Source organism: Periplaneta americana, chromosome 8 (genome assembly GCF_040183065.1).
Source record: "Periplaneta americana isolate PAMFEO1 chromosome 8, P.americana_PAMFEO1_priV1, whole genome shotgun sequence".
Lineage (NCBI taxonomy): Eukaryota > Metazoa > Arthropoda > Insecta > Blattodea > Blattidae > Periplaneta > Periplaneta americana.
Genome location: NC_091124.1, coordinates 89,120,001 through 90,235,000, shown reverse-complemented (window position 1 = coordinate 90,235,000; position 1,115,000 = coordinate 89,120,001). Strand labels below are relative to the sequence as shown.

The 1,115,000-nt window shown below is 36.0% G+C and overlaps 1 protein-coding gene and 2 non-coding genes across 4 annotated transcripts; all 3 read left to right on the top strand.

Annotated features, from left to right (window-relative positions):
- The first annotated feature begins 15,432 nt into the window (after nucleotides 1-15,432).
- TRNAS-GCU (transfer RNA serine (anticodon GCU)) lies at nucleotides 15,433-15,505 on the top strand. The gene has a single exon. It is a non-coding gene; the product is annotated as a tRNA-Ser (tRNA).
- A 130,563-nt stretch (nucleotides 15,506-146,068) lies between these two features.
- TRNAC-GCA (transfer RNA cysteine (anticodon GCA)) lies at nucleotides 146,069-146,144 on the top strand. Its single transcript has one exon. It is a non-coding gene; the product is annotated as a tRNA-Cys (tRNA).
- Nucleotides 146,145-280,815: 134,671 nt separating this feature from the next.
- On the top strand, nucleotides 280,816-1,111,829 carry dally (division abnormally delayed protein). Of its 2 annotated transcripts, XR_011333460.1 has the most exons (7): nucleotides 280,816-281,659; nucleotides 840,494-840,641; nucleotides 875,042-875,249; nucleotides 1,092,850-1,092,976; nucleotides 1,098,464-1,098,632; nucleotides 1,101,023-1,106,366; nucleotides 1,106,483-1,111,829. XR_011333460.1 is itself a non-coding variant. In XM_069833253.1 (6 exons), exons 1-6 carry the CDS (start codon nucleotides 280,883-280,885, stop codon nucleotides 1,101,193-1,101,195), a joined length of 1,602 nt encoding a protein of 533 aa, XP_069689354.1. In that variant the 5' UTR covers nucleotides 280,816-280,882; the 3' UTR covers nucleotides 1,101,196-1,111,829. The 2 variants fall into 2 exon arrangements, 1 of the variants encoding a protein (XP_069689354.1); XM_069833253.1 differs by having other exon boundaries at nucleotides 1,101,023-1,111,829.
- Nucleotides 1,111,830-1,115,000: the final 3,171 nt, after the last annotated feature.

The following is a 1,115,000-nucleotide window of genomic DNA, read 5'->3' as shown; positions in this document are numbered from 1 at the left end:
ATGATAGGTAGGTAATTGTGATGGGTTCAGCCCCTCCGGCATTCCGAATACAGGGCAGAAGGTTAGATTTCTTGTATTAATTAGAGCCATTGTTTTTATTTAAATACCCTGCAACGTAAGAATGAATTTTTATTAATTATATTAATTATATCTAAGAGTTTTGTGATTATTCCCAATTTTCTTATAAATTGAGGCTTCTGTGACACTTCAAGATGAAACAACATGGGACCAAAAATATGCAGAGTCTTTTAACATGTATTTTTAAGTATTTTCTTGGTATTCTGTTCAGATTAAACCACTGGAGAATATTCTCTTACTAAAAAATCTGAACCTCCAAATTTTGTAAAAATTTCAAAATATGGTGCTCTTGGGGCACCTCTAAATATTAAGCTAGAGAAAAAAAATTGCACTGTTCTTTATGATATCAAACAACAACTTTTCACTGGTATTACATTTTGATTCCATAAACTTCATATTTTCACTGCACCCTACTATACCGTATATCTCGATTATGACACTCGTCTATAACAACACAATTTTTCAAGTCCTTTGGATGACGTAATAGTGGAGTTCTACTCTACATCTAATTGGTTTCAATATTGTTACACTGATACTTATAAATAAATAAATAAATAAATAAATAAATAAATAAATAAATAAATAAATAAATAATAAAAATGTTATGTTTTCCCTTCATCTTTGTTATAGGCTTATGATCAATTTTATTAAACTAATTTAGTATGTGGAGGACTTAGAGGAGGTGAGTCTCAGATTTCGGTCTATCTTTCTGGGGGTCTTCAGAACATTTTAAAATATGTAGGGCTACTATCAGTATCTCTTTTGTCTTTTTACTTTCGCTCATTTGGCAGTATCTTGCATGTGACAAATTATATTGCTTTCTTCACTTAGATCTTCGTTGTGCACTCTGTAACAAAGAATTTTGCAGTGTTTCTTTTTTTTATCTCATGTGCTGGGACAAATTATTCCGTTTTTGTTGCCTGCCTTACATTTCACAGAGTAAAACACAACGAGCTGGTAAAACATTACATAAATTAAAATTCAATTCTTGCTGGCATTCATTGCCCGGATGTTTAGGCATTTATAACAGTTAAAATAGGCAGGCAAAAAAAGGGAATAAAACGTAAAAAAAGGCACATTAATCTTTGAAAAAGGCATTATACATTTTAAAAAGGCGTAATATATTTTAGCAATAAATTTAAACTATATCACCATAACTCATATATTTACTTCGTAGGTGACACATGTTGACTTATAAAATATTTTTTTTCGTGATTGTATTTTCACAAACCTTACATAACAAAAATGTTCCATCGGTTGAAGACACATGGGCACCAAATTCACTAACGTAAGCATGAAGTTTACTTTTCAGTGGTTTACTGAATTTAGGCATTCTAGCTAACCGATCTTATACCTTCTTCACCCGACTATAACTGACTGTTCCTCACTCAAATTTCTTTCTCCTACAATAATAAACACGTGTAGCACAAAATTGTAACAGTAAAATTTGAAAATATGAAAGCAACAATTGGAAATGCTACGTGACAACTTCTATTAGAACGAGCTTAATATTTAAAATTATAAAGCTGATGTTGTTATCGTGATGACATGACAATATTATGTTTGTAACTGTGGATTGTCGATCATTATTCATATTAAACCAATAGTATTAAAGCACGATTATTAGCAGATTAAGCACCGAAATAAATTACTTTTATTTACTATTCTTAGTAAAGTTAGTCATTGTTTCAAATAGTTAAATTTCATACACATTACATTACAGTTAATTATGAAATTGCGAATAAACAAGAAATATTGCTTTAAAATAACAAAAAAAGGCGTTTATTAGTAAGACACACCTTAAAAAAGGCAAAATAGACAAAATAAAAATTGGCCCTATCACTTTGATTTACTGCAAATCACATTTATATATATGGAAATAATGATTTACTTCCACCCAGAAAAAAGGCATTTTGCCAAACATCCGGGCTCTACTCATCACAAATAATTAAAATGGTTAATATTTTATACTTATTGTTTCTACAATTCACGGCCAATACCAATGGAATTCTGTTACTCTGGATAACACATCGAGTTTTCAAGGTTTAATTTTGTTTGTGGTCAGCTGTGGATTTCATTGTAACTGTGCATTTGACATCAAATTATAAAGCACATGAAAAGTAATTATAATATAGAAAAAAACGCTCGCATGTCAGTGATTAAAGCGGCTCTCTGCAAAGTTGCAGTAAACGTGCTCGATGTGACTAGTGTAAAAATGAGAACAGTCACTGCAACGAAAGGATAATGCAATTTCTTGTCCTGTATAATTTGTATAATTCCTTATGGCGCTGTGCAGCAGACAACTTCGGCAACGAAAAATGAAACTGCGAATTAATAATAGATTGAAAATTTACACTCCTAGATAATAGGCTCAAAGAAAGGCTTCAGTTACATATACGTATACGGTGCAGAATAAGTTCAACACATTATAAAAGGGCCTATTTACAAAACCAATCGTCCTTTGACTCATATTATAGTGTTTTGGGCTACAAATTCAGCAGGACTATTGTTTTCCGTCATAGCATTTACTCATTCACTGATAACCATAGGTAGAAAGTTCGTATGAAAGCAGTAGATTTCAGTTGAGTACAGCAAGGAATATAGATGCACCCGCTCCTCGCCCTGCTCACGCTCGCTATACACGATACGCAATTCACATAAAAAAAACCCATAGTGGTTTCATTCTGTGGAGCTGTATACAGTCGTGAAATAAAAAATGGTTTATTTAACGACGCTCGCAACTGCCGAGGTTATATCAGCATCGTCTTTGTGCCGGAATTTTGTTCCGCAGGAGTTCTTTTACATGCCATTAAATCTAGTGACATGAGCCTGTCGCATTTAAGCACACTTAAATATCGACCTGGGTCGGGATCGAACTATTGTATTCGTATTAATTACGCAATGTTAATATTATGCATGATTCCAAAAAAGTAAACTCATGTGTTATTAAATAATTATGCAAACAGGAGTGTGTAACACGTTTATTTCTCATGTTGACGTCTCTTGCTGCTATGCATTCGGTTGCGTTACAGTCCAAGTTCAACATCGGAATTACGATACAAACTTCCGGGCTGCCATTACAATAGAAATGAAAAACTTTCTCGAAAACAATTATGGTTTAATATTAGGTCCCACATACGAGATACACTATTAGATTCACAAAGCATTTGTTCACCTGATGATAGTATGCTTCAGTGACGTTTCGTGTCGTAGAACGATTATTTTTCAGACTACAAATATTGTTTTTTTTTTCTGAACATAGAAGGAGTTTTCTTTTTATAAAATGAAAATTTTCAACTGTTATTTGTTATAATGAGGCTAGAATCATAGTTTGTTGTATACGTACTGTGTACGTTATTTTTATATGTATCGGTAAATTATTTTAGATTGGGTTTACGAAGTTTATAATTATAAATTATTGTTTTTTTTTTTAATTCGTTCATTATTTTCCTGTTACAAGTCCGTGGAGGATTGGAACACATGTTCGGTTACCACTCGACTATACATTTTGCTGACATTTCACTGACATTGAGAGTTGCGCTATTACTTTTTATTTCTGAGATATAGTTCAAACTGACACAACTTAACAGTTTTGGTACCAACTTCCTAGCTCTACTGATAACATATAAAGAGTAAAGGGGAACATCTTGATAAGTCACGTTTTACTGTATTTACAGGACAGCAAGTTAAAAGTTTCAAGACCCGTTATATTCTGTTGTCCTTGGGTTATTCTTGAAATATCTTAGGGCTAATGAGGTTGTTATTCTCTACAGTGAAACTACACAAATCTACACTACTTGAGCGATTACATGACGTCAAAAAAATAAAATCAATCATTTTGGACTTATCATGTTCTTCTCTTGTGTTGTACATATTATGTTGTGTTTGTTATTTCTTAAGATAATTTATTAGATCAATTATTCTTCTGTTAAAGTTTCTCTAGTAATTAATAAAAACATTATTTCTGGCACTGAAAATTTGCGTTGCTTCCCAGACGTATATATCAATATATATATATATATATATATATATATATATATATATATATTTAGATTTATATCTTGCTCCCTATAACATAGTTCTAGTAAACTTATATTAAATTAATTCTCATCATTTTAACCAAGTAGCTATCTCAACTTAATTATAATTATTTACATATTGCATATAGACTGAATTGAATTAAATTAGCTCGTAAATTAAGTTATTACTTTTTCATATAGGTTTTATCTCAATTAAAATAAACATGTACTAGTCGTTAAAACTTAACTGAAGAATATTGCTGGAGAATTTTTAAGTGTATTGTAAATATTCATAATTTAAATATGTATGTAACTATTATATTAAGGCTGGTTGAGTGGAAGAGAAGGCCTTATGGCCTTAACTCTGACAGCGAAAATAAAACATTCTATATACAGGGTTGAAGGTAAGGTAGTACATTAATTGTAGGATGTGATTCCTTGAAATATAACGAACAAATAGTATAATACCATTTTGCTCGTTTTTGCGAGGTTTTTGAAGAAATACTTATATGTCGACATTTCGATCGCGAATTTTACGAATACTGTTTAAAATATGATTTAATTTCTTGTATAACATCGAAGAGAACGTTTATTATGTTCACGTTGCAGCAGTATTTTAATTAGAAAATTCACAGATTTCGAATTAATCGATTGAAGAAACATTGGAAACATTGATTGTCGGGTCACGTACACAATCTGGCATCGCTGTCCGGACGGCAGACAGTTCGCCTAGTACTTGCAACTGATCAGCTGTTGTGATGTTTACATTGCATTAGTGTGCAGTTGGACGTACAGCGATATAATTTAGTTTATTTCAAAACTGCGAGATGCCAGAGTTCACAAATCATGAGTACTTAGACATGATCCAGGCCGCGGAAGAAATTCGGAACAGTGAAGGCTACTGGCCAGAGTTCGTCATAATTGGACTAGAAGATGTGAAACCTGCACGCACCCTGATGGTGGACATTTTGAACAGTACCTGTAAGATGTGAGTGGAATGTGGTTTACAGAGTTTATTATTATTTATTTCATTATTAACGCCTAGAATTAGTGATTCGTAAAACAACAAACTATAATGTTAATTACTTCTTGTTCACAATGTTACATCAGTTTTATTTTTCCATTAATTGTAACTGAAACTTCAATCCTAAGTGTTTTCACTAATTTGGACATAATTTCCTGATTTTCACGTTATTTCTTGTTACTGCTGTACGTATTTCTTGCTTACATTAAAATTATTACGTCATACTTAGTATTTAATTGTTAGTTTATTGCATTGTAAGTTGATAATTCTGCATTTATTGTTGTACTGCGTCCGGACACGAGCTACAGTATTTTGTTCATTCGGGTTATTAATTTACATTTTTTGACAATAAATTACACAAACTAAACAATTAACAGTTACGTCTCTATCCGGAGTTTACGTAGGTCATTTTGTGCAAAGATTTATCCCCAGATTAGCTCTCGAAGTATTGCACCGAAGCTCAGTACATGGGCCGTTCAGAGCGGGTGGTGTAAGTCAAAAATGGGTAATGAGGGTTGAAATAAAAATTCTGTAAAATACAGCGCAAAGTAGCAATTAATATTCACTTTATTTAAATTATTAATAGTCGGTGGGTAGCACGAAGGACATATTAATTGCTAGTTTGCGCTGTATTTTACAGAATTTTTACTTTAAACCTCACTACCCAATTTTGACTTACACCACTTCTGCTCTGAACGGATCATTTGTTTGCTGCCGTCCTCTCCTCACCTGCTGCAAGATACACGGTGAAAGGTAGTTGAACTTAACCCACCCCCTTCAAGTCGCTGACCGCTTGGGTGTGGGGTGCTACTTATGCGGCGTTGAGACATCTTGCAATTGCCGTCAGCGCTTTCGAAACACTTGTAATTATCTCACTATCCGTAAGTTCTATAATTTTTTTATTTGACAAAACTTAATCTAAATATTGAGTTCTATGGCTTCTGTCAATTAATGTACTACCTTACCTTCCACCCTGCATATCTAGTGGGATGCTTAAAAATTGTACAGGTTTCCTTAATGTCAGCAAAAATTTTTGGCACTAAGTTTATATAACTCTATTTTATCTCATAAATATGCACATAAATTACGAAATGAATTTTAAATCTGTTAAAATGTTCACTGTATTTTTCCAAAGGCCAGTTGTGTAATGTGTTAAAATACAAACTGATCAACGTATATAATAAAAAATACTTGGAATTCACAATGCACCATTATTTAACTTATTATAAATAATTGTGGTAATTATGTTGAGTTTTTTTACGAGGTCTTCTCACTATAATACAGTATGTTCACTACATTACACTTGCCTGTTTAATGCTGTAACGTGGGCGTTTTGATTTAAAACAAGTGAATGTATGTGAACACGACTCGAGGGTACGCTGACGGCACTAGTTAGCAAGTTTGTGGGTTCGAAATCCACCTGAGGTTGGATGTTTGTATGCGGTGTTTGTCAGGCGTATTCCATCACTGTAACATCTCTGAGGACCCCAGGCTAGCCACAAGCGTAGCTGTCGTGTTCGCTGATCTGGTAATTAGAGAAAAGAGCCATCCCGTGGCTTCATGGGAACAAACGGTGCATATCCTCACTTTCCCGGAGTCCCATATCGGCCGGTGATCTCTTCGTAAGACATATCAGCTCAGTGTAATTAATTGCTAGAGTTAATTACATTAATGAAACATCTCAAATTTTCAGATTAAACTTACAGCTTCGTGTAAAATTAACTTTTTCAGTATCATCACTACCATTACCACGACTATCATCATCATCATCATCATCATCATCATCATCATCATCATCATCATCATCAGCAGCAGCAGCAGCAGCAGCAGCAGTAGCAACAGCTGGAGTAATGGCAGCAACATACGTTTGTCCTTTGCATTCACATTGGAATTATAATTAATCATTTATTTAATTAATTAGTTTATTTATTTATTTATTTATTTACCGCCACTTACGGAGCTTATTTTCGAAGATATTCTAAGCAAAAAATGTCATATAGGAGTGTGTCCCAATCTCAATATTTTCAGAGTTACATCAATTTGAAATTGTTTGTAAAATACCTTTATTCTTGACTTTTAAGGGTAAAAGAATATTACAGATAAAGAAGGAACTATTCAGGAGTATGATTTCCCTAATTAGTTAGTATTCTGAAGCAAAAAATGTGTTGTGAATTCCATAGTTGCTCCGTACAGAATTTTTTTTTTTTTCGATTTTTAACTACAAAATTACATTTTCCTTACGCATTTATCACAACAATTGTTACAAATCATACCACTCTTGTAAATTCTTCAAGACTGTACAATAGGATGTATAGTAAAGAATCAAGTTTCTAAAGACGTATGATTTGTAACAATTTTTTTAAAAGTGCGTAACAATAATGTAATTAGTAAAAAAATTGAAAAACAAAATCTGTAAAAAGCAATTAACAACATTCATTTTTAGCTTCAGAACACTAGCCAATTAAAGAAATGATACTTCTGAATAGTTCATTCTCTATTTGTAATATTCTTCTACCCTTAGAACTAGAGAAAAAGGGTATTTTATTTAAAACTTCAAATTAGTGTAACACCAGTAGCATATTTGAAAGAATTCTTATCGCTAGAAACAGAGACAACAGGCACAAATTTTCCTTGGAGAACATCCGACACATGTATTGCAGTTCACTCCTTTTTCTAAATGTAGAAACGAACACACAAACTTCTAAAAATATTGTAATTATACTTAGATCCAATGCTACATTTTACGAGGCGCATCCAGAAAGTAAGTTTCCCGATTTTTTCCCTTGAAAATAAACGTAATTAGCCGTGTCAATTGCGCATGCGTAACAGATATATGACGTATCAATCATATGCCAGCCGAACAGGTCCCGCCTGGTGCCAGTAGCGTGGCAGCAGTGGTCCGAAGTGGAAGCTCTTATTCCTTCTCCCGCCGCCTGCGAGGTTCGGTCGGTGATAAAGTTCTTTAATGCACAAAGCATTGCGCCAATTGAAATTCATCGGCAGCTCTGTCACGTCTATGGGCCGAACATCATGAGTAATAGATGGTGCGTCGCTGGTATAGGCATTTTTCCGAAGGTCGTCAAAGTGTCCATGATGAAGAGCGCAGTGGGCGACCGTCCCTCATCAATGATGATCATGTTGAGCTGATGCGGCAGTGCATCTTGGAGAACCGTCGCTTCACGATTACGGAGCTGAGCAGCTATTTTCCGCAGATATCGCGATCCTTGTTGCATGAGATTGTCACTAAGCACCTGCTGTTCAAAAACGTGTGTGCCAGGTGGGTGCCAAAAAACCTGACAGACGAACACAAAATGCAACGTTTAGGAGCAGCGCTGACATTTCTGCAACGGTATCACGATGACGGCGACGAGTTCCTCGACAGGATCGTCACGGGCGATGAGACTTGGATTTCGCACTTCACCCCGCATACCAAGCAGCAGTCAATGCATTGGCGGCATAGTGGATCTCCGGTCAGGACGAAATTCAAACAGACGCTGTCGGTACGGAAAGTGATGTGCACGGTGTTCTGGGACAGGAAGGGCATTCTGCTCATTGACTTCCTTCCAAGAGGTGAAACAGTGAACGCTGACAGTTACTGTGAAACACTGCGAAAACTGCGACGTGTCATTCAAAACAAGAGGCGTGGAATGCTTACTGCAAGTGTTGTGCTCCTCCATGACAATGCTCGTCCACATACGGCTCGGCGCACAGCAGCTGTTTTGACGGAATTTGGCTGGGAGTTGTTTGATCACCCACCCTACAGTCCTGATCTTGCTCCCAGCGATTTTCACGTTTTCTTGCACCTCAAGAAATTCCTGTCCTCCGGTGAGCGTTTTGGCAACGACGAAGAGCTGAAGACGTCTGTCACACGCTGGTTCCATTCACAGGCGGCAGAATCCTACGACAGAGGGATACAAAAGTTGATCCCACGATACGACAAGTGTCTCAATTCTGATGGTGGCTATGTTAAAAAATAGCTGAAACATTGCTGTACCTGTTGCCAATAAATGTTTTTCTGAAAGTGTGTACTTAAAAAAAAATAGGGAAACTTACTTTCTGGATGCGCTTGGTACAATTTAAGTAGGTACATGTTTTTGAGCATAATTTATGTGTTTAAGGGTATAGTTGCATGCATATTACAACAGTTTTTAAAGCATAAAGTTCCTAACACTGTGCCATAATGTACAATCACGAGCTTGGAATTGTGAACTATTCGCTTATAATTTTGAATTATTTGAGCATGGCTTGATAACCTTCTTAATTGAGACCGCGGTGATTATTGTGTGTTGAGAGCAGCGTGTGATAACTAAATTTTCGGTTGCAGACGTACTGGGAAAAGGATTGAAGGCCTGGCATTAATGTTGTACGTCTGTGTTTGAAGTAATTTCCGGCATGTGCACGTCGGAGCTCCTAGTAACGCACCCTTTTCTACCACCGGATCCCTGAAACTGCCGCAGTTCTACAAATAAAAGAACTGTGGTTTCCAGACTCGTCATAAGTTTTTTGTTCCATGTTTTGTAACTCAATTAACTTAAAGTTTAGATTTAATCAAAATGCATAATTTAATTTCTACAATCACATGTCTGCACATGCGTTTCTTAAGCAAGCGTAAAGACATTTAGAGGTGTATTGAAAATGTCGTAGGGCTGTTCCAGACATTCCAAGTTATAGTCCCGTGGCTCTAATTTCCAGCAGCCAATCACGTTGCAGGTCGGCTACATTTAAACGTGTGCGTCTTGCGATTCGCTGATGAAGACGTTATGCATTTCCTAAGGCTGGATAAATACTTAATATAATCGTCCGCCATTTTGGCTCTTTCGTTGATGTTCGCAGATAGTACACGAGGACATTATTTGCCGCTCAATTATTTGCTGAATTACAGTGCGTTTGATTTATTATCATAGGAGCTACGACATGATAATGTTTAACGGTGTAGCAAATAGATTCCTCGTCTGGTAGCTCGGCAACGAAAGAACAAAAATGGCGAACGATACTACCTACCTAACTTTATAGAGCCTTGACTTCCTAAGACGTAAGCAAAGAGGAGGAGTCACGCCGGGAATAACAGCGTCGCGACTATTTAATAATTATAATGAACTTCACAATAAAATTCATATATTTAAGCTACAGTATTAGGCACAAGTCATGTTACATAAAAAAAAACTATCCATTTTTTTCTTTCTTTCTTTTTTGCAGTGATGAAGTCAATTTTTACATTAATGGCAAAGTCAGTAAATGAAACTGGCAGTGTCTACACGTGTGGAGTAACGGCTAGCGCGTCTAGCCGCGAACCAGGTGGCCCGTGTTCGAATCCCGGTCGGAGCAAGTTATCTGTTTGAGATTTTTTCCGGGGTTTTCCCTCAATCCAATATGAGCAAATGCTGTGTAACCCCGGACTCATATCACCATCATTATCACCTTCATTTCATTCAGACGCTAAATAACCTAAGATATTGATACAGAGTCATAAAATAACGTACTAAAAATTGGCAGTATTGGAGTGATATCAATTTCAGATTGATGGCCATGGAACAGGGAAGTTAGCCACCGGTGTAGCTCAGTCGGCTAATGCGCTTGCCTGCCGATCCGGAGTTGCATTCGGGCGCGGGTTCAATTCCCGTTTCAACTTATTAATTGGTAGGGTTTTTTTCGAGTTTTTCCCCAACTATAGGGCAAATATCAGATAATGTATGGCGAATCCTTGGCCTCATCTCGCCAAATATCTCGCTATCACAAATCCCATCCACGACGCTAAATAACCTTATAGTTGATACAGCGTCGTTAAATAACCAGGTAGAAAAATGACAGGGAAGTTGATGGTTTGGTGTGGCATATGGAGAACAACTGTTACTTGGCCTTTTTTCGTAGAAGGTAATTTCACAGCTCAAAGGTACAAGGAAGTGCTTGAAGAGAGAGTTTTTCTGAACATCCTGACTTAACAAGGGAATTTTCCGGACATGTTTCAACAAGACGGTGCCCTACTTCATTAGGGTCACCAAATTCGTTCGTGGTTGTAGGAAGAGTTTCCAGGAGGGTGGATAGGTCGTCGAGGTCACGTTGAATTTCCACCACGATCGCCAGACCTAACAGTCCTGGATTTTTTTTTACACTTATGGGGACACTTAAGGCCATCGTGTACGCTGAGAAAATTCACAGCATGGATCACTTCAAAGAAACTATCACATAAGACATGTCACAAAAAAGAACTACACTAACGCAAGATTTGTGCAACTGGGAGCATCGAATTGAGGCATGCTCTCAAGCAAGTGGTTCTCATTTTGAATATACTGCAACTGTCCCTATGTAACCGACTTCTGGCTCACTCTATGGGCCGTATTCATAGACATTTTTAGCGCGGGCTTTCGGTGGATGATCAGCGTTTTTCGTATTCATAAACCAGTGTTAGCGATAGGATATGATTTGAATTCTGTACTAGTAACCAGTGGATAGCCGGGGCTAGCTTAGTATGCTCGTAGCGCGTGCTGCGAAATGTCTATGAATAGCACCCTATGAGTTTATATGAAATCAGATAGAACTTGTACAATTGAACTGTAATAGGTAATTCGTTATGTGGACTGCTTCATTGATTTATTTTATTTTATTGGGTTATTTTACGACGCTGTATCAACATCTAGGTTATTTAGCGTCTGAATGAAATGAAGGTGGTAATGCCGGTGAAATGAGTCCGGGGTCCAGCACCGAAAGTTACCCAGCATTTGCTCGTATTGGGTTGAGGGAAAACCTCGGAAAAAACCTCAACCAGGTAACTTGCCCCGACCGGGATTCGAACCTGGGCCACCTGGTTTCGCAGCCAGACGCGCTGACCGTTACTCCACAGGTGTGGACTACTTCATTGATATAACTCCTTTTCTTATATAAAAAAGAGGAAATATTTATAACCGATTCCGAAAAGAATATACTTTGTATATCTTAATCCCAAAACTTCAATTAATCATAAGTCAATTTGGCGTTGCAGAAAAGTTAATAAATTTCACAAAATTATGCGTAATGAATGAAATTCACAAAGTTAAAATTGAGAAGTTTACTTCAAACTATGGAGTCGATGGAGGAAACTCGCTCTCACTAGCTGTATTCAGTCAAACAGATAGCAGTACAAATTACGGACTACAGCCACAAAACAAAACCAACATATTAACATATGCAGATGATGCAATCTTACTTCGAGAAACAATGGAATAAATCAGAGCTTTAACGAAAGAGTTATACAAGTACATGAAAGACATTGGTCTGCAAATAGAGAATGAAGACACTAAATATTTAAAAATATCGCACCCGAACATCCCACTTAATCGTCTACAATTTGATTCATATAGGCTATGTTTGAGGAAATAAACAATAATTTCAAATATCTGGGTTTATTGTTTACTACAAATAACAAGGTTAAGGAGGAGAACAATGCAAGAATCTAAAATACCAATAGATGTTTTTATGCTCTAATGAATCTTCTAAAAAGTAAACTATTGACTAGAAAACGCAATTTGCACATTATGTATAATGATTCCAACCAACCATAACTAAGACTAGTGAGACATGAACCCTAGGCATAAACGAAGAACAGAAGGTTAGAAGGATTCAAGGAAAATATTAAGGAAGATTTTTGGAGTAATAATTGATCCTCTAACACAGTCATGTCAATTGATGTACAGAGGCGCAAGCGCGCGCTTTAGAGTTCAGGAGAGCCTGAGCGCTTTACAACGGAAATGAAAGAGACAGACGAAAGAGGTAGTATATGCCGCTTGGTCGAGCTATATACAGAGATGTCCAGCACTGATTCAATGAATAAAGGGAAGAGAATTTATTAAAACTGTATCCATGTTAATTTTAGATGTCTGAGAAGTATAATTGCATTATAAGATTATAAGTTCTAATTTTAATGCTCATTTTTACAAGTTTGCTTTTTATATTCGAAAGGAATATTTTCTCTACTTTTTTTTTACAGGAAAGTGAAATTATTAGATATGTTTGTTTAGTAGCCATACAGCTACCGAAACAATGTATAAATAGTAAATATGTAATATTGAAGATAGTGTCTTGGAAAGTTTGAAAATATTCGTAAATGTTTGTAAGGAAATTAATTAAGAAAGCAACTACTGTTACATCATAAACAAAAGATATGTGCCCATGTGTTGTAAAAAGTCAGCTCTATAGCTTCAGCAGATTTCGAGAAAATAATTTAATATTCTGATGATAGGAAGTTGTGCACCAATATCACCTTAAAAGCATTATGCGTTAAGAGTTTTGTTATGTAATATTAGTTACAGTTAAAACATATACTTAAGTAACTTTGCTTTGTACTATAATATTGTTTTGATTAGTTTATTGATTACTTTTATAAGGCTTAAGATATCATCAATATAGGTTAAATTCCAGCTTACCATGCCATACTCAATCTCTCTTTTTTTTTTTTTTTTTTTTTTTTTTGGGATATAACTTTCTTCATGAATGATGTATTTCATTCACTTTATGGAATTTATGTGAATATTCCTCCTTAAATCTTTATTATGTCATTAACGTTTAACACACAACTGCAATATTAAGAAATTGGTGTAAATACTTTTGTTTTAGAAACAATATAGATAATATCAAACAGAAAGAAGCTATATAAAAATAACGATATAAATTTCACGTTCCGTTTGAAGTTTGTACACCACTGTCTTCTTAATCCAACAGGCTGCTTATTCATATACATAATTCTTCCACCTTCCATACCTAGCGCTTGTTGCCCGCGCACGACATCAAGGCCAGAAAAATGCGCTTGCTTTGACATCACTGCTCTAACACAAGATTAGAGAATAGTGAGAAATTATGAACTTTTCCAGCTGTATGGAATAAAATATTTAATTACATAAAAATGCGGACTGCAGTAATTATCTACTATACTCAGATTCCATCAGATGAAATTTTTGGCGTCTAAATGTGGTATTTTATGACTCCTAAATATGATATTGGGATAGATGTTTTTCGAACACTCCCTTTCCTCCTTCTTTTGTTCTAGCAGTTCTCTATCACCGCCGCATTTCTACCGCTCCATCATAAACACCTGGCCATGCCAACCGTCATAAATGCATAGAACTTCCTTTTCTAACACGCACTTGACCTGAAAAACAGATTATAAAACTCGAAAAGAAATTAAAGGAAGTGAGTAATTTCCAATATTCTGCGTGTCTTCTCTTACCTAATAAACAGAGCTACTTCAGATTCAGTTGTTTACTCATCGTTCAAACACACGACGCTGTCAGATAAATTAAAAGAAAATAAAGGGGCGATCTTTGAGTTGATCTTGTGGCTGGACTAATTTTGCTGTAATCTAGTCCCTTAGTGATATAACATAATAAAGACAAAGGGTTAGTTGGAATACAACTCGGGCGGATTTATCAGAGAACTAATCTTACGTAACGAAGTTGCGCACAGCAAGCGGAGAATGGGAATCCGATTTGCCGGGCGATCGATGCTAGACTCTCCGCATGTAGACGCGCCTTTTAAGCGCGCCGTATACTCATTTGAAATTCTATTGCTGATAAATGGAACACTTGAGTCACTAATAAAGGTGATCAGAGAGATTTTAAAATTCACTTCGTTTCACCAAAGAGAAATGACTTTCTTATTCTTTCTTAGCTCTAGTGCCCTTGGGCTGCCTGCGCCGAAGTGCATAACCGGTACACAAAATCTTCTCGACTGCAGTTTCCACGAAGTGTTCAGTTTCACCCTGCAGCCAGGGTTGCCAGATTGGGCGAAAAGTCGCGGATTGGGCTACTCCAAAGCCCTGCTTGCGATTAATTTTTACTTCAGGCGATTTGCGAATTTATGGGCTACTAGAAATTTTGGAGAGCGAAATTTGGGCGGATGAAAACTCCTTGTCATTTAAAAAAAATCTAATCTTATTCTTTCGTTTTTCTTTGAGTTTATATTTGGCATGACATGGGTTTTCGACTTCTAAATAAATTATTTATTCTAATAACTAGATGCAATGAAAGTTGCAATTTACGTTTAATTGATAAATAATTACTTCGTGGGTTTAGGAAATATAAATTTGATAGTTTATCAGCTATTTTACTATGTTATTCGCTGTCGATAAGTTATTTGCAGCAATAATAATACCTGCTTTACAGGAAGCTACTACCTGAAAGCCAGATATGCATAATACATTCGTTACTGGAGGTACGTTAACAGAAAGCCACAATTTAAGTCACACAGCATTTGTGCGCACTCATAGTTGAGTTCTGGCGTCTTGTCAGCTCATTTGAGTTGAGTGGATACAAAGGAAGAATTGTGACGGTGTATTGTATAGTTTCTGGGGTAGCTCAGTCGGTAGAGCGTTCGCGCGCTAAGCGAAGCATCCCGGGATCGATTCCCGGCCCCGGAACAATTTTTCCTTGAAATTATTCAATAATAATAAATTACAAGTTACTTATTGTCCACTGCTGTGTTAGTATGTCTGACCTTGAAACGAGAGTGCCCCGGTTCAAATCCTGGTTGAGATTTTTTTACGCAGTTTTCTCTCAATCCAATAAGAGCAAAAGCTGGGTATCTTTCAGCCCTGGACCTGCATTCATTTCGCTGGCATTATCACCATTTCATCAGGTGCTAGATAACGCTCGCAGTCTTAAAATAAACCAATTGAAAGCTATTTATTATTTTATTGTTTGTGTAATTATTTGCAAGACTATAAACAGTGAGTTCGTTATTATTGCATATTGTAATATTTCTATCTGCGATATTATTATTATTTTGTATAATTGCAATGGGAAAGTGGGAAAAATATACAGTAAGAACTGTCGAATGGAACTAGGGGCACAAAAAGTGGACTTGAAAACAACATGTAGATTCATCAAAATACAAACAAAATTCAGCATCTATATTCTTAAAGATGTAGGCCTATTGCCAGTTGCTAAATCGTTAACAAAATATGAAACTCGGTTGGTATTTTTTGTGGTCAGTCATACCGCGATAAAAAACTTTTTTGATCATTTAAGGTAATTTATTGATTTCAATTGTCCAAGTGTAGGAATGTACATCTCCAACTTCATAGAACAAAGTGCACTGCAATAATTAAGATGGTCATCGCTCTATTTAGCTTTTGTCTATGGTCATAGCAGTCTTAGCCACTAATATCCTAAAGGAGCAAGTATTAGATATGAAAGAATTACCAATTTCCTGAATTGTTATTAACGAATCGACTGATGTATTATATATCTTCGCAATGTAAGCCTATCTGTTGTAGGTATTATAAGAGGATTTTTGTCTCTCACTAAGATAAGAGATAGTGTGAAATTAAAATATTGGGGCAACTTTTTCCCTAAAAGGCTATTTTTAAAGGAATAATTGCGAATTTCCGTGAAAATAATCTGGCAACACTGACTGCTGCATTGGCAATTCAGTTGATACAGCGCTGGCTTGTGACAACCTCGGACCTGATTTCAAATCTTGACGATGGCGGAGCTGTATTTGTGGTGGACAAATAAAGGTTGGGAAGGTTTTTCTCGGGGTTCTCCCATTTTTTATCACTTTACCAACACATTCCACAATTTTCCTTTCATTATCATCTCCATCTGGAAAAATAGGATACCACTTGTGTTTGCGTTGTACCGAATCGCTCTTATGTTTCTCGCTGTTTGTTTGAAGAATAGTAGCCTATATGGCGGTTGTGTTGGATTCTAGACGACTAAGATCTGCATAAGGGCACCGGTTCTTGTTTGCCTAAACAATAGCTTCCCTTAAGGGTGTATGTACGTGAACGACCACAAATATTATCAGAAAATGCACTCTAAATTTCTAAAATTTTATAAGAAAATGAATTCACAATTGGATAAAAGTTACAAGGTACCACAACAAGACTTATTAGAACTTAAATATCTGATAAAAGTATAAAAAGTTACTAATAATATTTTTCAAACCAGTTTCATCAAAGTATGCAAAAAATCTGCAGTTACATCATTTGGTAACCATATTATCATGATCTGTCTGAGATCTTTAATATTTTTCCTGCATGTAATAAACACTTATGTCCACACCTGTGGAGTAACGGTCAGGGCGTCTGGCCGCGAAACCAGGTGGCCCGGATTCGTATCCCGGTCGGGACAAGTTACCTGGTTGAGGTTTTTCCGAGGTTTTCCCTCAACCCAAAAAGAGCAAATGCTGGGTAACTTTCGGTGCTGGACTCCGGACTCATTTCACCGCCATTATCACCTTCATATCATTCAGACGCTAAATAACCTAGATGTTGATACAGCGTCGTAAAGTACCCCATTAAAAAAAACACTTATTTCTGAAAAGTAGACTACTCTGAGACGTATAGAGTTGTTTATTTTAATAAAATTAATTTTTTATTTGTACTATATAACATATATTAAATTTATATAATGTTTTGTGATCTAATTTTTTCTGTTTTCAAAGAAATGAGCATTATTGTAATCTACCTTTTGCATAAATGCATGTTAAATCAATGTACAAAATTTCAGAATTCTATCTCTACTGGTTGTGGACTTTTGAAATAATATGTGTGAAAATGTTCAAATTTTGAAAAATTTAATTTAAAGTAAAAAGTGAATTCTAAAAAAAATTATTAGTAACCTTTTTTATGCTTTTATCAGATATTTAAGTTCTAATAAGTCTTGTTGTGGTACCTTTTAATTTTTGTCCATTGTGAGTTCATTTCCTTATAAAATTTTAGACATTTAGAGCCTGCATTATCTGACAATATTTGTGGTCGTTCACGTACATATTATAGTCTTAACGTAAATACTTCTTATGTAAGATTTATATACGGTATAAAGATTCTAAATTACCGTGTTCGGTTGGATCATTAGAATAATAGCTACTAAGCAACGGAAGCAAGGTTTATTAATGGTCAGTTGTAAACGTGGACGGTTTGTCCGGTTATTGGGTGGGCGTGTGAGAAATGATTGTAAATCATTGTGCTAGAAGGAAACATTACTTGACTCCCACGATATGTGGTCAGCATGACGTTGCACTTATACTCAGGTAGATTCATAATGACAATGAATAAACATTCATGCATAATCTGGATTCGAACCCATGTCCGTTGATTCTATGCAACATTTAAGCTGCGCGCCTTGGCTGTTGCGTGTACAGTGGCCGAGATGTAAAATTATTTCCTGTAATACGCATATTAGATATTCTAGCTGTAAATCTTTCTTCTTGGCATCCCTTCGTATAGGCCTACACTCTGTAAATAAGATATTACTCGGAGGAAACGATTAGGTAAAATATCCGATATAGAGAATAAAGAGGTGAACATCCCGAAAATTAATTAAAGGCGGTTCCTGGTCTGCTACTTTATGCCGGGACGCCTCACCGCCGCGTCTCATTATTCTTCTTACGGCAACAAAATTTTAATTTCTGTCTCGGCCCCGTCCTAACTTCGTGGAAATAATTACAGAGTGGAGCAATTCTGCTGCGGTTACCGTGCAGGGAAGCCATTTTACTGCAAGCGCGCTGGTGACAAAGGATAGCGACTGCGGTTGCTATAGAGACCTGTGTTCCACTGAACAATGCCGCTATCAGGGAAACAACGGACGTAACTGCTGTCGAGTTGTCTTCTTGTTGCAAACAGAAATAAACACAACGACCACCTTGGGGGGAATTCCATAATTTGTATTAATAAACAGGCATTGTTCAACTTGGTATCAGAGAGTTCCGAGGCATGTCACAACAGGAATTAACACTATTTAATTAACAGATAGCACTTCTATTTCGACGCCATTGTTTAAAGTTGCACGATTTTGTCAATAGCCTTGTATGTTATCTCTGCTACTGCGTGTCCGCATCGCATGCAAACGATCTGCGAGCGGATTCTCTTGGTCAGGTGCCTGCTACTTAAACTCCTTCGATGGGATGATAATATACAGTTTCAAATTGTTAAAACGGGGTTATACAAATGTGACTTCTCAGAAATAGCTCCCTGTAAAGCTGACTTGAATGATTTCAAGGAAAAATTGTTCCGGGCCGGGTATCGAACCCGTGACTTTGGGCTGAGCGTACGAACGCTGTACCGACTGAGCTACACAGAAACTCTTCCAGACCCTGCTCAATTATTTCCTTTTATATCCACATACCTCAAGTGGGTTGACAAGACGTCAAAGACCCAGCAGAAATCCTGGGTAGCTCATTCGGTAGAGCGTTGGCGCGCTCAGTCAAAGGTCCCGGGTTCGATACCTGGCCCCAGAACAATTTTTTTCCGTGAAATTATTCAAGTCAGCTTTACAGGGAGCTATTTCTAAAAAGTCACATTTGTATAACACACGTCACTGTTAGTTAACAGAAAACAACCATTTTAAGTCACACAGAAAAGTGTGCACTCAATGCTTGGTCTTTGACGTCTTGTCAACCCACTTGAGGTCTGTGGATATAAAAGGGAATAATTGAGCCTTGGTCTGGTAGAGTTCCTGGGTAGCTCAGTTGGTAGAGCGTTGGCGCTCTCAGCCAAAGATCCCGGGTTCCATACCCGACCCTGCTACAATTTTTCCCTTGAAATTATTCTAAACTGGGTTACTTCAAATTATTTTATCCAAATTTAATTATGCGTGAAAAAGTGACGTAAATTCATATAAAACGGAGGTTTGACTCTTATGATGGAAATTGTATCCTTACAGAAGTTCCTTAATTTGCCGCATCGGGTCGGAATGTGGTAGCTGTGTTCCGATGGGAATGGTAGGAAGAAATTGGTTACAAGTGTTTGCCAATTTGGCAATTGTAAACATATATTATTAATACCTATCATTTACAGAATTTGTCAGTTTTATAACATTGATAATTTGATTGAACTATAAAATCGTATTTTTGTATAGCCGATTTACAATTTCAGTCGAAAATAGCTGTAATAGCCACATTTGTGCAGGTGGTCAGTGATGGCATACCTGCTACGTTTGAATACTAAACAGACAGTCCGTTGATGTGAACAGATCGGGTAAGAGGGAGAAGGTGTTTTTGTCAATGATTTTCAATTCAGTGTTCAACCATTATATTCATATCCATATGTCGAACCAAAATACAAATATGCATATTGTGGTTAAATATTTCATTTAAACTGATAACCATTACGTTCCTTTGGGAAGTAATATGAGAAATACCAGTAAGAACATTGTTTGTATAATGGATATCTGTAATATGAGATGTAGTTCCGATTTTTGCCACTATTGGCTTGGGTTTAACATTGTTTCAATAGCTTCTCGAAAGTATACATTGAGTTGGAGATCTTTCTATGCTGTTTGTCTATGATATAAACAACCATGGATGTATGTGCATGGTGATTCAGGACATAATGCCTCACTTAAGGAAGTGATCATTCAGATAACTGTGATAAGATAGTTCCTTTTAACATAGATACGATTTTCAGCGGTTGCAAAATTAACGTTGTGTTGTAAAACGAAAGAAACGGGATTTGAATAATTTAAATTTACAAAATTAAAGTGCAGTACAAGTAGTAAGACTACGTAACGAACATCAGAGAATTGTTAACACTATGATATCAAAACATTAGTTATCAGATTAATATTGTTTTTGGGTAGTTTAGAAAGTTGCAAGCAACAGTTGACGTTGCATTGTTGCTCATACTCAACTTGATTTATTATGTTGTCCTTTAGCTCATAAGTCATAACTAGACTTCGTTGAATTGCCACACGCAGCGTGCAATCAGGTTGCCGATGTACGGTAGTATAGAAGAGGTGAGAGACATCCCGGTCTCGTAGTATAAGCAGTTCATGTTAAGAGTTGTGACCGGTCCAAATAGATAGAGCAGCTACAGCTAATGTATACCTATGTAGCACTTGTTTTTGCATTACTGTGGTTGGAATAGTCAAAGCTTAACATTTCAGTGCAGACTTGAATTCAATCAAACATAATACAATGAGAGTGTTACTGTTCCAAACAATTGCCCCTGGAATACCCTTACCCCCGCAGCCAGTCTTGACCCTTTGGAAAACGTGGTTGGATGCTGTTAATTATTATGCAGAATATTACGGCAAAATAATGGAGGTAATTGATGCATTGGATAGCACAGACAGTTCCGCTGTTGCAGCTGTAAAATCATTGCCTTCTGAACAGCTATTTGAAGATATTCTGTTCATTGATTCTAATTTTAAAATCGTGTCCAAAAGCATCACCCTGTTAGAATCGTCTAAACTACAACTCTCAGAAGCCCTTAATATAGTGTATAACGTATCACAAACCGTTATCCAAAATAACAATTCACTAATTTCAGAAAAAATGAAATGTAAGTTGGGAAACATTATTGCTAAAAATTCTCCTATTCACAACTTCATATTATAAATGATGTGCTATCAGGCCACGACAAGACGTCTGAAGTTGGTGTACTAAAAAATATGCACCTACTACATCGTACATTTTCCCAATATAAAAACTGTTTGAGTGACCATCGCAGTCGCTCAAAATGTACGTAACTGTTCACTGCAATGCACATATTCAAGAATGATGTATCTTACATTAAATTTTAAGAGTTAATATATCTCACTACAAAATAATTGTGTATTTACATGTTTAGACATTACCTACTTCAATGATCATTCATTATATTTCTTGAATGCAGGATACAGGTTTCATTGTAACCGCAGTATACTGCTCAGTGTTTACATCAGAGGCACACTCCATCTGTTGCACGTCCCCTTCTCATACAGTCTATACTGCGTGCATAGTAAACCTTACGATTCTCGTGGCAATTCAACGAATTCTAGTCATAACCCATAAAGCATGTTAATTAATATCATTGCAGTTAACCTGCCGGCCACGCGGTGGTTGAAGTCATCAGACCTTCAGCCTGTCATGCAGGCGGTCCGGATTTGAGTCCCGGTCAAACAATTCATACTGACACTTGTGGCGCACAAGGTCGCAGTCGGGGTTTTCTCATTTTCCCATCGTATTAGGCATCTACATCATTCCGTCAATATTTCTCCATTTCGTCATCATTTCATAGCATTTTCCGAACGCCGGCTGGCGACGCACGGAGGGGGCTGGCCTAGGGACGAGTGACGTTGCCTGCTTGAATCCTGAGTATGCAGCGAACTTCAGTGTAGTCAGGCAGTGTGAGTTTGGGAAGGCGCCTAGCTTGAGGGTTAGCGCAATATATCTTGATAGGTCGTAGTGTCACCCTTCCGACATTCCATTCCATAACAACCTAACGAATGTAGAGTATACGAAAACGAAAGATAACAGAAATGTATTGTACTCTATTCGTTGTGTGCAGTAAAAATATAAAATTTCATTTTACACTTAATTGCATACTGTATACATATAATTCCATTCCTAATTTTTTACAAAACACACACACAGATATAGGCCTATATGTGTGTGTGTGTGTGTGTGTGTGTGTGTGTGATGGATGACACTGGAAGATCTGTAAACACTGCTTACAGCACATTGTCGAAGTTCGTCGAGTACGTGCATTGCCATGAATGGAACGTGTACAGATACTTAACGGCTGTTGCTTGTTTACCGCTTGAATAGAAGCGCAGTTCACAGAAGTGGATTCTCAGAAATAACAAACGTCGATAATACTGCGAACGTTCACAAAGCGATCCATGTTTATAATGAAGTAATTCTTGTATTACTCGACCGAGGCGAGTGGAGCCGCGGGCGTAATATGAACTATCGCGATGCGATATTACGAACGCAGGAGCAGTAGCGCCACGATTCCGGGCTGCAGGACTCCACTCGTCTCGGTCGAGTAATAATAGTAATTTGAGAGTCCACCTCATGTTATGCTTTTCACTCATAAATTCCTGTATACGTACATAAGCCTATATATTCATACATTTTAGTCCTAGTAAAGGGCGTCGAAAATATATATTTCAGAACAAGATCCTACTTTCAGAAACATCTCGATTGCTAGTTTAACCCAAAATAGTTGTCACTAAAATGTTAGGGAATCTATCAACCCCTTCCGGATGTATGAAAATCGGATGTCTTTCGCACAGGAAAACTTTACGAGCAAATCGGTATAATTCATGCAAAGTTCTTAGGATAGCACTGGAGATAACAGCAACGTTTACCTCATGCATGTACAATTACACGAAGTTTCACATGTTTTATTTCTAAATTTGCGTGTTGAGTTTATGAAGTTCAGCATTGTTTTCACTGCTAACGCGTCCATGCACTCTAACAATGTTATTGGCCTATGGCAAGAACGGAGCGCAATCCAAATGCACCGGCATATCGTGTATTTTCTTCCTGCATCGCATTTCGTGACGTGTGACGCGCAGGCTGTCGATAGTTTGAGTCTTGTATTGCTTGTATAGGGACATCATTTTATTTTTACTTCAATTTTGATTGTACCTGAGTTTTTGAATGTACTTCACTCCCACCCCTTCTACTAATGAAGTTCACCCGTCCTCCACACAGATCCAAGACCGCACATACAGTCATAGTAGCCTTACGGTCATAGTAAACAGTACGTTCCAAAAATATGTTCGCGTTTTCCAGTGACGAAAGAGCTTTCAATATTGAATCATTTTTGCACAGGTACTGTCGTCCATCTGTCTACGTCGCATCCTGGTTTCCCCCCACCTGCTTCTATTCTCCTCTCTGTAAAGGCTAGTGTCTGGGCTGTTTTAACTCTTTTCTGAGAACATTAATTTCTGTTAGGAAATTGATGTCTACATAATAGTATACCCATACAATTGTTTAAAATAACTTAAATAAAAGGGTTTCGTTAAGTAATTAACTGTGACGTGATTTCCCCTCTTTCTACGACCCTGCGACAAAACCACTTGGACGGACAGTAGATAGCATGTCTGAGTAATTTTATCTTTTCGGATCGGGCAGAAGTGAAGATTGAATTTACAGTACGTAACGTACTCTTTTATAGAGTAGGTACAGAATTATTTCAACATGAGTTACTAGTACGAAGGACGAACCTGGTATTTGGAATTAGGTACAGTAGGCTATAGTGCGATAATATGCACATTAGAACTGAAGCCTGTATCAAAATTAACGGCCACCATTTTCAAAAATGTATTTAAATATCCATATTATGATTATTTTTTCAATTTAACTTCATTCTCTATAGTGTACGCTAATGTGCTGTGGACAGTATAATATACACTGCATAATGAATACGTCCGCATGGAAAGTTCAGTTCGTGAATAAAAACACTCATTGTTAATACTGTACTGTATTTTGATTAAACAAAAACCTAATGAAAATTGTCAAATTCAAAAGCGTGATATTTCCTAGGTTATGCAAATGGATGAACTACTTTTCTTTCCTCCTATACCTAGTAAAGTGATTTATTTGTATTTTACGCCAGCTATCATCGAACTCCATTCGTGGAAGGGGGTAGCAAACGGTGTTTCCGGTTCTCCAAAGGTATAGCCAGGTTAATATTAGAAATGTTAGTAAAAATAAAATGATGTTCCTGTATATCTCTAGAGGAGATGATGCCATAATGTCGTTCAGTCATTGTGGGTTCTCAGGTTACATTTCTTGTGCTAATATGTATTAAGTACAATAAAATCCAAATAGCATGATACTGCTCAAATTCATTGTGCAAAGATCTTGAAATATCGTAACTTGTTAAATGGATCTCAAATCATCGTCCATGTATTTACGGTAATCTATATTACAGTATAGTAAATTCCGGCCCTTTTCACGTCACGGCGTCACTAATAGACTTATGGTGGGTTGCAAGAACGCATTTATTCCTTCTATAGCTGCTAACGGACCAATAAGTTCGAAAGACGCGTTGCAAGAAACATATTTAGTGGTATTGGTCCATTAAAGGATTCCCTAACTTAGAAATCTGATTTTCCTCCTATAATAATATTTATTCCTCCGTTAGACAGCCATCTTACGTAGATTTTGTGTATTGACGAATAGTTTATATATTTTGATGCATCATAATGTTACCTATGTGAGATTCAGGCATGCGATATTTTGTATAATGGACCCTATATATACGATAATCTAATAATATTGCATATCCATGGCTAAAAAGTGATACGTCGTATCTGTACATTTGCAGGTAAATAAAAAAAAATACTTTTCGAAACTATTTTCTCAAAATAGACAAACTTCTTATATATGTTTCTGCTTTGCAAGATCTTCTATTCGAGAAAAAAATATTGGTACACTGTCCAATTTTGTGAACACAATAATAATGTTGTTAATATAAATAATAATAATAATAATAATAATAATAATAATAATAATAATAATAATAATAATAATAATAATGCAGTCAAACTAAATTATCATTTTTGTAGATAGAAGTATATGTTCTTAGCCATCGATATACGGTAATTTGATTTTTTATTTATTTATTTATTTATTATTTATTTATTTATTTATTTATTTATTTATTTATTATTTATTCATTCATTAATTCTCCGAATAGCGATTTATTCATTCATTAATTCTCCGAATAGCGAAGTTATTATTTATTTCATTGTTACAGACTGTAATTCATCGTCTGACGACGAGGTTATGTCCTGTGTAATCTGTTTTTTATTTTCTATAAAATTAATGTACTCGTGCGCTATTTATATTAACTAATAGGCATATTTATCTTTGTCACTGAAACTTCTGTTCTTAATTTCTTTCTGGTTCGTATTAGTCTATAATATATTTATTGCAAATTTTGACAACAATAAAAATAAAGCCTCACAGCAGTCTAGCAGCCGATGTTCACTTTTTATTCATTCATGTCCTATTACGTCACTTGTGAAATTCAAAGATGCTTGGTTAACGATCCAATAACTAGTGGCCCTTTAAATTCCTCTTCTGCAACCCTACAATCCACTAACTTTAAAGGTCCACTAACTAATGGAGGAATATATTACTTATAGGTCTGTTTTCTTACAACCCAGCATAAGTGAGCTGCTATTCCATACTGAGAGAGTCACTGCTTTTTCGTTGTAATCGCAAAATGTGGCTTGTTATGAATTTCCCGAGAAATAATTGCAGCTAGCTGCATTTCGCAGCACAACCACTAACAGGTTAAAAGCATTCCTTTGTTTCAGCAATAATGTTTTCCAGGATATAGTTCGACTGATGAACGTTAACTTATAGCGAAGCAGTCTTTGAAGTTATAAGAACTTATGACGTAGAAGTAACCTGTCTGGCGAAGACTAATTACGTCGGTATGTGCAATAATTTAGCTAACTTTGTAAATTTCCGTGAAATATTAACGATTCGTTAATAATTTCTATATTAACTGTAAATACTTATGTAAAACTTATATATTCGTATATACCGTACAGTGGATGACAGTAACACACATCCGTCTAATATGTTCACATTACACATTAGAAAACTGGGTAGCAGCAAGGACTGAAAGGATGGTATTGATTCCAAAAGTAGTTTTATCTCCTATTGTGAGCTCGCTTTTACTCGTGCAAAATGCAGGTGAATGTTTTTAGAACGACTTATAGTGCCGTCATCAATAAATTGGTATCACGTTGCAGTCAACTCATTTCACAGATTTTCATGAGTATTCATCCTGTGTGATGTACAAATATAAATATGTGTTTTTTTCTTCTTTTTACTAATGGCCGGCACTTGACTGTTCATAATTCACCCATATGAAGCCAGTTGTGTTGACCAGTTTACGGACATAGTGGTGGTGGTGGTAGTGGTAGTAGTATTTAGTAGTAGTTTTTAGTAGTGGTAGTAGTAGTTTTAGTAGTGGTAGTAGTAGTTTTAGTAATGGTAGTAGTAGTTTTTAGTAGTGGTAGTAGTAGTTTTTGGTAGTTTTTGGTAGTGGTAGTTTTTAGTAGTGGTAGTAGTATTTATTTATTTAACCTGGCAGAGATTGCAACTATAATATGAAGAATAAAATTACAATTAGTATTAAATTTACAATTACAAATACAATAAAAATCAAAGTACGAAAATATTACCTGACTAATGAAAGCTAGATAATTTATCATAGAAAAACAAAGAATATTTTATATTTACTGAATTACAAATTAAACCAAGAATAATAAAATTGTATAGTGATGAAGTTACTGGATATTGAAATATTTTGTGATAGATTATGGGAACTATTTACAAGAAATCAATTACTGACCAAGTGCGACTATATACATAGTCGTTGCCCAGAGTGCGCCATAGGAGGCTGGTCTTCGCTACACATGAGATGAGATGAGATGAGATGTGATGAGATAAGATGAGATGAGATGAGATGGAGGTTTGTTGGCATGCCACAGGGGAACTGGAGCTCCCGGAGAAAACCCCAGTGTTACCTGGACCACGGGCTTGCTCAACACAAGTTATAAATCGGGGGCACACCGAGGATCGAACCTGGGTCCACAGCAGTGGCGGTGCACTCGTAAGGGGTGCTGGGCTGCAGTCCTACCTAATAGTAAGCCATTCCTGAAAGATATGCCTGTGTATTGAATATATTATTTGTTTCTGTTGTCTTCGTGTTCAGCAAAACACCAGTAGATACTTCTGTCAAGCTATAAATAGCGCACTGTCGCTAGATATTTTGTCAAGCTATAGGCTACGTAGCGGCTCGGGCTGTGCCCACAAATGCGCGTGTAGTCTGACTGCTATTTGAGAGCGGTGGGGTTGGGAGGTACTGGTGGTGTGAATATTTTGCCAACAGCTTCGGGCTGCAGGCAACGCAGACCATATGGCGCGGGGCGGTGCTGATAGCGATTTCACATGTTTTGTTTTCGTGGTGTGCTGTGTTCTTTGTATTGTGCCAAAAACATTATCTTTCAGTGAATGTGCTGTCATATTATTAGGAACCTGATTTTAGATTTCAAAAAGACCAGTTTAGGTGTTTGGAATAAGTTAAATAGTTTTTTTTTATGTCCAACCTGTGAAAGGGGTTGCAAAAATTGCCCGATCGTTAAAAATGTATCCTTACAGTTATTATAAAAATATATATATATTTATTAAGGTAGCATGGCTTAGTGTATAGAGGGTCAGCACGTAGAACTGAAAACCTGGGTTCGAATCCCGGTGCCGGAGAGAAATTTTCTCCGCTCACCGATCCTTCATCTATTATAACGCAGAATTCCTGAATGGAAATATCGCTATAATCAAGAAGTTTAGTTGTGGCATAATAGCGCATATAAACAAATTTGTTTATTATTGAGGCGAAATGGCTGCTATAAAGGGCAGAAAGGTTATTAATGTGCAACGGCATTACCGAACAAAGAATGGTGCAGATCCACCTAGTTGGCCTACAATCCGTAAATGATAGGCTACACTGATTTTAAGGCAAGATTCTTTGCAAGCGGTTGCGATTTCATCCGTACCGACTGCAGTTGCTGCAAGCCCTAAAACCAGAGGACGAAGAAATTTCTGCATAAGTATGCAGACTTTAATTCAAAACGATGATGAATTTATTCGTTCCGTGGTGTTTTCTGACGAAGCCACTTTTCATCTTTATGGTAAGGTGAACAGACATAACCTCAGAATCTGGGGGTCGGAAAATCTGCGTACCTACGTGGAATTTGACTATAGGCTTGATGTGTGTCGTATTACCAAGGGGGGACATATTGAACATCTTCAAGGTAAGGAACCCAAATTTTTTTAGTTTCTCTTTCCATTGGTGCTATTTTCATGGACCTCAGATTCATAGAACGTAAATTACATGTGTTCGAAACCGAAAAAATCTTTTATAGGAGCCCTGTACGTCTCCAAAGTAGGGATAGGGAACATCATGTCTGTAATTTTGACTGGAAATCCTCAGTCAGGAGCTAAGTTCTTTATATGCCTTATGTACGGTTTCACTTCTGAAGAAATCTGTTTCTGACATAACCGTCACCCTTGAACTTCGAATCTAATGACAAGTATATTAATCACTAGGCACGAGTTGCTCGTCGCAAGTCTTATTTCCTGTCATCACTCCAAAGGAACACATTACAGCCTATGAAAAACGCAAAATAGTACAAAACAGAATGTAGGTCTCTGATCCTTTAATGTGACGGGATCGGGAGAGATAGAAAGTATTTAGAAATACGTGATGGACTACACACACTGTGCTAAAATCTCACGGTTAGATTACTGCCTATAAAAACGTAACTCCTTGCTCAAAGAGGATATTCATGGACATTAACTGTACCCTATACGTAATTATTTAATGACATTGCATGTTTGTTAAATATAAAGGCATGTTCCACCTTTATGTAAAACTGTATGGTGTCAAACAAAAAACCTCGTTTATTCCACACCACTCCCGTCTGAAAACAATAAAGTGATTATGAGAGGGTAATAAACCAAGGTTTTGGAGGTTTACGCGCAATATAACAATTAAACTATAAAGATAACATGAGACTCGCTGTTGTATTAGATGGTGGTTTGGTTACCTGGTACGAAAAAAAAATGTCACTTAGGCGCAAGTTGAACTAACCTCTAGTTTTACTTCAGTTCGAATTTCTCTTCACCCTAAACGTATCCAATTTCACTACGTCTCTTCTCTCACGCAACGTTTTCAAGTTCAGAACAATTCTGACTTTTAGTATTCTGTCTGGGTAGTAAATGAAAACAGTTTGGATACACTAATACATAATTTACTTATCAGTTCATACTGATACATAAACACACATAGGTACATGTACGCGCAAATAAATACATAATTAAGTCATGTATGCATGCATATGTGTGAATACAGTCTCACATACATTCAGTACATAGCTGTGTACATATATTGCACATAGGCCTACAAGTGTTTCTGAAATATCTTGCCAAAGTTTGGGAGCGTGTTTATTAACTCTGAGGATGAATTTTTTAGTCGGTTATTTAACAAACTTCTATCAACTAGTAATTATTTATAATTTGTGCATTTCGAACTGGCGCATCAAGGTCAGGTACAAACGTACAAAAGTACAAACCACGCATGAGTTTCTGAACTTAAAAGTGTGAACTGAAGCACTGGTAATTCCGGCTACCTCATCTGATTTTAGTTGAGAATGGTCCAGTTTGGTGTAAGCACACGTGATCCATTGCTTGACCTTGAGCCGCCAGTTCCAAATGCACAGACTATAGCATCTTGATTACACAACTTTTAACACTATATCGCTTAGGAATAAAAATGTGTATACTACTTTCAGGTGTTAATTTGAACTAGTTAACTAAGGTTAAACCTAGTTCAAATTAACACGTGAAAGTATTCCTAAATTATTTAGCGTCGATGGAATTGGTGATAGCGAGATGGTATTTGGCGAGATAAGGCCGAGAGTTCGCCTTGTTATTATCTGACATTCGCCTTAGATTTGGGGAAAGCCTCGGAGAAAATTAAGCCAGGTAATCAGCCCAACCGAGAATCGAGCATACTCCTGACTGCAGTTCCTTATCATTACCGAAACGCGCTACCGCCTGAGCTATGACGATGGCTTCCTGGATGAAATACGTTCATGTGAACGGAGGTCCAGAAACGGTTCTCGTTCAAGTTAAGTCTTTCAATCCTCAAACGAAATGCTTTTTGTTTGATTTTTGATAACTACGTTGACACAACCTTTATAACTTTCCATCAGATGATATGGAAGGACAAATCGGCCGGTAAGCACTGCGTGGTGAAGTGTATACAAATGGAGTTGCGACAAATACAATTCTACAAATACTAACTTAAAGTTTTAAAAGACAATTAAAACACTTTTAAAAGTGTAACTGAAAGTACAGCAACAAGATTAATCAATAAGTATATAAATATGCATATTTAATGTAATACTGTTATCGTCCATGACAGATAGAGATCACAACCGGGCTAATATGTGGGATCAATAAGCCGTTATTATTATTATTATTATTATTATTATTATTATTATTATTATTATTATTATATGTGTGAAGACTCGTAGGTGGACACTTAATTGACAATAGGACGCATAATTAAATGTGGATATTTTAACTAAGAATAGGGTACCATGAAAATATTTGAAAATCAATGAAGGTTTAAAACTTTAAGTTAGTATTTGTATAATTTGTCACATGTATTATGTAATTTTGATATACATTATGTACAGATATCTATATTGTCTGAAGGTGTCCACACAGAGCGAAAACGTTCACAAAATAATTAAAATGTGTTAACAAAAATATTTTTTGGGTTGACATTATACATAAGTCAAGACGGAAACATTGAAACCACATTACTCGTTCATCATTAGGATTCTCAAGTTTACCTTCTTCATTTTTCTTGCTATTACATGATCTTCGTGTTATTGTCTTATTTGCAATTAGCTTCATCTTATACTGCTCACAGATATCATTTAGCTCCAGTAGCATATCCCTTAGTATTAGCTAAAGTTTTTCTGCATATATTATATTTTATGTTACAATTATTAGCAAAATAATAAATAAATAAATAAATCATCGATGATTTACCGTCCCTTACGGAGCTTATTTCTGAAGACATTTTTACCAAAAAGTGTCGTATAAACATTTCTCCTAATCTCTATATTTTCTTGTTAAATACCATTATTCTTGAGTTTTAAGAGTAAAAGAATATTACAGATAAATAATGAACTATTCAGAAGTATTATTTCTTTAATTAGCTAATATTCTGAAGCTAGAAATGTGAATCACTCTGTATATATATATTTCCTGTTCCCTTCACCAGCACCCATTCAAGGTATAGAATAAGTAATGCGTTATTATTTCAGGAATTGAACCACATGAAAAAATTGAACATCGTTTCTTAGCATTATCTTGTCCAGTTCTCATGACGTTCAGTGTTCGGAACTCTCTGGATATCTTCAAATATACGCACAGTACGTCGTTATAATGAGGTATCAATGAAATTGAAAGTGATTGTACTAGGTTGATATGTAGCAATTAGATTAATTGTCGAAATGGGTCATACATCTGCAACCAGGCATTATATTGCGAACGCAACTCGTTTCACAACGTCTGTGTATAATACGTTTATATTAACGGCTCATTTCACAACATAAAATATTTAAACGAGTGCAACAACACAACATTTAAATCGTTTATTGGACTGTTCATCTGTAGTCTCTTCACTTCCTAGTTGAACAGTTTGCTTAAACTATGTCTATATACTAGTTCAGTGATTTTAAACGTTATTTTCCTTTCAAGGAAATCTTGAAATTTAAAGTAATGTTGAACATTAGGCAGATCAAATAGCCTAATTTATGTTGTGTAATATGTTATAACAGTATTTATTATCTAACAATACTATCCATAAAAATGACATTAATGTCCATTTTACATCTGCCCTGCTGTTACATTAACTATACTATTTGCCATGTTTTGTGTTAGTATAAATAATTCTCCTGGTGCATTAAGCTCCACAGAAACAAAATGTTTAGTACTGTCAATTAAAAAGTAAGCATTATTTTTCAAAAGCATAATTTGGTTGACAGCGCCAGTTCACTGTATCGTCTGTGCTTGTTTCTGGAACAATAATAATAGCAGTATCCTTGACCGCAACTAGGACAAGAAAACATGAATATCTTCGACTGATAAAGGCCTACTGATATATCATTGTTCTGTTTCAATTTATCAGACATGAAAATTCTTGGTCACATAAGATGTGGAGAATTGAAGAAATTGGTTCATGTTTGCAGTTCAGTGGCAGATTATAGCAAACTGTTTTCACTATCAACCAAACGACATCTGTCCGATCAATAATTACATTTTGAATTTGCGATCACATTGCAGTTCAGTCAGTTGCTCTTCTACTTGCAGGCTGAGTAAGTACTGTAGCCTGAACTACTTCAATAATATACGAAAGGGCTATCCCAGGAACCATTCACGACACCGTCACAATTCTTTCCTTTATATCCACACAACTCAAATGGGCTGACAAGACGCCAGAACCCAACTTTGAGTGCACGCAATTCTGTGTGACTTAAATTGTGGCTTTCTGTTAACGTACCTACAGTAACGACGGTGTCGTGTATGGTTCTTGGGGTAGCTCAGTTGGTAGAGCATTCGTGCGCTAAGCGAAGGGTCCCGGGATTGATACCCGGCCCCGGAACAATTTTTCCCTTGAAATGATTCAAGCCTGCTTCACAGGGAGCTTCTACCTGAAGGCCAGATTTGCATACTCTACTGATACAGTCGTTCATGTCTGATGACAAAGAGAAATATTTGTCATCTGACAGGGATTCCAAATAGTGGGAAATCAGTGGTATGATATCCTATCCGTTTTTTAATATCATATTGAAGTTTATGACATTCATTAAAAAATGTCGTAAAGTGAAGCACACGTTGAATTAGATTAAAAGTAATTGAATTATGTTAGACACTGACTACACTTTTTTTTTTCTTTTTACAAATTACTGCAATGTCGATATCAGAGTCAACACTTTCTTTATCTCTTTCACTCATTTGTAAAATGTGACACAAAAATTACGACAGAAAATTAAAAATATGTGTGCCCTACTAATTTCTTTATAGTCACTTTGTTACCATTACGATTTAAATTCACTTGTTTCAATAATCGCATTATAAACAAAATCCTGTCGCCTTTCTCCCCAGAAAGATTTTCAAATCTAATAAAATGTCAACATTTTATATTAAATAGTGTAAAGTGAAATAATAGTGAAATTTCGTTAATAGTGTAATTTGAAAGCGGATAAAATGTTTTACAATATGCGTATCATATCGCCATGTTACTATACTCCAGGGATACAGATCTGGCGAGAGAGGGGTGGAAAGCATGGGGAAAGCGTTGGTTCCCCGTCCACAGTCCACCGGCGTTGAATGACGTATCTGTGGCTCGTACGCAATCACATAAGACAGACACTGAATACAAATCCCCTCCCCTACCAGATCAATGGCACAGGGATGAAAGAAAGGGGTGAGTGACGTAACCGATGAGTGACGCAACGCCACAATTGTCGCCCAGTTCTGCAAGCCTGCTATCCTCGATGGGTTCGATAATTTACCCCATCTCATACTGTACTGTGATACGTTACGCTATTTATATCGTATTCATTTGTCCAAGAAAATCCTTCCTCGGCGTCAATTCTAGCCAGCATGTCGACAGCAAATGCTGTGCGGCGTGGATGATCATCTGCCTGAAGAGATTGCACCAGCTGAACTTTGTACTCAACATCAGATTCTTGTGAAGGGCTTTGTGGACAGTGGAATGTGGTAAGTTCAGTTCCCTGGCGGTACTGCGAATGTACTCACTAGGGCTTCGGACAAACGACTTTGCACACATCCAATGTCATCCACACTTGGGTTTCGCTGCCCACTGCCCTTTTGCCACAGCACACTTCCAGTCTCCATACATTTTCGGTGCAATTTCCGGATTGTTTTCCGTGATGACGTTTCTCTTTCATGGGTCCGGACGTGACGTTGCACCCGTGTATTTGATCATATCTGCAGGACCGGATTTAGGTATAGTGCAGCCCCTAGGCAGTGCTAAAATTTCCAACTCTTACAAACAGTTCATGAGCAGCTACTATACAGATCAGGTTTAGTTTAGATTAGTTTTAAATGAAATGTTACATTTCAGAAAACAGTAAATTACTGGAATCAAAATACATGCATCTTACTTGTGAATTATAAAGATTTCCTTGCACTTTCTTGATAGAGAAAGCATTGATGATGTCATCAAAGTCGATATGACGAAGCACATCAGATTCGATGCAAAACAATATATTCAAACTTATTCATTGTTGAAACAAGATTGATTTGTGAAAGGCAAGCTGTGGTTTATTTTTAAGCATTGGTTTTGTTGTGGTATAATTATTACGAGTATTTCTTACTTCGATAGGAAGTATAAAGTAAATTGAAAAAACTCCAACTCTTTGCGGAATAAACCTTTCATATCGAATTATATAGTGCCTATACTGGAAAGTGATTAGTGATTAAATAGTATTATTGACGATATATATTGGAAATGTAACTGAGAGTTCTGGTTACTATTCATAGCGAAAATAATTATCCACAGTTACCTGCATTTACATTATGTATTTCTGTGAAGAATTTAAGTTATAAAATGTACTTCAGTTTTCCCAAGTTTCTACATCATCTTAAGAAATGGCATAATGAATTTCATAATTGAAGTGTCAACAACAACCATGCCAGATAGTGTTTTGTTTTTCCTGAGACTTTATGTTTTTGGACTATAGTGTTAAAAAAAACTCCAATTAAAATATCTACTTTATCTTCTTTCTCAAACAATAATAAACACACATCCAATTTTATTTTTATGTTTATACAAGCAGTTAAATTTTTAGCAGTTAATTATATAATGTGATACCGGCATTACAATATAATTATGCAGCTGCACACTTTCCTTTTGCTCTCGCCACGACCACGACAGCGCGATAACAAAACAATATCTGACTTCCACAAGGTGTTCAAGAACAAACTTAAGAAAATATTTACAAACATGTGTTTTAAAAATAAATTTTACTGTAAAATGAAAATAAAAAGAGAAATAAAAAAAAGAGAGAGAGAAAATACCGCCTTCTGGAAATTGCCGCCCTAGACAACTGCCTAGGTTGCCTAAGCCTAAATCCGGCACTGCGTATCTCGATATACCAGTATGCACATTGTGCCATCTCCTAAGATGTCGACATCTCCTTCACTGTCAGATTTCAGATTTCACCAGAGTTCACACCTGCAACCAGAAAACGCACTACAAGAATCCAACAAAATTCCCATAAAAACTTTAATAGTTTCTTAATATGCTGAAAACCGCATCCTGATATTGTGTCTCAATAATTTATTTACATCTGAAGTTGTTAAGGTTTCATGTGGGCGTCCTGTATCATATTTGTCTTACTGTTAATCATATTCACAATTATTATTGTAAATAAGAACCAATTCCACCATTTGTTAGGCACGTTCTTTTTTGTGACATGGTCAGGCGCGTGGGGTACAGCTGTATTCCAGTGCTTAAATTCAAATTATTAAGCTCTCTTGAAACTCGACTCACAGCTAAACTTTAATTTTAGTTTATCTACGAGTTCTACACAGCAACTGATAAATAACATTAGTTTAACTGTTACGATATACATTATAATGTTCGATAATATATTTATGTTTAATCTTAGTACAGTATGTGAATAAACTCGGACTGAAATTAATACTGAAATGCAATTTTTCTCGTATTAAATAGTAATAATACATATTGGCTACTTCATAGTAGTCGTGTAATATTCAATGAGGTGGGCGAGACCTCATACAAAATGAATATGTGATGTATTAACTGTTAGCAGTTGTCACAAACTGATGTTGAATATGGCCATAAAGTCATTTAAATATGCGCTCCTGCATATATGACGTGTATCGTCTCAAATGCAGGTAGTAAGGCCGTAAAAGCATTACGAGAGGGGTTCGGCCGGCGCCGTGGATCGTGTCCCGGCATAGCTCAGTTGGAAAGAGCGCTCAGCGCGCAGAGCTGAGAGGTCCTGGGTTCGATTCCCGGTGCCGGTACGAATTTTTCTCGTATTAAATAGTAATAATACATATTGGCTACTTCATAGTAGTCTTGTAATATTCAATGAGGTGGGCGAGACCTCATACAAAATGAATATGTGATGTACTGAAATATTATTATTTTAAACTCTATAGATACCATCATCACTATCATTTTCTTCTTATTCATATTCTTCTTCTCCTTCTGTTGGTTGGATTTACAATTATTTTGGTGACATTGTTTTCCAAAATCAGATTTAACAATAGTACAATAGTATTGGTATTTCAGAATACATTTTATGATCTCTTCCCTTTGGGCCTGGCGAATGAGCAATAATTCTTGAACTATTTTTTTTTTAACTTATTCCCTTTCGGAATTGAGAAATTTGTCATACCGTGGGATCAACATAGAGGTGCAGACGGCTGTCAAACGCTGGTTCCGATCCTAGGCAGCAGATTTCTATGACATAGAAATACGAAAGTTGATGCCATGGTATGACAAATGTTTCATTTCCGGTGGAGAATATATTGAAAAATATTTAACAATATCTGTATCTATTGCAATAAATCTTTCCATGACATTTTTTCTTTCTGTAAACGGCCCTAGGGAAACTTTCTTTCTGGTGAGACCCCTCGTAATTGCGCCCGAGTGTTCAAAATTTGTATAAGCACATGGTGTGACAATATTAACATGGTGGAAGAAAAAATTAACTTTTTTATCTGCCCCCGTGAGAATCTTTGCTTGTTAATTATAAATCAAACTAGTGGCTTGTGCAGCAAATGCTGCAAACTAAGTTCATTAGACATTCAAATAAACATTTTTCAGATTTATTTTCAATGAAGAATACCAGACATTCTGAAAGTTATTTGCTTCCATAATAATGAAAGATACTCTCTCTCAAGCCAATACTGAAGAGAACCACGCATATAAATGTCTACACCACACCGCCATATGAAAAAGACCCAATCCCACTTGATTAATAACTATACAAATATTTGATTTTTAATAATATTATTATCTTACGTAAGTTTTATAGCTTTCGGTAACATATACTATATATACTATATAGCCGCCACTCCGTAAAATATAGAAATCAAAATCTAATTTAAGATATTCTCTACATCTACTTATATAACCCCAAAAGTTTCACTTTCATATCATCAATATAGCATTAGTATGTATAATTAATGAAAAATAGTCACATCATGGCATTAACTACAATAATATATCATTTCTAATGGTAATAATGCCATCAAACCACCTAAATTTTTGTAGTTTTTAATTCCAATACGCAGCAGTACCCAGAAAATTACACACCATATGTAGAATCGAATCTGTAAATTATTTTTAGTAAGTTGAGTTTTTAATAACCAATTTAATTTGAGCTCTAAATATGTCAGTATTCTTGCAGATCATGGCCTTCGTGTAATATTGTTTACTCCAGTATGTGTTTTGTTTTATTCTGAAATGCAATTAGCTAGTTCTCAAAACTGACGACAGATGGATGTTGGAAAATAGGAAAATTATGTTGAAAAATTGACATTTCACTGAAAACTACTATTTTTATGAAAAACTTTGAGATCCAAGCTTCAAACTGAAGGGTCATTTATTAAAATCCGTTCAGCCGTTTTCCCGTAATTTCCATTACTAGTTCAAATTATATATATAGAATTAAAATATCGCTTGGTAACATTTCACTTTTTAGAAAATATTTGCGCGAAATACTTCGAGAAATATTCCATAACACTTGCTATTTCGGAAATAGAGCAGAAGAGAAAAAAAATTAATAATCTGGAAAAAAAAAAAATAGTTCCTATGTACGAAAGGGAAATGTATTCTTGGAAATTCTTTCTCGTTAAAAATATTTTAAATCTAAAGAAGACCCCAAGACCACCACTGTTCACTCTTCGTAGATTGGCTTCTTTACTGATCCGAGTGAGCTCCTTTCTGCTAGCGAGTGTATTTCCTTTAGATATACAACGTTATAACGTGTCTTATTAGTCTACCTCCCCTTTAGCGACTTGCTTTGTGAATACTGTTTGTTGCTCGACAAGCAAATAATGTTCGTAGAATCTCATTGTGAACTGCTAATAGATTTTTACGTGTCTAGCAATAATTTTAAATGACGTTTTCATATTTATAAAACTATTACCAGAAGGATTACAATGTAAAAATATATTTTCTGTGTGGGAAATTAATTGTACTCGTATGCGTTTGCTGAAACCATATTAGTAATAAATGGTAAGATATTATACATTTTGCTATTGTGAAATATATGTTTTGAGAGCAATGAAAAACACGAGATTTTTTCTTGTTAGATTACTTGGGAGCACAGTAAAAATTAAGACATTACTACTAACTTATTACATGGTTATGAGGCTCAACGGATATTGGAAGTTTAGGGTTGCCATATTAGGACGAAATTAGAATTAAATAGGTTCGCAGTAGAAATATGTCAGTCCTACGTGCAGATGCTGAGTCGACAACAGATATCTATGCTACCTAGATCTGTAACTTCACATCGGGAAGTTACTTTTGCAACCGCCATCTTTAAAGCTCGTAAGAACCTGTGCTGACTCTGCAGAGTTCTGTTATTACGCTATACAGGTTGTTAAAAAAGTATCCAACATTTTATAAGATGCTAGTATGCATCAAAATAAGAAAATAATGTCGAATAAACATGGGTCCTACAACACATACTTTCTGAGATTTGTACGCTTGTTTATAGGAGGTACTCAATGTGACGTTCATTCATGGCAAAGCATTTCTCTGCCCTTCGGCGTAAGGAATCACGCACACTAACATTTATTGTAATACGTTAATAAGAAAGTCCTGATAACGATCCCCAGTTAATCTCTGTGTAGCACGTATGGCCCTATTAATCTATCACCAAGAACGCATGCCCATAAGTTGATTGGGAATCGGTGCTGATGCCTTGTTTCTTCAACTGCATGGGGATTTTCATCAGCCTACACATGCTGATTATGAAAATTCACAACACCATCTCTGCTGAACCCCGCTCATATCCGCAACCAGACTTTTGTCTTTAGTATTCCTTGCGATGTATAATTATTCCATGCCAGGGATGTCAACTACGGTATGATTATCTGGTAGTCTGCTGTATTGTAGGGCAGAGAAATGTGTTGCCATGAATGGACGTCACATTGAGCACTTCCTATGAACAAGTGTTCAGATCTCAGAAAGTACAGTATGTGTTGTAGGACCCATGTTTATTGGACATTATTTGCTTGTTTTTATGCATACTATCACCTCCTAAAATATTGGTTACTTTTTTTAACACTCTGTATAAAGATGTGTAGTGTAAATACTAAGTGCTACATTAGTACAAAATGCAGATGTCATGTACTGCTTTTGGGTGCACAAACCGCTATTATGTGAGAAATACATACTTTCTTACCTTCTCTGTAAATAGCGGAACAGTTTATTCACTGCCTCAGTCCTTAAAGCTTTCGAGATAGCCAATTAGCGATCTACGGAAGGTTTGAAATATAATGAATCGACTTTGAGGCCATAATGCAGCCGAAAGTATTAGGCCAATTGTGAAATCCATGACCCCGTCAGAAATCGAACCCACAATCTCAGTTTTGCAGCGTAACGCCCTATCCACTACCCTGCCGTGTACAGCTGGCGTCAGCGTTTTTGTCGTGTGTCCTAGATATATAGTGCCCAGTTTGTGAGCATGTTGTTAGTGCAGCTGAGAATGGTACCACTTCCTATACACGTCGCATCAGCCACTTGCCAAACACAGTTGTCAGACTGACTGCGGAAAATGTAAAACACTCTCACTTAACGTCCCCATTACTTATTTCACACGTCTAAAACGGTGACGCGGACTGTATCCCAGTGCATACTAAATGACTTCTCTATTAGATGTGTTGATAATTAAAAAGTAAACTAAAACAGCAATATGATAAGAGAACGTGAAAATCTTACAAATTATAATGAATCTTGTAGTATTGTGATTCATTCTGGCATGTGGATGGTTTTATTTTATGTACGGACTTACTGTATGTGATCGCGACATTCCCGGGAAAAAGGAAGACAAAACAAACTTCTGTCTGGGAGCTACGTCGAGTGTAATGCAGATAGTACTGCGAGTCTGTTAAAATTTAAAAGCGCCTCGTAGTCTTGCACGAACCAATGATCAATTTTTAACGCCACAGTTGATCGTGTTAGTGCTTGCCAGGTCATCTGCTTATGTTCACACATGCTCCTAATTGGTTTCTAGTGTGAATTAAGCGGATTTCTTCCTCTTAACAGCTCTACTTCGAAGCAGTTCGCACCTTCTTACGAATATCCTTAACCGAATGCGACATACAGAGGGGATAATAATGGGTTTTCTGAAAAATCCAGTGTTAAACGTCACCATGACTGTTATCATCTTTATTATAGTCATCATTAGAGACGAGAATTTCATGCACTATCAAACTATGAGACATGAACGATCAAGCGAAAAATACATTAAAACATGCACTTTCATTTTTGTTCCAAATTTCTTATTTCACTTCACCTTTTTTTTTTTTTTTTTTTTTTTTTTTTGCACAGTTAACTAACAGCATTTCTTAATTTGTTTCTGTGAGGTTCCTGTGCTTGTCAGTCAATATGATTTTATAGGCAGAGAATGATCTCTCTGCATCACAAGAAGTTAAGAGTAGAGATGGGTAAAACATAACACAACAGTTATTTTGGAACTGTTCCGGTCTCGGAACTGTTGCAAAAATGAACAGTAGGTCGGAACCTCCTGTTCCGAAATAACAGTGTTCCGACTCCGAGCTGCTCACTTGCCAACTGTTGCGGGCTCGCAGTACCGCGTGGCACAAGTTATGTTCCGACTCCCTCGGAACTGTTGCAAAAATGAACAGTAGGTCGGAACCTTCTGTTCCGAAATAACAGTGTTCCGACTCCGAGCTGCTCACTTGCCCAGCTGTTGCGGGCTCGCAGTACCGCGTTGCACAAGGTATGTTCCGACTCCGAGATAACAGTCGGAACGTCGGAGCTTGTTCCGCTGAACCAACGACAGCTGCAGTTACACTGTACTTGAAACTCTCACGTGGTTGGAGGGGGGCGCATGGACATTGAAATCCTTGCGGTGGCGCGAACTTTAATATCAACATTTGTAAGACTGGCCAATCATCTGTAATGTTATAGTAAGTATTCAATAATCTGTAATATTGATTCCCGCTTTATGGTTTATTTCACCATTAGTTGACTAACTGTTTTATAAACATTCTACAAAGTCATAAAGTACGCATACTATTATTAATTCATTGATCAGCTGATTCTATACAAAGGTTAAAGTCGTAAATGGTAATGAGTGGTTTAGTTACAATGTCTGTATGTCGTTTGTTGAGGTTAAGTCTGACAAGCACAAGTTTTTGTGCTATCTTCTCTGTTATCAAAGAACGACAAAAATGTTGTAGCATTATTTGTTGGAAACTACCCATATAAGTACTGATTTGGAGAGCGAGGTTTAATGCGAAGTTTAAATTACACTTTGGTAAAGATGCGATTCCAACATTTTACTAACCCACTGCGGGGTTTCCAGGTTTCAGTACTGCCAATATATATCTTTTTTTATTTATGAAATTATAACTGTGCATTAAGAAAAGTAAAAATAAAAATTAATGATTTGTTTTTTTTTTTATTATGTAATAGAGAGAACAGAAATTACATACCATATGTTTTAAATGTTATGTTATTTTTTTTAGTTGGCTACCATGTCTTTATAACTTTATGTACGAAAACAAAGTGTTGTATTCTGTCCTTGTAGTCAACAGCTGTGTAATTACTAACATTAAGCTTTTGAGTTCTGTCCGCATGCACAGCAATTTTCCAAAATCGATTCGAATGTGCATTGCAGTGCCATCTATAGATAAGAATGTGTACTATGTCATGCCTATGAGTGCTCCAGTGTGAGCTGCATGGTGTTATTTGTCTATGGTGAAGAGGGAGGGTACTGTACCGTTCGTTTGAACGACTCAACGACTCCGACTCATCACCACTGGTGACTGTTATTTCGGAACTGTTATTTGGAACATAGTATTTTTTCGGAACCGGAACCGTCGGAACTGTTCCGGGAAAAGAACAACTTCGCCCATCACTAGTTAAGAGTGCAAACGTGAATGAACCTTTTTCTGTTGCTTAGTTTTCCTTTTCTTTTTCAATCCTGATTCCTGAAGCTAAAATGAGGGTTATAAAAAATCGAAAATCTGAGATGTCCGCTCAAAACCATTAAAACAAGCATTTTTACTGAATATAATGTAGGGTATATTATATGCATGATTAAGCCAAAAATTGTTTAAATATACATTAGACCTATGCATGTTTTTATCCCCAAAAAGGCAAAACATGCACATATGCACGGAAAAAGTACTGGAAAGTAATGAAGTGGGTAAGTATTATCGCCACGGCCTCATGCTTAACATGTCGGCATCATACAATAACGTGCGGTGTGCTTTTAAAACATAATTTTGCCGACCGATTGTTGCTCTGTACGTTTCACTCTAAGCGTCACGTTGTCACGTCTACTTCCTCGATAAGAATAAGCACTAGTTTACGTTGACATTCTTAACTCTTAATAATAACTCTTTAATAATAATAATAATAATAATAATAATAATAATAATAATAATAATAATAATAATAATAATTTTTAATCGCATACTTTAATGTTCGTCCTCAGCACAAGACATTGCAACCTCGGTTTTAGTCCACGTGGATTAGACAAGTAAGTGTCATTTTATAATGGAAGCAGCTTATTGGTTGCAACATTGAAATTGAGGAGAGTGACTGGAGCGGCGACACAAGAAATTGAAAACCATAATACAATTAAATTTCAAATACCTGCCGAATGTTACTTACGAGGGCGCTCAAAGACCTGCCGAATGTTAAGCATGAGACCGCGGCGATAATAATAAGTTTGAGCTGTGTCCTATGTTCCTATAAAAACATGCATTTGCATGGAATTCTCGTCTCTTGTCATCATCCTCTTACTGCCACAAGCTTCTTCCTTTATTATTATTATTATTATTATTATTATTATTATTATTATTATTATTATTATATCATCATCATATACACATCCATTATGACCATCTTTTGCCATTATCATCATCTCGGCTACCACGGAAATGACAATCACTCGTCATTACTACCGGAATCACCATCGCCTTTGTCATTACTATACTTCGTTCCATAATGTCTGACAGGGGACGTAAATATTGCCGACAGAGAATGGGAGGAGGTAGAACACTTCAGATCACCCAATTTCAAGGTAAGTCTCGAATGTGACATCTGCCATTGGTTGAATAGCAACACTATCCCTCTCTCATCCTCTGCCGGCAATATTTACGTCCCCTGTCAGACATTATGGAACGAAGTATAGATCTATTGAAGTCACCATCGCCATTGTCGTTACTACCCACTCACAATCACTATTGTATCCATAATCACAATCACAACTGCCATTATTGCAAAATCACCATCGCTATTGCCATTATTACAGCAGTCACTACCAACACCACCATCTTCATCGCTGTAATCATTACCATATTTCCAATTATCATTCTTGTTATTAGTGAGGATTGTGACCTCACTACACTAATAAACGTGAGACGGCTTCTTGCTGAACTGGCCACAAACTCTTACGACATTATACTGTACAAATGAAAGGGCAGATCTGACATTCATGAAACCGGTATTATGCCGCGCATTTATTCTGTTGAAATTATAACGAACTGCACAGAGTAATCAGTATTTGAGTCGTGTGTAGCTTTAGAATTCATGTATTTAGTTAATATACCTACTGTTTGATCCACAGTTCGCTGGTTCACAGCCAGCGAAGGGCAATGAATGATAAAATCTATTAGTTTTATGTCAAAATTAATCTTTGTTTCTCGCCGCTAAAATTGAATTTCAGTCGCTTATCGCCTGGTCATTTCAGTGATGGATTCCGTTTTATAAAATTAGACTCATAAGCAATGGAGTTTATATCTCTAGATTTTCAGAGGCTGAGATAGTCTATGGTGTGTCCAAAACTACTTCCGACCTGACAAATGGCGCCTTTAGTATGTTACCATGGCAACCATTCAAATCAACCAATCACGAGAGACGCGTAACCATGTTAACGGGACGGTGTTGCCGTGTCTATGTTTACAAGTTGCCTGGGATGACTTTGAGTTGGCTGGTTAGTGCGTGCATTGTGAGAATTAAAAATATTGTTTGGTTTTATTATTGTTTTAATGTATTGATAATTATTGTATTTAAATTATATTTTACGTATTATCTTCGTTGTCATTGGTGGAGTGTGTGACTAGTGTGTGTTTTATAGTTTCTGCGAGAGTTTCTAAAAAGGTGACTTGTGGAATGTCGAAAGGAAGGAAAGGTAGGTGGAGAACAAAGAATATTGTACAAGGTGTCCCGTTAAAGAGTCAATCGCGAGAGATGGTGTGTAACGTAAGACAGTATTTTGAGAAGGAAAACTATAATGGCGGACCTCTTTTACCTTTGGCGCAAGTCGTAATGAGAACTGCTGCTTGTGTTAAAATTAATAAGAGCACTGTTATCGATATTGGAAAAGAAAAAGGCCGTATGGATGAACATGACGCAGGGTCCTCAAGATTCCGGGGAAAAAGGAAAAGTGTAACAAATATAAATGCTTTCCAGCAAGATGCTTTTCTAATTATATTACATGGACGAATACTGGCATTCATACGAGTAAAAGTAAAGTTATCGTATTAAATTTAAACTTGTTTTTACAGTTTACAGTTCTTTCAACGCTTTTCTAACTTACATCAAAGAATACTACCACTACGACGACTACTACTACTACTACTACTACTACTACTACTACTACTACTACTGCTATTGCTACTGCTCCTGCTACTGCTACTGCTACTGCTGCTGCTGCTAAAAATAATGTATACTAATTTTAATGCATAATATTCAACAAATTGGTTAGCAATGCAAACCTTCATGTTAGTTGTTCGTTACTGCACTCTATCGGCAGCGCGCTCGCTCACACGTAAGATAGACAACATGACAACATTGCTCTCCCTTCTCTGTAATCTGTCAAGTCGGAAGTAGTTTTGGTCATACCATACCTTAGTATTTCAGGAGGTGTTGAAATATCATTCTCAGAAACTATAAAAATTCTAGTCTGAACTGAATTATCTCCTCGCATGTTACTACTTCCTCATTATATTCAGTTCAGAGAAAGTGAAATTCAAAATCCATCTTTCCAAAGGGGCTAAGTGCCAACTTTTCAAATTTCATTTTATTCAATCTAAGAGAGGTACGTCCATATGAGCATATCACAGTAAATGGACTCTGTCGTAGTTCAGTTGTTAGTCATTCGTGCGCCGAAAGATGGTATTCGAGGTACCTCAATATGCATTTGGCAATGTGTTTTTCCATAAAATATCTCAGAAACTTGTTTTTGACGCTTAGCACTTTTGGAAAGATAAGTCTTCAAGTTGCCGCCACAAAAATATCCTTCGAAAATTTACCGAAATTAACTTTTGCTGTGACTTTATCATCCGTCTATTCATTCCTTCTTGTTTTGTGTGTAGTCTTTTCTCCTAAACTAATGGATGTTCATTATTCATACCCATGAATCGCATTGCAAGGGTACTCAGTCGCTGCATAAACAGTATTTGGAGCTTTTATTAAAAAAATTCCATCTAGTAATTCTTTTATGTACCGTATTACTTTATTTCTTTCTTTATTACATAATTATAAATGTAGTATACCGTAAGGACCAAACTGGGAAAATAATAGAATTCCTGAAATTGATCATTATTTGTCAGACACAGGAGTACGCATAAATACAGACTCGCAATAATAAATATGTTCCAGAGATATCGGACTCAGTATTTCCGCTGAAGCACGGAACTGAAATTTATCCCGATTGTGTTTCGCTCTCCATCGGTATGGAGGAAGCAAGAATAAGGATGAATTATACTTTATATATGGTCCTGCGGACCATAATTTGTATAACGGTCTGAAAGATGCACGGGGTTTGTTATCTTGAAAACAGCGCAGAACGCAGGAAGCATTACATTTATCAAGCAATAAAAATACCAGGCCTAGAGTGAGAATTATTTTTATTGGTCTACAGCTGGTCACATCGTCTCTTCTATGAAATATTACTGGGAGTAGGAGCTGTTTGTGAAGGGGAAGGAAAATAACGTTACGTCGTTTGCTAGAAACTCCACTCCAAAGAGCTTCAAAGTCTTTGAATTACGATCATGAGGCAGATATTCTGAATATGACATCAAGAGTTTTATTCTACAGGGAGTACCAAATAATAACTCATTGGGTAATGTCAGGGTTGGTTTATGTGTATCTGTCTTCAACGCTTCCGTAAAGACTTCTGGAATGATATGATTAAATTTTAATATTATGTACGTAAATTTCGAAGTGTCTGCGATTAGTAAGGACTAATTATTTCTGTTACCGTCTCCATAATTTTGAATATGAATAATGACTTTGCTTCTAACTACTAAATATAATTTATTAAACTGGAAAAAATGAATATCTTATGCGACGAAAGCTCAAAATATGATTTTACATTTCTGTAAATCGTGTTTATATTTCCAGATATCATTTTATTACATGTATAAAAAATATATCGAGTCTCATCAAATGCAGTTTGAAATTATGCAGAACTATTTCAGAAGCATTATTTATTGGGTCTCATAAATGAGTTATGCAAAAGAGAGACAATCAGAAATAATAGAAGGACAACACGTCATGAAATTGCTTGAATCGTTTACGGAGTACACATATATATTGTACATAATGTATGTATATAAACTTAGAATTGGAAAATGAAATACAATTAAAGTGAAACAGCTTACTAAAAATCATATTTTGAGGATTTTATTTTGTCAGGGAAGAAAAAAACGCCTTTGTCTCAGAAGTAATGACAATGTGTTTTGCTTGTAAATCGATTATATTAATGTTTTTCTTAGACAAAACAACTAATTATTTAAAAAAATATAGGCATTACTCAGCCCCTTGTGGAACAATAAAATCAGTATTGTGGCAGTTTAGATTATATCAGTGAAGTTCTGAGTAAATGATATTCGTCTGCGCTTGTTTCTTAAATCGGTATTAATGTTATGGCAAAAGAAACGTGACAGTGACGTTGTTCTGGAATGAGTATTAACATGACCATCAAATGTTAAACGATTTACGTCTTCCTTTTGATAAGCTGATGGCTAATAAGAATACTAAATTACCAATCTATTGTGCAGTTCTTGAGGTTGTAAGCAAAGGAACGAAGAAGGCAACAATTTCTTCAGGCGGAAAATTTTCCTTCTCCATCTCTGTAAAGAGATACTACATCAGAGTAATTCTCGGTGGTCTAACGGTTACCATACTGGCCGTTGGACTCGAGGTTTCCGGCTTCGATTCCTGCCCTGAGTGATGGAATTTAAAAAACGAGAAAATCCTCACATGACTCCCTCCAGGAGGAAAGTAATTCTGGAAGGACTGTATCGTATACTTACGGGACGTGAAAGAACCTCGTCCCTGATAGAGGGTTCCAGGCAAAATTCAACGGCCACTTCTCGCCCAATTTAAATTTTAAACACTGAATTACCTCTGAAATTGAAAAAGTTTTATAAACTACTACTACAACTACTACTACTACTACTACTACTACTACTACTACTACTACTACTACTACTACTACTACTACTACTACTACTACTGTTGCTGCTGCTGCCACCACGGCCGCCGCCGCCTACACCACCACCACCACCACCACCACCACTGGTCGTAAGACTACTGCGAGCTCTGAATGTAACATTTCCAGAATGTTGAATTGGACGAGATGGACCGATGGCCTCTAAATACTCCTGATAATACGAATTATTTTTTATGGGGCTAAGTCAAGGACCGGAGTTCACGCTGCCGATATGAAAAGTCATAACTACTGTCAAATATGTCGGTACGTTCATTCTGCAATTAGGTCTGGTCTAGAGATGAACAAAACTATCTGCCGCTTTCGCTCGCTGTGTTCGCTGTATTTGTCTTTCGAGTCTCGCTCGTCATTCTCGAAATGGCATTTGGTCGGCGTGGAAAGATTTCGTAACTTTGAATAACATACATCATTGAAATAAATAGCATAAATCTTTAAATAAGACAAAAAGACAAAACAGAACAGTATCTTAGATATCAAATGTTCTGGTTCCATTATATGATATTAGCTATGGTTATATAAATAAAAAACAATTCTCAAATAAATTTGCACTTCTAAGAAATATAAAACATGACAAGATCTTTTTACTTGAGATTGCACGCTTTATCTTAAACATATGAAAAGAAAATTCCTAGCCTTTTAATAAGGGCCTAGTAATTAAATAAAGACTAGGGAACGCATTATTATACACTGAAAGGTCCTAGATATGTTTCAAATAGGCTACTTGATTGTTTATACATATATAACAATTGTCAAAGTAGGTAAAAGTTCAGTCGGGTATAAACAACTGCTGACTTTGGGACTTCAGGAGATGATCAATATCGATTCTCGAAACACTCACAAGCAGTCTTTATGTGAAGGACGCGACGTAATACAACATTGTCGTGAGGGTTTTCGGCTTTGCGGGCGCTGTTAAGTCTCGTTTTCTCGATCGTTGTTCATCTCTAGTCTGGTTTGCCTGAGAGCCAAATAGAGGCTGAATATAATATCCTACGTCTCGCGAGAAGATAATATGGAAAAGTGTTCTTTCTTTAAGTAATAAGAGTTTATCCTTATTAAAAATCATTAAGGACCACAAATTAGCTTCTCCGCTGTGGAGTAACGGGTAGCATGTCTAGCAGTAAAACTAGCGAGCCCGGGTTCGAATCCTGCTTAGGATAAGTTGACTGGTTGAAGTTTTTCCGGGTTTTCCCTCAATCTATTAAGAGCAAATGCTGGATAACTTCCGGCGTCAGACCCTGGACTCATTTCGCTAGCATTATCACCATCTCACTTTGACACTAGATAACCATAGCAGTTGATGTAGATAACCATTGTAGTTAAGCGTTGTAAAATATCGATTCAAAACACAGATTAGCGAAGGTTAAGGCTGCCATCTTTACAGACAATGGGCATTAGTAGCAGCAGGGATAACTATTTCTAGATGCTTGGCGCCTTTACCCCCAAGTAATTGCTACTCATCCTCATTTTTATTAGAAGCTGAGTGTACTTCAGAGCCAGCATTCGATCGGAAGCTTTTATCACTGAAGAAAATGCATAGGGTCTAATATATTCTAGTCCACACCTGTGGAGTAACTGTTAACGCGTCTGGCCGCGAAACCTGGTGGCCCGGGTTCGATTCCCGGTCGGGGCAAGTTACCTGGTTGAGGTTTATTCCGGGGTTTTCCTCAACCCAATATGAGCAAATGCTGGGTAACTTTCGGTGCTGGACCCCGGACTCATTTCACCGACATTATCACCTTCATCTCATTCAGACGCTAAATAACCTGAGATGTTGATAAAGCGTCGTAAAATAACCTACTAAAATGAAAAAAAAAAATATATATATATGTATATATATATATATATATATATATATTGTAGAATCGAACCCGCTACCTTCTGGCTTGCAGCACAGCGCCTTAATCTCAACCCTACCGAGTGCTCCTTTTTTATAGGTAGACCATTTATTATAGTATGTTGTTTTGTAGTGTAGACATTTGCCAATATAATTTACAAGCCATTATTTCTTCGTCCTTGAGAACACTATAAATTTCAAGTATGTAAAGTAGATGTCCAGTATATTCGACGTGCGTTAATATTTGGAGGCTGCTTGAGTGCGACGTGCATGGCGGATATCCTATGTAATATCAGTGAAGCACTTTGTTCAACGCTCATTATCAAAGTCTGTCATTTGGCGATTAGCGGTTTAACCTGTCAATCCAGACGAGCGTAACGGCAATCACGACAAAAGATGCAGACAGAGCAGCCAATGCAGGAGTATATCCTTCAGCGCGTTGTCATCAGCTTAGAGTCGTGCAATCTTCGTCTTTTGGCTCGGTAAACTATTGTGCAATGTGCGTCATGCAGGAATTCAGTTTTCGTGTAGGATTTGATTACGTGGCCACACAGTCGTCCAGTGCTGGTTGGTTGAGCAATTTGTCTCATAATGAGTTTTTGTGCTCAGCGCTAAAATATAATTGGTAATACAAGTATTAGAGAACTAAATAGATTAGGAGTCAATATATGATTAGCATGTACGGAGAGTTACTGAACCGTGCGGTACAGATTCCATGTAAAATGATACTTTATATTGTCCATTATTGGACGAAATTTAATTTGCTGGTTACGTTTCAGCTGTGGCCTGCAATGTGTTTCATTTAGTCATAGTGGTGCATTTCGTGAATGTACTGCATATTATACCAGTAGGAGATTTAGATCGACCGTTGTATTTTCAAATTTCGAATTGAAAGTTCGCGGGCTGGTAGACGATTTCCGTTGTCGACAAGGATACACCGTCAACCAGAGCTTAAAATGTGTTGAAAGTTCTCATTGCAGTGTAAAAAATTAAAATAGAAGTGATTGTGGCTACGCCGTGCATACAGTCAAAATATAGGCTAATCGTTGGTTGAATATCGTCTTGGACCTTAATATTTGTCCATTATTTATTTGATGTTTTGTATTAGCCTACCTCAGGGAGAGGCCGGGGATATTTCGACCACAAGTTGCGGTAGTCTTACCGTGTGTTCGTATAGCACAGGCCTGCAGAACTGTAGCTCTTGAGAGCGACTGCTTTCCTCCCTTCTTTTACCCCACCCACCTTTTCTACCTGTGTGGTCACGGCGTTCTAGTTACGCTCGGCTGCATCAACATTCATTCTCGGGGCGGAAGTCGATCATCCCCAATAGAAGTGGAGTGAGGCTGACGTCATAGTTCCCCTACTTTGCGAGTTCTGCAGGCTTGGTATAACATGTCAGATATCCTTAAATACCACTTTATGGCACGGTTAAATAACCGTGGTTGAAATGTAATTTCCTGTGCACCCTCCCTAATCACCAATTAAGTACACATATGGTTAGTTGGCACCTCATTTTACCAGAGTAAAATCTGTAATGGTAGCCTACACTGTTTATTCAAATTGACAAAAGAAAAGCAATCATACCTCTGCGAAGATGATAGTCAGTGTTTAAACACGACTGAGCTTAGTCCACTCTACATCGAAACAAAAATATCCTGTATTTTCATGTTGCCTTTGTTTGCCTTTTTGCGCTGAATATTTCCGGCTTGTTTTACTTTCTTTTTTTGTGCTGTTTAGTTAAAATATTACAAAATGGAAAATAAAAAAACGAAAATGATTATAGTATTCCAACATGAGTGTGGAGTATTGATAGACTTAATATATATAAATATGTAGAGGAGAAGGTGGAAATATGGGTAACCATTTTGTTTTCCTCATAATAATGGAAAATGGTGTGGAATATTGCTTGGAAATCTTTATTGACATAAAAAGTAATTATTCAGATACAATTTTTCCAGGCTTAAAGATCAATAGTTGCTATAAATATTTGCATATAATTACTTTTTGAAAGAAATTCGAACTGGTCATCTATAGATAGTGGAGTCTAAATATAGGCTACCACAGAAATTTGAAAATAAAATTGGAAAATAACAGAGAAACATAAGCAGGAAAACCGTATCATATCAGTGGCAGTATTCTGTTGGTCTCTTAAACCAAATTATAGTAATTTAGAAATTACTTCTGATGAGAAAATTTAGTTAAATAATAACATTATCTTGTCAAGATAAAATTATTCAAATAACTCAAATCGCGATAGTGAAAATACACGACGTCTTAACGTGCTGGTAATATGGGCTACCTATCCCGTATTTGACACATAGCGATAGCCCATGTTAGCAGCATCGAGTCATGAAGGTTTCTAAGAGTATGTATGGCAATTGTTACTTACTTACTTACAAATGGCTTTTAAGGAACCCAGAGGTTCATTGCCGCCCTCACATAAGCCCGCCATCGGTCCCTATCCTGTGCAAGATTAATCCAGTCTCTATCATCACACCCCACCTCCCTCAAATCCATTTTAATATTATCCTCCCATCTACGTCTCGGCCTCCCTAAAGGTCTTTTTCCCTCCGGTCTCCCAACTAACACTCTATATGCACTTCTGGATTTGCCCATGCGTGCTACATGCCCTGCCCATCTCAAACGTCTGGATTTTAAGTTCCTAATTGAATCGGTCATTACAGAAAGGGGATAAGTCATGAAATCTTACTTTTGAGATAATCAATAAAAACTGTTTTCTTCTTCAAATACTGGAGCAATCATTATAAATATTTTTTCTTACTTTGTTTATGACTAGTGAAATATAATACATCATGTTAGACATTTGACATCTCAAACACTTTTGTTTAAAGTTGTTTATTCGAACCATGACTTATCCCCTTTCTGCAAGGAATTGTTAAATATGGAAGAAAAAATATATAATTTACAATTTTGGGCTAATGTAATATTTGAAAACAAACTAAATGTTAATAATTATAATGATTACGATGATTTTGTGTGCAATTACTACATTATTCTCACCATTTACATAATTATTTTTGCATTTTAATCATTGTTCCTACTATAGAAATGTACCAATATGTGATTTTATATCACAGTTTTAAATCAAAATTCTACATTTAAACTAACACTCAAAAACTGCATATAGGAGGGCACAATAAAAAATACAATAAAGTACTCCACAATCATTTGTTTCAATTGTTATAGAGTGTATTGTTAAATGTTGGAAGCCTTTGTAGATTCCTTGTCACAAGGTGGCCAGTTCAGGATCTCTTCGTAAAAGGAAGTGTGTTCCAATGGAATGTATTGCCTCACTTTCGATACATCTCCAAGTTTTATTCATATTAATGGAAATTTTCCCATTGTATACTTTTGTGTAGGCGTTACTATGCGTCCAGAACCTGGTTTTTTCATACAGAATCTGTGTTTCCTCATTTCACTACCAATGAACAAACTGGCAGTCACACATCCTGGATCATCTTTAGAGTAAACAAATTCACTGAATTGTGCTGAAGAAAACATATTCTTATCTTTCCCTTTCTTCCCCAGTGTGTCTAATCAGCAGGTGGTTTTCTTGTAATACTCTGGCCATCAGCATTTAAAAGTCAAAATATCATCAGTAGTAACTGATTCTACAGAAAATCTGTTGTTTATGTTTGCCTGGTGGATTAAGGTATTGTATTCGTCTGGCACATATACCCTGTCTGTCTTCCTTGGTTTGCGCTTCACTACACCAAAGTTGTGGTCACAGAGAAGAAATGGATGGCCTCGTTGTGGAAAATAATGAATGATTTTGTTAAATCTCCCCATTTGGATCAGTGCAAGCAACAATCGAATTACAGTATGATTTTTATTTTGCCCTCCCTCCACAGTTATCAGAGAAAAGATACAATTCCTTGACTGAAGAAGGGACATTATTTTCAATGTAGTTCAGAAGGAACTTGGAGATTTGTGGCCTATACCTTCATGATAGGAATACGATCTTTCAAATTGTGAATGTTGAAAATTGATGACCCAAAGTTGCGTCTAAACAAAGAATAGTTTTTTACCTACATTGTTCTCCTGTCGTACGGGCTGCTACAGACTTCCCAATGGAATTGACGTTCCAATCCCTTCAGTTTATTTCTCTTATTTATATTTCTGCGGTAGTTAATTTCATTGCGTTTACGTTTGTCACTTACTACTTCTAGCTTATCTGTTATTTTCCTTATCAGCTGATGGGCGCGTAACTTATAGATCCGCGGGACTTAGTTGCATCACGTCGTCAGTCAGTGCAGAAAGAAGGTAAGTCGCTGACTTGTCCCCTTTCTGCAATGACTGCGCTGCTTATGGTACTCTGCTTCGCGTTGAGAATGAGCAAATTTGTCCCATTTCTTTATGAAAATGTGTGTCTAGGTCTGAAGAAAGCAATGGCACTCTTAACTCATTTTCGCGTTTTTCATGACTTATCCCCTTTCTGCAATGACCGATTCAATTATATTAGGTGAAGAATACAATGCGTGCAGTTCTGTGTTGTGTAACTTTCTCCATTCTCCTGTAACTTCATCCCGCTTAGCCCCAAATATTTTCCTAAGCACCTTATTCTCAATCACCCTTAACATATGTTCCTCTCTCAGAGTGAGATTCCAAGTTTCACAACCATACAGAACAACCGGTAATATAACTGCTTTATAAATTCTAACTTTCAGATTTTTGGACAGCAGACTGGATGATAAGAGCTTCTCAACCGAATAATAACACGCATTTCCCATATTTATTCTGCGTTTAATTTCCTCCCGAGTGTCATTTATATTTCTTACTGTTGCTCCAAGATATTTGAATTTTTCCACCTCTTCGAAGGATAAATCTCCAATTTTTATATTTCCATTTCGTACAATATTCTGGTCACGAGACATAATCATATACTTTGTCTTTTCGGGATTTACTTCCAAACCTATCACTTTACTTGCTTCAAGTAAAATTTCCGTGTTTTCCGTAATCGTTTGTGTATTTTCTCCTAACATATTCACGTCATCTGCATAGACAAGAAGATGATGTAACCCGTTCAATTCCAAACCCTGCCTGTTATCCTGAACGTTCCTTATGGCATATTCTAGAGCGAAGTTAAAAAGTAAAGGTGATAGTGCATCTCCCTGCTTTAGCCCGCAGTGAATTGGAAAAGCATCAGATAGAAACTGACCTATACGGACTCTGCTGTATGTTTCACTGAGACACATTTTAATTAATCGAACTAGTTTCTTGGGAATACCAAATTCAATAAGAATATCATATAACACTTCCCTCTTAACCGAGTCATATGCCTTTTTGAAATCTATGGATAACTGATGTACTGTACTCTTATACTCCCATTTTTTCTCCATCATCTGTCGAATACAAAAAATCTGGTCAATAGTCGATCTATTACGCCTAAAACCGCACTGATGAACCCCAATAATTTCATCTACGTACGGAGTTAATCTTCTCAAAAGAATATTGGACAAAATTTTGTACGACGTCAACAAAAGTGATATTCCTCGAAAGTTACCACAGTTGGTTTTGTCCCCCTTTTTAAAAATAGGTACAATTATGGACTCCTTCCATTGTTCTGGTACAATTTCCTTTTCCCAAATAGCAAGTACAAGTTTATAAATTTCGCTATATAGTGCACTTCCACCCTCTTGTATTAATTCTGCTGGAATTTGATCGATACCTGGAGACTTGTACTTTTTGAGATTTTCTATCGCAATTTCGACTTCTGAGGGCGTGGGTTCGGGTATAAATGGCTCAGCAGTTTGTATTTCAATTTCGTCCCGATCATTTCTATTTGCCCTATGTGCATTTAGTAGTTGCGCAAAATATTTTTTCCATCTGTTCAGGATTGATGGAGAGTCTGCAAGCAAGTCACCATTCTCATCTTTGATCACGTTTACCCTTGGCTGATATCCGTTCTTAAATTCCTTTTTATACCCTTATATAAATCTCTAATGTTTTTATTTTTACTATTTGTTTCTACCTCATTCAATTTTTCCTTCAAGTATTCTCTCTTTTTATTCCTAAGCATACGACTTGCTTCCCGTCTTTCATTGAAATAATTATCTCTCTTCTCCTCAACTGGATCCTGTAAGAATTTCAATTTTGCCTGTTTCCTTCTTTCTACTACCATGCAACAATCTTCATCAAACCACGGTTTCTTTTCTTAGTTTCATAAAAACCTTTGCTCTGCTCGGCTGCAATTTTGATACTATCTCTGATGTTTTCCCACACGCTATTAACATCTAATTCTTTCTTAACTTCGTCGGAACTTTCTAAAGTGGCAAACCTATTCGAAATTTCGACCTGATAATTTTGCTTAGCTTCCTCGTCCTTTAATTTCAAAATATTGAATTTAGTAATATTAACTTGTTGCTCTACTCGCTTGGCTACTGATAATCTTTCTCTTAATTCTCCAATCACCAAATAATGGTCAGAATTACAGTCTGCACCCCTGAAAGTTCGAATATCTACTATACTAGTATGTCTCCGTTTATCTATCAAGACGTGATCTATTTGGTTGTGTGTCAATCCATTTGGAGAAGTCCAAGTATATTTATGTATATCCTTATGGAGGAATGTTGTACTTTTGACAATTAAATTTTTCGATGTGGCAAAGTTGACTAATCTAACTCCATTGTCACTACTAATTGTGTGTAGGCTCTCTTTTCCAATAGTTGGTCTAAAAATATCCTCCCGTCCTACTTTGGCGTTGAAATCCCCCAATAACATTATCTAGGAACTGATCAAAAGTATGTTCCAATTCCTCATAGAAGCTATCCTTTATATGGTCGTCTTTCTCTTCTGTAGGGGCGTGAGCATTTATAACTATGATGTCGCACCATCTACCCTTAAGTACTAAATATGATAACCTGTCACTGATAAATTCGACCTTTTTTACTGCTGATTTTATTATTTTATGAACAAAGAATCCTGTTCCTAATTGGTGATTATTGTTTCCTTCCCCATAATACAACAAGTAATCTCCTATTTGTGATATGCCATTCCCATCTAACCTAACCTCTTGTACTCCCACAAAGTCTATTCTATATCTAGCTAGTTCTTTTGCTACTAATGCTACCCCTCCTGTTCTATAAAGACTAGTTACGTTCCAAGTGCCAAATCTCAAAACCTTATTCCTTTGCTGTGGTCGTGCCAGAGAATCAGTCCTATTCCGAGGCTTATTGTAGGGATTCGTAACAAGCTTCTTTTTACGGTGATGGGTTGTTAGCCCTTCGTCCAACCCCCAAGCTGGAGGACCACCCCTTATCGGCTGTCCACGACTGCTTATTCAATATATTCGCAGCTACCCTCCATATCTGGAGGCCGTCTCCTCTATCCGCAACCTGAGGACGCGCCATGCCGTGGTGATAGGGACCCACCATACATGGTGTATGGCAATTGTTGTTCTGAATAAACATTATTCTCATGCCATGTGATAGAACTATTCTTAATCAGTGCAACACATCAAGCGTGATTTCTAAACACGAAATATATTTCTTTCAATAAAATTGAAACTACATACCTGTAAAAACTTTGAAATTGATTAAAAAAAAACCACAAAGGACACACCACATCCACACCACAAAGGCAACTGGTTTGTCTCTTTCTGGACGCAGACTGATGGACACGAGATGTACTTTTAGAGCTTTTCCGTTAGATAACAACACCATATATAGTAAAACACGAAGTAGCCCGTATTACCAATCCTAGCCCATATTTGCACTTTCTCCTGTATTGTAATAATAGAAAAAAACAGTATCCATAAAGGAAAGGGTTAAAATTGTAAATTATGTTCTATTTAACGACGCTCGCAACTGCCGAGGTTATATCCTCGTCGCCGGTGTGACAGGATTTTGTCCCGTATGAGTTCTTTTACATGCCACTAAATCTAGTGACATGAGCCTGTCGCATTTAAGCACACTTAAATGCCTTGACCTGGGCCGGGATCGAACCCGCAACCTCGGGCGCAAAAGGCCAGTGCTATACTTCCTTCGCCACCTAGGGCGACGAAAGGGATGAATCATAGGCTACCAGAAAATTAATACGGATGCGTCCCAGAGAACTGTGTAGTGTTTTAAAATCCATCCATAACGTCTCGTAGTTCAGCGTGCGACGTAGGAAAAGTGTGTTCCTTCTTAAAATACTGACAATCCGTTGCACTGAAACGTAATGTTGCAAGCAGCAGGTTAATAGGAGAAATAGGACCGTTTCTGTTTGATGGTTATTGCGAGTGACCCATCTGTTGCAGCAGAAATGACATGGTAGCTTTCGATAAACGAATTTCTCCTGCACCTTTTCGTAACACAGAATCTGACCGTAGCTGCCGTTCCCAGTTACTTGACTGGAGGAAGATTAACTTGTGGTTCTACCACTCACCGGACTCTCTATTTGTTGGGCGAACAGTGACCGTCGTCACAGTCGCAAGTGCCAAAGAATTTAAATAGTTACAAGGTATGCAAATCATATAGGCTACTGAATCTGACGTCAATCTTCTCACCAAGTCTTGCACAATAACTACCAAAACGACAGTCTTCACCGCAATAACCGCCGGGAACCAAAACCAGCGTCGTCGTTGTTGTGTTTATTAATAAAATAAAACTTCCAACTTAGTCATCTAGTTGAATGGCAATTGAATTGTCTACACATTTTGCTATTATTTCGTTTGTTCGAAATGTTTAAGTTGACGTAAACGTAAGTTTGACGATTCAACCAACTGGCCCGAGTTGATAGCGCTATTTATAAGACAATTTATTGTTCAATTTAGAGGTAGATTTGGTTTGTGGCACCAGTATAGCGGACTGTCGGCCCGTAAAACATAGCATTTATTGAACATTGAGTCTGTGACAGTCAGAGCGTCAAATTCCCGGCTCGTGGTCGTTATTAGGAATGTCGGTCGCCTGACCTCGCTGTCTTGTTTTATCAGTCTGTGATAACATGTCGGCGGCAAGGGTCGTCAAATTGCTTCAATATATTGACTAAACACCAGCATTCGAGGGAATTGCTGCAACACACTACACATGAACAAAGCATGCACAATAATGCTCATAGTCGTAGTTCCTCAACTGTCATGGTTAAGTAAGCGAATTCCACTGTTTTCTATTGTACATGCTAAAAAGTTCTTTTTTGTAATCAAAATTCTTTAGCATATTATGTAATTATTGCGTACATATATAAACATAAACTCGTAAAGTAATAAAATCCTTTAATAACTGTATGAACAGATTATGTTATTATTATTTCTCTCTATTGCGACTGGGCTTCTATACGTCTTTGTCTTGTAGTTTACCTTAGCAAGACGCATGATCACAACTTAAACCCATAAGCAGAGAAATATACTATTCTTCAATGTTTATATTAGGATTCATACTCCACATGATTGCCGTAGAAACGGATCAAAGAGTGGAACTTCTTAAAAAAAAAAAACAAACAAACAAAAAACATTATCTTAATGCTTTCGTAAAGACACAATCAATGAGTCCTGAAGTTTCGACTCTGGACATTGCCAAGGTTCCTGAGGGTTTTCATGGACGTTCTCCTTTATCCCTTCTTCATTCCCCGCCATTTCCAATTTCAATATTCATTACCATCATCTCAATAGTACTCTCCCAAAACCATGTTTCTATTTCCTCTCCTGTTCTTTTAAATTCTTCATAACTGTCACTTCATTCTGCTCAGCATATTTTGTGTGTTTTCTGCTCGGTCTGTGTTTTTTTCTTTCATACCAAGTATTTTCCCCTCCACTATAGCCTATTAAAGTTAAAGAGCGAGGTTAGGGTGCCAACATTTGCTCTGTCCATGTTGCCAGTGACCTAACCTCAGGGTCTGAATATTCACAACAGGTCTCTGAAAGTTTCTGCATCTCCTCCACCTGGTGATTATACTGTATTTTCACATGTGTACAGTCAATTGCACGTATACAGTTAGGAAAACGTGAAATCGTATAAAATCCCTGCTTAACCCTTGCAGTTTCCTAAGGTGTTGTTGGCATGTTTATATAACGCTGTGACAATGTCCTGTAGCTGTAACAACTTTTCTAACTGTTTTGTTTGTGGTGGACACAAAAATACCACTTTGATCACCAACATTAATGAGAGAACTGCCTGAAGCAAATCTTAAAGTGACAAGAAACATTGCTTCCGTTGAAATAGCGTTATTTTTCTATTTGCTGTTTTAATTACATGCTTTATCTGATGTAAAACAATGTTTGCTGTTTTTTTATACAAATTCGAAACGTATTAAATACTCTGTTTCATCACATTTTTCGAAATAATCAACTCTCGCACGAATAATTCTAGGCCTCCGTAACCTCACTTGTGGGGTAAAGTTGCCTATTTCCGTGATACCCCTAATTCCATGATACTTTTTTAAAATTTAATATCAGCTTTGTCGTTCGACCCTAGCGCCAGACATCTTTCTCCAAAAGAGTGCATCTTCCGCCTACATTTGAGACATCGACGAACTTTCTAGCAAGATAGCCAATCCTGTAACATTCAGTGAAAAAACATATCACGAAATTAGGTAACTTTGCCCTAGATAATATTTATTATCTTCTATTTCATAAAAAATTTCAATACGTTCATCCATTTTCTAATGGCATTACTATTTTCTAATTTTATTGTATATTGAAATGTACTATTGTCAGTCGAAACTAACCTTTCTATTAGAAAAATCGCAGATATATTAATATAATGTTAATTAAGTTTAACACGAATACCAGTTTAAACCTACACGACAGAAGTTTTGAGTTTGAACCACGTTTAAACTTGATACAAAGTTTAAACTAACATGGGGAAAATTATTTTTTGATTAAACTCAGGCTTAAACCAGCATAAGATAAACCCAAGTTTAAACTCATTTGGAGAAAACGTCCCTTAGTGAGAAGAAAATTAATTAGGTCCCAGTTATGTTGTCCTTCAAGTTAATCTTCTGATTTGCAGTTGTATGAACTTTTTTGTGTCACATATACATGCATCAGTCGCCATCGCTATGAGTCACATCTCGTTCGGAAATTTCGATTTCTCGGAGCTGTGATTTTGGAACTATAATCACAGTCGGAACTAGCGACAAACCTGTCACTGCGACAAAATAAAAGATCTTGAAATCACACCCCATCACTAAGTATTTCTTATGTCTAAAGTAATATTATTCTCTTTGTTCCAGGTAAGAACTGAACTCGGCTTCTTCGTTTAGCTTCCAAACATGCAGTGAAATGTTAAGGACAACAGCAAGGTAAGTATCACAATTTATGCTATTTGACCCCATCTGTCTTCACATAAAGAAAGTTGGCTAGTTCAACTGTGCCCAATACTTTTTTTTTCGGTTTGCCGTATATAAGAAATGACATAATTACAGTCTCTTATTGTTTGGTTTAGCCGTTAGTGGTGTACGCAGCGACTAAAACACGGAAATTAACATTGCATGAGCATACGATTAAACATCCGCGACGTGGAATCAGCACAGTCTCCACCTGAGATAACAAAGGACATCATATTGGAATGGACAAGCATTGTGCCCTGTGTAAGTAGATCTAGTGGCAGAAGTTCTACATGACGTTAAATCCTTGCGCCTTTCATCATTACGTTCCCATAAGACGGTCGACACTAATGCTATATATTGCATCCGGGAAATACAGAATGATTCTAAAGTCTTTATCTTGTTTCGTATGTGGATAGAACAATAACCATGACAGATATAGCAAAAACGATTATACAGGCTGTTTCCGAGGTGGTGTTACAAACTTTCAGGGATGATGGCGAAGGGCACATATATATCAATTTGAGATAAGGAACCCTGGTCCGGAAATGACCGAGTCGAAAGTTACAAGCAAAAATAGTTCTGTGGAAATGAAATAATTTTATTCCTCTGTACACCTTATTTATGTGTATTTATCTGTACATCTTACACATACTGTATTCATCTGACGTTGTTTACGTTGTCTACTTAAGTATTCCACTGAATGCGCTGTCTGAGGGATGGGGACAGGAAACTACACTAAAGCAATGTAGATAGCGTAATGTGTAACGGACATGGTCGGTTCTGATATGAACGTCTGTAGACAGCAGTGTATGTGTATAAGTTGCAGTATCCAGTCGATCAGTCCTAGTGAAATGGAGTAATACACGAGAGCGGAATAAGCAGATCTGATTTTCGAATACGGATGAGCCAATGGGAACAGTAGACAAGCTCACAGATTGTATCGCCGCAAGTACCCACGTAGGAGACATCCGGCCCATATCATTTTTCCACGACTGTTTCAAAAGTTAAGGGCAGAAGGGCACATGGTGCCAAATTACAATTCCATTTCTACACAACTATTTTTTCTTACAACTTTCGACGCAGTCATTTCCGGACCATGGTTCCTTATCTCAAATTGATAGATGTGCTCTTCGCCATCATCCCTGAAAGTTTGTAACACCACTTCGGAAACACCCTGTACAGTATAAGTGGATAGAGTAACTCTCCAATTTTCGTAGGCTCTATATATCTTACAGGTGTTCCATATATCCACCATTGGTGACGCGGCGGACAACAACACTCTAGTCAAGGTCCTGCCATACACTCCAACATCAGACGATCTATACTAACAATACTACATGCGTGATTCTCTCTCGCCGCTGTGCTAAGTCACGTGGCAAAGGAGGACGAATACATGACCTTTGACATAACCCCATAATAAAAAGTCACATGGGTTTAGGCCAGGTGACCGTAGGGGCCACTGAAGAGAAGAGTCATCTCGAGAAGCACGTCCAATCCAACTATCTGGATTTTCAGAATCGATGTAGTGACGGACGACATCATAAAAATGAGGTGAGCACCATCTTACTGGTAAATGAATTGTAACTGTGGCATTAACAACTGTTGAAGCATGCCAGGTACACTGGACCGTAACAGTTTGCTCCGGAAAGAAAAATGAAACATAGGCCTAAACATTTGAAGAAGAAATAGCACAAAACACTAATTTCAAGGGAATCACGGACATCTTCCACCACAACTCCAGAATTTTCCGTGCTCCAAATGCGTACATTGGAACGATTCATATAGACAGCCAGTCTCTTTAAACTTGTAACATGCACGAATTGTTCTGACTGTAGGCGGTTCATGGTTATATTTCGTACGAAATAGTCGTTGTACAGTCACAACCGAATCACATATAGCAAATTCTAACATGTAGAAAGCTTTGATTTCATCAGTGAACGTTATGTTTTCGTTATGGCTGCCCTCCAGCTGCTAAGTCTAAAAATACATCATAGCGCCTATTACGAATGTAAACTTGGGGAGATACTCTATCCACTGATATAAGCGTTTCCGCTATGTATGTCATGGTTACCGTTCTATCGACCTCCAAAACCAGGTAAAGATTTTAGAATCGCTCTGTAAATGCGTATGTACAACAAAAGAACGCTTTAGCTGAAACAGTATCGCAAATGTTAGGATAATCTTGAAAATAAACGGACTGATTGTGAGAATGATTGAATCACTGACGGCTTTCAAAAAGCAAAATTCCCTCTTCTACGACAGTATTACTTTGCAGGTATTTAAATATTATTTTCGTTCAGACAATATGCTAGTTCGATATAGCTATCTGGCTAATTAATGGGTAAACCGTTAGAATAAGGGAAACATTTCAAAGTCATTTTCAATTCGCAATGATTTTATGTGTCACCTGTAAATGCGTGCGCTGTTATTTCTCTAGTATTCTGAAATACTACAATTTATTTTGTCCCAAAATCCTTTAACATGTCTTATTCCTAAATATTAAGATAATGGTATTAAAATATGCCAGTGATCTCATATTTTAATACACATGCATTCAGAGTGAAAGGCGTTCAATGTCAATCAAAGGATAGATCCTAAAGATAAAAGGAATAAACATTTTCTTTGCCATTTCAGTTATTTCTTTTAATGTAGGGAAAAATGTAAACAAAATTGCAACGTTCAGTAGGACTGGCACCCATTCTTCACCATCAGAGCGTTTATTACTATTGAAGGGAACTGACTCAGGTTTGTGTCAACGCAAAGGAAGAAGTGGGAGGAGAAATGCAACTACAGACAATGCACATATTAAGGATGTGATGTTTAAAAGAAATTATTGTATTGTCCTAAAAAATACCAACGATGGATAGCCGAGGAATTAAATCCTTCAGAACGTAAGTTCAGCAAATTATTAATGAATTTGGTGCGTTTCCGTTTCCGTACCGTATATAAGTTAGTCATTATCTACAAGCATGTGATAATATAGTCGAAGATTTCTGTGCTGTGCTCTGAACTTATAATAATTTTGCAATGAATAAATATGAACTAATCAATTCTCTAGACTATCATTGTCATGGAACGTCATTCCAACATTTTTACCTTAAAGAAGAAATGCGGGTTAGATCACATTTCTTTGAGTGCATTGAATTGCACTTCATATCTCATTGAGACACTTGTGACACGTCACCGACAGAAGATTTATTGCCTTTGGTGAAAGTTCGACGTTGTGTCAACTCTACGTCACGAGTGCCGAAAAGAGTGTTCTTTTAGTGAATAGTTGAAAAAAATTCTTACATGGACTTCGTTCAAAGAAAGGTCAAGAAAATGGAGGATATACAAGCGAAAAGAAGGTATTCGAGAACAAGGAGAATGATATTCAAAGAAGAATTGTAGAATAATGAAGTATTTTGAAGGAACAAGAGGATACTCAAGAAGGATAATGATATTCAAATGGAAGAAGGGGAAGAAATGTATTTAAAGAGGAAGAGAAAGGTGATGAATAATGAAGAGAATGCTACATGAGAAGGAAGATATCAAAGGAGTGGACAGGATATTCAAATAGGGAAAGAATATTGATGATGGAAAAGAAGGATATTCACGGAAGAAGTGAGGCTATTAAAGAAAGAATATACTATAAGAGGAGAAAGATATCTAAGGAAAAATGTAAGGATATTGATGAAAAGAGAATATTCATGTACGAGGAGAAGGATGCTGAAGGACTAGGAGAATATTCAGGGAAGAATAGAAGGGTATTGAAATATAAGAATATTCAAGGAAGAATAGAAGGATATTGAAGGAAGAGGAAGTTACTTCGAGAGAAGGAATTTACTCAAGGAGGAGCAGAAGAGTATTCGAGATAGAGTAGAAAAACATCTAAGGAAGAAAAGGACACTAAGTATTAGATAATTAAGGAAAAAGGAGAAAAAAGAAATTGAAGAAAGAATAGAAGGATATTGAAGGAAGAGAAGGTTATTTCAAGAGGAGAAATTTACTCAAGGAGGAGCAGAAGAGTATTCGAGATAGAATAGAAAAACATCTAAGGAGGAAAAGGACACTAAATATTAGATAATTAGAGAAAAAAGGAGAAAAAAGAAATTGAAGAAAGAATAGAAGGATATTGAAGGAAGAGAAGGTTATTTCAAGAGGAGAAATTTACTCAAGGAGGAGCAGAAGAGTATTCGAGATAGAATAGAAAAAAACATCTAAGGAAGAGGAAAGACACTAAATATTAGATTATTAGGGAATAAAGGAAATTTCAGAAAGAATAGAAGGTTATTAAAGAAAGAGGAGGTTACTTCAAGAGGAGAAATTTACTCAAGGACGAGTAGAAGAGTATTCGAGAAAGAATAGAAAAATATCTAAGGAAGAAAAGGACACTAAACATTAGATAATTAGGGAAAAGAAGGAGAAAAAGGGAATTGAAGAAAGAATAGAAGGATATTGAAGCAAGAGGAGAATATTCAAGTAGGAGAAGTACATTGAAGAAGGAGAAGAAAGATATTCGAGGAAGATGAGGAAGATATTGAAGGAAAATACTACAAAAGGAGAAATATATCCATGGAAGGTAAAGAGAAGGGTCGTCAGGGAACATGAAAAGATATCAAAGGAAAAGGAAGTTATTATAAAAAGAGAAAGTTTGAAAAACGTGACAAATGGGAAAGAAAACAAAAGAAGATGAATATCCATGATAGAAAAAGAGAATATTGAAGTAAGATATTCCGGAAAGAGGATACTGACAGAAGAGGAGGACATTATGGTAAGAGTAGAGGGGTATTCAAACAAAATAACATTAAAAAGGAGATTGAGAACGATATGCAAGAAAGCGAAGAAGGATATTAAAGATGGAAAATATACAAGGAGTAGAAAGATATTAATGGGGCCTATTATACAGTAAGAATAGTGAAAAAAATTTGAAAATTTTTTTATTGTCTCAATCGATAAAGTAGCCTGTACCTTTCTATAACAGGACTTTCATTTCAAAACTTCCCAATCTAAATAACTAATTATTTAAATTGAATTAAATTAAACAAAAGACACGTCAATTTAGATATTGAGGGTAAAGTTTGAAAACAAGCTTAAGTGCATTTTAGATTTCACCCCCATCTCCGGCCACCCTCACTTTGAAATTTCAAGTGGCACCCCTATATTTTTATACTTAAATATGAAAGAGCATTCAATTGTTTATACACCTCATTCATTTCTTTTCGCATCTTTTGTTTTCAATCGTCGCCTGGCAACCTGTATTTTTTTTTTTGTTATCAGTTGATTGTAGGATGAAAACAGCTTATTTTGTGTAATTTCCTAAGTTTAATCAGTAAGGATGATTTATATTCTCTCTTGAAGGGTATACATCATTTTAAAATCATTTAATATACAAACACAACTATTACATGAAATGTAGCTTTATTCTCTTCAGCTCTAATCAACTGATAATAACAACAATCCAGATTGCCAGGCGACGATAGAAAACAAAAAATGCGAAAACAAATGAATGAGATGTATAAACAATTGAATGCCCTTTCATATTTAAGTATAAAAATATAGGGATGCCATTTGAAATTTCAAAGTGAGAGAGGCTGGAGGATGGGGGTGAAATGTAAAATTCAATTAAGCCTGTTTTCAGAATTCGCCCTCAATTTCTAAATTGACGTGTTTTTTTTTGTTTATATTGAATTCAATTTAAATAATTAATTATTTAGACTGGGAAATTTTGAAATGAAAGCCTGAATATTTCCAAGCACATTCAGCAAGTTGACATATGCGGCAGGTTCTTTTTAGTGTAGGATGTAAGTACAAGCATGTCCCAACTTCAGACTGATTTTCCCGACATAATTACATTTTTCGATACAAAAAAACCGATATCTCAAGAACCGTTTATCTGATTTCATTCACATTTTGTACACTTGTCCTTTGTAATAATCTCTAGAGGTTGGACTATACTTACTTACTGGCTTTTAAGGAACCCGGAGGTTCATTGCCGCCCTCATATAAGCCCGCCTTGGTCCCTATCCTGAGACAGAGAATCAGTCCCATTCCGAGGTTTATTTGAAGATTTCGTAACAAGCTGTTTGTTATGGTGATGGGTTGTTAGTCCTTCGCCCAACTCCCAAGCCGGAGGACCACCCCTCATCGGCTGTCCGCGACTGCCTAGAGGTTGGACTATAATGGTTAAATTTGAATGAAAAATGAGCAATTTTCTAGTAAAAATATATTGAAAAAGAAACAACATTCTGTTAATGCAATGTAAAAATTTATAAATTTGGTATGACGTCAGCTGTGATGCTCATTGATGATCTTTAGACTATGATCTCATATGTAAGGAAAAAAATAGTAAATGGCTATTATTTTCTCATTTTATGTTAAATGAAGTTTTTTGTAAGATTTTTTTTCCCTGAAAAATTCAAATTTTCAAACATATTCATTGTTACTAGATGTATTAAATATCAAATTGAAGCTAAAGTGTAAAATTTGAAGAAAATACACGAAGTGTAGTCAAGTTATTTAATATTTTATAAAAATTGCAACTGCTACTGTGAAACCCCTTAAAGAAGAGTAATTTTACGACAGTGTGATGGATATTGAATAAAGTGGAGGTTTGTATATTCAAGAAAGAAGAATTTATTCAAGAAAGGGAAGGAAGGTGCTAAAGAAGAGTAGAATATTTAAAGAGGTGGATATTCAATTAGAATAATAAGAATAAGCAGGTTACGATGGAGGAGGAGGGGAAGACAGGAAGGGAGCAGTAAGAGAATAAGGTAATAGAGGATGACGACTGCAAGAGAAGGAACAGAAGTAGAAAATAGTAGCATTAGGAAGATAAAAAATTAGAAGGAGAAGGAGGAAAAATTTAAGAAGTTTAATCAGGAAAAGGAGAAGATTAACAAAGAACAAGAGGGCGGCCATTAAGGGAGAGAACGACGAGAGGAAGAATGAAATAAAAAAGAACGTCAGAAGAACTGGCAGAAGAAGCAGTAAAATTTTATAAATGCATTCGTAAAAAAATTTAGAATAGAAGTCCAAGGGGAATTATTAAGTCATGAGCGGTGTCGGACACGTTGTACAAGCGTATAGATTCGCGAAAGTCTGTAGCAGAAATATGTGTAAAAACACAAAACACACAGTGAGCGAACGACCCATGGGACAATGTAAACAAGTGCAGTCATCCGAGAGATACCAGCCCGCAGAGCACGGCGCGGGGTACGTCGCAAGCATGACGATGAGAACGGCCAGGTGGGGGATGCGCAGATGCCTTCTTGTGTACAGTCTCTTCCCTGTTGTGTGGTCGCTCTGTAAACATTGGAAAAACTGGTAACGCATCCCTTCATCTGTGATGAAATGAACTCAAAATTCTAAATTGTTACTTTAGCAATATAAAATTTATGAAACCTACTAGGTTTTAATCATTGTATGACTGTCATCCTACCGGTATTTATTTATCTATTTATTTGTTTGTATTTTTCCTAGTAAGTGGTCTGATAAGTAGACATCGGATTTTTAGGCACTAAAAATTGCAGTTTTAGGCGCCTAAAATAAGCTCAGAATTTGTAAAATTAGGCTCTATTTTAATGAAAATAGGCATTTTAGGCACATCAAGGTATCATACTTATTTCTTTCACTGAAATTTTTAGTTATACACTAAAATACGCACAAAAAAGTATGTTTAAACAGTAAAAAAGAATATTATATTATATTTATAAACAGAGCTGCACAAATTTAATATATTGAAACTAATGAAATAATGATTATTGATATCAAGATTACTCATTTTAAGTTATTGAAATTCAGTTCCATGCTCAGACTTTATTATAATTATCTGCACAGTACACCACCAGAATTTTTTCTAAATTCTCCACAGTTAACCTTTGCCTTTTGTCACTGAGAATCATTTTGAAAGCAGAAAAACTTCTTTCAACCGAAACTGATGTGAGAGGCGCAAATTTTAAATTAGGTACAATAAAAACATCAATACTTACTGGAACATTTACACTTTCCCCCGATATCACTCTTGATACTTTTCCAACAATGAAAATCCTACATTCTTATTTAATACGTTGTCCCACTTATTTTTAACTTTTTTCCCAGTTTCGCCCAAAGCAGAATGTATGTTCACTTGAGCTTCCTTTACTATTGCTATTTGGCTACAAAGAGATTGTTTTTCACGTTCTAATTGTTCAATGCTTGCAGGTATGAAAGAAAAGTTTGATGTTATGTAGGCAATATCGTTTTTCACTCGTGAGTCATTCAGACAATCTTTCACTGCTTTCACACACGCTGCACTATCAGTTTCAGGTAATTTATCAATAACTGTGACCACTTCTTTAAAATACTTAGAATAATACACCACTGACTGAATCCAGGTTCCCCATCGTGTAACAACCGGCTGAGGTGGGAGTGGGATATCTGGAAAGTTCTCTCTGAATATTGAAATCCTGGATGGGGCTTTACAAAAACATTTTTTTGTGTTAGAAATAAACGAATTGACAAGAGGAGATTCATTCCGGATTGTTTCAGAAACCCTGTGAAGGCCATGTGCTAGACAGGTTACATGCGTGAGGTTAGGATAAAATGTTTTAAGAAGTGGAGCTGCAGCAACCATGTATGAGGCAGCATCAGTACAAAACAACAGACCTTTAGAATCGTCTATATTACCTGAGTATAAAGACTGTAGGCCTTTATTTACAAAACAAGCAATGGCTTGGCTATTCACTTTCGAAAGTTCCTTAACACATACGAGGTGTGGAATCGAAGGTCCATCAGGACAAAGTTTTCCTACTACCATATTTGCTATATACCTATTCATAGGATCTGAGGTTTCATCCACAGAGACCCATATGTAAGAATCACCTATATCCTCCCGAATGGAAGCTAAAGTTTCATTGTATATTCTGTCTAAGTAATTTTTCTTAGGGTCGACTCAGATGGGATATTTTGTTTGCAGTATTTTTGTAAAAACTGTCTTAAAACCGGATTTTCAATTGCATTCCAGGGAATGTTAGCAGCAACAAACGCTCTGGTTAAATCAGCATAGAAATTGCTGCTGAGATTGGATGAATTAGGCTGTGTTAGTAAAGTTTGTTGCAGTTGATTTTTCTGCTGAGCTTTAGCCTTATGAGCCGCTCCTTGCACATGCTGCTTTAGGTGGCACTTCTTTTCTTGCGAAATCTAAAAATATAAAGTAAACTGAATTATAATAAAATCCTAATTGTTGTATAGCCGTATTTCTATCACAAAGTTAGTGGGTTCGAACAATCAAAATTTTAATGACCTGCAAATACTTTAACTATCGGAATTTAAAAGGTTAAAGTGTAGTGGTCTTAAAAAGAATTATACCTCAGGATAGCTCAGTCATTGTATAAATATTATAGGCCTACTCATTAAAATTAATATAATTTATATATTTCAACTATTGTTACATACCTGTTTGCTACAAATCTTGCAGAATATTATTTTTCCATCATAAGTGAATTCTGAATATTCTGTTAGCCATTGCCGGATCAATGTAGATTTTGCACTTATATTTTTCGGCATTATCGCGTTAAACTTCACAGGAAAACGTCCTACCGCTCAAAACTTCTCAACACAAATAAGGTGAGGGAAAGAGCAACTGTTAACGAGCATTCAAATGAACCGTTGTTATTGAGATTCAATTGGACAAAAATACAAAGTTCCACTTATTGTTGCATTTCCTGGTAGTGTTAACACTAGGAGGGCCATTCTTTTAAATATTTTGTAACGGTTTACCCTACTAATTCGCAGTTTTACGACTTTTCATAAATATTTCAAAAACACTCTTTCTCCACAAATCGTGATTTTATGACACTCTGAAGGGCAGTACAGCTAATCGGTTTCAGACCGAAAACAGTCATTTTTATAGTATAGTATATCTGTGAATCGGTAGCAGCACATGTTGTGATTGTTGCCTGCTTCAAAACAAGGTTGGTTCTTTGTCGGCATTTATGCCTCCAAACATGTTAAATTCGGTGAAATCTATTGCGAGTGTCGTGAGATTCAAAACATTTTGTTTCCTTTATCAATGGTTTCATGGCCGGTGTGAAGCAAACTTTCCACTTTTTAAATGCCTTAAATTTCGCAGTGAATGCATGTATAAATTATAAAAAGTGAGAGTAAAATGCGAAACTTTACAGTGAGCTAGGCATTTTTAGGGGAATATTAACAAATTAGGCTCTCATAACCGTTTTAGGGCATTTTAGGGCACTATAAAACTCTTTGAATACCTTTCAATTTCCATGAAACACAAATATTAATAATTATTTTTACTTTTCTCCTAAAGAAACAAAATAGGCATTTGCCCTAGAATCCGATGTCTGCTGATAAGATATTCCCACTATCGATTTTTGCCACTGTTTCGTGTTGAGGAGTGAAACATTGGATTCAGTTGTAGGGATTTCATTGGTTACTTTCTATGTGTAATGCTCGCCGTAGCATTTCTATGGCTTTTTAAAACTGAGCTGTTTCTTATTCTACATCAATGATAAGAAGTTTGTGAATTTCCTACTGAGAAATAACGAAAACGAGTGCTGTAGAGCAGAGAAAAAGTACATCCTCAACATAGTTTTAATTTTTCATTAATTCCAATTGAATTGGGTAAAGCATAACGCCTATAGAATCAGGAGATACTGCACGTCAAGCATGCTCTGCTAAAGTCAATAACTTTCCATATAAAATAGGAAAAGCGACCTTACAAAATATGCGCTGCGGGTTGCTTACGCCATGGGTTACCTCGTACGAGTTACAATTGGACATCTATGGGGTAGAGTATGAATACGCCATGTTCTTACAAAGCATGGGCCACTTTTAACAACGGATTTTAAATGTTTTAATCCGCAAATGAGTACTTCTCCTGCAGCAATGATTGTAGGAATGGATATTATGGGAAATGTTACCAGCGCCGGTTCTTCTACTGTACGCAATTAAAATAATTTGAGACACAAATTCCATTTCATCGGGAATTTCAATTCAGATTTCGTACTTGTTCCTGTTATTTATAAAATTTTATAGGAATTATAATTGTAGGATTATTGTTATTTATTTTTTACCCCCAGTGTAAATTATTTTATATATCCTCCACGTTGTACTTATTCTTGTCCTAGACAGCAATAACTTCAGGTATGTCTTTCAATACCTCCAGATATCAACACATTTTTTTCAAGTCTTGATTCTATTTCAACGCTTTCAGATATCGTCAACAAAATTTTTCAAGACAGGTTTGTTTCCTACACCTCCAGATATTGTCAACGAAGTGTTTTTAAATCACGTATGGGCGAATCCAGAAATGCATATAGAGTGTTAGTTGGGAGGCCGAGGGAAAAAGACCTTGGGGAGGCCGAGACGTAGATGGGAGGATAATATTAAAATGGATTTGAGGGAGATCGGATATGATGATAGAGAGTGATTAATCTTGCACAGGATAGGGACCGATGGCGGGCTTATGTGAGGGCGGCAATGAACCTTCGGGTTCCTTAAAAGCCATTTGTAAGTAAGTAAGTGTTTTTAAATGGTAGTTTCCAACAACTCCAAATGTTGCGACAAAAATCTCCAGATATCGTCCTTTATAGGATTGATAATGTGACGAATTTCCTTTATAACATGGCAGAAATTAAAGTTCTTTATTCTGTACGATACACTTATAGCTTGGCTTGGCTTTTCAGCGGCCGAACTCTGGACGGCTCCTTGCACTTAAAGGTTGCTTGCTTTGGCTCATTATGCTCTCTACATGCAAGGGACAATCAGTAAGTTTCGTGACTGCCCTGAATGTAGGCAACACACAGAACATAGGAAATGAAGTTATCTAGAATCAGAGAAACGCCTGAAATCTATACTAAATGCATCACTTGAAAGTTAAAAGAAGACTGGCCTCAAGGCGTAGCCTATATGGAGAGAAAAAATCGCAATAGGTCCTTGAAATGTTTGCACAAAATCATGTGTAGAAGCTCAGTTCTGCAGTGCTCGGGAAAAGTGACATAAGTCAGTTTCCACAAACCTTTTTTGATAATTTATTGACAACTTACGGAACATCTGCTCGCTTGGAAAAAAGAATACGTAAGTATTTCTCCCATTACAATAATTCATACCGAAAAAACTCAAGTCGACATAAACCAGTGTAAGTTGTCAATAAATTATCAAAAAAGGTTTGTGGAAACTGACTTATGTCACTTTTCCCAAGCACTGCAGAGTTCTTAAAGACAATCTGATGCTGTTCGTTGGACTTACTCTACAAGAATGGAAGCACTGATCTTCTGTGACACGCGCCTGTATGTTTATCGGTACAACAAATACAAGTGGAGTTCGGAAATATATTGATTGTACCTTGTATGCAATCGTTCTCCAGGTCCGAGATGTGCCCCAGGTGGCTTACGTGAATCAGATGCTGCTTGTTGTGCCATCCTGCCTCCGTCATTGACAGTCAAGTTCCATCCTCATACCAGTACCTGATAAGCCCCAGGGGCAGGAGTTCCAAGTCCTACCTATACAGTACCGGACACCCTTACTATCCCGAAAACTTCACTCCAGCCTATTTTTAACTATTGCAGAAGATGTATGAAATGAGGCGAAGATTGAGAGTAATTGTGGAATGAGAGAGGAAAACTGGAGTAACCCCAGAAGACGTCTGCATTGTTCACAATAAATTTCACGATCTGATCAGGAATCGAACGCGGGCCGCTTGAATATAAGAGCAGTGCGCCAATGCTTGAGCCACCTATGATAGTTAAATTTTGACATGGACAGAGAGGGCCGACTTCTTTTGTGTGGAATCCTCTTGTTCGTGGATAGGGTTGTTTTCTTTTCCTTAAATCTACATCAGATGTAACTTTTCTTCGATAAAGCATCACTATCGATTCCTATTTCCTAATATGATCATTATCAGAGACCGAATTTTAAAGGGAAATTTTTTCATCAAAAAAGGACAAAAAGGGAAAGTTATAAACGAAAAAAGGACTTAAAAAAGACTATATTACTTCCCAAAACACACTTCAGCACATTCATCGATACACATGACATACATAATCTTACATTTATCTCTTCACAACATGAGGAAAGTGTTGCATTTGATATAGTAAAAAAAAAAGAACTATATTACTCTCTCAAAAGAGTGTTATTTTAATTGAAAACATACTTCAGAACATTCATGGATAAACATAGCACACACAAGCATTTATTGATCGCTTCACAACATAAGGAAAGTGTTGTATTTGATCACATTCAACATTTCAATATATTTCAATACAATTTTGCCTCTTTGAATGCAGAATGTCTTTATAAACAGAAAATGATCGCTCAACATCAACTAAACCAGAGGTGAAACTTTTCTTTTTATCCCGAACTCTAAATCAGCACACTTTATTAGTTTTTCAATGTCTGGTATCAGAAGAAGAATGATAATTATTTTCGCTTGCTCAGGAAGCTATAGGCCTATCGAAAAAAAATATATAGGAAAATTATCTAAATGTTTGCAATATTCTGTCTAAAAAGGACCAGAACAAGAGATATTAAGAAAAGGGGGAAAAACGGAATATGGACTAAAAAATGGAAGTCAAAACCACATAATTTGGTTGGTGGAAGATAGTTTTGAATATCATAATTAATTACTTTATTATTTTCATGTTTCCTGTTGAAATAAAAAAAGGGATTCCCTTTAAAATCCGGTCTCTAATAATTATATTTCGGTCGATTTTATGTCTAAGGGCGAAACTTTTTAGTGTTTTCGTTTGACGTTTGTATTTTAAAATTGTATCTTTAGTTCCATATGACTCTCTGTAGGTCAACTATTGTAAATAAGCTTTATTAATATACTCCCACAATTTAAAAAAGCACTTGTAATAAATTGTAAGTTCTAAACTCTCAAATACTGTTGAAATGATGGCCCTGCTGAAATAAAAACATAATCTCTCGGCAGAAAGTCCTTAGCCTACAAATATCTGAAATATAATATGAAATGGATTCGTTTTTGTTACACTGTCTTTGGTAGGCTAAATTGAAACAATTCACCATGGGCCCAACGGTGTATAATCTGCACAATGTAAGCAATAAAACTTGTAAAAATGCATGCTGTGAGCGAACTAAGTCGTATAATGGGAAAGTAAATGTCACTTTAATGACACCTTTTTTGAAAAAGATATTCACGAAAAACAAATGCGATTTTAGATATTATGTTTGTTGCTTTCATTTTTAATGACGCGCCACTTTTGTCCATGGAAATAAAATATTAATTCATTAACAATGCCATTATGAGTGCGTGTATGTACAGTGGACACACTACACAATTTCACGGTATAATTAACAACTGCAAAATGGATTTTCCGATTATTCTTGCATCAAATATACACATAAATATATACTCGTAAATTACTGTCTATTCGTGATAACACATTAATAAAATATGTGCTGGTCATTCGTGCTGGGAATTATGTACAGTACATGAAATAAGTGTAATAATTCCTACTAAAAATAATCGAGGTTTTACTTAAAATTCTTTTTCTTTTTGTTTGATTTCTTACACAACATAGCATGGGAAGTAAAATGGTGCAGGCTCTCCTATGTTTCTAAGACATGATTATAGTTCACATAATTTTTACACATTCGCAAAGTTCAAGAAAAATTTAAGGCTTTAAAAATGTGTAGGAATTTATTCTTAAAACTGTCGTGATAGCAGCCGTTGCGGAAGTAGAGCAAGGAAAAACGAAGACTCTTTCTCTGTAATAAGTTTAAGTTACTGTCCTGTTCAAGTCGCAAAATCTGAAGTGAGGATCCCTTCCTCGCTATAAATATTTTATAATCCAAAGAACTATCGACAAGAATGGGTCGCTCTTTATAATACACGATTATCTTATGTGTCTTTACTGTATATCTTGTAAATGTTTAGTCCAATAAATAAACTACAATCGGAGATATCTTTGGTTACATGATAAAGAAATGAATCGTTGCGAGACACACAAAACGTTTAATAAAAACGTTTGTGTCATTTTCATGACTTTTTTTTTATATTTATGAAAAGTAAATGTATAAGGTGTAATCAAATGAGTACCGTTCAGGCCACTTTATAAATCAGTTATTAAAATATTAAAAAAATATCGTATAGAAGATAAATGATTAAGGATATTTTATAGATACAGTAGGATTCCTTAGAAGAAGTCTCCATAGGCATTCAGCATTCACACAGTTATCCAGTTGTCTGGGAAGACGCCATATATTGCCAACGAAAAATCACCTTGGGTATGTCTTAAACCATATCAACATTGTGGCCTTTTCTTCATCATATGTGCGGAATATGTGCCCCTAAAGAGCTTTCACATGGTGACAAGTCGGGACTGTAAGTTGGTTGACCCAGAGCTTCCTACCTTTTCGTTGCAAACAAAAACTGAACGCTTCCCCTTTTAACGAATTTACAATAACACTAGCCATGATAACAGGCGCCTGACATCTTCACACTTCCTGTGTATAGTACTAAGCTGTTCTCGATTAGGCGACTATCACTCCACATATCACATGGTGGAACCTGAAGACACGAGACCACTTGAGGAGGAGGAAAAGGGTTTCATTTGATTATGCTTTATAATTTTTGTGGAAATATTAGTTGTGTTTATGTTTTAATCAAAATTTACTTTTGTGTCATTCAAAGAAAATTTCTTTAACCCTTAACTTGGCAAAGCTTCATCAAATACCTTACTATAATAATACCGGACAGTTAGCAGTTTTTCGCGCGAACGACGCTGGTGCTGCTACCTAGGCGGCCGGTGTGGAGATACTCGCGAAACAAGCTGTAATCAACTGCAATATATATTGTTGCTGAACTAGTTAATAGTTTATCAATTAGTGCTATGTTAAAATGTCAAGGTGTATATGTGCTGTTTATAATTGCTACAATTACAGCATTACAAATTGCTCGAAATCGTACTTTCTATTTCTGAGAGTTCATAAAACGTGAGTCAACAAAATTCTTTATTAGTCCAAATGCCTTTGTCTCTGTGTTGATAGAACAATAAAAAATAGTTTTTTTTATTTAGGCCTAATAAATGAATAGAAGTTAAAATATATTCGAAACTTTAAGGTTTAGCAAATTAAGTTTTATTGTTGTCCACATGCCTTTACTAATTATTACAAGCATCATATTACTACCATTTTCATCTTTGCAGGTGTCAGCAATGGGTACATAAAGCGTTATTGTAAATTCGTTCTTAATGTCAGAATTAATTTTGTCTAAAGCAAAGACAACATACGCAACAATTAATTACGGAAAATAATATGAAGCATGCAATATTTCTCATAATATGCAGCTCTGATATAAAATAATGTTACATTAAATACGGTACTATTAAACATTTCTTAAGTGTCTCGTATATTATTCCACATTAGTACCTCACGTTTTAAACAATAGTCCGACTTCCGCTATGTCAATATTTGTATTTATGGACGTAATTCCACGCCGTTTCGCTAGATGTCAAGTCCGCGATATTTCACACTCACGTCAATGCTGCTAGTATACAGCTGTCCGGTATTATAGTAAGGTGTTTGGCTTCATTTCTCACACTAGTTTATTAAACCTTGTCGGACCGTGAAGAAAACAACTGTCGCAATGTCCATATTTTTATATGTTGTACAATATTATAATATTGTGAAATTTTAATTTTCCTACCAATTTTTTTCCTATTGTTCTATTAAAAATTATAGCATATAGCCTGTTAACCTGTTATGTCCTATAGGATACATTGTCAATTTAAGGGTTAATAATGTGATACCACACAGGTGGTAACTAGATACTCCAAAGGATATCTTACCAATGACAGTTCCATTTGATGGTGTGCTGTATCTGAAACAATATTTTCTGCAGTCTTCCTTTTCTCTATTAGATACCATTTCATGTAGACTACCTCCTTCTGTTATTTCTAGTGTGGGCACGAATACTTTTATATGAAAATGAGACGTGTAATAAAAACATAACTTTATAGACGTTTCATATCAGTAAATGGCAGCCCTTTTGCATTGAGAATATCGGAGAAGTGTACTAGGTAAACTTTAGAACGGAAAGTTTTGTATTACCATACACGACGAAGTCCCATAGGAGCCTTCTCTCAGCTTTTCTAAGGTTATACATAAGGAATGGGAGTCTTCTTTTTACTGAAAATAGGGAAACTTTTAGCATACCTACACAACTGGCACTCTGTCGTGGCTTAGTTGACACGATTTCTGACTTCGGTACCTATAGTATTAGGTTCGATTATCGTAAGGGTTTAGAGTTTCACCTCCGTTTCTTAAGAGAGTGGTCTTAACGCCAGTACCGTTCTTTATTAATGCTTCATAAAAGAGATAGTCCAGAATAGAGCAAATGTCTTATTTCTTCAAGGAAAGAGGAAGCGATTCCCGCTTGGACTGATTACCTGGTTGAGTTTTTTCCGAGGTTTTTTCCAACCGTTAGGTGAATGCCAGGCAATCTATGGCGAATCCTCGGCCTCATCTCGCCAAATACCATTTCGCTATCATCAATCTCATCGACGCTAAATAACCTCGTAGTTGATACAGCGTCATTAAATAACCAAATAAAATTAAACATTAAATCCAGACGTTTGAGATGAGCATTGCATGTAGCACGTATGGTCGAATCCAGAAATGCATATAGAGTATTAGTTGGGGGGCCGGAGGGAAAAACACCTTTGGGGAGGCCGAGACATATATGGGAGGATAATATTAAAATGGATTCGTCGGAGGGTGGGATATGATGGTAGAGACTGGATTAATCTTGCTCAGGATAGGGACAGATTGCAGGCTTATGTGAGGGTGGCAATAAATCTCCGTATTACTTAAAAGGCATATGAATTATTATTATTATTATTATTATTATTATTATTATTATTATTACTGTTATTATTATTATTATTATTATTATTATTATTATTATTATTATTATCTCGCCGCAGCGTCGTGGTCTAAGGCGTCTTTCTTGGACGCCCGTTACGGAGAAACGGTTCATTGGGGGAAGGAATTTTCTCATGAAATTTTGGCCAGTGTATGGAACCGGTGCCCATCCAGCATCGTGAAGAAATTGGAAAGCTACGGAAGTTAGCGAAATCAGGTTATACGAACTAGCTGTAACGATATTCCCTGTACTTACTGGACGATCATTCACCTCTGCTAAGGCATGTGAACGTGAGTCTAGCATTCGGCTCGTCGGCCGTGGCCACCTATGGACTGTGGCGCCTAGGATTATTACGATTATTATTATTATTATTATTATTATTATTATTATTATTATTATTATTTTTGCTAGATTCTTAGGTATATACATATTTTATTTGCGTTGTAATAGACACTCGTAATTGTGTTTTAAGTTTCGGACAAGGTCAGCTGAGCATATATTTTAAATTTTATTTCACATATAAACACATATTTGGATTATTTAAATGTAAATACATATTTTGAAATATTCACATAAAGATTCATAAAAATAAAGTTTTCATCAAATAATTTTCGACAAAAGCCCAATTTGAGATTAATCATTATCCAAATGTTCAGTGCAGTCGCTTAGACGCGACAGTTGGTTACTGTTTCTCGGAATTTCATATGTGGACCTGTGGAACTGCAGTCTGCTCTCTCACCACAAGCGATGAGAACTGTCATCACTAAAAAATTGTACTGTAACACACACAAACATTGATGTGTCATTTAGGAGTGACTTGTTGGTTATCATAACGCTCATTCAGGGAGCAATTATAATTTTATAAACATCAGCTGCCTCTGTTTTCGTTTCCATTCATAAACATTCTCTAGGGAGTGAATGTTGTTTCTCAGCAGCTAGGATGCTTAAAACCGAAAGAAGTATAATACCGGGATGATCTAGTACGGTATGAATTTATAGGTTGAGGGTATGACAAACCCATATGTACTTAGTCACTCGTATGAGACCAATGAACTACTGATGTGGGTGTGAATGTGAAATGACCTCTCCGTCAGGAGCAGACTTTTTGTACTTACTCTAAATTTCCGACATGAGTTCTAATTCTCCGAAGGAAGTCATGCTAGAAAATGTTGTTGCCCTTAAAATCTTTCGCCCTCGAAAAGGTTTGAGTGCTTGATCCTCGGGTCTGATGACGAGTATGGTAACTCTTTAGTGCTGATGTACGACAATAACTATGGTATGCACACCTTTTAAGAACAAGATGACGGACTCTGCGGGAGAATGAGGTTATTTTTTAGTTGGAAACGCGCCAAAAGAACGTGCAATGAAATAAATTATTATATTATTGAAGATTCAAAATTCATGAGAAGAAATAAGCGCGCTGTCCCGTCGTGTAAGAGATTTTGGGAATAATAGGAATATCTACGAGTATGTAAACTCCAAGTATATTGATCATTTATATCACTCCAGATTTTGCCATTCCACTGAAGACACTTCAATAATTTTGAAGAGGAAGGAATATTAGTGAAGCAGGTTTCGCTTTTCGGTGTTCTTCACATGAGATACTCGATAAAGTTATTTTTATTTCACTTCAAATACATAGAATGCTGCTTCTTTATGGTCAATATTGGAGTGCTTGTTTTCGTGCTTTTGGTCATCCATTCTCCTGATCCTTGTTGATAAATGACTTCTGTTCATTCTTACTTTTCCTTCAATTGAATAGATATCTAGATGTATCTGTATTTCCTTACTTTATTTCTTGTTCGTTCTTGAGCCTCCCTTAATCGATCCGTCTATAATCCTCTTCCCGCTGACTGTGTCCTTGTTGCATTTTATTTTATTTGCCATGTCTATCCAGTAATAATGGGACTTCTGTTGTTTTGTAAACCTTCAGCTGTTCCTCTCTTGGTTTTAGTTTCGTGTTTCTTTTCACGATGTAACATATACTGCACAATTTATGCACTTCATTGTTCATATCTATAGGTTGATCATACGTTTTCCCAGAACAAAATAGCTGAAGCATTTTCCAAGAGAGAGAGTTAGACTTATTTATGTTATTGCTGAGGCTTTTCTTCTTTTTAGAGTCCGCCTTACAAATTTTCCTTTGTATTTTTATTGTGGACACATGTATAAAAATAATAAGAGTTAACGACATCTCAAGGATGGCATGAAGTGCATAAATTACGTGATAATGGTAGTAAATAATTCAATATTTGAAGCCGTTTTATAAATTACAGTTCTTGGCATATCAGAGTAACAAATGTTCGTATGCCAAAATTTATTGCTGCTTTTCCTTATGCCGCTGCTGCTTTTTAGTATTATTTACTAGTGCGACTACTGCAATTACTGTTAAATGTTTAGGGGAGAGTTGGGTAGTATCGGACATCGGGTAATATCGGACAGTGCGTTTCTTCCGTCTACCACCAGATGGTAGTACCTGAGTAATATGGTTACGTTTCTGTATGCGACAACAAAGAAACGTAACCATGTCATTCAGATACTATCATCTGGTGGTAGATGAGAGAAACTCACTGTCCGATATTACCCGATGTCCGATACTACCCAGCTCTCCCCTAACCAGTACAGTCGCATCTCGATACAACATTTTTCTGGGGTTAGGAAGTTGTATTGTTACATCAGGGTTATTGTTGTATTGAGGGGTTATGAAAAGTTGCTCAAATGTATGTTCTGCTAGAGAATAGAGTAGAAAAATATAAAATAATATTACGTGCTATGAAATAACATTTTCTCACCATTTTATTACCCTATCTTAAGTACAAATTCATCTAACATTCAGATATTTTTTTAATCCGGGAAAACACGGGAAAAAACCGAGCGGGCTAGCGGAGTGGTAGAGGGCTGGCCTTGCATTCAGGAGGTCTGGGGTTCGATCCCAGGGGCCGGCAATCGTAACTGAGGTTTTTCATGGTTTCCTCAGTTATTTCCAGGCAAATTCCGGGATTGCATCTCTTGAAAGTCCGGCATTGGGCGGCGATCCTTCCCTTAATCCTTTCATATGTGTGAGTGAATGCTGTGTAATGTCTTAAATGTTTCTGTTGTATCGGAGGTTGCCCTGACATTGAGCTGATCCCTCATCCGGGGAGGCCCTCCATATCCTTGTGTTGTCAAAAAAAGTATGTATGTGATCCAGTAGATTAATTCCTCTCCCGAGAGGCCCTGTAAGGCCCGTGTGGCGTGCGTCGCATAAATGTACCTAAAAGGGAGAGGTTAAACTAAGGTAAAGAAAGAAAACACGGGAATTTTACTTGAAGCAAGTAAAGAGATAGATTTGGAAGTAAATCCCGAAAAGACAAAATATATGATTATGTCTCGTGACCAGAATATTATACGAAATGAAAATATAAAAATTGGAAATTTATCCCTTAAAGAGGTGGACAAATTCAGATATCTTGGAGCACCAGTAACAGATATAAATGACACCCTGGAGGAAATTAAATGCAGAATGGATACGAGAAATGCGTGTTATTTTCAATTGAGTGTGCTCTCAAAAAGTTGTAAGTTAGAATTTATAAAACAGTTATATTGCCGGTTGTTCTTTATGGTTGTGAAACTTGGACTCTCACTTTGAGAGAGGAACAGAGGTTAAGGGTGTTTTAAAATAAGGTGCTTAGAAAAATATTTGGAGCTAAGAGGGCTGAAGTTACAGGAGAATGGAGAAAGTTACACAATGTAGAACTGTACGCATTGTATTCTTCACCTGATATAATTAGCAACATTAAATCCAGACGTTTGAGATGGGCAGGGCATGTAGCACGTAAGGGTGAATCCAGAAATGCATATAGAGTGTTAAGGAAAAAAACCTATGGGGAGACCGAGACGAAGATGGGAAGATAATATTAAAATAGATTTGAAGGATGTGGGCTATGATGATAGAGACTGGATTAATCTCGCACAGGATAGGGACCGATGGTGGGCTTATGTGAGGGCGGCAATGAATCTCCTGATTCCTTAAAAGCCATACGTAACTAATAAAATTGCACTATGTGTTTGGTTTTTTGGTTTTCAGCAACAAATGTGTTTCTTATTGCTTCAAGCACAATCAGATATTCTGTTGGTATATTAGAGACATTAAACCTTGAAGTGCAAGGTAATAATTTCAACGTGTTCTGCTGGCACAGTTTTTAAACGATTACGTTCAAGATTAATTTTACCACATTTTTTTTTTCATTTCCTTTTGTTTCTTTGTGAGTGTTGCGAGTTTTGCCTGAGGAAACCTATAGATTTTAGCCACTTCGGTCAGTTTCAGTCCTCTATCTAAATCACTAAATTTAACTAATTTCGTCTGCAAACTGATATGTTTTCGTGTTACTCCTGCTATCATTAACAACTAACACTCAGTGTGATAGGAGGCAGTGGCAGGAACCATAAAGGCAAATCCTGTGAAGGGTCTCGCGCCCTTGAAGCAGGTTCTGAAAAGGAATTTTAAAATGTTACATTTGTTTGGATCAAATTTTTGCATAATTTAAAAGACAAATCTAAAATTATTTCAATCATTTATTATCATAATAGACTATTCTCTTAAATTGACTGAACATATTGGGAATTAATGGCTTTCCCAAAACACACTTTGAGATATTTCATATAAAACTGTTTTTATCTGGAAAAGGAAGTGAAAACGAGCAAAATTGTATTAAACTTTATTGTGTGAAATATTTCGTAGAATAACCCCCTGAAATAGTAATTAAATTACTTACGGTTCATTCTATAGGGTAAAGGTTGGTAATATTCTGATATGAGTAGGCTAATATTGTGATAGTCCTTTTTGAGAATTTATTACAATTTTACTAAGCGAGAGGAAGATCGGTTTTTTGTTTCAACGTATTAAGGGAATGTTCGTGGACAAGTTTCTGCACAAAACCGGTCCTACTCTCGCTCAGTAAACGTTTCATATGAAAGTTGTTTGTTTTTTAAAATCTCTATCAAATGGTACCCTATTTGACCCGACTCTCATTTGAAATTTTAAAGCGATACGCCACTGAACCTACTTCCTGTTCGAGCTGATTGATGAAATCAAATTCTAGTGAAAGTTCACATGTGGTTTAGTTATAAATATTTTTGTCTCGAAAATTTTCATGCACTAGTTTCCGAAATAAATTACTTACGAATGGTCCGAATCACCCATTACCTTTTCGTACGTTTTCTCATTGAAAGAGTAGGAATTAATAATAACATTTCCTATGAAAGTTGAAATTTTAAAGTGATTCGCCACTCACCCTACTTCCTGTTAGATCTGATTGATGAAATCAAACTCAAGTGAAAGTTCACATGTGGTTTAGTTATAAATATTTTTGTCTCGAAAATTTTCATGCACTAGTTTCCGAAATAAATGAGTGTTACGGGTGGTCTGAATCACCCTGTGTACATACATATAAACTTCAAGTAAAGCTGTATTCAATTTATTCTCACGTATCGTATTTGAATTCGCGAATTTCGGATGTAACGTGGAGCATATTAGCTAACTGACCACCGAAAACGTCCCACGTATAAATTATTTTGAAAGAAAAGCAACAAATATGTAGCGCCTAATGGTGCGTGACTCTCATTCCGAAATAACATCTTTGACGTATCACGTTTCATTTTGATGTCTCGCACTAGCTCACAAGTAACCAGAAGATAATTGCAGTTTTTTCTTAAGATAACACGACGTTGAAGAAATAAGACTTATAAAAAGTAGGTGTAGTACTTTTTCGATTTAAACTTTCTGTACAAAAGCAATAGAAGTGTAGAGTTGTTCCGCCGCAAATAACCTACAGGTGTGTTTCTTGGTCGGTTCATTGCAAACATTGGATGAAAGCTAATCCCTAGAGCCATCAACTGTTGTGTAGTACAGACAGCTACAAAACACATTGCTAATAACAAGTATTTAACGTCTCTTTTAACTAAAGGGTTGGGTCTATATGGTGCTGACTGAGCTGTAGGGTTTGGGCAATAGATCGTCTAGTGCTGAATCATAGTGCCCTTCACCCGAAATTAAGGTCAATTCAAAACCTATTGAACTTAAATTGTTTGACATCTATTACTCACTTATTGACAAAATAATCATAGGATGGAGATCTTTTGGCCGATATGTACTCAGTCTATGTATGTATGTATGTATGTATGTATGTATGTATGTATGTATGTATGTATGTATGTATGTATTTTTAAGTTGGTTATTTAACGACACTATATCAACTACTAGATTATTTAGCGTCGATGAGGTTGATGCTAGCGAGATGGTATTTGGCGAGATGAGGCCGAGGATTCGCCATAGATTACCTGGAATTCACCTTACGGCTGGGAAAAACCTCGAAAAAACCCAACCAGGTAATCAACCCAAGTGGGAATCGGACCTGCGCCCGAGCGCAACTTCAGACCGGCAGGCAAGCGCCTTAAGAGGTTAGGTACAGCTTACAGCAGTACAATTTTTGGAAATATTCAACATTTTTTCTTTCATTACTGTATCTTGTACAATAATGAAAATTGGTATGTGTAAAACACTGTCCTTCTGCTATATGAAAAAAAAAAAAAAAAAAAAAAAAAATTTACGATTTAAAAAAATTATTTATATATGTTTTTTTCAAAATCCAAAATAGTGGCAGTTCACTATGCAATAATAAAGCGTTTCGCTCATAACTCATAAACTTGTTAACTTCTTCATGTTCTCTCTCTTTTATTTTATTCCTGAAACTCATGTTTACAATATCATGCTCTTTAAACTATATTCCTTAATAAATATATATTTTTTTCATTTTGTGTTAGAAGAAAATACTGATAAATGACCATTTTTAAAATGAATTTATTTTTTATCAGACAATCTATCATAGGTAGAGAAGTGATTTTGCATCATATTGTGACAGCTGCGTCGGAATTCGAACGCGTGTCCGACAAGGCGCGCGGCAGACGAAACGTTGGTCGCTTAGGTGTGGCGGACGTAAGGGGAGCGTCTGCATGCCGAGAGGGCAGAGGGGCGGTGTACTACGACGCGGCGAGGGGAGGTTGCGCGCGCATCTGGTGCTTGCCGAGAGGGGAAGGAAGCAAACTGCTGCGCGCGGTGAAGGAGGGGAGCAGCAGCGTGACAGATTATTCGAGAATGCTATCTCTGGACACCCGTGGAAATTTCTAGCATTGTAGTTAGGTTATAAATTACGACACGTAAGTGAACTGCAGTCAGTCAGTAAGTCAGTGTTGTTACAGTCAAGTGGACAGCAGGCCAGCCAGTCTTGTGTACCGGAGTTCGACTTGAGTGTGTGTCCGCAACTGTGAGAGCATCCGAAGACCTGAGTTCGAGTGCAGTGGACCGCAGTTGGAGGGACCTGAGTTCGAAGTTCAGTGGGGTCTGGGGTTCGAGATACTGTGAACTCGAGTGACTGAGCTAGAAGAACTGTGAAGGTCTGGGGTCTGGGGTTCGAGATACTGTGAACTCGAGTGACTGAGCTAGAAGAACTGTGAACTGAGAACTGACAGTTCTGATTTGTAAATAGTGCTTTGTGAACATAGCTAAAATTAACAGTTCATTGTTGTTCTCAATAATCCAAGTAAATTGTCATTGTCGTCTGTGGAGTGCAATAACGAATACTGTGTTGCTGTGTGGAGAGCAAATCCCATTGTTGACGGGAGTAGAATTAAATTGTAGAAAGTGATTATTATTGTTGCTTTAAATAAAAGTTACATTCTCGTTTTGTTTTAAAAAGTTACAATATGAACCGTTCAGAGCAGAAGTGGTGTAAGTCAAAATTGGGTAATGATGTTTAAAGTAAAAATTCTATAAAATATAGCGCAAAGTAGCAATTAATATGTCCTTCGTGCTATCCACTGACTACTAATAGTTTAAATAAATTGAATATCAATTGCTACTTTGCGCTGTATTTTACTTTAACCGTCATTTACCATTTTTGACTTACACCACTTCTGCTCTGAACGGCTCATATTATAGATATCAGTGGCGGTTCCTCGGGGAAGGGAAGGGAGGAACGTCCTCCTCACATTTTCCTTCTTTTGAAAGTAAATACCAAATGAAATATATGCTTTGAAATTCGAGGAAGATCCGATAATTTTTAAGTTTACAGGTATAAAAAAAAAACCTCGGTTGGTCGAGTTTTTAACGACGCGCACTCATGTGCTACTAGAAAACTGTGAGAAGGATGCGAGATTGTTAGTGTGGAGTAATGTCAATCCAGTCCTCCTTTACTGCAGTTAACATACATAGACAACAGCGCGCTAGCGGCCAAAGAAAGAAGCAGAGTTTTAAAGCAAATAAATGAACGGATAGGGAGGAGATCCTCCTCTGAATCAGCGCATGGGCGAGAAATAGAAACCGACTGGTTGTGCAGCAAGCTCGCTACCGCTGCCATCTAACGATGCTGCATTCAACCAGACTATAACCCATCTAGGAGGAGGCACAATGAAAACAGTTTTAACGCAAAGCTATGAAAGACACCATATATATATATATATTTTTTAATTATAGATCAAAATAATATATTATTCATTGCACTTTATAAAAGCTACTATTTATGGTTTGAAACTTTCGAGGATATCTGAAAGTTGAAGTTGGATTTATATAAAACAAAGAGGAAGTAGTTCTACGTTAGTATCGCAGATCTTTTTGGCCCCTGAAATTCACTTCCATTCATTGTCTACTAGACAGGACAACCGCCAAGTTGTCAGTTTTGCACAAATATCTTTGAAATTGAAAGTACTGCAAACTACATTATTTTTAACATAAAAAATTAATCAGCCACCGGCAGCTTTGAGCAATAATGGTAGTATGACTTTACAAGAACTGACATTCTTCAAAAAAGCATGTGATACTGAACTTGTAAAATGTACATGTGGCAACACAGACCACGTGGGTGGGTGCAGTTTTCTCGCTTTCCTAACAGATTATTTCTCATTCTCATTTCCGTAAAACGGTTCCGGTTACGAGTTAGTAGCTGGTCTCTTCCAACACGTGTGATGCTGTAGTGTGCGTGAAAAATGCTGCGAGGTTGTGAATTTCCTTGTAATTGTTAATTCGTGCAATTATTCAACAATGAATGGAAATGAAAACATATTATATTTTGGACAATTTAGGAGACTCAGTGTACAAAAACAGATTATTGGTATACAAAAGGGAGGAAGGCCAACCCCAACACTACCTGATCTTACATGTATGCATGTAGGCTAATTTGTAGTATGTTTCTCTCAAGAAGGTGTCATTTTGCGCTGTTAACTTCTTTCCTCCTCGTAAGAAATATGCAGGAGCCGCCACTGATAGATATGATATGCATAAATACACACAAAATTTCTTCACAGAATATTGGATAGTTTTTTAGTTATGTGGGATACGCTTCATTACTGCACAGTGAACTGAATTTTGAAAAGAAAAATGTAAATAAATTTTTTTAATTGAAAAAATTTTTTTTTTTCATATAGCAAAAGGACAGTGCTTTACACATACCAATTTTCATTATTGTACAAGATACAGTAATGGAAGAAAAAAATGTTGAATGTTTCCAAAATTTTACTGCTGTAAGCTGTACCTAACCCCTTAACCGACTGAGCCACGGCGGTGACTGTGTATATATGTATCTATGTAACTTACGTATGTATGTATGTATGTATGTATGTATGTATGTATGTATGTATGTATGTATGTATGTATGTATATATATGCTATACTGTACTGTACTTATACTGTAACAGACCACTAGGCCTAATACTTGCAAGGACGATGATGATGATGATGACTGATAAAGGTAAATTTCGTGCTTTAGCTATTTAGCATATGCACTAAACTTATTCCAGCATAATCTGATATTAGATGATAGTATCTTAATTTATAATGATTGTAGGTAGGCTATTGAGTTGTTCGTGTTGAATTTGCCCCACGCCGTGTCTGTATTTAATTCACAAAGAATTATGGAAGTTGTGGGTTCGATTTCCGCTTGGGTCGGTTACCTGGTTGGGTTGATTTTTCCGAACCAGAAGACGAATGCCAGGTAATGTACGACGAATCCTCAGCCTCATCTCGTCAAATACCATCTCGCTATCACTAATTCCATCGGCGCTAAATGACTTAGTAGTTCGATACAGTGTCGCAAATAAGCAAGTAAAAAAAATCATGGATAAAAGTATTCTTTGGATTCCAACAACTCTAATAATACAGTAAATAGCTATAGTATGAATCAACAAAATGGAATAATAGGGGATGTGAAGAAAAAGTCTACGGTCAAGATATTAGGCCTTATATGAAGGTGAAACAATTCAAATTGTTCCTTGCTTTCATGATGATGGTGATGATTATGATGGTTACATTGACTAATAGAAATAAAAATTAATAGATTATCCACCCCGATTAATCGGTTAAATTGACAGGCCTTGTCGCCGCTGAGGTGTATGGGGACGTGGAGCCGTGTTAGGCGGTGGAGCTGAGTGATTAGTTCGACGCTCTGGTAGTCCCGCGGGTGAGGCTGCTGCGGCTTCCAGACTGGAGGATCCCGGCGGTGATAAATCCCAAGGCCCCGCAGGGGATTCAAATTCCAACTACTCGGCCTGGAAGTACTTGACTTTCTAATGAAATTTCTTGGTTCACACCGCAAAAGAGAGGAACGTCGATGATACACGTTTGTTCATATAGCCATATCGCATAATTTCATTTAGATAGTTCCAACAGTCCTGAAAAGGACTTTGAGACTAATGTTCGAATTTTACGAAAAGAGACAATTCTAAACATATGTACGTTAGAAAGTAAGGTCTCAAAATTTAGCATAATAACCCAATAAAATAAAATAAATCCATATAAGTCTGATCAATGTAAGTCTTTTCAAGTGTAGCGGCAGTGGTGATGAACCCTTCAACAGATGTTTAACTTGATATTGTGACAGCGACGTGAGATTCGAACTCACGACCAGCGTCCCGCAAGAGAGAAGATCGCGCGGAGCACTTTGGGATGGCGCGCGGGCTTCACAGGGAAAGGGGAAAGGGGCCTATACGCGAGGGGAGGCTGCGCGCGCAGCTGCTACTTAACGCAGTGAATGTGAAACGACCTTCCCGACTATTCCAGAAATCCGTCGAAGTGGAAGACTCGCGAATTTTCGAGGCTTCGTCGCTGTGGTTATAAATTACGGTCGCGAAGGAACGACAGCAGAGTTTTCAGTTATTCAGTCAGTGAGTAAGCCAGAGCAAGCAAGCCAGACTTGTGTGCCGGAGTTCGACTCGAGTGTGCGTCCGCATCTGCGTCAGCATCCGAAGGCCTGAGTTCGAGTGCAGTGGACCGCAGTTGGAGGGACCTGAGTTCGAGTGCAGTGGACCGCAGTTGGAGGGACCCGAGTTCGAGTACAGTGAACTGTCTCTGAAGGTCTGTGGTTCGAGATACTGTGAACTCGAGTGACTGAGATAGAAGAACTGTGAACTGAGAACTGATAGTTCTGATTTGTAAATAGTGCTTTGTAAATATTAGTTAAGATTAACAGTTCATTGTTGTGCGTAATAGTCCAAGTAAATTGTCATTGTCGTCGGTGGAGTGCTATAACGAATACTGTGTTAAGTGAAAATCCAATTGTTGACGGGAGCGTTTAAGGCGAATTGTAGAAAGGAATTATTGTTGTGGCGAATAAATTACATTGTTGTTACTAATAAAATTCACAATATAATTTATGTCGGAGTCTTTTCACTAGGTTGCTTATATGTGTATTCCAAGTCAATTTTCTATCCAAGTACAGACCTAGGTACCGCACTGACTCAGCATGTGATACTTCTTCACCTTGTAGAGTGATGGATTGATTTTCAGTTTTTCTTTTATAGGTGAACTGAATAAAATTGGATTTTAACTTTCCATTTGTTACACCATACATCCACTAAATGTAAAAACTGTTGCAATTTATTAGCTGACATTTCACATGAATCTTTGCACAGAACAGCAACAACATCTGCAAACTGAGCTGTTGTTAAACTGGCGTCTCTTGGGAAATCAGATATATAAATCAGATAAAGGTAAGGTCCAAGTACATTACCCTGAGGTACACCTGCTTGAATACTTCTGACCTGGGATACTACATTTTCATACTTCACTGAAAATGTTCTGTTGCAGAGATAGGACTAGTATGCGTAGAATGTTAATTGATTTTTTTGCTTCTCTGCAGCCCCTGTGTCTCATTCTTCTCCCTCTCGCTATCATACACAAACTCGTTATTTTTATGCAAATCAAGCTTTCAGGTATAACTCCCTGTAAAGTTGATTTGAATAATTTCAAGGGAAAAATTGTTCCGGGCCGAGTATCGAACCCGGGATCTTTGGTTAAACGTACAATTCAAGTCACACAGAGTTAGTGTGCACTCAATGTTGGTTGCTTGACAGTTGTCAGCTCACTTTGAGGTCTGTGGATATAGAGGGAAAAATTAGATCGGTGTCTGGTAGAGTTCCCGGGTAGCTCGGTAGAGCGTTGGTATGTTTAACCAAAGGTCCCGAGTTCGATACCCGGCCCTGGAACAATTTTTCCCTTGAAATTATTCGTTATTTTTATTTCAGTGGTTCCAAGACAAACGGTGATAGGTCAATTTTGGGCGAAAATGAGATTTTGCGATATGTTGTGCATCCTAATGGTATCTTTAATGTTGCAAAATATGAATCTTGCAAACATTAAATGCTCGCCCCTGAAAAACGGCAAGAAATGGCATGTCACATTTTGTCTTGGAGCCGGAGAATCCCCTGCTATACTTTTTCAGCTTTTGACGTAGAATTAGGTCTCTCTCATCACTAAGTGTGTGTATATGTGTGTGTGCGTGCGTGCGCGCGCGCGGGTTAACTTTGGAATTAATGGTCACATAATAATGCGATCCACCTTGTTTTCCTTGTATTCCCCCTATTCTCATTGTATCCTCTTTGTTCTACTTGTCATTCCCTTGTTCTCCTTGTATTCCTCTTGTTCTCTTTGTATTCTTCTTCTCCTTGTATTCCAGTTAGTATATTACCATTTGCTCCCTCTAATCCTATTTTTTCTTGTATTTCACTTGTTCTCCTTCTGTTCCTCTTGTACTCCTTGTATTTCTCTCATTCTCCTCGAATTCTCCTAGTTTCTTCCTTAGTATGCCTACTTTTTACGAAGGTCCTCAGGAGAAACTCCTTTTCTATTAAAAGCTTCCTTTGCCGTTGCTATTCTCCTTTTCACTTCCTGACAGCAGCTCATGTTACTGCTTACAATACACCCCAAGTATTTGAAGCTGTCCACTTGTTCTGCCGGCTCATTTAGAATTCGCACATTTATCTTCTTTAGTTCTCTTCCATAACGGTAACCATGGTTTTCGTTTTGTTTGCATTTATCTTCATCCCATACTGCTCACAGCTATCATTTAGATCCAGTAGCATATCCCTTAGTACAATCTTCTCTTCTACTAACAATGCCATTATCATCAACTTGTGCATGTTTTGGAAACACAAGAAAGAAGTGTAAATCTTCTCTTAACTTTCTACTTAAATTATTACACTTTTACATTTAAAGTGATAATAAAAATAAATCAATCCTAATCCCTATTCTTCTTCCTACTATCACTCTCATGTTCTGAAAACAGTTTTTCACTGAATTCTCCAAGTAGATGTTGAACTAGATGTTGAACACGGTAGGTGAAAAAGGCCACCCTTGTCATATTCCTTTCCCAATTTCACTTCCCTCTCACATTTCTTCTCGTATTCTTACTTTGACTCGTTGTTTCATATAAAAATTACTGAACAGCCTCCTCTCTTTCCAATCCACGCCAATTTTCTTCAGGATCTCCACGAGTTTATTGCAATCCACTCTGTCAGAAATCTTTTTTAGGTCGACAAATACTACACACACATATCTTTATTTTTCTCTAGATATCTTTCGTCGATTGTTTCATCAGTTAAATTGCATCTCTCTTACCTTTTCGCTTCTTGAACCGAAGCTGCTTCTCTTCCAACGCTCCTGTATTCTTAGAATATAAACGTCGATTGAATATTCGCAAGAGAATCTTCGCTGAGTATGATATCAGGCTGATAGTCCTGAACTCATTACATTTTTTGACATTATTTTTCTTCGATATTGGCAGCAAAACTATCTCCGTGAAATCTTCAGGTCATTCGCCATTCTCATACAGACTCTGGAGAAAGATCTTGCAGCAATACTATTGCGAACAGTATATATTGTTCTAAATAGTATTGTTGCGAGATCTTAAGGAGCTGCATATAACTGATTATTTGAATGCTAATTGAAAGTAAAGTAAAAATGGTTTTTATGAACAGATGCTTTGGCAATAAAATTAATCCTATTTTAGATATTCTATTGTACAAGGTGCGGCAAAGGAATCGGACGGTTTTAGAAGCCCGTTTACTGATCAACATGAGGGGTTATGGATATCGATCGACCGTCGTTTGTTAGCATTTTTGATGCCATTTTGTGTAATCGTGGAAGTATGGAGCTCGGAGCATCGCGTTTCCTTATCGAGACGTTTTTCAAGAATGGTGATTCAGTTGTAAAAACCCAGCATGACTTTCGTGTCCAATGTAATGTTGGTCGCCACGGAGCCGTACCTGCACGCAATACCATATTGAGATGAGTACAAAACTTGAGATTATCAGCATCAGCTTGCAAGAAGAAACCACCAGGACACGTTCGAAATGTACGAACACCAGATAACATTGAGCTAGTAAGAGTGGCTGTTACGAGGAGTCCACATCGAACAGCTAGACGGCAGGCTGTGGCACCGCGACTTTCAGAACGTTCTGTGTGCCGAGCATTCAGACCTTAAGTTTCATCCATATAAACTTATGATTGTTCAGCAATTGGACGAGGGAGACTGTGTCCAACGCAAGACATTCGCCGAGAGAATGGTAGATTTTTTGGCTTGTGAAGTTATGTTCATGAGAGACTAGGCACATTTCCATTTAAATGGTTATGTTAATAAGCAGAACTTTAGATACTGGGCCCCCGAAAATCCTAACGAACTACACGAGCGTCCGCTTGAATGTGCAAAGGTTACAGTTTGGTATGCTGTGTCTAGATACTGCGTCATAGGCCTATATTTTTTTGAGGAAAACGGGAACACTGTGACAGTGAATAGTCAACGCTACGTCGAAATGCTGAGGACATTTCTTCAATCAGAACAGCGTAGGCGTCTACGTGGGATTGATAGACAAATTGTATGGTTTCAGCAAGATGGTGCCATGGCTCATACGGCAGAAAATTCAATGACAGTTCTGCGCCGCATGTTTCCAGGGCTCATCATTTATCGGCGTGGCGACATTTCCTGGCCTCCCCGCTCGCCTGACCTTACCATTTGCGACTACTTTCTGTGGGATTACCTGAAGTCCAAAGTGTACGTAAAGAGGCCCAAACAACTGATGATCTGAGATTGCCATTGTGCAGGAAATCGCCGACATTGATGGCGAAATGTTGGAAAGAGCGACACGCAACTTCAGGGAAAGACTTGAAGAGTGCATAGAGAGACGGACACCATTTGTAGGACATAATTTTCAAGACAATTTAAATGTATGTGAACAAAATGACATAAGTTACATAGCCAGGTTTTTTGGCAGTAATAGATTTGTTCTAATAGACATAACTACTGAGTTATTTCCATTTGAAAATCGTCCGATTCCTCTACCGCACCTTGTATATTATCACAAGGGTGCTACATACATACATACATACATACATACATACATACATACATACATACATACATACATACATACATACATACAGCATCAACTTTCAATCGTAGCCTACAATTAGCCATTTAGTTGAGAATTGTCACCAAAGGATCTGGTTCCGTTCCATAATTTTCGCACATGCTACATCAATCCTGAACATACTAGCGTGAGGGCTGTCAAGTACAGAACCACTTATAAAGCCATAGATAGTCCAAAGATGCATTTATAAATACGTGCTCCACGAAACACAATGTAAAATTACAATTTTTACTTAAAATGCAAGGAGTTCGCATTATCGTCTCAGCTGGAATGTATAGTAATTGAATCACGGTAGAGAGAAAAAAAAAGATTAAGGTAATGAGATGAGATGAGACTGATAAGTGGGCGGGTGGAGAGAGGAGAGAGGCGTGCAGCGAGAGTTTTGGCAGTCGTGAAGGGCTAGCTCTCCCCTCTCCCTCGCTCTCTGTCTCATTTCCGGCTGCTTCATTCATCCGACTCCACAGCCCCGGGCCAAGGAAGAGTTTGGTCTTCCACTGCAACACGGGGACAAGTCGCGGCGGCGAGGTGGAAATCGAGTTACACAGTTGTTGGTGCCGCGTTAACTTCTTCCCGAGACAAATCGCAATTGATTCAGCCGTTCAGCCGCTGTGGACCGAAGGGATGCGGCCAGATTGTGTTCTGTGCGCCACTTTTAAAATACGCGCTAGATTTCTCATCTTGGCCACATAAAAAATGCGTGTACACATGTCAGCACTCAATCGCCAAGGCGCACAGCTTACTAGAAGTTAGTAATGGGCTCGAATCCCGCCTGGGGTATGGATGTCTATCCTATTCGTTGTGGTGACTTGTGTTTTATTAAATGAAAGTTATGCTCACCCCCATGTTACAGCATTACCACCATGTATGGCTGAAAAAACTGATATTCACCTTTTTCAGCTTCTTTAATAAAGCGGTAGCCTATTATATTTTCAGTAACAAGGACTAGCCTTGTGCATTACGGGCGCTATGTTCGGTTCAAGTCTGTCGAGTTTTGCGGAGACCGAAGTTTGCTTCTGAGCAGCAGCTGTGTTATGTTCGTTCGGACTCTCTCCTTCAAGTTCGTTGACCTCCATTCCCTTCCCTCTCTTCAGGCTTTAGCTCCTAGAACAAAACTTGTGAATATTATATATATATATATATATATATATATATATATATATATATATATATATATATAATATGTTTCTCCCTAATCAGCTCTAGTTCTTGAGATACAGCATAAATGCCTATACATCTATTCACTCTGGTTGCAGTCAAAATTCAGTATAGTTTATGATACTGTTTTAATTGGTCTCTTTGTAGCATGAAAGAAAAAGATTAAAAATTACACTAAATTTACTTGTTTGAAACGAAAAGCACGAGTTTATAATACAAATATTCCAGTCAATCGACACAGAAGAGGTTCCTTTTGTAGTAAGACGTCTGAGTGCGGGATCTGCCAAGACAATCCCGCATAATGTTCTAACAGTAATGTGCCATCATGTGTGCATCCCATCTTCCTTGGTATATGCCTTCTATTGTTTTTATGTATTGGTGAAATCTTTCACCTTCTTCTTAGCTTAAGCCACCGAGGTTCACTGCAAACGATTTAAGTGAATGTGCATAAAATTGACTTTAATGCTCATTTTACATTCAAGCTTGTTGAAATGAAATTTAGTATAGTTGCCTGCTTTCTTGTTGCCAAGGAAGTTTCCACAAGAAGAACAAATGAAGATCTGGCACAAGATTAGATTTCATTAATTTGATTCTATGTAATGAGTCATTTATGAGCTGCCTGATCATGACCAGTTTTTCCGTGGTAAGTCCAGGCAATTTATGCGCTATGTATTCAAAACACTAATCATTTTTATTCACAGCCATTAATTTATATTTTATGTGTAATGGTGACAATGATTCTATCTCGCGCTATGAAATGTGTATTTATTACAATGTGTTCTCCAACCACAATAATCTTTCTTCCCTTGGAGGCCAATCCTTCCTTATTCAATGCACATGTTTGGCCATGTTATCCCTAAGGTAATTTAATCTTATAATCAACAAAATTGGATCAAGTATTCATAAATGTATATTAAACAAAAAGAGTTAATTAATTCTTCCAATCTATCCCAAAGGCATAGAAAGTAAGGATATTCCGTCTAGTTACTTTGTTGATTAAGGAGAAAATGAACGAACCATCTTCAAGTCTGCACAGATGCTCCTGGTATTTTATCTTTTCCAACACTAAAGAGAAGGCGTTTTACTCTTCTTTCATCGTAATGGAGTGACCGATTGGAATGGAGGCATATTTGTTGACATTGTTTAAAAGAACACATTTCAAACTATGTTTTGAACTGTCGATTAAAAGGAGCCATTCACTTCGGGTGTAGTCTGATACACCCATTTTCTTCAAAGGCCTCCGAAGCTGTAGAATACTATGTTTTTGTCTTTAGTAAAAAATAAATGGCAGCAAATCTCTTTCTCTCCTTCGATAAAATATAATTTTAATTCCAGGTTAAAGTGCATTCTTTTCCTTTAGTCTGTAGACGAGTAATTCAGAAGCCTCTTTAGAAAGATTTAGTCCCTAATCAGGTCACTCAACGTGTTCTGGTCAAAGCGTTCATATGTGACGCTGTTTGAAAATCACTATCGCTGTCGCCACTTTCTTTACCTTGTGCTATATCAGACATACGTATAAGATCCATCCTCTGAGAGCTATAGTAACTCATGGAAGGGTGGAATAGTAAAAGATGAGAGTACGGCACAGATCTCATAGCTAAAGGTAAATCAGTATATGATTATTTCAATTGATATCTGTGATATTAGTAATAAAAAAGTAAGCCATCAAAATTATTTTTTTGGTTCCACGAAAACCATCCAAACATTATTACAGATAATTTTGTAACGAAACAGAATTATAATATAAATTATATAATTATTATATAAATTCAACAATATCTAAGAAACTAGATCTGATACGGTCTAGCCAATGTAATTTTCAGAATTAGGGCATCAAATAACCCCAAAAACAGTTCTAAAACACAAGGCACCAAGAATTTTTTTTTTTTTTGGGCTTGTGTTATTCTTTATTACATTTCTTATCGAAATGGACAAAAATCAGATTCTACTCGCAATTGTTACCGAATAAGAGATTGTTAAAAATTGGGGGGGGGGGATTTATTTTTTTAATTTATGAACTTTCAACCAATATGATATTATAGTTTATTGATACATACAACATGAGCTATTCGCTCTGGAAATCTGCAAGGTTATTTCACTTCCACCATGCATTGTAAGAATCAACGGTTATCCACTTGCCTGAGATAAGGTGACTTCTTAATCTTTTATGGTGAACGGAAAGAAATTTCGAAAGACTTGCCCATAATGTGTTTTAAGTATAATATTACTTTGAGTGCCATGAAAGTCATGAACCTCAGCCAGATAACTAGTGACGGGTATCGAAACTGGATCATTGGAATATTAAACGGGCTCGCTGCGACGCGACTAGACCATCCGGTCTACATTTGAATGAATGAATATTTATTAACTACGAATGGATTTTCACCTGGTGACAGTTACAGCTAGCAAAAAAAAAAAAAAAAAAAAAAAAAAAAAAAAAAAAAAAACAACCAACAGTCTCGGGAGATCGAACCCCAGACTTTCAGATTTCAAGGTACTCTGTCACCGGGGCTATCACGCTCGGTAAATCTTTACATAAATAAATCAGGTTTACAACATTAGCCGTACGTACACATGTCTACTTTAAGTTATTTATATGAACATAGGCTTTAGGGTATTCCACCACAATTTCGTGGAACTAACATTTCCAACGTTAGTGAACTACAGTGAGTGTACAAAGTCTTCTTCATACACCAAAATAGTTTAACTAATTAGATTTATATGCTAGATTTGATTACATAGTAAAAAATAATAAATTTTTCCTATACACCTAACAAACACAATTAAGAGATTTATATGCACATGATTAATCAGGACCAATTCTGTTAATACAAAATAATTGTTTTCTCTAAAAAAAACTAAAAACAACAAACAAAAAGTTTTCATACAGTTACAAATTGGACGGAGTTACGCAATAATAGACCAACCGACAATGAAAAAAAAAAAAGAAGAGATTTTTGCACAAATTTGCAGGCTAATTTAACTCGAAAAAATCAAGAATGCGCTATCTGAATTTTGATGTTATTTATAAGCAAAAATTCGTTTATTGTATAAAATTCATTTATTTATTTTGCTTTGAAATATTAATTCAACTGCTGGTCTCTTGTTAAAAATCGGTTAGCCTTTTTTGATATTATTTGTCCTATTTTTCTTGTAATATTATGAATGTTATAATACCTATTGCATAAAATGTTTTATAAAAAACAGATTTATTTCAATGGTCAATATCTCGAAACAGGTTTTTGGCGCTTGGATCACTATTGCTAATCACCGTCCAATTAAGGTCACATTCTTCATCAGATTAACAGAAATTAATACTTGGTAGGATTTCCTTTTGCTTCTACAAATCTTGTGAGACGTCTTGACATTGACGCCACCAAATTTCTACTCTTGGAAGACGGGATTTTATTTCTTTCTTCTAAGAGGGCATCCTTCAAATCCCGTTTGTTCTTCAGTTGCCTTTCTCTGATTTTGGTGTCCAGATAGTTCCACAGACGCTGTATGGGATTTATATCTGTTTACCATCAATAATATGCAAGAATCCAACACCAGCAGCGCTCATACACCCCCAAACAAGAACAATGGGTTTCAGATTCTTTTTCTGTAGCTGTGTTTTTTCCCACCATACCAGTGTCCTCCCATCCTACGAAAATACATTAAACTTGATTTCGTCGGTAAATATGATTCTATACTTAAAATTTCTTTGTCATGTTTACATGCATTTAGCAAGCAATATTCTCTTTTTTATATTTCTTTCATTGACATTTTCTATGTGCTACTCTACTGTGAAAATTGTTATTTCTTAGGCAATTTCTTACTGTCGAAGGACTGATATTTGAGTGAATTTCATAATTTAACTCACTAGCCATTTTCGGGGCACTGATATGGGGATTTATTTTTACTTTTCTGAATATCAGTGATTCAGCTCCTTTACTCACTTTTGTTGGACGGCCTGTTCTCCTTCGAATTTTGAAAGATTTTGACTTAGGGCTACCAACTCTGTCAATGACAGTCTGAATGGTTGCTCTAGACCAGCGGTCGTCAGCACAAAGCACGCTCGGGCTAGCGTCTCTTACCCGCGGTTAAGAGACTGTACTATGGTGCACCGTAGCTGCTGGCGGATATGCTCTATCCATCTCTGCCTGCTGCACGACGGTGCATTTGATGTTGCTCCCAATACCCTTTACCCATTTCAGCGAGTGCTGATGACCACTGCTGTAGGCCTTCCTACAATTTTTTATATTTCGGAGAGAGACTGATAGGCTATAGATTATACAAATTCATTATAATTCTTCTCTTAAATCGTTTCACGTCGTTTACACTTCATATTGCTGTATTACTTCAAAACAGTACACAAATGCGGCCTGCACTGGTACACAGGTGTATCTGAGTGTTCCATGAACTGAACAGACACTACTCCTCTAGAGATGAACAACGATCGAGAAAGCAAGACTAACAGTATACGCAAAGCCGACGAAGTTCCGAACGTCAAGCAGCCTTGAATCATTACAGTTGTTTATACATGACTGAAATTTTATCTACTTTGGCAACTGTTATAATATGATAAACAGGCTTCGGTCCTGGACACAGAAACGCATGAAATTCAGAACGCATGGACATAGTGTTGTGTTGGACGAGTGGAGTGGCAGATGTAGCGCGCCGTTACTTCGTGTCTCAACATGTAAACAGTACGGCACAAAATATATTTCACTCTGTACAGATGCAGTATATACAGTACATTCCTAGTGTAGACAATAAATGTCTGCCATTAAAGTATTAACGTGAGTTGTAACCTTCAATCAGGTGTCCCTACGCCGAAGCCTGTTACACGTACCGCAGCCAAGCAGCAATAGGCCTACACACAACGGTAATGTACATTACGGACCCACCTGTGCTGTTGCAGTCGGTTGACTGCACACGGGTCATGACGTCATTTATACTCCGTGTACTCTAAACTTCGTACTGGTTACTCTGTGTCCCAAGGCCGAAGCCTGATGATAAACAATCATAGCCTATTTGAAACATTATCTCTATCTTTCAGTGTATAATAATCCGTTCTCCAATCTTTATTTAATTACTAGGCCCTTATTAAAAGGCTAGGAATTTTCTTTTCATATGCTTGAGATCAAGTGTGCAATCTCAAGTAAAAAGATATTAACGTTATGTTTTAGGTTTCTTAGAAATGCAAATTTATTTGAGAACTGTTTTTTTTTCTATTTATATAACCATAGGTAATACCATATAGCAGAACCAGAAAATTTGATAACTAAGATACTGTTCTGTTTTGTCTTTTTGTCTCATTTAAACATTTATAATGTTATTTCAATGATGTATGTTATTCAAAGTTATGAAATCTTTCCACGTCGACCAAATGCTATTTCGAGAATGATGAACGAGATTCGAACCGCACGAGAATGACGAGACGAGACTCGAAAGAGAAATGCAACGAACATAGCGAGGGAGAGCGGCAGTTAGTTTTGTTCATCTCTACTACCTTCACCCTCTGCCTGTAGCAGAGATTCAGCCGTTTCAAAGGAATACTTAGTTGTGTATGAAGATTTTTTGCGCATTGATTTGAAATGTTTCTTTACGTTTCTATTTTTTTTTAACGGAATTCGAACTAGAATTATTTTTCTTTTTTTATAGTTGTATTATATTTTATCTGTCCCTCAACATATTCTACTTATTATAAATTAGCATACTGAGTTTACAAAACGCATATTTATGTTATTTTAATAGGTATATGGTTACGTTTCACATTCACTGTACATACACTTAACGTTCCATCATCAGGGCCGATAGGTAAGAGGGGTTGCCTACTGTGTTGGGCTTGTTACGCGTGGCCAAGGTCAATCAGAACGACTGAACCTGATAGTGTTCTGAATTAGATTCAATATACAGTTAGCAAATACTTTCATTATATATGTATATATTCAAATGGGTATGCAATTAAAACATGAGACTTATTTGCATTGCTCCAACAGTTAAACAATGGATCTATGTGTTGAGTTTGTTAACGTGGCTATTTGAGCGGCATCAGTTCATCCGTCACATTAAAGTTGAATGAAATGTGTGCGCTAAGTGATTTTTGTTTTCAGGCATGAGAGTTATTGGTTATTATTATTCTTATTATTGATTTTTACAGATGACTGAGCAAGAAGTTAAGAGCATGTAATTTGTACCTCTATGTAAGAGATCTGCTTGACAATTTGTAACAATTTGTTCAAAGCCTTTGGTTGTCCATAACTCCTAAATTAATATCAACACTACTGACAGTCTGACAAGCTTTTCTTCTATAATGTACGAGTAGTATTATTCAAAAGTCACAAAAGATTTGAAAATTCCTTACTAAGTTTATAGAAAAAAAAACAATAACGCAGGTTTTTTCATAAATGAAATGGCAAAAGACATCAGTAAAAAAGGTATTCATGAATGAATTATTTTTATATTCATACCAGAAAATAATGGTTTTCTCTCTACAAATACGAATTGACCGTAATCAGTGGGGATTATTCCAGTGCACTGAAAAGATTCAGAACTCTAAAGGAATTGAGGTATGAACCCTAGTACAGGCATTCGCTATCTCGTGAAATCTACTTGCGCATAAGGGGCAGAAGAACGTAGCCTGAGAAGTTTCTCTCCCTCGCTAAGTTTCCACTTGCAGCTAGCTAGCTCACCCCCACCGTAAGCTTCTTACTATGAGCTACGGCGCACGCATATTTCGGTTTCACGAAATAATCAATGATCTGTTTTATCGTCATTGTGGAAGCTTGTAAAATAATTTGAAGAGACCGGTTCCGTAGCAGATAAAAGAAACGTTATGGCAGATCAAAGTCCGTAGAAAACAATGGTTTTACAAGAAGTCCTGAAAATGTGAAAAAATTCAGAATGTGGAACATGCAATGCAAAAGACTATATGTATTCTTTTGTACACAATACAGCCCTACTCTTGAAACTATTCTTTTATGTGTGTACTGTGGTTGTTGACCTTGATGCGGGAGTAGTCTCTTTTGAATCGTACAGCACCACGCGCCACTACTCGTCAAGTCAAGTCATTTCACTCATTGCACAAACTCCGTACTCACTTAACTACAAAGAGTAGTGGCTAAGATTCCGATCTCTAGTAATATGCAAAAGAACAAAGAGTACTGGCCGTAAGTTAGTTTGATTCAGAACGCGTCTATGCAAGCATAATTTTATTGCCGGCCAATTTGATTTAGTCAGATTCTGAACTCTGAAATAGACCGAATTACTGTACATCGATTGTAATCTACGTATAGAAAGTATAATACGCAATTTCTGTGTCCTGTCTGAGAAAAATTTCATGATTCCAAGCAGAATACAAATACTGCTGCTGCTTAAACATTAAGTAGCTGAATGAAACTAATTGGCTCACAAGGTCATATACAGGGTGTAAGGGGTACAAGTGCCATCCTTCTCACAGTCGTCGGGGACGGTCTACAGGATCAAAAAGTGGCCATACAACATAGGGTCAAAACTTGATAGTTTTCCCAGAAAAAAAATTTCTTCTGTTATTTTATTCGCGTTATACTGCTTATATCGTTAGTAAAATTACGAAAACAATTACATCAGTAGGTATATCTAGCAAAGAGTTAATATTAATTTAAATACATAGACTACTTGTGTGTTCTATTACGTTTTTGTGAAATTAAATAAAAATGCATGCTTAAATTTGTTAATATTCTGGCATGAGAGACGTGGCAACGTGTTCAGCAGGCAGCATTCTACACAGACGTACGTACATGTCAGCTGAGTTCAAGCTCCCTGTCCATAGGTCTACTGCCGAGCGGATGACGGTTCGATACCAGGTATGCGATAAACAACTTACAATGTCATTCACAGTTTAGAAATATCATATGTTATTAATTTATGGACAAAGTCGTCGTAATTCAAATGGGGCAAGAAGATTTACCGTCATTGTTTTCCGCAATGAAGGTTACTTAATCGGCGAACTTTTTTTAGTGGTTTCTCAACGATTATTAGAAACTAGGAGTCTCTTACCTCGTTTCGAAAATCACACAAACAGAAATTTCTTTAAAAATGGAAGCGGGAGAGATTGAAATATTGCATTTAAAAAAAAGTTCGTGTGATTTTGTGTAGTAAACCATTATTGTTTATTTTTTAGACGTATAATAAAAATTGGACCAATATTGCCAATATTGTTAAATAAAATGGAAATTTACCATAAAATTCTATTAATGAGATTGAAAGTTTGTGTTTGCTGTTCGTTTTATGTAAACAACGGTCCGATCCTGCATTAGAACAGAGCATCTGTTTTGTACCGGTATGTCTCTGTTGAGCTATACTCCCTTCTCCCCATCCAGCAACGTTGCCAAACGTTTAATAATTAGTTAAATATTGCAATTTGAAAAAAATTGTAATGACATGTATGTGCAAAAATGCTCTAGTCTAAACTAAGCCTTCATATTTGACGGCCACTATAATAGTGTTTATTCAAACTTTGTTTACGCGTAGGGTATACACGTCTGACTTACTTTTTTGCTATCTGATATTATGATCAATCTTTTCCTCCTCCTAACGCTTTTCACATAGCCACTGCTAGTATACTCAATACTCGCCTCATTTGTTGACATGGGTTTGTTTCTATAGTCACCTAAAATTTAAAATTGGACACGTAATATATTAGATTTTATTATAAAGTCTACCGTATAAATAAGGTCAAGTATGTATAAATGAAATTATTAAATAGTGGACATTTTTATCTCTCGCAATATCACGTAGATTTGTAGCACAAGTCTGCAGCGTGTATGACGAACACCACTTCGAACTTTGCTTACCCACGGCATGTTGCAACAGTGAAATAGTAAACAAACAATAGCAGCTGTGATTAAGCGAAACAGCAGCCTAAACAAAGAAGAAATGTTCATTGAAATCTCACCACAGTCTAAATAAAGCAAACGAGCACACAATGCAACGTGCTAGAGGCGCACAACTCTGTATTGAAATGTTGCGCGAGCAGCCCATACTGTACATGTACGCTATAGAAGTGGGTCAAACAATTCCGTATCCTATTCCAATGACAATTCGTAACAAGAGAGATTAGTAGTAATAATAATAATAATGATAATAATAATAATAGTAATAGTAATAATAATAGGGTCTAATAATAATAATAATAATAATAATAATAATAATAATAATAATAATAATAATAATAATAATATATTCTTATTGTTGTTTATATCAGAATGACTGTTACGTAAATTAAATTTGAAAGAAATTGTGCTACAAAGTACCTAAATCTGTTTAACTTACTAATTACTACAAACTGCCAGGCATGGGCAATGGTGGAATATGGAGAATAATTTTAATTGTACTAAAGGTGATCGTAATATCAATCTTGATCAGTAGTCTTCGAGATCTAGTTTTGAATCGTGAATAAAACGTCAACTGCATCACAAACAAGATACAAATGTTTCCTGACAGTACGATACCTGTGACACGCGCCAAATAATGACGTTACGCCAATGTAGTCTATGACTAACTAACCTCATCTCCGTACGCCCTGGGACAGAATACTATTCCTAGTCATAATATTTACAACCTTCTTTGCTCACATTGGGTGAGCTTCTGTAAAAACATTTCTTGCCTTCTTTATGATATTATGCTTGTAGTAGTAATGGAACCGATGTTGGTGGTGGTACTAGCAATGGTAGTTGTGGTTCATGTATGTTTTTATTCACACTGCAAATGGATAAATACCCGGAGGCAGTGGTAACTAATTACTCTCAATAATGACAATTAATAATAATAATAATAATAATAATAATAATAATATAATAATAATAAGATTAGTATAATAATATTAACAAGGAGCATCCTAAATTAAATGAAGCACGATTACTTAAAATACCATTTAAAGTAAATCACATTTGTATCTTAACCCTAAGTTCTAACTAAAACCAACGAGTATATGTCCATACATGCTGCACAAGTATAGCTCGCGCAAGAAACGATTACCGAAAAGCAATGATGGCGTTGCTGTCTGTTTTGACGTGTGTATGTAGGCACGCCGAGGGGGGGGGGGGAGAGATGCTAGCCGATGGAAGTACTGTCTCTTCCAAGAAGATGAACAAATGAGAACATCGTTGTGGAAATAAAGAACGTAGCAAGAGAAAAATTCGAAGCTAATTAAACGCGCAACATATGTTTACGAATGAAATAATAATACCGGGCGATACAAGCCACGTATTCACATGCAATGGAACAAACTAAAGTCGTAATATAACTATCACAACGCAAGACTAATTCTATCGATGTCATTTCTCCTCTGACTGTACTCTTAAATATCATTCAAGTTATCTCGTGACCTTTCCTGTCGCCCGCTCTTCCTTATCGCAGTATTTGATTCGCATTTCTTCCGTCGGTAATCCGTACTTGCGAGACCTACACCCGCTGTCAAGTCACTCATTGCACTGGAACTACGACACATTTCACTGCTCAAATACTTTGCACTACCACTATAAACTTAAAACTTCACTGACACAAACACACTTCACTGAAACAACACACTTCTTCACTAATACAGCGCTTAAAATATCAAAACATCAAGTCGACCTGGTTGGCAAGTTGGTATAGCGCTGGCCTTCTATGCGGGTTCGATCCCGGGCCAGGTCGACGGCATTTAAATGTGCTTAAATGCGACAGGCTCATGTCAGTAGATTTACTGGCGTGTAAAAGAACTCCTGCGGGACAAAATTCCGGCACATCCGGCAGACGCTGATATAACCTCTGCAGTTGCGAGCGTCGTTAAATAAAACAATATTATTCAAAACATCAATTGCACCCGTTAAATAGTGTGCATAATATACTACCGTCTATTAATAAAGTCCTTAAGCCTCTTTTTAAATACATTTTTGGTTATTGGTTCGTAGTAGGTAAATCTCGACAGTCAAGAAGCCTTATGTCAGATGTCATGTAATAAGAATCGTGCTTTCTCAGTCGTCCAAGTCCAACCTTAGCACCGTGAGCCACTGTTACTCTCAAGGAGAACGGTGAGTTGTTGTCGAACTGGGAAATGGACTGGAGATCGGTTCGTGACTGGGAGACTGACGGTCAGCGGCCTCGAGGGACGAAGCCCCGGTTAATATTTTCTGTGTTACGTTTCAAACAGAAGCAATTTCCCCGGTTTCCGAAAGTGGTAGGCCTGTCCAGCCCGACTTTAACCCGTGTATTACTGTCACATTCCACTCCTGCGTCTCCTCTCCTCATTTTTTAAGAATTGAAGAGGAAATGGAACATCACGTCGCCTGTTACTAGCAAACTTTATCAGGTTGTCAAAGCATACTGTCTGGCACTTTCTGTTATTGATTTATTGCTTCATTGTGTTTCAGCTTCTTTGTGTAGGCGTATAAGGATTATTATTATTATTATTATTATTATTATTATTATTATTATTATTATTATTATTATTATTATTATTATTATTATCTATATGCTAGACGCCATGAGCTAAATTATCTGTTATTTTGCAAAGTCCTCAAAGGTGATATATCCTGTGACTTTTTCTTAAACAATATTACCTTACATATTCCAACAAAAGATATGAGAGCCCACAAACTTTTCTATATTAGAAATTCGAAATTTCTTTCACCAGTCTCCAGATGCATTAAAAATGCCAACATGCATGGCTGCGAATTCGATCCCTTCAATGTATAGACTTAGTTTGCTCTTGGCAACGATTTATCATATATGCATTCTTTTAGGCATTATACTCAATTATCATTGTCTCATAGTATTCTTAGTTATGTATTTTAAAGTCATCCATTATTTATCCATTCATCGTCATTATTGTAATTAATTGCAATTGTATTTATGTGTAATAATTATTTTTGTATTATGTTTTTGTTATATTCTTTGTGCTGAACTGTAATTTGCCACTGGCCTATAAATAAATAAATAAATAAGTAAGAAAATAAATAAATATCATCGTTCTAGTCCTATGTAGGCCTATTTTCGCCCCACGATTCCAACATTAGTTAATATCAGAAAAATGTGATTATTTCAAGTGTCACAGTTTTATTCTAGGCGCCAAGATCTTCAGACCCTATTTTGATCAAAGTCGTTAAAGATAATAGTTCTATAACCAATGAATCTTCCGTGAATAATGTTAGCTTTCGTGTTCCTACGAAAAGCAAAAGAAATTGCATTTTTTTCCACAGGAGTAAATACTGTATCTTTTTTGCCTGTCACCAGATATATTAAAGTTGTGTACTAATAAATTTCATCCATTCACTTTACAAATTTAGAACTTACCTAATTGTTACATATTTACTGAAATACGTATCGTATTACTATAGTTATTATTGTCATTGCCACTAATAGTGTTGTATTATATTATAGTAACCGTTGTGCTATGCTGTTAGGTCTATTGGTTAATCGCTGTTGGCTAGTACATTAATATGACTAAATAAATGAATGAATTAATAAATAAATTTGTTAATGAATTAAGTAAATCAATATATACATATATACATACAAAGACGCTGGCCTTCTGTGCTCGAGGTTGCGAGTTCGAGCCCGGCACAGATAGATGGCATTTACAGTAAGTGTGCTTAAATGCGACAGGTAATGTCAGTAGATTTACTGGCATGTAAGAGAACTCCTGCGGGACAAAATTTCGGCACACCGGTGACGCTGATATAACCTCTACAGTTACGAGAATCGTTAAATAAACCATAACTTCTTTTAATTGGTTATTTAACGACGCTGCATCAACTACGAGGTTATTTAGCGTCGATGAGATTGGTGATAGCGAGATGGTATTTGGCGAAATGAGGCCAAGGATTCGTCATATATTGCCTGGCATTCACCTTACGGTTGGGGAAAATCTCGGAAAAAACCCAACCAGGTAATCAGCCCAAGCGGGGATCGAACCCGCGCCCGAGCGCAACTTCAGACCGGCAGGAAAGCGCCTTAACCGACTGAGCCACGCCGGTGGCTACCATAATTTAATTGTATCTACATAGAAATATATAATTATTATATTGTAACTTTTATTCAACAATAATGAGACTTTTATTTCTAACTTTAATCTCACACCCGTCAAGAATGGGTATTCCACTCAACACTGCAACACAGTAGTCGTTATTGAACTCCTCCTAATGACAATGACAACTCACGTGAATTCTTGAGAAGAACAACAATGTACTCCTTATTTCAACTAATGTTCACAAAGCACTATTTACAAAACAAAACTGTCAGTTCTCAGTTCATAGTTCGTTCGCTTTGGCAAGTTGTTCTAGCTCATTCAGTCAAGTTCACGGTACATCGAACCCCAGGCCTTCCAGTTATAGTTCACTGCACTTCGAAGCCAAGACTTCCAGATGCGGTTTCCTGTACGTCGAACCCAGGACTTCTGGATACGTTGCCTTCGCCTGGACGCTGTCAAAGTTACTTACTCAAGTTCACTGCACCTCGAACTCAGATCCACTGGATACGTCTCCCCTAACTAGCTCTCTCACAGCTGACAAACTAAACTAAAACTGACTCTGACTGAAGGCTGCTCGCGCTTTTATCCATTTAATTACACGTTCCCGAATGTACTATGTCGCGAAGCCTCTGGAACCCGCAACAATCGGTCTCCAGACGTTTCCTTACTTCGTCTCCTTCGCTCCGCGACGGGACCGCAGTCTTCTTTCCCCTCGCCGCGCCGCGCCCAGCGCCCGCCGAATCTCAAGCCTCGCTTCCAGCGCCTCCCTCTTTGCCGGACGCGCGCGTAGACTCCCGAGGCAACGAGAATCTTCCAGCACGGTTGCCACAGTATTATTATTATTATTATTATTATTATTATTATTATTATTATTAGTGGTCTGTGATCTTATATTCCACTAGTTCCAAGAGATTCAATAATGACCTGCATCGCAGTGTTTTTAATAACAATGTAGGATATATAGCCAATAAATATAAATTATATATACATATGATGTGTGTGTGTTCCGATACAACGCTGTAAGTGGAATGTTGCAGATTTAGAGGACGTACAGTGTATATCAGTGATGGGCATAACGGAGGTGAGGTAAATGTGTTCCAGTTCACCCCTTCCACAATATTTCGTACGTGTTTACAACACATAAACTTGGCTTCTACAAAATGGCTATTTCAACTTAATTTCTCAATTTTTGGAATGTTATCCTTTTTCAACTCACCCGTTCAACTTATTTTGCGTTTTATCGCTAATTAATTGTGAGATAATCGCAATAATTTCCTGTAAATTGGAAAATGTTTTTACTTGAAGAAATAACCCTACCCTACGTATTAGGCGTCAAAATAATGATAAAAGAGGTGTCATACAGTATTAGGCGTCAAAATAATGATAAAAAGGTGTCCTACATCAATTTATTTTACATATTAAAATTAAACACAACGATTAATACTTCGTCATATTCTCATATTTCTCACTGATGAAGTATAGGTAAGATATTATGATAATGCAAGAACTTAATTTCGGCATTGGCATAAATAGGCCTACTACGCCTTTACAGCAAATCTCATAGGGGAAATGTTGTTTATAAATACCTCAATAAATGCTAATGGGCGGCGTGTGCTTTCATCAAGGGCTTACCACAGTCTAGTATATACAGTCGCGAAGATCTATACGTAGTAAATATGCAAACATTAGATAGTTGCTCACCACTAGGATCGCTAATATCGCCTAATTACAGGCAATGCAAAATAGTACCGTCACAGTCTATTGTTTCTAGCACCCTCAAAACTCAGGCTTCGTGACTGTATATAGTAGACTGTGGGCTTACTATATAATGATTATGAGAATAGAGTATGGAGTTACTCTTCCAGAGCAGGAACATTCTTTAATATTTACTACCCATGAGCACATAGAAATACTCGTAAACGGAGATTTGGAACCCCTTGATACACAGCGCAAACAGAATCAAGAGTTTTCCGTCCATTTTGTTGGTTGTTAGTTCAATTTATTGAATGGTTGATTTGTTACTTTGTCGCAGAGAGGATAAAAAGAAAGGAGGGAGCACTCCAAACAAATGTGCAAATATATCGGTGCGACGGATATGACGTCAAACTACACCTATGTCCCATAATCCTCCGCGAAATACCGCCAATCGCCAAATATTCAATTGATACTATCGGTTTCGGTCATACATAAACGTATATTATTTCAATGTACCGAAGTACATATGATATTTCCATGCAGATATTCTGCGTCATCATACGATGAAAGAGTAAAGGAACGGAGAAAAATTCTCTCCGGCGCCGGGACTTGAACCCGGGTTTTCAGCTCTACGTGCTGATGCTTTATCCACTAAGCCACACCGGATACAACCCCGGCGTCGAACAGAATTGTCTCTGATTTAGTTCCAACTCTTGGGTTCCCTCTAGTGGCCGCCCTCTGCACTACGTCATAGATGTCTATGAACATAGGACCGAAGTCCACACATGTGCTGAGGTGCACTCGTTATGAGTGACTAGTTGGCCGGGATCTGACGGAATAAGCGCCGTCTTAAATCACTTCGTGATTTACGCATATCATATATTATTTCAATGTACCGAAGTACATATGATATTTCCATGCAGATAATCTGCGTCATCATACGATGAAAGAGTAATGGAACGGAGAAAAATTCTCTCCGGCGCCGGGACTTGAACCCGGGTTTTCAGCTCTACGTGCTGATGCTTTATCCACTAAGCCACACCGGATACAACCCCGGTGTCGAACAGAATTGTCTCTGATTGAGTTCCAACTCTTGGGTTCCCTCTAGTGGCCGCCCTCTGCACTACATCATAGATGTCTATGAACATAGGACCGAAGTCCACACATGTGCTGAGGTGCACTCGTTATGAGTGACTAGTTGGCCGGGATCTGACGGAATAAGCGCCGTCTTAAATCACTTCGTGATTTACGCATATCATATATTATTTCAATGTACCGAAGTACATATGATATTTCCATGCAGATATTCTGCGTCATCATACGATGAAAGAGTAATGGAACGGAGAAAAATTCTCTCCGGCGCCGGGACTTGAACCCGGGTTTTCAGCTCTACGTGCTGATGCTTTATCCACTAATCCACACCGGATACAACCCCGGCGTCGAACAGAATTGTCTCTGATTGAGTTCCAACGAGTGCACCTCAGCACATGTGTGGACTTCGGTCCTATGTTCATAGACATCTATGACGTAGTGCAGAGGGCGGCCACTAGAGGGAACCCAAGAGTTGGAACTCAATCAGAGACAATTCTGTTCGACGCCGGGGTTGTATCCGGTGTGGCTTAGTGGATAAAGCATCAGCACGTAGAGCTGAAAACCCGGGTTCAAGTCCCGGCGCCGGAGAGAATTTCTCTCCGTTTCTTTACTCTTTCATCGTATGATGACGCAGAATATCTGCATGGAAATATCATATGTACTTCGGTACATTGAAATAATATATGATATGCGTAAATCACGAAGTGATTTAAGACGGCGCTTATTCCGTCAGATCCCGGCCAACTAGTCACTCATAACGAGTGCACCTCAGCACATGTGTGGACTTCGGTCCTATGTTCATAGACATCTATGACGTAGTGCAGAGGGCGGCCACTAGAGGGAACCCAAGAGTTGGAACTCAATCAGAGACAATTCTGTTCGACGCCAGGGTTGTATCCGGTGTGGCTTAGTGGATAAAGCATCAGCACGTAGAGCTGAAAACCCGGGTTCAAGTCCCGGCGCCGGAGAGAATTTTTCTCCGTTCCATTACTCTTTCATCGTATGATGACGCAGAATATCTGCATGGAAATATCATATGTACTTCGGTACATTGAAATAATATATGATATGCGTAAATCACGAAGTGATTTAAGACGGCGCTTATTCCGTCAGATCCCGGCCAACTATTCACTCCTAACGAGTGCACCTCAGCACATGTGTGGACTTCGGTCCTATGTTCATAGACATCTATGACGTAGTGCAGAGGGCGGCCACTAGAGGGAACCCAAGAGTTGGAACTAAATCAGAGACAATTCTGTTCGACGCCGGGGTTGTATCCGGTGTGGCTTAGTGAATAAAGCATCAGCACGTAGAGCTGAAAACCCGGGTTCAAGTCCCGGCGCCGGAGAGAATTTTTCTCCGTTCCATTACTCTTTCATCGTATGATACATAAACGGTTTAGAATGGATGTGGAGATAACGGGAGTATTAGCAGATTATTATATAAATGTAAATTTCACTGTATATTTATTAAAAGTTTATGGTTGTGACATGGACTGAACATTATAAACAAAAGCAAAAAATATCTTTTGAATTCAATATTTTCTAACATTAATAAAAGAAACGGAGTTCAGATAAGTTTGGGGGGCAGTGCCCCCCATGCCCCTCCATAACTCCACCTATGTGATAGGTCTAGGTTAATTTCATTAATCGATTGATTAATTCGCTAAATGGTTTACTTGTTCGTTTGTAGATAACAAAGTAGTGAAGTTAGTAGGTATGTAAATAAGTTGAATGGTTAATTGGTTGCCTGATTGATTGACAAGTCAGTTGAGGATTAGTTCATTAGCTGGTTCGTCGATCTGTCGGTTGACTGGATGTTCGATCGGTTTCTAATGTCTTTTGTTAGTATAGCAGTACGGAGAATTCTATTTCTGATGCGCGGACACATGTAAGATATAATTCATTGCCCTCCCCTACGGCCATAGGCAGCGAACGTGAAAATATAATTACATTATCGTTAGTCGTGACGCGTTTTCCGTGCTAAGCATTTTATTGAATCTTAAAATTAGTCATAGATCGGGTTTGAACCGGCAGTACTCTGCCCTGAGTGTTGGGACTCGCTCCGGTTTGTATTGGACAGACTCCATCGCTGTTACTATATGTTTCGGGACTTGGATCAAGTCCCGCTGTCGAGGTTGTTCAACTGTGTCCTTGGCATTACGCAGTTTGCTTTCACTAATAACGCGTCGCCAAATCGCCATCATATGATGATATATACGTCTAATTAAAGTCCAAATTGTTTGGGACGTTACTTGATCCATAGCAGAGTTGACATTTAAGAAGAGAATATTTCTGTGTGATAACCTTACAAGTCTGTATTCTTTACGAATGTTACAACTAATAAATCAGTTTTATTGGAATAGATAGTCTAGCATAGTAGTCTATAGGGCAGTGTTTCTCAAACTGTGATCCGCGTAGCATTGGCACTTCTTCGCTCTTCTGTTTTTGAAGTCGGTTACTTAACAACTCTGTATCAACTATTAGGTTATTTAGCTTTGATGTGATTGGTGATAGCGAAATGATGCCGAATTTTTTTTTTAAATTATGGTTTATTTAACGACGCTCGCAACTGCCGAGGTTATATCGGTGTGCCGCAATTTTGTCCCGCAGGAGTTCTTTTACATACCATCCTACTTGAAACTTTCGTTTTTGCAGTTTTACATGGTTTCGAGAGAGACATTACGACGATACGCCACTCGCAGGTCAGAGATAAATATAAATGGAACGGAGTTTGACTCCAGTAAGTGAGAGGGTGGGGGTTGGGGGAGGTAGGAAGCAAGAGAAATGCATAGCTACCATTGCGAGCCACAATGTGCTCACGAGTCACATTTTCGCCACGGCTGGTATACACTGTAGTTGCTCAAAAGAAGCAGAAATATTTTTCATCCTTACAAATTATCGAGATATCTATCAAAATCATTCTATTAAAAAATTTTACTAGAAATTCTCATGTTCCCAACAACTTTTATATCGACAGTTTTTAAATGTTTCGTTACTAAACCTCACAATATGCATCTGGCATGACTGTCTGTATTTGTCCAAGAACGAAACGTAACATAGAGTTCTTATTACAGAAAAGTCCAGGTAGGAGCCTGTAGAGATCCTTGTGTCCTCGATGTAATGATACACAGCATGCGAAGGATTGCCCATTTTTACATCCACTTTGCTTTGCGATGTCATGCTTCCTTGGCCTTGCTCTCGAACAGCATGCAGATTGCGTGCGCACACCCTCCATATCACATCCACTTTCTCCTGACGATGACCTAGCAGTGCTGAAATATCGATCACAGATAGCACTTGAATCCACTTCTCTGCACACATTTCGGCAGCGAGTTAAGATCCCATGACAGTAGGTATGCACTCCATTGAGTTAAAAAATTTGCTGTGTTGTGTAGCCAGTATTATAGTTGAACGACCTTCCAAACTATCCTCCTCCTCCTCATCATCATCATTATTTTTATTATTATTATTATTATTATTATTATTATTATTATTATTATTATTATTATTCAAACTATTGTTATTAACGTCATAATAATCACCATCATGGCAACAACGATTTTACTTTCCTTATATTGTATCGTTTCTTTAATACTATTTGTGTAATTTCTCCCATCCACTCATAATTTATTTATATTCTCGAATAAATTATTTTTTCTTCATTTTTCCCATATATTCATTCTTCTCTTTAACGACTTTCTTCTGTTTATTCATTTTTTCTCTCTTTCAATCTCTTTTCTCTTCATACATAACTTCTTTCTCTTTCTCGAAGTCATTGTTTGTTTGGTTCTTTCGTTGTTTTCGTCTCTTTTTCGTTATTTATTTCTTTCTTCATTTGTTTCATTCTATATTTCGTTGTTTCATTCTTTGCTTGGTTGTTTCATTCTCTATTTCGATGTTTCATTTCTATTTCGATGTTACATTCTCTATTTCGATGTTTCATTCCTATTTCGATGTTTCGTCCTCAATTTTGATGTTTCAGTCTCTATTTCGATGTTTCATTCTCTCTTCGGTTGCTCCTCTTTTGATGTTTCATTCGCTCTTTTGCTGTTTCATTCTTTTTTCGTCGTTTCTTTCTTTTTTTTATGATTGGTTTTTTCTTTTTCGTCTTTTTTTTTCATAGTTGCTTACTCTTTTCCGCTGTTTCTTTGGTATTTTGTCGCTGTTTTGACGATTACTTATTTATTTTTCTTATTGCTGCTTCTTATTTTTATCGCTTCTTTCACTTCTTCATTATCTTTTTCTTTGCTTTCCTGTTTGTCTCTATAACCTCATATTTCTATTTAAGTTGTTTTGTCATTTTTGTTATGCGTATTAGTTACTTTTATCTTTGTTATTTCCACATTCTCTGCCACCTTTATTCCTTCTTTGCTTCATTATCGCTATATGATTACTAGAGAGCGGAATTTAGGCAAAAACTTATGTTTTCCTTCATACTTACATACTTGAGATTTAATATTTAAATTTTTGATGGAAAATATAGGTATAAATAAAGGGGTTTTATAGTGCCTAAAGATGTCTATTTTTAAGTTTTTGCATTTTTCGTAACTGTTTACTGTTTTTCTTAACATTCTGTGCCGTTTAAATTCCAAAACGGATAACAACGACTCCTTCCTAGCAGTGAACAACACAATTGAGAAGTACTTCCGGGCCACCTCTCCTCATTCTTACAATCTTTCAATCCTAAAATTCTAACTTTCAGTCGGTATAGCGGTGGCCTTCTGTGCTCGAGGTTGCGGGTTCGATCCCGGCCCAGATCATTGGCATTTAAGTGTGCTTAAATGCGACAGGCTCATGCCAATAGATTTATTGGCATGTAAAAGAACTCCTGCGGGACAAATTATTATTATTATTATTATTATTATTATTATTATTATTATTATTATTATTATTATTATTATTATTATTATTATTATTATTATATATTCTCTGTCTGTCAGCAATTTAACACAAACTCGCTGGGTTGTACCCGAATAAGCATTGTGTTACATTCCAAGACGGATAACAACCCTTTCATTTTTTCTCACCATTTGTAAGTACAGCAGTGAGCGACACAATAGCCACAATAGGTGCTGATCATCTACTGTGAAGCAAACTATAGAAATATGATTGGTGAATGAAAAACACTCTTAGTGAAATTCTTTAACAAAAAAAGCCTATTTTTTATTTTATAGAGCCTAAATAAAGGAGTTTAAGAGCCTATTTTAGGCGCCTAAAATGCCACTTTTAGGGCGTAAAATTCCGCTCTCTAATGATCACATCACCTGACGTGAAGAAATAAAGAATGTTTCGTTGACAGTTGCCTCACTACGCTTGTACATCCATCACTTTCCGGCAAGTGAACGGTCAGCTCGTAGTAATAAAATGAGACATTCGAGGCTGGAGCTAATTTTTTTGTTTGCTTAACAATCCTTCTTCTGCATCACTATCATTATTATTATTATTATTATTATTATTATTATTATTATTATTATTATTATTATTGTTGTTGTTTAATGTTTATCTACGATCCCGCGCTAGACACAAAATGTAAGTCACTCTGATGCGTAACATCGTTAAATGCCAATAACGCAGTAGGTCTACCTGTACAGACCCAGAAACAAAATTTTGGCCACCTGTTTTTTACAAGTTTCAATTATAACACACTGCGTATGCTCAGTGCTTATAACTGGAACTTGGAAAATTCAGGTGGCTCATATTTTATTTCTGGGTCTGTACAAGATAGACTACGTAAATTGCATGTAAGTTAAAGAGTAAAAAAAAAAGAGATCTTTCTGGTTATATAATTAATTTTATTACACAATTAATATTTTACACATGGTTACATATACCAGAAACCTGCAACAATTTTCGCTTTCTCCCCAAATTCAGTCGCTTGACACGCCCAAAATATGAGACGGATCTACATATTCGTAAGTAAAAACTAGCTTTTCAAATTAAGATTTTAGCTAGGTTTTATGTTTTAAAAGTTTTGGTACAATTTCTGCAGTGCTTGGGAAAAGTGACATAAGTAAGTTTCCACAAACCTTTTTTGATATTGGCAACTTACACTGGTTTATGTCGATTTGATTTTTTTCTGTATGAATTATTGTAATGGGAGAAATACTTATATATTTTTTTCCAAGCGAGCAGATGTTCGGTAAGTTGTCAATAAATTATCGAAAAAGGTTTGTGGAAACTGACTTATGTCCATTTTCCCGAGCACTGCAGATTTATTAATAAAGCTTTTTATATTGAAGAAAACTACTACGCAGTCCGCTGTGACGTTCATCTACAGATCTGTATGTTGTCGCGAAGCAGGCGTGACGGGTACATTCCCGAATATACTTCAATATATAATAGAATTGAAAACATGCATATACAAATACAGTACATAAGGTTGTTCAAGGGGAACCTGGAAACCGGTGTTTCACTGTGGATTTTTCTATCCTTTAGGCTTGTGATGAACAAAGCGACTGTGGGACATGATTTCCCTGGCAATGAGTATTCGTTTCTCACTGATTTTTTTATGTTCTTCTGTGTGAGGCAGTGTGCAGTATTGCTGCTATGAGTGTATCGATTTGTTAAGAGTAGGCTATCTCTTGACAGTCGTGCCGAAATGAATGAACGAAAAAATAGACGCTGTAATAATATTTTCCAGGTGTGCTCTTCGAACAGTTCAACTCCGGTTTATGCGTCGTCGCTTATGTTGTTTATTACAAAGATTTGCATTATGTATGCTTGCTGCAGAAATAAGTGTCCATATGAAGGGAAATGATTATCACGTTCTTGTTTTCCTTTTTCGTATTACGTCCTGTGCTTGGCCTCTCATTTTTTATAGCTCTTCTTTTATTTTTGTATTTTTCCTTATCGCTCCTTTCCCTTCTCTTTCCCTACAGTTTTTCTTTTATTCTCTTCATTCCTCTTCTTTTCATTCATTTTTTCTTGCCACTTTCTCTTTCTGATTCTCATCTGATCCATTTTTCTCATGTTTTCGTTTTATTTCTCCTTCTATGGCTTTTTCCCATTTTTTCATCTCATTTCCTTCCTCTTTTTCATTTTCATTCTCATCGTCCTTTTCTTTAAATTTCCACTTCTTTTCGCTTTTTTCTTTCTTGTATTTTTCGTCCCCATTCTTTATTTTTTTTCAATTTCTCTTTGACTTCTCATTCTTCTTTATCTTTACTTACCTCCACTATCATGTCCAGTTTCTTCCCTTTTCCATTTCATTTTTCCACGCCTCTTCTTTTATCTAACTTGACTTTTTCTTTCCTCGTCTCCTTTTCTTCTTTTTCTATCTTTTTTTCTCTTCCTGCTTCCTCTTCTACATATAGACCAATCACCATGCGTGATTTCATAGTTTATGCTAGTTACAGAGTTTCCCATGGGTTGTTTGATCCATAACATCCTCCCTGAATTGCTTGACTTTGGAATCGAAGCTGTGTTCTGCACCAGTGAAGTGAATGATATTCAGTTTACAATTATTTTGTCGAACGCAGATCCTAATCACTTACATTTAAACATATGGTTTAGTTTTGAATTCAACTTGTATGTCTTTTTTTTTTTTTTTTTAAAGAAAGTGATTGAATATTATGATAAATTATTTCTTATTATTGCCAGGATAGTGTACTTAACTGTATATTATACATCCGCACTTCCTGGACTTAATCAGCATGACTAACTTAGCGTGCAATTAGTAGAAAGATTAATTTAAATTATCTACGTGGATAGTTAAAATGTAGTAGTAGTAGTGGTGGTGGTGGTGGTGGTGGTGGTGGTGGTGGTGGTGGTGGTATGAAACACTGTGAAACAAAATAATCCAGTTTCTCTAAATGCAAATTGGTATAATTTCCTAATCTGTAATTTTGTTTATAGGATATATTGTATGCTAGTATTAGATAAAGTTTACGTGAAATTTGTGTAAAAGCTTTCGAGGCACACATATTTGAAAATTCTCTGGCTCCAAGGCAAAATGTGATGTCATTTTTGCAGTTTTTCAGGAGCGAGCATTTAAAGTTTAAACGAATATATGTTGTTTCGTAACAATGGGTTAGAGAGAAGAAAAGAGATACACATGTCATGTATTGTCACAATAACATACCGTCACGATACACTGTGTATCGCAAAAAATCATTTTCGACAAAAATTGACACATCACCTTTTTGCCTTGGAGCAATAGAATTATAGTAGTGGCCCCGCCCCTATCAGCTTGTCACATAGACACTCCGGGTTCTAGTCCCGTTGAAGCCTGCGATTTGTCATTGTAAATTTCGTAAATGATGCTTGTGGTGGATGAGATCCCAGTTGGGGTTTTCTCGGGGTTCTCCTTTTTTCCCACGTTCGGGATCAGCATTCCGTCGGAGCAAAATCTCATTCACATGGTGATATAAAAATATTAACCAGGAAGATTCAATAACACATTAAACGGAAGCATCCACACAAAAAGTATCTCAAACCTATGCTGGAACCGTAGTGTTTCACAGTAGTGAGTACGTATGTGATGCAGAAGGAGAATTATGAGTAAATCCATTAAAAAGTAACAAATGTTTATTTAAATTAATTTTATGGGGATAAAAAATAACATGACAGTATTCCCGTGACGTGGGATTGGTCTAGGTCTAAGATACTACTGAGCATTGTGACGCAAACGGTTAAACATCTAAGCTGTGAATGAAATTCGAACCTAAGACCCTAGCTTGTACATAGTTACATAGCCAATATTTTTCTTAATCATTACGTAAACGCTTGATTTCAAATATAACATTTCTCCATTAATAAACTGAAATAAGTTATCGTCTAATTGTAAGTAAGTAACTCACAGAATGACTGTTGACTTGTTACGAGTTCTGTTAAAATTAAACTGTGATTGGTGCTTGCTGTATAAGCGACTCAAACAAAAGACAGTCGTGAAATATTGATCACTATCGAAACTGAAGTACTCTTATAGCTGCTATATAAAGCGGAAAATGAGTCTGGTCTAGACACATTTCATCTCACTTTATTAGCCAGTGCAGCACTCTCAACTTCAGTTCATTTAGAAGCTATGTCAGTCTTCCGAAATCCGGTTTCTGTGGCGTTCCTTGAAATTATACGCTGTCGCATTAAAGTAACCGGCCCCATTACAAGAGCGGTTATGGACCGTTGCCAACGCTCTAGAACACACTGTACAATTGCTTGTGTTGTGTACGTTTCCACTATTCATACAATAGCAGAGAGAGGAAAAGTATAAATGTAGTTATTGCTGTGTTACGACCTTACGCAGAAAACAGTATTGCAGCATTGTACAACCAGTGCAAATGTGTTGGTCTGTTGTTTCAAATGTTCTCAGATATGGTCAACTAAAATCTTCCTCGTTTATGCTAGATTGGCAGTACTGATTCCTGTCTGAGATGTGTGCACCTGTGCGTTGTAATCCTTTCTCCCGATATTAGGATAATAGAAAAGATCTTCGTGAAAACGTTCGCGACTCGAGTTCCAACACATAGTACTCTAGAGCAGGGATGGACAAACTACGGCCTGTGGGCAGGGGCGCACCCAGGAATTTCTCTTGGGGGGGGGGTCCAATAAAAGAACGTCAAGTTACATGAATGCACGCATGCACACACATACACACAAACTTACCTCTTTCAATTTCTTTTTACAAAACAAAATCCAGTCTTCTTGGCTTTATCTTTAGTGCAGTAACAACATCTTGTGGAGAAACTGTGATATCACGATGGATGTTTAGCAAAGCAAGACCATTTAGACGATCATTTCCCATGGTGTTTCTCAGGTATGACTTTAATCTCTTAAGAGTCGAAAACGACCTTTCACTTGTACTTGTGGACACTGGCAATGTTAATAAAATCTTCAACAGCTCTTTCACATGAGGATAGAAATCATATTCACATGCAATATACATTTCCCACACTGACTTGTACTGTTTTCCTTTACAAAATGTGTTCCAGAGTTCAAATTCACATACCAATTCCTCATCTTGGACACAAAAATTAGTATCTACTTGAGAATAAAACTTGGCCAGAACTATAAAATCACTAGCAACCCCATCTTCCTTGATCAGACACAAAAAAAAAAAAACATCGGTATTACTGAATGTGGACTCTAGTGGTAAAGATGTAAGTTCTTTTGTTAACAGAGCACTTTCATCAAGGGAGAAATTTGAGACACTAAATTCCATTTGGGTGCCGAATGAGAATTTCAAGTTCCCAGTAAAACCAGTTGAAAGAAAGAAAAAAACCTCAGTTTCCAAAAGAGATGGCTCCAACGATGGAAGTGGGTAACTTATTCAGACAAACAAAACGGTGTATTTTGTAAATACTGTGTTTTGTTTGCACCTCAAGAGGTTGGAATACCGATGTTGGGGTTGATGATGACGATGCAGACGGTTCAAGAATACCTATATTGGCATCATGTTGTAGGTTAGGTACAGTCTCAATATTGCACTTAGCCACCTTTGATGGAACCGAGCTGAAAAAACTGGTAATTTTATGTTTTTGCATTGTGGGCACTTGTGCTAATACTATTAAGTTAATATATCACATAACAGTTTTCACAACTTCACATTAATAATTCTTCAAGACACAAATACTTGGAAAAACAAACACAGACCAGTCAAATACCGCCAATACTTATTATAATCAATGATAGATAATTTGGCAACACTGAACTCAATCTGCTAAGCAGTGATGACAACTTGATCGTTGAAACATAGCGAGTACAGAGTTGTGCATTCTTTGTTGGCTGATGGCATTCGGCTACGTTTTCAGCAGCAGAGCGCTCTAGCTACCAACGATTATAGTAGGATGCCATTAGATGGACTTGGCTAGCAGGAAAAATCAGAAGTGTAACGTACTGTACATGGACGTGAATCATTTAGGTGAAATTAGAGTAAACGGAATTATATGCTATCAACGCTTAAAAATTCAGTAAAAATGTTATAACTTTGGTGGGGGGGTCCGGACCCGATGGACCCCCCCCCCGTGGGTGCGCCCTTGCCTGTGGGCCACATACGGCTTCCCGATGTGTTCATTCCGATCCGCAAGCTGAATAACCTTTCAGTGTAATTTTTTGACGTGAATACATCTATAAGTTCGGTCCAGTACTAGGGTGCCATCCCAGAAAGTCGACCGACACATTTTCAGGCGAGTTTTGTCACGCCTACAATATTTTTAATTACACGAATATTCCAATGAAGTAAAGAGCGATCGACAGACGAAGGATCTATATATCCAACGTGACCTTGAGTTGGAGTTAATGACGTCATCTAGCAATATACGGAACGTGTACGGTTAGGCACGAATTGGAGGATCTCGCGGCAGTCGAAGCAGTGTAACTCGAGAATGCAAAGCGATAGAACGTTCGTAGTGGCGTCAAACACTCGTACTGAACCAAGCTACAAAATCAATTCAGCAATAATTTTATTAGCAGTCTACAAGTTAACTTCGATTGTATATTTGAGTGAAGAGATAAAATTCAAAATACCGAGGCATATGCGCAATGGGATTGGGCATATATGTAAAGGGCAGCAAACGATAGATCACGATAGTTGCTATAGCAACTGACATGTTTATTCTCAATGCATACAAGATGGCGACCTATCATAGACATAGTTATACTTAACCATTAAACGTGAGTGCATTTCTTTATTCTTATACCTTATAGCTGAATTTCAGAATGTGTCTACATATGTACAGTACATCCTTTTTAGGTCGCTAGTTTAACTATCAGGTTTTAAGTTTACTTGTATAACTGTGTCACAAGCCCAGGGTTAATGTCTGCTAGCATGATGTTCTTTGGATCGAAGATGGTGAAGTCCTCAAAAATCATTTTACTTGGGTCAGATGTCAATAAACAATGTTTTATTGATCCCTTTATCATCGTCTGTGGCTTCGAGAGCAGTAACACTTGTAACACCACAGCCATTCAGAAAATCAGTTTTATCATCCTTGAAAATTTCATCGTTTACATTCTCAAAACTTGTTTAAAGTTTCTTTAATTAACCATATAAAATGTCAAACAGACTTGGAAGGTTGAAGAATCTAAATGTATATAAAAGTCTCATCACTTTCTTAAAAATGGGAAAAAAGTATTATTTTTCGAAAAAGACAAAACTCGCGTTAGCCTTTTCGCGTATAAAGTAGACCTATTAAATTCGAGTAAAAATTCGTATTATGGCAAATGCGAAATTTGCATGTCTCTATCTATAAGTCGTCTTGAATCTACCACCACTGCCATCTACAAATCTTTGGACAATCCGCGAGGAACACACAACATGATGGACGTCGATTCGGCGTCGCGGAAGTACAAGTGATGTCTTATTTTTCTAGACGGAGATGGTAATGAAAGGAGAACTGTGGAGAGTCTTTATGAAATGATGGTAAAACGAGAAAACCATGGAAAAAGTATCACAATCTTGACTTTGTCAAATGATTCAATATTGGAATTAATATATTTGCGATGTACTCGTACTATATTAATATATCAATTTCTTGATCTCAGAGAATTGGACTGAGATCCTCGTTCGTAAGCCAGCACTCTACAACCGAGCTACAAAAGTAGCTTTGTACGAAATTAAAACGGGTTCGCTGGATTTATGGCTTATCTGCGAGAGAATAATACAAATCATCGTCACATCGACAACAATAGTATCTACCCTCAAGGATCCTTTTCTCCGTGCCATCCTCTGTGTTGTGAAGGTTATGAACCAGAAGACTGTGATAAGTAGCGGGAGTCGTTCATGGTGTCAGTATAACACCTGAGACAACATAGAACAAACATAAATAGAGACATACTGTGTTCCTATGGAGGAAATAAATCTTCAGTTTTGCGCGGAGAATGGAATATCGGTCAGGTGAATTTTTACCGCTAGAACTCCAGCGGAGGACCATAATTGCCAATGTAAGCGTATAATTTTTTTAAGTAGAGGTGTGCGGCAAACGTCGATCGATGGCGTAGTGCTGTGTGAACATGCAGGTTTCATCGCAAACCACCCTCACTAACAATTTAACAAAATTACCATGCAGCTGGGTATTAAAAGCATTGGTGAAATCGAGAATGATGGCCTGTGCAGAGAGCGGGGATTACAGTAAGGATGAAGGGAACAAACACATTAGAATTTCTGTAAAATGAGACCAGGATTACCGCGAACGGCATCAAATAAGGCCAGTTTCATGGATTCAGAAAGCAGCAATGAATGCGGTAGTGTAGAAGACAGGCTAATGGAATAGGCCTATTGTTCGAAACTACCGCTTACTAACGAGACCAAATACGTTACATGCGGTGCAGCAATTAAAACAAAATTATACCTGGGTGAGAGCAGGGCGATTTGAATTGCAACATTAATACAAATGCAGAATTAGAATATAGAGATGAAGAGAAATATTGGAACAAAATGTTGCTTAAAGGAGACACACAAACATACAAGAATCAGATTGAAACTTACACAAATAATATTAAATTGAAACGTTGCGAAAAGAACGTTCAAATATTTCACTAACAAGACTGGGAATTGTGCAGCCTGTAATTACTTAATAACTCAAATAAAATTAAATCAATTCCCCCAACAACGTCATATATCCATTTTTAATGGCGCGGTATCCACCTTTACTGCGAAGTGTAGTAAAGTTAAATATTGTATTCGCTAGAAATGCAGACCATTCATTATTTGTGTTCCGTCGCTCTTTTGGTGCAGCCAGTTCCCCCTTTTCCGACTATGACCGAATATAGACCGTAACTGTAGTGAAAGTCATGTCTAGGCCTACAACGAGCAGTTATGCCACATGAGCACCAATCACCGTAATCGCGTCATTATCTTTTTTTAATTTATTACTTTGTGACGCTTTATCAACCACTATGGTCATCTAGCGTCTGACTCAGATGAATATGATGATGCTAGCGAAATGAGTCCAAAGCTACCCAGAATTTTCTCTTAATGGGTTGAGGGAAAACTCCGGAAAAGACCTCAACCAGGTAACTTGTCCCAATGCATCTTCTTCTATTATTTCCACCGAACATTTATGACACATGAGCTTCATCATTATTATCATCTCATAGTTTTTTCTACCGTCCGCCGAGTTACCTCTGTGGTGGCGTGTCTGTCTCCAGACTAGCCGGCCCGGGTTCGATTCCCGATGGGGTCAGAAATTTTTCATGTAAAATTTCTACCTCGGGACTAGGAGAGATGGTGGTGCACAACTTCTAATCACTAGATTGTGCACCAATATCCCTGGGTTAAATCCCAAATCTCTCCGCAATGCATGTGAAGAGAAGGCATATGTCACTGTTGATAGTGATTAGGCCGTCGGATGGCGGCCCCCTTGGCGCTATTCGATAGGAGTAGGCTACGTGCTGGCACCGGGTTTCCCCTTCTCCCGTCCTCATCTTCATCATCACTCATTCCAGACACTACACTTACACGAACACTTACACATACACTTACCCTAGCACACGAAATAACTCTCCACAGATACACATCATGTACAGTGTGACCCGCTAAAGTGGTGTACAACTGTAAAATGGGTCACAGTTCTGACATCTTTCCGCAATATGCGGAACCCGAATCTCACACACACATAGTTTTTTTTACCGAACAGTATTGTCATAGGTTTATTGTTCCTAACTTAGTATTGTTTCCACCGAACACCTATTCCACATGTTCATCATCATCATCATCATCATCATCTTCATCATAAGTGACCGAAATGTCATAGATCTATTGCGGAAATTTGAAGAAACTGGTTCTGTGTACAATAAAGCAATGGCCAACCTAGAAAACGCGATGAAACTTCGCAGATTGAAATACTAGGTCATTTCATTAATGAACCCATCACCTCCATTCCAAAAGTAGCTGCTGTAACAAACATTTCGGCTGATTCCATACATAAAGTGCTGAAAATGAACAAATTTTTCCCCTACAAAATACAAAGTCACAACAGCTCAGCGAAGACGATTTTGATAGAAGAGCAGAATTTTGTGAACAGATGTCTCGGAGAATTGAAGGTGATCCAAATTTGACAGAAAATAATTGCTTTAATGTTGAAGCGACTTTTTCTTAAATGGATTTGTCAACAAACACAATTGTAGGTACTGGGACATTGAAAAACCTCATGTGTTTCGTGAAGGTAATAGTTGTTATACTCCCTCCGCCTGAGAATATTCAAGAACTCAAAAACAGAATAACCCAAGATTGTAATCGGATTATTAAGGAAGCAGACCAAAACGTTCGCAAGTAGTTCCAAAATAGTCTGTATTACTGTTAACCAAAAATGAAGCACATTTTGAACACTTGATTTAGTGCAAAATAAACTGTTTCTTGTCAGGTTGCCAGGCAAAAGACGTGAAATAAACGAATGAGGTGTATAAAGAATTGATGCTCTTTCATATTCAAGTATAAAAATATAGGGGTGCCATTTGAAATTTCAAAGTGGGGGTGGCTGGGTGTGGGGTGTGAAATCTAAAATGTTATTAATCCTGATTTCAGACTTCCCCCTCAAGATCTAAATTGACGTGTTTTTTGTTTAAATTGAATTCAATTTAAATAATCAGTTATTTAGACTGGGGAGTTTTGAAATTAAAGCCCTGTATATCGTAATACTTCAATACGTTAACGTTTTTCTAACATTTTCCTCGTCTTCAGAATGTTTACACTCATTCCTGTACAGTCGTTCTAAATTTGTGTTCCTAAGAAATTCTAGCATGTTAAAGAATAATGAATGTTTACATAGCTGACAGGTTGAAATAAACTTTGCAATACTCAACCTCATGAAATGCCCGCGCGCACATGTGTGTGTGTTTGTGAGGTTTATGTATATAGTATGTCAAAATATGAAATATATTGAATATATTGAGATATATTGCAATGCTGCAAGTGCACAATCCTGTGTTTCGAAACCGAAGTTCATTGATGTTATTGCGTTCTACTGTAGATAGTGTTCACATCAATGAAGGGAAATCGTAACTCATTTACTTTATTTTTTTTTTAAATTGAACCATTACTGCAAACATGCCAGTTATTATAGTGATAGTGGTAGTGACACAACTTGGTTTTGCAGACCGGTTGGCCTGTCGATCTGTTTGCTCCGAGTCTCCAGACGTGATGAGCTGAAATTTTAAGGGTTTCTGCTAGTTTGGCAGTTCATTTAATATGCAGACAGATCTGAATATCGAAATTAATTATCTCCGATTATGACATGATATACAGTTATTGTGGTTGGTGAGGTATTTCTTCCTTTTTGAGTTTTTCCCAATCTATTTTTATTTATTTATTTATTTATCTGGCTAGTAAGCAAAATGAGTAGAAATTTAAAAAAAGTGTCAACAAAAATGTTTCTAGCCACTACCGTAAGAGCCAGACTCGTGTACGGTGTGATTTCCGTCTTTATGTATTAGCTCTTACCATCATAATTAGCGGCAAAGCTATCTACATTTGAAAAGTGGAATTGTTTGTGGATAATTTTTCCTTTTCTTTGACAGTTTTTCTGAGAGCTTCGGTATAACGCCGTAAATGTGACATATCATCCCTATAATATTTCTTGTTTTCATTCGGGTACTTGACCAGAGTTGAATTTATACGCTAACAAACTTAAATATCCTTCAATACTAGAAATTATATTTTTCAGTTAATAATAATAATAATAATAATAATAATAATAATAATAATAATAATAATAATAATAATAATTTATCACGTCTCTGCATCTATTTATTTTTCTCTTTTTCTCTCATAACAACTGAAGAGAAAGTTACGCGGCAGGCTTGTCAAAAAAAAAAAAAAAAAAAAAGCAAAAAGTGAAGATTCGAGTATATTACAGTACAATGAAATCCCGCTAATTCGGACAACACTTTTTTTATTTATCTACTCAAGACACTTGGAAATTAAAATTCCACACATTGAAGGTAGAAGTGAATGCAAAGAGTGAAAAATGGCGTGGTAAATAAATTCATTTAGATAAATACAGAACTAAGGTAGTACTAGTGAAGTGCTTCGTATGGATTGTGACATTATATGGGGCAAAAAACATGGACATTACGATGAAGTGAAGAGAAGCGAATAGAAGTATTTGGAATATGGATTTAGAGAAGAATGGAGCGTGTGAAATGGACAGGCAGAATAAGAAATGAAGTTGGATGGAAAGGGTGAGTGAAGAAAGAATGATGCTGAAACTGACCAGGAAGAGAAACAAATTGGTTGGGTCATTGACTGAGAAGAAACTGTCTACTGAAGGATGCACTGGAAGAAATGGTGAACGGGAGAAGAATTCGGGGCAGAAGAAGATATCAGATATATATATATATATATATATATATATATATATATATATATATATATATATATATGGATCATATTTGGAGACTAAGAGGAAGGCAGAAAATAGAAGTGATTGGGGAATGCTGGGTTTGCAGTGAAAGACCTGTCCTTGGGCAGAAAACTATGAATTTAATTAATTAATTTGAATGTGTAAAATGTAATTCGAACTATCAGAAATTATATTTAGGCCTATCTTGCCATAACAGATATAAACAACACATATCTCTTTCTTTAAATCAGTTTCAAAATTCCAAAGCTAGCACTTCCTCTGCTGTAACTGAACCGGAATAAGGAACTTCAACGTGCAAGAAATTCATCATTTTTATTGAGAGCGATATTTCTGTTAATTAATTCATAATTTGCTACCCTAAGGCAAGTTTTTCACTCCAAACCCAGAATTCTCCAATCTTTCCTACTTTCCGCCTTCTTAGTCTCCGCATACGATCCATCCTATGTGATTGTTGTCTGTCATCTGATATCTTCTTCTCCCCGAATTTTTCTTCCGTTCACCATTCCTTCCATTATAGTACTATACTCTTCAATAGGCAATATCGTCTCGCCCAGTCACCCATTGAATGTTTGAATTATAGATATCAGATGAAGGACTTGTCAACAGTCAACACAAAACAACTGAGATCCAGAAATCAGAACCAATAGATCTATTAAAATCTATAGACCGGATTTTCTGTTTTACAATAAAAGGAAGAGGAAACATTTTATAATATTGAAATTGCTGTGCCTCTAATCCATGATATTCAGTAAACACTAGCTACAAAATTCAGCAGTGCATGGATCTCTGCGAAGAAATTGAACAAACATGCAAAGTCAACAGAGTACACATATGTTTCATAATTATTCATTTCATTCATATGAGTCACAATTTCGGCACTAAAATTACTGGATTTGGAACATATTATTTCAGTTCTTCAATCATCTATATGACTTGTTCATTTTCACGTTGTAAGAACATTTCTCCATAATGAGATCAATCACTTTTTCTCCAACCAGAACTGGGGAGAAAATAGCAGCCTCCTTTGTTTGTTACATCAGAAACGGTGGCATGAACCTTGGATATAGCATCCGCCAGGAATGGCCATCAGTTAGTAGCCAGGAATTTGAAACTACAGTACGTAATAAAATAAAACTCGCCATGGCGGGTAAGTGAAAGATGTAGGTTGCGGATATTTGAGGTTGGCCGGGAGAAGGCACATGCAGAAGGGCACGAGTGCGGTCTGTGTGCAGACTACAAAGACATCTCGCAATTACTCACTGACTCATTCATTTCATGTGAGGACGGAGGTGCCAGGTGCTCCACAAAGTGCACATCACTGGCCACGATCCAATCCTCATCTCGTGATGATGTGGAGATCTATTTCACCTCTTCTATGACGTCAAAAGGGAATGCATGCTTCTGACGTCGGAACCAGGGAGACACTGCGCAGTGGTGGATATTCAAAAGGCTCATCATTTCAGGTGCACACTTTTTATCAGTTTCAATTTTCCTCGCATTACAGAGAGTTAGACTTCTTGCCTCACAAATGCTGAGAGATTTGTGGTTGATAATGGATATTTAGCAGAATTTCTGCGGGTATGATACCCCTTTCATAACTCCCTCAACTGGTGTCTTATTCTCATCAACGTCACATCTTGCCGATGCTGAATAACCTTAGATATTAACAAATTACTGACTAATATATGGGCGGACGGATGAGAAAAATAGATAAATATATTGTGGGTGGATACAAGGACAAATTAATGTGTAAATAGATGGACAAATGCAATGGGTGGTGGATAGCAGGATGAAAAAAGAAATGACTGCATGAATTTATTTATTTATTTGTTTATGCACGAATGCATTATTATTGATGAATGAATAAATAGCTTAAAAATGTCTATCCAATTAGTGAATTCCAATTGTTTTACATAATAGATGTATTTCTTGTATGCTGAAATTGTACATTTTTAATCTTCAATTTTCTGTGTGAAGCTTATGACTAGAGCCCGAATGTTTAGGCATTTATAGCAGTTAAAATAGGAAGAGAAAAAAAGGCAATAAAAACGTAAAAAAGACACAATCTTTGAAAAAGGCATTATAAATTTTAAAAAGGCATAATACATTTTAGCAATAAATTTGGGAAAATCGCAATATAGCGAACGTAGAAGCTCCGCCTACGACCCCTTCCACTTTTTCCCTACTAGCTCATCAGACACTCTACGTGATAGGCGAGTGTTGAGTCGAATGCACATTTCATGTGGGTGGGGATAACTTCCCCTACTGGCGTTCGCTATATTGCGATTTATCCATAAATTTAAATTATAACAACATAACTCACACATATTTACTTCGTACGTGACACATGTTGACTTATAAAAGACTTTTTTTTTCGTGTTTAACGTCTTTTCACAAACCTCACGTAACAATACTGTTCCATCGGTTGAAAACACATGGGCACCAAATTCACTAACAACCATGAAGTTTACTTTTCAATGGTTTACTGAATTTAGGCATAGCTAACCGATCTTAGACCTTCTGTCACCCGACAATAACTGACTGTTCCTCACTCAATTTTCTTCCTCCTTCAATAATAAACACGTGTAGCACAAAATTGTAACAGTAAGATTTAAAAATATGAAAGCAAACAATTGGAAATGCTACGTAACAACTTCTATGAGAACGAGCTTAATATTTAAAATTGCAAAGCTGATTGTTGGTGTCGTGAAGACATGACAATATTATATTGGTAACTGTGGATTGTCGATCATTATTCATATTACACCAATAGTATTAAAGCACGATTATTAGCAGATTAAGCACTGAAATAAATAACTTTTATTTACTATTGTTAGCAAAGTTAGTCATTGTTTCAAATATTCAAATTTAATACACATTGCTTTACAGGTAATTAGAAAATTGCAAATAAACAGGAAATATTGCTTTAAAATTACTATTACACTTTTACTACGTCATACTACTTTTGACCAATAAAACGGTACGAAAGGACGTATTTCAACCAATCATGGCTGCTTGTCGCTCAATTTTGTCGCGTCCCTAGCATTTGTTTAATTTTATCGCGTCCCTAGCATTTGTTTCTTTGTTTGCCAACATTTTAAACTACGCTGGTCTGGACGTCAAAAAAAAAAAAAAAAAAATACAAACCACGCCAGTCGATGCACAGCAGTTTCAAATATGACTCACATTGGCATTCAAGAACAAGCATTAATAAAGATCACTGGTCATACCTATGCATCTTCCCTGAAATCCTATTTACAAATAAATGAAGAGCACCATTCGGAAATCCTGAATAAGTTGAGTAATAAACCATGTACATCAACGAGTTCCACTTCTTTTAAGCATACGTCTAATATAAAACACTAACACCACCACTAAAACATTCAAATTTGAAAATTGTACTTTCAATAATTGTTTCTTTTAAAATTATTCATGTTTATTTTTATGTCAACTCATCATCATTCATTAAAACTTTTCTTGTTTATTTCATCATCCCTAATTAAAACTTTTCTAACACTTTTTTATATTATTTAGGTTATGTTATAGCTTCTACTATATGATATTATGGATAGTCACGTATCAGAGATTGTTTAATACTAAGATTTATTGAAAATCATCTGTAAAGTGACGTTGATTACTGGGATCCGAATAATTGAAGTGGAATGCAAATGTTTTAATAAAAATGAAATTGAATCAACAAAGCCTTCTTGACTAGTAACCGTCTACAGAGTTCAATGAAGATCCCATAGTCGGCACACCTGATAACATCACATAACCATAACACACCACTGCCATCTAGTATGTATCTAGTGTAATATTTGTAATGTTGAGATGGTACAATGATACATTTGAAGAAGTTGTATTTTCGTAAGTCAATTAATATTTTATTGTATTGGAGTACTTCGTTACTTCTAATCTTTATATACTTCCTTCTAATCGTATAATAGTGAATTAAATCCCACTCGAGTTTTGAGTGGGACACGAGCAGATTTATCGATAAAATCAAAACCTCTAGTGAGATTACTGTTGACAAAAAAGGCATTTATTAGTAAGAAACACCTTAAAAAGGCAAAATAGGCAAAATAAAAATTGGCCCAATCAGTTTGATTTACTCCAAATCGCATTTATATCTATGCAAATGATGATTTACTTCCACCCAGTGAAAAAAGGCATTTTGTCAAACATCCGGGCTCTACTTCTAATATATTCTTCATATTTCCATACAGATACGTGGCGAGTCTCCCGTAACATAGGCTTAGCACGACCTAGTACTTTATCGAAAACAACGCAAGATGCCATACTAATATAGGGTCATTATATATTGACCATGCGGCTTGCGTTGCACGCATTGCGAAGCTGTACCTTAGTTGTCACACACAACATGGTCAGTGTAATTTCCAATAATTTAATGTAATCCACATCACCGACAGAGAGAGAACGGGTATTGAAAACTGATAATTATTCATTGCCGCTATTCAACTGCAGAATCTGTTAAGAGACAACGATGAGAACATAATATGGCAAGTTTGCAACTAAAAAGTGGCAGAGGAATCGAAGAAGCGCCTGTGATTGCGTGTAACGTCTATACAGGAATTAGGATGAATAAAAAAATACAAGTAATTGATTAACTAGCGGACTTACTCGTGTTAATTACGTAAGTTTGTGCGGCTTACAGCTGTTTCGGTGCTTCATCACACCATCCTCAGAGCCTACTAGATCTCGGCGTCATCTCGAACTTCTCTGCCTGTTATGTGGGTGCGTTTGATTGTTGAAAGGTGTTGAAATGTGGAGTCAAATAGTGTGTGTGTACTGAAATTGATCTGTTTGTTGAGAATTTGATCGGGGTGTGTTTTAGTGTGTTTGTATATTTCGTATTGTTCTAGTGTGTTGAGTTTTTGGTTCTTGGGTTGTATGTGTAGGATTTCCATGTCCGCATTTATGTTATTGTATGTATGGCTAGCATAGAGATGACGCCGAGATCTAGTAGGCTCTGAGGATGGTGTGATGAAGCACCGAAACAGCTGTAAACCGCACAAACTTACATAATTAACACGAGTAAGTCCGCTAGTTAATCAATTACTTATATTCAAGTGTTAAAAGTAGTGTACGCAAGATTCAGAATGGAAAAAAATACAGTTTGCTGTAATATTGTAGTGTGTATATAAATTGAAATTTCTCACAGCGGGTCTAACATGAATCTCTAAAGTTGACACCAAGACCTGGAATAGCATGAATCATTTCATTAATGTGTGCTAAGTATTTAAAAATTTGTAAGATAGGAATGCATTCCCCCCTTTGTTTCATGGATTAGATTTATGATGCTTTATGTGCCCTACATGTGAGCCCAAATATTATCAGTTCCACTGTAAGGCTTGAAAAGCAGTTAAAGAGCTCTAGTGAAAGTGTGGAAACTTAATCATATTTATTATTCCGTATATTATAAAATAAACGGTGCCATGTAAATAGCACATGCTTCTTCATTCATTTTACGCAGTAACAAATAAAACTGATGCTCTACGTACCTTCGTGTCAAATGAATTTTACGCAGTCACTGTCTAACATCCGGAAATTCACAAGAATTTCAGTAATCTATGTAGTTAAATCAAAATGACCATTCCAATTGAAATAATTAAATGACATAAGCTTAACTTATGATTTTCTGCTTTCTTTAGAATTTTCTGTTGGGTTGAAAAACTGTAGGTCTCCCTAATCCAAACCTGATGCACGTATTGAACTTTAACCCTTAAATTCGCAAAGTATCCTATAGGATACAACAGGTTAATAGGCTATAATATATGCTATAATTTTAATAGAACAATAGAAAAAAAGTTGGTAGGAAAAATAAAAGTTCACATGTTCGAGATGCATGAACAACAGCCACAAGAGGTGTGCCATGAAAAACAAGTCATATATGAGCCTTGTTGTCAGCATCTTGGAGCACAATACCATATCACACATTGGACAGTTTTTGGGCTCATGTTCGGTGCCCGTGGCGCGATCCCACGAGAAACTTTAAATCAACTTAAACAATTTAAAATTTCTGATGCAACGATTGATGCCATAGGATCCTTAGCTGTAATTAGTAATCATTTGTACCCAACGAACTTTTATTGTAAATGATTCCCTATGTTTTCGTATCATTTATCTTAATGTTTTCTTTTTCCTTTCAAATTGTCACACAATTGGTTTTAATGATTATTATTTATGAATTGATTAGTAGGCCGATCTATTCGAACCCTTATTTAGGATGGCTTTTTTATTATTACTAGTGACTTGTAGCAGCAGCTGCTGCTTGATAGAGATTTAAAGCCACAATAAAATGATCTACTTATGATGATGATGATGATGATGATGATGATGATGATGATGATAAATAAATAATACATGTACCTTGAATACGAACTTACAACTGTCTCTAGCTTCTCCATGTTATTCTTAGGATGCACATAGGATGGTGTAGAAAAACTGCTACTGATGCTAATGGTAGAGTCTTAATACTTCAGAATAAACCACATTTTTGGTATAATAGCCATCATGTTCGGCAAATTGTCCCTGTTGCGATCTTGTAACCATTTTTAATTTCACATCTTTTGCTTCTTTCACTCTGCTGAAGGCAACATATAACTGTCCATGACTGAAGACGCATCTAGATAAATAAATTCCTAATTTATCAAATGTTTGCCCTTGTGCTTTATTTATAGTCATTGCAAAGGCAAGACGTACAGGAAATTGTTTCCGTTTAAATGAGAAGGGAAGGTTAGTGTCAGTTGTTATTAAATCAATTCTGGGTAGAAAAATTATCTGACCTCTAGCTGCCCCTGTTAGTATTTCCAGTTTCAACAGATTGTCAAACATTCCTCTTACAACCATCCTGACACCATTAACCAGTCCAAAACCCATATTCATATTTCGGATAAACATGACAGTTGACCATTTTTAAGCGCAGTATATGAGGAGGCATGCCGGCAGGTGTAATAGAATTTAAATACTCTATTGGCATATCGTTTATTGAATTATTGTCGTTAATTTGTAAAGTATCAATACTATAGTATTCTTTGGAATCCGCATTTATCAGCTGCAGAACTTCTTCGTTAATTTTTATACAATCATCGTTCAAAGGGCATACAATTGCTTTGTTATAGTAAGAGGAATTGTTACATTCTGTGACAGTACCAAAAACATCTTCTATAAGAGAATCATTGCTTATGAAATTGTCAGGAATTCTTATCTAGTCATTTCCTAATTCGCTTGAAATTTCATTATTACCTAACTTCAGGAGCCATGATGCAAATTCATTCTCTGATGGTTCTGTTCGCATATTATTTGTTAAATGTATTATGTTTATTTTTGGCCAAATCTTAGATGATAGTATTGAAGACTCAATTATTCTGACTTTACCAGATCTTTGTACGACAGGTAAAACTTGTCTGAAGTCACCTCCAAATATGACTACTTTTCTTCCTAATTCCTTGTCGCACATCATGAGGTCTCTCAATAAGCGGTCTATGCAATCGACAGCAAGAGCAGGAATCATATATGCTTCATCTATAATAATAACTGTAGCTTTACGTAAAATATCAACCTCGGAACTGTTAGCTTTTATAGAGGACACTGATATTTCTGTTAAGGGAACAGGTAACCCAAACGTTTTGTGAACAGTTTTACCATCAGGTAATAACAATGCTGCGATGCCAGTCCATGCAGCAGCTAAAGCCACTTCTCCTCTACTTCGTATCAGACCCAGTATATACGAATATACAAAGGTTTTACCGCATCCTCCTGGGGATTCTAAGTAATAAATGTTATTGCTGTGCGACCCAGAAATTGCATTTAGTATTTCATTACCTACATTTTTTTGTTCGGAGTTTAACATTGTATACATCTGACTCGTCTGTTCTTGCAAGTCTTGAATAGAACTGATCATAGGATTAGTTGGTACAGGCAAATCATTATTGTTAGTTGGTAAACCTATCTTCAGGCATGACAAACCATTAGCTTTTAGAATAGTATCAATGTCATTGAGTGCTAATTGTTCAGCGCTCAAGTCATCGTGAAATTGTAGTAAGTCTTCACTGAAATATGGTTTAAAAGAATTCCATAATAATTCTAAAGGTGACGATGGCTGGCAAAATCAGCATATATATGCAAACAAATGGCGCTATTGTTTTGGCATTTGAAAGGAAACCATTTCTATTAGGCAGTTATGCCACTTTCTGACATCATTAACAAAACACAGTGCAACCGCTGCATCTCTAAAAGTGGTGTAATAGTACATTATGCAACAAGCCTGTAATGATAGTAATTAAAAAGCGAGTATGGATGTTTATGAAACGAGCGCAAGCGAGTTTCATAATTTTCATACGAGCTTCTTAATTACCATTATAGGCAAGTTTCATACGACTTTTATGCTCGACCATATTTCTAACTTGAAATTATTCAGATGTATACATTTTATTTGTATCTGACAAGATCGGAAGTGACCTTGTTCTAGGTCGTGAATTGTGAGATGTGCGCAGACGCGTAAGTATTGATTTTTTCCGAGGAACAATAATGTCATTGACCTTGATGTAATCCCGTTAAACTTGATTATTTGGTTCATGGACAGCAAGACGTATTACAGTATGGGGTTGCTCTTGCATTTCATTTTCAAACAACCTCCAGTAGCTTTCATGAGCACTTAGATATCTCATATTTACATAACTCAGTATTTCATAATAATTTCCAGTATCATCATTATTAAAAAATGCCATTGTAGCAGCATCAAAGCCCTTATATACGTATTTAAAAAGGTATTTAACACTATTAATGCTGCTGAAAATTTCTACATTGATATGTGCATTGTATTTAAGCATTAAAATCTATTGTAAGGGACAATATCTCTATTATCTATTTTGCTATTGTTTTTAAATAATACAACATTATTATCACGCCGTCTGTAAATAGGATAGCCATTTGTATTCTCTAAAGTATTGTTTTGAAATTTTTTTGGATAGGCTTTGCAGCAAGTTCCATGTTTCATGCAAGGTGAATTTGGATTTCTTTCTCCACATGGACCATGAACCATGCATGATATTACATTATTGTACAGTCTTGGATAAAGTTCTCTATTTGGTATCTCGGCACACACAAAATTATCTATATCTTCTGGCTCTCTAAACTTATCACTTTCTTCCAAAATTAAAAGCATATGACAATGAGGCAATCCTCTTTTTTGAAATTCAATCACATATATGTAAGCTACGACTTTGCCCATAACATTGTTTCTAAGTATATTATCTTTTATTTCTTTTAATTTCAAGGCAAAAACTCGTGAAACTATATCAGGTCTGTCACATGGCTCTTCGCCAGGTCTTAGGGAAGAACGTATGTCAGGCCATTGAGAGTTGCATGTAAAAGTAAGAAAAATATCTGGCTTGCCGTACTTTCTCACTATTGCCATAGCATCTTGATAACGCTGCTGCATATTTCTTGGACTCCCTTGAAATGTGGAGGGTAAGATAACTATCCTTCCCACCATTAGGTCATCATGATGAGCACGATTAACAACAAAATCATGTAGGCCTTGAAACTGTTCGACCCGCAAGTTTTTCTGGTTTTGTCGCAAATATAGCACTCTTTGTGCTTCAACTCTACTGATCTACTAAATATTGTTGGAAAAGTTTTTTTGATTGATATAAGTGTGAATAATCTCCCCTAACTGCAATTCTATAGCAAACGAACTGAAGTAGAGTTAAGTTAGTTCTAGTCCTTTGATGTCTAACACCGTTATGTTTGAGTTCTTTTTCCCAGCCAGGTTCACCAAATGAGAAAATTAATGGGTAAATCATTGAGTCACAATGTGGACTATAAGTAGACAACAGTGTAGGGCCTCCTTGTTTACCATGAGCAACAACATATCGATTAGAAGGTGGTTCACCATTCTCAGAAACAAAAACCCCAGCTATCTCATCAGCAGTTGATTTATTATACCGACGCTGCTCTTCAGTAATACTGTCAACAAAACGTAAGATAATTCTTGCTGTAATATATCTCCGGCTGTTTTATAAGATATTGCATATGGATTGGTATTTAAAATGTTAGAAAGTTGTTGTAATGTTTCCAATTTTAGAGAAGAATTTCTGGGATGTTCACCTCTAATGCGATTAGCTAGGGCTGAATCTATAACGTAAAGTTGACCATAAGATGGTAAGCAATTTTCATGTGGCAATAAATCGGATATGTATCTATGGATTTGCCCTTGGATTTTAAAACAGTAAGGTCCTAGTCCTGGAATTTGAATTTTATTTGCAGAAAATTATGCAAATGCCATAGCACTGTCGTATTCTCTAATGTTGTTAATGAAATTTTTATCATTTGACATGAGTTCTTTGAGTTCATTATTTGTACTTGGCTCAGGGAAGGAAATTAGACCATTATGGCAGCATGAATTATAATGCTCATTAACGAGCTCTCCCTTAAAATGAAAGGCTTGAAAAAAAACTACATTTTTCGTTCATTGGACCAACATCGTAATAAGTAATACTGTCTTCATGTATAATTTCATTTCTGGAAACGTTGTTACAAACAAAATTATTTCTACATAGTCGTTTATGAGTTCTTGATGCAGTTACACCACGTTTTCTTGGTCGACCAGCTACACTCATAGTAATGAACTAATAAAGAAGAACTAAATTCACAATGTAAGAACAGGATTACCTTTTAAGTAACACCAGATTAAAAAAACACGCATATTGAAACTTGAAAAAAATACGTGACAATTGAGAGATGAACAAACCATTATTATCGAGGTCTCGAAAATCATGATGATATAACGTCAACATCTCGCGTGTACAGAAGGCTTCGATCGTTTTAAGGAAACTCGATGTTTTGTTGTTTTAAATTTCATTATTTGAATCATAACCTTTAATATACACAAAATCCCACATTGCTGAGACCATTCATGACCTTCAAAAACCTAACACAGCTATAATAATAACTCAAATGAAGATAAGGTACATTTAAAGCCGGTACGTGAACCACGGTCTTCTGCACAACACTACAAAATGAACTGCAACATAATATGTCCTACATTCATAATAATTAACTAATAAAGAACTAAATTCACAATGTAACAACATTATTACTTTTTTAGTAACATCAGATAAAAAAGACACTTATATTGAAACACAAAAAAATACGTGACAGTTGAAAGACGAACAAACCATTATTATCGAAGTCTCGAAAAGCATGATAATGTGACGTCAACATCTCGCATGTACAGAACGCTACGGTATACGCTTTGCTGCGATAGACGCACATTTTTTTTTTTTTTTTTTTAATTTAAAGCTTTTTATGAACTTCGCCACAAACCATTTAGATTTTCCCTCAATATTAATATTATTAGCTTTCGATTGAGACATCACACAACCTCACAGGATGTATAGTTTTCATAAAATTATCTGCCACAGTTCAAATTAAATATATAGATTCTACGACATATAAAATATGGACATTGCAATAGTGTTTTCCTTACAGTCCGACACGGTTTAATAAACTAGTGTGAGAAATGAAGTTTTGCCAGTTTAAGGGTCCGTCATGTTTAGCAGTGGTTAGCACTACTGAAATGTGTAATTCATACGTCCTGGGTTCTTGTCCGTATGGGCGAGACTTTGCACAATACCAGACACCACAAAGTAAGAAGCGCTATTGCTCAAGCACTGCGTAATACTGGGTTTACTGGTTTCTAAGAGGTTCATGGTCTATCAACCACCGGCAGCACTCGTAGGTTAGATAATATGATCGCTTTCCAGGACCATCGGAGAGGTTTTATAATTGACCCTACAGTTCGTTTCGAGATTTACATGAGCCAACCGCAAGATGTCCATAAGGAGAAACTGTTCATCTATGAACCAACAATTCCGTATTATCAAGAGAAATATTCATTTCAACAGATAGAAGTAATAGGCTTGATGGTCGGAGCAAGAGGATCCATCCCGAAGCAGTTGTTGATTTTTTCAAGGCTTTTCACTTGCCATCATCTATAATTAGCAATGTTTGTTTACTTGCATTGAAAGGTTCGATTGCATTGTTAAGAAATCGCCTCAGATAAAACATTGCACTGTAATTTCTTTTTCTCTTTCTTTAATTGGTTTTATATTCATAACAAATTATCCATGTAATATGTAATTACATACTTATAAATGGCTTTTAAGTAACTCGGAGTTTCATTGCCGCCCTCACATATGCCCGCAATCGGTCCCTATCCTGAGCAAGGTCAGTCCAGTCCTTACCTCCCTGAAATCCATTTTTATATTATCTTCCCTTCTACGTCTCGGCCTTCCCAAAGGTCTTTTTCCCACCGACCTTCCAACTAACACTCTATGTGCATCCATGTAATATGTACTGTTCAAAATTTTGTTTTTGTAAATGGTATACTTTGTCTTCTAGATAGTCCCTGTTTAGGGAAAGTGTTTAATAATAATAAATATTAAATTATGTTGTAAATATAGACTATTATACGTCAGCAGGCTTTTAATAAGCATATAATCACAAAAGCCAACACTGTCCGTGATAACTTCATGTCGATCACTTCATCAAGCAAGAATTTGATACATTTTAATACAAAAGCCGCAAAATGATCTGTGGTGGCCACATTTAATAGTTTCAGTTAGAATTCGATAATCCCACGACAGAAACTGCTACTGCCTGTGTATGATCATCTCAGTACAGACTCGTTTGATACCAGCGTTGCCAACCATTTGTGAATTAGATTCCCATACTAAAAATTGAAATTTCTCACAGCTGGCCTAAAATTCTCACAGTGAAATATATTATTTTATAAGTAACCTAATTATGGTCAGCTAATTGAGCTTAAAATTGAAGGGTAAGCATGCATTACAATCGATGTGAAACTTTATCACATGAATGTGCTATACATATGGATAAAATAATATTCTTGTCAACAGTTCACCAAATTTGACGTCCCAATTCAATTTTCAATTCCAAATCCGTTCTTGATATTTGCTGTTCATTGATACAATGTTTTTTTTTTATCCAGGTGTAGCAGTATTACGCAAAATTTTGTACAGTCGATGTTTTTGCATCAATCGAAGGTCTAACCACCGACGCAACACCAAAAACATCGTCACCAGTTCTGCGTCTTTTTCTTGCCTTCATATAACTGCCAATCGAGGACATTCTTCGGATTTCGCATTAGAATAGAATAGGCATACTCTGTTTTAATTTCAGAAAAGATTTGCAACTGTTTTTCATTAAAACGAGTGTGTCAGTATTCTCCATTCCTCTGTTGACTGATTCGTATCAACTTAGTCATCGAGGTGTCCTCTTGAACTAGTCAGATTTTTTATGGTTTCTTAAGGCAATTAATTTAGGATTCAAAAATTTCATTTCTTTGAAGACAAAAGGTAAACAATGGTTCAACGTTATTGCAATAGCTATGTTTAATAGATTGCCGAGCGATGCCCAATCCATTCCTCTAGTTTAAAGAGATCGAAATCCGTTTTAAAAAATTGGCTTATTGCGAATCCATTTTGTGATATTAATGGGTTTTTTAATTCAATACCTAACATTCTATTTTAATGTGTTTGTCTATAGGGTGAAGGTTGGTATTACTGTAATACGAGTAATATTGTGTTAGCTCTTTTTGAGAATGTATTACAATTTTACTGAGCGAGAGGAAGATCGGTTTGTTGCGTCAACGTATTAAGGGAATGTTCATGGACCAGTTGCTGCACAAAACCGTTCCTTGTCCCGCTCAGTAAAATTGTAATAAATTCTCAAAAAGAGCTATTACAATATTACCAACCTTTACCCTGTATGTATTCTGACTTTAACTTTGTGTATAACTTTAGAAAACTGTAAATGTTTAACAATAAAATTGATTGATTGACTCATTGATTGAATATTGGGAGCGATAATTTTACTTTAGTGGTACATACGGATAACCCATATGAATTGAAGTGAACTTTAAGTAAAGTGTTCTTAAAAAGTAAATGTTATGTTTAAATGTTAGGCCTATGTTTTATTTAACGACGCTCGCAACTGCCGAGTTATATCAGCGTCGCCGGTGTGCTGGAATTTTGTCCCGCAGGAGTTCCTTTACACGCCAGTAAATCTACTGACATGAGCCTGTAGCATTTAAGCATACTTAAATGCCATCGACCTGGCCCGGGATCGAACCCGCAACCTTGAGCATAGAGGGCCAGGGCTATACCAACTGCGCCAACCAGACCGACCTTAAAAGTAGGCCTACAACTTTAAGAAGGAGCTAGCAATAAAATCTTTCTTACATGCCATATTTCATTAAATGAATTTCAGTGACATTCAAATTACATTAACTACATTCAACTGTTTATTTTCTGAATTTAGTGCGATGTATATTAATATTATCAAATAGAATTTAGTGAGAATTCCAATGACATTTCTCAAGATTTGTGAACTTCTAAAACGTTTTTATACTTTTTTCACAGCTTAAAACATTCGCCTGATGTATTCTTCGTTTTTTATTAGGTTATTTTACGACGTTTTATCAACATCTTAGGTTATTTAGCGTCTGAATGAGATGGTGATAATGCCGGTGAAATGAGTCCGGGGTCCAGCACCGAAAGTTACCCAGCATTTGCTCATATTGGGTTGAGGGAAACCCTCGGAAAAAACCTCAACCAGGTAACTTGCCCCAACCGGGAATCGAATCCGGGCCACCTGGTTTCGCGGCCAGACGCGCTAGCCGTTACTCCACAGGTGTGGACGTTTTCTTCGTTGTGGGAAATTTACCACGGGTTGGAAATTCTGCTTGATACATACGAGACCACGAGAAACCACTGCGCGTGTGTTGTCATTTCAGTAGAAATTAATTTGAAACATACTGAACGGGAACTGACACTGACCACTGTCCATATGTTACCTTTTGGGTAGACACTCACTCGATACTTATCAGTGCATGATCCGCCATAATCAATTCATCAAGAACTCTCTGCATGCTAAGGCAAGAATCGTCACTGTCCATGATATGTGTTATTTTAGAAATCATTAATTTTAACACATGGCAGGAGCCGCCACTGTTCGTGTTAATGTGGTCATTTCAATAGGCGGTCTGAGACTCCGTGTTGTAGCGTAGGTCGTATCCGTTTCTGTACATAACCTTCTGTGTGGTAAGCTTAGACAGGTTGGACGTTTGCTTTCTTTGCCGTGTAGTTGTTACGTTTCATCTATTTATACAATTTCTATTTTCTTCCACACCTGCTTTCGTCTTCTCCTCCCTCGCTTTCTTTGAAACGAACAGTCTTATTACGTCAGTACTTAGGAGTCTTTTTGTTATTTACAAATTTTGTGCTTTGTGTTATTCTTATTTTGAACGGTGATTTAAAGTGTTTGTGTTCTACATCGGTAATTATTCTTTCCGATGTAGCAAAACTCAATTGTTCCATCCTGATGAATCTCAGATATAATAAGAGATGCTTACTGGTCCCGAATGATTGTTGTTTGGTTACAAAAGTTTTCTCCATCTTATTCAAAGTCAATCACAATAGAGAGCAATTTCATTAAGTTGAATGTACCTTGTGCTCTTCTCAACGTCATCTTCTGCATTGGAGATGTTACAATACAGCAATTAAGTCAGACGATCGTGTATTTATATCCCGTCCAGGGTCATGGATTTTCAAGAACGAGTAAAGATCACTTTCTTGTAGGCTACATTTTACTGACAAAACGATCAGTCTCTGATTCCCCGAATAGTTTTTTGATGTCGAATGATTACCATGTTTGCCACTTGAGAGACAATTTGAGAATTGAAACTAGAGGCCAGTGAATTTTTTAGAACAATGAACATTCCTTATGAAGAATATGTTATGTCGTTTCGTAGATTTGAGGCCCGAAAAAGAATCTTGTCCGTGAGTGTTTAAGCTCCTGGTAAAATTTGGCTCCTCTCGTCCACATGAAATTGAATCTGATAGTCATAAATGTCCCCTATCATTTCAACGAGATTAGTAATTCCTTTTGTTGAAAATGACGCTAAATAGAATTATCAGTCAGCGAATTAAATTGCAGTTCATTGATTTTCAGTAAATTCGGTAACAGACGACGAAGACGATGGTGATAAATCGACGAAGACGATGGTGATAAATCGACGGAGACGATGGTGATAAAGACGGCGAAAAATGATAGCGATAAAAACGACGAAGACTATAGTGATAAATGCAATGAAGGTGATGATGATAAAGACGACTAAGGCGATAGTGATAGAGACGATGAAAACAATGGTAGTAAAGGCGACGAAGAGGATAGTAATAAAGATGAAGAGTTTGGTGATAAAGACAACGAAAACGATGGTTAATAAAGCGACGAAGAAGGTGGTGATAAAGACTACGAAGCTAATACAGTAATAATGAAGACGACGAAAGGTTTAGTTAATAAAGGCGACGAAGACGATGGTGACAAAGTCGACGAAGATGATACTAATAGAGACGAAGAAGACAATGGTGATAAAGATGACAAAGGCTAAGTTCACTTAAAGAGTTTAAAACATTTCTTGGAACAAAATTATTAATAAATGGTCGTCTTTTATTTTTATTTCACTATCCTCAGTAAGACAACGAAGGCGATAGTGATAAAGACGACGAAGACGATGGTAATAAAGACGGGAAAGACGACGAAGATGATAATTGTTTTAGATCTATTATTTAGTGACTCAAGTGTACATCACATATTCATATGTATGAGGTCTCGCCCACTTCATTGAATATTACACGACTAATATGAATTAGTCAATTTGTATTATTACTATTAAATACGAGAAAAATTCGTACCGGCACCGGGAATCGAACCCAGGACCTCTCAGCTCTGCGCCATAAAGTCATTTAAATATGCGCTCCTGCATATATGACGTGTATCGTCTCAAGTGCAGGTAGTAAGGCCGTAAAAAGCATTACGAGAGAGGTTCGGCCGGCGCCGTGGATCGTGTCCCGGCATGGCTCAGTTGGTAAGAGCGCTCAGCGCGCAGAGCTGAGAGGTCCTGGGTTCGATTCCCGGTGCCGGTACGAATTTTTCTCGTATTTACTAGTAATAATGACTCAAGTGTAGTTGCTTACTACTGAGATACAGGCTTATAAGTGAGCTTTTCTCTTTCTTAGAAAGTCCTGCCCTTTATGGGACACAGTGGGCTCATTCATTCATTCATTCATTCATTTAACGACGCTGTATCAACTACTACATATTTAGCGTTGATAGAATTGTAGCTAGCGAGATGGTATTTGGCGAGATGAGGCCCAGGATTCACTATGGATTACCTGACATTCGCCTTGCGTTTGTAAAAACCTCGGAAAAATACAATTAACCAAAGTGGGAATCTAACCCACGCTCGATCACAGGTCCCGATCGGCAGGCAAGCGCTCTGCTGTCTGAGCTATGCCGGTGGCTGAAACGACAGTGATGTAGATGACGAAAACGATAGAGGTGGCGATGATGAAAACGGCAACGAGTTGACGATGTTGATAACGATGATAATGACAGTGACGATGATGAGGTCGACGATGTTGGTGGTGGCGATGATGATGATGATGATGACGAAGACGATGACTGGCGAAGGTAGTTGTGATAACAATGGCAACAACGATGACGAGGATTAACTATGCTGTCACTAATAGCTACGCTTAGTGGTTTAAAGATTGTAGTGGTGACAACGATTGTCACTTGACGATTATGATTATGGTGATGACGATAACGTGACAATGCGCTTAATGTGATGCGTCTGGTTACGGTAGTGATGTTGATAATTTTCAGTGTGTAATATGGTCATAGTGATTATGATGATGTCGGTGATGGTGATAATGACCACGACTGCAATAGTGATGGTCATGATAGTGGTAGGAATGAAAACGTCAGATTTGGTGCATATCAAGTCTTCAGGTAGGAAATTAGGGTTGCGACTTAAAGAAAACCCCGAGAACAGTAACGACTAACAAACTGCACGTGTGTGCCTAGTGCTGGAATTTGGTTCGCTGAAGAAGTTCCCAGAGCTACTTTTATATACTCTTCACCGAAGCCCATCCTGAAGGAGGTTGATGCAGTTCAGTCTCACAGCCCACTTCCCTCCCAATGTTATCTTCTCATCTTCTTTTCCACTACTCCAGTAGCCTTTCCCCCCGGGTAATCCAATCAGCATTTTGTAAGAATTCAAAGATATTTTTCCATTCTGCCTAAGTCCCTTCCTATGGCATCTACCTTTAAGATATCCAATTGTGATTGGATTTTCCACTGTAACACAAGCTACAGAATTACTGGCCACGAGTTCAAAGAATCCAGGTTTAAGTCCCAGCAGAAAAGTAAAAATGTACACCAACATTAATAATGATAAATTGTGTACGGTAATGAGAATAACAATGGTGGTCCCGCGTCGTGCTGACCACACAGTCAGAGAATCTTGCTACAGACACATGTGTCGGTTTGAAATCCTCTCAGAGAGATTTGGTACCTCACTACATCTGTGTGTGGAAGTCTAGAAAAAATAGTAAAACTTTAGATAAAAATATTTCTAACAATAAACTTGTAAGGACAACTTACATTACACAGAGTAATTCACGTGTCCAATACTTTTCAGTTTGATGCAATCTGAATTTTATATTATGCCCTCGAAATCGTGGTACCTTTTCTACGGGATTTCAACTTTCAGTGAGGTATGAAATTTCTATATATGTAGAGTGAGTCCTCTATCCCTTCCTTAGAATAAATGGGCAAGTCTTAACACGTTAGCATTTTAGTTATTAAACATTTTCCCTTAGTTTTAAAATTACAGTAGAATCCCGATTATCCGTCACCCTATTAACCGATTGGCGAATTATTCGACTGTCTATTTCTTGCTTTTTTTTTTTCTTCAGATATAAATAACTTAATGAACTACTCTTTTGTACATCATACTAGTAGTTTCTACATATGTTTTTACTAGAGAGTGTTTATTACAAGCTTTTATCGTTACAGAGCATTGTCTACTGTTCGAATTGCCGTTCTATAATAGGCCTATAACTTGTTTAGTCTTCCACGGGTGTTAACAGAAAACGTGTTGTGCGAGTATCGAAAAAATTTAAATAATTGAATGGTTTGAGAAAGAGAAACTGTGGCTCATCTCGCATCAGAATATATGATTGGAGTTACAACTGCGCGATTTAAAGTGTAAAAAATATGTAAATCTACAACATGAGGCCTCCTTTATTCCTATCTTTCCTGAGACAGTCATTACAAAGGGCTTCCTTGCCCCTTAAAAACCCATTGTTGACAACCAGACTTAAATTAATGAACTTCTGATCCACTACTTACTGAGTTAAATACAAGACCATGGAGGAAATTACAAAATCTTTCATGGTATGGATTATCCGATTTTTTCGATTAACCGTTGAGTCCATCCCCTTCATTATAACGGATAATAGAGGTTCTACTGTACTGATGATAGAAACAACAATGGTAGGTTAAGTTATACTGATACACTTAAATAACGCAATACCTATATTTATTTGTAAATACCGACACCGGCATTTAAAGTGTTAATGTTGAAAATACAACTACTTCGCAAAACTATACTCAAGCTGGTATCGTTCTGCAGTCATTTGCCACACCTCTACTGCATATTGCACCTGGAAAGCCGCGATGGTAACAAGATTCGTGGTATGAGACTCAAATTCACACACATATAATACAGGTTGTTAAAAATTATCCAATATTTTAGGAGGTGATAGTATGCATCAAAACAAGAAAATAATATCTACTAAACATGGGTCCTACAACATATACTTTCTGAGATCTGAACACTTGTTTATAGGAGGTGCTCAATGTGACGTCCATTCATGACAATGCATTTTTCTGCCCTCCAATACAGCAGACTACCAGAAAATCATACCGTAGTTGACACCCCTGGCATGGAATAATGATACGTCGCAAGGAATACTGAAAACAAAAGTCTGGTTGCGGATATGAGCGGGGTTCAGCAGAGATGGTGTTGTGAATTTTCGAAATCAGCATGTGTGGGCTGATGAAAATTCCCATGCAGTTGAAGAAACAAGGCATCAGCACCAATTCTCAATCAACGTATGGGCAGGCGTTCTTGGTGATAGATTAATAGGGCCATACGTGCTACCACAGAGACTTTCATGCACAATGGCGCACCAGCACATTTTCTCAGCAATGTGCGTGAACACCTAACATTGACAATTCAGGACCACTGCTTAGTCGGGGAAGCCCCACACCTTGGCCTGCTCGTTCCCCAAACCTAAATTCTCTAGACTTTTGGTTATGGGGACACATGAAAGAATCAGGTCAATTTCAAAGAGTGCGTGATTCCTTACGCCAAAGGGCAGAGGAATGCATTGCCATGAATGGACGTCAGATTGAGCACCTCCTATGAAGAAGTGTTCAGATCTCAGAAAGTATGTGTTGTAGGACCCATGTTTAGTAGACGTTATTTTCTTGTTTTGATGCATACTAGTACCTCCTAAAATATAGGATACTTTTTTTATCACCCTGTATATAATAAATAAATGGTAGTCCTACACGATGATAAACGCGTCCTTGCAAGGGTTCTTTTAACTCCTGCATGTTAAGTGTGGTCTGTCTTTGCTGTCCACCCACAAAGAATGAGAAACAACTGGAATATTCGATAAACCGACTCTCAGACACTCCGCGAGATGGGAAAGCTTTGCATACTGACCAAAGCGCCAGGCGTTCAATAGCAATACTGTAGGCCTACATAATTTCTATTTTTCGTAACCGCTTGTGCACGACTCTATGTCTACACTTCCATCGTCTGATGTAATAGTGAGTACCATTTGATTATTCTGCTAAGTAATTAAAGCAAATGCGTCAGTAAATACATCAGTAAAATAGTGAACAACTTCCGAGCGGCGCAGTGCTTTGCTTATGGCAATACATTGACGGATCAATCTGACTGGTAGACGTCCGTTATTATTATTACTCGACCGAGGCCAGTGGAGTCCTGCAGCCCGGAGCCGTGGCGCTACTGCTCCTGCGTTCATAATATCGCATCGCGATAGTTCACATTACGTCCGCTACTCCACTCGCCTTGGTCGAGTAATACTTACTCGTATAATTATTGCTATTGAACTTAAGTATATTTACTTATTACCTTTTATTACTGCTGTTATTATTATTACTACTGCTGCTGCTCTTTTAATGCTATGCTATATATTAGTGAGATCGAAACTCGAATATGCACCTGTAGTTTGGAACTCTGTTACAACTACTGATTCGATAAAGCTGGAAAATATTCAAAGTAAATTTATATCATTATGTTAGTACAGATTTTCGCCTAATACCTCCGGGTATAACTATGGGCAAAAATGCGAGTACTTTAAATGTCGATGCTTGTATACTAGACGTCTTGAACTCGATTAGTTATTCTTATGTAAGGTCCTTAAAAGTGACATTAATTGAAGGGTTCAGAAACATAGTGGGCCAAGCGCCATTTACTAAAACCGTAGAAAACAAGGGTTAAAATGAAGTTATTACCATAATTCAATGGAAACATATAGCAAGTAGTCCACTCCTGCGGTGTAACGGTTAGCACGTCTAGCCGCGAAACCAGGTGGCCCGGGTTCGATTCCCGGTCGGGACAAGTTACCTGATTGAGGGTTTTTCCGGGGTTTTCCCTCAACCTAATATGAGCAAATGCTGGGTAACTTACGGTGTTGGACCCCGGACTCACTTCACCGGCATTATCACCTTCATCTCACTCATACGCTAAATAACGAAAGCTGTTGATAAAGCGTCGTTAAATAACCTACTAAAATAAAAAAAATAAATATAGCAAGTAATATAAAGTATACACATTAAAACTAAATGCTATGTAAATCTTCATTAAACTATAGTATTCACTCAACTTTAACGTTTGCTTTCTTCGTTTTTAATAAATGGCGCTTGGCCCACTATGGCTCTATTCAATTGTGAATCATTCTTAAACAGTGTCAGCTTTCGTATTCCGATGAAGGACATGAGACTTCACAAACTTTTCTATATTAAAAATTCTAAATCTTTCTCTCCGGTCTTCAGATGCATTAAGATTGCTAACTTTCATGTAGGTGAGTTCGATCATTTCAATGTTTAGAAGTATTAGAATATAACAGTGTCATTTGCTTTTATATTATTTGCAAAACTTTTCTACACGAACTGGTAATATTTTCTGTAATATTTAACTCCTTTCTATAAAATTTAATAGTATTGTTTGTTGTAAATTAACCATTGTAATCAATGTTTTCATTTTGTTGTTGTTACAGCTGTGTAGTTAATTTGTATCATTGTTCATTTTATGATCGACCATGCCGAAATGTAGTAATTATACACCTGGTAGCAGACCTTTAATGCATGTCATTAAAGTACACCTACTCATTATCCCGGTCGGGGCAAGATACCTGGTTGAGGTTTTTTCCGGGGTTTTTCCTCAACCCAATATGAGCAAATGCTGGGTAACTTTCGGTGTTGGACCCCGGAATCATTTCACCGGCATTGTCACCTTCATCTCATTCAGACGCTAAATAACCTAAGCTGTTGATAAAGCTTCGTAAAATAACCTACTAAAATAAAAAAATAAAACCTACTTATTAAAGTACAGATGTTCAGCCAATGACAACTCAGCTTACATGTGTTCAGCCAATGACAAGTCAGCTTTGTACCGTTATAAAACCGCAAGTATCGATTATTCTCGGATATGCAATCGAAAGAGAATTAGCGAAAAGTCACGGCGGCTGGAAATCCAATACTGTCGCAGAAGGTTATGTTCTGTTACTAAAATAATTAGCGTTAATTGTAAATAATATTCAAATAAATTCAATTTGTCATCTCGTTTTTCAATGTCGAATTCAATAATCAAGGTTATATAAAGTTTAACGGGATTACATCAAGGTCAATGACATTATTGTTCCTCGGAAAAAATCAATACTTTCGCGTCTGCGCACATCTCACAATTCACGACCTAGAACAAGGTCACTTCCGATCTTGTCAGATACAAATAAAATGTATACATCTGAATAATTTCAAGTTAGAAATATGGTCGAGCATAAAAAGTCGTATGAAACTCGCCTATAATGGTAATTAAGAAGCTCGTATGAAAATTATGAACCGAGCGCAAGCGAGTTTCATAAACATCCATACTCGCTTCTTAATTACTATCATTATAGGCTCGTTGGATAATGTACTATTATTATTGTACTCGCACTAATTATATCACTGTGCTGGACTTTTATTGGTTTAATGCTGTTGACCACCACATAAAAATTATTATTATTATTATTATTATTATTATTATTATTATTATTATTATTATTATTATTATTACTGGTACTGCAGGATGTTCTTGAGGATGAAATCCATTCGCTTTGATAATAATACGAGTTCTCTGAGGTAGGATAGATAAGAAATTCCCCCGCTGACAAGGAATGGGCACGGTACGAATGCTGCAGGTATGCTACAGACTTTAGAGGGCTTCGACTGCGCTGTGAAGTGGGTTGATTTTCTGCACCGCCCGCCCGCCGCATCGATTACGGCTCGTGGTAATGAGCACAGTTCGACGCAAATGACGGCTGAGTGAGGTTGCGGCGTTTAAAAAATTGAAAAACCCGCGCTAATTGACACGGGATCGTGCTGTGGCGTGGCGTCGAGGGACTGTGCAGACATGAGTTCATTTTCCAGTTTAAAGAAATTGGGTTGGTCACTCAATATTCTACGAGCTAATACTCATGCTGGCTTGCTATAGTGTGTCCCAAAAATCTTGTTTTCTGGCTAGAGATTCTTACTCTATATTTCAACTTTCTGAATTTGCTAAGAACGGAAAGGAAAAGTTTTGTAATACTGTAGAGAAATATACTGTAAAAACTTCCTTACGATAATAGGCTCTACTTATTTTTTTAATAATGATTATTATTATTTTTATTATTATTATTACGCCTAGTATTATTATTATTATTATTATTATTATTATTATTATTTATTGAATCTCCATATACATAGAAGCCTATTTCACTTTGAGGTATGTTAGGGTTATAGTTTGGTACACAGTCTAAAAGTACAATGCATATTCCTTGCATAAATACACTATGAGAATAATAAATTCATACAAAATTAATTAGTCTATAAATACTTGTTACCTTTATGCTTAGAACACATTTTATGACACATCGTTGCTCTGTTTACTCGATCTGCCTGTCTGTACCGCGATTTCTCCTAAACTCTTAGTTGGATATGTATTGTAAAATAATGCATGTACAGGGAAATCATTTTATTTTTACTAACTTTTCTAATATTTACCTGGCTGCATCTTTGGATTAACGGTTGAGAACCGGAAACACCATTTGCTACCCCCTTCCACGACTGGAGTTCGATGTTACTGGCGTAAAATACAAACAACTCACTTTATTAGGCATAGGACGGAAGAAAAGTAGTTCAGTCATTTACGTAAACTAGGAAACATCACGATTTTGACTTTGATAATTTTCGTTAGGTTTTTGTTTAATCAAAATATAGTACTGTATTAACAACAAGTGTTTTTACTCACGAACTGAACTATCCATTCGGACGTATTCATTATGCAGTGTATGTTATACTGCCTTCAGCACATTAGCATACAATTTTAGAGAATGAAGTTAAATTGAAAAGTAATCATAATATGGATATTTAAACACATTGTTGAAAATGGTGACCGTTCATTTCGATTCAGACTTCAGTTCTTTTGTGCACATTATCGCACTATAGACTATTGTACCTAATTCCAATTAGCAGTTTCGTCCTTCGTACTAGTAACTCATGTTGAAATAATTCTTACCTACTCTATGAAAGAGTAGGTACCTTACGTACTATAAATTCAATCTTCACTTCTGCCTGATCCCAAAAGATAAAATTACTCAGGCATGCTATCTACTGTCCGTCCAAATGGTTTTGTCGGAGGGTCGTAGAAAGGGAGGAAATCACGTGACAGTTAATTACTTAACGAGACCCGTTTATTAACGTTATTTTAAATAGTTGTATAATATTACGTATACGTCCAATTCCTGAGAGAAATTAATGTTTTCAGAAAAGAGCCAAGACAGTCCAGGCACTAGCCTTTACAGAGGGGTGAGCAGAAGCAGGTGGGGGAAACCGGAATGAGACGTAGGCAAACGGACGACAGTACCTGTGCGATAATATCGTTCAATATTGGAAGCTTTTCGTCACTGGAAAACGCGAACATATTTCTGGAACGTACTATACTCACTAACTCAGTACTGTTTACTGTGACCGTAAGGCGACTTTGACTTCATGCGCGGTCTTGGTTCTGTGTGGAGGACGATTGGAAGGTTACTAGTAAAGGGGGTGGGCTATGTATGTGTTGATTTTTACTTTCTCATTTCAAGTATAAAGACAAAATATTATGATGCTGAAAAAGTAGGCGTATGTATTCTGATATCTACACGGAAAGACAGGATTTCAGCATTCTTTACATAAAAATGTCTGCTTTTGCATGCCTTCTGTCTAGCTATTTCTCCTCAAGTCTTAGACGCATATTATTTATGTTCATTATCCATTTATCAATTTAAACCAGGACGATGCATGTGAAATGTAATTCTTTTTAAGAAAACATTATAGAGAAATTTTTATTAAGTTAATAAGCTCTACGATGTAACATATAGGTCATATTGCTTGTGTAGAAACTTAGGTATATCAGTAGGCCGTAGACTATTGTGATTCTGTTCCTATTGTCGTAATATATTACATGGTTTGTATCCATTTAACTGATTTCAATTTTTAGTGGTCACGATAATGGTAATAAGGGCGATGATGAATCATGGTATGAAAATTCCCAATCCGGCATTTACATTTGAGTACCTCAGTGGAATAACGGCAGATCCCAACCCGCCGTCAAAATGCATGTTTCACTAGAATTGTTTACTGCTACGATCTAGTAACATATTGAAAAACGAGTCGTTCTGTTTGTATATGTTGTTTGGCTGTAATCTGTATTCTTTGCTTCTGCAAAACTGCTTGCTGCGCTCTAGCCTAGTGAAAGATCGGCATATCCCAACCAGTCTCAGAATGGCGTCCGTAACGAGTGGAATGGCTAAGTTGCTGCTGTGAAAGCTAGAAAACGATCACGAACTTCCCAGGATTGGGTGAAGAATAAACGAAAAATATGTAGAAATAGAGGGGAGGAATATGTAAATGCATCGCACAAGCATGTGTTAAAAAAGTGTAGGGTGAATTTGGTCTCGTGTTTTCGAATGTCCGAGTCGGTATGCCAATACAGTAGCCTTACCACCGAACAAAAAGACACGCTCTTTATGGAGTTCTGTGATATGGGGAACTACAACAGACAGAACACCTACCTTTTGCCCTTATTGAACAATGTGTGAAGAGGAAGGCTTATAAAAAATACAGAGTGAATCCAGACTATTCGCAAAGAAACTGGACTTACAAGTACTGTGTCCCTATTAACAATCGGCGAGTCCCTGTGTGCCAGAAGCCCTGTTGTCAGTATTTTGTGTGACAGTACGGAGACTGCGAACAGTACGAGGTACGCCTATTATTATTATTATTATTATTATTATTATTATTATTATTATTATTATTATTATTTTACAATTGGCCTATCTCTATTCATTTGGGAAATGTAGCAATATGTATGCTTAAATTTCGTCTCGAGACTATTTATTCTAATATATATCCTCCTGAGTCCTGAGACATTTGTTGTTTTATTTGTAAAGTTAAATATAATTCTACACTTAAAAAACAAAAGTTACTGACATGAGGAAAAATGCAAAATGCTAAAAAAATTCAAGTTACAGTTAGGGCACAAATGCAGGTATATTATACTATACTTCGGGTCTCTGCAGATACATCTTATATCATAATCATGTTTGAAGTATAGTATACCCTCAGGACTCAAGAAGTTACAGAATTTTATTTTTAATTTAAATCTTATGAAGATAAAACGTTTAGGAAATGAACATGATTCATATCAATTAAATTTCAATACTACTATAACCATGTCCGTTACGGAAATAGCCCGAAGAAAATGGGAATTACTGTAAATGAAAAGGAAATAGCTAGCTAGAGAACAGGCTTGCTATGTCATTTTTCGCAAAGTGAAAAGTGTAATAATATTGCTATGTATGTATGTATGTATGTATGTATGTATGTATGTATGTATGTATGTATGTATGTATGTATGTATGTATGTATGTATGTATGTATGTATGTATGCATGTATGTATGCATGTATGTATGCATGCATGCATGTGTACTCTTACATGTAGCTTTTTCACGCCTTCACGTAACGGAGTGTTCCACCTTCGTAATTAAATGCGGTCAGGTAGCGCGCAGCGTTCCATTGTGAGCAGATAAGACTGCACCTCGTCTGTATCGGATCGAGATTCACTTTCGTTTCTTCCCACGTCCGCGTCGACAAATAAGAGGCCCCAATATCTCCGGCACTGATTCAAAGAAACCGATCTGCAACCACAAGACAATGACTCCATGTGGGTCGCCTAAACAAAGGCCCGCAGGCATATACAGCTCGCGTTAACTCCGGAGACCAGCGTGAATTTAATTTAACGAGGTGGAGCATTGTTTGTTTTTGAAGCACTCTCCTCCGAGAGGCAGTGGGGCAGTACACACTTCGCTAGCTCTCCCACCTGATGAATCGCTTCAATGAACGCACTGACCCGAGGGAATATCTGCTCTGTTCTCAGATTGCAGTGGTTCCCCGAGCTTTAATCTGCAGTGCGATTTTCAAAAAGCTTAGAGATCGTCTGAATTTATCTTGTCTAATTTTATTTTCTTTTTATTAATTCGTTGTTCTTTCCCTCATTCGTTTATTATGTTTTATTAGCAATGTATTTCTCTTTCCTTGCAGATAAAGTCTTCTTTATGTTTTACTTAAGGCTAAAATCTTGTTATCATTATCTTGTTATGCATTTCATAGTAGCCTTTGGTGTTTCTCAGATGTATCTCTTACTTGCTACCTTTACGAGATTTTAAATTTGTATTCTTACAAAACGAGCAGTTTTATTAAAATACTGGAACTTATTTTTTGCGCAATCATGCTCTTTTTGCCTACTTACTATCATTGTAGCATGCCATGTAACTTAAAGATACAACACGTTCAATGGTTCCGGAAACACTGGAAATAACAGTGCTGTAAGTAAATTGCTTACAACACAGGTGTTATAAGTTAATTCTCTACAAACTTGACATAGTCACTTCTAAATAAAAAAAGAACAAGATCTCTGACAGAAAAAGCTGTAACTTCATTTATTAACATTGAAATGGAACGTGAAGTTTAAACAATTATTAAATGTTATGGGATGAAGACCGTCATTCTCTTTATTTTTCAGTGTTAAAGAGCTCCAATTAAAACAACACAACAAAAGAAGACAAGGGACACATACTAATTAGAACAGCGGTGACCAAAACTCGAACGACAGTGATTACACGCGAGAGACAGTCTAAGAAGTAAGGAGACAGGGGAGAAGTATACGGCATGAAAACTACAACCAGTGGTTGTTCTTGCACTAACATTAAGTTCTTCATCAACCCCGCGAATAAAAATCGTAAGCTTTGCTGTATCAGTAATGGCATTACTGTCATCAAGAACCAATTAAAAATATACAAATTTTCCTGTTTTTTTTTAATATTCCTCATGAACACAATCAGAAATTTCCTGAATTCTCCTCTGGATATTTAGTCATTTCACAGACAGTTATTCAAAATTAATTAACAACTGTCATTGGACAAATTATTTGAGCCACCTTGACATTACGCTTTTATAAAACTCTCCTTCGTTGGAAGGCTTAAGAGAACGAGCTATTTCGTTCGCCACTAGATAGCTGGCTTCCTTACATTTATTTATGTCATATTTCTCTTCATAATGATGATTTAAGGCTGATTTCGGTTCTTGGAGTTTAATAGCTCATTTCATTGCTATACTAGCACGTAATATTCAATCAGTTTCTCTATATTATTATTATTATTATTATTATTATTATTATTATTATTATTATTATTATTACTATTACTACTACTACTACTACTACTACTACTACTACTACTACTACTACTGCTGCTGCTGCTGCTGCTACTGATAAAGCTATTATTATTATTATTATTATTATTATTATTATTATTATTATTATTATTATTGCATCAATAACTACTAAATAAGTGATAATAGTCATCAAAAAATTAAAAAAGCAATTGAAATGGAGATATGGCGTAATAATTACTTTATCATTCAAGGGAAGATGTAAGCTTATATATTGAGGCGCGTATATAAGAATTATAGTAACACTTGCTGGTAAATAATAATAATAATAATAATAATAATAATAATAATAATAATGATAATAATAATACCTGTTATATGCCTGTATATTCAGTGTAATGTCCCGTAATGTAGCTTCTATATACTGCTATTAATTGAACCGTTGAGCAAAGCAACATAGTACATTTTCTCCTAGCGAATGAATTCCTCTTCCTATTCTGTACGAAACCTTCTGTTCCTGCTCATAAAGACAGAGGGTTTCTAAAGCGACATGGTACCGACACTACTTACCTTCAGTGCGTGAGCGAGACAGAGAACAATATACAGGAAACTCCTCTTACCAGTATGAATGTCTTTGATTACGCGATGTAATCACGATATCCAGTTTGGTCACCGTTGAAATAGACCGTGGATGCCAAACATGCGCTCCCTAGAACGCAAACATTACCACAGTCTACTATATACAGTCGCGAAGCTCAATATGTAGTAAAAATGCAAACATGGGTAGTTGCCCACCACTAGGATCGCTACTATCGCCTCATCATCGCAGATCTCTCGCCTAGCAGATGACAAACACTTTCGTTGTGTTCTTTTGGAAAAATTAACACCTTCCTTCCATTATTGAAATATTAAATGCATAAAGTTAATTTATTATTTTAATGAAGTATATTAAATTCCACCATAAACTCGAAGATACCTGCAAGAAATAAGTTAATATAATTTTTGTTTGTGCAAAACGAACTGAAATTTACTATAATAGCTTCACTCATTCAGATTATAGCGATAATTAATTATGAAACCAATAAATATTAATTTGCATTTCCCTTTACAACCATAATAATGGAAATATGAATTAATGGAGTAACTTACGTGTACCGGTACTTGTAGTGTAAGCTTACGTAGTTAACAAAGTGGGATGAGGTTAAGCAATAATAATCACACCAGAGTTGGAAATAAAATGTGATCAATGAATTTTATTGTAACGGACTTTTTCTACGTCTGTAGTAAAGCAACAAATAAAAATAACAACAAAATTAACAGCTATAATTAAAAACATGTCCTTTGAAAAAAAAAAGTAGGCCTAAGCAATAATAATCCCACCAGAATTGAAAATAAAACGTGATCAATAAATTTCATTAAAACAAACTTAATTTTTCTACGTCTTTAGTAAAATAACACATAAAAATAATAACAAAATTAATAGCTACAATTAAAAATATATCCTCTGAAAAAAAGTAGACCTAACCTTTATTTCTCTGGAAATTTAGCAGCCTAAGTGACAGAACTTTAACCGGTATGTAATGTCCTTTCGGTTAGACTGAAACATTTCATTGTGAAATTTAAGGATATAATGTATTCTAACAGTCACAAAGAACTTCAAAATTAAGAGTTTTGTTTCTGCACAGCATTCTTGTGGAAACCTAGGAGCCTTTCTGAATCTTTCGGAAATCGGAAAAAGGATAACTCTGGCCTCTTTCTCTTACTGTTGCTACAATTTATAGCACTACAAACGACTCCTCCTTGTCCCATATTATTATTCAAATTATTATATTTTAGCCATTAACATTTTCATTACAAGCAATAACGAACATTTCACAAGCATCAATGTGACATACGCAACGAGCTAGCACTCGATAGAAATACGACACAGTCCAAAGTCGACCATGGACAGTCTATTGTTTCTAGTTGCTAACCACTTGGAGCGCTTTATCACGAGATTTGCAAAAAAACGCCCCAAGCTTCGCGACTGTATATAGTAGACTGTGAATTACCATCTCCACTTCCTCCACCTCCTGTCCTCGACTCTGTTTTCATTCAGTTTAGTCGGTCGTTACCTGCAGAACGTAAACAAGCAGTGGCGAGCAGTTTACAGAATATTTGAAATTGACGCTGTCTAATGTACCAGGATACTGCTTCAATGAGAAATTGGAATAGGAATATGATAATAAGGCTAATTATCTATATGTTCCATTCAATATATAATATAGGCGTAAGACGTTATTGAACAAAGCTACCCATGGTAAAGATTGGGTAGAAAACAAACTTACAGGTACGTATTTATGTGAAATTGTTGTTGTGTTGCTTATTTTATAGAATTTTGTTTTTATGTGGGATGTTTCTTATTCCATAAACGATAAAATTGTTAAACGATTATTTCCACCAGTTTCATAAAAATATTCGGGAAAAGTGATCGAGATTTATATACTAGTTGTTGACAATAGAAATGTATTTTAACATGAAAAATGTTCCAGGTCGTATAATTGCAATGTTTGGATCCATATATATTTAAATTTTATCACTTACCTCTTATTCTGATGATCTGGTGAGTAATGGCTCATCATATAGCCGTCATTTATACAATACATTTTTGTATTACAGAATCGCACCAAAACTATACACTCGCAATTCAAAACAGATCGGAATTAAAAATAAATTTTATCTGGAAATTAATTAGTTTTATCTGTTTTTTATTTTAATTTTAATTTTCATTATTGTACAACATTATCTACTGTAAATTTTAGTTTATTGTGAACAAACTTCTTGTAATGACATTTTTAATGTCACACCTTAAATGTTACTGTTTAACATTCTTTGTCATTGGCAGCCTCACCAAATTGAGGAAGATATTTTAGTTTAAATTTTTAATTTTATCGTATCCTAATTTGTGTTTAGAGTGGTGATTGTTTTTACAACACGAGTTTATGTACTACCCGCCACTGAAGTAAGTTTGAGATGGAGAGTGATGCATGGATGCCAGTCGTGTCATATTTTCCCCTTCAACTGAGTTTGGCATGCCTGCAATAGCCCCTATGCTACATACAGAATAGAAGAGTGCTTTCCATTTCTCTGCTGCAAGCAAACCTTGAACCTATTTAATCTGTGACCAGACAGGCCAGCGCTTTAGCCACAGTGAAGAACATGCAGTATGGATTGTATTGTATTTATTAGAACTGCATACTTTTCTCGCATGTGGGCTTGAGGCTAATGACCTTCTCTTGAGAAATACTCCGTTACAGTACATTCAGTCGCGCCTAAGTTAAATGTACACATAAACACTTTTCAGACACGTGTGTATGCTTGTGGCTGTGATTATTCGTGACAAAAATGCCAACAGATATTACAGCTTGTCCATCTTAATATCCTTTTCTTGTCTTCACATTGAAGACTGATTTCTATGTTCAGCAGATTTAAAAATGTTATGTAAATTTAAAATAAAAGGACTGCACGTTTTCTTCAATTTATTTTTTCTTTAATTAACGATGTTGTTAAATTATTTACAAGCTAACTAGAATATAACATGTGCTCATAACCACCAGCGTAGCCAAAGGCGCTTGCCTGTCGAGCCGCAGTTACGCTCGGGTGCGGGTTCGATTCCCGCTTGGACTGATTACCTGGTTGAGTTTTTTCCGAGGTTTTCCCCAACCGTAAGGCAAATAACAGGTAATCTATGGCGAATCCTGGCATTATCTCGCCAAATACCATATCGCTATCACCAATCTCATCAACGCTGAATAACCTCGCAGTTGATACAGCGTTGTTAAATAACCAAATAAATCATATGTGCTCGTATATGAAAAAAGTAGCCGAAAATCTTTCAGTAAGCTTTCCAAAAATTATACGTGCCACAAGTGTGGTTCATGCTCTACACAGGATATGGGAAAATATCCGAATCCTGTTTCCCAATGTAGGTAGGTTAGTATCAAAGGAGAAAAATGTGTTCGTTAAAGGTCTTCAAGAAGAATAATTGATCTCCTTAAACAGGGAAATCCCGAAGTTGATCTTTTTCCTGTTACTCATAGTAATACACTGGGGTACATGGCTAATTGCCCTAACATACAGCTCATGCATTTTGTCAAGCACTCGCCCACTCTTCCTACAGAGCTGCACACGATTTCGGATGAGTCTACTTACAAATTATAGGGGAATGGTTAGTCTTTGCTTTAACTCTGTAGACACACGCCCGACCTTCTCATCTACTCCTACCTCCTCCACAGAAACGTTGTTCCCGTACTACACATCGCGAGTGTCTTGATAAAATGCATGAGCTGTACTGTGCCAAGCACTTTTGAAGTTTTGCATCTGTTGTAAATAAATTGGATAGAAGCAATGCATCGTCGATAGAGATGCTTCAAGAGAATATTGCTTAGAAAATGATTTTTTGGCGTTCTTACTCTGAAATCTAGACTTTCTTTGTGACAATAAAAGAACTAGGAACATCCGCTTTGGGAAATTATCAGAGAGGTGCAGTCCGTCTAAAAATATTGAACTCTGCGGTGGCTGAGTGGTCAGACCTTCAGCCTGTCACGCAGGCGGCCCGGGTTCGAGTCCCGGTTAAGTCTGAAATTTTTCATTGAAAAATCTATAGTGACACTTGTGGCGGACAAGGTCGCAGTTGGGGTTTTTCTTGAGATTCTCTCGTTTTTCCCCATATTAGGCATTTACATCATTCCGTCCCCATTCCTTCATTTCGTTATCATTCCATAGCATCCCCGATCGCCGGCTGGCGACGCACGAAAGGTGCTGGCCTAGGAACGAGGGGTTGCCTGCTCCAAACCTGAGTACACAGAGAACCTTAATGTGGTCAGCTGGTGTGGGTTTGGGAATACGCCACTAGAGGGTTAGCGCAATAGACTGTTAAGAAGTCGCAGTGCTGGGCCATAGTGTCCACCTCCGTAAATTCCATTCCAGTACCGGGTTCAAAAGTATACACGTTCACAAACAAATTTTAAATAATAAAAAACAGTGAGTATAAAAAACATGTGTAAAATTACTCAAGTTTTGAGGATGCAACTGTAAGTGAAATTAACGATGTTGATGTTTGTGATCTCCCACTCTTTAAATACTTCAAATCTAGCGTCCTGTGACGTGGAACGAATATTTTTTAAGTATAAGATATTGTTAAGAGCAAATCGGCATGCATTTAATTCGAGAATTTGTAGATGGCGTATTTTGTTATATAGGCGTACTAAAATTATAATTAAACTGGCAGAAACTAATATTTTACTATTATTGGTGAGTACTACAAAATACCTTTATGTAATAGAGGAGGCACCTGAGTTTAATTTTGGCTAAATATTTTTAATGTTTTATTAGATATTTTTCTGTTTTATAACATAAAAATAAATGAAATAATTTTGCACATAAAAATCCTCTTCCTAATAGCCTAATAGCTGGGCATCGGAATCCGCTTTCCTTGCCTTTCTGACGGAGCCGATACGCACTGCAAGCACAAGATTGCATCTCATCATCGTTGGCCATTTTGAAGTTCCTACACTCACACATTCTCTCTCTTTGAGTTACTTTTAAATAATTTATTTTCTGTATAGATAGTTTTTTGGTACATGCAGTTAGTTATTGTTATGGATATTTTTACTCTCGACTTCATGTAACGAAAAAAAAAAAAAAGATTGTGTAATCTAAATTTTTCAATAAAACAAATTATATAAATTATGCACTGCTCGTATTCTGTAGTTATCGCAATTTAATCAAATTCTGTTATTTACTTTTACTATCTTTTCTATTGTTTCATGCTATAATGTTTGCATTCGGAAGACAAAATACTCTCATTCGTCAATGCAGTTAGTTACGCAGTATACATCCGGCAGTGTAAATGAATTATTATTTCATACAATATGGTTTCTCTACGTTTTATCAACTTGAAGGATATCGAATTTCTCGTATGAGCAGCGCTATTTCCGTCCACTGATTGTAATGGAAATTGAGTTGTACGTTTTTACCAATATTAGCAAAGTTTCCAATTAAATTAAGGTAATCTGTAACAGCACTCGAACTGAACCCCACTCGATTTGTCGCTCGTTATATGAGATATATTTTCTTTGATTATGCGAATGCTAATTTATAAAGATAGGCTTATATGTAAATAATTAATCCCTAAAGTAAATACAGGTGTTCAGGAAACAAGTGCAAATATTTTGATGGATAAAAGCAATACGAATTGAACATTTTCTCCAGGTTTTCTCTTACTCTGTTCTTTTGTCTGAACCATGAACCGTAAGTAATGTCATTCATTTCAAGGGGGTTATTCTCATAGAACTAGCCTGTTTTACAAACGAATACAACGTTTTAGTGCCTACTGAAATGATTACATTTTTTTTAAATACTCTCAATGAATAAATCATTCTCATTTCGATAACCTGGAAGTCCCTCTTGAACTGTATCACAATGATATTTCCTTATATTTTTTTACATCTGTTAATTTTAAATTGAGACGTTTGGTAAATAGTAAATATTAAGAATCATTAACTATTTTAAAATTATTGGTTTGAAGTTTGTGCCTGTTGGCTGATCACGTCATTTTTTATTGTTACTTTTTAAATGCTATCTATTGAGTCTAGAAAAATGTTAACACAAATATTGGTTTATCAAGAAATACCTAATATCTACACAAATTCTTAACTGAGAGCATGAGGAGACATGTTAATTCTTACAGTCATACACTTGATTTTTATTTATGTTTTTCTGTGTCGTAAGAAAATACGTATCGTCACGATGAAAAATAATAATAATCTTCTAACCAATCCTTCATTACCACCTTCTAAAAGATTAGATATTCGCTAATTTAATTAATTAATGCATTTATTTACATATTTATATATTGACGTATTTATTTGTTCATTTGTTTAATTTAATGATTTATTTACTTATTTACTTATGTAATACACATTTATTTGTTTTATTTATTTATTAACTTCAAATTCCTTCAATCTTTTAATGTTGGCTATGCAGTTACAGAAAACATTTCTCTGTATTTTATATGAGAAATCAAAAGTTACTTTTTATAGAATGTTGCTTGTTAGTCATTATCAAAGACTTCTTTTTCTCGTTCAAGTACATACTGGAAAGCCAGACGAAGAATAGTGTATTTTAATGGTTTATTTACTTTCAATTATGATAACACAGTGGAAAAAAAAAAAAAACATTTCACTTACAGTAAACGGATATTGTTAGACTATATCAAACACTTTTTTTTTTACTGTTTCCTTTCTTCATATAAGTACATACTGGAAAGCCGGACGCAGTGCAGTGTACTTTAATGGTTTAGCTACTTTTTAGAATGAAAAACATCTGAGAAAAATATTTTGCTTGATAATGGAGATTCGTTCTGTGCCTCATTTTAGCGATACATAGAAGGCAATGCAATCATGTTAAAAGCTTTTAACCATGACAATTTCTAGCCCATCACTCAAATCTTAATTTCCCACTTTGTGGTAGTAACCAGTGAGCGAAGGAATAAATCAATTCAAGTAAAACCAATTCAGGCGTTCCATTACAATTCGTGCTCTGCGCACATCAGTGATGCATGTGGTTTCGAATTAAGTTAAATGGACACCACTTCTTCCTATTAAATTACTGTTTCAATCCTCATCACGTAAACATTATAGTTTTATGTAGAAATATTTCAACTAGTGTTTTGAGAAAGGGAATGTCATATTCTTTCCATGTTTAAAGCCTAAAACTAAGAAATTATCGCTCACTGCTTCGATTTCAGTAGTATCTTGGTTTTCAGGCTCCCTCGTGAATTTTTGTCAGTGACTTATGGGCTTTCTTTTAGAAACCTGATGTTTCACTGCTTATTTCAGAGTGAGGTAACGCTTACGATCTGTTTCTTCAAAAAGGCAAATCTGTCTCTACAGAACAGGAATTAGCAATAAAATAAATGTTTATAAAATTCGACTTAGGCTTATGGGGTTTAAAAAATAGATTTATATGGGGAAGAAATGGTAGAACGGAGAGAAATCCTCTCCAGCAACGGGACTCGAACCCGGGTTTCCAGCTTAAATCCTGACGCTTTATCCACTAAGCCACACTGGATTCAAGCTCCGATACCGGATTGAATTCCTATCATTTTAAGTTCTACCTACTGTGTTCCCTGTGTTGGCCAACCCTCGTGTGCCGTGTCACAGTATGCGTGACAGTAGACACAATGTCCAACCACAAGTACAGAGGTGCACTCATTACGAGTGACTAAGTGGCCGGGGTCCGACGCAACATGGCGCCGTCTTGAATCACAAAATGATTACTTACGCTTTATCATATTAATATGATGTACCGAAATACATGTAGAGTTTCAGTGCAGTAATACTGCATTTCCATATGTGGCTTAGTGGATAAAACGCCAGCACTTAAAGCTGGAAACCCGTTTTCGAGTCCCGGTGCCGGAGATAATTTTTCTCCGTTCTAGCTTTTCTTCACCGTATGGAAACGCAGAATTACTGCACTGAAGCTCCGTATGTACTTCGGCACATCATAGTAATAATTTAATGTGATAGATTTATAGTTGAAAACATCAGTGCGCGCTACACATTGTAATTTTTATTAATTGTTCATAGATTATCTTTTCTCAGAAAAGAGTATATATGCAAACTCCCAGAAAGTCTGTGTCTTTAATATTCAGAACACATTGCAAACCGCTCTTATCTTCTCCTTTCGTAGGTATTTTGTTCCTGTCTTGCATTTTCCAACTTAGACACCAAACATATTCTTGGCGTGAGTCTTATCTGAAACAACACAGGATATCACGTCAACAACGGGCAAACATTCATCTTCTACGCGGAATTAGAACCCACTGTCATTACTTTCACACAGTGTTAAATTTTCACACTTCAAAGCAAATTGTTTAACAAGCATCTCACTTTAAGTTCCATAACTGCAAAATATAATTAACGTTTCAAGAAATCCATCTCTAGAATAAAATTCAATACTACATATTTTCGTACTTATTTGGGTTAGGCAAACGTAGTGGAGTCAAAGGTACAGACTATCTAGAGTGTTATTGCTTTGAACCGAAATTAAGAATTAATTGCCAGGGAAACATTAAAACGCTTTCTTAAAATTAATTTTATCACTTAATAATTTAGTTATAATAATAACTTTCAGATATTAGAATGAAAACCAAATTAGTTACAAAGTGTTAAAAGTATGTAATAAAGGTGTATAATAATTTTATTATCTACTCGTATTTTAATGTTTGGGTTAGACAAGCATAAGGAATAAACGGAGCAAACTCTTCATTTCATTCATTCATGCATACATTCATAGTGTTCTGCCAGCTTTCTCCAGTCTTTCCTATTTTCTGCCTTCCTATTAGTCTCCGTATATAATCCATATATCTTCTCGTCTATTACTCGTATTTGATAGCTTCTTCTGCCCCGAACTCTCCTTCCGTTTACCATTCCTTCCACTGCATCCTTCAGTAGGCAGTTTCTTCTCAGCCAGTGACCCAGCTAATTTCTTTTTCTGTTCCTGATCACTTTCAGCATTATTTTTTCTTCATCCACTCTTTTCAACACGACTTCATTTCTTATTCTGTCTGACCACTTCACACTCTCCATTCTTCTCCATATTATCCACATTTCAAGCGTCTCTAGTCACTTCTCCTCACTTCGTCGTAATGTCTATGTTTCTGCCCCATACAATACTATACTCCACACAAAGCACTTTACTAGTCTCTTCCTTAGTTCTTTTTCCAGAGGTCAGCAGAAGATGCTCCTTTTTCTATTACAAGTTTTTTTTGCCATTGTTATCCTCCTTTTGATTTCCTGGCAGCAGTTCATGTTATTGTTTACAGTACATTCCAAGTATTTGAAGCTGTCCACTTGTTCATTTAGTATTCGCAAGTTTACCTTCTTTATTTTTCTTCCTACGACCATGGTCTTTGTATTGTTGCATTTATCTTCATTCTATACTGCTCACAGATGTCATTTAGCTCCAGTAGCATGTCCCTTGGTATTGTCTCCTCTTCTGCTAACAACGCCATATGATCAGCAAATCTTATGCACTTTATTCTTCATTCTTCTACTATCACTTCTCAATATTCTTAAAACAGACTTTCACTAAATCCTCCAAGTAGATGTTGAACAAGATATGTGATGTACTCCTCTATTTTAATGTAGCGGGTAATTTTACGTGATTCAGTTGTTAACATTTAACTGACTTAATTTAAAAAAAACAGTTAAAATATCCTTGAAAGTATGTAAAAATATTGAATTTACTTATACAGTATCATAGTCTTAGTGTATCTAGCAGCAAGAAATGCGTTGGTGGACGAGAAAAGAGTGAAATGGCAGTTTTATGGAACTTAAACAGAAATGATAGCCGAAATCATACAGAAGAAGAATGTGTAAGCGACTTAATCTACATTTGATGTATTAAAATGTAATATTATGTCTTCATTGATTTTTACATTATATTACGAATTCATAAGCTCTAGCTCTTGCCGCCGATATTGAGAAACTTTTTGCGATATAAATTTGGGCGGCACTCATCTGTGTAGGTGGAAATTGCTGCTAATCTACCGAACTGAGCAGCTCAACTTCGTCGGGTTTTCCGAAACACAAGTTCATTTGCTTGAAGATGTGTATGAGCACCGTATACAATGGAGAGGGTTATTGTGAATGTTGGTGGGTGGTTGCGGCTGGGGGTTGCAAGTTTTCGGGGGCGGGGGTGAGTTGTTGGAGAGGTTTTTCAAGTGAGTACAAGATTAGAGCATACTCTGCTCAAGTGGTGTGTGGGTTGAGGGGAGGTTTTCGCGGGAAAGAGAGGGAACGATATGATGGGTTGAGGGGTGGATCAAGGAGGTTTTATTAGAACGCTATATAAGGGAAATCGGTGAAGTCAACAAGGATTAAGAGAGCAAATCTTGATATAGGAGCAAGCCTTAAAAATTAGAACCATGTATTTAATTATGGAAACAATATTCTGTCGGAAATTCATATTTGCATGTGAGAAATAAGCGGTTTTGATCCATTGCTGTCGATGCTTTTCAATATAATATACAGGGTGTTAAAAATGTATCCAATATTTTAGGGGGTGCTAGTAGGTATGCATCAAAACAAGAAAATAATGTCTAATAAACATGGGTCCTACAACACATACTTTCTGAGAGCTGAACACTTCTTCATAGGAGGTGCTCAATCTGACGTCCATTCATGGCAATATATTCCTCTGCCCGTTGGCGTAAGGAACCACATAGTCTTTAAAATTGACCTGATTCCTTCATGTATCCCCATAACTAAAAGTCTAGGGGATTTAGATTTGGGAGAACGAGCAGGCCAAGTGTGGGGCTTCCCCGACCAATGCAGTGGTCCTGAAATGTCAACATCAGGTGTTCACGCTGAGAAAATGTGCTGGTGCGCCATCGTGCATGAACAACATCTGCAGTCCTGCTGACATGGTACATTCTCCAGCAAGGCAGGTAATACGTTAATAAGAAAGTCCTGAAAGTCTCTCTGGTAGCACGTATTACCCTGTTAATCTATCACCAAGAACGCCTGCTCATACGTTGATTGAGAATTGGTGCTGATGCCTTTTTTCTTCAACTGCATGGGAATTTTCATCAGACCACACATGCTGATTACGAAAATTCACAACGCCATCTCTGCTGAAACCCGCTCATATCCGCAACCTGACCTTTGTTTTCAGTATTCCTTGCGACGTATCATTATTCCATGCCAAGGGTGTCAACTACGGTATGATTTTCTGGTAGTCTGCTGTATTGTAGGGCAGAGAAATGCATTGCCATGAATGCACGTCACATTGAGCACCTCCAATGAACAAGTATTCAGATCTCAGATAGTTTGTGTTGTAGAACCCATGCTTATTAGACATTATTTTCTTATTTTAATGCATACTATCACCTCCTAAAATATTGGATACTTTTTAACATCCGTATAACAGGTCCCAAAATGATTTCTCCGAACTTAATATGGTTTATTTCGGAAACTATGTAAATTGTAAGTTATAGAACTGCAGTAACTCAATCTCAACAGACGTCTGATATATCCTAGTTATTAAGCGTATGGCTATCATATGCGCAAGCACCATCTGTTACTGGAATATGCTTTTTTATAAAATGGCGCTATCGAGCTTGTTGTGTCCTGACTTTCGCTGCTCATGATTTTGTTGTGACTGCAGGAAGAGGAAAACGAGTTCATTTTCCAGCAAAAAGATGCACCACTTCACTTTCGTTATTATTTGCTTGAGTACCTCAACGAGCATCTCCCTCAACGTTGGTTTGATCGTTGCACCACAGTCTAGTATATACTGTCACGAAGCTCAATACGTAGTAAATATGCATCCATAGATAGTTCCTAACCACTAGGATCGCTACTATCGCCTCAATACAGACAATGCGAAATAGTACCTGCACAGTCTATTGTTCCTAGTACCCTCATAAACTCAAGCTTTGTGACTGCTCATACGTTGATTGAGAATTGGTGCTGGTTGCACTGTCCAAGATCAAAACTTGATGAGGTGGCCTCCGTACTCACCTTACCTAACCTCCTGTGATTTTTTCCTATGGTGATAGGTAAAGGACAATGGTTACGTTTCTCCTTTGGCCAATAACCTACACACATCGTAGCTGTGGTGGGCGAGTGTGGGAGGAATTGGAATATCATGTGCGTTGTGTGACCAGCCGTTCACATATCGAGAACTTTTAAGATATCAAACAACACTTGGACATATTACCTGTCTGCTGGTAATCGTTGCGTTATTGCAGTGTTCACATTTACAGAGATAAAGTATTGTGAAATTTGAGCAATAATTTTGGTGCATGGTGTAATTATTTTTACGACGAAGTTCGTGTACCCGTTATATGACTAGTTATATATTTTATTGGAGTTTGAGATTAAGGCTCTGGATCTGCTATAATAGACCACGTACCAAAGAGCAGACTATATTATGATGGTGACATTACCTATAATAATTAAAAAAAATCCGTGACGCTACAGCCCGTGAAGGGCCTAGACCGACCAGCCGGCTGCTGGCCTCACGCCCACATGCCGAAGCAGAGGTGGACGATCATCCAACCAGAATGGAGGTATCGTTTGGTTAGCACGATGATCCCCCCAGCCGTTATAGCTGGTATTTGCAACCGAATTTCGCTATCTATCGTAGCTCCCCAAGTGCATCACGATGCTGGGTGAGCACCGGTCTCATTCACTCGCCGAAATTTCATGAGAAAATGTATTCCCCCATGAGGACTCGAACCAGCGCGCATTCCGTAACGCGAGTTCTAGGCGAGATGCCTTAGACCGCGACGCCACGGCGCGGGACACTTATAATTATTCGTATATTTTCTTCGTTTATTTTACTTCCTCTTTGTATTACCGACTTGGAATCCAATGCGATGAAGGGAGAGGGTATTATACTTTGACCAATACTAGACAGGAACACATTGCGGGCCTACCTCTTCATATGATTAGCACGGTACAGAGTCATCGCTGAGATAGTCTACACAGAACAGCACATGTTAAGGGCCTAACACCCAGTTCCTTGAATGGAAGATAAATCTCTTCCATGGCCCTCGCTGGGAATCCAACTAAAGCCTGCTTGGTTGCGAAACGCATACTTTATCAGTATAGGTAAGAGACGGACTACGAATAATAATAATAATAATAATAATAATAATAATAACAATAATAATACCGGTATTGTTATATTGTTATTATTATTATTATTATTATTATTATTATTATTATTATTATTATTATTATTATTATTCTTGTCGGATAGAAGAACTAAATATCGCAGCAATTACAAAGACAATCCACAAGTATTGGAGCAACTGGCATGAGCATGTTCTACGGATGCCAAATGATAGACTACCCAGGAGATTATTAAATTACAGACCCCTTGGATACCGAGATCGTGGACGCCCGAAGAAGCGATGGAGAGACCAGCTTTTCACCTGAGACGGAACAGGCCAAATGGCCTAAACCCTGATAGCTATTGATGATGATGATTGATGATGATGATGATGATGATTATTATTATTATTATTATTATTATTATTATTATTATTATTATTATTATTATTATTATTAGTATTATTCCTGGATTGAACCTCATAGCCTGTTCCTCTGTCACTTCTGTGAAGGATTATTAACACTAGATATAATCTCCAATAGTAAAATTGGGCCTCGGTGAAGTCTTGTATGTAGTGCGGGATTCCAATGCTGATATAGGAAGTGCTTGATGTCTGGGCCCTGAGGCAAGATGGCCTACCTGTCATCATCTGATTCACGAATGCAACCCAGGCCACCTATTGGACTTGGACAATCATCACAGATATAGAGCATATAATGGGCCAACATAAGCCTAAGTACAAGGATCCGTCTCGAGTCCAGCTCTCGAAAAACCAAACCAAGCCGAGAGAAAAAACTAAGGAGATATTGAGACTGTCAAATGGGGAATAAAAGAAAGGTTATTAACCTGTAGGAAATATTTGTAAGAATGTAGAATCAAGTTGGTAGATGTTCGAATCACCATCTTACATCTCGAAATTCTCGAGTGTATGCAAATTCCGGAAAAAAAACCCGTTTCTTATCTTTGGTCTCATCACTGGTTAGCGAAAGGTGCACGTAAATTCCGGAATGAATATACCCAGTGGAGTTACGAGGGGAAAGGAGTGAGGGTAAATAAAGTAAGAGGATAGAGACGTTCATTCATCAGCTATTTACATATATATATAAGAATCGAGCAGTTCATTCCTAGTTGGAGCTATAGCTTCATTCCGTATACATCGGTGTAGTATAAAAGCACGAGGAGTACTACTGTCGTAACTGAAGTGACAGATATCAAGCCATGAAATTAACGTAACGTAACCTAACCTAACCTAGTCTAGCATAACATAATCTTAACCTAAGTCAGTAACATAGCTAAATAATAGGAAAGCAAGTTTAACCACATCAGGTTTCCTATGATATCTGCCAATCCTAAATCAGTGAAAGTGGGAAGGAACTTGTTGAACTATGTAGCTTCAGTGGTCCCTCACCAATAGGCTATGACAGCTTCTCCCCCTCTACAATTTACGTACACCGCTTCTCTCTCCTACTCCGCAATTTACGTGCACCCATCATCAGTTTTCTCCGAATTTACATAGGAAATTAAAGACCGATCTATTCTTATTTCGGAATCTACAAACTCCGATATTCTCGATGCGTACGCTTGCCCCTCAACAGATGTCTTCTGTACACGGCACAGATGCTAGTCATTCGTTTATTCTGGCTATAAATTGCTTGAAATTGTCAAGGGCCTCTCGGTATTCGAATTACTTCAGGTATCCCCATACGTAAGGTTTAACCTAATTCTTGTACGAAGAAAGTACTGAAATAAATGTTGAACTATTTGTATTGGGCAAGGTCGAGTGACGGGCAGCTCTTACTGCATGGCGATCCACAGTTCCACTTCAATTGAGGAAACAAAACGTGAAGTCAGCTGAAACTTGGGGAATGCAATATCCGATGCCGCCTTCATGGAAATTCTCGCAGATGTGGAACTTGTGAATCGTGTGTTAGTATTGCCACCTGTGGCCGACTTAACACTTGGAAACTTTATAAAAAACGAGCACGAATTTTCTTTCATCCTATTGTATCTATAACACAAGGTATATAAAATACTGTGTTTATTTGGAGTGAATATCGTTGGTTTACAAGCAAAACACATTAAGTAAAAAATATTACTTCTGAGAAAAAGGCGCATGTAATGTACGTAATGTATGTAATATAAAGTTAGAATTGGAAAATGAAATAGATACAAAGAGAAACAACTTATTAAATATAAAATTTTGAGAATTCAGTTTTGTCAAGAACGTTCAAACGCATTTTTTTCAGAAGTAATATTTTTAACTTATGTTAGTGTCGACGCACCAGATCGAAAGGGAAACTATTCAAAATTTAAACTTTCGAGAAAACTACAATTTAAAGCTCCATGTTACTGTGAAACATCCAATTAATATACTAATTTAAAGCTTGTATATATTAAACATTAACAGAATATGGAGTAATTCCAGTGATCCTTGGATTTTTCACAGCAACATGAAGCTTGAAAATGCAGGTTTATAAAAACTTTAAATTTTGTGTTGTTTCCCTTTCGATGTGTTTTTCTTGTAAACCGACGATATGTAACCTCTTATAAAATTAATTTTATGCAAAATTGTCATCTTCTGTGGGAAAATAGTTACCGTAATAACTGTTGGATCCAGGCTAAACCCGGCCGACGATAATTAATGTTTAACGACGATAAAATCTTTAGCAGGGCTTCCTCCGAGGGAAGAGTGACGTCATGGGTTCCATATCGCAGATGTATGGTAGTAAAAGGAACTCTGCCCCTGATAGAGTGCTTGCGGTAAAATTTCTTTTTCCGTTTCTTGTCCTTGTTGAATTTCGATCATAAAATAAATAAAGAAAGAAGAATGTCCATGACTAAAAAGTGATACCTCGTATCTACGAAAGTGGTAATTTAGTATTTGATTAATTTATTATTGAGATTAACTACATTAATATTATGTTCACAAAATTATAAGTAGCCCTATAGTTAACAAATATTTTGTCCTCGCCTAGATGTTTTAAAGCAAACACATGTAAAAGAAGTTTGTGTAGTTTGAGGAAAAATAATTTTTGAAACTGTACAAGAATGTTTATTGAAAAGTTCTGTCTTTGATTATCTTACTGTTTTGAGTTTATCAAGAATACATATGTAAATCATTATGCATTACAATTGTGTAAACATTATGAGACTAATACTTTCGCATGTTCAGGCATCTTTAAGAAATAACTTATATTGAACACATCAATTACATAATATAACATAGTGTAAGCTATTTTTATTCCGAATATATTTTTTTTATTCAGCTTCCTCCAAGTTAAGGCTGCCTAGAAGACAAAGCTTACTATAAAATTGTTGTTATAATGGGGGAAAAAACAATGGGGAAGAAAAAGAATAAGAAATAGCACAATTAGAAATCTTGAAACTTGAAAATTTTGAAGCTCTGTTTTCATTCACCTGCAAATTTACACATACAAGGTATCAGTTCTTAGTCATCGATATGATTATCTAAATAGGTAGCATTATTAAAATATGTAAAAAAAAGAAACTATTTGGTCAACATAATAAGAATGCGAAATAACGGAATTCCTTATCGACTAAACAAATGTAGACAAACTCAAAGGCTTGCACTGCACTGCTATTCATTATGATTCCTGTCAACCGTATAAGCTTATATGCTACAGTTCTCTTTTGTGAAATAACTTGAGTCTAAAGGAATTCTTTTCTTTGTTTCAGGTAATCATTGAAATCTTCTTTCTGTTGTTGGACAGCTTAGCATACATCAAAAGGTAAGATATGTATGCCATTCCATCGTGGTTCAGGCAAGACATTTTCAGATTCTAAGGGAAACATCGGTCTTTCATTCATTCATAGTGTTCTGCCCAAGGACAGGTCTTTCACTGCAAACCCAGCATTCTCCAATTTTTCCTATTTTCTGCCTTCCTCACCAGATCACATATATAACAGATTGATCATCCCTATGTTAAAATCGGTAGCACTTTGAAGAGAATAACCGCCAGGATCGCCACACGTCCGCCGTAAACGAACACGAGATGGAGTATAATGATTTTACCTAAAATGTTACCATGAATTTGCATCATAACTGTCGTAGTCTGTATTATGTAGGGGTGTATGTATTTAAGTCATAAAAATTTTCTGCGGATTATTGATATTAGCTGCGAGATTAACAGTGGTAAAATTTAATACACATATTTGATGCCATTTTAAATGTTTTACAAAGAGATAAAGTTGAACCCGATTTTTCTACCCTAGTAGATATCAGGAAACTCGAAGGCATCTGGAAGTTTTTATTTGTTTAGTTGGTTACTTAACAACGTTGTATCAGCCATTACACACCTTTTAATGCAATTAGTTCATGGAAGTTGCGGCTTTTCAGCCACCCAGAAAAACACGAACCATTCGCGCTTCAGCAACGTTGCCTAATTGTAATGTTAATACTCAGTCGCTATTAGTTATAGTAAGTTAAATCTTACCATGCGCTCACGGAAAGTACTGTAGCCATGAAGAAGAGACATGTGAACTAAGTCGTCTGAAAAGCATTATAAATTATTTAGCGTCTGTGAAATTAATGACAGCGAGATTCTATTTGGCGACATGAGGCAGAGAATTCGCTATAATCCAGGGAGTGATTGTCGTCCATTCTTTTAATATGTTGTACCCACCTGGTTTTGCGCGCTTCTATTTTTTATGTTAGACTAAAATATATTTAATTCTTAGCGGATGATCGTGCGTTTGTTACTTGAGCTTTAAGTTTCAATTACGTAACCTCTTAAAATTGAATTATTGTTTTTATTTTATTAATTTTATTTGATTAATTATTTTATATTCTCGGAATTATCGTATTAAATGTCATGCAATATTTTAATTTCTTTGGATAAATTCACTCCCGCTTCGGACTTATGAATGCATCGACAAAATAAAACCTCTTGTGATATTACCTGGAATAGTGGTAATAAAAGATGAAGGTATCCTCCATACGTGCTACGAGGGCACTTGAGGAACATGAAGGTAGAAATGCGTGCTTTGTTGACCTCGGTCTTTTACCCACAGGAAAGACCCGGTACTCAATTTGATAGCCTGAATAAACGTCGGGGCCATTTTGGTAGTTCGGCAGCCCGTCACCACCCGGAATCGAACCTCGTAGCCAGGTGCTGAGATACCCGGCCACCTGACAGAAATAATAATAATAATAATAATAATAATAATAATAATAATAATAATAATAATAGGCCTAATCATCTACCACTAAATTAAGACACTAAATATAGACTTCGCCTACGGGATTGGGTCCATTCCCGATTAGGCTGATTGCCTGGTTGGGTTTTTTCAGAGGCGAATGTCGGGTAATCTATGACGAATCTCGGTCTCATCTTGCCAAATACCACTTCGCTATCACCAATTTCATCGACTTTAAATAAACTAGTAGTTGATATAGCGTTATTAATAGGGACCGGATTTTTAGATTTTTAAAAAGACTATTTTAGGTTTTTTGAATGGGCGAAATAGGTTTTTTTTAGATTTTGTGTTCAACCTGTTAAAGGGATCGTTAAAAATGTATCCTTACCGTTATTCTTAAAAAAAGTAAACATATATATTTATTAAGGCAACATGAACCACGAAACTGACCTTTTCAAAAACCAAACTATTTATCAAAATTTATAAGATTCGAAATTTTTGTTCCTTCCTCTTTAACATTATTTTTAGTTTGAATAAATTATTGTAACAACATTTTATCTAATATAATTTGCCTTCATATGACTACATAAATGTCCGTTTTCAATAGATAAAAGGTACAGTACACACAAAACTTTTGAATTGAATTTGTTCAACCTTGATCAAGAAATATTTTAAAAAGTAACAAACAAACAAAACAACATTATTTACAGTACTGTTCCTGGTTGCAATATATGACAAAATACTTCCCAAGATTCTTGACTAAGAAGTTTTTTCTATTGTCTCTGAAAATACATTTGAACGACGGAATGGTTCTTTTGATAGCACATGACGTCATAGGTGCAAATTTCATCACTGCCACTGCAGCAGATACCCACGGTAACTGACAATTGAAGCTTTACCCCTGGAGAATTGAGCACACATTTTTTATTTTTTCAAACCCTGGACTCCTCTGCAATACTTTCTTCAGTTTCAATGTGATGGCTCCACTCTGGCACTTGTTCCTGTAGAAGCGAGTCAATGACACCAATAATTGCATCTTTCAGTTGTAGCTACGAAGATTCCAAGTACTACTCAATATATTTTGGAAGATCACTGACATGTACCTTGAGGAAAGCAAGGGAGCCATAGATGTTGTCATTGCTAAGTAAAGATTTTGCCTTAGGGATTGAGGCAGCCTCCTCTACGTCGAGAGTGATTTTTCCTCTCTCCCTCTCGAAATGTATTGATATTTCTCCCAAAATAAAAGAAAATCAATATATATTGCAGTAAATACAGGATAACACTTGTGAACAATGATTTAGGTTTTTTTAGGTACTAAGGTTAAATTAAGGGTTTTTTTAGGTTCAACAGACTACGACTCCTACGATCATGATTCGGAAAAGTATTGAAGAAATTAGGAGTTCAGAAGCAAGCAAAAAATAATTAAAAATCTACAAATCCGGTCGGTCTCTAGTTATTAAGTAAGGAACCAAAAATAAACATAGGCTAAGAGTAAGTTCGGTAAGGATTTGAAACGTTAGGAAATAGAAGATTGTAAGACACCCTCTATAATTGTAGGGTTCACAGCCATAGTGGGCCAAGCGCAATTTATTAAAAACTGAGAAAGCAAGGGTTAAAGTTAAGTGAATATCATAGTTTAATGAAGATTGACATATCATTAAGTTTGAATGTGTATACTTATATTACTTGCTATATGTTTCCATTTAATTATGGTGATAACTTCATTTTAACCCTTGTTTTCTACGGTTTTAGTAAATGGCGCTTGGCCCACTATGGTTCTCAACCCTTCAATTTTGTTAACTGTTCACTTAGTGGAACTGTAGCCTACCTACTCCGCGGTAACCTAGTGTCTGTGAAACTGGCGATTAGTAAGATGGTATTTCCGCCATAGAATTACCTGATATTCGCCTTGTATTTGATTAAACCCTCAGAAAAATAAAACTAAATATATATTTTAATGACTCAAATGAAATTGTAATTCACGTCCATGAAATTCAACCCCAGTCTCAATGCATCAGTCCTGCTTGCTAATGCCTAGAGCACACCACTATGGTGAGGTAAGTTACCTCCGCGATAGAATGACTGTGACTTAGGTAAAAGTGAGATTTTACGTCTCACATTCACCTATAATCTTTTCGCTGTAAGAAAAATCCTAATGTAAACAATAGCACGTGACTGAAGTGAGGCTTCATTGGCCGCTGTTTGGCGCCATAGATTCTGAGTACATGTTCCCACCTACTGTTGTACATTCTGTTCCATGTTAAACATTTCCCGTTCCTCGTCAAGTAGGCCTAACCTCACTACTATGCATTCGTTTGCTTAGGAAACATTTACTTTATAATTACTGTACCGTAATTAAAACTCACTTAACTTATTATATACAGTTAAGACTATTTTGTTTTTGTCCGCTTTTGAGAGGGTTTCCACTCATGATTAATAACCATACACACCGGGGATGCAGAAGTCATACTTCAGTACCACGTGCTTACGTGAAGAACTATGAGCTCAAGTGACGCTAGCTTGTTTCAGGAACAGACTACCTCGGTATTACTGTTGGTATTCATCCGCGTTCATAGTACATAACAAAATATAAAAGTAGCTTTTCTTTTACATATCGTTTTACATATGAGTGAAGTTATATGTTTCATTGTATTTAACAACTAGAATTCAATATTTTTTTTATTTTCAAATAATACAAAATTATGGTTTCCAAATACGAACTATATTTTACTGCGTGATGTGAGTGTTTCGACTGGGAGCCAATGACGGGTATGACAGCAACGTGCTTATGTTTACATTAGGATTTTTCTTACAGCGAAAACAGTATACATAAGGGCTCCGAAGTCGAAACCACCTCTTATAAACTGAATTACCTCTTTGTAGTTGGAGAGTAAAGAAAGCATACAGTAGCTCTCTACCTCTTTGTTTCAACGAAGTGGGCCCGTACAACTTTACCTGCTGTGGTTGAATCTGTCACCTAAGAAAAAGTTGATCACGTGAGAGAAATAATCTGAAATAACAGTTTAATTAGCTTGCAGTATTGTAAAGTTACACTACACCCGGTGCGAATTAGCTTCATAAAACCCGGTCACGAAGGAACGAAGACTCCCTGTAAGGAGGATTTTATGGAAGCAGAAAACGTCTGGAATTCAGAAGTTCACCTGAATCTGGATATCTCGTTTCCTTGTGGGCGTTTCGAAAGTCATGAATATGCATTTCAGAATTAAATCACACGATGAAGTCGGGTGTTTATTCTATACGAATAAGTTAATTCTTTACCGTCTGTGTACTTATTAAATTTGGCTTCATGATGAGCGATATTAAGCATGCTGAATAAATACCTTTCATCTAGTTAAGGCCCAATGTTATTTCATGTAATTATAACAGTCTCTAAGTCGGAGAAAATTCGCAGCAAGTTTTAAGTTTTCCTTCAATTCCCATAGTCTTTCTTTCAACATTCTGTATAAATCTGCCTGTCTCTCGTTTGCTTGTCTGTCTATCGAATCTAATCTATCCTAATCTAATTTAGTCTGTCCGCTTGTATCTGTATGTCTCTCAGTTCATCGAGATTTATAACACTCATAATGATCTTTAACCGAAGTTCATATTTTAAGCTTTCCTTATAAGATATATCTGACGAGGAATGTCACAGGGTTAGAACAACGCCTAAGTTAGATGTGTGTCAACCTGGGACATTATATTGGAAAGAAGGAATCACCCATGCCTTCCTTACTTACTTACTCACAAATGGCTTTTAAGGAACCCAGAGGTTCGTTGCCGCTCTCACATAAGCCCACCATCGGTCCCTATCCTGAGCAAGATTAATCCAGTCCCTACCATCATATCCCACCTCTCTCAAATCCATTTGAATATCTGTAGTGCTCGGAAAAAGTGGTACAAGTCAAAAATGTTAATTTTTACAAGAGAAGGAAAACGCTGTCTTCACACTGGTTTATGTCATTTGATTTTCTTCTGTATGAATTATTGTAATGGGAGAAATACTTATGTCTCTTTTCCCAAGCGAGCAGATGTTCCGTAAGTTGTCAATAAATTAATAAAAAATGGTTGTGGAAACTGATTTATGCCACTTTTCCCAAGCATTGCAGATATTTTTCTCCTATCTACGTCTCGACCTTCTTAAAGATCTTTTTCCCTCAGGTCTTCCAACTAACAAACTATACACATTTCTGGATTCACCCATACGTGCTAAATGCTCTGCCTGTCTCAAACGTCTGGATTTAATGTTTCTAATTATGTTAGGTGAATAATATAATGCGTGCAGTTTTGCATTGTGTAATTTTCTCCATTCTCCTATAACTTCATCCCTCTTAGCCCCAAATATTTTAATCACCCATGCCTAAGGTCGAGTAATTGGAACCCATGTTCTGTTTTCGAAATTACACACATTAGTCTCCGGATACTCCATGACAGATCCAGCAAAAACTAACATTATTGTAGAGATTATTCTGCAGATGGCATTATGCTCGCAATCTTCATTCCTCTGCACTCAAATTCTCTTAATTTTATTGTACCCACTTGCCACTGACAGGAACTGAATTTCGATACAAGCACGCAATTTGAGTTTTATATTTGATGGTGTAAATTTAGAAGATATCGAATTGCACTGTTTCACTTGCCATTGTCATTCAACTGTTATGTATTTCTCCATTAATACCCAAGTTGAAAAGAGTCTTTAAATAAATACCACCAACATTCTCATTGTCTGACTCTTCTTGTGAAGAGACACATTGTGGAATTCTCATGAAAAAGTTTTTACACGATAAGAGAACCGTGAAAACACTTCGATAACAAATGTTGATTTCTTCGACAGGTTTCGAGCAAATGAATGTAGTGTCTAACCAGCGCGCAGCGGTAGTTCTGCTCCTTAATCCGTCCATTTGCAATAAACACCATCATTATCATAATCGATAAAATTACGGTTTAGACCATTCCATCTTCTGTTTGGAATTCTGTTGGGGTTCATTCTTTCTTTGTGATTTAGTCAGTCTTCTTGTTATGAATTTATTTTTGTTACAATATTTTTCATATTTAATTCTTCTCTTATTTCCTTTATGGTCTTCCTGTCATAAAGGATATATTCCGCTAGAGAACTCATTAATAACATTTCTGCAACCTCGATTCGTTGCTTTTGTTGGGTTGTCAAGATCTATATTTCGAAACCGTATTATAATAATATGGAGCGTTTCATGCTTTGCTTTGCTTAATTATCTAGTTGTTGATATCGCTACAGTTAACTCGTATTGTCTACGTCTACATCATTAGAACTTTCATAAGCAACATCACATCCTAAATAATTAACACGTTTTAGGCCTAAGCTACTTTTTCTAAAATAGTGTCATTGTAATATTTGTCCTTGCAAGTTCTTTTTCTATAAGTCCTAGGCTGGGACCCGTTTCCATGTGATGAGCACGATTCTAACCCAGAATACAAACATTGTGTAACACGCAAACATTCTGATGGGGACAGATAAAAAAGTTAAATTTTTTATTTCACCATGTTAATAATGTCAAAAGAAGTGTTCATACAAATTTTAGCCACTCGACCGCATTTACGAGGGCCGTAAAAAATAAGTTATCCAAGGGCCGTTTAAAAAAAAGAAAACACAATTTCATTGGAAAAATTTATTGGAACAGACACAGAAATTGTTAAGCTAATTTTCAACATATTCCCCACCGGAAATGAGACATTTGTCATATTGTGGGATCTACAGAAAGGTGCAGACGTCTGTCAAACGCTGGTTCCGATCCCAGGCGGCTGACTTCTACGATACAAGGATACAAATATTGATGCTATGGTATGACAAATGTCTCAATTCCAGTGGGATATGTTGACAAATAGCGCAACAATTGCTGTATCTGTTTCAGTAAATCTTTCCATGCAATTGTACTTTTTTCTGTAAAGGGTCCCAGGGAAAATCACTTTCGAGTGGCAAAAATTTGTATTGCGATATTATCAACATTGTGAAAGGAAAAAAATTAACGTTTATATCTGTCCCCATCAGAATGTTTGCTTGTAAGTCAATAGAGACATACAAGACATTGTGGAAGAGAGTTAAATCTCCACCTCTACCTCCCTCGGTCATCAAATGCTGCTCCACTGCACTTGAGTCACAGCTGAAGATTTATTAGATACTAGTTAATTCGACATTGGATAATTGCAATTGTTCGATGAATGAAATTAATATTTATTCCCCCTCGAAATTTCTGTTTAGACCAGTGTTAAAAATGTACATTTAATTGGAATGCTCGACCCTTATATTTTGCATAATTCAAAGCCACTATTTGATTTCAATAAAAATAGCTTCCAATCTGGAATCCTAGAGAAAGTCCGAAAGTTTTTCGTTGGAACCTCGGTTATGAATTATTCCAAGAATTCAAATTATATTCTTAAACTTCATATTGATTGACAAATAGTGGTACAGATATAAGTCGTTGCTACTGTTAACAGATTTCGTATCGTTTTCCAGTGGCTGACCGCTGGTAAAAGCAGTGGCCGGGATGTCAAACACTATTGGTAGTCTATTTTTTGTGAATATGAATAAAACATGGCAGCAGTTAAGATAAAGTGCACTGCACATTCATTGCTGTACTCATTATCTTTGCTATATATTTTATTGATACACATTTTGCAAAAAAAAAAAAAAAAAAAAAAAAAAAAAAAAAAAAAAAAAAAAACATACTTTACTGGTTAATTACAATTTTGGATATTTAGATTCTCTCAAATTTCCCTCAGTGTTCGAATTAAAAAAAATCACTGTAATTAAATAAATTGTACTGTAAATTACATTCTATATACAATAAAATATATTCATTGTTTCAACTTCATTAGGCTACCTATCGACAATTCGGAATTGTGTAAATATCCTGGAATTTTCCTCTGCCTGTGATTCACACATTGTCATCTTTGCTATATATTTTATTGATACACATTTTGCAAAAAAGAAAAAAAACATACTGTACTGGTTAATTCGAATTTTGGATATTTAGATTTTCTCGAATTTCCCTCAGTGTTCGAATTAAAAAAATCACTGTAATTAAATAAATTGTACTGTAAATTACATTCTATATACAGTAAAATATATTCATTGTTTAAACTTCAGTACCTATCGACAATTCGGAATTATGTAAATATCCTGGAATTTTCCTCTGCCTGTGATTCACACATTGTCATCTTCGCTATATATTTTATTGGTACACATACTTTACTGGTTAATTCGAATTTTGGATATATAGATTATCTCAAATTTCCCTCAGTGTTCGAGTTAAAAAAATTCACTGTAATTAAATATATTGTACTGTAAATTACATTCTATATACAATAAATTATGTTCATTGTTTAAACTTCAGTACCTATCGACAATTCGGAATTATATACATATCCTGAAATTTTCCTCTGCCTGTGATTCACATATTGTCTGTTGTTACATATGTGAGGTTGTTTGGTGTGTTCGGCCGTCAGTTGCTACTATTTTAATTTCATCAATCTCTATTTGAATATAATTAATGACATCAGCCATTAGCAACCGGATTGCTTCCAGCATTGGTGCTATGTTTCTGTCAAACTCTTCTATAATAATTATATAATTGGGATCTGTTGCGTACGGTCAAGTCCAAACAAAGAGTGGAAGAATATTCACAATAACCTCCATTAAAATTGTTATCACTTCGAAATGATGGAATCGTAATAAATTTCCAAAGGTCATCCGCTGTAGTCTTGTGGGTAAGAGCTTGATATCTGATCAGAGGTTTACGAATTAAGGCGGAGAGCGTTGAATTTAGAGCAGGGATGGGGAACTCGTATTGTAAACAGAGCAGATAACATGAGTACGGACATACTACAGTCATAGCAGGACACTTGGCCTACCGCATTTGTCCTACTGCATTTGGGCTACTGGAAATTGCCCTACTACGACATTTGGTGTACTGTTGATTGCCTCCTCTTGATGTTGGAATGAACTCAGCTGCTATATTATGCAAATTTTGATTTCAAAACTTCAATTCCATAAACCTGTTACCAGGGTTTCGAAGACAGTGATCATACACAACAATGTAATGAGTGTCAAATCCAGTAAGTACAAACAGTGGTAATAGTTGGAGTTGAAAGTAGTACTGCAGTAGGTAAAATACCATTAGGCTAAATTATAGTAGGCGAAATGCAATAGGTTAAATACCAGTAGGCTAAAATACAGTAGGCGAAATGCGGTAAGAAAAATTCCAGTAGGCCAAATGGTCAGTAGAGCACATGCAGTAGGTAAAGCGCCTAGTAAACACTACAGCAAATAAGACAGCGGGAGAAGCTAAACTCCTGAGAGAAGCTGTTCCCCGTCCCTGATTTAAAGGTACAGCAGTGACCCATATCAGAGAAGTAAGTGCGACTGATTTTGGATGCAGTCTGTTTTCTTCCGTACGTCTAAATAAGCTGCAAGGCTGCAGCATACTGCATCGGACATTGTATCTCAGACAGAGCTGTCCGAGACAGAATGCCTGCAGTACCGGTAGTGTATGCTGCCGACTTTCTGTGCCGAGTATCAAAGTTCAAATTCCTGCGAATCAAAATTGCATATGTGGAGGGCAAAGGGTAAAGACAGTGTTGAAACAGGGTTTGTGTGGAAAATTCTTTTTCGTGTGCCATATTTTCTCAGTACGCTACCGGTATCTATCATTCACAAAATTAATTGATCCTACTGCCACCGTTATGTGCATACAAATATGAATATCAACAACAAATGCAACAAATTAGGCATTTGTAAGAGATGACTCACTGATTTTGTGCAATGGACCGAAAGATAATTTCTGCACGCACGTGCGCGCGCGCACACACACTCACACACACACTCACACACACACACACACAAGTACGTACGTCTCAATAGTGAAACGCATCCTTTCAAAAATCTAACAATCGACGATGGACACAACACTTTGCCCATCCTTGAGAGTACTTACAGGCTAGATGTTTCCCAATGGACCAAATTATAATTCTCTCATATACATACACATGAATAAAGGAACTCACCTTTCCGCGAATCTAAGAAGGACCTTTCTCGTATACTCCTGTTTCCTTCACCATAATATCTTCCAAATATTCGTATCACTGTTTTAACGAAAAGGAAAAGAGAAAATTACTGCACCAAGACCACTTTGATGAGACTGTGAATATTTCGGAAAGCACTTAACCTTAGGAATGTCTAGAATTCTCTCTCATACCTGCATTATCAGATGTGGCACACTCATCGTAGTGATGGCAATACCTGTGTAGGATCAGTTTTGTTGATTTAATTTTGGAATTTTGTAATTTAATTTTGAAAATTGCATTACTGTTAACCCTTAAATTCACAAAGTATCCTATAGGACACAGCAGGTTAATATCTATACTATATATAATTTGAACTGGTAATGGAAATTACGGGAAAACGGCTGAACGGATTTTAATAAATGACCCCTCATTTTGAAGCTTAGAAGCCAAAGTTTTTCAGAAAAATAGTAATTTTTTAGTGAAATGTCAATTTTCCTATATCATTTTCCTATTTTCCAAAATCCATCTGCCGTCAGCTTTGAGAAATAGGTAATGGCCCTTTCAGAATAAAAGAAAACAAAACACACACACTCTACAATAAACAATATCACACGAAGGCTATGACCTGCAGGATTGCTGACATATTTAGAGTTCAGATGGGTGTCATAATGCCAATATGTAGACTTACTAAAAAGAAGATTCTCTGGTGTGTAATTTTCTGAGTACAGCTGTCTTTGTATTGGATATTAAAAACTACAAAACTTAAGAATGTTTGATGACATTATTACCATTAAAAATGAAATATTATTATAGTGAATGCTATGATGTAGGCTATTTGTCACCAGTTATACAGATTAATGCTTTATTGATGATATGAAAGTGAAACCTATTGGGGTTATATAAGTAGGCGTAGAGAATATCTGAAGTTTGATCTTCATTTCTATAACGTTTACTGACTGACGACTATATAGTAGTCTATACAAAACTTAACGTAAGATAACAATATTGTTATTAAAGTGAAATATTTTTATAGTTATTAATCAAATGGTATGGGTCTTTTCCATATATTTAATGGCGGTGTGGTATAGATATTTAAAGCTGAAAGTTAGAGTTTATAAAACAGTTATGCTACCGGTTCTTTATGGTTGTGAAATTTGGATTTTCACTTTGAGAGAGGAATAGAAATTAAGGGTGTTCGAAAATAAGATGCTTAGGAAAATATTTTGGGCCAAGAGAGATGAAGTCATAGGTGAATGGAGAAAGTTACACAACGCAGAACTACACGCATTGTATTCTTCACCTAACATAATTAGCAACATTAAATCCAGACATTTGAGATGACAGCGCATGTAGCACGTATGGGTTAATCTAGAAATGGTGTAGAGTGTTAGCTGGAAGACGTGAAAGGAAAAGACCTTAAAGAAGGCAGACGTAAGTGGGAGGATAATATTAAAATCGATTTGTGAGAGGTAGGATATGATGGTAGAGACTGGATTAATCTTGCTTAGGATAGGGACCGATAGTGGGCTTATGTGAAGGCGGCAATGAACCTCCGGGTTCCTTAAAAGCCATTTGTAAGTAAATGATATGGATATTTATACGAGTGTGTGTGATTCTCTTTAGTATTGTCTAGAGGAAGCGCAAAAATTATAATGCGTAAGGAAATACCAAAAGGTATTACTTTCTGATAAAATAAGAGACCTACAAAATGTTGTAGTGTCCCGATCACTTTAGAGCAATTCCACGTGTAACTGACTGACATTTACAGTACACTTTGACAGCAAAAGTCTGCCTAAATTGTATAATGGGTTGAAATTAGACTGTGTCACCGCAGGATTTTATAGAGGGAAGTGTACACTTAAGATACATATAAAAATAAACGTCTTTAATAGGAAAAGTATACTATTTATTTACGTCCAAAGTGTGTGTAACAGACTGACATAAATGTCAACTCTCTCTTCGGGTGAACATGGTTCTCCACAGATTTCTCTGAATTGTCACTGCTGATACAATTTTGCAAAATATAATTCGGAAAGGAAATTTTAATCTTCAGTTTAAGTTGAAAACGACCTCCAAACCACGATTATTAATGGAGTTATGGCCGAAAATGTGATATGTAACAGACTGACCTCATTCTGTAACTGACTGACATCTCTGAATTATGAAATGAAGTTGCACTTACAGAACCGTAAATAGTACAAAATAATATGAAACTTGATAAGTAGTAAATTAACATAACGATTAATTTAAATGAATAATATGTTTTCCAGAATACAAAAATTAGTTTGCTTAGCGATGCATCTTAAATGACACAAATTAATGCACATACAAGTATTACATAGGCCTACTTAATAACATATATAGTTATTTCTCTGTGATTAAATACTGTATATACAAGCCATATGCATTGGTGTTTAATTTTAGGACTATAAGAGTGTCACAGCATCCTAGACAGCGCTTATCACTCTATATGGCATCAACTCCCCAGCGTATGTTACGTTATTCAAGCGCGTTCCTAATCATCTGGCACTGACCTCCTTATCGATTACGATAAGGTGACGCAGATCACAGTTTATATTTCCCATGCCTATGGCCACTGCCATCGTGATCTAATACAGGCCGTAAGGCAGACCACGTGACTCGCTTAACAGCTGATCGCGAAAGGCGGTCTTTCAACCATATGAATTAGTTGCAGTGCATGAAGAATAACATATATTTCTCTGAAATGCAGTGTAATTGCGTTAGTAAAATTTTAAACAGTGATTGTGAGACACTTGAGACACAATTTACTTGCAATTTAAGGTATAATATTATTTTTGGTGTGAAAATTACGTTGTTGCAGGCAAAGTTCGTATGTGTAATACCTGCCTTTATTTCGATTAAATATTGCGCCCTTATGTGGTTAAGTGAAATTTTGGTCTTATAAACAGTAGGCTAAATATGTGTAATAATATATACGTGAAAGTGAAACAGTGACTGGCATGTAAAGTAAGTTGTGATTAGGCCTAAGTGCAGCGTTACCGATGTTACTCTTGTCTAATCCATTATTGTTAGTTTACCGTAGGCCTATTTGTCTTATTAAATTTAAATTATTGCGCCCTTTTTATTTGTGAATAACCTACATTATACGAGTAAATAATACGACGTTTCATAATATACACAATTTGAACTAAAAACGAGATACATATAGTATATTACGAAAAATTATACCCTATAGTTTTTATTACTGTTACAGTATCTAGAATTGTAATTAGTTGAAATAAAGCACTCGTGCTTCATTACGAAATTCTTGCACATTCATTTATGCACGTTTCAACAATTTTCAGTTGCATCGCACGCATATTTCAATGTGTTGAAGTTATAGGTTATGTTTATTCTATCAGTACTTGCCTTATTTCCATATTCGCAATTATGCATTATAATTAAGCATAACGCTACGTATAACTTATAAATGCAATTTGTCTACCCTTCAATTGTATTTATTCGTTTCAGACGGTACTCCAGTCTGAAGTCTGATTAGTTTAATATGTTACTAGGGTTAAACTAGCTCTGAGGTAGTTCCCTTCGTATTCATACATCTTGCATATACAAATTAGTTCGGTTCGTTCAGGATTTTAATATGCCTTGTTTATAGGATCAAATGCACCTCCACAAAAAATAAATTCAACTGTTTTCAGTTCAGAAATTACCGGAAATATACCTCAGCGATACTAAGTAATATAACGTATGTACATTTCATATGAGGGACTGTGGTGAATTTTCTACCTATAAGTAAGGACGGTAACCGTGTTCTGAAGTTTATCCTAAAAATATATTCTTCTTTATTAAATCTCAAAACCGTTTTCGTTCTCAACTTAAGCCTAAAATGTAGACGCAGATAGCTTATGTTAACATGGTAAATTCTCTTCACATAAAAATAACACAGTTTTATTTATTATTCCTGCCACATTATGCAACACATAAATGGAACTTATGCGCATATTACATTGAATAAAAATTTAATTGTATTATTTATTTGTTCCCTACTATACTGGGTTGTAATGAATTGTATTTATCTAACCTACCAGATTAACACACAACTGTACATACACTAATTTCATAGGAGAGACTGTGGTAAATTTTGTACCTACAGGTAAGGAAGATAGATGTGCTAAATTAAAATCACAATATAAATAATTCTTCTTTATTAAATCTCAAAATAGCTTCCATTCCAAACTTAAAATGTTGATGCAACCAGGTTATGTTACCATGTAAAACTCCGTTCACATTAAAATAACACAGTTTTGTAATTATTTCTGCAACATATTATGCAATAAGAAGTGTGAAGGGGTCTTATACACACATTACACTAAATAAAATTGAGCGCCGACACGCTATAAAGTAATATATTTCACTCAGCTCCGTATACTCAAATAGAAAAGCCCGACTCATCGAGTGACGTCACACAACCTGCATTACGGCCTGGTCTAGATCACGATGGCAGTGCTATGGCTGTTATATATTATGTTCATAATAATAGATTAGAATGTTGAGTTCGACTTTTAGATTGAATTTGAACCATTGGAATTAAACACGTAGAAGCACTCCACGGCACTCGTTGACTCATTTAGTCTAACAAGTATGTACTGCAGGAACACTGTCAATATGTCACTTGTTATCTGAACAAACTTTAGTCTCTTTTCACACACGGAACCTGTGGACCTTTCGCACTGATTGTTCACAAGACTGTTGTACATATTCTATGACATAGGGATCTAACACTTTCACGTAATGAACTCCATGAGATGCCAGAATAGGTGCAAGATGTTCAAATCGTTTTTCGAGATACTTTTTTCCTTCGTCTATCTCAATCTGTGCTACCTCCTTAACAATAATTTGGATGTTTTTTTGCTCACAATGTTACAAAATTCTGTAGCGCTTTGTATCTTCTTCCCCGATTTCGCAGGCATCCATGCCATCCTTTTTACTTGGCCTCCAATCACATCCACGGCCCCTTTGCCATGATGTGACTGAAAGAAGTTCCATTCTATGTTAAATCCAAATATGCGAGCAAGCAATGTCACATTGCTCAATGTTTACTTCTGTTTAAAATGACTCGCTGCTTTATATGAAAATATTTTTACCACTTCAATGTTCGGAAGAATCGCCAAAATTTCCGAAAACACTTTTCGTAGACAAACATTCACTGCATAGCCTATTTGTCATGTGCTACATAATCTGACACTAATGCAGAGGATTTCTTCTGAACTTCCCTGTCATCTTCCTGTTTAAACCAGGCAACGGCAGTAAATATTGAGACCTGCTTATTGCTCCAATGAGCTGCCTGAATCTCATTTTGCTTTTTTCAGGTAGCCTATAATTACTGCACACTTATCACTAGTTCACGTATAACTTCACCAAGGCCTTCCAAGTAACTAAGCACACTGTGAGAATGAACAACGTAACAGCTGAGAGCGCGACATGTCAGTCACTCACAATGCCGCTGCGGAAAACGAAATCACTTTAGAAGAAAATGTTCTAATACTTTTTTATTGGTCATGTAGTAATAATGCAGAATACCAAAGGAAATTTTAATCTGTCAATTATTGTGCTGTGTGGAACAGTTTTTGTATGTTTCTTGTGACGGACTGACCGTAACTTACAGTACAAATAATTATAATGATTTTAAGTTATTTAGGATCTTAGGGTACTTCAACTAATTACATATTTACTTCAAGGAAAGACCAAAATATAGTATACAAAAAAGACGGCTCGAAATAAAACAAATTTACGTGTCCAAATTGTGACACGAAACATAAGTATCTATACGCGTTTTTTTAAGCGTTTGGAATATGACAAGATCTGCAGCAAGTTATAGACTAAAAGAAAGAGTGTTTTAAACATTATCTTACGAAATAAGGCGGTTTAAAGTATAAAGGAACACATTTCTTCAACAAAAATACTCATACATCAATTTCAAGAAATTCACCTCAGTATGACATTTTCGTGGAATTGCTCTTTAGCAAGATCTCTTAGCAGGATAAAATGATTCTACCCTCTACATTTCAAGGTAGTTCACGAAACATGCAGCATCTATACCAAGATGCTAGGCCTATGTCTATTGTTGGAAAGCATGGCAAACCTGATATTTTCTTAACTCTCACAATCCGCAATGACCTGAAATAGATACTGCTTCACTCCCACATGAAAAACCGACTGATCGTCCTGACATTGTTACTTGCGTTTTCGCATTGAAACTCAAGATCTGAAGATGTAATAGTAATAGTATAGGTTCAATAAAAAGTATTTAGCATAAAGAAAACCATTCAGAGGGATATGTTTCTTTATTATGGAAGCAAAGAACTTGTAAAATGTCTGGTATTCTTCATTGGAAATAAATTTGAAAATTTTTAATTTCAATTGTAATGAACTTAGTTTGCAGCATTTGCTGCACAAGCCACTAGTCTATATATATATAATTTGAACTGGTAATGGAAATTACGGGAAAACTGCTGAACGGATTTTAATGAGTGGCCCATCATTTTCATGCCTGGCATCCAAATTTTTTCGGAAAAGTAGTAGTTTTCAGTGAAATGTCAATTTTCCTACATAATTTTCCTATTTTCTAAAATCCATCTGTGGTCAGTTTTGAGAACTAATTTTACTGAATCACGGCCGACTTGATTGAATTTCAGAACAAAACACACACTACAATAAACAATAGGCTATTACACGAAGGGCATGACCTGCAAGATTGCCGACATATTTAGAGCTCAATTCAATTTGTTATTAAAAACTGATTCTGCAGCGTATAATTTTCTGAGTACAGCTGTGTATTGGATATTCAAATCTACGAAACTTGAGGTTGTTTGATGACATTATTAGAAATTAAATATTATTATAGTTAATATGATGCGTCTATTCTTCATTAATTGTACATAATATTGATGCTATATTGATGACATGAAAGTGAAACGTTTTGAGGTTATGTAAGTAAATGTAGAGAATATCTTGATTTAGATCTTCATTTCTATAATTTACTGAGTGACTGCTATATATAACTACAAAACTTAAGTAAGATAATAATATTGTTATTAAAAATCAAATATTTTTATACTTATTAACCCAGTGGGGTTGGGTCTTATTCATATACTTAATGGCGGTGTAGTGTAGATATTGATATGTGTCATTGTCTTCAGTATTGGCTCGAGATAGCGCAAAAATTACAGTTCCTAAGGAAAGATAAAAAGGTTATTACTTACAGATAAAATAAGAGGCCTAGAAAATGTTGTAGTCTCTAAATCATTTCAGCAAGATCTCTTAGTAGGATAAAATGATTTTACGCTCTACATTTCAAGTTCTACATGCAGCAGCTATACGAAAATGCTATTGTTCGAAAGCTTAGCAAACCTGACATTTTTTTAACTTTTGCCTACAATCCACAATGACATTAAATTGCTACTGCTATCGTCCTGACATTGATACTTGCATTTTCGTGTTGAAACTCAAAAACTGAAGTTGGAGAGGTTCAAGAAAAAGTATTTGGTCTAAAAAAATCCATTCAGAGGGAGTATGTTTCATTATTATGGAAGCAAATAATTATCAAAAAGACAAGTATTCTTCATTGAAAATAAATCTGAAAAATTTTTATTTGAACGTCTAACGAACTTAGTTTGCAGCAGCATTTGCTGCACAAGCCACTAGTATGCTATAATTTTAATAGAACAATAAAAAAATGGTAGGAAAATTAAATAACCAAAATTACACAATGCTATAGCCTAATATTGTTCAACATACAAAATATGAACATTGCGATAATTGTTTTCTTTACAGTCCGACACGGTTTAATAAACTAGCGTGAGAAATGAAGTTTTGCCAATTTACACTATCACATCACACATAAGATTTTGTTTTAATGTACAAATCTAATAATTATTTTAATCGTTTCATTTCCCTTTATTCTTTTAATTCCGGATCCCAGTGGTCAACCTCACTTGAGGACGGATGATTTTAAATAAATCTTAGTAGTTGATTGTGATATAAAAATTAAAGTAGCCTATTTAAGTTAAAATCTCAATACAAATATGTTACTAATGCTCTTCTTTGTTATCTGATCCCTTCTATCTTACATTTTTGGAGATTCCTACTTTTCACTTGACTTACACACTGGACGACTACATATGAATGGACTTCTGTGTCGCAGGATCAGCTGGGTCTCCACCTATTATCCTCGGTAACTCAGATGATTTCCTTTTCATTCTACTCTTCCGTCCATTTTATAATGGGTGAACAATATAGAGCAGAACAATTTTCACGGCTTTTAGCCGGCCGGCCGGCTTGCTATGCGCGCGGAGACGGGTGACAGGAAGTCCGCAGTAAATATATGTTACCATTAAAACCCGAAATCCGTCAAAACCAGTTTCAACTAGTAAAAACTAGTTTTAAACAATATAGATAGAAAGCGAGTTTTCGTGAGGTTTAGAATCAGTGATAAGTTAGGTTTGGTTTGTTTAGGTTTTTGTTTGGTAAAAGCCTAAACAAACCAAACCTAACCTTTCACTGGTTCTAGACCTTACGAAAACTCGTTCTACATATAGGTACAGTTTTTGTTCATGCTTTTGTTTGCGTGAACTAGTCTTTATAGGGCTTTAACTTCAGTAACTTTGTAGCCGTTCGAACAGAGCCATAGGAAATTTCCATTTGCTGAGAAGACGTCGAAGTGATTTTCTAGGAGACCTTTCCATAGCGTGTCCAATGTTGTCTAGAGTTTCTTTTGTGAGTACTGTATGTGATTTATTATGTTTCTTATCAAGAAGACTTCCCATTTGACGTAATTTATTTACTAATCTATGAATCGTAGTTTGACCTGAAACTTGAACATCAGGAAATCTCTCTTGCAATAATCTACTTATGGCATTTGCAGATTCTGTACGGACGTATGAATCATAATACTTTTTGGGGAACAGAATACCGGTACCCGAATTGAGCCATTTCACTTAATACGCACTGTATTGCGCCACCTAACAAACACGTGCCACGTTTGCAAGAGTTCAACTCCCCTCCTCCGCGCGCATAGCAGGCCTGCCGGCTAAGAGCCGTGAAACCTGTTCTGCTCTATACTGTTCACTCAGTATTATATCTACACATGCTACTCCAAGGTAAAGTGTACGAACTACGGTGATGCTAAGCGGAATGACCAGCCATTTTGCTGTTTCTCTGTGATCTGTTCACGACTGTACTTTGGTGTCAAATGGGAATGCTCAGTGAGTGACTGCCGCAGGCATATGAAAATACGATGCTGGACGAAGGACACTTAGCGGCAACAATCGCTATCATGCGAGCGTTTATCATGCTCGGAAGCACCAAAGTAGCTTTCCGCCTGTGTTCTGGGATGGTTTGTATTATCTAGTGACCAATAGGAGGAAATTTCCTGAGGATCTCCGGGCCTTAAAAGCTACCCGTAGGTTTCTTGTTTATTTCCTTCCTACCCTCAGGAGACTGCATCCGTAATGAACCTGACTGATCGACTATTTACAGAAGGGCTTACATTATTGTCTTTGAGGACCGTGAACTCTGTCTACATCTGTACGCTTCTTTAACATAACGGCTAGAATGTATACTTTCTGTAGACTACCACAGACTCGGGTTTGTAGGAGTGAAAGAAGCTGACCGAATATACCAATGAGTGGATGAAATATAAAAAGTAGGAAGGAAACTTGTATTTCTACTCCTAACTGTGTTTCTTTATTTGTTGGGTAAACTTCATCTCCTGGTGCTACAGGTGACCTGGGCGTATACTGGTTAAAGGGTTTGGGCTACCGCTGACCCTATTATTACACAAAATATATCTATCAATTACTTTAATTTTAATTACTATGGTAAAACTAATAATACAAAATTATTACATTATGTTATATTATAAACTTTTTCTTTTGTAATTTCCATGGGCTACCGCCGGTAGCCCCGGTAGCCCGCAAAATACGCCCCTACAGGTCAGCACGACGTCGGACTCTCATATAGACAACATGCATCTTCGCTATTTTATTCCACTCACTGTGATCCCACGCAGTATTTACATTAGACAGGTAAAGTGATTTTATTTTAATATGAACCAAAGAGGTTGCCTGTGCAGTAACTAATATAGTAGACGACTCGAACAATCTCTGAAAAAAAAAAAAAAAGACAAAATATTCTTTCATTTAATCTCTCGTAGTCATTTCGTCCACTTCGAAACTCTTGGGACTCACTCTCATGAATGTCATTTTGTACTTAAAAAATGGCTGACGTTAGATGCACCAATTCGAAGTTGCCTATGCTTGAAATTTATATCTCTTTTAATAGGAGATATTGTTCGGTGACTTACATATTTTCTAAAATTCTTGTTCATTTTGTGTTCTTGTAAATATGGAATGTTGTCGGCTAATAAACTAAGTTACAATTTGATTTATTTAACAATTGCGTCTTCTGGATGTTCACATTGTTAGTCATGTTCTTTCCATTTGTTATTATCTGTTCGGTCGTTTGTAGAAGTCTATCACCAGAGACTTATAGCATTGTCTCAGATAGAAACGTGCAACAGACATTTTATCGACAAGAAAGAAAGACAATAAATGTATAAGTCACTATACCGTCGCATCTTGCAAACGGTCTCATCGCTAGTAGAATATCTATATTAATTCCAAGACTGTTGTGTTGAGCACTTTCTTTACTAAAGAGTAAGCAGTCACGCCGAAGAAATTCTGGCCAGGCCTCCAGAACAAATAAAAAAAAAAAAATAATGCAAATCTGACTTTCAGGTAGAAGCTCCCGGTAAAGCAGACTTGAATAATCTCAAGGGAAAAATTGTTCTGGGGCCGGTATCGATCCCAGGACCCTTCGCTTAGCGCACGTTACTGGAGATACGTTAACACAAAGCCACAATTCAAGTCACACAGAATTGTGTGCATTCAAAGTTAGGTTTCTGGCGTCTTGCCAGCCCAGTTAAGTTGTGTGGATATAAAAGGAAGAATTGTGACGGTGTCGTGTATAATTCCTGGGTTAGCTCAGTCTGTAGAGCATTCGTGCGCTAAGCGAAGGATCCCGGGATCGATACCCGACCCCAGAACAATTTTTTTCTTGAAATTATTTAAAAAATGATTGAAAGTTCTGAACATTGTGTTTAATAAAATGTTATTGTAATTTTCACGGTAAAAAAAAAACAACTTAACCTGTTAGCACAAGCCATGACGAGTGAGAAAGCAGGAAGTCGTTCTATGCGCATGGCCATGAAGATTAGTAGACTTTTAAGTAAATTATTATCGCAAACATTCAAAACTCGAAAGCGGAAATAAAATAATTCAGTCCATTACAAGTCTGGATTCAAACACGCTGATAAAAAAATACAGGAGTTTTAAAATATTTGAGTTTGTCTCCAGTTCTTGACACAGTGGTGAAAAATGATGATATCCATTACTCCTGGCCCTCTGTTCTCAACGGCACGTGTAGAGGATTTGAGTTACATGTTTCTTTGACACTGTTTTCCTAAATACCTTTGACGTGACCTGGATGATCTTTACTGTGGAGTTTCCCTATCCATGCCGGTTTGTCTCCGAGTAGCAGACAAAGAGCTGAGCCGTGCGTGCGTGAAACTTTCTGGTAGTGAGACACCGACAGAAGGACATCTCTGTCTTAGTGTCGACATTTTGTACCCGTAAAATGTACGACGAATATAAGCCTCCACTTGAATCCCCCAAGAAACAGGATCAAACACGTGATACTACCCACACAACAAACATCTCATCCATCTAGCAAACTCATCTGCATATTATTCTATCTATGTATGTATGTATGTATGTATGTATGTATGTATGTATGTATGTATGTATGTATGTATGTATGTATGTATTTATTCACACTGCAAATGGGTATATACCCGGTGGCAGTGGTAACTAATTATACTCAATAATAACAATTAATAATAATAATAATAATAATAATAATAATAATAATAATAATAATTTATAAGGGTACAGTACATCAGTTATTCATAGATTTCAAAAAGGCGTATGACTCGGTTAAGAGGGAAGTTTTATATAATATTCTTATTGAATTTGGTATTCCCAAGAAACTAGTTCGAATAATTAAAATGTGTCTTAGTGAAACTTACAGCAGAGTCCGTATAGGCCAGTTTCTATCTGATGCTTTTCCAATTCACTGCGGGCAAAAGCAGGGAGATGCACTATCACCTTTACTTTTTAACTTCGCTCTACAATATGCCATTAGGAAAGTTCAGGATAATAGACAGGGTTTGGAGGTGATGGGTTACATCAGCTTCTTGTCTATGCGGACGACGTGAATATGCTAGGAGAAAATCCACAAACTATTAGGGAAAACGCGGAAATTCTAGTTGAAGCAAGTAAAGCGATACGGTTGGAAGTAAATCCCGAAAAGACAAAGTATAATGATTATGTCTCGTGACCAGAATATTGTACGAAATGGAACTATAAAAATTGGAGATTTATCTTTCGAAGAGGTGGAAAAATTCAAATATCTTGGAGCAACAGTAAGAAATATAAATGACACTCGGGAGGAAATTAAACGCAGAATAAATATGGGAAATGCGTGTTATTATTCGGTTGAGAAGCTTTTGTCATCTAGTCTTCTGTCAAAAAATCTGAAAGTTAGAATTTATAAAACAGTTATATTACCGGTTGTTCTGTATGGTTGTGAAACTTGGACTCTCACTTTAGAGAGGAACAGAGATTAAGGGTGTTTGAGAATAAGGTTCTTAGGAAAATATTTGGGGCTAAGAGGGATGAAGTTACAGGAGAATGGAGAAAGTTACACAACGCAGAGCTGCACGCATTGTATTCTTCACCTGACATAATTAGGATCATAAAATCCAGACGTTTGAGATGGGCAGGACATGTAGCACGTATGGGCGAATCCAGAAATGCATATAGAGTGTTAGTTGGGAGGCCGGAGGGAAAAAGACCTTTGGGGAGGCCGAGACGTAGGTGGGAAGATAATATTAAAATGGATTTGAGGGAGGTGGGATATGATGGTAGAGACTGGATTAATCTTGCTCAGGATAGGGACCAATGGCGGGGTTATGTGAGGGCGGCAATGAACCTCCGGGTTCTTTAAAAGCTAGTAAGTTTTTTTTTTAAATAATAATAATAATAATAATAATAATAATAATAATAATAATAATAAATGGAAGCATCGTAAATTAAATGAAGCATGATCGCTTAAAATAACATTTAAAGTAAATCTAATTTGTATCTTAACCCTAAGTTCGAACTAAAACCCACGAGTATGATATGTTCATACCTGCACAAGTACCTTTCAGCAGTACACTTATTTCCCTGACAAGTTACTCACTGCACTGGAACTCGCTAACACTTCAAAAACATTTCACTGTTCAAAGACTTTGCACTGCCACTATAAACTATAAAACTTCACTGACAGAAAAACACTTCACTTACACAACACACTTCACCGACACAACAACTTCTTCACTGATACAACACTTCAATAACAAAATATCAATTACATCCTTTAACTAGTGTGTATAATATACTACCGTCTATTAGTATAGTCCTTAAACCTATTTATAAATACATTTTAGGTTGTTGGTAAAGCCTTTAGTAAGTCTGCGGATAAAGCATTCCAGTCCTGTCCGTCCTCTGTCTTCTTTCCCTCAATTTATATGAGTGGTCGTTTCTTGAAGAGTAATTTGGCGGCTGCAACCTATTTTTTATTTTTCTTCGGACCTCAACTTAAGTATGCCAGACATCAGTGTCATTCCTTTGTTTTTAACTTCTCCAATATCTTCTCTTAAAATTATATATGCCTGCCTGCCTGCCTGTCTACCTGCTTAACAGTTGGTCTACTAGAGATGAGCAAAACTAACTGCCGCTCTCGCTCGCTGTGTTCGTTGCACTTGTCTTTCTAGTCTCGACTCGTCATTCTCGTGCGCTTCGAGTCTTGCTCGTCGTTCTCAAAATAGTATTTGGTTGGCGTGGAAAGATTTCGTAACTTTGAATAACATACATCATTGAAATAAATAACATTATAATTGAGACAAAAAGACAAAACAGAACAGTATCTTAGTTATCAAAATGTTCTGGTTCTATTATAGTATATTTCCTACGGTTATATAGATAAAAGGAAACAATTCTCAAATAAATTTGCATTTCTAAGAAACATAAAACATAACATTAATATCTTTTTACTTGAGATTGCACACTTGATCTTAAACATATGAAAAGAAAACTCCTAGCCTAGTAATTAAATAAAGACTGGGGAATGTATTATTATACACTGAAAGGTAGAGATGATGTTTCAATTAGGCTACTTGATTGTTTATACATATATACAGTTGCCAAAGTAGATAAAGGTTCAGCCAGGTATAAACAATTATGACAATTCAAGACTGCTTGACTTCGGAACATCGGGAGTGATCAATCTTGAGTCTCTGAACACTCACAACCAGTTTTTACGTCAAGGACGCGACGTAATAAAACATTGTCGTGCGGGTTTTCGGTTTTGGGGGCGCTGTTAGTCTCACTTTCTCGATCGTTGTTCATCTCTACTGTCTACCTATCTGCCTGCGTGTCTGTCTTTCTATACGTGCACATAATCTAATCTGATCTATCGATTTGTATTTTTATTATTTTTCCTTCCGTTTTGCTTTCTTTCTTTTCTTTTTCCTTTTCTCCTTTTCCATTTGTACAGTCTTTCATCATTTATTATATTTGTTTTTCTATACTAAATGCTATTGTATCTTTGGCATTGTAACAATTAATTTCGTCTTCACTAATTCATTTTCGTTCTCAAGTTTATGATTACCTTTATCTCCATTCCAAAATTTTTGTAGTGATTGTTTTCATAACATTTTTATAACTATTGTTATGTATGCTTCATATTTTCTGTGTATTTTTGTTTTCCTCCGTCTCTTTTTGTCATTCATGTGATAATATTTGAACTCTGCCCTAATTTCTTCATTCGAATATATTGTAGGCTATACCTGTTTCGCAACATTTCTTACTTGTGTTCTTCCTTTTCGTGATTTCATTTTGTGGTAACTGTATTCAAGGTAATTTTATACTTCCGTTACGCAGCCGTGCCCTATTGAGGTAGTACAGTATTCACATTTTAACGATTTGGAATAGCCTATATTTATATTTCCATACACTTTCATTCCTTTCCTTTTTCTCGAATCTTTTACGCTTTCTTTGCGTATCATTATACGCTACATACTTTAATATGTACATGTTTTCCTACTACCTGCAACCATTTTCCATACCGACTGTGTTAATGGGGGGATATATTGTGACTGTGTATTCTCTTGTTGGCAACAGGTAAACCACATCTACATGCTTGCATCCCTCAAGACCCATTTTTCCTCATCTCAGTTCCTGTACCATAATGGACACGCACATTCTCTGTTTGTGCCACGTGGCTATTATTCTCATCCCACATTATTTCGTGTGGCGACGCCGTCTGTTTTATTCTTGTTCGCTATGTTATGATGATTATTATTATCCTTCGTGGGAATGGCGAACCCCAAGCTCTACGTCCTTCATAGTGAACTACAGTACCGTATTACTGTAGCCTTCGCTCAGGCACATTCTCAACCACGCGAATTGATTCTGCTAAGGTTCGATTTACTCACTTTCATCGCCTTCTTCGTTGAGTGCTCAGGTTTCAGTTGGACATCCCCCTGTTCGCTGTGTTTCTAGGTTTCAGTTAGGCATCCCCTTTTAAGTATATTGAGGTTTCAATTGGACATTCACGTGTTCCATGTGTATCCAGGCTTCAGTTGAGCACCCCCTTCTTCGATATGTACCCAAGTTTGAATTGAGCATCTCCTTGTTCGATGTGTATTCAGGTTTCAAATGAGCATTCCCTTGCTCGACGTGTATCCATGTTTCAGTTTGATTGGGCATCTCCTTGCTCGATGTGTATCCATGTTTCAATTTGATTGGGCATCCCTTGTTTTCGATGTGTATTCAGGTTTCAATTGGACATTTCTTTGTTCGATGTGTATCCAAGTTTCAATTGGGCATCCCTTTGTTCGGTGTGTATCCAGATTTCAACTGGGCATTCCTTTGTTCGGTGTGTTCAGGTTTCATTTGAGCATCCTCTATTCGATGTGTATCCATGTTTCATTTGGATATCCCTTTGTTCGATGTGTATGCATGTTTCAGTTGGATTGGGCATCCCCTTGTTCGGTGTGTTTGTAGGTTTCATTTGATCTTCCTGTTGGATATGTATACAGGTTTCAATTAGGCATCCCCTTGTTCGATATGTATGCAGGTTTCAATTGGACATGCCCATAGATCGTCCCCCTCCGCACGTCACCAACCAGTGATCGGAGAAATGTTATGAATATATATGAATGAAATGAAAATTCGTCCTAAAAATTGTGATTCTTATATTGTGTAGTGTGTGTAACAGCCACATTTATACCCGGCCAGAGAAATAGCTAATTTTTTGCCGTCATGTTTTTCATATGTGTCTGTGATACAGATTCAGATTGCAGTATATAAATATATATTGAAAATCGAGTCTTATGAACTTCTATTTCAAATAACTGTAAACCCGTGCAAGTAATTTGCTGGTGAACAGATATACGTATAAGTAATTAAGTATGAACGACGAATGATCTCAACATTCAGTATCCTAAGGTTATACTTGAGGTATATTGGTGAAGAAGTTGTTCGCAAATCATCCATGTGTTTGGTTGATAAAAACATGTGTAACGAAAATAATGTGGAATATGTATTATGTGTCTTTCTCGTGTTAAATTTTACCTTACCTGGTTAACATGTTTCAGCCTGTTATCAGTTTCGGTGTTAGTTGTTGGTTTAGGCATTCATGGTTAAATGTATGCGGTGTGATGTTTTTATGGCCTTTATCCGCTCTGACCTGTATTTGTATATTATATGATTCGTCTTATCTTCATTATACATCTTGATTACACAACTTTTAACGCTATGACACACGTAATATGTATTATATCTTTAACATGTTAACCAGGTACAGTAAAATTTAACACGAGAAAGACATAAAATATATATTCCGTGTGATATAGCGTTAAAAGTTGTGTAATCAAGATGTATAATGAAAATAATGTGTTCATAAGTTGGCGCAATGATTGTTAATAATTATGACAGTAATGCTTCTGATAGTGAAAGAAGCAAATTTATAACGCAGTTAAATGTAATTTTGTCAATTACATCGTGGGCTTCTTTAACGTAAACACTAAGGGCCCTATTGATAGACATTCTTAGCGCGGGCTTCCGATGGATTATCAGCGAACTAACGTTTTTCGTATTCATAAACCAGTGTTAGCGATATGATATGATATGAATCCTGTACAAGTAATCAGCCGATAGCCGGGGCTAGTAGCGCGGGCTAGCGAAATGTCTATGCATAGCACCCTAGCGGTTTAGTTCAGAAATGGATGGTTTTGAGTTATGACTTCCTTGTGAATATAAAACATGTATTTCTTCAGATGATATACAGGCCATATGTCTAACCTCTTTCATTATGATGTACAGCAGTGATCAGCAACCCGTGCTCTTTGTGCAAGAGCGCTCTCTGCTGCACCCGAGCAGTTTGCGAGAGCGGATCCAAAAACATTCGAGGGATAGATAGACTACTATGGCTAAACATTGAAGTATCTCTATCACCTGTGCTTTTTCTATTAAAGATCTACAGGGCTGTTTGCGATCTCTGATAACGAATTTGAAATTACATCATGTGCCTCAGGAATCACACCAACAGCTCATTTGCGGCGAGAGGTGACAGACCAGTTGTGAGAGTGCACGGTGTATCACAGTAGCAATGTCCAAGAAAATCGAGCCTTTTTGGGAAAGGTACATAACAACTCTTTCCGATGTCAAGTACAGTTACGTGAAAATCATAGGAGTCTGCAAAAAAGATGGTTTCGTTATTTCCAAGAAAGGCATCTTGTGTGTACCTAATAAGACTGGCAAAACTCGGATGGGTTTAATTCCAGAGTGGAAAAAGCAAGCAAATCCACCCCCTATCACAAGTTGCCGCACCCCACGATAAGATACAAAGATTTCATTCGAGCTTTACCAATCTTATTAAGTACACAGAAGATGCCTGTTTTGGAAATAACGAAACCTCGTTTATTGCAGGCTTCTTTTATTTTCACTTAATTATACTTGGTAGTGGAAAGGGTCGTAATGTACCCCTCCCAAAAAAGGCTCGATTTTCTTGGGAATTTCTGCTGTGAGTCGTCGTGGACTCTGACTATGAGATCACTCACTACTCGTCTGTCACCTCGCGCCACAGTTCAGCTGTCGTGTGACTCCTGACGCACATGATGTCATTCAAATTCGTTATCAGAGATCGGAAGCAACTTTGTAGGTTTAATTCTGAAAACCAAATTATGAGATGATAGATGAAATATATGGGCAATCAGCTTTTAGTTTTCGTAATTCAAGAAATATTTGAAAGACGAACATATTTTAAAATTGCTTTATAACAGTTTAATATATGCAAAATTTGAATTTGCTTCAATTATGTTGTCACCTTTATATAAAAATAATTATAAGGCCTAATTACCAAATGTAGAAAGAAATTCAGAACCGTTTTCTTAGATATTTGTATTTAAAAAAATAAATATGATAGTAATTAATAACAAATTCTTACTCGCATAATGCAATATTGAAGGAATTTAATTACGTAGGCCTCACTTCAATAACCTATAGGTAGAAGATTTGGCGCAGCAGTTATTCTTATATAAAATTGTTAATAGTGTAATTATTATGAATGAGGAACTATTACATCTTATTAATTTCAATGCAGTGAAAGGAAATTTAAGTGATATACGAAACTGCATATTTCCATTTTAATCAACAATATTGCTATTAAAATGCTCACCTTTAATTCAAATGTATAACTTATTTTTAATTCCCTATCTCTTAAAAATAACCTTCCGTTTTTTGGCTTATCATTACAACATAATCTATACAAAATTGCTTTGTGAACTTTTGTGCACGCCATTTGATTGAAACTTGTATTAAAATGTGTGATTTTACGTAGATATAATATTTTTCTTTGTTCTCAGACTTAATGGATTTATGTATTTTGTTTTGCATTATACAGCACAATTAGGCATAATTGGATTTATTTTTGTTGTTTGGCAAAATAAATAAGTTTTTATCTTACAGTGCTCAATCTGTTACAGTAATCTTCATAGAGCTTACATTCATTCACTTTGTGATTACTCTGATTGTATGGTACACGAAAGTTACTGCAAATACAAGGCTTTTAAAGTCAATTGTAAAAGAGTTAAAATCAAGCGAATGATTATTCAGATTCTCAATAAGCCAATTTCTGCAGCCTGTTTGGTAATATGTGCACTATAAATCTATAATATTGCTACGTCCCACCTTCAGACCGGCTTCAAGTTATTGCAAGTGTCTCCTTCCATCCTTCCAATATCTTTGAAATCTTGCTGGCTTGCTTGCTTGCTCGCTCGCGGGCTCACTGCCTGGAAAGAGCACCTGAGCTGATGACCATTGATATAGGACTTTAGAACTCCGGCTCATCATAATGATTTTTGACCTCATTTAAAAATTTGCTTTTGCTGTAATAATAATTAGAACTTGCAATTTGTGACTTATGGCCTTTTTATCTCGCAACGTATAATTGTGGCAAGTGATACAAATTTATTTCCAGAAAATTCTGACCAAATGTATGGTGAAGAAGAAATAGGCATTGATGTAACGTTGATATAACATAGACTTTTCGCGGAATTAAGGACAATTTATATAAAATCGCACTAGAAATCTTCACAGCTGTATTGAAAACCTCCTGGTTAATTCCAAGAAACGCTTTTTCAGAGTAATTTCTAGCAACCGTATCGACGCCACGCGACGCTTGCCGCAGTGCCACATAGCTGGAGAAGGCCACTTTGGAGGATCTCCATACCGCGCCCACAACACTGTCCTCGAAGTAACCCACCACATAATTGGCTGTTGTACACATGATTACGTTATTGCATCCCTGTATTTTTTCCACTGTTATAAACATTCCAGGAAGAGAAAGTATGTTGATGCTGCACAAACATGGAGTGCTATGACGAGGCAACACTGCTTGTTCTACAGCCTCTTAATCCTCCACAGAGTTCTTTAGCCGATCCTCTTCCAAGAGGTGGATAAACAAACATTAATACACAGGGATCCATATAAGGGAAGGGCAGGTTTCCTATAGGATACCCTCTGCTGAGCGAGATGCAGGGTCCATGAATGGCGGTGTGACGTCACGAGGAGACATTCTTGTGCTCGTGTTGCTAAGAAATTTCACTTCACTACGTCTGCAGACAGGTGATTGTGTACTCAAGCAGTTTGTGAAGACATATATTGCATCGATGCACCGTGTTTGTAGCTCTAGGTTTCATTATTTTGCTTACGGTCATGTGCATCAACGTCGCTTAGTATAACCACCGGTTAATATTGCACATAGCAAAATGTGACGTCACGAGGAGACATTCTTGTACTCGTATTGCTAAGAAATTTCACTTCACTACGTCTGCAGACAGGTGATTGTGTACTCAAGCAGTTTGTCAAGACATATATTCCATCGAATCACTGTGTTTGTAGCTCTAGGTTTCATTATTCTGCTTACGGCCATGTGCATCAACGTCGCTTAATATAACCACCGGTTAAAATTGCCTCCTAACCCCTGGTTAAGCATTTTTTACAGTTATCGACCTCTGTTATGATTTAAACAGGAAATTAACCTCGGTAATCCATATTCTAACGGTTGAAAGAGATAACCAGTGATCAGTGGGCCTAGTAGAACAAAATGGCAGCCAGGTCCATAGCTGATTATTTCGAAAACGATTATTATTATACTTCGATTGGGATAATGGTGAGCGTGAACTTTCATTGGTGGAAAGAGAATTCTTATGAGGAATTGGAAGAGAGAGAATTGATCAAAACGTACCATTATTTCTGCTGCAACGAATGGATCACTTGGATTTACCCACAAACAGTCCTATATTTTTCTCCAATGAATCGACTGCTTACATTACGATTATTTGCAGTTGATATTTTCAGTATTTTAAGAGGAAACATTCGAGTATCTCTTTTCTTACGTCGCAGGTTGAACGAAGAGAGATTATGTATACATCTTAGGATATTTTAGAGTTCCCTAGTAAAATTGGCGCTCTGGAGTGTACACACATTCCAACTAATCTCCTTCACCGTTTTCCTTCATAAATATTTGTCATTTTTAATATAACAATTTTAGATTCCCCATATTTAGATTTAGTAATGAAGTCTATCAATAGGCCTAATTCAGACATTAGAATATAACCATTATCACTTTCATCTTTTCATTTTGTATCATTTTAAACTAACAGCACTGAAAAACAAAGAAATTCAACATGAAAATGTAAGATACGTTTGTTTCGATGTAGAACGTAGTAATCACAGTCGTTTTTAGACGTTGACTATTATCTTCGCAGAGGTATGGATGCTTTCCTTTCGTCATTTTGTAGAAAGAGTGTACCATCGCATACTTTACCCTGGTTAAATGAGGTGTCAGTTAACCATGTGTAAGTAGACGATGATTATGAATTGTGCACAGAAATTAGGCCTATATTTTAACCATGGGTACTTTTTAACATGGTTTCGTAACCCATGGTTTTACTACATTTGTAGTTCACACTTGTGGAGTAACGGTTAGAACGTCTAGCCGCGAAACCAGGTGGCCCGGGTTCGATTCCCGGTCGGGGCAAGTTACCTGGTTGAGGTTTTTTCCGGGGTTTTCCCTCAACCCAATATGAGCAAATGCTGGGTAACTTTCGGTGTTGGACCCCGGACTCATTTCACCGGCATTATCACCTTCATCTCATTCAGACGCTAAATAACCTAAGCTGTTGATAAAGCGTCGTAAAATAACCTACTTAAAAAAAACTACATTTGTAACCGAAATTGATACACTTCGCCATTAGCCTTGAATTTTATATTTGGTCATGAAATATCTGATAAATTTTGATGGAGCCCAATCATTCAGAGAAGGGGATTTGTTTATTTTTGTAATAAGATTAAGTGAATTTATCATTATTATTATTATTATTATTATTACCTCTTCATCATCATCATCATCGTCGTCGTCATCTTTCTTCCATGTATTAGGCCTAGTTTTTTGCCCAAAGACAGGTCTTTCACTGCAAACCAAATATTGTCCACTCTTCCTTCTTTTACGCCATTATTATTATTATTATTATTATTATTATTATTATTATTATTACTATTATTACTATTACTATGTATTTTAATATTCACCGTACAAGTTCATTATTTTGACAAAGTTGTTTCAAGTTTTAAACATGTATTTGAATTGTTGAAGACAGTATCAACTTGAATGATTATAAACGATGCTCCATCCGTCACCTTGGCACTGAGGATAATGTATGCGCTTCCCATCCATCCAAGTGGTCCGTGTTTCGAATCCCGGAGTGGATAGTGGAAGATTTTTACCTTCTTTCCAGGGAACTGGGTGTTTGTCCCTTATCATGTGATGTCTCAGCGGTGGCCCTATGTCTGACTACACAGCCTGGGAGACCCGCATTGTGTGCGTGTCTAGTGTTGGTCAAATGACGATGATGATAATAATAATAATATTAATTAATAACAATATTAAACATCTATTATCACACAGTACATCTCACTTGACGATATGTGTCAGAGGAAGAACAATTATTGCTTCTATACACCTGCTTTCTGATTAGTGAAATATGTTACCAGTCAGCGATATAGGTATGTAATGGAGGGCAAAAGGAACTGGCCAATCTCCCTATTATCTCCTGACTGAGTTGCCTCATGAGTAATGCCTTATTGGTGTCACGAGGTTCCAACCTGTCTACGAATAGTTTACTAAACAATAATAATAATAATAGTAATAATCATAATAATAACAAAAATAAATTAATCACGTATTGTCACCAAATAAAGAAAAATGGGTAAGGAAGACTGGATTCCAGTCTCAGACCGTGTGAAAATATTAGCGACTGTATCAGGCAGGGGCGTCTTTACGATGATGGTGTGTACAATATTATTATTATTATTAATCTTAGTGGAGTTGAGAGTATTTCTGATACAAATTATGAAACTGATGACGTTGCAGTACTAACAGATAGCGAATAGGAGGCTGAGTGAAGGGTTAGTGTTTTTCATTTAGCACGTAAGTATGCGACTTGTTCTTAACATTCAAACCGACAGTGACGTTAGCCATGGCTAGAAATATATTGTCCAAATTTCACGAGAGGATCCCTGCGAGGGGAGTGTGGTCCTTGGGGGATAAGAGGAGAGTCAGCCAGTAACTCAGCGTTCTTGAAGGAGCAGGTGGATGGGGTGATGTCATTGGCCGGCTGGTACAAGCAAGGTTCAGACAATGGCCGGCCGGTTCCATGTCGGGGATAAGTTATAAGAGTGGGGGAAAAACTCGCATTCCTTGCTCGGGTCTTCTCGTGAAATACGGACTGTATAGCCGCCATTTCTTTAACGTGCCCTCTTTTCTAGCTCATAAAACTATTTCCTGTTTCACTGTTTCAAAATGTGGAAACGGTATATAGCCTACCTTTCTTTATGCTGTCTTGGGCAGGCGACTGGCATCGTGCTGAATCTACGACAGCGAGTCCCACTGTTTGTTCCTCGAATTTTGAATTTTTTAAAGAATATTCTATATTTGTCAAGGACCTTCAGGGTTATAACGTGGTAATAGAGTTCTAACATTTTAGTAAAGTTCTGCCTTATTGGAGACCTTCTTGTAGGTCTATATTCAAAGTGCAGGTGACACATTTTAAAATTTGTGTCTAAAGTTGTTGGTTGTCGGAGAGAATTATCGCATGAAAGATGAGTGTGTAATGGAATGCGTAAAATCAATATGAAGATGGAAGTTGCAGATGGCTCAGAAGAAGGCTATTTCGCTTTTAGGACCAATTTTAAAGGATTAATTAATTTCCTGCATTCGCAAATTCTCAGGCAGAGAAGAAGCTCAAGCATAAGTTATTGATGAAGTTATAATCAGTTCAGCGATCGTAAAAAAAAATCTCCGTGGTATCCAAGCAGCAGGCTTTCTTTCTCCAGTTCACGAACTTACGCCAAGTCCTATTTCCTTCGTGCTTGCTTCAGTACTTTTATTCAGAGATAGAATTACTAGCCTCTGACAGGCGTTTAATGTATGTCAAACAGAATGGCTAGTAAGCTAGTTTGTCCCCTTTCACTTTGATATCTTGGGTTGAAAACATTGGCATGTAGAAGAAAGAATTTGTATCGCACGAGGACTGCATTTTGACAGATTTTCAATGATAGTTCTGCTATATTTATTATTACTTTATTCTTATCCATAATTTATTTTCATCCATGCCATCAGTACAAAATATAGGGGAGAGTCGGGTAGTATCGGACATCGGGTAATATCGGACAGTGAGTTTCTTTCATCTACCACACGGTGATAGTACCTGATTGACATGGTTACGTTTCTGTGATGTCGCATAGAGAAACGTAACCATGTCATTCAGGTACTACCATATGGTGGTAGATGAAAGAAACGCACTGTCCGATATTACCCGATGTCCGATACTACCCGACTCTCCCTAACGTGGAACCGCTAACTTTTGCCGTATCTTGGACAAGATATCAGTAACAGCTAATCAAAACGTAAATTGTCACATAAGACGAATTTTTCAGGAGAGACAAAAAATACGTATTTTCCAAACTATTTGTAGTAGAAATATGAATAAAATTGTATTTAAAACTATGATGAATCAACCACATATCTCAATTTAAAAAAAATATAGAATTTATAACACTATTTAACATTGACCCATGTATTGTGGGGTCCCTATCACCACGGCATGGCACGTCCTCAGGTTGCGGATAGAGGACACGGCCTTCAGATATGGAGGGTAGCTGCGAATATATTGAATAAGCACTCGTGGACAGCCGATAAGGGTTGGTTCTCCATCTTGGGGGTTGGGCGAAGGGCTAATAACCCATCACTGTAAAAATCAACTTGTTATGAAACCATACATTAAGCGCAGAACTGCACGCATTATATTCTTCACCTGACATAATTAGGAACATTAAATCCAGACGTTTGAGATGGGCAGGGCATGTAGCACGTATGGGCGAATCTAGAAATGCATATAGAGTGTTAGTTGAGAAGCCGGAGGGAAAAAGACCTTTGGGAAGGTCGAGTCGTAGATGGGAGGATAATATTAAAATGGATTTGAGGGAGGTGGGATATGGTGATTGAGACTGGATTAATCTTGCACAGGATAGGGATCGATGGCGGGCTTATGTGAGGGCGGCAATGAACCTCCGGATTCCTTAAAAGCCATTTGTAAGTGAGTAAGTATTTAACTTTGACAATTTATTTATGTTTTGATACGGTTTGGTGGACATTTAACGAATTCATGCAATTGTTGCAATCTTATTTTAGCAAGGAAACGCGAATTTCTGCTCATTTTATGTTATGTTGGCGATTAATTTTTGTTGTATTGTCTGGATACTGTATAAACAAGGCCTGCACACGGTTTGCGCTCTCCGAGCCGGCTCACAGCTCATGAGCGGAATGCAGGTATTAGCTGCGCTCTGTATAAGGGTGGACTGGAAGAAGGGGTGATCTCGTACAAAATATACACAAAAGCAAGTACTATTACGAGGTTCATGAAATGAATTCCCGTTCATTGTTTGCAAAACTGTCTTGGACTTATTAATTAATACAGAAATACTTATTTTATAGAAATAATAGAAATTTTATACCTACTTAAATGTACAATATCATTTTCTTATATTTTTATTTATCAGTACATGAAAACGAGGTTTTATGCTGTTGGCAGTTGAAAGGAACAGTAGCCTACTGTTCGTAATGAAACATCAGTTACAGATGTTCGATGCCTGCCTTTATTAATGTTGATTATAGAAAACAGTTGCTCACAAATATAAATGTTGAGCCAAACATAGCAGTCATTTTCACAGCCAGCCTGTGTAGTCGTGGATGTTATTGCTAATGTTTAGTCTTGTAAAACTCAACCAGGCTAGTAGTATTATTCAAACGATCTTTAGCCCTTAGGCAACATTGAAGATCAATAGGTCCGAGCTGTAAATCGTTAAATGTTATGTTTTATTTAACGACGCTCGCAACTGCCGAGGTTATACTTAAATGCAATCGACCTGGCCCGGAATCGAACCCACAACCTCGGGCATAGAAGGCCAGCGCTATACCAACTGCGCCAACCAGGCTCACCTGTAACTTATATGACATTGTTTCAACCGGTGTTGAAGGAATTTATTATGATAACTTTAAACTTCTTTCCAATTAAGACAAGACTTTTAGTAGGTTATTTTAAGACACTTTATCAACAGCTTATGTTATTTAGCGTCTGAATGAGAAGAAGGTGATAATTCCGGTGAAATGAGTCCGGGGTCCAACACCGAAAGTTGCTCAGCGTTTGCTCATACTGGGTTGAGGGAAAACCCCGGAAAACTTCAACCAGGTAACTTGCCCCGACCGGGAATCGAACCCTGGCCACCTAGTTTCGCGGCTAGACGGGCTAACCGTTACTCCAGAGGTGTGGACCTTAAGACAAGATCTTGGAACCTAGAATTAAATTCATTTTGAATTTAAATTAATATTTGCACATAATCGTTTAACATGGCTTCATCACAAGCAGTTTCTATCGTTCGAAAGTAAGCCATATTACCTTCCCGAAACTGACTTACGAAAAGTGTAATTTTACGACTGAAATCCCGTAATGTATCCAACATATCAACACTGAGCTGGCCTTTTCCCTGAAGAGAGATATTTAAATTGTTGAAGATTAATATCTTTAGTATCTTTATGCCTGGACTCGTAATGACGCATTATGTTACGTTTCTTTCTACCTTTCAAAATGTTGTGGCAGATAAAGCACTGAGTATTTACTCCACCGGCTATGAAAAAATAAGCATTTTCCCATGTAACATTGAAAGAATTTGCCGGATCACCATTTTTCCGTCTTTTAGATTTCTTCATACTGTACTGTAGCAGTAGGTAAGCAACGTGAAACAGTTACTGAGAATACACACTGCACTCCACTAGATAGCTGAATGGTCATTTCGCTCTCCTCTACCTATAGCAAGTCTATGGCATTCTGACGTATCTTCCTCTCCATTTCGGCGAGCGGTAAACACCGCTCTCCCGCTCCGAAGGAGCGCGCGCGCTCGTTGAGCGCTGTTTGTGCAGGTATGGTATAAACTGTGCTGAAAGTGTCTTTTTTTAACTTCTGATGCCGGAATTTAAATAATTCTGTGACTAGGATTTAAATCCCAGAGTCCTCATTTTCGGACATTTTTACCGTGATAAAAACATACACTTTTATTACCCAATTTACCTTTTGATTAGTTGCTACTCACATAAGTGTGTAAAAATGGATGGAGCAGGTTGCGATTTGTTGAATTCTGATTGCACAGATGTGTAAAGAACACTGCCGTCTACCGGAAACCACTCCAAACTCAATTTTGACTGCAGGTGGACAATTTACGTTTTGATTGGTTGCTCCTCATATGTTCTAACGAACTACAAACCGAAAGGAATGGAAGAAGTATGTAGGCCTATAATGTCTGGAAACACACATGACTACTTTGGAAGAGTACAGTAGTACAACAAGATCGAGAAAAATGAGGCGAAGAGTAGGAAAAGAAGTAAACAAAAAAAAAAATAAAAGAGAAAAGATAGTCCTGGTAGAAAATTTAGACCAAAAGAAGAAAAAGAGATGATGATGAGATCGTACAATGATGAATAAGTTACTAGTTCGCCGCCTTGGATCTTTTGATAACGTATGCTCTTGTCATCCACGCGATTCGTGGTTTGATTCTCAGTGTAGCCAATGGAAGAGATTTATTTTCCTTCCACGGGACTGAATGTTCGTCCCTTGTCATGTTCTGCCCTGTGTTGTCCCAGCGGTGGTTCTATGCCGTACTGAACGCAAGGCCAGAGAGAACCGCATTAGGTACCTGTTTGGAGTTAGTCAAATGATTATACAGTATTCTCCCCTACACCGACTGTATTGGAAGTCGATACGAGAGATGAAAGCAAAACATGTTGAAGAATAAAAAATATGATATGCCTACTATTTTCCTAAGACTGCATTTACGAGGAGCATTTATTTCCAAAAATAAAAACTATTAAAGCTAATTGAAGCACATAATGCAGGATGATCTCTTTGGGTTGGATAAAATAGAAACACCGTAAAACATTTACTACTGAACTTTATTTGTTGAAACTTTGTGCATACAGCACTGAAAGATGGGAGATTCTTCAGAGCTCAACATGACCCCCATTGCGCACACTGCACAACTCATAACGGTGATTTAATTCAGCCCAGGGGTGATTTGTTGAAAAGCTTGAGTAATTTTTACTCTCAGATCATCAGTGTTCCTGGGTTTCTGTGAATAGAGAATGTCTTTAACAAAACCCAATACGAAGAAGTCAGGAGTGATTAGATCCGGGGAGTTTGGGTACCAAGTCAAGAGATAGCTGCTTCTCATACTGGGTTTCGTCTGCGACCTCCTGCGTGTTTTTTTAAACACAGAACCTGTTTCTACAAATGTTCGATACCACAACATTATGGATTCGTATTTAGATACATTACGCACACTATATTCACATCGAAATTCCCTTTGAACTCTTTTAACACTCTCAAATTTAGCTTTCCAAAGAATACATTGTGCCCTCTGTTGATTTGTATTAGCCATTTTAATCATCTACGATTTTCATTTGTCCTTTCAGATTATGCATTGTTGACTGTCATATATGGAAACACCCACCTTTCAATCATAATATAACCAGACTGTGTAATTGTAGGGCTGTTATTAATGTTATGTGACATCTCAGAAAACGTAACAGTAAATTATTTAAAAAGATTATATATCTACAAAAGTACTTATATTGGACGATTTTAAATTCACAAACAAACACAGTTTGTAATTTCATTGAGTACAATTAGACTACAGGATGTCCGACAAGTCCCACATTATAGATTATCGTAAAATATGTTCAATATGACCCCCTCCGATTTCCAAACATGTCTGAAGGCGGAACTTCATGTTATTTACAAGGCGACCTTTATTTTGATCCGTGTTCGTAGATATTGCACGTCACAAATCTTCACTTCGTATAGCTACCTTTTCCTTCAGATAACCCCAGGAAGCAAAGTCAATTCGATTGAAGTCAGGCGATCTGGGAGCCCACTCACTGGATCCTCTGCGATCTATTCACCAATAGGGGAAATTGTCTCGAGCCAGTTCCACTCAGGTGTACATAATGAGGTAGAGCGCAATCCTACATGAACCATTCTGATCTTTCGCCTAGCAGATCTAATTCCGGTATAAGCTGATCTCCCAACATCGTGAGATACATTTCTCCAATCTTTTCCGTGAAAGGTAATCATCGACCGATCTTGTTGTCTTGAACTTCTCTAGCAGTCGAGAGAGAATGCTTTGCCTCACATTTCTGTCCAGATGACGTCTGTTAAATTCGTCTGCCACCGCTCTCGGTGTTCAACCGTCACGTCCGCACAGTAAAATGATCTCAGTGCGTTGATCCTGTATCTGTATGATTCGTCAGAAATTAAATAGATACCCTAAGTAATAAGCAGGGCAGGCGGTTTCGGAACCCTAACAAAAAACAAGTTATGTGCGCATAGGGTTGTGACTACTGATCTATATCACGTAGTCCCTGTTTACACTCAGCATAAGAGAGCCACAAATTGCAGTGATCTACAATAATAATAATAATAATAATAATAATAATAATAATAATAATAATAATAATAATAATAATAATAATAATAATTTTATTTAACCTAGCCGAGTTAAAGTGATAGAGGGTCTTCTCTAGCACTCAACAAGGACAAACACTCAACAAAGGTGATAGAGAATATGGGTAAAACATGAATTAGTTTTAAATTCCAGTGTTTTAAGAGTGATTGCATGTTTCGATAATTATGACAGTAGTAACTAGACATCTAAAGTTAAAGCACTAAAAATGGTATTTTAGGTGCCTAAAAGGCTCTAAAAACAACGAAATTAGAGCAATAAAAGGTATTGAAATTATATTGAATCACTCATAAATAATAAAATTAACATCCATAAGATCATAAGTAACTCAACAAAGTGCACTGGAAAAGTAGTTTCTCTGTTCTATGGACTTGTTTCACTTGTAGGGTAAAGTTGCCAAATTCCGTGATACGTTTCTTTTCACTGAATGTCACGGGATTTGGTATCTTGCTAGAAAGTTTCACCGATGTCTCAAAACTAGACGAAAGATTTACTCTTTCGAGAAAGATGTCTAGCGTTATGGTCAAACAACAAAGTTTTGACTGACATTCAATTTTTAAAAAGTATCACGGGATTAGGGATATCACGGAATTAGGCAACTTTATCCTACTTATGAATCCACAATTTCACGTCCCTTAATTTTAGTTACAATAGGCAAAAAGCAACTTTTCAAGATTAACACACAAACTTCTTTCATGTTTACTGGACAAAATCAGTGTAAACTTATATACTGAGAAAGAGATCTCTCAACGTATACTGATGTGACTGGAGCACACTTAAACAGTGCCATCCTGGCTACATAATAATCGTTCCATTAGTAGTGAAAGCGGGAAATTCTGCTACCCACTGACGATATATAGAAGTTTTCGATGTTTTCAATTTTGATATTTTTCACCATACATTATACAACAGTACCGTCACAAAGACAATCCTAGACTGACTACATACTTCGTGTTCTCAGCACAGTGCTGAAGTCAGAAGGACAAGGTCGGTTGCGGAGTAAGCAAAACAGCTGCACTGCATTGCAACAGGGTTTCCCGTATCCATGACTAATAAAAGAACTGCAATTTCCTTAGTTTCCAACGCAGACATAAATGCAGTATTGTTGACTTGAGTAGTCATAAAAAGAAAAAGGCAAAAAAGTACATATTAAAGCAAAAAAAAAAAAAAAAAAAAGGCAAGATCAAACTTCATCAGAATACTTCATTTTTCATGATTCGTGCACATTTACTAAAAGCCTTTAAGTATTAACATTCACATAAAATAGGCATTTTCCTAAACATCCGATGTCTAGTAATAACACTACTTATAGGTCTGTAACTATCAGATTATCAATACAGTTCTTTCTTTGAAAGTGAAATGGAATTGAGATAGAATATAGCGAATATTTCTGTTTAACGCATGAGAATTGTTTTATGTTGGGTGTAAAAGTAACATATGAGGTGTTATTCCCTCCGCTGTAATAAATGGTGATAGGAAATGGAATGTCAGGATTTGATTTAATGTTGCATAATCAAACTCCCAACTCTCTCATTTTACTGGTTCAGTTGTTGGCTGTGGTTTTGCGGAACAGTATTTGTCCCCTGCCCAATGCGTTGTATGTGCCTCATACATAGGATACTATGGCTTTTCAGAATGAAAATCTGTTTAGCCCGATCTTGAAAATTACACATACGAGTATAAGTACAAGCTCTTTTTTTAAGGAAGTAATTAATTACTTCCTAAAAAAATGAGCTTGTGCTTATATGTGTAATTTTCAAGAACGGGCTAAATTCAGCAAGTAGCTGCAATAAGGGCCCATATGCCTACTCCAAAATGATGTTCTGATATATATATATATATATATATATATATATATATATATATAGTTGAAATTTTTAAAGCAGTGCACTAAATGTACTAACCAATGAGTATGAAACTGCTGGATAAGTAGTATTGTGTTCTTACATAATATAACAGAAATGCTAAAAGCATTTTAATCCAGTGTTACACACTTGAAGAATAATGTATAAAAGTAATGCATGTTATGGGCCCCTTTTCTGGAGAACGTACTTTCAATTCAAAAGTAAATATAAGCTATGTGTAATCTTTATAAAATATATTATTATTTATATTTTTATTTAAAATACAGCAATATTATTAATAATATTCATTAAAATTTTTATAACTTGAGATATTTTCCACATAACATAGCAAATAACGAACATTTAGAAAAGTTTTCAAAACAAAATAACGAATCATGAATATTTAGACTTTGACATTTTTTCCCACACAAAATAACAAGTCACGAACATTTTGAAAAGTTAAAAATGTTTTCAAAACAAAATAAGGAATAGAAGTTTATCAAACAAGGTAACCATCATGAAATTGTTGGATAGTAAAAATGTTTTTTTCAAACAAGGTAGGACATTATTTTTTTCATTCCACATCCATATTTTCTACACGATTTCCCTCCTTATCTCTGTCATCTCTTTCACTCTCCTCTTCATCTTCCATAGTCTCAGAAGATTGGAAAAGAGACTCATAAAATGAGTGGCTTTCCTCTTTTACATATGGAAATAAGTCTATGACATCCTTAACTTTGTACTTTTCTTCATTGCTGACTGAAGATTCAGTCTTGGAGGGCAGTTTTTCATGTATGAACATGTTCTATAGATAAAGGGCCTATAACATATGTTAAAATAAACAGGTTTACTAGCGTTGTTGTTCAGAATTTCTCAACGAAACTTCGTGGGTATTACAAAGAAATTATGGAGAATCTATTTATACATTCTCCGGAAAAAGAGGCTATGGGCCCTTATTGCAGCTACGTCCTCAATTGATAATGTGCGGCTTCTTGGCTTGCTTCGGAAGACATGTAAAGTTGGATATTCCGTGTAGTAGATTTATGGCACATAAAAGAATCCTGCCTTTGATAGAGTACTCCAGCCAAATCTTCTGTAATTTCTCGCTCACTACAAAACTTGGAAGTTGCACGATGATCCCATAACAGTGGCCAAAATACTCGTGGACTTGTCTGCACTCTGTAGCATACCAATTTTTCACTTGACAACCGTGCATTCTTCTTGGTTTTGCTGTAGAACTACGTCTTACTTCTCACTAGGAACAGACTGTGGCTCAAGCACGACCAGAGTTTCATTAGAGATGCGCGATACGTTTGGTTTGAGGCTCGCCTCGACAACGGTGTCTACAACACTCGACGGTCTTCGTAAGAAATTTGGACGGCTTGCGATGCAGTAACCACGTAGCTATCTTACTCGCCCTATTCTTGCTGTGTATGATTCCATTGAATCTGTGAAATGCCGCGATTTGTCACCCAATGTATGATAATTGATATACAACCTTTTCTCATTTCTCACACCACGCATGCGTAGTTCGACGTAAATATATAGCCATGCTATGCTGTACATAGTAAAGCTGTGCACCTGTCGACAGAGATCACAGCCACACGTATAGTACGATTATTTAGTCCTGACAGTCGCCAGCCATGTGCGCCTGGGTCAGGCGAGTCCATTAAGTTACTCCAAGGGATGTTCAGGTTAGTCTGTTGCCTGCAGTCAAAGCGATAGGATGTCACGCATGGGGTATAGCGTTGTATTTCCAATACAGTTAAGCTGTACTGCATTCCTTTACCGACCGCTCCCCCTTATCTCTACTCCAGAACTCTCCCACTATTCCTATTACTTCCCTTCTTTCGCGTTATGGATCTGTCAGGACTAAATAATCGGTCTATAGTTCTAAGTACAGATATGCAGTGTAGTAAAGTTATGCATTTATCGATTTTTTAGCTGTAATCTTATATATCTTTAATCTTTCAACTCTTCTTTTTCGTTATAATTTAACGCCTGTAATGACTTTTTTCTGCTATTATTCATTCTAAGAGTGAAGACCACTTTCTACAGTCCTCCAGATTGTGTCTGTAACAATAACACAATAGTTCTACATATTTTGAAATTGAAGATTAGTACTATCAGTCTGTGTTACATTATCTGATATTAGATGAAAAAAAAATTGTGAAGATTTGTCCCCACAATGAGGGTTGGAACTCGTTATGATAGTATGCAGAATTTACTATTGTAAAATATAATTTTAAAAGTTCAATAGTTCGGATGTTATATTTCTTGTTTTGTAACATGGTTTACAAAATTATCAGATGCTTTTATTTCTGCACTGATGGTCTGCTTTATAACGAATTCGGAATGTCAATTTAATGTGTAACATTTTCCGATAGCCCTTTTTCATTCTTTTCCATTCTTCTCTATTGTAGTCCGCCTCGCTATAGTTGGTATAGCGCTGTCCTTCTATGTTCGAGGTTGCGGATTCGACCCCGGCCCAGGTCGATGGCATTTAAGTGTGTTTAAATTCGACAGGCTCTTGTCAGTAGATTTACAGGCATGTAAAAGAACTCCTGTGGGACAAAATTCCGGCAAGCCAACGACGCCGATATAACCTCTGCAGTTGCGAGCGTCGTTAGATAAACCATAATTTATATATTCCTCTATTGTAACAAAGGTCCTCTTATAGATTTACTATCTTCATTACTATTTGTACATTATCTATCCAAGTTGTAGACTTTTTCGTAGCTTTCTTTGATGTATTCATTTTAAAACCTTTTTGGTATACTGTCTTCCTGCGTTCTTCTTCTGGCCTTATCATCTTAACTATTTCAATTTTATACATTTATAGCGACGTGATGGTCTGAAACGAAAATTTATCCACAAAAATTGCTGCAATACTCTTTTCAGTAAATGGTTCAACTGAAAACTAACATTTATTTTGTTGTGAGTTGGTGAATTGGGACATGGTTTATTGTTGTTGTTATTATTATTATTATTATTATTATTATTATTATTATTATTATTATTATTATTATTATTATTATTATTATTATTAAGTTGCTTACTAATGGGGTTTAAGGAACCCGCAGGTTCATTGCCGCCCTCACATAAGCCCGCCATTGGTCCCTATCCTGTGCAAGATTAATCCACTCTCTATCATCGTATCCAACCTCCCTCAAATCCAATTTAATATTATCCTCCCATCTACGTCTCAGTCTCCCCAAAGCTCTCTTTCTCTCTGGTCTCCCAACTCACACTAAATGCATTTCTGGAGTCGCCCATACGTGCTACATGCCCTGCCCATCTCAAACGTCTGGATTTTATGTTCCTAATTATGCCAGGTGAAGAATACAATGCGTGCAGTTCTGCTTTGTGTAACTTTCTCCATTCTCCTGTAACTTCATCCCTCTTAGCCTCAAATATTTTCCTAAGAACCTTATTCTCAAACAGCCTTAGTCTCTGCTCCTCTCTCTATTATTATTATTATTATTATTATTATTATTATTATTATTATTATTATTATTATTATTACTGCTACTACTTCTGTTATTGCTGCTGCTGTTTGTCCCATTCTTTCATTGCTCCGTTTTCTCTATCATCTTCATTAAACAGGCCTCCGTAGTTGATGAAATCATTATCAAATCTTGCACGTAGAGAAAGGATAATCTACTAGTATTTGTGATGCAAATTGAATCTTCAGCAGTTTGAAAGTATACTTTCAAGTTTAAGCAGTCTTCTGTAAATATTCAAATTTTACTGTATATCTGTGCAGACAGACATACAGGTACATTCTATAATAATAATAATAATAATAATAATAATAATAATAATAATAATAATAATAATAATAATGCTTACAATAGCTAAGAAGCAAATATTCTAATGAGGACAGATAAAGAAGTTAAGTGTTTTTCCTTCCACCATGTTAATAATGTCAAAAGAAGTGTTTATACAAATTTTGGTCACTCGAGCGCAATTACGAGAGCCGTAAAAATAAGTTTCCCTGGGACTGTTTATAGAAAGAAAGCGCAATTTCATGGAAAGATTTATTGAAACAGATACAGCAATTGTTCAGTTATTTTTCAACATGTTCCTCACCGGAATTCAGACATTTGTCATACCATGGAATCAACTTTTGTATCTCTGTGACGTAAAGGTCTGCCGCCTGGAATCGGAACCAGTGTGTGACAGCCCTCTGCACTTCTTTGTCGATCCCATGGTATGACAAATATCGGAGTTCCGATGGGGGATATGTTGAAAAATAGCTCAACAATTGCTGTATCTGTTCCAATAAATTTTTCCAATGAAATTATGGTTTCTTTCTGTAAATGGCACCAGAGAAACTTACTTTTTACGGCCCTGGTAATTGCTCTCGAGTGCCCAAAATTTATATAAGCACTTGTTTTGACATTAACATGGTGGAAGAAAAAAATTAACTTTTTTATCTGTCTCCATGAGAATGTTTGCTTGTAAGTTTTAAAAAATAGCATACAGTCGGGCCATTCGCGGATTAAACCAACTGCGGATATAAAATATTGTGACAAATTTTCGGGAAAGTTCCAGAAAGCAAAGCTTGAATTTTTCGCTCCCGAGTATTATAACTGAAACCACTCGAATGAGATGTGTAAACCTCCTCCAAGGTTCAACGTCTGCAGTCGGAATCTGGTTCTTCCGTCATAGGTGATCCTTCTGACGTCTGTCAGGATGTTCAAACTAGCCCGATGTCTCATCGCTTATCTACAATGCCACATAGGCACTGTAAGCACCATACAACTAACAGACAGCTCAGGTGATCTTCGTGATATGCAACTACTACGGCATTTTATACAAGAGAGAGAGAGAGAGAGTTACTGTAGAAGATCGTATAACTAGGAGTGAATTTTGATCTGCACATTTTTTCTAATCGCCGGCTAAGCAAAGATAAGACCTCATATTTGACGACGCCATCTTAGAAGGACCTATGAAGCGTTTTATAGACGACATTAAGTTGTTTGTTGAAATGGATCACGTGGTTTTATAAGTCGTGGTGGATCATCATCATCATCATCATCATCATCATCATCACCATCACCATCACCACCACCACCACCACCACCACCACCACCACCACCACCACCACCACCACCAAGGAATGAACCCTTATGTCTGTTCCGTTCACATAGGAAACTGTTTTCCTATCTCCTTCAGGATCCTCTGATTGAGGTTCTGGCTGATACGTATATAATATCTATTATAAGGTAGTACATCTCACTTGACGATATGAGTCAGAGGAAGAATAATTGCTTGTATGCATCTGAAGATGACTAGTGTAATATGTAGCTAGTCAGCGATGTATGCAATGGAGGAGGAAAGGAACTGGCCACCATATCCCATTATCTCCTGGCCTAGTTGCCTCATAAGTGGTGCCTTCTTGGTATCACTTGTGAGGTTCAGATCTGTCTTCGGGCAGTTGACTAAACAACAACTCCTTCTTGGGCGCCCGACGCGATACTCGTCTTTCCGATGGTCTATATGTCATACTAACTGAGTTGATCTCCAATTTTATTGTTCATTCGTGAAACGTGTTCTTTCTATTAACCATAATTCTCTTTTCTTCTATTTTGTTGGTTGTGCCGTATTTAAAAAAGTAACTGTAGAGAAATATTTCAAGGAATAATTTTGTATAAATATATATTATTTATGTAAATTGGAGATTTATCCTTCGAAGAGGTGGAAAAATGTAAATATCTTGGAGCAACAGTAACAAATATAAATGACATTCGGGAGGAAATTAAACTCAATAAATATGGGAAATGCCTTTTATTATTCGATTGAGAAGCTTTTGTCATCTAGTCTGCTCTCAAAAAATCGGAAAGTTAGAATTTATAAAACAGTTATATTACCGGTTGTTCTGTATGGTTGTGAAAGTTGGACTCTCACTTTGAGAAACAGAGATTAAAGGTGTTTGAGAATAAGGTTCTTAGGAAAATATTTGGGGCTAAGAGAGATGAAGTTACAGGAGAATGGAGAAAGTTACACAACGCAGAACTCACCTGACATAATTAGGAACATTAAATCTAGACGTTTGAGATAGGCAGGGCATGTTGCAGATAGGCAACCTGTGGGTTCCTTAAAAGCCATTTGTTTCTATATTATTTATGTTGATGATACGATAAATAAATAGCCATTGGTAACAGCTAAATGACGTAATTCACTACTGCCACACTTTGTGATTTGTATCAGCTATCTCTCCATCCCCACTCCTCAAACGTAGACTTAAGTGTTGCGGGCTGCATTCAGCAGTGGTTCGGCGCTACCTATTGCTTTGGATACGCCTGCTGTAATGGAATAAAGCAGTACAGACAGTGCCGTCAATAGTTTCAACAATTTAATTGACACAACTGAAAAATATATTGAAATATCATATTGGCCTATAATTAATACAAAATTAGAAGTGTCCGGGACGAACAATACACATTTGTTACGAAATTTGACGGAAAGATTCCTGAAATTCACGAACCGGAACGCCGTTCCAGTCCATTTCGAGCCCTGCCCATAAGAAGATGATTGATTGCTGGTACGAAACGTCGGCAGCATTATGTGATTGTATTACTATCATGTCATCTGATGTGAGAAGAGCGGACTGCAGCGAGGCTGTCTCGTCGCTGCACCTGCATGGCAGCAGCCGTTACTCCAGCGACCTGCCCGCCGATCGGACAGACTCGGACGACCTTGGCGGTCATGCGCCGCATTGCATTCCCATCTACCCCTCCTCCTGCCGATCCAGCCTAAACGAAAAGCCTCTTATGACAAAAGAGGAAAAGGGAGGAAAAAATCAGTGAAAGAAGAGAGAGATAGAGAGAGATGGCATTCATACTGCTGCCGGTTTGCGTCTCATTCCAGCATCCAGGGCTCCAGCCAAGTACAGTCACATGCAATCACTGCGGACCTCGTAGATATCTCGTACTTAGAGGACTCTAGTTCTTTCTCATTATTCGAAATTCAAATAAGTTTCGTAGTTCTGTAGCATAATATGTTGTATTACTGGCGCTCTGGAATTTCTACATATTCCATTTTATACATTATTTTACTAATCTTCCTCTGTTGTCGCATATTTACCAGTGCAATATTTGTTAGAATTTTAGCGTAACGACTGCTTTTTTAATGTTATTTAACAACGGTGTATAAACTACTAGGTTATTTAGGTGTTTTTATTGACATCAGAAAAGCCTTTGATACTGTGAATCACCTTTTATTATTAGAAAAATGAAATAAGATAGGAATTAATGGAATTGTTTTGAAATCGTTTGCTTCTTACTTTAGTAACAGAACACATGTAGGCTAACCAAAATTGATAATAAATTTAGTAGCATTCGAAATATTAATAACGGTGTCCCATAAGGGACTGTCCTCGGTCCAGTTTTGTTTTTAATATATATTAATCATTTATTGGCAATTAATTTAAACAAATTCAATGCTGAGATATTTTCGTATGCGTATGACACGGTTGTTATTTTTGCAGGTAAAACTTGTGATGATAGGCCTATCTATTTTAATGCAAACAATTGTATCACATTGATTGAAAATTGGTTTGATTTCAACATTCTTGTCTTAAATCATTTTAAAACTACGGTTGTACCATTTTCGTTAACATCTGTTGGTATGAAATCTCCTGATTCGCTCTTGTTTAAAAATTCATACATCCAATTGTTCTTCTAATAGTTGTAATTGTCCTGTTCTAAATTAATCTGCTCACGTTAAATATCTCGGAATAATAATCGACCAACATTTACGTTGGGATAAACATGTTCTTTTTCTGTGCAATGGATTAAGAAAAATTATTCACTATTTTGTTATCCTACGAAATTACTTGACTGTTCATACTTTACGCCTGATTTACTTCACATTAGTACAAGCCATATTACAATACGGCATTATAGGATGGGGTAGTGCTTATAGTACCTCCCTCATGCCAATAACTTTGCTACAGAAAAGAGTAACAAAAATATGCCTTAATAAACCTCTTGATTATGCTTCAGAGCTGCTGTATTCAGAATTTAAAGTATTGACTTCCATCAAATTTATAACAATGTATTACTGAATTTCGTACATAAAACCGAAACATATTCAATTTATATTCACATAAATATAAAACCAAAACATCAGACAACATATGCTTGACAGTTCCTAAATGTACTACAACTGTACCATATAATCACAGTAGCTACTTCGGTCCAAGGCTTTATAACATGATAATAGATAAATTTCCAAACATACAATTTGCTAATGCTTCTTATTTAAAAAAAATGATTAGAAATTGCTGTTAACAGAGAAAATTTAAAGTTCCATTATTGTGATATGTGTTTTTTCTTCTTTTTTTCTTTAATTACTTTTTACTCTGTTATTCAATAAAATGACTTAACATTAACCTATGTGGAATGCCCCCTGAGCACGAATACAGTACGTAACTTACTCTTTCTGGGGGTGCTAGAGAGTTCTTATATAAAAAAAATCAGTATGTAGGCCTATCTTTGTTCTAGCAATAAAGTATTATTATTATTATTATTATTATTATTATTATTATTATTATTATTATTATTATTATTATTATTATTATTATTATTATTTAGCGTCGATGTAATTGGTGATGGCGAGATGAGACTGAGAATTCGCCGTAGACTTGTTCACATTTCAGGAGAAGATACGAGCAAGGAATGCGAATTTTTTCCCCACTTTTACAACCAAACCCGACACGGAATCAGCCGGCTAATGACCGAGCCCTGTTTGTCTCAGCCGGCCGAAGACACATCCCCATCCACCTGCTCCTTTAGAGGCGCTGAGTTAGTAGCTTACCCTCTCCTCTTACACCGCAAGGATGATAACCCCTCGCAGGGATTCTCTCGTGAAATTTGTACAGTATCTGAAATTCGCCTTACGGTTGGGGAAATCGCGAAGTGTAGAACTAATATTTTTCTTTCTCTTCATCGAACCCTGGAACTTTTGATAGACAACTGTGTAGAGACACGAATTTAACACTTTCTGAAAGAAAACCTCGGAAACCCCAACCAGGTAATGAGCCCAAGCGGGAATCGAACCCACGCCGGGTATAATTTTAAATATTCATTAGTAGAGTTTGTAGATTTTCGCAATTACGATGAATGCGAAATGAGTCCAAATGCTGTCCAAATATGCAATTTTATGTTCAGAAGCACGATAAATAATATTACCTTAGTGTAATTTTTTAATCCGCAATAAAATGCGACATGAGCACAAAATGGGAAATGTATGTTTTTCTAAGAAATAGGAGCCAAATTAAATTTTATGAGCCATTTTTGTATTTTTGTAAAAACAATCTTCGATTAAGAGAAAGCCCATGTTCCATTAAGCATTTTGAGAATTTAATCAAATGATTTGAGGAAACGGTTCTGTTGCTGAACACACTTTAATGTACTCAAAATCCCAGAATTTGCCATTCTTTACTACGAATTTAGTAATTCCAACTTCCAGGCATTTATAGTAAACATTTACCACACTTTTTATAGTAAATTACGTATGTTTATAATTTCGCTGCTATTTGCCTTGCAGACCTGGTCTTGGGAAGATATAATCAGCAACAGTTTTTTAAATTATTAAAACTTTTTCTGTTTTTAATCTTCCTTCTACTATTCTGGTAAGGGTCAAATTTTGAATACATCACGTTACAAACTGCCATGACCTTATGATACTTGTCTGGGTGTCGTTTCTGGTCTTACTTTTGTGTCCACACAATTGTCACACAATATGTTTTGTAATTTAACTTAAGTGTTAAGTACTTGTCGTAACTGTGTAGCGTATTTATCGACGGTAATTAGTTTAGTCACTTTTATATTTTTAATTTCATATTGTTTTCGATTTTGTAGTCCTTTTTAAATGAAGGTCAGCGATTTCTTTTTGGTCTATGTAATGTTAAAGTGTTGTATGTAGCTGGTGTTTGTGCAGATTACTTAACTTTGTCTGGATTTTTCACTTTTCCCCACAATATAACATAATAATACAATGTATTAAAACTGTTTTCCAGTTAAAAGTATTCTTCAGTTTATTCCTTTATTCGTTAATAATAATAATAATAATAATAATAATAATAATAATAATAATAATAATAATAATAATATAGACCTATACATGCAATATGCAGGATATGTTAGGGTCATACGGTAATACGGTGTATATATTTTGGCAGATGTTAGATAAATTCAATATGAATTGAACATTCCTTTGCAGCTCTTCTTTATTCTAGCAGTTTGTTCAGTATTTAGCAATGTAACGAGCTGGCATGTTCCTTGAACGAATACAAACAGCATTTAAGCGCTTACGTGATTAGGCTGCTGGCCTTTACTTTCAGACGACCTTCGATTACTTGATGTTTCTTTTCACCTGTATTGCAGAAGATTGCCTATGTTTATATGTATTACTTTAATTTACACTTTTTGTTAAATGTAAAGTAAATGTTATTTATTTTGAATTATTGTTTTCAGTTCCAAATATTGTTCCTATGGATTGATTTATGTTATTCTTATTATTTTTGAATGGTATTTGTTCAAAGAAATTAACTTAAACTAAATTTCGGTTTAAATGAAATATTAAATGACTATGAATATGAACTATGAAAAGCCTAAAATCCCATAAGGGTAACGGCCTCCTAGAGTCGGGTAGGGTGAGCTGAAAGTCTACTACACTTGGGGAGCCGGCCCAAGAGAGCTTACACTATACTTACGAACAAACACATAAACAACTATACACGAAAAACTATACAAACTTAACATACAAATTATTATACACACAAAAAACTATACAAATTGAACACACAAATTATACAGTCTAAACATACACACAAGATATCCAAACTAAACACACAAAAAATTATGCAGATTGAACACACAAATTATACAGTCTTAACATACTCACAAACTATCCAAATTAAATACACAAAAAAACTATACAAATTGAACACTTCGGTTTAATAAGAAATACATAATTCTTTACATAAATAATCAATCCTAAACATATCTATATATATAATTTGAACTGGTACTGGAAATTACTGGAAAACGGCTGAACGAATTTTAATAAATGACCCCTCATTTTGAAGCTTGGAACCCAAAGTTTTTCAGAAAAATAGTAGTTTTCAGTGAAATGTCAATTTTCCTACATCATTTTCCTATTTTCCAAAATCTATCTGTCGTCAGTTTTGAGAAATAATGGCTTTTCAGAATAAAGCAAAACACAACCACACTACAATAAACAGTATCACACGACGTGTAGGATTGCTGACATATTTAGAGTTCAGATGGCTCAGATTCTCTAACATCCTAATGCTAATATGTCGGTCAGAACGTTTCTGTAATATTGGTTATTAAAAACTTGAAGACTTACTAAAATAATTTACAGGTCAGTTTCTCTGGTGTGTAATTTTCTGAGTACAACTGTCTCTGTATTGGATATTAAAAACTACAAAACTTAAGAATGTTTGATGACATTATTACCATTAAAAATGAAATATTATTATACTGAATGCCATGATGTGAGTATTGTCACTAATTATACAGATTAATGCTTTATTGATGATATGAAAGTGAAAACTTTTGGGGTTATATAAGTAGCCGTAGAGAATATCTGAAGTTAGATCTTCATTTTTATAATATTTACTAAGTGACGGCTATATAGTAGTCTATACAAACTTACGTAAGATAACAATATTATTATTAAAAATGAAATATTTTTATACTTAGTAATCAAGTGCTATGGGTCTTTTCCATATATTTAATTGCAGTGTGGTGTAGATATTTAAAGCTGAAAGTAAGAATTTATAAAACAGTTATACTACTGGTTATTCTTTGTGGTTGTGAAACTTGGACTCTCACTTTGAGAGAGGAAGAGAGATTAAGGGTGTTCGAAAATAAGATGCTTAGGAAAATATTTGGGTCTAAGATGGATGAAGTTATAGGAAAATGGAGAAAGTTACACAACGCAGAACTATACGCATTGCATTCTTCATCTAACATAATTAGGAACGTTAAATCCAGACGTTTGAGATGGCTGCGCATGTAGCACGTATGGGTTAATCTAGAAATGGATGTAGAGTGTTAGTTGGAAGACCTGAAGGGAAAAGGCCTTGAGGTAGGCAGACGTAGATGTGAGGATAATATTAAAATGGATTTGAGAGAGGTGGGATATGATGGTAGAGACTGGATTATCTTGCTTAGGATAGGGACCGATAGTGGTCTTATGTGAGGACAGCAATGAACCTCCGGATTCCTTAAAAGCCATTTGCAAGTAAGTGATATAGATATTTATATGTGTGATTCTCTTCAGTATTGTCTGGAGGAAGCGCAAGCATTATAATGCCTAAGGAAAGACCAAAAGGTATTACTTACTAATAAAATAAGAGCCCTACAAAATGTTATAGTGTCCCGATCACTTTAGCAAGATCTCTTAGCAGGATAAAATGATTCTACTCTCTACATTTCAATGTAGTTCACGAAACATGCAGCAGCTGTACCAAGACGCTATGTATATTGTTGGGAAGCATGGAAAACCTGATATTTTCTTAACTCACAATCCGCAATGACCTGAAATAGCTACTGCTTCACGCCTACATGAAAAACCTACTGATCGTCCTGACATTGTTACTTGCGTTTTCGCATTGAAACTCAAGAACTGAAGATATATAGGTTCAATAAAATGTATTTAGCATAAAGAAAACCATTCAGAGGGGTGTGTTTCATTATTATGGAAGCAAATAACTTCCAAAATGTCTGGTATTCTTCATCTATACTAATAATAAATCTGTAGCCGAAATTTTTCTGGTAATTTTCGATTTTCCAAAAATAATTGGTCCTAACATATATATTTAACCACTCTGAAACCGAAAATCGCTTTTTTGAAAATTTTGTTTGTATGTCTGTCTGTCTGTATGTTTGTTACCTTTTCACGCGATAATGGCTGAACCGATTTATGTGAAAATTGGAATATAAATTAAGTTCGTTGTAACTTAGATTTTAGGCTATATGACATTCAAAATACGTTATTTAAAAGGGGGGTTATAAGGGGGCCTGAATTAAATAAATCGAAATATCTCGCTTATTATTGATTTTTGTGAAATATATAACAAATGTTTTGATTAAAAATGATTTCCGATAAGTTTTATTCTTTGCAAAATTTTGATAGGACTGATATTTAATGAGATAAATGAGTTTTAAAATTAAAATGCAATGCCATCTAAGGCGGTGTAATGAAATGAAAACAAATGACTACGTCTATAAGGGGCCTTCGACAACAAAAATCGAAAGCTATGAAACATAGGCTACAGAGAATGTTTCTGTGTTTGTATGAAGTAATATCGGAAGCTAAATTAACAGATTTGTATAATTAATTATTATTTCACCATTGGAAAATGTAGTTTTTCTAGATGGACATAATGCTATAATGTTATTACAGGAACTTCTGAGTGCTCTCTGGACCAAAATGATCGCATTTTAATTATTTAAATACAATTTAAATTAAACGATTTATCCTTCTATCAAGCACGAATGTTCCCTGGATCAAATGTCCTATTTTAATTATGTAATTACTTTATATTTATTTCTAACAGGTGCAGCGGAGCGCACGGGCACGGCTAGTTGGAAATAAATTTGAAACATTTAAATTTGAACTTTTAATGAACTTAGTTTGCAGCATTTGCTGCACAAGCCATTAGTAATTCTTTATATATCCATTGATTGAGGAGTGTACACTGTTCAAGACTGTTTAAAATCATTGTATGTAGTGTTTCCTTGACAGTCCGGGACAAGTACTTAAATACCTGATAGTGATAATGAACGGTCGGTACCAACTCCTCGAGGATCTATCATAGGATAGATACTCGAGGAGCTGGTACCGGCGGCCGTTCATTATCCTCAGTATACCGTACATGATGCGTGTTTCAGTGTTGTCACTAACTGCCGCATCAGCGTGCTCCCAACTGTAAGGAAGCATGCCGAGATGTAGGGCCTACTCTGCTATTTTGCGAAGAGTAAAACCGCCGGGCTGCTGTAGGTTCTTTATTGCAGCTATCACGATTTGGACCAACTTTCTTGCCCTCATCTCCGTTGATTGTTGAGTTTTCTTTTTTTTTTTTTTTTCTTCTTTTTTTTTTTTTAGCAAAGATTTGTTCTGGACCGAAGCTAGATAGGACCTTAAATATGCATATTTAACTGGCGAACAAAGAATTCATCTAATAGGGTTCAAAAGTATGAAGAAAATTTATCAGATATTTAAGTACTTGTCCCGGGCTGTCAAGGAAACACTACATACAATGATTTACATACGTATTTCGTACCGAGGACGATGGAGGGATGAGTGTGCTGAGCAAGGATTGAACAATTTGTGGCGGTGGGTCATACGTGACAGGGCTCAGGAATAACTTCATTATTTAAAGAATCTCAAAAAAAATAAACAAATTATGTCCCATCTGATTTACTTACAGCATCGTAGTAGTAGAAATAAACCTGTCTGTACGTGTGCAAGGCATTTATTCGTAAGAATTTATATTTTATTTCGAAAAATATAGAGTACCTATTACTTAAGGAAAATTGATTGAATCTTTCTGGCAAACTAAATTAAGAAAGTACAAGAGCGTACAGTTTTTTATCAATAGAATATAACAAGACCAATAATTCTTATGCGATCACAGTAAATAGATATTTAATATGGTTTGCACACTGCTTAAGTGGAAATGTACTAAAACAATAGGATTAAAAATAACACATTTGTTTAATTAAAACAATTCGTGAAAATTTTTTCTATTCGTTTTGATTTTGGCGAGTGTCATACTGACTTCTAATTTCGTGAAGCTTAAGTACTCTATTACAAAACTTTTTTTGTCTCTTCGAACATTATAACAAAAAAACAATATATATATATATATATATATATATATATATATATATATATAATTTGAACTGGTACTGGAAATTACGGGAAAACGGCTAAACAGATTTTAATGAATGACCCGTCATTTTGAAGCTTGGCGTCCAAGAATTTTCAGAAAAATAGCAACTTTCAGTGAAGCGTTAGTTTTCCTATATAATTTGCCTATTTTCCAAAATCCATTTTTCGTCAGTTTCGAGAACTAATTGCATTTCAGAATAAAACAAAACACATACTACAATAACAATAGGCTATTACACGAAGGCCATGACCTGCAGAATTGCTGATATATTTAGAGCACAAATTCAATTGGTTATTAAAAACTTCAAGGCTTACTAACAATAATAAAATTTACAGGTCTGATTCTGCGGTGTGTAATTTTCTGAGTAGAGCTGTGTATTGAATATTAAAATCTACAAAACTTGAGGTGGTTTGATGACATTATTACTATTAGAAATTAAAATATATTATTATATTTAATGCCATGATATGACTATTTTTCATTAATTATACATATTAATGCTATATTGATGATATGAAAGTGAAACATTTTGAGGTTATTTAGGTAGATGTAGAGAATATCTGAAATTCGATCTTCATTTCTATAATTTACTGAGTGGCGTATATATATATATATATATATATATATATATATATATATATATATATATATATATATATATATATACAGGGTGTTTCAAAAATACGGGGCATAATTTCAGGTATGTATTTCCCACATGTAGACAATCAAAATAGTTCATTACAACATGTATCCGGAAATGCTTTATTTCCGAGTTATGGCCTTCACAACATTGAAATTCACCGGAACGTTTTTCTTTCCGCAGGTCGTTGCCGTCAAAGGAGACATTAAGAGGGCACTCTGACAGTTCATCCGAGGCGAAGGTTACATTCAGTGTTGTGTAGGCGTTAGACTGTGCGACATGTATTCAAATCAAGAGCTGGCAGAGATACACTTCATGTACGGTAAGGCGGACGGCAATGCTGCGCTGGCTCGTCGTTTGTACCAGGAGAGGTACCCACAGCGACAATGTCCAGATTACTTGTGGGGCCATTTAAAATCACTGGTTTATTCGTCTCCGGTGCCTGATTTGGAATCCCTTCGGAATGAAATTGTGGCATGTTCTGAGGACATACGCAATACTCCTGGAGTTTGGGATCGTGTTCGCAGGTCAATGAGACATCGATGTGAGGTCTGTATTCAAGTAGGAGGTGGACATTTTGAACATCTTCTGTAATGACAACGACCTGCGGAAAGAAAAACGTTCCGGTGAATTTCAATGTTGTGAAGGCCATAACTCGGAAATGAAGCATTTCCGGACACATGTTGTAATGAACTATTTTGATTGTCTACATGTGGGAAATACATACCTGAAATTATGCCCCGTATTTTTGAAATATATATATATATATATATATATATATATATATATATATAACTAAAAACTTACGTAAGATAATATTGTTATTAAAAATGAAATATTTAATAGTTATTAATCAAGTGGAGTTGGGTCTTTTTCATATATTTAATGGCGATGTGGTGTAGATATTTATATGCGTCATTCTCTTCAGTAATGGCTCATGAGAGCGCAAAAATTACAGTTCGTGAGGAAAGACCAAAAGGTATTACTTACTGATACAATAAAAGGCCTAGAAAATCTGTAGGCTCCCGATCATTTCAGCAAGATCTCTTAGCAGGATAAAATGATTTCACCCTCTACATTTCAAGCTCGCCATGCAGGAGCTATACTAAGATGCTATGTCTATTGTTCGAAAGCATAGCAAACCTGACATTTTTTTAACTTTCCCCTACAATCCACAATGACCTAAAATAGCTATTGCTTTACTCCCACATGAAAAACCCACTGATCGTCCTGACATTGTTACTTTCGTTTTCGCGATGAAACTCAAAACTTGAAGGTGGATAGATTCAAGAAAAATTATTTGGCATAAAAAACCATTCAGAGAGACTATGTTCCATTATTATGGAAGGAAATAACTTTCAACATATCTGGTATTCTTCATTGAAAATAAATCTGAAAAATTTTTATTTGAACATCTAATGGACTTAGTTTGGAGCATTTGCTGCACAAGGCACTAGTTATTTTCTAAATACAAGAACATAATGTGGAAAACTGGGTTATTTTCTAAACACTAAGATAACTCTAACAATTGGGTTATTTTCTAAATACATAATCATTAATGTAATGCCAACAGCTAGGTTATTTTCCAAATGTTGCGAGAAAATACTATGGCTGGAGTAAAAATACAAGGGAGGACTATAACAGAGCTGCGCCTCACAGCTCTACTCTGCGAAAATGCAATAGGGACAAAACCGGCTATTCCATTAGTTATCGTCCAGCTATCAAATCAAATGTTGCTTAGAAATGTTTAGAGCTTTCCAAGTAGGAACATATCCATTCATTGTTGTTAATTTTTTCCTTACTTGTTGAGTCGTTTGTAGATATATATTTAAATACAATTCTTGCGTTGCTTCAGTTGATTACAAGACAAACATGTGCATACATAATTATCAAACCAAGTAATATTTAAGTATGTTTGATTAATTTTAGTGTGTGTGCTTCTAATCTTGCTTTATAATTGAAATAATTCGATTAACAAACCCCTCAAGGCAGTAATAACCTTCTTGCAGTGTTATCAAGTCTTCAGAAAATCGTTCTAGTGAATTTTCACTATAGAGCTATTACCATCATTGCTATTAATATTTTAATTATTATTTGTCTCTTCCTTTTCTAAATCCTAATTATTCTCTTCGTAACAGTGTTTTTGATATTTGCTCAAAATATTGTCTACAGTTTTAAGTAATGTCAAAATGTCTTCAGGGCGTACTGAAGACATTGTTACATTCCCGCCTGTTCTTTTCTTTGAGGTGCCGCAAATACAGGACCGAAGCATTGAATACGATCTAAGCAAGAGTCTGAATCTTCCACAGAATCCTTCATTTTCTCTCCCGCCATGTTCGCTTTCTTTCCTTCCATGTTAATCCTCCATCACTCTTCTTGTCGCCACTCTGTTAACGCTTTATATTCCTCCCCTTTATACATTGCATGTTCTTATTGTGATGCTAATAGCCATTATGACGTCACAGGGATCGTTTCATACAGTGTTTTGTGGGCCTAAGTAGACTGTCTTTTATAGTTCAATTATGCCACAATACATTTTCCTCGATTAAATCTCGCAAAGGGGGTTGTGAAAGAATGTAATGAGTGAGAAACTAAAAAACAACACAAGAAAAACCAAGTGGTGGCGAGGCATTGTTCATTGTTTCTTGTACGATACTGTAAGCTGTGGATGTATGCGTCTGCAGTTCATAATTCTTTACATTTTCTTCGTCAGTGTGCAGCAGATCCAGTCTGAGTCACTCTCTTTTTACAAAACCTTCACTATTCAAATATTACTCCCACTATTACTACTATGCTTACCATCAACTCTACTACGATTCTTTTAGTTTGTTATTTAAGATGCTGTATCAATCACAAGGTTACTTAGCGTCGATGAATTTGATGATAGCCAAACAGTATGCTGAGAATTCGCCGTAGATTACCTGATATTCGCCTTACGGTTGGAGGAAACCTTGGAAAAACCAACCAGATAATCAGCCCAAGCGGGAATAGAAGTCATATCCGAACGCAGCTTCGGACTTGTAGGAAACTGTGCCTACCAACTGAGCTATGCCGGTTACTAGCTCTGCTCTTACCTCCAGTGATGGTAATACTACTTTTTATTATTGATATTACTGTTACTTATTATTATAAATTAGTATCTTGGCTTGATTATTAGAGGCCCGGGCTCGAGACATCCTAGCACAGTGATGTCAAAGCAAGCGCATTCTTCTGACCTTGATGTCGTGCGCGGACATCAAGCACTAAATAATATGGAAGGAGGAAGGATTATGTATATGAAAAAGCAGCCTATTGAATTAAGAAAACAGTGGTGTACGAACTTCAAACGGAACGTGAAATTTTATGTCGTTATTTTTATATGGTTTCTTTCAGTTCGATATTATAGATATTGTCTGTAAAACAAAAATACTAACACCAATTTCTTAATATTGCACTTGTGTTTTAAACGTTAATAAGTAATAAAGAGTTAAGAAGGAATATTCACATAAATTCCATAATAGTACAACTATACTGTACTAAGTGAATGAAACACACCTTTTATGAAGAAGGTCATATCCCAAAGAAAGAGATTGAGTATGACATAATAAGTTGGAATTGATATTGGTGGTATCTTCAGCTTTATTAATGTAATCAATATACTAATCAAAACAATATTGTAGTACAAAGCAAAGTTACCTAGGTATATGTTTTAACTGTAACAATATTACATAACAAAACTCTTATCGCATTATGGTTTTTAAGTGATAATGGTGCGAAACTTTCTATCTTCAGAATATTAAATTATTTCTCGAATTCTGCTGAAGCTATAGACCTGACGTTTTACCAACACATGGGCACATATCTTTTGTTTATGATATAACAGTAGTTGCTTTGTTAATTTATTTCGTTACGAACATTTCCATGCGAATATTTTCAAAATGTTCAATACGTGAGTCTCGAAAACCACATCTTGACCCAACTTCTACGAAAAAAATCGCAAGGTGTATGATCGTGGTTTCTAGTATACCACTCTCTAGGTCCACGACGACCTGAAAAGTAGATGTCAAATCAATTGCGAACCGTTCTATATAAATGTGGGCACTGCAGTGTTATTCCATTGAGTAATGGGCACATTAAATTAATTCTCAAGTAAATTAATTTCATGGAGGCCGCCCAAAGAAGATATGGAGCTACCAAATTTGTGAGCATAATACCACACCTACTGTTAACTTGGATGTGTCTGAATTTGTCAACAGTCGCACCTGTTGCCTTTGGACGTGTCTGCAATTTTTCAACGCTAGCAACTAGATGAGAATCTCCCCAGTTGTCTGTTTTAAAATCGCTCACATGAAAAACTGCCTCATCAGACTATCCCAGTAGACCAGATATTATCAAACAGGTTATCATTATTTTCTTTCCTTTCTAACACAATTTTTGAAAATTTTCATAAGGTTGTTACAATCTTCTGAAAATGTTTCCGTGGACGGTAATATAAAACTTAAAGCTTTCTTAGTTTAAACGTTAAAAGTGTTATTATACATAATATATAAACTTTTTTTGTCAAAACTCTCTGTGCTAAAAATTATAGTGTTAGATCATTGTCTTAGGATGCCGGACATTGATTTTCAGACTGTTTTGAATCATATCCCAGTCCTTTGTTCATTGTAATTACAAAACAGAGCCAATGTACCATGTGGTTTTGGGCTCGAATGCTGCGTTCCTTCCATTTTCAGTTCTCCACCAACGCTGAACTTGCACTCCCGATTGCCTTTATCCGTACTTTGCAGCATTTCCTTCTCCCTCTTGTACGTTAAGCGCACTGGAGGCATTTTGTGTTCCGTGCAACGTAAATGGAAGAAATAGCTTTCATTCTTTGTGGTAGTTACCCTTCTAATATGGTTCCTTTGTTGTGTATTAAAGACTTAAATATAGGTATAGGAATTCCAGACATTCTATATACATGTACACATATTGTAAGTAAAGAACTGTTCACTAAAATGCACTTATTCACAGTGTAAGTAATGCATATCCCCGACTTGCAGTATTGTCGTCCCTGGGAATCGGTCGACATTTGCAAGTTTACCACGAGGTGAAAAGGAACTTTAATACGGTTGTGGTAGTAATAGTGCTGGTATTAGTCGTACTAACATTGGTGACGGTTGTGGTGGTAGCAGCAGCACCAATGCATTTTGAATGATTGCATTCGAAATATTTTACCTAAAAATACGTTTCGAATATATAATTCACACTGAAAATGAGCAGAAAGAGGACTGTAACTGAAGGCAATGTCTATAAATAATAGATTTTATGGTAAAGAGAGAGCTATCTCGTCACTTATGGTCCTTCATGACCAGATCCATAAAACTTTGAGGGTTACACGAACGAAAGTGTACTATGCATGCTCCGACTCTATATCTATTTCTTCTCTGGACTGCACTCTATCTTTAGAGAAATAACGGGTTATGACAACTGTACTTTCTGTTCCGTACTTACAGATAATTTATTGTAAAATATGAGATAGGCTAATTACGTTATTTATCTTGTTGAGTCTCATATAGCCAGGTACTTTGAAATTCGGTTTGACTCAGTAACTTGAACCGGGAAACATAGAATATTTCATTGGCAACGAACAAACTTCTGTTCTTTTTCGAGTTTCGAACTTATGACCGGAGTTTGCGATCAGCGTCAAAGCTTGGCCTGAAAGGTTATGTGGTCTATGCAAACTGTTTGCTAATTTCCAAATAGTTACTGAAATTTATAGTTTTCAATGACCCTGATGTAGAAGAAGAGACATGTAACTTTTATGCAGGTGGTATCGGTGTGTTATGGATCATCTCCAACACCACATTCATCTATCGCCACCAAAGTCAGGATAACATTTTTCAACATCACACGTCCGTTTTTTCTTAATTAGGTACCGGTAATTGTTGTGCTTCAACTTCAAGGATTCGGTCATATCAATAAAAACAATAATAAATAATAATAATAATAATAATAATAATAATAATAATAATAATATATTGTTATTACTATTTATACATATTATACAGGGTGTTTCCTGGCTAGTGTTACAAACTTTCAGGGATGATGGGGAAGGGCACATGTATCAATTCGAGATAAGGAACCCTGGTCCGGAAATGACTAAGTCGAAAGTTACAAGCAAAAATAGGCCTAGTTGTGTAGAAATGAAATAATTTTATTCCTCTGTACACCTTATTTATGTGTATTTATCTGTACATCTTACACATACTGTATTCATCTGACGTTGTTTACGTTGCCTACTTACAGTAGTCCATTCAGTGCGCTCTCTGAGGGGTGGGGACAGGAAACTACACTATAGCAGTGCAGATAGTGTAATGTGTAACGGACATGGTCGGTCCTGATATGCACGTCTGTAGACAGCAACGTATGTGTACAAGTTGCAGTGTCCAGTCGATCAGTCCTAATGAAATGGTGGAGTACACGAGAGCGGAATAGGCAGACCTGATTACAATTCCATTTCCACACAACTATTTTTGCTTATAACTTTCGACTCGGTCATTTCCGGACCAAGGTTCCTTATCTCAAATTGATACATGCGTCCTTTCCCATCATCCCTGGAAGTTTGTAACACCAGCTCGGAAACACCCTGTATATACAGGATGAACCGTAAGTAATGTCATTTATTTCATGGGGTTATTCTTTTGAAATACGGTATTTCAAAAAAAAGTTCAATGCAATTTTGCTCGTTTTTGCTTCCTTTTCGAGATAAATATTGTTTTATATTAAATATTTCATAGCCTGTTTCGTGAAAGCCATTAATTTAATTTCCAATGTGCTCAGTGAGTTTAAGAGAGCAGAGTACTAAATGACTGTTAACAAATGATTGAAAGAATTTTAGTTTTGTCCTTTAAATATGCAAAAAATTTGATCCGAACAAATGCAAAATATTTTAAAATTGCTTTTCAGAACGAAAAGATACATTTGTTCGAATGAAATTTCTGCACATTTAAAGGACGAAACTAAAATTCTTCCAATAATGTATTAACATAATACACTGCTCTCTTAAATTGACTGAGCATATTGAGAATTAAATCAATGGTTTTCCCAAAACACTCTATGAAATGTTTGATGTACAACAATTTCTGTCTCCAAAAGGAAGAAAAAACGAGCAAAATTGTATTAAACTCTTTTGTTTGAAATCATGTGAAAGAATAAACCTCTGATATTAATGACATTGCTTACGGTTTATCCTGTATTTTGGTGGTCCCCCCCTCCTTCCTTTTTTTTCCTGTTATTTATTTCATTCTGTGTTTCGAGTTTTTATTTAGTTTCTTCCTTCACATTTTATTTTGGTTTTTCATTCTCCTTCCCTTCCTTCCTTCGATTTATTTATTTCACGCTGTATTCAGTTCTTTGTGTAGGAGTTTCTTTCACTTTATAATCAATTTACACCTCATGTTCTGTTGTTCTTTTATCCATTCACTCTTTCTTTTGTTTCGTTATTTATTTCTGTCGTTATCTTAAGCCCTTTTTCTTTGTTGTTCAATCTCTTTGTAAAATCTTACATTTAACTAATATTATTTTAATGAAATAAAATAAATCAAATAAGTATTCAGTAAAATAAAAGACTATACGAGCAATTAATTTTAACAGAACAACAATAAATATAATAAAAAGAAAACACAATACTGATTAACATACATAATTGTATCACTACTAAAGTAGTTCAACATGAATTGAAATAATTTTGAGCATTATTAAAAAATTAAAAATGCAATTTTACTTCAATGTTTCCACTTTCTGCCCTCCTCGTTCTTGTTTATTTTCTTTAGTATATTTTTTATTTGGTTCTTTCTTTATGTCCCATTTGCTGTAGGCATCTGCTGTATTTGTGTGTTGTAACGTCCGAAAACTTGTATGACTTTGGGGGCATGGGATCATGCTCGTACGAATTAGATTGATTTACGAGGGACAGGACAATGGAGAAATTCTTCTTAATGTGGAGTTCACTTGTTTGGGCAGGTAGATGCTCTCTGGACCTGAATGCGTATTGCAGTCTTCCGATTCACGCGACTCTGTTCATTTTTAACTTTTCTCCATAGCTTTTACAAATTCTTGATAAAAGTCATACATTACTTTTGTTTAGAAACCTATAGTGTGTAATTATTTAGTAAGTAGTGTACATACAGATTAAATATTTTATCTTATGTAGCTCTGTCATATCCTGTACTTATTTTTTGTAAGGAATAAATCATCTCTTCATTATCTTATTGCCTAATTCCGTAGCTAAAATGATACCGTAGCGGTATTTGTCATATAAAATGTTTATTAATTGGTTAGTGTGACGGAAGACAAATACAACCAAATAAAGAACAACTTGTTACTAGATAATGTTTCTTTTAATCTCCTTCTCTTTAATCTTTCACCTTCGCGTTCTATTGCCTTTTTCTACCACTCTACACATAGGTATATTTGCTTTGTCCTGTAAAAGTGATCACTGATATAGATAGAATAATTCACTTAGAAACAGCACAGTCTAGTATATAAAGTCACGAAGGTCAATACGTAGGGAATATGCATCCATAGATAGTTGCTAACCACTAGGATCGCTGCTATCGCCTCATTAGTAGACAATGCGAAATAGTACCGGCACAGTCTATTGTTCCTATTACCCTCACAACTCAAGCTTCGTGACTGTATCTACTAGACTGTGGAAACAGTTTTCATTTCAGCGCTGTCCTCCGAAAACCATTCCTCATTGGACGAAACAGATTAAAGTCATTTGAAGCAAAATCACAATTCTACGACAGATGTGGCAAGACAGTTCAACTTAATTTTTCATGCAATTTTCTTCTTAATTGCAGTAGAGGATTTTGAGCGTTATCATACTGAAGAAGAACAGTAGTTCTGGTTTCTCATTATACGAAAGATGACGATAAATCTGTTTTGAGATTTTCACGGGAATATCCAAGAAGTGGTTTTGGTCAAGCCATCTGTTTCTGTTTATAGTTTTTTTTTTTAATATTGATGACGTTCATATTAAGTATCTACGAGTCAGTTCACCCCGGAATGATACATATGGAATAGAATGTTTCAGTAAAAAGTTACTTTATTTCCCTTTGAAGACAAAAACAGCGACAAACATCAAACGATTTTTTCCTTGATGTCTTGATGCATGTTACACAGGAAAAGTTTACAAATGACAAGATCTTTGATCAAGTTCATATTAATCAAATAACGTGTAATTGAAATATTAAATATGTAAGGCGTTACTTTCCAAGTGACTGTAATACTAATTTATTAATACAGAAGTTACAAGTTATTGACACGGGCAGGCATTTACTATGCTGCATATATTTACGTACAACTACATGTGAATGCAACCACCTGTTCACAAGTGTATGGCTTAATTATGCTGAATACCTTTACGTAAAAGAAAGTATGGATGCAATCACCTTTCGACAGGTGTATAGTTTTCTATGCTGAATATCTTTACGTAGAACTACGTGTGGTTGCGATCACCTGTCCACGGATGCATAGTTTTACTATGCTGAATATCTTTACGTAAAATTACGTGTGGGTGTGATCACCTGTCCATAGGCGTATAGCTTTATTATGCATGAATACCTTTACGTAGAATTACGTGTGGGTGTGATAACCTGTCCAAATGCGTATAGCTTTATTATACTTGAATACCTTTACGCAGAATTACGTATGGGTGTGATCACCTGTCCAAAGGCGTAAAGCTTTATTATGCTGAATACCTTTACGTAGAATTACGTGTGGGTGTGATCACCTGTTCATAGGCGTATAGCTTTATTGAATACTTTTACGTAGACTTACGTGTGGGTGTGATCACCTGTCCATAGGCGTATAGCTTTAATATGCTGAATACCTGTACGTAGAATTACGTGTGGGTGTGATAACCTGTCCAAAGGCGTATAGCTTTATTATACTGAATACCTTTACGTAGAATTAAGTGTGGGTGTGATCACCTGTCCAAAGGCGTATAGCTTTATTATGCTGAATACCTTTACGTAGAATTATGTGTGGGTATGATAACCTGTTCAAAGGCGTATAGCTTTATTACACTGAATACCTTTACGTAGAATTAAGTGTGGGTGTGATCACCTGTCCAAAGGCGTATAGCTTTATTATACTGAATACCTTTACGTAGAATTAAGTGTGGGTGTGATCACCTGTCCAAAGGCGTATAGCTTTATTATACTGAATACCTTTACGTAGAATTAAGTGTGGGTGTGATCACCTGTCCAAAGGCGTATAGCTTTATTATGCTGAATACCTTTACGTAGAATTAAGTGTGGGTGTGATCACCTGTCCAAAGGCGTATAGCTTTATTATACTGAATACCTTTACGTAGAATTAAGTGTGGGTGTGATCACCTGTCCAAAGGCGTTATTATGCTGAATACCTTTACGTAGAATGATGTGTGGGTATGATAACCTGTCCAAAGGCATATAGTTTTATTATACTGGATATCTTTACGTAGAATTACGTGTGGGTGTGATCACCTGTCCAAAGGCGTATTAGCTTTATTATGCTGAATACCTTTACGTAGAATTATGTGTGGGTATGATAACCTGTCCAAAGGCGTATAGTTTTATTATACTGAATATCTTTACGTAGAATTACGTGTGGGTGTGATCACCTGTCCAAAGGCGTATTAGCTTTATTATGCTGAATACCTTTACGTAGAATTACGTGTGGGTGTGATCACCTGTCCAAAGGCGTATTAGCTTTATTATGCTGAATACCTTTACGTAGAATTATGTGTGGGTATGATAACCTTTCCAAAGGCGTATAGTTTTATTATACTGAATACCTTTACGTAGAATTACGTGTGGGTGTGATCACCTGTCCAAAGGCGTATAGCTTTATTATGATGTGTGGGTCGACAGGTGCATATCTTATCTTATTATCATAATACAATGCTAAATGAGCTAAATTAGCTGAGCATACTGGAAATTAAATTAATGGCGTTCCCAAAACACCCTGAGAAAAGTTTCATATAAAAGAATATTTTTCTCGAAAAGGAAGCAAAAACAAGCAACATATTGTACTTTTTTGTTTGAAACAGCGCAAAGAATAACTCCCCGAAATTAATGGCATTACTTACGGTTCATTCTGTATGATTGAACTAATTGTGTTAGACTGAAATTATGAACAGTCAGAAATTATTGCCAAACTTATTGTTGTGGAGTTTGAACTGTGAGATATTCTGGCATTCACTTCTTGAAGGATTATATCCTTCGGAAGAAACTTTCCTGTATTTGTAGGAAAAAGTTCTGGAGCTTAGAAAAAACAAAAAAGAAACTAGAGCTGGAACTACATACAAAGTTAGGAGGAAAGTGCTATCGCTTTGCTTGCGCCAAGGCGCTTGAAACTCCCTTTTGTACTTTTTTGTTTATGTTTATTTTTGCTTCTATATCTCAGTTTATTTTCTTACCTTTATTTTGTATTTTACGTAATTAGTTTTATTATTTGTTTTATTTCAGCTTGTTTTAAAAATAGAATTTCGACATAAACATTAAAAAGAATTTTCTGAAAATGACATCATGTAGGAAAGAGGACAGTATATTCTGTCATACTAGAACTCGAGAGACCCAAACTTTTACTAGCCGCGCTTGTTAATGAAGAATATTACGCTTTTTGTGTAGCAGCATTTGGACCAGACTGTACGACATACACATGCGCGAGTTGAAGGAGTTAAGAAGTCAATAGTCGAGGAAAGCTGTCTTATCTTGTTTCGGGAACTCGTTGCTAAGGTATTTGCAAGCAGTACCGTGATCCTGTTCGGCAGAAGTCAATTGTCAATTGTTGTCATGGCAATGGCGTAAGGAGAGCACGATAGAAATAAAAAAAGGTAGAAGGAAACCTGAGTGAATTTCTGCGCTCCGCATTTGCACATGTATTCCTCTCATGCCGGTGTACATGCAATCTTTTTAAAAGTATAAAAAACATTCTTTTACAAAATCAATATTCTCTTCATGGAGAAGCGAATGGAGAAAAGAAATAAAAGAAAACGACTGCATAGTGCATCAAATAATGGAATTCATTTAGCTGTAAGAAAAGTGAAGGTTGGTTTCCGTGATGAAAAGACAAGACTCAAAATTCTGATTGAAAGAAAATTCTGGGAAAGAACCCAAATTTATTTACTTTAGAAAAAGCTTTTGTGATTCACGAACAATATGAAGAGAAAAAGAACAACTATGATGTAATAAAAAATAACAAAAATGAAATTTTTTAAAACAGACAGAGATGTCAACAATAATAAATCAGTCACTCGCCAGGAATTCTTTGGTAACATTTTATTTGAATGTATTTATTCTTTATGAATTTGTTTTTGTTGCATTTTTTCTTTTTTGTAATAGTGTACAATTTATTATGCTTTATTGTTGTTATGGCACAAGCGTTTGCTCAATTTGTTCATGATGTCGGACTAGTTATATCTGTATATAATTATTTTATATTTTATTTCAGTATTCGTTTACATCGAAGTTATTATTACGAAACTATGCAATTTTTATGTCATTAAAATAATATATTTACTGTATATAATATGCCTACATATGTATTTGTCCTGCGCCATGGCGTCGTGGTCTAAGGCATCTTGCCTAGGACTCGCGTTACGGAATGCTTGCTGGTTCGAGTCCTCATGGGGGAAGAAATTTTCTCATGAAATTTCGGCCACTGTATGGGACCGGTGCCCACCCAGCGTCGCGATGCACTTGGGGAGCTACGATACGTAGCGAAATCCGGTTGCGAATGCCAGCTACGTATAACGACTGGGAGGATCATCCTGCTAACCACACGATACCTATATTCTGGTTGGATGATCGTCCACCTCTGCTTCGACATGTGGGCGTGAGGCCAGCACCCGTCTGGTCGGTCTAGGCCCTTCACGGGCTGTAGCGCCACGGATTATTATTATTATTATTATTATTATTATTATTATTATTATTATTATTATTATTATTATTATTATTATTATTATTATTATTATTGTTTTGTTTCCCATGTGAAATACTTGTAGAATTTCTTAACACTTTTCTTTTCTGTGCAGCAAAAGTTTGATTATCCATCACCCACAAAAGGTGGAATAGAAACCACTTATTTTGTTATGATTCCTCAAATTCATTGACTCTAAAGGGGAGTTTGATAATTTCACTTGCCCTCGGGAATCCAGGAATGTTGATGAAATGAGTGACTTAAGATTTTACGTGTTTCCTGGAAAATATCTCTACTCTCTCCTTGTAATATTTAGAAAGCCCCGTTCAGTAGTAGTTATAGAAATATTAATGAAGGGGTAAAATTGTTCAAAATGTGGGGGGAGGGGAAGAAAAAAAAATTTAAGAAATATAAAAAAGTTGTCGAAACGTTACGAAGTATGAATATTTGTTTGTTGTTAATTGCATTCTATATATCGTGAATCGTGAATATCCTTGTTCCCATACAGCTAGCAGGAATGGTTAGAATGTTAAATTTCATATTTTACCTATGTAATTGTGAGATAAGAGGAAGGTGGAAAAGACGGAAGACTGGAGAATGCCGGATTTACAGTGAATGACGTACCGTTGAGCAAAAAACTATTAATTATTTAATGACTATAGCTTTTACTAGTCTCTAAATTAGGCCTGCTTTAATATAAGTACTGAATTTTATGAAATTGTAAAAGCTCTCAATATTGTACATTAGATAATAGATATCTGGTTCAGATAGATTGGAAGGTATATTATAAACTGAGGTGGACAGTGTTATTATTGGTTGGTTATTTGAGGAAAGATTTTGGTAAATCAACAGCATCTGCAAATACCTACAAATGTTTGTAATTATAAAGACGAGATGATGATTGTTTTCTGAGGCTCTACGCTACCACGCTACGTTGAAGATTGGCCATGCTCTGATTTTCAAATTTTTATTTTGGTGTCTTTAGACTTTTGAAGAGCTGTAAACGTCATTGATTTTTAGTACCGCTCTATTATAATTTTTGATTTCGTACTGGATAGAATAGCTTTCTTCAAAATAAGTCAGGCTATAACATAAATATTTTAATAGGCCGTAATAAGTTTCCAGTAAACAGGTCTTTACACAGAAATACTTGGTTTTTGTTTCAACATTTGTCATTTTGTCGTTAAAAACGTTGCATAGGATGAAGATGGTGTATGTAGGACCCATTGGATGTTGTACATCTTCGTTATTAACCAGGAATAACTGTTCATCAGCGTACACAAATTCAAGAGGGATGTTGAATGAAACTTGATACGTCCACCATAATATGTTTTTATAATGGGTTCACTAGAAGTGCGGCTCTTGGCATTTCTGTGCACAGTTATCAATAAACACCAGGCAGTACGAACTGCCATTGTCGAACATTGGTTATATTATTATTAGGGCTCGGAAGTTGATGACCTAAAAATCATAGAAAAATTACTATAAAATGACAGTAAATTTCTGTAAATATGATATTAAAATTTAAAAAGACCAAGATTTCAATAATAATAATAATAATAATAATAATAATAATAATTATAATAATAATAATGTCTCCAAAATCACACCAATGCACATTTAAATATTAGGAGAAACTGAAATTCCCAGACATACCCCTCATGCAGCATTGCAATAATGAGACATGGACATTCGTAGGTTCTCGAGTTTGAACGATCGCCGGTTGCTTTACTTTAGGCATTTTTTACGTCTTCACTTGTGAGATAGAATATGTTGACTGCGAGCACTGCGGCTGCAGTAAACCTATTTGTTCTGTTGCGTTGAATTGGGTGAAGCACGTAACGCATGTGATCATAAGTCAAGGCTGATGCAATCATAAGAAAAATTCCTGCGTGACGCAATCGAATTGCGCTAGCAATTTGCGGTAGGTTCTCCAATATCAATTACAACTACACCGTGAAGAAAACCAGAAAAGGACAAAAATGCAACAAAAAATATAACATTTCCTAAAAACTGATCAAGAGATAGGCCTAATAAGAGACCGAAAATGCAAAAAGATGCAAACTTAAAGTAGGCTATATTGATTCGTGTTGAAATGAAACAGGTTTATATTGATCCTGCATTGTCTGTGTTGTCTCAGAAAAAAGATATTTCAACTTCCTAGTCCTGTTAGTATCCTAGTTACATACTTACGACGCACTTGCGCGAACTGAACTTTATGCGTATTATGATTCAAACTATTAATCATAAGGAAGAATCGATATCACCAAGGTACAAAGACAACAACTCGCTATAGTTTAGCTATATAGCTATGTATATTCGTGTATTCTCAGCGAGGTATCTGAAGCAGTGCATCTGCAATGCATTCAGAAGTAAATGCGACAACGTTCGAGGTGAGAAGGAAGAGGATTACCACTGTTATCTAACAAAACACTGTAATGGGTTAAGCAAATCAAGTTCTAGAACACTGTCTTCTCCACCTTCACGGAAGAAGGCCGCTTACCCACTGATCGAAACAAAACCAACACCAAACAAAACATTTTTTTACGAACAAGAAAAAGCTGTTCGACGAAGAAGTTTGTATTATTTTAAATTGGAGCTTATCCACAGACCAAACCATTGTTTTGAACAGGAATTTGTTTCTCAAACGTCTAACAACTGACATACGAAACGCGGAGTCCTGTGAAATATAAGATGGAAATGCTTGGAGAACAAACCAAAAATTTCAGAATTTGCTCTTAAATCCAGTGCATGGGTCTTTTGACCGCAAGTGCTTTGCAAAACAGGTTCTGCTTTATAGGTTTCGCCTCCTACGCTTATGATTAAAATCCAAGCACTCTCCATAAAACACTCCGATTAATATGCAGAATTAATTTAATAATAATCACTACGCTTAACGTGAAGTTCTGCAGTCCGTCACAGCTCACAATGGTTAATCCTTCAGTGTATTGTAATAAAGAGAAATTTGTCGTTTATTTTAATTATAGAACTATGGTCAAGGGGACTGATGTATTAATTTATTATGTACAGCAGCATCCTATTATCTACGATCTATTTAAAACGGATTACCACAATTAAGACATTTGTACCAATACTTGGGATAAAATTGGAGAGCAAATCAATGTACATGGTAAAATGGTTTTATTTATAAGGAAGAATAAATTAAAATAAGACAGAGAGTTGAAGATCCATGTCTTTCTCTCCCATCGTCTCGTTGACTAAAGAATGACTACTTTTTCTGATCGATATATCCTGACCTATACACTTGTTCGAAGCAGTAGTCGTAAACAATTTGTTCCGAAGTAATTGTTTCGACCAGTGAGTTAGTAGCTTCCTGCATTAAAGAGTAATTCTATAGTGATCTAAAACAATCTATGGCCAGGAATACGCGGAGTTGTCTCAAGGGATACGCTTCCCACTGACTGGATAGTAAAAATGCTGACATTTTTATTTTCTTATGCTTATTTCATCTTACAGTATCGACGCCTGTTTTTCCTTGCTTCAATAATATTTTACATAAATCATTACTATTAATATTATTGTATTATTGCATCTATAACTACTGCATATCGATATGGAAAACTCTGTTGTGGTTTTTCGTACCTTGAATATTGCAGTTGTCTTCGATTTTTACCACACTTGCGAAAAATAATACGTCAGAAGTGAATTTTCTCTTTATTGATGTTGCTCTATGGTTTCTTTATCTACATCGGCTTCGACAGTGTTGTATCTATACCAAGGTATTTTGAGAAGATAAAGGTTCACTCTCTTGCCGTCAGAGAACAGTGAAACAATCAAATCTCATACCAGAAATAACGAGTTACCTGTCCCCGTAAATTACAGTCACAAGTTGCACCGGACTTCTTTGTAACTTACTCAATAAATTACCTCATGTCCTTGTTAATGCAGCGTATTGGAACAAGCAGCAGCGACACTCAGACGCATGTTGGAATATTTCCAAAGCTAAAATAAAATTGAGCACCCAGAACTCTAAACAAATTGATTTTAATCGAATCTGCTGCAACATTTCTGTATAATACAAAGCATAGAGATACCACAGAATAAAAACTTCACGGTTTTCTGTCCACCGTTCCTTACTGAAAACGTGGTTTTTGAACATACTGATTGCCTTATCTGCTATGTGTAGGTACTTCTAACTATATGACTCTTTGATGAACTGTTATCGTTGTCATCATCATCATCATCATAATTATTAGCTTCAACAATTGGATCTTTCGTTCCGTCCTATGTAAAGATTATGGAATTCGCAAGTGGTGGGACTCCCTGGTTATGTAAATATCAACAGGGACACAAAAAGCCAAATGCACACATATGTATAGTACAGGCTTGGAAAACTGGGCGACAATTGTGGCGTTGCGTCACTCATCGGATACATCACTCACCCCTTCCTTTCATACCCGCGTCATTGACTTGGTAGGGGAGGGGATTTGTATTCAGTGTCTGTCTTATGTGATCGCGTACTGGCCACAGATACGTCATTCAACGCCGGTGGACTGTGGACGGGGAACCAACGCTTTTCCCAAGCTTTCCACCCCTCTCTCGTCAGTTCTGCATCCTTGGTATAGTACCTAAGAAAATGAGATACCTTCTCCTTGTTGAGAATCGCAGGCGGGCAAAATTTGCAGCTCGGAACGCTACTGTTGGAACCACAGGATATGTACAGAAATGCTGCAAAGAACTTCGAGGATTTTATGTAAAGGCTTATTATCATTTCTGACTTTGAAAAGAGGTTTCCAACTTACCTAATAGGCTAGGCTGTCTGTCTATCCGCGTAGTTTTCACATATGCGAAATATAAAAGAATTCAAGGAATCGATTTCGTGATTTTCTCAGGATTTCTCAGCATCCCTCATAACGAAAAGTGGTTCCTGACATATACCGTTTTTCTGTCGCTTTGTGTGTGTGTGTGTGTGTGTGTGTGTGTGTGTATAGAGGAAACTCGGCTAATTCCTCAATATTAAGAAGTATATCTATCATATTTTTATCACAATGTTTATTGAAAAATATTATGAAGGTATGTAGACATGGACGAAACCTTTCATTATCAAATTAGATAAAGAGACCTATTAAAATGCAAATATATTTAGTTGTACATACATTACAGTTGAAAAAGAACAACTCGGGTAATTCCGCAACAGTGCGGATAAATCCACAATAAATTTGGCTAATTCCGCAGTAGTAAATAATTATGAAATACATTATGAAAGTAACATGAAAGAAAATTTATATGTAACAATGCTCACTTTCTTTATAGCTGTGCTGTGTAGCAAAACACGAAAAACTGCCAACTTCCGATGTTTCACTGCATTGCCAACAGAGGTGTCAACCAATATCCTTGATTTTTTTTCTATAGCACTGCAGAGGACATGGCTCCTGTTGACAGCCTCTCAAAGCTTACGTTCACGCTATTATAAAGCCGGAGTAAAATCATATATGCACTACTGCGGAATTAGCCTAGTTTCCCCTATGTGTTCCATTTGAGCCCTTCTTTTGTAGAAAATCCCAGAATCTGACATTACGAGTATCCGAGGATGATTCTTCACTTCAGAAACTATAGAATTGACTTACTGCATTCGCTTCTGTAATGTGCTTTTAACATTTGATTAGATTAATATATGAGAAATGTGTAACAGGGCATCTCTTCCTATTCTTCTGTTCAGAATAAATGTAATTTCAATAGTTTCCCTTGGTAGTGTGGTCTGTATGCTTGAACTTGTAAAAATGAATGACATACAGTATCTTTGATAGTCTTTATTTACGTACCTGCATACAGGGCGATTCAAAATCTCTGCGACAAACTGTGAAGGGTGATAGATCTAACAATAAGGAACCCTTTTTGTTAAAAAAACCTATATCTTTTCACGCGTCGTTTCGAAGTTACCGTTGAAAATGTTTTTGCGCGGACGTACGTCAATGTATGCGAATGTGTGCACCACTGTTTGTTTATAGAGACGTTTGTAAGAGACGAGAAGGGTTGTTGTTGTTTGTTTACGTTTAATGTTCAATATCTTTTCCTTTCAGTTCAGTCTAATCATCAATTGAGAATGGATGTGTACACTTTTCCGGAGTTAGCCGACATGGTAATGTGTTATGGGGAGGCTCGCGGAAACGGAAGAAGAGCTCTCCACATGTACCAACAACAGTTTCAAAACAGAAATCACCCTCACCACAAAATTTTTGCTCGATTTTGAAAGTGATAATGTCGGTGAAATGAGTCCGGGGTCCAGCACCGATAGTTACCTAGCACTTGCTCATATTGGGTTGAGGGAAAACCCCGGAAAAAACCTCAACCAGGTAACTTGCCCCGACCAGGAATTGAGCCCGGGCCACCTGGTTTCATAGCCAGACGCGCTAGCCGTTACTCCACAGGTGTGGACTGGATCTCTTCGTCCCCGGCGCATTGGTGGAAGACCGCGTACTGTTCTCCAACCAGGAGATCAACCGTGAATGGAATGTGCTTACTATTGCGTCATCTATTGGAGCGAAGTAGATATATAATATTATCGTTATAACGTCAGTTTAAAAACCATTCGCTCTCCTGCATTTATTTCCTGTATGGAGAGATTAAAAGACCAGGAGATTAACAGTGATCTAATTTTGTAACTAGGGTAGTATAAACATGTGTGTATCAATGTTATTGTTTGTGCTGTGACAGCGAGCCAATAGAGATACGAGTAGGTACCCACGTGTGTGACCTTATGACATCTTATGACGTCAACATTCATTCAAAGCATTACTCCCCTTCGTCTCATCCGGCAGAGACTTTCTCGTGGTTGGAGCACAGTAGACATCCATTCTCAGTTTATGATTACACTGAACTGAAAGGGAAAATGTATTTAACATTAAACGTAAACAAACAATAACAACCCTTCTCGTCTCTTACAAACATCTCTACAAACAAACAGTGGTCCACACATTCGCACACATTGACGTACGTCCGCGCAAAAACATTTTCAACGGTAACTTCGAAACGACGCGTGAAAAGACATAGGTTGTTTAACAAAAAGGGTTCCTTATTGTTAGATCTGCATAGGAGTAATATTTCTGGACTAATGTTGTTAGAATCAAAAAGAGTTCTTGCGTCTATTTAATATTAAATTTCTTCTATTTGAATTTTCTTGAAAGAGACTGTAATGAGCAATTTTGAGAAATGTTGGGAGAAACCATTGCTTACAAAGAACCTCATTGTGTTTTATAGCCTTATCTAGAAACGAGGCGTTGCCCGACTGTAGGAACAAGAAAGTTAACAATGTTGACACGCTCCCCTAATTTAATAATAAGGATTTAAAGAAGATCGATCGATGAACGTAACGTAGGCCTACATAGCAAAGGAATTAGTTTCCAAAATATGACACTGAAAGTTCGATCCAGGAATACAATATTACAGGCTACGTTCGCTCTTAAGAATGGAATTCCGAGTACTGATTTGGTATCAATTTAACGACGGCGTCATTTTATATGGACGTCAAGTATTTACGTCGCAGTATATATTCATGAGAGTGTTATGCCTAACGATCGACCAGATTCCCACGACGAGAGAGTGGTCCGTGTCTGTCTGTAAAGTTGTTTAACTCGTATTACTACAGTAGGCGCTGCTACCTACTCGTATATAGGCTACTTTTCTTGCTTTTCTCTCTTTCGTTCTTTCTTGGTTTTTGACTTTCTTCCTGTGCTCTTTCTTGGCATAGTTCCTTCATTCTTCATTACCTCCTTTTCTTTCTCTCTGTTTAGTCCTTATTTCCTTTCTTATCTCTATATTTCTCTCCCTTCCTTTTCCTTTGTTTCACCACAGTCTAGTATATATAGTCACGAAGCTTGAGTTTATGAGGGTACTAAAAACAATAGGCTGTGCAGGTACTATTTCGCATTGTTTGTAATGACGCGATAGTAGCGATTCTAGTGGTTAGCAACTATCTATGGATGCATATTTACTACGTATTGAGCTTCGTGACTGTATGTACTAGACTGTGATTTCACTCTCTTTTCATCTTTCTTTTCTATTTTTCCTCTTCCCTTCATTTTTTCCTTTTTTAACTCATTTTCCTATTTCTTTCCATTTTTCCTTGTGCATTTCTCTGGTTTTTTTGACGTGTGACGACTAATTCTATCTACACTTTTATAAAAAAAAAATGAAACGACCGAGTCAGCTTAGACGGTAGCGTTTGAGACTCGCATTCGGGAAGTCCCGGGTTCAAACCCCATTGCCGACCAATTTGACTAGGGGTTTTCGTGGTTTCCCTCACTCACAAAAGTAAATGCCGGATTGTAAATTTGCATGCCATGACTTATCACCGCCTCATTCACCAATATCATAAACATTAATCGAATCTATACTCATTTACGTAAACACAAAACATCTACAGCAAACAAAAGAAACAGGAACTCAACAACAGTAAAAATGGCCTGCTGGTATATCCACAGGTCCTAAAAACACGTGATATGGCCACATATGCTAAAGCAGAAATTTTCGACCCAGAATATATAATGCATTAATTAGAGCTTACCCTGAACTAAGTACACTTAACACATATAGATTTAAGAGACAAATTAGATTAATTATTATTTAATTGTTTTGTCTTTCCTTAAGCTATATGAGGTTAAATTATTGTAATCTAATACTCGTGTACTTTGTATTATCTATATTTATATATGTCATTACATGGTCTGTATTTTACTATATATTAACATTATTGTGCTGAGTGAACACTCTTCAATTATGTATAAGTAAGCTGAACTGCGCCCGAGCACGAGCTTCTGCTCTTTCGGGCTGCAATGCCTAATGTAATGTAAACCTTGTGTATTAAATAAATACATTTGAAAAATTTGAAATTTGTGTAGGGTTTGATAAATGAATTGTTTGTATATGCTGTGTAAAATATAAATATTGTTAATTTGTAAAAAAAAAAAAATAAATAAACTTGACAAAAAATACGATAATGTGAAATGTAAATTCGACTTAACTTGCCTTAGAAATGTTTATGTCATATCCGATAAAATAAACAATGTGGACAATTTATTTCTACACACAAGGGGAATCCGCATATATGGGTATATTACCTATGTATTTGGAAAAGTTTATTATATTCCATGAGAAGCTTTTGTGTGTGTGTGTGTGTGTGTGTGTGTGTGTGCGCGCGCGCGCGCGTGTGCGTGTGTGTGTGTGCGCGTGCGTGCGTGCGTGCGTGCGTGTGTGCGTGTGTGTGTGTGGAAAAGGTCTTAAGTTAATTTTCTGTGAAAATGAGATTTTTATTTATTCTGAAAGCGGAAACAATTCTCTACGATATGGTAAAACGGTTGAAGTCAAATAAGACTCCTGACTGGATTTATAGAGCTTTACCAAATGTCCTAAGTACTTTTTGAATCGGACTTAAGAATATTTAATACTTTATTCCTCACAAACCATCACATGTTTACTTTCCATGCTTCCCTATTAAAAAGATCTAACTTGTATTTTAGCCATTTTATCACATATTGATGCCCTTTCCTTTTAAAACTTTAAGCACCAGGCTAAACAGTCCTATAATTGTTTAAAACCCATTTACATTTAATTTACATTTCTCATTTATTTTGACATGAAAAAAGGTCTTATGTTTACATAGTCCCTTCTACTCAGTTTGGGTTCTAGTCATGAAAGGGCTTAATTGCGGCTGTTTTTGGAAATAATTAACAAAATTGTAAAATGAGCAACATTACCTATTTTAGAAGAAATATAAACAAATTATATCCAGGAAAAACCTCTTCATTAAAAAAAACTCTATAATTGACAGCAATTTCAATCTTTCTACTGCTCTCCTGAAAAGTATAGAATCTTTACTCAAGACCTTTTTCCTCCCGGTCACATAGCCTATATATAATATTCAGTTGTGCTTTGCCACGGACACGAAACATACGAGTGCGCAATACATGCATAATTAATTATACAAAGTTAATACATCTGACATTACTCCCATACAGATGTAAAATAACAATAATATTTACTTGATATTCCCATGTGCTTATTTATATACAGTGTAGGCCTACCAGTTGTGTTAATTATAATATGGCTCAAATACAGTTCTTTACTACATATTATCCTCTAAATAATACATTTTGTTTTAGTGCCTATTATTAGTATTATTATTGTTGTTATTAGTATTATTGTTATTATTATTATTATTATTATTATTATTATTATTATTATTATTATTGGGTGATTAACTGTTACACATAGCTTATTTATTTTCTTTCATTAGACACACTTAAATCTTATAGCAAATTGTATTTATTTTTCCAAATTGAAGAGGTGGATTCCAAACTGGTCTAAGTCCAAATGACAAGTTATGAAAAAAAAAGATAAAAACTGATAAAATAAATTTGACGCCCTTAGTTTCTGCTTATGTTTTTTCAAACGGATCTAATTCTAAGACAAGACTTAGGCCCAATTGTATAAAACTCCCTGACTAAAGATCAACTTTGATCGAAGATCGAAAAGTGAACCGAGTTCAGATACTTCTTCTATTGTATAAAACTTTTCTGCGATCAAATTACCTTGGTTCAAATGCAGTCTAAGTTCACGTGAAAAGGATTTGGCAACATCGCATAAACAGGTGAAATACGTAATGCGCGGACCATGTTATACAGGTTTGTTCAGTGTTGCCAATCTAGCGACTTTAACTCTTTTTCAACAACAATTTCTTTTAACTTTTATATTGCTTAAATAGGGATTTAGTGACCTTTTTAGCACCCCATAGTGACAAAATTTAATCTTTCATTGTTGATAATGAGAAATATAGCGACTTTTACAACTACTTTTTGGCGACTTTCCGTACACTCTGTTGGAGACACTGGTTTTTTTTGCAATGTAAATAATGGCGGACAATAAGAAGGAGGTTGACTGTTCTCCAAGTTGTTATCATGTTATGGTGTTTGATACTGCTAAACATTATAAAGCTTTATAAAACGACAATTTTCGTTTGGTAATACAGTTAATTGAAAATTTATGAATGTACCTATCATATCCATTAATAATTAATGGTTGTTATAAACATAATATAATTATAGGTTATGTTATTTGATACTGCTGAACACGATAGAGCCTTATAAAATATAAGATTGTTTGTGTATTAAGGCAAGAAATTGAAAGAAGTATATATAAATGTACCTATCATATCTATTAATACTAATAATAATGGATATTTTATTTGCACAATCTGTCACTCGTATAATTCAAACAGAAAAGAAATAACTGAACTTAGATCATCTAACTTAATCGGAGAAATTTCTTCAATCAAAGTTGACTTTAGTTTGAGACAAATTAATCTCAGATTAGACTTTATGCAACACAAAATTCCAAGTTCAGCTGAAACAAGGATCAATTTAACCTCTGATCTAAGATTAAATGGTTTATGCAATCGGGCCTTAGGAGAGTTTGTTAAATGAACTTACAGAGTTCTTGCTCCTTTTTCGTTTATTAATGTTTCCTTTTTCCTTTCTTTTGCTCCTTCCTCAATTTTTATTTTTATTTTCAATTTTCTTTCTGTGTACTTTTTCCTTTCCTCTTTCTCACATTTTCTTTACTTCCCATTCTCTTTCTTTCTTCTAATTGTTTTTTTCTTTATTCGCTTTTTTTTTTCCTTTACGAGAGGAAACACCAGACATTTATTTAGGCGTTAGATGATTATATTTAAAGGAATAGAATATTAAACGCCCTCAAAATTCCGCTCAGTGAGAACCGAGAACAGACAGAAGCAGCCATGTAAACAGAAAATGGTGCTTTTCGCACACTTGAAAACACATTCACAAACAAACAGAAAGGCGAGTGTGGGAGGCGCATCAAAGACCTGTCTGTAACGCAGGAAACATAACCCACAGCCGTCTTGAGTATCGGCCCTCCTTCAGGCCAAATGAAATTGCGCCTCACCACAATCATTTGGGTTACCGTCCGCGGGACCCATTACACCGGAAAGGATTTCCCTGGGTTATCTAACCCGCAGCGCGCAAATTCCAGAATACCACGGCCACTTCCAAAGACCTTCCTTCTCAGAAGTCATTATCACCATACCTTGCAATCAATGGTGAACAGTCGGATCTTGTCACTGGTCGGCTGTATTCACACTAGCGCTCCAGTTCATGTTACAGTATTTACTTATCTGTATCATTATAGGAATCCGAAAGTCAGTTCAAACTGCAAATGATTATAAATATTTTAGTATTGTATGTATGTATGTATGTATTTATTAACACTACAATTGGGTATACACCCGGTGGCAGTGATATATAATATACAATAATAATCATTACAATAATACAATAAGTACAGCAATAATAAAAAAATGAAATAAAATAGAATAAAATAAAATAAAATAAACGTAAATTTATTTCTAACTATAAATAAGTAGATGCAATAAACCTAGGACTATAAATAAAAAAAAGTCTATAATAACGCCTACTATAAGCAAAAGTAAATCTAACTTATAAGTACTTCTATTTCACCCAACTATTAGGAATTTAAGTAATTACATATCACCTTAATTAATTACATACCAACTTAATTACATTTCATCTTAATTAATTACATATCACCTTAATTTATTTACATATTAACTAAATTACAGATCATTTTAATTAATTACATATCAACTTAATTATATATCAACTTAATTAATTACATGACACAACTTAAATAATTACTCTGCACCTCCAATTACATTTTCAGTCTAATCTTCTCAACCATTTCTTTTTTATTTTTTTAGTTGGTTATTTAACGACGCTGTATCAACTACGAGGTTATTTAGCGTCGATGAGATTGGTGATAGCGAGATGGTATTTGGCGAAATGGGGCCGAGGATTCGCCATAGATTACCTGGCATTCACCTTACGGTTGGGGAAAACCTCGGAAAAACCCAACAAGGTAATCAGCCCAAGCGGGGATCGAACCCGCGCCAGAGCGCAACTTCAGACCGGCAGGCAAGCGCCTTAACCGACTGAGCCACGCCGGTGGCAACCTTTTCTTAAATGTATTGATTTTAAGAGGACCACCCTGAAAGATTGCCGCAGGTAAGCTGTTCCAGTCTACTATTGTGCGGTTAACAAAGGAAAATTATACCACGTCCGTTCTTTGCGGTACAAAAAAAAATCATTATTGTGTTGGGCAAAAAGTAGAGTTTTTCATTTGTTACTTTTTGAATTTACAAGTTGCCATTTTGTTGATTAAATAATATTTATGAGTTAATTAGTGCTGCTACAAGAATGTTGAAATTTAAAGCCATGGTTCTATCATTAAATATTGAGATACAGCTGGTCTAAGAACATTATGAAAGCAATAGGAGTATTTTTCAAGGTCTGAGAAAATTTAATAGAAAGCCCTTGTTCCATTTGTAATTACGGGGATTTTAGCCTATCGGGAGTTTTGAGATGATTAATCTTTTGCTGATAAGAACTCGGGAAGACCAAACGTAATCAGTGATGTTACTGCTGAGACCAGTGTTCGCACCCAAAATTAGTGACAGGCGTTGCATAATTGGAGAATTTCGTCTAACATACCCCCCTCCCCCAAGTTTTAATTGAAAATATTTTCATGCGTCACATCGCAATTCATTATTAATTATTTCTCGAAAAAAGACAATAATGGAATAATAGAGACTGTCACTGTAAACGGGGAGCTCTACTACAATGTGCTACAGAACTTAGTCATCCCTACATTGAGGAATCACGACCTGGAAAGTGTAATCTTCATAAAAAATGGTGCATCGCCCCACATCTACACTCCTGCAAAACAGTTACACGGAACTTTGGCGATCATGTCATCAGCAGGTACTTTCCAACAATATGGTCCCCACGATCTCCAGATCTCGATCCGACTTTTGGTTGTGGCAAAGTTAACAACCCTACATACATTCATTCATTCATAGTTCTGTTCAAGGACAGGTTCTTTCACTGCAAAACCAGCATTCTCCAGTCTTTCCTATTTTCTGCCTTCCTCTTTTTTTTTTTTTCCTCTTTGTCTCGGCATATCTTAATGTCGTCTATCATCTGATTTCTTCTGCACCGAACTCTTTTTCCGTTCACCATTCCTTCCAGTGCACCTTCAAAAGGGCAGATTCTTCTCAACCATTGACGCAGCCAATTCCTTTTCCTCTTTCTGATCAGTTTCAGCATCGTTTTTTCTTCAGCCACTCTATCTAACACGGCTTCGTTTCTTATTCTGTCTGTCCATTTCACATGCTCCATCCTTCTCCATATCCACATTTCAAATGCTTCTAATCTCTTCTCTTCACTTTGTCGTAATGTCCATGTTTCTGCCCCATACATTGCTACACTCCACACAAAGCACTTTACTGGTCTTTCTTCAGAGATCCGCAGAAGATACTCCTTTTTCTATTAAAAGTTTCCTTTGCCATTGCTATCCTGTCACCCTGGGTGGTGCAGACGGTATAGATCTGGCCTTCTGTGCTCGAGGTTGCGGGCTCGATCTCGGCCCACGTCGATGGCAATTAAGTGTGCTTAAATGCGACAGGCTCATGTCACTAGATTTAGTGGCATGTAAAAGAACTCCTGCGGGACAAAATTCCGGCACATCTACGACGCTGATATAACCACGGCAGTTGCGAGCGTCGTTAAATAAAATGTAATTTGAAATTTTGCTGTTCTCCTTTTGACTTGTTGGCAGCAGCTCATATTACTGCTTGTAATACAGCCAAAGTATTTAAAGCTGTCCACTTGCTCTACTGCCTCATTTAGAATTCGAAAGTTTACCTTCTTCACTTTTCTTCCTGTGACCATGATCTACATCTCCCTTAGTATCATGTCCTCTTCTGCCAACAACGCCATATCATCGACAAATCTGATACACTTTAGTCTTCTTCCTTCTACTATCACTCCTCCAATGTTGTGAAAACAGTTCTTCACTAAATCCTCCAAGTAGATGTTGAATAGGGTAAGTGGGTGATAAAGAGCTTCCTCGTCGTACTCCTCTCCCTATTTCACTTCCTTCTGACATTTCTTCTCCTATCCTGTCTTTGACTCGTTTCATATAAAGGTTAGTAAACAATCTCCTCTCTTTTCAATCCACACCAATTTTCTTACAACAACTAAAAATGCTATCTCGCAAGAAATTAAGAATGCTGTGTCCGCAAAATGCTGTGCATAGTGTCACATAAACAATGATGTTTGTTGAACAAGAGAAAGACAGACTTAAGCCTGTTTCCAATGTTTTGTAATAAACAGAGATGGAACATTTATTTTGCTGCCATGATTTGCGGAGTTGTTTGTGCATTAACTGTACGGTGTAACTGAGAGTGAGCTGTGCTTACCATTAAGATGGAAACAAACGCAAGTTTCAGGTATGAAGACAAAGTGTAGTTGGAAATTAACATAAATTTGCACACTGTGCGGAACATGTAAACTGAAATATATCTAATACCAGTATTTTACATATGATTGATTGAAATTGTGACTTCTGACATTTCTATTACCACAAATTACAGTATAGCAAGGATTTTTCTCCAGAGCGGTTGTTAATAATATGTTGAACTTCTTATAAAATTGGTTCTGAAGATGTTCTGCTAATATTATCGCTTACCACCATTACAGTTTCAGGGCTTCGGCATTGAAGTATTTGTTGATTCCATAACATTTAGGAAAAAATTGTGAAGAACCGTTCAACTTTGGTGATCTCGATTTGTGCATTTTTAATAAAGTCTTTGAAATAAGGATTTTGAGCTGTAGGAACAGAATATTAACAAATATCAACATTTCACATAATCCTTTAAAAATCAGATTGTGTAGCAGAAAATGCTTCTTTACTCATCTACTTACTGACAAATTAACATTTTAAATTTGTTTTATATAATTACAATAATGTTTTAGTTCTTCACGTTTTAATCCCTTAAATATTATCTTATACAACTTGTTGCTTGTTCCATCTTTAGAAAACTGCACTGTAAATAAGGTACATAACTTCATTAAATTCCACGCTGTTCAGTTACGAAGACACATCAGCACTGTTATTGAAACGAAACTCTATATTCATTGACTCTACCCTTCTCCCCCGAAGCCATGTACCCTAACTCGCGTCATGGTTATGCTGATGTCTTGTTTACGAAGGAATTGTTCCATCTCTCGTAATAACCAAATCGCACAGTTTGTCCAACACAGTGAGCGATGTTTTTATTCCTTCTTTACCTCAGATGTTATAATATTTACAACACTTTTGAGTTGAAGTAACGTTTGAATGACTCTATATTACGATGAAAGCTATAGTGATGCTAGCCTACCTAAAGTAATTTCGTAATGGTTGTTTCATTCTAAGACCTCCATTATGCTCGATTAAGATATTACTTATTTACAAATGGCTTTTAAGGAACCCGGAGGTTCATTGTCACCCTCACATAAGCCCACCATTGGTCCCTATCCTGTGCAAGATTAATCCAGTCTCTATCATCATATCCCACCTCCCTCAAATCCATTTTAATATTATCCTCCCATCTACGTCTCGGCCTACCCAAAGGTCTTTTTCCCCTCCGGCCTCCCATCTAACACTCTATATGCATTTCTGGGTTCGCCTGTACGTGCTACATGCCCTGCCCATCTCAAACGTCTGGATTTAATGTACCTAATTATGTCAGGTGAAGAATACATTGCGTGCAATTCTACGTTGTGTAACTTTCTCCATTCTCCTGTAACTTCATCCCTTTTAGCCCCAAATATTTTCCTGAGAACCTTATTCTCAAACACCCTTAATCTCTGTTCCTCTATCAAAGTGAGAGTCCAAATTTCACAAACATACAGAACAACCGGTAATATAACTGTTTTATAAATTCTTTCAGATTTCTTGACAGCAGACTAGATGACAAAGGCTTCTTAACCGAATAATAACGCGCATTTCCCATATTTACTCTGCGTTTAATTTCCTCCCGAGTGCCATTTATATTTGTTACTGTAGCTCGAAGATATTTGAATTTTTCCATCTATTCGAAGGGTAAATCTGCAAGGATTAAGATCTAATCTGGCGATGGGATCTGCAAAAATAGTTCTTTGTAAGCTTATATGCGCGAATAATTGCCAACTGAATTGAATTCTGACATAGGCGCTAAATGTCCGAAACATTTTGTCTGTAGCCATCATTTTCAGAACAAGGCTTCCTTAAATAGTTTATCGAAAACAAGCTTTAATCTCCCTCCATCAAGTATGAACTCACGAACCTCGAATCTAATGTAAGCATAGTAGTCACGTGACCGATTTAGTGATGTTAACAGAAAAAGAATTATCAATTATAGACCTATCGAACTTTTTTCATTGTGTTTGACTTTATATCTGTCTTTCTGTCCGTTTTTCTGCTAAACTCTTCACTCTTTGTACAGGCTTGCATCTCAAACTAAGAACTGTTTTCTGGTTTCTTCTCCGATACTTTTATTGTTCTTTCTGCTTTTTTCGAATATTTTCGTCTCCTGAGAGGACACACGTAAATCATGCTTTGAACGTATTTTGACCTATACATAGGGGCTAACGCACGGTAGGACTTATTGAATGTTGGAGCGCCACCGAAACCATGCAGAAAATCCAACATTATCATCATCATCATCATCATCATCATCATCATCATCATCTTTCCTCTGTTTATTAGGCTTGGTGACCCGTTATGGTCTCGTGTCATCTTTTTAATGGTTTTCCTAAAGATCTCTTCCCTTTAGGAGAGTAGACCTAATAAATATCTGACGATGGATATTTGTTCCAGCCTTGCATTGAAGGTATTTCTGCCAAGTCCTGTATGTATACAGGGTGTTAAAAAGTATCCAATATTTTAGAAGGTGATAGTATGCATCAAAACAAGAAAATAATGTCTATTAAATAATGGGCCCTACGACACATACTTTCTGAGATCTGAACACTTGTTCATAGGAGGTGCTCCATGTGACGTCCATTCATGGCAATGTATTTTTCTGCCCTCCAATACAGCAGACTACCAGATAATCATACCGTAGTTGACACCCCTGGCATGGAATACTGATACGTCGCAAGGAATACTGAAAACAAAAGTCTGGTTGCAGATATGAACGGGGTTCAGCAGAGATGGTGTTGTGAATTTTGGTAATCAGCATGTGTGGGCTGATGAAAATCCCCATGCAGTTGAAGAAACAAGGCATCAGCACCGATTCTCAATCAACTTATGGACAACTTGGTGACAGATTAATAGGGTCATACGTGTAACCACAGAGATTAACTGGGGATCCTTATCAGGACTTTCTTATTAACGTATTAAAACAAATTTCAAAGAGTGCGTGATTCCTTACGCCGAAGGGCAGAGGAATGCATTGCCATGAATGGACGTCACATTGAGCACCTCCTATGAACAAGTGTACAGATCTCGGAAAATATGTGTTTATTAGACATTATTTTCTTGTATTGATGCATACTAGCACCTCCTAAAATATTGGATACTTTCTTTTAACATCCTGTATATGTGGTCCATAACAGAAGAAATTTTGAGTCCTTGAAGAATGTCTACATTTTTCATTTTATCCAGCTTTGTAAAACCGTACACGACATCACATTTGTAATAAATAACTATCTGCTTCTTAGAATATTATTGAATGTTAGAATTCAATGTAAGGTTGTAGTTCTTAATTTCTCTGTGGATGTACGTGCGTGCGTGCGCGTGTGGTTATTTTGTATATGTGAAGTAGGCCCTACGTGTCTACTTCGATGACAGTTTATTTCGGAATCTGCAAAATGTAATATATACATTCATATAGTTGGAAATTTCACACAATTTTATTGGATGGAATATCTAAAGGTGTCCACATATTATATGAGGACTCAAAGAGAGGAGGGAAGTAAAAGGCTTGTTATCCGTACAGAGGAAGGTATCTAGTAAGTATATGGTTTATCTGTTGAGATTGAAAGGCTTCTGATTGTCGAAGTACGAACCATAAATGGGCTGTAAAATATGACAGCTGAACACAGGAAATCAATACACCGGATTGAATTCCGGTTTGGACGGTCGACAAATACTCAAAACAATCGCTGTTTTTAAATTATAATTTCTCAGTACAATATTATACAGGGTGATTCAGAGGATTTACCGTCACTTACGGAGCTTATTTCCGAAGACATTCTGAGCAAAAAAGTCATATAAACATTTGTCCTAATCTCAATATTTCCAGAGCTATACTAATTTGAAGTTGTTTGTAAAATACCATTATTCTAGAGTTTTAAGGATAAAAAAATATTACAGATAAAGAATGAACTATTCAGGAGTATCATTTCTTTAATTAGCTAGTATTCTGAAGCTAAAAATGTGTTGTGAATTCCATAGCTGCTTCGTACAGATTTTATTTTCCGATTTTTAATTACAAAATTACATTTTCTTATGCATTTATCACAATTGTTACAAATCACGCCACTCTTGTAAATTCTCCAAGACCGGACATTAGGATACATAATTAATCTGTAAAGAATCAAATTCCTAAATTCGTATGATTTGTAACAATTTTTGTGATAAGTGCGAAAGAATGATGTAATTTTTAGTTAAAAATTGAAAAACAAAATCTGTATAAAGCAATTAACAACACATTTTTTAGCTTCAGAACACTAGCGAATTAAAGAAATTATACTTGTGAATAGTTCATTCTCTACTTGTAATATTTTTTTACCCTTAAAACTAAAGGAAAAAAGGTATTTTACTAACAACTTCAAATTAGTGTAACTCTGAAAATACTGACATTAGGACACATGTTTATATGACTTTTTTGCTCAGAATGTCTTCGGAAATTAGCTCCGTAAGTGACGGTAAATCCTCGTGAATCACTCTGTGTGTGTGTGTGTGTGTGTGTGTGTGTGTGTGTTTGTGCGCGCGCGTGTATGTATGTATGTATGTATGCATGTATGTATGTATGTATAAAATGTTAAATGTTATGTTTTATTTAACAACGCTCGCAGCTGCAGAGGTTATATCAGCGTCGCCGGATGTGCCGGAATTTTGTCCCGCAGGAGCTCTTTAAATGCCAGTAAATCTACTTACATGTGCCTGTCGCATTTAAACACACTTAAATGCCGTCGACCTGCCCCGGGATCGAACCCGCAACCTTGGGCTTGGAAGTCCAGCGCTTTGTATGTGTATGTATATGTATATATATATATATATATATATATATATACATATTACACAATAGTTAAAATAATCTCTTTTTAAGTAATGCTTTGTATAAGTAATTAGTCACAATAGCATCCTTATATGTGCATTTATTTTGCAAGTTACAGCATTCCTTAGAAGCTGCAATCCTTTCAGGTTATCTGCATTTACAACATATTCACGACGAGTGGCAACTTCAAAGAGCTGACAAGCTTCCATCTTTCGCCTCAACCCTCATTCATTTACTGGACAATTCTCGGCCATGTCGAAGTTCAACATTGGTAGTTATCAATCTCGTCTTCCATATGCCCTCAACTCAGAAATGGAATTCTCCACAATGTCCTTCTAGCAGAGTGCAGGGAGGTGTTATTCAAACATATCTGATATCATTTGCCAGCCGACAGTGACATCGACATTATCTAGAGTAGTGATCAGCATTTAATACCTTCAGCCGTTCTTCAGTGATCCCAGCAAATCTATCCAGCTCATTCTTCTCGTATGCTGTAATGGGTGAAAATGTTTAAGTTGCATTTTAGTACCTCACGATATATTGCGTTCACTATAGACTTCAACCAACCCTGCCGGTGCAGGTGAACTAGAGGGTGGGGGTTAAGAAGTCACATTCTACAAATATATGAAATGTAGTACATTTGCCGACATAGAGCCACCGGCGCACAGTGGCCCGGTCGCTAAAAACGTGGACAAAAATAATTTTTCGAACTTGATATTAGAAACACAATTACCATAATAATAATCCTCAGTAGTCATGCTGATATGACTAAGTATTTTTCGAAGAATCTTTCAATGCTTACTTGAGTTATTTTACATTTTTGTAAGTGATTTCTGAACATTGTGTCTGACTTAACAATGCAAAATAAAATGATAAGCATATTTTTTAATATACAGGGCTATTAATAAGTTCGTGAAACATTAAAAAAATTCATAACTACTAAACTACGCAACGGTTAACGAAAATGTTTACATTAGAATAAAGAGTAACTCTCCAAGTTTTGTTACATACCTCACAGATGCTCAGTGTGTCCACCTTTGTTAATACGGCATACACCCATGCTCTAATCCACCTCGCCCCATACACGCTCCAGCATGTCACGGTTGACAATAGCCACGACAGCTGTAATCCGGTGGCTAAGTTCCTGAAGATTAGCGGGGAGCGGAGTCATATAGACAATATTCTTCAGAAACCCCCCACAAGAAAAAGTCACACGGAGTTAAATCCGGTGATTGTGATGGCCACTTTATTAACGCGTCATCTTCTCGTCCTGTGCGTTCGAGCCATCTCTGTGGCAAATTTTGATTGATATACTCTCGCACGTTGTTGTGATAGTGACAGGGAGATCCATCTTCCTGGGACATGTAATCATTGCTGTCTTCATTCAGCTGAGGCATCAGTCAGTTTTGTAACATGTCCAAGTAAATCATCCCAGTGACGGTGGGCTCTACAATGAAAAATGGCTCATACACCTTCTCTTTCGAAATCACACAGAAGACATTCACCTTAGGTGAGTCTCGCACATGCTCTATGACTGCGCGGGAAATTTCAGTTCCCCATATGCGCACACTGTGCCGATTCACTTTTCCGGAGAGATGAAAAGTTGCTTCGTCGCGATGAGCAAGTCAGCGAAACCGTCTGCTTCAAATCTTTGACCAGGTCCTTGCATATTTCAACACACAAAACGATTCCTCCCGTTTTGCAAACGTCATTTTGCCATAATTGATAACTATTGCCACCTAGCGATAAATAATGGCAACTAAGAGCGGGCTATTCTTATTGAAGAAAACTTGGAGAGTTTCTCTCTCTATCGGCATGTCAATTACCATGATATGTTGCGTACTTTATTCGTTATTAAACTTCATAATGTCTCACGGACTTATGAATAACCCCGTATTACGGACTTAAGTATAGGGAATAATTAGAATTATCAGTATTTTTTGTCTCTATATACTAATAATTAATGGTAGTAATTTATACCACAACATGAGGATATTAGGTTAAGTATGCTTAGACTATCGTTACATCATGAATGACGTGAAACCTGAGGTATGGCCAGGTTATAACTGAAATGTATTTTGTATTGCAACAATTGAATGGGGATATGTTTCTCGTGCGTACAACAACCTTGTAGTCTCTGTGAGTAAATTCCTATATTTACTGATAATAAATACTACTTTTAGTCGGCCTCGGTAGCGTAGTTGGTATAGCGCTGGCCTTCTATGCTCGATGTTGCGGGTTCGGTCCCGACCCAGGTCAATAGCATATGAGTACAGTATGTTTAAATGCGACAGGCTCATGTAGATTTACTGGCAAGTAAAATATCTCCTGCGGGACAAAATTCCGGCACACCGGCGACGTTGATATAACCTCTACAGTTGCGAGCATCGTTAAATAAACCATAATTTTTAAATACTACTTTTAATCTCTTTTACTGAATCCTTTCGGATGCCTACTGAGCATGATTGTTCGGATGTCTACTTTCACCCAATCTCTATCCTCCCATTTTCAGAGTGTCCTCTGTGTCATGATGAACAAAGAACATTTAACCAAATATGCAAAATTAAGTGATTGTAGTCAAAATTAACGACATTGTATTCTGAAGCAAGACGGCGAATGACAATATGTCAAGTGCCTGCACATTCAAATAATAATAATAATAATAATAATAATAATAATAATAATAATAATAATAATAATAATAATAATAACAGTAATAATAATAATAATAATAATAATAATAATAATAATAATGTCCTTGTTTTGTGAAAAAATAGTTTAAAAAAAGGTGTACACCATGAAGCTTATACACACATCATATATTTATGTTAAAGGATTGCTAATTAAATGTTATACATAAAATTACTGTAATTTTTTATTTCTTTCGAGTTATGCAGTAACATAATAGGAGTGTGATGAAATCTATAATTTGGCCTTTATTATTCAACTTATACAGGTAATTTTCTCACCCCTCAGTAGAAAGCGTTATTATTTTCTTAATGTCATTAAAATCGCACACTTTAAATACTTATTATTAGGAAGCAGTGTACTAAATCTCAAGTAAATATTGCCACTAGAAGTTGAGTCATTATTTTGTTCCAGATTTCAAGCGATTAGGACCACTGTGCGGCGTGGTGTAGGTGTGAATGGGACTCTTGCGCCAGTGCCGCACTCGGGTGTGGCTTCCAAACTCTGATAATTGGTTGGGATTTTCAGAAGTTTCCCAGCCAAAATGGAGCGTAAATACCATGGCGAATCTTCGGTCTTATCTATCACCAATTGCATCAGCACTAGACAACCGTGCAGTTAATACGTCTTTACATAACCGACTAAGGAATCAGCCCCCAATTGTCTGAAAATCCAGGATCATAGCCTGAACGGTCAGCTTCTATCCTATAGAAATTTTATATGCAAGAGTTTTGTTAATAAATTCCCGTACTTAGAATTTCTGTATCATTTATTGGTATTATCTATGCGTGAAAGCGTCTAGAACATCTTATATATGTATGGCATCGAAGGACTTACAAATCCCTTTGGTTCTGCATTCTCCAAGGAAATCAGAGAAAATGATGTACAGTATATATGACCCTAAACTCAGCCCATTGAGAGTCCGTGGGATGAGTGAATGCTGAAAATATGACTTTTAAAATATTCAGAACCCTAATATGCGTTGTATCTAATGCCTAATTGGACAAGTTTACAACAGCATAGCTGTCAGTCGCAATGGATCTGGTATGAAAGCAGGTCGGATAGATGATTCTGACTTTAGGATTACATATCATACGAGTGTTCTGCATTAATTCGTAAACTTGGCTTTTTTCAAATAATGTTCAAGCATAACATCTGTGAGAACATTACTTTTTTATTTCTTTGCAAAATATACTGTTTTTCCGACCGTTTAAGCATTTCTCATCATAAAAAATATAGGCCTATGAGTGTTCTGCCAAAATCTCAACTGAATCGCAATTCCGATCGATGCATTTTTACTTTCTTTTTCCATAAATTAAAAATGTACCCTTCCACTAGATGTGGGATATATTTCGCAGGCAACGCTGCACAGCACGGACGTTTTCGCTGGTCACGAAATGTCAGTTTTGCATTCGATGTTTCATGAGACCAAATAGGTCATAGTTCGAAAGTGCTAGATCCGGACTGTACGTTCTTTAACTTCTACATCAGATCTGTAGAGCTGTAGCTCCTCAGGGCGACTGCCTTCGTACCCCTTCTACCCTACCCACTTTTCTGCAAGTGTGGTCATAGCGTTCTAGTTGCGGTCGGCTGTACCAACATTCATTCTCGCGGCGGCAGGTACACAATACGCTATCAAGAATTACAAATGAATAGATAATAAAATCCTTACGAACATACATTCATTCTCGCGGCGGCAGGTACACAATACGCTATCAAGAATTACAAATGAATAGATAATAAAATCCTTACGAACATACTTTTGGAATGTGAGAGAAAAACGAATGAGGGAAATAAATAAGTTCAAAGACATATAAAATAAATTTTAAAATGTATGTGTGCATATAATGTAAGAAGGTCTACCTATGTATATGTATATGTATGTGTGTATGTATATATATAAATTATATATTGATAAATGAGTGATAGCTATATGACCGGAGGTCAATGCTGTCATTCAACATTGTAACGCACTGCAGCCAAATAAATAAATAAATAAATAAATAAATAAGTAAATAAGCAAATAAATAAATAAGTAAATAAATGAATGAATGAGTGAATAAATAAATAAATAAATAAATACTCGTACCGCAGTTTGAAGAGAACTTAAACATGGCAAAATCTAAACCCGTGAAGAAATACTACTTCCAAAGGAAATGGGAATATGATTATGTTGTTGTTGAAGAAGATGAAAGAATTTCTTATTTACTGTGTCCCATCCAATTTGTTTCCACACGTCATTTCAATATTAAACGACATTTCAACAAAGCCTGTATTAAGAATTAAGGAGTAGACAATCTTTCGTGTAAGTTTATCATTACGAACTATATATGGAATATTTATTTATATATTATTAAATTAAGGACATCACTCATTGTGTTCATTTTGTATTGAAATGAATAGTGACAGTTATATTAACTTTCAAGGTTCATTACTTAAATGCTGCAAATTTATGTTTCCATAGGTCATGATAGGACGAACGTTTTGGAAAATCTAAAGCAGGCTAGGTGCAAAGAAATCTCAAAGAAAGTACCGACAGAAAATCTAGCATAATCGTAAACCTTGAAACGACATAACGCATTATAAATACAATTACTTTATTACAATCCGTTTTGAAAATTACAGTGCCGCCACTGATGGACCTTCCACACGCAAAGAATGTAAAAAACTCTACGCAAGTCGATCATCCCCAATAGAAGTGAAGTGAGGCTGACGTCATATTTCCCCTACTTACGGGTTTTGCAGACCTGTTCTAGATAAACGATACCTCAATATCATGCAGTTGACATTTCGTATGTAAATTACGGGTGAAATATCTGGCTTGTCCGCTAGCTCACTGGGCTTGTAAGTGGTACAAATTCCGGTTGATCCACCTTGAATTTATAAGTTGTATTGAGCAACCGCATGGCCAAAAGCAACACGGATTTTCTCCGAGTACTCAGGCTTCTTTGTGACATTCCAACAGTTATCCATCATCGTCACCTTCATTATCATGCTTCGTTATTTGTGTAATGTGGATCCACCTCCTGTGGTGCACTCTTGATAGTGCCTGATGAACTAAGTAATCAAAGCTCTGCACATCTATGAGCCGCTCGTAGAGTCGGGACGAATAATGGCAGTTAAGGTCCCTGCTATTGGACAAAAGATATCTGCCTTCTTAACTCTTATTTTGTGCATCTAAAATAGCTGACTTTCGTACATGATCATATACCGTTTATACATAAGTCAAAAGACGTTAAAAACTGACATATTAATTTACAATCTTCATTATGTTATCCTATGATTTTAATCGTCTTCTTATTAGGGCACAATATCACGCTATAAATTGTTTGTATTCTTGACACAGGACATATCTATTATCTGGAATAATCTAAACCTAAATTTTTCATAATATACCGGTATCCATAGACTTTTAACTACAATAATGTCAGTTTATGTTTCTGGCTTAATTTCTTCATTTTCGATTTATTACTATGTGTTATTAACTTTAGGCTTTGGATTTGTTCACAATTAAATTAAATTTTAAAGATATTGTAAAATTTTACAGTGCGCACTTCAGTATGTGTGGAGTTTTTTAAAGAAATGTTTGAAATCAGCTATTTGTCAAAGTTCTGGTAGTTGGATTTCTTTTTATTTCATTATTATTATTATTATTATTATTGTTATTATTATTATTATTATTATTATTATTATTATTATTATTATTATTATTATTATTATTATTGGGAAGCTAATTGAATACAAAATTTGAGGGGCTGAATGTTGTGCTTAATAGCTATGACTAAATATCAATGTTGATGAAAAACTGGCGATTGAAAACGAGAAAATTAAGGCAATGATTTCAAGTATTTGAGAGAAAAATCCTACAGACTGCTGCAACATGTATACTGTACAAGTGTACATTTGAAATATATGTAAATAGTTTCTAGGAGAAGGAAGAAAAATAATTTGATTGCTAAATTCAATTATGTAGAGTAGAAACAGTTTGAACAAAACAAAAAAAGTTATTTATAGCTCATTACTACAAGGAATAGTATTGCACTTTATACAGAACAAAAACGTGAATATTAGGCGGACAGAAACTGAGATTGATTTATGAAGGAAAGATAAATTTGGAATACAAAAATTTCCGGAATTATGGATGTTAAACAAATGCCTTACAAGTGATAGAAGAGAGAACATTAAAATGCTTTCCACATGTGAAGATGATGATAAATGGTAGAATGATGCCAAAAATTATTCTGGAGTGGGAAGCAGAGGGCAACAGAAGACGGTGAAGACGGTGAAGACGGTGAAGACCTAAGGAACAATGGATTGATTTAGTCCAAAGAAGTAGGGATTATTTATAGAGGATTGACAAAGAAGACACAGAGGATAGGAAGTTATGGAGAAACATCATTGTACTTCGATTAAAAATACTCTGTGATCGCCAGCTAATGAATCCTGAGAACAATGTTGCCGTACATTTTACTCTTTCGGAACTTGATGCGCGCGCGATCTGCCAGTGTGTTTCGAAAGTAAACAAACTTCATGCCGCGAGAACAAAATTACAAAATAAATATAGGTAATTAGATAATAAAACAATTACAACAACGAAACTAATTGATTTAACAGTGAATTGAATACAACAGCATCAATACTAACTAAAAAGAACGAACTCGTTTATGTTAGCTGGAAACTGGTACGCATAAACAGCACAGCAGACGAATTACAAATGCGAACAAGCGTGTATTTGTTTATAAGGTGAACCGGTAACAACGCAACTACGTCAAGGCAAAGGCTAATCCATTCCTCTATAATTCGTAAGTAGACTCATCCGATCTCGGGCGCAGCTCTGTAGGAAAAGTGGGAGACAAAATGCATGAGCTGTAAGTTCCTATGAACAATAATTTTATCCAAATACTTCTTAATGGGGTATAGGAAAACTATTGTACGGTGGAAAACTCCTAAATAGTAAGTTGATATTACTACTACTACTACTACTACTACTACTACTACTACTACTACTACTACTACTACTACTACTACTACTACTGCTGCTGCTGCTGCTGCTGCTGCTGCTACTAATACTACTGCTACTACTCTACTACTACTGCTACTACTACTGCTATATTTTACGTTTTGAAGGAACGTTCTATGAAATCTCTATAAAGCCAAATCTTTTTACAGGAGTTGGTCACTTGGTAGGTTCGAATTACTGCTGATAATATTTTTATTGGGGTGTGGATACATAGTCTTATTTTGTGTTTCTTTTTCCTCGCGATATGACATACGAGTACGTCGTGAAAGCAGCTGACATTTCTCAAGAGTTGGAGATGTACCAAAACTTACTGAAGTCCTCTGCTTCCCAGTTTATAATCTCTGACAGCTTCCGGTCACATTTTCTGAATATTGGCAACATTACAGTAATAATTACTTCCGCTTGCGTATGCCAGTAGTGCCAACCTGGTATTTCTTAAATTAATGCCATTATTATTATTATTATTATTATTATTATTATTATTATTATTATTATTATTATTATTATTACTTTCATCTTCGATCATCATGATTTAACACACTTTTCTTTTGTCTGTTTCGAACGCAATATACCCCGAAAATGTGTTGTGCTTATCGATTCAGTTGGCGATAAGAGATTGAAATTGTTGATCCAAGATGGTATCTGTCGAGATATGTCGTAGCATTCGCCGTGTGATTACCTGGCATTCGCCTTACAGTTGGGGAACCCTCTGAAAGGACACATCCAGGTCTGTGATACACCGGTGGCTTGTTTTCGACTTAAAGCAGTTGTTAAGATCCCGAACTTGAATGAAATTTTCATAGACCACTTTGCAGTATAGAAGGGAAAAAGACTAACTTCATTTAAAACATATCATTAGTAGATTTGCCTCCTGTAAATTGTATAAAATAGTCTGTTAAATACGCAAGAAATTATTTTGATATCGTAACTACCTGCTTATTATTCTCCGAATCTCTCAGAACCCATTTTAAGACCTACTTTGCTATGTCAGAACGTATCCAAATGTTCATATTATGTGCCATGTTGTGCAGCTTGATTTTATTAAAAAACGAACCTTCAGTCGCTTGGAAAGAATGCGTGTGTGTTAAGAGATGTTACACTATATCCGTGCAGACTATACGCGGTGATGTATAAAACAGACCTGCTCTTGTGCCCGCATCTGTTTTTTTTTTACTCTGATGTAATGAAATATCGTTCAATACGGATTGCTCATTACGAGGTAATGGTTCATATACAACGCAATAGGTGTATACGTTGCATTTTAAACGCTAGCTTTATTGTCAACCTTGAGAATGTTGGATTACCTTGTACCTCGCGTGATCTGTACAAGTGCGGTCACCAACCTTCTCCGTATAATTAATTGATTGGTTCCAGCAACTCTGCTGTAGTTGCTTTCCAGCAGTCATAATACCACAGTGTCTAGTATATACAGTCACGAAGCTCAATACTTAGTAAATATGCATCCGTAGATAGTTGCTAACCACTAGGATCGCTACTATCGCCTCATTACAGACAATGCGAAATAGTACCTGCACAGCCTATTGTTTCTAGTACCCTCATAAACTCAAGCTTCGTGACTGTATATACTAGACTATGATAATACCTTGATCAATGCACTGGTCATTATGTTACAAGTACTGCTTGTGGATCATCAAAGTAAAGATATTCCCTTTACACTCCATAAAGTCGCAATGGGGCACAGAGGAAGAGTTCCATGCTTTCATGACGTCGTCACTGGCTTAGTCTCTGGCTTGACGCTAGTACCCTAGTCTGGTCTTCCATCCACATAGTCCAGGTGCGATACCCGGCCAGGTCGTAATGGAATTTATAGTGAACAAAGCAGTTGCAGAAAGTTTTCCTCAGGGTACTCCAGTGTTCCTCTTTCATTCCACCAGCACTCCTCACCTTTTCATTATTCCATTTATCATATGCAATACAATGGGAAGCGGTGAAGTCTTGGAGTTGAAGGTGTTACCCGACCTACTAACTTTAAGTACGGAGAGGGGAAGCAGAGCGCTGTTAGTCGATTCTCTTCCACTAGTTTCAGAAGTGATAAGAAAAGAGGGAAAGTGACCGTACAGTTCTTCAAGAAATGAGGCAATATGCTAGCAACAACAGCTCAATCGGCTCCAAAACTTGGAATTTTTAAAATTACATGTTATATTTCCATAGGAAGTCGATGTATTCTTTAGTCTCAAAATATAATTTCCTCATGCCATATTTCTATCGTACTTTTGTAATTCAGCGTTCATATCTCCGGTACAAAAATCAATGAAAAACTTTTGTACCTAGTGGAGCGCTTATCTCGGCACAAATAGTCTGTGAGCTGCTGGCTTCGGAGCTAATGAGTGGTGAGGCAGACCATTTGACAGGTCATTCATTATTCTATCAGTGTTTCAGCTCCACAGTTGAAAGTGCTGCATTCAGTATTAAATCCCAGGGCAACGAAGTTTGCTACCTTACACTCATACGTATTCAGCGTCAAGTAAATTCTAATTTAGTGAACTGAGAAAATATTTCTGATATTGTTAAGAAATCAGGACTTGTTCTTTTATCATTCTTATAAGTAAACTCGTATATCCTGAAATTGGTAATACAGGTTATCTGTGTTATCCTGTAAATTGAAAAGGGTTGTTTTGTCTGGCATATTAAGTGTTAAATATTGACGTTATTCTGAATAAGGAAGTCCATATAGACATTGTCCGATTCCAAATATTTCTGAAACTTTTTTCCCTTTTTGAACAGGACATCATTTAAAACTAGTCTCAAGCTGGCCTACACAAATAGACCTTTCCAACTTTATTAAATGTAGCATGGTATGTATTATAATTATACATGTTATGTTTTATTATGTGTATGTATAAATTTTAAATTGAACTGCCGAGGTTTTATCAGTGTCGCCAGTGTGCCGGAATTTTGTTCCCGCAGGAGTTATTTTACCTTCCAGTAAATCTATTGACTTGAGCCTGTCGCATTTAAGCACACTACGCTACCCAGGGCTACATGTATGTAATGTATATATGTATTGTATGTATGTATGTATGTACAGGATCCTCCATTTAACCTATCACTCTCCCTCAGATCACAAACTCAGCGGCATTTTCTGTTTACTCCTGGCACAGTTACCGCGAAATCGTCCGCCGTTTCTACGATACCTAATAGCTTTAGTTTCTAAAATCTGTTAACCTGTTTAGCGGAAAAATGTTCGTAAACAAGTGCATCTTCCCTGTCTCACAAGAGATCTTCAAAAGTCTGCTGCAATACATTTGTGACAACGACGACTAATTTCTTTTTGCGAAATGTTCCCAATGACCACTTTTTGAATAAATTAAAATTGCGAAAATTCGCTGCAGTATGCTATGCACTATTTGCAATTAGAAAATTGACGCAGTAATTAACACTGCACTACGTACGAATGGTATTTCCTTATTGTTCTCAAACAGTTAGAAAAAATACAATAGCTTGTACTACACTATTCACGAATAATAATTACTTCAGTGTTGTCATAGTTTTTAGAAGAAAAAAAACATAATAGCTTCCACTACATTCCACACGAATGCGTAGTCCCTTTAGTAGCTCACAATAGACTGAATTGAACTGCACGCATGCAACGCCCGAGAAAAACCCTTGAACTTCGGAGTGTACGACAGGCACACTTTCGGAGCAACGTTTCTGTGCGTCCTGTGACGTGATATACGGAGAAGTTTTATGTCTGTGTGTGCATATATTTGCATATGAATTTTGTTGTTTACTAATGCCAGGCGTTTGACAATAAAGTCATTTGATCTCTTGCACTCCAATATTTTTCAAAGATATCATGGTCAGCCACTGAAGCACAGATTTTAAGGTGTTCCGACTCCATTTCTTGGTTTGAGTTGCACAATGGGCAGTCAGGGGACTGATAAGTTATATTCCAATACTATGCAGGTGTTTAGTCAAACAATCATGCCCTGTTACCAATCTAAATGCAGCTACAGACGATTTTCGTGGTAAATCGGGAATTAACTGTGGATTATGATGCAGGGAATTCCATTTTTTTCCCTTGAAATTGTGTTATCAAAGTTTGTTTGTTGAAGTCTAAGTATGTAGATTTAATAAATCTTTTCACAGAGTAATACCGTATGTAGATTTAGTAACAGGTCTGTAAGTAGCAGTGCTGCCCTTCTTTGCTAATGCATCCGCATTCTCGTTTCCCAGGATTCCACAATGGGATGATATCCATTGGGATATGAATATGAATGTATATATATATATATATATATATATATATATATATATATATATATATATATATATATGCGTATTTGTGTCATAAAAGATTTTACCTGTTGTGACCTAGTGACTGAGGTGTTATTTTGACACATTTGAATTTCAACGAGTCATCTCCGACCTAGTTCTTAATGTTCGCTGAAAATCAGACTAATTTTATTTAATGAAAGAGTGATGGAACGGAGAAAAATTCTCTCCGGCGCCGGGATTTGAACCCGGGTTTTCAGCTCTACGTGCTGATGCTTTATCCACTAAGCCACGCCGGATACGAATTTTTCTCCGTTCCATCACTCTTTCATCATATGATGACGCAGAATATCTGCATGGAAATATCATATGTACTTCGGTACATCAAAATATATATAATTTTATTTAGATCTGTTTTGAATTATGTTCATTATGCTGCATTTACGTCGTACGTTTTCAGCATATAACATTTCTGTGTAGAAGCCCAATCATTTTATTCTTTAAATTTTGAATTAAATAGGTAAGTGGAAGTTCGGTTTCTTATCCTTTCATTGTAAGAGAAACGGCGGTTGGTTAGCTCAGTTATAAAGCAACTAACTACGAACTAGAAAGTACTGGGTTTAATTCCGGATTGTAGCGAGATATTTTGTTGCCTAAACCCCCAGAAGGGATTCGAATTTCACTCGGTCTCCTGTCATAGGAGGAAATTGCGTGAAACGTTTGCCAAATTACTGTATTCGACTTTCGAACATGTGCAGGACAGACAAAAGGCATTTATGACGACTTATTTTTATTATGTAAGTAGCCATTTACCGTGTTTAAAAGTTTACTCAATTAAAATTTTCTTACTCAGCCATCACTCACATCCAGTACCATTCAAACAAGAACTGTTTCCCGCTGAACATTAAAAATTCGAAATTATTTTCGTTTTAGGTGCTTATTGCAATAAATTATGTAATATTGTTTCTTAGTTTATTTTTCAGCAGATATCTTTATGAGAAAATATTTTCCAAATATTTTGAACTTCTTGTTAGTAATCTTTTTCTGCTTTGTGACTCGACTCTGCGGTTGAAAACAAAACACTTGCTATTACATGTTGGCTCTGGATTAAAATTTTACACACGCTTGAGGGCATGAAATACCATCGATATTTTCTACGAAATGTTTACAGACACTTTGATACATTTATTTTATGATTATTTTTTATTTGTTCCACAGCAATTCAATGAACACTCGCTCACAAACTCAGATCATTGAAAAAAGATTCGGTAGTATTTTCACAAACACTGTTTCCAAAGGTTTAATTTGATTTGATGCAATCTCACCTTACACAGAAATATGTTCTGCGTAGGTAATTATTTTCGTATCTGCATAAGTTTCCTTATTTATTTTTTCAGGAGATGGCTGTCGCTTTAAAGGTTATTTATATGTTAAGTATAATAGTCATTGTAACATTCGTATCCAGGCGGGTAGCACTGATAACTGAAGTTTTAGTCTTGAAGTCTAACGTTTGGAGGTAAGAATTTAGGGCCTATTGAGATTTTTTAATTTTCTGGGGAGAAATCACAAATATAGCTTAATTTGGGTTCCCCGTTTGTAACAGCCAAAATCCGTTATTGCGTCAAATAGGGTCTTTCTTGACAGAAACATGTCCGAATACCACAGTGATAAAGAAACAATATTACATACGCCTATAATACAACATAAAAAATATGGTAAAGGAAATAACGTCTGAACAACCAGGGTGTGAATTAACGGGGGATGGGGGAATTTTCCCCCTCCGATGGAAAGTTATCCCCTCTCATAAATTCATATTAATATCCCTGCCAGAGATAACTTTTATCCCCCCCCCCTTACAAATTGTAATTGTTTTAATACGAATGTACTTTATAAAGTATAAAGTAAGCAAAGAAAATAATATTGATGTATTATCATCACCGGCAAGCTGACAACAATCAATAACTTAGGAATTACACAGCTTATTTTAAGCCTATTCACGGATTATGATAAGGATGCAAGACAAGCAACTCAGTGCGACCAAGCATTGAGTCGTATCGAATGAGGATAATATTAATTATATGTATTGTATTCTCTATCTAGGATGCTATTTCCCTCTTATAAGAAATCTTAATTCGCGACCTGTAAACAATTATATACTGACGGAATAATATGGAATAAATCAAGGAGGCACAGATACGCATATATATTACAGGCAAATAAATAAATATTGTAAAAGTAAGCAAACTACAGAACCAGATATTACATTAACTTAAAATCAGAGTTCGCTGCGCATTTGTAAGAAACCGGCATTTTAGAAATCAAAGACTTACCATTAGAAGTACAGACTACTCAACTCTACTGAAGATTGGGAAATCCTTGCATTCTTTTTTACCAGTACTTTATCGAGTTTCTGCCATCCTTCGTTATACTCGCCTCCGCTGAGCATCGGTTATTTAAGCAAGAAATCGTCTGAGCTGCAGCTATTCTCTTCCTATTTCTAGTCCTAATAATCCTGCTCTATCATGAAATCTAATGGATGTTATTTATGTCTGTTTCAGATCACGTGACGGAGCTAGCAAGACAATCAGAAAACAAAACACTGGCCTTATTCAGCCAGGTATACCAACGTATGGCCATTCTCGCAAGAGAACCAATCGCATCACTATACTCAGATCTCCTAGGTTACTTAAACGCAGATAAAGAAAACCACGAGAAAGATTACAGCAAAGACTCGATGTCGTCCACGGCCACCATGATGCCATCTGTGACGCTCGTCACGGCAGATTTGAACCTTGAAGAATCAGTGACGACATTTTTCGCCAGCCTGTTTCCATTGGTGTATCACCATGCAGTTAATCCTCATTTCCGCGACTTCTCTACGGATTACAAGTCCTGTCTACGAGCCACTATATCAGAGATTCAGCCATTCGGCGACGTTCCCCGACAACTAGCCCATGGAGTGGCCAAGACGATGGAGGCCACGAGGGTGTTACTGCAAGCCCTTAACCTGGGGGCTGAAGTTCTCAACAGCACAGACACACTTTTGATGACAGATTCTATCGACGGAGTCGGGGGCGTCGGTGGCTCACAGTGGAGTCAGTGCCACACGGCGCTGCTCAGGATGTCGTATTGCCCCACGTGTCAGGGTTTAACACGGCACGTGAAGCCGTGCTCCGGGTACTGTCTCAACGTGCTCAGAGGCTGTCTTACTCAACACGCTTCCGAGCTGGATTTACCCTGGAACGGATTTGTCGAAGCCACAGAGAGATTGGTGGTTGCAGTCAAGGGGCACGACACCACTCCTGGAATTGTGTTGAACGTCGAAGAGGTGATACGCTCCCTGGACACCAGGATCTCTGAAGCGATCATGTACGCCATGGAGAACGGCCCCAACTTGGAGAAAAAGGTAAGATGTACTGATTTATATTTCATATCCCACAGTGCGATTGTTAATTAATATTACAGTACGACTCCAATTCTGTGAATGGTTGTAAGGGTACCTTGGTTTAGTAAACAATGATGATGCCAGTTCAGTTCAGGCACTGGCACCGACCACATCACAAACGGTAAGAGATGTCTATCAAGCGGACGTCTTTAAACAAGCAACAAAAAGTGCAAAGTATTCGTTGAATTGAAAAGGCGAAAACTTTAAACGTATCACAAGTAATTATTACAAAATTAGTGCTCCCACGCGATTTATAATGTCGCTGCCTACTGAGACAAAATTTCGACTGAAACTCTAAAGACAAGTCGAAAAGCCGACTTCTGAATGAAGACATATTATGTAAAATTCAGCAGTCATGCTGCACTCACGACTCTTATCAGAGCCGTTTGTAAATACTATTAACTTGCCTTTATTTTAGTAGGTTATTTTACGACGCTTAGGTTATTTAGCGTCTGAATGAGATGAAGGTGATAATTCCAGTGAAATGAGACCGGGGTCCAGCACCCAGCATTTACTCTTATTGGGTTGAGGGAAAACCCAATTTGTCTTTAAAAACAGTGTAAAACTATAAGTACGGAGTAAGTTTGTTAGGAACGCTTTCAGTTATAGAAATATTACAGCTCATAAAGAGAAAGAAAAGCTTTATAGGCTATTTGATATATATGAAGATGTAATTTGAGTTCAGTATTAAAGCAAATCGATGGTGTTGAACAGCAACCTCGCATATATAAAAATAATCAGGTTTACAGGAGAGCGAAGAAACATTTTAATATCTTGATAACGAACAAATGTCTGACATAAGAATGTATTTAAATCTCTTCTTGTGAAGTTTGTATCCATCCCTTGACTTACGATATGTTTGCAGAAGTTTCGAGAAAATTTCTTTATTGGGAATCAAGTGAAATCTTATTGTGTTCATTTTTTTTTTTTTTACATACGAGCTTGCTGTTCAACACCATCGAAATGTTACATTATATAACATTGCGTACTTATTTGTGGTACTATTTTGATGCATCGCTGCAGCTTTACTGAACCAAAAGAGGTGGGCTCTTTCTGTGAAGGATTTTATACAGAATTGGAGTTGCACTGTATTTGGAAATCATTATTATAAACTTTGGGTATAGCAGTCTCCAAGTTACACACAATGGTGACATGTTTATCAGGTCCGAAAAACGTACCGGAAATCCTGCAAAAAAAAAAAAAAAAAAAAAAAACTTTAAGGTGGCCATATTACATTTCAAAAGTCGCTGAAAAGTTATTCTTTTTAGATCAATTTCACCTCAGAAAAGGGAGATGTCTGTCGGAGCTAAATCCAGGGAGTAGGAACTTTGATTAATTGATTGGTTAATTGAACGATTGATTGATTGACTGATTGATTGTGAAACAAGGAACTTATTTCTTTTTAACGGAAGTTGAATTTGGAAACCCATAAGCTGCATTTTGTGCCGTATTTGAATAGTCTACTTCATGTGAAGCGAAAATGATAGGAATTGCCCTATTTTCTTTCAGGCATTGCCCTATTTTCTTTCACTGGCATTCCCACACTCATTCATGTTGAAGTCGATTATTTAAAATCATTCTTTATACAGTGCAAGTTAATTAAAACTGTTAAATATTGATACTTCAGTAAATATTTTACAATCTACTTATCTAAACTTATGATGTAGACCTACTTTCAACTTAAGGCCAGCAGTAAATTTAAGAAGTAAGCATTTTATGTAATAGTAAAATTGATGAATTCCTAGTCATTAGAGGACAGAAGATTTCCTCTATAAATGAGGCATGAAACCTGTTTAACTTCACATACCTACCCACTTGCTACCTACTTCGCTACTTTACAACCTAACTACCTTTTTACATCATTGTCTATGTTTCTGTCTTTCTTCCTAAGTACCTACAGTCATATTACTTCCCTTTCGCCTTTCCTATTTGTTTCCCGTCCTTCTCCACTTATCTACTTTCCTATTTTCTATAAGTCTTATATGTACCTACTTAACTACTTATCTATCTACTTACCTACTTTGCTTCTTACCTTTCTATAATTTTTACCTGCATTCCTCGCGCCTTGTTTATCTTTTTGACTGCTTACGTAACTACAAAGTTGTCTACTTTACTTTCTTCTGACCATAAGTTGTTTGCGTACTATGCCACTGGCGTAGCTCAGGCGTCAAGCATATTTGCCTGCTTATCCGAAGCTGCACTTGGGCGTGGGTTTGATTTTTACTTGGGCTGATTACTTGGTTGAGTTTTTTCCAACTTTTCCCTGACCTTAAGACGAATGTCAGGTAATCTACGGCGAATCCCCGGCCTCCTCTCGTCAAATATGATCTCGCTATCACCAATTATATCTATGCTAATTAACTTAGGTCGACCTGGGTGGCGCAGTTGTTAGTTTGCTGGTCTTCTGTGCCCGAGGTTGAGGGTTCGATCCCGGTCTAGGTCGATGGCATTTAAGGCTCATGTCAGTAGATTTACTGGCATGTAAAGGAACTCTTGCAGGACAAAATTCCGGCACACAGACGACCCTGATAACCTCGACAGTTGCGAGCATCGTTGAATAAAACATAATTGAAAAAAAATAATTACCTTAGTAGTTAATAAAGTGTCTTCAAATAACTAACTGTAAAACTATTTCTTCGTACTTTTCTACCTATATACTGTGTCTACCTGTCTACCAACTATTTTCCCAGCTGCATAACAATTATACCTAACTACTTTCCTCTCTCGTATATTTATTACCTTCCTACCTAACCACTGCCGACTTACCTATCTCTCTTTCTTTCTTTCTTTCTTTCTTTCTTTCATTCTTTCTTTCTTATATTCTTTCTTTCTTTCATTCCTTATTTCTTTCTTTCCTTATTCCTTTCTTTCCTTCTTTCTTTCTTTCCTTCTTTATTTCCTTCTTTCTTTCTTTCGTTCCTTATTTTTCTTTCTTTCTTTCTTTCTTTCTTTCTTTCTTTCAGTCTTTCTTTCATCCATTCTTTCTTATTCTTTCTTTCATCCATTCTTTCTTTTTCTTTCTTTCTTTCATTCTTCCTTTCATTCTTTCTTTCATTCATTCTTTCTTTCAATCTTTCCTTCTTTCTTTCTTTCCTTCCTTATTTCTTTCTTTCCTTCTTTCTTTCTTTCCTTCTTTCCTTCTTTCTTTCTTTCTTTCTACTTACAACATGAGCTCAAGAATCCAAAATGCTGACCAGTAAAGCAGTTCCTTTGCCCTGTAACACGTACAGTTTCTATGAATAGATCGATGAATAGAAGTCGTAAACCCTTCTCCTTTCTAATCCCCTTGTCCACATAGGAATCGCAGCTTCCGGCTGGATGTCGCCCCAACCGCAATAAAATGAAATTGTTGGAAGTTGAGCCTGTAATCTCTGGTTTACGTGCGTGCGAACAGCAATTTGCAAGTACAACAGTAACAATAGATTACGATGACTGAACCAGCAATAAACTTCGCGTTACAATGCCTGTATCGATCCGGAAGGAATTTAGTATGAGTTTTATTGTTTCTTGAATCGAGGTGAGACTAGTAAAGATTGAAAACTATTAAAAATCACAACCGTTAGCGTAAAGGTAGCCGTATCTGTAAGACCTATACGCCATTACATGCAAGAGTAGCTATATCAACTCTTTGAAACACTTCTCAGTGAAAATCTTTCTGCGGATGGTTATCCTTTGCTGATGCCACTGCTTTGCGTTTATTACGTACTTCCCACAGTCAGATTCAAATTATGAATCTTCTACAAGCGTTAAAATCGTGTTAATTCAAGCGAAAGACATACTGACTACGGGCTATGGGATCGCGAATTTGATCTCATAGAAACCTGGAATTAGTCACTATGTTGTCTGTAGATTCGCTGAAATCGTCGCCCACGTAATACAACTCTCATTTTAAAGCGTTTGCTTTGTACTCAAATAACACGGCGCAAAATTAAAACTAGGTACTGTTAACATTCCATGTTTGAAACCTTAGAATCATGTATCGGCCCCTCACTTAAGCTCATGAGAATTCGTATCTTGCGGACTGTAACATGTGTGGCGTCAGAAGAATGTGAATCACAGTGGCCCCGTGTTGACCTATGGAACATTAGAATACATAAATGAAACTGTGAAATATATTTCATAATTTAACATGCATTTAATATTTTGTTACCGTTACAATGAGCGAATATTGCCTATACTGTTCTCTAACCAGGAGATTAACCTTGAAAGGAATGTGCTTACTATTGCGTCATCGATTGGAACGTAGTAGATAGATAATATTACCGTTATAACCTCAGTTCAAAAAAATGCGCTCTCCTGCATATGTTATTACCTGTATGGAGGGATTAAAAGACCAGGGGATTAACCGTGATCTGATTTTGTAACTAGGGTAGTATAAATATGTGTGTATCAGTGTTATCGTTTGTGTTTTGAGAGTTAACCAATGGAGATGCGTGTACCCATGTGTGTGACATTAAGACGTCTTATGACATCAACATTTATTCACGGCATTACCTCGCTGCGTTTCATTCCCCTGAGACTTTCTCCTGGTTGGAGTACAGTACTCATATCTTTCTGTCCTTTCCGAAAATACCGAAGCCTGAAGGCCTAATTGTATTTCTCGGTGAAATTAGTGAGATCAAGATGATGTTTGACGTACATTGTAGAGTTGGTAATTTTGTGTGCAACTGTGAGGCTATGTGCGATTTATGTATCTCGAAGCACATTGTACGTGTAAGTTTCATACGGATATTGTTCATTTATAACTAGAGACCGGATTTTAAAGGGAATCCCTTTTTTTTTCTATTTCAACACGAAACCTGAAATAATTAATTACGATGTTCAAAACTATCTTCCACCGACCAAATTATGTGATTATGACTTCCTTTCCCCCCCCTTTTTAGTCCATGTTCCCTTTTCCCCCCTTTTTTAAAACATCTCTTACTTTAGTCCTTTTTTTTGACAATATCTCAAACATTTAGATAATATTCCTATATTTTTTCCGATAGGCCTATAACTTCCTGAGCAAGCAAAAATAAATATCGTTCTTCTTCTGAGTCAAAAAATTGAAAAACTAATAAAGTGTGCTGATTTAGAGTTCAGGATAAAAAGAAAATTTTGACCTCTGGTTACAGTTGATGTTGAGCGGTCATTTTCTGTTTATAAAGACATTCTGAATTCAAAGAGGCAGAATCATATTGAAACATATTGAAATGTTGAATGTGATCAAATACAGCACTTTCCTTATGTTCTGAAGCGATAAATATAAGCTTGTGTGTGCTATGTGTATCCATGAATGTGCTGAAGTGTGTTTTCAATTAAAATAGCACCCTTTTGAAGGAATAATATAATCCTTTCTGAAGTCCTTTTTTGACTATATCAAATACAACACTTTCCTTATGTTGTGAAGAGAGAAACGAATGTGCTTAGTGTGTTTTGGGGAGTAATATAGTCCCTTTTCAAGGCCTTTTTTGGCTATAACTTTTCATTTTTTTTTGTCCTTTTTTGATGAAAAAATGTCCCTTTAAAATCTGGTTTCTATTTATAACAATCGATTACTACATTACGTGCGTGATTGTGAAGTTTGTCGTAGTGATAACGACGAAGTGTATCATGTCAGCATCGAACAATGTGAATATATCAATTTTCCATAAGTTGGGCGAAATAGTGAAAGAAAATCTGAGAACTGTCCAACAAGTGCTTGGTCAAGATACCAGTGACTATTGGCACCAACATTTCGCGAAAGGTAGAAGTTTTGTGAATGATGATGGGAATAGGCATTGTAGTACCGTCGCGCGGGGTGACTTTGTGCCAGGAGGATGCCTTTGTGCCATTCGCGCATTTCATAAAAAACGTAAGGAAGTAGACTTTAAAACCTTGTCACGGTCTTAAAGAATACTTCCATACGTTTTTTGCGAATGGCATAAAGTTACCCTCATGGCACAAAGTCACCCCTCGGGACGGTATGAAGATTTACTCTTATGTTTCTGAATGAAATATTAATGGTAAAACTTGAGAAAATAATTTAGCTTAACTCTTATTAGAAATGTTTTGTAAAATTAACGTAAGCAGACGTTAATGAAATAAGGCAGAGATGCCAAACATGCGCTCCATAGTACGCAAACATTACCGTCCCTCCTTCCTCCATCTCTTGTCCTCGACTCTGTTTTCATTCTGTTTAGTCAGTCGTTACCTGCAGAACGTAAACAAGCAGTGGCGAGCAGTTTACAGAATATTTGAAAATGGCACTGTCTACAGTACGAAGTTATAGCTTCAATAAGGAATAGGAATATGGTTATTTTGTTGTTGAAGGAGATGAAAAAGCTAATTACCTATTATGTTCCATTCAATTTCGTTACATACGGCATTATAATATGACTTCATTTTAATGCTGCCATGTTAAAGATTATGGAAAGAACAAACTTACAGGTACCTAATTGTGTAAAATAATAGTTGTGTTGTTTGTTTATGGTATTTCTGTTTTTATTTGGGAATTTTTAATTTCATAAATAACAAAATGGTTAAACGATTTGCTGCCAACAGATTCATAAAAACATTAGGGAAAAGTGGTCGATATTCATATACTAGTTATTGGTAATAAAAATGTATTTTAATATGAAAAATGTTGCAGATCGTATAATTGCAATGTTTGGATCGACATATTGTTGTAGAGACTTTTTTTTTTATGAATCAGTGTAACTCAACTGCACGCTCGAGGTTAAATGATTGTCATCTCTGCTCTTGGTCTATGTACTAACACAATTCAGCCGAATATTGATACATTAGTGCGAAACAAGAGGTGTCTGCGATAAATTCATCACCAAATAGATTAATGTTCAACAGTTTGTGTGTGGATTTATCAGTCTTATCCTAATTTACAGTGTGTTTAGAGTGATAATTGTTTTCACAACATGTACTACCCGCCAATGAAAAAAAATTTGAGATTGGGAGCGATGCATGAACGTCAATCGCGTCTAAAAGATTTGGATTGAGGTTGACGTCATACTTTGCCCTTCAGCTGAGTCTGGAATCCCTAAAATAGGGAACAATTAAGAGATTGAAACGTAATAAGTTAATTAACTTGAAATCTAAGGGATCGAGAAGACAGAATAAAGTTCGGAGAAATACAATCTGAATTATTTGTTTCTTGGCCACAAATTCCAGGCAAACAGACCATAGCTTTACTTGATTTGTATGTTGGGGATTGTCCATACATTATTTTCTCTAGGGTAGTTTCTTCACGTGTAACATTGCCAGAATTCTATTGAAAAGAAGTAATATCTTTCATATATTTGTATCAAATTTTAAAATTTATTTTCGCTAAAAGTAATGTACCATTACAATTTACTAAGTAGTGTATCATGGAAATTCGTGCCTAATTAATTGCATACTGTACTTACATCGTGAAATGTATACTGAATTAAGTGGGATATCTTACTTTTTAACGATATAAAGAATGTCCTATGTGCAATACAGAAAATGTTTCCTCATTAATTATAAAGTTAATGAATTAATTTATATTATATATTTTAATTGATTGAAAAATAAATTATAAATAGTAATAGCGTTCACTTTATGGTAAAGAAACTGTATTGGTGTGAAACGAGTAAAACGTATGAGAAAGTATGTATGCTATTACCTTCGTGATACTCAGATTTTTAATGTTCGTGACTGTACTAACAACTGTGTAACTGTCATTCAGCGGTGTTCTCTGATCATTTTATCTCGTAACACAAATGGCTACTAAGCTTGCACATCTTGTGATTTCAATGAATAGTGTACACACTACCGCTGTTTAAAACAAATCCATAAGAAGTAAGGCGACCTTTCCTGCAGAGAGAATTGCATACTGCAGCTACACTTCTTTAGCTCTTGGAAGCGTAATATACAGGCTTACATGTACAGTTAAACACATTAGTGGTACATAGTGGTAGATTGTTGCGAATCTTGGAAGTTCTTTCACGTATTCGAAGTGTATGACTGGATATGTTTTAAGCTTTAATAAGCCTCTAGAAGCCACATTTGTATGGAAGACAAATACATGAACGAACTCGCAAGACAGCAAGCAGAGTCAGTTGTACAACGTGGGGAAAATAACGGGTACAATTAACATGTGACATGGGAAGCGAAGTGCAACCTTCACAGAATTGTTTTCCTCAGTATATTAAACCGCTGTATAAAATCGGAGAGCAGCTGAGAAGCTTGAAATGTGCCATGTAGCGAATGAGTCGTTTAAATTTTACATTTAAGGAAACTCAGGAGTTTCCTGCTACAATACCAAACGTAGCAGATTCCTTGTATGAAAAGCGGCTTAAAAAGTTGTACGATGAGTAATTGAAAGTCAAAACTTGTGAATTCCAAACGTTCTGTCACGTAACTACATTCCCCTTCGTTTTATCGCCGTGAATTTTAAATTGCACTCAGAAACTTACAATTAATTTATTTTTGTTCTCTTTTCTTCCTCGTATCCATGTTTAATGTAGTTTTTCATTTCTATTCCTCAGTAATGATAGGTACTAGTGTATTGTACTCTCTCACTTTCTCGACCACACAACACGTCGTGGGTATTGACCGAAGTCCTTCTCTGAACTTTTCTCGGCTTATAGTCCGAATCAGCTTATTTAATACCGTAAGGGTAAATGTAACCATTTTTTATCTGTTACTACATATCCTAGTAGATTATAGAGATTTGCTAGTCGTCAGGTTGAATTTTCTATACCAACTTTGTTTGGAATTTCGGATACTGGCAAATACAACAGAGACATCATTTTATTTTTACTTCAATTTTTATTGTATCTGAGTTTTGTAATGCACTTCACTCCCACCCCTCGACTAGTAAACTTCCAATCGTCCTCCACACAGAACCAAGGCCGCATATGCAAAGTCACAGTAAACAGTACTGAATTAATGAGTACAGTACGTTCGAGAAATATGTTCGCGTTTTCAGTGACGAAAAGCTTTCAATATTGAATCATATTTTCGCACAGGTGGGCTACTGTCGTCCGTTTGTCTACGTCGCATCCCGTTTTCCCTCACCCGCTTCTTCTTGCCCCTCTGTAAAGGCTAGTGGCTGGACTGTCTTAGCTCTTTTCTGAAAACATTAATTTCTGTTAGGAATTGGAGGTCTACATAATATTGCACAGCTGTTTAAAATAACGTAAATAAAAGGTCCTCGTTAAGTAATTAACTGCCACGTGATTTCCCCCCGTTCTACGACCCTACGACAAAACCACTTGGACGATAGTAGATAGCATGTCAGAGTAATTTTATCTTTTCGGATCGAGCAGAAGTGAAGAATGAATTTACAGTACGTAAATTATAGAGTAGGAACAGAATTATTTCAACATGAGTTACTGGAACGAAGGACGAAAATGCTAATTGAAATTAGGTACGATAGTCTATAGTGCACAAAAGAACTGAAGCCTGTATCGAAATGAACGGCCACCATTTTAAAAAATGTATATAAATATCCATATTATGATTATTTTTCAGTTTAACTTCATTCTCTATATTGTACGCCATGTACGCTAATGTGCTGTAGACAGTATAATATAGCCAACATTGCATAATGAATACGTCCAAATGGATAGCTCAGTTCGTGAGTAAAAACATTTACTGTTAATACAATACTGTATTTTGATTAAACAAAATCCTAATGAAAATTATCAAACTCAAAATCGCGATATTTCCTAGTTTACGTAAATGGATGAACTACGTTTCTTCCCTCCTGTACCTAGTAAAGTGATTTGTTTGTGTTTCACGCCAGTATCGTCGAACTCCAGACGTGGAAGGGGGTGGCAAAGGTGTTTCCGGTTCTCAACCGTTAATCCAAAGGTATAGCCAGGTTAATATTATAAATGTTAGTACAAATAAAATAATGTCCCTGTACAACTGGCACTTATTTTCTAACTATTATGTTGGCAGCAATAATTTGGTTTGCAGTAGTAGGAACTGATGAAATGAAAGTATATATGCTTGTGAATTAATAATTAATTAGTAATACCGGTATTAATATTAATATCAATAGGCCTACATAATTTCTGTTATGTTACGATGTGATTTCAATCAATACTATACTGAAGTAGGCCTAAATGTAGTAAATAAGATATACCGTATAGACCTAGTTGATATGAAACATGCACGTTGCTAATGGATAGAAGTGTATTTCACATTTTAATGAATTTCTTGTTTACATTTTTACTGAAATATTCAAAACAGGAAATAACAAGGTAGCGGCTTCTCCAACAAAGAAAGTGCTTGCCGTCTCACGAGATTATATTTAATATGTAGGCCTATAATGTAGTGAATAAAGAAGGCGTTAAAAAAGAGATCATGCGCACAAAGACGGCAATTCTAAAGAGAATAGTAACATTACTAGGAAAGCATTTTAAGTAGGTTATACATTTCAAAGTATTCTGTTTTCGGAATTCGTGCTAATCATTTCAAGTGATCAAACAAAATGTTTTTTTTTTTTTTTTTTTTTTTTTATACGTAAGATCTCATGAATCGTAAACTGCTTAGTCAAAGCAGCGATTTTCATCTTGTCAAACGAAATACATTTTAATATTAGATCACACTAATCTACTAATTACCAACATAATATGCGAGAGGTCTAGGAGGAAAATATACTATTTCACAAATTATTGAACCATTTACAAAACATCTCCCAACAAAGGTGATATGTGACAAATAAGTAAATAAGCAAGACATTGTTCTTGTCAACACTAACTTATATTATTATTATTATTATTATTATTATTATTATTATTATTATTATTATTATTATTATTATTATTATTATTATTATTATTATTATTATAGTAAGGTAGGTGTCCCTGATATGGCCATGCTAAGATTTGAGAATTTTTCTAGCCGCCATTTTGAAAAAAAATGTAAACCACTTTTTTCTTACTCGTTCTTAGTCTAATGAACTTCCTTAGAACAATTTCCTTTCCCCATAAAAATAGCTTAAATTGTCCAAAAAGTCCCAAATACCAAAAGTCTACCTAGTGGCCATATCAGGAACATGTGCACATGATATGGCCACCCTTGTTCCATGGTCTACAAATCGTGATTGTTTTCAGTTTGATAGCGCAGTTGTGCTAAAATTAAACAATTTTGGTGTAAAATGAATAAAATTGACACTTAATCTTTTTTATAATCCAAAAGTGTAGTCAAAACAGGTTTTTCCATAAAAAATTAAGTTGTTTTTCTTAAAATACAAAATTTTTGCGCAATCCCAGCTATAAGGCATGTAAATTTGTCAGGTGAAAAAATAAAAGTGAAATGAACTTGATATGACCATTGTGCATTTGATATGGCCATGGTGCATTTGATATGGTAATATCAGGAGCAGGTAAGCTTTCACGAAAATCGTTTGATTATGAACAACTCGTAAAAGATACGCTATCAACTACAACACCAATCAACAGAACATGAAAACCGAATGGAGTACGATGGTTTTCATGAAACAAGTCTTTGAAAAATATGCATAAAACAAAGGAGACTTACCAGAGAAAAATAAGAAGAGGTCACATGAAAACCGCAAAACAGGTAACTGACGCCATATTGCTCAACATGACTGGATGGAAAACGATCAAGTGACATACTTGGATACCCTTTCACTGGATGCTGCTGCAATTTAGCGGATTTTTTTGTTAACTAACTCACAATAGGGGGGGGGTGGCCATAACAAGAGCACCCACCTTATATAGCATTGTGATTTTACCCTCTTTGGTGATATTTGGTTTTAGTTGACAACACTGAAGAGACGACCAAATTAGCCTTTTAGGAGCTGCACTTACGTGATCCTCACTGTAACACTAGACGAGCACACATTGGCATTCATGTGCCGGGCCGTTACCTAAGACAACACATAGCATTTTGTGAAAAAGAATGTGTTTTTTTTTTCAAACGCGTATTGAGATTTGATATTTGTAATGTTCTATAACGACTTAAAGATTCCATTTTTCAGAGACTTGAAAGAGCAATCTATTTCAAATGTCTGTTATGCTTACCTAGCTCAAAGAATTGAACCAAACACAACTGATCTAACAGCGTAGACAACCACTCCAGGTCCTGCATGAATCGATCCTCACTGTGGAACCCGTGAACAGTACCAAAAAGTCGGAATCTGAAATGCTAACACACAGCTGAATAAAACAAAATCTTTGCACTTCTCTTCTCTTTGTACAACTTCAAAATAACTGATACCTGTCTGAGTTTAGCATGTCGGCGACCTGTCTGTTTGTCTGCGGGGCAGTATGTAAGTCCGTCTCCCCTATTATTCTAATGGCCGATCGTCCAATTAAGCTTCCTGTAGGCCTATCTGTTGAACGTCTGTCTGTCTTTGACAGTATTAGCTCCTAATGTAATAGACAAACGTTGTCCCGAAAGTAAGCGTGCAGGTGTGTATCAAATGTAAACAATTTTGTTGATAAGTGAATGACCGGAAGTCAGTGCTGCCATTAAACATTTTAACACACTTCAACCAAATAAATAAATAAATAAATAAATAAATAAATAAATAAATAAAACTGTGTCATTATTATATACAAGGCAACTAATGAAAATAATAATTAAATATAAATAAACTACCCTTTTTGTTATCTACGAGCGAATTATTGCATGAAATGCAATAACTTTACAAGACAAATAACAATGTATTTAAATTCCATACAGGAATTGTTGTAATTCACATTGAATTAATGACATGCTTGGTGAAGACAAGAATGAAATTCTATCTTTATGCAACGAAATATGTGAGAGAGACAAATGGCCTGAAGATTTTACGGAGACACTGTTGCTGCCAATACCGAAGAAAAATAATGCCAAGAAATGTAACGAGTTCAGGACTATCAGTCTCATACCGCACTCGGCGAAGATTCTCCTGGGAATACTGTATCGACGGTTATATTCTACGATGGAAGAACAGTTGGAAGAAGAGCAGTTTGCCTTCTGGAAAGGAAAAAGTATGAGGGATGTAATTAGACTACTGCGAACAATCGGCGAAAGATACCTCGAGAAGAATACACAAGTGTATATAATACTGTGTCCGGGACAAAATTTACCAATAAGAAAGTTTAATAACTCGCGTAATAATGTAGATAGGAAAATGAAATTTGCGGCAAATGAAAGAGGGACATTTTAAGTTTTATGTGTGCTGTTGGCAACATTTGGTCATTGTTGTTGACATAGCTGTAATTAAAATGGCATTCACAGTGCAACAAACAGTTCAAGCTGCTATTGGCTTGCCGAATTCAAGTATCCGAAGATAGTGGAGAGAAGATTTAGACAACAGTTGCCTGAGAAGCAACCATCAGATAGGCACACAATAACAACTTGGCATAGAAAGCTTCTTGAGACCGGTTCTCTTGTAGAGAAAACACCATGCGGGAAGAAAGTGACAGAAGCGCAAGTCGACAGAATTCAACAAGCTTTCCAACACGCCCGTGTAAGTCTGTTCGCCGTGCCAGCAGGGAACTTGCAATTCCAAAGTCAACTATCCACGATGTTCTGCACAAGAGGTTACGTCTGCATGCATACAAGATTCAGTTGATTCAAAAGTTGAAACCAAACGACTTGCCTGCACGATATGATTTCGCTAGTGACATGCTGTTGAAAATTTATATTGAAAATGGATATCTGCAGAAGGTCGTGTTTAGTGATGAGTCTACCTTCCACGTCTGTGGGATCGTCAAAAGGCATAATTGTCGCATCTGGGGATCAGAAAATCCGCATGTAGTGAGGGAATTGGAAAGAGACAGCCCTAAGATTAATGTTTGGTGCGAACTTACACATGAAACTGTGATTGGACCGTTCTTTTTTGTGGAAAACACTATCAATGGAAATGTGTATATTGATATGCTGCAAAATTACGCCACTCCACAAATTCCACAGGGATATATTTTCCAACAAGACGGAGCTCCGCCTCATTATGCATTACGTGTTACAGATCACTTGAATGAATGCTTTCCTCAGCGATGGATTGGTCGAGGTGGACCTACAGCATGGCCTCCCAGATCCCCAGACCTAATCCCACTGGACTTCTTTTTTTGGGGATACATAAAAGACATTGTGTACAAGACTGTAGTGGCAGATTTGGAGGATTTGCGTCAGAGAATTGTCGCTGCTTGTGCAACTGTCACTCCAGAGGTGTTACGAAACACATGGCAAGAACTTAAATATCGCCTGGACATCTGTCGTGCTACAAGAGGTGCACACATAGAAGTTTATTAGTGGTCATTCGAAACTTTGGAAATCTCTTTGTTAATTCCCGCAAACAGCATTTTCGTCCATCAATTATTTTGTGAGTTATTAAACTTTCTTATTGGTAAATTTTGTCCCGGACACTCTGTATTTGTGGACCTAGAAAATACGTTTTACAGAATAGATTGGAATAAACTGGTGGGAATCTGGAAGAAAATAGGTGTGGATTGCAAAGAAAAGAGGATGTTTAGTAGACTAATATTTATATGAAACAATGAGTCAAAGTCAGGATAGAAGAAGAAATGTCAGAAGGAAGTGAAATAGGGAGAGGAGTAGGCCTATGTTAAGAATGCCCTTTATCACCTACCCTGTTCAACATATATAATTAGATGATTTAATGAAGAACTCTTTTCAGAACATGGGAGGGGTGGCAGTAGGAAGAAGAAGATAAAATGCATAAGATTTACTGATATGGCGTTGTTAGCAGAAGAAGAGACGATACTAAGGGATATGCTACTGGAGCTAAATAATATCTGTGAGCAGCATGGGATGAAGATAAATGCAAACAAGACGAAGATTGTGGTTGTCGAAAGAAAAATAAAGAAGGTAAATGTGCGAATACTAAAAGAGGCAATAGAGCAAGTGGACAGCTTCAAATACTTAGGGTGTACTATAACCAGGAACTTGAGCTGCTACCATGTAGTCAAAAGGAGGTTAGCAATGGCAAAGGAAGCTTTTAATAGGAAAAGGAGTATCTTCTGCGGACTTCTGCAAAAAAGAACTAAGGAAGATACTAGTGAAGTGCTTTGTGTGGAGTGTGAAATTGTTTGGGGCAGAAACATGAACATTGCGACGAAGTGAATAGAAGCAACTAGAAGCATTTCAAATGTGGATATGAAGAAGAATGAAGCGTGTGAAATTGACTGCCAGAATAAGAAATCAAGCTGTGTTAGAAAGAGCGGGTGAAGAAAGAATGATGCTGAAACTGATGAGGGAGAAAAAAAGGAACTCACTGGGTTACTGGCTGAGAAGAAACTGCCTATTGAAGGATGGACTGGAAGGAATTGTGAACGGGAGAAGAGTTCGGGGTAGAAGAAGATAACAGAAGATAGACGACATTTAATTAAGATATATGGATCATATGAGGAGAGTAAGAGGAAGGCAGAAAATATTAGAGATTGGAGAATGCTTGGTTTGCAATGAAAGACCTGCCATTTGGCAGGACAGTATTTATGTAATGAATGAATGAATGAATGAATGTATGTATGTATGTATGTATGTATGTATGTATGTATGTATGTATGTATGTATGTATGTATGTATTCTGAATTACACAGAATGACTATTTGCATAAAATCCATAACACATTTTTTCTCTGAACAATATGACAGAGAAATGTGTATCGATTTATAAATGTTTACAAAGTGATATACACAGTATGTTGCGCATGTAATTAGACCCGGCCTTTAATAACTTTTTTTTTATGGGGAATTGACTTCTCCCTTGCCAACAAATAATATCCGGTGTCATATGTATTGTAGATGTCAGTTGTGAGCAGAACACACATTTTGCAAATCAATTTTGTTGTAGATGAATTTAATACTACTTCATTCCTTCTTTTCGTGTATTGTTTCTTCTTATCTCCCACTTCTTTTCCCCCACTAACCCAAGTCTTTCTTGCCGCCCTTTTTTCTTTTCATCTTTCTGATTTTTTTCGTCCAAATAGATTCCTTCAGCTTCTTCATGTTTAAATCCTCATTTCTGATTGTTATAAAAGAAACAAATAGAAAATCTTAGATTGTGTTACTTTTCACGGTCTTTTATTTTGTTGTCTCCCTAATTTATTGCTTCCATTGATTAATTGCTTACAGTGATACCACAATATATCCTCTTGACATAGTTACAGCAATTTTTTAATACAATAACTTTTCAGTTTCTATTTCTAGCTGATAATGTCTTTCCCGCGGGTTCAGTAGGTCAGATCTTGGCGGAAGTGGTTTTTATATCTCTGGGAGGATGAAGCCGGGTCGCGCGTATATAGTAGTAGTAGGAGGGGTCGACGAGGGCTATTTTCTGCACATATAACCCCCACACCCGCCCCCACGCACCATGTATCTCACACGCGAGGATTGGCAGCACTCCCGCACTGCTGCCAACACCAAGAATTCAGCTAGGTAAAAGAAAAAATAAAAGAGAAAAATAAGAAGAAAGTGGCGGTTGTGTTCTAACTCACACACACCCGCGCATTAGTGCTAGTGCTGCCCGTAGCGGATTATTCGCGCCTTCTACCCGTTTGTCCTTTTTTAGTCACAAATAACGTCATCTCCTGCTGGCGGCCGAGCCTCGTCCTGACCACACTGAACTTCCATTAGTTTCGCAGCTTCTTTTCTTTCTCCTCGTTTGAGTGGAGTTTAGTTTGTTGACAACTTATTCATCGTTATAGAACATTTTCACATCATATCAGAGACTTTACAATAATTTAATAAATAAATATATAAATATAAATGTGATATTTTGTAATAATAATAATTATTAATAATTATTATTATTATTATTCATATTTTCCAGGTGCGTTGACTCGTATATCTACTGTATTTAACATAAATAAGAGGAAAAATCTTATTGTAATGCTACGGATAATCGTTTTCAAGATTCTAAGAGTCTTAGAAAAGGGCTTATTTTGGATCCCACTATAACGGGTGGAAATAAACGGTAATCAGTCTAAGTGCGTGAAAGAAGGAAGGAAATTTATGAACCCTGCATTCCTCCCGTAAGTGAGAGCTACAACTACTGCGTGCGAAGTAAAGGGTATTCTTTTCGGAACTACAAAGCACATTCTTTCGCTTTACTAAATCTACACTTCAAGCATTAAAAATACAAAGTACGGACTTTCATGATATATGTCTGGGTGTTCTTAGCAGCGGCGGCTCGTGGCTGAAAATAAGAGTGTGCTAAAATATGGGAAATTCACTTTAAAAAAGTCGTTACAATTTGGTTGATCTACTCACTAGTGGAGCAGTGTGAAGTTCATGCTGCAGAAGCTGTCAATCAATTTTGTCAACACATAAGTTGAATTCCTGTCAGTCTAAGACCTGGAAATCGCTCAGAACCCGTCAAAATTTAGAAATTAAGACCCACTCGATATATCTGTATACAAATGAAAGCAAATATTAACGCAACTTCCTTACCAATCTTGATTAAAAGAATAATAATAATTCAGCCATATCATCTGCCTCTAGTTCTGCAGTTGATGTGCTGGGTTGGTCTGCGCTCCCCCAAAAATGAAACAATTAAAAATGACAGTAGCTAAAAAAAGTCAAAAGTCTATGGAAATCGTAATTTCCGCCAGAAAATCCGTCACCCGTCAAAGCCAATCTTTTCACGTCCATTACATTGAAATTTCGTCAGTTTTGACGGAACTGACGGAATTTAGGCACAGTTGGAAACACTGCTGCCAGTTACTTTGGAGTTGAACCCCTCCATATCGGCAACCAGCAATCACAATTTTAAATTTTATAGCATTCCGGTGCATTCAGGCCATCTGTCGGAAGATTGGAGTAGAATAGGAGTACAGCATGTTTTATTTAAATTGAATTAAATATAGTACATATAAATAAGCTAATAATGAATGTTATAAACAATACGTTTCAGTTTTACAGGAAAGTTTAATAATTAGCATAAGAATAAAATAGACGTCTTTACATTCTGTGATCAGGACTTGTAAAATAGATACAAACCCCCACATAGTACACTACTGCTCCTCAGAGATGTCGTGACGTCCGCGAAATTGTTTGTAGATTGTACAACCCATCTATACAAATAGTCGCTCACTCCTGATTGGTTGTAGATTTTATAAAACGCCAATGCGAACGCGTCATTTCAACTCGCTGCTTTTCCTTGCAGTTCACACTGTTTATAATGGGAAACCATAGATTACGTCATACATAAAGAGAATGTAAGTTCTCTGCGCATGTGCAAGGTTCGTGCAATTCACTGCAGTTCTTTGCGATAAGAAAGTCGGCACACATTACCGACTGGGACTTGCAGACGATGCACAAGCTATAAGCAATAGTAGTTTCTGATTCTTCGTGCATTGGAACGCGTAACACGAATGAAAGACAACATAAATAAGATTATTGCTAGGGACAGAAAATTAACTGTGTGCAGCAGTACTGCAGCACATAAAGAGCGGCCACCACTGGTTCTAAAGAATTCGATTATATGTATATCATTAATTATCACTCTTATTATAAATCGCCAGGGTACTTAAAATTATTAATTTAAATTTAAGAAAAATTATTGTGCTACTTCTTCATGGTTACCCCTGTATCGACGGGGAGATGTTCCCACATACATACATACATACATACATACATACATACATACATACATACATACATACATACATACATACATACATACATACACACACATACACACACATACAGGATTTTTCCGGGCTAATGTTACAAACTTTCAGGGATGATGGGGAAGGGCACATGTATCAATTTGAGATAAGGAACCCTGGTCCGGAAATGACCGAGTCTGAAGTTACAAGCAAAAATAGTTGTGTGGAAATGGAATAATTATATTCCTCTGTACACCTTATTTATGTGTATTTATCTATACATCTTACACATACTGTATTCATCTGACGTTGTTTACGTTGTCTACTTACAGTATTCCATTCAGTGCGCTGTCTGAGGGGTGGGGACAGGAAACTACACTAAAGCAATGCAGATAGCGTAATCTGTAACGGACATGGTCGGTCCTAATATGCAAGTGTTTAGACAGCAGTGTATGTGTACAAGTTGCAGTGTCCAGTCGATCAGCTCTAGTGAAATGGAGGAGTACACGAGAGCGGAGTATGCAGACCTGATTTTCGAATAAGGATGAGCGAATGGGAACAGCAGACAAGCTCACAGATTGTATCGTACAAGTACCCACGTAGGAGACTTTCATCTTTCCACGACTGTTTCAAAGGTTAAGGGAAGGAGGGAACGTGGTGCCAAATTACAATTCCATTTCCACACAACTATTTTTGCTTATAACTTTCGACTCTGTCATTTCCGGACCAGGGTTTCTTATCTCAAATTAATACATGTGCCCTTCCCCATCATCCCTGAAAGTTTGTAACACCAGCCCGGAAACATTCTGTATATATATACACACACACACATCCATACATACATATATACAAAGAATATCATTGTGTGAACATAACAGACGAGTTCACTCTAAATATTATCCATTTCGTCTTAAATGCAAATGTGAACATATATTCCATTTTTATATTTCTAACAGGGATGGAAGAAAGTAGTTTTCTCGCCTCTAGTGCTTTCTGCAAGTAGGTTATGAGGAAACTGCGCGCAAGAATGACATCCAGATTTTTAAAATTGCTATATTTTCACAAATATGCAATTCCAAAACGAGAGACTTTCACCATCGTTTTCAGGAACCTTAAATCAATTAAACATTTCAGCCAAATACATCGTGTCCTACCGAAAACCCTCCCTTGTAAGACGCAAAAGCTTCTGGCAGTAGCATATGCGCCCATTCACTCTATATTTGATTATTTCGATGTTACGTGTCGACAACTTGAGGACACTTCGTCATAATTTTACTGTACAAAATCTGAATACAGCATACCGAACACTTTCACAGATTGAAATATCCTATCTTGCAGTACATTTCTGCTCATCGCTTAATTTGTATATTATTTTTAGTACAATTCGGGAAGTCTCGCGACTTGGCGTCGTGGTCTAGGCGTCCTGCCTAGGACTCGCGTTATGGAATGCGCGCTGATTCGAGTCCCCTTGGGGGAAGAAATGTTCTCATGAAATTTTGGCCAGTGTATGAGACCGGTGCTCACCCAGCATCGTGATGCACTTGGGGAGTTACGATAGGTAGGGAAATCCGGTTACGAAAGGCTGACCACAAGATTCCTCCATTCTGGTTGGATGATCGTCCACCTCTGCATCGGCATGTGGACGTGAAGCCAGCAGCCGGCTAGTCGGTCATGGTTCGTCATGGGCTGTCGTGCCTCGGATTATTATTATTATTATTATTATTATTATTATTATTATTATTATTATTATTATTATTATTATTATTATTATTATTATTATTATTATTATTATTATTATTATTTGTGAAATCGCCCATAAGGAAAATATAAATAAAAGATATCGTGAAAATGTCAGGTGGGAGTCCGGATTTAGGAAATCTGATTTCTTGAAAACGACTTTTCGGGAAACTGAATATTCGGGAATGCGCATTCGGGGAACATGTACGGGAACCGTTTACATTGCATACATATTTAATATTCTTTAATATATGGTATTTCCGTAAACGTATCTTTATCTTCGAATAGTTTTCTCATTGCATGTGCGGACTAAATGTAATGACTCCTGAAAATAAAGGGATTGGCACCTGAAATTTGTTTAGTTTTGTCTATCCCTAGCATCTTTTATTACATATAAGCCCAGATCACATACCCTATACAGCAGATCGCTCATCCCTATGTTAAAATCGGTAGCACTTTGAAGAGAACAACCGCCAACTCGTTACTCCTTAAGAGGAACGCTTGATGTCAAGTTAAAAGAAATAAATGAGATGCTGCACAATATAATATAATATTATATATGTTAATCTAAGTTCTGAATGTGTATTATCTGGCTATCAGGATTAACAAAATCTCTAATAACGATTTTCTGTAACACTTTAATAATACTTTCTCAAACTTCATAGGACAAATTAAATAATTGACATGTAAAAAGCTATTTGTATTGGCAGGTAGATACACAATGTACGTATTCTGAATTGTATAGACAAATTTGTTCAATTTTCTCAGTTGTTATTAAACAATGATATTGTCATCACTCAACATGTGAGATCTGAGCTGATTTCCTTGACGGCTGTCTTATTAATGTCCTCATTATTATGCGCATAAATTGGATTTACTAAAATGATGGATTGATGTATTGATTGGTTCAGAACACCTCTGCAGATAATGCAGTCACACCAGCAATTACTGAAGATAATCTCCAACGACTTGTGTAAAAGTCTGCAACGGTAAAAGACGAACTTCTCAAAAGTGGAGCCTAATGGCAATACCTAAAAATCAGTAAAATTCACATTTGAGGTAAATGGCAGAACAACAAAACTAATTAGTTTCCGAGATCTTAAGCAATAAATCAAAGATCAAGATACGGTAGAAACGTGAGTAGTTGAATATTTTCGCAATGTAATATGGGCAATAAGTATTAATAGACTATCGTATAGCGAAGTTTCATTCATTCATAGTGTTCTGCCAAGGGCAGGTCTTTCACTGCAAACCCAGCATTCTCCAGTATTTCCTATTTTCTGCCTTCCTCTTGCCTTCATATGTGATCCACATATCTTAATGTAGTCTATCATCTGATATCTTCTTCTGCCCCGAACTCTTCTCCCGTTCACCATTCCTTCCAGTGGTATCAAGATACATGAAAGGTTAGTAAAGTAAATATTGACATATTATAAAATTGAAACGAAAATAACATAACAGAAACTACGGATGTTAAGAAGAAGCACATTACGAACAATCGTAGACAAAACCAGATTAGAGAGAATTATGATTGATTCACATAATACGTTACACCTTCTTTCCGTTTCCCTTCCATTCCATATCTGTAAGTTTATAGTTTCTAGAGTTTTGGTTGTGTTTCGTAACTGACGTGTGCGGAACGAAGAGAGTGTAGACCTACTGTACACATTTAAAACTCTAGAAACCAGTCTAACTTACGGACATGGAAGGGAATTGAAACGGAAAGGAAGTTTTATGTATAATTTGAATCAACTCTTAGGATAGAGTAAGTTGTAATTAAAAGAATGTAATAACTAGGGCTAGGATTCATAGATAAAAAATTATTTTATTTGCACTGTTATATAAACTCGTAATTGTGTTTTAAGTTTCGGACAAGGTCATCTGAGCATATTTTTTTTAATTTTATTTCACATAAAAAACATATTTTGAATTTTTATATGTAAACATATATTTTCAAATATTCACATAAACACATAGGCCCTATACAAATTAATTTTCATCAAATATTTTCGTCAAAAGCTTCATTTCAGATTAATCATCAATCGAATGCTCAGTGCAGTTGCTTAGATGTGACAGCTGGCAACTGTTTCTCGGAATTGCCTATCTGTGGACCTGTGTAACTGCAGTCTGCTCTCTCAACACAAGCGATAAGAGCTGTCACCACTAAAAAATTGTACTGTAACCAGCACACAGAAACAGTGATGTGTCATTTAGGAGTGACTTATCATAACATTGATTCAGGAAGCAATTATAATTTCATAAACATCAGCTGTCTCTGTTTTCGTCTCTAGAGAGTGCATGTAGTTTCTCAATGGCCAGGGCGCCCTTTTTTCCCAGTACAAGGCAGTGTTCTGCGATAATCGTCAGTCAGTTGTAGTGAACTTGAGGATGAATATCATTGTGTAGGCCTACTGTAATTTTTCAGCAGTTGGCGAGACAGCATAATTTATACTGATGAGTACTCTATATTGTTTATATTAACATAAACTAATTGAAACATAATTAAATATTTTTCATTTCTTTGTCACATATTTTCCCTATTTTTAACACATAAAAAAATAAATATTTTTTTCCGATTTTTAGCACCTTCGTTATTACTAGGTGCCCTAGTAATAACGAAGATACAGGCAGTTAAATTTGTAAATTGGAGACGTGACTGGAATAATCGTGTTAGTACACCTATACCGCTAGAATAATTAAGATTTCTAAGACATAATGTATAACAAATAGGAAAAGAATACAACAAAGACCGTTAAGAAGAAGGAAGCTAAAAATCGTCAACAAAAACACAAAAGTCGGAATCATGAAGAAAAGTAGGCTACGCATGTGTCCAAAAGCAACATCGATCATACTGATTATGAGCTATATGTATGGATGTCAGATTGTACTAGGAATGGTATACATTGTACTGTTTACTTATCATTATTTTGTACCTTTGATTGTTTTACAGCACATACCGGCGTTGCTCAGCTAAACCGCATTACGCAATTTAACCAAGCAATAGTCAAACTGAAATGAATAATGGCTGAGTTGCGACCTTTAAACTCTGGCGCAAACCTTCATTCAAGTTATCATTAAACTGAGGTCATCTGGAGCGAAATCGGGTCAGCGATTTCTAAATTAATATTGTTGATGTTTTAAATTAATAAAGCTTATTATCTGTAATCATGTAATAATGGGCACATTGGTGGAGAACGAAACCAAGAAATAACTTACTAGAGTCTTCTTTGGCGTCTTGATTACGTTTGGGAAAGTTAATTTTAAAACTTGTGCAAAGAAAACGAACGTCATAAAGAGATTGTCAGTATCACCGAAGTGTGAAGCTACACGGTTTAGGACTTAAATTGACTCTGTAAGATGCCTGGTTCGAGAAAGTAACTTCAAACAAAGGACTTAATTTCTTCCTTTGTTCTCGTCAATCCTCCATTAATATCTTCACGTGTACGAAATTGAAGCATCATTTTGTTTGCTACGCCTGAGAATTCCCAACCACTGCAGAAACCTTCTCTTAGTTGAATTTACAAAGGAGATAGAACATATCTTTGTTGGACAGCTCAATTAGATGTATAATTGGTTTTCTGTAGATACTATTTCTGCTTCTTACTTTGCACTAATAAACTCATGATGATGATGATGAATGTGCGATCACGAACACCATGACGATGATAGTGATAATTCTGACTATCATCATGACGATGTTATGTTATTAACGACAGTGATATTTCGATGATCATGTTAATCAAGGTGATACAAATTCTAGATTTTAGAAGCTTGAAATTACAAATTTCGCATTTCGAAAATCAAATTTAGCATTTCATAACACTTTTAATGTTACAATTTAGCATCTTGTAGCTTTTGGGATGGAATATTTTTATGGTGAAAAGTTTGATGGGAGAAATTCAACGTCATCAATGTGCTAACACGTGCGTTTTCTAGATTTTCCAGTTAAATTCTTAAAAATAATAAATAAGAAAAGGAACATTTGAAATTACAGTAAAATTGTGAACATTGAGAAAGAAGATGTGATTTTATCCCAATCAATCTTGTTACTGAATTACAATCACCCGCTACCACTACAACTTGTTTGAGTGAACACTGGGTCCTAAACAGATCCCACATACAGTATATAACCAACACCAGACTGGTTAATTGAAAACTCGATATAACGTTCCAGATAACAACATTAAAGATATGTCACATTCCTCTGCTACTCAACTGTAGAAGCTAACATGGAGGCGTCCACACCTGTGGAGTAACAATTAGCTCGTCTAGCCGCGAAACTAGGTGGCCCGGGTTCGATTCCAGGTTGGGGCAAGTTACCTGGTTGAGGTTTTTTCCGAGGTTTTCCATCTACCCATTATGATACTGGGTAACTTTCGGTGTTGGACCCCGGACTCATTTCAGCGGCATTATCACCTTCATCTCATTCAGATGCTAAATAACATGGATGTTGATAAAGCGTCGTAAAATAACCCACTAAAAACATGGAGGTGTTACCAGACTATTTGAAAAAGCGTAAGAGCCTGTAATTAATTTTTTTAAATTATGGTTTACTTAACGACGCTCGCAACTGCCGAGGTTATATCAGCGCCGCCGGTGTAACGGAATTCTGTCTCGCGAGTTCTTTTACATGCCAGTAAATCTACTGACATGAGCTTGTCGTCTTTAAGCGCACTTAAATGTCATCGACCTGGGCTGGGATCGAACCCGCAACCTCGAGCACAGAAGGCCAGAGCTATACCTTCTATACTACCCAGGCTGACAAGAATCTGTATATTGGGAGGGACCTTAAGATACTTTCTGATATTTTTACAGAAAAACAAATTTATCTCATAAAAGTTCTTATTCCGCATAAACACACACATTTCGCATTTTGTACACAATTTCGCATTTTATCGCAGATTAAAACACTACAGTAATAAAACTTAACATAACATTACTTATTTTGGCAGCATTTGGGCACATTTCGCATTTAGCGTGATTGCGAAAATCTACCATCTCTAGCGATAGTCATTCTAACCGTTAAAGAGGTATAGAAGTGCTTATCGAATGAGAGAACCACTTTACCCCAAGTAGGCTTTTTGTACACCCGTGACTTTCGTGTGGATTGTGCTGCCCGAGTAAGTCGATTTGACTCTCTGCCACACTATGCATTCCTCTGAAGCCAGAAAATTCTTTTACCATACCTCTGGTGGTGGTCTATCGTACCTCAGATGTCCTCTGAAGTTAAGTATTTAGGCATAACTTTCGACAGTCATTTAAAATGGAACCAACACATTAATTACCTTTGTAATAAATTACGTAAAATAATATATTATTTTGTTTTATTGAGGAATTACTTGTCAATAAGTTTATTACGCACAATATACTTAACTTTATTTCAATTGGTAATTATTTAGGGAATTATAGGATGGGGTAGCTCATTTAAATCCAATTTTAATCCACTTTATTACAGAAGAAAATAATTAAAATATGTCTTCATAAACCTATTTATTTTCCATCTCAAAAATTGTTTTTAGACTTTAGTGTTCGTAACATAAGACATTTATTATACAGGGTGTTTAAAAATACGGGGCATAATTTGAGGTATGTATTTCCCACATGTAGACAATCAAAATAGTTCATTACAACATGTGTCCGGAAATGCTTTATTTCCGAGTTATGGCCTTCACAGCATTGAAATTCACCGGAACGTTTTTCTTTCCGCAGGTCGTTGCCGTCAAAGGAGACATTAAGAGGGCACTCTGACAGTTCATTCCGAGGCGAAGGTTACATTCAGTGTTGTGTAGCCGTTAGACTGTGCGACATGTATTCAAATCAAGAGCTGGCAGAGATACATTTCATGTACGGTAAGGCGGACGGCAATGCTGCGCTGGCTCGTCGTTTGTACCAGGAGAGGTACCCATAGCGACAATGTCCAGATCGGAAGACGTTTGTATGTCTCCATTACCGTCTGTGCGAGTATGGAAAATTTAACTCTCCTGGTTTGGGAAGAGGACGACCAAGATCTACAACTCCAGAAGTACAGGAGGAGATTCTAAAGGCTGTGAACATGACTCTTCTATCAGCACACGAAGGGTAGCGTTGCAAGTCAATGTTCCTCATACGACTGTCTGGAGACTGTTGAAAGAGTATCAATTGTATCCTTATCATTTGCAACGTGTACAGGCCCTGTCACCAGCAGATTACCCTGCACGAGTTAGGTTCTGTCAGTGGTTCTTGCAGCAGTGTGGTGTAAATCCGAACTTTCCTGCCTTAGTATTATTTACAGATGAAGCACAGTTCACACGAGATGGCATAACAAATTTCCAACAATCAGCATGTATGGGCGTATGAAAACCCACGTGCAACTGTTCCATCTCATCACCAGGTGCGGTTCTCCCTCAACATGTGGGCCGGTATCATTGGTGATCGATTAGTTGGACCCCATGTACTTGTAAACAGACTTACGGGGCAGGAGTACACAAACTTCCTGGAAAACACCATACCTCATGTTTTAGAAGACACTCCACTGATCAATCGTCAACACATTCACTTCTTGCATGATGGCGCTCCTGTACACTTCAGTCGTACGGCTCGCCGGTACTTGGATCGAAGGTTTCCTGATCGATGGATAGGTAGAGGTGGCCCAATTGCTTGGCCTCCACGCTCACCTGATCTGAACCCTCTCGATTTCTACTTGTGGGGCCATTTAAAATCATTGGTTTATTCGTCTCCGGTGCCTGATTTGGAATCCCTTCGGAATCGAATTGTGGCATGTTCTGAGGACATACGCAATACTCCTGGAGTTTGGGATCGTGTTCGCAGGTCAAAGACACATCGATGTGAGGTCTGTATTCAAACAGGAGGTGGACATTTTGAACATCTTCTGTAATGACAACGACCTGCGGAAAGAAAAACCGTTCCGGTGAATTTCAATGTTGTGAAGGCCATAACTCGGAAATGAAGCATTTCCGGACACATGTTGTAATGAACTATTTTGATTGTCTGCAAGTGGGAAATACATACCTGAAATTATGCCCCGTATTTTTTAAACATCCTGTATTGTATTAATAACATTCATACATAAAAATCGAAATAATTTTGAATTCTATTCTCATAGTTATGAAACAAAAGATATGAATTCTTTAAGATTGTTTGAACCAAAATACAACACTGTTACAGTATTTAATCATAGTAGTAAGTTAGGCCCAAGAATATATAACAAATTTATATTTAAATATCCTATTCTTGTCAGTTCTAATAGTTCTAGAATTAAATTTTAAAAGTTATGTATGGATTTTATAAAAATTGAAAAATTGTAAATTTAAATTTATATATTCTAATTGCACAGTAGACATAAGACAAATTGTATTATATACTTCTTAATTTAAATTCAGGAATCCGCCCCTGAGCACGAGTTCTACTCTTTCAGGGGCGAGCTAAAGTTTTTCTGTATATATTATATTTTATGTTACAATTATTTATTAGCAAAATAAATAAATAACTCTCAATCTGTGTTCCCGTGAGGAGAGATATTTATTATTATTATTATTATTATTATTATTATTATTATTATTATTATTATTATTATTATTATTATTATATCGACACAATAACAGAACTTAGCAAAATGAGGAAGCCAGAACAAATCGTTTAAGATAAATTTTCATTGTTAACCATAAGTAGGCATAACGGCCTTCATATTTATCGGTATGTGGTCAGCCTCATGGCAAGTTGATCGCTTGAAACAACGCAGTACAAACACAAAACAAGAGAGCACATTCAGTCATTTTGGAAAGGGAACCAAATAGAAATCTTTTTGCTTGGTGGATGTATTGCCGGAAACGCTGTTTTAGTATCAGTAACGTACGAAACTTGTACGTTATAAAATCGAAATAACATAATGCTCGTATCAGCACTTTATTCTTGAGATTGAAAAATAGGATAGTTGGTGTTAGGGTCATCTGTTGAGGGCGTGCAAGGAATTGGTGACCCTGCTCATCAGAGTTGCACAATAAACATGGATAAGTGTGAGGAGCCAGACTGTTGCATTCTGATACGGGATGGCGTCAACGGAATGTCTGACCTGGATCGAACTCAGCGATTCTGAGAACACGGGCCTGATGCAGTATCGGAAATTCCAGCAAACAGTGAGAAAGCCGACGGGGATTATGAGTTGTCCAAGAAGTGCATAGTTGAGTGCAGCGAGGTTCCTCGAATGTAGCAGTCGGCGGATGTGTGAGACGTGCACAGTAGGTATTACTCGACATAGGCGGCGAGTGAACCGCGGACGTAAAGTGAACTATCGCGATGCAGTATTACGAACGCAGGAGCAGTAGTACCACGGCTCCAGACTCCAGGACTTCACTGGCTTTGGTCGAGTAATACATCACAGCGCTGAGCAAACACTGCCAAGTATGCGTCACATCATAAGCGGATCTAGCAGAATTTAATTTGAAACAAATTATTCTTCCCATTCTGGTAATTTTATTTCTGGAATTCTTTCTAAATGGTCTTGTCATTTCCCTCTGTTCTCTCTGTAAATTCCTTTTAATATAGCAAAGGTTTATTCTTTGTCATGCATTACTCTCGTTGTTTGAAATAAATGAAAAAATAATGTATTATATCATATTAACGTACACAAATTAATACGCTACACTCGAAACTGTGATAAACCAAAATGAACCTTAATTATCTTGTAGGGTTACCATCCGTCCGGCAAAAGGAGGACATGTCCTCTTTTTTAATCCTTTTATCCTGTCCGGCAGGCATTTAAAAAGGATTGAAATGTCGGCATTTCGCATTCATATAGAATTAATATGAATATTGAATAATGTGCGATATTATGCATAGAATATCTAAATAAATGGTGAAAACCTATGAAAGAATTTAACTGCTTTCAATGGTTGAAGCTGGAGCACATAAAAAACAAAATATGATGACCTATTGAAATGCATTGAATTCTTACACTCTAAAAATGTCACTATTCATGATCCTATTATATCAATTTTATTCTGCAATGCATGAAGATATGCCTATCAAGTTAATTTTGAAAAAGATTTAAGTTTAGATAAACAATGGTGAAAATTCTTCAACTTCAATAGTTCTGCGAGCACTGAAACTTTCTTAGAACTCTTAAAAAATGTCAATTCTATTTATTTATCCGAAGTCACAATGGAAGTGCTGAGAGAGTATTTTCCCTAATATCTGCTCAATGGACAAAAGAACGAAATCGCATACTAACGGAAACAGTCATAGGTATCATCATGGTGAAATGTAATTTCAAGGTCATGTCCTGTGAACAGTTCCAAAGTTATTTGTTACAAGATATAAGTTGGTCTCTTTAGGCTCCTGTGCATAACGTGTGCTCCACCGATAAGTAGGGTACAGATTAATACTGATCCAGCAACTAGTGAGAAAACTGACTAAGGTGAGCCATTATTTTTATCTGTAATTTTGTTCATACCGATTTTAAAAAAAAACTCTCCTTATTTCAGCAATGTCCTCTTATTTTAGATTCAATGTCCTCCTATAGAATTTTTTCTCATGGTAACCCTAAGGAGAATTCAACATTTCACTAATAATTTGAAAGTATTAATTTGAGGGCTGCAAGTTTTTTTTTTTTTTAATGAATGTGTGTTAAATACAGTCTCAATCCAACAAATATTGTCTATTGGCCATACCGCATCTTTACCGGAATCCAATGAACCTTTAATGTTAATTATTTGGAAAGCAATATTTATACTCAGTTAATACTCCAATTTTAAAATAATTGTGTTCTTGTGTTTTCCAAAATTTCCATTAATATTCAACAAGAGTACAAATCAATCTCCAACAATCTCCGCCGACACCAATATTAAAAAAACACAAATGATAAAATTAATCTCCATAAATACCTGCCCCTGGAAATAAGCTTCAATAATATAGGCTCTTCCTTCTCTGGAAAACGCAACCATATTTCTGAAACACACTGTACTCTGTACTGTTTACTTCACTGCTAGCAGACTTCGAATGCAACAGCGGCCGTAAGTTTGTGTGGCTGACGGGAGCAAGAACATTAATGAAAGGGGTGGGGTTCAAGTACATTCAAAAACGCAGGTACAATAAAAATGCAAGTAAAAATAAAGTGATGTCCTGATATTATTGGCTAAGACCACACTGTACACGAGCCTGGCTCTTACGGTAGTGGCTAGAAACATTTTTTGTTTATTTTTGAATTTGTGCTTTGCTTACTAGCTAAAAAAATAAAAATAAAATATAGTCAGGCGACTATCTTATTAAAAGAAAACTATGCACTTAAAAGTTATGTTTGACACCTTAAAATGTTCATAAATAATCCGTTATAACTGTGTAAGACTGCAACTTTTTTTAAACGTGTAGTTTAAATATTAGCAAATTTATAATGATTTTTATCCGTTCACGTGCACGCCCCCCTTGAGGGAGTTCCAAGTCAGGGTTACTGGCATGTTCAGTATAGTATGGATTAGAAATATGTATTTCATTCAATATGTAGAAATATATTCGTAGTTCCTTAACATTACGATACCCAAGCAACTTACGAAATGAGAATATCATAAGAGTGGAGGCGTAAGGAGTTCAAAGAGACTGCTGAAGGTCGTTGTTAACGATCTCTAGACTCTTAGAGGACAGAATCGCCAGTTACAACTGGCTCACGGAGAATCATTCGGGGTGCGACCGACTCGATAAAATATGTAGCACATTCTTGGCATCGCAACGTAGAATGGATGTTTGGTTGTCTAATAGTATTTTTCCTACACCATGTATTATGTCATTTTTCTTTAATCTTGTTTTCGTAAAATATATGGCATATTTTAATTCGCGGATAATTTTTCATTTAATGTGAATGCCCTTAGTTCTTGCCTATGCGTATGCCAAAAATAACATAACCAATTAGCGCGACTTTTCACCTCCCCACACTGTACTATCGTCTTCGGGCGGCCTGTACAAACAACCAAACTAGTATTTACAAAGAAGAGACGTCGCCGCTCACGACTGTACGCGTCTTCGTTTTCTCATTTTCAGAAGCAAGTCCTTTTCAGTGTTTAGTTACGAAAATTACAAGATTGTTTGTAGGCATTTCTTTGACAGCTTTTACAAAAAGGACAGTGATTCACAATTCGTGAGGCCCGGATAATGATGATGATGATGATGATGATGATGTTTACTATTATTATTATTCGTGAAAAGTCAAGTAAACATCCATACATTGAAACAATTCCTTGACTCCATTCTCAGTGAATTTATACTAAAAGAGAACACTTTGAGCTATTTCATACAGGGAATGCATCTGAATAAACTTCAGATTTCCTAATGAAAGATATATATGTGGACGACATTCGATGGATGATTAGGCAGTGTCTGTAGCCACCTCAATCCCCAGAATTAAACCCAGCTGTTTCTGGTGAAATTCTTAACAACTGCAAGGCAAATAATCAAGAAAGCGGTGTCACTTCGAAATTATGCTGTTGAGTTCACTTAGGTTTATACTGTATGACTTCTCTGTCAGTATAAAAATGTAGGGAGTTTCTCAACAGCGATAGTCTAACAATCATTATAGGCTGACGTAGGGGAAATTGCTTTAAGTACGAAGCCTAATAGGACATTTCACTATAAGGACAAAGTTTTCTTGTATTTCTATAGCGGAAAATGATTTTGATAGCATTCGTCGCGAGCCTAACGGGATATTTGACCGCGAGAATAAGATAATGAAGCAAGAATATACTGTAATGAAGTATTCTGGGTAGTACGAATGTTTGTTGCTCATATAGAATTTAAGGACTTGGGGCTTCGGGCCCTGCTATTTATCAGGTACTCGATTGGGGAAGGGATCTGGCTCTATCAGGGCTGAGGCAGGATGACCCTCCTTTTAGCATCGGATTCACAAATACCACTAAGGCCACCTGTGATACTGGTATAATCGTACATTGAGCTGATGTAAGATTACGTGCATTGGTCCATCCCGACTTCGGTTTTTAAAAAGTCAGCCAGGTACTCGATTTTCACGGTAGAATAATTTCCTTCAGTTCATAATAGAGACGGGAAAAATCTTGGACATAAATGAGACAAAATTTATAGTATTTATATTCCCATTATTGTCTCCTGAATCGTTCTTAGAACAAAATAAATGTTACTTCAAACGAATCGTTTACAATAATCCATATACAACGCAGTTTTATTACATTGCTGTAGAGTTTGTTGGAATTAGACATGAACACAATAATAACATGAAGGTCTTCCATCCATAAAATGCATGTGAATATACCGTAAATATTCTATAATACAGGTTTCAATCCATGTGTAATTTGACGAAGTTGCCAACGGCACATGATTCCTGTAGGGGAAAATTAACATCGATTTATGCTTTTCGATTCCAAACATATTCCTCAGTAACTCATGAACAGCATGAATAGAAGTTCGTCATTCATAAAGACATGCGTGTTTATTGAGTTCCATGCGAACCCTTCCAGTCGGTGAAAGGATATAAATGAGAGAACACAGTATATGTGAATTTTCAACAGTTCTGTGATAAAAACGAAACTGACGGTTGCTCATGCTGATACGGTCTTCTGAAAATAGCGTTGATTACGAAAAATTGTAAGCTCTTTTGTTTCGGAAGCTGTGAAATGCACAGTCACAGCTGACAACGAATTTTATTCTCGGTTCGAAACGTAGTAAGTCTTACAATGCACCACTAGTTGAAGCTCTCAAGAGTTGGCTTTACACCCTGCAGGTCCGAGGTCTGCATGGGATTTGTGGGGGACAAAGATGATGTTGGGACAGATTTTCATTGTCTTCGTTTGCTAACACTCCACTCCGTCTTTTATTATACAATTGGAATAACTGATCAAATTGGCTGCCACTTACTTGACTACAAATAATATTGCAATGTCGGAAAAGTTTTGTTTAGCTTCAAAAATATATCCGGACTATTATGATTCCAAATGAAGTCTGTTGAAATTTGACACCCATGTCTTCTGTTTTTACTGGAGAATTTGGAGACGCTCTCCATAAAAAGAAAACTTCAAATGTGTTCAGGTCCGGATACCGCTGCCGATCCCGCGATGTGAAAATCTTTCGGTGAAAAAGTCCACTCTGTTAAAAACAAAATAAGTAACAAACAGATAAGCAAAATAAAATAAACAAACGACCTCCCTCCAGGTAAGGGCAATGTTGCGTCTCCTACCGTAAATTTCCTGTATGCCTACCAATAAGATTACGCACAATATACTTAACTTTATTTCAATCGGTAATTATATATGGAATTATAGGGTGGGGTAGCTTATTTAAATCCAATTTTAATCCACTTTATTTATTACAAAGAAAATAATTAAAATATGTCTTCATAAACCTATTGATTTTCCATCTCAAAAATTGTTTTTAGACTTTAATGTTCTTAAAATAAGACAAATTTATTATATTGTATTAATAAAATTCATACATAAAAATCGAAATAATTTTGAATTGTATTCTCATAGTTATGAAACAAAAGGTATGAATTATTCTTTAAGGTTGTTTGAACCAAAATGCAACACTGCTACAGTATTTAATCATAGTAGTAATTTAGGCCCAAGAATATAATTATAACAAATTTATATTTAAATACCCTAATCTTATCAATTCTAATATTTCTAGTATTAAATTAAAAAAGTTATGCATGGATTTTATAAATAATGAAAAATTGTAAATTTAAATTTATATGTAGGCTATACTTATTGCGTAGTAGACATAAGACAAATTGTATTATATACTTCTTAATTTCAATTCAGGAATCCGCCCCTGAGCACGAGTTCTATTCTTTCAGGGGTGTGCTAAATTTTTTTCTGTTTTTATTGTATTTTATTTTACAATTATTAGTAAAATAAATAAATAAAGAAATACGTTTTGACGTTCGGTACAGCCCATAGACTTTGTACAGATCTTTTACTTATATCATTTATGTGAATTGAATATCAGGATTTAATAAACAAGAACGGGATAAACTATATAATGCTATCACAGAGGAATTATTCTTTAATTAAATTATTGTTGTACAATCCAGAAAGAATGAAGGGCCAGCGATACACTGAGTTAATAGAATGGATCTGCCACAGAATTTGGAGGCGGAATAGGTTTGGACTATCTAAACCGTGATGATGATGATGATGATTATTATTATTATTATTATTATTTTATTAATAATTTTGTCATAATTAAATAAAATTACGGTCTCTCTATAATTTAAGTAAGATACCTGTTAACTACAATTTGGAAATTTCAACAAAAAAAAAAAAGAAGAAAAAACAAAAATAATGACATTTTACGGAAAAGATCCTATTGGGACTAAAATTGTGGTTGATAATGCCTCTATTGAACAAGTTATGGATTTTAATTGTTTAGGAGTCTCCTTTGGTAAGAATGGAATAAAAGATGTAACTAGAAAACTTAATTTATTTCAACATACATGCGGAACAATCAGAAGAACATTATCAAGGAAAGTTTGAAAATAAACATTGTTGAAATTCTATAAAGTTTTGGAAATGCCTGTAATATTATATGGATCCGAATGGTGGACCCTACATAAATATTCCTTGAGACGTCTGGAAGTTGCTGAGATGAGATTTCTGAGATTCGTAGCAGGTTATACTCTTATGGACAGACAGAAGAATCAGAATATAAGGAAAGAATTAGGAATATTTAAACTAACAGACAGAATTACAGACTATAGGAAAAACTGGTACAACCATGTTCGCAGAATGGAATATGATAGAATTCCTCAAGGAGCTTGAATGATATACCTATAGGTCGAACAAGTGGAGGACACCTGTTCGAAGAAAGATCGAGCAACTTTAGTTTGGAGTGAGAACAGATCATTAATGGTCTAAACCCTGTTGTATGATGATGAAATAAAATTCTATACAAATCATACATTACGGGTAGATGAATCTATAGAATTCCACATCAAATTCAAGTTTCCAAACCTAATGAAAAATGGTAATAGCCTTTCTTGAATTTCGTTGACTACACAAAACATCTATGTCCTCAAAATGAGAAACTTCTCATGTGGCCGGATGTTGTAAAATCTAGAAATGTTTACAGGAAACTAATTGGAGAGTGTGATTCCAAAATTTGCTAGGTCCATTTGGCCATTTTTATGATTTATTTATTTATTTACTTATTTATTTACTTATTTATTTAATCTGACAGGATTAAGGCCATAAGGCCTTCTCTTCCATCCTACATGATAGCACATATAAATTTAAAACAAAAAAGAAATACAAGCACTGACGAAAATAATACAAATTAAATTAAAGCCGTATAGAGGGTCAACAGGGTCAAAAGAACACTATAGAGCTCTCATCGAGCTAATACGAGAAAAAGAGAAGAAAGAAAAACAGAGATAACAATGATGATAGTTATAACTGATAATAATAATAATAATAATAATATTTATAATAATATTTATAATAATAATAATAATAGTCTAATAATAATAATAACAATATACATAGGCTGTATATGATTTTTTAGACCTCTATTATTATATTTTAAGCTTATTTTCTTCTAAAATAACACCAGTCTTTGTCTAAATGTTTGTGTTATTATGCATGTCAATTTTAAAACTCGCTCAGTCCTTAAATCTGTGAATAAAAAAACTAGTCCAGTCCTTTCATGAAAATGGAGTGAACGCGTTTTGGGATCACACTCTTCAATTTATGCCGCTTAAAGTTTTTGAGAATTCTTGTTTAAAATCCAAATTGCATTCGCATACCGCAGTATTGTTTTTACCATATATTTTTAACGTGGTAGCTGAATAATTTCCTTAATCTGTAAACGTGGAGTTGCTTAGTTATTTCTCCATCTGTTACGGCTATTGTTTTTGTCTTGTTTGGCTGTTGGAGATAAATCTGTGATTCTCTGCAGGTAATCGAACCCGGATCTACGGAACAATTATTTGAGCAACGGCGGAAAGCTAAATAGCGATACGCCTAGTAATAAATTCATTGTATCCAGCAACCCTAAGCACGCAACTTAACACAGAGGAATGCGAGCCCTTCTCCGTTCTACCGGTCTAGACTATTTTCCAGCTAGGCGCGCAATTAATCTCTGATGAAAAGTCGAGAGGCACTTGTAACAGAGTAGGGAAGCGATTGGATAATGCTTTGGAGGAATATCCGGAAAGACTTTGTAGGAATTTCTGAGGAACAAGTACCTGAATGAGCGACAATTTTATTCGAGTGGGAACTCTTCCAGCATTCTTTGCAACATATGAAATTTTTAAACCGATTTTCTCCTTTTGTGAGAATCGTCTTTATGAGACGAACGCAGAAACTTATATTATCATCCTTTCTGTGTCGCAGGTTATTTCTGTCTGTTTTCCTTTCTTTCTTTGTTTCACTCACTCACTCACTCACTCACTCACTCACTCACTCACTCACTCACTCACTCACTCACTCACTCACTCACTCACTCACTCACTCACTCCCGTAGTACTATAGTTCTTGTAGAATCTTAGCTGCCTTATAGATATCTTACTATTCATTTTATTGTTTTTCCGATAAGCTATGACATACAATTTTATGGTACCGGCCTAGATCATATATATATATATATATATATATATATATATATATATATATATATATATATATATAAGAGGCAACTAGACTATGAGATAATGAAGTAGGGTGGCCAGTGCCTTCCCTCCTCCATTGAATACATCGCCGATTAGCTACATATATGTATTTAAATATTATACAACGTGTAAAGCATGACAGTAGTCTGACTTGTAAGCAACAGTAAAACGTGATATTATTTACAAAATTTCATATTTCTTTGTCTGCTATTAAGAGCATGAAGGTGAAAACTAATCGTTTCGAGCCTGAATTGTCCCGGAACTACTGTAGGCCTATATAGCAAAGTTCCGTAAAAGTAAAGTTTATTTTCTGTACGAGTATATATTAAAAGACATTAATAGGCTATGTTTCCTGATCTGAAGGTTAAGTTTTTCGATGGCACTGTAGAGAAAATCGGAATATGATTTTTCATAACCCGAATTTTATTTTTTTTAATCTACTGTGCATTACAAAGAAAAATGAACAACCATGCATTATTTTGACATTAAAGGTAGTTACTCAATTAACTTCACTTAATTATACAATCGGTAAAAATTATTAAGCGCTTTCTTAAGACATGTTGTCTATATCATTCGGTCGAGAACTGGTTAACAAGATAACGGTTTTAAAGTTATTCTATTATTTTAAAATACAATTTTCCAGAAGGAACACATTGCTGTAGAATTATTACCAATGAGACAATTTGTACCGTACTTAAAACTTTCTGTCTAGTACGCTGGAGATCCGTGTTCGAGTCTCGACACCGACGCTACGTCCGTATGAATGTCGAGCTTAGGAGATTTTGTACAAATGCTGCTTACAAACGTTTATAGCTCTCAACTATTTCTTGACTAACCTAGTTTACATAAATGCTCTTTACAGCCTCCTTTGTATTGTTGAAGCATATAATTGAAGACCTATATTTCTAAAGGCGCTAAGTACCAATTTTTCTAATTTAATTTTATTCAATTTAATGGAGATACATCTATATAAGCACATCGTGCTAAATGGGCTCTGTCGTAGTTCAGCTGTGTCTATAAGTGACTCATTCGTACTCCGAAAGGTGGTGTTGGAGGTATCCCATCATACATTTGTCGGTGTGATTTTTATCAATATCTCACAAGACTAGTTTTTGTCGCTTAACCCATTTGGAAAGATAGATCTTCAATTATTTTACTAAGAACAAACTGGCCTCTGTTGTCCGATAATGTTGATACAGTAGCCTATCTACTCTTTGTAACTGTTCACAGTCATCTTCTAGATTTGTCCAAATCCAGGACTTCCATAGTGGCTTAATATTGTTAATAATACCCTAGATCGTATATGTAACAGATAACTCATCGCTGTGTTAAAATCGGCAGCACTTTGAAAAGAACAACCGCCAGGATCGCCACCCGTCCGCCGTAAACGAACACGAGATGGCAGTACAGTTGCTAATGCAATTCAAATGGAAATTATGACCTGACTCCTTATGTTACAACTAGATGGCAGCGTAGTAAACCTGACATATATTGTTAACGTCAAAGCCTATAAGGCCGACCTATCTGTTACATATATGATCTAGGATAATACTCGATCGTTTCGGCTCTCCGTTAGTCAGATAGCTAAGGCATCGGTCTTCCACGAGTTCGAATCCCAGTAGGTTCAACTGTCAATTGTGATGGACAAAGGCGGTGCTTGTGATTTTTCGCAGAGTACTTCCATTTTCCTTATCGACATTTCACCATTGCTTCATTAACCATCATAATCATCATACTGGTGCACTGTAGACCAGTCCCCATGGTAGACTACACCAAGGGCAATGCTTTGCTGCAACGAGTCTACAAGTAAAGCGTGTTTTTTATTTAACCAATATTAACTGATGCTACAAATTCAAACTTACTCAGGCACGAGTATTTATGAAGAGACTAAATACTTTATTGTGTTATTTGAACATTTGGAGTGGTGCTCCGAGACGTCTTGCATTGGAGTTTTCTTTAAATGGCCAATGTAACAGCAGGGTTGCGTGGGTCATGGTTTGGTTCACACGCGGCTGAGTGATTGATGGCCTCTCCGACAGCTGACCACATCCTTAGTAGTGGCGAGATAATGGATGCAACGGCTGTTAATGCTCGTCGCTACTTCATTTTACATGGGATTTTAAATTTCAGTCACCCCTCGGGGATCTGTACTAATTCTATACCAGTTGTTATACACTGCTGTTACCGTTTGGCAACATACTCTGTGTGACAGAAAGACCTTTGCACGCTTTCTCGGACTGTTACAACAGTGGTTCCCAAACTGTGCTTCGCGGATCCTGAGGTATCCATGGATATGTACAGGGACATCATTTTATTTTTACTTCAATTTTTATTGTACCTGAGTTTCTTAATGTACTTCACTCCCATCCCTTCTACTAATGAACTTCCACCCATCTTCCGCACAGAACCAAGCCGCATATATTACGTAAAGTCGTCTTACAGTCATAGTAAACAGTACTGAGTGAGTGAGTATAGTACGTGCCAGAAATATGGTCGCGTTTCCCAGTGAAAAAAGAACATTCATTATTTAATCATATTTTCGTACAGGTACTGTGTGTCCTTTTGATTACATCGTATCCCGATTTTCCTCACCCGCTTCTGCTGGGCTGTTCTAGTCCTTTTGTAAATATTTTCTGTTATGAATTGGACGTCTACGTAATATTATACAACTGTTTAAAATAACTTAAATAAAAGGGCCTCGTTAAGTAATTAACTGTCACGTCTTTTTCCTCTTTCTACGACCATGCTACATAACAACTAGGGTCCACACCTGTGGAGTAATGATTAGCGCGTCTGGCCGCGAGACCAGGTGGCCCGGGTTCGATTCCCGGTCGGGGTAAGTTACCTGGTTGAGGTTTTTAACGGGTTTTTCCTTCAACCCAATATGAGCAAATTCTGGGTAACTTTCGGTGCTGGACCCCGGACTCATTTCACCAGCATTATCACCTTCATTTCATTCAGACGCTAAATAACGTAAGATATTGATAAACCGTCGTAAAGTAACCTACTAAAAAAAATCACTTGAACATACATAGATAGCATGTCTGAGTAAATTAATTTGTGTGGATCGAGCAGAAGTGAAGACTGAATTTACAGCACGTAAGGTGCTCTGTTATAGAGTACATACAGAAATATTACAGCATGAGTTACTGGTATGAAGGACGAAACCGGAAATTGGAATTGGGTACAATAGGCTATAGTGCGATAATATTCACAAAAGAACTGAAGCCTCTATCGAAATGAACAGCCACTATTTTTGACAATTTGTTTAAATATCCAGATTTTGATTATTTTTAAATTTTAATGCACACTCTATAATGTATGCAAATGTGCTACAAGACAGTATAATATGCTCTGCATAATGAATACGTCCGCATGGATAGCTCAGTTCGTGAGTAAAAACACGCATCGTTAATACTGTATTGTATTTTTATTAAATAAAAACCTAATAAAAATTCTTCATTTTGTTGAAGTTTTGACCGATAAGCAGAGTACAATAGGTATGGAGTGAGTGGGGCCGTCTAATGCTATCTACATTAGTAGATAAGCATTAGACGGCCCCACTCACTCCATACCTAATGAAAATTATCAAACTCAAAAACGTAATATTTCCAAGTTTAGGTACGTAAATGGGTGCACTAATTTTCTTCCCTCCTATACCTAGTAAATTGATTTGTTTGTGTTTTACACCAGCGTCATCAAACTTCGATCGTGGAAGGGGGTAATAAACAGTGTTTCAGGTTCTCAGCCGTTAATCCAAATGTATAGTCAGATTAATATTAGAAATGCTAGTAAAAACAAAATGATGTCCCTGTATAATACTCGCATTGAATTTTATGTCGGCCTTAATAGTTGCGTGGTTACAGATTTTGAGCCTGTCGTAGGACAGTGGATTTTTATTGGTGATAAAAATCGTCTGCATACTTCTTTTAGAAAGTGAAATAAGACCGGATATCCCTTGTCGTAGATTTTCGACTTGTAAAACAACCACATTTCATCCTTTCTTATTTTTCATGAATTAAATTAAACATTCTACCTATTCAATCTTCCTCTAGCTTTTTATCTTTCTTCCGAAACTTCTTCTGCCTCTTGGCGTGTACAGTAGTACCACATCATCTTTCATGTCAGTCTGTAAGCTTAGTTGTCAATCTTATTGTTTGTGGAATACAATCTATTCCATTAATGCTGTCGCTTTTTGATATTTGTTTACAGTCAGTACTTCATCCCTCTCCAGCCGCTAGTAAGTTCTATACAACAGATAAACAGAAAGTAATTTCTTTGAGCAGTGGCGTGCCGTTGCACCTTAGAAATGTTGCCTTATATAACAAACCAGTTCTAATTGTGTAACTACTACTGTATTTTGAACACCACTGAAAACAGGAACACAAAATACAGGTGAGTCAACCCCTCGTGTACAGTAGGGATGGAAGTAAACGACACAAAATACAGGTGAGTAACCCCTCGTGTACAGTAGGGATGGAAGTAAACGACACTTCATACAAATTGAGAGGATGTGAAAGCATTTCTTTCCCCTTCTGCTTGCCCTGAGTTCGTTAGTAACAGGGCGGTAACTGTTACCTATTATACTTGCACCCCCCCCCCCAAGCTGTGCATAGAAGAAAATAAAATATTAAATAAAGTACATAAGTGAATATAAAATACAATGAGACAGATGTTTGACAGTTACATGTTTGAGTATATTTTAGTGTCGTTCTTACAATATTTTCACCTAATAATTATAGTAAGGAATGTTAGTTTGTATTATAAAGTCAGGGAGGAGTGACACAGTGCAGATTGTCCCATTGTGTGTGTTGTAGAGTAGCAACTAGCGGTGGAGAAAACATTTATCTTCTGCTGTCGGTAGCTTTTTAATGTGCCAGTTGATATAAACACTACAAAAATGAAATATAGATTATCAGTAAACATTTTCAATAATATAATTTTTCACTATGTTGAACTGTAAATAATGTCATTAATTTCAAGGGGTTATTCTTTGAGATATTTGTAACAAAAAAGTTTAACACAATTTTCTTTTTTTTTTATTTATTCCTTTTCGAGGGAAAAAAAATGTTTAATATGAAATATTTCATTGCGTGTTTTGTAAAGTCGTTGATTTAATTCCCAATATGCTCAAGGAAAGTAAGAGAGCCGTGTACTACGATAATAAATGACCGAAAGAATTTCAGTTTTTCTTTCAAATGTGCAGAAATTTGATTCGAACGAATGTGACCTTTTACATTGCTCTCCAGAACGAAAAGTTACATCAAATTTCTGCATATTTTTTTAAGAACAAAACTAAAATTCTTTCTATCATTTATTATCATAATACACTGCTCACTTGAATTGTCTAAGCATATTAGGAATTAAATCAATGGCTCTCCCAAAACACGCAATGAAATATTTTATATAAAACAATTTTTATCTCGAAAAGAAAGAAAAAACGAGCAAAATTATATTAAACCTTTTTGTTTGAAATATCTCTAAGACTAACCCTCTCAAATTAATGATATTATTTTAGTTTGTCCTGTATACTCAGTCCTTGTCATATGTATTTGTTTATAATTATATCTTTTCAATTACAAACAACCAAAGACATACCCCAGAAATAGTGTCTTCGCAGTCTAAACATTCTTCATCTTGTTTGCAGTTACCTAAGTTTCGTTTCTATATAATATTTTAAGAACTTCGTAAATGATATTCACGTCTCCCTTCCAGCATGTTCTAATGCTCTTTATAAGTTTGCATATATTAGCTGACACTTGCTAATTATGTTTCAGTTGCGTTGTTATTCCAAAATCGAAGTGTGGCAGATAAAATTTCCTGGCTGTTTCTTAGCCACGTTGGAATTCAGTTATGGTAAACGACGCGCTTTTCATTAGCCAATAAAATAAATATTCCTATATCTGTAAAATGATAAATCTGTCTCTCGAATATAATAACTTACATATAGTATGTACCATGTTTAAAAATCCTCGCTTGCAAGAAATAACTCCTGTATAACATCTTCAATGTTTGCTTGACACAGGAATAGAACACACATTTGCAGTGATCTTGCTCTCATGGAGTTTCCACTTCTTTCTTTCTTTCTTTCTTTCTTTCTTTCTTTCTTTCTTTCTTTCTTTCTTTCTTTCTTTCTTTCTTACCTGAAATAACGTGGTGATCTGTTCCGAATTCTGTAGGTTGCAGGATACTTTACAAATTTATTTACATTCTTATTCAGTCGTCCGTGTCTGGTGGTAAAACCTCTAAATCTAAACAATTTATAGAACAAATATCCTTTGAAGTCTTCTAAGTTCTGCGGCTATTGAAGGCCTGTTACGTACCATTTCCTTTGTTCGTCGAGAAGCGTCTGAGACCACGGCATGTTTTTCAGTAGTGTAGTAGCCTATGTCAATCGAGATGTTTACTCTTAGATAGTTCTGCTGCAAAGTAAGGAAACTTAGTAATTCGAAAACTAGTTGTCATTACAATTTTTAATGAAAAAGAGAGAGAGAGAGAGAGAGAGAGAGAGTGTGTGTGTGTGTGTGTGTGCGTGCGTGCGTGCGTGTGTGTGTGTGGGGGTGTGGGGGTGTGTGGGTGTGTGGGTGTGTGTGTTTTTTTCGAATCCAACTTTGTGAAAAGATAAGCTTGCTCTGTAGGACTAAGCTACCGTTTGTGAAAAGATAGGCTTCCTCTTTATGACTAAGCTACCGAATCGGCATTGCTTAGGTTACCAAATTTCTTTTACATACCGTAAATCTATGAAACCTTAGATTTTAATTCTCTTCCTAAGAAAGCCATGTTGGCTACATTTTTCTTTCGTTAAGACGTTAAATCCGCATTGCTTGGGTTAAGAAGTGAGCCGGTAACTACGAGTAATAAGACACAAACCATGGTTTATGAAGTTATGATCAAATTTATAAATGTATTTGTGTTAGTTCAGCTTTATAATAAAATTATATACAGCAATACCATAGATCTACTTCATTCTTTTTCCACAATATACAGTAGTCGATACTTACGTTTATGCAGTTGAACAAACTAATATGAATCTCAGAATTGCAATTAAAACAAAGCGAAACTAAATTTGTAGGTACAGGTTTCCAAGTACAAAACACTATTTATCTGGCTGTAAGTTACATCACGTTTCTCTGGCGTCTTTCTGAACGACTTGTGACAATAATATGCCCATTTTATACCAAATTATTAACTTAATGACTTAATAGTAATTGTGTCTCATAGATTTCATCAGTTATTTATTATTAATTGTTGTTTAGTCAACTGTCTGTAGACAGGTCTGAACCTCACAAGTGATACCAACAAGGCACCACTTACGAGGCAACTGGTCTAGGAGATAAGGGGTTAGGGTGGCCAGTTCCTTTCCTCCTCCATTGCATACATCGCCGATTAGCCACATGTTACATGTAAAGCACAAATTGCAAAAGATGGCATCACATGTGACAAAATTTAAATTTCAGTGTTTATAAATTAAGACATAAAATTTGTTGAGAGGCCTACCTAATTTCATATTTATTTTGTGAATTAGCATATTGCTGCTCCAAACCTATCATTTAATATATAGTGTAAATTTTCAGAGTTCATATACATATTATCACTGAACTTCAACATTTTCAACAAGCTGTTTTCCATCGTGCAATGCATTTCTGATGTTTAAATGTTTAGTAATATATTCACACTGAATTCGCGATCACAAACCTTACACTTGCCAGATTATTCGTTTTTTCCCATTGTACTCGTACAAACCTACACTGTTAACAAACTTACTTTAAATTCAATGTAATTATTTAGACCCAGAAAAAAATAGTTGCTAGATAACGATAAAATTATATAAGTGATGTCATTTTTCTAAAGGAGGGACTTTTTGCTTCCCGCCTCGAATCGAAACGGGATTCGGGATTTTTAAATGAAACTAGGGACATGTCCCGCCAAATCGGGACATCTGGCAACCCTGCATAGATCTACTTAAGTAATTATGTACTATAAGCGTATGTATAAGCATTATAAATTCTAGTGCATTAAAGAACTAATGTGACTGAACTAGAGACCGCTTTATGTCTTTGTAGAAAATAGCTTTTAAGGTACAGGTGCATTACGGGACACATAAAAAAGGTCACATCCCCCATTCTGAACCATACATGCGTGTAAATGCAGCTGTTAGGAAAACAAACGGACTACGCCTTTGACATTGTTGCTGCTTTGTTCCTTTCAGTAATTGGTGAAACAAACATTTTCGTAGGCTTGGGAACAGATCCTAGTGTAAATGGCGGGAAAAATATGGAACACCTCAGTAAGAGACGCGACCCCCCCAGGCGTTCTCGGCGCCACACCTCTGGTGTTACCCACTCCTCGACCAGGTACTCTGAAAGGGATGCCGCCACACCATGTTCCAGAACGTGCATCAGACAGCTGACGGCAATAAAACAGACGTCCGTTAGCACATACAGTAGGGTAAATGCAGCGACATTTTTTATTGCATGTAAGGAGGGTATTAGGCAGAAATGCTCTAATTCGGCTTCTTGTGCCTATGTAGGCTATTGTATCATTCTGAAGCTGTGTCGAAGTGTTTACCACGCTTTTTCATGTGAAGAGAGTTGTACACTCCTTGAGCTTTATCTAAAATAATTTAAGCCCATAAACATAATTGAATCGATGAGATGAATTTTTAAGTATTTTATTGGGTTATTTTACGACGCTGTATCAACATCTCAGGTTATTTAGCGTCTGAATGAAATGAAGGTGACAATGTCGGTGAAATGAGTCCGGGGTCCAGCACCGAAAGTTACCCAGCATTTGCTCATATTGGGTTGAGGGAAAACCCCGGAAAAAACCTCAACCAGGTAACTTGTCCCGACCGGGACTCGAACCAGGTCCACCTGGTTTCGCGGCCAGACGCGCTGACCGTTACTCCACAGGTGTGGACGATGAGATGAAAAGGGATAACATTCCATTAGACTAGGTTTTCAAGGAAACACAACAAACATTCTACTTTGTTTCTGAAAATTTTTAGAAAAAATATAGTAATTTGTGGTAGTATTATTAGAAGCAAATAATGTGCATTTTAAATTAAATTGCTTACTTTTAACAATTAACGACAGGATTCTACTTTAAATATTGTGGAATATGTTTCTTTTTAACCTCATTGAAATGAACAAAACTTTTCTCTTAAAAAATTGAGACAAATGTATTGCCTCTTACAATAGCCTAAGCACTTTGGAAACAACATTTAATAATATTCCAATGCTAACAATAAGAAAAATATATTATGTTTTAAAGGCATGTTATATGGACTCTAAGCTTATCTAAGATATAGGAATTAAATTAATATTATGTATTTGCCGTCTTAGATAGCTTATCAAATGCTAAGTGAAAATTTATTCACTAAGTTAGCATAACTTGTAGGACGATGTTAAATCGATGAACTTTTTAACTTTTAACATTTCTCTTGTCTTTGGAGTGAAGTTATAGGCAACTGAAATTCCTGGCAAGAGTTCTTCTAGAGTGTGTCCACATTTGTCTTACAATACTTTTCATGCATGCATGATAAGTTGTCCAACTACTGGGCATTCTAATGACGTGTCTACACCTCATAATGTGATTTGTAATGCCATATTACTCCTTTGGAACCTCCCTACCAATCGCAAACTTTGTAACATCATTTTAATGCCCGTTTATACACTTAAAACAAAATTGAACGTTTAAGCTTACTTAATCATTATCCTTCTAGTTTTCTTGTTAATTTGTTTTCCGTTGAACTTACAATAATAGATTTACCTTGATGCTACTTTCATTCTCTTCCGCATAATTTTCTAATATACAATAAAAGACTTCGTGTCTTATTAACAGTAACACTCAGTATATGCAGTAATTCGACAATGCTACATTTTCATAACCTACGGTTGGCAATGCTGCTGTCTATTCCCGCACTCTCATCCCTTTTGCTGTGACACGTTCTGGAAATAACGTCGTGCAAATGACAGGACCAGTGTCCACTGGCCCCCTCCACTCCCTGTGTCATCTAGGCACAGGTAAATGGCGTGGAAACACCCTCACATTCCAACCCCGCCAAACACAAAAAGATAAAGAGGGTGAGTTGATTCCTACCTATAGGATAAATCATAAAAGAGGGTCACTGGCTTTAGATTTAATGCTTTTGACGCCGGCCGAGGTACTTGGCAGGGAGAAGATCGAGTTGTGTTGGAAGCTCTCGTCGAACCAACCCACAACGGTTTATATCGCCCGTCATATATTTGCATATGAAATTTATATCTTCAGCACGTTGAAGCTACAGCATGCTAGGCAGGAGCACGAAGCGAGATGCCAGACGAAACAACTCAACATTAAAAATAGAAAATACACTGAATTGTGCAGTAAATGAATGGCAGTATCATTCTTCTAAACTATTGCCATGTTTGTAATTGTAATTAACTTCATCATCAGCAGTGTCAACATACCACCACCACCACCACCACCACCAAAATATTTAGTCTCATCTTCATTGTTATTTTCACCTCTCCCCTTTTCTTCACCTTCATTTTACATTTTAAGATCCATCTTCATCTTGTTCATTTTCATTAATGTTCTCATCCCCAATATTACTAGGGTGACCAGACGTCCGGATTTCACTGGACATGTCCTGCTTTTTTTTTTAGTGTTTTTTGAGCGCCGGCTGGCCTTTTACAACAAAGCCAAAATGTTCGGCTTTCCGTCTTTCAACAAAATAATGTATCAAATATTGAAATACAGTATATAAGATAAAATCTGAAGTCAGAACTATGTGTTTCTGTTACACGAAAAATATCCATTCTGTGCTCTAAAAGAATTTGTTTTGAAATAAGATGAACCATTTTCCTTGGAAACAATAGATTTTTCAGTACAGTACATTTTTTGAACAGGTTGTGAATGTTAAGTACCGTCGCGCGGGGTGACTTTGTGCCATGAGGGTGACTTTGTGCCATTCGCGCATTTCATAAAAAAAACGTAAGGAAGTAGTCTTTGAAACCGTCACAAGGTTTTAAAGACTACTAAACGTAAGGAAGTAGGCTTTAAAACCTTGTCACGGTCTTAAAGAATACTTCCATACGTTTTTCGCGAATGGCACAAAGTCACCCTCATGGCACAAAGTCACCCCGCGCGACGGTATTTCTAAACATTGCTGTATATATGTCAGTTCTCTTTTTTCAATAATTGCACATAATGCCAATGTTTCTTGTTAATGCCAATGTTGAAAGGGTATTTTTACTAATTAATACTCAATGATCAGATGAAAGGAACAGGCTGTCAGTAGAAGCAGTAAAGGGTATTGTAACAGTACAATATAATTTGAAGCATTTTACATGTAAAGAATTTCACACCTATTTATTGAAATCCTTAAAGCTACTGAAGGACATTTTCTATTTATAGAAATATGAACAATGAAATTGTAAGATTAATAACAATGAATAGCTTTGGTACTGTGTTTGCCTATTTTTATTGTCCTCAAGGAATGAAAAGGAATTTAATGTGTTGTCAGGCCTTTTTTTCAAAATGTCCTGCTTTTTTCCTTTAATTGTCCTGCATTTGAACATTTTGATCTGGTCACCCTAAATATTACTGTATCTTCTTTTTAATTTACATTGTAATTTCCATCTTAACCTTCATCTTTATGTTAATTTTCATTTTCATATCAACGTGTATCTTCATCAATCTTTATCTTCATTGTCTTTTACATTTCCATCTTCATCTTCATCTTCATTTTCAGATACATTTTAATTTCCATCTCTTAATTTTAATCTTTATTTACATTTATATCTCCATCTTAATCTTCATCTTAATTTTCATTTACATTTTAATTTCCATCTCCATTTTAAACTTTTTCATATAGAATTTAATTGTAATCTCCGTATCTGAATCTCTAAATTCACTTTCATTATCACTACTTTCATTTTCATTTATATTTTCATCTGAATCTTTATATTTACTTTCATTATCACTACCTTCATTTTAATTTATATTTCCATCTGAATCTTTATATTTACTTTCATTATCACTACCTTCATTTTCATTTATATTTCCATCTGAATCTTTATATTTACTTTCATTATCACTACCTTCATTTTCATTTATATTTCCATCTGAATCTTTATATTTATTTTTATATCAATCTCCATTTTAATTTTAAACTTTTTTTTCATTTACATTTTCATCCTGTCCTCATCTTTATTTTCATCTTAATCTTTATATTAATTTTCATTGCCACTTCATTTTTTCTTTTATTTTAATTTTCATCACCATCTTTAACTCCATTTCAATTTTAATTTCTACTTCCACTTTTATTTTAATGTTCTTGTTCATTTCCATTTTCATCTCCAAATTCGTCTTCAATTTTATCTCAATCTGCATTTTTATTTTCACATTAATTTCTATCTCCAAATTAATCCTTATCTTTATTTTCATGTGTATCTTCTCTCTCATTTTCTTTTTCACGTTTATTTCTTTGTCCAGTTTCACTATCATTACATATTCATTTGCAGCCTCATCTTCATTTATATTTTCATTTTCATCTTCATTTTGATTTCCATCTCCTATTTTGTTTCCATTTATTTTCTTCATTTTTTAGGCCTCCATATTTATATTTCATAGTCATTTTAATTTCCATCGTCGTTTTTATTTTCATCATTTTAATTTCCGTCTCCATCTTTGTTTTCGTTTTCATGCTCATTTTCATCTCCTTTATTCTCATCTTCATTTTCATTCTCGCAAACTTCATTTCCAATTCAGTCTTTTTTTTTTCTTCTTCATCACTAAAGCCGAGGTTTGTATGCAACATGAACGTTATACGCACACACATTCTGAAAGATTCGCAGCAGTGATATTCTCTGAGAATTATGTCTTGAATCACAAATTTACATAAAAACAATACGAGTACATCTATCTTTCGAAACACGATGCATGTATATTTTCGTGAAAATACGAAAAATGCGTACTTTGAAGTTAACCCTTTTCTTTTCGCGTAGGAGCACCACAGAACATAAATACGAAGGTTAGGTTAGGTTAGGTTAAGTTAGGTCAGATCACAGTGGCTACGGGCGGGTTAGGACGACCCTTTGCACGTCGACCATATTGAGGCCTATTGTGCATCCCGAATGTTATGGGATGAATGAGGATGAGTGTGTACCACATAAATACGAAGGTAGCCATGGAAGAAAAGTTTAATTCTATTAGATTTCGATTGAGATAAAATGATAACGTAGAAGATCTCAACCTATTAAGCATGGATGGTTAGCGAGTATTATGTAACAACATTTATTCTCTCACTGATAAAATTAGTAGAAATTCACTGTGAATGTAAGGTACCAAGCAACGATTGAGGAAGCTGAACCCAAACTCAAATAATCCTTCGGTACATAATAAATGAAAGTTTTTGAGAATAATATGAGTTAATAATAAAATAATAAATAACAACAAAAGCAATCAGTAGATGATTAATTTAACAGAAAGAAGTGCAGTATTAGGCGTAATGAAACCCATACTGCATTTAAACAGAACATAGCCTAATTCTGAAATAAATCAATCCCAGAATTCGTATTTATTATAAATACATACATTTTTACAGTCGCTTTAGAAAAGAGCAAATATAAATTATATTGAAGCATAAACGTTATAACAAATACTACAATATATACAGTGGAACGATATAGAGAACAACTTTTCCTAATTGGTGCTTTAGTATATTCGCAGACAACTTTCAGAAAGATTGCAGAAAGATACAGGCCTTTGACAGATCTCTGGAATCAATAGCATGTGTGCGTTATTTACATCATTATTTCAGCAGAAGGCACCATTTCCAGCATCCACACAGAAGGAAGCAATTGGACCTGTTTTGAGGAATCAACAATGCAAGTCGAAAGATCTATCTTGTATATACGACGAGAAAAATTCGAGAATTTCTTCTACAACAACTCAAATCTCAATCACTGAATTACAATAAATACTTTCCATAATATACAGATTATGATTAAGCTTGAATTTAGGAAGTCATATTGTAGGCCTAACAACGCCCTGACGGAGGCACGTGTGGGAGATGAGTATTGTTATGATTATGACCATTGACAGTAACACCCAGACTTGTCAGATTATAATTACAACTGTTACAAGTAAAGTGAAGAAGGGAACTGAAAAATTACAAAACTAAATGCATCCAATGTAGAAAATTATGCATTTGGAACGTAGAGACAGACTATAGCCACATTCATTACCATTGAAATTTTATTTAATATCACAAAACGTCTCATTGAATTTCTTACTGTTAGAAACAGTAAATTTAGGTACAATGCAGTGAACGTAATTTAGACACTGCTTAATTTGTATGTAAGCCACTTAGCCAGTACTATGTGTAGTCTTTGTAGGCCTAGAGTCTGTGTGATGTATCTTGTCTCACTGTGAAAAGAGAGAGAAAGGAGATACAGTAGCGTGCAAATTAATCCGAATACGACATATTTTTACATTTTCTGTCATTGTTGGCCTCACAGCTGCTCATACCGCTTTAATTGACATCTCTAGTACGTGTAATTCCATTGTTGAAGGTCTGTCGTTATTGGTTTTTTTTTTTTATAATATGTGACATTTTGCCTGTCGTTTTGTACTAATAAGCATTTCAGTTGTGCTGAAGACTTAATACTGCAATCTTGTGTACATTCTGTCGTCTTCACAAATGGATACAACTCCACGAAAACGGTCTAAAATTATAACATTAGCAGAGCATTCTTCTATGACACAGAGGCAAATTGCTGCAGAATGTCACATCGGTTTGGCTACTGTTAATTCGATCATAAAACGATACAGGGAGACTGGATCCATCACACGCCAGAAAAAAGGAAACTGTGGCCGGAAAAGGAAGACTTCACCTGCAGATGATCGTTTAATTGTCAGGAAAAGTAAATTAAACCCTAGACTAACTGCTGTCGACTTAACCCGCGAGTTAATTGCTACCACTGGGGCGAATATTCACGTCACAACAGTGCGGCGTAGGCTTTTGGAAGCTAGACGAAGGGCTCGTAAACCTATTAAGAAGCAACTGCTAACCCCTGTTATGTGCAAAAAACGCTTAATGTGGGCAAAATTACATCAACACTGGACAGTGAATGACTGGAAGAATGTACTTTTTTCCGATGAGTCTCATTTCGAGGTCCACGGCCACCGTGTTTCTTACGTACGGAAAGGATCCGAAAAAGTAACAGCAGCTCATCTCCAACAAGCACCCAAATACCCCCCTAAAGTAATGTTTTGGGGTTGTTTTACACATGAAGGGCCTGGTGCATTAATACCTATCAAGGGAATGATGAATTCTGACAAACATATTCACTTATTGGAAACCAGAATCGTACCCCAGCTGCAAAAATCATTTCCGGATGGCAGAGGTGTGTTCCAACAAGACCTGGCACCATGCCATACGTCTCGAAAAACTACAGAATTCTTCAACAAGAAGAATATTCAGGTACTCCCCTGGCCAGGCAATCACCCGACGTCAACCCCATTGAGAACCTGTGGTCAATTTGCAAAAGAAGAATGCAAAAGATGGATTGTTCTACAAAGGAGAAGATGATTTCTGCCCTCATTGGTGTATGGTTTCGCGATGAAGAAATGAAGAATATTTGTGGGAAATTAGTGGAATCCATGCCAAATCGTCTCAGAGCTGTTATTAGGAACAAGGGAGGCCACATAGATTACTTAGATCCTTTTTTTTTATCCCATTTGACTGTTTTTGCGTAAGTAATTACGTTGTTCGGATTAATTTGCACGCTACTCTATATCTTGCTTCGTCTGTATTGTTATGGCGATGGGGGAATGGAGCGATGCCGTCCTTCCATCCAGTGGCGGAAGGGACCAGTTGATACATTCTGTAGCGCAAAATAAAATTACAAAAATCTCTCTTTGTACTGTGTAGTTCCGTCACTGAGCTTGTCTTTCAAGAAATTGAGTTCCGGTAGCCTATACAATAACAAGGTTTTGAAAGGAATACTGAAAATTTACAACCCTCCTATAATCTCCACCCTCATTTGAAGGGACTTGGTTTTATTGCTACTGAGACAAGATAAACCTTACCAGGTATAATTGTAGCCCTAAGAATATAGTTCCATTTCGATTATTGGTTATTGTTATCTTCAAACTTAGAAATTGTGATTTACTAGTAACAGTATTATTATTATTATTATTATTATTATTATTATTATTATTATTATTATTATTGTATTATTTTTTTAATTTTTATTATTGTTCACAGTACGGTTTAAGATTTAACGTCTAATTCAACAAATAATGCTGTAATTATATGATATATGTAAATAAATAACATAGAAAAAAGTTGCGATTGTAATATAATGAAAAGGCCATTGCCACTAAAATTAGGAATAAAGTATACTCACTTCAAGATAATGTCAAATATTTCGTCAGGAGTTATTATTTTTATTATTTTCGATATGACTGTCACTATTGCACTATAATACCAGCACATTGCAGGTTACATGACGTAACAGAAGACTGTCAGTGACAGGTACAGTTACCTCGCGAACGACCGGAGAGGCAACATACAAGTGAAAAAGAGAAGGAGAGCGAGAGAGAGAGAGAGACGGCTGACCCAGGCCTGAAATGAAGCATGGGCTCTCATAGATTTATGAGCTATTCCGAAACCTCCCACGAGGTATATCTCCACCCACCCCACCAACAAAACTAACGACTCCGTGTCGGCGCGAGAGAAGGAGCGAGGCCAGGTTATTGGTCGATGTTTCAGACCCCGGGAAGGAGCAAGAATGGAACGTTTGAGTAAGTGTAAAGATAAGAGAGGAAATCACCCCTTCCACCGCCATAGATTACACATATTCTTGGCGTCGTGCGACGGTGTAGTAAGGACATCTAATAACCGTCTTAAATTTAAAACTCGTGTTTAATAACAGCGGTAAGGGAGAAAATATTCTCACACAATCTCTCTAGCCTATATACTTTTCGTAGTCATTCCTATGCTCTGTATTGTCGTGTTCATCATAGTTTTATCACCGTGAACCTGCACCATCAGTATCATTAGCATCACCATCATTATTGTCACCATTACCACAATCATGAATAGCATAGCCATCACGAACACGATAATAACCATAACCATAACCATAACCATTACCACGACAATTACTACCACTGCCAACAAAACTATCACCTCCAATATCACCATCTCATCCATCATTATCATCACAATCATCATTGTCACCATGAATAGCATAGCCATCACGAACATCATAATAACCATAACCATTACCATGACAACCATTAGCACTGCCAACAGCACTATTACCTCCATTATCACCATCTCATCCATCATTATCATCACCATCACCATTGTCACCATTATCACAATCATGAATAGCATAGCCATCACGAACACCATAATAACCATAACCATAACCACGACAACCACCACCACCACTGCCAACAACACTATTACCTCCATTATGACCATCTCATCCATCATTATCATCACCGTCATCACTACCATCACCATAACCGTCACTACTACATCACTATCGTTACAAAGTATACTATCTCCCATCATCAACATCATCACCATCACCATCCTTATCACCGTCAGTCACTTCTCTTATTTGATTTACAGTATTTTTACTGGCAGATTTAACTTCTTAGGCCTTCACTTCTATCAGTCAGTATAAAAATAAATAACAAATACTCGTATTATAAATAACAGCAATACAGAAAACAATGGAATAATAATAATAATAATAATAATAATAATAATAATAATAATAATAATAATAATAATAATCGTAATAATAGTAAGAACAAAATGTAGATGTTAGATACGTGTAATTCTAAGAGTTAAATAATTATAATTTAATGTCAAATAAGATAAGTTGAACCAAAGGAATGATTAGCATAATGAAGGCAAATTTTGATATAGGCCTATTAAAAATAAAAATCATATTGTACAAAAGTAATATTTGAACAAAGATCATATTCTAGAGACGAAAAGAGGTTTTTTGACAATAGGCTTTTGGAAGTAGTTAATACACAGTCCCTTTACATTATGTACGGTACACTGGAATATGCTATTTTTATTATTTACACTGTCATAAAGAATGTAGGCTTACACTGATCAAACATATACACTATTATAACTATTTACAAAATAAGTAGGTTATAGTATTATTAAATAAATACCTCGCATTACAATACACAACACTGTACATAAAAGTGTAAATAATGTGATCAATATTGGCCTACATTCTTTATGATAGTGTAAATAGTAAAAAAAAAGCGTATTCTAGTGTACATTGTGTAAATAATTTAAATTGTAAATATTAATGTCATTGTTAAAGCAGTCAATGTTTTGTTCTGCCCAACTTGACCAAGTAGAAGTCTCTTAAGCAGCCAAACAAGTACTTCGCTTGCATATGCACGCGCGTAGTCCACTTGAAAACTCCAGCGATACTTAACCTTGCAACTTCGTGGGACAAAATACGATCTCTACTTATCACCACCGCCTTACTACTGACCCTATGACCATTATTACTATTATCATTGTTATCACCAGTTCCCTTACTATCTGTATCACCATTATCGCAATAATTTATCATAGTCACTATAGTATCACCATCACTATTATCTCCACCGTCTTTATTACTATCATCTCTATCACCATTAGCATCAGTCATTGTCATTTTTCATCACAGTCACTACCACAATCACTGTTATTATCTTTGTGTTCACTACTGTCATCTTTTTCACCATTATACCGACATCACGTACCATTACATAATAGTAATGATTAAACACCTCCATTGTTACCGATAAAATTATTTGGTTATCGGTATTTTTACCCGAATTTATGAGTTACCGGTGAGACTGAGTGCCTAAATAAGACTTACAGATTTTATTAACTAATTTGAGATTGTACTTAAAAGAGCTTTATAAAGTCATATGAAGGAAACATTAACAATATCACTTATAATATCACTGCACATCTTGCAACGATAGTCAGAAAGTGTGCATCGTTTATTATGCACATGAATGTATTGGATGTTGTTTGGTAATCAAAATATCGATGAAGGGCTTTGTATTATTTCTTTGTATTTTAACCAGACTTAAAAGAATGCAACCTGACAGTAGATTGATGTATGCACGCACTACATAACAAGACAACTTAATGCCAGTAAGATGTAGGCTTACATCACCGTTGTTTATCCCACTAACGAACAGTCGGTCAGAAGCATCACCTTTGCCATGGAAAAGTAATGACTAAAGGACCTGTTGAAAACACTTCTTAAGTTAATTAAAAGCATTCCTGCTTGTTTCACTTCAGAATGTTTTACATGTGTTACAACTTACCGGTATTTCATTTGTGTACATCTACTGTATACCAGTACTAACGGCCTCCTCGTATAGTGATGTCATACCGACATAAAGATACGCACATTTTTTTTTTTTTTTTGCTATATTTGAAAATGCCAGACTTTATCGGTATTTTCAGTAGCGATACGGTCTCCGGTTGAAAGTGAAGAATTTGTAAGTTTTTAAACAGGCTTAATAAAATTTTATTATTATTATTATTATTATTATTATTATTATTATTATTATTATTATTATTATTATTATTAGTATTATTATTATTATTTCTTACGCCGAATGGACCAATCAGATCTGTTGCGGCTTCGTGTTTTAAATTCCATTTATTTAATGTTTCCTTGGCCTTCCGACATAGCCTACTGTATCTTTGTTCATCAGGGGACCTTTTGACAATGTGTCGATTCCATTTCTCGAACACGTTCAATTGTTTTGTATTGTAGCTTCGCATTTCGTCTTGAATGTTAACCGATTAATTGTGTTCAGAAATTTCATCTCATCTGTCATTTTTGTCGTAGAACAAAGTCTTTCTCCTCAGTAAGGCTAAGTATGGAAGGATAATTTATGAAATGATCTTCACGTAAAAATGCAACCCTTCCTTGCTACTACTGCTCGCAAATAAAAAAAAACATCTGAATACTGCATCAAACGAAATATGAACGACCGCTGACAGTTAAGACTGAACGAGCTGCAACGTCGTGTAAATGTCCCAAATTTGACTCGTTATCGAGTTGCAGCGCGTTGCGTTAGATGTCACCACGTTTGAACCACATGCAATAGCGTTGACGTTCATACAGCTTGCCCAAGTCAAGTCTGCGAGTGGGGATATCGGGATGGAATGTAGAGGCAAAACACAGTTGCCACGTAGGTCACTTGACACTCAGATTTCAACGTGTGCACATCGTTTAAAATACACTACGGAGCGCACGCATTTTTTGTCCTTGTCTTCAGATAAAGGCAACAATTACGCTGTCTCCCAGCCTCCCCCCTCATGCAACTTTCTCCACGCTTGCCAATCAGAACGCCAAACCTCACTGTCAAGCAGAAGTAGAAGTACAGTCTATTTCAAAGCGTCTTAAATTGTTACCGCTCTATGAACTGAAGCGCAGTAGGAAAACTTTGCTGTCATATGAGACTGTACTGGTCTCCTCTCGTTACCGCCTACTTTCACTACAGAACTGCCTCCAACTTCCCCTCTCGGCTCGCAGACTTAACTTGGTCGAGCTGTAGCTGCAGAGCCGCGATATCGGACGCGTATCGTGCCGGCAGGAAAACTAAATAGGAATCTGAGGTAGAGGGCCTGAAGGCGGATCATCAACTCAAACATTTCAAAGATTCCCAAGAAACACGACGCAAAGTACAGGGACATCATTTTATTTTTACTAACTTTTTAAAATTAACCTGGCTATACCTTTCTATTAACGATTGAAACAGGAAACACCGTTTGCTACCCCTTCCACGACTGGAGTTCGATGATACCGGCGTAAAATACAAATCACTTTACTAGGTATAAGAGGGAAGAAAAGTAGTTCATTTATGTAAACAAGGAAATACCGCAATTTTGAGTTTGATAATTTTCATTAGGTTTTTGTTTAATCAAAATACACACGTTTCATTTGCCGTCTACTGCCCATGTCTGTATATATAACTAGGAATTGTTGTCTTGCAAATCAGTATCTGGATCTTGAACAGTAGAATAGACGGTCGGAGCAAGAGGATCCATCCCGAATCAGTTTGTTGATTTTTGCAAGCCTTTTCATTTGCCATCATCTGTAATTACCAATGTTTGTTTACTTGCGTTGAAAGGTTCGATTGCATTGCTAAGAAATCACCTCAGATAAGACATTGCATTGTAATTTATTTTTTTCTCTTTCTTGCATTGGTTTCTATATTCATAAAAAAATTATCCATGTAATATGTACTATTCAAAATTTTGTTTTGTCTTCTAGGCAATCCCTATTTAGGGAAAATTTTTGATAAATAATAATAATAATAATAATAATAATAATAATAATAATAATAATAATAATAATAATAATAATAATAATAATAATAAATGGGAATCATTCCGTCATTTGCCTTTGAACTAGCTAGATTACTAGTTATATAGATTTCTAGCTATTCATGATCAAAAACCTAAAAAAAAAAGCACAGTCTGATTGACTTACCCCAGGATTTGAGTATGTGGTCTTTTGAATGCAAGTCTAGTTTATACCTACGTGAAAATTAATTTTTTGGTCCTACAGAATTATCTGTTATGGTCACCATTGGTTATTAATGGAAAGAGGCCACAGAGGTAAAATAGCAAAGAAGGATTCGATCCGGTGCTGTGGATTGAACCTCTGCGTAGCTCAGTGGTTAGAGCGCTCAGTGTGTAGAACCGAAGACCCGGCGCCGGAGCGATTTTTTCTCCACTAGTTTGTACCGCTGAACCACCTCATTTGGTTAAAAGATTCCCTAATAAAAGTAATTAATCAATAAATCGATCATAATTTTTAAGAGATATTGTTCGTTAGGTAGAAGTTCTCAGTTTCTTCGCCATCATCTGTTTATGATTAAGTTTACATTTCATCAGTAGTGTAATTATATTTATTCTTTATCCATAGAGAAATCTGATAGCTATGCTCTTTGGCAGGGAAAGAAGAGTGAGAGAGAAATGTTCAAATTACTTTGAAATTGCTTTTGAACCTGTTGTCGTGTGTGATAACTGAATTTAATGATCTTCAAGTAATATCACCGGATTTAATCAGGAGAGGGCGTTCCCGAGAATTACCGCTGGAGGCTTTCTATCGACAGAGGAAGTGCAAGCAACAAACATTATTAATGACGTACGTGACATTATCAGGACGGCTCAGATTTCTTTGTGAAGAAATTGTTCCCATTTACTTGGGTTAGTCGTCTAGAGGTTTCCCTGTTTTCCCTTTGTATTGTGTTTATTTTTCTGCCTTTGTAGATTATATTTTTCTTTTCTATACTCTGGGAGTCTACAATCTGAAGTCCATATTTAATGGACGCATGGTGGAAATTTCTGTGTAATGTATTATTACGACACCGGTCTGCTGTAAGGCTGTATCCTTTATACAGGGTGCATCAAAAACACCTGACGGTTTTCTCAATGCAATACAAATCATACCCGCTGAATGTCGCTGCTGTAGTGGGTGTCCTTGTGTTGCGTACGTTTTGGAGTTCAGTTGAGATGGAACGTTGGTCTACTGAAGACCGCATTGCTACGGTAGAGTTGTTTATCAAAACAGAGTCCGTTACTGCTACGCATCGTGGGTTTCGACTGCAATTTGATGCACGCTTAGAGTCGGACAACTTTAACTCCAAAAACGCAACTTTGCAGGAGGAAGGAAAAAAAAAGGTGAATACCGTTGTTTATTTAATGATTGCTTATTTTTTTTATGAAGATAAATTTTTTATATTTTTACAATATGTAGAACATTTATTTTTACAGACATTACAGTGTGATTCAGATCAATAGCACTGATTTTCTTAACGAAAATTTGTACTTTTCGGAGATAACGTTCTCGGACTCTAACTGAAGGAGAAGGTAATAGGAATTAACGTTGTATCAGAAACTATTGTACTGTTAGTAATAACAAAATTATCAAGTATTGAAACTTCCTTGAAAAAATTAAACTTTGAACAATCTACTCTAGCTATATTGCACAAAAGTTAACAACAATGTTGGCCATCGGCGTGGCTCAGCCTGCTGAGGCGCTTGCCTGCCGATCCGGAGTTGCGCTCGAGCTGATACTGTTTAGTTTTTTTTCCGAGATTTTCCCCAACCGTAAGACAAATGTCAGGTAATCTTCCTGTTCCTATAACATCTTCGTCAATTTCTTGCATCAAGGCTAACTCTAAAAGAGCTAAGGTTTTACGTGAAGCTTCTATTATTCTCATTGATGAAGCGTCAATGATCCCCGCTGTAGCAATTGACTGTGTGGACCGTTTGCTAAGAGACATTATGAAATGTAACGATCAATCATTAGATAATATTCCAATGGGTGGGAAATTTATTGTTTTCTGTGGTGATTTCAGGCAAGTATTGCCAGTGGTGCCAATGTCAAATCGAGTTCAAATCCTGGAATCCTGCATCAGAGGAGTAAAATTTGGAATTCCTTTATTATTCTTCACTTGACTCAAAAATATGCGAGACAATGTCAATAAACGAGCATTTTCTGAGTGATTACTTCTGTTAGGAAATGGAATACATCAATCTAATAATCACGGTGAAAATATTATTAACATTCCAAATAACTTCATATGCAAGGAAAACTGGTTGTCAGCCACGTTTTTGGTATTACATTAACTACTGGTGTCGTTGAATATTCGACCCGAGTTATTGTATGTCCTCTCAATGACAATTATTATGAAAACAACAAGAAAGTGATCCATTTAATTGTAGGGGATTCCAAGGAGTACTGCAGAGTCGACTCAATCATCACAGATGACCCGGTAGAAAAGTTAGGCATACCTACCATTAGAATATCTGAATTATCCAATGTACAAGCAGTTATTGTTGCTTCAGGCCACTAGTTAGGATATAACATTGCAAAGAGGAAAACAAAACCCTTGTAGGGTCTACTAATTGACATGCGTGAAAATCGATCGGTAGTTTTGTTTGGTATCATCCTATTAAGCGACAGATTTTATTTAGGTGCCCGTAATCTATAATGTGGAATCTTTGTTCAGAACAAAGTCATGCTAAGAATGTGTATCGCTAACGGGAATGCAAGGAGAATAAGGGGAATGCGAGGAGAACACGGGAAATGCAAGGAGAACACGGGAAATGCAAGGAGAACAAGGGAAATTCAAGGAGAACAAGGGTAATGCAAGGAGTACAAGGTGAAGGCAAGGAGAACAAGAGGAAAGGAGGGGAAAAAGAAAAGCAAAGGGAACAAAACAAAAATAAGAACAAGGGGAAGACAAGGGGAATAAGTGAAATGCAAGAAGAACAAAGGGAAGAGCAGGAGCACAAGTGAAAGGTAAGGAGGACAAGGGGAAGGTAAGGAGAACAAGGAGAAGGCAAGAACAAGGTGAATGTAAAGAGAACAAGGGGAAGACAAGGAGAACAAGGAGAAGGTAAGAAAAACAAGGGAAAAGTGAGGAGAACAAGGGTAAGGCAAGTACAACAAGGGGAAGTTAAAGAGAACAAGGAGACGGTAAGGAGAACAAGGGGAAAACAATGAGGACAAGGAGAAGGTAAGGACAACAAGGAGACGGTAAGGAGAGTGAGGGAAAGTTAAGGATAACAAGGGGAAAACAAAAAGGACAAGGAAAAGGTAAGGAGAACAAGGAGACGGTAAGGAGAGCAGAGGGAAGTTAAGGAGAACAAGGGGAAAACAATGAGGACGTGGAGAAGGCAAGGGAACGAGGGAAAGTTAAGGAGAACGAGGAGAAGACAATGAGAATAACTGAATGACAAGAAGAACGAGAAGAGGACAAGGAGGGCAAGAGGAAGACTAGAAGAAGAAGAAGAAGAAGAAGAAGAAGAAGAAGAAGGAAAGGTGTTGTATTTTTATGTAGTGGTAGTTTCAAAGCTGACCACCCTGCCTATGTATTGAGGAGAAGGGCGTAGTTCTATGTCAGAAAGAAATTAAAGAGCCGAAGAAAAACTGAAACGGGCGGAGGAAGCTACAGAACAGTAAGGAATAGAAGAAAAAGATGAATAAGGATTGAAGGAAAGTAACAGAAGTAGGAAAGAAGATATTTAAAGAAAAGGAAAATGTAAATAACTTCAGTAATATTTTGGACTACAGGAAAAGACAGAAGTGCTGGACTACAGGAAAAGACAGAAGTGCGCCGACAAAGCTATGTTATCAATAGGCTTCGAGACTTTGGACCCGATACAATAAGTTTACTGTGCTTGTACTATAGGTTGTTGACTCGCTGCAGGTAGTGAAAGGTAGAGATGTGTTGAAATAACAACGTTGCTATTTAGAGTAGAGTACGATAGTATGGGGAAACACACACATATACAGTCTGAAAGTAAATATACATTACAAAATGACAATATCAAGAGAATATGGAAACCATTTATTCTCCTGTCTTTTATAAGCATTTCTGTTTAATTATACACAGTGTTAATGGTGAAAATAAACATGTATCAATTTTAATTTCTTCATCTATCCTGTTGGTCGTATTTAGAAAGTGCAGTTACAGTACCGAATTGCAATGTATTACAAGATACATTTTCAGTGTCTCAAACGTAACTTTTTTTCGGTTATCTGCCAAAGTTTGTACTGTACAAAGCTGCGCTCTACGTCGCATGACTTGATAGGAGAAAAACGAAAAACCTAACATCATTGCAGTCTCTAAGAGACAGTCCTTTATTCTCGGGTGACTCTATGTCTACTAATTTGAAATTTATATTACACAGTGTTCCATGTCCGTTATTTTTACATAAAATTGATTTCCACTTCTGTTTCACACGTTCAGTAACCGGTGTACTCGGTGTCTCATTAAATCTCTGTCTCATTTCCTCAATCAATTTGAGGGTTTCCGGCATCTCTTGCTCTGACTTTTATAACCGTGTAATAGGTTCAGACATAGTTTGAAAATAGGTTTGTATGAAAACCAAATTATTCATCAGAACCTTCAAATCTAGAACATTTTCCTTTGCTTATTTGTTGACATTCATTCTACAGTAACCCCACCCACTGTACGCTTTACCACTATACTCAGTACGCCGTTATGCGGATTTCCCACTAAACTGCTCTATTGGGTCCAAAGTCTCGAAGCCTGGTTATCAACAACGTATATAGTTGCGTTCAACTACTGTACCCCAACCAGGAAAAAGTCTCAGGGAAATGAGACGCAGCGGGGTGATGCTATGAATGAACGTTGCTGTCATAAGATGTCATAAGGTCACACACGTGGGTACACGCATCTCTATTGGCTAACTCTCAAAGCACAAACGATAACACTGATACACACATATTTATACTATCCTAGTTACAAAATTAGATGGCGGTTAATTTCGTGGTCTTTTAATCCTTCCTTACTGGAAATAACATATGCAGGAGAGCACATGTTTTTTAAACTGACGTTATAACGGTAATATTATCTATCTACTTCGCTCCAATAGATGACGCAATAGTAAGCACATTCCTTTCACGGTTAATCTCCTGATTGGAGAACAGTATATTAACTGGGAGAAAGAAGATGGAGTCTAGCTGTTGTTGAATATTATGAAGAAGAATGCAAGATGTATTCTTTAGTCAACTGTCCGAAGACAGGTCTGAACCTCACAAGTAATACCAATAAGGCACCACTTATAAGGCAACTAGGCCAGGAGATAGTGGGGTAAGGTGGCTAGTACCTTTCCCCCTCCATTGCATACAACGCCGATTAGCTACATACTACACTAGTCAGACTTCAGATGCATACAAACAATTTATTATTCTTCGTCTGACATATCGACAAGTGGGATGTACTGCATGATAATGCAAGATGTGGAAGGGGAAAAATAATGAATGGAGAAAATAGAAAGAGGCGTAGGGTTTGAGAAGGAAGGAAGAAGAAAGAGAGGGAAAATTAATTATAAAACAAGGAACAAGAGAAAGAAGGAGGAGAAGAAAGATAAAAAGAAAAAACTTGGATGAGAATGAGGGAGAGAAATACAATAATTAAAAAAACTAGACGATGAAAGGGAAGAGTGAAAGAGGAGCTAGAAAAGGAATAATTAGATGTAACTGTAACTGAGAAATAGATTTCACTATTAGAAAAGCTAAGAGTCTGCTTTAGAGAAGTAATTAACGTATTCTACATTGATTTTTGAGGTTAGTGTCAATTTCAGTCGTTCAAAAGCTTTCAAAGTCTTAACCACGTCATGCGAGTTTTACGTAGTAGAAAAAAGTTGTAACGGGTAGCGATTAAGCCTTCGCTCGTCAAAATGTGTCGAAGGAAAAGTTTGGAGAAAACGGTTTTGCACCTCGATGTACGTAAATTTTAATACGTTTCCTTACATTAACCTATATTTCAGAATATCGAAGAACTTGTTGACTGTGTATTACTGCCATCTGTGGTCAGAAATAACCTGTCAGTTATTACCGGCTTCGGTAGCTTAATCAATGTACATCAATACATAGGTGATACGCTAATTCCGAATGTTGGGCATAGTATCACATGGAGTAATAAGTAGATATTATCATCATCATCATCATCATCATCATCATCATCATCATCTCATAACCATGTTCGCCATCATCTTTATTGGCACAATATCCATTTAGGGCCCTGGTCTTCCAAAGACGCTTGGTTCAACCATCTCTTCTACGAGGCACAGTAATCCATTTTCGAGTTCTAACGCCTTGGCAACATCCATCATCTTTCCTAACTTCTCAGCTGGTCCTATGTTTGCCTTATAATAATAACTCCAGCGCTTTATATGCTAACTTCTGGTCTTTCATTCTTATAAGGAGGGGGTGGATGTTAATGAAAAGTCATCTTCTTATTTTTCACATTAGGACGATGCCTATTAATATAGAAATCTTTTCTATATTAATATCAACGTAAAAAAGTAATTTCTTATATTGCATTTTTGTCGTTTTTCAACTAATAGGTCATTTTTATATTTTTTAAGCATTTTTGGTCATTTTCAATATTTTGAAGAATTTTCAGATCATTTGGAATGTATTTTACTTTCTTCTTTACCGGTAGGTCTGATAAATCATTTTCTAACCAAATATGTCAGTAGTAATTACCTCCTGAATAAGTGAATGACAGTGAAGTTTGAGTTTTATAGTTGGAACAGGCTCTAAAGTCCATCCCTCATTCCACTGAAGGCTTCACTTCACACAACGGAGGTAACATAAAATGTTTGACAGCAGGTTAGTTTAAGTGAGGACTTTGATTGCTACTGTTCTTTTTTCGGTACGAGGGTGTCTTTAGAATTTATGTTTGCAAATGTTGTCTATGCGGATGACGTGAATATGTTAGGAGAAAATCCACAAACGATTAGGGAAAACACGGGAATTTTACTGGAAGCAAGTAAAGCGATCGGTTTGGAAGTAAATCCCGAAAAGACAAAGTATATGATTATGTCTCGTGACCAGAATATTGTACGAAATGGAAATATAAAAATTGGAGGATTTGAGGGAGGTGGGATATGATGATAGAGACTGGATTAATCTTGCACAGGATAGGGACCGATGGCGGGCTTATGTGAGGGCGGCAATGAACCTTCGGGTTCCTTAAAAGCCATTTGTAAGTAAGTAAGTAAGTGGGGGAACTTTCACCGTTTCCCAGACAATTGGACGTTGTGTCCCCAATATGGTTCGGAAGAGATGTCTACTGTAGTAGACAGTATTTTTAACACAAAGATTGCAAGAATGCACGCTGTGCCCACAATTTGTTTTATCGTTCACACTCCCTCATCTGGAAGATCTGGTAACAAAAGTGAAGCGTGGAAGGAGGAGGAGACGGAGAACGAAGGCACTAACATGGACCACCCTTCATTGAAACACAATGTAAACCCTCATTAAAATCTATAATTTTCCCTTAAAACCTTCCTTTATCTTAGCTAAATTGCAGGACGTTGCCTCCTCTCTCCGAGTTTTGCAGGACAATCATTGAAACAAGGTGACTAATTTTTTAAAAGTTGTGGTGCGAGTGCGGTGAACAATATTTAAATGTCGTTTTCTGTTAATTGTAGGTCATTTTTCTATTAGTTTAAGGGAATTTTAATGATCATTTTAAGTACATTTTTAGGTCAACATCCGCCCCCTACTTATAAGATATGCAACTCATTGGAGTCTTCTGATATTTTATAGTGTTTTAAAAATGTCTGGCTATTCACACGAAGATGTAAGTTGTTGTTTTGTCTCAATTGCCATTCATTAACCATCTTAAGTGTTCCATAATCATTCTCAAGATGTTCCTCGAAAAAATAGTAATTTTTCTTTCAACTAGGTTATTCTGAGCAAGACGAAAAATAGAAATTTCTTTATTTAATTATATTTTAAGAACTTCAGAGGCTCTTCGAAGACAAATGACAATTTTAATATACAGCATTGGTGGATTGAGAACGAAAGGGATTGCTATTCCACAGTGTCATTTGTCAGTTACTTATTTACAAACTTTCGAATCTGAATGTTTCCATGGATTATTTCGACAGGGGAAACATCAAAACCGAATGTTGTTTCAGTTGTCTCAACTGAAAATAACTGCGCATTAAAATACATATAGACGGATATCGAAATATAATGGAATTCTAACTCTGAGAGGAATTTGAAAACAATTCAAAATATACTGGTGCATAATTCGAATTAAACATCAAATTATTTATTATAAAATTGATTTCAATGAAAGGATTGTACACTCATATGCGGTACTGTAATAAGAAATGTATTTACAGAGTACTTTATTTTAACTGCTGGCTTGTTTTATCTACATCCACACAAAGATTAGGTTAACGAAAGATGAAAACAAACTTGCTTTGCTAAACAACTTGTGTATGCTTCAGGCTTCGACATCGTGCATGCAGAATAGGTAGTAACACACGAACTTCTGCATATACAATAATGAAGAGTTTCACAAAATGGTTCGCTTTCCAAGTTATTGACTAGCGGGTAATGGAACAAAGAGGGATACATACACATCATGTTGGACATCCCGCCTGTTGCTTTCTTTTTCTTTCCCACTATCTGTCAATAACTATGAAGTTTAAGAGCAGAATATGAATCAGTAATGAGCGAGGTTACTAGGAAGCGCTTTCGGACTTTCTCTAGAATTCCAAATTGGATATTATTTTTGTTGAAGTAAATAAAATCCTAGCTTCAAATTATCCAGATGTAAGCTCTGAAAATTTGAATTAAATGCGAATTTTTAACATTAATTTAAATACGAATTTCTAGGGAAATAAACATTTACTTATATAAATTATCCAATAATTATTCGAATTATCCGATCTTTTCTGTGTAATGAAGACTGCATAGTATGTTCCTTGCACTAAATTTTGTACCATTGCCTTCACTTTCTGTTTCATAATCTTTCTTAGCATTGTTATCGACATCATCTTTATCCCAATCTCTATTGCTATCAACGATCACTTTTCCATTTATCATCTTCATAATCATCATCTTTTTCTACTCCATTATCGTTCGTATCCTGTGGCGAGTTGACTCCTAGGATGTCCCTTCTCAAGACTTTACAGTCTAGATCTTTCTTTGTTTAAACTTCTACTCATTTTTATTTTATTTTAGTCGGTTATTTAGCGATGCTGTATCAACTACTAGGGTATTTAGCGTCGATGGAATAGGTAATAGCGAGGTGGTATTTGGCGAGGTCAAGGATTCGCCAGAGATTATCCGTCATTTGCATTACAGTTGGAAAAAACTCGTAAAAACTCAACGCAGGGCAACAGGCCAAGTGGGAATCGAATCACACATCTGAGTGCTGCTCCGGATCAACAGCCAGACGCACTACTGCCTGAGCTACGGCTGTGGCCTTTAAAAATTCCAATAGAGCATTCGTCCCACTGATTCTTCAGGCTCGTCATTAACATTAATGCCCATTCGCCCAAGACTAGCACGGGAGTGGGACTGCTACCTCATTGCCTCCAGCATGCAGGGTAATGTATAGGTTATCGACGAGAGCACCAGCTATTTGGTGATCACCACGCTTGCAATTCAATTCGAGATTTAGAGGCTCCAATTCAGCCAAGAGCAGTGGACATTTAAGTGAGAAAAATTCTTAACGTGACTTCTTTCTGAAGGGAAGTAAAGATTTGAATTTAGAACGGGTTAAATTATACGAGTATTATAAATGATATACAGGCAAGACAAAACTATAAATGTTTTGGAATGACAACATGACAAAGAATGTAGAGGGAGATATTAAACAAGGAATACGAAATTCAGTTAGTGAGAACTATAGGAAACGTACTGGCGGCCAGGTAGCCCAGTTGGTAGAGCAGCTGACTAAGGACTCGGAGATGTCGGGTTTATACTGTGCAGTGAGCTGTATACTAAACTGGAGGCAGCACCGCAATGCTCTTTCCTGTCTAAAAGCGTGACCGTAGACGCCATGTTGAAGAGGATATTGCTCTCTCTTTCTAACTAAGGTGTTTCAATGGCTGCGTTCAGCCGGGACAGCGCTGAGGTAGCGCTGAAATAGCGACAGCACTGAACGCCTTGCTGCGCTGAAATAGCGGCCGCCATTTTTCGTAGCAAATTTTTTTTCGCTGCAAGCCTGCTGCTAGCCAGCGAAAGTGGAGGGGGTAGACATGAACCAATGGTGCCGGAGTAGACAATGGCGTGTTTCTTTGTAAACACAGCGGACATTTTTGCAGTCTGGTTCAGCCACTAACAGCTGCTGTAACTCAGCAAAAATGAATCGCTACCCCAGCGCTGTCCCGGCTGAACGCAGCCATTGAGTCTTTCGTGAGGTTGATGTTGCACATGCGAAGTAAGCAATAAAAATACCGTTAGTGTAGCATTCACTGCAAGAGAGACAAGGACAACATTATGTTAGAAAGAGATAGCAATACGCCCGGCGCTCAGCACTCACGTCACGCTTTTAAAGCATCGAGTTGTGTCTCCAGTTTAGTATAGAGCTCACTGATACTGTGGTAGTGGCCAGTTATTTTCGTTGCCAAAACTTGCAGAACAACCCTGGGGCCCACTCAGTCTCTTGTCATATTTAGTACCTAGTCTTCCGCGAAGGTAAAAGAGGGTCGGAGCGTGATGCTGACCACACATTTCATTCTGTTACCGAGGTAATGAAAATGGCGCTCTACCTCGATGTCTGCCATGCTCCTTTGTGGCGTCTGAAAGGGATATCTTTATCTTATGAGAGGACAGTAAATTATTAGAGGGGAAAGTAGATAAATACTCCCTAGCAAAGTGGTTTAGTGGAAAAAATATTGGGCATCAGAAGATAAAAGTATATTGTAAAACTGGAAAGAAATGTGTGTCTGTAGTATATACTAGTATAAAAACCTGCATCCTTGAATAAAGTAGTCTCCACGAAAAACTGCCTGTGATAATTTCTCACTCCTTGCTTCTGCTCTATAGATAAGTCTGCAAAACTGCGAGACTATAGCGGTCCCTGACGCTCGAATCAGGAAAATTGAAAATGGATGCCAGTTTTGTTGCCAAGTTTCTGAAGGAAAGTTTATTAAAATTTAAGGAAGGCGTGGGAGGAGGATGATGGTGATTACGGTTTCGAAATTGAAGATATTAACACGTTTTAAATCATTTTATATCATTTTAGTGAGTTACATTTTAAAAGTTCTGAGTGCAATTTAGCTACAGAATAAAATCATACAACCCAGGGCCAAAATTAATGCTATGCTTTAGACCAGCAGATGTGAAACATTTAGGTTCTACTAATGTTGAATTATAATTTCGTCTTATGTCATGATTATGTGTCTGTAACATAAACTTATCACGACTTTTACGATAACATTTTAACAGAGTATATTTATAAATTTGTTCAATTTTAAATAGTCTCAGCTAATTCATGCTCTTATTTTGTTTATAATAAAATTATTCATTTTAATTTGTTACTCTTGGTGTTTTTCTTGTTTCTTACTGTAACCGCGTGTTTTAAAACGTCATGCTTTAGACTAGCAATGCAAAATGATCACTGGTTCGAATCCTCTTGGGAAAAGACATTTTATCATTAAATTTCGGGCAGTGTTTAGGACTGATACCACCCAGCATCATGATAAATTTGGTGCGTTACATTGAATAGCGAAATCCAGTATCGAAAGTAGCTGTAAAGTCTGGGGCGAATCATGGTGCTAAACCACACGTTGTTCCCGTAAATTACTGGTTGGATAATTTGTTCACCTCTACAGAAGCATATGAACGTGAGACCAGCAGTAGACTTGTAGGCCTTAGCCCTCCTTGGATTGTCGCGCAATGGATTTGTTTTGGCGTGTGTTTTTTATTCGTCTTTCGTACTGACATGACAGTATTGGTGTGTTCTACGAAATGATAGTCAAAATTTTACATAAACTGTACTGGGAACTTACTCAGAGCGAAGTGCACTGTGTTCGTGTTGTTTCTTTTGCCATTACTGAGCAACTACGCGTGTTAAAGTTATCTAAGTCACTTAGGAGCGCTGCGAGCCTCCGACATTTGGAAACGTGAAAGCCCTCCTGGGTCGCATCTGCGCTCCCAGCGACTGGGGGTGGTTTTCCCGTCACGAACCGAGTTTAAACGACGGTTGACCTAGGGTTGGTGTTGTAGAATGTTCCAACGAAGTCACAGAATTTGCATAAAAATAAATGTTAACAAAATTCAAGATTCAACTAAGTTGACCTTTCAGCTGTAATAAGTTCTAAATGTTTAAAATAACCATTCTCTATATAAATTACCGTCTGTCAATTGCAGGATTACTTTCTACAGTCAGGTACGATATATCCTATTATTTGTATTATAATCTTTTCTTTCTTCGTTACATTTTATTCCCTTCTTTAATATCGATTTGCAATCGAATCCGGTGTGAGAAAGGGTATATTTATATCTTTTGATCGACACTTGATAGTCACACATTGTGGGTCTCCCTGATCGTGTGGTGAGTACGGTATAGGATCACCGCTGAGACAAACACCTAGTCCCGTGAACGGAAGATATTTCTCTTCCATTACCCACGCCAAACCTCCCAAGTGAAAGGTGAGAATGATGACGATTTCAAACAGTGTTTTCATGCTCGATATTATTATTATTATTATTATTATTATTATTATTATTATTATTATTATTATTATTATTATTATTATTATTATTATTATTATTATTATTATACCTACCTATCATTATTTCTACATGAGACAGTAGAAAAGTGAACAGCTTCAAATACTTGGGATGTAATATAAGCAGTAACATAAGCTTCAGCCAGGAAGTCAAAAAGAGGATAGCAATGGCGAAGGAAGCTTTTAATAGAAGAAGCATCTTCTGCGAACCTCTGGAAAAAAACTAATGAGATTAGTGAAGTGCTTTGTGTGGAGTGTGGCATTGTATGGAGCAGAAACATGGACATTACGACGAAGTGAAGAGAAGCGAACAGAAGCATTTGAAATGTGGATATTGAGAAGAATGGAGCGTGTGAAGTGGACAGACAGAATAAGAAATTAAGTTGTGTTGGAAAGAGTGGGTGAAGAAAGAATGATACTGAAATTGATCAGAAAGAGGAAAAAGGAATTGGTTGGGTCACTAGTTGAGAAGAAACTGCCTACTGAAGGATGTAAGTTACTGGAAGGAATGGTGAAAGTGAGAAGAGTTCAGGACAGAAGAAGATATCAGATGATTCATGACATTAAGATATATGGATCATATGCGGAAACTAAGAGGAAGGCAGAAAATGGGAAAGATTGGAGAATGCTGGGTTTGCAGTGAAAGATCTGTCCATGGGCAAAACACATATGTATGTATTATTTTGTTAATTCTCGTGACTTCTCAGGGTTCAGACTTCACGAGTTTCAATAAAACAGTGAAGCAGTAAACTGTATTACGTCTGCTTGCTGAATATGACTCACAATTTTATCTTAATACTCTTTAGACGTTGTTGCGTGTACTCAACAGCACAGTCGTCTGTACACTGCTGCGTCGATATAGGAGAAAGCCAATGTTTGCCTACTTAGATATAACACGTGGAGTAAGTCCCTGCAATCGGCGAGCATCATGTTTAAGTAGAGCATGAAAGTCGAGAAATATTATGAGCAGTAAAAAATCGATCATACGGGAATGGGTATTTAAGAGTTGTTAATTCATTTTAAAAAGATCAATCTTATATAACGTTAATACAAATTAATTTTATTTCCTAGAATATATCTATCAATGGAATACAATAATAAATAAATAAATAAATTAATTAATTAAGAAATAAATGGGGAAATAAATCAAATTACCTTAAACTCTCCACCCATATCCTTAATATTTTCGTCGTTTTCAAGGCGTTGAATAATATTTACTTTGTCAGAATTACTCAGACGCGAAAAAGTTTGTAACATGATGCCTTACCGGTGTGCGGGGTCTTGGGTTCTCGTCACAACAACAGACCACGTACTATTTTGCTGCTTCCTTTACATTCAAACGCATTCTAGTTGCTATTAATACCGAAACACTTAAGCGCAGCTTGAAGAGTGTGTGAAATGTTATTCATCCCCAGTAATGGAAAGAGTACAAACTGCACCTCTTCTGAAATCTTTCCTTGAACTTCCTTGAGGATTACATTTCTCACAGTGTCGTGAGGAAATATTCGATATCTTGACAGCATGGTGACCAAGTAATAGGACCTCGTTTTCAGATAAACCTTTCAGGATAAGGTTGATCTGATCTGATCCAGGTACAACTCTTTTAAGAGCACATAGCTACGTGCTGTAGCGACGTCAGATAATATTTCAAAATCTTTTTCCTTGACATCAGCTGTCACTTCCCACACAAACTCACGCGAATATTCTGTATGTGGTGTTCGATGCTATGATAAAACTATATTATTGATTAATACAACGATCGAAAAATATGATTGTGTTGTTTCCAGTGTGGATTAAATATGTGTGTATATATTAATACAGGGACATCATTTTATTTTTACTTCAATTTTTATTGTACCTGAGGTTTTCAATGTACTTCACTCCCACCCCTTCTACTAGTAAACTTCCACCGTCTTTCACACAGAACCAAGACCGTATATGCAGTCAGTCGCACGGTCACAGTAAACAGTAGGCTTACTGAGTGAGTACAGTGCGTTCCAGAAATATGTTCGCGTTTTCTAGTGACGACAGAGCTTTCAATATTTTCGCACAGATGTCGTCCGTTTGCCTACGTAGCATCCCGGTTTCCCCCACCCGCTTCTGTTCGCCCTTCTGTAAAGGTTAGTGGCTGGACTGTCTTAGTTCTTTTCTGAAAACATTAATTTCTGTTAAGAATTGGACGTCTACATAATATTATACAACTGGTTAAAATAACTTAAATAAAAGGGCCTCGTGAAGTAATTAACTGTCACGTGATTTCCCCCTTTCTACGACTCTGTGACATAACCACTTGGACGGATAGTAGATGGCATGTCTAGTAATTGTATCTTTTTGGATCGAGCAGAGGTGGAGATTGAATTTACAGGACGTAAGGTACTCTTTTATAGAGTAGGTACAGAATTATTCCAATATGAGTTGCTAGTACGAAGGACGAAACTGGTAATTGAAATTAGGTACAATAGTCTATAGTGCGATAATATGCACAAAAGAGCTGAAGCCTGTTTCGAAATGAACGATCACCATTTTCAAAAATGTGTTTAAATATCCATATTAGGCTATGATTAGTTTTCAATTTAACTTCATTCTCTATACTTATTATATGCTAATGTGCTGTAGACAGTATACTATACACTCTGTAATGAATACGTCAGCATGGATAGCTAAGTTCGTGAGTAAAAATACTTATTGTTAATACTATACTGTATTTTGAATAAACAAAAACCTAATGAAAATTATCAAACTCAAAATCGCGATATTTCCTAGTTTACGTAAATGGATGAGCTACTTTTCTTCCCTCCTCTATCTAGTAAAGTGGTTTGTTTGTATTTTACGCCAGTATTATCGAACTCCAGTCTTGGAAGGGGGTAGAAAACGGTGAATTATATTTTAACAATTATCAATACAAAAGTTTATTTAAATGTGTCGCTAAAATTTGTTAAAAGTTGTTAGATGTAGCCATTCATTCATTCATTCATTCATTCATTCATTCATTCATTCATTCATTCATTCATTCATTCATTCATTCATTCACAGTGTTCTGCCCAAGGGCAAGTCGTTCACTGCAAATCCAGCACTCTCCAGTCCTTTCTATTTTCCGCCCTCCTTCCTTTAAATCGTCTTTAAATAAATACTGTTACGTAGGGCTACCGATTAGGTAGTGTTAATTTTGAAAAGCAACATTTTTTATGAAGTTGGTGACCCATTGTTTTCGTAATGTATTAGTTTTTCCTAACGGACTGATTAGTATTTGTGAAAATTGTAATTTTTTTAAAGATACGTAAAAGATACTTTCAAAGCATTTCCTTACGCAAGCGTGCTTCTAAAGTCAACCTTTAAAATATAAATTAGGCCTAAGCACAATGTATAAATAAATCGATTTGAATAAATATATAATGTTACTGCGTAAGAGTTCAAAGAGTTCTTTTTACCATATTAACGTCCACATTCTCCCAAGTTTCTGTCTATAAACACACTAAAGTAAAACACGGGAATTTGCTTGAATCGGAAGGCATGAAACCAAGTTATATTGCCGTTCGGATAATGGCTATCATGTGTTAGGAATTACAAGCGCCAGTCATTTGTCTCTGGTCTTGTAAATGGTGTAATTTTGCTTCTTGTTTTGTTGTAACACGAGTTGGCATTTATCTTCGTAATCGATGGGCAGTACGAACCATCAGCATCAATTCTCATGTTAAAATTTTACGATCTTGGAAATAATTGTCGTGGTGAGAACATGGTTCACTACTACGTAAATCGAAAGAAAATATTAAAGGCTTTCATACATATATTGCCAAGCAGAAAAAGTAAGAAAGGAAAGAACTCGATGCCATGATGATGTCACACATACAACGCCTTGCTGAACTTTTCTTGGGAAGTTAATTGAAGTTGATAGTTGCTAGTTGACGGTGACTTCAATAAGAAACCAACACGACAGTCAATTGTTAAGACAAATTAGTTTTTTACTTGTGAAAACTTGAACATAACTTAATCCAGATTTATGGACGGATAGATGGTTGGATTTATAGATGAATCATCGGGGCAGTGAGACGCCACGAAAGAATTTATGTTAGTAAATATTGAAAAATCTAAAATTTCAAGTCATTTTCTCTCACATTGTCTAGTATAGAAAACTTTAATATTTCTCAGTAGTTAACCACCTACGATTAACATTGTTGCTAAATTTTACGACCTTAAATATCGTCCGTTAATATTTATAAGGGGAGTTTAACTCTTATGATCCAAGTAGACAATAATCATGGAAGTTCGTCATTTTGTCTCATTAGGGCCGGGATACTGTGTTTCGATGGGAATGATGGGGAAAAAAGTGGTTGTTAGTGTTGCCAGTGTGACAATTTTAAACAGATATTATGAACACCCATTATTTACAGAATTCTCCAATTTTATAACTATTATTATTATTATTATTATTATTATTATTATTATTATTATTATTATTATTGTTATTTATTTTTTTATTTATTTAATCTGACAGGATTGAGGCCATAAGACTTTCTCTTCCATTCTACCAGATAGCACATATAAATACAAAAAATAAATACAAACACTGATAAAATAATACAAATTAAATTAAAGCCTTATAGAGGGTCGACAGGGTCAAAAGAACACTATAGAGCTTTCTTCGAGCTAATACAAGAAAAAAAGAAAGAAAAACAGAGATAGCAATGATGATAGTGATAACTAATAATAGTAATAGTAATAATAATAATAATAATAATAATAATAATAATAATAATAATAATAATAATAATAAATGCATTACATATTAATTGTTAATTTTTCAACAGCGTAGTTACAATATTTACTGTATGTCATGGGTTAAGTCGTAGTTGCTCAACCTGACTGGTGTTCAAAAAGCAATTCCATGAACTAGAATGTGATTTTTTTTATTTAAATTTGAATTTTGATATTGTCCTACAGTCTCTGACTTGGTCAGGGAGAGAATTCCAGAGGCGTGGAATCGATATGCTGAAAGATTCCAGAGACGTGGAATCCATATGCTGAAAGATGATGAGTAAAAGGATGTTCTGTGCAGAGGAATAGAGAGAAGGTACATGTTCCGGGTTCGAGGTTGTTATTATTATTATTATTATTATTATTATTATTATTATTATTATTATTATTATTATTATTATTATTAAATTATAAAGTCGTCTTTTTGTATAATTAATTTAGAATTTTGATCGAAGACAAGGTAGCCATAGGACTATTATCCAAGTTTTATTCAGCTGCTCAGTGATTAGATGTTGGCGATCCTGTTAGATATGTGTGAATATTAAAGACGCAGACCGTTGATGTGAACAGATCGGGTAGAAATTTAAAATTTTACTAAAGATTTCATCATTTTTGTATAGTAAATTTTGCAGTCAAGATATATAGAACAGTTTACGTGCTAATTTACCTTTCCTTATATTATAATTGGCTCTTAAGGTATCTAAAATTGTTTTCTTGATTTTGAAATATGAGTCTAAATCTCTCTGGCGAATTAGGATAGGTTATGAGTGAAATTTATATTTTCTGTAATTTTTAAATTAGATAATTCATATTTTGTACACTTCATCCTCTTATTATAAGCATTCTTGCGCGTATGTTTCAGGTGAATAGTTCCGAATTATTCAAATAAAAGATATATATATTTACAAAATCTTTCTCCTCTTACAAAATTCAAGTTTCATGTATGACTCTTTTTTTTACAACATCTCTGATATCGTTATAAAATAATTGAGAATAAAAAAAATGTACGCGACTTTAAAATTTAAATTTTTAGTGTCCACTAATATTCTATTTTTTAATTTCGAAAGTATTTAGTTCATAAAAACTGATATTCTGTTTTGTTAACCATAGTATATAGAATATGCAGTAAAAATGTTGTTCCTAGCATCAAAATTGTAAGAGTCTTGACACTCTGAAAATGACGAAATGTACTGAAATAAGTGTGAGGAAAAAGCTTGTAAAATTTGCATGAAATTAAAATTCAAGGATGCAGGTATTTAAATATTGTGTAACTGTTATGCTTCCAAGCGCTGCAGAGAACTGAAACTTTCTCAACATATAAATAAGAGATTGCTGATTCATTGAAAAGAAAAAAAAACGCGATTTTGATCGTACATTGCCAAAATGTCACTGTCTCCCACGTAATGATACATCCTTTATGGTAGACTTTATGTTAAGAAGTGCAGATGAAAGTGTACAACCCGTTTCTTAATCCTTTGTTAATAGCTGTTGCTATGCTGTTATTATTTTTCAATCTAGTTTGTACTAAAACTTTGTTTTATGTATACAGACTTTGAATTTATTAGTCATTTCATTAAAGATGTCTTTTTTAATATAGGAAATATTGTAACCAAGAGAATGAAAACAGTTGCTAATTGAATTAATAATAATATTTTCACATATGCCATTATGGCAGTGGCATCTCTCCCACATCCTGTAACATCAAGAGTTGTCGAGATCAGAAAATCCCTTGCCTCACTCAAAGCATCAGAAGTCAGAAGCAAAAAAGGGCACAAATATTGTTACGGACGACCTCCCAACTTTCGTATCACAACTTGAAACGATTAGTTAACCGCTCATGTAAGAATAAGTTTCTCTCAGAGCTTCAAATAAAGAGTGATGGCAAGAAATGGGCTGGTCTTGTTGACAAGTCAGAGATACTTCCTGATTACTCCCGTAAAGAGTCTGTAGCTGCCATAAGGATTGCCACAGGACACGACTGGCTGGCGGAATATTTATATAAACTGGATATTTTACCATCACCTCAGTGCGTCGTTTGTAATGAGGAAAATTCTATTATGAATTGGTAACATTTATATGTTTGTAAAAAAAACTTTGTAAATTTTAAATCTTCCATGGAGACTTTGTACTGGTTTGCCAGAAACTAAATGATGTTGAATCAATCTAGTTGAGCATTACATACATACATACATACATACATACATACATACATACATACATACATACATACATACATACATACTCGTACATGCATACATACATACATACATACATACATACATACATACATACATACATACATACATACATACATGTCCACACGTGTGGAGTAACGGCTAGCGCGTCTGGCCACGAAACCAGGTGGCCCGGGTTCGATTCCCGGTCGGGACAAGTTACCTGGTTGAGGTTTTTTCCGGGGTTTTCCCTCAACCCAAGATGAGCAAATGCTGGGTAACTTTCGATGCTGGGCCCCGGATTCATTTCACCGGCATTATCACCTTCATCTCATTCAGACGCTAAATAACCGAAGATGTTGATAAAGCGTCGTAAAATAACCTACTTAAAAATGTACATTCATCCATTCATTTATTTTTATTATATCATATGTTCTGTAGTAGATAGTTTGGGATTTGTTTTTCTGAAAGTATGTTAAAACAGTAAGTGCTTTTTATAACTTTGACGTGAATGTTGCATAAATTGTTTAGCTTGCAGAAATATAGGGCAGACTCAAAGCAGCGTGCATCACAGTTTGAGAATCACTGGTTTAAATCTTCAGAGTACTTAACGCGTTCATTGGTGGCGTGCTGGAGGGTTGCATGTCTGAGTGCATATCGAAGCGATATCTCAGGAGTGCTGGATGCGCGAAGCCACACATCCTCTTGCCTGCTGCACATGCATCACTTTGAGGGAAAATGGAACAGAGCAGTTCGACCTCAAAGTAGAGTGCACTAACGTGTATTTATTGTGCAACAAAACACACTGCTTTGATGCTGAAACGAAATTCGGACATAAAATAAAAAAACCCACGACAGAATGCACAGTCTGGTTTCTGAATAGTTCCCTGATTTCTTCTTCTATGCTTTTTTGTTCTTTCGGTTCAGTTTTGACTCTTTCTTTTTTTCACAGCAGTTAAGCAGTTACTAAGGCTTTGACTTTTAACCTCCATCTCTTTCTTTTAATTTTATGCTATATATTAAAGATAAAGCGTACAGAATAAATACCATATACTATACCAGCTATAGAGAAACATACTGTATGTATGCCGACAAATTCATTTCACAGTGAAAGAAGATTACAGGGGATAATAAGGAATTACCTTCGCAGGTGTAAAAAAAATGTGTGAATGTCGAGGTCAACAATTTCAACAGAGACTGATGAGTGCTTTTAAAATCTATGTATTATATTTCTAATTTTAATGTAGTAACAATTTGCGGTATTCAATCATTCGTGCCTCATGACGGAAGCTCCTGCAGACAGAAATGCCGCTTGACGATAAGAAAATAAAACGGACGTAGACGTACTGTACGTAATGTATGAGTCTTTGGAATTAGTCACTAGGCTATAGTTTATACGACAATAGTACTTACAAAAGAGTACAGCATACAGGATGATTCAGAAAAACATGCTAAAATTAAACAGGGAATAGGAGATGCTCCACAGAACATTTTGAGATAGGAAACTTGGTGCCTGCAAAGTCAGACTAATGCCCGGTTTCTGGTACACCTCAGTTAACTCTCAGTTACTTAACTGCTCTTATAAATTTAACTGCACTGATAACTTTCATGAGTTTCCGGAAAGTTAAATGTAGATTTATCAGTGCTTGTAACTAACAGTTGAGGTAAATTCAAGTTCAGTATCTATTGTCGTCAATAGATATCTCCACTAGTATTTTGTTAGTGACTTTTTAGTTATAGTTACTTTTGTTTGCAGAAATTTTCAGCAGTAATGTGGTTAACAGGTACACAGTGAGCTCTGTCCAAGTAGGTTCAAGGCTTTTTAATTAAAGAATCGTGTAATAAACGATAGTGTACTGCAAATCAGCGTTGGTACGTTAAACCAAAGGTCCCGGGTTCGATGCCCGGCCCCGGAACAATTTTTCCCTCGAAATTATTCAAATAAACTTTACAGGGAGTTATACCTGAAATCTTGATTTGCATAATACACGTCACTGTTCGTTAACAGAGAACCACAATTTAAGTCACACGGAGTTAGTGTGTACTCGAAGTTGGTTGCTTGACGGTTGTCAGCCCACTTTGAGGTCTGTGGATATAGAGGGAAAAATTGGATCGGTGTTGGGTAGAGTTCCCGGGTAGCTCAGTTGGTAGAGCATTGGTACGTTAAACCAAAGGTCCCGGGTTCGATGCCCGAACCCGGAACAATTTTTCCCTCGAAATTATTCGATAGTGTATTTGTACACTTCCATCTCAAACATAATATGATTAAAAAAGCAATAATTGTTGGTATCGGCGTGATCATCGAGGTAAATAATACTAGTCAAGAGGACTAGATGTAAGTTCTGTTCAAAACTGCAACCATATTCAGCTGTGGTGGCTACGGCAGCCATACTGATAAACATGTCAAAATATTTTACATTCGTCCATATGAATGTTTTCATGTATTCAAATCGACTTTTCAGAGTCCGAAATACCATTGGCATTGGTAGAAAACCCAAGAATAAAATATTCCTCGACTGACGACATAGAATCTTTAGTTGATGACGAAAATTAAACTTGAGATGATAAAAATTGTGTTTACAAACACACATTATTATCCTAATACTGTATGTCATAGAAAGTAACTTACGTAAATAAAACGTCATATTTTTAAAACTGTACAGATAATATAGTAAATCAATTTATTGTGATCTAATCGGTTATTATAGTTTACAAAACAGTAATGCAGTAGCGTCGCAGGTCGGTATTTGTTCGAATCAGTACTAACAGCCAGGTAACTACAGGCTGAAGCATAGTTACCAGTTGAAGCACAGATAAGTGTAAAGATGACGATAACTGCTGTTTCGGAAACTCATTTTAAACATATAAGCATGTTAAATCATAGATAACTCTGTATGTACAGGTAACTGTCTTTTCAGAACCTGGGCATAAGGAGATTATGAGCTTCAACATGTCTATCGCTATCGCTTATTCTTTTCCATATTATCTATAATTTATAATTGACATTTACAATATTTACAGTTTTTTATGTTTATTTACTGTTATTATTTACATTTATTTACACGTACTATTTACATTAAAGATTTATTGTCATATAAAAGCCTGAGTTAACGTACTGTACGTACTGTGATTAACTCTTCGAATGGTGGGAAAAGGTTTATCCCTGACTCGTATCATGTTTCGTAATGTGACAATAGACAGATCCAACTTTTGGACAACAGGTCAACAAACAGAGCATGAGGGATTGACTATATGTAAATAATAAATGTAAATATTAAATGTAAGTAGTAAATGTAAATAATAAATGCAAATGCTGAGTGCTGGTGACAGTCATTTCGAGCACCTGTTGCGAGGTACGAGATAACATGTTACCAACTCAGATTTTTAAGTGATACGGAAATAATTTTAAAATGTAATTAAATGTAATAATAAGTGTAAGTAATACATGTAAATACTTAATGTTATTGACTGCCATTTTGAGCACCTGTTTTGAGGTACGATGTATTATGTTGTCAACTCAGATTTTCAAGTGATACGAAAATAATTTTAAAATGTAAGTAAATATAATAATAAGTGTAAATAATAAATGTAAATGATAAAATGTAAATATTAAATGAAGGGTACAGGGAAAAACAATGAATGTCACGTTTCTATTAAGGGTGAGGTAGTAATCAAATTTAGTAGTCTATATTACTGCAAAATATATTGCTGTTTTATTCGACAGATATTGAAGAAAAAATGGGAGTATAAGGGTACAGTACATCAGTTATTCATAGATTTCAAAAAGGCATATGACTCGGTTAAGAGAGAAGTTTTATATAATATTCTTATTGAATTTGGTATTCCCAAGAAACTAGTTCGATTAATTAAAATGTGTCTCAGTGAAACTTACAGCAGAGTCCGTATAGGCCAGTTTCTATCTAATGATTTTCCAATCCACTGCGGGCTAAAGCAAGGAGATGCACTATCACCTTTACTTCTTAACTTTGCTCTAGAATATGCCATTAGGAAAGTTCAGAATAACAGAGAGGATTTGGAATTGAACGGTTAGGCCTACATCAGCTTCTTGTCTATGCGCATGACGTGAATATTTTAGGAGAAAATACACAAACGATTAGGGAAAACACGGAAATTTTACTTGAAGCAAGTAAAGCGATAGGTTTGGAAGTAAATCCAGAAAAGACAAAGTATATAATTATGTCTCGTGACCAGAATATTGTACGAAATGGAAACATAAAAACTGGAGATTTATCCTTCGAAGAGGTGAAAAAATTCAAATATCTTGGAGCAACAGTAAGAAATATAAACGATACTCGGGAGGAAATTAAAAGCAGAATGAATATGGGAAATACGTGTTATTATTCGGTTGAGAAGCTTTTGTCATCTAGTCTTCTGTCAAAAAATCTGAAAGTTAGACTTTATAAAACAGTTATATTACCGGTTGTTCTGTATAATTGTGAAACTTGGACTCTCACTTTGAGAGAGGAACAGAGATTAAGGGTGTTTGAGAATAAGGTCTTTAGGAAAATATTTGAGGCTAAGAGGGATAAAGTTACAGGAGAATGGAGAAAGTTACACAACGCAGAACTGCACGCTTTGTATTCTTCACCTGACATAATATTGGGAACATTAAATCCAGACGTTTGAGATGGGCAGGACATGTAGCACGTATGGGCGAATCCAGAAATGCATATAGAGTGTTAGTTGGGAGACCGGAAGGAAAAAGACCTTTGGGGAGGTCGAGACGTATATGGGAGGATAATATTAAAATGGATTTGAGAGAGGTGGGATATGGTGATAGAGAGTGGATTAATCTTGCACAGGATAGGGACCGATGGCGGGCTTATGTGAGAGTGGCAATGAACCTGCAGGTTCCTTAAAAACCATTTGTAAGTTATTATTATTATTATTATTATTATTATTATTATTATTATTATTATTATTACTATTATTATTATTATTATTGTTATTAAAGAAAAAGAATTATTACTCCTGGAATTTACTTACGTATATGGGCAATGCACTCTTAAACGCAATGCTATTTGAAGGTCATGTTAAGATTCAGATAAGTTGGAATGTAATACTATTTGCTGACGACCAGATTATCATGGCAGGATCTGATGATTAATTCTAGCTCGCAGCTTCAAATAGTAATGAAATAACATAACTTTGTGTAAAAATATAGAGTAATGCTAAAACTAAAATTGCGACTTTCTTGGGATCAGACCACATCAGATACAAAACAGTTATTAACGACAAAAGTTTAGAAGAAATAAGTTTATTTAACTGCTTGTTCTGAAATGTCTCTTATTTAAAATAACAAGAAATAGATATTAAAATAAGTAGGCTCTACGGTAGATTCTAATAAATATGTGGAACAGTTTGATTAAAGTTTTACAAAACACTAGTGGTTGCTTTATGAACATATGGCTGTCGAAATTGGTATTTGAGTTTAACAACTAGAAGAAACATTGAAACAAACGAAATGAAGTTCCTCCTTAGTTTTGCTCGTTACATTCTCGTAGACCAAACAAGAAAAGAACCACGGCGTTCTCTAGAGAACGCCGTGAACGAACATATTCGTTAGCAATTAGATATTTTCAACCTGACAGACAAAATCCAAACCAAAACCAAAAACAGGATTGGTACTCTCATATACAGAAGGATGGAAGATAATATATCGATGGTGTTTAGGTAAAACAGCTTATGACATAAAAGAAAAATTTGTCAGGAACAACTAAAATTAAATTTTAACACATTGTTATTAGTTACCTTATATGAAGGAATTTAAACATTTTTGCCAAGAAACATATTTTCATGTTTTAAAATAAATTTTAACTAATTATACTAATCACAGCAAAAAGCTGCATTTAAAAATATGAGAGCTAAGTCTTTTTACCTAAATACCATCGATATTACCCAAGAAACTTTACAATTATACACCGGTTGGGTTGAGAAATGTTGGTAGACTAAAAACCCGCTGGTTAGATGATAATATCTTTGCAAACTAAACAGGCCACCATGCCTAATCCTTGTAGATGAAGACGAAATAGATTAAAGGCAACGAAACAGTTCACTTGGAGAATTATTTCACGTATAGGCATCCAATAAGGAAAACTCAGTGCACAGAAACCAGCGGGCGTAACTCTCTCGCGCAGATGACGTATGCTCCCGTTCCCAGCATGCTCTCACGCTTACTGAAGGGGGGAGTGTAAGAGGGATATAGCATGCGCGCCGCGAGGAATTCGAGCTGAGTTTTACTTGTAGGATGCCTATAACAAATCCGACCTAATATTGACAGATGAAAGCTACGTTTTTGATTATCGCTGTGCTACTGGCGATCAATCTTCAGAAAAAGTATTCGTAAAACTTAGAATTATACAATATGCAATTAGAAATTGGAATTTGCCGCCGAACGCTGGACTTGTAATCCTATGAACTCAGGTTCTATCCCGGATATACCCCGATGTTGAGCAAGCCCATGGTCCAGGTCACGCAGGGGTTTTCTCCGGGAGCTCCGATTCCCCTGTGGCGTCCTAACAAATCTCCATCATAATCTCATTCGGTTGTAGCGTACATAGCCCAGCCTCTTATGGCACACTGGGCAACTAATTTGTCAGTAAATTGGTCTATATAATTGGGTTCATATAGGCGAATGAACAAACAAATAGCTACCCACCATTAGTAAAAAAAATAATTAAAATTATTTGAGCTGGATTAAATACGCGTTAATTAGAATTTATACGGACATTAATATAAAAGAGTTGTTTTAAAGGGAACATGTGGTAAAAGGAAGCTCTGCACTACGAATATTATCAAAACTATTTTTGTTCTTATTTTTCTTGTTCGGTTCCATTTAAAAGTGATTCATATCTAGGGTAGCCAACTCTGGTAAATAAAATTACCAGTCATTTTACACGCAAATTTGGATGAATATGATAGTCTGTAATATACTAAATACAGAATCTGCTATAATTATGATATGAGCAAAGTTATAATAATAATAATATAATAATAATAATAATAATAATAATAATAATAATAATAATAATAATAATAATAATAATGATAATAAATTGAGGGAAAAATTTTGCTTCAGTGTTCAAAATGGCACTTTTTAATTTTGTATTTGGAGCTTGATACCACAGCCTTAATAACTTATTTTTCTTCTGCAATAAAATGATAAAATTATACACAACTAAATTTAAGATTTTTCCCGATAAAAGTTCAGCTTTGACTATTTCCACACTTGATTCCTCACATTATTTCAAAAGATATTCATGATTAGAGCTAAGAATTGTATGCTGTTACATTGCGCTTCATGCGTCTGTGATTTTAGGTAGCGGTACGTAATCGCGTTGGTGTGGGCGATTTCAGTGTGTTTCATTCAGCAGTGAACTTTAGTTGATCGGTTACATTACGACCGAATACTGCTATTCGTAACAGGCAACATTCAACGTCTTGTAAAGAAGAATAATAGCAAGATGCCAAAGACGAAATTTGTGACTTCATTTCAAATAAGAAAATCTGTAATAATGATACAGATTTTGAGATAGATAATGCTTGTGTAAAATATTTCAAATATGTACTCGTTGTTTCTGCGGAAATGGAACGAAGTTTTTCTAGATGTAAGGCTGTGTTTTCTAGCAATAGGCAATCATTCTCCTTTGAAAATTTGAAAATGTGGTTTGTTATTCACTGGCAACGATATATGAAATAAAAAATTATATAAAACAAAAACGTAATACACCATCATATCAACATAGTGAAATAATAAGGCTGATACTTGTCAGTGTTATATTAGGCGTATTTTCTACGGACAGAAAATGTCTTTAAAATAGTACAATTTTTCTTTAACAAAGAAAATGATGTCTTCAGATTTTTCTTTAGCAGATAGTTGTGTTTCGAAGTCAAAGGAGTGGCTTTCAACCACTCAAATGCTGAGGAATAACTTACCGTGATGATAAGCATGAGTTCAAACGAACGAAAGACACTGCGTTAACTCACCCCAACTCTGAGACGTACTCAAAGTTACTCACGAAGCGCACTGGTAGTATAACGGCATATATTTCTCAGACCTATTCATGATACTGAATGCACGCTTCACAAAGGAATTGTTTGCAGGAGTAGCAAACACGTATTGAACTACCATTTTTATTTGTGGAGATTTCTCTGAGGCATCCTTATTCCAAAAATAATTACACTATTTTATAAAACTCGTCAAATGTTCATCTTTAACAAAGAAAAAAGCCACGTCACTTTACAAGCACAGTTCTTCATAGAGTAGCCTATAGGTATCTTCATCTAGTTGAAGCCTTAGATTTTTAGTCCAATACCTAAAATTTCTTCTACTTTTGGTGTACAAACATAAAGTGTTTAGACTGAAGAATACTTGAAAATTTCCATATTATCTTTAGCTACTCTGAATTAGAGGTTAAAATGTCCCACGAAATAGAGAAAAATCTCTTTTAGCATATATGATAAAAGCTGTTATTATAAGTTCTCAAACTCACTTAATAAAATTACCGGGCACAATTAGGCCCGGTAAGGGGTTGATACCGGCCATCGATCTTACGTTGAGATACGCCAAAATTTCCGGCCGAGCCGGTGAAATACCGACTAGTTAGCAGCCCTATTCATATCATGTGCATTTACGTGCGTTATCAAAAATCGTGTACTGAAAAGGGAAACGACAGTGATTCAAGAAAGTCTCCCTCTAGAATCTGAATTGGATTTTTCATATTGAAAAGTGAAGCTATATTGGTATTTAAGCTAACGCGCACCTGTCTCTACTTATGCGGATTGTCTATATGGGAATAAGAAGCTCCAGACAGTTGTGATACACGTTTAAAATTCTGAACGTAGGCGTTATGATACTTTGAGAGGAATGGTAGAGCCATCTGTTGGTTGAAATAATAATAATAATAACGCCATTGATATTTAATAATAGAACCGGTCATATCTTGTCCGACAAACCACGTGGTACTAATTAACCATTCCCTTAAATGGCAACGAGAGACGAGTTTCGTGTACAGTCTGTCCGCCAAACCCCGTCCCTCCCACACAGGAATATGGAAATATGGGTAATAACAAAGAAATATTAATCAGACAAGATGGATATGCAATTCTCATAAAAGTGTACTGCAGACGTAGGCAGGATTTCAAGCTGATGTGTCTGCGGAATAAAAGATTGTGGAAACTTAGCCGCAGTTGGGATAGTCAACTGAAGACTTGTAGTCAGAGGGATCGGAGTTCATTCTGGGCAGATCCTGTAAGTTTTCTGGTACACTTCGAGAATTTCGATTTTTGTCTCTATAATTTTTTCTGAATAGCCTTTATAGCAACAAGTATTTTAAGGAATTAAATATATAATAGCCTTATCGAAAATGGGTCGCAATAAATAAAATTTTCTTATTTGGTTTCATTCAGAGAAATAGCAAAAGATTTCCAAAAGTTGGTGTGTGTATTTTATGCCACTAAAAGTTTAATGAAAGATGACGGTAACTGCTTTTGCAGGAGATTTTATAGCTAAGCCATATAAAATATTGTAGAAATTAAAATAATAATAGAGGTGACAAATATACCATTAAAGTTAACATATCACACATATGGTAAATAGACATATACAAAATAAAATTTGCAACGAAAGTATAGCCTACATCTGGCTTGCAGAAGTGGGTGCCAATTGTGACGTTACGTCACTCATCTCTTCTTTCCACCCCCGCGTCATTGACTTGGTAGGAGAGGGGATTTGTATTCAGTGCCTGTGTAATGTGATTGCGTACGGGCCACGGATACGTCATTCAACGCCGGTGGACTGTGGACGGGGAACCAATACTTTCCTCATGCTTTCCACCCCTTTCTCGCCAGTTCTGTATCCCTGGCCTACATGGTAGGAAACGAGAAGAGAAGCAAAATATATTGTGTATCTTCACTCTTATGCAAGTGTGAAACGCGGATTCTTAAACCAAGTGATAACGGTAAAATATATGCGAGAGGAATGCTTTTCTACGCATAATTAAGGAACATACAATATATTTTTTATATTCTAGTTGGTAATTTAACGACGCTGTATCTACTACTAGGTTATTTAGCGTCGATGAGATTGGTGATAGCGAGATGATATTTGGCGAGATGAGGTCGAGGACTCGCCATAGATTACCTTGCATTCACATTACGGTTGAGGGAAACCTCGGAAAAAATCCAAACAGGTAATCAGCCCAAGCGGGGATCGAACCCGCGCCCGAACGCATCTTCAGACCGGCAGGCAAGCGCCTTAACCGACTAAGTCACGCCGGTGGCGGTATACAATAAGTAATAATACGATAATTATATAATATTTATTTATACTGGTGGAGTTAAGGCCGTCAGGCTTTCCCTTCCACAACATGAGAGATACAAATACAAATAAAATATAAAGACAAGGCTAAAGCAATGAAATATCTACAACGAATCAAAATAAATTCAATATAAAATGATAATACAAATACAAAGACTGTTTTTTAAGTACAAATACAAAACTACTGAATATTTACAATAAATTCAAAGAAATCAGTACGATTTAATAATAATAATAATAATAATAATAATAATAATAATAATAATAATAATAATAATAATAATATATTACATTTATTATTATTATTAGCCTATTATTATTATTATTATTATTATTATTATTATTATTATTATTATTATTATTATTATTATTATTATTATTATTATAACGGCATGAAGACTTAAGAAAATAACCGAAATTACGTTATTTTTAGAATAAAATAAAACAATACGGGAGAAGTTGCATAGAAAGTGTGCTACAAAAAGATGAAGGGAAAATTTCAAAGCGAGCATTTCAATATAACAAAAGAGGGAAACAACTAACAGGGCGATCTTGTCTAAGATGAATTAGCACACTGAATTCTCTGGGATAAACGACTTGAAGTAAGTAAGGATTTAAGTACCAATTTGTGAAAATTTTATTTTTACTGGAATAAAAATTTGTGTAACATAAATGAATATCAAACTCCAGACTCGATGTTTAATCGTTTTTATTAGGTGTTCATAGATCGCAGGACGTGTATGTATGTGCCAATTCTTCAATCTATATTTTAACCCATTTTTCTACAAAGTTTGAAAATTACACTTAGACCTAAATCCTTATTTACTTCGAGTCTTCAAAATTATTTGCTAATCTCTTAATTTTTTAAATAGTCATGTTAATCTGTTTCATCCCCTCCGACAGTCAACAGTTTGCATCGAACGAAAAGTTGTTTCCAGTATGAAATGAGCTATTTTATAGGCTACAGCATTATTTCTACTTTAGTTGCTACCTTAGTATAAGTTTTACTCCATCCGGTAAGATGAGTACACATGTAAGGGAGAGTCCCTCTTTCTTAAAGAATTAACGGTCACTAGTTTTAAATTCCCTTTTATACGTTATGAATTTACACAAGAGAAATTAAGTATATCACAAAGTTCTGTTTGCTTACATAACCGTATAATTTATAAACGAATCCAAATATACTGTATTTTGGAATTAAAAATAATTCCTTTTGTATGCAAACGAGAAAAAATGGTGTATTCTTGTTTTGCTATTTGGTAAATAATTTCATTTACTTATGTCTTTTATTTATTAACTTGCTTTCTTATTTTCTTTATTCATTTGAGTGCAAAAGTGAAGCAGTTCATGTTGAGTCTTTTGGTAAACCGCATCACTTGACGTTTGTTGGTATCCGGGTCGATTTGTGGCCGTTGCATCGTCTGAAATTAAATAGCTGCTCTCAGCAGCACTTCACGAATGCTGAGGCAGTACTTCAAAATAGAGCAAGATCGCTTTCAAAGCTGCCCACACTTCAAATCAATTTACTATAAGCAAGTGTAGAATCTCGCTTTAAATGGAACTCGCTGTTTGCACAACGCTCTCCATGCCAAGTAATTAAAAGGAGATAAATCGGAGACTTAAAATTAATGTAGCTGGTAGCTGTAGATGAGGTGACAACCATGCAGAGGACTTGACTTCGATATTAGTTAGAGGAAATTCATGTCCATTTATCTTTTATAGGAAGTTTGTGTGTGTCTGTTGACTTGTTTGTTCTGTGTTGTCTTGGGCTCTGAACTTGTTCACGTTAAATATAAAGTGATCAAGGAGAAAAAAATCGCCCGAGATCTTATATTGCAATAAGAGGTGAAATGATTACATACTACTGTGCTTATTAGTACTACTACTGCTACTAATACCTATTACTACCACTAATACAACTATTACTGTTATTACTAGCACAACAATTAATGCTATAACACAACTATCACCATTACCACTACATTTAACATTAACACTACTAAGAAAGTAATGGGGATTCCACAGAAATTAGTGAGACTGATAAGGATAACTGTGACAAACACCAAAGCTAAAATAAAGATTGATAATAAAATGATAGTTTTCAGTTCAATAGAGGTGTGAAACAGGGAGATGGATTGTCTACCACATTATTCATACTGGCCCTCCACCATGTTATAAAGGATATAGATCAAAGAGGTACTGTTTTCAATAAGATGAGTCAGATTTGTGCATATGCTGACGATATAGCCATTATAGCAGGACTAAGTATAAAACAATAGAAGTAGGATAAAGAATTAGAGAAGAAAGGAGAAAAAATGGGACTGAGAGTTAATATAGAAAATACAAAATATGTGATAGTATCAGCCTCGGAGGAAAAAAAAAAACACCCTGTGATCTGCAGATTGAACAGAAATTATTTAAGGGAGTAGCAAAATTCCGCTATCTGAGGAATGTAATGGATAATGAAATCAAAATGAGTGCTACAATAAAAGACTGGATTCAAGCAGGGAATAAAGCATATTTTGCATATCTGAAATTGCTAAAAAGTAAAATATTAAGTAGGACAGATAAAATACAGATATATAAAACATTAATAAGGCCAATTGTTACACATGGCGCAGAAACTTGGACACTGATAAAATCAGACCGAGATTCTTTAAGGAAATTTGAACGTAAAATAATGAGAAGAATTTTTGGACCTGTTTTGGATAAAGGCATGTGGAGAATTCGATATACCGAGGAAATCAACCAATTTATTGAAGGAGAAGATATAGTAAGATTTATAAAATCACTAAGGCTGCAATGGCTAAGTCACCTAGATCGACTGGATGAGAATATAATATCTCTAAAGTGTTTAAAGCAAGATGTTATTCAATAAGGAAGAGAGAAAGACCTAGAATACGATGGATGGATAATGTGATGGAAGATCTGAAAATTATGAACGTGAGGAGATGGAGAGAAAAGATAGGAAATAGAAGAGAATGAGAACTGATTGTGAAGGAGGCCAAGGCTCACATAGGGCTGTAGTGCCGAGTAGTAAGTAGTACTTACTAAGTACTACTAAGAAAGTGAACCACGTCTATGTAGTGTTAGGAAAGTGCCTTTCAGGAAGCACTATTATTGGTTGCTCAGGATAAGAAGACAGGAAGGAATTTGACCTTCTTGACAGTGAGTGTTGATTATTATAAACATCACTCAGATAAACACCCAGTAGGCATGTTATTACTCTTGCCGAAAAGATTCGTAACAATATGCGTATGGAAATTAAAGGATACTAATTATTTTAACAAAGTAAAGGCTCATTCACAATGAAAATTAAACATAACATAAGCGTTAACTTAAGAATATAAACTTTACGGTAAAATCAAGATCATTCACGATGGGAACATAAACAGAACAGCAAACATACTTGGTAACCATGAAAACATAACAACGACCCCATTTCCTCATATTCTGTCGTATACTTCAGCGCTCCACGATTGTGTTCTGTTTGCAAATCACGTAAGCATAAGCATGAAAGTTTGGAGTTTGCAAACTTTCATGTTAACGTCTTACGGTAATGTTTATGTCAATGCTTATGTGAATCATTGTGAATGATCCCATTTGGTAGCCTGGGCGCAAACTTCTGTGTTTATGTTATGGTTATGTTTAATTTTCATTGTGAATGGGCCTGAACTATTAATAATTGCTTAATCTAGTACGAATTGTAATTAATAGTTAAACTTCTCACTTCCTAACGAGAGCAATGGCCAGGAACTGATTAATTTGGTATATTTTTTAAAATTAATAGTATCGCTACTGCGTTATGTAATGTAAGCATTCATATATATATATATATATCTAATGTAGGCCTACTTCCCTCTGCCGCCTCATCTCCTGCTCTTCATCTTGTGAGTAACAAACAATAGACTTATTGTATATAGGGTGTATCAAAATTAATAGCGAAAACTGAAACGGTTGAAAGTATACGATAATAGAAGCAAAAAAGTTCAGTAAGCATGGGTCCCCAAACGGCTCGTTTGCGAGAGAATTGCGAATATTTGGTTACAAGCAGCCACTGCAATCGATATAAACATCATATGCTTTACTCGTTGCGCACAAGAATCGGTCCGCGGTGTGTGCTCTTGTTTACAAAACTGAACATTGCCGAGAGGTGGAACATCTCCTTTAACAGGTAAGAGTGTACAGTAAATTGTAACATGTAACGTGCAGAAGTAATATTGTATTCCTTGTTAAGGTAAGCCATGAGTGAAATGTGAGCCAAATGATATGGGGAATTAAACAAAAAGTCTACATTTCAAATAAATTTGTACAAACTAGGACGATATTTCATAATGAAGTCAGTGGCGGCTTGTAACCAATATTCGCAATTATCTCGCAAACTAGCCGTTTGCGGACCCATTTACTGTAACTTTTTTGCTTCTATTATCGTATACTTTCAACCGTTTCAGTTTTCGCTATTAATTTTGATACAGCTTTTATAACCACGATTTCATCGTTACCATCGGCTGTACGAAGATTTCTCCTATAAACATACATGTTGACTCGCGATTTCTTTGATATTGATAATGTACTGAGTCTAGTCAATAAGTATACCCAGTATACATGGTGATTCACAGGGAAAGGTAAAAAATTTAGGATACGATATCTTAAGCCATTTTGAGTGAAAAAGTTCACATGAACAACGTCCGTTTTCGCACAGTGGCGGAGCTAGATGAACTTTTTTGGTAAAACGTCTCTCCCCAATGTGGATCAGACGTTACCATATGCTGCTGACGTGAAACAAGGTCACCGATGAATGACGTAATATTGAAATCAGCATTGTGAGCGATGTAGATAAGAGAAGAGAAACAAACCGGGTGGTGGGGCATTACAAATGTCACAACAAATACGCTATCACTTATCGGTTCACAGCAGTCCAGTCAGCTACCTACAGTACAGTAGTTATACAGGTACAGTTATCGGAAGTGTTAAGTTGTGTTTTTCAAGATGCCTTATAAATTTTGGACTACAGAATACGCCGATACTGTGTATGTTTATGGTTTGTGCGTTGGAAGTTCCTTGCGTGCCGTCGCTGAATATGAACGACGCTTTCCGAACAGAAGGGTACCATATTGGGGTTGAATGTCTATGGGGTTGAATGAAAGACTTGGTATAGCAAAGGAACGGGGAAACGAGAGAGGCGCTAATCGATCTATTTTGGATGCAGCGTAAATACAGCCACGTGCAACTCTCCCGAGCGATGAGCGCGATTCACGCCCGAGCGCAACAGTGCATTGAAGCAGAAGGAGGTACCTTTGAAAATGTGCGAAAACATCGACCCCGACTTCTAGAATATTAGGTATGTATGCATACGTGAATATAAACTTTAAATTTGTCCGTTATGCGAGTTAGTACAATGGAATCTCAGAAATTTTTGTGAAATCAAAGAGCCATATCTCCGTAACCGTTCGAAAACGGACCCATATTCATATGAGCTTTTTCACTAAGAATGACTTCAGAATTCACATCCTAAATTTTTTACCTTTCCTCGTGAATCACTCTGTATACGTGCCGGTTAATCATGGGTCAGTACAAAAGGTAACAGTTTCTCGTCAAGTCTACGTGGGGTCTTGTAATGTTGACAGTTCGTACTCATACGTCATGTAATTAGGATTAGGCCTACATGTCTCATTCTTCACATTGTGCGATTTATTTTAGTCGGAAAAACGTGACAACTCCGCACCAAACCGCGCTGTGTTTAAAAACAATACTTCAATCAACGCGCGTTGTTTAAAAATAACATTTCTCCAAAAATCCTGGCTCATATTAACTATGAGCTCACGGTTGTAATAACAGAAGGGATTAGGACAAGCGAAATCATGATCGAAACCTTCCCCTTTCAGTTTTACCCGAAAATGAAATGAAACACATTGAGTTTCTGCACGTTAATGTAGCCTTAACCACTTCCCTTATTATCCCGAGTTAACTAGGGTTGCTAACATGTGTCAAAATTTATTAACCAGAGTTAACTCGTTTGAGTCCCATTGTCTACTTCATAGTGATTTTTTTAAGTATGTAAGAAAATTAGTGATGTACAGTGATTCTGAATATTAAATGACCTCTTTACGAAAATAAAAAAAAATATGACACTTTTTTTCACAAAACTGGTAAAATATATAGTAAGGGAAGAGGTTAACCAGCCTTCAGTCTTCATATCCCTGACGGAGTTTCCCACGCTTTTTGAAATCGCTTCTGTGGTGTGACAAATAGGCCTATACGGACATAACATTGTAGTAACTATCACACCAGTAAACAGAAGAAAACAATGGATGTTTTTACTAGAGTGCAACAATGGAGAATACGTATTCGGTGAAGCCAGGCATGCAGATAAAACATTGCTCTGTTGATAATATTGACACTTATGCGATTATGAAAGCAAGTTCATTCGGATATATTAGCATCGTGATTATCACAGTGTAGCGAGTACTCCGATATGCATTCGTCCTTACTGATACGCAGTTATTCCACCATCCCTATCGATGTGTTGTTTTTCTTCACAGAAAGACAGTATGTACGCCGCAGTAGACAAGCAATAACATTAGAGATGAACAACGAGCGAGAATGCAAGACTAACATCGCCCGCAAAGGCGAAAACAATATTGCCTGTCGTTGACTGCTTGCAAGCAAACGTTCCGAGACATCGGGACTTCGGGAGTGATCAACTCTCGAATGTCAAGCAGACTTGATTCCTCATAGTTGTTTATACCAGACTGAACTTTTATCCGTTTTCGCAACTTTATATATCCATACACAATCAAGTAGTCTATTTCAAACATCATCTCTGCCTTTCATTGTAGCAATCCGTTCCCCAATCTTTATTTAATTACCAGGCCCTTATTAAAAGACTAAGAAATTATTTTTCGTATGTTTGAGATTAAATATATAATCTCAAGTAAAACAAAACTTTCATTTAATGCTGTGTTTTATGTTTCTGAGAAATTAAAATTTATTTGAGATTTGTTTTTATTTATATAACCATAGGTAATATCTGATAGTGGAACCGGAACATTTTGATAACTGTGATAGGCCCTACTGTTTTCGTTTGTCTTTTTGTATCAATTAATGTTATTTATTTCAATGATGTATGTTATTCAAAGTTACGAAATCTTTCCACGTCACCAAATGCTATTTCGAGAATGTTGAGCGAGACTCGAAGAGCACAAGAGTTACGAGACGAGACTCGAAAGACAAGCGCAACGAACACAGCGAGCGAGAGCGGCAGTTAGTTTTGTTCATCTCTAAATAGCTTGTATTATTCCATAATATTTGTTTGATTGACAGATACAAACTACAATATCTCAGTAATGAGCGACTGTACAATGTTGATTTCTGAACCCCAATAATGTAGGCCTGTTTTGTTTTCTGTCCTGCAGTGCTGTTAGTGGACGTCATTTTCCTAACATTCTGTATCAATATCTTCAGAATCTTCGACGAACGTAATCTATGGTATGTAAAGTAACAACAAAGAATGATAAAAGGCAGGTAAAATATTGCCCAACAGATAGTGATAAAGCTTTTGAAATTATGAGTGCGAATTAATTGAAATCGTTGTTTCACGGATCGTCGTATGATTTTGTACGAGGAACATTGATAACAGCATAACGGGACGAATATTAATACAGTAAGCTATTCCTATGTGCTTTAGATGCGAAATCGTAGAATATGATTGATGTTGGTGTATAGCGCAATTGAAGTTTGTCCTCCACTGAGACTGAAAAGCAACTAAAATAATCAAACTTTCCAATTGATTCACGTACAGCTAAAGTTTTGATTGCAATGTAGTACTTTTAGTTTATTTTAACTTTTTCCAGTACTTGCGACTCCAAATATTGGTTTCCCGTATTGGTTGTGTATGTAATAATAGTTTGTTCTGAAGAGTAGTATCATTTTTAATTCAGGCTGTGAAAATGTTTCTTTTAGAACTATATTAGTTGGAAAACTAAGAGTTGGAATATAAAATGAAGAAAAGTTTCCTTCTTCTAATGATGTGCAATCTCTTAACAATATTTTCATTCGGACTGTGTTCTTAATATATTGAGCTTGTTAAAAATAAGTTCCATTTCTTTCAAATTTCTTTCCGACCGCTAATTAAATCTGAGTTTGTATGAAAATACTTTCTCTGCATTCAGATAAATAAACCCACTCAAATATAATTTTTTTCTTATGGTGGAATGTTTGTGGTTTTGTAATTGAAGGGTTCAAAATCATAGTGGATCAAGCGCCATTTACTAAAACCGTAGAAAACAAGGGTTAAAGTGAAGTTATTACCATAATTCAGTGGAAACATATAGCAAGTAATATAAAGTATACCGATTAAAACTAAATGATAAGTCAATCTTCATTAAACTATGGTATTCACTTAAATTTCCTCCTTGCTTTCTCCCTTTTTGATAAATGGCGCTTGGCCCACTATGGCTCTGAATCCTTCAATAATTGTGTGTGACAATTTTCATTTTATTCGAGGTTTCAGAATTAATTTCAAAATCCATAGATGAGGTTATGTCTCTACAGACAAGCATGGTTCGCCTTTTCCTTATTCGATATATTTGTCTAGCTCAGACTATAGGACCAAGCTCATAATTTTGACTGATTAAAATTGAGATCATCAGAATTAGGTGATCTAATTAACATGAGAGATGTTCCGAGATATTTAACTTTGAAAGTTGGGAGGTAGCATACCTTCAGTTCACGTAGTAACCTTCTTACCCGACATAATACAAGCAGGTGATGAAGCCTATGCATATCACTCTGTCCCTCAGTAAATTATTATTATTATTATTATTATTATTATTATTATTATTATTATTATTATTATTATTATTATTATTATTATTATTATTACTACTACTACTACCATTACCATTAAGTCTTCCTAGCAGAGCTAAGAAGTTGGTACCAAAACTGTTAAATTGTGTGAGAGTGGATTATATCTCTACCGAATGACAGTAGCGCATATCTCAATGTCAGTGAACCAGAACGACAAACATGTACAGCCGGGTGGTAACGAAACATGTGCTCCAATCGTCCACAGCCTTAGAACAAGGAAATAATAAACGAATAACATATAAACAGCAATTTGTAATCAGGCGTACTATATAAACTTCGTAACTTCCAATCTAAAATAATTTATCCATAGGCCTATATATAAAAATAACATAGAAAGTCTATTATGATTCTAGCCTCATTATAACAAATAACAATGAACATTTTCATTTTATCCAAAGAAATGCTCCTTTTATGTTCAGAAAAAAAAAACAATATTTTTACTCTGAAAATATTCGTTCTACGTCTCAAGACGTTACTATAGCAAATCTGAAATATAATACAGTATTTCTTACTATCATCAAGTGAACAACTACTTTGTGAATCTAATAGTGTATCTCGTATGTGGCACATAATATTAAACCCATAATTTACCTGGTTAGAAGCAAATTGGTGTAAATGATATTTCTTAAAAAAAAATAAAAGAAAAAAAAACTATTTAAGGTCATCCAGGGTAAACTAATCATTTAAACATTTAAAATTTCAGTGGTGAAGAGTTGTGATTTCTCTTTGGGGAATAATTAAGCAGCATGTCTCGAAACATCAATACCAGACAATTGAAGATTTGAAGCAAGCTCTTAGGGAGGCTTTCAGGCAAATCACACCGCCCTTGCTGCAGAAAATTTCACACAGGACATGGCACCACATCATTTTGTGCCTCGTCAATGATGGTTCCATACCGATGTTCTGGCTCTCTGAACAAGCTGGAACGTAAAGTTTCAACCATTGTTACACATCTGCTATGACATGTTCAAAATGGATGTACATCAACATACAAATAAGGGGGTGACAAGACTTTCGGACCTCACTGTACATTCTAAAGTTTAAAACACTAAAAAGCAACTTAGGAGATTTTTTTTCTTATCTGTGCCGGTCCGTGAGTATTAAAAGATTGAAGAACTCTGGTTTAAATCAATTAAATAAACTTTTCTTCTTCGTAGCAAAATTAGATATCCTTAAAATGTAGCATTGAAAACATAAACATCACATATGATTTTTTTTTTATCTTTCTGGTGATATATAGACGTCTTACATCCCAAATTTTGAAAATTACTACTCCATTTCGTGTTTTCTACGGGTCTAATTCGTTTAAGTCAAACCCCTAAATTTTCTTCCGGCAGAATATACTCACACTCACATACTAGTGCTGAAAAGCTGTCGGGTAGAACATGGAACGTCTTTAATCCTTTAATACTTTGAGAATAGCTGGCAAGCATGGTAGTAGTTACTAGATAATTAAATACTCCCTGTTAAAAGGACTTTCTGCCAACAGCGAAATTCATTCAACTGTGAAGGAACTCTGCTGTGTCAGTGGATATAGTAGGTCTACTGGATAAGGAAAGTAGAATTCGATATCAAATACCGGTATTGAATACATCGAGGAAGAAGAGTGAATAAAACGGGTCAGACTTGTTGCGCTATTAGAAGTGCTTAAAGAATAAGACACGCATAACTTGTTTTAATGTACTTCATATCTATACAGTCTCATCTATGTGGCAGTACACTTTACAAATTCAAAACCTCTAATAAATTTTTATAATGAGAATTCTAAAAGTAAAATTTATGCGATGCGATATAGGAATATCTATATTAGAAAAATCTTCAACCATTATACTTTCTGTTAAATTATACCGTCTTTTCAGTCAGTTCCTTTCTCATTTTAGACTACACAGATTTTAAATCTCTTCAGTGGGACGGCTACTGTGGAGTGAAACAAGTGACAGTGGACTTGGAACTTAAATAAATATTATCTAACAAGCAAACATTCTGATGGGGGGGAGATAAAAAAAGGTTTTTTTTCTTTCTTAATAATGTCAAAAGAAGTGCTTATACAAATTTTGGCCACTCGACCGCAATTACGAGGGCCGTAAAAAGTAAGTTCGCCGGGGGCAGTTAACAGAAAGAAAACACAATTTCATTGGAAAAAAATTATTGGAACAGACACAGCAATTGTTGAGCTACTTTTCAACATATTCGTCACCGGAATTGAGACATTTGTCATATGGGATCGACAGAGAGGTGCAGACGGCTGTCAAACGCTGGTTCCGATCACAGACGGCTGACTTCTATGACACAAGGATACAAAAATTGGTCCCATGATATGACAGAAATCTCAGTTCCAGTAGGGGATATGTTGACAAATAGCGCAGAAATTGTTGTATCTAGGCCTATCTCAATAAATCTTTCCATGTAATTGTGCTTTTTTTCTGTAAACGGCCCCTTGGAAAATCATTCTCTGGACATCCTTGTAATTGCGGTCGAGTGGCCAAAATTTGTATAAGCACTTCTTTTGACATTATTAACATGGTGGGAGAAAAAAAAATTAGCTTTTTATCTGCTCCATCAGAATGTTTGCTTGTAAGTCCCGAAAATTCTTGCAACTATCTATCCTCGACTTGCCTTTTGTCAGTATCAAAAGAGTTTAATATAACACCAAATTTTTATCGCCTGAAAGAAACTTGGAAGTGATAGCATTCATTTAAAGAATAAAAGATACACCAAATCACCTCTGAAATGCAAACCAATTGGAAGAGTGGCTCAATTTTGATGTTAGAAACGAACAGAAGAATTGTGAAGATAAAATGAGCTTGAAAACAGAACATGAATTGAAGAAAAATAAGAGAAGATTAAAGAATTAAGAAGATAGGAAATTTATTTTTTCATTATCAACCTGACTTCAATAACAGAATTTATTAATTCATTCCTCATCATTGTACGGTATTTCTACATCTTTAGATCCTAATTTTCTGTATATTATTGTGTTAATAAAGCAGTAATTATGTAATTAAGTCCCTAACGTTCTTTAAAGCAAGACTGATAGTGTAGACGCTAATTTTCGGTTTCTCTGGTCCCTACGGAATTTAGCATCGGGGTTTACTTTATCTTAATAGAAGAGAAGGAACGAGAGTAAGCGACGGAAGCCGTCCTTGTCGCTAGCACTTTGTACACGTCTTGTAGCGAGAGAACAAGTTATCCTAGAATCTTATTGCATGATTTTCCGGTTATGCTGCAGCCTAAACTTGCCACATAAATTACAAACGTGCACCATCGGGGTCCAGCCAACTTGTTTGTGTAGTTCCTCATTTTGTGAGCCACAGAACATTACGAGCGAGATATAATGACGACGATGACGTAGATGATGATGATGATAATAATAATAATAATAATAATAATAATAATAATAATAATAATAATAATAATAATAATAATAATAGGACTGGTGGAACTATTTAACATGAAAAATCTGACATCATTTGACAGACAAGCAAAAACAATGTTTTTTTTTTATTAACACTCGTATTTCTTCACCATTAACAAGCAATCTTAGGAAGAAGTACTTCGAGAATGATAGCAAGTGTTTACTGGTTGTGATTGAAAGTAGTTACATGTAATAATAACAGAACTTCTTTGTAATTTCAATAGTAACAGACGCTAAAATGGAATTTGTTAACATTTTCCCTCAGAACTCTAGATAAAGAAGCAATATAGGCCTATCTAGAATTGAGGGGTGCTCTGCAATAACAAGGCATATGTAAGAAGTGGGTGTTTGGCACTAAGTAAAAGTAACATTGTTTTCAATAACAAAGGAATACCTTTGCAAATCTGCGTTTTTTAATTAGTATTATGGTTAATTTATATGTGTGTCTCATATATTATTCGTCAGAATCTTGTTATTGCATTCGTTATTTTGATACATTAATTGTGGCGACTATACCGAAGTATGTGTATATAGGTTCAAAGTTGTTATAGTAATAGAATTGAATAATAGGAAGTTTCTTGATGAAGAATGAATGAAAAGTTTTTTTTGTCGCAATTTCTTTCTTTCCTTTATGGTGAGGAGGATGATGATGATACTTACTTACTAGCTTTCAAGGAACCCGGAGGTTCATTGCCGTCCTCACATAAGCCCGCCATTGGTCCCTATCCTGAGCACTACATGGAGCTCCAAGAATAATCGAAAATTTCCGAGCTACCTTCCCTGGACCATGGATTGCGAAAAATGAACCTATCCACAGGCCTGCTAGGTTACCTAACCTCACCGCTCTTGATTTTTGCCTGTGGAGGACATTAAAATGTAAAGTATGTGGAGAAATACCGCGGAATGTTGAACATTTTAAAAGAACAAATCCCTGCCACTTGCAATTACATTGTGGATCCACACTTTGCGGCTCCTCAAATACAATATGGTGGAGATGTGTCATAAATATATTGCAGGACGCTTCCAACAGTATCAGCGCGTATTACAGAATTATTGCACTTTCAACACTTAGATGATCTTCAATATGTTCAAGGATGCCCTTTATCACCTACTCTCTTCAACATCTACTTGAATGATTTAGTAAAGAAATGTTTTTAGAACATGGGAGGAGTCCTAATAGGAGGAAGAAGAATAAATTGCGTAAGATAAGGCATTGTTAGCAGAAGAGAAGACGATACTAAGGTATATGCTACTGGAGGTAAATGACAGCTGTGAGCAGTATGGACTGAAGATAAATGCAAATAAGACAAAGATCATAGTCGTAGGAAGGGCAATAAGGAAGGTAAACTTGAGAACTTTAAATGAAGCAGTAGAGCAAGTGGTCAGCTTCAAATACTTGGGATGTACTATAAGCAGGGACATGAGGTGGTGCCAGGAAGTCAAAAGAAGGATAGCAATGGCAAAGGAAGCTTTTAATAGATAAAAGAGCATCATCTGTGGACTTCTGGAAAATAACTAAGGAAGGGACTAGTGGTGTGCTTTGTGTGGAATTTGGCATTGCACGGGACAGAAATATGGACATTACGACGAAGTGAAGAGAAGCGAATAGAAGCATTTGAAATGTGGATATGGAGAAGAATGGAACTCTGAAGTGGATAGACAGAATAAAAAATGAAGATGTGTTGGGAGTAGTGGGTAAAGAAAGAATGATGCTGGAACTGATCAGGAAGAGGAAAAGGAATTCGCTGGGTCACTGACTGAGAAACTGCCTACTGAAGGATGCACTGGTAGAAATGATGAATAGGAGAAGCTTCGGGACAGAAGAAAATATCAGACGATAACGACATTAAGATGTATGGAGACAAAGAGGGAAGGCTGAAAATAGGAGAGATTGGAGAAAGCTGGATTTATAGTGAAAGACCTGCCCTTGGACAGAACATTGTGAAATAAATAAGTAAATAAATAAATAAATATTATTAAGGCTTTTCAGTATAACCTAACATATACTGTAGGTAGCATTAGCATTTTTAACTGAAAAGAAAATGCTTGTCCTTAGCTGTGGAGTAACGTCTGTCTGACCGTGAAACGAGATGGCCTGGATTTGAATCCGGTTTCAAAACCTGGTTGGAAAAAATTGCTGGTTGAGATTTATTGTGGGGCTTTCCCTCAACCAATTGAAGCGGAATTGCTGGAGTCATTTACCATCATAATTACACTTTCCTTCTTTTGTCATCGTCATCATCATCATCTCTATTTCTTTCTCGTATTTTAGGCTTGCTTCCGATGTACAGTCGGCTGCGTGCCGCCATCGAACTCGGATGTGGTCATTAGTTGCTGGTGGTAGTGCTATGTACCGCGGGCTCTCCCTGAGTTTATGGTAGCTCGTAGAACTGGGATTAAGAGACTACGATGATGTCTAAGGAAAGGTAAAAGGAATTTTGCAGGCTGGAGGGGAGTTCTGGGGCCTCCCGCATTGGAATCTTTAGCGCGGGGGGCTTTAGGGCATGCACATCATTCCATTCCAGTACAATGGGCCTATCGAAGCTGCATACGTGCGAGGGCAGTCTCCAACCCTTATCCCTCCCCTTCATGGGGACTAATAGATTAAAATATAAGTGTCTAATATGAGCTAGACTACACATAACGACAGACGTCGACAATGACTTCAATTTGTGGTCCGTGTGAGTTACGTACTGTCATTTGTTTTCATACTAATTCCTGACTGTACACAGTACAACCTTACATAACTGCAAAATAATCGCAAAGTTGTGGTCCGTGTGAGTTGAGCCTTAGTCACTCAATCCAAATCCATGGTGCTACAGCGCATGGAGGGCCAAGACCGACCAGCCCGCTGCTGGCCTCACGTCCACAGAGGTGGATGATCATTCAACCAGAATGGAGGTATCGTGTGGTTAGCACGTTGATCTCCCAGCCGTTATAGCTGGGTTGCAAAACCGGATTTTCGCTACCTTTCGTAGCTCCCCAAGTGCATCACGATGCTGGGTGGGCACCGGTTCCATACACTGGCCGAAATTTCATGAGAAAATTACTTCCCTCATGAGGACTCGAACCAGCGCGCATCCGTAACGGGATCCTAGGCAGGATGCCTTAGACCGCGACGCCACGGCGCGGGACTTAGTCACTCAATAGTTGCCTATTTTCAGTAAGAAAGACGCAGATGGTTTATCCTAGAAGTAGGCTTATATAGAAGATTCGCAGTTGTTCTTAAGTTGAAATCTCCCATAAACAGGTGCAGCAATTTCGAAAGGGTTGTATGAAATATAGGATTGTAGCAAACAAACAAACAAAAAATGCATAATTTAACCATCCTGCATAAATGTATTCATTATAATAGTCGTTCTTGACGCATGACTTCTTGATATGAACAGATAAAGAAGTACCGGTATATAAATTTAATATAATTATCCCATTTGATCATTGTTCGGAAACCAGCCTGAGACACTAGATCTGGACTGCTTGTTTAACGTATAACTTTGTTAATTAACTACACGAGTTTACCATTTCCTCCTTGTCTTCATCACTCAGAAAGTATGAGAGAGGCAATGAAATTCTTAATAACATTAAACGACTCAGGCGTCGCGAAGCGGTAAAACTTGACGATGGAATAGGGGTTGCTTTCAAGACAGACATCAAAGTTCATATAGCTGCTTCCAGATAACTATCTTTTATTTGCATGAAATGTGTAGTTTCACATTAACAATCTTTATGAACTCCAAGAAGTTAAAACTCTAATATCGCCTAGATTCCAAACGTTATATTAACTTAGAATGATAAATAAATTTGTACACTAACATAATATGCACACAGTAGTTGCATTATATCTGATGGCAATAAAATTAGGAATCCGTTTAGTGTATTTTTGTCATGTTAACTAAATCTGAGGCAACCCTGATGTAAAAAACTGTTAAGATGTAGCATAGATGCAGTACTCTTATATTTAAATCTCTCCTATGCCCAGTGCATCAACGTCGGTTAGTGTAACCACCAGTTAAAATTGCCTCCTAATCCCTGGTTAAGCATTTTTACGGTGGATCGACCTCGGTTAGGAGTTACATAGGAGGTTAACCACAGTAATCTCCAACCGGCCATATACGAGCGGTTAAAGGAGATAACCAGTGATTAGTAGAGCAAGTAAAGCAAAATGGCGACCAGAGCCACAGGTGATTATTTCGAAGACGACTATTATTGTACACTACTTGAATTACTTGGATAGAGGGTGAGCGTGAAGTTTCTTTAGTAGAAAGAGAGATTCCTTACGAGGTGACAAAATATTTCAGGAGGGATTTCATTTATCAAAATGTACAAATGGATCACTTGAAATAACACCAAAACAGTCATATTTCTCCTATGGATCGGCTGCTTATATTACGATTCTATGTAACTGTTATTTTCTGTATTTTAAGAGGGAATACTCGAATATCTCTTTCTCTATGTCACTGGCTGAACAAAGAGAGGTTAGGGATGGAAAAGATCCATCCTAGGACAATACACAGTTCCCTGGTGTAAATGGGATCCTGGATCGTACACACATTCCTACAAAACTTCTGCATCCTTTTCCTTTATGGATATTCCATCTTTTTTATATAATATATTTAAAACCAGTAATTAAGTCTATCGATACTTCAACCTCACATTGGGATGTAATCATTTTTACATTCAAGTTCCATTGTGTAGATTTTAATCTAGCAGCACTGAAAAGCAAAGAAATGCAAATCGCAAATATAACAGCGCCCAAAGACAAACAAATGCAACGCGAAAATGTAGGATACGTTCATTTCGATGTAGAACGGAGTGAGCTCAGTCGTTTTTAGACGTTTGCGGGGTATGGATGCTTTTCTTTAGTCATTTCGTAGAAATAGTGTACCATCATAGACTTTACTCTTGTTAAATGAGGTGCCAGCTAGCGATATTTAAGTAATCGGTGATTGTGAATGGTACACAGAAATTACATTTTAACCACGGTTACTGTTTAACCGTCGTTTCGTAATCTATGATTACTGTGTTTTTAACCGATGTTGATGCACTTCGCCAAGTGGAATTAATATCTCACCGTTGTGAATGTGATGATTCATAAAAGACAGATATGCTGCCTCCACATTACGTAAATTATCTTCGTATATTTATGTCACAAGAATCATCATCATCATCATCATCATCATCATCATCACCATTATTTTATATTGCACGTAGAGATGTTAATTTTGCTTCCATTTTCCATTTTATCATTCATGATGCTGAAATATGATGTCTGGATATTTTTACAATAATACCAGTTTTTTTAGCTCCCCGGACAGAACAGGTTGTACTTTCATATTCAGTATTCTGTTTTTCTACCTCGTAAGCTTTTCAGTTTTGTTAATACTTCTATATCCCCGAGTGAATTTATCTGGAAATGATGTGCGTAAAATGCAGTAACTTTTACCCATAATTCAATGAGATTTTGTTCTAAAAATGTAGGCCTACTGGAAAATGATGAGTTGTTCACAATTCTCCTGGAAATTGTATGACAGGTAAAACGGTATAGAGAACATCTGCAAAAGTGATTTTTTAATTAAATTGTACTTATTTAGGGAGTGATTTAATTTTATGCCTAAACTGAAGGGAAATTTCGTGATTTGGTATTATGTAACGATATTTAGAATGTCAACAAAGAATCATCTTTCACAAAATGTAACAATTGAATTATGTTCCAAGTATTTAACTTTCAAGAGTAGATGCTGTTCACCACAGCATTCTCTTTATGTACAGGGTGGATGGTAACCTGTGCTTCAAAATTAAACTGATAATAGATCATGAGGAGAGCTTTGAAAAAAATCTAAGTAAGTTTTTTTTCTCTAACATTCACCGTTTTAAAGAAAATCATTACGTTTCTATGAAGCATTTGGCAACACCACGGCTGCTGCAATAACTTTAACCAAGCGCGACCTGCACTCCTTACCTTCCCCTCCCCCTCTGCTGTACTCGGTAAAACGCGACGTGCGCTTCGTTCCAAGATTTGTTTTAACGATTTTCGCTATTATTCAATTTAAATTCATGGCTAAATGGTTGAATTTGCAAAAAAAAAATAAATAAATAAGATTCAAGACATCAACTATTCAGATTACTTTTACCTATCTGTTTGTATGGCAATCAGCCATTTATTTCGTGTCGCTACCGCCATAGAACACTGCAAACATTGGGGCAAATACTATTTTTTTCCTGCTTAACAGTTCTTGATCCAAGGAAAAGTGTAATACAAGTTTTGTTATATTTGACATGTAAAATCACCTCTTAAATTTTGGTGCAGAAGTTACCATCCACCTTGTAAGATTTAATTAATCAATATCATATAAATATTATAATAATGTATTTATAACCCTAACATACCTATCTCAGGTAAAATAGAGTTAGGCCTATCTGTAAAATTGGAGTATAATAAATACCATCACCCTGTATACTCGTTAATAAACTCTTAACATTGTTTCCACTACTACTACTAACTACTACTATCATTACCACCACCACTACTACCATTACTACTACTACTACTACTACTACTACTACTAACTACTACTACTGCTACTAACTACTATTACTACTACTAACTACTACTGCTACTAACTACTACTACTGCTACTACTAAATACTATTACTAAATACTACTACTACTAACTACTACTACTACTACTACTACCATCACTACCACCACCACTACTACCATTACTACCACCACTACTACTACTAAGTACTACTACTATTAACTACCACTACTGCTACTACTAAATACTACTACTACTAAGTACTACTATTACTAACTACTACCACCACCACTACTACCATTACTACTACTACTGCTAAATACTACTACTGCTAAGTACTACTACTACTACTACTACTACCACTGTTACTAATACTAAATACTACTACTAGCTACTGCTGCTGCTACTACCACCACTACTACCATACTATCACTACTACTACTAAATACTACTACTAGTACTACTACTAGTAAATACTACTACTACTACTAACTACTACTATTACTACTACTAAATACTACTACTACTGCTGCTGCTGCTGCTTACTTGAGGAATATGACAGCACTTTGTGCCTTTATCCTCAGCTATTGCGTTTATTGTAATTTCCTACTTCTTTGCTACGTATCTCACTTTCTATTCTCAGACATTTCCATGAGTACTGTATATATCTATATCTATGTGTCTTCCAACTTGTCTAATCTACATGTTTCTCAAAACTTTCGCTATTCTTTCTTGATTATTGTTTTGAAATTTCAAAAGTAGAGAAATTCTTGTTGCTTCAGATTATTGGTAAACACTAATTAGATTTATTCCATAGGGCAAATCCGTAACAGTAATGAGCTCTCTCTCTCTCTCTCTCTCTCTCTCTCTCTCTCTCTCTTTCGACAGTCTTTGTGCAATTATTCGCATCGTTTACAGGACAGAAGACATGCAAATTGACTTTTGCAGAAGCCATTAAGTTAAATTTTGTAGTTGGGTACGTTCCACCTGGAGCGCAGCATCGCAACTCACTAGTCTGCATGACGCGTGCGAGGGTTTACTGAAACTCCTCCAGCATTGCTTCCACGTCACGTGAAAAGTACGAGCTTTCAGCATGGCGTAATGCAATCGTGGAGTATGTAATTGTGTCTGTGTTTCATCTTACTTACTTACCTATGGCTTTTAAGGAACTCGGAGGTTCATTGCCACCCTCACATAAGCCCGCCATCGCATCGGTCCGTATCCTGAGCAAAATTAATCCAGTCTCTATCATCATATCCCACCTTCCTCAAATCCTCCGTGTTTCATCTGCTTTTGTGAAATTTAATTCGCTCAATTTCACATTTACTCTGGATACAACTACAATCTCGGAAATTACAGTATTCTGTAGACTAGTTTACTTGAGTTGGTTCCCAAATCTGTTAGTCTGTAAGATCACTCGAGTGAAGGATGAGTACAGGAGTTGGTTCCCAAGTAAACAGCATTTTTCTTTCCATTTTTCACAGACAGGAAACTGTCTACTGATACTCCATCCCCCTTCAGCCTAATTTTAGATATCAGAATTTCAGAAACTACTGAAGCTAGTCCACCGCTGTGGAGTAATGGTCAGCACGTCTGGCTATGAAACGAGCGGGCCCGGATTCAGATCCTGATTGGGACAAATTACCTGGTTGGGTTTTTTCCGAGGTTTTCCCTCAACCAATTGAAGCAGAATTTCTGGGTGATTTTCGGCGTTGGACTCGAATTCATTTTTCCATCATTAATTCAAATATTATCATCATCACCATTATCATCATCATCCCTACAATAGTCCAGGTTAAGTTCACGGTGCGGCGTGCTGTACTTGTACAAGAGCGCGGCCGTTCGGCTATCCAATCATTCGCAAGAATAGGAGTGGTAAGCACAATAAGCCTCAGGCTGCAATGTAAGCCTTCGAGTTTCTTCTCCGTACAAGAGGAAAAAAAACTACTGAAGCTACTTTTATGAAAGCATCCTCTTTCTTTTGGGAATTTACCACTGAACGTCAAACTTCCGTTGGTTTGAGTTCGTAAACAATGTGTGTTCTTCAAGTTTCTTCAGAATATCATAGTTATCGGTCGTTCGAAAAAATGTTTCGTCACGAAAGGTGTTCAACTAGGAAATTGTAATGTAAAAATTTGTGACGTGTGCATATGAGTGTTTTAGATAAAACTAATTTATTGGGCATTGGTGTTTATAATTTCAAAATCATTATTTAATGGTTGTGCGTAACATAGAAATATCTCATGTGGCAGTTTTCGATATAACTATATTGTAGAGTTTTGACCTGAATCAATAGTCTGTAATCGCTCAAGCGCAAAAATGAAATAAATATTACGTTTCTGTCATCTGGAAACAAATAAAGTAAAGTTGAATGTAAGCAAAAAAATTTACGGGAACCAACTTGAATTCCGGAAGTTCGGCTTCGGAATCAACTCGAGAGCTCCGATTCTATAGTACTTCAGTAATGATGACGACGATGATTATACTTGTAATGATGATGATAATAATTCTTGTCGCCATAACCACCACAGCCTATGATTACCGTCGTCATCTTCGTTTTCAGCAACATTTCAAGCAGGATGCCGCTGTGGAGTAACGGTTAGCATGTCTGATCATGAACGATCGGCTTCGGGTTCAAATCCTGGTTGTAACAAGTTACGTAGTTAAGTTTTTTTCGAAGTCTCCTCTCAAGCAATTGAAGAGAATTTCTGAGAAAATTTCGGGGTTGGACCTAGGACTCATTTCGCCGTCATTGATTCAAATGCCATTGTCATCATTATCATTGTCCAGGATAAGTTTATAGTGCAGCGTGCTGTATTCGTAGAGGAACGCGACCGTTCAGTGACAAAATCATTCATAGAACAGGAGTGTTAAGCACAATAAGCCTCAGGCTTCAGTGCAAATCGAAACTGGCCGCGCAAAATAGAACAGCATGGAGGCAAAATCTTTGGGAGGCCAAGGCTCAAGAATGTACTGTAGCGACATTGGATTGGATTCAGTGCAAATCTTCTTGTCTCTCCTGCTTAAAAAAAAGAACATTACAAGCATCATTATCGTGACAATCATAATTACAACACGACCACTATAGCCTCAAAGAACAGAGTTCTTCTTAATGTTACCTTTGTAAGATAGGTACCCGCCATCGGATATAATAATAATAATAATAATAATAATAATAATAATAATAATAATAATAATAATAATAAATTTGTCCTCAATCTCACTCTCGTTGTCTGTAAAATCATCTTCACATTCATGAACTTGATCAGTTTCTTCTTTTTCTCCTTTTTCTTCTTCTTCTTCTTATCTATATAGGTTGTATTGAAATTGTTAGCACAAACTGGAACGGTTGAAGCAAAAAGAGGCTCAATAAACTTGGATCCGCAAAGGATTCGTTTGCAATATAATAACGAATTAATGGTTTGAGCCGCCACTGACTCAGTAGTTTGTAAATATCGTAAGCTTTTCTCCTTGCGCGCTTATGTAGTATCATGCATGATGATGTACCGGCACATTTTGATGCTACTGTGAGACATCATCATTCTAATGTACAGATATGGTCAATGATGGATAAGTAGAGGCGGGCCAGTACCTTGGCCTACAAGATCACCTGTACTTCGGCCTTTTGTGTTGGGGTCACCTCAAAAGCTGGTGTACAGCACTCCCGTTGACACTGTTGAAGAACTGGAGCAGAGAACTGTACATGCTTCTCAAGGATTCAAAAATGATCTGGGATCTTCGGAAGAATTCGATACTCATTACGGAGACGAGTACAGTACCTAATGCATCTAGATGCCAGGACGACATTTTGAACACCTTCTTTACAGGGAAAATTGTAAGTAATAAAATTGTAACATGTACTACAGTAGTATTCCTTGTTAGCATCAGTAGAACAGAACACCTTCAAGCAACAGTATTTCTAGCGAGGTGTACAATAACTTTTAATTTGTTTTTATTTGTAACTAACTAGGACTATGACACCTAATGTACGAAGTGAAAAGTACACAATGTGTCCACTGTACAGACAATGAAGTCAGTCAGTGGCGGCAATACATTCGCAACTATCTCGCAATCTGCTCGTTTGCGGACTCATATCCAAGCTCTTTTTTTTTTTTCTGTTATCGTGTACTTTTAATCGTTTTAGTTTGCGCTATCAATTGTGATAAACTCTGTATATTGTAATTTTTTTTACAATATTATCTCATGGCATGCCGTGATACTATAGGCCTGTAGCATAATGATACCAAAGCATATAGAGGATTTTATAGGCATATTTTAGTGTGTTATGTTAGACAAACAAATTAAGGCAAAATACGTAATTGACACAACGGTACGCTTTGAAAGAGGAGGCACTGAAATACTAGATGTAAATGTGGAGAAAAACATTATTACGATCCTTGTTTTTCATACTTATCACACAAATACAACATCGAGAACTGGGAAACGATTGGGTTGCTTTTTGGTGAACAAGTACAAGATTTTCAGTTGATCTTTTCAACCGTTTTGGCCTACACAGTTCCCATCTCCAGGGCTCATACCAGTTCTTAGCTCGGACTCCAAGTCTTAAGAGACTCTTTAGCTATAGTATACAATCATTTATATTCTTAAAAATTAAAATGTAACAACTTCTTGAAAGTGATAGCTGCTCACTCAAAATTAAATTACATAAACAGAACAAAAACAGTTATTATATTAACGCATTAAAATTATTGGCATACATAAATTAAAATATTATCTTCTTTGGATTGATCAGTAGGCTGTATCATATGGTAACCCTTAGAAAGGGCAGATATAACTTTTTGTTTTCTCTCCCTCTCGCAGGAAACTCGTCTTGGTTTCACATAAAACACGCTCACATCACAGCAAGTGTTGGAAGTAACCGCTGTTCTCCGCTAGACACATTTTGACGTGGCACTAATTAATTGTTATACGTTACGCTTGCAACGTAACAGTATTCCTGATTTCCCTAGAGTTGTTGCCTTCCATCTGTTCCAGGTTTGAAACCTGTAACGGAAAACTTATCTTTAAGATACCCCACAATTATAAACATGACTGGTGAGATTGGGCGAACGTGGTGGCCATAGATAAACAGAGATGATCCGGTTGTAAAATATTGATATTTTTTTCGTTGACTATTCGGTTGTATGGCAGGTCGCCACATCTTGCTGAAAATATCCTTCTATTAGCTTCGCGTCCGAACAAATGTAACATTTTAACCAAAAGTTACATTTCTGCGCATTTAAAGTACAAAATTAAAATTCTTTCAGTAATTTATTATTGCAGTACATTGCCCTCCTAAATTAACTGATCATATTGGGAATTAAATAAATAGCTTTCCCATAGACGCTATCAAGTGTTTCATATAAAACTATTTTTATCTCGAAGAGGAAGAAAAAACGAGGAAAATTGTATTAAACTTTCAGGTTTGAAATATCTCAAAGAATAACCTGAAATTAATGACATTATTTACGGTCCGCTCTGTATTGACACTCTGATCTTACAGCGAGCATGGTGTAATATCACATTGAGATAGGTCTAATGGGCAGGAAGGCAGAAATAGCCGCTATGGGGGTAATAGAAATGGTGACTTATATCCTACTAAGAATTGAATCTATGTTCTCTAGAATTGTAGACGTATACACTACCACCTCAGTCATAGTGGAGGATTATCGTGTCACCCTTTATTCCATACTAATATGTAGGCAGCTTAAAATTCTGAAGACCAAGGGGGGAAAAATGCTTCATGTCCACTTTTGGTGCAAAGGAGTTGATGCTGCCATCTAGTGGCTTAGCATGAACACTTATGACATGCCTAAAGCACGAAACGGAAAACCGATCGGAGTCGTACGAAAAGTCGCTTTGAAATTTGGCGGCCATAGGGAAAGGAACGCTTCATGTCCACGTAAACCTGGGATACAATACCACAGACATGTGACATGAAGCGTTCTTCCCATTTTGTCTCTTTATGCATGGTATAGCACTTTTTAATTGAATTTTAGTCTGTATCTTTCCCATTAACTTTGAAGTTTGCAATAATTTGTCCAAATATATTCTAAAAGATTCAAGATATACAGGTTTATTTCGAATATTGTTTAATTTGTAATAGACTGTGTTCAGCTGTAAATATCGGGAAACGTTTTTAACAAGTAGATTGTTCTATTTTAATTTAATAAAGATTAATTTTAAGATTGCAGTTCCACCACCATTGTTGTCATAATCATCATCATCATTAGCCTATTACAATATTTTTACGAATGTTTGACGAGATAATTCCTTTTGCCAATCTTTGAAACGTTTAAAAATTTCTATCGGTTAGCATAAAAACGTAGGATTATCTGTGTCTGTTCATTCTTCCAACATTTTATATTTAATCTTCTACATATACATGTTTATATTAGCATTTTTGTTCTTTTTCACTTTTCGTTTAATTTCACTGTTTGTGTATTTTTGTGTAATGGTGGAGTATAAAAGGCCCTATGGCTTTAACTCCGCCAGTATAAATAAAATAAAAATAAAATATTATGTACTCGTATTTGGTCGAGAATTAAATGTGATACAGGTATTAACATTTAGTTGTTACACTCTTTTCGAAGGGCCCAAACTTCGTTCAGTTACAGCTGTGTTGGAACTGTAAAAGTTTCGTATTATTTATTAGGTTCTTTAGCTATTTAACATTAGTTAGGCTTGAAAATATGGTTTAACACAGGCATGCCAAACTCAGTTGAAGGGAGAAGTATGATGCCAACCTCTCTCCAAGCTTTTAGACACGATTGACGTCCATGCATCGCTCTCAGTCACAAACTTGCTTCAGTAGCGTGTAGTACATAAACTTATGTTCTAAAAACAATCACCACTCTAAACATAAATTGGGATAAAATTGATAAGTCCACACACACACACAAACTATTGAACATTCATCTATTTAGTGATCAACTTATGCAGACATCTCCTGTTTTGCACTGTGTATCAATATTCGGCTGGATTGTGTTAGTACATAGATGCAAAGTTAAGACGACAAATATTTAACCTTGAGCGTGCAGCTGATTTTAGGCTATACTATTCATTAAAAAAAATACTGTTCACAACAATATGTCGACACATGTTTCATGTTAAGATACATTTCTATTGTCAATAACTAGTAGACCTATAGAAATCTCGATCATTTTTCCCTAATGTTTTTATGAAACTGTTGGCAAAACAAGTTAAATTAAAAAATCCCAAATGAAAAGAGAAATTTCATAAAATAAGCAACACAACAGCGGTTTTACACAATTATGTACCTGTAAGTTTGTTTTTCCCATAATCTTTAACATGGGCAGTATTGAAATGACGTATATAACGAAACTGAACGGAACGTAATAGGTGGTTAGCTTTATTATCTGTTTCAACAACAAAATAACCATATTCCCATTCCTCACTGAAGTTGTATCTTGCGACTGTAGACAGTGTCATTTTCAAATATTCTGTAAATAGCTCGCCACTCAGTGTTTACGTTTTGCAGGTAACGATTGACTAAACAGAATGAAAACAGAGCTCGAGGAAATAGGGATGGTAATGTTTGCGCACTAGGGAGCGCATATTTGGCATGCTTGGTTTAACATTTCTGATTTATGTAAACGTTTAATTTACCTTGGTCTCAAAATCTGTTGTATCTTCGTATGGAATCTGATAGTCAGCTCCCTGACTGATCACTAAGGCTCGGATTGAAGTAGCTGTATCGGGATAGGCTGTATAGGACAGGCTCTTACACTACCCTCTTCCACTAGCTAAAACTCTACCTGCTGGAAAAAGCGCCCCTCAATCCCTAGCTCAAACATCAGTGAACTGCTAGATGACACGGACAACTAGGTAATGTTTGTAGACAAAACGCACGGACCAAGGATGACTGTCCTGATACAGCTACTTTATCCGGACCATGATCATATTTATTTGCAGTATAAGTTGCCCTTTCTGGTTAAATTATTTAGATTAATAATATTAATTAGTGTTGTGGGATTTAATCGATTAATGTAATCGATTAATCGATAAATTTCTGTTGTAAGATTAATCGAATAATCGAGTCGATTAAAATTAATCGGTTGTAGTTGATATTGATCATAATTTTGTTAATACAAACTCATACTAAAAATTCCGACAATATTTCTCTCTCGGAAATTGCTTACTTAAAAGCACAATAATACTGTTATTTTCTAATTGTAAACCAGGTAACGTAAGGAAAATCTTTGCACAAACACTTCAGAAAGAGATGGAGATATAAGGACAGTGACCTAGTCTACCTCTATTGAAAGTTGAAACACAATGCGAAACCCTTATTAAGTTTTATGGTTTTCCAAGAAAACTTCCAATCTGCTGTCAGCTCATCTTCCTAACATATGAAATTCATACTTTTCTGGGATTCGTCCCCCTCATCTCTTTTAAAATAGCTATGTCTACATTGTGTGCAAGTGAGAGCGTAACTACCTTCTTCTCTTTAAAAAATCTGGTAATTCGATTACAAAAGGGGCCAGTCTTTTGTTTCGACCGCTGTACTTTTGCAGGAGTTGCAGTTTCTGTACTGAGTTTGTATATGAATGTTGTGTGTTTAGTTTGATAAAGAAAAAAAATCAGTTTTCTGTGGTTTGTGAAAAGTGTAAACTCCATTAAGTCATATGAGAATTTGAGAGGTAAACTCTGTGAAACTTTTGGATTTACATTGAACGATCGTGGAGAAGTGCTTGACAGAAAAAAAAGTTTTTTCATGTTTAGTGATGCAGGAAACATTGTTACTAAACGTAGAGCGGCACTTAATTCGGAGCATGTGAATGCACTCACATGTTTAAAATCATGGATGAAGCAGTAATGACTAGGTGAGTCTTCATACTTTTTGTTATTTATGTATGTCTCAAAAATTCCCGGAGAAATTGACACAAAAATTATAAGCCTCATAATAATATGTTAGTAAGTAATTAAAATAGTTCTTTTGTAATATAACGATGCAATATATACAGATATACAACATTTAATACTTATGCTTATCACCGAACACAAGTTAAATTTAAAAATAATTGTGTATTACAGTATATTAAAACATTTTTTCAAATCGATCAAAACTCGATTAATCGATTAAATTCAAATAGTTAATCGATTAAATATTTTGATCGATAGATTTAGCACTAAATATTAATATACAGGGACATCATTTTACTTTTACTAACATTTCTAATATTAACCTGACTATACCTTTGGCGTAATATACAAACAAATCACTTTACTAGGTATAGGAGGGAAGAAAAGTAGTTCATCCATTTACGTAAACTAGGAAATATCACGATTTTGAGTTTCATATTTTTTATTAGGATTTTGTTTAATCAAAATACAGTACAGTATTAACAATGAGTGTTTTTAATCACGAACTGAGCTATCCATTCGGACGTATTCATTATGCAGTGTATATTATACTGTCTACAGCATATTAGCATACAATATAGAGAATGAAGTTAAATTGAAAAATAATCATAATATGTATATTTAAACACATTTTTGAAAATGGTGGCCGTTCATTTCGATACAGGCTTCAGCTCTAATGTGCATATTATCCCACTATAGACGATTGTACTCAATTCCAATAATTATTGTACCAGTTTTGTCCTTCGTACTAGTAACTCATGTTGAAATAATTTTGTACCTATTCTATAAAAGAGTACCTTGCGTATTGTAAATTCAATCTTCACTTCTGCCCGATCCGAAAAGATAAAATTACTCACACATGCTATCTACTGTCCGTCGAAGTGATTATGTCGCAGGGTCGTAGAAAGAGGGGAAATCACGTGACAGTTAATTACTTAACGAGGCCCTTTTATTTAAGTTATTTTAAATAGTTGTATAATATTACGTAGACGTCCAATTCCTAACAGAGGCGAATAGAATCTGGTGGGGGAAACCGGGATACGACGTAGGCAAATGGACGATAGTACCTGAAATGATTCAATATTGAAAGCTCTTTCGTCACTGGAAAACGCAAACATATTTTTGGAACGTACTGTTTACTATGACCGTAAGGCTACTGTAACTGTATGTGCTGTCTTGGATCTGTGTTGGAGAACGGTTGAACTTCATTAGTAGAAGGGGTGGGAGTGAAGTACATTCAAAAACTCAGGTACAATAAAAATTGAAGTAAAAATAAAATTATGTCCCTGTAGATCTTAAGCTTTGTTTAATAGTGTACACATTTAACATTTTGAATGTTTTTTGCATGATTTTTTTTTTGGTACTGTGGTTGTAAACATTCTTGTTTTGTGTCTAAGTTTTATGTAATTTAACGTTATTAATTAGTTTCTTCGCTGCTGTCCTAAAATTTTTTATGTATACATAGGCCTATTTCTGGTGGCGGGGAGAGAAGGCCTGATGGCCTTAACATCACCAGAATAAAGAAAATATTATTATTATTATTATTATTATTATTATTATTATTATTATTATTATTATTATTATTTTGTTTCTTGTGAATTGTTGTTCTGAAAGGATCTTTATAATATATTTTGCATATTTCTAAATAGGAAAAATTGAATGGTATTTCTCTTGAAACAGTTCGGTTGAAATCATGAAATTGAGTAAGTTGGACTAGCACGTAGCGCACCCTCACTGTTTGGTCAACTGGATCAGAAGTTATTATGGAAGCTCTTGAACTGGCAACAGTTGGCGCTTCTGACTGATGGAACGTATTTGCATATGTCGTGTAATAGGCTCAGAGGCTCTGATCTTGCAATGCTGTGGAGTTCCTGCGGGACCGGCCGGCCGGATGTTGGCTTAATTCATTTCGGTCGTCTCTCACGCATCTGGAACCCTCAACAGAAAAATAAACACGAGGGTATTACACGACGCCATTAGTGGCCGCTTCGTAGTAAGTGGAATTATTGGGACCCTTCAGTTCAATGGGCATTTGCTAGATTAGCGAGATTCTTGTGTTCTTCCCACCCTAGTCGTTACGTCAGTGCTCAGAGGGGAAAACTGAGGTCGCCCCGTATTTTGTGTGTTTGGTACTAAACAGAATTACAGAACTAATGTTTTAGCCACTTTTCATTTCTAAAGCATCTTATTCTTAGCAGTTTCCATTGTGACTGAAACGGTAAGATTTTCAATTCTGAATCTAGGGTATCTCAGGTTCGTTTCCCACTAGAATAGAAAATATCTATTTATCGTCAATACTATTAAGTGAAGAGCAATTTAATGGACATGAAATTGTCATCGTTGTCATCATCATTATCATTATCATGATCATGAAATACTTTCGAAAATGAATTTGTTTTATTTTTATGGTGTATTTTTTTCAAGAAGAAGAAGAACAATTTATTTATTTACATTAAAAAGAAACATTAAGAAACTTACTTACAAATGGCTTTTAAGGAACCCGGAGGTTCATTTCCGCCCTCAAATAAGCCCGCCATCCGTCCCTGTTCTGTGCAAGATTAATCCAGTCTCTATCATCATATCCCACCTCCCTCAAATCCATTTTAATATTATCCTCCCATCTATGTCTCGGCCTCCTCAAAGATCTTTTTCCCTCCGGCCTCCCAACTAACACTCTATATGCATTTCTGGATTCGCCCATACGTGCTACATGCCCTGCCCATCTCAAACGTATGGATTTAATGTTCCTAATTATGTCAGGTGAAGAATACAATGCGTGCAGTTCTGCGTTGTGTAACTTTCTCCATTCCCCTGTAACTTCATCCTTTTTAGCCCCAAATATTTTCCTAAGAACCTTATTCTCAACCACCCTTAATCTCTGTTCCTCTCTCAAAGTGAAAGTCCAAGTTTCACAACCATATAGAACAAGCGGTAATATAACTGTTTTATTATAAATTCTAACTTTAAGATCTTTTGACAACAGATTAGATGACAAAAGCTTCTCAACCGAATAATAACAGGCATTTCCCATATTCATTCTGCTTTTAATTTCCTCCCGAGTGTCATTTATATTTGTTACTGTCGCTCCAAGATACTTGAATTTTTCCACCTACAAGAAACTATTATATACTAAAACAGAAATACAAATTAAGGAATTTACTCCCGTATGAGCAAACGCTCGTGGTCGGCAGTAAACTGACCTGTAGATAAGAGAGTATAAATATAAAATGTATGCACTGCATTTCTGTCAAAATTAATCCACTCATAACTGGAGTTTGCGACTATCGACCGTTAATCTTCTACGAAAGTGTAGTCCTTTGGCCGGAATGATAATAAGCCTACATATACCAAAATCTTAGCAAAATACTGAAATAATTAGGCTATTTATATTTCTCTTATCATTTTTTCCGTTAGTGACTGTATCGTTTCAAATTGGTCAGCTTTTTCCACACAGCAAGTCATCAGACTTGATTGGAACATTATGCATGATGGTTTTCAGATAAAAGTCGTTATTATTTTACAAATAATTGTTTTAACGTTATCAACAGCGTCTCAACATTAATCAAAATCCTTTAGTCATCAGCTTATTGGATAACAGCAATTCAAGTCAATCGACTTCATCGTCATCATATTCTAGATTTAATATTTCGCTTCCAGTAGTAGAAGAATTATTTTTAGATCTTAATTTCATGTGACTTACATTTCATCATATTTACTGAATGTTCTTAAAATACTGCCCAAACGCCTATAGAACAAAGAGATATTGCACATCAAGCATGCTCTGCTAAGGCCAATAACTTTCCATATAAAACAGGAAAAACGACCTTAAAGAATATGCGCTGCGGGTTGCTTACGTCAAAGTTTTTATCTCGTACCGGTACGAGTTATAATTGGACATCTGTGTTTTAAAAGAATAAATTGTAAATAAGGGGCTATTAAAAATCATGTGCATGGTTCTCGGATAAATGACTTGTGGACAATGAATGTGACTACAATCCGTCTAAGCTTCAAGTAGTTCAGTAGAAGTCGCTGTACACAGAGACAGAGCCAAATCTTCTGACCTTGTCGTCCAAAATATCAATCCAAACAACCTATGGGATAGCAACCGAAGTTGTAGTAACATGAAGCCACCGTCTAGCACTAATCTACCGGTGGGGCCAAAATTTGTGCTGCTCTAATTTCTCATAATGAAGATACAAGAAATTCTTCGACCGAAGAAACGAGCCTGATCTAAAAAGTAAATGAAACAACTAGCATTAGAAGGAAACTGCTTTTAGTTACAATGTTACGGCTTATTGACAGAGCACGATGGACTAATGGTATAGCCTACGTAATTTTCTCCTCGTATTCAGAGGTCTGATGTTGGTTCCCAGGGGCTGGTTATCCTGACTTGTGTTTTTTGTAGTCCTTGGACGCTAATTCTGTAGTAGTATCAATTCCAAAGTCCTTCAAAATCTTAATTAACTCTTCACGATCACTTCTAATGTACTGTCTTACCACTTCATCTTCCGCGATAGGCCTACCGCCTATTCGTGAGAGTATCCTCCGGGAATACGTGCCCTCTAGGTCACATGACGGAGATCCACGGCATTGTGGAGAAAACCATAAGAATAAATGGGCTTGTTTACCGAGAGTCTTTTAACAAAATATTTGGCCGTGAAGTCAATGTTAACTTTCGCCAGTTTTCACTGCTACTAAACTTACTCAATAAAGTCAATCAATTCTACGGGGCTGCCCCGTTTTTCTTAGTCTTAAAGTTTCACCCACAAAGACCCTCGTCTTCCTCTTATCTACCCCCTCAACTCATACTATTAAACTCATCTCAATAAACAATCTTTAATGATATCAGATAGCGATGTCAGATAAGCAACTATTTCTCTATAATAATGCCTTATAGATAAGTCCCGGTAACGTTAACAACAGTTTTTGTCTCATTTCTGATGAATTAATTTTCCATTGACGGTTACTTTGATTTTCATTATTGTCCCAAGCGCCTCTCTTCAAAGTAATTCCCGTCGCCATATGCTTTGCTACTCTGACAATTATTAATGAAGAAGTTGTGAAAAGCTTGCAGAGAAAGCGAGAGTATTGCAAAATATCTCTTGGGAACACAGCATTCAGATCCCATAAATTTCAGTTGTACTCGTCAGGATTTAGCCTCGATTCTCCGGTGTGGGAATTCGATGTTCTAGCACTGTTAGAAAAATCTTGAGAATTTAACAAACCATTTTTTTATGTTTTATTGATTAACTTGAAAAGGCCTTTGACAGACTTGAATTACATACTGGTTTAAACATTTTATAATCATATAATGTACCTAATGCTCTAATACTTTTAATCAAGGATATTTATGAAAATAACTTCACCAAATTGAAATTAGAAGCTCATTTAAATCGAGAAATTCCAGTAAAAAGAGAAGTAGGACAATGTGATTCGCTGAGCCCGCTGCTTATTAATGTAGTTTTTAATGAAATATAATAAAAAGCATTAAAGTCAAAAATGTATATAAAATAGGCAAAAAAGAAATAAATATTATTTATTATGTAAATGATGAAGTTCTCATTGCTGACAATGAACACAACCTGCAAAAATTACTCCACCAATTCATGTTGAGTTGCCATAAACATAACATGAAAATATCAGTAGATAAAACAAAGGCTATGACTGTTAGCAAAGAACCTGTTCGTTGTAAACTGGAATTGCAAGGAAAGATCACAGAACAAGTGATGAGATTCAATTTTTTTGCAGGAACAGAAATAACCAGTAACGGTGTTCTTCAGTATGAGGTACAGCAACAAGTTAATACAGCTGGAACAATTTCAGGATGCCTAAAAGACACAATATGGCAAAAGAAATATTTAAGAATGGAAACAAAAGTACAAATTTACAAATCTGTTGTAAGACCGGTACTCAGTTATACAGCTGAAGCAAGCTGACACTATAGGAACAAAGCAAATTACTGAAACCACTGAAATTTACATACTAAGAGAATACTAGATTAGATCGTATTAGGAATGACGACATTAGAGAGCAGTGTGGAGTTCAAGCTATAAGGGAATGGACCAGTGGGAGAAGAGCAGAATGTTAGGAACATGTTGATAGAATGCGGGAAGATAGGATGGTGAAGATTATAAGGGACAACTTTTCGAAAGAGAAAAGGGGCCCAGGAAGACCTCATCAGAGATGGCTGCTGGATTCTTGTCTCTGAATGAGCAGGCTTGGTAGCCTATATGGAAGATAGAAGAAGAAGAAGAAGAAGAAGAACGAAATTAGAACATGTTCGTTAAGATGAAATTAACTGGACAAGTGTCCGATAGCCGAGTTTTGCATCAATCGTTGACACAGGATTTTGCTTTCTGCTGGGTGAACAGTTTAGAGCAGAACAGGTTTCACTGCCTCTCGCGGCCTTGAGTCCCCCATCTCCGCGCGCATAGCCGGCCTGCCGTGAAACCTGTTCTGCTCTATACTGTTCACCCAGCAGAACCAGCTTCCTAGTTAGAAAATCAGACTATAGAAATTAATATTTGTCCTAAACCATTAAATCGGGGTAGTGAGTTCATATTGAGCGAGACACGGAAATCTATTTTTACATGCTCTTAAAAAACGTAGGGAAAAAAGTTTATATATATTCAAAACAATTACTTATAATAACTCAGTACATTTTACAATCTTTTAAGCATTTTTCCTTTAATTTTAATCTTGTCAGTCACATCGCTATTAACTTGTCCTTGCACGACGGCTGAGGCTACTTAGTGTGTCATGAATAGGCTTCGTATTCCAGCTACCTAAAGATTGAAGTTAAAGACACATTGGGTATATAGTACGCCGAACACAGATGATGCAACGGATAAGGATATAAATAAACACATCATCGCTGCGTGTTCGTGGGGTACAGGCAACTCCCGACATTCTGAAGCTATACTAGTAAACACATGCTTGAGCCGAGATGTTCATTTTCGTCGTGATCTTTGCAGTGAATAATAACGTGCATTCGTAAGTTACAGAACTTGAAGATATGCGGATGCCACTTGAAATGATTTTACATTGTAAGAAATTCTTTCAATAGCACATGACGTTATTGGTGCATGATGTACTACAAGATATTCCTATTGTGTGATATTTTTTCGTGTTTCATTAGGATACTGCATCTCGATCATCATTGAAAACCCACTAATTTTCTATGTACTTTTCTAGAAATTCCCTAAAATGGAGATTATTAAATTTATTAATTGGGATTTTGGCATTGAACCTCATGGTAGATTACACAAATCCATGCTAAACGTCAAGTTAATATCTTCATAATTTTAAGATTTTTATGGTACCGGTACTGGTTCTTTTTTATTACATTCAACACACTAGTTCAGTATCTCGTTACAAAACATTTCGAAATCGTAGAAAATAAAAGAACAGATGCTATGACACAACAGACGAAGCTTAAGGAATGGAATATAATTGCACAAAAATTTAACTCCATACGCATCTATCATCGCACAGCCGAAAAACTTAAAACTTTTTTGGGAAAATATGAAGAAATTTACAAGAAAGACATATGCAGATGAAAAAATACAGTATGTAACTGGCACAGGTGGAGGTTATTTCTGGGGAAATAATAAATTGCATCACTGTCTTGTTAAAAATAAGTCCTATGATATTAGCCTATGTAGGCTACTGTACGTAGAAATTATTTTGTTACTTATTGCTAAACGTAACTTTAAACCGCAACCTGAAATAATACAACAATTATCCAGTTACTCTATTGTTGCCATTGTTGCTATGCCTATTTCGATGTAAGTTATTTTCAATAAAATAGCCTATTAATATAACATACCTATTCGACGGGAATTCCAGTTGCTCCTCTATCTGTTCCAATACGGAGTTTCTTTAAACATTCTGAATCTTGTTTGAAAGTCAAAATCATCATACTCATCAAAATACGAGCGTTGCTCTCTTATCCTTCTAGGTCGAGGAATCGGATCTTCGTTTAGGCCTACATAATCTTCGTCATACAAAATTTCATAGGCAATATTATTCACTTGAGCAGCCATGATAATCGTCATTAATCTAGATTAATGCTGTAAACCAGCGAGATTTGGACAGTTAATATTTCATCTCGATTTTGTCTTATTAATCTGGATTATATCAGAAAAAGACAATGGTGAAACAAAATAACAGAAAATCTCAGATTAAAAAAACACTAATCGAGTTTAAGAAAATAATCTCTGTTAGTGAAACCGGCCCTAAGACAGTCAAATTTCCACTTCAAATCCACCGGTGAGTTTCGGTCAGAATGACTGATAAAGCATCGTTAAACTAAACCACGAAAGCCGCTGTGAACATGTTTTACAGGTGATTGATAAGTCGAAACGTCGGTTCTGTGGGTGCGTGATAATCCTTCATCATCCATCACACTGCAAGCCATTAACGCTGCACGTGTTGCTCACGTGGGTCAGTCTGTGTTGCCGTTTGCATACGCACAATTCATAGGAGTAGGCCAAGCAGGGCGTGAATACAACAGCCAGGCACATTTGATGCGATGAGATCATTATCTGTACCACAGGTGCATTATGTCTGCAATAACAGTTGCCCTCCAGAGATTGGTCAAACAATCAGCTCAGTTCTCAATTTTATGTTAAACACGACCATCAAGTCTCATGAATAGAGATAGTGGTTTTCGTATTAGTAATAAATGCATAATGCTTTTACAGGAGACTGCTTATGCTTGCGTACAGTATTTACTTTTCACACAGTTAAATAATTTAGCGTATATTTTATTGTCTAAGACAGTGATGTCAAAGCAAGCGCATTTTTCTTACTTTGACGTCATGCGCGGGCATCAAACGCTAGGTATGGAAGGAGGAGGAATTATGTATATGAATAAACAGCTTGTTGGATTAAGAAAACAGTGGTGTACAAACTTCAAACGGAACGTGTCATTTTATGTCGTTATTTATACAGTATTTGGCTTCTTTCTGTTTAATATTTCATATATTGTCTGTAAATCAAAAGTAATAACACCAATTTCTTAACATTGCACTTGTGTTTTAAATGTTAATAACATAATAAAGAGTTAAGGAGAAATATTCACATAAATTCCATAGTAGTACAATTATACTATACTAAGTGAATGAAACACATCATTCATTCATCCATCCATTCATTAATAAACAAAGTGATATTCCAAAGAAAGATATTGAGTATGACATGGGAAGTTAGAATTGATATTGATGATATCTTTAGCCTTATAAAAGTAATCAATAAACTAATCAAAACAATATTATAGTACAAAGCAAAGTTACCTAGGTCTATGTTTTAACTGTAACTAATATTACATAACAAAACTCTTACTGCATTATATTTTAAGGTGGTATTGGTGCGCAAGTTCCTATCATTAGAATATTAAATTATTTTCTCGAAATCTGCTAACGCTATAGAACTGACTTTTTACAACACATGAGCACATATCTTTTGTTTATGATGTAACAGTAGTTGCTTTGTTAATTTATTTCCTTACAAACTTTTTCCATGCAAATATTTCCAAAATTTTCAATACACTATCTTCAATACTACGTATTTACGATATATTAGATTTACGAAAACATTGTTTCAGTAAAAAGTGAGTAAAAAGTGCATGCTACCATTTAAAGAAACGAAGTCATTACTCGTATCTCCTTTGTGAACAAGACTTACAAGAAAGATATTCCCACAATATTAATTCCCCTTTGCACTTAAACAACTTTTGTTTGAAACAATTTTTCATTTGGCACTTAAGAAAAAAAATATATTTTGGATGAGCAAGATAAGTGGGACATCCTGTATATATTGCATTGTCAAAAAATGTTATGTTTCGTAAATACTTCAGAATTATATAAATTTAATGTTCTTCAATGTTAAAAGATTTTCAAAATTTAAATGGTGCTTTTTAAGCTTAAACATTTGTTAAAAGTCACTGTCTTCCCTTTATACGTTTAGACAGATGCTACAAATTCTGAAATCTGTTGAGTGATTCACGGAGGCAGTTATATCATATAAGACGTAGTTTCCACACGTTATTTATTTTGTTACAGTCATAGCGCAGTAAAAGATAATAAGGGGAATTTTGAAAGAACTTTTCGGAGTGTTGAAGAATTTAATTAGCCACAGCCACTTACACCGGGGCACCAAGTACGTTTCTTTCTCCACCTCTTTCCTTAATCCTCCCATCTCCCTATTCCTTCCTCCATGTTTGAACACTATAGTGAAACCGCTGTGTATTATTATGAATATCAGTAATGGAAATTTTCGAACGAAATAATGACCATATTCTAGTTCTTTATTTTAGATAGGAATCCAATTTTGCTCCCAATAAAAATGTTTCGAAAGATTCAAGTAAATGTCAAAAGCAGTTAGAGATTACATAAGAAACAGACTGTGTTTAGAAATTATAAGATACATCCCTTTAGGAATTTATAATGAAACAATACAAGAATAAAGAATAAGAACGTATATCATGCAAACAGTGAATCACTGACTACAAGGGAAGGAATGTGAGGTGAAAAATAAAGTAGATAACTGAAATGAGCATTAGAGTTTCCAACAGGCCGGAAATGCTAGAGAATGGAAAATGAAGGTAGAAATAAAAAAGAAGGAAAGGTAGAAAATAGAAATATGGAAATAAGTTGGCTAGAATAAAATAAGTATGCAAATAAAAAAGGAAATAGGAAACCGAAAAGTGGAAGAAACAGGTAAGATATATAAAGAGAAAACTAATAAGAAAGGTAGAAAGGGCGAAGAGGGTAAAGAATATAGGCCTACTACAGAGTGTTTCCAAAGTGTTGATCAATAATTTACATATGAAAAGTACAACTAACATAGGCAAAAAAACTCCAATATAAATATATATTGGTCCGCAAGTGAACCGTTGTCGAGATAATGCACATTTTCTGTTGAGATTCCTCGCTGACTAAGACCAGACGTACTGACATCCTTAACTGAACTCTACCTAGAGCAGGTGTCCAGAGTGCTGTCCATGCATCTGAACAGAATGTTCTGCTCTTCTTTGTAGTGAGCTGCGAATCCTCTCGGGCAGTCCTAGATCATTCCTCATTTGCTGAAAGGCACGTCAATCCGAAACCGCAATTCTTGAAGTGTGTTGACCTCAGAAGTGTAAACCAGGCTTTATACATGATCCCAAACATAGAAATCTATCTATTTAAATCCGGTGATGTAGAAGGCCACGGTACAGGCTCTCCTGTATCTAAGGCAATATCGCATGAACAGCTAATTTGCGGACCAGTGTTTATTGGAGCTTCTTTGCTTGTTTCAGTTTGTACTTTTAATCTGTAAATTATTGACCATCAATTTTGAAACACTCTGTATAGCGAGAAAAATATAGGACCTTATGTAATTCATTCATTCATTCATTCATTCATTCATTCATTCATTCATTCATTCATTCATTCATTCATTCATTCATTCATTCATTCATTCATTCATTTATTTTATTCCATAGATCTTACATGAGCAATGAAGCTTTAAGATGTGGAACATGTCAACATTTTACAATATTACAATTACAATTTTTACAAATTTTTATAGTTTTACAATTTAGTAATTTTCTACAATATTTACAATGTTGTACAATTTTTTTTACATTTTGGCGAGATGTAGTGAGATGAAATGAGGTCCGAGGATTCGCCAAAATATTACCCGGCATTTGCCTTTTCGGTGGGGGAAACCTCGGAAAAACCCAACCAGGTAATCAAATCAAAGGGGGTAATCAAATCAAAGGTGTTGATGCCAAGGACTCGCCATAGACCATCCGGCTTCAGTCCCACGGCTGTGGAAAACCTCGGAAGAAACCAAAGTCCAAAGGGGGATCCAACCCAAGCCCGAACGCAGCTCCGGAACAGCAGCCCAGCGAGTCTGCCGACTGAGCTACATCGATGGCTCTACTAAAAGTATACAATACATAGCCAATCAGATTATTAAATTTACAAACGCAAACGATCATTCATAAGTTGAGCTATATTATAATACAAAACAATTTAATTAAATTTAAGGTATAAACAATTCAACCAGTTGTGATATACAGAAATTGATAATACATATCATGCAAACTACTTCAAATTACAAACACAAACAATTTATCAGTAGAGCTATATAGATTACTATTCAATTTAAAGCATATACAATTCATCGGCCAAAACTATACAAATATATACAATACAAAGTAGCATACTTTCATTAAGCTATACAAATTTGTGCAATTAATATCAAGTAGATTAATTCAATTTATAATCATAAACAATTCATCAGTTGAGCTGTACATATAACCATTCAATTTACAGTAGGTCTATATACAAAATATAGGACCTTATGTAATAAAATCATACATTTTGTTCCACACCCCCTGGATTTGGTTGTGTCTTAAAACTAATGTTACCATTGAAAAGAAGACGTGACGACTCTGTACCAGAACCATAACTTGCTCTGTATTTATTTTTAGTACACAGTGTTTAGATTTTAAAAGTATTACAGAAATAATGTTTTAAAATTTTTAGCTAGGCCTACTATTAAAGTTATTTATAAATTGAAATGCTAATTTATCTGCGTGAATTTTCCAAGGAATACTAAAAACATAGCCTAACGAATTATTGTTTGTTCTTATTATAGTTCAGTGAACTGCCTTTGCATTTAATTTTAAAGTTACCCAATGTCTGTATTATTTTGTGGTTCCGCCTACCACCCACTCTCGCATTGAGTTCACTAAGGTAAAACCGATATTATTTTCCATCTTCCTTCTTTTATTGGTACATCTCCGACGACCTCGACTCACTCACTAGTTTCTTTTTGTCATCCCAGATGACAGATTAGTGTTTATTAGTTTTCTGGAAATGGTCCTTACTGAGACACCTGCAGCCAGTTGGTGCAATTGTAGATATGTCGCTTTCTTATTCTTCTTTGCAAGAGCAAATAATTTTCTTTCTCTTGTCGTGTCAATTTTTATCCAATCCCTTTTCCATCAAACCGCTCACGTAATTTTGCTAGTTTCTGAATATATTTTGATGATATGAGGCGCTCAGTGCACAAATGGCCCAACTCACAAAATTATATTTCCACTTTATTTCTTTGTAACAGTGCGCGAAATGTAATACACAAATGAAAATTTTGCTAAAATCTCATGGAAAAATGGGAATGGTGATTAGGGTGATTTACACTTTGTGGAGCACAATATGAGGAGCTCTTTAAAACAACAAACTCAATATGCAAATTTTATGGTTTGGGCCATTTGTGCGCTGAGCGCCTGATATTAGTCTATACACCGTGCCCCGCTTAGAGGGATCGAGAAATAAATGCTCACCATTTAAAATCATATGAAGATATTGTTTTAATTTACATCTGACAAGATGCAGAAACTGTCCAAGTTTATGCACCAATGGTTTAAAAACAGTTGCATGTTCATGCGCATGCGCACTAACGTTTATCGTGGAAACAAGCCTGGCGCCATTCAGTAGAACATTCCGTCATTGGATCATTCTTCTTCTTCGAGGTGACAGTCACAGGGAATGTGTATCTGGACATGTTGCAGAACTCTCTTTGTCGGTCAGCTCCTCCCAGAATCGGTTTTTAAGCAACGTGGGGCTCCACTCCATTACTATCGAGCAATGCGTGGCTTCTTGAATGAAAACTTTCTCAGAAGGTTGATCGGAAGAGGAGAACCCTTGCCTGGCCACCTAGGTCAACCGACTTGACGCCCATTGGCCTTCCTCTGGGGCTTTGTGACAAGTGTTGTGTACCAACGCGGTACAGTTGACACTTTGGAAAAACTGAGACAACGCATTATAAAGGCAGCTGCGCTAATCACTCCACAAATGTTACGAAACACTTGGCAAAAGGTTGAGTACCTTTTGGATGTCTTTAGGGTAGCTCGAAGCCCACACATCGAGTTGTACTGATCATTCTCCGAAACTCGTAGGGCCGTATTCATAGACATTTTTAGCGCGGGCTTTCGGTGGATTATCAGCGTTTTTCGTATTCATAAACCAGTGTTAGCGATAGGATATGATTTGAATTCTGTACTAGTAACCAGTGGATAGCCGGGGCTAGCTTAGTACGCTCGTAGCGTGTGGTGCGAAATGTCTATGAATAGCACCCGTAGAGTTTTTACATCAAGTTATACAAAAAGTTATGTTATAAAACCATTATTTATACTTTAAATTAGCACTTATTTCTCGATCCCTCTATGCGGGATACGTTGTATTAGGGTTCCCAAAATATAATTAAAAAAAAAACGGGGACGTTTCCAATTTTTTTACTTAAAAGCCGGGGACATTTTGTAAAAAGAACACGACACAATAAAAATAGCAAATTTTTAAATAAATCCATCACATACGTCACAATCACATTTTAATCAAAATGTTATAAAAATACATTTTAGTTTTTAAACAATGTTTTTGACAGTTACAAAAAGTTTGTCTTCTTTTTATTTAAGTATGTTTATGTTTAGGCAACAGTCCGAAAACTGGTTGGAACCTCATAAGTAACACCAACAAGTAATCACTCATGAGCTGGGGGATAATGGGGTAGAGTGGCCAGTTCCTTTCCCTAAAAAAATATAACTGTGCAATTGAGACACAATGAATAACATATGTCTGTCGCAATGAACTAATAATAAAATTTATGTAGCCTACCTTCTCTGTTCATCCTCAGCACTAAGTTTGAGCTCTAAATAAATGCGAGCTGTAGGAGAAAAATGTGCTTTAAGGAGGGCGGCTCTATATTTTTGGCACCTGATTTAAAAAATAAAATTTTGAAAAAGGTAATATATAAACGGAAAGATTAAGTTAGAGAAGTACAGTTAAAAAGAAAGGAACTCAGTAGGCTACAAAAAGAGAAGAATAAATAAAGAAAGACTGTAGACGGTGGAAGATAGAGAGGAAGAGAGGTCGGAAAAGGAACGCCAGATTGAGAGTTTCGAAGATATGGATAGAAGGAGAGGTGGAAATGTAAATAGGATAAAAAAACTAAGAAGAAAAAAGAGAGAAACAGAAGGTAAATATGGAAAAAGAGAACAAAATGACATAGGGAGGAGAAAAAAGGTTAGACAAAGAATAAAGAGAAAAGATAAACCATCAGACAGGAGCAAGAAGCAGAGAACAAAAAGCGGAAAGCATTAAAAGCTTCTGAACGATGATGGGTCTCCTAGGAAAGAGAATCTCCATCACATATGCAGATGTAGCAAGTAGCGTCCGCTCTTTTATTACTTATTGTGTTTCTCTGAAATACACATTTGTTTCTTGTTGTGCTTTTACAATTCTTTAGCGTAGATCGATTGTGTCTGAGCGCAACAAAATGGTAAACCGGATGGAAGGAGAGGGGCTAGACGCTGCGGTCGTGATTTATGGTACAAGCTCGAAATTAATCTGGTGGGACCGATGACAGCAAGCCCCCGAGAGTCGATCGAGTGACGCAACATTAGACCTTCACTCACTTTCTCCGCATCAGTTTCATTTTGCGCAAGTGGTGTGCGACCAACTACAATAACATTTTCATGACGCATAAAGAGCCGAGAATTAAATTTCACGAAAATGGATAATTCAGAATTCTTAGTACGACAAAAGAATCCTTGTAATTCTATTTCATTGAATGGATTAAAATAATATCTTCTGAAGTAAGTGAAGAACACGTCTTTTACATATAATAATAATAATAATAATAATAATAATAATAATAATAATAATAATAATAATAATTCACCTGACGTAATTAGGAACATTAAATCCAGACATTTGAGATGGGCAGGGCATATAGCATGTATGGGCGAATCCAGAAATGCATATAGAGTGTTAGCTGGGAGGCCGGAGGGAAAAAGACCTTTGGGGAGGCCTAGACGTAGATGGGAAGATAATATTAAAATGGATTGCAGGGAGGTAGGATATGATTTTAGAGACTGGATTAATCTTGCTCAGGATAGGGACCGATGGCGGGCTTATGTGAGGGCGGCAATGAACCTCCGGGTTCCTTAAAAGCTAGTAAGTATAATAATAATAATAATAATAATAATAATAATAGTAATAATAATAATAATAATAGTAATAATAATCCGTGGCATTACAGCCCTTTAAGGTTCCAGATCGACCAGCCGGCTGTTGGCTTCACTGCCATTTGTTGAAGCAGAGGTGGACGATCATCCAACCAGAATTTAAGTAAGTTATGGTATGGTTTGCACGATGATCCCCCTAGCCGTTATAGCTGGCTCTCGTAACCGGATTTTCCTACCTATCGTAAGTCCTCAAGTGAATCACGATGCTGGGTGGGCATCGCTTTCATACACTGGCAAAAATTTCATGAGAAAATGTATTCATCCATGAGGACTCGAACCAGCGAGCATTTCGTAACGCGATGCCTTAGACCACGACGCGACGGCACGGGACTCTTTTAACATATACTTAAAATGGAGAAGTAATAAATCTCACTGCAAAAGTAAAGGTACATTCAAAAAATCCTTACCAGCGCTAGGATCTATATAAGCTATTTTTAAATGCTAAATTTACTGAGGCCGGATAGTAGAGAAATTTTTCACGTTGCCAAATTTCCAGGACGGCTCATGTCAAATTCACGACCAGGGCTTTACCGTGAATAAAAAGGCGGCGTTTGGAGGGTAGTGCTGACCATATCACTCATTCTAATATCGAAGTCATGAGGACAGTTTTGAAACCCCTGGTCTAGACTACCAAATGTCAATTCCCATGAACTTTCTAAAAATGTTCGTGATGAATGTGGAATTCAGTGCATACGTAATGCTCCTACTTGTGCAAAGGTATTTCCAACTCCTGTACTTACAAGTCAATATTCTGATTCTTTGTCCTGAAACTAACTACTAAATAAACCATAATCCTATGTAGGGCCTACAGAGCAGTAACTTTATCATCAACTTAATGTGTTAAACATAGTATTTTCCTGTAATAGCTAGAATATTTGTTTTTAGTTACCCTATATTTAGAAGCTCTTTCAATGTCTCTTATAGCCGGTGTTCTGTATATCCGGAATATGTATGGATACGGTATATAACAAAGTGGAATATCCATTCATTCTGGTAACATTTTATAGTTTTCATTTTTTATCTTTACTAATTCTTCTCTAGCATTATATGTTTACACACCTATTTGCCTATAACTACAAATGTACAGCAAGTTTGGCCGGAAGTAAAGCATACCGAAATTCATAGTCAAAACACATGCTTATCATTTAGCTATAGAAATATGTCATATGGACGCTAAATGTTTACAAACATTGCTTCAGCCACCGGTGTAGCTCAGTCGGCTAAGGCGCTTGCCTGCCGGTTCGGAGTTGAGTTCAAGCGCGGGTTTGATTCCCACTTGGACTGATTACCTGGTTGGGTTTTTTCCGAGGTTTTCTCCAACCGTAAAGCAAATGTCAGGTAATCTATGGTGAATCCTCGGTCTCATCTCGGAAAATATCAACTTATCACCAATTCCATCGACGCTAAATAACCTCGTAGTTGATACAGCGTCGTTAAATAACCAGGTAAAAAACATTAGGTACCTCAATTGTATCCCAAGCAATTGAATGCAGGACATGTCTGATAGTGTTCTTTTCATATGGTCAGTATCACGACACACTGGATCACAATAGACGCGTTTCTTCATCATGCCCCACTAGTAAGCAACCGTCGACATGAAATCCGGGGAATTTGCAGGTTACCGATATATTCTTCCCCTTGAGAAGACGCATAAGTCAAAGCGTTGTTTGAGAAATCTCAATGTTTTCCCAGCGGTATGCTGTCGCACCATCTTTCTAAAACGCAGATTTCTTGCCCAGCAAAACCGTCTAATGTGTTATACAAAGCAACCAGTTCCTTTTATTTTTCCTAATTGACGGTAACATGCCTCCACTGCCCGTCTTCAATAATGTAGGATCAAATGAGGCTATGGCCAGAAATCACACTCTAACAATTAGGGGGCCGGATGTTGATGAAAAGTCATCTTCTTATTTTTCTCATTAGGATGATGCCTATTAATATGGAAATCCTTTCTATGTTAATATCAACGTAAAAGAATAATTTCCTATGTTGCATTATTTGCATTTTTGACGTTTTTGAACTAATAGGTCATTTTTATATTTTTTTTTTCGGAATTTTAGTCATTTTTAATACTCTGAACATCTGTTAGATAATTTGGAATGCATTTTACTTTCTTCTTTACACATAGGTCTGTTAAATCTTTTTCTAAGTAAATAGATCAGTAATATTACTTACTGAAAAAGTGAATAACTGTAAAGTTTGAGTTTTATAGTTCGAAAAAGACTCTAAAATCCATCCCTCATTCCACTGAAGACTTCACCTCACACAACGTGAGTAATATAAAATGCTTCACAACAGCTTAGTTTAAGTGAGGGCTTTGACCGCTATTGTTCTTTTGTCGGTACCAGGGTGTCTTTAGAGTTTACATTTGGAAGGGGGGAAAATCTTCACAGTTTCCTGGACGATAGGACATTGTGTTCCCAATATGGTTCGGAAGGGATCTGCTAGTAGAGAGTAGACAGTATTTTTAACACAAAGATTGCAAAAATGCACGCTGTGCCCACAATTTCTGTTGTCATTCACACTCCTTCATCTGGATGGTCTGGCAACTGAAGTGAAGGAGGAGGAGACGGAGAACGAAGGCACTGACATAGACCATCCCTGATTAAAACACATTATAAACTCTCATTAAAATCTATAGTTTTCTCTTGAAGCCTTCATTTTGTTGCATGGCCTTTTCCTTTATCTTAGCCAAATTCCATGAAGTTGCCTCCTCTGTCCGATTTGCAGGGCAGTCATTGAAACAAGGTGAATAATTTTTAAGAAGTTGTGATGCGAGCACTTTGAATAATATTTAAATGTCATTTTCTTTTAATTTATGTCATTTTTTCATTATTTTAAGGGCATTTCATTGATCATTTTAAGTAACAACATCCGCCCCCTACTAATAACATTTCCAGTGTAGGGGAAGTGCAAAAATTTCTGCAAGTTATTCAAAATACAGAAATCATGCCCTTTTCTTGTTCCTTTAATTTTCCAACGTAACTTTACGTTCTTCAGGAAGCCAAATAATGGAGAGAAAATGTTCATCTTCATAGCCTTACTGATTTGCCAAAATACGAACACAGAACATACACCTTTAGAACTTATTCGGCTGAAGTACGTGATGGTTGACCTACATAGACCTACGATATAAAAATTCTTCCAATTTATGAAGAATTCTGAACACACATTCAGACCGGGTTTCTCGCAATACGCCTTAGATTTTACTTTGATGAGTACAGAAATCCCCGCATGCTCATTGTATGTGGATAAGCGTATTCTGTAAAAACGTTGTTTTACTGTACGAAGAACTGAACCCGTTTGACTAAATTTGTTTACTAATAACAACACTCCTCGCTTTGCGGATGGGTTTTTATCCTGAATCCGCCTAAACCACACTGTTAACTTCACATAACACGTTACACAACACACATGTGGCCACTAACTTTTATCCTGCTCACCCGCCTGAGAACAAAAGTAAAAATAATACACTTTTTTACATTGTCGGTAATTGATCGGTGTTGTGATTTCAAGGTAAATTGACCACAAACGTAACGAAAATTGTTCGGAGAATTTTTACACGAATGACGTATACGATCCATTATTACACTACTAAAAATAATAAGTATATAATAATACCGCACATGAACTTTCCACAACCAATACTAACTACGAAAATGTTCATTTCTTACCTCAAAAGATAATAACAGTTGTGTTTCCTTCTCCACTATTGGTAATAATCGGATATACAAAGAAGTGCAATAAAACATTAAACCATCATGGAGGGTAGCTTTTATCCTGACCACGAAAGTGGAAGTATGTTTTAAACGGTACCGGTATCGTAAAAGAACGGAAATACTACATCATTGTGTAAAATGGGTACATTTGAAAAAGGAACCGAGTTCGATGTAGGTTGTTTTTAACACATTTTATACTATTCACTTACTATAAGATACAAGTTTCTGAAAAAAGGATGTTACCTGTTGGGACTTCACAATATCATATATTACAAATTATCGTATTATTTGAAGACTGGAAGTGGGAAACGGTGTAAGTGCCATAAATACTTAATTTTAGATTTTCCATAGAAATCAATGACTGTGTCAAGGTGGATAACTTGGGAAAGGTTGGAAGCACCAGAAAGGTTTCTGTAGTGAGCAGCATGGGGAACGCCAATGTGCCAAGCATGCCTAGTAGTTATTGTTTAGTCAACTGTCCGAAGACAGGTCTGAAGCTCACAAGTGATACCAACATGGCACCACATATGAGGCAATAGGCCAGGAGATAATTGGGTAGAGTGGCCCGTTTTTTTCCCCCTCGCCGACATCGCCGACTAGCTACATCGCCATCTCATTACGTTGCACATATACGTGTACTACTTCTACAGATTTCATTATATATTAAATTGAAAAGTGATCCGCTATTTTAAATTCAGATCCACTCATGAAAAACCTTCAAATCCGCTTTCCTGGATAATGTGCAAAATATGTAAACTGCATATTAAATGCATTGTTATGCACCCTCTAAATAAAACATAGGATTCGCCGCATTGAGGTTACCAACATTACACGCGCTATAATAGGGTTTAGCAGCATCTCCTTTTATTATACCCGTTATAAATGCAGTTCATGAGACGAGGTTCAGCAACTCATACACGACCAAGCCCTTCACCGAGAATACTGAATATTTAGTAGATAAATATAACGATTACATCAATAAATTGATTTGTTCATGTTCCTCGCCACAGTGACATACTTACGATAGGATATTATATACGTCATTCGTTATCTCGTGAAACCAAATGCATGTGTGCGCCGTAGCTTATAGCCTAGATCATACATTGTATACCCAGATTGCTCGGCGTTATGAACAACTTTTGTCAGGTTTACTATGCTGCCATCTAGTTGTTACATAAGGAGTCAGGTCATAATTCCCATTTGAATTGCATTAGCGACTGTACTGCCATCTCGTGTTCGTTTACGGCGGACGGGTGGCGATCCTGGCGGTTGTTCTCTTCAAAGTGCAACCGATTTTAACATAGGAATGAGCAATCAATATTTGATCTGGGCTTATAGTAAGAACTTTATGGGGGAGGAGTGAGTGAGTGAGTGAGATAACTAGCTGCAAGTGGAAGCGTAACGAGGAGGGAAGCTTCTCAGTCCACTTTCTGCGTTCCCTCACGCGCAAATAGGTTTCACGAGATAACGAATGGTGTATACATATTCTTTCCGTACTTGCAGTGTTTCTCGTTTATCTCGTTTCTATATTCTTCCAGTCTATAACTCAGTACTATTTATGAGGGCTGAGATTCAGTTTCCAGTATGAAAGTGAAGATTATATTTCTGGTGGCGTGGAAGAGAAGGCCTGATGGCCTTAACACTAGCAGAATAAATACATTTATTATTATTATTATTATTATTATTATTATTATTATTATTATTATTATTATTATTAATAGATGCAGATCCTCCCTTGTTTTGTGTCGGTGATGTATTGCCTTAAATCATGGCCTTAGGCCATTGCATTCATAGGACTTTAGATTTCTCTTATTTGTGAATATCTGGTATTTGTCGAGAATCCAAACAAATAATATGGTACCCCTAGGTAGGTACAATTGGAAAGATATAAAAGCAGTTATTTAAATATGAGATTTATTACTGTTGAAAAATGCAACAATATGTGTTTCACGATTATCTATGAATAAACATAAACTTGTTCAGTTATGTTAGTTAAAAGGTTTTTGAAGTCGTGCAATACAGAATGAAGATCATAAATAGTGCTCGGTAAATTAGATGTCGTCTCCGATCGTGTGTAATAATGTGTGTTGTTACGGATTCTAGTAACATTCATTGAGGTCAGAAATTGAATATCACTTTTCATAAATTCGTACTGTGCTTGCCTATGAACACTTCAGGTAAGAATGGCAAGAAATTCGCCTATTTACCGTCAATCGCAAGGAAAACGAGTTCTCCCAAAATATTCCACTCATTTGCATACATCAACAAAGATGTTACACTTAGCACCTGTAACACAATACGTTTTTGAACATCATGTTAACTCAGCTAGGGGTCACTCCTTGTCATTATTATAGGCATCGATGAGTGACTGAGGAGTTGAAAGCGATACCTCTTGTAGTGTGTCTGCAATCGGTACACAACCCCAGCTTATTAAACGGTCGTCCTCGATGGTGTGACGGTTATCATTTTGACTGTTGGATCCAAGGTTCGCGAGTTCAAAACCGACCGCGTGCGATGTATTTTGAAGGGAGATAAAATCCTTAACATCGCTTCCTTCGGAAGGAAAATAAAGCTGTGAGTCCCTTGTCGTACATTTACGGCATTTAAAGGAAGCCTGCCCCTGATAAAGGCCGTTTCAATCCACGTTGAATAACCTCTGCAGTTGAAAACCTTCAATAAAATACCACTGCTATTATTACTACATTTCCAACAGTATACCTTCTTGAGCTCTAAGTGACTTCAGTGAACGTTAGCGGGCGTCAGTATATGGCAAATTACTGTACATCGATTACATACCTCCCAGTCATTTTCTCTTATATTTCATGTTCGAGTGCAACGCGAGTGGTTATCAGAAGTGTTTGATCGTGTAAGGTACGCCTCATGTATGTCCTGCATTGTAGTACATTGCCTACAACCATACCTCTATTATCTCTCCGCTCATACACTGCCAAATGTAAACAATAGGTTGCTGTATGCAACTGAGCTCTTGCAAAGCTCTGGTATCAACACGGTGGTCCGCAAACCATAGGCGTCAAGTTGTGTTCGTCATCGGAGTGATTCTGCTGTTACATTTAATATTTATATTTTCTCTTAAAAGGGTGAGATTGTTTGTGAATGGATGACAAGAAACATTAGAATTGTTACTGACATCGCTATTCCAATATAATCTGAAACTCCTCTGCAGAAATAAGCCTGCAGAGACTGATAGCTGTCAGATTTTAGATATTGTCGTTAGACAAATATTAGGCCTAAGTTATTCAAAGAAGAAGAAAATTCTTAAATGATGAAGATAGTAGAGAGTGAATAGGAATGAGATTTTGTGTGAATGACGCGCAAACTGCTAACGAGTTGAAGTGAATTCATAAGCAAAGAAATGGAAACGATGAATTCTAAATGAATTCCTGGGAATGCGAATAAATTAATGAGTCAGAGAATGAATGTATGTGTTTTGAGCAAAACTGTTAATAAACTCAAGAATATATATGTAGTTATACATCTACATGCAACAAGTGTACTCCTGAAAACAAGTTTCACTTAATAAGGCGCCGTTTTAAAAGTGACCGCCTGAAAACAGGTTTCATTTAGGCTGCGCCGTTCTAAAAGTGACATGGGCAAGTAACAGCCCACTTAGCAGTGCTTCAGCGCGTCAGATTTGAGCAATAAGATCTCGCGACTTACATATTACAGATGTAGTTTATTGGCTTACTGTAAGTGCTGGAACTGTAACAATCTACTCTAATAAACATGTCAGAATTTTGATGAGATTTCTAAATCCACGCTGGATTTCGTCTCCTGAATCCTAAGCACATAGTTCATTTCTTTCAATTTATGAACGAATGTTGTCTAATAGAGATGTTTATTTTAATAAATTTCGTAGCTATCCAAGCTGATGTCATGTATAGCCTACACCTGTCTGTTGAGCTAATTTTCTTAAAGATTTCATGGGAGACTGCTCTAGCGTATAGCTTATGTCATCAAGTTTTTCTTCAGTGAGAACGCGATTTATGCGCGTCATTCTTTTTCCAAGTGATCATGTTTCTCTCAATTTTTCACTAAGTTATGGATTGTTGAGTCCTATGGTTAATGTCAGGGTATTTCAGTAGAAATATAGCCCGTCAGTTAAAAAAAAAATGCTTCATTTTTCTGTATGCATACTTAGCCTATCAAATAAAAAAATCGCTGTTGTGTACTGCATTACCACAGACTAAACTGAATTACACTGCATGGAAGTCAGCTGTATACTAATTCTGTATTCAGGATATTTGAACCTTACTCACCCCATGGCATTCAAATCTTTCTCTTTCACTGCTACATTAAAATTTGAAAATATATACGAAACAAATATAAATAGACAATTCTAGGCTCAAAAACCTTAAAATTAGAGCTCAGTGGGCAAAATGGGAATTTGAGACACCATAAAACCGCTTTCAAACGTTCATATTTTATAGAAAATGTGAAGATATTTAACTAGTTTATCCCTACAGAAAAATAAATAGACATTTAACCTAAAATCCAAGATCTACCCATAATGTATTTGAGACTCACATTTCTGTTGTTTATGATAGTGATAATAGTACGAGGTCTTGAAACTTCATTGTACGTGACGTACGTGATTAAAGTATAGCCGTGAGGCCATGAGAGAACCGCCGTCGTGGGATCGTAGTTTTTAAGAGCCAAGATGTATTATGTAAGGTGGAGAACCGGCGTCACACAAACACTGTTTAAGTTGAAAATTCCACAAAACGCATGACACGTATATAATGAAGAAAACGCATCCAATTAGCTGTAGAACTGACGTGAGTCCAAGAAGTAACAGTATTGTTCTGTGTCTCTGCCAAGCCTGCGTGGTTTGGATAGCAGGCATGTTAAACCCGGGCATTTCTAGTCTTTAAACGAGGTGCAACAGTGACGTAGAATATCTCTTAAGCTTATGCTTGCATGCAATTCTGAGGTACTACGTCACTGTGGCACCTCGTTTAAAGGCTAGAATTGCCCGCGCGGAACATGCTGGACTGATAGTCTGACATACAACTGTCCAGGTTCGAATCCTGGTTAGCCCTAGGATATTTAATTGGAAAATGCATAGTGACAGATGTTGCAAACAAGGTCGTAGTTGGAGTTTTTCTCGGTGTTCTTCCTTTTCCCCGCAACAGCATTCTGTCAGAGATCCATTCCATCATCACTTCATAGCATTCCTCGATCGCCACTGTCTCAGCACGTCTCTGTATCTTATCAGTAGTAGCTGGCAGCGTGGCCTGAATCACTGTTCCTGTAGCGCGCTACCGAAGTTTCATTTAAAATTGTAAACAATGTCTGCAAATCGAGAGTTTTTGAAAGAGTTCTTGAATATGTATGAGTTTTACCCGTGTTTGTGGGAGTCGAAAGATTAGGGCTACTCAATTTAACATCTTAGAGAAATGACAATAACAGGACTGCTTGAGATGTGCAAAATTAGCTACCCCAATGCGGATCTTAATTTTGTTACCAAAAAAAAAAAAAAAAAACAGTTTCCGTTGTGCTTTTCGACGAGAACTTAAAATATTGTAAAATCACTGAAGAAGTATCTTAAAGAAGGTATCTTAAAGACCTGATCACATTCTATGTCAGATTGGCCATTCTCATGTTATAAAATGGCAACATAAAATGAGAACAACTACCAGCAACTCCACCATCGATAAGGCTTTTTTTGGTAACAACCGCTAGATGGAAGTAACCCTACAGTTGCTCATAAGGGTTATAACGTGACTTCTTTTGCAGTCGATAGATGGCAGCATAGTAAAATTGATAAATGTGGTTGCCTTTAAAGTCCATTAAGCTGATCAATCTGTTATATATGTAATCAGGGTTTAAGTAAGAATCAATCTGTCCTCAGCACTTAGTGCCTCTCTCTTGACAGTGTTCTGTTTTTTTAATTTTTGGTTTTGCTGTTTCTAGGAGCTCGTAAACAGTATATCATCCAACCGCATATACAGTAGTTCTTGGAGTTATTTGGCTAGTTGACTTTACGTCCAGAAGTAAACTAAAAACTGTGTACAGTAGTGGCAAAAAACCGGACCGACCCTTGTAGCTGATTTCAGAGCCTTGTTCACTCAGAGCACGGTAGATTTTAGTGGTTCGAATCCTGCCTGGGAAGGAAACTTTTTTTTTTGTTCCTTATTCAAATTTATTCCCAATACTTTTCGATTGCAGCGATATTTTACTACTTAATTAACTTATTATTCCCAGAAGATGAATTTTGCCAGCAATCGAAAAGTATTGGGAATAAATTTGAATAAGGAACAAAAAAAAAAAAAAAAAAAGTTTCCTTCCCAGGCAGGATTCGTGCTCTGGAGTGAACAAGGCTCTGAAATCAGCTACAAGGGTCGGTCCGTTTTTTTTTGCCACTATTGTACCTATTCCTCTCGCATATTTATTGCTTCGTCCATGTTGTTTTTCTGCGCCTTTTTTCCTTTAAAACTTCCAACAGTGTTATTGCAACTGCCATAAACACGAGCAGAGAAGATAGCATTTTGGTTTAGCGCTGATGCCTCAATGATTTCATCTCAGTGTGCATGTGACATTTAACACTCGATATATCGATCTCAGGTGCATGTATCGATACAGATATAAACGTGATTGGTGTATCAACATACATTCATTCATTCTTTCATTCATTCATTTTACATACGTCTACATACATACATACATACATACATACATACATTTTACATACGTTTATATACATACATACATACATACATACATACATACATACATTTTCCACAACTCTATATACATAAATACATACATACATACATACATACATACATACATACATACATACATACATACATACATACATATATACATACAAATATACGTGCAAATGTCTTCGTACAGACGATCCATCGTGCCAAAGTAGTATGAATGAATGAATGATGTTTAAAACGTCAATTTACCAAATTCCAAAATACATAATTTGTTAGCATTACACAGATTTTTGTGAACTTAATGTGTCAAAAAATGTTTCACGTGGCTGCAGACATTACACTTAAAAATTCTTGACCATTATCCTTGTCATTGCCGTCCCGTGGTTGACAAGTAATGTTGCAGGGTATTGCTTGTGGTGGATTATAATCCCGCAACATAACGTCGGTCATCTCGAATCTGTAACTAAACAATCTCTCCTCTGGCGGCACTCCCCTTCTTATTCAGCTTGCTTGTAAGAGGGTCATGGTGACTTCACAATACCCATCTCCGACATTCTTTCAGGATGAATGAATGAACGAACGAACGTGAGAAAATTGTATCTACTGTCTGGTGTTAGGGGTGTGGGTGGAATGAGGTGTAAAGAATGTTACAACGCGAGACTCTTGAGGGGATGGGAAATATGTACTATTGGGGATCTGGGCAATCCCGAAGGGTTCCTTTGGGCATAATAATGGTTGTGCGCGGAATTTTATTTCCTCTCAGCACTTGAATTATCTTTTTTTGTGGAGATAAAGCAGTCGGAGGAATATGCATTTATATCGCCGAGAAGTTTTAAATTCCTTCGTTTGCAATTTGACTTTAACTTTTAACGTGTGCAATTAAGAATTAGCCATGAAATCTCGTGGAAGGACAAGGGCCTCCTGACTATGCAGGGTGGCTTGTCAAGCAGTTCCCGGTTAGCCACTCCGGGAATGATGGTCACTTTTGTAATGTAATAGTTTTAAGATGCTGTCTGGGTTAACATTGACGGATCTACTGTTCACTAGTCACTGTTTGGGTTGCAAGTCACTTTGTGATGAGCTTCCATTGTTGTTGGCCTTCGTTGTTCTTGACCATAGATGGCCGAATCTTGATCTAAATTCTCTCCGCTCACCTTGTCTTCCGTCTTCCAGCGTTGTGTTTGCCAATCCTTGGGTCCCATGTCGTAAGAATGTGTGCCCACCGGTTCGTGTTCGCATCACGTGTCCTGCCCATTTCTTCTTCAGCTTGTCGACCGTTTCTGCTGCGTCTTTGAGGTGTGTTTGGCTCCGTATGTCTTCGTTGCGTAGTCTGTGTCTGAGTGTGATGTTCAGCATCTTCCTCTCCATTAGAAAATGATATTCTTTAGCACTTCTTTTTTAATCAGTATTAATATAATGATAAAGCAGATGTGACAAGGGCGCTGTTTTGGAGTTGGTATTGACACAGCCATTACAGGTTAGACGACTTATGTTTCATAAGCTGATGGCTAAGGAGCAGACAGCGGATTTTCTGTCCCGATACTGAACGTTAGTTGTACGGCAGTTGCAGGGAGATCAATGAACTCATTGCTACACTTCCTTTGTACGCCAAGGAATGTGACGTCTTGTCGCTGTGTAGGAACCGAAAATCCGCTGTCTGGTAATGAGAATACTAATGAGCAATATATGTACACTCTTGAGGCTGTAAGAAATACATGTGCAGTCTTGAGGCTGTAAGCAATACATGTGCAGTCTTGAGGCTGTAAGCAATACATGTGCAGTCTTGAGGCTGTAAGCAATACATGTGCACTCTTGAGGCTGTAAGCAATACATGTGGTGTCTTGAGGCTGTAAGCAATACATGTGCAGTCTTGAGGCTATAAGCAATACATGTGCACTCTTGAGACTGTAAGCAATACATGTGTAGTCTTGAGGCTGTAAGCAATACATGTGCAGTCTTGAGGCTGTAAGCAATACATGTGCACTCTTGAGGCTGTAAGCAATACATGTGCAGTCTTGAGGCTGTAAGCAATACATGTGCACTCTTGAGGCTGTAAGCAGTACATGTGCACTCTTGAGGCTGTAAGCAATACATGTGCACTCTTGAGGCTGTAAGCAATACATGTGCACTCTTGAGGCTTTAAGCAAGAGAGCAAAGAAAGCAAGAATTTGGTCGGAAGAACAATTTTCGGGAAAATATATTGAACATTTTTCGAAAATTATCCATCATCATCATCTTCACTTCATGGTTTAGGCTTAGTGCCTGTTCCGTCTTCACATTTTATTCAGTTCCACCTCTTCCTAGGACGTCCGACATCTCTTTTGCCTTTAGGTTGGTATTGTTGTATCAGTGCTGGAATTCTTTCATTATCCATTCGAGACAGGTGTTCTTTCCACTTTCCTTTATAATCTTCAACTTTATCGCTTATGTTGTATATATTTAATTCTTTACGGATATCCTCATTTCTTATCAGATCCCTTCTTGTACATCCCTTTACTCTGCGAAGAAACCTCATCTCTGCAGCCTGTAATTTACTTTTATCTCGTTCTTTAATTATCCATGATTCGCTTCCATATGTCAACACAGGTACTGCCATAGTTTTATAGAACTTTAGTTTTGTTTCTTTTCTAGTTTTATTTTTTAGTGTTCTATTTATTGTTCCGCATATCCACTGAAATTTGCTTATTTTGTTGTCAATATCTCTATCTACATCATAAGTTATGTTACAACCTAAATACTCAAAATGAGATACTTGTTCTATGGGCTTATTATCAACTATTATTTTTGTACGAATTGCAAATTTATCACTGTGGGCCATTACTTTAGTTTTATGAGTTGATATGCTCAAATTATAGTCTTCTTTTCCTAGTAGGTGTAGTTTGTGAATTGCATATTGCAATTTTTCTTCACTGTCTTGTATTAATGTTACATCATCTGCAAACATTAGAATATTTAAAAATGTATTTTTACTAATCTTTATACCTGGATTCACCTCCATTTTCCATTTTTTAATTAAGTCATCTAGATATATGTTGAAGAGACTAGGTGATAGGCTACAACCTTGTCTGAGTCCTTGATTTATTCTTATTTCTTCTGTTTTCGATGTTCCTGTGTTTATTATTATCTTTGTATCTGTGTAGAGGCATTTTATTATTTCTATCAAATGTGGACGGTAACCTTTATTATACATTATTTTCCATAATATGGATCGTTCTACACAATCAAAAGCTTTATCGAAGTCAACGAAAGCTATGTGCGTTTCTAGATTGACTTCTCGTCGTTTCTCTAAAAATTCTCTTTATACTAAAAATATTGTCACTGCATGAGCGCCCTTTTCTAAAACCCATCTGATCTTCTTCTAGATTCACTTCAGATATCATTTTTAGGCGATTATTAATTATTTTAGTATATATTTTATAAGTAGTATTTAAAAGGCTTATTCCTCTGTAGTTTTTACAATTATTTCTTTCTCCTTTTTTAAAAAGTGAAATTACTTCTGCTACTTTCCAAGTCTTGGGAATTGTGTAACTTCTCCAGCATTCATTTAGTAAATGTAGTAGTCTCAAATGTAGGATTAAACCTCCATATTTCAATAATTCAGTATTTATGCCATCGGGTCCACAAGCCTTTCTATTTTTCATATTGCCTAGTGCTGTTTTCAGTTCTTCTAATGTAATTGGATCGACCGAGGTATCATAACTAGGTGTATTTTCTTCTACTTCCATTCCTGATTTTTCGTTGCACCACAATGATCTATAATGTCGCTTCCACTGCTCTTTGTCTATTACATTTATATTTGCTGTATCTCTTTCTGATTGATTGAGATGCTTCATAATTTTATAAGACATAGTTTGTCGACCATGTACATCGTTTTCAATCTGTGTTATAAATTGATCCCAAGATTCTTTATGTGCATTTGTTATTAATTTTTTGGCATGGTTTCGTTTTTGCTTGTACTGTTCTTTAGATTCTTCAGTTTGCATTTATAGAAATTGTATGTATGCTGTTCTTTTTCATTCACTGCTTGTTCTATGGTTTCATTCCAAATTCTTACACCTGCCTTTTTCCTTATTTTCTTCTTCTTCCCAATTGCCTCATAGGCTGCTTTTTCTATACACATTTTTATATTTTCCCATTCTTCTTCTACATTATTGCTTGTTATGGTTTGTATTAAATGTTCTTGTATTCTTCTCTGATAAAGGTTTCTAATAGACTCTTGTAGTAAATATACTTTGTATACATCCTGTGATGATTTTTGTACCTTCTGTTTAAATTTTTTCCACCTTGCCATCAATATAATGGTTCCGATGACTAAATAATGATCAGAATAGATATCACTTCCCCTATGGACTTGTACATCTTGAACTTGATTTTTTATTTTCTCGTTTGCTATAATGTAGTCTATGAGTGATTTATTTCCCCTTTCGCAACGTGTATATTTATGTATTTATTTTTTCTTGAAGAATGTGTTCATTATTTTCAACTTATTGTATGTTGTAAACTGCCTCAATTCTTCACCATTGTAATTTATGTGTTGCTCTTCATATGTTCCAACTACTCCTGATATTGGTAAATTACCTACTCCATTTTAGAGAATTTTATGCAAAGAAATTTTCCTTCTCACTTTACTCATTACAAGTAGACGCATTTAGAAATAGCGAATCTAGAAATACTGATTGCTAGGTACTAAACATATTATTTGTGAAAATAACAACAGAGAGTGACTTATTAAAAAACTTTGCAAACGATTTTTTAATAGTTTTTTAATTATTATTCTTTTAATTTTTAACGAAACTCTTATTGTAGTTAAATACATCACTACCCACAAAATTACTTTGAAAAATTAATCTTGCCCTAGCTAGAATTCTTTTTATGATTCCGTTTTTTACTTAAAATATATATGTAGTCTATAATAACCAGATTTATGTGAGATATTCATCATATCTCACATTGGGAATTCTGCCTGTGTAAATCCTTCAGTGTTTCACTGTATTCATTTTCTTAGTACACATGCAGTGTTTGAAGTGAATGATTAATATGTATGACGGTACATTTTCCCCATTGTCATTATCACGTGATAGATGAAAAGTAACACCTTTGATTTCCCCATCACATTAAGGACTGCAGTCCTGTAGATGCGAGCGCAATCAGATTAGCTTTCTGCTTCTATTTTACATTTTCATAATACACACGAGGTCTTTGTGCGATGCGTGGCGCCCGGAGAGTAACTTTTTGTGCAACTATCTACAAGCTTGTTTATTCTGAGTACAGGCAAGACACAGCAGCAGTGGAATGTATACATGTTAGGTAAATTCTTATCTAGTCGCTGCATCTACCATTACAGCGAACCATGGCAAGGGACTTGCTGATAGCGTTCTGTGAACTCCCAGATGCATTATACTCAGGCTATTGTGATTTATTTGCTGAAAGCCTCTGGTATGACTCTAACATCCTCTTATCTCACTTTGAAACAAGTAGAAAGGGATGTTGAAATGCTAGTGTCCTTGAATGGCTTCCACCTTGCTTAAAATGTATTCGTGCTCATGAATTGAAGGATTGATTGCTTTACGGTATTAGTAAGCATCTAAGACTCATCATCGCCACTATCATCAACAACACTTTCTGCTCTTCCTCCTAATCCTCTCTCCTCTTCCTTACGATAGCCACGATCACTTTTTCCCAAATTTAAGTTCTTTTCGCCAACATGCAACAATTTAAACATCTCCATGTTAAATAGCTGTGTAGTATTCAAATGTTGGTCAATTTTTCTTCTTTTTCCTTCTGGTCACTATTATCAAGTCATCTCTTACATGGTCTTCCCATATATTTTTGCCCTTTAGTCTGTAATGTAATAATTTGTTAGAAAACTTTTTCATTTCCATTCGACTTACATGGTCATTCCAATTCGAACGATATTGTTCTATATTAGGCCTATAATATGCAATTATAATCTTGTGTCATAATTTTGTCACTTCTTGAACATTTTTACATATCGTAAAAATCTAATTTCTGTAGCTAGTATGTAACAATGTGACATATCTTTTTCTGTTAACACTCATGTTTCAGCTTCGTTTAAAATAGTGGGACTAGCCATAACTTTTTCGTTTTTCTTCCTAACTTTGTTTTAATGGACTCTCAGCTTGCCTGAAATGTATTTAATTTTCTTTTGATGTCCTCGTCAAATTCTTAATATACATCCCAGATATTATTGTAAATGAGAAACCAGTTTTAGTATTTTATTATTTATCACACTATCTTCCATCTTATATTTGGCTTTGAAGGCCATTATGTTGGTTCTGATAATTAATAGATATACTTATTAAATTATGTTGTGCAGCATGTCGATATAGTGTATGAATTCCCATTTTTTTAAATTATCTTCCATTTCTTGTATAATAATCTGGTCATTTGCTTAGAGCAAAGTAGTTTAAAACTGTATCTGGAATTAATCAAATTCCATTATTAAACTATTTTCGTTACCAACTCTCTTGTGTACAAATTAAAAAGAGTAGGCGTTAAACTGCACCCTTGTCGGACACCTTGGTCTGTATTAATGTCATCTGACAGATACGAGCCTGTTTCGATATAGATTTTTAGTTTCAAAATTTGAACTTTTTATAATATTAATGAAGTGTCGTGAAAAACTTACCCCCCTCCTCCAACTTCTCACAAAGAGAGTATCTTGACTTTGTAGAAGGCTTTTTGGAAGTCTAGAAAAACAATACAGGTTTGATTAAAATTAGAAACTCCGATTATTACCCAGATTGGTCGAGTTCCTAAATCGGTTACTTTACCTACCGACTACCTTCAGTGGAATTGGTGCTAGCGAAATAGTGTTTTGGGAATTGAGTCAGAGAATTCGGCATGAGTTTGCCACCCATATGGGAAAAACATAAGAAAAAATTCAAACCAGGTAACCAGACTAAGCGGGACTCATCCTCGAAGCACGAGTTAGCGCGGTAACTCTCGACTTCGCTGGTACTAGTGTTCCGTCTCAACATGATGTAAAATGTATTTTCCAATACTTTCTATACCAAATTCTATTAGATTTAGTCCTAATAATTCATGTGTAAATTACCTCTATCTTCATGTACTGGCATTTTACAATGAATTTTCCGAGTTTGACCCTGTCTTCAGAAAATAATATAGATATGACATTTTTTAAACATAGTATGCCTAATACAGCACATTACCTTATAATAAAGGAACAGTAGATTAATACATGTTAGCTGATGCCGATAACACGCTTGATACATGCTTCCAACTAGAGTCCTAAGAAATGATAATATCGCTACTGATCGCCTACCTCTATAGGGAGTATGCAAAACAGTTCTGTCTTGAGAACTGCCTCTGTATTCGGTTTAACGAATGATGGAATTGAATACCTCACTCCAGCAACGTTGTAATTGTAAGAGTTACACTCTGCTGAAATAAACTTTATTGTGTCATAAAAATTATATTAATTTCACTGTATATTTTCAGTACCACAAGTATAGAGCAATGCAGGTTTATAAGCAGTCATAATTGTTGCAAAAAATTAGCTACAATGAATTTTTTCACTTCCTGTAAAATTTCATATTTGTGGGTTACAACGTTGTTCGAGGGAGGTATTCAATTCTTTTGCGCTCTTTGTAGGCGGACGGCTCTGAGGTGTTAAAGGAAGAACACATTACGTATTATTAATAGTAATAACTTGATGCTTGAAATTACATCCATTAGGAACTGATAGTGTTTGTTTTGTTAAAAATAACATTCTATCTTTTTAAAAATATTTATTTATGAAAATAATAATGCATCTGCTTAGAGTAATTAAAAGACATTATTTGTGACCTATCACTATTTTGGAGGTGTAGATTTTTTACTTTAAACGTTACAATGTAATGTCTCTACTTATTTATTCTTCTTTTTTTTACCTATAATTAATTCTAATTCTACGTTTGCATTTGTTTACATTATTTTTCACATTACGCATTATGCTTATTTACTATTACCGGTGTCCATTTATTCATTTATATATTAGTTGTGACATTACTGTAAATTCAAAATAACAACAAGATAAGTGTATGAAAGTGCCACATCAATTGTAGACCTATTGGACAAAGTAAATTTCCTTCATTTGCTACTCCGTTTATGTACTTAGAAAATTTTAGTGTTCGTGTATAATGAAGTGCGCCTGGTGTTCTGTCTAGCCTGCAAATCATTAGAGGTTACCGCTTCAAGGTCAAACATTCGGTCGGATGCTCGACCTAGATGGATAATCTCTCACCGGTCAAATATAAACCAGTTTAAACCTCATTCTGCAGTTTTCTACTTAAAACTCCTGACTACCATCGCATTTCCAAGTCCATTTGTCTTGTTTCTACATCGGCGTTGGAATTTGATCTCACGGAATTCGTACTGCACTATGAAAAACGTCGGAAAGCGAGTGTTCAGCGTGGCTTGATATTTAATGTGGTCTTCAAAACATTTTCTTTTCACTAGAGCATTGTCACGGGAAGCTCACTTCTTTACGTCTTTTAGTCTTTTAGAAACGGAACAAATGCAACCAACGCTTTTTTTTTTTTTTTTTTTTTTTTTTTTTTTTTTTTTTTTTTTTTTGCAAGATGGTGTTTCATTGCACTGACCTTACGACGTACAGTGAGCTCTAAAAGCAGGTTGCTAGACTTCCACGTTCTTTTAACTTTATGCGGTTGGATTTTTTTAAATGGAGTTAAGTCAAGGACAGAGTTCATACCATCAAAATGAGGGATTTTCCAGACTAACATATCTGGACTGTAGAATCTGTCGGTACATTTAGCCTACTCTGGAGAAGTTACAGTGAGGCAGGATGGAAGTACATTCCGTATACTAACTGGCTCCGCAGAAGAAGTGGCAAGCAGAACGCGGGGACCCGAGTAGTTGTGTTGGTCTCGTGCAGGTAGAGTCAATGACCTTAGCCGCATTGACTGGTAGAGGGTGGGAGAGAGCGAGAGAGGAGATGTAATACTCCCACATGTTCAAACCAGGCGCTACGCAGTACCAAATTTACATCGCTGCCGGGTCGAATATTGCCCCTTGCTTCACTGCGGAGCCAGTTAGTATACGCACTGTATGACACAGTTTGGATATTCTAGATATCACTACAAGGACATATGTGAAAGTTTGTTGATTATTTTTATTAAACGGTTATGTTGTGGGCCTGATGCGTTTCAATAAAATTTTCCTCTTTGTCTCTGCAAACATGGTAACAATTCGTGCATTATTTTTCATAGAGCATAAGATTTTCATAATATCTTCTAATATCTGTGCTTAGTTCAGGGTTAGGCTCATTTATTTTACAGATAAGTATATACTGTCTGTATGTATCTGTATAGAGATTGTAAGGGGTATAAGTGCCGTCCTTCACGGTTTAGGAATATCATAGGCTATGTTATTAATTTATGGAGAAAGTCGTCGTAATTCGAGTGAGGCAAGAAGATGTACCGTTAATGTCAATGTTTTCCGGAATGAAGATTACCTAATCGGCGAACTTTTGTAGAGGTTCCTCAACGATTATTAGAAACTAGGAGTCTCTTACCCCGTGTCGATAAATCACACAAACAGAATTTTCTTTAAAATGGTACTGCTTTATGGAAGCGGGAGAGATTAAAATGTTGCATTAAAAAAATATTCGTGTAATTATGTGTAGTAAACCATTATTGTTGTTTATTTTTTAGACGTGCAAGAAAAAATACACCAATATTTCCAATATTGTTAATTAAAACGTAAATTTACCATGAAGTTTTATTAATGAGATTGAAAGTTTGTATTTGCTGTTCGTTTTGTGTAAACAATGGTCCGCCCCTATATTAGAACAGAACATATATTTTGTACCGGTATGTCTGTATCCGCTTGAGCTGTACCGTGTACTTGTAAACTCCCTCTCCCCATCCAGCAACGTTGCCGAACGCCTAATATTGTAAACTTTAATAATTAGTTAAATATTGCAATTAGAAAAAAATGTAAGGACATTTTTTCTTCCTTATGACATGAACAATCATCAGTTAAAATAATGGCACTTATACCCCTTACACCCTGTATAATTAGCTATGTACTTAAATATAGAACATATCAATTGTGGTAATTTAATAATTGAAATTCTGTTTGAAACTTTTAAAGTGTTTTCTTTTCGTCACCCACTTACTCGTACTCTTGTACAGAATTAGTTTGCTTGTACTCCAAGTTTATGGGCAGTTTGATAGATTAAGAACTGCTTGTTAGTATATAATAGGATACTAGCTCACACAGCAAGAAGAGAGTTGGGAAGATTCTGCCTCGGTCCGTGAACTTGCAAACACTCTGTAATACTACTTAACGTTTCCTCACATAACTCAACACTGCGTGCACACAACGGATTACTGTGACGTAAACGTGACGTAAGGGAAATCTCAAAACTTAATTTTCATGTTTTCATTGAGTTTTGTTTAACGGCCCAGTGATTACAAACAACTATGCAAGCTAAACATTTATTCAAATAACTACATCAAGAAGACCAACAACCAAGAAACTTGAAGCAGAGAGAAAACACAAGATAATTGCTATCTCTGTCACGTAGCTTCCGTCATCTGTACGGCAGCCAAGGTGATACAATGACAGAACGAAGTGCAGTTGCTTCAAGACTGTTTACGATTCTACGATTGCGGCTCACTTCACAGAACGAAAAGTTGGAAGACTTACGCTATCTGCATACAGTGAACGTGATTGTCATAACGCTGACCCTTTAATATCAGTTGAGATCATTTAGTAATGCGAGCATGTTCAGTTTATGCTACTTCTAGTTAATTATTAATGTCTTTGTGACTACTACTTCCAATACTTAGGCCTATATCACTGCTACTACAGTATTTCTACTAATTCGACTTATAATACTGCAACTGCTACTACTTCTATCAACTATAACGGTTGGGGAATCAAGTGCTGATCACACGTTATACCCGTATTGGTTGGATGATCGTTCACCTGTGCTGAAAAATTTTGACGTAAGACCAGCAGCCGGCTGTTCGGCCTTGACCCATCGTGGACTGATATTCTTACTTCTGCTCAGTGATGATTGTATCGTGAGATACGAGCCTGAACCTCTCAAGCGGATACAGAAATCGGGACAAAATATATGTTCTGTTCTAATGTAGGAGGGGGGACCGTTGTTTACACAAAACGAACAGCAAATACAAACTTTCAATCTCATTAATAAAACTTCATGGTAAATTTACATTTTAATTAACAATATTGGAAATATTGGTATATTTTTATTGCAGGTCTAAAAATAAACAACAATAATGGTTTACTACACAAAATTACACGAAAAAAATTTTAATGCAACATTTTAATCTCTCCCGCTTCCATAAAGCAGTACTATTTTTAAGAAATTTCTGTTTGTGTGATTATCGACACTAGGTAAGAGACTCCTAGTTTCTAATAATCGTTGAGGAACCTCTACAAAAGTTCGCCGAGAAGGTAACCTTCATTGTGGAAAACAATGACGGTACATCTTCTTGCCTCACTCGAATTACGACTAATCCTACCAGGAGATTTTGGAAGCTATGAGAAGATGGATGATTCTGAACCGTTCGACAGACATAATAAATTTTGTGATGGATATATAATATAGTATTTATTTTGTGGTGATATTTGTGATTGAGTTAATGGATGAATGTGCTTTTTGCAATGATATAATTAGAGCTAAGGAGTTGGTACCTAAACGATTAAGTTGTATGAACTTGGACTTTACCGAATGAACAGTAGAGACGCAGCTCTAAACGTCAATACACCAGCACAAGAGACATGTGCAGTTGGGTGGTAACCCAACTTGTCTTTGTGCCAATGGTCCGTGGCATAGGACAGAAAATACAGGAAGGAAATTATATAAAAGACACTAATTGTGAATTAGAACCTTCGTAATTTTCAATCTAAAATAATTTACGCATAGGCCTACGTATAAAAGTAACAAATAAAATTCATAGTGATATGCCTATAGTCTTGTTACAGTTTATTAAAATAAATACTGTTTCTGTTTTCAGAAAAAAACAACTATTTGTATGCGAAAAACGTTCGTTCTACGTCACAAGACGCGACTGGAGCAAATCTGAAATATGATGCAATATTTCATCAAGTGAACAATAGCTTTGTGAATCTAATCGTGCATCTCGTGTAAGTGGTACATCATATATTAACCCATAATTCATTTCAAGGATACTTTTCATATTTTCTTTAATGTCTATAGGGACATCTGCGGATTGGTATACAGTATGTGTACTCGATTTTACGGCTTTATTCATTTTCACATTTCTGTACTGCGGCAGAATGATTGCTACAGGCAATTAAATTGTTTAAAAGCATGTTATATATACCTACCGACATTATACATATCGGTAAAGAATTATTTATACTTGACTTAGGTTTTAAAGAAGACGGTTTATCTTCATTGCTGTATTTGCCATGTAAAGAGAGGTATTCCGAGTTTTTTTTTCAAAGCAGGATGTTCCTGCACTACTATTCGTTTTATAGATTATATTTCCACATTCCATAATTTCCAGTAAAATGTTCCTGCATCTGTTACCATGATTACAGCAATTTTTTAAAGAATTGCATTCAACTTCTGTTGAAAACCGCTCATTAAACTACACAGCTCCATGTGAACGTTAGTACGTAATGAAACTACTTCTCTACTGTGTATGTTATTGTAATGTAGTAACTGATGTCATTCACCCATCGTTGGAGATGGACTATGAGTTGTTTTTAATAAGAGTATAATAAGCTAGTGTAATAGATCTATATGCCTGGCTGCACTCAACCCTAGATCATATATGTAACAGATGGCTCATTCCTATGTTAAAATCGGCAGCACTTTGAAGAGAACAACCGCCAGGATCGCCACCCGTCCGCCGTAAACGAACACGAGATGGCAGTGCAGTCGCTAATGCAATTCAAATGGGAGTTATGACGTGACTCCTTATGTAACAACTAAATGGCAGCATAGTAAACCTGACAAAAGTTGTTACCGTCAAAACCTGTAAGGCCGAGCTATCTGGGTATATATTATGATCTAGGACTCAACCTGAAAAGAGTGTTTTGGTACGAACTTCCTGAGACTGGTTATAATATAATGTCATTTCTGTGTTGTAAAGTTGGTGGATAATGGTGATGTAAAATCATGGTGTAATGTTATTAGTGGTTCATAATGGCATATCCGTGCTTGTCATTTACAGTAAATACATGTAGTACTGTTTACATTATAAAATTTAATTCCCTTATTCTACACTTCTATTACTATTGCGACTATTTTTGCTGTTATTCCTACGAATAATGATAATGCTACAACTAATTTTGTTATAACTATTTCTTGTAATTACAACTATTTTAATATTAGTATTTCTGAAACAATGCCTCTACTGCTGTTACTTCTGCTTCTAATACTGTTATTGATTCTACCACTACTACTTTTTCTTTACTTCTCCATTCTTCTTCGCCTTCTCTGTCTTCAATGCCAGCGCTGTTTTCTTTTTTTCACATTGTTTGTCGCTTTCTGTATTATGCTTCCTTTTCTCACGATCGTAAAACAGTAGAAAATGTCCGTTTTATGAATAAAGTTTCATTAAATTTAAAGTGTCGTGGAATTCTGGACTCTTTTATGAATACTGCTTCTTAACATTTTTATTATTCTCATGCTGTGTTAATGGCGATTATGTTTTCCCAAAGAATTTAATTTACGTTCCAACCAAGATTAGACGATAGAATTAATTTGGAAGGACGAAATAACGATGACTTGGGCCTATCGTTGGAAAAAGGATTAATTTGAGTTGTTCACAGTTTAGCAATTATGTGCCAAGAGCACCGCTTGCCGGTCATGGAGAGTAGCTGCTTTCCGATCGGTGACCTGAGCTCAAATTCCAGTGTGTCAAAGTGATATGCATGGTGGTCAAGAACGGCAGAATTTTGGAGTGGGTAACTTATTCTTTTTTATTATACCACTATTCCTTCCTTTTTCCATATTTTACTTTCACGATATCACTGGTACAAAAAGTAATGACAATCCATTGCATCTTTTCACATTCACACAACACTAACTCCACTGGATTCCTATGGCGAACATTCTCCGTGCAAGTCGCCACAGAAATTCCTACAGCTGTCGCCGACATTGGGCCACCACTATAGCCCGGATGTTAGTCAAAATGCCTTTTTTTAAACTGAGTGTAAGTATGAAAGACTTACAAGAGATAAACATGTTTCCACACATTTGGGGACGATAGGCCCAATTTTTATTTAGTCTTTTTTGCCTATTCTAACTCCCGTTGCCTGTTTTAAGATTAAATGCCTTTTTTTTAGCCTTTTTACGTCTTCATTTTACATTTTCTATATTTTGAATGCATTTAAAATAAACCGCACATAAATTATATCAAAAGCAAAAAAGAACGGTTGTAAAAATTAAAAATATATATTCACCTCACACAGGTATTTGCTGAGAACCTTATTCTCCAGCAATACATACGTTTCCAAGAAGTTGTAAACTTCTCCCCTACCGATTCCATCTTTTATGTCACTTAACAAAGATGTTTGAACAATATAACACTCAGTACTCAGGTCACTTCGGGGTTTACCAACGAAAGAAAGGGTATGGGAGAAGTATTAAAACAAATCTCCAGTTCCCTTTACTGTAATCGCTTGCACGCACAAGTCACGCGTACATTGAAGTCTCTAATCCTTCTCACACCCCTCTTTTCGAGACAATGCACAGTCGGTTTTTCCCGATCTCTGAAAGAAAGTAGACACAGTCCTTCTGAAATAAGTTGTTTTAAGTTTGCTCCAATCACTTCAGTAGAAGTACAAAGATCTTTTTCCACCATGAAAAACGTTCTATCTGACAGACGGCTCACTATGACAGTTGACAACTTAAAAAAACACAATGTTGTGAAGTGTAACCAAGGAAAGCGAGTACTGTATGGGATAGTTTTAGTTTATTAAGTATTTGTCTATTTTTTATCTGTTTCCTTGAATAATAAATGCCTATTTCACTGCCTATTTTTACTATTTTAGTGCCTATATGACTGCCTATTTTAACCAAAATAAATGCCTAAACATCCGGGCTCTAGTCATCAGAAATAGCGCGATAATTATGATGGTGGTGGTGAATGAATGTGTATAAAAGTACTTGACTTTTCGAAGATTGAATGTATCTCCCCCTCCTAGACACTCACCTAAACAAGAAACTGAGAGTGGCTTACAGAGGCTGAAGTAACAGCAAGAAGCCCTATTATTTTTTTCTGTATCCTCAAGTGTATCTTATTCTAATAAAATCGACTTGCCAACTAAAATGGAGATGATATTATGCTCTTTATTTTAAAACGAAGTTGAAAAATCTTTATATTTTACGCTGATGCCTGAGTTAAAAATTTTGGAGCAGCAATGATTGTGGTGATGATCATAGTGATGATCATAGTGATGATCATAATCATGGCGACATCTATGATGTGATGAAGTATATCTTCTACGTTATGTTTCTAGGACCGAATCTACCTTATGAAAGATTATTCTAATTGAATGGCTTGTTATAAGTCCTTTCACCAAGAAGAAGGTACTTTTCTCAATTATCTGAAGATGAAGTTTAATCCAGTCTTTTAAAATTTTGCCTGCCTTTAAACTACTTTATAAGAATGGAAATTATCCATTGAAAATTCAAATTTTTTTTCCACAAGTCGGTAGGTCTTTCACCACGCCTCTTATGCACACGATAGCTTGAGATTCATTCAGCGGCGGTGTAAGTAGGAAGTAGCGCGGCTCAAGAGACTTTGCACACTATCCGAAACTTTATATATAAAAGTTAGAGAGTGGAAGCTGATATTGTCGACTTCACGTTAAACGTTTCTATGTTCACATGAACTTGAACTGAACGTATAAATTAAACATTGTGGAAGTTAGTAAAATATTTATACTTTGATCCTACGCTCGCAAAGACTACTCAAAATACTTAAAGTTGTAGAAAGTTTTGAAGGTTTACATTTCACTCCATTGTCAACTTTTCTCTACTTCTTATCCCCACACCCTATTTCTTATACTGTTTCATTCTTCTATCTGTCCTCACATTGTTCTTTCGCTCACCGCTTTGTAATGAATTCGAGATTCAGACTTCGTGTTTTCGTATGGATTCATTCTAGGCGAAGGGTGGGACAAACCCAACCGCATTTAGGCTACACATGTGGGATCATTGTCCTACTTCCAAATTATTAATGTGGCTTGAAATGGCCAGAAGATTATGTGGGATCATTGTCCTACTTCCAAATTATTAATGTGCTTGAAATGGTCAGAAGATTATGTGGAATCATTATACTACTTCCAAGTTATTAATGTGCTTGAAATGGCCAGAAGATTATGTGGGATGATTGTCCTACTTCCAAATTATTAATGTGGCTTGAAATGGCCAGAAGATTATGTGGAATCATTGTCCTACTTCCAAATTATTAATGTGGCTTGAAATGGCCAGAAGATTATGTGGAATCATTGTCCTACTTCCAAGTTATTAATGTGTTTGAAATGGTCCGAAGATTATGTGTAATCATTGTCCTTCTTCCAAATTATTAATGTGCTTGAAATGGTCAGAAGATTATGAGGAATCATTGTCCTACTTCCAAATTATTAATGTGGCTTGAAATGGCCAGAAGATTATGTGGAATCATTGTCCTACTTCCAAGTTATTAATGTGCTTGAAATGGTCCGAAGACTATGTGTAATCATTGTCCTACTTCCAAATTATTAATGTGCTTGAAATGGTAAGAAGATTATGTGGGATCATTGTCCTACTTCCAAATTATTAATGTGGCTTGAAATGGTCAAAAGATTATGTGTAATCATTGTCCTACTTCCAAATTATTAATGTGCTTGAAATGGTCAGAAGATTATGTGGATCATTGTCCTACTTCCAAATTATTAATTTGCTTGAAATGGTCAGAAGATTATGTGGGATCATTGTCCTACTTCCAAGTTATTAATGTGCTTGAAATGGTCAGAAGATTATGTGTAATCATTGTCCTACTTTCAAATAATTAATGTGCTTGAAATGGTCAGAAGATTATGTAGAATCATTGTCCTACTTCCAAATTATTAATGTGCTTGAAATGCCCAGAAGTTTATGTGTGATCATTGTCCTACTTCCAAATTATTAATGTGGCTTGAAATGGTCAAAAGATTATGTGGAATCATTGTCCTACTTCCGTCATTGACTTCTAGCAGAATCTGGTGCCCACAAGTGGCGAGGTAACATGTTAAATTACAAAGTGTCTAACATGCCCGACTGTCCAACAGACCCTAATTTACCCTATGTTTTGTTTATTTTCTTTGTTTGTTTGTTTACTTATTTATTTATTTGTTATTTATTATGCTTGTTTTGTTTGTTTATTTATTTATTCACTTATTTATTTATTTATTTATTTATTTATTTACTACATATAGTAATTTATACCTTAAGATTTATGTAAATCTGGATATTGTATAGGCCTATAGTATTATATTTGGAATTGAAATATAAGCGAAATCCATTAATGTGGAACCTATGCATTTCGTTGGTTGAATGAGTTTTTATACTGTTGAGGACATGGAACTTTTGTAATTTAATACAGATTCCGAAGAATACGTTCATTTGTTTTTAAACTTAGGTGAAGGATACGGGGAATGTTATTCTTTGCTGAAATAATTACAGCAATAATAATAATAATAATAAATAATAATAATAATTATTATTATTATTATTATTATTATTATTATTATTATTATTATTATTATTATTATTATTGTCATAATAATCATAAAATTCTAATAGTCTTTTTTACATAAATCACGTGTGCTCACTAAATATAGCTTGTGGCAAATTTCTACGTCTGATTATTATTTAGTAATGTTGGTGGATTGTACAGTATAATCACCAAAACATTTCTTTTGATTCATTAAACATTTGTTAGGGAAAAAAATATAAGTATTTCATGCATGTAGCTAAGTTCCATAACAGAAGTAATGGAACTAATAATCCAAGGACTGAGACCTTGACAGTGTACGATTCAATCCAAGAGAGTGGTTAGCTAGCTGCATGCAATAAGCCGACATCGTTAGGTTAATAGTTTTTATCTGCAGACAAGCCCCTACTAGAGCGTTATCAGTGTTCTGTACAGCACCCCTGTCCGTGCCATTGATCTGGTCGGGAGCTGGCTGTTTTACATAGTTATGTAAATATATATGTATGTACATAGTGTGGGGTTGCGTGTAGAGCCAGACAAGTACGCTGCATGTTGTACACCTCATTACCGGAAATGTCTTTTTATGTCTCACCGCCCTCCTTCATGAATCGTGACGTAGCAAGGGAGAAGAGAGTGACACAGCATGTGAATTAATCAAAGTGCTTGTTTATCACCGAACCCAATATTTATTATTTCTATTTGTGATCAATAACAACACGGTTTAAGCTTTTATTCCCGTTCCGTCAGCAAGAACTTGTTCCTCCGACATCTTGCAGTCAACCTGAGTATCTTGTGGACGTTGTTGTACAGTTGTTCTGTCGATATTCAGTTCTGTTATTTTTATTCTCTTTATATATTCCAACCAGTTAATAAAATATTTATTTCATTTACGATATTATCGGTTTAATTTTGTTTTCTTATTTCGTCATTAGATACGGTATATGCCACAGTAAAGTATATCTTGTAAGGGGTCTATATAGATTCATATCTTACCTTTCTACGCCTTTTCTTCGCTGTTTAGTCATTTTCACATTTATGTGCCACATAAGAGAGCTGGGCCACCATACTTAACTTATGTACAACACTAAATGTTTCTTTTTTTCCTTCAGTAGAATTTTGAAAAAAAGAAAATATTTACGAACATACTCTAAGCATGAGAGAGCTTAAACTTCCAAAAATTATAAACTAAAGGACGAAGAGGGCATAGGAAGATGAGAATATTTAGCTGATGTCGAAATATGACATAGTGTAAAACTTAAATCTTGGAAGTTGAAGATTCTTAAACAAGTCTGTTTTCATATTAGATACTTACAGTAAAGCGTCTCGTTTAGGCACGTGAAAACGTAAACAAAGTGCAGGTAACGTGTGGGAGGAGGACGAGCCGTACGATAAACACGAGGGATGCACAAGGTTTTAGTTACCACATTTATGGAGGAGCATTAATTGAAATTATATTTAAAAAAAACACAAAACAAAAGAAGACAAATTGCATGACTTTGTCATATAGCCTACACATTTTAAGAAACAAGCAATAAAACTGTAACGTTGAAATAATTCAATATAACAAATAAAATTTTGCTACTTATATGATGTTGCTTTCAAGCAGCATTTTTTACGATCATGAATTTCATTTTCTGGCTGAATTAACAGAACTACAGTATATTGGTCTGAAGTGACAACACTATTTCCTAAACCTAATTATCCCTTCTCAAAGTTCAATTTATTCAGGTATGGCTATTCATAATTTACATGCGGAACTGCAGATCACCACCATTGGTATAATATACGGATTGGGAAGATGCAGATGAATGCACAGTGTGGCGGATATGTTGGTTACTTAGCCATGCAGCACAGTCGGCACGCAACTCATTCCATCGTGGGTGCATAAATGCTGCAGTGCGTAAGATGTTCCATGTCCCGCCCGATAAGCACCGCTATACCTCTATACCCTGAATAGTTTAATGCACTTATTGTGAATAATTGTTATTTACAATTAATTTAGTTATAAAATTATTTTTCCTTCAAAGCATTTATTTTGGTTTTTTAGACTAAGAGTATTTCCATGTCATATTCTTCAGGCAGTGTAAGAAAAATATCTGTGGCTCTCAGTATTCAATATGAATTCCCTGGTGACGGTAAAACTCTACGAGTAGTGATTTTTTTTTTACAGACATTGTTGTTTTGAGATAAGTTACTATTAGATTAGATATATATCAGGTTTATTGTTCAGTTTTCACTTATATTTCAAACAACGAATTACATCATTGATTACATAACTTATTTTAAGACCAACGCTTTCGCCTTACGGTATCATCAGGTCTTTTATTGTCGTAACTTAGAACACATTGTAACGTGTCTGCTAATGACGTGGAACAAGCTTATATATACTAGGTAATTTTCTAAAAAAAGAAAACATTCACACTGCTTTCAGAACCAATAATAAATTAACTAATCTGATACCCAACAAAATTCATAACAAAAGTAGATTTTCTAATAGTGCATTTACTTCCTACACTGTAATAATTGCGACTACAAATACAAACAAAAAGAAACTTTAGCACTAGATATTCGGAACACAAAGCCGATTTTCGTTCCAATAGAAATAAATCAAAATACGATATTAGAAAAAATCACGAACTAACAACCATACACAATGCTATGGAAATCCTTAAAACTGTTAATAATACATATATCAACACTGCTGAGAAATTCTTCATTGCCAGATACCATAATATAATAATAATAATAATAATAATAATAATAATAATAATAATAATAATAATAATAATAATGCAAAGATAATTAATGAACAGTTACCTAACTTGGCGAACCCCCTATACCACATAGATGTTGATTGACATCCCTCAGATGATCGAGCAATAGGCTACAGTCTGGTAACACTCGCTACGCCTTGTATATTTTATACAGTTCAGTCCTAATCTTGCAACGGTGGACGAACAACATCATCGTAAGTAATTCACATGACTTTACATTATATTTAACAACTTTGCATTCAATACATCAAAACACATATCTTGTTTAAGATATTTTAATGCATCTTAACGTCCACCTACGGCCAAGCTAGTACTCGTCTGTAACCTTCAATGTTAGATACATAATCATAATACTTATATGTTACTAGTCTTCTACTTTACAACTGATAACAATTGTCAGTATGTGCCATACCTTACAGTCATAATTCCACATAATTTAACAGTTATGTATCACAATTCATTTGATTAAGTATGTGATTTTAATTCTATTTTAAGCATTTTAAGAAACATTTCATGACACATCTTCTACAGTGTATAGTATTGTAATATTGTATATATTTCTTTCTGTTTTCTATATTGAATAATCAGTGATGAGCACAGTGCCTCACAAAATTGCTTATGTATCCTAACAAACTTCAAAAAGTTGTTCAATTTGCCAAATTCTCTAATATTTTTTTGCAATCTTGAACTTATAATGCATGTTCCACATTATTGCCACAATGTGTTCTAAATTATGTCCGTAAGAGACCTGATGATGTCGTAAGGCGAAAGCGCTAGTCTTAAAATATGTTATTTAATCATTGTTTGTAATGTGATAAGTGTACACTTAACAATATACCTGATATACGTAGGCTACATATAAACAAGTGATTTTGCTTTCTCATACATTTTGGTGATGAATGTTTTCCGTTTTTCATGCTTAACACATTTGTAGATATTCTTTGTCCATTTTATTCTTTTCTGTTTACACAGTGCGAAATTAAGAATTGGACAATGCTGATCCCTTACAGATGTTTGGTGAGGACGTCATAGTTTGTAAACTACTGCAGTAGCTGCATGATCAGACATTGAGCTTTTATGCAGGCGGTCTGGTTTCGAGTCCCGGACATGCCTAGAATTTTTCATTGAATAATCCTTAGTGGAACTTGTGGCGGACAAGGTCGCAGTTGGTGTTTTGTCGAGTTCTTGCCTTTCCTCATATCAAATATCTACATTATTCCATGAACATTTCTCCATTTCATCATTCCATAACATTTCCCGAACGTCGGTTGATGATACACTAGGGGGCTGGCCTAGGGACGAGTGAGGTTGCCTGCTCGAAAAATGGGTACGCAGCGAACCTTAGTGTAGTCAGCCGGTGTGGGTTTCGGAAAGCGCCTAGTTTGACGGTTGGCGCAATAGGTCGTGAAAGGCCGCAGTACTGGCTCGTAATGTCCCCCTTCCAGAAAGTCCATTCCACTCCATTTCATATCTTGTAGTACAGCGTCGTCAGGAAACAGGTTTTGCTGTAGTAAATGTCGTTATGGGTCGAACGCGAGTGTCAAGGAGATGGTGTGCACATTTCCCCTGGATCGAGCATGAGAGTGTTTTGTGTTTTTTGTGTTGTCTAGTATGGACAGATAAAGCAGGCTGAAGAGATGTCAAGGTTATAACGTTAGTATACACCCCACTCCACTCAGTGCACTCCAGTATACAGGACACGTTAGAATAGCGTATCTTTATTTCTTATATGTTGTATTTTATGAAGAAATCCTGCATAAAATATCGTGTTATACTTGCAGCAGTTGCAGCACTTATGAGATAAGCAATTAAATTACGTACTGTATCTTACGTAATGGATGCAGTAAGTTGCGAGATTTTGTCGAAAACTGATGCTGTAAATCACGGCTAAGGGGACTGATAATTTCCCCGTTTCACTTCTCTAACAGCGCCGTGCTAAGCGAAACCTATTTTTAGGCCTACACCCGTTATTAACTAACAACTCGTCGGTTTACAAGCAAAACACATTAAGTGAAAAATATTTCTTCTGAGAAAAATGCATTTGAAAGTTCTTAACAAAACTGAATCCTCAAAATATTGTTTTTAGTAAATTGTTTCTCTTTATGTGAATTTAATTTTACAATTCTAAGTTTATACACATACATTATGTACATTATATACGCCTTTTCTTAGAAGTAATATTTTTGACTTAATGTGTTTTGCTTGTAAACCGATGAACTGTTTATCTTGGTTGTCAGTAGTGTTATTTGTATTCACAAACAGCATGTTTCATAACTTTTGTTTCATTCCATTAAGTTTTATGTGTGTTTCCATAATGTACAGGTATTACTCGTTGCACGAATGATTGCCGACGGCCAGTAGGCGAACTAAAACATAAACACTGGATCGTATCGTATAACGCAGCGCCAATGCCTCTCTCGAAATCGGCAATCATTCGTGCAACGGGTAATATATAGGATTTTATTGTGAAGTAAGAAACTTTTTTATTTTAGAGACAATACAGTCTCACCAGGAATTTCGCAATTTCATAATAATAATAATAATAATAATAATAATAATAATAATAATAATAATAATAATAATTTATTTAACCTTCCAGAGTTATGAAAAGTCATAAGCAGTGAAAAAAAAATTGCGTTATTTAATACATTCAGAGAAATATTAAAATGAGTTGCAGTACAACAATTCAGGAAACACTGTATTCAATCAGGACGAGGCTATGTTTAAATAAAGAGCGTTTCAAAAGTGTCACATTCATCAATATTAACACTAACAGTAAACCATTATTAAGCGGACAAATGAAACATTTGTATAGTGCACCCACGTTTCCCCTGTCGGAAAATTCATTAATTGCTTTATTAATTATCATCATATTGATCCACCTCGTATGTTGCGTTAAGGTCAATAATAATAATAATAATAATAATAATAATAATAATAATAATAATAATATAAATATAAATATAAAAATTGCGCTTCAACAGAGCATACGTGTACAAAATTTCATTAGCACTAGGCCTAAATGTCTCGCCAGGGACAATGCCGAGGGCGAAATATAGATTTACAAATTCGAAGCTTTGCTCTAAAAAACGGGATGCTTTTAAAAAGGTAACCGTCTGTATTATTACCATCCTTTTCCTCCAAGGATTGAGCCTTTAGGTCTGTTCCTTCCTGACTCTTGTGAGAATTTGTGTAACAGCTTAAATATAAAAACTAATGAAATGCATATGCACGGAAAGTGTCTGATTATTGTATTTTAAACCATCAGGGAAATGACAATAACTTATTGATAAATCAATATATCAAATTTGTATGGGCAAGTGGAGCAACAAAAACGGAATTCTGTTCATCACACACAACTTATGATTGACAGGACAATATTGACACAAATTTTATATTACACCTAAAAAAATTCACGACTCGATGAACGTATTATATTTCTGAACTTCAAAGAGGCAAATCTGTGTTTTAAGTGCATTTATGGACATAACTGGACTTGATGTATGAAACAAACATACTCCAGTTCTTATAAAACGTCACATCACAAAATAAGGCGTCGTCCTGACAACGGAGACACCTCCTGCTCTCAGCGGATATAAAATTCTGTGTTACCAAGGGATAAGTCGTATCGGAAGCAGAGCGCTGCTGTAGATTTGTTGCAGTCAGTTTAGCTTGTGGTGAAATTACAGTCCTACCAACTTTCATGCATAATGCGTGAGTCATCTGCAATTAGCTCATGACCTCCACTCACCCGTATTGACACGATAATCTTCGGGTTTAGAGGTGGTCGTCCCATTGCTATTATTATTATTATTATTATTATTATTATTATTATTATTATTATTATATATCAAATACCTATCCACTTCACTTTACGTGATTCGGGTTCCGCATATTGCGGATAGATGGCAGGACTGAGACCCATTTTTCTAGTTGTACACCACTTCGGCGGGCCACACTGTACATATGTAGTATTTATCTGTGGAAAGGTATGTCGTGTACTAGGGTGAGTGTATGTGTAAGTGTTCGTGTAAGTGTAGTGTCTGGAATGAGTGATGGTGATGATGATGATGATGATGATGATGATGATGATGATGAAGATGAAGAAGGGAGAAGGGGTTATTCGGTGTCGGCACGTAGCCTACTCCTGTCCAATAGCATCAAAGGGGCCGGCAGGCTTAACGTCCCCGTCCGACGGACGAATCACTATCAACAGTGACATATGCCTTCTCTTCAAATGCACTGCGGAGAGATTTTGGATTTAACCCGGGAATATTGGTGCACAATCTAGTAATTAGATGTTGCGCACCGCCATCTCTCCTAGTCCTGAGGTAGAAATTTTACATGAAAATTTCTGACCCCGCCGGGAATCGAACCCGGGCCGGCTAGTCTGGAAGCAGACACGCTACCACAGAGTTAACTCGGCGGATTATTATTATTTTTTTTATTTATTTTTTTTTTTTGAGTCCCGGATCTTTCCCGGGGGAAAAGGCGTGGAGCTGACTACACCACCTTATTCTGGTGCCGAGGTCAAGAAAGCATGGAGCTTTATCTCTATGCTCCGCATACGCCTTCATGGCGTACATAGGAGATACGGTTGAAATTATAATAATTATTATTGTTATTTTTGTTATTGTTGTTATTATTATTATTATTATTATTATTATTATTATTATTATTATTATTATTATTATTATTATTATTAAAAAGGATGTTCCTACTAAATCCGCATCTTCCACATTTCGTCTGTCGTGGGTTGGCAGGTCTGATGTTACATGCGCTGTTCGATTTCCAAGCAAAACGGAAGACTTTTAACCGGGAAGGCTGAACTCTTGGACGCACAGTACATAATTAGGTGATTCAGGGCCAACATACCCAATGAGAAATATAGGAGCAATATTTTTAACTTCTGTAATTGAATTAGAGTGTTGACATATTTAATGCAAAGCCAGTGTGGAAGTGAACTGTGGGACGGTTGATGTTCTATCCACGCAGTTATGATTGTAACCACTGCAAGAGTGTGACATTGCGACACTACGACTGTTTTGCTATAGTGCTGACAAGCTGTTTCATACATTACATACCATAAATAATTAATGTAGGATCTCATTGGTTATACATATTCGATTGTTTACGTAACAATTCATCACTATGGAGATCACGATAAGCTAACGCATTGAAAACATACTCATGCTCACATTAAAGGCAGGTTTCGATCCGCTAAATATTGAGCATTCTGCATATGTATACTGTGTGTATAACATATGTGTATGTGTTTTCAGCTCAAAAGACTGGATATTGGTGAGAATAAACATACTAGTAATGTCTCCCTTTTAAGCGAAATTATTCCATTGAGGGCTGTAGGACACAGTGCTATCTATCTTATCTCAGAAGCCTTTTTCTTTTGTCTGGGTAAAGTTTCGTTCCAATGTGAAGAAATGTATTGAATTTAATATTCTCCGGCATTTCGAAATGACTTGTAAATTCATTGTTAGGTTCTTATAGCTCTTGGTCTGGAAGGATCGCCTATTGATTTAGCCCAATAACTGGTAGCGTGCTGAAGTATAGTTGTAGCCATATCCTTGTCAATTCTGAAAAATATCTGAAAAATAATTATCTTATCTGTTTAACATCTGAATCTGTCGAAACCAAAAGGTATTGTTTGAAATGTTGCAACTTTTGTGAAAGGGGGGAAAAAATTTTTATCTTCAATAAGTTTTGTATACACATAAGACATGCATTCAGTGTCTTGGAGTACTAACAGATACCGGTACTGTATTTTGGACAATAGAGAAATACTTATTCATAAATAAATATTTTATAAAAATGGTATAATTTCTTTAACCCTGAAATTGACTTTTAGTCATTTATGTTATATTATTGACTAAGACCACACCGTACACGAGTCTGGCTCTTACGGTAGTGGCTAGAAACATTTTTGTTTTATAAATGTAATTTGTACTCGCTAGCTAGTTGAAATAAAAAAAATAAATGTAACGTTGCATAGTATTTATTGGCTGATGTGTGATTTAGGAATATGACATATTATTAAGAATCAGTATTTATGTCTCAAAATTCCATATTTAAGTACAAAGTTAACGTGTCAGTAGTTGACAATAATGATTGTTCTTTTATCAAATATAGTAAATAGATTATTAAAATAAAAAAAATTAAAACTCTCTGATCTATCTTTATTTTCTCCACTTGCTCAGTGTGTAACATCAAAATTCATCATAGAAGCTGTTTCAGTATCCATTTATCTAGCTAGTTTTTAAGTACCTTGACTGTTACCTTTCCATCGTATACTCTCTCTTGGGACATTATATACATAATTTTTAACCGAGCTTTTCCCAGAAAGAGCATAAGTTGGACTAGTCCTATCTATAAAAATTGACGCTTCAACTATCTGCCTTATCACTGAAATATTTAAACTCGTTGAAAGATACAATAGAAAATGTTTGCATTCTGTTTTTCTGTCTCATTATACTGTAAATTACAGTGTATTTAATAAAGTAGTTCACCAGCCATGTAAATGTCAATAGGCTATTTCACCATCGTTCAGAACACGAATTTCAACATTATTTTTGTCTTTGTAAAAATATTGATGTAGATATCCTCTGTGAACCTTGTTAATTGTTTCTTAATCGACAAAAATATGTCACACGGGATTTTATAATAGTACATTATGCAACGAGCCTATAATGGTAGTAATTAAGACGCGAGTATGTTTGTTTATGAAACGAGCGCAAGCGAGTTTCATAATTTTCATACAAGCGTCTTAATTACCATTATAGGCAAGTTTCATACGACTTTTTATGCTCGACCATATTTCTAACTTGAAATTATTCAGAAGTATTCATTTTATTTGTATCTGACTGAAGATCGGCAGTGACCTTGTGCATAGCTCGTAAATTGTGAGATGTGCGCAGATGCGAAAGTATTGATTTTTTCCGAGGAACAATAATGTCATTGACCTTGATATAATGTAGAGAATAACATGAACTAATTTTGATATAACCTGGAAATTGATTTAGAATTGAAAAACAAGATGACAAATTGAATTTATTTGAATATTATTTACAATTAACACTAATTATTATAGTAACAGAACATAACCTTCTGCGACAGTATTGGATTTCCAGCCTCCATGACGTTTCCCTCGTTGTCTTTCGATTGCACATCCGAGAATAATCGAAAACCTGAACTTTAATGAATAGGTGTAATTTAATGACATGCATTAAAGGACTGCTACCAGGTGTATAATTACTACATTTCGGCATGGTCGAGCATAAAATACATTCTAGAGATACTAGGAGCCTCGTTTTCCTTTACCCACATTAAACCTCAATGTACAGGGCGAGTCATAAGTCACCGTACCCTTAGATATACAGAGTGTTTAAAAAAAGTATCCAATATTTTAGAAGACGCTAGTAGGCCTATGCATCAAAACAAGAAAATAATATCTAATAAACATGGGTCTTATAACACATACTTTCTGAGATCTGAACACTTGTTCATAGAAGGTCCTCAATGTGACGTCCATTCATGGCAGTGCATTCCTCTGCCCTTCGGCGTAAGGAATCACGCACTCTTTGAAATTTGTTTTAATACGTTAATAAGAAATTCCTGATAACGGTCCCCAGTTAATCTCTGTGGTAGGACGTATGACCCTATTAATCTATCACCAAGAACGCCTGCCCATAAGTTGATTGAGAATCGGTGCCGATGCCTTGTTTCTTCAACTGCATGGGGATTTTCATCAGCCCACACATGCTGATTACCAAAAGTCACAACAGCACCATAGCTGAACCCCGTTCATATCCGCAACTAGACTTTTGTTTTCAGTATTCGTTGCGACGTATCAATATTCCATGCCAGGGGTGTCAACTACGGTATGATTATCTGGTAGTCTGCTGTTTTGTAGGGCAGAAAAATGCATTGCCATGAATGGACGTCACATTGAGCACCTCCTATGAACAAGTGTTCAGATCTCAGAAAATATGTGTTGTAGGACCCATGTATATTAGACATTATTTTCTTGTTTTGATGCATACTATCACCTCCTAAAATATTGGATACTTTTTAACACCATGTATATACAATGTAATGTACTGTAGAATTACTAATTACTAAACCTAGTGACAAAAGGGTGTAGCAACACTGAAAGACAGTTGATAACAATGACCAAAACATTAGGTATCAGTGGCAATAACAGTTGAATAACGATAGTGGAATTGTGAGCAAGATGGCAGATACGAGTAACTATTCGCTTGAAGAGCGGTTGATTGCGAGTGTTTGGACACACGCGACAGACAATGCAACAAATTATGACACAGTTTGAAAGGAGATTTGGAAGGCCACTCCAAGAAAAGCAACATTGTTAGCTTGAGAAAAGCGGACGTTCATTACTGGCTGCTAGACGGTATCAAACAAACAACGAACTGAAAAACGCTGTGACAGCTGCCTTTGCAGACATAACACCACAGGAGTTACGTAAAATGTCACAAAGAACTTGGGAACGTATCCAACTCTGCATAGACAATGATGGAACTCATACAAACCCATTAGATTAACTAAGAAATATCTATGGGTAAGGTGACTTACGGCCCGCCTTTTGTACTAGGACACTAGCCATAACCCAATTGCTCTTGTGTGTGATTTAACACCTCAGAAGTTATTTCTGAGAGATATTCGATTATTACATTTCTTGAAATCAATACTGCCCTTGGATCGTTATGCATACACAGTGGTCTTCAGAGAGCAAAACAAAATAGAATCGGATTGGTAATACCCAGTGAATATGGAGGCCACATAATTGCCTTCCTTTAATATACACTATCTACCAAAAAGTAATTGGGCACTGTTTTTGCCCCTTTAGAACCTCGTGGTACCACCTCTTGTTGCTACGAGTATAACAGCAGCCACCCTGTCAGGCATGCTCTCCACTAATTTGTGTAGGATATCCACTGGAATGCGTCGTCATTCCTCTTGCAACATGGCACTCAGTTGGACAATAGAACTTGGCCGCATCTCCCGAGGCCTCAATCGCCGGTCCAACTCGTGCCAAAGGTGCTCAATGGGATTGAGTTCGGGACTCTGTGCAGGCCAGTCCAACAGGTGAACATTATTGTCTGCATACCACTGCATACCACTGCATAGTGGCCGCCGAAACATGGGGCCAATTACCATTGTCCAACTGAGTGCAATGTTGCAAGAGGAATGGCGACGCATTCCAGTGGATATCCTACACAAACTAGTGGAGAGCATGTCTGACAGGGTGGCTGTTGTTATAGCAACAAGAGGTGGTACCACGAGGTTCTAAAGGGGTATAAACAGTGCCCAATTACTTTTTGGTAGATAGTGTACCATAAATTGTGAATGTGCCACTTAATGTCATCTCTTGCCATAAAATCAGTCCTGTTGTCTCAACGACTCGGGAGACTTACGATACATCGTGTATAAATCAGTGCAAGATTTGACAGGAAAAAGTTGGAAGGAAATTATCTGTATTAATTTATGGAATGTATCGTAACTACTGTTATACAGGTTGATTAATGAGGATTTACCGTCTCTTACGTAGCTTATTTCCGAAGACATTCTGAGAAAAAATGTCACAAAGATTTGTCCTAGTCTCAATATTTTCAGAGTTACACTAATTGAAAATGTTTGTAAAATTTCATTATTCTTGAGTTTTAAGGGTAAAGAATATTACTGATAAAGATCTATTGAGTATCATTTCTTTAATTAGCTAATATTATGAAGCTAAGAGTGTGTTGTGAATTCCATAGTTGCTTCGTACACAATTTTTTTTTTTTTCGATTTTCAACTACAAAATTACATTTTCTTACGCATTTCTCATAAAAATTGTTACAAATCTCGCCACTCTTGTAAATTCTTCAAGACTGTACATTAGGATACATAATTGAACTGTAAAGAATAAAGTTCCTGAAGTCGTATGATTTGTAACAATTTTTGTGATAAATGCGTAAGAATGATGTCATTTTTAGTTAAAAATTGAAAAAATGAATCTGTGCAAAGCAACTGACAACACATTTTTAGCTTCAGAATACTAGCCAATTAAAGAAATGATACTTCTGAATAGTTCATTTTGTATTTGTAATATTCTTTTACCCTTAAAACTGAAGAGAAAAGGTATTTTACAAACAACTTCAAATTAGTGAAAATATTGAAAATATTGAGATTAGGACGAATGTCTTTGGAAATAAGATCCGTAAGTGACGATAAATCCTCGTGAATCACCCTGTATCTAGTATTTTCTTGTTTGACTTCTCATTTCTCTTCTTAGCAACAATTCTGTGCTAAAGTTCACTCCTGCATGTATATTCTATTGCATAACATGTTTTAACTGGATTAGTTACGTTATTACTATTTGACCAATACTGTGAAAAATTAATCACTCTCTGGTGCTCATTTCCAACTATAGATTCTCTTGGTTTAATCCAGGTTCATTTCTTTGAATGCTAGGAGTGAGTTTGACTCAGTACCAACATGCAGTGAGTTAACCCACTTTTTCGCGTAACTATTCTGTAGTGTTTTCCAGTTTCTTAGGTCAATGGGGTAGGAGCTTCATTCAAATAATCCACTTCCCAACACCCATTACTTGATAATTACCCTCACTTATCACATTTTGTGTCATATAAACTTTGTAGTTAATACTAGTGTGCTAAATAACTCATGGGTGGATGAAATAGGATCACGAATACTGTATACAGTAATAAATGTGGTGGTTTTACCACTAAACAAGTTTCTTTTGGAAGGGATCCAAGATGTGTGTAACCTGCAAAGCATACCTCAGTGAAATATCAGGCTTCAGTAACAAATGTTTCTCTTGTTTTGCAGGTGAGTGTATGAAGCAGTTCACCTACGCAGCCTATGAGGTAGGCAACGTAACGTACTCTGTATTCATTTAGCAACAGCAGAACGCACTTAACTGCGTTCATAGGCTTTTACGCACCACAACGGACTTCGCGAGATCAGCCATCTGTCTCCTGCTGCCCTACTGTGCGCCTCTTCTTCACCATTTGTGCCATTACACCATTTCAAGTATTCTGTTGTCGTTACTCTGGGCTGATAGCTTTGCAAAGTTTGTCGAAGTACCCTCATCTCTTACTACTATTGCTGCTACTACTACCACTACTACCTCCTCCACCACCACCACTGGCGCTGCTACTGCTGCTACTAACTGGTTAAATTAGAAAATTAGACAAGGACTTGGGTATACAAAGTATACAACCTGTTCTCTTTTACCGTTTTTACGTATGGAAACAGGAAAGCACAAATATCTACTTTATGAGCATATATCAAAAATATTGTAAGTGGGACCCATTCTAAACTTCTCTTTAGTAACTCTGTATTAAGATGTTTAAAGTTCATCTTTTCTCTTAGCGTATCATTTGTAATTTTGTCTAGTTTAGAGCATCTTTTTAAAAATCTGTTTCTGTTGACTGTAATTTTTTTTAAATTTTACATTCATATTCCATGTTTCAGCATCATAACTGCACAGTGTTGATTTATTAATATGGATTTAGTTTCTTTAAATATTTGATTATCGTACAAAATTCCGTTCAACATTTTTATTGCAGAGCTACCCTTAATCATTCTCATTGTCATTTCAAGATCATTGCTTCCTTCTTTTGTGATTTCAACTCCAAAATATGTAAAGTTATCACAAATATCAATACACTCCTTAGTATCATCTTAATCCGTCCCAGAAATCTGTGGGGTAACTTCACGCATATGGGGGCGGAGTCTATCTGTGCCGGAGTGTATTGCGGGCAGCATCAGCTCGAGGCCGCTAAGGAATGAGATGCTCGTGGTATAAGGTAGAGCAGAGTTCAGATGGAAATGATCCAATCCAAAGTGCTGCAGAACAGCGCTTACAACCGTTTTATATTCGACCGGTTGCAGATCAACCGACGCGGTTGGACATTCGTTCGAATATCCGGTCTTGAAACGGTTGCACCTGGCTAGAAAGAACCACAGATATATAGGACAGAATATCAATTTCACCATACAGGAACTCGACATTTTGTAACTACACAAATGGAGTAACAATTAAAGGAAATTTACTTTTCCTAATTAAAAAAAGGGTTAGCTTGAAATTCTTAGGAAAATATTTGGGACTAAGAGGGATGAAGTTACAGGAGAATGGAGAAAGTTGCACAACGCAGATGCACGCATTGCATTCTTCACCTGACATAATCCAGACGTTTGAGATGGGCAGGGAATGTAGCACGTATGTGCGAATCCAGAAATGCATATAGGCCTAGAGTGTTAGTTGGGAGGCCGCCCGGAAGGAAAAAGACCTTTGAGAAGACCGAGACGTATATGGGAGGATAATATTAAAATGGATTTGAGGGAAGTGGGATATATGATAGAGACTGGATTAATCTTGCACAGGATAGGGACCGATGGCGGGGTTATGTGAAGGCAGCAATGAACCCGCGGGTTCCTTAAAAGCCATAAGTAAGTAAGTTAGCTTGAGTTGTTGAGGGTACTAGGAACAATAGACTGTGCCGGTACTATTTCGTATTGTTTGTGATGAGGCGATAGTAGCGATCCTAGTGGTTAGCAACTATCTATGGATGCATATTCCCTATGGTATGACGATATTTTATTGTAAGGGAATTTATCAAACTCGTGTTTAAAAACGCGAATCTTGAATTCAGTTTTTGAAGGTACGTCACTTGTTACAGTTCTGCTTTTAACAAACTGTAACGTTCTCCACGATTGTGTAGTAATTACAATAGAACGAGAAAGGTTAAAGGTGCCTTAATTCATATATTTTATATATAACAGGAAACGGGTTTCCTCTTATTGTATGCATATAGCTATGCTCTCCAGATTTTATTTTGAGTTTCTTCGTGCTCTTTAGCATCCGGAGACATCATTTCGTTGCCCTGGTAACAATATATCGCGACAGTAATCTTATTCGTAGAAGTTGGAACCGCACGGAAGCCAGGTTCTCAAGTATCAGCTGTATACAATTGAAAAGGAATTGGGGTGAGGTGTTTACTGTATAAACTTACATGAAGCTTGCTGCCAGAAATCGGATTTCCATTCAGTATGAGATCTGGCCTCTTCTGTAGGTGTAATGAGCACTTGGAACAGATTATATTTTTTTTTGCCTTTTCTGTTGAGTAATCCGGACTTGTTGAAACCTATTACAAAATGTATGGAATTAATTATATAGAGTGTACGAAAACTGCAGCACGAGAACAATAGGCAGTGACAGTTGCGGAGATATTTTTGGAAACGATTACACGAAAACGGTGCAAATCTTTGTATTGTAACATCCAAATAACCGTGTCGACGAAGTTCATACATAATGATCCAAGTTTCTCAGGATCATTTTTATTATCTCTATTAATGTGCTTTGTATTGGGAGGGCCTAAATGCATTAACATACCATTGCAAACGGTGACATCTGGCTGGTAATTTCCGCTTTTCCAAAAATAATTGATGTTAACATGTATAAATAACCATCCTGAGACCGAAAATCACATTTTTTTTTTTTTTTTTTAATTTTTGTCTGTCTGGATGTTTGTTACCTTTTCACTCGATAATGGCTGAACCGATTTCTATGAAAATTGAACAATTAAGTTCGTTCTAACTTAGATTTTAGCCTATATGGCTTTAAAAACACTTTATTTAAAAGAAGGTTATAAGGGGGTCTGAATTAAATACATCGAAATATCTCGCTTATCGATTTTCATGAAAAATGTTCCATAACAAAAGTTTCTTTAAACACGATTTCCGTAAAGTTTTATTCTGTGAAAAATTTTGATAACACTGATATTTAACGAGATATACGAGTTTTAAAATAACAATACGTTTTATCACCGCCGTCTCAGACTAACAGGCTATAACGAAATGAAAACAAATGACCCCGTCTATTTAAGGCGGCCTTGCACACAACAAACGGAAAATATTATTCATGTAACACTATTTTTATATGGGTATATTTGTATTCTACGATGGGAATATATAAATGTTGATCAATATTAATATAGAGAGAATGTGTGTTTGTATCAAGTAATTTCAAAAGCTACTCAAACGATTTGGATAATGCCTTCACTATTTGAAATTATAATTTCTCTAGATGGAAATAATACTATATGAGGACTGAGGTAAGATTAAAATAGATCGTTACGCACAGAAAACTTGGTATTCTGTCGGAATATTGTATAACTTGATTATTTAAACTTCATATGGTCCACATAAGATACTCTTATTTTGTACACTGTGCCGATCTGGTTTAGTGCGTACAAGTTCCCCGTGTGCGGTTCGGTGATAGTGTAAACGCACAACTGTACTCGAGGAAGTTTAACAGACTCTATTGCCTAGGTGGCGGGCATTTACTGTTGTTTTCTGGTGACTGTTACGACTTGCCTGTCGCCTCTCCATAGTATTTATGTGTCTGAAATTTGACCTTACAGTATATTGTTTGTGGATATTGGAATGTTAGAGTGAAATGAATTGAAGTATGTCAGACGAGCATAATGATGTTATGACTGATATAAAAGAAGAAGATTGCAGCTGGGAACCGAGGTCTTTGGGCATTGAATAAAACTATGAAGTCCAGGTGTATCTCAAGAAAAGCTAAAATAAGAATATATAAAACTATTATTAAACCAAAAGTAGTACATGGAAGTGAAACCTGGACTCTATCTGAAAGGGCAATAAAGATCTTAAATGCCTGGGAAAGGAAAGTATTACGGGAAATCTTTGGGCCTACTTATGAGCAAGGGTTTTGGCGAATCAGAACAAATGCTGAGTTACTGTATATGAATTAAAAGATATTAACATTGTTGTTGACATAAAACTCAGAAGGTTAGAGTGGCTGGGACACGTAGTCAGGATGGAGAACAATCGCACACCCAAAGCTCTACTAGATGCATTGCCAATAGGAAGAAGGACAGTCGAACGACCCAAATTGAGATGACTGGATGATGTTCAGGCTGACCTAACAAAAGCTGGAATTAGAAGATGGAGAACACGAGCATTAGACAGGAGTGATTGGTCGGATGTTCTGAGGGAGGCTAAGACTAAACTACAAGGGCCGTAATGCCAATGATGATGATGTCAGACGCGCTGTAAATCTACAGCGGTCGTAGGTTTCACCTCCGAAATAATCCAAGGTATGGATTTTTATCACCCTTAAGAATATATCGCTCTCGGACAGATTTCAAACCAATGAAAAACAACGATGATAACTACTGTACCCTTGATGTAGGCTACATAGTGACACTTGCGGCGGACGTGGTCGCAGTTGGGGTTTTTCTCAGGTTTGTTCCGTTTCCTCATATTAGGCATCAACATAATTCCATCCGATCTCCATTCCGTTATCATTCCATAGCATTTCCTGAACGCCGGCTGACGACGCACGCAATGGGTTGGTCTAGGGATGAGGAGATTACCTGCTCCAAACGTGGGTACGCAGCGAATCTTAAGGTACGGTCACACGTCGCTACTTTTGCAGCGCTGCAGTACAAAAAACTGCGCAACTCTCGTACTGCGACGTGTGAACAACGGTGCAACCCGAAAAGTAGCGGCTGCCGAACCTGCTGCTCGCTACTTTTTCATGCTGCGCGCAGCTTATAAGTAGCGACGTGTGAACAGGGTTCTCAGGGTTGCAGCCGCAGCATTTTTGATATCGGTTTTGTTGAAACTTTTGCTGCGGTTGCGACCAGTGTTGCCACCCAAATATGCCTATGATACTTTTATTGTTTGGATATATTTTAATGTTAGATGTGATGAAAATAAATTATTTGTAACAGTTATTAAATACACAACACAGTCTAAGCATATTTGCTGACGATATAATTTTTTTTTTTTTTTAATATTCCGTATCGTGGTTTCAAATAGGATGGTTGTCAACATTGAATACGTGAATATGCTGTTGGTTATCATTTAAGTATAGAGGCGTTTTTAAAAGCTTTATAGTAAAAATAATGCCAATTTCTGGATATTAGTTAGAACAGAAAAGCAAATAATAGAGAAGTAAGCTTTCGCATGAGTTTCTTAATAATGCGAACATAACCACAAAATGTACATTGAAAAGTCAACACGGAGATTGAAACCTTCAGCTAGACTGCGGCTGCAAAAGTAGCGCCTTGTGTGTGAACAGACTCGCAACCTTCAGTTGCAACTTTTGCAGCGCTCGGGTTGCGCAGCACGAAAAGTAGCGTGTAGCGCGCTACTTTTGGCTTACGTGTGAACACGACACGCAACTTTTGCAGCTGCAATACAAAAGTTGTGCAGCAAAAGTAGCGATGTGTGACAATACCTTTAGTTTAGTCAAGCCGGTGTGGGTTGGGAATGCGCCTAGCTCGAAGATAGCGCACTAGATCTTCCAAGGTCGCAGTACTGTGTCATAGTACCTTCCTCTCGAAATTCAATTCAAATATACTCGATTGCCACGAGACAACAGAATATAATATTGTTTTAATCATCCTTCTTTAGGTAAACTGAATATAGCTTACTCTATATCAGCGGTGACCAAAGCTCGAACGGCAGCGATTATACGCGAGAGACAGTCTAAGAATTAAGGAGACGGGGGAGAGATAAATGACATGAAAACTACAACCAGTGGTTGCTCGTGCACTAACATTGATTTCTTCATGAACCCCACGAATAAAAATAACAAGCTTTGCTGTATCAGTAATGTCACTACTATCATCAAGAACCAATAAAAAATATATACAATTTTTTTTTAATATTCCTCAATGAACACAATAAGAAAATTCCTGAATTCTCTTCTGGATATTTAGTCGAGAAATACGCAGTTTTTCAAAATTAATGAATTAACTTTCATTTCACAAATTATTTGAGCCATCTTGATCATTACACTGTTATAAAACTCTCCTTCGTTGGAAGGCTTAAGAGAACGACCTATTTCATTCGCCACTAGATAGCTGGCTTCCTTATATTTATTTAGGTCATCTTTCTCTTCATGACGATGATTGAAGGCTGATTTCAGTTCTTGGAATTTAATAACTCACTTCATTACTACACTAGCACGTAATATTCAATCAGTTTCTCTATATTATTATTATTATTATTATTATTATTATTATTATTATTATTATTATTATTATTATTATTAGTCTACTACTACTACTGCTGCTACTGATAAAGCTATCAGGATTATTATTATTATTATTATTATTATTATTATTATTATTATTATTATTATTAAATCAATAACTAGTAAATAACTGATAATAGTCATCAAAAGATTAAAAAAAGAAATTAAAATGGAGATATAGCATAGTAATTTTTTTATCATTGAAGGGAAGATGTAGGCTTAGGCCTATATATATATATATATATATATATATATATATATATATATATATATATATATATATATATATAAGAATTATGCTAACATTTGCTGATAAATAATAATAATAATAATAATAATAGTAATAATAATTATAATAATACCTGTTACGCCTTGTATTCAGCGTAATGCTCTGTAATGTCGCTTCTATATACTACTACTAATTGAACCGTTGAGCAAAGCAACATATTACATTTTTCTCCGACAGAACAGCGAATAAATTCCTCTTCCCATTCTGTACGAAACCTTCTGTTCCTGCTCGTAGAGACAGAGGGTTTGTAGAGCGACATGGTATCGACACTGCTTAACTTCAGTACGTGAGCGAGACAGAAAGCAATTTACAGGAAACTCATCTTACCAGTATGAATGTCTTTGATTACACGATGTAATCACGATACCCAGTTTGGTCACCGCTAATCTATATAGTGGAACTGCATCAACGTAGTATTTCACTGCAAATTCCATTTGATTTCGCCAATTATGGAATTGTGCCTGTCGCATAGAAAGCTTATCTTTAGCTGTTCTTTCTTCGTAATGTTAATATCGCCGAAGGAAATTAAGAAAGTCACTTTACAGTAACCAATTTTTACTTACACACGTTCTGCGTCGCTGAGAAGATTGGCAGTAGAAAATGGACAATACATGACAAAGCTGTGACTTCATGTAATAACGGATTATTGAACTCATCGATCGTATACCGGATTTATAGACATTTTACAACCCCCACCAATCCCATCGCAATTCAATTCTCAATGTAAATACTGTATTTAAATACTCGGAGGCTTAAAAATATCTGGACGTCCTACAGAAATTGGATTATCGAGTGGACGTGTGTGGACTTTTTATTGATTCTCTTTTTTTCTGCTAATTTTTGTGGCTACTTTATTTGCTTAAACAAATCCAAATAATGTTTACCTGCTTTTATTTCAGGACTTGCGTCATTGCACACGTCAGTATAGAGCGACTTTGCCGAAACAGTGTTCACCATTGGAAGGAAAAAATTGTATTCTGTGAACTGCGTGCTGCAGAACTTGATAATAATTCGACAATTTCAATTTTCCTTTGAATTTGACCAAACTGTTTTGTAGAAAGGACTGTACGCTTAGAGATTATGATGATTATTAAAAAAAGTGCAAATGTTATGTTATCATGCCTTTAAGAAGCATATTCGGTAACTAGATGCCAGAAACAATAATTTCAGTTTCCAGGCTTTCACGGAGATGGGTAGAGAAGACTACTTCGAGTTTCTCCTCGTGTATTGAATATTGAGACGTTTTCTCCAGAAGTTTCGGAACTGCTTACAAGATCCATCCAAGTCGTATCGTCCATTTCTCTCAGTTTCGCAAGGCTAGTCTAGAAACGAGCATCATTATGGAACCTATAAGTACAGTAGTTTCAAAGTGACCGGGAAACGATGTAACTTATTATTTTTCTTCTCAAAGACCACAATTTATCTGTAGAATGCAGTTCTCGTTTTTGATAGATTTACACGTTTGAATTGCATCTCAATGACTCAAATTTCTTTTTAATGAATAGAGGGGCAGAACGTGAAACTTATGTAGCAGTTGAACATAATCAATTACAGTAGTACACAGTGAAACAGGTGATTATTCAATACGACAAACAAATACCGTTCTTTCCTCAATACATTTTTTACTCTTGTTATGTCTGATTTGTTGGACTGTATTTACATTATTATTATTATTATTATTATTATTATTATTATTATTATTATTATTATTATTATTATTATTATTGTTGTTATTGTTGCAACTACCGCCACTATTACCACTACTACTACAAACAATACTACCACTAGCACCATCACTAACTACCACTGTTATTCCGACTACTACTCCACTATTACTTCTGCTGCTGCTGCTGCTACCACTACTATCACTATCACTACCACTACCACAACTGACGAAGAAGGTTCCACTTTATTCTCAGTGGATATCACCTACTGCAGATTTATTAGGAAATCTTGTTTCAACAATCATTCCGTCTGTTTATATTGTTGATGAAGAGGCATGGGTAAATTAAATTAGTAAGTGACTCTTGAGTCGTAATAAAGGTTCAGTTTCGTAAGGGAAAGGCAAGAAGGATAAACAGACAGAAAACATTTCGCATGCATTATTTCAGTAGTTCCATTTTTTTACTTCGCATGCATTATTTCAGTGGTTCATCTTTTACTTCATATGCATTATCTTAGTAGTTCTATTTTTTTACTTTGCATGCATTATTTCAGTAGCTCCATCGTTTTATATCGCATGCATTATTTCAGTGGTTCATCTTTTTACTTTGCATGCATTATTTCAGTGCTTCATATTTTTACTTCATATACATTATCTCAGTAGTTCGATCTATTTATTTCGCATGCATTATTTCAGTGCTTCATATTTTTACTACCATACATTATTTCAGTAGTTCCATCTTTTTACTTCGCATGCATTATTTCAGTGGATCATCGTTTTACTTCGCATGCATTATTTCAGTGGTTCATCTTTTTACTTCGCATGCATTATTTCAGTGGTTCATTTTTTCACTTCGTATGTATTATTTCAGTGGTTCATCTTTTTACTTCGTATGCATTATCTCACTAGTTATATCTTTTTACTTTGCATGCATTATTTCAGTGATTCATCTTTTCACTTCGCATGCATTATTTCAGTGGTTAATATTTTTACTTTGCATGCATTATTTCAGTGGTTCATCTTTTCACTTGGCATGCATTATTTCAGTGGTTCATCTTTTTACTTCGTATGCATTATCTCAATAGTTCTCTCTTTTTACTTTGCATGCATTATTTCACTGGTTCGTCTTTTTACTTCGTATGCATTATCTCAGTGGTTCATATTTTTACTTTGCATGCATTATTTCAGTGGTCCATCTTTTCACTTCGCATGCATTATTTCAGTGGTTAATATTTTTACTTTGCATGCATTATTTCAGTGGTTCATCTTTTCACTTGGCATGCATTATTTCAGTGGTTCATCTTTTTACTTCGTATGCATTATCTCAATAGTTCTCTCTTTTTACTTTGCATGCATTTTTTCACTGGTTCGTCTTTTTACTTCGTATGCATTATCTCAGTGGTTCATATTTTTACTTTGCATGCATTATTTCAGTGATTCATCTTTTCACTTCGCATGCATTATTTCAGTGGTTAATATTTTTACTTTGCATGCATTATTTCAGTGGTTCATCTTTTCACTTGGCATGCATTATTTCAGTGGTTCATCTTTTTACTTCGTATGCATTATCTCAATAGTTCTCTCTTTTTACTTTGCATGCATTATTTCACTGGTTCGTCTTTTTACTTCGTATGCATTATCTCAGTGGTTCATATTTTTACTTTGCATGCATTATTTCAGTGATTCATCTTTTCACTTCGCATGCATTATTTCAGTGGTTAATATTTTTACTTTGCATGCATTATTTCAGTGGTTCATCTTTTCACTTGGCATGCATTATTTCAGTGGTTCATCTTTTTACTTCGTATGCATTATCTCAATAGTTCTCTCTTTTTACTTTGCATGCATTATTTCACTGGTTCGTCTTTTTACTTCGTATGCATTATCTCAGTGGTTCATATTTTTACTTCGCATGCATTATTTCAGTGATCCATCTTTTTTCTTCTCATGCGTTATATCAGTTCAATTTCAATTTATTTATTTCAAATATACAGAATAAAGAAATATAATTACAAAACAAACAAAGAGAAATACAAATAAAATAATACAAGCAATATAAAAAGAAGATACAGTAGTATTAACAAAATTTGAGACCGAATGAGCAGCGCTCGTGCTCGGTCGCAGTTCAGATATAATATTAAAATAAAAAATAATAATATAAATAAATAACTAAAATAAAATAGGAACTAAAATATAATTACAGCGGCAATGGAATTATATAATATAATATTAACACTATAGAAGAATAATATCGCACGTGAAAAGTAGGACTAATATATATTTCAAAATTATAGAATACAAATATAATATAGGTTGATTAATTCATACACATAGGCTGTAAATTTATTTAATCAAATTGAAGATATTAACACGTTTCTAATTTTCTTGTTATATGTTAGTGTGTTACATGTTAGAAGTTCTGGGTGTAATTTAGTTAAAGCATTGTACAACCGAGGGCCAAAATTTATGCTATGCTTTAGACCAGCAGATGTGAGACATTTAGGTTCTACTAATGTTGAATTAATATTTCGTCTTGTGTCATAATTGTGTATCTGTAATACAAACTTATTACGATTTTTATGATAAAATTTAACAGCGTATACTTATAAATTTGTTCAATATTAAATACATTAAATTCAGAATAAATTAATTTAGTTGGATAATCGAAACGTTTCTTCAAACAAATTTTAATTATTCGTTTTTGTAGTAAATTTAACGGACTAAGATTAATTTTTGTACTTCCACCCCAAACAATTATACCATATTGAATGATAGACTGAATAATGGCCAAATAAACATTTCGTAGAACTCTAATAGGTAAGTAGCATCGAAGATTAACGAATTTATAAATTGTTTTACGAAGCCTCTTACAAAGATAAGTAATGTGATGAGGCCATTTTAAATTCTGATCAATAATGATACCCAGATATTTGACATACGTGGCTTCTTTCAAAGGTGGACATTTACAACTTTCGGGATCTAAACAATTTTCACTGTGTATTATTAGTCTATATTTATCGCTAAATTTTAAATTTTGAACACTGGCAGCTGTTAACGAAAAAGGAACTAAAGTTGATTTAGATATATTTAAAGAAAGGAAGTTGGAATTAAGCCATTTTTTAACAATGTTAGCACCTATATTAGCATTTCTATATGCTTCCTGCCAAGAAAAACCACTGAAAATAACTACTGTATCATCCGCATATGGATATATAGATCCATTAAATTTTTCTAAATTTATATTTAGCAGATCATTAACATATATTAGAAATAAAATAGGTCCCAAAATTGTTCCTTGCGGTACACCTATATCAATATATTTGTATTCACTAAATTGATCTTCAATTTTGGTCATTTGCCTTCTGTTACTAAAATATGATTGGAATAATTTTAAAACTATACCTCTAACTCCAATAGTATGTAGTTTGTCCAAAAGTAAATTATGATTGATAGTGTCAAAAGCTTTCCGTAGATCCAAGAAAATACCCAAACATTTGTTTCCGATATCTAGTTCATTGATAATTTTTCCAGTAACATCAATAAGAGCATCATCAGTAGAAATATTATTGCGGAAACCAAACTGATTTTTAGAGAGGATTTTATGTTTTTCTAAATAATTTATTAATCTATTCTTTAAACATTTTTCAAGCAATTTGGAAAATGTTGGAAGTAAAGATATAGGTCTATAGTTATTTAAATTATTTTTATCTCCAGATTTGTATATTGGAATTATTATGGCACATTTCAAAACATCTGGGAATATACCTTGCACAAAACATAAGTTAAAAATATGAACCATGGGTTTTAATATATATTTGATAATAATTTTGAAAGTATTATTCTTAATTCCATCTATACCAGGAACAACATTATTTTTTAACTTCTTAACCGAAATAATAATTTCATCTTCAGTTACAGGGAAAAGAAACATGGAGGAAGCTAAATGTTCATATTGTGTCTCATTTTGTAGAGAAGAGTTAAAATTTGACTTATTAATGTTAGAAGTAACTTTGTGTCCTATCTCTGAAAAATAATTATTAAAATCGTTTGCAATCTCTTTTCTGCAATTTAATATTTCACCCTTATCCTTTTTTAACTCCTTGATTGGCTGTTTATTTTGTACATTTACATCTGTAGCTTCATTTATAACTTGTCAGAATTTTTTAGGTTAATTTTTGTATCTATCAAATTTGGATTCATAATATTTAATTTTCGTTTTTCGAATGATAAGAGTTAACATATTTCTATATGCTCTGTAGTAATTTTTTAGTTGTACGTTACTTGGATTCTTTTTAACTTTTAAAGCAAGTTTGTCTCGTACGAATAGAATTAATAATGCCGGCCGTGATCCAGGGTTCATAGTTCATATTCATATTTCATATTTTCATATTTTTACTTCGCATGCATCATGTCAGTAGTTCCATCTTCTTATTTTGTGTGCATTACTGGTGGTCAGAAAGGGATAATATGTCAATGAAAACTAACATAAATTAATTAATGTTATTGGCTTCAGGAAACTACAACATGCCACAAAATTTCATTAATCAAGTACCGGTATTTAATAATTAATTAAATTATTGGTCACCATGTCACACCTTTTTCATAGTGTATTATACTCTTTTAAGTCTTAAGATTATGCCATACTTAGTTATTAATACTTATGTTAGTTCAATGTATGAACTTTAAAACAAATTGTATAGGTATTTACGAGTAATATGTTGGGACCGGACCCTCGTGTTATGGAAAAAGGATTTACCGGGTCGCGGTCTCTCAAAGATTAGTACCGCTGATCTAAAACATTGTGCCTGGATTAACGTAAGAGACTGGACCGATTCGAATCTTCAAGAAGGAATGATTTTTCTCGTGAAATTTCGGTCAGTGTATGGGACCGGTGCCCACCTAGCGTTGTGATGTATTTGTGGAGCTACAGAGAGTGGCGAAATCCGGTTTCGCAAACCATCTATAACGACTGAGTTGGTAATATGCTAACTACCACGTAACTCTCGTACTGGTTGACTGATCTCTCACCTCTGCTGAGGCATGTGGACTGAGATCAGCAGTCGGCTGGTAGAGCTTTTGTGAAGTTTTAAGAATTCCTTCGTTATTCTGTAAATCTGAATACTTCGCATTAACGAAAAGAGGTAAATAGCGAATAAAGACCGCCAAAATGAGATTTGTTAAAGCCCATCTCGGGATATGGAAGAATAGAGGAAAACGAAACTAGGAAATAAGAGATCAAGTAGGCCTACATATCCTATAACACTAGCTTTGAGTCTTAACAATAATCAAGAAATATCCATAATGTAGTAATTACGTATAGTCTACATAAATAATAATGTAAATCAGAGGAAGATAAATTACGCTACATATTAAACAAAAAAAACGAAGGGCGACCTATTCTAAGATAATGGAACCGGAACAGAACAATTGGTCTGGAGGAGGAAGAGGAGGAGGAAAAGAAGAAGAAGAAGAAGAAGAAGAAGACGAAGAAGAAGAAGAAGGTCTGAAGTCTTTTAATGTGTACTATAAATATTAATTTCTTTTTCGATATCTTGTAGGCTATATTTGGCTGTCTTGAAAATGTTCCAATGCTGCTTTTCTAATTTATTCTTGATCTATTCTGCTGTATTCTTAAAATTTCACCTTTTTATAGGAGGTCGATATTGCCACTTTTTTTATATCTTCAGTATTATTTCTTTCACATTTTAAGCGTATTTTAAAAATAATTAGAGGTGAGGTGTGACAGCTTTTGCCATCACAGCTCCGAACTGTGACAGCTCCGGAAAAATCACTGTGATAATAGCGATTTTGTCGCAGCGTGCTTTTGTCCGTTCGGATGATTCTTGGCGATTGTGAATGTTCCTTATCAGAGCCGGTAGATGTTTATGTTTATCCCTTTTCTGGGAACTGATATACTGGTGCTATATCTTATATCAACAATAATGATTAGTGCGGCGAGTATAAAGGAACACGCTCTGAGCTGCGTTATTACGATTTGTGTTTACCAATAGTTGGATGAATCATTCGTGGAGTGCATTGTAACTTCAGTGTCAGAGTTGCCGACGTTAACGTTTTGAGTGGGACGAAAATTAATTAGATCCTTGTTATGTTGTACTTCAAGTTAATCTTCTGAGTTCTGACTTGCAGTTGTCTGGACTGTGGAGCTGTCACATATTAAACGTACATCATTCGCCATCGCTACTGTTCTCCAACCAGGAGATCAACCGTGAAAGGAATGTGCTTACTATTGCGTCATCTATTGGAGTGAAGTAGATATATAATATTATCGTTATAACTCAGTTTAAAAACCATTCGCTCTCCTGCATTTGTTATTTCCTGTGTGGAGAGATTAAGAGCAGGAGATTAACAGTGATCTAATTTTGTAACTAGGGTAGTATAAACATGTGTGTATCAATGTTATTGTTTGTGCTGTGACAGCGAGCCAATAGAGATACGAGTACCCACGTGTGTGACCTCATGACATCAACATTCATTCACAGCATTACTCCGCTTCGTCTCATCCGGCAGAGATTTTCTCGTGGTTGGAGCACAGTATTAGTCACATATCGGTCGGAGATGGCTATTACGCGGAGCTGTGATTTTGGAACTATAGTCAGAGTCAGAACCAGCGAAAAACCTGTTACAGCTACAAAATCACAGGTCTTCAAATCACATTCCTCCACTATTTACAATAAATGATATGATACAGTAGCCTATGTTATATGATGTTTATTGAATTATACACTTTTATGCCTATTTGTATGTTAGATTAGGATATATGATATAATGGGTTTTGTTTGTACCATTTTAATATTAATCTTTATGTTTTGTGGAGTGTGGTTAGATTTAATGATAGGGGAGGGGGACGAAACCTACAAATTATGACTTGTTTTGTAAAGCACGTATGGTCAAAAGACCCGTGCACCGGATTTAAGGGCAAAATCTGATAGTGTAGTGCATCTGTATTTATAATATATTGCTGAATATGATGTTATGTGATAAGTAGGGGTGAAAGAAGTTGGTTATAGGCTACGCTGCATTGTATTTAGATTCTGTGTTTTCAAAATGCCTGTGTGCACGGACGACTGGTTACGGTAGCGACTGCTTGTACAGTCCGCTCCGTATGAATTAACTCATGATACAATTTACATTTACAGGATTACTTGTGCTTCAAATTAATTAACTCTGAGCAAATATTAAATTTACAAAACATATTATCAATTAAGTCAAACACTATTTTCGCCATGTTTTGACTTCCGTCCTCTGCTCTTTGTTGGATTTTTGTTTCGGCATTCTGATACAACCTCACGTCACTTGAGCAGGTCTACTATTGAGGAGAGTCGGATGTTCACTCTCTCTGCTCCTTACAGCCAGTAGAGGGACCCGGCAACGCGACGCATTTTGTAAACAATGTATATAGAAATTATTTACTACCCTGATACGTATACTTCTCTTCAGCCCTAGTGATAAGTGATAGCCGATAAGCATATGTATTGTATAATATATGGTATAATATAGTATAGTCCGTCGATTTGGCTATGTAGTGTACCTATGCACTATGCATTTCTCAGCCAAACGGTTCGTGGTTCGATTCCCGGCGTGGGCAGTGGAAGAGATTAATCTTATTTTTACGGGACTGAGTGTTTATCCCTTGCCATGTTCTATCCTGCGTTGTCTCAGCGTGCCGTGCTGACTACATACATGATCAGGGATATACGCAATGTGTTACTGTCTATTGTTGGTCAAAAATAATACCCTCCCCTACACCGCATTGGATTGTAAGTCGTGCTAAGGGGGAGATAAAACAGACGATGAAAAAAAAAAAAAAAAAGAAAGATAATATAGTGTAATGTAATTTTATGAAGTCATGAATAATCAGAAGTCACACTCTTTGAGTCCAGACTCAAGTTTTTCTTGTTCCTACAGCGTTTTGCTTCTTGTTCGATGCAGCATTTTAATAATCGCTGCAGTCCTCTTATCGAGAAGTCGTTTCTAGCCTTAGTCGAGACATTAAAGCCGAGGTGTTCAAATGACTCCAGCCACGACATCCACAGAATACACGTGTCTCTCCACCTGCACGCACACGTTAGTGCACGCGCGAGCAAAAAGGGCCTAAATACGCACTAGTTTCCATGATATACGGCACTTTTCCAAACCCTGCTATAATTAAATATAATTTTGTAGGTTTTACTTCCATTGTTAACATGAGTCCTCTGCACGAAGAAAATTCATATAGTTCACACGCATGGCGACTCGAGCGTTTCTCCAAGTCCCCTGTGGGTGATAACAGTCTAATCAGATAGACGAATAGGTCGTCATATCAGGTATTAACATGTGTATATCGGCATAATAAAACACAATACAGTATGAACGTTTTCGTTAGCTTTGTACTGTTTCTTATTAACAAATATATTCTGCAATGATTTCAGTAACAGGACCGAGTCTAAATTTTTCACTTCAGTAATTGAATCTCTCCATGTTTTCTCTGCGGGAATTTTTTATGTTATTTGCGATCAGTGCAACATGCCGTGCATAGATTTAAATAAAATAATATCTTCCCTTCAGCGTTGCCAATTCCAGTTTGCAGAAATACACTGAACGCTTACAAAAACCCGCTAAATATAGCATAAAAGCCACTAGATTTTTAGATATACCGGTATATTACATATTTAAAAATAGTAATAATAGGTTCTAAATAATTATTAAACACTTAACAAAACTACGAAAAAAGAGATTTTACATAATCATTATCGTCTTCTTCTTCTTTTTCTTCTTCAATTTCAGCCGTAGTTGCAGAAGTTGAAGCACCTGCAGTTTTTGGTCTGTATGTTTCAATTGTTCCAATTTTTTAACAATGTGTTCAGGCAAGTCAAAATCATGGAAACATTTACCACACTGTCTCAATGCAGCCTTAACTGTCGAAAATGACCGTTATACCTTTGTCCCCTTTCTATTTCTAATTTTGGTTTTAATTATATTCATCTGGCTAAATAGCCTTTCTACTTCTGCATTTGACCAGGGACGACAGAGCATAGAAAGTGCGAACTCAGCTAATTCTTTGAATGGATTCATATCTGAACCATCTTTATACCGAAAAACTTCACACCAAAAACCACGATTGAAACAGTGTGGTGCCTCCACGTGTTATGATTCAGGGCTTCCCCTTCTCTACAGACGAGAGGAATGCTAACACAGGACAAAGTCGAGTTTAGTTGTTTAAAGAAAAAAACAAATTCCCACTGATCTGAGCCCGAAAAGAACTAGATTTCCCACTACTCACCGTTCAATAATTTTTCCCCACCGACAGAGAGAGAAAAAAACTAGATTTAGTGGAAAAACTACCGTGTTGACAACACTGCTTCCGTTATCTTCTGAGGTCCATCTAGGTCTTTCAGATTATCTTGTCTGTGTGCCTGTCCGTCCGTCCGTCCGTCCATTTGTCTGTCAGTCTATCAATATGTACATATTTATTAATCTATCACCTTCTACCTACCGTATTCTTATACGCAATAATTTTTCTCAGTCTTTCAAGTCTTCCGTTTTCAATTGACGTCTTTCCATAGGTTCGTCAATGCTCTCATTCCATTGTCTGCAAGATTCTCCTCGTCTCCTCTTCAAGGAGGCTTCCAGTTACGTAGAGTGATTCAAAAGGTTTGATCACAACTCGAGTGCGTGCACAGGATTCCAAGTGAAACGACTTTCAGATTAGAACCCATGTTGTCTGACGACGTTATGGGATTCTAACACTGCCTCACCTAAACCTCTAATCCTCTTTGTGGAACCAGTAATGATCGCGCGGCGCTGAAATAATTATCCATTGCTTCCGTAGCTTATTTTGTATTATTAAGGTGTAATGTAAGACGTCAATTATATCAAAATAGGTCTATGTACAGTACATTAGTGGTAAAGGTCACCAATATGAACACAATATTTTGATACATTGTTTAATGAGATGTAATGTTATGACTATGAGTAAATTATCTACCGATGAACTTTCGTTTACCTTCACGGTATTATCTAGAGAAATAGTCTACGTTGTAGACATACCGTGACATAGATTGAGCAAGGCGTAGTGCTTCCAGCTAAGACAGTGCAGTAATGGGTACCAGCGGCTGTGCTACAGCACAATGATAATTTTTGCTCAAATAATATATTTGTAATACCATAGTATTTTCTCTGTCATATGAAAATTTCCCGTGGTTAAAGTAATGACGCGTCGACCTGGTTGGCGAGTTGGTATAGCGCTGGCCTTCCATGCCCAAGGTTGCGGGTTCGATCCCGGGCCAGGTCGATGGCATTTAAGTGTGCTTAAATGCGACAGGCTCATGTCAGTAGATTTACTGGCATGTAAAAGAACTCCTGCGGGACAAAATTCCGGCACATCCGGCGACGCTGATATAACCTCTGCAGTTGCGAGCGTCGTTAAATAAAACATAACATTTTTTTAACATGTAATGACGCGTTATAGAGTATTTAGTCTTCGCTCTTCGGTGCCTCAGGGGATTCGTTGTGCTACTCAGAACTCTCCATGATAATGAAGATAATTATGCGCATGTGCGAAGCTGAAATCACTGCTCTGATTGGCTATTATTCGCGGGAAAGTGTTGTAGTCAGCTTCAGCACGACATAGCTTGGAGATTGCAAAACTAATGCGTAACGAGAGAATCCTTGTTTGTGTAAGAACTCGGAACTATTTACAATGTATTTGGTGATTCAAGTATCCGACTGCTGCTGCCATCTAGACCTACCTGTTTGAGGTCCCTCGTGAATCAGCCAGCAAGCGACGGAAAATGGAATCCCAGAAAATTGAAGCCAAGGAAGTATGTGAGCGTATAATTCAGGAAGATACCGTTTCCAAGACGCAACAAAATTGATAAACAGCAAAATGTTTGACAATTTTTTGCATAAATTCCTGAACGCGAATTTGAAGTTGCTGTCAACAGCTATAGGCTACTATACTGAACAAAAGAGTGTTAAAGAGACAACTTGGAGTTCTGTAGGGAAGACATGATTTCCGAAATATAGATGGCTATTCAGTTGTTACAGTAGCCCTACATAGTCTCCAACAATTTACAGGGTCCATTCTGTGAAGTAATAAAGTAGTTAAATATTTTGATTACAACACCAATGACCACTGCTGAGCCAGAAAGATGGTTTTCTTTCTTGAAACGCATAAAAACAGTTATATTACCGGTAGTTCTGTATGGTTGTAAAACTTGGAGCCTTACTTTGAGAGATGAACAGAGATTAAGGATGTTTCAGAATAAGGTTCTTATGAAAATATTTGGGGCTAAGAGGGATGAAGTTACAGGAGAATGGAGAAAGTTACACAACGCAGAACTTCACACATTGTATTCTTCACCTGACATAATTAGGAGCATTAAATCCAGACGTTTGAGATGGGCAGGGCATATAGCACGTATGGGCTAATCCAGAAATGCATATAGAGTGTTAGTTGGGAGACCGGAGGGAAAAAGACCTTTGGGGAGGCCGAGACGTAGATGGGAGGATAATATTAAAATGGATTTGAGGTAGATGGGATATGATGATAGAGAGTGGATTAATCTTGCACAGGATAGGGACCGATGGCGGGCTTATGTGAGGGCGGCAATGAACCTTCGGGTTCCTTAAAAGCCATTTGTAAGTAAGGAAGCCTAATTAGAACCCCATAGCTTCGCAATTTGAATCAGATTCGTGACTCATTGCATATGTTATATATTTTACAAATTATTATTATTATTATTATTATTATTATTATTATTATTATTACTGTATTTTCTTTGGTGTAGGTATATAGTACTCGTATGTCATCTAAAGAGCCAACAAATTTATTTTCCGTTTCTTATTTGACATTTAAAGGTTACTCCATAGCAAGTTTACCCATAGAAGCTGAGCTCATCCACCGTGGTTTTAGTGTTATGTGAGAAAAAGATTTGTTCGTTTTTTTTTTTTTTTGTGTACTTGATTAAGGTTAAACATGGCCAAAAGTTGTCCTCCCCTATTGTTCTAGTTCTAGATGTGCTGGCTACAAATTCGGCTGGCCCCGATTTCATTCCCTGAAAGCCTTGTTTCACAAATCTAAGTCAGGAAATAGCAGGTCGGTGACGATTGTTTACTTGGTTATTTAACGACGCAGTATCAACTACTTGTTTATTTAACGTCGGTGGCATTGGTGATAGCGAGATTGTATTTGGCAAATGAGGCAGAAGATTCTCTATAAATTACCTGACATTAATCTTACAGTCGAGGAAACCTCGGTAAAAACCCAGCGAATGCGTCTGAACTAGGCCGTGGTTTTATAATTATGGCAATAATGGTGGTGGTATGATGATGATGATGATGATGATGATGATGATGATGATGATGATGATGATGATGATGATGAAGATGAAGAAGTTATGAGGATTATGTAACAATACTGTGACAGCCACGTGAGATTCGATCTCACGACCGGCAGAAGAAGGGCTAGGTCGGCCGTGGTTCTGCGCAAGTTACGCGCGCATCTGCTTCCTGGGGCATGTGCTGTGGTGTAGAGAGGAGAGGAAAGGAGAGGAGAGGAGAGAGAGCGACCGCGGCAGAGAGGGGAGATATCCAGAGAATTCGAGAGTGCCATCTCTGGACATCCGTGGAAATTTCTAGCATCGTAGAAATTTCTCGTAACTATGGTTTGGTTATAAATTATGACACGCGAGTAAACTTGAGCAGTTGTGTTGTAATCGTTGGACAGCAAGCCAGCCAGTCTTGTGTAGCAGTGAAGTCAGCTTCGAGACCGGAGTTTCGACTTGAGTTGTGTCCGTAACTGTGGGAGCCGGAAGTTCTGAGTTTGAGTGCAGTGGACCGCAGTTGGGGGACCTGAGTTCGAAGTTCAGCGGATTGTCTCTGAAGGTCTAGGGTTCGAGATACTGTGAACTTGAGTGACTGAGCTAGAAGAGCTAGCCAAGGCAAACGAACTGTGAACTGAGAACTGACAGTTCTGTTTTGTAAAGAGTGCTTTGTGAACATTAGTTAAGATTAACAGTTCATTGTTGTTCTCAATAATCCAAGTAAATTGTCATTGTCGTTTGTGGAGTGCAACGAATACTGTGTTACTGTGTGGAGTGGAAATCCCATTGTTGACGGGAGTATTTAAACTAAATTATAGAAAGTAATTATTGTTGCTTTGAATAAAAGTTACATTGTTGAGTTGGAATAAATTTACAATACTTTAATTCCAGAAGTTATGCAGTGAGAGATTTTCAATACAGTACTGACGATTAAAAGTTGTGTAGGAGTATAAGTAGTCTATACAAGATGAACTGTTAAGTAATTTCTTTAATTTCAGGGGATTATTCTTTGAGATGTGTCAAATAAAATAGTTTAATTTTGCTCTTTTTTTGCTTCTTCTTCGTGATAAAAATTGTTTTATGTGAAACATTTCATTGCGTGTGTTGGGAAAGCTATTGATTTAATTCCCTATATACTCACTCAGTTTAAGATAACATTGTATTATGATAAAGTAATAAATTATTGCAAACATTTCAGTTTTGTCGTTTAAATGTGCAGAAATTTGATGCGAACGAATGTAACATTTTAAAATTATTTTTCAGAACAAAAAGTTACACTTTTGTTCGGATCAAATTTCTGCACATTGGAGGACCAAACTAAAAATATTTAAATAATTTATTATTTATCATTAATACACTGCTCCCTTAAATTAACTGGGCATATTAGGAATTAAATCAATAGCTTTCACAAAACACGCTATGAAATGTTCCATATAAAACAGTTTTTATCTCGGAAAGGAAAGAATAACGAGTAAAATTTTATTAAACTTTTTGGTTGAAATATCCCAAAGAATAACTCCCTGAACTTAAGGACGTTACTTATGGTTCATTCTATATACCTACTTTTTTATTTGATATTTGTCTATCTGCGTAGGTGAAGGGTGTTGGCACTACTGTCTCTAGAATGTGTTCACATTGTCTAATTGCACGCTTTTGTAATGATTATAATAATTCATACTGCCAAGTACTTTATCCTCATACTTCATAGACATCGCGACGCGAGAAACATAGGACACATTTTAAAATTTGCAAACAGAATTCGTATTATATGGTAACAATAATCGTTAATAACTTGTACAAAAAATTGACCCCTAATTCAGTTCCATGCTCACCCTTATGAATATTTCTTTAATACTGGACATTTGCAAGTAAAAGAACGCACTGGTCACGTGGCCAGCATGGCGCAGCGTCACATCTTGAAACAACGCTGGAGAAATATTAAGACATCAGTACCTAGTCCCTGTGAAAGTAAGAGCAACGTCACATATCAGCTGGGAATCCAATCAGGGGCCGTTTGATTTTTGGCTAGACACGTGCACACTTGAGCCATTGCGCAGAACTTACCATAATATTTATAATAGGTCAAAACGCACATCTTGAAACAACGCTGGAGAAATATTAAGACATCAGTACCTAGTCCCTGTGAAAGTAAGAGCAACGTCACATATCAGCTGGGAATCCAATCAGGCGCCGTTTGATTTTTGGCTAGACACGTGCACACTTGAGCCATTGCGCAGAACTTACCATAATATTTATAATAGGTCAAAACGGAAAAGGTCAAATGTTCAAAACTAGACAGATTCGTAATTATTTAGAGCCTTTGATTTCCACATCGTTTTCTCGGCTTGGAATCTCGATGACATAAAATGGAATTTGTGGGAATGAAATAGCACTACGGAGAGTAAAGTTCTTTTTTTTTCCTATGCCATTTTTAATCACTCTTCTACCGAACTATGCTATTTTCTGTCATACCTCAACAGAATTCCTGTTCTATAGTAGTCCTACGGAGAGTAAAGTTCTTTTTTTCCTATGCCATTTTAATCGCTCTTCCACCGAACTGTGCTATTTTTTTTTGTCATACCTCATCAGAATTCATGTTCTGTAGTAGTCCTACAGAGAGTAAAGTTCTTTTTTTTTCCTATCCCATTTTTAATCACTCTTCCACCGACTGTGCTGTTTTCTGTCGTACCTCAACAGAATTCCTGTTCTATAGTAGTCCTACGGAGAGTAAAGTTCTTCTTTTTTCCTATGCCATTTTTAATCGCTCTTCCTCCGAACTGTGCTGTTTTCTGTCATACCTCAACAGTATTCCTGTTCTATAGTAGTCCTACGGAGAGTAAAGTTCTTCTTTTTTCCTATGCCATTTTTAATCGCTCTTCCTCCGAACTGTGCTGTTTTCTGTCATACCTCAACAGTATTCCTGTTCTATAGTAGTCCTACGGAGAGTAAAGTTCTTCTTTTTTCCTATGCCATTTTTAATCGCTCTTCCTCCGAACTGTGCTGTTTTCTGTCATACCTCAACAGTATTCCTGTTCTATAGTAGTCCTACGGAGAGTAAAGTTCTTCTTTTTTTCCTACGCCATTTTTAATCGCTCTTCCTCCGAACTGTGCTGTTTTCTGTCATACCTTAACAGTATTCCTGTTCTATAGTAGTCCTACGGAGAGTAAAGTTCTTCTTTTTTTCTTATGCCTCAACAGAATTCCTGTTCTATAGTAGTCTTACTGGTGTGCGATAAGGGTCAATGAGTTGTTACCTACGCTAATAGATTTGTGTGAGGACGATGTGGAAAAAACAGTTAAATGGGAACGGTATGCAACTTGATAATCAGAAATATCACAGCATTTGCATTGTGCAGAATTCCGGACTTTTTGACGAGAGATTGTGAGCTAAATGGACAGAAGAATTTGACTTAAAAGCAATAAAAACTCTGGAAGTTAGAAACAAAATTGTCTTCCACATGGGGTAGATTAGGTAGTCTATATACTTAAACAATCTTTTTTAATAATTTTGCAAACGAAACTCCATTATAACTATTACATAGCCTATTTCAAAACTTTTGTAAGACGTTGTTTTCCTTCCTAATGCATAGGGCCTAATTTTTTCAGTGTGCAAGTCACTGACGTTCTATATTTGGCGTGTCTTTGTAGATCGAGCAGCCATCAGTCAGCCTAACATGATTCTGTGTATTCTTCGCAATATCTTGACAAAAACTATTTCTATTGCTCATCAATCGTATTTTCAGGAAGAAAATATTTGGGAATTTGTAACTTGAAGTTTGAGAAGCGTAATTCTACCGAATTGTTCCTTAAGTCCGAAGATTTTTAGCAGTTTTATACTTCTTTTTTTTCGAAAAGTGTCCAAATGATATTTTATTTGACTTTCCTTTATAATTTTGCAATATTAATATTACATGAAATATATTTTGTGGACCTATAAATATTTCTTTTTTAAATTTTATGTCACGAATCTGCTTAAACTTATTAAAATGAGGAAATCATATGCTACTCTGATACATTTTCTTTGAAAGAATTTAATTACATTTGATATAGTTGTAGGTGAATCCAGCATAAAATAAAATAAAATAACTCTTTCCACTACATAACTGACAAATACGAACGTTTGTGTTGCTACTGTTGTTAACTGGTCTGACATTATTTCCAAGAGGTCATGTTTTAATAATGTATTTATTACTATTGCAGGTACTTCAAGTTCTATAATTTTATATTTGTGTACATTTGAGGATTAGCACATGTACTGTAGGCCTAAATTAATTTAGAAATGTGACCTTGATAATATGTGCACTTTACAAAGTTTAAACTTAAAAACGCTTCAAGATATAGGCCTAATTCATTACAAAAAAATCTCCTAGATTAAACGTGTATAACGCATAAGTACAGTACGATTATTTAGTCCTGACAGTCACCAGCCATGTGCGCCTGGGTCAGGCGAGTCCATTAAGTTACGCCAAGGGATGTTCAGGTTAGTCTGTCGCCTCCAGTCAGAGCTGTCGAATGTCACGCATGGGGTATAGCGTTGTTTTTCCAGTACTGCATTCCTTTACCGACCGTTCGCCCTTATATCTACTCCGGAACTCTCCCCACTACTACTACTACTACTACTACTACTACTACTACTACTACTACTACTACTACTACTACTTCCCCTCTTTCGCGTCGCTGAGCTTTCAGGACCAAATAATCGGTCTGTAAGGGTGCTATTCATAGACATTTCGCAGCACGCGCTACGAGCGTACTAAGCTAGCCCCGGCTATCCACTGGTTACTTGTACAGAATTCAAATCATATCCTATCGCTAACACTGGTTTATGAATATGAAAAACGCTGATCATCCACCGGAAGCCCGCGCTAAAAATGTCTATGAATACGGCCCTAAGTTACTTCTTACCGGTATGCTAGATGACATTGCAGTTTAGATTATTAAATAAAATAACAGAGTGAAAAAGTTCAAATTAAATTTTAGTAATGAGAAAACGAGCAGAGTACAAACTTTTAGATCAGAAAAGAAATGAGCAAACAATAACTTCACAGAATACATTCTTAAGATTAAAGAAACATTCTATTCCTCTGCCATTTTACGTTATTACCTTTTATTTAGTGGGAAATCGACTTTGTTTCTAGAAATAATTGTAACATCGCAGTAAATTCAATATCATTTTCCAACACATGAAAACACAACTTCACCGCAGCAGTGAGGCAGTTATTACCCGTCCAAAGCGAGTGAGGGCCCGACTGTTCTGCTAACTATACTTTATCTGTTGTGGCTGTGAGTACATTCGCGTGTAACTAAGTAAATCACTAACAATATTAACTTTTTAAATGTTATTTATTTATATAATAATACAAGATTTTTTCTTGTGGCTAAGCAAAAATGATGCCATGGCATCTAGATAAATACGTCGCGTGGCCGCATCATTTATTATGACGTTGCGTTAGTATCTAGTGCTTCAGTTGTCTCTACAGTCTGACTGTACCGCCTGCAGGACGGTCTAGTTCGTAAACAGAACGAGTGGCGCGCTCATCTGCCAGCCTTCACTCGCCTTGAATGGGTAATATGTAGCCAATGTCAACATCAGACTTGTGAGTACTCTTACTGTGCGCGGTACTGGTACTCAGGCTTTAGGGTGAAACATGTTAACATTTCGGTAACAGCGCTGGCAAACATCCATTACGTAAAGTGATTTAATAACACTGAACAACAAATTTTTACTTTTTTGTCTTGCTCCGAAATAAAAATAGGTGAATATTACTAATATGTGTGCCCTAAATCTGAATTTAAAATCCAAATTGCCCCATCACATGCCATTTTCCGGGGAAAATGAATTGCATTTTTTATGACAAAACTTACTTGTTTTTAATTTTTCGTTGCTACTGGTAAAATTACAACACACTAGGGATTCAAAATTCCTCATAATACTTGAAAAATGTGTACTGGATACAAAAATGATGTTACATAATTTAAAACAAAACAACAATAAAAATATTTCATGCATATAATGAAAAAAATCTCTGAATTTGAACTTACATTTAAAATAATTTTCTGGATGACTTCTGTTTATAACTAGACCCGGGACTGTATTTTAGAAGGAACCAACAATAGTCTGCAAGCATGCTGGATGATGATCTTCCTTTATATCGCGTCTCCATATCAGATTTTTCTTGAAGAAATCTTTCCCCATGCTCGTCATTTACCGCTCCAAAGTTAGGAGGAAAGAAATCCAAATGAGAATATAAAAAGTGTATTCTGAGAGACGTATTACACTCCATTTTGTCATATGCACTTAACATGATTTCCACAACAAGTTCTATATAGTTCTCTGCCTAGGATTTCAAAGGAAATTTGAGCAAACGTCTTTGAAAGCGCACCACGCCATTCTTTCTGTAACGGAAAGTTTTTCCTCAAACAAAGGGTTAGCCATAACTTTGTGAATTTCTGGACCGATGCAAATGCCCTCTTTTAGTTTTCCTTCGCTCAAACTGGTACACTTTTTCTTTAAATACTGAAAATCACACCCTTGTTTGTTGATTGCATAGACCTCACTTTGAACTCTTATGAAATTTACTTAATAGAAGGGACCAATATCTCTTTATTTAATAGAAGTACAAAATAACATGCCAACAACCATAATAAACCTTAAATAAGTCATAAACTCATAAAATACATTAGCTTTTGTTTTGGTTTATACCCCCAAACCCGCGCCAGATGTTTCGTGGGGGAGCGCTTATCGAAAAATGAAATCATAGTATATCTTAAAAACCTTACGTGATACGAAGAAAAGAGATGCATTTTCGGATTCAGCGCACATCAAACCATAAGGGACACATTGTTTTAAGTCGGAGCAAACTTCTTGTTGTTCAGTGTAGACTAATCATTAAAGTTTTAAAATAATCTTCATCCGTAAGCGCGAGAGAAACATTATGCAGAATTAGTTGTCGGAATCGAGAACTCTCATGCTTATAAAATGTGTATTTCTTAATGTGTTCAAAATATAATGGGATAAAATTATTACAGTGTAAAATAACAATTTCAGATCGATCTAAGCGCAAAGGAATAAAATAGTACAGAAATTTTCCATTCATGCTTTTCTCAGATTCGTCCCCTAAAACGACTATCATTCAGAGTGCAAATTGACGGGAAGGGTGTCGGGGATCGTCCCCCTCCCCCCCACAGAATCTCATGTCCTCTGCTGAAATTTTACGTATGAATGCGTAGAAGTTTTACCCATCCACCTTTCTCGTGTTTTTTTTTTAACTATTTATTAATCTTGTTTCATGGACTTGAGACAAGTAAGAATGTGAAATCCTATTGAGTAGGTCATAAAACTAAACAAAACAACTATCACTAAACAAACTGTACACAATCAATGTCCCAGTCTGTCACGAAAAAAATCAATTGTCTTTCTAACAGTTATATAACATCCGTTTCATCTCATATCTAATTCTTCTTTTCAGGTCTTCAGTATTTCTTGGTTTATCCTGATACAGCCTGGACTTCATATAACCCCAAAGGAAGAAATTCATAAGTATAATTTAATGGAGATTCGGAATATGTAAATCTTAAAATAGAGTGTCGTTTAAAAAATACAATTTACTTTCACACTCTGTATGCTTGAATAACTTTCTTTCGAACACTGGTATCATATTGAGTAGTTTATCTCCAACAGTTTTTGTATAAAACTTTTTCTGTAAAATTAATATTTAAGAAGTTATTAGTAATGTTCCATACCTAACGAACACTTTGTACTCATACATATAATTGGGTGCTATGCATTTTTAATATGATTAGAAATTATAAATGTATAACATTACAAAGTAAACTGTTACAGGCAAAACGAGAGATTTTTTATATTTTAACTCGACGATTCTGAATCGAAACAGATACATAATTATATAAGTGTAGTGCCCAATGTTCATCATCTGGCCTAAATTCGTCCCCCACGGTTTTTTCTCTATAACGTAGCAAGAGTGCGTTCAGTTGGAGCGAGTATTAACTGTTTCGCTGTTATTTAAGTTTTTAATATCTGTGAAGTTGAAAAACTATTCTTCTTGTATAATTCTCAGTAGTGCTTCACAGCCCAAGGTACGTACGAGTATTTCCGTAATATTTTTGTTTCTATACATAGATTAAAGTGTCTAGTGTAAGATTAAACAGTCAGCTGATCGGATATTTCAGGAGTAGTTAGGACAAGATGCTGTCATATGTTTGTGGTGCACATGCCTATACTTCGTCCCGAGGATCTTTCTAAATTTTGTCCCCCTGACGGAATTCGAAACAATATTCCCATGTCGTGAAATTTGGAAAGGGTTGTTGTCATTTATATTTCAGTCTGGACTAAAACGCATTGAATTAATTAATTAATCTTCGTTTAAGCTGTGTAAAATTTGTTCAAAGTGTTTAAAAATATCATATGAAAATGGTGTTTTTTTTTTTTTTTTTTTTTTTTTTTGCGAAATGTCATTAAAGTAATTTTCAGAATGCTGTCTTACATATTTTCAATTATCATTAGTTATTACTAAAGGTGCTTTTGTTCTATTTCTTTTAATTTCACTGTATTATTAAAATAATTTTCACTGAATATCTTAAAAAGCATAGGGGACGAAATTTAGACAACTTCATTGAAATGTCAACAAATGAATAAATTCATTCTTCATGTTTATATTTCGCTTGATTTCCGCATTTATAAATTTTGAATTCTGTACATTGTAGATAATTGTTGAAGGGTCTTAACTACATCATTTTCAAGTCTTCAACTTGAATGACCTGTGAATGGTATGCAAAAACCAGACGGGGGGCGATAAATGGGTATCTTACCTTATAATTAATTATGGTGATGGTGATTTATAGAGACGAGAATTTCATGCACTATCATCATCATCATCATCATCATCGGCGCTACAGCCCTTGGTGGGCCTGGGCCTCTCTTAGTAATTGTCACCATCCGTCTCTATCTTGTGTAGCAGCCTTCCAATTCTTGCACCCCAACTTTCTGGCATCCTCTTCCACTCCATCAATCTACCGCAAGTGCGGTCGACCTCGTCTTCTCTGACCTCCCGGATTTGTTATTACAATTTTTTTGCAAGGTTCACTTGGGTCCATGCGTATTACATGTCCTGCCCACCTCAATCTGCTAGTTTTAACTGTATTGATTATATTTGGCTCTCCTAGAAGCCTATATAATTCATAGTTGCATCTCCTCCTCCAGAGACCTTCCTCAAATGTTGGGCCATAGATCCTTCGCAGAATCTTTCTTTCGAAAATCTTCAATCTTTTTTCTCATGCACTATAAGATCCCGAAATACGAGGGGGTGGGGACCCAAAAATAACCGGATTTTTTTTTTTCATTTTTATTGAACTCTACATGCACAGTACTTTAGTCCCTTTCAAAGTATTGTCCATGTGTATTAATGCACTTGTCCCAACGCTTTTGCCACTTCTGAAAACAGTGCTGGAACTCTTGAAGCAGGATACTGTTCAAAGCCGTTAGTGCTTTCTTTGACGTCATCCACATCACTGAATCGCTTTCCTTTCAGACATTTCTTCATCCGTGGAAACAAAAAGAAAAAGTCCAACGGAGCCAGATCGGGTGAGTAGGGTGGATGAGGCGCAAGCACCATGTTGTTTGTCAAAAACTGTCGGACCGTCAGAGCTGTGTGGGCTGGAGCATTGTCGTGGTGAAGCAACCAGTTCCCATTTCTCCACATTTCGGGCCGTTTTCGTCGCACACTCTCTCGTAATCTCCATAATACATCCAAATAGAAATGTTGGTTCACTGTTTGTCCTGGCGGAACGTACTCTTTGTGGACAATGTCAGTCACATCAAAGAAACAAATTAACATTGCTTTCACATTGGATCGCACTTGACGTACTGTCTTGGATCGTGTTGAATTTGGAGTTTTCCACTGGCTCGATGCTTGCTTTGATTCTGGATCGTACCCATAGCATCAAGAGTCATCCCCAGTCTCAATTCTTTTAAGAACATTTGGATCGTTCTGCACTTCACTCTTCAAGTCGCTGCAAACTCTCACGCGGTTTTCTCTTTGGTCATCTATGAGCAAGCGAGGAACAAATTTTGCAGACACCGTCTCATGTGCAAATCTTCGGTTAAAATTCGCTGGACCATGCTCCATGACAGGTTCGTTTGCTCAGAAACTTCGTTAATGGTCATTCAACCATCTTCATCAATTGTACGTTTGATTTTGGCAATGTTTTCGTCATTTCTTCCCGTCGAAGGACGCCCGGGGCGTGGCATGTCTTCAGTTGACATGTTGCCAGATTTGACACGGGAAATCCACTCCTAGACCTGTGATTTCCCCAAAGCATAATCATTAACGGTCTCGGCTGCAGTTTTCTCTTACAGAAAACAAATTTTCACACACACTCTTTGTTCCTTGTGGCCGGCCATCTCACTAATCGCCAAACGGTTGAAACAAGAACGCAAACAACACAGCACCACAAACAAAGCACTTAACTCCGACTGACGCCAGCTCACTAACGTTCGCGGGAGACCCAAAACTAACAACGCCTAACAGCACAACTCGTAACTACCAAGCATGCGCGCGCAACAGTTCGCTTCCGGTTACTTTTGGGTTCACCCTCGTATGCATGCTTTCATGCACTATCAAACTATAAAATATGCACGATCAAGCGAAAAATACATTAAAATGTGCATTTTCATTTTTATTCCATTTTTTTTTTTGCAAAGTTAACGACAAACAACATTTCTAGATTGGTTTCTGTGAGGTTTCTGTGCTAGTCAATCAATATGTTTTTGTAGGCAGAGAATGATCTCTCTACATCGCAAGAAATTATGGGTGCAAACTTGAATGAACATATATGTGATAGTGTAAGGTCAAATTCTTCATTAAAGTTTTCGCCACAAATAACCTTCTTCACTGAACAAAAGAATCCGTAGTCCGGGTTCGCGTTCATGACCCTGTCCAGTTTATTTTAAAGAAGATTTGTAATGTTTTCCAAAGAACAACTGTCATAAAAAATATTCGGAAACAGAATAGCAGTGCTTACCTCTTTACTGTAATAATCTAAGAATACGACATACCTAAATGATCTAATAAAATCCTTTCCTTTAATCCACTGTGCAAAGCGTACACTTTGGGAACCTTTAATTGTAGGCATATTATAACCACACTAACACACGCAAACAGAATAAACACATTAATCACTTACGAGGTTCACACACTGCAAAGACAGTTTAGCGAATGATTCCAATTTTAGAAGAATCTAAATTGCTACTGGTACTGGAAAAAAAGAGAGAGTATTTACAACCTCCCTGAAAGAGGGTGCTTTTGACCTAAATTATTTGTCGGTAGTTTCCTTGAACCCTCTATTTTTCGTTTGTACTATTCTCAAAATATCCAACATAATAAATCCATTTATTATACGCAGTCTGTAGAGGGTCGTCGCTAAAATGTTGTAAAAGTGAACTTCCGCCGTTGGTAAAGTGTTTAACTTCTGTCCAGGGAAAGATCCTCTAATATCTTACTGTGCAAATCTTAACATTTTATTTCATTTTTATATTATTTAGTTTTTTTTTCTTTTTCTTCGTCAATCCTGATTTTTGAAGGCAAAATAAGAGACATAAAAATCAAGAAACTGAGGTGTCCGCTCAAAACCATTAATACATGCATTTAAACTGAATATAATGTATATTATATGCATGATTAAGCTAAAAATTGCTTAAAATGCATTATGCATGTTTTTATTACCAAGAAGGCCAAAACATGCAAATATGCACGGAAAAACTACACATATTTGGAACCCGAAAGAAATGAAATGGATAAGTACTAAGTTTGAGCTATGTCCTATGTTCCTATAAAAACATGCATTTGCAGTGAATTCTCGTCTCTAGTGATTAAGTTTAAAATATATTTAATAAAGTGCTGTATAATCTATGAAATTGTTGATATTACATTTGAAACACCAGGATAAAATTAAGAAAATGGGTGAAATGTAAAGAAAGGATAAAAGAAACGATAGGAGAGGATAGAAGTGTATAAAACTAAAAAATCAATGGAAAATCATAATGAAACAAGTAATAAAGAAAAAATAGAAGGAATGTATTGAATGAATAAAGAGAGAAGGATACACCGAATGAACAAGGGCTGGATGCTGACTTGTTTTTTGTACATACAAATCTCCAAGAAGAACCAATATACCAAATAACGTATTGCCCAGTAATTTTAAGTTTGCTAGTGGCATCTCTTAATTCTATTGGTACGATGATTAAAACGATTCTAAAATGTTGAAAAGTGGTCGTTTCTCATGACAAAGCTGCTGCGAAGAATAGGAGCTGCTGAGCTCTTTCGTATTCTGCTGGAGAACGCGGTACGGTACTTCTGGGTTTTATAGTGTGAGTGATGTCTTTTTCATGTAAAGTCCTGTACTATTCCAACAACCGACAATATAACCGGGAAACGTACATAAAAATGCTGTCCGCGTACCATACAAAATGCATGACATTTCCTCTGTAGCAGCTTCTGAGGCTACACATGTCGAAAGGTGTAAAATGCGTACAGAAGGAATGAGTGAACACCTGGTCACTCAGAATGTCAAGCAGATTCCTCTGTTCATCGCATTGCTTACTCACGTGTGTAAGTTGCAAGTAATCACTAACCTGATTACTTTTGACTCTCATCTACGACATAGATAAAGCAGAATGGAACACGATAATGAATAGTTAGACGAATTTTCACTGAAGAAACTGGGATTCGATCCACGGCACATCTTGTGTGATGTACAGTGCTTTTCAAAAGCAACACATAATGGCAATTAAAATTTAATGGTGGATTTTGAAAGCTTAGACACGTCAAAACCTTGTATGTTGTTGTTTATCAACTGTCCGAAAACAGATTTGAACTTCATAAATGACACCAGTAAGACATCACTCATGAGTAGAGGGCGGATGTTGATGAAAAGTCATTTTCTTATTTTTCACATTAGGACGATGATTATTAATATAGAAATTATTTCTATGTTAATATCAACGTAAAAAAATAATTTCTTATATTGCATTTTTTTGACGTTTTGATCTAATAGCTCATTTTTATATTTTTTTCCGCATTTTTGGTCATTTTTAATTCTTTGAAGAACTTTTAGATCATTTGGAATGCATTTTATTTCTTCTTTGCCGATAGTCTGTTAAATAATTTTCTAAGCAATTAGCTCTCCCCACTGAATAAGTGAATAACAGTGAAGTTTGAGTTTTATAATTTGGAACAGACTCTAAAGTCCATCCCTCATTTCACTGAAGGCTTCACATTACACAACGGAAGTAATATAAAATGCTTGACAACAGCTTAGTTTAAGTGAGGGCTTTGACCGCTTCTGTTCTTTTGTCGGTACGAGGGTGTCTTTAGAATTTATGTTTGGAAGGGGGTAAATTTCACCGTGTCTTGGACAGAACGTTGTGTCCTCAACATGGTTCGGAAGGGATGTCTACTGTAGTAGACAGTACTTTTAACACAAAAATTGCAAGAATGCACGCTGCGCCCACAATTTGTTTTTTCATTCACACTCCCACATTTGGAAGATCTGGTAACAAAATTGAAGCGCGAAAGGAGAATGAAGGCACTGACATGGACCACCCCTATTGAAACACATTGTAAATCCTCATTAAAACCTATAGTTTTCCCTTAAAACCTTCATTTTGTTGCAATGATCTTTTCCTTTATCTTAGCAAAATTCCAGGAAATTGCCTCCTCTCTCCGAGTTTTGCAGGGCATTCATTGAAACAAGATGACTATTTTTTAAGAAGTAGTGGTGCGAGTACGGTGAATAATATTTAAATGTCATTTTCTTTTAATTTTATGTCATTTTTCATTAGTTTAAGGGAATTTTAATGATCATTTTAAGTAGATTTTTAGGTCATCAACATCCGCCCCCTACTCATGAGGCACGTAAGCTAGAAAGGGCTAGGGTGATCAGTTCCTTTCCCCTTCCACTGTACGTCGCTGAGTAGTAACATATTTCACTCCTCAGATCAGGTGTATAAGCTTACAAACAATGATTGTTCTTTCTCTGACATATCGCCAAGTGAGATGTTCTGCCTGATAATAGACGTTTATATCAGCCAGAACCTTAATCAGAGATGACTCTGTGTTTAGAAATGGATATTTTTATGATAACAAAATTTTTTCGGCTATTTTTTTGCGAGTTATGACATCATCGGAAACATTTTTAAAATATACCGTATAGTTTGTTTAATATCGTCTCAAAGAGGATATTTTTAAATTTACGTTCCTGGAAGATGTCCTTCTTTTAACTGGATTTGACCTTTTTTTTATATTTCTTGAATTTGTGGACAAGACATGCCACAATTTGGTACAAACAAAATTCAGTGTAACTTTACTAGCTTTTACACAAATGAATATTTTAATGAATAGATTGTTTTCTATGTAATTACATGTTCGAAATGTTTTCTCTTTACAATCTCGCAATGGCTAAGCTTAAGTACAAACTCTTTTTGAACAGTTTCAATAAAATTGCTGCCGGTTGCATTTCAGCATTACTTCCTTATTCTTGTCTTCAACTCGTCAATATCGCGAGGTTATGCAGCAAAGATCTTTATTCGGATGCCCTTATAAAGAATAATCAAATAGAAGAAGAGCGGATGATCTTGGAGACCACTGTACTTGTCCTCTCCTTCCAATCCACTTATTTGAAATAATTCTGATATGTCCATGTTCTCCCAATTTCGCTTATAATCTACCCACTGTTGACTGATTGTGAGAAGAGGGTATAGGCTAGCCAAGTTCCGATTACCGACGGCAGGAATCTGAACTACTGAGCTCGTTGCATGTTTCCTGTTTGTAGCGATAGCAGCGACCTCATCTCTCATCGGTAATAAGAAGTTGGTGGACCTATAGCCGATTTAGATGACTTTAATTAAAAGTATGCATGCTTTTTTATACGTTTTTTGCTACCAAATCTTATGATTATCATGATTTCTGTTGTCTTATTTTCTGCTTAGAACATGTCGTTTTATGTTGATTTCATCAATAAAACTGATTTCATAATACGATTAACAAAATGTATCAACAATAAATACGTTATCATAGTAACCATAACCATAGCGCTTCTGTATAAAACAAATTAAATACTACTTCATAAAACATACGCCTTCTCAGATGATGTTGAAAATATAGGTTCTCATTTTAAAATGTTCTCCATGGCGACGTAACTCGCACAACACTAGTCGAAAATAGTTATTTATGAGACAAGTTCGTAAAGGTTCTCTTTACACTCGGCCAAAAAAATAACTTTACGAATGTGTGCCATACAATGTTTTTCTATGACAGCACAAATTTACATTAAATAAATATTTCAAGTTGGTGAGGTTATGAGATCACAATGTCATGGCCGTCTATACTCAGAATCAATAAGACATAAGTATCCATGGAATGGTAGCCTGTTTTATTCATGTTCACTATTTCGCAGCTATCTAAACTTGCCATATAATCAATAAAGTGGTTAGGAATAGTTGAATGATAAAATATAGTGTTACAATGAGTACTACATGTAACTTCGGAATAATAAGGGCTAAATGTAGATATGAATTTTAATTTCATTACTTGTGTTACATCTAATATTTAAGTACGTAGTACGGTAATGAAAGATCGTGGTAATATATTAATTTCTTACTGAAGGAAATTTGCACATTGAAGATTACATTTTCTTTGGCAGTACGTAAAATGAATAGCAGTGTCTAAAGTGATTACTTGCTTTTTTACGCACTAGTGTTTTAAAGGCTCACTTTAGGCACTGATAGCAGTGGGTAAAATGCAACTTTGCATATTATCATAGAAAAAATATTTTTTTGTTTCCTTATAAATATTCCTTTCTATATATACAAGGTTTCAAGTGTCTGAGCTCTTTGTCTAAAATTCCCCCATTCAATTACTTTCATTACTTTAAAAATAAACCCTGTATACTGGGCAGAGTTGTTTTCCATGACCTTTTCTATTTATCTGGGACTGTAATTGCATCACTGCTTCATAGTCATTTTATTATAATTTTATTGTCTCTAAATAATGATTGTAATTTAAAGGGGATGTGAAAGCAAAGAAGTGAGAAAGGACTGCAGCGTTCGTAAATAAAATGAGTCAAAAAGGAAGAAAGGAGAAAAAGAGAAACGGAAATGCAGACAAAGGGACATGGTTGCAGTTAGAGTTTAGACTAAAAGGAAAAATGATTAGGGAGAAGGGCAGTAAGGTTCTAGAAAGGGCAGAGGAATAAAGAAGACATTCAGTTAATTACTTTGGTGAATGAGTTGCACTTCTAAATGAACCTCAATCTATGCTACCACCTCTTCCTCCTTATATCACACGTAGGTAATAAGATATAGCTACTATATAATATTTCTAATGATTATATGTCATAGATCAGTCGTATCATAAAGTTCGCTTCATTCCATATCATTATATCGGCTACAGTATGTACTGTATGTTGTGCCATTTAGTTCCAGCACAATAAAATCATAATGAAATTATTTCTCCTGGTACAGTATAATGATATTTTATAATTATATATTATGTATGTCATGTCATATAACAAAATCCTACCACTAAATACATAACGTTATTATATGTAGCTATACGACTATCCATAACCATTTGTGCGTGCGATATCATTTTGCATAGTTACAATATCGTATAGAATTTCCCGTACATTATGATACTACATCATCGCGACGGCTAGATCGTCGTCTTTCCACGGTGGTAACCCGGTTGGTCCACGCGGAATTCGTGGTGGACAAAGACAGTGTTATATGGTAGATTTTCACGGAGTACCCCGTTTTTCTTACCGGCATTGCACGATTGCTTCATATTCATCACTAGAGAGCGGAATTTAGGTAAAAACTTATTTTTTTTTTCTTGATACATACAGGCTTGACATTTAATATTTACATTTTTCATGGAAATATAGGTATAAATAAAGGGGGTTTATAGTGCCTAAAGTGCCTATTTCGACGTTAGTGTCTATTTTTAAGTTTATTTTTATTTTTGCATCTTTTTCGTAACTATTTCGGTTTTTCTTAACATTCTGTATCTTTTACATTCCAAGTCGGATAACAACTCCTTCCTAGCAGTGAACAACACAATAGAGAAGTACCTCCGGGCCACCCCTTCTCATTCTTACAATTTTTCAATCCTAAAATTCCAACTTTCAGTCTGTCTGGGTAGCGTAGTCGGTATAGCGCTGGCCTTCTGTGCTCGAGGTTGCGGGTTCGATCCCGGCCCAGGTCAATGGCATGTAAGTGTGCTTAAATTCGACAGCCTCATGTCAGTAGATTTACTGGCATGTAAAAGAACTCCTGCGGGACAAATTATTATTATTATTCTATTATTATTATTATTATTATTATTATTATTATTATTATTATTATTATTATTATTATTTATATCTTCCTCTGTCTGTCAGCAATTTAATACAAACTCGCTGGGTTGTACCGAATAAGCATTCTCTTACATTCCAAGACAGATAACAACCCCTTCCTTTTTCCTCTCCATTTGTAAGTACGGCAGTGAGCGTCACAATAGCCACAATAGGTACTGATCATCTACTGTGAAGCAAACTATGGAATTATGATGAGTGAATGAAAAACACTAACTTAAAGACAGCATGTCTGCATTTTGTTTTTGCATGTGTACCTTGTAAAATGTATCGAAGTTTCTTTTAATCCTAGAATTTTGCGTTAAATAAATATTTATTCTTATATTAGTGACATTCTTGAACAAAATAGCCTATTTTTTATTTTATAGAGACTAAATAAAGGAGTTTAAGAGCCTATTTTAGGCGCCTAAAATGCCACCTTTTAGGACCTAAAATTCCGCTCCCTATTCATCACACTGGTGAGTTGTAGACCACTCCTATGTCGAAAACTCTCGTAGGAAGAGGACATGGAGTTTGGGGGTTATACTGAAATTTTGACTTCAGATTTCGACTGGCATTTTCAAGATTTTGAAATCTTTCGCCTTGATATTACTTTACTCAATCCTATACACTGCCAGGTCATCTGCAATTAAAGCTTGTGAACTTCAGTGTGATCCATCCATTAACACCTCCGATTACTGGAGTTTACTTTTGGAAACTGCTGTGATCAGAACGTTACCGATTGCTGCGAAGTACATTTTTCGCATGGCTGAAACTAAACTTTGGCCCCCGAGAGGTGTTAAGTTTGTCAACACTGTTCTAGAGGGAGACACGGTTAAAATTGAAATGTCAACACCTACGCACAATATAACACAAAACAAGACATACGTATGCAGTCAACGTAGACTTGCAGGCAGCTCTTAAAGCTCTTTCACCTCCCCATATTTCTGTGTAAAAAGAAAATCTTCGAATACTATAGAAATATCTGGAATCAGTTGTATACATCCTCTCCTAAAGCCTTCCACACTAAATTATTCTTTCCGAACATCCACACCAGCCTACAAACCAACATTTATCCTAACTCAGTTTGTAACCAGCCGCGGCAAATTTCAGCAGTATTTACATAAAATTGGCAAAACGCTTTCTCCACTATGTCCATGCGAAGAAGATGACCAGAAACACATTTCACCACAAGCAGAGTTTGGTACTTCATGAACTTTGGCTCCAAACCTTCACAAACTAATCCCAAATCCAAGGTCACTAAAATTAATTTGTCACATATATGGGACAGTAACTGATCAGTAAAACTTTGTCAGGCAAAACTAACTGTTAAAGCCTTCTGATTAAATATCTCGCGATATACGAAGTAAAACGCGGATTGTATTTCAGATCAAATTGAAAAATAGAAACACCTGCCATTAGAAAAATAAAGATACCACATCATCGTGTCTATCATTTCCTGTCGTATGTGATATCATAATATAAAGTCGGGTTATCATCATCATAATCATCATCATCATCATCATCATTTGGCTGTAATTGAGGTTCCGGCTGGGAGATTCTTCTTGAGACTTTATATGCAAATCTGTTTGGTACTTTTATATTTTGTTACCGAGAATGTAATAATACATGTATAATTTTTTATGTTATCAGTCTTTCTCTTTATATCTTCTCAGGATACATGACGCCAGAAAACCTTTTATTTTATCTGTACTGTTCAGTGTTCAGTTTTCACTGTCAATCGTATGTACTTAGAACTGGCACCGTAATCAATTATAAAATTTCAACTATGTTTCTTGTGGTTTTATTCCTTAACGTTATTCTTCCTTGCACAATAACTTTTAAGGTATGCTGTAAAATATGTAAGCAAGTAGTTGAATGCAATAGGAAGCAACCGTAGGGCTATTGCAGCGATTCCAGTCCTAATTGGCATGATGTCAGTGACATGCACTAGGGATTTATGTCTATCACTCTGGATATCATTTCTATGTCTCCTTCGCATTTGTTGCGGCGTCTTTACTCTTTAATGAAACGCGATAAACCGCTTTAGTATATAAATTTTATAAAAGTTCTGTAGAAGCGTACACCAGCTTGTTAAAATAATTTACAGGACAGTGTGCTCACATTAGCCTAGTAACCATAGAAACCATTGATCTAGTGACTAAATTAAGAACCGACGATTGAATTTGTTATTGCTCTGGGATCTGCCTCATTTCCCATTGAGCCTGTAATGTTTAAAGAGCCTAACTGTGGTTCGTAGATAGAGAAGGAGATTTGCCGTGAACATTGTAAAATTAGGGTGAAATTGAATTTTAAAAATGACTTTATAAAACTCCAGGTGCCGAGGTAAATCTTTATATATATATTGTAACTTACCTTCCTGCTTGCCTGATGGAAAAAATTGAATTTTCCTCCTCACAATTACTGTCGTACTCATAGCTTCAAAGTTAGTTATTCTCGTATCAAACAAGAAGTGGAGATAGCGGACCAGTCTGATACGTGTGACTTTACAGGCATTTGAAGAATTTCTTGTAGATATAGATTCTACCATCCTTTGTTTTAGCCACTGGTGTGGTCTATGGGTAACAAATAGCAATAGAACTGCGAGGCTATTCTAGAACGTGACCACGCGTGGCTTCGAATTCCACTTGGACTGATTATGTGGTTGGACTTCTTCCCAGATTTTCTCTGTCCGGCGAATATAAGTTTATGCCGTGGATAATCTTGGGACTCGCCTCGTTAAATATCACTTCGATATCATTAACTCCAAGCTACATAACACTTTTGATATTGAGTCTTTAAATAGCCGATTAAAGTTTTTCTTCCTTTATGTACAGTGAGGTTAGTTGGGGATGCTCGGGTTTTGCAGGAACCGTCCCTCGGCAAGAGATGGCATGATCACCGGGAATACTGCGTCCGCATTCTCGGCCCGCAAGCAATAAGTGACACTGCAGTTTCGCTTTAGTTGTGTTGTGAGAAGTAAGTTGGCGGTGAAAGTTGTAATTTTAAAAGTTTAAGTTAAGTTTAAAGTACTCCGTGTAAGCTACTGTTGTAATGATTATTCATTACGTGAACGTACGTATCTACACAATACATAACATACGTAAACGAAAATCTTCTGCGGCAACAAGATTAAAATTTCGAGAAGAGTTTCCAGAGAGACCTGTTCCAGGTACCAGTACAATAAAAAGACATTCATGCGGACATGTTAGGTAAACGTTGAAAATCTGAAAAGCGAACGCCGTGTTGTATCGGAAGAGAAATTAGACGAGATTAGTGAAAGATTGGAACATACCCCTCAAAAATCTAGCGAGAGTCGCTGCAAATTTCATAAAAAGATGTCAGATGTGTCTTGCAGTGAATGGAGGACATTTTGAGCAACGAATGTGAGCTTGGTATGTACTGTAACTCTTAAGCATTGTAACAGTAGGAATGTAGGCCTAAAAGTGACGGAGATGCGCGCGTGTTTCTCGCGGTAACCAACATATTGATAGCTGGGCCTGCTCCGAACGAAAACCCGAGCGTCCCCAACTAACCTCAAATGTATGTATTGTATAGTATAGTATAGTAATATTATAGTATAGTAATAGTTTAGTATAGTATAGTAATGTATAATATAGTAAAGTATGTATTGTATGAACAATGTGTACTGTATGTAATGTATGTATGTATGTATGTATGTATGTATGTATGTATGTATGTATGTATGTATGTATGTATGTATGTATGTATGTATGTATGTATGAGAGAAGGAGAAATAAGATGTACAAAGATAAAAAAAGAAGATAATGAATGGAGAAAAGAAAAATAAAGATGGGCAGATAGATTACATGTATGCATGCATACATGTAATGTGTCTGCCTGTCTTTTTTACTCCATTCATTATCTTCCTTCTTTTTATCTTTCTATATTTTACTTCTCAAAGACAAAGTATATGATTACGTCTCGTGAACAGAATATTGTACGAAATGGAAACATAAAAATTGGAGATTTATCCTTCAAAGAGCTTGAAAAATTCAAATATCTTGGAGTAACAGTAACAAATATAAGTGACACTCGGGAGGAAATTAAACGCAGAATAAATATCGGAATTTCGAGTTATTATTCGGTTGAGAAGCTTTCGTCGTCTAGTCTGCTGTCAAAAATGTGAAAGAATTTATAAAACAGTTATATTACTGGTTGTTCTGTAGATTTGTGAAACTTGGACTCTCACTTTGAGAGAAGAACAGAGATAAGAGTGTTTGAGAATAAGGTTCTTAGGAAAATATTTGGGGCTAAGAGAGATGAAGTTACAGGAGAATGGAGAAAGTTACACAACGCAGAACTGCACGTATTGCTTTCTTCATCTGACATAATTAAGAACATTAAATCCAGACATTTGATATGGGCAGGGCATGTAGCACGTATGGCGAATCCATAAATGCATATACTGTAGAGTGTTAGTTGGGAGACCGGAGGGAAAAAGACCTTTGGGGATACCGACACGTAGATGGGAGGATAATATTAAAATGGATTTGAGGGAGGTGGGATGTGATGACGACATTAAGATAGGTATATGGATTATATAAGGAGACTGGACTAATCTTGCACAGGATAGGGACCGATGACGGGCTTATGTGAGGGCGGCAATGAACCTGCGGGTTCCTTAAAAGCCATTTGTAAGTAAGTATATCTTACTTCTCATTCTCTCATACCTTTTTTCATTGTTTTTCCTTTTATTTTCTTATCTTCACTAGTTTATTATTTATTGATTCTTTTTCTCTAATCCTTTCTTCACTCTTAGCCTATTCGATTTTTCTTGTTGTTATATTATCTTCGTTTTTGTATGTTTCTCATTCTTTTTTTTTCATATCCAATCTGTTTTTTCTCCTTTTTCTTTCTTTTTTTTCCATTTCTCACATTCCTTTTCACTTTCGTTATTTATTTTCTTTATTAATCCCTCTTGCGGTGAATTTCGGTGAAGTCCAGAGAGCCTAATTAGTCAAATCCCCTCTCCTTACCTTCACGCTGGGCCCCCCTGGGATCTCTTAAGATGAGAAAGAGAGAGTGGTGTGCGGAAAGCAACGGGAAACCACAGCATTTATCTTTCTCAAGAAAATCTGCAAAAGGAAAAAGGAGCATGTTCTGCGGACCTCTAGAAAAAGAACTAAGAAAGAGACTAGTGAATTACTTTGTATGGAGTGTGGTATTGGATGGAGCAGAAATATAGACATTACTATGAAGTGAAGAGAAGCGAATAGAAGCATTTGAAATGTGGATATGGAGAAGAATGGAACATGTGAAGTGGACAGAGAATGAGAAATGAAGCTGTGTTGGAAAGAGTGGGTGAAGAAAGAATGATGCTAAAACTAATTAGGAAGAGGGAAAGAAACTGATTGGGTCACTGGCTGAGAAGAAATTGCTTACTGAAGGATGCACTGGAAGGAATGGTGAACGGAGAAGAGTTCGGGGCAAAAGAAGATATCAGATGATAGACGACATTAAGATATATGGATTATACGAGGAGACTAAGAGGAAGGCAGAAAATGGGAAAGATTGGAGGAAGCTCAGTTTGCAGTGAAAGATCTGCCCTTGGGCAGAACATTGAATGAAATGAATCCTACCTTTCTTTTTCTGTTTCTTTTATTCTTTGTATCTTTCTTCATTACATTAATAGATATTAATTCTTTCTTCTTCCTGTTTTCTATTTATATTTATTTTTTGTTGATACTCTTTTCTTATTCCGTCCTCCTCCTCCTCCTCCTCTTTCTCTTCCTTCTCCTCTTCTTCCTCCTCCTCTTCCTCTTCCTCCTCCTCCTCCTCCTCCTCCTCCTCCTCCTCCTCTTCTTCCCCCTCCTCATAAAGCAGTGGAACTTCGACCCACGCAGCTTGTTGCACCACGTTATGTCCTTGTTCCAAGTCCTGCCATTGTTGTCATGAGTCCAGCAGGTCGTGGCCGGGTGTGTTTTGTGCCTGTAAAGAAATTGCTCATAAACGTCAGCCGAAATGACCGGCTCACTTTTCTTCCCAGATCATTATTATCAACGGCGGGCAAGCGAGTGGTACTGTTATCCTCTAAAAGGCATTTATTAAGATCTCTTAAATTATGTCGCAGAGTTACATTGTTCGTATGGTTAAGCCGCGCATTTCTCCGAAAATATAGGAGTCGATATGGTATGTGACGAGAATGAAACACTAAGGTAAAACGACTGCCATTCTTAGTTAAAAGTCAACAGCGTTTAAGTTCGATATTATTGATTTATTTATGTACTTTTATTTATTTATTTATTTCTTCATGTACTTTTATTTATTTTTATTTAGGCCTATGCACTTTTATTTATTTATATACTTTTATTTATTTATGTACTTTTGTTTATTTTTATTTATTTATTTATTTAATCTAGTGGAGTTAAGGCCATCAGAAATACGAGAACAAAAAAAATGCAAAGAAATAAAGGAGGAAAAGAAACAATAGCATAAATTCAAATATAAAAAGAGAGAAAATGAAAGTAGAGAGATAGAAATCATCTCAGGTACAAATGGAAAAAAAATAGGAGTAGATATATTAATTGCTTAATATATATATATATATATATATATATATATATATATATATATATATATATATACATAAGTTGTTTCAGAAATAAGTAGACTATACAGATTTTTTTAGGGATTTTGGTTGTGTATGGGCTGTCAAGGGAACATAGGGTCCCCGATACGTAATTTAGAAAATCTAACTGGAGAGGCAGCGGCAGAACACATAGAGGAGCGGTCGTCAGCACTCGCTGAAATGAATAACGGGTAAGCAGTACATCGTAATATGCCCCGTCGTGCAGAAGGAAGAGGGAGAGAGCATACCCCCAGCAGCCATGGACGCACCAGTGTGCAGTCTCTTATCCGTGGGTACTTTGCAGTTTTTCAGCTAACACTTATTGTGCGATACTCTTCGGTAAATTTTAATGAAAGTTGATTTTTCAGCACTATTGTTTCCTCTTCTTCAGATATACTGCGATCGAGACCCCATACTACAACAGCATTTTTGAAATTCCTCTGTACTGCTGGCTCTTTCATTTCACATTACCACCTGCTGTGTATCCTCTAGATCAGCGGTCATCAGCACTCTGCACCCTCGGGCTAGCATCTCTTACCCGCAGATAAGACATTGCACTGCCGTGAATCCGTGGCTGCTGGCGGGTATGCTCCCTCTCACTTCTGCACGACGGTGCATATTGCGATATACTTCTTACCTGTTACCCATTTCAGCGAATGCTGACGACCGTAGCTGTAGATTATGCAATGACGACATTGGCATCAACTACTTCATGGGAGACACCATATTGCTACCCTTAAAATGTTCTTCTAGATGCAATCTATCATCTCTTACAAAATCTGAAAGCCAGTCGGTTAAGGCGCTTTCCTGCCGGTCTGAAGTTGCGTTCGGGCGCGCGTTCGATCCCCGCTTGGGCTGATTAGCTGGTTGGGTTTTTCCGAGGTTTTCCCAAAACGTAAGATGAATGCCAGGTAATCTATGGCGAATCCTCGGCCTCATCTCGCCAAATATCATCTCGCTATCACCAGTCTCATCGACGCTAAATAACCTAGTAGTTGATACAGGTCGTTAAATAACCAACTAAAAAAATCTGTATGACTTCTTATTTAATGCTCATCTAAGAAATTAAACATCTAGAGCTAAGTGATTGGTTGTTCAGCTTTGAAGAAAAACAAAACTGTAACAGATGTGTGACTTTGTTATGAAATCTTGGAGTCTTTAAAAATCATTTGAAAGCAATAATTGTATTTTCCAATCTCAAGTAGGATACTGTTTCATTGTTTTGGTCGGTACATCATGGTTTTTTCGTATTCTAAAATTGGTTCTCAATAATTAAAGCAAACTCTCAGTGTGGTACTATTTGAAACGTGAATCGTTTGTATTTATAAATAACATGATACTGTTTTAGGTATGGTAACTCAAGACTTTTTTTAGATTTCTAACAAATTTCGACCTGTATATGAGACCACGGTATGGAATACCGCCACTGGTTTCTGTGGCCAGAACACATACCGTTAGTGAAAAATGACATACCGTCACTGAAAGAAATGTGATCGTAAAAATTTATTTATACATTTCTTCATAGCAAAGAGTACTATCTATTTGCTTCGTAAATCTATACCACAGCCTTCTGGAACTGTATTCAGTGTGTATTTAGACACGCTTATTTGATAAGCTGGAATGCTTACAACGGTAGTATTTCAAGTATAGAAAGCTATGGTTTGTAGCTTGTGGTGGCCATTGTTACCAATTTAGTGGCTGTGTAATTTTTGTTGCACTTTTTATTAATAATTAAGCAAGGCACTTTGAAGCTTTAACATTATTTTAAATAATAAGTCTCAAAGGACATTGTAAAATAATCTAGTAAATAACTGAGGTAACTTGAAATTATTTTATTAAGAAATTTAATGTGTTGTGTAAGCTTCAAAGATTCGCGTTACAGATTGCACGAAACAATTTATTGTACATATACATCAGCGGTCATCAAAACACTGCACGCTCGGGCTAGCGTCCCTTACCCGCGGACAAGACACAGCCCTAGCGTGCCATCGTCGCTGCTGGCGGGTATGCTGTCTCTATCCCTTGTGCACGACGGAGCAGACTTCCTTACCCTCCATGCACTCTACCCATTTTAGCGAGTGCTGACGACCACTGGTATACATCATTTATGTCTATGTTGTAAGGGAGAGGTATGCCTTTTTTTCAAATGGCGGTATGCCAGAGGAAAAGTCATGGGGTAGCATACCGCCTCTGGTTTTTTCCCACTTTCCTCACTGACTAGTTGGTAATAGTTAGTTAGAAATAGTAATAGTTAGGCCTACTTATTAGTACTAGTTAGTAATAGTTGGTTAGTAATAGTTAGTTAGAAATAGTTAGTAATAGTTACTTGGTTAGTACTAGTTAGTAATAGTTGGTTAATAATAGTTAGTGTGGTTGGCAGTAATTTGGTGCTTTTGTCTGTTAAGTTTTTATTCTTGAAGGATTTGTAACTAATTTTATTCATAAATAATGGGACACACTAATCTTGCGATCATTTTTAAGACAACGTTGGACAAAATACAAAACAAGAGGCACACACCCAGATCCTATTAGAAGATGATAAAGATAAATTTCCATTTTGCTGCTGAAGTCAACCACAGATCCGTTGGATTTATCTCTGGAAACGCTACTATTCGATATTGGATGACAGTCTTCGTTATCCCGAGGACTTGAAACCCATGTCATATCTGATGTTGAAATGTTTTAAATTCAGAAACGACAAGAAGCGTAACAACAGCAGTGAAATATCGGCATTTGTATTGCGTCTACCTGCTCGCAGATGATGAGATCGCTGCGGGGGACTCGCGGATTCATTCACCTCTGCTACGCGAGTCCGAATGGAACTGAATTCCCGCAAGCGTCATTAAATCTTTGACATAATGATAGGCCGGAGACCTTGTCGATAGTGAAATATCACTTTAATGCGCAAGAATAAGGTAATAAAAAACACACAACAAAGAACATTAAAGCAGACTGTTTTTATGTATATGTAATTTACCTGTACCATCATGCTTGTTGTATTTTGATGTAATATCACAGAATACTTTTGTTTCGCGTTTTCAACTGATAACAAGCTCAATTTTGCTTTATCCTCTTTCGATCTGCAACTCCTGTTTGATAATTGGTGCAAGTGTGACGGAGCTGCGCGCGATCGAAGTCGCAGATGTGAGCTGTCGTTTGTTATTATTTTTTGGTTAGGCATCCGTGTGGTATGCGTCACGCCATTTCGTCTTGTTGCCCGACGTAGGAGAAGCAGAGGGCGAGGGGGGGGGGGCTGTGGCGATTTTCCATTCTCATCGTTTTTCTTTTTCTACAGGTGAGTGTATTTTATGTTACGTTAGTACAGGTGCTTGGATATTAAACTGGACACTCCCCTTCTGTTTTATGATACCACTACTGCGAAGTCCTTAGCTATATTGTATCTTCATTGCCATTATCTTCATCATCAGTGACAAGGATTAGGTCTCTTAGATTCCTATTCCGCTTGGTTTAACCATTAAAGGACTGCGTACATTTTCAATCGGTTGTTATTATTTAATGATATATTCTCCAGTTTGAGAATTCCTCGGAAAAATTCCAAGTAATGATTTCAAGCGGGATTCGAACTCACGCCCAAGCGTAGCCTCGGAGAATGAGTCCAGCTGACTACCCTTAAGCTTTTTGCTGTGACTGAGAATGCGTGGTTTGTTTCTAATAGAGATATGAGTTAAATAAATTGAATTTATCTGAATGGCTTAAAGTTCTAAATAATGTGTATTCTTAAATGTTTAACCTTAAATACGACTTTATTTGCAGATAATAAGCACGTGATAAGAGCTGTAGAGAGTAAGAAGTTGCCTAAGTATTTTTACAAAACAATAGCTTACAACTCTGACATTTTCACTCAAAAATCAAGCTTGTTTTAGTTTTAACAAAAGTCACACTTAAATAACAAAAATAATTACTTACGGCTTGTAAGGAACTCGCAGGTTCATTTCCGCCCTCACGTAAGCCCGCCGTCGGTCCCTATCCTGTGCAAGATTAATCCACTCTGTCATTATATCCCACATCTCTCAAATCCATTTTAATATTATCCTCCCATCTACGTCTCGGCCTCCCCAAAGATCTTTTTCCCTCCGACCTCCCAACTGACACTCATATGCATTTCTGGATTCGCTTATTGTGTGGTTTCGTAATAAGTTGCTTTTTTACGGTGATGAGTTGTTAGCCCTTCGCCTAACCCCCAAGCTGGAGCGCCACCCCTTATCGGCTGTCCACGACTGCTTATTCGATATATTCGTGGCTATCCTCAAAATAATTGCCTAAGAAAACTTGTTTTGGTTGTATTATTATTTATACGTACACGAAGTTACAATAATAATAATAATAATAATAATAATAATAATAATAATAATAATAATAATAATCCGTGGCGCTATAGCCCGTGAAGGGCCTAGACAGACCAGCCGGCTGCTGGCCTCACGCCTACGTGCCGAAGCAGAGGTGGACGATCATCCAACCAGAATGGAGGTATCGTGTGGTTAGCACGATAATCCTCCCAGCCGTTATAGCTGGCTTTCGCAACCGGATTTCGCTACCTATCGTAGCTCCCCAAGTGCATTACGATGCTGGGTGGGCACCGGTCCCATACACTGGCCGAAATTTCATGAGAAAATTTCTTCCTCCATGAGGATTCTAACCAGCGCGCATTCCGTAACGCGAGTCCTAGGCAGGATTCCTTAGGCCACGACGCCACGGCGCGGGACTCTTTGAACACTACTACTCATAAATGTTTCTACAGTCTATATCTTTCAATAGTATTCCTCATAAAATGTTTCTTCAGTTTATATCTTCGAACATCACTCCTTATAAAATGTTCCCTCAGTCCATATTTTTAGCAGTACGCCTCATAAATGTTTCTTTAGTCTATATGTTTGAACAATACACATCACAGCGTTTCTTCGGTCAACAATATATCTTTGAACAATTATCCTCATAAAGTGTTTCTTCAGTCTATTATTTTTGAGATGTATACCTTAGAAAATCTTTCTCCAACATATCTTTGAACAATACTCTTCAGTCTACAGCTTTGAGCAGTACACTTCATAAACGTTTCTTCTTCTATACCTTTGAACAGTACACCTCATAAAATGTTACTTCAGTCTATATCTATGAACAACAATTTTTATGAATTGTTTCTTCAGTCAATATCTTCGAGCAGTACACCTCAAGCTGATCACTTTTCTGGTTCTTGTTGACTATTACATTACTCTTTTTTAATTCTTAATTTTTTCTGTGGTCTACAACATTTTATTCTACCACGCATTCCTGAGGGTTTCATTTATGAAGTTTTGAGTTCTGTAGGAATTCATTTCTTAGTTACTCATTACTCATTTGTTCACAGATGGGAACGAACCACTTGCGGATTCGGTATATCGTATACACAGTTGGAAAAGTGATAATTTTTACAATTTTAAGGCACGCTGTTAAAAACCGAATGACTGAATGGATCGATCGATCGATGGATGGATGGATGGATGGATGGATGGATGGATGGATGGATGGATGGATGGATGGATGGATGGATGGATGGATTACAGACTGAGAGCGGGACAAACTCCCGCTCACAAACCACCATGCAGGCTCATTGCGCTATCTCCACAATTGGATTTTGAAATCAGTGAGAAGGGATGGTAAATTTTACCTCACTCTGGGACAGAGTTCTATGACTCGGGCCTCTTGAGATTTTCTTTCTTGCAAAGGTACCTGTGCAAGTATTTTTTCTTGCCATTAAAAATCCATCGCTCTTGCCCCGGTTTGAACCCAATAATCAGTGACAAACATGATAATAACTGGACCACCTACTGTGAGAACTGAATACTTGAGCATAGTTATTACGCGTCGGAGACCAGAGTTCAGATCTCGGCGAGTTTGAGTGGGATTTATGGTGGATAAATATGGGGTTCGGGCTGCTTTTCTCGGGATAATACTATTTTCCCCATAATTATATGAGTCTTTTATAGTTCGAGATAAGCGTTTCGATGCAAAAAGTAAACTATGGTAACATAGCAATATGATCTTCTCACGGACGAATTCAAACCTTGTAACACTGCAGCGTACTCTCCTGCTGGAATAAGGAAACAGACGAGACTCTAGCGCTGTTATGACCATTTCGATAATGCTTAAAACAACATTGAAAATCTTTTAAAATTATCGTTCGCAAGTCTGCCGCTTACCGTAGTGACTCTTCGCAACCGCCAGCATCTACTTCCTTCACTTCTTCTCGGCGCCATAACACCTCACCGCCATTCGCTACATACCCCTTCCGTTAAGTTACGGCGTACTACCTATTAAAGAAATCAATGTATTTATTAATTCGGTACTCACCCTTCTCACAGAAGGCACTGAAAGTGTTGACCATTTTATTTTATGCACGATTTACGTCTTCTTAAGAAACTATCATATGCAGTCAGCTCCTCTGCACTAACGAATCTAAGTTCTGTTCGAATGTTTTCGTTGGTTCATCTAGTCTTCTAGAATATCACGTTTACTTGCATATACTTTACTTTACTTTGGACTGGTAGAAATGTATGACTAAATTTTTTCCTTGTTCTATCGCACTATTTCTTGTACTTTATGTAGGTACGCCTACAAAATGTAGGGTAAAGTTGCCTAATTCCGTAATACGGTTTTTTTCACTGAATGTCATGGGGTTGGGTATCTTGCTAGAAAGTTTACCGATGTCTCAAAAGTAGGCGAAAAATATCATCTTTCGAGAAAGATGTCTGGCACTATGGTCGAACGGCAAAGCTTTGACTGACATTCAATTTTAAGAAAGTTTCACGGGATTAGGGGTATAACGGAAATAGGCAATTTTACCCTATAAATTATACGATGACGCAGTGAATACCTAACCATTGCACAATACAACACACTATTGCACTGCCCCGAATGCAGAGTAACTTATGACTGATATGTCCACCGTTCGAGAAAAATCTCAACTATGCCGTAACTTTACGGAGAGGAACGTAGAGAAATGCCGGTGAAGTGTTGTGGCGCCGTGAGTTCACGAAAGGAGATACCGGCGTTAGCGAGGGCGTCGCACTGGTAAGCGGCCGACTTGAGTACCGATAGTTTTAAAAGATTCTCACTGTAGTTTGAGCTACTCGGTCAGGTCTCCACACTACTTCGCTTATGTTTCGCTTATAATTAAATTAAATCATGCTGTAAGAGTTGACAATTTGCGTGACACCAACTTCGACGCCGTGTAGGTGTAACGTGTGGGAATCACGACCTTGAGTTTGAATCCCATCTGAGGCATGGTGGTCTTCATTTGTTACAATTATTATGGTCAGTTTCTCCAAGAAATGTTTAATTTGGCTTAACTAGTGTTAAATTAACAGCCTGTTTATTTTTAACATTTTGTTAATGTATTTTCCATTTCAACATCATTTTGTTTAATACAACCAACACTTAACTGTAACAGTCGTTAACATTATTTTAACCACTCAATAGCAGTTGGTAATGATTTTGCACATGTAAGGCAATTTTTATTGACTGATATTATTGTTTAAATTATGTATTGTAGAGTAAGCCATGAAACATGTATAAAATCATAGCCTCGTACACTAGGCCTACTGATCGATAAAGAGGAAGACAAATTAAAGTTGTAGGTGACTACTATTGAATAATATTATTATTAGAAAGTAAGGTTATAGTACTAATGCTGACATATGACTTCTCATGGAACTCTCGTCCGGAATACTAGACACCTAGATACTAAAAGTCTTCCTTCCTTCTATGAGGTACACCAAGAAGTCTACTGTCTGCAAAAGGTGGAAGTTCTCGGCGAGTTAACATCATTGCCATTGATGGAGGAAATGACAGAGCAATTGTCGCGCGCTTTGAAACTACAGTTGAACAACCCATAGCAGTACTTGATGAAAAGAAGACCACCTATGACCCTGCAATTCAATACTTTATGGATTATTATCATATACAAGGACAGATTGGAGTATTTGGACTATTGTTCGGAGCAAGGGGAACAATTCCGAAATTCTCAGTTGAATATTTTAAGTCTTTTGGAATTCCTTTAAAATTTTCGAAAATTATTGCTGTACATGTAATGAAATATTCTGTTCAGAGTTTACGTAATCACCTGTACACCTAAATTTCTTTATATTCTATCTGATTATTAATAATAATTATTGAATAAAAGTACTTTCCCAAGGGTAACTTCCATTTAAAATAGTAATCATAAATACTGATAATACAAATGTTTATTTTATTTTTATTTGTTTAGTATGCTGTGTCTTTTGACAACCCTTATTGAAGGGCAGCTACTTCTATGGGATTTATATATTGCTGAAATATTTTTAATATTGTGTATTTTGAAACACTACTGACATTGGCTATAGTTAGTTGAAAAGAACCAATATCATAGAATCAAGAGTAATAGTAGATCCTGAACTGGAGTAAGTGGTCTATTTTTGTTTGTAGGATATTCAAGTGTGGTTTAAATTTCTTGTAAAATTTTGAGGCCTACTTATTTTGGAAATCTATATTGCCACAAATAGTATATAAATCATCATTCCTAGTTACCTTGCCACGTTGAGATCTCACATTTTATAAATATTCATTATATAATAGCTCAGTATCAAAATAAGCAGCCAATATGATAATAAGTTCACTTTTGAAGATTATCTTCCTTATATTAGCTTTACAAAGTGTCTTTTAAATTATATGTTCTGTTTGAACAGCTGTGGTGTCGTCATACTTAATTATCTGTCAAATGAGTTAACTGCCTAAAATCCTACATTTAAAGTTAACAAACGCCTAACAATCTGTTAAGCGAAACTAGTATTGAAGACATGAAAAAATAATTTAACAAACTGTTTAGAGTTTAACATTCGTTAAATGTTTTACTCGTAACAATACATGGAGAAACTGGCCTTTAGACTTACGATTGAATATATTTTGGAAGATGGGCAAAAGACGTGTTGTCTTAGGTGGAAATTTTGCGGTCTTTTGACTGCACGTTATGTGAGCCCCACCGTGTTTTCTTCAGTTGCTTGTCAGAAAACCCGAAATTGTATTGCAAACCGCTCTGTTGATCTGTCGTATATACAGTTTTGTGTTTAATGCAGATACTAAGTTGTTCCTAGGAATTGCATCGTTCGGATTCTGCAAGGCCTGGTTTTACACTTTTACAACGAGGTTAATGTCTGCCTTAATTGCGTCGTATTAATTTATACGACTGCTCTCAGTAGTACACGACGGATTGGCCGTCATTAAAACAAGTTGTGTCTTATGCCGAGAGACAGGGAAGCGGTGGCTGCTTTACGACAGAGGAATGTTTATTTTATATTCCTGTTGTGATATATTCTCACTTGGGCTCACGATTCTTGGAGACTAAGTCGATATTTGAGATACCGGATAGGTAGTAATGCAAATGCAAATCTTATGAGCATGAATGTTCTATAAGATGGTAACTAGTTAGTATATTTATAGCTGTACTCGGTTAACGTGTCTAGGATTGTATAGGCCTACAATTATATTCCGTATTTACATACGTATAATTATGTAGCACGAACTTGCAATAAATTTTTAAGAGGAGAGTATTGGAATAAAATGAAAGCACAAAATTCAATAAGTGATTAAAATTAAGAACAATGAAGTGGTAAGGGTAAAGGAATACTGGAAGAGGGAAATACGTGAAACATTTTGGAATGGACGTCACCCGAAAGAACGAAGAGAGAAATCGATGGCGCAACTTGGGAAGAAGATAGGCCTATACAGAATTCATCGTGAGGGTCATAATATAATAGAAATTGTTCCATGCGGAAAAAATGATGAGAAAGTAGAAGTGAAATGACCTTAGAAAGTCCACACCTGTAGAGTAACGGTTAGCTCGTCTGGTCGCGAAACCAGGTGGCCCGGGTTCGATTCCCGGTCAGGAAAAGTTACCTGGTTGAGGTTTCTTCCGGGGTTTCCCCTCAACCCAATATGAGCATATGCTGGGTAACTTTCGGCGCTGGACCCCGGACTCATTTCACCGGCATTATCACCTTCATCTCATTCAGACGCTAAATAACCTGAGATGTTGATAAAGCGTCGTAAAATAACCTACTAAAATAAAAAAAATGAAAAAAAACCTTGGAAATATTAAACATCTGAATGTGTGGACACTTTGTAAAATTAGAAGCACACTTTTCTTGTCAATTCATAAGGGAAGATGTATATTTCATTAACATGCAATTTTTAAGGGAACATTTCATTAAATCACATCATTCAAAATCAGTCAATCAATGTATTTAGCCATTCCTTTATTCATTTATTCGTTCAATTATCTCTTCTCTGATCCAGACTTCCCTTCTTTAGTTCAGTCTTTCCTCCTTTCCTTCAATGTTCACTTCTGCCACGTACAATTACGTCTTACCTTTCTTCATTCAGTGTTCCCTTCCTTCATGAAACCTTTTGTTCCTGATTACATCTTCACTCCCTTCGTACAACTTTCTTTTCCTTCATTCAGTGTACCCTTTGCTAAATATTTTTTCCTTCGTTTAGTATTTTTCGTTTAATCTTACCTTTCTTTGTATTACAATTCTTTCTTGCTTTGTAAGTTCTTCCTTTCTTACGTTCAGTGTTTTTTTCTTCGTTAAATATTTCTTCGTACAATCCTTTCTCCCTCTTACAATCTTCCCTTTCTTCGTTCAGTGTACCCTTTCTTCGTTGTTTGTTCTTCTCCTTCGTTCAATTTCCCCTTCCTACCTTCAGTCTTCCCATTGTTCATTCTGTATTTGTTCCCTTCCTTTGTTAAATGTCCTCTTCTTTCGTTCAAAGTACCTTTCCCCCGTTCAGTGTTCCCTTTCTTAATTCAGTCTTTCCTTCCTTCGTTTACTGTTCTTTTCCTTCGTTAAATCTTTCCTTCCCTTGTTCAGTGTTCCTTTCGTTAAATAGTTTCTTCTTTTCGTTTAGTGTTTCCTTTCGTTGTTAAATACTTTGTTCTTTTCGTTTAGTGTTCCTTTCCGTCGTTCAATATTCGCTTCTTTCATTCAGTGTTCCTTTCCTCCGTTAAACAGCGTTCTCTCTATTTATTAAATCTGCCCTTATTTTGTTAACTGTTTCTTCCTTTTGTCCAATGTTCCTTCCGTCCTTTAAATTTTTCCTTTCTTGTTCAATATTCATTTCGTTACCTAAATCTCATTTCCTTTAATGCTTTCTTCCTTTGTAAATACTACCTTACACTTAGTGTTCCTTTTCTTCGTTTAGCTTTCTCTTTTTTCGTTCAGTATTCGTTTCTTTCGTTAAATGCTTTCTTCTTTCAGTGTTATCTTCATGTATTAAATCTTCCATTCGTTCCTTCAGCACTCCTTTGCCTCGTCCATTGTTCCTTTCCTTCTTTAAATCTTCCCTTCCTAAGTTCAGTGTTTTCTTCCTTCGTTGGATCATCCCTTTCTTTGTTCAGTGTTCCTTTCATTCGTTAAATATTTCCTTCCTTCGTTCAATCTTCTCTTCTTTCGTTCAGTGTTTTGTTTCATTTGTTAAATGTTTAAGTCTTTCATTCAGTGTTCATTTCCTTCATTCAATCTCCCCTTCCTTCTTCTAATCTTCTCTTCTTTCAATATTCCTTTCCTTCGTTAAATTTTCCCTTCCTACGTTTTGTGTTTTCTTCCTCCATTAAATCTTCTCTTTCTTTGTTCATTGTTTCTTTCCTTCGTGAAATTTCCCTATCGGTAAGTGTTCACTTTCTTTGTTCAATCTTCCTTTTTTTGTTCAATGTTCCTTTCGTTAAATCTTTTTTCTTTCACTTATCGTTCCCTTTCTTCGCTCAATTTTCTCTTTCTTTGTTCAGTGTCCCTTTCATTCGTTCAATCTTTCCTTTTTGCGTTCAGTGTTCCGTGCCTTTGTTAAATCACACCTTCTTTCGCTCACTGTTTCTTCTTTCATTCATTTACTTTTCCTTCGTTCAGTGTTTGTTTCCTTTGTTAAATCTTCACAGCCTTCTTACAATCTTCTCTTTCTTTGTACAATATTCCTTTCCTACATCGAATGTTCCCTTCGTCCTTTATTCAGTCTTCCCTTCTATGTCTAATCTTCGCTTTCTTTGTTCAATCTTCGCTTTCTTTGTTCAATCTTTGCTTTCTTTGTTCAATCTTTGCTTTCTTTGTTCAATCGTCCCTTTCTTTGTTCAATCATCCCTTTCTTTGTTCAATCGTCCCTTTCTTTGTTCAATCGCCCTTTTCTTTATTCAATCGTCCCTTTCTTCGTTCAGTCTTCCATTTCTTCATTCAGTTTTCGGTTTCTTCGTTCGTCTTTCCTCTCTTCGTTCAGTCTTTCCTCTCTTCGATCAGTCTTTCCTCTCTTCGTTCAGTCTTTCCTCTCTTCGTTCAGCCTTTCCTCTCTTCGTTCAGTCTTTCCTCTCTTCGTTCAGTCTTCTATTTTTTCGTTCAATCTTCCATTTGTCATAGTTCAATCTTTCATTCCTTCGTTAAATCTTCCTTTCTTCTATTCTCTCTCTCTATCCAATCTTCATTCAAACTTCACTTTCTTCGTTTAACCTTTCTCTCATCCGTTCGTTCTTTATTTCAATGATGGAGTCATGAATGTTTTCATCGTTCTAGTCCTTTCGGTCTTTCTGGAGTTCACCTATTTTCTAACAGAAATTAACACGAGGGGTATTTCCTTGAGATAATGGCGGCAAATAATTAGGACTGACATCTTTATTGCTACTAATGCCGATGGTGTTACAAGTGGAAACCTTAACCTACTCCTATCATTGGGTCTTCATATCCCGTAATAGAAATAACTTTTTATATTTCCAATCCTCTTCCTTATTTTTCTTTTCTTCGCTTTTTCCTTCTTTTGTACATTACTCGTAATTCATTGTTCATACATTTTTTATTCATTCACTTAAAGCAACATTCATCAGCACAGAGCACCCTCGGGCTAGCTTCGCTATGGTGCACCCTCACTATGGTGCACCCGTAGCTGCTGGCAGGTATATTCTCTCTCTGCCTGCTGCACGACGGGATATTTGATGTTGCACCGAATACCTTTTTCCCATTTCAGCGAGTGCTGGCGACCACTGACTTAGTGCTTAGTGTTACGGACTCGCTAGTGTTCTACCAACCAATTCTCGCACTTTACATGCATTTCTTTACCAGATTTGTTATGTACTGTATAATATAAACTATTACCAAGACGTATAAGCAGAATGAAGAGATCATGATGGCTGATTTGGAGTTGTATAATTTTAAAATAGGGAACAGTTACTTTCGTACGTAGTATTATCATTTCTATAACAGCAGACTTCTGAAATTTTACGTTCACACTTTTTATTTTAGCGGCATAAATGCGTGTATACAATGATAATTTTAGTATCTAGCCATTCCATACGCCATACGAAATACAATATTTTGCATAAAACATTGACTGCAAATTGTTTGAATTATTTCTAAATTAGAGGACACGCAACATATGGACCATGATTTTAAAAATAACAGACTTGCTATCATCATTTTCACGAATTATTATGGCGTATGTAATGATTACAGAGGCATAATGATTTTTTCAACAATTAACCGAAGTTTATTCATGGAGTGGTAATGGCATAACTATTGTATGATGTGGTTTTGCATTGTTGTCCATTCACAGTTCTGGTTTCTATGGCGATGGTGGTTGTGGTCGGTCTTTTGTTGAACTGCATCGGTTCCATCAATCTAAATTATTCGGGCGTTTACATGAAACCAAACGCGTGGTGGTGTATTAGGCAATGTTTCCGCATTATACTTTAAAATATCAAGCAGATGAGGTGAATGTGTGAAAGGATTGTTGTGGGCTGGTAATGTTCGTGGTGTGAAGGTTTTAATTGTGGTAATATATGCATCCGTCGCTTGCATTTTACAGTGCGTAGTTTGGATCCATCGTGTTACAAATGTACATTCTCATAAACTGCGAAGTTTGAAAGTAACATTTTCTCTCCACTTTTGCTTTTCACTCTTTTCCTCTTCTCTCATTACAGTAATTTGTATTTTGCTTGCATTTGAAATGTGTCACTAGTATAACTCTTCAGCTGGAAGGAAATATAAACTTAAGTAAAACTAATATAAAACTATTAAACATTCTTAAGTTAAAACGTTAAAAGTGTTAACAACTTTAAAAAAAGGTAACATAATGGTACCTTAATCACAGACGGGCCTGTTTCAACACCGGTGTGGTCTCATCATCAGGGAGTTTTAATACAAGTATTAAAGTGAACAACAAAAAACAATGAATTAATATAACATCAATGGACTTATAGGCAGAAGAGACTAAGACTAATCCGTCTCGCCTCAGACAATTTAAATTCGTCAGTGTGTTCCTTCCAGCTGAAAGGTGAGTGAAATGTATGAAAAACTGCTTGTAGCTTCCTGATTTTTAATTTTATGAAGGAACTCTATATACAATATTTATAGGGGGTGAAGGAAGAAATATTCTGAACACGTTTTCAAAAACTATGTTTTTTATTTATAAAGGGTGTGTCAAGGAGCGTTTTAACACGTGATAACATCTTATTTTCCATTTTTGGATTCTTCATGTGTCAAAACGTACAAAATCATATTGTTTAAATATTTAAAAATTATTATTTTCAAACATTGCCTGAAATTTATGATCCCAATGTATATGTAGACCAAAATAACAAGAGAAATGCATCAGTACATCAATTTATCAGTATGGAGAATAAGGGGGCCATGAAATAATGATCATAGACGAAAGTAATAAAAAACAATTGAATGGCACAGGCGATGACACGTCGTTGCAGAGTTTGTATTGACGCAGCAGGCCGCACTTGTGCACAGTTTTCGTAAATGATTACAAATTGAAATGGTTTTGAGGAATGAGTATCATAAGTAACGTTACAACTGTATTCTTTATTCCTTAGGCCTACACTATAGTACAGTTTCTGGTTTTGTCATTTAATATAGTTTCCGACCCACGGTCATTTAACAAAAAACGTTTGTTTTTGTCTCTTGTATCATCCCTAGAAGTTCGAGTATTGAATTTAGATGTATATCCTGTATCAACCCATTAGATTTTATGTTGTGGTTCTGTTTGAAAGATCGTCCACGAGACCTGAAAGAGTTAAACGAAGAATTAGGGATGAGATGCAACAGATCGACCGAACAATGTCGCTGAAAATATTAAACAGTTTCAAAGACAGACTTATGTATTGCTTGGCAGTGAATGGGAGTCATTCTGAACACTTTCTATGAACTGATGTTAACACGTGGCGTAACTGCGATATTTTCATGTTATTTTAATAGTCTTTGTTTCTTTAAATTTTGTGCCTTGTATTAATATTTTCCTTAAATTTTAATGGTGCATATCCATTTTCCAAGTCGTCAGTGAGTTTTTTATTTATAACAAAATGGTTTTTGTTACGTTTTGAGAGCTGAATATTCCAAAAATGGAAAAATAAGTACATTGTTCCGTTAAAAAAAGAAGTAAGCTCCTTGGCATAGGCACACTGGTTCATAAATAAAAAAAATAGCTTTTGAATACCTGTTGAAAATATTTCTTTCAAAATTTTAATATATTCTTCAGCATAGCATTCCTTGCAAGAGAAGTTGTCCCTGGTATCCAATGTCGTAAAAGAACCCTGAAAAAATTATAGTAACGAAGATTATACGAACTTTCTCGTTTCAGGGTACGTTTGATGCGTTTTATAACAATTCAGTTCCTTTATCAGATTGGGAAATGTAATACTATTTATAGTTTTCATTTTCTTGGACAATACTTCACAAGACATGCACGATTCTGCACCCAAATAAAAGCATGAACTTTCGCTTTCTGCTTTACACACAAAAAGCATTGTTTACAATCTCAATAGTAAGACATTTGAATTCATTTTTACATTGTACAGTTTAAGTACGCCTATGTAAATAATTTTACACAAATTACATAAAATAGCTCTATTTGTACGGTCTAAAGTATGTTGCAGTGATTTCTAACATCATTATTTTTCTCTTTACAATAATCTACTTTTAAAAGTGGCATACATGTTACAATGTAGGATAATTCAAAAGTCAAGAAAATGTTTTATTTAATTTCCACAGAATTTATTTTCATTGTTCACTATTGTTTTAAGGGAAGCAAAGAAAAATATACAGCAATTCAAGTTATTCGTTATTTGAGTTATTTATTTATTTATTTATTTATTTACTTATTTATTTATTTGTTTTTATTTATTTATTTATTTATTTATTTATTTATTTATTTGTGTGTGTGTCTGTCTGTCTGTGTGTGTGTTTGTTTCTTTGTTGCGATCATTGGTTTTAATTTTACATAAGCTACAGCGTACGATGTTGGGTTCTATGTTAGCTAGGATCGGTGTTATGTCTCAAAGTCCCGTGTCAGTGTGTGGGATTTAAAATTAACGAATGAGGACAAAATACTAAACCCTACTAACTTTCAAATAATTAAAATAAACTCATTTCCTAATTTAAGTTTATACCATCACAGATACAGAATGAAGTTCTTACTCTACTGAAACAAATCAAATTACAGCGTAAAAATACACGAGTGCTTTAGCGCTATTACAAAACATTTATAAATAAATTACCTTTAATTATATTTTTAAACTTCATAGAGCTGTTTTCTGTTGTTAGCCACTGACCCGTGAAATGCGAAAGCAGTGCAGAAACCTAATTAACAGTCCTCTGTGAAAGAATGTGAAATTGTACATTATGTTTGCTGAAGAATAATAGAATGTTTGAACAAAACAACTCAATCTACAACAAAAACGTTACATTTTAATGCATATTTCTGTGCTTCACAGACCGCGAGAAGGGGTTATAGCCACAAAACTCTTGTTTTAAAACTATTTTTCCCTTCTATATTTTGACATTTTCTTACGTCGTTTCCCTTACCACCTTAGGAGACGTGATGTAAACAAAATTGTCTCGACGGTGTTTACTTACATTGATAATATTATAGTCACAAACATTCCGTATAAGAATATGTATGTCTACTTCACTGTAGCTCACTCCGAGTTTGTGGTTATCAATCGTGTTCCTATGAGTTCAAAATCCGGGAACACAAGCTGAATTATATTTCCACCCATTAGGTTTCGAAGGTTGAATTGTGATTACCGTCTGAGGAAAGTATAGTATGTCATTCATTATCTCTTGGAACAAAATGCTTTCGTGCGCCGTAGCATATAGTAAGAACCTTATGGCAGGGGTAAATGAGCTAGCTAGCTGCAATTGAAAACTAGCTCGGCAGGGAACCTTATGAGTCCACCTTCTTCTTTCCCTTATGTGCAATTAGATTCCACGAGATAGGAATGGCCTATAGTCATGTTGAAAGTAGAAAAAACGACAGATTTCTAGATGTTATAGAGCACATGACTGTACGTACAGTATATATTTTCAGCATCACCAACATAAAGAAAGTGATGAATTGTCGATCTGTCCGCTCATCTGTTTGTCTATTTGTCTGACCAAATTAATATAAAATAGCTTTATATGTATTTATTGTACACATTTATAATACATTTTAGTTAAAATCTTGCCATTTTACCGGCGATAAAGGCGCATTGGGGACACTGAGCAGAGCGCCATGCTTCCATGACCTCTGCATTAGAAAAGGGTGCTATGGCCGGCATCACGCCCCGATTTCCTTTTATCTTACAGAAAGACTCGTTACTCTTTTGACAAGAGCCTAAGTGGGCCTCGGTGCCATTCCAGAGGTTCTTGTAACGAGAAAAATAACGCCACTACCCAGCCTTGAACCCTCAATCTTCTACCAACTGATCATTCTTATGTTTACAAAAATGAACGTGTAAAAGTGACATGAACATTAAAATATGTTAGGATTTGTTGTTTTTCACTCACACATAATAAATGGTTTATTAGAATATTGGACTTGAATAAAATTTGCATCGAAACTTAGAAATAATTATGGATATAAGAATTAATTTCTCCGGAACATCATCTTATTGCAGAAACAGAGTTTAATTTGAAATCGGTTGCGACTTCACAGCATTGACGGTATATACTCTAGTTAGATTCTTAAAGAAACACAAATGTAAAGTGCTCTCATTTTACGAGGAAACTTTGCATCATTTCGCTGCCGGCCGAATTCCTGCTCTCCCGACCACAGCGTGGGAGCGAGTTCTACAAATAATCCCCGTAATATAGAAGACCTGATGGCCGAAATAACGCGTGCAATATAGTCTTACCAAGCGGAATTACAGAAAGTGGCAAATAATTTGTTTAAACGATGTGAAGCATGTCTTAGTGCGGAAGGAGGTCATTATCAAGAGTATCTGAAATAAGTAACACTTGCTTCTCCTATTCCAACTTGGAGTGACTATTCTTTCACTGTTACGCGTTTGTCGGCCACAACCATGTTGTTAACGCGCTGCACATAGTCAGGACTTCGTGCAGTGCAGGGTCTGCCGCTGCGAGGAGTATCCTGAATATTGGTGTGCCCTCTGTCACAAAATAATCTGCTTGCCCACTGACCAACCGTACTGCGATCGACAGCTGCATCTCCATACACCTTCTTCAACCTCTTGTGAATGTTTCCACTGTCTCGTTCTCACTGCACAGGAACTCGACAACAACACGTTGCTTCTGACGAATGTCAAGTACAGCAACCAACTTGAAGGAGTGCTATCATGGCGCCACTCGCGGGAACGATTTAAATTAAATTTGAATACAAGCGGGAAGGATGTATCTATGATCTCCATAAATTACAAAGATGTAGAATAAAAATAAATAAATAACAATGTTGTCCATTACTTTTGGAGTGACCCTCGATGGGGGATAAGCTCTATACCATATTTTTATAATTTTTATTATTTTTAATTGGTGTTGATTTTATAATAACTATCATTTTAAGTTTGTTAAAATTTTATTTTTTTATATTTTTATTTATTAGCATTTAATTGTTTTATTGGAATTTTTTATCTCAATTGTCAGATAATTTGTTTCTGGTGGACTTTATTTTGTTATCATTTTATGATTTAAACATTGCTTAGGGTTTAACATAATTTTTAATTGTTACGATATTTTAGGATCACTTCCTATTAATGAATTTATATAGTACTTCATTTTAGTGTGACAATATTTTTCGTTTGTGTTCACATTTTACTTACAATATTGTGTTTTGTTTTCTAAAGAATATTTTATATAAGATCGCAAATAGCCATAGGTGCTAATGAACCCTATCAAACATTAATATTACCATCATATTTTTTTCTGGAGTCCTCTGAATCAGAAATGGAGTTCATACACGCAACAGGGGACCAGAACTTCATCTTCTGAAAGCAGTCATGCTGAGAATTGTTTTATCCCTTCACTCTTAGACGAGTTCGAAACGTCAGACTTCGAATCTAATGACTAGAGCCCGGATATTTAGGCATTTATTTTGGTTAAAATAGGCAGGCATATAGGCATTAAAAATAGTAAAAATAGCCAGTGAAATAGGCATTTATTATTCATGGAAACAGACAAAAAATAGACAGGTACTTAAAAAAACTATCCCATACGGTACTCAGTTTCCTTGGTTACATGTCACAACAAAATGCTTTTTCAATTTGTCAACTGTCATAGTGAGCCGCCTGCCTGTCAGAGAGAACGTTTTTCATGGTGGAAAAAGATCTTTCTGTTTCTACTGAAGTGATTGGAGCAAACTTAAAACAACTTATTTCAAAAAGACTGTCTCTACTTTCTTTCAGAGATCGGGAAAAACTGTTCTCAAAAAGAGGGGTGTCAGAAGGGATTAGAGACTTCAAAGTAAGCGTGACTTGTGCGTGCAAGCGACAACAGTAACGGGACCTGGAGACTTGCTTTTAATACTTCCCTCATCCTCTTTCTTTCGCTGGTAAACCCCGAAGTGACCTGAGCACTGAGGGTACACTGTTCAAACATCTTTGTTAAGTGACATAAAAGATAGATTCGGTAAGGGAGAAAAGTTTACGACTTCTTGGAAACATATGTATTGCTGGAAAATATGTCAGATTTTCAGCAAATATTTGTGTGAGATTAATATATTTTTAATTTGTACAACCGTTCTTTTTTGTTTTTTGATATAATTTATGTGCGATTTATTTTAAATGCATTAAAAATATAGAAAATGTACAATAACGACGTAAAAAGGCTTAAAAAAGGGAATTTAACCTTAAAATAGGCAAAAAAGGCAAAATAAAAATTGGGCCTATCGTTCTCAAATGTGTGGAAACGTGTTTATCTCTAATAGGTCTTTCATACATAAACTCAGTTTAAAAAAAAAGGCATTTTGCCTAACACCCGGGCTCTACGTAATGACAAGACAAGAGTGTAGTAAAGATTGTGCCTCTGAGAATGACGAATTTTCTTTAGAATTTCCGCTTTAATTTAGAATCTCAGTTGTCCCACACTCATATTTTCATTGTATAGACTCTTCTGTTAGGAGATCTTTTCTTTTCACTTGATGAATCAGGCATTCCATCATATTACATTCCATGAACAACCCTCGGGAAGGTCGAAGGTGGCCTCGTCGCTAGACAGGACCACCGGATGTCTGGGCACACCTGACCACTGAGTCAGCAACGTATAATCAATTTGTCTGCTGCTTGGGAATCTTCCACACTGACATCATCCGAAATTCAGAGCCAACTGGCCGGCGCAGCGTTAGATCATCAGTTGACTATGCTGCAGTTAATAAGCAATTACTTGCAATTCGTAATCCTTTGAAGTCGTTAACTTTACAAGACGTGAGTGCAAATGTATTGAGATACTTTAATATCAGTTAGTATGCATACTGTATTGTACGGCTTGAAGATCAGGTTTCAAGACACATCGATTGCAGGCGTAGACGGCCAACCATTTTTCGAAAAATAAATCAGGTTTTAAAGACTAATGACGTAGTTATTGGGTTTCTTAAGTAAACATCAAATTGAGACCTGCAGTGTCCGTAGTGTAATGGTTATCATCGAACACAGTACGCGTCATTCCTAAGTTCGTTTTTCATTTCCTTTTATTTTAGGCTTTTAAATTATTTTTATTTACAATGATTGTTTCTTTCTTTTATATTCATATATTTATAATAAATTTCATTTTTGTTTACACACGTCTCATATGTCAAATTTTAAAATTCATTTTTCTGATTTTGAAACCAATTTATTGGCTATCTGTATTTATGATATAATAAGGTTATTCAAAAGTAAGTTCCCATTTTGAAACAGCTGTATTTTCTGTACATATCAGCTGTTTGGTTTCATATAGGCACCATTACTGTTTAGAAGGTTTCGGTTTTTCTAATCGATGCGTGTTTCGTTGCTATGGTAACTGCGTCACACCTGTACCGGAACATCATTTTATTTTTACTAACATTTCTAATATTAACCTGGCTATACCTTTGGATTAACGGTTGAGAACTGAAAACATTGTTTGCTATCCCCTTCCATGACCTGAGTTTGATGGTTCTAGCGTAAAATACAAACAAATCACTTTGCTGGTTATACGAGGGAAGAAAAGTAGTGCATCCATTAACGTAAACTAGGAAATATTACGATTCTGAGTTTGATAGTTTTCATTAGGTTTTTATTTAATCAAAATGTACTACAGTATTAACAATAAGTGTTACGAACTGAGCTATCCTTGCGAACGTATTCATTATGCAGTGTACATTATACTGTCTACAGCACATTAGCATACAATATAGAGAATACATTTAAATTTAAAAATAATAATCAAAATATGGGTATTTAAACAAATTGTTGAAAGTGGTGGCCGTTCATTTCGACACAGGCTTCAGTTTTTTTTTTTTTTTTTTTTTTTTTTTTTTTCATATTATCGCACTATATTATACCTAATTCGTATTTCCAGTTTCGTCCTTCGTACCTGAACACAGTAACTCATGTTGAAATAATTCTATACCTACTCTATAACAGAGTACCTTACGTACCGTAAATTCAATTCTGTCCGATCCGCACAGATAAATTTACTCTGCCCGTCCAAGTTGTGTCGTAGAGCTGTAGAAAGGGAGGAAATCACGTGACAAGTATTTAACGAGGCCCTTTTATTTAAGTTATTTTAAACAGTTCTATAATATTACGTAGGCGTCCAATTTCTAACAGCATATGTTTTCAGAAAGGAGCTAAGACAGCCCAGCAACTAGCCTTTACAGGGTGGCCGGCAGAAGCGAGTGGGGGGGGGGGAACCGGGACGCAAGCAAACGGACGCACAGTAGGCCTACCTGTGCGAAAATATGATTGAATATTAAATGCACTTTATTCACTGAAAAATACGACCATACTTCCGGAACGTACTATACCCACTCACTCAGTACTGTTTACTATGACCGTAAGACGACTTTGACTGCATATATGATGCCTTGATTCTATGTGGAGGACGGGTGAGGTTTACTACATAGTAGAAGGAGTGGGAGTGAAGTAGGTACATTGAAAAACTCAGAACAATAAAAATTGAAGTAAAATAAAATAATGTCCCTGTATAAACAATAATTGTTGTTCAGAATACAGACGGCAGTTGTAGGAGAGTAATTTTAATAATTTTTACAAGGGTTTTACCTTTACGAGTTCGAATATTCGCCTCCTTCGGTGCTATTACGAATACAATAGACATGCATATGCATTGGGACGATATCGAACGTTACATGGATTGAAAAATGGACAGATGAGGCACATTTCGAATTGAACAAAGGTGTTAACACTCATAATTGCAGGACATGGACAGAAGATAATTCAAACACAATTATACAGCAAGGATTACATGATATCAATGCTACTGTCTGGTGTGGTTTTACGTCACATTTCAAAAACAGTGACGGTAACCGGGCAGCGATATTTTCAAATGTTGCAAGACTTTGCAATACCAGCGTTACAGAACTATGAAGTCGAAAACATTGTTTTCATGCAAGACAGCGCTCCACCTCACACAATAATGTATAAACACTATTGCGCAACACATTTCGTGATCGTAATAGACACTTTTCGAACAGTTGACCTTCTAGGTCACCAGACATAAATCCAGCTGACTGGCCGTCTTTTTAGTAGTCCTACTACACGTGAGGAACTGAAACAGTCGATATCGGATGTCATTGAAAACATCCCTATTAATGTGCTTAGTAATACCGTTTATAGCATAGAAGAAAAACTATTTCTTATTTAACAACACGGTGGTGGTCACATTTCTTTACGAATAAATTGGTGTTTTTATTTTTGTATAATCTAAAAATTTGATGAACTTAAGTCACTTCTTACAAAAGTACTGTAATAATAAATAAATAGGAACCAGACGTAATAATCAAACTCTAGGCCCTACGATATATAACTTGAAAGGGATAAATGCTCCGTACAGTTCTATATAAACCAAAGAACAGAGCAGTTTAACACGTACCCGCTTTCAAATCTAATAAAGCCATACAGTTAAGTAAAAGTTTGAGCAAAATATTCCGTTTCCACTTTGCATCACACTCTCTTGTTGGTTTAGACTCCTGCGGGGCAACAGAATGCTCTGAAACCTTTCTCTGAAATGCACATTGTATTGCTTCATACTGCTCACATTTATAGTATGAACAGGAATTCACTAGCAAATTATCTGTCTGTCTGTCGTCTATCCATCCATTTCTCTGTCTGTCCGTCTGGCCATCCGTCCATCTATCCATCCCTCCGTCCATCCGCCCCTACTTTCCTCTCTCCGTCGGTCTCTAATTATGTCTGTCTGTCTCTGTCTTTGTTTCTGTCTGTTTGTCGAATCTGTGCTTAACTTTCTTGGTCTATCCATCTAAAATTTACATGTCTCGTTGTCTGTCTTGTGTATCTTCGACGATTAGGCTCCTGAGTTCACTTTGTCCTCCCTCCTTAGATGCTGATGGTTTATAACGAATAGTAGGCTTATCCGTACAGATTCGTAAGCAGCGGCATTGGTTATGTGGGCAGCTTAGCGAAAAGTTACCACGTAAGACGTCACAGGAGAAAGACAAAACAAAAACCACAGAATGTATCCCATTTAAGCTTATTATAGGCTACGTCTCGTAAAAAATGGGACAGTTCCCTTTCTTGGCTCAGGTATCTGGTGTTCCTGCATTTTTTGTCGGAACGCGTAAAAGTCCCCGTATTTTAATAAACTTTATTTCATTATGTAACAAATCAGTGATTTCTCTGATGTTTATTTCATAAATTAGTGTTGTAATTGTTGTTTTCATATGTATAATTGCTTCTAAATATTTGTTTTTGAAATCAATAAACATTAATCAGCTATGTGTGAAGGGTACTATTAGGCAAAAAGATAAGTGCAAAGTAATATCAAGTACGTAATGAATCGACATGAGTAAACATTGTTTAAAGGCAATAATGTTCTTTCTTTTGTTAACTCTCTTGTTTCAATCTTACTTAATACATTTTTAGTAACTTCTAACTTCAATTTCCTTACAAAAAATCGATAGTAAAAGTGTCCCGTATTTTCGTGAGACATTTACCCCTTTGTGACCCGGATGCTAACGATAAGGGTATATAATGGTAATGAAATTATGCAATTTGGTAGTTCTGTTGTAACTTAGAATACTTGTAGACTAGTAATAAATGTTTTAACTGTAAAACCACTCATGTTGTAGATATTTCACACTTTCATTACGATTATTTAAAGAGCGAAGTTTTTCTCTTCATTTGTTTTAGGAAAACGTATTTCCATATATTTCATTTGATTGTTTTCTATTTTCACATTAGAGTAACCATGAATTATCCATGTAAAGAGTACTTTATTTCTATGACATATTGTTTTTTTTTTAAGTTCTCTGCCCTTTGCACTGTGTTCTATAGTGATAACATTATATTTGTTGTATGATGCATTGTGTATAGTGGCTGTGAAAAAAAAAACTGAAACTGATAAATTCTGCAAATGCCAGCATATTCGTAAAAGTTGCTTCTGATATATCATAGGTTTTGTTCCAGCTTTTATTTCAACACATTTAACCGCATTTAGTTATTTATACAGATTAAAAGAGGGAATGTAAACAGCTTGTTTTAGGGCTGTCCCTATTTATCACGAATTGACAATGGTATTACGTATATCTTTTAACTATATCGAATACACAAAACAGAGCATCATTTCCCATTAAGAAGTTAGCAACGTATTTGAAAAATGTATTTAATAATAACCATCTTCATCACCTCAATCGTCGTTATCATTTCCGCCAACTGTATGCACCTTCTTCGCCAGAACCACCACCACAATCAATAGAATAATACTTTTATTTTTTATCTCTTTTTTCCCAATTGAAAGGTTCAGAGACATAGTGGGCCAAGCGCCATATATTAAAAAACGGAGAAAACAAGGGTTAAAATTGAGTGATTAGCATAATATAATGAAACATATAGCAAGTAATATGAAGTATGTACATTAAAGCCAACTTTAAACTACGGTATTTACTTAACTTTAACTCATGCTTTCACCGTTTTTAAGAAATGGCGTTTGGCCCACTATGGCTCTGAACCCTTCAATTCTGGTCGAAATGAAGCTTCTTGAGACATGCTCTGTACGAAAAAGAGAGAAACAATAATTGATATGGCATGGCTGTATCTTGTGGATCAGAACAATGCAGATTAAGGACGCTAGAAAGTTGAATCCACAAACAAAAGAAAGTGCGGTAGACTTATTAGCACAAGGATGGATGGTATCAGAAAAAGTCTGTGGAACAGTCTTAAACGATGAAGAATTTATGGACCGAGGTCACTGGCTAAAGACCGACGGAAAGCAAGAATACACGAAGAAATTTCTAACGAAGAAATTTAACAAATTTCTTTTGAGAGTGTTTAAGAAATATCGTAATTTATTTACAGTATTTATTTTTTGCTAATCATATCGTGCAAACGTATCATTCAAATGCCACATAATAGTACGTTTCATACCCAGCAATTAAGTCTGCTACGACATTTCTTTTTGCAGTCAGAAGAGGTCATTGGGGTGAAGCACGAATGCAGCTCGTGTAAAAGCCAGACACTGTGACGACGTGTTACTAAAACCTGATCAGACTGTGCCGTGAGCAGGATTTGAAACCAAAACCGCAAACATACTCTTACTTCTTTGACCTTGACTGCTTGTATGTGTGGAAGACATTCGGTATGCTAGGAAGCGACGTAGGATAGAATCGAAAACATTTCAGAGCTTCAGCGTGTACTGAAATTGTTTGAACTGCTAAACGACTTCTGAGTACACTGAATTTAAAATTAATGATTTTCAGATGTTTACTCAAAAGATTTGAGTTTCTTCTTCTCCCCCGTTTCACCTTATTGGTCACCTCTTCACTCTTCTAATCTTTCTTCTCTTCTCCTATTTCTTTTGGTTCTCCTACTCTTTCTCCAAGGATTTCCCCATTCATTGTAATCTTCTATTATAGTTTCTTCCTCTTTCATGAACTTATCACTTCCTCCTCCAGATCTTCGTCACTTCCTCCTCTTGTTCATTCTTTTACCCTTTGTCTGCTCATTCAGTTTATAGTAGTTAAATAATAACGTTTGGGTTGCATTCAAAAAGTATTAATTATTCAATCTATTTTAAATAAGAATCAAATAATTGCAATCAATTTCAATCAAATAAATTTAAGCTTCTAAACTGAAAGATTAAGTTCAACAAAATAAATAAGAAACGGTTTATTACATTTTTCTACGTACACTTTCCTTCCTTCTTGTGTTTCTGACTCTTTTTCTTCGTATTTTTGTTTATCACATTCTTCTCCTTTGCCTCGTTCTTCATGTCTTCCTTTATTCTTCTCAACTTTATCTTTATCATTTCTTCTCCTACTAACTTTACTATTTATCTCCCCTTTCATGTTATTATTCTTCATCTTCTTTTTTTCTTAGTCTCCTTCTAATTCTCTTTACACAATACTTCATTTGGAAAACCATTCTACGTAACATAAGCTTAGCACAAATTTGACATTTAGCTCTTAATTCATAAAAGTAAATTTCGGCAGTTCTACAGTAATTTTAAACCATCTCTAAACCATATGGGAACTAATTGGGACTATAAACTTCTCACGTTTCTGTATTTGACTAAATGTACAGGGGGTTATGAAAGGGCTTCCAGGTTATAAGGTCCATAACAAAATGTCCACAAGTACAAAAGGTCCACAAAAAAAGTCCACAAACTAAATAGTCAAACATTTCAAGTCCTACATACAATTTGTCCATGATGTGAAAAAGTCCGACATCTATGTGGTCCATCTTATTATAAAGCCCATCATACGAAAGGTCCATACTAAAAAGGTCCAATATACAAGGTTGTTCAATAGAGATGAGTTACTAACTACCCTCCCGGCTCTGTTGTCAGACAGGAACTTGCTGGAGTTTATAACGAAGACATTATCGCAAGTCTTCCACAAAGAAATGCACTAATCAGAATGGTTTCTTATCACCAGAAGCTAATCGTCCTCCACTTCCTCAATCAATAAGAGAAATTGACATTGTTGGACCCCACAACAAAACATTGAGGGGACAACATTTTAAGTTCTTTGATTCAGGTGTTAATGATGGACGAGTGTTAATGTTTGCCACCGATAGAAATTTAGAACTTTTGGCTGCCAGTGACACGATTTTCAGTGATGGTACGTTCAAGACTGTACCAAATCAATTCTTTCAGCTTTTCACAGTGCATGGGATTGTTGGAAGTTTTGTAGTTTGTAGTTTTAGTATATTACCTAACTGGAAATAACACTGAAAATACTTACTGCATTATATATAATGACATAAATTTTTAACAACAGATGTAGCTTTTGTATTACATATGTAATATGTATAACATAATTGAAATGACAATAAATTTCTCGGCACTTTCCTTGCAATTTTCCTTGTCGGACATTTTAGGGAAATGGACGAATTTATTTGTGGACATTTTTGAACCTAGGGCATTTTTAAGAAGAGGACTTGCTGACATTGAACTTTTCAGGTAAGGACATTTTTATGGCATGGACGAATTTTCTATGTGAACATTTGTAAACGTTTGACATTTTCATAGAAAGGACCTATTGCAAAGTGGATCATATCTCACTTAACCATGAAAAGTGAATGTAGAAATTGTATTATCTTTTATCATGATATAATTTCATGTAATAGGTGCATTCCGTTTCTGAAAATATTCGTGGGCACAGTTCACACAAGACCCATTGGCTGAAACTTCCTAATTCGGTATGTTGCATTATGACTGAATTTTTAGTACCAGTTTATTTATTTATTATTTATTTATTTATTTATTTATTTATTTATTTTGCTAATAATTGTAACATAAAATATAATATATATGCCTACAGAAAAAGTTTAGCTCGCCCCTGGAAGAGTAGAACTCGTGCTCAGGGGCGGATTCCTGAATTGAAATTAAGAAATGTATAATACAATTTGTCTTATGTCTACTACACAATAAGAATATATAAATTTAAATTTACAATTTTTAAATTTTTATGAAATCCATACATAACTTTTTTAATTTAATACTAGAACTATTAGAATTGACAAGATTAGAATATTTAAATATAAATTTGTTATATATTCTTGGGCCTAAATTACTACTATGATTAAATACTGTAGCAGTGTTGCATTTTGGTTCAAACAATCTTAAAGAATTCATACCTTTTGTTTCATAACTATGAGAATACAATTCAAAATTAATTCGATTTTTATGTACTATGAATTTTATTAATATAGTATAATAAATTTGTCTTATGTTAAGAACATTAAAGTCTAAAAACAAAATTTGAGATGGAAAGTCAATAGGTTTATGAAGACATATTTTATTTGAAGGGGTGATTTAGTCGTAAGTGATAAACGTACAGGGACGTGAGTCTTCGTAGGTGTAGTATTCATAACTTGTGATACCGGTGAAAACAAGCTTCTGTACGCGATCAAACATTCATTGCTGAAAGGACTAGGCCTAAATACAAGAACGTGAGAGGACACAGTTATACAGGATGTTTCATAATTCCTATTACAGACTTCTAGAGGTTGTAAAGGGGACTAAGAAGATAAAGTTTTGTTAGGGACCCATGTCCGGAAATGTATCGTTTCGATGCAAAATAAGTTTGAAGATCGAATCGATTTCAAATATCCCACTTCACTAGTGACAATGAAGATCTTCTTCCGACTCTACAGGAGTCTCACTCATAAACAAGGTTCTTCATGTGGCTCCAAAGGAAAAAGTCGAGAGGAGTTAAATCTGGCGACCTTGGTGGCCAAAGAGTTGGACCACCTCGACCTATCTCCCTTTCCCCGAATGTTTGGTGGAGATGTTCGCGGACGGCAACTGAAAAGTGTGCAGGTGCGCCATCATGTTGGAACCACATTTGCTGACGTAGTGCCAGTGGCAAATCTTCACATAACTCTACCAGTACCTCTTGCAGGAAGATCAAGTACCTGGGACCCGTTAGGCGGTACGTGGAACCACTCTTGTAGTGCACACTGGCAAGAGCTCATTGTCTCTAGTGAAGTGGGAGATGTGAAATCGATTCGATCTTCAAACTTATTTTGCATCGAAACGATACATTTCATGACATGGGTTCCTAATCAAAACTTTATCTAATTAATCCCCTCTACAACCCCTAGATATTTGTAATAGGAATTATGAAACACCCTGTATAGGTATGTAGCTTGTCCATTAGTAGATTGTCAAACGTGTTTTCTTTTTTCTTTAGGAATATTGTCTCTAGCTGTTCGTATAATCTGGTAGTATATCTATCGTAATCATGATTACACACTCTAGCAATCTCATTACCATCCGTTAGTGATTTTTTCTCGTATCTGACTAATTACTTATTTATTTTTCTCATTAAATTCATTTTATTTGTTTCAGGTACGTGTTTCTCTGCATGTGCTGTGGCTTTCAAGGAATTTGTAAGTAAGCACTGAAAGTGGTAACTAATTGGTGGATTTTGAATTTTGATAACTATTACTGTCGATGTTATAATTAATAATCCTTTTTTTAGTCATGGTGTAGGCTAATTAAAGAATGTGAGGAAAGAAACTTTCTCCTTATACTGGATAAATTTGGAAGCACAAAATTACTTTTATAATTCTCAGAAATAATTCCTTAAATCGCCAAAGTAATCTACAGTAATTTTCTAATATATCTTTAAAATCAGATAATTGAGAAGTAATCGTCTGTTTGACTATGCATTAGTTATTTGTAAAAGGATGTGAATCTGCCATAAAAGAGATTATGTAATAGAAGTATCCTATTTACACAGTCGCGGTGATAATCATGTGCATATCAAACACATATGTCGGAAGTGCTAGATATTTGTAAACACGTAACTGTAAAAGTGAATGACAAAACAGAAAATGTCAACAAACAGTACAAGAAAAACAGGAGCTGAAATGCCGCTCGACGAGAATATTTAACGACAGATGTCACTGGAAAATATAAACACACGATTTAAAACAAAAGGAATGATGAATGAAGAGCTTGTGTGCTAAGAAATGACGCACTGGGCACATTGTGAAATTGAACGTGTGAAAAGTTAATATTCGAGAGAATCTGTTGTGTTTGAGTGACTGATTTCACTTTAAAATACAGGGCGTAGTTAGGATTTATTTTAATCCAGAATCTGAAAGATATGTACGTAGCGTTCTAAATGTGACATTTTTAACAAAAATAGAAGAGACTCCTCCTTGCGTTAAATGGGTATTCCAGGCCGTTATTTTCTACAAAGTGAAATGTTACGCTATATCACCGTAAAGATATTTGCAATATGAATCAAAATAGGTACTTAAAAAATTCGATAAAGTTATAAAACTCTCTTTACTTTCTTTTAACAAATAGAAGATATATAATAATGAGCGGGGAGCGAAACTTGTTGCCCAATGAAACAGGTTTGTTGTTTATTTATTATAGGTACGATTTGTTTACTTGCGCGTGGGTAGTCATGGTCAGCGGTGGAGAGGGTAGATAGAGACCATAGATTTCCGTATAATGACATGAATCGTAGAATGAATATAGTAATTTCTGGTAATGTAGAGGAATCAGTAAGCAAATTAATTAACCATTAGAGACTGAAATATAAAATTTATTTAAGCATGTCAGTAAACTAGTGATTCAGAAAATTGAAAAATATGAGTTACATGATTAATATTCATGTTTGTAAATTTAAATGAATTATTCAACCCAGCAAATGTTGATAATGTTAATGCACTCACAGAAAGAGTTAAAAATATCAGTTACTTCAAGGATATAGTAAGTCTTGATTGCAGTGTAGTAGCATTTGTTACTTAGAGACAAATAGTTTTGTGACAATCATCCAACACTTCCAGTGTTAAAGTTGTCGTGATTGAAGCATTACAAGCTCTCATGTTGAATTACCGTGAATTTACATCTGCTGTGTTGAAATATGTCTGGGTTCCTTGTGCATTTGTTGGCGCAGAAAAGTTTTTTCTGAATGTATAATTTAAATGTTAGTCACTATAGGCGCAGAATGAAAGGAAATAATATTGTCACTTCTGATATGTTTTCATTCAACAAATAGAAACAGCACACGTTACATAATGCAAATAATGGATTTTTCTCATTGTTATGAAGTTGTGTTTAATTTTAATATGTAGAATAATTTGTTGTGTGAAACCTTTTTTTATAATTATTTTTATGTGTAATACGTAATATAGGGTTTTTCACGTAAAAATTGCTTTACAAATTATACAAAATTATTGCGATTATCTTAGAACTAATTAGCGATAAAACGTGAAATATAATATTTTATATCGATTTTTTTTTTTCGAAATTAGTACGAAATTCTGTGGTCTCTAGCCCATGATGTAAGTTACTCGTCGCAGTTAATAAAGTGTCGTAAAATAGCCAATTAAAAAAATTACTCGTCCACTGCAACACAAAACAAGTAAACAGCGAATAACTAACAAGGAGGCACGACCCAAGCCGCCTTCTATTAGGTTCATTCCAACAACAGTCAGGAACCGTCCCTAACTATCGTGAGCATGCGCAGTACAGAAAAGGCGTTTCAACACAGTCCGAACCAGTCCTGAACCGGAAAAATGTACTGCAATCGGGCGTTCCAACAAACTTTTGATACGGGTTCGGAACGGTCAGAAGTAGTCAGCGGATTGAGGCATGTACGGAAGAGTACGCGAGACGCGCATGCGCATAAGCTCACTAACGTTTCCTGAAGAAAGACATGATCGACTGTTCACATCAATGAGGTTAAGATGAAAAGTGACAGTGCAGACGAATAATAAAACTAGGGATTTAATTTAAATTTTCGCCAAAAAGAAAGGGAATGGAAATTATTTGGGTATTGAATAGCTAATTACAATTTCAACATGCAGCTTTGATTAAAAGTATAATAAATAACGTATATAAATTAATAATTAAAAAAATAACTATTTTTAGATCAGAATCCACCAGTACACGACAATGAATTACCGGAATTCTTGCCTTCCATATTTTTTGTCATCTTTTTATAGAAAAAAATCGAAATTCTATTTTCTGCAATTAGAATTAGCTGCGAAACGATAATAATTAAGGATCCCATTCTTAGCAAAGATGATCACAGTTATAGCATCTCTGGATTTAATACATAACGATCCGTGAAAGCGTTCCAACAGCATCCAGTCCAATTTCAATCCTACAGCAGATGCTCAACTAGCGCATGCGCATAAGAAGGTACAGGAACCGTACATGAACTCATCCATGAACCGCTTGTTGGAACGAACCTATTGTAGGTCTACATAGTAGAGGGACTCTAGAACACAGGTAACCTGAAACCACTTGCCTCTCTCCCATCGGACACTAAGTTTCGCTCCCTGATAATGAGAAAGTGAAAGTACTTCATTCACATATCGTCGTTTTTAAATGGACAAGAAGTTGGTTTAACAATAAAGTGGTTTGTCTTTTGTGCCGCGAGATTGACTGGCTTCGGCAATGGAAGTGTGCAGAAAATCAATATGAAAGCCTTAGGGCCTTCGGCAGAAGAAGAATCTGGCTCAATCCCTCAGTGCAACACATACAGGTTGCCGCTCTCAATGCTGTTGAACTCGGCAGTCGGCGGGGTGTGGGAACAAGACACACAGACGTGCGTGCTTGAGATTCCTGTTCATCGCGGAATTGCCGAGCTGCTCTCTCGTTAGCTGGGCGACTCGGTAGGTTGCTCCCAGATCAAGAAGTACCGTGTCGTCAATGTCGATACCTAGGATACGGGAAAAGGATCGGTGCATTCCATAAAACATTCTGCAAATGACATCTGAATATGCATTGCGTGGTAACCTGGGAATAATTTTATGCTAAATTTTCCTGAGTTTCCTCTCCGAGTACCTGAGCCATAATCACTTGACCACAAAACCGTTGCTGTGCGACAACTCAGTATGATCGTATCATTTATAAAGCTAAGCAGGTAGGAATATAGGAGAAAGACTGATAAGACGATCAAAAGGAATCGCGTTTAAATTATATTCGTGTTCATCTTGGTTCAAATCCACTTTCAAATTATTGTTTTCTCGGTCTTCGATGGATTGTTTTGACACCAACATTGGTAGAACCACAGTCTAGTATATACAGTCACGAAGCTTGAGTTGTTGAGGGTACTAGGAACAATAGACTGTGCCGGTACTATTTCGCATTGTCTGTGATGAGGCGATAGTAGCGATCCTAGTGGTTAACAACTATCTATGGATGCATATTCCCTACGTATTGAGCTTCGTGACTGTATATACTAGAGAACTAGACTGTGGTAGAACTTCAATGCTAATTGAATATGTTGTGGCAATAATGGTTTCCCTCGTCTTATTACAAACACTTTTACTGATTATTATTGACCTAGCTAGACGAATAATTCAATGAGTGGGTAAACGGAGATAAGTCATAAAAATGAGTTTTGAGAAAAATGAAATTTAAACTTCCGAACATTATTGCAAAAATTTTCTATACAAATGGAATACATCAAATGCTAGTATTATTTTGATTTTTGTGCACCCATTTGTAGAATTTAACTTGTGTATTCACCTGGGGAACAAAACTTCAGTTACACAAAAAATGACAACCCTCTTTACTCGAACACCATCGAATTTATGTTCATTATTAGATATAATAATAATAATAATAATAATAATAATAATAATAATAATAATAATAATAATAATAATAATGGCTGTACTTAACCTGACAGAATTAAGGTCATAGGGCCTTCTCTTACACTCAACCAGGATAAAAATTTGGTTACATAGTTCAACATACACTGAATCGGATTTAAGCAATTACATACAGATACAATTTACATAATGATATCAAAAGAGGCAGTTAAATAAAAGTTTACCTAATAAAATAAAAATAAACAGAGTGGAATACATATTAATGTGTTAGAATCAAATACAAGAAATCAGAAGCCGATAATTCAATTAAATGTACCCACCCGATGAAACAATAATAAACAAATTGGAATACATATTGGTATTAAATTACAAGCAAGTATAATTCACATAAATCAGAAACTAACAATTGAATAAAATGTACACAATAATAATAATAATAATAATAATAATAATAATAATAATAATGATGATAATAATAATAATAGATATGAGTATATATGGTAGAATACAGAGATAAATGGATGGAAGGGCGGACGAATTTTGGCGATATGAGGCCGAGAATTCGTCATGAGATTTCCCAACATTCGTCTTACAGTTAGGGAAATCTTCGACAAAAGCCCAACCAGATAACCAATCTAGTGAGAATCGAATCTACGCCCCTGGTCCAATAGACAATGATCCTACCGCATGTGCTACGTCGGAGACCCCGACTTTAAATATATAAAGAAAGGAAAGAACCTATTACCCATAGATGACATATTATATGAGGAATGATTTATCTGGCAGTGTGGTCTGTTCGTCATAGACCATCAACATTTTTATAAGATTTCAATGAATGCCCTGAAAAGTTTTTGCCTCGAGACAAGTTCCATGAGATCATACTTAATTGGTTTGTTATGTAATGAATTATTATTATTATTATTGTTGTTATTATTATTATTATTATTATTATTATTATTATTATTATTAGTTAGCCTTACAGCTTCATGCTTCTGTTGTCGTTGAACAGGCTTGCACACATTTTTCTGCAACGCTGCATATTCTCAAATTGCTGTGATCCTTGGTCATGGTTAGAATAATTTGAAGCCATAAGTTGACACAACATGACAATAGAAGACAAGGGGGCAAATTAGTAGACTTTTCTACTATTCGAAAACACGCCATTTAGGAAAATAAATGTGTTCCATAACGTCTAGATCTAGAACGATACCTAGACTTTTAATAATTTCCTAAGAGTTTTGCTTCTGCTCTAACGGTGAATTGAGGAAGGAATTAGTGACATTCATCCAAGGAGTCAATAAATTTCATTGTCTTTAACACGTAATTTAGATGCTGATTTCATTTCATACTATGGCATAGAATATAGATGAAGTTTTGCATGACCGAAGTTGTTAAATAAGAGAGAGTAAGGAAAATTGCAGCCTAGTTAACTTTGTGCTACAGTCAGCAGAAAAATCATAGCATGGCCTCTGGCGCAGGTTAAAATTCTCCCATCCTTTCGCTTGTTCAAATAGAGAAAGGTTACCCCAACTAAAAAACATCTGCCTTCTTCAGCTATCAGTACATCTGTTGCGATTCGAGTCTCGTGGGTTCCAACCCGCACGGGGGCGATGGAATTTAAAGGGCGGGAAAATACACTCAGGGACAAAAAAAACCGGACACTTCTATATTTGCTAGTATTTTGTTGCCAATTATTTCAAAATGAAACAAAACCCATTTAAACAAAATAATGTTCCATTTAGCACCTTATACGACAACATTTGAAAAAAATAAAAATCTCTGATGAGAAAATTTACAAAAAATTACAAAGGGCGTATAACTATGGCAGCGTTTGGTCTAACTGTTTTTTCATTTTATGGTGCCTTAAACATTAAAAACTCTTTTTAGTAACGGGTATTACCCCCTCTGGCTTGAATAACTGCATCCATACGTCTTGGCATGCTCTCAATTTGGTTAGCAATGTCTTCTTGAGGAATAAGTTCCCATACTTCGCCAAGTGCTCGCCTCAACTCTTGTAACGATTCTGGTCTCGGTGTCTATTCTTAACACGTCGTCCCAGCATGTCCCACACGTGTTCAATTGGGTTCATGTCTGGACTCCTTGCTGGCCATGGAAGAACATGGATTCCCACTTCTTGGAAATAATCTCCGACCGCATGGGCAATATGCGGCCGTGCATTATCATGCATTAAAACAAAATTATCGCCTACAAATTGGCCAAATGGCACAACATGATCAGCCAAACATTCACTTATATACCTATCAGCTGTTAGTCTTCCATTTTCAACAGAAACCAATTCTGTACGAGCATCCGTACACACTCCTGCCCAAACCATCACTCCACCACCTCCATACGGCACATTTTCGGAAATGCAACACTGTGAAAATCGTTCTCCCCTCCTTCTCCAAACTCTTTCACGTCCATCACGTGAGCACAGATTGAAACGGGACTCATCGGTGAACAGAACACAGCTCCACTGTCCATTTCTCCAATCCCTGTGATCATTTGCAAAACGCAGTCGTTCAACTCGATGCATCCTGAGAAGTCTGGGACCAGTTGCAGGTCTACTTGATATCAGTCCACTTCTTTCAACCTCCTTCTAACTGTTTTGGCCGAAATTGGGCGTCCATGCATGTTAACAAATTGCTGGGCTACACTAGTAGCTGGCAGGTTGCGCTCCCTAAGAACTCTCAACACCATATACCTGTCTTCATTTGGATTTGTAGCTCTTGGACGACCCGAACCTGGTCTTCTGGGATATTCTAGGGTCTTTCTATACCGTTTTATGGCATCATGGGTTGTGCTTCTAGCCATATTCATAACATTTGCAATGTAACGTACACTGCGTCCATCATCGTAAAGGGCTACAGCTCGAGCCACATCTTCAGGTCGCATCTTGTTTTAAGACAAAGGTTACAACCCCACTTAAACTCAGAAAATGTAAAAATAAAGAAATAACGAATGATAACGATAATGAAGCACAAAATGGTTGAGACAAAATTGTTATAGCTGAGACTCCGAAAGCAAAATTGGAATATTTGGTTGTAATGGCTTGTTTATAAAACAAAAAACAATCAACAATGTATACACGTCTCCATAACAACAGATGGCTACCATAATATTGTATGAAAAGATAATGTTTTGCAAAATACCAGCAAATATTAAAGTGTCCGGTTTTTTTTGTCCCTGAGTGTATTTAGCATGACTCCAACGGAAGGGAAAAAAGCTTTGGATCCTATGTGGTGAATTACTGCAAGTAAAAGAACATTTCCTTAAGATAGGGTTACAGAGCATAATTTATCGGCGATATTCCATCCATGTTGAATTTCGATGCCGAACAAACTCTTCAGCTGAAAGTATCTTTAAATATAATATTATTACTGCTATTACCACTACCACCAGTATCACTACTACTACTACTACTACTACTACCACTACCACCACCACTACCACCAGTACTACTACTACTACTACCACTACTATTACTACTACTAATACTACTACCACCACAACTACCACCAGTATTACTACTACTACCACCACCACTACCACCACCACTACCACCAGTATTACTACTACTAATACTACTACTACCACCACCACTACCACCAGTATTACTACTACTAATACTACTACTACCACTACCACCAGTACTACTACTACTACTACCACCACCATTACCACCAGTACTACTACCACCACCACTACCACCAGTACTACTACTACCACCACCATTACCACCAGTACTACAACCACCACCACTACCACCAGTACTACTACCACCACCACTACCACCAGTATCACTACTACGACCACGACCACCACTACTACTACTACTACTACCAATACCTTTACCACCAGTACTACTACTACCACCACCACTACCACCAGTACTACTGCTACTACCACCACCACTACCACCAGTATCACTACTACGACCACGACCACTACTACTACTACAACCACCACTACCACCAGTATCACTACTAAAACCACGACCACTTCTACTACTATTACCACCACCACTACCACCAGTACTACTACTACTACCACCACTATTACCACTACCACCAGTATCACTACTACGCCCACGACCACTACTACTACTACTATTACCACCACCACAACCACCAGTATCACTACTACGACCACGACCACTACTACTACTACTACTACTATTACCACCACCACAACCACCAGTATCACTACTACGACCACGACCACTACTACTACTACTACTACTACTATTACCACCACCACTACCACCAGTATCACTACTACGACCACGATCACTTCTACTACTATTATTACCACCACCACTACCACCAGTATCACTATTAAGACCACGACCACTTCTACTACTACTATTACCACCACCATTACCACCAGTATCACTACTACGACCACGACTACTTCTACTACTATTACCACCACCACTACCAATAGTATCACTACTAAGAAGACTACGACCACTTCTACTACTACTATTACCACCACCACTACCACCAGTATCACTACTAAGACCACGACCACTTCTACTACTACTATTACCACCACCACTACCACCAGTATCACTACTACGACCACGACCACTTCTACTATTACTATTACCACCACCACTACCACCAGTATCACTACTAAGACCACGATCACTTCTACTACTATTACCACCACCACTACCACCAGTATCACCACTACGACCACGACCACTTCTACTACTATTACCACCACCACTACCACCAGTATCACTACTAAGACTACGACCACTTCTGCTACTATTAACACCACCAATACCAATAGTATCACTACTACGACCACGACCACTACTACTACTACTACTATTACCACCACCACTACCACCAGTATCACTATTACGACCACGACCACTTCTACTACTATTACCACCACCACTACCACCAGTATCACTACTACGACCACGACCACTTCTACTACTATTAACACCACCAATACCACCAGTATCACTACTAAGACTACGACCACCTCTACTACTATTAACACCACCAATACCACCAGTACTACTACTACCACCACCACCACTACAACCAGTATCACTACTACGACCACGACCACTTCTACTACTATTACCACCACCACTACCACCAGTATCACTACTACGACCACGACCACTTCTACTACTACTATTACCACCACCACTACCACCAGTACTAAGACTACGACCACTTCTACTACTATTAACACCACCAATACCACCAGTATCACTACTACGACCACGACCACTACTACTACTATTACTACCACCAATACCACCAGTATCACTACTAAGACTACGACCACTTCTACTACTATTAATACCACCAATATCACTACTACGACCACGACCACTGCTACTACTACTGTCACTACCAATATTACCAACAGTATCACCACCATCACCACCACCACTACCACCACCACCACTACTACTACTACTACTACTACTACTACTACTACTACTACTACTACTACTATCACTACCACTAGTATTACCAGCAGTATCACTACTATGACCACGACCATTACTACTACTATTACTACTACCATTACCACTACCACTACGACAAACACCGCGACGACGACCACTACCAATACCACGACTACCAGAACCCTATGTGGAATACATGAACCGAAAATCTTTTAACATTGCACAATAAAGTTTGCTTTTCAAATACAACTTTAAGGAATTTTATATTCTGTAATGTTTGTGTCGTATTGTTAGCATTTTACTTTGCATAATAAGTACAGTAAAACGGGGCTATAACGTCATGCAAGGAAATGAAAAATTGTGTCAATCTATCCGGGAAGTTTAGTACGGGCATTATATATATTACGAGGGCTATTTTTTTTTTCAAGGTCCGATCGGCCGCGAAATGAAAACCACAGTGAAAATCTGATGAAGTTTTGTGCAGATATGTTGCCCAGTGTCTCTAGTATGCCCGTCGATCACGCTCATCGCACTTGTCAATTTTGAGCGCGTAGTGAGCACGTAAACATGTCTACAACAATAGAGTCTCCCTCCAGATGTGAAGTGCGTGCTGTAATTCGATTTCTTTATGCGGAGGGGTGCAATGCAGCCGAAATTCATCGACGAATGAGTAATGTGTACGGTGAAACTTTCATGAGTGACAGCAAAGTGCTGCAGTGGTGCAGGAATTTTGAAGGAGGACGTGCACACGTTCATGATGCATGCGGTCAGGGAAGGAAGCGAGTGTCACCGATGATCTTGTTCAGAGAGTGGATGAGGCGATTCGAGAAAATCGCCTGGTCACAATTTCTGTGTTGAGTGATTCGTTCCCTGAAATTTCAAGGTCAGCTCTCTATACCATCGTGACTGAGAGCCTTCATTACCGCAAACTGTGTGCGAGATGAGTTCCCAAGATGCTGTCCGACCATCACAAAACACAGCGAATGAGCGCCGCCTTAACGTTTCTCCAGCGCTACCATGATGGAGAAGATTTTTTGAACAAAATTGTCACAGGGGACGAGACATGAGTCCATTTCGAAATTCAAGAAACAAAAGAGCAATCCAAACAGTGGATGCATTCTCATTCCCCGAGTAAACCAAAGAAGTTCAAGCGAACCTTCTCCGTCAGAAATTGTATGGCTACTGTGTTCTGGGACCGAAAAGGAGTTAACTTGGTGGAATTAATGGAACGTGACACGTCCATCACTGCAGCTTCATACAGCGTGACTCTTCAACGTCTACGAAGGGCAATTCAGAACAAGAGACGAGGAATCTGTCATCAGGCGTTGTCCTTCTTCATGACAAGCGTAGAGAATTGGCTGAAATCACAGGCGGCTGGCTTCTACTCGTATGACGAGGCTGGTCTGCAGCTCATTGTCTGTGCCAAAATGTTGTCCTAGACACCGTTTCATACGAGGAAAGAGATGAAAATCAGAGGGATCCAAGTCCGAACTGTATGGTGGATGATCAAACACTTCCCATCGAAACCGCTGCAGGAGCCTCTTAGTTGCAGCTGCAGTGTGCGGCCGAGCATTGTTCTATAAAAATCTGTTATACCTATAAGAGTGAAGTTAAGTTTGTGTAAATGCATCCCTGTAAAGAGGCAGTTCCTCTTATGGAACCGTAAACATAGTTTGTACAGGAAAAAAATAGGTGCTACCTGTAACTTCCGTACAACGTTTCACAAAAATCTGTTGAATACGAGAGAATTTTCTCCAGACCACCTTATATAAAGGGATAGTTCCTCTTACACGAACGTAGTCAGAGTTTGTACACAAAAATTATGTGCTACATATAACGTATGTAAGTTTTTATAACAATCCGTTACAATTTAGAGAAGTTATTAATTTTGTCCAGCTATATTTGCGTTTTTGCACACAGTGCGTTCATCTGTCATAATATACAATCATTAATAATAATAATAATAATAATAATAATAATAATAATAATAATAATAATAATAATAATAATAATGATTTATTTTAGCTGGCAGAGTTAAGGCCGTAGCTGGCAGAGTTAAGGCCGTAGCTGGCAGAGTTAAGACTGGGATGAAGTTTTGGAGGCAGTACTGCTTTCCTATGATAGAGGATTTAAGGTCTTGGGGCTCTGAGTCCTGAGGTTTATCAAGTACCCATCTGAAAATAAGACCTGAATCTGTCACGGCTGAAGTAGGGTGGTATACCTGTCAGTATTGAAACGCAGAATGGGCAATGTGAACCTAAATTATAGGTTCATTCCGGATCTATTTAGGAAAGAATAAAATCAAGTTTACATTCGTCGTCATTTACATGAATAATGTGCAGTTGCAGTATACTTCTTGTCTATTTAGTTTAGAATAATTATTTATGTAACTTGGTGAAGAGTGAAACTATTTGTGCGAGTGCAGTGGAGAGATTCTCAGCATGAGCCTAGGCCTAAAATTTACGAGTACAGTGATGTCCACGCCACAAACAAGTTGCATACATAATTTTATTTATTACCAAAACGAAAAAAAAATAATTTTCTAGAATAAATTAATTCTATTCTTATAATAAAAACATTCTATGTCCAAAGAGAACAAAACATATGGATAGGTTACACTAGGACAAGTCACAGATAGATCTTTAACATTAACTGTAATAACATTGTTTCTGTATTGACATAATATACTAGATCTATAATATTGCACTCGTAGAATAATAGTCTACTGCCGTAACCCCAAAAATTGAATTTTGAGTTACAGGCAGTTTTTTTAATCTTAATTTAATCCTCTATCAAACAATAGAAAACTGCCATATCTCTTCAGGTGCAAAGTCTGCAGGACTCATACTGATACTTGGTAATCCTGAGATTTCTTACGACTTTGAAATGTTTATCTTGCATTTACTCAAAACTAACTTTTCGTAGTTACGACAGTATTATTTGAAGGGTTCAGAGCCATAGTGTGCCAAGCGCCATTTATTAAAAACGAAGAAAGCAAGAGTTAAAGTTAAGTGAATACGATAGTTTAATGAATATTGACATATCATTTAGTTTGAATGTGTATACTTTATATTACTTGCTATATGTTTCCATTGAATTATGATGACTATTACACTCTTACTACGTCATACTACTTTTGACCAATAAAACGGTACGAAAGGGCGTATTTCAACCAATCATGGCTGCTTATCGCACAATTTTATCGCGTCCCTAGCATTTGTTTAATTTTATCGCGTCCCTAGCATTTGTTTAATTTTATCGCGTCCCTAGCATTTGTTTCTTTGTTTGCCAACATTTGAAACTGCGCTGGTCTGGACGTCAAAAAAAATATATATAGGCCTATATATATAATTACAAACCACTCCAGTCGATGCACAGCAGTTTCAAATATGACTCGCATTGGCATTCAAGAACAAGAATTAATCAAAATCACTGATCATACCTATGCATCTTCTGAAATCCGATTTACAAATAAATGAAGAGCACCATTCGGAAATCCTGAATAAGTTGAATACACCATGTAGGCCTAAATCAACGAGTTCTACTTCTATTACGCACACGTCCAATATAACATCAATTGAACCACCAAGCACATTCAAATTTTAAAATTGTACATTCAATAATTATTCCTTTTAAAATTATTCATTCGGAAATCCTGAATAAGTTGAATACACCATGTAGGCCTAAATCAACGAGTTCCACTTCTATTATGCACACGTCCAATATAACATCAATTGAACCACCAACCACATTCAAATTTGAAAATTGTACATTCAATAGTTATTCCTTTTAAAATTAGTCATGTTTATATTTTTATGTCATCGTCGTTAAATAAAACTTTTCTAACACTTTGTATATTAGTAAGGTTATGTTATAGATTCTGCTATATGATATTATGGATAGTCACGTATCAGAGATTGTTTAATATTAAGATTTATTGAAAATCATCTATCAAGTGACGTTGATTACTGGGATTCGGATAATTGAAGTGGAATGCAACTGTCTTAATAAAAATGAAACTGAATCAACAAAGCCTTCTTGACTAGTAACAGACCACAGAGTTCAATGATGATTCCATAGTTGGCACAACTGATACCGGTAACAAGAAAACATCATCATAAAACACTACTGCCATCTAGCGTAATGTTGAGATGGTACAATAATACATTTGAAGACAGTTGTATTTTCGTAAGCCAATTAATATTTTATTGTACACTTTGTTACTTCTAATCTTTATATAGCCTACTTTCTTCTAATCGTGTAATAGTCAATTAAATCCCACTCGAGTTTTGATTTTCTCTAGATAAATCAAAACCTCTAGTGAGATTACTGTTGATAACTTCATTTTAACCTTTGTTTTCTACGGTTTTAGTAAATGGCGCTTGGTCCGTTATGGTTCTGAACCCTCCATTTAAGAGTGCGAGTTGTACGATAATATGTAATGTAGACTAATGTTCATTCATTCATTCATTAATTCATAGTTTGTGCCCAAGGGCAGATCTTTCACTGCAAACCCGCATTCTCCAGTCTTTCCTATTTTATGTCTTCCTCTTTAATGTAATGTAATGTAATGTAATATAATACAATATTATATTATATTATATTATATTATATTATATTATATTATATTATATTATATTATATTATATTATATTATATTACAGCAAGCCGGTAAATATGCGATAAATTAACTTTATTTCTCAGTGCTGAGAAAAAAAACTTCTCATACGAAAAAAAAAATACTGCTTAGAAAACCTCAAACTTTTGATATGGTAGTAAGTAAAGTTAGTTACCTATGTATGAATGTGAAATTAGTAAAAAAGTTGAAATCCCGAAGTTCTTGGTAAATTGAAAAAGCTACAATGTTTCGTATATGTTACACTGTGAGATAATTTGTAGCAATTGAATTAGATAATTTTCGCAGCTGTGGTTCATCCCTTAAGTGTCGAATTTTATTTGCTAACAAATTTAATAGAGCAACAATAACCATAAAAGCATATGAGCGGTTATAATAGAAGCATTTTTGCCTTAGCTAGGAAAATTAACGTAAACTGAAGGGTTCAGAGCTATAGTGGGCCAAGCGCCATTTATTAAAACCGAGAGTTAAAGTTAAGTGAATACCACAATTTAATGAAGATTGACATATCATTTAGTTGTAGTGTGTATACTTTATATTACTTGCTATATATTTCCTTGAATTATGGTAATCACTTAATTTTAACTCTTGTTTTCTCAGTTTTTGATATATGGCGCTTGGTCCACTATGGTTCTGAATCCTTCAACAAACTGTACTTGATTATTGTTTCTATATTCTCTCTCTGTGTAAATAAATGCGAATTGCATTCACTTACATGTTTTGTTTATGTACACTGTGCATTGCTGCTATAGTTTCTATGACATAAAATAACTTCCAATATTAAGCAAATTTACTTTGCAGAAAGTGCTAGAAAATGAAACACAGACATCGCACTTTGATTGAGCTGTCTTGACAGGTAAGAAGTACAAGTAGGCCTTTATCACAATTGGCAGATATTGCATTTATATACAGTTAATAATGTGGTACTGGACACAACGTCTAAACAATATTTATATAGTGTATACATACATTTCTGTGATGATGATGATAATAATAATAATAATAATAATAATACAAATAAATAGCTATTATTATTAGTGTTATTACTAGGCCTGTTACAACTTCAATTCAGAATAGCCTGTGCAGTACAAATTAACACAGGTTATCTCAGAGAAATTTGTCACACGTTCTTTAAGAAACTGCAACACTTGCGCTGAGGAATTTTCAGAGCTTCCTTAAGGATCGACGTTTTCCGTCTGTGGGCAAATGGGGGATGAGCTCACAGACGTTACACCGCGCGTAATCCCTTCCGAGCTCTCATTGCTCTGCTGCCAGATAATCTTCGTTTCTCCAGCAGCTGCTGAATTGCAGTCTGGGATTATACGAGCGATCAGGGCTCAGCAATAGCTCACAACAGTCAGCTGACGGACGGCTTCTTGTTGCCAAGGGGATCAAGGTTCGATCTCAGATATTCTGTGAGACGTGGGGTATACACAGCGGCTGTACGACAAATGTTCTCTTTGTAAATTCTGCTGCTGTTCTGATTTCACTATTTAATCATTATCGCCAATTGCTTATGAAATATGAGTATAAGTGTGGTGCTAAGATCGAAAACGGAATTTGTCATCTATCAATTTTGGGGTATCTGAGTTGAGTGCTCCCATATTATACAGGTTGAAAGGGTTATAAGTAATTTGAACTATTAATACCTCTGATTGAGGTTCTGGCTGATATGTATAGTAAGGATCACATAAAAACAGTTCCTAAACAGCAAATATTGCCGTCTTGTCAGTGTTGCCAATTGTTATCAGATATCACCATATGAAGTAAAATCACGATCTTACGTACTGAATGACATTTACTTACCGTACTTTACCATTATATTGGCAGGATATTCAAAGTAATTCAATAATTTGTAACATTTTTATAAGCAAACTATACGAGAAAGAGATCAACATATTAGGTATTTTGTCTGGGATTATGAAAAAGAATTTAATAAATAATTGATTTACGAGACCTAACCTAAAAATGTATTTTGTTTGATCACATGAAATTATTAGTACTAACTCCGAAAACCGAATATAACCATGAAATGTATGCTTAAGAATACCTACTCCTAATAATTTTGCTGTTCTAGTTATAATTGCTGTCTCCGTGAGCATAATTTTATTACTTCTTCATTATCTTCTTTCGGTTAAATCTGAAAGAACATAACGCCAGTAGGGGAAGTTATCCCCGCTCTCGCAGCATGCTTTACGCGTTCTTGGTGAAGTCGCTGCCATGCTTTTTCCTCTTTTAGGTATTATTGTAATAAAAATCTAAACACGAAAGAAATTCATTAAAATATGAAATGGTATTTCTATGGATTACCCACCTGCATTATCACACCCAAGTATGTTATATTTATTTACACTTACCTGGCTATAGTTTTGAATTGTAACCACAATGCAACACATAAAATAACTATTATGTATTAATATTAATAGTGATATTAATTATATTAGTATAGGCATATTCAAATTTCACTAGCTTCCAGTAACCGGCTCAGAAACCTAGTACACTTTTAATTTCATGGAACTCCAGTCTGTCTCAACTGCCAACATTAACAGTTAGAAAATCACTGCCATTTTTAGTATTTGTCAGTATCGAAATTCAAAACGAAATTGGCAAAAGAAAATTCAACCTGCGAACTAGAAAATCACCACAATCCACTAGCATATAGTATGTAGTAATGGGGGAAAATTGTTAGGTTTCACTCTTAGGTTATGAAGTAAGCTGTCCCGAACTATTCATCTATTATCAGGTAGTACATCTCACTTGACGATATGTGTCAGAGGAAGAACAATTGTTTGTATACATCTGAAGTTTGATTAGTGTAATATTTATCTAGTCAGCGATGTATGCAATGGAGGGGGGGCGAAAGGAACTGACCATCCTACCCCATTACCTCCTGGCCTAGTTGCCTCTCGAGTGATGCCTTGTTGGTGTCACTTGTGGGTTCAAACCTGTCTTCGGACAGTTGACTAAACTACAAACAATAGGTATCAATAAAACTAGTAGATAAATTCGAATAACCGGTTCTCTATCTATAATTATTATGGAAAAAATCGAGTTTCTATTGAGAGATTGAAAGTGGATATGTTGCAACAGCTCATTGTTTGATCCCCCATAAATTAAAAGCATATCTAGGTACTCACGATTAGTAAATTTTGACATTGGCCTTAATTGACTTCACCTTTAGAATTCTACGAACAGACTGGCATAAATAAGACTTGCTACTGCTGAGGTACAACGTAAGGGTACATGCAAGACGGAGCCTGGTTGGTAGCTGGTAGCCTGACTGGTTACCTGAATGGAAGGAATGCCCGAAAGTTAAGCAATGGAGATGTGCAAGATGAGGCCTGTTCTGTCGACTGCTACTTAGCCTGTTAGCACGTTGGTAGCTGATAGAATTGATCACTTCCTTTTTCCAGCTATCAGCGACCTAAATGCCTTTACTGTGCGTACGTAAGTGAAAGTTTTGGGGTCTTCTTATTGGAACTCGAGGAGTAATTATATCTGACTTCGACAGTTTTAGACGAAATTCAACCTCCTAACTCTTCATGATGGTATTGGACTATTATCAACGATTGAAAAGTTTTGCCAGATTTTAAATCATAATTTGTCATTAACAATAATTGTGTTAACCTTTCTTTATTGTGTTTTCATTTGTATTCTTTCAGTTGTTTATTTTTTGTTAATTTTTGTTTTCATTAATTTTATTGTTGTAAATGGATAAGATATATTGAGTCATTTGGGGCTACCTAAATTGGAAGGCAGTAGTTGCTAATAAATGAATATGTTGCTTTTGAAATGTATTGAGAAAGGGACATAGGATAAGTTCTCATTCCTGGGGAAAAAAGTGTATTAAATTCTGTCCTCAGGATGTAGTACACGACCAATGAGAGTGTGTACGTCTTAAGAGCGATTTAATTGAAAGGAAAACAGTAATTACAACTTAAAATAACATTCTTTACCCCATTCGTTCTATTACACGTTATGAAATATATTTTCACGATGACTTCGAGTTAATGGTAAATGTGTTACGTGAGGGCATGAAACATTCTTCGAGATATCGAAAAATTCGACTACTGGTACCAGAACTTCGAACAATTGAAAAAAATATTACGTAGGCTATAATAATATACTTACTTACAAATGCCCTCACATAAGCCCACTATCGATCCTCATTCTGTGCAAGATAAATCCAGTCCCTACCATCATATTCTACATCCCTCAAAACCATTTTAATATTATCCTCCCATCTACGACTCGGCCTCCCCAAAGATCTTTTTCCCTCCGGCCTCCCAACTAACTTTCTATATGCATTTCTGCATTTACCCATACGTACTACATGCCCTGTCCATCTCAGACGTCTAGATTTAATGTTCCTAAGTATGTTAGGTGAAGAATACCATGTGTGCAGGTATGCATTGTGTAACTTTCTTCATTCCTTTGCAACTTTATCCCTCTTAGCCCCCTTTATTTTCCTAAGTACCTTATTCTCGAACACCCTTAACTTCTTTTCCTCTCTCAAAATGAGAGTCCAAGTTTCACATCCACACAGATAAATATGTACAGTGTAATACCGTGAGAAATTGAAATTACCTCCAGATGTGGAAAATTCGAGATGTAGACTTTGAACTTATGGATCTTCGACAGTATGCACTATAATTATTGTTGTGGTAGTATAAAAGTGCGTACAATAATTGTTATCGAGGTAATACAAAACACGAAAGAGAATTCTAAATTATCTTGTTAGAATTCATAAATATAAGCCTGTGTACGTCTGTAAGAGAAACATGTGAGAGAAAACGCATTTCCGCATTCAAGAATGTTTGTAACGTCAATGTTTTTACCCTTACTATTTATTTTGGTTCACCCCTTTTCAATGGAGACAGAGTTGAGCTTCGAACAGTATTTAACCTCCGTGCTCCCCGTCCCTAGGTGAGCAACAGATGTGACTTCGCAGGATGTTTACCACGTCTCACTTTTAGATGTTCATATTACACGCTGGTCTTGTAAAGACAAAGTTGTTCACACTGCGATGGGGAAGAATTTCGTCTGTAAGCTTAGTTTTGACGGAACGAGTGAGTTTTATTGATGGAATGGCTGACAAGGGACTCGACAGTTGCGGGTTCGATGGCCGTTGGAAGCAAAAAAGTTTTTATGTGGGTCATAATTTTAGAATGGTTCTGAGCTGCACAGCATCTCGCCTTGGTGTTGAGTTAAGAAGGCTTACACTATCTATCTGTTCACCCACACAGTATGTAAATTAAAATTCCCTCCATAGAAGAGTCTCTGTCTGTGTATTATTCTAGTTTCTATATGTCTCTTGGTTTTCTGAAGAAAAGCAATGACAGGTCTCCCCCTCCACATATTCATTAATGTTTCCCGAAGAGAAGCAACGACAAGTCTCCCCCTTTATTTTGTTATTTTCCCAATAGCGGACACTTCTTAACAGCTCACACTTAACAAATGGCATTTATGACCAGGGATGCTATTTCTGTACCAATGAATTATTAGTCTTAACTACGGGTAGTAACTACCTGGGAGCTATTTGAGTTTAAATACATACTAATCGAAAAGTACAGGGACATCATTTTATTTTTTACTTCAATTTTTATTGTATCTGAGTTTTTTAATGTACTTCACTTCCACCTCTTCTACTAATGAAGTTCAACCATCCTCCACACAGAATCAAGGCCGCATATAGTAAACAGCACTGAGTTAGTGAGTACAGTACGTTCCAGGAATATGTTCGCGTTTTCCAGTGACGAAAGAGCTTTCAATATTGAATCATATTTTCGCATAGGTACTGTCAGTTTACCTACGTCGCATCCTGATTTCCCCCACCTGCTTCTGCTCCCCCCTCTGTAAAAGCTGGGCTGTCTTAGCTCTTTTCTGAAAACATTAATTTCTGTTAGGAATTGGACGTTTACGTAATATTATACAGCTGTTTAAAATAACTTAAATGAAAGGGATTAGTTAAATAATTAACTGTCACGTGATTTCCCCTCTTTCTACGATCCTGCGGCATAACCACTTGTACGGGCAGTAGATAGCATGTCTGAGTAATTTTATCTGTGTGGATCGGGGAGAAGTGAAGATTGAATTTACAGTACGTAGGTACAGAATTATTTCAACATGAGTTACTAGTACGAAGGACGAAACTGGCAATTGGAATTAGATGCAGTAGTCTATAGTGCGATAATATGCACAAAAGAACTGAAGCCTGTATCGAAATGAACGGCCACCATTTTCAAAAATGTGTTTAAATATTCATATTGTGTTTATTTTTTAATTTAAATTCTTTATCTATATTGTACGCTAATGTGCTGTAGACAGTATAATATACACTGCATAATTAATAGGCCCTACGTTCGCATGGATAACTCAGTTCGTGAGTAAAAGCACTTATTCTCAATACAGTACTGTATTTTGATTAAACAAAAACCTTATGAAAATTATCGAACTGAAAATCGTGATATTTCCTAGTTTACATAAATGGATGAACTACTTTTCTTCCCTCCTGTACCAAGTAAAGTGATTTGTTTGTGTTTTACAGTATCATCGAACTACAGTCGTGGAATGGGATAGCAAACTGTGTTTCCGGTTCTCTAAAGGTATAGCCAGGTTAATATTAAAAATGTTAGTAAAAATAAAATGATGTCCCTGTATAAACAATTCTACACATGTTAATTTCTCCGAAACATAGGAGTCTTGGGACGTACTGTACAGTCTGTTTCATAGATCGCTTCACTCTATAATAAAACATGAAAAGTGGATCGTTAGGATTGATTTCAAGATCATGTTTTATGTTTTTGATTTAAAATAAATGCATCATATTTTTTTACTAAAGTTGTTATATTTTGTGTGCATAATTCCCGGTTAAATTTATTCCCAAACACTCAATATGAACAAAATTCGATCACTAGCTTAGAAGAAATCGCTGTGTCTTCGCCAGGATAAGGGATGTTGAAATATTTTCGCGAAAATCTCGACATCTAATTGTATTACATGCCTTTGACACGGAAATTGGTTGCTGTTCAGAGGTTATCCCACCTTGGAGTAGGGTTTACACGCGTGCGTTTTACATAGAAATTCCAAGCCCGGTCTTTGGAACGAGAATAAAAAGCTCTATCGCTAAGCCATAAAGGCTTCGGAGGGAATATGTCGTTTCGTGACATACACTTACGTCACTGCCACGACTTGACTTCATCCTCGGACTTCGATGTTCAATATTTCTCCGTGTGAATCGCGCGTTACCTCGAACGTCACTTAAGAAAAATTTCACTATGCAGGAGAGCGACTATTTTCCGTGTTAAAGAGTGTACAATATATCAGTGCCATTTTGCTTAATGACATTGCTTTCTCTAATAAGAAATTACAATGGAGCTTATTTTAGTATTTTAATAAGTATTAATTGGTCCGCCGTGGTGGCTTAGAGATAGCGTGCGCGCTGCCCATCCAAGCGGTACGTGTTCGATTCCCGGCGAAGGTAATGGAAGAAATGAATCTTCCGCCTACAAAACTGGATGGTTGTCCTTTGTCTTGTGACTGTCTGCGATAACCTTGAGTTGTACCTATCCCACATTCAGATAGAACCGCAGTGTATAGATGGCTAGTGTGGACAGCGTATAGGTAATTATAAGTATGGACACTTCGCTTCGGTACCTTTGATGTAGCAGGACTGATTTCAATGACCTTCAAACCAGTTTGAGCGTGAGATTCTGCTTTCTCCCTAGAGTTAGCACTGACATCACACCAGCTAGCAGTCGACACAGCGGAAATATAACACATACAATTAATACATATCTAGGTACATTATGTACTCAAAATAAATTGGACCGATGAAATAAATCCGCCATTATCTGTAATGTATAGACTCTAAGAGTTCTTTTATAATGAGAATTGAGACGTTGACCCCATCAACAATTAAAATATGTGATGATTTGATACCACTGACAATGAAAAAACAAAACTCCTATGAGAAGTAAAACCAAACCCCTATATATTGCATACAGTTATTAAACGAATTTGATACATAATTTTATAATGTATTATAATATATATTATATATAAAACACTTCTCCTTTTTCTTCTTCTTCCTTTTCTTCTTCTTCTTCTTCCCTTCAAGTATTAGGCCATATGGCCTATTACGATCTCACAGTTGAATTTTCAATCCAGCGCTTCTTTGGACGACCGAGAGATCTCTTCCCGTTTGGACGATAGTGGAGCATGACTTTTGGGATTCTATCTCTACGCATGCGATGCAGATCATTTATCCAGCTGTTCCGATAATGTTTTACGCGATTAATTACAGGTTCTAGTTGTAATTCTTCCATTACATCTTCATTGTGTTTGTGATCATTTTCGTATATCTCATAAATTTTATTTCATTAGCCGTTATTTTGCTTTCGTGTTTCTTCCTCAATGTCCATGCCTCACTGCCGTAACAAAGTACAGGCCTCGCCAAGGTCTTGTACAGGCGAATTCTAGTATGCCTTTGTACTAGGGAAGGTTTCATAATGTTAATTATTCCCATTGTTTTGGTGTATTTAGATATTTTCTGTGAAATGTCTACTGCATCGAAAAAAGATAATGTGTGTCCGAGATATATAAAATAATTTACTCTTTCTAATATTTTTGAATCTAAAGATATTTTGCTAGGCACAGGGTATTTTCCGCAGAAGGCCATAATTTTAGTTTTTTTTTTCTTTATTGATTTTTATATCACATTTAATTCCAATTTTGTTAAAATTAAAAATTGAACGTTATAATCCATCTTCTGAGGATGCCACCAGAGCTAAATCGTCTGCAAGACGTAATGAATCTAGTTGTAAATGTCTATTGAGTTGTATATATACATATATAACACATAAAAATTATTATTACAACTAGTTTATCACTGAGCAATAAGAAAAAGCTGTTAACTTGAATTTATTGGAAGCGAAGTCGTTACTGGATTATGTAACAAGGTAGGCGGTGTTTGGATCCTGTGTCTCAACTCATATATTCAATTATTATCGAGACAGTCTAGCTTATGCTCTATTACACTGAACTCTTACGCTTGAAAGTGGAACTAAACACCAACGGAGCGTACGCGCACAGAAAAACAAAACAGCAAAATTCGCTCAGTGTCCATTCTATGTAATCCCTATTCCAGGCATGCCAAAACCGTGCACATCGTGCACTTGTCTCTGTGCGATGTGCACTTCCTATTCCCGTACCTGGAAGGAGTGAATCGGCTTGGAGAGGAACGCGTCAGGAGTATACAGTACCTGAAGCAGCAGAACAGCTGATTGAGCTGTGATTATGAATGCGTTATGAAAAATAAAGTGAGTTCACAGATATAACGAAGAAGAGAAATCACGAATCGTATAACATAAATGTTTTCCTCAACCAACAATAATTATTTTAAAATGAAAGGCTTTCGTCAACCCGTGTCGAGGTAATACTGTACTCTTGTGACAGGTTAGATCAGATTGTAAAGTTCTCAAAATATGATATTCGCCAGCGCTTATTTCTTAATCAGTACTCTCACGGCAAAACAAACTTGACAATGGCGTTGTTTTGGAGTCTGTACTAACACAGCCATCAAAGATTAGACGACTTACGACTTTCATTTCATAAGCTGGTAAGTGATGAGAATATAGTGAGGAATAGATGTGAGGCTCTTGAGGTTGTAAGGAGCGAACAAAGCAACTATTTGCAAGGCGGAAAAATTTTCCATCTCACGTCACTATATTATGTCAATATACTTACATTAATAAATCTTTAAACCTGACATAAATAGAATATCATCGCTTCACAGCTTGTGAACTACACTTTTAATTTCTTTCAGTAACGCTCCTAACTTCTCGATACTTGCTCTCAAAGTTTTCCAAATAAATTATATCATGTGACTTTAAATTCTAAGCTTAATTTATATTATTTATTAATTTTAATGTTAATTTATATTGACATACAGCAAGGAAACGATTTCAGTGTAAAAACTTCACAACGTTCTACTGCATGTAATTAATTGGAAGTCTAATATTTTCTTCAACATTTGTGTACCATTGGTCCCAATAAATAATAATGCTTGACGAACAATGAAAGAGTAGGGTCTATTACTTTGAAATAATTAGTACCTACTACGTAAAATAAAATACTGTGTTCGTTTTTTGTTGTTTCGAAATGACTGTAATTTTTTTTTCTTCAAATATTATATAAGATTCATGTTAATAAATTATGCTTTACAAACAACTACTTTGTGAAGTATAATTAAGCCTAAAGTTTATTGTATTACAATTATCAAATATAGACACTGATAATAACTGTTTTTTTTTCCTTCTGCTAAGTGTGTTTATAATGTCCAAATGCCTATTTAATATAAAACTAGAAGCGCAGAATAGATTATGTACACCCCTCCAGCTAAGAACTGGGAAGAGCAACGCTTGCACGTTGCAGTCCGCACAGACCGACGATACGCGCACAAAACTGCACATTCAGTCTCTCATTTGTGGCATGCCTGCCCTATTCGCTGGTGTGGATTCCCTCCCACCCATACACCGTAGTAAGTCAGTAGGCCTATTACAGGGGAGAGCGCTAAGTCGGATGAAAAATAAAGAAGTATTAATTGGAAAAATGAATATGAATCTGAAATTATATTGTATGAAGAATGCAGTGCAATACTTTTATTTCCATCAGATTGATGCTCTTTAGATCTTGTCATATATGCAGCACTTGAAATATAGGAGGGGGATACTCTTAAAGAAATCCTTGCTGTTAATTTGAAGGTATCGTGCTTCATTAGTGGCAGAGACGAGAAGTGTCACCGCTGCTGCATGTCATCTCTGATGCTCTTTGGAGTCTTGGCTGCTATTATCATCGCCTGCGGTTTAGGTAACTGCCACTTAGGACTATGATGATGAGGAGACGTCTGGACGTCTGGGAGACATTAGGGTGACCCATTAGCCCAAATACTGACGCTCCGTGCCAAGAAGCACGCCTTCGTCTCAATCAGATTCACATTAACGGTGAACCGCAGTAGCGTTGTGGTGACAAACTCTTTGTTACGGCGCGAGCATTGTCTCACTCTTCATTAGAGGCGACCTGGATTCCCGCTTCCTTCTTATATGATGCTGCCTTTTTATACGGCTATAAATGCTTAATACAATAGCTGTGTTAACTTACATCGTACAGTTTCTTATGCCGTTAAATTTGATGAGAAATTATTTGAGGGGTTTGGGTTCAAAATCTGTTTTTGATTAAATTGAGTTAGGCCTATAGATCAAATCAGGTACTCTGGAACATAGGCCTATTCGTACTCTGGTAAATGTAATAACTATGGATATCAAATTGTATCATATTATAAACGATGCTGAAACTGATCAGAAAGAGGAAAAGGAATTGGCTGGGTCACTGGGTGAGAAAAAACTGCATACTGAAGGATGCACTGGAACGAATGCTGAGCGGGAGAAGAGTTCGGGGCAGAAGAAGATATCAGATGATAGACGACATTAAGATACCATGGATCATATGCGGAGACAAAGAGGAAGGCAGAAAATAGGAAAGACTGAAGAATGCTGGGTTTGCAGTGAAATACCAGCCCTTGGGCAGAACACTATGAATGAATGAATGATGAATCCCATATAAAAAGGCTTATAAAGGTAAGGTTCTGCTACAGAACCTGCTTAATGCATGAAGTTAGTAGTTATATTCCGTATCAGAATTTACCTACTGCAACGACAAAATAATAAGAATGCAAGTTTTAAGGCCGTTAGAGACGCACGTGTTTTCGCTTAGTAATGTAACAGCGTTTGTAGATTTCAGCAAGTCTTTTTTTTTAGTAGGTTATTTTACGACGCTTTATCAACAGCTTAGGTTATTTAGCGTCTGAATGAGATGAAGGTGATAATGCCGGTGAAATGAGTCCGGGGTCCAGCACCGAAAATTACCCAGCATTTGCTCATATTGGGTTGAGGGAAAACTCCGGAAAAAACCTCAACCAGGTAACTTGCCCCGACCGGGAGTCGAACCCGGGCCACCTGGTTTCGCGGCCAGACGCGCTGACCGTTACTCCACAGGTTTCAGCAAGTCTTTCTACAGTGTTATTAGTCGAAGAAAAAATATTTTTCCCTAGCTGAAGCAAACATAGTTTACGCGCACTCATTTCAACATTTGGTTTATGTATTTACTTTATATATAATTTTATATATATACTGTATATTTATTTAATTACAAAATAAAACAAGGAAAATATTAAGAAACTCATTATTGCATATTTCGACATCACAGCATTAGCTACTACCAGTAAAAATGAGTAAAGTAATTTCTAAAGGGCAGAACACTTATGTATGTATGTCCAGGATGCCTGGAATCACGTGTCTGAGAACAGTCGCTATTGGAAAAGACTAGTCGATTCCATGCCCACTCGACTGCAAGATGTGATCGAGGTAATGGGAAGATAGACTAAATATTGAATCGTGGCTTCTTGTTTTGTTTTTTGAGCGCTTAATTGTTTGAATGTTCTAAGGCAGACGCCAGTAAGTTTGTTTTGTTTATGCCACGAAAGATATGTTTGTTGAGAATAAAATCTTTTTTGCTTTCCATTTTCAGCCATAATGTCATAATAAATAATCATATAGTCATGGCATAATACATTCATGAACCTGATGTTAATTACTAAAATAATCATAAAAGAGAAAGGAGCAATTATGTATATTTTGTCTCTCTCTCTCTCTTAAAAACAAAACAAAAAAGAACATAAAAAGCACTGGGTTGTATTCGAACGTAGGACCTCACGAATACCAGGCCAGAACGCTACCATTTTGCTATCAAGTAACACAAAGAATACATTAATTATAACTGTAGATATCAGGCAACGTGGTCCAACAACATGTAACATGGCCTGTCTCCGAATTGTAGCGAAAATACCCGAAGGGAACTTTGCTTCTAGAGAGCGGCGATTTTTTCTTTTGACAACTGTACATGGTCTAGCTGGTTTTGTCTGCAATAATTCTTTCGTTTGTGTGATATATTTCTAATTGTTTCCTAATAGAACATTTTTATTTTTATCTAGCTGTGTGATCCCCATTAATGATCTTAAAATATCATCACTGCATCTTGTAACCTACTTTTCCTCGTTTATTTATTACCAAATATTTACTCCTATATAAATAGATTGGTGTAACCATTGTTTTTATAGAATTTCATCATAGTCTCTTTCGTTGCTTCATTTTAAGGTTGTTTTTATTGTGCCACATACCTCAGTAGAGCGTTCAATTTTATGTTGAATGTCTATTTCTCCATAGTAGGCTATCACGCAGCAGAGAAAATTGAAGTAGCAGACTTACTCAACTATGTTATTATCTATATATAGGCTATATTATTTCTCTCTGGTGAGGACTAGTGGACCAATAAGGAGCCCAGTTCCTGAGGGCTTATAATATTGGGCCACTGTCTCTCCAGAGGTCATAAATATGGAGAGTCCGACCCTCGGTTAAGGACGAACAAACAACGGACGGAGAATGTTCGGCATCCATACTGCGACGCAGCGCAAATGCGCCGTATTTTATCATTATATTCTTTGTTATTCCGCCAAATTTGTTTTTGCGCAGAACTAAAGAGTTCATTATTCGTAATCAGCATGTTTTATTTGGAAGTAACTGTGCTGGTTAATGGTAATTAACCGCAATACGCCGTTAAATATAATACACATTTAAAATAATACAGAGAAGTGTGACAACAAGACGTACAAATAAAGAGTAACCAATTCAATTTGTGCCAGGCTTAGTGACGGAAACTGCAGGGTGTGGCAACCGTTTACAAGAACAAGGAATGTGAAATAAGTATGTGGCGTACACATGTATTTCTTACTTACACTCTGACGAAGTAACAGAAGTATTTGCTCTATTTTTAATTATTTTAAATGGATAAACCACACAAATCAACCATTATTTTAACCAAACATAGTACGTTCAATTCCTAAGACAGCATTGCAGTGTGGCTATTTAATGTGCTAGACCAGGCTTGCAGAACTAGGCGACAATTATGGCGTTGCGTCACTCATCGGATACATCACTCACCCCATCTTTCCGTCCCCGCGTCATTGACTTGATAGGGGAGGGGATTTGTATTCAGTGTCTGTCTTATGTGATTGCATACGGGCCACAGATACGTCATTCAACGCCGGTGGACTGTGGACGGGGAACCAACGCTTTTCACATGCTTTCCACATCTCTCTCGCCAGTTCTGCATCCCTGTGCTAGGCAGTCCGATGTCTATAGTCCGGGTCAGCTTACTTAATACCCAATGGGTGAAACCTAACCATTTTCTCCTCATTACTACATAAGCTAGTGGATTATGGTGATTTTCTAGTTTGCAGGTTGAATTTTCTTTCTCCAACTTCGTTTCGAATTTCGGTACTGAAAAATACTACAATTGGTAGTGATTTTATAACTGTGATGTTGTCAGAAGTTTAAATTCTGAAAATTCAAATTGTTCTAGATTTCTGAGCCCATTACTGGAAGCTAGTGAAATTTGAACATACTAATAATTAATTAATAACAGTATTAATATTAATACATATTAGCAGGGAACGGATTTATATGGACTAAAAATATATGAAATATGTAAATATATATGTAGTTATTTTTACCAAAATATGGAATTAAATATGGATTTTTACCAAAATATGGAATTAAATATGGACTTAAAATTATAAAAAAAATGACTATGTACGTTAAATATTGGTACATTTTAATCAAACTAAACAAAAAATATAATGGACGTACCTTATCTTCCAATGTAGTTTCAACAAAACACAATTTTTATTGTCTGTTACCATAACAATAGGTTACAAACATTTCTTTCAAGTGCTGAAAAGTGAATCTTCTTCTATTGTCTCTGAGGATAGATTTATACTGACTAAAAGAGCGTTCGACGTCACAAGAAGTAACTGGTACATAATTCAATTTCACAATGTCTGCTGGGGATAAGTCCAAGTTAATCTTCACTGTTGATTCACCACTCATCACAGCAACAACCTTTTGTAGTTCTTCATATCCAGGGTTTTTTGAAAGTACAGTGTCCACCTTAGCTCTTACTGCATCTGCAACTTTACCTCTACCACGATTCAGTTGTTCCACAGTACTATTTATAATTTCAAAACTTTCAGATAGTGAAAGGTGCCTATTTTGGAGACTTTTGAGCGTTTTTATGATGCATGAAAATGTATGCTGAATGTGAGCTAAGTCATTCTTCACACTTATGTCACAGGTAACTGTTTTCGCAGTATCAATTGAGACTGCATCTTCAGAGTCCAATGCAAGGAGAACATTGTTAATAGAGTCTATATGTTCGGCATAATATTCAACTGCTTCTAGCCATGTACCCCATCTAGTTAAAATTGGCTTTGGTGGCAATGGAATTTCAGGGTACATTTCTTTCAACACGTTAACTCTACTGGGAGCTTTGAGAAATACTTTTTTCACTGATGAAATCAACAAATCTACTTTAGGGAAATTGTCTCTGACCACTTCTGCCACACGATGAAATGCATGCGCCACACAAGTAAAATGAGTCAATTTAGGATATACAACAGATAATGCTTGTCCAGCTTTGACCATATAAGGGGCAGCATCGCTAATAAAGAATAACACATTATCGTACATAATACCCTTTGGCCACAGGATACCCATAGCTTCGTTGAACAGTTTAACTATAGTTTTGTTATTGCACTTTTCTAGAACATCACAATGTAAAAGAATTCGTTCAGAATATTGTTCACTTAACAAACCGATAACTACATTACCAACAAGTCTACCTTCTTTGTCGGGAGTCTCATCAATGGAAACCCAAATTGAACTATCTTTAATTTCATCTCTTATCTTCTGTATTGTCTCATCGTAGATGGATGGAGCATACGTCTTCCTAAGTGTTGACTCATCCGGGATTGTATGTTGAGTATATTTTTCAAGGAATTCCCTGAAGACCTTATTCTTTAGTTTGTAGAGAGGAATATCAGCAGAGATGAGAGAACGGCACAGTCGATGTTAAACTCAGATCTTACATTCGATGTTGTTGGTTGTGTTAAAAACAATTGTCTCTGCTTGGAATTTAGTTGTTTGTTGGCCTGATGTTTACTAGTTGTAATGTGTTGTTGCACCAGGAACTTTTGTGTAGATGATACTGCACACTGACACAAATTACAAAATAATATTTTATTGTCAGTTGATAAACCATCTTCTTTAAATTCTGAAATGTAACTTGTTAGTTTTGATTTTAAATTGACTGAATGACGTACTTTTGGCATATTTACCGTCTTTATAGTATGATTTACAAAACTGAACCTATGTGTACTCTGACTGGCATTTAACTGTTGAGCTGCACAACTGAAGTCTGTTAAAAATTTTAAATTAAATTAATACAGTTTTGTAACTTACTTTCCCATTGTTGATAGGACTGCTAATTTTCAAATAACTCTGATGTTAAAGGGATTACTGAACATGTGTTTAAATCTCTATTGTTGAAATGTATTTTTAAAAGTTAATGGAATTTTGTTTTGTTTTATTGTTAAACCTAATATAATATGGACTGTTTTATATGAAATATGGAAAATATATGGAAATTAACGAAAATATGTACTAAACTCTAAAATATGGAAAAATATGGAAAATAAAAGTAGGATTTTTCAACCCTACACATTGTGAAACATAAAGATAATGCAAAATATAAATTATATTAGCTTTATAAGTAAATATGTATTTACATATAAATCCTTTCCCTGCATATTAGTTATTGTATGTGTTGCTTTGTGTTGTGGTTACAATTTCAAGATTAGTCAGGTAGGCTAAGTGTAAATAAATATAACATATTTCGTGTGATACATGCCTTTGAGTAATCGATTTCATATTTTAATTAATTTCTTTCGTGTTTAGACTTTTATTACAATAATGGAGTAAATGTTCTAAAGCAGGCCTGCACAAGGTTTGCGCTCTCCGAGCGGGCTCAGAGCTCATGAGCAGAATGCAGATATTAGCTGCGCTCTGTATAAGGGTGGACTGGAAGAAGGGGTGATATCGTACAAAATATACACAAAAGGATATGTAGTACTAGTAAGAGTGTTCATGAAATGAATTCCCGTTCACTGTTTGCAAAACTGTCTTGGACTATTATTAATTAATAAAGAAATATTTATTTTACAGAAGTAATAGAAATTCTATAGCTACTTAAATGTACAATATTATTTTGTTATGTTTTTATTTATCAGTACTTGAAAACGAGGTTTTATGCTGTTGGCAGCTGATCGTAATGAAACATCAGTTACAGAAGTTCGATGTCTGCCTTTATTAAAGTTGATTATAGAAAACAGTTGCTCACAAATATAAATGTTGAGCCAAACTTAGCAATCATTATCACAGCCAACCAGTGTAGTTGTGGATATTATTGCTAATGTTTACTTTTTGCTAGTAGTATTATTCAAACGATCTTTAGCCCTTAGGTCACATTGAAGATCAATAAGTTCGAGCTGTAAATCGTTAAATGTTATGTTCCGTCTTTTAGATTCCTCCATACTGTACTGTAGCAGTAGGTAAGCAACGTGAAACAGTTACTGAGAATAGGCCTACACACTGCACTCCACTAGATAACTGAGTGGTCGTTTCCCTCTCCTCTACCTACAGCAAGTCTATGTCATTCTGACGTATCTCCCTCTCCGTTTCGGCGAGCGGTAAACACGGCTCTCCCGCTCCGAAGGAGCGCGCGCGCTCGTTGAACGCTGTTTGTGCAGGTATGTTCTAAAGCATACATTTCAAAGTGGCGTTCGTTTTCGGAATTCATACTAATCACGTGATCATACAAAATACATTTTTAGGTTAGGTCTCGTGATTCGTAAACTGTTTAATCAAAGCAATGAATGTCATGTTGTCAGACAAAATACATTTTAATAATATTAGATCGTACACTAATCTACTAGCTACTAACATAATGTGCGAGAGGTCCAGAAGAAATAGATACTCTTTCACAAATTATTGAACCTTTTAGAAAACATCTCCCTAACATAAAGATGAGATGTGGTAAATAAGCAAGACATCGTTATTGTTAATACTATATTATTATTACTATTGTTATTATTATTATTATTATTATTATTATTATTATTATTATTATTATTATTATTATTATTATTATTATTATTATTATTATAGTACATGGCATTTTATGATTTTATCCTCTGCTGGTGATATCTAATATTAGTTGGAAACATTGAAGAGACGGCCAAAATTAGTCTTTAAAAATTACTCTTACGTGATCCTCAGTATACATAAGTGGGTCGGGAAATTGTGATTGATGTCATGTGCAGTCTTTTCCGTAATAAAATATAAAATAAATTTTGTATTACACATTAGCGGAAAAATTAAGTAAGTAAGAAAAAAATAAGTAAAATAGTAAATAAATAAGTAGGTTAGTAAGGAAATACTAAGTTAGGAAATAAGTGAGTAAATAGTCAATGAATATGTAAACACGTAAATAAGTAAGAACAAAGAAAGTAAATAAATAATTATATAAATAAATGTGTAAAAAATAAGTAATGCAATAAATAAATAAGCCAGTAAGTAACTAAGTTAATAAATAAATAATAAATAAATAAATGAGTGACTGTAAAGAATGAATGAATACTATAATTGGATGCTAAGTTTGTTTTGGTGCATACTGTATTACCTCGTAAAATTCCTACATGGATTAGGGCCTTTTGTTGAGCAAGGTGACTTCAGTGGTAATTTCGAAAACCATATTTCCTTTTCTTTTGAACTTTAATCTTTAATATGTCTTTGTTTATGAAGTGTATTAATATGCCAGTTATTGTTCAACATTAGGAGACAATGAATAACGATTGTAATGCATTAGTCTGGTCTAATAAAATGTTGTAAGTTCGTTCGAAGTCTAGGTCGCAGGGGATTTTTTTTATTAATATTCATCATCATCAACTGCATGAATTAGACTGACTAATCAGCCTTTTCCGGCGATGTTTAAGACAGGACTTAATCTTTCCCAAGGTCTTGCCATTGCTTTTCTTCCTCTGGGATTATACTGAAGGGCTTCCTACGGTATTCGGTTATCGTCCCTTGATATTTGTTCTGTCCAGTTTTGTTGGTAGTCATATAATGTCTTAACATTTTTTTATAGGTACTTCGTGTTCCTAGTTCTTGACATCCATATTCTAGATTTTATCCATCCTTTCACATAATATATTAAATATATCATCACCGCAATCCTCGTAAAGTGGCCAAATGAAATGAAAAACGATGTATGAAGATGGATGGACATATTGTTGACGAACTTGACAAAAGGAAAAGTTGTCCACCGTTGTGGCTGAGGGGTTAGCGAGTCTAACTCCGGACCCAGCGGGCCCAGGTTCGATTCTCGGTCGGGACGAGTTGCCAGGGTGAGGTTTTATCGAGGTTTTTCCCTCACTTCTCTGGATGGTAACATCATCAGGCAATTGGAACCCCACCCATCTTCGCCACTTCCTTCCCTATCATCCTTTCAATCATCATCCCGATACTTCTTCTGGTTTTCAGATCGCTCTACAGGCGGCCCTCCGAAGCTGCTGGCTCTCTCGACCGGCCTCCGTGGATTGTATTCAAGTGATGATAGATAGCTTCTGCAACGGAACCCGGGGCGGACCTTCTCGGGGGAGGACTTCCGCCTCGGACCGTTAAGGGAGCCTTGGGGAGGTTGCCGAAGCAGGAGTGGTATATGGACTCTGTTGGCTGTAGGGACCGGTCGTTAAGGGGGTCAAGTGGTTAGGTCGGTGCGCGTAGAGGATCGGTGTGCACGCAATTCATCGCATATATAGGAGAGTGTACAATACACCTCAGGTTGTAGTGCGTGGGCTGTTTCCTCCCTCCCTCCTAACAAGAAAAAAAGGAAAAGTACAATGAAAGGGGAAAGTGATTATGTAGAACGGAACTAAAATTGTACAAAATTTAGTAGTACCACCTTGCTTTATAGGAGTGAAGCCTGGGTAATGGAACAAAAGAAATAAATAGGGTATTAATGCATAATTTAGTACTAATATTAATAGTAATGGCGACAAGCTTCGAGTCTCGAGACCGATGTGTGGTTTAACGGAAAACATGCAATAAGCTTGTGCTCAGAATATTTATTCCAAAATTTAATTAAACAATAATAATGTTTCTTTCTGAAAAAAATAAATTTGCATACCTACAAAAGCTTTTCGACACTAGTTCTCCAGTTCACTCGTCACACTATGTAATTTGTCTTGCTCTATTTCCAGCTTTTGTGTGTTGATTTTCTGGCGATATGAATTGCTATGAGAGCATGGAAGTAATATTACTAATTACAACCAGTTACATTAATCATGTGATACGATGGATACTCGCAATAATATATCAAATTTATCTTTTTGTATGTCCGCGTGTTTGTGTGTTGCGTTTATGGTGATGCTCATTTCCGTGAAGCCAGGATGTTTATTCTAATAACAGCAACATAATGACTGTATTTATTTTATTTGTGTAATAAGCATATCTCTCTCTCTCTCTCTCTCTCTCTCATTTAACAAGAGTGTGGCATACGATAGTCGTCCATACCATAATGTCACTTGAAGCTAAGTTCTCACTGGATCACGATCTTTTAGAGTAAAAGTTTTGTAGGTGTACTGTAAATAACAAGACAGTTATTGGCTATTGCAAACTAGCTGAAATACCGGGCGAAGCTCGACGTTTGTTCGATCGGGTGGATATTCGGCAAGCGTGGCTAGTGGAATCTTGGGAATTCCAGACTCTGCGGCAAGGTTACGGGTAAATTTGAGACGCTGGAGGCGAGTGAAAGATTATTCTGCTAAGACAGGCCAAAAGTTTCCAATTTCGCAGAAAACAAAGTTCTGTTCTGTAACACTGACCTCAAAATTGGGCAATGAAATGCCTACACGAAGTAGACTCGAATGGGAGAAGAAAGAGAAACAGTCTCGATTATGATTCATCTTTCAGGATTGCCGTCATTGGTTAGTTACAGCATACGTAAGTCATAGCATGAATGTTTAGCGGAAGATGAAAATGTGAGGCGGTGAAAGAATCTGATTTTGAGATTGTAATGTGAAAGAAATTGTGTTGTCTTGATAGGATTGTTAAGGCATGAAGCAAAAATTGCACCAATAACATAATTTTTGGCTGTTCGAATCTAGCGCTGAATGACGTCACAGGAAGTACGCGAGCTGCTTCAGTTCTATCACAGTCTAGTATATAGTCACGAAGCTCAATACGTAGCAGATATGCGTCCACAGATAGTTGCTGACCACTAGGATCGCTACTATCGCCTCATTACAGACAATACGAAAAGTGCCGGCACAGTCTATTGTTCCTAGTACCCTCAAAACTCAAGCTTCCAGCGTATTCCGAATCTCACCAGACCGGTGGACAACAATGACGCCACGCTGCAGTGAAATAGGAACAAAACTGCTGGAAGGTTCGATGGCTATCATGGCGGCTGTACAAGTTGTTGTCTGTGCTACGCTAGCAAGATTTTGCGAAATTTCCATACTGTCATCTCGTTCAAAGTAAAAAGAGCATAAACAATTTATTTGTTGAACCAGTAGTAATAACTGGTCTGTTTACATGTTCGCTCATAAGCCATTAACATATTGTTTTTACATTGTGCTCATTACAAACAATACAGCACAATCTAAGCAGAACACACCGCCATGACACAACAGTGCACGATGTCATTCGTCTGCTAATTCCCGCCCTATAGAAGAACCAATCAGATTCACTGATGGCTGCTAATGGAGACTGCCACCACCTCTGGAAACTGATTGCACCGGTGCGACACTGGTGGAGCATCAGTGACGTCATCGTTGCAATTCGTAACACCGTGATGCCATCGCATTGCTCAGCGCTGAGACTCGGAATACGCTCTTCGTGACTGTACCACAGTCTAGTATATACAGTCACGAAACTCAATACGTAGTAAATATGCATCCATAGATAGTTGCTAACCACTAGGATCGCTACTATCGCCTCATTAGAGACAATGCGAAATAGTACCTGCCAGTCTATTGTTCCTAGTACCCTCATAAACTCCAGCTTCGTGACTATATACTATACCCTCCTGCTGTGTTCCTAATCTTTCCCTTTAAGACCACTACCGTAGAGGCAGCAGTTGCAGGACGCCAGTACTTTTTCTGTTGCTGCTTTGAAGGCAGATTCCGGATTCCTCGGTTTCTTGTAAGATGTCAACTGAAAACTTCTTGTTTCAAGAGCCAAATACCGCCTCTTTAAGGAGCGCTTCTCGGAAGGGAAGCCTTTGACTATCTAACGTTTGCAGTCAGTAAAGTTTACTACTACTCAAGGGAAGATGTGTTCAATGAGGAATTGCAAAGGAATATCCCAGTGCCATTAATATGTTATTATTAATAAAACTAATTTACTCATCGTTATGTCTGTGAGATGGTTAATATTATTAAAAATAATACAGTGGTTGAATTAATATATAGCCTATAAAAATATATCAGAAATCTGTGTTATCTTTTAATCCCCATTTCAGTTTGGTTGATAGATGTTCCCCTCTACTCACACTCTCTACCATCAGTGAAGGGGAAGATGTTACTATCCATCTCACTAACGTTCTACTAATTGACTTGCAACATAGTGAAAAATGTTATTATTGAAAATGTTACCGGTAATCGAAAGTCTATACTAAGCGTTTAAATTTCATTTTATTGTTGTTTATATCAACTGGCACATTAGAAAGCTACTGACAGTAGAAGATGAATGTTTTCTCCACCGCTAGTTGCTACTCTACAGCACATACAATGGGACAATCTGCACTGTGTCACTCCCCCCTGACATCATAACATAAACTAAAATTTCTTAATTTAATTATTATTCAAAATATTATAAGAACGACACTAAAATATACTCAAACATGTAATTGTTAAACATCTGTGCCACTGTATTTTATATTCACTTATGTACTTTATTTCATATTTTAATTTCTTGTGAGTACAATTTGGGGGATGCAGCTACTGCTCTGTTATTGACAGACGCAGGGCAAGTAGAAGGGGAAAAAATGCCTTTGCATCCTCTCAACTTGTATGAAATGTTTAGTAATTTATGGCAACCATTGTTACATTGTAACATAAATTGCAAGATCTGCACTACCAAACCTGACTAGATATATTTCTCTTTGCCATTATATTTGGAATTATAACCATTTATTTTATTGATGTTTTAAGCGAGACACGGTGTATTACAAATTGCTCTAGAGTTGTAATTAAAACTACTCCTGTCATCTACCGACACCTATGACAAACTTCTTGCTGAGAATCAGTCAGCTGTTCATAATCTAACATACGTAGGTACTGTATATTAATATTTTTAAAAATACTATTTTCAAAATATATCGTACAAAAAATACTATACAGTGCATGTTTGTGAAGTGCATTACAAAATCTTGGAAATTGAAAAATTCGGTCTGGTTGTTTTTCAAACTTTTCTTCGATTTTGTAAAAGCATTTCCCATCTTCGTATCGTCATATACTATTACAAAATCAATATTTTCCTTTCACCGAAGTGCATCTTATGCAACCATCTGGAGTAAGAAATGAATGAACACCATCTGAACAACTACATCGCTGTTAAACAAGGAGATTCTAAGACCTCGAACTATTGGAGGGCAAGACTGCTAATGACTTCAGTGTTAGGCAACAACAACATCATCATAATATGAACTTCCTCATACTAGTAATATATGCATTACTGACAAGCAAACATGCTCATAGGGGTAGATAAAAAAGTTATGTTTTCTTCCACCATGTTAATAATGTCAAAACAGTGCTTATACAAATTTTGACCACTCGAGCGCAATTACGAGGGCCATCCAGAAAGTAAGCTTCCCTGGAGCCGTTTAGTTGAAAATAGGCTGAGATGACGTCTTGGGGGTAGTACGGGTTTTCGGTACCGATATAGGAAGGCCTTAGGGCTCCGGGCCCTGGGAGGATTTGAACTGCCTTCGCATTGGTTACACCATACCTGCACAAACAGAGCTCAACGAGCGCGCGCGCTCCTTCGGAGCGGGAGAGCTGTGTTTACCGCTCGCCGAAACGGAGAGGAAGATTCGTCAGAATGACATAGACTTGCTGTAGGTAGAGGAGAGAGAAACGACCGCTCAGTTATCTAGTGGAGTGCAGTGTGTAGCCCTATTCTCAGTAACTGTTTCACGTTGCTTATCTACTGCTACAGTACAGTATGGAGGAATCCAAACGACGGAACGTAACATTTAACGATTTACAGCTCGAACTTATTGATCTTCAATTTGACCTAAGGGCTAAAGATCATTTGAATAATACTACTAGCTTGGTTGAGTTTTACAAGACTAAACATTAGCAATAATATCCACGACTACACAGGCTGGCTGTGAAAATGATTGCTATGTTTGGCTCAACATTTATATTTGTGAGAACTGTTTTCTATAACCAGCTTTAATAAAGGCAGACATCGGACATCTGTAACAACAGCATAAAACCCCGTTTTGATATACTGATAAATAAAAATATAACAAAATGATATTGTACATTTAAGTAGCTATAGAATTTCTATTATTTTTGTAAAATAAATATTTCTTTATTAATTAATAATAGTCCAAGATAGTTTTGCAAACATTGAACGGGAATTCGTTTCATAATTTCCTTGTCGGTATATTTTGTATGAGATCACCCCTTCTTCCAGTCCACCCTTATACAGAGCGCAGCTAATATCTGCATTCCGCTCATGAGCTGTGAGCCGGCTCGGAGAGCGCAAACCTTGTGCAGGCCTGGGTTACACGCCAAAGCAAGACTTATGGCCGGTTTCTTCAAGTATTGTTAGAAAACTTAACGACTGTTAAACCCTCAACAGTTTGTTAAATACAATTTTTTTCATGTCTTCAACACTAGTTTGGCTTAACAGATTGATAACCGTTTGTTAACTTTAATAGTAGGATTTCAAGCAGTTGACTCATTTAACAAACAGTTAAACATGGCGGATGACACCACAGCTGTTCAGATAAAAGTTGTGAAAATAATGTGTTATGTCTCTCTTTACGGAATGTTTAGTATCAATGCTTCAAAATACGCAGTGATTAAATAATAAAATGTTTCAGCAGCAATTGTTTCTTTAAGACGAAATCACATATCATTTTTACATGGACCTGAAGCAGAGAGAGTGAGTAGAGAATTTTATATGATACGGAATTCTCCTCGGGGTTTTGCGTACAAGTGACTACACACACACACGCACGCACGCACACACACATTCCTGGAATTATTGTCACCTGGTGGTCATAATGCTGAGATTTTTCTGAACAGAAATTCATATTTAGCATTACAACTATAACCTTACTTATAATAATTATTATTCAATAGTAGTCAATATAACTTTAATTTATCAACTCTCTGTACTATATGGATCATGGCCTACTGTAACAGGTTATGATTTTATACATGTTTCATGACTTACTCTACAGTACAGAATTTAAATAATAATTTCAGCTGATAAGAAATTGCCTTACATGTGCAAAATCATTACCAACTGCTGCTGAGTAGTTAGAATAGTATTAAGGACAGTTAAAGTTAGGTGTTGGTTATTTTAAACGAAATTATGTTGAAGAAATGGAAAATATATTAACAAAACGTTAAAAATAAACCAACTGTTAATTTAACATTTATTAAGCCAAATTAAACATTACTTGGAGAAACTGGCCGTAAGTACAACGACCCATTCCGTGTCCAACTGTCGAAAACACAAGGCAATCTCTCCTTGAATAAGTAGTTAATACAATATTTGTTACTGTAGCTCTTGCTCTGAAAGAATTAAGATTCTTCGTAATTTAGGTTTCCCATATCAATTTGTCTTTGTCCTTCTTCTGATCGATGAAAAGTAAATCTTTCATTACATAAATATTATTGCTACTTTTAGTAACTTTGAACTTTTTTGCCTTGGTACGTTGCCACGAGCATTAGTTTATTATGCTGGACATATAAACAAGCAGTTTGAGAAGGTTAGATAGCGTGTTGCGGCAGACAACGTCGCTGACCGCACTGCAATATTTTCTGATTTTTAACGTGCAGATGCCAGCTTGGACCGCAGTGTATGTAGTGTAGCATGAGTTGAAAATGAAAGTAATAAACGTTATGAACTGGATGACGCTCAGACTGAAACTTTTGCCTAGGCGTAGTAAATCTTGCAGGAACGCATCTGTCCAGTGCAGAGAAAGTCTACACATTTTTAATGTCTTCATACGAAAATCGGAATATGATTTTTAAAAAAGCGAATGAAATTAATAGAAAATGAAATAAGAATGAAAATAGAATTTGAATAAACAGGAATTTTATTATAAACAATCAGATTTTTGCGATAATTTAATTTTGAAGAGTTTCCATTTTCAACTAGATCTTTCTGTTGTTATAAAACTGCTTATATGTTCTCAAATACCGTGATTAAGAAGGGCTCTTCTTTGTCTCATTTGTGTTGCGGAGTAGTTAGTTAACCCAAACAGTTCTTCTTTACATCTACATTTTTAGAAGTAAAGTTCTTCTGTCTCTTACTAAAGCAAAATCTGTTTAATGTTACATTTTGAATTTGTGTTCGTGTTGCTGTCCTCTAAAGAAAGATTGTATTAATGAGCATACAGGGTGTAAGGGGTAAAGATGTGGTAAATAAGCAAGACATCGTTATTGTTAATACTATATTATTATTATTATTATTATTATTATTATTATTATTATTATTATTATTATTATTATTATTGTACATGGCATTGTGTGATTTTATCCTCTTTTGGTGATATCTAGTAATAGTTGGCAACACTGAAGAGACTGCCAAATTAGTGTTTTAGGAATTACTCTTACGTGATCCTCAGTATACCTGGGAGCAGTCTACAAGAGAACTATCTGTATATTCCGTTTATGTAAAATAAATAATTTTGGATTTAATATGAAGCACTGCAAATGTATGCAACAATCTAATATAATATATTTTAATGTCTTGTTTAGTTTACATTTTACTAAATACTTTTTGTCTGATATCGCAATTTCTATTCTTCTATAGGCCTAATAAGTAAGGGCCGGAATTTTATATATTAAAAATGTGGAAAATATTTATGTTTTATGTCCTATAAATCTAAAAATATGTACCAAAATATGTGGTAAACATTTTCTTCAATTTTACTAACCTCTATATCCTATCGGCATTGCAGTGCGTAACGAACATCATTTTCAAATTCTCACAAGTGAAGGAATGTCGATTATCACGAAACAAGGCCTTGCAGCATGAAGATGTTCTTTACACATCGCATGTTGTGGACATGGTGTATTTTAACGAAGCCAGTTGCTTCGCAGTATACGTCTGGAAATATAGTACATATTGTCTGCGGATACGATGGAAGCAGTGAATCACACACACGGCATGAATCAGGTTGGGATAACTCACACTTAATTCCATGGCAGCTTTCTTCTTGTATGCCGTTCCATCTGTTAGGAGGAGAAGCACGTTATCGTAGTTAATACCATCTGGCCATAACTTAATTGATTCGTTAAAAAATGTAACTATAGTGGTATGGTTAGCAGCACTCATTTCTTGGCAGTTGAGAAAGAAAGGCAAAAAAATCCCAAAAATATATGAGTTTTATGTATTTATTTCAAAATATTTGGTTTTTATGAAATTTCATTAACAATATCAGATTTAAAAACAAAGAAATCCCTAAAATATTGAGTTTTATGTAAGCCTATTTATTTAAAAATATTTGGTTTCATGCGCTAACGTACAAAATGTTTTTTTATGTGCAATAAACCTTCACCAATTGGGTCCTGTAGGTTCGTAACATCGCCATACGAAATTTCAGCTATGTTCAATGAAGGAAAAAAATTTGTAAAAACATACAATTCCGGGTCATAGTTATAAGTGCACAGTTATAATAATAATAATAATAATAATAATAATAATAATAATAATAATATTAATTTACAAATCAAGTATTTAGACCGTAGTGGATCCGTTAATGTCTCCTGTCAACGCTTCATAGAACGTCCCGAATTTCTGCGACTTCGTTGAGCATAGGATAGTATCTGTTTAGGTATGGACAGTTATAATATTGTGTGTATGTACTGCATTTATTGTATTTTTGCTGTTATAGACGAATGGATATGTATAGAGTATCTGAACCGAAATAATATCGAAGATTAAAATCCAACACCAACCGAGAGGACGAGAAAACCAATATATGCCTTAATAAAATAAAGGTGATAAAATATGAACAGGTTATGGCATAAATTATTATGTAATTAAATTATTGAATAATAATAATAATAATAATAATAATAATAATAATAATGTCAAAAGAAATTGGTATGCTAAATCGATTAACTCGGCGGCAACATATCCTATATCTGTATTCTGTTTGTCTGTAGAGAGTAATCGGAGAAATTAATATAGTCTATATTGTACGCCATGTTGTCTTTGTAGTGAGGAAATTACTGTTCAGCGATACAGTTGTATGTAGGTACTCATGATGTCTGCATCCAACGAGAGCTATGAAGGAGTTCTGTGGCAACATTTAATTTCGTTAGCTTTGCATCACTCCGCATTCGAAGTGGACAATTTATTCTGAACATCAACTGCATTCGGAAAGATGAATCGAGTGCTGAATAGGATGTTATCTCAAAGGAGACGCCAAGCGACTGCATTTTTCTCAGTTGAAGGATCAGAGTGCATAGACTAATTAAGCGATGTTGTGCGTCTGAAGTACATATATGTAGTTACGCTGTGAGATGCCAGCCTCTTCTGAATTAAAGGCCGCAGTGTTACTCTGCAAGTCAGAAGCGAGTAGCTAGTTAGGCTTGCCAGACTGAAAAAAAATTGCGGATTGGGTTACTCTGGAACATTGTTTGGGACTAATTTTTACTGCAGGCAATTTGCGAATTTTTTGGCTATTATATATTCTGGCGAGTGAAATTTGGACGGATGGCAACTCGTCATTTTTAAACATCTTATGTTTTTCTTTCGCTTTACTTGAGTTTATTTGTATTTGGCACGTCATGAGTTTTCGATCCCTAAATTAATTATTTCCTTGTAATAACTTAACACGATATTTTAAACCCATGAGAATCACCTTCTATGTGAACTACTGTGTTACACCTCCAAGAGTATTCGAAGGGGCTTACTCAATCGGTGCCCACTAGATGAAATTATACAAGACCAGAGAAGAGATGTTCATTACTCTGGAGCAGGAGAAAGTAGCATTTACAGAATTTTATATTGGCATCATACTGTCTCTACCACTAACAATAAGATAAAAGATAGTGTGAAATGTGAAATTAAAATGTTGGGCGATTTTTCTTACTAAAAGGCGATCTTCAAAGAAATTATTGCGAATTTCTTTTAAAAAATCTGGCAACCCTGTAGCTAGTAAATATTAGATATATGATATGATATGATATGATATGATATGATATATGATATGATATATGATATATGATATATGATATGATATGATATGATATATGATATGATATGATATGGTATGGTATGGTATGGTATGATATGATATGATATATGATATGATATGATATGATATGATATGATATGATATGATATGATATGATATGATATGATATGATATGATATGATATGATATGATATGATATATGATATGATATATGATATGATATGATATGATATGATATATGATATATGATATGATATGATATGATATGATATGATATGATATGATATGATATATGATATATGATATGATATGATATATGATATGATATATGATATATGATATGATATGATATGATATGATATGATATGATATGATATGATATGATATGATATGATATGATATGATATGATATGATATATATTTCTCTCAACATATTCGGTTCTGCTAAACCTTCACATTTCTATATTCGGGCCATCAGTCCTTTACTTACACTATTTACAGCTTGAAACACAGACTTAGCGTGACCTTAAAACCTGCTCTTATCTATGTCTTTCATGTCCCTTCACTTCTACTTATGTATCCTAATTTATCACCCTATTTATCCTCCTTCACCTATCTTATTCTCAACTAAACTTAGTAACTTTTCATACTACTAATTTTCTCATTGAACTTCACTTCCACCTTTCTCATAACTAACTAAATAATTCTTTATTGTAAAAATATAAATACATTAATTAAAATGTATTTAATGCAGAAGATTTAACCCTTGTTGACTATTTCAGCAAAAACATAACCTATTACTAAATTTCACATCTAACACATCACATTATCGCTCGTACCCTAGAACATTGGTTTCACTTTATTTATAACTTCGTGTTAGAATCCACTGTATAAATAAAACAATTCCATAACCTTCAAAAAGTGCATTAGTTCAATTCAATTTTTCAATTATATAACTAACTCTGCTATTATTTTATCACACTGATACACCATTTCCTAACTTATAAATTATTTCTTCTTCCCTACTGCTCCCTCGTTTCGCATTCATAACTCGATTTACACTCTCTATAATTCTCATTCTACTCCCCGCACTTATTTCACTTCCTCTTTCCCCACTCTCTTCTTTGTTGATTCGCGGAAGATTATGGGGCGTACAAAATGTAGTTTGACGTCATATCCGTAGCACCGATTTCAAGCATATTTGCTTGGGTTACTCCTTCCTGTCTCTTTATCTTTTCAGCTTCTTTCTTATATATGTTTCTCTCGTCTTTGTAGTTAATGTAGGATCTGCTCAGTAATGAATGCTTGCATGAGCTCTGTGTATTATATCTAAGAAACAAGATTCGATTTCAAACAGATGCTGTGATGGACAAAGAGAATGGGAACTTGTTTGACAATTAATCATTCATGACTTAAATGTTTTCATGCTATTATTTCATCTCTCAACTGCATAACTTGAGAAGGAAGTTAAATATAAAATTGAAATTATCGACTCTATAAATCTGACTGCTTATTTATTGAAAACATATGGGATGCTGGCATGTGGATTTTGTGAACTAAATTCATGTTTAGCATGGTTCTTTATCTTCTGAGGAAATTTTTGTTTTTATTTTGATAATTAAATGCTAATTGTGTTTGAATAAAATTTAGTCTTTTAAGAGATCTGCTTCCTCGAATGTAGTGCAGAATGCTTTGCTTATGTTGTCATTTACTATAACTACGGAAAACGTACAAATGAGAAACGTGTAAGTGAGGTTTCTGTGTACTTAGGCTCACAGTGAGCGCATTACAACTTTAATACAATTGCATTGAAGGCGTAATTGCATCAGCAAGAGCAGTCGACACGCGTTATACAAGGACGCAATAAATGTGTTCGTCACATACAGAACAGTATGTCATCTTGCAAGCACAATGAGTGTGGGAAGATGTTGCTTAGTATGATAAAGTAGTTTCTAAATTATTGTTCTGTGCTTTTTTATATCCTTCCCTTTCTGTCTTTTTATTCGCATTGTTCATCTACAGTCTTCTTCTCATTATTACGTTCCTCTTTTGTCTTCGCCGTTTCCTTGATCTTTCAATCTCCATCTCCTTCCCTTTTTCAATCCTTTCCTCTCTTCTTATCCTCTTCTTCCTTAACTACCTTATCTTCTCCCCATAATTATTCTTATCCTTGTCTTCTTTCTGTTATGTTTATCCCAGACATTTTGGTATTATAATTCAACAGTGCGCTGACTTACGACGAACGCGAACCTATACCCTTTTCGCTGTAAGAAAAATTCTAATGTAAACACAAGCACGTGTCTGTCATACCCGTGATTGGCTCCAAGTAGAAACACTCACACGACGCAGAAAAATATAGTTCCGTATTTGGAAACCATAACCTTGTATTATTTGAAAATAAAAATTGAATTCTAGTTATTAAATACGATGAAAGTTATAACTTCACTCATATGTAAGAAAAACTATGTAAAAGAAAAGCTACTTTTACATTTTATTTACGTTGTAAGCGGATGAATACTAAGAGTAATACCAAAGTAGTCTGTTCTTGTACTATGCTGGCGTCACTTGAGCTTGTTCTCGTAAGCACATGATAGTATGGCTTCTGCATCCTCAATGTTGTGATTACCAGTTTATATAATAAGTGAGTTGAATCCAATTAATTAATTATAAAGTAAAGTTTCCTAAGCAATCGAATGCATAGTATATAGTGAGGTTAGATGTACTCTGACGAGTAACGGGAAATGTTTAACATGAAACAACGTACAGTAGGGGCAAAAACAAAAAAAAAACCGGACCGACCCTTGTAGCTGATACAAAAGAATCCTGTGCTGTGTACTGTATCAAGCTGTGGTAATTTCAATATGGATTGTGAAGCCAGAGGTATGTACTGCTATTTAATGTAAAAATACGCAGTTATCTTTGCCGAATAGAGGTAGAAATGTAATATTGATGCCAGATGAGAATAAAACTCTCGAAGTTTTTTCGTCTGTAACTTTGAGGCACTGAAAGAAACAAAAGACGGTAAGAATCGAACAAATGCAATAAATTTCATTGTTACAATTAATTATACAAGATGGATGTATTTTGTGATTAGCAAAATTTGAATCTGTGACTCTGAAATCAGCTACAAGGGTCGGTCCGGTTTTTTTGCCACTACTGTACGACAGTGGGCGGGATCACTTACTAAGAATCTCTGGCACCAAACTGCGACCAATCAAGCCTCACTTCAATCATGTGCCATTGTTTACAGTAGGATTCTTCTTACAACGAAAAGTTTATAGTTCAAATCTCCGCGATGGCGCAGTTGTATTTGTGGTGGACAAAACCAACACTGTGAGAGTTTTTCTCGTGGAATACCATTTCCTCCCCTCGTTATTCCACCAACATTCTGCACAGTTCTTCTTTCATTATCATCTCCGTTTCTGGAAATAGGCCATCACTTACTTTGCGTGACGCCGAATTATTCGCCCGCCGTGGTTGGTGTCTCTCGTGGGTTGTTCGAAGACTGGTATATTACAGTGGTGGTGGATCTAGATGACTCATTGATCTGCGTAAGAGATACCAGATTCCTCACGGTGCGTCTTACAAGAAAACATTCTGATGGGGGGGGGGGGACAGATAAAAAAGTTATTTTTTTTCCACCATGTTAATAATGTAAAAAAGAAGTGCTTATACAAATTTTTGCCACTCGACCGAAATTACGACGCCGTCCAAAAAGTGATTTTCCCTGGGGCTGTTTACAGAAAAAGAAAGCACAATTTTATGGAAAGATTTATTGAAACAGATACAGCAATTGCGCTAATTGTCAACATATCCTTCACTGGAATTGAAAATTTGTCATACCATGGCATCAATTTTTGTATCCTTGTGTCGTAGAAGTCAGCCGCCTGTGATCGGAACCAGCGTTTGACAGCCGTCTGCACCTCTCTGGCATTGCAACGATATGACAAATGTTTCAATTCCGGTGGGAAATATGTTGAAAAATATCTCAACAATTGCTGTGTCTGTTCCAATAAATTTTTCCAATGAAATTTTGTTTTCTTTCTGTTAACGATCCCTGGCGAACTTATTTTTTTACGGCCCTCGTAATTGCTGTCGAGTGGCCTGACTGTATTACACCACTCATATCGCACTATAGTCCACAACTGTGGAGTGAAACGGATGGGCCCGGGTTCTATTTCTGGTTGGAACAACTTGCCTGGTTGAGGTTTTTTCCAGGGTTTTCCCTCAACCCATTAAGAGTAAATGCTGGATAACTTTCGGCGCTGAACCCTGGACTCATCTCGTTGGCATTATCGCCTTCTTTTCATTCAGACACTAGATAACTACTATAGCTGATAAAGTGTCGTAAAAAAGACGAATTAAAAAAAGTATTTCACTACGCTGCAATGGTTAATCGAGGTTAATTTTATTTGGGAGAATAAAATATTTTTTCTTGCTGCCATGTGCAACAGTCCTCTTACTTTCTTAGTGACTGTACTTCAAAAGTCAACTTCTTGGAATAGAAGGAGAATTTGTTTAGAGAAGCGACTTGCGTAATAGAACGATTCGAGTCACCTCAGGACTTAATTCCCGTAATTCCTAAAGGATTCAGTAGGTGATCAAATTTTCCCAGCTTGACCGCTGCCTCGAAGCTAGTCGAGCTTCCTTACCCATCCCCGCTAAGGCCCGAGAAATTATGTATGAGATCGTGACCCTTTGAGTCTGTCCATTTTCTGTTCCCTCCCGGAGAGTTGCAAGCAAGGGGAAAATTGCAGATGCTTAGTACACTAACAAACCTACTTGAAAATCATTACATGCTTTCAAGCGTGTGGAGCAGAACTACGTAACGTCGTTATGTCTGTTCAGCCGTTTGTCATTATTTCCTCACGATTCAATTCAGGTCATTCTAATTTCCTTATCGTTCTCTATCTTTTCATCCTGTTTCCGCTCCTCCTCCTATTCCTATTCTTTCATTCCCTCCTTATTCTCTTAATTCCTTCCTTTTCTTCTCTTCTTCGTCATTCGCTTGACTCCACTTCCTCTTCATCTTTTATTATTTCCTTTTATAGCAATTCTCCTTCCTTTCCTTATATTTATCCTGTCATTCTCTTCTTCTTTTACTCTTGGGTCTCCTTGGTCTTCATCTTTCTTATGTTTTATCATTTCCATTTCTTCTTCTAGTTATCCTATTCTTTCGCTTTTAATAATATCTTACTTTCTTCTTTCTTGTTATTTCTGTGGTCCTTTTTATAATTTATAGTTTCACTATAAACCCCAAATTATTAATAATACGATTCGTAATTATATTTGCAGGAATAAATGAGCCGTTCAGACCAGAATTTGGTATAAGTCAAAAATGGATAATGAGGATTAAAGTAAACATTCTGTAAAATACAGCGCAAAGTAGCAATTAATATTCAATTTATTAAAACTATTAATAGTCAGTGGATAGCACGAAGGACATATTAACTGCTACTTTGCGCTGTATTTTACAGAATTTTTACTCTAAACCTCATTACCCAATTTTGAATTATACCATTTTTGCTCTGAATGGCCCAAATATAACATACTTTCCTCAGTATTTTCTAGGTTTAGCTTGGATACCTCATTTTTCTCTGCATAGTTACCTTTTTTTCTTCTTCCTCGCATTCCCTTCCCATTATTCGTGCGCCTTCTTATCCTGGTTCTCCATCTCTATTGTTCTTTTTCTAGTCCTTGTTTCCATTTGCACTCTTCTTTTTCTTCCTGTTTCAAAATGCTGATTTTAGTATACCGTACTCAAAAACATCTCCACAGTGGATCAGTGCTAGAACACTAGGGTTATAAGCCAGGGGGTCGGGTCAATTCATTCTGTATAACCCAGATCATATATAGATTACTCAGTCCTATGTTAAAATCAGTTGCACTTTGAAGAGAACAACCGCCAGGATCGCCACCCGTCCGCCGTAAACGAACACGAGATGGCAGTATAGTCGCTAATGCAATTCAAATGGGAGTTATGACGTGACTCCTTATGTAACAACTAGATGGCAGCATAGTAAACCTGATAAAAGTTATTAGCGTCAAAGCCTATAACGCTGAGCAGTCTAGGTATATATGATCTAGGGTATAACTTACGTTAGACAATCCGTGGTCAAGGCAACACGGTTTTTCTCCGGGTGCTCCGGTTCATCTGTTTAATCCCAACATTCATTCATTCATTCATTCATTCATTCATTCATTCATTCATTCATTCATTCGGAGTCTGCCTGAGTAGCACATTCGCTATAGCGTTGGCTTTCTGTGCCCGAGGTTGCGGGTTCGATCCCGACTCAAGTCGATAGCATTTAAGTGTGCTTAAATGTGACAGGCTCATGTCAGCAGATATACTGGCATGTAAAAGAACTTTTGCGGGACGAAATTCCGGCAGAACGGCAACGTTGATATAACCTCTGCAGTTGCGAGCGTCGTTAAATAAACAATAATTTAAAATTTAATTCATTTATTACGAGTGTAATGTGGTTTCATCGTCTGTGGTGCACTCTGGTTAGTCTCTGACGAACGAAGTGATCTATGCTTCTCAGCACTAGTGACAAGTCTATGAGAACGCTTGTAGAGTCGGGACAAATAAGGTGTAGTTAAGGGTCCTGCCATTGTACAAAAAGTATGCTCAAAACAGTTAAACAATCCCTAATCTAAAACTGAAAGTTAAAACAAATTCTAGACTCCCAAAACTTCGTATTTTGCCATCTAAATCCAAATAAGGAATATTGTTTTCGAATGGCTACCATTCCACTGTGTAATTTCTAGTAATTAAATTTTCATCATCATGCAAAATTCTACAGAATTACACTATAAACTGTAAACTCACCACATTTTAATCCTATATAAAGAAATGAATAGGCCTATTAATTCGACACACCTAAAAATTGGCTGAAGCGAAACAGAAACAAGAAATTGTTTGTTTATTCTATTATAAAGTGACCGGAGATATTTCAATCCCATTAACTTCCTGACGTTATATTTAATTTTAATGACAGTATTATAGCCTAAGGACTAAATCAGCGGTCTTCAACAATTATTTGCACCCTCGGGCTAGCTCTCTTACCCGCGGATAAGAGACTGCAGTATGGTGTATCCGTGGCTCCTGGCGGGTATGCTCTCTCTCCCTCTTCCTGCCTGCACGACGGGACATATTACGATGCACTGCTTACCCGTTACCCATTTCAGTGAGTGCTGTCGACCACTGGACTAAATTATACTAATACAATAATCTCTTGTAGATTATTTATTAATACTATGGTTTTGTACAGACTAGTGCATGGATTATGTTTAATTAATTTACACTTTAGTTACTGACCAACTTGAGCCTTCTCCTCTCTTAGAAATCGACTCGTTCTTTGCTTCTATTTGTTTGTTCAGTACATGGCTTCACTACCTCCTGTTACATAGACCGACAGCAATATTACTGAGGTTGCGCTTTTGTCTTATCTAGGGTTACCATGAGAAGAAATTCTATAGGAGGACATGGAATCTAAAATAAGAGGACATTGCTGAAAAAAGAAGGACTTTTTAAAAATTGGTATGAACAAAATTAAAGATAAAAACTGGCTCACCTTAGTTAGTTTTCTTACTAGTTGCTGGATCAGTATTACATCTGTACCCTACTTATCTGTGGAGCCCATTTTCTGCACAAGAGTCTGAAGAGACAAATTTATATCTTGTAACAAATAACAATGGAACTGTTCACAGGACATTTCCTTGAAATTATATTTCACTATGATGATACCTCTGTCTCCGTTAGCATGCGATTTCGTTCTTTTGTCCATTAAGCAGATATTAGGGAAAATACTCTCTCAACACTTCCATTGTAGCTTGGGATAAATAAATAGCTTTGACCTGTTTTTAAGAGTTCTGAGAAAGTTTCAGTGCTCGCAGAACTATTGGAATTGAAGAATTTGCACCATTGTTTATCTAAAGTTAAATCTTTGTCAAAATTAACTTGATTGGCATATCTTTGTACATTGCAGAATAAAATTGATAAAATAGCTTAGAATCATGAATAGTGACATTTTTAGAGTGTAAGAATTCAATGCCTGTCAATAAATCATCATATTTTATGTTTTTTATGTGCTCCAGTTTCAACCATTGAAAGCAGTTAAATTCTTTCATAGGTTATTTAGATATTCAATGGATTTATTTAGATACTAGCCGTACCCATGCGCTCCGCTGCACCTGTTAGAAATAAATATAAAGTAATTACATAATTAAAATAGGACATTTGATCCAGGGAACATTCGTGTTTGATAGGAGGATAAATCGTTTAGTATGTTACTTAATTTAAATTGCATCCAAACAATTAAAATGCGATCATTTTGGTCCAGAGACACTCATTTGGTGCAATGACAATTCCTTTAACATGTTTCTTAATTTTTATTATATGCAACCATAGTTTAATGAACATTGACGTCATTTAGATTTAATGTGTATAATTTATTTTACTTGCTATATATTTCCATTGAATTATGGTAATAACTTAATTTTAACCCTTGTTTTCTACGTATTCAGTAAATGGCGCTTGGCCCACTATGGTTCTGAACCCTTCAGATAACTTAAATTATATCATATAATATTACATTACATTTATATTATATTATATTATATTATATTATATTATATTATATTATATTATATTATATTATGTTGTATTATATTATATTATATTATATTATATTATATTATATTATATTATATTATATTATATTATATTATATTATATTATATCAGTAGTTACTGTAATAACATTATAGCATTATGTCCATCTAGAGAAACTACACTTTCCAATGTTGAAATAATAATTAATTATACAAATCGGTTAATTTAGCTTCCGATATTACTTCATACAAACACAGAAACATTCTCTGTAGGCTATCTTTCATAGCTTTCGATTGTTGGTGTCCAAGGCCCCTTATAGACGAAGTAATTTGTTTTTTAATTCATTACACGGCCTTAGATGGCAGTTAGTTTAATTTTAAAACTCATTTATTTCATTAAATATCAGTCCTATCAAACTTTTTCAAAGAATAAAACTTATCGCAAATTATTTTTAAAGAAACGTTTGTTATGTAACATTTTTCACAAAAATCAATAATAAGCGAGATATTTAGATTTATTTAATTCAGGCCCCCTTATAACCCTCCTTTTAAATAATGTATTTTGAATGCCATATAGCCTAAAATCTAAGTTACAACGAACTTAATTTATATTCCAATTTTCATTGAAATCCGTTGAGCCATTATCGCGTGAAAAGGTAACAAACATGCAGACAGACAGACATACAAACAAAAATGTCAAAAAAAGCGATTTTCGGTTTCAGGGTGGTTAATTATATATGTTAGGACCAATTATTTTTGGAAAATCGAAAATTACCAGAAAAATTTCGGCTACAGATTTATTATTAGTATAGATTCTATGGATAATATCGCACATTATTCAATATTCATATTAATTCTAGTTGAAATGCAAAATTCCGACATTTCAATTTTTTTAAATATCTACTGGACAGGATAAAATGATTAAAAAAAGAGAACAGGTCCTCCTTTTGCCGGACGGATGGCAACCCTAGTCTTATCGCTGTATGATGTGACTTCTCCCCGTCACACATAAAATGTGACTTCTTTCCCCGTTCGTATCTCTAACAAAGACTTACACAGTTACGTCAAGAATACAGACTTTCGTGCCATGTGTCTATGTACTGTCAGGTCGGGAGTGTCCAAAAAATATGCTAAGGTTTAAAATACCACGACAGAGATACAAAATAACCTCGACACGTAGCTACATACTATGCTAATCAATTAATATACAATGAATAGTGACACTGGGCTTTCTCCTACAACTGGGGAGAGTATTGTACAGCCCAGGAGCACAACACAAGTGACATATTAATCCTTGGGAGACAAAAGGAAGGCAGAGAGCGCTGTAATCATTGGAGCCTCGCAGCCCTGAACCCACACAAATCACGGAGGCGACTGCTGATAAGTACAGAGGAATGATCTCTATTCTACGGTTGCCTAGGTGACGCGATTCCTTATTGCTTTGTTATTCCGCTTCGTTTTTCCTTCATCGTGTGTCAACTCCATCTCGAGGTAAAGCTTTCAGATGGTTGCAGTCGTCTCTAGACAAAAAGATTAAATATCGTATCTAACAAGACTCCAGGGATCTTACGGCTTTCATTACATTTGTGGAATTCAAGTTGGCGAAACAGTATAAGATGTTGCAAGATTTTGTTGGCGTAATGCAAACGAATTAATATTATAAATATAACTTCCAATTATTTATTATTTTCTATAATATCCACTATTCGAAAGTATCTTGCTTCCAATAAGATGTCTCATCATTGAAAACAAAGCAGTAACGACCAAATCTGAAATATTCTCCATTTCAAAGCTACCTTTCATAAATCTTGATTACATAACTTTTAACACTATGTCACTTCGGAATATGTATTATATGTCTTTCTTGTGTTAATTTTACCATACCTGGTTAACATGTTTCAGCCTGTTATGGGCCATCTTCAGATCCGGTTGGTGCTGATCTTGCCGCCTTTTGTTTGTGTTTCCTGTGGGGGTGTGTTTGTGTAGTGTAATGTGCGAGTCAAAGAGTGTGTGTGTTCTGAAATTGAGTTGTGTATTGAGAATTTTATTTGGATGTGTTTTGTGTGTCTATATATTTCGTATTGTTCTAGTGTGTTTAGTTTCTGGCTTTTTGGTTGAATATGTAGAATTTCCATGTCTGTGTTTATGTCTCCGTAGGTGTGGTTAGCATTTGCGATATGTTCTGCATATCAGCCGTTCAGAACAGAAGTGGTGTAAGTCAAAAATGGATAATGACAGTTAAAGTAAACATTCCGTAAAATACAGCGCAAAGTAGGAATTAATATTCAATTTATTTAAACTATTAGTAGTCTGTGGATAGCAAAAAGGATATATTAATTGCTACTTTGCGCTGTATTTTACAGAAATTTTACTTTAAACCTCATTACCCAATTTTGACTTACACCATTTTTGCTCTGGACAGCTCATATGTGGAAGTATTTTGTAGTTTTGTTATGGCTGTGATGTATTCTTTGTAACGTGTTTGAAATGATCTGCCTGTCTGTCCCATGTAGAAGTTGTTGTAGGTGTTGCATTTGATTTTGTATACGCCTGTGTGGTTGTATTTGTTTCCTTGTGTTGTGTATGTGTTGAGATGCTTTTGTAGAATATTATTTATTCTGTATGCGATGTTGTAATTTAATTTCCTGAATGAGGTTGCAATCTTGTTTGTGTTTATGTTTTCGTATGTTAAGTGTGATGTATTTTTTGTGTTCTTCTGTTTGTGTTGTATTAGTATGCTTTTTGTGATCATATTTTGTATTTCTTATTATATTGTCTATTATGTTAGGATTATATCCGTTTTCTTGTGCTATGTATTTGCTACCTTTTAATTAATATTAAAATAATACAGTATTGTTTCATCTACCGAAATGTAATATCCAATCAATAGTCAAAGGTTATAGCGCTTTCTCAAGCGCCGTGTGCGAGCCACAGTCATGGTTTCCAATCTCTTTCTTCGGCATAGAATTACGTTTTATACAGGGTGGATTTTAACTGCGTCTCCCTTGGATGGAATACAAGACATCCTACTACCATTTAATTCCAAATGAATACTTTTTTCAGAAAAAATGATACTTGATAAGTACTATTCGTTGATAATGATTTTTACTCTTATTATTAGAAAAATTGGTAAGGAATGATTATTCCTTTGCAGGTTTTAATAAAATAGACTGTTTTCTTGCAAATTAAATACAAATATTAACGCCTGTCGTTATTTCCTGCCATTAAGAAGTCTGGCAACCGTATTGCAGTAACTAAGGGACTGAATGCTACTATTCGTGTATATTTGTAGGGAACCGACGATACGCTGTTGCCAAACTATGCAGACGTTCAGCCTAATAGGTTTTCTTATTTATTTTAATTAGTCTGTTGCCCCCTTCAATCTGCACAGCTATATCACTTCTACTCTGTATATCAATATGCTGTCCCGTGTTTCTTGTTTAGAGGAGTGGCTTCATGTTGTCTACCAAATGTCTGTCTAGTGTCAGGATCAAAACAGACAAAAATGTGACTCGCAACAAACTGCGTTAAAAGGAGTTAGCGAGACTAACTGGTACAGAATTTGTGTGCTCTCAAAGTTGGGTTCTGACGTCTTGTCAGCCCATTTGAGTTGTGTGGATATACAGAAAAAATTATGATGGTGTCGTGGGGTAGCTCAGTCGGTACTGCATTCGTGCGCTAAGCGAAGGGTCCCGGGATCGATATCCGGCCCCGGAACAATTTTTCTTGAAATAATTATAACTGGTACAGAGTTGGTCTTAAAATTATAGTTTCAGACGCATTATCATTATCTTCTTCTACACCTTATGAATTATGCTTATTATCTGTTCCAGCTTCATAAGTTATGACTTTATGTGTAATCCAGGTACGAAAATTAATCTTATTAGTTGAGTTGGATTTGCGTTTGTCTTTTGAGTAAAATGTCGAGAAAGTAAAGTATAAACTGTATTATCATTCCCAATATGATAAAGGAACTGAATTGTTACGAAAGATGTGAAACGTATTAATAATAAATTGTGTGTCAGCTTTATGACACTTTTTTCCCCCATTTCTGGTATGATCTGTTCTTCTTTATTATGAGATAGTTCTTAGAAACGTCACCTCATCTCTGTCCTGTGTTTCTGTTGCTCTGTTACGATCAAATATTCCGTTGTTATCTTAGAAATTTTAAGAACATTCATCGCCACCATGTTACTGTAATTTGAGTGTGACTTGCTATTAAGTAGTATAGTCTAAGTAAATTTATTACTAAGTGAATCGTCTGTTATCCCAACATCTGTGAAATATTAGATCCAAAAACAATCCCAGAAGAAATATAATTTATGGGTAATAGAATAGTAATGTATGATGGAAAAAATTTGGCATAATATAATGCCAACTTTGGGATAAGACAGTACTTGTAACAGGTGAGGTAATGAAAACTGATGAGTATGTGTATTTTGAAGTGCGAAATGAACATCATCTGCATCAGAGAATGTGGAGATTTCAGCATGGAGAATAATATTTATCAACGCTGAAGCAAGTGACGTGGACATCTATCAAGTTGAAGTGATTGTGATTGTGATTGTGTACCCTCTATGTATTTTCGAAACATCGGAATAAGCATATCTCAGTATACTTTGAATTCTTCAATAATATTCTCCATCCAATCTAGGCTGACTAGACGTCCCCGATTTATGGGATAGTCCTCGGTTTTGAGTTGCTGTCGCCGGGGAGCAAATGTTCCCATTTTTGTCCCCGGAAATCAATTTTGTCTCCACAAGTTTTGATTTTGTTTCAATAACATTTTACATGTGAACACTTAAGTATCGTGATGTAACTGCTGCGATTCATGCACATTTCTGAACGGTTCTCAGTATGAGACAGAAGAACCAGCGAGCACAGTATGACATATTCTGCACTCTTTGAGAAGAACAGCATCTTTGTTTTCATTCGCGTTGCGCGGAAGTGTTAGAACTGCTGCAGTGTCCATTTTTACGTAGTTAAAAAGTGAGGAGTTTTTTTGTGACAAACTAACAGGTAAAAAGTAGTATGATGTTTTTCAACATTTCAAAAATAAATTCCATTTCATCTGAAAGTGTTCTCAAAATAGTGTCATTAATCATGTGTCTTTCAGTCAGTAATTCATCAGTTGAAAGACTTTTCTCCACAATGATTTCAATCTGGACTGAAGAAAAGTCAAGAATGAAAAGTGAAACAGCTTTGTTACAAGTGAAAACAAACTTTCACTTCTCATGTGAAGAACTTAGTGTGAAGCTGTATGGGAATGAACAGATCCTTAAAAGGATAAATTCTTCAGACAAGTACTTGTAAAATGTGTGTGTTAGAGTTCAGTGTGTACAATATTAGGGTAAGGTTGCCTATATCGTACCACTTTAGCATTTATCATTTTTATTGAACAATACAGTTTTTATTTTTTGCATTCCTTTACAGAGATACATTCCCAGAACATTTACCTTTCATGTAAAAAGGAATCCTTGAATTTGATTTAATATTTTAAAATTAAAATGACATTTTTGAAACACTTGTCAGTGGTGCCATTTAGGCAACTAGTTTCCTAAATAGCACCTGCGGTTTCTTAAATCGCACCTCTTTATCTGCAGGGAATAGGATGAAGGGAAGCTTTTAATATTGAACATATTGAACAGTATTTAATATGAATAATGTAATAAATGCAAATTACAAGTTTATTGAAATTAATGAAAGAGAGTAACGCATCTTCAAATAAAATTGAGAAAATAGAGCATAAATTACCTAACATTTAAACTTCCTGAATGCGTTTTTTTTTGTTACACATTTGTCATGTGCTTCACCAGGCAGTTCAGACTGTAAACTGCGTCACCTTTTCTCCGCGATTATCTCGAAGCCGCCTAAGAACTGCTTCATGATATAGCTGTCTGAAATGGTTTGAAGATAGAAATATCTAAAGGCTGGGCCTATGAGTATTATGACGAGGAAGCCGAAACAGGAGCACACCATTTTCCCGAGATAATCTAGCTTCTAAATTTTTGGAATGGGTCGTATAGGTGGACATACAGAAGCAGCACTTTTTTGTATGGCAGGTTTTGAGTGACAAATAACGATCCTGGAGGAGCACCAGCTGATAATGTAGGATGCACTGTTTGATGTTTAAAAATTATCATGGGTGGGACAAAATAACTGGTGCACTTGTACAACACACACTTATTGTATTAACGCCCTTTTCACCACTTGATATTGCACCCACCTGATGCATTCCTCGATCAGTTAAAATTTTGGGGCCTTCTTTTGTACGGCTAGAATTGCTACAGTTGCTCATATCGCACCGGTGCGAATTAGGCACCTACAAAGTGGTGCGAATTGAGAAACTACGTCATAACTCATTATTTCCTTCATTCTAGCCTATAATCACCACATGTTCGAAAATCCTACTAAGTTAAATGTTCTTTAATATTTCTTTAAGCCAATAACATCTTAAGATTAGGCCTATGGATTTTTTGCATATAAATCCGTTATTTAATTACAAAATGTTAGCTAAATATACATCCATATGAGCGATTATATTAGATACACTATCACCACGCTGCTGACACAAAGAAGTGGCAGAAATCAAGTGACATGGCGGAAGTTCATATGGTAGATTGTAACAATACCACTAGATGCCACACTACTGCAGTAACTTGTTTTAAACTAGCAGTGGTGCCATTTAGAAAGCGGTGCGATTTATGCTATTCTATCCTATGTGAAAGACTTCCATGCACACGTCAGTACTGAAATTGAATTCTTAGTGGCTATAATTATGTATAGAAGTTACGTGTGTTTATGCGTTTAATACAGAAAGTTAAGATACTCTACAAATTTAGTGTGCAAAGTTCTATAATTTTATCTACTGTTACATGCATTTTCTGCAACATTTCAACGGAGAGTGACTAGATAAGGATTTGTGGTAATTCTTGAAATTGCAGATGTCCCCTACTGGAGCATAAAAAATCTGGTCAGCCTAATCCATTCGCCTTAAAAATTCAACATCAAATACGTAATTACATTGTTACTTTCGGAATATTACTTGTTGACTCAAGAATTGTAAAGGTATGAGTTGTGCTTGTGCAGCAAATACGCAAATATTTAAAGTTGCAGCACTGTCATTGGATAAGGCAGAGCTCGCTTGTTGATTTGAATTCAGATCGAGCGCGCCCTAGCTGCGCATCTCGACACAGACAGATGTTATCATTATTTTGCAGTTTGTAATTGTATTAGAATTCCAGAAAGGAGATGCAGAGGAAATCTGCTTTATGAAGGCCATGGATTCATTGTGTATTCCTCGAAGTGTTTTAACGTGTGTGCACCACCTCAATACGGAATTACCTACTTAGACCCCAAGACAGGGAGATGCAGAGAGAGGTGTGGATCACGGTAAATAATTCATTGGAACAAATAATGTAAAAGAGAAAACTAAAAAGAATGTCATTCAAAGCAAGAAAAGAAGTTAAAAAGCAAAAATACATTAACATAACAGATAAAGAAATAAATAAGGTAAAAGAAGCAAGAAGCATAGAAAGGAAAAGAGAAATGGGAGTAAGACAACAAGAATAAAATAGGAAAGACGAAAAACAAGAAAGCATGCAAATGAAAAGTAAAAAGCAATAAAGAGAGAAATTGTGGCAGGAAACAAGAACCAGAAAGATTAACTTAGGTCTAATAAATAAAAACAAAGAGAGCAATGTGGACATACAAAATTTAAGATATCAAGAAAGATTGGTGTTTAGAAACAGAGTAAGAAAAAGAAAGATAGCAAGAATTGAAGATACAGAAGAAAAATGAGAATAACAGAGAATGATAGCTAGGTAGGGGAATAAGAATGGAATGCTACAATATAGAGAGTAAGAAGGAACTGCATGAGGAATAAGACGGGAAAACAGGTGGGTAATAAGAAGGGAGTGCAAGAAGAGTGGGGAAAAATAAAGGAAATAGCTAGGTAGGGAATAAGAAATGATTAAATTAGATTGGACTTAAGAAACGGAAACAGCTGGTAGAAAACAACAGTAACACATGGGAAAAGAGAAGTGTTAGGTTCAAAATAAGAAGAAATACATTAAGACAGGAAATAAGATAATGAAAACAGTAAATGAGGAATTAGAGAGGAAAGTGGGTAGGAAAAAGAAGGGAATACAAGACTTGGAATAAGAAAGGAAAACAGCTAGGTGAAGAAGAAGAAGAAGAAGAAGAAGACAAAGGGAATTATTATAAAAAATGTAAAACAACTAGGCAGAGAATTATAAGGAATACAGTAAGACAGGGAATAAGATAGGAGTCCACATCTGTGAAGTAACGGTTAGCGCGTCTGGCCGCGAAACCAGGTGCCCTGGGTTCGATTCCCGGTCGAGACAAGTTACCTGGTTGGGGTTTTTTTCCGGGGTTTTCCCTCAACCCATTACGAGCAAATGCTAGGTAACTGTCGGTGCATTTCACTGGCATTATCACCTTCATCTCATTCAGACGCTAAATAATTATTTAAGATATTATAATCTAAGATGTTGATAAAGCGTCGTAAAATAACCTACTAAAAATAAGATGGGGAAAACAACTGGGTATGGTATTTGAGGGCGATAACAGCTAGACAGGGAAAATAAAGAATGCAATAAGATAACGAATAAGAAAGGAAAACAACTAAGTAAAAAATAAAAAAGGAATGCAATACAATTATATATAAGAAAGGAAAGCAACCAGGTGTAAAATTAATTATAAGGAATACAATAAGACAGGGAATAAGATGGGAAAACAGGTTATTATGGAATAAGAGAGGAAAAATTGTTAGATAGTAAATCGGATGGGAAAACAAGTATAGAACAAGGGAGGATAAACAGCTAGGTAGGGTATAAGATGGAAAAACAGCTAGGCAAGGCATAAAGGAGGAAATCAGCTACATAAGGAATAAGGGAGGAAATCAGCTAGGTACGGGATAAGGAAGGAAATCAGCTAGGTACACAATAAGATGGGAAAATAGCCAGGTAGGGAATTAGAGAGGAAAACACCTAGGTAGGGAATAAGAGAGAAAAACAGCTAAGTAGGGAATAAGAGAGAAAAAAGAGCTAGGTAGGTATAGGGAATAACAAAGGATAACAGGTAGGTAGAGAATAAGAAAGGAACATGATGCAGTAGGGAATAAAAAAGAAAAATAGCTAGGTACACAATAAGAAGGAGCAGGGGTTAAGAAAGAAGCAAGTAATTAGAGAATAAGAAAGAAAAACAATAATATTCTTATAGAGAATAAGAATGGAGGAATAAAGCTACATATATGATAAGAAAGGAAAACAATACAATAGAAAATAAGAAAGAAACCAGGTAGAGAATAAGCAGAAATACAATAATACAAGGAAAAAGAAAGGTTATAGCTAAGTAGAGAATAGGGCAGGACCACAAGAAGATAAGGAAAAATAAAAATAAAATGACAGGTAGATAATAAGAAGGAAATGTAGTAAGATATGGAAAACAGCTTGGTAGAGAATAACAAAGAAATACTATAGATCTATAAGATAGGAAATAAAAATAGGAAAGAGCTACGTAGAGAATAAGAAATCAAAACTGTAGCATAGAGAATGAGAAAGGAAAAAAGCATATGAAAGTTAAGGAATTAAAGCTATGTACGGAATAGGAAAGGAACACAATAAAAAGAACAGCTAGGTAGAGAATAAGAAAGGGAAACAGCTAGATAGAGAATAAGAAAGGAAAACAAAATATAGAAAAGAAGAAAGTAAAAGAGCCAGCTATATTATAAGAAAGAAAAATAATTGTGTAGAGATTAAGAAAGAATACAATGAGATAGAGAATAAATACGAAAAACAGCTGGGTAGAGAATAAGAAAGGAAGGTAATAACATTATAGAGATTGGGAAGGGGAAAAGCTGGATAAATCATAAGAAAGAAAAACAGCAAACAGGGGTTAAGAAATAAAAAACCGCAAGGTAGGGAATGAAAAAGGAAGACAACAGGATAGGGAAGGAAATTTGATTAAGAAAAAAGAGAAGAGAGTGAGGAAGTATAAAATCAAGAAATAAATGAGGATAAACAAGAAATAAATTAAGGAAGATAGAAGAGCGAGGTAAGACAAAAAATTAAGGGACAGATCAGGATAAAAAGAATAAACTAAGTGCAGAAGGAAAGAAACGTAGTAAATAATAGACAAAGAATGGAAAGAAGAGGTAAATTAAGATAGGGGACGAAAGAATAGGAATGATTGAAAAATGAAGGAAAATATATGAAAAAGAAGAGAAAGGGTAGAAAAAGAGAGAGGAAGAACACGAACAAGAATGAAGAAAGATAAGGACGAAAAATGATGCGAAAAACAGGTCAACAAACAAAGAATAAGGCTGGGGAAGAAGAAAAAGTGGAAATGGAAGGGAGGAAGAGAACCATTGAGGAAAACAAACGAGCAAAGAAAATGAAAATAGTAGATTCGAACTGGAAAGAAGTACAAAACAGCGCATCACTTCTTAAGACGAGAGAATGGGAAGAATTTAAAATATGAGTAGAAGTTAGTGATACTGCAAACCTAGGAGAACGAGAAAGAAGAAGAGCAAGCCGAAGATATATATTTGCGATTATATTTCCGGTAGTGGAAAGTGCCCTTTCAGATCTCCCTGTCTGAAAGCCATTAATTGGCATGTCTATCAGCCGGTCGGAGTAATTGCGCGTTGCAGTGGACGTTCAATTCCTCGACTCGCATCAGATGGAGTTTGGCCTCATTGAGCATGATAACGCTTTATTTTTATTTCCATTTTCACGCTTGGACTAGTGCGCGGTAAATTAACAAAACAGTGCTAATTAATGCAACTCTGAGCTTACCCCGTAACAATCGCACTCCACCGGCGGTCTGTTTCATAATGGTAATCCAAATTTAAGGGGCTGCTCGCATCTCGCCTCTCTGCTTCGTAAATTGCTCAAAGCAGTTATGAACCTACCATTGACGCTTTCACCTGCACAGTTGTGCTGTCCACCATATTGAAATTCTGGATTTATGCCCGTTACACACTTGAAGAGATCTCGCTAGCGAGAAATGTGTTGCGAGAAAGAGACGAAGAGCCTTCCTCCACACACTTAGCGAGTTTTCGCTATCACAGATCACACCTCTCTGTGATCATCTATGCACTACCTTCATGCAGAGAGCATTTTTTTGACTATAATTAATACTATTAAATCTCACCAAAATAAAATATAGCCCTATTTATTTTCAGATCATCTTATATTTATTTTGTTTCCAGATTTCTTCTTTAAGTTTCGTGTTTTTATAGTTTTCATCCCGTGTATCATATAAATAGGTCTACAGGAGACATCGTACAAATTCGATAAGTTTCTGACTGCAATTATCAGCCATCATTCCTCATCGTCAATAAAAACAATACAATTCATCGCCACCTGTGATATTACTTCTTCATCTTTTTCTACATTCAATCGTTATAAAGAGTATAAATATCAAACTCTTTGATAAATTAGTCAAGAAAATTCGCTGAGCTACCGATTTCTGCGAGAAACTCGCTCGAGGTTTTCGCCTCGAACGAGAATCTCTTCCAGAGTGTGGACGTCCATTTGAATCCATGTTATCAATCTTTGAATTTTCTCACAACACATTTCTCGCTAGCGAGATCTCTTCAAGTGTGTAACGGGTCTTAATCATTTAGGGATGTGTTTACCAACGCTTAAGGTGCATGTCCGTTTCGAGACATGAGCGATTTTCAGGTAGACTACGATCACCTTTTATTTGTGTGAAATACTATTTTTAGACAAAATATGGAAGCATATTTTAGAACACTTCATTGTGGAAAGAATTCTTTACCCAGTACTAATAAAATCGGGGTAGACTGTATCGGAGAGACAGCCTAAAGTTTTATGCGTGAATACGTCTCTCGGGATGGGATGCTGAATGTAAGGTATCGTTGCTCATACGCCCGTTCCATTTCCGCAGCAAATTCCTCGACATTGTGATTTTCTCTCTTCACTCAAATCCACTGGCGAATTTTTTCAATTTAACTTGTCAACTGAACCCATCTTATATGTTTCTCACAATACTCCTACACTTGCCATGCTATGTATTGAATATGGGGATGAGGGGTCTAATTCGGTTGAGAGCGATGTCTTTTAATGGGCGGAAATATTCTGAGCGTGACTTTCTCCAATTGGGAAGTAAACCTGGGTGTCCCGTGTCGTAGATTTACCCCTACGTAAAAGAACCCAGTCCCTACTAGAGAGCTCCAAACAACATTTTTCCGCTGCTTGTCCACCATATTGAATTTCAACGCTGAATAAACTCTGCAGTTGAAAGCTTCGTTTAATAAAATACTACTAGACTTAATGTAAATTACTACATTGGTAGGCTATTACTCGACCAAGATCAGTGGAGTCCTGCAGCCCGGAGCCGTGGCGCTACTGCTCCTGCGTTAGTAATACCGCATCGCGATAGTTCACATTACGCCCGCGGCTCCTGTCACCTCGGTCGAGTAATACGTCCAACCTTCTCATCCTATAATCTGCAATTACCTAACTTTCGTTATCTGCTGAACATTTGTATTAGCCTGGTTAATGCATTTTAGGGTTTTTAAAATAAGAAAAAAAATAAAACTTAATAATTGTAAAACTTCATAATGTTAAGATGTATTAAAAAAGTTAACGTACCTTGAATACTCCTTGCTGCCGTTTCAAAGGGTTTTTTCTTTGTCGTCAGCGGTCTCAGTGCTCTATTACTGCATGCTTGCGTCTTCCGGATTACTTGTCTACCCTGATCACATATCGATAGTGTTCAGGTAAAAGGGCTTATCTCACAAAATATTTTTTTTTTTTTTTAGAAACAGCTATAATAACATTTTAACACGTTATTATTAGTTACTTATATGAAGAAATGTAAATATAATTGTAAAAACATATATCTTCACGTTTTGTAATTAAATTTTGACTATTTACACTAATTACAGCAAAAAAGTCACATTTAGAAAATGGGGGCTAAACCTTTTAACTAAACACCATCGACAAGTATCAGATTGGCAATTTCCATATTATAAAATGGCAACATAAAAAAGAGGTCCACACCTGTGGAGTAACGGTCAGCGCGTCTGGCTGCGAAACCAGGTGGCCCGGGTTCGAATCCCGGTCGGGGCAAGTTACCTGGTTGAGGTTTTTTCCGGGGGTTTCCCTCAACCCAATACGAGCAAATGCTGGGTAACTTTCGTTGCTGGACCCCGGACTCATTTCACCGGCATTATCACCTTCATATCATTCAGACGCTAAATAACCTAGATGTTGATACAGCGTCGTAAAATAACCCAATAAAATAAAAAATAAAAAAGAGAACAAGCACGAGGATCTCCACTGTCTAAAATGAGTTTTTTGGTAACGACCGCTAGATGGAAGTACTGCTGCAAGCTATTACTCCGTACAATTCCATCAGGGCTATAACGTGACTAATTTTGCTGCCGTTAGATGGCAGCATAGTGAAATTGATAACAGTTGTTGCCTTGAAAGTGCATTAGGTTGATCAATCTGTTATATATTTGGTCAGAACTTGTCTTCTAAGGGTGGGGAAATATTGATGTAGTGGTGGGTGGTGGGGATGCCTTTGTGTTGCTTATTGGGGTATCGAGAGTTAAAATTTAGTTGTGTATTGAGTGTATGTTGTGTAGTCTTGTGTGTTAGTATATTTAATATTTTTCCAGTAGGGAAAGGCATATGTCTTTACAAGGAGTATACACCCGCTTACTCATGGATCCGAGACCATCGTGGCTTGTCATGCAGTGAATGGCGAGAGACTATCAAGATGACAGCAAATGTTTCTGCAGTTAGATCTGTACCGGGACGATCTCAAAACGATCACCTCTGTAGGTGCATCCACAGAGAGATAGAAACCCTTCCGCACGTTTTGGGATCCTGCTCTCACGGTGATTTATTAAGGAATAGGCGTCATCATAACATTCGCTCCATTATAGCTGCAGCACTAAGCGATGATGACGTCAAGGTTTTCGAAGAAGTCCACGGCCTAGCAGAAAATGTAAGCCACAGAAGAATCGATATAATTGCCTTTAAAAACAAAAGCAAAGATTATATTATTGACCCAACCATCAGATTAGAAAGCCGTCAGTCCCAGCCTTTAAAAGTCCATCAAGAAAAGCAGAGCATTTATACACCTACCGTTTCATATTATAAAGAAAAATACTAACTCGACGATATAAAGGTAGTGGGCCTACTCATTGGCGCTAGAAGAACATTCCAGGCTTCCTAGCAAAATTTTGGAAATCTCTTTCCTTCCCAGCGTATATTTTAAAAGAAATAACTATTGCCACTGTCAGGGGTCCCTTGCAAATTTTTAAAAACCATTGCTATTATTTACCTTAATTACTGAACTTTTCAGGATTTTTCACCACCGTTGTAAACTTTAATTGAAGGGCTCAGAGCCAAAGGCTACTAACCCACAATTACAAAATGAGTAAATAAGCGTTGAAATTAAGAGGATCCTGACAAAAAATGATTGGTTTCACAATTTTTTTAATTGGTCTACATTGAATAAATGCAAAAATATAGCATGAATGTATAACAACAATGTATAGATTTGAAAAAAGGCTTAATAATGAACAAAACAAAATTGTGGGTTGGTCGCCTTTGGCTCTGATCCCTTCAATTGTGTTTAACTGAACATTGTATTTAATGCATTATATAAATTTATTATTATCTGGTATGCTTTGTCTACGGGAAACCTCAAAATTGAGGAAGCATTAAAACTATAAATAATTATTGGCTTTTGGAAGCTCTTCTGCATAATCAAGAACGTGCAATTCATGATAATGTGTTCTCACCATGGCTGTCGGCAATTTCTTTGATTTGCCATTATTTATTTTTCTTTTAACTTTTTTTTATTTAAAAGATATGTAGGAGGGCGATTTGGATATATTCTGTAGTTTTCCAGTTTTGATTCATGTTCTGAAGTACAACAATGATGGATAGTTGCTTAATTTCTGTGGTAGTCTGTATATTCTGACCTCTCTTTAGACAGCTTCAATACCACTCAGAAATGTCATATTTGCTGTCGTAATATTGTCGCTGTCTGTCTCTCTTTACATTCCCCATTACTCACAACTATATGGCGATGTGGGTACAGCAAGAAGCGTCTTAAATAATTTTCGTTTCATCCTTCTATATTTTATTTATCATATTCTTTTGTTATTTCGACAGAGTTCTTGATATCTTGATACTTTACAGCATGAAATTAGCTGCATTACCCTATTTATGTCGTGACGGCTTTACTTTCTTGGTGAGAGGCCAAGATATTTTACAAAATTAATGCTATCAATACACCCTCACATTGAGAGTTATACGAAGCGTGTAAATTTATCAGGATCTTAGCTTTGACCACGTTTCTGTGGTGAAATTTAGATTGCGCATTCATTTGGCAAAGTACTTTCAGATTCTGAATATTAGTGAGCCTAGAATAAATTGAGCAGCAGGAGTGATAAAATGGCATATAAATGTCCATTTTAAGGATTGATGTGGAGCGAGATGAAAAAGATGACGCCTGAGGGTAGTGTCGTACAGCCCTTTAGCTTTTATTTAGACATGAATCTGAATTCTCTCTCCGCACTGGTGGTGGTTGCCTTTATGAATATTAAAAAAATGAAAGAAAGAAATCTCGTTTATGAATAGCGGACACGCAGTGAAAGAGAGTTACATTTTTGGCCATGTCCTAGTCGGATGCAACATCAGCTGCAGCTACATTCGAGAAACTTTTTCATGCACTATTCCTCTTTGAAACTTCGTGAACATTGGTAGAAAATGTTTGTACCTGTCAATTGGAACATGTCGAGTACTTAACGATCTAAATCTCAGTAGAACTGTTTTCAGTTTTGATAAACAATGCTCTTCACTTTATTATAGGCTAGTCGATAGTGTTATTTTCTTCTCCGTAAATAATTAGCCTATATTTATCATTCTGTCCATTATTGACACGCCGGACACATGTAAGGAAGGTATTAAAGACCGTAGGCCGTATAAGTCAAGCAAAAGGTGCTATTGGAACATTTAGGGCCGAATTCATAGTCAACACTTATCGTAAGGAAACACTTAAGCAGTTGCTTATAATAATTTCCAATTCATAAATCCCACTGAAGTGAACACTTATTCAAATAAGGTAGCTTGTCAGCTTACTCAAGTGTTTCCTCATATGCATTGTAATCAGCTGATTCAGTATACAATGGATGATGATTATGATTTAATTTAATTTATTGAGTTCTGTAATTAAAATGAAAATGAGTTTCGGCAACCAAAAGATATATCAGAGATATGGAAAACCCTTTAGAGATGTATAATGATCAACAATTTAAGAGGAGATACCGTTTCGACAAGAACACTGTTGTGAATATTCTGGTGTCTCTCATTTCAATTCACAATACAACCATGAGGCTTACCGATTTCGCCACTGCTGAAAGTACTGGTTGCTTTGAGATTTTATGATACAGCAGCATTTCAGGTAGATTTAAGTGGCATTTTTTTTTTTCGAAAAGTATTCACGTCCCAACAAAGTGTTATTTGCATTTTTGTTTGTATTCTACCCAAGGAATAAGCTATTAAAATTTGCGTAATTATATCACTTTCACTTTGTTTAGCATAAAAATAACTGACAAATAAATGAAAATGATTTACTTACAGGAATATTTCCGGAGTTTGCATTAAACCCAATTTCAATTTTATTCCATGTCAATTTCTTCTTTTGGAGAGAACAATTATAATTTTTTTTTTCCCCCGACGATATCTCCATATTTCATAACTAGTTATCTTAGCTCACTTCTTTCTTTTCTGTAAAATGCTTTCTGGACATCTTGTATAATTTTTAGCCCTATAATGTTTACTTCTGTATTTGTGTATGAGAATAATGCCGATTTAACAATTTGAAGGCGCTGGAAAACAATTGAATGTAGGAAAGCGCTCACGTCTAGCCATGTTGCCATATTTCTTTCGATGTCAAGGGAATGCTCAGGGCATATGAATGAGTAGCGTCTCTGCAATACGATCTGAAATAAGTGATAAGGAAACGCTCATTACTTGTTTCCTCATTTTATAAGTGACGACTATGAATTCGACCCTTAAAGGCGTTTTTTGGAGTAGAGAAATTCATCATAGAACTAAAAGAATGATTTTAAATGCTATTGTTGAAAGTATTCTCATCTATGGAGGAAAAGGATAGGTATTGACTTAAGAGACAAAAACAAATTTTTAAATGCAGTGGAAATGGATGGACTGCGTAGGAGTTGCCGAATCTCTAGATTACAAAGGGTTCCAAATGAAACAGTAGGGAATGTAATGGAACAGGAAGAAACACTAGTGGAACGATTAGAAAAGAGAACATTGCAATGGTATGGCCATGTTCAGAGAATGCCAGTGGATAGACGGGCCAAACAGATCCTGTCGTGTTCTCCATATGGGAGGAAGAAAAGGCAAAGACCTCGCAGTACCTGGAGAGGTGGAGTAGCCAGGGTAATGCAGGAGCGGAATTTGAAAGAAGACGAATGGCAGGACAGAAGACTTTTGAGGATGGCAGTAGGAGGCAACCCCTGAAAAGGGGAGATGCCTTTAAAAGTAAAAAAAGTAAGTATTCTGTCATCTTTATACATCTGAAGAGCCAATAATCTACAACGATACTTTTGCCCCTTCGTTATTTGTTTTAATTTGGCATCGATTCATTTTCGCTTCGTTGATTTGTTGTAGGCATTTCCATTCATTGAATTTATTTAGTTTTATATGTTCAATTTACTTGTTTTGCCTTCATCAATAATTATATTCCTTCGGAATATAAAGTATATAATTATATGCTTTCTCGTGTTAATTGACTAGTTTCGACCTGGGGACCATCTTCCGAACTTGGTGGTCTTCGCGCCTTTTGGTTACGTTTCTCGTGGGGATGCGTTTGTGCAGTGTAATGTGGAGTCAAACAGTGTGTGTTCTGAAATTGAGTTGTTTTTGAGGATTTTATGCGGGTATGTTTTTGTGTGTCTGTATATTTTGTATTGTTGTAGTGTGTTAGTTTCTTCTTTTTCGGTTGGAGATGTAGAATTTCCATGTCTGTGTTATTGGAATTCATTTTATACAACTTCTTTGTTACTTTTTTAGGACTTGTATAATCTTTTATTCATACTCTGCGTAAAAAAAGTTTATATTTTTATTCCATTAATTTTTGTGCTGGCACTCAGGTTTCGCATTCTTGTGATAGAGCCGTTACTTCATATAATTGTACTAGACTGTATATTAATTTTTCTAACTCCATTCTGAAGTTTTCTTTGAATTCTTACACAGATGACTTCAAACTTACACAATCATGTTTGAAGAGTCCACTGCAAGAATGATGGATGTCACTTTCTTGTCGAAAATGAACCAAGACTGTCAATGCATAGCTTAAGACACATAGAATGTACATACAGAGTTATATGGCATTAACACTGATAGTCATTGCCCAGTAATGATCGGAAAATCACAGTAAGCTTTGAGCGCTAAGCATTTCAAACTTTCAATTGCTTCTCCTGCAAAATGTATTCCAAATGACATCCAACATTTTGCAGTGGACTCTTCATTTATATCACTGCTGTGTTAATAACTGTTACTGCTTAAAAGTATTTATAATTTGTAATTTGAATTCCATTGTGATTCAAATATGTCAGATCTGGAAATAACTTTAAGTAGATAAAAGCTATGAAGAAATGTGTAATTATTTCACTTCATCAGAGGTTGAAATCAAGGTTTATTTCACGTAAGTTATGTAGTTTGTTACCAGCAATCAGGCTGTCACGACATACACGAATCTTGTTATGTAAGCAGATACAATTTGAGAACTATTGTGAGCATTCCTGGGGTAGGCAGAGGTTGGTGTCGCAGACCGTAATGCACGGATCGCGGGTTCTCATACGCAAAATTCCAGAGCGCTGTTAGAAACGCGGTCACGTCTACGCGACAAGTTGCAGCGACGGCTGCGATTTATGTCGCATGAAAGGAATTCCAGAAAGTCATTTGAAAATTTAAACAAACACAGAAAAGAGGTAATTGGAAAGATCTATTGACGCTTGACGTACGACCGGATGCGACAACGAGGAATAAATCAATGAAGCAACAAAAAATCAAATCTTTTAAGATAAAAAAATAATTGATGAAACGGACCTAATGAAGCCGATGATAGACGTTGAAGATGATGAAAGAGCTGGGAAATCCAGTGTAAAGTTACTCTTATCACATCAGTGGGCTGACGTGAGCTGTGTGGAGAAGTCTTCACGAGGGGTGTGCAGTGGTTCCCAGTCTTTCCTCGTGCCGAGCGTCGGATTCGAATTTATACAAGGTTATCGGAAATTCTGATAACAGATATTCCTTCCACCAAGCGCTATAACAATACTTACAGATTCCGTCATCACATCCTGAAAAGTGAACAGAGAAGAACAGACTTGTTAAATTATTATAGTCAAATACCTATGGTTTTGTAAAAAAAAATATAGTTCTCCGAGTGAAAAGTGCACCGCATTTTCACTCCACAACAATCATACTCCTATTAATAAGGATTTCTGACATCATAATTATATCTAATAAAGAAAAAGACTGACTTCACTTTGTTTCCACTATCTTAACACCTTACTTGTTCAGCTAATTTCACTTATCATTTTTAATTTAGCTAATAAGTTATCACTTATTTCACTTAGCTTTTATTGCTGGTTTTACTCATATGTGTCTCACTTATTAGGCCGGTTCTATTCAGAATACATAGGAAACCTACTTGGTCTCTCGATTTGAGATAATTTTAGGATTCAGAACTATTTAAATTAATTAGGCTACAAACAAAACTATATTTCATTCATTCGTAGTGTTCTGCCTAAGGGCAGATCTTCCACTGCAAACCCAGCTTTCTCCAGTCTTTCCTATTTTCTGCCTTCCTCTTTGTCTCCTCTTATGATACATATATCTTAGTGTCAGCTATCATCTGATATCTTCTTCTGCCACGAACTCTTCTCCCGTTCACCATTCCTTCCAGTGCATCCTTCAGTAGGCAGTTTCTTCTCAACCAGCAACCCAGTTAATTCCTTTTCCTCTTTCTGATCAGTTTCAGCATCATTCTCTGTTCATCCACTCTTTCCAACACAGCTTCTTTTCTTGCTCTGTCTGTCCATTTCATATGCTTTATTTTTCTCCATATCCACTTTTCAAATGCTTCTAGTTGCTTCTCTTCACTTCGTCGAAATGTCCATGTTTCTGCCCCATGTAATTCCACACTCCACAGAAAGCACTTCACTAGTCTCTTCGTCAGTTCTTTCTCCAGAGATCAGCAGAAGATGCTCCTTTTTCTATTAAAAGCTTCCTTTGCCATTGCTGTCCACTTGCTCTACTGTCTCACAATTCGTAAGTTTACCTTCTTTACTTTCCTTCCTATCACCATGGTCTTCGTCTTGTTGGCATTTATCTTCAGTCCATATTGCTCACAGCTGTCATATAGCTCCAGCAGCATATTCCTTAGTATCATCTCCTCTTCTGCTAACAACGCTATATCATTAGCAAATCTTACACACTTTATTCTTCTTCTTCTTCATAATATCACTCCTCCAATGTTCTGAAAACACTTCTTCACTAAATTGTCCAAATAGATGTTTAACAGGGTAGGTGATAAAGGGCATTCTTCTAGTACTCCTCTCCCTATTTCACTTCCTTCTGACATTGATGTATTAAATTTACAAATATGTTAGATTACTTACATAAAAGATTTATTATCATTCTTGTGGGCTCCGCCAACTGATGCCATGATTTCTTGCAATTTTTTTTTAAATATCTTCTTGAATCCATGTCTGGTCTTACATTATGGTAACAATGACCTATCCACTCAAAAAAAGAAACGAAAATTTCTCATAACTCTGACGCCTAATAATAATAATAATAATAATAATAATAATAATAATAATAATAATAATAATAATAATAATAACAATAATAACAATAATAATAATAATAATTCACTGTGGACTAAAGCAAGGAGATGCACTATCACCTTTACTTTTTAGCTTCGCTCTAGAATGTGCCATTAGGAAAATTCAGGATAACAGAGGGAGTTTGGAATTGAACGGGTTACATCATCTTCTTGTCTATGCGGATGACGTGAATATGTTAGGAGAAAATCCACAAACGATTAAGGAAAACACGGAAATTTTACTTGAAGCAAGTAAAGAGGTAGGTTTGGAAGTAAACCCCGAAAAGACGAAGTACTGTATATGATTATGTCTCGTGACCAGAATATTCTACGAAATGGAAACATAAAAATTGGAGATTTATCTTTCGAAGGCGTGGAAAAATTCAAATATCTTTGAGGAACAGTAACAAGTATAAATGACACTCGGGAGGAAATTAAACGCTTAATAAATATGGGAAATGCCCTTTATTATTCGGTTCAGAAGCGTCATGAACATAACCACGGGATTGTCAATGGCAGATCAAATACATTATTTGAGCAACAATTATCATTGTGCTGCAGCACTGTAGCACATAAGGACGGGCCGCCCCTGCTTATAAATACAATATATGAATAAAATCAGTACATTAGTTTAGAATATATTTCAACACGAATAGGCACGATATAGGTACAGCATGCCAAAACATTTTTTGCGGTATCAGAGATACTGCGAAGTTGTACTTCCTGGAAAACTGACAATACGACTTTCACAATATTACAATACGTTTCTTTCACAATTTGTATGTAAACAGAGTCGGCGTTCTTCATTTTGGTTGTAGGTTGGCACACTCTCTCCCTCGAACACTCAATTGGCATGTAATATGCGTTTGTGCGTGTGAGTTCGCAGGAAGTAATTGCACAGTGAGGGGAAGGGAGTTCAGCGTGGTGTTGGCTCACCTGTGATTGTAATTCCAATGAAACCGAGCGAGAGACGCGATCCCGTTACCGAGTCTGGGTCAATCTCGCCCACTCACTCACTCACTTCTTTATGTTTCTGTCGGCCTCTGCGAGTCAATAACAAAAGCTCTTTCCACGATTTCGAGAGTGGATTTGTTACGCTGCTGGCTGCTCTACACTGGGAACCGTAACATCGGACTCTCATGCCGAATGTGTAAAGTGTGAACTATTGTATTCGAGCAGCAACTGCGAGCGTATTTTAACGGCCTTACAGATTTTATTTAGTACTTATTTTGTTCTAATTAATGCCAAAAACTTTTCCTCTCGTTTCTATCCACTTTGTTCTGTACCTTTGGGCGTCTTCTTTTAACTTCTGATTATACGAAGTATTGTGAGGATCATCTAAGAGCAGTTCCTAAAAGGCTAAAAGGCTAATTTCGCCGTCTCTTCAGTGTTGCCAACTAATACCAGATATCACCAAGGGGGTAAACTCACAACGCCATATAAGTAATAATAATAATAATAATAATAATAATAATAATAATAATAATAATAAAATAATAATAAACTATTAACAATAACGATGTCTTGCTTATTTACTTATTTACTACATCTCACCTTTATGTTGGGAGATATTTTCTAAATGGTTCAATAATCTGTGAAAGAGTAGGCCTATATTTTCCTCCTGGACCTCTCGCTCATTATGGTGGAAATTGGTAAATTAATATGATCTAATGTTAAAATGTATTTTGTCTGACAACATGAAATTCATTGCTTTGACTAAACAGTTTACGATTGACGAGAACTAACCTAAAAATGTATTTTTTTCGATCACGTGAAATGATTAGTACAAAGTCCGAAAATCGAATGCCACTTTGAAATGTATGCTTAAGAATACTTAATTACTCCTAATAATTTTGCTATTCTAGTTACAATTGCTGTCTGTGCGTATGTTCTATCGATCACCCAAGTGCATGTATCACACCATATGTTATATTTATTTACATTTATCTGACTATAATCTTGAATTGCAACGCAACACTTAAAATAACTACTATGTATTAATATAATAGTGACATTAATTAATTATTAGTATGTTCGAATTTCACTAGCTTCCAGTAATCGGCTCAAAAGTCTATAACAATTTGAATTTTCAAAATTTGTACTGGCGATAACAGCTGTTCCTACTGCCAACATAACAGTTAGAAAATCACTACCAGTTGTAGTATTTCTCAGTATTGAAATTCGAAACGAAGTTGGTTCCTAATTATGACAAAACCTCACAGTATAAGTGGAGAACGATGCCGCATTTGTGGCTCAAGCGCCAGCGCATTGGCTTTTTATCCAGGCGGCCGGTTCGATCCCCGGTTATGTCTTGATAGAATTTATGATGGACAAAGCAAATGCTGCGGAGGGGTTTTCTCGGGGTACTCCCGTTTCCCTCTTTCATTCCACCAGCACACTCCACTTTTCCATCATTTCATCTATCATCTGCAACAGTTAAAAATAGGCTGGATATAGTACGGCCCACCTGTCAGCGTGACTTTGTAGTCACTCTATGCACTATGAGAGACGCGTCAACTTTGCCTTCTCGCTTGGATTCAGAAACAATGTTATTGTCTAATTTAAAATTGTGAAAAAAGTTACGACGACGATGATGATGATGATGATAATGATAATGATGATAATAGAATGACGATGTAGTATAAAACGATGTGTCCAGCATGTCTGACCGTGGAACGAGCGGGCCCGGGTTCAAATCCTAGTTGGGATAAGTTACCTGGTTGAGGTGTTTTTCCGGGGTTTTCTCTTAACCCATTAAGAGCAAATGCTGGGCAATTTTGACGCTGGACTCATTATCGCCTTCATTCCACTGAAATAAAGATCGCAGTTGGAAAAGCACTGTAAAATAACCAGTGGAAGAAACGTTGTGCTCGAAAGATGACCTGCTTTGCTTAGCCTACTCTTGTATCAAATGTCTGCAGAGAAAATATATGGCAATAGTTATTTTATTTTTAAAAAGTTATTTTTTTCATTCCATTTCATTTGAATCCGTTTTTTCGTTATGAAAATTCGCTGCTATAGCCATTCAACTAGCGATGTGATTTTTTTTTTCCGATTTCAGTGGGAATTCTGCAGAGCGTGATTTATTACGTCGATATTTGCCTGAAAAATTGCAAAAATGGCAATTGTTATATGAATATTAGCCTCAAGATGAAAATTACAGCTTCCCAGTACAACATACCACTTGTTGAATGTCAATGTCAATTTATCTCCTCTCTTCGCAGACATAATGTCTGAAATACTAACACCAATTAAACTCATAGATTGATACCATCCTAGAGTCATGAAACAACTAAACAAAGAAAGCTGTCCACTCAGTGCTCTCTACTACTATTCTACTTCCAATCCGCATATCATCAGAAAGTTTTGTGTGTTTAGGACATAGATACGTTCGTACTGTTTCCTTAAAGACCAAATATTAAAATGGCACAATGTCTCCCTCTTAAGGCTGATTCACAATAAACCGGGAACGGAAATAATATTAAAATATATGTATTTAAATGTGAACATTCACAATAGTTAATTGTGAATGCTCACATTTAAATTACATTTATTTTAACAATATTTCCGTTCTCGTTCTTGTTGTCGTTTCCGTTCCCGGTTTATTGTGAACCAGTCTTTACATAGAGGCTAGATCCGAACTGCGCAGCGGCCTCAATACCTCTGAGCTGTGTGCTGTGTCGTTGCCCGATAAACTGCTAGGCCGGTTTTCCCTGTCATAAAATTCGTATCGTAACTTACTTTAACTTCAGAATTTCGAAATGACCCTTCTTGAATGCACGTCACATATCTTGTAACCATGTTCCTCGCAACACGGTCGAAGTCTAGTGTCGTAATGTCGAAAATTTCATCGTCTGTATATTATTTTAATTTACATAGTGTGTGAAGTTTCTGTGTTTCGATTTCATTTACAGATAAAAATCGAAAGGATATAAATCAGTGATGAAACGGCACAATCCTGAAATGATCACACGATCATCTAATATCTTCATAATCTCATTCATTGAGGAATTTGACATTTATACTACTGCTTGTCCTGTCTCGTATAGGCTAACTAATTTTTCTCTTTATCAGTTCAGTTAAATACAGAGTCATTATCCTAGCTTTCAGATCTCACTGCCTCCTCATGAAATATCGGTCAATCATTTTACGCACTTCGAATGCACGGCGAACTTTGAGTTTTATACGGCGTAAGGAAATCTCCTGACACTAATAATTAAAACATAATATACATGGGTCATGCGAAAATTAGTAACAACACTTTAATTAAGAACAAATGCTTATTTATTCACGTTTGACACACTTCTGGTTCTTGAAAGTAATCTCCTCCAGTAACATGTACACCTCTGGAAGGTGACGAATACCATCCACAGCGTCATTTTCCTCTAAGTTTCTAATTTACTGCTCTACAACTGTGTGATGAAGGATGGTTAGAACAGAGAAAAATTCTCTCCGGCACCGGGACCCGAACCCGGGTTTTCAGCTCTACATGCTGACGCTTTATTCACTAAGTCACTTCACTATGTACTTCGGTGTTGTGTTCATACTGTTTGTGAGTAGATTATACTTTTCATGTTTATTTTCCTTTTTTTTATGTTTTTCGGTAGAAGTAGCCAATCTAGCATCCTAAAGTCAACCTAAAATCAATCAGATCCGACTAGCATCAAAATGATTGTTGACCAGTGTAATTGAAGTGGAATGCAACTGTTTTAATAAAAATGACACTGAATCAACAAAGTCTTCTTGACTAGTAATCGTCTATAGAGTTCAATAAAGATTGTATAGTTGGCACAACTGGTAACAAGAGAATAGCTGATCGTAACACACTACTGCCATCTAGCGGAATATTTGTAATGCTGAGATGCTACAATAATACATGTTCAATACAGTTTAGTATTTTCGAAAGTCAATTAATATTTTATCGTATTAGAGTGCTTTATTTCTCCTAATATTTATATACTTTCTTCTAATCGTGTAATAGTCAATTAAATCCTACTCGAGTTTTGATTTTCTCTAGATAATTCAGTGTTCCAGGTTGAATACAATTACGAACTCGCAACAGGTAGAGAAATAAATACTGGTAGTGTGTCAAACGCAGTGAAATCTACAGATTAAAGATCGTGGTATTAGGAGCGACGTAATTTCAATTTATTGTTTTCTGATTTTATTTTCTTCGACATTTATTTATGTTCTCCTGAGAAGGACTTATTTCCATACTCGATCAAAAGAATAATCTATTCTTCGATAATCGATCGATCGTTGTGGAAGTCTGAAGCAGAAATATTTTTCTCCCTTGTTGATTTCGTCGCATGTTCCGCGGCTTGCATTACAGAAGACAGTGGTTCCGAGCGGTTACTTCTGAAACTATTGCGTAGTCTCGTAGCTTTAATTTCAACTTTCAATTCAAGATGGGCTTGGATTTGACTTCATACAGAGAGAGCGAGGTTTCGAATATTGAATTAACCTTTGTCTACAGGTGAAAAGGCGAGAAAAAAAAGTATCGTACTGTTTGGAGTAGTTCTACTTTATAAACTTGCAACTGAGAATAGGAGGTGAGAATTTATAGGAACTCAAATAGAAAATGATTGGTGTTTCTAAGTTAGTTCTATGCAATAACGTTATAGTTACTTACCGTTCTATGTGTGAGAAGAAACTGTCAAGTAATAAAAGGATGAAAGGCAAGGAAAAATAAACACAGTCATTTGCAAATGGGAAGAGATGAGTGGAGAGACGTAAAAGAGCAATTAAATTGTAACCAGACGTCTAGCGGGAGACGAGGTTTCTTTGATAAATGGTTTTCAAATACTCTGGAAATTCATACTTTGATACCTAGGCGGCCATTTGAGTCGTACAAATAAATGCAAATTCTGTTTATTTTGAATAGATATGAAAAGAATCAGTTCGACGACGAAAGTATTTTACGCCTTGCACCAAAATATACACAGCACATAAATTCACCAAAGACAGTGGGGTTTGGTTTTGAGCAGATCCCTTGATATTATATATGGGGAACAATTGATTTGGGGAAGATTTCCTATGAGTCCTTATGTTTCCTCTGCTATAACCAACAATGTCCAATGCCATCTCGTTTCCAAGTAGTTTATGTAATTGAAAAGAGTTGTAAAATAATTAATTGTAATTGTAGGACTTTAATAAACTTAACTGAAATAAATCCACTTGAGTTTATTACGAAGCATTCTTAAAGAGTGCAGAAATGTTTTATCTTTAAGATTAGGGTGGTGTAAATTTTAGAGTAGTGTTTCTCAATATGGGCGGTATCACCCCAGGGGGCGGTAAATTGTAAGGCAACAATATGGAGGCGTTTAAGTCTCTATGGATACTACAGGAATAACTTTATGTGTATAATAATGTGTGTTTTATTCATGAGAATTTTAAGTCAAGCCACGGACAAGAAACTTGTTATTTTGTAATCGTGTTCTTTCTCAAACGAGGATATATTGTTGGTCTTGTAACAGAGTACTTACGCAAGCGTGTGTGACAGGCATCCATTTGGAACTTCTGACAGGCGATAAAATTGTGTTTGTTCTTGTATTTTATTTTTAATAAAATTGTATGAATTGAAATGTAATCCTCATTTGTATTTTATGTTATGAAACTATAGGCTGTAACATGAACTTAGTTATCTCTAATTTCTGCATGCGAGGCGGTGACGTCATCCAGTTCTCAAAAAGTTTGGAGACCGAAGGTTTAGACATTGTTCGAGGAGGAAGGAATAAAAATGTCATATAGGTTCACAATAAAGTTTTACTTTCCTTCTTTAAATGAAAACATAGAAAAGATATTGTGGTAAAAAATAGACTATAGATCATTAATGTTTTCATCTTCTTAATACCAAAAGGTGCTTATTAGCATGTCGTGCGATAATATTGTGTGTATGTATGTATGTATGTATGTATGTATGTATGTATGTATGTATGTATGTATGTATGTATGTATGTATGTAGATAGGTGGATTTATTCAGCAATATTATACATACAGATGCACTACACTATCATAATTTTCACTTAAATCCAATACACGAGTCTTTTGACCTTACGTGCTGTATAAAAACAAGTCCTACTTTGTAGGTTTCACCCTCCTCACCTGTGATTAGGTACAACCACTCTCCAAAAGAATACACAGAATAATATGAAAATGACACAAACAAAACACATTATATAATATATCGTAACCTAACATACAAACACGCATAAAAGTGAATAATTGAATAGTTACCGTTATCCCTGCGTCAATCCGTATCATAAACTTCAACAGCTGAAGTTCTAATCTGTCTCGCCTTCAAGAGGAACAATCCAATCTTTTGTTCGCATTCTCTATTCCTCATAAGGTCAATACATGCAAGCGAACCCCTATTCTGACTTAGCATCGAGGGTTTGTGTGTAATGTATGTATGTATGTATGTATGTATGTATGTATGTATGTATGTATGTATGTATGTATGTATGTATGTATGTATGTACACTACCGGTCAAAAGTTTTCGATCACTTATCAAAACTATGGATTTGTAGTCAAACCAGGGATATTTATTTTGTTGGTCTATTACTCTTTCTGGGAGTGCTAGAGAATCAATATGCATCTTTGTTCTGGCAATAAAGTATTATTATTATCATTATTATCATTATTATTATTATTATTATTATTATTATTATTATTATTATTATTATTATTATTATTATTACTATTACTATTTAGTTTTTCCGATGTGTTTGTACATTGAAATAAAATATATATTATAGTTGTTTTCATAGCTGATCGAAAACTTTTGACCGGTAGTGTATGTATGTATGTATATATGCAGTGGCGGCTCGTGAACTTGTGGATTGGGAGAGCTGCAGTAGATTTCGGTACATACAAATTTCACTTCTTGATACCATTACTAATAAGTATAGGACAAAAATAAATGCACTACATATCGAAAAACCAAAACTTCCTGATTTAGTTGGGAGATGTCTGTGGCATAATTTGCTAATCCCTAAGAAAAACTAATACCATCGATTTCAGTCTGAATTTCAGATCTGCAGACACTCAACTTACAATCTACCAGTTCATTCTGAATTGACTTAGAATAACCTGAAACAGTGGCATGTTCCAAATGATTTTTGAGAGGCTCGTTCAGATTACTCACGAACTGTAGCAACCTACGAAACACATCAGGGTTCTTCGAATCGTTTTTTCATCATGCCCCCTAAGGGGAAGTTTATATTGGCCACAAAATTTGATACAATCAATATTTTTTTAAAATAATTTCACGATTTTTTCGCACTTCTTGATTATGTTTGAGAATGTTTGCTCTGTTCGTTTCACTTAATTGCACAGCAGTATGAGTTGCGTAACATAGCCAATGAAACAACATTTTTCAGGTGAGAATGCGAAGATTCGTGCATTTTGATTTTTAGGAGCAAATGTCCTAAATCTGTCACACCACTCCTAGTCCATGCAGAATCACCACCGAAGAGGAGGCAAGGAAAACAAAATACAGATTTTTTTTTTTGTTCACATCCACGTAACCACAAATGCTTAGCGTAAATTTCATTGTTTTACTTCCTTACATAATATATGCACTACTTCAGCTGGATGAAGCTTAAGTAAGATTTAAGTCGGGTAACGGACGACCCTTTAATTTCACTTTATTACATCAATATTCTCCGAAAGGGAAATTTGAGAAAAATAAAATTAATATTCTGTAATTCACACACACTCATGCTTGCAAATTTGCACTGGTTAAGTTACGGTATTAAGACGTCACACCAAAGCAACACTCAGATATACTGATGGTCAACAATTTTCTAAAACTGGAAAAGAAGTCTCTTTCGTATTTTACGTGCTATATCAAAAGGATTCTACTCGTGCAATCATTTTGAATTAAGGCAAATATTAGGTTCAGCTGGAGGCTGGTTATATACGTAATAATAAGGCAAAAGAGAATATTAATTTCGTTATATTAACTCGATAAGATTCTACAACAATAAGTATGCGAAAAGAAAATAAAAATTTTGTCATTAAGTTTCAAGGGAATAGAGAATCCATTTGACGTAGCATTACAATAGCGGTGTGGGAGGAGAGGAAAGATCCCTTGTGGCTTGGCTCTGCAATCCACTGGAGCGAGATATGGGTTTTAAACAGCGGCAGTTTCCCTCTGCTTCCCTTCACCTCTCTACCCCCTGACCATGCAAGACACACTCTCTATGAGCTGACAACCCTGCAGATCCCAGGACGACTTTGAATGCAGTGTCAATTCCAATACAGTCGACGCGCAAAACGATTATGCATAAGATAATAGTACATATTCCCGGCCAGATGAAATATAAAGCAATTTACCAATAAAAGCTGTAACAATTCTTCTACAAATTAAAATAAATATTATTTTTATTTTTCTGTCAAAGCAGGGAGTGCTGCAGCTCCGCAGCTCTTATGGACGAGCCGCCCCTGTATGTATGTACGTATGTATGTATATGTTATGTAGGTATGTCTCGCCTTCGCTTTTCATCAGTCCTTATAACTGAATCATTAAGAAAATTTTATTAATAATACTGAATACTTACCAGTTTTCAAAGGCAGTTTATTTCAGTTTTTAGGTAGAAATTGCACAAAACATTTTTACTAGCATTTTCCACTAAATTTTTTTTTCTCTTTCCGTACATATAATAATTACATGTTTATTAGTGCTAACTGTTCCTCAGCAAATTGAAAAACCTGGCAGATTCTATGATATTTGTAATGGAAAAAAGGATGGTGAGACAGTTTCCCTCTCTCAATTCCATAACATATTAGTTTCCTTGAGTGTCCTCTTTTTACCACTGCTTCATTGTCATTGCACCACCGCGTCTCGGAATAGCGTCTGTAGTTTGAAAGATACATTAAATATAGAAATACAAGAAGTGCAAGAATAGATCAAGTTGGAAGTTAGTGACAAGTTGCAAGAATAACGACGATAGCACACATCGGCTTTGATGTAAGACAAAGAATGCTATTCGTGATGAAACAATCAGTACGCAAATCAATATGCTTTACTTGGGGCACACTGCACCGTACGCGGTAAAGAGTGGAGCAGAAGAAGAAAGTCTTCTTGAAGGTCTGTAAGATGTTCCCAGCTCGAGCAAAAATATACCACATTCCAGCAGCCTGCTTGCTGAGGCAGGTAGAGTTTATGTTGCTGGACGCTCAGGTCCACAAAAACTGGTCATTGCAACTCGCCACATAGCCTGCTTCAATTAAATCGTGCTATTGACTTCACTCGCGAACTTTGCAACGGTTAGGAATTAAGCTATTTAGCCTGAAAAAAGGAACTGGAACATTTGACATCGATGAGACAGTGCATAACAGATATATTGTTTTGTTTTAAATAATGTGGTAGGCAATTATAATATGGAAATATCGCTTACAAAAACAAAAGTAATGGTATTTAGAGGTGATCAACACTTAAGAGCAATAATAATAATAATAATAATAATAATAATAATAATAATAATACAAGATAGAATGTTGGAACAGGTTTCTGAATTTTGCTATTTAAATTGTAACATTTCATATTTGAAATCTGCAGATGTTGATAGTAAATTATCCAGATTCCAAAAGATTACTGTACAATAAGGAGTACTCTACGACAAAGAAAGAAAAGACACACTATCACTAAATTTTATAAAAACAATGGCAATCCCAATTTTAACATACGGATCTGTGAATTGGACGTAAATAAAAGGAGGAGAAAAAAATAGAGGCTGCTGAAAATGAGGTTCCTTCGATCAATAGCAGGATACGCTTTAATGGACCATAAATACAGCAATGAAATCAGAAATTAATTGAAATTGAATATTTTGAATGGCATTATACAACAATATAGAAATAGATGAAACAACATGTAGAAAGAATCGTCTATCATTTCAGTTCCTCTATTACAATCCAAATAGAAAGAGGAGAATAGGACTCCCAATTAAAAGATGGCGAGATTTTTTCTTTTAACTCTGAAACTGGAACAGGCACATTATCCCTAAGCAGTGAAGAATATGAATGTGATGATGATGATGATGATGATGATGATGATGATGTTTGGTGCCGTGCATGGTTTCTGTGTATCTATACGTTGAAAACTATTTTCTTCTGCAGTGTAGGGCTCGTTGAATTATCTCATATGAATGAAAACGTAATGTCAAAAGAAAACTTTTCAATATAAAGGCTCGCTAAAGTAATGGCAATCGAATGTTTACATTGCACAAATATACAGAACAGACGTGCTGGCACTGTGAAAGGAGCGAAGAAGTTGTACTAAATGTTACAAGCTTCGAATTTGTATAGCAGTGTATTCATTAATATTTTATTACAAATTGAAAGTCAAGAAGAATTCTACCTCTGTCGAGATCTCCCCAGTCTCCAATCTCACGATATCAACGATTTACACTTCACATGTAGATGGCGCTGTACCAGAAGAAGTTTATTTCTTGCGGAAACGCATGACAGCGTCTTTCTTAACTTATGCAACTTAGAAATAATTGTACAGTAGTGGCAAAGAAAACCGGACCGACGGAGTAATCAAAGTCTCCGAAATGAGCCACTGCGCATGCCATACCCGCATTCACAAGATAGCGAATAATCTATTGAAATTGTTGTAGTTTCGACTGCTGACGTAGCCCATTTCGAAAGCCATTAGAAAATAAGCTGGTAAAAGTCATGTTCTGGTAAAATATCACTGCAATCGAAAAGTATTGGGAATAAATTTGAATAAGGAACAAAAAAAAAAAAAGTTTCCTTCCCATGTAGGATTCGAACCACGTAAGTCTTAGCTAGCCTTGTTCACTCACGCTCTGGAGTGAACAAGGCTCTGAAATCAGCTGCAAGGGTCGGTCCGGTTTTTCTTGCCACTACTGTACAGCAATACCATGTGCTGTTTGTCAGTATGCAGTTACATTTACTGAAAAAAGTTGATATCACTTAAAGGTTTCTATTTATCAGAATTATTCTGTGGATGTCGAAATTAAGTTTAAAGCTTGATATTGAACCGCATGAACTGGACAAACATTCCACTGGCGTATCTCAGGGATTAACGTTTTCTACTCGTGCTCTGTAACTATCCCCAAACGTAGTACGTAGACCAGACTTGCTCACGGCGGGCATTTTGCACTTTGGGCGCCCAGTGCACTAGGTGTGCGTGCGCTGGAAATCTGTTGTACATGCAGACAGACAGTGTCGCGCGCTCAAACATAGCGTAACCAAGCAGTAACATCGCTGACGGTTTGTAAAATGAATAGATCTACTGATACTATACCGGTATATTTATTTGTTCATTCGTTTACTTATTTATTACTCAGATACTTATTTCGTTACCGTAGTTATTTCTTCGTTTTTTCGTTTTCTTTCTTCTTTTGTTTCTTTTTTCTTTTCTTTCTTCCTTTCTTTTATTTCTTTGTCTCTTTTATTTATTTATTTATTTATTTATTTATTTATTTATTTATTTATTTATTTAATCTGGTAGAGATAAGGTCATAAGACCTTCTCTTTCTCTCTACCAGGGGATTACAACTACAATATCAAGAATACAATTAAAATTACAAATACAATTAATATTAAGTGGACTTAGACAAATTCACGCTATAGGAGAGCGGTATTTTTTTGTATCTAAGGCTCTATAGCTTGAGGAAACTTGTTAAAATGCACTGAAAAAAAAAGAAAAACAATGCTTGATATTCTGTCCCATATTATCCTGAAAATTGTTCAACGTAGTGACGTTATTATTAACGTAGCATCTTGTAAAAATCTGGGTTCTTATATCCCGCCATTTAAATCGGTCGACATTGTAGCTCCCTCCATACCTTCGAACAATGCAAAGTGCTATACCGTTACCTAATATAATTTCAATATTGTTTGTCTACGAGTTCTGTGTAGCAGCATTCATCTAACAATTATTCTATAGATTGTGTAAAATTTGTTAAACTTGTTTTCCATATATTCGCATTTGGAGGATGTCTGCCATTCTAAATATTTATCATTCAATATACGGTATATATTACCGTTAAAACCCGAAATCAGTTAAAACCAGTTTCAACTAGTAAAAACTAGTTTTAAAAACGTAGGGCCTATATACATAGAAAGCGATTCTTCGTAAGCTCTACAATCAGTGACAGGTTAGGTTTGGTTTGTTTAGGTTTTTGGTTGGTTTAGGCTTTTACCAAACAAAACCTAAACTTACCAAATCTAACCTGTCATTGATTCTAGATCTTACGAAAACTCACTTTCTATCTATCTACATTTGCTTAAACTAGTTTTTACTAGGTGAAACTGGTTTTGACGAATTTCTGGTTTCAACGGCCTCATATACAATAAAAATAAAATAAGAAATATAGGATGTAATACCCCAACTTTATTTTCCCTGGAAAGGAACTCTTGCCGAGGATTTTCAAGCCATTACTACAAAAACGAGAAGCACAATTCAGTACTTAATTATGGTTTGACTTTAAAGTTAGCTAATAACTGGCTTTTGTGTCGATGACGCGACGGTCCGAGTTCAAACCCCAGCGGGGATTCTGACCATGACGCTGCATCTCGCTCATATATGTTAAGTGATGCAATAAAACTGCTCGTTTTATCATCCTTTCTCAGCTATGTAGACATCATCTATTCATTAGCCTCAATTTATTTCACGTTTGTACTAAATACGTGGTTGATTGGGTAAGCGTGATGTTGCATTGTATAAGAACGTCCAATGTGTGCAGAAAGTTTAGGTCTGCCATGCATTCCAGGTGAATACACTATCAGAGCAAGCAATTTGTGCAAGTGCAGTGGACTGGACCCACCTTGAACCTGGCGGAGGAATGCATCAGCGAGCAAGACTGGCACAAGGTGCTTTGGCTCCCAAGGATGTTTATAAAGATAAAACAAAACCTCGTAGCGTTGGAAGATGAGGCAATAGGAATTTCATCAGTGTTGCAGGACACTTTGTCATATCTCAGTTATTAGTTGTAATTTGTAAGTTGTTTATTCTTCCACCTATTTTTAATTCCGAATTTCCTGTTAGAACGCATTTCTCATTCGTTTTCTTTCTGTTTAGTTATTTACAAAATATAATTTATCCTATTATTTGGCCTTCCTTTTCTCTTCTTTGTGTCTTCCTTTCCTCCGTTATTTCATTCTTGTTAGCAATTCTTTCTTTCATTTATCTTTACTTTCAATTTTTTCACTTCTTTAATTTCTTTGTTTCGTATTTCCTTTCTTCTATTGCGTTGTTTCAGTTCGCCTTCCTTATATTTTTTTTCTTTTTTTTTACTTAATCTCACTTCTTTGTTTCATTTCCCTATCATTTCATTTCTTTGTTTCATTTATCCTTACTTACATTTATTTGTTTCATCTATACTTCCTTCGATTTCTTTGTTTTATTTCTCCTTCCTTGCATTTCTTTCTTTTATTGTTCTTTCTTTTATTTCTCCTTCCTTATATTTCTTTCTTTTATTTCTCCTCCCATGCATTTCTTTGTTTCTTTCTCCCCCCTTTCATTTCTTTGTTTTATTAATCCTTTCTTACATTTCTTTGTTTTATTTCTCCTTTCTTACATTTCTTTGTTTTATTTCTCCTTTCTTTCATTTCTTTGTTTTATTTCTCCTTTCTTCCATTTCTTTGTTTTATTTCTCCTTCCTTGCATTTCTTTCTTATATTTCTCCTTCCTTGCATTTATTTGTTTCTTTCTCCTCCCTTGCAATTCTTTCTTATATTTCACTTTCCTTGTATTTCTTTGTTTTATTTATTCTTCCCTACACTTCTTTGTTTTATTTCTGTTTCCTTGCATTTATTTGTTTTATTTCTCCTTCCTTGCATTTCTTCGTTTATTCTTCTTTCTTTTATTTCTCCTTCCTTGCATTTCTTTGTTTTATTTATTCTTTCCTCCACTTCTTTGTTTTATTTCTCCTTTCTTGCATTTCTTTGTTTCTTTTTTCCTTCCTAATATTGCTTTCTTTTGTTTCTCCTTCCTTGCATTTCTTTGTTTCTTTCTCGGCCCTTGCATTTCTTTGTTATATTTCTCCTTTCTTGCATTTCTTTGTTTTATTTATTCTTTTCTCCACTTATTTGTTTTATTTATTCTTTTCTCCACTTCTTTGTTTTATTTCTCATTTCTTGCATTTCTTTGTTTCTTTTTTCCTTCCTTACATTTCTTTCTTTTGTTTCTCCCTCCTTGTGTTTCTTTGTTTCACTTCTTCTTCCTTCCACATCTTTATTTCACTTCTTCCGTGCATTTCTTTGTGTTATTTCTCCATTCTTAGACTACATTTATTTGTTTTATTTCGCCTGCTGTTCAAAATCCACTCCGAAGTTCGCCCAACATTCAAGTGTCTGTAAATGTAAGGATTTCTGCAAAATACTCAGAGTTCACACTTGGAGCTCGCATTGATCGGCACAGGAAATTAACTGAAATCAGTGTTGTATGCAGTCTGGCTTCAAACATGGAAAGAATAGAAGGCGGTGGAATCGGTTTGAAGCCATTGAACCAGACAGACTTGTTTCGACATTTTCTCAGATGTGTTGAGTAACACAACAAAAAGGTTTCGAATGTGTGTGGCCAGAAATCAAACTGGCTGTGTCCCACATCCGACTTTTAAAGTAACGTCTGTACCATAAAAGTCGATCCACATCGCACAATTTATTGAACCGAGTAGCGGACGGTGTGAATGATTAACCGCAGATTGATATATATATATATATATTCTGCAAGCCTTGTAGAATAGAAAGTTTCTCTCAGTAAAGTTCTTTAAATACAGGGTTCAAAGCCGTCTTGGACTATGAACTTTAACTAAGATAAAATTAGTGAGAGTTAATTTTTCAGCAAATTTACTTTTCTAATAGACCTCATTTCTGTGGTAATTATTTTATGATATATATTTTCGTATTAAGGACATTGTTATGAACAATTTGACTAAGTTTGCATAAGAAAATGTTTAATTAATTCTTGCATAAAATACCTAAGACAACATTATCGTCGGCATAAAACCGCTTATTTCTCGCCTATACAAAGTGTCGGTGACAGGGATCTTATCTTGAGGATAGAGGCCGGAAGGTAATACTAGCAAGAGCCTCTGTCTACTCGAGTACAGCAAACAAGAAGCTATTTCAAAGACCTTCCTGCGCGTCGGTATTCGTTGGGGGAACTTTTATTGCCGCATTATTATTTAAGCATAGGTGCATTTCGTCTTGTCTGCTTTCTCAGACTTCGTTCTTTACACATGAATTCCCCCCTACATTTTTTGTCAGTTTTTATTTGTACATATTTTCCATATCGTGTTACATATCCTGAACTCCTTTCCAACGAAAAGTTAATTTATAAACTTTGGGCAGCACTACATATCAGCAGACGTGGAATGTACCAATTAGAGATGAACAACGATCAATAAAACGAAACTAACAGCGCCTGAAAAGCCAAAAACCCGCACAACAATGTTTTATTACGTCGCGTCCTTGACGTAAAGACTTGTTGTGAGTCTTCTGAGATTCGATATTGATCATCTCCCGAAGACCCGAAGTCAGCAGTTGTTTGTACCTGACTGAACTGTTATCTACTTTGGCAACTGTTATATAGGCCTATGTATATAAACAATCAAGTAGCCTATTTGAAACATCTCTACCTTTCAGTGTATAATAATCCGTTCCCCAGTCTTTATTTAATTACTAGGTCCTTATTAAAAGGCTAGGAATTTTCTTTTCATATGTTTGAGATCAAGTGTGCAATCTCAAGTAAAAAGATATTAATGTCATGTTTTATGTTTCTTAGAAATGCAAATTTATTTGAGAATTATTTTTTTTTACTTATATAACCATAGGTAATGTCATATAATAGAAGAGAACATTTTGATAACTAAGATGCTGTTCTGTTTTGTCTTTTTGTCTCATTTAAACATTTATGTAATTTATTTCAATAATGTACGTTATTTAAAGTTACGAAATCTTTCCACGCCGACCAAATGCTATTTCGAGAATGACAGGAAAGACTTGAAAAACAAATGCAGCGAACACAGCGGGCGAGAGCGGCAGTTAGTTTTGTTCATCTTTAGTACCAATCCTATTCGAATTAATGGAAATGTATACTGGGTGTTCATTTCAAAGTGTGTCATGACGTCACTGTTGTTGGGTCACCGATTTGAAGCGAGTTTCAGCTTATATGTTAGAGAAGTTGCCTATTATTTAAGGCGTTCTTCAATCTGAACTTGAGAACGTGTACGGTATAACTTGAACGTCGTAGCAACAGATGGCGGTCTGTACGGTCTGTGTGCTACCATAACCTCTTTCGAACTGTGTTTTGCGCCGGCAAGTCGTACTCAGGGTATTTGTTATCATCGGTTGCGTACGGTAACATTCCACAACACAAATCAAATGCTCCGTGTCCATGTTGACCGTCGAAGTTAATGTCAGCAAATACGTAAGTAATCGTCTTAACCCTCTCCCCATATCCCGACAGTACGTATTTCCAAACAGTTCACATTCCTACCACTACCGGCGTTACCGTACGTATCGGCACGTACTCTTCAGAATGAACGCCGTACTTGCTAGCCAACTTCTCTGCCTCTTAGATTATACACCTGAGCTGCGGAAGTGTAGGAAGATTGAATTCTCTAGGCTCATCAGCTAGCCACATGACGGCATACAGCGAGCCAAGACACATTTTGAACTGAACACCCAGTATGTCTGTAGACGAAGGTAGAGATATATGGAAATTACGACATTTTAAAATTTATTCTTCTTATTACTATAATTTTTTCATTATTATTTTATTGATTCTCACCAATTGACTGCGAAACAACGAACCGAAACTGTAGATGCATATAGTTCACTAAGGCCCAAATAACAAATGCAGCATTTTGTCTCGCAACAAAACTTTTTGTTGCAGCATATTGCAGACGTGTCGGTTACCATAACATCAAATGAAGTGCCTGTCACTGGTTGCAACAGTGTTGCGCAACGAGTTGCAACAAAGAGCAATGCTGCGCTGATATGTCTCGCAACAAATGCTTGAGACATTTCAAACTGCGACAGAAAAAACAATGTTCTCTGTTCCTTACAGCCTTTGACAGTGCCTTGTAGACTGTGTAGCTGTGCCATATTTATTTCTTCTTTTTTAAGTTACCTAGCCCTGAGTATTCTATTTCTTAGAATGTAGGCCGTCTAGCCCGGATAATACCAATCCTATTCTATTTCTTTTCCTAATCGTCTTCAGCAAGTCCCAAGAAGTGATCAAACGCAGTTACACTTAATCTACAGTAAACGTATCGCGGTCATTCCTAAATTCTTTTACTAAATTAGCAATGTCTGTTTTTCCATTGATTTGAATCCAGTAACGTCTTTCTGATCTCTCGTCCAATATAACTGAATAAATTGTCTCAAAAGAACAGTTACATCTTTTTTTTTTCACTTCACTGCGCAACTTATTAACTGAACAAAAGGAAATCTCACGATAGCCAATAAAACACTGTACCTACTTACCTAGGCTGTATTTTTTAAATATCACGATTAGTCGGAAATCGGAAAACTATGAGGGAGAGTCAAAACGTAACCTTAATAATTGTTTTATTAATTGAATATGTACAATAAGACTACAAACACTTAATCACTTTTAACACAGTATAACAGGAACACTTGCATTGAACGCAGTTGGGACTATGTTGAAAAGTGATAAAGTGCTTGTAGTCTTATTGTACATATTCAATTAATAAAACAAGTATTATTTGACTGTCACTCGTATATTGATGTTCCGAGTTGAAATGTCTCGCATAAGGTTATTTGTCTACAGCTACACCAAACGTATCGAAATGAAACGTTTTGCCTTGCAAAAAAAAATCATTGTGAGACAGAATGCTGCAATTGGTGTGCTCCCGACCTTAATGTCATTGATATTGTTCGAAACGCATCAGAAAGTTGATTTCCATCACGCCACGTCATAATAATTGAAGATCATAAATTGTCGGTAGAGGCAAGAAGAATACCTTTTGAGAACTTGTCTTTGCCTACCCAAAATTCCACTTGGACTCTCGTAATTTGAAACCAGTTTTCGGCGCTGAAAGCAGACACTCTCTCTCTCTCTCTCTCTGCCAGTTCGCTTGACACTACAACTCATTTTTAATATTGGGATGTTTAAAACGTATCTAGCTGTTAAAATGTAGAAATATAGGCCTACTCTTGAAATATTATCAAAATATTACGCCTTTCGATAATGAGGACTTGATGTAGGCCAATTCTACATCTCTCAGTTCCTATGAAAAGCCATTTGACATCTATGGTAGTGGTTACGGTCACTTCTATATTCATTTTATGACGTCATTTGTTTATTTAATAACATTGCTTACAGCGTATGACAGTACATGGTGAATTATAAAATGTGTGTGACGGACACAACCTGACCGTGGCAGAATCTGTTGCGATGACAAGAAGCAGAATTCTCAAACAGGGATCTGAAATCGATTTCTGATAATGAACATTTTTGATTCCGATGACGCAAGACGTAAATGAAATGAAACTAAACATGCACATTGATTTCCATTTTCCTGATTTCATCTTCAAGACATACAACTGCAGAGAGTAAAAATCAGAAAGAAAAACTTGTGACTAAAACACACCAACCAATCAGTTAACTCTAATGTTTTCGAATTGTTGCTTCAACTAAGTTTCTGTTCCCTCTGCTGTTCTTTTAAATTCTTCTTAGGCTGAGTTTTTGCATTTCATTCTACTGGCGATGTCTGATGTAATTTTCTTCACGTTATCCCTCGTCCCTTCGTGCCAAGCATTTTCCCCTTCAATATATTAACTAAACATTTTTTTTTCTTTTTAAATGATGTTGAATACTTGACTGTTCGTCATCCACCCATGTGAAGCCAGTTGTGTACACCAATTTATGTTGCCTAGTGTGCGCTTTAGGACACTCGTCTACGCTACACACGCTATGAGATCAGATCAGATCAGATCAGATGAGATGGGATAATGATGGAGGCTATTTTGTTGGGATGTGACAGGGGAACTGGAGCTTCCGGATAAAACCCCTATGTTAGCTGTATCACGGGTTCGATTTTCAGTTGCATAACCAATGAATTTTCTTTTCTATATCTTTTTCATTAACGATGAAGGGTCGGTGGAGCGGAGAAAAATTCTCTCCGGCACTGGGACTCGAACCCGGATTTTCAGCTCTACGTTCTGACGCTCTATCCACTAAGCCACACCGCTCCCAGATCCTTCATCATATGATAACGCAGAATTCCTGCACGGAAATATATGTACTTCGGTACATCGCAATAATATGATATGCGTATATAATCACTTAGTGATTTAAGACGGCGCTTATTCTGTCGGATCCCGGCCACTTAGTCACTCGTAATGAGTGCACCTCTGCACATTAGTATGTTGGACTGTTCCACGATCACACATCTGTGACACTGTGCATGAGGGTTGGCCACTAAAGAGAAACTAAGAGGTGGAACTTAAACTGAGAGGATTCAATCCAGCATCGGAATTGGAATCCGGTGTGGCTTAGTGGATAGAGCGTCAGCACATAAAGCTGAAAACCCGGGTTCCAATCCCGGTGCCGGAGAGAATTTTTCTCCACTTCACCGATCCTTCCTCAAATGATAACGGAGCTTTCCTGCACTGAAATATCATAGGCCTGTGTACTTCGGTACATCGCAATAATTTTTCTTTAACGTTCTATTTCATTTACACTTTTTAAAACTCCAAAATCTGACACACTTTATCTCTCCAACTGACTGAATATTTTGTGCTAGATCCACGGCTCCGAAATGATTTTTTCTTGCTTTCCAATTTGCAAGCTTTTGCTTCCATATAATAATAATACACTACAGATAAAATGTTTGATAATCTTTTTCCAATAAAATAGCATAGACAATATATTTTATTATCTGTGTTTTTTACTGCAGCTAGGATTAGTTATGAATGCCTGTTCCTGCATTTTCAGATATACTAAGCGTATACAAAGAAGGCAATTTGCCCGCCTGCATTTAGTCGGCGCCAACCAGCGTGAAGATTGTTCACGTGTCATCAAACAGACCGAACACAACAGAAGCGGGTTCACACTAGTCAACATTTCGTTAAAGTTTCTCAGCATGGAAAATTTAATTCTTTCGCGTCACTTGCACGCGCATACCATCTCGGCACGCGGGCTGTTGAACTGAATAATGAGGCTTAAATTGTAGTATTGCAACAGCGCTGGGGGAAAGGAAAGGCACGAATTTCATTTTAGTATAGTATAGTATTGGGAAGAAAAAAACAGCGTGAACAATAAACTATATGAGTCCCAATATTAATCAGTGTTGCCAATTCAGCGGTTTTCCCGCTAGATCTAGCATTTTTCAGTGTTTAGCAGATAAAATTTATGAAATTTATATTGCTGGTATAGGGATTTAGTGAGTATTTTTAGCACTCACAGTGACTGTTATATATTTTATATATTTAACTTATTTCGAATCCCCAATTAATGACTTGTGTGTACATACCCTTGGTATGCTTTAAGCATTTACAAGAGTCCTGCGTTCGGTTACTTTGACTACAAGTTAGGTGTATATCGATCATATCAGCTTCGCGTGGATTCGGAGAGCAAGTTGCGAGTCAACAGTTCACACTGCAGTTCAGCAGTCTCCCCGCACGTTCCGGAACTATGTTTACATCATATTATGTTTATTCGTGTACCTGTGTGTATAAGTCGGTGGACAACATAAATAGTACTCGTGTACAAAACACCTCTTGGATTTAAAAACACAATATTATTTAAAGGCAATGTATATGCAATAAAATAATTTTTATTGGAAAACGACAAGACTAAAAAAAAAACCTGGAGCCAACCACTTTATTTTCAGGAACTACCACAATCTGTCCACACAAGCAATGAGAAATCCATTCAAGATAAGATAAAGAGAGTGAAAAATGATAGGTGCCCACTCAAATGTACATACTGTAAAGAAAAAAAAAGTGTAGGAGCTATTATACTAATGCATTACAAATGATTAGTATACATAAATTACAATATTATCGTGTCTGGAATGAGCGGTAGGCTGTATCTTCATTGCAACTCTTAGAAAGGGCAGCTATAACTTTTTTGTTATCTCTCTCTTACTAAAATATATTAAACAATATTGTATATATATGCAATGCAAACACACGCACTCAGAGACTCTCTGAAGCTACTCGTATGTAGGGCAATATCTTGAGATGCGCAACAAATTAACGATATTAATTTAAAAAGTACTTTCCAATTTCTTCCTACAAGCGCTCTTATTAACTTTATGTATTACATCAAGGAAATCGAAGTCTTAAAAAATATGAACTATATAAACAATGCAGGCGCCACATAGAAATTCACTATAGCTACCTAGCGTCCGGAATTTGTCTACCTCTGATTTGTATAGTAAGTAAAACGCATCTAGATACTTGGAGATCTAATTAAAGTTTGGAATTAACAAGTGTAAAAATATAAATGTGAGCACAAACTTAAAATAAAACAAATTGTGTGTGCGTGCTTTACGAGTCTTTACACATTACAATCAATGACTGTCAACATTTTAAGTGATTCAAATGAAAAATTTGTCCTTCTTTCTGATAAAATACATTTTCTTTTCTCCTAGAGACGTGCTCGCTACCAAATCTTCTATTGGAGCATTAATTTCCAACCGCATGAATTTGTTTTGTTTTCGTATGTTCCCTGAACAGCAGACCTGAACTACATAGCGTCGGATGCCGTCAACCTGTACTGCTCACATACCTATACTGTTGCGGGTTGCTTGGAGGAATTAGATAACCAAACGCAGGACTCCACTAATAAGTAGAGCCCGGATGTTAGGCAAAATGCCTTTTTTAACCGGAGTGTATGTATGAAAGACCTATTAGAGATATGCCTATTTTAGCTCCCGTTGCCTATTTTAAGGTTAAATGCCTTTTTTTAAATCCTTTTTACGTCGTTATTGTACATTTTATATATTTTAATGCATTTGAAATAAACAGCACATAAATTATATAAAAAAACAAAAAAGAACGGTTGTACAAATTAAAAATATATTATATTCACTACACACAAATATTTTCTGAGAATCTTATTCTCTAGCAATACATAGCCTATGTTTCCAAGAAGTCGTAAACTTTTCTCCCTTACCAATTCCATCTTTTATGTCGCTTAACGAAGATGTTTGAACAGTATAACCCTCAGTGCTCAGGTCACTTCGGGATTTACCAGCGAAAGAAAGGGGATGAGGGAAGTATTAAAAGCAAGTCTTCAGGTCCCGTTGCTGTTGTCGCTTGCACGCGTAAGTCATGCGTACTTTGAAGTCTCTAATCCCTTGTCGTTCCTCATAATTGATAAGACCATTAATAACACTAAAAACAAATGTGATGATGAATACTCATCATTGATACATTGTTCTTCACTTAAAGACTGTTACAGTGGCATTCTATAATCTATGGCACAGTTACAGAGGTTCACAAACTTGCAACTTTACTCACGGCATTCCGAACACACCCCTGCTCATCATATACTCGTTTCTTACAAGATTTCCATATATTATTTCTCTTTCAATGCAGGGACTGTGGTCTTGCATTTTGCGATTCAATGGTGAGTATTTCGTTTATTGAGACCCTGAGGACCTTCTCAATGCAGAAGCTCCGAAACACCCCTTCGGTGAAGGTTCAAGGAGTGTCATAACCAGATTCTTCAAGGATTCTGGGTAACTTACTGGTTGGGTTTCAAGATTGTAATTGTACAGAAATGTTGCACTGGTGTCATCCTACCTACTTACAAACCAAAAATCATTATCCGTTTTTTTCTTTCTTTAGTGTATAAATGAGAAAATTGTTGAAAATATGCTGCTCCCGTTTATTCTTCTAATAGTATACGCTTGATACCTCTGTTCGTGCGGAGAAGTGACGAGTCTGTTGAAAAATAGAATGCAAATGAATATTACAAGGTATGTTTAACTTCATGGTTAAAATAAAACAAACTATCAGAAAAATAATAGTAGGATACACACGTACGAGAAAAATGCCTTAGTTTGGTCTCTGTACCTGACTTAAATATTTTGTTGTCAACATAATCACGAACGTTTGGGTTGTACGGAAAATTCAGTATGTTCGTAGTTGCTTCATGTTAGCTCTGTACAGATTAACAGGCAGACCGATTTGTAAGCACACGAAGTTGTAGGATTAGTAGAACGTTTCGCTAATTGAAATGTTACACATTTTTCAGAGAACGTAAAAAATGCTAGAATCGCATGTAGGCCTACTTCATAATAGCTCTTGAGGGTTAACATATTGAAATCATCACTGAAATTCTATTATTATTATTATTATTATTATTATTATTATTATTATTATTATTATTATTATTTTTATTATTTTTATTATTATTGTTATTATTATTGTTATTATTATTATTGTTATTATTGTTATTATTATTATTGCTATTATAGAACAATGGATTATTTAAAAATACGTGCTGTAAAAGCATATCTAGTAGTTTTGGTTACAGTCCACCGCTGTGGGGTAACGGTTAGCATGCCTGACTATGAAACGAGCGGGCCCAAGTTCAAATCTTGGTTGGGACAAGTTATCTGGTTGAATTTTTTCCTGGGGCTTCCCCTCAACCCATTAAGAACAAATGTTGGATAACTTTTAGCGCTGGACCCCGGACTCATTTCACTGACATCACCTTCATCTTATTCAGACGCTAGATACCCACAGCAGTTGATAAAGCATCGTAAAATAACAAATAAAAAAGTTTTGGTTGCATCGGGCTGTCATGTTACTTGTTTCTGTTTTCAGACACGTACGTTACATAGTTTTCAAAATCTTTTTACTCAAGTGTGATTTATGCGTAATATTATATAATAATAATCCGTGGCGCTACAGCCCGTGAAGGGCCTAGACCGACCAGCCGGCTGCTGGCCTCACGCACACATGCTGAAGCAGAGGTAGACGATCATCCAACCAGAATGGAGGAATCTGTGGTTAGCACGATGATCCCCCCAGCCGTTATAGCTGGTATTCGCAACCAGATTTCGCTACCTATCGTAGCTACCCAAGTGCATCACGATGCTGGGTGGCACCGGACCCATACACTGGCCGAAATTTCATGAGAAAAATTTTCCCCCATGAGGAATGGAACCAGCACGCATTCCGTAACGCCGTAATATTATATAGTTTAGTTAAATGATGTGTTACATATTTCAGAGTAACCTCTAGGCCTAGCTTTCAAGCGTTATTTTTGTACACTGTTTTATTTTGTTCAATGGATTATTATATTCGCCTCATATTTTCCAATTGTGAATTATTGGATGAAAACCAATAGTTCTTCGTCTTGCTTTTAAAGTGGAACTGTCGGGAAGAACAAAGAATTTTCATCAGACGAAATGAAGGACGTGAGAATATGCGCAGCAAATGGAAGGCTTATTTCCTTTAACGAGGATTGTTCGTACCCTTTCAATACACGCTCCCTGCCTGTAAGCAGGCAAACTGGTTCTTTTGTAAGCACAGTTATATTTAGAAATATGTCATTGTTGCAGTTACGGAAATACAAACCATTGTGTATATTTAATTGTGTAATGTCAATACTTTTAAAAACTCCATTAGTTATTCGGTACTCCTGACACTGGAAAAATCGTATTAAGCGACGTTTTACTGATCTGGTTTTCTCTCTCTAGTGTTTCATTGACGGTGAAAATGGGCGGATAAGGTTTTCCGGTAATTTTATTTCGCGTTCATTCTTGGCCATTTCGTTAGCGATGTAAATCGCATTAGTAGATTGCGACCATGATTATTATGGGTATTAGAGATGAACAAAACTAACTGCCGCTCTCGCTCGCTGGTTCGTTGCATTTGTTTTTCGAGTCTCACCTCGTCACTCTCGTGCATTTCGAGTCTCGCTCATCATTCTCAAAGTAGCATTTGGTCGGCGTGGAAAGATTTCATAACTTTGAATAACATATATCATTGAAATAAATAACATTATAAATGTTTAAATGAGTCAAAAAGACAAAACAAAACAGTATCTTAGTTATCAAAATGTTCTGGTTCTATTATATGATATTACCTATGGTTATGTAAATAGAAAAAGAAAACAATTCTCAAATAAATTTGCATTTCTAAGAAACATATTAATATCTTTTACTTGAGATTACACACTTTATCTCAAACATATGAAAAGAAAATTCCTAGCCTTTTAATAAGGGCCTAGTAATTAAATAAAGACTGGGGAACGGATTATTATACACTGACTGAGAGGTAGAGATGATGTTTCAAATAGGTTACTTGATTTGAACAATTTCAAGAAAAAAATTGTTCCGCTGCCGGGTATCTATCCCGGGACCCTTTGCTTAGCGCACGAATGCTCTTTCGACTGAGCTACCCCAGGAACTATACACGACACCGTCACAATTTCTCCTTTACAATATATTCGTTCCTGGAGGTACGTTAACAGGAAGTCACAATTTAAGTCGCATAGAATTTGTGTGTAGCCTACTCGAAGTCTCTGGCGTCTTGTCAGCCCATTTGAATTATGTGGATATAAAGGAGAAATTGTGACGGTGTAGTGTATAGTTCCTGGGGTAGCTCAGTCGGAAGAGCATTCATGTCGTAAGCGAAGGGTCCCGGGATCGATAACCGGCCTCGGAACAATTTTTCTTTGAAATTGTTCAAACCTGCTTTACACGGAGCTATTACCTGAAAGCCATATTTGCATAAGGTTACTTGATTGTTTATACATATATAACAGTTGCCAAAGAAATTAAAGATCAGTCAGGTATAAACAACTGTGGCGATTCAAGGCTGCTTGACGTTCGGGACTTCGGGAGTGATCAATCTCGACGTCTCGAAACACTCACAAGCAGTCTTTGCAACGACTGGACGCATACAAGTTTCTCGTGCTGGCTTTCGGCTTTGCGGACGCTGCTAGTCTTGCTTTCTCGATCGTTGTTCATCTCTAATGGGTATGTGTTGTTAAGATGGAGGTGGGAAGTTAAGTCGTATAAAGGACGTGCTTGTTATGTATGGCGATACGCTTGTCGTAACTCGCTCATTTGATACGAAGAAACTGATTTGTTTAAATAATTTTAATCGGTGTGAGGGTTTTTTGTAACTGTGTGCATTTATGGACTCTACGAAATTTTCTAATGCTTCATGCCGTGTTGTCAAAGTGTCGTGTTTGTGAAAACTGTGGAAATATTTGGAGTATGAATTGTCTGAAAATAGGTTTAGGAAAATTGTAGTTATATGAAAATATTTTTACGCAATCCTAGCATTAAAACACTCTTGTTATGACGCTATAAATCTTGCACAATTTATTGGCCTAATTCTGACACTGGTGCCAGAAAAGGTTACCTAGCAACTAGTATTCCATGACGTCGTTATCGCCTTCAGAACACAATTTTATACAACGTACCTATAAGAAAAGGTTTTAAAACAATAACAAAATAACATTGTCTTAGAAACGGTTACTTAGCAAACATGCTATTCATGTCTCTACTACGTCATAACACCACAATTTGTAAATTTATAATATTTTTTTTTTTTACATATTTTAACGCTAGAATAGCATAAAACGTTGAATGTAACACGTGTATAATCTTCATTATAAACATTCGTGAAACACGGCACCCCTGAGTCCACCGACGACGACTTCTCTGTGTATATACGAGTATTTTGACTAAATTCGGTCTGACACTATACGTAGAGTCTACGTCGTAGACTCTCACAACGTGGAATCATCACTTTGCTTGGCCGTCACCTAAGACAACAGCGGCAGCTAACGAAATATCGTGCTCAAGGTAGGTTTTGGGCCCACAATTACTGTGAGCTTTAATCGTTACATACACCGGAATTTATTTAAAATGTCAATATTTTTATTCTGCAGACTAGTCTGCTTGTTTTACAGCGTAATATAACACAGATGTCTCCAGGCATGTGCAAAAATTTACGAGATCTTAACTGTGAACTGTCAGTCCACGTCAACACAGAGAGGAGTTGACAAGTGAAATGTCATTGCAACGACTACTGGGAACATGTGAGCGCTTGTACACTGTTTTCTCACTCCTCGTGCACAATTAGCGTTGTAAATCAACGCCTGAAAGAGTGCAGACAATTCTATCAAATGAACCAGTAATTAAACTTTTGTCGTAATACATCTATTATGCTAGTACGTACTGAAAGGTTTTGGATTACATTATTGTGGACGTTGTTCATCATTCATTATAATAACTGATATGTTTCAGTGCATTATTATGAAACATGCATATCGCTGTGATTGGAAATTAAGTTCATTCATGGAATATTCGTCGATTTTTCTTATAACTTGATTAGCATTAATTTAACCCCATATTCATTCTCTCGTGTGTTTGGTATTGTTATTGTAAACCTACTCTCAACGCTAGCCAACTGACTAGCATGTATTATAGCTCTGCACATTAGTTATCAGTAGAACCCTGATGTTTAGGCATTTATTTTGGTTAAAATAGGCAGGCATATAGGCATTCAAATAGTAAAAATAGGCTGTAAAATAGGCATTTATTATTCATGGAAACAGACAAAAAATAGACAAATAGTTAATAAACTATCCCATACGGTACTCACTTTCCTTGGTTACATGTCACAACAAGATGCTTTTTTAAGTTGTAAACTGTCATAGTGAACCGCCTGTCAGAGAGAACGTTTTTCTTAGTAGAAAAAGATATTTCTACTTCTGCTGAAGTGATTGGAGCAAACTTAAAACAACTTATTTCAGAAGGACTGTCTCTACTTTCTTTCAGAGATCGGGAAAAAACCGACTGTGTATTGTCTCAAAAAGAGGGGTGTGAGAAGGGATTAGAGACTTCAAAGTACACGTGACTTGTGCATGCAAGCGACAATAGTAACGGGACCTGGAGACTTGCTTTTAATACTTCCCTCATCCTCTTTCTTTCCCTGGTAAACCCCGAAGTGTCCTGAGCACTGAGGATTATACTGTTCGAACATCTTTGTTAAGTGGCATAAAAGATGGAATCGGTAGGGGAGAAAAGTTTACGACTTCTTGGAAACATATGTATTGCTGGAGAATAAGATTCTCAGAAAATATTTGTGTGAGGTGAATATATATTTTTAATTTGTACAACCGGTCTTTTTTGTTTTTTGATATAATTTATGTGCGGTTTATTTTAAATGCATTAAAAATATATAAAATGTACAATAACGACGTAAAAAGGCTAAAAAGGCATTTAACCTTAAAATAGGTAACGGGAGCTAAATAGGCAAAAAAGGCAAAATAAAAATTGGACCTATCGTCTCCATATGTGTGGAAACGTGTTTATCTCTAATAGGTCTTTCATACATAGACTCAGTTAAAAAAAAAAGCATTTTGCGTAACATCCGGGCTCTAGTTATCAGCATTCAAACTCTCGAGAATTATCCAACTAACCTTAACGTCAAATTCCTGCTAGATAATACTTCCTACGAACCATATACCAATTTAATATCTCTTGAACAACCTCCGATGCCTATCAGGTTGACGCATAATTTCGTAACTTTTTTTATTTCCCATCGCGAAAAGGTTTTTGTATATCTTTTGCTTGAGATTTGTTATTGTTATTTTAAAGTAACAGTATTGTGCTAGTGATACGTCTTCAATTTTTAAATTTTTAAAAAGTTTTTGTAATTATGTGCTAAACGAAATGGAGTGTAAAGTAGAGGAAAGAAACATTTCCGTCATTTGTTTCAATTTAATAGAGGAGTAAAGACATCGGAGGCAGCTAGAAGCATTTCAGAGATGATAATTTTGACCTAAACGATTCTCCACGTTCAGAAGACTGTCCGACTTTGTTGAAGACCGTATAAACGCTTTAATTCACGACGATTCACATGAAACAACTCGTTAATTGTCCATTGTAATGAAATTGCCAATCAAACATCGTACGACACGCCATGTGCAGATTTCGAAACTTGGGTGTATGGGTATCACAAGTTTTGAGCGAAAACAACAAAAATCAGCATGTTACCATTTGTGATTCATTGCTTGCTCATCACAGTTTAGTTCGTCAACAATATCGGTTGTTTTTGTTACTGATGACGAAAAATGGTGCCTTTACGTCAACATCAAAAGTAGAAAGGAATAGTAGAGCTCTAACATAAAAAACAACTCCTCTTGCAAAAGCTGGCGTCCATTTACGTAAGCTATACTCCGTTTCTGGAATATGTAGAGTATAGGAGACGAAACAAGTCCTTTGCGAAAGTGGTGAATGGAGGGGGCCAATCCAATGACCGTTCTGAGGGAAAGCATTGTTTGAAGACGAGCGTCTAAAATGCCACCCTACCTATCACCTTCTGCCACACGCATGTTACCCCTTAGCGGCCGTGAGCCGATGCAGCCAGCACTGATAGGCTCCGCCCATTCGCTTGTCATCGGCTTCACCCAAATGCATCGACTTACTGTATAGATTCCAGAAACGGAGTGTAGTATTGTGCTTCTGGTGAAAGAGAAAAGGCGTCACCTAGTACTATGAATTGCGTCTGAGGTATGAAGCCATCACTACTGAGATTTATTACCAACAACTCAGTCCCTTGAGACCATAGTTCAAGAAAAACGACCGGAAAGATTACATGAAGTGGTACTGCAGCATGATACTGCCCGTCTGCGCATTGCTGACGGTACAAAAGCTATTATACAAGACCTAGTTTGGGAGGTTAATTCATACTTTTGTTCTTATAAAATTAATTATTTTGTATCTAAATCAAAACTACGATTTTATGCAGTAACACAACAGAACAGTCATTATCATCATTATGTCAATCTCCCGTTTCCCCACATTAGTCATCAACATCATTCCACCCGATCTCCATTATGTTATCATTTCATAGCGTAGCATTCTCCGAACGCCGACTGGAGACGTACGGAAGTGGTTTGTCATGAGACGAGTGGGGTTGTCTACTCGAAACCTGGATACGCAGCAAACCTTAGGCCTGTTACACACTTGAAGAGATCTCGCTAGCAAGAAATGTGTTGTGAGAAAATTCAAAGATTGATAACATGGATTCAAATGGACGTCTACACACTGGAAGAGATTGTCGTTCTCGAGCGAGTTTCTTGCTGAAATCGGTAGCTCAGCGAATTTTTTTGACACATTTATCAAAGATGTTTGATATTTATGCTCTTTATCGCGATTGACTAGAAAAATATGAAGTAATATCGCATGTGGCGATGAATTGTATTGTTTTTATTGACAATGAGGAAAGATGGCTCATAATTGCAGTCAGAAACTTACCGAATTTGTACGATGTCAACCATAGACCTACTTATATGATACAGGGGATGAAAACTATAAAAACACGAAACTTAAAGAAGAAATCTGGAGACATATCGGATGATCTGAAAATAAATAGGGCTATATTTTATGTCTATGAGATATGTAATAGTATTAATTTTAACATTTGAAATAATGTATCTGTTTGTCTTAACAGTTTACATATTTTTAATCAAAACATAGCAAAGAATTCTCTATCATATCATGAGGTCCATCCAACCTGAAATAACGCCTAAACGTATCATCATTCAAATCGAAACCAGTGTCCAAAACTCGCCCTTATTTTCGTAAGATACAATGTGATTTTCAGATATTTCTGGCTTTAATTTAGGCCTACTTTTTCTTTTCATTAACAAAATATGCTCATGTAACTCCATTTCCTCATCATCTGAATACTCACATTCAACATAGCGTTCGTACATAATTTGTAAAGTACGACAATATACTTACAGGTTATATATTTAAGACGTCAATATACGTAAATACATAACCTATAATATTTCCCCCAACGAGTGATTACTATAATCAGAAAAATGCTTTCTGCATGAAGGCAGTGCGTAGATGATCATAGCGAGGTGTGATCTGTGATAGCGAGAACTCGCTAAGTATGTGGAGGAAGGCTCTTCGCCTCTTTCTCGCTAGCGAGATCTCTTCAAGTGTGTAACGAGCCTTAGTGTAGTCATCCGGTGTGGGTTGGAAATGAGCCTAGGCGGACGGTAAGCGCAATAGAGCTTCTAGATTGCAGTGACTTTATTCCGCGAAAATATGATGGCGCTAACTTTTTGAAGTGCCACTGTTTGTATAAAACTACGGACGAATATATATTTTGTACAGATCATAAACTTTCAGAACACACTATGTGCACAACGATCATGATAAGAGAAGAAAAAAGAACGCTGTAGTTGTATCTCAAGAAAGAAAGAAAGAAGACAAACGCGTATGATAGCATATAAATACAGCAACCAAACCGGTATGTGGACTTGCACAAATGTGGTTTTCAGATACAAATTTATACAGATGATGAAACTAATGGTGTTCTTGCTGTGAGCGCGCAAGACGCGGGATGACTACAGTGACCAGCCATGGAACCGTTTTGGAATGTGTCCTTGGACAAGCACCAACCTGAGGGATCGATCTGGTTCCGGCTTGGTGCCGAGGAGAAAGTGCAAGAAGGGACTTGTTACGGGGTACATGTACCGAAACTTGCCAGCCACGCCATTTGCGGTTAATTGCAAGCGCAAATATTTGAAAAGTACACATAGTAGGGCCATCGTTTGCTGAGTGAATAGTGTATCGCTTTCATATCGGAGACCCGGGTTCAAATAACAGCGAATTCGAATTAAAATTTGTGAGACCGTGTTTGGGCAGCAAGTTTTCGCGGAATACATACTCGCCTTTCCCATGCCACTGTTTCATCATTTTTGCATTAACCATCCACATTATTGTGTGATACATACATATCTATTTCCTCGTGAAAAGAAAGCCCAGTATTTTTATTCTTGATCAAACAATACCCGCTGTTGGGAAGACAGATGTAGATGTCTGTGTGTATCTAATAGTGTATCTAATATGTGGGACATAATATTAAACCCATAATTGTTTTCAAGAAAATTTTTCGTTTCTATTTTAATGACAGCTAGGAAGTTCGTATCGTAATTCCGATGTTGAACTTGGACTGTAACGCACCTGAATGCATAGCAGTACGAGATGTGAACATTTAACGAAGAATAATCGGAAAAAAATAAACATGTTACACATAATTATTTAATAATAGATGGGTTTACTTTTTGGAATCATGCATAATATTCACATTAAGTAAATAATACAATAATAACAGAATAGCTCACTTTGTTCAGAACCTAAAATATTAATAAAAGCTAACAATATTCTTCAAACAATTCACGACTCTACACAGATCACAGAATGCCACTATGCGTTGTTTGGGAACATACTGTAGCGAGCGGCAGCAGAGCGAGGCGCGGGTGATACCTATACTCCTCGCTGTACTCAACTGAAATCTACTGCTTTAGTACGAACTTCCTAGCTCTGATCATCATCATATGCTAAAATCTTTGGTGTTCGGGTAAATGGGGTTAAACCACTTTTTTGTGCAAATGGAATTTTGTTCCCCAGGGGAATACACAAGTTGAATTCTACAAGTGGGTGTTTTATTTGTGTAGAAAATTATTTGCAATAAAGATCCGATGTTTAATTTTCATTTAACTGAAAACACCACTGAAATATACACGGAAATAATAGAATATGCACTATTGCTTCACCTCATCTAAAATTCTTATTTGGCTAGTAGAATGAAATGTAAGAAGTGTAATATTAAATGTATTTTTATTAAACATATTTTGTGAGATAAAATTTAAGTATATTACAGGTGAATAAAATAATTTAACTGTTTTGGAAAATGAAGATGTATCACTTTCGAACTCTTTACAAATATTTTAAGTTAACAGTTTAATTTAGTGTAGTAGTCATTATGACGGCTGCCCTTCAGTTTGCACGAGAAGTTCCATAATACCGCAAGTATAAGATTCAAGAAAAACGGTAACTCTGACTCCTCTCATTATAGTTCAACAGTTGACTAAAATTTTAAAACTCGAAATCCTACGCTTTGATACATAAATTGACGCCTATTGTCGCTAACGGAAACAACATAATATGTTGAAGTTTTTAGGTGTCATAAAAATACGTATGGAAAACCGAAGGACATTACCGAACCCTTCTGAAAAACGCCGATAATTCTTCTGATACGAAAGATGATCTGGATTTGTTATCTGAAGAAAGTAGTGAATTATAAAATAGACATACGTTTACTTTCTTTAAATAAAATAAGTTGATTTTATACGAATAGTTAATCAGGGTTATTCATAAGTTCGTGAAACATTAAACAAATTAACCATAAATGAATTATGTAATGGATGATGGTAGTTCTTACGTTGACAGAGATAGAAACTCTCGAAGTTTTTTTAAAGCAAAAGTCCGCGTGCATAGTTGCCATGCTTTGCCGCCAGGTGTCAGTAGTAACAGATATGGCGTTCAGTAAATGTGAGCAATCATTTTATGTTGAGATATGCAAGAATCTCGTCCGTTATGACTGTACAGCGATGATTTGGAAAAAAAATTCCAGAAGGTAGCACCTGTTTCTACAGTATCAAAAAATGGTATGAGAAATTCCGGATTTACATCGACAGGTTGGAAAACTGGCTGATGCCACAGCTGAATGAAGACGGGTAATGATTACATCTTTCATCAATACGGCTGTCTGATAACCAAAAAGACATGCGAGGGTATCTCCATCAAAATTTAGATAGAGCGATGGGACAAGATGACACGTTAATTCAGTGACCACCTTGGTCCCCAGATTTAACCTCATGTGACTTTTTCTTGAGGAGATTCGTCTTTGTGCTTCCACTCCACGCTAGTCGTCAAGATCATCGCAAATTTATCACCGCTGATGTGGCTTTGGTCGACCGTGATATGCTTTTTTATTTTCTTTTTATTGGGTTATTTTACGACGCTTTATCAACATCTAGGTTATTTAGCGTCTGAATGAAATGAAGGTGATAATGGCGGTGAAATAAGTCCGGGGTCCAGCACCGAAAGTTACCCAGCATTTGCTCGTATTGGGTTGAGGGAAAACCCCGGAAAAAACCTCAACCAGGTAACTTGCCCCAGCCGGGATTCGAACCCGTGCCACCTGGTTTCGCAGCCAGACGCGCTGACCGTTACTCCACAGGTGTGGACCCGTGATATGCTGATATGCACTAGGATGAAATGGATTATCACACAGATATGTGCCATATCTGGAAAGATCGACATATTGAGCTTTTGTTTAAAAAAAAAAAAAAAAAAAAAAAAAAAAAAAAAAAAAAGTGGCGAGTTTACCTGTATTTCAATATAATAAAATTTGGTGTCCGTTGTTTAGTTTATTAATGGTGAAGTTTTGTAATGTTTCATGAACTTATGAATAAACCTGTACAGTATTATGCGAAGATGAAGACTATGATCCGAGGTTAGGCTACCAGAAATAAAACTACATGCAACACATACTGCACATAATTATCAAAATAAATGCATATACTGTATTATAGTTATTGAGTATTAAGCATTAATAAATACATGAATTGTCTGCTGTTATTATGACCAATTAATTTCCGATATTTTCTAGTAATAGTGTAATTTTTCCCGTTTCCCCGCTCTATTTTCCGCTCTCAATTTTGGAAAAAGAGACAGCATTACGAGAGTAATGGCTTATAAATAAAAGGATCACAGAGCTAGGTTACAGTACTTTAGGCGATGCATCCACGACTGAGAGTCCAGATATCGGGTCCATATTTACTCCGCGACGGAGCAGACGATACATCACCAGCGCTGTTCACGGACAACTTTATAATAATGACCATAACCACAGTACAGGAACATTCTTGGGAATGAAACTTCAGGAATGTGTCCTTGGATGTGCCCGGTCAGGGTCGGGGTTCGATATGAAAGAGAGCTTGCATGAATGGACTTGTATCTGCTGAAAATCCTCGGCGGTGCGTCACCGTCGACATTCCTTGAACTTCGTAAATCATCTTAATCATCTTTTTCTTCTCTCTTTAAGGATCGAGTCGTTTCGTTCTTAGTCCCAAGAAAATCGAGAACCAATACAAGTCAATCACACATAGCGAGTTTCCTATTTATTTATTTATTTATTTATTTATTTATTTATTTATTTATTTATTTATTTATTTATTTATTTATTTATTTATTTATTTATTTATTTATTTATTTATGTAAAGATAAAGCCATCAGAATATCTCTTCCCCTCTACCAGGGGATTACAACTGCAATATTGAGAATACAATTATAATTACAATTAATATTAAATTTACAAATATAAAAATGAAAGTACTAAAATATTAACTGATTAATAAAGGCTAGACAGTTTATTGTAGAAGTTAAGAAGAAATAAATATATATTTTTTTCAATTAAGTAAAAATTAAACCTACTCTACGCAGTACGAAGTTGCTTAATAAGTTTGTTTTTGAACACTGCTAAATTCCGACAGTCTCTGATGTCACTAGATAGGGTAGTCGACAAGCGAGATAGCGATATTGTGTATAATGATGAATAAGATAATACTTATGTATTGATATGGCTAGTATGCGGCTATTTTGCGTGTGTGTGAAGAGATTATGATATGATGACAAGTAACTGAAACGGGAGGCAAGGTAGGTAGCTGTAGTGGTGCGAAGGACTTGGAAAAGGAGAACAAGAGAATGAAAATTTCTACGTTCGTTAAGCTGTAGCCGTACATCATGTGGTGAGCATGATACAAACAACGCAGAACGAGTATAAGAGAAACTTGCCTAGCAATGATGGTAAGCCATTTTGGTGAAATTTTTCTCTTTCTCTATTAAGCTTTTCCTTTTTATATCTATTCCCTTACCTTGTCACGCTTTTTGCCGTCATGGTTTAGATATCATGCATGTACGCGCGTACAGAATGAGCGCTGGGTCGTGTCCTCATGGGGAAGGAATTTTCACATGAAATTCTGGCCAGTGTGTGGAACCGGTACCCACCAATCATCGTCATGAATTTGGGGAGCTACGCTTGAAAGCAAAATCCGGTTTTAAAAAGCAGCTACAACAGCTAGGAATGAAGATAATTGCAAATAAAATGAAGATCATGTTCTTAGGAAAAAAAAAATAGACAAGGTAAACTTGCGTATTCTAAATGAGACAGCAGCTTAAAATATTTGGGGTATACTATAAGCAGTTGAGCTGCTGCTAGGAAGTCAAAAGGAGGATAGCAATGGCCAAGGAAGGTTTTAAAAGGAAAAGAAGCATCTTCTGAGGAACTTTGGAAAAAGAACTAAGGAAGAGACTAGTGAAGTGCTTTGCATGGAGTGTGGCATTGCATAGGGCAGAAACATGTACGTTACGACGAAGTGAACAGAAGCATTTGAAATATGGTAATGGAGAAGAATGGAACGTGTGAAGTGGACAGACAGAATAAGAAATGAAGCTGTGTTGGAAAGAGCAGGTGAAGAAAGATTGATGCTGAAACTGATCAGAAAGAGGAAAAGGAATTGGTTGGGTCACTGACAGATAAGAAAGTCCTACTGAAGGATGCACTGGAAGGAATGGTGAACGGGAGAAGAGTTCGGGGCAGAAGAAGATATCATATGATAGACGACAGTAAGATATATGGATCATATGAGGAGACAAAAAGCAAGGCAGAAAATAGGAAATATTGGAGAAAGCTGGGTTTGCAGTGAAAAACCTGCCCCTTGGGCAAAACAATGAATGAACGAACAGCTAGGAATCATTATGCTGATCACATATTACTCCCGTACTGGTTAGATGGTCGTTCACCTCTGCTGAGGCACCTGGACGTAAGACCAATATTGTGCTTGTCGGCTCTTCATGGGTTGTCCCACCAAGAATTTCTTATTCCCACTTCTTAATATTGGCCGTGTGATGGAGGAGTCCTTCCGATAGTAGGACAAATAAATATTATGTGTTAGGTGCTGTCGATTGAATCAAATTACATCAGTCTTATTTATAATATCAGGGTTAGGATTATATAGCCTACATGACTTACTCTGTTGGACAAACATGGAAACAACCCTAAAAGTTAAAAAATCCATTACAACTATGAATGCGAAAAATTTATCTCTTCATATTTTATCAACATCATCATCCATTCAAGTTACTTAATCCTTATTGGTCTGTTATGGTCTTCTTCCATGTTTTAAAAAGTATCTTTTTCTGTCGAAGCAATGTGGACCGATCCATTCTATTGACGTCCTGGAGCCAGTTCCATCTCTAATTATTGAGGTGTTCATGAACAGGTATTATTTTTAATTATTTTGTTATTGATTTATTTATCTTATAATCAAGTAGAATGCAGCCAGCAGTATAAGAAATAATAATGTGCCTATATTGTATTATAAAAAAAATTAGAAAGATGTGAAGTGATAGTTTCTTGAGCACACAGTTGGTTTTCTGCTATTGCTAAAATGGTAGTGTCCGCTTGTAAAGCAAGGTGACTGGTGTTCAATTCCGTTTGTCTTCACAATCTTTCCTTTTACTTTCTCATTGTACGAAAAATTACAGTGTGTTTCAAAACTAATGGTAAAAAGTTTAGGGATAAGATGTAAAAATGAAGAGGAGCAAAAAACGTTCCAGTAAATATGGGTCTACAATTTACCGTTTGCGAGATAATGCCATTTTGTGCTGGTTGGAGCCCGCTAAATGCCGGGTACCAATTCCAACAAAGGAGTGACAATTTTGTTAATTTATCAATCACGAGACAGTAAAATATATTATTTTAGTTTCAACGCCACAGAAATGTGATTGAACATACACAAAAGAAACATTTCTGTTTGAACAACAGTGAAGTTTGTAGATAAACGAGGTACAGTAGGTACAGTATGAGCATGTTAACTGAAGAATTTTGAAGCAGATGTTACAAAATTCTGATCGTACACTTGAATGTATCTGCCTATATCCGAAAATACGCTTGACCAATCCTGGGGTCATTCTTCATTCGCTGGAAGGCATCTATCTACAATCCGATGACGCAATTCTTCAGATGTGGTGATCTCTGTTGTGTAAACTAGGCTTTTCGCATAACTCCATAGCTAATAAATCTCCAAAAAATCAAACATTTTGAGACAGATGATTAACGTAGGACCATCATTGAAGTCTATATCTCTCAATATCATACACCCATATTTCAAAGATATTAACCGTTGTGATCATAAGCTTATAGAGAATTTGTACTAGCTACTTTTTTGCGTTTACCGGTATTGGAAGTACATAAACGTCGCAGGCAGCACACCAGAAAGGAAGCGAAGGAAGTCTTATTTTTCGTGGATTAAAACGCCTTGTAAATACATTGTTACGCGTAAACCACTGAAAAAGATCTAATTTAAAATTAATATAATTTTTAACTGCCGATTTTCCAAAATAGAACAATACGCTTTGCCGTAATGACAGAGAGGGCAAGAGAGGCGGAGGGGTGGCTGGTTATATTAGATCCGATTTGCGACCTAAAATTATTAATCATTCTCCAAGCCAGTACTCTGCCAAACCCGAGTTCATGTTCATTGAAATTTGCACCTTATTTACAAAATGTCTAGTGTGTGTCGTATATAAACCCCCACATATATATGACGTAGATGATTTCGAAACCGCCTTACTAAACGTAACGCCGCAATATGAGAACGTTATAATCATGGGTGACTTCAATTCAAACTTACTTGACTTACATTCTAGTACGACTAAAAGACTTAAATCATTCTTTCAGTGCCTTGATATGGTAATCCTACCCCTAGCTCCCACACATCACACGGAAGGTACAGACACATTACTGGACTTGATAATTACTAACAATGCCGACAAAGTACTGACGCATGGACAGTTGCCTGCACCAGGACTCTCAGGGCATGATATCATTTATCTATCGTTTAATCTGCAGTGTCCTAAATCGACTCCTAGAGTAATTACTTGCAGGGATATCAAAAGAATAGATGATATTGCACTGAAAGAAGACGCTGCGCAACTTCCATGGCACATGATCTGGACATTACGAACTGTAGACGAGAAAGTAGACTTATTCAATACGTTAATACTTCAACTTTATGACAAACACGCACCATTAAAGACCAAACGTACCAGAAAGACCCCAGCCCCTTGGATGACGACTGAAATACGTAGCCTGATGTCCGAACGCGACTTAGCTTATAGAAAATACACCCGCAACAAAAACGACGAATATTTTAACTCCTATAAACACCTAAGAAATAGAACGACTCAACTAATAAGAAACGCTAAACTGAAATACTCCTACAAACTTATAGAACCCAACACAACCCCTTCCGAATTATGGAAAAATCTGAAGGTTATTGGACTTGGAAGGGCTAGTGAACAAGCAGACATTCCCATCCCACTTGACCGATTGAACGAACACTTTGTAAAGGACCCGACCTTAAACGACACAACGAAACAAGACACAGTTTTGCCTGACTCAGCTCCCCCAACTCGAGACAAATTCTATTTTACCGACGTCACTCCCATTGACGTAATGAAAGCCATCCGACGCATCAAGACAAAAGCCCAAGGGCCAGACAACATTAGCATATTACTCATACAGAAAATACAAGACATAGTAATACCTACAATTGCACACATATTCAATAGTTCCTTAATCACTTCAACTTTCCCTAAAATATGGAAGCAAGCTTTCGTTCTTCCTCTTCCAAAAGTCAAAGTTCCCACCGACCCGAACGACTATAGACCAATCAGTATCCTGCCAGCCATATCAAAAGCACTGGAAAGAATCGTACACAGACAAATTACTAACTACATGAACGAACACAAACTATTCGACAAGTATCAGTCAGGTTTCAGAGCTGGACACAACACAAGCACTGCTCTACTTAAAGTGACCGAAGACATTCGTGAAGCAATCGACTCTAATAAAGTAACAATACTAACACTTCTTGACCTTAGCAAAGCTTTCAACTCTGTAAATTTCGACCTGCTCACCCATAAATTGAGAAATCTGCATTTGTCAGAGACTGCTGTGAGTTGGTTCGAATCCTACTTACGGGAAAGACAACAATGTATTGTATCCGGGAATCGAAGCTCTTCCTGGCTTAACATAACATCAGGTATACCACAGGGTTCGGTACTCGGACCATTGTTGTTCACAATATATGTCAGTGATATTACGTCTCATGTAAGGCATTGTAACTATCACTTGTATGCTGACGACTTTCAATGCTACATCTCTTCCCGCTTAGATCGAATAAATGACGCTATAGATAAATTGAACGAAGACATTGACTCGATTGTGACATGGACAAAGAAATTCCATCTTAATATCAATCCTGGAAAGACACAAGCAATCATATTAGGACACAAACGGCAAACCGACGCTGTAAAGCACCTCGACATTTCCCCCGTTAAAGTAAGTACAGTGCATATCCCTTTCAGTTCTTCGGTAAAAAATCTTGGCATTCACATGGATAATAATCTCAACTGGGACATGCAAATCACAGAAACCTGCAGAAAAGTATATTCTATTATTCATGTGCTAAAAAGGATAAATGTTCATCTTCCCTCTTGCTTAAAAAAGTCCCTTGTGCAGACCCTTGTATTTCCCTATTTTGACTATGCTGACATTTTACTGACTGACCTTTCCAGCGACAACAAAATGAAACTTCAACGTGCTCATAATTTGTGTGTACGTTTTGTAAGCAATGTTCGTAAATATGATCATATTACCCCATCCCTGGAAGCAATAGGTTGGCTTAAACTAGATAAGAAAAGAAATTTACATTCACTTCTCTTTCTCTTCGAAATCTTGAACTCTTCTATTCCTTCGTACCTGTCGTCTCGCTTCACTTACCTTTCTTCCCACCACAATCTGAACACACGCTCTCGCCATGAAACAATACTAACAATACCATCCCATCGCACCTCTTCATACTCATCCTCTTTCACAATAGCCCTGCCAAGACTCTGGAACTCGCTACCTGCTAGCATCAGGGACTGTCGAAATAAAATTCAATTCGAACGCAAACTTACTAGGTACTTGGTCAGTAATTGAGACTCGTTCAGACATTGTTTCTTGTAAATAGTTCTTTTAATCTACCACAAAATATCTCAATATCCGGTAATTTCATCACTATAGAATTTTGTTATTGTAGGTTTAATTTGTAATTTAGTAAATACAAAAATATTCTTTGTTCTTAACTTCTATGATAAAATGTCTAGCTTTCATTAATCAGGTATTCTTGTCGTACTTTAATTTTTATTGTAATTGTAATTGTAAATTTAATATTAATTGTAATCTTATTGTTCATGTTATAGTTGTAATCCCCTGGTAGAGGGGCAGAGAAGGCCTGACGGCCTTATCTCTACCAGGTTAAATAAATAAATCTAAATCTAAATAAATCTAAATATATGTTAGAATTTGTTGTACGAGTAGTGTACGTACAGATGTTTTATATAATTATAAAACAATTTATATCAGCTTATCTGACATCTTAACCTCAATATGACTTTCTGATATTTTATGTTAATTTGTGAAAAATTGATTTACAAATATCCCGTGCAATGTATAAGTAAAGAATGCCGACATTTTAAATCGATTATTTAACGACGCTGGAATCGGTTATAGCGAGATAGTACTTGGCGAGATGAAACATATAATATTTGGCAAGATGAAACAATTGTCTAGGGATTACCTGATATTTATCTTACAGTTAGGGAACATATCGGGAAAATCCCATCCAGGTTACCAGCCCATTCAGGAATCGAACCCACGCCCAGGCGCGGTCCAAATAATAGCTAAAAAATTATAAATTGTAATACCATTCGCTGTATGAACAGTTCGCAAAACACTTAAAATATATAAGAAATTAAGTCTTCATGGCACTCATTTTTTATAACTAGAATGTAAATTTGTTTGGATTCTTTCGTCATAATATTAGACGAAACAAATATTCTGCTGCAGCCACTCCGTCACTTCGTGGCGGGTCTTTGCACGTACACGGAGCAAAAGACCTTCCTCGTATTTATATTTTCATTTGTCAAGAATGAAAGAGACTGAACGTTTGCCTGTTGACATTCTGAATGGCATTGTCCGAGTGGCTGAATAAGAAATAATTGATCTGTTGTGGAGAACCCTTTCGTCCAGTAACATCGTGTACAGCGTGATCATCTACCTTTTTTATTTTAAACATGTTTACGACTGTACATTCCTTTTTTATTGTGGTCAGGTTGATCTTTATTGTCGTTCCTAAATGAGCACCTGACGACACCTATGAGCAGTTTGCAGAAGCTTGCGATCGCTTTTGAGATACTCAACACCGTTGACGCATAACAAATGAATCAACTCGGGTAATTTTCTGTGATAATTTGAATTCAGCAGTAACACGATCAAAGGCTTCTGGTGGTAGTTTGGTGACCAGAGCGATGGTTCTCCGTCACTGCTCAAATGGAAGAGGATGTCCGCCTACAAAGCAAGAGGATTCGTGTTCGATGCCTGAAAGGAAAACAGACGTTTACCTCTATTCCGGAGGGAATGGACGTGTGTCTGTTGCAATGTGAAGTGAACAGTTGACAGACGTGTCTATCTAGAGATAACGTGTAGGCTTTAGGCTAGTTAAATGTGTGAATGTTCGTGGTCGTGTTTGTGTTGTGGTGTCTGATGCTGTGATTTGACGTCACTTAAGTCTGCTTATAATCGTATACTTATAGTGTAGAAATTATTTAAACGAGAACAAAACAGTTCAGAGGGCACACTTCTTAAAATAATAATAACATCCGGATGACGTAAATATGTTAGGAGAAAATCCACAAACGATTAGGGAAAACACGGGAATTTTACTGGAAGCAAGTAAAGAGATAGGTTTGGAAGTAAATCCTGAAAAGACAAAGTATATGATTATGTCTCGTGACCAGAATATTGTACGAAATGGAAATATAAAAATTGGAAATTTATCTTTCGAAGAGGTGGAGAAGTTAAATATCTTGGAGCAACAGTAACAAATATATCCATGTACCACAGTCGGCGAGCAATTCATTCCATCGTGGGTGTACGATAGTTATTTAACGGTACTAGTGAATCGAAACATTTTATCCACGAGCGAAATTTTTGTCATTTAAAGTGTAAAAAAATTTGCTAATTTCCGCGAGAGGATATTATAGTAATTCAATTCTCGGTTGAATTGATTCGTAGACAGTGAATGTGAATAACATTTGTACAATAGTTTAAGTAAAATCGCTGCATGTAGACAGGTAGACAGACGGACTGTCAAGAATGCTGAAAATATGTCCTTCCTCGAAAATAAATCGAGATTTTGCAAAATCAAAATATTTTCTCTATATCCTTCATATAATGAAAAAGAAATTTGTGTGATGGCTTTCTGTATGTACAGAACCTGTCAAACTCAAACTATTATTATTATTATTATTATTATTATTATTATTATTATTATTATTATTATTATTATTATTATTATTATATAGCGGTATCTTTCTTATGAACAATTCCATTTGCAACAAATAAAACAATGTATAAAAATTATCTCGATTGTAATAATTGTATTGTGATGAAATTTTGTTTTAACACTTCCTGTAGCTGTTTTTGTTTAATGTTTTAACCCAATATTTCTATTCTTCTTTTTCAGGTATGACTGTATTCTTCATGTGACATGGAAGCTGCAGCATTGGCGTTACAAGGTAAATGCTGGCATTTTTGCTTGAACACTGTACCTTCAGAACTGTGGACGGAAGCAGCCTGCAGCGTTTGTCGATGTGTTGACAAGTTGCCCGCTTTGTTTGAAAACTGCTTCACTTCTTAATTCCTGTAGTTTGAGGGGTGGCTCCCGCCTTTATCGTACGGCTTACACTATATAGCTGTAACATCCAAGCATCAACTAGTTTCACATTTAAATTGCTCTGGATTTCAGTGTGTAAAAAAATGTCAGTTAATTGTATGTTCAAAATCTCGAAAAATTTACTTTACAGGTTTTCTGAAAGTTTTTATAAGGAAGCGCCAATTTAGTGCAATTTCTGCAGGCGACCATTAACTATTGAGTTGTAATTCTTCGTTCCAAGATATTGATTAGAAAACCTCTGTTTTTTAGGAACATCTTTCTATCGAAATTAATTGTTTAAAATTAGTGCCAGTTACATCTAAAACAGTAGACCTGAATGGCTGTTCTGTTATATTAAAACAAAATATCGATCTTCATATTTAACAAGTAGAACCGTTTATACTTCATAGTATCCAACCTTAGTGCAGCGTTACAGATGACGCATCCATGGAAACTTGTGTTGCCACTTATGCCCTCTTCCTTACGCAGGAAAAAGTTCACGGTTCTGCTTTTTATACCAGTCTTGAACAAACTGCTCATGTAACGAACTGTAGTTCTGTCCCTGATCATATATGTATCAGATTGGCCATTCATATGTTCTGAAATGACATAAAAAAGAACAACCACTAGGATCTCCACTGTCCAAAATGGAATTTTTTGGTAACGACCACTAGATGGAAGTACTGCTGCAAGCTGTTACTCCATGCAATTCCATCAGAATTATAACGTGACTTTTGCAGTCGCTTGATGGCAGCATAATGAATTTGATATAAATCAGACATTTTCTGAGTTACCTTAATTGCATGAATATGATTAATATGTATCTATTAACATACCCTTAAAATTTCATAATTCTATCTCGATTAGTTTCTGAGAAATGTGCACCAATGTCATTTTGTGTAACGATACTTAAAAAAAAAAAAAAAAAAAAAAAAAAAACTTTAATATTAAAAAATCTATACTTATTTCTCCCTTACAAGGAGCTAGATGGAAACTATTCTAGGTGCATTCAATAGCTAAAAGCTCCGTCATTCAGTACAAAAAATATCGAAAAGCTGTGTTCATTAGAACCAAATCTATGCCGGGCTGTTTTCAGATAATTTTTCTCTTTCAATTTTTCACACACCTTAACACCATCTCCTCTCCCCTTATGTTATCTGAGGTGAAAATGAAGACAGCGGACATTCATATAAACTTACCTCTTCATTGCCACACGACGTAAGTTAAAAGATGTCAGTTGTAATTACTCTAATTACGAATAAAAATGGTCTTCAATGTGTAAATTCTATACATCAATCAAAACTGAATTAGCAGACACATTGGCAACACTGAACTTTGATTCTGGCCGCAGTAAATTTAGGACGGTGACGCATTTTTCCAAGAAATACATTTTATTAACCATTTATTTTTATAAAAAATTTATTTCCAAATTCAAGTTAAATAGTCCAGTACTATTTGTTAAATATGAAGATCGATATTTTGTTTTAATATAACAGAACAGCCATTTAGGCCTACTGTTTTAGATGCAACTGGCAATAATTTTAAACTATTAATTTCGCTCTCGAGTCATGAATATAGTTTATTCTAGTCATGAATATAGTTTATTCTAACAGTCATACATTCTCCAAGAACTTCTCATTTATGACATACTATTATGACATTTCAACAATCCACTTTTTTACTTGGTTTTTAACGACGCTGTATCAACTACGACGTTATTTTGTGTGGATGGGATTGGTGATAGCGAGATGATGTTTGGTGAGATGAGGCCGAGGATTCGCCATACATTACCTGACATTTGCCTTACGGTTGGGGAAAGCGTTGTCAGAAACCCAAGCAGGTAATAATCAGTCCAAGCGAGAATGGAACCCGCGCCCGAGCGCAATTCCGGATCAGCAGGCAAGCACCTTAGCCGACTGAGCTACGCCGGTGGCTAGCAGTTCACTTGTTAGATGATTAATTCGAAACTGTTGTTTGCGAACTGATATCTCAGAACGAGGGGAGCAATTCTGGAAAATCATAAAATTTTCACGTTTTACTATGCAGCAAAACGCTTCGTATGGTCTGCTCCCTGCTACTCTGATCCAATAGCAAAACAGTTATATCCGACCGGCTGGAATTTGTTTTGACTCTCTCTAATAGCATTGTGTGTATGTACACTTCGCGGAAAAAAAAATGGGTCGCCGATAATTTATGTACCAGATTCATACTACTGCGCATGCTCGTCCCGTCAAAGCCGGAGTTCACCTGGTGACACATAATTAGACCATTTACATTTGCTGTGTTTTTGTTTAAGAGTCTAAAATATGTTATAAAGGCGAATGGAGGATTGAATTTAGATACACCAGGGCCTCTGAAGAGCGAAATAATAACAAAATTGATAAATAGAAAATCGAAGCAAATATGAACATGAAACCCACCTATTATGCCGTTATTTCTTAACTTACAAATCGATAATGTGTTAAGTTGGAAAAATCATATTAAAGAAATTACCCCCAAACATAATTCAGCATGTTTTGCCATTAGATCTATGCAAGAAATAGTAAATATCAATACCTTAAAAAGATAATTTAAAACAATACTATGTATGTAAACTTGCAGCCTATGTACTGTCCATGTTTAGTGTACATATGCCTGTGAAAAGTTCTTCTCTTCAATGAAGCATATGACGCCGAGACTGAGAACGAACGTAAAGAATACAAAGTTAAAAGCTGTTTTACGGCATACAGTATTAAAATAGGTATCTTAATCGGAATATTTCGCAAATAAGTTAATAAAATAAGATCTGAAGACACACAGACCTTGTTAGTACACTGTTCGAAGAGAAAAAAAAATGTTTTGTAATAGAGTAGACCTGCTTATGTTTGAAGTGTCCATTAAATTAAAAGTGAGTAGGCTGTGACACCTGCCAAAATCAAAACGAATAAAACAATTTTCACGAATTGTTTTAATTGGACAAAAGTGTTATTTTTAATTCGATTGGTTTAGTACATTTCGACTTAAGCAGTATGCAAACCATATTAAATATATATTTACTGTGATCGAATAAGAATTATTGGTCTTGTTACGCAAAGTTCAAGTGCAATAGTGAAGGTGTTCCCTGCCTTTTCTTCTTATATTTTCCTCCTCCTACCTACCCCTTTGCTATATTTTGCGGGTTCTATTTCATATGACGCCATGTTTGCTGACCACTACTCTAGGCCAGTGGTTGGCAAAGATTACGTCATATAAAATACAGCCTGCAATATACAGGATGATTCAAAACCTCTCCGACAAACTCTGAGGAGTGATAGATCTAACAATAAGAAATCTTTTCTGTTAACACAACTTACACGTTTTGACGCGTCGTTTCGAAGTTACCGTTGAAAATATTTTTGCGCGGGCGTATGTCAATGTATGCGAATGTGTGCACTCCTGTTTTTTGTTGAGATGTTTGTAAGAGACCAGAAGGGTTGTTGTTTGTTTACGTTTAATGTTCAATACCTTTTCCTTTCAGTTCAGTCTAATCATCAATTGAGAATGGATGTCTACACTTTTCCCGAGTTAGCCGACATGGTAATGTGTAGGGACCGGATTTTTATGTAATATCAGAGTGTGAAATATGTACATATTTATGTAAGAAAAATAAGCTGAATATGTACCAAAATATGTAAAATCATGAAAATATTTAATATCAATATCTGGCAGGTATGGGATAGATAAGACTCTCCAGTTGTGATTTCATAGAGCATCCGACTTTTTTACCGCACGCTTGACACATTACTATTTTTCCATCTGTAGTGAAAGTTTCGTCCATTGCAATCCATGATTTTATTTTTGTCGTTAGGGTTGAAGATACAGGGGCCATTTTAGTTAGTTAAAAGCAGTAGATAAACTCACTTGCACTTTATAGGTATTGTAAGTACTAAAACTAGAGAACTGAGTGAAATGAATGACACAACAGTACTGCAAGCACTGTATCGCTTTACTGGATTAGGAGAAAAGAGGAGATGTGGGACATATGCATTTTAGCTGCTTCCTGTAAGAAACAAGTACCTACTAAAACCTCAAACCATAGGCATTTACAAACTGTTGTTTGAAAAGTGACATTCCAGTCTAATTCAGAAGGGTAGGATTATTCCAGCCGAGAACCATACTTTCTAATTGCTCGGAAAATCCCATTTCCGTTTAGGTCTACTAAATTTAAAATAAAGAGGTCAAGCAATAACCTGAAAGTCTCATGTCACACTTGACACGGGTTTTTCCTGGAAGGATTAGGAAGAGGATGTGTAAGGTTGCAAATTGCATGGGAACGACTTGTTAAGACGTGTGTAGAACAATTATAGTTCGAGACAAATCATGTCGTCCTCGTCCCACTCCACCCCATGAAAGCAACGCTGCTTTCTGAGTAATTTTTACAATGTAAGGTAGTTGTATGAGAAAGGTTGGCTATTGTTCACTCATATTTACAGTGGGCGGTATGGGGTGAGTGCCTCTATTACTTCCTGGAACTATGGACGTTATTTTTCGTCCCGAAATATACTTGTATCCTTTCTTAGGTAGGTAAAAAGGCTTTTTAAATCTGTGTATTTCAAATTGTAAACTTCCCTAGCAGAAGTTTTTTTTTTTTTTTTTTTGAGAAGTAAAAATGAATAAACCTCTTAATATGTGGATTTATGTAATACCAAGCCATAGGCCTAATATGTAATGTGGGGTAAATATGTAAAAAATATGTAGTATTAAATTTTAATATATTAATGGTAATTACAAGATTCGCAAAGATTTGTTATTTATATACGGTTAGGTTGAATGGAATATAATATGTAATTACATAAAAATCCGGGCCCTAGTAATGTGTTATGGGAAGGTTCACGGAAACTGAAGAAGAGCTCTCCACATGTACCAACAACAATTTCAAAACAGAAATCACCCTCACCACACAATGTTTGCTCGACTTTATCAGCGCCTTCGAGACGATGGGTCTCTTCGTCCCCGGCGCATTGGTGGAAGACCGCGTAGACATCCATTCTCAATTGATGATTACACTGAACTGAAAGGAAAAGGTATTGAACATTAAACGTAAATAAACAACAACCCTTCTCGTCTCTTACATACATCTCAACAAACAGGGGTGTACACATTCGCTCGCATTGACGTACGACCGCGCAAAAAAAAAAAAATCAACGGTAACTTCGAAACGACGCGTCAAAAGACATAGGTTGCTTAACAAAAAGGGTTCCTTATTGTTAGATCTATCACCCCTCAGAATTTGTAGCAGAGGTTTTGAATCACGATACCCAACCTACTTAACTTTGAACGAACAAGTGATGGATGGGGGAGGGAGATCATACCTTACCCCTCTACCTTGCTTGTGTATTAAGGGGTTAACTCACGAATCAAAAAATGTCGACCACTGTTCTAGACTTTGGCTTGTGGTACGCTTATTTAGCAAGTTGAAATTTTGAAATAATATTTTCCTCCATTTTATAAAAAATTGTAAGGTAGCCTAGATCACTATTTCTCTATGGAATACAATTTTTATAGTCGATTGAACCAGAAATTGCAAAATCCCAAGTGAACTTGTGGAAGTCATTGGCCTGTGGCCAGTCCGCCGCTGCGTGGACACGGAATGGGTCATTGTTGATGCCACAATGGTCAACGGAATGTCCAGGGTGTTATGACGAGCCCCCGGTGACGCGTGATTGTGTGCTGATGGCTCCCAACTCGACACGAAACAAAAGCTGCACTAGGGATAGGGGTGGACAGATGACGATCTCTTGGAACCAGGCCACAACTTTGTTCAGCACATTGCGAGTGAGCGTGATTGATGCTTAACTTGTCACCCAGTCAGTCTTGCAGCATAGCCTCGATTCGATTCTCACAGTGGCGTAGGTTTCTATTCAACGTCGGAGACTTGTGCGTACGAGTTCCGTCCCGCTGTCAGTTTTCAGGTGAAGCTTGTCCAGGAATTTTTGGGGGCATTGTTGTTTGCCGTGCCGAGATATTAAGGATATTATGGATTTCCGTTCCTTTGCAAGCATTTTCCTGCCCATTTTGTGGACTTACTCATGTGACTGCCTGTAACTGACTATGTACAGAAAAATGTTTTGTCGCACAGATACTTTGTAAGTCCCAGAAAGAAGGCTGTGCGCATGATCATACAACGAAACTAAACTAATTTTATTACGTTAACTAGTCGTTCTCTTGTGAACCAGGTCGCTCGTTCCTCTGATCATGCGCACTGTGCGACAAAACTTGTTCCTAAGACTGTAAGCTTACATTACTTTTGTAATTGTATTCTTACAAACATGAAATGTGTCTACTTAAAGTAGGTAATATTGAAACTTATTGTGTAAAATGTAAATGAATATCAAAACGAGAGATCACTATTCGTTACAATGGTTAAAAGTATTGTGTATTGAGTTTGTTAAAGTAATAAATCATAGAGGACGCTAGTATGGAAGTTCTTATTACTTTTTTAATTCGTAAAAATGTGTAAGATACTGCCGTAACAAAGAAACTTGCCCACTTTTCCTTCTTGCAGCTCTGCCATTTTATTCTCAGAAACTGTTCTTTCTTCCTTGTCTTCTTATCGAAAAATTATTATTATTATTATTATTATTATTATTATTATTATTATTATTATTATTATTATTATTACTACTACTACTACTACTACTACTACTACTACTATTATTATTATTATTATTATTATTATTATTATTATTATTATTATTATTATTATTATTATAATTTATGAGTAGAACAGATGTTAAGGGTGTTCGAAAATAAGGTGCTTAGGAAAATATTTGGGGCTAAGAGGGATAAAGTTACAGAAGATTGGAGAAAGTTACACAATGCAGAACTGCACGCAAAGTATTCTTCACCTGACATAATTAGGAACATTAATCCAGACGTTTGAAATGGGCAGGGCAAATAGCACGTGTGGGTGAATCCATAAATGCATATAGAGTGTTAGTTGGGAGATCTGAGGGAAAAATATCTTTTTCAGAGGCCGAGACGTAGATGGGAGGGCGGCAATGAACCTCTGGGTTCTCTATAAGCGATTTGTAAATATTATTATTTTTATTATTATTATTATTATTATTATTATTATTATTATTATTATTATTATTATTATTATTATTAACTGACCTATTACGTAGTTTTGGATTTGATTCGTTCTGAATATAAATAAATACTACATTTGGATGACCAATAAAACAGCCTGTTAAGTTTGCTATGGAATGATTCACATATATTTAAAGCAACCATACTATTTGTTGGAAATTCAATCAAATTGTTGAGGGAAATGATGCATCAAACGATACCTAATTTTCGAAAATGTAGTCCGTTACTATATAACTAAGTCGTTTTGCGGGTATATTTAAATAATAAATCCTCTGTGAAGAAATCGTCCCTAGGATCGACAAACTGCATTCCAGAAGTCAACTTTAGATAGTGTCCAATTTCAGAGTCATGCAGTACATACATAAGCCTCCCTTTTTCTTTTATCACCGGCTCCATGCTTCAGAACACGTGCCCGACAGAAGACTGAAATTGAGAACTGGATCAGATACTTCAGCTGGATACAAGCGCACTTGGGAACACGTAATTATCAGTTGGGCAGGTGGACCCAGCAAAGAGGATGGAATTCCACCATAGCTTCGAAAAACCAGGAATAGAACTCTACAACTTGGTTTTTTAAATATATAGTCGGGACAGAACTGGCAGTCCCTCGCGTCCTCCAGGAGAAAAACCGGAAAAGTAATGGGAACTGAGGCCCTCTTAGTACACTTGTTGATGGGAGTGGTGGTGGCAGTGGCGGTGGCGGTGGCGGTGGCGGTGGCGGTGGCGGTGGCGGTGGTAGTAGTAATATTTCATTTAACGACGCTTTCAATCGCAGATGTTATTCAGCGTCGAAATTCAAGAGAAAGAGTCGGCAAGTTTTGTCCAGAGGCCGTATGACTCCAAAAATGATGAAATAAACATGGTGTCATTTAAGAAAAACAAACTCCTTGGCACACTCTTCATATATAAAAAATTCTTAAAGTATTTCTTTCACTCTTTATAACTTAGTGTGTGGAATTTCTTCATGAAATTAAAGATAGGAAAGTTACAAACAGTATTCCATACATTTTACCCACACTGTGTATTCTGTAGTGTTTTGTCAGAACATAGGCCTATAATTCCAAAAATGGTCTTTTTCAGCTGAAAGCGCAGCCCTATTTAGAAACAGTTTTTTTTTTTTTCCGTTTGATGTAGCCGCCATATATCCATCTAATCTTATGTTATTTTCATTCACATTTCTATTAGAATTATGTTTTGTATAGGAAAAGTGAAAATAAAAATGCTTGTATCTCAAAACAGGCTTTTTGGAGTTATCATGTTTTGACCAAACCCCACAGTATTGCGCTTGGAGTTTTGTCTCTTAGTGTATTTTGACATTGTACTTTTTAGAATGAAGTACTCTTTGAAAACTAAACGCTGAAAGTCTGTGTAATTGGTTTCTCATTTTCAGAATAAAATGTGAACATAAGTTAGTACAGCGTGGCTCAAGTGGATGGCTTAAGACGCAGTCGTTTATTCAGTTGACTGTGATTATGTGAACAACCACAGACATGCTGAACCGCTGGTCAGAGTGGAAAATAATATTGTGTACTGGCTTGGGAGACAATTGAGTAGGAACCACAATTGGCCAAGTTTGACATTACTTTATGAGAATCATCCCATTACGATATTTCTCTATTATATATGTACAATAATTCCATTTTCACTTAAATAGCGTCTGCAATTTAAAAGGACGTTAAATGAATTACACCACACTCAATTATTATGCATAAATGTCAGTGCTAAAATTGCATTGTAGCTGTTTTCAATGTTAACCAAAATGTTCATGCGAGACCATCGTCGCATCTCACACTGTAGGGACTTGATCTCCAGATCTGAGGATGCTTGTATTCTCCTTGTCTTCCCCTTGTTCTCGTTGTATTCCCCGTGGTATCCTCCTCTGCTATTTGTTCTCCTTCTCCTAGTTTTCTATTTCTTCTGTCTGTTTTCTCTTTGTTCTTATTATCTTCGCCTTGTTCTCCTTGTCCTTCTCTTGTTCTTCTTGTATTCTCCGTATTCTCCTTCTCTTCTCCTTGTTCTCCTTGTATTCCCCTAGTATTCTTCTCTACGCCTTGCTCTCCTTCTGCTAGTCTTTCATTTCTTCAACTTGCCTTAGCCTTATAATCCTCGACTTCCCTATGTTCTCCTTGTATTCTCCGTATTCTCCTTGTCTTCCCCTTGTTCTGCTTGTCTTTACCATGTTCTCCTCATCTTACCCCTATTCTCCTTGACTTCTTTTTTATACCTTGTATTCTGCTTGTTATCCTTCTCTACTCCTAGTTCTACTTCAAGCCTCCCCATTGTTCTTGCATTCCTCTTGTTCTTATTGTTTTCCTCTTATTATGCTTGCGTTCCCTTTGCTCTCCTTGTTTTCCTTGTCTTTCCCTTGTTCTCCTTGTCTTTCATTTGTTCTCCTTCTCTTCCTCATTCTCCTTGTCTTCCTCTTGTTCTCCTTGTCTTCCTCTTATTCTCCTTGCCATCCTCTTATTCCCCTTGCTTTCTTGTTCTCCTTGTCTTCCTCTTATTCTCCTTGTCTTCCTCTTATTCCCCTTGCCTTCTTTTTCTCCTTGCCTTCCTCTTATTCTCCTTGCCATCCTCTTATTCCCCTTGCCTTCTTGTTCTCCTTGTCTTCCTCTTATTCTCCTTGCCATCCTCTTATTCCCCTTGCCTTCTTTTTCTCCTTGTCTTCCTATTATTCTCCTTGCCATCCTCTTATTCCCCTTGCCTTCTTTTTCTCCTTGTCTTCCTCTTATTCTCCTTGCCATCCTCTTATTCCCTTTGCCTTCTTGTTCTCCTTGTCTTCCTCTTATTCTCCTTGCCATCCTCTTATTCCCCTTGCCTTCTTTTTCTCCTTGTTTTCCTCTTATTCTCCTTGCCATCCTCTTATTCCCCTTGCCTTCTTGTTCTCCTTGTCTTCCTCTTATTTCCCTTGCCTTCTTGTTCTCCTTGTCTTCCTCTTATTTCCCTTGCCTTCTTGTTCTCCTTGTCTTCATCTTGTTCTCCTTGCCTTCCTGTTATTCTCCTTGCTATCCTCTTATTCTCCTTGCCTTCCTCTTATTCTCCTTGCCATCCTCTTATTCTCCTTCTCTTCCTCTTATCCTCCTTGCCAACCTCTTATTCTTCTTGTCTTCCTCTTAGTTTCTTTGTCTTCCTCTTATTCTGCTTGTCTTCCCCTTGCTCTGTTTTCCTTCCCCTTGCTTTCCTTGTCTTCCCTTTGTTCTTTGCTTGTCTTCCCCATGTTCTCATAGTATTTTCTTTGTTCTCCTTGTCATTTTGTCTTGCTTTCCCTTTGATCTCCTTGCTTTCCCCTCTCTTTTCCTTGTCATCATTGTCTTCGCCTTGTTCTCATTGTCTTCCCCTTGTTCTTCTTGTTTTTTTTCTGGTTGAGCCCGATCGCAAACTCGTCGTACCTGCGCGAAAGACGAATTGGCATCCACTTACATGGACTCGCGCAAGAGTCTTTGTTGGGGGGGGGGGTGTTTGAACAGTACGCTCTCCCGCACACACAGAACCCCCACTCCGAAGTCTCAGAAAGCACAGCAGTGTATATTAGAGAGTACCGTATTCTTGTGAGCCGAAAATGCCGACGCGGCGGCCATATTTATTCCTTCTAGCATTACTGCTTATGCTTCTGTGCTGAGCAAGGAGTAAATATGGCCGCCGCAGAGAATGCGGTACTCTCTAATATACACTGCTCTGTCAGAAAGAAGCTCGTGCATGTTGGTGCTGTAAAACAATCGTGATAAATGTTGATAGTAGCGAAAAGTGAACTTAATCGCGAATTACTGCTATTGTGTCGTTTTATAGCGAATTTCAAATTCTGAATTTTTTTAATTGTTCCGACTACTTGTTAACTTGTTCATTTGGATTTGTTTGGCCGAAGCTTTGCTCTTTCAATAAATTGCAATCGTAATAATGTAGGATATGCTAGCCCAAATTCTCTTTTTCAGTGGTTGTAAATGTAAAGCATCTTGTTATGTTACACTTGTAGATATATGGCAAAGTCAATTGATATCTGGAAATGTAAATACTCTAATACTGAAAAATATATTGTTTGCTGAATTTTCTGCCTCTTGCTAATATATTTTGTTTGTTTATGTACATTGTCGTACTCATTATTCCACTCCCACTATTTAGCACCATTATTTTCCACCATTTAATTAATCTCTGCCTTTGTTGCCGATACCGAATCCGGTCTCATCCAGCAGTTTATTTCATTTATTTTTTTCGTTCTGCGCGAGAGTCTGAATATAATCGGATATATGATATCCGTGGCGCAGTGTGTATCTCTTCTGCTTGAATCGGTGCGAATAAAACGTTTGATAGAAAGAGACGCGCTTAAGTCGCCAACTTTTTCCATAACCGGGTCAAATCGATTGTCGGTATAATTCCACATATCCTCCCCCATCCTCTAGTTAAGAGTGGATGAATTCAGTCGTGTCTGTGAAATCCACAGACCAAATTTAGAGCAGTGATCATTACAGCCAATGGTTAGAAGTTCGAGGATTATTCGTTTGAGTCCAGGTAGAAGCATGGGATGTTTGTCATTATCTGCAGCTCCGGCCTATTTGAACGAAGTCCATGAGCGTTTTTTTATATTGTCGCAAAGTCTGAGTTAGAAGTACCAGAACCAAAAAATTAATAAAACGTGTGACACAACAAAGAAAGTTGAAATTAAAGACTCAAAAGCAACCAAATACGGAATTTAAATGCTTATATTGCTTTTAACATTACTTTATGCATACAAAATTTGTCCATTAAAAATCGGTAAAAATGCAATTATTGTACTCACACTCTATCTACAAGTCAATTTACCTTGGAAGTTTTTATATAATTATTTATTTAATATATTAATTTATACTGTCAGAATTAAGGTCACAATGCCTTCTCTTCCACTCAACCAATATAAGAACAATAGCAAATATAAAAATGACAGCAATACAGGAGCAATATACAATTAATAATAATAATAATAATAATAATAATAATAATAATAATAATAATAATAACAAAATTAAGACAAGTTTAATTATATGTAATTCTAAGTGTCAATCAACATTGCAACAATGTGAATCGAAATAATTATTAAAATAATAGGGAAAATGTTGTTATAATAATATGTAATATATCTGATTAATTTTTGTATGGGTATGATTCAAAATGTTCAGTTTTAATTAGAAATTTGCTATCACTTTTTTTTTTTCAAAATTTATATACCACATAGACCTACTGTTCTTCAAACACTCAAAAATTTCTATTTTCTGGAATTCAGGATCCTTGTGGTCTGACAATGTTATTGGTCTGATGTTTAAATTTAAAATTTATATTTAAAAATAAAAATCTTATATTAGAAAAATTACATTTTAAGAAAGATCATAGTCTATTTGACAACCGGGTTTTTAAATTAGTCAATGTCTGAGAGCCCCTTAAGGTATGAGGTAGGGAATTTCAGTGACGAGACTTTGAAACTGTGAATGACGAAGAGTATCATGAAGTGTTATGATGAGGTATACGCAATGTGCCACTGATCGGAGAACGAGTATTTAGGATATAATTGGAGCATAAATGCACAAGACGAGACAACAGATAACTTGGGGTTGAGGTGCGCACAATTTGAAATAGAAGGCAAAGACTGTAAAATTCTGCGTCGTTGAGCCGGAGCCAAGATAAAGATTCGAAAAATAGTGAAATATGATCGTAACGTCGGACATTGCATACATATCTTATAGGCCTACACACGTTATAATTTGTTCCAAAGTTCACATATGAAACATATTACTAGTTTCACTCCAAAACAACACGAAATTATTTGGAGTCATTGTGCCAAGTTTATAAAAAAACAGTAATTTAGTCAAAATTATACCCGCCTTGGGAGCTCAGTTGACATAGTTGAGCACATACTGTAAATTTAGACTGAAGACATTACAACAAAATCATATAAAATTATTATTATTATTATTATTATTATTATTATTATTATTATTATTATTATTATTATTATTATTATTATTATTATTATTATTTGGTTTCATAACAAGCTCTTTTTTACGGTGATGGGTTGTTAGCCCTTTGCCCAACTCCCAAGCTGGAGGGCTAAAGCAAGGAGATGCACTATCACCTTTGCTTTTTAACTTCGCTCTAGAATATGTCAGGTTAACAGAGAGGGTTTGGAATTGAACGAGTTACATCAGCTTCTTGTCTATGCGGACGACGTGAATATGCTAGGAGAAAATCCACAAACGATTAGGGAAAACACGAAAATTCTTCTTGAAGCAAGTAAAGCGATAGGTTTGGAAGTAAATCCCGAAAAGACAAAGTATATGATTATGTCTCGTGACCGGAATATTGTACGAAATGGAACTATAAAAATTGGAGATTTATCCTTCTAAGAGGTGGACAAATTCAAATACCTCGGAGCAACAGTAACAAATATAAATTACACTCGGAAGGAAATTAAACGCAGAATAAATATGGGAAATGCCTGAAATAATGACTGATAGTGCTTAGACCTTTTCATACAAGAATATATTATATCTCCCAAAATTGAACCGTGCATCTTAAGCGCGAAAATTCCTTACAAATATGAGAGACTCGTACATTCGTGAAAATAGTGAAATTGATACGAGTTACAAGGATAGGTTTAAGATTACTGCTCTTCTTTATCAACCTTATGATGCCTTCACAGTTTTGGGCGAGTCCTCAGAGTACTTACACTTCGTCCTGTCCCTGAGATAAGGTTAAGTCAACAGATTTAATTTGTTGGTGTGTTTTGTGGTGGTGGTGGTGGTCTTGACGCTTAATAGGCCTATAAATCCTACATAAATCATGTCGAAGAGTTCTGAGAAAAGAAATTATTTCGAGATATCGAAAATTCCGTAATGTGCAGTATGTATATGATAGGTATTTATGGAGTTAGGCTGTACACTCACCTCTTTCGTCGAACTTCATTGTATTGTACTGCGTATTGCCTCCAGTCTCAAGACGAAAGACTGCGGCATAGGTCATGAATGCAGCTGTATCATAAATATATGGAGGCACGAGAGCTCTCTGTTCTGTGTTACTGAGAACTGCTTGCCCCTTCCCCTTGCATTTGAACTTATCTAGGAGCGTAGATCTCTTCAACTGCATCTTCGCTGTTATAAAAAGAGCCGCGTCAGACTCGATTATAAACGCGATGTATTCAACCAGGGATAGGAGAGTTCGTATGTGAACGTCATTCGCTTAGGAGGGAGCGGAATTTCCCACAAAATTTTAAAATGTGAAATTTTCTACTTATTGAGCTGATTTAAGTTTCAATTTATTGACTTAGAATGTTTATTAGAAACCTCTTCTAATAAACATTCGTAGCTGCTACTGTAAACCTCATCGTTATCTAACCTTGGAAGAACTGCAGACCATGTGGTCGTGAGCAATAGAAAGAGGGCGACATTAAACTAACAAGTATGTTTTTCTTCCAAATATACACTTGCCATGTTATGCGACCCCGCTATAAGAAATTTTTTCAAGATAACCTTTGATCTTACCTCTAATTGAGGTTCTGAATGATATGTACATCAATTATCAGGTACAGAGTCCGGCATTTGGTATCTGACGAGTTTCAACATGCTGTTGTGAAGGAACTCTAAGGTTTAAAAATTAAAAAAAAAATAACACAATATGTAGCTTGAATAATGCAATTTAATATAATATCTTAATATTTTTTTTTAATTACACATTTAAAGTGATCCCTTGGTATCTTATGACCTGTTGTAATCTTACACGAAAATTGATCATGGCACTTTGCAACAAACCTGGGGTTTCGTTGATTTCTTGCACTTCAGCCTGTATCCTGTTCTTCAGATCCTGGATAGAGTGTGTCCCCACCAGAGGTCTGCATCGGACGTTTTCGCTCGAGCGTCAAGTAGTTCATAGCATAATCCGATAGGTAGTGCACATGGATGATGGGTAAAATTGTCGCGAGCGATAAATCCTCGAACTGTGTAAGCCCAGCGTTAGACATTCATTCCTGTTACAGTGATGAACTGTGTAGTAACATCATAGATGTTTATCATTTCAAAACTTTGCAGTGTTTAACTAACCTCTGCATAATACAACTACAAAACTTGCTTTAAAATGTAATATAAATGTTGTAGGTAAATGTCCCCCCCCCCCACACACACAGGAGTTATTTTGTTTTTGCCATATCTGATAGATGTTATTGGATGTAAATGTAATTATTATAAACGGAAAACACAATCACGATAATGCAAGAACCGTATCAAGTTTCTAGTAATAATAATAATCTCTAATAATTAGTGTATCAATCTTTGCGCCTGTAACTGTTGTGCAGCATGATTATTCGTTTTGTTATATTTTCTGTGACGTTATCTCTGTACTAATATTGTTATTAATCTACTGCTATATCAATAATATTTTGTAAAACGTTTCTACATTGTCGCAGTATATAGGCGGAACACTATATATGGACCTATCATATTATATATGTGATAAATCAAATATTGAATAATTATTAATTATCAATAATAACTGTATATCGAAGTTTTTCATACTATTTTATTTATAGCTTCATGTTACTGTTTCGGTACGTTCCATTAGACTGTTCCACTAAACGTTTGTCATAAACGCAGAAAATAAAGCCTTACTTTTACCGTGTGAGCAAAACATATGTGTATTCTTATCTTTCTCCTTCCATACAAGATAAGACATGTCGGTGAGATGACCTTGTACAGCGCTTCTATTTATTACGAGCGTATCACGATCGATCTTACCTCACTCGAGGGTACGACATTCGACCGAGTTCAAGCGAGCGATTTAACTCCAATGCAGCACTCTGGTCCCCACAAAAAGAAGTCAGGAGCGGTTAGATCTGGGGATCGAGCCGGCCAATTTATATCTCCAAACCGAGAAATTATGCGTTCTGGGAAGAAATTTCTTAACAATCGCAGTATGTCTCTCGCAGTATGGGTCATAGCCCTATCTTGTTGAAACCACATGTCATCTCTGTTTAGTGCGCCTCTAAATATATGTAACATCTGTCGATACCGTTCACCATTCACCGTAACAGCTCTCTCATTTCCATCTTAGAAAAAATAGGGACCAATTATGACTGCAGCAGAAACAGCACACAATACGGTCACCCTCAAAGCAAGAGTGTTTCAAACCAGACCACGCTCTATTCAGGATCTGAAGAACAGGATACAGGTTGAAGTGAAAGAAATCAACGAAACCCCATGAACAGTATTTGTGTAAGATTACAACAGGTCGTAAGACATCACTTGAAATGTGTAATTTAAAAAAATTAAAGACATTCCAATAAATTGCATTATTCAAGCTACATACTGCTTTATTTTTTAATTTTTAAACCTTGCAGTCCCTTTACAACATCATGTTGAAACACGTCAGAACCAAATGCCGGACCCTGTAGTACATCCTCACTTGGCGCTGTACGCCAGAGGAAAAACAATTTTGTGTATACATCTTATGTCTGATCAATGAGATATGTTACCAGTCAACGATGTATGCAATGAAAGGGAAAAGGAACTGGTCATCCTACCCCATTATCTCCTGGCTTAGTTGCCTCATGAGTGATGCCTTATTGGTGTCACTTTTATGAGGGTCCAACCTGTCTTTGGACAGTTGACTAAACACAACCACTTTAGATCTCTTTGAGCAAAGATGTAGCTGAACGTACCTCTATAACTTGTCTACCTGCCCCACAAACTTTCAGGAGAAATTAAAGATGATGTTTTTAGTTCTAAATACACGTGTCAACAGCACTCCTGCGCCACCAATTCCTGGAAAAGAAGCAGCAACCAGAGAAGGAGATACAACACAAGTGAATTTACCTCTTTCGTAAGTAAGCTACGTTGAAAACAGTTACCATTTCTGAAATTAAATTAAGACTCTCCTCCAAACGATTCGAAATTCGATCTGTTGCAAACGTAGTCCATAAAATGATAATGGGACGGGTATTATCACACAAAGTTCGTTATCCCCTCCATTATCGTTTCACCGTTGTTCCATTATTATGTCACGCACTGCTAGTAACTATTGAATATTAAATAAGATTGATATTATTACACCTGGCAGATATAGCATGATTATTCTACATTTCAAATGATTGTTCTAATATTATTAATCAAGGTCACAAAAGTTTCAGTAAACTGGAATGAAATTCAATGATCATAGCCTACAAATACCTTTGTTATGTAAGATATTTCATTGGAGTTCCTTCGAGCGGTGATTCAACGTATTGAAGAGCACTGTAATTGCTAAATTATTATATTAAATAATAATTCGTGGTGCAACAGCTGACTGCTGACCTCACGCCCGCATGCCTCAGCAGAGGTGAACGATTATCCTGCCAGTATGGAGGTAATGTGTGGTCATCAAGGTGAATCCCTCCCCCCCAGCCGTTACAGCTGCTTTTCAAAACCACTCGCTAGCTGTCGAAGCTCCCCAAATTCATTACGATGCTGGGATTGCACCGATCCCATACACTGGTCAAAATATCATTAGAAAATTCCTCCTTCATTTTTTTTATTTTATTGGGTTATTTTACGACGCTGTATCAACATCTAGGTTATTTAGCGTCTGAATGATATGAAGGTGATAATGCCGGTGAAATGAGTCCGGGGTCCAGCACCGAAAGTTACCCAGCATTTGCTCATGTTGGGTTGAGGGAAAACCCCGGAAAAAACCTCAACCAGGTAACTTGCCCCGACCGGGATTCGAACCCGGGCCACCTGGTTTCGCAACCAGATGCGCTGACCGTTACTCCACAGGTGTGGACATCCTCCTTCATGAGGACTCGAATAAGCTCTCATATTTTATACTATGATCTATTAAATTTAATTTTATTTGTTTAATAATAACATATCAAACATAAAAGTTACATGAAAGTACTCCGAAAGAGCAATAATCGTGTTCGAGGACAGTTCCGTTTTGATAAAATAACTTGAGAATGACACACAGTTCTACATATTTCACAAAAATATATATATATTTTTTTCTGAATTAACATTTATAATTCCAGTAACAAGAGTATTACACAGATGATACATAATTCACAAAAATAAAAGCCTCTGTTGTTTCTAAAATAAAATATAAAATTCTTATATTAGGACCAGATTCTTATGAGGAGTGAATAGAAAAAACATACATAAATCACAAATATACATATTTTGTAGACTAACATTTAAACATCAGGATAAGATATTTAAGAAGTAGGCGACATAAATATGGCAATAACAATAATACTAGTAAAAAGGCAAAAGGCATATGACTCTGTTAAGCGAGAAGTTTTATATGAACTAATATTCTTATTGAATTTGGTATTCCCAAGAAACTAGTTCGATTAATTAAAATATGTCTCAGTGAAACGTACAGCAGAGTCCATATAGGCCAGTTTCTGTCTGATGTTTTTCCAATTTACTGCGGGCTAAAGCAAAGAGATGCACTATCCCTTTACTCTAGAATATATCATTAGGAAAGTCTAGGCTATCAGACAGAGTCTGGAATTGAACGGATTACATCAGCTGCTTGTCTATGAGGATGACGTGAATATGTTAGGGAAAACACAAGACTTTTACTTGAAGCAATTAAAGAGATAGGTTTGGAAGTATATCCCGAAAAGACAAAGTATAAGATTATGTCTCGTGACCAGAACATGGTACGAAATGGAAATATAAAAATTGTAGATTTATCCTTTGAAAAGATCGATAAGTTCAAATATCTTGGAGCAACAGTAACAAATATATATGACACTCGGGAGGAAATTAAATGCAGAAAAAAAAAATATGGGAAATGACGTTATTATTCGGTTGAGAAGCTTTAATCATCCAGTCTGCTCTCAAAAAACCTGAAAGTTAGAATTTATAAAACAGTTATATTACCGGTTGTTCTCTATGGTTGTGAAACTTGGACTCTCACTTTGAGGGAGGAACAGAGGTCAGGGACTAGATTTTTTAATTCTAAAGGAACTCTTTTTCACTTAGGGGTCGGGACGGCAATAGTCCTACCCGACAAGTTTATAATGACGGTTATTGCATTTTTATTTATTTACTCATGCATTTATTTGTTTATTTGTTCGTTTGTTTGTTTGTTTATTTATTTTATATATAATAAACAAAAATAGATGCAATAAAATGATTTTACAATACAGTTGACTAGAACCAAGAAGTTCTCTCTGGAATTGAACGGGTTACATCAGCTGCTTTGTCTATGAGGATGACGTGAATATGTTAGGGAAAACACGGGACTTTTACTTGAAGCAAGTTCATTTCCCATATTTTTTCCCATATTTCCCATATTTTTTTCTGCATTTAATTTCCTCCCGAGTGTCATATATATTTGTTACTGTTGCTCCAAGATACTTGAACTTATCCATCTTTTCAAAGGATAATAAATATGCATGATAGTATGCCTTTAAAAACCTTAAAATATGCCATTAAATATGCACTAATAAAAGTCTATATATTTCTTGATATAGCATTAATAAATAAGTAATAAGTAGTATTAATAATAATAATAATAAGAAGAAGAAGAAGAAGAAGAAGCAATAAATGTAATAGTATTATAGGTCAAACTAGATGAGGTTAAACTTGCATTTATTGTTGGGAAGTTGAGGCATATGAATCGCTGTCTCAAAAGAATCGATGGGTTACAGTGCACGATATTTATATGGTGTAGGTTTTCAATAGAGATAGAGTGTCTAACGTCTTTGGAGTTGGGTTGTATCTTTAAAAGCTTCTCCCAGCGTCGCAAGACGCTACTGGGGCATACTTAATTGCTTCTGTTTCACAGCAAAATATAATTCACTGGGATTGTTGTTATTTAGTCAACTGTCCGAAGACAGGTCTGGCCCTCACAAGTGACACAAAAAAAAAAACCACCACTTATGAGGCAACTAAGCCAGGAGATAATGTGACAGGATGGCCATTTCCTTTCCCTCTCCATTGCATACATCGCCAATTAGCTACATGTTATAGTAATTAGACTTCAGATGCATGCAAACAAAAATTGTTCTTCATCCAACACATATCGTCAAGTGAGATGTTCTGCCTGATAATAGATGTATTGTACATATCAGCCAGAATCACAATCAGAAGATTCACTGGGATTAATTTTCGTTTAAAATACTCATATCTCTTATTTTCCACATTTGTTCGTATCTAGGTTTTTTTATACCATGTAACTTATTTTATCCTTAAGCTTTTCCCCTACATTACCAGGGACTGAATTTAAGCTGAACATTGTTTCTTCAAACACTTGCAATCCCACATTTATAGATACGTCTACCCTTTCTAACGACGTTATTGCTTTAGACCAGGGCCGGGCATGAGAGCGGCTCAGTCTAGTCGGCCAGAGCTGCTCTCGCTCCGCAAGGCACTTCAATTCCAAGCCAGAGCAGAACGCTCACGCAGTGGCGGACTCGCATTACAGCTACCTTCCCTGCATTAATATAACAAGAGCCACGGTTGTTCTAGTCATTCAGTCTGTCAGTACAGAATACTTTATAAGAATGTTACATCAATCCATTGTACATTACAGAATTTATAACACTTTTATTAATTTAATGAAATAAACTTCGCTCTATGCACACACACAAATCATTAGGCTTATTTACATAAGCCATACGCACATACTGCAATCTTCTCACCACAGTTCTACGAGACAGGCGTATGGCTTCCATTTCCCCTACTTGCTTTGGACAGAGTTCATCTGCCAATATAATTAAACATCGCTTGATGATTTCACCTTCGTTGAATGTTTTCAATTCCTTTGCAATTTCGTGGCAAATTTTGTAGCTAATTCTCATAGCCGATTCACTAAGTGCATTATTGTCATCCTGTTAATACATAATATATAATATAATATATGGTATGATATGATGTGATATGATATTATGTATGATATGATATGATATATGATATGATATGATATGATATATGATATATATGATATGATATGATATGATATGATATGATATGATATGATATGATATGATATGATATGATATGATATGATATGATATGATATGATATGATATGATATGATATGATATGATATGATATGATATGATATGATATGATATGATATGATATGATATGATATGATATGATATGATATGATATGATATGATATGATATGATATGACCATAAATTAATACAACTTAAAAACATGTTTCTTAGGTACATTATATTAGAGTATCTATTCGATATTTATATTGCATTATAAGTTATTATAGTACATTTAGTAATATATAATTTTAAATTAAACAAGTATTATGATATATCATAGTATAGTATATTACAGTTCATGATATATACGAGTAATATGGTATATGATATATCATAAACTGTAATATACTGTACTATGATATATCATAATACTTGTATAATTTAAAATTATATATTACTAAATGTATAATAACTTATAATGCAATGTAAATATCAAATAGATACTCTAATATAATGTACCTGAGAAACATTTTCTTTAAGTTGTATTAATTTATGGCGTTCATTACCAACATATTTGTCATACTCAGTAGCATGTTGTAAAGAATAATGTCGTTGGATATTGAACTTCTTAATCAGTTGGAGTGTTTTATGCCAAATTAAACACTTTGCTAATCCACTGCTCTCTACCAAAAAGAACTCCTCCTCCCATGATACATTAAAAGCATTGGGAGTAGCGAGCCGCTTTAGTGTATGAGCGGAAGCTCCGTCTTCAAAGTTCGTCTCATACTGCAGAGTCACCACTGCACCGACACTGAATTACGTACAGTATGCTTACGTCACAACGCACGCAAGACGCGCTCTTTAAAGCACACAGCGCTCATTTCTCAGAATCACGTAATGTGCCCAGCCCTGTTATAAATAATAGCATTTTTATTCCTTTGCTTTAGACATAGCCTATTACTGTGCCGTGAGATTCACTAGGTGTGCCGTGGAACTTCCAATACTTTTCTGGTAAAATGAATTATAATAATTTCACTCAATACTGGTTTTAAAAAATAGAATATGCTTGTATTTTACAAATCCAAGTTATGTATTTTGATGCAATATAAAATCGGCTTCAATGAGCTTAAACGCGAAAATATACCACAATAATATAAATATCATGAAAGTGCATTTATAAAAAAAAAGCCAAAATATGCAAATATATGCAACATAAAATTTTGTTTGATAAGCTTACATGTTGGTGATTCGTGAAGAAAATTATTCAGCAATTAATTATAGCCAATGGAAAAATATATGCAAATGCATGAATTTTCTGGTCCTAATAATGTCATAAAAAGGTTCAAGTAGAGCGCTTAAACTAAAAAATATAAGTTACATAAAAAATAACTAATATTATTCATTAATCAGCTATATTATCAACATACACATAAATAGTAAAAGTAAGACAGAAAAGAGACAAAAGTATGAGTAGACAAATCATATTTTACATAGTATTTTGGCTGTTTACTACCTTTATTTTGGATGAAAGTATTTAATTTGTAACTCGCCAATTTTACATTCATAAGTAGACTATAAATAACAGTTATTATTATTACTATTATTATTATTATTATTATTATTATTATTATTATTATTATTATTATTATTATTATTATTATTATTATTATTATTATTATTATTAAAATTTCGAGCCATTTGAGACTTTTCTACGGAATGTTATTCCGTAGATTTATAACCACCAGTAAAGATTGACAAATAGTAACAATCTCTTATCACGTTGTTAAGGAAAGCAATGAAAAAAAAAATGAGTGGCTTCACGAAGATGGCATGTGTTCTTTTATACGGCTTTCGAAATAATTCAGTTTCTTATTTTTCTTGGGAATGCTATTCCCGTACCTTCGAGCTGTTGAACGTATTAACAGCACTGAAATTATGATATTGTTATACTATAGTCTATTATGTTTCTTAGTTCTGTGGTGCAAGTACACAGATACATATTATATGCATACATGTACATATTACTCGACCGAGGCGAGTGGAGCCGCGAGCGTAATGTGAACTATAGCATTGATGCTATACGAACGCAAGAGCACTCCGGGCTGCAGGACTCCACTAGCCTCGGTCGAGTAATACATACATACATACATACATACATACATACAGTCCACGCCTGTGGAGTAACGGTTAGCATGTCTGGCCCGGGTTCGATTCCCGGTCGGGGCAAGTTACCTGGTTGAAGTTTTTTCCGGGGTTTTCCCTCAACCCATTACGAGCAAATGCTGGGTAACTATCGGTGCTGGACCCCGGACTCATTTCACCGGCATTATCACCTTCATCTCATTCAGACGCTAAATAACCTAAGCTGTTGATAAAGCGTCGTAAAATAAGCTACTAAAATTTAAAAATACATACATACATATATACATACATACATTATAAGATATGAGTGGTTTATGTTGAAATTCTGAGCTACCTCCTACAAGCAACACTGCTAAATAAGAAAGAAAAGTTATAAAATTAGTTACTCATGTGCATTCATCTACGCATAAAAAGGGGACCGTTGATCCTTTAATAATGTGCAGTCCCTTGATCGGGCAGGATATGTGCCCGTCGTGTGATATTTTGTGTCTGAAGCGCTAGAACTTTGACTCGAAATGACAACTAAGATCGGAAATACTTCCGTTGACAAAATAATGTTATTAATTTAGAAGGAAAAAAATATTTTTCGTTATTTCATTACGAAGTATATTGTATTACACTTGTCAGTTTTTATACATAAACTATCACTAAGAAACCCGTCGCATTTGATTTTGAGTGATTCGGTATTGAGTCTTTGATTTCAAATAAAGACCTGTTAGTTATTTACTAAAAGTTATTACATTTTGTGTGCATTATTCACAGATAAATTTATTCGTAGGTACTGTGTGTAATAGTTTAGAAGTAACAGTTATACATAGACTAATAGACCAATCATATTTTCGGTCAAAGTTGTTAAACAAGTATATTTCTGTGGAAATGTCGTCGGCTATTTTTACAACATCCAGCATCAGAATAATTTTGCTTCATGTTTGGTCTAATGAAAAACCAAAAGTGACAAAACAGTTGACACACAGAAAACTACGCAATGAGGGGAAGGTAAATGTTCCATTTGTTCGGATATACTATTTCTACTTTAGTACCTATACGGACATTGAACCATTTCAAATGTTGAGTTTAGTGTTACAGGACAATTTGTGTGATAGAGTTGATATCAATAGAGAAGTAATATCTAACTTTAGGAACACACGGTCGCTCTATTTCCTGCAAACAAAACAAAAATGCTCTTAACAGGCAGTGGTGTTGCTGCCGACAATCACCGGCCGCCATGCATGATTTACAGCGCGACAAATTCAACTTGCAGTGCAGGTAATTGTACTGCTTACAGACTGCGTATAGTCGGTGCTGGTGCAACATGGCTCCGGCTGTCTTGAACAAACATCGTTCAGATCGGCAAAATAGAAAACGGAGAGGGAAATGTTTGCGCATTACGTGTAGCTGAAAATTCCGTGCATTTCAAAGAAGGGATGTTATTTGGTTATTATCCGACCTTAGTGGAACCGAAGATGAGCCGTATAACGGAAATGTCTGTTTACCGAGAATGATATGTTTTACGAAATTAATTTATGTTATGTGTTTAGTGTAGCAACAAAAGCAGAAAACTTAATACCTTGAACAAATACCAATAATGGGCCAGTATCCAACACTATTTCCTTCCGACAGTGCAATGCTGCACTCATAAATCATACAAGGAAATCACTGTTGGGTTTATATGGAAATGAGAGGAGACATTTCAAAATTCCCCTAGCTACAGTAACTTCCTTGCCCTAAAGATGAGTATAGAACTAGGCTTATCATTCCACGAGGTGAGTTCGACCCCCGACGCTGATTTGAGTGTTAATTGTGATGAACAGGATCGGTGGATGAACGTTTTTCTCGGGGTTCTCTCCTCACTCTCAACAATACAGATTTCATTCCACATACATACTAGAGTGATTGAATAACATTTTCAGATCTGTTGTGAATTTTGTATTAATGAAATGGCACTTTGAGTAGTATCTTGTTATTATTTCCAGGAGGGTTCAGGCAAGATTGTCCATCATGACTGTCCAAACGCCTAAAGATCCAGGAGATATCGCACGTCAAGCATGCTCTGCTAAGGTCAATAACTTTCCATATGAAATAGGAAAAACGATCTTAAAGAATATGCGCTGCGGGTTGCTTACGCCAGGTGTTACCTCGTACGAGTTACAATTGGACATCTATTTTTTTAGTAGGTTATTTTACGATGCTGTATCAACATTTTGGGTTATTTAGCGTCTGAATGAGATGAAGGTGATAATGCCGGTGAAATAAGTCCGGGGTCCAGCACTGATAGTTGCTCAGCATTTGCTGATACTGGGTTGAAGGAAAACCCCGGAAAAAACCTCAACCAAGTAACTTGCCCCAACCGGGAATCGAACCTGAGCCACCTGGTTTCCAGGTCAGACGCGCTAACCGTTACTCCACAGGAGTGGACTTGGACATATATGATGTCCATTATCAACCATAACTTTTAATTTGAATTTGTATGAAACAATAAGTTAAAGGACGTATCAAACTAAGTGATATATAATAGTAAATACAAGGCTGTTTGCAGACAGTCATATCCTGTTGGATAAAACGGAATACAAACCACAGAAAATGCTATATTCTCTGAATATGTGGCAAAAAATGTAATATGCAAATATTAACAGAAAAATCGAAATCAATGGCTTTTTTTAAAGGTGCACAGTGATATATAATAGTAAACACAAGGCTATTTGCAGACAATTACATCCTATTAGATAAAACGGAACATGAATTACAGAAAACGCTACATTCTCTGAATATGTGGCAAAAAATGTAATATGAAATATCAACAGAAAAACCGAAAACAATCGCTTTTTTAAAGGTGCACACCCAGTCCGTTCAAAAACTATTTTAGTAAATAGAATACTGGAACAAGTATCAAATTTTGACTTTCTTGGCTGCAGAATTTCATAATATGTACTGTAGACGAAATAGATATAAATAGCAAGATAAATAGACTTAACTCTATAGCTGGACCATTAGCGCGAACTCTGGAAAATGAACCAAGACCAGAACCAATAATTAAATTGTATACGACCATAGCAGTTCCCTCTATCATTTAGGGCTCAGAAACATGAACACAAACATCATTACAATAGATATAGACGGCTGTGATGAGGTTTCTCAGACAAAAACTTAATTCTTCATTGTACTATATACACTTTTATAATCCCTGGTTAACTTTACAATTTCTTTACTGTGTTAACTTTTTAGGAAATCACCTGGATAACTAATTTCAAAGTATTATCCTTCATTGTCCAAAGCTTTTGGACTAGAATAGTCAGCCAAGAAATTTCCTAAAAGGTTAACACAGTAAAGAAATTGTAAAGTTAATCAGTAAAACCTTAATGTTGAAGAGTTAAATAAGACAGTTATAAAATATAGAGAAAACTGGCAAGAACATCTAAACAGAACGTCAAATAATACGAATACAATAGCCAAATCAGCACTGGTCTATATTCACCAAGTGAAAAGGAATTCAGTAAGATCTAAGAAAATATGGTCTCTGCAGTTTGGAGAAAGAAAGATTGAAACCGAAACCGTGATGAAGAAGAAGATTGCCTGTACTTTCGCTGCATGTATTAAGATTTGTCTTATATTGGGCCCAGGATATCACCCTGTATCGAGTAAACCTATGTGGTTCGGAGTTTACCGTGCTTTCCACAGGATCAGAGTTTCGCACTTCAATCAGCCGAGACGATAGAAGACCTTAGGGCCTCCCAGATTTTAGTCTGTTCCGAAACTTAGGCGGGACGATAGAAGACCTTCGGAACGGATAAAAATCTGGGAGGCCCCAAACTTAGCCGGGACGATAAAAGACCTTCGGAACGGACGAAAATCTGGAAGGCACCAAACTTAGTCGCAACGATAGAAGTTCTTCGAAACGGACCAAAATCTGGAAGGCCCTAAACTTAGCCGAAACGATATAAGTGCTTCGGAACAGACACAAATGCGGAAGGCCCCAAACTTAGCCGAGACGATAAAGTCTTTCGGAACGGACGAAAATCTGGAAGGCCTCAAACTTGGCCGGAACGATAGAAGACCTTCAAATGTTAAAAATGTTATGTTTTATTTAACGATGCTCGCAACTGCAGAGGTTATATCAGCGTCGCAGTAATGTGCCGGAATTTTGTCCCGCAGCCTGTCGCATTTAAGCACTTAAATGCCATCGACCTGGCCCGGGATCGAACACGCAACCTTGGGCATAGAAGGGCAGCGCTGTACCAACTCGCCAACCAGGTCGACTAAGACCTTCAGAACGGAAGAAAATCTGGAGGTCCGTGTAGTATAATTACGGTACATGAAAGAACCTGTCCTTGAAAGAAAGCGAACCGGTCAAAATTTGCGATCATCGAAAGTTGGATGTGGTCTTCATGGGTGGCTTGTACAGAGATATTAGGTTTGGCCCGCATGCATGCACATATGCTCGTACCATTCCTCTTATCGCAGTACTGCACAATGTAGCAATGACTAGATTATTTTTTTAGCGAACAAAAATTGAAGCGAATTTTGTTACGTAGAAATGACGTTAGTTCAGAAGTAAAATTAGTGAATTTGTATAGAACTGAATTATTCAAAAGGGATAAAAAGCACTTTAATTGATAAAAATGTTTCCAGCTCAACCTGCGTTGAAACGCTCGCTTTTAAATTATGTATAGCTAGAATATACGCTGCATTTTAATCTACATTTGGAAATCGCTGCACAAGCAGATTCTGTTCTTCGGCTCTGACTCAGAGGAATGATTTTTTTACGGCCATTACAATATGAATATTTTAATGTAACTTTTCCGTGGCTACTGCAGTACTTTTATAACCCAGGAAATTCAATAAAACGGGTATATCTTTGATGTGAGCTGAATGAATATGTAACAACACAATGAGTCGGAAAACTCACCGCTAGAAGGTTTACCGTGTCGAAAACAGGAAAAATCAATTGCCGTAAAATAGTGATCCTTCACAGAATGTAAATCATCATTATGAACCTTCAAGAATTGTCCTCACTTATTTCCTTCTCACCTTTGCGAAGATCTTGAACGAACACCAGATATTCACTATAGTAGCAAGATTCCCTGAAATACGATCACCAGGGCGAAAAGTCAGCGCGTAAGACAACAAAAGATAAACGCAGGCGATAGGGATACAACCCCATTCATTTTTATGAGCAGGAAGTAAATTTCCATTTTCCTGCAAGCAATCGTGTCCATGTCCTCTAGATTTCTAGCTACGAACTCCACCACTTGAGTGATAACGATTCTTTAATATGATGTGGACTGCAATTTTATTATAAAAATATTTAGACGAAAACGTTTAGCAATTAAATACTGGAACTATTACATAGCATCCACAATGAATACAATAATTGGACGCGTTCTTTTCACATTACGGTCTCAATCTATCTTCTCTTGGGTGGTCTCAATCATTTCTTGCCGTTGTTTTGAAATTGTCTTGTTTTCCAGCCTCCCGATATATCATCATCATCATCATCATCATCATCATCATCATCTACTTCATGGATTAGGTTTTAATAGCCTGGTCCGCTTATGAGAATAGTCGAAGATCTGATCACTTCAACGTTATAAGGGGTGCCTTTGTCTTCATTTATTCTTCGATTTGTAGTTCGATATCATTTTTGAAAATGTTATTGTCATTCTTTATACTAGTATGTGTTCAAACTATTTCTGTCGATACTTTCGAATTAATGAATTTATTTCTGTTATTCGTTGTTCTTCCCTTATATCTTCGTTTCGTTTATAGTCCATCAGTCTGTAACCGGCTACTGATCTCAAACCTCACATCTCCGTCGCCACTAGTCTTGTCTCCTGTTATTTTGTTAATGTCCAGCATCATGAACTATAAATTAAAATCGACACGGCCACCACTTTATAGAATTTCAGTATTGTTTCTTTCTGGCATATCCCCATTAATGTCCGTTTCATCTTTCCTCACAGCTGTTGAAATTTACTTTTTGTTTACGCTCCAACCTAAATAATTAAAGCTATTCACTTGTTCTATCGTCTTATCTTCTGTCATTACTGCATTTCTAATAGGTGTTTTCTATACAATACAATATCTTCGTTACATGAGATGACTATTTTATCGTCTCAAAATTATATGGTGTTAATTATTTCATTATCTATGTAAAAACGTTTATCCAATTTCTCTGCCAACTTCTAATAACGTCGTCAGTGTATAAATTTAAAATAGTAGGTGATAATGAGCACCCTTGTCGAATTTCTTGATTTATTTGAATTTGTGTACTGCTTTTCCTGTAACTTGTTTCTATATATATATATATATATATATATATATATATATATATATATATATATATATATATATTCCATTTTCAATGTATGAACGCTATAGCTCTTATATGTTTAGGGGACCATTAATTCGTTTCACTTAATCAAATGCCTTCTCAAAATCTACAAAAGTGATGCTTATCGGTACCGTAAATTCTATCCTTTTCTTTTCAATAACATCTGAGTTACTGTCTCAATTCGGTATATACACACCTATTTACTTTTTTTTTATTTTAGTAGGTTATTTTACGACGCTTTATCAACGGCTTTGGTTATTTAGCGTCTGAATGAGATGAAGGTGATAATGCCGGTGAAATGAGTCCGGGGTCCAACACCGAAAGTTACCCAGCATTTGCTCATATTGGGTTGAGGGAAAACCCCGGAAAAAACCTCAACCAGATAACTTGCCCCGACCGGGAATCGAACCCGGGCCACCTGGTTTATACACTCCTGACGTACCATAAAATAAATATTTAATCACATTCTAAATGAATTCAATCTTAACTATAGAGTATAAAATTACATTTATGGTTCAGAATGAACAATCTTTGATCCCTCTCGTCTGTCTGCGAACCGACATTGATCTATCGTGTTAATGTTTCATTGATTCTGTACCAAGGCTGTTTGGTGTACCAAAGATCTTGTTAATGTTTTGTTCATTCTGTGCCGAGACCCTTCCATATACATATCTTGTCAGTATGTTTTGTTTATTCTGTGTCAAGTCTATGTTTTAACGCTAAAATATACATATATTATTAAAAAAAACATATTGCACTCTTTATACTATGAACATAATACACAATTAATACCATTTAGGCCTGTGAATTCGATATAATTTGATCTAGATTATGACTTAATGTATAAATTTTGTATGTTCATTTGTATTTTGTTTAATTGCTCACTATGTTTGATATTCTACACACATTATACTATTACTCTATTATGATGCACTCTTTTGAACATGTGGTCATATTTTACAATTGATGCTGGATAACTTTCGGTGCTGGACACCGGACTCATTTCACCGGCATTATCACCTTCATCTCATTCAGAGCTGTTGATAAAGCGTCGTAAAATAACCTAATAAAATTTAAAAAAATTACAATTGATTTTTAGACATTTGATATTGTAAACAATATTGTACCTAATGATGCCCCTAGGAGGGTGAACACATTAGTATAATAATAAAACAAATGTAAATATATAAACACTGAGCAATTTGTTCCATATTTTACGTTAAGCCATAAAATTGATATAGCAACATTAGTATTGGGCTTAGCTGACCATATCAAAAATGAATTGGAAATTAAATGAGCTGATTGAAGCATGATTGGACTTCGTCTTTAAGCTGAATCGTAATTCTTGACATTGACTATTTTAATTTTTAAGTGAATTGCACGACATCGACTTGACATTATTGCAATTCAGATATTTTATCCAATATTGCAGATGGAGTTTCAGTTCTTTGGGACACATAGCTTTCAATCTCTACAGAATTTTAATTATAATTATAGAGACAGAGTAGTTTGAAACTGATGGAGCGAGCAATGTTTAAATGTATATCAGTTAATTTGTGAACAATGAATGACATGCACAGTCGTAATAGTACGACCGCTGCGTATTGTACCTTCACTCGTATAATTGGTTGATGCGTTGGCCATGACGTGAATTAAAACCTGACTGGTACTACACGTCTGGTGGAGTGTAATGAAATCACAATTCGTCTCCAGTGGGAAGGTCTCTGTTTCGAATCTACATAATTACATTTACCTGGAATAATGTACAGAGCCCACCAAAAAATAATAGTAACGTATTTTTGAAGTACCTACACTTAGTAAAAATGAAAGTGATAGAATTAGTGGAAAACCATATTCAGATAAAGGTAGCATCGAAAGACAAAATTATAGACTAAGTGCTCATCTTCAATTATTACATAGGCTGCAGTACAGGGTTGTTTCCTATCTCTGATAACGAATTTGAATAACTTCATGTGCGTCAGGAATCACACCGACAGCTGAATTGCGGCGAGAGATGACAGACCAGTAGTGAGTGATTTCATTATCAGAGTGCATGGTGTATCACAGTAGCAATGCCCAAGGAAATCGAGCCTTTTTGGGAGGGGTATATAACAACCCTTTCCGATGCCAGGTACAGTTACGTGAAAATCATAGGAGCCTGCAAAATACGTGATTTCGTTATTTCCAAGAAAGGCATCTTGTATGTACCTAATAAGACTGACAAAGCTCGGATGGGAATAATTCCAGAGTAGAAAAAGCAAGCAAATCCATCCCCCCAACCCGTCATAAGTCGCCGCACCCCACGAGATGATACAAATTAATTCCATTCGAGGTTTACCAGTCTTAAGTACACAGAAGATGCCTTTCTTGGAAATAACGATACCTCGTTTATTGCAGGCTTCTTTTATTTTCACTAAACTGTATTTTGCATCGGAAAGGGTTGTTATGTACCCCTTCCAAAAAGGCTCGATGTTCTTGGGAATTTCTGCTGAGAGTCGTCGTGCACTCTGACTATGAGATCACTCACTACTGGTCTGTCACCTCGCGCCACAGTTCAGGTGTCGTGTGACTCCTGACGCACATGATGACATTCAAATTCGTTATCAGAGATCGGAAACAACCCTATATTTCTGTAGATTTTCAAAATTGAATAATTGCTTTTTTGCCGTACTAATACAGTTACTATTAATCAATGAAATTATCACAAAACTCAGAAAGTGATACATTGGAATTTTTGGTATTATTCTATGTAATATATTTAAAGAGTTTATGATGTTCAGTGTCATGTCAGATTGAATTCTTGTTCCGTTCCTTATATGATGAAACTTCCATAGTTTCAGTTGCATATCGAGTCCATCTTTACGAAAAACAGGGATAGTAGAATAGCTATTTGTTGGATCCGTTACTCGGAAATCAGATCTTGGTAACGAACCTAACAGACAGTCCCATTTTCCCTTGCCTTCTCTGATGGAGGATTAGAATGTGGCTCAATCCTAGTTATTAAGGAATGTGCTGAAAACACTTTCGAAAACTACATAAGATATACTTCGAAACATAATCATAACTTTTAATATTATCTATTTCTAAATGAATTATTTAATTTTTTTGTGTTTACTGTTTTCTTCCTCCAAGCGAATGATACGGCAGTGAAAATTAGTGAGCAGAATATGTAAAAGGGAAACCGAATGCACAGATATGGAATTCTAAAAAAAAACCCTCGGCTGGTTACACTCTAAAAGTCCTCAAGCGAAATAGGATAAAGATATCAGAGAAATAATCGTTTCTCGCTCTAAGAAGTAGTGGAAAATTGTAAGCAAATTAGTATAAACATATCTTAAGTATACGAGACATCGAAATACAAATGAAAAGAAAATAGAATACGAGAAATGTATTTTAAGATTGGAGGATTAATTACAACGGAAAATGTTATACATTTAAACTGAGAAGTAAGTTTCAAGAAGAAACAGATGACAATAATGATGATTACGACAGTGTGTATGTTCCCTTTGTAGTCTACTGATGGCTGTGGACCGATACTACCCCTTCCACTGGCTAAAACATCAGTGGACGAACAGTATCTCGTATTTCACTTGACAGCATAGGCATTCACGCAGGATGGCAACTTAACTACTCTTTCCAAGTACGTGCTGTTGTTTGGTATTGCAACATTCCAAGCAAGTTTTCACCTCCTTGCAGAAGTACAGACGGATACTTTTTTATGTTCGATGGCTATAGCCTAATGTTTTCACGCGACTTTTGTCATACGTCACATCTTCTTCGTGGCTACAATATTTTGTCTGGGAGCATAACTAACAGCGACTGAGTCTTAACATTACAACTAGGCAACACTGTTTAAGCACGAATGACTCGTCTTGTTCTGGCCGATTAAAAAACCGCGACCTCCTTGACTTAAGTCGTGTGAAAAGGGATATCATTTCAACCGCTAGTGGAATACACAAAAATGATTGGAATGCGTGATTATTATCTTCTTCTTTTTCTTCTTTTGCCAATACACAGTTTTGGGTTGTTTCCTGTCTGTGAACTACAAATGGAATTGGTCCGTCCAACGTCGGTGAAGTCTGCCTAAATCTCTTCATCCTCGTAGATGGTAATGCAATAGTCTCTTTGCTAAACGATGTTCAGGCATCCTAAGAAGGTGGTTTCTCCATTTACGTTGATAATGTTGGACGTCTGCGGTCGTCTCCTCAACTTCCCACTGATTTCTTATGTCTTCGCTCCTAATGCGGTCCCGCAAGGTAAAATCTGTCAGTGATCGTAGAAATCTCATTTGTGATGCGTTGATTTTATTTATTTCCTTTTTCCGCAGTGTCCAACATTCACTGCCATATAACAGAGCTGGTTTTGATATTATATTGTGAAGTTTTCCAAACTTCTTTCACAAGATACCATTTAATTGATTATATTTCAATATATTTTTATTCATGTCTTTTTGATAATTATACAAAGAAATATGACGTCCTAGATGTACAAAATCTGTCACTTGTTCTATTATTTTGTTATCAAATCACTATTTTTGCCGATAGAAGGTTTTTGCCATAAATTGTCATTACTTTTGTCTTTTCAGTTGATAGATAAGGAAAACACGGGAATTTTACTGGAAGCAAGTAAAGAGATAGGTTTGGAAGTAAATCCCGAAAAGACAAAGTATATGATTATGTCTCATGATGAGAATATTGTACGAAATGGCAATATAAAAATTGGAAATTTATCTTTTGAAGAGGTGGAAAAATTCAAATACTTGGGAGCAACAGTAACACATATAAATGACACTCGGGAGAAAATTAAACGCAGAATAATTATGGGAAATGCCTGTTATTATTCGGTTAAGAAGCTTTTGTCATGTAGTCTGCTGTCAAAAAATTTGAAAGTTAGAATTTATAAAACAGTTATATTACCGGTTGTTCTATATGATTGTGAAACTTGGACTCTCACTTTGAGAGAGGAACGGAGATTAAGAGTGTTTGAGAATAAGGTTCTTAGGAAAATATTTGGTGCTGAGTGGGATGAAGTTACAGGAGAATGGAGAAAGTTACACAACACAGAACTGCACGCATTGTATTCTTCACCTGACCTAATTAGGAACATTAAATCCAGACGTTTGAGATGGACAGGGCATGTAGCACGTAAAGACGAATCCAGAAATGCATATGAGTGTTAGTTGGGAGGCCGGAGGGAAAAAAGACCTTTGGGGAGGCCGAGACGTAGATGGGAAGATAATATTAAAATGTATTTGAGGGAGGTGGGATATGATGAGTGAGAATGGATTAATCTTGCTCAGAATAGGGACCAATGGCGGGCTTATGTGAGGGCGGCAATGAACCTCCGGGTCCCTTAAAAGCCAGTAAGTAAGTAAGTAAGTAAGTAAGTATTATAATATAATTTTACAGGTGTAGCAATACTTATTCTGTACCTACCTGTACTCCTCCATCAGCTACAGTGTGCAAGATTAAAGAAATGCGACTGTTTATGTTCAGAAATGCTGGGTTTGAAGGGTGCGATGTGTTCGCTGATAGACTTGATGAATAATGTGTAATTTCTCTGTTTATGTGATCGTTGTCGACGGATTTGTGGGTTGATTTATTTGTCCGAATAGTACGTGTTCAGACTTGTAGAAGACATTATGTTATTTATGCAGGTAATCTATATTGCAGGCAGATTCCCAATCTCGCCGGAGAGGTCCAGTTTTATGGATGACGACCGGAATAGCGGTAGTAATTAAACAACCCCCATGACCACACCCCGTTTCGGTCCCCCTAATTGTAAAATCACCAGAGAGCTACCGTCATGAAGAAATTAACTGCAAATGAAATGTGACGTGTTACACTTACATAGCGATTCGAATTTATTGACAGTGACCCAAGTATTTTGGTGTTGTGGGAAACAAATGCAAATTTAGAGAATTATTGGGTTTTCAAATATTATTAGAACTTAGGAGACGAAGATGTGAACTGGGAATACGTGCGATTTTTTTAAATAAAATCTGTCCCAAATTGTGAGGTTTATTTTTTCTTTGTTACAGAGGAGGATCCCGAAAGCTAGCACTTCAATCACTAGTAGGCTTATTGTGCCGTACTTCTCATATACTAGAAATAATTTTTGAAGTCCGAACAGTCGCGCTTTTGTAGATATCGGCTGTGTGGTGCCATCCGTCTGTTCAGTCGCAGGCCTTAAGGCAGCGGTGACCAAAACTCGAGCTGCAGTGATTACATGCGACAGACAGCCTATGAAGTAAGGAGACTGAGGAAAGGTAGTTGACATGAAAACTACAACCAGTGGTGGTTCCTGTACTAACATCTTGATGAATCCTGCGGATAAAGATCTCAAGCTTTGCTGTATCAGTAATGTCACTGCTGTTACCGACAGCCAGTGAATAATATACGATTTTTCTTCCTTCTTTTTTTTTAACCTTCCTCTTGAATATAATCAGGCATTTTCTAAATTCTTCTCTCGATACTTGATCGAGAAATTCGTAGTTTTTCAAAATTAAAAACTCGTTATGGACAAGTATTTTAAGCTATTTTAATCATTACCCTTTTGAGAAATGATGTTCTATTAAAAGCCTTTAGAGCACGAGATATTTTAAACCCCATTAGGTAGCTGACTTCCTTACATTATTTATGTCATCTTTCTCTTCCAGGCTATGATTTAAGACATGTCAATTCCTGGCGTTTAACATTTCGTTGGCACATAATATTGAATCAGTTTGTCTACAATAGTATTATTAAATGAATAACTAATAAATAGTTACCTTCATCTAAAGATTAAGAAGATCAAAATTGAGATAAAACCTAATAATTTTATCCTTCTAGGGAGAAGATCTGAAAATATCAATATTCATGCACGTACAGAAGAATTATAGAAACACATATTTAGTGGTCAGTAGTAGTAATTGCTGGGTTACTTTCGGTGCTGGACCCCGGACTCATTTCACCGGCATTATCACCTTCATATCATTCAGACGCTAAATAACCTAGATGTTGATACGGCGTCGTAAAATAACCCAATAAAATAAAAAATAAAAGTAGTAGTAGTAGTAGTAGTAGTAGTAATAATAATAATAATAATAATAATAATAATAATAATACATTATTCAGCGTGGCAATCAATATTTCTATATACTCCTAATTGAACCGTTGAGCAAAGTAAACATATAACATTTTGTCCGACAGAACAACAAAAAAATTCTTCTTCTCATTCTTTACAAAACCACTTCTTACTGCTTGTGAAGACAGAGTTTGTAGAGCGACATGATACCGCCACTGCTTGCCTTCAGTACGTGAATGAAACACACAGCAATGTACAGGAAACTCCTCGTACCCGTTTGAATGTCTGTGATTACACGATATAATCACGACACCCGCTTTGGTCACCGCTGGATTAAGGTTTCGGTAGAGTGTCTTCCGACCTCTTATCCGAAACTACGCCGCCACAAACTGATACACGTATATGCCAGCCATAATACTACTCGCCGCATCGTTTTGTGTGAATGCTGTTGAAATAATGATAATAAATATTGAAATGGAGGGTGATGGTGAAAATTTGGAGGGGAAAGGGAGAATTCTGAGGAAACTTCCAGGAATCTTAATTTTGTCCACCACAAATACGACCAGTTCATCGTCGGAACTCGAACTAGGCCCGCAGTGTTCGTAATCCAGTGTTGTGTCAACTGAGGTATTAAGAAGAAAATGAAATTCGTAATATTTCATTTCACTTTATTTATTATTTTCCATAGATCTTACATTAGCAATGAAGCTTTAAGATGTGGAACAAGTAAAAATTTTATAAGATTATAATTACAATTACAGTTTTATACATTTTTTACAATTTTTACAGTTTTACAATTTTGCAATTTTCTACAATTCTTAACAATTTTTTTACAATATTTTGGCGAGATGTAGTGAGATGAGGTGAGGCCCGAGTAGTCGCCAAAAGATTACCTGGAATTTGCCTTATGATTTTGGAAAACCTCGGAAAAAACCCAACCAGGTAATCAGACGAAAGGGATGAAATGAAGTGAGGCCGAGGATTCGCCATAGACCATCCGGCATCAGTCCCACGGCTGGGAAAAACCTCGGAAGAAACCAATCAATGAGATCAAACGGGGATCCAACCCAAGCTCGAACGCAGCTCCGGATCAGAGTTTGCCGACTGAGCTACATCGATTGCTCTACTAAAAATATACAGTACATAGCCAATCATATTATTAAATTTGCAAACCCAAACGATTATTCATCAGTTGAGCTATAATATATAATACATAGTAAGTAAGATAATTCAATTTAATGCATAAACAATTCAATCAGTTGAGATGTAGAGAAATTGATAGTATATAATATATACATGCAAATTACTTCAAATTACATAAACAGTTCATCAATTAAAGCTATAGAGATTACTATTCAATTTAAAGCATATACAATTCATCAGCCAAACTATACAAACATATACAATACAAAGTAAATAGATTAATTCAGTTACAAGCATAATTTCGTTAAGCTATAGAAATTTGTACATTTGATATCAAGTAGATTAATTCAATTTATAATCATAAACAAATCATCAGTTGAGGTACACAGACTACATTCGAAATCATCTAGGCTATAAATGTAGGCAGTGAACTATTGCCTCCTCCCTCAAAAAAATCTCTTTAAGAATGCAGCATTATTACGCTCCTTGACCAAACGCCAATTGCAATCTTTCTTTCAACATTCCCTCTCTCTTTCTCTCGCTCTCTCTCTTTCTCTCTCTGCTATAGTTCTATGGCCCTTTAAATTTAGCTTTGGCTTTCTTTATGATCCATATCAACTGCTCATGATTCAATGCCTTATTCATCCATCTTTTGATCCCCAGACTCCTTAGATCGTCCTTAACATTATCAGCAGTGTTGCCAATTCCAATGTGCGGAAAACCACTACACGCTTACGAAAACTCACCAAATATGTCATAAAACCCACTAGATTTTCGTTCCTATAGATTTTTTTGCACTTCATTGTAAAGTAATGCGCAGATAAGATGTAATAGTATGGATAATAATTATTAAAAATTATAACAACATACACCACTCCGTCTTAGTGCAGCTCTAATTTCAAAACTGACTGAAATTCCCATCCTATTTCTAATTGTTGTTTAATGATAATACTTTGAATTCACTTCTGAATTTCACCGAGCAAGACACAGACCCTAACATTGATGGCGCGAACCCGGTAATTCTTTTAACGGGTTTTTGTTTGATGCCTCTTTGTACTGGAAGACTTTACCCCAAAAATCAGTAGTAATGCTGATTTTTTTTCGTTTCATTAAGTTCATCATGCGCCACTGTTCTTAAACACATCTGTAAGGCAGATTGCATATAAAACATGACTCTTTCGACGATGGCCATTATCATTTCAAAATACGTTTCTTGCAATATTAGATGTCTATGAATGTACTCTGCAGTTAACCGCACAACATCCCAATGGCTAGAACTGAAAACAGAACGTTTCCAGTAATTTTTTGGGCTGTGTTGAATTAAGAAAACCTTGATTTGTTGTAGAATATAATGGAAACTTTGTCTACTAACATTTTTTCCATACATTCATAAAATCTTTTCAGCAGTTGCTTGACTGGAGAACAGCGAAAGAAACGCGCCGTCATCGAATTAATTTCTCACTTTGTGTATTAAGACTGTGTTCTGTTTTCAGTTCCAGCCATTGGGTTGTTATGCGGTGAACTGCAGAGTACATTCATAGCCATCTAATATTGCAAGACAAGTATTTTGAAATGATAATGGCCATCGTCGAAAGAGTTATGTTTTATATGCAATCTGCCGTACAGATGTGTTTGAGAATTATTGCAAAATCACTAAAAATTTCCACCGATATTAAAAAGAACTAGATTTCCCACTGCCCACTGTGTAATCAATTTTAGCCACTGACAGAGGACCAAAAAAACTAGATTTAGTGGGTAAACCACCGTGTTGGCAACACTGATTATCAGTCCATCATAATCTTCTTCTTCTTCTTCTCATACAGTGACTATTCGCCGTTTACCGTCAAACAGTGTTAAGCAATACCAGTAATAAGAAGGATTTATCCGTGCATATCAAAGATTTCTATCCAATAAATTTTACTTCATTTACAGCAGATGTTGAAAATGATCTCCTTCGGCATTCACACATTCATTGTCGTCAACTAATCGTAAAATTAAGCTAAAAAAATTTAATCTACCGCCCTTATCTCAAGGAATAAGGTAGATATTACTCGACCAAGGCCAGTGGAGTCCTGCAGCCCGGAGCCGTGGCGCTACTGCTCCTGCGTTCGTAATACCGCATCGCGATAGTTCACATTACGCCCGCGGCTCCACTCGCCTTGGTCGAGTAATACTGAGGTTGTTTTATGTGGTTTTTACTTAAAGTAATTTTGTGACATTTCGTGCAGACGATTCAGACACTCCAGTCTTTTAGGGAAGATATTTAAATGATTCTGCTGGTGTGTTCTAATCATTCACCTATCTCGTCCACTTTCTGCTCTGTTAAAATCCGACGTGTCATGTTTCGTTTATTTTCAAGTCTCTCTCAAATTTTTCATAAGCTTTTTTATATAATTTCTATACTCGAAACATTAGTGTTAGGAAATTCATCTCCAAACGTTCCTATTGTCTTTCCAACTGACTCAGTTTTAACAAATGTATCGTACAGGAACACTCGTAAAGAATAATATATGCACTGCATTTCGATGTCTTGTCACAAAGATTCTAGGTTTAGGTATCCTTGGTCCGTGCGTTTTGTTTCCTCATATTTCCACATTTTCCGTTATCTATCCAACAACCTTCAAGGGAACTCCAGATAACGAAGACACTTTACAAACTTGGCTTGAAGATTTCCTTAACTCCAAACCAGCGGAATCAAAAACCTACCCCATAGATAATGTAGAAAAATGTATTACTGATTAATTTCTATCCTCTATTCATCTCAAAAACTTTAGCCAAGCGAAAACAAAAACGCTACGAACTTTTACAGCAATCCAATATAAAGAAAAACTATTCAGATTCTACAAAAAAATTATTTCCTGATTTTTACGGAAAAACGCGTCCTAATCAACCTTGACTTCGGCGTACAGATTTTTCTCTTAAATAGTTGGAAGAAATTTTTCCATATCTAGTATATCTACGAGTCAATTTATCCAAGAATGGTGAACTTGAAACACAATAATATTTAGTAAAAGAAATAATGAGCCCTTATTTCCAACAAAAACACACAATATGTGTATATTTTAGTATCTTTACATACATACCGCTAAGTTAAAGATGAAAATGAAATGAAGTGCACAGAATGATCCTAGAGTCCAATATTTCGGCGAAATTAATGGTTATATACGCAGTTGTTTCTGCTTTCAGTAAGTACCGCAATGTCAACTCGTGACAACCATTTGTTTTCACTTACTATTGAGAGTAACTTTTAATTGCAACAGTTTTAATTAATTATATAAAAGTCTGTTAATTACCAGTATTCCAGCTTCTCATAGAAAATGAATGACTGTTTAGTTGTCATAAGAGTTCGCTAATCGAGTTCTCTCAAATAACTATTCTTGAGATAGTTTCAAACTTAAAATTCATTAAGATATTCAAGAGGGGAAGAGAAAGTTGAATAGCTCGATTAAATCACCCTATCGCAGTCTCTCATTGAAATGTCCTACATGGAAAGCAACGCAGTGGCAACACAGCTAATATTAAATAAAGTAAATATTTTACACAGCACTAAAGTGAATGAAGGTTATACAAAGTTTGGACAGCAAGTAAACTCTCCTGGTGAACTGCACGTATTGTACGTGAAAACGAGCAGAATTGTATAGTGACCGTGTAGTGCAGGGACCACCATGAAATGCTTGCTTCCATGAGTATTGTCCCTGCGATTGTATTGTTGAATAACCCCCTGTTGCACGTCTTCGAAGCTTTGCGAGTACCATGGATGTAGAAAGCCTTTCAAATTATTCATCCACTCACTCAGGGAATTCCCTTGCAAGTCCGTATGCCATATCGAATGTTGCATTGATTCACGTTTCCCAATAATGTGAAACGTGTTATTGAATCCGAGTCATATTTGTAAGGCAGCACATTTCAATATTCGTCGCATGTAATACGTTTCTTGTAAGACGAATCAGTCAGGATCGAGTAGATAAGAGTCTCAAGATTTAGACTTGGATCCAAAAGCTAAAGGGGTCTCTCCATCGCCAGAATGGTGCTAAAAACTTTGATGTTTCCAATCCGAAGCTCACTAGAGGTAAGTTCTTCTGAGTTATTTCGGATATGAGTTGAGGTTGGGTTTCAATTTCTTGTGCAATGATAGTAATATCACAGAGTAAATTCTTATGGTAAAAGGAATAGGATTTCCTCTGCCATTTTTCGTTATTTCTTTTTATTTAATGGGAAATTGATTTTGCCTCTAGAAATAATTACAACATCGCAGTAAATTTAGTACAGTAGAGCGTCTTATTTAGGCACAGTGAAAACATAAACAAAGTGCAGCTAACGTGTGGTGGGAGGACGAGCCGTACGATAAACACGAGGGATGCTCAAGGTTTTAGTTACAACATTTATGGCGGAGCATTAATTGAAATTATATTTTCCAAAAACACACAAAACTAAAGAACACAAATTGCATAACGTTATCATATACACATTTTAACAAACAAGCAATAAAATTGTAATTGAAATAATCCAATATAACAATCAAATTTTGCTATTGACACTTAGTTTTTCACCTTGTATGCTAAGTTTTCATGCCGGGATTTACAAGCCTTCGGCCATCCACTGCTGGCTTTGAAATTTGTGTCACCTCCCATCTTTCTATTCAAGTCTAAAGCCTTTTCGCGTAGTAGTGGTCCAAACACAGGAATTCTCTGGTCCTTTTGTACTTTAAACCATTGGAACATTGCATGTCAAATTCGTGGAAAGCAGACGTACTACTTTTAATTACTTTGCATCTCCTGCATCACCATCACTAATCTTGACTCTTTCTGCCATTTCTAAAACTTCCGTTAGATTTTGTTTCATTGTAAATATTGTCCTCATACCTATACCATACCTAATCGCTATATCAGACACAAGTCACCATTTTGTAAGCATTTTACAATGTCACACTTTTGTTGTACGGTAAGACTGCGCTTCCTCTTCCCTATGTTCTCTCAACGTACTCCAGTTATACTGTATTGTCAAGCGGAATGGACAGCCTCGACAGACATTGCTCTACCGGGCGCAGGTCATGAATTCGAATTTTCGAATGCACTGCCTAAATGAGACGTTCTACTGTAGCACTTGCCAACGCATGGAAGTGCTCTTCCTCCGCAGCAGTGAGAAGAAAATATAATGTAAACATACAGTGCTTGCTGCACGCTTCGCTCTGCAAAACGCTCTACACTCCGCGTTACTAGGACTTAAGGTGAATCACGCGTCCACATTTCAGTAACAGCATTAAAATACTGAAATACTCTTAAACCATAAAGTGGAAGGATCTTGTCTAACGTATTTGTTGAAACTTACTTGTTAGAACTGTAATGTAAAGACGTTTATAAAATGTATATTTCTAACTTTCCATTCGTAATAAGCTAAGGATTCGTCCCTTAAAAGGACTGTCATTGAACACCTTTCACCCTCTAATTTTAGAAATCTGTAACAGTGCATATGCTTTACAACAAATTTGAAAAAGAGAAGTACATAAGAATACAAACAATGTTTCCGACTGTATGTATACTTCGTTTCATGACATGGAAAGTCTTTGTATGGTGTGCATAACTAGAGATGAACAAAACTAACTGCCGCTCTCGCTCGCTGTGTTCGTTGCATTTGTTTTTAGAGTCTCGTCTCATCATTCTCGTGCGCTTCGAGTCTCGCTCATCATTCTCGAAATAGCAATTTGGTCGGCGTGGAAAGATTTCGTAACTTTAAATAACATACTGTACATCATTGAAATACATAACTTTATAAAATATGTTTAAATGAGACAAAAATACAAAACAGAACAGTATTTTAATTATCAAAATGTTCTGGTATATAAATAGAAATAAAAATCTCAATTAAATTTGCGTTTCTAAGAAACATAAAACTTAACATTAATATCTTTTCATTTGAGATTGCACACTTGATGATAAACATATGCAAAGAAAATTCCTAGCATTTTAATAAGGATCTAGTAATTAAATACTGGGGAACGGATTAGAGATGATGTTTCAACTAGGCTACTTGATTGTTTATACATATACAGCAGTTGCCAAAGTAGATAAAAGTTCAGTCAGGTATAAACAACTGTGGCTATTCAAGGCTGCTTGACTTAGGGACTTCGGGAGTGATCAAACTTGAGTCTTGGAACATTCACAACCAGTCTTTACGTCAATGACGCTACGTAATACAACATTGTCGTGCGGGTTTTCGGCTTTGCGGGCGCTGTTAGTCTCGCTTTCTCGATCGTTGTTCCTCTCTCTGCATAACCCGTAGCTTACAACTGCTGACATAATAAATTCTCACCTTTCCTTCTGCAGTAAATTACAATTTATAGGCCTATGTGTCTCGGTATAGTAACAATCAATGTTGCCACGTTTTAATTTTGCGGTTCAATTAGCGTATATCAGGTCGAATAAATTTAGACGGAAACAATTCGAAATAGAATCATGTTAAACATTAGTATATCGCTACAGTGCAGGAGTACACAGAACTATATCTTATCACAATATTTTATAGATTGGTACACGGAACTGTACGGAATAGAGCAGAAGTGATAACATAGGTTTTCAAATAAACAGATTCCTTTAGTGCAGCCGTGGCGAAAATGTAATCGTGCGCCGAGCCACTGTGTAACCTGCAATGTGCATACCACCTGTGGAGGGAGGCGGACACCCGAAGGGGAAGTGAAGCAACTGTCTGAGACTCATTAACGGATTTTAATTTTCCTTACGTCAAGCACGTAAATATAATTTTATACAGTATAAGAGTACAAACTAATATTTAGTACGTGTAACGAAGAAAGAAATGAACAAGAAAACATAGGACACATTATCACAACCTAAAATTAACTGCCTTCAGAATGTCTCTGCGACAGAGTTTCAAAATCAGGGATTATATCACTTACTGCCAGTCGTAGTTGATCACGAAGGTATTTGTCTATCAGCCGTAATCTAAATTAGGTTTTTACTATTTTCATTGTTGAAAATAATTTTTCACAAACGTTAGTTGTAGTGAACATGGCTTCAACAGAGCAAGCGAAAGAACGAAGCTTCGGATATTTATTTTTTGGCAAACATTTGAAAAGTTCAACATTTGTCACGTCCTTAGATCTAGCTTTCATTGTAACATTACATTGTAAATCTGTGAGTTTAAATTGAAGACCTAACCGCATTATTCGTACATCTGCTGAAAAATGATCGAAATAATAATAATAATAATAATAATAATAATAATAATAATAATACTTAACCTTTTAATGTTTCATGAGCAACATGTAGTATACTAGTATAATGCTGTTTTATGTTATACAACCGTTTTCCTCGTAATACTTGTGAACAAATCATACATTTAATATTCTCACCATATTGGCAGCAAAAAATGCGTCCTCCCATCTACTTGAAACTTTCGTTTTTGTAGAGTTACATGGTTTCGAGAGAGACATTGCGACGATACGCCACTCGCAGGTCAGAGACAAATACAAATGGAACGGAGTTTGACTCCAGTGAGTGAGAGGGTGGGGGTTGGGGGAGATAAGAAGCAAGAGAAATGCACAGCTATAATTGCGAGCCACAGTGTGCTCGTAAGTCGCATTTTCGCCACGGCTGCTTTAATGCATCACTGGGAAGATTTATTGTAAGCAATAAGCAAAGTGATTATAAAACATCAATAGGTAGAAGACTTTTATAATGAGCAAAGGTGTACTTGTGATGGGACGATAAAAAGACTACTACTGCTTCTATTAATGTTTCCAGTGCTGTTAACAGTTCTTGGTATATCAGTACTGTTAATATTGCTTCTATCGCTGGTAATACTGGTATTACTGCCTCTGCTGCTGCTACTGTTACTATCTTCAGCCAGATTGTTTTGAGTAGAAGTAACGAAGCATGTGCAGCGTGGCAGTTTTTATGAACAGATCTGTTCTGTTGTTGGGATGGGGTTGTCATTATTTGTAATTCCTTCTGCCATAACTTCTTGAAGCTGAGGATTTGTCACTCAAGTTTAAAAAACCTCGCGTCTTAATGGGAAGAAATCTTTACTGTTTGTGTAGGTTTGAACTAAGTAGACAATAAAAAATTCACCCCTCCCAACTAGCCACACACTCCTTCGTCCTCTTCCAAGCAATGTTAAGCTGTCGGCAAATTAAGTCATCGAGATGCTTGTAGAAGGGGAGTTGTCCTTGTTTTTCTTTCTTTGTGCTATCCACTTGTCATTGCCGCGTGTTAGGTTGGAATGTGGAGAATGAAGAAAATTTTTCTCCAGAAAAGTTAAAAGCCTTATGTAAGATCAACACGACAAGAAATGTGAGACACAGATGTGAGCGGTCCAACACTCTACAGGCATTCCTTAGCTTTATGATGGAATTTTACTATTTTTCCCATGTTTAATGGCAATGTAGAATGTGTCGTAAGACGCCAAAGTGGTTTTAAAACACAGATGTTATCCTTTTCTTCACAGTGACGCAACTTCATATCAATGTGGTATTTCAAATCTCGTTGTTGTAATAGCCTCAAATAATCTTACAAAAGTTGGCTCTATCAGTGAAGCGCTGTTCTGTTTGCTTTTGGCAACCAGGTGCTTCACACCTTATACTGATTTGTTCGTCCCCCAAAATAAATACATGGGTAAGCACGCACTCCATGAAATGACTGCCATGAAGATGATATTTTCTAATACGTTTTACGTCTTTCTAAATACAATTCAGTTTCCTTGTCATGTTTTGAGTGATGTTACTGTTTGTTTCTGTTCCTACAATATCATTGGAAAACATACTTAAGTAAAATCATTTAATATTCAACTATAGTTTTGTGGACTGCACAGTAAATCCCAAAATAAGATATTTAACTTCAATTCATGTCATATAAGTAACAAATAATACATTAATATCTCTTGTCGGCCTGGGTAGCGTAGTCTGTATAGCGCTGGCCTTCTGTGCTCGTGGTTGCTGGTTCGATCCCGGCCCAGGTCGACGGAATTTAAGTGTGCTAAAATGCGAAAGGCTCATGTCAGTAAATTTATTGGTATGTAAAAGAACTCCTGCGGGTCAAAATTCCGGCACACCGGCGACGCTGATATAACCTCGACAGTTGCGAGTGTCGTTTAATAAACCATAATTTTAAATTTTATCTCTCTTCATTTAAGTTATACTTAGAATTTAAATTTTTTATACAGCTGGGGCGGATAGTCTCAATTTAATCTTTAGTAGCAATAATTCAAGTTAAAAAAATATTTTTCGTTATCCGTCCAAAGTTTTTTAACGAGTGTAAATATGATGAAGGAACGTATTTATATTCATATTAGCATAACTTGTAGTGAGTGCGTACGTCCATTTGCGAATTTTCTCTACAATCCTGGATGCCCAATAATTATTAAGAGATAACCATGTTACGCATGTTTAGAAAGTTATCACTAATTTTTTTTCTGACAAAGAGAATTAGGATACAATTTAATACCTGAAATAATAGCCTACAGTCGAAAACAGTAAAACTAAACACTTTTAAAGACATAAATAAAACATTATCACCACCATTATTTTATGTAAACATTTTGTTATTAGTGAATATTAATATTTAAGATGTTATTTCTTGTAATTTATTTGTATAATTTTGTATCGTATTGAATCCTATATTCCTACAATTTATAACAAATTAATAAAGAATTACCGTCAAGCAGTTTTAAATGTAAGAATGTATATAAGCACTTTGTTATTTATTGTATGTGTGTATTTATTTACACTGCAAATGGATGTATACCCGGTGACAGTGGTAACTAATTACACTCAATCATGGCAATAATAAACACAAATAATAAATACAATTAACAAAAATCAATTTATAATAATACTAATAATAATAATTAATAGTAATAATAATGAGCATCCTAAATTGAATGAAGCAATATTACTTAAAATAACTTTTAAAGTCAATCTAATTTTTATCTTAACCCTAAGTTCGAACTAAAACCCACGAGTATGATATGTTCATACCTGCACAAGTACCTTTCAGAACTACACTTATTTCGCTGTCAACTCACTCACTGCACTGGAACTACGACACATTTCACTGATTCTGTCCTGATTTCACTAACACTTCAAAAACATTTCACTGTTCAAAGACTTTGCACTGCTACTATAAACTATAAAACTTCACTGACACAAACACACTTCACTTAACACACTTCACTGACACAACACACTTCTTCACTGATGCAACACTTCAAATAACAAAACATCAATTATACCCTTTAAATAGTGTGCATAATATACTACCGTCTATTAGTAAAGTCTTAAGCCAATTTTAAATACATTTTTGGTTATTGATAAAGCTTTTAGTAAGTCTGCAGGTAAAGCATTCCAGTCCCTGATAGTGCGATTGAGAAAAGAAAACTTTCCAGTGTCTGTCCTCTGTCTTCTTTCCCTCAATTTATATGAATAGTAATTTTTAAGATGTTGTGTTTATATTGTAATTTATCTATATAATTTTATTATGTATTGAATCCTCGCCTAAGTACGAAATCACGATATAATTTTTGTATATTTATAATAATAAAATTGTTTTCAATTAAAAATAACTGCTGGAAAATAAATATTAATACAGAAGACAAACGACCGACGATATTTTTGTAGAATTCTCCACTAGACTAAATAAATAAATAAATAAATAAATAAATAAATAATTTTAAATTTCTTGAGAAATGCTATTTCGGTAGATTTTACGAGGTGGACGCTCTTATTATGTAGCGATAAGTGTTATAAAATAGAGGGGCTGACTATAAGAAATAAGCTTAAATCGTAATAAATAAAATGTGATAAAATCTGTAACATTTTTAGAAGAGTTCAGTATGTTTCAAGCTGTGTCCCAAAGTATGGTCGTTAAAGCAGTATTACAGCGTGAAGCAGTGCTTCTACGGAGGAGACACTTTCCACGCAGATATTTACCCAACGGAGAGGACAGAGGACAGTGGCAGGAGGAGGAGGGAGATTTGTTCTGGTAAACACCACGAAACCGCAGTTTATCTACGATCGGGAGTAAAGTTCCGAGATTACGACCTTATGACCGTAGACCAGTACACTAGGTCAGTGTGGTTGAGCTCGACTTGCAACAAACTGGTAAACTTCATCAGGGTCAAACTTTCAGCTACGAAATCTACGGGATTAAGTACTTTAGCTTTCATAAGCTACAAATCCAGGATGCAGCGGTTTTGCAGCGGTGATGTGATGCTTAAAAAAACTTTTATGATATAGAAACGAACGACAACAAAATAATTTCTCTTTTCCAGTTAAACAGGTCATCAACACGGATAAGGCAAATTTGACAGTAGTTAAATATTTGATAGTCAAAGATAATTTCACCCTTCAACAATGCTGTTTGTGTAAGGGTGATGTAAATTCGAATATAGGATTTCGAACCGTCGTCATCTGATTATATGTATGGATCATCAACTAATCGTTCCCAAACGCCTAAAGCCTTGGTTTTCTTGAACTGACGCGTGCGAGGTGCGAGGTGCGCGGACCTCGCATCTCGCAGCCATAGAAGCCACTCACTATCTCTCGTGTACTCCGGATTTGTACGAGGCGGGCCTCGCACCTCGCACGTCGCATGCGTCGGTTCAGAAAAACCAAGGCTTTAGGGTCCGGATTTCTGCGTCGTAACAAAACAAGTTTGTAGTAAATTTTCTCAAATTTGTTTTTTTTTTTTTACGTTATCTTTGCTTGTCATATTCGCACTATAGCTCCATGCATTTTCTTACTGCATAGAGTAGGTTTAATTTTTACTTGATCAATAAAAGAAATGCTTGTCTCTTCTTAACTTTTACAATAAACTGTCTAGCTTTTATTAATCAGTTAATCTTTCAGTACTTTGATTTTTATTGTATTTGTAAATTTAATATTAATTGTAATTATAATTGTAATTGTATTCTTAATATTGTATTTTTTATCCCTTGATAGAGGGGAAGAGAAGGCCTGATGACCTTATCTCTACCAGATTAAATAAATAAATAAATAAATAAATCATTGTTGCCGCCGAGTTTGTCTAGATCTCACTGTACTGTGTAAGAAAGCATACATTTGTTCTTACACTTCGAAAATATTTTCTCTTCACACAATGTACACATATTTCTCACTCCGGAACATAATCTCAGTTACCGCAAGTATACACAGTATTATTGAGAGATGAGATTAATTATTTTCCTATCTTTTAGTCACATCAGTGTAATAAAAATTGAAATTCTAAAGTCTTTCATTCCATGTAGTTTACTCTGCCTCTTGTCAACTAGCTTTCGCTTGCCTAAGGATTTCGTCTGGCAACAGCGCACTACAACATTATTGGCTAATCTCTTGGCAGTTGACTTTTACATAGGTTGATATTTTAGTTCTGGCAACTACTTTTTTCTCGATACCCAGCATACTTACATGATGCTAAATTTTTACAAGTCTTCGATGTAGTCACCAACGTTGCGTACAACGTGTTCCCAGCGATGCGGAAGCCGTTGGATCCCGTTGTCTCTGCCTAATCTGTTGATGGTGCGAACAGAGCCGTTGGTTGCCTGTAAAACGTCTTCAACTGTTCGGAACGAATCCCGCGAAGTGGATCCTTCATCTTACGGATTAGATCGACTTAAATCCGGAGAATATGGCGGGTGGTAGAGCACTTTCCAGCCCCAACGATTGAACAATTCAGACACAACTCCTGCTGAATGTACCCCAGCATTGTCATGCAGAACGATGGGTGGGTTATCCATAAAGTGTCGCCGACTTCTTCCGTTTTGCCTTGGGGGAACGGTGTGCTTTAATATCACACCATCCCAATCATAGGCAAGAATCAGCAAAGCCTTAACATTGGTAGGGGTCTGCCGAACTGTAGTTTTTCGTGGTGACCCGTGCTGATGCTACTCGTTCGATTGGCGTTTCAGCTGAGGTTCATAAGATTTGGCCCAGGTCTCATCAATTGTAATGATACGCCGTAAGAAGACCTCTCCTTTGCGCTCATAGCGCATTAAGAGAGTACGAGAAGCGTCATATGTCCGTTAAATCATGCAAAACCCATTTTGAGGCAATTTTCCTCATTTTCAGGCGATCGTTCAGGATGTGAAGTCGAAGGCGCCAATCCTGTGTCTTGCGCTAACTCACGAATCATTAAGTTCCCATCACTTTCGCGTCCTTTTCTAAAGGCTCTAACCCACCTTGCTACTGTTCGGTAAGGTAACGCAGCCGCACCGCAAGCCTCTTGCAGTCCTTGATGACACTGTCGTGCCGTGCGACCTCTAGCACATTGAATTTTTAACCAACTTCTCTGATCCTCCTTCGAAAACATTGCCACTGTATTCTGAGATCGCTTGCTCACAACTGCTCGTCTTATCGTTGCCACTGTGACCGGACATGGAGAGGAAGGGCGAGTTCATTAGCTCTGAAGAAGAGGAGGCATCTAAGCAACCTGTGGTATAAACGATATTGCCAGGCTCCTTTGCACGGCATTGCTGCAGTATAGTTGCCACTACTAAAAAAATCAACCCATGTACATCCACTTTTCTCTCATATAATAATAAATTTGTAAAACTTCCTTAATTATAACAGAAAAGGAAAATATTTTGTGTAGGAGTTATTCAGTGTAAGGTGTAGTGAACTAAGGGTTTCCAAGTCTCTGCATTTCGCTGATGAGTAACGCGGTATGAGATGTGTAGCACTTACGATTATGATATCTGCTGCCCAGATGTGAAGGTCGTCTCTTGTTTAGTAACTTTTCTCTGTTGTTACAAACATTGATTTACATTTATGGTGAACACATGAATGAATATAATAATATTTAATTAAGAAACACAGAAAAATATTAATTAAGGGGAGTGAAATCTGTAACAACACGCATACTTACATCTATGACATTCATTACATTATGAACTTAGTTGTCAGAACTACAATTACTTCTAAGTCAATGAATATAATGACGGCACCTTTAATGTATTATTTTTTGTAAGAATGACTGTTTGTTTTTGCCTCTAATCTAGGCATTTTGAAATCTACTCTTCAAGCCCTACAATTTCGTGAAGGTTTCATTAAAACGTCCAATTTCGCATCATCATCTGATCAGACAAAGTATATCAGGTCCAATGATCTTAAAATTTGGTAATAATAATGGTAATGGTCGTGATGAATTTGGGGAGCTACTATGAGTAGCAAAACCCTGTTTCGAAAGCCAGCTATAAGGATTTGAGGGAACATCGAGCTAACCATAATTTATCCCCGTTCTGATTGGATGATTGTTCACCTCTCCTTAGGCATATGTATGTGATGCCAGCAGTCGGTTTGTCTGCAGTGGTGCTCTATTGGCTGTCGCACCACTGACTGAATGATAGTGGTGGTGGGGGAGCTGTTTATGATAGCGAAATTAAAAGCGTAATAATGTCTGCTCAGAATGCAAGTATTAGGGAGAAAGGAACAGGCCACCCCACCCATTATCCCCTGGCTTAGTTGCCTTATGAGTGATGCCTTATTGGTATCACTTATGAGGCTCAAACTTGCCTTCGGACAATTGACTAAATAACAAACCATACAAATGAAGAATCCACTGCAAGAATGATGGATGTCACTTTCTTGTCGAAAATGAATCAAGACTGTCAATGCATAGCTTAAGACATATAGAATGTACATAGAGAGTTATATGGCATTAATACTGATAGTCATTGTCCAGTAATGATCGGAAAATCACAATTAAGCTTTGAGCGCTAAGCATTTCAAACTTTCAATTGCTTCTCCTGCAAAATGTATTCCAAATGACATCCATCATTCTTGCAGTGGCCTCTTAAAATATATTTATCTTCCAATATGGAGTAGGAGTCTATTCCTTATTACATTCGTCGTATTTTTCCTCTGACGTTTGTTTCTCGTCGTGATAACATTATACAGTTATAAATGTGGTTAACTGCTTAATTCTTCCTTAGATGGTGATTTGACAGACTAAATGTCTGTAAAATATTATAGTAGGACTAATTATGATGACGATAATGATGATGATGATAGCTATAAACATCATCATACTTATGCTGTATGGATTATATCAGAGTTCCGTTCCAGAATCTGTGATCTTTCCATGTCGTTTCTTCGGCCTGTTACAGAAATGGGGTAGGTTTGGTAGTCTGTTGCCATTTCTTGAACATGTCCTAGCAATTCGTTTTTATGGTCAGTGAACGTCAAATTAGCATGTTAATATTAATGTTTAATGGTAATAAATTACAGACTTCCTTGCGATCTATTGGGTAATCACTAAATCGGTAAACATCTCGGAACAGAATTTATTTGCGTTTCTCTTTCTAGCCTTCATTTCCTTCATCCCCAAGTTCTGTACCTTAAAATGAAAATCCTATAATTAAATTTATTCATAGTAAAGCGGTGTATTCATATTTATCTACCGAATACACTCAATTTTGGAAACCGGTCTTTCTACTAATGAATATCAGGAATTCAAACATTGTTAGATACTATGTTACAGTGGACATAAAATTATGAGTTATAACACGATGAACAAACAGAACTACAATTAATTAAATTAACAGCTAAAATATAAACAAGCTTGTGCAAAGCGGCGGTCTACACGAGAAGACCTATTAAATTACAAAGCTATATTTCAAAACACAGTATTTGCTGGCCGTCAATTATTTAATAGATACTATTACGACTAAGGCAAAGTTCGACAAAATAAACGGATGTTTTACTGCACCACGGCTAATCTATCTACTGTGCATATGACCTGTGAGATGAGCGAAACTCGAAGGCACGAGTAGAATTACAGCCAGGAGGTACCAGAGAAGTAGCTCTGTCGACGTCAGATTCCTGAGTACAAGCGCGCCTCGCAGAGATTCAAACGGATCAAGTTGTTACAATCCTTACTGATGATTACAAAGATATGGGATTAGTGTGAATCCCGGTAGAGGTAAGAAAGTCCTCAAAATACAGTGCGATCAGTTATGCTTTCTCCCGCGGGGTTTTTTCTATGGGTGAGTCCCCACTCGTTTGGAGGTAGTAACAAGCTAGCTTGCTTGCTTACTTATTGACCTTGCTGAATGTCAAAGTCGTAGCGCAGCTGTTCCCGGGTGTGTGTTGTGTAGTTAGTTCCTTAGTTCGAAAGTATACATTAAGTGTATTAAACCTCGTGAGTTTACAACGGCAGAGCGTGTCTTTGTTTACGATTCATACTGTTAACTTAGTCATCTCGTGAAGTTCGAAGACGGTTTCAAGAAAGATTTCCGGGTGTAGACATTCCAGATCGCAAAACAGTCCATAATCTTTATGATAAATTTCACAAAACTGGATATGTCCAGCCTAAGAAACCAAAAAAGCAGCACAGGGTTTCTCACCAAAGGAAGATTACATGACATTCATAATCGTTTAGAAAATTTTTCTAGAAAATCTCTTCGTCTTGCACAAGTGGGACTTCAATATGGGTCTGTTCAAAAGGCTACTGAATTATTGCACTTCGAGCCGTATAAAATAAATATGACACATGCTCTTCAGCCAGGTGACCCCGTACGTAGGCGCTCATTTTGTAAGTGGATTCCGGAAAATGTGATGAATAATTTCCTAAAGATATGCGAAAAATGTGTGGAGAATGAAGACGGGCAGTTTCAACACCTCATTTGATAAATTGGTAAGTAATGAGCCTCGTAAATTTGTTTGTGTATTGTTGGTTGGTTTGTTTTATTGTTTTACCCTCCCGCTAATCACCGAGACCCTGCTAACTGGCTAACCGGTAATGAGCAGCACACTCCCATAGGCAAAACACTCCGGCGGAAAGCAAATCTGATCGCACTGTATAACGAATTTTTTAACCTTGAAGCCTTCTGAAGCATACAAACGCGAAATACATTTTTTTCAGAGTATCAGAGCTATAGACAACATGGGACAAATATAACGCGAGAGACACGTACATAGTGCATTATGAAAGATAAAATAAAAGAGAATCGAACACGTGTCCTTTAAATTTGTGACCGGAAATTCTACATGATACTTCACATTAGTATTACTTAAAATAAAGGCCAGTAGACTGACAGTGGGAATAATCTGAGATGTAGAGTCCATGATCATAGATGTCTGCGAGGAATAGACGGAGTCGAGTTTCCGCCTATAGAGTATACTACCCTTCGTCCACTACAGCTAAGCGTGCTGCTGTAGTGTTTTGGAAATAAGTAGTAAGTGAAGTAAAAGACAGCTCTAAGTAAATGTGAAATGGAGACGTAAATTCTGATTACAAGATATAAAAGATATTTACAGTGCAATCATCGTAAAAGCATAATCCCACATAGTCTATAAACATAATTCATCGTCACATAATAACCGCTAGTTCTCTCCAGACATTCGGGTTCAAACCTTAGCCAGTAAAAATAACTTGTAACATCGCAGCAACAACTTCTCTTCAGCCATACTTTCAACAACTAACCACAGTTTCTTCATTTTCATCGTCACTAATTATATTTCATACACACCGACATGAATAATTTTTCATGAATCTCTATTTCATATTTTAACCTATTTAAGAATAGACTAAGGAAATATTTTTCAAACAATTCTCGCTAACGATAATAGCTGTTTCAAATTTCTCAATTTATATTGGTTATATATATATATATATATATATATATATATATATATATATATCACAGAATAAATATTTAAATTATCTCATTATTATTATTATTATTAGTATTATTATTATTAGTATTATTATCATTATTATTATTATTATTATTATTATTATTATTATTATTATTATTATTTCTTACCAGTGTTTATTATTGTCTCACTAACATTAGTTATCTATTTACTTTTACTTTCATTATTCACTTTCATGTTGTTTTGCGATCTAGATATTAATGTAATGTACGCCAATTGTATTCAGTTAGAATTAGAGTCTGGCTGGGCGAAGAGAAGTCCTACTGGCCTTGCTCTGCCAGATTAAATAAATAAGTAATAATATTAATTACTATTATTATTAATTATGATTAATAATAATTATTAATTATGGTTAATAATATTGATAATAATAATAATAATAATAATTATTATTATTATTATTATTATTATTATTATTATTATTATTATTATTATTATTATTATTTACATCGAAGGTCCCTGGATGCATGGTACGTTGTTTTACAAAACCATTTTTACATATGATTCTATAAATATATTGTAAACGAAAAATATAGATCTATACGCAACTGCATAGAGAAATAGTTTCTTGAAATTATTATTAATAATAATATATTACGTAGAATAAACTGAGAAATGAAACAATAGGTCTATAATTCGTATTCAAATAAATCACACTAACCAACAAATTTTAATCTTTAATAATGTTCAGAAGTATAAGTACATTAACTGATTCTTACTAATTCGTATGCTTTGAATCCGAATTTGAAGTCGAAAATATCCCATCGCGAACAAATAGATAGGCTAACAAAATAATCATTTAGGCTATATACATAAAGTCTTCGCTCACATTTAAACATGAAGTTGCTTGTGCACAAGTCCAGATTCTTATATTCATATTAGAAAAATATAAATACAGAATTACTATATTGAATATTGATGTAGACTAATTATTATATTATTGAGAAATGAAATGTATAGTTATATTCCCTATTCATAGCCCTATTAATATTTCTATTTTACTACTGAGTCAAGTGAGTAAATACATTTTCCTACGACTGAATCCAAACCAATCCAGTTTATGCTACTGGTTCTTTGAAACTGAATCCAGTTTTTAATACTCGTTCGACTAAATCTAGCCAAGTTTATGGTACTGATAAGACCGAACTGAGTACAGTTTATACTATTGACCTAACCCACCTACTCCACTATATTGTGTTGTAGTGGTTTCTCTGCACAGAGTCCGTTTATACCACTGTTGCTATTGAAGAGAAGTTTAACTAAGAAAATTACTTTTAGTTGTTGTACTCGTAAAAGTTCTGCAGCACGTCTGGGATACATACACTGCAACAAACATTAATACTACTTTCAGTATTATAACCACAGTATATTCTTTAGGAATTTCACAGTCTATTTCTAAATATATTTTTACAGGCTATTCAAGTTTACAAAAATGTCAAACTTCACAGTTAGACAATACGTAGTTTAATATTGTCTAATGACATAATGTTACGCAGATCCGATGTATGAAGCCAAAGGAGTTACTTGTAGTGAACATTATTAATATATTAATATATTTATATAGTTGCTGTTTGCATTGCAACAAAAAGATAAAGTTCGTTCTTGTAATTCTACCACAAAATCCAACTCTTAAATGAACACAAGTAGGCATATTTCTTGTCTGAATTCATAAAACACTACTTAATTATATGCAGCTAAGTTCTCAGTTTCATTTTGACAGACAAGACTTACAATTTAAAATTAAGAAGCGGAGTTATGAACAGCTCCATCCTTCCAGTTCTCCTATACGGAGCACAGGCATGGTCTCTAACGGAAAGAGAGCGGGAAATGCTCAGAAAGTGCCAACGAAAAATGGAGAGGAAGATGCTGAACATCACACTCAGACACAGACTACGTAACGAAGACATAAGGAACCAAACACATCTCAAAGACGCAACAGAAACGGTCGACAAGCTGAAGAGGAAATGGGCAGGACACGTCATGCGACTCAACGCGAACCGTTGGACACACATCCTTACGACTGGGACCCAAGGATTGGCAAACGCAACGATGGAAGACGGAAGACAAGGTGGACAGACGAACTTAGATCAAGATTCAGCCATCTATGGCCAAGAACAGCAAAAGACCGACAACAATGGAAACTAATCACAGAGTGACTTGTACCCCAAACAGTGACTATTGAACAGTGGACCCTTCAATGTTAACCTAGACAACATCCCAAACTATTGCATTACAAAAGTGACCATCATTCCCGGAGTGGCTAACCGGGAACTGCTTGACAAGCCACCCTGCATAGTCAGATGGCCCTTGTCCTTCACGGGATTTCGTGGCTAATTCTTATTCTTAAAGGGGAGAACATAACTTTTATGGCTTTCATGATTAGAAAATGGTTGAAGCATCGGTTTTTCACTCCGAAAATACGGATTCAGATCTCGGTGAGACAATTCAAATTTGTAGTTGATATTGTGGTACATTATCTGCGGACAATTGTTTCTCCTATCGTTAATCTATCTGTTCTCCAACATCGATTGTGATATTGGGCTGTACCGTTAAGTAGAAGACATAGTCGTAGGTGGTGAATTTACCAAAACATGGACGTTTGTCGGTTATTAATCTACTGTGTTTCTCCCATTACAGCAGCATCAATCATGTTGGATATTGCTTTCTCTGCATTTCAGCTACAATTAGACTACATTCTTAAATTTAAATTTATTGCCGTAAAGATTGTTTTTCTGGCCGCTAAGCGAATGGTTAAAGTAGAGACGAATAAGGAAAAAGCATTCAGCTACATGTAGGCTGAAAGATAACGCATTAATTATATTCAAACCAGGGATATGCAGGATGGGGTTGAAGCTGCTTAGCTATTAGAGTATTTGAATAATTTCAAGGGAAAAATTGTTCCGGAGCCGGGTATTGAACCTGGTTCGATTTGCAAAATACATGTCACTGTTCGTTAACAGAAAGCCACAATTCAAGTCACACAGAGTTTGTGTGTACCAATGTTGGTTGCTTGACGATTGTCAGCCCACTTTGAGGTCTGTGAATATAGAAGAAAAAATTGGATCGGTGTCTGGTATAGTTCCTGGGTAGCTCAGTTGGTAGAGCGTTGGTACGTTTAACCAAAGGTCCCGGGTTCGATACCCGATCCCGGAATAATTTTTCCATCGAAATTATTCAAATCAACTTTACAGGAAGTTATACCCGAAAAGCTCGATTTGCATATTAAATTATTTGTTTGTCATGGCTGGTAGAAGCAGTGATTCAGTTCTCAGTTTAATGCAATTGGTAATTAGTTAAAGAAAATGAAACAGGAGCACAATGTTTGATGTGTAGCAAAATATTAACGAGTTACCAGGTAATTTCAGAGAATCCGCCGATTACTTATGACACTTTTGCATTCACTTCTATCTTACACCATCATGAAAATACTATCTCTTTATGTTCCTCGTCTTTTATTCTCCTCTATCATTTCTTTCCGTCGTAGTCTTTTTCTCTTCTTTTCATTACCCAAAGTCCACGTTCATCTAACTTACTACTACCACAACTAACTTATAATAACTTATTTTACGATATTTTTATTACAAATACTTTTTACCTGAGGTGGATTTGAACTCACTACCTTTCATCTTGTAGACAACCATTACACTACTGAGCTGCAAAAAAAGTTACTGAAAACCCGTATCAAATTCCAACTTACATAACACTGTCTTTTTAGATTGTACTCAAATCAAGTCTTATAGATAGCATCACCGTATAAAATACACAACATCGTTTTTTTTTAATATTCCGTCATCCATCAACCACAGAGACAAGATGTACTCTGTTGCTGTAGGCTACTTAAAATTTGTTGAATTTATTTCAAAACAAAACTGTGTTTTATTGCCTTACAAAGTTCTTCGCCTTACTGCACCTGTAGAGAATTGAGCAGTGCCTGGTTGGGAAGTGTTTATATTCTTTTCAACATACCTGCTACGCAGTTAACAGTAGCGAATAGGGTAATGAAATCCCAGCTCTATTGACGACATTAAATTATATAAAATGATGGAAAAATAAATTGAAGTGGAATGTGTTGGGAGAATGAAATGTATAATTGTAAGGGACAGGGGAAGAATGAAACTTCAGGAAAAACCTGCATCGTCCGATTTAAACCGATTTAAGCCTTGGTTTTTCTGAACTGAGCATGCGACGTGCGAGGTGCGAGGCCCGTCTCGCACAAATCCGGACTAAACGAGAGATAGTGAGTGGTTTCTATAACTGCGAGATGCGAGGTCTGCGCATCTCGCAGTCATAGAAACTACTCACAATCTCTCGTGTAGTTTGGATTTGTGCGAGACGGGCCTCGCACGTTGCATGCGTCGGTTCAGAAAAACCAAGGCTTTAGAGCAGGGTTGCAGAACTGAGAAGAGAGGGGTGGAAACATGGGCAAAGAGTTAGTTACCCCATCCACAAGGCTGGAGCCTTCAATGACGTTTGTGCGACGTTAGGTTTACAGACTGTTCTCTTTTTTTTTTCTCTCCCCTACAATACAATGACGCGAGAGTTGAAAGGAAGGGATGAGTTACGTGCTCCGAGGTATGACGCGTGCTTCAATTGTAGCAGAGTTCTGCATCCCTGCTTTAGAGGAATAAGCGCGCGCACAGCCTTGAGCTATCGAAGGGGGCCATATTTTAATTTTTTTAAGCTTAATTTTAGGCGAACACAGTGAACTTCCATAATATGGAGTCGAAACGACGCGACGTCGGGCCTCCAACAGGGCCACAAGAAACATCACACTATCAATAGGCATGGAAAGTCCACAACAAAATTGCGTCTTCACTACCTATTGACACATTTATAGACTTAGCAGACTGAATAATGTGGCTTCACATTGTGCAGCAGGAAGGATGGTATGCGTAAGTAATGCATGTGCATAGACGTCATATTATGACGGTGTGAATGCCAAATTGTATGAAGTGAGTTTCAGTGGTAATGCTAAAGTCCATAATGTCAGCATCAAATTTTGTCCAAAGTTAGTCAAAATGTTTACCCAAAATGTGAAATTCTCCCAATAAGTGTATGGTGAAGATTATGGTCCGCAACACAGTGCCATATTCGTGGAGGATAGGAAGAGTTTAAGTGATGAGTGGCATTATCTGTCTTTCAACCACTTCGTTGTTACGAAGGCTCGTCAGTCGATTCCAGAGAACGTACTTCAGTACTGTTTCAGCAATTGCATTAACGCTGAGTAAAGTACACTGCAGTTGAAGAAAATAACTTTGAAAGTGGACGTGCGTAAGATACCATCAAAGTTCGCCGTAATCCATTGATTGCACTTGCAGAGTCGATAAAGCCGAATCATTTTGTCCGAAAAGCCAAATAAATTACAGTAGTTAAAAGACGGTTATTTTCGAACTTTTCATAATTAATCCAGGCACTTACGTCTAGGAATAACACGCTGAAACGATAGATTAATTTACCATCGTCGACGTTGTTTGCGATGCTCTTTGAGTAGTGAATCCACTTTTTATCAGAAAAATGATGATAGTGATTAAACGGTGTTGTTTCAGTGAAAATTTCCCAACAATCGTCTTTTTACCATCAACTCATTTCAACTAATCAGGATTTGAATCCTGATCTACAGATTAGAAAACAGACACTCTAGCCCAGAGATGGTCACGAATCAGATCTTTGAGTGTTACGCATGCTGCTTTCATAGTGCGGAGGTACAAATGAGTCCCATTGTTTTAAACACAATATCTGTTACGCTAAATTCTTTTTATATAAAATACATTAAAATAAGATAGACATGTTTCGAGACTTTGCCGCCTTATCTTCAATAGTAATTTATATGGTCTGTAAAATGCAAAAATAGAATATTAAATCTATAATAGTTTATACCTATGATTGAATCCCATTATTAAGAAGCTGAAATATTATAAAGTTGTATGAAATTCAAAAAGTACAAGATCAAGTAGGCCTATACTCAGCAAGGTTAGATCGAAAAACATAGGCCTACTTTCATGTGCAACTTAGGAGACAAAACTTAATAAGTTCCTTTAAAAAACATAATAAAATACATAGGCCTAAATTAAACAAAGTTATATGCATAGCAAAATTAACCATTGGTTCAATAATAATAATAATCCGTGACGTCACACCACATGAAGGATTAGGTATTACGTGCACATATCTCGGCAAAGGTGAACGATCATCCAACCAATACGAGGGCAACGTGTGGTCAGCACCATGTTTCCGAAACCGAATTTCGCTCTCTATCTTATATCCCCAATTTCATCATGATGTTGGGTGGACACAGATCCCATACTATAATGTTATATTTTATTTAACGACGCTCGCAATTGCAGAGGTTATATCAGCGTCGCCGGATGTGCAGGAATTTTGTCCCGCCGGAGTTCTTTTACATGCCAGTAAATCTACTGACATGAGCCTGTCGCATTTAAGCACACTTAAATGCCATCGACCTGGCCCGGGATCGAACCCGCAACCTTGGGCATAGAAGGCCAGCACTATACCAACTCGCCAACCAGGTCGACCCCATACTATAATAATAATAATAATAATAATAATAATAATAATAATAATAATAATAATAATAATAATTTTTTTTATTTTATTGGGTTATTTTACGACGCTGTATCAACATCTAGGTTATTTAGCGTCTGAATGAAATGAAGGTGATAATGCCGGTGAAATGAGTCCGGGGTCCAGCACTGAAAGTTACCCAGCATTTGCTCGTATTGGGTTGAGGGAAAACCCCGGAAAAAACCTCAACCAGGTAACTTGCCCCGACCGGGATTCGAACCCGGGCCACCTGGTTTCGCGGCCAGACGCGCTGACCGTTACTCCACAGGTGTGGACAATAATAATAATAATAATAATAATAATAATAATAATAATAATAATAATAATAATAATCCGAGGCACGACAGCCCAAGAAGGACCATGATCCACCAACCAGCCGGCTGCTGGCCTCAAGTCCACATGCCGAAGCAGAGATGGACGATCATCAAACCAGAATGAAGGTATCGTGTTGTTTGCACGATGATCACGCCAGCCGTTATAACTGGCTTTCTTAACCTAATTTCGCTACCTGTCGTAGCATCACAATGCTGGGTGCGCACTGGTCCCATATACTAGCCGAAATTTCATGAGAAAATTTCTTCCCCATGAGGACTCGAACCAGCGCGCATTCCGTAACGCGAGTCCTAGGCAGAATGCCTTAGACCACGAGGCCACGGCGCGGGACACAGGTCCCATACACTGGGAGAAATTTCATGATAAAATTTCTTTCTCATGAGGACTCGAACCATAGTTTATTCCGTAACACGAGTCCTAGATATGCCTTAGATCGCGGCTCTACGGCGCGGGACCATTGGTTCAACGTCTTTTAAAAATAAAAAGTAAATGCATAAATTAAATAAGCTTTTATATGTCACAAAACTAGCCACTGGTTCAAGGATCTCTGTTAAAATAAATAACAATTTTATTTACATTCTGAATGAATCAGATGAGAAGATTCTGCATCGCTCACTGGAACAAGCCCGACGACTGTTGTTGATTTGATATTGCAGTTGGGAGTGTTCGCTCAGAGCTCGCAAGTCCAACTCCAGCTATACTCTATATACCGCTAACCCATTTCCATGTTCTATTGAATGAAATCCGAGATCTAGTCATCAAAGCACCGGGTGTAGATGACTAGCCAAATTATTGTTTTACTGTTCTTTGTAAAATGTTCACAATTGTGCTCCGGTGCCAGACGGAGACACTGACTGGTCGATACCAGCTCTAATTAGCGTCTCGCTGATGTTATGGAACATTGTATGTTAACTGGTGACCGTTATGGGCCTTCCTGAGTCACCACTGTGAGTTGAAATGTCAACCGCAAGGTTCTTTCGGAAGGTTGCTGTATAATGAATCTGCCTGAAGTGTCTGTATGCAGGAGTGCCAGGATTGCTTTTCCTCCGCCCACCTCACAGACACGCAGACACACATAAAGTCAAAATATGGTCTTAGGAAAGAAAATCCGTTCAGTGCGGTAGAGCTAAGAATGAATATGAGAGTGAAAGTAAGATCAAAGAAAGAGTAATTAATTCACAGAGCTATTAAATTCTCTAGAGAGATAAACACTTTGATGCTGGTTGTAGTTTGCTTCGGACGTCCACTTGACTTGCGTTATTGTAGAGGTAAGACAGTCTTCTAATGTGATTGCCTTCGTTGTTTACCCTCTCGCTCCAGATTTATATAGTATCTCAGGAGTCTGGGCCCTGCGTTGCCTTGTAACGAACGCACTGTCCAAAGGGCCAAAGTTCAAACTGTCGTAAACTTTCTTTCACTGTTACTCCCCTTTCTTTGAGAAAGTTCTGCGTTACTCCACGACTCATGGCTGAATATGTAAACCCATAGTACGACTTTTGTTTTCACTAAGCATGCAGTCAAGCATAGTTTTAGAAAATGTTAAACAGTAAAATTTCAAATGTGATCTAATGAATTGTTTACTTAACCGTCTCGAACTTGAGATAAAGTTTTATTTTCCATAACGAAAGTATTACTCGACCAAGGCCAATGGAGTCCTGCAGCCCGGAGCGCCATTTGTACTTCTCCTGTGTTGGTATAGCGACATTGCGATAGTTCACATTACGCCCGCGCCTGCACTCGCCTCGGTCAAGTTATACTGACTTTTCTGTAATAAAGCCTCATCATCCTGTTTGCTTACTGAATATTTTCATTTCTTAGTATCTTGTTTCACAGAAAATCATAAATACTGTAGAATATTATTTAGTTCGAAATAGGCGTGACGCTTAGTACAAAAAAAACTCAAGTGTATGCAAGTCAAAATCTATAACGGTAGTATTTACAATGTACAATTTGCTTTCCATTGTGGCAAACGCAAGAGCCTTGAGAGGGCCGCTCGTCAGACATCAGGTTCGACAGCGATAGCAATTCCCGACAAAGAACAGATTCCAACGAAGAGCATGAACTTCAATAATTTAGAAAAACAATCTAAGAAAGATGAAGGGGATTTTGAGGGAAGAGGTTTAGGTCCATGGCCCATTTCTTTTTGGATCTCATCTCGGTATTATTTTCTTAGCTTCTGAAGAAACCACGGAAAAATCTAAGACAGGGTGAGTTGTCTCCTGATGACAAGCTAGTTGGCTTACTGTGTGACTCTAATGAATTCTCTGGAACACAAAAAATCGGCCCTTATGAGGAATTTGTCACTGTATTGACACAAATATAAATTTACAATACATTTTCTGAGATGAAAACAATGATATAATATTATTCAAATACGCTGCTTGGTCCGCAGGTCAGTATCATTATGTACCCTTCGGTTAGTCTGTTTGAGCGATAAATTACTGTCCCACATCGTAGCTGCATGGTTTATGGCGTCATGCCTGGGGCTAGGATAATGAAAGGAGAGAATAAATTTTGTCATGAATTTCGGTCAATATGTGATCGTAGCCCACCAGCAATCTAATGAATTTGAAAATCTACAATCAGTAGCAAAATCTGGTTTCGAAAGCCAGTTATAACGGCTAGGGGGATCATCGTGCTAACTACACGTTACCCCTGTACTGCTTGGATAATCGTTGACCTATGTTAAGGCACGTGGACGGGAGGCGAACAGTCGGCTGGTAGGCCTCGTTCCTCCATGGGTTGTCTCGCCACGGATTCTTTTTTTTTTTTTATTGTTTGTCGACACATTACTCTTTCTGAATACTGAAATCTATTGGTAAAGGTATCTTAACTCATACCATAGTAAAAAATTTGACAATATTGACATATCTGTTTACGGTCGTGTCTACCAACGATGCGAATTTCTTTAAAAATGCTCTAATTAAAAATAAAAACTACAATAATTTTAATATATTTCATTATCCGTTTCTGTAGCGTGACTTAAAAAAGTGACAAATTGTCTCTGAACGATTTTAAAACATTATGTTAAAGATTTAGAGACAAAAATTAATTACACAGTGTTAAGGTAATGAACTTGGATTCGTAAAATTTTGAGTAACACTGTAGACCTATGGTGTCAAAGTAAAAGGCACTTTTTAAGATTATTATTTTCAAAAAGCTGTAGGGAACTCTGCCTACTATGAAATAACTACTTTCAGTTGAGCCGTTCAGAGAGAAGTGGTGTAAGTCAAAAATGGGTAATGAGGGTTGAAATAAACATTCTGTAAAATACAGCGCAAACTAGCAATTAATATTCAATTTATTTAAAGTATTAGTAGTCAGTGGATAGCAAGAAGGCCATATTAATTGCTCGTACTTTGCGCTGTATTTTACAGAATTTTTACTTTAAACCTCATTACCCAATTTTGACTTACATCACTTTTGCTCTGAACGGCTCAGTTGTCTCTGGATTGGTTGTGAGGGAATTAGGGAGAGAGCACTGAAGAAATTCCTCTTTCACGGTCTCTTCTTGTCCAAGATTTCCTGGGATAGAACTCGGGTCAGCATAGTAAGAGACGTAAGGTTTCGTAAGTATGTCTGCTCACTTCGTCTCTGCGTCGATCAAGCTCACGACAGCAACTGCACCCGAAGTTGCGTTCTGCTCCTCCAAGTACTCTAGTTTTTTAGGCTGTGCTGTTAAACATGAGTTCAGCGCTTTTTCGTTCGAATGTCGGTCATCAATTTTCCCGAACAGATTGAGAGTTTTTGTCTAGCTAAATAGGACGACGAAGAGTCGCTTAGTGCTCCTTTCTTGCGTCACAACCCCCGATAATATACTGATCTCATTGACGACTATTTGTTAACAGTCTGACCAGTTCGCAGATTCAAGCGTTGAACAGAAAACATATACGTAAATAATGTGAGGTGAAGTTTTTAATAAGTACTGTACATTTCGTAATTAATTGACATAAACATTTTATTACGATATAATAGTAATAATATAATAATAATAATAATTATTATTATTATTATCATTTAAAGTTTCCAGTTAGCTGGAATTACGATCAACGTTTCTTTACGGTGAAGTTCGACAAATACAAGCTCCATGTAGGCCTATTTGATTATGGTCAGCATTAGAATGAAAGAACGCAAGACGGTGCTGATTCAAAAATGTCAAGGTCTAGCTTCCACAAACGCAAAGAAACGTAAGTTGAACGTAATCCAAATTCATAACACCTAATACAAACAATATATTACATAGACCTCTGTAGCGTAGTGGTAAAGTAAAAGGCCGTGGTGTAATTGGACCCAGACTCGAATCTGGGGTCAACTAATTATTTTTTATCTGATTGATAATTGATTTACATTATTTTAGATACGTTATATTATTTTAACCCGAAATAAAGATGATTTTTACTACATATATTCATAATTCGCACTAGTCCAGATATTTATTAGTCTATATTATTATTATTATTATTATTATTATTATTATTATTATTATTATTATAATTATTGTTATTATTATTATTATTATTACTTTACCATAATCGTCGTTGTATATTAGTCTGTCATAACATCTTTTTTATATTTATTTTATTTATGCTGTCTCAAACAGAGTTACTATAAAATTCAATGTTTCTCATAAACAGCTGGCTGTCAGATGTGTGTATTTCAGTGCTCATTATGGCCGGCAGAGTTTATAGTTGTCACAAACGTCGATTATAACCTCTAAACGTTCAGTAGAAATTCAACATAGGGACGAAAGCAACATAACGTAACGCAAACGAACATTGATCATAATCCCAGCCTTAGGCTACAAAGCCAACGAACCAGCGCACGACTCTCGGCACAGATTTGTTATTTACCGGTTTACCATCTACAGGACGTTTAAAAAATACGGGGCATAATTTCAGGTATGTATTTCCCACATGTAGACAATCAAAATAGTTCATTACAACATGTGTCCGGAAATGCTTCATTTCCGAGTTATGGCCTTCACAACATTGAAATTCACCGGAGCGTTTTTCCTTCCGCAGAAGATGTTCAAAATGTCCACCTCCTGCTTGAATACAGACCTCACATCGATGTCTCACTGACCTGCGAACACGATCCCAAACTCCAGGAGTATTGCGTATGTCCTCAGAACATGCCACAATTCGATTCCGAAGGGATTCCAAATCAGGCACCGGAGACGAATAAACCAATGATTTTAAATGGCCCCACAAGTAGAAATCGAGAGGGTTCAGGTCAGGTGAGCGTGGAGGCCAAGCAATTGGGCCACCTCTACCTATCCATCGATCAGGAAACCTTCGATCCAAGTACCAGCGAGCCGTACGACTGAATTGTGCAGGAGCGCCATCATGCAAGAAGTGAATGTGTTGACGATTGATCAGTGGAGTGTCTTCTAAAATATGAGGTATGATGTTTTCCAGGAAGTTTGTGTACGCCTGCCCCGTAAGTCTGTTTACAAGTAGCCTACATGGGGTCCAACTAATCGATCACCAATGATACCGGCCCACATGTTGAGGGAGAACCGCACCTGGTGATGACATGGAACAGTTGCATACATGCTGATTATGGAAATTTGTTATGACATCTCATGTGAACTGTGCTTCATCTGTAAATAATACTACGGCAGGAAAGTTCGGATTTACACCACACTGCTGCAAGAACCACTGACAGAACCTAACTCGTCCAGGGTAATCTGCTGGTGACAGGGCCTGTACACGTTGCAAATGATAAGGATACAATAATTGATACTCTTTCAACAGTCTCCAGACAGTCGTATGAGGAACATTGACTTGCAACGCTACCCTTCATGTGCTGATAGAAGGAGTCATGTTCGCAGCCTCCAGAATCTCCTCCTGTACTTCTGGAGTTGTATATCTTGGTCGTCCCCTTCCCACACCAGGAGAGTTAAATTTTCCATACTCGCACAGACGGTAGTGGAGACGTACAAATGTCTTCCGATCTGGACATTGTCGCTGTGGGTACCTCTCCTGGTACAAACGACGAGCCAGCGCAGCATTGCCGTCCGCCTTACCGTACATGAAGTGTATCTCTGCCAGCTCTTGATTTGAATACATGTCGCACAGTCTAACGCCTACACAACACTGAATGTAACCTTCGCCTCGGAATGAACTGTCAGAGTGCCCTCTTAATGTCTCCTTTGAAGGCAAGGACCTGCGGAAAGAAAAACGTTCCGGTGAATTTCAATGTTGTGAAGGCCATAACTCGGAAATAAAGCATTTCCGGACACATGTTGTAATGAACTATTTTGATTGTCTACATGTGGGAAATACATACCTGAAATTATACCCCGTATTTTTTAAACATCCTATATACTGATGACCGGGTAGCTCAGTTGGTAGAGGAGCTTACTATGGACTGGGAGGTTTCGGGTTCAACCCGAGTGATCATGGGATTTCCAGGACACCCACGAGGTCCATTTCAGCCTCCTTTAAAATTTAGTACCGGTTCTTTCCTGGGGTTAAATTGTGGTCGGAGCTCGGTGCTAACCACACCAATTTATTCTAGTTCCGAGGTGATAAAAGCATGGACCTCTACCTCAAATCCCTCGTGCGCCTAAATGACGTATAAAGGAGATACTTTACTTACTTACTTACTTACTTACTTACTTACGTCTTTTAAGGAACCCGGAGGTTCATTGTCACCCTCACATAAGCCCGCCATCAGGCCCTATCCTGAGCAAGATTAACCTAGTCTCTACAATCATATCCCACCTCCCTTAAATCCATTTCATATTATCCTCCCATCTACGTCTCGGCCTCCCCAAAGGTTTTTTTTTTTTTTGCCTCCGGCCACCCAACTAACACTATATGCATTTCTGGACTCATCTATACGTGCTACATGTCCTGCCCATCTCGAACGTATGAATTTTATGTTCCTAATTATGCCAGGTGTCCATATCTGTGGAGTAACGGTCAGCGCGTCTGGCCGCGAAACCAGGTGGCCGGGTTCGAATCCCGGTCGGGGCAAGTTATCTGGTTGAGGTTTTTTCTGGGGTTTTCCCTCAACCCAATACGAGCAAATGCTGGGTAACTTTCGGTGCTGGACCGCGGACTCATTTCACCGGCATTATCACCTTCATATCATTCAGACGCTAAATAACCTAGATGTTGATACAGCGTCGTAAAATAACCCCAAAAAATTATGTCAGATGAAGAATACAATGCGTGCAGTTCTGCGTTGTGTAACTTTCTCTATCCTCCTGTAACTTCATCCCTCTTCGCTACAGATATTTTCCGAAGAACCTATTCTTAGACACCCTTAACCTCTGTTCCTCTGTCAAAGTAAAAGTCCAAGTGTCACAACCGGACAAAACAACCGGTAATAAAAGTGTTTTATAAATTCTAATTTTCAGGTTTTTTTGAGAGCAGACAGGATGACAAAAGCTTCTCAACCGAATAATAACAGGCATTTCCCATATTTAATTTGCGCTTAATACCTCGGAGATTCCGATGTTATTTAAAGCAATGTCCTTGCATGTTAATTATACGAACATAGAGCTCGGCTATTTATGAATATCTGTGATATTGGTAACAAAAACACATTACTCCTCGGAATGAGTTTGACCAGTGGGTCCAATTACTGATAATGTTAATGATGATAATATTTATTATTATTTTTGTAATGTAAAACTCACTGTACTTTTAAAAAATGCGATGATTATGTACCCAATGCAATACCTTCAGTTGTATAACTAGCAAATGCACACAAATTCCATAGTAAGAAGTAATACATACTTCAAAAAAGTTGGAAAAATTTACATTTTTCACCATTTTAATGGAATTATTTAATCGGACTATCAAAATCATTAAGTGATTTAGTTGTGAATTTTATAAGTGTTAACTGTATTGCGAAGGATATAAATACTAAACACCCATAATTTCAAAAAGTCCATAAATACTGACGTGGATTGTAAATCTATAAAGCACTGGACATACATATTTCCAAATTTCTTGTGATATGTATAAAAGAGGATATTGTAATTCGTAGTTTGGATATGAAACCGTGTTAAATAAGTAATGTTACCATATGTTATCAAAATTTGTTGGGTGAAGAAGTTTAAAAGTAAAATATTTCGATTGGGAATGTTATATTATTACTATCATTATAACTTTTTTTTCAATATTACTATACGTAATATGAGTAATTTACAAGAAAAATGTCATTCCCATCATAAACCTTGAAGATCCATAGAGAAGCGAGAGACTAAGGCTCCCAACTGTATAGACAATCGGCATTAATGGGAGTAGGAATTAAGTCCTTCGTGCCTGACGCCATTAGTTCCAAGGAAATACCCGTGGGGTTTATTATGTTAGATTAAAAACAAACTTTCGTTAAAAGATTAGTCCAGTTTAAAAATTGCACCATATGTATTATACAAAACCATACAATCTGGTGATTGAATGATAAGAACACACTATCTATTAACATATTTCACTTCCTGTGGATGTTACATGATTATGCATTATATGATTACGCTGTTTCTAATGTGTTTGGAATAGACGAAATCACATCTATGCAGTTGCGAAAGTTTATCACAAGCAAATACAATATTACAAGCAAATTATTCAATTTCAATGAGTACCTAATGCAACCCGTACAGAGGACAGCATTCATTTTCACTTTACCGCACGAACTTTCACTGTGATGATGATGACGATGACTATGACGATGATGATGATGATGATGATGATGATGATGATGATGATGATGATGATGATTCACCACTATATTGTTACTTGAGACGTTCGGAGATTTTGTAGAGGATGGAAAGAGGACTTCCATAATAAGTAAATAAATAATTAAATATTTAATATTTCCTTATGGCAAAAATTCTGAATGGCTTAACCATATTGATGATTACATAAGACACCGGCGTAGCTCAGTCGGCTAAGGCGCTTGTCTGCCGGTCCGGAGTTTCGTTCGGGCGCGGGTTCTATTCCCGCTTGGGCTGATTACCTGGTTGGGTTTTTTCCGAGGTTTTCTCCAATCATAAGGCAAATGTCAGGTAATCTCTGGCGAATCCTCGGCCTCATCTCGCCAAATATCATCTCGCTATCACCAAACCCATCGACGCTAAATAACCTAGTAGTTGAGACAGCGTCGTTAAATAACCAAGTAAAATAAAAATAATAAATGATTAGGCCTATATATTTAATTTCTGCGACTTGCATTATTTTCTTTGTATTATAGTCTTGTCTTCACGCTTGTCTAGTAACATAGAGACAGTTATATAATTAGGTTTTGTTACCACATTTTACATATTGCTATTTCGTCTGTGAATGTCTTCATCCTCAGACAATTTAGTATAATCATACAAAGAGGAAGGAAATAGGCCTGTAATAGTTACATCTTAATGTACATAAACGAAGAGGCTGGGAAACTTCTCAGATGTGAATAAATTCTGAACATGTTGAGAGAAGCTTTTGTGACGTGTGTAAACGAAAGCTTTGCATTGCTCCCTTATGAATTAATGGTTTCCTTGTTAAGTTATTAATTTTCGCTGTGTTAATTAAGTTTTCTCTCTTCTCCGTCCTGGCGAGAGTTCATTGAGGATTACCTTCAACTTTGAAAATCGCTTCTCCAAGCTCGCTCCATTTTCATTATGTTTGTCTTTGTGATTGGTGTGGTACCGGTATGTGCTCTGTCAACGATTAAGATTGTCTCTCTGAGTCATCTCGTGCAGGGTTTATGTCGTCGAATTTAGAACGACAATTGAAGGCTCGACTTTCAGTTATACAGTCAGATGCATATCCATATCAAAATTAACTTTAGTTTAGATCCCAACAAATTGAGTGAGATATTTTGTTAGATAAAACGTAGTTTGCCTTACAATTTTGATTTTTCGGAGTTACTTTATTATTATTACTATTATTATTATTATTATTATTATTATTATTATTATCATCATCATCATCATCATCAACATCATCATTGTTTTCTTCGTTCAATTGGGGCCATAATTTTTCCCATTATAACAAACAATTATCTGGACATATCCTTGAGCGTTCAAAGTCTCTGATTCGCAAGAGTCTATAGTGAATACCTTTCTCGATTATCACATTTAGCCTATCTTCATTCCTGGCGAGTGTTCCTTATAACATATTTTTTTCTACTCGTAATATTCTCTGGTGTAATGGGTAATTTTAGTTATTTTCTGTTCCCTTAAAGTGGCAATTCTCTCACAATGATTTGCGATATTCTCTTAAATGTAGCTTCATAATGTGCAATATGAAACATTATTTAGCAAAAAATATTAATCTAAAAATACCCCCATTCTAACGATAAATAGAATATGATAAATACCTTAATTCTAATGATAGACTAATATATAGAATCTAAAAAATACGTCACTTCTACCGATAATAAATATAATATGACAAATATCACAATTCTAACGGTAATAAATGAAATCTGAAAAGTATGTAAATTATGACGATAATAAATATGATCTGAAAAACATCTCAATTCTAACGATAGTAAATAGCATCTAAAATACATTATTCCTAACAATAATAAAGTATTTAATCTGAAAAATATCCCAATTCTAACTGTAATAAGTAGGGTCTGAAAAATATCTCGATACTAACGATAAATAGAATATGAAAAATACCCTAATTCTAATGATAATATATAGAATCTAAAAAAAAAATACCTCACTTCTACCGATGATAAATACAATATGAAAAATATCGCAATTCTAACGGTAATAAATGGAATATGAAAAATAAGTAAATTCTAACGGTAATAAATATAATCTGAAAAACACCTCAATTCTAACAATAATAAATAGCATCTAAAATACCTCATTCCTAACAATAATAAATGTAATTTGAAAAACACCCTAATTATAATAGTAATAAATAGGATCTGAAAAATACCTCAATTCTAATGATAACTAGAATATGAAAAATACTCTAATTCTAATGATAAATAGAATCTGAAAAATAGCTCAAGTCTAACTATTATAACTAGCATCTGAAAAATATATCAATTCTAGCAATGGTAAGCAGGATATGAAAGTTTCTCAATTCTAACGATGATAAAAAGAATCTGAAAAATACCTCAATTCTAACGATAATAAATAGAATCTGAAGAATTCGTTATTAACAGCTATAAGTGGGACTTAAAACTACCTTAATGCTCACTGTAATGAATGCAGCTTGAAAAGTATCTAAACGTACACGATACTAGAGGGGCTGAAAATGCCTTTATGTTAACAATAGTCAGTGAAATATGAAAAATCTCTTAATGGTAAGGATAATGAATATAACCCGAAGAATATCTTAATGTTCATGGTAATAATATGCCCTGAAAAAAATACCTCAATATCACGATAATAAATACAGCCTGAATAATCGCCTAGTGCCAACGATAATAAATATAATCTTCTCATATCTCAAAGCTATCGATAAATAAAACCTAAAAAAAATCTGTCTTATTGCTACCGACGCATATTTGCAAAATAGCTCGACTAATCTTCTCTCAATGAGTTACTACAGATATGAGCCGATTACCTAATCATATTAATACAATGTACAAACAAAGAGTTTTGTTTACAATTGACCCCATTGTGGTCTAATGTTATCCATTTTCGGCGATCAGCTTCGTGTGAGAAAATATATAAAGCGCGAATCGGTCGCCAGTGTACAGCCCATGCATTTTGTCAAGACATTCGCGATGTGCAGTACGGGAATAACGTTTCAGTGGAAGGGGTAAGAGTAGAAAGAAATTCGGGCAAGCGTCTACCGAGTTCAAGGCAAGTTCTCCTATAATTCATAAGCAGACTCATCCGATCTCGTGCGCAGCTCTGTAGGAAGAGTGGGGGAGTGTCTGGACAAAATGCACGAGCTGTAATATCTTAGTCTGCTTCATTTAATATGATTTAAATTGTGTGAATTATAAGGCATTATGATTTGTATCATCTAAAGTACTGACCTAGAGTATTACACCTATTTATTCGAAATGTTAGCGCTTTGTAATACAAAATTAACTGATTACAGATTCGGCCTCATTAAGTTTTCTCCTTTCAAAGCTATTTTTTATATTCGTTTTTGCTTTTTAATTACACGGTAGCGTATATGATTAAATATTTGAAATGTATTATAACTAATCTTCTGTACCGGTATTTGGATTATTGTGTAATGGTTTGGAAATCAGATTATATATTTAAATGGTTTCTCTGAATGAAATTCCTGGAATCGCTACAGTGTTTTATCCTCTAGTGTTATCCCCGGCATGACTGTAAAAAAGCATGTCACGAAGGTAACACATGCTTTCTCATTATATAATTTATGTTTCGCAACAGTAACAGCTAATATGGCGACAATAACAGCTAATATGGTGATGAAACAAAAGAAGACAACACTAAAGCCATCTTCATGATATTTTCTAACAAGAACCTGATAAGTTTGTGACTTGTCCTTCTTTTGCTAGAAAGACGTTGGACTTATCCGATATTGCAGAAACGCTACATTTTGAAACACTCATTTCAATGGCACAAATCCGGTTTTTGTATAAACTTGTTATGTCAATAAATGCCGCTTGAAATGAAGTGAAGAGAACTGTATTATGCTCAAAATTTGAATTTTTGGACCTGTCTGGTTTTTGCTATCAACCCTTCAATTATCTGGGGCCACCCGGCCAATTATTCTGGGAACTGTGGAAAAGATGTGGGTATAAGAATAACTCAAGCAAGAGGTGCATTACGCATGACCAATGGAATACTGTGGAGCAGAGGAGTACAGAACGATTATTTAGTCCTGACAGTCGCCGGCAATGTGCGCCTGGGTCAGGCGAGCCAATTTAGTTACGCCAAGGGGTGTTTGGGTTTTGTCGGTCGCTTGCCTTCAGAGTGATCGGATGTCATGCGTGCGGTAGAGCGGTATGTTTCTAGTACAGTTAAGCTGTACTGTATTCCTTTACTGACCGCTCGCCCTTATCTCTACTCCGGAGTTCTCCCCACTACTCCTATTACTTCCCCTTTTTCGCGTAGTCGAGCTATCAGAACTAAATAATCTGTCTGCACATAAGAGTACTAAACAGAAGAAGGACGTTGATGATAGCAGTTACTGTATGGATGTGAAAGTTGGTCTCTCACAGAGAGACAGAAGCTGAGACTTTGCGCGATAGAAGGAGTTTGTTAGTGGGGTTTAAAGAGGGCACGTCAGCTACTATAGCTATTTGCGCCCTTATCTAAAATTCTTCACAAAACAAACATATAGAAATGGATGGTCTTAGAAGATGCTCCTGGGTACCCAGGATTGAGAAATAAGAAATAAGATAGCGTATACGTCAACCTGATGTTGTATTGTAGTGGAAAGACTGACGACAGGGACTCTGCAACGGTACGGTCACATTAAAAAGATGGTTGATGGAAGATGGACAAAGAAAAAAACTTTTGAATGCTCTCCTTGTGGAAGATAGAAACGAGGCGCCTCGAGAATTACCTGGAAGAAAAGTGTGCTTCGGAACATGATGAGCGTATTTCGAATCTCAGCGCTGAGCAATCTAATGGCATCACGATGTTCCGAATTTCAACGATGACGTCACTGATGCTCCATCGGTGTCTCACCGGTTCCATCAGCTTGCAGAGGTGGTGGTAGTATCCATCAGTCGCCATCAGTGAATCTGATTGGTTCTTGTATAGGGCGGGAATTAGCAGACGAATGACATCGTGCACTGTTGTGTCATGGCGGTGTGTTCTGCTTTGGTCTTCTGTGTTGTTTGTAAAGAGCACAACGTAAATATGTTAATGACTTATGAGCGAACATGTCAACGGACCAGTTATTACTACTGGGTCAAGAAATAAATTGTTTATGCTTTCTTTTCTTTGAACGAGATGACAGTACGGAAATTTCGCAAAATCTTGCCTGCGTAGCACAAACAGCAACTTGTATAGCCGCCATGATAGTCATTGAACCTTGCAGCACTTTTGTTCCTATTTCGCTGCAGCGTGATGCCCACCGGTCCTGTGAGATTCGGAATACGCTGGATGCAAAGGAATATATTTGGAGGTTCATGGGCTTATCGAGATGTCTGGCACCAGTTTATAAAAAGCAACTTCTGACAAGTGAAGATGCCTAAATAGTAGTAGTATAAACTATTCTGTTAGGCAACACTGAGTCAACTGTACGTAATTTCAGTGCAGTAATTTGCCGAAAAAGAAGGCAGATTTGTTTATTTTAGTGTGGAGTTTCAATGTTAGTAAGATGACTTCAAAGAGACCCAACATAGAAAATGAAAATAGGGTGTCGTCTGAATAGCTACTCCGCTATGTGTAGACTACTACTTTTTGTAACAAGATAATTGTTCATTATACAACTTCACCAGGAAAATTCTGTCCACTTTGTGGATAATGCTCTCCATCTGGTTGGTAAACTTATTTATGTCTCTCAGGATCCCTGTAATAACGTTTCAGTGTACTGTAATTATATATGAGTATAGTCTATACAAATAAGGTTTTGAGAATTACATATTGTGACCATAGTTTTAAAATAATAAGTAAATCACTTAGAATATTATTATTACCACCTATAAGGTAGTTTCTCTAATATAAATTTCGTTGAGTTATTTGTTTTCTGAAATATTTCAGTATGCTGTATTTTATGACTTCTTTTTCGTTCAGTTTCCAGTTTTTTATTTTTCTTTTGAAAGTTTTACAGATTTTATTTTAAATTCAACATTTTTTCTTAAATGAGAACATTTGTGGCTGTAATTGATTTGAATTTCGTGAATTATGTGTCTGATAGCGAAAAGAGCTCGAAAACTAAGCAGAGCAACAGCGTTTTACTAATTTCAGTATATTGGCATAGCCTGTGTTGTGCCGTCATGGGTATATAAATGTTTTCAGTGTACACACAAAAGAGTCAACATCATTTTGTTTGTGTGTACATGATTAATCATATTTGTGTAACCAGTTTCAAGTAATCACCTGCAAATAATTTAGATATGAACTGAAATAGTGTAGAGTGTAGCAGTATCTCATTAGCCCGAAATAAAGAACGGTGAATGACCAGCCTGATTAACATCAATATCTAAAAAAAAATTAATTTTGATTGTTTTAATTTTTATTTCATTTTATGTTTATTCCATTCAATTAGAAATTCTGTTGTTAACTACCGGTACAACATTATTTTTATGAAGTCATCACTTACTTACAAATGACTTTTAAGGAACCCAGAGGTTCATCACTACCCTTACATAAACCCGCCATCGGTCCCTATCATGAACAAAATTAATCCAATCAATAGCACCAGTAACCAATAACCAAAAATGTATTTATAAAATAGGCTTAAGGACTTTACTAATAGACGGTAGTATATTATGCACACTATTTAAGGAGTGTAATTGATATTTTATTTGAAGTGTTGTATCAGTGAAGAAGTGTGTTGTGTCAGTGAAGTGTGTTGTGTAAGTGAAGTGTGTTTGTGTCAGTGAAGTTTTATAGTTTATAGTGGCAGTGCAAAGTATTTGAACAGTGAAATGTTTTTTGAAGGGTTAGTGAAATCAGGATAGAATTAGTGAAATATGTTGTCGTTCCAGTACAGTGAGTGTGTTGACAGCGAAATAAGTGTAGTGCTGAAATGTGCTTGTGCAGGTATGAACATATCATACTCGTAGGTTTTAGTTCGAACTTAGGGTTAAGATACGAATTAGATTTACTTTAAATGTTATTTTAAGTGATCGTGCTTAATTTAATTTAGGATTATTATTATTATTATTATTATTATTATTATTATTATTATTAGTATTATTATTATTATTAGTGTTAGTAGTATTTTATTAGTATTAATTATTATTAGTATTATTAATTTATTATTAATTGTAGCTATTTTTATTAGTTGTGTTTATTATTAATTGTCATTATTGAGTGTAATTAGTTACCACTGCCACCGATTATATATCCATTTGCAGTGTGAATAAATACATGCATGCATACATACATACATACATACATACATACATACATACATACATACATACATACATACATACATACATACATACATACATACATACATACATACATACATACATAATCTTACAGTAGAATTTTGTCTGTAGTGCAATAACCTAGTGACTAGAGTATACTAGATGCATTCTAATCTCCAAAAACAAAAATATTATATTATTATGTGTATCTAGTTAATTTGCAAGAAATAAAACATAAATTTTTAGTTGTACATCCGTATCAGGTGGAAATAGTAGTTGCCAATTGAAACGTAAAATGAATATGCCTTAGGGATATCATTCATTATAGCAATGAAGATATCGTCATCACAAGTTTAGTGAACATAATCAAGTAAAATGTTAAAAATATTGTTACGAAAGTGACAAAGCTGTCTACGCATTTCACAATAATTCAGTTTCTTTGACATCTTGCTAATGCTATTACTGTTAATACTTTATTTTATTTGATCTATTATTCAAGAAGACATACCTAAACTAAGTAATTTAATAAGCAACTAAATATATGAACTTTCGTTTACTGTGTTAGGCCTATACACAAAATACATTATCTATAATCCCAAGGTGTTCTACCTGAATTATAGAGCAGACTCGGCTAGTTTCATGATACTAAGGTTTTGGTGTAAAAAATATGGTTTAAATAAAAAATAGTGTTTTTAATGTACGTACATTATTAGATTTCACGAAGTTACATGTCAGCATTTTTACCTCAAATAAATTTGTACATGAATTGCAAACAAGCAATACAAATTAAAAAAAAAATAGCACTCTAGAAGGATTGGTATAATTTCGTGATAGTACAAGGGAATTTTCTAGATAGTTCTTAAATTCAAAATATTTAGGCATATTTAGTCAATTTTAAATTTCTCAGTCAGATAAATGCCTAACCCAAACAATTAAAGTTATTTCTGTATTTTTAAAGGTAGTGATATGTATCGGGCTTACATCAGCTTCTTGTCTGTGCGGATGATGTAAATATGTTAGGAGAAAATCCTCAAACGATTAGGGAAAACGCGAAAATTCTCCTTGAAGCAAGTAAAGCGATAGGGTTGGAAGTAAATCCCGAAAAGACTAAGTATATGATTATGTCTCGTGACCAGAATATTGTACAAAATGGAACTATAAAAATTGGAGATTTATCCTTCGAAGAGGTGGAAAAATTCAAATATCTTGGATCAACAGTAACAAATATAAATGACACTCGGGAGGAAATTAAACGCAGAATAAATATGGGAAATGCGTGTTATTATTCGGTTGAGAAACTTTTGTCATCTAATCTGGTGTCAAAAAATCTGAAGATTAGAATTTCTAAACCAGTTATATTACCGGTTGTTCTGTATGGTTGTGAAACTTGGACTCTCACTTTGAGAGAGGAACAGAGATTAAAGGTGTTTGAGAATAAGATTCTTAGGAAAATGTGTGGGGCTAAGAGGGATGAAGTTACAGGAGAATGGAGAAAGTTACACAACGCAGAGCTGCACGCATTGTATTCTTCACCTGACATAATTAGGAACATTAAATCCAGACGTATGAGATGGGCAGGGCATGTAGAACGTATGGGCGAATCCAGAAATGCATATAGAGTGTTAGTTGGAAGGCCGGAGGGAAAGAGACCTTTGGGGAGGCCGAGACGTAGATGGGAAGATAATATTAAAATGGATTTAAGGGAGGTGGGATATGATGGTAGAGACTGGATTAATCTTGCTCAGGATAGGGACCAATGGCGGGCTTTTGTGAGGGCGACAATGAACCTCTGGGTTCCTTAAGAGCCAGTCAGTAAGTAAGTAAGTGATATGTATCGTGAAACCATTGATCACAACTGACACATTGAATCCATCCTTCACCATTCTTGTCGTTCTGGAAAATTCCTGAGCAAGATCCGCACAAAAATCATTAGTCTTCTCATTCGGCTTTTCTTTAAGCACAGATTTTCTTCGTTTGGCTCCTGAAGATGATGCTGTTTCGTTGTCTACCGCTTTTAACTCACTTGAGGGACTGGAAATGCCATTCTCTTTGAGTGCTGCTGCTTTGGTCCCTTCTGGTCTTCGTCGAACTTGCCAAGGAAAAGACGACGTTTCCTTTGTTTTAGACACAATCAATTACCTCTTTCAAATCCCTTATATTGGGGCATGCGGTAGCGTCGCAACGCTACAAAGCCGGAAGGTCGTGGGTTCGATTCCCGATGGAGTCATGAATTTTTCCATAGATCTAATCCTTCCAGCCGCACTATGACCCTGGGGTCTACTCAACCTCTAACAGAAATGAATACCAGGGCCATTTCCTTGGGGGTAAAGGCGGCGGACACATATAATTGACACCCCTACTGCCGTTAACTTGCCGACTGTCTGTAAACTTGGGATCCCTTAACCTCTCGTCGTCCCATCCTCTCTAGGCCGTCCTGGCCTGACATAGGATTGCCTTTACTTTATATCTCTTATACTGTATTTCTTATCACATTTGACTCTACTATTATCTTCTATCTGCAACATGCACGACATGCATAATACAGGGTGATTCACGAGGATTTACCGCCACTTAGGGAGCTTATGTCCGAAGACATTCTGGGCAAAATATGTCACATAAACATATGTCCTAATCTCAATATTTTCGGAGTTACACTAATTTGAAGTTGTTGGTAAAATAGATTTTTTCTTTAGTTTTAAGGGTAAAAGAATATTACAAATAGAGAATGAACTTTTCAGAAGTATCATTTCTTTAATTGATTAGTGTTCTGAAGCTAAAAATGTGTTGTTAATTGCTTTGTACAGATTTTGTTTTTCAATTTCTCATTAAAAATTACATTGTTCTTACGCACGTTTCACAATAATTGTTACAAATCATATGACTTTAGGAACTTGACAGCCACCGGCGTGGCTCAGTCGGTTAAGGCGCTTGCCTGCCGGTCTGAAGTTACGTTCGGGCGCGGGTTCGATCCCCGCTTAGGCTGATTACCTGGTTGGGTTTTTTCCGAAGTTTTCCCCAACCGTAATGTGAATACAAGGTAATCTATGGCGAATCCTCGGCATCATCTCGCCAAATATCATCTCGCTATCACCAATCTCATCGACGCTAAATAACCTAATAGTTGATACAACATCGTTAAATAATCAACTAAAATAAAGGAACTTGACTCTTTATAGCATCCTAATGTATAGTCTAAGAATTTACAAGAGTGGCGTGACTTGTAACAATTGTAGTGATAAATGCATAAGAAACATATAATTTTGTAGTTAAAAATCGAAAAAAAATCTGTATGAAGCAACTATGGAATTCACAACATACAGTATTTATAGCTCCAGAATACTAGCTAATTAAAGAAATGATACTCCTGAATAGTCCATTCTTTATCTGTAATATCCTTTCACCCTTAAAACTAAAAGATAATGGTATTTTACAAACAACTTCAAATTAGTGTAACTCTGAAAATATTGAGATTAAGACACGTGTTTATATGACAATTTTTGCCCAGAGTGTCTTCGGAAATAAACTCCGTGAATGGCGGTAAATCTTCGTGAATCACCCAGTATATCAGAGATGCTATGAATACATACAAAAATATTTTACGTTTCATGCATATGATATGTCTTCCACCAGAGAATGTTGTTACACCATAGAAAAAAATTTAAAGAAAAAAAAAATTGTCTTGTGGAATGAGAAAAACGCTAAGAAAACAACCTCCGAAGATAAGGCTGTGTTACATAATCAATGCATTGATAAGTTCATATTTTTCACCAAAAAGTATACAACGTCAGTAGTCACAATTGAAAAGAATTTGGACCACAAAACACAGCAAAAACTCTTCTTTTAACGAAAAAAATCGGATGTACTATCACTCACAAATTCAAATCTAGAGATCTCACAACTCTTCAAGTAGTTTCCAAAAATCCGCTCACGTCACTGCAAGAGTGCAGTGAACAAAATCTATGTTATGGTATATCTTGTGCCATTTATCCATTTATACTACATCATCAAAATTACATTTGTTGCTAGAATAATTTAGTTATAAATTTAAATAAAAATATCACAAAATTCGCCGAGGTTTCCCTACGTTTCAGAAAGTGCATCTAATTTTGCGCAAATTTAGATAAAAATAGATTGTGTGGGCTATATTGTGACAATTCCTAATATTGTTTTTTCTATTACGAAACTCCGTATTAAAAGCCATATAAATGTTAAAATGCGTTAGTGGTACATTGAAACTCATTTAATTCTAACTATTTAAGATCTTGGTTCTCTGGTATTTTAATCACGCCTAACAAATGTATTTACGAGGAAGGTAAATTCTTGGACAATGAGAACGCTCTCCTCTGTTCTCCATTATATTCTCCCCGCAGTGCAGCCACGGGCTTCAAAACTTAGAAAAATTCGCAACCAAAAGTATAAATATTTCCGTATATAATAATTAATTTATCTAAACGCATTTTCGTAAAGTAATCCATCTCGGTTGTCAGTTTATTCTACAAAATAAAGTATACCTAAGTTTGACTACATTGCACTTGAAGGGCTTGGGGTAACATCACAGTCTAGTATACAGTCACGAAGCTTGAGTTCTTGAGGGTGCTAGGAACAACAGACTGTGCAGGTACTGAATAATCTCAAGGGAAAAATTGTTCCGGGGCCGGGTATCGATCCCGGGACCTCTGGTTAAACGTACCAGCGCTCTTACCAACTGAGCTACCCGGGAACTCCACCCGACACCGTCTCAATTTTTCCCTTTATATCCACACATCTCGCGTGGGAGCCTTACCTGAAAGACTAGATTTGCATAATATATACGTCACTGTGTACGTTAACAGGAAACCACAATTCCAAGTCACACAGAGATTGTGTGCACTCGATGTGGGTCTCTGGCGGTTCGTCAGCCCACGCGAGTTGTGTGGATATAAAGGTAAAAATTGAGACGGTGTCGGGTGGAGTTCCCGGGTAGCTCAGTTGGTAAGAGCGCTGGTACGTTTTACCAGAGGTCCCGGGATCGATACCAGGGCCCGGAACAATTTTTCCCTTGAAATTATTCAACTCTGCTTTACAGGGAGCCTTACCTGAAAGACTAGATATGCAGGTACTATTACGCATTGTCTGTAATGAGGCGATACTAGCGATCCTAGTGGTTAGCAACTATCTATGGATCCATATTTACTACGTATTGAGCTTCGTAACTATATACTAGACATCGCGACAAGCCATATTTCAACTTAACTTCTGTATGAATATTTTACAATAAATGCAGTAATTAGTTATTCTTTTCGTACCTTACTATAACGAGACACCACCACCACCACCACCACCACCACTGATGATGCAGAAGTAGAAGTGATACCGTCATTTACCATAACTATGGTCCTGGAACACAACTATGGTCCATTCAAATGTTGTACTCCATAACGTAGTACCTCGTTTAACTATATTTTTGCTGTGCTGTAGTTTGAAGTCGAGTCACTGCAGTTATCTACGAACGGTTTATGTTACTTCTACAATCTTCTTTGAATGGTTGTGTCGTGTTTCATAGTTGTGTTCCAGGACCATAGTTATGGGAAATGACGGTACTTATTCAGTTTTTTTTTTTTTTTTACGTATTATTAACACTTATACTGTGTTCTAAGCGATATTTAACCTTCCTTTATTGCAAATTTACTCACCGATTACACCAACACCTTGTAGTGTCTTAACAGGCCTACAACATGCACTAAAGTCATTGGGGGGTCGAACCTCCAGCCCCAGAGCGAGTAGTTTATGGACTAGATGATCAAAGCCGATTGATGCAGCCCTAATGAAAAGCATTGTGTGCGCGTCGGGACGAGCTATCTGCTAATGAAAATCTCAACGTTACCGCTTTGGAGAATGCTGCATATTTGATGGCGCCGGCGGTCGCCGCTGATAAGCTTAGTCGAGCCTCGTTGCGGCTCTTCTGTAAACGTACAGTCACGATAAAAATTGCGCGACTAATTAAAACCAGCGTGGTTCCACTGATCGCTGCAATTAAACATTGAAGTGTGGCTCTCTACAAGAACACAAGATAAGGATGATAAAATTAATAATTTCAATGTAATAAATGACACTAGATTTTACATCGACAAAACATTGCTGATGATGAAGTGATATTTCAATTCTCAAAACAATCTACAGAAAGTTCTTGCGGAACGTAATGTGACATTATCCTCAAATATAACCCAGTACCGTCGAAAACACAGCGTTGTGTCTCTGCGAATTTATGTAGTTTCGAATTCAGTATATTCCACGAGTTCAGTTTTCCATTGTTACTTCATTGAAGTCAGGCTTCGCATCTTAGCGAATTCAAAATAGAATGCGTACTAACTAGAGATGAACAACGATCGAGAAAACGAGACTAACAGCGCCCGGAAAGCCGAAAACCCGCACGACAATGTCTTTGACGTAAAGACTGGTTGTGAGTCTTCCGAGACTCGATATTGTGATCAAGTCCGGAAGTCAGCAGTTGTTTATATCTGACTGAACTTTTATCTACTTTGGCAACTGTATAAACAATCAAGTAGCCTATTTGAAACATCTCTACCTTTCAGTGTATAATAATCCGTTCCCCAGTCTTTATTTAATTACTAGGCCCTTATTAAAAGGCTAGGAATTTTCTTTTCATATGTTTGAGATCAAGTGTGCAATCTCAAGTAAAAAGATATTAATGTCATGTTTTATGTTTCTTGGAAATGCAAATTGATTTGAGAATTGATATTATATATATATATATATATATATATATATATATATATATACAGGGTGTTTCAAAAATACGGGGCATAATTTCAGGTATGTATATCCCACATGTAGACGATCAAAATAGTTCATTACAACATGTGTCCGGAAATGCTTCATTTCCGATGTTATGGCCTTCAAAACATTGAAATTCACCGGAACGTTTTTCTTTCCGCAGGTCGTTGTCATTACAGAAGATGTTCAAAATGTCCACCTCCTGCTTGAATACAGACCTCACATCGTTGTCTCATTGACCTGCGAACACGATCCCAAACTCCGGGAGTATTGCGTATGTCCTCAGAACATGCCACAATTCGATTCCGAAGGGATTCCAAATCAGGCACCGGAGACGAATAAACAAATGATTTTAAATAGCCCCAAAAGTAGAAATCGAGAGGGTTCAGATCAGGTGAGCGTGGAGGCCAAGCAATTGGGCCACCTCTACCTATCCATCGATCAGGAAACCTTCGATCCAAGTACCGGCGAGCCATACGACTGAAGTGTGCAGAAACGCCATTATGCAAGAAGTGAATGTGTTGACGATTGATCAGTGGAGTGTCTTCTAAAACATGAGGTATGGTGTTTTCCAGGAAGTATGTGTACGCCTGCCCCGTAAGTCTGTTTACAAGTAGCCTACATGGGGTCCAACTAATCGATCACCAATGATACCGGCCCACATGTTGAGGGAGAACCGCACCTGGTGATGAGATGGAACAGTTGCACGTGGGTTTTCATACGCCCATACATGCTGATTGTGGAAATTTGTTATGCCATCTCGTGTGAACTGTGCTTCATCTGTAAATAATACTACGGCAGGAAAGTTCGGATTTACACCACACTGCTGCAAGAACCACTGACAGAACCTAACTCGTGCAGGGTAATCTGCTGGTGACAGGGCCTGTACACGTTGCAAATGATAAGGATACAATAATTGATACTCTTTCAACAGTCTCCAGACAGTCGTATGAGGAACATTGACTTGTAACGCTACCCTTCGTGTGCTGATAGAAGGAGTCATGTTCACAGCCTCCTGTACTTCTGGAATTGTAAATCTTGGTCGTCCCCTTCCCAAACCAGGAGAGTTAATTTTTCCATACTCGCACAGACGGTAATGGAGACGTACAATAATGTCTTCCGATCTGGACATTGTCGCTGTGGGTACCTCTCCTGGTACAAACGACGAGCCAGCGCAGCATTGCCGTCCGCCTTACCGTACATGAAGTGTATCTCTGCCAGCTCTTGATTTGAATACATGTCGCACAGTCTAACGCCTACACAACACTGAATGTAACCTTCGCCTCGGAATGAACTGTCAGAGTGCCCTCTTAATGTCTCCTTTGACGGCAACGACCTGCGGAAAGAAAAACGTTCCGGTGAATTTCAATGTTGTGAAGGCCATAACTCGGAAATAAAGCATTTCCGGACACATGTTGTAATGAACTACTTTGATTGTCTACATGTGGGAAATACATACCTGAAATTATGCCCCGTATTTTTTAAACACCCTGTATATATAACCATAGGTCATATCATATAATAGAACCAGAACATTTTCATAACTAAGATACTGTTCTGTTTTGTCTTTTTGTCTCATTTAAAAATTTATGTTATTTATTTTAATGATGTATGCTATTCAAAGTTACGAAATCTTTTCAAGCCGACCAAATGCTATTTCGAGAACGACGAGCGAGACTCGAAGCGCAGGGGGAATGACGAGCCGAGATTCGAAATACAAATTCAGCGAACACAGCGAACGAGCACGGCAGTTAGTTTTGTTCATCTCTAGTACTAACCATTGATGATGTAGTCTAATTTGATTCTCTCTTAATATGCAAACATTTCAGTGGCTGTCAGATGTGGCTGCACCGAATGCCAGGGAAATTATTATTGTGTTTGGCAAGGCCTGGCGCAATTTTATGTATTGATGATGGTGTAAAGAGATCCACGAAATCTGCGTCTTCCTGTAACGTTATCTGTTAAGTATTATTATTATTGTAGTGGTTTTGGTATTCGTACTGGTACTGGTATTGGTAGTAGTGGTGGTGTTTACAAGTCATTTTAACATTGTTGTTTAACATTCTCATGCATATGCTTAATCGATAGCTGTCACAAGTGCTGAGATTTGCTAGTCTTGTACTTGTTATGACGCAAAGCAGCGTTGCCAGATGTCCCGATTTTCATATAAAAATTCCGAGTCCCGCTTCGATTCGAGGCGGGACCTAAAAAGTCCCTCCTACAGAATATTAACATCACTTGTATAATTTTTTCATTACCGAGTAACTATTTTCTTATAGGTCTAAATAAGTACATTAAATTTAAATTAATTTTCTTAACAATGTAGCTTTGTACATTAGAAAAAATGAATATTTTGGCAAGTGTAAGGTTTGTGATAGCGAATTCAGTGGAGAATATACTTCTAAACATTTAAAAAGAGATGTTCATCAGTAATGCCTCGTACAGAAAATGAAAAAAAAAACTTCTTGAAATGCTGAAGTCCAGTGATAAATATGTATATAACCTCCGAAAATGTATACTGTATGTCAAATGGTGGGCTTGGAGCACTAATATTCTAAATCACAAATTAATATGAATTTTAATATAAATAAATTTTATGTCATTGTAATCAATTAATAAACATTGAAATTTAATGTATTTTGTGCATGTGATGCCATATTTTGGAATTTGTGCTTTACAGTCAATAATAGACAGCTTTGGAAATATATGAGACAGAGAACTACTGTTAAGTCATGAAGTTAATAATTTGGCATGACATATTATTGCCACAAGCCCTTCAGAAAGATGCGAGAGAAACGTGATGTACTACGAGTAGTACAAAACAATATTTATTTGGCTGGAAGTTGGCAAGATAAAAAAAATATTGTTTTGTACTTGGAAACCTATACCTACAATATATTCTTTTATTAAAATTGCAATTTTGGGATTCATATTAATCACTTCAACTGCATGTAGACGGATAGTCTTTATTCCTTTTTTAACAAAAGTAAGTGCCGTATATGATAAAGAAAAGATGTCCCTCCTTGGTATATCCAAAATCTGGCAACCCTGACGCAAAGCCATATAAGAGTACAAAGTAAACAATCGAGCAATGGTCATTGAATTTGTAGTCTCTAACCCTGTATGTTGAGCAACAGGAAAGTTTATAATTTGCATATTACAATTTGTTCTTAACGGAATTTGAAATCGGTTCTCCTGCATGGAGAACCGACGCATTATCCACTCTTCCAACATGTCTTTTCATATACGATCATGCTTTAATTTCCAATTAGTGTTGCATGAGAGTTCCGAGAACCGTGTGAGTGTGTCATAGAATAACAAAGTGTAATTAGTTTTCGTTAGGGTGGCTTGTTTTTAAAGTAGATGGTGGACCTGTGTGAGGATTTTTACCTTTGACGTCCTTTTGTAGGTTAATTCACTTTATTCCTCCCTCTTACTTTGTCAAAGCAGTTGACCGAAGTGCCTGCCGCCTCTCAAAGTATCTTCTGCGAGATACAGGCATACTGCACTACTATAGCAGTGAATCACTTTAACTAACCACTTTAATTAAAATCTTATTTTAAAATTCTTTCAGTATCTTGATAAAATACTTGTAGAAGTATATGCAGGTAAACAAAATAATTTAGCAACAGTCTGCAAGCCTAAGAGAATTCACACTAATGTTTGCGTAGGTCTAGGGCGATACATTTCAAAGAACGGTAACATCCTCCGGGAGGGATGTGGATTTTTGTAGGTCTAGTGACATACTTTACGTCACGTAAAAAGTGATATCTAGATAGCTCCAGGCAAATTTTTTCGGCTGTTTCTCGCTCACTACGCTGAGAAACTTCCGCAGTTAAAAAAGCGCCTTTTAATGAAATATTACTAGGCCTAGCATTACTCTTGTATTATTATTATTATCATTATTATTATTATTATTATTATTATTATTATTATTATTATTATTATTATTATTAATGTTGAGTATCGAGGATTTTCTATGACTTTGTCAAGAGTAGTCTGGGAGAATGTAATTGTTTTCTATTATACAGAGCAATCCAAAAGTCGCGCACATTAAAATTATAGTGTCTATATTGAGTAGTGCAGTTGGAAAGTGCTGTCGGCTACCGCTAGATAGCATCATGGGTATTAACAACAAACCTAGACTTCGTTGTGATGTGTATGTATACACTGACGCTTGCAGTAGTCCTTTGTTTATTGCTAGGCAAACATGTCGTTTTCCCAAGAGCAACGAGTTTTCATTGTTGAACATTATTTTTCCAGTCGGTCTTATGCACGTGTTGTAGACGAATTATCCAGATGTGATAGTGCCTAATAATTCGACCATAACAGGATTAATCGCCCGTTTTAGGGAATGTGGATCAGCGCTTCTTGACTATGATGAACGTGATTGTTGTTTCCAGCAGGACAGTGCCACATGTCACACATCTAATGAAACCCTGCAGTTTTTGCGCGAGTTTTTTGGTGAGCGTATCATTTCTCATAGATTATGGTCCCCACGTTCCCCCGATTTGACATCCCCAGATTTCTTCCTGTGGGGTTAACTTAAAGGAACAGTATACAAAAACAGGCCTCACATTCTGGAGGAACTAAAGAGGAACATAACAATGAAGATTAACAACATCAGAGCCACCGTCGTGGCTCAGTCGGTTAAGGCGCTTGCCTGCCGGTCTGAAGCTGCGCTCGGGAGCGGGTTCGATCCCCGCTTGGACTGATTACCTGGTTAAGTTTTTTCCGAGGTTTTCCCCAACCGTAAGGTGAATGCCAGGTATTCTATGGCGAATCCTCGGCCTCACTCGCCAAATATCATTTCACAATCACCAGTCTCATCGACGCTAAATAACCTCGTAGTTGATACAGCATCGTTAAATAACCAACTAAAAAAAAAAGTCAGTGTACCCGTGCTAAAAAATAGAAGCAAACATGGTAACAAGAGTTCATACATGCATTACTGAACGCGGCTGCCATTTTCAGCATATGTTGCGAAAAATGATGTAACTCTTGTGAAAACTGATGTAAGCAAACGCAATAAATTAGAACGTATTATTAAGATGTGCGCGTCTTTTGGATCGCTCCGTACTTCAATATGATGTGAGCAGCCTCGAATAGTGATATGCTTTGTGATTCCAACAATTTTCTGTGCTCAGATAATGTTGAAGAATTACATATCTATGCCAGTATTTGTTGTATAGAACTGAGAAATATAATTATAATTAGGATCTCAGTTTTCAGACCCCAGATTCGAAAATGTCGGTAACAAAGTCCTCGTTTTTAGTTGTTTTCAATATTCGTAGATGCCACGTATAGATCACACAGTATAGCAGCGTCATTCACTTTGCATAATTTCGTACCTAACTCTGGTCATTAACTATTATTACATGGTGAGTATAAACCTACTGATAAATACGTAATAATTCAGAGAAACAGCTAACTTTACACATTATCGAACATATTTCTGATATATGGTCATGAACCTTTGAAGCCAGACGTGTTTGACTGACAATTTCATATACTTCTGTTTATATCTATTTGTTCCCCTTGAGGGGAGGGACACGGGCTGAGAACTGCCCTCTCACGTAGGCCATTTGGGTAGGCCCATTGTACTGCCCGGAATGGAATGATATGCATGCCCTAAGGCTCCTCCCCTGCGGACCCCTTCCGAACTCCCGAACAGCCTACAGAATCCTTTTACCTTCCTGCGTAGGCATCACCGCCGTCCCTCAATTCCGGTTCCATGAGTCCAGGGGAGAGCCCACGGTACATAGCACTACCACCAGTAACCAATGACCACATACCACAGGGTCCAAGTTCGTTGGCGGCCCGCAGTCCAAAATATGGGATAGAAATGGAGATGATAATGAAATATAGGAATTGTAATTATGTCGAAATGAATGCGAGATCAATGCCGAAAGTAATCCAGTAATTCTGATTCAGTTGGTTGAGGAAAAACCTCGGAAAAAGCCTCAAACAGGTAACTTACCCCAACCAGGATTTGGACCCGAATCTGCTCGCTTCACAGTCATGCTAACCGTTACTTCACAGCGGCGGACATTTCATAGACTTGTTTTAGTTGTAAATTTTCTAATGAAATTTTGTGACGATCATATTATGAAGGGGGATTAAAGGTAAAATTATGGAATAAACGAGAGTTTCCCGGGGAAACCTGTCACAGCATATTTTGTCCGCAAATTTTATTTAACCCTTTGAGGCACAGAACACTTAATTAAATTTGAGTTCGATATTGGTCAAACGAAATAAAATACATAAAATAGAAATGGAATTTGCAAACAATTTGTATTTTCATAAATTTGCATACCAATTAGGAGGTGCTTTATTTGAAGCCACTGTGGACAACTTCACGACATTAAAACAGAATAGAAAACGTGGTGGATACAAATAAAGCCACTATACCTCAAAGGGTTAAACTCGCTTGATACACATCGGTATCTGATGTGGTAATGCGAAGCTCTAACCGTCGAACTAGAGTAGCGATATATTCCTCATTGTCTATAGCTAAGATTATAACTGGCAATCGTGTTGGGAAGAAATTGGCGTTTCCGGAATTTCGGAGGGATTAATCGGCAGCTCCGTGCGCTATTAAGATGGCGTTATTGCGCAATATCGGACGTCGTTATTGCGGTCGGTATGCCCAGAACAATACGAATGATGGGATGACGTCGGAGATTTTGTGCCCTACATTACTGTTGCGTGCTTCGGATCGATAGTAATTCTCCAGTGCACTATTTTGGAGTTCGTGTCCGGCTCACGAGATCTTCCTAAAGTCTGCTTCACATAGCGATAAAACCAGAGACTTCTGTATTAGGTACTGCACGAAAATCTACCTTGTACTAGTTCACATTCTGAGCCAGGTCTTCTTTACTTGAAAACACGTAACAAACCGATATTTCATTAAGCATTATAAATTTAGCTCCTTACTGTAATTCTCTGTATATCAGTATATCAGTATCAGATTATCTCTCTTCCCCATATTTTTATTCCTATCATCATCTCTTCATTCTCAGCCCTCCGCCACAAACCGTAATAACAATAATGAATTATGGTTGCTGCCTCACTTGGAAAGTGACATACCGTTGTTAGCCCACACTACTGTTTTATTCTGAATTTTTTAATCTAGTTTTTTTTATTATTAATCTTCTTCTTGTATGTATGTATTTATTTACACTGCAAGTGGGCAAGCACCCGGTGGCATAGTACAAACAATATAAACAATACACAATACACATAATACTTTAACATTGTCTATCAGCTGATATCTTTTACCCCGAACTCTTCTCCCGTTCACCATTCCTTATATGTACCTACCTATGTATATTATACTCCTACTAACTAGTCCCCTACACATATCGCAAATTAACAAATTAGGCCTACACCAAAATAAAAGGAATCAATCTCTGCACTCACACACCTACTGGCACTTATGCCACAAATAGTTTCATATGTGTAAATATATTTTTATTGTTATTTATGTACAATGGCTGGAGAGGGCGTCCTGCGCGTATAAAACCCTAAAACGGCCTCTGGCTCAAAGCCAGAAATGTCAATAAACAACACTACACAATCAAATTACAATACAGAATACAATAATTATACAATACACAATACAATTAGATACACAATAAAATTATATATACAATACAATTAGAATACACAATACAATTATGCAAAATAATTTTAATTAACAATAATAATACATAAAATAACCTAATTAATAAGTGAACCAAATTTTACATTACAACCTACATATATAGGGTATAGGCCCTACATAAGTTTCACATTGGTACTGATAATAATCTTTCACTTTACTCTCATCTCACTCACTGTATTGGCACTATGACACATTTCACTGACACTATATAACATATTTCACTGACACTATAGAACACATTTCATTGACACTATAAATTATCACTGATCGAAACTATTCACTGCACTGTAAAACCATAACTTCACTGACTCACCTCGCTTCACTCATACAACAGTTCAAATAAGACAAACAATTACACCCTTATTCATACTTATAAACAGAATTACATTTAAACTAAACTTTTCTAGTCTATGACCCCTCTTAAGTCATTTTTAAATAATTTACAATTACAATTTATAGTTCTTCGTCTATTAATACTACGTCCTGACTTTTCCCAATTGGTGCTAATTTTCACTGGGGAGAAGGTGATGATAAACTTCCTTGTCATAGTTTTGGTGGTGGTCCTAAGGGTGTTGGAGTATCTGTGCTCTGTCATAGAGACTTTCGGAAGACGATCATCGGACATTCTTAAAATGTGATCTCTCCATCCCTTCCTTTTTTTTCCAATCCGTTTCACCATATCTATTTCACATTTGTTCCTGATTTCGTCATTTATCTCTCATATGGACTATATCCTGCGATACTTCGCAGTGTTCTCATTTGTTGTTCTCAGCAGTTCTGTTCTTTTTGCGTCTGCCCTTGTTTCTGTACCATACGTGAGGATTGGTCTCACGCATGTCTTGTAGATTCCAGTCGTATTCTCTGTATTCATATCCTATTTATTCCTCCAAACTACGTGAATCCTGATGTGACAGATGCCTTTGTAGTTTGTGCACGTACTTCTTCTGTTAAATTTTTATTGCTTGTAATTTTTGTCCCAAAATAATAATTGAAGCTCATAGTCTATTCGATGCTTAATTATATACATCTAGTTTAGGCCACATCTTAGAGGTTGTGTGGATATAGTTTGAGATTCGCTTTTTATATGGAGATTGTCATTATTTGCTATTTAAATTCTACCACAAAAATGACAAATCAAAAGTGAGAATTAATCAGTGTGTAAGAAACACTGACTGTCGTGATCAAAATCATTCTGCCTTATACGAAATATATTCCCTTGGCTTTGATACAACGCTTGACATCTTCAGCTAAGAATTGAGAAGATTTGTTGTGATCCTGTTTAAAAAAAGCTGGAAGACAACTCATCATGGCGTTTTGGGTGAATCCGATATCATTGAAATATCTACCTTTCAGCAGAAACTTCAATTTTAGCATTAGGCAATATCACTGGGCGCGAAGTCTGGAGTATATGGTGCATGAGCAAGGCAGAGAATTGTTTTCTGACCAAAAACTCCTATACAACTATATCTGATCTGCGTTATTCGGTACTTACACAACAATTCGCTTACACAGCCCTTCCAAAATTTTAAAATAATACACTCCGGTGACATTCGTAGTAAGTAGAATAAATTTCTTACATTTCATTATATTGGTTCGTGGTATTGTGAGATTAATTTGTACGCGTTAGTCGGACTTAAAACTTTAATTGCTTGAATTCTTTTCATTACACTACTATAGCAAATCATCATTTTAGATTTTCTGTTTCAGAAAGCGCAGTTTCTTTCATTTTGGCGAGTTCTTCAAATGTCATTCTGCATTTTGACATTTAGAACTGGTAGCATCTTGCTTTAGTGCTTGTCGCTATTGATTCCAAGAATTTAGTCTTTTCTTCGAATAGTTTTATGATGTCTTTGGGATTATCAATACGATCGTGTTAGACTACGGATTTTATGTCAAGCTGTAAGAAGCAAACAGTCCATAGACTTCTTTTTACCTGAATACTGGACTCTGATCTTACATACAGATTTCTTATCCATATTTAAATCGTGTGCCAGAGTTCTTAAGTCACAATAACGTTCAGTATGTGTCATTTCACACCCACTTTTCTTATTTTCTTTTCGACTATTATCTGTGCATTTCGAACTGACTGACAGCTCAAAGTCAAACAATGGACTGCATTTGTTACGTGTGCTTACTCCAATTCTGGACCATTCTCCTCAACTAAAGTCAGTTGGGACAGCCGGAATTACCAGTGCTACAGTTCACAGTTTTCAGTTAACTGACTCGTGCGTGGTTTGTACTTTTGTACGTTTGTACGTGGTCTTCATTCGCCAGTTCGAAATGCACAGATAATATCAATGGACTAGAGATGAACAACGATCGAGATAACGAGACTAACAGCGCCCGCAAAGCCGAAAACCCGCACGACAATGTTATATTACGTAGCGTCCTTGACGTAAAGACTGGGTGTGAGTGTTCTGAGACTCGATATTGATTACTCCCGAAGTCAAGCAGCCTTGAATCCCCACAGTTGTTTGCACCTGACTGAACTTTCATTTATTTTAGCAACTGTTGTTATATGTATAAACAATCAAGCCTATTTGAAACATCTCTACCTTTCAGTTTATATTAATCCGTTCCCCAGTATTTATTTAATTACTAGGCCCTTATTAAAAGGCTAGGAATTTTCTTTTCATATGATTAAGATCAAGCGTGCAATCTCAAGTAAAAATATATTAACGTTATGTTTCATGTTTCTTAAAAATGCAAATTTATTTGAGAATTTTTTTTTTCCGTTTATATAACCATAGGTAATATCATATAATAGAAGCAGAACATTTTGATAACTAAGGTACTGTTTTGTTTTGTTTTTTGTCTCATTTAAACATTTATAATTTTATTTATTTCAATGATGTATGTTATTCAAAGTTACGAAATCTTTCCACGCACGAGAATGACGAGACGAGACTCGAAAGACAAATGCAACGAACACAGCGAGCGAGAGCGGCAGTTAGTTTTATTCATTTCTACAATGGACCCCAGTCATTTGTAATTCTCTCTCTCTTCTTAGCGTTCTTGGAAAGAGAAAAAAAGAGAAAAATATGGTCGTGGGATAATAATTTCTGTCTACGGTCTTGCTGCATCAGTATCTCTCTGGAATCTACTCTGGTATTTTTTTACGCAGAACTTCATGTTAAACTATTTTCTTTTTCCATTTTGCATTTTGGCAATAGCAATTAACTTAGCAAATGGATACTAATTTTATGTTTAGTAGGGAATTTTAAAATGTATCTTTCAATGAGTTTTTCAACGGCTGACGTTAAGACCATACTCAAATAATGTCATTTATTTGCCGGACTGCGTATCGTATGATATTACAGTCCTGTATTGCTCCTGTTTTGGTTATTTTCTGCATCTACGCGTGAAACATGTGATATATTGCCTCTGTTTCTGTGTTCTAAATTTAATACACTTATCTATATGTTTGAGGTCAACACCACGCTCTGTTCCACATGGTTGCAGACTGAATAGTGATGTCCATCGAACGGGCTCTGTCCCACACAATGACTCAATTGTATGCGAACGGGATCGAATCATTGAATGGAATTACACGTGGTTCAAATTCTTAAGCGAGTATATTGTCTGCCATGCATTTGGACCATTATGTTCCAGGAATTAGCCATGTTGTATGTTTATAGCAAATTAAAATGGTGCAATCAATAACACACTCTCAAGCTTTTATATACAATTTGAACTTACCCATAACGATAAACAAGTCACTGTGAAATGAAATACTTCCTAACCTTCCGCTAAGACAGGTTTTGAAATTTAAATTCATAGAATAACTGATTATTACCTCTCATTTTTGGTCAAATATACATTTGACCGTTCTGAGTTGGAAATGAGTTGTAGGAATGGAATGTACAAATCAGAGAAGGAAGAAGATGAAGTGGATGATGATCATTATTACCATCATCATCGTTCTTATCATCATCATAATCATCATCATCAACGTCATCCTCCTCTTTCTGTCTACACCTGTGGAGTAACGGCTAGCGCGTCTGGCCGTGAAACGAGGTGGCCCGGGTTCGATTCCCTGTCGGGACAAGTTACCTGGTTGAGGTTTTTTCCGGGGTTTTCCCTCAACCCAATATGAGCGAATGCTGGGTAACTATCGGTGCTGGGCCCCGGACTCATTTCACCGGAATTACCACCTTCATCTCATTCAGACGCTAAATAACCTAAGATGTTGATAAAGCGTCGTAAAATAACCTACTAAAATAAAAATCCTCCTCCTCGACTGTTGAATTGTCATTGGCTCGTAGCCCCTGACACCATCTTTTCATTGATCTTCCTAAACTTTTTACTTCTTGGAATATAGCCTATCTCATAATTTGCTTTGGCAATCTCTCTGATTCCATTATTACCTTCCTTCCTGTTGTGGCCTAGTAGTTTAGGCATTAACTTCATCTCTGCTGCTGTTAGTCTCGTCTCATCTACTTTTCTTACAGTCCAGGCTTCACTTCCATAAACCAAGCCATAAATCAAGACTGGTCTTGCCAGACATTTTAATAATAGTACTGTAATCTTGTTTTCTTGTGCATTAGAGATGATTTGAAAGAATGATTAGTGATACCTGTTTCTTTAACACATTTGGAGATTTTTATTTACATGTAGCTGTCTTCAATAAATGATAAAGTAGGCCTAAAAGTTGTAGGTCTTGCTGTTGTTGTCATTAGAGTAAAGTTGAAGGTACATTATGAAATTTAACAGGATTGTTACGAAGATTAAGGTGACGATAATGCAAGATAACTTTATTCTGAAGGCGAAGAAAATAAATGTCCTGGCATTGAAAACGTATACAAGCAGATGAATATAAATCGAAGACGAATGTGGCGAAATGTATTATGTATATGTATATATATATATATATATATATATATATATATATATATATATATATATATAGAATAAGAAATGAAGTTGTATTGGAAAGAGTGAGTGAAGAAAGAATGACGCTAAAATGATCAGGAAGAGGAAAAGGAATTGACTGGGTCATTGGCTGAGAAGAAACTGCCTATTGAAGGATGCACTGGAAGGAATGGTGAACAGAAGAAGATTTCGGGGCAGAAGAAGATATCAGATGATAGACGAAATTAAGATACGGTATATGGATCATATGAGAATACAAATACGAAGGCAGAAAATAGGAAAAACTGGAAAATGCTGGGTTTGCAGTGAAAGACCTGGCCTTGGGCAGAACACTAAATGAATGTGTGTGTGTGTATGTCAAGGTAGAGTATCCACCGGCCATGAACGAATATTTCACACTTTTAACACTGCCATTGTGACGCTGTAAATCAATTTCCAACACTTTTATCACAACCACAACACATTTCAATTTTTACTGCACTGTACATGGAATTATCACTGACTTAACACATTGATTCATTCACAAAACACACGCTTAACGACGAATTAAATGCAATTATGAAGAATGGAGACAAAAGCCATTCGCTACCACCTTCCACTTCTTCCACTAGGTTCTCGACACGTACACCAAGGCGGGCAACATTTGCAAACGAAATGATACTAAACTTGAGGAATGTTACTGTAGGGTGTAGTATGATGTGACAGGTCAGATTAGGTGTGTATTATGTGACAGGTTAGGTTAGGTTTATATATGAAGAGAATGTACAATACAAAAATGAAATTGAAGAAAGCGAAGATGAAGGTTATGAAAACGGAACATAAGGCTGATGAAGCTGAAGGAATGTTCAAATAAAGGAGAGGTGTATGATGAAATAAAAATATGAAATTGAGCTTTAAGGTAAACAAGAACGTATTGAAATTGGGAAATATTCAGTTGATGAAGATGAAAAAGGTAAATTAAACTAGAGAAAGATGTAAATATGAAGATGAAGGTTGGGAATGTAAAAATGAAGATGAAGGTCAATACGAAAGTGAACGGGATTATGATGGAAATAAAGATTATTAAAATTTTCAAAATTAAGATATAAGAGATTATGATGGTGGTTTCGGCGACGGTCGTCGTATTTATATCAAAATTCAGAAGGATTTATCGCAGAAAAAAATGTATAAGGAACAAGTAAAATTTTACACTAACTTATAGACAAAATGTATTCTTCCAGAGACATTTTATAGATATGATATAAAATGTCGCCATGCAAGTGAAAGGGTTAAAGGGAAAAGGCATGACAAAATGTGCGTGCAAAAAAAAAAATGCTGAAGCCACGCGTCGAGCCTTTTTGGAACTGCTTTAAATATGTCAAGCGGAACTTCCGGATCAGTGTGATCAGGGAGAATCTTGCCGTATAACTTACTTCTATAGTTGGGAGATTTGTTGTCTTGTGGGGAGTTGCCTCTGTGTGGGGAATGGATTTTGTATAATAAGACGTTTCCAGTAGAGGAAGAAAACGTGATCTCGACCACTTGTGCAATTGTGAAATTTGACAGTCGCGAAAGTTTCTGGTAGTTGGAGCATTTCAAAAGAAAATTCTCTACAACGCTTTCTTTTATCCATATTCGGTGAGTGAATGATAGATGAAGTCCCGCATAAATAGGTACGGGGTACTTTCTACGACGAGATATACAGTATAGAGTGGAAGAAAATGTATTACATTAATTCACACGATTTATGGGTCAGATGATTACGAACTAATTTTTTCAAATGACGTTTTTGATACGACTGATAATCTGAGATAATGTGAAGGTTTTGAGAAAATTAAATTCAACATTCACAAACGCTGCAGAGCGCTGCCTTAGGCGCAATTCACACAGAGAAGACGTAGACAGGACGTGGCTCGGAGGTCGGGCGGAGACACGACGCGGACATGAAGTGAGCAAAGCATATTGAAGAGTCAAAAGCCCTTGCGACACTTGCGCGTCGCACAGCTTTCGTAATGTCTTCTTCAGACGATGACAATGCCCTGGCTCTCATACAACTGGATAATATTAAAACAACAGAAAAGATTTTGTGTACATCCTTAGTGGTTGAAAAAAGGAAGAATGTACGCCATATCTTATTTAGTTCATTTTTTTTTATTTGGCCCGGGTCGAATCCCGGTCGGGGCAGATTACCTGGTTGAGTTTTTTCCGGGGTTTTCCCTCAACCCAATACCAGAAAATGTTGGGTAACTTTCGGTGGTGGACCCCGGACTCATTTCACCGGCATTATCACCTTCATATCATTCAGACGCTAAATAACCTGAAATATTGATACAGCGTCGTAAAATAACCCAAAAAATTATTTTTATTTGTTTTATTTATTTATTTATGCATGTTTATTTATTTATGTATGCATGTATTTATTTATTCATGCATTCATTTATGGATTTATTTAAGCTCTTATGCACTTATTTATGCATGCATTCATTTATTTTTTTTAAATTCTGGTAGAGTTAAGGCCATGAAACCTTCTCTTATATCCTATTGCCACTTTATAATAGGCCTAAATGACAATTTATACAAATACATAGAATAACATATTAAATTTAGCTAACAGATATTTTGGAGTAGAAGCTGTGATGAAAGAATTGAACATGTATCCCGACCGTTTCCAGAATTTTTATGTAATGTTCCACACATGTTTCTATACCATATTGACGGTTAGCGCGTTTGGCAGCGAAACCAGGTAGCCCGGGTTCGATTCCCGGACGGGGCAAGTTGTCTGGCTGAGGTTTTTTCCGGGGCTTTCCCTCAACCCAATATGAGCAAATCCTGGGTAACTTTCGGTGCTGGACCCCGGACTCATTTCACCGGTATTATCACCTTCATCTCATTCAGAAACTAAATGAGCCGTTGAGAACAGAAGTGGTGTAAATCAAAAATGGGTAATGAGGATTAAAGTAAACATTCTGTAAAATACAGCGTAAAGTAGTAATTAATATTCAATTTATTTAAACTATTAGTAGTCAGTGGATAGCAATAAGCACATATTAATTGCTACTTTGCGCTGTATTTTACAGAATTTTTACTTTAAACCTCATTACCCAATTTTGCCTTACACCACTTTTGCTCTGAACGACTCAAATAACTTAAGATGTTGATAAAGCGTCGTAAAATAACCCACTAAAATAAAATATACCATATTAAACCATCTTTTCACAAATTGAATAACAAATTCAAAATCGTCACGAATTTTCTTTTACAGTCAGACGCCACGTGTCGCTTTGAAGGGCCACTCGTGACTCGAAAGAGGCGAACCGCTGGCTTCGAAATGGCGTGCCCCCATCCCGTCCTCTGTGTGCATTGATACATTTGTTTACATGGGAGAGACTCGAAAATTCATCATGTCTCCGCCCCATGTCCGAGCCACGTCTTCTCTTTGTGAATTGCGCCTTATAGTTCCGATCGAGCTAGATCCGTGGTCAGTTATAGAAATGCTATCGTGGAGTATCCTGTCTTGGCTGCAGCGTTGCCGGCTTTCCATAACCTCGTTACTGCAGTTGACGAGTGAAATTTGTAATTCCTTTTTAGGCGATTAGGCTAATCGAGATCTATACTTTTTATGGCTTATTATAATTAAAACATGGTAAAAATAATTTAATCTAAATTAGTCTAGAAAAACTCGTACTTTTAAGTAATTTATTTCATAAAATCCACAATCAAAATTTAACACAAAATTCCCGTCCCCCCGAAATCCGTCTGTAAAGGAACAAAATATTGTAATCCGTTTTTGTTCTCCTTACTTCTAGGAATAATATCAGAGAAGAAAACAATAAAACCAATGTGCTATCCACTCCGTATTTAAACCAATAAGCATTATAATTAATGGACAACAGGCCTATAAGCATTATAATTAGGGTTCGGAAGTTGATGACCTAAAAATCAAAGAAAATGACCTATAAAATGACAAATTTCTGAAAATATGACATTAAAATAAAAAAGCAATATTTTAACAACAACAATAATAATAATAATAATAATAATAATAATAACAACAATAATTATAAAAATAACAACAATAATAGACTAATATTGAATGTCTTCGAAATCACACCAAAGCATATTTAAATATTGGCAGGAATTGAAATTCCCAGACATACTTCTTATTCAGCATTGTAGTAAGTAGGGCCTAGGGTTTGATGAATTGCTGGTTGCTTTACTTTCAGCATTTTTACGTGTTTACTTGTGAGACATAATATTATGATAACTGCGGGCACTGCAACTGCAGTACAGTAGAGTCTCGTTAAGCCGAACTACGCTAGTCCGAAAATCTGGTTAATCCGAACAACATTATTTTAAGAAAAAAAAAAACAAATTTATTGCAATAGTACAGAGTAGCGAAAAGAAAAAATGTATAAATTCACTCAATTTCTTTTACTTAAAAAAATTATGAAAGTAGGGTACTTTAAACAATTAGTGTTTTCTGTTCTGTGATGTTTTACCATGATCCCTTACATTAAAAAAATTATGTTTAGAGAAACCATTCTGACAAAACATCGTGTTCTATTAGAAAATGAAACATTTCCGGACATGGATTCCTACAGCATAAGAAAGTTGTTCATAATGATCTTCTCGATCATTCCTAAAAGTCTATAGTTACAGAATCACCCCTTACAGACATGTGTGTGGTGGTCGACTAACAAGCAGTATTTATATAGCACTACTCTTGTAGACGTGATATCCAGTTCTTGAAATTAATTTAATTTTGTTGATTTGAGACCAATGGTTGGGTTTTAAACAACCATCTAAATAATGTTTACACTTTATTTATTTACTTATTTATTTACTTATTTTTATTTATTTACTTATTTACTTAATTATTTACTTATATATTTATGTATATATATTTATTTATGTTTGTTTATTTATTTATTTATTTATTTATTTCACAAGAGTTTTTATTATCGATGAAATATTACAATTAAATAATTTGAAATTAAGAAGAGTTGTTGAGGATAAAATTCGAGTCCTGTTTTAATTTCATAGTCCACAAAACGTCTGATATTAAAAAAAGTCACGAGGAATATTTTTTAGTTGGAAACTCAATGCCCCCTGATATGAATCCATACCGCTTACACACGACTGGAACATCCGATGAATTTATGTTCTCTTATTCATAATCGTGAGCTGTAAACTTAAAATCAAGTGTAGAATAACAATAAAATGCCATCACTACATCTCCACTTAATCCATGGTCTACAGACTTCACATTTCTGTGCATTGTAGCATTTAATGTGATTATGAACATGTCAGGATGAGTTTTATGGAAGTTTTATGTACGGTCGTAGTGATCCTTATGTGTACTTTTGCGACATTGTCTATAATTTTTTGCATGATAGAAAGTCCAGAGTATGGGGGCTTGAAAATTAGAAACAATTCAACAGATGGCCTCGAGCGATATACAGAACAACTCTATGTTGCTGGCAACACAGACAGAGAGAGAAATAACTGAAAGTTAATGTGATATCCACGTTCTGTAATCATGGCTTGTTTAATTTAAAAATACTGCCAGCAAAATGCTCTTTGTTTCAGTTTATAAGTGATGTAAATGTACAATAATTGTAACATTTAAATTAATTCTCGTTATTACGGATCTGCGTTCATACTGTAGTTTACTGGACTACTGTTTTTAATTCAATAATTTGTAAATGGTTTTTGGAAACCGTTTCTCTTATAATGTTAAATTCAATTAATCTTTGTTATTTAAATGTTGAAATTTGCGAGTTAAAATATTTACGGACCAGTACATATGTGTATGAATGTATTAAAAATTAGAAGTTATCTTTGCTGAGTTAACATGCCACGAATATACCTACAGGGCGATTCAAAAGTTGCTCAAACTGAAGGAATTTGTATATCGAAATGTAACTTTTTCGAACAGAAACGCATGGTCTCTAAAGTAATCCTCAGTCAGTACAGATGAGAGGGCGAGACCTGGCATGTGAGCTGTGCAAGAGAGGAAATAATGAGATATCAGAAAGAGAGTTTGTTTTGTGATGGTTAATATTATACGAATCTACCGACACGGAACTCAGACTAAAACCTATCTTCTCCCTCTATACCCATTGGTGATAATATCACGGCACATGATAAGGTCACAAGATAGGTCGGGTCATCATTTTGTTTTTACTAACATTTCTAATATTAACTTGGCTATACCTTTGGATTAACGGTTGAGAACCGCAAACACTATGTTTGATGATATTAGTGTAAAACAACAACAAATCACTTTACTAAGTATAGGAGGGAAGAAAAGTAATGCACCCATTTACGTAAACTAGGAACTATTATGATTTCAATTTGATAATTTTCGTTAGGTTTTTATTTACTCAAAATACAGTACAGTATAAACAATAAGTGTATTTACTCACTAACGAACTATCCAGACGGACGAATTCCTTATGCAATGTATAATATACTGTCTACAGCACATTAGCATACAATATTTACAGTGCATTTAAATTGAAAAATAACCAAATCTGGATATTTAAACACATTGTTGAAAATGATGGCCGTTCATTTCTATACGGACTTCAGTTTTTTTGTGTGCATATTGTCGAAAACGTTTTCAAGCATATCTTCTGAAATTGAATGTATTGTTTCTGGAATGTAATTCTTTAATTCTTCTATTGTTGTGAGATGTTTAACAAACACAACTGTTTTATAGTAACCCCAAAATAAATAATGCAAAGCTTCAGTCAACATGGGGAGCCTAATCCTGTGCCTCTTGAAATAATAATTATGTAGCTACTCTATAACAGAGTACCTTACTTACTTATTGTAATAACTTCACTTCTGCCCGATTCGCACACATAAATTTACTCAGATTGCTGTCTACTGTCCGTCCAAGTAGTTATGTTGCAGGGTCGTAGAAAAGAGGAAATTATGTGATAGTTACTTGAAGCGGCCTTTTATTTAAATTATTTTAAACAATTGTATAATATTACGTAGACGTCCAATTCCTGACAGCAAATGTTTTCAGAAAAGAGCTGACAGCCCTACCACTAGCCTTTACAAAGGGACCAGCAGAAACGGATGGGGGAAACCGGGAAGTGACGTAACCAAACGGACACAGTACCTGTCCGAAAATATGATTCAATAATGAATGCACTTTATTCACTGGAAAATACGACCATATAGTATTTCTGGAACGTACTATACTCACTCAGTACTGTATACTGTGACCGTAAACGACTTTGATTCCATTTGCGGTCTTGTTTCTGTGTGGAATACGGGTGGAAGTTTACTAGTAAAAGGAGTGGGAGGGAAGTCCATTCAAAAACTCAGGTACAATAAAAATTGAAGTAAAAATAAAATTATTTCCCTGTATAACTGAAAACTGGTTGAACGTTGAGATATGTGGATTTATGGATTTCCGTTTTAGTCTCATTTTTGTATAGACAATATATATATATATATATATATATATATATATATATATATATATATTATTATTATTATTATTATTATTGTGTAAAATGTGACAATGTAATTTTTCGTTGTTCAATATACCGTACGGTAACCAAAAGTAAATATTATGATGCAGTAGGCTTCATGTATTCATTTATATGTAAACCTAAACCTCGTGGACACTGGCGAAGCTCAGGCGGTAGTGCGTTTTCTTGCTGATGTGGAGCTGCGCTTGAGCGTGGGTTCGATTTCTGCTTGAGGTTATGTTTCTTTCCTTTGTTTTCCCAAACTGTAAGGCAAAAGTTAAGTAGTTTATGGCGAATTCTCGGCCTTACGTCGCTATCAACAATTCAGCGACTATAAATAACCTAATAGTTGGTACATTATCGTTAAATAACCACTAAGAGAAAAAAATCACAACTCGGATAACTATTATTTGTATCAACATAAGTTCAGAATCTTTAGGTTCATGAAAATTTAGTCTGTAAAAAATGTTCCACGTTTTGTTGCTTACTTATCGTCGTATATATATATATTAGGGTGGCCCTTAGCTATAGGTAATTTTCCGAAAGTTAAATTTGTGCTGCTCCCACCCCCTTATCTTGTTTCAATCGACAAAAAAATGATCTGTGCAAATTTACAGCTCAATCCGACAACTGCTTGGCGACCCTCAAATGCTTTGAAGTTGGAACATAGTATACGCAACGATTAATTCCATACAAAATCGGTATACTTTTCCCTATCTCGACCATTTCTTTTTTTGCTTAGAGAAATTTATGTGGACATTCTGGCGACCCCAGCAATTGTTTAAAAATATTCTGAATGAAATTTCCCAAAAATTAATTCGAAAAATTCCTGAAAATAAAATGAAAAATTTAAGAAATATAAGATTTTTTTTAGTAACGTGCACAACTTCTATAAAAGAAACACATTTTTATTTACAACAATAATTTCTATAGAATCAAAACACTATGTATATGAACGAACATGGAACATTTTTTTTTTCTAAAGCAAGATTTAGTAGCAGTTGGATATTTTTTTACAGCCTCTGGTAACAATCTGTAAAACAAATTGTTTCTCAGTTTCATCTTTTGTGAGATTATTATTGTAATCCTGAATGAGTTTGACTTCCCTTTCTGCAACGTCCTTCACAAAACTATCTTCTAAAGTTTTCTAAATTTCAATTTTGCAAACAGGACCATCCTTCCAAGTTGAAGGGTCTTTGTTGAGAAAATTGATGCTGATAGAAAATCTCGTGAAGAAAATGTTAGTACCAGGAGTTACAAAAGACGAAAACTCAATATTTTTTAAAGGAGGAAAAATCATTCTGTTGCAGAATGTAGCTGTTCAATTGATTTTCTTCTTCTTTTTCTTCTTCACCTTCGTTTGCTTCCAGTATAACTTGAGCCATATTTGCTTTAACCGCTGTAGGAAGATAGTCATCAAATAAGGATAGAACCACAGTTTCGGGAACTAAGTACCAGAGATGGTTGGAAAATTTATTTGCAGCAGCCTAATTTCTGGATCAATATCCTGATAATTTATCAGTTCACGCATGAATAAGAAATCATATTAAGGTGCTTTAATTGCGTCTGATGACAGAAACCAGGCTCGAACATAGCCTGCACTCGAGCAAGAAAAATACATATTCTTCTTAAAGAGTTCTTCTCTTTATGAGATACTTGAAATTGATCTTGAAACAAGTATATCTTGAATGCAAAAATTTCTTTTTCCATTCACCTAGCATGACTTCCAGCTCCTAGTATATGAAACGATATCCCGTTCTTTGGAATGCTGCCAAGAAAAATCATCGTTAAATATTCTTATCCTCTTCATTTTTCATCTGTCCCAAAGCTCTGAGTGAACTATGTCAAAGACATCGTCCATAATTTCCACAAAAATATATACTTTTTCTTTTCCCTTGCCTGCAGTTCTACTCAAATATTTCTATAAACCTTTCCAATCATCATAGAGTTTGAATACCTTATGAACACAGTGGTCACTTTTTCTAGTACGGATTCGTGCTTTTTGCCAAAAAATTAAAACCTCTTGAATCTCCAATGCTACAATTTCCTTTGTTGTAAGATTTACAACTTGTACATTGTAGAAGAAACCGCTTAAAACTTGCCGGTTTGAAGGTAGTTTGGCTCCGATGATTTGATTGGAGATGTAGCCAACAAGAGAGACATAAAAGTATTGTCTTAACTTAGCGAACTACCTGAAGAGGTTGATGCCATTTTACAATTCTAGGAAGAAAGTCTTGAAAGTCACTTTACACGAGCAATCAGTAGGTCAGCACAGACAGTTCTGAATCAATAACTGAAAAATTATTCAACAAGATCGTGTTTAGTTATAAAATAAGTGAATAAAGCACATACAATAATAATAATAATAATAATAATAATAATAATAATAAAGGTTTATCTAATAATATTAGAAAAAATATTTTCCGGGCTAAAATTTCAAAACTTCATGGTCGATGAGGGTCGCCTTGCAGATGTCCGATTGAGCTGAAAATTTGCACAGATCGTTTTTTTTTTTTTTTTTTTTTTTTTTTTGTCGATTGGAACAAGATAGAGGGGTGGGAGCTAAACTTTTAGAAAGTTGAAAAATAAGGGCCACCCTAATATATATATATATATATATATATATATATATATTAGTTATTATTTAATTCAAGAGAAACTAAAATCGGATGTTTTCCATTGCGAGTGAAAAACAAATATCACGACTTCATCTATCTCCGACCTCAAATAAGGGGAGAAGCAGTGTGCTACTCGATGAAGTATTAGAAATGGCTAAATGCTTTTTACAACAAATCAAACTTTTCTTGAATACCCTCAAATATTTGTTGCTCATTTTATCCATTATTTTTATCCATATGCTCCATATTTGTAATCGCAGTCGCGGTCTCTCAGAAGACATTTCGTCTTTGAACGTTGTTTGTAGGCCTATGTGATTTGCGGTTTGCTGGACGATAGGAGAGGGAAGTGACGTATTCGAGCACAAAATTGAATTAATTCGCAGGATGCGCTCGTTTCAGCGAGACCTACACATGACAGTTTGATGCCGTGAAAACTGTATATGCGGATTATGTTTTTAAAGATAGTGGCCTCATAATTCTCTCCCGGGAAGAATGAATGTCCCTGTTCCAGTTGATGAGCGCTTTCATACAAATTGGTTTTAATTTTCTCAAAACATGACACGCGCCTCGGACTCTTGTGCGAAGTGGGTAGTTGCTTTCGGTTGGCTGCGTAACTCGAAGCTTCGTTTCACTCGAGATTCAGTGCGTTCTCCTCCCACTTATCACAGCACCCACAAAACACGCTGTTCACTTCACTGCAAAAGCGAGCATTGCAGCAGTTAGCTGCGTGAATATGTCTTTCTTGCTCTTTCTGGTGTTTGTCCTCTTCATCATTTGATCCTTTCGCTTCAATTGGTCACCTTGCTTTCTTCTTTATTTACTCTCGTATTCCTCCTGTCTCTTTAGTAGTTCTTCATCTTTCTGATTTCCACCTTCTTTATAGGTCCTTTTTAAGCTGCTTCTTTTCCTGTTTATTCACCTCCCTCCTTTCATTTTCCCCTTACTCTTCTGTGCATTTTTCCTTCTTTGTCCTTACTGCAGTCTTATTTTGATTATTCTTTCTCAGTTGTTACTTTCCTTCTTCTCCTACTTTCTCTAATTGTTGCTCCTCATTTGAGCATCCTTCTATTGTTTTTTATTTCCCCCTCAGTGCAGTCTTCTTTTGTTCATTCTACAGCTGTCCCTTTTTTTTCCTACATTTCTTCAAATGTTCCTCTTCCTTGTTAACATCCTTCTATTCTTCCCTCTTCACCCTTAGTAAAATCTTCTTTTGATCATTTTTTTTCAGTTATACCTTTGCTTCTTTCACCACCTGCTTAAATTGTTCTTCATCATCTCCATTTTTGCATTATTTCATTGGTTTTTCGTCTTCTCCTTTAATACAATCTTCTTTTGTTCATTCCTCTATTCTTCTTTCTTCCTCTTTAATGCAAACATTTTTTGTTCAGCCTTCTTCAATACTGTTTCTTCTTCTCTCACTTTTTAATCATTATTCTTTCGTCTTTCTGTGTACATTCTTCTGCTGTTGAATTTTCTCTTTTATTACATTCTTCTCTTGTTCCTCCTTTTTTTTTCTTGTCCCCACGTCGTAAGTTGCTGTTTATTTTTGTCTTTCATTTTTTTGTTATTCCTCCGTTTTCAGTTGTTCCTCGTCCTATCGTGCCTTCTTCTCATTACTTTGCCCATCTCAGTTTCCTTTATCGCCTTTTTCTTTACGTGCTCTTTTCGTTATTTCCCCTCTTTTTTATTCTTCGTCCTGCTGTTCCTCCTCGTTTAGTGCAATCTTCATTTGTTTATTCTCAAGTTTCTTTTTCTTCTCTTTCTTGTATTGTGTCTTCTACTTCAATTTCCTTTTTCCTATTCTTCTTCCTTCAGTTTATACATTTCTTGATTCTCGTCTTCTTCATGTTCCTCCTCCACATACAGTAGCCTACACCTTCTAACCAGGGTCCCATCCAATTTAGTAAATTGACAGGGTAGAACTCGGCGCATGACTTGCCTGGCATTCAGCATTAAGGATGATATTATCAGCGACTTAGGTATTGTTCTCGCCAAGCTTAGACGATCTCGTGCCTTACCCAAAACATAAGATGCATGCCTGTTAGTTATGCAGCGTCGTCACATTATGACTCTGAATTAGCCCAGCCGCTGGGCTGAAGCAAGTACGATTTTTTTTAACAGAGAAGTTAGTAATTGCGGCAAGATAAGCTGACCTCTCTACTCCGGCTGAAGCCGTCTATGTTTGGCAATGCTGTTATAAAGGAATTCAGTTAAGCCTTGGTTTTTCTGAACCGACGCATGCGACGTGCGAGGTGCGAGACCCGCCTCTCACAAATCCGGACTGCACAAGAGATAGTGAGCGGTTTTTATGGCTGCGAGGTGCGGAGATCTCGCGTCTCGCAGCTATAGAAACCACTCACTATCTCTCGTGTAGTCCGGATTTGTGCGAGGCGAGCATGCGTCGGTTCAGAAAAACCAAGACTTTATCGGACGCGGCCAACTGCATAACATAAACATCGAGAGCATGTTGATGTGACCTTTTTTGACTTTTTTCCTCTGAGTTGAGGTCTTCTAAGTTTGGCGAGTACAGTACCTAATCGTCAGAACGAGAATAACAATCATGTTCACTCCCAATCTTTCACATATCCAGGACTCAAACCGTCTTCCTCCTTCATAGGCGCATGGCTCGACCGGCATCCAGTATTAAGGATGATATTATCAGCGACTTAGGTATCTAATCGTCAGAACGAGAGTTACAATCATGTTCACTCCCACTCTCTCACATAGCCAAAACTGAAGTCTTTTTTCTTTCTTCTCCACCGGGAAAGTTTACAAGCTTGAAGTCTGTACATGGCTCGCCCGGCATTCAACCTTAAGGATTATGTTATCAACGACTTAGTTATCCACTAGTAACTATTGAATAGTTAAAAAGAGGTTAATCATCTCACCTCCAATCTCTCATATAAAAGGACTCAAATTCTTTTCCTCTCTCCCTTATGGGGAACATTGGCGGAGCTGATCTTGGTAGGTGTCTCGCCTGGCCTTCAGCTTTAAGGATGGTGATGTTAGTGACTGATATACTCAGTCGTCAGTTCGAGGATAGAAATCATGCCCATTCCTAATCGCCTTCATAGCACAAATCTTCCTAGACTTGGCTATGACAGTCACATGATAGTCCAGCCTTACAATAATAACAATATTCGTAAATGAACCAGTTGGGATCAGCCCTAGAATAAATTGCGCCACGGAGTATTCATCCTCTCCTTATTTATTTTCTATATTTCCAAATTTTGGCATTCACTTATCTTCAGCTTGCAGTGGAGACTTGTCATTGGTGTTGCTTCTTTTTCTTCCCTCGGCGATGGATGGGTAGCTGTTGGAGTCATTGATAGTAGAGTTGGGCAACACGATTCTTTTTCAGAAGTCGATTCCAACGATTCAATGATACATTACGAATCGATTCTAACGATTCGTTCACGATTCTTCCCAGTCTGCGATTCCAACTATTCTTTTGAATCGTCAACGAACAACTCTCAGGACACTTTCCTTTGCAAACCAGGGGTAGAAAGAAACGTTCTATATCTCTCGCATAGATGGCATGAGAGGCGAGATATTGGATTGTCTCTTTCTCATTGGCTGGAACCATTCATCATGACCTTCATTAGTCTACAAAATTATCCACGTTAGTGTTTCTTAATTATAATTCATCAACTGAGCCTTATTATGAAGTACATTTTTTGCATTACATCTCTATTTAAACGTGCAAATTTCAGGTTCGTGTTCATTATTTTTCACACGTAACAAATGCAGTATTTTGATTTCACTCTCGCTCGGGAGCATTCGACACGGTTCGGAAATGTCCGCCGACAGGTTACATCAAACAAGTAAATGGAATCGTAGGTTACGATACCATGCCGATTCGTTACTATTCTTTTGAACGACGATTCGTTGATACCACGAATCGATTCTTACGATTCTTTATTATTAGTTGTTCGAATGAACGATTCGTTCACGAATCGACCCAACTCTAATTGGTAGTAGTTTTCTGTGCTACTGTGGGTTACTGCTCGATTAGTTTCTGTATTTAGCGTTGGGTATTGTTACGTTCAGTCTTCTGCTTTTTTTTCCCTACAACATTTTTAAGTCCCTTAAATGGCACGATGTGATAAAAAGTGAGACAGGTGGCCTTTAAGCTTGAAGCTCACACATAAATGTTAAGGTAAATGCCCAGAACCCTTGCAAGAACGCGTACTCGTGTATCATTTACAATAGTTTGATTTCAGTCCACGTGTTCATTCGTTCCTTCTTTCCTTCCTTCTGTTCTTTCTTTCTTCCTGCATTCAGTCATAATGTAACCTTCTTTTATTTTTTCTTCAGTTGTCACTCTTATTCTTCCTATAATAATTGCACATTTCTTCTTTTGTTCCTCCTCTTCATCGTAATTATGATTATCATAATAATAACAATAATAATAATAATAACAATAATAATAACAATAATAATAATAATAATAATAATAATAATAATAATAATAATAATAATAGGTACGCACAGACTATGAATCATAGTATCACAGGCGCTCCATCGTCAATGTTGTATATGTGAAACATCAAGTTACAAGTACATTGTGATCTGATTCTAATACTGAGTAAGTTGCATTTTCATTCAGACTTTTGTGTTAATATTATTTTAATTTATGAATCTATGTTATATTGTATTTCATTTTGATCTGTATTTTGTATATATTGTGTAAAATGTAAATATTGTTAATTTGTATATTGATTTTTGTTATTATAATTGTGTCACTGTAACATCTTGTGACGTAGGAAGAACATTTTCTTAGCTCAAACAAATTTTTACTGACAGTTATGGTAAGAGATCTGAATTTCATAATCTCAGAATATATATTTTTGTTTACCGTAACGGAGCTGATTTTGTTAAATTAATTAATTGTATACTGTATATTGTATTTATACAGTATATACAGTTAATGTGTATCATGTTTACTATTACACATATTAGTTCAGTATTATTATCGATCTAATTATATTTCCTGTCATATGTAGCACTAATGTTTTGTAGAGCGCTAGTTTCGCAGTGTTAGTGCGTTTATGTGGTTAAAAAGTAGCCTGACGAACCTTTACAATTTAGTAGCAATCCCACTTACAGTTGTCATACTCCATTATTATTATTATTATTATTATTATTATTATTAGTATTATTATTATTATTTACCGAACTAGGTTTTACCTTTCGTAGCATCCTGACATAAACATTCAAAGTTAGAGTTTGAACCCTGAAACTCCAGGATATACTAACCGATAACTTTCCTAACTTGTTTGGGAACGAAAATGCGCTTCCTGATTATCATTAATAGGTTGTTACATTGGTATGAAGCTGGAAAGTCGCGACTTCGATTCATGATGCATTCATTAAACTCCTTTATTGATCTATTTCTTTCGGACCCAGCCTCTAACGGAAATGAATACCAGGAAATTTCCTTGGAGATAAAGGTAGCGGACACATAGGATTGACATCCCTGCTATGATTAGTGCCGGTTGTATGTACAGGTAGGAGCCCTAACCTCCAGTCCAGTCACCCTATGGGCCTCCATGACCTATTCTGGGTTGACTTTATGTTTGCATTGGCGTGGATTTCACTAGTTAAAGTTCCAAATATGCATATAGGAACATCGATGTGTTTTTAAAAGTCGGACCTGGGTAATATTACCTAAGAAATATTAATCATATACCATTTCAACAAGTCCACACCTATGGAGTAACGGTAGCGCGTCTGGCCGCGAAACCAGGTGGCTCGGGTTCGATTCTGCTGGGTACCTTTCGGTGCTGTACCCCAGACTCATTTCACCACCATTATCACCTTCATCTCATTGAGATTCTAAATAACCTAAGATGTTGATAAAGCGTCGTAAAATAACCTACTAAAAATCAACAACGAATAAATATTTAGCAGGTCAATTTCAAGAGAAAAAGTAGCCAATAATGGATATCGATTAACGGTGCCTCGATTACACTTATGATTGCATGGAGAAATCTCTGCGAGCCTAATACATAAGTCAAAAATGAATATATTTCGAAACCTATAATGTTGTCTTCATTTTCGGAACGCATTACTTTGAAATCTCATAAAACTTGAATAGAAATTGGTAATCTTCTTAAATACATGATTTCTTTAAAGAAGATCTCCTCCAGTCTCAGCGTTTCCAATTTCAGAAATAAAAGAAACCGTGAAGACGTACGCTAACGTTCAAAATCTGGCCACTTTATTCGATTGTCTTAATTTTTCGGCCCCCCACCCTGCAAGGTATATCATTCTCTCATTCCCATGCGGGTACCTCGTCCTCCCCTCAATTTATCGATTACAAAAGCCAGTGGGGTTTGACGTAGAGGGGGTAGATATCCCTCGCTGCTCCAGTGGTCCGCCCGCCTTTCAGGGGCAATGCTAACCCTGTATCAACTCCCACGTTCCAGGGGTGGGGATCGTTGTATAACGCTTCTTTAAAAAGATAACGTAAATGCCAGCTTTAAGGCCCCTTATGGTCTTTCACCCAGATGGCCTGAAATCCTGTTCGTTACACGCGAGACTTTGCACTACAATAGCGCTTACCAGAAAGGTTTACAATCCTGTTGCGTCATGTGGGATTATGTACTCGAACCTCTAAAGGAGCTTTGATGAGGCATCGCTTAAACAATAACAGTAATCAGGAAAACAATATAATCCGTACCAAGTTGCTTTCCCCGACGGACCTTCATAAACATTTTCTTCCGCACGGTACTGTATTTACTAGAACATAAGCTCCTTATTCGTGGAAGGAACGTTATGGACGCGTAATGTGTACTTGACCAGTTTATGCTCTTACGTATAATTTTTCATCAATCCTGTATCATCTCTTGTCTGTCTTCCAAGTGCCCAGATTTGTTTAAACAGGTCTCGGTGCGCAAGTATTACCTACATTTTCCTCTTGCTTGTAATTTTATACTCGAAATGGAATCCGATATCATTTCACTGTCAATAAATTGTCATTCAATCCGATTTGTCTACTGTCCTTTTATCTACAACGCTTGTAGTATTTATCTCATATGTATTCATTTTTTGATGGCACAGGGACTTGTAACTGGGCAGTGGTCGAAATGAATGCTGAATCTATTTGTTGTAAACATTGGTGTGAAAGTTCAAGTTTCTCAACATGACAGCCGACACTTTATACAATTTCTATTTGTATTGTACTGCATTTCGTTACGTATATTTGAATAGATTAATATTAATTTAGCCTCATAATTGTCTGCGTTTGTTATTTTTTTAGCATCATAAAACTCCGCTTTTGTCATCCATTCTGCTCTCAAATAGTCTGAAAGTTAGAATTATAAAACAGTTATATTACCGGTTCTTCTGTATGATTGTGAAACTTGACTCTCACTTTGAGAGAGGGACATAGGTTAAGAGTGTTTGAGAATACGGTGCTTAGGAAAATATTTGGGGCTAAGAGGGATGAAGCTACAGGAGAATGGAGAAAGTTACACTACGCAGACTTGCACGCATTTTATTTTTCACCTGACATAATTGGAAACATTAAATCCAGACGTTTGAGGTGGGCAGGGCATGTAGCTCGTATGGACGAATCCAAAAATGCATATAGAGTGTTAGTTGGGGTGCCGGACGTAGATGGGAAGATAATATAAAAATGGATTTGAGAGAGGTGGGATATGATGGTAGAGACTGGATTAATCTTGCTCAGGATAGGGACCGATGGAAGGCTTATGTGAGGGCGGCAATGAACCTCCGGGTTCCTTAAAAGACATAAGTAAGCATCATCAAACTCCTGTATAATATAAAACCAAAATAATGGCAACTAAAAGCTGCTTCGTGATTATTTCTTCCACAGCTACCTAAGTAGACATATTGTTCCATTGAAATGGATGTTTGTTCAAATGAAGAAATGTTTGTTTCTGAGTGGTAATTTTTCACGTTAATAACTATATGGAAATATGGTTATTTAAGTTACGTACTACTCTCTACCATTCGTCTACGATACTTGTAAATCTCTCACGTGAAAAAAGACCATATAGGCCTATACAATATTTTTTTCATAAATTACACAGTGAATTAAGTTTTTTTCATGAATTTGTGGACATTAACGTTAGAAGTTTCAGAAATCCTTCAACGCTATAAAGAAAATATAATTGATTACCAAGAATTTATTGAAATTACAAATTACATATACATATTATAAATATATAGTTCGAACCTAAAAGAGCTTAAGTTGCATAATAGACCTATAATACTAGAAGTTAATTGATATAATTATAATTTTAAGTAGAAACTGAGAAAAACAATAGTTGAAAAAAGAAAAAATCTAGCCTATACGATAAAAGTTAAATCTGAAGAGTAGAAGGCCATTCATCACCATCACCATTATTCTTCATGTTAGTAATTTGTGGTCAGTTCTTAGTAAAATATAAACCTACTTCAAACTCAGATATTTCATTCTTTGCTTGTTAATACCGATATTAGTTCTTTCTCTAGGTCTCTAGCTTTAAAAAAAGTTTAGGAAAGCGATTGAAATAATTCTGTTTATGTGACTTTGAAAAAGAAATATTATTCCCAATTAATCTCTCCTACGACAGTGAACGCCTGTTATTTTAGGCAAACAGATATGGACACATTAATCGGTACCCATAATGAATGTTCCAGAAATTGATTATCGTATGAGAAATAGTGATTAGGCCTACTGTTGATATAGTCTATTCTTTTCAAGTTATATAAAGTTTGAACAGTGGATGAGAATTTATAAATATCGCTATGTCCTATAAAATTAACATCATTAACAACACTACAACCACTACACAATCATCTCCTCATCATAATCATCGTCGTCGTCATGATCTTTATCTTCATCATCATCAGCAGCAGCATTCATGACTTAAATAAGAGATAGATCTGATTCAAATTCAGTGATTTCTTTGTGTTATAGGTATGCCGAAAATCTTCTTACTCTTAATTTCTTGCTTAAAATAGTTTTATAAACAGACGCTTCACTGTGACATGCGCAGTAGCGATTCTAGCAATACATTTTGAAATAATGTGTTTCATTGTCGATAGGAATGTAAAATGTTATCTTTCTCCTAGTGGAACTGTTCATATCTCCCTTGTTCTGTATTGTTTTAAGTAGTGCCATGCTGACAATATCGCCAGAGCGCCTCGCCATTATGAATGTTTGTCTGTTTATCATTAGAACGGAGGAGGTGGGAGGATTAAGTCATCTGATTCTGCAGTGGATGATGGCAATTTGGATTCATTGTATCTAGAGTAAGCGTAGATGATGTCTTAAACTGTCGGTTGTAATTTAATTTGTCAAGTAAAGAAATCCCTTAGAGTAGCCAGACATAACGAGCCCAACAGAATAGGTGACCCCCGTGGTCTATCTATTTACTCTGATACGGTTGCAGTAAGACATTCCTTGGTGCGGAAGATATTTTTGTAGGGTACATAATTAAAAACGAAATCACTTACGAAGTGCCGGATTACATTAATAAGAAAGTCCTCCTAAGTCACCTTACTTCACAAGGACACAAGATGTTAATGCAGAAATTATACAAATTGAGAAATGTTAAGAAGATGATTCCAACAAGAAAGCGTATTTTAATTTATGAAAATCTTGATATTGCTCCTAGGAGAATTAGGGGGTCCACACCTGTGGAGTAACGGTTAGCGCGTCTGGCCGCGACACCAGGTGGCCCGGGTTCAATTCCCGGTCGGGACAAGTTACCTGGTTGAGGTTTATTCCGGGGTTTTCCCTCAACTCAATATGAGCAAATGCTGGGTAACTTTCGGTGCTGGACCCCGGACTCATTTCACCGGCATTATCACCTTCATCTCATTCAGACGCTAAACAACCTGAGATGTTCATAAAGCGTCGTAAAATAACCTACTAAAAAAAAAAGAATTATGGGAACAATATTTTATAACAAATCTATGATTATTCTTTGTCCGTTTATCAATTAGCAGTTAGTTGAAAAATATATGACTGTTTTCAATAGATAAATGTAAACGTGCTTACTGCTGCCAGTTATTGCATCCATTTATTGAAATATAGCATATATGTATGGTACCTGGATTAGAAGTCTTTTTTTTTTCCACCCTGTGTAAAATTTATCCTTGGAGAGGTCTTACAAACAAGGTCCATGAACCAAATTCTTATACGTCTGCATACAACAGTAGTGTCAGAGTTGTAAGCTCCAAAACCGGTTGTGGAGCTAGAGTCGGAGCGTGAACTTGCATATGTCTATGGAAACACCCGAGCACGCAACGAGTCTAGTGGAGCGCTCCGCTCCGTTTAGTCTCTGTCTGACAACGCTGGCATACAAAATCTGAAAGTATTTTAAAATCAGACTAATTTCATGATGAGCTCCAGCGTATGTTTTAAACTTACTCGATAATTGCAAGGTATGTTTCCACAAACTGAGAGTCATTTCCAGCAGTAATACTTACTTACAAACGGCTTTTAACGAACTCGGAGGTTCATTGCTACCTCAAATAAGCCCGCCATCGCGATGGATCATTAATCCAGTCTCTACCACCAGTAATTCCAATATTAATTTTTATTTTGATATAATTCGCTATTTCTGGCAACCAAGGCACTTAGATAGACTAATTCATTTTCATAGATAAGAGATTTTTATTAAATATTTTTTGTAATATTTTATTGTTATTAATTTATTAAGCTTGTGGTAAAATACCAAAAATTTAAAAGAAAGTACTAGACGCTCTCTATTTCTTATCATAATACACCGCTCTCTTAAATTTACTGAGCATATTGGGAATTAATTCAGTAGGTTTCCCAAAGTACGCTATAACATATTTTATATATATATATATATATATATATATATATATATATATGTGTGTGTGTGTGTGTTTATTTTTAAATTAATTATTGATTTATTTATTTACTTATTTATGTACTTATTTATTTATTCATGCATTCATTCATTCATTCATTCATTCAGTCATTCATTCATTTATAAAAAGAAAAGAATCTGTGTATCAACAAGCAGCTCCAAGTTGTTAGGTATTATGAAAATCTTGAAACATGGAGCAAGTGTAGCTTAATTACTACAAATTGTAGAAGAGAAGATGGTGATGTGTATGATGATTTATATTCACATCAATTTTGATAAGAATCGGATTGGACATCTGGAGATTATTAAGAGTACAGCACACATTGGAAGATGACACAAGGCGTTTTTATTTTCGAGTACAGCTGAAGATTCAAAATATGTCTTGTGGAACTCTGTGAAAATCTTTAAACTGTCGATATAACAAAACAGTAAATCTACGTAGGTACTCCTTTCAATTCCAAGATGGCAGCGTTGTCGGTTTGTGAGCACAAATTCTCTCCACGTGTCTCACACGGGCTCCAGGTGTGTCTGTACAGTTCGCGACACGTGATCAATATTGTAGATCTCCCCTTGCACTAACCCGTTTTATGTTTTACCCCCACTTGACACGCCCTGAAATCAAACCACCTTTAAATACATTGACTGGATTCTCTGTTGTTTGCAACTTGTCTGAGGTCAGGCTAACGTGTGAAGTGCATGATTTGTGTGTATTATTTTCTTACATGATTGTTGCTATCGTGTTGATGGCGATAATGATCTTTATTACAGTTTACACATCTTTTTGCTGCGACTGCTGAAAAAGTAAGAAATTGTACGCAAATATAATCACGAAGGTGTAATGAGAAGCCGTAACGGGGAAACTAATGCGTTGAACAAGAATGCTACATTACCAGACATCAAATTTTTAGGCAGTAAAAATTGCAGTTTTAGATACCTAAAATAAGCTCTATTTTAGTGTAAAAGTAGGTATAGGTATTTTAGACACATGATCAAGGCTTCAAACCTATTTATTTCACTGAAATTATTCACTAAAATATACAAAACATGGCACAAAAAAGTATATTTAAAAATGGAAACAGACAACTGTATATTATACAGGATTTTAAAAAAGTATCCAATATTTTAGGAGGTGCTAGTATGCATCAAAACAAGAAAATAATGTCTAATAAACATGGGTCCTACAACACATACTTTCTGAGATCTGAACACTTTTTCATAGGAGGTGCTCAATGTGACGTCCATTCATGGCAATGCATTCCTCTGCCCTTTGGCGTAAGGAATCACGCACTCTTTGAAATTTGTTTTAATACGTTAATAAGAAAGTCCTGATAACGATCCCCAGTTAATCTCTGTGGTAGTACGTATGGCCCTATTAATCTATCACCAAGAACGCCTGCCCATAAGTTGATTGAGAATCGGTGCTGATGCCTTGTTTCTTCAACTGCATGGGGATTTTCATCAGCCTACACATGCTGATTACCAAAATTCACAAGATCATCTCTGTTGAACCCCGCTCATACACGCAACGAGACTTTTGTTTTCAGTATTCTTTGCGACGTATCAATATTCCATGCCAAGGGTGGCAACTACGGTATGATTATCTGGTAGTCTGTTGTACTGTAGGGCAGAAAATGCATTGCCATGAATGGACGTCACATTGAGCACCTCCTATGAACAAGTGTTCAGATCTCAGAAAGTATTTTTCATAGGACCCATGTTTATTAGACATTATTTTCTTCTTTGATGCATACTATCATCTCCTAAAATATTGGATACTTTTATTTTAAAACCCTGTATAAGCACAGCTGCACAAATTTAATATATTGAAAAAAAAAATTATTACACGTTATTGAAATTCTGTTCCATGTTAATTCTTTTTCATAATTATCTGTGCAGTACATCACCAGAATTTTTTCTAAATTCTCTACAGTTAATCTTTGCCTTTTGTCAGAGAGAATAATTTTGAAATCAGAAATACTTCTTTCTGCTAAAACACGCGAGAGGAACATATTTTAAAATGGCTACGGTAGAAACATCAATACCTATTGGAATATTTGTATTTTCCCCCAATATCACTCTAGATACTTTTTCCAACAATGAAAATCCTACATTCTTATTTGTCCCACTTTAAATTTTTTCGCAGTTACCCTACATCCAAAGCAAGTTTATATTCACCTGGGCATCCTTTACTATTGTTAATTGGCTAGAAAGAGATTGTTTTTTTTTTTTACGTTTCAATTGTTCAATGCTTGCAGGTATGAATGAAAGTGTTTCCTATTCCAATTTTGCTCATACTTTCAAATCCAATGAAAGTATTTTCAGTGTTGCTGTGCATACTTATATACGTACAAATTAATGTTTTAAACGGTTTCTACCATAGATTTTGCTGTCGATTTAGTTTCTCCTCTTTTTGCAACTTCATGGGCACACATACTGTACATCGTACAAAACGATATTAACTGACTGATAAAATGTATAATATTTTGCCAGAAAGTATACAAATTTACTGATATATTGTAACCAGTGTTAGAGTGGAGCCAAATTAAGAACTTCCTTCTTATCTTCACTGTACAAAACTGAGTTATCTAGTGCTTGCATTCTTGTAAATATTTAATGATGCTCACAAACCGTTTAATTATGGAGATTTATTGTATTTTATTTCGTAACATATTAAATATAGACAAAGCTCTGAATCTCTGAGGGCATGTTTTGTAAATAGTGCTGTAAATCTGCTGCAAATAATTTAGAAACGAAGATATTTTAGCACTGAAATATGTATTTCATATTTTGGTAAAATAAATGTCATATTTCGGCAAAATGTTCTTCATATTGTACCGACCTCTGCTGATCTCATTACCTCCTCCTAGTGTCGAGATCCAGAGATCATGGAAGTTTTATTTCTCTGCGAGTACGAAATAATAGCGAGTAAAGGCACACCGCACATTTTAGTTTTCTTGATGTTTTACTGACTATGCGTCGGTTCAATATGTCTTTAACAATATAACAACTTAGCATTGCATGAAATAATTAAATAAAGTATAAAAATTATTATTATTATTATAGAAATATAAGTACGAGTAACTGTTACACTACACCCACTAGAGCTCGGCATTTCCTCACTTTAATTGTATTACTTGACTTACAAATAGAGCTCTCTATCCTATCTGATTTCATATTTTATTTTACATCGCATTTATGATGCCTAGATTGAACTGTATGTCGCAATAGTTAGCTTTAGACATTTTATTGTAACCAGAGAATTTTATTTGTATTCGCATTATGATTACTGCCTAGTCTTCAGTTATGTACCGTCTCTTGTCTAATATGTTTAGGGTATTATTTGACTCTGGCAGTGCTTTTTTCTGGCGGAACGCGTCGGAATGTTCCGGCACATTTTACATGACTACGTCTATAGTTATAAGTTCGATCCAGTACTAGAGTACCGACCCATAAAGTCGACCGACACATTTTAGGTCAGTTTCTCCCGCCTATAATTTCTTCAGACGTGGACAAATTATTAAACTAAAACGTTTTTCTTGGAAACATAATATAATTCGTCATATCAACTATCAGTATAATTCACAGAGTCTCTATTGTTGTAAATATGATTGTTTACATCTTCTGGTATATTTTTCCAATGGTTAAGTATATTTTGTCTGGCTGTGTTGGTACTTCTGGTGTTTTAATTATATACTGCAGAACATATTCAACAGTCTGTTCTCCCATGACCTGCAAGAAGACCGGACATGAACAAAATTGAAAATCTGTGATCTATACTGTAGAAGAAAGTGAACAAAAAGAGGCTTACAACAAAACGTGGACTCATTGTCTGATACCTGGCTAAATTATGCTGATATTGAAAGAAAGTGTCAAACTTTGGTTTCCAGCATCCCTGACAAAATCAACATGTTAATAAAGAATAAGGGAATGTTCACAAAATATTAATAACCTCCAGACTCAATTTTTGTTCATTATTTCTGTGCAGAATACATTTTTGTTCATTATTTCTGCCGATAAATACAACTTTGTTGCACATGTAATTAATTTAATCTACTAATTTGTCCACGTCTGTAAATTACATGATATATTCCAATGAAGCAAACGACGATCGACTGGCGAAGGATAAATATATCCAACATGACCTCGAGTTGGAGCGGGTAACGTCATCTAGCGATGCGCGAGAGGGGAGAAGTTGATACGCGAATTGGCGGATCGCGCAGCCGGGGCAGTGTAACTCCAGAATGCGAAGAGATAGAAAGCTCGCAGTGGTGTGAAACGATTCGTAACGAATCAAGCTACATTCTCAAATGAGCAACAATCAGCGATCGACAAGATAAATTGAAAAAAAAAATCGTGAGTGAAGTTGAATGAAGCGAGAGAATTCACAACGTCGAGGCATATGGAGCACAAATGGGAGCAGGCGTATAAGTAATGGGTAGCAAACGATAGAGGACTATGGTTACTATGGCAACCGACATGTTTACTCTCAATGCATACAAGTCGGCTTCTCCCAGGAGTTCCAGCACAGCGAAGATAAATAGTATTTTTCAGATTGACTGGAAAGAAGAGATGTTGTCACTGCTGACGTTTATTTTCAGTAATTCTATCAGAGAGGTATTCACGCATAAAACTTGTAGCTGTCTCTCCAGTGCAGACTATCCACATTTTCTTGTTATATTTTCCATCAGAAAACCGAGAAATGTTCGAATTTAGTGAGGCTTCTCCTACTCAACTTCACTGTATCTCCACTGAGATCATCTCTGCTAGTTAACACTATGCGGAACCTGCTTATTACAATTGTTAGGGCCACCGGCATGGTTCAGTCGGTTAGGGCGCTTGCCTGCCGGTCTGAAGTTGCGCTCGGGCACGGGTTCGATCTCCGCTTGGGCTGATTACCTGATTGGGTTTCTTCCGAGGTTTCCCCAACCGTAAGGTGAATGCCAGGTAATCTATGGCGAATCCTCGGCCTCATCTCGCCAAATACCATTTCTCACCAATCTCATCGACGCTAAATAACTTCGTAGTTGATACAGCGTCATTAAATAACCTACTAAAAACAATTGTTAGGCCTTCTTTAATCAACTTCAATCCTGACAATTGTGTTAAACCTTGGTTGCTAAGTCATGCTGCAACAGACGTCACAAGAAAAGAGCGTAATAAGAAAGATAAAAATACTGAAAAAATGGTTTTGCTTTGAAAAATCGTCAAATACTTTAGGTACCGGTTTGTAGTTCGGTAAATATCTTTGTTGCACACCAATTTATTACTTTTTAACCCAAACTGAGTCAATTTAATTTGTAGTCCTTCTGAAAGGTGCCCATGTTTTATCATGATTTTTTATTTAACACCGTTCATGCCTTGAAATTTCCGGTGCACTGGGCAGTAATCATCTCCCCCTCTGCTGCAATATATATATATATATATATATATATATATATATATATATATATATATATATATATATATATAAGATTTATTGCCAATGTTAGTCTTAAATATTATTATTTATTATAATCTGTTATGTAATGTACAGACGTAGGATTTTAGGGCAAATGCCTATTTTGTTCCTTTAGGAGAAAGGATTAAGATTATGTTTTTATTTAACGACTCTCGCAACTGCCAAGGTTATATCAGCGTCGCAGATGTGTCAGAATTTTTTCCCGAAGGAGTTCTTTTACATGCCAGTAAATCTGCTGTCACGAGCCTGTCGCATTTAAGCACGTTTAAATGCCATATACCTGGCCGGGATCGAACCTGCAACATCGGGCACAGAAGACCAGAGCTATACCAACTACGCCACCCAGGGCGACTTTAGGAGAAATGAAAAAATAATGATTTATATTTATGTTTCATGAAAATTGAAAGCTATTCATAGAGTTTGTTAATGTCCTAAAATGCCCTAAAATGATTGTTAGAGCCTAATTTGCTAATATTCGGCTTGCAATGCCTAAATCAATGTAACGTTTCGTTTTTTCACTATCTACTCGCATGCTCATACATGTATGCAATATTGAAGTCAGTTTTTCATAGGTTAAGGGGACCGATAGGTGAATTTAAAAGAAATTGCAATTTTTAACTGAGTCGTTTGAATTTTTTTTAATCATGTATTAGGTGTGTTTAAATATGTGTTCCTACGAAGTTTAGAGTTTATAAGTGAAGCGGTTTCCGAATTATGATTTTTTAAAATAATTGTTTAATATTTTCTAAAAAGTGCTCCCTACGACGATGCAATTGTCATTATTTTTCATTGAAATTTGACATTCAGAATCTTTACGAAGCAACTAAACGAACTTGCTAAGAAATACTTATCAAAAGGGAAGGATATTGTTTAATTTCTTTTTTTTTTGAACAGTAAAAGACAAAGCAATTGAATGTATGCTGGCAAAAAACGAGCTAAATATCGTTTGGTAATAATGCAGAAAAACTGACTTTTGAATTCATATGAAAACAAAGTATTAATACAAAGTAAATGATAAGAAATATAATGCGAAGGGAATAACATCTTCTTTATCTAATTAATTCGAAAGTCAATTATTACGAAATGATAGTTAGCCAGTTTTTGTGAACGCCATTGAATTGTGGGTTATTCAGACCGAAATGATAGTAAAGTCAACCTCTGAAATGAGATTTTTTCATATGAAAAGATCCAAACCTCACCACTTACCAAGAGCCACAAGGATAAAGCCATTAATCACTCCAGTACTAATAATAAATTTCCTAAATCTGTAGAGTTATTTTCATTATCTACAATAATTACTTTCTTTCAATTCTGTTTACTTCAGTTTCTCTTTTTATTACTTTTATCTTAAAACTCTTACCATTATCATTTAATTTGTTTTCCCCAACCATAAGGCGAATGCCAGGTAATCTATGGCGGATCTTCGATCTCATCTCCCCAATTACCATCTCGCTATCACCAATCCCATCGACGTTAAATAATCTACAGCGTCGTTAAATAACAAACTAAAAGAAATCATTTAATTTGTCCATAATTTCTCTTTTCCTCTACTCAATGATCAGTCAGCCAAGCCATGTCAGCCATTTTTAATAGCCTACAAAGAATGGAATATCTTAGAGCACTTTTAAAGTGAACGCGATTGTAGATTCATTCGAAACTTCGAATGATCTATATTATTTTCATCTATGGGGAAAGTCTTTTCAATAAAGCCGCATTGCTACCTCTCTCATGTAGAACTATTCAAATTATTACCTTTAAATAAGTGAAAAGTAGGCCTACGAATAATTTACTTGTTCGAATTGTCATTCTCATTCTCTGCTGACACCATACCGGGATTTCATTTCAGTCTAGATAACTATTTATTTGAATTAAATTTAATTTAAACGAAAAACACGCCAATTTAGATATTGAGGGGGAAGTTTAAAATCAGAGTTAATTGTATTTTAGGTTTCACCCCCTCACTCACGTACCCAACCTTTGTAATTACAAATGGGAATTCTATACTTTGATACTTAAATCTGAAAGAATATCATATTGTTTATACATCTCATACTGACATCAAAATGAAAAGACTAGAATGGCTGGGCTATGTGGTCAACATGAAAACTTTCCACGGACGCTAAAATAATTGGATCAAGGAAAAAATTAGAACTAAACTACTCTGATTTGATGATGTCAAGAATAATGTAAAGAAAATTGGAGTTAAAAGATGGAGACTGAAAGCACAAGATCGGTTTGATTGGAAGGCTGTCATTAGGGAGGCCAAGGTTATGTATGATATATGATATATTTCATGTCAAAATTACATTCGTGTAATGTGGACCTCGCAATTTTGCATACGGTGCTACAATTACATTCATTATATATTCACTTTCTTACGGAGTGACTTTTATACGACATTTCATGCCTGATACTTTTATTGCCTGTTATTCAACAGACGTCACATTTATCCCTTCCCTCCTGCACTTGTTCTAGAGTTTTAATGCCTAATTACTGCTTTAGACCAGTCATAATCTCGCTATTTCTCTCTGTCTTGCTACAGTACTGCCTGTCTTTATCGATTCGTCCTTAATTATTAACTATAATCTCCTATTTTTCTTAGAATTTATAACAAAACAGTTATATTACCGGTTCTGTATGGTTGTGAAACTTGGACTCTCACTTTGAGATGAACAGAGGTTAAGGGTGTTTGAGAATAAGGTTCTTAGGAAAATATTTGGGGCTAAGAGAGATGAAGTTATAGGAGAATGGAGAAAGTTGCACAACGCAGAACTACACGCATTGTATTTTTCACCTGACATAATTAGGAACATTAAATCCAGACGTTTGAGATGGCATGTAGCCCGTATGGGCGAATCTACAGTAGAAATTCGTATAGAGTGTTAGTTGGGAGGTCGGAGGGAAAAAGACCTTTGGGGAGGCCGAGACGTGGATGGGAGGGTAATATTAAAATGGATTTGAAGAAGATGGGATATGATGCTAGGGACTGGATTAATCTTGCTCAGGATAGGGACCGATGGCGGGCTTATGTGAGGGCGGCAATGAACCTTCGGGTTCCTTAAAAGCCGTAAGTAAGTAATAATGTCCTATTTTTCTTCCAAGTAATATTTTTCCCAGTTCTATCCCAAGTTATACTGAAGAGACCATACCGCCATAGAAGAAGAAGATCTCATTCGTTTCACATTTTCTGTTTTCTATCGTCGCCTAGCAACCTGGATTGTTGTTATTGTTGATTAGAGCTGAAGTGAATAATAAAACTAAAAAGATTATTGTTGATTACAGGTTATTTCATGTAGTAACACAAACTACATGGTTGAGCATTATAAACCTTTTCTTAAAAATTTTTAAAACATGACAAAAGCCAAAGTTCGGATTTTCCTTATTTATATATGATTTTGATACTATGACAATGCTATGTAGCAGAGTTGCGAAATAGGCTGTATTATTGTATAGTCAACAATGGAGCACATTTTGAAATTTAGTTTAGTTTACCAATAATAAACTGCTTTCATCCTACAACCAACTGACAGTAACAACAATCCAGGCTGACAGGCGACGATAGAAAACAAAAGATGTGAAACAAATGAATGAGATGTATAAAGAATTGAATACTCTTTCAAATTTAAGTATGAAAATATAGGGGCGTCATTAGATATTTCAAAGGGGGGTAGGAAGGATTGAGGAGGTGAAATCTAAAATGTAATTAACACTTGTTTTAAACTTATTCCTCAATATCTATATTGACGCGTTTTTGTTTAAATTTAATTTAATTGAAATAAATAATTACTTAGACTGGATAGTTTTGAAATAACAGCCCTATATAATTTAATTTGATGCGCTGTAATTATGTAGGAAATAATTTGAGCAGATCTTAAGAAGTTAACATTATTCTGACAAATGCCCTTAAACTAAAGTTACAAGCATTCACTCTAAAATGTCATTACAAGAGGTTAGAGATGTTTCTTTGTGCATGATTCAGTCACACACAAGATGTCGCTAGAGCATCTTCTGGAGAATCAAAGCCTTGAATTATTGTGCATTCTGTTGTGGAGTTTTTCAATCTTGTGGGCGGATTACTACAACAATACTCAGAAACCTGTATAGAATGGCTTTTACTCGTAATATGTCTGCTTTGTTGGAAGCCATTTCTACTTACAAGTACGAAGCGTGGAATTTCCTGAGTTGAGATTTGAAGCTCTCGGATTCTCTCAACTAACTTCACTTCAAATTTGGAAGTTCAAAGGATGCGTTGTCTCGTTCTATATAAGCCATTTTCAGTGTTGAATGTCCCATTGGGTGAATTGTGCTATTGTGCTGCATGCGGTCTTTTTCAACCGGTTGGTCAAAAAGACGTGTTACCGAAAGATCTCTCTTTCTTAAGATCGTTGCAAACCGATGTTTGTAGCCTGTTATTTTCCTTTGATCGAACACCGCACAATGTGTATATACAGAAAATGGCTCTTACGAACTGATATGGAATATGTATTAAGACTGGGATTCTATGATTGGAAACGCGTCCTTGAACTGTTGTCAATAATTCAAAGTTGCGCCTATAGATAGACATTCCTTCTTATGCTCCTGCGAATTATTTTGTCGCATTAAATTAATAATGAAGTCAAACTAGTCCTATATAAAATAGTTTCAAGTAATTCTAGGAATATGATAAAACAAGCGTGCGTTTTATATTACATGATTTCCTGCAACACGATCACCATTAACGAATGATATACAAATTGTACATAATTTTGATGATAATAAATATACAGTATCGTCGTTGTTTCTGCAATAACTCCTTTGTACAACATATAACATTTTTCAGTAAGAAGAAAAAACACATTTATTCATTCTATGACAGTAGTGCATAGGAGATTGTGAATTCTTACATTTTCGAAAAAAAGAAATATAATTACATATAGAGGATTTTATTATTTGCTGTATCACTATTTAAGTTATTTAATAGAGCAAAAATCTAAAAATCGATAAATATGTCACATAGGAGTTATTGCAGGAACAATGACGATATACAACATTACATGATTTTCAGTATTATTATCATACTGCTTAAATGTTTTAGCGTGAAACGTTTATGCTCGAGTGTAAAACGAATAATATGTTACAAAGATTTTAACATCTGACGTCAATAACTTAGCAACGGCGATGAGTTACGTTACACTATTCTGAAGTCAATTGCTTAGCAACGATCATTCAGATGGAACACAATAATTTCGTTATAAACACAAGGGACAATCAATAAGTTTCCGAACTATCCTGTGTAGGCAATACACAGTACATAGGAAACAGAGAAGTTGTCTGGAACTAGGGAAGTGCCTGGAGTCTATACTAAATGCTTCACTTGAAAGGAAGAGAAGAAGACTTGCCGTAAGGCGTACATGGAGTGATTCCAGGAAAAAACGAAAAATCGACATGTTTGCACAAAATCACGTGTAGAAGCTCAGTTCTTAAAAGCAATCTGACGCTGTTTGATAGACTGACTCAACAGGCATTGAAGCAACGATCTTCAGTGACACGAGCATATATGTTTAAGGGTACAATAAATAGATACAATTGCAGTTAGGAAATATGTTGATTCACCTTGCACACGTACAGATATAATATGAAATTTATTCAATAAATATATGAAGGAAAAATAATCGTTATCTTACACCACATAAATTTAATTAAATTTATTTGACTTTCAGTCTTATTCATAATCCTTATATATAAGAACCTTTTCGTTATTAATCTAATTATCACACTGAAACCCAACCGAGATTATAAACGCTTCATGCAATTACAAGGGATCCTATGAATCTTGTTTCTATCACGTTTTTAAAATATGTGGAGTAGCATGAGAATAATGAAAAACTAAACTCCGAAAAAATTTTGAAGTGATGGTGCTACAGATGGTGAGTTATTCTTGAGAGAAATTGAACATTAAATCGAACTCACACGAAAGCGAAATCAAATAAAAAAAAAATGTTGTTCCTTACCTTAAGATACGGAATTTACGTATCATAATATAAAAAGATCAGTAGAACTAACAGAGATGACATAAATAGGTCTACATAAACTTGATCCGAAATTCGCTGATTCAAGCCTGGCCGAAGACTATGTATTTTAAAGATCGGTAAAATTCTTAGCGTGGCTTTCTCTTAAGGGAAAGTTAAGTTCTGGACCTCATATCGTAGATTTACATCGTGTAAAACCCCTATTTATGATAGAGAGCTCCAAAAAAATTATGTCGTTAATTTCTCGTTCACTTTGAATTTAGACTCTGAATGACGTCTGTAGTTGGAAGCTAAAAAAATACATTACTACTACTGCTACTACTACTACCACTACTACTACTACTACTACTGCTACTACCACTACTTTTACACTACTACTACTACCACTACTTTTACACTACTACTACTACTATTACTATAATTTTACACTACTACTACTTTTACACTACTACAACTACTACTAATACTTCTACACTACTACAACAACTACTACTACTACTTTTACACTACTACTACTATCACTACTACTACTTTTACACTACTACTATTACTACTACTACTTTTACACTACTACTGCTACTACTACTACTACTACTACTACTACTACACTACTAAAACAAATAATATACTACAAACAAATAGATTAGGCCTACCCAACATGAAGCTAAATTGCAAAATCATAGAAACTTAAAATGTTCACCATCACTTGATCATGTAGGAAGACGAATTTTCCTGATGGCGAGGATAGATTAACAGTCCTAATTCCATGAAATGTTTATGTTTATTGTGATTATCTGTAGTAATTGCACGAGTGCAATTTAATAAGATTAATCAACGAATAAAATAAAATAACTTGCAAAACCGAATTTCTTACGGGAATGATAATTATTATAAAACACAGCAGTAAGATATTACTATGTTTCCGTGTATAATGAAGTTACAAAAAAACTGCTATCTATCACGACATACTAAATACTATTGCCAACTACTTAGAGCGGAAATACGAAACAACAATACTTAACCTCAAAAGTAAGTTAATCTGAAATGTTACAGTAACAGAATAAAATCACGAAAGGTTTTTACAGACACTTATTTATTACTTGAAATTACAGTTATTGAAAACGCAATTTTGAAAGTTAAATTTTGTTGGCATTTCTTGATTTTTTGTGATTGGCACTGAAGTCTTGTACGGGGCATCTTATCAGACACTTCCTCACAAAACGTCTTATCAGGAAACACAACTGTGATTGGTTGATTTTAAGGCGGTTCTGGAACGTTATTGTTCAATGTCGCAAATTCATTCCATAAGTTGAATAGTCATAATAATGAGATAGGTGAAGAGTGTAGTCTATTGATGTTTCTGCTGACTTTCTTACGTCCTATGTTATTATATCATGTCATGTAAAGTAATTGCTTAGATCACCTACCGCCAACTGTAGGCATGTTAGTCCTACTCATTTCGGAATTACATCTGAGAGTCTGATTAGTATAATATGTAGCTAGTCGGTGATGTATGCAATGAAGGGGGAAAGGAACTGGCAATCCTACCTCATTATCTCCTGTCTTAGTTGCGTCATTAGTGGTGCCTTGTTGGTATCACTTGTGAGGTTCAGGCCTGTCTTCGGACAGTTGATTAAACAACAACATTTCGGAATGTCACAGCTTATTCTGTCGCACCTTCTCGAAGATTTCTAGCCTATCTTCGCGGATTTCGATATCCTCCTCCATCGAAAATAGGAACGCGATGCAGGAAAATCGCACAAAAATATGAACAATAAAAAAGAGGGTCTGGGACGTTTCGTCATAAATGTTTCGTCACCGGCTAAGTTGGTCATAACATCTGTCGGACACAATGATAAGTTGGTCACAATACCTGTTCTTCACAATGATAAGTTGGTCACAAGTATTTTTTCGTAACATGTGACATGTTCCTCACAATGACAACTTGATCACAGTACTACTTGCTGCCAATATGAATGAATGAATATTGTAATCTTAAAATTTTTATTAATTTTATTATGCTTAATACATAAAAGTCAAAAATTTCCTGCTAAGTTATATCCAAGAAGCAGTAAGTACCCCAATATATTATTGTTATCCTTGTACTCCCCATATTTTTTAACAATTCTCTGAATTCTTTTATCTAAAGTCAACGTAGGGTAAAGTTGCCTAATTCCGTGATACGGTTTTTTTACTGAATGTCACGGGGTTGGGTATCTTGCTAAGAAGTTCACCGATGTCTCAAAAGTAGGCGCAAGATACACTTTTTCGAGAAAGATGTCTGGCGCTATGATCGAACGGCAAAGCTTTGACTGACATTCAATTAGGAATTAGGGGTATCACGGAAATAGGCAACTTTACCCTATTTCTTCTTTTTCTTGAGTGGAGATATTCCATTTGCCATTCTTTCTATTACCACGCTGATTTCTGCCGTCTCTCTCTGAAGGAGTGCCAGAAGATGATATAGTGAGGAGTGCGCTTTTCCCATTAAAAGGTTGAGTCGCCTATGCCAAGCCTCACAGTTTGTTGTTGTTGATAATTACATTAAGGTCCTATCATAGCAGTTCCATATGTTCTGTGGGAAAAGAGGTTGTTGTCTCTCACGACGTATTGTTATATAAAAATGTCATGTGATACTAATCACCCGGTAACGAAATTGTAATATGTTATAAATCGTCCGGTAACGAAATTGTAATGTGTTACGAATCGTCCTGTTACGAAATTGTAATGTGTTACGAATCGTCCTGTTACGAAATTGTAATGTATTATGAATCGTCCTCTTACGAAATTGTAATGTGTTACGAATCGTCCTAGTCGCGAAAAATTTGTGAGGAATGATCCGGATCCCTAGAAAATACACATTCCTATACTTTGATTAAACCTGACATTTTATATGGAGGATAGCACAACTCATAGGCGAAACTATTTCAAGTGTGGTATTGTACCAGAAGTGAATAGCCGGGCATAAGAACTCTATATCAAGAAGCTGTCATTAGCACCTACAATCTCCATAACGGGTTGTTATATCTATATTAAATCACATTATATTAAAGAGAAATTGTAAAAATATAAGATTAAGAGAAGCGAGTAAATAAATACTAGTGACTGTCTTGTTAAACTAAATTAATTCAGGTCATAGGCGTATAGTTTGGTTTGTTGTTGTTTAGTCATCTGTCCGAAGACAGGTCTGAACTTCACAAGTGATACCAACAAGGCACCACTAATGACGCAACTAAGACAGGAGATAATGAGGTACAATTGCCAGTTCCTTTCCCCCTTCATTGCATACATCGCCGACTAGCTACATATTACACTAGTCAAACTTCAGATGCATACAAACAAATTGTTCTTCCTCTGACACATATCATTGTTTGGTTAGACCGTCATACATTCATATCAGAGTGTGACCTATATGCTTTTTGTGGGAAATGTGAAACTTCAGCACTAGAAAAGATATGTAAACATAACGCAGAACTGTCACCAAAGGTAACACAGAACATCACATTGATAACTAGGGCTCGGAAGTTGATGACCTAAAAATCACATGAAATGGCCTATAAAGCGACTTAATTTTCTCAAAATATGACATTGAAATTTAAAAAATGACCATGATTACAACGGTAAAATATAAAAGAACTAGTATACTTTCATTTATGGAAAATACATTGTCACCAAAGTCAATCACTAACTGTCGCAAAAAAACTTTGCTTTGTTTTTCTTTCGGAATTTTTACCTCTTCACTTGTGAGATACAATATACTGACTGCGGGCACTGCGACTGCACTTTGTTCTTTTGCGCTGAATGAGGGGAAACACGTAACACACGTGATCAGGATTCAAGGCTGATGCAACCATAAAGAAAATTTCAGTAAGACGCAATCGAATTGCATAAGCAATTTGCAGTAGGTTCTCGAATATAGACTACGACTACACTGTAGTTCATTAGGAGAAAAGAGCAAAAATGCAAAAAAAAAAAAGTGGAACATTTCCTAAAAAATGACCAATAGACAAAGAATGACCGAAAAATGCAAAATAATGCAAAATAAAAATGGCTATATTGGTTCGTGTTGAAGTGAAACGCGTTTGTATTGATCCTGCATTGTCTGTGATGTCTCAGAAAAAAGATGATATTTCATAAACTTCCGGGCCCTACTGATAACCAACAATATTAGTATCTCTGGCGGATTCGAAGTAACAACTGTAACCTCCACGCAATATCGAAACTGCGCCATTACACGACGGATGACAAAGGTATTTTACTACTGCTATCGTTTTTAATAAAGGACGAGCGTTAGATTTATTTTTAAATGAACCATGTAAAGAAATATAAAGTAGATTTTACACAGAAACAGACTGTATTTTCAAGGAAAAGAAACAACAATCTTCTGAAACACTGAAGAACTTTAAATTACAACTCGCTTTCTTGTAGAAGTTCTCCGCAACAAATTTAGAATGTTTCAACTTAGGATACAAGTCTAAGTAACGCAACAAGCTGGTGTTGCACCTGACATAAGGATGTAATTATTTCCAGTTATGGACTACTTGAAGGCACTGGGAAATAATACTGTCATATTTTTTTCATAGTTAAAAAACTCTTTTAATTAAGAAGATGATAGAAAACGTTAAGATATATGGATCGTTTGCGGAGAGTAGAAGAAAGGCAGATAATAGGAAAGATTGAAGAATGCTGGGTTTGCAGAAAACTAAACATTGAATGATACTGATAAATGAGGCTGATCACTTACTTACTTACTTACTTACTTACTTACTGGCTTTTAAGGAACCCGGCGGTTCATTGCCGCCCTCACATAAGCCCGCCATTGGTCCCTATCCTGAGCAAGATTAATCCATTCTCTATCATCATATCCCACCTCCCTCAAATTCATTTTAATATTATCTTCCCAGCTACTTCTCGGCCTCTCTGAAGGTCTTTTTCCCTCCGGCCTCCCAACTAACACTCTATATGCATTTCTGGATTCGCCCATACGTGCTACATGCCCTGCCCATCTCAAACGTCTGGATTTAATGTTCCTAATTATGTCAGGTGAAGAATACAATGCGTGCAGTTCTGTGTTGTGTAACTTTCTCCATTCTCCTGTAACTTCATCCCTCTTAGCACCAAATATTTTCCTAAGCACCTTATTCTCAAACACCCTTAACCTATGTTCCTCTCTCAAAGTGAGAGTCCAAGTTTCAAAACCATAAAGAACAACCGGTAATATAACTGTTTTATAAATATGACTGTCTTGTGATAGGGACCCACAGTACATGGGCTGATCACTTACTATCTAAGGAAAACGTTTATATAAAAACATTAATCATTCCGTACCAGTAATTTCTACTTTTCTCATTGATATTTATACCTAAGTAAAGCCCGAGGCTACCAGGTAAAGCGAAGAATAGGGGAGAACAGTCTCATTGTCCAAGAATTTATCAACTTAATTGTTACACATGGATGAAACAGTGAAGAGAGGTATTAAGGTATGCATCAACTCTTCGAGTAAAAATTACAATTTTCTCTCAATCTAATTCAAAAATCACTTACAGTTAAATTAAAGGAATGGAAAAGTAAAGAGAAAAAAGAAGAAAATTTTGGGGCACAGGCAAAAATTTTGTGAAAAAAAAAAAAATCATATATTCTTTCGGCAAGTATTTCTTCGCTTCCAATTGACCTAGATCATTCATTTTTTCATCAAATTGATCCCTAAACAGTGAAGAATGTTGTAGTCTAGAAAAAATTAAATAGCATTTCTCACTTATTTTTATGTAATTTTTTTCTAGCATGTAAAAAAGTTATTTAATTTTATTTATTTTTATTTATAGGCAGGCAGTGCTTTTGCTTTGAACTAAATTAGTTGATTTTAGATTACAACATAGCTCTATGTCTAAGCTTCAAGTTGGTGTTTGGATGAAGTCGATAGCTCAATTCTAAGCATATTTTTACTTGCTCAAAGACTGAAAAATGTTGAAAAAACTGAAATTGGGTAAAAATGAAGTTAAAGTTCAAGCTAGATAACAAATAACGTACTTTTATGCTCCTACAACCCTCCTGCAACATAGGTGACCCCTCCTCTTGTGTCTTGATATCAATTTTCACGCCGGTCAGCAATCGTACGGTAAGACGGATTTTGCATGGCGATTACATTTACACCCATACAAGATGGGTGGTTTCAGCAAGAAGGGGCCACGGCGCATATCTCCAGAGCGTCAATGGCAGTTCTTTGCCTCCTGTTTTCCAATCATCTCATTTCGAGATTTGGTGATGTTCCATGGCTCCCTCGGTCCCCTGACCTGTCCACGTGATTTTTTTCTATGCGAGTACATAAAGGCACATGTTTACGAGGATAAGCCCCGAATATTAGATGAATTAAAGGACACAGTACGTCAACACATCACCCAAATCAACAGAGATCCCCTGGAAAGAATAGAGGTGAATTTTCGTCAGCGCCTTAAACAATGCGTCAACACAGGCGGACATCACATGCCAGATGTAATTTTCCGCTCATAATTGAAATGGTATGTTCTCACAAACGTTGTTCTACGAATAAAATGTGTTAAAAACAAAAACTAACTATTTTATGATTATTTTAAAAACACTTGGTTCCTATGCCCCACCCTGTATGAGACAAGAAACAAAATTTCCATTTTCTAAAGAAAAATTGCCATTCCGTGAGTCGATGCATGCCTTAAATCAGCGTTTTCCGATCTTAGCGCTGAGCAATCAGATGGCATCACGGTGTTCCGAATTTCAGCGATGACGTCATTGATGTCAACTTGCAGAGGTGGTGGCAGTGTCCATCAGCCTTTATCAACGAGTCTGATTGATTCTCCTAAAGGGCGGGAATTGGCAGACGAATGACATCTTGCACTGTTGTTTCACTGTTTTGCTGTTTGTAATGAGCTCCTTGTAAAAATAAATAAAATTAATGGTTTATGAGTGAACATATCAACGGTCCAGTTATTACCGTTGGATCAAGAAATAAAGTATTTCTTACTCTCTTTTATTGAACGAAGTGACTGTATGAAAACTTCGCAAACTCTTGGTAGCGTATCAAATATAACTCGCACAGCCGCCATGATAGCCTTTGAATCTTGAGTCTTCAAGTGATTTTGTTCCTATTTCGCTTCAGTGTGACGTCATTGAGAGGAAGGAACCTGTAACATTCATACAGTGGTGTACGCAAAGGGAGGGGATACCGGGTTTGAATCCCCTCTCTTTAAATTTAAAATGAAATTACATATTTAGGTCTGAATTTTTTTTTATCCATAATCGTTTTCTACTGATCACGAAGAGGAAAAGGAATTGGTTGGGTCACTGGCTGAGAATAAACTGCCTACTGAAAGATGCACTGGAAGGATTGATGAAAGGAAGAAGAGTTCTGGGCAGAATAAGATATCACATGATAGACGACATTAAGATATATGGATAATATGAGGATACAAAGAGGAAAGCAGAAAATAGGAAAGATTAGAGAAAGTTGGGTTTACAGTGAAAGACCTGCCCATGGGCACAACACTGGATGGGTGGATGAATGGATGGATGGATGGATGGATGGATGAATCATTATCTCTTCTCTAATATTTCACTATCAGAGCAACAAACTCTACATCGACATAAGTCATAGTCCTCCTACCCCTCATCTAATATAATCCCTGTGCCCATTGCTGCGACACGTTCGAACAAAGCTTCTTTATTATAGGGAAACCTACCGCCTAGTACCGACCTTGTAATAAAATGAAGCCGACACAATATGGAATTTAACTTGTTGTCAAATATATTGAAAAAATTGTTTTGACAATTCTGCAATGCAAATGTTAAATATTGTACATTGTCGATTTTAAACTCATTTTAAAGCGGTATTCACCGTTCTGTCGTTACTGTGAAACGTTCGTTTAACGTTTTGTACATTTGACTGTTCATATTTTAATGATAATAATAATAATAATAATAATAATAATAATAATAATAATAATAATACTACACAACATTTAAAATACCGATAATGTATTAATACAGTGTAGCCTATGTATACTTACTTATGGCTTTTAAGGAACCCGGAGGTTCATTGCCGCCCTCACATAAGCCCGCCATCGGTCCATGATTAATTAGTCTCTACAATGATATCCCACCTGCCTCAAATCCATTTTTATATTGTCCTCCCATCTACGTCTCGGCCTTCCCAAAAGTTTTATTCCCTCCGGCCTCCCAACTAACATTCTATATATATATATATATATATATATATATATATATATATATATATATATATATATATACATATATATATATTATTGGGTTATTTTACGACGCTGTATCAACATCTAGGTTATTTAGCGTCTGAATGATATGCAGGTGATGATTCCGGTGAAATGAGTCCGGGGTCCAGCACCGAAAGTTTATCCAGCATTTGCTCGTATTGGGTTGAGGAAAAACCCCGGAAAAACCTCAACCAGGTAACTTGCCCCGATCGGGATTCGAACCCGGGCCAACTGGTTTCGCAGCCAGACGCGCTGACCATTACTCCACAGGTGTGGACTATATATATATATATATATATATATATATATATATATATATATATTTTAGGTTTGGTAACAAGTTGTTTTTTACGGTGAGGATTGTTAGCCCTTCGCCCAGTCCCCAAGCTGGAGAACCACTCTTTATCGGCTGACGCGACTGCTTATTCAATATATTCGCAGCTACCTCCATATCTGGAGGCCGTCTCCTCTATTCGCATCCTGAGGACGCGCCATGTCTTGGTGAAAGGGACCCACAATACATGGATTCTATGAATGTACAGGACAATTAAATAATTACTTTTTCAACGTTTTAGTGAATATTTATCACTACATTTGTTATAATTTATAATATTTACTGTGTCATTTAATATGAAAATTAATACCCTATATAGAAAACCAAAAAAGAAGAATATATAGGTTAAGTGGAGCCGTCCCTTATGCACCGTCGTGCAGCAGGAAGAGGTAGAGAGCATACCCACTAGCAGCTACGAGTGCACCATGGTGCACTGTGTTCTCCGCGGGTAAGCCCCGGGGTGCTCTGTGCTGACGACCGCTGGTTTAGAACATCTAACATTTGTTGTTGTTTAATCAACTGTCCGAAGACAGTCTGACCAACACATAATACCAACATGGCTCCACTTATGAGGCAACTAAGCTAGGAGATGATGGGGTATCTTGGCCAGTTCCTTTCCCCTGTCATTGCATATATTGTCAATTAACTACATATTGCACTAACCTAACATTTATATATCAAACTATAAACTTAAAGTGATGGGAGTGTATTCTCTTAAATCTGCATATCTCTGGAGGCTGACACGATGCGTGGTGCATTTGTTTCGCGTCGTGCGCGAATTTCAATTTCGCTTAGGAATGTTTAATAAGCCTGTCTTAAAAAGCGCAACATTGTGCGTTCCGCGATGGGTATGAACGGGACACGGGAAAATTTTTAAAATAACATTGGCAAAGACAATAAAAACACAGTGATCGGTTAACATAATTGACTCTTCCTGCACAAAACATCCCTTTGCAACATCAATACATCAGCTATTTTAATTTAATGAAATTATTACTTAATACGGAATAAAATATCACCATACCCAGCTGACAGTTAAATAGTATAAGTAATTATTTAGAGCTCTTTAACCAATCAATCGATTTTATAGTTCTTATTTGTCTGAAAACACGTTTTGTGTTATAGCCTTTAACAAAGTAATCAGCCCTATAGCTTTGTAGCGGCCACCGATGGAGTCTGATTTAACACTGTAAACATTATCAAATAAATGTTTGCGCTTCATTCAGTTTGTCCTGATATCACCACTTAAAGTAAATGATAAATTTATCAACAAATGTTAATATACTCGTATTTCTCAACAAAATTTATGTGTACATTTAAGTACTGAAGCTGGAATTCTCGTAATCAGAAATCTGTCAAGGTACTTTCTACATCGCACATTACATCTACCTTCAGTTTAACTTCCTAATCGTTCGTAGAATTTTATGAATATTTTGATTATAAATTTAACAAGTAATGCATTGTATTTTTTATATAATTATCACCTGTAAAGAACTTGCGTGTAACATTTATTCCACTCAGATGAAGTAGACTAAAGCTGTTTTTTATATTCCTCGTGCTATTTTATTTTGGAGCCTATAATATTAATATTAATGAAACTGGAGTTCCACGACGGAGACTCGAGTTGAAACCCGGACAGGTTCATGTGGAATTTATAGCGGGCTAACACATCATAAGGTTAGATTTAAAAAGTATGAGGACTTATCTTTAATAAATTGGAAAGAATTAACCACTATTGTGACGCATGTAGCTCTAGGAGTTGTAGGTAAGGGAACCAAAAAGAGAAAAAGCAAAAAGGAATGCTTAAATTTTTGGAATGAATAATTACATGAATTAATCCGGGAGAAAGCATAACTATATCAATCTACGCTACCTACAGACTCACTCAGAAAATGAGTGTTTGAATTATAAAAGGCAATCAGCAATTGTTAGGAAGAAAACAAGAAAAATTAAACGACATAGCTAGAAGAAACATCTGAGTGTTATAGAATTTGATGTAGATATCAGTCAAGAGAAAGCATGTAACGCACTAAAAAAAGTATAGAAATAAAAAAGATGAATTGCAGACAAACCCGATCACAGAAGACTGAGATCTAATTTATTCAAGATGTGTAGACTGCAAATAACGAAAAGGAAGATGTACAAATAGCGGCAAATGATGAATATGTAGTCCCAATTACCTTACATGAATAAATTAAAATACATATACTATTGAGAAACTTAACAAAACGTAAGGCTCCTGGGTCCGACGAAATAAACAGCAACTTTTTTAACCCTTAAATTGACAAAGTATCCTCTAAGATATAACAGGCTAATGGGCTATATATGCTATAATTTTAGTAGAACCACGGCCGACTTGATGCTCGCTTCGCTTCTCCTTTACCGGCCTTGACAATTCATTTTGATCCCTGTGTTAAAGCTGTAATCGAGAAAATATGAAATTCCCGCCAGATGGCACTGACTCCCAAGGTTCACTGAGGAATGTGTGTATGGTTTCTTGTACGATTATAATTAGTAATATTGCGCTTCTTTCTACTGGTATGTGAGTTTATTGTGATATGATTCAAAATGACGTATTGTTATGTACCATTGTGTATTTCGAATAGAAAAAAAGAGAGGAGGCGCAACATCATTCCACGAATTTCCGAGTGACAGGGAAAGACGATTATATTTCGTGACCAGAATATTGTACGAAATGGAAATATAAAAATTGGAGTTGTATCCTTCGAAGAGGTGGAAAATTGAAATATTTTATTTTATTTTAGTAGGTTATTTTACGTCGCTTTATCAACATCTCAGGCAATTTAGCGTCTGAATGAGATGAAGGTGATAATGCCGGTGAAATGAGTCCGAGGTCCAACACCGAAAGTTATCCAGCATTTGCTCATATTGGGTTGAGGGAAAACCTCGGAAAAAACCTCAACCAGGTAACTTTCCCCGACCGGGAATCGAACCCGGGCCACCTGGTTTCGCGGCTAGACGCGCTAACCGTTATTCCACAGGTGTGGACAAAAATTCAAATATCTTGGAGCAACAGTAACAAATATAAATAACACTCGGGAGAAAATTAAATGCAGAATAAATGCGAGAAATATCTCTTAATATTCGATTGAGAAGCTTTTATCATCTAGTCTGCTGTCAAAATATCGGAAAGTTAGAATCTGTAAAAATAGTTATATTACCGGTTGTTCTGTATGGTTGTGAAACTTGGACTTTCATTTTGAGAGAGGAACAGAGGTTAAGAGCTTTTGAGAATAAGGTTCTTAGGAAAATATTTGGGCTAAGAGCGATGGAATTAGAGGAAAATGGAGGAAGTTACATAACGCAGAACTGCACGCATTGTATTCTTCACCTGACATAATTAGGAACATTAAATCCAGACGTTTGAGATGGGCAGGGCATGTAGCACGTATGGGCGAATCCAGAAATGCATATAGAGTGTTAGTTGGGAGGCCGGAAGGAAAAAGACGTAGATGGGAAGATAATATTAAAATGGATTTGAGGGAGGTGGGATATGATAATAGAGACTGGATTATCTTGCTCAGGATGGGGATCTATGGCGGGCTTTGTGAGGGCGGCAATGAACCTCAGAGTTCCTTAAAAGCCATAAGTAAGTAAGGGAAAGATGCGAAAATGCCTTAAAGTGATTTCACGCCAAGACTGTTCCTAAAGCAACTCCCCATCTTCAGTCGTTTGTGGTTTACATTTCAGGGAAGAACATTATTCTAATAATGGGAAATTTTGACTATTAAAACCAAATGCTGTGCCAACAATATTCCCTCATTATCCTAGGTATAAAGTGACAGATATCAGAAGACCATGACGAACAGTTACTAAAACTGATCTCCCGCCACCCAAGAAACCCAAATCTTTTAGTAATATTGGTTTTTAACAATTTGAACAAGATGTTCCGAGTGGCTCAGCATCAGTTAATGACATTCCCTTCTTGCCAGTTGAAAATGACCATAAAGCGACGCAAACAGACGTTGTCTACTTTGTGGAGCTAAAAAGAAATAATTAACAGATTGCATGTGAAAATTAAACAACTTAATCAGGTGTTACAAGAGAAGCAAGATGAGATAACGAAAACAACCGAAAAACTCTAACTAATTGAAAGAGATCCGTTACATAAAGAACTGGAAAATGTAAGGAAAAAGGCCGATGAAGGCAGTATTCATGCAAAATTGATTCTAGATCAGCTGCTTAATCATCTAAAGAGAATACCAGGCAAGAATAAATTAGAAAATTTGTGTTCAGAAATTGAGCCGTTACTGTGTAGATGCCCTCTCTTGCAATGCCAATTTGTGATGAAGACGGCCAAAAACGACTTGCTAATATCATTACTGTGAAATTTGTTAGGCCACTTCTAGATAATATTGCAGCAACTTTAACTGAAAAACTTGTTCCTTCGAAGAATGCCGCTTATAATCCACTGAGTCGCAAAATCTTGAAACTATGATTCTTGAATCTGCAATATCAAGTGGAATGTATTAGTGCAGTGAGTGAAATTATAAAACTTAGTACAAGTTATTGTAAATAATTACCCAACTGATTACTTTGAAACATCGCAGTTTAGCCTAGGGGTGCTACTCAGTGAATGAACTACAAAATTACGCCTCTGTCATCATGTTACGTAAACTGAACAGATTATATGTGTTACCTTCCCTGCTTTTAAACTCTCGTTTTTACCATAATTAACAGAACCAAACATAATAATACTTATTATTTTCTTATGTATTATTTATAAGTGTTGTTATTACTCTTTAATCATTTAGCCTATTTTAATTCATATTAAGTATTTATTCTGTGGGCATTACACCTTGGCAGACAGCGCCTCGTGGTGGAATTGAGAAATTATCCAATTTCAAGAAAATATTACTATTGTCAAGGCCGTATGCAAAAAAGCGAAGGGAACATCAAGTCGGCCTTGTTTCAACATAAGATTACTATTGTCCAGGCCGTATACAAAAAAAGCGAAGGTAACATCAAGTCGGCCGTGGTAGAACAATAGAAAAAAAATGGTAGGAAAATTAAAATTTCACAATACTATAATATTGTACAACATATAAAATATAGACATTGCGATAGTTGATTTCTTTACAGTCCGACAAGGCTTAATAAACTAGTGTGAGAAATGATGTTTTGCCAATTTAAAGGTTAAATATAGCGGAATTGTATACATTTCGTAGACCATGATTTTTATATAATGCTTTTCATTGTCGATGAAGAAATAATTCTGTTGTTATTGGAATAACATATCGATGGCCCAGAACCAGTGTGTTCCAAGTCCATTTTACTATTTTTTTTTTCAGGAGAGCTATTTTAAGCTCCTGACATTCAAAGCTTCATGAAACAAATTTCGAATAGCTTCATAGTAGCCTTATGGAGAGGAGTATTTACAATTTTGTTGGATTCATATATACAGACAAGAACTGGAATACAATGAAACACAGATTTCTCTCTTATAAAAAGTTAGACTTAGAACAGTCTGGTTCTCAGTCATCGATATATTCACTGTTTGTAGGTACTGATTTTCAATTCTCTACTTTATTCTGTGTATGCTGACTTATTTGTTTACTTTAATATGACTAAGTTACGTTTTTAAAATTTGCTATTGTGGACTTGTTTATTTCTAATGGTTGTTATGGACTTTTATATAATACATTTCCGTCTATGAATTGTGTTATCTTTTACTGGTTTGCAATCAAGAAGATTTAAGTGTGTTTGTGAATATAATATAAACTTTTCATTTATATTTATTTTTTCCCATTATGAACGTTTCTTCTTGTACTAGTGCAACTGCCATATATCCAGTTTGTAAAAGAGTCTGCAAATCTTCTGTTGGTGTCAATATTCACATCGGTAAAGCTCATCCGCAACAACGACGGGACAAAATCGTGAGTCAATATTATTCTCCTTCTTCTTCTACTTCTTCCAGTGATCTAGTTTCGGACAATCGTATTTCTAACATTAATAGTAATGATCTTTTGCTGGTACTTGCAAGCACTTCACCTGAACAAGATAATAATTGTAATATTTTCGATGCAGTGCCTCACTATAGTCATAATGACAGTCCGATGCAGCAATGGGAAGACCTTATTTCACATATTCTGTCGGATGGAAATACTGATGATCTGGAACTATTAACGGAAGATTACATTTATTACTCGTACTGTTTGATACCAGACTTTGACTGCTTGAACATAATCCAGACTTTATTATAAATGGCAAAATTTTAAGTACTTTATTATTTGCTAACGACGAAATCATTTTAGCTAACGCTGAAGACAGTCTATTAAGAGCTTTTTTTAAAACTAAATTCCATAGCTAGTGAGTAAAAAGTGAAAAAAAAATAAATACAAAAGCTGTGGAATTTAAGGTACCATATACTGCCATTAAAAACAAAGATAATATGATCAAAAGATTGAACAAGTGAAATTATTCAGATATCTTTGATATGCTATTTTTTATAAAATATTATTAACTTTGATATAAAACTGCAACACCTAGTAGAAACAATAAGAAGAACGCTGTGTAAAAAAATACGATGCTACACCATTTAAAGTGATGACGACTCGAGTAGATTTGTGAGATACGGCAGACTATCACCAGAGGTATCATATATGTCTTTGATGACTGGTGGGGAATGCATGGTGTGACGAATGGTAGGGTATGCGTAGCCAGGTAGCACAATCACCATGCAACTCATTTCATTACGGGTGCACAAAAAGTCTACCTAAGTGCTTAGGGATGCTCCATGTACCGGCCGATAAGCATCCATCTAGTGTTGGTTCGAAAGTCTCGTAACTTCATAAGCGTGAAGGTAGAATGGACCAAAAAGCTCATTTCTTGAAAGTAGGAGTCCTAGTGGTTGTTTCTGCAGGGTTGTTTCCGATCTCTGATAACGAATTTGAACGACATCATGTGCGTCAGGAGTCACACGACAGTTGTACTGTGGAGTGAGGTGACAGACCAGTAGTGAGTGATCTCATAGAGTGCACGGCGACTCTCAGCAGAAATTCCCAAGAAACTCGAACCTTTTTGAGAGGGGTACATTACGACCCTTTCCAATGCCAAGTACAGTTAAGTGAAAATAAACGAAGCCTGCAATAAACAAGGTTTCGTTATTTCCAAGAATGGCATCTTCTGTGTAGTTAATAAGATTGGCAAAGCTCGAATGGAATTAATTTGCATTATCTCGTTGGGTGCGGCGACTTGTGACGGTGGGGTCGATTTGCATGATTTTTCCGCTCTGGAATTAATCTCATCCGAGCTTTGCCAGTCTTATTAGGTACACAGAAGATGCCTTTCTTGGAAATAATGAAACCACGTTTTTTTGCAGGCAACTATGATTTTCACATAACTGTACTTGGCATCGGAAAGGGTTGTTATATACGCCTCCCAAAAAGACTCGATTTTCTTGGGCGTTGCTACTTTGATACACCATGCACTCTGATAATGAAATCACTCACTACTGGTCTGTCACCTCTCGCCGCAATTCAGCTGTCAGTGTGATTCCTGACCCACATGATGGCATTCAAATTCGTTATCAGAGATTGGAAACAACCCTGTATTATAGCTAAGAGAATAATTGTGGTGGTGGTGGTCACTGCATAACAGAAGTATTGAACGTGTGAGTTTAACCCGTATTCTGGGCGATGCTCTTGTGGCAAACTATACACCACCAAGTGTTTTATTTAAAAAATTCATTCAAAATATAACATAAAATGAATGATGAAATTTTTATGTACGCCATACTCATCCCCACACACTCTCATGCTTACAAAAGCTTTTGTAGTCTAGAAAATATGGGATCACCTTATAGTATAAAGAGAACATCTCACACCTCCCCTTTTCCGCCCGGGTGGTGGTGCCTTATTCACGCAAAGTGTCGACAAGTAGAAGATGCGCCACCCCCTGTTGCGGGCGGGGGAGTAGGAAGGAAGGCACTCTCCCTTGACAGATGATGACTTTTAATGGATATTTCAAGGGTGGGTGGGTGTGCATGGCAATCTATAGCAGCGTCGCTCTCCATTGTTCGAGCACAAGAGGGACTTACACTTGTATCTCGCGGAAGAAGCTCGGTCCACTGACCCTGTGCAGTCTCGGGGAGCTTCAGCCCGTTCACGCGTTATCTGAGGAATGAAACGGAGGATATTGTGTAAGTTCGAAAGTACCGAGAGCGCATTCTAATCAAATTGGTGCCCCAATGCTCGCCTTGCTTGCTTTTGTGTCCAATTATCTGAGCTTCAAACATGGACTGTGCATAAAATCTGTGCGAATCTTACAAATTGCTGGTCCCATTTAATAATAATAATAATAATAATAATAATAATAATAATAATAATAATAATAATAATAATAATAATAATAATAATAATAATAATAATTTATTTAACCTGGCAGAGTTAACGCCATACGGCCTTCTCTAACACTTAACCAGGAGTAAAACTGCGTTACAAAAAACACTACAAATTTACAAAGTACACTACAATTTTACACACAAAACTGAATAAGATAATAATAATAATAATAATAATAATAATAATAATAATAATAATAAAATGTAAACAACAAGTAAGTAGAAATCAGACATAATATATAACATACAGAAAGAAAGAAAAAAGGATAATAAAATGTGAACAGCAGGTCAAAATAAATGAGACCTACAAAGTATAAAAAATAAGACAATTATTGATAATAATAATAATAATAATAATAATAATAATAATAGTAATAATAATAATAGTAATAAAATAGTGCAGTATAAAGCATACAATGAATACAATATTTTTAAGTACACACAGTAAGGAAAATTATGATTATATATAGCTCAACTTATCACATTATAGATATACCATTATCGGAAAATATGAAAACAAAAATATAAAATAAGTTAAATATCACTAGAACATAAAAAAATGTGAATACGTCGAAACATGCAATACAACACTTATCATAATAGTAAGTTAGTTTGGCAACTCGTCATAAGATAATTTTCTAACTTGGATTTGAAAGATTTCAATGTTCGGCAGCCCTTGACTTCAAGCCGCAGATAGTTCCAGTGACGAGGTAGCAACAGTGAAAGATGAGGAATACGAGATGATGTGTGAAGTGGAATTTCCAGCGTGTTATCGCGTTGTGATCGAGTATTAATATTATGATAGCGAGAGAGAGTATGAAAACGAGCGAATAAATAACAGGGGGATGAAGTGTGCATAATTCGATACAAGAGAGAAAGTGAGTGCAGATTTCTCCTCTCAAGTAACCTAAGCCATGATAACTTCTCGAAAGAAGGTGAGATATGATCATAGTATCGAATATTACAAATGAAGCGGACGCACTCGTTATGAATACGCTGTAGTTTCTGAGCGGAATCAATCTTGAGATCACTGAACAAAACGTCGCAATAATCGAAGTGAGGTAGAATGAGTGTCTGTAATAGATTTACTGCACGTAATAGATGTCCCTGTTCAAGAATTCAGATCAGTTCTTGCTACTATGTTATTAAAATTATCATTGGAAAAATCTCTGGTAAAGACTGGGAAAACGCCTATTGAACGTCTCAGTGTGATCAGCCTCGTAGTGGTCAGAGCTTCTGGCTATAGTTCATGAGGTCCCGGGTTCTATTCCCGGTTAGAGCACAGGAATTTTTCCTTAAAAGGCCTATTCTTGTGTTCGTCCATGATCTAGAATTTAGGTTAAGTTTAGATTTAAGACCTCTCCTGGCACCACATAATCATAATCATCCTATCATATCATCGGGATAATGTAACTCCGCCTTCCAGGCGCCCCAACCTCAGAAGTGGATTACAACTGACAAGCAAACGTTGTGATGGGGGCAAATAAAAAAGTTAATTTTTTTTCTTCCACCATGTTAATAATGTCAAAAGAAGTGCTTATACAAATTTTGACCACTCGACCGCAATTACGAGGGCCGTAAAAAATAAGTTCACCAGGGACCGTTAACAGAAAAAAACACAATTTCATGGACAAATTTATTGGAACAGACACAGCAATTGTTGAGCTATTTTTCAACATATTTTCCATCGGAATTGAGACATTTCTCATATCATGGAATCGACAGAGAGAGGTGCAGACACAGTCAAACGCTGGTTCCGATCTGAGGCGGCTGACTTCTACGACACAAAAATTAATCCCATGGTATAACAAATGTCTCAATTCCAGTGGGGGATATGTTGACAAATAGCGCAACAATTGCTGTATCTGTTTCAATAAATATTGCCATGCAATTGTGTTTTTTCTGTAAACGGCCGGAGGGAAAATCACTTTCTGGACGCCCTCGTAATTGCGGTCGAGTGGCCAAAATTTGTATAAGCACTTCTTTTGACATTAACATGGGGGAAGAAAAACAGTTAACTTTTTTTTCTGTCCCCATCAGAACGTTTGCTTGTAAGCCAGTACCAGGAGAGAAGACCAGAAATGTAGAAAAGACAACCTGGTGACATTGGTTAAAAAAAAGAAACATGGAAGTGTAAAGACTGTTGCTAAGAAGCCGACATTGGAAATCATCATCCAACTATGTATACGAGGGAGAATCAAAAAGTAACCTTAATAACTGTTTTATTAAATGAATAGTCCCAACTACGTTCAGTGCAAGTGTTCCTGTTATACTGTGTTAAAAGTGATGAAGTGTTTGTAGTCTTATTGTACATATTCAATTAATAAAACAGTTATTAAGGTTACTTTTGACATAATGCGAAATGTGAAGAAATTATTGTGGTCGTCGGTTTCGAGAACTTGATGGGCGTCCATATTTTCAGTATCTCATATCGAGAACGTTCTTTTGACATATCATTTGTCTTGGTCCTCTTTTCGTCCGTCTGCTTGTGGGTCTGCATGTCTTCCCTCATGCTTGTCTGTCTGTCATTCAGGCAATTCGCGTGTTGTTTCCCATCTGACCGTCGTCTGTATCCTTTCCTATCTGCCCTCTTTCAGCCTGTTTATCTACCGAATGTTTCTTCGACGTGTTACAGTTCTGTTGTTTGGCATGAAGAAGAGACATGAGTGTGAAAAATTTTACTCCGCGGTAGTTATGTAACTTACTTCACAGTATTTTAGATCTGTCGAGATTTATATCATACATACCACAGGTAGTCCATCGCTGTAGAGTAACGGTTAGCAAGCCTGACCGTAAAACGAGCGGATTCGAGTTCAAATCCTGATTTGGACAAGTTACCTGGCTGAGGTTTTTTCGGGAGTTTTCCCTCTATTCATCAAGAGCAAATGCTGGGTAACTTTTGGTGCCGGACCCTGGACTCATTTCGCTGGCATTATCACCTTTATCTCACTCAGCTACATCACCATAGCAGATGATAAAGCATCGTAAAATAAACCAAATAAAAAATACATAACACAGGCATAAAGAAATAGTGTTCCATAACATGCAGAGTAATACAAAATTCATACGATATATCTGAAGTACTATTAGAAATCTCCACTTTTTGTATCATTTTCAGGAAAAGATATTTCAATGCGTAAGGGATGGATTGATAGCTAATGGGGAAAAGAATGACATAAAAATGAAGTCTAAATGTGATGCAAACAGCAATATTTTACGGTGTCATTACCGCCGTGACATGAAAGGAAGGATGGGAAATGGAAGAGGCCGATATCAATAGACAAATTTATGATGCAGAGAATTAATGGACGCAACTCCTATCATGTATTGAACTGACTTTTCGTGTGTCGGCAGCGAATGCAGCGCCACATCATTATTATCGCACTGTGTTCAAAGTGTTGTTGATTAGCGGAAATGCCATCTAAATAATATGAATAATATATGCAGTATATCCTCAATTTACTACCATTATACAACTCATTCGCCAAATATAAACTTCGGATTTTATACCCTGTTCTTGAACTTAAATCACTTCCCTTAAAATAGGTTTCGTTTTAGGTATCCCCTTTACACGTCATGTGGCGGTAGAACTTCATGCTTCCATCACCTCAGCACTCAAATGAAATGTGTGGTCGGCATCACGCTCAGATGGTCTTTTACCGCCCGAGGAAGATTCAGTACTCAATTTGACAGGAGACCGAGTGGATTCAAGGACCGTTCTGGAAGTTCTGCTAACGCCACTACCGTGAATTAAACCCGGAACTTTAAAGTCCGTGGCCAGTGCTATACCAACTGAGCTAACTGGCATGCGACAGCCCCAAATCTTTTTGGAACTTAAACTTATTTTCCCTTTGCTTAAACAAGTTGATTCAAAAGATTGTGTTCAAACTGAAGAAGCTTAAAGAGAGGTTGGAATACAACAATTTTTCAATAGGAAGTCATGGTCTGGAAGTAATCCTGAGTAAGTATAGCTCCGTGAATCTTAGGAAATACATGATAGCCAACATACTAATGGATTAATAGTAATTTGTACAAAAATTATAAAATAGGCAAGCATTACATTAATTTTTTGGGCTATTTAATGACACTGTATGGACTACTGGGTTAATTAGCATCGATGGAATTGGTGATAGCGAGATGGTATTTGGCGAGATGAGGCCGAGGATTCGCCATAGATTACCTGATATTCGCATTATGGTTGGGGAAAACCTCGGAAAAAGACTCGATCTGATAATCAGCCCAAGCGGGCATCGAACTCACGCTCGAGCGCAACTCCGCAACAATTAATTTTGTATTACACCAAAAGTTGTTCGAACTGGCAATACCACATTCAGTACAGGCATTGCATCGTCAAAGAACATTCTGGGTCACACTTCCAAATACCCCAGGTATCTCCTGAACCACATCAGGTGCTGCAAGTATGCTGACAGAGTATTCTGGATCTTCCATCATGTATCAAAAGCGAGGTTTTTGATGTAGGCCTAGGAGAAACGTGTATCGTTACATTCAACGAATAGCAAGAAATTACGAAGCTCAAAGAAGCTATATACCGTCAACTCAATACTGTAGTGCACACAACACAGTGGATTCTACGCGCTCGAGTAACACGCAGAAAACAACACACAAATAGTACAGTATCTAGTGCAGGCTTGCAGAACAGGGCACCAATTGTAGCGTTACGTCACTCATCGGAATACGTCACTCACCCCTTCCTTCCACCCTCGCGTCATTGACTTCGTAGGGGAGGGGATTTATATTCAGTGTCTGTCTTGCGTACGGGCCACAGATACGTCATTCAACGCCGGTGGACTGTGGACGGGGAACCAATGCTTTCCCCATACTTTTCACCCCTCTCTCGCCAGTTCTGTATCCCTGGTCTAGTGTATGGCAACAGAGAAAATTCTCCTTCACCACATACTGTACCCGACCCAATTTCTCTTCACAAAGTATGATACATCCACAGTGAAGTCGACGTGGTTGGCAAGTTGGTATAGCGCTGGCCTTCTATGCCCAAGGTTGCGGGTTCGATCCCGGGCCAGGTTGATGGCATTTAAGTGTGCTTAAATGCGACAGGCTCATGTTAGTAGATTTACTAGCATGTAAAAGAACTCCTGCGGGACAAAATTCCGGCACATCCGGCGACGCTGATATAACCTCTGCAGTTGCGAGCGTCGTTAAATAAAACATAACAACATCCACAGTGAAGTTTCTGACATTGCGGGTTTGTACTGATTGTGGATTACTTTAGAGACCACTGGTTCCTATTAAAAATATTATATTTTTATCCCTCTATTAGCTCCTTCAGCTTAAGCATAACCTCCTTTTGCATCACCCGTTATACTATATAGAAAGTGATAGCAATCTTATACGAGAATTACATCTCATTGTTAACCTCGTATCTCTTGCATCAGATTGAAAAAGGAAGTAAACGCCAAAACATGGATTTTCAGGTTATGGTTGATTTATAGCCTATAGGCTATAATACTTTATGCTTGTTTTGATGAATTGCAGAGATGTATAGTTGTCTACATATCAAGATATTCAAAGAAAGTAAGCCATAAAGCTGTATGCAAAATCGAACATTCCTCTCACAATATCTCAAAATGGAGAGTTTGGACTTACTTCTTTTTGGCTTCTGGGCTAAAATCTGATCTACAATGAGCTGCTGTTTGATGAATCTAGTGAATGGCGTTCGCGGTGATTGCATTTGCAAAAAAAAGTTTAGAGTTTTAAAACATGTGTTTGGACTTCATATCTCCAAAGATCCACCATAAGACTTGAAGAAAATTAGTCTATTCTGTTGGGTCCGGAGTCTCAGGATCTGGTACTATTGTGTTATCCTGTTGAGGGATCTGTAAGTACAGTAGTTCCGAAACGTTGGAAATGTTTATTAACATCACGGATGCTGAATAATCGTTTCTGGCTTACCTTATTAAATGACAGTGCACCTCATCAATTACAGAAGTTATTCAGAGACGAGGAACTCTTCGCCTCATTCTCCTTCGGAGCAACTATTATTTCTAATATTATAATAATTGAACGGTTCAGAGCCATAGTGGCCCAAGCGCCGCTTATTAAAAACGGAGAAAGCAAGAGTTAAAGTTAAGTGAATACCATAGTTTAATGAAGATTGACATATCATTTAGTTTTAATGTGTATACTTTATATTACTTGCTATATATTTCCATTGAATTATGGTAATAACCTCATTTTAACCCTTGTTGTTTTCTACTGTTTTGGTAAATGGCGCTTGGCTCACTATGGTTCTGAACCCTTCAATTGTAGATAGCATTATGATTTAAACAGGACCTAAAACATTTATTCATATTTGTTTACACCACTTCACACCCCATCTACAGAGACAGTTCAGAGACAATCATGAGCTTGTTTACAATGACTGGTTTAATCGACTTTAAATCCCCAGGAGCCTACAAACAATTTGCAACTTGCAGTGACTTACCTGTATAACAAACTCTCTGGGGCATCAAAATTATTTTCCTGATACTGAAATTTTGTTAATCTGAAATTGGTTAAATTTACCTACAAAGTTACAACTTAATAAGAGTATTTATCCCTAACAAACGTCTAAACTATATAGTATCTAAGCACCGATATACAGTATGCAGCTTGAAAAATAATCAATAATGTCAGTTATTTACATACCAGAATCGAATTAGGTATCTTGCATATCGTACATTGTAATTCTGTCATATTTCCTTCCAAGGTCACATTTCTAATTTGTTTTGTCTATTCCTTCTAGAATATTCCTTTTATTGTCTAGCGAAAACTTCTTTCTTCAGTATGTTTCATATACTTACTTACTTACAAATGGCTTTTAAGGAACCCGGAGGTTCATTGCCGCCCTCACATAAGACCGCCATCGGTCCCTATCCTATGCAAGATTAATCCAGTCTCTATCATCATATCTACCTCCCTCAAATCCATTTTAATATTATCCTCCTATCTACGTCTCTGCCTCCCCAAAGGTCTTTTTCCCTCCGGCCTCCCTACTAACATTCTATATGCAATGCTGGATTCGCTCATACGTGCTACATGCCCTGTCCATCTCAGACGTCTGGATTTAATATTCCTAATTATGTCAGTTGAAGAACACAATGCGTGCATTTCTGCGTTGTGTAACTTTCTCCATTCTCCTGTAACTTCATCCCTCTTAGCACCACATATTTTCCTAAGAACCTTATTCTCAAACATTCTTAATCTCTGTTCCTCTCTCAAAGCGAGAGTCCAAGTTTCACAACCATACAGAACTACCGGTAATATAACTGTTTTATAAATTCTATTATAAATTCTAACTTTCAGATTTTTTGACAGCAGACTAGATGATAAAAAAAGCTTCTCAACTGAATAATACCAGGCATTTTCGATATTTATTCTGCTTTTATTTTCCTCCCGAATGTCCTTTATATTTGTTACTGTTGCTCCAAGATATTTTAATTTTTCTACCTCTTCGAAGGGTAAATCTCGTTCATTCATTCATTCATTCATTCATTCATTCATTCATTCATTCATTTATTTATTTATTCATTCATTTTATTTCATAGTTCTTACATGAACAATGAAGCTTCAAGATGTGGAACAAGTCAAAATTTTACAATATTACAATTACAGTTTTTACAAATTTTTACAGTTTTACAATTTAATAATTTTCTACAATTTTTACAATTTTGTGCAATTTTTTACAATATTTTGGCGAGATGTAGTGAGATGAGGTGAGGTCCGAGGATTCGCCAAAAGATTACGCGGCATTTGCCTTTTTGTTGGGTAAAACCTCGGAAAAACCCAACCAGGTAATCAAATCAAAGGGAGGAGGGGTAATCATATCAAAGGGGTTGATGCCGAGGACTCGCTATAGACCAATTTTTATATTTCCATTTCTTACAATATTCTGGTCACGAGACATAATCATATACTTTGTCTTTTCGGGATTTACTTCCAGATCTATCGCTTTACTTGCTTCAAGTAAAATTTCCGTGTTTTCCCTAATAGTGTGATTTTTTTCTCCTAACATATTCACATCATCCGCATAGACAAGAACCTGATGTTTCATATATTTTCACAAATAAATAAAATTAAAATTAATACGGTATGTAACATTGACACGAATTACTTTCCAAATAAAACATACGACTGCTGCTGCTAATATACAAATATTGAACCATTTAATTGCGATACTGTATTTGTTACTTTACACTTGTATCACTATCGTAATCCACCACGTACATAAATAAATCAATCACAATCTAACAAACTGTCAGATCACTGTTGTGATGTGTAGCAACAATTTACCGCAGATCTCACTACCTAGTTCTTACATGGAAACCTCATTATGGTGTCCAAAAAACTCTCAAATAAGTGCAACTGCCGTATCTGGCATCTGTGGACTAAATTATTAATATGAAATCTGTGTTTCACTTTAGTTATATACAATTTGCTAACAAGATTTATGTATGTAATGTTAGACTGGATGTATTTTTATCTGTATTTTTTTTATTTTATTGCAAATTGTCATTATTCTAAAACATTATCTACTTTAAATTTCAGTTTATTGTAAGCAAATTTCTTGTAAGACATTTTTAATGTCAGACTTTAAATTTTACTGTTTAACATTCTTTGTCTTTGGCAGCCTCACCAAGTTGAGGAAGATTACATTTAAATTTAATTTTTTTTATTCTATAACGATCATATAAAAATATTAAATTCTACTCTTTTATGATACGCAGTCTATTGTAGGTGCTTTAAAATCTTTTAGGATTGCCTCCAATCTGGCGAAGTGTGTAAAAACCAGAGATGAGTTTGGGCTTTATCCACAGGGAAAATTAATCCATGTAGAGACAATTATATTTATGTTCCGATACTTGCATAGTTCGCATACAGTAAACATTCAGCTCTAACATAAAATAATAATTGATAGGGCCCGATTGCCTTTTATTTCAATGGTTGAGCTGTTTGGACTTTTTCCATTACTAATTTCCAAAATTGTAACTGTTTGTAGCGATCCCCACAGTAGGTTTTCACCTGACGACGAAGAGTGATCCACTCTACGAAACGTTGTGCTACAATTTTGAAAATTATCAATGGAAGAAGTCCAAACAGCTCAACCACTGAGCAATTCATCGTTGTTCTCCCTCCTTTCATTCAGATCAATGGCTTTTATTTATCTTTTGTCACGTGCCTTAGTTATGTGGTCTACATCTTCGTGCCTTGGATTAGCGATACGGAATGAGCTGTGGTTCGTTGCTCATGGGGAAGAATTTTTTTCATGAATTAAATTCAGTGTAGTGGACCGGTGCTTATCCGGAATCAACATGAATTGGGAAACTATAATGAGCAGCGATATCCTGTTTCTCAAGTCTGCTATAACGCCTGGGAAATTATCTAATTGAATACACGTTAATTTTTACTGATTGGATGACCGATCACCATTGATTTTGCATGTGGACGTGAAACCAGCAGTCTCCTGATTGGCCTTATTCCTCCATGGACTGCCGCTCCAAAGACTGAATATAATTTATCTTGCAATAATTGTCACAAACCGCTATCTAGAATTAAACATAATTCACCTCCAAAATGACACCCTAATAACAGATTAATATGAATATTTTCCGTTTGCACCCATTTTTCCGAAAGCAACTTTCCTACTGACCACTTTTCCAAATGGCCATTATTCCGAATGGTCATATAGGTAAAAATGGTCCTGATGGAAAGGTATATTGGGAATGTGTAAGACTAAGACAGACAGACGGAGTGTTCAGCAAGAGCCATAACAGATAGAAATGGTGAAGAAATAGTCATTGTTAAAGGTGTTGATGTGTCCCTCACTCTCATGCTCCGAATAGAGAGGAAGCACAAACAGAATTGGTGAAAAGTAATTTGAAACAAACGGCTCAGAATCACCCAGAGCTTCATCCAGGGCAGATTTTAAGGAACGAATTACATCAAGTAATTACTTTCAAGTGTCCTTTCTTTAATGCCTGTAAGGGAAAATTTAAAAAAAATATATATTTAATAAGAGTAAGAAGGATAGAGCAACCGAGATATCCCTCATCCTTAGACGGACTTGAAGAAATTTTCGATCGTTATCCACAAACACTCCACGGCGAACGATTTTTGCTTTATGATAACTATACTGAAGATAACCCTGAAAATCGAGTTATCATATTTGGCATGAGACATCTCCATGTCTTTAACCTATTTCTTGCTGGAATTGTATTTTTACATATCAGAGCTACAATTTGAAAGTCTTAATAAGTATAAAAAATTAACAGTAGTTGGAAAGTAAACCATTAAATAAAAAAATATATAAATATAATGTAGACTAAAGAGTTCCTCGACATTATAATCATCATCATCATCATCATCATCGTCATCGTTGTAGTATAATTTCCTCTACTTGGTTAGAGATGGTAACGATATATATCGGTTTTTACGAAATACCGATATTTCCGTTTCGATATATAGATATTGAAATTTTGATTCAATAGATCATATAATATATCTGTTTCCTAAGAAATGTATCACTTTTTCGGAATTATTATTATCATTATCAGCATCACCAAATACACACTAGACAACTCGATAATTCCCTGAGAGATGGCACTAATGACGGTTACAGTTCCATAATTGTGCAACCTTGAAATATCCAATACAATCAATACCTTTTCTGATTGGCTGGAATTCGAATTCAAACTGATTAATATGCAGTACCAAATTCAAAATGCAACGTGTGCAAACATTGCGAACGTGAAATTAAGACAGGAGATTTATCTACTACTGTTTTAGTATACATCTTGATTACAAAACTTTTAACGTTATATCACTTCGGAAAACGGAAGATGGCCAATAGCAGGCTGAAACATGTTAACGAAGTAATGTAAGATTTAAAGACACATAATACGTTTTCCGACTGTTTTAGTGTTAATGTTCTCCATGGCAGAAGCAACTGCCACTCTGAAAAGGAACCCTCTGACCTCAAAACGGCTATCAGAAATTTTATTTCTATGTTCTGAAATAGAAAAAAAGAGAAACAAGGATTTAATACCGGTATGACATTTGTTTACGGCTAGTTTTTCTGCCCAATAACGGGTCTTTATCTGCAAACCCAGTATTATCCAATCTTTACTATTTTCTGCCTTCCTTTTAATGTCCGCATATGATATGATGTTAATTTCAATGCTAATAAGAAATACTAAAGTTTAAGTAAGTTTAATATAATAAATGTACACATGAAAATGTAATTGCATTAGTATCTATTAATTTGCTTACGAAATAACGATACGGTATATCTATAATCGTTTCGATATATTTTCTGCAATATATATCGATTATCGAAATTAGGTTTGCGATATATTGTCATATCAATATATCGCTATTTAAATTATTTCCTCCTTCCCTATACTTGATATCTGAATGGCACGGTGCACATAAAACCAGGAGAATCTTTCTTTCTGCGGTGCTGGTTTCTTGTCGCTTTCATGAAATGAATATTCAATTAATAATTGAAAATAATGGTTTACTACATCACGCATAGGGTAGCACAGGTGTTATTTAGTGCTTTAGCTTACAGGCTTGCGCGTCATCTGGCGTCGTGTAGGAGGGTAATATTTGTCACAAGAGAGCAGAAGAACCCTTCAACATGAACAAATCCATGAAGACTCCTATCATTCTCATTCTCCACCCCTGTAATGTAGTTCCCCCGCAGGACACCATGTGTTCAGTATTCTGCCGCCTCGAATTACTAAAACCGTCTGTCTTCTTAATATTAATGACCACGCATCCCAGCACCATCTACCGTGATATCTGATAAACACAAGTTGCCCCGTGACTCGTAGGCAACTTCTCTGACCTGGAAACTTTGCGGGGCAGGCATAATGTTTCACCACAGGCGTTTCAAACTGTAGCTCTGTTTCCCAAAGGATTTAGACGAGCAGGCAAGGAAAGGATTCTCGCCTGTTCTAAAGCAGGAGATGTCCAACTTGATAGTTTTCGTTTTCATATCTCGTTGGAAGAGAGTTTCTGCGTGTATAATTAAAACCTGTGATAAATGTTTGTGTGGGGCAGATTAAAGTATTAATTCAGAATATTTGCTATAGTTAATAACGACCTATCAACTGTTTTCATTACTAAGGGTCTATCGTTTCTTTCATAATGTTATGTTATGCAAAATGAAGCTTACGAATGTGCGGATTTATGAGTAGCGAACACACGTTGCAATTATTGTAATATTAGGAAATATTAAACAGTTTAATAGTGATTGTATATCCTATCTTGATGCACAAGTACAATAGAGCTTCAAATATTCGGACAGCTTTTTAGCGACTCGTCCTAAATTTTTCTCGGGAAAATGAACTGAGTGGGTGAAGTAAGTAAATTAAAGTAGAAGGAAACCAAATTTACGTTACAGCATTTGCAATTTGTTGTGTCACATTTTATGTTTTCAATTGAGTCTCCATTTTAATTTTGTATTCACTTTTGTAGAACTGTGATTAAGTTTACAAGAAACATTGTTGTAAAAAGCAAAATAAGAAATCGTGGTTTCAATGGAAGGGAATGGAAGGGCATATAAAAGACTATACTTGGTAACAACGGTGGTGCTACCGCTTTTGATCTATTGGTTGGAATGTAAATATGTTGTAGTCTATGTATGAACAAAACAAATCTTTCAAAGAAATTTTAGCACGAGTTACTGTATTCATATTGGTGTATGTACTTGAATAAATTTCAATTTTGTATATTCTTTCATTCCTAATCAATACAAAAATCCTAATAATATATGTACCGGTATTTAATATATATATATATATAGATATTATATATATATATATATATATAATTTGAAATGTTTTCTGAATTATCTTAAACTTTCCGCAACCATATTCGCTTTCAAACCTGTTCAGGTCAGATAATGGCGATAATCGCGAATTTCCTTTACTTTTTGTATACGGTATACAATATATATATATATATATATATATATATATATAATATAATATAATATAATATAATATAAGTAAGCACAAAATTCATTTAATATTATATTATTGTTTTAACTTATACAGTTCTTATTTCTGTCTCGCATTATTATTACTATCGTTACCATCAGCATTATTACTATTAAATCTCCTATTGATACCTCACACCTGCACAAGACTACTTCTATTTATTCCGGTGTAAAGTTCGTACTGTACTTAGTCAGTTCTGGATAATTTCTTTAAAAGTGGCTACATACACTTCATTCATTGCCGAATAAAAAAATCACTATTAACATTGAAATTCACGACGTTGAACTTATGTAAGTGATAGTATAAAGAATTAATGTTTTAAATTTAATAAATGTAAATGTGCTGCTTCCGCTGCTCGCACTGCTACTCATGTTTCCATTATTACTAATAGTACTGCTACTATTACTATTACCATTTTTCTGCTATTACTACTACTCATATTTCCATTACTAGCCTACTAATAGTACTGCTACTATTCCTGTTGCCATTTTTCTGCTATTGCTATTACTCATGTTTCCATTACTATCCTACTAATAGTACTGCTACTATTGCTATTAACATTTTTCTGCTATTACTACTACTATTCTCGCTTCCATATAATATAAACGTAATGATGGTTTCGCTGCTCCCACTTCTACTGCTTTTGCTGCTATTACTACTACTCATGTGTCCATTACCACTAATCGTATTATTACTATTCCTATTATTATTCTTTCTGCTATTACTACTACTCTTCTTGCTTTTGTACAATATGAATGTAATGCTGCTTTTGCTGCTCCCACTTCTACTGCCTTTGCTGCTATTACTACTACTCATGTTTCCGTTACTAGTCTACTAATACTATTGCTACTATTGCTATTACCATCAATCAATCATTATGTATATTACTACTACAACCATCATTAGTCACTACTACTGTATTACTGCTATTGACAGTTCAGCTACTGCACTACAATACTTACTACTCTTGCTATGGATTTTTTTCATTTCGAATACCCTAAGTACTATGCAATTCCGCATACTCTGCAGCCTATTAGTTTATTGTGCTCGTCCTTATATTTTATACTTTGCTTTCTGTTTTATCTGGAAATATATTTGCGATGTAATTGCTGCTACTATCGCAATTACTAATGTTTATGGTACTGTTGCTGGTGCTAATGAGGAGAATTAGAATGAGTGTTAACATGTGTGTTATGGTTAAAATATTGTTTTCGGAATCAGTATTTTAACCACATTGTCCGCAATGCGTGGTTTGTTACTGACATATGAAACTGTTGAGCGGGATATCCGCGATTATTTGCAGTGAGCTATGTGCAGTGCTGTAGCAAATCATTCCAGTTATTGATATAAAGGCTGCAAGTAGCAAGTAAAAATACACAGTATAATATTTTAAATGGACCATGTTTCATTCCCCAGGGTCTGGCCTCATTTATGTGGTCACTGATATTAACGACATCTATGCTTTCCCGCGGGAAATCAATGTTTGGATATGTTGGCGGGACTGTTTCAACGTTCCGGCTGCTTTCCAATGCAAAGCATAAGCTACCAATTTACATTCGATACAAAAGCTCTCTGTTTTTCGTTTAACATCAGCACAACCTGTATAAATTGTTTATACGAGACGGATTATTAAAGTACTTATTGAGATTGATGACACTAAGAAACAGCCACACATTGATACTTGTATTTCTAACATGGCCACTAGTGTAGCTCAAGCGGTTGGCGCGTTTGCCTGGGGAGTCATATATTTTGCACTCGGATGTCACTGTGAGCCACTGTGGCTCAATCCTAACGCGCTGGGCTTATGAACCATGGGTCCGGGTTGAAATCCCGCTCGATCCACCCGGAATGTATAACTTGTGTTGGTCAATTCCGTGATCCAGACGACACAGGTGCTTTCTCCGGGTAATCCGATTCCCTTTTGACATCCCAACTATTCTCCACCATAATCTTAAGTCTGATTAGTGAAATATACATTCGCCAGGCATCAAGGCAACTGTGCATCGAATTCTGCATCAGCGGCTGGATTTACTCGAGTTTCTCTGAAATCCCGCTCGAATTTCTTTCACCTTTTCTTCTGTTACGTGACGCCGAGCTCCACCAGATTGTTGCCGGTCGTAAGCAACTTATTGAACCAGAGCCTAATTGATTTTGCATCAGGTGCAACTCCTCCGTACACTCATCTGTAATTTCGTTGCGTTGAAATCACGGATTTCGTCTGCGCATACCACACCACAGTTTTTCCGCGTTGCTTTGGAGTCGCCATTTTTGCTTTTGCGAGTGTTTCACAACGTAGTAACAAAACAGTCAACTTCAAACAAACAAAATACAAATTCTTTGAGTTTTTTTTTTTAGTACCAGTCTCATTTCATAAATCCGGATACTTTTTTTTTTGCTGTTATTTATACTCGCTTTAACATCTCTGATCATATCGCGAGTTAATCTTTTAGGTGAAATCCGAAGCCTGTGTACTGTTGTTGAGTACTGGTTCTATTGTTGTGAACTAGATGGCGTCTGTAGATGTTTACTGATTTGTTATGAATATGAATTTGAATGATGAATGAAGCCGGTGATTTTCAGGGATATTGTGGCCCGAATTTTCTGACTTTTGCCTTACAGTTGAGGCAAACCCTGAAAAACCTCAACAGGAAATTCAACCCAACCGGGAATCGAACCCGGGCCCTCTGCGTAAGAGACCAGCATGCTGACCCCTATACCTTGTTTGCAATGATTAATTGAAATCAGGGAGATTTAAATGGCACACCGTGTATAAGACGAAGGTTGATCCAATTTTTCAAACGTTATATGTTTTTACCATAATGGTGAAATTTCAGTAGGGTAAAGGTTGGTAATATCGTGATAGCAGTAATATTGTGATACCATGTTTGAAGGTCTACCATGGGATTACCAATCGGAATAGAAGCGCGTTTGTCAAGGCAGTCCGACCGACAGGCAGTGGCCCTTTAGTGAGCATAATGGCGCCGCAGGAGAAGGCACGTATGAGTGTACAGGCTTCAACAAAGAATGAAAAGTGCTGTAAAACAGGGTGAGTAAACATAAAAATTAGTGTCTGTCGATATATTAGCAGTACGTCTTTAATATGCTGTATAGACACATACTCTGACGATTTTATACAAGTGTAACATCTTCTCGATTTTTTAGAGTGCAAGCAGTTTATGTAGCTTGATACATATGACGGAGGGAGGCTTACGAATTATGCCTTCTTCCTTACAGTTCCGTTCCGTCTTCTGCTAGCAACGGTAATAGGAAAGTCAACAAAAGACGAACATACAGTGTTGTCAACCTACAAAATGCTGTGAAAAAGGTGTTGAATGATAATTGGACTATATACAAGCCAGCAAAGGAGTGTGATGTACCGTGGAGTATACTGAAGGTTCATATTAAGGTGCGTACACACTTAGCGAACGAACAACGAACGAATGATGAAGCAAAACTTCGTTGTTCGTTCGCTGTTTGAAGCGACGTACAAATCATCAGCAAATTGTCAGAAAACATTCACATTCGCTGATTATCCGCTATAAAGGCAGACGAAAATATAATTATAGCAAGTGCAGGCCTGTTTCATAAACACAGTAATAATATTAAGTAATAGTATTGCAGTCATGAAAACAATTTTATTAACCGACTAAATTCTGTTTCATAAACGTTTTGCACGAGTCATAAAATACGTACAGTAGCCAGATGATTTGAGGTTAAGGCTGACAAACATAACCAAGTTGGTCTGCACTCTACAGCTATTTATATTATTCTCTCTGTTAACAGTTGTTGAATGAAATAAGTTTTGAAGTACTATCTTTAATAGCAACAACAGAGTAAATCGTAATATGTGTGAAGGTTTGGGAGACAATTTATTTCAGATAAGATTGTAAATCACTGCAACTCGAAGTTATTGTTTCTGTTATTTGATTCAGTTGATTTACGAGTAAAAGAATCAATATGATAAATCTAAAATATTGTGAACAGGTATTTATCATTCCTAATTGTTCACGTCTCTGCTGTTGTAAAGTTTGCAATTCCAAAAACAGTGTATCAGTGACAGAAGCGTGTGTGTGCGCGCGCGTGTGTAAAACTTGGACCTCGTTATCTAAAGAAGTACCATATGAAAATGTTAAGCAGTGAAAACTTTCGATGACAATATTGTACCAGCCTTAAGGACAGTGTTAACGACAGGGTTAGTGGACCCTGCAAAGCGTCTTATGTAAGATATTTCAAGTTCCGTTATAATTCGGAATACTGCGCAAGTACTTATATAAAAAGACTTAAAAATTATTGGTGCAAGCGTAAATAAATACACATAAAAATTACTCTTTTACCAAAAATAAATAAGTAATGCAATAACGACATAAGTACTTACGCGGTGAAGTCGGTCCTAGAAAATATAGTGTTTGAGTTTGACGGTGTGGATGTTGTAAAAGATTAATGTTATGACGAAATTAATAAAAATACTGAAATTGTCTTAATGGGTTTTTATTGCTGATTATGTTGTAAGTAGTATTTTCAAGAAGTTACCTGACTATACAAAATGCAAATACATATGTTCTAATTAGAGATTGTGATGTGGAATTGTGGATACGGTACCTATAAATCTCGTAAGTTAATTTTAGTTTATGCCCTCAATAGGGATGGTTTAAAGTAGTCCACATATTTTGTAATAGATCTACTTGTTGATATATGTATGCAAAAGATTTTGGCTCACCAAGATCTTCACAATGTTAATTAGTGAAGAGTATATAGATTCAGATTGTCACAAGTATACATTGAAAAAACATTTCAATAGGTACAGAAAATATTAATATTACTGTATTTTGTGATGTAGATGTCCCATAGGCATATATTTCTGAACAATTATTATAATTTAAAAAATGACGAGAAAGGAGGGAAAAACGTTAAGTTTAATCATTCAAATAACATAAAATAATGTAAAATATACAGTAATTACTTTCTAACAGTTCTATACTGTAATTGAATTTAATTTAGGTTTCATCCTTTCCAATTGTTCCTCATTTACAATTAGATAAGATAGTTTTCAATTTCAGCCTGGTCCACCTACATTGGCGCCTATGACAGTTTGTAAGTATTTTTAAGTATGGAGAGGGACTTTGTTAGTCATTCATTTTGTCTCTTATGCTTTTTAAAATGGGGAAAAGACGTGAAAATAACTTGAAGGAACAGAGTTTTTTGCGAAAAGTTCTCGAATTGAAAGGTCAACTATTTCATTATATTCGTAACTTTCTTGCATATGGTTGTAGGATATTCGTTGTCTAAAATTTCTTGGACGTCGGACAAACACTCCCTCTTCATCACTATTTGAGTCAGAATTATCCATTCCAAATGGTTTCATGGTTTTATCTTCAAAATCTAACCCTACATTGGCATTTACTTTTTACAAATTATTAAACTATTACTTAAAATACAGTCATGGAACTAACGTTAATATTATTAATAAATTTAATTATCTTTGCTGCTTTATGAAACACTTTAGTAATATTATTATTTATTTTAGTAATAATATGAGCGTTTACAGTAATAAATAATATTATTAAATATTACTTTTATGAAACAGAACAGTAATAATATTACTTAATGTTATTACCTTTTTAGTAATGGTATTAAATTATTACTTTTATGAAATAAGCCCCAGGGGAAAGTTTCAGTACACGGATACCTCACTGACAATAATTATCTTAAAATATTAAAAAGAGAGATTTGTCTGTGTTTGTCGTATGCGCATCATGCTTACGAAAATACACTTTTCAATGCCAATAATTTATTTTGTGTGCACAAGGTTGGAACTTTGTTTTTCCTGGGCGTGAATTTGTCCAAAAGGAACGACATATGTTTATACGCGAACCAAGTTGACTCGTACACTTCATCACTCCCCATTCCAGAACTTTTTATGGAATTCTGTGTTTCACTCCAGAATGATGTCAGTAGGGATTCAATTTTCAATTTTCTTTTTGACTTCTGCTCCCTACAATAAACAAAAAACATATCCACTGAAAATAAATAAACAAAAATAATTTTCAAATTTTGCACGTGTTTGACTCGCCTATCTTGCAGCTAAACATCTTTCCAATAGGTTCCCAAACATTTTGTTTTCTTATTTTATTGTGGTAAGTAGGATACTTGGGATTCCATGAAGTTTCCTGCTCCCTATATCCATTAATAAGATTTATAACAGCGTCTTCCGTCCACTCCAGTTTCGACATCCTGTTAGTGAAATTGAACTAAGCGCTGCGTTCTGCTACGAACTACAAGCTAGTGGCAAATCCCGTCCACAACGAATACCAACTTCCTTTGATGTACCGACAAGCGACGGATCACTTCCGAAGGCAAACCAAACGATCGGTTTGCCTTTGCTGCGACGTACACACGTACCGATTTCAATCAACGAATGCAATCGTTTGTCGTTCGTTCGTTGTTCGTTCGCTAAGTGTGTACGCACCTTTAGTCGTAACGTTGGAAATGCTGATGTTGGAGAGGGCGGGCCATTTGAAGTTCCTAAACTCAGGCGTCCGTTCATGCTACCGGTACCTAAATTAGTAGAACTGAGGTTAGTGAAGTATATAATTTAAATGCAAGAATTAGGTTTTGGGCTGAATGTGACACAAATAAAGCGTCTTGGATTTGAGTTGTCGAAAGCCACTTCGAAAACGTCTTCATTTAATGAAGACAGAGAAAAAACAGGACCATTTTGGTGGTGGTCATTCAGACAAAGATATGGCTTATCACTGAGAGCACCAGAAAAGTTAGCAGTAAGTCGAACTGTTACAGCTAATAAAGAAAAAATTGAGGACTTCTACGATAAACTGGAACAGACAGTAGCCAAGCTTCAGCTGCAACAGAAGCCAGAAATAATGTTTAACTGTGACGAGACAGGAGTCACTTTTGTGGTGAAGCCTTCGAAAATCGTCGCGGAAACAGGAAAGAAAATAATTTACAGCAAGACTTTCGCGGAGAAGGGAGTAACACAAACTGTATTAGGTTTCTGTAGTGCCTCTGGAACAGCAATTCCGCCTATGATAATTTTAAAGGCGTGAGACTAGTAAATGGTTTGGACAAAGACGCTCCAACAGGATCACTAATCAGTGCATCGAAGAATGGCTGGATAAGTTCAGAACTTTTCTTAAAATGGATGAATCACTTTGTAAGGAACATTTCACCAGCCAGACCAGTGTTGCTATTATTAGATTCGCACGCATCACATGTGGGAATAGGCGTCGTTGATTTTGCTCGTGAAAATGATATCCACTTGATGACATTTCCGAGTCATTGCAGCCACATTCTTCAACCACTGGATCTCAGCGTTTATAAATCATTGAAGAATGCATGGGCCAACAAACTTGAACGTTACAAACATAACAATCCTGTAGGTGCTCCAACTAGATTCGACTTCGGCAAGTTTTCTGTGCCGTATGCAATTGAATTCAGTGCAGAAACGATTAGAAATGGGTTTAGAAAAGCTGGAATTTATCCCATGAATCGCAATGCAGTACAATCTGAAGCAATTGCATCTTCTCGCCTAATAGCTGGAGATGGAGATTCCAGTCAAACTAGAACAGCAACACTTCCATCAGACAGTGCCAACGGGATTGTGAGGAACAGTTTGTGCTTGCCCAAATGCTCTGATGGTAATGCTGGAAAGCGCCGCAGAAATGTAGATCCAAAGGCCAGAGTGCATACTCCACTACCAGAGAAAAGATTTCGTGGTAGACCAAAGAAGACAGAAGCAGCAAACGCAGCTCCCTCAACAGAGCCTTCATCGTCTAGTTCTGAAGAGAATGAAACGGCTTGCAAAGTGTGTCATGGCATGTATTCAAGAGATGTTGCAGCTCGTAATGGGGCACAGTGGATTCAGTGCATATTTTGCACAAGATGGTATCATTAACTATGTGCTAATGCTGATGATTCACCCCAGTTCATGTGCTTTGAATGCTACAAATCCGTGGAATTCTCAGATGACGACAGTGATTAGTGCTTAAAGTGTTCAGTTTGCAAGGACCTTTCAGTGTCTTTAATTGTAAGGTTGGCAATATTACTTGATTGAAAGGGACTTTGTATTAGATACTATGTTGACTGAAAGCTAATATTCCAAGCTTTAATTAAGTTTAATTTGAATTTGTATATTTGCAGTCTAAGTTAAAAGAATTATCACGATATTACCAAACATCTATCACGATAATTCTCTGTATATCACGATATTACTAGGTATAATTTCATTTAATCAATTAACTTTTTCCTCCAAAGTCTTAAAATTGTTTATGTTTATTCTATAATGTATGTGTAAGGAACACTCTGAACTTCCATCAGTGCCAATTTAGTTATATTATGAAATTTTGTTTTGAAGAAAACTGCATTTTATTTTGAGTTATCACGATATTACCAACCTTTACCCTATATAATCGTGTTGAAAAATCGACCATTTAACATTATATTCAGATATGTTCTTGACTAACAACTGCTAGGTTCAGACATGTTAATTTTATTCAACATGCATATTAAATTTGAGTCTTCATTATTAAATAATTTATCACGTAAAACATCCGTATTCCACTCACGCGAGAGAAAAGTGTACGCCTAACGTTTCGACATGAAATGTTTACTCTGAAGCCACTCATGGTGCTAGGGAAATAGAAGTGTAAGATGAACTTTCCCCTTCAAAATTCTCTATATTCCCTTCAGTGGAAAGGGAAAACTTGGAGTGAGACAAATGCCCAACAGACTTGGAGCTCACATACGTGCTCACCCACATTCTCTTGCAATGGCTCCTTTTAATTATTGTTTCTCCTCCCATTTCCACCTTCTTTCATTGCATCATTCATTGCCCGTCTTCCTATCCGAACATCCCCAACGCGACGCTCTGATGGCTCTCACCACCGACACCTGTACCGCGGTTATACCGTACCCTCATACTCTTCAATTTCACAGCATTCCCAAATATATTCTGAAACGCGTAGAAGTACAGACTGATTATTTAGTCTTGACAGCTCAGCGACGCGAAAGAGGGGAAGTAATAGGAGTAGTGGGGAGAGCTCCGGAGTAGAGATAAGGGCGAGCGGTCGGTAAAGGAATGCATTATAGCTTAATTATACTAGAAACATACCGCTCTACCATACGCATGACATCCTATCGCTCCGAAGGCAAGCGAGAGACTAACCCGAACACTCCTTGGCCTAACTAAATGGACTCGCCTGACCCAGGCGCACATCTCCGGCGACTGTCAGGATTAAATAATCGTACTGTACGTCCCGCTGTATTATCTAATTATACGATAGGGATAGTGTGTACTCATCCTGCCTTTGGTAATACTACCAATACTACTTGTTTAATCCTTAAATCCACCCTTACCTCACCTAAAAGTTACACACATCAAGAATAAAGACCTTTCACGCAATTCAAGGGATTTCATAAAACCTCGGACACTTTTTTCGTTTCAAAAACGGCATTGAAACCTATGAAATTATGTGATAAGCTTTATCATAACAATAAAATTCTGGAAGTTGAAGATATCACGTTCGTCTGTATACTGTATTGCCGCTGGTATAATTTCTGTGATCGAAGGACTGAGACTTCAGTCGACTGCTAGCATGAATAATTTCCAATTGCAGGAATACTGGAATAGTCCCAAAGAGAAAGAGCCTAAGTTCCAGTAACAGCATTTTAGGAAAATTACAAAAAAAAACCGATTAGCTTATTATTACATTTCTGAATTGAGTTCAAATAAATCCTAGAGTCGGTACCTTTCTCTCCGTTTTCAGTCAAGAGAATTTTTACTAAATATTAAATGAAACATTTACAAGGCATGAAACTGCCCAATGCATGTCTGAAAAGCAAATAGAAACATCGTAGGATAGTTTACACCGCAGCCTTCTACATAATAATACTCTCCAAACTGGAATGTAAAATTACAAAGCGGAGAGAAAGGTCCCAGGTCCCCTGGACACAGAACCTATTTCTTTGGAACAAATACATGGGTAAGTTCATACTGCCGTTAATGTTAGTAGGACATAGACCCTTGAATCTGGACGATTTCTCCGGTAATAACTCATTTTCTTCTTTTTGTGGGTTTAGGGCCTTTCTCTTTGAGACGATTCATTTCATAGTCAATATACTGTTGAAACAGCTGAACATTGTATTGTAGAAATTGTATACTAATAGTAGTCGTACTTGAAATACGTCTTATGTAATTATATGTACCTGTAATTGATTTTCATCCATTGTTTCTTATTAAAAAAATCGAGTCTTTTGTTAAGTAGCTTTCATTATGTGAAAATGTGCATGAATTGAAACAGCAATGTCCACACTAACAATACTTCAACGGTTAACACAAGTAATTGGAATATATTGAGATAACCTTTTGAAAACACACACACTTTCTTTCTTGTCTTTATTCACAAAGTGTGTCTCTAAGTAATTTCAACACATACGAGCATGCTATTCATGCGTCTCGTATGTTTCTACCACACTGTACGAATTCACCTTATACAAAACTCAAGAGTCTTTCTACTTTGTCTCTACGTTGTGTGCACACATGTGTTTGGCTTTAGTGTAACCAGGATTAAAGGAATCGAGAGATAAGTTGTAAAGACGTTTGGAATACTGGCTGAGATTGGAGTACAAGAGGATGGGAAATGTGTTATTGGGATTCGAGTACTAATTCCCAAGGTGGTGATTGTTGAGGTTTATGGAATAAAGCTGTCAGGCATAACAATTTGAGGTTTGCATTAATTAACATAAACAGAGGCGAATGTATGAGGAAGTGGATGGAGAAAGAGAGAATGGAGGACATCTGTTTTCTGTTCCACAGGTAGTTTAGCCTACGCTAGAAATTCTGGGAATTTCTGTTTATCTCTCTAGTGAAAATAATAACAAAGGAGAATTCAGAGAATATTTCTGACGATTTCGACATTGTTGAGGCAACTTTTTTTTTTTTTTTTTTTTTGTAAGGGAGAACGTGTTATTGTATCATACGGGTTTGATATTGTCGAAGGGACGTTATTGGCATTTCAGTTTCAGAATACTATGATTGTTATGAAAAGATGGGAGCCAACGGCGTAGTCAGTGGGCTAAGGAGCTTGCCTGCCGATCCGGAGTTGCGCTCGGGCGCGGATTCGATTCTCGCTTGGACTGATTACCTGATTCGGTTTTTTTCGAGGTTTTTCCCAACCGTAAGGCAAATGTCAGTTAATCTGTGACGAATTCTCGGCCTCATCTCGCCAAATATCATCTCGCTGTCACTAATCCCATCGACGCTAAATAATCTTGTTGTTGATACAGCGTCGTTAAATAACCAAGTTAAAAATATGGATGCAAACAGGTATGCAGCATGATTTAGGACAGATTACTACTAAACATACCTGTCGGCCGTCATCGTCATGTATAAGTCTCATTCCACTTTACCCAAATAGACAAAGCACCACACGAATGAAATGTCCTGCACTCTGACTCTCTCGTTCGACATGACGAATAGAAATTAGACAATAAGCTATGAAAGCCAATAATGTTACGAGACCTTGAGTGTTGAGCTCTGATTGGAGAGCTCAAGATACAGAGAATCAATTAAGGCTGTTGAGGTGTTTATATGTTTATGTTGGTTGCATGGGACACTCCCGTCTCGATAAATTATTGATTGTTAACGTTTCTACTATCTAGAAAAATAACATGTCAGTAAAATGCGTAATAACGTGATAAGGTTTGTTCATCCGTGCCTTTTGTCTACCTAAAACATAGGAACAACACAACATACGTATATGTAATTCAGTCTAATTCTCTTTGCGCAATACTAGAGCAATGTGGTGTTAAGTAATTTATATTTAACAACACGTTCAACTACTTAACATGGGGGAGATGTGACCTACTAATTTTTACCTGAACCCTCCATCTAAAACAGGATTCTTTTACGTAGATTGCAGTAAATCTACGACATGGGACCTACAGGTTTACTTTCTATCCGGAAGAATTCATGCTAAAGATTTTATCGTCCTTCAAAATTCATCATTCTTTGGTGAGTTTAAATCCGCGAACCTTTGATACAGCGGCTACCATGGTAACCATAGACCACTGACGACGATATACGAAACATATAATTGTGATAGTAATTAATTGAAGCAGTGTTGTACGAACGCTTCCGTTTCCTGTAAGACGAAGTGTAATGTCTCAGAAAGTCATTAGCTTCTACTCTCTCCTCGCAGGCAAATTCAGTTTGACATTGTTTTTGTCGCACTAATAGTTGATGAAGCGTGCATTGTATACTAGATGTAAGCTGCAGTCAATTTCATAGAACATGGTTTCGTTAAACATGCGACTAAGCAAGTCTATAAAGAAAGGAATTATGAAATCGGCAAATGCGCACGGGTGACTCTTATATATATTTTATTAGTGTTGTGGAATTTAATCGATTAATCGGTCAATTTCTATTGTAAGTTTAATCGATCAAAAAGATTTAATGGAATAATCGAGTCGATTAAAATTAATCGGTTGTACATAATATTAATTATTATTTTGTGAATGCAAACTCAGAGTAAAAATTCCGACAATAATCGTCTCTCAGAAACTGCTTACTTCAAACACGATAATACCGTTATTTTGTAACTGCAAAGCAGGTAGCAGGTAGTATAGGGCAAATCTTTGCAGAAACACTTCAGAAAGAGATTAAGATATGAGGATAGTGACCTGGTCTACCCCTATTGAAAGTTGAAACACAATGCGAAACCCTTCTTAAGTTTGTCAGCTCGTCTTCCTACCATCTGAAACACAGTCTACTTTTCTGGAATTCGCCCCCTCATCCCTTAGCCATGGCTGCACGGTGTGCAAGTGAGAGAGTAACTATCTTCTTCTCTTTCTAAAATTTTGTAACCCGATATAATAGGGGCCAGTCTGCTGTTCTGTTGCAGTTTCTTTACTGAATTTCTAGATGAAGCTTGTGTGTTTAGTTTGCTAAAGAAAAAAAAAATCAGATTTCTGTGGTCTGTGAAAAAGTGAAAACTCCATTATGTCATAGGCGTATGAGAATTTGAGAAGTAAACTCGGTGAAACATTTGGATTTAAATTGAACGATCGTGGAGAAGTATTTGACAGAATAAAAATCGTGTTTAGTGATGCAGGAAACATTTTTACTAAACGTAGAGCAACATTTAATTCGAAGCATGTGAATGCACTCATGATTTTATCATGGATGAAGCAGTATTAACTAGGTGAGTCTGCATACTTTTTAAATTTGTGTTTGTCTAAAAAATCCCTGGAGAATTTACACAATAAATTATAAGCCTACATAATAAATATGTTAGTAAATAATTAAAGTGTAATACAGCGATACAATATATACAGATATACTACATTTTATACTTACGCTTATCACCAAACACATCAAATTTAACAATAATTGTGTATTAGAGTATATTAAAACTTTTTTTCAAATCGATCAAAGCTCGATTAAATATTTTGATCGATCAACAGCACTGATTTTTATACATATAGAGTATTTACTTATACCGTTTACTTGTTAGTGGCTTCAGGTAACAATGAAAAAGCGAAAGAGATTTCTCTACATACAGAATGATTCACGAAGAATTACCGCCAGTTACAGAGCATATTCCTGAAGACATTTTGAGCAAAAAAGATCATATAAACATGAGTCCTACTCTCAATGTTTTCAGAGTTACACTAATTTGAAGATGTTAAAAAAAATAACTTTTTTTTAGTTTTAAGAGTGAAGTAATATTACAATTAGAGAATGAACTATTCAGAAGTATCATGTCTCTAATTGGCTAGTATTCTGAAGCTAAAAATGTGTTGTTAATTCCGTAGTTACTACGTACAGATTTTTTTTTTTCAATTTGTAACTACAAAATTAAATTTTTCTTATACATTTATCACAGCAATTGCTACAAAACTCTTCTTGTAAACTCTTTAAGACTGTACATTAGGATGTAAATTTGAACGGTAAATAATCAAGTTGCTAGAAGTCGTGTGATCTGTAACAAATGTTGTGATAAGTGTGTAAGAATAATGTAATTTTTAGTTAAAAATTGAAAAAAAAAAATTCTGTACAAAGCAACTAAGAAATTCCTAACACATTTTTAGTTTCAGAATACTAGCCAATTAAAGAAAGTATAGGCCCATTCTCTATTTGTAACATTCTTTCAGCCTTAAAACTAAGGACAAAAGATATTTTTTTAATAACTTAAATTAATGTAACTCTGAAAATATTGGGAATAGGACACGTGTATATAACAGTTTTTGCTCAGAATGCTTCCAGAAATATGCTCCGGAAGTGGCGGTAACTCCCCTTGATCACCCTGTATATCAGAGCAAGTACTGTACCTAATGAAGCTTAATAATAAAATAAAATAAAAGCCGCAGGGTTCCCAAACGTCCCCATTTCCATGATGCGCGAGTTCTGCGTCAGAGCTGGATGATCCTACTCAGCATTCAGAATCTACTTATTCTGAGTATGAACATATACACATATTCCGCGCTCGAGAGAGAGAGAGAGAGAGATTATCGCGTAAGTTAATATTTTTTATCTGGTACGTACAGCAAACAAAATTATCGTAATTTCATAAACATTTTACTGTATTTTGTGACAAATTCAAATACAACAATGGTATACATTTAAAATTTAATCTCAAATATATTCAAAAATTATAAAATATCGTTAAAATCTTTACCGTGTTCTTCTTGTCCTCGTTTTTCATTCAATTGATTAGGGCCCGCTTTCTTCAACCTTTGTTAAATTATAACAGTGTGTTATTCCATTTCAACTGTAAACTTAACAGTTGAAGCATTTCTTCAACTACTGTTAACACTAACAGACTGTTAAAACCCGTGTTAATTTAACTGCCCGATGTCATGCAGTTAAATCATTTAAATCTCTGTTAGCATAGAAGTATTCAATATGGCTGGTGTGTTAGATGTTGAACTTTTATATCTTGACTATTTAGAAAATAATATCCATGAATAGATAAACAGAGCGGATGATTTCTATGATTTGACAGAACAGAAGTTCATACAAAGGTATAGGCTATTTTCTGTCAAGCCTCACTTTTCGCTTTCAACATAGATCCGGTTGTTTATTTATACTTAATAATTGATTTATACTGCGAAATTATTTTCAGCAGAAGGCTCCTCTCGAACGAAGAGAAATAATTAGTCTCACTATTTCTTTTTGTTCCTGTGTTTTCCATTTCACAACAGCAATACCAATACGCCACTCCACGCTATTGTGATACAGACGACGGAAAGAAGCAGAAATCAAACCTGAGAGAATAGAAAGACTTCTATCCTCTCTGAATAAAACAACGGAAAGAAGCGAGAATCGCAATTTTCAGAGTTCAGAAAACAGAATTGAGCCTATGCTTGGTTATAGGTTATGGTTAAATTCTAGAATCTCTGGTCCTAACAGAGAGTTAACAAACAGAATGTTAAAATGTGAAATGTAAAGTTGAAGAAATGCAATATTTTTAACAGCAATTTATACTTTTAACTTAGAGTTAATTAACGCTATGTTAGGTACATTTTAACAAAGGTTGAAGAAACCGGGCCTAGGTCTATTTCGGTCCTGACTCGGTCCTTTCTAGTGCGGTCTTTGTCCTTGTCACCTATCGTATTACTGTGATGAGTAATTTTCGGAAAATTGTTGTACCTTTTAAGCAATTTGTTGGGGTAAGAAGCAGTTAGTCGGTACCTTTGACTTTTACTGGGTGATGTTTCTTTTACTGTACAAGTCGTAAATCTGTGACTTGGGACCACAAGTACCTCTCCTCTTTTCCTTGCCTTCTACAATTCCTTTGCTCTCAATCGTGTTTGTTTTCCTTTAAGTCCTCTATATGGAATTCATGGTCTAGGTAATTGGTTGTTGTTATCGATTGATGATAAAGAGAAGGATGATGGTGACAAATCATAATCGTTTAATCTCGATGAAGATGTAAATATCCTAGTAAACACATTTCGGAGCAAAATCCCCGACGACTCTTGGTTTGGTTGATATTCATATATTTTCAAAAAAACTTTATTTACTTTTTTTCTAATTTTTTACGTCACATTGCTAAGATATTCTGCAATATATGCATTCTCAGTGACTTCAGAAAAATAATTTCGTTATGAATAAGATAAAATCGATTAAAACTCGTCCATATGCCATTAGCTGTGATATTCAGTGTTAAACGCCAGTGACCGCAAAGAGCTCTCTACACGCTCAGCAAGCCTGTTCTTAACGTGTAGTTATTGGTGACAACTGACAGCCAATATTATCGATACGTGACCGAGGGTACTTGGTTCATGTCAGTATCTCGAATTAAAATAATGGTCCATTTGACAACACTGTAGGATCCTCCCGAGCTCCGATAACATCGTACTTGAAATACGCTGTTGAAATAAACTTGAATATCTGAATAAGCTAGAGCGAAGCATGTTATAGGCGTTGATTTAATTTAAAATGTACCAGATTGCTGCTGCGGTCTCATGGGATAGCTCTAAGTCCACGGTTGAATAAATTCACGAGACAATTGAGAGACTATAATTCTAGCGCTATTTGCACAAGCAGTCTTATTCTACCGTACTATTCGCAGACGACCAAGTACTATTAGCAGAGACGAAAGGTCATCTTCAAGAAAATATGGCAAAATTAAACATAATCAGGGCCGGATATTTATGGAGATCTCTAAAACTCACGACGTAATAGATATACAGTAGATTTTTACTAATCTTTACGAATTAAGTAATTCTGGTTAATAATATGCGGATAAAACAATCACAACAAATCGCGAAATAGAGTTCTAATAGCGAAATATGAACGCATTCGCGAATTATTACTAATGCGTCCTTTTATAACGTGTTGCGGGCTGCAATTTTTTTTCGTTTTTAATGAATGTGTGTTAAATACAGTCTCAATCCAACAAATATTGTCTATTGGCCATACCGCACATTTACCAGAATCTAACGAACGTTTAATGTTAATTATTTGGAAAGTAATATTCATACTGATTTAATACTCAAATTCCAAAATAATTGTATTTTCCAAAATTGCCATTAATCTCCGCGAAGAGTACAAATCAATCTGCAACAATCTCCGCCAACACCAGTATTAAAAAACACATGATAAAATTAATCTCCATAAATATCTGCCCCTGGACATAATTAATATTGCAGAGCTACAATATGAAAATATCTGTGATTAAGAATTAAGGTTATGACCATGAAGGTAAACATAATAAAGAGCCAAAATTCTTATAAATAATCGTATTATTGAACAAACGAATTATTTTAAACATTTTGGATGTGAAATATCAATTTACTCTTTGAATGCTGATTTGGATAATAATACACAAAACATATAACTCCATAAATGGCTATATAAAAACACTTCGGGGAGAATATGACAAAAGATCTACCGTTAGGAGTAAGTAATGTACAGTAGTATCAAAATCTAGTGTCTTATATGGACGTGAGGGAAAAAAATTGAAAGTTGAATAAAAACAACAGAAATGAGATTTTTGAGACATTTATTGGGAGTCTAAGGGATCAAACTGGAAGTGTGGACATCCGGAAAGAATTGAACATAAGTCTGGTTGAAGATGTAAGAGGTTATCAGAAGAAATGGATGAAGCATTTAATTATAATCCATTAGTTAGACGGGATTAGGGACTGCCGATAAAACAATGCAGACAGACCACAAAAAATTGTACTTTTGCTTCGTGATGGGACTTAAACACGACCCTTGATTTGGCAGAAGAAGAAAAAGAAGTCACTATTATTCAGTTATTATTTCTTCATTTTCCCGTCCGTTTTTATTTCCTTTTTTTACACTCCCACTCTTTCTCGCTTTCGTTTTTCTTCCTTTCAACTCCCACTCTTCCTTTTTTCATTTTCCTTTCTTTTAACTACCATTCTTTGTCTTTTTCATTTTTCTTCCTATTCAGTCCCTCTCTTTCCCTTTACATTTTTCTTTCTTTTCACTCCCACTCTTTCTTTTTCTGTTTTTCTTTCTTTCAACTCCCATCTTTCTCCCTTTTATTTTTCTTTCTTCCCACTCCCATTCTCTATTTCGTTTTTCTCTTTTCTCTTTTTCATTTTTCTTTGTTTTCACTCCCATTCTTTTTCTTTTTCATTTATCTTTCTTTCGGCTCCCACTCTTCCTCTGTTCCTTTTTTTTTCTTTCTTTCAACTCCCACTCTTTATCTTCAACAGTTTTCATTCTTTCCACTCACGCTCGTTTTCGTTTTAATTTTTCTTTCGCTCCACACCAACTCTTTCTCTTTCTCACTTTTCTTTCTTATTTCTTCCTTTTTTAATCTTCATAATCACATATTTCATTCGTTATTAATTTTTGCATTATCTCTTCGTTTCATGCTGCTTTCTTTTCCTTTAATTATTTCCACTTTATTTATTTGTACCTTGTTTTTTCATCCTATTTCTATTACGCTTTCATTTATATCCCTTAAATTCTCTATTTCATACAAACTTCTTGCTTCGGTGTGTCTATCTCTTTCAGCTTTTCTACATTTCTTTCATTTTATTTTTTAACTTTAGATGGGGAGTCAAAGCGAGATAAATGTTTAGAAAGAATGAAAATTAGTCTAGAAATTTATTACTCGTTCCCGGTTACGGCTTCTTTCTTTTTTTCTTTCTTGTTTTCTTTCTTTCTTTCTTTTCTCTGTATTTTTTCCATTTTCTGTCTTGCATTCTTTCGTTCGTTCTCAATTCTTACGTTCTTCCTTTTTTCTCATTTCTCTCATTCATTCTGTATTATTTTTGTCCCTTTCTCTCTCGGTTTCTTCCTTGCATTCTTTATTTACTTTCTTTTTATTTCCCACTTCTAGTCTTTCTCTTATCTTTCTTATTGACGTTCGTTATCGCTTCCTCATTTTTTATATTTTACTTCTCTGTCTACAAAGAAATCAGTATTCATTTGACAGAAAAATGAGTGCTCAGGGGGAAGATTTTCGAAGTTATGGTTGGAAGTTATTATCTGAAAAAGAGAACACTATGAATATCCGCTTGTTTTTAAAAGCAGTTGGATCTCAACTAGGAAAGGTTTGCATCGCAATTCGGAAGAGTTTGTTACGCCATATAATCTAAATTCGAGTTTAGTTGTAATTTTTTCCACGGTTCAAGTTCCTTTTTTCTGCCCAAACTGTAGTGTAGTACATCTAATGCATGTTTCCACTTCTTGTGAATGTCGTTGTTTTGTGACAAAATTGTACATGCGATTATACAACATCCCCACAGCGCGAAGGGCTTCTTATGTGCTCTCTGTCTTCTGACAAGCAATCATCTCCCTTCCCATGAATGATGATCTTAATGGCTCTCGCAAGAGACTCCGCTGCATCCGGCTATCGACCGAAACAGATACGCAGTTGGCAACACTGTCGCTTCACGGAGTTAGAATGAAGCCTCAGAACGCCGATTAATACTAATTTCGATTGGCTTAGTTTAACCATTTTATGTAATTTGAGCTTCGAAAAAGTTATAACGCGTCCTTTCGATTATTCGTCTAGCGGGCCTGAGTTCGAGTTCCAGTGGGAAAGTGGAGATAGGCTATATGTACCTGTACACTGCTCCGTCGATATAGGAGAAAGTCAATGTCCACCTGTTTAGATATAACACGCGGTGAAAGTCCCTTGTAATCGGCAAGCGTTAGAGCATGAAAGTCAGGAACACTATGGACAGAAAAAACATCGATCATACAGAAATGGGTATTTAAGAGTTGTTAACTCATTATAAAAAAATTAATCTGATACAACGTTAATACAAATTAATTTTATTTGCTAGAATATATCTTTATAATAAATAAATAAATAAATAAGTGACTGAGTAAATAAGTAAGTACATAAATACATAAGTGAGTAAGTAAGTGAGTGAGTGTGTGAATGAATGAATAATTAGATAAAATGAATTAATAGATAAATACATAAATTAAAAATATTTCCTTAAACTCTCCAGCAATATTCTTAGGCCTAATATTTGCGCTGTTTTCTAGGCGTTATTGTCAGAAATACTTCGGCGTGAACGTTTTGTGACCGGTATACGAGGGCTTGGATTCTCATCACAACATCCCAAGTTGTGCTGTTTCCTGCTTCCTTAAGGCCTATATTACACTATCAAATGTCTGTGTCACAGAATATGATAAAATTTTTGATTAAATATACATGATCAAATGTAAGATTTTGACTGTATTACACTATGTCAAAACTTTTATCACACTTTTCATCACAGTTCTAATAAGTTAATGGATCCACAATAGTTCTATGCTTGTTGTAATTGTAAAATATGCAGTTATGGTTATTGCATTAATACTAAAGAAGAAATCAAAGAAAAAATATATTTCGTCGGCTTAGAGTGTAAACCTGCTAACCAACAAAATGAAAATTGTATAGGGAAAACAAAAAACTGAGTATAAATCAACTCTGAAACTTTAGGACCAAATCCAAAGTGCAGGTGGTGAAGTTTCAGAATTAATATATACTCAGTTCTTTGTTTCCCCTGTAAAATTTCTTTTTTGTTAGCAGGTTTACACTCTAAGCCGACGATTTAGGTTGGAGATTGGAGTAGGGAGAAAAGATACAAAAGGAATCCATCAAACTCTACTGAGAGAACTTCAGTGTGAAGATGTGAAATTCTATATATACTAAGTATTTAATAATGAATGATGAAATATTTCATGTGACTCATAATGTGATATTAACATTTTTGTGGTTTTCACGGACCATGTGTACTTAATGCCCGCCATTTTCTTTCTTCTCAGTCACAGATTTTATCAAAGATATGATGATGACCATAACTTTTATCACAGAACTATGTCACAGCTAGATGTGATCATATGTGCTATATTACACTGTAAAAGATTGTATCATATATATTTTATCAAATTTCTGTGCTGCGGCCCCTAGGTTCACTCAGCCTCCTGTCAAATTGAGTACCGAGACTGTCTCGGAGCGTGGTGTGCACCACGCCACCTATGTAGTGTCGCCTATTGTATCGAGGTCATGAAGGTATGGAGCTCTACCTCAATGCTCCCACTTCAAGCGCCTTGCCTATATCTTCAATAGGACGAGTGTGCTCTTCTTGAGTGATATTTTTGCCTTGTTGTTTTAAGTGACAATCTAACGTCATGCTCACCATATCAACAGAAAGACCCGTTCCACTATTTTTAAATATTTGGTGTTGACTAAGAATTTCAACAAATATGGCGAAATTATAATAGTGAAAGTATCTAAAAAGTGACTCAAATTTATTAAACAAAAAATATAAACTCCACGTAGGCTATAAAGCATGTGAAAGGCGCCACTTCAATTATAAAAAACCTGAAAGCTGGAATTTATAAAACAGTTATATTACTGGTTGTTCTGTATGGCTGTGAAACTTGGACTCTCACTTTGAGAGAGGAATAGAGATTAAGGGTGTTTGAGAATAAGGTTCTTAGGAAAATATTTGGGACTAAGAGGGATGAAGTTACAGGAGAATGGAGAAAGTTACACAACCCAGAACTGAACGCATTGTATTCTTCACCTGACATAATTAGGAACATTAAATCCAGACGTTTGAGATAGGGAGGGCGTGTAGCACGTATGGGCAAATCCAGAAATGCATATAGAGTGTTAGTTGGGAGACCGGAGAGAAAAACACTTTTGGGGAGGCTGAGACGTAGATGGGAGGATAATATTAAAATGGATTTGAGGAAGGTGGGATATGATGATAGAGAGTGGATTAATCTCTGCACAGGATAGGGACCGATGACGGGCTTATGTGTGGGCAGCAATGAACCTGCGGTTTCCGTAAAAGCCATTTGTAAGTAAGTAAATGTAGTACATGTTCCAGAGAGGTTCAGTGAGCATCTTCCTAACGTACCAAAAATACCAGAATTGGATAGTTAGCAGAGAACAAAATAATTAAGCACTTCTCACATTAAATAAAATAATAAGTATTAGCCAGATTAATACGAATAAGTCTTTTAACTCAGATTTAATAATATGGCTGAAATAACCATCATTATCATTATCATCATCATCATCATCATCATCATCATCATCACCACCACTTGTCTTCGAGGACTGGTCATTTTGATTAGGTCCACCTTCTGCTTGTTGGAATTGTGAAACAAAACAAGTAGCAAGACTTCCCCTCATGAACAAGAAAATACAAGAAAAGAGACACTTATTTTCTGTGTCAAGATTAAAGAACTCTCGCTTACAATGTCTGTCTATAGCTTTCAATAACAAAAGCTTTTAAGGTAAAAAAGTCTTTATTTTCCTCTTCAAGACGTGCAAGAAAGGCGTATATTCTTGTCTTCTAAAAATATGACGTGTTGTTACCTATGCAATGCTGTACGTAGGCTACTGTTGCTTCTTTCATCTGTATTCCCCTCTTCCTGTAAATCATGTTTGCTACGTGGGGAAGAGTGACAGCATCGTGACCGGAAGACCTCTGCACGTGCCTGCTCTGCTTTTTGCTGATGTTGGCCTTGCTTCACTTTATGAGGGCTGGACCCGGAGCGGGCCCGTACACTTCAGCACGCTTTCCCCCATTGTGCGCCCTACGTATGCGATGATTGTCCAAGTCCGACAAGTGGCCTGGGTGGCATTCGTGAATCCAATGCTGACAGGTGGGCCATTCGGCTCCCAGGTGCTCGGAGCCCCAAGCCCTTCCTATATCAGCATCGGAAACTCGTACTACCCGCAAGACTTCACTTCAGCCTTTTTTTTTTACTATTGCATATGATAGATCAGGTGAGGGGGAAGTGGAGAGTGGTGGTGGATTGACAGAGAGAGAAAAGGAAGTATCCCCAGAAAAACACTCTGCAACATCTTTTTTGTCCACCACGAATTATATCACGACCTAGCCGGGGATCGAACCCGGGCCATCTGGATGAAAGACCAGCGCGGTGACACGTAAGCCACAGACGCGGCATTTGCTGATGTTAATCCTTAAACTCCGTTGTTGTTGTTGTTGTTGGTGGTGGTGGTGGTGGTGGTGGTGGTGGTGGTGGTGGTGGTGGTGGTGGTGGTGGTGGTGGTGGTGGTGGTGGTGGTGGTGTGTGGATAAGCTGTCTTTATTCCTTGCAGGGAAATATTCATTCAAGATGGTAGAAAAATAAATTTTCGCTACCTTGCTGAAAATCGAATTTCACCCGACTGAGTTTGTCGCTAATAAACAGTACCGGATGAATCACAATGGTAGTAGTAGTATGGTGGTGGTGGTAGTACTCCTTCTTCATTCATGGATAGGCTAGGCGTTAGCCTGTTCCCACATCAAGAGAGACTATCTTCCTATCTAGCCAGTGGACGGACGATGCTTCTCTTCCCTTTTGGGTTGTGATTATATATATATATATTGAACTGGTCATGGAAATTACGAGAAAACGACTGAACGGATTTTAATGATTGGCCCGTCATTTTGAAGCTTGGCATCCAAGGATTTTCAGAAAAGTAGTAACTTTCAATGAAGCGTTAGTTTTCCTACATAATTTTCCTATTTCCCAAAATTCATCTTTCGCCAGTTTTGAGAACTAATTGCATTTCAGAATAAAACAAAACACACACTACAGTAAACAAAAGGCTATTATACGAAGGCCATAACCTGCAGCATTGCTGACATAGAATTCAAATTCAATTGGTTATTAAAAACTTAAAGACTCACTAAAAATAATTTACAGGTCTGATTCTGCGGTGTGTAAACGTCTGAGTACAGCTGTGTATTGGATATTAAAATCTACAAAACTTGAGGTAGTTTGATGACATTATTAACATCAGAAATTAGATATTATTATAGTTAATGCCATGATGTTTATATATATGTAAAACTACACTACTTGCGTAAGATAATAATATTGTTATTAAACATCAAATATTTTTATAGTTATTAATCAAGGGGGGTTGGGTCTTTTTTACTTACTTATAGCGGTGTGGTGTAGATACTTATATTATGCATCATTCTCTTCAGTATTGGCTCGAGAAATCCCAAAAATTACAGTTCCTAAGGAAAGACGGTACTGATAAAATAAGAGGCCTACAAAATTTTGTAGTCTCCCGGTCATTTCAGCAAGATCTCTTAGCAGGATAAAATGATTTTACCCTCTACATTTCAAGCTGTACATGCAACAGCTATATCAAGATGCTATGTCTATTGTTCGAAAGCATAGCAAACCGGACTTTTTTTTAACTTTCACCTACAATCCACAATGACCTGAAATAGCTGTTGTTTTACTCCCACATGAAAAACCCACTGATCGTCCTAACATTGTTACTTGCGTTTCCGTGTTGAAACTCAAAAACTGAAGGTGGATATGTTCAAGAAAAAGTATTTGGCATAAAAAACATTCAGAGAGAGTATGTTTCATTATTATGGAAACAAATAACTTTCAAAATGTCTGGTATTTTTAATTGAAAATAAATCTGTAGTATTTTAGAAAGTCTGTCATGTGTCATTCTTTGTACATGTGCATACCAATTATCTTTCAAATTATTTATTCTATGAATTAAATTAAATATGTCTAAATTCTCTATGATACATAGGCTACACTTCGTTGTTTATACAAAAGAGTCACTCCCTCTACTTAACGTAAGCCATCAATGTGTTTTTTTTAATTATAAAACATGTTTTGTATTCTGTGCGTTTTGAGACCTGAGGAATACAAAAATTTCAAAATAAATAGATTGTGCCATTAACAAACACAAACTTCTTGGCACATCCTTCATAAATGAAAAGGACGTAGTTGTTTCTTCCCGTATAACTTCTGTATATAGAACTTATTTAGAAAATTTAAAATAGGGAAGCTACAAATAATGTTGTATACTTTTACTCACCTTGTATCAAGAATTGTATTCCTCCTGCTTTATAATTGTTGCACTAAATGAACATTCGATAGGACTTCTGTTTTGCAAGATAGGCACGATGTCGGTCTCTGTATAAGGTTAAACAGAACACTGCATTAAGGAACATCTCATTTTACACGAAATTCGAAACCACGATCGTAACTTGTACCCGGAGCCCGGAGTCAAAGAGATCTAAGCATTGTGTAAACAGGATCGTAAAACATGGTCGACTATTCCAAGAATTTGTTCAGTGCATGCTTCACGTCACTCGCTAATTTAGTTACGTACATGGGGGGGAAAAAAATGTTCTCAACATTTTGTGCGCACAAAAGGAAAATGTGTTAATTTTTGTGAGAATATATTATTTCACTAAAATATGTGTAGAATTATTTGGTTTTAAGTAAGAAAATAATGTCTGTCATTTGTGAATGAGAGAATTATTGATCATTCAAAATTATAACTTTTCATTAAGTACTATTGTAATACTAGCGATAATACACCTCTGTGAGATAACAGCTTTCCCGACCGTGAAAGGAGCGGGCCCGGGTTCAAATCCTAGTTGGAACGAGCTAGCTAAGCTACCTAGTTGGAGTTTTTCCGAGGTTTTCCGTCAACCATTTGAAGCTGAAGTGCTGGTTAACTTTCGGCGTTGAACCTCGAACTCATTTCGCCTTCATTAGCTTAAATTCATCTTAATAGTTTCAGACCGACCAGTACATTGTGGCAGACGTGATTCCGAGATTCGCCTACGGTTGCTATCTATCTGGGAAGAGCTGCACAAATCCCGGGGAGTGTAGTTCATTCAGATAGTATGTAATTCCCATGAATACAAGAACGTCACGGAAGATGATAGGACGAAAATCTCTGATTATTATTAAGAAAAACATTTGAAACTATAAGTAGTCCAAAATTTTACTACAATATTGAAAATGTAACTAGAAATTATAACGCCATGTTATTAACAATTTTAAATGTTTTGCTGTGGTTATTATTTATTTGTTTGTTTAAATTCCATCTTGCTTATATGTTTGAAAAAAAAGTAATGTCAATATTTGGGAGCACTTTTAGGTGCGAACAGTTTTTTCACAAATGAATCTCAATAAAACTAGGCGAGGGCACGTTGGACAGATTCTCACATAGAGTCCATTAAGAGAATAGTTTTCAGCAAATCTGATATAGGAAGAATTATTTATAGAGAACATCACAGAAATGTAGAACATGAGTGTACAAACGCCTATAGAACCAGGAGATATTGCAAGTAAGCATGCTTTGCTAAAGTCAATAACTTTTAATATAAAATAGGAAAAACGACTGGTCCAGTGCTGAATTCATGCATGTTTCAGTGTGCCTCCCATGCTGAGAATTTCATATATTAAGATAAGTAAATAAAACAACAATTATATTACATTTACATTATCACAATATGTTATTTAAATTCCTCTTGCCCACTTCTAAAATATCTGTTCCTCTCCTCCCGAGATGAATGTCTCAATTCAACACTGAACTAGCATAGGTAAGGCTTGAAACTTAATAAAAATTGACATGCTGTCATTTCCACATTCCATATTCTTCTTCAGCAATCTCCCGAGCCATATTCTTGTTCCACCAAGTCATACAACTGTGGCAGACTATACATATTGCATCACTAACCTTTCTGCCGCTCCCTGTTTAATTAAAATTAAGCCGAACATGTCCAGCGTGCTGCTCGTATCCTGGCGCGCCATATTGCTTTTCCTTTCATATCGCGGGATGAATAAGACGAGGCGTGTGTGAGCGATCTTGGTACACAGAATTCATATATGAACAAGTGAGGCTCAGCCGTAAACTGGCGCCTCCTGGGAAATCCAGGAGCGTTAAATTAAGGTCCCGCGTGCGGGATTATGATCTGGGTCGAGTTGGCTGCAGGTCTTATAAGTTGAATCATGATAGGCCTATACCTTCACTTCGTCAGTAAATCGCTTGCTTCTATGTCTGACGAGCTTGCTTTTCCTTCCGAACCCATGTATTTTAAGTGTCATCCCTTATTATTATTATTATTATTATTATTATTATTATTATTATTATTATTATTATTATTATTATTATTATTGTTATTATTATTATTATTATTATTATTATTATTATTATTATTATTATTATTATTATTATTATTAGGGAGACTGTTGTACCTTTAGCATAGTGTACCTTTGAACATTTTTTTTTTTTATTTTTCCTGCCACCTAGAGGACTCAAACTAAAGTAGATTGTAGAGAAAGCCACTAAGTAGCTCCGGTCATAGTTTCGGTTTGTTTTATTGTAAAGTGTGAGTACTGTGAACAAAAGAATTTGGAATATGTATGATAAGAACTTTTTTGTGTTAAATATTATTAACGTACCTTGTTAACATGTTTCGACCTATTTTCCGTCATCTTCGGAACTGGTTGTTGTTGGTCTTGGCGCCTCTTGTTTCCTGTGTGGGTGTGTGTGTACAAAACACCTCCACATATGCAGTACACATCACAAATGCCAACCACACCTACAGAGACATCAACACAGACATGGAAATACTGCACATCCAACCAAAAAGCCAGGAACTCAACACACAAGAACAATATGAAATATACAGACACACGAAAACACACCCCAACGATATTCTCAACACACAACTCAATTTCAAAACACATACACTCTTTGACTCTACACTTCGAACACACCCACACAGGAAATGAGGCGCCAAGACCAACAACGACCAGTTCCGAAGATGACCGAAAATAGGTCGAAACATGTTAATAAGGTACGTTAATAATATTTAACACAAGAAAGTTCTTATCATACATATTCCGAAGTGATACAGTGTTAAAAGTTGTGTAATCAAGATGTATAAAAGAATTTGTTTAGTACCAAAAGTAAACATTTCGTTCATTGATATATGTTTTCTAACACAAAACCAGATTTTATTTGTTACTATCTATCAAGTACAGTGTGTTCCCTATCATCTGGTGAGTAATAACATATTATTTTAATTTCCATGATTTATTCGAATCTCTAGTTTTGGGAGCCATATTTGTTTAAACGTACACCCTCTTGTACTCTTTAACACAAAACATCTTGTACCATGGAACATGTTCCAAGGTACACGATATTATCGGTTGTTGTTTTTATTTTATTTTAAGATCATGCTACGAGATAAGTCTGGAGTTAAGAGGCCCCCCAATTGATCCGGATGCCTTGAAGAAAGCTGCTGAAGCAGTAATTATTGATCCTCCGGGAAATAAAATATCAGTCAGAGAAGCATGTTCCGGTTTATGATTACAAATACATTTTAAATATGATTGTCAGTTTTTATAGTTATATTCCCACCTATATTCCATCTGTTCAAATTTACAAGAGGGTATGTTCCAAGGTACAGGAACCTATTGTACCTTCGAACACATTACACATCCCTTCATTTTATTTTTTACAACCTTAATAGGTCTGTAAAACAGGAAAATACATGCAGGAAGTTGTAAAGGAATCTTCAATAATTATTTCAAGTATTTTTTTCATTTAAAAAATTTCATTTTCCAAAATTTAAAAAAAATGAAAAGGTACAACATTCTCCCCTATTATTATTAATATTATTATTATTATTATTATTATTATTATTATTATTATTTAATAGGATTTTAGACATTTGACAGAGCGCATGGTTATCCGAAGGGCTAAAGCATCGGCTTTCCACGCTGGTTACCGTGTATGAATCCCGGCGGGTGCAAGTGAAATTTGTTGTGACCAGAGGGCGTTTGATGGTACCGATAGGTTTTCGTCTGGGTCTTCCATTTTACTTATATATATTTCATTACCTGCTCCGTTATTCACCATCATCATACGAAGCTTATAGTGCTTACATTCCGCGTCATCGTTTTCGGCGTGTGAAATAAGTAATGGGAACGTTAAGTGCTAGTGTCTTACCTTTACCGTAGTCAGTCTGACAAGTGTGTTTGGCAAATGGCTGATGTTAGTGTATAGAAAATGGTACCATTCTCAGCTGCACTAGCAACATGCTCACAAACTGGGCACTATACTCTAAGACACACGCCAAAATCGCTGGCGGCAGCTGTATAACTCCTTTTGCATGGATGATTGTATAAATCCGTAGGACCGCATTCCTGTAGTATAGTGATTGACTATTCGGTGCAACAATGAGTTCTAACGGAGTTCGCGATGAACGAGTCTCCGTCCCCATGAGAGTTCTGCATTTGCAGCTTCCATATAACGATCCCATCTGTATGTAAGTCAACGCTAAGGAAACTTACTACATCTTGCTGCATACTGTATCGATGTGAAAGTATTAAATGATGATAGATAAGTTGAAATTGATGTTGGTGGAATGAAGCCAATAGTCCAACGCTGAAAATTGTCCAGCATTTGCTTCGAATTTATGAAAGAAAAACCCCGAAAGAAACCCCCACCAGCATTTAAAAGTATAATAAGACACTCCTACTTTTTTAACAAATTGAAATGTGTACAATTGTATGAATGTGAAGAAAGCCACCCACTGTAGGAAAAAAAAAATTAAATTGGAGTTTTATGCATGCTGATGAAGCGAAAACATCGCACTTCTCTTGCTGAGTATTTCATTTTGTTCTGACAGTCAGACTGTTACTCCAAACGTCAGTCCCAAGCACTAATTGCTGATACCATTAGCTTTGAGAGGTATTTTTCAGCCATTAAATAAAAATCAATCAAAAGTTTAAAAAAATGAAGCGAGATTGAAGACGTAATCCCTTCGGACTCATGTCATGCCGTACTGGTAACTCTCCCACTCACAAGTGCATGGAATGACAGCGTTGCAGGTATTTGTGGATTGTTTATCGGACAGTAATGAGTGCGATATGGTTGTTTCTCGCATGTTGTTTGAAAAATTCTCATTAACTTTCAAGCTTGCTTTCTCAAACTGGAAATTTCTGATTTCAAAGTAAGATGAGACAATAATCTCAAATAAATATAAAACAATGTGAAATTACACATAATTCATTTTCATATCTAGTGTAATATGTACCTAGTCGGCGATAGATAGATAGATAGATAGATAGATAGATAGATAGATAGATAGATAGATAGATAGATAGATAGATAGATAGATAGATAGATAGATAGATGGATGGATGGATGGATGGATGGATGGATGGATGGATGGATGGATGGATGGATGGATGGATGGATGGATGGATGGATGGATGGATGGATGGATGGATGGATGGATGGATGGATGGATGGATGGATGGATGGATGGATGGATGGATGGATGGATGGATGGATGGATGGATGGATGGATGGATGGATGGATGGATGGATGGATGGATGGATGGATGGATGGATGGATGGATGGATGGATTATTAATGCTGAAGACATTGCAAATAATGCATAGCAACGTTAATAATAAAAAAAACATTAAAAATTAATATTACAGAATTCATCAATACTATACCAAGGATTTAAAATCAAATATGTCTTGAGCTTACGTTTAAAAACATTAATGGGTAATTCCCTTACATGAATAGCTAAACTATTAAAAACTTTAACTGATACTGTTTCAAAACTATTTTGAGTAATGTTGAATTTGTTTTTATTAAAATAAATACTTGAACAATTTCGTTTTGGATAATTATGTAAATTAGAACCAAAAACGTATTTAGATAAATTATTCTTAATATAAATAAGGCAACTCAGAGCATATAAAGACGTCAATGTTAATACACCAAGCTTGGAAAATAATGATTTACAATGGGTACGAGGAGCAACACCACAGATAATCCTCGTAGCTGTCTTCTGCAAAATAAAAAGTTTTTAGACGAATTATGATTACCCCAAAGCAGAATACCACAACTAAGATGGCTGTGTATATAAGCATAATAAACTGAAATAAGTGATATAACTGAGAATTCTTAACATAAATATGCCTTATACGCGATGGAGAGGAAAAGGATCTGGCCACCCTACTTCATTATCTCCTGGCCTAGTTGCCTCATAAGTGGTAACTTCTTGGTATCACTTGTGAGGTTCAGACCTGTCTTCGGACAATTGACTAAACAATAACATTTTCATACAGTACAATTCATAAAGCAAGTAACAGAATTCGATCTGTCGTTGTCGGTGCTCTGACGGTTACCATTGTGGCCCTTAAATCCGAGGTTCACGGTTCAAACTAGGCCGTTGTCGATAAAATTTAAGGAAAGCTTAACGACTGAAACAACCAAAAATGGCATTTTTCACTTTTTATTCAATTAAATTTGCTACTTCTTTCTTTATACGCCAGAGAGATAAATGATTAATGATTCTGTATTAGATTTTCTATCGATATGGACAAAATTCACGATTCTACTCGCAATAGTTACTGAATAAGAGGGTGTAAACATTTGGGAAAACCATTTTTTCCGAGAAAATTATGAACTCTCCACCAATATGGTATTACACTTTTTTGTTACATATAACATGAGGTATTAGCTCTGAAAATTTGTAGGGTTATTTCACTTCCACCCTATAGATATGTTTATTCATGCATTCATAGTGTTCTGCCCAAGGCGAGGTCTTTCACTGCAAACTCAGTATTCTCCAGTCTTTTCTATTTTCTGCCTTCCTCTTGGTCTCCGCACATAGGCGGAGTTATGGGTGGTCATGGGGGGCACAGCCCCCCCCCAAACTTGTCTGAACTCTTTTATATTAACGTTAGAAAATGTTGAATTCAAAAGATCTTTTTTGCTTTTGTTTATGATTAAGTTTGTGTGCTTAAATTGATGAATTAATGTCTTCAGATCATGTGTCTGGACTATAATATTTATTTTAAATTTTTGAATGTATAAGAATTTCTATACTTCCTTTGAGGAATGGAAGTACTGTAACGCTTCTTTTGTAACAGCCTGTACTCATGTGTTAGAAGTCTGCAGGTATTCAGGCCGCCACTTGGAGATGTATGAATAACATAGGCTACTGCACAACAATGCAGAAAAAAGAAAAGTGATTCTGGTAGAATGTGTAGGCCTAAACTTAAAGACGCGATTATAATAAAATAATTAGAGTTTACATTTCATATGATAACTTCAGGAAGATAAACTTCATATAAAAAGTTTGTTAGCACTGTACGTAGTTTTATTGATGTATGCATGTGTTTCTGTACGAGAGAGAAAAAAAGGGAGATTGTTTTAAGTTATGCCCTGCTATAATTTGTAGTAGATCTACAGTTCAAGCCCTATACAACTCGGTCCGAAACATCGCGGATGTGGATGTAACACTGTAAGAAACATGCCCTCGAAAATACCTTTATTAAATAATCATATGATGTCTCCCATAACCTCCTTGTATGGGGATTCTATGGTTTTGCTTCCCCCCCCCCCCAAAGAAACTGTTCTCTCTCCTCTTATGTCTCCGTATATGATCCATATATCTTAAGGCTGGTTCACAATAAACTAAGAACGGAAACGACAACGAGAACGAGAACGGGAATAATGTTAAAATAAATGTATTTAAATGTAAGCATTCAGAATAGTTCATTGTGAATTTTCACATTTAAATACATTCATTTTAACAATATTTCCGTTCTCGTTCTCGTTGTCGTTTCCGTTCCCGTTTATTGTGAACCAGCCTTTAATGTCGTCTATCTTCTCCCTCAAACTCTTCTCCCGTTCACCATCCCTTCCAGTGCAGTTTCTTCTCAGCCAGTGATCGTAATGGTAACAGTATAGAAGCTAAGGCAACTAAACTGTCTTATGTATTATATTATTTTGTTTCTTTGTGATGCCGAGATGACTTTTTAACTGGAACTAGACGTTATGGTAAAGGTGAGCAGCACACGACATGGATTGTTAACGCACTGACTGTTAACTGGCTGCCTCGATTGTTTCAGGTGAAGCGGGCGTGTGGACAAGCTCGCTGGGCCGGTAAGGACGACCAGGACGGCGAGACTCCCACCGGCCATCACCATGGTGACACGCTGTTGTCGGGGCAGCAGGAAGTGCTCGGTGTCACCTTCACTCAAGGTCATATATCAACAGGTCAGTCACATCTCGCGAACAGTGACCCACAATGTGTCAACAAGTCTCTTGATTGTCCCATTGAAACTGCTTATCCAGCTATAACGTGGAGTTAATCAAGTTTCTTTTTGCCTTTTCATTGTACAAAGTAGGCCTATAAACAAACTTGATGATCTTAGAAAGCATCGTAATTAATATTCAGATAAGTCAATATACAATATGATATAATATGAATATTTATTTTATTTGTTCTAAATGACTTATCAATATTTAAATAAAACAACAAATATTTATTAGTACATTATGCAACGAGCCTATAATGGTAGTAATTAAGATGCGAAGATGTTAATGAAACGAGCGCAAGGGAGTTTCATAATTTTCATACGACCGTCTTAATTACCATTATAGGCAAGTTTCATACGACTTTTTATGCTCGACCATATTTCTAACTTGACATTATTCATAAGTATTCATGTTATTGTTGTGTGAGTGAGTGCAATAGCCTACCTCATAAATTGTGAAATGTGCGCAGACGCGAAAGTATTGATTTTTTCCGGGAAACGAATGTCGACGACCTTGATATAATCTAGAGGGTAAGATAAACATTAATCTTGATATAACCTTGAAATTGAATTCGACATTGAAAAACGAGATGACAAATTGAATTTATTTGAATATTATTTACAATTAACGCTAATTATTTATAGTAACAGAACATAATCTTCTGCGACAGTATTGGATTTCCAGCCTCCGTGACGTTTCCCTAGTTGTCTTTCGATTGCATATCCGAGAATAATCGAAAACCTGAACTTTAATGAATAGGTGTACTTTAATGACATGCATTAATGGACTGCTACCAGGTGTATAATTACTAAATTTCGGCATGGTCGAGCATAAAAGTATAAATAATACATTGAAGTTAAAAGATTTACTGCTAACGTTTTCGCATATTTGGCATCTTCAGGCACATATTCAAACAATATCATGTGGTATAAGTCTCGCAAGCACGGAATACCGACGGAAGGAATGTGAATCAAACACTGCGATAAGGAAGAGCGGGCGACAGGAAAGGTCACGAGATAACTTGAATGATATTCAAGAGTACAGTCGGAAGAGAAATGACATCGATAGAATCAATTTTGCGTGGAGATAGTTACATTACGACTTTAGTTTGTTCCATTGCATGGTGGAAACATAGTAAAGGTGTGGGACTGCGCATGCTGTTGCGATAGCGGCCGAGGCGTGTGACGTCATCTTTACTGCAGACAGCGATCGCAGCTCATTGCGTTGAGTACATTTTCTTTAATAAACCTAACTAGACATTAATTACAATACATAATTTGAACTGATTGTTGCCAATGTTATTCATATCCTTTTCATTGTGCGTTTAAGTTCATGTACTCTTTAAAAGAGTTATGAATAAAATTTAAAAAACATATAAAAATATAGCTTAAAAGTCGCTTCCTCAAATCTGCCATCCTAGGCAGCTGCTTAGTCTGCCGAGGCCTAAATACGCCCCTGATTGCATGTAGGCTACTGTACCTATTAACTTTCTTTCACTTCAGCGCAACAGGAGCATCCAGCACTAATGTAACAATGGAAAATCGCGGAGCCACTGAGTCTACTGTCACAGAGGAATGCCAAATACTAATACAAAGAATTCAAGAATTAGAAGAGAAGAATTACTCTCTAGAAACGAGGATTAAGGAATTGGCAGCTGCCAACAGGAAACATGAAGAAGACAAAAGAAAATTACATGAGAATGTAATTTCATTGAAAAACATTAGACAAACAGAAGTTAAATCTAAAGTGGCTGAAATTTTGAAACCATTTTTCACTATTGGGCAAATTGATGCTCTTTTGAATAAAAAGCGTAGGGTGAAATGGTCTGTAGAAGATTACGGTACTGCAATAACACTTCGAAACCTAAGTCCAAAAACATACCGATACTTAAGAACAAAATTAAATTACCCGTTACCTGATTTGTCAACTCTGAGAAAATAGGCAATAAAACAATTATCGCTTGAGGAAGGGGTACTTCATGATGTCTTAAAATTAATGAAGGCGAGAGCTACAAATATTTCGGAGTTAGATCGTGTAACAGTATTAGCATTTGATGAAATGTATTTAAATGAGGAGGTTTCTTTTGACAGTAGGGAAGAACAAATAATTGGACCTCATAAGGCAGTGCAAGTTGTTTTTGCACGCGGTTTGTTTGCAAGGTGGAAGCAGCCCGTATACTATAAATATGATCAGACAATGACAAAAGAAATCCTAACAGACATAATTTGCCAGTTAGAAGGCAGTGGTTTTCAAGTTATGGCCACAGTTAAAGATTTAGGTGGAAGTAACAGACAATTGTGGCATGATTTGAAAATTTCTACCAAACTAAATTGCAGTTTTCCTAATCCAAATGATTCAACTCGAGAAATATTTTTTTTCAGACGCTCCACATTTATTGAAATTACACAGAAATCACTTTCTAGACCATGGTTTCAACTTGAACGGATTGAACATTTCATCAGAACCAATTTATGAACTTTTACGTGCATCCTCGTCCTCTGATACAAAATTAGCTTACAAGTTAACTCCGATACACTTAAGTGTCCGTGGTACCCAAAGACAAAAAGTTAGTTTGGCAGCACAATTATTTTCCAACAGAGTTGCAAAGGCTTCGAAATGGTGTGGTGAAAACGAGCTGTTGAGATCAAATGAATGGAAAGAAACTTCAAAGGCAATAAAATTAACTAATGATTGGTTTGATTTATTTAATACCGTTTCTAAATTCGTACCCACAGTGGGCTGCATAGTTACGGAATAAACCTTCAAGATCAGAATATTATACTCTCATACCACAGTTAAAGTAGGAGAAGCAAACAGGAAATTACCTTATCAGGAGGGGATCTAATAAATAATAAATCATTAACATTGTTGTATGAGGCAATGAGGTACAAGTACAAAATTGAATACATCATCACAAGAAAACTTAACCAAGATCTGGTAGAAAACTTTTTTTTTTCGGAAATTAGAAGCATGGGTAGAACAAACGATCATCCCTCTGCTTTAGATTTTAAACATAGACTGAAGTGGTACGTACTAGGTCGAAATCCATTATCTCAGTTTTGTGAGAACAAAAACACCTCCGATTTGCTTTTGGAAGAAGAGGCATTAATAGTGGGTCCTAGTACAAGCCAATCAGAAGTCAATGATAATCTGCAGAAAGAACTATGTGCAACGGCAGAATTTCTTAAAGGCATTCTGAAACCGATTAAATTTACCAACGATCGAGATCCTGAAGAAAATATAGGCCTCCCAGAAAAAATATATGAAATCTCTGCAAGACAGCGGATATCCCAGGAAGGATTAAAATATATTGCAGGATATGCTGCATCAAAACATATGGAGCAATACCCGAATCATGGAATTACCACAAAATTGTCAACTTCTGCTAATCAAAAAGACTGGATTACTACAGTGTCCCGTGGAAACTTAATTCTCCCTTCTAAGGATCTGCAATTGGTTGCCATGCTTGTTGAAGTATATTCTCAGATGTGCACGGAGATTCTGTTTCTCATGAGAAATTTATAATAAAATAGACTGTAAATTTGGTTAATTCTGCCATGAAAAACGAAGCAGAAATCAGTTCTCCTCTTCCGCCAGAAGTAATTACATTGGTTAGAACAAGAACATTTATTAGAATTAAAGAAATTAATAAAACAATAAAAATGCCTGGAATTTCAAAGAGAAATATTATAAAGAAAATGAAAAAGATTGCATAAGAATAAGTATTTACTTAACAGAGTGGGATTTAGAATAGTGAAATTATATTATGTCGTGTATGGAATAATAAGGTAAATAATGTAGTAGACTATATTATGTCTCCAATAGCCTGAATACATAAAAATATTTGTTTACTATAATGACAAATTATTCCAAGAAATTCATATACATATGTTAATGAAGGTTCAAAAGTATTTGAATTCATGTACAAAATAATGTATGTTATAAATAACTGTATAGATCTAAGTATGTATATATTTATTACACATTGTATTGTAATTATTATAAAACCACGTGTATATTACAGAAGGCAATATTATTAATGACACACTGCCATATCACATTGTTTCTTGAAACTTGAGTTTAATATGTAATAAATCATAATTTTATTACGTTATCATTTCAAGGTAGTTCCTATTGTACTTGAATTCATGTGTAATATAATTTGTGTGATATATGGGCCTAATTTTGTGCATATTTGTAGCATAATGTATTATAATTATTATAAAAGTACGTGTATATTACAGAAGGCAATTATTAACGTTGCACTACCATATTACATTATTTCTTGACTCTTGAATTTAATTTATTGTTCACTATTTTATAATGTTATCACTTCAAGATAGACCCTATTATAGCCTATACTGTCAATATTTACTGAATACACAAACCATGATTTTTATTTATTCATTTAAATCTATGGACGCAGATCTAACCATCAACAATCTGTTATGTTGACTGTGTCATTCGAGTGCGGCCTGCAGTAAAGGTGACGTCATGCGCAGACTGAACGAAAACACGCACAGCTTGTCCCACACCTCTACTATGTTTCCACCATGGTTCCATTGCATGTGAATGCGTGTCTTGTATCGCACAGTATTTTTATTTCATTCGTAAACATATGTTGCGCGTTTAATTAGCTTCGAATTTTTCTCTTGCTACGTTCTTTATTTCCACAACGATGTTCTCATTTCTTCATCTTCTTGGAAGAGACAGTACTTCCATCGACCCGCATCTCTTGCCTCCTCGGCGTGCCTACATACACACATCAAAACAGACAGCAACGCCACCATTCGTTTTCGGTAATCGTTTCTTGCGCGAGCTATACATTAATTTTACAGTGATTGGAATAACCATTGAATATATACATAAACAATCTTAAAATAAACATATTAAAACCATATATATATAAATTAAATAAAATGATAAACTAATAAACTACAGTTGAGTTAATATTATTGTTTTAATAATCTATTTGTGTGATGGTTAAAACCAAATAAATATCTGCTTCTATTTATAACAACAATTAAAACAACTATAGAAACACAAAAGTTAAAATTATAGACATTAAAACAGGTTCAGATTATATAAAATGTTACCTTATATTAAAGATTAATTACTTCTGAATGTATCTTATTAATGTATTGCACATAATCATATATGTGTTATATAAATCAATGGATTGTGTCGTTATGTCTAGCATTATTGTTAAAATTGTAACTGTATTAAAATGATAAAATCTTGTGGTTCATGTGAATTCCAATATTAAACTTCATTACCAGACGTCGAAATGATTTTTAATGGATCCTTCAATTTAAGTTGAAAAGTAGAATGTAGGTATAACTTTCGAATCAGGAAGTTGAGCCGGTCATGAAGCATTTCTTTCTGTATTACACGTATATCGTAAGTAACTAATATAAAAATAGTAAATGTTATTGAATAATTTTGATATGAAAATACTCACATTTGGATTCAAGCTATTGAAGTTGTATGTAGAACTATGGGTTACACAGGCCTTATGTTTTCGACATTGAGTTGTGTATACACATGCATCCAGCGACCAATATTTAGAATTTATAGGTTTTTCTGTAATGAAATATGTAGTGTATTACAAGTGGGAATAATATTTAGTAATCTATGAAGGATGTGTTGATATACTCACGTAACGCTGCATATGACGTGATAACTACGAAGCATCATGGCGACTATTTCAGTATGAGTGACCTGAGGTTATTTCATCTGTCTGTATGTTACACGCAAGAATATTGTGTGGTTTGTAACTCAAACTATTTCTTTAAAGGTTGTATAGGGGGTTTCGGACATGGATCAAATTTTCATTAAGGATGCAATTATCTTTTAAAAATTGTTTTGTGATATAGTATTCTTCAGTTGAATTTATCAATCTACTATCTAAACATGGTTTCAAAATTTTGAATGTTTCAGAGATATGACCTAATTCGTGTCTTGTGTCTATCAAATGAGTGGCATATGTAGATTTTCTTCTGTTGTGTTTGAAGTCCGCTAAGTGTTCACTATATCTGATTTTTTAATTTCTTTTTGTTGGACCAATATATTTTTGTTTTCAAGTGTGACATTCTAAGCTGTAAATACCATTATTATGTGATTTATTAGGTTTTTGAAATCTATTATTTAAACTGTTGAATAATATGGCTGAAATTTAAAAGTGTTTTGACATGCTGTACATCTCCATGTGCACAATTTTTCTTCTAAATTCTTAAGAGTTTTATTTTATGTACCATTGCATATGTTATTTCGCCGTCGTCCTTCTGACACCATTTATATTCTGCTACAACAAGTCGAATTGCCTGTAGAACAGTTGGCTACTGCTTTCGACTCCCAACAATGACCATATTCAAATTCATCAGGATTTTTTAACACCACCATTATAATATTTTATAATGGGAAAAGACTGACTGTACTTTGTTTCCACTTGCAACATTTTACTTATTTAGCCAATTTCCTTCATTATACTTAATTTAGCTAATATCACTTGAGAGAGGAACAGAGATTAAGGGTGTTTGAGGATAAGGTTCTTAGGAAAATAATTGGGGCTAAGAGGTTGAAGTTGCAGGAGAATGGAGAAAGTTACATAATGCAGAACAGCACGCATTGTATTCTTCATCTGGCACAATTATTAGGAACATTAAATCCATACATTTGAGATGGGCAGGGCATGTAGCACGTTTGGGCGAATCCAGAAATGCATGTAGAGTGTTAGTTGGGAGACAGGAGGGAAAAAGACCTTAGGGAAGACCGAGACGTAGATGGGAGGATAATATTTAAATGGATTTGAGGGAGCTGGGATATGATGATGGAGACTGGATTAATCTTGCTCAGGATAGGGACCAATGGCGGGCTTATGTGAGGGCGGCAATGAACCTCCGGGTTCCTTAAAAGCCATTTGTAGGTAAGTAATATCACTTGTTTTACCTTTTTATGCTAGTTTTAATCAGAGTATATAGGAAGTCTACTTTGTTTCTTAATTCAGATTCAAGATTAAATTAATTAAAAACAAAACTATAATTGATTTATTTCATTTACTAACATGAAGAATTACTTACATAAAGTATCTGTTATCTTCGTTCTTGTGTACGCCAACTGACGCCATAATTTCTTCCGAACTTTCTTGAAATATCTTCGGCAGTCAATGTCTGGTCTTACAAGCAAACATTCTCATGGGGGGGGGGGGCAGATAAACACGTTAATTTCTTTCTTGCACCATGTTAATAATGTCAAAACAAGTGCTTATACAAATTTTGGCCACTCGAGCGTAATTACGAGGTTCGTAAAGATGAGTTTCCGTGGGGCCGTTTACAAAAAGAAAACACAATTTCATGAAAATATTTATTAAAACAGTTACAGCAATTTTATAGCTATTTCTCAACATGGTTCTCACCGAAATTATACATCTGTCATACCGTGGAATCAACTTTTGTATCCCTGTGTCGTAGAAGTCTATCGTCTGGGATCGGAACCAGTGTGTGACATCCGTCTGCAGCTCTCTGTTGATCCCACGGTATGTCAAATGTCTCAGTTCCGGTGGGGAACATGTTGAAAAATAGCTCAACAATTGCTGTATCAATTCCAATGAATTTTTTTAATAAAATTAAGTTTTCTTTCTGTAAACGGCCCCAGCCAAACTTACTTTCTGGACGGCCCTCGTAATTGCACTTGAGTGGCCAGAATTTGTATAAGCATTTGTTTTGACAGTATTAACATGGTGGAAGAAAGAAATATTTTTTTTATTTATCCCCATGGGAATGTTTGCTTGTTAGACTGTAAAAAGCCAACAATAATCAACGCGAACTTGAAGTAACGGGTTTTGTATCCTCAACAATCGCATCTCACCTTCAGTCGGCAAAATACCTTTAAGAAAAACCAAAGCATCATCATAACTATAGTCCCGACGCTGTTATTTCCGGCGTGACTCCGCCTCTTTGCTTACGTCTTAGAAAGTGAAGGCTCTATAAAGTCTAGGTAGGTAGTATCGTTCGCCATTTTTGTTCTTACGTTGCCACACCGTTAAACATTATCATGTTGTAGCTCCTATGATAATAAATCAAACGCAATGTAATTCAGCAAATAATTGAGCGGCAAATAACGTCTTCGTGTGCATTCTGCGAACGCCAACGAAAGAGCTAAAATGGCGGGCGATTATATTAAGTATTTATCGAGTCTTAAGAAATGAATCAGCGAATCACAAGACGCACACGTTTTAAATTTAGCCGACCTGCAACGCGATTGGCTGCCGGAAATTAGAGCGACGGGACTATAACACGTAATATAAATTAGTAAATCGGATTATATTCAACAACAATAACGTTATAAGTGAAAACAATGAAATTCCGCGCAGGAAAATAGTTCTGTTAACATTCCGTCATTAATAGCCAATTAGAATTAAAGACGATCATACGTAGGGAATCTTACTTTGTTGTGGCGTGAATGAATGCACTTATTGAAGAATGTGATAAAGGTATGTCGATGACTGCTGGCGTTTTAACTAGCTAGATCAACGAATTCCTTTCCTGCTAGATAATACGTTCCTGTACAACCTTATTAACTTCCTTCTCGACAGTTTTATAACGCGTTACAATATTTTAAAAATATTTCCTAAGATAATCATAGATCATAGACCACTAGAGAACTGCTACATGATAGTTATGCCCTGGGTCACAATACATATTAGTAATGTACATGAAAAATAGTAATGCTCAGTCGGTATTGCATTAAAATACTTGGAAAGTAACACAAAATTGAGATTTTCTCTAAATTTGTTCTACAATATTTTTTTCGGAACATTTATTACAGGAAATAGAAAAGCAGGTGTAAATGCGCGGATAATATGTATAACAAAATAATTAATATCTACGTTTTACAGAATCGCAATGAAAACTTCGCCAAAGAAATATTTAATGCTTCGATAAATCTGTGCGAATTCTTACAAAGTTAATCCTGTCGTTTTAGAAGAAAGAACAATAAATTATATAATTTCAACCAGGAACTATTATATTACATACATTACAGTAATTTCTTTGTAGTATTATTATCCACCATTGCTCATTTAATGGAATATGGTAATAGTTATTTCGATATCTACATATGTAGGTACTCATTCATGCAATGATATCAATAAATTAAACTCTGATTTTCCGTTTATGTTAAGCCATAAAATAATAGTTTATCTTATTTTTTTAGTGTCTAATGAATAATTTCATTTATGCGTGTTTATTGTATAATATTTAATTAAAGAAAATAAATTATAAACTTTAACATAATACAGAGCTATTATTATCATAGGTCCCAGAAAAGAGCGGCCGTGACATCTTCTGATAAACGAATGAACAACACTCTGAAGTTCCACATCATTGATAGCTTGGCTTTCTTCTCGTATATAGTCTTTAGTTCATCTATAAAATGAGGATTTTTTTCCTATAAACTCTACCTTTTAATGTTCCGCATAAATAAAAGTCACAAGGTGTTGTATATGGGCTTCGTGGAGGCCACAAATTATTACTGATTAGTCTTGTACCGAAAATACGCCTCAATTCCCTCATTGACATGGCAGCGATATGAGCAGTGACGGAATCTTGTTGGAAATAAACTAACAATCGTTCCGCGTAAGAACACTTTGTTTTCTGCTGATTTTTTTATTCTTCACTGAGCCTGTTTCTTTAAATCTCATAGCGAGTCGTCTAATTGTTTTGGCAGAAGGAAACTTTATTCGAAATTTTCGTCTTGTTTTCACTCACGACCTTCTGCCTTTATGTACATATTGTACATATACACACGTTCACACAGTGAGAATTTGTTGCTAGGCATTACCTAAATACGCAATAATCACTAAACTTTATACACTAACGTTGTACACTTGAAGAATTGAGAGTTTCATTACACGACTTCTAAGCATACTGAATGCCATATGACTACTGGTGGTCTATTGCGCGGGAGAAACGGTTAGCGCGCGGGGGAAACCACGCAGGGCGTGGCCAGCCGGCCGCTCTTTTCTGGGAGCTATGATAATAATAGCTCTGTATTTTCGCGGTAAGACTAGAACAAATTAGACTTGAAGTAGTCACGGAAAATTTATCACAGTTTTACCCCGTCAGATGCCATTGTTCATTATTTTACAACCTCTTTCAGCTCATTTTTCCTGTGAGAGTTATGCACCAAGATTAGGCCGTATTCATATCCTGACATCACGGACATTTTGTCCAAACAAAATTAAATGAAAAAATATATATATTTCGTTAGGTAAAAAGTAAAACGTTTTGTGGTAACTATCATGATATGTACCCGAGTAAATTCAATTTAATTCTATATACTTTTAGAAGATTCTGAAATATTTGGTTTAGAGACTAACAGAAGAATTTAAGGTGAAAAGATAATATTTTATTTTAACATTTCAAAAGAATTGCACCATTATCGTCTATAACTAACTTCAGCGATTTTAAAGATATGGTCTGCTGATCATTTGAGGTGGTGTTTGTTGGACTTCGTTGTGAAGTTATTATGTAGTTAAACGTTAATTTATACTATATAGGCGTAAGTAAGAACCACGTCATTGTGGAGAAATCTGAAAATAAGCATCAGCATTATTTAATTTCCAGTATACGAATTTCGATTGAATAAAGCCCAATAGCGATTTCGCAAAACGTATATTTCATTAATTTGTTGAGAATACCAATTCAATATAAATGCCTTCAACATTGGTAATAAATTTGAAGCGAAGTAGGCCTATGTATAAATTCGAAGTCTTGTGCCCTACCTCTCTTTTCTTGTGTATTGACTGCATAAAATTCTACGCTTTATAGCTCACGTGACTATTGTATTCTGAAATCTGTCACTTTGCAGACTACACCTATCAATCCGTCTTTGGCTTGTGCATTCGTCAGTTCGTATGGATCTTATCGAGGCCTGTCACTTGTAAAATAGAACTTTCACAAGTGACGGAAAGCAGTTTGTTATGGAATATCAGGTGTTACTGACAATTCTCTGGTGCTCTGTAGTGATTCACAGTGTCTCATCATCGTCAGTCGGCTGCTCCAGTTGAGGTTTGTCTGTTATACATGAGTCAAATTGGTGTAATAGTTCTACGAACTATTTCCTCATCTTTAATTTTAGAAAATTCTTCGACAACTGTTTTACACCTAAGTTTTTTTTTTTTTTTTCAAGAATGGCGCAGAGGTACGCGAATCGTTATTTTTCTTCAAATTCCTATCTTAATGACATCCTAAATTATATTTATTGTTGCAAATACTTGTTATTACTGTGACAGAACGCATTCGGGTAAAAAGTTTAAGCATTCCCGTAACATTTTAGTAATATTTCAGAAACCAAACCAAAAAAGTCTTAAGTTCATTCCTAATGACTTTTAAATATGCTTAATATAACGAGTGAGATAGAAAAAATAGTAAAGGTCATTAATGTGGTCCAAAGATTATCTTAAATTTAACGTTCAACTAGTTGATGTCGGTAATAAAAAACGGTAAGTATGTGAGCCTACAATTCCGTATTGTCTTGAAAAATACCTCCTCAAAAGGATTCATATCTACGGCATGTTGGAGCTAGAAGCACAATACCAAAACACCTGGTCAAGATTTGTAAATTTTCCACCTAGACCTCCAGAATCTGTTGTGTTAATGTTGTAGCGACGATAAAAGCTACTAGCAACGGTACTAGTCTCGAGAGAAATATCTCTCCCTTTAAACAAATTGTGCATTTATGTTGGCGAAGCACAGCGCTCTGGAGTCTCGCTGCTAACAACGATACCAGCAAAGGAAACTCGGGACTAGGTATTCTTCGCTTGACTCTCTGGTTCAAATTGCGAAAGAAACGTGGACATCGGCACATTAATTTCCTTAGTGTTCGTCTGTGGCCAGAAATATTGAAATCACAATAACAGATTTATTTTGGACGAATGTTGGGATGAAGTGGCAATTGAATTTGATTTTACATGTGAGTTAATGAAAAATATACAGTTATGTTACAAATGCGAGAGTATTTATTTTTATATGAGTTGACATTAATGTTATAATAATAATAATAATAATAATAATAATAATAATAATAATAATAATAACAATAATAATAATAATAGTAATACATTATTTTAATAACTAGTTATTTTTTATTAATACATAATTTAATTTTGTCTTATATAGGCCTAAAACACATTAAGAAATTGGAATATCAACTATCACATTCTTCATTGTTATTTTCTGTGCAGAATAATAGTGATATCTATTTAATAATAAAATTATTGTTTAGGCTATTACTACATTGAACTTCATAACATGTTACACAAGAGGATGCTCAGTAAGATAATAATTTTTAAATACATCCCTTACATGAACTGCAGATGAAAGTGGTCGGCCACCCAAGTTTCTTTCATTGACCTTATCAGGGAATGCTGTAACATCTCTCAAATTACGATGCATTCCTTCTTTATAAATAATTGCGTTGTGCAACACGCAAATGCTTTCGTTATATCATCTGCAATCTGCAAATTAGCTTCTACTGCTTTGGATAATATTCTCCATTTGTGCTGTGTTCATAATGTATGTGACCGCTTCATCTGCAGTACTCGTAAATTTTATCATATAACGCCATCTTTTGAAGTTCTTTCATGGGTCCGCCTAAAGGAGCGTAGAACAGCACATTATTCATCTGTTCTGTTTAGAATATTACTCACTTCTACTTCAAAATATCTGGGAACTCGCTTTCAATATCTTACAACGTTACGGAATCAACATCAGGCCTTACTATCCATTCCTCGCCACCGTACCTCTTTCTATTCATCCTCTTCAGTTTGTCGGCTATGGAACTCCTTACCTCGTCATGTCAGGGATTGCCGAACGGTTAATCAATTTAAATTGAAAATTAAGAATTACATACTCTTACATGAAATTGATTTGTGAGTGTTAGCCGATTTTTTTATGTTATTCTGTGTGTATATAAATCGTCATTTAGACCTATCATAAAGTAGAATTAGGATATGAGTTGTAAATGACTTAATTATGTATCATGTTATACAATATTTCATTGTATGTAAGCTTGTTAATGTGCATGAAAATGATTTTTATATTTAAACACAGTCTAATATATACAGTGACGAAGCTCAATACTTGCTAAATATGCAAACATAGGCCTAGTTAGTTGCTCACCACCAGGATCGCTACTGTCGCCTCATCACAGACTCTTTCCCTAGCAGACGATAAAATGTATTGTACTTTGGATATCGTGTTCTTTTGAAAAAATTAACACCTTCCTTCCACTATTCAGATATGAAATACGTAAGGTTTATATATTATTTTCATAAAGTATATATTATATTCTATAAACTCACCTTCCTGGATCTTTCGGAAGAAGGATAACTCTGACCTCTTTTTCTTACAGTTTATAGTTCTACAAACGTCTCCTTGTGAATGTACAAGAATTTCGCAATATTTAATCGAAATAAAGGCAGCTATTATGCATACGAACAACGTAATTTTCACACCATTAATAATATTACACCTTAACTCGCAAGTGAATTGTCTGAAGTGTCTCATAATCATTGTTTTAAATTTTATTAATGGAATTACACTACATTTTAGAGAAACATATGTTACTGTTTATGCATTCCAACTAATTTATATGGTTGAAACGCCGCCCTTCGTGATCAGGTTAAGCGAGTTACATGGTCTGCCTTAAGGCTTGTATTAGATCACGATGACTATGGCACTGTCTATTGTTCCTACAGTGCTCTGTGTTCCTAGTACTCACTGCGCTCCAAGCGGCTAGCAACTACCGCGAGAATTGCAAAAAATCATCCCAAGCTTCATGACTGTATATATTAGACTGTGATTTAAATATGACTTTACTATTTTTGTCATTGTTTCATTATGTATTTCACTTCTGGTAGTGCGGAAGAGAAGGCCTCATGGCCTTAACTCTACCAGAATAAATAAATAAATAAATAAATAAATAAATAAATAAATAAGTAAATAAATGAGTAAATAAATAAATAAAAATATGCAGACTTGCGACTTATTATGAAACGGGTAAGCACAATCTACCACGACTTCTACAAAAACATTCTACACATGGGTATGGTTTCTGAAGCAATTCTGATAGAAGATGAGAATGATGTGGCTGATGAATGGTGGCATTAGTGAAAGGAGCAGACCGATTAGAACACATTTTCACTAGTGCAATTAGTATTATGTGTATACCATTGTGCGAGAGACAAAATTAATTTTATTGTTGGCTGTAGAGTATAAATATTACCATAATTAGTATGTTTTAGAAAGGCTAAATTGTAAAAAAGTGTTATTTCCCGCTGGAAATATCCAACAATTTTATTACAATAAAATTCAATACTAGTTGTAGTGTTATGAAAACGTGTACATCCATCTTTTACGTATGATACTAGAAGTGACGATTGATAGAAGTCCAGCAACACAATTGAATCGGTTGGAGCTGAATGGCATTAAGTCAATATAGGACTTTTTAATTAGTATTATAAACTATTTAAGCAAGACCTATCGATCGGCGCAAGAAAGAATTAAGACGTCAGCCTTCTCCTTATACAGCCGAGCTGCTGCTTTCAGATTCCCGCCAATTCCGCGGCCTTGCTCTTTTTAGTGGGTTATTTTACGACACTGTATAAATATATCAGGTTATTTAGCGTCTGGATGAAGTGAAGGTGATAATGCCGGTGAAATGAGTCCGGGATCCAGGACCGATAGTTACCCAGCATTTGCTCATATTGGGTTGAGGGAAAACCCTATAAAATACCTCAACGAGGTAATTTGCCTCGACCGGCATTCTAACCCGAGCCACCTGGTTTCGCGGTCAGACGCGCTAACCGTTACTCCACAGATGTGGACTCGCGGCCTTGTGATATCAGTGTTTCAGTGTAATACGAGTCATAAGTGACTTTGTGTTTTTTAGCCTACTTTACTCTACTTAGCTTGTATTTTGATGTGATAATACGAGACGTTGTAATTTATAACAATCGTTTCATTGAATGTAGGTGGTATTTATGTTACAAATAAATGTAACTAAAATATCATGTACTATTTAAATATGTAAAGCGTTATTTTATGAAGTGTAAGTAGCAACTACGGAGCTAAAAAGCATTAAAGTCAATTTTTCTAAATAATTTTTTAATGTGTATGTGGCATTAAATTTGTCTTTCTATTGTGGCACACATATGTTAAGTAATTATTATACAGCTTACATAAACATTCAATAAGTTTACTTGTTGTTCCTTCTGCTGACAAATTGCAAAAACTGACTTAATGCCTTTCAGCTCCGACCGATTCAATTAAATTATTACTCAATATCAGTTTCTTATAATACCATATTTCAACTAAAACATTAGCATTTTTATGAATAAGCTTCTCAAACGAATATAATAATATTATACTTTCAAATGTTTTCACTTTTGTCCAGTTGCTATGATGGAAGAATTCACTTGGTTTGAGGTTTTTTCGTGTTACTGTAAAGTTATGTTTTTGTGACTTCCATCCATTTCGCTCTTAGAGGTAGGATAAACTAGGTAGTTATTGACCAGTATACGGTGATTGACCGGTTCCTTTTTTCAAGTATATTGTGAATAAACCACGATCGTGATTTCACTTTTTGCTGCATATACCTCTAGTAACAACCCTTATTTGTGGTTAGTTGTCGCTGTTCATCCCACTGAGTTAGTGTCTGTTGTCTGAGAGGACTGAAATCGATTGGAAATGCAACTGAACGTAAACAAGTGTAAGTAACTAGAGAAATTGCTAAGAATAATGCACGCAATAATTTATTTATTCTGCAAAGGATACATAAATTCTGGTGCTCGTTTTTACACTCACAGTGTGAGAAAAGGTATAAGGTTTCCGTCCACAGAATATTATTTTGTAAAAGTTTTTATATGACATAAAAATGCCCCGTGGTCAATCACTATAAAGTGTATGTCCGCAAACTACAGTGATTGGTCGTTCATAAATTATTTGTTAGAATAATGACCAATGTGCTTCAATTCTATATATGTTATCGGTTAAATTATGGGGATTTTTACAGGACTGATACTATATTATAATGCCTAAGCCAGGTAAAGTGCATTATACAGGGGAAGCTTTACGAAACGCTACAGAACCTGTCCGCAGTGGATTTGATTTAAATGAAGCTGCCAAGAAGTTTGGTGTCCTAAAAGCAACCTTAGCGTCCAGAAACAAATATCCCGTTGAAGGAAAAGTGTTCTTTGGTCCTCGTCCAGTGCTGGGTGAAGCCATTTGTAATAACATCAGAGAAATGACACACACTTGCTTCTGATAAGGCACAAAAGAGAAAAATGGAAGAAGAGGCAAGAGAAGAAAGGAAGCGAATAAGAAATGAAAGAAAAGGCAGCGAGAAGAGTTCTTCTCTTATTTTTTTTAACTTGGTTATTTAACGACACTGTATCAACTACGAGGTTATTTAGCGTCGATGGGATTGATGATAGCGAGATGGTATTTGGCGAGATGAGGCCGAGGATTCGTCATAGATTACCTGAAATTTGCCTTACGGTTGGGCAAAACCTCGGAAAAACCCAACCAGGTAATCAGCCCAAGCGGGAATTGAACCCGCGCCCGAACGAAACTTCGGATCGGCAGGCAAACACCTTTGCCGACAGAGCTACGCCGGTGGCGAATAGTTCTTAATGAAAAAGATCAGAAGAAGAGAAACGAAACAGACAAGAAAAAAGTGAAAATTGTGAAAATGTGTTGTTCAATCACTAATAAATGAGTATTCAATAACTGTGCAGTAGACGGGCAATCACTAATAAGCGTGTGGTCAATAACTGTGCAGTAGACGGTCAATAACTGTAAAAGTGGACTTGTTGTGTTTATTTAATTTATCTTTGCATTAAAATTTTATTTTTTCTTTTGTTTATTGATTTTGATTTGTTTCTGAATCTTCACTTGACCCAATGCCTTTAAAATTCTCTCAATAAGTTACCACTGTTTTCCGCTATTTCATTGTTTTATTATTCATTAGCTTAAGTGGTCAATCACTATACAGTTTACCCTACTTACGAGAATATTTGATCATTGTTTTCTTTTCCATTATGACATCAATTTTCTACTACAATCTTGTCATGGCTTTCAAGAGGAAATATCTAATAGACCTGCCTGCAAACCATGCAGCGGCACACAGTACCGGTGTCGTATCTGACAGGGATTTTAAATCCAAGAGCTTCTCTTCTTTATGCTGCTGTTATGCGGTTAATGCACGAGAAGTCGTTTATTCTGTTACTAGTACAGACTGCAGAGATTCTCTGGACTTCCATCCGAAAAGTCCGCCATGTTTCAGAGTCCTGACAGTGCTTTCTGCAGTTTTCCTTCTGTTTCCTTCCCGACTAAACAGAAAAGGAAACTGAGAGAACACCACACATTAACCTACGAGTAAATATTGCCTAAATGGTTCTCACAAGTGACACCACTTCTCATTTCTCTTCCCTCACTAATTAAAAAAATAAAATAAAATAAATGGACGTATTTGTTCTTATGATGCAGCTATAATCTATGGGCTGAAGGGACACCGGTTTTATTCCCGGTAGAGATCAGAAATTTTTCTGTTCGACAGATTTTCCAGAATAACTCTGTGATCCACTCACATCTTATACTTAATTTATTTATTTATTTAACTAGCTAGCTAGCTAGTGAGTATAAATTAAAATTATAAAGCAAAAATGTTTTTAGCCACTACCTTAGGATCCAGGCTCGTATACGGTGTGATCTTAGCCAATAATATAACATAAAATTTACAGTTTACTGAATACAGTAAGTAACTTAATTCAAACCAATAAATACCACATAAGAGGAAAAAAAGAAGAAAGAGAAAAATGGAGAAAAAACACATTTAATATAAATTGATAATCAGACAGAAGCCAGTGATATTCAATAAAAATATGAATGCAGTCGACAGAAATAAAAGGTAAAAAATACACACATTTGTTAATAATATATTATATCATGAATAATTTTTATAAATTCTTTTTTAAAAGCTTCAATTTAAAAAAAAAATTGAAATTTGGAAAATGGTTTGTAATTTTATTATGAAGTCTTGGACCGAGACTTGCACCATGTGTAAGTGCTGCACTTGTATGTCATTTAGTTTCAATTAATGGGAAAGTAGACTTTTGTCTTCGAGTACGATATTCATGTCGATTAGATTTATGTTTTATTTGATTTCTCTGGTAGTAAGTTAGTAAACTATATTTATAAATTTCTTCAATAGTCAATACTTCAAAATTTGTATGAATTAAATTTGTTGTGTAATACATATTTTTGGTTTGACAAATTTTTATTAATCTTCTGTGTAATAAAATTAATGGATTAAGTACAGATGATGCTATTCCACCCCAATTTATTACACCATATTGTATTAATGATTGCACTAAAGCTAAAGATATTATTCTCAATGCCTCCTTAGTGATAAAATTTCGAAGTATTATGAATTTATAACTTGTATTTCTTATACTTGTACATATAAAATCAATTTGTTTATCCCAACGTAAATGCTGATCTATAATAATTCCTAAATATTTGACTTGTGTGGAAGGTTAGATGTGAGCAATTACTATAATAATTATTTGTTTATTCATTACATGATGTATTATGTATTACTAAGTGGTAATTATTCATAGGTGGAGGTAAACCTTTCGTTGTTAAAGAAAATGGAATATAGGTAAAGGTAAAGGTATCCCCGTAACATGCCATGAAGGCACTTGGGGGGCATGGAGGTAGAGCACCATGCTTTCCATGACCTCGGCACTAGAATGAGGTGGTGTGGTCGGCACCACGCTCTGACCGCCTTTTACCCCAGGGAAAAATGGAATATAGATAGTTTTATTCATATTTAACGACAGGAGATTACAGTCAAGCCAATTTATATTTCATAATTAATTAATTTGAGGTAAATCTGCCTAATATCAACACTATCCACGCAGCTTATTCTTATGTAATGGTAAAGAATAGAGACATCAACCTCCAAGCGCTTGCAGCCACAACCATGAGAGAATGAGGGAACCATACTCGCAAAGTTTGCTTCAGAAAACGACTGCACCGGTTGACAATTCCCCAATTCCATAGTCAAGACTACACGTGTCGCCACATAAGAAAGATGTAAAAATACTATCAGAGCTCTCGTATGAAAGTTCAGAGAATAGAAGAATTGTATGTGTGATACTTACGTGATAGTAAACTCGTGTAGTGAAGTGTGTAGTTTATTTTTAGGGAGACTTCCTGACAAGCCAGCTCCATTAGGGATCCAGTATGAAGTCTTGCTCTTAGACTTGGGGAATCAGGATTTCTATGATAGAACTCTTGAATGAAATCAATGTGTTATATCAAAAAAAATTATCGAATTGAACTATTATAACGTTCTCCAAAAAAAATTTCTCAGTCTTCTTTCACAGGGAACAGGAGTCTGACGCCTTACAGATTGCCTATAATCCAAGAATTAAAATCGCATCACAATAAAAGTTGAATGGAATTTTGTAATACGATTTTGTAGAACAATCGAATGGTATTGTCGAACCGCAATTGTTTTTTCAGATGAAGCGTGATTTCACCTGCATGCTCATGTTCAGAAAACCCCCGATTAATACACGAAGTTTCAATATATCATGAAAAAACTGGCATATCGTGTTCTGTAAATTTAAAAAGAATCATACAACCCATATATATTTTTTTATTATTTTAAATGCAGACAGGTACCTCACAGGAATATTCGTACCATTTTCTTTTTACAGTTGTTAGATATTGAGGGACAATAAACATAAATATAGTAATTTCGAGGGAAAAATTGTTCCGGGGCCGGGTATCGAACCCGGGACCTTTGGTTAAACGTACCAACGCTCTCCCACTGAGCTACCCGGGTTCGATACCCGGCCCCGGAACAATTTTTCCCTCGAAATTATTCAAATTAACTTTACAGGGAGTTATTCCTGAAAGCTTAATTTGCATAAATATAGTAAGTTATTCTTAATAATAGCGCTATTTTGTTATACCAATCCTTCTCTTCTTTTTATATATATTTTTCCTTTTTTCCTTCGTTCTGTATTTCTTTGTTCTCATTCTATGCGTATATTTTTCTTCTTTCTTCACATATTTTTGTTCATGGATCCATTCCGACTCCAAACTTCTACCAATAGTTTATCGGTCTGACCATCTTTTGTACTGTCTTTTCAAATATCCCCTTCCATTATTATTGATGTGTAGCGTAGAATTGTCCTTGGTAACCTGTTGTTCATCCATGTCCACTGTTGTATATTACTCGATTTTTGGGTTTAGTTCGTCCATTATCATTGTTGGTTTCTTCAGTTGTTTCTTTTTTCTGTGTCACTGTTTTTTCTTGATCCCTTGCTTATTCTTAACATCATTCTGTGTCCTTTTTTCTTTTTTTCACATTTATTTGTCATTTCTAATGTTTTCTTTAATTGTTTGTTTCTTCTCTTTGGTCATTCGTTCTTCGTGTATATTTTTGTGTTCTTTCATCTGCCTTCTTTCTCCTTTACATTTCTTTGTTCTTTCTAAGTGTTTTCTTTTTCCTTTGTTTTTCACCCCCTGTTACTTCATATTTTCTCTCTTCCTTTCTTTGTACCATTTTTCTGTAGGCCTATTTTTTCTTATTCTTTCTATATTTCTTTGTCCCTATTTTATGTTTTCCATTTTTTCTTTGTTTCTTTTTTCGAAGTTCCTTGTTCTTTTCTTATCGTCTTCTTTACACAGTCTTTCTGTGTCCCTTGCTTTTCCCCTCTTTCTCCGAGCTATATTAGTTTGTCCTTACTGTATGTTTTCCTTTTTTCTTTGTTTCTTCTGAGTTACTTCTTCTTTTGTAACGTCCTTTTTGTTATTTGTCTAGATTCATTTGTTTCTTTCTTTCTTCCTACTTTATGTTTTCATTTATTTTTGTTTAATCTATATGGATTCCTTATGTTCTTTTTTTTTGCATCATCTTTCTATATTGCTTCTACTATCTTTTTCCTTCGTCCTTTCTCACATTCTTGCATGTTTTTTATTCTTTTTCTTGTCTTTTATATTTTTTCTTTCTTTCCTTTGTTTTTCCAATGTTTTTTCGTTATCATTTCTTCAATTCTTTTTCAAATATTTGTTCTTTTCTTTCTGTTCTATCTTTATTTCTCCCCCACCTACATTTTCTTCCTTCCTTCTCTGCTTTCAAGCTCCTTTGTTATTCCTTGCTTTCTCTTTATTTTTATTTTCTTTATTTCCATCCTTCTTAAATTATTTTTCTTTCTTTCTTTCTTTCTTTCTTTCTTTCTTTCTTTTCTCCCTCTCTACCTTCTTCATATCTTTGCATCTTCCTTTCGTATTCATTTATCCGTTATTTTTTTAAAAAAGGATTTGTGTTCCAAGTTTCGTAGAATATCAGTCTACAGATATATGGAAACTCTCTTGTCCCGACTGAGTGACAGGGAGGAACAAGTTCGATTTAATATGTCATACTTTTTTTTTCTTTCTTCCGAGTCCATTAAGTTGTTGGCATGGAGGTTCGAATCCCATCAGAGAAATGCGTGTCTTTCACTCTCTATTCGAGGTAGCAGAGATGTTGATCCCCTTTCCATTTAAGGGTTTATTCTTTTCACCGAGACTGAGTAATAGCAAAATTCTACTCTCTCCAGCTAAGTCAGTAATGTACTGACAAATGACATGATGGACATCTTTTACTGTAAGACGGCGTATCTTTCAAACTTGAAGGATATGATATCATGTACCTTGAGTTTAATTGAATTTACCTATTATTTATTTTCTTTCCTGTACAAATCTGAGAGGCACACCGGTTGAGAGTCAGGCGAGTCTAAGTTAATTGAAAATGAACACATGTGATTTCGGAAAAGGATTTCTCTTGTACAGTAGTTGTACTATTGTTCCATTATGGTCGCATCTTGTCGTGATCGAATTGCTTCTGAAGTTAAAAGAAGCAGTCAAGTAAGGAATTACTGTCGTCAAATATGTAGTTCATTGTAATAAAAGTCATCAGTTTTTTTGACTGTAACTAATAGTTATTAAAATGAAGGAGGTAGCTCTCCTCTTCAGGATAGCAAACATTATTATTCTCCTGCGGTGAAGAATTCCATCTGACATTTATTTTATCCCACACCAAAAACGAATTCGCATCGCCAGACCAGTGGAGATCGACAAGGTGTAAATTACCATATCCGGAGCTGTTATAAAGTCATTGCTTCAATTACTTTTTTGTTCCTTTCCGTTTTTTCTAGTCAGTCTATTCTTTTCCCCTTTTATCTATAGGCTATGTTTTCTTTTCTTATTTCCTTTTCTCCAATATATATACAGGATGATTCACGAGGATTTACCGTCCTTTACGGAGCTTATTTCTGAAGACATTTTGAGCAAAAAAAATGTCATACAAACAAAGTTCCTAGTCTCAATATTTTCAGAGTTACACCAATTTAAAGTTGTTTGTAAAATACGTTTTTTCTTTAGTTTGAAGGTAAAAGAATAATACAAATAGAGAATGAACCATTCAGAAGTATCATTTCTTTAATTGGCAAGTATTATGAAGCTAAAAATGTGCTGTGAACTCCTTAGTTGCTTCTTACAAACATCTTTTTCTATTTTTAACTAGAAAATTACATTATTCTTACGCACTTATCACAACAATTATTACAAATGACACCACTTCACCGACTTAATTATTTGCAGTTCAATTTGGCATCCTAATTTACAGTCTTGGAGAGTTTACAACACATTTTAAAAAATGTCGCCGCCGCTTGAGTACACTTGGCCGCACGGTTGTGAACGGCACTCGTCGCTCTACGTAACTGCATACGGCTATCTTTGATTTCCGTAGCGCTCGCGCTGGCTGCTGATTGCACGCTGACCAAGTTCACGCGTTCACAGCAATGCGTTCCAATAACGAAACGTAACTCTGTAAATATTGAGAATAGGACCCATATTTATATGACATTTTTTGCTCACAATGTCTTCGGAATTAAGCTCCGTAAAGGACGGTAAATCCTCGTGACTCACCCAGCATAATATATTTTGGTTTTACCTTTCTTTCTACATACAGCTCTCGAAGAGATGTATACCTACATACGTCCATATCTGGACTTTTTCGAGACGTAACTCATACGCAAACTGATACATTGAGTGCTGTCTTTGCAGAGCAATGTTTTCATCATGCAGACTTTAAGGAACAAATATAATTACAACTTTCTGTTTGAGTGCCAGGTCTGTAATCTTGAAAGAAATGCATATCACGTCCTTCCAGCTTAATGAAAACAACACTAGAATGGACAAACTACTATTCCATTTAAAAACATCTGACACGGCCTACTACTAGTATACCTAGAGCGCCACCGGCGTAGCTCTGTCGGCTAAGGCGCTTGCCTGCCGATCCAGAGTTGCGCTCGGACGTGGGTTCGATTCTCGCTTGGGCTGATTATCTGGTTAGGTTTTTCCCAACCGTAAGGGACTGTCAGATAATCTATGGCGAATCCTCGGCCTCATCTCGCCAAATACTATCTTGCTATCACCAATCCCGTTGACACTAAATAACCTAGTAGTCGATACAGTAGTCGTTAAATAACCAAGTAAAAAGACCTAGAGTCATTATTTTCCAATAAAACTATACACACATTCACTTATACTATTAACAATAGGCTATATTACGTACGAATTAATATTAGAACTTACGGAGTACTGTTTCAGTTACAAAGTCGCTGTAAAGAAAGTTGCGTATTTTTACGATAGTGGCATAGTAGTAGCAATAGCCACAAAAGATTTCAGGTGGCTGAAGTACCGCATTCCTTTCAGAACTCAACTTTAGAGTCTTATAGTGTGTCTGTTCTTTTCTATTTGTTGTAGTTCTTTTGCCCTTCATTTCATTTAATTGATATGATGATATCCAGAAATGATATTTATAGACCTTGAACCACAAGAGGACACCATAAGCTTGTACGAGTAACGGAAGTTCATTTCACAGTGCTTTAAAACCATGAGTTTAAATTCCACGAACAACACACTGCAGTCAATAAATAATGAGACTAATTTAACTTCTAAGGAAAGTTATGTTAAAATAATTTTTACATATTTTAAATACACTCCTTAATCTTAGATGTAACGAGTTACATGCTGAACTAAGGACAGAAACAATTTTATTCTCTTTCACAATCGTTTCAGAATTCTTAGGTAATATTCTTCAGGGACAATGGAATAAGTTCTTAGTGACAAATTCTTGTTGGATAGCATCTTTATTATCGTAGAAGCAAATCAGAGTTTTCTTGATTTTCAATTTTGAAACACAGTTTCTTTGTTTTCTAAATTTCTCGGCTTGTGATATTCAATTTTGGCGTTTATTTTCAGGATCGAAAAGATAGCACTAAGATATGTTTCTTCGCTTGCCACGATTGATTAAAGATTTTTGTATTTTTTTTTCCGATCAGTTTCAATTATGCATTTATTGGCATATTAAATCCGATCACGTCATTGATTCCCTATTAAGGTCTGAGGAACAAACCGTACAGATACGTACCTTATTTTTTATCTAAATCAGTGCCGGCAAAGCCTTGGTTTTTCTGAACTGACGCACGCGAGATGCGAGGTCCGCATCGCACAAATCCGGACTAAAGGAGAGATAATGACTGGTTCCTATAACTGCGAGGCAGAACTCGAATCTCGCAGTTAATAGAAACCACTCACTATCTCTCCTGTAGTCCGGATTTGTGCGTGGTGGGCCTCGCATGTCGCATGCGTCGGTTCAGAAAAACCAAGGCTTAACTGAACGCTCTGTAGAGAACGGAGTGCTCACGAAGTACTACTATCTGCTCTCCAGTGCAAAACAGCTATGCAGAGACAGATTACAAATTACTTACTGATATATATCGGATATATATCGCTTATAGATATAATAGGAGTCATACTCTCTCTCAAAAGTTAACATGCTTTAAATGGGATTGAATAAACATATTTCAAATAATTAGAACATTCGTACTTGAGAAAATAAATTTACACAATCGGTATATGTAGCTTTTAATAAGAGTGCATTATATGTAGTATAAATAGTATAACAATGTTCAACTATATGTATGATATATGATTTAAATTTTATACAACTACCATCAGATTTCCTCCTGGAGAAATAATAATATTCATCACTGTGCAACAAAAACACTGAGAATAGTCAATATGACATAAATATCCGTGGTGTTTGGTATTGTCTTATTTTCAACAACTGGGTTATTTAGTGTCAAAATTCAACTTTGGGCGAAAATTGAATATCAGTTTTGCCGAGAGACAGCTATCTTGCCTCAAGGATTCTTTCATATGTTCAATGTTTCTTCTTCTTCTTCTTCTTCTTCTTCTTCTTCTTATTCTTCAAAGTAAGATGGCAGCGCAAAAATTAATTCCATTTATATAATTTCTCTTTAGGAAAAAGAAATAATATTTTTTTCATCTAAAAATTGCGGCATAAATGAATCTAAATATTTACAATAGTGTATGCAAAAATATTTCATTACATAGTTTGGTAGGATGTTAATCATTATTTTTCCATCTATTTTAAAATAATAAATCTCAGAATAGTAACTAATTCTGGTATAAATTCATTAAACAAGTTAGTTTACACAAAACGTTCAGATTTGTTTCATTTGAACAAATCTGACCTATCCGAAGAATAGCCTATAAGAAAACTATATATACCTAAATATCTGCTACACCCAGTGCTGTAGTTCGAAACAAATTTTAGGGGGTACTGTTGAAATCTCCTTGGTCAAGCTAGACTCTGTATGGATCGTACCGCACTTCTTTTCCGATGTTACTTCGTCATGCAGTAGCCTCTGTAGACCTCCTTCCGGATCGCACATAAGGCAAGAAATTAAACGCTGACATTGGTGGCCCATCTCTTTTTAGGAACTAAAGCCTAAGAACTCTTTTACTGGAAGAGTATTCCTTTTCTTAGTGCAGATATCGTTCATTACGGTAATGCTCATTCACATTCTAGAGTTGAAATTGGAATAGAATATTGCAGTGCCTGGGACATAAAGTCAGTTTCTACAAACCTTTTTTGATAATTTATTGACAACTTACGGAACATCTGCTCGCTTGGAAAAAGAGACATAAATATTTCTCCCATTACAATAATTCATACAGAAAAAAAATCAAATCGACATAAACGAGTGTAAGTTGTCAATAAATTATCAAAAAAGGTTTGTGGAAACTGACTTATGTCACTTTTTCCAGGCACTGCAGATATAATAGTATGTAACTGGACTCAAGGTTCATGAACGCACGAAAAGTAACAGTATTTCTCTCCGATAGCAAACTGCTAGCATTACGTCTGAGCGAGTTTTAATATTAGTGACTCAGTGCAGCAGAATTCTTGAGGCGCCACATAATAAAATTAGTGTTATGCGAAGACATCTACGCAAGTTTTGAAATTAACGAATCAGAGTAGCATATTTCTTGAGGCGCCATGTCATGAAGTTAGTGTTAATTACTTATAGAAATAAGACGGCGGTATGCAAGCTTGAAATTAACAACCACAACTACTTCTGAAGTGCCAGACCATGGTTTTCGATAAAACAACAAATGAACAAGTGTTTAAGCAAACACCAGATACCAGCGCTACTTTATGCCATATATCAAAATCAAAATGTTTTTCAAATAGCTAACATCCTTCATTTAGAAGTCTGTTTAAGATTATTTAAACAATTAATATATTTTCGAGGCTATATTTTTTTCCGGTACGGTAACAGCGAATTTTTTTATTTTAGACGGTACGGCGCGGCGTACCGGCCCAACTACAGCACTGGCTACACCCTAAATATTTACATCACTCTAGTTCAAATATATGTTTGTGAACATTTACAAAAAGTACTGACTAAAGAAATTTCCAATGTATAATGGAAGAATTATTTTTCCCTTATTCAAAAGTGACCATATTCAAAGTAATTAAGAAAATCTGTGAAACATTTATTTCTTCGATTTATGAGATTTTTGGAGTCTTTTCATTTCAACAGTTTTTATTTTCAATATTTGGAACTATGGGTCTCGTCATGTTCAATCTCAAAGTAGTATCGTACTCCAGTCGAATGTATGAATCCACGTCTGACCACGTGACAGAGCCAACACCGCGCTGTCAGCTGCCACTCACTGGCGTCTATGCCGCTCACCTCTCTTATTTACTCCAGTTGCCCGGCTGTGATCTGAATCTTGAATCACGCCTACATTTCTGCGTTTGATTTTCTTTTCCATAACGAAGTCAAATGCCAATAATCTGAAAGTCACAGAGTGTTCTATTTACACACGTTCACACACTTTTATGATTAGGTCTAATTTTTTCTTTCGGATTGAAATTGGACACACTAGACTTGAGTCATGTTTAAAAATTTCTTGACGTTCCGTGAAATAGCCAAACCAACGAACAGTCTTCTCACTGGATAAGAATTCATCCCTCATGAGCTAGCTGCAAGAATATCTACATTATTTTCTACTTTCATCGATCTTTATGCAAAACATGTTAGCTCTTTCTCTCTAGTTTGATTTTATTACAACAGCTTTCATAACTAACATGATCTGTTCGAAGGATAAACGTGGCGCAAGTCAATGGTAATATTACTGAAATGAGTATCATATTTTCAAAATCGAGTGTTTGCTATCAGAAATAGACTTTTGGGTAGTCCACCGTGTCCAAGAACTTAACATTTCCAACATTCTGGAACTGCATGCAGGTCGTGACTATAACGGCTTACTTTGATACCCAGTGTTTGGAATTGTATTTATTTATTTTTATTATTTATTTATTTATTTATTTGCTAATAGCAATATCATTAATTAGTTTTATTAATCTCGAATAAATTTTCATAAGTTTCGTTCTTTAATAGTGAGATGAGGTCGAGGATTCGCCCATAGATACCTGACATTCGCCTTACAGTTGGGGAAACCTCGGAATAAATTACCCAGTAGTCAGTCCAAGCGGGTTTCGAATCAAAGTCCGAGCGTAACTATGAATCAGCAGGCAAACGCGCTACCGCCTGAGCTACTCCAGTGATCTTTTGCATACAATTATATATTCATGTTATTTGGGTGTCTCATTTGACTCTAGCATTTGTTTTCCTATATAAATAATGGCAAAGGGATATGACTCTGTTAAGAGAGAAGTTTTATATGATATTCTTATTGAATTTGGTATTCCCAAGAAACTAGTGTGTCCCAGTGAAACGTACAGCAGAGAGCGTATAGTTAAGATTCTGCCGGGTGCTTTTCCAATTCACTGCGGACTAAAGCAAGGAGATACACTATCACCTTTACTTTTTAACTTTGCTCTAGAGCAGACGTCTCCAAAAACCTACTCGCGAGTAAGCCCCTGAACGGAACCGAAGCCAGTACGTAATGAGCGCGCTCCGCCTCACCCATCCCCACCTGTACTGTACTCACTGTTTATGGCGGACTGCCATTATCATTGTGTTGGTCGGAGTGTTCGACCGCTTCACAATGTCTTCTAATCATGGACGTAGTACATTCAAGGATGAAAGGGAAGAGACATTTTTTTGTGTTAGTGGGGAGAATGTGAAATGCTTAATTTGTTTAAAATTTCTTAAGGGTGTGTTAAAATTCAATATGCGACGACAATACTCGACAATTCAGCAATAAATATCATACAATTAGTCTACAGGCATGTTTGATATGTGAAAATAATTTATTTTGGGGCTATCTGCATAACTGTTGGTTATACATAATAATCAGTATATTACAATACGTTTACACTCAGTTCCGCATGACAAACGTATGTTTTTCATTTCATTTTTGGTGAAATGCGTAGGCCCACAAATATTTTGATAAATATAACACAAGAAAATACAAACACAAATCACACACGTGTCCTCAGTCGTAAACAGAAAAAGCTTCTTGCTAGCTATGTTCTAGCTTGGAACATTGGAAAATCAATGAAGCCCTTTACAGAAGCATTATTTATAAAATCGTGCATACAGGACGTTACTAAAATACTGTGTCCAGAACAAAGTCAAAGTTTAAGAAAATTAAAATGTTTCCAATTACAGTTCAGAGAAGGAATTTCAAGATTGTAAATGTAATTCAATCTGAAATCGAAACCACAATTAACCAGTTTGTAGCTTACTCACATGCATTGGACGAAAGCACAGATAGAAATGACAAAGCTCACCTAGCCATTTTCATCCGAGGAGTTAATAAACTTTTCCTGTGTCTGAATGTCTTCTAGATGTAATTACAAAATACAACTGGAGAAGATCTTTTCCAGGCACTGAAAGGCACCATAGAACAGAAGAGGTTGAATTTGCAATGGCTTGTGTCTATAGCAACAGACGGGGCTCCAGCTTCATAGTATGTCAAAATAATATACAAATGTATGATATTTCTTATTCTTTTGATGATGTTATTTGTAAACATAAGCAGACCGCTGCCGCGATCCCCCACTGACCGCTCCCATATGTTGAGGTACGAGTCTCTTCCCCTTCTCTAGCCTTACAGCACACTGTGTTCGGCGGGCAGCATCGAGAGCACGAATGACGATACGCTTTTTGGAGACTTCTGCTCTAGAGTATGCCATTAGGAAAGTTCAGGATAACAGAGAGGGTTTGAAATTGAACGAGTTACGTCAGCTGCTTGTCTATGTGGATAACGTGAATATGTTAGGAGAAAATCAACAAACGATTAGGGATAACACGGAAATTTTACTTGAAGCAAGTAAAGCGATAGATTTGGAAGTAAATCCCGAAAAGACAAAGTATATGATTATGTCTCGTGACCAGAATATTGTACGAAATGAAAATATAAAAATTGAAAATTTATCCTTTGAAGAGGTGGAAAAATTGAAATATCTTGGAGCAACAGTAACAAATATAAATGACACTCGGGAGGAAATTAGTCGGAGAATAAGTATGGGAAATGCCTGTTATTATTCGGTTGAGAAGCTTTTGACATGCAGCTTGCTTTTAAAAAATCTGAAAATTAGAATTTATAAAAGTTATATTACCGGTTGTTCTGTATGGTTGTGAAACTTGGACTCTCACTTTGAGAGAGGAACAGTGGTTAGGGGTGTTTGAGAATAAGGTGCTTAGGAAAATATTTGGGGCTAACAGGAATGAAGTCCACGTCTTACTGATCGCCCGCACAAGCTACAGCTGCCTTGTCCTTCTCCCGTGCACCACGGCGCTTTTTCCGATGCACTCCTTACCCAATACCCATTTCAGCGAGTGCTGACGACTACTGAATTAGATTATCACTGTACAGTACGCATGCATCAACCACTCTACTAAACTGTAGCGAATTCTCTTGTGCGATGTCCATAAACTATGTGATGCTTTGTATTCTTAAATAGATTCTATTATCTAGTACCAAATAAATTTCGGCTTGAAAAATCATAAGATATTATCAGAAGGTTTAGAACTAGAGAATATCGGAAGCAAGCAGACACTGTAAAAAAATCTAGAAGAGAAAGGAATATTGACTCCAAAGTTATTTCTATTGGTAGTAAAAAAGAAAAGCCTTTGACTTATGCTTTGCGACAAGCGTCCACATCCACCGTTATTATCCGAGCAGTCTACAGCCCCTCGGAAAGGTTCGACAATAAAAGGGAACCAGATAAGGAAGAGCGCAGTGAATGCACACAATCCACCTGTGTGGAAGATCCTTAACCTCTACTCTCCCCCCTGCCCCTTTCACTTTTTATAAGAGTAAGCAATATCCATATTTCTGTAGCGTATTGGTTCTTGTGGCCTACACTGAAGCCGGAGTTTGCTTTTCATATCGATTCCCGATACCGAACCTCCTGACCCTTTGAACCAATATCGCCTACATAAACCGCCACTTTTTATTTTGCTACGAGAGCAAGCAATATGAAGCCAGGCCCGCAATCCTCCCTTCATGGCGGTTACGCCGTGTCTTACGTCCAAGCTACAGCCAAGAAAATTAAAACCTTCTACGTACCGCACAGAAATTGAGTTGAAGGAGCGCCCAAATTCCACGCCTCAGATACAAGATGTTAACTAAATGGATTAACATGACAAGCTGACACCTGTAATTCTATTAAATCTAGCGTACGTGCATGTTGTATAGATGTTTTGTTCGTACAGAGATAAGTTCAGACTCAACTGAATTCTCTACAAGCCCCAAGTCGTCGCCGTAGTTATCATCATCATCATCATCATCATCATCATCATCATCATCATCATCATCATCATCACTCAAACAATCAGTCAATCAGTGAAGGATTACATTGCCACATCTTCCAGGTCATGGGTGGGCAACTCGTGCTCTCAAACTGTCAACAAAACCTCAGTTAGGCAGAACGAACTCTATTCTACCTGTAGTGTCTTTACGCGGGTCTTGTAAGATGTAAGTTCTCTCGAGTCTGCATTAAGCGGCGGCTCGTTATGAGTGAAACAGTATAATCCGATCAGATCGTCTACCTTTTATTGACGAGTGGGGGAAAAATACTTTTTGCTAAGAAGGAAGGTAAAGTTATATACAGGGTGTTTCAAAAATATGGGGCATAATTTCAGGTATGTATTTGCCACATGTAGACAATCAAAATAGTTCATTACAACATGTGTCCGGAAATGCTTTATTTCCGAGTTATGGCCTCCACAACATTGAAATTCACCGGAACGTTTTTCTTTCCGCAGATCATTGCCGTCAAAGGAGACATTAAGAGGGCACTCTGACAGTTCATTCCGAGGCGAAGGTTACATTCAGTGTTGTATAGGCGTTAGACTGTGTGACATGTATTCAAATCAAGAGCTGGCAGAGATACACTTCATGTACGGTAAGGCGGACGGCAATGCTGCGCTGGCTCGTCGTTTGTACCAGGAGAGGTACCCACAGCGACAATGTCCAGATCGGAAGACATTTGTACGTCTCCATTACCGTCTGTGCGAGTATGGAAAATTTAACTCTCCTGGTTTGGGAAGGGGACGACCAAGATCTCCAACTCCAGAAGTACAGGAGGAGATTCTGGAGGCTGTGAACATGACTCCTTCTATCAGCACACGAAGGGTAGCGTTGCAAGTCAATGTTCCTCATACGACTGTCTGGAGAATGTTGAAAGAGTATCAATTGTATCCTTATCATTTGCAACGTGTACAGGCCCTGTCACCAGCAGATTACCCTGCACGAGTTAGGTTCTGTCAGCAGTGTGGTGTAAATCCGAACTTTCCTGCCTTAGTATTATTTACAGATGAAGCACAGTTCACACGAGATGGCATAACAAATTTCCACAATCAGCATGTATGGGCGTATGAAAACTCACGTGCAACTGTTCCATCTCATCACCAGGTGCGGTTCTCCCTCAACATGTGGGCCGGTATCATTGGTGATCGATTAGTTGGACCCCATGTACTTACGGGGCAGGCGTACACAAACTTCCTGGAAAACACCATACCTCATGTTTTAGAAGACACTCTACTCATCAATCGTCAACACATTCACTTCTTGCATGATGGCGCTTCTGCACAGTTCAGTCGTACGGCTCGCCGGTACTTGGATCGAAGGTTTCCTGGTCGATGGATAGGTAGAGGTGGCCCAATTGCTTGGCCTCCACGCTCACCTGATCTGAACCCTCTCGATTTCTACTTGTGGGGCCATTTAAAATCATTGGTTTATTCGTCTCCGGTGCCTGATTTGGAATCCCTTCGGAATCGAATTGTGGCATGTTCTGAGGACATACGCAATACTCCTGGAGTTTGGGATCGTGTTCGCAGGTCAATGAGACATCGATGTGAGGTCTGTATTCAAGCAGGAGGTGGACATTTTGAACATCTTCTGTAATGACGACGACCTGCGGAAAGAAAAACGTTCCGGTGAATTTCAATGTTGTGAAGGCCATAACTCGGAAATGAAGCATTTCCGGACACATGTTGTAAGGAACTATTTTGATTGTCTACATGTGGGAAATACATACCTGAAATTATGCCCCGTATTTTTTAAACATTCTGTATACGAGTATTATATTATGTTCTACTACACTTTCTTACGCATAACATTTTAACTATCAGAAGACATTTTACAAATAGATATGGCGAAAATTTTGGTAAAGTAATACTGTATGGACCTACAAGAGAGAGAGCTTTAGAAAAGTTAAAGGGAAAAATGGGATATCGACAAGGTGAGACCGATATCACATGTCATCAGCACGTTATTCGTGAGAGTTACAGAATTGCGCGACATATGATCGACCAGCTAAGAATATTTGTTAGATATATTTAAAATGTGGCAGTATCATGCGGAACATAAACAACTTTTCCACTTTCCTTCACTAGAAACTGTCGTGAAGAGTGATGAAGAAAATCTCATCAAATATATGGCTCTTCTCCAAGTCCTTACAACAGAATTCACTGGTAGGTTTGAAGAGATAATGACAATGGACAAGAATTCCACATAATGCTTCCAAATTTGAAATAGATTTTAATGCAAGAAATAAGTGTCAAACCTCCAAACGTACAGAAACATCTCAGGAGTAAGTTTATTTCATTTTCCGTGACATGTAAAACAAATTACTCTCTTGAATTTGTGACTGTTTAGGAATACAGAATATGTTCTGAAAATAGAGGAATACTGTTTAAAGTATAAACACTTGTAATCTCTTATGTTTTATGTTTCAAATAAGACAAATATTAACAAATGGTGTAACAATAAATAAATGTTGCAGTTACCAGTTTATTTGTTGTAGCTTGAAAAGGTTGTGTTCGATTTATGTTTTCCGTACTACATAATATCGTATTCTAATTAAGAAAGGTTGGCAACAATAGCATTTTAGTATGTGTGTTTAGCTACAGTTTGTATTAAAATACTGTAATTATTCTGCCGTGCGTCTTTCTGAAATACAAATCCTGGATTAGACGTTATGACCATCTGCACGAACCGCCACAGCGCACCATGGCAGTGAACTGATTCTGTAGCGAAACTACAAACAACTTGTAACTGCTGCGGTTGGCTCCGTCTGTCTTTCTTTGCATCAAGGTTTTTAACACTTCGTGAGCACATGTTGCCCATCCATGGTCCAGGTAATCTTTTCTTCGGACGTTCAGATTTATACTACAGAGCCTTTTCGATCAGCGGAGGTAGAGGTTGAGGTCAGCATTCAGGTCTTATCTTCGACATAGAAGCTATCATGTCAGCTAAATAACCTAATAGTTGAGATAGCGTCGTTAAAATATCCAACGAAAGACTACGATCAATCAGCTGACATCTCCGTATTGTTCTCCTGCCTTGTGTTTTTCTGTGACCAGTTCTAAATTATGTGCCAAAGAAAAAGATGTCTTATTAAATACAATTTGTACAGAGGAGACAATGTGTCGGCAGGTCAAGGTCATCGCGGATCGCAGGGACTGAACGGCGGCAGTCACCACGGAGACGAGGACAGCCTGGCAACGCAGCTACACCATTTTCTGGCCAGTCTGACCAAGAGCCGCGGCTTCTACGCCAATCTAGCGGAGTCGCTGTGCTCCGACGAGAGTTTTGCGGAAACGAGGGACACGGCCGACTGCTGGAACGGACAACGCATCGGCGAGTGAGTACAAGTCTCTATTGCTACTATACTTGATCTCTAACGGATGAAGTCACCATTGCCATATATTGCAGCTAGAGTAATTGGTGGTCTGTGTACTGAAATTACCTTCAACAGCTGTTCAGGATTATGGTTGCAAAGACAGGCCAAAGTTACAGTCGATAAAAAATCTTTGTTATTGTTGTACTTCCCCGTACTTTGCTTTCGTCTTCCGATCTACAAGTAACTGTCAATATACTTCCTCTTATTGCACTCTCAGCGCTTTTATCTACAAGCTACTGTCAGTACACTTCCTATTACAGTACACCAGCGTTCTGATCTAAAAACAACTGCCAATTACTTCTTCCTGCAAACGCAGTGTTCCAATCTACAAGAACTTCTATCGAAACTGTTAGATGCAGTGTATGGTCATTTGATATCACGATACATATCTTAACGTGTATAATGAAACGAGTATTGAAGGAGGACGATCGGTATTGCAGTTTTTGCAGTCGTTATTATGAGTGACGAAGCCGCCAGTCTGCAAGGCCATCTATTGTAAGTATTCCCGAACCACATGCCCTGTCCAACTCTATTAGAATCTCTAGTGTCGATTCTCGTCTCTACCTCAGCCTTTTACCTCTTATTAAAATTTAAACATTACGAATATTTACATTTATATAAGGGAATGCAATTTAAAATAGTCTGTTTTGGAAAAGGACACTTGAAAGTGATATTATTTGATTAATATAAGATATATATAAATAATTTCGAATAATTTTAACAATTAAAATTTGTTAATAATGGACAGAAAATATATCTAAAATTAAAGATGAACGAAAAGGGGATTTTCTTAATCCAATTCCTTTTAATTTAGTAATGGATAAAAGCGTAATGTTTGTTAGGACCTGTCCACTTAAAATGAATAATGCGGCAGGGAACACCGCACGCTATGCAAGTAATGTGGTGTTGATAGCAGATAGTGAAAACAATTTAGAGAAACTACTTCATTACTTCCACCTTAGCTGTCAAAAGTACGGTGTGGGAAAGTCTGTAAATAAAGCAAAAACACTAACGATAAGCAATAAACACGTAGGCAGTAAATTATAACTTTTGAGGACATAATACTTGTACAACAGGTAATGTGTTGTACCTTGTAGTCGAAATGTTAAGTAAGAACCACTAAAAACTTAAGTGAACAATCTCGCGAATAGTGTAGTAAGGTAAGAACGTAAAGAAGTGTGGTTGACTTAATGCGATGAACAAATATATAAGGAAAGGATATATAAATCAATTTTAAAACCTGGCCTTACGCGTTCAGGAACAAGAGTAGATGGAACTAAAACGCGAAATATTCTTCACACCAATAGTGGTAATAACTTTTTCACAAACTGGACACTACTGTATGTCTACCTCTGAAAATAATCTCTTTCCCACAGAGGATTCAATTGAGACCATGAGCGTCGTTTAATATCACTTATGCTAGCCATACTGTTAACTAACTCACATAAGCTCTGTTTATGTACAAGAATGATTTATTACGGGTTAGTTCGCTTTTTAAGCGTTGCAATCGACGTTTGTCCATCACCGACTTCAGCGAAACAAGAAACTCAAGAGCGCCTACAGGTTAGACAATCTCCAAAACAGTGCGACGACTGTTTTCCCTCGGTGAAAGAAGTACAAAATATGCATACGAATGCCCATCTCTGCGTTAGGTGGAAACCTTAACATCCCTCCAATGGGCTACTTCTTCTTCTTCTTCTTCTTCTTCTTCTTCTTCTTCTTCTTCTTCTCCTAACGCGGAAATTATCTGTTTTTACGCTTCTTTGCGGAACAGTTTCAGTTTGTAGGGACATCCAACGTTTACTGTCTGCTAACACCAATGCGAACATACATACATGCATGCATACATACATACATACATACATACATACATACATACATACATACATACATACAGTATCTACGTATTTACCTACGTAGGCCTACAAGTTTTGTGATGCTACAAAAATGTGTTTCTGTATAGTGATTTCTTGGAAACTGTTGGACGGATTTTGTTCATATTCAATATTTATGTGTCAGTTTATTCGAAAATAATAATCAAAGTCACTCAATGGAGATCCACTTCAAATAATTATATGTTTTATTTTCTTGATTCATATTTATGGCGTAGAAAAAAACTGAGAAATGAAGCAATACAGTATAGTTATATCGAAATATAAATCATTTTGTAAGAGAACTTAAGTACCATGTACCGCATTAGACAACATGAAGATTCATGGATCATATGCGTACACTAAGAGGAAGGCAGAAAATAGGAAAAAAATTGGTGAATTCTGGGTTTCCAGTGAAAGAAAAAACTGAGAAATGAAACAGTACAATGTAGTTCTATCGAAATATAGATTATTTTGTAAGAGAAATTAAGTGGCATGTACCGCAGTAGGCAACATGTGCAGAACACAATGTAAGGATGAATGAATAGGTACCGCATTATTATTTTTCATTGTTGTTTTAGTCTAGCTTTTACCTCTTCTACTAGGTAAGTACACAGAAAGAGGGCTATTATTATAGCCCTCTTGTACACAGGTAGGGTAAAGGGTCTCTTTCTTGAACTTCAGTTGTTATGTTATTTATGTTAGTCGATCTCGGTGTGTTTGAATATTAGTATTGCACACATAACCGTGAAATTCATTAACAAAACCAGTTGGGATTATAAAGAACTCCTTTTGTGCACGAAAGTTCAGCTTTTTATTTTCCTGTTTAGTAAATAGCTTCATATACTATTTTAAGTGTTAGTTGAAAATTTATACAAGTATGTAAACAGCAATATCATTTGCAATATGATTACGAAACTAAATAGTTGGGAAAGGCGTAAAGCTTATAATGAAAGTGTATCATTTTCGGGTCAGATTTTTTTATACGTTAGATTATTATTAGAGTTATTTGAAATTCTAGCCCTGTTATCTATTTAGATAAATAGTTGCCTAAGTCATAAAACATACAGGACTAGTAAGAAAAGTATGTGTGATTTCTTCATCCATTAAATTCCTAAAGTTACTAGAGTTCTTTCGATCTCTTGGTCTTTTATCTATTCAAAATGAACGGAGTTGTGATGTGAATTGATTTTTCATTCTGGTTGCATGACTTCCCTAATGAGACATCATTGTAATAGGACGGGCAGATAAAAACGCAGGAGACACCGAAATACTTGGGGAAAACCTGATCCAAAGCTTCTTTTTCACTTCTGTTCTCACAACTCTGCCGTAAATCAAACACTAGTCCCTTCGGTAATACTTGCCAGGCGTGCACTTGAAATGTAACGGTGTGAAGTGGAGACGCCGCCGTTGGATTCTGCTCTGATGTCAGCTGCTTCTTTGTCTCTTCCTTACGACATTATCTATCGTCTTCATCGAGTAAGAACGGGAAAGAATCCTCGCCCTTCCCTTTTATTTCATTTGGAAGATTTAATTTTCTCTCCACACCTGCTTTATGTAGGAAGTCGGCAGAAATCTCGGCTGTTCCGATCTTGGTTGTTGTTTCGGAAATATGGCGGGGCAGGCTTGAATGAAATGTTGTTTATACCTCGGGCTAATATTTAATGGTGAAATAGGAAGCCAAGGCGTCAGTAGGTCACAGTATATAACAGAAGCTGCTGGAAACAAGAACCGCAAAACGACTGAGCGCTGCGCTTCATCCAATTTGTCCTTTCTTCGAGGCTCTGTTCCGTTATCCAGATACGTCTTCCTTCTACGTATACTGTATTAAGTTCAAAAAGCGTTTGCAAGTATGCGAAAAGCACACCATCTCTTGAAGATCCAACCGTAGTTAAGCATAAAGATTTCACTAAGAAGACCATGCTTCGGTTCAGAGTGGATATTGTGAGATATCTGTGGAACAGACGTGTTTTCTCCATGTATAGCTACTGTTTTTGCTGTAAGAAAAATCCTAATGTAAACACAAGTACATTGCTGTCATATCCATGATTGGCTGCCAGTCGAAACACTCAGACAATGCAGGAAAATATAGTTCCGTATTTGGAAACCATAATCTTGTATTATTTGAAAATAAAAAAATTGAATTCTACTTGTTAAATACGGTGAAACATATAACTTCACTTATATGTAAAACGCTATGTAAAAGAAAAGCTATTTTTATATTTTGTTATTTACTATGAACGCGGATGAATACCAAGAGTAATACCGAGGCAGTCTGTTCCTGTAACAAGCTGGCGTCACTTGAGCTCGTAGTTGTTCACGTAAGCACGTGGTACTGTAGTATGGCTTCTGAATCCTGGAAGGTATAACTCCTTTGTCCGGCAGCGATTGACCTGACACGTAAGTTTAAAATAATTTAATTACAAACATAAAATTGTTTAGTCACACGTTAAAAATTTTTACACTTTTTAACGTGTGACTAAACACTCTTATGTTTTTAACAAAGTGTTAACGTGAACTAGAATCAATGAATTTAATTACAGTAATTATAAAGTAAAAGTTTACTAAATAAAATAATTCATAGTAGTGAGGTTAGGTCTACTTGACGAGTAACGGGAAATGTTTAACATGAAACAGAATGTACAACAGTGGGCGGTATCACATACTGAGAATCTATGGCGCCAAGCTGCGGCCAATGAAGCCTCATTTCATTCACGTGCCATTGTTTACATTAGGATTTTTCTTACAGCGAAAAAATTATACTTAAAGATTTCCTTACTTAAAACTCTACCGAATGTCTGTGATCCACGAAATTTGTAATAACAGTAATAATAACACATCTCTATCGCCAACGTTTCAAAACAACATTGGCAATTAAGAAATGCATTGTAATTAAATACATCATTAGATTACATTTTAAGGCTCACCAATGGACAAAGTTATAAGTTGGGGGCGAATTTTAGCATATTTGAATATTCTATTCCTTAGTTGCAAATCTTATGCTAGCACTGCATTTTAAGTTAATTGTAAACAAAGGTCAAGATTTTATAGTGCATATATATATATATATATATATATATATATATATATAGTTAAGGGGTTAATGCATATTTCAGCTTTTGGGGCATAAAACGCATTATTTATTATTTTTTTATATACCTGACGCTTAAACCAAGATTGAGAATACGAAAAATCGCAAAAATGGAATAGAGAAGAAACTCAGATATTGAAACACATTACACTATGTAATTATATTTTATCTATTGCAATCTGACATCATGCAGACATTGCACTGTTGTCGGTGAATCATTGCGGACAATTGCGCGGCAATCAACAAATAACGAAGAGCATTGCTGACTCTGTGCAAATGTATAATGTAGAGACGTTGTGATGGATGAAAGTTGAGGTTAAAGAACAGATAATCGAAAAAAGAAGCCGCCTTATCGTGTACGCACTTTATCGTGCACGAGAACGCTGCAATATGATGGGCGCGGAAATTGCGCTCGCTAAACTCGAATTTTCCGGCCTGTCAATAATAATATCGGCCCGAAAATGAAATTTTATTTCTTCTACTTGCCGACGTGGCAAATCAGAATATTTCATTGTATTATGATGACAAGCTAGAGATAATTCGATAGTGTGTAAAGTGCATTCGATTTCTAGTTGGGCTAATTGCCTGGTTGAGTAGTAGAGCTAATTGATACAGCAATATTAAATAATAAAGTAACTGACTTAATTATTACAGTAGTCTGTAATTCATACGCAAAATACCGTTCTGTAAGCGTGAGAGCAAGTGCAATAACGTAAGGTGGTGGTGGTGGTGGTGGTGGTGGTAGTGGTTACTCTTATTTTCCGACAGGAGGCAAAGAGACAGGTAGTAAGCTCATCACTTCAAACGTCACCTAGTATGCAACTAAGGTAATACTAGGACGCGAGAGAGGAGAAATTTGGTTCAGAGGTTGTAATTTAGACTTGGAGGTCTTTAACGTGCCGGAAAACTCTGACACGAGACACACGGTTTAAAGTTCCTCCCGGAGGACTTACTTTCCGGATTTTTTCGTCCAGAAAGGTCCATCGACACATGGTAGGTTTGAACCCGCAACCCTTGCGCCTTTACTCCTAGACCACTGGGGGCGAGTAATAATAGTAGTATAATTTGTACAGTTTTCTCGTGTGCAATTCCGTGGCTCCTTTGACAGCCTAAATGCACTCGAGGAAGTTGAACGAACTATATGAGTAGCACTAGTACAAATAGTACTAGTGATAGTGATGATGGTAACAATAACAACAACAACAATAATAATAATAATAATAATAATAATAATAAAATCCTTAATGTGAATATATAATTCAAACTGATATTGCTATATCTAGTCAAGTGAGGCTAGAAAACAACTGATAAGCCTATGTATTAAATTTGAACTTTATATAAGCATAATGTGGAGGTGTAAAAAATAAGGTTTTGTAATTAAATCTCTTGGTTATATTGTATGACGCGAAAGTTGCCATGTAGGCCTAAACTTGTTCAAACTACAAAGAGAGAGGACAAAATGTGAAATGTAAATAATTTTATTATTGAAACTGCTCATATTCTTCGCAAAGTGTTGTATAAAAATATCAGAATCTCCAAATCACTGCTTCTGAGTAATTCGGCTGTAGGGTCGTTTAGGGACATATCGATACACTAAGGAAAAAATGTTAATTTTGGGACTAATTTATACAAATTTTATTCTAATGTTTTCCCGGACATGTTTTCCGTACATTTCACATACCTGGTGTCAATGTCATCATTTTATATCACTATATTTAAAAAAAAAATACAAATTGTTGCCGAAGCGTCGACTTCTCCTATAATGGGGGAGATTTCGACATAATAGGCTATTACAAACACAGGAAACACTTTAAAACCCAACGTTTACAACACAGATTTTGTTCCTGAAACATATCTGAATATTTTATAATAACTTACTCTTACTCGCGTTGGTCACATGTATATTTTTCATCGGTGCCATTTTCCGACACGTCTTTTTGGCATTCTCCAAGACAGTGAACACAGAGTTCTCTAGTATTGTCATCGTAGTAATGCTCACTACACGCGACACAATAGTTTTTTTTTATTGTCCAACTTTTTGGATGATCTAGCTCCCTCTTCCTACACGCCGAGCATTAGATAGCTTCCTTCTTTTTGCTGCTTAGTCTCCTTCAGCTGTTTCCTATAGTTTTCAGACGTTATTACGTATGAGTCTTGCAGTTTTCTTATTCTTTTTCCACTAGATGGAAATGTTAGCAGCGGAACTGGCGACTTCTTCAAAGGAAGTATCAGTAGGTCAGGAATTAGCCAAGCTTAAATGTTTTTGTGCAGATGGTGTCTGTGCTTTTAAGGAAGTGGTAATGTCATCTTCAATGCTAATTTCACATCAATTTTCGGCTGGAACCAGGTCGTCTCAAACATGTTATCCTGCAGTGCGTTAGGATGTCAGTTCACTTACGTCATTAATTGTTAATCCATATTGCTTTTAGAATCAAGGCGAAGAATATGCCGAGGTAATTGATATCCCATGTTTATATCGAGATTTGTGCTTTTCTATTTGTCCGATATTACTGAAAATTAATATATCAAGTTTAATTAACATGGTTCAATGGAAAATAAATAGTTTCATACATACAGGCAGATACACAGAGAGAAAGCAGATAGGCGGACAAATTGGCACTAAACGTCTGTAGGAAGAATTGTGAACTCTCCTAAGATCAATCATAAAAAAGAAATTGATAAAGACAGCCTCCCAGGTCATCTAAAAAAGACCACAAGCGAAATCGACACGCGTCGAGATCTCCACCAAAACACAGTGTCAAAATCTCTCCGACTTACACTTTCATTCAAAAGTCGACAGCAAACCCGAAACAAAGATAATTTTTAGAGTAATCACTTTGGCGCCTTTATTAACCTGTAAAATGTATATAGGCCTACAATAATTTGTGCATTTTCTAATATAACGCATATCCAGCTAAAATATAATAAACTAAAGATGATATCTTATATTTCATGACCGAAAAGGAAAGTGTAGCGCACATATATTGTGTTTATTGCCTTTAGTGAACGTAAAACACAAGTTTGAGCAACGAGATTCACTTAAACAGAGATTACAAACATAGTCAACACACGATCTCATGTTGTTGTAATTTTTTTTTCTCTAGAAACAGTGCTCGCAATTGCTACTTTTCTTCCAAGTGTCGAGATCTCCAAAAACGACCCTAAGTTGAAATGGATCTTCGATACGCAACAAACACTTAGTTACGGTTAAGAACTTGATCCATAAATGACATCGGCAATAGTGAAGGGAATTTAAGCTTATAATATAGGAGAACTGGATAAAAAATCAATAAAATAAAGAGCATAGTTTCTTCCCTCCACGTCAATAAAATAAAGCATATAAATGCATAAATGATCCATAAATGACATCTGCAATAGTGAAGGGAATTTAAGCTTATAATATAGCAGAACTGGATAAAAATATCAATAAAACAAAGAGCGTAGTTTCTTCCCTCCACCTCAATAAAATAAAGCATATAAATGCATAAGACAGCAAGAGGAGGAGGAGAAGGAGGAGGATGATGATGATGATGATGATGTTAAACGTAAGCTAACTTTACCTTACCTTATCTTACCTTTCCTTTCTTGGCCATGCAGCCATCCATTGTCAATCCACTAGCCGTTCATCTTTCCTTTTTCCTTCCTCCGGTCTCCACATCAGACTGTCTTCCCGCATGAAATAACTCGTTTTACACTGAGAAAATTTTTATGAAACCTGATAGTTAACGTTTTTATTTATGTAATTTAGTCTTTCCACATGAAATAACTCGCTCTGTAATGCTCGAATTTTTATATAACATGAAAGCATCTTTTATTTATATATAATATATCGCTAAATTCAAGTTTGGTTGAAGCCAGTTCATTATTCGTTTTCTTTATTACACCGGACGAATGCCTGGAAATCAGTATAAATATATGTGAAATGTGGGTATGTTGCTGAAAATTGTTTTCAGACATAAACCAATGGATTTGGCACTCATGACGTAGGGCCCTTTGTATGAAACCAGCTCGTTAGCGACAAGCCATAGAGTGTTATGTTAGAGGCAATTAGCTGTGTAGACGCTGAGATTATTGTATTTGAGTGAAGAGTTATGTCAACTGAAGGGATTAATTTGGATGAGTCCAGGTAAACGGGGACAGGTAACATATGGCAGTTTGTTGGAAGTAGAACTGAGAGCTTGATGCAACCTAAATTGCTTGTAGGAAATCGCAGTTTATTTTTACTTTTTTAGTTTGTTATATAACAACGGTGTAGAAACACGATTTTGGAATTGGTGATAGCGAAATATTATTTGGCGGGATGAGGCCGAGAATTCTTCAATGATTACCTGACGTTTGTCTTACGGTTGCGGAAAAAATCAACCAGATAATCAGCCCAAACGGGAATCGCACCCACACCGAGCGCAGACGCGTCTGCAGACTTAAGCCTTAGTTTTTTTTACCGACGCATGCGAGTTGCGAGGCCCGCCTCGCACAAATCCGGACTACAACATGAGAGATAGTGAGTGGTTTCTATGGCTGCGTATCTCGCACCTAGCAGCTACTGTATAGAAACCACTCACTATCTCTCTGCCGTCTCGTGCGTCTCGTATTCAATCCCAGGAGTTACAAGATTTTTCCAAAATGACTCCTCAGTGCACACAGCCTCCAGTGAAATTGAATACGGTTTTTTTTTTCCGGAGAGAAAAAAGGTGGTCGGATGGTGCCGACTGCACCACTGCATTCCAGTAGTCTAGTGCCGAAGTCATGAAAATATGGAGCTTTACGATCCATGCCCTCCATGCGCCTTCAGGTCATTCTACCTACTTATGCATATAGCCTATTACTTCAGATTAGATATATGTATAACGAAACTAGAAATTGCATCATTCATAATCTTATCTATTACACATTCTTATATTTTGACCATAATGGAAACCACCTTGGAGCAAGTAAAGTGATCAGAACTAGTGTGGGGGTTAGAAATTAATTTAGCTGCATCCCCACGCCTCCGCTTCAGCTTATTGGTGCAGAATCAATGCAGTGCCAGCGCCTCCGGGATGCTTTTCTCTTGCTTCCGGTCATTAAATTTTCGGCTTTGCGCAAATCTAATTTAAGCCACACATTTTAAACAGAGAACACGCGGCTTGCCTGGAATCTGTGCATTGCGATTCTTTGAACAAGTGTGAACACTGCGTCGAGTTCTCTGTTGTTTCGTACTGTTGATAATTAATTTGCATATTTTTCGTTAATTTCGTCACGGAGGTGACAAACACACTTCTTGTTTCCTTTCATTAGAACCTTTACACAGTACACTGATAGGTTTATAGACTAGTTTCCTAGTTTTCCAACTTTGAGTATTAAAATAATGACATTAATTGTATTCCGTTTTGGCATGTATTAACCAAACGGCCAGATCTTTGACTTCCCACCACGAAAACCTTGGTTCATATTCCGACGAGTCCAAGGTAGACAGTCAGTGTTCAGTCTAAGGTGGACGGTCAGTGTTTAGTCCAAGAAGGACAGTCAGTGTGTAGTCCAAGGTGGACGGTCAATGTTTAGTCTAAAGTGGATAGTTATTGTTTAGTCTAAGGTAGACATCCAGGGTGCTATTCACAGACATTTCGCTAGCCCGCGCTACGAGCGTGCTAAACTAGCCCTGACTGTCGACTGTTTACTTGTACAGGATTCATATCATATCGCTAACACTGGTTTATGAATACGAAAAACGTTAGTTCGCTGATCATCCACCGGAAGCCCGCGCTAAGAATGTCTATGAATACGGCCCCCAATGTTTAGTCCAAGGTGACAGTCAGTGTTTTAGAATATATTTCTTTCGGTGTACTCTGCACATTCACCATTAATTTTTATTGTAATCGTCATTATGCTGTTGTAATGTATATGTATCCCACATACAGCACCACTGCACTGTAGGCTACTCGTACAAGACATCAAAATTATGTACGGGCGTAAGAAAAGCAGAAGTTGAGAATGTTGATAATTATAAGTCCTGCCATCTATCCACAAAATACGGAACCCGAATCACGCAAGTGAAGTCGATAGGCATTGGACACACACACACACACATTCCTTGCTTTTTTACCAAATTTTTCCTTTCAACTTCTCTATAACAGCGATGTCAGACAGGGACTAGACTGGTTGCGTGCTCCGGTGTTTCCACAGACATAAGCAAGTTTAAGCTCCGATCTAGCTCCACAACCGGTATTGAAGCTTACAACTCTGACACTACTGCTCTAGAATCACGAGTTAACAGGCCTTCATATTTTAATAAAATTCTGTTATTTGAATCCAATTTGCAAAGAGCACGAGAATGACTGCAATAAATTTCGTAAGAAACTTCGATACCAAAGATAAGTCGACTAATTCAGAACAGATAACATTAGTGATGTAACTGACTTAAAAAAAACATTTATAATGTTCTGACGACTAAGTAAACAATATTGATTCCTTGTACTGTACATGTGGGGTAAAGGTTGGTAATATCGTGATATGAATAATATTGTGATAGCTCTTTTTGAGAATTTATTACAATTTTACTGAGCGAGAGGAAGATCGGTTTTTGCGTCAACGTATTAAGGGAATGTTCGTGGACAAGTTTCTGCACAAAACCGGTCCTACTCTCGCTCAGTAAAATTGTAATAAATTCTCAAATAGAACTATCACAATATTACTCTATCACAGTATTACCAACCTTAACCCTATATTTGTCTGATATGTCATAACGCTCACGTGAAATTTCACAGACGTTGGTTATTAGAATCGGAAGACACTACAATCTCAGTACCTGATCAGATGTTTAGATCTCGAGCTGAGACATGCTGGTAGGCGTTGTTAATTGATTAATGCATACCAAATTTCTTTAAATTTTATTGAAGTATATTAAATTTATCAGAAAACATTCATAGGCACATGACAATCTCGTAAAGTTTGTTCCAGTCTTGTAATGATACTTCATTGTTGTCCCCTGCGCTTTTAAACCAATGTCAAAATTCGGGAAACTGTAAGCGTTTCATAATTTAATTAATTAAAGTGTGCATGCACTTTACCGCCTGTCTCTCAGCTGACGGCATTACTTGCATACCTTCGCTTCTTGCCCGCCCGCGCCGTACTGTAATATTACATCCAAGTTTCCAAACCACCGTCCGCACTTACACAAGACTAAATTAAAAACTACTGTATACACAGAGACCTCTGTGGACTGTTTCGAGAAAAAAAAATGAATGCCGCACGAGCACGATTGCATTTTCTTTTTAATTAAAATCGTAATCATGCGGTATTGCTGGAAGATTAATTTACTGTTAGTCTCGGTCATGGACCGGAATCCTATCAAGTTAAGTATGTGAAACGTTGACTTTAATTCTGTTGTGATTTTCTAGTAAACGAGGACCGATTTAGTTTTCTAATTTTGTAATTATTTACATTGTGCTATTTTTCGGTTAATTACTTTTGTACTAATTAATTGATATTTAATTAGTGATCAATAGCGTCCGGATGTTTAGGCATTGATAACAGTTAAAATAGGCAGGGGAAAAAAGACAATAAAAACGTAAAAAGGCGCAATGAATTTTGATAAAGGATTATAAATTTTAAAGAGGCATAATATAGTTTAGCAATAAATTTCAATTATATCAACATAAATCACATTTTTACTTCCTAGTTGATACATGTTGACTTATAAAATACTTTTTCTTCGTGATTAACTGTCTTATCACAAACCTTACGTAACAAAACTGTTCCATTGGTTGAAAACATATTGGTACCAAATTCACTAACGTTAGCATGAAGTTTAGCCTACTTTTTAATGGTTTACTGAATTTAGGCATTCTAGCTAACCTTTCTTATACCTTCTGTCACCCGACAATAACTGACTGTTCCTGACTCAAATTTCTTTCTCCTACAATAACAAACACGTGTAGCACAAAATTGTAACAGATTTTAAAATATGAAAGCAAACAATTGAAAATACTACGTGACAGCTTGTATGGGAACAGGGTTAATATTTAAAATTATAAAGCTGATTGTTAGTATCGTGAAGACATGACAATCTGTAACTGTGGATTGTCGATCATTATTCTTATTACACTAATAACAAAACAATTCGTGTCATTCTGTCATAAATTTAGAGTCCCAACAACAATAATTAAGGAAATTTCTGTGATAGCTCTGAAGGTTTCTCTGCAGATTTTACGGCGACAATTCAAATTACAGTTGAATTTTCTCATTCTGTTTCATTTTTATCTGTATTTTTTTATTTTACTGCAAATTTTCATAATTCTATAACATTAGCTTCTGTAAATTTCAGTTTATTGTAAACAAATTTTTTGTAAGACATTTTTAATGTCACACCTTAAATTTTTCTGTTTAACATTCTTTGACTTTGGCAACCTCACCAAGTTGATGAAGATTAGATATTATTTTAGCACGATTATTAGCAGATTAAGCACCGAAATAAATTGAGGGATTGGGTGCAAGAAAGGCACTTCTCTCAAATGCAAGTTTTGAGAAAATTGATGTTGAAAATTCAAACCGTAATAAATGTGATCTATGCACGTCTTTACATTTCGGGTACTCCTGATCTCTATGATCATAGTATTGAACTACAACTTGATGACCATATGCATAACAGATCAGAGAACACAATAAAGCGTTTTACTCAAAAATGGCGCATCCTCTAAAATGCCCTTCTTTCACCCAGCCCCTCAATTACTTTTATTTACTATTGTTAATAAAGTGAGTCATTGTTTCACATATTTACATTTCATATAGGCCTACATTACATTATGATTAATTAGAAAATTGCAAATAAACAAGAAACATTGTTTTAAAATGACAAAAAAGGCATTTATCATTGAATTAGTAAGAAAAAAGCAAAATAAAAATTGACCCTATCACTTTGATTTACCCGAAATCACATTTATATCTACGAATATAATGATTTATTTGCACCTAGTAAAAAAAAAAAAGGAATTTTCCAAACATCCGGCTCTAGTTATCAAACTTATTAACTGTAACATATTTTTTAATTGAATGTATTATTTCTAATTTAAATCGTACTGTCATCTTCAGTTCTACAAACACACTTCTAGCAAAGTTTGCGAATTGTCTTGATACATTTGGCTATCATCTTGCAAACATAAGTAACAGAGTTCTTTTTCATGCCTTTCTGTATGTGTGTGGGGTGTGCTGTAAAAGCATTTCGCTGCAAGCCAGAAGGTAGTGGGTTTGATTACTGATGGGATTATAGATTTTCTCCATTGGGGTTTAGGAATTCTCGTCACCGGAACTTTCGCGATTGCACTATTTCGTCACCAATTAAATTTTCGACACCGGGCTGGCCACCGGACTTGTGGTCACAGATTACATTTTCGTAGACGTGGTGGAGGCAATCAGCGGCCAATGTTTCACCGGTTGTATGGAACTTTTATAATAAGGACTAGAGGAGAATCTCCCTGGAACCATTAGCACATGCGAGTCATGGGATAGGCACCTGAAAACTCTCTTGTAAAAGCCTCATCCTTCCTTATATTCTGTCCTGCAGTTACTGAGGAGTGAAACAGAAAGGATACATCAAGGCATTTAGTGACTAGAAGGAGGACATTCCCCTCCGCGTAAAAAAAAAGAAGTACAAGGATTTGGATAAAAGGATTTATCGTATTATTCAACGATACCCGGATTATAAAGAAGATGTGCTGGCTTACCTAAGAGCCATCGGACACAATCTAGCTGAAAATTTTGAAACATAAATCACAAAATACTGTAGGTATACACTGTACTAAATTAAATTTTCATTGTGTGTACGATGATTCACCTTTCGTTTCTACCAAACAGGTGAATAAGGGAGTAGTGACAAAAAGGACGAAATGACGAAGAACGCTGGTGACAAAAAAGTCATGGTGACCAGAAAACCGGTTAACTAAAAAGCAATGACGAGGTGACATAACGGCTGGGATTCCGGTGACGAGAATTTCGGATCCCTTTCCAATGGTCTAATTCTTCTTGTTATACTATAACCCTAGATCATATATAGGCCTACCCAGATTGCTCGGCCTTATAGCCTTTGACGGTAACAACTTTTGTTAGGTTTACTATGCTGCCATCTAATTGTTACATAAGGAGTCACGTCATAACTCCCATTTGAATTGCATTAGCGACTGTACTGCCATCTCGTATTCGTTTACGGCGGACGGGTGGCGATCCTGGCAGTTGTTCCCTTCAAAGTGCTACCGATTTTAACATAGGGATGAGCAATCTGGGTATATATAATCTAGGCTATAACTCTGCGGTTCACTCAGCCTCTGACATAAATGAATACCAGAGTATTTTCTTGGGGTTAAAAGCGACAATCATATAGAAATGACATCTTTACTGCTACTAATGCCATGCCCGTGGTCCTTCGTAGCCTGTAACTAATAGGAATAACTTTGTGTTTGAAGTGCATGCATGTGTTGTATGGTCACTACGGATTGACTTTACTAGGGCTGGCCCCGGAACGGGTCCGTATAGTTAGACAAACTTTGACCAGCGTGGGTGATTGTCCAAGTCCGACAGATGACCTGGTTGACATTCATGAATTCGACTCTGACAAGTGGACCATTTGCCTCAGCCCCTGGTATAGCCTGGTCCTACCCGCACACGAGTAGCCTGATAAGCCCCAAGGGCACAGAGCCCCAAGTTCTTCGTATGTCAGCATCAGAAAACCGTACTACCCCCAAGACTTCACCCCAGCCTGTTTTTACTATTGAAAATGATAGATGAAATGGTGGGAGGTGAGAAGTGTTGGTGAAATGATAGACGGAAACGGGAGTAAACTCTCTGCAACGTCTGTTTTGTCCACCACAAATTCCATCATGATGTGGCCTGGGATCGAACCCGGTCCGCTGGATGGAAGATCAATGCGCTATAACTTGAGCCACGTCGCATATGGTCACTGCAACCTAGTACTTTTTGCACTTATCCTCCAACTACCCATACCAGCTGACTATACTAACAATAAGGTTCACTGAGTGTTCAGATTCCGAGCCGGCAACACCATCTTCCCCTTAAGCCTTGGTTTTTCTGAACCGACGCATGCGACGTGCGAGATGCGAGGCCCGCCTCGCACAAATCCGGACTATACGAGAGATAGTGAGTGGTTTCTATGGTTGCGAGGTGCGCAGACCTCGTATCTCGCAATTACAGAAACCACTCATTATCTCTCGCGTAGTCCGGATTTGTGCAAGGCGGGCCTCGCATCTCGCACGTCGCATGCGTCGGTTCAGAAAAACCAAGGCTTTAAGCAGCCCCTTCGTGTGTCGCCAGCCTATGTTCAGCCAATCCTATGGATGGGATAATGATCGGCCAGAATAATGTTGGTGCCTAACGTGGGAAAATGGGAGAAGCCGGAAAAAAAATCGAACTGCGACATTGTCCTCCACAAGTAGACCTATTACTACGAATTTTTCATTATGAAAAACCCTGCCTCTACTGAAACTCGAATCCGGACCCCTTTGTGACTGGCCGAAAGTCTGATCACTCAGCTATCGCAGAAATTTTGGCATCTTTAATTACCATCCGTTCTGTAATCTGTCGTTTTAATGTGTCAACCATCTCTTATGTAATACAATTGACCAAATTGTTGTGATATACCTACTTACCTGCTTTTTAAGCCGCGTCTGCGGTTCAAGCGCTATTGCGCTGGCCTTCTATCCAGGCGTCCCGGGTTCAGTCTCGGTCAGGTCGTGATAGAAATTTTTTATGAACAAAGCAGACGTTGCAGAGGATTTTTCTCTGGGTTCTCCCGTTTCCCTCTATCATTTGACTAACACTCTCCAGCTTTCCCTCATTTGATCTATCATCAAAATCTAAAATATTGGTAGGTCTGTATGAAAAATGTAAAACTAGTGAAGATCAGTACTGTATGGAACTAAACTTCGGTACATTTAAAATATGACATATTTGGGAAACTGTTTTTTTTCATATTTCAAACGTGATTTAAATATCATATTACAAAACTATTAGGTGAATAGGGTTATTAAAAGACAATGTTCTAAATGGGAGCTGATAAAAATATGCGGTTGCACGGAAGAACATTGGAAGCAGCGCTCAGAGTGCAATTCTTATTTTAAACAGAAATTCTCAACGGCCTGAAGCTTCACAAATACTTTTCCTGAGACAATTACTATTAGGGCTTTACTAGATACCATCATAAGAGAAATTACGTCGTTAGAGATAAGCTTCAGACCTCTTGTATAGGCAGCAGAATTGGAAGAATCATTTAGAGCTCACGGAAGGTTAGAAACTTGCAAAAGAAAAATTGTCATTTCGTTGTTTTCTAGGAGGACGCGGTAACTATGTTCCATCATGAGCATCTGTATTGAGATTCGTAGGAACAGAACACGTGCTGAAGTCCAGAATCTGCAGACAAACTAGATTAAAGTAAATTGAATGTACTACATTTCGAAAAAAATGTACTTCATCTTTTCGTGGTTTCGTGAAGTAGAGTTGAGAAAATTATAGCATTAAATTTCTTTCTCCCTTCCGCTACGACCCAAGAAATAGTACAGTATGTCTACAGAAACCCTTCGTGATTACAAACGGTATAATTTCGTAACGGTGTAGACAACATTACGACCATTGTATTGGTGTTATAGAAAAGGACGACTCAAAGAATTCCTGCTTTTAATATTTTATAGTTTAATTTCCGGCAAAACAATAGATGGCAGCAGAAGCGAATAGAAAATATGGATTTCGTTCTTTCAGGTTTGCCAGTTCTTCTTATTTTTGCGTTATTGCAAATGTTCGTAACCATCTTAAGAAACAACTGGCAGGACGGTAGAGTGGGCGCGCTGGAGACCAAGACGTCTTCTGCAAGTGGCCACCGATGTCTCCCGACTTGAATCTCTATGACTTCTTCTTATGGGATTACATGAAATTTTTCAACCGCCTCATAATCTGGAATAACTGTGACATATTTCCGGTGCCACTGAGTCCATTCCAGTAGATAGTTTGGAGCGCGTGTGGCGTGAGTGGGAATGTAGCCCTGATGTCTGCTGTCTGACATGTGGGGTGCACATTGAGTGTTTGTGAGGTATACACTATAATATTTTTTGGTTTCTCTCTGTCATGCTCCATTTCCATATACACACGACTACCGACTGAGGTGATATTCCCGTTTATAATGACAGATGTTTTCTATGGACCTCTATATTTCTGGCTACAAATTCACCGGATTCAAATTTGATTTCTGACAGAAAAGTAAAAATTTGTGAAAAGTGATATTGAATTATTAGCCTATCTCTTAATATATATTTTCTTCAAAGTTTCAGATTTAGTTCGGCCACCACGATCTTAATTCTCAAGACTTGACGAATCAGTGAATAACATATTTCGTTGGGTTCGCCGTATCTGGCTATACGAAACAAATGGACACCTAGTCCTCATATCTATCTCTGTTATATTCGTATTTAGTTGTACAAGTCTACTAATTATATTTTTCTTTCTTACGGAAGAGGAATCCTAAGACCCAAGGGCAGTAGTGCAGCCTCTAGTGGGCTTGTTGATTAGTCAACTATCCGAAGACAGTTTTGGATGCCAAAGACAATTAAGGGATGAAATAGGTGAAATTTCTATTTTCTACCATTTTTAATGTGCATCAGAGTTTCAGGCCTAAGCTAGAAAATAAATCATTGTCGCAAAAATGCACAAATGGAAAATTATATTTGTGCAAATTGCGAAAAGCTTGTGCAATATTATAAATAGTTCTACAAAATGATAAACTTAATAAAGTATACAGAAAGAAAAAGTTATATAATATGTTTCTTGGATTTTTATTACTTTACATCAATCTTACTACATTCTAGATATACTTATGTAAGTAAATCATTACATGTAGGTATGTTTAGAATCAATTACTGCTGAATTTACATCACATTAAAATACATTATTTTATGGGCACTCTAAACATTGAAATTCTTCACGGGTAGGTCCTTCAAGATTTATTGTTAGCAGAGTGCTAACTCTTTTTACTGAAAGACGGTTTCTAATTTTATTCCAGTTTTTACAAGATTCAAGGAACTAAATTCTCGCTCACAATTCACAATACGCGATGGAATTATATAAATCAATTAGAAGACATTGTTCACTTAACTTACATGAATTGCACCAACTCTTTAAAATCCATTCCTGAACATCTATTGAATATTGCCCATGCTATTAGCATTTCTTTTAATTTCAGATTAGTTCAAACATATTCCTGATTTCGTTTTCTCCATTACCATCTTCGTTTCTGAAGTCCAAAATGGTTGTCGCATTTTTGCACATTTACATTGAAAGTTTGTTGAATTTTTAGAAGTTTAATAGCAAAATGTGACAAATGTGATTGTCGTTTGAACCCTGATGTAAAGACTTAGTTTTTTCTATACAGCAGCGTCTTGTTATTAGTATTAATGTCTCCAAGCGCTATTAGTATCAGTTTAATACTTTTTGAGTTATTACATTTATTTTTAATTTTTGACATTTTCAAAACGTATCTACTCTCACAAAATATAAGTTAAAGGCCTGAAAAAACTCTACAGCATCTTTTACCTGCTTATAATTTAACAGAAGAGCCATAATATAAATGTTTAATGCATAAGTGACCTGAGAGTCAGTTTTAAAAATTAATTTATTTATTGTCCAGATAATATATTTTATTTACAATTTTTTTAACATTTAATTTATCCAAAGTGGCTTTGTAGTTTTGTTAACCATACTTTTCAGAACGTGCAGCTAAAATTTCATGATATTTATTGTGAACCTATTTGAATGTAAGTAAATGTAGCAAAAATAAAAGTGTGGAAAAATGACTTTAAAATGAACCTGTTTATAATTGTGAAATGTAACTAAAGTATGAATTTTGAGGACAGTTATGTTGATAAAATTGGCCAATACATAAATGAAAGGGCAATGATTTTTTTTTTTGCAAAAATCTAAGATTTTTTTTACATAGAATAATAGTCAATGTTATTTGCACCTTTCTCCTCTCTTAATGAGGAGGCCAGAACAAAATAATAATAATAATAATAATAATAATAATAATAATAATAATAATAATAATAATAACAACAACAACAATGATAATTATAAGTTGTAATTTCAATATAATATTGTTTGATTTTGCATGATTAACAATTTGAAATAAGTTATATTATAAGTTATTCTAAGACCTACATTGATTAACAATATCCTAATGACGTAATCCTAATCCATTTAGATCGTTGTATGGCTTTTAAAATAAACCAAATTTCACACTACTATGTTCTACATTCTACACCTAAGGCCAGGGGACCGCACTGAAGTTATGTTGGAAAGGAAGGTACATCCAAAAGCTGAGAAACACTGGAGCAGGTCGTAGGACAGAGTAATATGAATTTCTGTATCAATTTAAAAAGAAAAGAAAAAAGTCTTTATTTAATACAGAATAATATTATGTTTAGAATTTCATGGAACAACTTGTAAAACTAATTTTACGGTATTATTATTATTATTATTATTATTATTATTATTATTATTATTATTATTATTATTATTATTATTATCATCATCTTCTTCTTCTTCTTCGCAGCCCGCCATTAACTGCTCTGCGAATTCCCAGTCAACCAGAGAACCTTCATGCGTTCCCCGTCTAGTGTTTTTCCTGTGCGATTTACTTGTGCCGTTACTTGCGAAGTTATAATTTTGTTTCAAGTCCCTCACAAGAATCAAAACAAAAATGCAAAAGTACTCAATAACTGATGAGATTATGATGATGATGATGATGATAATAATAATAATAATAATAATAATAATAATAATAATAATAATGGTGATATATGTGCGACTAATTGCAACAGTTTTATTGATAACGTCATGTTCTTGATCCTCCTAAATTTAAATTGTAAGACATTCGGATCTTGTCAAATTTCTTCTAATACAAAAACAGTAGTGACGATTCTTGACTAAATGTCTCTTTACAACTGAGTAACGGAAAGTTTATGGAGACAAAATTTGAAATTTTCAAACCTCACAGCTATACAAAGGATCTATTCTTACTTTCAGCTATTCTTTGGCAAAACAAAAAACAATCACATTCCTCGCAAAAATTACGAGGTTCACAATAAAACTGTCGCGTTCAGAATCTACTGCCAGGACGACACAATCAATTCCACTTGAAGCGCCACTTTTTACTGTCTGAAAACAGTTGAACAACTAAGAGCCATGTTCGCATTGGGATCGTTTCTTAATATTGTATGAATAATTGATTTCAATTTGTTTTATTTATATTTATTCTCATTGTAAGAAGTATTATATTCTAAATTACTGAAACTTTGAAACTTGTTCTGTGGTTTCGCTGTGATATGTTATTTGTATTCAAACAAGATAGTATGCACGAAGACAGTTGCTCTATTTTAGTTTCTCTTGATGACATTTTCATACTATAGTTCTTGTGAAATAATTATTATTGTATAATAATAATAATAATAATAATAATAATAATAATAATAATAATTTATCAGGGGTCAGGCACTTAACCTACGTTTTTCAACTTCATAACCAGCCAATACTTCCTTAATTTTCTATTATATCTCTGTTGCTATTCGAATTTTATGGGGAGTTTAGTTTAGGAAATCTTTTTCTCATCTTAAGAAATGTTTCCTTCACTTTCACGTAATCACCATATTGTGGAAGAAGTATTGAGTATAATCCTTTTTATTTCTTGATTAGAGGGGGCGCCATTTCACCACAACCAAGTCAAATGCACAGCCTTAATTTTTGTAAAATTTTAATTGTGTTCCTATTTTAGTTTCATTATTTCTATTCTAGTTTCATTACATAGACTAATAGTAGAGCGTTTCCATCGTGCTTTATTTATAGCTTATAATAATAATAATAATAATAATAATAATAATAATAATAATAATAATAATAATAATAATATCATCTTCAAGAGTTACGTTTTTGTTCCGTTCATCCTCATTCTTGACAGAATTTTGAACCGCCACAAGATATTCATATTTACCGGGACTCATTAGTCACGTGGTTTTTTTTTTTTACTAATTTCGGCACCGCAGCCTGAGGCTTATACTGCCTAGACCCACAACTCTAAAGAACACACACACACACACACAGACACACACTGCAGGACTCCCCCGTTTACTGTATCAGGGTACCCGGGAGCCACTGCGAGACACCACACAAACTGGGACAGTGGACAGACAACCTGTCCCCGTGAAGAGGTCCGAATTAAATACCGCTGACATCACGACTGGGATTCGAACCCGGCTCACCTTGGTCAGGAGTCCAGCACGCTACCTCAAGACCAAGGAGGCAGACTAGTCACGTGGTTAGTAAATTCACTTCCCTATGGAAAGAGCTAGATCCGCACTTTTCTTTCGGAAATAAAGTCCGGCCTGCTGGATTTGTAACTGGATACGCTACCAATAGAATATCATGTTTTGTAAACAATGGGATTTCTTTGTCTTAAACTTCTTAAAGGATAAATATTTGGATCGCCTTCAGCACAGGCTTTGACAACAAACTTGCCGGTATTGGCTATGATGATAATTTACTGTAATTGCAGTGAGAGTAAAATTGAGCTTTCAAAATACATTAGTTAATTGGGTCATAAAGATTTCAATTTACGTTTGAAATTAAAGCTCCCATGGTCTCCAATGGAAAATGTTGAATAGTCAATTAGTTATGGAACCGTAATCATTACCTCTGAAACTAGTTTACAATTATTAGAGAGACATCCAATTTGTGAATAGTTATTCCGAGATTAATTGTTCATGCTGGTGGTATATCTGTTACTTACCTATCTTAATGTTTCCAAATTCACCAGTTCTAATAGGTCACTAGCGTTGTTCAGGTAGTACGGTTGGCTGCTGATACGGAGCTGCCCTCAGGTGCGGGTTCGATTCCCGCTTGGGATGATTACCTGGTTGGGTTTTTCCGAGGTTTTTCCCATGTGTAAGGTGAATATCAGGTAATTCCATAGCAAATTGTGGGTCTCATTTGACCAAATATCATCTCAGTATCATCAACTCCTTCGACGCTAAGTAACCTAGTAGCTGATACATTGTCGTTAAATAACCGACCAATTATAAGAGTTATAAACCTCAAATCTATAGCAAATTTTCATATTTTTTTCGAGGTTTTACCCTACGCCCAGATATTAAATGTATAGACAGATGTATGTAGTATAGGACTTGATCACAAAGCTGACCTTAAGCCTTAGTTTTTCTGAACCGACGCATGCGACGTGCGGGATGCGAGGCGGGCCTCGCATCTCGCACGTAGCATGCGTGGGTTCATAAAAACTAAGGCTTTATAAGACAACACTGCTAGAATATAGGCTTTCCACGATGGAGATCAGATTTCAAATCCTGTCGAGTTCATATCGCATTTGTTATGAACAAAGGCGGTGTTGTCTGCATATTTTCGCGGAGTACTTCCGCTTCCCCCTCCAGAATTTCGTCCTTTTTCAGTTATAATCTCGTTGGTGTAGCTCCAATTATGTAATTGATCATTTCGGCGTGCTATTCCAATGAATGGACGCTTGGATCTTGGAAAGAAAATATACATTATCGTTTTTCACTATTAAATGCTATCTCAAAAAATCATTTTCCTCCGATACTACACTCGTGTAATACAAGACATGACAAATAAAGGTCGACGCTATGTATTTTTGATTTCAAATAAACATCCATTGATCTTTTATTTAAATTATTTTTTTATTTCCTTCACTCCTGGATAAATTAAGTGGTTGATACTGAGTATAAACAAAATTCGTCAGTTAAAATCGCTTTCCAAATACACATAGTCATGCTCAGTCATATTTTCGCTATCAGAAATGCTGAAAACGTATATTTTCTTGAAGATTAATCAGATTTTTACAGCATCACAGTATATTTTATAGTCCCTGCAATAAGAAAGTAAGAAAGTAACACAACGCAGAACACCGCATCGCCAACTGGTAACATACATGCTGGATGTGGAAACGAACCCAAGACCGCAATTTGCGCTTAACTTTAATACTTTATGCTAACAATTGCGTATGCTGCGACTGGAGATTTTATTAGCTAACTAAAGAGAGTTAGACTCCAGCTTTTCAATGCCTGTATAGAACTCTCTTACGGAATGTCTGTTCGTCTTCAAGACGCCTGAGATTTTAATATCGCTTTCACTACATATGCATGGAGTTGTATCTTGAGGATGCCAGGCTAAACGGCTCTGCCATTGCTCGTCGAAGTGAAGAGATGCATTTTATATCCTGTCTTTTGAAAGATGTAATATGATGCTCGTAAAATCTCTTGCGTTACTGAAAGAAATGCGTTTTATTGTCAGGAACCCAATTACTTGAATCATAAGATTGAAGTTTCCAGTTTGAAGAGATCCCTAGATTATATACAACACGCAGGAATATGCCTACTACTGGATGTTATTATATACTAACGACAAGAAACAACTTGAGGATACTTAACTACGTATCATATTTTATATACTGTAGTTAGCATTTTTAGTACATATTAATCTTTGCAATAAATACAAGTATTTGATAACCATAATAGACACAGGTGAAACCATATGGAAAATAAAAATCAAATTAACAAAAGATAAATATTATTCCATCATATAACTTTTTTAATGTAAAATTGTGCAATTATCAATTTACATTACATTATTAACAATGTGAACGTTTTCACCATACATATGGCTCTTCAGACATGGGTTGACGATGTCTAATGCAAAAAAACAACATAGCATTACATATGGAAAGCATATTAAAATGTGCAAGAAATGGCAAAGTTAAAATGTTAAAAAATTAAAAACAGTAAAAAAATATATAATGATACATGTAAAGTCACAAGTTTATATAATTATGCATATTTAACTGTAATAAACGATGTCAAATATGTACAGGTATGTGTGCATAAGTGCTATAAATGATTGAGTACATTGAACAAAGAAAAGATTATTCAAATAAAATATGTTGTGAGTTAGCAATTAATAAAATAAATAATAAATAAGGCAATATAATAGAGATCAACTAAATAACTGCATAGAAGAAAAAGACTAAGATTGATATGCCTATTTCATTATGTGAAACATGCACAAAAATATGTGAACTGAGGTAAGTTAAATATGGGTTAAATGACCTGTAATATAATTTGAAAAGTATCGTAATACTTAATATGTCGTTGCACTAAGTTGTGTTGTGTAAATATAAAGTACCTATGTTGAATTCGATGCATTATGTACATCAGTACTTTTAACATTTTTTTCTGTTATCATTGTGACTTATTGTAAAAAAATGAACTCAAAAAATGGAAAATAAAGACAGTTACTCTGTAACAAGTCTCTCACTTCATATTTCTTATCAAGACGAAGGCATATTCAGTGTCAAGATATACAGAGCGTTCATAAAGTTCTTGTACTCAAAGTTTTAAAATGTTTCATTAATGTGCTGTACCTGTTACATATTTGTGTTTTACACTGAAACGTGCTGTGACTATGCAGAACAGTACGCATGCATGCGTGGCGTGACGCAGTAGTATGAAATAATTTGTCTGTAAATAAATCTTCTGTATCATACTTCGACTGTAAATCTTATCCGTAATGTGTTGAGTTACGCATTGTAAATACCTTGATGTTCCAGCATCAAGTAAGGACATTTTGTGTGTCAGTTGGTAAACCTATTTCGCGACACAGCATCTGTGAAATATAGGTCCAAAGTACTCACATCATAATTTCTTGACAATGATGTCAAAAAAAAACAACCGTTAATATCGCCACAGAAATCGTAACAGTATTGTCAAAAAAAAGTTGGGCATTGCTTCAATTATTGCATAAAGATACGAAACGTGTATCGGGTGAGGTGGTACAGGTACAGGAACATACCACACAGACAGTGGCGATGTTAATATTTAGAAATTTGTGGGACGTTCGGATGGCAGAATATCATCAAGGTGGAAAATCCCCAGGAGCATCAATATAGTCCTGAAACTTCCACAGATTTGTGGGAGAGTTTTATTTCAAGGGCCAGTAGATTTCTAATGTTTCTTAATTTAATGTTTGGAAAAGAGAGGAGGGCATATTCAGCATATGTTGGGAAATTGCATTAGCTCCCTAACACGTATAGTACTTCGCTACAAATTGTATGCACAACTATAAGATATTTATGCAATGCACTCCATCCAATAAATTTTAAATGTTGTGTAAGGAAACTTTTTAAACACTCTCTATGTTTTTCTTCAGCATTTGAAGTTCAAAACAATATTTATTTTACAGAACAATATATTTACAGCTTGTGTCTATTATCCATATTACTGCTATGATGGTATTAGTCATATATATATATATATATGTGTGTGTGTGTGTGTGTGTGTGTGTATATATATATATATAACTGATAAATTAAGCATAGTGATATTACAATAATAATACTTACTTACTTACTTACTTACTTACTTACTTACTTACTTACTTACTTACTTACTTACTTACTTACTTACTTACTTACTTACTTACTGGCTTTTAAGGAACCCGAAGGTTCATTGCCGCCCTCACATAAGCCCGCCATTGGTCCCTATCCTGATCAAGATTAATCCATTCTCTATCATCATATCCCACCTCATTCAAATCCATTTTAACAATATCTTCCCATCTACGTCTCGGCCTCCCTAAAGGTCTTTTTCCCTCCGGCCTCCCAACTAACACTCTATATGCATTTCTGGATTCGCCCATACGTACTACATGCCCTGCCCATCTCAAACGTCTGGATTTTACGTTCCTAATTATATCAGGTGAAGAATACAATGCGTGCAGTTCTGTGTTGTGTGACTTTCTCCATTCTCCTGTAACTTCATCCCTCTTAGCCCCAAATATTTTCCTAAGCACCTTATTCTCAAACACCCTTAACCTACGTGTTCCTCACTCAAAGTGAGAGTCCAAGTTTCACAACCATAAAGAACAACCGGTAATATAACTGTTTTATACATTCTAATTTTCAGATTTTTTGACAGCAGACCGGATGATAAAAGCTTCTCAACCGAATAATAACAGGCATTTCCCATATTTATTCTGTGTTTAATTTCCTCCCGAGTATCATTTATATTTTTTACTGTTACTCCAAGATATTTGAACTTCTCCACCTCTTCAAAAGATAAATTTCCAATTTTTATATTTCCATTTCGTACAATATTCTCGTCACGAGACATAATTATATACTTTGTCTTTTCGGGATTTACTTCCAAACCTATCTCTTTACTTGCTTTAACTAAAATTACTGTGTTTTCCCTAATCGTTTGTGGAGTTCCTCCTAACATAATAATAATAATAATAATAATAATAATAATAATAATAATAATAATAATAATAATAATAATCAACGGAGAAGTCTCATTTATGTTAATCAATTTGTCTTACTTGATATGGTGTTAGAGTTCAGCTTTCGCAGCTATGTAATAGCCTAGATCATATATATCCAGATTGCTCTGCGTTATAGGCTTTGACGGTAACAACTTTTGTCAGGTTTACTATGCTGCCATCTAGTTGTTACATAAGGAGTCATTTGCGACTGTACTGCCATCTCGTGTTCGCTTACGGCGGACGGGTGGCGATCCTGGCGGTTGTTCTCTTCAAAGTGCAACCGATTTTAACATAGGAATGATCAATCTATATGTGATCTGGGGTAATAGTAAATACAATGACAGTTCGATTACTTTGCACAATTTTAACAATGTTTCCTTTCTCATTTGTGTTTATTGTGCCAAAAAAGCTGTCTGAATATATTTAATTTTATTTCAGTATCGTCTGATTTTTTATAGACAAAATTACATCCTAAGTTACTACATTCATCTGTTTGATGATATTTCCATCTACTACGATTTTAGCTCTTACAGAGTTTAGCCCTTGGAACGCCATCACTTTACTTTTACTTGTTGAAATTTCCCTACCAAATTCATTAGCAACCTGGCTGAACTTATAAACGGCAATAAGCTAATCATCATCTAAGAGTAAGATATTAGAGCTTATGTAAATGTCCTTTAGTGTCAACAGCCAATTTTTAATGGCCTCGTTAATATAAACCAGCGGTCGGCATTTCATGCGGCGAGCAGCAGCTTACGTCACACTTTTGCAGGGGCAATTCCAGCATAGACAGATAGTTGTAACTGGCGATGAGTATGTCTGTTTCCAAATTATTAAACGTAAAGAGTGCAGCAAAACGAATATTTTAAAAGAATGGGAAGAGAAATTCTTTTATGTATGATTTGAGGCTTTCTCGGCGTTGGTTCGCTAATATGTTTTGTTGTGCACAGGAAGAAAATGTAATATGTTTATGTTCTAAACTACTTAAAGGGTGTCATATTACCACCATAAAGAAGCATTATACAAAACTCCATTGACACATGTACTTTACCATAATATTAATACTGATTAAGAAAAAATTGTTGCCGCATATCATTTTCTCCTTAGGTCATTTTGTGTTAAGTTTATTTCAATGTTCGACTCGACATATATATGTGAGCATTTTTTTTTTTTTTTTAATGAAACACATTAAATGTAAAGCGCGCTCCGGATTGACGAACCAACATTTATTTGAGCAATTACAAATTTAAACTTATGATGGAGAATCAGATTTCACCTTAGTTCGGTTAATTATTCCCAGAGTATACGGGGGACAAGGTTCAGTTCTCTCCTCACCCCAACCTACTGCTTTCTACTACCCTTAATCTTGCAAGGTGAGCTGCGTTTCATATGACGTCACCTGCGTTGACGTTTTTCCGACGACTGGTTATAAAGTATAAAAACTGTGGGTGAAAGTGGATTCCCTCGTCTAACTTCTTTGTTAACATCAACTTTACTGTAGCTGTAGACCTACCATTTCTAAGGGTTCGAATTTTAAATTTATTGTTTATATATGATAGTAATAATAAAATTATGATTTTGTAAATGTTAATACGATTTTTTCTATTATTCAACATATGATGATGTTAAAAACCAGGCAAGTAGTTCAAACGCATTCACTAAAAATGTAGGCTAAGCACTGAATAGGCAAAATTGAGCAATAATTCCTGCTTAATTGAACTATTAGTCGCGCCACACCCAGTATGACAAAACGATCTTGCAAAAAGAATATGCATTTATTCTAATAAAACAGAATGTCCAGACAGTTTCATGTTTTAGGTCAATATATATTTGTTGTTTATTACTCTGGGGAAAATGTCGGGCACACATTCTGAAATAAAAATGTTGCACAGAAGTGTTAGAAGCATTTTCTTGCTAACATGAACAGGCCCATGGCATGCGTAATATTTCACTATGCAGCTCGCGGCTGTATATAGGACCATTCCTTTCTCTTTCCTCTCTCTCTGTTACTCTCCTCACACAAAACATATTTTCATATTTCATATTAGAAAGAGAAGAAAACTTATAAGGCTTCTGTGTGTATTTCGCGTATATATGTATCAGTACGTTGTGTATATGTCTTGGCGTTCTTACCGTTGGGAAAGGTACAGGATCTGGCTGTTTTCCCTCGTGTACAGTTTTTATAAAATTCAAATTCACGTTTTCTCCCATCGTACCAGTGAGTTTCTCAAGAGACATGAAGAGATAGCAAAATGAAATATTGCTCCAAGAAGAGCCACCCAAAAGTTCACAGAATTAAGGAACAAGGCCTGGAACACGTTATTTATGCTGAAGTCACCATGGGGTTTGCCATTTATATTCCTCGCTGCGTTTTGCTTGTTAGCAACTAAAGCCATTACACACAGAACATCCATGCACCCAGTACACAATATTTGAATAGTTCGTTAGAATGTGTGTATATAGACCTATTATACAAACCTATGTCAATCTGTCTATATATATCTGTATGTACTGTATGTCTGTCTTTCTGTCTCTCTCTGCCTGCTTGTCTGTCTGCCTATACTCAAGTCTGGTTTAATGTAGTCTTTAGGCTAGTCCAGTCTATTATATTGTCTAGTTTAGTGTAGTTTATACTAGTCTATAGAATCTAGTCTAGTCTAGTCTATTATTGCGATGTACCGAAGTATATATGATATTTTCGTGCAGGAATTCTGCGTTATCATATGAGCCGTTCAGAGCAGAAGTGGTGTAAGTCAAAATTGGGTGATGTGGTTTAACGTAAAAATTCTGTAAAATACAGCGCAAAGTAGCAATTAATATGTCCTCCTTGCTATCGACTGACTACTAATAGTTTAATTAAATTGAATATTAATTGATACTTTGCGATGTATTTTACAGAATGTTTACTTTAACCCTCATTACCCATTTTTGACTTACACCACTTCTGCACTGAACGGCTCATATGATGAGGGATCGGTGGAGCGGCGAAAAATTCTCTCCGCCACCGGGATTCGAACCCGGGTTTTCAGCTCTTCGTGCTCACGCTCTATCCACTAAGCCACACCGGATTCCAATTCCGATGCCGGATTGAATCCTTCGTCGGATCCCGGCCACTTAGTCACTCGTAATGAGTACACCTTCGCACATTACTGTGTTGGGCATTGTGCCACTGTCACACATCTGTGACACAGTGCATGAGGGTTGGCTAGTAAAGGGAAACTAATAAGTGGAGCTTAAACCGAGAGGATTTAATCCGATATCGGAATTGGAATCCAGTGTGGCTTAGTGGATAGAGCGTCAGCACGTAGAGCTGAAAACCGGGGTTTGAATCCCGGTGCCGGAGAGAATTTTTCTCCGTTCCACCTATCCTTCATCATAGCCTAGTCTAGCCTATCTTGCATTCATTAAACAGTGAAGAATATTCTGTTTACTTTTTTGGGTTATATCTTTCTACTGAAGTGTTTCTGGACGTGGATTCTTATTCCCAAATTGCTTTTTATGATGCTCCCTAGAATTGTGTAACACTGAATCATTCTGTTATAAGATTTAACCGAAGCCCATGTTTTGGGGTGTTTCGTTTTTCATTTAAACATATTTTCAACGTCATTATGCTCTGATAATCCTCTGTCTTTCATTTGATTTCCGAAAACGTTTACTCTCGATAAGATATTTCATCGTCTCGAAAGTAGAATGCGAGCAAGTTGCCTGAACTACGCAAGACGCTTGCATCCTGTGCGGATCTCGCTTTGCTTTAGTCGCAGATGTTCTTCTTCAGAAGGGCGCTCTCCTTAAACATGCAGTCTGAGCATATCCACATGGCCAGTCTTTCCGACGTCGCTTTTAATTCAGTTAAGTCGTTTCTATTATGCTTTTAAACAGCGAGGGCTGGAAGGCTGGAGTGGCGCCTACTAATGAAGGTCCACCCTTTCGTCGATCTCATATGCAATTCTTCGCACTACTGTAGCAATTTACACAAGTGAAAAGTTGCCCTTTTAAGACAGTGTTCCTTTACAGAAACATTTTCTAGCTTTGGAACTTTTTGAGACTCCTATTAAAACTTCATAAATCTCAAATATTAAGATTATTTGCTGCTGTGACACGGTCGGTCGATAGTTGGAATCGTCGTAGTTAGATCTGTCGGTCAAATAATCGGATCAAAATTCGGTTCATTTGTAAATCGATGAATCGGTCGGTCTGTCGGTTGTTGGTTTGCTGATTGGTAGTTTGTCAATCGGTTGATAGATCGGTCGCTCTATTTGTTGTTGGTCTGGTGATTGGTAGGCTGGTCAATAGATCGGCCAATCGTTGGGTAGATGGTAGATCCGTCAGTGTGTGTCAGTAAGTGGATTAATAGCTCCGCATTTCGCATGAGTCGGTTCAGAGAAACCAAAGCTATAGACGTCCTTTCATCCAGCTCTACTGTATCTGTCTGTGTCTCCCTATATACCTACCTGTTTACCTATTTGTCTACCTTGAAGTGGAATAGAATTTACGAGAGAGGGGCACTATGGTCACCACTGCGACCTGTTACAATCTATCGCGCTAATCCTCAAGCTAGGCGCATTCCCAAACCATACAGGCTGACTACACTAAGGTTCGCTGTGTACACAGGTTTCGAGCAGTCAACCTCAATGCGTCGCTAGCCAGCGATCGGGGAATGCTATGAAATGATTACGAAATGAAGAAATGGTGACGGAATGATATAGATGCCTAATATGGGGAAAAACGGGAGAACGCCGAGAAAAACCCCAACTGCGACCTTGTCCACAAGTGTCACTATGGATTTTTCAAATAAAAATTTCAGACCGGACCGGGACTCGACTCCGGACCCCCGTGAGGCGTGACAGGCGGTCTGACCACTCAGACACCGCAAAGGGTCATCTGTCTATCTTCCTTGAAACTTCCGTACCTACGTATGATGTAACACATTGGTCGTCAACATTCACTGAAATGGGTAAAGGGTAAGCGGTGCCGTCCCGTGTGTCCCGTGTGCAGCAGGAAGAGGTAGAAAGCATACCCGCTAGCAGTTACGAATGCACCATAGTGCAGTGTGTTCTCCGCGGGTAAGAGACGCTAGCCCCAGGGTGCTCTCTGCTGATGACCGCTGAATTATAACATAATACATCACATTATCTAATGGTGGCCAGTTTGAATGAAACCCATAACTATGCTTTCCACACAGCCACGGCGTGACACAGCTCAAAGGTCCGTTTGAATCATTAGTTCATTGCTTACCACATCTTCATAAGTCGGTTAATTCCTTTAGATTTCTGCTTTTTTTATCGTTTCATTTTTGATGTTTTAGCGCTACCGTGACCTCTCTAGTAAAGCAAGAAAAAAGTTTTCATTGAAAAGTTTTAACGAGAATATTTAAAAAGTAGCTTCGCGATGTATCGCAGCGGTAGTCTCGAAGTTTCCCTTTTCCAGTGAGATACTCAAGGAGAGGAAATTGCTGTTAGTTAATTTTTTAACAGATGCAAAAACTACATAACAACAGCCATCTTGGAAACTCTGTATAGGCCTAGTAACAAAATGGCTTTCAGGAATGTTAAAAGCATTGTTCGGTATCTTAACGTGTAAGCCTAACACTTCTAGTTTCAGTAGGCCTACTTAATAACATTTTGCAAGATGGAAGATTGTTTGAAATAAGGAAAGAAACTATTCTTAACAGAAGTAGTCACCATTTTGAGCTAATTTCTTGATTTGAAATCAAAACTGGTAAATTACAGAGTAGGACTGAAAATATAGTTGTGTGAACCAATTAATAATGCATTGCGTTCATCATCAACATCATCATCATCATCATCATCATCAACAACAACAACAACAACTTTGAAGGACCGTTTCGTTCTTATCCGTATAAAGCTTTTGAAAATATTGTAAATTAGCAAATAACGGAGCTTCTTGTTTATGTGGTTATCATGACGTAAAACTACAGCTTGAAACGATATAAAACGATCCTAAGAAGAGCATACATACCCATCTTCTACAGGATGATTTAAAACGTAAGGTCAATCGGCGAAGAAGTGATTGAGGACGTTATTTGAGACATAAAAGTACTGTGACATAATTGTTTGCTACCGTATCCCAGATAAAGTAGATCAAACATTTGATTTGAAATGCAGTACAGTTTGCGTGGTTGTAGATTTCCTGTTGAAGTTTGGTCTTGAATCCTAATGTTATCAGAGTTACGTCAAAGTTCATGACATAATTCATTGTTGATTCGCGCCATAGATTGTTTCGTCTTCTGATTTCATTGCGCATGTGGTGTCAACTGGATGGCGCACCGGTGCATTTCACATGCCTCGTACGACAATGGTTGGACGAACACAGGATTGATAGAGGAGATCCTGTGGATTGACCAGCACGCTCCTGTGTTTTAACGCCGCTAGATTTCTTTTTGTGAAGCTGTGTAAAAGAATGGAATTGAATGAGTTACATCAGCTTCTTGTCTATGCGGATGACGTGAATATGTTGGGAGAAAATCCACAAACTATTAGGGGAAACACGGAAATTTTACTTGAAGCAAGTAAAGCGATAGGTTCGAAAGTAAATCTAAAAAGACAAAGTATATGATTATGTCTCGTGACCAGAATATTGTACGAAATGGAGCTATAAAAGTTGGAAATTTATCGTTCGAAGAGGTGGAAAAATTGAAATATCTTGGAGCAACAGTAACAAATATAAATTATACTCGGGAGGAAATTAAACGCAGAATAAATATGGAAAATACCTGTTATTATTCGGTTAAGAAGCTTTTGTCATGTAGTCTGCTGTCAAGAAATCTAAAAGTTAGAATTTATAAAACAGTTATATTACCGGTTGTTCTGTATGATTGTGAAACTTGGACTCTCACTTTGAGAGAGGAATAGAGATTAAATGTGTCTGAGAATAAGGTTCTTAGAAAAATATTTGGGGCTAAGTGGGATAAAGTTACAGGGAATGGAGAAAGTTACACAAAGCAGAACTGCACACATTTTATTTTTCACATGACATAGTTAGGAACATTAAATCCAGACGTTTGAGATGGGCAAGGTATGTAGCACGTATGGGCGAATCCAGAAATTAGTATAGAGTGTTAGTTGGGAGACCGGAGAGAAAAAGACCTTTGGGGAGGCCGAGGCGTAGAAATAAATTAAATGATGGTTTATTTAACGACACTCGCAACTGCAGAGGTTATATCAGCGTCGCCGATGTGCCGGAATTTTTGTCCCGCAGGAGTTCTTTTACATGCCAGTAAATCTACTGACATGAGCCTGTCACATTTAAACACATTTAAATGCCATGGACCTCGGCCGAGATCGAACCCGCAACCTCGAGCATAGAAGGCCAGCGCTATACCAACTGCGCTACCGAGGGCAACCCGAGACGTAGATGGGAGGATAATATTAAAATGGATTTGAGGGAGGTGGGATATGTTGATAAAGGCTGGATTAATCTTGCACAGGATAGAGACAGATGGCGGTCTTATGTGAGGGCGGCAATGAACCTCCGGGTTCCTTAAAAGCCGTAAGTAAGTATAAAAGAAAAGGTGTAGGTAGCTACGCTGCAGATATATTCTACTGCAACGAATTGATAAGAGCTGCAGCAGATTGTTATCAGAGAAGTACTCTTGGAAGCTGTACACATCGCTACTAGAAGACGTGCTCAGACATGCTTGCGTTCAAGAGGAGATCATTTTGAGCTTTTTTCCAATAAAAAGCACTGGATATAAAATAGATACTGTGATAAAGAACAGTAATACGAATATTGTAAATTCACCTGAAATAGCCAATTTGATGCGCTGTATCTATGAAACAGTAGCAAATACGTTATTATTATAACAGTGTATTTTTGTGCTCTTAATATAGGTCATTCCTTATTTCGTGAAACCAAATGCTTGTGTGCGCCATAACCTATAGTAAGAACCTTATGGTGGGAGTAAACGAGCTTGCTGGCTACAAGTAGAAGCGCAGCGAGGGAGAGAAGCTTCTCAGTCTACTTTGTTCTTCTCCTGACGCGCAGATAGGTTTCACAAGATAACGAATATTCTTAATCAGCTCCTCGCCGGTTGACCTTACCTTTTGAATCAACATACATCGGAGGAAGATAAATCTTCAGTTTTCTGCCGAGGTTCGAGCCTGGACCGACCTTATAGCTTGTATCATAGCGGTAAGCTAAAATGAAAGTTAAATGGCTTCTTCATTACGATAGTATTATCTCCTTATAGAAAAGGGCATTGGTCTTATGAAGTCACAATTGCCATAAGACAGAGACATAAATATGATATATACGTATAATATTATATATACGTATAATATTATATATTATTTAGTTGGATATATTTTTAATTGTTTTTCCATACAGAAGTGCCGGCGTATCACCAATAGACAGCTCTATACAAAGGACCCAGCCATTCAAAAGATTCAAAAGTGTCTCTCAGTGCTTAATTCGCTCCGTGTGGACTGTTCGTTGGTAAAATTCCATTACGCAACCCGATGTCACTGCCTCAATTGCCGCGCACTAACTGGTGGATCATGCTGCTTTGCGTTGTTGCCTCGCTACCAAAAGAACAAAACCGCGAGGCAAACAACAAGCGAGGCTCCCGCGAGAGGCGGCCGCGCGTGGCAGCTTCGCTTCATGATTATGCGCCTTTATAATATCCCATGGTTTATCGACTACTTTTACCTTGTTGTATTGTGCCTTACCATATATCATCTTATCTTTCTTACCTTATGTTGTCTTGCATTACCTTATATTTTTAACTGATTAACAATAACGTCTTTACTGTGTTAATACGATTATAAAAACATCTCGCTGACTAGTTTCGAGGTGGTGTCCCCCATTGTTCTAAGCGTAGCTTATCTTGTACTATCTACTTTCCTTATCTTATTTATCTTAGCCCGCAGTCGAAAAATTTCAGAAATTTTCATAAATCTGCAGCAGCGAATGCTTTCCTGCACTAAAAATAGTTATAGAGTACTCAAAGAACGCTTAAAATGAAATACATACAATTATTCTAAAAATGATTGATCGCCGTCTGTTATATCTATGCACTAGCATTGTTCGGTTGCTAGAGAAATGCCTAAGCTCTGAACTCTAAAGAAACAAAGTGCTGACCTCGAGACTCGAACTCGTGTTTCAGAATATTAGCCACTCACTTAATCCTATGCCACAAGGCAGCTCTCACTCAACTTTGTTCCGTTATATACAGGGTGAGTTTTAAGTCCATCGACAAACTTGAGGGGGTGATTTCTGACTGGAAATGGAGCGCAAAAGTTCATATCACCTTGTGTCCGAAAATGCATAGTTTCCACGGTAGATGGCACTGACGACACTCTCTCATAACTTGCAGTGTGCGTTTTGTGCGTTGCAGATAGTGTGATTTAAGCAACGTAGAAGCACAATGGTCCGGTATTCATTCCAGGAACAAGCCGAGATGGTGTTCGTGTATGACCAAGCAGATGGAAACGGTCGAGAGGCAGCACGGATGTATCGAGCCACGTACCCTGACAGACAGCACCACCCGCATCACACAACATTTGGAGCCATTATTCGGTACACCATCTTGTTCCTGGAATGAATTCCGGTTCATTGTGCTTCTACGTTACCTAAATCACACTATCTGCAACACACAAAACGCACGCTGCAAGTTATAAGAGAATGTTGTTAGTGCCAACTACAGCGGAAACTATGCATTTCCGGATACAAGGTGATATGAACTTTTGTGCTCATTTTCAGTAAGGAATCACCCTCTGAAGTTTGTCGGTGAACTTAAAACTCACCCTGTTTATTATTTCGTTCTGGCAAACAGTATTGCTGAAATAACGGAATGACTTAAAATTAGTAATCGCATTAATCAGTCTCTACCGATTGAATTTAGAAATATCTCATGCCGCTAGATATACATGTCTTGCATGGAGAAAACAAAAAATATATTGTGATATGTTTTTAGTAGGTTATTTTACGACGCTTTATCAACATCTTAGGTTATTTAGCGTGTGAATGAGATGAAGTGATGATGCCGGTGAAATGAGTCCGGAGTCCAGCACCGAAAGTTATCCACCATTTGCAGATATTGGGTTGAGGGAAAACCCCGGAAAAAACCTCAACCAGGTAACTTGCCCCTACCGGGAATCGAACCCGGGCCACCTGGTTTCGCGGCCAGACGCGCTAACTATTACTCCACAGGTGTGAACTTGTGATATGTTATGTGATTCTTTTCTAGCATCGCGGAATTATGATTCGACCTAATTAATAGCTTTCAGAATTTTGAGTAATTCACGAACCGTCGTACATTTAGCACAAATCAATATTTTCTATTCTCCGAGCTCGTCTCACCAATTATGATTGTCTTATCATCTGTCGCCGTTTCTACTTTGCAAATGAAGTTTTGAAAGCAAATTCTGGTACTTTCACGTCTGATACTTATTATTCTGCCTCTCGTTACTATCGCATCACATTCTGCTGTAGATATGCAGACGGATCCGTAATGAGCATCTGCCTTGCTCAATAGAACGGAGTAATGCATCAGAATCAACTTCAATCATGGCGTCGATAATCTATCCTATTCATGCTAATTAGCACTTAGCATAACAGTAATAACAGAGAATTCGTAACCAAGAGGGACTCAGTTTTATTATATTACATTAGATATGTGTCACAATTTAGTGTGCCATGTGTAACTGGCAGTGTTAGTAGTGCATCAGCTTTCTAAAAATGGCTGGATTTTGTTTTAAAATGCGTAAATTCATCATATATAAGTAAATAGACTGGAATGGTAATTATTCTACGAAACTTTACTAGTGTTGGAATTCTTATTTTGTTTTTTAAATTAATTTACTTGTTCCATACATATTACAATGATAGGCTAATTGAGTTGTTTTGCATCCTTGTGCTTGTAACCAGAAGTGTTTCACACAAGATTGATTAGTGCTTATTTCCCCAATTAATAAACATAATACATATTATTTATGTTATCATGTATCCGTAGAAAGTAACTATGATACCAATTCATTCATTTAGTGTTTTATTTATTGTATCTCGGAAGACTATTCAGCAAGACGAGCAGATATTGTCATGATTGAAAAAAAAGAACACAGGAACAATACTAGATTCGACTATCAGGTTTGAAAGAGATGCACAGCAACCAAAACTTACTGATGATGAAAAGAGAATCATCTATGAACCTTGCATTCCACACTTTAGCAAGCAGTATAACATCATGCCTAATCGTTGGTCAGTACACAGACTTCTTTTTGAAGTCCCTGGTACCATCTCGAAATACGCCTATAACCTTTTAAAATCAAAAGGATTCACATTTTACGATGTTGAGAAAATCCTTAGAGAAATTCTAAAGAACTCAATTAAAATTTTGCAATTTAATCTCTATTTCAAGTAATATGATTCATTTTAATTTTCTTTTGAAATTTATTGTATATATTTTCAATGTAAACTTTTATATGTATATCTGTTTTTTGCATCCTTGTGATCACCCTTATTGAAAGACAGACATTTCTCTCTATTATTATTATTATTATTATTATTATTATTATTATTATTATTATTATTATTATTATTATTATTAATGTATTGACTTTTATTCCAAACTTATTTGATTTCGTTCATTACACGCACTTAGATCTTACAGCAAAGTGGACTACATTTATTTATCCTAATTTCATTACCGTAATTCCTGTACGAAATCACTTGTCTTTTTTTCTCTCTCTCTTCTTTTAACTGAAAGCCAATTACAGAAACAGACGATTTTGAACTGAAGCTAAGCACCATTCTCCTAGCATTGTTCAGCTCGTGAAAGGACAACAGACCGAATTGTCACGCTAATATAGTGACTACAAAACTGTTTCCAACTTACCAGGGCATTCAATAAGTAATGGCAACAGTGTTGTAAATCAGCGCTTCTAGCGATATGCATCGGAATCTTTTAGTACGTAATAGAAGAACGATTATTGCCTAAATGTGGAATATTAGAAGTCTTTAAGTAGCCATATTTTGTAAATACAGGGATTGTTTCTTATTTCTATTAAGTAATATCGCCCTAAAAATGTTGAGTAGGTATGAACAAAGATGCTTCATAAAAATACAAGTTGCAAGAAGAACAAATAGAACCCAGTGCTTTACGGCATTACAAGAAGCTCCTGGCAAAGAAGTCCTACCTTATCGAACTAATGCAAGATGGGTGGAAGCGAGACATTCGCTTGCTATTAAGAGTTTACATCCAATGAACTTTAGATCGATCAGTGAGAGAGATGTCCAGAAATTATGCTGCAGATGATGTCTGCCGTCTTGCAAGGATTTGCTAACGTATTGCTGACATGGCAGGGGACTATATTTGAAGTATGTAATGCCAAAAGCAGCAAAATTTAATTTAGTATGAAACAGTAACTATATTTCCATTACTTTTCGAATGCCCCAGTATAAAACCATTGATAGAAGATAGTAATTAATTTGATATGTTTTCTGCTGAGAGATGAACGTCAGTAGCTTTGAAATCCATCGAGGCGGTCTTTGATGGGAAGTTTAAAACCTACCGGCATACTACGTCACATAGCCTACTTGTAGAAGTCACTTTCAAATATAGTGTTTTCGTAATTCCGGGTTCCAGAATTGTTGATGTTAAATTTAATACGCGTATGAAGTTGAATGCGAGTGGTACGTAGACTGGAGAAGTTGGACTAGCATTGATCTGGACACTGCGCCACACTTGAACTCATTAAACATAAATGACGACTCCACAGAATTCCGCCGAATGGAATGACCGAAACTGAACATGCAGCACACGATTAAATGTCAATCCTTGAGGCCAGTATACTTCCAATATTAATGTTTTGTTACTCCAATATGCATGTTCACGTTTCTGGGTATACACGAGAATCACTCAGCAAGTGAAAACACGAACTGGTTTGGTATTAAAATAAAAGAAAATTTCCATTTTGTAAATTGGCAGCAGTGCTTATTTTATGTAACTCATTTGATTGTTTCAGTACGAGATTTATGTTCATTATTAAGTTGTTTTTATAACTTTGTGACATTAGCTCGACTGTGAAACTTTAATCCAGTTGCTCATCGGTTTCATCCAGTTTTTATTTCACCTTTTGATATATGTAATCGTTTAATGCAAATGTATGATTTATAACCTTTGTTCCATGTACAATAGAGGAGGCAAGATCTGTCCTGTGACCTTATCATGTGTCGTGATATTATCATCAATGGAGAGGGAAGATAGGTTTTAATCTGAGATGAACTTCCTTGTCGGTAAAATAATAATATAATATTAATATAATAATATTATTCAACATGAAACCAACTGTCTTTCTGATAGCTCATTCTTTCCCCTCTCGCAAACTCACATACCACGTCTCGCCTCATCTGTACCCTATTACTACGGTGACCAGATTGTCATCGATAAAAAAGAGGACACGAAGTTTCAAAAAGGAAGACATTGTTCGAAAAAGATGACAGAAAATGTGTACTTAGGTTTAGGCTTAGGCCTATATTATGCTTTAAATTACGTCAATATCTATTTTATTACAAAATGTTTACAGTACAAATTTAACCCCGTAACGAGAAATACTATGTAATGCATTTGTCGAGATATGGAAAATGCTTTCTTTTAGTACGGAGTAACGCTCGAAATAAGGCATAGCTGACATTGGTCGGCTAGCGATTTTTTTTAAAACATAGCTACTCCACCATCTATGTTTCCCGCTGCCACAGGCAATCTAACCTAATTGTAACCTATAAAATTTATATTATCTGAATGAAATCGAATAATTAATACAAAGTCAGATGTTCAAATTTATTTAACTTTATTTCTATCAGCGCTTATATCATACGTAAAAGTATGTTAGTATCTGTTTTATTACAAAATAATTATGAAGAAAACATAATAATAATTATTTTACAGTTACGTAGCTACATATGAAAGTCAAGGAAACTATAATTATTAAAAAGGACAGAAAATATACAATTAGATTTACATTCGCACCTCGATTTCTCGATTTACTAGCTACCTGTGAGCAATGACCATAACAAATAGGAGCAAAGAGAGTTATTATCTTTGGAAAAGAGTATATTCCGTCGATGCTGCCGCCACCTACAGGCAAATTACTTGAAAAAGGCGTCAAATCAGGTAATTTCAAAATATCAGGCATACAAGTTACGAAAAGAAGGACAATATTCTTGGTTTTTTTTAAATCCGCCCGAACCCCCGACAAAGACCTAAAAAGGAGAACATGTCCGGACAAAAGAGGACGTCTGGTCACACTACCTATTACGGTTTCAATCCAACATTCGTCGTGTAGTCCTAATCTCTTTTTCTTTGGTATTAATGTTGAAAATCGTTTTGAAATTATGTCGTTCTCTGTGCTCTTGACATTATGTAGGGTAGAGTAGCATAAATCGCACATGTTCCTAAATGGCACCACTGCTAGTTCAAAACAAGTTACTGTAGTAGTGTGGCATCTAGTGGTATTGTTACAATCTACTATATGAACTTCAACCATGTCACTTGATTTCTGCCACTTCTTTGTGTCAGAAGCGTGGTGATAGTGTATCTAATATAATCGCTCAGGTGGATGTACATTTAGCTAACATTTTGTAACTAAATAACGGATTTGTATGCAAAGGAATCCATAATCTTAAGATGTTATTGGTTTAAAGAAATATTAAAGAAATATTAAAGAACATTTAACTTAGCAGGATTTTCGAACATTTGGTGATTACAGGCTAGAATGAAGGAATTAATAAGTTATAACGTAGTTTCTCAATTCGCACCACTTTGTAGGCGCCTAATTCGCACCGGTGCGATATAAGGAACTGTAGCAATTCTAGCCGTACAAAAGAAGTCCCAAAAAATTTTAACTGAACGAGGAATGCATCAGGTCGGTGCAATATCAAGTGGTGAAAAGGGCGTTAATACAACAAGTGTGTGTTGTACAAGCGCACCAGGTATTTTGTACCACGCATGATAATTTTTAAACGTCAAACAGTGCATCCTACATTATCAGCTGGTGCTCCTCCAGAATCGTTATTTGTTTGCTCTGAGTCAGGTTTCATCAACAGTGAACAATTTGTCGAATAGTCAAACATTTTATTTGCCACTCAAACCTGCCATAGAAAAAAGTGCTGCTTCTATATGTCCACCTATACGACCCATTCCAAAAATTTAGAAGCTAGATTGTCTCGGGAAAATGGCGTGCTCCTGTTTCAGCTTCCTCGTCATAATACTCATAGGCCCAGCCTTTAGATATTTCTATCTTCAAACCATTTCAGACAGCTATATCATGAAGCAGTTCTTAAGCGGCTTCGAGATAATCGCGGAGAAAAGGTGACGCAGTTTACAGTCTGAACTGCTTGGTGAAGCACATGGCATATGTGTAACAATAAAAAACGCATTCAGGCAGTTTAAATGTTAGATAATTTATGCTCTATTTTTTCAATTTAATTTGAAGATTCGTTATTCTCTCTAATTAATTTCAATAAACTTGTAATTTGCATTTATTACATTATTCATATTAAATACTATTTAGTATGTTCAATATTAAAAGCGTTCCTTCATCCTGTTCCCTGCAGATAAAGAGGTGCGATTTAACAAACCGCAAGTGCTATTTAGGAAACTAGTTGCCTAAATGGCACCACTGACAAGTGTTTCGAAAATGTCATTCTAATTAAAAAATATTAAATCAAATTCAAGGATTCCTTTTTACATGAAAGGTAAATGTTCTGGGAATGTATCTCTGTAAAGGAATGCAGAAAATAAAAACTGTATTGTTCAATAAAAATTATAAATGCTAAAGTGGTGCGATATAGGCTAGGTAACCTTACCCTATTCCAATTTAGTTTTCACTTAAAAAAAAATGTATATATATATTTTTTTTTCAGTATAAATTCGTATAAAATATTGAAAATACGATGAAAATATGGCTATTATTCCTATATACAAAGTGACTCGTAAGTAATGTCTTTAATTTCAATAGATTATTCTTTGAGACATTTCAAATCAAAAAGTTTAATGCAATTTTGCTCAATTTTGCTTCCTTTCTGAAATAAAAATTGTTTTATATGAATTATTTCATAGCGTGTTTTGGGAACGTCATTGATTAATTCCCAATATGCTCGGTTAATTTAAGAGAACAATGTATTATGATAATAAATTATTTAAAAAATTTAGTTTTGTCTTTTAAATGTGCAAAAATTTAATCCGAACAAATGCAACATTTTAAAATTCCTTTTCAGAACGAAAAGTTGCATTTGTTCAGATCAAATTTCTGCATATTTAAGATACAACTAAAATTCTTTGTCATCATAATACACTGCCCTCTTAAACTGATTGAGCATATTGGAAATTAAATCAATGGCTTTCCCAAAACATGCTATAAAATGTTTCATTAAAACAATTTTTATCTCGAAAACGAAACAAAAACGAATAAAATAATTGTATTAAACTTTTTTATTTGAAATATCTCAAAGAATAATCCATTAAAATGAATGACATTACTTATAGGTCACTCTGTATTTATTTTCTTAAGTCGATGTAATATTCTTTGCTGGGCAAATTTTCTAGTGTTCATTGCCTCGCTAACATATACCAGCAGTGACCTTGCTAATAACTTTTATAACTCTACGATACGTCTTGTGGCTCTGTAAAACAATCGGTGTAATGGTACGCATGGAAGCTGACGGGGTTTCAATTGACTACAGTTGAAATGATTTTGCTCCTTTTTTAAGAAAAAGAAATATTACAAAAATTATTGTTTTAATCAAGTGCAATGTCCTTAATGTTATATAAAATTAAAGAATATCAACGTATTTTATATATAACATACAATTTATAACATATTACATCACGTCGTGATCATAATAGTCTACTAGGTGGCCACTATAATGGACGCACGGCTCCTAAAGGTTAAGGTTATGTAGAGTTTCATAAAGTACAATATTAAAATAATGATAATAATAATAATAATAATAAATGTTAATGGCCAACCGATAGACACTATTTAATTTCTGAAGACACATCACAAAAATAGGAATAATAATTTTTATTTTATTTATTTATTTATTATTAATATTTGTGCGCTGAACAACAGCCAGAGGTCAATTATAGTTCAGCACAATACACAAACAGAAGATACAAAGGTGCAAAACAAAAATAAATAATATCATAAATAACAAAAACATACATGAATACAATTGAGTACAAACAGTAAAAACTAATAATCAAAACGAAACTAAACCTTAAAAGGATCTAAATTGTGCCCATGCAAATTGGCATATTTTGTGCATCTACAGACTGGAGAAAGTGATTTTGAATTTCGGTTATAAAAATTTTTTTGAAATCTTAAACCTTTTGTAGGAATACGAAGGCTGATATTGTTTATGATAGACTCACAATCAATATCACCCTTGATAACTTTGCAAAAAAATTGATAATCAAGATTTAGACGTCTAGCATAAAGGCTACAACAGTTAAAATATTTACAGGTAATATCATAGTTAAAGTCAGTGGAATTGGGTATATATCGAAAAGCACATAAGGAAATAAATTTTCTTTGAATATTTTCCAATTTAACCGAATCGGTTGAAGTAATGGAATTCCAGGCTACAGATGCATATTCAAGTTTAGAGCGAACCAAAGTAAAGTATAGAATTAATAGTGACTCAGGAGTAGAAAAAGAATAAGTTATATACCTTATTAAACCAAGCATTCTTATTGAATGATTATAAATATATTGAACATGATCGTGAAAGTATAATTTAGAATCGAGTAGTACACCAAGATCTTTTATAGAATTTTTCCTAATAATACAGGCATTATTAAGAGAATAATTAAATTTTATGGAAGTAGTTTTTCGAGAGTACGAAATGACAAAAGTTTTTGTTTCATTAATTTTCATTCCATTAATGTCAGACCAAAGTTCAATGGAGTTAATATCATTTTGAAGAGTTTGGCAATCGGCAAAACTATTTATTTAGCGAAAGATTTTGAGATCATCAGCAAATAACAGGTAGTTTGAACTTATTCTTTTACATATGTCATCAATAAATAATAAAAATAATAGAGGGCCCAATGTAGATCCTTGGGGAACTCCACATAAACAATTAAATGGGTCCGACAGAGAATCACCAAGACGAACACAACATTGTCTATTAGTTAAATAGTTTTCAAACCAGCTCACGTAGTTAGAAGAGAGACCAAAGTTTTTTAATTTATTTATCAGAATATTGTGAGGTACAACATCAAACGCTTTGCTAAAGTCGATATAAATTGAGTCAATTTGACCTTGGGTTTCAACAACAGGCATAACAAGATTAAGGTAGGATACTAAGTTTGTAGTTGTTGATTTACCTTTAGTAAAACCATGTTGTGCTGAATTAATTTTATTCTTAACATAAAATGAAACATGTTTGTGGATTATTTTTTCAAAAATTTTTGAGAAATTGTTTAATATTGAAATAGGTCTATAATTGGAAACAACATTTTTTTTACCATTCTTAAAGATAGGATTAACGGATGCTTCTTTCCAAAGCATAGGGTATGTACCGGTTAATAAACTTAAATTAAATATAAAGGTTAAAATGGGTATTAGAATATTAGAACATCCCTTAATAATAAAATTAGGAATGCCATCAGTGCCCTTTGATTTATTAGGTTTAAACTTTTTTATGGCTAATGAAACGTCTTCAACTGTAATTTTAGGTAAGGATAAGAAGTCAGTAGAATTATACTCCAACAAACAGAGATTAGAATTAGGCTGTTTTTGAATCGATTTGAATTGATTAGCAAATGCATTAGCAATTTCTTGCTGACCAGTAATGTGAATCCCATTTATTAATAATTCGGTGGGATAATTATTGGATTTACGAAAAGATTCTACGTATTTCCAAAATTTCTTAGGTTCATTCTTCAAATTTTCATCAATGGATTGTAACCATTTAAATTTGTCAGATTTAATCATAGCTTTAACTTGTTTTCTGTAATTGGAAAAAATTTGATAATGGTGATCAGTTTTGAATTTCCAAAAAATTTCTATGTGCTTTGTTCTTTTTCCTAATAAGTATACGCAAGGTATTTGAAAACCATTTAGGATAGTGCGATTTTTTTACGAAAGTGACAGGAACAGCAAGAGAAATAGCTTTGTTCATAATCTGGGATAACACGTTAGCAGCAACGTTAACATCAGTAGTTTGATATATGGAATTCCAATCATGATTGTATAGAGTGGAATAGAGTTTCAAGTAATCACCTTGAGAATAATTTATGAAGGTACTAGATTGGCAGTGATCAGGTAGCGACAAATACTTCAAGATTAATGGAGATAGATGGATGATAAGAATCCTCCAAAACTAGAGAATGATTGGCTAGTTTTACTGTACTATTAATAATATTAGTAAAGACAAGATCAAGTAGATTTTTATTTGAGACAGTAAAATTAATTTGGTTTAATCCCAGAAGGCAAGACGAGGAATATAAATCACTAGACTTAATTTTAGAGTAGTAATGAATATCATTAAGATTAAAACCAGTTGACCAATCCATACCAGGACAATTGAAATCACCAATAATTACTATTCTAAAATTACGAGTATCAAGGTTTTTTTCAAGAAAATTGAGGTAAGATTTTAAGTGATTATGACCGAAATCAGGTGGGAAGTAATGATTTCCAATTAATAAATTAATACCATCAGCCATTTTAATTTCAATCCAAACACATTCATTAATAATTTCTAAATCATATCGCCGACAGGTAAAAGGTAACTGGTTGTTAATCGCTGTTAGGACACCCCCACCTCTTTTTTTTATTGGTGTCCTCATACGTTCTGTCTGCTCGAAACACAGTATAATTGTTAGGGAATAAGTTTGTATTTAATACTGATTCAGATAACCATGTTTCAGTAAGACAGATAATGATATCATTATTACTTACTACATTTTGAAAAATTTCATCAATTTTTGTATTAAGACCACGAACATTTTGGTAAAATATCTCAAGATGATTATTAGAACTGTGCATTGAGAGTTAGAGAATAATATTAAGAGGCATTAACCCTAGAATCAACTGAAGTATCTGGTGGAGCAAAATGCTGCTCAGGTTTAAGTTTACCAAAAAAGGGTGCAATGAGGCATCCCGCAGGCCAAACATCAGAATTATTAATTAACTCGAAATCCCTCTCATCAACTGAGATATGAAAAGAGGAATACGACTGGTATTTTGTTTTCAATTTAGTTATTTCGAGAGACCTTAATTTACGTTGATGAAAGAGTGAATCCTTAATATTATTCTCGTTTACATTAGGACTAAATCTAGAAACAAAAAGAGATTTGGTTCTGATTCTCTCTGGAGCCATTAATAGTAATAATAATAATAATAATAATAATAATAATAATAATAATAATAATAATAATAATAAATGTTAATGGCCAACCGATAGACACTATTTAATTTCTGAAGACGCATCTCAAAAATAGGAATAATAATAATAATAATAATAATAATAATAATAATAATAATAATAATAATAATAATAATAATAATCGATATTATGAGGTTGAGGTGGCTGTTGAAGGATAGTTTTCGCAGTACTTTGCTCCCTCTTTTCCACCGACACCACTTCCACAGCGCTTTTCAAAGAACAGAGCTTGTTGGTTACTTGTAATGCTGCTGCAAGCAGCGAGAGTCGTACGGGTCGGATTGTCAACCGCTGAGACGAAAATTGCGAGCTGCTAATGAGTCTTGACGTGTTCGTATACCAACATGGGAAGCCCTGCCATTCCAGACAAGCTCTGTTCTTCAAGTTCCATTACATTGACTCAGCACCAACGACAACAGAGCATTGTGTGCACGAAACAACGGGAACGAGAATAAATAATGGAGGAGCAGTTATAGGGTAAACGCAAAATTAGAAGGAAACCACAATTGATGGGGATGTAAAAGGAGACAGAGTACATGAGAAATAAAAAGGAAGGGAGAAAGAAAAAGAAAAATTAGAAGAATATAAATGAAGAGCAACTGAAGCGAAGAAAAACAAATATACAAGCAAATGAGTAATCTCAGTTGAATATATTATGTATCTTTTATATTGTGTATTGTAGCATCGTAGAGTTAAAATTGAAAATAAAGATTAAATAAAAATCACATTACAAAAGCTGAACAAATACTGTATGCATGAACAACATAATTTAAAATAGCTAATGTCTTGATAACTAAACAAAAACTATATTTTATGAAACTTTAATGAGACAATATTAACATCCGAAATAGAATAGCAGCAGAAACATTTAAATGTATAAAACAAATTAATTATTAAGAAGTCGAGAAAAGATATGGTAAATACAAAACATTGACTGCTCCAGAGCGGAAAACAAAAAAGAAATAAAGACATAACAACAATTCGAGACATTTAGAGAAGAATATTTATTTTTCCTTGTTATTTTTTGTTTAAAAGTATGTTAAACCTTCGTAACTTAATCAGCACAACGATATGCTTAATTCGCTACGGCGTCTCAGTGCTAGCCAGCTAGGCTTACATGCTAGGAGTCCCGGTTACAAATCCCGCTCCACCCTGAATTTATAACTTGTGTTAGGTAATCCCGTGACCCAGGTAACACAAGAGTTTTCTCAGGTTACTCCGGTTCAGGTGACATCACAAAAATTTCTCCAGCTTCATTATTACGAGTGTATGTACAACCACCGTCTGTGGTGCTCGGAGAGTCTCTGACTAAGTGGTCTACGCTTGTCGACACTAGTTACATCTATGAGCACGCTCGTAAAGTCGGGGCGAGTAACGGCAAGTTAAGGGTCGTTGGAGACAAAATGATAGGCATCAGAATAGACAAAGACTCGATCTTGGAAAGAGGCAAGGAATTTTTACATTATGCCACAGTTACAGAACGGCCATGAGATCTGTTGGGAGTGGACCCTACTATGAAATCAGCGTTGGATTTTATTAATTGCAGGGAAGTTTGCGGAAATTGATGGAAACCATTTGAACCGTCTTGCTGAGATTAAAGAAGAATGTGAATCTTATCTCTCTGCCTGTTTGCAGCATTATAGCATAAACTTGGAAAAATAAATGGATGGATGGATGGATGGATGGATGGATGGATGGATGGACAAAGAAAGAAGGAAACAGAAATTGAGGAAGAATTATAGGTAATGAAGAGAATGGAAGACATGAAGAGACGATGAGAGAAGAGGAGAAAGAGGGAGTTTAGTATAGTGAGGATCGTGTAAGTGCAGTTCCTAAGGGCCATATTCATATACATTCTTAGCGCGTGCTTCCGGTGGATGGTCAGCAAACTAACGTTTTTCGTATTCATAAACCAGTGTTAGCGATATGATATGATATGAATCTTGTACAACTAATCACTCGATAGCCGGGGCTAGTTTAGCACGCTCGTAGCGCGGGCTAGCGAAATGTCTATGCATAGAACCCCTTAAGTCTAATTTGGCCATCTCTTCAGTGTTGCCAACTAATATCAGATATCACCAAAGAGGGTAAAATCACAATGCTACATACTGAAATATTTAATTTAATTTATTAGTCTGACCCAATATTTTGGGTTTGCCTTGCGACACAGAATAGCTCACAATAATAATAATAATAATAATAATAATAATAATAATAATAATAATAATAATAATTATTATTATTATTATTATTATTATTATTTAATTGTTTAATTTAATTTCAAAATTGAATTAAAGTTTATTTTGTATATTCGGAAAATGTAAACAAAGTAATAAAAAGTAAATAATTTTGGATATGGATGTATATTATATGATTCAATATTGTTGCTATTTTGTGCTAGTTATATTATACTGGAGACATTATACATGCACAAAATATTTGAATATAATACACCTATTTACTTTTATTACTGTGTATTAAAAATGTACATATCATATGAGGTTTGTTTGCGGACTAGTTTATTAAATTGACTGTCTGTTAATATGCAAACAGTGATTACATTTAAAATTATATAACAAATATAATAAATTGTATTTCACTGTATTAATGATAAAAAAATAACAAAATAAAATGCTAGGCATGAGGGAAAACTCCCGAAACATTATTAAGTCTTTAATTTTGAAAGTTAAAATTACATTTATCTTAGTGTTTAGTTGCATGTGTCGTATGTTAAATACTTATGTTACGTATTATGATTTTGGGAGCTATAATAAAATTATATTTCGGAAAAAAAATAATAATAACAACAGATTATTATCATTAACAATATTGATTTTTTGATTTATTGATTTATTGATATAGTTCACAAGTACAAAACTTAATAATATAACAAAAGATCTATAAACAAATGTAATTCTACATACTAAATATACAATTTCCTAGACTCATTATTTTATCGCAAATCTCAATAATTTATTGGTTCAAACTTGCACTTACGTCATCATTAACAATAACAATGTCTTGCTTATACAGTATTTACCACATCTCATCTTTATGTTGTAAGGTGTTTCCTAAAGGATTCAATAATTTATGAAATAATACGTTTTCCTCCTGGACTTCTCGCATATTATTTTTACGATGCGTGAGACTTAATCTAAAAATATATTTCCTTACTTGCATTTTCATCAGTTTCATATACTGCAAACCGAAATTATTGCTGCCAACATAACAGTTAGAAAATGACTACTAGTTGTAGTATTTGTCAGTACCCGAAATTCGAAACGAAGTTGGTAAAAGAAAATTCAACCTGAGACCTAGAAAATCACTATAATTCACTAGCATATGTAGTAATAGAGGGGAAAATGGCTAGGTTTCACCCTTAGGATATTAAGTAAACTAAATAAGAGGAAAATAAATAGAAGGAAGATAATAGAGACGAAGAGATAAAATGAAATACAGGGGAAGATAATCGTAAGGAGAGAAAGACACAGAGTTAAGGAAAGAGGGAAGGTTGAGATCAGTTATGTCCAAAAGAAGAAACTAAGCTAAGCATGGTTATAAATGAAGATTAATAGACGGAAAAATAGTGTATTATGTTGAATTTATACGGTAGGAAATAATCACCAGAATAGCGTAAGATAAACCTTAAACTGCTTATTTAAGTTCTCATTACGACCTTCACTGCCTCTGATATCCGTTGTACTCTACGAAAAAGTTGTATTTTGTTAAATAGAATATAATTGCTATTGTTTTTGCTGTGTATGTATCTTTTGTGCTGCGTAATTGCAGGAAACAGCATGTAATAATATTGTTGGCTCTGGCTTGTGCTTCATAAGCTCGTGTAAGTGGTCTTCTCCGCTTGCGTGAGTTCTCTCTTTAAATAAAGTCCGCAGTTGAAAATCATAGCCTGGCCTTTGTATTTACGTAATGATGAGTAAATATTTGAATTGCAAAAGAAACAGATTTTAATTCGATTCCAACACGAGCAATAGAGATAACTTGTTCCTCGTTAGACGATGGGAGGTTGTGAAACTCGGGGCTCATCCGCCGTTTGAATTAGTTCACAGGATGCAAAATAAATTTCATATTACATGTCTACATATTATCCAGTATTAGTTATTACAAGTTTACGTAAACATGTGTCATCTTATAAGGGATTCTTATTTAAATAGACTAATCGTTTAGGATGCTCATTCTGTTTCTTGGCTTTTCAACTAATTTTTGCTACAGTCAATTCCATTAATTCCGTCACATTTTGAAATTTTATTTACAGTCAGTACTTCGTTACCTCCCATTATTATGCTAGTAAGTGTGTACTCAAGACACACAGATAGCCATTCTTATGAGAAGTGGCGTGCCGCTGTACCTCTGAAATGTTGACATACATCGCAAACTAGTTTTAATTGCATAGCTACTACTCTAGCATGAACACTACTGAAAACTGGAATACACAAGACAGACGAGTCAATCTAGACTAGCCAAAATGTTTCCAGAATGAGGCAAAATATTTATCGAGCCAGAAGGTCTGTACTTCTGCCACTGCCAAAGAATATGAATGAAGTTCAGAGTGGTTTACAAGATATAACCATTCAGAGTGACAAAGGTGAAAATTTGATCCTAGTCACTGACAGTTCTTTAAGGGGTTAGGTACAGCTTACAGCAGTAATTTTTTTTGGAAATATTCAACATTTTTTTCCTCCGTTACTGTATCTTGCACAATAATGAAAATTGCTATGTGTAAAACACTATTCTTCTGCTATATGAAAAAAATATTTTTACGACTTAAAAAGATATTTATATCGTATTTTTTAAATTCAAAGTTCACTGTGCAGTGATGAAGCATTTCCCTCATAACTCATAAACTTGTTAACTTTTTCATGTTCTCTCTCTTTTATTATATTGCTGAAACTCATGTTTAAAATATCATGCTCTTTTAACAACATTCCTTAATAAACAATATATTTCTTTATTTTGTGTTAGATATTTGACCATTTTTTTAAATGAATTTATTTTGTATCAGACAATCTATCAAAGGAAGAGAAGTGATTTTGCATCATATTGTAGATATGACATGCATAAATACACACAAAACATTTCATCACAGAATGTTGGATACTTTTTAAGTTATGAGGGAAACGCTTCATCACTGCACAGTGAACTTTGAATTTCGAAAATATATATATATATATATATATATATATATATATATATATAATTTTTTTGTCGTAAAGATATGTTTATCATATAGCGGAAGGACAGTGTTTTACACATACTAATTATCATTATTGTACAGGATAGAAGGAAAAAAAATGTTGAATATTTCCAAAATTTTACTCCTTTAAGCTGTACCTAACCCCTTAAATACAGTGTACTTTGCGACTGAGATCAATCTGCGTTGTCTATGTCTGTGAACAAGGCGAAATTTATGTAGACGATACTTTTGAATTTCGTTGTAAATCCTTTTACCAGTTTTTTTTTTTTTTTTTTTTTTTTTACTATACACGTTCATAGAAATGATCAGTATATTCCAGTACCTGTAGTATTGTCAAATATATCAGCAATCGCCTACGAGTATCTTTTTCGGAAATTAATCAGGAATTTGTGATAATATGAACTGTTAGTTTCAACCTGCACTTGTCGTAGCAGATTTCGAAGTATCCATTCACAAAGCATTAATTAGGTCTATAGGTTGTAGGTTTCACTTGACCCAGGCATGCATGGTGGCGGAAAATTCAGAATTTGGGTCTTTCTTCAGAGTACAAAGATAACAACAGTGAAATGGGTAAATTGCTTCACTGGATATTTGGCCTAACATTTCTCGCTCCGGAAGAAATCGAAGATGCTTTTGTTCAGGATATGATTAGCATTGAACTAAAATTTCTGATTATTTAGTAATAATTTCATTGCATCTGATTCATTATTTCCTTCCGAGATTTGGGCTTCGGATACAATTACTTCTAACAGAACCACAACTGCATGCGAAACGTTCCATAAGGATTTTCTCTTCAATTTAACTCCACATATTTATAAATTCGTTGACGCTATCATTCTATTAAAATGAATGACAGAGATGATATTCCCAGGATAAATCCTATATATAAAAAACGGAAACAGTATATTGAAGAACTCCTTAATAAATACAAATATGGAACATTAGTAGAATTGATTTTTAAATAATTTTTCGTACTATTACAAAAGAATATGGATACAAAATTATTGATAAAATGTTTATTTCCTTTGACGAGTACCAACTTCAAGGTACGATTGAAACATTTTAAACCACATCTGCCAATAACTTGCAGAGAGTTCTAAGCCTCTATAAAATGGGACGGAAAATGTTGCGAAAATATCATGACCGCGCGCAATTGATGAGTACTCAGTAGTAACCACCGCGCGCAACTGATGCAAAAATTCAGATAAAAACTTTCCGTGCGCGCAGTTGATAAAATCCCTACTGAATCACTGCTGTTCAGGTTATCTGTTATGAGATCAGCAACCCAAAAACAAAAAGCAAAGGAAACCGTTACGTTATCTTCGGGACTCGGTTCAGTTTATATAATTGCACTAGTAATTGTAATCTTATACAATCACATAATTTTGGATTATCTTTAAATGTTCTGTCTAAAAACGAAGTTACATTCTACATCATCAGCTCTTACTTTCTTCTTTTTTCTAACTAAAAAACACGGTTTCCAGACTTTAGTTCTCCATTCTCGTAAAGGGAAGATATTTTTCCTGTCAAAAGTTCCCTAGTGTCTTTGAAGTGTTTCTTGTAAAGAGAAAAGATGTATGGTGATACAGTGGCGTATACTGGTTTAAGGGTCTGGGCTACCACTGACCCTATTATTACACAAAATATATTTTAAAATCCCTATAATAAAATTCCTTACTTATTTATATGTGAATTCCAGACGTCTTGATTGGGACGAAAATACTTTGATGACTTCGTCATTGAAATTACAGTTGGGCCGCTTGTGAAGTTTCTGTAGAAATGACTTTTCAATGGACATCAGTGCCAAGCCGGATAAACGTTCTTGTGTATGAGTTGATCTACAGTAGGATTTTATTCTCTTCAACGCATAAAATGTTCTTTCTACCGATGCTGACGTAGCTGGTATTGTCACAATTAATGTTGCCAATTTAAGGACTTGAATAACTTGGTTCAGCTGGTTTTCATATATGGCAGATAATATTTCATGGATAGGTTTGTTCGAAAAATCAAAGACTTCTGCTGAATATATTACACTTAATTCATTTTTCAAACGTACTTGATCAATGTTAAAAATGTTATGTTTTATTTAACGACGCTCGCAACTGCAGAGGTTATATCAGCGTCGCCGGATGTGCCGGAATTTTGTCCCGCAGGAGTTCTTTTACATGCCAGTAAATCTACTGACATGAGCCTGTCGCATTTAAGCACACTTAAATGCCATCGACCTGGCCCGGGATCGAACCCGCAACCTTGGGCATAGAAGGCCAGCGCTATACCAACTTGCCAACCAGGTCGACTACTTGATCAAAGTGACTGTTATAGGACTGAAATAATTTGTTTAGCGCCTCATTCGGGAAGTTTTCTCTATAAGCAGAAAATTTTTGAGAATCTAGAAAATGTGTGAACTGAAGCTTTCCATAATCAGAAAATCTGTCAATAATTTCCATGTGCATACAATCTAGTATGCTGTAGTACAGCTGCCTGTATTTCAATTCATCATCTCCTTTTCTTCGCTTTAATGATGGTTCCATTGTATTGTCTGAAGAATTTTCATTTTCCATATTACTCCATATGGACGGAAACCCACTACGTCTGAACTCGGATATAGTATTTTTTAACTTTGATACCTCTTGCAAGCAGTATGCTATGTCTAGACTTTTTGTCTGAAGAATATTGTAGAGCACATCTGTATGTGCGAACACTCTAGCATAGACTTCAAGAAGAAATATATTCTGAAACTGTGTGAAAAAATACAAATATCCTTGAGCCTGCACAATTACATCATCATCATCCCAGTTTTCTTCAGAGTCATTACAAATGATATTTTCAAAGAAAGCAGTCAGTTGTTCTCTGTGTTCCTTTACTGTATTTACAATCCGAGATGTAAAATTCCATCTAGTTGGTGCTACTCTTGGGAGTTTCTTTTTCATAAATTCCTTGAGTTTTTCTGATCTTTTAGGAGATGATGAGAAAAATGCAGCTAAGCCCGACAGTGTTTTGAAAAAAAATGCGGCATTCTGGAATGGTTGAAGTAGTTTGTTGCAAAACTAAATTGAGAACATGGCTGTAACAATGGACAAATAGTGCTTGAGGATACTTTTCTTGAACTTTTGTTTTTAAGCCATTAATATTTCCCGCCATAACTGAAGCACCATCGTATGTCTGTGCAATTAACTTATTGCCGACATTGTATTCTGCTATAACACCTTCCACATGCTGAAACAAAGCAGCAGCAGTTTTGCCCGAACTGACATTTGTGAATCCTATAAACCGTTCTTGAACATTGGCAGTACTGTCGACGTATCTTAAAACAGTGGACAGTTGACTCTGATTAGATCAGTCACTTGTTTCATCAACAACAATGGCCACAAAAGGTGCTTCTTCTATTTCAGATTTTATGTTCTTTATCATAACCCCACTTATAGCAAATATTAAGTCATTCTGAATTGCGGGAGAAATACCACGGAATACTGTTGAACTCTCAAGATGATTGGCCAGTAAATGGTCAAATTCACTTAAGGAACTTAAATATTCAATATAATTTCCTCTATTGTCTGATTCCGCACTCTCATTATGACCCCGAAAATCCAATTCTTGTTTTCCTAGAAAGCAGACTGCGTTAATAAGACGCAGTAAAATCTCCCGATTTTTTTTCACAAGAGCATTGTGTTGGTTGATGTGTAGAGTTTTTTGCTTATCTAGCTGTAAATCAATTCTTGTCTTCCCAAAGTTTGCAAAGTTCATGCTACTATAAATATGAGCTTTTGATTTGTCGTGTTTTAGGACTGCCGTTCGAAGGGAGTTCATATTAGAAAACCCCTCTTTTGACCACACATTAGTTTCGCGGCTAAATAACAAACATGGCCAGCAAAATAGTATAGACAGTTTAGAACTACCACTCAGCCAATTCCACTTACCATATGATGTTGAAGTGAAATGGCGTGTGTACTCCCGATGTTTTTCTTTTACGTCCATGGACAAATTTAACTCAGGAGTTGGTCTTTCCATTTTCACAATTTCAACTTTCTCGTTGTATGTACGACGTTAAAAGGCACTTTTCATAAACCTTCTATTACACAATCATTTTCAACACAAACCTCTCCAGAAACTTGTTCTGCCATATTTTTCACAATATCACTTAATTGGGAAATTAAAAACTTAATAATTCACAATTAATATAACTCTTAGACACTGGAACAAATCACAAATTTAAAATACTGCACTGCAAGAACATAATCACATTCATGAGCTAGCGTACTAAGCGTATGTTGCTTCGCGCCTGCGAAGAAACCGATCACGAGAGCGGCAACTCACCCGGCCTAAACTGCTCGATGGAAACAGAAGGGAGAGGGGGATGGGCAGTTGTGCGACAGGACAGCGTGAGCGGAACGGTCACAGGCTACCCCTCGTAGCAGCGGTTTCTCAAGTGATGCCGTCTTGACAACTTGTTTCTTTTCGAGAGCAGTGAGCGCATATAAATCTAACAATTACTTTAATTTTAATTACTGTGGTAAAACTAATACGGTAATACAAAATTATTACATTATGTTATATTATAAACTTTTTCTTTTGTAATTTCCTTGGGCTACCGCCGGTAGCCCCGGTAGTCCGCAAAATACGCCCCTGGTGGTGAAGTATAATTTTAAGGTTTCCACAGGGCTCAACGTAGTGCGAGATTTTTTTTATTTTCACACCGCACGTAGATGCAGAACCATCCAAAGTTTCAGAGCTTTGTTGCATATAAGAGAAGACAATGGAAAGGGAATTGATCTGTTTGTATTGTACCAACAATTCTGTGGTGTTTGGGTAAAGGGGTATGTCATTTTTTTGTCCAGGTAGAATTTTGTTCCCCAGATGAACACACAAGTTGAATTATACAAGTGGGTGTGCAAAAATGAAAGAACATTAGCAGTTGATGTGTTTTATTTGTGTAGAAAATTATTTGTAACAAGGGTTCCAAGTTTAATTTTCATTTATCTCCGAACTCATTTTTATGACTTATCTCCCTTTACCCAAACACCACAGAATTATTCCTCAGTTTGGTGCAAAATAATCTCGCACAAATTAGACGATTAACCACATTATGATAGGGTACATCACATTGAACATTTCCTATGATGTTTTTAGTTGGTTATTTAGCGTCAATGGGATTAGTGATAGCGAGATGGTATTTGCCGAGATGAGGCCGAGGATTCGCCATCGATTACCTACCACTCGCTTTACGGTTGGGAAAAATCTCATAAAAATCCAAACCAAATCAACCCAAGGGGGGATCGAACCCGTGCCGGAGCGAAACTTCAGATCGGCAGGCAAACGCCTCAGCCGAATGAGCTACGCCGGTGGCTCCTGTGATGTTGATGAAGATATTAATTTTAGGATCCATGTTCATTATTTTTTTTTTATCTTTTGATGAATGCTACCACCTCTCATAGTATTGAAAGATTTTTTTAACACTGTGTATGTACATAAAATTAGTCGTAGAATTATGATCTTCAGGATATCAAGAAAGATAGACAAGACGTCAGTACAGCATAGGTCAGGAAGCCTTGGTTTTTCTGAACCGACGCATGCGACGTGCGAGGTGCGAGGCCCGCCTCGCACAAATCCGGACTACACGACAAATAGTGAGTGGTCTCTATAACTGCGAGGTGCGCAGACCTCTCATCTCGCAGTTATAGAAACCACTCACTATTTGTCGTGTAGTCCTCGCACGTCGCATGCATCGGTTCAAAATCTCATAAAAATCCAAACCAAATCAACCCAAGGGGGGATCGAACCCGTGCCGGAGCGAAACTTCAGATCGGCAGGCAAACGCCTCAGCCGAATGAGCTACGCCGGTGGCTCCTGTGATGTTGATGAAGATATTAATTTTAGGATCCATGTTCATTATTTTTTTTTTATCTTTTGATGAATGCTACCACCTCTCATAGTATTGAAAGATTTTTTTAACACTGTGTATGTACATAAAATTAGTCGTAGAATTATGATCTTCAGGATATCAAGAAAGATAGACAAGACGTCAGTACAGCATAGGTCAGGAAGCCTTGGTTTTTCTGAACCGACGCATGCGACGTGCGAGGTGCGAGGCCCGCCTCGCACAAATCCGGACTACACGACAAATAGTGAGTGGTCTCTATAACTGCGAGGTGCGCAGACCTCTCATCTCGCAGTTATAGAAACCACTCACTATTTGTCGTGTAGTCCTCGCACGTCGCATGCATCGGTTCAAAAAAAAAAAAAAAAACAAGGCTTTAATGAACATTTCTGTTTCGAAGAAAGACGATATCGCTTAAGAATTGCCAGATAATGTTAACAAAATCCTGTAATGGGCTATACAGTCAGTTCTGGTGTTTTCTCTTCGTTGCCTTCACAGGAGGTGTCAGAGCCTTTCTTTTATTGGGCCAAATATAAAAACTTGTATCGTTCATTAAAACACGAACTTCTATCGTGTTTGAATCCGCGATCCTCGGATATGTCGACTGCCGAGGACGACCCTCCTAAATTGTCATGTGCATGACTTACTTTCAGTGACGTTCTTACTGGCATGTACTGTAGTTGGGTTGTAAGATGTTCCGGCGGACAGTAAGGAAAAAGGAGACCCCCGCCTCGGTGCGGTTACCGGATCTTCTGACGTCAGGGCTCTGTAAGGGTGCGCTTAACTGAGGAAGTTAATTAACGATAAATCAAATGTCGTAGTGGTATCAGCGCAGGAGCAGTTCAGCATTAAATAGCAGTGGAAAGATGTAATCCGTAATGGAGTAGGAAAGCGTTCTTTATTATGATAATACTTAATGACGGTGGAGACACCTTGCGATAGTGAAGCCATTAAGATGCACCCGTCTGCGGGACTATTTAACAAGGTAAATACGCTGGTGGTCCTCTAATTATGACAGAATTATCTTATTTGTGTTTAATTGCACATTAACCTTATTACAATTCGTTAGTCCTCCATTATTGCTAAAGCGGAAATTTTTTAAAACACAAACCTAGCGAACCATGTTTGATTCCCGGCAGGAAGCTGCTCTCCTATTCCGACTGGGTATATTTCCCTTATCTCCTGTTTGTCATATGCCATCGTAAGGTTGGCCTTGCACCGTGCTGACCACAGAATGTCCCAATAACTGTGAATTGTTAATTTTAGCCCATTAACCTCGTAAGAATGACGACGTACCAGCCAAAAATCCCATTCCTTGAAAGTAATGTAATAAAAACAGTTTCTTATTATTTTAAGTATAGAATATACGAGGACTGGATAAAAACGTAATGACAACACTGCTCCTACGTCAACCACATAAGCCAGCCTTAGGGTGTTGTGAAGCTGAAAACGGAAGGTCAGGCGAACTAGTGTAGCGAGTGGTATCGTTTGTATGATATTCAGTCAAATACGGAAGACAGAAGGATAGTATGAGCGCCCTAACGACATGTTTACGAAGCTGAAAAAACGTTCGTGGATCAAAATTGAAGTTGCACGAGTTCGTAGTGCACAAGACTGTTATCAGGGACTGCATGAAGCATGCAGCGTTGTCGTATCGTATAGTGACACGATGGATGAAAGTATTTCGTGAAGGCAGGATGTCGTGACGGATCTTCTGCGTCGCTGGCGTTGGGAAGTACTGGAACATCCGCCATATTCACCTGATTACGAGTCTGTGCAATTATGATCTCTTCCCCGACATGAAAGACCCACATAGAGGGACGCATTACAACTCAAGAGACGCCATTATTCATGTCATAGGGCGGGACTTCGGGACATCAACAGAGATGGATGCGTTCTGGTGGTATATGACGCCTTCCACAGAAGGTGGCAAACATGGGGACGATTACATTGAAGGAATGCAGGTGGTGTTTTCTCTGATAATAAAGCCATTTCAAAGTTATAGCACTGTTGCCAATACTTTTTATTTATTCATCTTATATAATTCCACGCAGTGTTACATATTTTATTAGCTATAGTAATTTTAATAAGACGAAAATGTATTTTAGAAACAGTTGCCTTGTAAGAAGAAAATGACTTGGCTTTCTAAATTGATTAGATCCTGCAGAAAAATGCGGAATATAATAAAGAAACTTTTATTATTGCTTGGGTAGGGCGAACCCTAATTATACGCACATCTGAGAGAACTATTACACTGACTCATGTCTTGACGCATTCCCAATACATACAAGCTGACTGCTCTAAGATTTTCTGTGCATCCAAGTTCCGAGCAGGCTTATTCCAAGACCAACTCCCTCCCTCATATCACCGGCTGGCTACCAGCCGGTGATATGAGGATTCCATGATAATGGAATGGAAATCGGACGGAATGATGTTGATGCCTTAACGTGATAAAACGGAAGAACTTTGGGTAAAACCCCAACTGCAACCTTGTCCGCCACAGATGTCAGTATGGATTTTTAAATGGAAAAATCTCTGGCCTGACCCGGAATCTAACTCGGACCCAGCCACCGGCGTAGCTCAGTCGGCTGAGGCACTTGCCTGCCGATCCGGAGTTGCGCTCGGGCATGTGATCCTTGCGATCTACTGGTAGATATAGATCGCGATCGACGGTTTGGCGACTACTGGTCTAGATCATGCATCTGCTGCAGGTACAAAGGAACGTTTAGTTCTTAACGATTGTATAAAATGATTCTGCATAATAGGCCTAAGTATCCTACTGTAAAGATAATGACAGAAAAGTATTGCCTAATGAAAATATTGACCAGTTGAAGAGATCACCATCATCATCCTTCAACGATTGGTCCTTTTGCCCGATCCCCCACACTCATCTAAGAATTATAAATCAACATTGGATATTCACAAATGGCGGGTTTCTGATTATGTTATCAACGCTCGAGATAGTGCATTGCAGATCAAGGGACATCTGGAGGAAGTTAATAATACGAATACAAAAGGTACCGAATCGAAATGCAAAGGTTTCGTTCCCGAGAAAGTCTACTTCGACTAACTTCGCTTTCTTTCTTCTAGAAGATAAATGTCCCATTAGGCCAGACGCCTAGGCCTACTGATAATTTTTCTCAGTAACTATGTTGTTGTCCACCGGTGTGGAGTAACGGTTAGCGCATCTGACTGTGAAACGAGCGAGTCTGGGTTCAAATACTGGTTGGGGGTTTTTCCGGGGGTTTCCCTTAACCAATTGAAGTAGAATTGCTGGGTAACTTTCGGCATTGAATCTCGGACTCATTTCGCCATAATTAATTCACATATCACAATCACCATCCATACCATAGCCCGGATTAAGTTCACGGTGCAGCGTGCTGTACTTGTACAGAGACATCATTTTATTTTACTAACACTTCTAATATTAACTGGCTATACCTTTGGATTAACGGTTGAGAACCGGAAACACCTTTTGCTGCCTTCTTCCACGATTGGAGTTCGATGATACTGGCGTAAAATACAAACAAATCACTTTAATAGGTATAGGAGGGAAGACAAGTAGTTAATCCATTTACGTAAACTGGGAAATGTCGCGATTTTGAGTTTGTTAATTTTCATTAGGTTTTTGTTTAATCAAAATACAGTACGGTATTAACAATAAGTGTTTTCACTCATTCGGACATATTCATTATGCAGTGTATATTGTACTGTCTACAGCACATTAGCGTACAATTTAGAGAATGAAGTTAAATTGAAAAATAATCATAATATGAATACTTAAAGACATTTTTGAAAATGTGGCCGTTCATTTCGATACAGGCTTCAGTTCTTTTGTGCATATTATCGCACTATAGGCTATTGTACCTAATTCCAATTATCAGTTTCGTCCTTCGTACTAGTACCTAACTCATGTTGAAATAATTCTGTACCTACTCTATAGGTCTAAAAGAGACCTAACATACTGTAAATTCAAACTTCACTTCTTCCCGATCCGAAAAGATATAATTACTCAGACATGCTATCTACTGTCCGTCCAAGTGGTTTTGTCGCAAGGTCGTAGAAAGGGGGGAAATCACGTGACAGTTAATTACTTAACGAGGCTCATTTATTTAAGTTATTTTAAACAGTTGTATAATATAACGTAGATGTCCAATTCCTAACAGAAATTAATGTTTTCAGAAAAGATCTAAGACAGCAGCCACCGGCGTGGCTCAGTCGGTTAAGGCGCTTGCCTGCCGGTCTGAAGTTGCATTCGGGCGCGGGTTCGATCCCCGCTTGGGCTGATTACCTGGTTGGGTTTTTTCCGAGGTTTTTCCCAACCGTAATGTGAATGCAAGGTAATCTATGGCGAATCCTCGGCCTCATCTCGCCAAATATCATATCGCTATCACCAATCTCATCGACGCTAAATAACCTAGTAGTTGATACAGCGTCGTTAAATAACGAACTAAAATAAAAAAAATCTAAGACAGCCCAGCCGCTAGCCTTTACAGAGGGGCGAGCAGAAGCTGGTGGGAAAAACCAGGATGCGACGTAGGCAAACGGACGACAGTACCTGTGCGAAAATATGATTCAATATTGAAAGCTCTTTCGTCACTGAAAAACGGGAACATATTTCTATACTCACTAAATCAGTACTGTTTACTATGACCGTAAGGCGACTTTGACTGCATACGCGGCCTTGGTTCTGTGTGGAGGACGATTGGAAGTTTACTAGTAGAGGGGGTAGGAGTGAAGTACATTCAAAAACTCAGGTACAATAAAAATTTAAGTAAAAATAAAATGATGTCCCTGTACAAAAGCGCGGCCGTTCGGCCACCCAATCATTCAAAGAATAGGAGTGATAAGCACAATAAGCCTCAGGCTGCAATGCAAGCCTTCGGGTTCCTTCTCCGCACAAGAGAGAAAAAAAAGTTGTGCAAAACTGATGTTTCATTTTCGGCAGATAGTGCGTTGAGCTTGTAAGCCAGGAGAGCGGGTTCAAATCCCGCTCAACCCTGAATTTATCATTTGTGTCGGACAAGCCCGTGGTTCAAGGAACAGAAGTTTTCTCCTGGTACTGCGGTTCTCCTGTGACATACCAATAACTCTCCATCCTCCTCCTCCTCCTCATCATCATCATCATCAATCATTTATTCATTACCAGTGTAAAAAAATGTTACGACGTGTTGTAGTTGCAAGTCGATTAAAAAACTGAGTTATCGATGATTATGTATATATTCAGATAAATAAATGATATTCAATATCAACCAAAACGTTATTGAAGAAAAATATAGATTGATTCAAAATTAGAATAGAATACTTCAAAATGTTATTAAAGCCATAAAATATCGGACGGAAAAAAATAAATATACAGTATGTATTAGAACTGAAGATGGAAATATTAGTAGATTAATGAACCACTAATTTTGTCTGTGTATGAAGGACGTGGAGGAGGGAACTTCAAGTATAACTAAGCCTCGCATCTCTAATTAATTGGTGCTTCTCAGAAACTCCGGTCGTAGACTCAAAAGTTCCTTTCGTTATAAGCGCGGGAGATTTTCCTTCACGAGAACATCAAAGGCGTATACTGTTCGATTATGGCTGAGTAATTGGTACAAACTCGACCTCTGAATTCCAATACAGTTACGTCAGCGTAAACAGATAACGGTTTTATCTTTACAACATTAAAACTAATCGATTCTTCCTATAATTAATTTTAGTTTAAAATAGCCATTTTATAAGGAATCGTAAAGCCATAGCTTTGACGCCACACGGATGTTTTTACTGTCTTGGGTTAGAAATCCTCTTTGTGTTCGATTCTATCTTATGTTGTGAAAATATGTTAAAACCGGCCTCATACCGTTTCCACATTCCTAGAGTACCATTCATTGTTCATCTAGTTCTAGTATTAGGTAAAAAAAATCTTAACTATTGAATAAACACATGCTTTTATATTACGTGGGTATTATTATTATTATTATTATTATTATTATTATTATTATTATTATTATTATTATTATTATTATCACCTTCATATTTAACACTTGCTGCAGTTTCTAGCCAAACATTAAATTATAAAGAGGCCACCAACGTTGCTCAAACGCCTTGCGCTCTTGCCTGCTTATCCAGGGTTGCGATCGAGCATTGGTTCGATTCCCGCTTGGGCTGATCACTTGGTTGGCTTTTTTCCGAGGTTTTCTCCAACAGCAAGGCGAATGCCATGTACTGTATGGAGAATCCTCGTCCTCATCTCGCCAAATACCAGCTCGCTCTTACCAATTCCATAGAGCTAAATAATATAGTAGTTGATACAGCTTCGTTAAATAATCAACTAAAAATTAGTATGAGTTTCGTTATAATTTGGTTAAAAGTCCTTAAAAGAATGCAACGCAGACACAAGACAAAAGACGGTTATTCGATTTATATAGACTCGAGATAAATCTATAACATCCTGCCGGGAAACGAACTTGGAAGTACTGACTTGTACCACTTTTTTTTTTGTAGAAAAATATCAGAAGCCAAAGGCTAAAATAATACATCATAGTAATAATAGTAATATAAAATAAATCTGTTACCTTCATTTTCTAGTGTTTTCACAACATCATCATAGAATTTAAGAAGTAATGTTTAGTGCATAAATGTAAATTTTGAACGACTAAGTAATTTAGAGACTTTAGCATGAACGTAACCAGCCTTAATCGGTTTGCCTGTTATAAAATGAGAATACGGACACTCCAGGCAGCAACTTCTCTCTAGATTCAGTTGATGCTGAAAATCCCTTCAAACAAGGCAGCTCCAAATGATTTATATGAAAGTTCGTCTACTCCGCTACTTTATTAGACTTATCTCTAGCGACAGGTTGGACGGAATTAGGTGGCCATAATTGGACTCCTAAACGGTTGTGTGTGTGAATCTAAATGGGTAGAACAGGTGGCAGTTTCTGGAAGAGACGTCATTCTAACTTTGTGGTAACATTTTGTTGGGAAACTCTCTGTTATGGAGTTGTCGCATTCGTTCGGTATGCGACAAGCATATTAGTTTTCACACGAGTCAACTGTGGAGCAGAGATATTGACGTGGTTACGTAGGAGTTGGAAGAGGAGAGAGAGGGAGAGATAAAGAGACAAGTGAATGAATTAAAGAAAAGGTGAGAAAACGAAAAAAAATGAGTAAATGTAGAGAGAAAGATAAAAGGAGTTAAAAAGAAAGTAAAGAAAAGAGAAAGTAAGTAAAATATAAATGAAGACAAGGAGAAAGTCAAAAGAAAGGAAGCATAAAATGATAAAATAATCGTAATAGAAGATAGGAAGAACTAAGAGAAGAAAATGCGAGACTGAAGTAAGAGGCGAAACATCGGAAATAAAGAAAGAACAAAAAATATATGAAGGAAAAAAGAAGAGAAAGAAGATAAAGAAGAAGAACTATAGTCCCGTCGCTCTTATTTCCGGCAGCCAATCACGTTCCATGTCGGCTACATTTAAACGTGTACGTCTTTTCATCCGCTGCTGATGACGTTATGCACTTCCTAAGGCTCGATAAATACTTAATATAATCGCCCGCCATTTTGGCTCTTTCGTTTGCGTTCGCAGAAAGCATACGAAGACGTTATTTGCCGCTCAATTATTTGCTCAATTACAGTGCCTTTGGTTTATTATCATAGGAGCTACGACATGATAATGTTTAACGGTGCGGCAAATAGATTCCTCGTCTGGTAGCTCGGCAACGAAAGAATAAAATTGACGAACGATACTACCTATCTAGACTTCATAGAGCCTTCACTTCCTAAGGCGTAAGCAAAGAGGAGTCACGCCGGAAATAACAGCGATGTAACTATAGGAGGGAAGAAAATTAATAATGAATTGATGACAAGAAGAAAGAATAAATAGAAACAGAAAGGGAAAACAAAGAGAAAGGAAAAAAGAGTGTCAAAATAAAAACTCAAAGGAAAGAAGGAAACTTGAGAAGAAAACAAACATGAACTTAGCAAGTTAAAGAGAGAGAAAAAATAACGAAAGAAGAGGACATGAGAAAAGAAAGAAGGCGTCGTTTTCCCAAATGCGAGATGTTAATGATCGTACATTCCATGTTCGAAATAACCCCAAAATAAAAGTCCGGGGTGGCACAAACTTTCTTCGGCAAGACCAAAATTATGACCTGAACTTCACGTTCTACGCGTCCTGTGTCGCATATATGCAGCAGCGCGCCTGCACAGTTCACTGCTCGATTACACCTGATTCATCGCCTCTTCTAGGAAGCCTCATTCAGGGAATGCACTGAATAAAATAATAAATTGTAACATATAAGGAATGAAGTGACAGTTCATACATAGCATTCCAGGAATGATGTCAGGATAACATAATCATTTCCTCTTATTTTATTTTGCGTGTACTATCACGAGGACTTACCTTGCCTCGCCTCATCGCGCCATGCTCCAGTAGGTGAACACCCCTTAAAATACGCTTCTCTTTGCCGCGCTTTTTTTCTTTAGAAAAGCAACAGCCATTCGCCCTAATTACGATTTTTTTCTTGTTAGGAGGGAGGGAGGGAACATCCCACGCACTACCACCTGAGGTCTATTGTACACTCCCCCCCCCCCGATATGGGATGAGTTGCGTACCCACCGATCCTCTACGCGCACCGACCTAAGCACTTGAACACTTAACGACCGGCCCCTACAGCCAACAGAGTCCATGTGCCACTCCTGCTTCGGCAACCCTCCCAAGGCTCCCTTAACGGTCCGAGGCGGAAGTCCTCCCCCGAGAAGGTCTGCCCCGGGTTTCGTTGCAGAAGCTGTCCATAATCACATGAATACAATCCACAGAGGTCGGTCGAGAGAGCCAGCAGCTTCGGAGGATCGCCTGTAGAGCGATCTGTAAACCAGAAGAAGTAACGGAATGATGAATGAAAGGATGATAGGGGAGGAAAGGAAGTGGCGAAGATGAGTGGGGTTCCAACCGCCTGATAAAGTTACCTGATATTCATCCATAGGAGTCAGCGAAAAACCCCGAAAAAGCCTCACCCAGGCAACTCGTCTCTACCGGGGATCGAACCCGGGCCCGCTGGGTTCGGAGTTAGACTCGCTAACCCCTCAGCCACAACGGTGTACTAATTACGATTTATCATTAATTTTTTTAAATATATGCCTTCATACATTCTATCCTCGATATTTTTCTGTAAACTTTGTAATATTCTTGAGGCCGCGTATCTTATTGTTTCTGGAAAGTATAAATTGGTTATTTCCTGATGTAACCATACTTGAAAAATTAGGTTTATATGTACAAAACATTATTATAGAAAGATTAAAAAAAACTTAGATCTAACTTTGTGTTATGTCTACTTTGCAAAAATAAATCCAAATGATGAAACACCGCAAATTTAAGATACATCCTTTCAATGGTGCACCCAAAATGGTGCAGCTGACGGAATATTGTGACTGACATACAAATCGCATCAATCTGAGGAGACATACTATTAGTACGCTCTTAGGGGAGTGAAAAGGTGCTCTAAAAGGACTTTACCAAACCTTGAGCCTACATGTCTGCATCGAAAGAGGACACCACGTAGCTGAGTCACAGTATTTACAAAAAGTGTCCATTCGGATTCAATCATTTCTACATTAAAACTCTGAATTTTCAACATATCTACTGATTAATTAAAAGGAAATGAACAGATCTTATATTTAAATTAACTTATAATAAACGAATCACTATTTTTCAGATACTTATTATGTAATGTTATGTAATTATCATCCCCTGAAATTATCAGAGAAGGAACAAGGAAAACACTTCGAAACTGTAGGCTTAGGCACCGTTTTTTTTTTGTTTGTTTGTTTATTTGTTTGTTTGTGTAACATATAACACCAGCAGTAGTATGTAAAACAACATATAACACCAATGGCCGGTTTCTCCAAGTATTGTTAGAATATTTAATAAATGTTAAACTCTAAACAGTTTGTTATATATAGCTTTTCATGTCTTCATCACTAGTTAGGCTTAACAGATTGTTAAGTGTTTGTCAATTTTAAATGTAGGATTTTAGGCAGTTAACTCATTTGACAGATAATTAAATATGGCAGATGACACAGCTGTTCAAACAGAAGTTGTGAAATAGTACATTATGCAACGAGCCTATAATGAAGGTAATTAAGAAGTGAGTATGGATATTTATGAAACGAGCGCAAGCGAGTTTCATAATTTTCATACGAGCTTCTTAATTACCATTATAGGCGAGTTTCATACGACTTTTTATTCTCGACCATATTTCTAAATTGATATTATTAATTTTATTGTATCTGACCTGGAGCAATGTCCCGTATGTTGTGAGATGTGCGCAGACGCGAAAGTATTGATTTTTTCCGAGGAACAGATGTCCACATTGACCTTGCTAGGCCATAAGAACCTACAGAGATAACATTGAAATAAAATTAGACATTGAAAAACGAGATGACAAATTGAATTTATTTTAATACTATTTACAATTAACGCTAATTATTATAGTAACAGAACATAACCTTCTGCGACAGTATTGGATTTCCAGCCTCCGTGACTTTTCGCTAATTCTCTTTCGATTGCATATCCGAGAATAATCGATACTTGCGGTTTTATAACGGTAGAAAGCTGACCTGTCATTGGCTGAACAGTTGTAACCTGAGTCGTCATTGGCTGAAAGACCTGACCTTTAATGAGTAGGTGTACTTTAATGACATGCATTAAAGGTCTGCTACCAGGTATATAATTACTACATTTCGGCATGGTCGAGCATAAATAATATTTTATGTCTCTCTTTAAGGAATATTCCGGGAATGACAGATAACACAACATTTAAAAGAAACTTTGGAAAACTAATATAGGGAAGATAATCTTCAAAAGTGAACTGATTATCATATTGGCTTCTTATTTTGATAATGAGCTATTACTGAATATTTAGAAAATGTGGGATCTCAACGTGACAAGGTAACTAGGAATGATGATTTATATACTATACATGATACTCGATTTGTGACAATATAGATTTTCAAAACAAGTAGACCTCAAAATTCTACAAGAAATTTAAACCAGACTTGAATATCCTACAAACAGAAATAGACCACTTACTTCAATTCAGCATTACTATTTACTCTTGATTCTATGATACTAGCTCTTTTAATTAACTATAGCCAATTCAGCATTACTATTTACTCTTGATTCTATGATACTAGCTCTTTTAATTAACTATAGCCAATGTCAATAGTGTTTCAAAATACACAATGAGTATTACATTAAAAAGATTTGAGCAAGAATTGTTTCTTTGAGAAGTCATGTTAGCTTTAAGACTGTGCTATTACTACATATGCTAGTGAATTACAATGATTTTCTAATTGCAACTTTGTTTTCAATTTCGGCACTGTACTGGTTGGTACTGACAAATAAGTTCTGAGAGTTCATTGTCCAGATAAATGGATCCTGAGGAGCAGATGATTTCCAAAACTGTCCTTATCCATCATAGATGATTTTCCACTTAACATGAAAATCTTGTAATACGATAAATTTAAGTATTTAATGAAAGGAACTTTCTTCAGGTGTAACATTACAATGAATGAATTATATCTCGTTAAATATTAGTCCTGTCAAAATTTTGCATAGAATAAAATTTGTCGGAAACATTTTTAAATCAACATTTGTAATGTAACATTTTTCTTAAATAAAAAAAAAAGACAATAATAAGAGAGATATTTCGATTTATTTACTTCAGACCCCCTTATAACCTCCCTTTAAAATAAAATATTTTGAATGCTATATAGCCTAAAATCTAAGTTGGAATTAACTTATTTTACATACCACTTTTCATAGAGATCTGTTTAGCCAATATAGAGTGAAAGGGTAACGAACGTACGCAAGCACGCGCGCGCGCACACACACACGCACGCACACACACAGTATATTCAATATCTCTCTTTCCTCTCTATTTATTTACTTACTAACTTACTTATTCATTCATTCATTCATTCATTCATTCATTTAGTTACAGACAGACAAAGCCTACATACAACACATACAAACAAAAAAATATGATTTTCGGTCTCAGGATGGTTGCTTATACATGTTTAGACCATTTATTTATGCAAAAGCGAGAATTATAAAAAAAAAATTGGTTACAGTTTTATTAATAGTAGGCCTATAGATTGTATATTTTTACTAATTCCTTTCATGATTTTTTATCAATCTATCTTTGCCCATTAGCAGGGAACGGATTTATATGGACTAAAAATATATGAAATATGTAAATATATATGTAGTTATTTTTACCAAAATATGGAATTAAATATGGATTTTTACCAAAATATGGAATTAAATATGGACTTAAAATTATAAAAAAATGACTATGTACGTTAAATATTGGTACATTTTAATCAAACTAAACAAAAAATATAATGGACGTACCTTATCTTCCAATGTAGTTTCAACAAAACACAATTTTTATTGTCTGTTACCATAACAATAGGTTACAAACATTTCTTTCAAGTGCTGAAAAGTGAATCTTCTTCTATTGTCTCTGAGGATAGATTTATACTGACTAAAAGAGCGTTCGACGTCACAAGAAGTAACTGGTACATAATTCAATTTCACAATGTCTGCTGGGGATAAGTCCAAGTTAATCTTCACTGTTGATTCACCACTCATCACAGCAACAACCTTTTGTAGTTCTTCATATCCAGGGTTTTTTGAAAGTACAGTGTCCACCTTAGCTCTTACTGCATCTGCAACTTTACCTCTACCACGATTCAGTTGTTCCACAGTACTATTTATAATTTCAAAACTTTCAGATAGTGAAAGGTGCCTATTTTGGAGACTTTTGAGCGTTTTTATGATGCATGAAAATGTATGCTGAATGTGAGCTAAGTCATTCTTCACACTTATGTCACAGGTAACTGTTTTCGCAGTATCAATTGAGACTGCATCTTCAGAGTCCAATGCAAGGAGAACATTGTTAATAGAGTCTATATGTTCGGCATAATATTCAACTGCTTCTAGCCATGTACCCCATCTAGTTAAAATTGGCTTTGGTGGCAATGGAATTTCAGGGTACATTTCTTTCAACACGTTAACTCTACTGGGAGCTTTGAGAAATACTTTTTTCACTGATGAAATCAACAAATCTACTTTAGGGAAATTGTCTCTGACCACTTCTGCCACACGATGAAATGCATGCGCCACACAAGTAAAATGAGTCAATTTAGGATATACAACAGATAATGCTTGTCCAGCTTTGACCATATAAGGGGCAGCATCGCTAATAAAGAATAACACATTATCGTACATAATACCCTTTGGCCACAGGATACCCATAGCTTCGTTGAACAGTTTAACTATAGTTTTGTTATTGCACTTTTCTAGAACATCACAATGTAAAAGAATTCGTTCAGAATATTGTTCACTTAACAAACCGATAACTACATTACCAACAAGTCTACCTTCTTTGTCGGGAGTCTCATCAATGGAAACCCAAATTGAACTATCTTTAATTTCATCTCTTATCTTCTGTATTGTCTCATCGTAGATGGATGGAGCATACGTCTTCCTAAGTGTTGACTCATCCGGGATTGTATGTTGAGTATATTTTTCAAGGAATTCCCTGAAGACCTTATTCTTTAGTTTGTAGAGAGGAATATCAGCAGAGATGAGAGAACGGCACAGGTCGATGTTAAACTCAGATCTTACATTCGATGTTGTTGGTTGTGTTAAAAACAATTGTCTCTGCTTGGAATTTAGTTGTTTGTTGGCCTGATGTTTACTAGTTGTAATGTGTTGTTGCACCAGGAACTTTTGTGTAGATGATACTGCACACTGACACAAATTACAAAATAATATTTTATTGTCAGTTGATAAACCATCTTCTTTAAATTCTGAAATGTAACTTGTTAGTTTTGATTTTAAATTGACTGAATGACGTACTTTTGGCATATTTACCGTCTTTATAGTATGATTTACAAAACTGAACCTATGTGTACTCTGACTGGCATTTAACTGTTGAGCTGCACAACTGAAGTCTGTTAAAAATTTTAAATTAAATTAATACAGTTTTGTAACTTACTTTCCCATTGTTGATAGGACTGCTAATTTTCAAATAACTCTGATGTTAAAGGGATTACTGAACATGTGTTTAAATCTCTATTGTTGAAATGTATTTTTAAAAGTTAATGGAATTTTGTTTTGTTTTATTGTTAAACCTAATATAATATGGACTGTTTTATATGAAATATGGAAAATATATGGAAATTAACGAAAATATGTACTAAACTCTAAAATATGGAAAAATATGGAAAATAAAAGTAGGATTTTTCAACCCTACACATTGTGAAACATAAAGATAATGCAAAATATAAATTATATTAGCTTTATAAGTAAATATGTATTTACATATAAATCCTTTCCCTGCCCATTAGTAATACTTATTACGAATCCTTGCTTCACCGTTACAATATGTTCGTTTTAGTGTCCACTTATGTTACCTGGTTGAGGTTTTCTCCGTGGTTTTCCCTCAACTGATTAAGGGCAAATGCTGTGTAACTTTCGGCGCTGGACCCTGGATTCATATCGCTAGCATCACTACCTTCATCTCATTCATTCAGATGCTAGATAACCATAGCAGTTGATAAGACGTCGTAAAAAAACAAAAAAGTATTCACTTATATCTTTCTATCTTTGCTTATTAATACTTTTCACACGTCCTCGCTACACACTGCAACCTTTTGTCTGCCCTGTCATAATATTTCACTTATTTTCCTGTCCCCACCAAACATTTCGTTACCTCATCGAAACTGCTATCTACTCCACCTAGAACTCTGTTCTCAAACTCCCTGAAACTCTCGGGAACTATAGTTCCTACATTGCTCCGAATTGCTTTACCTTCGCCTTCTTTCTATTTCTGTTATTCTGCCCCGTTTCCATCCATAGCTCCCCGTTCACTTCTCCCACCTGCATCACTTGAATTTCCAAGTTCTTAATCACTCCTCTTATTTACATATTCCATCTCTCTCACCCCTTATCTAGTTTCCTTAATAGCATCTCCATACCTTCCCTCATTTCACACATCACATTCAATGTCACAGGTTCAGCTCTTTCTGGACTGTTCATCTCTACTATATTTCTATCTTTATTGCTACTGTTATTACCCTCTTTCGTATTTCTGATTTTTTCCCTCACCATTTATTTCTTCTGCTATTTCAGTCCCCTTTCCTGTACTCTCCTTTCCACTTTTACTTGCTGAGTTTCTGCTCAGTTCGTTGTTTTTACATGTCACATTCCTCATTTTGCTCTCCCCATCACTAAATCCTAATTTCCCATCCAGTTTGTTGCTTTCCCATATCACACTCATGATTTTGCTCTTCGTCTCATTAAATGTCATTATTCTTGTCTTATCTGCCTGCGTTGCTCCACACTGGTGATATTTGTCTTAGTATTGTTGATCACGTCCCATCTTTGTCCAACATTTTGTTTTGTAGTTGACGTCTGTAATAGCCTACACACTCTATTCATCCTCTTCATCTATCCTCATCTGTCTACGCTAAATAATCTAGTAGTTGATACAGCGTTCTTAAATAACTTACTAAAAGTACTAAGAATTATCGGCATATCAAGAGCACTTTTGGAAATAGCTAAAGTGTTCAAATTTGATAGAAAAATAATATTGTTACAACGAATGTACAAAATTCTGAAAAGGAATATAGAAATAAATCACTATCAACTCAGACAGAAATAAATTCATAAAAATAATTCGAGAGTGTAGATAAATAATCAAAATAAAACGAGTTATGAAAAATATGTAATGTCGCCTACAAGTACAGACTTAGAAATGTCAAAATATAATTATAACGTTAGTTTTTTATGGCTAGGATATCACAGTTCTTGTTTTGTTTTGTTCATAATGTTTTAGTACGGTTTGTTTTGAAAAATGAATTCGTGATTCGAGTTTGTTATTATCCAGCAAACAATAGCCATAGTTCCAAAGTAATAAAGAATAGACCTATATATGTCATATATTTTCTGCACAGTCCAGACACTATCCCCCATAACCAAAGTTATTTACAGTGTTTAATAGAAATTTATGAATTTCGTATAATTTATATTAGGGCAGTGTTTCTGAACCACCGAAACATAATTCCTCTCTTAGCGATGAAAAATGTATCCCAATTCTGCCTGGTTAAAAATAATACTGCAACATTTGCGTTTTGGAAGTAAAATGAAACATTTTATACAACAAATGTTATTTTTCATATGAATAATACATATATTTACATATAAAATTTGTATAATTAGAATAAGCATATATGAAAGCAAATAATAATATTGTTTTGTTATTGTAATACAAAATTAATAAAATAAAATTATTAAGTAATAAAATAACTCCACCTTCTTCTCTGTATCATGTGTTAGTCCTAGTGACCTGTTACGTTTCCACTCTATCTCACTAATTTTATCACAACTCCTTTAAGGGACCGAATTTCATCTCTCAATTATGTGACAACATGTTGACCGCTATTATTCACAACCAAATGCTCCTTGGTTTGATTACCAGCGTGAGGTCCACACCTATGGAGTAACGGTTAGCGCGTCTGGCTTGCGAAACCAGGTGGCCCGGTTTCGATTCCCAGTTGGAGCAAGTTACCTGGTTGAGGTCTTTTCCGGGATTTTCCATCAGACGCTAAATAACCTAAGATGTTGAGAAAGCGTCGTAAAATAATCCACTAAAAAAACAGCGTGGGTGGAGATTTATTGCCACTCCACGGAGCTGGGTATTTGTCACTTGGCCTGTAATGTCCGTTCTACGCCGTTTTGGAATGTAAGTCGGTAAAGAAAGAGAGGCGATTAGAACGTTGCAAAGGAAGAAAATTTGACAATATATCTGACGAACGACCGAGATTACTACACTTGAAAATAAAATAAACTGATCAATATTGTTAACTTTGTTTTATTTTATTGGGTTATTTTACGATGCTGTATCAACATCTAGGTTATTTAGCGTCTGAATGAAATGAAGGTGATAATGCCTGTGAAATGAGTCCGGGGTCCAGCACCGAAAGTTACCCAGCATTTGCTCGTATTGGTTTTAGGGAAAACCCCGGAAAAAACCTCAACCAGGTAACTTGTCCCGACCGGGATTCGAACGCGGGCCACCTGGTTTCGCGGCCAGACGCGCTGACCATTACTCCACAGGTGTGGACTAATATTGTTAAACATGTGGCGTTAGTTAGGGTGTCTTTTTTACGATTAGTAGTTCTGGCTGGACATGTCGTATCTGGTATCTGCTCTGGTCTTCTCCCCTTTGACGAAATGCTCCTTATACGAGTAGTTCGTCTCATTTCTGGTCTTCGTCTGCTGCCTTTCTCCTGTCGTAACTACACACAGCACGTGGATATCTCATTTTCAGTGGAAACATAGACTCGAACCCAAGAGACAAGAGGAAACAGAGAGCATTTTCATTACTATTGTCAATATAACTTGTAACTAAGACGGCTATTAATTAATTCAACCACGTCCGTCTGTGGTAAAGTGCTGTAGACATTATTCAAACATTTCACCCCACTTGAACGCTCGGCGTAGCCTTGAGAGGTCGCGAAAGCCAAGCGCGGCTCAGACGGGATTATTGTGTTGAGAACGAGGCGGTCTGAAATTACAAGTACGTCTTTAAGTACTCAATAATAATAATTAATGGTAATTGTGTTAAGATTTTATATTAAATGGATCGTCTGTTGTGACCGCCAATTATTGTAATTCACTTGCCATCTTGAAAAATGAACAGCATGTTATATTGCAATAAACATCGTTACTGATACAACTATGGGTTATAATAAACAAGATGTAGTTTTCAGAATTAGGCCTATACAAGATAGTGATTAATTTAAAAAATCGTATATTTACAGTTATTTAAATTGGGTTTCCTCGTTATTTGGCACCTCTCTTTCACCTACTCACTCTAAGTTCAATAATTTCGTCCTTTCTTTTGTCCCGTTTGTGCTTTCCTTAAATAATTTAAGCATTTCTTATGTTACAGGATAGTTTCATGTTGCGGATGTCTGTACAGGGTGATTCACGAGGAGCTTATTTCCGAAGACATTCTGAGCAAAAAATGTCATATAAACATGGGTCTTATTCTCAATATTTACAGAGTTACGTTTCGTTATTGGAACGCATTGCTGTGAACGCGTGATCTTGGTCAGCGTGCAGTCAGCAGCCAGCGCGAGCGCTACGGAAATCAAAGCTGCAGTCACGTAGCGCGACAAGTGCCGTTCACAAGCGTGCGGCCAAGGGTACTCAAATGGACGGCGACATTTTTAAAAATGTGTTGTAAACTCCCCAAGACTGTAAATTAGGATGCAGAGTTGAACTGCAAATAATTAAATCGGTGGAAGTGGTGTGATTTGTAATAATTGTTGTGATAAGTGCGTAAGAATAACGTAATTTTATAGTTAAAAATAGAAATAGATGCCTGTACGAAGCAACTAAGGAGTTCACAGCACATTTTTAGCTTCATAATACTTGCCAATTAAAGAAATGATACTTCTGAATGGTTCATTCTCTATTTGATTATTCTTTTACCTTCAAACTAAAGGAAATCAACTTTAAATTAGTGTAACAGAAAATATTGAGAATAGGAACTATGTTTATATGACAGTTTTTACTCAAAATGTCTTCAGAAATAAGCTCCGTAAAGGACGGTAAATCCTCGTGAATCACTCTGTATAGTTTCATACACACGTGACGAAACAGTGTCTGTTAACAATTTATTTATTTCTTGTTTTAATGCCAGGCATCATAGAAAATATACGTTCCACAGAAGCATTAGAGTGAGGTACAGAATATATATATATGGCAATTTTCACTATATTTTGAAACATGAACTGAGAGTTAAAATTTTGGCATTTCTCAATTTCTTTCCAAAATTTCAGAACTGGCAACTTTAATTATGGCGACTTTTTCTCAATTTCTTTCCAAAATTTCAGAACTTGTAACTTTAATTATGGCGACTTTTTCGGCGAAGGAAAAATTGGGCAAAAGCGTAAATAAGACTATTCAAAGATAAAGCATTTCACGAGAGTCCCTAATTAATAAATTTAAGTCAAAAATTAATTCTGAAATGGTACAAAATTATTGTAGTCTGTGCTTGATTCTGTTAATAGAGAAGCAGGAAACCTCTTGTTTGACTGTATGATTATGAGTGAGAGAAAGGGAGAGAAAGACTGATGAATCCACCAATGCTTATTTCATATTCTTGAGCGTAAAAATGAAGGCGATTGTGCCCACAAAACAATATAACATTAGATATTTCAGATCACGAGCTGGAAGTTTCTCAGTAGGCTGCTTGTTCTGTTTTAAGAGTAATTGTCCATTAGTAGACTTCGAAGTTGAGGCACACTATCTTACTCTGAAGTTAAGTACACACAGAATAATACAGTGTTTACGAAGTAGCTGGCAAAGTAGTTCTCTTCCCTCATACGCACATCACGTTAGTTGGATCTAGCAACACAGGCCGAGCAAGGAAAAAATAAAGTAAATGTTCGCTTGAAGAACAAACGTAAATAGTACGTTGGTTAGAATATGGCTCGCACATCGCATTATTGTCTCTAGGGTGTAGAAAAGTGTTTTAGGCCTATAAACAGTTATACAGTGTAATACTATTAGAAAGGTACTTTGTAACAATTTTAATAATAATAATAATAATAATAATAATAATATTTTATTATTTATCAGAACACATACCACTTGTAACTGCAGGCCTATATAGATTATAAAATAGGGGAAAGAACTGAAATAAACACAGTCATTATAAAACATAGGTCACAGAAATAGACTTGTCTGAAACTAATTAGATTACTATAAAAGAAACAGTATTTAGATAAAACAATATGTTCTATTTAATATAAACCCAACCCTTGTATGAGTAAAGCTCGTTACCAAGAACCGAAGGTAATATTATACTTAACTGAAGTATTCTATTTAGTAACAACTTAATATTAATAAGAAGTCAACATGAAAGTTTTGTAGGTTAACTTGATAACAAACTAGAGTAAATTGAGAGTGAAATTAATTAAAGTGAAGTACCAATATCACAGATTCATAAGATAGTTATTTAAAATGCTAAATATAATAAATATTAATACTAATTTAAATGACATATTCCAAATATCTCCTATTTCTAATTTGAATTTATACAGTATAATTTTTAAATACGAGTGTAGATAGGCCTACCGGTGCTTCAAAATCATGTCATTATTAAGGCTGTATTTTGTTTGCCAGCGATTGTGACACATTTTGCTATTTCAAATAAAATTACTTATTTCTACTGTAAGGTTGTTTTATGGAAGGAATTTAATAATGTACATTTAAAAATTTGTTCCAATTGCATTTCGTTTTCAACATCGCAATGACTTCACGTACAGTAGTAGTGCTAGTACATACAAAACCTCCAACCAGACCGGAAAAAGTAAACAAGCCCTAGCCTGTTCCCTCACCTCCGTCCAACACTCCGCTAACAGTCAACCTGTATCTCATCCATCCGGACCTGAACTTCGAAGTCTATTCATTTAAAAAAAAAAAAAAAAAGCACACACACAAACTGAAAATCCCTACACTTTTTACAATTACTTTTTTTTTTAAATCCTTACATCCCTTTTCGTGTGAAAAATCCCTACACATGGCAACACTGAATGTTTTCAGTATATCCGCCCGTCGCCTATCCTCCCCGCAGATCGGGGATATGCTTTACGGAAACTAACGGCGAAATTCGACTAGGCTTGAAACCAGTCATAGACAAACAATAAGATGCGCTCCGGTCGTATGTGGCTCTTCGTTTGCACTTTGGGCATCCCGTCCGTGGCTTTGTTATAGTAGCAATGAGTATTCCTGCTCTCATCTCGGGTGAGGTCATTACGAATAAATAACCGGTAGAAGTTTCCCATGTAAACAATAGCTGTAATCCAATTGAAGAGTAATCTTTTCGTGGACAACGCAGTGATTTATTGTAATGATTTCTCCGTAGCGTTGTCGAATTAGTCATGCAGGAAATGCGTCAGGCTCTGCATATGCTGCCGGTGGCGGTGACACAGGCAGGGACGGGTTCGTTATAACTCTGTATATTTATGAACTATGACTTTATCATTGTGTGGTATGTACATACGTACCTATGTGTGTACGTATTAACCCTTAAATTCGCAAAGTATCCTATAGGTTACAACAGGTTAATAGGCTATATGCTATGATTTTAATAGAACAATTGAAAAAAATTGGTAGAAAAATTAAAATTTCACAATACTATAATATTGTATTGGTCAACATATAAAATGTGGACATTGCGATAGTTGTTTTCTTTACAGTCTGGCACAGTCTGTATGAGAAGTTTTGCCAATTTAAGGGTTAGAGATTATTCAAAATGTATATGGTTTTCCACACCGAACCCAATTGAAATCCTGGCGATTCGAAGTGGAATTTGTAATCAACAAGGATGTTGTTTTCGCTGTATAAATGTAAGAAAACTAGGTTCAAGATATTTCACTTCCGTATCGTCTTCCTTCGGTATTAATGTTTCAAACTTTATTTTAAAATAAGAACCACTTTAACCACTGTCTCTATATTAACGATATCGCCAAGTCATTTAAATATTGCAGATATCATATTTATGCAGATGACGTTCAATTGTACATTTCCGCCAGTCCTGATAGACTAAATGACTGTATTAATAGATTCAATAAAGATCTCGAATCCGTTTCATCTTGGTCTCAACAATTCGGACTTAACTTAAATACAGATAAATCACAGGCTATCTTATTTTCGAATAAAAGATTAATCCCCGATATTAATAAGCTGAACCTTCCTCCTGTGGCTCTGAATAAAGCGATCATTCCATTCAGTTCAACTAAAAATCCTGGGAGTTCATTTTGAATGTAACCTTACCTGGGACACGCATATCAAACACACATGCAAGAAAGTATTTTCCACTCTTCACTCATTAAAAAGATTGTACCACTATCCAGCTAAATTAAAGCAGATGCTTGTACAGACTCCTATTATGCCTCATTTCGATTATTGTGACGCTTTATTCAATGATCTCAGGGTGGATTTATCCCAGAAACTGCAACGTGTTCATAATGCGTGTGTTCGTTTCATTTGTAATGTCCGCTACTACGATCACATTTCGCCTTCTTTCGATAAATTATTGTGGCTCAGGTTAAATGAGAGGAGAAAGTTACATTCCCTTTCTCTCTTATACCGAATTTTGCACACCTCTACTCCCTCTTACTTATCTGTCCAGTTCCACAGTCTTTCTCGGTATCATAACTTAAATACTCGGTCACAATATGATAACACGCTAGAAATACCACTGCACACATCATCTCTTTATTCTCCATCTTTCACTGTTGCTACTTCTAGTCACTGGAATTCTCTGCCGCCTGAAGTCAAGGGCTGCCGAACTTTAATTTCCTTTAAATGTAAATTAGAAAAATATCTTATGATGAGTTGCCAGACCTAACGCGTTGCAAATATTTAATGGAATGTGTTCCACTGTATTTAATTTTTTTTGTTTCTTATTTTTATTATTTAAATCGTGTTTATTTATCACTTAACGCCAATATGTATCCCACTGTGTTTTTTTATTATTAATCTATTTTTGTGTACATTTTATTCAATTGTCGGTTTCTGGTTTAATTTTGTAAATCCTACTTAATTGTAATCTAATACTAATATATATACTAATGTGTTTATTTTTATTTTTACTGTGTACATTTTTTTATTGAATTATCGGCTTCTGTTTTTATGTGATTTCGTATTTGATTCTAACAACATTAAAATGTAGCCTATTTCACTATGTATATTTTTATTTTATGAGGTAAATTTTTATGTAACTACCTCTTTTGATCTCATTATGTACCTAAATTGTATCAGTATGTAATTACTTAATTCCGATCTAGTTTCATGTTCAACTTTGTAAGCAAGTTTTAATCCTGGTTGAGTGTAAGAGAAGGCCTTACGGCCTTAATTCTGCCACGTTAAATAAAGCCATCATTATTATTATTATTATTATTATTATTATTATTATTATTATTATTATTATTATTATTATTATTAAAATTGTTTTTATAATAGACATATCATCGATGTCCTTATAAGGTATCTCGCATGAACTATTTATAATTTATTAAAAATCATCTACCGGTATTTTAAATTAAAAAAAAATTAAATGGGGTCTAAAGTTAAATCATAAGAGCGTCTACAAAAGGTATATTTGTAATGAATGTAATTGTGGCACCTGATACAAAATTGTGAGGTCCACATTACATGGATGTAAATGTTGACATCAAATATATATCATATCATATCAAATTTAAAAAAAAATAGTTATTACTCAAACATAAGTATACCGGTATTGAAAATTGAATACCTTCTTTACCTTCAACGATCGTAATGTTGACATCAGAATTAAAGGTCGAATACAGTACTACCCTTATTTCGTTAGTTCTGTACGGGACTTCGGAGTGATAAGATACTGTAGAGGCGGTTTTGTACAGCAGAATGTCTCTTTAGCAGCTCAGGTTTATCGGGAGATAAGTTAAACTAAATTTCACTGGTGTAAAATATAATTGTTATGGACGTATAAAGCATGCCATCATTATTACTCCGTCCATTATTCATGAGCAGGTGAAATTGTTTTCTCAATGAAGAAATGGTCGACATGAATATTAATTTATGGGGAATGTCATTAAAATGCCACAAGAGCAGAATAGCTGTATGCCGAAGGTTTCCCTGATCGACATCATCCAATTGTCTCACCTTCAATGATGCAAGGAATTCCTGTTTTTTTTTTTTGTCAGTAATTATTTTTATTTTTATTTATGTACACTTTATTACTTTAATGTCATCTCCACAACATGTGCAACATTTCCACAGTAAAAAAAGTATTAGTCTGTGATGTCGACCTTCATACTTTAAGCTAAAAGAAAATCGTTAAATGCATCAGATATTCCCATCTTATTTGTCTTATTGTATATATCAACAGTAAAAATGTTATGGGAGGTGAAAAAGTTACACTCAATTTAACCATAGCCAGCATACGTGATACACCTTACATACACACTACTTCACACACACATCAGCTCAACTCCATGCTACTTGAATCATATATTTTTGTCAACGAAATACATCGTAACTACCTACACAAACGACTGCAAGGCAGCTAAACCACAGTACTAAACAACTACAAATAATCTTCAACGTTTCTCCACATCGCTCGACATAATATGTTACATTCATAATAGAGATGAACAAAACTAACTGCCGCTCTCCCTCGCTGTGTTCGTTGCACTTGTCCTTCGAGTCTCGTCTCGTAACTCTCGTGCACTTCGAGTCTTGCTCATCATTCTCGTTTTTTTTTTTTTTTAATATTGCAATTTTATTTTATTTTTATTTTTTATTTATTTTTTTACATTATTGCTATATATGTGTATGGACATTGCTTTAACATTTTAATCCAATATTGTTTCCATACAAAGTGCTAATCGCTTCACAATAGTTGCCTGTGTTGTCTTCGGTTTATAATAAAAACTTGGCTTGAGTACAAAGTTTAAATCTATATATGTCACAGGGATATGCGCCATGTCACTAATATCCTGAATTGTAGTTTCCCAGTATTGTTTAGTCCTCGGACACCCAAGAAAGCGATGTTGAAGATTGTCCTCTTCGAATTAGCATTTGGTAGGCGGGGAAAGATTTCGTAACTTTGAATAACATACTTCATTGAAATAAATAACATTGGAGATGTTTAATTGATACAAAAAACAAAACAAAACGGTATCATGGTTATAAAAATGTTCTGGTTCTATTATCAGATAGGCTATTAGCTATTGTTATATAAATAGAAAAAAAAATCTCAAATAAATTTGCACTTCTAAGAAACATAAAACATAACGTTCAATAAAGCGTTAACCCTTAAATTGACAAAGTATCCTATAGAATACAACAGGTTAATAGGATATATGCTATAATTGTAATAGAACAATAGAAAAAAAATTGGTAGGAAAATTAAAATTTCACAATACTATGATATTGTACAACATATAAAATATGGACATTGCGATAGTTGTTTTCTTTACAGTCCGACAATGTTTAATAAACTAGAGTGAGAAATGAAGTTTTGCAAATTTAAGGGTTAATATTATTTACTAGAGTTGTAAACTTGATCTCAAACATACGAAAAAAAAAATCCTAGCCTTGTAATAAGGGCCTAGTAATTAAATAAAGATTGGGGAACGAATTATTATACACTGAAAGGTAGATATGTTTCAAATAGGCTACTTGATTGTTTTATACATACTGTATATAACAAACCAAAACAGATAAAAGTTAAGTCTGGTATAAACAACTGTGACGATTCAAGGCTGCTTGACGTTCGAGAGTTGATCATTCCTGAAGTCCCGATGTCCTGAACGTTTACTTACAAGCAGTCAATGACGTAGGGCGAATGTTCGTGGACAAGTTGCTGCACAAAACCGGGCCTTCTCTTGCTCACTAAAATTGTAATAAATTCTCAAAAAGAACTATCACAGTATTATCAACCTTTACCCTATATGAGGTGTACAAACAACACTGTTATATACTGTATGCATATATATGGAATAAATAATTGAGCCATATATACATCATAGCATCTATATGTATATGTATATATATATGTGTGTGTGTGTGTGTTTTGTGTTGTGTTGTGTTTGTGTTTTTGTGTGTGCGTGCGTGCGCTTTGTAGCATCTATATGACCACAATTGTCAATACACATCATGTCTTATTTCGTAATTTTATAAATTATAGCCAATATACTCAATGTCAAAAAATTGAAGACAAATTCAGTGAAACTACTCACATCAATATAAAATGCAAAGCATAAAATGTTTATATGTAAACATCTATTTTTTTAACCTGAGTGCATCATAGTAACTAGTTTTATATACATTTTAATCCATGTAATTTTAATGTTGACCTTTGTAAGTATGTACGAGTATATAATATTAGAATGACATATCTGATCCTTCAGGATGAATTGTAGATTTGAAAACTAAGACAATTTATACTTATTTTGGTAAGTGTTCTAACAACTGGTTTTTGAACTTGTGCCGGCCTTGGTATACACAACGGTTAAAGAGTAGCCACATCGAATCCTCTCAAGGTCATGACTGTTCATCCCATGTTTTAGGATAATCCGATAACATTTTGGCCCCACATAATCGGATCTCACCGTGTGTCCGCACAGTGTCGGGTCCATACGAGGTCAGGATTAGTCACTGAAGGTGTATGATATTTTGATACTTGAACAGAAATGTCACAGTTAAAACTTCTGTTTCTCTGTACAAAGCTATTTCAAGAGAAGCTCTTTCTTTAAAGTTGTTTGAGCATGTGTCTGCTTAACTGTCTTATCGCAGATCAATAGTAAAAGTGTGTAACTTGGCCTTCCCGGCACGATACACGCGATCTCCGGCCAGCAGGTACTGTATAATCAAACTGCAGAGGTTCTTAACAAGAAAACTTTGAATATCTGCAGTGAATTTCGTTTAAACCCATTTTCTTGTCATCTTTAGCATTCACATTTTGAGATTAATATCTCGTTCTCTGACAAAACAGAAATAAAATTATTAAGGATATTATTGACAAAAAAGAAAAGTATTTACAGACTTTCTAAAGACATCTTTAAGCAGGTCTTGGCCCAGTAAAGGTCTGTCATTCGAATTGTGATAGACAGGGCTCCGATTTTTAACGTGCCATATTTTTTCCCGACCTGTGTTTTAATATTTAACTTAATTTAGCCAAATGTTCATCTTTTGTGATAAAAATTATACTATTTGTTAGTTATATAAATGTACGTTTCGATCTTTTTAGATTTAGGTCTTATTCAGGTTGATTTTTTTATTAAGGACATAGCTGAATTGAATTTTTCGGGTACCATTATAAAACGTTTTGAAAATTAGGTAATTATGGACAATAGATGCGGGTTTTCTCGTGTTCGTAACCAAATTAAAACTTGCCAAGCTTTTGCTCAGCAATGTGCTTATATACACTCGTGTGTAGGATTATAGATAAGCATTCCTTAACGTTAAAATGTAAAATGCAACTAAATTGTGTTTTATAGTGATAAATAAAATTATAAAATATTAGGTCATATTCCTAATTTTTTGGTGATAAGGTTTGGCAGCTATTTAATTCGTATGCGCACATGTAATTTTCACATATTTTCGGTCACACAATCCCAGGTTTAATGATATACTTAGTGAAGATGCAATGGACCTTTACAAAATAATATTCTCAAAATGATATTCTTGATGGATAGACTTGAAGAAAAGACTATATGGCATGTAATCTATGAGTGGAAAATGTTTAATTTTCACAAAGCATCAACTGCTTATACAGGGTGTAACTAAATTCAATACCCAAACTTCTAGGGATGATAGAAGATACAAAACAAACTTTTTTGTTAAATGACCATGGGTCTTGAAACTAATTATTGAATAACAAAACCAGAAACTCTACTCGACTGTAAGGAATAAGGACTACACTTGTGACGTTACTTATGACAGTAATGCTTCAAAATCATCAATATTTGCATTAATCGGTAAACACGCTATAACGTCAGAGTGCAATGTTTGTGTTGCGACCACGCAGTACGTTATTGTTCATTGAGAGTAGAGAGATAGAACAGTTCACATGGGTTGAATTAATAAATGCACACTTAGTTGATGGTACATTTGAACCGCAGATTCGGTGAGCAGTGGATTGGCCCTTTGGATGGCCTGCTCGTTCTCCCGACCCCACCCCACTTGACTTTTGTGTGGGGCCACTTGAAGAGCTCGGTGTACGAGACTCCAATTGAATCGGAGGAAGAATTGAGTCTTCGAACGTGTAAGACAGACAATGACACGTCGTTGCAGAGTTTGTATTGAAGCAGGAGGCTACACTTTTGAACAGTTTTTATAAAGAATTACAAATTGAAATGGTTTTGAAGCATGAATGTCATAAGTAACGTTACAACTGTAGTATGTTTATTCTTTACAGTATAGTACAGTTTCTGGTTTTGTCATTTCATAATCAGTTTCAGACCCATGGTCATTTAACAAAAAACGTTTGTTTTCATCTCTTCTATCATCCCTAGAAGTTGGGGTATTGAATTTAGTTACATCCTGTATATTCAGGATAGAAGATATTACCTAAAAGAGATTGTGAGTATGTTTCTGAAACTGATTAATTTTTTTACGACTGGTTACTTAATATCACCCTCTGGTGTTAAAAAGCAGGCTGATGTTTATTCGATCCATCGTGACTGAAGCGCTTAGGATTTGGGTTATCCTCACGCATCTAAGGGTTTTCTCGATTCTATTTAAGTGTATTATATTCTGTTCTATTCTATCTTTTATATTCCATTATAACCCGATATTGACAGAAGTATAGTTATTTCATTGCCGATTTACGCTTCTGTGTTGAGAACTTTCATATATTTCTTTTGGCATACACACTAGACCGACAGGTGGCGTTGGGCCTCCATTGATTTGGGCTTACCACAATGTCGCTACTTCAACTAAGACACTAATGAACATCAAATTGACGGAATATGAACATTGCAATTAGAAATAACTAGTGAATTATACCCAGAGCTCTCGCATTCAGAAATGCTATTCTTTTATGTATCATGAATCTCTGACATGGGACCCCAGCTCTACTTTCCTTTTTAAGGAATCAATAATTATTCTAAGAATTTTTATCGTATATCACCTTGTGAACTTTGATTATCTTGTTCGCGAAAGTATTCTGAAATTGTCGATAGTTCTTAGGTCCTCACGTTCAAACTCGACTGAAGATGATTTTAGGAAGCTTTCCTTTGGAAGAAAAATAGATTCGTAAGTACCATGTTATAAGCCTCCAAGACATTAAAGAACCCTGTTCCTAAATAAAAGAGCTCCAGACAAAATAAACGGCCATTACATCGCTCAATATGATTTGAATACCTCGCTAAGTGTTGTCTCTACACTCTCTGTAGGGCAGGCTTGCAGAATTGGGCGCCAATTGTGGCGTTACGTCACTCATCCCTTCCTTCCATCCGCGTCATCGACTTGGTAGGGGAGAGGATTTGTATTCAGTGACTGGGTTGTGTGATTGCGTACGGGACACAGATACGTCATTCAATGCCGGTGGACTGTGAACGGAGAACCAAAGCTTTCCCCATGCTTTCCACCCCCTCACGCCAGTTCTGTATCCCTGTGAGATTGGTATGGTCTCTGGTCTCACATCTAAGAAATATATAACGGTTCCTAACGTACTTTGCGAAGGTGTTGAAAACCTTGCAACACCTGTCAAAGGAAACAGAAATAGATTAATTGCTTAGAACCAATATAACCTTACTCTATTGTGATCTCCTAATACTGTAACTCGAAATACGGATACACTAGTATAGAGGTATAAGGAAAAATGTTTGTTGCGACCTGTATTTCCCTCTAGTCTCTAATTCATTTTTACAGCAACGAACGACATTTTCGATAGGTATCCCTACACCTTTCTATTGTTTATCCTCCCTCTCTCTGTCTCTCTCTCCCGCTGCATGTTCGTTTCTGTATGTCTTATCTGATTTTCCCTATCGAGAAGCGAACCCTGGTTCAATAGATTTTCTGCTGGATATGCTACCGATTTCTAGTCTCTAAATCTAAATCATTGTTACGGCATCGAACGTCATTTTCGATATCCCTGCGCTTTTCTATATAACAATTGATCTTCATTGTCTCGAAAGTAACAGATTTGTCAGTTCACACCCATCAGTGCTCTGCACTCCCCGCTATGATACTTGCAGAAATCGTTCCGCTTTTTCAGATCGCAAGAACTCGAGGATGAACTGTGACAGCCTCATTCATAATGGGATATACGAGCATCCTATATTTCGCTCAGAAAATGTATTCTCAGATCGCTCAGTGTTTTGGGTTGGAAAGATAAACAATAAATTGGATTACCCTGCATTTTCTATCGCTGTAGCTGATCATTGCGCCCGTTGCTTCAGCGCTGTGATTGAATTCAGTGAGAACAACCGTTTTCATCAGCAGAAGGAGAAATCCGCTCGAGCACCGCCATCGTGATGTAGAAGGCCATACTCTAGCAAAGCGGGAAAAGGAAACAGCTGATTGTTGGGGTCGGTGTATGGCGGCTACGTTAGTTTAGCTCTGCAGTGTTGTATTGGATTATCATAAGTTAAAGTTTTAATACTACAATTATTAATATTTGAGGAGAAAAATTCGCTCCGGCGCCGGAGATCGAACCCGGGTCCTTGGTTCTACGTACCAAGCGCTCTGACCACTGAGCTACGCCGAATTCAATCCACAGCACCGGATCGAACTCTCCTCCTACAGTGTTATTTCCCTTTTGTGGCCTGACGAATTTTTCTCCTCAAATATTAATTGTCATTATAACAGATATTATTCTGTTGGACCAATTAATAACATCTTTAGTAAATTTAATATTACATGTAAATTGCATTATCTGAAATGCTTTTATTATTTTCAATATTCCTATGTATGTAATAGTGATGCAAGTGATAGTGTTGTGTTGTTGTCGAGTGATCTTAGGTTATGTCTATCATCGCACATGGTAGCTTACTTTTGTTCTGTAAGTTTTGTCTCGTTATTTTACAGTGGTTTAGAGTGATTTTTACCATTCAAAATGTTTCCAAATCAGTGTTTATTTATTTTGTTTTAGTGTATATAACGTGTGTATGAAATTATCATGCCAAAGAGCTGTTACGTGCCTGGCTGTAAAGCCAACTACAGTCGCAAATACATAACAGTATTTACAGTTCCTTCAAATGAAGACCAAATCAAGTTGTGGAAGAAGGCAATACCACGAGAAAACAGAATTCTTAGAAAGAATACAGTAGTGTGTATTAACCACTTCCTGAAGATTAGATTCTGAGGGAAATAAGAGTGAATCGAACAGATGGTGAGTTAGAGTTGAATATTATCCAACATTTTACTTATTAGGCCTGCTACATAAATAAGTAACTTTAAACTAGACCCTAATTTTAATGCCAATATTTATCTTGTTTTATCACAGATACACCATTTATTTGTTTTATCACTTCCCTAGCATTTGTTTCTTTGTTTTTCAACATTTGAAACTGCAAATTCTTTACTGTACTATAAACATGGTTTGCGATCGTCATTTGTTTCTCGCGTAGATAGTCAACTGAAAATTACGGCTCCGTTCAAACGTTATGATGACGCTAACATTAGTGAAATAGAATTTTACTAAGTCAGTTATAGAGTACTTCATTTCTTCTAATCTTTATATACTTTCTTCACCTCCCTACCATTTGTTTCTTTGTTTGCCAACATTTCAAACTGCAAATTCTTTACGGTACTATAAAACATGCTTTGCGATCGTCATTTGTTTTCCGCATAGATAGTCGACTGAAAATGGCGTCTCCGTTCAAACGTTTTGGTGAAGCCAACATTAGTGAAATAGAATTTTAGTAAGTCAATTAATATTTTATTGTATTAGAGTACTTTATTTCTTCTAATCTTTATAATTTTCTTCTAATCGTGTGATAGTCAATTAAATCCCACTCAAATTTTTATTTTCTCTACATAAATCAAAACCTCTTGTGAGATTACTGTTGAAAAGAGCGCTTTCATTGCATGGGAATCGTTATTTTGTCAAAATTATTATCTATCCCGCTGTGTATTCATGTATTATTCTAGTAAAACAACGTTCATTCTTCATTTTGCATCTTTTGAATTTTCTCTAGATGTACAAAATACCAATTAACAATATATAGTTTTTCGTTCAGAATATCTTTTGTTCTGTTCTTTTTTTTTTTCAACCTGAAACCGAATTTTTTCTGTAGCGTACGATTTTCTTATCTCATGTAAAGTTTATGGTTTCCTTTACTGATTGTAGCAAATTTTTAATAACTAATATTTTTTCTCTTACACGAAAGTTATGAACAACCTGGCTAATAACAGGCCTTTCAAAGTAGTTTACATCGGGCTGTAATGTTCGAGGCCTTTTGTCCAGGAAGTCTCAAGAGAAGTGCTGGTACGTTGCGACTGCTTATGTTTAAATTCTTTCCTTACGTTTACTACCGTATGACGAGACACATTCGCATAATGATTTTACTGGCTTTACAGTAGCTTCTTCATTGGGAAGTTAAGGAATACTGTTCGTAGCTTCCTCATTACAAATGTTTGTCAAATGTGCTATTACATTTCTAGTTTAACCGTGAACAGTATCTTCTCGTCTTATTTTCATATTTGATATACTGTGCAATTATTTATACCTCACGAGTCACAAACTCAGTGTCTAAAGTGTAAGTTGAAAGTCTCTTGTGATATCCAAAAAACCACGACGTTATAAATTAGAAATTCAACGAAGTATCATAGAACAAACCATGAGCTTTACGTATTAATCTAGAAGGTACAGAGATTACAAATGGAACTCTGCGAAGAGGTAAACGGAACAGTCAAATAAAGCAGAAGAATTCCCGAATCTATGAACGACGTTATTTGGAATAATAAATATCTCAGAAAAGATGCGAAAGTCAGTATTTATGAGTAATTTATAAGCCAGTAATACGTCCCATCCCTACAAACAAGATAGGCCTAAGTTGGAAATCTAAAAAATGGCTACATAGAAAAATATTAAGAAAATTGACTGGTCACAAGAAGAAGAATGGAGTGGGACTACCATGTTTATAATGAGTGGAGACATATTCATAATATCAAAGATTGCAAGAAATAACATCTCTGCAGGCAAAGAGACTCACAATCCAACAATCTGGATGCTTAGCAGCAAGAGAAGAAGAAACAGAAAAAAATCACGAACGAAACACAGGCATGCGATTAAAGACAGAGTGCGACATCAAACGACAGAAGTTATGATAAACGATTCAATTAGCGACTTGTCTAGTGATCAGCAAAGAGCATTGCTGTGAGGTGATTTTCGGAGCAGAATTGTTGTTTGTGATTGAATAATACAACAGGTCATAAAATAACTTTCTAAATAAACATGTAAGGTTGCTATTTGTTGAATGGAACGATATATACTCTTTCGGAACTCTTTAAGACATGCATTTAATATATGGTGCAGCCGCTGGAGATGCACACGAAGCTGAACGCTTGTACAGTACCGAGAACAATATTCAAACGGGTGCCATATCTCAATGTCAGTGATTTTTATGTCGATTTTAATTTTTAGATCTAATTTAATTAGAATTTTATTAGGTTGGGATGGTTTATAGTCCCGTCGCTCTTATTTCAGGCAGCCAATCACGTTGCAGGTCGGCTACATTTAAACGTGTGCGTCTTGTGATTCGCTGATGATGACGTTAAGCAGTTCCTAAGGCTCGATAAATACTTAATATAATTGCCCGTCATTTTGGCTCTTTCATTGGCGTTCGCAGAAAGCACACGAGGACGTTATTTGCCGCTCAATTATTTGCTGAATTACAGTGCGTTTTATTTATTATCATAGAGCTACGACATAATGTTTAACGGTGTGGCAAATAGATTCCTCACCTGGTAGCTCGGCAACGAAAGAACAAAAATGGCGAACGTACCTAGACTTTATAGAGCCTTTACTTCCTAAGACGTAAGCAAAGAGGAGGAGTCACGCCGGGAATAACAGCGTCGGGACTGTAGGTTTGATTTCTTATTATGTTAATGTTTTTTTTATTTAACGACGCTCGCAACTGCAGAGGTTATATCAGCGTCGCCGGATGTGCCGTAATTTTGTCCCGCAGGAGTTCTTTTACATGCCAGTAAATCTACTGACATGAGCCTGTCGCATTTAAGCACACTTAAATGCCATCGACCTGGCCCGGGATCGAACCCGCAACCTTGGGCATAGAAGGCCAGCGCTATACCAACTTGCCAACCGGGTCGATGATTTCTTATTGTTTAGTTATTTATTATCAGAATATTAAGTCTTACGATGCAAGTATACTTCATTATCTAGTCGTTCAAAACAATTCACGGATGCAACAGAACGGAGCATCAGCACACTTTATTTTTACTGCACGAGACTTCCTAAATCATGCATATCCCGGGCGTTGGATCGGAAGAAGAAGTCCAATTAAATGACAAGTCCGCTCCCATAATTTAACGCCTTCTGACTACTTCTTTTGGAGACATTATCAAAAACTTTGTTTACGAGACATCGGTGGAGCACTCAGAAACAATTTTAGCCAGGATATTTACAGAAATGGATTCCTTCGACGATGCGATGCCTGCATGTGGCGATCTCCAGTTCGGACAACTTTTGATGTAATACAATATTAATTTATTGTTAGGTTCATGTAATCTTTGCCTACTTAAATTTTTTCACATATTATTATTATTATTATTATTATTATTATTATTATTATTATTATTATTATTATTATTATTATTGTACCGGTACTTCATTGGTAGGATGTTGTCCATCTTGTTACTCCTAACATTCACAGGTTTATATTGACTCAAGATTATTTCTTACATCATGAGTTCCTATTGTAAAATTGTTATATTCCATTCTCTTTGTAAGTTTCTCCAGATTCAGCAGAACTTTTTGAATCTCCCTGTAGAAAGCCCAGTAGTGTGGAAGAGACCTCCTTGCTGCAGGAGATTATTACACTGACTGTACTAAATGGTAGAACATAGCTGCACCCTAGAACGAATCGAGATGATCTCATTGCTTTGTTAAGGAGCACGCACGAACAAATAACACTTTCTTCACTTCAGACCCCATTATTCATTCTTTTTTCTGTCATTCTGTAATTGCATTGTCCCAGAAATATGTTCCTCTTAATAGTGTTGTAAAGCTTACGATTATAACAAAGCACTAATTTTTTAATTCAAAATGCTCAATTTTGTATTTTGAAATGTTAAAAATCATCGTTTCTAGTGATGAATATTTTATAAGCGTAATTACGGCTAAAATTTAACCTATTTCTCTTCTTTAATATTAGAGGAGAAAAATTCGCTCCGGCGTCGGGGATCGAACCCGGGTCCTTGGTTCTACGTACCAAGCGCTCTCACCATTGAGCTACGCCGAAGTCCAATCCACAGCACCGAATCGAACTCCCCTCCTCCAGTGTTTTTCCCTTTGCGGCCTGACTCCAAGTTGGGCATGTATGGTGACATTTTTATATTAAGTCAACTGTCATTATTCAAGGAGCGCACTCAGTTGAGTGACTTGGTGGCCGGGATTCCGCAGTAATATGGATAGTAATCTGTACAGAAATATGCACTGTTGCTAGAAGAATCTACGTAAAGATTATTATTTTTTGGTCCTACAGAATATATCTGTTATGGTAACAATATTAGAGGAGAAAAATTCGCTCCTCTAATATTGTTACCGTAACAGATATATTCTGTAGGACGAAAAAATAATAATCTTTACGTAGACTATATCTTTCCGCCGTGATTAAAGAAGCAATGATCTGTACGTCCACGTCTCCTTACGCCTTTATGACGTGTATTAAAGATACTCAGTATTTCATTTCTCTTCGAACAAAACCATGATGGTAAGGACTTTTTATCAGCATTAATAATCCAGTTTTCGTTTCAAATGGCAACGATTCGACCGCCGAGGACGGACGTGCGAGGCAAATGATTGCAAATCCGACTTTATCACGCTCAAATGGCTTGCGGATTCGAGACCTGGAATTACGCATGACTGCTCCCATCTTTCCCGTTTACAGAAAAATAATATCGTTACGTTGTGAATTAGTTATTGAGTCTTGGGCCATCGTTACATTACTTCCATCGCTCAGTATTTAAATTTCTCATCTGGAAAAGAAGTTTGAAAGTGTGGGAAGGGTTGTAAAACTTTATGTTCGGAATTATTCTATTTTGCCAGTTTATTTCTGTCTTTCTCTAAATCCTGCAGTGAAGATCCTCTTTACTGCTAATGGTGAAAGATGGTTTTAAACTTCAAGAGATGTCTCTTTAAAATCGTATCAGTGGATTGACGTAGCCGGTTCAGATCTAGAGCGACCTACGTAAAAATTAAATTAAATATCCAGGATAGCTAGTATGGTTGTAGTCCAACCATGCAACCTGCAGTCGTAGGATACGTTCGTGCTCGTGTATATCTCACATAGACAGACATGTGTTGAATTGTCACAGTTCCCAATTATATAGTTTGAGTAGACTACAATTTACATCTGTGTCTTATTAAACGAAATAATAATAAAATGTAAATACACCTAGTTATTAATGGTATATATTACTGAGCTATCAGTTTTACTATAAATGTTCAACATATCGTAATAACAAATACAATTTTTGCAATGAATGTACATTTCCTATGTCAGACACCAATTCCTAATTCATTTAATTAGTAGACATTTGTCTTTGTACAACCGAACAGTATTGACAGATTCACTAATAATTGATAGTATGCACAAAGCGTAGAAATTACTTTTGCTATGACTTTAATAATGAGTGAAAGTGAAAGCAGTTACTATTTTTCATATGCATAAACCTTGGATTTTTATTTAGAAGGAATTCTTATCGACTTTAAATTACAACGTGGCATGTGACGGCACGGTCTAGTCCCATCCTTAATAATGATAATAATAATTTATCTTGTCTGGTAGAGTTACGGGCGCAACGCCTTCTCTTCCACTCAACCAGCAAAAGGTATACACTATATTATATGAATGAACTTACAAGCTACAAAGATCACAACAAATTGAGTCATATAAAAGTTACGTGTGTACATGGGTTACTTACGAATTAAATAATGAAATATTATGAACTATTAATTAAACAATAAGATACAAACTGTGTAGCAAAATTAAACTAATACACATAGAATATTAATATATTTCAAATAATGCTAGATAATAGAAAGAAACTATTCATTCATTTAGTGTTTTGCCCAAGGCCTGGTCTTTCACTGCAAACCCAGCTTTCTCCAGTCTTTCCTATTTTCTGCCTTACTCTTAGTCTCCTCATATGATCCATATATTTTAATGTCATCTATGATCTGATATCTTCTTCTACCCCGAACTCTTCTCCGTTCACCATTCCTTCCAGTGCATCCTTCAGAAGGCAGTTTCTTCTCAGCCAGTGACCCAACCAATTCCTTTTCCTCTTCCTGATCACTTCCAGCATCATTCTTTCTTCACCCACTCTTTTCAACACAGCTTCATTTATTATTCTGTCTGTTCACTTCACACGCTCCAATCTTCTCCATATTCACATTCCAAATGCTTCTATTCGCTTCTCTTCTCTTCGTCGTAATGTCCATGTTTCTGCCCCATACAATGCCACACTCCATACAAAGCACTCCACTAGTCTCTTCCTTAGTTCTTTTCCCAGAGGTCCGCAGAAGATGATCCTTTTTCTATTAAAAGCTTTCTTGGCCATTGATATTCTCCTTTTGACTTCCTGGTAACAGCTCATGTTACTGCTTATATTACACTCCAAGAATTTGAAGCTGTCCACTTGCTTTACTGCCTCATTTAGAAGTCGCAAGTTTACCTTCTGTATTTTTCTTCCTATGACCATGCTATTCGTCTTATTTGCAATTATCTTCATCCCATACTGCTCACAGCTGTCATTTAGCTCCAGTACCATATCATTTAGTATAATTTCCTCTTCTGCTAACAACGCCATATCATCAGCAAATCTTATGCACTTTAAGACTTAACATTCTAAATGTGCTAAGTGCCAGTTTTTCAAATTTAATTTTATTCAATCTAAGGGAGGAACATCCCTTTGAGAAATTGTATTTGTCGTAGCTCAACTGTAGGTGACTCATTCGTGCACCAAAAGAGGTGTAGTAAATATATCTCAACATGCGTTTCGCAGTTTGTTTTTCATCAATATGTGAGAAAGTTGTTTTTGGTACTTAGCACGTTTAGAATGTTAGGTCCTCAATTGTAAAAATGCACCTCTTGTCAGGAAGCATGTCCTTACGCATCCCCCCGAGCCAACTGTTCTAGTCTCTCCCATCTATTTCCGTGTGTAGCGCGTGGTTACAAAATTGTAGAGTGTAATTAGTAAAACACAAAACAGCATTGTTACGTCAGACACCGACATCGATTCTCACAATACTGGTGATGAAGACAGCCAACTATGTTTTGTAGCAGTATTAAGAGAGTACCTAGTAATGCTGAAGAAATTTCAAGCATCTTCGATTAAAAAGAGAAAGATGAGTCTATGTAGTCCGTCAAGGACTGTGAGAAAAGTATCGCTGGCATCAGAAAATAAAACAAATTCTTTTTTTCAACAACACTAACTTTCATACTCCGCTAATGTTTAAAAAAGAACTCATTTTAGCTTGTAAAATGAAAATTAAGGCATTATGCAAGGTGGAAGTGAATTAATAACCTGCAGATTTTTAGAGCGAATACTTCATGTTGTAACAATGAAGTGTAATTTGTGGAACGTTCATAGTTTTCTCAGAATTTTTTTCTCAAATATTTAACACCGTCTTATTCGATAACTCTTGCGAGTAGGATCGTAATTTTGTTCCTATCGATAGAAATGTAATTCATTTCATTTAGTGTTTTGCCCAAGGACAGGTCTTTCACTCCAAACCCAGCTTTCTCCATTCTTTTCTATTTTCTGTCTTCATCTTCGTTTCCTCATATGATCCATATATCTTAATGTCGTCTATCATCCGATATATTCTTCTACCCCGAACACTTCTCCCGTTCTCTATTCCTTCCAGTGCATCCTTCAGTAGGCAGTTTCTTCTCAGCTAGTGACCCAACCAATTCCTTTTCTTCTTCCTGATCAATTTCAGCAACATTCTTTCTTCACCCACTTTTTCCAACACAGCTTCATTTCTTATTCTGTCTGTCCACTTCACACGTTCCATTCTTCTCCATATCTACATTTCAAATGCTTCTATTCGCTTCTCTTCACTTCGTCGTAATGACCATGTTTCTGTCCATACAATGCCACACTCCATACAAAGCACTTCACTAGTCTCTTCCTTAGTTCTTTTTCCAGAGGTCCGCAGAAAATGCTCCTTTTTTTATTAAAAGCTTTCTTGGCCATTGCTATCCTCCTTTTGGCTTCCTGGCAGCAGCTCATGTTACTGCTTGTAAATTAAGAATAATTTTTCTCTCTGGCGTATTTGAATAACGTGGACGGTTTTTGTGTAAATTTAATTTAAAAACCAGTAATTTGAAACCATTGAATGATGCGAACAGATTGCAACATTATAGTCAGACAGGGAGGTGGAAGGTAGGGAGACAGACCTGAGTTCGTTGACCTATTACATCTGTTTTACGAGAAGAAAAATCAGTGTGTTAGTGGCGATGTGCCAGACTGCCGAAACTTCCAACTTAATTTTCTAATTAACCGTGCATTTAATCACAAAACGTAATACAGATTTTCTGTTCGTATAAGTATACCTTATCGTCTGCAGCTTTATTTCACTTCCACTCTGTATATGACTTGGGTAATTCTATTTGTTTAGTTCTGTCTCTCACGTATTGTAGTTTAGTCGTCGTTGTCGTCATCACAACCATTCTCTTCAGTACGCAGTTCATCAACGTAATTATCATCGGCCAGTATTTCGCTACATTGTGTAATATGAAGTAGCTTAATATAAACGAAGGAACGTCCTAAAGTCTGACTCGGACACCACAGTGCAAGCTAGTAAAACTTTTCTTCAACTGTCCAAAACAACATTCTATCATTACCGTTCTGAAGTCAAAAGTTTGTTGTAAGCTCTTTCTTGTGGCGTTAGAAAGTTTCTGTATGGGGTCATTAACCATGGGGCCAGTCCGCAACCTTCATCAGCAAGTAGAACAGTGTTTGTACTACTCTGTATTAGTGGATACACAGCTTGTTACACCACACACGTAAAACATTCCTCAGAGCCACATGTAGCTTGAACGTTGATGGAGGAAAATCCCTTTCGATTAACATTTTCATCAGCTTGAACTGACGGTTTTGGAATCCTGACATGGGTGTAGTTGAGTGCGCCTATAGCTGATGCCAAATAAAATATCTGTTGCCATTTGGTTTCAGCAATGATAATTTCTTCATAATTGATTGGAAATTTTTCCCAGAGGTGAACTTTGTTCATTATCTTATCTGCTACAAATTTTATTATTCTGGAAACAGTGCCTTGGTGCACACCAACATCTTCATCGACGCCTTCGTGAACACCAGGACCTGAGATACATTTAAAAATATCATTTATTTTCCTCACTATCACGATAATACTCGTGTATAAAGCAAAAAATTCACGGGTCCAATTGAAGGGTTCAGAACCATAGTGGGCCAAGCGCCATTCACTAAAACCGTAGAAACAAGGGTTAAAATGAAGTCATTACCATAATTCAATGGAAACATATAGCAAGTAATATAAAGTATACACATTAAAGCTAAATGATATGTCAGTCTTCATTAGACTATGGTATTCACTTAACTTTAACCCTTGCTTTCTCAGTTTTTAATGAATGGCGCTTGGCCCACTATGGCTCTGAACCCTTCAATTATCTGAAGACGTTAAAGCTGACTATCATATTATCAGTGAATCTGCCAATACTGTGCGGATGGACAATGACAGATTAATTAACATCGTTGTAGAATATATAATTACAGCTAGAGAGTATTGCAAAATAATGGCTCTAAGTTTCTACAAGTTTAATATTTTGCTAATAAAGCCTATGAATTTTGTTTTTAACATTTTCCTTGTACACACACGCCGTAAGCTGCACGACTAGAGTGTCGGCTTTTCACTCTGGTAATCCGGGTTCGAGTCCCTGCTGTTCCAACTGGAATTTGAGGTGAACAAAGATCATGTTAGGTGGTTGATTTCCGCGAAGTATTCTCGTTTCCCCTATCAGCATTCCAGCGTTACTCCATTAATAATCATGATGAGGAGCTATCCTCAGCCTTTGTCATGATCTACGTATGTGATGCGTATGTTAAAGTAGGTCTTCTTACAAATTTGAACACAAAATAATTTTTTTTAGGCAGAATATAAAACTCTATTAATGGCCATCAGTCGATTTGTAATTTGTTTTAACATGTTACTGTCTCTGAGACCAAAGATACGAAGTATGTGTCAACTTTTTCAAACTTTAGGGTATTAATATAATAATAATAATAATAATAATAATAATAATAATAATAATAATAATAATAATAATAATAATAATACTTTATTGCCAGAACAAAGATACATTTTGATTTATTTTTATAGAAGAACTCTCTAGCACCCCCAGAAAAAGAAAGTTACATACTCGTGCTCAGGGGGCATTCCACATAAGTTAATGTTAAGACATTTTATTGAATAACAGAGTAAAAAATAATTAAAGAAAAAAGAAGAGAAAACGTATCACAATAATCGAACTTTAAATTTTCTCTGTTAACAGAAATTTTAATAGATTTTTTTTTTAAATAAGGAGCATTAGCAAATTATGTTTGGGAATTTATCTATTATCATATTACAAAGCCTTGGACCGAAGTAGCTACTGTGATTATATGGTACAGTTGTAGTACATTTAGGAACTGTCAAGCATATGTTGTCTGGTGTTTTGGTTTTATATTTATGTGAATAAAAATGAAATATGTTTCGATTTTTATGTACGAAATTCAGTAATACATAGTTATAAATTTGATGGAAGTCAAATACTTTAAATTCTGAATACAGCAGCTCCGAAGGATAATCAAGAGGTTTATTAAGGCATATTTTTATTATTCTTTTCTGTAGCAGATTTATTGGCATTAGGGAGGTACTATAAGCACTACCCCAGCCTATAATGCCATATTGTAATATAGCTTGTGCTAATGCGAAGTAAATCAGTCGTAAAGTATGGACAGTCAAGTAATTTCGTAGGATGACTAAATAGTGAATAATTTTTCTTAATCTATTGCACAGGAAAAGAACATGTTTATCCCAACGTAAATGTTGGTCGAAAGATAGACGATACCTTTATTCCACTGTTTATTGATGATTTAATTCATAGTCTTTTGTCATCCTTTCGAATCTACGCAACATAAATACAGAAAAAAATTTTCAGCTTAATCAAATATTACAAACTTTTGAACTTGATGAACATATACACACATAAAATTTACTTTTATATTAGCTTTTTGAAATGAATATCTTCATGCGAGGTGAGAGCATTTATTATTCGTTGAGTCATTTTACGTTTGAAATTAAATCATACATACTGTATACTACAAATACAGTAAGATTATCAGACGTACTCCACTGCTATATTCCAAACCAAATGTTTTCGGAAATGAGTTTCTATTCTGTAATTACTTTCCCCATACTTCTTGAAAGTGTTTTTGATGAGAAGTATGCAGTAGTAAATGTGAATTAGTTGTAATTTTCCAAGCTCTTTAGTATGAGTATTGATCACAAAAACTTAAAAACACTTTGATGCTTTCTCCATTATCTCTTTTTAGGTCCAATTCCAGCTCCTTCCCATCAGAATAGAAAGCTTAAACAGTCATTGCATGGATCGCGGGTTTTGAAATGTACAATAAAACCGCAGTACAATCTCCATTCGCTGCAACTTAGATAGGTCGATCTCGACAAAGCTAATAAGTTCTGGTCACATGGACTTCGACGGGACAGTGAATCTCTTAACTTAAATATCCATTTTATATGCTCTTCTGTTCTGTAGTGCGTAAATAATGCATTATTAATTTTTACGATGTCTCGATTGCACGCATTGACCTTGGTTGAAATATGTTGCGAACATTAAGGGAGTGGGTGTGAGAAGAATATCATGCTGCCATGTGATAGATATGCAGATAAAAAGCATGACAGCACCAGGAATATCTGAAACGGAATAATAACTATAGCCTACAGAGTTTTGGAAATAAACTCCAACTGTTTGGTACAATCTATACAGTTTCACTTTCAGTATATTATATCTGATTTTTTATGTAGGCTAGTAGCTTAAAAATTATAATTATACGATGTATATGATTATGTCTCGTGACCAGAATATTCTACGAAAAGAAAATATAAAAATTGGAGATTTATTCTTCGAAGAGGTGAAAAAATTCAATTATCTTGGCGCAACAATAACAAATAAGCTTATAAATGACACTCGTGAGGAAATTAAACGCAGAATAAATATGGGAAATGCGTGTTATAACTCTCATCTAGTCTGCTGTCAAAAAATCTGAAAGTTAGAATTTATAAAACAGTTATATAACCGGTTGTTCTGTATGGATGTGAAATTTGGACTCTCACTTTGAGAAAGGAACAGAAGTTAAGGGTGTTTGAGAATAAGGTTCTTAGGAAAATATTTGGAGCTAAAAGGGATGAAGTTACAGGAGAATGGAGAAAGTTACACAACACAGAACTGCACACATTGTATTCTTCATCTGACATAATTAGGAACATTACATCCAGACGTTTGAGATGGGCAGGGCATGTAGTACGTATGGGCGAATCGAGAAATGCATATAGAGTGTTAGTTGGGAGGCCGGAGGGAAAAAGATCTTTGAGGAGGCCGAGACGTAGATGGGAGGATAATATTAAAATGGATTTGAGAGAGGTGGGATATGATGATAGAGATGGATTAATCTTGCACAGGATAGGGACCGATGGCGGGCTTATGTGAGGGCGGCAATGAACCTGCGGGTTCCTTAAAAGCCGTTTGTAAGTAAGTAAGTAAGTAACTTAAAAATTAATGACAAATTATTGAGGTACAGAGTTAGCTTTCGGTGAACTGGAATTATAACTGTATTTTTAGAAGAAAACATTGTGTTGATTATATAGGCAAACAGAATTGCTATAAAATGAATATCGAGAAAAAGATAGGTTTGATTCAGAAAAAGGAGCCAATTGGCTTCCAAGGAGGATTTTCAAATTCAAGAGGGGGAATTAGATGGGATTTTCAATTATAAATTGCTTGGTTGGGATAATTTCATAATAGGCCTATATTATTGCTTTGACGCCAATTTCTGATAATTGTTCCTCAAATTTGGCGAAATTCAAAACGGCGAGAAAATATAAGTAGTTGAAAGAGTCGTTAAATAAAATACCTACTACAAATTTTAATTTACCAAACTTACACCAAAGTGACATGCCTAATATATCAAAGTATAAGTAACAAATACCTTTGATTGACGTTCTGACTGATGTACAGAATGTATTGAAAATGGTGGGCAAAAGTTGAGGTATGGATTCCTCATAAAATGTAGAGGAGAAGAAAGTTTATATTAATATGGGTCTGGAAATGCTTGGTTGCCGTTTTATTATCGATGACAAGGACCATTGTGCACTCCACAACTTTTATTTGCTGAAATGAAATGCACGACACGTTTTGCATGTTCTTTTAATGTTTAATACTGTGTCTAGAGTGAATGAAAGATGTGATAATCTTAACACCCGAAAATGGACCAATTGTTTGGCCCCCACGCTCACCAGATCTCAACCCACTGGACTTCTACATGTTGGGGCACTTGAAGACGCCTTTGTATTCGATCCCAGTGAATGATGTAGAAACTCTTGGTCAGCGAATTCTGGAACTTTGTCGGACAATACGAGCTATGCTAGGCATTTGGGAGAATATCCGGATGTCAATGAAACAACGAGCTGCGACTGTATTCAAGCAGAAGGAGGACATTTTGGCCATTCTTGTAAGCAAATTTACCCTGACTGCATCATTAAAAAACTAATTCCAACCAACAAACATACTTCAGTGTACTTGTAACCCCTATAACTCGGCAATCAAGCCTTTCCGAACCATGTTGATAGAATCTTTTTTTCTTCCCTACGTATGGGGAATCCATGCCTGAAGTTTTGTCCATCATTTTCGATACACACTGTATACATCTATTATCAGGCAGTATTGCATTTACATGATCTACGAAAAAGGTTTGACTTAAATCGTAAATTAACTTAAAAGTGATAATAGACCTTAATGCCACAATGAATATGATAAGCACGTCATAGAATCCTACTTCTTATAACCATCAATTCCTTCTTATAACCATGGTGTTTAAATATGAAGAGAACATAACGAATCAAAGCTCTTGAGACTTTGCTTATATACTTTAAATTTTTTATTTGTAAAAGTTTGGATTAAGTTAGGATGATTAAGACACTGTTTTTACACTGTCAAAAAGTCATGAGTTTGAGTCTCGCGCAACATGTTGCCTCAAGTGGAGATTTGCGGCGTAACATTTCCATTTCATAGGTTTGTTCTTAGTTCCATCAAATTGAAAATCAATTGCCAGAGTGACACTTGTGGCGGACAAGGTCGCAGTTGGACTGTTCTCGTGGTTTTCCCACGTTACGCAGCAACAACATTATTCGATCATTCCATAGCATTCCAATCTTCGGCTGGTGACGCTCGGAGAGAGCTGGTCTAGGGAGGAGTGGGATTGCTTCCTTCAAAATCTGTATACTCGGCGAACTTTAGAATAGTCAGCTGCTATAGATTGGGAAGCCGACTAGATAGGGTTCAGCGTAATAATTGTCTCAGATAGACGTAGATCTAGGATTGGCTCTCCCCCTTTAGGATGATGATGATGATGATGATGATGATGATGATGATGATGATGATGATGATGATGATGGTAAAAATTCTGGAATATGTATGGTAAAGACTATGAGATTGATAGACATATTTCTATTCCTACAGCAGCATATATTTCATAGTAGTTAAAGGCTCTCACTTACTGTTTTCTAATATTTTTGTTTAAAAATTCAGTTGGTGAGCAGTCAATTTACTAGTCGCATAAAGTCCCCAACAAATACAGTGCGAATCTTTATCTATACATCTTATAATAGGAACTCGATGGCTAAGAAATGATACCTCGTATCTATAAATTTGCAAGTGAATCATAAGACTGGTTTAAAAATTAATTTTTCACAAAATAGAAAAACTTTTTTTATATATTTTGCTGCTTGGAAAGTTTTGTCTTCTACAGGACAAAATATTAGCAACTGACGAATTGTGTAAATATAATTAAAATGTAGTTAAACTAAATTACCATTTCTGCAGATATGAAGTATCACTTCTTAGCCATCGAAATGTAGATTCGACCCTCAGAACAGATTTTGAAGTAAGTTATAGGCGAAGTTTAAGCTCGCTCGCGAGTGAGACACTGTTGGTGACTTCCTTGAAATATAGGGCCTACCTAATTTTTTTATTGTTTAATATTATGATTTTATCTCAAATGTCTGATTGACGAATCACGACTAAAAAGTTTAATCCAATTTGTAGGAAATTCCTACCACAGCGAGCAATCTTATATTAGGCCTACTTCTTATGTCATCAGAATAAAGAAAATGTTGAGAGACTGGACTTTATTTCATTGCACTAATGTTATATGTATAAAATGTATTGTTATTCTTACAAAAGAAGTAACAGTATGCAGTACATTATGTAAGATTTATTTTATTTCTGGTAATAATTACGAATGTTTATGAAATTAGTATTTTCATTTGCTGAGAAATATGAATGGAATGCTTGAAGCACATGTTACAGTCGTTGCATTTATTTGTTATATCCAAGCAGTTTCTTCTACTGAAGATAACGAAATGTAATAAATGTATTTACTCCAGATAGAGAGAAAGGTTGGTATGCCGTACGTATAAAATTGATTCGAATCTAAATTAAATTAAATACGTTACATTTCTATAAACGGTTTAAAGTAAATAGCGAAGTATTTTGGAAATTACGTTGAATTTCCCTTGACGTATTAAATTTAGTTTGAAGAGAATGACATTGATCTGTTCGGATTCCTATATTTATATTTTAAAATCTACAAAAGAAAATCCACCCTTACACAATTTGAAACTGATTGTTGACTTTTATCCTAGCCTTCAATATAAATTGAAATACCACAACATACGTACAAACATATACACAAAATGCAATAAAACAAGCCCAATAACGATATTCTACCAAATGATTCGAATTTAATAAATATGAATGGAAGTTTTCATACATAGCTTATAAATGCATTTACTGTATGTATATCTTTGGGCTATTCACGAATTTAGGTGTCAGTCAGCACTTGGTGTGTCATTGCAAATAAAATATTTTATTTTGTTGAATAGTTGGTCCTTAGGCGGCGCTTGTTTTTTTCCGTTAACATTGAATGTATTTTGGTGGAAAATGATATTTATAAATTTGTTTGTTTCATGTTACCATCACCATACAATATACAGAATGAAAGTGATAATTAATTGTGCTGTTTGAAGGGGGTAGTGGAATACATTAGCATAAATAAAAAACCCATTATGCGTTTTGTAATTAAATGCGTGGTTAATTAGAAAAGCAGGCTGAAGTCTGAGTAGTTTGGCAACAGGACGTATGTGTCCATAGCATCGGCCCCTCCTTTACAAACAATGGTGCGTAAGTCCTACAACAATAGGAGATTCAACGAAAATGGGGGGGAGGGAGAGTTGTTTTATTAACAGAAATATTTTTAATGCGCTGACTCCAAAACTAATCATTTAATAGTTTTCCGCAGATATATCCATTTATATCGTTGACTCCGTTCTTAAAAATACTTTCCAGAATTAACAATGTCCTTTTACTGCATGATATTGCGGAAAAAAGAAGATAATATATCAGACAAAATAATAAGATATTAGCAAACCTTACGATTTTGACACATTTATTATGCATCCACGATTACATCATCATGGCGTGCAAATGACACATTTTATAGCCTGCACGTGTCCATATACTAGGATACATGAAAGGGAGAAAGCACTAGTTCACATAACATCTTCTTTATCCAGAATTTGCATTATCTCTTAAGCCTTGGTTTTTCTGAACCGACGCATACAAGGTGCGAGGCCCTCTTCCCACAAATCCGGACGACACGAGAGATAATGAGTGGTTCCTATCGAGACGGCCAGACCTCGTACTTCGTAGCTATAGAAACCACTCACTATCTCTCGTGTAGTCCGGATTTGTGGGAGGCAGGCCTCGCACCTCGCATACGTCGGTTCAGAAAAACCAAGGCTTTACAGTCATCGAAATTCGAACTCGAGACTTAACAAATGTAGCTAAAATAACTAAAACAGTCTTGTCCCCATCCTTCCCTTAAGATTGGACTCTGCTTGGATACATCACTAGCTGCAAACACTATTTTGGATCATGGTTTTGTTGCTGCCCAGTTTCTCTAATTCGTCGAATACCGGAGATTCAGATCATCTTGATTTGCCAGATTTCTTCTACTTAAACGAATTTATTCCTTGTCTTGCTTTATCACAAAAATTAAGAAATCATAAGCTGCAAAACAAAAGTCTCAACTAATGAATACTCTTTGTCATGGTAATTTCTAACTTATAAAACGGTTTGAAATCACTCCATTTAATCGCAGCGATCGGAACAACTGCCTTCCTCCTTCATTCAAATCGTGGTTTTGTTTTCACCGGAATTGCGCCGTAATTAATTTGAGCAACTTCAGTTAACTCACTTTCGATTTTAGAAGGTTCCTGATGCAGAGGTAGCAGCAATCAAGTCCGCTTCCTTTTGTCTCCCTGCTCGCGAATGGCTTGATTTTTCCGTCTTGAGAACTTTTCAGCTCATTCTTAAAAAGAATAAGAATCAATCCTCTGTTCTCATTCTCTCTTTCTTTCCCTTTTTTATCCTTTTTAAGAAGATAGAACTTAAAAGATCTTCCTTTCTATTTACATTACGTGTCTAGTCCCTCAGACTCAGGCATTACACTAACAGCTTGTGCGTTTTCCCTGTTTTCTCCTGCAGAAATCTTCACATTTTCAAATGAGGAATATAAAACAGTATGGTCCATATTTTAGTTCAAAATCTTATCACAAAAATTTTACGTAAATATAAATTATTATAATCGGGCTAAATTCTATCAGAGCCAAGTTTAATTTACGGGTATAGATTTATGTCCTTGCATTATGTTTGTTATGTATTGCCTAAAGTCGTGACCTTGCGGCGCAGCGTGTTAATGTATAGTCAAGAAGTACCGTTACGTATCATTGCCTGGTGCTAGTTCAGAAACTAAACAAAAATTAGAATGTAGCTGGCTAAAAACCTAATCCTTGAAATAGAACATGACAAGTTGGAGAAGCATGATGTTGCTTTATTTCCTCTCAGCTCGTGATTTTGAGATTCTCGCTTTCACTGTACTCGATGACAGCATCCATAAATGCACGTCTGGACTGCATGTCTTCTAATGTCGATAGTGCAATCTATAGTGCTCATATTCTGTGATAAATATAGATTAGGGACACAAACAATTTGCGCAACAAAGGCCGTTGTCCAAATATGTTGACAATGTATGGTGCGTATTAAGTTGTTGCATAACAATTTGAATTGAATCTAACGTGTTCGAAATTATGTGCACAACACTATTGTTGTGCAACAGTTTGAAACGTGTATGGTAGTGTTTGACAAGACGTAGGCCTACACAAACGTACAAGATACCGCAAAGTGGCAAATAATTGAATCGGTTATTTCAGAAACCAGTCAAGCTCCAAGTTAGTCAATTGTGGGGGGGGGGGGGGAACTGTCCAGCATCAGAATAAATGGTTTGGTAGTGGTTTTAATATTTCTTGCTGAAAGTAGTATATATTTCAATACTTTTTATCTAAGAAAAATTATTTTGTGCGTTTTAACATAAATGTAAAAAATACGAAAAAGTTTTTCACTTAACTGGTTTCTGCAATAAACGAGTGGTACAAACGTATTTTTATGGCATAATTCTCGAATTGTTTAGGATTTTGTTATAAAACTCATATTTTTTAAAGGAAATGTGTAATGTCTTTAGGGGTAGTATTTTAAGCAATAACTGACCAATTCTCCCTAATCTGTTACCTAAGTGAAATATCATGGATTTTCATAAACACATTCTTGTAAACATGTTTCAGTACATCACCAGTCCGTAAATTATAACTGTAAGATTAAGATCTTTTAAAAGTGCCTTCATTAAGATTCTGATTGCCTAACTCTTGCTCTGGACCTTGTTTTTTACGTATACGCTTAACTTCAGTAACGTCAACCAAAGTCTGAATATAGGTATCTTGAGAGTTTTTATTTTCAAGAGAATGAAAATACCTTCATTTTTAATTTATCACTTCCTGATTAATGTTTAAATAATATTTCGCATTGCACTTACAAGTGAAAATGTCGGACTTGGAGTATTTCCCTGCCAGAATAATAAACATAGCCTTCTCCTTTTACCCTTACATACGAATAGTATTACGTTTATAAGGGTTTTCGTTTATCACTCCTCGTTTCCTTTTAGGTCCAGGTTCGTCTACTAAACTTCGAGACATTCCACTACGATATAGGGCTATTGTTATTATTAAAAAAACACTACGCTAACCACAAAACACATTTTCAATGAGTTGGTTACAAAACTGTGAACACAAAATGTATCCGCAGTTTATTGCAGAAACCAGCTAAGCCCTGTTGCTTGATTGGTTTCTGACCTAAACACGAAATTCAACGTAATGTCTGGCCATTATAGGAGAACGGAATTTGACTATTTTCAGCACTAAAATGTACATATACCCTCATAGAACATTATGCCGCCATTAACTTATTTTTCTTGTTTTGGCATTTGACTGGTTTCTGAAATAACCGATTCAATTCTGTATTTGGCCTATACCGCTTGTCTCACAGTTCTATCCTTTTTAATAAGAGATATAATCATTTTCAGTAGCTCATCAAACGTAGTAGAATGCATTTGTAAATAATTTTTCTAGTCCACAGATGAACGTAGCTTAAACTCAGATATTAGATTTTGATGACTAAAATTAATTGTTTTCTTCAACCAGGCTTTCATACACACCCTCTGTTTCCTTTTTCGTTTTGAAAATCTCTGCATTTCTGTCGTACATACAACTACAATTGCTAAACAAGCAGCTTCTGAGAACATCATATCATAAGTGAAATGAAGTTTGCCCAAATCGTTCTACTATGTATAACCAAGGCAAGTTAGCAGGCTTGCACAACACGAAGTTCTGCTAGAAGCTATTGTGCAAATTGAGTGTGTATGGGGCCTTTTTAGACTTCTGCGAAGCCGCCCCGGTATCTCACAAGTTAACAGAGTTCTGTCTTACGACGATCGAGGACTTGAGTTCAGATTTTGGCGATGGTGAAGTGATATTTGTAGTGGACAAGTATAAGATTGCGCTAGTTCTTCTCTGAATTTATCCGTTTTCCTCCCTTCATTGCACCAACACTCTCCACGATTCTCATTTCCGTCTCGAAAAATAAGATACCACTTGTGTTTGCGGACACCGAATCGTTCGTCTGCAGTTGTTGGTGTTCATGGCGGTTTGTTCAAAGTCTGGTAAATGGGAGCTCTAGACGATTTCTAGATCTGCATCCGAGCTTCCCAGATTCTTGCTTGCCTATCGGGGACTTCTTCTTCTTCTTCTTCTTCTTCTTCTTCTTCCTCCTCCTTAGTAAGGCCTTAGACTACTACTAAAGCACTAAGGTACGAATGGTCCATTGTGCGTCCTATAAACTAGAAATCAACCCAGAAGACCGCAATGGGTAACCTGCTTCACGATGGTGCTGGGTTTCTTCCCTGAACTTCCTTGAGTGAAAACATGTTTTGCCCTATATTGCGTCCCATAATATCTGACAGGCAAAGTAAACATTGCGGGAAGAGGAAGGGAGAAAGAGGAAATTAAACGTAGAATAAGTATGGGCAATCCGTGTTATTATTCCATTGAGAAGCTTTGTCATCCAGTCTGCTCTAAAAAAAGCTGAAAGTTAGAATTTATAAAACAGTTATATTACCGGTTGTTCTGTTGTGAAACTTGAACTCTCACTTTGAGAGAGGAACAGAGGTTAAGTGTGTTAGAGAATAAGATAGCAGCCGTCCAACGGAACATTTGATTGGAAAGATGTTTTCCTCAGCTGTCGTAGATTTCAGTAGGTTATTCGAGCTTTATTTATCAGAAGTCTAACCTGAGGACAATGCTCCCTTTGGCCCACATAGTGGAAGGTTTTTTGAGCGAGGTAGTTGATCTTATTTAGCAGAATCCTTATGAAAAATTTCACCGCAAAGATAATGCTTTCTTCAGCTCGTGTAACGGAAGCTGATTTCACTAGGTTATTTGAGATTTATTTATCAGAAGTCTAACCTGAGGATAATGCTTCCTTCGGCCCACGTAGTGGAAGGTTTTTTGAGCGAGGTAATTGATCTTATTTAGCAGAATCCTTATGAAAAATTTCACCGCAAAGATAATACTTTCTTCAGCTCGTGTAGCGGAAGGTGACACTACTTTCTTCTGTTCGCCAGTAGGATATTAAACAATATCTGTAGAAAGCCTATTTGGACATTTAGCTGCGATGACTTATCGTCCTTTCTCTAGAAAGGAGCCATCATGTTTGTTGACAAATTCCCTGTACTTTAAAAGAGTATTTAATTAATTAACAATGAATTTCCCCTACTAGTTTGAATTAGTGTCGGATGGAAGTGTGTTTTTTTAATTAAAATTTCGGGAATTTCCGTCCAACTGTTAAGAGTATAGGACAACTCTTTGATGTGGCTGTGCTAAAGACTGGTTGCGGGGAGGATGGGAAGTTCTACCGATCGTCCACGAACAAACGACCGGCTAATGAGTTTGTATTAGAATGGATGTGGTATGTAATTTGTTGGCCGCTCTCTCTTTGTTGTATTTTTATGCATCACAACATTGTCGTTATTACGTCACGGACTAATAAGTGCAGCCCCCTTTTCAGTTTCTGAAAACAGTTGATCTGATCCCGTCTTCCTAATTACATGATGTATCGATGGTCGTAGCTGATGCAGTCCAATTACGACACAGATCCGATTAACTCTGCTAATTGGGAGACATGAGAGCTCTCAGCTTGAATTGATTTCCGTTCAGATTGCTTCCATCTTGCCAACACCGTTACGGGCGGTGCAGCGATTACTATGGCTGTCAGGCACAGGTGGGAGAAAGAAATAACGAAGAAACGGAGAAGGGATCGATGAAGAGAATACAAAGGGACTGATGTACAAATTATAAGAAAAAATATCGAGATAAAAAATAAAGAAAGAAAGAAAGAAAGAAAGAAAGAAAGAAAGAAAGTGAATGAAAAGAAATATATAAAAAAGTGAATTAAAACAGTGAAATGAAAAATAAGGAAACAAAGAAATAAATAATAAAAGGAAATATTGGAGGATCACAGTAAAAGTCAAAATGGAAAGTTAAAAGAAAAGAAAGACTAAAAATGAAAGAAGAAAAAAAATATATATATATTTATATATATATACGACGATGAAAACAAAATATGAAATATAAAAAGAAAGAAAATGTACTAAAACGAAACAAACAAAACAAGGAACAAGTGCACAATAGCGTCGTGTATTACTGGCGCTATGTTCGGTTCAAGTTTGTCGAGTATGGCGAATTTCGATATTCGCCGATGTTCGCTCTGCAGGAGGAGGCCTATCGTGTTTGTTTCACCTTGTTATGAAAATATTCGCTATCCTCCACTCATATTTTAACCACTTAAGGATTTTAGCGCAGATCTTTTCATGTGAAATAAGGCGAAGTTTTTAATGTCTTGATTGCCTTTCTCATGTTCGAACTTTGCAGGACACTACTGGGTGTTCATTTCAAAGTTTGTCATGACGTCACTGTTGTTGAGTCACCGATTTGAAGCGAGTTTCAGCTTATATCTCAGAGAAGTTGCCTATTATTTTTCAAGGCGTTCAATCTGAACTTGAGAACGTATACGGTATAACTTGAACGTCGTAGCAATAGACGGCGGTCTGTACGGTCTGTGTGCTACCATAACCTCTTTCGAACTGTGTTTTGCGCGGGCAAGTCGTACGCAGGGTATTTGTTATCATCGGTTGCGTACGGCAACATTCCACAACTCAAATCAGATGCTCCGTGTCCATGTTGACCGTCGAAGTTAATATCAACAAATACGTAAGTAATCGTCTTAACCCTCTCCCCATATCCCGACAGTACGTGTTTCCAAACAGTTCACATTCCTGCCATTACCGGCGTTACCGTACGCATCGGTACGTACTCTTCAGAATGAACGCCGTACTTGCTAGGCAACTTCTCTGGCTCATAGGTAATACGCTTCTGCGGAAGTGTAGGAAGATTGAATTCTCTAGGCTCATCGGCCAGCCACATGACAGCATACAGCGAGCCATGACACACTTTGAACTGAACACCCAGTAGTGCACAATACCAGAGCCGCTAGCTTTTCACATATGCCAGTTATGCATTGACTCGTGTGCCTTACGGGATTGTGGAATTAAAGGAGTAGGGAATAAAAACTGTTCTCCTTTCTCTCATATCTACCATTTTCCTGTCTTTCTCTGTCTGTTCTTACTTTCTGCTACGTTCATTGCACTTTTATATCAACACATCTTAATTATACTTATATTGTAATCACGGAAATCGATCCGGAACCCTTCTGTTTAGCAGTCTCTCATTGTAACCATTAGAACACAAGATCATTGAAATTCGACACTAAAATTCTTTACAAGACATATCTTCGATAATGTATTTCAATCGATTTCAACTGTCTATAAAAATATATCAATTCATGTAATACGCAAACAACTTCTTCTTCTGCCAATACACAGTTTTGGGTTGCTTTTCTTCCTCGTGGATGGTAATACAATAGTCTCTTTGGTAAACGATTTTCAGGCAAGAAGATGGTTTCTCCATTTACGTTGATAATGTTGGACGTCTGTGGTCATCTCCTCAACTCGTCATCGTTTTATCCGTCCTGTTTTCCATTGTAGTTTTCTGAGTATTGATGTATGTCCCCATCATGGGTTACCGACCCAAGGCTGGGTAAGTCCAGTGGTGGGGTTGCCACCTTTATACCTCTGGACCTGCATGCTTTTCTGTCTGGGTATGCTCCCATAACTGATGGGGTCCAGTTATAGCGCTGGACACTCGCTTGCACCCTCTTCCGTTAGCTACATTTTCCACTACATTGTACGGAGGGTCACGACGTGGATGTGGAAGTAGGATTTGTCGACAGAGCGGTAGATGGAATATACCATGGCTTTACTCAGGATTTATAGACAACATATATCTGCATCTGTGCTGTCTCTGAAACCATGTAGACTTTGACCTCCAATACGGAAACGATTTCAATTTAAATTTTACAAACGCTATCATTCTATGGATGACAATTCAACAGTACGAATGAAGACAGCAAATAAGATACAGGCCTACTCGTAAGGTGAGTACAGTAGAGGAGGAAAGACCTGTCCTGTGTCCTTATCATGCGGTGTGACTATATCACCAATGGGTATGGAGGGGGAAGATAGGTTTTAGTATGAGATGAACTTCTGTGTCGGTAGATTCATATAATATTAACCATCATGAAACAAACCCTCTTTCTGATAGCTACTTCTTTCCTCTCTCGCACAGCTCACATGCCAGATCTCGCCTCCTCATCTATACTAAAATGACATTATATATATATATATATATATATATATATATATATATATATATTTGTGTATTAAAACTTCCTCTACCTGCAAAGACGATATCCGGTTCATGTACGATACTGAGGACTTACACCCCTCTCCATCTCAGTTCACCATTATATCTTCCTGCAGGGTTCCGATTTCTGACAACGAATTTGAATGACGTCATGTGCGTCAGGAATCATACCGACAGCTGAATTGCGGCGAGAGGTGACAGACCAGTAGTGAGTGATTTCATAATCAGAGTCCACGGTGTATCATAGTAGCAATGCCCAAGAAAATCGAGCCTTTTTGGGAGGGGTACATAACAACTTTTTCCGATGCCAAGTACAGTTACGTGAATATCATAGGAGCCTGCAAAACACTTGGTTTCGTTATTTCCAAGAAAGGCATCTTGTGTGTACCTAAGAAGACTGGCAAAGCTTGGATGGGATTAATCCAGAGTGGAAAAGGCAAGCAAATCCACCCCTCGTCACAAGTCGCTGCACCCTACGAGATGATACAAATTAATTTCATTCGAGCTTTACCATCTTATTAAATACACAGAAGATGCCTTTTTTGGAAATAACGAAACCTCGTTTATTGCAGGTTTATTTTATTTTTACTTAACTGTACTTGGCATTGGAAAGGATCGTAATGGACGCCTCCCAAAAAAGGCTCGATTTTCTTGGGAATTTTTGCTGTGAGTCGCCGTGCACTCTGACTTTGAGATCACTCATCCTCTCAGGATCACTCACTACTGGTCTGTAACTCGTGCCACAGTTCAGCTGTCGTATGACTCCTGACGCACATGATGCCATTCAAATTCGTTATCAGAGATCGGAAACAACCCTGTAGATTATGCAGAGACCAGTAAGAAGGTGGAAAATAGGGAAGATTGAAGAATGCTGAATTTGCAGTGAAAGACCTGCCCTTGAGCAGAAAATATTAATGAATCCATTGACATACTATAGGCTGTATGTTATATTGAATGTAGAACACTGACCTACGGTAAACAGTTTAGAAGACCTCTACTAAAAGTGCAGAACTATTAAATTAATTGCAAAAGGAATTTCGTTTCTACTTTGTTGACATTTAAATAGTCCTTAAGAAGTCGTATTATTTAAGCTAAAGCCTACAGAAAAGAATGGCATTGAATGCTATACGAATAGAAAAAAGTGGGTTGAAAATATTTCGTCGTTTCGAAGCTAAAGGGCACAATAATAAAGCCCCTGAATATCTCTCGATACTCAGATAAGCCACTCTCTATTCAATGACATAAACTGAAAAACCTTCCCCATGAATAATACGCACAGAATTGTCTATTTAACAGTTCGGTCTATAAAAGAGCAGCAGGTGCTTTAGTCGAGCATTTTGGTAAAGAAGTGAACAGTTCTGTCCTTTTCAATGTAAATTGTGTATTCTATAGCACTACACAACAAACAAATTCCATCGAGATGCTGAAATAAATAAAAGTATGCTACGTTCGATCGCTTCGAAATTCAAAAGCAAGTCGTGATATGAGGGATATATAGACTCATTTCCTACACGGCGCGCATAGCTAACCAGCAAAACACTCCACCCAGCATCCTCTCATTTACATATTATTCCGAGCCACGGCTAAAGTCACTAGACGAATAACTACTTGTGGCGTCATCTACTTCCTGTGTGACGTCATAACTGTTGTGTCTATTAAAATGGAATTACGATCCATCGTGCAACAATATTTCTTAAATTCGGAAACTTGCAAGTATGTACTCTGAGTCTTATCGTGACCCATCAATAATTGTAATAAGTGTAATATATTTATATACCGATTTTCGTAAATAGAAATGCAATACTATATCTCATTATCAGAGACCGGAAATTTGGCAGAATACCTTTCTAAATGTGTTAAATCTATCTTTATTTTGAAAGTAAATCTGTACGAATTATACCTTTGTGATTGAAACGTCACAATTTTATGTTGCTCTTTTCTGCCTTTTTTTTAATATAAATGCCTAATTTACAAAATAAATGCTTTTTCTTACCTTTATTTGATTATTTATATATTATTTATTAATTTATTATTAAATATTGCCTACACGTATATTTTAATTTATTTCTATAACCGCTACAATGAAAGTGACTTCATCGAATGTATATTATTGTTTTTCAGTCAGTTCATATTCTCTTTGCAATAATGAGTGCTGCCGTGCAAAAATGTATAACAGTAAGCGTTTCAATTATCGCTTGTGTTTATTTGACAAGGCAACAATGAGTGCGGATCTACGTTATTTTTAACGGTTATTTTTCTTGTTTTCATTGCGACGTTGTTTGGCTAAATATTTCATATCGCAACATACCTCAGTACAACCAAACACAAAAATGCTATTGGGAAGATTTCTTTGCTTCCAACAGTAATTGCAACATCGAGTCGAAAATCTCAATTTGCATTCGACTTATGTAAAGGTTTTCTTGCTGCCGAAATCCCTTTGTGGAAAGTGCACTAGACGCTAGTGCAAGGTTTTTGTAATTGCCTTTTATTGCATATTTTAGCTATTTATAATGCCTTTTTGCCTGCCTATTTTAGCTATTTATGAGGCCTTTTTTCCTGCCTATTTTAATGATTCATAATGCCTAAACTTCCGGTCTCTGCTCATTACATAATGAGAATAGTATGTGAAATTGTGCAAAATTAATTTCATCTGCTTAAAATGTAGATTTTATAAATGAAGTCTTATCTTATTTTTGGGACTATAAAATTATTTTTATGAACAATTCAGAAAATGAAAATGTATCTTTTTATTTGTGTTCACAGTAAATACTTTTAACTTGCATGTTTGTATTTTGAATAGTGACAAAGAGCTGAAACTGGTCAAACGTATAGTGAGAAAGCATATGCCGTCTTTATCGATTGTTTAAACAGTTTAGGAGCACTCGTACGCCTATGAGTAAATTTATGGAATTTTTAGTTGAATGTTAGCAAATATGAACAAACATATTAATGCAAAACATATAATATATTATTTATAAATATTAAATAATACAACATTGGGATCCTTACTATCTTTCCTACCGATGCTTCTGTTTGTGGAAACAATAAAAGAGAGGATAACGACAACATGGAAGGTTCTTGTCGAAACTCTTAACTTCTTTAGAAACAAATCGTTGGAGATTTCGTCTTTCAGTTAGCTCATCATAGACCGGAACCTCTTAAGATAATAGAGAAGACTCGAAACGCCTGCTGTGTCCTTCTTTAAATTTGAATTTTTGGTTTAGAAGCTTATCTCGCTCTGTCCTGCTCTCTGAATTCGCCGATGATGTAGTAATAATAGTAGTATTTCATTTAACGAGGTTTTCACAATAAGTTAATTTAGTATTGAAATTCGATGTGGGCGAGAAATGGTAGACGAATTTTTCCTGATGCCCTCTATCAAGGACGCTATTTTTATGGCACGGTACCCACAGCTCTCCACAGCCCTCATCCGTGTTTGAACCAGCGAACTTCGGAACAAACGGCCAGCACGTTAACCGCAAGACCACCGAGGACGACCCGTTAGTGTGTGTGAAGGTTTAATTTAATGAATCCAAGAGGTAGTCGGTAGATCTCCCGAACGAGAAGTGAAAAAACATAACGCTGAAACTTTTCTTTCTTCTAAAGAAAAAACGTCCGTATATTATAACCATATGATATTTAGGGGAGTTGGATGTGTCGTTACTGTTCACTTTTGTTTCCTTGTTGCTCCCACCTCAGGCTTCACCCCGAAGTACAATACTTTCCGAGAAGTAACTGAATTGTGGAAGGTGTTGGGAGCTCTTTGTTGGAGGAACTCGTTTATACACTTGCGAGACACATGCTCATGTTCTGGGAACTTTAAACTCCGTCACAATAATCCCCACACGCAGTGAAACAGTTTCCAGGTCTTAATGATCGCCAGCTGACGAGCGAAGATACTAAAGCTGGGACACAGCCGACACAGCTTCAGTGTCCGGCTCACTACCGACGTAATACGCAGCGTCTGTGTCGTGGTGGCTGAACCTAGACATTTTAAATTTTATCCATAATTTTAATCCGTTTCACTCACAGGCAAAATACACTCTGTGTTTTAAACCAGAAGAGAGGAAGATAAAGATTGCATTCCACAGACGAAAATGCATTCTTCGATTGGAGTCACAGTTAAATATTGTATAACAATCATTAATCTGAACTAAATATTTTTGGGTATTCATTCATAGTTTTCTGCTCAAGGGCAGATCTTTCGCTGCAAACCCAGCATTCTCCAATCTTCCTTATTTTTCGTCTTCGTATAGGCCTACCATCCCTATATCGTCTTTTACGGATCTTATTTCTGAAGACATTTTGAGCAAAAAATGTCATGTAAACATAGTTCCTATTCTCAATATTTTTAGAGTTACACTATTTAAAGTTATACATCTTGATTACACAACTTTTAATACTGTATCAGTTCTGAGGATGACCCATAAATAGGTCGAAACATGTAAACAAGGTACGTTAGAATTTAATAGAAGAAAGTCTTATCATACATATTCCGAAGTATTTTAGTTGTTTGTAAAATACGTTTTCTCTTTAGTTTGAAGGTAAAAGAATAATACAAATAGAGAACCATTCAGAAATATCATTTCTTTAATTGGTAAGTATTATGAAGCTAAAAATGTGTTGTGAACTCCTTAGTTGCTTCGTACAGACATATTTTTCTATTTTTAACTATAAAATTACATTATTCTTACGCTCTTATCACAATAATTATTACAAATCACACCACTTCCACCGACTTAATTATTTGCAGTTCAATTTTGCATCCTAATTTACTGTCTTGGGGAGTTTACAACATATTTTTAAAAATGTCGCCGTCCGTTTGAGTACACTGGTCGTACGCTAGTGAAGGGCACTCGTCGCTCTACGTAACTGCATACAGTACGGCTATCTTTGATTTCCGTAGCGCTCGCGCTGGCTGCTGACTGCACGCTGACGAAGATCACGCTTTCATAGCAATGCGTTCCGTGAACGAAACGTAACTCTCTAAATATTGAGAACAGGACCCATGTTTATATGACTTTTTTGTTCAGAATGTCTTCGGAAATAAGCACCTTAAAGGACGGTAAATCCTCGTGAATCACTCTGTATCTTAATGTTATCTATCATCTGATGTCCTCTTCTGTCCCGAACTTTCCTTCCGTTCACCATTACTTCCAATGTACCCTTCGTTAGGTAGTTCTTCTTAACCAGATACCCAGCCAATTTCTTTTTCTCTTTCTGATCATTTACAGCATTATTCTTTCTTCACCTACTCTATCTAGCACAGCTATAAAGTAATATAATATACTTATAAATGCAGTATAAATCACTAATATAGCTTTTAATATTTATAACATTTTGAAACGCCAATTTTAGTAAACAGAAAAGTACTATTCCAAATAGTTACAGTGTATTAATATCCATTTTATAATATGAATTCCTGACGTATATCTACTTAAATGATACAATTTATGTATAATTGAAGTCAAATTTCTTACTTTTTGGGATTATAAAAATATCTCTGAGTGCAATCTATAAAACTTATTTGGACGCACAGTAAATGATTTTATGTCATCTTAGCATTATAAACAGGTTGTTACTACATCGGAAATCGTGCATATATAATTGACTTATTATAGCACGCGTGCCGATAAAAGCAATTATGAATTTTTTATGACTAGGGACCGGATTTTTATGTAATTACATATTATATTCCTTTCAACCTAACCGCATATAAATAACAAATCTTTGCGGATCTTGTAAATACCATTAAAATAATCAAATTTGATACTACATGTTTTTACATATTTACCCCACATTACATATTATGGCTTGATATTACATAAATCTACATATTTAGGGGGTTTATTCATTTTTACTTCTCTAAAAGGGGGGAAAAAACTTCTGTTAGTGAAGTTTACAATGTGAAATACACAGATTTAAAAAGCCTTTTTACCTACCCAAGAAAATATATATTTCGGCACGTAACATAATGTCCTTAGTTCCAGGCAAACAACAGTTTGTAGTAGGTACTTTGTTCCTTACAGGGAGCAGCTAAAATGCATGTGTCCCACATCTCCTCTTATTTTCTCCTAATCCAGTAAAGCGAAACAGTGCTTGCAGTACTGTTGTGTCATTCATTTCACTCAGTTCTCTAGTTTTAGTACTTACATTATAAAGTGCAAGTGAGTTTATCTATTGCTTTTAACTAACTAAAATGGCCCCTGTATCTTCAATCCTAACGACAAAAATAAAATCATGGATTGCGATGGACGAAGGTTTCACTACAGATGGAAAAATTGCAGTGTGTTAAGTATACGGTAAAAAAGTCTGGTGCTCTATGAAATCACAACTGGAAAGTCTTACCTATCCTATACCTGCCACATATTGATATTAAATATTTTCATGATTTTACATATTTTTTGGTACATATTCAGCTTATTTTTCTTACATAAATATGTACATATTTCACACCTTGATATTACATAAAAATCCGGTCCCTAGTTATGACGTAATACCGGAACGCTTGTTATCTTGGTTATCGTTTCTAAGCGCGACGTAACAAAAAATGAAATGCAGGACAGAAAGTAACGTATTTACTTCCAATGTTTAACAATTTTGTATCGCTTTTGTAATATCATATAAAACAGTTGTGTGGTTCAGAGAAACTATATTAACAAAATAAAGGAACATTTGTAACATAACCTGCAAGGTTATCCATTACTCTTTACTCAATGCCAAAGCCAGGCCCAACTAATCGATATGATCATATGAAGACAATTTGTCAGCTATGGATTCCGAATTGAATTTCTTTCATAATATCTTTCCTACAATTTATAATGCTAAAATGCCATAAAGTGTTGCATCCAACTCGTGCATAATCTTATTATGACACTCGTGAAAATTCACTCATGTCATAATCATCAAGATTATCCACTTGTTGCATAAATAACTACTGTAGTATGTACATCTTCTGAAAGATTCTTCTTCTTTTCATCTAAGAGCATTGCCTTGTCAGTGAAACCATTCTTCTCTTCTTCTTTTTTCGTTTACTCTTTTTATTTCTTCATAATCGTGACATTATATGATTGCCACAGTATCATCCAGAATCTTCTTTCGAGATTGTTCAGAAATCGTTTTAAGGAAGTTAGTGTAACGTAATATGTAACCAAGAAGAATATTTTTCTATTGTTCATTTTAAAAATTAGTGATCTGTCTTCTTCTACTTCATCCAGTACGGTGCTTGTTGGTTTATTTTCTTATATGTCTAGCTAATCCTTGCCATTCTTCTCCAGTCACATTTCCATTGCATCCAGTATCTTTCTGTCACTTTTTGGGAGGTCACAATTTTCACAAACATGTAACAGTACATTCCATATATGTATATATAAGGTGGATCAAAAGTCGCTCTCCCCAATATCTGTATATATGTACAAGTATGAAACCTAAGAACGAAAGCGACTTTCGACCTATCTTATATATATATATATATATATATATATATATATATGTATATATTTATATTACTAATGGTGGGTACTTGGCTGTTCATCATTCACCTATATGAAGCCAGTTGTGTAGACCAATTTACAGACAGAGTCGTTGCCCAGGATGCGCCATAGAAGGCTGGTCTACTCTATACCCACAGTGATATAAGATTATGTAGATTTGTTGCGATGTCACAAGGGAATCGGAGCTCCCGGACAAAACTCCTGTGTTACCTGGACTACGGGCTTGTCCCACAAAAGTTATAAATCGGGGGTACGCCGGGGATCGAACCTGAGTCCAGTGCTGCAGCCGCTAGACAACCATAGTGACTTCATTTCAAATATAAGAATTTATAAATTGTTTCCTTTTTTCTATGCTTAAATTCTTGTTCGTAAATAAATTTGTCCTTTTCTCCAAAAGCTTTTTTGGCTAGCGTAATTCCCCCCACCCTTATTTCAGTCATATATATGTTATCATTGGAAATCATCGTCGTTGTTCCTGCAATAAATCCTATGTGCAAAATATGACATTTTTCAGTAGGAAGAAAAAACACATTTATTCTTCTATGGCAGTAGTGCATAAGAGATACCGCAGTGAATTCTTACATTTTCGAAAGACAAAAATATAATTACATATAGGAGATTTTATTATTTTCTGTGTCACTATTTAAGTTATTTATAGAGCAAAATTCTGAAAATCGGTAAATATGTCACATAGGAGTTATTACAGGAACAACGACGTCATACTACCTAAATAACAAAATTTCTGAAAAAAATAGTTAAAAAATAAACTGTGAGAGAGAATATCATTCTCAGTATGATAAGAAAGCTGAACTGTTGTTCTTGATTATCTGGTTTTTTTCTTTGTGTCATAGTTTCAGAAACATCTAACATTTTCGAGTAACTTATTAGCAGGAAAAGGAAGTACATGCCCTAAAAACATGAAGAATATGTATGCATTTATACCGTAAAAATAGGTAAATATGCTACAAAATATGCATTATCAGTCTGAGTTTATTTTAACACAATAATAAGGTATAGGTAACTTACGTTTAGTCCCTGGATTTTGAAGTGCTTGCCTCATGGCTGAATGCTCTATTTATGCTGTTACAATTCATAACTAAGCAGTGACGTAATGTTTTCTGTTGTCATTCTTCGCCTGTTGTCTCTCAGCATAGCTTTGTAGCGCGAAAAACTTCTTTCTACGTCACAAGAAGTAAGAGGGGCTTGCATAAAAGCTGTGAGCTGTTCTATAGAAAATTTTGTTGGTTTTTGGGATGTTTTTCCTTCGACAATATCTTGAATTTCTTTAAGTCGATAATAGCCAGGGTTTTTGGAAAGAATATTTGCTGTTTTCTCGTTCACTTTATCTCATACATTTCCTGGAACTGATGTTAAACTGGATATTGTTCTATCGAAATCTGCTAAAGACTGCAGTAAAGGAATACCAATTGCTAACTTGAGAGGCTCCCTATGAGGGCGTCATCGTTACGTTCAAAATTCATAAACATAAATTAGTCGTGTTTACGAGGTTACACACTTTTAAAAAGGAGGGAAAGACAAATAAACATACATAATATGCAGTTTTCCTGCATAAATGTTAAAATATGATGCTTTTATAAATAAAGGCAAAATATGCACTTTTATGCACAATAGAAGTAATATCATTATATTCAGAAATTTGTGATTCATGTAAATAATCTTTCCACATATTCACACGATAGAGAACAAATATTCAAATGCATGAACTTCCTTTCCCTACTTATTAGCTTCGTCATTGATGAGGAATAGCGGGAAAGGGATCTGCTGTATGCAGGTAGGGCCTATAGTAGTTCCATTAGAATATTAGATCAAGTTCGTTATCTTCTGTCTGTGATTGAATTGTACCAACTCATCTCTATGTAATCAGTGTTTGCCAATCACTTTGTTTATGCGTAACAGTAATTAACCCTCCAAACATTTGACCCTAAGTACAATGATGAAGCACACATTTTGAAGATCAATGACACTCCAATATCATAGTGATGGAGCACGCACGATATATTACATCATGTACAGTACTCCAGTGTTGAAGTACGCATGATGTGTACATTACAACGTGTACTTTGTAAATTTGATAACAATGCAAAGTGACATTGAGTCTCTCAACATGTACATGCTCATGTCATAACATTATAAGCTGTCTTCTGATCATTTCTTACAAACAGTGCGTTTGTAATCTGTTGCAGTCGCTATTCGGACATAACAAATCCATTTTATCTTCAAATTCTGAAATCTACATCAACTTGATCTCCTGGGTCCAAGGATCCAATTCACTATCCCGAGGATTTGAAGAATATACAGAGAAATGTCGATGTAACTCCCTTCTTATAACACTTTCCCGTCTTTAACACTATTTTTCCCGGTTCCTAGACCCACCCTAAAAGGGATAATATTAAAATATTCCGCATATAACATTTCGCTTTTAACACTTTCCCGCTTATTACGATCTTTTCCTTCGATCCCGGGAAAAGATTATTATGTAATATAATGCTTATTGCTAACAAAACTCGCCTTAAAGAATTTAATTGAATTTAGAATTGAATTTCGGGAGGGGGCACTACCACCTAGAAGATCTATTGCGCTAGATCACAAGCTAGCCGCATTCCCAACCGAGACCGGCTGACTACACTACGGTTCGTTGCGTATCCATGTTTCGAGCAGGCAACTTCACTCGTCCCTAGGTCAGTCCCCTCTGTGAGTAGCCAGCTGGCATTCGGGGAGTGCTATTTAATGATGACGTAATGGAGATGTTGACGAAATGATGTTGATACTTATTGTGAGGAAACGGGAAAACCCCGAGAAAAAATTCAGCTGCGGCTTCTTCCGGCACAAAGTGTCACTATGAATTTTTAACATGAAAAATCCCAGGCCGGACTGGGACTCGAACTAGGATCGCCTGTGTGACAGGCTAACAGGTCTGGCCACTCAGCCACTACAGACGTATTTGCCTTAAAGAACTTGGCATTAGGGAATTCAGCGCATCTAGAGTATGTCTATTTTTTTTTCGATAGGTCTATTGTTTATCGTCAAGAGAAAGCAGTCTCTCACAATGAAGATGTCAACACCTGGATCCCGCATAATGCCAAAGGGCTTCGAGGTATAAACCTGACGATATCGGTTTGTTCTTTCTGCCTAAGCCTGACAAATCGCTTGTCCACAAGATCTAGAAATGCCATGATAGGAAGCTGAGTAAGTAAGGAGCGAGTGACTTCTGTTGTGGTTGTGTGTCGGCGTCGACTGCATGACTTCTAGAGGTGGAGAAAAAACTTAACAGCACCTTGGAATATTACGTTCCAAAATAACGCTAGTTCGAAATACTTTCCGTTACAAAATACTCGTTTCGCTTTGGAACTACATTATGACAACGCCTATTCCACAGAACGGAACATGTTTGGAACTAATGAAAGCAGTGGCACCAACCTTTAGGAAACACTGGGTGGGCCCATAAGTATAATGAGAACACCATAAATTATTGGGTGGGCTCGGATCCCACGAGCCCATATAAGTTGGCGCCACTGTTTGAAAGCAGAATTGGGAATCCTTTCGTGGCACTGAAAGAAATGTTGGTATCTAAAGTGAAAAATAAATAGTAAAGATATGTAAGCATATTTTAAAAATGTTCACATTATCTTGACACTAATGTTACTGAGTATGAGATCGTATCAAACAATTATTAGCATAATGCCTGTATTAGAGTATAGTAACTAAATTGTGAATTTTATCAAGGGAGATGAACATATATAGGTTATGTTTTATTTACAAATATTTTACATTTTTAGTTTCATTACCAATTCTTGAAATTAAACTAATTTTTGTTCAAACATGACTATTGCCGAAATTTTTATTTACAAAAATACAACGGTAAATTTTCATATTTTTCATTACAATGAGATTATTAGTCTTCATGACGGTATTAATATGAATTTTAGTACGGCCGAAATGATTATAGCTTTTATTTACTAATTTTTGGAGAAATTGAACACTATTGTAAACTTGAGCTGAGCAGAAGAGAAGAATAGGTTAGGTTTTATTTACCATTGGGATCCATTTCGATTTCGTTACCAATAAAATTTACAAATAATTTAAAATTGCATTACATTTCCTGACATTAGAAAACATTTCTTTTCCATGAATTCACATCTCTGCTTACTATAACATAATACTGCATCACATGGCTTACAGGGAAGTAGGCCTATGTGATCATTTAGCGTCCTAAATACCACTGTTATATTATGTACTAGTCGTACGTGCATGTTTCAAAATACCACTGTTACATTACATACTAGTAGTACGTACTTGCTCCAAAATACTACTGTTCCATCAGATACTAGTCAACCGTGCTGTTCCAAGATACCACTGTGCACCTTGTAGTTACACATAAGTTACATATGGTACTGTTATTTGGAACCTAGTATTTTCAAGGAACTGGAACAGTTGGAACTGTTACGAGAAAATAACAACTTTTCCCATCTCTAATGACTTCGTCGCTTTTGATAAGATGTCGTTACTGCTGAACAACAGGCGACACTATCGGAGATCACTGCTAACCGTACTGACATTCAGGGACGATAATGAAGAGGACGTTGATGGCGTGCCGCCTTTGCCACCGTCGAAGTCAGCCGCTCTGGGTGCGTTGTCCATTGTTAGAGCATTATTTTATGTACTTTTTGCCTCATGTGTAGGAAAATTTATTTCGCAATCCCCGCCATATTGAAAGCTACGTTGTACGTACGGGGACAGAAAAGGTACGATAAAATATCGTTGAAAGAACATTTCAGTGCGTTCAGTAATTGTTTTTTTTTAGTAGGTTATTTTACGACGCTTTATCAATATCTTAGATTATTTAGCGTCTGAATGAGATGAAAGTGATAATGCCGGTGAAATGAGTCCGGAATCCAGCATTTGCTCGTATTGCGTTGAGGGAAAACCCCGGAAAAAACCTCAACCAGGTAACATGCCCAACCGGGAATCGAACCCAGGCCACCTGGTTTCGTGGCCAGACGGGCGAATCGTTACTCCACAGGTGTGGACAATTAATTTTTTTCATGTAAAATGATCTATAATGTTTACACTCAGCAATAAAATACAGTCAGTGTTATGTTTTGAATGCATGTGTTTAACAAAATTCAATTTCCCTCTTATAACACGCTTTTCATCCGGTTCTTTCACATGCGTTATATCGAGGTTTTATTGTATCTTATAAAACATGCCGTTATCTTTTCGTAGGCTAATTGCAATACGATGTCGTTATTTTATTCCATTTTATGAATTGATATGTGCAGTTGTAGTGACTGTTACAAAAACATGGTTAGATATTTATTTTATGCTCGTTCTTATTTCCATCCATGCGAAAGGACTCGAGTAACGACGGTATGTTATTCGTTCCGTCTGTCTGTCCGTCTTTCAAGGACTGGCTGATTGATGGTGCGTTGACGGATTATGAGGTAGCGAGGCTTTCATCAGAAGCTTCGTCATGCGAATTTGCTACACGGTGTGTTTTATGTAATATGTAGGCCTATAGTATAAAGTGTGTGTGTGCGTGTGCGTGTGTGTGTGTAATGCTGGAAAAAGCTAAATAAAACTGATAAAAATAAATTAATTCTTTTAATTGTTCAATACAGTATAATTAAGAACACAATAAATAAAAATAAAATTAATACAAATAATTAATACGATAAACTGACACTCTAGACACACTGTATTAAAACAAAAATTAATAAATTGAAGACATATTTCAAACCTCCAATTACAAATTCTGTATGAGTATATGAAGATTGCTGAATTAAGCATCAGTTTCCAGCATACATGTTTATTAAACTAACCAAAACTCTCACCACTTTTATGACATAATCACAAGAAGCAACCACAGACCCTCTTCTTACTGTGAACTACATTGTTGAATTGAGATTGCTATCAGACATTGCTTATACTGTATCTTGACGTAAGTCTGTAATAGGTAGACTACAGTATAACTAACTTCTCGACGCACGAAGCAAATGTTTGAGGGGCAGTCAAATGAAAACGGGTCAGATGCCAAAAAGTATAATAGGACATTTATTACTTCATTTATCCCACTGCGAGACAAGACGGTCAATCCCATTCTTGAAAAAGTTTGTGGGCTGTCTACCGAACTAGTTCTTTACCCAGTCACACATGTCTTCGTTCTATGCAAAACGAAGTTCACGAATGTCTTTCTTCAGCTCTCCAAAAATGTGAAAATCGCATGGGGAGAGAGCTGGGCTGTAGGGGGGGGGGGAGGTGTTGAAGCGTTTCTCAACCAAATCTCTTAACTCTTTGACTTAATGGCGCGTCTCAGTTTCTGTAAAGTTTCTTCATAACGCTGTGCATTGATTGTGATCCCATGCTCGAGAACTTCAACAAGCAGATGACCCCTAGAATCGAACAAGAATGTTAACATGACTGCCGGAACTTGTGTGTATTGCTTTGGACTTTTTCGGTGGGGGAGAATCCATGTGTTTCCATTGTTGGCTCTGCCGTTTGCTCTCCGGTTCAAAATGGTGACACCACGATTCGTCAAGAATCAAGAATATCCAACAAAAAATCCAGTGGATGCTATTTCTATTCCTGAAAAATAAAGTGGAGGTTATCTCTGTCTCTTGAAGGGTAGTTGTGATTCACTTGTCTTTTATTTTCCCTCCTATTTAACATGTTTGGACATTTCCAAGTAGTGTTCGCTGCTTTCGAACTATAATAGGCCTAGTCTTCAATAACTCTCACAAGAGAGACACAATAAGCCACAATAATTTTTGAAGTGTATATCAGGTGATAATGGTGATCATTATGTTTATGATTATGTTGTTTGTACAGTCCTACAAAAAAAATGTCCGACTCTTGAAGATGCTTACACCACAACGATTAAACAACGGGACTGCAAGCCAGTATTATTTGAATAGTATTACAGGAAGGTATTTCACAGCTAATGCAAAAAGCACGAAAGTAATCTGAAAATAATATCAAATTAATGCTAAAGAGTCATTACGTAAAAAACACGATACATTACGACAACTCCGATTATAGCAATTTATCGCAAGCATTTCGATAGCTCTGTGCTAGCATTCTTGCTCGCAGACTACAAAGTTCAGGGTTGGGATACTGTTGAGGAAAAAGTTTTTGAATTAATTATGCACGTTAATTTCGTTTACCATAATTCTAATTTACTATACGAAGCTATTAGGAACAGATCAATTTTTATCGCATCTCTTCAAATGCCTTTCAGGTTACGAGTATAATTTTAATAACTGCCAAAACGATGTTGAATCTGGAACTTAGAATATACAGAGGGCCATTTTTTTTCCTGTAACTGTGTTTACAATAGAGAAAATGTATGATAGCAGGAGAAACGAGTCTGTCTAGTCTAATGTGGTGTAGTCTATCGCCATCTAGTGCTGCCCCATCCATCTGTCTGTCTATCTGTCTATTTCTACCGGAATATTGCGACTTCGCTGGATTCCAGTGCCATCCTGGCAATCCCAGTTGTACAGCTACCCTCTGATAAGGACACCTTGTTTCTGACAAACATGTGATTATTGTAGTCTAGCGAATACGAAACCGCTCATGTTTTCGCCATCTCTCTGTGCTTCTATGGCTATTAACAATAACATGATGGTCATTACAGCTACTGATCTCGCCCGCTTCTGTGGCTTCATTGTGATGTGACCAACACAGTGGAATTGTGGGATGAAATCGCACTAGACTAATGCGATGACGTAACTATACTAATTATAATGTGTAACGACAAAAATAGTTTATATCAACTATTTTCAAGGACTGAATGCTTTGACCCGTTCTATCATTCATGTGGTAATTATGAACTATTATTCAGCATTCACAATTAGCAGGCCTCTTCGTCACGTGATCGCGTGTCCGTGCACGCCTTATAAAAATTTGAAATAACCTACTTTCTTGTAGTTGAACACTCTGAACCGGTTGCAGTTTGCGCATGTAATTGTCGAATGCAATGTTATGGTCATTCAGCCATCGTTTTATATTTGAGCGATATTCTTGACGATGGCCTTCTATTAAAGTCGCGTCGTTCTTATTTCCGGCAGCCAATCACGTTGCAGGTCGGCTACATTTAAATGTGTGAGTCTTGTCATTCGCTGCTGATGACGTTACGCACTGCCTAAGGCTCGATAAATAATGAATATAATCGCCCGCCATTTTGATTCTTTCGTTGACGTTAAAAGAAAGCACACGAGGACGCTATTTGCTGCACCGTTAAAAATTATCTTGTTGTAGCTCCTATGAGAGTCGATTTATTATCATAGGAGCTACGACAGTTTTCGTGTTTGTTTCATCATCCCTAATTAAAACTTTTGTAACATATAACATAATCTAAATAATATAAACAAGTCACCCATCCATCCCACTTGGATGGGTGGGATGGATGGGTGACTTGTTTATATTATTTAGATTATGTTATAACGGTCCGGCCGAGCTACGAACTCACTGTATTTTAGATTTATATCTTGCTCCCTATAACATAGTTCTAGTAAACTTCTATTAAATTAATGCTCATCATTTTAACCAACTAGCTATCTCAACTTAATTACATTAGCTCATAAATTAAGTTATTACTTTTTCTTACAGGTTTTATCTCAATTTAAATAAAAATATATTAGTCGTTAAAACTTAACTGAAGAATATTGCTGGAGAATCTTTTAAGTGTATTGTAAATATTCGTAATTTAAATATCTATGTAACTATTGTATTGATTAATGCTGGTTGAGTGGAAGAGAAGGCCTTATGGCCTTAACTCTGCCAGCGAAAAATAAAACATTCTATTCTATTCTATTCATTTCATTCCATCATTTCTTCATAAGTCGTAAGTCACAACCATATTGAGAACTGACACATAGATTACATTTTAAGGCAGCACGTGGCAAATAAAAGCAAAGGAAATAATCCTTAAAATAGGGAAAAGTATCTTCACTTCTCTACCCGAAATCAATTAATACGGTCTACTGGATTTGCGACCCAATATGCAACGACAAGTAATTTAATTATAGGCCTACATAGCAATGTTGTTTGCCACATAGTCGTTTCAACTTTTTCCAGCCATTTCGTAGAGTACAGTCAGCCACTTTCAAAAAGGATGTACTGTAAGTACTGCTTAGTAACACGCCGCATACTCACCTAAAGACTTTTAGATAAATTAAATAATTGAGGTAAATGCGAAAACGAGTTCGCAAAGACCCAAATTACACTTTTTCTTTCTGTACTGTAATTCCGTTGATAGTCTCTTCAATTAAGACTGTTACTACAGCTGTTAAGTGCTATTTATTATTATCGTCATGGGTGTAATCGCTGTGCGCAACGCTGTTATTACTGTTATTTTCTTCACAAATGTGTCCTACTCTGTTTAGTTCTCTGACATTTCATTATGCGTGGAAATTACGGTTGCTCTCAAGTCTGTGTATGTGGACTAATTCCTTGCATATTACGCACATTAGTTCTCAACAACGCCCTCACGTCTGTCATCTGTAGGCGTGATTTTTTCTGCATATTGCTTTCGTCAGGAAAACATTTTGAAATCCTACTAATTCGCTGTGTTTGACGATTAGCATTAAAGCACGACAAAGAATAACTGATACTTTAAGGATCTGACAACCTAAGTTCATCTCAGTGTATTTTAAAATTGCTGTTCCTTTCATGGAATGTTTTTTTTATTTGTAAAAAGTAATTAACACTCTTATAACCCTGTATTTAAAATATCACAATTACTCAAGTGCGAATAGTTAGAGAATTTCACATTGGACGTTGTTTAGAACGCTAATGACGTAAACTAAAGGCGAACTTGCATTGTGTTAAGTATTAATGTGCTTTAAATGACCTGACTTATGTATTGTATACCAGAGAACAACTGGTTATTCAGTGCATGAAATTAACTGAAGAAATTAGTTGTAATTAGAAAGGAAGATAGAAAGAGATAGAGGAAGATATGATATAGAAGGAGAGAAAAGGGATAAACAGAAGTAGAGAAGAAATAAGAAAGGAGGCAAAAAAATGGAATGAATGAGTATGAAAAAAAATAATAAGGAATGAAAAAACGGGAAAAAAAATCGCTGAGTGAATTAATGAAAAAAATGGGGTGAAGTATGAGAGAAATAATAATAATAATAATAATAATAATAATAATAATAATAATAATAATAATAATAATAAGAAGAAGAAGAAGAAGAAGAAGAAGAAGAAGAAGAGTGGTTTATTTTAACTGGCAGAGTTAAGGCCATTCGGCCTTCTCTTCCACTCAACCAGTATGATAGAAAATTACTACAATGCTATGAATATAACATAATTAATACAAACCAATAAAATTCAAAGCAATACAATACTGCAATACAAAACAATATAATACATAATTAATATAATACAATGACAATTATTTTCATCTTCACAACACGAATAAAATAATTACGTAATAATAAATAATAATAATAATAATAATAATAATAATAATAATAATAATAATAATAGTAATGATAGTCATACCTAAATTAAATTAAATTATTAAACTCGATCACAATTATAACTTCAATTTTACTGCGCCCGTAAGAAATCGTTTAGCCTTTTCTTGAAACTGGTTATTGTCTGGCAGCCCCTAGGGGATAAAAGAAAATGTAAGAAAGAGTAGAAAGAAAATTAGAGCGAAAACAAGGGAAAATAAAAGAAAACAGAGAGGAAAGGATGTACTGTAGAAAAAAGGCAGGGAGGAAGAATGAAAGAGGGTGAAGAAGGATGACAAAACGAAAGAAATGACTGGTAAGGACAGGAGAGAAAAATGAAAGGAGAAAGGAATAACAGAAAGGTGGAGGATGTCGGAGGTATGTTATTTGGAGCGAGCGGTTCTCTTCCACAGCCTACCTACCAACTATTATTGAAATTAAAATTCAAAGTCTTTGAAATACAAAACATCGTATTGTAAATTCTTAGGGACTCTTTACGGATTATCCATTATAATTTATGTGTTCAAGAAAGATATACAGTACTTTGCTTCAAAACATGACGGCCTTCTCTCATACTCTTCACCACTTAACTGTAGGAACATGCATTTAGCTGAGTTAGCAATTCTTGAAGTCATTATCATATTGTATTTCTGTCACGCGCCTAAGGGTTGAGGAGAAGATGGGGTTTATGAGGGTTTAGCAATTCCAAGAAGAATGCCGTCATGTTTTGGAGCAAAGTATAATTTTGTCAGTATGACTATTTGGCAACATTTCATGTTGAATCTTTCGTACACTACTTTTAACACTTGAATATAAATAATTGATTAACTAGTGGACTTACTCGTGTTAATTGTGTAAGCGTGTGCGGCTTACAGCTGTTTCGGTGCTTCTTCACACTATCCTCAGAGCCTGCTAGATCTCGGCGTCATCTCGAACTTCGCTGCCTGTTGTGTGGGTGCGTTCGATTGTTGAAAAGTGTTGAAATGTGATGTCAAATAGTGTGTGTGTTCTGAAATTGATCTGTGTGTTAAGAATTTGATCAGGGTGTGTTTTAGTGTGTCTGTATATTTCATATTGTTCTAGTGTGTTGAGTTTTTGGTTTTTGGGTTGTATGTGTAGGATTTCCATGTCTGTATTTATGTTATTGTATATGTGGTTAGCATTAATTATGTGTTCGGCATATGTAGATGTATTGTGTCCTATGGATATTGCTTTAATGTGTTCTTTGTATCGAGTTTGGAATGATCTGCCTGTCTGTCCAATGTAGAAACTGTCGCATGTGAGTTTGTATACGCCTGTGTGGTTGTATTTATTTGTTTGTGTTGTTTGTGTGTTGAGATGTCTTTGTAATGTATTTTCTGTTCTGTATGCTATGTTGTATTTCTGTTTACGAATGATTATGTGAATAATTCGTGGAAGAATATAGCGAGTGCATAGCTTCAGTATCATAGAGTTGCCGACTTTAACCTTTTGAGTTGTACGAAAATTACTTAGATTCCAGTTATGTTGTCCTTCAAGTTAATCTTCCGACTTGCAATTGTCTGGACTCTTGACCTGTCACTTACACGTACATCAGTTGCCATCGCCGTGAGCCATATATCGGGCAGAGATAGCGATTTCTTGGAGCTGTGATTTTGGAACTTAGTCACCAGTCGGAACTAGTGACGAACTATCACAGTGACAAAATCACAGGTCTTAAAATCATACCCCATCACTAGTTGTTATGACTAAGAAGATTATTTTTCTCACAAAGCATTTCATGTTTTACAGTTCTGAATTTGTATGCCAAAATTTTCGTCTTTTACATTATTGTATTATTATGCTTATTTATTGGTTATTAGTACAAAGTATTTTACTATAAGAATCGGGAACGTGAACATTACGCAGACAAGAAAATTAACTATTTGTAATTAAGATGGACTTTTGGAGGAGGGCCTATCGAAAATCAAAGGAGGGGTAAAGTTAGACATACAGAAATGAGAGAGATTATGGATGTTGAAAAAAAAAAGTCTTAAGAGATGATAGATGAAAGAAGAAAAAATAGTTTGGACATGTAAAGAGGATGACAGGTGATAGAATACCAAAGATGATGCTGGAGCCTGTAAGTAGAGGGCAACAGAAGACGGGGAAGACCTAAGGAAAAATGGATGGATGTGGTCCGAAGAAGTACGGGTTTTAGAGAGTTGACCGAAGAAGATATGGAGGATAGGAACTTAATGGAGAAACTGAATTGCTAGTGGGTTGTAGGGAAACTACTGTACAGTACTGTAGAAAATTCGCAAATAAAATTAGGCCTATTATTATTATTATTATTATTATTATTATTATTATTATTATTATTATTATTATTATTATTATTTACTTACAAATAGCTTTTAAGGAACCCGATGGTTCATTGCCGCCCCCACATATAAGCCCGCCATCGGTCCCTATCTTGATCAAGATTAATCTAGTCCCTAGCATCACAGGTCACCTCCGTCAAATCAATTTTAATATTATCCTTCCATTTGCGCCTCCCAAAGGTCTTTTCTCGTCACGTCTTCCAATTAACGCTCTGTATACATTTCTGGATTCACCCATACGTGCTACATGTCCTGCCCATCTCAAACGTCTGGATTTCTTCTTCTTCTTCTCCTCCTTCTTCTTCTTCTTCTTCTTCTTCTTCTTCTCATTCCATTCAAGGATTAGGTCTAAGACCTGTTTCGATCGCAAGTCCATCTTTTCAAAGATCTGCCTACTGATCTTCCTATAGGTTGTAATCTATTATTTTTCTAAGTAACCTGTTGCTGTCCATTCTATATAAATGATCTTTCCAGTTCTGTTTATGTTTTTTTTCTAAAATATCAACCATTGAAGGGATCTGTAATTCTTCTCTTATCTGTTTATTTGGTATTCTGTCTAGTTTGGTACATCCTAAAAATTTCATTTTTGCTGTTTGTATATGGCTTCTATCTTTCTGTTTTATTATCCAACTTATGTCTGGATTTGTTGTTGTTTAGTCAACTCACCAAAGACAGGTCTGAATCTCACAAGTGATACCAAGAAGACACCACTTATGAGGCAACTAGAATGTTCCTAATTGTGTTAGGTGAACAATGCAATTATTATTATTATTATTATTATTATTATTATTATTATTATTATTATTATTATTATTATTAAACTTGGACTCTCACTTTGAGAGAGGAACAGAGATTAAGGGTTTTTGGGACTAAGGTTATTAGAAAAATATTTGGGGCTAAGAGGGATGAAGTTACAGGAGAATGGATAAAGTTACACAACATAGAACTGCACGCATTGTATTCTTCACCTAACATAATTAGGAACATTAAATCCAGAAGTTTGAGATGGGCAGGGCATGTAGCACGTATGGGCGAATCCAGAAATGCATATAAAGTGTTAGTTGGGAGACCGGAGAGAAGAAGACTTTTGGGGAGACCGAGACTTAGATGGGAGAATAATATTAAAATGGATTTGAGGGAGGCACAGGATAGGGACCGATGGCGGGCTTATGTGAGTGCGGCAATGAACCTGCGAGTTCCTTAAAAGCCATTAGTAAGTATTATTATTATTATTATTATTATTATTATTATTATTATTATTTTGTACGTAATCACCATTACAGAATCATTTGTCCTGTAAATTCTGTTCTTGAGCCAGTGTTGTTCCATACCATTCAGGCTTCAGATTTCACACACTGAGCGCTTCAATTACATGTCACTTTTCTGCTCTAGCTGTTTTAATACCAGTATTTATAGACCTAATGTTTTCCTGGTATTGCTTTTACATAATTTATTCGTCATAATGCTGTGGCTCCAAGTCAAAATATAGTATGTAATTTCTTCCTGTTTTTCAAGAGCGAGCATTCCAAGTTTGATCGACCGTATAAAATCATAGGGATCATGTTTCATAACAACGGGTTAGAGAGAAAAATAATACAGTTATGCATGTCATTTTTGCTACAATAAGGATAACATGAGGATGCTAAACATATCGCGTCATCTTTTCCCTTGCGACCAAAGAAGTTCTATATTAACTTAGAAAGCATGATGGAAATATTCAGATTGTCAATTAATATAGATAAACACAATATAATATTTGTTACTCAGTCAAATGACAAATCAATGTAAAATAATGACTTATATTATATGGTCATTAAGTTTTATATACATGAATTACAAATTGCAAACGTTTTCGCCCATTCAGGCATCTTCAGGCACAATTATACAATATCTCAATATCAAACTGTGTAGCCATTACATTGGAGGTAGATAAACTGTTTAAGATTAATGATGTACAAACATCTCCATAATTAAAATGTAATATTACAGGTCATAAAATTAAAATAATGTTAAAAACCACGTAGTGTTGTAATTAAACTTCATAATATTCTGTGGAACTCTTGTTCAGTAGAGTCCAATGAGTGATGAATTATGTCTGAAATATATAAATAATACGAAATAGAAATAGGAATTATCAAATGTAAAAGTGTAATCGGATTGGATGATTGAAAGTACTCACGTCGTTTGAACGTGGCAACTGTATAGATCTGGAAACTGGCAACTGTATAGATCACTATAAAACATCCTAGTTTGAAGTAGTTATTTGTAATGAAATAATAAATAAATAAAGATTTTGAAGAATTTGAAAAACTAATTGGAAGACTGAATTATGGACGTACTTACGTAGACGTGAGACGACCTGCTGCTGTTGGAACTGTAGCTAGTATGACGTGGGTGAAGTGTGTGTTCGTGTTTATCTACCTCCAATGTAATGGCTACACAGTTTGATATTGAGATATTGTATAATTGTGCCTGAAGATGCCTGAATGGGCGAAAACGTTTGCAATTTGTAATTCATGTATATAAAACTTAATGACCATATAATATAAGTCATTATTTTACATTGATTTGTCATTTGACTGAGTAACAAATATTATATTGTGTTTATCTATAAGTTCTATATTTCCAATGAGCTGTGTTATCTCGGAAAGTTTTCTGTTTTACTTTTGTTGAATTTCTACACTTTTAATATAGGTAGCTTTATTTCTGCAACTATTTCATATAACATTTCTAACTGAAGACACTAACACTCCTATTCATATTTAGATTTTGTCTTTCTTGTTACTAATTTTTACGTTGCGTATTTCCGTTTATTTCCTGATCCGCATTCCTGATCCCTGTTATCCGCATTCACTATTATTTGGAAATATGTGTGCGATTTTGGTACCGGTATTACAAAATATCAATTGTATTTATTAGTATACTTTTCTTTGTACGCTGTTTCAATTATTTTGTGTTTAGTATTGCAATATGAATATAATTTAATTTTGTTTGTCAGTAAGTGTATGTCTGGTCTATTGTGATGTATTGCTTTGTATGTGATGATAGCTCTGTCAAAGTCCAATGTTTGTGTTTCATTTCCCAAATCTATGTAAAACATATAATTGTAGTGCGACTTGCTTGCATCCTGTTTGAAGTTACATGAGTATATATCAGCTGATACACAATGGATGTGTCTCTCTTCAACGGTAGATTTTGATCTTGTCGACCACATTACCAAGAAACGCCGTTACTTTTTCTGATATTTAAAGTTCGTGGTTTTTCGCATTAGCGAAAAAATGCGAAATGTCTCCGATACATAATAATGTCCTTTAGTACTTTTGAATTTGCGATAAAATGCGAAAAGTATCAGAAAATGTGTTATGATTTTGTTTTTGTGAAATAAATTAGAAATTGTAGATAAATGGTTCCGTTTAATAAATTTGTGGCTTTCTGCCGATAGAAGTTTTTATTTATTTATTTATTTATTTATTTATTTATTTATTTATTTATTTATTTATTTATTTATTTATTTATTTATTTATTTATTTATTTATTATTTTTTTATTTATTTTTTTTTGGTGTGTTGACGAGAATTCTCTGAATAGCAATAAATTGTTGTCAAACAAGGCTTAATATATGAGCTGTTCAGAGCAGAAGTGATGTAGGCCTAAGTCAAAAATGGGTAATGAGGGTTGAAGTAAACATTCTGTAAAATACAGCGCAAAGTATCAATTAATATTCAATTTATTTAAACTATTAATAGTCAGTGAATAGCACGAAGGACGTTAATTATTACTTTGCGCTATATTTTACAGAATTTTTACTTTAAACCTCATTACCCAATTTTGACTTACACCACTTCTGCTCTGAACGGCTCATATGTAGAGATAGGAACATGTTTGATTTGCTGAAACTTCAAATCACGTTTGTGTCAAGTATTTCGGTAAACATTTTTAAATTGATTGTTGTGCTACACTTAAAGTGCGGATTTGAAAATGAGTGCCAATGGATTGTTTTCATCATAAATAAACGAAATGCAGGATAAATCTGTTAATGAAAACAATAAGGCTGAGGTTGTACAGTTTTAGTCTTGCATGTAAAAATATCTAAAAACTTTGATTCACACATGGTTATGAGCAAGACAAACAATTACTTCCAGAAAATTTTCAAGCTCTTTAACCCAACAATTGCAGGGCAAAATAGTATGGTTGATCGAATGTCACTCCATTTTGCCATTTTTTATATTGTTACACCAAGAACATTTGTAGAGAGGTTTGAATCCTTCCATAGACCTAGACAATTATTTGAAAACTTCAGGAATGGCAAAAACATTGACTGAGTTCAAATGTTAATGACACTGAAATCTGCAGTCCTGAAGTGTATATGGTCCCAACAAATAGAGTTGATATTGAAAGATTTTTTAGTACGTATAATTTGATTGTCGCAGATATTGGTAGATCTGGATGTCATGATCGAAGTACAATATGTGCAGTGTTAAATTTCAATGCCTAAACTGAATGAAACGTTGATCATGAGTATAAACTAAATTTGAAAATTATAAATGCTAGAAAATGCTAAAATTGCAAATCGAAATACTATTAGTATTTATTTATTTTTTTTTTAATTATAGGTCTAAATACTAAAAATCACAAACTCTGATATTGATTCTTAATTCTCAGAACACTGAGGACGGAACGAGCCTTTGAATAAAATTATATTTGGACTTATCAGTTCATAAATTTTTTCGTCTGAAAATTATGTTCAAACGTGTGAAATGTAAATTATGTTCAATTTATTAGCACACATCCCGAAAGGATTATACAGCACTAATGCGATGCTGAAACATTCATGATGAGAAATGAAACGCACGCCAGCCACTCTACATTTTGATTTCCATGTATCTACGCTTCCCCTTATCTCCGTTTTGAGTTCATTCCGCGGGCTCACTTCCTCCCGCTCGCTCTCTGTGTCTCCTTGCGGCGGAGATTCTCCTTCCTGGAAACTCTCGGTCTACATGTGCAACTCGCTCTCTCTTCCCTCTTTTGTGCCCTTCGGAGTAAGTAATTGGTGCACTCTTCCGGTTTTCCTAAAGGGGAAACTGAAGCATTGAGATACGATGTGGAGGGTAGAAACCACGGAGATTGTTTAGCGGTGTCCCTCTTATCTAAGAAAGCCATTGGAGTCACGCGAACTGGTGTTACACAAAATGCCTAATAGCGGTGCCATAACATTCATTGCCGAGGTGAAATTGTAGCTAGATAATTTATTTGATAAGTGGCATAGTCATGTTAAAATGCAATTGAAGCCATGAATTTAAAAAAAGCACAAGTCCACTTACCAAACATTTTTTTTTGTATATCTTTAAACATAATAAAGATATTACTTTGATTTTTTTTCTGTATATAGATATTATAATGGCCTTGTGGCTTACAAAGTGGCTATTCAAATCTATGAATGGGGTCAATATAAAAAAAAAGTTAAAAATCGTGTTTTTGTGCTGTTTTGGAAATCATTCAAATTCAAATTCAAATTTATTCATAATTTACATTTGAAATGGTATATTTGAATAGATACCCGAAATGAGCATATGCTCGTGCTCGGGTACAGTCCAGTAGAGTCTACATAAATTTTAGAGACATCAATAATAATGTTGATGATAGAAATAATAGTAATAATAATAATAATAATAATAATAATAATAATAATAATAATAATAATTCAGCGCTTTTTTCAGCCGGAACGGTCCGGAACGCGTTCCGGTAAACTTTTTGCCATTACAAATTCCAACGAGATAATAGATTCTATAAGTGAAATTGAAAATTAAAATTGCCGCCACTGCCGAGTCCAAGAGTTTACATTTTCTCATTATTATCGTTTGTGCAAAAATAACTCATGCAATCTAGTGCTGCCATCTTCCGTTATTGATCCTGAAACTATAGCTCGAAATCGCAAAATTTCCGTAATGCTTAAAATCGATGAGCTCTGTTTGGAACTTATTGTAATATAAGGTATGTAGGCCTGATATTTTTAAACCTACGTTTTTGTTGTACAATGTGATCGAGTGATAGAGTTCCGGTAAACTTTTTTCCAGAAAAAAAAACACTGATAATAATAATAATAATAATAATAATAATAATAATAATAATAATAATAATAATAATAATAATAATAATAATAATAATAATAGAATAACAGTGACAGAGATAATACAAAGATAGTAATACAAATTAATTAATAAATGATAATAATAATAATAATAATAATAATAATAATAATAATAATAATAATAATAATAATAATAATACATAAACATCATTGAAACTCTTTTTAACTATGAAGTGTTAATTTTTGTTTAATTGCATAAAAAATAAATGGCAACACTTCAATTTTTGTTATATCATATTTACAAAGATTTCAGAAGATACATGACACTAAAAATGTTCACCCTGAGTCCCAGGCTTCACTTTCTGAGGCAGCATTATCATTGCCTGAGTTTCCATAATGAAGTAGACGCTCGAAGTATGGCCGATGCAGTGCATCAATGGAAGATATACACTTCAAAATGTGTCTTGCTTTCGCAGGTTTAAAACTAGTAATTTCACTGTTGTAAGCTTTCTTCAAAACTGTCAAATTAGAAACACGATATTGTTTGAATTGAAAAGTCTATGTCACTAGTCCACTAGATGATGTGCAAACAGATCATTACTGCGATACTGAATAGTCTTGTATGATGTCACTTTACACTTTTCTTCATGTTTCTACAGTGGTACAGGTTCTTTCTGGATTGATCGACGTGAACAATGTTTATATTGCACTCTTCTCCATTATATCCATCCATTGCTGAGGAGTGTATACAGTATCCTACTTCATCTTCTTTAACTCTATTCGAGGAAAATCCCTATATAGGAGTGGTCTTTTGTAGGATAAACATGTCTCAGTCCACACCTGTGGAGTAACGATTAGCGCGTCTGACCGTGAAATCAGGTGGCCCGGTTTGGAATTCCGATCGGGGAAAGTTACCTGATTGAGGTTTTTTCCGGGGTTTTCCCTCAACCCAATATGAACAAATGCTGGATAACTATCGGTGCTGGACCCCGGCCTCATTTCACCGGCATTATCACCTTCATTTAATTCAGACGCTAAATAACCTGAGATGTTGATACAGCGTCGTAAAATAACTCACTAAAAAACATGTCTCATGTATTGAAAACGTCCACTTTCCACTGAGTGATGTAGATATTTGACAACAGTGTTGTTTCAGTTTTGAGCTATACATGCATCAGTGAAAATATACAGCTTTTTCACACTCGGGGCAACATAATGTTTAATAAAATGATCCAAAAAAGAAACATTTTTAGCGGGAATACAATGTAACAGCTGATGCGGAATCATCTCCGCTCAGCGGGAGCGGGTGGAGGTATGTATACTTGTGTTGTTCTGGAAGTCAGCCGCGCTCACTACAAGTATCTGCGCTGAGAGTCAGAACAACATTTATTCATGCCTTTGTGATGTTTTGATTACCATCATTCGAGAAACATGTTTGAAAATGAGAATTTTTGTGCTGTTCTGAATACCATATGAAAGTTTATGGCATGACGATTCCAGTGATGCCCATAACTCATATAGCGTCAAAATGTGGACTTGTGCTGTTTTGGAATTCATGCTTCAATTGCGCCTAAGAACATCCTCTTCAATGCACTTAACAAACTTAACGGAAACAGCGAAACTATACTATAATGGTAACTAAGCAACAATAACTGCATTATAATAGGTCTACTTCAGTATAGTTTTATGTTATGAAGAACGATTTCCCTAGCAACAAGTTTCTGTGTGGGAATTCTAACTTTCAAGGCCTAAGAACAATAGCTGAAAACACGGTCGTGCAAAAAATAAAATTGATGGTGGAAACCCGTTTATAACATTAATCTACACATATAGGCCTGTAAGTAGACATGGCAACCTAAACAGGTTTTCACTAGATTCGAAAAAATGAGAAAAAGTGGAATGAGAAATTACTTATTTTTATTTTGGTTTCCCGAATTCACTGACACTACGAGCTCAATGAAGGGGAATTTTTAGATATCACATGCTCTTCGGAATCCCGAAATGTTGGAAAGGGTGGATGGCTTAGGGTTTTTTGGTGTTCCCTGGAACATGTATAATTTGTCTCCTTAGAGGCTGTAATGCCTGGAAAGCTGTTAGTTACAGAAATATTAACGTAGAGCAAAAATCGTACAGTAGGCTATATGAAAAAATATATTAACATGTTTATTCAATTTTACCCAAACATTATTGAAATGTGAAACCATTTTTCCAATAATTGCATTTTATACATCATGAATCGTGAAAATCCTTGTTCCCATACCGCTATCAAGGATGTTTTAGATTTAGAATATATTTCATATTTTGTCTGTCTCTAGCAATCACAATAGTACTTAATGCTCACGTAAATCTGGCAAACTTGCTCTTTTCCAAGTCTGCAATGTATGGTTACCGATAACGTCTTGTGACGCAAAGAGAATATTTTCACTGAGTAGAACGTTCTTCCGCGCTACGAAATGCGCGCTGGTTCGAATCCTCATGGGGGAAGAAATTTTCTCATGAAAATTCGGCCAGTGTATGGGACCGGTGCCCACCCAGCATCGTGATGCACTTGGGGAGCTACGATAGGTAGCGAAATCCAGTTGCGAATGCCAGCTATAACGGCTGGGGGGATCATTGTACTAACCACACGATACCTCCATTCTGGTTGGATGATCGTCCACCTCTGCTTCGGCATGTGGGCGTGAGGCCAGCAGCCGGCTGGTCGGTCTAGGCCCTTCACGGGCTGTAGCGCCACGGATGATGATGATGATGATGATTATTATTATTATTATTATTATTATTATTATTATTATTATTATTATTATTATTATTATAGAACGTCCTTCAGCAACAGGCGTAGAAATTTGAGCGAGGAAAAAACCTCATTAGCCTATACGAGTGTATATTGCAATAAAGGACTATATAGTATATTACGAGCCAAGTGGGAAGTGCTGTTTACAAAATGAGAAAGAGTTTGAAAAACGAGCAGAGCGAGTTTCTCAATTTCCGAGATTTTGTAATGCACTTCAAAAACGTGCATTGTGCTACTTTTTTGCACGATAATATTTTTTAAATTGCAAATACAATATATTTTGCATTGAAAATTTAGAGCAATAATATTCCAAAACCTTCGCAAAACTGCACTGTAATGGTAACTAAGTAACAATAAGTGCACTGCAATGGGTCTTTTTCAGTATACCTAGTTTTATGTTACGAAGAGTGGTTTCCTAGCCTAATTACTGTATATTCGAAGTGATTGCACATTTATACGGTGTAGTTTTGGGGCGCGTGTTAGCTTCGCAATTAAGGCATTGTGCTGCAAGCCGGAAGGCCGCGGGTTCGATTCCCGATGGAGGTTATGAATTTTCGGCATTGATTAATCCTTCCGGCCGCACTATAGTCTCGCATTTACTCAACCTGTAGCAGACATGAGTGCCAATGGCATTTCCTTGTAGTTAAAAGCGTCAAGCATGTAGGACTGACATCCCTACTGCTTCTAACGCCTTGATTTCCCACTACCCTGTGGGCCTCCATGGCCTATAATTTACTGTGTAATTTAATATAGGCAAGTTATATACATGTTTTGGTATTTTAATACACTTTGTAGGCTTAATTCAGTATTTATTTTTGATTACATGCTTTATTAAAATGTTTAATTAATTCCTTATTCATTACAAATGGAGTTCCATAGTTTTTGAATTGCTATATTTATCACTGTTTGTAACAAAAAACATAATTAAGGCTCAAATACGTTGTTCTTCGCTTTAAAAACAATCTCATTTCTATATACGTCGCCATCACAAGTTACCAGACAGTCACGCTAATTTGAACCCCACAGTCTAGGCGAGCTTCTTGGGTGTCTCATATAGAAATTTCAAGTTTGATCATAGTATCATTTTTATTCTTGGGAAAGAATACGAAGGTGGTGAGGAGTAGCTCTGTTCTTTTTCTGTATGTTCCTCTCCAACATCTGATTTAATCATTCCAATATAAGGAGGCTACACAATAAGCTTAAGGCTGCGGTGCTTGCCTACGGGCCCTTCTCCGAAAAAGAAATCTGATTTGCTCCTTTCCTTTTTCTCCTTGTATTTTCCGTGTTCTCCTTGTATTCTCCTTGTTGTATTCCTCTTGTTCTCCTTCCTTGTATTCCCATTGTTTTCCTTGTAGTTCCCCTTTGTTCCTGTATCCCCTATCTTCCCATTGTTTTTATTTTCCAATTTTTCTCCTTTCTTCCAATTGTTCTCCTTATCTTCCCATTACTCTTCTTACCTTCCATTTTCTCCTTGTTTTTTCTCAGTTCTACTTGTATTGCCCCTGTTCTCCTTGTATTCTTCTTATTCTCCTTGTGCTCTCCTTGTTCTCCTTATATTCCTCTTGTTCTCCTCGTATTCTCCTTGTTCTCCTTGCATTCCCCTTGTTCTCCTTGCATTCCCCTTGTTCTCCTTGTATTCCCACTTTCTCCTGTTATTCTTATGTCCCTATATTCCTCTTGTTTTCCTCGTATTTAACTTGTTATACTTGTATTCCCTTTGTTTTCTTTATATTCCCATTGTTCTTGTATTTTCCTTTTTCTTATTGTCTTTCTCTAGTTCTAATTGTAATTTCCTTGTTCTCCTTGTATTCCCCTTGCTCTGTTTGTCTTTTCCTTGTTTTCCATGTCTTTCCCTTGTTTTCCTTGTATTCCTTTCGTTCTTATATTTTCTTTGTTCTTCTTGTATTTCCCTTGTTATCCTTGTATTTCCCATGTTCTTCTTGCATTTTTCTTGTTCTCCTTGTATTTCCGTTGTTATCTTTGAATTTCCGATGTACTTATGATCTTTCTCTAGTTCTACTTATAGTCCTCTCGTTCGTCTTGTATTTTCATTCCTCTCTTTGTACTCCTTGTCTTTCCCTAGTTCTATTTATAATCTCCTTGTTCTCCTTATATTTCCCTTGTTCTCTTTGTATTTCTATTGTACTTCTTGTTTTTCCCTAGTTCTACTTACAGTCCCCTTGTTCTTCTTGTATTTCCATTCTTCTCTTTGTACTCCTTCTCTTTCCCTAGTTTTACTCGTAATCCCCTTGTTCTGCTTGTATTTCCCTTGTTCTCATTGTTTTTCCCTACTACTACTTGCAGTTTCCTTGTCTTCCTTGTATGTTTCTTGTTCTATTTTCCCATGTTCTCTATGTATTTCCCTTTTTTCCTTGTTTCCTTTTGTTCGCCTTGTATTTCCTTTGTACTCTTTGTCTTTCTTTAGTTATACTTGCAATCCACTTGTTCCTATTGTATTTTCCTTTTTCTCCTTGTATTTCTATTGCACTCCATATTCTCTTTGTTCCTCTTATCCCTTTATTCTCCTTGCCGTCCATCATCATAATTATGTAATTTACCTTCAAATTCTTCAACTGGCTGCGAAGTCGGCGGATTCAAACACGACCAGTGTTTAAGGGAGGTAAAACATTTAGCATGACTTCCTCTAGAAGAGAACTGAGTAAAGCTGGAGGTCCCGTTTCGTGAAATTAAGACACGTAAAAAAACGACAGGTAAGTAGGTTTACTTATTATGATATCTTGCCGCGTGGATGCGATCCTGCGATTCCTGTCGGAAGGTGCATGACAAGGGGAATACAAGAATACCAAGGGGAAGAGGGGGGAGTGCAAAGACAGCAAGGAGAAGACGAGAAGAACAAGGGAAATGCAAATAAAACCAGGGGAATTATAAGCGCAACATGTGTGATTAAAATGTTTCACTTCACATAGCATGGAAGAACATTTTGGACATAGCATTTCCCCTCATCTTGCAAACGACGATTGATTACTGCACTTCGGAGCTGTGAAGCTCCCAGTTGGGCCAGGCATTGCTTCTTCAATTTCCAGAACAACGTACGCATACTCCGCGGCCTGCCCTATGTAGCACTGTAATTGCATGCTTACCGTTGTATATACACAACCCGCTGATTTGACGTCATCTATCCTACTACGTGGCTCCCCTCCTCCTCGCAATTCTATTCATTTGCGTTCTATTCATTGCTTGAGATCTCCAATGGAAGCAAGAATGGAGTAAACGGGCCGGGATAAATAGCCAGATCCCTTAAAAATCAAGCGCTTGCAGACCGCAGAGTTTGCGCTTTATCCACTAGCTAATTGTGGCCGGATTTATGTTTTCCTTCGTCTTTTCGATCGCTTTATGAGCCGCAACTGGATGTGTTCATGGCACAATGTATTATAATTTATTTTAAATAAATGCTTTCAAATAATTCCTCCACTGTTGTTAAACTCAGGTGGCGTGATTACAAAATTCAGTGAACACGGGTTCAGTTTCCTCCAGAGAAGTGGAAATTTCTTCTCGTGCCACATGAACTATATCTTATGTTAACTTGCGCCATGCTTACACCTAATTACAAAGAGATCCATTTATAGTTTTAGATTCCGGATATTTATGACGAAAACTTAGTAATGTAATTTTTAAATACGTTTTACAAAGCATTCCTTCTGCAAATAAGTTGTCACGTGGAAGAATTCTGTGCTCGAACTGTACCGAACCATTGCGATATAATAACACTACAGGGCTTATTTTCCCATATTGGTGACTCGGCTTATGCGGGAGGAGTTGACATAGATGAAGTAATTTATTATGTCTGTGGATGAATATCAGGTAACTTTATCAGACGTATGGAACCCCACTCATTCTCGCCAATTCCTTTCCTCCCTCATCATCCTTTTCTCACCATTCCGATTGTCTTCCTTGGTTTTCAAATCGCGCTTGCGGCGGCCTTCCGGAGTTGCTGACCTTCTCGGCCGGCCTCCATGGATATGTCAAGAGTGGTAAGCTGGTGACCCAGCAGCGGAACCAACTCTCCTCCCAACGGGAGAAGGGGTCTACACCTCAGACCGTTTGAGGAGGGAATGTGGGGGGCTATTGGGGGTGTAATGGTATACAGACTTGGAGGGATGGCGGGACTGGTCGTCAGGGTGTTACGGTTAGGTCGGTTCGGCTTGGGAGCGGTCTTTGGGCTTGCAACTCATCCCAGAGGCGCACAATAGACCTCAGTTCGCGATGAACAGGGATGTTCTCCTTCCGATCTCACAGAGAGAGAAAAAAATACCCGCTCTCAAATCATAAATGGATATTTCTGTATTTGTGGATATCACTGTGTTGCTCCGCAATCTAATCCTCACAAGAGCGAAAATAAAAGGGCCAAGGAGCTTGATGATGATGATGATGATGATGATGATGATGATGATGATGATGATGATGATGATGATGATGATAAGCTGTTCATTAGTTCGGAGAAAAATTGTACACCCACTGACATGCAAATGTCATCCTCTTAAGGTTACCGTGTTTGTCTCTAGGCTAAAGATACACGTTTTCAATGGAAGTTTCAGGCGGGAAATCTCGTTATGTGAGGCTTCTATTAGACGGAGAAGTCAAGTAGGTGGTCCTATAAAGTAAATTTAGTGCATGTAAACTGCCCTTACATTCATCAATAAGGGTGAATAAAAGCATAAAATTGTGTTTACAGGTTCACTGTAACTCTTTTGCCGGCCCTCTGTAACTGAGGTCATCACTCTGATGAGTCCTCTAAACAGAGGAAAGTGGAAATTCATCGACCCCTATTAATACTGATCTACTGCTTTTCTATACGTAGCGATACTCACTGACATAATATCTGTACAAATACAGTGCGCCTGTTTTATTCTTACCGTTGAGCCGGAGGACTTGCACTGTCCGCAGCTCTCCGCTACTGGCTTCCGTCATGAAACCCACATATAGTCACAAAACCTCTTTCACAGTTATTCGTCATTACTAGAGACGAGAATTTCTTGCAAATGCATGTTTCTATAGGAACATAGGACATAGCTCAAACTTAGTACTTATCCATTTCATTACTTCCCAGTTCCAAATATGTGTACTTTTCCGTGCATATTTGCCTTTTTGGGGATAAAACATGCATAATGCATATTTAAGCAATTTTTAGCTTGATCATGCATATAATACACATTATTATTCAGTTCAAATGCATATTTTAATGTTTCGAGTGGACATCACAGTTTCTCGATTTTTATGTACCTTATTTTAGCTTCAGGAATCAGGATTGACGAAGGAAAAGAAAAAAAACTAAATAACATAAAAATTAAATAAAATGGTAAGATTTTCACAATACGATTGTAGAGAACCTTTCCCTGGACGGGAGTTCATTTTTACAACACTTTACCGACGACCCTCTACAGACTGCGTGTTATAAATGGATTTATTGCGTTGGATATTGTGAGAATAGTAGAGAGGAAATATAAGAGGTTCAAGGAAACTGCCGACAAATAATTTAGATCAAAAGCAATCTCTTTCAGGGTGATTGTAAATATTCTCTCTCTCTTCCTTTTCCAGTACCAGTAGCAATTTAGATTCTTCTAAAATTGGAATCATTCGCTAAACTGTCTTTGCAGAGTGTGAATCTTGTAAGTGGTTAATGTGAGTGTTTATTCTACTGTATTTTCGTGTGTTAATTGTGGTTCTAATATACCTCCAATTAAAGGTTCCAAAAGTGTAACTTACTCTTTGCATAGTGGAGTAAAGGAAAGGATTTTATTAGATGGGGATGTCGTATTCTGCGATTGTTGCAGTAAAGAGGTAAGCACTGCTGTTCTGTTTCCGAATATTTTCTATGACAGTTGTTCTTTGTAAAACATTACAAACTTACTTTAAAATAAACTAAAGAGGGTTATAAATGCGAACTCGGACAACGGATTCTTTTGTTCAGTGAATTAGATTATTTATGGTGAAAACTTGAATGAAGAATTTGACCTGACACTGTACAAATATGTTCATTTAAGTTTGCACCCATAACTTGCGATGTAGAATGGTCATTCTCTGCCTATAAAAACATATTGCCAGACAAACACAGGAAGCTCACAGAAACCAATTTAGAAATGTTGTTAGTCGTTAACTATACAAAAAAAGTTAAGGTAAATAAGAAATTTGGAACAAAAATGAAAGTGCATATTTTAATGTATTTTTCGCTTGATCGTGCATGTTTTCATAGTTTGATAGTGCATGAATGTATGCATATTTTGGAATTTTATAGTGCATGAAATTCTTGTCTCTAGTCATTACCGTGAATTATTGTTATTACATTAAAAATAAAAGTAAAGAACATACTTTTTTTATATAAAAACGTTGTGCTCTTAAGTTTCGGGTTTGTTGGTAAAAAGGTTTATTCTCTTTGTACGCTTTTTGACTCGTACACTTTCATTATTCCTCAATTTTCCAACAAGCCTGTGTGCTATGGAAACGCCAAGAACTTTGACGCCTGGAAAATTCTCTACAAGCGACCTTAGCATTTGTTGGGCAAAGTTAGAATACATGGGAAACAAAAATAGTCACTGTTGTATAATGAGCTAAAAAACAGTTCCAATTGTCACAGTTATCACAAAAGAAATTCTCGCTCGTACTGACTGACAGATCCAGATGGAAATTTAACTCTCTTCCATAGGGCTTGACTTGACTTGGCTTTTACGTGAGCTAGACCCGGGGCGGATTCGTACACTTAGTTCGTCCATTGTGTGCCCATATATGCGATGATTGTCCAAGTCCGACAGGTGGCATTAGTGAATCCGACGCTGACAGGTGGGCCATCCTACCTCAATCCCTAATAGAGCCAGGTCCCGTTTCACGGACGAGTAGCCTGATCACCCCTAGGGGCCCGGAGCCCAAATCCCTTCCTATATCAGCATTGGAAACTCGTACTACCCCCAGACTTCACCCCTTCAGCCTATTTTTACTATTGCTGATGATAGATGAAATGAGTGGGAGATGGAATGTGTTGGTGGAATGAGAGGGAAACGGGAATACCCCGAGAAAACCTCTGCAACGTCTGCTTTGTCCACTACAAATTCCATCACGACCTGGCCGGGGATCAATCCCGTGTCGCCTTGTTGAAGGCCAGAGCGGTAGCACTGTAGCCACAGATGCAGCCTCTTCTATAGGAACTTAAGCCTAGTGAGGTATACGTAAGAGAAACTTACATCACAGCTGCAGGAGTAGGCCTAACTGCCGCTTAGCCGTAAGGAAATAAAACAGGCGCACTGTATAATTGGGTGTCATATACGTAGTAGCTGAGACAAATTGTCAAGAGTCCATCGCTCTGCCTTACTGCGAAACTGGCGTGCTCGGGATCGAATCTTGGTTGGGACAAGTTGTCTGGTTGAGATTTTTCCGGGGTTTTCTCTCAACCACTTGAGAGCAAATGCTGGGTAACTTTAGGCGCCGGTCCTTGGACTCACACCGTCATTATCACATTCATCTTCATCCATCCTGCCTACTTCCATACTCACATTATCCCATCTTACGGGGTGAACAGAATCCGACCTAGTGGGTGCCCCAACCTCTGAACAGACAAGGTTCTTCATCATAATCGCCAGAGAGTAAGCAGAGGCTACACTCCGATATGCACGGTGTTAGCAAAATAATAATAATAATAATAATAATAATAATAATAATAATAATAATAATAATAATAATAATAATAATAATAATAATAATAGTAATGTAAAGAGACAATGGTTTGGAGTGCTCGACATTGAAAACCAACCAATTTTACACAGACAAAGTGAGGGATGATAGAGAAAATACAAAAAATTTTTTGAACTTGAGGCACTCTGCAAACGTGTAATTTGTGTAGATTTATAAATGTTTATTTTTTTATATACTTCTCGCATAACGAGAGAGTAAAACATTTTAGTCTGCTACTTTGTAGAATGGCGAAGTTATAACCTAGATCATATATACTCAAATTGCTCGGCCTTATAGACTTTGAAAGTAACAACTTTTGTCAGGTTTACTATGCTGCCATCTAGTTCTTACATAAGGAGTCACGTCATAACTCCCATTTGAATTGCATTAGTGACTGTACTGTCACCTCATGTTCGTTTACGGCGGACGGGTGGCAATCGTGGCGGTTGTTTTCTTCAAATTACTTCCAATTTTAACACATGGATGTGCAATCTGTTATGTGATCTGAGGTTATAATTAGAAGGATTGGAGATGGAGTAATATAAGACTATTCAAAAGAAGTTCCCATTTTGAAACAGCTGTATCTTCTGTACATATTAGCAGTTTGGTTTCATATAGGTATCATTACTGTATAGAAAGTTTGGTTCTTTTTTTATCGATGCGTGTTTTGTTGCTATGATAACTGTGTCACGCTTGTATAAACAATTGTTCTTCAGAATACAGACGGCAGTTGTAAGAGAGTAATAATTTTAATAATTTTTATAGTGGTTTTTACTTTTATGAGTTTGAATTGGCCTCCTTCAGTGTTATTACGAATGCAGTAGAAAATATACATATGAATTGAGAAGATATCAAACGTTACATGGATTGAGAAATGGACAGATGAGGCACATTTCGAATTGAACGGAGATGTTAACACTCATTATTGCAGGATATGGGCAGAAGATAATCCGAACACAATTAAACAGCAAGGATTAGATGATATCAAGGTTACTGTCTGGTGTGGTTTTGTCACATTTCATAATATGGTCGTATTTCTATGAAGAAATTGAAAATGAACAAACAAAAACATTGACAGTAACCGGCGATATTTTCAAATGTTGCAAGACTTTGCAATACCAGCGTTACAGAATCATGAATTTTTTTTTTTTTTAATTTCAACCGGCCAGAGGCCGTTTCCCAAAGTTATCTATTTTTGTTTTCTGTTTGTTTACCTTTGTTTCCTTCGTTTTTTTTACTTATTACTAATACAATCACAACACCCATGCCCGAGGCGGGACTCGAACCCACAACCCTTCGGACCAAGCGATAGGGACATGCCGTGCCCCTACCGCTTGAGCCATCCGGGCCGGCTAAAATCGAAAACATTGTTTTCATGCAAGACGGCGCTGCACCTCACATATAGGCCTACAATAATGTGAAAACACTATTGCCCAACACATTTAGTGATCGTGTAATTAGTAGGTATTTTCTGAACAGTTGGCCTTCTAGGTCACCAGACATAAATCCAACTGACTACTGGTTATGGGGTTATCTAAAAGAAAAGGTATTTCTTAGTAGACCTCCTACACGTGAGAAATTGAAACAGTCAATGTCGGATGTCATTGAAGACATCCCTAGGAATGTGCTTATTAATGCCGTTTGTAGCATAGAAGAAAGACTATTTCTTTTGAACAACATGATGATGGTCATATTTAATTTTTTTTCGTGTTTTAATAAAATTCCATTTCTTTATGAATAAATTGATGTTTTTATTTTTGTGAAATCTATACATTTGACAGACTTATTACCATTTCAAAATGAGAAATTACTTTTGAATAGCCTTATATATGGAGCTTAATTTTGAGGATCCACTTGGCTGTACAAGCTGCATCGATACCGTTGCATAATTTATTTGAGTTCCTTGCTTTCCCGTTAATTAAATAATTCACTGCACATTGCACAGTGATTGATCGTGAGTAGGTGTTGATTATTCGGTCTTGTGCAGGAGCTTGGGACATGTTAAGCCTACCACTGTTCATCAGACTTAGCATGTGTCCTCGTACCCACTACATGCATCGTGTTACTGAGATGATGCATCTGCTTTCTTGTCATGGTTCCCATGGGTATCGTTGCCTGTCATCGCAATGTTAAACGCATTCGCTCCACATTTAACTGTAATTGCAGTAAGTTTACTTTGTTGAGTTTATTTTTGTTCAGTGGCAATGCTCTGATACCTCTCTCTGTTCTATATTATTATTGCGGCACCACGAAATATAATTTTAAAATGTTGTTTAAAATTATGTTACAGTGGTAGCTATAGAGGCGGTAGTGAAATTAGAGCGGCAAAGGAAACCGAATTAATCAGAGAAAACTTGCTCTAAATTCTCTTTATCTATCACAATTATCATATAGTTTCTTTCGTTAGGAAGTATCAATACGTCATTTGTTTTGTTGGCTGTTGTTTGTAATAATGTTAATTATTGTAAAATTAATGAAACAAGTTATAAAAAATACTAAATATGTCTGATAGATATAAATTAGAGCGTGTTTTGTCATAATTCCACATTCCTCGAAGTGGTCCCTTTCACCCATCTATGTGGACCTATTCACTCGCAGGACGTCGGTCGAATAGGACCTTGCAGTATGTCGACTTGATTCAAAACTGCATTTAATATTTGAATTTAAGTTTAATTTGGAGGATAGAGGAAGAAACAGGCTACCTAACTAGAGTATAGTTGAAACTGAGTAACGTAACTGGTTCGCGTTGCAGACAATTTTCCATTTAGTGGCCCTATTCACCCCCTCTTACCCTATGGTTGTAAAACTTGGACTCTTACTTTAAGAGAGGAACAGAAGTTAAGGATGTTCGAGAATAAGGTGCTTAGAAAAAATATCTGGGGCTAAGAGGGATGAAGTTACAGAAGAATGTAGAAAGTTACACAACTTAGAACTGCACGCATTGTATTCTTCACCTTTTGGGAGGCCGAGACGTAGATGGAAGGATAATATAAACACGGATTTGAGGGAGGTGGGATATGATGGTAGAGAACCTAGCCTAGGTGAGTCAGTGAGAGCGAAGCTTGTATTTTTTTTAATTTTAATAGGTTATTTTACTATGCTTTTTCAACATATTAGGTTATTTAGCGTCTGAATGAGATGAAGGTGATAATGCCGGTGAAGTGAGTCCGGGGTCCAACACCGAAAGTTACCCAGCATTTGCTCATATTGAGTTGAGGGAAAACCCCGGAAAAAACCTCAACCAGGTAACTTGCCCCGACCGGGAATCGAACCCGGGCCACCTGGTTTCGCGGCTAGACGCGCTAACCGTTACTCCACAGGTGTGGACGCGAAGCTTGTACATCGGAAGTAGTTATATGCATCATTTGTCGTGTGCGGCTGGAACAACAATTTATTACTATGCAAATGACATTGAGACAATAAAATCTTTTTTTGCCAAGAATAAGCGTGTATGGCACACTATGCGCCGTTGTGGCTATAGGTGGATATCGTGTTCGCTTTGCAACGAAGCGTGAGCAATGGAAGACATTCATCATGAAATTGGCTGTTTGTTCTTTCTCATGTGCTATCTTGTGTTTCTCAGCAGTGGTCCTGCGTCGTGCTGACCACACGACAAAACCGCAATATATGCCCGTAAAGGTGTAAGTGTTGGCCCATAACTATATAACCTTCCCTAATACCGCATTACATTTTGAGTCGCTAGGAGAGGAGAAGTTTAAACAGAAGAAAAAGCAAGAAAGAAATAAAGAGAGAAAGAGGCATGCTGTTCGACCCTGCAAAATATAGCTCAACACTTGAAACTGAGGCCGGAATAGACATGTGACTTATGAACTGAATTGATTTAAAAGAACAACATTAGAAAAGAGCATTTATTTATAAAATAAGATTATTCTAATGAAATAGACGGTTTCCTCAATTTATGATAATTATTTCTCAAGAAAAGAAGTAATGTTTTCAAGTTAAAACCCTTGTGTTGTATCAACGGTACAGACTAAAATAGCCTTATCTGTTCGATATTGAATTTATTTTACACACAAAATGTTTTCTTCCTAATTGAAATGGACACGCATCTCCGCCAGTCTTATTATACATACAGTACGTGTGTTTTACATTAAAATTAGCCGTCTGTGTCGTCACCAGATACCGGTTTCGGTCTGACGCGAGAGCTCTCACGGATTACAGTGGAAACCATTTTCGAGTCGTGGTCCAGTTGTTAAAGTACGAGAGTGACGTTGTGATACGTAATTCGTGTAGGACGTTCTCACAGCTGACAGCGATGCAAACATGAGTTCTGAATTAAAAAAAGCATTCACGTCCGAATTAACAGCGATAGGCGGCGACGTAGAATGCCACGGGCATCCTTTCGGCTTTGAACACATTCAGCAGTCCAGCAAACACCATAATAAATTTAAATCAAGTTGCCTAATGATTTCGTTACGGGAGTCCCATACTACAAGTGATTTTTATAGCGTATGTCGATAAGAGATGGTCGTAGTGTACGCAATAAGAATGGTCTGGAAGCCACTGTCGTGGATGTGATTCCTACCGACGACATTTATATTTGTTGGTCAATGTTGGCTGTTTCTTCTGTCTCCAGTTGTGGTCAACTAACAAGCCTGGCAATTTTGCTGGTCTGGTAGAAATGAATTTCGTTTCGAAAATGTGATCACCTGGAAGGAGGAACTTGCTTTCTCCGATAATAAAATAGAACGATAGGCGGTTTCAAACACACTCTTGAATTCTTACGGAGCAATAAAGTTCTTAGCAAAAGTGACTTAGGAAATGCGTGAATTTGCGGTGGTAATAGTAATGTAAAGTAGTGACCATAGCATCTTATGAAAACATACTCAACTGGAATACGCCGATAATAATGATAATTTTAAATAATGGCCATCACACCTCACGAAAACATATATTTAAATGGAATAGACCTATTATAATGATGATTTAAATAGTGACCGCAACATTTTATAAGATACATACTTAACCGGAAGAGGACGGTGATATTGATAATCTTAAATAGCGGCCGTAACATCTAATGAAAATAGGAGGGAGAGTTAAAAAGTAATCTTAATATTAGGCCTACTCGACCAAGGCCTGTGGAGTCCTGCAGTCCGGAGCCGTGGCGCTACTGTTCCTGCGTTCGTAATACCGCATCGCGATAGTTCACATTACGCCCGCGGCTCCACTCGCCTCGGTCGAGTAATAACTGTTTTATTAATTGAATATGTACAGTAGTTGCAAAAAAAAACCGGACCGACCCTTGTAGCTGATTTCAGAGCCTTGTTCACTCCAGAGCACAATAGACAGGTAACTAAGACTTTCGTGGTTCGAATCCTGCCTGGGAAGGAAACTTTTTTTTTTTTTTTGCTCCTTATTCAAGTTTATTCCCAATACTTTACGATTGCTGGTAAAATTAATGTTTTGGGAATAATAAGTTAAATAGTAAAATATCGTTCCATTTGTATTTGTCTCTGACCTGCGAGTGTCGTATCATCGCAATGTCTCCCTCTCGAAACCATATACCTCTACAAAAACGAAAGTTTTAAGTAGGATGGGATAACGCATTTTTCTTGCTTCCAATATGATGAGAATATTAAAATGTATGATTTGTTCACAAGTATTACGAGGAAAACGGTTGTATAACATAAAACAGCATTATAGTAGTATTAGTAGTAGTATTTATATATTTAACCTGGTAGAGATAAGGCCGTCAGGCCTTCTCTGCCCCTCTACCAGGGGATACAACTATAATATGAAGACTACATGTGACTCATGAAACATTAAAAGGTTGTGTTATTATTATTATTATTATTATTATTATTATTATTATTATTATTATCATCATCATCATCATCATCATCATCACCATCTGTGTACGTCGATCCTTTTTCAGCAGGTGTACGAATAATGCGGTTAGATCTTCAATTTAAATTCACAGATTTACAACGTGATGTTAAATGAAAGCTAGATGTAGTCTAAGGACTTGACAAATGTTGAACTTTTCAAATCTTTGCCAAAAAATAGCCTAAATATCCGAAGCTTCGTTCTTTCGCTTGCTCTGTTGAAGCCATGCTCGCTACAACTTACGTATGTGAAAAATTATTTTCAACAATGAAAATAGTAAAAACCAAATTTAGATCACGACTGACAGACAAATACCTTCGTGATCAACTACGACTGGCAGTAAGTGACATAATTCCTGATTTTGAAACTCTGTCGCAGAGACATTGTGAAGACAGTTAATTTTAGGTTGTGATAATGTGTCTTATGTTTTCTTATTCATTTCTTTCTTAGTTACACGTACTAAACATTAGTTTGTAACCTTATACTGTATAAAATTATATTTAACTGCTTGACGTAAGGAAAATGAAAATCCGTTAATAAGTCAGACAGTTGCTTCACTTCCCCTTCGGGTGTCCACCTCCCTCCATAGGTGCTATGCAGTTTACACAGTGGCTCGGCGCACGATCACATTTTCGCCACGGCTGGCATAGAGTATCGTGAAAATAAATGTTTAACCGAACAGTCGAATGTTAGTGATTTTAAATGGTAACTTTGAACATTCACTAATCGGAATGAGATGATGATAATAATAATAATAATAATAATAATAATAATAATAATAATAATAATAATAATAATACCAGTATGATTTTAAATGATGATTTTAAAATAATTATTGTTTAATAATGTATGTGTAGGCGAGGCCGATGCGATAGTGGTAGTGGTAATATTGAGTTAGTATTGTAGAGCGATTTATAAGAGTCTAGATCACTGTTTTATTATTATTATTATTATTATTATTATTATTATTATTATTATTATTATTATTATTTATTTCATCGTAACAGCTTAAACATATTGATGGTAATTACTTCTTTCTCCTTATTGAAACATACTTAATACTGTTCGAGATCACCGGCATAACTCAGTCGGCTGAGGCGCTTGCCTGCCGATCCGGAGTTGCGCACGGGCGCGGATTCGATTCCCTCTTGGGCTAATTACCTGGTTGGGATTTTTCCAAGGTTTTCCCCAACATTAAGGCGAATGTCAGTTATCTATGGCGAATCCTCGGCCTCATCTCGCCAAATACCGTTTCACTATCACCAATCCCATCGTCGCTAAATAACCGAGTAGTTGATACAGCGTCGTTAAATAACCGAGTAGCTGATACAGCGTCGTTAAATAATCGAGTAGTTGATACAGCGTCGTTAAATAACCAATAAAAAACTGCTGTTAGAAAGATGAAACTGTAAATCATCCTTCACTAACTTGCACTTTAATAGAACTGTGAGACTTGATGCATAATAAGTGGATTTTTGTAGGTTGTCAGTGCCTAGGAGCAAATGGAAAGACATTGAGAGTTGCTGGCTCTTCCCTCGTTATTTCGCAGTCAAGTGGACTCGATCGCATTACTCATCCAGTTTGCATTACTAATTTGTGCAGCGATTACAGCTCAGCAGATTCTTCAAATTACTTGCGAAGCTCGACAATGAGGCCAAGATACTATCCCAGCTGCATTAGCTGCCAGCTACTGAATTCACTAATTTTCATTGCTTCATTAAAATATGACTCCACAGCTGTGGAACAGCGATGATTCTTGTGGCTGAAAGTGAATATCGATCTCTGTGTGGTTAAATTGGTATTTATTTGCCTTCTCTGTTTCTTACTTTCTCCTTTTCATTTCCCTCTTTTTCTCCCTCTCTTTCTTTCTTGTACCCATTGCTTTTCTATTTACATTCTTCCCTATATATCTTTCGCCTTTCTTCCTGTCCACTGTACTTCCTCCCTTCATGTCTTCATTTTCTTCCCTTTCTTTAATTATTTTCCACTTTCTCTCCTTCACATCTTTTCTTTCTCCCTTGGCACATTTTTTCCTTAATTTTCTCCCCCCCCCCTTCTTTCTGTCCATGTGTGTGTGTCTCTATTATATATATATATATCTGTGTGTGTGCGTGCGTGCGTGTGTGTGTGTGTGTGTGTGTGTGTGTGTGCGCGCGCGTGCGTGCTTAACTTTTGACGCGGAGAACTATTTCTGACCAATACTGCCCACATGACGAGAAATTTCATACCTGACATTGGTTCACTTTGCCTGCTGGAATATCTTTATTATGTAGCCTATAATGAGAAAGAAAGAAAGTGAACAAAAAAAAAGAATGGAAGAAAAAAGTGAATGAAGAAGAAAATAAGAAAGAAAAGTTGAAGAGATGAACAAATAAAAGGATGATCCCCCCAGCTGTTATAGCTGGCTTTCGCAACCGAATTTCGCTACCTATCGTCACAGATCTACTACAACTGTTTGTAAGATGGTCTCCCTTGTATAAAGGTATAATCATTGAAATAAAAAAGCATCAAAATACATTATTCATTCATTTATTAGCTTAATATTCCATTTGACCAATGCTGTGAATAACTTGAGCCAAGAATGAACCAATGATGCGCCTCAACCAACGAATGTATTGCGGGTAGCATCGACTCAACTTCCATAAGAGCAGTGGTGCAATCCTTGTTGCAATCTTTCTCGAGTTGTACATAGGAAAAGTTTCCACTTCGAAATACAGGCTAAATTATGCTGGAAATGCAAAGAAAGGTAGTTTGAACAACTTCAACTGTTGTTGAGGTATATCTTCTTGCAATTATAGTAGAAAAACATTAGTAATGAAACACATTTAAATTATAGGTGAAAGATACGGTCTGACAAGATGATCACTATACAAGTCCAGACATTAACAAAAATTGTTTCTGGATATGTTCCACGTGAATAGAAAGCAGATCTTTCACTGACCGTGTAGGTAGACTTTGTCTCTAGTCTTAAAAATTCCGTCATGTGTCTATACAGTACATCGCGTGGAAAGTGTAACTGCTCAACGCATCGTTAAAGGTATCACTACTCAAATTCGAGACGCCATTTCTGCACCATTTCTAAATGATGCTGAAGATTTGCTCATAATTAATCATTTTTCAAGAAACGTGACGGATTGAACTTCAACAAATCGATCGAGGACGTCCTCCATAACTACAGTTCATACAGATCGTCTGCGTTTGGAGTCTTCTTAATACTATTTGCTTGTCTCCCGAAGACTACGTCCATAGTAGTAAAGTTTGTGCATTGTGGGATATTGCTCTTGATAAATATGGAGAACCTATATGCTATTTTCTCCCACTGCATCGTACATTCTCTGTACTACACACAGACTGTAGATCTATGGCTACAACTAGAAGCTTGTCAGGGAACAGGGAAATTGAGAAGCGAGATCCGCTCGACCTGGTTTGACCTTTCGGACACAGGTTTCTATGGTTTTGAATCGGTTATGATTCTACAAAGAAGATGGCGACGTGCGTGAACCCATTTCCGTGTGAAGGAAAACAAAGAGACCTCTGAAGAACAGAGTCAAGTAGTTGTATTTCATCATTATGCCAGTAAATCTGTGGTAAAAGCCCCTCGTTGTAACTGGTCAGTGGTTACTTGTGCTGCGCCTATACTCTGTTTCTGGAATCTGTAGAGTAAAGGAGACACACAAGTCCTTTGCGCAAGTGAGTGGAGGGGGCCAGTCCAGTGATCACTCTGGGGGAAAGCATTACTTGAAGGGAGCGAACGACTGTAGAGAGGGGATAATTTCTATCTCAACTCAACTGCAGTTTAAGACGCCACGCGCATCTTACCCCTTAGCGGTCGTGGGCCGATGCAGCCCTTAACACACTTCTGCACTGATAGGCTCCTCTCATTCGCTCCACCCAAATGCGCTGACTTACTCTACAGATTCCAAAAAGAAGAAGAAGAAGAAGAAGAAGAAGTTTACGTATTTTTTTTTATACTATACCTCTGATATTACTCCGTTAGGCTCTAGAAGCGTGTAGGCCTACTGTGTTCACTGTGGCAATTGGAATGGAGGCGGTGAAAAGCGACCAATGATTGGTGCGATCCAAACTTCATTGTGTCTAGCAAGCCGTTTTCGGACATAGATTTCTTATCTCAATATCTTTGTTTTGCGCTTCTGTACCACTCTTTAAAGTTTGTCAGTGTTGTTTGGTTCCTGGAAAGATTGTAGGCCTATAAATGAAACCTAAACATGTAGTTACAAAACACAAAACATCTTCCACAAGATAAATTAGTGTCGCGATTAATAATTGATTGCGTAATTGGTATTGTCTCTTCACAAATCCCTGTTGGAGCTTCACAGTATGTTCCTTCCTCCAGTTCTCAATGTGTTTGTTTCCCAAGTAAGAGTCGTGGTTCTCGTTTGCTTTTCTGTAAAATAAAAACGAGAAAAAACTTCTTACCAAAATGAACGAGTTCACCGATGCTGGCAATAAGGATGCAGCGTTTATTTTATTTCTTTAAGGTAGGAAGAGAATTTGTGGCAGTTATTGAGTTGCGTCTCCGTCTACAAAGAGACGAACTTCGATTCGGACTTCCTTTGATTTCGCCCTGAACGACGCAACAGGTACAAGCGGCGAGCTGCTAGCAGAGGCGGCTCCACGCGGCGAGTACAATACAAAACGAATTTACATTGTTTTTAAGGGACAGTTCAAAGTAACCGCTGTTTTGCGTTCAACATTTTTCTTCGTTGATTTCTGAGGCAAATTAATCAGGATTTAACGATGCACTACTAGTAAATAGCATTTCTGCATAAATTAACTTCTTTTCTATTCTCAATTTATGCTTCTTCACCTTTCGCCTATGTTTATAAATAAACAAATTTTCTTATATGACGCCACGGGTTGCCTCCCAAAGTGCTCTTCTCCTACGCGGCGAAGTTCGGGCGTTGCATGCGTGCCATTCACGTCAGTCTGATGTGACATATTAAAGAGGTTACGCATTCGTACAGAGCATGCATTATGTCCATACACTCTCCCACTCTTCCTACAGAGATGCGCACGAGATCGGATGAATCTACTTACGAATTATTGGGGAATGGGTTACTCTCTGCCTTGAACTTGGTAGACACACGCCCGACCTTCCCTTCTACTCCTACCCCCTCAACAGAAACGTTGTTCCAGTACTGCACATCGCGAATGTCTTGACAAAATGCATGAGCTATACCTAATGTGTTTTATTGTGTGAGGACACTGATGGGATTACTCATTCGTGAGTAATGTAATGCAAGCTATAGAACACTGAAGGGATTACTCATTTGTACGTAATGAAGTGCAAACTGCATATGTTCTGCAATATAATGCGCAGTCTTTTGGAGTAGGGAAAGATATAGTATTTTCAGTCACTGAATAAATACAGTAATTTATAATTTCCTGTAAATCTATCCGATTATTTCGTGTTCGGTAAGTGAAGTCCTACTGAATAGCAAATGTACCATTTTTCCGTGAAGTGCCTTAAAAATTGTTATCTTAACCGCCTATCTCTCACAAACAAAAGCACATCATCGTTGTGAATTTTATTTGGCCACAGTTAAATGCGTCGTCTTATCAAAATCTTGCGCATTGTGTAATAGTTTAGTTCATGAAGACATTCACGATTCAAAGGAAAACTTTCGTCTGGCCTTTCTTACTATCATTCAGCACGATGTTGCACAAATATCGTCCATCAAATCCCCCCCCCCCCATTTTTTTTCGATATTGCCTTTGATATTTTTCAGTTCATTTCGTTAATAACAATTTACATATTCTTTCACAGAGTGTAGTCATCTGATAAACATTTGCATGTATACATTCCTTAAATTCTCGCAAATTTACGGTGCCTCGCTTATTCAATGGGATGTCAGCACTGATGAACGTTTCACGTGAGTCCTCGTAAAACTCTGAGTGTTATAAACACTCTCAGGAGTAACTGCTGAGCTTTCTTTTCATCCTGAAGACTGAACAGCACGCTTATTTTTCTCTCCAATTCTCTGTTCTGACGTAAATTTCTTTTCTGATACTACTCCCACACCACACAGCTGACAAAACAAAGTTGTGCATCTCCTTGCAGAACACTTTTTCGCCCGTACTGCTATGCAAACAGCTTTATTTGTGAGTGGCATTTATTTTAACTTTCAACATTGTTAGGGTGATCAGATTCACATCGATAAAAAAAAAGGACACAAAGCTTCAAAAAGAAGGACATTGTTCGAAAAAAGAGGACAGAAAATATTATGTACTTGGATTTATTTAACGACGTTATATCAACTACTAGATTGTCGAGCATGGATGCGATTGGTGATAGCGAGATGATATTTGGCGAGATGAGGCCGAGGTTTCGCCATAGATTACCTGACATTTGTCTTACGGTTGGAGCAAACCTCGGAAAAAACCCAGCCAGGTAATCAGCCCAAGCGGGGATTGAATCTGCACCTGAGCGCAACTCCAAAATGGAGCCTTAGCTGACTGAGCGTAGTTTCTTGTCATCTATAGAGTTTTGGGAATATTGAAGCTTAACTTGAAATTGATATCCAGTTTATGACTGGAAAGTCAGCATTCAGGTTTATAAAATTAACAGGTATGTGTCGTTTGAAATTTAACATTGCGAAAAGAATCGTCACTTTTCCTCATGGTGCTCTATTAGGGAATGGGAAACAACTTTATAAAATAGACCAGTGTTCACTTGAAAGTGTTTTCAAAACAAGTAATTATAGTGCATACTAGGTGACCATTTTGTATGTGGAACGTAAACAGCGGCGCTGCGATCTTATGTTGTTCAGAGTCCGTGGATATACCAGAGTAGCGCAATCACCGAGTCGGCCGCCATTGTTAGTCCTTTTCAACACGCTGGGGATAGGAATATTTAAAGTAAAACTCAGATATTTTTAATTTGAAGGGCAAAAACGTCTAAAGGATCTTCTTACATTATAGAACATTATTGTCAGTCAACATACTAATGTAAAAAAACTTCATTTAATAATTATTACAGTATAAATATACATTTAAATGTTCAATACACTCCTTCATAAACGTCACAGTTGTAGGTATTACAGCAACAAGAACTTAATAAATTACAAGTAACAAATTAAAACAACAATGTTTCAAATAAAATAATAATGAATCTAAACATTTCCAACTGCATTCCTCATGCAAACTCTCCGGCTTCCGCATATAAGGGGACACTATACGTACTGAAATTTCGCGAAGTTCATTAGTATTAAGAGTTCACAACAGTGAAATTCATAACTACCATACTTACGAAGCTAGATTCATCAAACTTTTATCACTGATATATCCGCTTAATAGTGACAAGTGTACAAAATTGCATCCGCCTATGGTACGTGGTTTGCATTTTATGAATTATTTTATTAAAATATTGAACCGCTTTATATAAAAAAGCGCTTGCACTACAATTGACATTATTCTTAAGTGATTTTCACTTATATGGATCCTTACATACATGGAATCAAAGCTTATTATAGGGTTTGCTGTAAAATTAATCAGTAAATTACTAGAATTTTTTAATATAAAAAATAAAAAATTAATAGCCAAAAAATTTCCTAGTAATTTACCCATTCGCTGTACAGAAAATTCCAATAGTAATGCTTGTTCCAATGTATATAAAGAATCATATAAGTGAATATCAATTAAAAATAATGTAAATTGTGACGCAAGGGACTTTTTGTATAAAGCAATACAATATTATTCTATTAAGTTATTAATAAAATGCAAACCACTTATTATAGAGAGACGAAATTTTGTACATGTGTTATTACTAACTAGATATACTAATGATGAACATTTTGTGAATTTAGCTTTAAAAATATGGAAGTTAGTAATTTCATTATAATGTCCCCACAGTCTACTATATACAGTCGCGAAGCTTGACGTGTTTTTTTGCACATCTCGTGATAAAGCGCTCCAAGCGGTTAGCAACTAGAAACAATAGACTGTCCATGGTCGACTTTGGACTGTGTCGTATTTCTATCGAGTGCTAGCTTGTTGCGTATTTCACATTGATGCTTGTGAAATGTTCGTTATTGGTTATAATGAAAATGTTGATGGCTAAAATATAATTGGAATAATAATATGGGACAAAGAGGAGACGTTTGTAGTGCTATAAATTGTAGCAACAGTAAGAGAAAGAGGCCAGAGTTATCCTTTTTCCGATTTCCGAAAGATTCAGAAAGGTTCCTGGGTTTCCACAAGAATGCTGTGGAGAAACAAAACTGTTAATTTGAAGTTCTTTGTGACTGTTAGAATACATTATATCCTTAAATTTCACAATGAAATGTTTCAGTCTAACCGAAAGGACATTAGATACCGGCTAAAGTTCTGTCACTTAGGCTGCTAAATTTCCGGAGAAATAAAGGTTAGGTCTACTTTTTTTTCAGAGGATATATTTTTAATTGTAGCTATTCATTTTGTTATTATTTTATGTGTTATTTTACTAAAGACGTAGAAAAATTAAGTTTGTTTTAATGAAATTTATTGATCAGGTTTTATTTTCAATTCTGGTGGGATTATTATTGCTTAGGCCTACTTTTTTCTTAAAAGGATATGTTTTTAATTATAGCTGTTAATTTTGTTGTTATTTTTATTTGTTGCTTTACTAGAGACGTAGAAAAAGTCTGTTACAATAAAATGTATTGATCACGTTTTATTTCCAATTCTGGTGTGATTATTATTGCTTAACCTCATCCCACTTTGTTAACTACGTAAGCCTACACTACAAGTACCGGTACACGTAAGTTACTCCATTAATTCATATTTCCATTATTATTGTTGTAAAGAGAAATGCAAATTGATATTTATTGGTTTCATAGTTAATTATCGCTATAATCTTGAATGAGTGAAGCGATTATAGTAAATTTCAGTTCGTTTTGCACAAAGAAAAATTATATTAACTTATTTCTTGCAGGTATCTTCGAGTTTATGGTGGAATTTAATATACTTCATTAAAATAATAAATTAACTTTATGCATTTAATATTTCAATAATGGAAGGAAGGTGTTACTTTTTCCAAAAGAACACGACAACGAAAGTGTAACATATTTTATCGGCTGCTAGGACGGAGATCTGCGATGATGAGGCGATAGTAGCGATCCTAGTGGTGGGCAACTACCCATGTTTGCATTTTTACTACATATTGAGCTTCGCGACTGTATATAGTAGACTGTGATGTCCCCAAGGATACACTGACGTGAGGTTTTGTCATTTTTGGTCAAAAAATCGTTTCTTTGTTTTTACCTTTAAAAATTCATTTTTGGTCTAAAGATGCCCTCTGCCAATTTTCATGACCATACGACCGGTCTATCAGTTATTTAGGGTCACATTTTTAAAAGGCAGCGGGCTCTGACTGTTAATTTAAATTCTCCGTCCACGACCTCCACTCTGAATTCTGCGACCATTTTGGAAATTACGCTCTATTTCATACATTATTTATTATATTAGATTTCCGATTGAGCCAGTGTAGCTTCTCGACTTCTCGAAATATTTCTTCATAGAATTCAACAGGTGTTAGGCCTACTACAAAGGCCGCTTTCCTTTAAAAAACATTCAGTTACAAAGGAGAGGCCACCGGTGTGGCTCAGTCGGTTAAGGCGCTTGCCTTCCGGTCTGAAGTTGCGTTCGGGCGCGGGTTCGATCCCCGCTTGGGCTGATTACCTGGTTGGGTTTTTTCCGAGGTTTTCCCCAACCGTAATGTGAATGCCAGGTAATATATGGTGAATCCTCGGCCTCATCTTGCCAAATATCATCTCGCTATCACCAATTTCATCGACGCTAAATAACCTAGTAGTTGATACAGCGTCGTTAAATAACCAACTAAATTTAAAAATTTACAAAGGAGAGCACAACTCTTGTCTAAAGGAAAATTTCACTTGTTGCTAGTTGCCATAACAACGTGCTTTCCATGCTTGGTTTTTGCTTGTGATACAAGAAATATTTGCAAGTTTCTAACAGTTTTATTGTTAGTGTTAATAGTGTCTACAGTCTATAGTGATTTGTAAATAATATTTATCTATTATAGTGTTTTCATAAGTTTACATAGATTTTTTAGTCACCTTTATTTACTAGTGTAGGTTAGGTGTGCACAGCGTGGTAATGTATATAAGGGTAAGTTCTGTATCTAATATGCTAGGTATATATGTTTCAAAATGCCTAAAAATAAAAAGGACAGAGACCTGGTTCATTATTATCATTCAAAACTTTGAAGTGAATTTTCTCCACTTTAATTTACTGTAAATTTTGCATTGCTGAAAATTCTACTTTTTCTACAGATTTTGTACTACGTGAATGATTTTTTGTAGAGGTTTTTTTTTAATTTATTTATTTTATGTCGTTTTAACTTAGGAAGTCATACCGCGAAAATACATAAACAATTCTTACAGTTTACATAGAGTTTACTGTATTACAATAATCATTAGAGGTTTTTGTATATGTTCTTAACAAAACTTACTATCAGGATTATACCTAACACCCATATTTTTGTTGTTGCTCTTGTTTAGTCAAATGTCCGAAGACATGTTTGAATCTCATAAGTACCACCAATAAGGCATCACTCATGAGACAACTAGGCCAGGAGATAATGGGGTAGGGTGGCCAGTTCCTTTCTCCCTCCAATGCATACTTCGCCAATTAGCTACATACTCCACTAATCAGACTTCAGATGCATACAAACAATTGTTCTTCCTCTGACACATATCGTCAAGTGAGATGTACTGCCTGATAATGTATATGTATACCAGCCAGAATATCAATAAAAGGTATTTTTAATACTATTTTTTTGCGCTTTAGTTTAATTTTTTTTCTGTTTTTACACTTTTAGTGCATTAAATATTTTAATTATTTTTTTTAGTAAATTAAAGGAAAATTGTATAGTAAGTTTTGTTCCTGAAGGTCTGACAAGTATGTAGACAAAAATTCTGGCCATAATAGTAGCAATTTTTGAAAAACTAAATTTACACAAGTTAAAATTACAAATTGAAAGTACAAAATTTCAGAGATCTACCTAGATATGGTCTAGATATTAATGTAATGACTATGAAAGCAATAATTGTATTCAATTAAAATTAGAGTCTGGCTGGGCGGAAGAGAGGGCCTACTGGCCTTAGCTCTGCCAGATTAAATAAATAAATTATTATTATTATTATTATTATTATTATTATTATTATTATTATTATTATTATTATTATTATTATTATTATTAGAATAGTTTAGAAAATTGAAATTTCACATCAGTCTAACCTTAATAGGGTTTCTAGTTTCTACGGTCTCTGCATTTTCCAATCGAGCCGAACAATACAATCTTGTCTCAAGAATGAATTCAGAACTTCACATATATATTATGTCATTCTTGCAAATAGCAGTCCACGTCTGTGGAGTAATGGTAAGCGCGTCTGGCCGCGAAACGAGGTGGCCCGGGTTCGAATCCCGGTCGGGGCAAGTTACCTGGTTGAGGTTTTTTCCGGGATTTTCCCTCAACCCAATACGAGCAAATGCTGGGTAACTTTCGGTGCTGGACTCCGGACTCATTTCACCGGCATTATCACCTTCATTTCATTCAGACGCTAAATAACCTAGATGTTGATACAGCGTCGTAAAATAACCCAATAAACAAATAGCAAATAGGATTAAATTCAGAAATGCTTGATTTGAAAGGGAGAAGACACTGATCCTAATTGGTACGTGATTTTCATTTGTTTTATGTAGAAATATCATTGCTGAAACAACTCAAATTCTAGATTAGTTTTATAAAAATATTTTGGGCCCAAATTTTGAAAAAATAAATATCAAAATACAATCATTCATTAATCTCACAATGTATGCTCGCTTAGGTAGCGGATCGTTCCTTTTTATATTTATAGTCACTTTTTCCTTTTTCCTTATTTCTTTCACCTTGTCAGAGAGAAAACAAATGTGCGCTCTTTTCAGTTCCCTGTGAACAGTTCTGAACACAGCAGCATTACATTTTTTCGCACTTAAATTACATTCTTTCCCTATACAACTGTATACTGCATAGCGCGCGCTGGACTAACAATGGCGGATTTGTCGGCATTTGCCGGCTCAAACGATTGCGGTACTCTGCATATCCACGGACTCTGATGTTGTTGTTCTGAGATAAAGACATAGTCTGTGACTAGAATAAGAGGGCGAGCATAATGCACAGGTGACGTCACAGCAGCTCGCTGTGTAGTACAAGCGACTGCCGTTCCACAAAGAAACAACAGCAAGACTTCCTGAATTACAGATACATCGACAGTTCCAACAGTATTATATAAGTGAAGTTTCAACTCTTTAAACTCATGGTTATTGAAATTAAACACAACAGAACTGCTACTTTTCACGAGAACGAGTGGAGAGTCTTAACTAAATCACTAAATAAACATGGTAATAAATAGTGCATACATTTTATTTTTCCACGCTTGTATGTGGATAGCTGAGTTGTGTATTGCCGCTTCCGCTGTACCTCCGCGAGAGTGGAAAAATGGAATGTATTACTCATAATGTTCATGCTCGAATATCTGATAGAATTTTGATCTAGAAATCTTTTTCTTCTTCCAATGATAAATTTCATGTAGATACAGTAATTGAACACTTATTCTAATGTTTTATTATCAATTAGAATGATATTTTTATTAATTATAACACCGAAAAGTTCTTAGATTTTAGATTTTGGAGGAAAAATGGCATAATGAAAATTTCAAAATATTCTTCAGGGAAAAAAGTATGCATCTTGTAAGTTATCTTCTGAATTAGTTACGATGACCCTATTATCAGCATGTAATTTTTTTCGGGGCAATTCTAGCCTTCAATCGAGGTATGACAGTGACGTAGAATGTCTTTTATGCATTTGCCTATGTGATATTCTGAGATTCCACGTCACTGTTGCACCTCGTTGGAAGGCTAGATTTTCCCCGGCTGGGCATGTCGGTTTTAGATAATGCTAAATTCATTTCAGTACATATATTCTATTTCATCATACCATTCGCTTTTAAGGCAAGATAGACTCGATAGGAAATCATACCTTCGAAGATATGAAAAATCAGGAGCAGCAGATTTTGAAATAATAAAAGTGTAGCTTACATGATAAATTGGAACGTTCAGAAACTGGTAGTGAAACAACACAACATTTTAGCCTTTCTATAGATTCTAAATGTAACAATATGTATTTTGTAGATAGATAACCTTTGTCATAACTCATTGTTGCATGAACCTGATGATATAGCGTAGTCTGCGGACACAGCTGATTGATTAGAACCCACGAAACGGAGTGTGGGGAATGAAGAGGAGTTAATGGAACACCGGGTTCCCTATCAGCACACGGACTGTGATGACTGATACGCTCCACAACAATTGTCTAGTTGCTGCTACCACCTGTCGTCTAAATTGTTGAACTACTCTTTCTATAAGCCGATCGTGTTTGTATACACAACCACTGAATGCAGATTTAGTAATAATAGAGAGATATCTCCTGGAAAATGCATTTACAGTGAGAAAAACAAATCTCTAATCATATCTTGGAGACCGTAAATAATACTCATTTTTGCTGACACAGTAACGACCCATTTTCACCGTTCATTGCATGTGCGTGAGATTCATTTTTATTTACAGTAGGAATCATTTGATCTCTTTTGCCAAGTATGTACAGTAGTATAACTAATGTTCTCTAGATTATTGTCATTAAATCCATTCATTTGAACAGTATGTTTTATATTATGTACAATTGAGTGTCTAGTTCGAGATATAAAGTGCATGTTGTATTCATTATACGAGTATATCTCTCAGATTTAACTTACAATAAAGACAATAATGGCTTGAATATTTAATATCTACAGATAGCATATTATGCAGAGTACAGGGGAAGAACAATCAAAGTCACAATTCTCTTAAGAGTAATGTCATCTTCTAATTCAATATATTACTGCAAATTTAATTGCTGTTCCTAATGGAAAAATAGGAAAAGATGACGGTATCCGTGGTGATAGTTCTTCTGTACTAGTTTTGATTTAAAAAACACTAAAGTTTGCAGTAATATACTGAATTAGATATACCAAATTTCTACATACTCATATCTTCTACACAACTTATGAATTGTTTATACTTGTGAATTGAATTATTCTAGTTAAAATGACATGTACAGTTTTATATAGCCCAACTATAATATGTTTTATATTAACTTAATCTGTTGTTTAGCATAACTGATGAATTGTATGTGCTGTAAATTGAATAGTATACTGTATAGGTCAACTGATGAATTTTTTATGCTTATAAATTGAATTAATCTACTTCATATGGATTGTACTGTTTTGTATAGCTTAACGAAAATAAGTTTGTAAATTGAACTAATATGATTGTATATGTTTTTATAGTTTGGCTGATGAATTGTATATGCTTTTAAAATGAATACTAGTATGTATAGCTCTACTGATGAACTATATATGCTGTAAATTGAATGGTAGTCTGTATAGCTCAATTGATGAATTGTATATGCTGTAAATTGTATAGTAGTCTGTATAGCTGAACTGATGAATTGTTTATGATTATAAATTGAATTAATCCACTTGATATTAATTGTAAAAATTTGTATAGCTTAATGAAAGTATGCTTGTAAATTGAATTAATCTGCTTACTTTGTACTGTATATGTTTGTATAGTTTTGGCCGATGAATATACTTTAAATTGAATAGTAATCTGTATAGCTATATTGATGAATTGTTTGTGTTTGTAATTTGAAGTAGTTTGCATGATATGTATTATCAATTTCTGTATATCACAACTGATTGAATTGTTTATGCCTTAAATTTAATTAACTTACTTGTTTTGTATTATACACATAGGTCAACTGGTGAAAGATCGTTTGCGTTTGTAAATTTAATAATCTGATTGGCTATGTATTGTATACTTTTAGTAGAGTCATCGATGTAGCTCAGTCGGCAGACTCGCTGGGCTGCTGATCCGGAGCTGCGTTCGGGCTTTGGTTGGATCCCGCTTTGGTTTCAATGAATGGTTTCTTCCGAGGTTTTCCCCAGCCATGGGACTGAAGCCGGATGGTCTATGGCGAGTCCTCGGCATCAATTCATTTCCCTCTTTGATTTGATTACCTGGTTGGGTTTTTCCGATGTTTTCCCCAACCAAAAGGCAAATGCCAGGTAATCTTTTGGCGAATCCTTGGACCTCACCTCATCATTGTAGAAAATTACTACACTGTAAAACTGTAAAAATTGTAATTGTAATATTGGAAAATTTTGAGACTTGTTCCACATCTTAAAGCTTCATTGCTCATGTAAGATCTATGGAAGGTAATGAAGGAATGAATTAATTAATTAATATCATCCTTATGAGAATTGTGTCTTTAATTGTTTTTTCTCTGTAATCTTCATAAACTAAGGTCGAAGAAGCAGAAATGTACTATCTAAGAGTCTGTGATCACAGATTATTGCAATTTAGACTACAAATAATCATGAAATTTAGAATGAAAGGCCATGAATTCAAGTGATTAGAGCTTAATTAGAAGTTATAGAATTCCTATTCTGCTTCGTAAATACAACTACCTACGTGAAAAAGAATTTAAAGGAGAAGAAACAATTTTAAGCAAAATACATACGGAATGAATTCCTAGGCGGAAACAATTCTAAATGAGATTTCCACCACATGAGGAAATAAAGGCATTGATTGCGCATAATACTGTAGATTGCTCAGCTTTTGACTTTTCTGTTATGAGTACTTAATATTGAACAGAATAATGTAGTTGCTACTCTTCCCCTTTCATGCAGACAGATTAATGGCAGGATGTCAGTTGTATCGTCAACAGATTATCCTGTTACCACATGACAAGCTAATCCGACATGCTGTGCTTGCCTGCAATAACAGCTACTGTTATTCTTACTAATACTGGCAAAATAGTTTGATAGGTTTCATATTTTGTTGTTTTTCTTAGTTCTTAATAATGGATAACATATTATCATCATGAGATAATCACATTTAAACAAAATTACTGTCATATACAGTAAATACACATAGGCCTACAGTACTATCTCAACATTCGTTTTACACAATAACTAATAAAATTGCTATTTTGCGTAACATTATTTTAAATTAATTGTCCACAAACAATGTTTAACAAAAACTCTCGTTTCGCAAATTCACAAGCCTTTTATAATTTAAGCACAGTTACGGCGAATTAATCGTTTCAGTTCTAAAGAATATAAAAAATTCAAGATTGTCTACATCTATGATATTTTCCTTTGGTATAAGAAACAATAACGCGAATTGAACTTTAAATGTAAGTCTACTTTGTTCTAAATGGTCACTGTGCTCTTTTCGATGATTCTTCAAACTCTTCTTCACTTTTGCTTAATTGTAGGAAAGTGTGTAAAATGTCCATATAAATGTATGACTGTCTCCCTGTTGTTTTCTTTCTTCATGATGTATGCTCAGAAAATCTTCTTGCATTGAAGCTTCTTACCACTGTTCTCATATTACATGAAAGCATTGGCATTTGCACACTTTAAAATATGACTAAAATAAATCAGACACTGGTCTGTAAAGTGTGTACATTTTTCAAAGCAAAGACATAAATGTAAAGTATGAGACCATTTTAGTAAAACAGAAACAGTAGCTATGCAAGAAATTTTCATTTTAATCATTTTCCATGAATATTAAATACGTCTTTTGATTGCTTAGTGAGTGAGTAACAACTGTTTTTCTTTTTTGGTCGATTAACAACCTTACCGATGTTGTTGGTAGGCTTTGTAAGTTAAACTTACACCACACGTGCGGTAAGTAAATGAATTAACTCAACTGTTATTTATTTCACGATACCTCCATTCTGGTTGGATGATCGTCCACCACTGCTTCGGCATGTGGGCGTGAGGCGAGCAGCCGGCTGATTGGTCTTGGCCCTAACTGTTATTTATTTACTTAAAAGTAAAGAACTATCAGTGACGCGCACCACTATGTGCTGTGAGGAAATAACTAAATGTCTTATTATACTTGTACTCTTTCTAAATTAATTTATTGGAGTGGAGATTTATAAGGAAACAGGAATTGATGTACATAAGACGTAAGCGTGAAAACCATTTCTGACGACTTCCGGTTGTTGCTCTGAGCGCCACTCGTGGGGTCGTGGCTGAACGCGAAAACATCCAGGGAGTAAAATACGTATTCAGTATTCAAGCATTAACCTATACCGATATGCAATTTATTTACACTGGTATATAATAATTAATGTGTCACCTATTTTCTATATGCTATTTATTTATATTGATGTATAATTAATTAATTTGTCAACTACCTACTTCTTTGAAGACGAAAGTAAACTTTCTGTAATTCATTTTATTACTACATTTTCACAATCGCCGCCGAATAATAACAAATGATCAACACTTATCGACAAATACGAATAATAACAAATGAATGACACCTATCGACAAATAACAAACGGCGATCACACATGAAAATGTTAGCGTCCAAAAACAAAATATTTATTTAAATTAAATATGATTAATAATAATTTATTTTTTATTAAGATCTGCCAAAATAGTATGCAATATATGTGTTAAGTGCATTATAATAGAATCTCGGAAATAGAGAAGAGTCGACTTCGTTTCCTCTGTTCTAACTTTTCCTCGATTCTGTTATATTGCACTTACCACGCTTGTATCACGATATACTATTTGAAAACATGAACAATTTTACAAGAAGTTGAGATTGGAAGTTTCGGTGGCGAGTAAAATTCCGCCACCACTCGGGATTAAACCCTGGACCTTCCAGACAGTTTCTCTATCTACTGAGCTACCCAACCACCCAATAAATGTAGTATAAATATAAAATAGTCGATAGGCCTATATTGAAAGAGAAAATATTAAATAAACCTAGAAATCACTTCGGACATTTCACTTGTTGGGAACACTTTTGACTATTTAAGTAGGATTGGGAACCACTGTGCGCATATTCGGCGAAACTATCCTAAACTCACATTGAATGACATGGGACAATACCAAAAAGACATCAGAATTCTTTGAAATCTCCTTCATTTGCGAAGCTATTGAGGCCAATTTTTAACATTTCCCAAAGCGAATAAACGTGTGCATATGCACGAGTAAATGTAGGCCTATTCGTTGACTTGTTTTATGCACAGGCAGGAGGAATGAATAGTATGAATTTAAAGCTCATTGACGTAATTTTGAAGTATAAAAAACAATGAGTTCGCCACCTTGACTCTGTGGATAACATTACGCTTCCCATCCAAGCGGTCCGTGCTGGAAATAGAATAGATTAATCTTCAATCGTCTGATTAGTGGAATATGTATCTAATCGGCGATGTATGCATTGGAGGGGGAAAGGAACTGGTCACCCTACCCCATTATCTCCTGGCCTAGTTGCCTCATGAGTGATGATGAGGTTCAAACCTGTCTTCGGACAGTTGACTAAACAACAACAACAATCTTCGGTCCACTGCACTGGGTGTTTGTCCCTTGCCATGTATTGTCTCATAAATGGCCCTCTGACAGGACCATGAATGTGCACAATGTGCTGGTTCACCTCCATCGCGTTGAATTGTAAGTCTGTATGAAAAGAGGAGGTAAAACATGGAGAAAGAAAGAAAAAATGGTTTAATGCGAATATCGAAATACATCAAGATAAATCTATAAAAAAAAAAAGAAGTAAAACATGATGTAGACCAGAAACACGAAACGTTATCAAGTCACTGGGACTTTCTACTGTGATCGTAATGACCATGAGTGGGCAACTCGTGCTCTCAAACTGTCAACAAAACCTCAGTTAGGCAGAACGAACTCTGTTCTCCCTGTAGTGTCTTTACGCGGGTCTTGTAAGACGTAAGTTCTCTCGAGTTTGCAGTAAGTGGCGGCTCGTTATGAGTGAAACAGTATAATTCGATCAGATCGTTTCTCTTTTATTGACGAGTGGGGAAAAAATACTTTTTGTTAAGAAGGAAGGTATCATAGTATGTATCATATTATGTTTTACTACGCTTTCTTACGCATAACATTTTAACTGTCAGAAGACATTTTACAAATAGGTATGGCGAAAATTTTGGTAAAGTAATACTGTATGGACCTGCAAGAGAGAAAGCTTTAGAAGAGTTAAAGGGAAAAATTGGTTACCGACAAGGTGAGACCGATATCTCATGTCATCAGCACGTTATTTGTGACAGTTACAGAATTGCGCGATATATGGTCGACCAGCTAAGTGTATTTGTAGATATATTTAAAATGTGGCAATATGAAGCGGAACATAAACAACTTTTCCACTTTCCTTCACTAGAAACTGTCGTGAAGAGTGATGAAGAAAATCTTCTTATCAAATATAAGGCTCTTCTCCAAGACCTTACAACAGAATTCACTGATAGTTTTGGAGAGAGAGTGACAATGGACAAGAATTCCACATAATGCTTTCAAATTTGAAATAGATTTTAATGCAAGAAAGAAGTGTCAAACTTCCAAACGTACAGAAACATCTCAGGAGTAAGTTTATTTCATTTTCCGTGACATGTAAAACAATTACTCCCTTGAATTTGTGACTATTTAGGAATACAGGATAATATCTTCTGAAGATAGAGGAATACTCTTTAATGTATAAACACTTGTAATCTCTCATGTTTTATGTTTTAAATAAGACAGATATTAACACATACTGTAATAATAAGTAACTGTTGCAGTTACCAGTTTATTTGTCGTTGCTTGAAAAGGTTGTGTTCGATTTATGTTTTCTAATTAAGAAAGCTTGGCAACAATAGAATTTTAGTATGTGTGTTTAGCTACAGTTTATATATAATACTGTAATTATTCTACCGTGCGTCATTCTAAAATACAAATCCTGGATTAGACGTTATGACCATCTGCACGAGCCGCCACAGCGCACTGTGGCAGTGAACTGATTCTGTAGCGAAACTACAAACAACTTGTAACTGCTGCGTCTGGCTCCGTCTGTCTTTCTTTGCATCAAGGTTTTTAGCACTTCGTGAGCACTTCGAGTTGCCCATCCATTGTAATGACCAGAGACCGGAACTTTGGCAGAATGCCTTTTTAAATGTGTTAAATCTGTCTTCATTTTGAAAGTAAATCTGTACGAATTATACCTTTGTGATTGAAACGTCACAGTTTTATGTTGTCCTTTTCTGCTTTTTAAAAATATAAATGCCTAATTTACAAAATAAATGCTTTTTTGCCTTTATTTGTTTACTGATTTATTAATTTATTATTAAAAATTGCCTACATGTATATTTTAATTTATTTCTATAACCGCTACAATGAAAGTGACTTCACCGAATGTATATTATTGTCTTTCAGTCAGATCATATTCTCTTTGCAACAATGAGTGCTGCCGTGCAAAAATGTATAACAGTAAGCGTTTCAATTATCGCTTGTGTTTATTTGACAAGGCGACAATGAGTACGGGTCTAACGTTGATTTTAACGGTTATTTTTCTTTCAGTTTTCATTGCGACGTTGTTGTAGTTAGCTAACTATTTCATATCGCAACATATCAGTACAACCAAATACAAAAATGCACTTTCCAAGGCTACTGGGAAGAAGATTTCTTTGCTTCCATCAGTAATTGCTACATTGAGTCGAAAATATCAATTTACATTCGACTTATGTAAAGCTTTTCTTGCTGCCGAAATCCCTTTGTGGAAAGTGCAAGGTTGTGGGTCTAGTGCAAGGTTTTTTTAATTGCCTTTTATTGCGTATTTTAGCTACTTATAATGCCTTTCTGCCTTCCTATTTTAGCTATTCATGATGCCTTTTTGCCTGCCTATTTTAATTATTCATAATGCCTAAACTTTTGGTCTCTGGTAATGACTATGATGGAGACATTATGTTCATAAAATCGAGAAGAAATGATAGTTAATGCGATAATGAGGCTGATGGTTATGAGAACAATGAGGATGATGTGTGTTTGAAAAGTAAATTCTCGAGGGAATAGTAACAAGAAAGAGTAACTTGATTTGAATGTTTATACTTTTTATACGATATCCGGTGGCTCTCAACGAAATGCTGCTATAGAAATAGTAGTAAACATGCAAAAAGTTGTGAGTCCCTAAGATTTACTACAATCCCCTAAAACAATACGTGGACTTAAACAGTGTATTGTGGTCGATCGTAAAAGTGAAGACGCCTCCAAAGCGATTCCCCTATAGAATCGTGAAGTCATCCGCGTGATAGTCGTGAAATCTGCACTGTGACCTCGATGTGTGCCATATGCGACTCAAGTTTATGGAGTCGCGGGTGTTAGATATTCATTGGTCCATGGATCGCGGCTGATCACACCTTCCTCTCCCTCTGCAGCTGTGTCCGAGAAAATAAAAACCTCGCAGCATGGGACTGAATTCAAATCACCATCGAGTTTCCACTGCCAGTGCTGTTAGCTTCGAATCACCTCTATTTTTTTATACTTTATTATTACACGAAATGTAGATAAAGTGACATATTGCTGTGCTACTAAAAATATATTTCAAGATTTTGTTTTCAGCATTTCTAGATGACTGCAAACGAACTTCCTTACAGCAAAAGCGAAGTTTAAAAATTCTGCACAAAAGTAAAAAATAAAGTATTCATTGGCTACGGTCAAATCCTACGCAAGATAAAAGCTTCATTCAATACAACTTGAAAACTATGGAAGCAAAACAGAAATAATACAAGCAATATTTTGTTCAAAATTTAAGGATCTTCCAATAAGAGTGTCACACTTTTAAAATTAAATAAACTGTATAAACTGAAGAGGTTTACTTATTTAATTACTATTATTTTGAAGCACACCTAATGCCATTACGTATGGAAGAGAACGTCAGTTAAGCCTCGGTTTTTCTGAAGCGATGCATGCGACATGCGAGATGCGAGGCCCTCCTCTCACAAATCCGGACTACACGAGAGATAGTGAGTGGTTTCTATAACTGCGAGATGCGAGGTCTGCGCACCTCGCAGCCATAGAAACCACTCACTATCTCTAGTGTAGTCCGGATTTGTGCGAGGCGGGCTTCGCACATCGCATACATTGGTTCAGAAAAACCAGGGCTTTAAATGGCCGCCGCCGCTTCGTTGGGTTGCGCATATACGGACCTTCCAATTTATTTTCAATAACACACAAACATAAATCAGGCTCAATATCACGAATAACGCACGTGATATTGTTTCTTAGGTCATTGGCATAAACCCGTTATTTAACGTAACCCCATAAGAAGTAAGCCAGCGGCGTTAAATCACATGATCTCGGGTGCCAGTTAACATCATCATCATGCGAAATGATGAAGCCTCTGAACCTCTCCTTCAAAAGATCGACGACTATTTCATGAGCAGTATGACACGTGGCGCCATCTTGCTGAAATGAGACGTTTCTGAAATCCATTCCTTCCAAATGAGGTCAAAAATAATCCCTTATCATAGCCCGGTATCTTATACACACCATACACTTCACATAATGCTTGGCGAACGAATGACTTTTTTTTAATAATAAATTTTAATGATTTCTACGCGTTGTGGAATGGTGTAACGTTCCATATGGGAAAAATATGTCTGCAATAGCTTCATAAACACGCCAGCTGTTACATGCCTTACAGTACACGGCAGTCTACTGTTCGCATCTCCAGAATTACTGTAAGCATCTACAGTCTGCTGTCTCCTAAGGAGGAAGAAATTGACGAAAATATTATATGAAACATTTTAGCATTAAAAATAGAAAATATAATTCATTCAAAAGTATTTGAAAGCATGATCATTGATTATATGCTGTGCTATGCAATGTCATGTCATGCCATCGTTAAAAATATCTACAGTTATTGCCGTAATACAGACGGATTCATATAGACCTGAACCCAAAGTTTTTGCTGTAGACCGCAAACAAATGAATGGAAAGTAATGAGAATTTCAGGAAATTTTCCTTCTCTCATGTTGAGCACATCACATCATAGCTAATATGCTGGAAGGTGGCCGTCGTCTTCTGTCAGGCACATGACAAGCCGCTTGCCGTTCATCAATGTTGCACTATCAGTATTTATGACATAATTCCTAAAGTTCTTCTATGATTCGTCAATCTTGCGAGTCTTGTTAAGGTACACTTCTTTCCTTAACATAGTCCAGAAGAGTGAGTCCAGAAAGATAAGGCCACGCAACCGTGGTAGCTACAGATTATTGGAAATGACACTGTCCTAAAACACTCTAGATTGCCGCCATTGAACCACGTGATGTGTGGTTTGTTGTAATCGTGCTGAAAGTAAGCCTGTGTTAGTTCCACAGTATGAAGTTAAAACAAACTGTGTAAAATTGATCAAATATGCAATAGTATTCTGCGTCTCTCTAAAGTAAACTAAAGAAAATTGGACATATAATCCTCAAACCCGATATGGAGCACCAAAATCCCACCCAATTTCTCCGAATGAATCTGCCATTGGTAAAATTCTTTAGAAATTTCCGAGTTTACGTATACAGACAATTGAAACCACGCTTGATTCGTAAACCACGTGATGACAAACATTCTATGCGTAGGCCTATTGCGTGTACCACAAATAGTATCGAACCCTCTTCTCCTTATCTGGTTCCAGCATCAGATGTAGACCTATTGATGCCACTTTGTATGGCCGAAACTTTGCTTTCTCTGTCGTTCTCTTTGAGCGCCATCGCAAGGATTTTTAATACTGTGTATAAGAATCACACTATATTGTATATAGTAAGTTTAAGAGAATATTACTATTTCCAGTTTCCGGGTGATCCTTAATCTTCAGATCTAAATTATGATAAAATTGTCCGGTATCTAAAATTCACCGATGGCAATTTCGATATTACATAAATTGTTTTCATAACATGGGTGGGGTAATAGTAGGAGAAAGAAGACTAAAATGCGTAAGATTTCTTTATGATATTGTGATGTTGGTTAGCAGGAGAGGAGACGATACTAAGGGATATGCTGCTGGAGCTGAATGACAGCTGTGAGCAGTATGGAATGAAGATAAAATTGCAAACAAGACAAAGATCATGATTATCGGAAGAAAAATAAAGAAGGTAAAGGTGCGAATTCGAAATGCAGTAGAGCAAGTGAAAAGCTTCAAGTATTTGGAGTGTATTATAAGCAGTAACATGAGTTGCTGCCAGGAAATCAAAAGGAACATAGCAATGGCAAAGGAAGCTTTCAACAGAAAAAGAAGCATCTTCTGCGGACCTATGGAAAAAGCACTAAGAAAGAAACTAGTGAAGTGCATTGTGTGAAGTGTGGCATTGCATAGTACAGAAATATGGACATTATTACGAAGTGAAGAGAACTACTAGAAGCATTTGAAATGCGTATATGGAGAAGAACGGAACGTGTGAAATGGATAGATAGAATAAGAAGTGAAGCTGTATTGAAATAAATGAGAGAGAAAAAAAATGATGCTGAAACTGATCAGGAAGAGAAAAAGGAATTGGTTGGATCACTAGCTAAGAAGAAACTGCCTACTGGAAAGAATGGTGAACGGGAGAAGAGTTCGGGGCAGAAAAAATATCAGATGATAGACGACACTGAGATATATAGATCATATGTGGAGACTAAGAGGAAGGCAGAAAATAAGAAATAGTTGAGAATGGTGAGTTTGCAGTGAAAGACCTGCCTTTGGGCAGAAAACTATGAAATGAAAATGAAATACAGAAAATAGTCACATACAAATGATAAATGAGCTATTAAGTCGCTAATGAATTATAAAAGCTCATTTCCAAGACACTTTACGTCCAGAGTGATAGTCATGTTGTTCACAAATTTTGATGTAGATTATTTTATGGAACCGTATTTAAAGTTAGCAACGTGGGTGGTGATTGATAAACATGGCGTCGCGGAGGAACTTTGCATGAGTTTGAATGAGGTAGAAGCAAGAGAGTACGGTAAAACTCACACGCGTGCTGCGGAATACAGGGCTTCGTTGAACGCTACGCCGCATTCATTTGCTCGCAGAACCGGCTTGCTTTATTTGCATTATTGAAGTTACAGGCTGTACACACATTGAATCTCATCGCTCAGATGGTTAAGTGAATGACTCATCAACAATTCCAATATTATTATTAGCCTACACCGTTTTTATTTGGTATATTTTACGAGGCTTTATCAACTGCTATGGTTATCTAGCGTCTGAGTGAGACGAAGGTGATAAATGATAATGCTAGCGAAATGAGTCCAGGGTCCAGCGCCCAGCGCCGAAAGTTATCCAGCATTTGCTCCTAATGAATTGAGGGAAAACCCCGGGAAAAACCTTAACCAGGTAAATTGTCCTAACCAGGATTTGAATCCGGGCCCGCTGGTTTCACGGCTAGACATCCTGTTACTCCACAGCGGTGGACCATTTTAAACCTCTTTTGTGCTATCATGAAAGGAAAAAGTGTAAATTTGTTTTGTCTCAATGAAGTCCTGAGATTTTCTTCTTATAAGCTGAAAAAAAAATTGAACACGTCTTTTACAGTTGAAGTAACACTATGAAATCTCATCTTATTAACAGTGTTGCCAACTCAGAATTCCATTTGCCGCTGCACAAGCTTAAAAAACCGTTAAACTGTAGTTCAAAAACTCCATATTTTTCTTAACACATCACTTCAAAATTTGAAATACAAACTATACAGTTTTAGGAACTGGAGAATTTTATAAAAAAAAATGTAGACTAAATTGTGGAAAGAGAGTATCACTTTGTAGGCTCTATGTGTTATGCAAAATCGTATGGACAAATAAATCTGAATATTTTGAATTCAATATATCACCTTACACCATTTACACCGGGCTTTCCAAATATCACCGGAAACTACTTCCACCCAATCTTTCAACACATGTTTTTTTCACACATCTCTTATCTGTAGTACGTATGGAGTTTTACGCGGCATGTTTCTTCAAAATTGAATGAAATAACTCAAGAATATACTGGACACTTCGGAAACAATCACATTCACAATCACACCAGTCGGTTCGTTATCTGATTTTACACTGAACTGGAGATGTGCCTGCCAACAGTGAGTTTGGTTTTAAGTTTTAAGTATGCCTGTGTTACATAAACTATAATGCGGAATGATAAATTAAATAATATATCATAATATAAGTTATCATAAATGAAAATAATAATTCAGTTCATTATCTACTCTTCATGATTAAATATATCAATTCATTTACAAAAGCAATGTAGGCTGGTTAGACTATAACAAATGTGGCATACCTTATTTGTACAGCAACAATGAATGAGGCAGGAAATGGACGTGGTTGTACCAAATCGAGTTAACATAAAGCGTTGATATTTTATACTCACACAACGAAAAATACCATATTAAAGTCTCGTTTATGGTTAACTAATATTGTTGTCCGCAAGTACATACTCGTATAAAAACAATTATAATATCTTTACAGAAAAAAAAAAACTTAAAAATATTGTCTCCCTCTGCCGGAATCATCAAAAAACGCCAAATATATAGCTAGCCGCTGACAGTAAAATTCTGTAGCTGACCATAGTTCTGAAAACACCAGATTTAGCTACAAAACCGCTGACTTGGCAACACTGCTTATTAACTCTGTTAATTAGTGTCACAATTGAAATTATTAAAAGTTAACTGGTTCTTAGCAATTTTTCAAATCGAATGTGTTCTTCATTTTAATGTAGTTTTTAGTAACAATGTATTGCACAACGCAATTAAAATCATTTACGTCAATTATAAGCCACGAGATAAGACAGAAACAACACCGACTGTTGGTTCCGATTTTAGCTACGGGTAATTGGTAGACTAGCTTTGAAATAACGCAATGTTGCCATATTTTGATAACAATGCAGTATCGGCTATACCAGCGATCAGTCCACACCTGTGGAATAACGGTTAGCGCGTCTGGCCGCGAAACCAGGTGGCCCAGGTTCGATTCCCGGTGGGGCAAGTTACTTGGTTGAGGTTTTTTCCGGAATTTTCCCTCAACCCAATATGAGCAAATGCTGGACACCGGACTCATTTCACCGGCATTATCACCTTCATCTCATTCAGACAATAAATAACCTAAGATGTTGATACAGCGTCGTAAAATAACCTACTAAAATAAAAATAAAAAAACCACCGATCATCAGCACAGTGCACCCTCGGACTAGCGTCTCCTACCCGCCGTTAAGAGGCTGCACTATCGTGCATCCGTGGCTGCTGGTGGGTATGCTTTCTGTTTCTCCCTTCTGCACGACGGTGCATGTTGCGATACACTCCTTACCCGTTACCCATTTCAGCGAATGTTGACCACAGGACTATACGTTTATATGACAATATATGTTTGTTTTGGTGTGTAGAATACTCTACAGTACTTCATACTACATAATTATGCATGTATGTGAAATCGAACATCGTCAACCTTGCTCAAATTCGTGTTCAAAGTTTTGTGCTTGACCTGTGATAAAACAGAGAGAATTCAACAGTTTAGTTTGTCTGAGGTTATTACTCTGCAAGTATATGATTACTCGTATGTCTCGTGGCGAGAATATTGTACGACATGGAAATATAAAAATTGGAAATTTATCTTTTGAAGAGGTGGAAAAATTCAAATACCTGGGAGCAACAGTAACAAATATAAATGGTACTCGGGAGGAAATTAAACGCAGAATAAATATGGGAAATGCCTGTTATTATTCGGTTGAGAAGCTTTTATCATCTAGTCTGCTGTCAAAAAATCTGGAAGTTAGAATTTATAAAACAGTTGTATTACCGGTTGTTCTTTATGGTTGTGAAACTTGGACTCTCACTTTGAGAGAGGAACATAGGTTAAGGATGTTTGAGAATAAGGTGCTTAGGAAAATATTTGGGGCTAAGAGGGATGAAGTTGCAGGAGAATGGAGAAAGTTACATAACACAGAACTGCACGCATTGTATTCATCGCCTGACATAATTGGGAACATTAAATCCAGACGTTTGAGATGGGCAGGGCATGTAGCACGTATGGAAGAATCCAGAAATGCATATAGAGTGTTAGTTGGGAGGCCGGAGGGAAAAATACCTTTGGGGAGGCCGAGACGTAGATGGGAAAATAATATTAAAATGTATTTGAGGGAGGTGGGATATGATGATAGACACTGGATTCATCTTGCACAGGATAGGGACTAACGACGGGCTTATGTGAGGGCGACAATGAACCTCCGGGTTCCATAAAAGCCAGTAAATAAGTAAGTTAGTTATTATTTATTAATAAATTATTTTATTTTATTTTTTATATAAAATATTATCAAATTGCGATATAAACAATCAAAATCTTCATTGTTATGTTCTGTGCAGATTAATAGTAATATCTATTTTAAAAAATCATTATTTTATTACTACATTATACTTCATGTTACACAAGAGCATGCTCAGCGTGATAATTTTAAATACATCCCTTACATGAGCTGCAGCTGAAAGAGATCTGCCACCCAAGTTCCTTTCATTGGCCTTATCTGGGAATGTTGTAACATCTCTCAAATTGTCGACCTGGTTGGCGAGTTGGTATAGCGCTGGCTTTCTATGCCCAAGGTTACGGGTTCGATCCCGGGCCAGGTTGATGGCATTTAAGTGTGCTAAAATGCGACAGGCTTATGTCAGTAGATTTACTGGCATGTAAAAGAACTCCTGCGGGACAAAATTCCGGCACATACGACGGCGCTGATATAACCTCTGCAGTTGCGAGCGTCGTTAAATAAAACATAACATCTCTCAAATGATTATGCATTTCTTCTTTGTCAATAAGACCTTGTGCATGTGCATCATGCAAATTGCCTTTACTATGTCGACATCAATCTGCACATTAGTTTCTATGGCTTTGGATAATATTCTCCATGCGTTTTCAATTATTTGAAAAGCACATTCTGCAGTTCTTCTAACTGTAGACAATTTCATGTTGAAATATCCTCTCTGAGGATCCAAATTTTGACTACTGTTTGGTTTTAGAAGATTCGGCAGAGGATATACTTCAGATCAGCAGTTGAAATTATTAAAATATTAGGCCTCCTCCTCGCGTTGCTCCAACTTAAACACACCCGGGTACTGAGATATCGCGTTGCTAGTATCATATATTACACCGTTGCTGGTATCGAGTGTAGTTTTCTATTAAGAAATTTCAACATTTTTAATGCTTCATATTTTTAATAAGTTGGTCATAATGTCCACAACGAGTAAGCTTCATGGATTCGAATGCTATCTATGGAATTAATTCATTATGAGATGGCCCTACTGTATGTTGTTTTAAGCGTAAGTTCGGTATCTTATCAATTTATCACCTGGAAATTCGTCAGAATCCGTCGAAATTTAAAAAAAAGGTAAGACCCAGTCAGTATACAAATAAAAGTAAATATTAACGCAATTTCCTTAACAATCTTGATTAAAATTTAATAATAATAATAATAATAATAATAATAATAATAATAATAATAATAATAATAATAATAATAATTCATCCACATCATCTGCCTCTAGTTCTGAAGTTGATGTGCATTGTTGGTCTATGCTCCCCCAAACATTAAACAATTACAAATGACAGCAGCTAAAAAAAAAAGTCAAAGGACGATGTAAATCGTAATTTCCACCAGAAAATCCATCACCCATCACAGCCATTCTTTTCCCGTCCGCTACATTGAAATGCCAAAATCGTTGGAAGTGTAAGAATATAAAAATCTTGCTTAATTATTATGTAATTAAAAATGGCTTTATGGATTCTCTGTTTACTCAATATTTTTTCGAATATTTTTACGCATTGGGCAAGTTACTCCCCCATACCTAACGAGGAGAAAGACGAAGTTCTACGTCAAAAGCATAGCTACAATCCACTATGTGGCGATTCTGCCATTTGGACATGGCCTGATTACAGAATCAATAGATTACGGGTCCATTAAAAATGAAGTTAATATCGCCAAACGTAAATAAAATGAAATGACGTAACTGTACAGTGCTTCAGAGTTAATGGATAAAGTTTTAGTAGGAAGAATTCAAAGTTTGACTTAATTCAGTGAAAAGTAAAATCGTGTAGAGTATTTAATGCTAGTGAAGGTGCCTTTGTTCGTAAATGAAGGTAAAATTTTACCTCCAAGCTTGCCATTCCGTTCTCAATTTCTAGTAACGTATTTCATCTCGATAAATATTATACAGGTCTTTGATGGAGGATAGTGGTGACATGTCTATTGAAGATTTTGCTGGTCCGTAGTACTTTGTGTGGAACAGTATGTGTCGACGTAGCACATGTATGATAATGTTCAAACTGAAAATCTCTGCCATTTAACCAGAGATCAGTTGAGAAAAGCCAATGAGATTTGAAAAATGCTCAGCATTGGAAACCAATAAAATAATTACCTTAAAATTAAATATTTGTTTCTTCTGTCGGGCATAATTTGTAAAGACTAACAAACTTTACAGCCACCTCTGCAATTGCTATTTCTCAGGTGTTACCCTATAGTAATAATTAATTTGCAGTATGCCATGATTATAATTAATTTTGTTGGAAAATCATTTCTTTCTTACTTCTCTCGATACAGTGCACTCGAAATTATGTTATTTAAGATCTGGAATCCGTTCATTTAAACCAGGTTGGTCTGATAAACTTAAAAACGGTTTCCTTATGCCTTAAAGCTTTTGTCATCGTAGCAGAAACTCACCATAAAACGCATAATGATGGTTCCAAGAGCACACTGGTTGCCATGGTGATGGTTAGTGCATGAGTGACATACACGGCGAAATTTTCCTAGTTCACCACGTATTCCAGAATTCCGTTTCAAATAATTACATTTTGACTTTTCATTATCTATCTGAAACTCGGACACAATGAATTGCATGATAGTGCAATACAATTTTACATGTATTCACATTCTTTTTCTTAATACTCGTATTTCGAAAGTATGTTAGATAAATCCACTACTGACGCACATTTGTATCGGTACGAAGTAAGTCACAAAACCACATTTTAGAAAACAGACAAGTTACGAACCTTGGAGGGCGATTAATCTACAATTTAGAATCTAATCGAGGTCCACAAATTATGTGGCCGAATTTCTTATTATGACGGGAAGTCAAATGAAAACGGATCACCATGCGTATATCTCACGGCGGGCAAGTTGGTACCACTGGAATTTGATGCTGAACTGACATCTGGTGGCGACTCGCGAAAGCACAGTTACAACCTCTGCTTACACACTAGTCGTTCGTTTAGTGTGCTGGAAGTGAGGTTAGAGATGCGTGTGTTCGTCCAATATCACTAATGTAGACAGGTAAAGAAGAACAGCGATATGTAGTGCGACTTTTCACTGCTGAAGAAGTAAGAGCACGAGAACTCCATCGTCGCATGTCTGCTGTTTATGGCGAACACAGCATGTCATGTTCGCGTGTACTGGAATGGCACAAATGATTCCAAGAGGGACGCGTGTCACTACAAGATGATGCTCGCTCAGGACAGTCTCATCGTGCCATCACTACTGCTGTTATTGCTGAGATTGATGTCTTATACGGGGATCACTTCGGAAGAACTTGTCGTTTGGTGGGAATAAGTCACGGTTCCGCACACGTCATTGCGATGAAGCACCTGCATTACCGAAAAATCTTCGCGCAATGGGTTCCACATCAGTTTGACGGAGGAACAAAAAGCAAAGAGAGTGGCTGTTTCACTGGGTCACTTGCAACGAGACCACGAGGAAAAGTATGCATTGTCACTGGGAACGAATCGTGTTGTCACCATTTTGAACCGGAGATCAAACTGCAGAGCCAACAATGGAAACACATAGATTCTCCCCCACCGAAAAATTCCAAAGCAATACACACAAGTTCTGATAAAGTCGTGTTGTTCTTCTTCGATTCTAGGAGTCCTCTGCTTATTGAATTTCTTGAGCATGGGGCCAAAATCAATGCACAGCGTTATGAAGAAACTTTACAGAAACCGAGACGCGTCTTTAAGTCAAAACGCCCTGGAATGCTGTCGAACGACGTTATCTCTCTTCAACTCCGAGAGGAATACGATTCAGATATTTGGTTGGGAAAAGCTTCAACATCCCCCCCCCCTACAGCCCAGATCTCTCCTCATGCGATTTCCACATTTTTGGAGAGTTGAAGAAAGACATTTCTGTACTTCGTTTTGCATAGGACGAAGACGTGTATGACTGGGTAAAGAACTGGTTCGGTAGACAGCCCACAAGCTTTTTCAAGAATGGGTTTGATCGTCTTGTCGCGCAGTGGGATAAATGCATAAACAGTTTTGGGGATTACTTTTGAGGTAATAAATGTTTTATTATACTTGTTGGCATCTGACCCGTTTTCGTTTGACTGCCCCTCATATTTGAGCAACGGAGGAGGCGTTTTAGTAAGGGAGAATATTAGAATTTATAGACGCTTTACAAATTCAACAACAAATACAAGACAGAGAAAACAGAAGAATACACGGAGAAGAAGAGTAAGACTGGGAAAACAATGGTAAGACAAGAATAGAAAGGGAATAAAAGAAGGGGAATACAAGGAAAACAAGCCAAAAACAAGGAGAATAAGAGGAAGGCAAGGAGAACCTGTCGACAACAGATCGCATTCACAAGTAATTGTACGTGAAGATATGTTCATAATGAAGCTATGCACCTCTCGATTTTTCCCCCGAAAATGTTTAACTGTAAAGTGAATGTCAGGTAATTTAATAGAAAATCTTCAAACTCATCTTGCTATCACCAACTCACCAATGCTAGATAAATATATAGTTGATAAATCGTTATTAAATGGGTGATGTAAAAATCCCATTATAACTTTTTTTAGCTTTACTATAGTGAACCCCAGCGTTATAGGAGTTTACAGAAAATGAGTATATGCTTCAGCCATCTCGCTGAAAGTATACTTACGATGTGCTGTCACCGTCTGCTTGAAGTTTCTATGGACGCGCATTTTAGAATGGAAGATCGCGAACTGAAAACGCGGTAATAATGTGTACATTATTGAATACTGAAAGAGGTTTAATTGAAAATAAAGAAGAAAAACTAATACTGAGATTCGAACGAAGGATTTCACGCCCAGCAGTCATAGCCACAGGCACTGTTCGCTTAGAAGCTTCAAGGGATGTGGCACACTCATAAATAAATTTAGAAATTGATTTTTATGTACGCCTGTTCGTATAACCGAGATATACTGCACTCTACGCTTCAAATCCTGTAACTTGATACGGCTTTCATTAAAATATCGCTTCTAGATCGCGAACTGCCCCTGTTACACATGCTAGGCAGTTCAAAATTTCCGACACTCGCAAGTGGCACTATCTGATGCAGAGGAGAATTCAGAGCCCACGATCCTATTCAGATATTGCGCACATTTTTGGATGACCTTAGAATGTTTATTTCCGTTAAAATTTAGCATACACACTTCTTTGTTATGATTGTACGAAGTATTAAAGAGATATTGCCATCTTCAGTCTCTGCAAGTTAATTTACCTGGAAGGATGTATGAAATATAATTTTATTATTTTAGTAAAAATTAATGAGTCTTCTTTGTTTGGCATAAACTACACAATAGCGATTCTTTTTAAACTTGTACAAAAACATCAAAATAATTCCTTATCACGAAATAACATTCAGCAGTTAAGGAAAACCAGAGCTTCCCAAGCCAGCCTCCATAGACGACAGCTGAATCCTTTGAATATTCGCCAGCAGCTTCGCTATTGTGGGAGGGATTGTCATTCGTAAACATGAGTAAGCACAGTCACATTTTCGAACATGCTTTTTCCTGAGATTGTACTGGATTTCTTGCGACCGTTGACGTCAAGGATAAATGGCCACAAAAGATCACAAGAAGGATATAGAGAAGCTGTCCGTCACTAATCTGCTAATCTTCAAAGTTCTCCATCAAACAGAAATACCTTGATATTTCAGCTTTATTCACTGGTTTAGGCAAATTTAACCTTACACAATGACAAAGCAACGTTGTTGGTAGCAGATAGGAAAATAATTTACATAAAGTAACCTAACATTTTCTCAGTTGTCCACACCTGTGGAGTAACAGTCAGCGCGTCTTGCCGCGAAACCAGGTGGCCCGGGTTCGAATCCCGGTCGGGGCAAGTTGCCTGGTTGAGGTTTTTCCGGGGTTTTCCCTCAACCCAATACGAGGAAATGCTGGGTAACTTTCGGTGCTGGACCCCGAACTCATTTCACCGGCGTTATCACCTTCATTTCATTCAGACGCTAAATAACCTAGATGTTGATACAGCGTCGTAAAATAACCCTATGTAATAATAATAATAATAATAATAATAATAATAATAATAATAATAATAATAATAATTTTTCTCAGTTCCACCTCAGCTACCAAAAATACGAGTATACAGGGTGTCAGGAGGAAAGGTACATAGTTTGAGGGGTGATAATATTGGTGATTCTGAACAAAAAAAGTTCATATGAACATATTATGTCCTGTTCTTCACGGTTTCGGAGAAAACTAATGCAAACAATGAGGAACGGGAAAAGTTCAGGTGATAGTAAATTAAAACATTGTTACCTTATGTTCTGTTTAACTGTGTACTTTTCTTTACAGTTCAATAAGTTCACCGTCAACTTCAGTGCACTTTGCAGCTATTGTAGACAGCTGTTGTGTTGCTGATCTGAGTTGATTCGTACATTCCTTTACTTGAGCACAAGCATGTAAAATGCGAGCGAAAAATTCCTCTCTTGTTTCCACTTTGCGCTTGTAGATTTTGCTCTTCAGACAATCCCACCCACAGTAATCCAATGTAGTAAGGTCAGGTGACCTCGGTGGTTAAGAAATGACTCCACCGTGACCAATCCAACGCCCAGGATACATTTCATTGGTCCTACTACAACCCAATGTCGTTTTGGTTGCGTCCGCATGTAAGTGCTGATTAAGAACATGAGACTGACGACCGTGATTTTCAAACATCTGTATGTCAGATACTGTTAAGAACAGGGCATATGTTCATATAAACTTCTTGTTCAGAATCACCAATATTATCATCCCTGTCGACAGTAGTGACAGTGTTTTACATACGTATTTTAACCTGTCACGGATAGCCTCACCTCTTTATTGATTAAGTAATGAAAGCCGTATCAATGTCTCATGCGTCGCATTTCTGGTTCTTTCGGAATATTTCATAAGTCATAACATAGATTTCTTTTCTTTCTTCGAAAGTCTTTTTTTATCAAGTTTCTAACGAAAATATAAGGGGGAATGCAGATACATAATTTAAGGAATTGACTCTCTCCCAAATGTGACTGTTTATAACGATTTTTTGTCGTACGGGAATGTGTGCCTTTAAGAGTTAAAACTTTGGCGAAACAAATACTTATAAAATGCCAGATACAAAAGTAATACTAAACAAACCAGTCGTAAGATCTCTCCTGGCTTAAGCTATGCTGCAGAAATAAGAGTGGACACTAACCAAATCCCAGAAAACTTTTTAGACCACTGGAAAGAATGTGATGGAAGCAGTGAGGAAAACCAGATGTTACAGAATGAAAGTGAGGACATCAGAAGGCAATATAAAATACATTAGATGTAGGTGAATGAGTTGTAAGACGCGATACATCTGGAACGATCGCAATGTCACCGATCAGGTCTGTATTTCCATGAATCGGAGACACTGAAAGATATTGAATGATTTCATGGAAGAATATAAGACTTTGAAGAAAATAAAAGCACAGATTGGCCAGAGATGTAGTTAGGATCTCGTGGTGAGTGGTCGGCACACCATTTTGTTTTTATATTTCCATCCCATTCTTATTTTTATTTAGCTTTTCGCCCTTGCACTTTATGCTTCATGTTCTTTCTTTTTCTCTTCCTTCTTCCTAATTCCTCTACCACTTCATCGTGGATCTAAGTTAAGGAAAGTTCATAATAGCATAATTTTATGCCGAAAATCTTATATTTGCAAAATCATTGCCAATATTATAACTAGAGACAGGCAAAATATGAAATTTCATATTCTAAACCATTCTTGCTAGCGGTATGGGAACAAGAATTTTCACGAGTAGAGTGCAATTAATGCCAAAGAACTTTCATAAATCTTAGTAGATATTTGGTAAAATGTTGATATTTCGTAAAAATGTGCATGTTCTTTTTCATATTTTGTACGACTTTATTCTCCTTCATTATTATTTCTGTAACTATCACTGATGGTCACGTGCATCAACGTCGGTTAGAGTAACCACCGGTTAAAATTGCCACCTAACTCCTGGTTAAGCTTTTTACGGTGCATCGACCTCGGTTAGGACTTAAACGGGAGGTTAAGCATGGTAATCTCCAACCGGCCATATGCGAGCGGTTAAAGAAGATAACAAATGATTAGCAGCCCTAGTAAAACAAAATGGAGGTCAGATCTGCAGCTGATTATGTCGAAGACGATTAGTATTGTACTTGGATAGGGATGATGATGAGCGTGAAGTTCTATTAGTGGAAAGAGAATTCTTACGAGAAATTAGGTGACAGAAAATTTTTAAGAATGGATTTCGTTTATTAAAATCTATCGTGTCATCTCTGCTATAACAAATGGATCACTTGGAATAACTCACAAACAGTCCTATTTCTTCCATGAATCAGCTGTTTACATTACGATTCTTTGCAAGTGTTATTTTCAGTATTTTAATGGGGATAACTCGAGTATCTGCTTTCCTAAGTCGCAAGCTGAACGAAGAGAAATTATGGATGGATCTTAGGATAGTACATACTTCCCTGGTATAATTGAAGTTCTAGATTGTACATGCAATCCTACTAATCTTCTTCATCCGTTTCCCATATGGATATTCCATCCTTTTTTTTTAATATAACATATTAAGGAATGCCCATCTACAGGTTTAAATGTTTGTTATTCATTTCGTTGATTTTATTTTACTCTTGTGTGGTGATTTTTATTCTGTATATTGACTATATTGAATATAAGTGAATCTAGTAATGAAATCTTCAGTACTTCAGAGTCACATTGGGATATAATCATTTTCGCTTTTAATTTTCCCTTTTGTACGATTTTAACCTAACAGCACTGAAAAAACGAATAAAATGCAACCCGTAAACATAACAGCTCCCAAAGGCAAACAAATACAACGCGAAAATATAGGATACGTTCGTTTCGATGTAGAACAGAGTAAGCGCAGTCGTTTTTAGACGTTGACTATATCTTTGCAGAGCCAAAGCTATGGATGCTTTTCTTTCTTCATTTTGTAAAAACAGTGTACCCTGGTTAAATGAAGTGTCAGCTAACCATGATTAAGTAAGTGGTGGTTGTGAATGGTGTACAGAAATTACATTTTAATCATGGTTACTTTTTAACCGTGGTTTGATAACCTATGATTATTACGTTTTTAACCAATGTTAATGCACGTGGCCATGAACTTGACTTTCCAGATATTTATAAGGAGACAATAGAAATGTTTTCTAATAAACACTTATAAAACCCAAGCCACCCATTCCACCAACATTCCGCGATTTCCAAGGGCAAATGAAATCTCCAAATTCCTCTTCAGAATCATTGAGCTCGTAGACTCAATGAAGAAGCCAAAACAAAGTAAGCGATTCCTGATCCAATGTTTCTCATTCTTTTTCGAATCCAGTGAAAGTTTTTTCAGTGTTTCCATGTCTATTTTTATATTATTTTTAGGTAAATTTGCTTTAAACGGGGTTCAAGCATCAATTTTGATGTCTACTTAATTTCTTCGCTTTTTGTAATTTAATGAATTTTCTATCGTGCAAAACAATTTTAACTGACAGAATGACAGAAGGTATAATCTTTTGACATAAATACAGAAAAATTACTTATGTTGTATTCTAACTAGTGTTGAGTTATTCTCATATTTTGCCAAAATATTGTCCCGGTCTCGGCTTATAACTTTCAAATTCCTGGAAATAACTTCTCCTTTATAGTCTCTTTCAGTTGAAGGGTTCAGAGCCATAGTGGGCCATATATTAAAAACGGAGAAAAGGTTTAAAATTAAGTGATTACCATAATTTAATTAAACATATAGCAAATAATATAAAATATGCACATTAAAACTAAATGACATGAAAATCTTAATTAAACTATGGTATTCATTTAACTTTAATTCTTGTTTTTTCCGTTTTTAATAAATGGCGCTTGGCCCACTATGGCTCTGAACCCTTCAATTACAACGTGAGTGGCGATCAGGAAAAAGAAATACAGAACGATATGTTGTCACATCAGACAACAAAACAAAATACAAACAAACAGTCTAGGTTTCACAAATTTCAGTAATTCTTGCAATCTGATAACGATGGGCATACGTTGCTGGCTGACTGCTTTCCGCGACATAAAGAGAAAACTAACTTGTTGACCTGTCTGTGAAGTATCTAATTGCTGCTGCATTCATTTTTTACTGCAAAATTTATTAACAATTGATAACTGTGTTGATTTAATCAAGCTAAACACCTGTAAATACACAAATAAGTAACAATGATAGATAATACAAACACACGATTTTTGTTGTCATTTAGTTAGTCTGTTTACATAAGCAAATTGATCTAACAAATACAAGTTTTGCATACGATGCGTGTAATTAGAAAATAATTGGCTGTATTTATTATGCAATTCATTTAGAGATCGGTCGATACCACAATTTCTAAACACTCGATACCGATATCAGTTTCAGAGCCTCGATACTCTATACAACTTTAAAAATGAAAACTGGGGAAAAAAAACACAACCAACAAAATATTGAAATACTGTACTACAAAGAGCTTTGGAATTGCTTACACTTTACTAATATTATTCCGTACCTCATCTGTTGCATCTTATTCAAGGAGCAGGTAAGGAATTCCTAGGTTAAATAATTTTTTTTTTTTTTTTGCGAATACCAGACATTGCCAATTCTAGTTAGATAACGCTGTAGTTTTGTGCTCTAAGGCATCATGCCTAGACTCAGGCTACGGAATGCGCTCTGGTTCGGTTCTTCATGGGAAAGAAATTTTCTCATGAAATTTCGACCAATGTATGGGACTGATGCCCACCCACATCGTGATGAATTTGAGGAACTACGGTAGGTGACGAAATCCAGTTGAGAAAACCACCTATAACGGCTGATCACACGATAACCTCCGTTTTAGTTGGATGATCGTTAACCTCTCCTGAGGCATGTGTACGCGAAACGATCAGGGGGTTCATGGGCTGTTGCACCACAGATTATTATTATTATTATTATTATTATTATTATTATTATTATTATTATTATTTTTATTATTATTTCCCTAGCAACTTTTCACACGCGGCGCTACTGAGGGATGTTCCAACTCCACGATTCTTATTGAAACTTTTGCTTTACTCAGAGTGGGAAATGTTTCCAACGTACTGTTACAAAATATTTTCTACCACATGAGCTCCTAAATCTCGATATAATGGGAACGAGAAAAGGGAATCACCCTTCTAAAAACTAAAAAGTATGAAAAAGTATCCAGCCCTTTCCCTAAAAGTATCGATCGCTCTCGATACTTCAAAATATCGACGGTATCAAAGTACCATAAGTTTCGAGAACCCAACTGTAATGTAATTACATATGGGCATAAAACTATTAATGAAATAAATATCTAAAACAATAGCTACCGGCTCAGCTTAGGCGTTTTTGCCTGTTGATCCGAAGCTGCGCTTGGGCGTGGGTTCGATTCCTGCTTGAGCTAATTACCTGATTGTTTTTTTTTTCGATATTTCGTCGTTAAATCATCAATTAAAAATTTGTAACAGTTCTTATTGCAGCTTGTCTGTCAACAGGAACGTTTCTCTCAAGTTTTCTTTTTTTCTTTTTAGTGGAATATAAGTGAATGTAATTACATAAATAATAATTTACAATCAATAATTATCCTTTATTACAAAAATGCATATTAAATACATTAAACTTTATTATATACATTAAAAAATAATGAACATATTAAATGTTAAAACAAAAAGATTAAATGGAATGAATTTACCCGCGTATGAGCATATGAGCAACGCTCGTTGTCTGGGATGAGTAAGTGGTTTCTCGAGTTATGTAACCGTCTAAAGAACACGTTAAAAATCGAATTTCTTTCATTTAAACAACATTCTTTGCCAGTCTTGTTCTTCACATCTCGGAACAGTGCTTTATGGCACTTATTCGCTCAAAGAATCGGGTAATAAGGGTTATTTTATTTTATAGCAGTTCCCAGTTCCTTGCTTTTTTCCTTCCATTGGATCTTTCAAGAATTGAGAACATTTACTTTCAGAGAGAGAGAGCACTTTTGCATCTGATGATAATACCATCTCCTTATTGTCTGACGACGACACATTAATGTTACTCTAGTTGGCTTTGTTTTGTATATTGTAAATGTCGTTACTAGAATGTAGCTACTGTGTACTTTTACATATGTCATGTTCAGTGTATGACTAGACCGAGTCGTAACTGGGGCCGCTTGTTTGACTATGAAAGGGAAGAGCTTCCGATAAAAGTACAATATTTCAAAAATTTATTCACGTAGGCCTACGTTAAAGTTGATGAGCTGTACCTATTCACTTGGTTAGTTGAACTCTGCGTAGGACACGCATTTTGTAATTTATGATATGATTTTCCGGTATCGTGTTGACTCTTCGTCGCAGGATTCCTACTATGTGTCAGTCTAATAAAATATGTTTCAATATCCTTTTGATTAGTTGAAAATATTAATCGTTGCGAAAATAGTGAGACTGAGGAGATAGATTGTGAATCTATTAATGAGATATATTCTACCCATAGTGGAAGAATTAAAGGATAAGTAATAATTCATTCATTCATAGTGCTCTGCCCCCAAGGGCAGCTCTTCACCTGCAAATCCAGCTTTCTCCAATCTTTCCTGTTTTCTGCCTTTCTCTTTGTCTCACCATATAATCCAAATATCTTAATGACGTTTATCATCTGATAGCTTCTTTGCCTCGAACTATTCTCCCGTTCACCATTCCTCCCAGTGCATCCTTCAGTAGGCAGTTTCTTCTCAGCCAGTGATCCATCCAATTCCTTTTCCTCTTCCTGATCAGTTTCAACAACAACATATATATATATCTGCCTACTTGTCTCTATGTAGGTCTGTCTATTGGCTCTTTCTTTGTCTTCTTCTTTGTTTCTTTCTTTTTTTTTACCTTTACTTTTTATCTCTCTCTTTTTTTATTTATAACCATTTTATTTGCTTTTTATTTGTGTATTTCCTTTGTTTTCTTTATTCCTCTTTGCTTCTTGTATATTTATTTTATTTACTTTATTTATTTATTTATTTTTTTTCGTGAATACGTTTTTAAAATCAGACCAATATATGAGGTGCCAGGACGGAAACTTCTATGTAACGATGTATGATTTGCAGGGTGATCCATTCCGATACCATAACTTCGTGACTAATAACAAGATTGAAATAAATGTGGCCTCGTTCGGTCGGATGGGTATATTAACACGATGCGAGAATGAATTTGGTGGGGGCTTGCGGCGACTAGCAGCCATTTTGAGCGTACGTGGAAATTTCTGGGCACTAGGCCTATGTCCCGCGATTCCGATGTGCTAACGCCCTGATTTTGGTGCCAAACGAAAGATCTCGTCTAAATATGTCGATACGTATTCACGTGAAACCCACGGCTATGTACCCGACACTGGACAGTCACATCCATTTCTTTCTTTCTTTTTTTTTTTTGTTTTGTTTTGTTTTCTGTCTTCATTTCTTCATTATTTTTCTTTCTATTTCCTTTCTATCATCCTTACTTAAGAGTAAAAGTAAGAGTAATTTTGTAAGCTTTAGTTTAGAAGCTTTACAAATATTATTATTTATTATTTAAATTTAAATATACAGAACACAAAATATAATTACAACAATAGAAATAGAATAGTACATTATGCAACGAGCCTATAATGGTAGTAATTAAGACGCAAGTATGTTCGTTTATGAAATGAGCGCAAGCGAGTTTCATAATTTTCATACGAGCGTCTTAATTACCATTATAGGCAAGTTTCATACGACTTTTTATGCTCGACCATATTTCTAACTTGAAATTATTCAAAAGTAGGTCATGTTATGGTTATGTAAGTGAGTAGCGAACTGACCTGAATTGTGAGATGTGCGCAGACGCGAAAGTATTGATTTTTTCCGAGGCCGAATGTCATTGACCTTGATATAACGTAGAGAATAATATTAGTCTTGATATATCCTGGAAATTGATTTAGAATTGAAAAACGAGATGACAAATTGAATTTATTTGAATATTATTTACAATTAACGCTAATTATTATAGTAACAGAACATAACCTTCTGGGACAGTATTGGATTTCCAGCCTCCGTGACTTTTCGCTAATTGTCTTTCGATTGCATATCCGAGAATAATCGATACTTGCGGTTTTATAATGGTACAAAGGTGATTTGTCATTGGCTGAACACCTGAACTTTAATGAATAGGTGTACTTTAATGAGGTGCATTAAAGGGCTACTACCAGGTGTATAATTACTACATTTCGGCATGGTCGAGCATAAATAAACTAATACAATCAATATAAAAAGAAGATACAGTAATATTAACAAAATTTGAGGACCGAATGAGCAGCGCTCGTGTTCGGTCGCAGTTCAGATATATTATTAATAGATCTATAAGAGAATATACAAAATAAAATAAAATATGAACTAAAATTAAAAATACAGTTACAGTAAAATTATATAATATACTATATTAATATAAGAGGAATATAGAAAATTAAAATAAAATAGGAACTAAAATTAAACTTACAGCTGCAATGAAATGAAACTTACTTTCTTACTTTGTTTATTTACATTTTACTTTAATTGTTCTAACTTCACTCACTCATTCATGTATCGTTGCGTGCTTTGTTTTATGAACATACAGTTTAATTACAACACTCGCCACGTCTTAAAGTTACTACTTCAACGTAGCATTGACCAGTTCAAGGTCCGCCACTGATGCCTGTCGCAATACATAATCCTCATTCCGGTCTTTATTACCACTTGTTACTTTATGATAATCCGCTACGGAATTGTACGCAGAGTCCATTCACATTGCCATTGACTTCAGTTAATCTCTCCTGCCTGTCTCTCGCTACATAAAGAAGTTGTGCCTTTCTAACAACTTGTCAATTGCGGAGAAGTTGACGGGCCAGGTAACTGGAATGAAATACACGTCCCTGCACGTTACATCTTGTCACACACATAAATCCGGTTCTGTTGCTGTTCTAGTCCGCATGGATTTTTCAATTCGGTAGAATCTGATTGAATAGATGCCTCTTTATCTCATTTATATTGGCCAGTCAGTGTAGCTACAACTCGAGTTGCGTGCAACAGCGGCATTAAGCCGATAAAGGTCAAATTAACTAAACAATCACGTGTAAATGTATTATGTTTAAGTGCCGATAAAATTAAACAATGCACGTTCCAACATAATTTTATTTTTCTTGCATGGAAAACTGTTATCCTAATGATTATAGCTTGCAGACTTCGTGGTAGGTTCTTCAACATTCAACATTCTGTCGGCGAGCATTCTGGCATAACAGAGCTGTGTGGGGCTTGTACGGTCAGCAGAATCCTATTATTATGAAAGTTGTCTGAATGAGAAGAGATGGATTAATGTACGCCCTTTGTTTTGCCGTTAATATGAATTTAGGCAAGGTCCACCTCTTTCACCAGTTTTATGTAATTTGTAGGCCTATATTATAGAGGTCAATAAATAAGAGGAAAGACTAATTAAAATGTACAAAAGAAACCGATTTTAGTACTTTTTTTGCGGACGATCAGATCATAGTCTGAAGGTGAACTACAATGTAGCCAAAGATTTTAATATGCTAATTTAATTAACTGAAGTAACTTCTTTTGTAGATAGCAGTCCGACCAGTGAAAAAGTAATCCTAAATCAGCAAACAACGAAAGAACTTACCGTAATGCAAATATTTTAAATCAAAATTATTGATAAAAATTGACAAATGTTTATATTTCTGTGATATGTTAAGACAACTTACGAGTCCACACTTGTGGAGTAACGGTTAGCGCGTCTGATCGCGAAACCAGGTTACCCTGGTTCGAATCCCGGTCGGGGCAAGTTACCTGGTTGAGGTTTTATCCGTGGTTTTCCCTTAACAATACAAGCAAATGTTGGGTAACTATCAGTGCTGGACTCCGAACTACTCATTTCACCGGCATTATCTTCATTTCATCCAGATGCTAGATAACCTGAGATTTGAAAAAGTTCGTAAAGTAACCCACTAAAATAGAGACAGAACTAGATAAAAAGATTGAAAAGAAATAATTTTTAAATTCTTTAAGGGGAGAGAATGGTATTTTTTAAAACTTTCTTCCTATTTGGTGTAAATTATTAATTTTTTGTATGTAGAGAGCTCATAGCTGTGGCAACTCAACCAAATAAAAATATTTTGAAAAAAAATATTTGGGGGCCCAAATTTGAAAAAGATATACCCAATGCAGGATTGTACTAAAACCGATATATCTAAACGGCTTTTAAAGATAGATTCAAACAGTTTTTGCAATGTATTTGCAAAAGTATGTTTTACAAACTGTCTGTAACAGAATTTTTATATTAGTCCCTACGTTTGTAAAATAAACAATTAAAATTTAGTAACAATTTTCTGATTTCCTTCCTTGCAAACAAACGGACGTATTTTTAAAATGAAATCAATTAACAAAATTCTGTTAAAGAGAAAAGTTTCCTAATAGTCTAAAGAATGTGTGTTCTAAATTTCATGCATGTATCTTTAATAGTTCAGAAATTATATCCATTTTGTCTGGCAATGTAGCAAAAAAAAATTAAGTTACTGGAAACCGATAAAAGCGGGCGTGTGATTTAAAAATCCATAGCGCAGGAAGTTTAAAAATGACGTCTCAACATCCGATAAGGGTACAAATACCCACAAAATTTTATGCAATGCATTTCACACATATCAAAGGGTATTTTAAAGAAAAAAAAAATTTGAAAATTTAATTTACCGGAAACAACAATAAAAGTGGGCGAGTGATTTAAAAATCCATAATGCAGGAAGTTTAAAAATGGCGATCCACACATATCACAGAGTGTTTTAAAGAATTTTTTTTTTTTTGAAAATTTAGTCATTTTTCATCAAAAATACCATCTCTCCCCTTAAAGTAATGATATAATTTTAGCATTCATATGGACTGGGAAATATGAATCCTAAAAGGGAAAAGACCGTAAAAGATTGGAAACAGTTGAAATTTAGTTCCTGATAGATGTGGCTGGTTATACATTGCTAAACAAGAAATGTAATAAAGGACGAATTAATTAAATATCGAATATTTTATTATGTATTATATTGAAAAGAACACTTAACAAGAATGGAAAGTACACTACTTAATGATCATTTGCAATAGGCAACTATACAGTATATACAGTCTTTGGTGTACTAATACTCACGCACTCACCAACTGTAACCACCCGTCTACTTATTCAGACATCCACAAGTACATACAAGCACACATATTATTACATCATCCTTGGGAAGCACTGAAAACATATATGTCGTCGTTGTTCCTGCAATAACTCCTATGTGATATATTTATCGATTTTCAGATTTTTGCTCTATTAAATAACTTAAATAGTGATACAGCAAATAATAAAATCTCCTATATGTAATTATATTTCTTTGTTTCGAAAATGTAAGAATTCACAGTCTCCTATGTACTCTGCTGACATAGGATAAATAAATGTGTTCTTTCTTCCTACTGAAAATTTTTATATTTTGCACATAAGAGTTATTGCAGGAACAACGATGATATGCTTTGAATATTAATACAGTTTTCTTTATTTCATAATTTTTAATATTCCATGCAAATGTTTTCAGTGTTTCCCAAGGATGTTGTAGTAATACTGTATGTGTTTCTATGTGCTTGTGAATGTGTGAATGAGTGAATATGTGGTATAACAGTGGGTGTGTGCGTGTGTATGTATTAGTATACCAAAAGACTGCACATTTTGTACTATATATTACGTAGATATACATTTATAAATAAAGTGTATAGTAAATGTTTTACAGTGAGAGTACATGAAATGAGCTCATGGTGATTAGATAGGAGATGGTGAACAGAGTCCCGCAGGAATATAATCTCTGTTTTGCCACAGAATCATTGGTTCCGTATTCGGGTATTTCGTTTTCGCTAGGTTTTTTTTATAAATGTGGCCATTTTATATTACATTATTTATTTGTGCTCATGAGTGCATATTTAGATGCAAAAGTAGTTTGGGGATAAAGCATAAATATATTTTACAATACTTGTTGTTAAGTCAACTGTCCGAAGATAGGTTTGAACTTCTTAAGTGACAACAATAAGGCATTCATGAGACAACTAAGCCAAGAGCTAATGGGTTAGGTTGAAAATGTTCGAATCGCGCAAGTTGCATCTGAAAATACCATCATCTAGGAATTATGATATGCGACACCGCATTTTGGTGCTGGGAATTACACTTTATTGATCAACAACAATTAAATACCAAGAACATGTTTCAAGAATATTTTCAATGAAAATTGTTCTATTTGTTACCGATGAATTATGACGATCAAAAATAAAAATAAAAAATCTGCAGATTTTCAAACTAAAAAAAATCTACAGATTTTCAAACTGAATAAAAAATCTGCAGATTTTCAAACTAAAAAAAATCTGCAGATTTTCAAACTGAATAAAAAATCTGCAGATTTTCAAATCAAATAAAAAATCTGAGATTTCGTAGAAAATTCAGAGATATGTAACTTTTGAAAGTAGTGTAACATAAAAAAATAACATAGGCTGCAAACAGGTCGCACACAATACATTCTCACATCCCTCCGCTTCTCTGCCGAACACTTTCAAGGTGACGAGGTGGTGCTAATTTTATTGGCGTCATATAGACCCACAGCATTTTCGCACGCTTCAGCATCAGCAAGTTAAACCCTTCCCAGTTTCCAGTTCCCTAATTGTAGCATGTTCAGAATTTGAACCGCACCCAACTCAACGAAGACAACTGAATGAAGAAACCGTTAGATTCACTTCTCATGCATTCTCGAAAAACTGTGCGTGTGTCTATGAAGTTCTATTATACTCTATCGTTCATTCGTTCATTCATTCATTGTTCTGTCGAAGGGCAGGTCTTTCATTGCAAACCCAGCTTTCTCCAATCTTTTCTATTTTCTGCCTTTCTCTTTGTCTCCTCATATGATCCATATATCTTAATGTCGTTTATCATCTGATATCTTCTTCTACCCCGAACTCTTCTCCCGTTCACCATTCCTTCAGTAGACATTTTCTTCTCAGCCTATTTATTTTTCTCTTCCTGATCAGTTTCAGCATCATTCTTTCTTCACCCACTCTTTTAAACACAACTTAATTTCTTATTCTGTCTGTCCATTTCACACGTTCCATTCTTCTCCATATCCACATTTCAAATGCTTCTATTCGCTTCTCTTCACTTCGTCGTAATGTCCATGTTTCTGCCCCATACAATGGCATACTTCATACAAAGCACTCCACTAGTCTCTTCCTTAGTTGTTTTTCCAGAGGTCCACAGAAGACGCTTCTTTTTCTATTAAAAGCTTCCTTGACCATTGCTATCTTCCAGCTCATGTTACTGATTATAGTACACTCCAAGTATTTGAAGCTGTCCACCTGCTTTACTGCCTCATTTAGAATTCGCAAGTTTGCCTTCTTTATTTTTCTTCGTATGATCATGGTCTTCGACTTATTTGCATTTATCTTCATCGCATACTGCTCACAGCTGTCATTTAGCTCCAGTAGCTTTAACTTTAGTATCAGCTTCTCTTCTGCTAATAACGCCATATCATCAGCAAATCTTATGCACTTTATTTTTCTCCCTCCTACTATCACTCCTCTCATCTTCTGAAAACAGTTCTTTACTAAATCCTCCAAGTAGATGTTGAACATGGTAGGTGATAAAGAACTGGCACAAAAGTCATGAAATATTCACTGAGTGACTGTCCTTTAAGTTGAAAGTTAACTCTCGTCTCCACTATGAACAATATCCGGATCTTAATCTGGATCATTATCAGATTGAAAAGCATACACGATAGAACTCATGGAACATGGGATCAATCAGTGGTAGCAGATCCATGAAGTCTTTCTTTTTCTTCTTTGAGGTAGTGAGGGATCCATCATATAGACGTGATGGTGATAGTTTGGAGTTCGAATTTTCCTAACGGAAGAAGCTTAAGATCTTCAATTCTAAATCTTCATCCGGACTTGTTTTGTAAAAAATGTTTTCAGGTTGGTCTCTACGATACCTCATCCATTTAACTTCAAGCTAACGGAATATCTCATTCTGCTTATTCTTTTTTCTGAGTACAGTAGATAAAAGCGACGAAAATATGAAAATCTGTGTGCTTCAGCTCAACCACTGTGAATTTCTTCTTCTTCTTCTTTTTCTATACTGTACAAATCAAGTGATACCAATCATATTGAACTGTATAGGAATCTCTGTCTTCTTGTGTTTTTTCAATTAGTTTATGATCTGCACTACACTCCATATGGCTGTCACCACTTGTCATGAATTGATTATCAATTTGGTTCAAGCTTTCCTTGTCTTGCAATACACTAAGGAACATGACAGATACATGTGAATTTCTATTTTGACCTCCATGTGTGTCAGAATAAAAAACATTTTTTTTACATTATCTGGAAGAGATATTAAAGATTTATGTAAACATGTGTCAATTTGATTATCTCCCCTTCCTCCTTCACCCTAAGGCTACATGTAACATGTCACATCACAATTGCCACAGTTGTACACTGTCAGGTTGTAGTCCAGAGAGAACTCATAAAATAACACAGAGGAGTTTAGGTAAGGCCTTGAGAGACATTGCTGTAAATAAAAAGTATAGAATAGTGGTGCACAACCCGCGGCCCGCTACTATGTTTGATGTTGCCCGATAGTAATGCTTCAAACTCAAAATTTAAAAACATATTTGAACAAACTTGTATTATTAAATACTATAAATTACAGTAATCACTAATTAGTAATACATTTATGTAAATTGTATTTATTATTGGAAGATGTCTGCGGCCCTCCAAAAGAACATTTTTAAAAATATTGGCCTGCAGTATTCATAGGGTTGAGCAGCTCTGGTATAGAACCTATAACTGAAATCAGTTTTACCACTCTTTTTTGTCTTTTTATATTCGTAAGCCATTTATGTGTCTAATGCATGTGTTACAAGCCATGTTTTATTTTGAAAGGCATCACATCTATGACAAGTATCCACTTTGGGTAACTTAAAAGCCAAAACCAGCAAGTATGAAACGTTCATAAATTTGTCTGCTTGCAGACTTTTCCGTTATTTTACAGTACAAAGTTTTCTGGAGATTTAAATGCCCTGCTAGGTATTTTTTATTTTACCTTTTGGTGTAATGGGATTCACAAGCAAAGCAAGACAATGTGATTTACGACATAATTTTGAAATAACATAAAAAATTTGTTTTTTTTTTTTTAGGTTATGTTTTCCTCCATTTTTGTCATTTGTAATTCCTCTAGTAGACACAGATTTTTTGGCTAAGCAAATAGTAAAAACGTGTTAGTTTCATCAAGTACATTTAAAAAACAGCTTTTACAGGCTAGTATACGTTCTCCATTGACATTTAAATGAAACCAGTTACTTTCTGTCTTTTCTTGTTACTTGAGTTCTGATTTGATCTTGGTCGATTTAGAATCTAGCATGGGAGCAATAAATGTAATTCTTTTATTATAATTTCCAAGAGACCAGTATTCGTCAAATATTTTTTGCCAGACATCTTCCTGAATCTTTTCACTATACTTCATTCTGCAGGTGTGAATGTTTCAGGAACTCTTTGTCTCATTACTTTACCTTTTGCTATGACATAACATAAGATTGCCCAGTATTCCGCTTCCTCTTCCTCTCTTACTTGCAACTTAATCTAACTGCGCTCTGACTTTCTGACGTTCTCTTTCCATATACATCTCTGTTTTTTGTGTTATTTTCAGCTGAAATATTACCAATCCGTTATAAAAATAATGAAATATTGAATTTTAAAAACAGAAAATAAAATAATTTGTATGACTTAAAGTTCATAAATAAAATATTAATATTGGGTATTACATTTCTTTCGTTTGAATAAAAATATTGAACATACTACAGGTTGAGTCAATTTAATTTCTTTAAATTTCAATCAATTAACAAGAAATTATATAGTGAATTGCATGAAAAAGTTAAAATTGTGTACATTTAAGTAATACATTCTAATATGCAAATACTTTACTCAGTATTTATTATTAAAATTTGTATAATACACGAACAACTACAAACCTGTTCATCATGCATTCCGGCGGTTCTGCATTTCTTAATTCAGAAACAGTTTTCTTCTTCTTCGTGGGACAGAACTTTCAGAATCGGAGTTTGAGAGGTCAAAATCAGAATCGTTGACAGAGACATCTGAATCGAAATCTAAGTTATTAATATCAGTTGAAACTGAAAATTAAGCCAAACAAATTTATTTCATGAGTGATTTCTAACTTACAAAAGGGTTAATTCTGTTTTTGAATTGAACTTTAATATAGTTCCATTCGTTTCACTTCCAGAGCACAAGTGATTAAAATCACCAGAAATTCAACTTAGGAATATTAGAAACAACAACCATCTTTACTTCAGGACGGGATGTTATCTTTCAAGTTTGCTTATGAAAATCACTTTATTTACAATGAAAATCAAGTGAATTACGTTAGCCAATGTTATTAAATTAATCACTGTAGACAAAGATGGGAAAAGTAGTATAACTCAAATTATACTCGTACTGCTTGGATCTTCTGTTTAATACCAGATAAAACAGTGTAAGTAACTTGTAACTTATACTGTTTTGTCCAATCACGGAAGATAAATTTATTACACTGTTTAGTTCAAAGATAATCAGCGAAAAATTGCACCACGGTTATACCACTTTGCCCATACACGAAGAACGCTATAGATGGAATCTTTTTTTTTTTTTTTTTTTTACAGTACGATTATTTAGTCCTGACAGTCGCCAGAGATGTGCGCCTGGGTCAGGCGAGTCCATTTAGTTACTCCAAGGGGTGTTTGGGTTATTCACTCGCTTGTCTTCGGAGCGATCGGATGTCATGCGTGAGGTAGAGCGGTATGTTTCTAGTACAACATTAAGCTGTACTGCATTCCTTTACCGACCGCTCGCCCTTATCTCTACTCCGGAGCTCTCCCTACTACTCCTATTAATTCCCCTCTTTCGCGTCGCTGAGCTGTCAGGACTAAATAAATCGGTGTGTACTTATACTCCTTTCCCCGGTACCATAGCTATAAATTACAAATTTAGAAAATGAATTAACTAACTTAATAATAGTTTAATTTTTTATGATAATAATAATAATAATTATTATTATTATTATTATTATTATTATTATTATTATTATTATTATTATTATTATTATTATTGTCGTAATCGTTTCATACTGTGGACCAACCTACGACTCAATAACTGAATGGTCAGATCTCGTTATAATGTTTCATTATAGTGTAAGATTTAATTAATACCTGTGTAACTCAGACGGTAGCGCTTTTTCCTGCATTCGGGCGTGGGTTCGATTCTCGCTTGGGCTGATTACCTGATTTGGGGTTTTTCCGAAGTTTTCCCCAATTGTAAGGTGAATATTAGGTAATCTATGGCGAATCCTCGATCTTATCTTGCCAATTACCATCTCGCTATCACAAAAATCCATCGACTGTAAGTAAGTTAGTAGTTGATACAGCGTCGTTAAGTAACAAATTAAAAATTAATAATTTATTCTCTTTGATTACACAGACACGAAAGTTATTAAAAATAATCCGATGTTAGAACGTACCATGACGAGTTATAGTGCAAAATTAAAAGTTATCATGTCTTGTTTTAAGTTCTTTTAATAAACTGTAAATTTATACTAAATGACTGCATGACGTTCCACATTAACGTCTAAAACTATGAATTCACTATTATGGCGCTTGCACTGTAGGCTCGCTAATCTGATTCGGCCGTTCAAGTGTTCATTGCCGGAGATAGACGGAGAAGTTTTTTATGTAACGAATGGGAGAAGCAAACTAAACTTAAGATTCGATTCTAGTGTAATATCAGAATGGGTTTTCAGAGTAAAGCTACATGGCGACTTGGATTTTATCACTCCCAGAAATGTTATATACCGGCATAATTTCTTGACAGCTCTGGGCGCCTCTCTAAGAATTTGTTAATTAAGATTAGATTCCAAGTATGATCCTACTAATTGACATAGAATAGTTCAGAATAAATTTTACAATTGACATTAAAAAAAACAATATATATTTTTTTTATAAAAACGGAACATAACTTGTTCTACATACTTGTATTGTCATTTAAATGCTTCCTTAATATCACGACTGAGTATTTAATTATAGTTATAAAATGTCGTCTTGGAGTTTTTATGAAGCTTATACTTTCCCCTCCGTTGCTGAAAAAATTTAGAAATGGTGCCTCTTGCTCCCAAGAAAGAGGCCAATTACTTCAATATCACTCATATAAATTTTGTAAGTATTTTGAAAATAATGGATGGGAAGTATTTTTTGTAGAATATTCTCCCATGCCATCCAAGAGGAATCCGACTTACGCCACTTTTGAACGTCAGGGATGTCCCAGGATGTGGATGCCATGTCTCGCAAACCAACTAACCTAACCATTAAAAACAAACAGCATTCCAACCTGATCTCAAGCTCCGCCACAGACTAAATAGAGCTCATTCCTGGCCCTTTTTGTCTTATTATTTCTTCTTTTATATATAACGTAAGCTTGTTGGGCAAGTCTTGTGAATATGCAGCAGGTATTGGAATTGAAACCGACGTCGGCATGATCCGTCATGTTTGCTTTATTGAAATACATTTCGTAATGTCTCCCATGAAAACAGTTGGGTCAAAATTTCTTTTTCTTCTCATTCCTTCCTGTTTTTCTTCTTTTACATTTTCCTTTCCCTTCTTTCTTTATCCCTTTACCTTCTCTAGTTTTCTCCCTTTTTCAGCTTTTTGTTCTTTTCTTTTTCCTTCTGTCTTTTCTTGTTTCCTTTTTTCGTTTTTTCTGTCTTTCTTTATTCTTTCTATATGTTTTCTATCGTTATTTTTCTCTCTTTCTTTATCGTCTTACCTTCATTATTTCTCTACTTCTTTCCTTCCATTGTTTTTTTTCTGTTTTATCTTCTTTCCTTTCTGGGTATTTTGTCAGTTCGAGAAATTTCAATCTTACACAATAGACACTAGGCAGAATTCCCATACAAACAGGATTACGTCAAGATCTTCAGTGATACTCCAATAATAGTGTGTGTGTGCGTGCGCGCGCGTGTGTGTATGTGTGTGTGATGTCTACCCACTTCGCTTTGCGTGATTCGGGTTCCGCATAGTGCGGATAGAAGGCAGGACTGTAATTCATTTTCAAATTACACACCACTTCGACGGCCCACGTTATCTGTATATCTGTGAGGAGTGATGTCGTGTTTTAGGGTGAGTGTATGGTAAGTGTTCGTCGTGTAAGTGTAGTGTAGAGAATGGGTAAGGATGATGATGTAGGTGAGGAAGGGTGAAGGGGAAACCCGGTGTCGACACGTAGCCCACTCCTATCGAATAACACCAAGAGAGCCGCTAGGCTTAACGTCCCCATCCGACGGACGAATCAATATCAACAGAGACATATGCCTTCCCTTCATATGCACTGCGGAGAGATTTGGGATTTAATCCAGGCATATTGGTTCACAAGTTAGTGATTAAATGTTGTACACCTCCATCTCTCCTAGTCCCAAGGTAGAAATTTTACAATAAAATCTCTGATCCCGCCGGGAATCGAACCCGAGCTGGATAATCTGTAGGCAGACACGCTACTACGGAGCTAATTCGGCGGACCTCCAATAATAGTAAAATTATTATTATTATTATTATTATTATTATTATTATTATTATTATTATTATTGTTATTATTATTATTATTATTATTATTATTATTATTATTATTATTATTATTATTATTATGAGTACGAATAGTAGTGGTAATAGGAAGACAAGTATTACGGATAGTATTACTAGGAGTAAGAGTATTAGTAGTAGGTTTAGGAGGAGTTGTAGCACTAGCAGTAGAAGTAGTAGTAGCACTAGGAGTAGGAGTAGTAGTACTGATATTAGGAGGAGTAGAAGTATTAGGAGTAGGAGTAATAGCATTTGGAGGAGTAGAAGTAGTACTGGGATTCGGAGTAGAACTAGGCCTATTAGGACTAGGAGTAGTAGCATTTGGAGGAGTAGGAGTAGGAAGAGTAGGAATATGATTAGTAATACTGTGATATGAGAAGTAGGAGTACTGTAAGTAGGAGTAGCAGTAGTAGTACTAGGAGTAGCAGCACGAGTATGGGTAGTAGCACTAGGAGTACGGGAGAAGTAGGTAGACTAGTTTTAGGTATAGGAGTAGGACGAGTAGTACTAGGAGTATGGTGTATGATGAGTAGTTGTAATAGTAGATGGATAATAGGAGTAGTATAGTAGGCCTACTAGGAGTAGGATAGTAGTACTGACAGTGGTAGTAGTAGCAGAAGTATGAATAGCAATAGTAGTAGCGTTATATAGTCATAATCATCAACCTAAGTCATTCAAATACTGGTCTTTTTATTTCGTATTATTGACATTCAGATAATGCATGACCACCGGATAATCAGAAGTTGCTAGACATCGTCATGTGATAATCATGGTGAAAGCTTGCCTCAAGATAATAGTATGGAACTCGCACTTAATAGAATGACTATTTATATGTAGGGAATCAAACACGGATCCATAGGATTTTAGGCCACTAGCGTAGCTCGGACGGTAGCGAGCTGGACTTAGCGATCCGATGTTGTGCTTGGTCGGGTTTGAATCCCTTTTAGCTGATTATCTTGTTTTTTCCAAGGTTTTCCCCAGCTTTGAGGTGGATGCCAGAGAATTCCGTGGTGTATCGTCGGACTCGTCTCGCGAAATATCATCTCTTTATCATTATTTTTTCAGACATAACCTAGCTGTTGAATAACTGATAAAATATCCACGGGATTTTAAGCATACCCTATATCACCTGAGTACAGCGATTCATACTCTTTCAGATATTTGTCATTGGCACCTGCTGAGAAGAACTAATTTAACGATGAATAATCCGGGAAACAGTAAACGTGTTACACACTTCTGTTTGCATAATTATTTAATAACAGATTAGTTTACTTTTTTTAAAATACTACATAATATTAACATTACGTAAATAATATAATAATAACAGAGTAACTCACTTTGTTCAGAATCTAAAATATTGATATAAATTAACAATATTCCTAAAACTATTCATGACTGTACACAGCTCCACTGAATGATACTATGCGTTGTTTATGTGAAATGCTTATCGTTTATAGAGAGCGGGAGTAGAGCGAGGCGCGGATGACCACTACCACTACCACCATCATCACCACTACCATCATCATCATCATCATCATCATCACCATTTCTAGAATCCAAGATATGTGTCAGTGTGGTCTGTTGTGATATTGTATTGCTTCTTTTCCTTTTTATACGTCCAAAAATTCTTTTTCATTGCTGGTGTCTGAATTTTTTCCGATTTCCGATTGCCAGGACACTGAAGAAACAGTTCTACACATGCCGTGTCCGTCTACACACGTTTGTTTTTCTTGTTACAGAGAGACGAAACGGTATACTTGTAACGCAAAAGTATGAATGTGTTCGTACTGATTTACTCGTTAACGTGGATTTAAGAAAAATAGTCTTGGATCATGTCAACGAAAAAGATAACGATTTGTTAGATTATAGTGACTGTACATTACAATTATTTTAACAATATCCCAACAATAATTGCAACACTGTACTGATTATAACAGATAGCAAGCAATCTGACTAATTTTACACGTCCAGCACTTCCAAAGGCTTATCTGCTATGAATTTTAATGTCATTAGGAATCCTGTTCCTCCGTATTATTTCCCATGTATGGATGGAAACGGGAAATTCAGCTGACGCATTCAGCTCACATCTCAGTTAAAACACGTCCAATGAATCATAATGGTCATCAATTAATGTCCATTCACAACATTGTAGAGCTATTGACTTGAATGAAGCAAGAACACTATCACAATACAATGTTGCATTGTCTCACGTCAGAAAGAATTTCTTGCGGAATAGAGAGTTATGTCAACATTGATGCTCATTACCTGTGTTGGTATTCTCTTAATTCAACAAAGGGTGTAATTCAGCCAAGTCAGCAGGTCTGTAAACAGTTAACGTGTAATAATTCGCTTCAATTTGAAAATTGTGTTATAATAGTATTTTCATGGAAATTTGCGTAACCGTTATCTTATTAAGAAGTTCCTTAATTTGGTTTTCATCTTCTTCTCCACTTCACCGTTTAAACAATAAAATACAGCATCACAAATTTTGTACTTATTTTCTGACCAGTCCCGGTCTCCTTTTTCTTTCAGGTGTTATAAAAGATAGTTATGGTGCCTTTTCTATGCCTATATTCGTTTTATGTAAATGCGCTGTACAGTCGCTTCTGTATTTTTTTTTAATTTTAATATGGAAATATTATGTACAGAGTGATTCAATACTTAGGTTATGTTACAGAAGAATATGGTAGAGGGTACTAAAACAGACATTTGACTCTCTGATGACTGAGCTTTCAATGAAAAAGCACACAATGACACTGATGACTGAGCTTTCAATGAAAAACAGACAGTGATACTTAACAACTCGTGCATTACAGAAGAGCTTCGAACTGACGTCCCTTTCTTGTAAACAATACTGGCATCGTCGGAACATTGACTGCCGCACCCTTCAAATATGTGTTGCGTACACTAGTGCCTTCACGTGTCCCCACAAGAAGAAGTCAAACGGATTAAGATCTTACGGTCAAGCTGGCCATGGGATGGGGCCTTGATAACCAATTCATCTGTCATCAAACGTTGTCGTCAGCTGTTTCCTTGACCGAAGTGCGCTGGAGCTCTGTCATGCTGGAACCATGTCCTGGCTCGTACTGCAAGCGGTACCTCTTCCAACAATAAAACGAGCAGAGTGTTTTCCAAAAAGTTCCTATAATTTGTTCCCTCTAAGCGATTTGGCATAACATGTGGATGCCACACCAAGTCCGCCGAGTTAGCCCTGTGGTAGCGTGTCTGCCTCCAGACTGCCTGGTTCGATTCTCGGCGGGTAAAATTTCTTGCTCGGGACTAGGAGACATGGCGATGCTCAACTTCTAATCACTAAATTGTGAACCAATATGCCTGGGTTAAATCCCAAATCTCTCCGCAGTGCATATGAAGGGAAGACATAGATCACTGTTGATAGTGATTCGTCAGTCGGATGGAGACGTTTAGTCTGGCGGCCCTCTTGGTGCTATTCGACAGGAGTAGGCTACGTGCCAGCACCGGGTTTCCCCTTCTCCCTTCCTCATCTTCATCATCATCATCATCATCCTCACCCATTCCCTACACTACACCTACACGAACATTAAACATACACTCACCCTAGTGCACGACGTAACTATTCACAGATACACATCATGCATAACGTGGCCCGCCGAAGTGGTGTGCAATTTGAAAATGGGTCACAGTCCTGCCATCTATCCGCAGTATACGGAACTCGAATCAGGCAAAGTGAAGTGGGTAGGCATTAGACACACACACACACACACACACACACACACATGATGCCGAACCACACGTTGACATTAAACCGCACCTGATGAGATCTAATTGTGATGGATCTGCTCTCAAATGCGCTGGTTGTGTGCGTTAAAAATACAATCCCGTATGAAAGTGCTTTATCAGTAGACGGATGTGATAGTCAATCCTCCGGCGATGTCAATATTGTTTACAAGAAAGGGGGCAAGAGTTCGAAGCTCTCCTGTAATGCACAACTTGTCAAACTTTTTTTTACTGTAAGCTCATTCGTCAAAGAGTAAAGCCACTGGTCCTTGCCTGCCACAACACTGAAACACGTAGAAAATTGGACCATGTTCGTAGGAGCTGTTCTGTTGTGTGACTCGAGCGCTAGCGTGCTGGTCTTCCATTCGGCTGCCCGGGTTAGATTCCGAGCCAAGTTGTAATAATTTGTGATGAAAAAATCAAACATTACAGGTAACTTTTCTCTGATTTTCTCTCTATCATTCGACGTGTCCTTGGGCCAGTGATAAGTAATTGATAAGTGCAAAAAAAACGTTATCTTTCTTTCTTTACCTGAACATTCTCATTAATTTTAAACCCCGTATTATAGCTTTTTTCAGTGCGCAGTGGTGCGAGAGATTGAATGTGTAGTGTAACGGTACGATGGTTTAGTAATGGAGGCCAATTTTAAATTTTGTATCACATGAATATTGGATTCGTGTGTAATTGTTGACTCACTAGAACTGTTTTATTAGAACGTGTTTTTATAGTTTTGTATATGCAATGATGTTTATAATAAAATTGAAGAGTGTGATTCCAAAACCCGTTCATTCCATTTTTATGGAAGGGCTGGGCTAGTCTTTTTATTCACGGACTGAGCGAGTTTTCAAGTGACATGCACACTTTTAGACAAGGTTTGACGTTGTTTTGGAAGAAAACAAGCTTAAAATATGATAGAGGCCTCGAACATAATCATGTGTATATAGGGCCTATAAGTGAAGTGAAATAACTTTCAGATTGAAAGGGACGATAGGTACACTTAAATGAATAGAAAAAATTTGTATTACGTTTTGTGATTAAATGCATGGTTAAGTAGAAAATTAAGTTTGAAGTTTCAGCAGTCCGGCAACACCTCCGCAAACACACACTTCTCATGATACAGAATACAGATGTAAGAGGTCAACGAACTCGGTGTGACTCGTTAGATGAGCTGTTTTCTGGCGCTGTGTTGCAATCAACTCGTATCGTGCAGTGGCTTGAAATTAGAGTTTTTTAAAATTAAATTTACACGAAAACACTATTGAAATACGTCAGGGGGATAAATTATTATTCTTTATTAGTTTTCCTATCGATATGGATAAAAATCTCGATCCTACTCGCAATAGTTACCGAATAAGAACTTGTTGAACATTTTAAAATAACATTTTTTTTTCTTTCCACAAATATATTAAAGTTTTTTGTTACATACAACATGAGCTATTCGCTCTGAAAATCTGCAGGCTATTTCACTTCCATCCTGTCATATCATTAAAATGGCCAGATTGACTGAACGAATTTTGGGATCACACTCTTCAGTTTTATTTTAAAATGTAATATTAAGAGATGCATTATAATATATTTTAATTTATTTCCCTGTTTACGGAGAGTATTGTAATGCTACAAAAAATAAATTATATTTCCAGCATTATTGTAAAAAAAAAACTTGTAAATTTTAAATCCTCTATGGGGACTTTGTACTGGTCTGCCAGAAACCAATTGACATTGAATCAATCTGGTTGAGCATTAAATGCATATATACATATTGTCGGACCATCGGATCTGTGCCCCTTCAGCGCTGTCGTCGTTCTTGGAAAAGTTAACGCCTGTACTCACTCCATTCCACCCGCTTTCCTCCCACCACGTTAAACAGCAGGCCACGAACCTTGCCGAATAGGGATGTTGCCAAACTTCAGTCAAACGGTGTCATAAGTAACTGGTCCTCCATGCTATAATATCATTTCTTTCAATCAAAATACATCTTGTATTTTTACATTTTTAAACCTAAACCCCATGTCTCGAATCACTTTCCGTAGTGTTTCTCTCCAACCTTGGAAATTATTGCTTCTCTCGCAACTTCAGTAATTTCTTCAATGTTGGAACTTCTTTCTGCAGGGTATAAAATTCTTGTATCTTTCCTCTTAAAATACATCGGTTCATATCATCTATAAGAATTAAAAGTTCCCTTGGTCTGTTCTTCCCTGGTGATTCTAGCTTTTCATCTCCTGCACAGACTCCCTCTCTCCTGATTTTCTTTATTAGGAGCTATGATCTGTCTATATAAATTACATAAAATGTTATATTATTAGTATTAGTTAAGTAAGTAATTTTAATACGTAATCAATTGAAATGAAATAAGCCTCACCTGTGATAGCAGCTGCTCTTTCGTTGCCTGATTTATAGGAAACAGATATTGACCTGTTTGTTTCTCTTCATCGCAAAATGCTATTACGTACTTGCTTAATATTTCTTTCGCCATTTCGTGCTACAGTATTCATGTTGAGTTGACAACGCTGAACTGCAAGTGCAAATAAACTGTCCCGCAAGAAGGCCAAAATTGTGAGTAGTGGGGGACAGAAAGGGAGAGAGATAGGAATGCAGGGAGAGAAATGAATTACCGAGGCTGAGAAGGAATTAGGGTTCAGTTCGCATATCTTACGGGGCACAGATCCGATGGTCCGACAATACATACATACATACATACATACATACATACATACATACATACATACATACATACATACATACATACATACATACATACATACATACATACATACATACATACATATTTCCAGCATTACCTGATATCTGTTCGACCGTCTTATGCAGTAATTACTGACACATAGGCCTACAAGTAGGCTATTTTAATTATTAACACTTTAATAAGGCATTCATTAATTGAATCCTAATTTTGAGTAATTATATCGTAAACAAATTGAGACATTGATTAATACTATTTAATGTTGTGTTTGTTGCAGGTACACGAAGACTGTAGTAGCAGCTACTGTGAATGCTCAGAAATATAACCCAGAGCTGACCTGGACACAGATCAATCCAGATCCCAGAATCGCCCAACTCAGTGACAAACTCAGACATATCAGGCAGGTGAGGCCACAGGACACATAAACACACACTAGTAAAAATAAAATGGAAGTACTGTGTAAGATGTTTTAAAATGCAGTACACAAAATAAATCAATTTGCGTTTTTATTTCTTTATAAGATGACGTTTAGGGATATGTTTGTGACGCTGGAAAATAAATCTGTTTCGCTATTTTCATTGAGACATCCTTTCAGTATTTCTATTAACATCAATCCATACGTGTACAGCTTTTTCTTTTAAACTAACAGATGGCTCTTTTTAACTTACAATATCAGTGAGTCATGCTTCTGGAGGTATTCACGTGGCACAGTTGTTATTATTACATTAAATTTAATGTTCAGGTATTTCGCACGTTTTTATGCTAAAATTTTACAAATGGTATAAACGTTTAGTTCAGAATATTAATCATTTTATATGAAATTATACCTCCAGTCGATATCCACGTATTCACTTACTCAAAAACGTTTTTTTAATATGCAGAATTGGATGTTATAGAACAAAAATGACAAATGCTTAAATTACTTTCGTAGAACGCGTTTCAGTGTAAAGATAATGTGATATTCATTCATTTAATTTAGTGTTCTGCTCAAGGGCAGTTCTTTCACTGCAAACCCAGCTTTCTCCAATCTTTCCTATTTTCTGCCTTCCTCTTTGTTTCCTCATATGATCCATATATCTTAATGTCATCTATCATCTGATATCATCTTCTACCCCGAACTCTTCTCCCGTTCACCATTCCTTCCAGTGCATCCTTCAGTAGGCAGTTTCTTCTCAGCCAGTGACCCAATCAATTCCTTTTCCTCTTCCTGATCAGTTTCAGCACCATTCTTTCTTCACCCACTTTTCCAACACAGCTTCGTTTCTTATTCTGTCTGTCCATTTCACACGTTCCATTCTTCTCCATATCCACAATTCAAATGCATCTGTTTGCTTCTCTTCACTTTGTCGTAATGTCCATGTTTCTGCCCCACTCCATACAAAGCCACACTCCATACAAAGCACATCAAAGTCTCTTCTTTAGTTCTTTTTCCAGAGGTCCGCAAAAGATGCTTCTTTTTCTATTAAAATCTTCCTTGGCCATTGCTATCCTCATTTTGACTTCCTGGCAGCAGCTCATGTTACTGCTTATACTACACCCCAAATATTTGAAGCTGCCCCCTTGCTCTACTGCCTCATTTAGTACTCGCAAGTTTATCTTCTGTATTTTTCTTCATATGACCATGCTCTTCGTCTTATTTGCATTTATCTTCATCCCATACTGCTCACAGTTGTCATTTAGCTCCAGTAGCATATCCTTTAGTATCATTTCTCTTCTGTTAACAACGCCATATCATCAGCAAATCTTATGCACTTTATTCTTCTTCCTCATACTATCACTCCTCCCATGTTCTGAAAAGTTCTTTATTAAATCCTCCAAGTAGATGTTGAACAGGGTAGGTGACGTACTCCTCTCCCAATTTCACTTCCTTCTGGCATTTCTTCTCCTATCCTGACTTTCACTCGTTGTTTCATACAAATATTACTGAACAGTCTTTCTCTTTCAAATCCACGCCAGTTTTCTTTAGGATTCCCATCAGTTTATTCCAATCCGCTCTGTCAAAAGTTCTAGGTCCACAAATACTACAGACACTTCTTTATTCTTCTTCAGGTATATTTCGCCAATTGTCCGTAGCAGTCCAATTGCATATCTGTCGTACCTTTTTCCTTCCTGAAGCCAAACTGCTTTTCTTCCAACTGTTCTTCCACTCCGTCGATTCAGTATTCGCAAGAGAATCTTCGCCGAGTGCGATATTAGACTGATAGTCCTGAACTCCTTACATTTCTTGGCATTATTTTTCTTCGGTATTGGAATCAACACTGTCTCCGTAAAATCTTCAGGCCATTCGCCTTTCTCATATATTTCGTTGCATGATGATATAATTTGCTTCTTGTCTTCACCCAAGCATTTCACTAATTCAATGAGGATTCCATCAACTCCTGTTGCTTTCCCATTCTTCATTTCCATAAGCGCTAGTTCAACTTCTTCGCTTAAAATAGAAAATCCTTTTCGTCTTTGATACGGCTTCTTCGTCTTCTATATCTAAGTCATCTGGACGATTCCGTGTCTCATATTATAATATTTTTTTGCAATAAAGTCATACAATAACACTAATGATTATGTATTTACCATTATTATTTATACAATACTGTTATGATGAGCGTCATGGTACGGAGAAAAAGAGGTCACGAATTAAAACAAATGCCAGACGACCTCTGTCATTGGTTGAAGAGCAATTATCTATGTCCCATCCTCTTCCGGCAGTTTTTACGTCGTCTGTCAGACATTATGGAACGAAGTATAGATTAACAACCGAACCTCGTGTCATAACAGCTCCGCTCATAGACAAATAGGCCTACACTGTGATTGTGGTTTCAAAAAAATACCCCAACTTTGAAAGGTTATATTTCGGCAAACATAACAACTTAGAGCGAAACTGGACGTACATATGTGGAGATGACGTTCTGAAGTTTCATTTGGTTGGTTCCGAGAGAGGTCGCCAGGATAAAGAACAGAGAATTGATTTTTGTGAATTTGTTCTCAATCAGATCGCGGAAAACGATTCCTTCACATCTAAGTTTGTGTTCAGCGATGAAGCGACATGAAGTTTGTGAAACGAGACGAAACAAACACACGACGGCCAAAGAGATTACTTTACGAATGTGTATCATACAATGTTTTTCTACGATAGTTCAAATGTACATTAAATAAATATTTCAAGAGATTATAAGATCACAATGCCATGGCCATCTAAACACAGAACCATTAAGAAGTACAATTCCATGGATTGGCAGCCTGTTTGATTTGTGTTCACGATTTCATGGCCGTCTAAACTGGCAACATAATCAACAAAGCGGTTAGGAACAGTTGAATGATAAATCTTGTTACAATGAGCACTAGCCCTTAATGTGTAACTTCAGAATAATAAGGGCTGAATTGTAAATATGAATGTTAAATTTTTTTCTTATTTGTGTTACGTGTAATATTTAAGTAATGAAAGATCGGGGTAATGCATTAATTTCTTATTGAATGAAGTTTGTACATTGAATATTACATTTTCTTTGGCCGTGCGTAAAATGAGTAGCAGTGCCTAAAGTGATTAGGCCTACTTTACTTTTTTACGCACTAGTGTTTTAAAGACTCACTGTAGGCACTAATAACAGTGGGTAAAATGCAACTTTAGGCATTGATAACGGTGGGTAAAATGCAACTTTACACACTGTCGTAGAAAAAAATCTTTTAGGGGAGGCAGAGGTGAAATTTTCGAACAAAACTAAAGAAAAATTAAAAATTTGGTTTTTTTCCATTTTTATTATCTTTATTTTCATATTCCGATGTAAGTTTTTTATTTTGTGCCCTTAAAAGTATGAAATTAAAACCAAGATAACTGTATTACTATATTATTCCCATAATAAACTAATACTTGTCATTATTTATATACCTTCTCTGAACATATAAATAAAAAGAAATATTGAAAATTTCTTACAATATGGTGCATGGAGCATTTTATATCAAACGATATAAAGTTTTATAAAATTATTAATATTTACAGAACTATTGTACTTAGAAAGTTGAAACTTGGTATGTCCATTACTAATAACATACTTAGTATCCATGATCAATTTCAAACAAATCGGATAAATTTTGTGGATTTTGAAATATTCACCTCTGCCTCTCCTTAACATCCCAGCACATATAAATAATAATGCCTTAAATTTCCGAGTTACAGTGAGTTAAACAAGCTTTTTCGCTTGGCCAAGGACAATATTCTATATGCAGAATGACTCAACTTCTTGTCTGTTAAAAGAGAAAGAATGGCGGATTCTCATAAAATCTTCAATCTTGCCCCTCCCAAGCAAAAATTGAAATGTTGTTGTGTTACATTGCTAACATTTATATAGAAATAGTATATAATACGAGGTTGGGAAGTGCTTTTTACAAAGTCGAGGAAAAGTTTTAAAAACGAGCAGAGCGAGTTTTCAATTTCCGAGATTTTGTAATGCACTTCACATACAACGTGTGTTGTACATTTTTGGTACGATTATATTTTTAAAATTGCAAATACAATTTATTTTCCTTTGAAAATTTAGAGCAATATTATTCCAAAGCCTTCGCAAAACTATACTGTAATTGTAACTAAGTAACAATAAGTGCACTGTAATGCAGGGGCGAATGCTAGTCACGAAAGTTAGTCTTGCTCTTTTATTCATAGGGGAAGATGGGAGGATATAATAATGCATAATTAATAAAAATAATCAGACCCACATAAATAATTTATTTTATAATTATGAAATCATTATGAGTCTTGGATCATATTCGCTTATCAGATGTATAAGTTCGATATAATATAACAAACATGGCCAACAAAACAGTTTATTTAGTTTTTTCGACCCTGCCAACCAATGCATATTGTTGTATTGAGCTGCAGTGAACGAGCGCACATATTCTCTATGTCTGTCTTCTCTTGAATAGTCTTTCGGGAAAATGGATTTAATAATAAGGTTTCAATAACACACAATTCCGAACTCATTGTAATAGCCTACTTCAAATTAATGTTTAAGAATTAATAATACATGCAGCAGCTAACACATGCATTCCGTTCATACAATTAATTACACACAGCATATTCCTGCTGTCAATACTGCTCTGTGTAACGTTAAATAGTCGTTGGTGTAGCTCTCGGACCAGAGCTTCAAACAACACATAACAGAAGCATGTGCGCCAAGCATGTGCGCCTAGGGCGGACTAAGGAGGAAGGCACTTGCGCGCGCATCATATTCACGCTATTTCTACGTCTTTCCTGTAGCTCCGAGAAACGAGCAAGCGTTGCGATACTTGCGTGTGCAACCTGCGGATGGTATTACGCCTATACAATATTCCAAAAATGAAAATCAATTTTAATGTACGTAATCCCATTTTGAGAAATACACATTCTACGAAAATATTGCGCTTGCGCAGCAAGCATAGCATGCCCTGAGAAATCGCCCCTGCTGTAATGGGTCTATTTCAGTATAGTTATATGTTATAAAGAATGGTTTCCCTAGCAACAAGTTTCTGTGTGGGAATCCTAATGTTCAAGGCCTAACAACAATAGCTGTAAATACAACACAAGGCACGATCGTGCAAAAAATTCATTTGTATGTCAGTGGAGACCATGATCGTTCATAGAGTTATACTGTAGAATTTGTAGCTATATTGTGAATATATTTTATAATGAGAAAAGAAACTGAGGCTCATGACTGTACGATTTATAGACTTTGTCTCAACAGAACTTTAAAACATTTACATACCGGTATTCAAGAAGATAGTCTTATCTGGAAGTAAAGTTAATAATAAGCACATCTCTTGAAATGAGCCAGTAGTGTAAGGAACATGGATATATTATGTATTCCATTCGAACTAATTTTTCATACTTACCTACCTTTATATTCATATTTTTGTTTTTATTATAGGTGGTGCTCAGTCAGCTGACACTAGCGCCAGAGTCAGACTCTTTTCTTCGTGATGAGGAAGGAAGTGGTAGTGGGCATTCATCAGTGACTCAATGGACTGATGATGAAGAAACAGATTCTAGTTGGCTTGAAGAGGGCTCAGCCTCTGGAGACAATCCGTTGCCACCAGGTACTGCATTGAAACCTTGTTAAAACTTTTATATTTTACCAGATATAAACAATTTATGTGGAATTTTATATTTGTACATTTTTCTCTCTTTTGCTTATTAATTTGTCTAATTATTGCATGCTTCATTGCTTATTTATTTATTTATTTATTTACTCTCTCTCTCTCTCTCATGGAGGAGGGATCCAAAGGCTTACATTGTAGCATGAGGCTTATTGTGCTTACCAGTTACCACTCCTATTCTCTGAATGATTGGGTAGCCGAATGGCCATGCTCTTGAACAAGTACAGCACGCTGCACCGTGAATTTAACCTTGGTTATTGTATTAATTATTATGGCCAAATGAGTCCGAGGTCCAACACCGAAAGTTAGGTACCCAGTAATTCTGCTTCAATTGGTTGAGGGGAAAACCCCGGAAAACCCCCAACCTGGTAACTTGTCCCAACCAGGATTTGAACCCGGACCCGCTCGTTTCACGGACAGACGCGCTAACCGTTACTCCACAGCGGTGGAATTTATTTATTTATTTATTTATTTATTTATTTATTTATTTATTTATGTATTTATTTATTTATTATTCGTGTGTATCTGTGTGTTTCTTTCTAGTGTCGTTTGTTCCTTCGTCCATTCATTCATTCATTCATTCATTATAAAGAATGTCCTTTCATTTATTTGTATATTTAAATAATAGTTCAAAGAAAATAAATTATACGGAAATATCATTTGCAACATAATAATAGAAAACAAAACACCTAAAGCATTACTGTGGCGAATAAAGTATGAGAATTAAATTTAAGTAAACAAATACAGTTGACTCCTAATAATTCGCATGCTGTTAATTCGTTTTGCGGGTAATTCACTATTCTTTGGGGAGAGGAGGGGCGAAGTAACGTTATCATTTTTACGTTTTTGCTCGATTAACGTTCTCTCCCTCCCCACTCCAACTTCTTTTGATCAGCGTTGCCAACTGCAGCATAATTACACTACACATAGCAGGACTCACGCCTGGTAGCATGAAGCATAATGCTAAAATGTAGCATGATTTAATTACAGAATGTTCAATATACAATGTACTAAAGTCTATAACGTGGGAAATTTCGTCAGTGTTACAAAATGTTTAGCACTGTTTCACATTTTGCAATTGATTTTGAAGGGTATTTTACTAGTTATTCTTATTGGATTTTAAATAATAAAAAAATGTTGCGGATAATTCGCGATTTTCGACATTTTGCGGAAATTCCTGCATTAATTGCCGTGAATTATCAGAAATCGACTGTATATGTTCAAAAATGACATTACCTTATTCAGAATAAATTCCTCTAGCTTCGATATGAGTGGCACAATCAGCTAAGGACTGGAAATACTTATAGTGATCGTGTTTTTGAACGAAGTTCAATTAGCATCCATTCACTTATTTTTTTCTGACAAATTCTTGGTTTTGGACTGAAACTGAACACCCTGTTCGTGAATTATCTTCAAGAGTGTTTTGGACATCCTTGAAAAGGAAAAATAAAGCGAAAAAATTATACCTTTGGGCTTGTTATATCAATACCACTGTCAGATGCACTTCTAATGATGTTTACATTGAACTTTATTTTGGATCTTCGCTTCATTTTGATTTTGTGACAGTAACAGTTAAAACAAACATTATTTGTTCAAAAATAAAAGATAAATTAAATGCAAATCAATGATAATTTTGTGTGTCATAGGGCACAGTAGGCAAGATGTTGCCTTCTTAAGATCAAACTCAGAAAAAAAAAAAAATAGATCTGGTTATTTATGTGTCGAAAGTGTAGACCTATACAATGAGAAAGTACAATGTCATACATGAAATTTCTATTCTCTTATTTCTTCTTTTTCCCCATTTGTTGCTTTTCCTCGTCCAACTTTCATACTTCTTATTCTTCTCTTCTTCCACGATGAAGATGATGGTTCGTCGTCGTAGTCGTCGTCGTCGTCGTCGTCGTCATCATCATCATCATCATCATCATCATCATCATCTTTATCAGCAGCAGCAGCATCAACAGTAGCAACAACAACAACAACATTCTCACCAATTTAACTAATACGTTATGACTTCATCCCACTACTTCTTAAAATGTGTGTTGTAACAGTTGTATGTTAGGCTTTACAATTCAAAGGACATAATAATTTTTGTTTTTGTGCCAATGTATTTGTAACTTAGGAAAAAATATTAATAAGAAAGAAAATATATTTTTTTAACTCGATGTTTGGAGTTACAGACATTTGACTCATATCAATTGATAGCTCTCAGAAATAAAGTATTTAAGTAAGTGTCAAGTGTAGTTTTAGTGTATGTATATGTAACGTACATATTGTAATTAAGAATTATGATTGAATACTGCTTTAGTAATTACATGTTTTGTTTTCAGTTATTTCAGAGGAGAAACCTACATACACAGGCACTGTGTCCAATGGAAACGCCAAAGTTGTTCCACCAAGTGTTGGTGGTGGATCTACTACGAAGCCTGCAGTGCAGTCGTGTACGTTGCTTGTTGCAGCTGTTCTCCTCAGCAGGATTAGTCTTGTATTACTCAATGGATAAAACTCTGACTTCTATCGTGTGCCTAGCACATACACTTCATACTCAATGGCAGAAGATGAGAAGAAGAAATTGATGAAGCTTATAACATTTAAAGTGTTTAAAAAATAAAAAATCAGCAAAACGAAATATCTATTATTATAATTTAAAAAAAAAAGAAAATAATGGCCGGTTGGTTCAATTCTAGTTAGGTTTTATAACCTATTGAACAGGAGTTCACGTAACCAAATGTTTAGGGCAGTTGTGAGTGAAGTGAATTGAACAAGACACTCATGTGGTTTATTGTGGATGAAGTTACGTATTATGGCCTGATCATCAAATGTTTAACCAGGATCAACAATCTGAATCTTTGGTGAAAACGTTATTCATAGCCATTGTAGTAATGTTTCTTCATGAAGGTGTCATAGTCTTTAAGAGATATTTTTTTTTATTCTTCTTGTATGAACAATAAAATATAAATTAAAAAGTGGATGGCTGTGAAAAACATGTACATAGTTGCAGTTTTTGACAGCTGCTGCATAACCAATACTTTCTTTTAATTTTATACAGGAACTATGACACCTTTAAAGGATAATTTAAAAAATTGGATATTACTGTATCATAGTAGCTGAAGAATGGGTTTGTTATGGTGCAGCATCATGTTTATGATTGCTTCTTTTAAGGACAGTCAAGTTGCTTAATAGTGGCATTATCCATTGGCTGATGAAAGAACAGTTTCTGTTTGTTAAACATTTAATACTGTCTGTGAGGAGAAAAGTTGATTTATTCCTCCCATTCAACATTGTTTCATGCTTCCTCAAATTTAAAGAGGAAACTTTGAATCAACATGAGTTTCCAAAGCAAAATAGGACGTTCCTATCCTTTTTTTAATAGGTTTATGTATAAATTGGAATAATCCATTGTCTTCATGACAATAATGAATAATATAAAATTGCATCAATAGTCAGCCCCATTTCCGCTTTTCGGGTTCCACATAAAGACGAAGGCTGAAACTTTTCATTTCCACTTTTTTTCACTTTCTCAGAACATTTTTATTTCCACCATATTTTAGTTTCAGCTACCCGGCTTTTTGGGGACATCTTCATTTAATTGGCTAATGTAGGTAAATATAACTGAAAAATCATATATGGAAGGTGATAAATGCTTTCTAATTTCTTAATAAAAATCAAAATTAATATGGGGTTGGCAATTTTTTTCGGAGTGTGAGACATACAATATGATGGCAGAGGAAATTAATAATGTTTTAAAACATGTGTATGGAAATAAGAATAAGTCCCTTTCCCTCCTCCCGTCAACTTTTTAAGTGAAAATACTATTTCACTTGAATGATCTAGTGAGGACGTATGCATGAATCATAAAATGTATGGTTGAAACTGTTGAAAACAGTCAGAGTGATTGTGTAGAAGATGTATATGTGTTCGACCTGTTAGTTTCATTATGTTATTCATGAGCAACTTGCCGATTTTGTTGTTTCTTCGTTTTAGTGCAGATAGATAAATATTTGTTATTTCCTGTGAATGAAAATTTAAATAGCACAGACTCAGCTTTATTATTCCTAAAAAACGAAAAGAAAATTATTCTTTAACTATGCAAATTTAAAAGTCAAATTAAGTTACATAATTTTTATTGGAATGCTTAATGCAACATCTACAGGTAAAGAAGTGCTCTTGTCTGATCACTGTATCAAAATTAGACTGTGAATTAGCTTTGTTATAAGTGCATCCTGAAGACCGAATGAAACCATGAAAAAAAGAATTTCTTTTCCATTTTTATGATTACAAACTACGTTTTCATTGAGGATGACTGATAAGAACTCGCTGGAGATGTTTTTGTAGAAAAAATTAAGAGATTTAAAATAAATAAGGGATACCGATAATAGAATCTATTGCTAATTTATAATGTGAAACATAACACACAGTAGTTCCACTGTTTGATTGAACCTATCATCATCATCATCATCATCATCATCATCATCATCATCATCATCATCATCATCAACAACAACAACTTGTTGCAACTACAAATACCACTGAAACATACTTAATTTTAAATACATACCAGTAATGTAATTAATAATGCATTGCTTTGTTTTTCATCTTTTATTTCAAGTCTTTGAACAACGCAATTAAAGGGCTTACAGACCCTTTATTATTATCTTTGTGCTTATACATAAATCGTAAATTTTTAAGTTCTCATAAAAAATGCTTTCATTAATAATGGCTTTATAATAAGAATTTTCATTAGCCATAAGATTATTTAAGTTTTCTGAATTGCACTTTTCATATCATTTTGTTTAAGATGTTATATAAAATATCATAATAAATTTGATTAAAATATTTTATTTTAAAACTTAGGAACAGAATAAAAACTAATTTCGAGCTGTTATCAGAGTGTATACTTTTAGTACTGTACGGTAAAACTTTTTCGTCACATGATGTCACATCATCTTAAGATTCATTTAATATTTGCCTACATTGCTTGTAGTGTTTATTTTCAGGTACCAGTAGGCCCTAATCATTATTATTTTTCAGTCTTTAATTTTCAAAAGTGAAGTAATGTGAAATCAGAATTAAATAATATACTTATGTTTTGCTACGACATCTGTTAAACGTTTTATTATAAAGTAGGTGTGTATAAGTTAGTACTCTTGAGAAAGCAATTAAATATTTATTAATCGTGCTTTAGTAATGGAATAAAATCATTCTGTAGAAATTAGGTTACATTGAAACAATCAACTGAGAAGTCTTTGATAAATTCTTAGTTTCTATCAAACTAAAGTATATAATTTACCCTATCACATAAACAGTAGACAGACATCACATAGGAATTGTCATATTTTCATTGTTTACTCCGACACCATACTGTTCATACTACAAACACAGTCTTGTAATGTATGGGTATGTATTTAAAAAAGCATTAAACAAATAGTGTTTCCTTTTATAAATAGCTTATAAATCTTACTACGAATATCAGTGATGATAACATGTTTATCAAATGAAATACTAGGAATTTTACAGCCACAGAACTGACAAGAAAAGTTAATAAATCACAAAAATATGATTATCGTGCAACAAGCTTTATTTCAGAGTGAGAATTTCTGAGCAGACAAAGCACTTCAACCAAGGGTGATCAATGAAATTACAACTAGCAAACATGGCCATGACTTGGTTTTGCGAATTTAACATCTTAAAAGGCCAATGCTTAATTGTCTGTGAGCTAACAATATTAAATTTCTCATTAGCAGCCTTTTGTTTAGTGACACAACCAGAGGCATTGAAGGAGGACAAGATCAAACTGTGACCAGAATTATCAGATTCTTCCACCTCTTTGGTTTACTATTTTTGACCTACCTACCTGGCAATTCACAATCAAGGCATTTATTAGATGTAGCTATAAGAATCGGATATCATTTGTGACATAGGCCTGCTTGGTTGTAAGTAGATTTTTAATATCTTAGAAAATTGTGTAAATATTCTGGGTGCATTTAATATTAACCCATTTTACATGTTAGTTTAATTTATCACGATGCATCTATCATGGATTCTTCGTAGCCATTTCGGTATTCTTTTTTTTTGAGTTTATATATATGTGATACATGATATTTCGTATCAACAATTTCATCCATGTAATGTGGACCTCACAATTGAGTTCATATTTGTTTTCTTCTTTCTCAAATTGATTGTAGATGAACACTTAGATAGGACTACCAAATCATAAATACGGTATAACAATGGGTGGGAGAGAACGATTCCAAATACAAGACAAAGTCACGTCTAAACTAGTGTTTCGCCACGGCTAGTATGAGGAGGGTTGTCCCAGTTAAGGGTGGACGTCTTTTACTTACGTTTTTCACTGTGAGATTCCCTTTTGCTACCACTGATTGTGTTCGACATGATGCCTATATGCATGGACTGTGGCTCTGAAACGCAATTTCCACTACAGAAGACTGCACCGCAGAACAGGAAGAGGGATGCTATGCCTAACCTCCTGGCAGACTTTCCATAAACTCTACTGTGGTGGGCTGTCTAGAAGCAAGGCCTCGTTTCAGCAGACCAAACCCGCAAAAAATCCATTGATGATGCATCAGGGGACTTCACTGGGATGTTGCTAAAAGGTACTATGTTGATATCTGTCTTCACAGTTTTCCAGTTATAATACGCAAGGGATGCTCTCGAGATATGATTGCATGCCTTATCCATGTGGATCCGAACATTTGGGGCTTCTTCCCCATACAGTCGGGGAATCTCTTCATGAAAAATTGAGTCCATGGCATTCTCTTAGAAGTAGGCTGAATTTATCTTTACAATTTGGCAACTCTGTGAATCTTGAGTTGCCCCTGAGCGCAATAACCTGCAACTACCATGAACCCCTTGGAAAACTTTTCTTTTTTTTTCCCCAGATGAAGTTGGAGTTTCCTTTCGACCCACTGGATTGTAGTAAATTGCACGGAATTTGTTTATATCATCTAGATAAATCCATGCATCATCCAGAGAAACCACCCATTGCCACTTTTCACCTGCCAGGTGGTGTTTGTACAGTTGTTTAGCGTTCTCTGAGGTGCTGCTCTTTCAACAAGTGTCTGCTTGCTTTATGCCACTGCTCTAGACCCAAATTTTCATGAATTATGCGATAAACTGTGCCTTTAGATGTGCGGTTGGCGATGCTTCCTTGTGTTTGTGGATTTTCTTGTGTCGCTGCTGCCCTCACCTTGGCCACTACTGCTGTTCTTTGTGTGAGTTGCGTCCTTTGTCTCGTTAATTTTTTCCCGCATTGCACTTGAGGTGGGAATCCATTTTTGTGTAGGAGTGTTATACTGTTCACACACGACTTACTTATGGTAAGACCTTTCACTTTGCATCGTTTTACGACCACTGAAAGGCTGTAACCGGCACCGGAAAGCCCAATAATGTCCCCTGCTGCAAGTCCGCATTTGTTGAAGCCATTACTGACTAAATATAGCATCCGACTATACCAAAAGTATCTCCAGTGATGTGATTGCAGGTGTTAGCTGTAAAAACGATTGTTGGGGGAGCCAGTCAAATTCGTCCACCCTTAACTGAGGCAACCCTCATATTTGTTTTTAAATATTATTCGGATCTATAGCTAAGACTTGAAAACTATATTTTAATATATAGTATATAAAACATTATTTGGAAAGGTTAGGAGAATACCAGGTAATGTTTTTACCAGAAGAAAGTTTACAAATACCGCAGGAAATAAATGGAGGTGAAAACTATATTTTAATATATAGTATATAAAACATTATTTGGTAAGGTTAGGAGAATACCAGGTAATGTTTTTACCAAAAGAAAGTTTACAAATACCGCAGGAAATAAATGGAGGTGATCACTATGTTATAAGTCAACTGTTAAATAATAGTCGAATCAATAACAGAAAATATATTAAAAAATACCGGTAGGCAGTATTTTCGATGATCACATATTTATATAGGCTCCTTTTTTCTTTATAAGAATATCCCTGGCTGTGTCTCTAACGTCACCAGCTTGTACAGTCGCGAATTTTTTTCAGAATATTAATAATATCCTACTATATTTCTCATTATACATATTCATGATTATTAAATATCGTATATCAAAATTCCACTTTATAAATTAATTTCAAAATCCATTCTTCAAGATTACAATTCTCATGAAAGAAATGTCCTTAGTATATGAAACATTATTTAAAAATGATGTTTCAAATGAAACTGTTTATTTAGGATAGTTTACATTCGAACATTGTACTGAGCTTCTGCTCTTCTTTATTGTTTACAGTATATCTACGTATATGATTATGTAATTTCAATGGTTTAATTTTAATATTTCTTATTACTAAGATAATTATAATGGTTGCTTAATTAAATATACAGTCCACAGACTCTTTTATAACGTAAATCTTTCCAAATACTGTTTATTACTAGCTGTATTAATTCATTAATCTTCACTGATTCCTGGCAATTGCTCATCAGCAGTGGATTTAATAAAGTTGTCCTGGTACTTGAGGGATGATTCTTTTGAAATGTGGCGTTTGTCCGTCTCTAACAGAAATGAGTACCAGGGCTATTTCCTTGGAGGTAAAGGCAGTGGGCACATAGGACTGACATCCCTACTGCTATTAAAAGCCGATTGTCTGTAAAGATGGAAGCCTTAACCTCTCGCCACCCTCTGGGCCGATTTGGCCTATCATGGGATTGACTTTACCTTTACCAGCCAGACATACACTTTTTATAATATTATCGTGTTCTGAAGAAATGTATGTAAACGTGTTCATTAGAATCGTAAAATACGACTTATGTATTTAATTGGAGGAAATTCTTTATTTTATGAATGATATAAATATGAAATATTAACTCAGATTAACTCAAACTCTTTGAAAATTAATCATTACTATTCGAAGTTGAAGTATACAAAATCACTGCATTCTTGCTTTAGAATGTATCCATTAGAATCGTAAAATACAACTTGCATGTTGAATTATAAAAAATTCTTCATTTTTTATTTGTATATACTTTTATATAATATTATATGGAATACTATTCCAGATTATCTCAAAATCTTCGAAAATGAATCGTCACTATTCGAAGTTAAATTGTGTACAAGAAGATAATTTGTATAAACAAAAGCCTCCCTAAATAAGGGTTTGATAGATCGGCCTACTAATCAATTCATAAAGAATAATAAGTAAACAAAATAATTTTGTGACACTTGGTACTTTCTTGCTTTAGAACTGTGCGAGACATTATGATCCTACAGAGTCCTCACTGGCAATCCATAGTGAAAAATATTAAAAAAAATGATACAATACTCTAAATCAGTTGAGAACTTTGACAACTATAGGCCTATTAGTCTATTCCTTTTCAAGCGTACTTTTATCTCGTATGTTAGAAATTTTTACCGTAAGCATTGAAATACATAGTAGGACTATCTGTGATAACAGTATTGTAAAATTTTTCGGGCGGGAATGAAAGAGAAAAAAGTAGTAACTTAACTAGTATCCTTATTGCAATACAAATATATGCCCATATAAAACAGGGATATAAGTTGTAGCACTGCAATGGTAAACAGTATTTTGAAATGTACGATAATTTATTTTTGATTAGAGGTATTCAGTAGTATCTTATTTGTAAGAATAATAACGTCCAGCCATTTTCTACCGTTGCTGCATATCTGATTAAATACTGGTACATGAAAGTTGATATATATTTTAATGTGCGGTATGATAGCATAAGCAAGAGTTTGTTGACTGTAGATTTAATTAAGTATAAAGTTACAATATCAGTTCTGCTTTTATGTATTTTTATGTGTAAGCCAACATATATTTCAAATATCACAATGTGGAGAACGTTTGGAAGTTCAGTACTCTCTTCCCTACATCAGTGTTAATATCGTTTTATTGTACTTTTTAATGCTCTTTGAATCAATTGTTTCTACAGAAAATATCATGATAGAATTTTTTTTTCTAAATCGTACACAATTAAAAAGAAATTTTTCTTTTCTAAATCATTTTATACCATGTACCTGACTTTGAGTTCAATTTTTAATGAAGTTGTATATGTATTTCTTGAGTTAATAAGAATTATATACTTATATAAAAAACCATTGATCTATTTGCAAGAAAAATTAAAATAATCAGGTTTGATGAAAAGCATATTATATTTATAATTATTATTTATACTTACATATAATAAATTAACTTGTTATGTTTGGAATTTTTAAATCTTTTTTATGTTATAAATTGAAAAATTACTATTTTACTTTCGTCTCAAAAATAAACCGCACTTGAAGTTACTATGTGATTGCATTTCGCTTAGGTTCAAGATCTTGAGTCCCATATCTAGGAAATAAGATTTCAATGCTTATAGAGTTAGAGTTAAAGCATCATTGAAGGAATATGTTTTATTCCATGGAAAGAATATGTCTAGAAAAGTGAGATGTTAATTATAAAATATTCAGAGAATTTCCTTGAAAAATTGAAACGTGTTTATGAATTGTATGTTTGGAGAGAATAAAATAAATGTTACATTTACTCGGCTGTTTTGCCTTACAGATTTAATAACATTCATTATAAGTTATAATTTAAATTACTAATTATACAACTACATGGAAAAGTACGTAATAAACTTCCAATAAGAATAAAGTAATTTAATAGTCATATAGTGCAGAGTACAATCCAGAAATATCTTTAAAACTGTCAATAATAAGAATCCGAATTCATAATCAACAATAACAATTGCTCTTCGTAATTTGAGCTCAAAGCAGTGTACATTATTTATCACATCAGTCTCTTAACATAAGACTACGGAAGAATAATTGAACTATAGTAGATGAATATAATAAAAAAAATGTTTATTGGTTTTCTTACATTTGTTTATGCTTATATTTTTGTAAAATTACAAAATGAAAAGTCTGTGATTATTTTTTCTATAGCGAAAGTGAGAGTGAGAGGAAGTTAGAATGGTAAAAATGAGGGAGCGTCCACAAGTTAGTGTCTACAGTTGCAATAACTGTGTGTGTTTTATTTATATGTTATAACTTGTCGCTTTGACTGCGTATAAGTGCTTGTGTTTCTTCTTGCAAGACCTTCATTATTCCGATATAGGAAATGCCATTGTAGTTAAATTAATATAAAGTATTTAAGAAATAATATAAAATGTTATATTTTATGATGAAGGAAAGAAAAAAAAGTAACTTGCTGTATGTGGTAACGAAAAACTGATTCAATTGAACATATTACTAGAAAGGGAAACAGTGTACATGTCTTTTTTCTCCTATCCCCTCAAATACCTTGATGATGATACAATAGTAACTATATTGAATAATCTCATAAGAGTTTTATAGTACCACTGGAAAATTTACGTAAAGATCTGTGAAATGTGTTGTTTAAATCTTTCTGGGCCTGTGATAACTATGAAGGTAAGAGAAGCAATTGAAGGAAGTGTAAATTAGGCGATATATATTATGTGTTTGTTATTGTGCCATATACGGTATAATTAGAGGAATGTCAATAATTAATCAGTAAATTAATTACTATATAATTTACATGTAACGATAATAATTTACATTCGGAAATTAATTTTCTTTTGTAAGTATGGATGTGTACATTCACATAATGTAACATGTTTCTTTGACTGCATCACTGTTTCAAAGTAAAAAAAGCAAAACAAAACAGGAGTTATTCATGTATAAAATGAACATATTGAAGTTGTAATGTTCCTTGTTTTCTAAAACTTATAAGGTGTTACTTATCATGTGTATGAGTGTTCCGGTCTCTAAAGGAGATGAGGATACATGGGTAAGCACTTGTAATTTAAAGTACCGTACTAGAAAACAAATTGGAGTATTAATAACAATGTTTCATTGTAAAGTAATGTTGTTCACAATTTTTTCTGACTATATGGAATACTGTTCATGATTTGAAAACTCGGATATATGATTTTGAATTTATAGCACAGTTTCATCTGCTTTTATGTTTCTGAATGTTTCTTGTTTATTCACAAACAAGGAATATGAATTATTGCTAAACAAACAATGGCTCTATGTATATAATATTATATATAATTAATGATTGCCATAGACTTAAACATTAACCCTTTTGCCTCATGGGACTGGGGCTGATGTGTGCCACCAAAGTCTGTGTATCATAAGAGCCGTAGCAAGAGAATGTGCCTATTGTCCAAGCAGATATAAGAGGTTATGGTTGATTAACCACTTCGCACAATTTAAATTGCCAGTAGCTATATATAACTAAAATTTATTTTACAACATATGTTGCATAATCATCTACACCTCCACTTTTATCTAGCAATGGAGGATAATTATTACGATATATATAGCTATAATATTACCAACACGGATATAAGAATACAGTATGTATTCGGATGTACTGGTATTAAAGGAGGTGTTATGTCCATTTCTTTATTTGAAACTTGAATAAGTGATGGAGGAATGTTATTTCTGGCTACGGCTCTGTGCACAGCTGTTTCTTACTGCCATATTGTTTGGGTGGCTTGGCTAGTATTATGTAAGATTGTTGAAGTGTCTCTAACAAAGCAATACAACTCACTTTTATCTTCACTTATGTCACCCTATGGTTGTGTATCATTAGCATTCATATGTTCACCAACCAATGGTTTTAACATTAGAAGTTTCTGACTAAGAATGTATGGTGGATATTGAATAAGGCATACAGAAGCGATCTGTAATGTTAACAATACTCTTTGTATATCATCATTGCAATATGAAAACGATTTAAGATGTCGTTATATATCATACAACGTAACTCTCATTATTCTAAAGCAAGCATTTGTTTTTTTTTTTTTTTCAAATCTACCATGGGCAAAGGGTTAAAAGATATATTATTATAAAATGGCTTCCAAATATTTTGCTTCATTTATAAGCTCTGATAAAAAAGATAACTAGTCTTTAGCATTAATTAATAAATAATGTTAACAAAGGCAACATTGTAATAATACAAAATAGCAAGGCTACATTGCATTTTTTAGTTTGGTAACAAAAATTCAGTTTCCTATTTACTTTATTAATAAGTTGTAAAATAGAAATAACAGGCAGTTTCCCCCTGAAGCAATGACAACTCTTTGTTTATAGAACAGATTAAAAGAAATTCAGCCTTTTTTTAAATATATGTATTTTATTTACTAATTTCTATCCTCATCCTCTCCTAAATTATTTTTCTTTTCTATTTATTAATAAAATGTAAACAGTATAAAATATGTTTAAGGTGATGAGTAGGCCTACTCATGCTGATTACGGAGATTGAAATCCTAAAGCATATTTTACCCTTCCTTTTCTTTTATTAGGGAATGGCGAAGAGTAGCATCATGGCTAAGACACTGTGCTGCAAACCGGAAGATTTCGGATTTCCATTGAGGTTATACATTTCCTTCTATTAATGCAATCCCTTCGACCACACTATAGCTTTGGGGCTCACCCAGTCTGCAACAAACGACAACGAGGAACATTTTCTTAAAGGAAAGTGAAGGAGCTCGTAGGACTAATATCCCTACTGGTACTGCTGATTAGGCCTATCTCGTAAAGTGGGAGCCTTAACATCTCGCCATTCTAAGGGCCTATTCCCTTTGCTTTCTAGTATTGGCAGCTCCTTTGTCAGCATTGTAGAGCTTTTGTGTTATCCATGGAGCACCACAAGAAAAGTGATCTGTTTTGCTCTACATAGGAAAACATGTAGGCTAAACAGCGTTAAAAAGAAATAGTACCGAATTAAGAAAACATTATTACAGCCTGAAACAGATTGCCGAATGCAGTACCTACACAAAGCGAGAATGCTCAACTTTTACCAATGCACACTTTGCAACAACCAGGACTCAATTAACAAACAACATGTTCTATACCGGTACCATGAAAACTTGATCCATTGAAGCAACAGAAAAACATGATATCTGGGATTTCAGATTCAAAAGGGTTCCCAAGTGGAGAACCAATGGAATAAGAAAAGGATTTTAAAAAAACATTAAGACAATTTTTCATTCTAACTTAAATTATAATTTCAAGGGAAAAATTGTTCTGGGGCCGGGCATCAATCCCGGGACCCTTCACTTAGCGCATGAATGCTCTACTGACTGAGCTACCCCAGGAACCATACGATACCGTCACAATTTTTCCCTTTATATCAACACAACTCAAATGGGCTTGAAACTTTAATTGTGTAAAATATAGAATGTGGTTTCCATATTGCCATTGTTACTGGTGGCAACAAGCAAAAATATAAATAAATAAAGATAGTCTATAGTTCATACTGTTTTTTTATTTTTTTATCAATAATATACTCCGAGTTCATAAGCCACTGGTTCTAACTTCGTTTGCATATCTCATCACAATGATGTTGGCCAACAAATGCAATGGGCATTTGGTCAGCGAATTGAGAAACTTTGTGTAGGAGCTTGCCTTAGCGACAAGAAGTCTTCTTCCTCTCAACATATGCACTTCAAAGCGAGCTATTTCTATTGATTTCTCAATCTAAAAGTTTTAGCAAGAGCTCCAATGTCACGAAACTTTTAGAGATTTTGTTATTAAACTCGAGTACAAACCACAACCAAAATCTTGTTTTATTATTTGGTTTCATCATCATCATCATCATCATCATCATCATCATCATCATCATCATCATCATCATTATTATTATTATTATTATTATTATATTGTAATTTGTTTTGACAAATAATTTTGAAAATCCCTCCCAGTACGCTGCATTAAACTCCTTCCTCCTTCCGCAAAATAGGTTCCGGTTAGGATTAGAGATGGGCGATAGTCACTTGCAATAGTATCAATTGTTCTATCGACTGTAGTTCCTACAATCAATAGTCATAATCAAAACTATCGATACTATCAATGGTCATTAGCTCATTATAAACCTTATTGTTGATTGGTTATAAAATGAATATATTTCTGAATTAGCCTAATATCTACATACGTACTGAACTATTAATTTAATAATATATGGGGCGCTCAGAGCACAAGGGAATCAAGTCACAAAAATAAACTTTTCATAAAATTAGACTCAAAGCTTTTATGTATAGTTAATTACCCATTAAAGGTGGTGTGATTTTACACATCTACAGTATTGCAAAGATTGTGAGAATATGATTCTTTTATGCTCTGAAAGTAGCCTCATCTAAGGTATGTACAGACGAAATATCTCTCAATTGACCAAAAGTGAACTTGATTCCCTTGTGCTCTGAACACCCCATATATTGAATTAAACCGGAATTAATAACAAAAACACACAATATTGTAATCTGTCCTTAAAGTCTCAACAGAGCCATCATTATATGCTTCTTAAACATGTGATCGTTGCTCCAAAGATGTTTCCCATTAAAATAAACATTTCTACTTTATTGGGATGCTGACGGTTTCACCTTTCATTAATTACAGTTTTGGAAAACAGTCTTTTCGAGGGAACTGAATATCCCAGTGAACACAACATTTCCTGGCCAAATGAGGTCTACTTGGTTGAGGGTGAATGGTGTATGAGAAAAGAAACGGATGAGTGGAAACAAAATACTGGATTTGTTTAGTTAAGTATGAAAAATAATGAGTAGGCCTACATCTCTGAGATTTGCATAGTAGATACCGTAGTTAGAGATGCAATGCTAAATATGTAGGTACCCTACCTACTTGATAGTAGAGTATAGGTATGAATTATAATTAAAGAACACTTACTTACAAATGACTTTTAAGGAACCCAGAGGTTCATTGCCACCCTCACATAAGCCCGCCAACAGTTCCTATCCAGAGGAAGATTACTTCAGTCTCTACCATCATATGCCATCTCCCTCAAATCCATTTTAATATTATCCTCCCATCTATGTCTCGGCCTCCCAAAGATCTTTTTCCTCCGACCTCTCAACTAACACTCTATATCCATTTCTGGATTCATCCATATGTGCTGCATGCCCTGCCCATCCTGATAAAATAATAATTTATTAGGAACATGAAATCCAGATAAACATCTGGATTTCATGTTCCTAATAAATTATGTCAGGGGAAGAATACATACAATGTATGCAGTTCTGCGTTGTATAACTTTCTCCATTCTCCTGTAACTTCATCCCTCTTAGCTCCTAATATTTTCCTAAGTACCTTATTCTCAAACACCCTTAACCTCTGTTCCCTCTCAAAAGTGAGAGTCCAAATTTCACAACCATACAGAACAACCGGTAATATAACTGTTTTATAAATTCTAACTTTCAGGCTTTTTGAGAGCAGACTGGATGACAAAAACTTCTCAACCGAATAATAACAGGCACTTCCCATATTTATTCTGCGTTTAGT

Coding starts and splice junctions, on each gene's coding strand:
- dally (XM_069833253.1), top strand. CDS start 280,883: ATGGCCATTCTCGCAAGAGAACCAATCGCATCACTATACTCAGATCTC. Junction 281,660..840,493: donor GCCCCAACTTGGAGAAAAAG/GTAAGATGTACT, acceptor CGATTGTTTCAG/GTGAAGCGGGCGTGTGGACA. Junction 840,642..875,041: donor TCAAGGTCATATATCAACAG/GTCAGTCACATC, acceptor ATGTGTCGGCAG/GTCAAGGTCATCGCGGATCG.